The sequence below is a fragment of the Rousettus aegyptiacus genome, unplaced genomic scaffold, assembly GCF_014176215.1.
Source record: "Rousettus aegyptiacus isolate mRouAeg1 unplaced genomic scaffold, mRouAeg1.p scaffold_m13_p_15, whole genome shotgun sequence".
NCBI classification, from domain to species: Eukaryota; Metazoa; Chordata; class Mammalia; order Chiroptera; family Pteropodidae; genus Rousettus; species Rousettus aegyptiacus.
In genome coordinates, this window is record NW_023416290.1 from 12,720,740 (window position 1) to 13,874,172 (window position 1,153,433).

General features: G+C 38.6%; 4 protein-coding genes, 2 long non-coding RNA genes and 5 pseudogenes across 13 annotated transcripts; 6 read left to right on the forward strand and 5 right to left on the reverse strand.

The window, feature by feature from the left end:
* Positions 1–19,232: 19,232 nt before the first annotated feature.
* On the reverse strand, positions 19,233–60,178 carry LOC107521309. Its single transcript, XR_001599526.2, has 3 exons — positions 60,097–60,178; positions 23,158–23,241; positions 19,233–19,334 (listed from the first exon to the last, which is right to left on the reverse strand). It is a non-coding gene; the product is annotated as an uncharacterized LOC107521309 (long non-coding RNA).
* A 156,127-nt stretch (positions 60,179–216,305) lies between these two features.
* LOC118612042 lies at positions 216,306–229,052 on the forward strand (annotated as a pseudogene).
* Positions 229,053–322,936: 93,884 nt separating this feature from the next.
* Positions 322,937–357,208, reverse strand: YTHDF3 (YTH N6-methyladenosine RNA binding protein 3). 7 transcript variants are annotated; one of them, XM_036232824.1, is made up of 7 exons: positions 356,844–357,182; positions 356,337–356,361; positions 352,926–353,070; positions 350,571–350,656; positions 343,379–344,977; positions 343,079–343,165; positions 322,937–326,032 (listed from the first exon to the last, which is right to left on the reverse strand). In XM_036232824.1, the coding sequence occupies exons 3-6, from the start codon at positions 352,981–352,983 to the stop codon at positions 343,112–343,114; spliced, it is 1,797 nt and encodes a 598-aa protein (XP_036088717.1). In that variant the 5' UTR covers positions 352,984–353,070; positions 356,337–356,361; positions 356,844–357,182; the 3' UTR covers positions 322,937–326,032; positions 343,079–343,111. The 7 variants fall into 7 exon arrangements, with proteins under 7 accessions (XP_036088717.1, XP_036088718.1, XP_016021364.1 ...); XM_036232825.1 differs by lacking the exon at positions 352,926–353,070 and having other exon boundaries at positions 356,844–357,208; XM_016165878.2 differs by lacking the exon at positions 343,079–343,165 and having other exon boundaries at positions 356,844–357,180.
* A 34,098-nt stretch (positions 357,209–391,306) lies between these two features.
* Positions 391,307–410,928, forward strand: TTPA (alpha tocopherol transfer protein). Its single transcript, XM_036232828.1, has 5 exons — positions 391,307–391,519; positions 397,686–397,839; positions 403,005–403,198; positions 404,762–404,872; positions 407,279–410,928. Exons 1-5 carry the CDS (start codon positions 391,310–391,312, stop codon positions 407,450–407,452), a joined length of 843 nt encoding a protein of 280 aa, XP_036088721.1. The 5' UTR covers positions 391,307–391,309; the 3' UTR covers positions 407,453–410,928.
* On the reverse strand, positions 399,394–399,512 carry LOC118612167 (annotated as a pseudogene).
* An 8,687-nt stretch (positions 410,929–419,615) lies between the features above and the next one.
* GGH (gamma-glutamyl hydrolase) lies at positions 419,616–440,600 on the forward strand. The gene is made up of 9 exons (XM_016165881.2): positions 419,616–419,795; positions 422,852–422,963; positions 426,938–426,988; positions 429,549–429,633; positions 432,119–432,257; positions 434,309–434,415; positions 434,498–434,588; positions 438,559–438,696; positions 440,174–440,600. Exons 1-9 carry the CDS (start codon positions 419,690–419,692, stop codon positions 440,293–440,295), a joined length of 951 nt encoding a protein of 316 aa, XP_016021367.2. The 5' UTR covers positions 419,616–419,689; the 3' UTR covers positions 440,296–440,600.
* A 16,163-nt stretch (positions 440,601–456,763) lies between these two features.
* NKAIN3 (sodium/potassium transporting ATPase interacting 3) lies at positions 456,764–920,150 on the reverse strand. Of its 2 annotated transcripts, XM_016165874.2 has the most exons (7): positions 919,872–920,150; positions 695,162–695,299; positions 684,036–684,116; positions 576,035–576,232; positions 496,983–497,043; positions 474,776–474,845; positions 456,764–462,461 (listed from the first exon to the last, which is right to left on the reverse strand). In XM_016165874.2, exons 1-7 carry the CDS (start codon positions 919,923–919,925, stop codon positions 462,452–462,454), a joined length of 612 nt encoding a protein of 203 aa, XP_016021360.1. In that variant the 5' UTR covers positions 919,926–920,150; the 3' UTR covers positions 456,764–462,451. The 2 variants fall into 2 exon arrangements, with proteins under 2 accessions (XP_016021360.1, XP_016021361.1); XM_016165875.2 differs by lacking the exon at positions 474,776–474,845.
* Positions 520,090–520,208, forward strand: LOC118612052 (annotated as a pseudogene).
* Positions 818,856–818,974, forward strand: LOC118612298 (annotated as a pseudogene).
* Positions 920,151–946,581: 26,431 nt separating the features above from the next.
* LOC107521312 lies at positions 946,582–956,368 on the forward strand. The gene is made up of 3 exons (XR_001599527.2): positions 946,582–946,685; positions 955,342–955,463; positions 956,217–956,368. It is a non-coding gene; the product is annotated as an uncharacterized LOC107521312 (long non-coding RNA).
* A 117,737-nt stretch (positions 956,369–1,074,105) lies between these two features.
* On the reverse strand, positions 1,074,106–1,074,224 carry LOC118612335 (annotated as a pseudogene).
* Positions 1,074,225–1,153,433: the final 79,209 nt, after the last annotated feature.

Below are 1,153,433 nucleotides of genomic sequence, written 5' to 3' on the forward strand. Positions count from 1 at the left end.
AATGACATAAGAACATTGGTTCACCTCTCCTTTCACCGTTAATTCAACCAATATTATATTATATATATTATATTATATTATATTATATTATATTTTTAAAGTATAAATTTACAACAGATCTGGGGTTCTATTTAAAAGACCGAGAATTTTAGAATGAGGGGAATAACGCAATAATGCCTATGTGGATATAAACATATATGCATGTATACACACATAGACACACACATTTTAACAATAAACTATTTGAAAAAGGTAAATCTAAATATGGCACTAAAGGTTTAAAAATAAATATGTATTCTATAAATACAAAAAACAAATGTTAAGAATAGTATTATCTGACATGAAATTCAAGCACAACTTTGAAATATATAATAGAAAAAAATGTATGCAAAAGTAATAAAAAAAATCTACACAGTTAAAAAATTTGTTACATTTTTTCAAAAATTAACAATTCAAGTAAATGCAAAGAACTTGAATTATATAATTAATAATGTGATCCATTTTTATGTAGTAAAATATAGAAAATATATAAATATGTTGTGTTGGAAATTAAAAATTTTAGCATATGAAAATAAAATGAAACAGCGAAAACTCGTAACGTTAAATTTAAATTAGACCTAGTATTATATAATTAACTTTTTTTAATAAAAAAAAAAGGACACAGTTTTTAGTTCTGTCCACCTAAAGGGACTAAAACCAATGACAACCCAGTAGCAATGAGTGCTCTCATATGCAGATTGTACTCCATAAATACCCGAGTTCTTTGGAGACGTGGCTGATTACAAGTCTGAAGCATAAAATATAGATTGTCTGAGATATCTTGTTCCAGAACTCAAAAGCACAATCACAGACTAATGAAGTAACATTCAAATGACATAAGAATCAACATAAAGGAAGAGAGGACACATAAACACCAAAAAGAATAAAATCTACAATTAATTAAAATATATTGAATATAAAAACCCGAGTATAAAAAAGAAGAAAAGAAAAACAGAAATTTATAATTATACTTAACAAAGAGAAAGCTAAAAAAAAAAAACCTCAAATCTTGAACATCACAGGAAATAACTATTATGACAAAAGACAGCTAATAAATGTAGAATTTTAAAAATAAGTGTACTTTCAATTTCCAACACACTACCTTAACAACAAGTAAAAAATTGAACAGATTGAAAAATCAACAGGTTTTATGGATCCATAAGAGAAGTGAGGACAAAGGACAAACCACTAGCCCAGATACTGGAGAGACAGACAGACAAATACTGGTAGTCATTGCTTACTGGAACAGAGTCAAGAGCAGAAACTGTAACAGGCTCCAGTGCCAGGGTAGGAAAATTGAACTGTAATTAACAGATTGCTAGAAGTTTAGCATGGACAATTAAAGAGTTAAAAACTTCCAATTATAGAAGGACCCCAACACTTTTGTGAGCTTTACCTCCAGGAGCTCCACCCAGTTCTCATAGTACATATCAGAGAAAAATCCCTTCATGCTTCCAGCATGGGGGAGGGGAAAAGGAACCAATTGGAAATAAATCACAGCTCTCGGTTCTTCCTGACAAAGCCCCTCCCGAGGAGAAACTGCTTCACCAGAGACCAACTTGTCAAGGTTCTACCAGAGCCTAAATGACCTGAGAGAGAAAATTAATCAACTCCAGTCACTTCCAGGCTTTCATGGAGAAGAAGAGAAATACTCAACTCTAGCCCAATGCTAGTCATCCCATTACACTCAAGGGGAGAGAAAAAAACTGAGAAACACGTGTGAAGTTCACAGTCTGAAGGCAGAAGCTCATTTAGAGGCCGAGACCTAATTGCCACACTGCAGAATGAATTAGTCCCGTCTCCCCACACATACATCACCACCGCATCACTAAAGGCCTATTTATAGTGATTCCTTTTAAACAGTACATTGTGTCTGGCTACCAGAAAAAAAAAATAAAAATTATGAGGCATACTAAAAGGCAAAAAAAAAAAAAAATTATAGAGAGCCTACACTGTCATATACACAAATATGTTTAACAAAACTATTTTAAAATTACAACCAGCAATATAAATATATAAAGGATAAAATAGTCTGATGTATTTGGATATATCCAAGGAATGCAAAGTTTGTTTTACATCCCAAAGTCAATCAACATAACTCACTACCTTAATATACTGAAACAAAACAAAACAAGCCACATAATCATCTCAATATATACGTAAAAAGCATTAGACAAAATGCAGCAGCCATTTGTGGTAAAAACCAGGAATAGAAGAGAAATTCCTTAAACTGACAAAGGGCATTTATGAAAATCCTACTGCCAACAACAAATTTAATGATGAAAAACTGGAAGCTTTTCCTCTAAAATTGAGAGCAAAGCAAGAATATTTACTCTCACTATTTGTATAAACTATGATAATGGAGGTGCTAGGCAGTGTGATAAAGCAAAATAAGTAATTAAATAAACATCAGAGAGATTAAATGGAAAGAAGCATAACTGTCTTTATTTGCATATGATGTGGCCATCTATGCAGGAAATCCTAAGGAATCTACAAAAAAGCTAGTAGAATAAATAAGTGAGTTTAGAAAGTGGATAAAGGTTGATATACGAAAGTAATTTCTGTTTCTATGTGCTAGCACGAACAACTAAAAATTAAAATTAAAATATCATTTATTATAGTACTCAAAGATGTGAAATACTTAGGGGTGAATTGAACAAAAAAATGTGCAAGACTTGTACTGAAAATTACAAATTATTGATGAGAAAAATTAAAGACTTAAATAAGTGGGAGAAGTTCATATCCATGAATTGGAAAATTCAATGCTGTTAAAACTCCCAAACTTATAAAGCTATTCAATAGAAATGCCAGCAGACTTTTGGAATAGAAATTGATAAAGCAATTCTAAAATTTATGAAATGGCAAAGGACTTAGATTATTAAGGAGAATTTTGAGAAAGAACAAAGTTGGATGACTTACACTACCTGATTTTAAAATTTACAATAAAGCTAGTATAATTAAGATAGGGAGATATTGGCTAAAAACATAGACATAAGAATCAATTAAACAGAATGAAGAGTCTAGATAGAACTGGACCTACACATAACCAATTGATTGTTTACAATGTGCCAAGGTAATTCAATGGGAATAATCCAATGGGAATAAAATAATCATTTAAATAAATGGTGTTAGAACAAGTTTATTTACACATGGGAAAAAATTAACCTTGACTGTTACTTAACATCAAATCCAGAAATTAACTCAAATAGATTATAAACCAAATAGGAAAGACATAGAGGAAATCTTTGTAAGTTTGGGACACAAAGCACAAACCATTAACAATTTTACTAAAATTAAATTTTACTAAAATTAAAAATGATAAATTTTACTAAAATTAAAAATGTTTACTCTTCACAATAAATCTGAAAATAAATCTAATAAATCTAATAAAAGGCAAGCCACAAACTAGAGGAAGATATTTGAAAAACATATATCTGAAAAAGAACTTACAACTAGAATATGTAAAAATATATGAGAACACATAATTAATATTTAAGGTAACAAATCAAGTGTTAAAAATGAGCAAGAGAGTAGAATAGATACTTCATTAAGAGGCATATTGACTAGCAAATAAGGACATGACAAAGACATGTAACATTATTAGCAATTAGAGAATTGCAGACTAAAACCATAACAAGATTCTACTGCACACTCACTGCAATAGCTACAGTTTAAAAGACTGACAATGCCAACTGTTAGAAAGAATGAGGAATGAATTAGTCAGATTTCTCTGGAGAAACAGAACCAATAGGAGGAGATATATTATGAGGAATTTGCTCTTGAGATTTTGGAGGATAAACCCCGCAATCCACCATCTTTAAGGTGGAGGCCCAGGAAAGTTGGTAGTGATTCTAGTCCAAATCTAATGGCCCAAGAATCAGGGGAGCCAATGGTGTAAGTTGGTATTACCAGCTAAGGAAATGAAATGAGGCCATATTTAAATAGAGACAAGAGAGATACAGAAATCTATTCAGTAAACACCAAGGAGATTCTGAGAGTTACTATATGATGAGGCTGTTGGTAATTATATTTTCACAGACACATTGCCACTGATATTTAAGCAAACTACACTGAAAGGAAATGCTTATAGAAACATAGCATTTCGTTTTTCTTTTTTAAGCAAATTCCAGATTCCAAAAACTTCTATAGAAAAGACCAACATGGATTCTCATTCATTTGTTAGATTTGATTGCTCCTAAGAAAATAGTTAAAGATTTTGCTTTTTAAGATATAAATACATGTCTACCTACATAGACATAATTAAGAAAAGTTTGCATAGTTAAATAACTTTTATAGCTTAATAAAAGATACTTTTATTTAAGTGTCTTAAGGCAGGAGTACTTTAAAATACAGAGCTAAAGATAACATTTCAAATAACCAAGAGTAACAAAAAGAAAATAGAAAACTAAGAGTGAATAAATACGAAAAGGATAATACACACATACACACACATACATACATACATACTTGCAGAAGAAATCTTTTTTTAAGGAGAATTTTAACACTATGTGGCACACATTTAACAAAATAAAATGTTCACAACGAGAATAAGCAAGGAAATCTTAAAATATGGCCTTCTGCAAGGTTCACTTTGCTAAAACCAGACCCCATGCAATTCATGTGCAGATAGTCTTGGGCAAGAGAGTGGTGAAGCCCCTGTGGAGAGGGGAGGGAGGGACAAGGAGACAGAGTGACAAGACCTAATACTCATGGCCCGAAGCACTCAGCAGTCCCTCTCTCTGTGCCCACCGGCCCTGAATCATCACCTAAAATCCTCTCATGCTCTCCCTGCCTGCTGCCCTTGACATTTAGGAACCTTTCCAGAATCCACCACCTCTAGATCATCAGGCCGACATCGCCATCCCTCTGCCTCTCTTCCTGAGGATCTGCTGCTTCAGATTGTTTTCTTCCTGTCCTGTGTACATCTAAAATACCACTGAATTTTTGCTCTATGCTCTTTTATGGGCCAGTTTAACCCATTTCTTACAACTCAGCTCACATTTCTGGAATCCCAGAGTGGGACAACCCAGAAGGGCAAGAAGGTCAGACATAAAGCCCGCGATACCTCACTTGAGCAAGAGTGAGACTTTACACTCCTCTAGGAGATAGGAAGGGCGGGTCACCTGGGTTATTCGCCAAAGCCTCCTTAAGAAGAACCCAAGGAAACCCCAAGATTCAGCACACTGGAGTTCTGCATGAACGCTAAGGTGGGGGAGAGAAGGGAGAGTGTGGAACAAATGCCAAACATAACAGAAAGGAAAAATCCAAAGGCAGAGACAGTCACAGCTATCCCTGTACCTCCCAGAACATTCTCTTTCTCCACCCTGATTTCCTGCAGAATAAAATCTTCGTAGATGTGAAGAAATTTCAAAGTAGCCCCGAGGGAACTCTGAGATGTTTAGGTTTATTCTTGAGACATTCAAACTCCAAAGGCTTGTGGAAGGATTTCCCACTCCTGAGGTCCCTGGGTCTCCTGAGACCACTGGGTTGGGGGAGGAAAGCGGGGAGGGGGAGAGGCTTGCCTATGTCATGAATTCCAAGGAACATAGCGAAACCCAGAAAAGGAGAAGCCAGGGCTAACTGCTTAGGATTTAATCCATAGGAGATGTTTGAGTTCCTTTTTAAGCTGCGTCTGCTTATCAGGAGGCAGAATTTCAAAGCAAAAGTCATATCTATAAATTAAGAGATACTGCATCTGTTAAGGACTAATCCTATGAAAGGGACATTTTTCAGGGGCAAGTAAGGCACTTTAATAGTTTCCATGAAAAATTTTAAGTGGAAATTTCAGAAAGATATTATCCCCACCACAAATAATGAAAATGCATCTTTTCAAGGCTCAGGGGAGACCTAGAATGACAAATTTACAATTCATCAAGTCCCCTCAAAATGTCATAAAGTGCGAGTATACATAAGTTCATAGTATAAACAAAGTCTCCTCTTTAAAAAAATATGTAATACAGAATATTAACTAGTGGCCAATTATCCAGTAACTCTGACCTCTCAAACATACTAGCTTCCTAAATTTATTGCTCTTTCTGGAAAATATAACACTCGGAGTTAGAATTCTTATAATTGAGAATGGTGATGATCACCTGAAAGTATCCTAAATTTTAAATGAGGTCCTGGTATACAGAAAATGGTAAATACATGATTTTTGTTTTTCTATTAACATCTATTCCCCAGTCACCTTTACTTCTCCTTTTTACCCATGCTGCCTCAAAGGCCCCCAAATTCCCAATCCCATCACAAACCGGTGTCAGAAAGACCCATCACTACATCATCATAGTGGCTTCTACACTGCCCTTGGCGTTATAGACATGGACTACGGATCAGCTGTAGTTACACTTGGATGAAAATGGAGATTCAGAGCACAGATTTAATAGCAAGTCAAGGAATGTCTACCAGAGCAGCTTGTTAATTACATGTACCAAACAGTATAATAACATAGCATCTATCCATCCAGGAAATGTTCCTTTACTTGCTGTTTGAAAGCAATGATTTTCATAGTTGACTTGTGTACAATTATTCCTTCAGTGACTGAATGTCTACTTAAAGTAGTTCAAGAGCTCAGAAAATTCCCTTTGATGTGACTATAAGGCAGCCATAGTACTTAGGATATTATAAAATTGCCTTTAGAATTCAGATTAGCGAACATTTAACAAGTGCCCTATAAAGCGTCAGGCTAGGAAAATAAAGACAAATAAGACAGGGTAGAGTATGCCTTCGAGGAGTTCAGAGAGACAGACAAACGAGCAGCCGACTTCGGTACTATGTGAAATTTAATGTTATGATAGATAATAGGGAGCTTCTGAGAAGTTTTTCAGAGGAATATCATGGTTACAGTTGTACTTTAGAGAGATAACTCTGGTAATTCATCTTAACAGATTTGGTGCTGCAGTTCAAAAGTTATTGCAATGACTGAAACAAAGGATAATAAGGCCAAATCTCTGATAGGAAGTATAGGTTTGGAGGTGAAAAGAAAGAGTGAAAACATATAGGAAGTAAAAATCATGATACTGGGTCATTCATTATATATGGACGGTGGGGTGGGTAGAGAATGAGTCCCCATTTCTTCATTGACGGAGTACTGATAGCAACAAACATGACAGGAATGGAAGATAATTCTCTTAACCAATAAGAGACAAGGGATACTGCAGCTTATTGGTGAAGAGTATGAGCTTTTGAGCCAGAGTCATTGTTTCAAATTCTATCTCCGTTGTTCAGAACCTGCGTTACCCTGGGAGAGTACCTCTATCTTTCTTGGGAGTTTGCTCATCCACAGAAAGGAGCTGATAATGGTAGTAGTACCTATCTCATGGGACTATTATGAAGAATATGTAAGTAAATATATTTAATATTCTTAGAATAGTTTCTGGGTCACAGCATGCAATAAACCATTATATATATTTGTATATGTGTGTGTGTGTGTGTGTGCGTGTGTGTGTGTGTATAAACAATCAAAGTGAGGAGGCGAGTGAGTGGTACAAGACCCAAACTGCAGGAAACATCAAAGTTCAAGGATATAGAGAGTAAGTGGAGCATGAGGTAGGTCAAGAAGGAAGGAAGGAAGGACAGCAGTGTGGCATCAGAAAAGCCGAGGGCGTGGAGCTTCAAGGAGGAGTGAGCAAGTGTCACATGCGGCTGAGAAATTCAGCAAAATAAAGATAATAAAGGACTTCAAAGGGAGCAGGTAAGTATACGATGAAATATAACTTCTCATATTTTTCTTCAGTCGGAGCTTTATTGCGTTTTGAAAGCAAAAATTGTGATTATTTCTCTCTCAGACGTTGTCAGTTCTATTTCACCAAACTAATTAAAGACCTGGGCAACTGTGATTTGAGACAACTGACTGACTATTTAGGAAAAATAAAACACAACCAAACTGGATCTGTATATCACTCCTTACATCAAAATAAATCCTAGGTACGTCAAAGAAAGATATGTAAAATGTGAGGTCAAAATATATGAAAATAAATTCATAGACATTTTGTAACCTAGGGGTAAAACAGAACTAATTTTAAACACCAAAAAAATGCAGACACAATAAAGAAAATGTTTTACAATTTATATATACCAATATATATATACCATAAAGAAACTTTAAAAAAAAAACCTCACTAATATAAATATCTGTTAAGACTTATTTGAGCAATCGTATGGCCAAGATCTCTAATATATGAAAAAATGTAACAAATTTATAAGAAAATTACACTATCCCAGTAAAAAAAATGAGCAAAGGACATGAATGAGTAACTCACAAGAAATAGAAACAAATAAATAATGAATCTTTGAAAATATTCTTAATGTAAGCATAAATTAAATCCACAAAGCAATTTTACTTATCACTATTCAGGTGAACAAGAGATATATTTTTTTAATGCCAAGGTTATGAGAAAAAAAAGTCACTAGTGTTTACTAGTATTCAGAGTATAGATATTAAAACATTTGGGGTCATTTAGCTTATAACTATTAAGTTTTAAGTACAAATATCGATCAATTCATCCTACAAAATACTTGGCCAATAGTCTTTAAAATTGTTAAAGCAACAGGAATAACCAAGAAATAGTCACAAATCAGTCATAGAAGAAACAGGAAAATGATGACTAAATGCAATTGATATCTTAAATTAGATTCTGAAAAAACAACAAAACACATTAGTAAAAAAAATCCTCCTAAAATCTGGAGTTTAGTGAATAGTAGTAACGTACCCATATTGGTTTCTCATTTTGACAACTAAACGTAGTTTATCATATTACCCTGGTAATATCAGATGTTAATTTTAAAGAAAACTCGGTAAGGGGTATATTATCTTTGTAACTTTTCTATAAATCTAAAATAATTTCAAAATTAAAAGTTTGTTAAAAATTTTATTTAGTCAGCAATTTCATTTCCAAGAAATATATTCTATAGAAAGAGAGCAACAAGTATGAAAAAATATGTATATAAGAGTATTCATTACACATTAATTTTAATTGGAAAAAAACTTCAAATGTTGTAGAAAAGGAGATTAAGTAATTAGGTAAGGCTATAACTATAAAATAGAATATCATATATCCTCTAGAAAAGATGTGTTTTAGACTTATCTCTTGGCAAAATATTGTCTATGTTATGTTGATAAAAGAAAAAAAAAATGTTATAGACAGATAATAGATAAAGAGGTAGAAATAGTTATTTATGGCTTAAACATGCATGTATGTATATAATATACATAGAAGAAATCTGGAAGAAAATACATATAATTGGTTTCTGAGAAACAGGAAAGTGAATTTTCACTTTCCAAGGTTTTTTAATTTTCTCTCTTGAACACTATTACTTGAATTGTACAATAGATATGTTTCTTTTCAAATATTGTAATAGTAAGAATAAGGGACAAATAAGAATCAGAAAATTTAGGAAAGCTGCAGCTTTGCCATTGGCTATATGATCTTGTGCCTGTGGCGTAATTTAATCGGCCCCAATGTTTTTGCAAATAACAGGAGGAAGTGGGATTTGATCGCCTCTAAACACCTTTCTCTGACGGAAAATTCTATCAGTCTATTGTCTTCAGGACTGGGTAATCCTTACACTCTAATATGTATAGAAATTTGTGTATTTGGTCTCACAATATCTCTGTTAAGAGGCAATAAATATTATCTTTTAGCTGGTGGAGGAGGAGATGTGGGATAAAAATGAGACATGTTAACTCATTCACTCAAAGAGGTTTATGAAAGCAACTTGGGATCCTTGGGCCCAATTCGTAATGAACACAGCTGGTTTGTTGGAAATACATTCAGTTACTGGGAACATTCATCTTGCAGAAAACGGTCTTGACCAAATTATTGGACAACATCAGCCTAAGAGACTATGTACACTCTCAGAAGTGAATGGACATTTCAGCAGCACCATGATTCAAACTCTCTTTAAACTCTTTTATACACTTTAATGAGTTGTTCCAAGTCAACCTTGGGCAGACTCATTACTAAGGAGAATTCAAACACAGTCTTTCTATTCCTAACAATTATATATTTTTCTAAAATCTATTCAGTTATTGTAGGCAGTGAAAGTTTATCAATTACCTCTCCAAGCTGTCCATTATCTATTTTGAGAGTATAATTTGTTTCCCGCATAGAGTATATGTTAACAGCATGATGCATGTTACATTTGTAATTAATTTTGAACTGACAAAGAAGGTAGGAAAAATTCTCCCATAAATAAAAGTAATGAATGCAAGTATTTAAACAAAAGGTCCTAGTAATTTCCAGCAACTTAAAAAAAAAAAGAAAGAAAGAAAACCTCAATCTGCTCTCTCTTAAACTAAAAACACCAAGGTATCTTTTGTTCCTTCTTCATGACACTAGAGATTTGGAAATTCTGGTACTAAAAAGGATAATACATGACAGGTAGGCACACTACATTGAATCTGTGAATGAAATTGTTTACTTTTCAATAAAATTAATAATTCCAGTTTTATTACACATGACTAATTAACTAGTTCTCACAAAGTTTTATCAAAAAATCATTTTTGTAGCCGTAACTCCAAACCACGATGAAACTAAATATTTTTGCTACTCGTAGCACTTTTAAAATGATAAAGAGCTCGAAATTGAATTACACTAAATGCCTTTATATTTATTCAGCATTAAACCTTATTTTCCTTACTGTCATACTGCCAGCGTGATATCATCGGCGTTGAAGAGGGATGCTAATGCTATTTATATTACACTGCACTGTCCTCTAATTGACCTTGTTTGTGCAATGGAATGGCTGCTTTTCTCAAGCTGCCAGCCCTTTATTGCAGCATTTTGACCATGCACTAGTGGCTCTTTGTGCTGCTGCTGAGTTCAAGAATCAATACTGCATTCCCCACAGCCAATAAAGGCAGCTGACAGCATGAATTAACTGAGTGTGGCCAGTTGCATGGAGGGCCATTGTCTTTAAGGGAAATCTGGACGTGATTACCAACCTCCATCTCTGAGTGAAGGTTTTAATGCAAAGTGCGAGGTTGCTGTAATTTAATTTTGGCCTGCTGCTCTGACACACTCCCCTTTGCCACTGCTTCATGGAATTCAAGCTATTAATGGCTGCAAACCAAAACACACACGGAGACAAAGGCAAATACTCACAGTCGTACAATAGCAGAGGTTTCACCTGACTTGGCCGTTCTTTTCCAAAACTATTCCTATAATAGATTCTATTTCTTCCTGCCATAGTAATAAGTCAAGCCAAAGTTAAAAATTAAAGTTGCTATGACCTCTGTATCTAAATGAAGTTTTTATATATGGTAGGGTTGAAAAAATTGTATAAATAACTAATGGTTTTCTATTAATTGGACTGCAAAAATTGAGGAGGAAAAAATTGTCTATACTTCATCTCCCGTCCATAGCAAGATGATTTCAATTCACTCTGTTTCGTCGAACATATTTTTCCTTGAAACAAAGTCAGATGAACTCTTTTCAGTTTTTATCTTCCCAACAGTATTTTGTTTTGAGCTCTTTCTCCTTCATAAAACAGTCTCGTCTCTTGACTTCTGGTTCTCTTGAGCCTGTGTCCTCAGGGTTGGTATTCCTTCCTATTCTACATCACCTTCTCTTCTCACTATAATGTGGCCTTTCCCTGTAAGACCTCATCATTTTTCATACCATGTATTGACTCCTAAATCTTTATCTCAACCCCAGGCCACTTAACAAAGTTGGTCCCATCCCATCAGTACTTTGAACTCCGCATAGCTCAAACCGAATGTATCATCTCCTGTTGGGTTTTCCAGCTCAATAAATGACCATCTGTTACATATGTAAAAACAGAGATGTTAACCGAAACCTTTTTTTCCTTTACCTTCCACACTCAATCAGTTATCAAGTCCTCCTAATCTACTCCTTAATCTTCTAATTTTGCCATCCCCTAATTTCCATCATTTCCACAGCCTCGGCAGGGGTCAGGCTCTTCTTCAAGTCCTTCCTATAACCACTCTCCTTCACTCCAGGCTTGTGCCTGCCCACAGTTGAAAATCTCTACTCTGCAACCAATTTCATCTTTCTGTTCACATCTCTGGTTTAAACATTTCAAAGTCTTCACACTGAGACTTTATTCACCTCTTTGGCTTCAAGTTTTACAGTGTTTTGTTTCTTGCCCTTCCCCAATGTCGGTTCCATAGCCGCTGATTCAAAATTTAAATATAAGGACATGGTCCATGACGGAGACTTAGTTTGCAACCAAAACAAAAGGAAAACACCTATTAGACACTGGACTGCAATCATTATGCTCCATGGCTGCAGTTATTGTCTAAGCTTCTAAAGTATGTTAGGCAAAGAGAAAATCCACAGAATAGCAAAGTGGGATTTATGTAAGCCTTTGAAAGAGGAAATGACATGTCATTTCTTGCTTTATCAAAAGACCTATATTTCTGAGAGAATTTGGGGATTGAAAGCGTCAGTTCTGTTTATAACAGGCAATGCTCTTGGTTGAAATTAATTCAAGCAGAGTTATTCAAGGGACAGTATATTATACACAAACCATTTAACTTGAGCTTTAAAATGATTTTTTGTGTCTGAGATTATCAAGATACCAGTTTGGATCAACTTCCCATAAAACTAGAATAAAACTTGTGGTTTTAAAGGCTTTTATTTTAAATGTAAACATTTGAGACCCTTGAAAGCACAGTATCTAATCTATTCCTACTCAAAACTTTTGTTACTATCATTAATTTTTTTCAGGAGAGTTTTATTTTACCTCCGTTGTCTCCAAGCATCCTACCAATTAATAAACAAACCAAACTGTATAATTCTTACATTCCTACTTCTAGAAAGGCTGAAGTGAAAATGGTAATCCTACAGGTACCCCAGCTGCCTCCTTCTCTCAAGAATATGTAGCCATAAGCTAAGAAATAGGTATGTTCAACTGAAACCAGCTGGTGATTCTCCCTTATCCCAGGGTATCTGAAGAAAAGATATTTGTTGCTTCCCCGCCTTTATTCCCACCAGCTCTTCCATCTTTCCTATGATCCACTTCCCTGGCCAGCAAAACGACAAGGGTATATGGCTTGGCACCTCAGCATCATGTGGGTATTCTACAGAGAGCACGAGAGGCAGATACAAGGAAAGCATGCACAATTCTCCATCCTTCTCCCTACCTTTCAAGGTTATGGCATGAGAGGAGACTCAGGCTACCTTCAAAGAGACCAGGTTGCTGGTCTTTGTAATATATGGTGAGATATTGGGCAGAAGTGGAAGGAGCATTTTCTGATACATAGATGCATTCAGTCTGTCATTAGGAAAGAGGAAACTTTGTTCAAGGAGCCTCAGGAAGAATTGCCAAGTACATATCTCTAGCTCACTCTCCTTTATCCTGTCTGGAGCCTCCTGGCATTGAATACACTCCTGGTGAATACGTACAGGGGGACCAGAGAAGGGGAGAGCTACCAAGAAAGCTACCAGCTTTCTTGAAAACGAAGTGGACATAAAGAAGGAGAAAATGCCTCATCCTCTCTGTACTTGGGAAGGTACATGTGTGTAGGTGCTTCCAAGACTTCAAAGTGACTAATTAAACCCATTAAGTATCTTTACTCTTGATTTATTTTACCCAAAATGATTCTTTGGAGTAGCAAGGCGGTTTTTACCAAGTGCCCTTAATCAAAGGCAACATTCTCCATATTAGATCTGCCTGAAAATACATTTTATAGGATTTAGTTTACTTTACACCTTCCTGAAATAATCCTATGTTTCTAATGACAATCATGCTTGTCTGGCCTTTTGACCTACCAGGAGAGTGATAGCAGCCCCGTTCCCTGACACCATGCAGGTCTAGATGGGGGATGGGAGATGGGGAGCCATTCATCAAAGTCCTTGCCATGGACATGCTCACAAGAATCGCAGTACGTCAAAGCGTGGAAATATACAAGCTTTTCCTGTCTTTGGTAATGTGCAAAACCATGTTTATTTATTAATCTGTTCTCTACCTCCCGACCCACCCCCACCCAAAAGTTATGTCTCCATTAATAAGAAAATTTGTCTGTGTTTTGTTTTTCATGCCAAGCCTCAGAGTGAATTATCCGGCCAAAGCAAAAGGCCGGGGGGCCTCCTGGACGCTCTCGATGACATACAAGAAGGCTGTATGGCATCAGCTGGGAAAACCGCAGTCAACATTGGAATAATCAAAAGTGACCTACATGCAATAATAGCCTGCGCGACAGCGAAGAGGGGGCACCAGGAAGCAGGTGGTCCATATGACAGAGGATCAATACTCCCGGAGAGGGGATAAAATAGATTCCAAATGGAAAATACACTCCTGGCGAATACGTACAGGGGGACCAGAGAAGGGGAGAGGCAGTAAGATCAACCTGCAGGAAACAGCACAACAAAGAGAAAGTGGGGGTGTGTGCGGGGGGCCCACAGCTGATGGGGTGATGAAAAACGACTGCACTAGACGCGGGGTGAAGACCGTCAATGCAAATTTGCTTCGACAGCGAAGGGGGCGACGTCAGCCCGCAGAACCCTGAGCTACCCCCGTCAGCCAGAATCTTCTCTATTCTAATTTAACACGCTTACAAAAAAATGTCATCATTTGTAAGAAGTGTTGACAGCCACAAAAACTTGGTTTTGTTTAGTGAGGCCTAGTTTTTAGTAAGAAAACAAGGGCAGCCCATATTTTATTTCTTTTGAAAATATATTTCAATGAAAAGGGAGATGGAGAGAGGTAAACCTAATTTACATGATTTAGTTCAAAAGGAACGTTGCTTTGATGCCGTCGTGTATATCTGCAGTGCTTCCTCACTCTCTTGGGAGCTGGTGCGTATTAACATTTCATTCCTCTTTTTCATTATTGCTATCACATATATTAAAACAGGCACACACACGTACACACACAGTTTTAGCTGATAAAACCGTAACAGCAACCTCCAATATGAGAACTTTCTCCAGAATTCAGTGCCAAACAGAAATAAAACAAAATACTCTGACAAACGAATAATAAGATCTCACTACATTAAAAAAAAAAAAATCACAACATTGGAATTTCACGATGCTGTGTTTCTATCGGGGGTCAGGGAGCCACACACTCCTGCAGTCAGGCCTGGAGGATGTTTCAAATTTCATTCCGACGGTGTAACATTGCTCTATCAACGGCATCATCTTGGCTTCTTCCTTTTATATTTTTTTAGGGACAATCACAACATGTCGTTGCTCCCACGGCCGGAGATACGGTGCATCTCATTTCCCACCGCCCCTTCATGCTCAGGGAGGGTTTTCTCCCAACCCCTGCAAGCCCATGTGGAAATCAGAAGTCAAGGGCTGTGATCTTCCTAAAGAAACAGCTTTAAAAACCTCTAGCTATTCCTGCAAAACAGCAGATGTGCGAGCTGCTGCCAAGCTCCGGCTAGCTCTCAAAAAATGCTGACGCGAGGGCTGAGACTCTGCGAGGAACCCAGTGATGTTAACACAGAGCTGCTAGGGCCCAGGAGATGCCCCCCTCGGGCGCCCTTCAAGCGTCGCTCCTGCCCCTCCTGCCCCTCCACGTTGCTGACAAAGGCGTCGCTTTCCCCTCCTCTCTGCTAACTCTGCCCGGACTGCAGGCTCGGTGAGGGCAGGTGTGTGTGTCTGATGCTCTCCCGGGAAGCACAGGGCCTGGCACATGGTGGGATCTCTACAGTTACTTCCCGGATGGATAAATGGAATAAATAACCTCGAAGACGTCTCCTAAAAGCCGAATCACTTTCTGAAGCTGGCGGGGAACTCTAGGTCCCCACAGGAAGTTATATAATTGAGAATCGCGACTCCCCTTGGGCCTAGAAGAGCAGGAAAGCCAAGCGTGCCCCTGAGACCCACGGCATATGCTCCTTTCCCTTTCTAGGAGCTGCGTGGGGCGCTTGGCCCGTGTTTCTGCGAACGCTCTCAGTTATGTGCTGCCTTGTTTTCCGACTGGAATTCTTTTGTCCCGAAGATGAATTTCAGCAGTGGTCCGAGCCTCTTACAGGTCTCTAACTCTGCCAGGGACTCTGGTGTCACTCACTAACTCAATATCAGGGAGCTTTTTCCTCTTGACCCTATTATCTGAATTTTGAGTGTGTAATAAAAAGCGGAGATGATACCTGTGTTATTACAGCTCCCACTCGGCTCCAGCCAAGTTCTGCGCAGAGCCAGCCTCCATGACTGATACAAGAGGTGTGGAGAGACTGTGGCTTCTCCTGCGACTGCCTGCTCGCTGATTGCCCAGCGCTGCCGGCCAAGCCACCCTGCCGCAAGGTGACAATGCATGATTCATGGCTGTCTGCGTTGGAGCGAGCAGGGCTCTCGCTGTCGTCTGCACATCTGCTGAATCCTAAGAAGAGCCCACGTTTTATCAAGGCTTTCCCTCAGGAAGATCACAAACCGCTTTATGCACAATCATCTCTTCATCTGGCCCCATCACTTGGGAAGTAAAGGCGGCAGGGAGCCTCAGATAAAGAGGCAGTAATAACTCTAACTAAAATTTGGCTGGTGTGTTGAGGGTTACTCTGTCCTCCCACAGAACATGCCATATGTTCTTCTGTAAGCACAAGTGACTGAATCCTTGAATTTATTCTTTATCTGAAAGATAGTTAAAATGAGTTGTCAAACACTTTCAGTTCAGTACCATATTCAAGACTCTTTTTTTTTAAATGGATTTTGGGGTAATTAGGACATTCTTAAATACATAAAAAAGAACTTTAGTCTATTTACCTATTTAATAAATTTCGAATTTAACTGTCAGAGCCAATCGAGATAGCTATATAATCCGGAAATGCCTTCTATATTGTTAAACTATGTGTTTAATCCCCAGCACATGAAAATATTTCAGTCTGGGGCAAGTGGACAATAATAGCATCCCTCTCCCTAATGCACAAACATACGTGTGTGTGTATACACACATACATACACATACATATACATATATGTGCACATATGTGTGTATGTGCACACATATGCATGCACACACACACTTTTATCCTTCTGAGAATTGCTACAAACCTTTTTATGCCACAAGCTATAGGATATATAAAAGTGAGACTTAAAGTCCTCTGTGGTTTAATAACGAGTTAAATAAAAAGAATTAGAGTTTTCCTATTGCTCAAAACCTAGTCTCTATTTGTTCATCCTATATAGGTTTTAAATGACCCCCACCTCCCAAAGACTTAATTATGTAATCTCATTCTCTGTGAATCGCCTGTGAGGACCTCTCCTGGGGACTCAAAGACTTTGTGAGATGTGTCAAAAATGCTTTATAAGGAAAACTCTTCTTTACTCTTTTGAGGCTATCAGAGAGAGAAAGGAGTGCTTTTCTGTGTCATTTTATGTATGAACCTAGGGATAATTCAATTAGCCAAATAAGGGAGTTTGTCTGACTTGATTTCTATGCATGCTTATGTTCACTTGAACCCATCCACCTGCTGCCATATAGAAATGGGTAACTTGGGAAATGTTTTTCTGTTCATTAATTCATCAAACTCCAACCTGATTCCTGAAGAAATAAATATTCTAAGGAAACATTTTGGAAAATGTCTGCACATCTCTCCTTTGCAAATAGATAACAACAGAAGACTTATGAACAAGGGACTTACACAATGAAATTGTGACTTTATAAGGAGTTATTTACAAGTAAGTAACAACATTCATCCCTGGTAAAATCTATTCTTTAGAAAAGTGGATGATTTCATTGATCCTCTGAATTCAAATTATATGAAGATATTCAGGCACCTTGTCTAGCCTCCTGGAACAGTTTTTGGATACTGTGAAATTTGTTCTACTTTATTCCTAAAACATCACTTCTTTTTTTCTCAGATCTTTAAAGAGAAAAAAGAAGCAAGCAAAAATAAAAATTACTAAAGAGGGAACATAACAAATCATTCCCTAAACAGTAATAGTTGTGGAAAGCAGCCTTTCACATTGATTAACTTTTAGTCTCTGAGTGAAAAACAAAAACAAGTTGAAGATATTTTCCCTTGAAAGCTGCAGAATAATTTTATTCTCAGAATTATCAAAATGATTTTGTGTTCTCAGAAGTATCAAACAATTCATAGGACAAACTAGAACTACTAACCTATTAATAATGACATCTTCAAAAGTGAAGTAGAGAAAACAGAATCTTTCTAAAATTGTCAGCATTAGAGAAGTAGAAGACTCAAAATGATCTGTCAATCTGAGAGCAAAATTTTTGAAATAATAATTTAGCAACCCTGCTCTCTAGAGTTTTGCCTTTTTATGCTAAATGTATCTATTTTCATTTCATCTCCTCTTTTTATAAGGTTTAAGATAAATTATCTGATATAACTACTGAATTAGACAAATGACATTTGTTTGATTAATATCTCTCATAAGCAAGGACTCCACGACCCCTGCATGTCTCTGTTATGTGTCATTTAGGCTACATTTAAATTTGGCCTGGGATCAAGGAGAGACTGGATAAAGGCTTCACTGTGATGACGTGCCTTCCTGTGTGCAGATAATTAAAGTGAAATAATTTTTCACATATCTAATAAAATGAGGGGAGAAGGAACAGTGTCAACTCAAAGCATATTTTATTTCAAAAATAAAGTAAATTCGAAATAAGTTCCCCTCGAGACTTGTAAATAGCTTTTACTCACCTATCTGGCATCATTTTACTTGCATTTATTTATCATATATTTATTACTATGTGACCCATATTAAACCAATTTAGAATGTTGTTGGGGAAGGCTGAGTCGATAATTTAGATTGCCACAAATATTAGTTCCCTAATGTAATACAGTTGACCTTGAACAATGTAGATTTGAACTTTGCAGGTGCACTTGTTCGTGCATTTTTTTTTTCCCAATAAATACACACCCAGCCCCTGGTATCCCTGGTTTTTGCATCTGCAGATTCAACCAATCACAGATCAAAAACAGTATTTTCGATTTGCTATTGAGAATCTGCAAATTCAGAGGACTGGCTGTATGAGTTGCTCTACACCATTTTATATGCGGGACTTGAGCATCCATGGACTTTTGTATCCTGCGAATGCCCTAGAACTGATATCCCATAGATTCTGAGGGGGTGGTATTGTTCACAGGTCAACTGTGTTTTAATCACTAGCTAATTTAAATGGTTAAAGAATATCGTTATAATCGCTCCTTTACCTGTTAGGAATATATTTACCTACAAGTAATAAAGTACTCGACTACGATATCTTAACAAAATAGGTGTTGTTTCCTCCCCCTCCCACACACACATAAAAAGTAGAAAAGGCAATCTGTTTCTGGTGTGTGTTCAACAGATTCTTAATGTAAGGCCAAACGTGTCCGTCTTTTTTCTTATAGTCACAAAATGGCTGCACAGATCCAGGTACCACATCTGCATTCAAAAAAGAGGTGAAAAGTGGTGCCTGCCATATCTGTCCTTTCTTATCAGAAGGGAAAATCCTTTCTGGAAAGGATTTCTTACTAGACTTCTTCTTAGCTTGCTTTGGCAGAACTGAGTCCCCTGGCCACCTCTTACACCATGGAGACCGAGAAAGCAAGGTAAATTAGTCTTGTGATTGGCTTTGACTAATTACAAACTGTATCAGATCCGAAGTGGCAAAATACATTGCATTCTGAACAAACACACTGCCGTTCTGTTAGAAGGAGAGAAAAAAGAATGGAAGTCAAGCAGGTATTAACATTGTCTGTCCTACATGCATAAATTAGATCAATGGTTTTCTTATTTATTTGCCAAAATATGCAACCTGGTACATGGGCTTCTATCTTCAAACCCAAAGTGCTTGTCACAGTGACAACAGTCAAGCACATCATCTAGGTTTGAACAGAAACATACTTTCTACTTATGTCCACGAGGTTCTTTATATTTATCATCAGAACTAATGTTATGTGAGAGCAGACCTTAACCGAAGAACAAATGAAATCTTTTTATTTGTCCTACCGACATTCAAAAAAGGCCCCTTGCAGGTCTATCTATGTCTTTAGGCTCTAGCTTCTTCACATTTTCTCTGTAAGATAAAAGGAGCAGGTTGTTTGGTTTGCTGTATGGTGCCCAGTGGTTATTAATCGGGTTGACAGAGCTTAATGGAAAGTTCGCAGACTTTGGCATAAGACAGACCTGGGCTTGCATCCAAGTTTCTTCTCTGATTTGCTGCCTGATCTTTGGTAAGTTTTTTACCCTCTTTCTACCTCACTTTCCTTATCTGTACATGAGCATAACCATAAACAGCTGTAAGGATGGAATAAATTATGTAGATGAATGTTTAAGGCATATCTCGCTCTCTCTCCCTTGAAAGTGATGCCTATAATGGCATCCAACCCAGGAGAAAGGAGAATTACTTTCTCACTTAGGATTTCAAGATTGGTTTTAAATCTCATGCTTAGGTGTGGAGAGAAAACCTATCATTTCCTACATTACAAAAACTCTTTTATTTTACTGAGATAAAGAATTGATTCGAATCCTTCCAAGTTCATACCTGCAGTCCTAGAAAGTAGAAAACAGACTTGATAGTTCATGGGATTTGGACTTTGGAGGCCTATGAAAACAGATATCCAAGCTGTCGGAGATGAGGGAGGGCAACTGAGTCACTGTGAGGAAGGAGGCGAGCAAGTTGAGTCACCTCTCAAGGCTTGCTAAGATCTCTTCTCTGACATCATTAAAATAGTTGATCTTTCCCTTTTTAACCTCTTTTTCTGAGTTTATTTTATATCCAGTCTAATTATTCAGTTTTATAATTATTCCATAGACGTCTGCTTTCTCAACTGTAAATATAGAATAATAATAATTTTTTTCAGGGACATTTTGTTGGGGTGAAATGAAATAATGTCGATGAAAGAGACTCACAGACTATTTGACAAATTTTTGGTCCTTCAAATATATACATTGTGTGCGTGTGCATGTGCGCACATGTGAATGTGTGTATTTTATGACTACCTAGTCATCAGAGCTTTTACAAAGTAATTTTCATCATCGTTTGAATAATTCGGGGATTTTAATAAATTTCCAGCTTTCTCCATCTTATTCATTATAATCTTTTGGAAATCTTCCCAAGGGATATAAGGTACCAACAGATGCTCTGCCTATACTGAATAAACATTTCTAAACCATTACATTTATATTAAAAAAATTTTTTTTAAATTATCTGTAAAATTTGTCTGTGGCAAAGACTGCTACAGTTAAATCAATGGGGAATAGACTTGGTGTGGCTTTTGTCTAGAAATATTCCCTAAAAATAGCAAAAGCCATTTCCCTCAAAGAAAGTTTTGGAGAAGAGACTTGCAGGGCAGAACTTATTCTTATATTAAAAAACCAACACCTGACACACACCAATAATTCCTTTCCATTCATTTTAGGGCAGGTAGACACAGCCTTAATGGCAAGTTAAAACTGTATTTGAGAGATTGTTTTTGAAAATTGGAGACACATTAGGTACGAATCTCATTTATGAAGAACTAGAAAGAGCAGCTATGACACTTACGTAGCATTAGAACAAAATCTTTATCACAAATAAAATTAAAAAGCCAGACATAGAATTTCAGAGCTAAATTGATTATGCTGATTTGGGTACCTTTCCTTCCTTGTTTTGAAAACTAATAAAGTTTTAATTACTATAGGAACCAATAGTAATAATGTCGGTAAAAATAATAAATGATTCAAACTCATAAATGAAATGAAAACATGCTAAAATAATGATGATAGACTATACATGCAGATGAGCACACGGGGGCCTCGCCTGCAGAAGAAAGAAAAAGCCTCCTCCTTTCAGCATTGCCGTTTTTTTCCGGTAGCAAGGGAAAAGGCAGCGTTAGCAAACAAAAATTGCTTTTCACTTTGCCAACGAGATAAATAGAAAGAAATTTCAATGAAAATGACTGGAAGATGTACATGATTGATGCTAAATTTACAAAAATTTCAAAGATATGGGTACAGTTTGTCATAAAAATGATGTCAAAATCTTTTTGTTTTGTCAGAAAAATTATGCAAAGAAAAAATTGCCAATTTTCCTCCTCCAGCTCTCGTCCTTGCCTGTTCTAGAATCTGTTTGCTTTTTGAAGAAAAGAGACAGGAATATTTTTACTTTTATATCTTTTATTTTGCTAATCACTAAGAATATGCGGCAGACATGTTTCTGTGTGAGCATTTATGAAGATAATGGGCCCACGTCCGTCCCTCACAGCGTCAGAGAAGGACCAGGGGAGGAGCCACACAGAAAAGCCCTTTGCAAACTTCAAAATGACCCCAAATTTTTCGTTTTTCTTATTAGCTAAATGCAAAGTTAGATACATTTAAATACTGTTTGTGGGAAGAAAAATAGGATTCTAAACTCTGATTCAAAGTGTAATTAGATAACCTTAAAAGTAGGTATGGAAGATAAGAAAAAACAAAATGTGCTTTTACTGAGATTTATAGATCAGGGCTACGGTTAGTCCTTATCTTTTATAACAACAGCGAGTAACATTTTTTTTCACAGATCAGAAGAGTACAGACTCTCGTCTGTCTGAATGACCAGCTCTTAAAATGCAGAATGTCTACAATTGGAGTTATAAACACAAACACAATGAAGAAATGAATGTTCACTAATGAACCAAGTACAGTGCTGAGGTTTTTTTTCTTCTTTCAATAGCATATTTAATCCTTCATTAAGTATATGAAATAGGCTTGATCCTCAGTTTTGAAAGAAAACTAAAATTCGGAAAGGTACTTCTTATGTGCCAGGTACTGTTATAAGCATTATACATATTTATATCATTTAACCTTCACTACGATCCTATTGGGTGAGCTCTATTAGCCCCATTTAAAGATAAGAAAACCGACATAGAAAAAAATAAAATTACTTGCCCAACTAAAGGGCTCCCCGAAGCAGGATTCTAGTCCAGGCATTCTGACCCCAGAGACCTCACTCTCGATAGTCATATCATTTTCTGCCTCTTTGCTGAAGGAACACAATAAGAGTGTGGTACAGACAAGATTTTGTATCCAACTCCACTTGACGCAAAAGCATGATCTCTTTTCATCCTTCTCCAGAAAAGTATTTCAAAAAGTGGCCAGAATAGAGAGTTGAAGCATAAATGAGTTATAGGTTTTGGAAAGTCTTGGTAGGAGAAACTGAGGTCGACAAACCCTGCTTTGGAGTCAGTTCTGCCAAAGGTGGAAAAGGGCCAAATGTGAAGACTGCATCGACATGAAGGAAGCTTACCTGACCTGAGAGACAGTCTGAATTTCATCACTCATGAGTGGATGACCTTGAAGTCTTTAGTGCGATTGATCCAGGACTCAGTTCCTTAAATGAGAGAATCAAGCAAAAGAGTAAAACAAATGCTCAGCAACTCGAGTTTTACACCAATGTAAGCCAGATGTATAAAGTTAAAAAACACCATTGTTACCGAGTAGCAGTATGGTTTAATTGATTTATAGGAACTCTTAGCAGCATTTGGAAAGTAAATAGACCATGTTTGGTTTGGTGGGAAAGAGCGTGTGATGTTCAATCCTGTTTCATTTGAAGGCTCTTCTGAAAATCATCTATAATCTTCAATTAGATCATAATGTCAGCTTCTTGTATTTTTAAAATAAATACAGACTGCTCTAAATGTCATTAAAAATTCAATAATTTTGTTTTCAAATCAGACACAAGGTCCTTTTTAAAGAACCAAAGAATCATAACAATGAAAGAGACTTCAGAAACATGTTTAATCTAAACCTGTGTCTTTAAGCCCTATTTCCTCTCAATGTCTTTGAACTGATTCAACCATAAATCCCTCCAATCAACTAGAGTCTGAACACTCATTATAACAATAACATTTATTGAACAGTGCTATGTGTCATGGACAGTGCTAGGCTTAACTTGGATTATCTTATTTAATCCACATAATAACCCTTAGAAAAGGTGCTCTTGTTATTATCATTTCACAGATAGACAGGAGCATAAAGAAGTTAAGGGACTATCCAAGGGCACAGAGGTCATAAACAGTCAGACCATGACTAGAACTCAGTGTGTGTAATTCCAGAACTCACAAGGCAAATTAATATAGTACATGGTACTATATTAATTTGTAAGGTTTCGTTGTTTTGAAATGACATTAAATTTACAGAAAAGTTCAAAGAATAAGAATAATAAAAGAATAGTACAAAGAACATCATTGTACCCTTTATGTGATTCACCTATTAAAATTTTACCCAATTGCTTTGTCATCTTCACAATAGATAGACATAAATGATAGATAGATAGATAGATAGATAATAATAATAATAATAATGATGATGATGATGATGATGATGATAGAGAGACAGATAATAGATGATAGATAGATAGATAGATAGATAGATAGATTGATAGATAGATAGATAGATAGATGATAGATAAAATGAATAGGTAGGTAGGCAGATAGGGAGATAGGTAAATGGTTAGATGGGGGAAGAAGGATATATGGATATGAATTTATAGAAATAGGTACAGATATATATCATTTCTTTTCTGAATCCTTAGAGAATAATCAGCATATGTTAGGGCCCATCATCCCTATATATTTTAGTGTCTAATTATTAAAAATAGGATATTTTCTAACACAAACTACAGTTATCAAGCTCAGAAGACACTGATATAATACTTTTTTCTAATCTGCTGTCTTTACTAAATTTTGTCAGTTGGACCAACATCCTTCATAGCACTGTTTTGTTCCTCCAGTGCAAGATCTAGTCGACAGTCAGGTAATTCATTTTATTATTATATCTCTTTAGCTTGCTTTAATCTAAAATATTTCTAAAAGCCTTCATCTTTTATGAGTTTGATAAAATTTGAAGAAAACAGTCTTTTTTTCCATTGGATTAGTCTTCATTTTGGGTTTGTCTATTTCCTCATGATTAAATTCAGCTTATGAATTTCAGGCTGGAATATATCATACGTAAATGATGTTGTGTGCTCCACATGACATCTAGAGACACACGATGCCCATCTGCCCCTCACCGGTGATGTGAATTTGAATCACCCAGTCAAGGTTTGTCTGGTTTCACCATTATAGAGTTATTATTATACAGTTACCATTATATAGAAACTAAATTATGTATAACAACATGACTGTGTGTGTGTGTGTGTGTGTGTGTGTCGTGTTCAATGTATAGCTACAATATAGTTACTATTATATTGGTATTGTTTTTTCCCTCACAGCTATAAACAATCTGTAGAAAGACGCTTTAACACCATGAAAAAATCTTGCTCTTTATCAGAATTTCCCTCTGGATCAATGATTCTTGACTGATCTCATCTTTAGCATGATAGTTACAAAAAGCTGGTTTTCAAACTTCAGCACTTACTCCATGTTTACCAGTAAGCACTTGGATTTTACAGTAAGCAAGAGCCCTCCCCTTTCCTCCATTTATTTATTTGTCTCTATTTCTGACAAGGATTTATAATTTTTTTTTTCAATAGTTTATTACTATACTTAATTATGTCAGTGCTCAGATTGTCCTAGATGTGGCTTGTAGGGGCCCCTGGAGTTTTTCCTATGTCCTTGTACTATGACTTGTCATTTTTTTTTTTTTAGCACTTTCTTACTTTGTGGAATAATAAAATATTCTCAAATCAACTTGTGTTTACTCTGCCTCAGCCATGAAATCAGAAATTTCTTCAAGGAATCCTAATTCCTTTTTATAGAGAATAGTATTAAAGACCAAGATATTAGTTTGATAAACTTTGTTTTTAATTTTTTAGCATTTCTTAATGTAAATTTTCTTTAAAAAATTAGAGCTTTGGGGAGTCTTATTAGAACATAAACACTTCCTTATGTGTGTGGGATTTTAGTAGGGTCTTGAAGGAGTCGTAGGAAGATAAAGGAAGGGGAAGTATGGAGATGGGAAAGTAATGAAGAGTATCTGGATCCCATTCCTAAAATTTTCAGGTAGTAAATCCTTAATCCTAAACATCAAGAAATTGTACTTTTTTTTTTTAGAACTCTCCTGCTAAACTCATTACAAAGAAATTTTATCTCATCTGCTTTTGTTCTATAATATGTTATCATTTCCCAAAATTTGATCAGTGGAAACCAGTTCTATATGGTTGTTGAAAAATACACTGTGGTCAAATAAGTTTAGGCAATGATGCTTAACAAATCCCCTGCATAAGTTAATAGCACACACTGGGCCAGTTAAAAGTTCCTTTAGTCCTGGTTAACTACTGGTTAACTTTAACCCAATATTGCCACATTTGCTTGAAACTCCACCTCTCCCCCTCCCCCCAGAAACACCTGTTATCATGGTTCAGAGCATTATTTGAAATGCAAATTTGTATATTTGAAGTGGATATTAAGTTGCCTTTAAGGCCTGTCCTCTTTTGTACCTTTCTCCTCCATTACCCTCTGAGCATCTTATTATAACTCTTAGTAAATTACTTTTCAACCAGTTATTTGCTTATCAAACAGTTCCATTTGAAAGAAAGTTCCTAAAGGACAGAAATTTGTCTTTCTCAAAATTCCCTATTTCTGTTACAGTATTTGGCTTTCAAGAAAAAAAAATGTGGAATTAAAGCATCGAATTAGCGAAGAGATATCAAATTAACTTGAAATTTTATCTCAGCTCAGAAATTCTTCTTCCCTCATCCCTATCCTTATTCAGCGAATTGTTTTTAAATTAATTTTATCCTGGAACCATAACAATTACTCTCCTTCACTCTTAAAGAATAGTTGCCTTGCTGAAAAAGACAGCAAAACAAAACCAATGAGTGTTGAAAATTCATTTAACCACTAGGAGCAACGGTGTTTTAAGTGATGGGTGTGGCTTCTACCTCCATCTGGCCCATGACTGAATTGAAAACAGTATGCAGACCAATTTGTTCATTACTTCATAGTACTTTCATACTCATCAGTGGTGAATAAGGCAGGCAAGATCCCTTCTCCCATGGAGGTAATATTCTAGATGAAGACAAAGAAAAAAAAGTGAGCAAATAAATAACCAAGGAAATTCCCCAGAGCCCTAAACGTTTGAAGACAATAAAACAACATATGATAGAGGGTAAAGCAAGAGAGGCTAGGACTTCAAGGATAAGAAGCAGCCAACCTTAAAACAATTTGGGGGCCGAGAATCTGAGGACCAGCAAGTGCAAAGGCCTTGAGTCAGCAAGAAGCCTGGAGAGCTGAGACCCAGAAATGGCCCAGTGACAACTAAGCATGGGCATCATATGAGATTCTATCGCTGCAGAATGAGGCTATTCTTAGCATCATCTTGTGAGGGAGGAGTGGGATGAGAGAGTAAATGATAAAGAAAAGTCTCAGAGCTGTGAACAGCAACAAATAAAGGAGGCAAGGTTTTAAAGTTAAATGATGATATTATACAGAATCTAAGTAAGCAAGACGGTGGTAAACTTGTGTCACTGACATAGGCATACCTTAAAGTCGCCCTGCTTCCTCTCCCTTTCTTTGTCTTCTGCTATCAGTGTCTTACTTTCTGTGTTTGTCTTCCTGCAGCCCATGGCTGATCTCTCTTTTCTACTTCTGTTCTTCCTCTCCTACCTTTGCCTTTACTTATTCTTCCTGTATGTCATAGCTTCTCCTTCAGCTTACCTGTCTCATTCATATTCATTTATTTGACAAAACTTCACCAAATCGCTTCTACGGCCAGTCGCTCTTCTGAGTATCTCAAGAAGATACTAAGATGAATGAGCTTTACTGCTCCCTGCCCTCAAGGAACCTGTGGGCTTCTACGGGAGACAAATGGACACATTGTTACAATGCAGCCTGTGCTATATAAAGGTGTCTATGCCCAGATGGCCTTTCTCTGCCATGCCCCTTCCTCCCTCTGCCTTAAGCAATCGCAGTATAGCAAGAATCTCCTGACATTCCTGCTTTTATCTCTCTGCTCTAAAAGCTATTTCACATGCTGCCTTAAGATTAATCTCCCTCAAAACTGTTCTTGTGAATTTTGGAGTAAGACAGGAATGAGTTCAAAGTATGCCCCGCTCCCCGCCGTTAATAACAACTAAATGCAACTCGGGATTCTGGATAAGATCCTGGAACAGAAAAAAAAAACATCAGAGAAGAAAATTATGAAAATCAAAGAGGTCTACACATTAGTTAATAACATGGTACTGATGCTAATTTCCTAGGAGATCCTTGTGTTATGGCGAAGAGATGCTAACATTAGAAGAAGCAAGATGAAAGGTCTATGGAAACTCTCTGTATGATTTTTGCAACTTTTCTGTAAGTCTAATACTCATTTAAAATACTAATTAAATATTAGTTAACATGAGTTAACTAATAAGAGTTGATATATTTCTTAAAAAAAGAATGCAAATTATTGAAAATGTTCAGGGACAGGAAAAGAAATAGGGTATTTCTAGTGACATTGTTCTTATAGTGAAAAAACAAAACAATCCAAATGTCAAACAGAAGAATGTCAACCAACAAAATATTCACGCAATAGAATTCAGTATGGCGGTGAGAACAAGTGGACTGCAACAACGTTCATCAACATAGTCGGGTCTCATAGACATATATCGAGCAAAAGATAGAATTCCACTCCTATCACAGTGGAATTACATGGTATGAGTCCATTTGCCTGAAGTCTGAGAGTCCACAAAACTGAGTAAAATACTGCTTAGAGACACACGTGCGGGTGTCTCTAAGCAGTATTTACATAAAGGAAATCAGGGGATAACGATCACTAAAGTCAGGGTGGGCCAGCTCTGGTGGAGAAACGTGGAAATACCGTCAGGGAGGAGTCACGCCCTTCGCCTGGTGGTACGCACACATGGACTTGTTTCTTTATAATTCTTAAGTTGTGCATATACTTTCTATGATCTTTCTGAATGAGCATTGTGCCTAACAGTGTTAGATAAATACATAAATTATGCATCATTCAAAAATAAATTTTTTTTCCAACACTAGCAAGCTGTGTGACTCTGGGCAAGTTACTTTTCTTGCTTATTTATAACCCAATTGGTTGGCACGAGGATTAATTGAAATTATGTATAAAACACTAAACAGGAGGTTAGCTGATCGCAAACACTCAATAGATGCTAGTTTACAAATAAAGATATATATAAATATATATTTTACTATATAATGAAATAGTAAGGAAAAATGATCAGAAAGAGGGAAGAATGGTCTTCTCGAGCCAGAAGTAAACCACTTTATTATCATCATTATTACTATTAATTATTGTTGTTATGGTGTTAAAGTAATAACAGCTAATAATATTATGCTTCAGGAGCTTTGCTAATTCTGAAGGGTCCCGGGAATCTGGATGTTTAATTTTGTAGGTGATTCTATCACAGGTGATAGCCGGATTGCATTTGGAGAAACAGATTTGTAGTAGCACTGTCCCATGAAAATATGATACAAGTGCTTTAAAATGTACATGTTCTTATTATTCAAGTATGGTAAAGCCAACAGATCAGGAAATGACTCCCATGGAAAAGATAGTTTGTTATATTCACAGATTCCAAGAGGAGAGAATGCACCATTCCATGAGGGTGGGGTGGGGGGGAGGCAGATACCTGGAGAAGTAGCAAGGTCAGTCAGGAGGCACCGGAGGTGGGTGTGATGATTGAGACAAGTGGTCAAGGGCCTTTATCATCATTTCCATAGGAAGTAATGAATGAGGCGGGGTAAGCAGGCTTTAAATTGGCTAGCATGAATAACTTCAGCAGACTCTAAGGAATGGGGTCTGTCCCTAGTTGTCTGGCACCTGGTCTTGAGATGATTCCGCAGGTGGATGTGGCACGAGTGTTAGAACCCACTAAAGGAAGTAGTTAGGGATATGAGCTCTGGATGTGTTGCTTTGCATATGGAAGTATCTCTCATATGTAAGTCCTTTATTTTCTCTAGAATTTGGCCAGCCCTGGGAGAGATAGCTCCTCTGAGGTCAGCGAGGCCCTGAGATGTCAGAACATCAAATACAGAAAACTGGAAAATGCGATTATTAAAACAGGCCGCAGATGCAATTTTAAATTTCCTCATAGCCATTTTTAGAGTAAAAAATAAATTCTATTGAAATGGCTTAAATATTACAATTTCAACATGTAATCGATATAAAAATTACTGAGATATTTTTTGTTTTTAATACCTTCGAAGACTAAATCTTTGCAATCAAGTATGTATTTTACACTTAAAGTGTGTGTCAATTTCAAATAGCCACATTTCAAGTGCTTGGTAACCACATGTGGCTGGCTCGTGGCTACACTGTCGGACAGTGTGGAACTAGAGAGCTGTAGAAAACATCATCGAGGTTGATTAAGACTTAGGAGAAATCTCTGAGCATCTGTTTGGCGGTGGCTCATTAAAGCAATCTCTCTCCTCTCACCCTCGACCCTGCCTCGGCATATTATCAACGCTGCTCTTGTCTTTTGCTCGCCCTGGTCCTCCTGCCCTTCCCTTTATTACCATGTGCCCATCATCACTGTCATCTCCTCATTCCCTGTCTGCCACTTCCTCTTAGTGGTCTCTCCTTAGACAGACAAAGAAAAGATGCCACCACAGCTTTTCTCGGGTTGTTATCACAGAAATCGCCGCCTCTGGGGAAGAGGCTGCCAGCGATCTTAATGGAAAAAGGGATGCCTAAAGAACTTTGTGAAAAGGCTTAGGTTCCAAAAAGTAAAAATAAAAAAGATAATTAATTAGGGGCCCTGCATTAACCACTATGGACACAAGTAACAATTATTCAACAATAAAACTTCTTTCTTGGTGATTCGGATGTAAATAAATAAAATGGATTTTTATTGTTGTTGTTTGTGTTATTGCAAAGTATATGTCAGATAAAGGATCACAACAGAAAAGCTGTAAAATAACACTTTATACTATATCAAAGTGTAAATATTTTTAAAAACAAGTAAACCAGTAGCTTGCTAGTCTAAAATAATAACTTCAGATCATGTCCGTTTTTTCTTTTGATGAGGTACTTTTGCCTCTGATCATTTGGAAGTTTTATCAGCTCTCTTGGTGAAAGTTAATACAATTCCAGCAGTTTTAAACCTCACATCAGCAAGGTCCATGAAGTACTAGACACCGCATGAACGGTGAAGTTCTCTCCAGGTAGTGTTCCCTTGGTTCTGAGCTCACTCCTCCTCGATCTCTATTTTTAAGGTGTTAATCCGGCATCCAGGAAAGTGAGAGATAGGTAGCTTTGTCCTGAGCCAGGAATCCCGTGAATGCACCTCAGGCAAGTTCATCCACAGAGCTCAGCACATGTCCCGCAGCCTGATAGATGCTCCCGTCTTCGCTGTGTTTCCTATAAATAGTGGTTGACTAGTGAACTGCACGGAAAATGTCAGCTCCAGAGTCACTTGCCAAGACTAAGAATTTAGGTCTACTGTAATATCTTTAGAAGTTTCATTAAAGATTAATAAAAATATAGTCATATATGGCAATGAACAGTATAACTTTGGTTAGCACGTTGAAACAAATTCTAATATTTACATTGTTATTTTCAATTAGGTTACTCTTCATAACACCTCTGATAAAATTCCCTGAACAGATAGAATGAACTTAAACTTTAAATGGTCCTGAAAAATATGCATTGCTTTTTTCTTGTAAAATATTACTTAAAACGCACATTGCAAAGCAACAATTATGTCTTAGTTCTAGCAATTGCTCAAGCAATATATAGAAGAACAGGATGATTCTTTAGAAGACTTCTCAGAAATGCTCCACATCCATGACTTCAAGTGAAATCACTAGCTTGTCTTCAAAATACTGCTTTGCTCCAGTGGAATATCTGTCTGATAAAAGGCCACAACCCAGTACAAGGTAATCATTAGGGAGACATTATTATTATTTTGCTAATTAGTCAAAAATCATTGGATTTCTCGTGGCTTCTTCCTGCTGAGCAATCATTTGATCCTGCTTATGTTGACAAACACACACGTCACCAATTCTGCCTCATTTATCATTTGACAAGGACAGTGTTTGCTTCTTCATGTGTGAAGAAAGGAAAACCAAGTGTAAGCAAACAGGCAAGAGGAACCAGGCAATAACTCGAACTCATTTTCTTGCTTAAAAATAAATAAACAAACAAATATATAAAATTATGCAATGCCTTGTTTTCCAACAAACTGGCTTTTGTGTTCTCTGGCAAGTGCTAACATGGATTGCACACTCCTTAAGAATAAACCAAATCAGAAAGTGAGCAAAATTAGGGTGCTGCTCAGTACTGAGAGAGGAAGCAACTGATAACCTAACAAAAGACTGAAAAATCTTCTTAAATGGTCAAAAATGTAAGATGTTCTTTTTTCTGTTTGAATTAATAATATAGAACATATATTTGGCAAGAAAAAGATTAAAAGGACCTTCTCCTTGCCTCTACTTGGTTAAAACATAGAAAAATGTTACATTCTGTGTAAGACAGACTTTCAAATTCAGTGTGACGATCATTTGAAATTCCAATCAGGCTGCATAGATTCTGTTGCTAAAAAAAAAAAAAAAAAAAAAAAAAGAGTCGGTAACTAAAATAAAGTGTCTAATAACTACTTTGGGAAAATACAGTTGCTTCCATAGAAGACTGCATCAGATAGCGCTTAGCAAAATCGCATGGTTTGGGCAGCCCTGGCTAATTAATAGGATCAAATGTTTGGTGGACTGATTGATTATTTATGCAGAAATAATCATTATGATAAGAAAAAAAAGTCAATTCAAGGGTTTCAAGTAAGAGGACATCTGTATATGGCTAAGGGGGCAATTGAAGACAAGAATGAGGGAGCTATGTCTGTTCTAGGTTAGAATAAACTGGGGACATTAACCAAATTTTTAAAGTGAAGAGCTGGTTTGGGAACCTAATGTTCTCAAACAGGGCTTTGGTTCTATGTTGTCAGTAATCTCACGTGGATTAAACATTATTTTCTTCAACCACAAAATCAAGAGCATTGCCATTTCACCCAGATATTGAGATTTAGCTTTAGGCAGACCCCAAAATTCTTTAAAATGGTAGTGCTGTAGCCTGTATATAAACACACACACACACACACACACACACACACACACACACACACACCTAGGTAAAGGATTAAGAAACTGCTGTGATATGAGCAACACAAGTCAAGGAAAATTCCCATTATGTTTCTGTATTTGTTTTTAAAGTATATGTTAATGTGGATGTAATAAATCTATTTAAGTCTCTGGTAGTCATTAAAACTCCATTTACCGGATTCCTTTTAATTTTTACAAAATTTCGCTCCTAATTTTCTTTTGTGAATGGAATTTGCATTAGGGGAAGAGTACCAAATTGCATTTTGAAACACTTTTCCTCCTATTTAAAATTAATATTTTACAGCTTATCCTATGCGTTCATTAAGAAGCATTCAGAATTCAATAGCTTAACACCCTTCCTGACTAGCATCCCAACAAATGTTCATTTTTTCATCGAATAAGGAAAAAATGATAAAAGACAAAATAATGTTAGTCCACAGATAATTTACTTGTCAACTTTCAAGAGGTTAAACATGCTACTGCCTAGTTATGTAGGAATTTTAAATTTTCTAATTCATGTGATATTGATGTCTGTGAATCAAGGTGGGCTGGATGTCATACTTCAAATTAGAGAAGAGTTATTAGCTAAAAGAAATTTTTTTACTTAAATATGGTGCTGTATAAACTTCATTTAAAGTGCTTTTCTAAGCCATTTTAATAAACAAAAGAAAATTTACCATAATAAAAGATTAAGCAAAAACAAAAAATTCTTGCATTCAGAAAGTGACAACTCTAGAAGACACTAAATATAAGTTGCTCAGGTTCCATTGAAGCACTATCTCAAATGTGTTTGCTTTTTATTAAATAATGAAAGTTGACTACCACACAATTTGTGTATGTATTTATTTCCACCCAAAATTTTTCCAAGGAAAACAAAGTGTCAGGACCCTTATCTCCCCTAGGCAACTCTCCAGGACACATTATTCCTTTTTTTTTTTTTCTTTTAACTTATGCTTTTGAGATAAGGTTAACCCTTTAAGAATAACATGTTGTTTTCAGAATGTTTGACGACTTTACAAGAAAAAAAAAATCTGTATTTTATTCACTATTTGTAAATAAAATATAATAAAAAAATGCTTGTTCTCATTTTAAATGGATGCAAGACATTAGAAAACAGAATATTCAAGGCTTAACTCAAATGATTAAAAACTGTAGCTGTCTCATTAATATAGGATTTTAAGGTAATGGCACAACGGCTCATTGGTTCTTTGTGTGAATAATGTGATCAAATGAAGGGGAGAGGGGTGGGAAGCTAAAAGACTGTGGAATGGTAAGAGCTTATTTCCATTGCCCATGAGGAAAATATATAGAATAGTATATCCAACGCCTCTTTTTCCTCCTGACAATGATTTTAAAATGTTGAATACCTCCTTCTGGGGCTAGTGTTGATCAACACTGATGGCTCAAATATACCTAAAGGGGAAAAAAATGTGCTTATTAATTTGGATCATTAACAATGGGCTGCGTAAATTTTTTTCCCACTTGAAATCATAAAGGTTATATTTTGATTTTGATAACAAGTGTTGTATGAGTCTCCAGGTATGATGAAAAAAGGAACACACACACACACACACACACACACACACACCACACACACCTGGCCCACTGCTTTTAGTTTGTTATCTGTTATCAGCACATCATCTCACGTTTGCCCATTTGAATAGTATCTTGTTCCAGACCCATTATTTTACGAACTGTACCAATTAAATCCCATCACAAACAAAAACTAAAAGTGATTTTAAAAATCTAACTTTTTATTCATTATTTATTCTCAAGTTTTGAGACCATTTCTCCTCTCTCTCATGAGGTCTGAGGATTTGCACACATGCAATAGAGCCTTTAAGCTAAGTTATATGAACATAGAATCTACTATGTAAAAACATAGAAATATCGTACCTTATTCATTTATAGTAATAATTTCATGCTTTGTAAGCATGTCATCTATCATCAAAATTGTAGACAAATGTCCAGATTAATTTGTTCAACAATAGAGTATTACTGCATTACAATAGATAGCTTTTCTTTTCTTCCTTTGTATACCAAATCCTATAAGACAGAACAAAAATAGACAAAAGAAATACGCATGATATATATACCCAAGTGTACAATCTTTGTATTTAAAGAGGCAGAATTTGTCACATAAAGGTAACCAGGGTTTTTCTAGAAAAAAAAAAATGACTCAAAGAAAACCCAAATCAATTTTCAGGAGACAATGAAACGATTAAAACAAGTCACTGCCGCATGTGTCTCTCGCACTGCAGCTTGGGAAGTGTTTTTAGGGTTAAGTGGGCAGCCGTCAAGCCTCCTGTAATCTGTGCATTCTGGAAAGCAGTCAGTGGCTCCGGGGCCCTTCCTCGGGCTTGCGCTCTGCCACTGCGTCACCCTGCCTCCCTGCGTCCAATGTCAAAATCACAAGCACGCAACAGAAAGACAGCCCTCCGCTTCAGCAGTCAGTGTGAGTGATGGGAGCACACCAGTACGATGGCAGAAGAGCTCCAGAAAGAGTGCTACCTCCCGCCACTGGCGATTATCAGGGAGGCCTCCCGAATTCCACCTTCAGTCCCAGAGAGGCCCCCTGAATTCCACACCCAGTCCCAGGCCGTGGGGAACAGGGGCGTTCTCGGGAAATCATTTAATCATAAGATTTCTATACCATGCATTTTCAGCCACTTCTTCACAAGGGCTAGAAAAATGCCACTCACATTTGTTCCCTATGAATGTCACAAATCCGTTCTCAGACTAAAGGATATCCTCGTCAAGACAGGATGCTAAAATCCCAAAGCCGACAGTTAATATTTTTGTTCCATTTTAATTAAATGCCTAAGACCCTAAAGGCATCCACAGTGTTCATTCTGAGTTATTTATCTAGATAAACTGTGTATTAGTGTAGGTGAGAGAGATCATTTTATCACATTTTATAAATTACACGTGGCTACGTGTCTGCATACCACAGTCTCCACTTCCAGCAGATACTGTATTTGCTCAAAAACCAAAGGCGGCATTTTATTTTTTATTCTGCGGTTTTCAGAAACAAGCACTATTATATTCTATTTACAATGTAGGTTACGTAGCTAATTCTGCTGTATGGAGGTATCATTGGATAATGGTGCAATATCTAACCCATCTTAGCAGGCTTAAAATTGCAAGAAGATGGACTTATAGTTCTTGATAAGGAACTAAATATATTTTCGCAGCCTGCACACATTCCTAAAAGCAGGTAGTGCTGTGGCCTTCTCTGTCAGCAATGCAGCAGGTGTTCCCAGAGCTGCATACGATGCCGCAGTGTACCGAGTGCTTGAATCACTTCCAGAACTGGGGAGCCTTCGTGATTGGTCCAATTGATCACTGCAGTCACTTGATATTACATAAAAGGTTGGTGTTGAAGCATATGGATTGGATAATAATCAGAGTTGTTCTGACATGGTCTATTTAATAATTCAAAAAGGAAAATTTGAAAATGAGTCTGCACAAAGCTGCAGCACCCGGCTGACACTTTATTTATATCAAATGCTCTTTGTGTCGTTTGCGAGCTGTGCAGATTGCCTGTTCGATGTAGTTCTTTTTCTAAAGCATCAATATTCCAAATCACCACCAGCAAACAATCAGGCACATCACCTGTCACTGTGGATGGGTTGAAACAGTCAGCTTCTCTATACACTGATGTAGCAAAAAGCAACCGTAGGAAAATCACCATTTAGGAATGTATCCAAAACGCAACATAGAACAGGCTCTGTGGACCTGATTTATCAACCTGGAAAAAAAAAAATACTTCTTGATAACGTTCAGATGCGGTCAGAGGATTTCTATTTAAATATCCTTTGGGGCGATTCACTCAATAAATATGGGGGGAGGGGGAACATGTGGCTGGATTAGCAATGCTCACCTCCTCTCAGGTGAGTATGGAGTGGAGCTGTTTTAACAGCTTGGAAATGAGAGCCAGCTATTCATGGTTCCCCAGGCTAAGCTCAAACCTTTAAAGAGGCTTTGAGCACGATTGGAGAGGGGCAGGCAGATTTCCATACTCTCAACTGATCGCTCTCCCCACTATGCTTGAGACCCCCGTCAGCGGGTGCCCTCATTGGTCACTTTTTTTTGCCCCCAAAACACTATCGCTTTCTAACGATCTGTGGACCACATTTTCCACATTTTTGACATGGAAATAGCACTGATATATCACGGGCTTTCTTTCTGATCACTCTAACTAAAAATGTGATTCTGATGGCCCTGTGAAACTTTTTAAATGTGTTTTGTAAATACTAAATGCTAATGATTTAAGTTATCAAAAGCAAAGCCAATTGTTCTTGCAGTGGAGAAACTATAGTCTAGTCTTACGTTATACTTGTATACTTAAATTTTTAGTTTTTAAAATTAATCACAACATATAACCCTTCTGCATATGTGCAAATTCGTGATACGTAAGAGCAACCCCAGCAAACAAGGTTTTGACACCATAAACAAGTGTGGGTCGCGAGTTGCAATAGTCATATGTTGTTTTAAATGCTAAATGCACCTCCCGATGTTTTTCATATTTAAAAAAGGATCTGAAAGATTTTAATCTTGGAGACAGAAGCAATCTCTAGTATGTCTTCTAATCTTTTATATTTCATCCTGGTAAGAATCAATGCATAAAACACTCACCTATCCAGCCTCAGCATGAACTAATTTAAACAGACATGGCCTGTACCTCTTGGCAACATCAAAATGTACTCATCGGATACCTGGTTGTCAAAGGTAATGATGTTCAAGGTACAAAATAATTTTAAGAACATTTTCTCTTTCTTGTAAATGAATCTAAGACAGACATGCGGCGATCGACATGCAAGGGACCTCTCAAGTGAAAATAAAACAAATTACCTCATACGAAAAGACAGTAAAGTAAGATCATGAACACTCAAAAAGATCCATTTTCTTGGCCTGAATGTCCTTGATTTCAACCCCAAACCACTTACAACCCATCACTATTGTTATCGGCTACATTCGATATTTGAGATGAGGCAATCCAAGGTGGGATGCCATTTAACACTTCCCAAAGTTATTGTCACTGCAAATAATGGATACATATATTTGGTTTACATATGATATGAGTAGTTTTAAAGCATCCTAGGAAGCCCCCCGGAAGAGAAGCTGCAACCTGTGCTTCTAAATAAAAACACCCCCCTTTCTCTTGCAAACATTTCCTACCACAATGTAGCAGCTGCGTTACCCCCATCACCTCATACGCAAAGATGCACTCATAGGCTGTGATTGTCCAAAGAACACTCCAGGTGAATTTAACAAACAAGAAAGCTAAGGACACACGACGTTAAATTAAGAAAACCTGGGCCCCGAAATCATAGATTCTACCTTTCATTTCCGATCACATCTTTTAACTCCCGCAAAAGGGGACATGATCAAGTGGCGACACGAAATTTCGCAGACGAGGAAAAGAGCACGACATCCATGTGCAGGTGACCTTCATCTCGGAATCTGGGTCTAAATATAGAAATGCTAACAGGAGAAGCTGATAACGTTCCTGCGTGGTCTACCTGATGCCTACTGTCCCCTGGCCATGGACAGCACCCCTAATATGGCCTGTTCATCTCCCAAACAAATAAAACAAAGAGCCAAAAAAGGTATGCATTAGTCTATTTCATATTAGTAATCTAAGTTCATCCTAAAAAGTACTTTATAAATTAAGTATCGTTAACCTCATTTTATCGATGAGGAACCTGAAGCCCAGAAAGTTTAAATAACTCACGTGGGGTCGGACTACTGACAAAGTGGTGAAACTGGGTTCTAAATCTTGGGCTCCAGAATCTAAGTGCAGTGACTTGTCTCCAAACTAAACTACAGATAATACATGAGCAATGAACATGTCGAAAACTTGGCTAATTAACATCCCTGACTTATATAAAGGACAGTCCACTCAATTACCTGTTATCTAATAATTTGATTTAAATAAGGTTAATAAGTACAATCATGTTGTCGATTGTGATTCATAGAACGGAGCTCAAGCCATAAAATAATAATCACACGAATATGGCGGAAGAGACGGGATGAGTCAAAGGTTTTCTAAACCATCCCCCAAGGCAAAAGTCAACAACAACACGCGTATTATTAATGATACCATAGTATTTCTCTGTAGGAGTTTATCTAAAGGACAGGGCTATTATCACTCCCTCACTCCACTAATGCTGCTGCTTTTATTAACCTGGCTTCTAAAGGTAGGAATTTAGAGGACACCGCCCCTACCCCCTTCCCCTAATAAAGATCAAGCCCATCTCTTGCTGCTTCCAGGCTGATGAGAAGTATATACGGCAGCCCATCTGAAACCCCTTTTAATCCTCTAGAGGCCATAAGTACAGCGTCTCGAAGTAAACGTCAATGTAGTCAATACATACATTCCTAGAAATCTGAATGCGCTTATTTTTTTTAAAAGAGCACTCTTTTGTAAAAAAAAAAGCTTGTGATTGCTTTCACAGCTTCAAATACTGTCTTACAAAGTAGCACAGAGTTTAGAGGGAGAAGACCTGGATTCGAATATTGCCTTTGCCACTTACTACTGGTCAGCTGTTAGCAAGTGACTCTCTGAACGCCAATGATCTCATCCTTAGTTTTTCATCGCTTACTTTAAGGGTCTATTAAAATAATTTGCATTAGAGTACAATATGAACTATAAATTTATTATGCAATCTAAATTGCTGTCAGTATTTCCTAATTTAACATTTTTGTAAATTTGGATATTTTTGCAGTTGTTTTCTCATGGAAAGATCCAACTTTTCTTCTGAAATGAAATCAAGTGTCCTCGTGATCTGAAAGAACCAAGCATTCTCAATCCCAGTCTGAACCTGAACCTTCATACTCTCTGTCATTTATCTTCACAGCACTTACCGAAGACTCTTTTTCAAAGTTATATTTATATTTATTTCTACAATTATTTTTGGTTGTCTTCTCATTTGGACCATTAGTTCCATGAGGAACCATACCTGTTTTTTTTTTTTTAAATCAGTGATTTCTTAGCACCTCTACACATATTGTCTATAAATATTTATTGATTGAAATTAATAAATGAGAGCAATTAGGATATAAAGGTAAGATGGGAAAGCAGACTATGATGCAGGTGACTGAGATTTGCATTGCTTTCCAGTAAATTTCTCTTTGGGTATCTATGCTTCGAATATGGTCTCCTCCCATTTCCCAGCCTACCTAAAGGACGAAGGAGAGGAGGAAAAACAAAATAATTTAATGGTCAATAGTTAGAGTGCATTAAATTTTTTAATAAAATACTGTTTTACTCAGAGAATTCTTCAATGGCATTTCTATTTAGTATATTTAGGTAGATAAGCAATAAATAGACCTAATGGTGTACATTGGTAAGAAATTACTAAAAATAACAAATAATTTTTTAAAGTGCTAGAATTTCTGAAACTATATTTAGATACTTTTATCATTTTGCATTAACCTTTAACAAATAGGAATGCTATTAACTGGCCTGAATGTGGAAGTCAGTAAAATCCCTTTTGATCCCTGTTATGTTTTAAAGGATTTCCAGTTTCTGATTGGAGCGAAATCAGGATCTGGAGTGGGCAATTTATGTCCTTTTTCTGTGTATGGTAAGGAAACCTACCAAATGGCACAATAGACTTCAATATTCTTGGGAAACACATCTGCCATTTGGTCTACTTTCATTCTGATGAAATGGTTTGGGGTCAGTGCACAGTTGCTGCTCCTAAATGCAAATCACTCCGTGATCCTAGCACATGGAATTACATCAACGCTTTTGATGAGAGGACAGAATCAATACAGAGGTCAAAAGTGCACAATTGGAAGCAGAGCTGCAATCAGGCACAGGGATTCCCCAAGATTACAAGTCCCCTGACGAGACAGCACAGTGCCCAGAGCATTCTACCTACGGACCCTGCACAGGACTGGCTCACGAGGGTTTATTTCTACCCATGCTCCTCTCAGCACCGACTTGATTGGATTATGTTGCAAAGTTTGCCAACAAAATGCTGACGCGTAGAACCAAACTTTCAGAAAATCAATACCAAACAAATGCCATGCCGGAAGATAAACTGATCCTGCACATTATGTACCTTTGGTTCTAGAGTGTGGGAAGCCATGGAGCTGAGGGAGCGACACTGTTCTCATTCTGCATGATATACCTTTATATATCAGCAGGCAGCACAAATCATTTCCTTCCCTGCTGTTCAATACCCAGTGATTCCATCTCTTCTATATTCATTTTTTTTGTACCAGACCGATGCCCTTAAATGCTATGCTGCTGTCAGTTCTTGAATATCCCTTACCTGGCAGCCAAAGGGAGTGCTTAGGAACGAATCTCTTGTCCCCACAGAAAATGTCTCCCGGTGGTGATATAGTTTGATAAGTTTAATAAATCGACCACAATATCAACCACACTGTATTTTCCATAAAACTCTACCCTACAGAATGCACTTCTCAATTTATTTTTATACTGAATGGATAAGTGATAAGGTGAAACAGATACCAAAGGCCCTTTGTTATTGCCATCTTTCAGTAAAATGATTTCTATACCAAACAGTATTAAAAGTCAAGATATCAAAGCAATTATAAATAGAGCATATACATTTGTTTATACTTCATTGGCCAGAGCTATTCCGTTACAGAAATTAGAGCAAGAACCATGTAATCTTTCACATTCTTAAGCTGAATTTCCCCTCCCCATTAAAAATAAAAAAAGAAGAAGAAAGAAAAGAAAGAAAGATTTATCTTTTGGGTCATGGCTGTGAGTCTTCTATATTATTGGTTCCAAAATGTGATTTCAAGCTTAGACAACAAAGCAATGACCTAGGGAAAAAGCAGTTCAGTTGCCAAATGGATGAACTCGTAATTCCTACTCCATATACAGTCTTTTTTATTATTGAGTTAAGAAAAATAGATAGCTGAAAATACTTCAATAAAAATAACAGACATGCCTATTCAAAACTCTTCGGATGCCACGGATGCTAAATCCCTGCCAAACTTGTTCATCTCAAAGATAGCGTGTTCCCATTTATAGAAAAATCTACCACATAATATAATTCGGAGATGCAGGCATAGAACAGAGGGGAAAGCCAGGAATAAAAAGAAACTATGTCAAGGTACTTTAGCATGAAATTGGCTTGAACGGGAGGGAATAAAAGAGGAGGGAGTTTATAATAACTGATGCCGGAATGCATATTCGCCTCCTTAGAAATATATTAATTTTACATGATTGTTCCTTTGCACTTTATGACAGAAAGAAAGACCTTGTTAACATTAGTCCAGCTTCATATTTAATCACATTAATTCAGTAACATGTTGTAATTGGAAGATGAAAGACTAGTGCTTTATTTACATAAATATAAACGATAAATGAGCAATTCCTGAATTGAAGCAAATCAATACACACTGCATTGTCACGTTGACCTCGCTAGTATTGGGGTCAATAAATGTGCGAATCCTGAGAATAATATCCCATCAAAACCAGAGGCAAATCTTGGAGTCTCCATCACTCCTTTACCCACGAGTCTGAGGCTGGCTGATGAATATGTGACAGTATTAGATAGATGGAACGCATTATTTGGAAGGGAGGGAAAATGAGACCAGCCTCGGTGATGCACTGGCTGATATGCGGCATTCACTGCTGACTGCAGCTGGTAAGGGTGAGTTCGCACGCTTACTCACCAGATGAGTGAACCACAGATGGGAGCGCTCACACTGAGGTTTCAGTTTAGCTCCTGACTTGAAGACCAAGAATGTAATTTATTAACAATTGGAAATTTGGCACAAAGATGCCATATTTACAGCAACTCACTACAACTTTGTTTTGCCATCAAATTGCGCCTTTCTGCCAGGATATTGCAAACTTGGGAAGATTATGTTTCTTCTCCTTATTAACAACTCATGATGGAATCAGTTACTTGACATTTTCTAAAATTGCCTTAAGAAATTGGACCAGACTAAGGTTATGGAGAGAAAAAGAATGGCTTACTGAAAAAGAATGGCAAGATTTCTCTTATATAACTAAATCAAGATTTCTCTTATATAGCAACTCATAAAGTACTATCAAAACTATACTATCTCCAATATCTAAATATCAGAATAAAATAAAATCGACAAATACTATCTATAAATTCAGACTATTCATTAGAACAGTTTCAGGATCATTTACTCTTTGAAAGCGATTTATCATCTGATGGCAGATTAACAAAGTGAGGAGACTGAGAGGGATGAAAAAAATTCATGGGAAAACACTCCAAAAAAATGATAATGTATAAGAAAAGACTGTTTGGCTATCTTACCCCTTGGGCAACTTGAAAATAACTTTACTTTTGAAAGCTAAAAAATTATTCAAGTTAAGAAAAAAACATACCCTCTATTTCTAACTACACGGAACCAAGAACTAAAGGGTAATTTTTTTTGAAACATGAGATGTAGAAGTGTTGTAGAAAAAGTGTTTTAGATTAAATTTTTTAAAAATGTACATTATCGAAAACACTATATATTTAAAAGATTAAGGTATTATTTTTAATATAAGGTACAATCCTGGAATTATGGTTGGTTTTATATTTTTAGAGTACAAGTTAAAATTGCAGGAAGAAATAATATGTCTGGAATACATTTTAAAACAATCTAGATAGAGGGATTCTATTTATGAAAGATGAGTTGGTAATTGCTTAAGGCGGTTATAGACCCATAGGGGACATTTATCATGCTCTTACATGTTTGAAATTTTGTATAATATTTATATGTGTATAAATAAGTATACACAGATATTTTAAATATGTATAAGTTATAAATACATATGTGTGTATACATGTTTGTATGTATATATATAAATTTAAATGTATATAATGAGCTTTCATATTAGTAAGACCTCGAAGTTTATCTCCACCCAACACTGAACACTGATTCTCCAGCTTTTTTTGATAAAATTATTTTAATTAATTAATTTATTTATTTATTTATTTATGGATGAAATTCTTAACGTCAGTCATTCTTGCTGAAATGTTCGGAAGTTCATTCTATATTCACTACATGTCAGCTCAGCGCTACATTTTGAAGATACAGTGATTATTGACAGGGTTTCTGCCTTCATGAAGAGTACATTCTAAAGGACACAGACATGTCTTAAGCACACAAATGAATAAGCAAGAGAATTACAGGTTGTCATCAATGCTCTAAGGAAAATAAACAGAGAAATCAGAGAAATGAGATAAAGAGAAACTTGAGAAAGCCATTGAAGGAAGGTGGCCTGAGAATTTCTCTTTATAAAAGTAACATTGGAGCCAAGTCCTAGAAGATGAGAATGAACCAACCGTGTAAATGTTGGAAGACATTTAAGGTAGAGGGATTAGCTCAAGCAATGATTCTAAGATGAGAATGAGCATCCTCTGTTTAAAGAACCAAAGACGGTCAGTTTGGTTGGGACACAGGACTGACCAAACTTGGCGACGGGTTACATGTAGGGAATGAATGAGAGCAATATAGGCTCTGTCTTTATTTGACAGATATATCTTTATATGCATTTATATTATTTATGTAAATAGATATTAAATATTACTTTCTAAAAAAAATCTTTTACATCCTAAGTATGAAATACATATAACTTGAAATTGAGAATAATAGTATTATGATAAAGGCAAAACAAATTCACTGAAAAAATAGAAAATAAGCAAAAAGAAGAAAATTAAAATGAAAGACCCATAATCTCCTAACCCAGAGATAGCATTCATTCAATCCTTTTCTTCCATATTTTTGGATAAAATAATTGCAAAAATAATAATACTATACAAATTTTAATCTCATTTATTTCACTTGACGATATAGTGTGAATAGCATTCCATCTCAAGTATTCATTATACATTGCATCATGTGGATAATTTATTTAACTCATTCTTCAACATTTGGCATGTAGATTAATTCTATTTTTTCACTATTATCTGTAATGCGAGATGAACATTCTTATGGAAAGCTCAGTATAAATCTTTAATGATTTCCTTATGATACAATTCTAAAAGTGGAATGCCCTAGATAAAAATCGTTCACACAATTCAAACAAGGAGCTTACTTTTGCTAGAAGAAATACGCATCAAAAGAAAGATAATTGTCCCCACATTCCTGAAAAGTCCTTCCTGTTCTATTCCTATTCTAGATCTTCAAACTTCTACTGTCTATTGACTTAAATCATCACAGAAATAATTCCCTCAGGATGGCATTTAGGTGCAAACTCACAGATCAGACCTTCGTATTTCTTTTAATAACATGTGTTGCATTCAGAAAGAAAAGGTGAGAGGAGAAGGTATTTTTCCTCTCTTTACTTTGGAATGTATTTAACCTATGTCATAAGCACTAAATTAACTTAGAGTCCAACAATTAGAATTGGAATAAAACTTAGTTTCCTTCTTTTGATACTTCTCTAGGCAATGAAATTTGTCAATGTCTCACTTAAGACATGGTTCTCTGAAATGAATGACTTTATTTTACTTTCTGAATATTGTATTCTGATCAATGTTGCCTACAGTGGAAATCTTTTTCTTCATTCTGCCCTCAAAAAATGAAAAATTAATATATTTTTTTTTTTTTTGCCTTTCGGTTTTCTTTTAATAATTTCATCTTCTCAGGTTTTCTATCCCTGGGTCTACACTGCACACCCAAAGCTTACCACCCCTTAACTATTTTGAAACGTTTTAGAGTTCTTTCCACAGTTAATATTTCCTTCCTCTCCTTTTCTGTTTCTTTGTTTCTCTTTCTTTTCTGCAGCTACTCTCCTGTTTTACTTGTGTTAAATGGTTAATTAGGGGCCACGCTCTTTCAGAAAGGTGGAGAAGATATGAAATTGGACAGGAAGAGGGTACACCGTATATTTCCAAGGTTTGTTCTAGATTCTTCTGTAGGTCTTGCCCAGAGACATTTGCCTTTGTTCAGGGTGAAGCAGCCCTAGCATCCACTTAGAAGCAGAGTACACATTGACTTTAAAAACAAAATGGAACATTTTGTTAGGACCAAACCAAACAGTCTTAATGTTTGTCATCTGACACAAAGTTAATTGAACTCCTCAGGCATGGACTAAGGATTTAATTACGTCTTTACACGCCAGCACTCTCAATAGACTGTGAGTTCCTCAATTCAGAGGCTGTATTTTATTGATCCTTCTTTCCCCAGCACTCTGGAAAAAGTGCCTTCCACAAAGGATTACTGGAAATATTTTTTGGATAGCTGATTAAAAAGTAAATGAATGAATGGATTTTGTGGTACAAATTATTTATAGCATTTATAGGGTATAAAAATTGATTTTCAATTTTGTGATTTCCGATAAAGTTAATATATGTAAAAACTACCTGACTCTACTTCTGTCTCAGTGAGCCAGATTCACTGACATATAGGGCCCCCTCCCTTGCCTTTATTTATACTATTTAAATGCAGAAACTCACACTTATTTTTTGTGACTACTACATTTCTCTATAAAAATATGAATCATTGTTATACAAAATTAGCATGTTTATGCTTGCTGCCATATTACTTCAACAATTTACTTTGAAATCCAAAAACATTTTTTCAAATATCATTTGCCATAAACCATTTGAGTTGTTAATTATTAAATAATTCTGATTTCCTATTTTCAAGGTGAAGTTTGTGAATAAATTAGGTAGAAACATTCTCTATTACTATTTTTTCCTCAAAACTTCAGATCATATGCAAAATGAGGATGAAAGCAAAAAATCCAGTTTGCTTTTGAAATTATTTACATATACTTTTAAGAAAATGCTAATAATTTCATCTTTTCTTAGGTAAAATTTTCATTTTGTTCGAAGGTATGCCTTCTCCACTTCGGAAAGCTTTTGTTTGATTTAGTAGGTCCTTCCTCTCACTCCCTGATTTTTCTTTTATATGCAGGAACTTAGTCTCCTAAATTTACAGCAACATATTAATCTCTTCTACAGTCCAATGAGTGCCCCCCCCAACCTGCCCAAATAAGTGTTTAGAGCAAAGTATGAGATTTCTTTCCCCAGGAATCTTTGTTTTCGACCCAAATCTCTGTTTCACTATGAAAGTTTACCTTGGTTTTCTAGTCAAAGTCGGTGCATTTCTCTGCACCCCTACCTTCTAAAAATCATGAGTGCACTATGGGCCATCTCATTTTTAATTCTCATTTCCAAAATTTCCCTCCTAAAGATGGAAGAATGGTAAGCTCTTTGTGGTTGCAAGAGCAACTTTATGATGTTTATAACTGTGGCTAAAATTTGAAGTTTGTCCTCTGTCTTTTCCATAAGTTATATTACCCTCACAAGGAATGTTCAGAATTCTCAATACTGCCCTATGATCTTAGTGAGATCCCACTCAACATCTACGGTCCAGCTCATCATGAAGTCATCTTGTCTCCTGAAGGAAACGCCAGTAACTGATTCCTTGTGTCAGCTTGGCCATCTGGATACCCCAGCCTCTTTCTCATGTTGACTGCATCCTGGATGAGCGCCCTCCTCCTCCTGCTTCCAAGCCATGTGGTTCTGCCAGAACCCATCATGTTCCATCAGCAGCCCGTGACACGGGCCTGAGTAATCAGCGTATCCCATTCCCAGGGCCTCAGTGATTGGTTCAGGAAGGGACACAAGATCTAAACCAGGCCAGTGTGAGTCATTTCAGGATTTTAATAAAACTAGTGGAAAAGATGTGGGCTTTCCAATGAGACTGCTAAATTGAGGATGATAACATTCCTGAGCTGGTGGGAGCTAAGTTACGAAGAGTGCCAGCTGGAGAAAGAAGCCAAGACGAGGGAAAGACAAACTGACACAGGACGGGGTGGTGGGAGAGAGAGAGACACCAGAAGCTGACTTTCTCAGTAGCCCTGATACCGTTATCCTTACCTGCTATAATTGTTAGCATTATCTGTTAGTGGGTCCATATTGTACACTGTACCGTGAGCTCCTCCACAGCATCAGTGATGCTCACTGGAGTTTTAAATTTGGTTTTCTTTTCACATTTTGCTTGACTTGAGTTCCTTATTTAAACCACACACACACAAAAAATGATTTGATGACTATTTTTCAATTCACTGAAGGAAGCCGTGATGGTTAATTTTATATCTTAACTTGACTAGATCATGGGGTGCACAGTTATTTGTCTATATATTACTTCTGGGTGTATCTGTGAGGATGCTTCCGGTGTAATTAGCCTTTGAACTGGAGGATGCAGTGAAAGTTTTCTTTCTCCAACGTGGGCATGCACCATCTGACCCCTTGAGGACGTGAGTGGAACGAAAAAGCAGAAGAAAGAATTTATCCTTTCAGTCTGATTGCTTGAGTTGGGACATCGATTTTCGGCTGTCCTTGACACTCATGGTTCTCAGGCCTTCGGACTTAGACTAAAACACGCTGCTGACTTTCCTGGGTCTCCAGCTTGGAGGTGGCAGATCACAGGACCTCTCGGCCTCCATAATAATGTGAGCTAATTCCTTACAATAAATCTCTTCCTGTATGTATATCTGATTGTTTCTGTTTCTCTGGAGAACTCTAATACAGGTTTTATATAACTAATACCATTCTAGATGCAGAAGAATGAAATTAATTCATTCCATCCAAGGGATGTTTAAGGGCACTCCAATTAATTTCCTGACAGACCCTACCCCCTTGAAAAGGTCTTAATTTTTTCTGCTTGGTTCCTGATGATTTCTATATTTTCTATACATAAAGAATTTTCATTTCTCCCTGTATCACCCAGATTGTGTTTCTATACTCCAAACCCTAGTAAATATATCCAATCGGCCTTTCAAACACTATATGCGTGGATGCAAAGTCATCATACATTTCTCTAAAAGCGTCCCTCTACCTGTATTTCCATTCAGTCAATGTCACTAGGAAATGGCAATCATTCTGGCCTATTTCCTGATCCCATAAACCTTAACAGTACTTATTCCTATAGATTCTAACTCCCCAAACATTTCTTAAACCTGTACTCCCAATTCAATCTTTATTGCCATTGCTCAAGTTGGGTTCATAATTTCGTCTCAACTATTTTGAAATCTAAAATTTTTTCTTGGCTTCCAGCCCTAGTCCCTCATCCCATCCTTCATAGTTCCATCAAGATTATATTTCCAAAGTATAATTCTTTATATGTGTTTTTTGTCTCCCCATACTCTATCAGAGCCAGACTTGGAGTTCAAACCAGGTTTGCCTGCTCCAAAGCCTATCTTCCTCTATGTAGCATATTCTACTTCCTAAGTTCATCTAGAACAAGAGTTTTCATTTTTTAAGCTGTAAAACGCTTGCTTAAAAAAAAAATCATGGGCAAGTTAAAAATGGAAAACACAAATTGGAGTTATTCTAGTTAAAGCAGGGGAATATACGCAGGAACCATGCCTGTCAGCCTCTTTATGGCACCCTCGAATCTCCATACAATTTAATTTTGCAAATCACTGACCCATTTTACAGATGAACAAACTAAGGCCTGTCAAGAGGCAATGCCTTGCCCTGTTACCATCTTTCCTACTGCAATTCAGCTCTCTTCTTATTCTATCAATCTGCCTTCTTGAAAGATAACATAGACTATTATTTTGAAGAACTACCATATGTTCATGAATAAGGGGAACTAATATTTTTAATTGAAACTGCTGAAGACTGTTTAATAAAGCATATAATTCTTCAGTAATACCAAATACTCATCTTTTGGAGTCATCTGTTTTGAAAGTTTGGTTGGCCCTTATCAAATTTTCTCATGGCCTAGATTCCATTATCACTTAATCTACCTAGAGCCTACCACTACATTACATTACACTCCTATGTGAGAGCAAGCTTGTTTGTGATGAGCTTATTTGGCCTCTGTCTATATTATTTCTAATGAATAAGTATCCTGGAAAAAGCAGCATTTGTCAGTGGCCTTTATCTCTAAATCTCCTTTGGAAATTGTGATTTTTTTTTATTGAGGTATAATTGACATGTTGCATTATATTAGTTTCAGGTGTACAATGTAATGTATGTAAAATATACATATATATATAAATGGTTACCATGATTAGTCTCCAGTTGTGATTATTTTCATGTATTTCCAGACCTTTTTCCAAATTCAACTCATTCCGCCTAACAGGTTGTATTCCACTGCAAAAATCTTTAAAACGTCCAAGTCAAATATAATTGCCCAAAGATGTGAAATAGACTCTCTGTGTGTAGAAAGATAGAGAGATCCCCCACCTTGTCTTTTCCACTCTCCAAATTCAGTTTATACGCAGAGCTTTTCTGTGTTTAAAATGAGCCATGCAGTAAAGTCTGATAACGTAGTTTGAGATATACAACATAAATGCGGGACAGGCATGGCTTGTGTGAGGGCTGAGGAGTTTAAGACAAGATCTTGGGCACACAGGACCCAGGAACAAGAAAAAGATGAGGACTGTAGTCCCGGAAGATTAGGAACAGACTGCTCAGGAGGTGGGGATGATGTCCCCGAGGTGAGAGAGAGAAAGAGAAAGAATCCAGAGCGTGGGGCTGGATTAGGTTAAAGATGTGAGAGAAAGACTTTGGCAATGATGACGTGACTGAGACCTGCCTCTGACGCGTAGCACTTGGTGCATCAGTAGCATAGGTCTGAGCCACTGTAAATGGTTTCGCATTTGTCTCCTCATCTTTCTTACTCCTCCAGGTCCATCCTGCCGAAGCTGGGTCAGATAGAGTACTCGCTCAGACTTGGATATGACTTCAAAGTTCCAACGTTCTTACATGAAATGATTACACTCTGGATGTGACTCTAAAGTTGCCTCTCATTAAAATGATGTTTCATTCCAATCCTGGGTTCTGAAGAAATTTTGCAAAGCTCCTTTTTGCACAAAAAGAACAAGTTGGCAAATATTTTTTTGTTCTTATCAAAAAAACTTACAAATTACAGCATTTTCCCCCAAAATTGACTCTAGTGAAAGATATCCATCTTCTTTTTTACACAGTGAAGTAGAAGGTAATTGTAACACATTCGCCCATTACCAGCATTAGCCATGATACCCCTGGAGTTAAACATATAGGCAATGCTGAGATAAACAATTCAAAAACTTTTTTCAGTTCTATGCTTTTAATGTCAGTAAGTACCAAGCCACAGTTCCTGAGAAAGCCTGTCATGCCGCCTATTCCAAACTTCAAGGGGGGTGGGGAGGATTGATACAGGATGGAGATTCGTGATATTCCTTGATAATATTACTGTACCACATTTCCTATACCCAGATTAAACTAAAAACCCATTGAAGGAAAGACAACCCTTTAGTGTCTGCACAGGACAAGATATCAATACACACTTCCCAAATCAAAATTTAAATTAAATTCCCCATTCCCCCCCCCCCCAAGACCTATCAAAATCAAATGAGAAAGAAATCCAAGCTATAATTTAATCCAAAAGGAAATCTTCTACTTTTTTAAATCCACAAAAAGAGCATTTGAGAAAAAAGCTTGTTACTAATTATATTTTGCTGACATATGCCAATTACATTCAGCAATATTGTTCTCCCAGCCTGTTGGGTCACGTAGCAGCCCGAGAGGACAATGATGCTGAATTAACAATTTCAGTGAAAGCTTTCAAGACTCTTTTACTCAATTAGATGATGACAAATTTACCTGTAAGTCATAAAAATTTTATGAAATTTAAATAGTTTCATAAAGTGCATGTACTTCACACAGTTAATACAATCACTCTGAGATACGGAGTTCATTTTTCTATATTTATAACATCCCTTCCTTATTTTTAAGTGATTTCATTAGTATGTATTTTTAAGCCATTTCATCACATAATATATGTATTAAGTTGTCTCTGCTAGCCATCTGAAACTGATATAAAAGTGTAATTTAATGATTCAATGGCTTTCCAGTGATGTCCAGTTGTTTTTTGATTACAGACAGATCATTTAACCTTCAGAGGTCCTGCGATGGTAGATGCTGAGCAAAGATCAACCACAAACACCAAAATTAAGCCAAATGAAAAATGTTTTTAAGCACTCGTGACTCATAGAAATATAAACAATCCTAGAGGTACCAGAATCAGCACCACCATATGCAGTATACAGTCTCATTAGGAATGTAGCTTTTAAATTTATAAAACGATTTCCTTTTATTAAATTATTGTTTTAGAAAAACAGAAGAGTTTTCCATGGCCATTGCGCAGACAGAAAAGTAGAGGCACAGAGCTCAGGCTGCACTCAGACTGAAGAGTTTCTCTGGAAACATACTGACTTCTCCCCTTCAGTGGAGAGTTCAAAGATGACTCAAACCTTAGAACACACAGTGATAAAAATCTTAAGGATTATAAGATCAAGATTTTATAGATCTATAGCTTATTCCTTTGATTGATTGATTTAATAATCTATCCATAAATAATTAGATACAAACAAAGATATAAAGGACAAACTCTTTGAGAACGAGAACTTAACCCATTTCCCGTTTAGAAAAAGAAAGTGCAGCTCGCCACCAGTGTTAATTTAATTTTATACAAACATGTTCTTTGAGGCTGAAGCAAATCTGACTGGTTTTCAATGTGAAAATAAAATATAAAAACTATTCTTGGAGTTATTTCTAAACAGAACTTGTCTCTAATCCTAACATAACAGAAATGCATATGATGATCACTATTTAATAATTTTTTCTTGGTGTGGTAAACTTCAAATCACGGAACAGCACAAAGCGGGAACATCATGTTCCAGACAAAAAATATCGCGTTTCTCTCCAGATCTTCTTGTCATCCTTGTCATGCGAGCAGCAAACTTTGCAGTGCCCAGTTGGTAGTGTGCTCTTGGGGACAGGCGAAGAGCTGTGACATCATCAGAGCGCGGACGACCTCGAAGTCGTTGCTGCCCTGGCCTGCGATGCTTTTTCCAGCATTCTCTCAGTCAACGTCGGTCTGAAGTTTACATGGCTTATCTTGTGCTCAGGATTGTCCTCCTTGAACAGGATGGAGGAGTTCTGCACTATAATGTGTAGAAGGTGGTGAAAGAATTTCTTACACCTAAATTTGTGCCTTTTGCACTCAGTCGGATAAGAAGTGAGCATCTGCTCGGCCGCGTCCACTGCTCCCATATTCTCGTTCTAATCCACGATGACACATGGCTTCTTAGTTTTCTTTCCATTTCTGTTGTCTCCTTCAATTCCAGTATCATTGTGGAATGGTGACACCTTTGTCACCTCCTTCTTGTCACACCATTTCGGTGCCATAATTTCACCACAGAATCTGGCTACAGTCATCCCCTTTGCAATTCCTTTTTTTCAGGCATGTGGCATCTGTTTTCTGTTCACACGAGCTGTCCCAACTGCATCAGTCCTCTTTTGATGTAATTCTCTGAAAAGCATGGGAGACGTACCAAAGTTGTCAAGGAAGACACACCATCCTTGGCCAAGAAGGTCATTGACTAAGGTACAATGACTTCAGACTGCCAGCCAGATCTTTCAAATTCACACTGGGTCCTGTATGAACAAGTGCATTGCACACGTAGCCAGATGGACTTTCACAAAATACACACAGCTTGAGACCAAATCGTGCTTGTTCTATCGGGATGTCCTGCTTCATAGCTAATCACCCCTAGACCAGCATCAGTGATTCATCGACTGTATTGTTTCCGTTTGGAGTACATACAGTTGAAAATTTATTTACAAGAAAGCCGAACATGGGTTTGATCTTCTGCTGCGAAATCTGGACCTTTGTATAACCAGCAGATATGGAAGAATTGTTGACAAAATGCAGGCACCAAAGAAAAAGTAAAAATCTTTCACCAGTCATAATTCGCCTGAGGTAAGGTATATACAAAAGGGGCCTTGTCCACCCAAATGTCTCCAACGGGTTTCTGCACAATGCCTCGCAGTGACGCTACTGCAAAAAAGACTCTCATTTCTTCATTATCAGAGCCTTTCTGTTTATCCACTCGTGAGAATCCTTTAGGCCCAGGCGGCTTGGGAGCCAATGAGGTAGCTTGGGCATTTGTTTTGCTGGTAACTTCTGAAACTAATTCAAAATACTGCAGTGGGTCAGCGGTATCACTGACATCAACTTTTCTGCCAGATGTGTAGGCAAAGTCCTACCTTTGACATGGAATCATAACCCAAGTGGAGCATTTCAGAGCGCAACCCGAGTCAGCCAACCTAGGACTATTTCCATCCGATTCTTAATTGGTCGGAGGCCTGACCATATAGACTTCTGAAGCACTATTCGAAAAATTGTCCCAATCATCTATTTCAGAAAAATCAAATTCATCAAATGAATCTTGGCTAACAATTGGTCGAGAACGATGTTACCATCACATGCAGGAATGCTACGTTTTCTAGGGTTCGACATTTTCAACTATTGAGAATTACTATATTTTATAAATGGAAATATCACTATTAAAAATGGAATGCTATAAGCAGAATGATTTCATTTCTTTCCAAAAACTATCAAAATACAAAAGCGATGCAAAATAATAAAATAATAAAAGCAAGATATTTCGTGGCAAATTCTGGGGGTAAGGTCAGGACTACACTCCATAAGTCATCTCGGGGTAAACACCGCAGCTTCAAGCACCGCTCTAGCCAGTATTCTTGGGTCATACAGGAAATGGGTTAAAGTCCTCACTTAACGTTGTCAACTGGTTCTCGGGGACTGTGACTTCAAGCAAAATGACATGTAACAAAACCAGTTTTACCAGGCTAACTGATATAAACAAGAGTTAAGTTTCTACTGCATATTTCTGGTCACAAAAACTTCACCAAACTTTTCAATAAAGACCCAAAACCCTCCTAATATTAAACATTGAAGTAAATGTGAGCTATATATACATTTAAGAGAGATGAATCAAAACAAGTACGATCATGATTTTCCAGCCCACTTATTCCAGTTCAGGGTCACGGGTAGCTGGGGCCTGTCCCAGTAGCTCAGGGCACACACACATGGGGACAATGGAGACACGCCAGTAACATCTTGGAGATGTGGGAGGAAACCAGAGGACCCAGAGAAATCCCATACAGATAGCAGCCCCGCCAGGAATCATTTTTTTTTCTTACCAACATAATAATGAAACCATGTTAAACAAAGCAACATCATTTGAGAACCTGATGTATTTAGCTTGCTTAAATTACAGACGACAAAAATATTACTGTCTCCAATTGAAGTACACTTTACCAATTCCACGTGAAAATGATTATGACTGACTTGACTTGGCATAAAAGCCATGTTGAGCAAGAGAGATTCTGACCTTCCTTAAAATTTTATCTTTTAATTATTTTTAATGTTATCAAGATGAGTCACTTTTCAAATAATTTTCACATACTGTAAGATATATGTTTCAAACAAGAATTATTAGAGCAACATTATATATATAGTCTTCAGGATAGGGCAGGATTCCTTTCTAAAGTACTCCTGGGCTGCACTGGGAACAAATGAATAATTAAACAGGAAGTTTGCGGAAATCCAAGATAGTGATGTTGTTTCCCTTTAAAATAAGCATACCTATATATTCCCCAGTCTTATAAATCTTTGTAGTTTCCTTTGAGACTTTCTATTTAAAAAAAAAAAAAGTGACATCAAGATCATCTGAGATTTCCTTCTATAACCATTTCTCAAAACACGGATTTTGGCTACTGGTTCAGAAATCAATTAGAACATTATGTGGGTTGTGGGTACCCTACATTTAGTCTCATTTACATGATGTCTTTGGACTCTGGTAGCTAGAAATAGCTTATGGAGCCTGTACTTGGTTTTGCGTCTTGACCTTGACCACTGAGGTTTTAGAAAAACACTTCTTGCTTGTGCAAGGCAGCCATTGTTCTAGTAGTTCTTCCGTTTGGCTTGAGAAGACTTAAGGTCATGAGATATGGCCCCTTCTCTGACCCAATATCTTTGTTTGGCTTTTTCTCTTGGAATTATATTGTGCTGACTTTCATATTTGCACTACCATTCATTCTTTTTCGCCCTCTCATACCCTCCCTCTTCCCCTTACTTGTGCATACACATACACACACACACACACACACACGCACGCACGCACACGCATGCATACGCACACAGAGGAAAATCTATATGTGTCAGACATTCAGCAAGGGAAAGACAAAGGCACTGAGTTAATTACCCATCATTTACTGCTGCTGAGAAGAGCAGATGGCAGCAGACGATATGTAAATGGCAAGGGGCAGTGAATTATTCGATTTTTTTAGATTAATCGTCGATGACAAAGGAAGTGATTACAGGCTGTGACATTTATACAAATGTATACAGTACATCACACTAAAAAATAGAGCTTAATATTATTATGAGGATGTCAGGCATATGAACACTATTGTCACAATACAAAGCAACAAATTTTACAATAACCCAAGGATATGTTTTTCCTTTACCTTATAACTTTAGGGACCTCAGACTCTGAAAAATAAGATGAACTCAAGTCTGAACATCATAAAGTAGTCCCCCAAAACCTAAGCAAATTAAATAAGATTCAAAATATAGAAAATGCACCATGCAGTAAAAAAATGTTTATTGGAACATGAAACAAAAATGGTATTATTTGCTCACAAAAGATCTGGTGCCATATCAGTGAGTAGACTATAAAACAGAAAAGGTGCTAATAAAATACAGGCTAGAAATAGAAATTAAAATTAAAGGTGATGTTTGGTGTTTGGTCGTGAAGCCTATTTAGGTAGTGTAGAGGAAGAACAAATTAAAAGAGAAAAGAAAAAGGATTATGATCCTATTACATCGAAATACTACCCTATCACACACACACACACACACACACACACACACACACACACACACACACAGAAAATCTCCCAATAATTTTCAAGGTCAAAATGAAGAAATTTCTGGCCAAGTTTTTCTCCTAAGTGATATATACATAAGTATAAACAGGAGCCTAAGAGCACAAACAACAGACCACACAACACACACACACACACACACACACACACACACACACACACTGCTGCCTCTTTGCAGGAAAAAGCATAGTAGCCTGTATTTTCTGTTGCTTCAATAATTAATTGGTACATGAACAAATCAGATGTTTTCAAATGCTTTCCTTTTCAGATCAGAGAAACTGCTTCATCATCAAAATGTTTTCAATCACCCCGTTATTAAATCTATATGGTGTAATATTATTGAAAAGAGAGGAAGCCATTGAGCCACATATTTGTTCCCTGAAAGCATTCAAGCCACTGCAGTTCTGCCCCTTTGGATGAGAGTTTAGCTCCAAATATCAGCACAGAGAAAGGGGGGAGAGTTTAGAGCACATTTATTTATACTCTTCAGAAATACTTTCAAAACATGCAAGGCAAAACATCTCCAAAATTACTGCTGAGTACTTCACCATTATGCATTCTTTGTTGACAGTAGGGCCACCGGTATCTGTGTGTGACTGTGTGTGTGTATGTGTATGTGTGTATGTGAAAGAGAGAGAGAGAGAGAGAGAGAGAGAGAGAGGAGAGAGAAAGGGAGAGGGAGAGGGAGAATAAGAGGGAGAGGGGGAGGGGAGGAGAGAGAGAGAGAGAGAGAGAGAGAGATCACCCTAGTATGAAGGGGTGGGAGTGGGGTGGGGGAGGGGCATTACTAGTCAGCAGCGGCAGTGGATAGAGTATTTAAGTCTGCCAATCCATTTTGAATGAACGTGGGTTCAGGAATAAAGTACAGGCAGAAACAATCTGCCCCGAAGAAAAGAAAAGCATAAAATATTGCACAAAGAAAGGAGAATTTCCAGGGTGGCTTTAATAGCAACCCAAACTGGCAGGTGCACAAAGCAAACCATTAGCTTTGTGTGCTAGTTTTAGAAAATATTATTGGTTTTTGTTATTTTTTTTTCATGTAACCATACAAAGCAATACTCACAGATGCAAATAATGCTGATCTCTGCCTTGCTGTAAACATGATGCGGTACACGACTTCCTTTTAAAATTTTGCCTATAAATATGTGTTGCTGACATTATATTAAAAAATGCCTAGATGTAGGTGATTGTTACCTTTAGTAGAAATGGAACCTAAAATGTAGCCACATTATCCTTATTCAGCATTTTATATGTTTTTCATGTAATCATCTTTTAAATAAAATAATTGAAATATTAATGAAAGCTAACCACTGCCTGGAAAAGTTATAAATGCCTGAATCCCAAGACAAAAAAAAGGGTATTTGCTTATGCCTTGAAGTTTATCGTTGACAGGTAAAATAAGTCATACAAAAACCATATTTCCCGTATGTAAAAGGAGAAATATTCTAGAAGAATTTACATATATAAGAAAGAACTCTGGGAATACAGGTAAAATCTTGCAATATTAAAACAGTAGCCCTATGAAGCCAAGGTTGTTAGCTGCTACTGCATCTTTATTAGGAAATCCATGGAAAGTCGTCATCATATTCCACATAGTTTGATTTTAAACAAAACAAAAATTAGAAAACTGATTTACCCACAGTAAAAACTATATCGAAAAAGAACTTTTATTTAAAAAAAAAATCCCTGAGAGTACTCTAAGTAATTTGGTTTGAATTTTATTTTATTTTATTTTTTTGGATTGTATTAGAAATCTCTCTTCCCCAATTTATACAAAAAGAAAACAAAAGAGAAGTGAAAATCTAATTGTAATTAAACTCTATATGAACACCAAGGTTGTAATTGTATTTAAAACATGTTGTTAGCAAAATGTTTTGTAAATAAAAAATGTTGAAAATGTTTTTGTAGATAATCAAACCAAATTTCATTTGCCTGAAAAAAAGATTATAGTAAGGACATATGTGATGAACATACTATTCAAAATAAACAAGAGTTTGTTTATTAATGTTATCAGATCAAAGCATCATACACAGAAAAATCTAAGCAGGTCAAAGCCATTATAGTAAAAATAACTATATGTCTTTTGAAAAAATATAGATTATAAATACAGAATATATTAATATAGTATTACATGAAAACATATACATAAAATGAATTCATTATACATAGTTTATATACTAATGATTTACCCAGAATACCAAATTATAATCTGCATTTGTACTCAAGAAGATCTAGAAGGAAACATTTTTGGTAGTGAATATAGGTTTTTATTAAGATGCCAGTATTTCTCAGTGATATTTAGAGAATATTTTGAAAGGGTAATTTTGGAATTTTAGGTAAATATATTTTAGAAAATACATCCAAACTTCAAAATTATTTATTTAAATTGAATATTAATTATGCCATCAAAATGCCTGTACATCAAATGAAATAAACATTTTCAACTAGACATAGTAAAGTGGGTTAAAATTTTTAAAAGCTGTCTGCTCATAGAATATAATGAATCCATGTATTTCAAAGAACACTGAAAGAGATTAGATAAAACATTTCTTAAAGTCAGAAGACTATCTTTAATCCAAAAACAACTTATTGTTTCAGCTTATTTTTTGCTCTATTTGAGTGCATAAATTGCAAGCTTTCTGATCTGAAAATAGAATAAATAACTAGGCCTAACAAGAAAAAGTATACTGGATAGTATGCATAGGTAGAGAAATAAATTTCATGAGAGCTTATTCTTATGCTTTTGCACTTTACCTTTTTAAACAGTATCACTTGTTTTTGTAAAATATTTTAGAACATTTTGCATTGTGCATGCATACAAACATATATTTTGTGTATTAAATTTTTACAATGCATATTATGTACGTAATACATCTCCTTACGCCAACACTAAATTATTTGCCAACAGCAAAGATAAAATGTCTCCAAAGAGAGAATGAATGCAGTAGCTTCTGTTTTCTTATAAAATGTAACTGAAAGAGGTAATATTAATAGTACTTGAGAGCATAGAATATCTCTAATTTGCCTTCTTTCTTGTTTAGAGATGGTAAGATGTGTTTTGTCTTTTGAAAAGAACATCAATTCAAAGAATTATGAAATTCCATCTTGTAAAAGTAGACCTTCCATTTAATCTTTGGATGATTCTTCCAGTTCAACTCAACTGACTCCATTTTTGTCAGTTCTATTTTTAAGGATAATACAGAATTTACTATAGCAACCTAAACCCAAGTAGTTTCTCTCTTTCCTTTTTGCTCTAACTCAAACCCATAGAGCCCTCTGTTGGAAGGATTTCACATTGCATCCTGTTGCCTCTAGAGCACAGAAAAATGTGTGGAATGCTAACCTTTAAAAAAAAAATTATGCTAGCAATTTTTATTTTAGAAGGCATAGGATACCAGGTTATATGTAGCTTCTCAACACAACAGAAAAACATTTTGTGCTAAAATAATAAAACACATAAGTACATGGTACCTTTGTTCCAGAAACTCCAATCTGTGATGTATTAGTTCGGGGAGCGATGTTAACTAGCAGATTCTACTGCACAACATTCTTCAGTCATGAAACACTTGGATGCTGTTTTCACAGAAGAGAATGAATACAAGCATCCTTTAGTTTAGTCCCTAGGAGTTATCTAGAGATGAGAGACACACTCATTGGACAAGTAATCATTTAAATGGGTTCTAGGAGCTTTTAAAGTGTTAAAATATTTATACATTCATTTGCAACAACAACATTTTCCTATATTTAAAAAGATGTAATTCAAAGGGAGGATTCCTCAACTCTAAAGGGTTATTATTATTATTTTTTTAAGTATGAGGCTTTTTATTTAGCACATTTTTAATAGCGAAATGAAGGAAAAGACTGTCGACGTACCAGGGCGTCAGCTTTCTTGGACAGCTCCGGGCTCCCACGAGCTGCAAACATCTCCGTGGGTCTCCTGCAGGTTCCCTCAACTTATCCAGACTCTTATTTGGGTTCTACGGTGGCAGGTTTCCTATCACTTCCCACCATCCTTATGGCTGCCACCCCGAGCTCCAGGCCTGTCTCCTCAGAGAGCCATCGCCACTGATCCACCACAGCCCCGCTTCCTCTCAAGGGAACATGACACATTTAACTCCTTTTTTTTTTTTTTTTTTAATATAAAAATCATTGTTGCTCTACATGCTAACTAAATGACTTCTATGGATAATGTGGCTGACTTCTTGGCTGGGCCAAGAAGCATCTTAGTTGGCATTGAATAAATAATTTTTTAGTGCATTGTCTTCGTGGAAGTTCCTCTCAGTGCATGTGGCAGACTGCCAGATTTGAAAAACCCTGAAAGGTTACTCAACAGTTTATAGAATTCTCAATCATACGAAAAAGAGCATTTCAATCATATTTTTGGCAAATTTTGATGGATCATCTATCAAAAAAAAAAAAAGAAAGAAATACACGTAAGCTTGTCTTCTCCCAAGCTTATATGATATGATCTTTTTTTAAAAAGTAGAGCTAATTCACCTCAAAAAAGGGCTGTTTTTGTGCTAGCCCCAGGCAAAGGGCACTAGGTCTTTTTCTTAAAGGATTCAATTATCTCACATTATTTAAGAAGATAGCAAAAAATGGCCTCAGAAACCTCTACATAAAAGGAAATGCTGATCTTCTTACCCCTAAGCCAAACTAAAGCTTTTCCTTAGAACTTACCCGAGCACACCTAGTCTCCAATAAAACTGTTTGAAAGTTTATATAATACAAATATATCTGTCTATATACTTTTTGAGGGAATGAAAGAAGAAACATAAGCAAGGGGAACAAAACCTAACTAGTCATGAAAATTATTAATGGTCCATAAGTCAAAAATTGGGAATGAAATTTGGGGATAAGCACAAAAAACTAAGACTACGTCTCTGCTTTATCCTCTTGTTTTAGCTTACGGGGGGATCTGTATTGGAGTAACTCTGTGTTCATTTGCTGCAGGCGTTTATGTATATTATCTCATTCTGTAAAGAGGAGAGAAGGTAGTGTGGATAACTGGCGAAGGAGAAATCGACATTGGTAAATATAGGCAAAACCAATCCAATGTGTTCGAGACAATGAAACTGGAGTGAAAACGTCAAAATGGTGAATGGCATTTGAAAAATAATTCCAGGACTAATCTATAGAATCAGAAATGGGATTTGAAGGGAAGGCCAGTTTTCCTCATCCTGAATTCATTTCCATAATCCTCAAGAATTTTTTTTAGTAACTGTAAGATAAGGACTCCAGCTATACAGAGAATGGCAACAGAAATTCCAACCAAACGAAGGAGCAAAATTTTCAACCAAAATTAAACTCAAGAGTTTATCAGCTGATTCTGGCTACTTGGTCTCAAATTTCTGAGCTCCGAGTACAGAAACTGAGAAAGGTGCATTTCCTGGTGAGCAGATGCACCCCTGCTGTCTCCTGGGTGATGAGAGAGGCACATCCAATAGACAAGTCGCTGCAGCAACTGGACGTGCATCAGCGTCTGGAGACATGGGTGTGCTTTGCAATCTAGATCTCACATTCTGAACTGGTGAACCTTCTAGATTTGTTTTCTGGCATGAGTCTCAGCATGTTCTGCATGGGACTTTTTTCCCAATTAAAGTCAGCATTCAATATTATTTTATATTAGCTTCAGGTGTACAGCATAGTGGTTAGACATTTATGTAATTTATGAAGTGATCTCTATTAGTTGTGTACCCACCCAACACGATACATAATCCTCATTAACAGGTTTTGAGATAAAATCTCGACTGACCACAGTATCAGAGCATGTGATATTAATTTCTACCTGTCCTTGTACCAAGTGACAAAGGTGAACACTAAGGTTGTCTATATTATTAACAAGATTTTGAAAATACATATTTTTAACTTCTGACATAATTAATGAAAAAATATTTTCATACACATAGATATATCCATCATCTTCTAAAATCAACTTCAGGATTGAAAGAGTTGCCTAGATCTTTTCTCTTTCAGTGAAAATATTTAGTAAAACCACTCGAGGAAATAATCAAACCATCAATAAGATGTATAATACTGTTAGCTTTCAGCAGGCTGAATTTCAGCAAATTAGATCCAATTTGATAAAATTATATAAAAAGAAATATCCACTTTGAAAGTGGTCTTAAAATCATAACCTTAGAAATTTTTTTATCCAGGAGGAAAAAAAAAAAACTCTAAAGATTTGTTTTCTTCTACTGAGAGTAAATAGGCATTCAATATGGAAATTTAATTTTAAATGGCAACTAAATAAATCTAAAAATGAAGAAAAAACAAGTTGTAGTGCTTTCTTAGTTTTCTAAAGAAATAGCCAAAGAGAACATTACTATTTAAACTTCTTCTTTTTCTTCGTAGACTCTAAATCAGAAAAAAAGCAATAGTGTTCCAGGAAACATGCTTATCACTAAGATTCGCTGACAGAATTCTGGAAAGAGCTAGGGGTGGTCCCCCTCCACTGATGAAATACGACATGGTATATTTCATCCTTGGAGCCTGAATTAATGTTAATTAGAAACACCTTCCTATCAGTCACTAAGCTTTCATCCAGTATCCTCACATTCCATAATTTTCTAAACCATGGAAAAAAACAAATACATCTTTGGCTGGTACATTGTTAGAATTCCGTCTATATATATGAGAACAAGTGTTTAAACCGGGAAAGAATATGCAAAGGCCAACCTTCCTGCCACCAAGCTCTCTCTCTCCCCCTCCAAACCATTCTGGAATTTTATCAAGTTGATCTTTGTTAAAACGCTTAATTCACCAGTTCGCTCCTCTCTCTAAAACCCTCGGTGATATGAGGTCAACGGCGAAATCCTTGGCTTGGCATTTAAGGTCAGGTTGCCAGATAAAATGCAGGATGCCTAGATGAATCTAGATTTCGAATAAAGGACAAGTACTTTTTCTTAGTGTAAGTACACAGTGTCTAGGACATACTTAGACTGAAAAATTCTCTGCTTTTAACTGGACGTCCTAAATTTCTATTCGCTAACTCTGGCAAAGACCCGCTGTCTTAACACCTTTTGTCAGTTAATTTTCCCACTATGGTGGAACCAACCCGCCACTCTTGTGAAAATAGGGCTGCCGCGTTCCCCGCACACCTGCACTTGCCCCGCCCCACGCGTCTGCTCAGCGTGGCCTCCGTCCACCACGTCCACTCTTATCCACTCTACTACGGACAGACTCATCTGGGAGACGCAGCTCATACTGCATCGTTCCCATAAAACCTTTCTTGATTATTCCATAGTGAAATTCTATACCACATTCTTTCACATTAATTCATCGATAGTCTCTGCCTTGCGGTTTATCTCCCATTGTCTGTTTTCAACTTTTGTTTAAAACCTGGATGAGCTTTTAACTTTTCTCTCGCTTGGGCTCACAGCCCTCAAGTAGTTTGTAAGCCCCATCGGGTCGGGTTGCTGTTCGTCTTGTACATTTGCACACTGACCCCAGAATGTTGCCTCGAGCAGATCATACTTTTTGGAAAGGAAGCAGAGGTGAACGCTGTAAGAAGGGCCTTCACCGTCCTGGAATTTTTTTACGTGTTATTTTATTTCATCCTTACAACAGAGTGACATTATCTTGTCTTTGCCATTGAAAAAACTGGGGTTCTCAGGAAGGTTACACAGCTTGCCTATGATAACCGTAACAGAAGCAGGATGCGAACCCAAGTCTGACTCCGGAGTCAATGCCATGCCACTATCTCCATTAATGCTTGTTGTCACTTGCTGCTGCTGCTGCTGCTGCTACCGCTCGATTTTCACATTGCTTTGCAAGGCTTGGGAAATGAGTCTAGGCAGGGCAGCTGAGGTCAAGTAGGCACCAGGAACTTCACAGGAAGCGCAGACCGCAGCTGGGGCGGACTCTGCCGTCCTGGGAAGAGCAAGAACAGCTGGGGCAGCAGAAGAGAAAAACCCACTGCATGGGGTGAAGAAAATTAAGTGGAACAGGAGCTGAGCTGACTCCACATTTCCTGGTAACTGAATGTTTGCAAGCAAACAGCGGTGCGGAGCCGGCCCGGGCGGAGAGGCTGGCGTCACGCTTTCCCTGTGGGCTGAGGCGGTTGGGGTCTTTACTGCTTGAACATGGTTGCTCGGAGGAGGAAGAAGGAGAGAAGCAGCAGGCACAAGCCCAGAGTTGAATTCCCAGCAGAAGCTAGGCATTTATGTGCAGTAATTGCCTGTAGGTCAGTAGATTCTTAAGCAGCAGGAAAGCTCCCGAAAGGTCAGTGAACATTTTTTTTTTTTAAATTTCAGTGCACATTTGTGCACCACTGCATGCTTTTTTTTTTTTTTTTTTTCCCAGCTCCGGGCTCAGCACGGGAGAAATGTGGAGATTCTAGGGTCCGGGAGCCTCATCCTGCCCTATGGAAAATACCATCTACCAGAGTAAGACGCTTCCTTTCACCTGCCTAGCCTTCTGGAAGGCTTATCTGGCGATAAATTTCATTTATGCCTCCCTACTGTTTGGAGACCTCTGCAGTCAGCATGAGTGAGATAACAGAGAAGCCGATTTCATACCTCTTGCTTTCGTGGGTTTATGATAGGGAGGCCTATTATTGTACCATATTTTGTGAAGTAAAATATGAAACATTTGGAAGAACATTCCAGAGAACTTTCCCCTGCCCATTTAGTAGCCTCAGTAGCAAAGACTTAAAGCAAACCATGGTTGTCAGGATAAGCAATGATTCCTCCACAATGCCAAAGACGTGATTGTAAACTCAGATCAATAGACCTTATAAAGCAGTGTTGCTTTTTATTTTCAGCTTTACCGTTTGAGAAAATCAAGGCTTGGGACTACTGAATTGGATCAACCCAGCAGTGACTGCAGACACAGATAGGGCATCTGGGTGCAGCCAGACAATTATAACTCTTCTTTGAGAAGTGCCTTAGCTCCCTATCCTGTGTAGATAGCCACACCGAGAAAGCCTCTCGCTGTACAGAGCTTCTTTTGTCTTAACATATGTCCAAGTGCATTTCCAGTTCACAACTATGGAATGCTCCATTTTACACGTGGGGAAACTAAAGTCAGATAGTTCATAAACCCTAGATGTTGATTAACCTATCAAAGATCTAGCCAAGATGGGCGGTGAAAACTGAACTAATGTCAAAAGATGTACAATCTGTAAAATCTCTACCAGCTAAACCATCCTCTGTGACTGACGAAAGCCTGGTGGGTCAGACCCTTGTTTAGACATAATGCTGTCACATCCCTAGTAAGGTCCGCTTCGTTTCTAAAGCACCTAGGATCTGGAGTACTTTCCTTCTAAGGTTGCTTTTTTGCTCATTTGTCTCTATTTCTGATGGCCCAGAGGTTCGGACCTGGGGCATGGACACGGCATGTTTTGGAAATAGGGCAAAAATATATAGCAGTGATAGCCAGTCGAGCTCCTTCGTTTGTTATCTATTTTAGAAAGAAGACAAATCCTTTAGACATTTCAAGGGCACGTAGATACTGAAATGCAGAATCTTGCCAGTAAATGGCCACTGCTGGCCAACCACATTGGCCGGCTAGCAGCCGCCAGAGGTGGAGGGATTCTCTTTGAACCGAACCGAGGGTCCAGCACTTGCTTGTGAGCTCTTTTGCTCTCTCTCTCTCTCTCTCTCTCTCTCTCTCTCTCTCTCTCTCTCTCTCAGCATGTGTGTGCATACACACACTTAGGGTGTGCACACCACTGAAATCAGGTCTATGATAGAATCTAAGATTCAGAGAAATTTATTCTTTGCCTCTTCTAAGTAAAGATATGTCGTGGATCATAAATATCATAAACAATCATGTCTGCAGAGTGCAAGAAGGCCTAGAGATGACCATCCTTACGTAATATGCTATCGGAGAAGATGGAAGGCAGCAGTGTTATTTATCTTAAAGAAGAGCAAGTTAGGAGGTGATCTGATTGCTCGTCTCAAGTACACAAGGGGCATTTTATGAAGGTGATGGTGATTGATTGCACTCTGTATTGGCAGAAGACCTGACAGGATGAAATGGACCTAAAGGCAGGGTTCAGCTGAACATAAAGAAAAATAAATTCACCTTCAGGCAGATCAAACACAGAAGCGGCGGGCAGGGCGTGTGGACGGTTCATTCCTAGAGCTCTTCAGAACGAAATAAGCAGTTGTCCACCTGGTGTCCAAAGTTATGCCTGCCTGAAAGATATGACCACTCATTACTTATTCTTGGTGAATGGGTAGGAAATAAGAGCGGAATATGAAAACTCAGAACCATAGGAAAGTGTGTTATAATGCCTACAGTATTTACAATGTATTTCGTATTCATTTGGCAACACCAAAACCTATCCTGTGAGTGTTCTGTTGAGCTCCGTGTTGTCATTCGCCCTATCAGCTGCACTGGACACAGCTTCTCACTCCTTCATTTGGCCAGTGGAAGACCACTCTACTGGTCCCTCACCTTACTGGTTCCTCCCTATCATCCCAGCCTCCAAATGTGGACCTGCTTAGTTTCAGTCCTTAGATTTCCTCTCTTCTCTGGCTATATTCACCCCATGGATGATCTCAAACAGTCGTTTGGTTTTAAACACCACTTACATCTTGAACACTCCGAAATTGATGTCTTCAACCTGGACTTCCCCTGAACTCCATACTCATAGACCCAACTGCCCACCTACTCTTTACCTTTCCTTGGATCTCTAACAGAGAGGGATCTAATAAAACCAAGTGCCCAGGTTCCTTCCTCCCTTGTCACAAAATCTGCCCCTCCACCATCTTCCTCATCTCTCTAAATGGCAACTCCATTCTTCCAGGTGCTCAGGCCCAAGATCGCGGAATCATCCTTACATCCCCTCTTCCTCTCCATTCCACATACAATCCATAGCAAATAATGCATTACATTCTCAAAACGTGTTCCCTGCCCACTGCTACCATCCTGCCCCCAGCTACCATCATCTCTCGTCTCAGTCTTTACGCTCTTGCTTCATCTCTCTGCTTTTACCCTGCCGTCCTATGTAGTACAAGGTGAGTCTTAAAGATTGTTAGTTCGTGTCACTTCTCTGCTCAAATTTTTCATTGGCTTCCAATTCATTCAGAGTGAAGCCAAAATCCTTATTGATTGTACTTATTGTGACATAAAGACATGGGTGATGACGCATCTCTGGCTTTATCTCCTATTATTTTTTACCTCATTCACTCACCTCTAGCTGAGCCAGCCTCTTTACCATTTCTTGATCATTCCATGCATGCTCTCACCTCAGGTTTTTGCTCTTGCCTGGAAATTTTTTTTCTCGGATACATACATGCCTCGCTTCCTTCCTTGAGGTCCTTGCTCAAAGGACACGTTAATAGTGATACCTTTCCTAACTCACCATTATAGATTGGTAACCTCTACCCCAGATCTGTGCCAGTATTCCCTCTCCAGCTTGCTCTGCGTCATTCTCTATATCTGGGGAGACTGTATAATTTCCAGCCTAAGAGATATTTATTCAACTAAAAGGAGGAACTATTAATGACTACTACACTGACACATAAACTCGGGCTTTTCCAGGCAAATCAAGATACATGCTCCATAGTACCTGTTATCACCAATGTACTACTTACTCATTTATTTGTTTGTCGTCTGACTCTTCAGTGGAACATAGCCTCCAAGAAGTCAGAAACCTATTGCTCATGATTATACCATCAATGCCTAGAAGGTAACTGGCCAAAGTAGGTGTTGAATAATTTAATTGAATAGGTGGTTGGATGAATAATTTCCTATAATTAATTGAAACCTGTAGATGTACCAAGAATAACAAAAATATTAGCTAAAGTTCTGGGATGCTTACTGAGTACATGCCAGACACCATGATGACTACTTTATACACATCGTCAGTTAAAACTCACACCCATCTTCTTAGTCGCCATGTTCCAGATTAAAGGATGACACTTAGAGGTCAATGACCTGCCCATGCTCACCCAGCTGGTGTTAGAGCTGCAGTTTTAACTCAAGTCTCTCAGACTCTCAAACGTTTTCAAAGGTCACTGCCATGACCTGCTGACCCATCAGCTGTGCCTATAATCTGTGTCAAATTCATACTTCCCTCTGTCCTCAGAGGTATCTTCCAAACCGCACACCCTTACTTCATGTTCCATGCCTTTCCATTGCATTTCAGACAAAGCCCAAACTCTTCCACCAGGCAGTCAAAGCTCCCTGAGGTAGAGCGAGCCCATCCTTCCCGCCTTTCCCATCTCAGCTGATGCCACGCCCCCTCCTTCTCCCCCGACCCTACCTGAGACTCTCAAGTCTCCACAGCAGCCACCACTCTTGTTTCTCTCCCTGTTCCTTGGACAGAGCCAGTTTTTCAGCCTCATTTCTATGCTAAAGCTCTTCCTCCACCCATTTCCCTCCCCCTCTCTCCCAGATCTAAGTCTGCCCCTCTTCCATCCTAATTGCTCCATAGTATTTCCCAACCCACCCTCAGAATAAAAGTCAAGTTCTCTCTCTCCCAAATCCAAGAATGCTTAGTTGAATTCATTCATTGTTCAATATGCCTTATTAAGGCTATTTATATCTGATTATTAGAGATTCACGAAGACAGGAGCCATGCCTAATTCTTCATTGTAACCTCATAGGGCCCAGCAGAGGGCTTGGCTCATAGGAGGAACTAAAATGGTATTGATTTTGCTGGATGTGTTGTGCGTGGATCGTTTCAGAAGCAGTTAGAGAGGCAGAGCTGAATCAAGATGGAAATTGTAAAACACTCATGTGTAAGTGAAAAACACATGCGTAAGTGAACATGAGGATTTTAAGAAAACAAGTGATGAGTGAGAAAGCCTTAAGAGATACCGCATTTAAGGTAGAAGGAAAAGAAGTGTGAGTAATTTATAAGAACGATTTACTATTCATAATCCTATATAATATGTAAATATATACAATATTACATATTATTGGATGAATAAATTGCATAATGAAATAAATTGCATAATGAATGAATTGCATATTCTCCCGGCATACCTGGGGCTTATTTCTTGGTCTCCCCATGGAGTCAGATTTCAGAGCAGACCCCACCAGAATCCGTATGTAAGAAATATGTGCGCTATTGTATGTAGCTCTGTACAAGTAACACGAAGGGGAAACTACACACTTGCTAAGTAATATCATCCCTTTAGGCTACTGCACAAATTTGCCTGATCCATAGACCTATTTTGGGGGAGGAAAGTGGGTAGGAAGCTGGGTCTAAAACAAATTAAAAATTAAAATTTAAATAGAATGTTAAAATGCAGCCCTACACAAAATAAATCGATTTCTTTGGCATACGTAGTGGTTACCGACACAACCGTAGCATTGTATATAGGCTTGGGATAAGTTGTAAAAATCTTGCAAGTGAATACATTTGATTGGCAACTTATTTTTCCATCAACCATGAGGATAATTTCAAACTTTTGCAAACAGACCACACAAATCTCCATATGCCAGGACAACAGGCAAAGTTTCCAAGGAAAATAAATCACTTTAGCCTGACTTGCACCGATACCTAAGCTATAAATTACTTCACAGGCAATTATATCACTGAGTTAGTCTGTCCTCCTGCAAGGTGACTGTTAAAGTATCGTCCCACTGAGCAAGCAAAGGTTTGGAGCAGGAACTGTGTGTGTTAGACCAGGCCGTTAAAAAGTACGTGCAGGTATGAGCGGCCCTCTCGGCATTATCATCACAGGCACAGCCGGTACTTCTCCTGTGTCCCTGTGCAGGCCCCGTCTCCTGCCTTTTGTTCTATGCTTCGCTTCATTCGGGAGCCTACGGCAGCATTTCCCAGGGGTGTTGCCTGGACAAAGGACATTTATTCTATCGGTGCCCAGGCATTAAAGATAAAGGACCCAAATTACAGCTGGAGCTGTGTTCGTGGATAAAGGAGGCCGGGAGAAGACGATTTTCCTGTGCTTCCTCGGTAAGCCTACCATGAATTCTCGAAGTATAGAAGTTTTAGCCAAGAGAGAAATAGATCGTTTGTTTCTTTGCCTGGAGAGACAATGGGCAGCCCCATGAACGTTCTGCCTCCCTCAGAATGTAGGAGGGCCCTTTAAAACATGAATTGCTTGAGCAGGTGCTGAAGCGATGCTATTTACAAATACATCTGTGTGGTGGATGTGATGGGCAGAATGAGCTACACTTTCCCACCCTAGATCATTCACAATTGTCTTCCACTAGACTCTTGAGAGTGAGTAAGAGGTAAATTAATATCAACAGCCAGCCTATGGTATGTATGGTCCATGCACTGTTTGGAGCACTCTGTATTTTTTAACTCATCTAACCCTAATTCACCTATTATTATCCCTTACTTTGCAGATGAGAAGACGGAGATATATCAGGATAATATAAATGATCCAGGATTACACAGAGAACGGCAGAGCTGAGATCTAAAATGCAGTAGTCTAATTCTGGAGCCTACCTCCTTAGCAAACACACCCTGAAGATACGATTTCTCCCTACTACATAAATAAGTTTTAATTAAAACCCAGTATGTTGATCTATAATTATAGCTGTTATTTCCTCCTTTAATAAAGCATTTTACTCCTCTTACTTCTTCATAGGTTATCTAAATTCTCACCTGACTCTGTAGTGAGACAGCCTGATATGTTATAAGCTATTGCACTTTTCAAGAGGGCTGAAGGACACAAAACTTGTCAGCAGCCACCCGGTTGCAGAAAAATGGGTAAAAGTGGTGAGAGAAGAAGAGAATTTAAAAGGTGCTCATCTTTATTGAGTGATTCTTCAAATTTAAGTGCGATGTTAAGGGCGTATTAATTTTCTAGGGCTGCCTTAACAGTGTACCGCAAACTGGTGTCTTAAGCAACTGAAAGGGATCGTCTCAGAGCTCTGGAGGACTAAGATCCAAAACGAAGCTGTCAGCTGCACTGGCTCCTTCTGAGGGCCGTGAGGAGACTCTGTTCCCACTTTCTCCCCTTGGCTTGCAGATGGTCATCTTCTTCCGATGGCTCTTCACAGCATCTCTCTTTTACGTGTGTTTGTGTTCAAATTTCCTTCCCCTTTTATGTTAGGACGCAAGTCATATTGTATCAGCCCCCACTCCATCCTTGCTTTTAACTTTCTTACCTCTGTAAAGACCCTATCTTCTAGTAAGGTCACATGCTGAGGTACTGGAGGTTAGATTTCAACGTGAACTTAGAAGGACACCATCCAACCCTTAACAAAGGTCACAGAGCAACTAAGAGGTATGGCTGGGATTCTAAATCAGATTTTTCTGATGCCAGGAGGTGTTCTGGTCATTATTATGCTGCTTTGCACTTAGTGATCCACAAATAACTTCCAATGCCAACTTCTGGGATCTTCAAAAATCAATATGAGGCTCTGAACCGGTAAAAATGCTCCAAAGATTTTCTTTCTGAAAGCAGACATCTTTAATCACTGTCTCTCGAGCACCCCTTCCCTCCCGTTGGAGAACTGACCTCTAACACACCACAAGTTCCGGTTGGCTGCCGATCTCAGCACCTCCTCTGACACCCGTAAACTCTCAACCAGCACCTCTTTTTCTTGGGTCTGAGGGTTGTAAAGATGTGATTCTCGTTTCCCAAAGGCCATGTCCTCGCCAGTGGAGAAGCCTGAAATCCGAGTCTATAAGCGCTACACATAAAAGCCAAGCGAGGAGGTCGACAGATGGAAGAACAGACAAAATAAACCAGAAGATAGAGACGCTAAGGACAGAAGCTCCTTTGGGGTCTGGTTCTATCTACCCTGAGACTAGATTCACCCCAACCTTTGCACAGATTGGTTATATGAGTCAATAAATGATCCTTTTCTTTTGTTTTTCCTCAAAAATGTTTAAAGAATATTTTACTCACTTGCCACCAATATTGGTTGAAAATAAATAGATCCTGAATCTCATTTTTATATATGTAATCGCACCACTGAATTTATAATGCATTAAGTACCGTGATACAAAGGAACATTTCAGAAGTAGAATTCATATAGTCTTATTTCAGAAACTAGTTTAAGTATTTGGAAAGGCCATAACTCTATGTTTTCCATTTGTACCACAATCATTTTGACTCATAATTTCACACAATAACCCCTAGAGCAAATCATCAAGATGGCTAATCCATTGAGATGAAAAAGTGAAAATTAATAAAAGTAAATATGTGGCCTACTATCAAACCGCTGTTACTAATGGATACATTTTTCAACTCATCATTACAAATCATTTTTCAGATCAGAGACTCAAAATAGTCCATGTAACATTTTAAATAAAACTATATTGCATTCTCTGGAATAAAAAAAAGAAAAATTCAGAACACATTGCCAAGTACAATAAAACAACTGTTATTAAATAAACACCTTTATTACCTAGTCATATTTTTCTACATTAATCTTAAGCTTATTTCCCAGACTCATGCTTTAAAAATTAGTTTTATAATCTGTATCTTAGCAGATAAAATCAACAATAATTCTAGAGGAATAGCATCTTCCTCAACAATGAAAAGAGAGCCAATGGCTAGAAACATCAACTTTAAACAATTGAAGGGTTGAGATTTCTGGTAAGAAATTTTATATCTCCAACAAAAGAACAGTTTAAATTATGTAAAGAGTCACATATCTGCTTTCGGGAGAACTCCTCCTGACAATGCCCTATAAAGAAAAAGTTAAATAATACGTGCATATTGTGTGCAACACATTATAGGACTATTTTACCTGCTTTAAAGCAGCATATATTCTAATGGTTGAAAGTAGAATAAGACATATAGGACAGGGACCATTTAAATTTGTTTTTTTATATTTCTAGAACTGCATATACTGTTAATGTTCAATAAATATTTGTCTAGTGGCTACATTTATATAATTGATTATCTTTAACAGAAACATATTCCTAAGTGCTATATAATAAATATATTTACATAGACAAAAGCTGTAGACACACATGAATATTGACATACATATATATATAGAGATGCAGATATAGGTATAGGCAGATATAGATATACTTCTACATATATAGATACAGTTATAAGTATGGATACAAGGACATGGACATAGACATACGATGTATCAGGAATTCTAGTTTTCTGCCTGGAGTAGACATGTTATTTCTCTCTCGCAATCACCCCTTCCTCCCACGGGAAATAGCACCTCTTTACCCTCCAGTGGGAATCTGACCCTCTGCCACTGCACGTTCCAGGCAGCTGCATGTCACAGTACCTCCTTCCACACCCCGAAAAAAAGGTGAACCATGAACTCTCATCCGGCACCCCTTTCTCTCGTGTTTAAGGATAGTAAATATATGATCCCAGAGTTCCCAAAGGTAATGCCTCACCCCACAAACAGAAGCGTGAAGCTTGAGATTTTGAGCACCACATATGAAAGCCATATGGAGAGACTGAGAGATAGACAAACAGAGAGACAGACAGACGGTGTGATCGAGTTCCATGGCATTCATCTGCTACACCTCCCAGATTGTAGCAAAAGACAGGAAAAGCAAGGGAGAGGTGCTGTCTGCAATTGCCAAAAGGGAATGTGAGTCTTATGAGAGAAAAGATGTTTTTTCTAAAGTTTGGACTGAAGAGTCTTCTGTGAAGCATAAAGGGTGTTAAACATTGAAATGGAAGACCATGGAATTTTTTTTTTTAACCAGGAAGTCTTTAAGTAAAAATACCCTCTTTTGTCTACGTGATGTACATCTCAATGTTCTCAAAATGTATCTTTTTCAATCAGACTTTAGATTAAATAAGGAATAAAATGTGGAAAAAGAACTTAAAACTGTAAGGATGGATGGTTAAGGCGAGGCTAGGTACACAGAGATTCCGCCCTTTGGGATGCTCCCTACAGGATTTCACATCTGTATCTATCATTCATTTACACTATTCTCCTAAAGAACATTAAGAAACATGTGCAATTAATTTTAAAATAAGATGAATGAGCACGTGGATATCTACCTTGCAAACACAGGAAGCAGAACTGATTTTAAAGCAAAGAATCTTTATCGTTTGATGTTGGCTAGTTGGAAATAAGAAATGAGAAAAGAACCTTGGTGATTCACATGAACTCTCCAGAATAACCTAAGTATTTTAGTAATTCAGGAAAGAATGTCCTTGTGAGAAAACTATCCTACCCCCAAATGCTCTCCAAGCCTCTGCAAATAACACTCTAATAGAGACTGTGAGCCTTCATTTTGAGATTTAAAGGGAATTCAATAATACGCTTGTGCCTGTACTTTATCTATCAAACGAAATGACATAAAAATAGTTTTTTAGAATAATATTATTTTATACAAGCTCATTCTCACTCCCAACTCCATAATGCTTAGTAAATTGTGTAGGCAGGCAATCAGAATACAATTTAATTTTATCAGTAATTGCTGTGGTTTGCTATAGCTTTAAATAGTTAGACATATTAAAGGAACCTATGTACATATTTATAATGTGCATTATAATTGTCTGTGCTGAATAATTAGTATTTTCAAGAATAATATGTATGGTCACTGCATGGTTATGAAAGGGAATTGTTTGAGTTCCTCTTCTACCACATCTGTTGATTTATTCCCAATACAGTAGAATTTTGAAACTGAGTCAGATGACCTTCAGGAGCAACCATCCCTTAACACAATTCCAGCTCTTCCTTCCAATCATGACGTAAACATTACCAGACAGAACAGATTTATTTTGAGGGAGACACCAAAAATATAGATGGTCTCGACTTATGATGGTTGACTTATGATTTTTCAACTTTAATGATAGTATGAAAGCAATTTGCATTCAGTAGAAACCATACTTTGAATTTCGAATTTTGATCTTCTCCTCGGTTAGTGATGTGCAATATTCTATTCTAGGCGCAGCTCCCGGGCAGCCGAGTGATCACAAGGATAAACGACCCGTACTCTACAGTGTATTTATTCGTTGTTAGATGATGTTGCCCAACTGTAGGCTGATTTAAGGTAGGCGAGGCTAAGGTATGATGGTCAGTAAGTTAGGTGTATTACATGCGCTTTTGAGTTAGAATAGTTTCAACTTGTGATGGGTTCGTCAGGGTTAACCCCACCATAAATTGAGGAGCATTTGTATCAGTGTGTATAAAATATTCATTTGTACCAGAAATCAGTAACAGCATTTTCACATGATAAAGAGTTGCACTGTCAGAAATTGAGACATTCTCAGTAACCAACAAGATTATATAGGCTAGAACCTCAAGAATCTTATCTATATATGACAAATAGACACACCAATTCAGAAACTATTTTGTTACCCTTCAAATTATAGAAGCCACATAAATATCTTTCAACGTAACTTATATTTTATAGGCTGATATAACACACCACAGTTCTAGTTCCACTACCACTTTTCAGACATTTTTTGCTTACTTACCTCATCATATTCTTTACGATAAAAACACATAGACAAAACTAATACAGTAGATTAAAAGGGGTAGTACAAAATTCTCATCAAAGAGAGAACTAAAATCCCTTAAATAATCGTCATAAAATTGTTGTACCACGCTAATAAGCTTCCTTTCTAAACAATTTTGAAGTCCTCTTCTAAAATGAATGCCATCCAAGTCATTTTCAAGTCTCCACTAAATTTTAATAATGTTCTTAAATGTTTAAGAACACTTGAATGTTCTTAGGTAATTATTAGAATATGAGCAAAGGTTTAGCTTTGCTTTGGGGTCAAGCAGAGACATTATAAGTTCAAAATATGAATATCAAATATTAATGGCTAGAAATCTACTAGTGACTTCTCCCTTGAAACAACCTCACCGTCCCTGCCAGAGATATCAGAAATGATAACATCATTCATGGACAGCTGACACACTGGTCTGCTAGTGCACAGTATACCCTAGGAGAGCAACTGATAACACCTACCACTTCTGAAACCACAGCCTGGGCCCCAGACCTCACACAAGCACCAGGGGAGGAGCACCGACCACCCACGAGGCTGCTAGGTGGATTTCCCTGCTATCTTATACATCTGCTATTTATTTTCGGTATATGATTTTACCTCATTACCCTAAAGAGCTGCTCAAGATCCAGCCCTCTTGTCTTCTGCACAGGAAAAGGAAGAGAGTTTAAAATGAAGTTTGACCTTACCCACGAGGGCACTTTACAGAAGTTATGTATGATGTTTCTGCCTACACCTTATTGGTCCAAACATAGTCATTTGGCCACACTATCAAAGAAGCCTTGGAAATGTAATCTTTATCGAAGCTAGCTAATCAAAACTCGGGGGATCCCATTGCAAAAGAAAAGAAAAAAAAAAACACTTTTATTTTGGGAGACTAGCAGTCTCTCTTTTCTGTCTTCTAAAACCCTTTAGAATTAAAAAAGTCAAAAAGTGCTATTACACAAGCAGATATCAGTAGTTAGCTTAGAAAAGGTAAGAATGGAGAAAGATCTTAAGTACAATAATTTCAAGTTTCTCACTTGGGCATCACACTACTACTATAAAATCATCTTTAAATAAACAAAATCTGTAAAAATATCTTATGGCAGATATTTTACAAAACAAAGAATTATTCATTATAAAACCCCACTGGGTTTATGTAAGGTAAATTTCTAAAAATTATATGCCTAGAAAATTATAAATTATATCCCACTAGAAAAGACCCAATCACAACTAATTCCTATAACTATGAACAAGGAATATCTACAAATTCTTTATTGAATTATTTCTTAATGTTAGAAATTACATTTCTATGAAAATAAATAGATTTGAATTTTGTCTTTTTGGAGATCAACTTACAATCTGAGGCAGAGAGCAACATTATGCTTAAACAGTGACCAAAAATTGCAGTTTGGCTTTCATTGAAAAGAAAAAGTCTCTTCAGAAGCGCATCGCTTAAGCACATGATATATGGGAGATGGAACGAGGGAACACAGTGTTGGTGGTTGACATGAAAATTAATTTTTCCAATCCATATATGTTCTCAAATTCAGAGTTTAAAAGACAGAGATCAAAATACGTGTATAGCCAAAGCAAATAAATATTATGATGTTATCGCTGAAATGTTAATACCATTTAGACTCAGGATCTTTCAAGACAAAATTTCCACTGATTTACCAACTTGATTTACTTCTGGTAGAAAGATGTGGCCTCTCCTATCCTCCCTTCTACATCCCTAAACTTCACTCCAACAAATAAACACTCATAGAAACACAAATAAAAGAACTTATGGAGGGGTTAATCGGAAAATTTTGATCAAGAAGAAATAATGTGTGTGTGTATATGTGATGACTTAATTTCTACACTTCAGAAAGGAAAAAATCAAAGCCACAGCAGCACCAGGACCATCCAACCTGAAGCCAGATCAGGGTCAGAGCAGGTGGAGGTCCTGCAAAAAAAAAATCCTCACAGTAGAAGCTAAAACGAGGAAGAATCAGAAGCTACAATCACGGCTCTCTGAGTCATTCTGAATGAAAGGAGAAAACGTGTAGAAACCCTGATGTTGATATCAGTTCTTCGACAACTTGGATAACGACGTTGAGGCCACGTCACTGACTTCCCGGGGAAGGCCATGCATGTCGTTCACACATTCCCATTAATCAGTGAACACTTCTGGGCCACTCCTGTTAGTGCTGACTGGCTCGTTCATCCATTCCTCCAGCAAACATCTGCCGTGCGAACACCTACAATTCAGCCTCCAGAGGAGGAACATGAATGAAACACACCACCTTCGTCTCTATGGGAGTCACGGTGCGTGTGTGTGTGTGTGTGTGTGTGTGTGTCCCCAAGTGCATACATGTATACACACGCACCACAGAATTGGAGAGGCAATTGACACGAGTATTACAAATACTACTATATGAAGGAAAAAGCATGGAAGCTACATACTGCCCTAAAGCACCTACACCTATTTGGTGGTAGCAGTAGGATAGGGCAAAGGGAAAAGAAAGACTTTTAAAGCAGGCGATATACAAACCGAGACCAAAAGGGCAAATGGAAAAAGCTAAAGGCAAAGAGAAGATTGTTTTCACGCCCTGAGTACAGGGAAGGAATTTGAAAAAAATTATGGTCCACTACCGCAGCTGGTCAATAAAATTATTTTCCTCAACTACTAATAATTGGGCATCAGAGGCATTATTTTTGTTCATTCAACATAGTTTCCTGAACCCTCATTGGACTGGGCACTGCCCTGAGTGGTGGGTGTGCGTAGAAGGAGAAGGTGGGCTCCAAGAGGTAGTGGATTCTGTCTTGAAAATGTGTTTGTTGATTTTGAGAGTCTTAAACTAAAAACATTAAACATTTATATAAAGATGAAAACATGCCATTACTATTCATTAAAGTCACTGCCTCACGTTGGCACCATATCCCCAAGAGGCAGTCAGCTACGGTGGTCATGAATATGGACTTGGAAGTCAGATTGCCCCTGTTCAAATCTTCATTCTGTCATTCATCAGTTATGTGAGAAGGACCAGGATAATTAACCTCTCCAGAATTCAGTTTTCTCATCCGAAAATGAGGGTAATAATAATCGTTCCTACCTCATGCAGTGGTTTGAAGATTAAATGAGTTAATACACGTAAAGCACTTAGAACAGTGTCTGCTCCAGTGTAAACAGACAGTAAGGGTTGCATATTATTAGAGCGAAAATTCCGGTATAATCATCCTGGAGCTCAATTCACTCTGTGTTACTCTGAATAAATAGCATTCTGTCAGTCTTGGTGCTTTTATATAACCTTAGACAAGTCACTTAAACATCATTAGCCCGAGTTTCCTCCTCTGCAAAGTGGGGCCAATAGTACCAGTCTCACGAGATTGTCTTGAGGATTAAATGAAACAGCAAATCGAAGGGCCTGTAGGCTGCAAATTGCTATGCAATTGTTGCTTGTTGTTATTATCTTGCTCTTTTTAACCCTCATTCCCAAATTGGTAAGTGTTTCTCTCCTTAGGAGGAAGACAAAAACGAACATACACACACACGCGACTTTGACATAATGTTTCCTGCTCTCCAGACAGTATAAAGTGGATAAATTGAGCCTGGAAATGAACTCGACATCAATTTGTAAATTCAAAAGCTGATACAACTTCCACGATGAAGAATACTGGAAGCAATACCTTTTTAGTTTTTGCTTTCGGCAAATGTTGTTATTCTGTCTTATAGGAATTGACTTCTGCATTGTTTTTTCTTCAAGAAAAATTTGGACAACTGAGAAATCAATACACCAGCAGCCTCTTACCTCTGGGCTTCACGTGACTCTCACTATGCCCCCTGTATGTGTCCCTTCTGTATTCTGGCGCCTTAAAAGCCACACCTGCCTTTCCTTTGGCAACACACTCCAAAGAGAGATGCTTGGAGGAGAGAAGCGGGTTGGCCTGATGGGCTCGGAGATTCACTTGGATTCATTTCGCTGTCTATATATTCATTGAACACTGACTATGTGTCTTGAAACATTTTAGTCTCTATAGAGTTTGCAAAAATAAAGTTGAGAGAACCTCTCTCTAGCCCCAAGGGAATCACAGGCTCTAATGGGAGAGATGGACAAACACACATTAAACAAGTCAGAATATGGAATCGGTGTTAAAAATAAATGTGTAGATGGAAAAATGCAGAGGCTCAAAGATAGGAGTAATTGAATCCACCTGGATGGGTGAGTATGGGGCATTCAGACATGTTTCTGGCTTCCCACAGGAGATGACATCTCAACGGTGACGTGAAGAATGAGTAACCTTCCCAGGTGGAGGAAGGGATAGGAACGCCAGGTTAAGAAACAGGATAAGTGGTCCACAGACACATGGAAATGCAGCTTGTATCCCTAAAACGACGAGTGGAACAATGGGACTGGGACAGGGGATCTGTGATGGGGGCAAGAAGGAGGAAGGAAATTAAGATGAGGAAAGGTTAGGTCCCAAGCAGACCTTAGAGAAAGCCAGGCCAACATATTGGTACATGGGCTTCTGGGCAGTTGAATGAATAACACGCAAATGAGTCTGTATTTTAAAAGTTACATTCCTCTACTCAGGGAAAGAAGTGTCAGGAATTCATTTCTTTCTCGAGAAGAGGCACCAACGGCAAACAGGACGTTGTAAGATTTCCACCTTGCCCAATGCCTGCAGGCCAGGTGTGCTCAGACACTGCCGTGAAGACACTGCAGGACTTCGGAGCTGGGGCAAATGCAAAAATATCACACCGCCCACTCATTACAGGCAGTGCTACCGCCTAGAAAACTGCTGGCATGATGACTCCTGATCGATCATGTGATTACATGCTAACTAACATTGCTTGATTTCTCTGGTATATACATACATGCGTTTACATATGTGTATTCATATTCATATTTATAAGGAGGCCTGTGGTTTCATTAGAGTAATTTATTCCTTTCATTTCAGGCAGTGTATTTGTATAAAATGGAAACAATGAATTTCAAATGCCTCAGTCCTCGAGGGAAAAGGCCAGCTTCCTCTGATCGGCCCCAAGGGAATAGCTGGCTCCACTACTGAATTTTATAGTTTATATTGTGCTTTCCCTGCCTGTCGCCACCCCAGGAAGTTCTAGAATTTGCCTAGGATTTCCTGCCATCTTGTCTCCCAATTCCTTCCCAGAGGGACACACAGACAGCATGCAGGACGATAGGCAAGAAACAGACTGCTGAACCGGCTCATTCCGCAGCTGTTTTTATTTTATTTTATTTTTTTTAATAGTTTAGATAAGGGGGGGAAAGACAAAAACCACCAAACAAAACCACCACAGAGCTTTTTATAATCCTCTGTCACACTCTCTTCAAAAACAGGAAAAATTAAGGTCCCAGTGATTTTCAGGGGAGCCCATTAGATTGGCAGATGTTGCCTGATCAATGGTGTTTTAAGGATTCTGCTTTGAATTTAGAGCCTCAGAATGAGGGCAGCCTATTTCCAATAACCGATATTCTTTTCAAGTTTATCCTATTCCTTTTTGAAATTTGGAAAGTGGGAATTCCTTTAATGCCTGTTTTACAGACTAGAGAATCGTGGCACTAGAAGACACAGCTAGTCAGAGAAAAAATGGCGTTTGGCAGCTGGTTTTCCTTATACTCCTTCTATTTCATCTAAGAAACTGGCACAGATCCAGAGAACTGAGGACATCTGCCTGGTCATAATCTATCCTATGATCAATCAATATTTATTGAGCAGCTACTAGGGATTCAGAAAGACACAAACCAGTATTTGAAAAAAAATTGTATCTCAGAAACATTTTATTCTAAATTAAGAAATAAAACATAAACTTACGAAGATGTAAGAGCTAGATAACAACATGTGACTAAAAAAAAAAAAAAAGAAGAAGAAGAAGACGAAGGCCTCTAGGGCCTTCTTTTAGGTTTTCCCAGTCGCTCACGTGAAATAGTTTAAGTCGCCTCTGCTATCGGTGCACCTCCACACTGACACAGAGAGATGTCCCACGAACAGAGCTGACCAAGCTGCTCTCCTGCTCAGAAATGCCCGCTGTCTTCACCTCCTCCAGTACGGAGGCCGGACCGCTAAGCCTTGCGACAGGGCCTGTGGCTCTGACACCTTCTGGTTTACATCTCTAACTCCACTTATTTCTTTCCTTCCTGCTTCTGCTGTAACAAATTGCCACGAACTTGGTAGCTTAAAGCAACACAAATCTGTGACCTCACTGTTTATTCTGGAGGCTAGAAGTCTGCAATGGGTTTCACGGGGACAGAACCGAGGTGCCCACAGAGCTGCATTCCTCTCCAGAGGCTCTAGGCAGGAATTCATTTTCTTGTCTTTTTTAGATTCTAGAAGTTGCCGGCGTTCAGTAGCCCGTGGCCCCCTTCCATCTTCAAAGCCAGCAGCAAGGTAGAGTTTTTCTCACATCACATCGCTCAGACACTGACTCTTCGGCTTCCTTCTTCCACATTAAAGGACCGTTGAGATTTCGTTAGATTTACCTAGAAAGTCTAGGATGACCTCTGCACCTCAAGGTCAGCTGACTAGCAACCGTAATTCTTAACTCCATCGCAGCCTTAAATCTCCCTTAGGTAAACTAGCGTATCAATGGCTTTCGGGCATTATAACATGGACGCCTTTGGGGGCCATCATCCACCTCCCACCCGCTCCCTCACCCATAAGGTCCACTCAGTTTTTCTGCAGCAAATACACCTTTGCACTGACACACCGGGTTCTTCGCAGCTCCACAATTTTATGATATTCCACCTGAAATGCTGTTTCCTTCCTTTGCGTTGTTCTCTTGAACAACCTCATAGTTCTCCTTCAACTGATCGTTCCACGGGGGAAATTTCCCCCAATTTTCTCAGGCAAACCTCCTTTTGAATAGTAAGTAATTCATTCCTACGGCTTTCCATTCACTCAACGAATATTTATCGTGCTCCCGCTATGTGGCAACAACTCTATTATACGTTGAGTCGACAATGATGAACAAAAAGAACAAGATTTCTTCTTTCACGGAGTCAACTGGAATATTCAGAAGCTGAACAATGAATCATACATGTAAATCTAGATTATAAGTCGTGATGATGCTATGAGAAAGAACTCTGTGCTATGAGGGAAGCAGAGAGGAAAACCTTTCGGACTGAAGAGTGGATGAAAAACAGCCTTTCAAGCAGCAGGTGCACCAGCCAAATGGGAGAGAAGATGGTATGATCAAGGACCTGAGAGCAGCCACGGACATGGCCAGAGAACAGCTGAGAAGTGAGAAACACATCTAGACAAGCAGGCTAGAGCCCAGCCACGTTAAGGAGTTTGCACTTTATTCCAGTACAATGGGATGCCACCATAGTGGTTTCAGCAGGGGACAAATGTAACCCATTCTGAATTTTTAAAAAACTCACTCTGGATGCTGCATGAACAAGAAGGTATCTAGACAGGGAACAGGAATACAGGGCAAGAAATGTTTGGAGAAGGAGATGGGGACAGGATTGAAGAGAGAAGAAGAGATGGAAGAGTGTTCTTTTAGGGAAGGCTTACTGGAGAAACAGATTTCTGGGCCATGTTAAGTACTCATTTGACATGGAACTGATACATTTGAAGGAAAACCTGTCTGTCCAGTTTATAATTCTCACCAGTGACAATCGACTGCTCAGATGTAGCCACAGGGGAAACAGATGGTCAGATTTATCCCAGTTTGGGATTTTGCCAAGAAATATTGTGGACAGAAGATATGGTGGATGAAAACAGGGGCAAGGAAATTGGGGGCTTTTGCAAGCAAATGATTATAATGATTTACCATTGAATCTTCGCTGATAAGATAGCAAGAGAAGTCATAAGAAAACAGGAGGAAAGTCGATGGTAGGAATTCATGGAATGATGATGCTTCTAGGGTATATTTCAACAAGTGAATTCAGAGGGAGATAATGGAAGAAAAATGAGCCATTTCATTTTGTTGTTTTAAATGTAGTACATTTCCTAATTATGGGAGCATCCAGAATGGGACTATAAGAGAAGATGGCCAAGATGGAAAGCAAGGAAGTGTCACTAAAGGCAAGTGGTCGAGAAGCTGAGACGTCATCTCCTTGGCTGTCCACATGTTCCAGAACTTGTAATAAACACGGCTGGTTGCCAAGAGACTCCTGGCACACCGTACGAAGGGGAGAGACAAGCGGTTTTATCAGATGGTATAAGGTACAAAACAGTAGGATGGAGTTGGAATTTTTTATACGGTGGAGCAGAAATCATGACCAGAATTGCCGATAAGAACTGAGGAGGACACTGACTTCCAAACTCAGCCCTGAATTATTGTGACTCAAGAAAATCAGCATTGAACCCATCTTAAGAAGTCCAAGTCCTTATGGGCCAGAGAAGACTTTGGAGCCATGGGGGAGATTGCTGAGTGTGGACAGGAACTCCTGGTCAAGTAGCAGATGGGCAGACTTGGCGATCAGATGAGAAAACACACAGAGCAGGAAGAGGATATGTTTGAAAGATAAGGTTTATCCTCTGCCAGTGAATAGTGTTTACAGACCAAAAACTTTGTCTTTTCATATTTTAGAATAGTACTTGAAATATCAGGTGCTCAGTAAACATTTGTTGAGGGAGTAAGAAATGATCACTAAATGACAATTACAGGGTATAACTTAGGTGACATTCAGAGGAAACAACCCGATGGCTTAGAAAAGCTGTGGGGGAAGTGCATCGAACCATGGGATTTTGAGCAAGAATGCGACTCAATGAAGCGATAAAAGAAAGACTTTTGAGGGAGGAGTATCTGCAGTCAAAGAACAGAAGCATTCTATGGTCATACAGATCTGTTTTAAGAAGCAAAGTTATTCAGCACTTATGCTGAAATGTTCACATATTCGACAAAATAAAAAAAAAAAACTCTCAGCAAATGCCAAATCTAAAATCATTTTAAATAGTTATCTTCCTCTGGAGAGACTGGGATAGACAGGCCTGAGAATTTATTTTCTTTTCCATCCAGGAAGGGTTGAATGCAATTCTCTCTGGTTCATTTCAGCATCACTTCTCAGATCACTGGAAGGTTTGTGTAGAAGCAGGTTTTCTCCACTCCTGATGGAGGACAAAGCAGCCAACACCTACCGTGGGCTAGAGGCTTCTCTGTCCCATGCGACCTAACAAGACATTTTGCTCATGAGGATTGCTTCATATTGACCTGCTGGCCTCAGAAATGGGTCATGTGAAAGATTAAAAAATGTCTCTTGTTAGGTTAGTACCAAGAAATTAGTCCCAACAGATAATCTGGTGAAGTGTTAAATGTCATGGAAGTTACAAAGGGGATTGGCCTCAACACTGCGACCTGCAGCCACACAACCCTACGCCCACAGAACTGCACAGCATCCGTCAGCACCTACAGAAAAGACGGGCTGCATCTCCCTCAAGGGGTCCGCCCTCCATTGTGGGAGAAAACAAATGATAACAATAAGCTCTTACGTAGCAAAGTAAAAGGAATGTATTATCTTCTACAGGGGAAGAAAACAACACAACTCAGATTCGAAAGACCTAGATGCTGCTCTTGCTACTGTATAAGCTCTTTGAACTTGGTCTTGACCAATGCAGACTCAACTATTTTATCTTCCAAGCGAAGTGGTTGCATGGACAACGTAAATTCTCTTACAGTTAAAAAAATTTTTTTGAAAGTGTATTAACTAGAAAAGCAATTTTTTTATTTATTAGAAATATTTGGAGATATGGCAGTTACCAGAATTATGTGGGGTGGGTGGGGGTCTTTAAGTAATGTCTTTGAAGACTAAGACCTAATTAGAGAGAGCATCAGAGTTTCATAGGGGAGAGGCCAGACATGAGCAAAACTCCGAAGCCAAGAAAATGCATGCACGGAAAGAAGTAGAGACATTTGTTTCTGAAGAAGTGAGTGGGGCCTGAAAATTTGTGAGAACAGATTAGTAAGGAATAAAAAGTGACTTGCCCAGTCACTGATTCTGCAGATGCGATTTAGATTTTTGAAGCAACTGGGAGCCACTGTTCACTTTTGAGAAAGGAAGCAACACCGTGTAAAAAGCCACCGAGGATGAGAAGAGAAAGGCCGAGCTGGCAAAGCCCCGGGGCAGGACAGGGGACCCTGCCTGTCTGGCCTCCTGCATGTCTCCCACCTCCTGCGGCCAGGCGGCCTTCCTGGGGGCGTAAACGGAGCTGAGGAATGACTTTGCACAAGGTCGCAGGCTACAATTCTCGTTTCCTGCCACCTGGACTGTAGCTCTTTTCCAGCAAATCCTGCCCCCTGCCACTTTCCTCACGGAGGCTTCTTCCCCCTTTGTTTTCATGTCTCCAAGAATAGAATGTCTAAATTTCATGGGTGCTGCATCCTAAGTGATCCAAATAAAGGGTTGGGAAACGGGTGCATCACAGCTGAAAAGTGTTGTGTGTCTCCGGAAATAATAGAAGGAGAGAGGAGAGGCAAAGAGAGGTCCTATCTTCCTTCCCCCTCACGCCTCCCCCCTCCCCAGCCTAACAGAAAACTAACAGGGGTTTGGGGGAGGAGAGAAGGGAGGAGGGCTAAGCCTGCAGTCGTCTCGCGGTGCTCAATTTGTATTCTAGCCACACACTGTCCCATCAGGGGAAAATGCTCCCCGCACACACACGTGTTCAGGATATCAGTATGATGGATCTGAGCGAGGGCCTCTCCAAACACAGTGACCATCTGCTAGGCAAAACATAGGGGTCTGACAAGCAGAAGCCATTCAGGCCCGTTGTTGGGCCACATTATTACATATTTGACAAGGGTAATGAGAGGCTGTCATTAACCTTACATGACAGTTGCTACAATGACACACTAAAGCAAGGACAAAGAGCTGAACTCAGTAAAAAGGTACCTACTTCTCATTTAACCCTGGAATTATGTGACGCCATTATTCCCAATGGAGGCTGGCAGGCCTGGGGTTAATTTCCATTTCTGTGTCTGCTTGTTCTCTTTTTAAAATGTCCCCCTCGTATGGCACTGCATTATTTATCACAACACACTGAGTTAGATGCAAGAACAGAAAGGGTCTCCTGGAGAAATGAACAAACGGACAGATTTCACTAGCCCCAGCGATGGCCTGAAATCAGGCTTCTGAACTCTGTGATATTTAAGGTAACTGTTACCTATGTATGGCATTTCCTGGCATCTTCTGCTGGACTTTTATCAGATGTAAAGGAAATGTGAACATATACTCTACCTTTTTCGAGCCATGGACAAACCTAAATGGAAAAAGTTTAAGATACTAGTTTTGACAAACACTTAATTTTGGAATCTAGTGTCATGGGTCTTATTGTTGGAAATATCCTAAAAAAAAACACCCACGCTTTTGTTTTATTTTACAGAAGAGGCAACCCAAATCACGAGATGGTCAGTTACTCCCTCCGACTACTCACCAACCCCGGAGCTGAAGAGATGATGGTCACGCAGCCCCCCATACCCCCCATGCTGTCCTACTTCCCAGAGCCATGCTTCCTCCCCGCTTCCTCTTAAATCGTTCAACTTCTATTATCAAGAGTTTGATTTTTTTCAAGTATTTTTTTAAAATCAGTATTTCTCTGATAAACATGCCTACACGAGTGTAGTCAGCAACGCTACCATTCATGATGATTCTGCTTCATAATTTGGAAAGCTGGTTTTGTGTAATCTGGCCAAGTCGAAGCATTTCTCCTTGGTGCAGTCTGTCTGCCTGACATCATGGAGCCACTAAAGTGATAGCAGCCAATCAGGATGCTTTGCTTCAAGTTAAGAAATTGTAATCGAGGTGTCCCGAGCCACGAAGAAGAAAACATTTGGTAGAAAACAGAGAAATCTGGCTTGAGTAAAGTCCTAGTAGCCCACATCTATTTATACTTGGTTACCTCCTGCCTAAACGACACCAACCTAGGACAGTTTCAGAGTCTGTGACTCTCTAGAGATTTCTAATACCTACTTTTGGTCTAAAATTCAATCTCTCCCTTCTTCCCCATGTGCAAAGTAGGAAGAGCAATAATTTAGTTCTCATGCCAGGTACCTGACTTCCATCTGACTCAAACCTGAGGCAATGCAATTGAGGGGGCCTGAGGCTGTGACTGGGGGGTCTGGGGCCTTACTCTGTCACTCAAATAGTATGGGATCCCAGAAAAGTGTTAAATTTTTTTTGGCCTAATTTCCTCAGCTAAGGAGTGAAGAGATTAGATTCGATGCTGTCAAATATCCTTAGTTCTATTTTGGCCAAAAACATCCGACTTCACAGCAGAGGAAAGGGTTTTGCAGATTTTCCAGAAAGTGTCATCAGCTCTTTCTGAATATAATCAGCTCAAGACATAAACGAGTTTAGGTGATTTGGGATCTAAGAACCAAAAGAAAATGAAAAGAATAAAAGATGTCCCACACCCCTGAGAGTCACAAACATCTCACTAAAGACTATAACAGCTCCAGAAAACTCATAAGTGAGCCAAGTCAGTCAAATGCACGGGCAGCGGACATAGAACTGACACATTCTGGCTGTGACAAGACAGGAACGGAGGCAAGAAGTCGCTGCCATTCTAATGCAGTGGGTTCCCCTGTGTACAGTCATCTCATACTCTTCGTTATCTGCCACATAGGGCTCGATAAATGAGTGAATGAACATACGGACATTTTAATATAAAAAACGCAAAGATCATATAAAACACAAACCTTCTATTTTTCTGGATACCAACTTAATGATAGCAGAGCATCATGTCTTCCTTAACAACTACCAGTTAAAAGGAGAGAGATGTTTCAAAAAAGGGCAAAAGAAAACTCCAGAATGCACCAATCTTAACATCAAGAAAAGAAAATATTTGGATTTGACTCGCTGCTATGTTAATATCCCCTGATGCAAGATTGGTGGTGTCCCTTGGTAAGAACTTTGGCTCCCAAAGTTAATTATCATGGTTATTGATTTACCATAATTTCCCTATGTGGAATTCTGACATACAACTGCAATTTAAAAATCAAAAGGAAATAATTCGAAAACGCTGTGAATTAAAAATCATAACACCTCTAGGATTTACTGGTTATAGTTAAAAGCATTATTTTTTACTACAATAAACATTGGTTTTCACTCAATTCATAATTTCAGAGTCAAAAAAAAGTAGCAACTTTAAAAATGACTAGGATGAAATGTCATATAGGAAAACAGCTGAGTATAACTTTTTATCCTCTAAACAGGTGTTTATGTCTGCAATTTGTTTCTTCGACATAACTGCCAATTTAAAAGTGTTATATGATCGTCCATAAAATAGTAATAGCAGTTTTCCAAATAACATATTTATAAAGAATAATTATAATACTCTGGGACAACATTATAATGGAGTTTTTGCTAGCACACTTAAATATGGTTACACACATACTACACAATTTCATATTTCAATCATATGTGTGTTGCCCACTTTATATAAACAATTTATACATTAAGTATATTTCCACTCTATTCTCTATGGGACAAATGTTATTCCCATACTTTGCAAGTGCCAAATGAAAAAATAAAAGCAAACTGGGACTCAGGTAAGGAGAGACGATTTGAAAGTCTGTTGCGACGAGGTGCGAGAGGTTGGGGAGAATGTGCTCCAAACTTAGAATCTCCAACCTTCTCAAAGGTCGGGCAGAAAGTGTTTCTCTTTTAAAAGGAGGAGTAAACAAGATCAGAAAGAACTGTGGATGGGGAGTGGAATGAGCAGGTGGCATGACCAAACAGTTGAGCAGGAAATGTCTTTGTGGTCTGTCATTTTCAGGATGGGTCATAGATGAAGCACTGGTCCACATCCCAATGCTCGTTTAAGCTGAAGACCAGGTCAAGGTCCAGGGGTCTATGAAGGGAGAAGCCTGGCTAAAGTTTGGTCAGGTTGACTAGTGTTTGGTTTGGATTAATCAGTAGGAACAAAGACTTCGGCTAATCATTTATGAGGCAAAGAATGGGAATCTGGCAGATCTGTGCCTCACCCTGTCACAGGTAAATAAGGGGGCCATCATTTAGCTTACCTAAGTCATATGGGGGAGGGGATTCTTCTCACTAACCCGAAGAAACACAAAAAGACAGAGCATTTCTTTCTCATTAATTTATAAATGTGATACAATATGCACAATATGAAATTTATAATTTTAACCATTTTTATGTGTATAGTTCACATTATTGTGCAATCAATCTCCAGAACTCTCCATCTGGGAAAACTTTTTACCCATTAAACAACTCTCGATCCCCTCTTCCCCCGGCCCCTGTCAACCATCATTCTATTCTCTGTCTCTATCAATTTGACTACTCGAGGTACTTGATGTAAGTAAAATCATACAGTATTTTTTTGTAACTAGCTTATTTCACTTATCATGTCTACAAGCTTCATCCATGTTACGGTATATGTCAGAATTTCCTCACCATTTAAGTCCAAATAGTATTCTATTAATTCATCCATGGGTGAACATCTGGGTTGTTTCGTCCTTTTGGCTGTTGAATACAATCCCACTATGAATATGGTGCTCAAACATTGCTCTGAGACCCTCCTTTCAGTTTTTTTGGATATATGCCCAGAAGTGGAATTTCTGGATCATATGGTAATTTTATTTTTAATTTTTTGAGAAACTTCCATCGTGTTTTCCACAGAGTCTGCACCATTTTACATTCCCACCAACAGTGCACCAGGGTTCTATTCAAGAAAAAGTTTTCCTTGCCCCAACACCTTGTCACACAACTTGTTGACTGTCATGCACAGAGTGTGCCGAGCTGGGACTCAGGCATAGTTTAATAGGATTCTTGTTAAAACTTGGCAATGCAAATACAAACGGGAAAGTTCAAAGATCCCAGACTAAACTGACTAGAATTCGGTCCAGGAGCCGATTTCGTCAGTTACAATTTCTCCACATCTTCACCAACACTTGCTATTTTCTGTTTTTTGATAGTGGCCATCCTAATGGATGTGAGGCAGTATCTCATTGTGGTTTCGATTTCCATTTTCTTAACGATAAGTGACGTTGAGCATTTTTCTTGTGCTTGTTGGCATTTGTATAGCTTCTTTGGAGAAATGTCTACTTAAGTCCCTAGTTTATTCTTTAATTGTATTATTTGGATGTTTTCTGTTGAGCTGTAGTTTTTTATATATTCTGGGTATTAACCTCATATTAAATATATGACCTACAAATATTTTCTCCCTTTCTATAGGTTTCCTTTTCACTTTCTTGTGTCCTTTGATGCACAGGAGTTTTTAATTTTGATAGTCTAATTTATTTATTTTTACTTTTGTTGCCTGTGCTTTTGGTGTCATAAGGGATGGGGTGCATCTTAACTACCACTGCTTTCCAGGACAAGTGACTAAAGAAAAGTTCAGCATTGTCAAGAATGATGGTCATCCTTAACCATTATCATCAATTATCAAGGGAAGAGATATAGCCGAGAACCTGCAATCCCTTTGTATAACCTTAACGTTCAAAGAGCAGAGGACCATGGTCCAGTGCAGTCCAACAAGAAGGCTTCAGGAGAGCATGCAGGATAGTTCTTCTGGTATCCAGTGCACGCCAGGCAAAAGAGAGCATCCATGGGGTTTAGGGGTGGGTGGTGGTGGGGAAGATGAGCAACTGAGACTGGGTCTTAGAGCTGCGTGCCCCTCCCGGGGGTAAGTGACCTTTCTCTCTCTACTCTGTACTGTCTGTGGCCAACCTTGGCTTCTTCAGGAAGCCTCTCCTTGCCGGAGAGTCTTCATCCTGGCTTCCTCCCCTCATTTTCTGCCCCCAGATCCCACTCTTTTCTCTACCCCCTCCCAGGCTTTTAATAATTCTTTTCCACATACCCCTGTCCTACCACAGCCAAAGAACTCCGCTGCCCTCTTTGTCCTTTCAGCAGAGTGCAGGAGCAATGAAGAAAAGCCATTCTAACCAGCTGGGCCTGAGGTCAAGGAAGACAAGACTTACCCTCTGGACACTGACTCCCTCCCTCTCCACTTCACAAGTCCCTTCTAGGCCATGCTAAAAGTCTCTTTCCTTTCCTGCTTTGGCTTTCTTTACAAAAAAACATCCTTTTGGTATTCAATTCCATTTGTGCTCAATCCTAAGAGAAGGAATGGAAATGCCCAGTAAGATGAGGGATCTGTGAGAGTGAGGGCCAGGGAAAGCAAAAAAGAAAGCACTAGCAAAATTTCCACTGTCGATCCACACAAGACAAAGACAACACGTGATCAAGAACTGGACGAGTCATCAGGAGTCTAGGGAAGCATTTGATTTGAATGGCTCAGCAATGAACCATGGAAGAACCAGCTGGGCACGGAAAACAAAGACCACCTGGAGAAGAGAAATCACGTGAGACAAAATCTAGGCAGAAAGCCAGGGAGTCACAAACATTAAAGAGCAAAGGAAGGTAGCTAATGCAGGACGTCGTCCTAGGATGGGAACCAGATGAGGAAACCAAGGGGAGGTTCCCAGATCTCAGCCAGTTCATGTCTGAAGCAGAGACTCAGAGACCGTCAAGGAGGTGTGTAACCCACCAAGTCATCTTGAGTCTCACCATCAAACAGGTGTTCACAACCTTCCCCTTCCTATTTTTTAATAATACCTTTTAAAATATTTAATATTTTATCTATAAATTTTAGTAATATATAAACGTGACATTTAAAAAAGTTAAGAAGTACTAAAGATACTCTGAAAATTATTTTCCCATCTCTCCGATCCAATTTTTCCTTCTACAGAGTCAATCGTTAGTAATAGATTCTTGAGCTTCCTTTCAGAAAAATTTGAATATGAATGTAAGTATTTATATAAAGGTTATATTTTATGTATTACTTTGCATTATCTTACTTGATTTATTTCATAATATTTCTTGGAGAACTTTTCTTTATCAGCATATCTTAATCTACCTCATTTTTTAACAGCTTCATAGTATTCCATTTCGTTTATTCTATTTGTTTAGCCGGTTACATATAGATCAACAATTACACCGTATGCACTATTTTGTTATTACTGTCCAGGCCTAGGCTAGGGCAGGAGGCCAAAAATGTCCCACAGTGGCATATTGATTATTTTGGATTAAAGTTACTTGAAAAGGAGGCAGTGTGAGAAGGGTCCATTGACTCTCGGTCTCCTTGAACAAAGGAAACAAATCTCCCCCATGACAAGTGACCTCCTTGCTCTGTGGGAGCTGAGAGATACCTTGATTGCTGAGGGTAAGGAATCCAGAGCTGCGTTTTTTATTAATTTACCACCCAATCCCTCTCTTTGCTTTGATTCCTCACTAATGGGCACCCAAACCAAAGTTTCCTTGTCCCGTAGATTCTTCACAAATTTATTTTATTCCTTTGTCTAAAAAGTATAAAAAGCTGACTGATTTGATCATTTCTCCGGATATCCCTTATGACTTCCTATGCGTATGTATTAAATTATTTTTTCTCCTGTTCATCAGGTCTGGAGTCGATATTATCATTAGTGCAGCCATAAGATCTCAAGAAGTTTGGGGAGGGAGGAGCACACAATTCTCCTCCTCCCCAATATCATGAAGCTGCTGCTAACTTTTACATATATTCTTAGGGACACATGAAAATGTCTGTATAATAAAATTCTTAGAAATAGAATTTTCTTGTCAAAAACCGATATATTTAAAATTTGGAAAGCACCAGATTTTCCTCAGAAAACATCTGTTTGCAGTTCCACTGAAAGTGTATTAGAGTGATGGCTGCCACCTTTGTCTATACAGTGTGGTATCAAAGTTTCTGATCCTTATAAATCAGATGTAAAAATCATTTCTTAGATTTGTTTTTATTATGAGTGAGGTTGAGCCTCTTCCATACATTTATAAGATACCCATACTCATACTACTCTCTATGAACTGTTTTCTGCCCATTTAAAAATTCGATATTTTTTTTACCACATATTAAGGAAGGTAAGCTTAAAAGTCCCGTGACACATATCACAAGTATATTTCCTAGTCTGACTTTGTTTACAGGATTTGTTCAACAATTTTTTTAGCTCTATGTAATTGTTATTTTATTTTTTAAACTAATGGCTTTTTAGTGTTTTATCTTGTTTAGAAAGAAAAAACCTTTCTCATTCTATTACTATATAAACATCCTTCCATTTTCTTCTTATGTTTTTGCAGAATTGTTTTAGAGGATGCAAGGTGAAAAACTGGTTTAATTTTAACATTTAAATTATTGACAAATCTGGAATTTATTTTAAGAATAAGAATAAACTAAATATCCAGATTTTTTTTCTTTTTAATGGTAATGACTAAAATTCTAGTTGTAGCAGATTCTAAGTTACTTTGTGTATTTTTTATCTATTCTGGACCTTAATAGTGTTCCATGGGTCTAACTATTCCATATGCCAGTACAAAAAAATATTGTATTAATACATTCTTATATTTGGCAGATTTAGTGTAGCCTTATAATTTTTTATTCACCATTTAAAAATTTCATTTCCTTTTTGTTTCCTTAATGGATTTTAGAACTAGTTCAATTAGTTCTAAAAATAATTCAAAATTAATAAGTTTTATTAATGTGAATGTACTAAATTTATAAATTAACTTAGGGAGAATTTACATCTTTATAATACTGAGTCTTCTTGTTCAAGAAAAAGTTAGAGCTTTTTGTTTATTCAAGTTTTCATTTATATGTCTAAGTAGAGTTTTTAAAAAATTACATAGGCCCAGCATAATTCTCCTTAAGTTTATGACTAGGTATTTATCTTTGTGCATAATATTATAAATGCAACATTTTCTTTATATTGTCTCTCTTGGTGGCTGGGCTCTGAAAAGCTATTGATTTTTATGCTAAAGAGGTAGCTAGTCACATTAATAATTTCCCTCATTTTTTTCCTAATAGAATTTTAGATGATTAACTCAGGCTGTCTAGAAATACAATAAAATCATCTATTGATAATTATAATTTCCCTTCTTCATTATCAATTTTTATACCTCTGATTCTTTTACTCCAAGTTGTGTTGGTTTGTGCTTCATGAAAATTTTTTAATGAAAGCAGTGATAGTGGGTATTCGCCTCTTAATATGTTGCTAGATTCTATTTGCCAATATTATATATTTGACGTTTAGATCAATATTTATAAGTAAGGCTGGCATATTTCCTTTTTTTTGTATTTCTGCCAGATTTTTATCAAAGTAGGTCACTTGCTTTATGGTGTCTTTTAATGAACAGTCTTGTATTTCCATGTAATTAGTGTATCAATTTTTTTTGAGTTTAGTACTATTCATGACTGTTTTAAAAATATTTCTCTGCCTCAAAGCCATAAAGACAGTCTCTTAACATTTTGTCCTAAATTTTTTTAAGTTTTACCTTTCAGATTAAATTCTTAATCTACTAAGAATTATATTAGTATATAGAATGAGGCAGTGATCCAAGCTTTTTCCCCAAATGGATAACTAATTATCTCACACTATTTATTATATGGTCCATCTTTCCTCTATTTACACTTTTGTCACAAGTCCTTATGACATCAAAGGATCCACACATGTACCTTACACTGGCTAGTTCTTCTAATACGGTGTTGAATAAAATCAGTGATCGTGGGCATCTTCTTTGCCTTCTTCCTGATTTTAAAGGGAATGTTTTTAATATTGTACCATAAAAATATTTCTTCCAACAGAATTAAAAAATGGTCTGAAGACTTGAATAAATATTTAACCAAAAAAGATATATGAGTGGCAAGGAAGCACATGAAATGTTTATCAAAACACAAGTCATTAAAAAAAATACAAATTATTTCAAAACGATAGCTCTATATCCCCTCTGGAATGGCAAATAAACATCTAACAAAATTGTTGCATGACTATGTGGAATACTTAGCTTCTGTTATTATTTTTATCATTCTATACTTATTCTAAAGACAAAAGAGATCCAATAGAGGTTTTGGCTAAGATGCAACACAACCATAACTGTCTAAAAAAGATAACCCTGGCAGCAAGCTGAAGGATGGACTGGAATGAGTAGTTTTAGGGGTACAGAGGGCCCAGAGAAGGAAGCTCTTAGGCACACTCCACAAGAGAGAATGGAAAGCTTGCGCAACAGCAGTGAGAAATGGGGGAGCAGATTAAAAAGCCATTCCTGAGAGAGAAATTGATGGAGTCTGGTGCATGATTACATGTAAAGCATCAGGATTCCAGATTCGAGCTATGGATAGCACTGTCCTAAAATGTCAGATATTGAAATATATGTTTCAAAATAGCAAACATTATATAAATTACATCACTCTAATATTAGGGGACAATATTAGTGAGGTTTGGTTCCAATTAGTTTGGAAAATCCTTAAAGGATAATCTTGAAGGTTTTGTTTTATCATATGTTCAGATAAGCACAATTAAACTTATCAACATTTTTTTTCAGTAGTGGTATATACCACATGTAGCATGGACACAATATACTTACAATACAAATTTGACTTGTTGGCTCAGAATAAAATACAGGAAGAAAAAAGAAATTAGAAGAAGCAATTTTTTAGCTATGTCATCTGTGAGCAGCTACCCTAAAAATGGAAATTTCATACATTTTTGAGCAGGAGGACTGGGTTTATTTAATATATTTAGCATAGCTTGACAAGTTGAAAAAATACATAAAATCATAAAATGTCTCTCCTTATATTTAGTTTAAAAGGCCAAGCATGTGTTTTCTTGATGGCTAGCAGGTAATCGTTTTCTGCTTTATCTTGGTCTTCATCTCTGGTTCAAAATGTTTGTTTCTGCCATATTGAAAAGGATCTTCTGAACCGAAAGAAATTTTCTTGAACTACTGTTTTTGTCTTTTTTAAATATCTTCTTTGGTTCTGTAGACAAATGTAACTGAGGAAAAAAATTAGAGCTAATATAAACCAGCACATTTTATAAATGTTTGCTTGCACAGCCCAACTTGAAATATCTTGGCCCCAATTTACATTCAAAGAGCAAATTATATTGAATTACAGCTAGGGCTGTTTATTAAACTGTGCATCAGATGAGTTTACTCAAACGGTAGCTCCCCCAATGCCATTATCTAGGAATCATCAGCAAATCTGTCCTCTGTTTGTGTTTCTATTACTAGATAGCACTTAAGCCCTTGGGACCACTGAGCCTCTTCCACCAAATTTAAGGAAGAATCATGGAACACATAAGATCTTAGGTCAGCCTTCTGGAAAGCATGGACTTCCATCTTCCTGGAGAAGGGGTCAAACTGAAAACTGAATTCCCCTGAATACACTTTCTAGGTGACGATGCTTTTACCAGGATCCAAAGTCAGCTCTTACAGTGAGTGGCGTGTTCCTGTGGCTCTCGCACTGACCCGCTTCTTATGACTTGATACGCAATTAATGTTGAGGTCAGAGTGGTCACATTCTCATGCTTCTTGCTTTGCATCTATCGGCTTCCCCGCTGACAATTTAAAGCACTTAACTGGGCTGGAGCAGTAGCACCTCATTTGGAGGGAAGGGAAGATTTCCGTATGTAAAGCAAATAGGCCTAGAAAAATAAATGTTGAATTTGCCATATCAAGACCTGACTTTCGGCTGATTCTGAACTTGTGTCTGATGATTTTTTTTCTGAGTTTATGTTTCCTCTTATAGGTGAGAATGATAGAATCCCCCTGCAACACGCGCGCGCGTGCACACACACACACACACACACACACACACACACACACAGGATTTTTGTTAAAAACAGACAATTTAAGAATTAGAAAAGTGTTTTAAAAGCCATAAAGCATTTGTAAAAGCAAGAAATGGCACATGAAGTGGTTCTCCAAAAACCATGGCACCTCTACACGTAACTTCTAGACTTCAAGCTTGCGACTGAACAGCTATTGCCTTTTGATTTAAATAGATCTCCTCCCTTCGAAAGGAGAACCCACCAAGGGGAGTATGATCTTATTTCCTATTTTTAGTGGTTCCTATTTTTTTTTTCTTTTTTGTCCTGTAAAATCGTGTGATAGGATAGAAAACCTTCACGCATAACCAACCTGCACATTCACTGTATACACACTCCTTTAAACATGAGTTAAATTCTCACTCACGATTCCAGATGGTCATATTAGAATGAGAACATTCATTGTTGAGGAAATTTAGTCTAGATTATTTCCTGAGAGAGTATTCTTGGAAACTCAAAGACGTGTGTGTGTGTGTGTGTGTGTGTGCGTGCGCGCGCGTGTGGGTGTGTGAAATGCTATCAGAAACTCATGCTATTGACCACTGTTTCTGGTTGAACATTAGTTTCTTCGACAAAAATTTCAGGTGAAACTTTATGTTGCATTGCCCTATATGTACTGCTCAATACAGAATCCACACCAGGTGAATAGAGTCATCCGTCTTAGTGTTTTGACATCCAAAGAAAGTACTGTCCAGGTATTGATTTTATTTTCTAAGGGATTAACTTTGTCCATTTGGAAATTGCCATTATATAATTGCTCACTTTGGCACTTGGCCAGGATAACAGTTTTCACAATTCATCGTCCAGCTCTTATGAAATCAGCCACCTATTTTGTTAATAAATAAAATAGGTCAGAATCTGGGCATTAGCTCAAATCTAAATGCCAGAATTTCCGGTAACACAGCACATTCTTCATATTATTGCTCAGGACTTCGCTTTTAGAATTCTCAGCACCCAGCATCGAGACATCAGAATATCTATCAAATCAGCATATGTCACTTCAATAATTTTAGAAAGCAAAATCTCTAGAGATCACAGTCCCATGCTAAACCAGCAAAGCCTAGAAAGGAGTAATGCCCAGGTGCCCAGAAAATTAAGGTGGATTAATTGCTCTAAGAGTTGAGTCCTAGTTTTAGTTGTACAGCTTAATTACTGTGTGACCTTTGAAACTCCCGCCTCCAGATTTGTAAAATGGAGATATCATCTTCCCCGACTGCTTCACAGAAGGTGTCTGAAAGCCGCCTTAAACAGGAGAGCCCTATCTATCCAGAATGAAAGTGTTATTATTGATGGAAGATCATGGGAAGAGGTGTTTCGGTGCCTGTTGGCATCTATTTACAATTGTTACTGTGTTGTTGCTTTTCAAAAAGCACATTAGGCAGTGTTTTTTGTCTGCAAGTCTCTTGATGTGATAATTTTTCCACATCCCCGTTCTTCACACTCTGTATGAACAGGGCTCAATGTTTCTTTCTTTTTTTTTTTTTCCAGAGAAATTGTAAGTTTATTTGAGCCAAAACTGACAATTGCAAGGAAGCAATATCTCAAATGCCCCTCAACGTTTCCTCACACGCTCAGCACTATCAACTTTCAGCAGTAGATGTGAAACAATGTACAGGCTTGAGAGATGGAACGTTATCCTGATTAAGACTGCTCTGGCATAGCAGTAATTCCTGGTGAGTTTATCAACAACCAGTGCATAACCACAAACTATAAGTTCCACATTTTGTTCACTGCCGTGTCTCCAGCATCTAGAACAGTGCCTGACACAGACAAGGCAATAAAACTTCCCCAAATCAATTAACTAACACTAATATAACTAGTGCCATTGGCACATCTACCTATAAAGATCAAATACTTTTTGCAAGCAATCATTGTATGGCTCCTCTCAAGGGTGTTGGATATGTACCATCTTAAGTCTGCCGAAATTCAGGATTTCCAAAGCAAGAACGGCAATCGTAAACCTGCTTGATAAATGTTATGTATAATATTTATATCTGTTTTACATGTACATAAAACATGTACATGATATGATTTGATACCTAGTGGTTCTTAGAAATAAAAAAAAATTTTTCTATTGACTGAAATGCTCATGGCACAGAATGTCACAACTAGAAGGTTTTCTTAACTATTAAACAGGAAGAATTATTAATTTCTAGCTGTATTGAGATCGTCATGATTTGAAGTTGATTTTATTTTTTCCACCTCTTTGAGGACATTATGCGATTGATATAACAAAATCTTTCGTGTTAGCAAATCTTACAGTGCCTGAATATTGTCATCTTGAATATTGGCTTTTATTGTGCAATGGAATAGGGTTAATGTTGTTTCGATCCCAGAATATACACTAAATTTCCTTTTGAGAATAAACCCCTTTAACTAGCTCGACTTATGGTATTTATTTTGTCTCTTGTTTTAATATTGAAACTATAGACTACAGAAAAAAAATTTTTTTTCATTATGGAGACTTCCCTGAAATGATTTTGCTAAGTACACATTCTACTCAGTGCATTTCTAGAGCTCCATAACAAACAATTTTTATTTACTCTGTATTCTCTCTCCTCAGATTACAAACTATAGGACAAAAAGATAAACCTCGAATCTCCCATCCCCATATCACCATCTATTTCTTTAGAAGCTTCAGGGCTCTCTTACACATTAGTGTGATTGTAGCGTGGTCACTGCACTGGGGCAATCAGCATTCATGATAAACATACAAAAAAAAATGTGGTTTAACAACAAAATAGAAATGTGCGATCTTAGCTGAGTTATTGCTGTTATTCACGCGTCACATAGTACCAATGGCAGGAAATGCTTATGTCACCTCTGTCAGATTAGGAGAACATGCCCCTTTTTTAAGACTGGGATCTGGGTGGTGATATGCTGTCATTTTTATTTTTAAATTCAGATTAAAATGTTTAATTACATTCTCTCTGGGTTTAACACCAAACATATACTTGTTTAAATATGTGTAGCCAAGCTAATTCAAACTAATTTCTTTAATTCGCCCCCTAGAGTGCCTGGAAATCCATCCCCACATCTTATTTGTGACTTCTGGAGCAATAAAGTCGAGTCTGAGTAACTAGGGAACCATCAGTCTACCTTTGCAGACAAATAAGTTAGTTATTCCTTCTCACGTTCAGAAATCAAATCAGAACCAAAGTTCAAATTTGGTCTGGTGACCATAAGAGATAGATCAAATTTTCGGGAATTAAAAGTAACACAAACCATTTCTTCCTCTCATCGCAACCTCTCTTTATCACACCAAGTCTGGAGAGCTCCTGCCTGGTGCCTCACCAGGGTCTTACAGTTCCCATGTCCAGGCCCTAGATCGTTTATTCTGCAAACACTCATGGAGTCTCTAATGAGTTTGAGGGACCTTAGGGACACAAAGATCATAAGACACAGTCATTACCTCATGCCTATTATAGGCTGGAGAGAAAAGAAGTAGGGACCCAAATATTTTTTGAACTGGATTTGAAGATAAAGTGGAAAGTGAATTCCAGGGGAAGGATACAAAGCGAGCTTAAGAATTAAAGCAGGAAAGATGGGCCGTGGTTGTCAGCAGTGTACCCATGAGGCCTCGTGCCACCTACCAGTGACAGAGAAACCTTGTTTTCCTCTGAGCTTTGCCACAATGCTGAGGCACAGCTACATGGTGTCAAAAACATTACACAAAAAGAACCCAGAGCACTTGCTCAGAGCTGAGTCATGTCAATCTAAGTGCTCAGAGCCACTTCGAATAATCTGTAATCTTGGTTATTTAATAAAATAAAGCTGAGATTATGCAGCTGGGAGGTGGGAAATGGTCTCTGCCAGCTTCTGGGGAACATCTATTTGGACGCTGATGGAAACTTATTTGCTGGGGGGAAAGGAGCCGCTCTGCGTTGGGCCCTTCAGCTCGGCCGTCATTCTGATTCTCTTCAATCTTGCACCCTTTTCTGTAAAATAAACCCCACTTCGCCGTGACTTTTGGAGTTGTGTTAATGACCTCGTGACACACAGTGAGTTGTCCAAATTGACTATATTTCTTCCCACCCACCTTCTATCCAAGCAAAATTAATAACTATCTCCTTTCTCTTTTCCTAACAGTTGAACCACTGTCTTGTTTAATGCTGAATGACCAGCATTGCTAGTCTGTTTATGTGTCTCTTGCTCCCTAATAAGAAGTGAGTGCGTCCAGGCCAGGAGCCGTGTCTCTTCATCAACTTATGCCCAGAGAATGGCAGAGAGCCCGGGCACAGCGCCTTATCAAGTGGAACTGGTGTGTGGAGCACTCATGGGAGTTGGGGTAGAGGAATAGGTGGTGGGACTCCACCCGAAATCGGGTCACGCAGAACCACATGGGCTCTGTGAAGGCATTTGTGGACCCAAGGAAAGTGATCTCAACTGTTTCTTACATACATTACCTATTTAATGATTCAGTGATGCCTTAAGGGCGCTATCGTTGTTTGTTATCTCTTTGTTATAGATGAGGAGATTGAACCTCATAAAAATTAAGTAACTTGCCCCAGGTCTCTCATCCAGCAAACGGAGAGGCAAGACTGGAATGTAGCACTGTGGGACACCCAGTCTGTGTCCTTAATTATTACTTTATACTTCCACTCCAGGACTTCTAAGTCATGTTGGGATGGCAAGCAGGTGAATTAAGCATCCTTATATGTCAACAGGGACATCATCTGTGTGGTCACACCGAGAATCGGAACTAACGCTTCCTGCTATAAATCAGTAAGTCTTAGTTGCACACTTGTTTCCAACTGGAGTCTGAGATAAAGATCATCAGACAGATTCTAAATGCCTCTTCAGACAAATTGGTCCCAGGGCAGTAGAGAAAGTACAATTCGTTCCTCTCCTTGTACATTTCCCATTGAAGACGGCACCTCTGACAAAGCCCGTGGGCCGCGTTATGCGTCTATCTGGAACCTGAGCGTCTTGCCTAACAGGATCCAGGATGTCGAAGCATGAGCTTCCATCACCCTCCCCCTCCTCCACCTCCTCAAGGAGATTCTGTTTGTGCTGCTATGCTGGGGAGTGCGACAGGTGGGAGAAGGGGTAAAAACTGGGAGGAACTTGGCATGATGAAAGAGGAGGCTGGAGGAGGGGACGTACAGGAAGTGAGCAAGAGCCCCGAGGGAGAGGGAGAGAAGAGAGACTTGGGGAGAACAACGGCCACACAGCGGCAGAGACATTAAAGAGGATATTAAAGAAATTTTGCTCTCGTGTTGAGAAGTGTTAATGCATCTTACAACCCCCTCAAGGGAAACCATATTCTTCAGTCTTAAGAGGATAAAATGTATGTCTTTTGCATATGTCACCACAGCAAGATGGGACTCAAGAGGGATGCGAGAATCCACAGTTTTCCCGGAATTCGCTTGCATCTGGCAGGACCTTAGGAATCTCTCTCTCGCATGTAAGGAAGTGAGTATGGACAGGTGAAAAAAATTAGACCAAGTCATGTGCACGCTCTGCTGTATTAGGTAGTTGTGAACAAATGTATGCATAAACAACCTCGTTTCAAAGGGAAAGTAAAGTAACTCACAAAATAATATGTAAGTCACAATATAAATTATAAGCAAACTTCTACTATTTTATCATGGCAAACTAAGTATACCCTCCAATCTCCCCCTTCCTTAAAATATGAGAGAAAATCTTTTTAAAGCAAAATTTAAATATAGTATATTGTATTTATGTGTACAAATAACATTAATTATGTAAAACAAAATTTAAATACATACTCATTTATGTATATATCATATATAATATATGTAAGCCAAATATGTGTGTATTCGAAATAAGAAGGGAAACTTACAATGAGTCAGAAACTGAGAAATTCCAAAAAAACAGGAAGATAGGGAGCTGTAATAAAAGGACCGCCATATGGAAAAAAAAAAAAATCCCATCCAGGACATTAAAAAAAAAAAAAATCTACTGCAAAAGCTGCAGGAGCAATTCTAAGAGCATTCTGAACTCCGAAGAGGTAGAAGCTCAAGGCAGAAACGTGTGGTTGGATAGCTAAAGAGAAAGCAACGTGTGGGTCATCTTCAGGACAGATACCACAACGGGCAAGGCTGACTAAAAGCAGAAACTGTGGGTGTTACAGCTTGGTGTCAAGAGTCAGGGCAGAGTCTGGGTGGCCTGGCCACAAAGGGGAGAGACAGGAAAACACACGACTAGATCATCACGAGCCTGGAGGCACAGCCCAAGCCTCTCCCTGGGCTCTGGGAAGAGGACGAGAGCTTCATCCAGCCCATCCTCCCGAGCCAGCTGTACGACAGAGGCAGTAGGGAGCCCGGAGAGAATGCCAAGCACAATACGGTACTCAACCAGGGTGGCAGGAGCGCGAGAGAGGAAAAAAGTAGATAAGGAGATAAGCAAAAAGCAAATGAGAAAAGTAAAAAGTGGATGAAGTTAGAAGTGAGGTTACCATACCAAAGGAATGACAGATCTACATTTGTTAGATGTGGTTCATGAACGTAGCCTTCAACCACCAAGACAAAATGTATTAATTTGCTAGGGCTGCCAAAACAAAGTACCACAGCCTGGGGGGCTTAAAGAACAGAAATTCATTTGCTCATAATTCTAGAGACTAGAAGTCAAGATGACCGTGTCAGCAGTAGTTTCTTCTGAGGCCTCTTTGGCTCATAAATGGCTTTCTCCTCTGTCTTCACAGGGTCTCCACCCCGTGCATGTCTGTGCCCTAATCTCCCCTTCCTATAAGGACACCAGTCATATTGGGTTAGGATCCATGCTAATGAACTCATTTTTAACTTAATAATCTCTTGAAAGACCCTATTTCCAAATACAGCCACATTCGGAGGGACTGGGGGTTAAGACTTCAACATACGAATTTTGGGGGACACATCCAAGCTCATAACACAAAGGCAGAACCCTGATTAACTATAAGGTTCTCTACATCCATGAGACAAAAAGAAATCAGATGCTTAGGAAAAGCAAGCTTATTCCTGCTATCAATGACTGAAAAAACACCTCAGTTAAGATTCTCAGAAAGAAGTCACTAAGTAACAGGATGAGAAATTTCTTTTACAATATCAGTATAGCAAATACAGTGCATTTCATAGCACAGTTTTTTGTAACATTCTTCAATGTAGGTCAATGGCATAATTCTAAAATGCAGTTTAGTACAAGTGTATCTACAAAGATGCAAAATCGCATGATACTTTGGCTTATTCCCAGAATAGAGTTTTTGAGTATCCAAAAGAATGGATAAATGGCTTTCTTTATGAAAAACTTCCATGAATGTTTTCCTCATCCAATCCTTCAGAAGTCCTGAGAGAAAGAAGCTTTAAAGTTTTACTTCCAAAACAGAGCCTGTATTTCAGTGTGGCCCCAAACACAGTCAGGTCAGCAGAGCAGGGGCGACGCATCCTTCTGAGAGAGAGTTTTTCTCCCTGATAAGGGCAGGTGCTCTGCCAGCTCTCAGAGAGCAAATCTCTGGTCTGCTGCTTGCCAGACCTGTGACATGAATCATGTGTCCTCACTGATCCATCCTTGATTGTTCCTTGGCTATAAAATGGGGCCTCAGTGAACCACTTACAACAATATCTTTCCCAAAGTAACACACCATTAAGTCTGAGTTTTCCTTATTGGGAAATTTAAGGAGCTTTCAGCAGGAGAAGCTACCCGAAAAACAGGCTTGGCATGACCTCTGTGCCTTTCTGAAGACAATCAACGCCAAAGCAAAGGTTAGAATTCACTAGTCCCTGACGACACCTCAAATGTGGGCATTGTTGGCAGCGTCCCTTGGGGCAGGGGGTTGTCAAACTTACACTGCCGGGTCCCTCCCCAGAGTTTCTGGCACAGAAGGTCTGAGATGCCACCTAAAATTTTACATTTTAAAAGTTCCCGCATTCCACTGGTTTCATGGTTCCTGATCCACCCTCCAGTTGTTGGACCCCGAGAAAGTTATGCCACTGCTTTCAGTCTCATTTCCTTGTCTGGAAGATAGGGATGAAGATATTGGTACCTAACGGCAAGTGCGCCTGGGAGGATGAAGGCACCAATGCCTGGCGTGGCCGCCTGCAGACCGTTTCAGTTCTCCCTCCAGTGCACGAAGCTGCTCACCCTGGCTTTCGTGCATGACGATATTAGTGGGATGTTCTTGCTTGCTCAGTTTTGATTCAAGCCCCAAAAAACTGAGGACAAAATGATAGATGCCAAGAATGATAAATGCTCGTTACGAAGTTGGGTACTAGATAAACTACTTAGAACTTGTAGGAGATGGACCGAGCACTCCTTCTAGAGTGACTCTACACAATGACCCCTTAAGAATGTTAAAAAGGCTTGAGTTGAAAGACCAAGAAGAACCTCTAGCTGTGGCGGTGTGCCTGAAGATTCCACACAAAGCAACCTACACGGGAAAGTCTGCACACCCATGCTTGCCCTGGCTAGGTCCTAACCAAGCTGAGGGAACATCAACTCCAGATCACAGCAGCGCAAGGCAAGGAAGGCCTTTCGGGGCCCCACCTTGCCTCCCTGCTCTGGCTCCAACTCTGGAAGAACTAGAATCAGTCCCAAGAGAGGCTGGTTACCATGGAGAAGAGGAGTGCCAGACAGAGAAACTGAGAAGACGCCAGCCCGACTCCCACATCCTCACTGCTGCTTCCCATTTGCAGCAGCTGAACCTGGAGGAGGAAACAGCTCTAACCTCCGATGAAGTTATGAACTGTCATTATTACAATACGCTGGGTAATTTTGTTACTAAAATAAGACTTCTTTTAGAATTAGAAATACCAGAAGACTTATTATTATAAAGAATGCAGAAAAATAATGGACTTCCACTGAATTTCACCCAGGGGTAGGAAAAAAGCTAGCCCACACAGCGTGTTTGATGGGGCAAAGGGGATGAAAATCAAGCTGCTTTAGAGTTGCACCTCTAAAATTTTGGACTTTTAATGGACCACGTACATCTGTTCCCCTATATTTTCCACATCATCCAAACATATTCTTTGGTTCTGAGATTTTGTTTCCTAAATAATATTTATTGTTTTTAATGTATACCAGATGAGGGAATATCTTTGTTTTAATGTTACTTCCAAGGAAAAGAAACACAATCATTTAGAGCAGCTCTCAGAACACCAAATATAGGGTCTTCAAAATACATATTCTTCAATGTCTATTTGAATTATTAGGCAGACATGGGGCAATAAGCAACATATGTTCTTTTTATAGTTTATAAATATAACAGGCACCTGTTTAAAACACTCTAAGAAATTTAGCAGAGTCTAATTGACTCCCGTTTTCAAGAAAAATGCTTTGTTGCTATTAGCTTGTTTCTCAACCCAAATCATTACTTGTTTCTATTCTCAATCTTAAAAGATGCACATCTACCAACAAACATCTGAGCTTTTCAATACATGGAGCAAGATTGATATTCTCTTTACGTTTCTCAATCACGTTTCATGGCCATGTGTGACATAGTGTAGGTGTATCATGAAGGATTAAGCTATAAGGAGCTAGGATTCGAGCACACTCTGAATATTTTTCAGTGGGCATGTTCTTGAGATCTGATTGCTCCCACATTATTTCCTTCTGGAGAGCATTCCAAGCTGCATTTTTTCATTAGTTTCTCAGACAATTTTGATTAAAAATCAAATGATATTTATTGTTTTTAACAAAAAGTATTCATTGTAGCTCCGATTCATCTTCAAACTAAGACACGTTTGTACAAAACATATGTTCGTCTAGCTTCATAATTGAAATCACTACTTTTCCAATGAAAAGCAGTTCGTTAGACTTCTAAAGTCAGATGAGATTTACAAACAAACAGTGATTCCCAAACTCTATGTGTGATTTTGGCAAATAGATTTAAGAAATACCTTTTCACCTTGTTGAGCTCATCCCGACTCTACATCAGGATTTATCTGGCCATGAAAAAAATCCAAGAAATTCCTATTCAAAATAAGTAAGAACCATTTCTTTAAAGGCGTTACCTATCCTCATCCTCTCTCCATAATTTGGGGCTAATGTAACATTCCACATCAAACTCATTGTTGAAGCTCAATAAATATCACAGCCTCTTACATTACAAAGAACTAGAGGAAGGGTTATTGAGTTGGGATAAAAGTAATAGTATTAGAACTATAAAGTTCCAATCACTGATAACGAATTTCACCTCCAGAAATTTACTTCCACGATTATCGTATAAGTATTCCACGGCACCATCTAAATTTTGATTATAACATTATGTGAGGAAGTGACGGGTCAGGGAACTTGAGTTCTAATCCTGACACTGCCCTCATCCACTTGTGATACTGGGATAGGCTGTTTATCTTTCCCGAGCATTAGAGTTAATAACAATACCTTACTCACTGAGCAAAGCTGTCGAGAGAATCCAGCCAGTTCATAAAGTGGACAAAACAAAACAAAATCTGTCCTTGGAACCAGTCAGATTGCGTTGGAAACCAGGCTGTGCCACTTCAAGTCGTTTGACTTCCGTATCTTTATCTCCTCATAAAAGAAAGAAAGAAAGAAAGAAAGAAAGAAAGAAAGAAAGAAAGAAAGAAAGAAAGGAAGGAAGGAAGGAAGGAAGGAAGGAAGGAAGGAAGGAAGGAAGGAAGGAAGGAAGGAAGGAAGGAAGGAAGGAAGGAAGGAAGGAAGGAAGAAAAAACAAAGAAACGAACAAAAACGGAACTGGTAGTAATTTAAAGTTTATAGGGTCTTAAAGGGATTAAATGTTAGAGATGTAGTATACAATGGGTGCTCAATAAATGGCAGTTGAATTTATTAACCATCTATGTGGAAATGGTTGGGGAATGTAAAAGGATTTGCACATGCAAGTCATTGACACCACACATCATATTCATGTAGTTAGGCAAAGAAGGATTTCACTCAGGACCGCTGCACCACTGCATGCACTTCTACTCTTATTTTTTCCCATAAACTCTTTCTAGAAGGTCCACTTCTGACGTCTTTTAAAAACCCATGATTCCACTTAGGGTTGACCACAAAAACAATAGCTGCCACTTGCTTAATACCCCCTTTTACAAACAAAGATGACTATTCATTTAATACAGCATCATTATGAGCAAACGTTTCCTTTCTTTAGCTACTTCCCTCGCAAGTTTCCAACTTAGGGAATCCTCACTTCCAAGCCACGGTGTCGTTCATAGTGAACCGCATGGACCTCTGTATTGTGGTTCCCACGGTCCTACAATCAAATATTTATTTTTAAAATGAATCACATAGACTTCTAACCTCTAAACCAATCCTAAGAGCATGAATGAAGACAACTCCCTAAAACTTGTAAAAAATTATATGCCGCAAATGATTTTTAGCAGGAGCTGCAAAACACAATTCAAGCCAGTGCCCTTCTCCGTCTTGCCTGTTACAGTACAGAGCATCTGTAGGTTTCCCTGTGCCGGTAAAACATTGGAAGGAGGCAGCTTTTGTAATAGGATCATTGGCTAAAATGAAATGAGTCAATCTGATCAATAGAAATTGCTCACGCAGCAGAGAGCTCTTAATGGATCTTAATCTCCATTAGGCTGCGTTGGAGGAAGTTGCAAGGGAAGCTGCATCACATTTCAGCCATTTATAGTAGCATCGTGGTCCGTGAGCAGCTTTCAGGGGATAGAAGGATTCATCCTAGGGTGCTCTGGGACAACCATCAATGGGACGGTAAACTCTTGCATCATCAGTGTCCAGGAAATGCTCTGGGGGATACTCTAGAGGATTGTCTCCAAGGCTTATGAAAATTTTAGCAGGACTTCATGGCGGGTCAACCAGAAGAACATTAGCACATGAAGCTTTTCTGTCATGTGTAATTAAATGTGGTTTAGAATTCCTTAGACATGATTTATAAAACCAAAAGGAACAGTTCCAAGTTTGTTACCAGAGTCCCGTAAAGTGTGAGCTGTGGGAACAACGATGGTATCAGGTTTTCCAGAAGTAGGCATACTTTGCACGTGACACATGGAAATAAAAAAAAAAAAAATCTCATGTTTGGCTGCCCAGAATGTGAAACTAAATGCCTCTCAATTTAATATATAATAGGAAAAGCTCCATGTGGAAATTTGAAAGAAAAGGAAAATTGCACACAATTTAGAAGACTGCCCATTGTATATGCACTTGGAAATTATAGCACAATATGTCCTAATTAATGCTGATTGAGTACTTTGATTTCAAAAATGGAAAAGCATAATACATGGACATCACATTCCACATTCACACGCTCTACTCACAAAGCCCACGATGTCAGAGACCAAAATAAAAGACCCAATAGCAGATTACCCCGCTGCTTTTTTCTTACTCTAAGTCAAACTTTATGACTATAAATTTTAAAGTTCAGAATTAATAAAAACTGCCTTCTGCTATGGCATGAATAATTTATCTCGAACTTTTGGTCCACTTAATTGGAAATGTGAGGGGTTTTTTTTTTGTGGGATATCAATAATTTCAAACGCAGGTGCTTTCTTCTTCTAAGTTTCTGTAACCCATCACTATCACTTCTGTTATTATAGCACTTCATCACTACACATCACGATTGTTCATTCTCAAGTCTGCCTCTCAATTTGATTGTGCTGAGATGAATTGTGAACCCTTCGAAAACCAAAATGTACCTTTTCATCATTTTATGCTTTGTGCCTAAGACAATGCTGATATAAAACAAACACACAATACATTTTTTTTTAATAAATGCAAAAACAAGTTATTTTCTATACCATAATCTTTCCCCGAGGCACTTATTTTATAAAGACCCGAGAGACCTTTGGAGATATGTAAAAAGATCACCTTGACATGAAAAACTAAAATAGAAAAAAACCAACAGAATTGTATATTTATCTGGGCACTTTCACAATAGAGAATATAATAACATCTATGAACTTTTCTGGCATGCTACTTTATTGTCTTCAGTTATGAATTTCAAACATTGAGTCACAAAGTTTTAATGTCTTAGATTTTTCTACTAGTAAATATACTGAGAATAATGAAAAAAAGCTAGCCATGTATGTTTTATTCTGTGTGTATGTGTGTGTGTGTGTGTGAGAGAGAGATTGAACATAGACCGGAAAAAAAGTGCATTACATAAATCAATTATTGATGTCAGAAAAACTAATAATCTCCATTTTTAATTATCTTGTCATTATTATCTATTAATTGCTTCTACCCATGGCACTTTCAAAACAGACAATCTTATATGAAGTGCCTAGCACACACAGTAGAAATTCAACATATATTTTTGAAATAACAAATGAGTGAATAAATGAGAGGAAAAAAGGAGGCATCCAGTTTCCTTATGGTACCATATATAGCATGGTCTCTGGTTCCCAGCACATGAGACAAGCTTTCTTTCTATTTCAAAATTATCACTCTGGCCCCCTTGGACTGCCAGCATGCCTTTATCTGCCTCCAACAAATTGCAAACATGTTTGATTATCCAACTTAAGGGCAGATAGAGAAAGCACTTTGGGTAATGAAATTATTGATTGCATAATATATTTCTAATAATTTTCATTTTAAATCATCTTATTGTTTATTACAAAAATATGAAGGTTAAGTCAAGTGAGAATTTTTCAACTCTTTAATTAATCCACTCATCCTGTCTTTTGGGAGAAATTTCTCCTTTATATATAATCTTGATGACAGATAGGCTTAAGTAGGCTTTATTATCCCATTACTTGAAATTGGGGAAAAAGAATTTGCCAACATATGTCTTGATTTAATAAATACTGATTGTCTACAATCTAGCAAATTTAGATTTTTTTGATCTCATGGAAAAACCCTTTAACTGACAATTTCTTTAAGTTAGAAAAAAAAAATCCTGGAGTACAATAATTACAGTAGACCCCAGTGAGAGGTTTTGGGCTCAGCTGTAAGGAGCAATTAAGTGCAGGTTCTGAGACATTGCATGACTTTCGTGAAGGCAATGTGGAAGCGCTTGTCTCTGTTGATGACCGGACAAGTCACTTCACTTAGCCATCATGGTCTCTGAGTTTTATACATTCCAGGAACTGGACCAGCTGGGAGCCTGGAACTCCATTCACTCTAAAATATCTGATCAATCACTTACTATTAGAAAAGATGGCCCCAGGAGAAGGTCTCTTACCAAGGAAACTCTTAAGAATGTATCTTATGTAAACTCAATTTTTTAAACTTGTATACTCACTCTAATTAGCTCTAATAACCCCCTTAGGAAGAAAATGAAATAGTTTGCCTTGTCTTTCAAAAGGAAAATGCTTTATCTGTTCAAAACAATGGGCCCATTAGACTGCTAGATATTTTTTTCAAATAACACGGAAGATTAATTCTAAACAAATTTTAGGACCACAGTTTTTTCCAAAAGAGGTAACTTTATGAGGAATAAGAGGATTTTAGTCATAATTTTCACTCTGTGATCAGTTTTATAGTGTTTTATCTCCATGAAATATCACATCAAAGCAATTTAAGGCCATTTATGAAATTCACCAAACTATGACAGTAGCAATATTACTTAGTGGTTATGAGCAAAGACTCAGGAGTCAGATTGCCCTGGTTTGAAACCAGGAATCTCTACTTACTAGCTATGTTAATATCTCTGTTCTTCAGTTTCCCATCTGTAAAATAAGGATTATAATAAAAATGTGAATCTTATAGCTTTAGGGTATATAGATCAAATGTGTTTATATGTATAAAGTCCTTAACACAGTATCTTGTGAATTATAGCTACTATTCAGAGTTAATTTTATTATTATTATTTATTGATTTTATTGATTTTATTATTAATTTTATTATTATTGTAACAATGTCAACAAATACAAAATCTGGCATAGTCATCATGTTAGAAGTTATGGCATCTTGTCATTAAAGCCAAAATCAGAATCACGAAGAATATTTTCATAATACATATCAATGTCAATGCAAATGATAGTGACCATGATTATGTCCTAATTCCTTCCTGTCTTCTTAATTTACATCAACTTGGTACAGCCAGCAGACACACTGAATACATAACTTACTCACTACACACACGCACACACACACACACACACAAGAGGATATTCTTTTTAAAAAAATGCTGGTGATACATTTTAATTATCATATAAAATCGATTCATTTCCCAGCAACTTTCAGGAAATGCAAATCAGTATCAAACATCAAGCATAAAAGCAAACTCATTGAATTGAAAGGCATTTCCCAACATTAATTACATTTCAATTAACTCCATCAATTTTAAATAACTCCACACAATGCATCGGTTCTTTCAACTATAAGGAAATGTCTTTTGCAGTTAATTTTATTCTGGCTCGCTCATCGGGATGTAGTTTCTTCCCGGACAAAATGGTCTGTTGGTAACAATCGCCTTGAAAATTATTTCATGCTAAAATAAATTCCTTCATGCTGTATGGTACAGGACTGTAGGATCTCTGCCAAGCAGTGGTGCAGAGGCTTGAGAAGATTTAAAGCTCGTCTTTGGAACAAACACTACCTTTACTGCAGGTGCCCCTGAAGTCCCTGCTCAGGTTCAAGAGAAAATAAGAACCAGGTACTTAAGGAACCAAATGAGAATATCCACTTCACCACCTACACACTTAGTGTATAAAACATCTGGTCCTGAGTTAACTACAGAAACACAGAACACCTGCTCTATATTTAAAGAAATCGATCATGATCTAACTTTAAGCTGGAATGTCACAACGGCTTATCCAAGTCATCTGGTATTAAAGACAACATTCAAATGGGCATGCCAACTCTCACCTCAACGTTCCCTAAATCCTATCCCCGTGTCAATACAGATTATCAAAAAAAAAAAAAAAAATTACTCAGCCCTTGATGATAAATTCAATATTCTGCTAAGTTACAATGTTAGGTTGCCACCCAAGCTTTTATAAGTCATAACGAGAAGCACTGTTCTGAGAGTGTTTGTGGCTTTTACAAAATTATAATTGGAAAAGTTTTCCAAGTTTTCCAAAGTGCTTCAGAAAAGTACACACACAATAAAACAGTCCCTTTAATCCAGTTCAAAGGACGTTGCCAACGTATATATTCTCTTTGATCAGACAGTGAGAGCTATGTGCCTCGAGTGTCTCCCTACGTGACTTCACTGTTAGGAAACAATGACACACATCCATGAAAGGTGCCAGCACTGGGCACAGGAAGCTCTCCCTTACACCGAATTCCTATTATTAGCAATTAATAGTTATAATTTTATTTTTAAGTGCCAGGTGACATTTCTTTCATCTGTGGCTATAGATGGTCTCTCTTCTAATTTTATACTTAATTATCTTGTTTTATATTATTTAATTGTATAAGCCACCTCAAAATAGATAAACCGTAAGTTCAAATTAAAAATTTTCAACCAAGTAGAAACTCAATAAGGCAATTGTGTTCCTAATAATGGCAAAGGGGTTATTTAAAACTTACAAATTAGAGTTGATAATAAAAGTACTAAAAGACTGGTTAAGAAGTACATTAATTTACCTACCACTATGAGAATGTTTCCTCAACTTCAGTGTATAACTACAATTTTCGATTTAGAGTTGGGCATAGTAAAGCCTAGGTAGGTAAAAAAAGTAATTGGGAGTTGGGGAGAAAGGTTAGGATAATGAACGAGAAGTTTAAACTGCAGCATATATAAACAACATAGTCACATTGCTTTTAAAAACAGGATAAGTCCAAGTAGGAAGTGATGACAGGCTGAACCAAGGTCATGACAGTGGGAGGTAAGAGCTTTTTTATTATGAAATGTATTGGGGCAACATTGGTTAATAAATTTATACAGTTCTCAAGTGTACAGTTCTATAATGCATCATCCGTATATTGCAATGTGTGTTCACCAGCCAAAGTAAATCTCCTTCTGTCACCTTAATATATGAGCCCTTTACCTTTTTCTACCTCCCCCCGCTTCCTTTTTCCTCTAGTAACCACTAAACTGTTATCTGTGTCTAAGAGTTTTTGTTTGTCTCGTTCGTTTGTTGCTTTTGGTTTTGTATCCCACATACGAGTGGAATCATATGGTTCTAGACTTTTCCATCTGACTTATTTTGTTTAGCGTGACCATCTCAAGATCCATCCATGTTGTTGCAAATGGCAGTATTTCATCCTTTCTTATGGCTGAGTAATATTCCATCGTATATGCACACCACATCTTCTTTATCCAATCATTTATTACAGGACACTGGTTATTTCCATGTCTTGGCCACCGTGAATAGTGCTACAATGAACACATGGGTACATATGTCATTATGATAAACATTTTCAAATTTTTAGGGTAGATACCCAGAAGAGGGGTTGCTGGGTCATATGGTAATTCGAGTCTCATTTTTTTGAGGAAACGCCATACTGTTTTCCATAGTGGTTGTACCAATTTTCTTTTCCACCAGTATATGAGGGTTCTTTTTCCCCCACATCCTCTCCAATTCTTGTTATTATTTGTCCTGTTGATGATAGCTATTCTAACAGGTGTGAGGTGGTATCCCATTGTGGTTTTGATTTGCATTTCCCTAATAGCTGGTGAAGTTGAGCATCTTTTTATATAACTGTTGACCATGTGTATGTTTTCTCGGGAGCAGTGTCTGTTTGGGTCCTCTGCTCATTTTTTAATTGCATTTAATTTTTAATTGTACGAATTCTTTATCTATTTTGGATATTAGCTCCTTATCAGACGTGTTATTTGCAAATATCTTCTTCCATTCGGTTAGTCTCCTCTTTGTTTCGTTGACAGTTTCTTTTGCAGTGCAGATGCTTTTTAGTTTGAGAGAATCCCGTTTATTTATTTTTGCTTTTACTTCTCTTGCCTTTCAGGTCAAATTCATAAAATCCCCTCTAAGACTAAGGTCCATAAGTTTACTACCTGCGTTTTCTTCTATGAATTTTATTGTTTCTTGTCTTATATTTAGGTCTTTGATTCATTTTAAGTTAAATTTTGTGTATGGTGACAAATAGCGGTCTAGTTTCACTCTTTCACATGTGGCTAACTTTCCCAGCCTCCTTATTAAAGAGGCTTTCTTTTCTCCATTGTATGCTTTTGGCTCCTTTGTCAAAAATTATTTGCCCATATGTATATATGTGGGTTTATTTCTGGGTTCTCAATTCTGGAAGAATTTTAATAAACACAATGCAGTGTGTGGGGAGCAGGAAGCTCAGTATCCTTGCTTTGAGCAAGAAGACCCATAGCACGGGCTGGTTGAAACAGAGATGGAGGCATTCCCAGAATCCTGGAGAGGGCAGTCTCTACCCAGGCTGAAAATACAACCTTCTGAAGACATTATATGAATTCTTTATAATTTTGGTCCCATTTCGGTCACTAAAAATTGTCCTGGAATCATGGGCTACTGAAGTGGGAAGGAACTCAATGGACCACACAGCCAGAACTTTCATCTGCAGCTGAGGGAACTGCAGTTCAGAAAGGTTACCCAGGGCCACACAGCTGGCCAGTTAAAGAGCCAATTCTTAATGTCAGGGTTTCTAACTCTCAGTTCACTACTCTACACCCTGCTACATGCCTATGACGGGATGATCAGAAGTCCCTGTTTGTCTGAGACCATGCTGATTTTAAAACTGAAAATCTCATATCCCAGGAAACCGCTGAGTCCCAGGAAAACCAGGAGGGTTGCTCATCCTAACAGAGATGCGAGTTATTATTCAGAGTCCCATAATCTTCAAAAGAGTAATTTTCATGGCTCATTGCGGCAAAAATTCATCATGCATTAGGTCGGCCAAAACAAGTCCGGAATGAAGAGTAGGCTTAACATTAAGGAGTGGTGTCGCCATGGTAGAGGGGAGGAGTAAGGAACTCTTCAACTTCCAACTGCACTTGAACCAGAATGCCTGCCACTGGTCCCAGGTTATGCTACCAAGGCCCCTCTCCCCACCCCAATCAAATGATGACTACTAGATCACTGGTAAAATTTATAGGTCACCTTTTCCCAATACCAGTAATGATACAGAAAAATATTCCAAAAGGCAAAGACAGAGAGGGGTTCGATACCAGCCGAATTTGCCTCCCACTCTCATTCCGGAAAAGTGTGTGTTGGCCTAGAGAGCATCCGGCAAACAGTCACTCCAGTTTTAGAGAAATTAAAGTACCTGCTCCTCCCCAAAGTCATCCGGAAGCAAAAAAGTAAGCCCTCTTGAACATTTCGGTTGGAGCGAAGTGGAAAGCAAACCATTGCAAGGTCATTTTGCTTTCTTTGGAGAAAAAGGCACAGAGGATGTCTAGAAAAGAAGGCCTGTGTCACCCAGCAGCAAGAGGCTCTCAAGCAGAGGACTGGGATTCCCACCCCCAACATCTTTCTGGGTTCAGCTTGGGTCTGCCCTGCCCATCTTCACGAGTCCCACTGGCGGGTGTGTCCCCCGGAAGCTCAGCCTCCCATCCCTCAAAGCCACGGCACCCATCAGAGGCGAGCAGTAACAGCCACCTCACAAGCAGCCCAGAGGACCCGCGCGTCCTGTGGAGGGCATCAGGGGTTTAATTTCAGAATAAGGCGCCTCGACTTCGTAAACAAGGAAGGATCACGGAGAAGATAGACAGTGAGGGGAAGAGCATGCCATCCTTGTGCCGGACTCACCATCTACTACGAAAACCCTCCTTCTGTGGGGAAATGGGTTAAGTGGTTGTTTTCTTTGCCCTTTCTTCCTGTTTGATTTTGCTCTGAAGGAGCTTGCAGAAAAAAAAGCATATTTGTTGAATAAATTCCATTCACATTAAAGAAACCACAATATCTTACTTTTTACTTTTTTTCTAAACTTAGTTTACGCGAAGCTAAAGGGCAAATCACGCCTTTTATGTAAAAAGTCGCTTTTCCTGGGAGAGTTAGTAGTTCCTGGCCGTGCGTCAGCAAAGGTGTAGCTTCCTTTAAATTTCCTTTTCTGAAAGTCAGTGGGAGCCTGCGAAGCACCAAAGGTGTGAATGAGCCTGGTTCAAAATAACATAAATTATAGCTAATGCACTTGCCGTGGATTGGAGAGATGAAATTACACTTTCAATCGGAAGCGGCCTCTGGCTCCAGACCCCCAGATCACAGTAATTCTCCCGCGTGAACACTCACACCTCTGAGGCTTCTTGATTGGGTCAGGCCCCCAGAGGCTCCTGCCTCCCCTGCTTCTGCAGAGTGACCTTCCCGCTTGGCACACGACGCGACGTGTCAACACGTTCTCATGCCCGTTGGCTTAGTTTTGTATTCCGGTGGTGGTGGCGGCCGGATTTGTTTTGTTTTGTTTTGCTTTAGGTAGTCTCTCTGGAAAAAATGCTGGACTTAACATTTGAAGACTTGCATTCAAACCCCGAACTACCACTAATTGCCTTGAACTTGAGCAATTTCCTGAGCTTCTCTGCGTGTCAGTTTCCCATCTGGAGACGGGCAGTAATGACACAATTATACAACTTTATGGGAGAACCCTCACTGCATACCACAGCACAGCAATGCTGACACACAGTAGGTGCTCAGATATTTATACAATGCTACTGAAGAGCAACCACCTGAATATCACATACTTTTTGTATCCACCACTACAGGTCAGTAGACCAGGGCTCAAAACAAGACTTTGACCTCAAATTCATTTCAATCCCATAATAGCTACCACCTAGTAAGCACCTATTATGTGCTACCTGCTACGCTAAGTATTTTAAAATATATTGTCTTAATTCTCATAACAACTCCATGAGGCAAATATTATTACAGCTATTTTGCGGATGAGGAAAATGAAGCTTGGAAAATTTAAACAGATTTCCCAAAGTCACACAACTAGTAAGTAGTAAGGCTGGGACTAGCCTAACCCCGCTTCATCTGCTTCACGCTGCCCCCCAATACAAGCAGAAAGGGCCTAAAGCTCACACGCGCGCACGCGCACGTGCGCACACACGCAGACCTAATCACATTCCAGAATGTTCACTCTTATTCAGGACTCAGAGGGTTAAAGGGAAGATGACAAAATAGCATAAACAGCTGGTTCCAAGGTGCCGGTTGCTCTTCTGTGATACCATTTTGTTTGTGCTCTGCAGCTGTAGCAGAAAGTTTTTGTTCTCCAAAGAAAATACTGAACTGAAAAGATAATTGGTATTCAAGACACACATGTTTTCTACCAGCAAATAAGAATAAAGCACAACAGTATTCTTGAAGGATGCTGATTTTTTTTTTTTTTTTGCGTTTTGCAATTCTGCTTTTTCAAAAATGACATCTGTTTCGTGAGTGACTAAAAACTCCAGAGGAAAAATTTGTAAAAGGAAATAAAATTGTGTTTCTGAGCATTTTACTCCTTACTGCCTTCAAATGATAATCGTTTAGTCGGCCCATTTTCCCCAAAACATTGTCAAGGCAGAAGTTTTTCTATTTCCTGCCTGCATTTCTGACAGGTTGGAAATAATGTTCCAGTAGCAAGTGTTTTAAAAGTTTCTTTTAGCACTTTTGCCCATGTATCAAATCATCCTTTCCTTTGCGCAATCAAAAAAAAAATTATGCCTTCTAGGAGCATAAATGAATATAATGCATTGCATTTATATCATGTGCATCTAGGAGGAACTCAAAAGTATTTTACCGTCTTCACTTTTCCAGGCCGTTTATTTTTTGCCGGCACGTCAACAAATACAAAAGTTTAAGGCAGCGATTTCTTAGTCATTTCATCTCTTTGATTTATTGCTTCCTGTTGCACAAATTTCTTGTCTCCATTTTGCACAGATAAAAAGATGCAGTAACTCACATAGTTTGTCAGCCAAATCCCAGTTTTAGAGAAGAATGAATATTAACTAAGGCCATCTAAGGGAGTCCCCATGGAAAATATTGCAGTGTCATGTTGAACCCCCACCCTCCCAAATCTGGACATGGCCCTCTGCCAGAATCGCCCTCTAACCCCTCCCTACCCCCAATACATGACAGCTTCCACATTATAACTGGCAGAATCAGCACCCTTCGTGGGGGGCAGAAACTGGACTGCAGGTGTGAGTCTTTCTACTGCTGCCTTTGCCTAAAATTTATGAAGCCATACATCACAGACGGATGAAATATAAATGAATCTCTCTGGGAACTTTCACGAGGCAGAAATCTTCCGAGTTGTCTTGACGATTTAGTTCTCATTTATCTAGTCCCATAATTCACAAACCGTAAACCCTGTTTGTTCTATGCTTCTTTCTCAAAGTTAATGTCATTTTTGTTGTGGTATCTCTGTCACATGCACTTCAACTTCCTTTGGGTTTCAGGCGTTGACCAACCGAGCACAATTTCATTCCCTGCACTGTCCTTCTGGGGGGTTAGCATCTCTCGACTTCATGTCCCTCTCTGGAAGTACTTAGCGGCAAGTCCCAGACTGCTCCGCGTAAAGGGTGGCTGTCCCATTACGAGCTCGGAGACACTAAAGCCACAGATGATCTGCCTAGGACAAAATAATATGCTTCATTCTTGGAGTCAAAGTTCTTACCAGCAAAGACCAAACAGAAAGCTATTAACCAAATGCTGCTCACGGATACAGAAATTTAAATACAAGTAATAAAGTACGAGTATACTTATCTGAAAACTAATAGGCAGAATAAGTTCAGCCATGCCTGATGATATGGGATACCTACATCAGGCAACGTTTTCTACCTTTCGTACAGCTCCTCATGTCACCAGTGTGTCCCATCACGTTACAACACAGACCTCACCAGCTCCCCGTCACAGAGATATGTCTCCTCACAGACTTGCTGTGTCGTAGAAGCCTCTGTGACTGGAAACTTTTGTGTAGCCTGAAGGACAGTCCTCACGTGTCCAACGCGGTACAGGGTTATGGGTCACAGATTCGTTTTTAAGTCACAGTCAAGCATGAAAAAAACCTAAAATGGGCACAGTGTCCTGGTCCACTGTGTACATATATTACCTCATGCATAGCTTCTTTCTTTAGACACGATGGTCTGTAGCCATTTAGACAAATTCAGGTTTTGAACATTTTTATTTGCTCTTTTTGTTTCCCACTGTTTACATCCTTTTTTTTTTTCCATTTTGTATAGCAAAATTATTTTCTCAGATGTTGCCAGGTATTTATTTATTTTCCTCTAAGATTTGTCTATTATTCTTTCATACTACACGTCGCCACTTTTTCAATTCGCTCTTTTCTTCATCCTCATTTCTTAAGGTGAACTTAGACTCTTCCATATACATTCCTACTTGAACATTGATCATGACCGAATGGTAGAGTCTCCCCTCACCTTTTCAAATTTTATTGGACCCTCGAAGTCCATTGCAAATGCGAATCCTTCATCTAGCTGTCTGAGATATCACTAACCAATGATGTCTTCACTTGAGAACTGTCCATAGCATCATGGTATGAACCATAATTAGTTTCAACTAGATGTGCTGTGCTTTCCCAACTAGAAACCTCTGACCTCCCACTAGCAATAAGCGCAGAATTAGCAAGTGTTCAGTAAACACTTGTCGAATTAAACACAAGTCACCAGAGAAAATTTAGAAATATGGACATGCTTAAGAAACTTTTATTTATTCATGCGTTTCTTTAGCGATGTTTACGAAGCACCTAAATTTCTGTGGTAAGCCCAGGGGAAACAAGGACACATATGTCACAATCACTGTCCTCTAAAAATACGGAAGGAGGAGCACACATATGAACAAAGAAGCGCGCAAATGTGCCACTACATTCTGGGTAGAAATAATTAAAGGGAACAGCAGGAGCACGGTGAAGAGAGGTCAGTTCTATCCTGACTGAGGATTAACTTCCTCAAGGAAGCAATGCTTCAGCTGGATTTTGGAAAAAAAAAAAAAAAGTAAGACGGAGAAAGCAAAAGGAAGAATGTTCTGGACAAAGGAAGTCATCTGAGCAAAATCAGGATGAAATATAAACAAAGCAAAGATCCTAATTCATTAAGTATGAGATAGGGTCTAGGGATGGGCCTCTTTAACAAGCATCCCTTAGGTAATTCTGAGGCAGGTGGACCCAGAACCATTTTCTGAGAAATATCTCTCCACATCGTAGTGTTTGAGGGACTTACACAGAAACATACGACGATGGGCAAAATGCCCCATTTGGCTCAGTGAGAGAGAAGATCCACATTCGCATGGAGGGTCCGCACCGCTAGCTGAGTGAATCTTCCAGAATATAAATCCAGTCATGTTACCTTTTGGTTTATAATCCTTCGGTGATGCCCCACTGCCCAGGGGAGAGAGCCCAAGGCTTGGGTGGAGCATCGCTGCCCTCGCATGAACGGTCCTTCCTCCCTGGCCTTGCCTCTGACCTCAGTGCTCAAACCGTACCTTACCGTTACACTGAACTACATGCCTTCTGCTGCTTCTTATAATTTTATGAAGTTATTAAAATTTAAAGCCTACAGAAAAGGCCTTCTACTGATAGCCAATTAAATAAGTTTATTGTTCTTATAGAAGCGTAGGATCGATTTAAGCGCTCAGAGTGAAATACCAGACCACTTTCCTTTGTCTGCAGAATGTTAAATTGTCCCATAAATATAGTTAAACCAAAACAGCTCAAAATGGCGAGAGAATGTTAGTTAGAACATATTCTGTGAAATGATAAGAATACAGAAGCAAAAAGCAGCCTGATCCTACATCCCTAATAGTCATGTACACACACATATATGCCCCCTACCAGGCACTCACAGGTGTATGTGCACACGCACGCACGCGCGCACACACACACACACACACACAGATGCCTCTGACCACTGGAGGGCATCCTGAATCTGTGTATCACCAACATATTCAGTGATAAAGACATTTTCTTCCTGGCACATCCGAGAGAGAAACTGAGAGCAGACATCTAGTAAGATAAGGCACATTCCCCCTTCAGAAGCACATGCTGCTCTGGCAAACACAAATATCACTCACTCACACACACATGTACTCAAGCCTGTGCATAATTCTCTTGACAACTCCAACTTAGAACATTAGCATATGAATGCCGAGGCTTACAGTGATATTCAGCCACCAAATGGAGTTTATAATATAAATGCAATGAAAAGTAACTGAAAGATTACTCTTTGCTTTGAATTGAGTCTGTCAGAGCCTGTATGTAAAAAAAATATATGTAATATCTGTGTAGCACTCAGTGTAAATATATTTTTTTTACGTGGAGAAGAGCTGAGATGGTTAGGACAGTACTAAATTCATACCTCCTTCCCAAATAATGCATAAAATACATGGCTCCAATTTCCCAGCTTTATGCATGTACATCTCCCTCTCTTTCCAATATTTCACATGCATTAGACCAAATGTGATTTTTTTTCAGGGTCTCTCTGTCTTCATTTTATTTCCGTTAGCTGTCCTTTTCCTAACTGCCAAGAATTATTCACAACTCCAAGAGAAAGATTTTACAATTGTGTCTATAATCTACTCAAATAAGAACCAGGAATTATGTGACAGGTCTTTCCCTGCAGATTATAAACTCCTTAAAGGGAAAGATGTTGACTTGTTCATCTATAAACTCATATCTTTTAAGTCACGTGCCTAAAAAAGCAACAGTTTATTATCTCACATGATTCTGCAGGTTGGCGGTGGTTCCTCTCATGACTTCGCCTGGGCTCACTCACGTGGCTGCATTTATCTAGAAAGAATGGCCTGGCTGGAAGTTTAATAGCTTCACTCACAGAGCTGGCAGTAGGTGCTGGCTGTCAGCTGGGCTCCCTTTGTCCTCTCCAGTTGGCTAGACAGGCTTCCTTACATGCTGTTTCAGGGCAAAGCTGCAAGGTCTCTTCCAGCCTTTCCTCAGAGGTCACACAGCATCACTTTCTCCAAGTTTTACTGGTCAAAGCAAGTCAAAGGGCTAGCCCGCTTACAGATGGGGGGAAATAGATGCCGCCTTGTGCTGGAAGGACTGGCAAAGCCTGCTGGCAAAGGGACACGCAGCGAGGGAGGAGAGGAAGTTCTGTACCCATCTCTATAAACAATCTACCGCACCAACACAGCCCTAAAACTATTTCCAGAAGTTTAATTTATTCATCCATTTATTCATTCAGCCATTTACAAACATTTATCAAGTGCCTACAATGTAATGAGAACTTTATGAGGCTCTGGATATAGAAGGAGCAAACGGGCAGAACCAGTTCCTCATGCTGTGGAATGTATAAGGAATAAATGAATGAGCGAGTGAAAGAAAAACGGCAAATAGCTGGGGGAACATGTAGAGATATGGCCTGAACTTCTAGGCCTCCTTCCTAGCTCTAGGTTTGCAAGGTTTTTTTTATTTGTTGTTTGGTTTTTTTTATTTTTCAGGCAAGGCAACCCTTGGTTGACCTCACAGATTGCAAGGACCTTGTCAGCTTACAATCCTTCCTTCCTTTCTTTCTTCCTTTCTTTCTTTTCCTTCCTTCCTCCTTCCTTCCTTCCTTCCCTAGGCCTACAGCACCTAGGTGGTCTCCCATCCAGTACTAACCAGGCCCGACCCTGCTTAGCTTCCGAGATCAGACAGGATCGGGCTTGTTCAGGGCAGCATGGCCATAGACTAAGTTTGCAAGTTTTAAAATGCCTGAATCCCTTATTGGAAGTGGGGGACCCCCGCTAGGAGACTACCAAGGGACTAAAACCGGAGCTGGATTCCAAGGGGTTCGGACTGGAGCAGTGACAACGTGGGCTATGGCAGCCAAAGGAGCCAGAAAGTTCTCGGCATGGGAAACACTAAGACCACTGAATCAGTCAAGGTCTGGCAGAAAAGAGAAAGCAAACTCAGAAGGGAACGGAAGAGAATTTAATGAGGGGACTGTATATAATGGTTGGGGCAAAATTAAAGGAAACAGCAGGAGATACATAGCCAAGGACAAGTCACAGGAGAAAGACGCTACCCAAAACAGCAAAAATAACAAATGTTTATTTTTACCAAAATTGGATGAGAGCCAGAGCTATGGAAAACAGAACTCTTGACAAGAAACATAGTTTTGGAGGAAGCCACTACCAGGAGAGCAGATTCCAGAAGCAATAGGCAACCCAATCTACACCTTCCCCTCCTCCTGCCCTTTAATCTCCTGCCCATCTTTCGCTGGTCACATCCAACCAGAACACAGAGGGCGTGGAGTCCTCCACTCCCACCATGCTCAATGTATCACAAGCTGACCACAGTACTATTGATCGAAATGGAGAACTGTATAAGGAAAGAGTTGGAATTTGAGAGTCATGGAAACAATAAATTTACTACTGAATTTGTGAGCTTGAGATGCCTGCAGACCACTTGATTATGAATCTCCAGAAAGTTGTTAGAAATAGGAGCTTGGCGTTCAGAGGGACAAAATCCCCCTGAAGATAAAGTAATAATCAGCTCAAAATACTTATTAAAGTCATATGAATGTGTAAGAGATGCCAGATGAAGCACATAGAGAAACAAAAGGGGAAAGTTAAAATTCCGGCTCCGACAGAGTGGGGGCACGATGATAGACGGAGGGCGGGAAGAGCGAAAGAACAACAGAGAAGTTAAAAGAGAACCAGAGAAGAGCGAAATCTGGACATTCAGGGAAAAGAGTGTTTCATGAAGTTAATCACCCGTTCAAATGTGATAGATCAGCAGGAAGAGAAATTACTGAATCTGGTCATTAGAAGTCCATTGCTAATCTGCATAGGTACAAAATGTTGTCCTCCGAGAGGCTCCTACCGCTGGTATTATTTAACTAAACAATTTTTAAAATGTGTTCATGATACGTGTTGATGACTCCATGTTGAACAGAATTAGTAATAATTTAAAAGACTTTTTATAAGGTTAAAGTAAACAGTTAGTTTAAAAATACATACATACATACATACATAGAGACAAGCACAGAGCATACACATAGCCACCAAACATGGGTATGTAACTATGGGAGATAATTAGATAAGCATAAGCAGAAAAATAAGAAAAATATTGTTGACTCTGTACATAGATTATTCTAGCATGCCTCATGTAACACATAGGACATTGCAGACATGTCCCTCCCTTCAGTTGTTTATAATCTATTTTTTCCCCAAAATTTTCCAAACATTTTAAGTTTAATTTCTCCGCCTTCTTTGAATTTTACTCAAAAATAACTTGTTCTTTGCACACTTTAAAGGCCTGGAGTTTTTTTCTATGTTTTGAAGACTGACAGGGAAGGTGGAGAGAGAAGGGAAATGGGGAAGAAAAATGGGAATGCTGCATAAACGTAACAGAGATGCCAAGCGTCCCTGGCCCCTTGGAAACTGAGATTTACTTGGCTGGACCCAGCCCAGTCTTCAGCTCCCAAAATCTGGCGATTGCCCCACAATTCCTGCCACTTCTCAGAGACTGTACTAGAAGGTCCACTTGTACTACACCGAAAGCTTGTCTTGTTTTCTTCCATACATCCCTCTGGTCATGCAGTTGACCACTTTCCACAAAAATCTATCCATGCCAAATACTTCATCAGTTTCAGCAGAATTTATTTAATGTATAAACGGTTGTTGGATGGGTCACATCACAGTCTCCGGGCACCGTTCCTATGTCCAGTCTCCCGCTTCCTACCTTCTCTCTCTGGAGCGTATGCCATGCCAGGCCCTCACCCTCCAACTTCATCCAGGCAGAGGGATGGCGCTCTGTTTCTACCAAACTTCTTCACACAGCACACAGAGGCCCTTAGCTGGACTGAAGCATGAGCACAAAAACGCCCTCTAGAAAGCAGATAAGGTGGAGGTGACGTGTCTGTCACGTGCAGCCTTTCACCACTGTGGTACACCAGAGCTCTGTGATTACACAGCTGACCCCAGGTCAGATTCTGCCCCCTAAAATAGAACAAACTCTCAGAACGAAAATCTAGCAAAAAAAGATGTTAGTCTCTATAAAAAGCATCACACGTATTCTCTACATGTGTCTTATTTAAATATTCCAATGCAACTTCTCCAGGAAAGTACACCTAAGCTACCAGAAAATGCTGGAAATCTGGAAAGGGAAATTAAAAGGCCATGTGCTTCTTAAATTTATTTCCTGAACCTTCAAGTATGGAAATGAGGCAAGAAGTGAAGAACAGCAGGTCAGGTTCCCACTTCTCCTATTGAAATGTTATCGCAATTTAACGCATTGGAAAAGGGGCACGCCTGTGATATGCTAATGACTTTGAACCTTCAGACTGGGAAATGTGAGTTTTTAGAATTTGGGAAATGTTCTTTAAAACTTCAGCCCAAGAGAAAAGTTCGGTGTGGTCTCTAATATAAACTGGACCCTTCCTCATCCTTCCTTGCCCATGTCTTATCCTTATATGCTTCTGTAACTCCCCCTGCCATTTTGTCTTATTTCCTTCCACAAGCCTAGTTTTATACAGTTTCCTTATTATTATTATTATTATTATTATTTTTTTTGCCTTTGACTTTTTGAAGAGAGAACTGATCGTCACAGTCACCTTTAGTGCCCCACATTCTAACACTCTTACCTATTAGGATTTTAATGGTTTGGGGAACTATAATAGAAGATATGATTTTGTAAAGACTTCTATTAGGGTAGAAATTGCTGCCTCGGCCACATTTTTATATATATATACATTCCAGTATCACAGAAAAGAGTGGTATTATAACCAGTTAATACATATTCATTTGGGCAAAGGTCTATGCTCTTTTTGAAGCCCTGATTTCTTAGCTTTCCAGAAACAACACATGCTTTCTTCTAATCTTTCATTGTATCCTTAGTTGGATCCTCTTTGTCCTTCTAAACATTGATGTTCCTAAGATTGCAGCCATGTGCAAGTATGTTTCTCACTCTATGCACTATCCCTCAATAATCTTATTAAAAGAGTGTGTGTGGAGGGGGTGGGGGGTTATGTTACAGTCTAAAGCTCAAGGAATTAAAGGGTTTGAGAAATAAGTTTGAGAAGAGTTATTTTAAAGAACTGAAGTTAAATTGGGTGTATTTCCTCTAGCAGCAGAAGAATTATACTAGAAATCAGTAAAAAATATAATTAAAAAATTATCAAAAATTTGAAAAAATTGAACACATTTAGATAACCATAAGTCAAATAAAAAAGCAGACAAATTCCCTGAAAACTCAACTTAATAAAATGGTCAGCACAAAAAAGGATGAGGAAATCTGAATAGAAACTGTTCTTATTTTAAAAATTAAATATGTAATTTGAAACCTTTCTACAAAGAAAAATCTAAGCCTAGATGGATTAACTAGTGCATCCTTCAACATCTAAAGGAGAAAAAGCACCAATTGTACTCTGAGCCAGAAAATAAAATATTAGGAAACACTATCCACTGCATCTTAAAAGGCCAGTATAAATTTAATACAATAATCTGCCAAAAAATTAAAAGAAAGGCATGTCATAGGTCAATCTCTCTTATAAACATGCGTAAAATTCATTTAGATTAGCAAATAAACTACAACACTATATAAAAAAAGATAATAAATCATGACAAAATGAGGTTTATATCAAGAATACGAGGTTGGTGTAACATCCTAAAATTAATCAGTAAAAACCACTATCTCAACAGAATAAAAAAGAAAAATTAGATTGTTATTTAAAACATCTGACAAAATTAACTTTCCCCCAAAATTATATTAAATTTAAAAACTGAATGAAGTCATAAGAAGTCTTAGCAACTAGTGATAATATAATAATATCATGTGAAAAGTACATTTTCAAAAATCTAATCATAATAATGATGAAATGTTGAAAGTGTTTTCTGAAATAAAATATGAGACAATATCTCTTATTGCTTTAGCTCAATGATATGCTGGAGGAATTAACTAATGCAATATGACAAGAAGAAGAAATATATGTATGAGACTTTTAGAAGAGTAATACAACACTAATTGTTTAAAGACAAATTATTATATATGTAGAATATCTTAAAAAATACACAAATAAACTATAATTAATAAATAAATTTAACAAGGTAACTAGATATTCAATAAACAAAATTCAATTGTATTTCTAAATATTAATAATAGAAAATTAAATTTTAAAAGTAATATCACTTATATTGGCACCAAAATAATCAAATACCTAGCAATAATTTAATAAGAAGTGTGTAAAAATATACCCAGAAAACTACAAAACTTTACTGAGATAAATTAAAGAAGATCTAATTAATGGCAGAACATATACGAGTTAAAAGACTCACTGCGGTAGAAATGTCAATTTCTTCAAATTGATCCATAGACTCATGTAACTCCAGTCAAAATCCCAGAAGAATTTTTGTGTGGATATTGACAAGCTAATTCAAAATCTACATAAAAGTCCAAAGGGATAACAATATAAACATAACCTTGAATAAGAACAAAGTTGAAGGATTCACCTTACCATATATTAAGACTTATTAAAAACTACAGTAACTAAAATATTTGTGGTAACGACACAAAAATAGACAAATAGACCAATAGAAAAAATAAAAAATATAGAATCATATGCACATATATATAGTCCCTTAATTTATAATAAGGTACCATGGCAGCACAGTGAGAAAAAGGTTGTCTTTTCAATAAATGGTGCTGGATCAATTTGATACTCATATAGGGAAAAATAAAATTGGTCTGATCTCATAGTCTACATAAAAATTAATTTCAAATTAGTGGTCCCAAATGTGAAAGGTAACATGAATAAATTTCTAGGAGACAACATAGAATATTACCTATATAATTCTGAGGTAAGTGAAGCTTTCTTAAACAGGATACACAAAATATTAACTCCATATTGATATACTTCACTTTTTTAAAATTAAGAAATTTATTCATTAAAATCTCCATAAAGTATAAAAAAGCAAGCTACATTGTGAGAAAATATAATTGCAATAAATATATCAAAGGACTCATAACCAGAATATATAAAGTATTTCTACAAATCAGTTAAAACAAAGAGACAACACAATTTTTCTAGACTGGAAAAACTACAACAGGGATTTTATGTAAGAGGATATACAAGTGGTTCAACATTATAAGTAATCAGAAAAATGTAAATTAAAACTGCAAGATACATTAGCCAAAATGGCAGAGTAAGGACCTATAATTATAAAATTTTAAAAATTATAAAATTATAAAAGCATTGAGAACAAGGGAAAATGTTAGAACCACCATTTTCAGGACTCTGGTAATTAACAAAAGACTTACAGCAAACCAGGGAATTTTTACTTAAGAAAAATAGGTGCATCTCATTTTGTTAAATATGAGTTATATTGTGTTTTAACTTTTCTATCTCCATACTCCCTATTCTGCTCTGTGGTAATCTTAAAAACCTATAGTCCACAATCATGGTAAAACAAACAAACAAACAAACAAACAAACAAACAAACAAACAAACAAAAAACCCTGTAGTCTGGCAGCCTCTGGCAGAAGCAGAACAAGTTTGGAGGTCCTACAAAATTCCATACCCAGGTAATTGTCATTATTTAACATCTCTGGTGGTTCACTAGAACACCCTACTCTCAAAGTTATCTTTATTTTACCTGGCTTAAACAGCCTTCTTACTAAAATAATCAGAAGCAATTTAATATTGTGGCTTCTTAAGTGGTGAATAACATTTGGAGAAAACAAAAGGCTAACCGAAAGGTTAAAAAGGAAATCTCAGACATGAGATGTTTATGCAGAACTTTGATAAAGTTCAACATGTTCTGGGAATCTAGAAGGCCATATTAAAGCATAGAGCTATGCACATGTTTGGAACTGCATACATGCTCAAGAAAGACCTGAGAGAGTCCTAAGCTATCGCCCTCTGGCTAACCTTGCGTCTCTGTATAAGCAAGAAGGGACAGCTAAAGAAGAGTTGAAAACTTCCTGGCTGAATGTCGAGGGCATGTCTCCACACACACACACACACACACACACACACACACACTTCGGCAAAGACTGGGAGACATATTGGTTCCAGGCAATTAAGGAAATCTCTGTTCAACTATAAGCTGACCACTAAGCTAATTTAGCCTAAGCTTCAGTGGCTACTCACAACAAAGAACACAAACAAGTCACTAAACAATAAATAGCAGCGACAGTAACAAAAACTGGAAACAGCTATTGTGGAGACAGTTTGAAAGAAGAATCAGAGTCTGGAAATGTTTAACTAACATGGATAAGGGAGAGGAGGAATGGCAATGCTATCATCCCCAAACCCTGTCTCTATGGCCTTTTATTAAGCTTTACTACAAAGTTGGCTTTGTAATTTATTAATAGTTACTATCAGGTTAGTAAATACAAGCTACAGCTAACTCCTAGATTTAGCCTCAAAGCCACCACCATGTTCTCAGCTATTTCTTTTCAAGTACCTTTTTCTTATCCTCTGAAGTATCCTTTTCTAGTCCCTAGAGCAAGAAGTCCCAGAATTGGTCAGGCGTGTGCACCCTCCCTGTAATGTGTCTTTGTGTGCAAGTCCTCATCTGCTTCTGATGTCCTTGTTGCTCCAAGCACCAGCCATCCTGCCAGAAACATTCTGTATCGCAGGCATCTCTTACAACAGCCACAACCATAAACCCTAGGGAGGGGAGAGATTTTGATTTCCAGAGTTGCCACATTATATTAATTTAAATATCCAGTTCTAAAGAAATAATTGTAAGACATGCAAAGAAACAAAAAATTATGGTCCATATACAGGGAAAAAGTAATAAACAGAAACTCTCTGAGAAGACCAAATGTTGGACTTATTAGACAAAATCTTTAAATCAGTTATTTTAAATATTATCAAAGAACTAATGAAACCATGTCTAAACAACAGAGGAAAGTATAATAATGATATATCGCCAAATGGGAATATCAATAAAGCACTAGAAATATATTTTTTATATAACCAAATAGAAATTCTGAAGTTAAACATTATAATAATCAAAATGAAAAATTCACTAGAGGAACTCAAATTTGAGTAAGCAAAGGAAAGAATCAGTAATCTTGAAGATAGGTCAATTAAGATTGTTCTGTCTGAAGAACAGAAAGAAAAGAGAAAATAAATAGTCTCAGATACTGATGGTGTACCATCGAGCATACCTACATATGCCTAATGGGAGTCATAGAAGGAGGAGAGAGAAAGAACAGAAAAAAATATTTGAAGAAATAATGGCCTCAAACTTTCTGAATATGATGAAAAATAAAAAGAATATGAAAGAGCCCCCATTAGCCAAATCTAGGACAATTTAACCATCGAAATAATTAAGTACAGCAATTAATTATAGACCATTGCAAAAATAAGAATTCATGAGTCCATATTGATAACAAATCAGTAACTAAGCAATAGATAGATAGATGAGAGAGAGAGAGAAGATGATAGATTGATGATAGATAGATAGATAGATAGATAGATAGATAGATAGACAGATGATAGATAGATAGATAGATAGATAGATAGATAGATAGATAGATAGATAGATGATAGGTAGATAGATGATAGACGAGTGAGAAAAGAGAGTTCTTGTTTACAGTACAATTTGAAGAAACAACAGGTCTGTAATTGAAAAAAAACTTTTTAATTATAAAAATATAATTTAAAAATAGCCAATAGGCAAATGTGGTGGGAAAAGTAGAGTTAGAAAATCACCATTTAGCACCTTTGGGGTAAAGGTTGTTTTAACAAAGAATTATCAACAAATGCTAAATATACGGGGGTAATTTTGATGAGGACTAACCACAATATTCATATAACCTTCGAGTTTCTCCTTACAGATTTCTAGCAGTGGTTGAGAGGGAAAAAAAATAGTAACTATACAGTGACAAAATGGATAACACCTTTACACGGAAAGAAAAACTAGTATATCAACGAGGTCCAGATAGCCATCGCATACTCCGGAAGTGATACCTCAGATATAGCATCTCTTCTACCCTGACATGTAAAACCTGCTTTTAATGATGAAGAAGCATCAGGCAATCCCAAACTGAGAAAAGTTGTATTAAAAGAGAGGAAGGGATGCTGAATTATTCAAAAATGCCAATATCATAAATATAAATAAATAAAACTTGTGATCCCAGGTTAAATTTTTTAATGGAAGGAAACAAAAATTCAGTAAAGTACATTATTAAAATACAGAATGAAATTGAAATATGGACAGTAGATTAGATATACTAATGGCATCAATTTTAGTTCTAAAATTGATAATAGAATCGGAGAGAGGAAATAAGAGAGATTGATGATAAATGATAAAGCAAATGAAAGCAAATTGAGTTAAACAATAAAAAAAAGGTAAATCTTGCTAAGGTGTGCATCGATGGTCTATTATTTCTATTGTCGTAACTTTTTTCGAGCTTCAAATTATTTTCAAATAGAAAGTTTCAAAAAAATCAAAATAAAATCAATAACAGTTATAGGAGTAACTAATATTAATCGAGGGCCATGTTCCAAAAATTCTTTAAATATTCTTTTAATTTTTATGACATCGTCCAAATGATTTAACAGGATTAGAAAAGCTTATCCTTGGCTCTTTTTACTTAAATTTTATTTAATGTCTTGGTTAAATAAGTAAAAGAAACACTGATCAAAGTTCTTCATATAAAAAAATATGTATAGAACACAGACCTACAAACACACACACACACACACACACACACACACACAGTGGTTTGCACATATAGAAAATCTATGTAAGTTTATTCAAGTAATATATAGTTAAAAATAAAATTTTAAAAACTGTATGGCAGAAAACTGAAAGGGATATATAATATGATCAATAAAAGACTCATTCATTATTACCCTAATATTCTGTAATCCTCAGCAAAAGCCTTAAAGACAAAATTTAACATTGGAAAATATAAAATCCTGTGTTTTGGTTGATGAAATTAGTTGAGTGTTTAAGACAGAGAAAACAAGCTTGAAAATAGGCCTTATGAAAAACAAAGGAATCTTGTGACTACAAGCTTATACGTGTTAATGGTCGAACAAACAATATCTATAGTGTCATAAAATAAGATGATACAGTCTTAGAAAGCATGTATAAAGTATAGTAGCTACATCTAGAGAAGTAAAAATTTCCACTGTCACACACCAGAGTTGTTGATTTCTGGGATCCACTTTTTAAGAGAGGCAGTGACAAACATTAGAGTATCCACAGGATAGAAAGCATCTAGAAACCATTTTTTTGCTAAATACCAAGTATTTATCACATGTTCGACATTTTTCGAGGAAGATTAAAATGAGCCCATAGTCTCTGCCTTCAAGGAGCCACACTGCCCTCCTTGGGGCTATTCCCACTCAACCCCCACTAGCAGGCTCAGTGCCTCCCCAGGCACCACTCTCATCCTTTCCAAGTGTAGTCAGAACTCGAGATGTCCAAGTTAGTCCACCTGGTGCTGCTGTTGTAACTCTCTGCTCTTCTTCTGGGAGTTAGGCTTCTTCTAGGTACAATGATTAAAACCCTAAGATTCTTGCCTATTCTGCACTTTCTCTAAGGCTGATGTCTAGCCTTGTATATTTTTGTCTTTTGGAAGATTGATTCCTATCTCTAAATTCTAAGTCTTCTACTGGAGCCTTCTTGAGTAGTACTAAAAAATTGCCTTGATAATGACCATCTGCTTTGCTCACTGCTTATTATCAGCTCAGAAAGTCAGTGTCCCTGTGATCCACCCATCCACTGGGACATCTTCTAGGCCTCTTTGACACTGGCAGCCTCTAGATCATTGCTCACTTGAAAAAGCTCCTGGGTATGTCCCTGGGAACCCAGTTAGGTACATTAGTCTCCAGGTCCCAGTGCCTTCCATATCTTTTTCTGCTAAGATGACTTGCATTTCTCCAATAAAGATAGGTAATGATAGAAATAATGCTGGACACTCAAAGAGAACAAGAACAAGGTGCATTTCAATAATGAGTTTAAGGAGTAAAAACAAAGCAAGGTACAATTCTAATTAGTTCTTACCTGATTGGGGATTCAGGAAGTACTGTATAAAGGAAATGACACTTGATCTTGATTTTGAGTGATGGATAGTTTTCGCTAACAGGATTGCTGCAGGCAAGGGCGAATCCAGATTTTGTGGGAAAGACATCTACAGAAATGATAGAAGGGAGGACTCTTACAGAATGCAAAATTAGCCATTCACTATTCATTAAATAATAGTGATTATTCATTAAGTAATCATTTAATGAGAATGGATAAAGAAATCACAGTAAGTAAATATTTAAAAACTGATAAATACCCAAAACATCATAACAACCAGAAAAATAACATAAAATTTATGTTAATTTACTACCTGACATACCTCTGTAATTCAATTTCTCTACAGGTTTTTTTGGCTACATACTCTTTAATCACTTCATATGACACTAATTTTGTAATATTTTCTAGAGAGAATAGAAAAATATTTCAATCTTTTATTGATTTGGTTGATCAAAATTTATTTTTCATTATTTATAGTGTAGAAAGATTTCTTTGGTTGCATGACTCATTACAATTAATGTCATATAAATGTTTAGTATTATTGTCAAATTGGGGAAATATCTGTCAAGTTATTTCCTTATAAAAGACCTACTCACTGTAGTACTGCTTTTATCCTAAAAACACAGGAAGTCTGATAATTCTATTTTGTATAAGTTCATCAAAAAAGAAAAAATCAAATATGTTGTGATAGTTTTATATACTATATTATCAGAGAGCTTCTGTTTTAACTCTGTCAATAAGAACAAGATCATTTGCTATAATTGTACATGAGTGATTGAAAATTTTTTGCACGGACTAGCTTCTGTGTCTCAAATCTACAGGACATTAGTTATGTTGATGTACAACCTCTGACCTTGCCATTGTGTTTTAATACTGGTGAGTAGACCCAGAAAGAAAGGAGATTTTTGGAGCACATTCCTACACCGGGTCAGCCTGAAATAACTATACATAAATATGTCTGGTTGCAATAACTGTGCAGGAAATGGGCTGCAAAGCACGTATTTATCTTACTAAATTGAAATTAAATACACTCTCAGCTCAACTCCCACTTAGCTCATTTCCAAAAATGTCCACAGCCATTTTAAACACGAAGAAGAAAGCAAAGGTTAAGTCAGGGTTGTAAGCCATAGTAAAATATCTTACTTTTTGTGAAATTTACAAAATCAATTGACCACAGAAATGTATTGCGAAGGCTTTCCCAGGGCCTTGCAGGAGCCCAAGGAAAAATGAACTTGAAGCCAAAATTTCACTAGCTTCACAATAAATACACCCCTGGCTTTAAGGCATTTTCAGGCAAGAAAATTTGGCAGTTTCACCTCAAACCCTCTGAGTCTACTGCCCTAACTAGTAAACTTCCAACTTTGTCTAATAGTTGTTGCACTAATAGAGACGTAAATTCGGAACAAGGAGGGGTGACAGCCCCATTTTACTCTAAGACTGGTTCTGAGAATCAAGTTTTAGAAGGCCATTTGTTAAAACTGGAGGACAGTGAGTGGCAAAGAATGTGTGAGGACTCAAAAGAAGAATAGTTATTACAACTTGGATATTTAGCATGTCAAAGAAATAACTTAGGAAAGAAATAAGACATTTTCCAACATGTAAAAGGGATTGTCATATGGACGAGGAATGGATCTCACGCTACAGTCTTTGAGGCAGAAGGACCAGGATGTGGTTTGAAGACTTAGTGCAAAAAATATATAACATATCTCATTAATAATGTTTCGATTGATTACATGTTAAAATGATAATATTTTCGATAGTTGGGGTTAAACAACAGTATTAATTTTATCTGTTTCTTCTTAGTGTATTAACTTGGCCACTAGAAATCTTAAAAGTGCATACACACACACACACACACATACACACACATACATACACAGATAGATAGATGGATGTTACATTTGTGGCTCATATTACATTATTATTGGATGGTGCTCATCTAAGCTTTCAGCCCCACTGAGATAATCCTTAGGCCCTCAAAGCCATTTCAATTTTACCAAGAGCTAAGGCACCAAAGCCATTTTATATTTAGGGAGCTTTTACTTGAAATTCTCTTTTCTTGAATTTAGTGCATTTACTGTACCTGTTTCATTGGCGTCACTTGGCTTTTTCTTAAATAAGGAAAAGAAGCTCCTATAGTGTTCAAAGAATAGTCCAATAAAGATATTTTATGTCCTTTTACTCAATAGGAGTATATGGGTTGTAACAGTATGTATGACACTCGCAGGTTTTATACAGTAATTTTTTTCTTATCAGCTACTTAATGAAATGAATTTCTATCATAACATCTTTGAAATGTTAATACTCTTACGGCTGTCTTTAAAGACCTATCTTGAACTAAATATGTTATCAATCAAAATATTCATTAAAATTCGATGCACGCTTATATGACGAGAGAGATTTAATCACTGAGGCATCTGGGCCTCTTATTCGACTAATGTGACCTCATTATATCGTAATTTGTTATTACAGAAATTTAATTTTCTGATGCCATAGAATTACTAAGGGTCATCACATTTTTAAAGATTTCATTTACCCTAACTGCAAACTTTTTGATCATTTGCGGGTTGGGTTCTTGGATGTTTCTCAGACTTGCGTTTTTGGCAGACTACAGTGCATAACTTGAGAAAGAAGTACTCCCTGACACTGGAAAGAGAGAATGGTTCCTGTCCCTAAAGGAACTCAGGCACAGTGCTGTCTCTGATGCGGTGAGGAGAGGGTCTGAATCGGGGTTTCTCTTGAGCTGCCACCAATATACGTGGATCCTGATTTTGAACCCTTCACGCTTCCCACCTGACTGCTTAACGGGCTCCCCCTGCCGCGACGTGTGATGGAGTCGGAAGCAGAGAGGACCGCTTAGAATGCAGCGCACTCTCCTGACCTCCCTCAGGAGGAGTCGTGAGGGCCGAGGAGGATATCGTGCAAAGCCCTAGCACAGTGCCTAGCCGAGATAAATACCGAATAATTCCTGTTCTCTTCCTCTCTCCTTACCCCACTACCTGAGTCTAGTCATTCAACAAAACATGTTAGGACTAGTGTGGCTTTCTCCTGCTACTTAAATAAAACCCAAGAAAAGCCAAAGAGAGAGGTAGAACATTCTGAGTGTCAGGAACCAAGAATGTGGCATGAAAAAATTTAGTCCATTTTCTACATGAAGACAATTACCAAACTATCTTAACTTGAAAAAAACTCAGAACTGCATCTGAAAACCTTGTCACCTTTAACTCACTCACACACTATATCAACACTGGTCTCAACTGTAAAAGGTCGTTCTTCTCATCTCTGACACCTCTTCCCTCTGCTAATTTCTCTTTTTTAAAAAATCGCCAATCCACTTTGGCCTAGTCGACATAGCCAGGGATAAATTCTGACAAGATCCCAGAACCCAGAGATGCAGATGTAGTCCCATTTAGACTGCAGTGGCCATTGATTAAGTGGCTTAGTTCCTAGTGATCACACAGACTTAGAAAGGATATGAGTTGCCCATCAGATCAATTGCTTCCTAGCCTCGTTATTATAACACCTCTGGTGAATGCGAGCTGTCGGGAACTAGGTATGTCATTATTTAACTCCCCAGTTAGATTTGCTCTCTCTCCTACTGTTCTCATTCACTCTGTGCCAGCGACACTGGCCTCCCTTTTACGCATCCACAGCCAGCCACCTGCCACAGTAGGGCTTCTGCACATTCTGTGCCATGGGTCTAGAATGTTCTTCGTCCCCAGATTCCCGCATGGCTCGCTCTCTCACATTCTTCAAGGCTTTACTCAACTATCAGCTTTTCTGTAAGCCTTCCCTGATGACCGAATTGCAAACTGAAACTTTCCCCGCCCAGCTCCTCCATCGCTGGCTTCCTTGCTCAATCTTCCTGGATGGCATCTAGCATCATCTGATACACTCCATACTTCACATGTCTATTCGCTACCGTCAGTCTCCCTGGCTCAAATGCGAGGTCTATAAGGTAGGGACTTCAGGTGACTTGTTTGTTGCCAGGTCCCAAGGACCTATGAGAGTGTTTGGTACAAAAGATAGAGAGTAAGTGAATGAAAGAGCATATATTAATGGATTTTGTCACTTTGTTGGAGTACTTCAGATAATAGTCCTACAAAGAATATTATTTTAAAATCCATGCAGTGCAAAATTTTGGTGACTTGATTTATATGTGCACATCTATCTGTAAATATGAATACCTTGCAGTCTAAATTGTCGGGGCTATTTTGGGGCACATTCTTTAGTCCTTGAAAAAAACAAATGGCTCTGAATTCTCATTACCTTCGGCACAACTCTGAATACCAGATGAAGACTACTTTTCCACTGTTTAATGTGAAAGAATGAGAAAGATTCAGGAGAAAATACCATTTTAGAGTGAAAAGAAGTGCCTGGGTTAGTTCAGCACAACCGCTATTCACTGTGGCAGGACCCAGGAAAACAGAAACTTGTGATAAACAGCTCCAAGCCCTCCCTCAAGCAACAGTGTCTGGCTCTGCCCACCCCTAATCTTAATTTTTTGGAGATTGCACAATGAACAAAAGAGAGAAACCGTGGTTTCAATGTTACATAAAGAAAATTAAATCCTCAAAGCAAAATCATAACATTTCTTCTCAAAACACTTTGGTTTGTCCCCTATTATTATTTGAGATCAAGCATTAGTGCAAAAAGAAAAAAAAAGTAGACAATTCTTTGCAGATAACTTGCAGTTCAATAACCTGATAATTATTCATTTCGGCTTAAAGCATGCTTGTAAATATCATTTCAAATGAAGCACTGACTTGATTTTTAATCAATGAAAACTGACATTTGTTGAAAAGGCTTTCTGAATAATTACCTTGCTTTCTTATTACTAAAGCGGATTTAACAGAAAATCAAAACAAACGATATTAATTACATCGTAGCCTCATTATATATTAATAGGCTCAGAAACCAAACACTGAGTGTCTTATAGAGCTGGCTGTAATATTTATATGAAGCTTTATGATGGAAGTCAGCTTAATTCTAATGCATTTATTTTAGTGCTCTGACCTTTTGCTCTCTGAAAACTTGAGTCTGGTCTCGGCTAGGGGCACAAATATCCGGCATCAATGACAGTTTGGGCTCATTTCTGAGAACCCTGAGTATCACCGGGTGTTGATTTTCTCATGCCAAAGGACATGAGTTGGCTGATTGATCAGTCACCACCTACCCCTAACTCAGAGCTACTGAAACACTTCCCTTTCGGATGATGAATTTAGAATCTTAAGAAAAAAGAATTTCATTATGTGACTATGCATCGAGATTGCTATTATATGTGTGCAGATTAAGCAACTAAGCAGGTATAACCGGGAGCCTGGAAATGAGGAGAGTGTCACTGGAGAAAGCATTTCCTTAAGTCGCTGTCTCCTGGACCTGCCCCTGAACCATCACATCTTTATACCCATGTTTAGCCTTAGTTCTGGCTCCTCAGTTTAATTAGAAACCAGTGGTTATTTCCCAGCTATGGAACCTTTTTAATTTGTACGACACCTCTGAACATCAGTTCTCTCATCTGCAAGTTGGAAAAAAAAAAAAAGGTTGTTGTAAAGATTAAATAAAAGAGTTGTTATGAAGATTAAATGAATAATCCATGAAATATGCTAAACAGAGTTCCTAACATGTACTAGGCTCTCAATAAACATTAGTTATTAGAATCATTATTATGAAGGGCCCTTCCATCCAACAGTTGGCATGTGACTATTCCAACGCAACATGGAAGCTCCCCTGGGAAAATCTAATCAGCCTTCTCACCTCTTCAACCACTTACCCTGGCTCACAATATCCTCCTGGCCTCTGGGCTTGCTGCAAAACACCAACATAAGAATAGATAGGTACAGAGAATTGATTAAAGTTTGAGCACAGAAGCCCTTCCTGCTAGAATAGAGATCATGCCCAAAGCAGGGAGATTTCGCCAATGTAGGTAGAGTCTAAACAACATTGTCATCATTGAAAATGACATTTGCAAAATCCGAATCATTCATTCATTCAGCAAAAACTGAATGTACCAGAAACTGTCGTAGAAACTGAAGATTCAGCAGCAAACAAACAAACAACAACAACAACAAAAATAAACAAGTCCCTCTTGGGGAGCTTATGATCTAGCTGGGAGAGAAAACTGGGAGTCGCAGAGGGAGTGGGAGGTGATGCAGAGCCCTTCATTCTTCATGCGGGCTCGTTGGAGTCCTCCAGGGACATCATTGTGCACGTCAGCGTCACACTGCCATTGATTCAATTTCCTTATTTAACTCTCCCCTCCTCTCCAAGCCGACTGACACTTCCCTCGGCCAGGTCTCTACCTTCTCTCGCCTTGGTCACTAGATTAACCCACCTAGCAGATCCACCTACCACCAGTCTCAAGAACCACTGAGTGCCCTTTTCTACTTTCTTTGTCTGAAAAAATTTCTACTCAGCCTCCAAGCCCAACTCAAATGTTCCTCTTCCATGGAGTCTTGATCAGAAACCTCCTCGCCTCACATTCCAACACAGGCAGAACAAACCATTCTTACCTCATAATATCTTCATTTGGCTGAGCTTCCAGTATAGCACTGTTATATTATAACAGCATCCATCCATTCATTTGATAAATACTTAGTAAAATATGAACCCTATATATGGCTCCGTTGTAGGCACCAGAGCCAAAACAGTAAACTAGGCAAACTAGGCCCCATCTCAGGGACCCAGTGATTCTACCTTGATGTTGGAGACCATATCTTACTCCCTGAGTGTTCTTGGCACATGGCCTGTATTCAAGGTTTATTGAATGTCAGCCACATCACCAGAATTTGATTCAGGGAAAACAGGAAAAGCAGACATCGGCCAGGTCCGACTTATAGGATTCTGTGTAAATTAGGCAAATTCCATATATTACCCAGTGTAAGGGAAGATCCCTCATTCCTTCCTCTACATGAGAGTGGAAACAATTACACATCCCAGAAGAGTTCTTAGCGTTTTCCCTTTCATCTCACTATTTTTAATTATGTGGGGAAAAAAACATCTAGCTCTCTTCACAGCAAACCGAAATTCCTTTCATCTCTATTTTAAGGTAAAATTGGCCTTTTTTCTGTCATCCGCAAGTATTTTCTTTTCTTTAAACATTTTGCCAAAAAAATAATAACTTAGTCATTCAAGTAAAATAATCTCTAAATTTTCCCGTCAGAAGAATTGTTATCATCATATCAGATGATATAACCACACATATGTGGCAGAATGAAAGAAAAAGCCAAGATCGCAAGGCTCTATGAGGTTTAAATTTTTCACTCATTCAACTTAATGGCTTCTGTATAACCAGTATCATAGTTAGGTACTAGAAAGAATGGGTACTGGTAAAGGAGGAGCTATTTCAGGGACCGCTTTATTAATGAGATCATTATTATTACTAATAAATAAAAGATATAATAGTTTTGTCTTAGTTTGGGCTTCCATAACAGAATACCATAGACTGGATGGTGTAAACAAAAGAAGTTTCTTCTTCATGGCTTTAGAGACCAAAAGTTCAAGATTAAGACCCCACAAGATCTGGCGTCCGGAGAGGACGCTCTTCTTGGTTTGCAGACAGCTGTCTTCTCATTGTATCATCGGATAGTGGAGAGAGAGGAATCACTTCTCCTGTCTCTCTTTGCAAGTGTGTTAATGCCATTCAAGAGGGCTCCATCTTCATAATCTAGTTATGTCCTAAAGGCCATCATATCGGGGATTTAGGCTTCAACATAAGAACTTCAAAGGACAAATACATTAAGTGCCTAGTGAGTATTAGTAGTAACATAAAAAGATAAATGTGAGAAATTACAGAAGAACCAGATAAACTAAGAGAGTCAGCTTTCAACAGATTGTTATTTAATATTACTTAATTTTGATGTTTTAAAATTAAATTTCCATTAATATTTAAATGAAAATTAATTTAATAATTAATTACGTAAGGGATTTTTTGTTAATCGGCATATTAATAATTAATATTGTTAATTACTAGCATTCCAATAATTTAACATTATTGGAAGTAGTAAAATAATGTCTTACATTTCAAATATATCATCTTTAGCCAAACCATCAGTTAAACGAGTACCCGAATTGCTGTATGTGTCACCTCAATTGTGCTTTGGCATAGTCTGTGAACAAATATTGAGAGAACTTATGAGAACTAAACCTTTGAATCTGGCTCTTCTATTTATTTTAGGATTAACTCGTTCATTCCATGCATTTATTCAACATTGTTGACATTGATTATGTGCCAGACATTGTAGCCAAGGCTCTGGAAACAGAGAATGAAAGTCATCATCCCTCCTTTTAAGGAGCTTATAGTTTGGAGTGAAGACAGATAAACAAACCATTATAACCCAATGTCACAAGAGCTATGCCAAAGTCCTGAGGACTCTGGACTCTCTTAAGACAGGTATCTAGCTTTGATGAGGAAATCAAGGAAGGCTTCCCGGAGGAAAACCAAATAGAAGAAACCAAAAGAGTGAAAATACAGACCTCTAGGCAAGTATAAAGCAGTTCAGGGAGTACCAAACTGCTAATATGGGTATAAATGGGGAAGCAAGAGAACCAGTCACTATATCACATGGTATCTTGGGGACATGATGAAGGGTGCATACTTTCTGTCAACAGTACAGAATCTTATTGGCATGTTCTGTTTGGTACCTCGCCCAGGGCTTGGCACAAAGCAGACACTCAACAAATTTTAGTTGAATGAAATACTAAGATAAACTTTTGGGATATTAGCCTTGGTCTTATCTTACCTTCCAACATTATTTTCTTCTCTGATGTCTGTATTTTTATCTCTATAAATTTTTTAAAGGAGATGGGCTATAAATAAGGTAGTTAAATACATTTTAAAAATACATGTAACTTTATTATCACAATGTTGTGAGTAAGTCAAAAATTAAAGTACTATTTTAAAGATAAGAAAATGACAGACTTATGATTCTGGCCAAGAAGGTATAACAAGAACCAAATTTACCAAAAATACTAGAGAAAATATATTAAACAACAGTTTTAAGACTTTGGACATTAAGCAGTTAAGAACGGTGATCGCTGAAAGATTGAACATCAATGAGGTGAGTCCTGCTACTGATCAAGGTTAATTTTTTGAGACATTCCAAGGCCACAGAGATGAGAAAGGGAATCAGGCAGAACCCAGCAGACTCCTTGAGTTGACAATATGGAGATGAAAGTCTAGAGAACAAAATGGCTAGAATTCGAAGAACAGACCACAGGATAGGCAAGAGAGAACTCCAGTGATCTGCACAGGGTTGTCCTTGCATGCTTAGCAGAGCGCTGATCGGCTCATGCATGTGAGGAAACCACTCTAGACCAGGAAAGAACCATTCAAGGGGATTAGAGGGGAAAGTATCCAGAACTGACACAGGGCAGAGAATAGTACCTGAGCCCCCACCCCCAAACCCCCAATTAGACTGTGTATTGGGTCGAATATTCAGGGTAAATACGGCTTCTGGGCTCACTCAACAAAGCTTAAAAGCAAGACTTGAAAGGATCAAACTCAGAGGTCAAAACCACTCAGAGGTCAAAAAGACAAGATTCACATCCCATCAAAAATTACCAGACATGCAAGAAAGCTAGAAAATACAACTCATACTAAGGAGAAGAATCAATAAGCTAAAGTGACCCAGAATTGACACATTAGAATTAACAAACAAGGGCATAAAATCAGTTACCATAATTGTATTCCATGTATTCAAAACACTAGCGAAATAGAGCCACAGAAGAATAAAAAAGATCCAAATCAGAATTCCAGAGATAAAAACTACTATGACCGAGATGGAGAATATACTGGATGGGACTAACAACAGACTTGAAAATGCACAAAAAGAATAGTGACTTTGAAAACATAGCAATAGAAACAATTTTAAATGAAACAGAGAAAAAAAAGACCAACAAAAATATGAGCAGAGTACCTATGAGCACCTTGGAATACCTTCAAGTGGCCTGATATATGCATAATTGCAGTTCTCAAAGGAGAGGAAAGAAAGCAGGGGACAGAAAATATACTTGAAGAATAATGGCTAAAATTTTTCCAAACTTGATGAAAATTACAAACTCATAGTTGCAAGAAGCTTACTGGAATCCATGCATAAGAAACATGAAGAAAATTACATCAAGGCACATCGTAATCACAATGCTAAGGATAAAGAAACTAAAGCTTGAAGCATTTGTTGAATTTCCCCATCATTATATAACAAGTTCTCAGTGGGTCCCACAATGGGCAGACTTTATTCCTATCTTGAAGAGATCATAGACATGGACAGGCAAGGAAGAGATTGGGGGTGGAAGCAGGAGAAATACTACCTAAGCATGAACACAGAGATGCTGCCACAGAATCGTTAACAAAAGTATATTAACACTACGTGCACTTAGCCGAGGTCCCCAAGACCACATTTCTATAGGTAATGAGCTCTGCCAGCCATGCTGAGCATGAAGCCAGGACCGAGGGCCACAGTTTATATTTTCACTTCACTATCTTGTTGCCCAATCCCTTCTGTCTACCTCTCAGCCTCAATTTTCAGTTTTGCAGTTATCATGGAATTTTCTTTTCTATTTTTTAGTTTTAGTTTTTTGTTTTTTTGTTTTGTTTTGTTTTGTTTTGTTTTACTTCCTTTTTGGTCACTAGTTTTTCTCTTATTTAAAAAAAATTGCTGGGGAAAGAGAGTATGTATCATTTTCAAAGCTTACAAGACAAAAAGGTTTATCAATTACCTTTCCTTTTGCTCTTCTTTGTCTTTGTAAAGTAGAAATTCCAGCTGTTTCTTCAGAACTTATCATCCATACTCTTGGAAATGCTGTTTCCTTCATTATTTTCCTGATGACTATCCTTATTCATTTGTTTTTCTTAAGCAGTCTTTTCATTTCCTAACTCTACTTTGCTAATTTTGGGACTTCATATATTTTCTCTTCTAAATAGTAATAAATAAACCAAACTGTTTCTAAAAATTTAGAATTATATATATTATTGGGCTAAGCACACTTTTAGGAGTTTTCCTCCCTATTGGGTCTCCCTGCTCGACTCCTAAAGATTGTTTTTACCAAAGATGAAATACTAAAATATGCTTTAGATTTTATTCAACTAACAATTATTCTCCCTTATTATGCCCAAACACCAAGGTAGGCCTAGCAGAGGGTAAAAAGATGAGTAGCACTGACTCTTCCCATGGGAAGTCCATCACCAACAAGCAGTTAGACAAGACAACAACTAAACAAATCCAAGCCAGACAATGATAAGTCCTTTCCCTATTAATGGATATCCTTCTGAAAAGCTCGTTTTAGTACAAAACAGACACAAACAAACAAACATCCCTGCAAGTTACAAGATCTTTCTTCTAAATCAACTCAACAGTCATTGGGGCAGAATTCAGGCCTGGACTCATGAAATCACGCATGTATGTGTGTTTTCAAACAGCATCTTTGAAGTTTCAGCCTTACCTGGCAATACTGCATATAAACTGTGTGACCATACATCAAAAACATGGCATATAAAAAACAAAAACAAAAATCGAAAAACAAAGAAAAGACTTTTAGTAGGACTACATTAACCTGTGAAACTTAGAAAACTGGTATAAATCAGCAGGCCAAGAAAAACGAACATCTTAGAACCAAGATGATTTGCTGGAAATAAACCTTGCTTTAAGAAATACAGGTAATACTTGTGTATCTGCTTATCTTTTTCTATATACAAAATGACCGTGAAAGAATGATGGTCCCTAACAAATATTATAATACTTGTTCATAAAACGTGACCATGATTTATAGAGTTGGGATAGCTGTAGTGAGGAAGGCAGACCAGGCAGGAAAAAATAGAACAGCTTGCCTTCAAACCCCTTTCTGACCTCTTCGCTTTCCTGGAAATTGCAAAGACAAAATAAATAGCTGTAGTGTTTCACTAGCTGAGGACAGAAAAAAGAGGCAGGTGCCAAGGAGGAGTACTACATTTATTTCACAATCATTCGGCCTTTTCATTTTTCTAGACAGTCCACAGGCAGATCGATAATGCAGCAAGCAGAACCCGGGTTAAGATGGCTGAACGGTCTGGGCGGCGGGGCTGCCATTCGGTTTGTCAGGCTCAACCAGCAAAGGACAGAGACCGAAGGAGCAGGGGAGTGATGGTCACCAGCCTGGGAGAAGAGGAAACAATTTCAAGGGGCCAGTAGAGGTCTGGGGGCAAAAAAAAGGAAAGAGAAGCTGCCTGCCCCTGAGGGAAGAGCCAGGAACAATGGGGTAACAGGGGGTTCCTGGGGAAAATGATTTGCTGTTATTTTCTGAAGTAAAAAGAAAACAGTTACAGGAAAATAGCTTGATTTCAGCTGCTGAACTGTTTTAAGGGTGATTTTCCCAGAAAGATGTCCCCCCCTCTGAACAGTTCGGCATCCCTGCTCCGCCAGCATCCCCTCATTTCTATCCGACAGGACGTTCCTGTCCCACCATAACTGCTGCAGCTAAGAGCTCTCTGCTCGCTACCTCGGAGGCTGGGACTCCTATCTTTCCTTTGTTACCTATGCCCTGACAGCAACAGAAAAGGTTCTCTCTAGACACAGCAAAGGATGGAAAGAGAGGGAGGGAGAAGTGGGGGGAGAGAGACAGACAGACAGACAGAAACAAGGAAAGGGTAGAGGGAGAATAAAACAGTGCAGGAAGAGGAAGCAGGAAGCCACAGCCTGTCATGTCCTCCTCCATCTATTGTCGCTTTCTTCTAGGCTGGCCTTCCTGGGAGCTGCAGCCGAGGTGACAGCCTGCGGCTGCTGCGGCCGCTCCCTGTGCCCTTCAGGCTCTCGTCACCATTGTGATGCAGTAATGAAGTAGAGCTGCCCTGCCAGACCTCATCAGCACTCCCGCGAAGGCAGGATGAAATCACTTCTATTGACCCCCTGGCATATTTATAGGCTCGCTCTCTCCTTCTGCTGATGCTGGTGGTTCTCACCTTCCCGGCCCCGTGTTGTGTTTATTCAGCAGCACGCTAAATCACGCTCGCGTGCAAGTGGAACATTCATCAGGAACATGAGCCTCTCTTTCAGGCTGCCAAACCTATCCAATTACTGGGGCTAGAAGGGCCTGCAAAGAGGAGAAAGAAAAAAAAAAATTCTTTCTGCCAGGCAAGTTCTCTTATTTGCAACCTCTAAAAATAATACCTTCTGAGCTCTGCAAGTGTGCAAACTGCACGTTCACTTTGAACTAGCACAGCACTCATTTATCCCGCATTGGCTTTGTCTGTCCGATCCCCTTTTCCTCCTTAAACAAAGAGAAGGAGATGCTGCATTTCTTCCTGGAGAGGTGGGGAGAGGACATGGACCCACTGCTCCACCCTGCATCTTTCTGGTCGCATCTTCTGATGAGTGAGGCGTGCGGTCCTGTCATCTCACAGGGCAGCTACACTCTGGTCCCATGCTGCCCTCTATCTTCCTCTTCCTTACTAAGGACACTGCAGTTTCCTCTAACTAGTAATTTGCCCGGAACCATTAAAACCACAAGGAAAATTGCGTCATTTTCATTTAACGTCATGAGAGCAAGAGCCAGGCGTTCTTTTAAATGTTGGCAGATGAAGATATTCAATTGTTTAAAAGTATGTGTCTCTTAACATGTATTGATTTATTTAGAGCTTTGGGTTATTTTTACCAATGCGTGTACATTTTCTATTTCTCTTGATATAGTCTAATCTTCAGATGAGAAAGAGATTAATATTAATAATAAGATTAATATTATTAGACCTAGTATTTTATTCTGTAGCCTGCAATGTTTTCTGAAGCTCATTACAATAGAACATTTATAACTTATGACTTTTTTTTTTTAAGTTATGGGAGGCAGAGTTTTATAACAGCAACAAAACCTAAAAACCTGGATTCTTGTCCCAGCTTTGCTTTGAACTGGAATTGTGTGACTTCATGAGTCATTAATCACTCTAGGTTTTAGCTCCCTTATCTACGGTTCCGTCCAGAACTGACACTTCCATACTTACAAGCATGGCCAGGAGAAAAAGCTAGGCCGAATGATCACTTGATTAATAACCAAGCCATTTGTGAGATAGGGACAAGGTTGATTGCTTCTCATATCCCTGGAGACTAATGCATAATAGCTGATGAGGGGCCGCAGTAACATACAAAGCATAAGACACCTGGACCAGGCATCAAACATCTGGGGTGTGCTACTACATACACAGCAACTAGTTCTCTGGAAAAAAAAAAAAAAAAGACCGACTTGCAACCTTTGCCAATTTCTGTGGTGTAAATATATCCCCCACAGCAAGCTTCAAGGTACCAACTGTTTACATCAATGGAGGAGTTGGGGAAAAAACGCTAAAATTTGACTCGAGAGCCCTTACAGTGGCACTCCAGCACAGCCCAAGCTCTACCTAGCACACTGCTACATGCTCGGCTCCCCCACCCTCATCCCACCTACCCCTGCTAGATGAGTTGGGCTTTGAGTAGGGAATAGTGGGATTCCAATGAGAGCCTGGAAGATATAAGATAAAGATGGTAAGATTGCAAAGAAAAGCTTGTCTTAACAGAAAGGTTTTGAATACTTCTCAAAAATGTCACAGAAATATCCATAATGACGAGAAAAAGGGTGTGTGTTTGGGGTTTGGGGGATCTTATGCCTCCAGTCTTTCTGGATATGTAATCCAAAGATACCTTAGAACGAAATCTCTTTAAAGTTTTATGTAAATTTTCTATTCTATTTTGGAGCTATCTAGGACTATTTTAATGTAAAAATAATAGAAAATAATATAAATATTTTAAAACAAGAAAAAGGACTTCCTATAACCCCCTTAGCACTCCAAAATGTAAGTCAATAAAAGACTCTAAAATCAAATCACAACTTGAAGGATTTGGATTTGGAATGGTTTTCTCAATGAAGGAAAGAAGAATGGGACAGAAAGAGAGAAGGAAAGACAAAGGAAGGGAGGAAGAGAAAAAAGAAGGCAGTAAAGAAGGAGGCAGGCAAAATTTATGTTTTATTAAAAACATTATGGCATGGCAGATGAGTGAGTTTGGAAGGAGATACCCAGATCATGAAATTCTTTTTAGGACTCAGCTCATCATCACTCTCCATGACAAGAGAGTTCCAAATTTCTGTCTTTATTAGAGAAATTAATACTTTCTTATTTAGATTAATGCCTATTTAAGCAAAATTTAAAGATCAACAGAGGAAGTGTTATAAAGGCCACCAAAATGAGTGTGTTAACTGGAATATGCTGGGAAAAATCACAGTGATTGTGAGATCAAGGGCAGACCTGAATCACGAGGAGGTAATAGTTTTAGTTTAGACAAAATCAATATCATTTTGATAATGATGTGCTTAGAGGGCATACGCGAGCAGTAACCTAGAGGCTCCACTACCTCAGTGGGAAAAGAATTGTTTTAAATAATTTGTAAAAATGCACCAAAAATTTTCTAAATTGATATTGGACCGTTCGATTTAATCTCATAAATATACATGGCCCACCTGTGAGCGCAAAATCTCAAGTGGAACAGGAACTGGTGTAGGAAAAGAGGCAGGGCACAGGAAGTGTGTTCAAAAATAAAAGACAAGATGAGCACCTTAAAGAAGCTAAGAATAGAGCAGGGTTGACGAACTGCTATCTAAAGTACAAGGAAGAATGACAGGTATTATAAAAGAGGTAAAAACACGGTGCTTGAGTAATAACTTCCAGCGGAGAATAAGGAAATGCACTGTGACCTGATTCTATTTCTATTCATAAATTCTTTTTTTCCCCTATAAGTGGTATGTTTTGCTTATGCAGAAATAAGGAAGTCCTTTTCATTTCAACCAGCTATACCTGGCTTCGCCACATTTTTTTCTTTTCTCGAATATCATTTAGCCGTGGAAAAAGGACTTTTAATGTATTGCCAGCTAAGTCAAAGGAAGTTTACGAATAAACTGTCTTCCTACTTCAAATGTTTTAGAGGAATACCCAGAAAGACATAGAGGGATAGTAGGAAAAATAGAGGCCTTACCATCAAATGGGGTCTAAATTCCAGCTTTCAGTCAAGGAGGTGAGAACCTGCCCCACAAGGACGGTTCTGAGGAGCGTGGAGATGCACAGCGCACAGCATGCCCAGCGCCTGCCCTCGCCAGCCCAGGCAAACGCAGAGGGGGTTTTCTTCTCCTGTCCTTCCTTTTCTCGCCCTCTACCCCTTAAAAGGAAGCATTGCAACTTTGAAAATGGCACTTACTCTAAAAACTCAGTCAACATTAGCACACTCGCCTCTGGCTTTACTCATTACATTCGGAAGCATGTTTTTCATGGAATGAAAGCTGATATAGATAGAAAAGTAAATACACACATACACACTCAGTTTTGATGTTTTTAAGTGCAGTTATTTGTTGTATACTGAATTCATGTTAATAAGAAATTTAAAGTGGACGTGGAAATAGTTAGAAATCATTAGTGTAATATTCCTAAACAGGACCATATTCTCGGCCAGTTATTTATGTGCCTTCGGTGAAAAGGTTTATACATTTATTTGAAAATTCTCTATACATAAATTCATATCTTTCTCATCAATGCATTTTTTTTTAAAGAATAGACCTTTCTGTCAAAAGCATTTTCAAAAATATTACCAACACTGCAGCATTGGGAAAAATACATGGAAAAGAATGTCAGTGAGTCAAAGGCTTCGTTTCTTCATTTAAAACTAACTTGACTCCTCAGGAAAAAAACTTTTAAAGTTGCCTCAAAACTCAAATCTGGAAAGAAAAACTAATTAAAAATTTTTAAACTATTAACAATATTATAATAAGACAAAGCATGAAAACCAGGTTCTAATTACCATAGTGATAAAGATGCTGAGTTAGCCACAAGGTAGGGTTCCGACGTCTGGTTCCTGACTGCACAGACACGGGGCTCACCGACGTTAGGAAAGAGCTTCCCACGTCATTCCATTTAGGGATCGGGCGTGATAGCATTTTATTGCTGCCTGAGACAAGAGCTGCACGTGCACGTGTTTCTGCTCTCACAATGAATAAGGGTCTGCGTTAAGGCACCTGGGGAGCAAAGGGAAGAATAATAATGGGTCTTATGGGGGTCCTCGAGGGACTAATAACTCCAGGTGGTCTTAGAAATCATGGAGAATGTCCCATCAGGAGCTCTTGGGAGGAAGCCAGGGATATGCAGCTGGTACAGCGTTCAAGTCCTCTTCACAGAGTGTTTCAATACGGGCCCCTGTCACTTCTCAGCGCAGCCCTGCGGTGAGCAATAATTACATCACAGTCTATAGATTATCACCCACAAGCAATTTCTCAAATGTTCTCCTTAAGTGATATCTTGAAAGCCACAAACTACCAACTAGGAAGAGACAATGAGAAGCATGACTGTTAAACGTGGGGACCACCATTCGGCGGAGGCCACTGCGAGCCCCTCACCCATCTCGTCCCACCCTCCCCTCCACCTTCTCCCTTCAGTGGAAAAAAAAGACTTCGGCTGCTCTTAAAAACTCAGGATGCAGGAGTCAAACTAAGCGTCGAGTTCTTTGTGGGTTCTAGGTTCACATGTTTGAATTCTGGATCTGCTCCTTAACCATTATTCGATCTTTAGGTTATTATTCTGTAGGTCTCAGTTTTCCGCTCTGTGAAATGGGGAGAAGACCCGCTTCCTAAGGCCATTGACGGAACTAAACAAAATAAGGTATGTAAGGTGCCTGGGCCCAACGCCCTCACGTGGTATGCATGCAAGAAAGGGTAGCGACTGGCTTATTAGGATCGAGCGAGTGTCTTCTCCAGGCCAGCCCTTTCTTAACTCTCTCCACCGTCCTGCAGAAGCAACAAGGGATTCCAAGAGAATGGCCATCTCCAATATTCAGCCTTCCTAATTCAAAATATAAAAATGCCAGCCCGGTCTTCTACTTATTCTTCGAACAGACAATTATCGGAATCTTTTTGTCTGTCAGCCTGCATGTTAGGGGCTGGAGATAGAAAAATTAGAGCGAAAAAAAATTCCTTGCCCTCATATTTTCTAATCATACAAGTAGGAATCAAGGAGGAGACATAAAAATGGTCTCACATATGAATGTTTGTGTTTCTAAATGGATTTTTTCTTTCATGTTTATTACTCTATTATTTAACATAAGACTCCGTAAGTGGCTACATTTTGCCAGTTCCATAAATGACATTAGCCTTGGAGCAAAGTAAAAAATGCCAGATCCATGCAGTTTTGATCAGTCCCTGATACTGTAACCACCCTTTTCCAGCATTTCAGAAAGTTGATAGGGTCCCTCAATTTTTATGGTAGACTAACGGTATGGAACCGGTAATAGAGCAACAAGACTCTCTCTCTCTCTCTCTCTCTCTCTCGCTGGCTGTGGAAGACACACACTTCCAAAGCCTCAGCACTGACTCAGATGCCTGAGGGAGCAGGAGTAAGAAGGAAAGATGTGCAAAGAAAGACAAGGGGGTGGTTCAGCTGTAACAGAATAAAGAGGAGGCTTGGGAGAGAGGCTGCTCCAGCCCTCTCCGAGTCAAACCGGGCGCTCCGTGATTGACGCTCGGTGCAAGCCCTCTGCCTGCAGTCTCGCCTTGCCTTCCCCAGCTCTGCACCAAACTCGGCTAAGGGCTTAGTCCGGAAGCTCTATTTTAACCTCAACTCCGATTACGTTTCTCAGAGTGGGTCTGTAACGAGATATAGGTCTAATGAGTAGCCATCTTTTAAAGTCAGAAAGCACTTCGGCCTTGTTAAATGCTTGCAATTGTGTAATATAAATGTTTACTCAGCACACAACATTGGGTTTACCCTCAGGACAAGGCAATGACCTGCCATGAATGACACGATTTAAACTGCTTCTTAGGCCCAAGTACTGTTTGCCAAACGCTTTAGAGACTTCCTTATAAATATAAGCTGGAAAGCCAAGATAAGCCCTTGTTTATAGCATCCAAAATCTTAGCAAACAGTCTATCTAGCCTGTGAATTATGGATTAGCAAGATTTCATTATCTTTCTTCAAGAAAATGAGAGGCATCAGGTCCTGCAGAAAACCTAAACAAATCCTTGGAACTGTGGTATTAAAAAGCTTCTCAGTATTTATGGCGTCTCACGTGGAGGAAGGTCAAGACCAATATTTATGGCGTAGCATGCAGAGAAAGGTCAAGGCCTTGAGGAAGCACACCATTTAAAGGGAAAAAGCATATAGAACATCAGCGCTTTCCTCTGAAAAATCTGATGTATGCCCTACACTTTGTCCCCTGGTGAAAGAGCAATTATCTCCCTCACATGCTATATAGCAGTGTTCTACTTGCCCTCTAGATAGAGAAGAAAAAGTATTTAAATGTGACATTCACCTTCAGCATCCTTTCCCTGTCCTATTTAGAACCCTTTGCCATCTCTTGGAACCCTAAGTCTCTGTCCTTCTTTGGTGCTCTACAACCAGTTCTTTTTCCTCACCCTCCTCATACCCACACCTTCTTTTGCCCCATTCTGTTATAATAAAGGAGATTATGATACAGAGGAAAAGTTGAGGCCTTGGACTTGGGATCAGATGTTCTGAACTTGAGTGGTTTGAGTTCATGGGTGGGGTCCAAGCATCAATGTTTTGGAATGCTTCCCAAGTATTTTGATGTGTGGTTAGGGTTAAGAATTAACCTGATATTAACTGATGATGGTCAAACTCACCTAGAAACTCCTGCTAGAAGCAAGTTCATAAACCCCTACTTTCCATTAATATAAGTTCATTGTGCTACGCAGCTTAAGGATTAGGTGTTCAAGAACGAATGTTAGCACTTCACAACAGTGAGGAGGAATAGAACATACCACCCAAAATATGCCATTGTGGCATATTATTTTGAGTTAAAGTTACTTAAAAACAAACAAACAAAAAAAAAAACAAACAAAAAACAAAACAAAAAAATCAGCTAGTGCAAGAACATTCTGACCTTCTTTGTCCCCCTGAAAGCAGGAAATGAATCTCACTCGTGAAAGGTGCCCTGCTTGTACCAGAAAGGCGGAAGAGATCTTCATCAAAGGAGATCAGGAATTTAGGGCTGAGAAGGTTGTATAAAAACCTTGTTCCTTCTTCACTAATTTACTACCCCAAGCCAAACTTCTTTAGCCTGTCAGTTCTTCACATACTCATTGTTTCTTTGTTCTAAAAGGTATAAAAGCCATCTGCCTTGGTCACTTCTTTGAGCCTCATATCTTTGGGGTTCCCATATGTACAAAATTAAATTTGCTTTTTTTTCTCCTGTTAATCTGTCTTATGTCAATTTAGTTATTAGACCAGCCAAAGAATGTAGAAGGGAAGAAAAATTTTCTTCTCCTACTGCAAGTCAATGGGAAAGTGGCTGGTAGAAAATTTTCCCTTCCTTCTGGGTTGATGAATACGTGAAGATTTGGGGAGAGTGGCATGCCTGGAAAAGGTATGGATGCTCCATGCCTTTTACTCCCACCTTGCCCTATGCATCTACTCCATCTGACTGATCCTGAGTTATATTCTTTTATAAGAAACTGGTAGTCCAGTAACGAAAATGTTTCTCTGAGTTCTGTGAGCTCATTAAAAAATTAATCATACTCAAGGAGGGGTTCGCTGTCATTTCCAATCTATGGCCAGACGTTGAAAAGTCCAGGTGAAGACGTGAACTTGCAAATAGCATCTGAAAGGGGTGAAGAGGAGTCTTGTGGGACTGAGCCCTTCACCTGTAAAATCTGATGTTATCTCCAAGTAAAAGTGTCAGAATTGGGTTTAATTGTAGGACACCTAGCCTGTGTCCAAGAATTACTTGGATGTGTGGGGAAAAAACCCACACACTGGAATTTGGAGCCAGAAATTTACTATAATTCATAAATATGGCTGCACATCCAAATGGCCTGGGACCTTCTTTGGGCATCCTGCCAAAATTTACTAAATGATAATAACTGACTGTGGCTGCTAGGAATCTTTACTATTGAAAAGTTCTTCATATAAAGATGAATCATTCAGTAAATAGAATTGAGATAACAGAAATGAATCACAATATAAAAAATAAATAAGTAAAACCACAAATGAACAAGAAAGAAACTATGAGAATTCTTTTAGCAATTCAGAGTGGGAACAGCTAGAACCTATGAAATAAAAGATTGATTAATTCAGTAATATAAATTATTTTAAACATTGTTATAAAAACTGTTGAGATAGGGAGACAGATGATTTATGATAAAGAGATATCTAGGTAAGCAGGTAGGTAGGTAGATAGGTAGGTAGATAGATGATAGATAGATAGATAGATAGATAGATAGATAGATAGATAGATAGATATATGAGACAAATATATAGAGAGATGAACTATAAGTCAAAACATAATAAGCTGGGGGGAAACTGTTTAACTTATATTACATTTTCAATTTGGTCTTCCTAATATGAAAGAGTCCAACAAATCAGTAAGGAAAAGGCCAACGCCCCAAAAGAAAAATGAGCAGATTAGAATAGTTTGTACACAAGACAAGAATAACAAATAGCTCACAAACATATGAAAAGATACATTTTATAATAACAAAATAGTAAATTAAAACTACACTGAACTATCTTTTCATAGTTCAGAAGTCTCCAAATCTCACAGTTTGATAACACATTGTTATTGAACAAGGAGTGGAGAGCTAGGCCCCTCTCATGTGGAATGTAAATTAAATTGAGAACTAGTTAACAATAGCTATAAAAATTTCAAAATCACAAGTGGTCAAGTCATTATATCTAGCTACCCTCTGCTCTTCAACAGATATACCTTAATGCATATAAAAAGATCCATGTACAAAATTTATGCAGCACTCTTTATAACCCTAAAATATTGAAAATAACCCAAGTATCCATCCAAAGGGGAATTGTTTTTATTAACTTATGGCTTAACCATACAATGGAGTACTTGGCTGACATAAAAGAAGAATGAGGGAGTTTCTTTGCTGACATGCGATGATGTCTAAGGGAGAAAATAGAAGTGCACACAGTCGGTATGTTATTGTACCTTTTTTTTTTAAGCAGAGGGAGGGTAGCACTGATTTTTATTGCTATCTGATCTCACAGTCTCAGAAGAGTTACTATAACGACTTCCAAAAATTTTTATTCACCATTCCCTGTCTAAACTGAAAACCGCAATAAAATGAATCCGCAAACATTACGCGTGATGCTTGGCAGGATCAGAGTGAGCTTCAGTCATTTGTCACGTGTTCTCCAGAGAGAACCAATCCCTCTGGATGCTGTCTAATCAAGTTTGACATCATAGTCATCATCTTCTCCATGTCTTAAGCAAAAATATTTTCTAAAAATGAAAAAGGACAGCCTTAAAGATGTAGAAAAACTCACACGTAAGAATAATAATAAATGATAAATGATAAAGTAAATCGAGAAAGGCGAACTCATCCAAAATGTGGTTAATAACTGACCCTGTGGAGTGTTGTTTTTGAAACTTTAATGTGCCTACAACCTAACAAAGGATCTCAACAAAAAGCAGATTCTGATTAACTGGGTCTGGGTCAGATATTTGGTGTTCCTGAAAAAGCTCTCAGATAATGTCAGTGCTGCTGTTTTTTGGTCATATTTTGAATAACAAACTTTGTTATCATTGCATACTGCATATAAATATATTCATTAATGAGTTCATTGAGTGTTATATATTTAGGTTCTCGGGGTTTTGTTATGCAGACATCCTTGATGAATTAATATATAAAAAATGGAGAAACGAACTGCAGTTTCTAATTGTCTGGGATTATATTTTCCTTTAAAAATGGATTATAAGCTCCAATCATCCAAAAATTTGTAATTGAACAGGATTTCATAAATTTATTAGTGCGCGCACGTGTATATTAGCTTCTATGTGTGTTAAATAACTCTGGAAGGCTCTCAAAGAATAACAAGGAGATTAATATTAAATAAAGGAGGAACATGAATAGTATGCAGACTCTGGTATATTTCCTTTTGTACCTTTTAAATTTGAGTCATATAAATACAATATTTATTATTAAACTATTTTTTAAATTTTCCCTCCTGAAACTGACGACCTTGAAATTGAATGGAAAGGAAGGAGAATTTATGGAGGTCTAAATCCTCAGAAAGCTTTCTCAGGAAAGACATGGTCCTGAACTGGCCCTGAACAGTTTGCAACAGCTTAAATCTACACACAGGAGTGCATGAGTATAAAATGGTTGAATAGTGGACGAATGAGTGTTTTCCATTTTTCCAACAGCTTTTTGCAAAATACGTATTAGAATTATATATAAACATGATTCAAAACTCACCTCATATAGAAGGACTTATAGTCTAAAGAAATGGTATTCTATCCACCACCTCACCCCCCATGCCATCCATCTAGGATGGATCCACAGAAGCCATTTTTAATATTTTCTTCCCATGATTATGTCTATGCTACAAATAGTGTGTTTATACACTCAGTTACAGATTCAGGAATTTATGCATTAACTATCCACTCCCTGCTGTGATGGACTAGGTTTTATTTAGCTCACTTACCTCACTCTCCACCTCCTCCCACCATCCATTTAAAACAGTTATATTACTATTTTTTTAGGTTTTCTACCTGTTGTGTTCATAACTGTAAATAACATTTTCTTCTTTATTTCTTATTTCTTCAACTGGTACAGTATCTCTTGACTCCTCACTCTGTATTACGAGAACATTCCTGTCTCTGTTCTCCTCTTCAGCTCTCTTGCCACCTTTGCTCCTCCAAACATTGCTACCTGTATTCCACATTGCCATGGTGATAACATTTACATTCTGATTTTAGTCATAAATACGTAGTCTGCATTTTATCCCAAACATCTTATCCTCAAGATTGAAATTTTAAGGCAGCATTTACTTATTACTTATTCTATAGCCAAATAGTATAATATGATCATATTTTATTTCTTGTACAGCTTTTAATTTTTCCTAGAGTTCCCAACTGGTTTCTTATTTTCCTTCTGTTATTCAATTTTTTCATAATTTTAAGACCTCGAGATTTTTTGCTAATATTTTTATTTTCTTCTGTAATATCAAGTCATATTTTTCCACTGTCTCTTTCTTCTCAGAGACTTCCATTTTTCTGCTGCAATTTGTGCTGCAGTCTAGGCCTGCTAGCACAATTAATTCTCTTTCTAAACTTCTCTTTGTGGCTGTCCTGGGTTCTATCCCCACCACCTTAGCATGTCCTTTGACTAGAGAAAAAACACTGGACTGACATGTTTCTCCAGCTACTCAATGAGCCACTTTTCAGCCTAACAAGGACTTGGGCTCCTTGAGGAAAAGGACTAACAGAAAAAGTCAGAGTACCACGTTCTGTGCTCTCCTTTTGCATGCCTCCAAAGTAGCAACTTGCCTTTTTGAGAAGCTCCCTAAGCTAATAATTCAAATAAGGCCATTCAAAACTTGATTTTAATTTATTTAACTCATGCCAGTTGTGATTCATTCAGTTTCATATTGAAATATTGTACTTTATATTTCCTTCCGGGATTATTTGACAGACACTAAATAGAACTTATCTTTTATAATAAAGATTGCCTAATTGTCAAAGGAGGTAAAATATCAGACGTGGACTAATAACTAAGATTTAGCTCTATTTTACTAAGGTAAAATAAGGCTCTGATTCTGTTTCCTTAATGACCTATCCTTCTAGAGTCTACTTCTTATGAGCGTGTAAGATGGGGTAGGGGAGGAGGTGTATGATTACTCACCAACCTGATTAACTTTTTTCTCTGTTTGACAAAGTACTGTGTCATAGTTATGTACAGCCCTGATTCCATTTAAATATCTGTGTGACAAATATTCCGCAGTGGAAAAAGAGCAGGACTTGAGTAATGTGACTAATTCAGCTTACATAATTTGTTAGTGCAGTTAGTTCTGATTCAGAACTCTGAAATTCTTAGATTTAATGAAATGCAAAAAAGAACGGACAGTCTCACTTTTACTTCTCTTATAATGGTTCAATTTATGCCAGATCCTAACCTTCTTATATAGAGATCAATATCTTGAAGATAATTAACATGCAAATGGCTTATTTTACTCATTTCCTTTTTAAAAAATCTGACCTAGAAAATTTAATTAGTTTACGGAACTTTCTGTCCTATTTTTTACTTTTGCTCAGTGAATATTTACTAAATGCTTAGTAGTTATAATTTCCTTCTATTTACCAGGCACAGCACTAGGTTCTTGGAGGAACGAAAACAATTAAAATACCAGCACCTCCCTCCAAGTATCTGAAAATATAGAGGCATAAGAAATGTGAATATGAAATAAAAATATTCAAAGCAATTAATAATCAAGGGTTACATTGTATGGCAAAAAGGATCGAGTGGCACTTAGAGACATCTGAGGAGAGAAAAGAGAAACGAGGGCCGAAGTACTCATGGAAGTGTTTAGTGCAGCGGTCCCCAACCGTTTTGACACCAGGGACCGGTGCTCCTATGAGAATCTAATGCCTGATGATCTGAGGCGGAGCTGAGGCAGTAATGGTAGCGCTGGGGAGCAGCTGCAAATACAGATGGAGCTTCACTTGCTGGCCCACCACTCACCTCCTGCTGCACGGTCTGGTTCCTGACAGGCCATGAACTGGACAGGTTCATGGCTCGGGTGTTGGGGTCCCCTGGTTTAGTGAGCAGAGATGTGATTGTAGGGTTACCTGTGAGTTAGTTTGATACAAACACTTAAAGCCAGTTTATTGACTACGAAAGAAATTTTTCTACTGCATCTGGAACTTTATTTAACTTCTCGAGTATGTCTTCCTTTTCGGTGTGTGACGGATATTAGATAAAAGATTACTGTTTGTTTTTTAAAGTAGACTCTAAATGTCAACATTTGTGTGTGTGTGTATGACATTGAATAGTGCCTATCATTCTAACTAAAATTCATACAGGTAAAACTCTTTATTCTTTGCAAGTAACTTGAACTCAGAGGCATGACCATTTAAGACACACTAATAGCATTCGATGACCAGCCTTAATGCAATGGACGTCATCACTCAAGTCAGTCTGGGTAAACTTATTTTCAACGCCAGTCCCACGGCCAAAAATTTATGATATACAAACATCCCACTTCAGGAGCTAGCTATTTCTGGAAAACTTTGAAAACTGAAAAGCAGAAGTATTAAGTTAAACCATATGAAACTGCCAGTTGTATAGGTCAAAATATCAGCAGTTTTATATGATTTCCTGTTCCTGGTAATTACTACCTATAGATCAGACTTCCCCACTCCCCCTAAAATATGAAACAGATAAAGTAAAGGCTACTTTTACTTCTAAAATCTTAATATTTAAAATTGGAGGTAAATAAATTATCTTCAGAGCATTCAAAATAGGCCACTTGACCTTTTCTAACTTCTATGCAGTTTCTTTAAAGATTGCTTTGTGGATCTCTTACTTTAGCTCAGAGTAACTTGAATATACCAATATATAAGTTGAATGATAGAGAGTGCTTATTATGGACCCTTTTAGATTTTCACATAAGAAATTCGGAAAAGAGGACAAAAAGAGGAATGTTTGTCAGCCTTGACCCAGAGCTCTTAGGACAAAGAAGAATAATATACTGAAGCCCATTCAAGCTTTGGCTTCTTCTCAGATCATTACAACCAAGATGCCAATTAACACTAAATGTGACAGTGGCTTTTGTGACGTGGACAGCTGGCCACTCGAAGATACACAAGGACCACCTGCTCATACAACATAGGCCACCAAACAGGCACCAGATGGTGACAACATCTGAATGTTATTAACTGTAGTCACTTTCACCTTAGCTCTATTTGAACTGGACATTAGGAGGAAAAGCTATAAAGCTCACATTTGATTTTTAGAACCATACGATTTTCTATCAGTCTCATATGTATGACTTACTTGGGGCCAAAGAGTCCTTCCCGGGCATTGGCGGTTCGACAGCGGTTCTGCATCAGGTGGCAATTAGAAGCTATTAGCTTAACTAAGATACACTATCCCTGCTGAGATGCCCGTATGGAAAGCTCAGAGAAGTGTGGAAAAAACTTTGCCACAGGAAAAGTCTTGAGTGGGGTGATGGAGTCGGGGGTTGGTAATAGAAGTGAAAATGATTGTTAGGAAAGTCAAGTGCCAAAGCAGCGAGAAGTTATATTTCCTGGCTATTCAGATTTTTCCAAAAAAAATTCTAGTAACTTGTAGACATGCTTAATGCCTGCAAAACAAACAAACAAACAGACAAAAATGGTATAAATGCAAATATTTTCAATAAATATGCACTGAGAGGTTGAGAGAACATTCGAGTAGCATTACTTCCTAAAGCTGAGCAAAATGTCCTGTTAGATTAGCTGATGCCCCAAATATAGCAGAATAGTTTGTACTTTGAACAAAAAGAAATCCAGGTTGTATTTCCTAGGTAGGAAGGAACCTGAGATATTAGCCCAAATCCTTAGCAAAGAAAATAGCATTGTCTAGGGAGACAGGGATGGCATGGAAAATTGCCTGGTAAATTAAATAATAATCAAAAGATCACAGAGATTTCACTAATGTTATTTATTCTGTATTATAGACTGATGGGGTCTCTACTTATCTATAAGAAAGAAAATCAGACTCTGGTTTCCCTAAAAACATAGGTGACCCTTGTTGAAACAGCAGCCAGAGGTTCAATAGGAATTCCTGAATTTCATAATACAAAAAAACTTAGCAGGTGGTCTAAATCTCTAAATCAAACTGTTAGGGTTTTGGAAGGTGGTAGGTGGGGTCTCTTAGCTTAGAAAAACTGGGTCAGTGTAAAAACGATTCTGAAAAAAGCTAGAAAAAGCAAAAGGAACGAGCAGAGAAAAATATTGGTAAAATTTGACAAATGCATTTCTCAATATTATGTCAAACATGTTTACTGAGCTGCGCAATTAATAAAAATATTCTGTACTAGAGTCCCTAATTATTATTCCACACAGGACAGAACACCTCTTCATTATCCCTTTTTGAATTGATTGTGTACATCAAACAGTCGAGATATAAATAAAATATGCCTGCATGCATAATACCCTCACATTAAAACTGGAGGCAATTAACCTATGATTTCTCATTAATTAAATTAAAATAACCTTCTAAAAAATGTCTAAAATTAAAACAGATTTCTTTTAGTGTAGATTTTTCTCACAATGATGCAGAGAGGCTGTTTACCAAAATTTCTCTCTCTCTCTCTCTCTCTCTCTTTCTCTGTCTCTCTCTCTCTCTCTCTCTCTCTCTCACACACACACACACACACACACACACACACACACACACAATCACACACACAAATGCTATTTTTGATTTTATCCCAGGCTTGTCTCTAGTTTTCTCCTGAGGTTCCAGTCTCATTTAGATAAATCTGACTGCAATGTCAGGGTTCTGTTTTGCTGCGCTTTTTTTTCCATCTATAAAAATAACCTGTTCTCATCAAGATTTTTTTCTGTTCAGTTGTCCAAGCACCTTCTCCCTGGGCTGGCTCTGTGGATCTGTATCATATAGTGGGAAATTGCAAATTATTTGGCGAATTTGCTGAATATACATAGTTGAAGCATGCGAGATACTGGGATACTCGGAGGGTGCAGTGGGCCCGAATCCCGGCTGCCCTCAGCATGTCTGGAAAGTTCTCATTGTCTCCTGTTCAGGCTCTTTGCAATGCCTCGTCTCCTCACACCTGACTCCCAGTTACGCCAAATTCTTAGTTACTTCAGATTTCAGTAGTCTCCTCTCTGTGATATATCTTCATTTTAAAACAGGCATAAAAGGGTATATATTACCACAGATTATGTCCTTGATAATACAATTTTTTTGTTTTGCTTTTCTCTAAAGTCCTTTTTTGATTTCCTACAGTCCCACTATGTTAAGAGACCACATGGTCACAGACTGCCCCCACCTAGAGTCTGTCCCTCTGAGTACTCAATCAGGTGCTAAAAATGTCCTTAAACATCATGCATCGATTGATTAATCTCTACTTCAATGGGGAAAACATATTTATTCACTTTTTCTCATATCTTGATAATGGTCTGACATGGTACCTTCACATGGTAAGTCCTCAATAAATGATGTTGTGTTCAACCAATTTTTAAGATATATTATTCCTTTCCCCAAAATCAGCTCCCCATCTCGACTACTACAGGCTTTTAGCGACCACACTTGCCTTCTAGTCTCCTGGATAAGAGCCTTGGAGACATCTTTCACTCCTTTGTCATCTTTTCTCAAGCCTTTTACTGATTTCCTCATGAGGTGCTATCATTTCTTCCTTCAAAAGATTGGATTACTTCCTAATATAGACACATTACATTGCCTTTATAAACCTAAGCTTTCCCCTAACATCTCACTGATTCTACTCTAAATTATCTCTCTACGATGTGCATTACCTGAAAATTTTAACAACAAATCTTCCTTTAGCCTTGTTTTGTCCCTGACCTCCTCCTCACACACCTGCATCGGCTATGAGGCACACACTGTTCACTGCCTATCCCCGTTAGTAGAACCCTGGATTTTGTATTCCAAAGGCAGGAGAGATCCTATGCTTTACAAAAAAAAAAAAAAAAAAAAATGGCCTTGTCTCACTTCTGCAATATGATTAGTCTAAACCAGCCAATGGTCTAGGGTAGGCACTTGACTCTGTTCTGACCAATGAGCTTTAAGTGAAAGTCAGTAGTGGGAGGGAGCGTCCATTCTTGAATAAAATGACAAAGCTTAATAAGGACAAAATACACCTGTCCCTTCCTTACTGCTCGGAATATTGGCATAAGGTTGTGGTATAGCCTATAGTTGTACCAGGTAAGAATGATAAATCAAAAAGAACAGAAAAACCTTGGGACTGTAATGGCAGCATTGAGTTGCCAAACCAATACTTTCAGACTTTTTTGTTAAAGAATAAGAAATGTAAATTTAATATATTTATTTTAATTGAAAGATACCATTTTACTGCACAAATAAATCACTTTATTTGTACAAGATGAATCTGCAAAGAGACTACGTAAAGCATTATTCTTCAATGGCCCAGTTTGGGGACCCACTGGAAGAGAAGACCATGAGTGCCCCAAATCCCACATATCTTCATGATAAATTCTTGTAGGAGGTTGATAACATATTACACGGGGTTTAATGTCAGGATATACACAATCTCCAATCCAACAAAGGCATCCGAGGAATTCACTAAGCCTGTTTTTTAAACAATTGAATCTGTCATGTGCTTTCTGAGAAGTCCCTGAAGAAGTATATGCCTGACAGGATACAATGGCATTGGAGAAGCTATTATAGTCAATTCTATGAATCAAATACCTCAATTCCCCAAGGCAATTTTTACAAGAGCAGGTCAATGGCTTATGTTTCAAGCTTTGTTTTAAATTGATAAGAGGGATTTGAGAAAGAGTTTCCTTTTAGTTACAAGTCTTTTAAAGCTACATTAAAATAAGATAGATGCTATTTACACAAAGGAACTTTTTGACAAAAGATTTTATGACAAATAAAATGATGTATTAATCCATTTTATGGCAGACCATCATAAATAGAACACAGTATGCTATGCATAAACGATAATGCTTAAAAACATAAAAAATATTAAAATAATGTGGCTGAATTTTACAAATCTGTACATATGATTTTTAGCACTTCAAAGTCATCACATTTTAAGGTTATGCCCTTATTAAAATAATGCTCAAAATATACTCTTTGATAGTGACCTTCGAGAATGGAATTATGTTTTGGAAACAAGACAAAGTCATTAAATTTAATGACATTAAACTCGACTTGCAAAAAACCTTTGTGCTCCTGAAAGACCAAAGGAAACCAAATGTCCGTCATGCCCTGGGTCCTGCCAGCTGGGCCTTGCCAATGTCACCCAGGAGGAAGGACCCAGATCCCCTCCATGGCTCTCGCACATCAAAGTTCTTGTTCCTTCAAAATAGTCTCCTAGAGTTCAAGGACCCAATTCTCTGAAAAGATAAATTATGGGATTGAATTCATGGTCCTAAATCCCCCAAATTCACAAGCTCGATTCAGTCCCCGGTCCCTTCATTTCCCAAAGGCTCGTCGAATCCCAATCTTATCTAAGACATGCAGGCCATCTCTTTATCACTTCATTGTTTTTACCTCATGATCTGTAGGACTCATGCTGACACTTCACCCGTGTCCCTGAAGACTCAGGTCCAATATCCTCAATTCACTGTTTTCACAGTCTGCTCTTCAGTGTGCCAGGGTCACCAACAGGGCTTTAATTCAGACTCTTTCAGCATCTAGTTTACAGGGACCATGTCACAAAGGATGTCACATATTGTGCCAGCCCATGGGTCAGTCCACCTTTATTTCAAAGCTTGATAACTTTACTAATGACCCTGAGACATGCCTAACTTTAATCACACCATTAACAATGGAGCTTGGAAATAAGATGGTTCTTTGATGTTTAATTGTAAAGTTAACATGCTAGCCCTCGCTATTCAAACACGTACTATGTGAATACATCCAGATAACAATTTTTAGTCAGCATCGTTATCCCTCCATCTCTAAATTCTCACTATTCACTATCCAGTTGAGAATGAACATAAGTTCAGACTAGTTATCTGACCTCACCATCGGCATTCTTGCCATTTAAACTCAAAAACCAAATAGATTAGGATGCTAAAGAAGAGATTAGACCAAAATTGTAGAGCCACGTAGAAAGGACAAAATGACGCATAAAGCCTGCAAGACCTGATTAAAACCTGATTTAGAGGAGAAAAAAAAAAAACCTGATTTAGCACATTAAGATATTTTTTAAATCTGTAAATAAAAGGAGGGATGGTCAGCCATGAAAACACAGATTAGAGCAATACATAGAGCAAACAGTATACTCAATATGCCCCCCTCCTGGGGAGATGAAGCTTCAACCAAAACTTTAAATACTTCAAGTCTATAATAGAAAAAATAACTGTGTTTAAATGGAAACTATACATGTCTACGGGTGGTGCATCTTTCTGGGTTCTCACATTCTAGCCATTCATTTTTTTTGAGCTATTTCACAACTCTTTGTCAAGTGATGAGCATGCAAATTCTGTGTTATCCAGTAGAGTTTCCATTGACTTCCTCCCTCCACACTCCTCTTGCTTCTCCCCACTTTGGAAAAACTAGATTATCTCTGCTTGCAATTCAATGCCTTTATTATGAATACATCGGTGCCTTTTTACTTTCTTTTTAAACCAGTTATAACATCAGCTGAGTTGTTTCATTGAATGAGGAAGATAAATTCTTTAATATATGTTCATTTTTATATCTGTATGAAAGCTATGATTTTATCTTTTCAAAAAATTGTCTTTAATGCTACTTAACAGAAGCATCCCTCATGTGCGTAGAAATGCAGAGTGTTAGATATCAACTGGCTCTGGATATTTCAAATTCTATAGGCAAATCTATCCTTTGTAATTAAAAGAATATGCCAAACTATCTTAATGTGGTACAAATGAGATTTACCTTATGATTTCTCCTGCTATGACTTGTTATATCTTCTTAATGAATTGACCTCTTTATCATTACATAATGGCATTATTTGTCTCTTGTTACCATTTTTGGCCTAAAGTCTGGTGAAAGTATAGTTACCCTGACTCTTTTTTGGATGGAATATCTTCTTCCATCTCTTCCTTTTGAGCCTATGTGTGTCCTTAAAGCTGAAAAGAGTTTCCCAGAAGAAGCATATAGTTGGGTCTTGTTTTTTCACTCCTCTAGCCATTCCATGTCTTTCAATTAGAGAATTCAATCTATTTACATTCAGAATAATTATTACTAGGTAAGGACCTACTAATGTCTTATTGTTTCCTGGCTGTTCTGTGGTTCCCTTGTTCCTTCCTTCTTTTTCTGCCTTCCTTTGTGAATTGATGATTTTCCACGGCAGTATGCTGTAAATACACTGTAGAGTTTTGCTCTGTGGTTACCATAAGGCTTACATAAAACATCTTATGGATTTGACAGTCTATTTTACATCGATAACAACTTAGGACAATTGCATTTAAAACTCTATTCCTTTACTCTTATAGCCTCAAAAATTTTGTTTTTAATGTCATGATTTACCTCTTTTTATATTGCGTATTCATTAACAAATTATTGAAGTATAGTTATTTTTGATACTCTTGTCCTTTCGTCTTTGTACTAAAATTAAGTGGTTAATACTCCACCATATTACAGTATTAAAGTATTCTAAATTTTCCTGTATACTTACCTTTACCAGTGTGTTATATATGTTCATGTATTTTCATGTTACCAGTTAACATCCTGTCATTTCAGCTTTAAGGACTCCTTTGAGTTATTTCTTGTAAGGCTGGTCTGGTGGTGATAAAGACCCCTCCTGGAACCCTTGGCATAAGGTGCTGGATCCCACAGCTCCCTCAAAGACACTTTTGTCCATGAATGGATCACAAATTGTTATTGTTAAGGGGAAAGACAAAAATGAGGAACATGTTGAAGGAAAAGATGAAAACGAGCTCCCATAATGCTGACATCAACCCTGCCCATCAGATTTTAATTGGCATTCTGTACTGGGACTCCTTTAGAAAGAGGATGCACTGACCATGCAGATACAAGTGTTTTAGTTCAGTGGCAGTTCTAGATCTTGTTATAAATATTAAATAACTCTTACGTCAAATCTAAATGGCAAGCACACAAAACAGTTGTATACAAAGGCAAAATAAAGGCAAGTAATTTAGCACAAAGTAAATTAAGAGCATGGGTTTTAGAATCCGACTTGGGATGAAATGCTAGCTGTGCCAGTTTAAAAGCTGTGTACCCTTGGGCAAGTCACTTGACCTCTGAATCAGTTTTCTTATAAGCAAGTGTGGATATCGAGACAGGAACTGTTGGGAAACTTAGCAAAGCTATATATTTCTAATCCAGATGTCAGTCGAGATCACCCTTTCCTTTTTATTTTACGAACTCCAGTCCCCAAGTTGCTCTGAGTCACACTTAAGCTTACATTCCACAGTCATGTCTTTCTATAAATTCTCGTTTTTGCTAAACCTTTGATCTCTTTCACATATTGCCTCTTGCATCTTCCTTCTTCCTCTAACTTTGCCACCTTATATGAGGCACAGTCCCTTTTCTCTGATTTCTTCAAAGCACCGCCACTCATCCAAAGCACTTGTGTCTAACAGACGTTAACAAAATATTAACGGACATAAAAATGAATGTTAGAAATGTTGTGGGTTATTTCCTGTTACCAGCCAACTTTCCTACTAAAGTTACTCCCTTTCACTCCTAACATGTCCCTAAGATCTCCTCTACTCCTAACCATCATTTCTGTTTTATTTCTCTTGAAAATCAGCATAGTTACCTTTTATCCTTACTCCCCAGGACATTCTTGTTATGCTCAGAGAGGCTGTTTCTGAGAAGAATTTGATAGTCAACATTTAAAGTAATGTTGTTTTGTCTTAGTTATATTCCTAAAATTCCTGAAAGAGTGGACATTGAATTCGTGGCCATTATCATTATGTATGTTGATCTCCAAGGTAAAACCTTGAATTGCTATTCTCATTTGAATATATAAATCTTTATATGTTTGTTAAAAAAAAAGTACTGTTATTTTATGGTCACCCCTTACAAATTACCATTCCAATGACCATAAAGGATAACTGAATGCTTTATTTTTCAGAGTACTGAAAAACTAATTCATTGTCATTACATTTTTAGTTATGTCCCCAAAATAAACATTTCTTTTTTTATTTTGCTCCAATAGTCACTTGTGTTAGACATATTCTGCTTTGGATTTCAGAGAACCACTCCTTTATACGCTCAGCCTTTATTTCTCCTCTTGTGTTGCTGACAGAGTATATTATGTGATCTAGGCCTAGGAAATGGTATATTTCATTCCCAGGTCTCAAATATTGGCCAGGAATGAACACACTACCAAAATCAAGTAAATCAGGCCAAATTAGATTGAATTCTAGATGCTTTCAGGAAATCCAATGTGATGGCTAATTTTATTGACCAGGCTATGGAGCATATATTTGGTCAAATATTATTTGGGTGTATCTGCAAGAATATATCTGAGTGAGATTAACATTTGATTTGGTAAACTGAGGAGAACAAATGTGGGTGGGCCTCATTCAACCAGTTGAAGACCTGAAAAGAACAAAAATATGAGCCTACCCCTAGCAAGAGAGAATTCTGTCTGCCTGCCTGTGAACTAGTATATTGTCCTTTTCCTGCCTTCAAATCCAAATTGAAATATCAGATCTTCCTGAGTCTATAGCCTGCTAGCATTCCGATGAGAACTAAACCATTGGATTTCTTGGTTCTCCAGCTTGTCAACACACCCTGCAGATTTTGGGACTTGCCTGACTTTTATCATGTCAGCTAACGATATATATATAGGATCTCTTTCTTTGGAGAATCCTAATACACCAATCATTCAAGCTAGACCTTTTATACACATATTGCTAGTGTCAAACAAGAGGTATTTTTTTTTTCCAAAAATAAAACCAACACAGCAGAAGATAGCACTAAGAGGCAGAGAGAGAAAAATTGTATTCTTGTGGTATTTACTTGAACCCTTGGTCAAGCAAATTTTGAAACTCACTCAATCCCTGGATCTTTTGTTGTCATTATATAACAGAATAAACTCTTTTGCTTAAAAGGGCTTTTTTATGCCTGGTAACAGAGAATTCTGTCTGACACGCTCATTTCACCCAAATTGATTTTAAGTATATTCGGAGACATATACAACCATCCAAATAAAAGGAATAGAGACATGGAGGCACATGATTAATAAATAAAAAAATCTTTTAAAAAGTCACATGTAAATAAAGTCTGCAAACTGCATATAACTAGTTTCTGGGGAAAGGTCCAAATTCAGGACCTTTCTAATGGCTAATGATTAATAGTTGTGAAATTTATGACATCTATGAAATTAAAGAAAATCAATTTCATAGGAGGGCCCCAATTTTCTAGTTCAAGAGAAAAATTCTTTAATACATATTCATAGAGGGACAGTGTATGTGGCATGGAAAGCAATGTCCTAAGTGATAGTCTTACCAAAAACGTACAAATAAGTTTTGCTTTGCTATTTCTTTTAATGAAACCCAACAAAAAAAAAAAGCCAGAGCAAAGAGACTAAACACAGTTCTGTAAGAGCAATTTTATGAAAGGCCAATAGTTCACTGACAGCTAAATTCCAAGAATTAAAATGTCTAGAGCAATGTTTCTCAATTCTGTAGCAGAAGAAACTTTCTTCAAATCACACAGTATGTAGAGATAATCTGTTTGACTCTTGGCTGGAGAGCTCAGAGAGCCCACTGACCAACATCTGCTTTGCACCCTTTTCCCTCTCTCCAACATGACATTCTAAGTGGAACACTCTGTAGGGGAAGAAAAATAATTGTCCCTCTACCCTTCTGAGTTCTTGGCTGATACCCTCTATAATAAGATAGGTTAACAATAGAAAAAACAAACAGTAATTTATTTACATGTATACCTCATGTATACAAGGGTAATCCCCAGGGAAAATGAATAAATTCCCAAGATCACTCAAACCACCACCTTAAATACTAACTTCAGATAAAGACAAAAAAAAAAAAAAAAAAAAAAAGATGTCATGGAGCGAAGGCAGGCCAGTTATGGGAAGTGACCAGGAAAAAGCACAGTAAACAAGGGTAAGTTTTGTTACGTAGATTTAAATCCTTGCCTTCTAGATCAGTAAAAGTTTCTGGAGATTTAGAGTCATCTTTGGCCTGGTACAGAGAAGAAGACACATTATAGGCAATTTTCTTTATAATAGTAAATGACCCCTACAAGACAGTAACTTCTACTCTATTTTCAGAGCTTCTCCATTATCTGCTGTTTCTCAAAAATAATCAGCTCAAAATCATCCTTATCCCAAAGAAACATCTTTTGGGGTGGCATATTCTGCTAGCCTTCACCACTGAAAAACAGTTTTAAAACTCATATAGAGAAAAGAATATATCAATATCCATCCAGAAGTGTTTCATGAATTATATTTTTCACATTCTAAATTTCAGAATTTCAAAGTAGAAAACTCAATTTCAAATTATCTGATATTGAGAAAGGATAGAATCCATATGTGTCAGTGATCAATTTAGTGGAAGATAAAGGTTCATCCTCCTATTCTCTTGAAATCCTAAGAAAATAAAATAATTCAATAGTCACTAAGAATGTAATAACTATGTATGATGTCAGACAGGTACTAGACTTATCGAGTGATCACTTGCCAAGTTATATAAGTGTCTAGGCGCTATGTTGTATGCTTGAAACTAATATAATATGTCAACTGTAATTAAAAAATAAAAAAATAAATGAAAATAATGTTGTAGAAGCAAATAAAATAAAATAAAATAAAATAAAATAAAATAAAATAAAATAATCCAATTGGGACATGTTCTTAAATGCAAGACTATCTCTGGACAGAAACGAGCCCAGATAATGCTTTAGAGGTCAAGCTATGGTGTCCTAAGGAAATAGTTCCAGGACTGTCCTAATACAAGGATAAGCAGGCAATAGAGAGCCAAGAATTCTATATCATAGGGCATATCTTAAATCACAGTATTTCGGAAATCTTTCAAACAACATAGGACCTCCCACAACACATAGCATTCACAGAATGTCTAACTTTAAACACGGTAATTTCTTAGAAACCTCTTATAAACAAGTCGGTTAAAACTACACCTCCATGAAACTAAATGATTTAATAAAAGGTCATTGGATATAAGCCAATTAGATGTTAGTGGACATCTGCTGAAAGCAAACATTTGGGATTTGAAATATTTAAATAATACATATTCATTATTAATACAGTTTGATAGCAAAATCAATTATCTGTAACCTAACATGAGAAAGAAAACCCATACCAATTATATAAAGAATATCGACTTTTCTTATTCTAAATAGCATGCATCTATTTTATTCAGAAGCAGCTTTAATCCATTACAACACCAGGAGAACTTATAGGAAAGCCCACACCCATCATACACCAGTATATTTTCAATGAGTATATTATCAAGTGGGAGGATGGCATCAACTGACCAATTTGTGAGGAGATCTCAGAATGTAGTTTCCTTGTGAACCTTAGTAATAAGAAGTTTATATTGATTTTATATGGCTTAGTTCAGGGGTTTAAAAAAACAAAACAAAACAAAACAAAAAAACAAAAACAAAAAAAAACTACAGTCCACCAGCCAGAGGCCTAAATAGTTTTTGTTGGAACATAGCCACACCCATTTGTTTATGTCTTATTTTTGCTGCTTTTGTGCTCCAATGGCAGATCTGAGTACTTGTGATAGAGAGTGTACAGCAGTAAAACTAAAATATTTGCCCTGTGTTTTTTTTAAGAAAAATTTTCCCACTTGGGGCTGAGTTAATAATTGGGAACTGCCCCTGAATCAAAGACCAATAAAATATTTTTAAATCTTAAATCTTTTTATTTACAAAATTACAATGTAAAATTGCGAGCAAAAGTTGTCCAGATTGAATTAGTGAAACCTAGAGCCCAAATGTCCATCATGTAGAATATTGGCCCAAAGCACACAGACTTGAGATTAGTTAGGAAGAAACTATCATAGAATTTAGAAGAGGTGCCTACCTAATCAATAGGCCTATATGTTACCTTATAACATAGGGTAAAGTAGAATATTGTCCTTTCAGACTAGACAGATTAATTAATAGGCTTATAACACAGAGTAAAATAGAGCATTACTTATTGAAGAATAAATAATGGACCTATAATATAGAGAGAAAAAAAGTGAATAGATAACTCAATGAGTACATTCAGATGGGAAAAAATTAGACCCACAGTTTGCAAACAAACAAAAACTGCAGAGAGCTGTAAGTCTCCAGGAGATGGTTTACTTAATCTAAACTCTTTAATCAACTATTCTAAATGAATGACCACTATTTAAATGATTAAAATTTTTTAAAAGATTTGGAAACTACAAAGTTCAAGCAGTTCTCAAATTAAATTGAGATCTTTTGTTGTACTTTATGGGGTTTCACTTAATACCTCGGAGATATGGGACTATCCTTCCCAGGAAAGCTCAAGACTTGATATGAATAGGATAAATGAAGCAGTAAGTACCTTTGGAAAGCTGAAAGAGAGAAAGAGAGAGAGAGAGAGAGAGAGAGAGAGAGAGAGAGAGAGAGAGAGAGAGAAGATAAATATGCTCCAAATAAATAGAATGAAATCAATATCTCTTAACATGAATGTTCTAGGCAAAATTTGTTCCTGGAGAGAGGGATGTACTTGTCTAGCACCTCTCTACCTGCTAAGCAGAAAAAGAAGCTGTCCAACTGGCATGTCTGCACCAGGTTCGTAGAGCCCTAAATCAGCATCCTACTTAGAGCAGAGCCCCACTGAGGAAAAAGACCAACACGATGGCAGGAGAAACCCATGCCGACTCCCCGTATCGGACAAACTCATCTGTCATAAGCAATTTTAAATGAGAATTAATAATAAAGAGCTGCCTAGCATTTGAGGAGAACCAACAGTATGAAAGAAGACTTTAAAAATAAATGAGGTTGAGAACATGGCAGGCCTTTTGAAGTTTCACCCGTCCAGTATGTCATGGAAGACTTATCAGGGATAGAACTCATATTTAACTCTTTACCACTAGAATAAGGCTTTTCTTCACTTATTAAAAGAACTGACTTATTATTTTTTTATTTCGTAATCTTTACTAGTTGCTGCAATTTCTAAGTGCGAGATATGCCAGGACTTCATATGTGCTTCATGTAGGCTTGTGGACAGTGACCATTGAAAGGAACCATGGAAGTCATCTACTCCAGGATTTTCCTCTATGGGAAATGTAACATTCTGAAAAAGTCCATTTTGTTTACAGATTGTGCTAAGTGTGAATGATATCAAAGGAGGAATACGATCAGATCATTGTTTTAGAAAGATAATATGGTTAATGAGGTATTTAAGGAACAGGGACTGGAAGAGCAGTTGGCAATGAAAGAGCCTTGGCAATGAGAGGCGTTGAGGGTCTTACTAAGAAAGGGGCAATGGGAATGGAGAGAAACATAATCTAGAAGTATTCACAGTAGGAAAAATTAAGGTGCTAATGACAATGCGATATTGAGATGAAATGGAATTGGGGGAAGGAGTGAGAGCTGCTGGCTATGACCGAAGATAAGACTGAAGATCTTAGGGATTAAAATGCCTGTAGTTAAGGCAAGAAGTGCAGGTGGAACAGGATAATTTTTTCTGGGGAGAAAAATGACATATGTCACATTTGATTTTGAACATGTTACATTTGAAGAAACTTCAAATGATCCATGTGGAACTTTCCAGAAGGAAGTATAAATTTGGATTTGGAACTTAAAATAAAGATTGGAACTGGTCATATACATTTGGTAGCATATGGTCCATTCTAGGTTTTTCACTTTGAATATTACTTTCAATAAAGAAAACATGCCAGTTAAATGTGCATTTCTTTCTTCATGTGATCCATAAAAAGAGAGGTTTTGTCTTTTATTATTATCATTATTATTATTATTATCATTATTATTATTATTTCTTAAAACATACTAAACTGTGGGGATGGGGAGGAGAGCCAATCCCAAAAGATTACATACTAAAGAATTTCATTTGTATAACATTTTGGGGGGAAAAAACAGAAAATGCAAAAGTTTTTAAATGTAGAACAGATAAATGGTTGCCAGGAGTAGGGCATTGGGTTCTAGAGAAAAATGAGTATCATTATTAAGGTCGACATGAGGGAGTTCCATGGTGATGGAACTTCTGTGGTGGCTCCATGAATATATATATTTGTGACAAAATTATATATAACTAAACACATACACATGCATTAGTACAAGCAAAACTGGGGAAATTAGAATCAAGATTGATGGAGTATATCAATGACAAGGTCCTTGTGTGATATTGTTTAATAATTTTTAAGATGTTTTCTTTGGTAGAAACTGGGTAAAGGGGTGTTTGTGATCTCTACATCATTTCTTATAACTGCATGTGTTATCTCAAAACAATGAAAAAGTTAATTTTAAAAACTAGTGAGGTGAGATAATTTTCAAGTAAAAATTATGTTTTTTTCTTATTTTTTCCCCATTGGCTTCCTTGATTCAGAAAAGTTTTGTGGCAAGCATATGAAGACAATAGGGTTTAAAGAGATAGGGATAATCCCTGAGTCTAAGAATAACTCACCCTTATTGGGATGAAGTAAGGTGAGGGAATTTGATTCCTTATAATAGTGGAGCTCTGCAGCCACACTGGTTTCTTCATATACATCTACCTTTTATTGGGACTATGTGTCTTTTGTTTTCTGAATTTCTATTTGGGGGCCTTCTACGTATCTTAAGCCATATTCTTCTCTATAAATACTTGCCAATGTACTATAATTTTCTCTAATTCTATTTCAATTAGATTTCTTCAACACTAATCCATATGTGCGATTATCCTGGGAATTACCTTATTTTTTCTTATTATCAAACCTTAGACGTCTTCTATTACTTCTGCATCACCAGCAAGTTCTTCCTTCCTGGCAAGAATTAGCTCCAAAGTTCTATGTTACAGCATCTATCTTCTTGGAAAACAAAGTCTCATCAAGGCAATGGAAGAGTTTATCAAAGCCTCGCTTTCAGCAGAATAAGGATTTCGGCAGATGTCTGGATAGTTCAACTTTCCTATCACAACCAGATCATATCCTTGCACCTGCTTTATAATGTATATGAAGAATGCATCATTCCCTTCCTCTAACTGCCCAGCCATCCACAGTAGTGATATCACATCTGTTTCCTTCTCAATTTAACCTCAACCAGATGTTCTCAAGTATGTTTCCAAAATCAGGTTTATTAATTTTTTTCTGTAGGAAACTTCTTAAGAGATTATACTCTCTAACCATTTCGATTAGGTGTATTTCTCTTGTCAATGATTAATGTCACTTTCATTGTTATTCACGGTAGTGGTGATTCTTATGATCACATATGTATCAATCTGTAAAATACTTAGTTATTTTAATATTTCTCTATGCAATAGAATGTAGGTATCTGTAATCATGTCCTTCTTATTTATTTTCCTCCTAAGAGTCAATAATTCCTCTCTTTTCTAAATGAGAAAGCTATACCATAACAGAAATTCCTGATGATATCAAAATTTTATAAAGTTCTTTGGGGACATTTTTTTTCACTTTAATTTCCAGTTTTTAGAGGACTTTTCTGGCAGATTGGTGAGACTCCTGTTAAACACATCCTTTCAGGCAATTGACCAATGAGTCAGAATGGGCTGTTTCATAAAATGCCAAGAAATATCATTCTCATCTGAATCACCGTTCAACTTGTTTGACAGTGAGCATACGAATTTAAATGAAAGAGAAAAACTTTTCTACTTTCCCTGTGGCTCTAAGTAACTAATTCTGGGAGGGCACATTACATATTTGTGAAGCAGAATTTTAAAAAAAAAAATGTTTTTATAGTTTTGAGTTTTAAACAACTCCCAATTTTTCTTTTACCATTTTGAAACAGGCTTTATCGTACAAGCTCCTCACAGATGTTAATGACCCAAAATTATAAGCTTTCATTATAATCTTCAGTCATAGTTTTTCAAATCACACCCCCAAACAGTCTAGTTCAATGATTGCTTATATAACACAAAGTGATTTATAGAGACTTCTTTGAGTCATTTATATGCTTGTGTTAAGAATATTTAAAAGAAAAGGAGGGGGTCTATTCTGTTGGTACTCACAACCTTATGACAGGTGTTTCCTTTGATTCTGTCATGCAGCAGTAGGGGTGAGTGTACTAAAATGAGAACTTTGGTGATATTCAGATAAGTGGGATTATATGTTTCCAAAGAGAAGAGTCCCCTTGGTGGCCAATTTCTTTCCAAGAAAGTGACAACTAGATGACAGGGAAGTCAGCAGCCCAAGTAATCAAGTGGCTAGTGTATAATACCTTCACAGTTCAAGTAACCTGTTCTCAGGTCCACATCACCTCTTCTCACACGTGGCCAAAGCATAAGCAAAGGAAAGGAAGAGAAAAGAGGAAAGTGCAAAGAACATAAATAATACAAACCTAAATTGCAATGGATAAATGCCAGGGAAAGCATTAAAATCAACAGCACAGTGTAAGGTAAGAAATGTAACTACAGGAAAAAGAAAGGTCGAAAGAGAGAAGTGAAAAAAATAAAAAGAAAAAAAGAACTATGAGTTCAAAAGTTCCCCAGGAACCTAAGATTGAGAACGTAACACTTTTCCCACCTCGATGGCCCCTTAATGACCCCAGGTAGTAAGAAATATACAAATCAATACAGGCAGTTCCAGTGGAGGAGCGGAAGATACCCAATGGTGCAGGTACACAGATCCAAAGAGGTGTGAAACACATCAGCTTGGTTCAGACAAATTCCAATGGCTGTGAAAATTCCATCCCCGAGGCAGCAAAGCAACAGAAAGTTTCAAAAGGAAGTGATGTCATAGATCCAAGAATTCGCTTCACTCGTTGCATGACCACTAGCAGCAGGGACAAATAAAAGACAGGGTCTATCCCTATCTAGAGAGAGCGAGTCACGAGATTGTGGCTCGAAGCAGGAAAACAGTTCCAAGAGAGTGTGAGACAGCAATCGAGGGATGGGCAGCCATATGGCAGCATTAGACAAACAACTAGAGAAAGAATACATACCCAGAGTTCTTCTGGTACACTAGAAACATGATAACCTGAGACGTGCCTGCTTGCAAACTCTAACTATGGGTGGTATAAAATTTGCTTCAGCCTTAGTCAGTATGAACTAAGCATATAAAATGAAGATGAGTGAGAATAACTTCGAATGAGTCAACTGAACTTGTGAGGCTCTTGTAAGAAGAGTTTGAAAATAAAAGAGGACAGAAAGAGAGAAAATTGGGTAAAAGGAAAACAATGAATTAGGACATATGACTAAGCCAGTGACCAAATTTTCCATAAGTAATGAAAATTTATCAGCTTCTTACATAAGGCTTTCCTGGTTATTTCAACTCATCTTTTTTCCCATATGATTTAATTAATATAAATGTAAAAATCAGTAAAACCTGGAAATACTTGCTCATAGGTAATTAATCTATTTATAAACCAGTCACTATTTGTTTAAAGTCCCAGTTAAAAAGTCAAATAAGATATTGTTTATATCAAAAATTGATAAATAAGGGAACTTCTGCTTTTAGTAATGGTGGACTGGGTTACATGGACCACCACTTCCTAGGGCAAAATGCAAAAAGTTTCCAGGAGTTTAAAAGATATTAAGCAATTATGAGTTGGTGATCTAGAATTAAAAAAACAAAAACAAAAAAACCTGAGGTAAGAAAAGCAGTCAAGGCTATTTTACTGATTAAGAAGAGGAGGCTAAGAGATTGAGATGAACTTTTGGTGGACTGCCAAGATTAGAGGGTAAAAGTAAAAGGTCATAGTCTTCCAGGATTGGGACTTTGATAAATAACCCTAACCTACTTTGAGCCAAGGTCCTTAAAGGAAGTATCCAAATAGTCAATGCTAACAAGAGTGAAGTCGGCATTGGAAGGGTCTTTAGAATGTCCTCTTCCATCTGGATCTCCTAGGATATTTTATTCCTTAACTTGGGTTAAGGTTACCTGAAAAAACTATCAAATAAAATCAACTATGGATGAAAATAACATCATCTCGATCCTCAAATTATTTCTTTAAATACCTTTCAAACACAATGTCCAGCACGAAAAAAACAACAACAAAAAAAAAAACCAAAGAAACAAGACAAATCTATAGATTTGGGGCACACTATAAAATACCAATGAAAACAAATGGAAACATAAACACCAAAAAGAAATTGAGCTATTGGAAATAAGTGGTAACACCATAGAATGACTATGTTTTCTATGATAAAAAAAAAAAATGCAAGAGGCAAGCTTGAAATTTGGGGCAGGAAATAGGAAGCCATAAGAAGTAAAAAAATATTTTTTAATAGTTGATAAATTTAATAACAGACTAGACATAGCTGAAAAGAGAATTAGTAATTTAGAAATACATCAAAAAATTCACAATTTAATATGGAGACAATAGGATAAATGCTATAAAACGGATGGTAAGAGAATACACCGAAAGTCACTTCATCAATTTTTAACTGGAGTCTGTGATGATTAGTTTTGTGTCATCTTGGCTAGGCTATCGTACCCTTACTTAATCAAACACTAATGTAGGTGTTGCTGTGGAGGTATTTTGTAGACATAGTAAACAACTACAATCAGTTGACTTTAATGAAAGGAGATTACCGTCAATAATGTGGGTGGACTTTATCCAATCAGATGAAAGAATTTAAAAACAAAACTAAGATTTCCCTAAGGAAGAAGAAATTCTGCCTCAAGACTGCTGCATAAACTCCTGAGAGCTTCCTGCCAGCCTGCCATGTGGATTTCAGTGACAGCTCCGATTGCTGAGCCAATTCCTTGAAATCTCTCTCTCTCTCTCTCTCTCTCTCTCTCTCTCTGTCTCTTTCTCTGTTTCTCTCTCTCTCTCAATGCTATATATAGAAATATACATATATGTATTATATATGTGAAAATTTATTAATATTAAATTTGACTGTATAAAATAATAATACATAATGTTAGTGGGATTTAAAGTATATTTTCAGAGAATAAAATACACAAAAAGGACAAAAATTACACAAATAATAAATGGAGTGAAATTGATCTAAGATTCTTGTATTATATGGGAGAAGAGTAAAATTTTGACTAATGTTTGATAGGTCATAAGGGCTTGCTGATTTCTAGGAGTAATTACTAAAAGAATAGAAAACAAAAATAGACTTCTAAGTTAATAAGTTAGAGATAGAACTTGAATTTTTATAATACTCAATTCAAATGAACGAAAAGGAATAAAATCAGAGAAAAGGCAGAACCAAAAAGAGCAGATAGGCAGACAACAGAATTAAACTCAAATATATGAATAAGTGCATTAAATGTAACTAGATTGAAAAGCTTCAGCTAAAAGACAAAGCCTGTTAGCCTGGTTAAGAAAAAATGAAATGTGTGCTGCTTTAGAGACATCTAAAGCATAAGGATATAGGGAGGCTTGAGGTAAAAGGATGTAACCAGATATTCCATGCGAACATTAACCAAAAGGAAGCTCACGTAGCACATAAATGCCACACAAAATAAATGTTAAAAAAAGGGGCACCGGTAAAGACAAAGAAGCTCCTTCAAAATGATAAAATGTTCAATTCACCAGGAAAACATGACAATTCTAATCACAACCATCTAATAACATAAGCACAAAACAAAACAAAAAGTGGCAGAAATGCACAAAGTGATTAATTTATAATCATATTAAGGAATCTTAATATACCCCTCAGTATTTGAAAGAAGAAGCAAACAAAAATCAGCGAAGATATAGCAGATTTGAAGACCATGATTAAGTGGGTAATATAAAGCAACCAAACTCAGTAACTGCAGAAGACACTTTCTTTTTGAAAATATAGGAAACATCATTAGAGATAAAAACATACTAGAGCATGAAGACCATCTTAACAAATTTAAAAGCACTGAAATTTAGGACTATATTCTCTGATAACGATGTAATTATGCTAGAAATTGATAAGCAAAAGATTCTCTAAAAATCCCCCATATGGTTAAATATAAGAAATGTACTTCTAACCAATGGGGCAAAGAAGAAACATAAAGAAAATTAGAAAATCTTTGAACTGATGAATTAAAAAAAAATAATAGTATATATGCAAATTCAGAAAAGACAGGACTTGGAAGAAAATACATTTGGTTAGATGCACATATCAGAAAAATTCAAAATATAGTGAGTAAGATGTCGTTTTAATAAAATTGAAAAAGAACAGTAAATTAAACCCAATGAAAGTAAAAAGAAGGAAATAATGAAAGCATGGCCATAAATTACTGTAACAGAAAACAAATATACAAATGTGAAGGACAAAAATAAGCTCAGTTTATAAACACCTTGAGAGACTGATCATGGGGAAAAAGGGAAAGCGTAAACAATCTATAGCAGGAAAGAAGTAAAGGACAATACTACAGATAGTAAAAATGGCGATAGGATGGAAAAAACGAATAACTTATACCAAACGTTTTGAAATTTTAGATGAAATTGCAAAATTATTAGAAAAACACAACTTAATAAGCTGACATAAAAATAAATAGAATTTGAAACATTCACACAAAGAAAAGTCCAGGCCCAGACAGCAGCATCAGCAAGTCGTTCTAAGCATTTAAAAAAAATAAATAACTGCAACCTTACAAGAAAACTTCCAAAGTTTAGAAAAAAGGGATGGGCTTTTCAAATAATTTGATGAGGTTAAGATAACCTTAGTCGCAAAACTCACAAGAAAGAGAATTACAGGCCAATCTCACTTTGCAACAGAGATTCAAATATTCTAAATAAAATATCGGCAAACCGAACCCAGCTCTACATAGAAATAATACGATATGACCAACTTTGATTTACCCTGGGAATTCAAAGCTGTTTTAACATTAGAAAATCAATCAGTGGAATTCAGTGCACTTACTGAATATTATGATTTGCACAGAGGCAAAAAAGACAGAAGAAAATTCAACATCCCGTCAAGATAAATATTAGCAAATGACCAAAAACATCAAGCATTCTATTTAATGGCGAAACATTAAACATTTCTTTCTGAGCTTGGGGAAGGACGAGAATGTCACTGCTATTTCTGTTCGACATCATTCTGCAGGTCTTAGCCAGTGCAATAGGCAAAAGAAGAATAAAAAGTAAAGCAAAAGGATTAGAAAGAAGCCAAACTTTCATTATTCACAGGTGACACATGGAAAAAAAAAAAAGGCAGAAGATTCACTAATTATTAAGATGAATAAAGATGTAGCAAGTTAGCCTATTAAAAATCAACATACAAAAACCTCCCATGCTGCCAAGCTTCTTTCTTCACCTGGTCGGTGCTACGTGCTCATTTGCTTTGTCATAATTGGTTAGGCTGTGCGATCGTGTTTTGTGCACTTTTTATTAACCCTTACTCATTATAAGGGCCCTGAAAGTGTCATGCTCTTCCTAACAAGATCTTGATAAAACAAACGAAAAAAATGTATGCAGCACTCATACCCTGAAAAGCAGCATTTAAATGTAAACATTTAAAACCTTATTCAATGGATACTGTTGAGGCTGGCAATCTGGCTTAATCCTATTCTTATTTTACTGTTTCTCTTTTAAAGCGACGATTTCCTCTACATCGTTTACAATAGACCCTGTAAAGAAGCTGTTTATCCACCAAAGCATACTATTTCCCTTCTAGATATTTTACTTTTAAAATAGACATTTACTCACCAATTCTGTGTACCTAGCCTTCAATCATAAAGATGTGTATATTTCACTTGGCCCTGGATACACTGATCTATATATACCTTTCTCACTTAGAGGAAAAGAATGATTCTATAAAACCTATATGGCAGGTAATTGTCGATAGAACTGAAAGGTTTTCTTAAAGACAAAGTAGAACCATTTCTTTTCCACCACTGATCAATAGGTAAAAATAAACTGGATATAAATTTATGGGCACAAACAAGCACTATTCAATTCACTTATTGTTAGTTGCATAGCACATTGTTAAAATCCACTGGAAGCCCAAAGTGCCATTAGCAAAGGGTGGCAGTCACAGCGTCTCCGTCATTGGGGCTAAAAGCAGAATAGAAAGGCAACATCGGACCTCATGTAGGGATTCAGTTTAGAACTCTGGCAAAACTCCCATGTTCCTAGGGTACCTGCTTCCTTTTACAAAAGCATCATGTGTTTTAAATGCCTGAGCCATTTTTCATCTAAAAAATACCATCCGCTACTGCATGGTTATTGTAATAACCTACATTATATATTCATTAGACATTAAAAACACAAACACTGACATTCTTTGCCTCACCTGTTATGGCACAAGAAAGCATAAACGAGTCTGTCAAGTAACAAAAGAATTTTGTTAAACATCCCAAAACTAATCTGTTATTATACTGTCTGTCAGAAAAAAAAAAAAATCAGGAAACACAAATTCATATCATTTTCCATTAACCAACTAAAAATAGAGGGTAAAATGTAATTCCACTAGAAAAATGAATAAGTACTTGAAAACCATCACATTCTATAAAGGTCTAGCTTTTGGAAACTGTAACCCTGTCATTAAATTATTTCCCCAAATCCATTCACACCGTCATGTGCTGAGCCTAAGAGGAGGAGGAAAGATCATTTTTTCCCCAAATTTGGTATCCAGCTTTCTAAAAAAAGACAAAGGCACATTTTATCATCCTGGAAGAAGTGACTTCAGTGAAGCAGATAAAGTGTCTAATAAGGCCTAATTATCTCATGTTGTGATTCTTTTTAAATCACTTTTAACCTCAGGAAGAATTTTAATTATCTTGTATAATAAAGTCTTTCCTTATTTCACCCCCTCTAGGAGAAAGGCACATTAAACCTTATTTTTGTAAAAAGATAAGAGCAGTATTAAGTTTAAATTGATGTCATTATGAAATATTCGATATCAGGATTACAAATTTCAACTTTAGTAATTATTCGAATGGTCATGAAAAGAGTATAATTTCACCTCCAACTCCTAGAAAGAGGCCATCATTGCTATCAGCACGGTGTGATACTCCGGGGACAGTGGAGCTGGAGAAAAATGTGTCCTTTCTATTCTAGTAGAGTCTTGTGATTCCAAGGTTAAATTATTGAAGCAGTTTGGGAAGTACTTTTTAATATGATTTTCAAAAAGTTTTCTCCTCATTATCAACTCTTTAATAAACACTTCAAAGTTTCCGTGAGCTTGTCTATTGGGAAAAATATTAATTCATGAGTCTCCTTCCCAAACTCACACTCAGTTCTCTCCTTGGGATTCAAGAATTCAAGAAGGAAACGTAATGCAGGCGTCCGTATGTGGAAAGACGAAGTTTCTCTTCCTCTTTTTCTTATTTTTCCTACAAACGAATTCCATTCGTGCTTGGCACATAACCTTTATCTACAAATAAGATTCTGACATGAGGTGCAGCCTGTCCAATTCAGGGAGGGTCTCCGAAATGAGATATTAATCTATTTCTCCCCTCTTCATTTCCTAATAGATATAAAATAAAGATAGCATTGACTAGATGCTAGGCATCGGGATGATGTCTTTCCAACACATTTGTCTCATTTATCTTCACAACTTTATCGTCATATAGTAATGAAGTAACTGGGCCTTAGAAATGTTTAGCGGCTTGCCCAATGTATCTCTATTTGAATACATTTGAATACAAAGTCCATTTGTTTCACTGCCACACCAATTGTTACACAGCCCTTTATTTTGACAGAGAGCAGGTAGCTGCTTTCCTCCCTTTTATAAGGAGGAGATTTAGATATTCATGATGCCCTAGAGAAACACGGACTTCTTCATATACTTATCTTTATATGTTCATCTTTGATACTTGCCACAGAAACACATAGGGGTGAAACTTTAAAGCAGACCACCGGCACACTAAATAAACTTCATGCTAAACTCATGCTATGGAATTGAATATGTGCACAATTCGATTGCATCAGATTTTACTTAAAGGAACTCAACTTCTCTCTGGCTTACTGAATAGAAGCCTTTGTCTTATTCTGGTCAAGTCCCATTGGCAGTGCATGGGGCAGGAGGAAGGTCATCTTTGTGATTTAGGGGTCTCAGACTTATTGCAAAATCCCCTTAGGTACCTCCCTCTATCCTGAAGGCTTGAAAAGAAAGAGTAGAGCACAGTGGATATGGGGGCGGGGGTTGGGGGGATTCAGAGCTAGGCAGAGAAGTGCCCCTACCCCAAAAGGAAAGTATTGCACAAACAGCTAGCCAGTCTTGTTTACCTTAGGTAAACTCAGTAATACAAATTAGGAGAGAAATTCTAATTAAAAGAGGCAGTTATGGATATTCTGGCATGCCTCGAAACTTCATTTTTTAATGTGATTTTTTTACTATATCTCAAATTTATTTACTATTGTTTAGCTCGTGTCTGTATTAAGACCTTTAAAAGACTCAAGCAGAAGAAGGAGGACTATGTTTAATTCATGAATATTTCATGAGACCAAATAACAATTATAATACTTGTAAACATTTATATAACATTTCTTATGTGTCAAGCACCATCCTAAGCACTTGATCCATGCTCACTCATTTAATAAAACCATTTATGGTTAGGCATTTATTATTAATGGGTAAACAGTGTTGCTTTGTGCTGTGTTATTCAGTTTTGTTCTAGGAAAGTTAAACCACCACCTTGCAATCTTTTTTGAACTATTAGTTTGATTTAGAAGCCTTTTTTAAAAGTCTTAGTCAAAAAAACTGTAAACTTCAGACAAGCTTCCCTAGAGTTTACAATCCAATAGGTCTGGAATGATGCCCCAAATTTTTTAGTTTTCCTAGATGACGCCCATGCTGTTGGTATAGATAAACCAGAAGGATTTAGTTTGCAAAGGCATGGTAAACTTTACCTAAAGAATACGGACCCTTGGTGTCTTTAGGGGAGGTAAGAGAATGGTTTACAAGAATGGGTACAATTCTGATTTTCATTAGAATCATAAAAAAACAATGTCCCTGGATATTTATTATAATGAAATTTCCAAAAGTTATGTAAGCAGACAAGACTTCAGCTGAAATATGTCATATTGAGTTTATATAACTCTGTAGCGTAAGGACATGTTTGTGTTCTGCTAGTGTGCTTGGTGGGACTCCTCAAACCCCTTCTGTAAAGAAAACTTCAGGGATTTTAGGGCACCCTAATATGATGCACGGCCTCCTCGGTATAGAAAAATGAGAAGCATACAGGAAGAGATGTCCTAGGTCATCTATCTCTCTGGACAGAAGCAAGGGACGTTGAGATAATCAAGAGAGATGGGCCCCTCTAACACCAGGCCTGAGGAAGGCGCTCCCCCACAGACCTTCATAACCCATCCGGGGCACACAGAAGCAGAGTAAGGACGCCATCCCTCAACTCAGGACGCTGTCGACTTTGTAATTTGAGGAGAGGGCAGAACATGACAGTGTGATGGATGTCCCGTTCCTCTTCTTCCCTGGGTGATATTGCTTAGGGTCTCTTCGGTGCCAGAGTCAATTTCAGGGCCTCTACGGAACATGATTGTATCTGGGGCCTTGTAAGTTCCAACTATGTGATCGGTTTATAGGACATTTTTCTAAAATGAATTGTTACATGTTTTTGTCTCTGCTCCTGATTCTCGCTGCCTTTGCTAGATTGTCTATTTTTAAAGTCCTATTTTAACCATAAATGAGCAACTCGATTCGATCTCCCATGCAGGGAAAGAGATTGCTATCTTTATACCCAAAGCCGATCTTTTCCTATTTCTCTTAAGATTGTGTCAGATGGGGAAGGGTGAACAGTTACTCTCTCCTCTCCATTTCTTTCCTCCGAGCAGGACCCAGCACAGACAGAGGGGGCCAGAGTGTCACCGGCAGCCACAGGGCCTAATGCGCTAACCTCAAATAGGTAAGAAAGCTCTTTAAAAGAAAAAGAATTGCTCTGAGAGTCTCACTATCATTACATCACCAGACATTCCTGCATGAAGAAGGAAGGGTGCGCTATGAGCTCTGAGATGGCAAGGAGGAAGTGGTCTATTCTAGCGATTCTGCCTTTATTATTGCATTTATTCATTCAGCAAATGTAGAACCCGAGGAGCTGACCTGGTCAGAGGATCAGGAAACACTTCTCAGGGGAACTGACACTTAAACTAAGGCCTGAAAGGGGAGTGGAGGTCACCGATAAGAAGGATCCAAGCAGAGAACAGGCTTATTTGAAGGTCCAAAGGTGGGGCGTTTATGGCACATTTGAGGAACGGGCTTATGTAAATGCTATGAAGAGGGCACGACATCCAGCAGGAGACGGGGTTCCTGGGCAGTTCACGCGAAGCGATCGTGTTCCCACATTAAATGTAAAAGTCTTCAAGCACCCAGGACTTCGTGCAGCAAAATCACAGCTCTGCCCTCTAATCCGCCTTCTTTATCCCGAAGCATCTTAGTATAGGGCTCGGCAGAAGAAGGTGTTCAATGAATGGCAGTTAAATCATGAATAAATTAATCAAAAATGTAAGCGTGTGTATAAAATCTATCTTTCGCGCATTGGAATCTGTGCTCTGGTCCATTTGCTGTGATATTGCAAAATCATATAACTGTCTGGCTCCCTGAATTTGAAAAGGCAGCCTAAAATAATTATTGAATTCTGAGCCATTATTCTCTCAAATTAATTCCCAGTGCAGCATGTGTACTCTTATCCAGCATTTCTGGTTTTCTGTCCAAATGAAATAAGTGTATTTTCAAAAGACATATTGGAGCGCCGGTACCATATCAGATACCAGAAAATTATAAAATTTTTATTTACAAGAGCCAGAAGAGAGAATCAGAAGCAGCTGAAAACAATATGGCAACGGAATTAAAGACCTCCTCCCCACAAAATTATTCCACTCTTCACACACGGTTTTTTCCCATCCATCCCCATAGCTGAATGCATTCAGCCAAAGACATGGGAATTTGAAAGCAAGATGTGCTTTCTAGACAGTCGATGCTTTCTCATTCATTCTATTCATTTTTCTTCCTTCCATTCACATATGCTGAGCTGCCACCATATATTAGGCTCTGTGCTAAACACACGAGATACAAAGATGGGTGTGACATATTTCTTACCATCAAGAATGTCATGAGGAAGGGACAGACAATAAGTGTTAAAGTGTCTCAGGTAGAGAATTTCGGTCTGGGGACAGTGGTGACAGCAAAGAAGGAATAAATAAGAGGTAGCATTCTGGGCGGATGGGACAACTAGAGCGAACTTACGGAAATGTGAAAGAGCCTCGATGTTCACAGAACTGTACATTATTTGGCGTAAGAACACAGGGTCGAAGGTAGAACATGGGAACAAGTCTGATCATGGACATCTCCTTTTGGTGAGAAGGCAGCTATCAAAGATTCTTAAGCAGGGAAAGGATAAAGCCAAGAATTTTATTTCCAAAAACCTTCCCTGATGGTAGCATAAAGGATTGATTGGGCGGAAGTTAAGACTAGAGGCAATTGTTCCAGCCAGAAAGGTTATGGTGTTAGAACTGATAGAATCAAGATGGCTTCCTCGAAAGCTAGGCCTAAAACGAGAAAACAGTTCATGAAACTTTATTTTCCCATTAACATAGTAAATTTGTATAGAACTAGTCAAGGCTAGAATTGGCTGGACTTATATGTCATCTAACTCATTGCTTTTAATTTGCCGAAGAATCTGAGACCCAGAGGGGCAAAGGTCACGGGGCTGAGAGAGGCAGAGTAGACTCAGGTGTCCTCGGCGTGGGCCAGCTGTCCTAGGGGCACCTATCATTTCATCTCTCCCCACATATTAATCAATCAGTGACCAGCTATCAAATAACACTACTAAGAGTATGTTCTAAGGACCAATGCAATAATTTTTTATAATGCAAATATTTCACTTTATATTTTGTATGTGCATGTGTTTGCGCATCATATTGTACTTGCCTGAAATACTTTTCTGGGAGACCCAGGGACCTATGGCTAGTACGAAAGGTGGTGATCATGAACATTAATAACTCTAAGTCACATTCATCCTCAGTTTTTTTTGGTGGCAGTGACTCTAAGGGAGTCTTTTGCTTTAGAAAAATTCTAGGCCTATGTTTGAAACCCGGCTCTGCCGCTTGTTAGCTGTGTGATCTTTGGTCAGTCACTTCACCTCTATATGCTAAAATAAACATAATAATATATAACCCGCCCTATAGGGCTGTGAAAGTCTTAAACAACTTAATATGGTACAACAGTGCTTGGCATCGAGTAAAAACTGTGTAAGTGCTAACTAGCTTTATCAGTGTGGCTGAAAAAGGTTTCACTAGCCACGGGGTAGTCTAAAGTGGGACCTTAACAGAGACAAGGCCTAGCTTTGATTATAAGTCTCCAAAGAGGTTTATCTATAGCTGTTTTCAACCTTCCAGGAGTCCATTAGGATGTTTTATAGGACCAATTTAAATTCAGATGAGGCAACCCTCCCAGTCTCCTTGTTTGTAATTATTTCCTTCTGACTTTCTGACTTTTCAAACTTTTCAAGTATTATCTTTTCTCATTAAGGAAAAAGTGATGTATCATTTCACAGGAATGGTACTAAACTTACCTGAAAATATCACAAACCCTGCTTAATGATGCAGCTGAATTTCTCCAGATAATGAGAAATCCATTCTCTCGTTTCCCAATCCTACAGTCAAATGCTAATTTTTATTGCTCTAATAAGAGACACTTATTTGTTCAACAACACACCTGCACTAAGGACATATCATGCGGTGGATGCTCAGCTAGGTGCTAGGAATAGAGACGTTACCTGTACTCAAGGGAATCACCGCTATTCGTGGGGTGATTCACTCCTGTCCACAGAGAACCTCCTGGGAGCCAGACATGTCCTTAGAAATGGTGTTCTGTGCTGAGTGGACTCAACCTAGATCATCTCCAAAGAGCATCAGGTCTAACGAGGGATACAGAGCAGAAACAGGAAAACGAAGAAAGGAACACATAATTACAAAGCGAGACAAGGCTTATGAGGGCAAAGAACAGGTTAAAATGACAGCCAAGGGCGGAGGTCTGTGTAACCAGGGTGAGCAGAAAAAGTGAAGACTGGGGTGAAACCAGCCCATGAAACCACCGTGCAAGGAACCGAGGAAAGGCAGAGGGACCTGTACGAGGGAAGGCCCCGTGCTGGGAACGATCCGACTGTGGTCAAACGGCAGAAGCAGCCCAGCGTGGCTGGAGCGAAGGAGGCAGGATGCTCCCGCCCGGGACCGCAGAGACAGCAGGGCACCGCCAGCCACGGCGGAGGCTGTGTGTGTTGTTCTTCATGCATCGGGAAACCATTGAAAGATTTTAAGAAGCGACGTGCAATCTACATTTTGTAAAGGTCTGCCAGACACTGCTTTGAGAACGTGCTGGAGGACCGAGCAGTAATACAGATAGAACCGGGGAAAGAGGCGAGATGCCAGGCAGCCGGTCCAAGGGCCCGCCGTGGAGCTAACACGGGGAAGCAGGAGGAAAACGCAGGAACTCTGATACATTCGGAAGTACAATGCGTCATCCCACTGATGAACCAGAACTGCAGGATGAAAAATAGGGACAGATCAAGGAGAAGGCCTATGTCTGTGGCTCGGGCAAATAAGTAAATAGGGAGGAAGATTCGGGAGGAAATAGTTTCATTACAAACAATCTGTTCAAGTGTATTTGGTCTTATGCGGAGAAACCCTCTTACAAATAATTCCCTTAAAGTCCCAATAGTTTCACATTGCTAATCCAGAAGATTGCGTGATGAGATGCTCCAACTCATACCAAGTTAAAGGCATGGGAGCGTCTGTCCTCGCCGGAGCACTCTCTTCTCTGGTCATCATTGTACGTCCATTGCTAAATGTGTCTGGGAGAGCCACCCTAGGAGCCCATAAAAGCTTCGCCTCCCCTCTCCCAGGGTCAACGTCATTGGGTACCAGTGTAGGCTGCTCATGCATGCAGCCAAAGCCTTAACGTAACTGATGTTAGAGCACGAAGCGAAGGCTCACCTTAGAACGCCATGTCACTCTGAAGTTATGGTGTATCACAGTAGTTACTGTGGCCACCCCCAACGGTGAGTCTGACCGAGGGCAGGTGGAATTCCCTTTGCCAATGACCAGTTCAAGGATGAGCGCGAGACCTAATCCTTGTCAATTCCAGTGAAGGAAGACTGTTTGAGGGCTGTGGGAGAAGTGTTTCTTGGTCCTAAGAAGAAAATACAAAGAGAGACGGCTCTTTCTTTGTCTCCTTGACGTTGCCATATCTGGAACTGCTACAGCCGTCTTGCTCACCGACTAGGAATGAAGCCGATCCGCAGAGGAAGGCAGAACCAGAAGAATGCACACAAATAGCGGCAGCCTCTCCCACTTCCGCCGATGCTGCCCCGTCCCTCAACTTCCTACCACGGAGAACGACAGACTTCCTCATTGAGAAGCCAGTTTTAGTCCTCCTGCTGACATTAAATTTGTCCTTAATAACATATACATAAGTCCCATGACTTGGGGAAATGATCAAATTTATTGTAGATTCAAATCTATGAAAAAAACAAACCCTCTTAAGGGCTCTACTATATTTTTTTAAGGCTGTACATGCCCATTTCTTGAGAAACATGTGTATACTCTCAAAAGTTTTTAAATCAAAGTGACTAAGTTTAACGACAAGAATCTGTCGAAGAATTAAAATAGCTTTTAATAATATTTTCTAGGGACTTATAGAATAGTTTTCGAAACAGGAATAAGTGGAAGAAATTTACAAATTTCAGTCGTAAAACATGTGGAAATATAAAAGTAAGAACATGTTGAAGACCGTACTTTGGTAAATAGCCCCTGAAAAACAAAAAAATGAAAGAATCTACAGTAAAGGAGGCTGTCTTTCTCTCTTGTCTCTTGATTTATTAGCTACCAAGTCAGATGAAAAGTAGAAATTGTACTATTGAAGTTAAAAGGGGAAAATTATTTGGAGGACAACTCTGAAGTTGTAAACAGCAGCGAATTGTTTGAGCAGCAAAAATGTCTTTCAATGGCAGGTTATGAAGAGGAAGAACTTACTGGGCTTTGTGGTCCCAAATCTTGAAACAAGTAAGTCCCAAGAGCAGGGAGAGATCAGTACGGCTCACAGATGAACAGAAGGTATAAAAGAATTCTATTTCTTCTGCAGTTGAGCACTGAGGCCCTGACAGCAGAAACTTCTAGACCGGAAACACCGATACCCTCAGCCGGAGAAGACCGCCGCTCCCCGTTTGCTCAGCAGCCTGTCACGACACGTCCCTGCATCTACTCCTCGCTGGCGACCTCTGTGAGGAAATTTCAGCTTGAGTGGTACAATTCTGCATGTTTTAGATTTTGGTCACCGTGGAGCTAGTCTACTTTCCTGATTATTTTCAAAAATGTCTGCTGAGGTATAAAGATTGTGGTAGTTAGAACATCCTTGAAATATTTAACCTCTGAAAAACAAAATCTTTCGAGTTTTTTATCTTCTAGGAAGTGAACCAAACAGGCCCCTATTGTTTTCCTCTTGAGGTTAAAAACGAAATTTAACACGTTTTCTTAGTTCATACTATTTGTAGTGACTACAATGTATACATTGGGCAAGTATCCCACTACACTTAGTCAAATGGATCCACATAGTGTTCACATGTGTATAAATATACATGAAAATGTGATTTATTGTAAGTTAAAATATGAAGAAAAAAAAAAAGAACAGATTCGCCCAGCAAGTAAATTAAAGGATGTCTAGTAGCTTTACAAAATGACTCATTATGGGAGCTCTGTAAATACTAAATTTCTATGATGAGATTTTATAAAATTATTAATTCGCACACATCAATTTACATAACATGTGACTGCTCTCTCCCACGATGACCACTCAGCACAGCGCCAGGCCATTTGTGATGCGGGGTGTACAATGTAACCTGGAATACCTGTGTGACTGGTCATTGTCCCTTAAAAATAGAAAGGGGAAGGAAAACATAGTCGATAATATTGTGATATGTTTGCACAGTGACATCTGATTACTAGAATTAGCGGGGTGATCACAATTGTAAGGTATAAAAATGTCAAGTCGCTACATTATACCCCTGAAACTAACATAACCAATATAAGATTGTATACCATCTATACTTACGTACTTAAATTTAAAAAAAAGAAGAAAAAATAACTAAACACGTTTGATGTTTTTTCCTCATGGGTAAAAAGGTAACTATGACCAAATAACCTAGACTTTGAGAAATGATCTGATCTCAGATTATCTTGACTTTTTTCTTTGGAGCTGTAACAAAATCACGGCCTGTTCTCTCCTGGAAAAAGTGATGGTGATCAATGAGCCAGTGGTCGTGGTCAGAGTGGAAATGAGACGGAATTTGGCCGGGGGCTTTCCCCCTCTTCCGTGATGGGCACCGCCTGCCTCTAACCTCCATCTGGCAGGGACAGGACTCTCTGCGGTTGCCCAGAGTTAGGGGTGGCAATGCCACTAGTGTAGAGAAGTGGGGGTTGAGGGGGAGGACGCCACCCGGACAGCAGTGATGGGGTCTTTTAGCTGCACACGGTGGGGCAAGAGCAAGGAGACTGACCCTAAAATGGGAAGTGTCCCCTCCCTGAAGCCAGCAGGCAATCTGATACCACAGGGGAGCCAGCTGTGCCCAACTGCGCACAGAGCCCCTGGGTGCTCCCCAGCAGAGGGAGTGGTATGGCAGCAGGAGGTGGAGCCAGCTCAGAAGCAAGTGCGGACTTGTTGGGGAACCCCTGTGAGGCCTCCTCTGTGAGGAAACCCACAGAAATACTGGGAAACACGCTGAAGGAGACCCATTCATATCGAGGGAGCTAGTGGGAGATCTCATAGCAATTATATAGATGCGGGGCCTTTGCACTTGGCCATTCTCCTTTTCTGAAAGGTTCTTCCAGATAGACAAGTAGTTAAATATTACTTAGTTATAGATGGTATGTGAAAATGTATGGAAAACGAGACTGGAAGCCTGAGACGGCGCTGCGTCACGCACGCGTTTTATCACTCAGGGAACAGATGGGCACGCGAAGCGCATTGCCCCGAGTCACGCGGCAGCGCGCCAGGAACACTTTTATCCGACCAGGAAGGTGCTTCCTCTTCTCCTCCTGCCATTTTGCTGCTTGTTCCTATTGCGAGGCCCAGAGAGCAGCGGTTCCACAGGACGTTCTAATCTGTCACAAAGGCCACAGAGTCAGGACAACAGGTGGTTCGAAATGTACAAACCTTGAACCAGTTACCTGGGTTGGATACTTTTACCACTTAGAAATCGTAAGTGACCTAGAGCTGCCCTTTGGCCCCTGCTTCCTAGCCAGGCTGTTTACTCAGCCAGGTGAGAGGGTTAAAGGTAGCACCATACTCCTGGGCTCTTGATAACACAGCATGGGGTGCACTCCTGGGAACGGGGAAGCTTCTACGTTCAAGTTTCCATATGAGGCAAGGGATGCCAGAAGTAAGGATGAAGGACGACAACAATAGCTAATATGTATCAAGAAGAATGCGTGAGGCATCGTTCTCGGCACCGTTTGGGTATGTGCAACCACCTGTGAGGTAGGTGCAGCCATCGTTCTTGCTTCACAGATGAGAAAAGGAATGTAAGCAGAGGTCGCCTTGCCGAGGTCGCCCAGAGATGGAGTTGTCGTGCGCACTCTGGCCAAACTGTCCACTCATATAGAATGCATTTGCCCACAGTCCCCCAGAGAAGGCAGCCACTGGCAGGACTGTGAAAGTCGCTGCAGCTCGATGGTGGGAGGTGATCTGAACCTGAGGAGATGCAGCCTGAGGGTTTTATTCCGTTTAGAAGTGTGGCTTCTGTGGGACATTAGAGTCTGCAGGGAGGTCTGTGTATGGAACAGTGTCAGGCTGGGACTCTCGGGATCTAAGCCCACATCCATTATTGGGACAAACGGTGCTGCAGACACCCAGGCCCCACCTTGGGAGTAAGTGAGAAGTCTTAGGAATCTTAGAATACTTCCCAAAGAGGTGATTTTCCAGGCGTGCTCCCGAACCAGCAACATCAGCATCACCCGAGTTGTTGGAAATGCAAATTCTCAGGCCCCATCTCAGACCTCCTGAATGAAGATCTCATAGCAGGGCCCCAAAGTCTGTGTTTGAACAAGTGTTCTGGGTGACAATAATGTAAGGCAAAGTCTGAGAACCACCGTCCTACGGGAGCCCCATATTTGATCCCTGTCCTCTTACCCCAGAGCACCCAACAGTGACTTTCTGGGTATCCTTGGAGATAGCTGAGCTCTCCTCATTCTGTGGGACACCCATCTACGACAGTAGCACATAAACAGAGTGGGAGCGGGGAGGAAACCTGGGGCTCTGACTTCCTATTCTCTTTTGTATTTTGAAAGAAAAGAGAGAATAATGATTTCCCTTCTTTCGAAAATGCCAAAGGCCAACCAAATCAACGAGTTCCTTTTTGGCAGAAATGAATTACTGTGGAAAAAATCTTTCAAACTTGGAGTGATTTATTCTACTCAAACCCCAAGCCACCCCAGCAGCCTTGGCCATGTCCCCCATGGTGCAAGTTCCAACTAAATCAAACAGAGCACGTTGTTGTCTCGTGAGCTGATTCTGCTGAACCTCTCCTAGATGTGATAAAAAACAGGATAGAAAACTTCACAGAACCTTCCCTTTCTCCCGCTTCTGTGTAGACATCGTGTTAAAAAGGTGTGTAAGTGATTGTTCTAAGGATCTGTTTCACCAGCTTGGAACAGGGGAAACTGCCTGTACTGCGGCTGTGTATTAAAGGAAATGGCCTCTAGAAGCCCAGTTCCAAGGAGGATTGTGTTCCTCGCACGCCCTCTTGTGGCTACTCAGAGATCATGCAACCAGGTAAGGCCGTGGACTGTGTTCTTACCTTAAAGCCACACTTAGGAAATTTGAAATTGAAGAATTCAGGGTTCGGAGGAAAGAAACAATTCAGGATTTGGGAAGTTCGTTTCCCATAAATAACGTTTTCCTTGGGCTTTGTGGAAATGTATAGAGCTATTCTTCCTAAAAGGGTTGTGATGGTTTGTCCCAACGAACGCTGGTTTGCAAGGAACAGTGAATAAATGTGAGCTTTTTGTTTAAAGAACTTAGGACAATTAAGGAGGCTGCAAGTACAGAACTAACTGTGTAGCTTGTAGCTGTGTTTACACGGGCAAAGCAAAGTGCAAGAGAGAGTTTAGATCATTTGCAGGATCATCCATCAGTTAAACCAAAAACAAGCTGCAAAAGAAATAGGTACGTAGGCACGCATGGATCGACGCGACACATTTAGCACGCGTCCTGCACAGCCCCAGAACGAACCCATCCTCCTGTTCCTAGGGTTCTGAGTTCCAGCATCGCCCACATACATGGCTGTGCCGCCGGCTCAGGGAGGGGGTGATGACTTCCCTCAGCTCCCCCAGAGGGATATGGCACTGCCTTCCACTTGGCCCCCCATTTCCTCACCTGGAAAACATCGCCCTGCCCCATTAAGCTCTGAGAATGCAAAGCCTTCCCTACCGATGATGCGTGTAAGTCAGGAGTGTTGAACTCCTGCTGGGTTTTGCTCCGGTTTAGGGAAGAAGTCTGCCGAGGTTAGAAGCTCCCGGCAGAAATGAGATCTAATGTACTGTGCAGTGTCTAGCTAATCACCTCTACCAGCAGATATTAATGAAAGTCTGATAATGGGAAGATTACATTAATTATTCAGGTTTTCTCATTGTCTAGAAATGAAAACGGGTTGTCAGAAGCTGGACAAAAATTTCCAGAACAAGGAAACACGGGGACGAGCGGAGGGACCAGGAGGCGCGGAGGACTGAGCACGGGCCCCTCGGCCTTGTCACTCCCGACCCTGTGAGGCCGACAGGCCTTCCCTGCGAGGGTGGCCTCTGCCGTGTGGCGGGCATGGCAGCGTTCCTGGTGTTTACCCGCTAGGTGTCCCCCAAATGCGACCACCAAAAATGTCTCCAGGCATTGACAAATGTCCTCCATGGAGAAGGACACCCCCTGTCACCCCTCTCCCCGTGAGAACCACCAATTACGCTGGGGGCGAAATTTTAACTATTGCAACCGCCTGACGCAAAGGTGTCTGACTGCGGGGCACCGAGAAGTACAGCAGAGGACACGGCTTCGGAGTCGTGGGCCGGGCTCGGATTAGACCGCGTGACCAGGGCTCGGCTTAAACCATGTGCCCTTAACGCCTTTTCCTTTTTCTCAGCCCAGTTTTTACATGTGTAAAAACAACAACAACAATAATGTAACAATAGTAATAATGATAATAAGGTTTTGAGAGATTAAATGAAATGAAGTATGTAAAAGACCCAGTAGAGAACACTATCAGTAGATACCAGCATCCTTCCCTCATCTCCAAAAGTCTCTACAAATAAAATATATCTCCTTTGGGATACTATAAAAGAGCCCTAGGAGACTGGCATGGGAGGGGTGGAAAGAGGCCAAACTGGGGTCCCTTGGGAACAATGCCACCCTCGCACCCTTGTGAAGAATTATCCTGCACTTCGAGGCTGTGCCTGGTCAGAACAAAAGGCAGTGCAGATGTGTTGGCTCTGCAGGTAAATAATCACTCCAGGGCAACAAGGCATATAAGATCATTCCAGAAACAGAGATATTTATAGCTTTTAAATGTTCACTCTGGCCTCTATTTTTCAATCAGAAAAGTGCAAAATCTTCCTTTTAACATGTGGGGTAAAATTCTTAGAATTTGTGTCAAGGGAGCTCCGTCCCTGGTAAATGCGAAGCAGAAGCGATATTTGCGATGTTATTTCTGTCTGATACGGGACCCTCCCTGAAATGATGAACGCCGGTGTTTTGAGATGACTCCCATTATGTTTCAGGGAAGACTTAGATATCTCTGTGGAAACAACTTCATCTCCTTTCCTTATGGCTGTAATGAAATCACTTGTTTATATCTTATATAAATTGCCTAAAAATAAAAGATGTTAAAAGTGATTTTAAATTCCTATGCGTTAACAATCATGGCATTAGTAATTTATTGAACTTTATCCCATTAAAGATTGATTCTCCTTTCCCAGAATCCATATACCCTCATCTCTTCACATTTCTGATTTCCTCCTGTTTCTCACATTCAGAACCCCTCATTTAAAAATGAGGAACCCGGAAGAGGATTGAAACTCCCCATTTTTTAAACGTTGCTTGTGCCATCATGACTGCCACAAATTATTCTAATGTTGAACTATATGCAATTAACAATATTTGACTTTCTGACCTACAAAAATGATGCGTTTCTATGGTTCAAAAGAAACTATCCCTATTTCTCTCTGTTAAAATTCTGCTCGTCCAATGTCACTTTCCTCAGGGAGTTTTCCACAAATTCCCACACCCTGAAAGGGTCTCCCTTTCCTAAGGATGTCTATTCTGCAATAGTACTACTCTTTCCTTACATCACTTCCGGAACTGTGTTTTTACCAGACGGTGTAAATTGGAGGATTCAGCCTCACAAGAGCTATGTTTGACTCTCAACTCATCAGGTACCCATTTGGCCCTCCTAAGTCTTGATTTCCACACTTGTAAAAGAATTGTTTCGAGTATTAAGATAATAGATTCAATACTTTACATAGTGTCTAATTACATAAGTGGTCTCTGAATGGTCATTTTTAAAAACTGATGGACAGCAGTTATTAACAAAGTCCTGAAGCCATGCCTCATTCATCGCAGCTTCCCTATAGTCTATCTTTGAGCATCGATTATTATTTCTACTTAACAATTCAAATTATTCCATCTTTTACTCTGGCTCATTGAGACATTTCATTTGGGTCGTAAGTATCCAGAGATTTTTGTCAACGTAGCTAGGCAGTACCAAATCAGGGGTAAAATTAAGAGTTCAGTTCTTTTCAACAATTTACCTCCTGGGTGTGAGATGCCAGGTGAGACACTAAACAAATATATATAAATGCCATATACTCCTTAGCTAAAAGTATTTACAGCTGTATTGATTAAAAGACTAAACTTGACGTCTTCAGAGGCGATACTGTAGAAGACTCGAACATAACTTAACTTGAAGAATTAGTTCAACGAATATCACATAAATGCCCCTGTGTGCCCAGTCAGCACTTTGCGAGGTGCCATGGGAATTAAACAAGAACAAAACATGACCTTGACTACGAGGAACTTACAGTCCTGTGGAGTTAGTACCACTCGCACATGTACTCGGTTGGTAATGCAAATCAACACAGTTATTCCTTCAACAGATATGACTAAGAAGCAACTACCTGCCAAACCTGTGCTGGGAGCTGGGTCGAGGGTAAGCACAGGACTGTGCCCCATGAATTGTATAATCTGGGAGAACACCTAACAAATGTTGTGGGAAAGATAAAAAAAAAAAAAATGATAGTTTAGAAAGTTCACTGATGACTGGAGTAATGGAAGACATCCTCATAAATGAGAGCAGGACCAACAAAGGATGGTAAAATACCACTTGGTGACTTAATTCCCAAACACAGCAATCGACACACATGTGTAATATGATGTCATCAATTCTATATTAGTGGTAAAAGACATCCAATAAAAAAAGGTTACATGCCCAAAATATGCATTCATATTCATATCAACCTCAACAACACTTTAAGCTTTGCATTATTTCATTGACTGAAAGAACTAAAGCGAAAGTTAACTCGAATGTCTCTTGCAAAGGTTCTTACAGAACTATGTTAAATAGCCCAAATCCCACAGTCTAGTTAAAATCGAGGTGGTTTTCTTTCAGTTTGAATCCTCAATTTTCAGACCTTAATACCTTAGACTTTTCAATCACAGGCAGAGGGAAGTTGGTTACAGAGAGCGGTTCCTGTGAAGGAGACTACTAATGGCACACTTCTGAAGGACAACTGCGGCCTGTCATCCTTAAAATGGTTAAGTAAGCACTCCAAAGAAAAATATGTTGAGGGGTAAATTGCTAACTCGATCAGATGAAAGACCTAGGCTTGGTGGAGGGCTGAGGGAAATAATGAGAAGCCACCTCTCCTCGCCTCCTCAAGGGGCAGGTAAAACTGCATTTCTTTCTCATTTCTTTAATACTGGTAGCTAGTGGGAGTAAGAAGCCCAGCTCTTTTTTTTTTTTCCCCATATGATGGCTTAGAAGAGCTTTCCACAATATAATTTACATGGTATCGGAGATCATCTCTTTATCTGCAAACTACACAAGATGAAATTTTGTCAGCATGAGTCTCTGCAGACAAGAGATGTCAAAAAGATAAATTACATAATTTATATTTGCATTCCTTTGCATTTTAATATTGTTATATTCTTTGCATTTCTAATTATATTTGCATTTTAAATACTGAATTCATTTTTAATTCGGGGGTAAAGTGATGTGATGTAATTGGGGATGGATGGACATGGGACACTTGCTGATCCTTTTCGTTGTGGCAGCCACAATCAAAGGCTTCTTTCCTTCCCATGATGCCCCTAAGTACCCGCAAAGGTCAGTACAATAAAACTAAGATCTAGCTGATTATTAATATGGTACCTTTTACTATCTTTCAAATTATTTTCCCCCCGCCATGTGAGCAGATTATACATCTCTGCCCTGTGATGCTTCCTTGTAGGAGGCAGAATATGTACCTCTGCCCTACCAAAGGCCTGCTCATGTCAGTGGATGCAGAAGTTTTAAATATGCCAGCGCACCCTCTTCTGTTCTTGCCCTTTGCCATGTCCTTCAGCCTGAATTCAGAAATCAGAAGCTACAGGGAGTGGAAGTACAGATGGCCTGCGACACTGAGCAGACCTATAGCCGACTCACAGCCTTGATGTAGCGAGAGTGAAATGAATACGTAATTTGTGGGCCACTAAAATTCCGAGATTGTTACACAGCAAAACTGACTGATACAATAGGCAGTCATACCATTTACATGCTTTCCAATTATTGGACAAAAAATATTGCTCCCCTCTTTATAACTGCCTCATGTGTGATGATAAGTGGAATAAAGGCAGAACAAACAATAAGCTAACTCCAGAACGTGTGGTCAACAGAATGGCGGCATAAGAATTTCTAACACCTGACTCCTCCTGGAAACATCGATTGGAATGACTGGCTGTGCGTGAAAAGATCACAAGAGCGAAGGATTCCAGGTGAGGGATTACGGCTCCTGGGTAAAGAATAAGGAAAGATGCATTGAGGAGGGTAGGAAAGACAGGTTCACATGACCCCCCTCAGCCCACCACCAAAGCCGGCAGCCCAGCGAGAAGAGATGCATCCTGCCCACGGGAGACGGGGAGTGAAGCCAGCACCTGATTTTGCCGCGGACCCCAGCACTGACCTGTCCTGGCACCAGGCTCACTCCCATGGCCCTAAGTGGCCCCTAGTGGGCTCCTACAAACCCAGGCCCCAGCTCACTCCAGCGCCTGCTGGGCTCCAGTGGCCCCAGGGAGCTCCTGTGTCCCATGGCGATTTTCATGTCACCAGGATCCCAGCCCTCAGCTCACCCTACTGTCTGCTGGACCCGGCAGCACGAGTGGTTTCTATAGCCCCAGGTGGCTTCCATGGCCTTAGGCTCCTGGCGGCCTCCAAGAAGTCTCTGGCCCATCCCAGCATCTGCCGGCTCCTACAGCCCCAGATGGCACCAACGAACTCAGGCTCCCGGCCTGCCTGGGCACTGGGTACCTCACGTGACCCAGGCAGCTCCCGTAATACCAGGTTCCCAGTAGACCCTAGCAAGCCTGGGCTCCCAGTCCACCACCACGCTCACTGGCTTCCACATCACCAGGCTCCTGGAGGGTTCCTGAGAAGCCAGAATGAGACAGAGTAAAGAAAGCTCACATGAATTATGGAATACCATCGAAAGAAACTATCTACACATTACTGAAGTCCTAGATGGAGAAGAAAGGGAGAAAGAGCAGAAAGCTTATTTAAAGAAATAACAACTGAGAACTTTCCAAATTTGAAGAGAGATTTGGACATCCGAGTTTATGAAACTTATTGGTCACCCCAAAATTTCAACCCAAAATGATCTTCTCCAAGTCACATTATCATAAAACTATCTAAAATGAAAAACAGAGAAATTTTTAAAGCAGCCAGAGCAAGAAAAAAAAAAATTCTCGGTAAGACAATCCCATAAGCCTATTGGCAGATTTCTCAGCAGAAATCTTGCAGGCTGGGAGAGAGTGGGGTAACATATTCAAAGTGCTAAAAGAAAAAATTTCTACGGAGAATACTTTAACCTGCAAAGTTGTCTGTCAGAAATGAAACAAAATCTAAGAAGAGCCCATAACCAAACATCTAAGGCAAATTCATACCAATTTTTTTTTTCAAACTCTTCCAAAAAAAATGAAGGCAGAACACTCCCTAATTTATTTTATGAGATGAGCATGACCCGGATACCAAAATCAGATAAGGACTGTAATAAAAAAATTTAAAAAATAAAAAAAAATTAAAAAAAACTAGTGGCCAATATCCCTGATGTTTATAGGTACAAAAATTCTCAACAAAATACTAGCAAACTAAATTCAAAAGTACATTAAAGGGCTACTATATACCATGATCCAGTGGGATTCATTCATCCCTAGGATACAGAGATGGGTCAATATACATAAGCCAATAAGTGCTATATATTACATTAATAGAATTAAAATAAAAAAATCATATGAGCACCTCATGTGATTTTCATATGAAATTTCAACATTCTTCCATGATAAAAACTCTCAACAAATAAGATATAGAAGAAATGTACATCATCATAATAAAGGCCTTACATGACAAATGCATAACTAACAGCATACTCAACAGTAAAAGGCTGAAAGCTTTCTTGCTAAAGTTAGAAACAAAGTAAGGGAGTCCATGCTCACCATTCCTATTCAACAGAGTACTGGAGGTTCTACCCAGGGCAATTAAGTAATAATAATAATAATATAGGCATCCGAAATGAAAAGAAGTAAATGCCTGCAGATGACATGATCTTAAAAACAGAAAACCCTAGACTACACACACACACACACACACACACACACACACACACACACACCCAAAGCTGTTAGAACTAATCAAGAAATTTAGTGGAGTTACAGGATACAAAATCAACATACAAAAATCAGTTTCATTTCTATACAACAACAATAAAACATCTCGAAAAGAAATAAACACCCAATTTCCGATAGCATGAAAGAAAAAAATAAATATTTAGGGATAATTTTAACCAGGGAGGTAAAAGATCTGTACGCTGAAAATTACAAGCTGTTAGTAAAAGAAATCGAAGAAGATATAAATAAATAGAAAGTTATCTTTTGTTCACAGATTGAAAGAATTAGTATTGTTAAAATATCCATACTTCCCAAAGCCATCTATAGATTCAATGCCATCACTATCAAAATTCCAATGGCAATTCTCACAGAAATAGAAAAAACAATCCTAAAATTTGTATGGAATCACAAAAGACCTCAAAAAGCCAAATTAATTTGAAAAAGAACAAAGCCAGAGGCATTACGATTCCTAATTTAAAACTATTATACACTGTAGTAATCACAAACATATGATATTCCCCTCCCCCCCCCAAAAAAAAAACAAACACATGGAACAGAATTGAGAAGAAAATAAATCCACACATATTCGGTCAACTAGTATTTGACAAGGGAGCCAAGAATACTCAATGGGGTAAGATAGCCTTACCAATAAATGATATGAGAAAACTGGATACTCATGTGCGAAAGAGAAAATTGGACCCCTATCTTATACCACTCAGAAAAATTAACTCAAAATGGAGTGAAGACTTAAATGCAACACCCAAAGGTATAAAACTACTGGAAGAAAACATAAGTATAAAGCTCCTTGACATTGGTCTAGATATGACGCCAAAAGCAGAGGAACAAAGCAAAAACAAGCAGATGGGACTACAACAAACTAAAAAGCTTTTGCACAACAAAAGAAACAATGAGAAAAAGAAAGACACAACCTACAGAATTACATGGAAGTGTACAGAAGACAACCTACAGAAAACACAACCTACAGAGAAAACTTTTGCAACATCATCTATCTGTTAAGGATTAATATTCAAAATATGTAAGGAACTCACACAAAACAAACAATTTGATTTTAAAAATTGGCAGAGAACTTAAATAGACATTTTTCCCAAAGAAAAATAGCCAATAGGTACATGAAAGATGCTCAAAATCATTAATAATCAAGGAAATGCAAATCAAAACCCCAATGAGAGATCAACTCACACCCATTAAAATGGCCTCATCCAGAAGACAAGAGAGAAGTGTTGGTGAGGATGCGAAGAAAAGAGAACCTTTGTGCACTGTTGGTGGATATGTGAATTCGTGCAGTCACTGTGGAAACAGTATGGAGGAACCTCAAAAAATTAAATACAGAATTACCATATGACCCAGCAAGCCCATTTCTGGGTATCTACCCAAACGAAATGAAAACAGGATGTTAAAGAAATATCTGTCTGTACACTCATGTTCAGTGCAGCATAATTCACAATAACCAAGGCATGGAAATAATCTAAGTAGCAATCGTATAGTAATATTATCAGCCATAAAGAAAAAGAAAATCCTGCCTTTTGTGACAACATGGATAGACCTTAATGGTATATGTCAAGTGAAGTAAGAAATACCTTATGAATCATTTATATATGTAACCTAAAAAAGCCAAACTCATAGAAATAGAGTAGAATGGTGATTGACAGGAGTTGCAGGGGTGGGGGATGTTGGTCCAAGGGTACAAACTTCTAGCTATAACATGAATAAGTTCTAAGGATCTAATATACAGACTATAATCAACAATACTGGAATGTATACTTGAAAGTTGTTAAGAATATATCTAAAGTTTTATCACCACACAAAAAAGGTAACTATATGAGGGGACAGAGGTGTTAACTAACTTTATCGTGTCAATCATTTTGCAATATATGTACCAAATCATCACACTATACACCTTAAACTTACATAAGTTTTAAGTCAATAATATCTCAATAAAGTTAGGGGCAAGAACGTGCTACAAAGTTATGCTCTTCCCCTTAGTAAGCCCTCAGAAGCCACTCGAGTTTCCTCTGCCTACATCCACTCCACACACACACACATACTCTTGGAGGCTCTAACCCCATCTTACATGACTGTGCATCCGCCTGTAATGTGGCCTGACATTAGGAGCCAAAGAACCAGAACTAAGCTGAGCCAGTCCACGGGTTGTACACAGCAGCATGTGAAAATAAAGTGATAAAAATGCCCGCGACTAAAGAGACCCCCTGAGCCCCTCCCAAAGTAGCCTCAATGTCATGACTATCAATTTTTTAAATAACGTATGTTTTACATATTCCACCTAATTGTTGGGAGAGACTATATTTTAAAATCTTAAACTCCTTTTTTTTGTTGTTGTTTTAATTTACTTTCCTTTGTCCTAGAATAGTATTCCCTTCTATCAACTTTCCCATTCACAAGGCCATTTTCGCTCTTGCCTCCCTCCATACGGACACTCTCAACCCTTCTCAGTCAGTTCCTTCTCTTCTATGATGTCTATTTCAAGATTCCTGAGAGATTGACAACGCCTAGAAATACCACTCACCCATCTGCGTTCAATCCCTTTCGTAGCTGAGCCTAAATTTCACTCTGTTAAACACATCTTCCTAAATATTCCGTGACTGTGACAAATCTGACATGCTTATAACTGACAGCCTCGCCTCAAAGTTTAGGTCACTTGCCAATTTTAGGAAAAATGCTGAAGTTGTTATGTGTATGAGTTTGTGTGTGTGTACTCACACCAAAATGCTAACCGCACTTCTCTCGAGATGCTGTGATGTGGGTAATCATTTCTTCTCCTCCTCCCCCAACCTACTCTTTTTTTTCTCCTCCTTCTCCTTTTCCTTCCTCTTCCTCTCCTTCCTTACTAATTCAAACCTTATCTCTGGTTACAATTCTACCAATGCACTTCTAATGATGTTTTTATACTTACTCTCAGATGGGAGTAGTTTATTCTTTGTTAGCGTCCTAAGCACTGTGAAGTCCATAGCTGTCAAGACTTGAAGGTTTTTATATTCACTTTGAAGTTTCTTTTTTTCTAGCTTTACTGAGGTGTACTTGAGGAAAAAAAAAATGCATATATTTAAGGTATACAACATGTTTTGATATATCTATATATTGTGAAATGTTCACAATCAAGCTAATGAATACATCCATCACCTCACACACATATGATTTTTATGTGTGAGGTAAGAACACTGAAGATCAACTTCTTAGAAAATTTCAAGTCTATAATACAGCAAATTACTAACTATAGTCACCATGCTGTACATTAACTCTCCAGAGCTTATTCATCCCACGTGACTGAACCTTCGTACCCTCTGATAAACATCTCCCCACTGCCCCCTCCCTGCTGTGTGTTCTTGACACCTCGTTGAGAATCAGTTAATTGTATAAGTGCGGACTTATTTCTGGGCTCTACCAGAGAGAGCTCAGAAACCCTTGAAAGTTTTGTGCCTGGCAACTCTGCTACTCACTTTGATCTTCCATGTCAACTTGGCACCGTGTTTCCTAACCCAGAATGCATGCCAGCTACAGCTCCGCATGGGGACAAACCTCCAGTCCGCCTTCTGTGTTTCTCCTTTGCTCTCGCCCTACTCCCACGCTCACAGTACTTCTTACACTTCGGGTCGCCAAATGTGTCAGGATTTTTTTCCACGCCAAGCAATTGTCTGTGACACCAGCTGGGTGTCCTACAGTTTAACGCGATTCTGACACTGTCTACTGGGGAGCGTGTCAGATCCCAGAAGTTAAGGCTCAGTCCCACGAGACTACTAACCACAGGCCGTAGGTCCCGAGGTCATTCACACTCCTGTCTGACACGGCTGCCAATCAGAAATTGCCATGACCTCCTCCCCTTGGATCTGATTATTTGCTAGAGCAGCTCACAGAACTCAGGTAAACCCTTACGCTTACCAGTTTATTAAAGTCTATGAACAGCCAGATGAAAAGATACGTACACAGGACAAGGTCTGGGAGGGTCCAGAAAACAGGAGCTTCTGTCACAGTGGAGTGTGTCGCCCCCTCAGTGCGTGGATGTGTTTACCAGCCTGAAGCTCTTCGAATCCCATACTATTGGGAATTTATGGAGGCTTCCTCGCGTAGGCACCATCAATTAATAAGTCCATTTCCAGCTCTTGTCCCCTCTGCAAAGAATGCAGGATGGGGCTGAAAGTTCCAAGCTTCTAATTGTGGCTTCCTCTTTCTGGTGTCCAGCCCGCAACCAGGAGTCAACCGGAGTCACCTCAACCGAATAAAGTATCATCCTAATGTTCTCATCACTTAGGAAATTACAAGGATTTTAGGACTCTGTACCAGAAACCAGAAGCAGAGACCAATATATGTATTTTCTATTATTTCACAAGCTCCTTCACACTACTTAAGCTCTTTGGGTACAAATTTTCACATCCATTCCCAGATCTCTTCTGTATTAAGTAGATACAGTGTTGGAGACTCATTTTCAGAATGAAAATATAAGAATCACATGTTTTCACAAACCTTACGATTCTGTAGAGAGGGCTTGGTTCACTGATTGTTTTGTACTTTATATAGTACCTAAAGTGCTTTTTTTACTATGTTGAAGCCATTTTTCATCCCCCCTCCAAAAAAGTGGCTATCTTTTTAGGCTGGCTTTAAGCAATTTTAAAAGATTTAAATGTCAAATTATTGGTATGATAGTTTTCCATAATTTTTCCAAATTTATAGTCTTCCAAAATTATTTTGAATGTCTAACATGATGGGTAAGAAATGGGTTATAGAATCAGAATGACAATGTTAAATTCCAGTCCTGCCAATTAATATAAATGATTAATTTATGCTCCTTGTGCCTAGGGTGATTTGTTTCTGTATTTTTTTAACCCATTAAATGGATATAAAATATTACATATTCCACAAAATTAAACGAGAGATCATCTATGAAGTGCTTAGAATAATGCCTGACACAATAAGCTAAGGATTTGAATCTTGTGAAAATGTTTATTAATTGTGTCAAAATAAATGTATTTTGGCTACTTACAGAGTACAGCAACACAGCACTGGACGCTCACTCAATTCTGTTGAGTGAAAGTTAAGGAAACACGTGTATGGACAAGTAAATGAAATGTTACGCAAAGTGATGTCGATGCTTTTCCCACTTCCTCGGGCAAGGTTAGGGCGCCCTCCTCAGGATTCCCTCGGCAGTACAAAAATGCTTTTATTCTAGGACTAAGCCTTGTAGTGCTGCGGGGTAAGGATCATCTGTAGTTTAGGTCTCTAAACTCAGAGCCTCTTGTCTGAGGCTTAATAATTTCTCAGTAAATGTTCTTTGAAAGGACTGAATTTCAGTGAGTTGAGCAGAGGTTAAGACTGAAGTGTAACAGGACATTTGTCAGAATAATCCCCTGGCCTCTCACTGTTTGGGGGAGGAGCTGGAATGGCTCTGCGGAATGCCAAAATGGACAGATTTAAAATAAGGAAGGTTCACGGCATGTGGCCTCAGTTATTTATTCAACAGTCACCAAATAAGTGCTTATTGTGTAGAAGGCACTGTACAGGTTACAAAAATAAAATAAGACAATATTTCCCTGCCCTAAGAGAATGTATTCGAATAGAGAAAAGAGTAGTATTTTTACATAGATTACCAAAAGTTACATATAGTAAATTCTGTGTAATAAAGTTTCTTTTAAAAAGGACAGATTTCCAACTAGTGTGACAAGGTTGTGAATCCTAAGAAAAGAGGTATTTGGGCTAGTCGTTAAAGACAGGTAAGAGCTCAGTGGGGGAGGTGGATGGATTAGGAAGAAGATGGAGAAACAGCTGGTCAGAAGGAAGAGCAAGAGCCAAAATGTAGGTGGGAGTAAATGTGGATGTGTTTAGAAAACTTCTTGCTTCTTAACTGTAATGCTTGTTGAATTAACAAGGTAAGAAAACCAGATTAAGGGTACGCTTTTGAGGAAACTGAATCCTAGCTTGGACGGTGTCCAGGGATTTAAGAAGATGGATGTGATGTGGAGTGTAGAATGATTTAGAAGATAGGAAGGAATCCAGTGTGAAAGCTCAAGTTGCGATAATTAGTGTCAGAGCAAAGAATTAAAAGGAAGAGAGAGAGAGAAGAGAATCATCTGCAAGGTCAAATTCCTAGCACTTGGCATCTGATTGGATATGTGAGATCAGTCGAAAGAAGGCAAAGGTGACTTTTTATCATTAGAGAGTCAACCTTTGGCTGGAAGATGAAGTATTCTGCCCCTGTGACTCACACATTACCAGAAGCTTTTGATTTCCTGGAACTTTTGATGAAATTTCTATGTCTCTCAACGATGAATATTTAAACCACAATTTTTACCGTTTTGTCATGTCGTAGTGTCCATATGACAGATTTTGGAAGAGAGACGTTTTTCCCCAAGTCCTGATATGAATCGGACCCAACGTGACCACTTCTGACTAATTGATCTCCAACTCAATCACCTCGGTACAACCTGTCGCCAACTGTTTTGCCCTAGATAGCAACGGGTGGACGAATGGTTTTCTGGTAAATAAGAAAACTTCTGGGCATATTCATACTAGTAAAAGACAAAATCTGCCATCTCATCATACAGTGTCCAGTGTTCGTTCAACCCGTGCACCTTCCACCCACTGCGCCACTGGGAGTGGATTCCGATACGGTAGCAGCTGAGAGGATTAGCTAGCGAATTCACAGAGCCTGAAGCCACATCTCTGGCTTAGACTTCTCTCCTTAGCTCTTCTCTTCAGGATCCAAACACCTAATGAAAACTCTCCACTAGATGTCCCACGGGCACCTCAAATTCATGATGTCCAGAAGACAATTCAGTATCTTCCCCAAAGCTACCTATATCCTGTATCCCTGGGCACCTACATCTCAGAGCCATGTTGGTCTCCCATCTTTGTCTCTCCTTTTCTACATCCAGCTCATCGAGAAGTCACCTGCCTAATAAACCCTAAACCCGGGCCCTCCCTCCTAGTCTTCTTTGTTCCGCTCGGCTTGCCTGGGATGCCTGCAATAGCTTCAAACAAGTTTCTCACCCTCCAATCTGTCTCCGTGAATCCATTCGCTATAATATGACCAGAGTTATTTCTCAAAAATAGATGTCTGAAAGTGTAAGATTTTGCTTCAACCTTGTCAATGGCTTCTAATTTCAAAAAAAAAAAAAATTTCAAACTCTAAAATCTAGTCTTCCACTGCAGCCCTTATGACACTGCTTTGTGACTGGCAGCTTCTTTATCTGAATCCTCTAACAGAAAAAGCTGCTGAATGTTTGTGACATGAAAAATAAAACAGTATTTGGTACACTTTTATATTACTTACTTCTCATATAAATCCTATCAGATAAATATTGTTCTTCCTATTCCAGGAAGAAGAAAGGAAGGACGGAAGAATGAAAGGATGGATGGAAGGAAGGAAGGAAGGAAGGAAGGAAGGAAGGAAGGAAGGAAGGAAGGAAGGAAGGAAGGAAGAACAGAAGGAAGGATGGAAGAATGGAAGGATGGATGGATGGAAAGAAGGAAGGAAGGAAGGAAGGAAGGAAGGAAGGAAGGAAGGAAGGAAGGACAGAAGGAAGGATAGAAGAATGGAAGGATGGATGGAAGGAAGGATGGAAGGAAGGAAGGAAGGACGGAAGGAAGGAAGGAAGGAAGGACGGAAGGAAGGAAGGAAGGAAGGAAGGAAGGAAGGAAGGAAGGAAGGAAGGAAAGAAGGAAGGAAGATTGGTTCAAAGAAAGTATTTAACCTAACAAAGTAGCATAGAGAGTAATTAATGGGGACTGGGTTGAAGAGCAAGTCTATGTAACCCCAAAACACTGCAGCTCACCATACCTCCAACATTGCCCTTTATTTGTGTTTGTTGCCTTCCGATTTTTGTAGCAAGCCCAGGTAAGCCTAAAATACACCTTTTATTACTATTTGTGTGTGTGCACGTACGTGTGTATCATTAGATTGTGAGCTCTTGAAATTCAAAAGCCACATTCACTCCCACAACCCCAGCACACCTCTCATACCTTTAGTTGATTCTAAATAAGCGATTTATTAAATTAAGCGATGCAATGACAAAGATGATTTTGTTATTTTCGGAAACAATGAAACTTAAATCAATTACAAAACATAAAGTAAATTTCAAAGTACTTTTTGAATATCATTATATATGAGGTAAATAATATATAAAGATAAAATATTTGCTGTATGCATTTACCATTTGTAGCTCATGAATTTTAACTACTAAAGGAGACAATATGTCTCTAAAAGCTTGGTGTAAGTAATAGCCTAACGTTCCCAGGGCAAACTTTTCCGGTTTTATTATTAATGGAACTTCGCTTTGCTTTGGATTTAGATTGTCCTCGGCAAATGTCATTAACCAGTCTTTCATCTCGAATTTCCTACACAGAAAAAACTTATCTGAGATCATAACTTCTACCTGTAATGGAAACTTCCAGGTCAGGTGAGTGGTAAATCCCCAGGGAAGGGATCACCTTAGAGGCCTCAACTTTTGATGAGTTGGCATTAGCTCTATATTGATCAAACATATTTACTGTAATGAGTTCTAATGATAAAATTTCAAAGAGTAAAGAAAACGAGATAGAGAGGATGTCTTCATGGAAACTGAGTCATCTGAGAAAATGATGGAGAAATTGGAGTTAGAGTGCCCGAAAATAAGTAAGAGAAGTATTTTCAAATATTTCTGCATTACATATTTGCGTGGTGCTTGAAGAATACGCAGAATTAGCTACCCTGTGCTCCTTTTCTATAAATTGTCCCTCTTCCTCCCCTTTTTTCCACACGGTCATGACAGGAACGACCATGTTCCTACATGACACAACCTGCAGACAAAGCAGATTTGTTCAGGGGTGGAATTTCATCGAACCAGAGCAATCACTGCACTCTCTAGGACTTACGGAACAGAGAGAGAAAAGCACAGAAGAGAGAAATAGAGAGAATCTTGATGCTCTCAAGTCTCTTGATTCCAGATCACACCCGAAGCCTAATGCATTTGTGCATTTCTGTCCTTGGGTACCATAGGAAAACTGCATTCTTCTTATTGATTTCCCCTTTTGCTTAGGCTAGTTAATGCAGGATTGGGGTTCTTTACAAATAAAAAAGCCCACATTAATACATGGAAAAGAAATTGGACATTCTTCTTGTTTCCATAGGGAGAGAAAGCACAGACCAATGTATTGAAGTTACAAAAAGGTAGGAATCAGTGAGACTACATGAAGAAATTTATCAAAGTTAGAAGAAACCATAAGTGTGTTGCCGAATGAGCTTTCTGTCTCTGGGAGCATTGATGAAGAGGCTGGATCTCGATCTGATACAGATGAAGTGGAGAAGATTTCTGACTCCCAGGAAACCAGATGAGATAACCTATTAGGCTCTTTCCAACCTTGGTATTCCATGAGGTCTTATAGGGATAAATCACCAGTCACCTCAGGTCCCCTGGTAACCACCTCAAATATGAAACTATGTTCTGTCACATTCTACTTTCCCAATGGCCCCAGCCTCATCTCCAGCAGTTGAGCTCTAATCTGTCACCATTCTAAAAAATTGGCACTTAGTAGAGCAGGATGTAGCAACTATAAATGTCAAGGTGATTGTGGGAGCTAACTAGAAGGGAATTGCTAACCTGATACTGGGATAGTAGTCTTGACTCACAGAAGTAAGTCAAGAAATAGTGGCTGGTATGTGAATGAAAAGGATGCAGGGAGCACAGACCGGAGATAGCACCAAGAATCTGCCCGCTCTGTGACAGTGCGCCCAGTACGCTCAGCACCTAGGCTCTCCTGACTCATAATAGGCGTTCAATAAAGTCGCTAATTAAATGGATGGAAGGATGGATGGAAGGAAGGAAGGATGGATGGATGGATGGATGGATGGATGGATGGATGGATGGATGGATGGAGAGATGAAGCAGTCAAGGAATTTAGGCAAGAAAACGTGAGAGGAACTTGTGGATAGAAATTAGAGTTAGCTTACAAAGCTCAGCATAATCAGTTGACACGTCACCTCGTTAACACTGAATTATACGCATTGGGTCTAATTTGCAATTTCAAGGCTCCGTTCACTTAGCCTCAGAAGTAATTATTAAGTTTGACCACTGTCATAAAGCCCTCACTGCCTTTCCAGATTCCAGATATAAAACCCAAGTATTCCCATCACAGCCACAAACAGATTGTCCATCAACACAGCTCAGACTCCTTCAGAGTGTCAGACTCAAGTTCACCAACGTTACTTCTTTGTCCTTCAACTTGAAGCAAATTTTAAGTAGGGGAGTAATCTCTGAACAAAACAAGAGGTTTGAAAACAATTTTAATGGTTGGAAATAAATTAAGGTGCTTAATTTAAATGCCCATTAAAGCCAGTGAAGAGCTCGAGTCATGCTGGCGACGACATAAAAATCAGGCACTTTGGAATCTGAAGACTGTCGAGTTACGAGTTATGTGAGCGACCTAGGAGTGCCGGGTCCCGCTCCCTGCCCAGCACCCCGGGTCCCGCTTCCTGCCCAGCACCCCGGTGCTCCGCGGATGGGGGTGGCGGGCTGCTCCCTTCCCAGTTCCTTTTTCCCTCTCCACATGTTCAGTACTGTCGAAGGGATTAGATTTCCTCCCTTTCTGCTTTCAAACTCTTGTCTTTCCCAGACCTGTCTCATTTTTTGCCTGGAATTAGTTGTGCTCAGAATTCCATTTTGCCATATGCACCAAGCACTGAGGGCCATGGAGAATAGGACAGAATAATTTCCTTGACTGTGGACAGCAGCATGCCAATCAAACAGATCCTAGAGGCCAGGCCTTCCATGTGCCAGTTTAGCTTCCTACTTATTTCTTCCTTGATTTTTATTTTCCCTGATAATCCATTTACGTGATTTAAAAATATTATGCCAAGTCTTAGGCTAATCCGGCAAAATATTAGCTCTAGTGTTGTGAAGAGGTTGGGGGGGGGGGCAGTGGGGGGGCAGTTTTGCTCATTTTCTTGGATCCAGTTCACAAGAGAAATTATATCCAGGGGGAGGGGGAGGCCAATATCTTTCACTTTTGCTGTTGGTGCTGGTAAGAGACTGACTCACACACCCCAGAAGGAGGAATGGCCCCTTGAGAGCATTATCTGCATAACACGTGCTTGTACCACCAGCATAAACAACGTGGCTCATTGAAGGACCAATTTTAAAAAAAGAAAAAGAAAGAAAGAAAAGAAAGTGCCTCGTGTGGTTATGTAAGTTATCTCTTAGTCCTAGATCAGTACTGATCCTGATTATTTCCATCTGCTACTACATCATTTTTCTTTTATCTACTTTACCGTGTGGTAATTAATTTATAAATTCATAACCAACTTTGTCTCCAAATTAAGGTAAGAACTTTTTCATACATGATTTCCAGATTATTACCACATGCTCTGACATGTACATGAGAGCCTGTGTCACAAGGTGAAACTCACTCGTCACTGAATACGTTAACTCAGAAAACTCCATGGCTTTCCACAGTCTAATAGTCAAATTTATTTCTAGGTCAAGTCCGACTGATGGCAGAGGAAGAGAGGAAGGGGTGCTCGTCTTCATACAGCCATCCGGGAACTCAGGCTCCTTCCCACCTACTGGTCCCCGATCACTTGATCCTTTGGGGCCTCTTCTGTACCTTGGCATCTAGCAGATAAAGGCAGATGGAAGGAGAGAGAGAACATGGAGGTTGCATGTGAGGCTTTTATGGGCCAGACCAGGAAGGGGTGTACATGCCTGAGCCCACAAGCCATTTCCTACAGCCTAGCAAGCAGCCTCACCTAATGCAATGGAGCCTGACACGTGTAGTCGCTGTGTGCCCAGGAGGGAAGGAAAGTGGGATTGGAGAAAACTAGCCAGTCTCTGGCACATCTAGTCACTGAAGAGTAATAAGAATCCAATTTTTATTCAACATTTATAGATAACACTCTGTACCAGTCACTCTGCCAAGGACTTTAAATTTATTATGTCATTAATCCTTTCAAAAACCAAAGAACCAAGTCTTATTGTTATTATTACTATCTTACAAATGAGGACTCTGAGGCTGAGGAGCTACATGTTCAAAATCACATCATTATCCACAGCGTAGAAGCGGGACTGGAGCCCGGACGGTGCTTCCGGAGCAACGTTCTGCATCCACAGTCTAGACAGCCAGCTCTCCAGCCAGCTGCCCTCCGGTCCTCCTCCGCAGGCCACCCTGCAGCCCATGGCCAGGGCCAGTCACTTCCTAGGACACCTCCTGCTATCTGCTCTTGCTCCTGGTGACCAGTTTAGTTCTTGTTTCACATCAAAAAACAATAACAGGTTTTACTATAGCAGCTCCTCTCTAATTCTGCTCAGAGCGCACAGCCTAAGCTCAGGTGGCCTCGCTCCGCTTCACGGGGCAGGTCTGACATGCACACAGCCTATTGTTTAACTTGAGGGGAAAAAATCATTTCGGAGCAGTTGGGAAACCACACACATCATCCTTTCTGATGCATCCCGTTTCCTACCTCCCGCAGGCCCTTCTGAGGAGAATATATACACCCTCAGCACATCTGGATGTCGGGGATCGAAGTCCACCCTCCTCCCTTTTCTAGAGTCTCCCTTTCTCCCTCTTCTCCTCCTCCCAACACACACACACACACACACACAAAACCACAAACAGAAACAAGTTTTTAAAAATTCCATATGCAGCTGGAGAGAAGGTGGGTAGTATATTTCCATTCTCCAAATTTCCAAGGCTCAAACCACATACATCTCGATTGCATAGGAACAAGCATGAAAAATCACAGAAAAGGCGGCACGATGATATGAATTCTAAGTGCCCTGACCTGGGTCCCTGGGAATGGTTCTTAAAATATTGGGAATGGTGTGGAACCAACGCTGAACAACAGAAATTAGAGAGGGAAGGGAAAAAGCAGTTGAGGCTTTTGAACTGATTCCCGGGGCTCCCATCCTCCTCCAAATAAAGATGGCGGAGCCTGAGGCCATGCAATTTCAAACTCGGTAAGTGAGCCTGGAGCATCCTCTTAGGAGCACTGAAATTCACGGCAGGCTCAAGAGAGATGTTTAATGAATTCAGCTTTGGACTCAAATGCAAAAGGTGAACCCACGTAGGCTTCTCTAAACCTAAAGCTGTTAAACAGGCAAGAACAAAAGCTCCCCAAAAGTCTCTTTCAAACTGCTCTCAGCTGCAAAACATTTTTTTCCCAGACAAGCCTGCTTTTGTAGTAATAGCAAAGGCTTCTGCGTGTAAAGTCAACGCATGATTTTTAAAAGACGCATGTTGTTGTGAAAAAAAAAACGCTAGTCTCATACAGTAGGGGTTTTAGGGGTTTTTTTTTTTTTTTTGTCATTGTCTTTATACCATTAAAGGGAAAATGCACTGGGTTGCTAAGGCATAATTTAGATGCATGTATTTTGGGAGGAAGCCATCATAACTGCTTTGAGCAGACATCACCAATGTGAGGGCATCAGATAACACTATTCACCAAAGAAGGAAAGAGAAAGAGAAGGCAAATTTTTGGAAGACTAGCTTTTTGGGGGAGATACACTCTGTAAGCCTAAATTACTACCATCAAAAGACTGAGGGGAGTCTTTCCATAAGGGCAATCAAAAAGTAAAATAAGCCATCCCTAGTGGGCTTCTGAGGCGTGTGTAAGCCGTTCTAGCAGTTGCTGGTTGGAGACCACTCTCCCCAAGCCAAAGTGAGCCTATCATTCGACCACCTGGAGTCAGGAAGTACAGTGGTTAAAGATCCCAGTGGGAATCCACAGGCCTGAGTCAGACCCTTACTCATTAGCCGAATGACCTTTGGGGGGGGGGCAGTCTCTCGATCTCATGGTCGCCATCCGCAAAATGGTGAGAAAAATAGCACTTAAGTCAGAAATCAGTTTTAGCAAAAGAGATGTATGCTCCATTCCTCAACAAACAGAATTTGGCAGCAAAAAAAATCTAAAGAAAAGTGGCAGGAAACAGCACTGGACAAACTACAACACTGCGTGGGAGCCAGCCCAGGGCTCTGGGGAGCAGGAAAAGGGGAGAGTGTGTGGCCTTCGAGACACCCGGGAGAACCGCAATTTGGTGAGGATTGAGGAGCAGCTGTTACAGTTGATGATGTGGGTCTTGTTTGTAGGCATTTCCACTGTCTAGAATATGGTAGGAATGGTCAATAAAGACATGGAGAATGCATACATAAACATCATTATCTCATAAATGTTTCACCAAATTTTGCTCAGCTTGCAGTGAGCCTTTCTCCGGCCAAGACACGGAACGTTCATCTGCTATGATTAAGCAAGGCCCGTGGGAATGGCCAGATATATCTGGCACCTTGGATCTTTTTTACAAATTTTCTAAGAAACCAGAAAATGTCTGACTACTTGGAGAAAATGTATTGCCTGAGAAGCTTCCAATAATTTTTTTAAAGAGAAAATGAAGATAACCAAACCTGATTTAATTAGTACCTGTGTACCTAGCCTTCTCTCCCCAGCCTCCCATGCCCCCAAGCAAGCTGAGCGCACTTTTCTCATTATGTTCTGGAGCTCAGGGAGCTTCTGACTTGAGCTGAAAACAGACTGCCTTTGCTCGGCCCCTCCTCTGCCAGCCACAGGCCAACAGAGAGTGTCTGCAAACCCAGGATTGGTGCAATGCAGTATTTTCCTCTGGAACTCTGAAGCTGTACTGAAGGTCACAGACATATAATGAAAGTGTATTTGTTTTTGTTGTTCAAATGCAATTTAAATGGTAGCTGTTAAAAGAGGAAGGTGAATTGTTGCCGGCTCGGCAGCCCTTTTTTGAGGTGGCCGATAGTAATGGCATTTTGCTGAGCTAAATTATTTTAGGTCCTCTTGAAAATTATGCAGCTCTTCCTCAGAAAGAGTCTGCTGGCAGTAACTACGGCCCTTCAGTATCACAGTGAGGAGTCAAGCTGCCCACTGAAAACAACCAGCCCTGAACCTTCCAGACCCGGGAAAAGAAAACTGATAAAGGACCAGCAGGGAACTCATAGCAAAACAATGGGAAATTATAAGCAACTTCTCCTTTATAAAAGGCATTTTTCTTACGCCAACCGATGCCTATTATAAACATTCGGATTTATCGCCGGAGAACCGCGTTTTTCTGTGCAATATTGCTCTCGGGTCCCACCTTGTTTCTGCATACTGTGCATTCCGAGGAAGGCATTCCTGTCTCAGATTCCAGAATGCTCTTCTTTCTTCTTCTGGCCTGCGCCCTGCCAGACTGGCTGCTACATTCTCTGGTCTCCATGTAACGAGAAGCTGTCGACACCACCTAATAGAACACACCTTGGTCCCAATTCCAAAATTCAATTTAATTCTTCAAAGTCAGAAGAGAGTTAAGGCTGACGACAGGAACTGCGGTATCAAAGCTTAATGTCGTGGGTGAAGCAGGGAAGGGGAACACAGCGTGCCTTCTCTGCTCTTTCCTCGAGTGGTTTTATTGTGGTCTCGTAGGGAAAATGGAGTTTGGTTCTGTACTTTGGAAGGCTGACACTCTGGACCAGTGTAAGAGTCCATTAACCCTCCAAGCCCCCAGTGAGATACACAGTCAGCAACATGAATTTGGCCTCATAAATACGGAAGGAGAACACTAACAGGTTAAGAAACATGGCCAAAACTACCTGCCAAATGAACGCAAGAAACAACACCGCGTGTTTGTGAGTGTGTGTGTGTGTGTATGCGTGTGTGTGTGTGTGTGTGTGTGTGTGTGTGTAATGTTTGGATTTAGAGCTACTGTTCCACTATTTTTCTTTTTGCCCTTGATGATGTTTTCCCCTTTTTTTCTTTTTCCTGCCCTCTAAAATTTTTCAAACATGTATTTTTAGTTACATCCCACTGTATTATACATATTTACATATGTACATTGAATAAAGCTTTGGATAAGACCTTTCACTCTTATCAGCATTTGCCCATTTCCAGAAATTCATGAAATCTGAGCGTGAGAAGGAGTTAAAATGTGTCCCAGAGACAGTCAGCCTTTGTTTCTTTCCTTTCCAGCTAACTTTATTTCCCCTCTTCTGCCATCTCATCGCTGGTAAAAGCCCCGGATGGCTTATCATCAAATCATTACGCCCAATCTGTGAAATTGCCACTGGTTAGCTAACACCATCCTGCGCTCAGGGGCAAGAATGCTGAATCTTTAATTAACCTGCGCCTTTTCTGCAAGGAACTAGACTCTTTCAATCCTGAATGTTATATTCTAACTCCTCTTCCCATAACTAATATCTAAAGAGAGGATTTTCACAAAAACCAAAGAGCTTCCTAAATAAGCTCTCTGCTCTCTTCCAGTGAAATTGCTTCTGCTGCGGAATATTTTGAATGTCCTTCTCATTTACCAGACTCAAATTAATCCATCGGTGCTCTGTGAGAGCAGCCATATAAGGGTAAGGAGGAGAGGGGAGACAGTCCTTACTCCAGGCGCCCCTGAAATCCAGCAATGGCTTAAACTAACTAGCCAATAGTGATAATATTGGCAAGGTTTTAGGGTTCTTTTATGAGCAAGGGAATGACCATCTGAAGTGGTCACCTTAACTTCTCCCTGTCCCTTAATTCTTTAAACCTACTATTACAAGGCAAAAATATATATATATTTTTTTAAATATCTCATTCTGAGGGGCATATAAATCATTTGAACAGATAATATAACAGTTTTGACTGAATCGGCATCAGCCATCCTCATACACAGCCTAAGGGACAACGGGGGGTCATGAAGGCACACCCGCCCTGCTGGTCACACGGATGACAGGACCTGTGCCTTTGGCCTTGCCATTGCATTTGGCTTCCTTTACCTGCCACCCCTGAGCTGACGACGCCACTGTCCCACTGCCTCGGGGAGGCTCTGACACTGTGCTATGTAACACACATACCCAGATTTCTGGCCCCAGTAAGTTCTCTTTCAAATCCAGTTTCCGTCTGCCTCGCAAAGAGTAAGAACTGCACCACCGACGTACTCTGATCTCCCGTCAGAACTCAGGTTTAAATTTCCTGCCCTGCTGTCGTCAGCAGGACAGTCACACTTGTTAAACGCTGGATGCTGGCATCCGCGCAGCAAGTTCAGTGTTGTGACTCTCATCTTTGTGCATTCGGCCTGCCTGCCTGCACCCTGCCAGCTGCTGTTGGCTAAAGGGAAGAGGACGAGGCAAACGCACCTCGGGCAGGCAGGCCGTACAGGAAGTCCTTTCCAAAGAGGAAAGGGAGGGAAATCATGGCCTTTCTGGTCCCCACGGATGTCTTGAATGAAAGAAAGGGAGATAGTTGAGAAATCGAATCCAAGCATTCACACTTCCCCTCTCCTGGGGTAGAACTCCAAAAGGAGGCGTAACAGAAGCATCCGGGTTGTTAGAAGAAGCCAGAGAACATCGGGGGAGGAAACGGTACACCAACCGGGACCTAGCTTGTGTGCCGGGCAGAGGGAAGCCCAGGAGACACCGAGTGCACAGCCACAGCTGGCTTAGTGCAGAAACAGGATTGCAATAGCCCTGGAAGGAGACGCGCAGGTTATAAGAGCTGGAGGCAGCGTTCCCGACTCCCCCACGGCCTGTCCAGCTCCTACTAAGGACAGTAAGTCTCTGTTTGTCTTGACTGCGGGGCAGGGACCGCAGATATTGGAAGTGCTGGGGAGACAGCAGAGGAATAAGATGAAATAGCTTCATTATATGGCAGTTTCAAGACCAGTAGAAACCATCAGGACCAGTCTTCAGTAGTGAGTGGCAGACCCCGGGAAGGTGGGCGGGCAGCAAGCTTCCACGGGAAGGTGAAGGGTCCGGCCCTCCTCACCTCCCACCCCCACTGCTGTGAGATTATTAAACCTGATGAGTCTTATAAAGCCAGAGGCCACCTTGGCAAGGAATAGCAGAAGGAGGTGAAATATGAACTTAGCCTCCACCTTAAGATACGAGTCACCCAAAATAGACCATTGAAACTGAAGGGCCAAGGTTATTCTTAATCAGAAAACTTAAGTTTCTCCCCTATATAGAGATTAATGTGTTTTGGGGGACAGGTGGGTTAATAAGGCTGAATTGTAAAAAAAAAAAAAAAAAAAAAAAAAATTATTCGATTATTTAATAAACAAACAAAATTTAAGATCCAGAAATTATATTGTTACACATTAGCCTTAGAGAAGCTCTTACTCCTGAATGTAAGGAGACACATACAAAAACATTCATAAAAACTGAGAATGACGCAAATGTCCTTCAATAGGAGAACAGATAAACAAATTGGGGTAAAATCACACAATGAGATACCATAAAAGAAAGTGATATATATTGACAGAGATGAACATTTGGTCACGTAATATCAAGCAAAAAATGAAAGTTGCAAAAAGATGCAGATACATAGCATATCATTTACGTATAGTTTAAAAACATACAAAATTACTGGTTGGTGGTAATAAGAACTGCAAGCATTTTATATGGAGCTTCCTAAGCACTAGGCAGTGTTCTAAGATTTTATATATACTATGAGTTACTCTTCACAACCTGAAAATGGTATGATTATTGGTATGATTATTATCTGCGTTTTACACATAGGAAAGTTGAGGTATATATACAGAAGTTAAATAACTTTCTCTGGCTAAACTTTAGCTAATAAAGGGGGCCCCAGGATTGATTTCAGAGTCTACGCTGTTAACTTCTATGGTTGACCGCCTCTCACACTCTTTAAATATGAAGTAAAAATATAAAGAATTACATAGAATGATAAAGTACAAATTCAGAATAAGTGTTTACTGATGAGGGCAGAGAAAACAATGCATTGGGGCCAAGGGCATGGGCCAGGGAGAGGGGGAGCTTCCATTTCTTAGCTTTGGTGATATGTGTTATATTATCATTTATACCTTTATTCCAATACGTCTAGGATATTTTACTAAAAGAATTTTAGGTAGCTATATTTTCTTTGCATGTTTAAGTATAATATGAATTGAATTAACATGCTATTCCGCCCTAATGTACAGAACGGACTCTGGCTGGTGATGATGTGTCAATGCAGGTTCATCAATTATAACAAATGTCCCACGCTGGAGAGAGACGCTGATGCTGGGGGCGGCTGTGCGTGTGTGAGGCAGGGAGTATATGGGGCAGCTCTGTGTGCTTCCCACACCATTCTGCTTTGAACCGAAAATGCTCTAAAAAAAGTAAAATATTTTATTAACGCTATTCCATGTAGCAACATCATCTGGGACACTATTGGCTTATAAACTTGGGTGCAAATTAGGTCACAGTGTTGGCAGTCTGCTTAGCATCAATTAACATGTGTCTAGACAACTATAAGAATAACCTTTGGGGACAGACATCAAACTGCCCTTCGGTTACCTTCTAGCACTGATCAGGGTGGTGAGAAGGTTAGAGATGCCAATGAAGCCAGATCCAAATATTTGGAGTCACGCAGAGCAGATGTCACAGTCAGGTAGAAATATCTAGGACCTTCCTGGGAGGTGTGCCAGGTCGCTACCTCAGAGGGATCCAAATGTCCTGACCGAAAAGCAAGGACTGTGGAAGGTGAGCTGTGAAGCAACTCCCCTGAGGCAGACCATTTCTAATGGCTGAACATTTGCCAAGTTTAGGGTAGAGCCTGGCTCAGAGCCCAAAATCTTCCTTACCCGACCTAGAAAAGTGAATTCATCTCCAGGGCATGTTCTTGGGGAAATGTACACTCGGAGCAAACAGGAGCCCCTCAGTGACTGCAGAGAGGGGAGGACAGAGTCAGAGGCAGGCCTGTGTGTCCTGTCAACAGCGCCCAGAGGCCTGGGCATTGGTCTGGGGAAAGTTCGAGACCAGTGCAAAAACGGTGACCTGGAAGTTAGTCAGATTTGAGAAATGTCTGAGAGTATGATCACTGTATCATCCAGAGATTGAATGAGCTTCCTGACCTTTTGTGGATAAGGAAAAGGGAAATTAGTGATTTTCCAGCCTTGGGGACTCTGCCAGGAATTTTTCCATTTCACTTTATGGATGACTCTCAATCCTTCCCCAGCCTTCACTTTGACTGAAAAGGTTTTTTTGTTGTTGTTTTTTGTTGTTTTTTGTTTTTTAATGTTCTAAGAAATGATAATAGCCTACCCCTTCCCACTGCAAAATATTTCCACTGAAGTATGTAGTGCTTTCCACAGCCTGCTCCTCCCCTGTGGAGATAAGCCAGAGGTCTCGACTTCAAAGTTCAGGCAATATATATTTGCTATAAGCTGAAGAATAGAAACAACATAAATTTGAAGGGAAAAAAAGAAGAAGCAGACTATTGTACTGGTATTGTAAACATTTCAATTATCTTTTGTACTTTACAATAAATGGTTTTGGGGTCCATCCAAACACTTACAAATTTTATTTCCTCCTGGGAGGAAGGATATAACTCCCAACCTCTGCCCCCTCTAAATCAACAGAGATGTAGCATAAATAAGGTTCTCATGCCTTCTCAAAAATCTAGATCTGCTTTCTTTGGAGAAGAAACAAAAAGGAAAGACAGAGGAATGACAATGAGTTGAGAAGGAAAGGAGAGGGAATACAGGAAGGAAGACATATCAGAGAATGGTAACACCAACAAAAAATGAGCAAGAGAGAGAGGACAGACAAATGACATTTCCCCTATACTCTGTATTGACAAGAAAACGAGGGCTTTGCATCCCCAAAGTGTGGTTCCACTTTTCCCAGATAATTGAGACTCGTTCTCAAAACCAATTTCATAACAGCGTTGAACAAGACTTTCTACGATTTTTATCTGTAAAAATGAAGGCGACTGAAAAGGATCTGAACCAGGAAGAAGCTGGATCCCCAAGCAGTGGAGAACAGAGTCCCCCAGGAAGGCCTCTGCTCTGTGTACACGGCACCCCTGGAGGTTATGATAACTCTGAGGAGGATCATCATGTGGGTCCCTCAAGAGTCTAGGCAGTAAGTACTGCAGCCTGGAGCCTCGGCGAAGATCTTCATGACTCAGAAAAGGGGACGTGGAGGCACAAGCTTTCAGACAATGATGAGAAGGCATTGTCAGAGACAAAGGCAGGCTAGTAGCAGCCATGGAAACACAGGACTGAAACTAGGCCTCTTCCCAATTGCTCTAGACCAGCGGTTCTCAACCAGGGGTGATTAGCATTCAGGGGGATACTTGACAATGCCTGGAGACATCTTAGTCGTTCCATTTGAAGGGGGGAAGAGTGGTGGCAGGGTAACAGTGCTGCTTTTCTCAGATAAGCACCCAGATGCTGTTGCTGGCATCTAGTGAGTAGAGTGAGAGGACAATGCTAAACGCCCGACAGTGCATGAGACAGTCTTCACAACTGAGAACTGTCCGATCCAAAGTGTCAGTAGTGTTGAGATTGAAGAAACGTACTCTAGCTGAAGTACCTTCTGTCAATCATGTATCATTCTGGGGAAATAGGAAAAATTGAGCCCCAAATGACCAAGACTGAATTTCATGGCAACCCTGATGAGTTAACATCAAGCCAGATTTGCTTTAAAAAAAATAAAAGCATGACATGGTTGGAGAAAACACATGATATTGCAAGATGGGAACGCTCTCCAGATTCCTCAGAATCTTTCTGAGCATCATGTTCCTTAACATGTATTAAAGCTTCTCACATTGGAGCGAAATGACTTTGAGAGAATGGTCCTGGCTCTGCTGCACCTTTGGAGAATACTCAGGACTAGCTGCTGAGTGGTGGGACTGGACCCTGTATCCGGCCACTTGGGCGTGTTTCTTGGTCAGCCAGCAACATGCAGACACCAGGACCAGGCAGCATGGATTTAAATCTCTAGAAAAGTAAAAAAAGATCCTTTCTTTGCTCTGAAACAGCAGCGGTATATTTTAGACATTGACCAACCTCTAAGAAGCAGAATTACTCCTTTTTGCTTGTGAGGAAGAGGGATGTGTCTTGGCAGACACTTCACAGTACCCACAGGGGTTCTCGACCAAATTCCAGTGCAGGGGAGGGTGGTCTCCCCATATACGCCCAAGCAATTCTCCAGCACACCAGCTGGATGTCTTAAATTCTACTCAATTCTGACACTGTCTACCAGAGGTAGCATCAGATTCCACAGGTAAAGGGCTCAATCCCACAAGACCACCCTCTACTTCAGACAGTAATCACCTGTCGTCTATTATTGCCTATGCTTCTGACCAACTGGCTACAAATTGGAAGTTCCAACATGACCCCCTTTGCATTCAATGAACTTGCTAGAGCAGATCACAGAATTCATGATACTCTTTTAATCACTAGGTCACCAAAGAGGTATAAAAGGATATAAATAACTCAGAAACAACCAGATGGAAGAGATGCCTAGGGCAAGGTTTAGGGAGAAGAGTAGGGAGCATCCATGCTCTCTCCAGGAGTGCTGCTCTCCCCAAATCTCCACATGGCCATCAACCCAGAAGCTCTCCAAACCCCATCCATTTGGGGTTTTATAGAGGCTTCATTACGTAGATCATTGGCCATTGGCAATTGAACTCAATAACCAGCCCTTCTCCCATCCATGGAATTTAGTGGGGTGCAACTGAAAGCTTTAAACCACCAATCAAATGGTCAACTCTCTCAGCAACCAGCCCCCATTCTTAGGCTCAGTCCAAAGGTTGCTCATTAACATAGCAAAAGACACCTTTGATCACTTAGGAAATTCCAAGGATTTCAGTGCCGGTCCAAAAATGGGAATGATGACCTAATATCTACTTTTTATTATAAATCACAAAAATCATGATATCACAGTCACCATAAAAATAATCCACCACAGGTGGTGTGAAATCTAAAGGATAGCTTGGGAGTCTTGAAAAAATAGGACAGCTCTGGAAGACACTCTCCTAACCCAACAGAAAGGGATTCCTAACATCTATCTCCATTGTTACCACTGAGAGCTAGGACTTGTAGCTGGAAGGAGAGGGAAAAAATCCTAAATGCCCATCTGGTAGTGGACAGTAGGTCAAGGTGGAATTAGCCATAGTCAACAGGGCTGCCTCTCCACCTTGCATCTGAATGAGCCACTGCAGGTAGCCAGGAAAGTGTTCGAGTGGAGCTCTCAAATTGAATCTGAGATTTACTTCCTTCTAATGTTGGGAGCTCAGAGGCTGGATAGAAAAATATGATTCTGAGGATTGAAAAAATTGTGGTTAAATGGGGCCTGTGTCAAATTTTATTGCAAAACCAAAAACTTAAATGAATGTAACTTTCTTAATGTTATTAATGCCATGGAGCAAATTTATTCCATGCATGTGGAAATACAGACACACAAATATATGCCCAATACATACATATAGAAAACATAACACAAATCCCTGATCTGGAGGAATAAAGGACTTCTCAGGTATGAAGAACAAAATGAATATTCGATTGAATTAAAGACTGGTTTTAAAAGCCAATTCTTTCATTTCTCTGTGATTTAATTTTCACTTCCATTTGTCAGAAATAATAGTTGCTATTAAAAGAAAGAATTATGAGAAGAGTTTATGTTCTTATGGCTCTTTTACCCAGAAAGCATTACATTAAAAATTTCCTTCTGGGTAAGTTCTCTAAAATGCCCACGACGCCATTACTCTGGGAAACTTACTGGGCAAAGAAAGTAAACTGTAATTTAAACACCAAATAATTGCTAAAAGAGCCACCCACTACTTAAAAACAAGAAGCATCCATTTATACAATTTATTTTATCTGAATGATTTAAACTCTAAATTATTTGGGACCATTAATCAAGTTTTAATTCCTCTTCTCTACTCTAACATGTCAAGTGCCTGAAATAAAAAGGAACAACAGCTCAAATAAAAAATAGAAAAAGTATATCTAATTATTAAAGGTAACAGTACACATAATAATTTTTTGCCAAGGATGCAAGTTAATTGATTCTTACATTTATTCTCTACTCAGATTTTAGTTCATCTTTATTCATTTACGCTTTTATAACTATAGGTTGTGAATTAATGTATTTAAATGGGATAGTATTTCACAAAAAATGAACATCCTTATGAATCCCAGAACTCCTTACTTAGATGAAAGACCATGTCAATAAAACAGTATTAAATTACTCTGCAATAGTAATCGCTCTGCTTCCTTCCACTGTAGTGAACGGTAATAAAGGAAGATTTCTCTCTACAAATGTCCACTGCTATTTCAAAAAATGAGACTGTTGGTTTGATTTAAAATTTGGCTGTAGGGACTACCAGTTCTAATTAACATGACTAAATCTTTATTTAGAAAAGAGAGAGAAAGAGGTTAAAAAAATAAGCGTGTCCTAATCAAATAAGAAGATAATTCAGAGGTCTTTATTTTGCCCATGGAAATGACTGCCAGTTGAGATATGTAAAAGAAAATTCAATCAAGTTGATGTAATCTAATATATATAGACTCTGACTTTAGCTGAATACTGTGAAAAAGAAGTTTTCTGTGATGCAAGAATTCAACACATAATGAATACTAGGCCAACAGAATCAATATCAGTAACTCCAGTTCTAAATGGGTATTTTAATTGTCTTGAATTTTTCACTGTAACTGTTTAATGAAATAAAAAAATAAATGGTAAATTATCAGCATGATGACTACTTTTTTAGATGGCAGAGACATACAAGCATAGCCACAAAGAAGACAGATATATATCTATACACTTGGCAATGTATAGATATACCTCTTAGATAACTGACTGAGAGCACTTATTTCAATTCAGATGTTTGTTTAATTTTGTAGATTCTGTCAGAGCCAGAAAAAAAAAATTAAGGATCATTTTGATGATAATATAAATTAAGAGTTGGAGGGTAGAAATATGATTCTAACATAAATACATTGAATCTAAGTAGGATAGGGATCCCCAAATTTGCCCATCAACTAATCTCCTAAAAAAGAATCTGGAAAGAAGGAGACTGAAAACCACCTGAACCCACTAATCCATCCAACAGCTGAGTAACCAGACACTATGTGCACCCCAATAATATGAATCGTGAAGTACACAGCATTGCCAGGGATATATTTTGCCAAGAATGTTTAACTTGATTCTAATAGTCTTTAGCTCTAGCATCAAGTTTATAGGAAATACAAGAGATAAAAGAACTAATAACACAAGACAAATTCGGAATAAGGGGTACTCCACAGAAAAGCTAACCTTTTTTTTCCCTTTTGTTTAATGACTATATGTCATTTAAAAAAGAAGTTGGGGGAAAGTAAAAGAGATTTAGAAGATATAATAAGAGTCTGTGGACCTATTGGCATTCTGGTTCAAAAAACAAACTATAAAAGACATTTTAGGGACAAATGAGGAAATCTGAATGTGAACCAGATATTAAAAGATATTAGAATTAATTATTATTAATTTTGTTAAATATGATGTTATGGTGAATACTTTAAGAAATGTTCTCATTTTTTCAGGCTTCCCATGGACTATTTAGCTGTGAAATAGCAGGATGTTTATAATTTATTTTAAATATTTTTATAAAGATGTGGGTCAACTTCCAGTAATGGTGAAGAAATAAAATGATTATGAAACCCTCACAGATAGAAACTATAAAAATATTGGGTAAAGTTTAAATTAGGATGATTACAAGGTCTTAGAAAGTATCCAAACACAAGCAAAAACAAAGGGAACATTTTATTTTTAAAAACTGCAACTGGAGCTTTCTGTGGGTGGACGTGTGGTTCAAGTCTCGCCTCCCTGGGTCGTCATGTCTAAGTCAAAATTCCTCCACCCCGCCCCACTCCCCAAGACCCCTAACAGTGGCAGAAGCATTTTGTCCAAAGTTTGAGCTTGGAAACAACCAAGGTGAGTCCGAGGAGCCATTCTGAGCAATGGAGAATGCTCACGGACTGCATGGTGACAAGAAGTCCAAACACCAAGTGCTGTAGAGACTTTGGGTCTGTCGCATGTGCCACTGTGGCGGAGGCGGAGGCGGCCATGGCGGCGAGGCCACAGGAGGTGGATGGGAGAGCTGTGGAACCAAAGGCGGCTGTCTCTAGAGAAGATCCTCAAAGACCTGGTGCCCACTTAGCTGTGACAGAGATCTCTGGCGGTGGTTTTAAAAAAGATGCTGAAGAACCTGAGAGATTATTTTGAACAGTATGGGAAAATGGAAGTGACTGAAATCATGACTGACTGAGGCAGGGGCAAGAAGAGAGCCTTTGCTTTTGTGAACTTTGATGGCCGTGACTCTGCAGACAAGACTGTCATTCAGAAATGCCATGCTGTGAAGGAAGGAAAGCCTATCTAAGCTAGAGACAGCCAGTGCTTCATCCAGCCAAAGAAGTCAAAGCAGCTCTGGAAAATTCTGAGGGGTTGTGAAGGTGGTTTTGGGAGGAATGACGACTTTGGCTGTGAAGGAAACTTCAAAGGTCGAGGTGGCTTTGGTGGCAGCTGTGGTGGAGGAGGATGAAATGGCAGTGGGGGTGGCGATAATGGTTTGGTAACAATGGAAGCAATTTAGAAGCGGAGGAAGCTGTAGTGATTTTGGCAGTTGCAACAATCAATCTTAAAATTTTGGATCCGTGAAAAGAGGAAGTTTTGGAGGCATAAGCTCTGGCCTCTGTGGTATTAGAAGCCAATACTTTTGCCAAACCACGAAACCACGGTGGCTATCACAGTTCCAGCAGTAGAATAGCTATGGCCATGGCAGGAGGCTTTAATTACTGCCAGGAAGCAAAGTTTAACAGGAGAGAAGAGCCAGAGAAGTGACAGGGAAGCCACAGGTTTCAATGGATTTTTGAACTCAGCCAAGCACAGTGGTGGCAGAGTTTAGCCGGTACAAAAAAAAAAGGAAAAAAAGACACGCTTTAGACAATACTCATGTGTATGGGCAAAAAAATTCCAGACCACATTTGGGGCTAATTGTATAACAGGTCATTTTTCTTTTCTGTGGAAAATGTAAAGCATTCCAACACAAGTTTTAATGCAAAATTTTTTGCACCCACACCGTCAACTGCTAAATGTAATAGTCTGATCATGACGGTGAATAAATGTGTCCTTTTTTTAATGTGCTGTGTAAAGTTAGTCTACTCTGAAGTCATGTTGGTAAATTACCCCAAAAGTGTGAAATTAGAATCCCTTCAGGATGATATCAGGTTCCATTTGAAATTTATTTACAACCAGCTTGGGCGCAGAAGCCATTGTCTTCAGAGCCTTTGGTGTAGATGAATTGACAGTTCCTGTATGACCTGGAGTCCACCATTAAAAGGGTCACCCAAGCGGAGTCACGGGGTTTATTTGGTCACTAATGATTGTTGGCACATGCTACGCAATATCTCTAAATTGAATTACTGTACCAGATAAAACTATAGATGGGAATGAAGCTTGTGTATCATAAATTATGATATGTGATCAATAAACAATTTAATACTCTCTTAAAATAACTGCAACTGGAAAAAGTTAAAAAGTTCGAATTTATGGCTATCCAGCCCATGGCTCTGCCCAATTTCCATGACTATAGCTGCTGAACTGCAGTGGGAAAAACAATGATCTTCTTAGCTAACGGTGCCAGAAACTGAGTTCAGGCTTGGAAAATAACTGAAAATTTAAAGGGAAAATCTTAGCACCAATAGAGCCTCAGGAGGAGTAAGACCAAAATTCAGAGCAAAAACTCTGGCTGGCAATTAAATTATGTATAAGGCCCTGATGGAAAAAGTAATCAGACACTAGAGAAATTTTTAAAAACAGAACCAGAACTCTGAATTTGATACCTAACTGGGGGTATTTCCCAACCACAAGCATCTCAGCTAAATAAAGCTGAATCTAAATATTCCAGAAGAATCAGAGTGTAGTCTGAAGCAGGTAGAAATTACGGGGATGGGGGAGACACACCACAGATGGTCAGTTGTACCTATGCCAAAATCTTGGATGGCTGCCAAATTTGTAGCAATGGGGGTAACTACAAGGGACAGGTAAAAAGATTGTATTTGGAAGCCCTAAAAACTAATAGTAGCTGTTTGTAGAAGAGACAAAGTTTAGTTTGAATCCAAGTGAGTTAATCATATACTAGAACAAAAGAACTAATAATACACAGGAGAACATGGCAGAGTTCACTACATTATATTATCTATAATGTTTAGTTCTCAATCAAAAATTACTAGACATTCAAAATTATAAAATTATGGCCTGTATTCAGGGGAAAAAGGAAGCCAATAGAATCTAACTCTAATTTGGGCCAGAAGTTGAATTTAGCAGGTAAAGACATAAAAGAAGTTATAAATATGTTTTAAAAATTAACAGAAAATACATTGGAATACTTCAAAGAAAATTTGTTAGAATAATTGATGGGCAATCTCAACAGAAAAGTAGAAATTATATTCAAAAGTATATTACAGATCTATAAAGTGAATAACTGAAATTAAAAATATTTAACACTCCTCTTTTCAGTCATTTATTTTAAAACTGGACAAAAGTATCACCCAAGCAGAGTCACGGGGTGATATTTACTATCATCATTTAATTGACATTTTTAGAGAACTACACAAAACAACAGCAGAATATATATTTTTCGAAGTGCACAAAAGCGTTCACCAAGATGAATCATATGCTTGGCTTTAAAACAAGTCTCAATAGATTGCAAAAGATTTAAACCTTATAGAGTATCGCAGCAGGGATACATTACAAGTTAACAAAAACAAAACATTTAGAAAATCCTCAAATATCTGAAAATTAAACAACTCTAGCCTAAAAAAATCCCTGAGTCAGAAACAAACACAATAAAACAAATAAGAAACAAAATTAGCTAGATGAGAATTTACTGTGATATGTAGGGAAATCGATGCTCAGAAGGAAAATATTAAATGCTCATATTAGAAGGTCAAAGAAGTCTCAAATCAATGGCCTAAACTTTCATCTTGAAAAAAAAATAGCTTACAAGAGGGTGGAGGGTGAAAGGGGGGAGGTAGACAGGGTAAAGAGGGTTAAATATGTGGTGACAGAAAGAAATCTAACTATGGGAGGTGAATGCACAGTGTAAATATATATATGCCTTACTGTTAACGTATACGGCCGAAACTTACTGGATTTTGTTAACTGATGTCACCATAAAAATAAATAAATAAATAAATGAATGAATAAATAAATAAATAAATAAATAAATTTAAATAAATAAATAAATAAATGGAAATAGCAAAAGAAGAGCAAATCAAACCTAAGTAGAAGAAATAAAATAGGTAGCTTAAATCAGTGAAATAGAATACTAGAAAATCAGTAGAGAAACATCAATGAACCAAAACTGGTTCTTTTTAAAGATCAGTAAAATTGATAAATTTCTAGCTGAAGTGATCAAGAAAATAAAAAAAGTAACAAATTACCAACAGAGAAGGGAACTATCACTTCAGACCCTACTGACATTAAAAGAATAAAAGAATATTATGAACACCATTATGCCAATAAGTTTGCAAATAGATTAAAAGAGTATATTTCTGGAAAAATAATAAGTCTTTAAGGCTCCCTCAAGAAAAATGTAGATAACTTGAAAAGTCTATATCTATTAAAGAAATCAAATTATTTGTTCATAGATTACATGATTATCTACATAAAAATTCCTAAGTATTCTACTACTAGAAATAATAAGTACATTTAGCAATATCCCAAGATACAATATACAAACATTGTGTTTCTAAATAGCAACAGTGAAAAATTAGAAGTTAAAATAAAATTAGTACTATTTACAATGCCTCAAAAATTATGAAATATTCAAATATAAATGTAGAAAAAAGTGTGCTTTACATGTCCCCTGAATACCATAAAACATTGCTAAGAGTAAGGAAGCCCTAAATAAATGGAGAGAAGTACCCTGTTCATAAATCTCAAGATTCAATATTATTGAAATGTCAAATCTATTTAAATTGATCAACACAAAACTAATCAAAACTTCAGGATACTTTTCTTGTAGAAATTAGCAAGCTGATTCTAATAATTAATACAGAAATGAAAGGGCCTAGAGTAGCCGGGTGATTCTGAAGAGGACTTACACTCCATTATTTCCAGACTTGCTGTAGAATTACAGTAATCACAACAGTTGCAGTATTGGCACAAAGGATGATCACAGAAATCAACAGAACAGAACAGAGAGTCCATAAATACGAGTATAGGTAGTGAATTGATTTTGGCAAAAATACCAAAATAACTTCATGGGGAATAGTTTTTTCACCAAACATTGCTAGAACAATTTGATAATTATATGCAAATAAAAAAGGTCTTGGATCTTCACCTAATATCATATACATAACTTGAAATGGAAAACTATAGAATTTCCTAAAGAATACATAGGAGAAAAATCTTGCCAATCTCAGCCTACCCCCAATTTGTTACTATCAGAAAGCATCAGCTGTGGAAACAAATCAATAATTTGGAATCCATTATAATTTACAATTTTGATCTTCAAAAATCACAGTTAAGAAAGTAAAAACACAAGCCACAGACTGAGAGAAAATATTTGCAAAATACATATCCGATAAAGGATATGTCTCCAGAATTATATAAAGAGCACTTAAAACAGAAAAATAAGAGGACAAACAACCCAGTTTTTCAAATGAGCAAAGATTTAGACAGACATCTCACAGAAGATGGTATACAAATGTCGAATAAACATGTAAAAAGATGTTCAGTGTAACTAGTCATTTGAGTAATGCAAATTAATATACTACTACACACTCGCCAGAATGGCTAACATTAAAAAGACTGACATAATCAAGTCCTAGTGAGGATGTGGAACAACTGGTACTCTCATTCGCAGCTGTGGGAAGGCAAAATGGTACTGTTGCTCTGGAATAGTTTTGAAGTTTTCTTTAAAATTAAATACACACTTACCATATGTCCTGAAATCTCACTTCTAGGTAGTTAGCCAAGAGAAAGGGGGGGGGGGGGAAGTCCACACAAAGACGTGTCCCCAAATGTTCATTACATCTTTATGCAGAATAACTCCTCAAAAACTGAAAATAACCAAAATGTCCATCAGCTACAGAATGGAAAACTTCAGTATATCCATACAATGTCATGCTAATCAGAAATAAGAAGAAAAAAATCACTGATGGTTGGACATCCTGGATGAATCTCAAAAGCACTGTGCAAAGTGAAGGAAGTCAGACACGAAATACTACCTACCTTATGATTCCATTTATATGAAATTCTGGAAAAGACAAAACTACAGAGAAAGAAAGTAGTTCAGTGGTTTACTGGGGGTTTACCTAGATGATGGATGTATGAAGGATTCATTAGACTCTCCTTTCTATTTCTCTGTATTTTGCAAATTTTCTTTGTAGAACTGTTCTTAAGAAAGTTGTTGACATGATGGGAAAAGGCACCAAGTGAATATAAAAAAGTATATATACATATTTTTTTTACCATAATTATATATACATATTTTTTTTTACCATCAATTATGTCCATATAGTAGCTCTAAGACTGCAATGCCATATCTCTTGAATCTACTTTCACTACCTTTACAAATAGATTTGGGAACAGAGAAAACCATGTAGTAAGATCAGTATTGCTATTTTAATGTGTGAATAATTTCTTACTGGCTAAGACTTGTTTATTCTTTTCTTCTTTTCTCTCTCTCTTTTTTTTTTCCACCCCTCTTTGGAGCAAATTTGCTCAAAGTTTTTTTGTCGTTTTGTTTGTTGAGTGGGTTTCTTTTTAGCATGATTATTCACAGATTTTCTTTTTTAATTGATAAGTTGGTCATCCTATTTTTAGAAAATGAAGGAATAAAAAATAACATGTTTCGCCTTTCTCACTAAAGCAGTTCTCTAAGAAACTGGGTAAAGCAGAGAAATACCAAGTGTGACATTTAACAATTATTAAGAGTCTTTGTTAAACAAACAAACAAACAAACAAACTCCCTGAATCTCTATGATATATTAAATACTCATTAAAATTCGTGAGAACACTTTCATACTTACCTGTGAAGATCTTTTTTTAATGCATGATTTGGATAGAAAAATTTTTAATCTTGCAAGTGTTCTGTAAGTGTTAAAAAGTCTAGAAAGACCATATGAGAGAAAGTAAGGATGTGGAGAGCTGTGTGAAAAAAAATAAAATTGTTGAGTATGACGGGTAAGAAGAAAAAAATATCAGAGTTTTTCTGCTTCTGCCTTTCTACTTGTGTTTCACTAATATTCTCAAGTGAAACACTCTTCCAGAAGTTTAAACAAAATCAATATTTTTTTTTAGGTCAAATACATAAAAACATATTTTCAAAGGCAGAATTTTCTAGCTATTTGTCACGATGGAAAATCAATACTTGTTGTTCATATTTTCAAGTGAACTTTCTTTTTAAATATAATGTTATATATAAAAATTATCACACTTTCTATCCTCTTCCAGACCTAATACAAAGAAGGAAGGGAGGAAGGAAGGAAGGAAGGAAGGAAGGAAGGAAGGAAGGAAGGAAGGAAGGAAGGAAGGAAGACATGTTCTTCTAACTTATTAATAAAGAGTTAACTATAGCACTCCCTGAAGAAGAGAGAAAATAAATACTATTACTCAAGAAATGAGAACTGAAAGGGTCACTAAGATGAAAGTCTCTCAATTTAGACCGTGAATTCCCATTCAATGTCATTGTATCCTCTCAGCAAATGATTTTACTACAATGTTTCAAACACAGCCAAAACCTCTTGAATTCTTTTCAGAAGTCCTTCACTTGTCCCCTGAGGCTGTCAACGTCAAGTAAGCTAGTAATTCAAGAGCCTCTCAGGTAACTTTTTCTCTTGACAGTAACCAACCACTGCTATCCTTTAATTACCTGCTTCTATCAAACAATATATCACCAAAAGAGATATGGAAATTCCAACATCAGGGATTTTATATTTGTATATGTGCTATCTTTTCATTAGGTAAATTTTTACCACATGCTGGTACTATCCAAGAAATTACAGAAAAATCACATGTAAGCTACAAATTTTAAATGCATTATCACATATAATTTACAAGATAACATCAAAGATAGTTCCATTTTACACTATGATCGAAAAAAAAAAAAACCCAAATATTTAGTAGGTACACTGTGCAGGTGGTATTAGGCACTGTGTAACTTACAGAAATGTACAAGACATGATTTCTACCCTTAAGCAGAGTATCATTTTGTTAAAGAGAAAGATCCGCAGACGTAAATCTCCAGGTAGCAGGTAAGAGAGGCCATGGGGCAAATCCATGACCAGATGGCAAAAGGATGGAATCAATAAAGGGCAATGCTCTTTGCAAGGCATTGACCACTCTAATCTATGGACAAATGTGCACAAGTAGTCAGCATAAGTCGGCACTGACTGAAAATCTATGTTTTTTGGTAGTTTGTCATATTGGGAAGGACACAAAATTCAAATTAGTCTCACTTGGTGTGAAAGCAGGTTCTGCCATCTAGGATCTCAGGTTTAGCATTAGTAAAATGGAAATAATACTTTCTAGTTCATTCATTGTGAAGATTAAGTCAAACAATATAAGCAGTGAATCTCAGATACACAGAATGTGATTGTTTAAGTTCGAAGCTATTGTATTTACTATTATTATTATATTTTACATATTGACTACAGGATTCCTGTTCCTCGGAAATTCTAGACCCAAATCTCAATTCCTTGGTCATGTAAAATGAAGAACTCTTCTCAGTGTTGCTATAGGATTCTTTCTTACACTTCTCACTCCCATCAATCTGGGCATGAAGCACAAGCAACCCCGACCCTTCTGCTAGATAACACATTAAAATCCATGGCTCCTATACAGAGGCTATGCCATCGATGGCTTGGAAAGAGAAGACCTTCCAAAGTCCCAGTGTCTCTATTAAACTCCCAGAAAATAACCGTGCAATCTAAGTTAATAACAGCCAACTGGTTTACCAAAGGCAGCTCTGAGCTGAATCCCTTTCCCATGGCTTGCCCCCCACCCCCTAATCTATCGTCTGGATGCTGTATCCTGCTAGATACTCAGGGTAGGTTTGCAAGTGGATCCAGTTCTTGTTTTTGTGACCACCACCACCACCCCCCCCGCCCCTGCAATGGAAGCAAATCAAAGGGTTTAGTCTCAACCAGGGCCTTGCTCAGGGGAACACTGCTCAGACCTCACCCCGAGATGCCTCTCCAGGTCCTCAGGTCTAGTCCAGGGGGTCAAATGACAATCTTACTGCTCTGTCTCATCCCCGAGAATTTAGCTGCCTCTTTTTACCCTCTTATTATTAGTTTTACTAAGAGCAAAATTTTAAGCTTTCCCCTAAATTACCTGGAGTTTCTTCTCTGATGTCTCTGTAAACTTTTCACACTTACAGCAGCATCTTCCGGCAGAGCCTGATTTTTCCAAATGACATTCTACAGTAATTTCTGGAACAGTTTGCTGTAAAAATGCCTCCAAGTTGCACATGTGTGAAGAAGTCTTTTCTCCTAGTATTGACCCCCCCCAAAAAAAAGTCCCCAAAACTTTTAGTTTACCAAATATTGAATATTACCAGGTATTCAGGCTTCCTGTCACAAAACAAACCCTGGCAGACGTGAAGCCACGTTGATTCCTAGTATCAGACCCAAAGAACTCTAACTGCTGCTGCTTTCCACTCGCGAGGCTTCCGATGCTACATCATTTCATGGCCTCTTTTAACCACCACTCAAATTACCCTCTCTTATCACAGGCACCTTCTGTCTCCAAAATGCCTCCAGTTGCTGGAATGGGGTCCCGTTATTTAGGAGCAATCTGGTCTTCAGGAAATTCTGTTTTATCACTAGCAATAGTTGATGATAAGAGCTTGCTATATACCACGAACAAGTAATTGTGCTTTACGTATACCGTATTATTTAAACCTCGTAATAACCTTATCACGTATTTATTGGTGCCACCTCCATTTCCCAAGGGAAGAAATCAGAATAGAGAGAAGTTAAGTGACAGCCAGAATTCATAGTTACCTGCTGGAGTTGCACAATACAGAATTACCAGAATTTGATACCAATTACCCTGACCCTGAACCCACCAAAGCATGTCTGCCACAGTCCCTCTAAGAGAGGCTCTTTTTAAATTTTTTTAAAAATAATTTTTAAAATTGAAATTTTAAATGCTAAATAATTTTAAATAAAATTTTAAATGAAAATAAATAATTTTCATTTAAAATTGAATGTCAGTCTCAGTCAAATAGCAGCTCCCAGCATCCTTCTGCATTGGTTTCTCCATAAGAAATTTCCTGGGCTTCAAAGAGCAACACCGCGAAACACTGAGTATGCACGGATCTCTATCAGAAACGTCCAAAGTCCGACAGCACATCTCAGAGCATCCTTAGAACAGAACTCATAAGGAGCCCCGCAACTTACCACAGAGTTGCACAGTAATCCCAGGAGCGCCCTGTCTTGGGCGTAGCTGACTCAATTATCTTGCCTCACGCATTCAGCAATTTCACAGTCATAGTGAGGATGTATGTCTGGTTCGTCTAGTTCAATAATTCCACGCAATCAAATGCATCTCAGATAAGAGCCAAGGCTTCTGATCCCTCAAAAAAAATAAATAAATAAAAGTCTGGAAAACTTGACATAAGTCCTATTTCTATATTTTTGTGATAGTTAAAAAGTCTATTTCATGATTTCTCTGTGTTCCTTGACATGGCAGTTAATTTTGTGTCAATTGCTAAGGGATGCCCAGATGGCTGGTACAACATTGTTTCTGGATGTATCTGGAGGGTTTGGGGAAGAGATTAGCATTGGTTTCAGTTGACTGAATTAAGGAGGCGGCTCTGACCAATGCGGGTGGGTTTCACGCAATAAGAGCCCAGATAGAGCAAAAAAGTAAAAAGATGGCAAATTTTCTCTCTCTCTTTGTGAACTCGGACCCTGGAGCCTGGTCTCCAGCCTTTGGACTCCTGGGTTCACACCAATGGCCCCCAGTTCTCAGTAAGACTTACACATCGACCGGCACGCCCGCCACCTCTCAGGCCTTCTGATGCTGCTGAGTCACACTAGCGGCTTTCCTGGTTCTCCAACTTGCGGCCAGAGGATCATGGGACGTCTCGGCCTCCACAAATGTGGGCAGCTGGTTTCTGTAATTAATCTCCTACTCTATCTGTACCTATATCCAGTTGACCCTTGAATAGCAAGAGTTTGAATTTTATGCAGATATATATATATATATATATATATTTTTTTTTTTTTCCAATAAATTCAGCCAGCCCTGAACATCTGTGGGTTTTGCATCCGGAGATTCAACAAACCGCGGAGTGAAACAGTATTTTCAGATTCCAAACTGCAGATTCTCAACATTGGATTGAAAACAATCTGCAGTGGTTGAATCTGTAGTTGCAAAACAAATAGTTAACTGTAGTTAAGTTTTGGGGGAGTCAAAAGTTACATATGGATTTTCGACTGCAAGAGGTTCAGCATCCCCAACTCTCCACCACATTGTTATAAAAGATTATACATATATATATACAAATATATATTTATATAAAACAGAAATATATTCTATTGGTTCTGTTTCTCTGGAGAACCCTGACTAATCCACTTAGGGTTATTTTATAAGGTTTCGATCTGCCTCCTTGTTCTAACGATCACATGAGATGCCTTAGCTCTTCCCTCATTAAATTAGGTACAAAACCTAGCATTTCATTGATTTCCACCAAACATACACACATATACAGAGACACACATAAAACCACTGAAGTAATTTTACTCAAGATTTGAGAGTGTTAAAATGAGAAATGCTAGATACAAACATCCATCTTACTCTATTTTCCCTCCAGAGGAATACTAACTCTTTCCTTTTTTGCATTCAGTAACATTCCAGCAAAATTCAGACCCTGTCAGAGCCTTACTTACCTCAAGCCTTTTAATAAATGCCATTTTCTTCTAAGAGAAAGAAAACAATTTTCTGACACAATATCTAACTTCATTAAATGGTTATTACCTCAAAGAAAAACACAGTCTAATTATGTCTATTTCTTACTTTGGTACCAAATTTGGTTGAATTGGCAATAAATTAAATGTCAGTCTTTTTCCGTTGTTTCTCAAAAGCTCATGGGAATATTTTTTATTTTTAATCTTATGAGATACGTATGGTATTTCTGTGTATTTACATGAGGTTTGAGCTTATAAATTTGTGTACAGAGCAGTAATATCTTTACTGTCTGTCCATTCTTTCTAAGGTAATAGTGATGCAGAATCTGATTTCCATGGCTCTCAGTATGTGTTTATATATACCAGAAATGTTCCTATTTTTAATTAAGATTAATATTTTGCCAAAGATGACCTTTTCTGTGTTATGTATATTGTATTTGAACAATATATTGACTATACACAGACCCTCTTCCTCTAACATCCACCTGAATTCAGTTATCGGACTACGTTGGTGGGGCGGGATGATGTGTTGGGGATCCTGAAGACCACCTTAGGCTCCATGACTTGCTGGAAGGACCCACAGGACTCAGAAAAGCACCCCTGACTACAGTAAAGAGATACAAATTAAATTCAGCAAAGAGAAAAGACAGAGAGGGCTAAGTCCAGGAAAACCCAGCATAAGCTTCCCGTTACCATCTATCTCCCTGTGGAGTCATGGTCGGACATAATTTTCTCCATAACAATGTGCAACAACACATGCTAAGTGTTGCCAACCAGGTCCTCTCACCTGAGTCATCATGCCCAGGGATTTTATTAGGTCAGTCACACAGGCCGCAGCACCTGTAGGACTGACCTTAACTAAGTCTCCACCCCCCTCCTCCAAGGGCTCAAACTGAGCATGATGGCTCAAAGCCTCAGACATGCAGAAACAGAAGTTCGCTGTAAATTATATTGTTAGCAATAACTATCTTGCATGGCCCATGACCTCAGGTACACGAAGCAAGTTATCAAGTAGGATACTCCAAGGACTCAGAGGTTATCTCCCAGAGGCCAGGCCAAGGACCACTGAAGACCTTGGGAGTGCACAAGATTTAAACAACTTGGGCCTGCTGAGTTAACTCTTTCCTGCCCAGCTGAATAATGGTCCCCAAATATATCTAGGTTCTAATCCCTGTAGATGTCACCCTATATAGCAAAAGGGATGTTGCAGATATAATTAAATTAATCTTGAGAAGGAGACAATATCCCAGATTATCCGAGAGGGTCCTAAATGAGGCCACAAGGGACCTTAGAAGTTGGAGGCGGAGGCAGAGGAGACAGAGGGCAATGTGAAGCCTGAGGTGCTTGCTGGCTTTGGAGAGAGAGAAAAGGGCCGTGAACCAAGTAATGAAAAGAATGCATCTAGGAAAGGCAAGGGAAAGGAGTCTCTCTTAGAAGCCCCAGAGGGAGCGCGCCCTGCCAATATCTTGATTTCAGGGCAATGAGACTGATTTCAAACTTCTAACCTTGAAAATCATCCGCTGCCAGTTTGTGGCAATTCGTTACAGCAGCCATAAGAAACTAATACACTTGGGGACGAAACTTTGTAATGAGATCACTTTGGCATTTCATTTACTAACTCTTCTTGGAAGTCATTCTTTCATTTCATTCAGTTCTAAAAGAGTGAAATATAACAGCAAGATGTCAGTATATACATGAACATGCATGCACGCATTTAAAATGCAAATGATCATAAGTACGAAACATTTCAAGAACTTGAAAGCCTAAAGAAATAGCAGGCAAGCTACCCTAAACCAGATGGCTAACTAATGGATTCAGCAGTTGTCCTATAAGGATATTAAATTCAAATATCAAAAGCTGTAATATCCTGAGTACTGTGACTTGAATATAAAAAAACTAATTGCTAACACGGAAACAAACAAAAAAAAAGGTGAACTGGCATCACATGCAGGGTAAGATAATCAAATGGCATGGGAAATATCAATGAACTTTACTGTGTTCCTGGTCTGAATTTTCATATTCTATAATGAACCTTAAATCTACTCAACATATCTCATTTCCTGTTTTTAAAGATGATAATATGATTCTATTCTGCCCTGGGTGATTTCCCCAGCTTTAAATAAAATACGTGTTTGATCTTCTGTGAATGTAGACTAGACATTTTCCAGTTCTCACTCACATAGACACATTTTAACCATTAGATCACAGCAAGTGTTTTACTCCAAGTCCACTGGTAAACCTTTAGAGTCTTTTTCTCACTAGTCAGAGTTAGCTATATCTAATCACATTCAATTTTTTGTAATTCATTGATTTCTCTTTAGTCATAGTCTAAGCCAGTGGAATAATCAAATAATCAGATTGATTTTTCTGAGCTCTTTTTTTTTAAACGGTAAAGATTAAATTGTCAAATAATATTTAAGTTAAAATAAAATAATTTTAAAGAATCAGGAGAGCTGCCTACCCAATCTCTCTCATTTTTAATATTCATAGTGCTATACTCTATAAATTTGTTTTCATAACATACTATGTATATTACACAAATAGTGACTTTTGAGTCACCAAAGACTAAATTATGCGTAAGATAACTTTAAAATCTATCATACTGTATCAAATCGTATGAAAATTAATAAGCCATGTATGGACTATATGCCAACAATAAATAGAGCAGAATATTCATTTTTTCCAAAATAGCCCAATTTGTGACATTCATAATAGTCACTCAATAAATGTTAGCTACATTTACATGTTAATATACTGTAATAAACGTTTACCCTCTTTAAGGAACGTTATAACCATTTGTCAGAGATCTCAGCCTTCATTACCACCACTTCATTAAAACTGTGTAATAAAGTTGGAAACAAAAGCAACAAGAAATTAGATAGTTTGGCCAATTCCTCCTATAGGTTATTAGCAAGATCTAAACATGGTTACAAAGTTTAATAAAAACAGTTACACATATTCCCAATTTATCATGAAATAACCTGAGAATATATTTTCCAATGAATACTCTTAAGATACACAATACTCAGGTTGTTTCCCTAAAAAAAAAGATTGAAGAATTTTCAGCAACCTAGACAAATTCATATTTATAAAGATCATACATCAACTACGACACTAGATGGGGGAGTCTAAATTAAATTGAAGTGTTAATATTTGATTCAGTTAACTGGAAACTAAAAAAGATATCCAATCTAAGTAATCGAGATTCTAAAAAAGTTCCTTAATTAAGTACCAGAACTGTTAGCCAAAACATCAGATCTCCTCCTTCATCTGAATAACCGTAGCTTTGGGAACCTGGCCAGAGCTTGTGGCATCTTGCAAGGCTTTCCATGCTGGTGACTGGCGCTGGGTGTCAAGGGAAAAGCAGCTCCTCTCGAAACTCAGCTGGCAAATCTAACTCAGAGACATAGTGCTATTTCTACTGTTATTTCCATGGAAACCACTAGAAACATAGCTTAGTGAACCAAGAACCAGGTGTGAAGCACCTCAGCGAACTGCACTGCAAGTTCAATCTCTGATGGACGAAATCGGGGTCATATAGAACCAATATTCTATATAGCGATCAAGTGCAGCTGCAGATTTTACAAAATTAAGTTAGTGTGAAGCTGGCCCCAAACCTCCCTTTCCCTTCTGAGGAATGGCTGTCTGTTTGCTTATTACTGTCCACCCCAGAGCAGGGGCTTTACGACAGCTAAAGAAGTAATGGCAATAGTGTGTGTGTGTGTGTGTGTGTGTGTGTGTGTGTGTGTGTGTGTGTGTGTGTGTGTCTATGTCTTGCTTTTACACATTACTCAATTCCAAGGAGACCAAGTAATAGTATGGATTCTTATTTCAGTTCTACAAGTGCTATTATTTGTAAAGTTATTTACATCTTAAAAAGTAGTTTCCATTTACATTAATATCTCTCACCTTAAGTGAACAAAGATGGAGTTCCCAGTTTGTCATAATAAAGTTTTTAAAGCAATTCTTACTCCCTGAGTACATATGACTTGACACAGATACTAAGAGGACCAGAAAAATTCATATCTATATCCTGGACACTTGAGGCAACTGCTTCATTCTAAAAGTATCTGCTGACCACTTGTTATGTGCCATGCACTCTACTGAGTGCTAAGGATATAACGGCAGTAGAAAGACATGACCTGCATCTTCGGGAAGCTTCCAGCCTAGGATATTCTATACTTTGGGTAACCCGAATCTGCTGATTGTTTGACGAAAATTCGGGGAAGTAACTACATAGGTAGAAAAAGTTATCTTGCTAGCTGGGGCTGAAAGTAATCTAAACTACTTACCTTTCGATTTAGCCCACAAAGCTTATATTGCTTAAGGTAAATAATGCTAGCTGTTAGAAAAATAAATAAGTAAACACTGAAATCTCAGTTTCTGATTTACCTCACAGTGGGGAAATAGGGAGTGTGTCCTGGGGACCTAGGCTACTTCCATCTTCCTCAGGTCCTTGGTGTTTTTATCCATTCTGTGAGAAAAGAGACTGGGAGGCTTTGAAAGGGCAGGCCTGGAATTTGGGCACACGTGACTTCTGCCCACATTCCATTTTCCAGAACTCAATCTCACAGTCACATCTATCTTCACAGAACTCTGGGTAAAACAGCCCAGTTGTGTACCCAAGAAAAAGAAAACAGCCTTCACCACTCCCTGCCCGCCCCAGCCCTCAAAGTTCTCCCCATTCCACCAGCAAACAGGGAACAAGAGCTAAGGAAAGTGTGAGAGACTTTTATCAGCTAGGCCTGGCAGTGAGACTCATGACCCACTCACATTCCATTGGCCAGAACTCAGTTTTGTGGCCACATTTAATTGTTAGGGGGCCTGAAAGTTCTAACAAGGTGTGTTCCCAGGAGTAGAATACAGGTACTGGGGATTACTCGTCCACACTAACACAAGCTTCCTTTAAACCATTAGTAAGACACCCTGATTTGTCCACACACATCCCTTCGGCTGCCCCAATGTGATTTTTCTTTTCCAGAGAACCCCTGACATTCATTTTTTTTTCTTTCTAATTTAATTAAAAAATCAGAGGACTCAAAAGGTAAAATCTTGAATAAATTAAAGTCAGGTAGCTAATGAAAAATGAACCTGCACCGAAATGTCAGGTCTCCTAATTCACAGTTCATGTAGCTCACTTTTATTAAATATATACTGAGGCATGTAGCACTGTGCTAAATATTTTGGAAATGAAAAAAAAAAAGAAAAGAAAGAAAGGAAGGGAGGAAGGAAGGAAGGAAGGAAGGAAGGAAGGAAGGAAGGAAGGAAGGAAAGGCTTAATACTTCCCCTCAATGAGCTTTCATTTATTCTTAAGAAACCAAATGTTTACATAAAAGAAACACACATATATGTAATTATAATTTAGAGAAACACATGCAATTGCACACAATATAATGCTAGAATCAGAACATACATCCAGAAAGATTTGTAGACAAGAAAGAATTGGGCAGAGTGTGACACCTAGGAAGAATTTCACTGAGGTTAACCTTGAACCTGTAGGATGTGGATAAATAGAGAAAGAGAGAGGACTTTTTAGGGACGTTTGAGGTGGGAGAAAAGCATGAGCAAACTCTTGTTCTGAACACAGTGAGGAGGCAGGTGTGACTGAGAAAGGGAATTGGTACTGGGAAGAGTGGGAATGGGGAGACTTGAACAGGTCATCGCATGCCTGTCCGACTGCTTAAGAACAATGCTCTGGTGATGGCGTGTAGAGCACCCTGCAGAAGCTGGAGATGAGAGGCAGTGGCCAGTTTAGTGAACCTTTAGAGAAACTGAGGACCAAGAGGATAAGGGACTGGACTCTAGTGGTGTTAGAGAAAGAACGAGTATGGAGAAAACATCCCTTGACCACAGAATCTTATATTTATGAAACAACGTATAAAGTAACTTTGAGATGTTACAGAATAATTGCCAAAAACAGTAATTTAGGCTGATGTCCCTTACATGGTGGCCTCCTTCTACCGAAACCATGCATTTGTGTCCTGTTAACATTTTTGTTGTGAGGAGAAATTATATAACCGCCTAAATAAGACCCTGTGCTCTCCCCTCAAAACAATAATTTTTTGGCAAAGAGATTAAGTAAAGCCACGAGCCTACTAAGGAATGCAAGATTATACACATTATCTCTTACAGGCAGACAGTGATGTTTGTAATACACTAAGGAGATATCTTCTCAAAAGAAACAGATGTTCTTGGTTGACAATAGAAATGTAAACAGAACCTTACAGAATTTTCTCTTCATTTGGCCTATTTATTTCTACATAGCCTTTGCTAAAAAATAAATTAGACACGCTTACAGAAATAAAGTAAAACAAGATAAAGTAAAATAGGTGATGGAATCCAGGCAAAAGAATAATAAAAGTAGAAAGAATGAGATAGGGCCATAAATAACATTGGTACACTTTTAAAAGTGCGATAAAACCCTATCTGCTGGCTGAAAGTGAATCCAAAATTTGGTTCTGAATTTTTGCTCAAGGCAGAATTTCTTACATAATATACAGTGCTCATCAAATAAAGCATTTACTCAGGAGGGAAAAAGCTATTCCTGAATCTGAGACACCCCCCCCAAAAAAGTTTCTCTTGAGAACGCTCAAAACAGAAGTAACAATTGTTTTTTGAATTGGTCAAAACTCTTTTCATTGTTAATGATAGAAAGCCCAACTCAAACTGACTCATGTAACTAAAAGTTCAAGGAGTAAATCTATGATTTCAGGCATTGCCGAAGTTCAAGTGCTCCAGTTATGGATTGAGGGCTCTCTGCCTATATCATAGACTGCCTTCCTTTATGGTTTAATTTTCAAGATTCTCCCCTGTTAGAAGCAACAATGGCTACCAGCAGTTCCAGATTGCTATTCTACCAGATTAACGACTCCAAAAGAATAGCATCCCCTTTCCCAGGCTGATTCTGGTCGCCCCTGCTTTGGTCACAGGACTACCTCTGACCCAAGCATGTGGTCAGGTCCTTGTGTCTCCTGGGGGTGAGGTGGCGTCATCACTGCCACCCCACCCACAGGGACTCGGAGTCAAAGATAGGTGGTTCCTTAAAGGGATCCCAAACAGACAAAATCATGTTCCCTACACATGCCAACAACATGCTTCTAGAAACACAGTTAAATACATATTTAATCAGGTTGTTTCTTATGCATTTCCTTTAATGGGGTTAATATTTTACGCCAAAGCTCTACAATTTCATTAAGGTCCATAGAGTATCTGCCAGGCACACACGTCCCTTTGGTAGGGCTTAGTTGGGTTGACTATGTCAGGTGTCTGGAGTAAACTGGAATTCATTCAGACGGCTTAAATAAACGGACTTTAAGAAATGAGCTACTTATAAATGCGTGAGCAGGTGTTGAGGTGTCCAGGAACATAGTAGTGTTATGAAGTTGTTGAAACTCCTGGAGCCAAAGGGCCACGATTTTGCCGGTGGGGCTGTGGGGTGGAGCCGCCCAGTGACAGCTGTGACTAGAGAAAGCACTTGCCCCAGACAGTAGTCCTAAAGCCAGGAGGAAGTGGGAAAACAATAGCCTGTTGTCTCTCTTCTCCCTGTTGGTGCTAGAAGACTCAGCAAAGATGAGTAGGTGATACTGTCTGTACTGATGGGCTCCCTGTGACACAGAGTGAGAAGGGAAGGATGGCAGATAGGTTTAGAGGAGAAAAGAGAGAATGACCAACCCACGGGTGTCAGTGTATTAGACACCAGTGAGGTGGTGGCCCACATTCAGCCATCCACAGTACCCATCTGCATACATCTCTCCCTGTTCACAGGCCACGGCTGACTGATCCAAGGATAGAGGTACTTGGTTCAAGCAGCCAAGATTATCCTCCCCGAATTTCAATCTTGAACAGAAATACAGAGTGCTTAGGGTTAGGGAACTGAGTAGCCATACACACGTACCCTGCAGGGAAATCCGCACTGTATGCTGCTGACGTATCATGAGCTTCCCTGGTCCCTGCCCTTCCTGAGCTTGGTTTCCGGCTGCTTCTCTCTCTCGTTGTGTGGAGTGTAACTAACATATCCCAGTATTAGTTAAATAGATCTCCCTTTTCATTGTTAGCCAAAGTGGTTTTCATCGCTTGCAACTAAAAGAGATTAATTAAACACGTAGGATAGATTTTTTAGTTTGTACATTGAACAGGACAACGTAGCCCTAGAGCCTTCAGATAGTCTCTACCACTACTGATTTCCTCTAATGAGGTTTTGACCCATGTGATGCTGCATTGGATTTGCAGAAATTCTACGTTGTTGGTTAATGTCCAGACCTATGTTCTTTCACAGTTACTGCAGTGACACATCTTGGGTCAAAGTTGAGGAGCTTGAAAGACACGAGTTCCTAAATAAAAGAGCATTACTTTCAAAATGATATCGTGCAAAGGAGGTCCATAGTCAAAGGTAAAATTCATCTTAGAAAAGGAATTTGGGGTCAATCCTGACCAAGGTGAACAAGAAGCCAAGGCCACAATCATTTCAACCTGAAATCATTCAAAAGTGTCATACATAGCCTTTCCCTTCGTCTGCAGATGGTTCTTAGACAATGACTTCAGTTCTTAGTTTATTGCGGATTTGTTCGTTTTGCCCTCAGAGAACCTGCCCAGGCTCTCTCCCGTCTACAACATTTCACGGCCTGCCCTCTCCTCCACCGGACACTGCATGGGACACTGTGCTGAATGGCAGTGGGACAAGGGGGACAAAGGGCAGTCCATGCTCGGAGGAGATTATAATCTAACGTACATTAAAGCTAGATCATAAGGGAACATGAAGATACATTTTACTGGGAGAATTACCTTGTGACCTGTTGGAGCACAGGAAGAGGGAGACAGATAAATGAGGGTTAGGCGGAGCAGAAGACTCCCAGGGACAACCTGAGATCAGTTTTGATCCCCACATTGAAAGCCAGGAGCTTTCCAACTCACGAGAATTGCCTGGGCAGAGCTTCAGAACGAGTCCCAGCTAGCATGACATTCATCCACCAATTTCTGTCCCCACAACGCTCAGATACAGCAATGGTTAGCCAACTAAATGAGACCCTCTGAGGACACCGGAAGGAGAATTCTTAATTAGACCTTACTGAACCTTCTAGAGCTGACCGCGGCTTCATGCAGCCTTTTTTCAAAAACCAGCTGTAAGCAACTTCTTCCCTCTTAATTTACACTATTATCCTCTGTATCATCTGTAACACCCACAGCATCACAGTTCGAATTAATCCTGTCAGTGCCTCGAAGCCAGACATGGATCAGCAGTCCTCCTATGAGTCATGCCACAGAGAAAAACGGCTGACGCAGCTCCCCAAGGCGGGCTACGCCGGGTGAAATCTTGAATGGAGACCAGATGGTCTTCAGACACTGACTCAGCTCCCGCACAGCCCCCAGATGCCAGCAGCGAACAGCGCCCCCCAGTGGACGCCGAGCTCCTGTAGACGTGAGCGCCACCCCTGTCAGGGGACCTGCCACCCTCTTTGCTTTCTGTGCCTCCCGCATCCCTTTTGCTGCCCCACCAGAGGCTGAAAGCTGCACTTTTGCTCGTTATGTGTCATGGTCTAACGCAGAGCTGTGCAGTTTAAGCCATGGTGGACATGATCTGTAATTTTGAGCTAGCCAAAATGTGCAAATGAGGAAGTGGCTTTTTCATTTTATTCTATTTTAATTAATTTTAATTGAAATGGCTACAGAGCTAGGGGCTGGGGGCTGCCCTATTGTGCAGGACATGTCTAGCTCTTGATGCTTAAAAATTAAGAACTGATTTCCTTTCAATTTTCCTTTCGGTTCCTCCTGACTTTTTTTTTTTTTTTTTTTTTTGATATCTCTAAGAAAAAAATCTTGAAATGATCTAGCTGAATAATGGGAGAAGTGAGGACATCATGTAATATTTCAAACGTATAATTTTATCACATTTATCACTTCATATCCCGGCAAATAAAAGTTACTTTAATACAGGCATAGGCGTATTTACCCCTGGCTGCCTAAGCTTGACTTGAGAAGCCTCGGTACTGAGGAAACCTGCTGGCCTCTCTGTGTCATTTTCTGCTTCTCTCAGGACGGTCTCTCATGGTAGAACACGAGAACTGAGCAGAATCAAAGAAGGCAGAGAAATGTAATCACCTCCGGGACCGCAAAGCGCTTTTCCTGTTTGTGCTCCTGGTGAGGAGGAACTTGAACCCCATGTGATTTTGTATGGTCTAGGTGGCCTCGTCTCCCTGTTGTCACCTGCTGTCGGGAGTGGCTTGAATTTGACGGCGTGTCCTCGGGAATGGTGCCGCAGGCGTATAGGGCAGAAATAAAGGATGACTCGGCAGTGACCCTCATGGGCCATCGGGCAGGACCAGGTAATTAACAGATGCCTCGGAGGATACAAATGTGGACAGATGACATCTGAGGACCAGATGTCTCCCCTCCTTTCAGTTCTTTGGCATCACGTAAGTCCCCCCAAAATATGATGGAACCAGAGGGAAGTCAAATAGGTTGAAATAAAATGGTCACGAACCCCAACAAATCAGCACACAAAACTAAAATTTAGTTTTAGTTTTAAAAAGAATGGATCTTCTCAGATGGGCGGGGAATGGAAACTTTTGGCACCAAGAGTAAGACAGGGAGTCACGGAGCTCTCTGGGGCAGCCACCGGATGCGGAGTGAGAATGGAAGGCGGCCCCTTCCCCAGGGCCAAGGGACCCCGGCAGCTCTGGGGGACCCTGTCCAAAAACCCAACCTCCTCCAGGGATCAGGATGACTCGACAATCCGGGGGGCGGTGCCATCCTGAGAAGCTCCTCATCACTAAGGGAATCAGACTGGCCGGGGCGAGTAGGGTGGCAAGTCACACGCGAATGACCAACGACGCCTGAGGGCCCTGGACTGGGAAGTAAAACAGCCCCCTGCCGCATGAGACAGCGCTTACAAGGCATGTATGAGCAACCAGGACTTCGTTACCTTCCAGGAGGGCTAGAGGGCACCCGCAAAGAGCAAGTAGTACCGAACCCCCCGCCGCGCTGCGTGAGCGCGCAGGATGCGGTGGGCCGCGGCAGGAGGCCGTGTTTTCCACAAGCGTCTCTGGAGGTTGTGCTGCCCTGACTGTGTCAGGATCCCCTGGACGAGCTGGAAGCCGCTTACAGCTCGAAAGTCCATGATGCAGAGTCCTTTCCATAAAAAAGGTGTCTAGGGATGGAGAGAGGATAAAGGATGTGAAAACTAGTACAGGCGCATTGGTCGACAGGGGAACTGACCAACGTGACACCCGCTGCCAAGGTCGAGGTGCGAGCTGAGAATTCTAATTGGCCGATATATTTGTGCCACCATTAAAAAGTCAAGAAGTCTTTAGTTCACAAAATGGCATCTACCTGGTAAGCAATGCGATGATCAGCTGCGGAGGACGTGTGACATTCTGGCCACCCAGCATGCGCGTCCTCATCGGAGTGGCACTGGTTTTGATTTCTCCCAATGGCCGTGGCCTCAGAACACAGACTGGGCTGCTTCCATGAGAGCTCGTTTAATCAAGATACAAGTTTATTTCTATCTTACAACATAGAAGTTATTTCTTATATAACATACAATATTTATAACACAGAAGTTATTTCTCACGACATTCGAGATAGTGGCCCAAACCCAAGTGACAGCTCAATACTGTTCCCACATAGGCGCCTTCCACTTGTTTGCTTCGCTATCCCTAGGGCATGGCTCTGTCCATGAGGTCAAAGATGGCTTTGCGCAATTTCTACATTCAGCGATAAAAAGAAGGATTGGGAAAAGGGGAGCAGGAGTACCTTTCCTTTTAAGAGTACAATCCAGAAGGTGCACAAACCTTTTTGCTCATATGGTTTACTGACTGGCATTAAGATATATACTTTTGTGTGAGGATGGCTGGGGAAAACGTAGGCTTTCACTCAGCTTTTATTACTTAAAAAGAAGAGGAAAGCAAATAGGAAGAGTTACAGTCTCCACCACAAAGCATAACTCCCTGGTGTCTGCCTTCCACGGAAAAAGCCAACTGTCCCCCCACTTCCTGCCCCGGCACCAAAGCTGCCAGGAGTCAGGGAGAACTAAGCGTGGCCAGATGAACGCCCTCTCGTGGGAATCTGAATCTTGAGACAAGGATAGACAGTAACGTGAGAGGTCACATAGTGTCCCGCCTGTGTGCTGAGCCAAGTCGCTGTTAGGAGAATGTCGCCACACTTCTTTCCAGGCCCTGGAACTTGGTGGGTCTCTGCCTATCCCCGAACCCGGCCCCAAAGCCTCCTGTTGATTCCACAGCCCCCTCAAATACCCTCTACATCCTGGATATCTTTCCGATAAATTTCCTTTTGCTTTAGTTGGCTAGATTCTACTTCCATTGCTTTCAACGAAGAACCTCAAGGACAGAGTCATAGCCTTGGTCTAGAAAAATGAACAAAACTCAGAATCAAGAGGTTAGATCAGCCCTAGCGTGTGCTCGGCACCACACCACAGTGGCACCTAGGGGTCATGTCATTACAACTGCCTTTTCTCAGAGATGTAAGGCCCACTCCGGAATTTATCAGTCATTCCAATTTTACTGCCCATGTGTATTAATTTTTTGCTCCATAAGAAGTAAACTCCCAAATTTTATAGTTCAAACTAACAAGCATTATTACCTCACAGTTTCTATGAGTCAGAAATCTGAGTGTCACTTAGCTGAGAGCTTCTGGTTCTAGGTCTCTCATGAGGAGAAGAGCAAGCTATCAGCCAGGGCTGTGGTCTTATCTGAAGTCCAGCTGTTTAAGGAGGGGGCAGGGGAGGAGATCTGCTTCCCAGTTCAAACAGTCCTGTGGGCGCTAGCAAGCCTCAGTCCCTTCTGACATGGGGCTCTCTACAAGGCTGCCCGAGACATGGCAGCTGGTTAGCCCCAGGTAAGAGATCGAAGAGAGAACAAGAGAAACCCCCCAAGATGGAAGTCATGTTCTTTTACAACCTTAACTCAAAAGTGGCATCCCATGATTTCTGCCATATCCTATTGGTTAGAAGCGAGCCACTAAATCTAGTCCTCCCTCAGGAGGAGAGGCTGACACAGGCATGAACCCCGGAAGGCGGAAGTAACGGGACCATCTTGAGTCTGCCTGCCACACCGTAACCACTGTCCCCCACACAGAACTATATCATAATCGAGGAGGAGGACAAAAGGTAAAGCTTACCTACAAGTGCAAGTTCTTTCCTTTTTTCTTTTTCATAAATGACCTAAAAATATTTAAGCCAGTATTTGGTTTTCAAAATATCAGGCAGCACCCACCACTGCCATTTTTTGTATTGTACTGTAATTCACATGGCACTGCTACAACTGCAATTTTATATGACATTCCCAAGGATGTTTTAAATGATGATTTAAAAAAAAAAAAAGGCAGTTATATCAATTTCTTGAATTTTACTATTATTATTAACAATAATAACAATGAGGCACACAAAAAGAAATAAAGTGTCCTTTTCCCCATTTATCTTATTTCAGTCCTCTGTTTTGATTTCCTTAGCTGCGAGTGAAGCTTTCAAAAAAAACTAGTTCAATTACTGAAGTCCTACCCATTAAACGAGAAATGATGGGTTTGCCAAAGAAATCAGCTATTATTTCGAAATAAAAAGCATAGGCAAAGATAGTGCTAACGCTCAATGAATTTCAGAAGTCTTAACACCTTTTCAAAGCCATTGTGCACAGCAGAACTAAGTTGATGCTTTGGAAATCAAACAAATCGTCAAAGGCGCAAAAGTGACAACATCGATAAACAGCTGGGTTTTCTCAATTATCTAATAAAAGGTGATGTGCAAACAGAGTAACGTTTAAGCACGTGTGTGCCTGCTGTTCACGCACTGGAGCCCTTGTTAGCCTTCACGGCTTTCATCTGAATGAGAAAGATGAGGTCCACTGCTTTGGTGAGGTTTGTGCACGCTCCCTGACGTTTACCTCTTGGGGTAGCCAAAAACAGTGAGAGGTCATGCAGGGTCGAGAAAGAGTTTGTCAGGTGTTATTTCAATGCATGAAAAGAAAGGGAAGGGAACATTTATTGGCAGAGTGACTGGACTCCCCTTTAACAAACACATGATCTCATTTAATTCACGCTTAATGGCACTTTCCTCAAAGAAAACTTGCTGATCACCGTCCCTGCGGGAGCTCAGACACCCCTTCGCCATTGTTCTCTGCCACACACTCTTTTCATAAGACTGATTTTCACTTAAATTATGTATTTCTCTGTTTCCTGGCATGTGTACTACACTAAGCCATAAGCTGCGTGATGAGAGAACCCCCCCAGGACCAGGCTGTCTGGGCTCCAGTTCCAGATATGTCACTCACCAGCTGGGTGACCTATGCAAGTTTCTTAACCTCAGTGGGCCATTTCTGAAATGGGAATGAAAGGACCACCCTCCTCCCTTTGCTGTGAGGGATAAGCGAAGACCGCGTGCCACTTAGCACAAACAACGTTTAAATATTAGTTATCATCGAATTCCTAGCTCGGGGTTCCATAAATGCACGTTAAATGAATCAATTCAATGTTCGCAATAGCTCTACCAAATAGACATCGTCGCTTCTCAGTCTACAGAGGAGTAGCCCAAACCTCGGAAGCCGGCAAGGATCACACTAGTCAGCTGTCTTAGAACACGTCTGTGTAAAGCCAAGGGATCTGTATTTCTCAGCCTAAATTATCTAGTTTTATGTTACTCTTCGCGTTAGTTTTAATGTCATTGTTTCCCAGGCTTTAGTGAAGTTTTCCAGCCTAAATGTATTGTGTGGTATTAAAGGGAATATCACTTATACATGCTTGAGCCCTAGTGTAAAATTAGGAAAGTAGTGCTCCCCACCGGAGGCCTTCAAGGGGTTCCCAAGGAAAGGGATCTTGGGGTTACGGGAGAGAGGCTAGGATCCTGTATCCAGGTACTTTCCCCAGTTTGAGGCTCTTTTCTCTTCACAGCCAGCATTAGGGATCTGGGCTTAATGTATTAAGGACTCGGCAGTTTCTTTTCCATATTTTTGCTAATTTTCACAAGATTACTGCTAATGGGTATTATTATCTTCATTTTACGAAGCGTTATTGTGGAGAGGTTGGGTACCTTGTTCCCTGCCCCGCCCCCATCACAAACGTGGAGCAGGGTCCCAGCACAGACTGATGGGTCCTGGGATTCTACGGTACAGCCGTCCAGCGAGTGATTTCTGGAGTCAGGTCCCCGCTGCTGTGAATCGTCTTGCCTACTGGCTGAGGCAAATTCTTCAACATCTCTAAGTGTAGCTGCCAGATCTGGAAAAGAGAAGTAACAACTACCTCATTGGGTCGTATAACTTAAATGACGTCTGTACACTCTCTGAAACGTGACATGCTAATGGGGTCGTGCTGGCGTTTCTGCCTTGTGTGCAGTGATTCCTAAGGGGAAGGCGCATCGCCCAGGTGGACAGCAAGAAGGCAGCTGGGAGGCCCTTCTTACTGAAGACGCAGCTCTAAAGCCTGGGACAGGATGCTCTGTTCGAGCAACATGGCTGAAAGAGAAGAAGTAGGGAAGACTGGGATTGCCATGAAAACAAGTTTTATGTGGAAAAGACAGAGGCAGATTTGCATTTGAAAATATTGTCCTGGAGCAGAGTTCCGACGGTTACATTAGATGAGACAATTCGGAGGGCCAAGGCCACAGTCGGCAGTGGGCACCCGAACAGCAGCGGCTGGCCTTGCGGCGAGAAGGCGCACCCCTTAAAACGTGGGAAAGCGGGCTCGACAGGGTCTGACTGTGCTGTGAGGGGGCCTGGGATTCTGTGTGTCCAGCACCGGGTGACCAAGCAGGTGGAGCAGCTGTTGGCAGAGATAAGACAGTCAGAAGGAAAAGCAGGTTTCCGAGCTGGGGCAGAAAACGAAGAATTTTATCAAGAAATGTAAAGCCCTCCGAGCGCAGACTTATCACACGGCTAAATCCTCTAGGGCAAAAGCTCAAACACCGAATGGACATATAGCTCGTGTTTCTATGGAAACAACTTTTGCCCTTTCAGAGCTTTCTTCCTGCACCTGTCCGGGGCACAGCGCCTGGCCCCCAGCGTCACGTGTGGGAGTCACGCTCTAAAACAGGTGTTGTTTCTTCATTTGAGCACCAGTGGGCAAGGTGGCTTGCGTGTAGGGCCATCACGGGAGAAAACAGTGTGCGTGAAGACTAAATCAATGTGAGGCGGTGCGCCTGCTCTGAGAGACCACAGGGCGTGTCCTTCTCGTTCAGGACAGACCCTCGCTGAGCTGAAGCAGGTAGAGCAGTCTAGACGATTCAAGACGTCGCTTCTCTCCCCGGTTTCTCCCCATTTTAGTTTGCGGAGTGAATACGGTTGGACTCACATAAATTAAACATATGATGTGAATCCTCTATTGTGGTTCAATTGATCTTTAATGGATAAACTAGTCAACGAGTGATTAAACCTTCTAAGTTTCATGTTGTCTGAAATTTGCCCCAACTGGAAGGTAACACTGTGTGTTGAGAAGATGGAGTCCTGCAAGCCAATGGTCTTCAAACTTCCTTGTCTTCCTATTCCTTGAAGAAATTTTGAAAGAGTGTATAACCTTTGCATATTTTTAAGCTGATGTCAATTTTTTTATCATAATTTAAATAGTTGCAAATGTATTATTTCCAGCATAGTATAAATAATTATTTTAAAAAAAAACAACTATGAGATCATTCTTTGAAATATAGTCCGTGGAATATAATACTATCTGATTTCGATGCTCATCCTTATCCAGTTTGAAAACATACGCTAACGAACTCTTCTCTAACAGTAAAACATTTTATTATTTTTTCTTTGTATATACTTATTCCCATTCCACTGTCCTAATATATTTTATTTTATTATTCTATCATAAGAATGCTGAAAAAGCATGTAAATTTTAATTAAACATAATGAAATAAACTAAATAAACATATAATTTCTGTGACTATGAAGTTCTAAGTGTTAAAGACATTTCTCTTTGAGAATATTTTTAACTCAAATATCACTATTAATTATAATTGACCAAAACAACATAAAATACATTAAATAAGTTGATTAAATATCATTAAACATAGCAAGTTCCCATCCGTTGCCTGCTGCTGCCATGATAAATTACCGCAACTTTAGCAGCTTAAAACAACACATTCGTTATTTCAACTCTGTAGGTCAGAAGTTCAGGTACAGCATGGCTGGTTCCCTGCTCAAAGTCTCACAAGGCAGAAATCAAGAAGTCAGCAAGGCCACGCCCCCTTCTGCAGGCTCCAAGGGAGGATTCATGTCCAGGTTCATTCGGGTGGCTGGCAGGATTCAGGTGTGTGCAGCTGCGGAGCTGAGGTTCTCTGTCCCTGCCGGCTGTCATCTGGGAACCACTTTCAGCTCCTAGAGTCTCTCTCTGGTCCGTTATGTCTTATAATCCGCAACCATGTGACATATCCTCGCTCTCCACATTTCTTCCACCTCTTTCTGCTGCAACTTTCTGACGTTCCTATCTGCCTCTTCTGCTTTTAAGGTTTCACGTGATTATATTGGAACATCAGATAATCCAGAATAACCAACCCCCCTCCCATTTTAAGGTCCAATGATCAGTAAATTTAATTCTATAAAGTCTCTTCTTTAATTAACCAGGAGTCAAGAATCTTGGGGACGCATCTTAAAAACCCTGCCTACCACAGTATCTTCTCATTCAAAAAAAAAATTTATTTAGACATATGAGGCTATTTTTTAAAATTAGTTTATGTGTTTGTAGATGAATATTACTCACCAGTAGGATGAGATATGTTCAATAAAAACTGTCTTACTGTTTTTCATTTTCAAATATGCAAGCGTTAAGAAACTTTGTCCACATAAATAAGTAAATTATAATGGAAGTTTTGTTATAGCAATATAACTGAATTCTTTAAACTCCTTTTAAATTATTCTCAAAAAATATCATGAAGTGATATATCATTTGAAGTCTTTTTTCTTAATGATCCATCAACTGAAAAGCCACTGAGCGTCTCCAATTCTAGAGAAAACAAAGAATTAAAAACCATCTGTCTTACAATAGGATTCTTTACGCAATCATTTTTATTCTCAATTTCTAGGACTTACACCAAAAGGCATTGACAAGACTTACTGAGCGACTTCACCAGGTCTATTACTCTTTTACTTATGAAGATAATTTTGGGCAAAAATAAGGTTGGGGAGAAAGAAATGTTTTATTCGCCCCCCCCCCCACACACACACAAATAACCAAAAACCCACCTAGACAAAGCAAAGGGCAAGGCTTCTTTTATTATGCATCAGGTACCAAGAAAAGCCCCAGAAGTGGTTTAACCATAAAATCTAAGTTAACCTACAATAAGAAATATTTTTTTTCAGATTGGCAGCAACAATAATAATAAACAAACTTGTTCCACATCCCACAAAACTAGAAAAGAATATACACACAGTCCAACAGGCTAATAAGCTATTTTGAAGGCAATGTAAACTCAATAGAGAACAGCTTATGTGACGGAAACACACTTAGAAAGTGGACGAGATCTTGCTTCCGCGGCCCGACCTCCTCACTCTACCCTGAGAGGTCACACAGCTAGCCAGAATTCTTCCCCTAGCACAACTTACGACTTACCTGTCACTGTCTAAAACATATACCTATGTCAGATGCAGATAAATATATTGCCTGCCTCAGCTACGAAATCAACTTCATTGCCTGCTGAGCAAAAATTGATCTGGATCCTTCAGGGATTTTTTTGTTGTTGTTGTTGTTTGTTTTTTGTTTTTTGTTGTTTTGCCAAGTAGCATATTAAGCTTTGCCAGTAGAAGGCGCTAGAGAGACATTACAGGAGGAAGAGTTTTTCTTTCCTAGTTCAGACATGCTTTCCCGAAAGGCTCCTAAAGCTCAGGTGACTCCCCTGGTACCAGCTCCTGCAGAGTCCACAGCATCTTCAGGGCCCAGCTCACACAGCACTCACAGCTTCTCCAGTGGCCAGCTCCTGCAGCTCCCAGCAGCCAGCAGCTTGCTTTAGCACCCCTTCTGCAAGAGGCTTTGTAGCAGAGTGCCTCCAACAAGGTACCTCCCTATCAACAGATCTCCCTTGTATCGTAGAGGGTGAATTTCCAGCAAGTTCCAAAGGGTGGGGTTCCAGTGACCCTCTACCAGTGACTGCACTACAGCCATGCCTTCTGCAGAGAGGAAGGGATCTCCAGAGGGGGCCGGTCAGGCAGAGCGCTCTTCCATGGTTACCCTACCTCAGCCCCAGCAGCAGTGGCTGCTCCTCACAACTGCCATTCCTGCATTCTTCAAAGTTCTCTTTACTTCTTACTAGCTCACCTTTTGTAACTCCAATTCCCTGTTGTAATTAATAATTCTTTACATTAAACTTCCCCGGTTCACATTTCTATGTGGTTTCCTTCTCCTGGTTGGACTCTGGACTCTGATATAACCCTAAAACCAGATACTGCCAAGAGAACTTCCCTTCACTCAGCTTAGATATGTCTCTTTAAGGCTCATGGAGGAGGGTTTTTTTTTTTTTTTTTAAGATATTACAGTTTCTCTTTTTAACAGATCACAGTGTCTGAGATGAATTAATATTATTTTTAGCAAATTCCCTTATTATACAGAATGAATAATCCCAATCCATTTAACTTCTCCTCGCGAGCTCTCATTTGATTCATTCAGTGCTTCTCATTGGTCTTTTGGGATCTCCTAAATGTGAAGAGGGATTCTGTGATCTCACACAGACTCTCAGACATGCTGCTGTGCACTTCTGTTATAATAGTTACATTCTCACAAATTATGAAAAGTGAGAAACATGCTGATACAAAGGTAAGATTATTTCAATGGGTAGAAAAGGCCCTCTTTCATGTTTTTTTTTCTTTTTATTAAGAATGGAAGTGTGGAAAGCAAGCAGAGAAGAGAGACCACAAAATATTAAGCAACCAAATCAAAAATAGAAAATAAGTTGGGAACACTTAAATATAAAATGACAACGTGAACATGAGAATGAGGGCTCTATAGGGCTTTTAGATCTAAAATCAGACTTTGCAAAGCTTTCTAGTTGCCCTTGGGATTACATGAAGGACCTGAAAATGTTTAACCCATCATTTGAATTAATCCTGCTTTTGCTATTGTCTGAAATAAGCCCAGAGAATTCTTCACTACTTCAAGGTCGTTTCCTGTGGCAAGGGCAGTAGAATTCTACAGACAATGTAAGTTGACTCAGCAGCTATAATAACATGAAGCCACCTGCAGTCCCACATTTAATATGCAAATGAGAGAAAGCAGAGGTCTCCATGAGAGGCAAATTTTAAATTCTGTACTTCTCTCTAGTTTTCTATCTGCTTATGTTTGGTAAAATCTGATTCATTCATTCCTTTGTCAAATAGTTATTGAGTGCTGGGATACAGACATGAACTTGAATAATAGAACAGAAACAACCTGCTCTGTCCCCTTGACTCTAATTCCTTTACTCTACCAATTCCCTCTCGGATTTCCTTGCCTCCCTATAAAACCAGGACCAGCCAGCCATTTACTTCTTCAGTTCCTACTTCCAGGCCACTCACTAAGCACTGTGACTGTCTCACTGTTTTTTGATGGGTCCCTAGCCCCAGGCCCATTCCTATGGCCGCAGCTCACAGCAAATAACCTCACCAGGTTTTGTGGAAACCCGGAGCCATACGACACTAAGCCCTTCAATTTCCTTTCTTTCCTCCTCAACATTTCTCTGATTTTTCCCCTCATTCTCTCAACCTCCTTCTTCATACCTAATCAGTGACATCAATACAAGAGAATTTTTCTAACATCTTTTCAAGTTAGTGCTCTGTTTTCCTCTCTAAGCTTTAAAGCCCCAGATGCAAAATCTGCCCTCGTCGTGACAAGGACAATACATCCACTGATATTATCTTGTATTCGTCAGTGTTCTTGGTTGCCAATGGCAAGATCACCACGTACTGGATGGCTCCCAGACTCTCCAAAAGGGCCAGAGATCCAGCTTGAACTTCACATCCAGGAATAATACCCAACATGCCAGTGGGATACTCCAGTAAAAGCACCAATACCCCATCACCTGGCACCTTGGAGGCTCAAGGTACCACGGGGCCAGGACTCTGCCCCTGGTGCTTCCAAAGAGCCAGATCTGTCCATTTCCATACTTGTCACAAGACCTCGCTTTGTGCCTCACGTTACTCCAAATGCACGTCGCACAATGGCATCTGCATAGTGGAACCAGGGTCACCCACCTGCACTCTCGTTTCAAGGGAGCCTAGGAATGGGGGCTAAAATGGAAGTTTCCTCAGTTAAAGTTTTGGAAGGAGAAATTTACAGTGTGGGAAACTACCAAAATGTAGGGGGGCATTCAATGATGTTGGACTGCCACAGAAGCAAGTAATCACTAAATATATCCCTTTAATCCATCTTTATAATCATTTTATTCCTTTAAAAATAACTTTATGGGCCCCCATCATGTAAAGATTTAAGCACAAGCTGCAAATACAGCATATAAGCCCCTTGCATGTCTCCGTCTTATTCCCCTCTATTCGTTCCCCGCTATTTTATACTCCTAGAAAACTAAAGCCCTACACGACTTTAAAGAAAAAACACACAGCACTGATGTTCATGACGTTCTGTCCTACCGTGTGCTTTTCCCTCTGTCTATAATTCTCTTTCCCCTTTCTGGCTTCAAGTCCCAGCTTAGAACGTATACGACATGCTAAATCTTGGACTATGCACTAGAAAAATAAAAATTTCTAATGGACCTCTCACCTCAAGGGATTTAGTATGTGCTACAGACTGAATGATTGTGTACCCCTAAAATTCGTATGTTGGGACCTAATTCCCAACGTGTTGGTATTTAGAGATGGGGCCTTTCAGAGGTGATTAGGTCATCAGGGTGGGGCCACAATGAATAGAATTAACGCCCTTATAACAGAGACTCCAGAGAGCTCCCTTGCCCCTCTGCCATGCGGGGACGCAGCAAGAAAACAATCGTCCATGACTCAGGAAATGAACCCTCACCAGAAACTGAATCCGCAAGCACCTTGATCTTGGACTTTGCAGCCTACAGAATCATGAGAAATAAATTTCTGTTGTTCACAAGCCACCTAGTCTACAGTGTTTTTGTTATATCAGCCTAAATGGACTGAGAGACATGGTGAGAGAGGCAAGTGAGCGGACAAGCTGCAAACAAAGCTACCACTGGCACAAAGCATCACTGCTGGACGGTCTGGCAGTTCTCCGTTGAGAGAAGTGTGTGGACCCAGAGGAGGTGGGTAAGCGCTTTTATTTGGCGTGTGTGTGTGTGGCGGGGGGGTCAGGGATGAAGAGTGTCAGGAAAGGCGTGAGATGACAATATTTTCAAATATACACACGTGGGGAAGGTTTTGCTCCCCGATGTCTCCCTCCCACCCTCCTCCCACATAAAGAGTTCCGAATAATCGTTATGGTTATTGCTGTTGAAAAGCCTAAACCCTTAGGACCAAGGTCACAAGCCAGCAATCCCTGGAGTGAATTCAGTCTACAGACATAATTGGATTGGTTCAAATCACATTTTTATGAATTTCGAATTAATTGCCAACATGAAAAAAAATGGCAATTATATACAAGACTTTACATTTCCAGCTTCTCTTGAACATTTGGAGCTTCTGCAAGCTTTAGGTCTGTACGTTTCATGCATCGGTGAGCCGGAGCTGTGTCGCGGCTGCCCCTTTTAATGGACCCGGTTCCTGCCACACACACCTGCTTCGCTCTTTCACATTTCCAACCTTATCCCTCAGGTGTCTGAGTTTTCAACCCAAGCCTTACTCTGAGAGGATTTTTGGAGGAGGTAAATGGGAAAAGAAGATTCTAGAGTGTAGATAAATATGAGCAAGACTAGGACTGCTCACCCTATCTGCACCTCATCCTAGAAAGAATTGTCACCTATCTGAGAGTTGAAGAGCAAAGCCATCTGCAGATCTGAGAGCAGCAGGAATGTACCCACCTGCATGATCACACTGCTAACGAGAGGCCAAGCAGCCCCCAGAGAGTAATGACTGTCTGTGAGAGACTGACCAAAATCTCTATGTCCCAAGTATGGCAGACAAGTATCAGATGATACTTGGTGATGCTAGGGTCATAATAAAGGGACACAGGTCCTTGTCAGCAACCTGTGGTAATATCCTAAAACGATGACTTAAATCTAGAGAAGGAAGGAAACTCTGAGAAAGACTGTGATTAGGTATTTTCTACTAGTATGAAAAAAACAAGGACACAGAGACAGAAAGTGGCTTAAGGTGTAGAAACAATAATTTAGTAACAACAGTTGCTCATCTGAGTTTGTGGACAGTTACAAAAACTTCCCAGAGAATCCCAAGATTACTAGGTAGTTACCAGGAAGCCAGAAAGGGAAGTGGTCCCAACAAAAGGTGAAACATGAGCTTTACATTTTAAGAGCAGTTTAATCAGTTCATTTTGGCTGCAGACCAGTGGTCAAGATAGGGCCTGACAAGAGAAAATATCAGAGAGACAGTCGAGAGCCTGATCATGGAAGAGATAAGAAAGAACAGAGTTTTTTCTTCAGGCAAGAGAAGTCTTGAACGGAACCATAAATGTTGAGCAAGTTGAAACAGGAGAAGAAATGATAGGTTCAGTTTTAGACATGCTGACTTTGAGATTTCTCTGGGACATCCAAGTGGCAAAATGGATAAATTAATCTGGGATTTAGGAGAGACATCTGCGTTATCAGTACATAGATGAGAGTCATCAGCCTATAAATAGTCCATCCATGGGGTGACTGACTACTTGAGGAGAAGAAAAAAAGAACCTTCAAAGAAGATTGAAATGAAACTTTTAGAGAAGCAGGAGGAAACACGAGGAGACATCATCATGGAAAACAAGGGAAAAGAGATTTTCAAGAAGTTGCCAAAAATAATCACAAGCACAGAGAAGAGATTAATGATACATACATACATACATATGTGCACTTATTCATATTTATCTTTGTTGGGTAGGGTGAGATGAATTCGTGTATTTTCGTGGCAAGATCGATTTCCGTGGACGGCAGGATGGACATCACGATGTCAGCCGAGGAGCAGGTGGGCAGCGAGGAAGTGGAGACTGCGTGTGGGTAACAGGACAGAAACAGGGCCGGACAGAATGTAGGGGTCGAGGAAGGGTCATTTTTAAGACAGGGGAGAAGATGTGTTAAAAAGGAGTTAAGGAGAGAAAAGTTTGAAGAGGAAGGAGAGGACTTTTTTCCTTCAATTTTATTAAATAAACATTTCTATAGCACTTATTATGCATCGACCCCCTTCTAATCACGTCACCAACATTAACTTATTTAATTTTTATAACGACAAAGTGAAACAAGCACAACGATTATCCCAACTTTCAGGGAAACTGAGGCAGAGGGATTTAAGAGATTCTAATTTTTATAACAAAATGAAATCAGTGCTATGATTATTGCAATTCTCAGATAGGGAAACTGAGGCACGAGTACTCAGTGAAAAGCTGGGAGCCAGTCTCAGGCTCTAGTGCTCCCTCTGGAGACTGAGGGACGGGGGAATCAGGCTCAATTCTGGGACGGCAGGAGTGAGGATGGGGATCCAGGGGGCAGGTGAGGGATAAACATTAGGTAAGAAGGAGCAATCATGTCCCAGGTTCCAAGAAGTAAAGAAACCACACTTTAGGATCATGAGATTCTCTTCCAGAGACTTCGGTTTCTTTTTCCCTGAAGTGAGAGAGAGCTCTGTTTGCAGAGACGAAGGCAGAGGCAGAAGGAGCATACATTCGGGCAGAGTGAAAAATGTTTAGCTGTTGTGAGCAACGCGGAGACAGCTGGCGAGAGGGGCCCACGGGGCTGGCTGGCTGGCTGCGGGAGAAACTCGCCCAGGGCGGTGACCCCGAACTCACGTGCCACAGTCAAAGCCAGCTACCAAGGGCCGGGTACGCAACGAAAACGCGGGGCCCCGTGTTCAAAAATGCAGAAAAAGGACTACCAAAGATACTAAAATACACAGTTTGTTTCTTTTCTTCAGTGGTCTCTCCCCTGGCTTGTCATGGTGTTTTTTATTTGCTCTTTAATGTCACACTCCCTTGGGAACAGGGATACATACTCTCTGGAGGAGTGAAACCTCCAGAGGGCCCGGGACCCCTGCCCCATGACTCAGTCAGTGTGAGCGCGCGCTCCCGCGAGCGTGTGTGTGTGTGTGTGTGTGTGTGTGTGTGTACGTCCCCCCAGCTCCTGGCTTTGGCCTCGCACCAGCCTCTTCACCAAGACCCTTCCCACAGGCCCACCTCGACCTGTGGCAGACCAATGACTTCCCAGCGATTCAGCCTCCACATGGGGACTCGCCTGCACTTAGCCGGAGGAGGGTCAGGGAGCAGCTCACCCCCAGCTAGTCACTTGCCAAATATGCCATGGTGCTGCCAGCCCAAGGCGGGGACAGCCACAACAGGGCCACGCAAGGTACAGCCCGCACAAAACATATATGCCCCAATGACCTCCAGGGGCAGGGCCGGGGGCGGGGCGGGGAGCACGCGGCCCAGAATCCCTGGGCGAGGCAGGGACGCTGAGGAGGGGACATTGCGAACCCCGACCCCAAGGCCCAGGCGCAACGGGCGCGGAACAGTGGGGTTAGCGTCTTTCCATCATTTTCTTTTTCTAACGTGAATGATGGGGGCGGGGGCACGAGGGGCACATACGCTGGCTAATTCACAGAATACTTCTGGAAGAACAAGATCTTCAGGATACAACAATGGCCATGCTGATCTGTGCTGATCTGTGTCTCAAGCATCGACTCTGAAGCTCCTGTCCTACTCTGACAGTGATTACTTCAAATGTATACCGTTTTACCTTAAATTTAGCCTTTCTTCTCAGACGATTTTGATAAACTTAATCCATGACTAGCTTCAACCATGAAGAAATTCCTTTAATGAGGCAAGCTTCTGGAACATTCCGCCCCCCTCCAAAAATGTGTTGTTTAAAACATGCTAATGACAAAGGAGTCATTGAGGAAGAAACTTCTGATCTAAAATTCTCCGAGATTCTGCCTAACTTCAAAATCTCTTTGAAACATTAGAAAACAATGGAAAAGAGGAAAGACTTCTCTGATGCCATGTCATTTCATGCTGCCTCTGTGGGGTCTTCCAACGGAGATGGGAGGATGGGATTGTATCATTTCTCTTTGAAATTGGCTGTAAAAAATTAGTAGCTATGTAATTTAAACAACAAAAAAAAATTGCTTTAAAAATTATAAGCCCTTCCAAAATTGAATTTGAAGAAAAATGTGTATCTTTTTATTACCTCTGAACTCAAGGAAACTGAACTGAATGAATGCCTATATTGAACCAAGAATAGCAGTCTATTTAAACTATATGAAATAGTGCTGATTTTCATGGTTCTTAACTAAAAATTCATTCCCCTCACTCTTAAGCCTAAATCACATTCAATTCTATTACTCTATGGAATGACTGTGACTTGAAGACTTTTCTAATCCAACTTTTGCTGATGACCTATATGCTCTAAAAAGCTGAGCTGCCTTTTCCCTAAGAGAAACGGCAGTGGGGTTAATCCACCTTGTTTGAGGAGCTGCTAACTCCCAATGCCATCCAACTTGGCCTAATAGAGACCACTGGTAAAAGCATTATTCTTAGACTCTTTGAACTGGGTGAGGCTTTAGAGATCATCTAATACAATGTTCCATTTGCTCCATGAATTTCACACACTTGCAAATGAGTAATTCTTTTTCCAAATGCACAAGTTTCAAAAAAATAGCCTCAGAACCGGAAGTGCATGATGGGGTATACATAAATAGTAAGCGTCTTCTACATCTGGCATGTAGATGGAAAGAAACCACTTGTACTTTTGTCAGATTTCATTAGATATGTTCTTAGTCAGTTATTTAACTTTAAATAATACATCGTGACCCAAGTAAAAAAAAAAAAAAAAAAAAGCTATTTATTACATAATTACTGTTTGGCCCAAATTATACCAATTTTTCACCCTTTAGTTCATTGCGTAAAAGGCACGGACTAATGTGAGTTTACACTGATATTTCTCCCAAAGAATAATAAAGAAGAAAATAAAGAATGTCCTACTCCTTAGAGAGAAAAAAATCCCTGATTTTATCAGAGAAAAAATTTCTCGCCTGCCCTTCTAGGTTCTTCTGGCTGGTTTAAGAATGAAACTGAATTGAGATATTAAGAGGAGAAAATCAAATTTAATTTGATATGCACGGGGACTCCCTAAAAATATGAGGGCCCACAGATGGTCAGGCAATTGGGACCTACATACCATCGTGAACAAAGGAGGAGTAGGAGTCTGGGACTTCAAAGGGGAGGGAGGCGTGTCACACAGAGATGGAAAAACAAATGTTTGCCATGCCAGGGAGAGACAATGGGACACAGAGAGGACTGGTCTCTGTGCCCCAAGCACCCCACAAAACACCGGTCTCAGATTGTTTGCAGATATCTTCAGGACTAGCATTGCATTCTTCCTGGACCAGGCCCTTCTCCTAAAGTCCTTTAGGCAGCAAAAGGGAGGTAAAAAGTTCTCCCTGAGCCTTTTATTCCTTAAAAATAATCAGCCTAAAATAATCCTCACATCAAAGAGATGTATTCGGGGGTGGCAAAATCCTGCTCCCCTACCATTTCGAATGCTTATGTCATCGTCATTTCCTCTTTTAATATATGAAATGGCACAGCTGATCGATCACCTTCCTCGAAACACTCTTCACTTGCCCTCCAGACACCACATCGCTTGGTTGTTTCTGTCACCCACGGGGTACCCCTTCTCGGTGCCTCTCGCTAGTCCTTCCTCAACTTCTCAACTTCGTGAAATTGAAGGTTCTCAGGATCTTTTCCTGGGCTTCTTTTCTCCAATTTCTCCATTGATTCCAACGAAGCTTATGGTTTTATACGCCATCAGTTTACTGGAGAGTCCACATGTATATCGTCAGCTAAGAACTCTCCCTTGAACTTCAGGCTCATATGTCTAAATCCCAACCGGATATCTCTGTTTGAATATCTAAGAGACACCTCAAAATGTCACATACACGGAACTGAGCCTCGAAACCTCCTTCTTCTAGAATTAGCCCCATCTCAGTTACAGGCAATTCCACCCTTCCAGATGCAGGCAAGGAGACCTTGCAGCTGTCTCTAATTCTCCTTTCTCTAATATTCCATATTCAATCTGTCAGCAAATCATGTTTACCTTCTCAATAAACACAGAATTTAACCACACCTCCCCACTTCCGTCCCTCCCACCCCGGACCAAGTCACCGCCAGCTCTGCCTGGATTATTGCAGTATCTTCCAAACTAGTCTCTATGGTTTTTACCTGCTCTCAACCCTGCAACTGAATGATCCTTTTAATCTTATCTAGGTTTGCTAATCTGTGACTCAAGTTATCACCTGTGAGGTTCCTATCCTACTCGAGAGTGACTACTTCAAATTTACTTAAGTCGTATTGGAGTACACCTCTGCTTAAAACCCTGCAATAACTTCCCAGCTCACTCAGAGTGAGCCATATGTTACAGCGGCCTCTGAGGCCTCACATGATCTGCACACGCGCGCACACACACCATTACTTCTCTAATCTACTACCCTCTTTATTATTCTGCTCACATCTGTCTAGACTGGCCATGTGGACGACTCTCGAACATCCAAACGTGCTCCTGCCCCAGGAGGCTTTTCACTAGCTGTTCCTTCCGCTCTTCCCCATACGCCAATGAGACACGCTCCCTCACCTCCTTTGCTGAAATGTCACTGTGAGAACCTTTACTGATCACTCCATTCAACATTGCAGTAGCCTTCAATTCCCACGACTCCCCAGTTTTCTTCCTCACTTTCTTTTTTTCTCCTTAGCACTCGTCAGTTTCAAATATATTTTCTAATTAAATATTACATTTATTCATTTTCTTTCTTGCCCAAGAGGATGCGAGCTCCATGAGGACAGGGATTACCTGTTTTGTTTGCTGGTATATCTCTAGTACCAACGGCAGTGCCATGCAGTGCTCAATAAGTGATTGTTGACGTGAATTCAAACCTACGCCTTGGATAGCTAACATGATATTAAACAACTTTTTGGGAGACTGTGTCTTCTTAAAATTCGATGCTTTTAAAATTATAATCCTTGATATTTATCGCTTACACGTATTCTAAAGGCTCTCCTTTCAGCTACACACTAAGAAAAAAAAGATCGGTATAAGATAAAATACTAGAGTTAAAAATGGTGAATTTTTGTTCTAACTTACTTTGATTCAATTTTATACTTCTATAAAGATCAGTGAATTGATATTTTCTGACCTTGAACAGAATTTCATATACAATCTACAAGCCTTTTCCAGCTTTAAAAAGTTTATTTTCCATTGAACAAAAAGATGTGGAAATATAGGGTCATTTGTTCTAAAGCTATAATTTAATAAAAGACAGTCATGAAGATTGATACAGTTAATATGAATTTAGTTTACTTACAGACTGTTCCAGAAATTTGTCTGCCAATCAGTCTAATGAAATTATTGTTATTTTATTGAGTGTATATTGAATATTTGAGCTTAAATACTCATACAGTATGCTGGGCTATTATTTAAAAACCAATTATGAAGTATTTGCTTATTGCGTTTACTGTTTGACATTATGGAACCAAGGGCAACAGGATTTTATTGTCTGTCTCTCTAACATGCATGCATGAACACACAGGCATAAGCATGAATAGTTTGAGAACTTTTACCACAAAAGGAAAATATTTAACTCTATTTTCTAAGAGAGTAAAGACCAGAAAACAAGTTAGTTACATGTTCAAATTCAGAAAGGTCATTAAAAGTAGAACACAACCTTTATCTGACTTTCAATCTAGTGCTTAGTCCATGACTAGGAAAAACATTGTTCTTTAAGAACAATGTAAAGAAGAGACAATGTCAGTTAAGACAAAGAGAACTCACACTGCTACCACTATTTGCCGACTACCCATAGCTCAAAGATACAGTGGTAATAAAACTGTAAAACGGTAATGATCAGGGTGGCTTTAGTAAGAGAGAATTTTGGGAGAATTCTAAAGTAAGAATCCCAAAGAGTTGCTCACAGTTTAAGAGGATTTTTCAGGTAGTAGAAGTTGACCTCTTTTACCCACTAAAAAAGGAAGATATTTACATAGGCCAGCCTTCTCCACCACAGGACAGAGAGAGGAATGATCCTCAGGGAAAAATGCGGTTGTCGCAGCTACAATTGTGCATCACTGGGAAGGGACATGGGAGGAAAGAAAATCTCCTTATTTTCTTGCACATAGATGAATGAGCTAACCTAAAAGAAAGGATCAGGTGGCCAAGTCTCTCCCAGGAACCAAGGATCTTACCCGGCATCAAGCTTTACTAATAATTTCAAGAGCACAAGCAGCTACGATGCACAGACCCAGCAAGGCGAGGGCTGAAATACCAGGTACATCTCTCTAGGTTCTTACCTTTGGCATTAGTCGAACTCTCTGGCCCAGAGCAGTGGGGGAGTTCTCCAGGAAAAGTGTGGTCTTCTATCCTGGCAGGCAGCATTTCAGGTTATAAAATAACTCTCAATAATGTACAGAAAGTTATATCTGTGACATTTTCTAAAAATCCATGAATTCTGTCTTTGTTTATCATAAGCATTCTAAGTCAGATGCAACTTGCTAAAACATCCCACACATAAGAATTCTCTGCTGCATTATGCTAAGTGAAATAAGTTAGAGAAAGACAAATACCATATGCTTTTATTTATATGTGGACTCTTAAAAACAAAATAAATGAACAAAGAAAACAGATACAAATTCATAGATACAGAGAACGAACTGATGGTCACCAAAGGGGAGATGGCTGAAGAGGTGAAGGGGATTAATTAACGTATAAATTATCACTTATAAAAACAGTCATGGGGGTATAAAATATATCGTAGAGAATATAGTCAATAATATTGTAATAACTGCATATAGTGACAAATGGTTACTAGATATATTGAGGAGATCACTTTGTAAATTATTGTGTTATATACCTGAAACTAACATAATGCTGTATGTCAACTATGTTTAAAATTTTTTTAATTTTTAAAATTTTTAATGAAAAAGAATTCCCCTGGCATTGCAAATTGGTACAGCCATTATAGAAAATAGTCTGGAGTTTCCTGAAAAAAATTAAAAATGGATCTACCTTTTGACCCAGTAATGACATTTCCAGGTATTTATCCAAAGAAAACCAAAACAATAATTCATAAAGATCTGTGCACCCCTATGTTCATGGCAGCAATATTTATAATAGTCAGGTATGGAAGCAACCTAAGTGCCCATCAACAAATGATTAGATAAAGAAGTTATGGTTCATATACACAAAGGAATGTTACTCAGTCATTAAAAAAATAAAATCCTACCATTTGCAATGACACAGATGGACCTAGAGGTTCTTATGCTGAGTGAAATAAGTAAGACCAAGAAAGATAAATACCATATGATTTCACTTATATGTGTAATCTAAGGAACAAAAAGAATAAACCAATCAAAAACAAACTCCCAAATATAGCAGACAGTTTGGTGATAGAGGGGAGGGGGGTTGGGGAGCCGGGAGAATGGGGAGAAGAGTTAAAGAAGTACAAATTAGTAGTTGATAGATGGTCACAGAGATGGGGAGCTCGGCATAGGGAATGCAGTCAGCAGTACTGTAATGGCTGTGTGTAGAGCCAGAGGAAAGATAGAGTAATTGGGGAGATTGTTTCATAAACTATATAAATGTCTAACCAATGTACTGTATACTTGAAACTAATCATAAAATAAAATAAAATGCCTTCCCCCAAATTCCCCTCCTATAAAAAATACCATTAATTAGGTTTGTTGATAGCATTTTTACCTGGGTATTATATCTTATCATCTATCTGTCTTCTTTCTTCCTTGGGCATTGACAAAGATTCTCTCCTTGACCAAACGTTAGCCTCTTCTGAGCAATTTTTCAACTAAGCTTCAACTTTTGGACTTCTGCATTTGTCTCTGAATTGTTCGGTTTTAGCAAAAAACCTGATGAGTGGTTTTAACCAGAGCTCCCCACCCCCACCCCCTCCCTCCATTCTCCATATCTGGTGATCCTCAGTATCTAATCAGATTTCTCACCCTCTACCACCTCCCGCTTGATACCTGATCACCCTGGCCTGCTCTCAGTAAGAATCCTAATAGGTCCGTTTTGCCAGGATACCCCGTTACTCCCAGTGTTTCCTCCTAGTAATTTCCACCCACCGCCCCCCCCCACCCCCACAGTGCTCCTTGGCGATAAATTCCCACATTTCCTTGCTGTACTTGGAGTTGAGCATCATCTCTCTCCCCTACTGTAAACCCCATTGTAGTAGCCCCCTCGAATAAAGTCTTCCATATTGTCTTTAGTGTCATGAATAATTTTTTTCTTTAGTAGCATGAGCTCTCATCTCCTCTTAGAGGGAGAAAAATAGGTCACAGGCCATCTTCTTCCTCCCTGTGTTGATCTTATTAGTAGAAGATTAGAAATAGCAGTGACAATTACTACGAAAATACAGTTAACAATCACCCTGTACTTAGAGTTTTAACCTTAAACAAATGTAGATATGTGGCGAGTCTTCGCAATTAGTACATGAGTTTCGATATAAGAGAGGAACTTTCCAAATCCAATTACGGCAAGTTTGAAATACCATGACAGATCAGTAAACAACATCTCAAAGAAAAAGAAAAAAGAAAAAGAAAAAACAACCAAACACGTGGTCTCCCCAGAACAATGCAGAGCTTACCCCTTTGGTGTATCCACTGTTCGTTAGTTTTATTTGTTGTCTACAAAGTTACACTTAAATTAATATTTATTAAATTGGATCAGTTGTGTAGGTTCTATTTTCCTCAAGAAATCTTCTCATCATCATTACTACGGTTCAAATTTAATGATTCTCTCCTGGAATTGTTGAGCCAAACCAGATTATTTACCAAAGCATTTGCGGGGTCACCATTACGGTACCCAAAGTTGGATTTTAAAAAATATGCTGTGTTGCCCCTGGAGTGCAGTGCATATTATACACTCATTATTTTTCACAAAGTTCTCCCAGGTACCATAAGGAGCAAATTAAACACACAAAACCTTTGACTTTAAGGAAATCACAGTTTAAGAGGGTCAACAAACTGAGAAATCACAAAGTGACTAGTTGTTCCCACCCCGATCCCACTGAACAGACAGATGTCGTTAAAATGAAAGATTAGACCACAGAAAGACATGCCGTCCATGAATAACGGAAACCAAATCCTGCCCCTGCCATCAGCTATCTTGTGGGCCCCAGACCACCACTTCCTTTTTCTGGATCTCAGTTTTATCATCCATGAAGTAGACGAAATTTGGATCAGATGGTGCAGAGGTCCCTTTAATCTCTAAGTTCGTGGAGGAAATACATACATTCAAGAAATGAAGAGAATTAGCGTTCGTGATGCTAGTGTTATGGAACCTGTCATTAAGTCTCAAGAACTGAATGCAGCATCATGTGCATTTTGTGTGGGAAATCTGTATGAGTCACTCACTGCCTGGAGAAAGGATTTAAAATATCTCGTCTCTAGCACTTCTATAAGTATAATATGATGTGGTTCATGTTTTGGTCCTGTTATTTGAAGGCCATGAGCCCTGGCCTTAGCCTTGTACTCAAAAGGCTTTTCAGGTAAAACATCTTAATAAGCTTTATGCGTTTAGTTAAGTTGCATACAAAATAAGGCTTGTTTGTAGGACAAGCAACATCATCTCAAACTGTTAAAAGAGACACCAAAAATCGAAGAGCATACACACACTCATGTTTTCTGGTCAAGGCACTCCATAAGAAGCTACACTATTTTCGCAAACATTTGAAGGCTCACTGTCAGCGTACCCCACGGTGGGTGGTGTACTGGAAGACCAGAGATCTGCATGCTTTCATCCCAGGGCGCCTCCTCCCAGCCCTGACCGAACTGAACGAGATCGTCATGATAAAGCAAAATGAACCTGACACAGAAAGACGACTGCTGCACGATCTCACCTACTCGTGGAACCTAAAAAAGTCACGCTCACAGAACCAGAGAGCAGAACGGAGGTTGCCAGAGGCCGGCGGTGAAGGAAACGGGAGATTTTTGTCAAAGCATGCAAACTTTCAGCTATGAGATGACTAAGTTCTGGAGAGTTCAAGTATGGCATGGGGACTATAGTTAATAATTCTGAATTGTATGCTTGAAATTTGCTAAGACTATAGGTCTCAAGCATTCTCACTACACACACACACAAACACACACACACACACGCACGGAAAAAAAATGGTAGCCATGCGAGGTGATGGATGTGTTAACTAACTCGATGATGGGAATCATTTTATAATGTACACATGTATCAAACCATCACATTTTACATCTCAAATATATACAATTTTTATTTCTAAATTATAGCTCAATTAAGGCAAGGGAGAAAATATTATCACTGAAGACCTAAACCTTGAGCCTGGCAAAGCCGAAGGTGACTGCAGCAGTTACGCAATTTTTTTTTCCTGAGTCTTCCATAACTCTAAAAACAAAGAGGGGGGAAAATCCAGTTTGAGTCTTTTTTTTTAAACACCTCATAATGGCAGAAACATTTGAATTTCTTAACTGGAGCACAAGAGAGAAAAAGGAAACGAGATGGGTAGAGATTTAAATTCAATTCTTTTCTTCTTTTGTCTGAGACCACAGCATCAACAACTGGCAATTGAGAGAAGAGATACATCATTATACTTATTTATAGCATTAACTACTTTACATTCATCCACACAAGTGAAACTGTAAAAAAAAAAAAAAAAATTATAAAGGGAGTATGTGGTTCTTTCATTAGCTTGTCTGTAATACTGGATTGGTCCATAAATTAATGTGTATAAGAGGATGAGGGGGAAAAAGAATTCAAAGCTCTGCCATTGTAATTACAGCTCTTTAAATATCAAAAGACACAAAGAAAGATTCTTTTTGAAAAGCCTACAGACTCTCTTGGCAAGACACTATTAATTACTTGCATAAATCTGCAGTTTGTACACCCAGAGCTATGGGTGGCATTATTACATTATTCAAGCACTTAATAGTCCCCATTGGTCCCCGCGTGTGTTTGTCTAAATTCTTGTTTACCCAGCGATTCCTCTGTAAACTTCGGCTTCCTTCTCGGAGGGAATGAGCCGAGCTCTGGGCCAACAGGTAACTTTGAATCCCTCGTCACTGTCTATAACCCGCACAATTCAATTAGAGAAACTGTACCAGGCGAGTTATTAAATTAGGCTGGAGATTGCTGTGAGCAGTAATAATATCATAATCTTATTTAAAAACAAGACATTTAGCCTCCATAAACAAACTGTTTATAAACAAACCACATGGGCAAATGGAAAATACAGACTAGGCTTCGGATCCAAATTAATAGTTAAAGCCCTGGAGAAAGGACATTAGAGAAGCGGTCGTATCTTAGAAAATATTTGCCTCCAAATCTCTAGCTTTTATATATAAACTTAATCAACATTTCTCTTTTGAGCATCCAGTGCAAAGGAAAGTTAATAGAATTTAAATCTGGCCCACGGCTCTATATTTTTTGCAATAAATACAGACGCTAGGGAACATCTTCCAAGCTGCTTTGCAGGAGGTGGGGGGAGCATGTCATTCGATAAAACGAAAACCTAAATCCAAAGCGGCAAACGTGTCCCCTGCTCTACCCAAGTGCCAATTTTTAGCTTTAACTATGCATTAGAATTTTGCAAAAAAAAAAAAAAAATTTTTAAGGAAAGTGGATTTATGACCAAGCTGAATTGGTCCATGTCATCTATTTGGAGGGGGAGAAGCAAGAAAAGCAGACAGTATGACAAAATTTAAACTACCCGAAGGACCTCAGGCCGAGTGGAAAGCGGTAGATGCTCTTCCACCTGGGGCAGCCACCGCAAAGCCACGGTGGCAGGAGGAGGCCTCCTTAGGTCAGACGCTTGTAATGACTGTGAGGGTGAAAGATTCAGGGATTGACCTTAGACGTAACCTCTCACTCACATCCATTACATCCAACACAGCATCATTTAATAATACAAGCTGTCGTATTCCTCCGAATTACCCAACGAGCCAATTAATTATAAGACTTGGCTAACAGCCAATTCTATTAATATCACGAAGCTTGATCATGTAACAGAATGGAACGGCTCCTTTATATCTTCTCAATCTTTCGTGCTTCTGATTGCATAGGTGAGTACAGGCATACTTTATAGTTTGGAGGTATGGGGAAAAGCAGAGAACATGCAGGCATGTGTGTCAGTAGATAAATTCATGTGAGCAGACTGACCCAATAATAGATGCTACGAGGTAAAAATGAGTGTTCTTAAGCAGAGGTTTATATAATTGTCAAGATCATGCTTGGAGTAACCCAACACCTCCTGGAGAAAGATTGCAAAACTTGCAAACTGAAAGATATTTTGAGGATGTTCTTTTTACCTCGCATATGAGGAAACAGAGAGGTAAAAAGATACGTGACTTTTTTCAAATGTTCACAAATCACTAGTGCTCAAATGAAGATTCAAACTCAGATCTGTTTCTTACTCAGGGATTCTTTTGCTATTATGCTTGAGAATAGAAAGCATAAATGGGTGAACATTTATTTTTCTTAAACGTATAAAACTACTCTTTGCTATGGTCTAGGTAAACAAGTATAACAAGAAAAGAACTGAAAATCAAACAAAAATAAATGCATTGTATGGGAGATTTTTTTTTTAAATACTTGTCTGGAAGGAGGATTAAAAGTCACACACTGAATCCTGTCACACACTACGTGCTCACACACTACGATGATGTCCTTCCTGGCTCACAGAGATTTAAATGCCACTTTGGCCCTCAAAGCTCGGCCCTTGGCTTTCTCTCCACCCTTATTCTTACATGCCCTTCCCCACCTCAGCCACTGCTGGTCGTAGCCTATTATCATCCCCCTTCCTAGATCATAAGCCTCATCCTTGTCTTTCTTGTTCATCATTTTATTAGTAGTGCCTAACACAGAGCCCAGTATATCGTTGATATTCAATAAATATATGCTAAATAAGTCAGTGAAGTCATACACGGAAGAATACTTGGACATTTTCCAGGGTTTAAGACACTTTTAAAATGTTAGATGTTTCTTCTATTTATTTCTTAACGTATCTGGAATCTAATTCTTACACGCCATTTCTAAGGGACAGATTTAAGGCCTAAGCTGTACATGGTGTTGTAAGATGACATCTGGATGAGCAAGAGTAATTAAAAACACACCACTTTAATTATCTTTCACCCAACAACTTGTACTAACCGAACAGAGCATTCTTAACTCCACTTTTCTTAAAGAAAAAGAGGGCTATTTCATGTCCAGTAAACAAAAAAGAAAAGGCACGACTATTTACCTTCTCTATTCTCCATCCCTGATTGCAGGGCAGGATACTCTCAGGTCATACACAGCAGGGGACAGCTGTTTGCGATGACACATATGTCACTGGTTCTTCCTTGACCATTGTTTGATTGACTGAGCTGAATTTCTGCCAAAGATACTCTCCAGGGAGCGTAGAGGAGCCTCTAGGCACTATCCAAACTGAAAACATGGGCCAATCAAGTCTTCAGCTCTGATGGAGCCTCCGTCCCTCTGTGGAGGCTCCAAGTGCTCCTCCCCCTCAGAGCAGAGGAAGTTTCCCATTGGCTTTTCCATCAGGAGCTGGGCCTCCCGTTCTTTTGTATGTGCATGTATGTGATATGCAGGGGGGAAGGGTCAACTTCTTTATCATGCCGAGGATGACATGTGAATTAAAACATTTTTAATAGCGTGCCATGCTGCCTAGTGTAACATTATTTCTGATCCATTTATTCAAATAAAACACGGTATCTTAAATTAAACATTTACTTTAATTTACTCACTTATTCAGGTCCTGAGGATGGATGGATAGATGATAGATGATAGATAATAGATAGATAGATAGATAGATAGATAGATAGATAGATAGAGATAGAGATAGATAGATATAGATAGATGGATGGATGGATGGATGGATGGATGGATGGATAGATAGATAGATAGATAGATAGATAGATAGATAGATAGATAGGCAAGTGTATATTAATATGTTATACATCAAAGTTTCTCTATATAGATGTAGATAGGATCAACATCAAGATACATAGATGATAGATGGATAACTTAGATACATATTCTATACTCCATAGTCGTGACATTTATATTTTAGCTGGGGAAGACGGCCAATAAATAAATAAGTAAATATATGTCAAAAAGTGATCAATGTTAAAGGGAACAGAAGAGCAAAAGGCAGAGTAGGAGGACGGAGATGACAGGGCTGAGGCGAGAGGGGCAGGCCGCCTGGGGCGGTGGTTGAGGAAGGCGCGAACGACAGGATCGTACTGAGTAAAGGCTCATGAGGAAGCACTCTCTGTGGAAGTGACGATATACACACGGGGAGCAAGAAGCGCAATTGGACGTATATGAGCACATACTGTATTAGCTATAGTTTCCAATTTTCTGTACTCCTGATGCTCTGGCATCTGGATCTATGCTAATCCTGAAGAGATGGACCCTCCTGTGTTAGCTAATTACTGGACAGAGTAAATGACTTACCCTGGGAGCATGCCTTTCATAGGCAAACCAACCAATCCAAAGCCCATACCACCGGCCACTCCTGGATTGGGCTCTTACACTCAGGGCTCTTAGACCCTGTCCTAGTCACCCCAGCAGCAGGTATCTGGCAACTAGAGACGTCCTCTATACCTGAGAGCCCACTGAAACTTCGTACTCACCAGTCCTAAACCTGCTTAACCTGACTCGTCTTGCTTTTCCCTGCAGAAATCAGAATAAAAGCTTTTGCTTATGTTTTCCCCTCACTCCTCTGCCTCCTGACTGGCCCTGATGCTTCCTCGTGTGGCCCTGCATGGCATGCTATGTGTCCTGCTTCTAGAGAATTGGGAATAAAAACTTCTTCTTTCATGACTGTCACTTCCATGTCTGCATGTCTTACCATATCTGATGAAAACAAATCCAGGGTACATTTTAAAACACATGCCTCGTGTGTTCAAAGGAGCAGCAGGAAGGCCGGTGTGGATGGAGCAAAGAGAGTGCGGGGTTGAGGAGGAGACGAGAGGAGAGAGGGAAACAAAGCGCCAGCTTGTTAGGTCGGCGGGAGAGGGCCAGTGGATGCCAACCTGAAGACTTCCCGGCCTGACATCGGAATCCGGACACCCAACTGATAAAGGCCCACCCTAAAGCCCTGGCGCCACGACCCCAACCCAGATGCTCAACTGACACTCCCTATTCTATACCCTACCCCCACATAACCCTATAAAAACTACACCCTCCCATCCCAGGGCGTGACTTCTCTGGCCCCTCTCCTCTGGACCAGTGAACCTCGCCCGGGAGCCCTCTCCCAATAAAGGCTTGCTTTTAAAACGTCTCTCAGCGTGTCACGCGTTTACCTTACGCAGCTCATGTAGAGTTTTGGACACAATTATAAGAATGTTAGCTCTGCTGCTGAGTGAAATAAAGAGCCACTGAGAGATTCGGAACAGAAGAATGATGATTTGACTTACATTTCAACAGGATCAATCTGGCTGTTACGTTGAGAATAGACTGAAGGGTAGCAATGGCAGAGGGAGGGAAATAGTTTGCAGATTCATTATAGTAATGTAGGCAAGAGATGTTGGTGGCCTAGACCAGGGTGGCAGCAGGGAAGATTTAAAAAAATTGAGTTCTGGGTATAAACTCTTTTGAAGGCAGAGTCAAAAGGATTTGCCAGTGGTTTGATGTGGAATGTGTATGAGAGAGAGAGAGAAGTCATAGGTGACTGCGAGGCTTTTTGGCATGTAAAACTATACCAACGTAGTTACCATTTACTGTGATGGCAAAAAACTACAGGAAGAGCCTATTTGGGGTGAGGGCGTCGGTAGCAAGTCAGAAATTCAGTTTAGGAAATGTTAAATTTGAGATGCCTATTATACATAATTAATTTTATGATCAATTATAGCAAACAGAAACAGGTAGAAATTCATCTTATTTAAAGGATGATAAAGTAATCTTCCATGTTGGAGAAGCCAACATGGCAAGAAACTGAGGGTATCCTTCAGCCAACTGCCAGCCAGGGACTGAGGCCCCGATTCGAACAGTCCCAAGGAACTGAACCCTATCAACGACTATGTGAGCTGGATCCACAGCCTTCCCAGTCAAGCCTTCAGATGAGACCTTGTCTCCACTGACACTTTCACTGCAGCCTTATAAGAAATCCAAGGTTGGAGGATCCAGGTCTGCTGTGCCCAGATTTCTGATCCATAGAACCTGTGAGATCATAAACACGTATTGTTTTAAGTTGCTAATTTGGGGTTATTTCTTTACAGCAATAAACAACTAAGATAAGATCATTAGAGACAAGTGGGGTCCGTCCTTGGGTGCGCCACTGTTTAGAAGGCAGGAAGATAAAGAGAAAGGGGTAGGGAGACAGAGTCGTCAGTAAAGGAGACGGAGGACAAAGAGCGATGGCAAAGGGTTCGACGGGGAGGAGGAAATGGTCGACTGGTCAAATGTTGTTGATAAGTCAAATCGGATGATGTCTTAGAACCTGAGGATGGAGTTAGCAGTGTGGAGACTGGTACTATGGTAGCACTATGAAAACAGTAGAGCAAAAATAAATATTGTAAACCTTAACTTCTTTTAGAAAGATAGCCGAAATTTCAAGAATGAGATTTCTTTTAAGTAAAATGTAGCCTAATCTTTTCCTGCTCGATGCATTTGATCACCAAACTTCAACGGGAAAACTTTCAACGGGAAAACGCTTTAGAGATTTTCAGCTTTAAATGTCTCCTCTATCGATGAGCACAGTCAGCTGAGTGGAGGGTCCCAGGTCACGTTGTCAGAAGCGTTGGGAATCAAAACGCAGCGGGAGGCTCCTGACCTACTGCTGCCCTGTCTGGGGGTCACACCACCTCTTTGATTTCTTCCCTCAAGGCAGGTGATTAAAAGTCCTACATGCTATATAGCACTGTTAGGTGTAGCTAACCTCTTTTACCTGAAGTCTGATTTATTTGTTTTCCCGTATTTAAAAGTTTGTAAAAGTTTTATTAAGAAAAAGTGTTTGGAATATTTTTTAAGACATCGCAAAAAAAGATGGCATGTAAAAGACACAGGGATATTGATGTGGGAAGTCTCAGAACTTAATTGAAAAGCTCAATAAAGTCTGTAAGATGCTTTCAATTTAGAAAACAGCCGTGTTACCCTGAACACACCAATCCCATCTGATCTTGTGAAGCTAAGCAGCGTCGGACCTGGTTAGTACTTGGATGGGGACCCCCTGGAAAGACCAGGTGCTATGGGCATAAAAATAATAAATAATAAAAAAGTAAAACAAAACACTGCCAAAGACTCCGCGATTTTCAAGAACACTCTGCAAAGTTAGTCTTTAATGTATAAAATCAGTTGCTTGATAACGTTTTCAGAAATTGTTTATGATCTCATTTATTTATTACTGTTGCTTCTGTCGTGCTAAAATGCAGGCTCCATGAGCGCAGGGATCTTATGTCTTGCTCACCTCTATATCTCAGTGCACATAATAGTCCCTAAAAACTAGTAGAAAGTAAAATATATTTGTAGGAGGAATGAATGTTTGAACTGGTCCTTGACGATGCTAAGTGGTGGCACGTAAAGCAGATAAAAAGGCGTGGGCACAGGCCAGGAAGCCTACGAGTACGTGCCGTGTTTAGAACGATGAGGGCCTGGTCCCTGGACAGGGACTGGTGGGACTCAGCTTGTGGGGTGGCGTAGAGCAAGCTCACAGAGTCCTCATGTTAGTTAGGACCAGGGTGTCAAGGCCTGAGCGGTTCTCACTAAATGCTATTCTTGCTAAATGCTAAAATGTAACACAGTATTTTGCAGACGCAGCTGCAACCAGACAAGCTTGACCAGCTCCGGAACTGGATAAGTTTAGCCAAGGGCTAAGAAGAAATCAACATGTAATTAACCAAATAGTGTATATAAGCAATGGCGAAGCTTTTCTTCGGGAAGGGGGAGCTTTGGAAATTATTCCCCTGCCTTCCTTACTTGGCACAAGTGAAAATAAAAGCTCTTTCTTCCAACAACACTTCTGTTCCTTAGGCTCAGACGCTCCAAGCTGCAAACCTATTGTGTTTGGTTACACTTGAGTGACAGGTGAAGAGCTCTGGCTTATTTCTGAAACTCAAGGGAGCCACCTGAGACCACTGATAGGAAGCATAATAAACATAAGTCAGGAATTTTAGAAGGACTTGAATTGAGAATGAGACAAAAAGTTGAGAATGAGACAAAAAGTCAAGAATGAAACAGAAAGCAGGAAGATTTATTAGAATTCTTTGAATTGATTTTTTTTTTAAATATGTCATCCATGATCTTGAACTACAGCAGTAATCAAGATGTTGCCCTCAAGGAAACGGCAGTCCAGTGGGGAGAAACAACCATAAACTGGTACGGCCACACAGCGTCATAAGTGTAATAAATGCAGAAAATGCAGGATAAGATAGGTGCAAAAAAAAAAAAGAGGTTCTGAGCTCAATTTTAGTTACAAGCGACATCTACCCTGATGGCAGAGGTGTGAGAAGCATCCACAGTGCAGGCGGGTGGTCCAGGAGGAGGCAAGAGCACAGCCCAGGAGCAACAGGGCCGCAGAGGGGAGAACGGATGCTCGCTGAGAAGAGAAATAAGGAGGCGTATGACCCAGACTACAGAATCGTGAAGATTCTACGGGTGTGAACACAAATGGGGGGGTGGGGCACAGGCTATTTCCTGAACCCCATAACTTCCTGCAGGAACCTTCCCAGTCCATATATGAGCCCCACCCTCTTCCACACCCCCTCCAGAGGTAACCATTTTTCTAACTTTCATCCCCACATATTAGTTTGCCCGTTTAAAAATTTCATGTCAGCAGAACCATAGAGTATGGTCTATATTTTGATCTGGGTGGCAGTTTAACAGGTGTGCATATACACAAAATCAAGCTATATGTTTAATGCTGTGCACTACATTACATGCCTATTACACTTCCATTTTTAAAGCGGTGGAGAGGGGAAATGGAAAAATCAAAAATGACTCTCAGGCTGTGTTTCTCACGGTTTCCACAAGACACTGGCGTCACAGGATGTCCATAGGAGTTACGTTTTAAGCGGGGTTCAAATAAGCTTGGGAAACACTGGGTTAAACTGGGTTAAACCCATTTTGTTCTGCAAGTCTTCTCTTAGCTTCTACTGCGTTCATAGGTACTGTGAATCCCCAAAGGGGTGATATATAGCCAGAATTTCTCAAACGTTCTCATGTGAAGTACCCCTCAGAGCTCGGGTATCATGGGACTCACTTTAGAAAGGTTTTCTGACCTGCACACTGTGGGATATGGACTGTGTGGAATTGGATATGGCTGGTGAGGGGCATTTGAAGTGCTAGTGGGTCCATCCATCCATCACCAAGAGGCCAGGAGGCAGCATGAATGCGAGAATGTTGTTCCAAGACTGACCAGTCCTGGAGATAGGTTTTCAACTCTGATAGATGGTTGGTATCTGAAAATCTATGAATAGACATGGATTATATCCCCCGGGAAGAGTGTCGGGTGAGATATCCCCAGGGCCCAGGGAGTAGCTGGCCAGCGGGAAAGAGACCAGGAAAGTGGCAAATAAAGAGGACATACGGGATAACAGGGCTTCAGTGATGCAGGAGGAGATGCTTCTCCAGGCAACGCAGATCCAACGCCTTCAACCTCATTTCCCTCCTCTCTTAAGCCTTTCACTCAACGCTCATCCCAATACCCAGAACTCAGAGCTCCTTAGATGTCCTTGGAGGTGTTATCGTAGGGGCCGGACTTAACAGGATTCTCAACCTAGTGAGGAAAGGAGCTTCGTGCTCACAGTACGACATTGACTTTCTTGAGGCATTCGCAAATTTAAACGAACGCATGGTTCTAAAATAAAAACACTTCTGCCAGTCTAAAAATTGATTTTAAAAATAAAAGAGGGACAATATGAGTATGGTTTGTTTATATTACGTTCTCAAAAAAAGAAAAAGAAATTTCATTTGATTTAAATATTTTACATGCCTAGCATTACTTAATTATACTGGTAATGATTTCATTACTAGAAGATATATCAGGATGTGTACATAGAATACGGCAAAGATGGATTTAGATATGAACTTAAAGTTAAGAAAACATAAAAAAGAAAGCTAGTTAAGAAGAGGCAACAGGAGGTAAAAGAAACTTTGCTAATATTTTATAAAAAATTTAGGAAAACAAGATGTAGTGATACCAGAGAGACAACCAATAAAGATCTTGTTTCTTCTATCTGACTAATCTGGGAGCAGCAGAGAATGTCATTCATTCTAACCATCTTGAAAAAATGATCTTACAATATTGCCATCTGTGGGCATATGACAGATACAAAATTCCAACGATGCAGATAATGAAGCAAAAATACAGAAAATGAAAGGGACAGATGTGAAAAACTCACATGCTCATTTGGCTTAGCGTTCACATCTGTTCTCTCAGAAGCCTTCCCAGCAGCAAATCTAATTCCTGGATTTGGTATCTCGAAATGTTATGCCATGCAGCAAGCAACATGCCTACGACTTACTGAGGATCCATGCAGTCCAACACATCGTGTGTTTTCTCATCAATATTGAGAGTCTCCTATCCAAAGCTCATTTTCTGCTATCAAGGGAGAATCCACGTAGGTACACGTAGGTGCATATTATACTACATTTATTCATCCACGCTTCTAAAAATTTGCCTCTCTGGCATTTGAAGTCAACTGTGACGAAAAAAAAAAAAAAACCCACAAAAATATTGCCATCTGTATGCTCTACGTACCATTCATTCTAAGATCATTCACATCTTTGATTGGCAGAGGCATGAAAAATAGTGAGAACGTTAACCAATTCCTGCATACCGTATGTTTATTTAAACGACGAGTATCCTTTTTATACCTTTAAAATTTTGGATGGTACGTTATCTATCCAAAAAAAAAATTGTTTAAAATGCAATAAAATAAATATTTAATTCTTTCAACACTTGCCACTCACTAGCTGGGGCCAGTTTGGATGCTAGACTGCTGTGGCTACGTCACACAGATGATTCCCAGTGTGGAGCCCACAGACCCCTGGGAGTCCGAAGCCGTATTGTTTCATGCCACCCCCCCTGCTTTATTGAAATATAATTGACGTATAATGTTGTGTAAGTTTACGATGTACAACGTGATGATTTGAAATTAGTATATACTGTGAGCTGATCACCACAATAAGGTTAGTTAACATACCCTCACCTCGCTATTACCATGTTTGCGGGTGGTGAGAACATTTCAGATCTACTTTCTCAGCTACTTTCAAGTATATAGTACAGTAGCGTTAACTATGGACTCTATGCCGTACATTAGATCCCAGCACTTGTTCATCTTATAACTGGAAGTTTGTATCTTTTGACCAGCATCTCCTGTTTCGCCCGCCCTCCAACGCCTGGCAACCATCATTCTGCTCCATTTCTATGAGTTTGAATATTTTCAGATCTTTTTTTTGTCCCTCTCGAATTCCTCCCCATCCCCCGCAACTCTCCCTACCCACCCCCCACTTTCACCCCTGACCTATGGATGTTGCTGTTTCCCCTTAAGAACTGGATCTCTGAAGGAGGGGCATCTCCTCCCGCACCCACGGGGCATGCACCTGAGGCCTGGTGCACCCAGGGCCTCGCACACCCGGGGCCTGGTCTGTGGCTCCACCTGGGGTGCGAACCTAGGACCTTCTGCGTGTAAAGCAGATGTGCTAACCACTACACTATGGAGCCACCCCCGGATATTTTTAGATCTTACATGTAACTGAGACTATGTAGTATGCATCATTCTCTGACTTATTATTTTTATATTTCTGTAATTTTATAATAATTTTTATAATTTATGTATTTTATATGTAAGTCACATATAATTATAATTTTATACTAAGCATTATTATTTCACTTAGCATAATGTCCTCAGAGTCCATCCACATTGTCACAAATGACAGGATTTTCTTCTTTTTGAAAGCTGAATATAGTTCCACTGCATAAATATATGTATATTTATTTATACCACATCTTCTTTATCCACTCATTCATTGACTAACACTCAGGTTGTTTTTGTTTCTTGGCTGCTGTGAACAACGCAAAGGACATGGGGTACAGATCCCTCTACGAGATAGGGATTTTATCCTGGGGGGATATATACCCAGAAATGAGATTGCTGGATACTATGGTAGCTCTAGTTTTAATTTTCTTGAGGAAGCTCTGTACCACTTTTCATAGTAGCTGAATCGGTTCACGTTCCCAGCAGCAATTCATGGGGCCCTTTTCCTCCACATGCTCCCTCAGCTGGATCCTCAACAGCATGAGGAGTCCCGGCAGAGTATTTAAATATTGCATCTCTGTTAAACGAATAGTCTTTTTAAAAGTAATAAAAGCATATTCTCAATGATATGAATAAAACCTTATAATCTCATAGTTGCCAAGAAACACTGTTTTTCCTTTAAAAGTGTCCGTCCATTACTAAAACTTGAGAACATTGGTAAAACGCCCGCCTGAGCATTTGTTTTTAAAAATGCGTTGGCACCAAGTTGCTCTGCATCAAAGATTAATGTAAAATCAGCAGAAGCGAACTTAATATGGAAATCCTGCCTTTTGACCGAACGGAGGCCTAACGACATCAAGAGCTGGGAGGGAGGGCGGCGGGGGGGGGGGGGGGGAGCCCTCAGGGAGTTCACTCGGAGGGCAGTGGCAGGTGCGCTGAGCCAGGGCAGGGCATGCGGGGGAGCAGCCGGGCTGCCCTCAAAGGCTCTTACACCGTTCGTTGCCGGCACCATGTTCCCGTGGTGAGGGGTAAAGCAACACATCTCGTACATGACCAAACATACACTTAATTTCCAGCTTATGCAAATCTAGCCACATTTAACCTTATTTAAAATAATATGCATCCAAAATAGAGATCCAAGAATCCTCTCTCTCTGTCCACCGCCATTAAAGGGGTTCGCACTTTGCTTAAGCTTGGAAAAATCTGTGTCAATGTCATGGCCACGACTTCGGGACATACAGCCCTGGGTTCCCCCAGGCTCTGGGTCTTATTAACTGTTTGGTGTAAAGTAAGTTACTCAGATCCTCTTAGCTGTCTCTTCACTCATAACATGGAAATAATAACCAAAGACCTGGCAGCCCGTGAGGCGGAAAAAATGCTAGCGCGTTTGTTTACATCACACGTGTTTATAAAAAACACAGCACAGAGCCGGGCCCAGAGCAAAATCTCAACATGCTAGCTACTTTTATTATTTATTCCTCACAATAAAGCTTCAGGGTAGAAATTATTGAGACTCGAGAATTTCTGGTAACTATTACACAACAAAGAACCATGGGAGCCTGCAACGCAAGGCCAAGCCTGGCAGGCTCTGAGGCTGTAACCTCCTCATGATCTCGCATTGCCCCGCAGTGGGCAGCCAGGAATTCTCAGTGTCTATAGCTGCAGGTACACCTGACACCTGCCTGGCTATCGGTCAGCACACCAGCTGGAGCTTCTTGTCCTTTGTTACCAGAATCTGGGCCACCACTTCTGACTGTAGCCATCAAAGGCGACCAGGACAAGCGAGGCGCCAGCGAGAATCTCAGCAAGTGCAGCTTCCTTGGACCAAGCAGAAGCGACCGTTTTCTAAAGAGATAAAAGCTCTTCTTCTCCACCTCCTCCTCAGCCTCCTTCTCGGCCTCCCATCTCCCTTCAGTTGGACAGCGATTGAGATAAGCGGGCATGAACATTCCACACGGGTTTCCTTTTTCCTGCCAGAGAATCTTCCTAGTTAAGTAGAAGATTTGTTGTTTCAACGACCAGAGTAGAAATAAATAGGTGTGGGTTGTTTCTGTTTTTGTTTCTGGAAAAACCTCTCTCATACTTTGATGTGCCCTGAAAAATCCACGGGGGAAGCAAATGGAGGGGAGCACTGGGCGTAGTGAACGTGGTGGCTCGCACTTCGGGCGTTCATTCCCCAGTCTTCTCTACGCGGCAGGGACATAAAATTCTCTAGACTATCGAAGGTGACGAGTCTGCAGTAACAGTCTATCCTTTTTATCTCTTGTCGTTCAATGGGCTCTGCGTCAGTATAAGATGTAATAATTGTCCATGAAACGGATGCCTTTCGAGCGACTGACTTTCAGAGAAGGGGAATCACAGAGATCTGCCATGTGGAGTTGGTGGCGATGACAATGAGGGGGGAGGCAGTATTTTTGAAAAACTAAAGGCGGCTGTGAAAAGGCCTTGACCATAATCAGTAAGCAAGGACGTTAGGGCCACTTTTTTCTTTCTTTCTTTTTTTTTTTAATAAACCATTGAGACATTATCATTGATCTTTGCCCAGTTTCTGTAGGATTCCTATCAGTGGCATGAGTCACGGTGTGGATTGGGCGGCCTACGCCATACACACTCACCTTCGTTCCCACTGACACTCTGAGACACTGAGGCACACGAGGGCGATGGGCCTTGGCGGTGAGCCCTGACCCTGACGGTGCCCTGCTCTCACCGCGTGTCAGGTTCAGCTTCCCGGAAGTTAGGTTCCTCTCTACGACTCGTGCGGTCAGACTTCTGTGAGCCTGCTTCAGGTGCTAGCAATCAAGGGGGGCGTTCTCACATGGGCAACTAAACGCCTGGCGATGGAAATCACTATGATGAGGGTGTGGGGAAAGAAACCGGTTTGGGGGTCATAGAAGAAGCCAAATATATTCAGGGGCAGTTTCAGCCTGAGCGGGCAGTACGGACTTCGCAGTTGATCTTCCCTGTCCCCTCTTTTTTTTTTAATTCACCATTTCAACCGTCTTAAACCGTATACTTCAATAGCTTTCAGTATACTCATAATGTGCAACCATCACCCCTATATAATTTCAGAACATTTTCACTGTCCCAAAACAGAAACCCCATATTCACTTAACAGTGGCTCCCCATTCTCTCCCCTACTCAGCCATAGACAACATTAATCTGTTTTCTGTGTCTATGGATTTTCTTTATTCTGACTACGTCACATAAATAAAATCACGTACGGTGTGTGACCTTTTGTGTCTCGCACCCATGAATGTTCATGGCTGCATTACTTATATAGGCAAAAAATGGAAACAATCCAAATGTTCATCGACTGATGAATGGATAAACAAGTTGTGGTATATCCATACAATGAACTATTATACAGCCGTGAAAAGGAATGAACCACTGATTAATACTGCAACATGGATGCACCTCGAAGATATCACGCTAAGTGAAAGAAGCCAGACACAAAAAGCAACATATTGTATGGTTCCATTTATGTGAAATCTCTGAAACAGGCAAATCTGTAGGGGCAAGTGGAAAGTGACCAAGACTTAATGTGCACAGGGTTTCCATTTGGCATGATGAAAACATTTTGGACCTAGATAGAACACAACATTGTACATGTACTTAATGCCACTAAATCGTACATGTTAAAATGGCAAATCTATGCTGCATGTATTTTACCGCAATTTTAAAAAGAGAAAAAGAGAGGGATGAAGTGCTAATTCATCCTCTCTGCTCTTCAAAGAGCAGGATCCCCACCTTTGAAGGGAGTGGGAGGGCTCTGGCGGGTAGTACAGGCTCTGAGTTCAAGCGCCCGGATTTGTATCGCAGCTCCTCCTCTTAACAGATGTGTGACTTTGCACCAGTTACCTCGTCTTTCTAACTCAGTCTTCACCTACAGCATGGGAATAATAGTAAGACCTGTACAGAGAGTTATTGCGAAGATTATGTGAAATAATACATGTGAAATGTTGAGCACAGTGCTTGTCACATAAAACGTATTTAATCGTGTCAGCCATTCTTAGAATTATTGTTGTTGTTGTCATGTGGCCACAGTGATCGGCCTTTAGGATGGGCATATATAGGATGGGCCAGCGTGGTCTTTCCCAGGTATTTTTAGACAGAGCTGAAGAGAGCGGCTTTTTCCTCTCCTGGTGTGATGTTCTGAGACAGGCATCTAAGAGCTGCCAGCACTCATATTGGAAAGGCCAGGAAGTACTTGGCTGGAATGAAGCCAATATAGCAAGAGGAGCGAGGAAAAGGGATTGGGTGGGTCCAACAGACCAGAGTCTCTGATACCAGATGCCTAGGACTTAGTCCCATAATAGAATGAATTCCCCGTTTTGGCCTAAGCAAATTCAAATGCTATTTTTGTTCATTATGAATTTGCAACCAAAATGTGCTGAACCATGTCACTGTTGACTAGTGGGCCCGGTTGGACACAGAGGTAGAGATATTCAGCAGGTAGCTGGCTGGATACAAGCTTCAAAAGTGGAATCTGGGGTAGAAATATCAGTTTAGAAGTCATCAGCCTGTAAAGGTAACTAACTTCATGAGAATTAGTAAGATCATCTGGAGAGACTGAAATGATAAAATGGCATAAAACCAAACTTCAGGGAACAGGAATGTTTAATGGACAGAGAAAGACGAGCTGGAAAGGAAAATGGAAAACCAGAAGAATGTAGAATCACAGAAGCCAAAGGAAGAAAATCTTTTGAAAGGGAATGGCCAATAGTTACGTACTGCAGAGAAATCAAGTAAGAACAGGACTGAAAGCTGTCCTTCAGATTCGTCGAAATAAGCCTCTACTGGTTTCTCGAGTAAAAGTCGTTCGGAGACATATAATCAGCGTTCCCCGCATCAGGAGTGAGGAAGATGGATGGTGGAGAAACTGAGGAGGGGCGTGAAAACATGTGGCTTCAGAGTCAGCATTCTGGGTCTATGCTAGTTATGCAACTTTGGGCAAGTCGTTTAAATCTACCGGGCCTCAGTCCCCTTGCCTATAAAACCACAGCAGAGAGGCTAGACCTGTAAGCTCCCAGCACTCCATTCCTTCTACGGAGGTCTCCATAAGTATTAAGATGCCTGACAGGGATGGTAAACCCACCCAAGGACCGCTCAGGAATTCCCGTGGGACTTCCTAAAATCCTTTTTCGCAGGAGTCTATCTAGACTTTGTTTTATAAAAAACAGTGACAAGGACTTTGGGATCTGTGGTTGATTCTGGGAACTTCAGTGACCCTGCATTGCAAATGACCTAAAGCCCTGAGAGGAAGGAGGGAGGGGGGTAGATTCCTGCTGCAGTGGATTCTGTGGCGTGTGACCCCCTGATGCCCTCTGGGACTGAGATCCTCACATCCCATCGCTGAGAGCTTTAGGGGCAGGCAGCACACAGCGACCTCCCAACCCAGGAATTGCCCCTAGTCAAAGAAAATTGTGTGGCGTCCAAAAGCAAGTTTCATCCAAGGACTGGCCAGTGTGGATATATGGGCCCAAAGGCCATCCCTGCACCAGAGCCATAGTAGTTGGGAGAGGGGGACCTAGGCTCATGGCCCCATGCCCGGGCCTGCGGCCTTCACTCCCCACGACCGATCCTGAGGGCCCCTCCCAAGAAACCTCTCAGACCATCCCAGAGGCTGTTTCTCGGGAAACTCCAACTAAGTTAGCAGTGTATGAGAGGTACCTCAAATGAGAAGGCAATGCAGGTAAACAGGAGTTAGGAGTTACCTTCCATTCTATCCCCAAACATTTAGAAACCACAGAACTTTTTAAAGGATACTTTTCAAGTGCTCCCTGGACCACTCTGGAGAATTAAAACTGAAACACCCAGCAGCACTTTGGAGAACCTAAAACGAAATTTGTATAGGTGAAAGTGGCTAAAAGGTACAAAATTCTAGTTCTGAAATAAGGCCTCAGGATGTAACATAGAGCATGGTGACTATAGCACTTGAAATGATCTAAGATAGTTCTCACTGCCAGGTGATAAAAATTGTAACTATGCGTGGTGATGGATGCTAACTAGACTGATCGTGGTGATCATTCACCATATATACATACTGTAAATCATCATGTCATTCGCCTTAAACTAATACGATCTTATATGTCAATTACGTCTCAATTAAAAGAATTGAAAGTGAAAAAGGAGTGTGCCCTCCCCTCTGGGCATGGTTGGAGCCACAGATCTAGAGTCAAGAGTGGCCCTGGTGGCAGTGGTAGTCATGTAGCAGTCAAGAACAAGAGAGCCACTCAGGGGTCAGCCAAGGACCGTGGGGAAAGCAGGCGAGGGCTGCGGCTTGAGCCGGCATGCTCGACACCTGCGTCCACCCGCGGCAGCCACACTCAGGCAGCTGGTTTTCCATGAGAAGCGACAATGTGTAGCAATACTCAACAAGAAGCGAATGTGAACTGCACAGAGCGGAGACAGCTTCCTTCTGCTAAAAGAGTCTTTTAAAAACTTTTTAAATGAAAAGATTTCTAAAATAAATAAAAAGAGTAAGAGAAATTTTAAAAGAAAAAATTAATTAAATTTAATTAAATTTAAAAATAAAATAAATCAGTCTATTATCCTAAATAGAAGAAAAATAATTTACTTTTGACTTCAATTTCTAGGGGAAAAAAATACTAAAACTTTGAAAGTCCTCTTTCCTCATCTCAAATTCTTTTTCCCCGCAGCCTTGCTCCTCTGCGCGAGCTTCCGCTTCTTAAACTCAAGCCCTTCCTGACCTATTTTGCTCCTTCACCCTTTCTCTGTATATTTTTGCTTGCCAGGGGCTCTCTAACCTCTCAGATGTACCTCCCCACACCCTTTCAAGCTTCTTCAGTCTAAGGGTACGCGTGTGCATGTGCATGTGCGTGTGTGTGTGTGTGTGTGTGTTTGGGGAGAGACAACTTACCTGTCACCTCAATGCATAAGACACAGAGTTCTGGCTTTTGACTGTCCTATGACACGAACTCCTTCCTCTCGAATCAGGGTGACATCTTTGCTTTTATTCCTTTCGTGCTAGATGTATTACCTTTAAAGACTGTCCTTTGTTTCAAAATTGTATCCTCCCTACCTTTTGGATATCAAAAATATGATATCCTCTATAAAATGACAATGATGGTAAATGGTAGGGTTTTTTTTTTTTTTAACATACTTGGCTAAATCAAACGTTTGCAGCCTTGTATCACCTCTTAAAACTTTATTTAAACTTTACAAGTCCACTAAATATAAAAGACAATATGCACACCTGAAATGAACCTAATGTTATATGTCAATCATACCTCAATAAAAACTTTTGAGAAAGAATACAGAGCAGGACAAGGATGATTTGGGGAGTGTCAGTCTACAGAACGTTGATTGCTATCCCTCTTGGAAGAAGAATCTGAGGAGAGGTTAAAAGGAACAGAAAGGAGCACAAGGCTTTGGAAACATCCCAGGAATTCCAGGAGGGCTCTCCGCATACATTTGCATACATTACCACACGCGGTCATGAACATCTCGATGTCACTGATGCTGGAACTAGCTTCAGAGAGCAGAAGGAAGCTGCTCAGGACCACTCGGCAGGGAGGTGGCCCAGCTGGATGTGGTGTGGAGCCCTCACGACAGCCGACGGCAGACAGCTCGGACAAGAGTCCCTGATTAGTGGCTGGATTTTAGAAACAGTGGAAGATGATTAATTAGGTCCTAAGTCACAGTATGCAGAATCCCCAAACAAAAAGTAGGGAAAAAATCCGCCCTATCTATTCTCTAAGGACAGACAGGGACATTCTTTTGAGATAGAAATCAGTTGAAGAGCCTTAGATATGGAGCCAAACAAATAAAGGATTATTATCCTTAACTGGCTAAGTCACCAACCACCACACAACCATAACAGAGGGTCACAGGGAAATTTAACTCTGTCCACCAAGAGTTTCTCCTGTATGCTCAACCTCAGAACTTTGCCTCAAATCACCCGGAGCCTTTTTCTTTCTTTCTTTTTTAACTGAGCTAACTCTACCACTGCATCCTGACAGTATAATTAACACTAGCCTGGGGAGAGGAATTGTTCTGCATTAAAAAATAAGTATTATAGACAGATACTTTTAGATCTGCTTGCATGGCTGAGGAAGAATCAGTACAGTGCGCGTGAAGTCAAGAGAAGTCAAAGAACAAAGGAAAAGGAACGCTAATGAATTCTCAGATGTGTTGGAAACCTGTTAAGTCCTGGGTTTGACACTAGACATGGAGTTAAGTGATTTTTAATTTTTTTTTAAATTGTAATTTTAAATTGAATATAATCCAAGAATGCTGTCTGTCATTTTATGAAACCTTACTAATGGTTGCGCATGAGGGACAAATTAACTCTTACCGAAGGGATTCCCTGAGGAATCAATCATCTAAGCGTTTAGGACAAAGGTGATCTTCCATGAAATTATGCATCCATTTCCCTGCATGAATTTCGAACCGAGATGTTTATGTTTGTCATTGGAGCCACATTGCAAAGTCACAAGGTTTTAGGAGGTAGAAAGGAAGTTCGTCTAGCCCAATACCTTTGTTTAAAGGCAAAAAAATAGGCACGTCTCAGTCCAACAACTACTCAAGTGCCAACTCCAGCATGAAAATCCAAGCCCTGTGGATCTTGTTCCAGGACCCATCCTGTCTCATCACTAGACAGTTCTGGGGTTCAAGGGCCCTCGTAAGACAATTATCTTAATCTACCATCTTATAGCTTATCCTGTCATATGTAGTAGAAATAAAACTCTCTCCTTCACAAATCAGCAACTTTTTAACTGAATACAATGGCAATTTCCCTCCAAATAATCATCTAGGAAAGTAAAAAAAAGTTAGGAAAGTAGATTCTAAACTAATAGTCAGATATACTACTGAATTTATCTGTAAATCAGTGTATCGGCTGTTAATCACAAAATGAGATAGAGTACAGTAAATGCTTGATCGACTATTCAGAGCTTCTTTAATAGACTATATTGTTATTATCATTATTATTACTACTCCTACCATTACCATATTTGAATTTGGTGTTGAAACATATAATAAACAGTAATTCAGACTAACTGGGAGAAAACAGTCTAAATCATACACTGTCTTGTTAAAATGTAGCATTATTATTGGGAAGACCACAGTCTAACTTAAAACTATAGCTAATAGAATGCAACCAAATATGTTTTTTTTCTGTTCTACTTCAAGATAAGAAATATTTATATTTTAAGTTATACATTTACATGCTATAATTAATGTGCTGGATTCCTTTAAAAAGAATTTATCCTGTTGATTATTGTAAACATGTGTGTGTGTGTGTGTGTATGTGTGTGTGTGTGTGTGTATATATATATATATATATATATATATATATAAAAATCTCATTAATCCAGGCTTCTAATAATTCAAAGTTTAAGCTCATTTTCCTTATGCCAAAATGAAATATATTCTCCTTCCCAGATAGTGTAAAGGTATATTTCAGAGGGCACAAGCTGAATCAATGAAATTTAAGTATGTGGTCTCAAAGACTTCAACAGGCTTTCAAAATCTTACATTGCTGCCATCTGGTGGTCAAGTATGGTTCTATACCATCATTTTTTAAATTATCTGTAAAGATATGTAACAATATGAACCCTACCAATACGGTCATGCTGTTGCAAATTTAAATGTATTTCCTTAAAGTAAATGCAAGAAGAGAATTATATGATTACCTGTAAAGATTCACAGTTAGCAATTTGTTTAAAGAAATTCTTTATTCAAACATGGTCTATAGTAGACTGTTAATTACTTTGTAGAGCAAGGTCCCTGCCTAATGAACAAAACCCCAAAACAATGAAGAATACCCTTTGGTAAACTCGTTTCATGTTACTTTGTTAGTATATAGAGAGTTTAACAGTTCATGGGTTTTTGAGCTCTGTTGCCACAAGTCCAAACCATACAAGGTGCTCCTTCCTATTTATTAGCTGAGTGGCTTTTGGTAAATAACCTAACTGCTCTGGATGTTCTATACCTTGTTTTTCGTCTGCATGAAATGAGGATAATGACATATACTTCTCGGATTTGTTGTGAGGATAACCTGTGGATGTATGTAAAGTGTCAAATGCACAGAGAGCAGATAATTAATGGCAGCAGTTAATAGCACTGCCGTCTTGAACGGCAACATAAACTAGACTCAAAGAGAATGTACAGTTCTTGTTTGGACTCTAACCCTAAATTTTCAATCACCCAGAACCTAAAGTACAAATCAATTACCTCCTTTCTACCCTGCCCATGTAAACACTTAGGAGGAGTTTTTTTGTAACTACTACTCCTAAGGCAGTTTTGCCTCTTTAAGAGCAAAACATTTATTGGTACTTTCAAAATAGCCAAGAATATCAGGAATCCAGCTCAAACTTGGGGAAAATGAGAAGCATCCACTGAGTTCAACCTACACAGTTAACTATTCCTCAAAGGGCAAAGTTCTTAGGTCAAAGGTCTTCCTCCCAGGGACCCCGTTAAGAGAGGTGTTCTGATTCTGAGCTCCACCTGTCTGAGCTCTCCAAAACAGAAGAGGATGTCATCTGGACAGCCAGCTGCTACCCCCTGCTATGTCTTAAAAGAGGTAATTTGCTGCCCAGGAGCTAACATTGGCTCATCAGAAACCGTTTCATACATTCTGCTTTCCCAAAAGACACGTCTCTGGTATTTAGTCTTCAGGTGTTACGTCTGTATTAAGATGTTGCGGTAGCAGGAAGACAGCACGGGAGGCTTTATCTTATTGATGTGGCACACTCTGGTGACTGCATAACCCCACCCAGGACAGCCTGGCCAGACTTCACCCTCCAAACCGGCAAATCAGTAACATTCATTAAGTGGCATATATATGCTTGTGTGGATCGACTGTGCTAGGTGACAAATACTGGTCAAAATGAATAAATAAAGCCCCTACTCATATTTTCAAGGAACATAATGTCTACCTGGGAGAACTGAACAGGGGAATACTAAGAAATTGTATTGATTTAATGCACAGAGAGTATGTGGTTCTTTGCAGCATGAAGAAGGAAGAGATCAGAGTTCGGTGACATGACTCTAACCTTTGAGTGTCTCTCGCTCACAGTAAGCATGATTATCAGGCACTCAGTACCCTTCTGTCTGCCATTTAGCACATCCCTAGTCTATATTTGGTCCTCCAAAGGTTTAATAGCTATATCACTTAAAGAATCTTTTATTGATCACCAATTTCTTTGCACATGGAACTTTTGAAACATTCTGGTGTAATATTCTGATTTTAGGGGTATATAAACAGAAATTGGTTTATTAATTTCAGTTAATAAGGTTTAAAACAAACTAGAGGGAGATTAATGCACAATTCAGGTTTGTCATAATCAACCCCTAGATGCTAGAGTCTAGACAGGCTGTAATAAAGATTAATGATCTTAACCAGGATTACGAGACAGCAAATTATAGGAAAAGATATCTTTGATTTATTATAGTTATCAAAGGAATCATTTCAGAGCTATGGAAAATGATGTGAGTCAAGTTCCAGAAGAGACAGAGTCCATTGTTAATCACCAAAATAATCTGTATCTTGGTATCCAAAAAATTATTTGAAAACAAAGTAAAGAAGTTAATTTTGTCTACCTTGGGAAGGAGATATAGGCAAGTTATCGGTACCCATTTATAAGAGCCTGAACTACAACAGAGCACATCATGTCTTTTGTCGTAATTGAATAAACATATATACAGGAGTAGCAGGATAATGATAATCTATTCATACCTTAACAAAGCACTCAGCACTGTTTGGTGATGAAAATCCATGAAAGGCCTACAGAGATGGGGGTAAAGGAACCGAAGGTGATACAGCAATTAACAAAGTGGTTTCTAGAAGGGCTTGGAGAAGTAGCAGTACTGTTGCCTGTTAATTACGTTTCTTCTTGAATTCCAAATGGCAACAGAGGGATTTTTAATGCAACCCACCTTCATAAATTAAAACATCTGTCTCAGGGCACCTGCACTCTGAAAGCATGTGATGCAGAAAGGAAAAGAAGTGGCGGGGAAATAGAGGTTTACTGAGGGAGGCAGTGGTAGAAACCTTAAACGGTGGTACGGAGGATTCAGAAAAGCCAGACTGAGAAGGACAATCGCTGTCCTGGTTGACCATCACTTTGCCATTTCCTACAGAACACCATTAAGTCATATAAATATTGAGTTTGTTTTGTTAGCCTATCGTGGCCCTCACTCTCAATGATGAGCTCATACTTCCCCCTTTGGTCACTGTAAGCGTTAGAATGTGAATTCCATCAGGGCAGAGGTTTTCTATGTTTTGTCAACTGTTACATCCCTAGTGCTTAGAAGAGAGCTCAATAAACACTTGTCGAATGAATGGTAAATATGATCCATATACTCACTGAAGTAATCTATCTGCTAGGTGCTAGATAAATATGTCTAAATCAATAGCTTTCCTCTGCAGTAATAATAGCACTTACAAATGCAAATAGAAAATGTTCCGTTTGCCGAAGTGACAAAAACTATAAAGCAATGACAATATAAGAACAGCGTATATATGAAGAAGAGGACAAATATTACAAAAAAAGCATAAAACAAAATTGGAACAAATGCAAAGATATAACATTGTTGGATGGAGAGACAATAATAAAAATGTCAGTTCTCCCAAAAATAATAATATAAATCAATATAAGTCTAATTAGTATCCCAAAAGAATCTTTTATCTCAAGTGGATTATCTTGAATTTTATCTGGAAGAATAAGCATCCGGAATCATCGAGAAAACTATTTAAAAATAGAATCTCAATGGGAGATGTATCGTAAAGCCGCTGTAATAAAATCAGTATGGTATTGACATAAAAAAAAGATTAAAATTAATAAATCAATAGAATAAAATAGATAATCCAGAAATAGATCTCAGTGTGTCTGTGACAAAGGGTTACATTAATTTCATGAGTAAGAATTGATTATTTTAAAAAGCATAATGGCATAGCCAGTGCTCCATAAAGAGAAAATAAAAGTTTGGCAGATCTCTACTTACACTATATGTAAAATCATCTCCAGATGTATGTAAGAGTTAACTGTATAAATAAATACAATAAAATAAAAATGTTAGAAGAAAATGTAAGAGACTGCATGTATAATCTAAGTACAGAAAACAATTTATTAATCGAATAAGAAAAACCAAGAGCTGAAAGAAAGAAAAAAAGAATAAGAAAGGGAAAGAGGGAAAAAGGGAGGAAAACAAGATAGATTTGACAATATGATTTTTTTCATTAGGGTAAAAGTATCATAAACAAAATCAATAGGTAACAAAGATAAACAGTGCTTTCGAAGTAAAAAAAAAAACATTCCACAGCTTAGAAGATCAACAAAGGGTCATCATCCATAACGTACGAAAAGTACTTACAAAATAATTTGCAATAACATGAGCAAAGAACGTAAATAGGCAATTCACAGAAAAGCAAGTCTAAATGACAGAAAACCCATGAAAAGATGCTCAAATTCATTAATAGTCAAGTAAATGCCAAAATAATAATAATAATAATATATCACATCTGGCAAAAATTAAGATTAATAAATGTTTATTATTAATAAGAATGTGAGGGGAAAGGCATGCTCATAGACTACTAGGTAAAATGTCAATTTTACAGCCTTTCTGGAAAATGATCTAACAACAGCTATTACAATTTAATGAACTTACCCCCTCTGATCTAGCAATTCTTCTGGTAATCTCTCACATAAAAATAAGGCATCTAAAAATACGTACAACTATTTTTATTATTGTGTTGTTGATGGTGGCCAAGAACTGGAAGCCCAGGGGATGCCCATCGGCCTAGGGAGCAGTCGAATGACTCAAGATTGATTTACATCATGAAATTTCTTGCATCGCTTAAAAGAATGAGTTAGAATAATACACATTCTTGGAGTTCCATGAAATTTTCTTGAGTGAGATTTTAAAAATGTTGAAAAGTAGGAATAATATAATGCCATTTTAAAAATCAACTGAAAAATTGCCTTCTATTTGTGTACTTGTGCATATATGAGTGTGTATATATATATAGTTTGGTTATAATCACAGAACATGAAGTAAAACATCCATAAGGGGGAAGGTCTCTAATTTGGGGAGGAGAAAAGGAAGGGGTCACGAGGAAGAAAAAAAAAGAAAAGAAAGAAATTACAGTCCTAAAACAAATTACCATATGATCTCATTTATGTAAAATTTTTACATCTATATATATGTATGTTAGCATATATATAATTTTTTTAATTTAAAAATTAAAAACGAGAAAGAAAAGGAGGGAGAGTGGAGAAGAACAGAGGGATGGAAAAGGAGAGAGTGAGAGGGAGGGACATGGAGATAGAGACATGAAAAACTCATTGACAATCATGATGCTATTGTACCACATAACTAACTGCTTCATTTGCTAGTGACTTAAGACTTAACTTTGACGGCTTTCAACAGTATCAGATACTTAAACAACATTAGTCCAAAACATGAGGGCATTTTTGGTTTTTGTCATTTTTCTTTTCTTTTTCCTACCTTCCTACCTCATCTTCCTTTTAAAAAACAGGAACAACTTATTGCCAATGTTGACTCTTACCTACGTGGCTCAGAATTTTAGCTGACTGCATGGAAATCTATTAAGCTGTGACAGAATAGTTCTACAGAATGGTTTACTAAGCATTTCATAGCATGTTTGAAGTCTCGGATAATCTATTAGATGAGAGGCTTCTCCTAAAAGCAAAACTGTCCAAGAAAAGCTTGCTTTTGCAAAAACAACAACATGTGTTTCCATGTCTTTGAAGTAATAAAAGACTAGAGGCTATGTTTCCAAAACAGAAGAAACAATTTCTGAAACACCTTAATAAATCTCCGTAATTGTTAGAACACCATGAAGTCAAGCAGAAAACAAAGAAGGATATCAATTTCTCAAAAGATCAAGGTCAATCGAATTCGTTTCAGCAACCATTCAACAATTTATAATGAGATCAAACTTGTCACCAAATATCTTGGGAAAGTAATTATAATGGACATACTTTGAGGCTATGGGTTAGCGTAAGATGTCACCAAGGAATTAAGAATGATGACGATATTATAGATTTAGAGAACAATAGATGAGGAATACGAACACTAGAGAAAGAGGTTTTAATACCCACATCGAGTCTGCAGAGTAAAAAAAAAAAAACTTGAATTCAGGTTAGTATCATTCAAATAATCTATGGCCATTAAAATTTTATATAGAACACTCATCGAATCATTCAATCTGCTTTCCTCATCTTTTTTCTGCTTTAGAAAGAACAGAGAGAGGACTGACCCTGAAGTACCTCAATTAAGAATGATCCCAGCTTTTTTTGTTGTTGAGCCTATATTCTATAAGAAGCACGCTTTATATCTTACTTTAATTGCAATTTTGTGGAATGGACATTCCACCATTTTAAGATGAGGAGACTGAGGCTTGGAGAGGTACAATGAATACAACCAAGGTCAAACAGTTAAGAAGTGTCCAAGCAGGGATTCAGAGCCATGGCTAACTTCAAAGCCTGTGCCTTTCCTGCTCCACTGCTATGGGTCTCTTGCTAAGTCAGTCCTGTCCTGGAGAGTGCCTACACAGAGAACGCACCATGTGCACAGCCACCTAGCTTAGAGTCAATGACCCAGTATTATTTATCTTAGGCCGTTGTTGATTCAACAGCTATGGGACAGATCAGAAGACATGACTGCCCACCCTGATTGGCTCATCTTCCTTAGACATTTGTCTAATGGAAGGCCACTCAGCCGTCTGCCCAATCAGGGCACACACCCCCCCCCCCTGCTCCCACCCAGCCGCCATCCATATCCCAGCCTCCCAGGACTCATGGTCAAGTGACTTCAGGAAATTAATCATGACATGAACCACATCTCCTTTTCCTGGGAAATACACACATTTTGTCCTTCTAAGCTTAGGAAATCTCATGCAAAGAACATTAAAGGCCAGTGGTGATTAAGATAAGGTTCCATAATCTTACCCCTGAGAACATCGTGGGTTAAAGACTCAGAGGTCCTGTGAGCCAGAAGCCTCTGGGCCAGCACTTTTCCTTTGCAGCTGAGGAGACTGGGCTCAAAGAGGTGACAGATCCTTCATGATGCGACCCCCGCCTACCTTTCCAATCTCATCTGGTGCCCCCTGCCATGGTCCTTGTCCCAGTTGTAACACTCAACTCAGAGCAGAGCAGCTAAGTGCAATAGACAATGGTTTCAATGTTTCTCTACCTCCGTTTAACTCGTTTTCAAAACAGGGGTAGTTCAACCTTAGGTCCTTCAACACGTGTTTATTGATATTCAGCAATAACAGGAGTGTTCCAGTCAACCTCGCAGGGTTTATGTGAGGACTAATCCATTATAATCGATTAATGAGGTTTAAATTCCATGTAAAACTTTTAAATAGTAAATAGTAGATTCTCTATAAAATTATGAACTATTATTAGTAATTTTTTTATTTTCTCATGTCACCTCTACACCTTCGTACATGCTTCCTTGACTGCTTGAAATGCCTTTCCCAGCGTATTCATCCTTCGGCACTCAAAACATCACCATGACTGGCCTCCTTCTCCTCCTCTGGGCTCTCTGTGTACATATGGCAGGTCCTCAAATAACGTCGTTGCATTATAATGTTGATGAGATGCCGTAGGAACTTAATTCTTGTTTAGAGCAATTAGCTTACGGCAAAATGGGTTTGTTATGTGATTTTGCCGCTGTTCCAAGAACCTGTTGACAACGTTAAGGGATGACTGACTGTGCATCAATTATGGAATTGCCCACGTTGTATTATGATACTTTATTTCATACCTTTCCCCTGAGCCCTGAGTTCCTTGAAGGCAAATAAGGATGGTGTCTTATTCATAGTAGACGTTCTTATGTCTAGCACAATGACAAGGACAAAGTAGATTCTCCATACATGAATAGTGAAGAAGCGAATGGTGGCCTGAGCTTCTGTGGCCCCATGCTTTTCCCTCCGTCACGCTGAGTCTCTGAGTCACTGGGGTCACAGTGCTGGTGTGAAGATGCCACAGAGCGGCCTGTGCTTCTCAAGAGATCTAGGTCGTTCTGGATCTAATCAGGACACAGAATCTATGCCGTGAATTAAACAGGAAAAGTTTAATACAAAGAATTACCACACTATGATTTTAGTGTCATTTTAATATGTAAGAACACTCTATCTGGTACCCCAGAGCTAAGGGAGAGCGCCCAAGGAAACAAACGTAGGAGACTGTCCCCTTCGCATGGCTAGAGTTCAGACCTCCATGGAGGGGGCAGAGGTGCAGCCACTAGGTGGAGAAGTTTGCTGGTCCACAGTCACAGGCCATTCAGGAAGCAGCCCTCGGTGGCGCAGGCAAGCTGTTGCTAACGGGCAGGTACACACGTGTGCTGAGCAAGTGGGGGGGCACCAGTGTCGGGGAGAGACCTGGAGCACCCAGTGTCTGCACGGGGAGAGCTGCAGGAGACAACCTGGGATGGAGGGGGCCAGCGAGCAGAGCGGACTGGGGCGCCAGTGCGGGCAGGGGACCTGGAGCACAGCGTCTGTGACCATCGGTGCCGACCAGGGCTGCAAGGGCACCAAAGGACCATGTATGTGTTCTGGACTCACGGCTGGGGCACAGCCCCGCCGAGCCCTCACACCCACGCCGTCGACAGACAGGGCAGCCACCGGAACCAGCGCAGAAGACCCCGGCCCCCTGCAGTGTCCTAGTGTCCTCCGTGAGAAAGCTTAATATCGGGCCCACTGCCAAGGAGAAACGTTGAACGTTAACCTGCCCATCACTGCAGCGTAGGTATTGAAAGATGAATTTGGAGCTGACGGGCAATAAATTGATAACTGACAGCAGGCCCAAACGGAAACGTCGGTGAGCAATAACTGCTATACTAATCGTGTTGAAGTCTGTGAAATTGCCAGTCGAAACTGAGCAACAGGGTTGGTCTAAAGAATAATGAGATAATACAGGCAAAGGTGAAGCACAAAATATACTTGCAATTAATATTTATGTCCAGCTCCCTTAATATGTTTTTAAAAGTTTGGTATATTAGTTATCTATTGCTGTGTATCAAATTATGCCAAAACTTAGTGCCTTAAAACAACATACGTTTATTTTCTCGCAGCTTCTGTACATTAGAAATCTGGGCTCAGTCCAAATGGGCCCTCTGTGTCAGAGTCTCTCATAAGGCTTCGAACAACATGTCATCAAGGGTTATGGTCTCATTTGAAGGGTCAGCTGCAGACAGATTTGCTTCTAAACTCACTGAGATGGCAGGACTTAGTTCCCCAAGAACTGTTGGACTGAGGGCCTCACCTCCTTCATGGCGACTGGCGTGAGCCTCTGTCCTGCATAGACCTCCCCAGCTTGTGTTAACAGGGCAAGCACATGGGAGTGTGCCAAAGAGAGTGCAAAGAAGCCAGAAGTCATGGTGTTTTATAACCTAAATTCGGAAGTGACATTCCTCACTTTGACCCCATTCCACTCATTAGAAGCAAGTCACCAAGTCCATTAGAAGCAAGCTCACACCCAGGGGAAGAGACTCTCCCAGGACAGGAGGCGGGGCGCCGCTGGCCCAGACAGCAGTCCTCTGCCACATTGCCTTTGCGTTTCGTTTCTCGCTATTTTGCCTTAAGAAATTAATACATGAAATTATCATTGTTTTTAAATCCCATTAGAAATCTAAATATGTTATTCGGATTAGATAACATATTTAAAAGAGCTTTGATCATGCAGGAAGAGAACACAAAACCAACTGTAAAAAAAGAAAATGCTTGACAATTTTCCCATTGGCCACCAATCACAAAATCTCCCTCAAGTTAGACAAGTTCAATCATTTGAAACAGATTATGAAATGTTCCGAGAGTAAATCTAATCCCTCAATTAATAATATATATCGCCCAAACATGCACACTTGTAAATTCTTTCTCGAAAATTTGATTAGCCATTCTGTATGCACAGTTACCCAATAAAATGGATTACAAAGCATGATTTTCATCGTGAAAGCGTACTCACCAAGCATTCCATCATGCCCACCATTATGTATAGACGCACATAAGGATCTCACAGTCTAGCAGTTCACAGTCTAAAAGAATTAACCCTGATGCAACTAATACAGATACAGCAGCAGGAGCAGAATCTTATATGACACTTTATCTACCCACAGCACCCTTCCAGGACAAATGGGTATACAACAATGATATATCAAACAAATGTAAATTCAATAAACATTTGTTAAATGCCTATTATGTGCCAGAAATTACACAAGACACTGAAAATATAGTGGTGAATAAGGCAAAAAAACATCCCGCTCTAATAGGACTTACTCTGCAGTGGGAGAGCTGGACCATAAATATATAAACAGACAATGTCATTACAGATTGTGGTAAGTGCTAAGAAGGAAATCAACATGCTCATGATATAACAGAGAAAGGCTAGCTTCTATAGCTTGGTCAAGAAAGGCCTTTTCGAGAAGGTGATATTTGACCCAAAGAGAATGGATTAGACTTCCATTCTCTAGAGAAAAGTATTGCAGGCGGAGGGAAGGGTAAGCGCAAAGACCCTCTATAGCAAAAGATTTGAGTGACTAGAAAGCAGGAGAGACACTGTGTCTGGTGCATAATGGTGAATGGGAAGAGAACAGGAGATAAGCTCAGCAAGGTATGCAAAGGCCCAGTCACACAGGGCCTTATGGGCTAGAGAAAGGATTCTGCATTTAAGTATTGAAGTGATATAACTTGATTTGTATTTTTAAATCTCCCTGGTAGCCATGTGGCAAATGGTCAGGGTTTGAAGTGGCAGGACCGGTAAGGAAACTATCGTAGGGGGACAGGGACCAGATGATGGTGGCTCAGACAAGCCTTGTGACAGTGGAGTTGGAGAGAAGCGAATGAGTTGAAAACATATACTTGAGGGGTTAGATATGAATGGTGAAGAAAAAGGAAAATTCAAGACTGATTCCCAGATTGGTCCTGAGCATTTACTGAGACTGAGCAGAGCAAGAAACAGTGGCTGCTGACCTAAACTCTTAAATGGTTCTTTCATTTGACATAAGCTCAACTTTTCAGAGTTAGAGATGTGAAGCAGATTATTGCCGCCATTATCAAACATTTATGTAACACTTCACTACAAAAAGATGTTCCAATGGAAGATAGCAGATGATTTCAGTTCAGAGACTGAGAAGGGCTGTCACAAAAGAAAAATCAGTCAACCATTCTATCACCTCCAAGACACTTGTTAATGACATTTTAATGAGAGCAATCACAAATGTTTCTTTGTGCTTCTTTGAGAAATCATTCCTAAGTTCCCCAGCCAGATAAAAAAAAAAAAAATGTTTCAAAGGCTAACTTAATTTCCAAGTTATTCTAATTTACCCTTTCCCCTCAGATATGGGAACTTAAGCCTACTCCAGTAACATTTATGTCGCATTTTCTGTCCTCTAGTTTTAGTTACATATAAGCAAAAGTAAACATTAAGTTCTTATCCAGCTACTTATAAGATTAAAATTGGTTTTCTTTGGATTTAAGGCAGTATTAAAACTTAGGTTGAAAATTTCTGTTTGAGTCACATCACCTTCCATTGACAGGTCTTGACTTCATTGTTAAAATTACAGACTACTAAAAAAAAAAATTGACTGCCAAGAAATACATTTGTATATTATATGATATAGTATATATATTTATGTATATGTATATATAGAGAGAAACCACATAGTGTTAAAGTCCCTGATAATTCCGAATATATCATTTTAAATCTTCTCTTTACCTAATATTCCATAGTTAACAGAGATCCAGGACACCAAAGAGAGTCTTGTCATTAGGACTAATAGAATTTATTTGGCCATTGTGAACAAAATTATCTCAAAGCGATTCCTTTGCCAAGCAGGCATGTAACAGGTAATTTGTGAGGAAAACGTACTTTTTTTTTTTGCACTTTATGAATTGCGGAAGAAACACCAAGAACCTTCCCAACCTTGGCTCAGCAGCTTGACTCTGCGTGATTTCACCTGCCTTGTGCCAAAGAGAAGATGCTCCCAACTGTCCCTTCTTTCCTTGCACTTTTTTTATGCTCTGGATACAGAGGGTCTCTCTTTCCTTTTCTCATTATTAAAATTGAAACACTTATTCCATTGTATGGTCCCATTTCTTTACATTTCTATCTTCTGTCAGCACTCTAAAATAGTGAAAATGACGAACAATGGAATTTTTTCCTAGTTTTATTGAGATATAATTGGCATGTAACATTGCGTTCGACGTGTACAACATAATGATTTGATATGTGAATATACTGCAACGTGATCACCACAGTAAGTGTAGTTAATAGTCATCACTTCACATAGTCGTGATTTTGTGTGTGCATGTGGTGAGAACTTGTAAGATCTACTTTCTTAGCAACCTTCAAATATTCTATACAGTAGTCACCATGCTGGACATCACATCCCAGGACTTATAACTGGAAGTTTGTATTTCTGCCCAGTTCTCCCACCCCCAGCCTCCGGCAACAACAACCTGTTCTCTGTTTCCATGAGTTCATTTTTTTTTAGGTTCCACATATAAGTGAAATTATACAGTACTTGTCTTTCTCTGTCTGACTGATTTCACTTAGTTATAATGCCCTCAAGTTCCATCCATGTCACAAATGGCAGGATTTCCCTGTTTGTTTTTTTTTTTTATGGCTGAATAATGTTGCATTACACACACACATACACTCACGCGTGTGTGCGCACACACACACACACACACACATACACATGCTACATCTTCTTTTTCATTCATCCATCAATCAACACCTAGGTTGTTTCCATATGTTGGCTACTTTAAATAATGCTGCAATGGTCATGATAGTAAGGATACCTCTTCAAAATAGTGGTTTCATTTTTTATGATATATATCCAAAATGGAATTGCTGGATCACACGCTAGTTCTATTTTTAATTTTTTTTTTTTTAACAAATCTTTGTACTGTTTTCTACAGTGGCCGCACAAATTTACATTCCCACCGACGGTACACGAGGGTTCCCTTTGTCCTCTACATCCTCGCCAACACTTTTCATCAGTTGTCCATTTGATGACAGCCATTCTCAGAGATGTAAGATGATGTCTCATTGTGGTTTTGGTTTGCGTTTCCCTGATGATGGGTGACGTTGAGCGCTTTTTCAGGTACCTGCGGCCAATCTGTATGTCTTCTTTGGAAAATGTTTAATCAATTTCTCTGCCCATTTTTCAATAACTATGGGAAATTTTTTTTTAACTGCTGGTAGGAGTATAAGCAATTACAACCTCTAAAAACAATTTGACAAAATCTAGTGAAGCTGAAAAAATTCAGACTCTAAAACCCAGTGACCCATTCCTACATGCATGTCCTAGAGAAAATTCTTGCATGTTTACATGGAGACATGCATGAGACTACATAGAGCAATTGTAACTCTAATAGTAAAATAATATAAACAACCTAAAATCCATTAAGAAGAGAACGGATTTTAAAAATTGCAATATAGTCATGTACTGGCATATTATGTAAAAGTAGAAGTCAGTGGATACAGCTACATCTATCAACATGAATGAATCTCACAAACATAAAACTGAATAAAATAAAAAGCAAACTACAGAAGAAAAATGCAGTATAATGATACTTATGTGAAGTTTACCAATATGCAAAACAATTCTAAAATGAGGATGGCGATCATTAAATTCAGGTTAGTGATATCCTGTTGGAAACAGAAGGAAAGATGTAATAAGGAAAGAGTACTCAGGGGGAACATATTCTTATTCTAAAAGAAATGCTACTCTGCAGGGCACATTGCCTCTCTTATGTCATATATTTAAAACCACGTGAGATGGGTGTACTCTTTTAAAGGGGAAGGATGTGCTCAGAGAAATGATTAATTTGCCCTGATCACATAGCATGGAACAGCAAAGATGGGCTTTAAACACAAATCAATCTAAAATCAAGTGTTATATACTTTCCACTACACATCCATTGTCTTAACTGATTTTCCTTTGTGGAACGAACTGTCCTTAAATAAGGCTCCATGGCTAACACCATCCCCCAGTTAGGGATGCACACATACTTATCCAATCAGAACACTTCATATTCTCAGGCAGAGTAGCAGATTCAGAGAAAGACAGATGACACAAGCCAGGTCAATGAAACATAATCCTAGGACCATTATGACATTTCTGAGAAAGACATCTTTAAGTTGGGTTTGCCTAAGTAATAGGAGACAGGTAAGTTAGGCGTTATAAGTTTCTTGATCAGTATTTCCCAGAAAAACCAAGAGGTGCTAATTACATATTTGTTGAATTAATAAGTAAATAAATAAATGAGCAAGCAAACAAAGCTCCCGCTCAACTCTTGCACTTATGAATGAAGCTCAATAGCAGAGATAAGCCACACCACCTACCTATAATAGTCCACCTAGTCATTCATTCATAAACAGACACGCACAATCAAAAGTCACCAGGTATTTTAGAAAAACATTTCATAGAAGTACTAGATGAGGAAATCTATCAAACTGTAGAACTTGAAAACAAAGAAAATAAAATTTTGATAAAAGAAAAATTTAAAGTCATGGAGGTTCATTTCGGAAAGTTCAAATAATCTAATATAAATTCTAGAAAGAGAGAATAGGTAAAATAAGGACAAAAGATAATCAAATAAACTGAGGAGAAAATATTGAAAAACAAAACAATGACATGAATTCTCAGTTTGGAAGTACCCAGAAACATGAATTAAAAAAGATCCATCTGCAGTCATATTTATGGAAGTTGGAATACTAAAGGAAACATGCTGCGAAAGAAAATTAAAATAACTTACAGGCAAAGGAAGAAGTTTCATAATGCCCTTAGAATTCTTCCTAACAACACTAGATTTAGGAAGATAACAAAGCAGTGATTCGACATTCTAAGTGAAAAACAATTTCAATCTAAAATTATACATCCTTCTAAACTATCAACCAGAGTGATAGAAAACATTGGACTTTTCACACATGCAAAGACAGAAACTTTATTGTGTACTTACCCTTTACAAAAAAAAATATTTACTTGCAAATATTTACATGAAAAAAATATTTAGGTGACTACGTCATTCAGCAGAATGAAAAAAGGAATCCAAGAAAGAGAAAGCAGCGGAACCAAGAAATAATGGAATAAACTCTGAATGCACTGAAAATAAATCCCAAAAGTCAAATTAGCAACAGGATCCAGAAAAAAAAAAATCAACTCAAAGCAAATTAAAACAGGAAGCCAGAGGGCTCTGAGAAAAATGTCCTCAAGGAAAAGGCAAAATTCATGTAACAGATGAAGCTATTAAAATCTTAAAGATTTTAGTCATATGGGTAAAACAGGTATGAACGTCTATCATCAACAAGAAAAAAGATAGCCATTGGCTGGGGGAGGGGAGACAAAGGAAGAAAATAACTGTACAAGAAAATTATAGTACCAAATCTAAAATTCTGCACAATTCTCAACTGATCTCTATGTAAGAAAAAGTAAATACATGTCACCTTGTCACCTGGGACAGAACACGCGTTACAAACTTGGACTATGTGAAAATTACGGTGCCCTGGCGGAAGCTGGGAAGGGGAAGGAACGGGAGGGGTCGGGCACCTTATCTAGTGGAGCCAAGAGAAACCGTCCAAAGACAGTATTTCAGATGTCCTTTCCGGCCTAACAACCTCCTCGAGTCGCTTCCAGCTGCTGCCATCCCGAAGCCAAACCCACGTGTTCCAGGTTTTTGTGGCGGGTCTCTCACAAGGTTGTAACCAGGAGGGGGATAAGACTGAAGTCTTTCAGAGGCTTTCCTCGGACACTACGATGGATTGGTCTTTCTCTGTAGTGTGGTATCACGTGGTCTCTCCAACAGGGCAGCCAGGTTTCTATATGGCTACTCAGGGCTGCCAAAAATGAAAAACCAGAAGCTTCCAGACCTTCTGAAGGCTGAGACCCACTTAGGCAAGTGTCGCTTACATGGCCTTCTGTTCCTTAAGCAGTGACAGGGTGGGCTAGATTCTAAGGGAAGACAAACACGAGCTCCCTGGCGGGATATAGGCATGTCGGAGATGTACTTCAGGAAGCGTCTCCTCCCAGGTACATGGCTTGGCTTGTGGACCCGATCGGCAAAGGTTTTGGTGGTGGCGATCTGGAAGAATCATCTGACCTGTTTGCTGAGCTCTGGGCTCTTGCTAGAACAAAGCGTTTCATTAAGAACACATTCTGCTGCTGCTGTTTCATGCAAACACATTTCCACTGACTCATTTCCTGGGATAACAATCTCAGCTATCAAGACAAACAAACCTTTAATTAGTTCTTGGTATGGGCTGGGGGAGGTTAAAACAGAGATTAAAAACAGAAGATGAAACAACACATCTCTTGTCGCTGATAAAAAGTGAAGTGTCAAAAGAAACGAAAAGCAAAAACCAAGCACACTTCCAGCTTGTTGCCGGAAGAAACTAAAGGAGACAGGCAGCGCTGAATTTTTATAGGATCTATTTCTGACATATATTTCACTCACCTGGATGCATCGCCTTATCACATTAATGCAGCACCAGGTTCCAGAATCATCTTCTACACAAGTGAACTCTGCCGGTAGCATTTATATCTTTATGGGACAATCAAGTTGATCAGTGGTTCTTGCCATCTAAATGCTTCTCAAGAAGCAGAAGAAAATGTTTGATTATACCTCATTAAATAAAATGACATAAAATTAGATGCTTGGGAATATTATCAGACTTGGGCAAAAATCATAGATTAATTCACTCGTTCGGAATTTTGTGTTGACAAGCCTCTGCTACAGCGCAAATGCTGCTTATAATTTCAAAAATAAAGCATAATAAAAAGCAATATGGGGGAAGTGCCTTTAAAAAGGGATGATCCATAAGGAAAGGGTGACACGGCTAAAATGACAAACCTATCTATCTCTGATGCGGGCTGGCGACGCTCTCTGGGGCAGCACCGACTTGACTGCCCATCGCTGCTTCACACTAACCAGATAAAACTCACACGGTCAGTGGTACAAACTACCTGTACAGTCCATTCAAGAAAAATCTTCATTCTGAATTTTCTATAACTGTGCTCTTCTTAACATGGTGACTGGATGTCACCATCAGATTCCCCTTTGAGCTAAGCCATCAGAGGCCCGTTAGAAACGTGTCAGCAGGCTTTGATATCCAGCCACAATCAAGACCATTCATCGAAATAGCCGGCTGAGAGCACAGCTTGAAGCGAATGAGACACAATATAGGTACAATTTGATACCGAGAATGATGTCATGCCACAGCAGAAACACCTGATGTAAAAAGCATGACTGCATGTATTCAACAAAGTGTCAAGGCTAGAAGAATAGAGAAAACTATCTCCATCCTCAAAAAAAATACCCGTTCCCTCTTATCAGGCGCCTATATCGGCGGGTTATCATACTATGAGCCTTTGCCTAAATTCACTTTGCCCCTTGCAACAGTCTTGAAAGAATGACATCAGTATTCCCACTGAAGAAACTCAGGCTAAAGGGGGTTAAGTTTCTTGCCCAGTATCACCCAGCAGGTCAAGGCTGAGTTGGGATTTTTACCCAGTTTGCCTGATGTCAAAGCCCCTACTGTTTCTACTATTCGAAACTGCCTCAAGTGGAGAAGAGAATTACAGTTCAGTGACCACCACGGATCTGATCACCATGGACATCAGACCAAAGGGGTAACGTTACTAGCCCGAGCTGGGTCCAATTGCTCAGTGGTGGCCAGCTGAAACACCACCCAGGTTTTAAGAGAAGGAACCTACTTTATTGCAAGCCGGCAGGCAAAGACATACCGGAAGACTGGGGGCATCACTTCCCAAGGTGGTGTGTCCCCGAACAAAGGATCGCATCAGTCTTTACTCGTGGGAATCACACATAAACATCACAGGGAGCGTCCTCACCACGTGCACAGGTGGAGGCATTCCTACACATGCGCAGTTAGCAAACATGCCAATAAATTCCTGGGTGGAATGGAGATTTTAGTATTCTAGTGTAAGTATAATAGTTCATATAGTGGTCAATATAGCGTCTCCAGGCCACTTCAGGCTGGCTTCAGGCACTTTGGGCCCCATCAGACCCCAAGTCCTGCAAATTTCCTGTTTCTCTCTGAAAACATAGCTCTGGCATAGGTGTGGAAGAAAGTTTAAGTCTCGGCCCTTCCATTAAACTCTTAGCAAGTCATAGGACATAGTTACACAAACTTTCTAACATCCAGAGCGATCTAAGTGGGCTTACAGGTTAATCTAAGCAAAGTTATGAATTCTAAATAAAAGTCAGTCTGTGCGAGGCTCCTGCAAGGCCGTACGTGTATGTTAGGTGACAGTAATGAGAGACTTCGGCGAGACACTGAAGCTGGGAGTCGGTCGTGGAAGATCACTAGATGTGTCCATTTAAATCAAAATTAAATTAGTGCGTTAATTGTAAGTATAAGCTCTCAGTAGACCGTTTGAACCAAAGAAAGACATTAAGACAAAAAAGCACAATCTCCCTTCTCTTTCAAACCCACACCCTGCAAGTCTAACACCATACTTAGGAGTAGCCATTGTTATGTCTTGTGTTCATGTCTAGAAACTTTATCTATAAAATCTCTTTAAATATTGCTTCCAATTTAAATTACGTATTAAAATTACGTGTAAATCTTATAAAGTATGTTCAATTTTAAAACTTACATTACAAATCATATAGATCATATGTGCCATGAGATTTTCAATTTAAGAAAATGTAACATCTTCCCACATCAGCGTTAATGGCTATGTAGTGTTTCATTGAAGACATTTCAGAATTTATTTTTTAAATAAACAGATTTGTGCCCATTTTTAAATTTGCCATCACAAATCACACTGCAAAGAGTATCCTCACGTACTCACACATTGTCTGTGCACTTATTTATGCACAAAGAGAAATTCCTAGAAGAGGAATTCTCTGAGTACATAGTGGTGAAGAAATGAAGACTATGATTGAGGTGTGGAGGGTGGGCTTGGAGTGGGGAGAACCCCGAGGCTGAGGGTCCAGTTTGGAGGCACGGAGTCAGCAGGTGGGGTACAGAGAGACAGAGACATCAAAGCAGAAGTAGATCAGACACGTGGAGAAAGGCCTGAAACGACCCTCCCCCACATCATATACACATGCGCACAGCAGGTCCAGTCCAGTTCAACCGCTCCCCCTTCTAATGAGAGTTCTTCATTAAATGCTGTGAAGTTTAACCCTTTCAGGTCTCATGTTCCCCCACACATAACCAAAGCAGGGCAGAATGACAGTCATCACACAAGCAAGCACTCGGAGACTAACGAAGCCCAGGAGGCCTCCAGGAAACCTGAAACAAACAAACAAACAAAAAACAAAAAAACGCGATTTGGGGCAATGGCCTGTGGAGCATTTGACACTAATGACCCGATTTACATCAATTGAGTCAACTCATTTCTAAAATTACAACTATAAAATTGTCATTCTTTTGGTTTTACCAACTACTTTTATAGAACGTTTGCAGATGATAAGGGAATCGAAGGGAGGCGGAGAGGAAAAAAGCCTCATTTTTGCAGTCCCGCAAACCGCGTATATGTCCTCCAATCTGATAAAACTTGTCCTGAATGGTGATAATTGAGATGAGAAAGTCTATGTCAAAATATTACAGTTTAAAGGAAAACAAAAGCACAAACCTCAGCCCAGGCGGTGGAAAACGTAATCAAACCTCAACAGCTCCCTCTGCTGTCATTTTGTGTGATTTTTTTAAAATTGAGTTTTATCTTTTGTTTCACTTTGTAATTGTTCAGTTAGGAACCACGTTAAGCTGGGTAGTGTGTCAGTTGGTAAAATCCTTTCCATTTTATCTAAAATTAGAACCGTCGCTCCTGATTGATTCCATTTTTGAAGTAAAAAGTGATATACACGCTTCAATAACAAGGAAACATCAGTCTCTAAAAATCAGAGTAATTTTTTAAAATAAGGCCTTTAAAGTCTTTCACTGGTCTAGACAATTTTGGTCACGTAAGAGCCGAAAGCCAAACGGCTTTGAAGAGGATCTGCAGTCGAATGAAGAGAAGAAAACAGACACTAGCCAAACTAGGGAAAGAGCGAGTTCTCCACGAGGACAGCTGGGACCGCTAGAGCCAAAGCTGACGCACGCTGAAGGCTTCAGGTGACATGCGGCGCACACTTGCACTTAATTTTCCAAATAAACCTGAGTGGGGATATTTCTCACGTAATCGTTTGGTCAGTCAACAACTAAGTACCGATTTGGAAGCATCTGGCTTTGAATCGGGAACTAGAAAACCTGGGCCTAACGTCCCAGTCTGTCACCGACTGGCACCTTGGGGGAAGTCATAGCCTCCTAGCCTGTTTCTTCATCCAGAAACTGGAAGATGTGATTAAATGACCTCCCAGATTGTCACCTCTAAAGGATCTTGGCGTGAATCACCCTGCATTCTCCCACCTTATCTGACTCAGAGAAAATCCAGTGTAAGTAATAATCAAAGGCAATTTTAGGAGGAAAAAAAGGAAGAAAAGAAGGGGGATGGAGAGGAAGTTGGCAGACAGGCAGGTGGCAAGCGGACTTCAGAAGAGCAACCAAACAGAATGCTAAAGGTGAGATGGGGATATTACTGAGCTTGCCCCTGGGTAAGGAAAATAAGTCACATGGCTTTTTTTCCAAGTAATAATTAGCAGCACCAACTTTTCCTGCTTTGTGCATTACCAGTTCATAGACCGACTTCTGGCTCCCAAGCAAGGAAAGTCACCACTGCAGCATCGATAACAAATACAAACTTGGAGGTTAATGACTCATTTCACGAGTAGTTACTGAGCACTTTGTGTGCCAGGCAGTGGTTATGTCAATAAAAAAGACAAAGCCCCTTGTCCCCGTGACTCTCACACTTTACAGAACAAAGACAAAGCCACAGGCAAATAATTTGAGATAAGTTCCATGAAGAAAATAGAAGGTAAGAGAATACGGCGACAGAGTAACTATTTTAGATACGGTGATCAGGGACATACTTGCTGAGAAAGTAAATATAGCAGAGCCCCACAGGAGAAGAGAGCAAATACCTGATACAGGCAGATAGGACAGCAAAACCCAGAGGTGGGAATGAATCTGAAAGTTTGTGGGGAAACAAGAAAGTCAGTGTGGCCGGAGCACGGCAACTAGGCAGAAATAGGAGAGTGTGAGCCGAGACCTGAGCAGGAACGGAGGTGGCTAACACCTGGGAGAATGCTGATTCGAACAGGAGAAACACGGCCAAGGCAAGCAGAGAAGAGGGATCACTGAGCACTTGACAATTCCACCCCTGCTTTAGTTACCAACCTTCGCTTGGAGCTTGGCGAGTTAAGTCAGTAGTACTGGAAGCAGAGCGGAGGAAAGAGGAAATGAGAGAAGGCTGACTGGGGGAGTCCGGGGTTAGGACAGACAAGGAAGGAGGAGGATAAAAGCAGACATTTCCCTTCGGTTGCAAAGTATCCTCATAGAAATCTCTCAAGAATACAAATCGAACCTTATTTGGAGTGTTAAGCCACCGTGTTCTTATTTTTACGGGCAATAAAGCCCCAGATGAAAAGAGGAAATGATACGAAGTTAAAAATAAGTTCAGTGAGCACTAAGCTGTGAATCAATAGATCCCTTGTAATGAGTATGTTGATTGAAATGTGTTTGGCTTTATGTTCATAGGTCAAGAGAGGGTGCGCATGCGTCTGCAGGAAGGTGAGGGGGCCTGTGTGTGCACATTGGAGAGCTGCCACATGGGACTGACTGCTCAGGAAGTGGCTCGAAAGTTCTTAAGGATATCCATGTACACCGAGGAGTATGCACACCAAACAATCTACCAACACAGTGTGTCCCGGAGGAGCGGTCCCCAAAGGCGGCCTGCAAAGCCAGTTCATATTCAGTCATACTAAGACTTCATTCTCAATCTCTTGAGTGTCCAGTTCAGTTTTCCAGAGGATTACACCATGAGTGATACTGCAACAGAATGAGCACAAGAAAGATAAAAATCCAGCTGCTAACGCATGACTACTAAGCACTTTAAAATTGTTTGGTTTTAGTTTCGAATATGGTATAAATATCAATAGACATAACCCACGTGAACAAAAGCTCTTTGGGTTCCTCATTAATTTGTGTGTAATGGAGCCCTAGGACTAAAAAGACCTAGAACCACTACCTAACCTGTTAATGTGAGATTAATATTAAGAGCATTATGTAAAGATCATAAGTTATATAGGAAAGAGGCAGGAGAACCACATAGATTAAAATTTTGAATCCAGTAGAATTTGGAGCCTGCCAAGTGCTAGTAGACACAGGAACCTGGCTGATCAGCCATGCAGCCAGACCATGGGGAACCTACAGAACAAAGGGCCATTCCTGCAGAGATTACTAAGGACTGCTCACCCATACCATACAAGGAAAACGAAGCGGTACCTTGGACAAAGATAACCCCCACCATTCATTCCATTCTTTACTCCCTGTAATCAGGAATTTTTCACAGAAACTGAGAAACAGACATAAACCCAACTCCTCAAACATTTGGGGTCTCCTTCTCTGAGAGACCACATTCTATGGAGTATTATTCTTTCTCTAATAAACATTCCTTTGTCTCTAACTCCAGCTGGCCCTTGAATTCTTTCCTGCATGGAGACAAGGACCTTCCCCCTCTTCTCACTGTTGCAGGACTTGAGTCCCCCAGGGGGGATTTGCCCAGTCCCGCATCATAAATATGACATATACTGGTGGTAATTTTATTATCGGTAAATTAGGAGAGTCCATTTAGACTAGATAACTGGGATAGTTAATCTGTTACCGGTCCTAGAGATCTAAATATCAAAATCATTCAAGAACCACTTTAAAGAAATAATTTGTGTGTTTTACGGTGGTGGGCCTATACACCCATCCTGAACGGTGTGAAAAAATATATACAATGAGGAAACATCTAAGGTTTTCCTGGAAAACAGGGAAAGTTGTGAATTCATTGGGAGTGGAATAGATTCACCAAACTACGAACATGGATGGCAGGCGGGGCAGGGGGAGGTGGTGGGAGAGGCTGTGTCTGCATTTGAATAAAACGTGGCATTAATGTGACTTTTTAAAAATTTGAACCTTTTTTTAGAAATCTGTTCCAAATGTCTTCTGTGGAATCTTTCAATCCAATTAAAAATAAATACTGAGGCAGATAAGTTTATTTCTACATGTTATTAACATCCATCCCACTGGTTTTTCATTTGTATTTAATGTGTGACCTTTCAGATTTTGCCTGGAGAACAGAAATTTTAAAAAAGAAGAAAAAACGAAACAAAAAAAAACAAGCCTAACTGGAAAGTGTTCCAAGAAAGGGATTTAGCGGCTAACTTCCTCTTCCTAGGGCATCTCCCCCAACCCCCTCCCTTATTAAAACATCAGTTTACATAAGTTCTGAGAAATGAATCTCATGCCTTCCCAAAAGAGAAATGGTTTACTCAAGACTTGACATGGTTTCAGGCTTTAAATTTAGATAGCAGAATTGTTACAGGGTGTATTTCTTCTCTCCAGCATTTCGTAGAGAAATCATTTCTTACATAATCTGAGATATTCGAAATAAATATGTAAATGCTAGCACATCATATTTCCTAAGTGGTTAAGGGGAGCAGTTTGCCACACCAAAATGTGCCTCTTTGTGATCGATTATCTCGGGCTGGTTATTAAGACCTGGGGTAAAGGACATTGACATCTGTTAAGGGAACTCTCCGTCTGTAAGGGTGTATCCCTCACTGTACCCGGCCTGCTTTCACTATCAACGGAGAAGGCATGGATTTAAACCCACATCATTGTACCCTTGTTCACCGTGCTGTCCCTGGTAACCTCCCATAACGGACTCTCTACCCCCAAGATCTTGTCTTCAGGTAAGTATGTGTTTAAGGTGATGGCTTCCACCATTTTGGTGAGTTACTGTTTTCCTCGGCCTCTCCCGTGTATACAGGAGGTGTATATGCTGTTAAACTTTGCGCTGTCCTGCTAATCTGTCTTGTTATTAGTCTAACCAGAACTTGAAGGTAGAGGATAATTTTTCCTCCCCAACAGTGGTATATACACTTCTTTACTACACTGATTGGCAAAGATCATAACACAACCTAAACTATACATGTAGACTGTCAGGTAAGCTAGCACAGATTAATTTCAGGGTTTATAACTTTGTCTTGATTAACCTGCAACCCTATTTAGAACACTGTAAAATTTATAAGGTTTGTGTAATGACTGCTATCTTTCAATTTGCTGAAAGGTTCACAGAAAAACCAAGACTTGGTCAGATGTGTAACCATACCTGCACGTTGATGATTGCTAGAACTGTTTTTCAGAAACAAACTCAGAATATTTTGCAGGACCAGGGGATGAACCAGCTGAAACCACCTGAGACCATCTGGAACAGCCACAAGAAGCCTCCTGGGACCTTCTCCTGAACTTTCGTTATACCCTCATTATAATACTAAGACTTTCCACCATTTTCGACCATGTGACGACGTATGTACAGCCATGCTTCCTGACCGCGCGGGCGCTGGCATGTCTCTATCTCTTCATGATGTTTATGCATGATTTCCCCTAGTAAAGACGGATTACATGCTTTCTTCGGGACATACTGCTCTGGTGCCTGCGATTGCTGACTCGAAATAAATTTCCTTCTCATAAAAAACCTCGGAATTGCCTCTTGGCTGGTGACTACCGAGCACCTGGACCAAATTGGTGCAGTACCAGCAGCTCATCATCACGCACACACGCGCATTAACTTGTTTAATGCAGAGGGAGAAGTGTTTTTGGATTTTAGAAAGAATAATTTAGGTTCAAGTCTTAAAATGGACAATGTTAAATAATGAAATAGTTTGGTGAAGGAGTGGGTTCATTAAAAGTGATACAAACAAATTTTAAACATTTCAAAACATTTATTTTGAACCACACCTCACCTCTAATGCATCTGATTTCCCACGGGAGTGAGAAGGGAAATACAGTTGTAAACTACATGAAAATTTCTATTTTTATGACATTCCTGCAACATGTTTTCTGATCTATACCTAATTAGGTGTAGGTGAGACAATTCACCTTTACCAGGTATTTCCAAAGCAGTCAATTTAGTTTTCAGAGAAACAACTCTCGCATTTTATCAATTTACATATTTAAGTCTCTTCAGAAACAGGTACAACTGGAATAAACGAGTTTAGAAAGTACAGATGACTCTTTGTTAAGCAAACAAACGTGCAACTAGAAAAATGCTGGGTTGCAGGTACTAACTAGCGGTGCTCTACACACTCACTGGGTGTTTTACAGAGGAAACGGAGGCAGTTAATACGGCAAGCCCAAGCAGAAATAAGCTTCGAGTGTTCGTTGGAGATAACAGCTTTAATGTTAGCATGCAACAATACTATATTGAAGCGTTATTTGTAAACGTTTTATCTCAAGATAGTCTTCCTTTTGAATATACACTAAAAGAGTTAGAAAATTCATCTTATTTTGTTGTCGAAGATCTCTTCATTCTAAAGTTGCACAATATCAGTGATGAAATATGGAAGTAACACATCCAAATTGGTGTTTCCATTCTGAATCATTACTATTCATGATGAAGTCTTAGTTTAGTGATATATTTAAAGGGCATGAATATCAAGGGCATTTGTAAGAAGCAAAGCAAAAAATTTATCTAATGTTATCTTTGGCTTTTTAATTGTCTTCTCGTGTGTATGTTTTCTTATTTCCCAGTTTTTGCTTTTCTTTTGGTCAAATTCATCTTTGGTTCTGCCACCTGCTCTGCACTAGCAGGATAAACTAACGCTATGCTATATTTACTTCGAAGTATGGCTGACAGTCACTGAAAATCGAAAGTTGCAAAAACAGAGATAAATGATTATTTAAGTTTTATTCAGGTAGTGACTGCTTTTAGGACCTTGATAACAATATGAACTGAAAGTAATCAACTTTCTACAACCCCTAAACTGCATCAAAGCAGTAAAGATTACCCTAAGAAATCTTCAATGGCAATCAAATTCTACATTCTCCATAACAAGAGGATAGTAACAGTTAACATTTGAGGACTTGCCACATGCCCAGGGATTGTGCTAATTAAGCACTATGTACTAGTTCATTTAATCTTTCTGAAATAGGTTCTATTATCATTCATTTTTATTAAACCATGAGGCAATCCAGGCTTGGAGCAAGTTTAATGGACCCAGGATTGCAGGGCAGGTCAATCAGGCTCCAAAATCTATACTCTACATCAGAATATTATGCAGCAGCCTCAGAAGTGTTTGAACAGCATCCCATCGAAAACCAGATGCCAAGCTATTTAAACCACCTTTACTCAGGAAAGGAATGTACCATTCTAACCATAATATAACTCCTGCCTCAGGTTTTTCAACACAGCCAAATTACTTTTACTTAAAATTACTTTTACACATTAAGATCAAGATATTTTGCCATCATTTAAATCTTCTCTATTAATACAGTTCCAATCTTTTATTAAAACCATTGCTCTACTATGCACACAATTAGAATTAATTCAGGACGTAGGTGTAAGTATCCATTAGATTCCTCCAATATAAAACTGTTCTGTTGAAAAAATGAGGCAGGGGAAAGTGAGGTGAGGGGAGGAATTCTAAAAGATCTAAAGGGAGAGAATGATTGCCCCCCCTCAAGTGTGGACTGATTTTCATTCCACAGAGTACAACATGGAAAGGAAGAGGCAAAAAGGTCATTTTAGAATGGAGAAACTGACACTATCTCAGCCAGGTGATCAAGATCAACAGGCATATGTTGGTGGTACGTAACCCTGATACATGATGGAAAAGGTACTTTACCCATGTGAGCTTCTTCCCTGAAAGATATAACCCAAATCGCATAAGAAAAACACAAGATAAATTGCAAAGGAGGAGCATTCCACAAAATGCCTAACATGCATTCAATACTGTCAAGGTCATCAAAAACAATTCTGAGGAACAATTACAGCCAAGAGGAAATTAAGGACAAACTAACATATGGGATCCTTGTGGCATCCTGGGCGAGACAAAGGACATTAGGCAAAAACTTAAAAATTTTTAACATATCAACATTGGTCCATTAATTATAACAAATGTACCATAATAATGTACGAAGTTTATAAAGGGGAAAGCTGGGTAAAAGGTATACAGAAACTCTGTTGTATTCTCAATTTTTCTGTAAATGTGCCCTAAAAAATAAACTACTTTTTAAAAAAATGCAAGGATAATATAAAATGGCAGCCAAAAAAAAAGAGCTTGTATTTCTTCGGGACGCATATTCTTGTATCTTTTTTGCAACACTGGAAAAGGTGGGGATTTTGTACCACTGGACTTCAAAATTCACTGAAGGGAATCAGTGGTCGTATTTTATCAAATTATTTTAATTTTTAGAATAAAATACTAAAATAAAATATATAGGTAATAAGGTTTTCATTATATGTTGATAATATACAAGATCACTATTACAAATTACACTGGTTTTCAAACTTTTCAAAAGAACATTTGCCACTGCTAAAATAAGTCAGTTATAAAGCTATTTAAATCATAAATTACAAAATTTCAGAACTGCAAAGAACCTTAGATGCACGCTATGCCAATCTCATGAATGTACCAAGTGCACTAACAAAGGAAATGATTTGTTCAATGTCAACCTACCAGTTAGAAGTGACTGGCAGTCTGGTCTTTCAACTCCCAATTCTAAGATTTTCCCCTATACAATAATTCCAATGTGTCAAAAATATCCAATGTTGTTTTAAAATGGCACTGGAATCTCTCTCTCTAAATGTACACTAAGTAAAGGGGTATTCTTTGGAGGGGCGAGTGGGGTACCAGAAAGGGATGGAGAACCCACCAGTGTTATAAAATCTACACTCATGTCTTCCTCGCACATAAATTTTACAAAAACAATTTTCATTTACATTTAGTCCTAACGATGTACAGGTAACTCAACTTATGGACGAATTCTGAATTTAGTGCACTATTTATAGGCAAACTGCATGTAAACTGCCGCTACTCCATGACATATAGATGAGTTCTGCTTCTCACTATTGCACCAAGAGGAATGAGGAAAGAATACACATCGAGATTATGCAATGGCAAGTTCTGTGATCTGAAAGCAAGGAAAACCTTAGTCCGTTAACTTCTGACTGCAAGAGTATTTTAGTTCCTACACCAGAATTACTAAATCTAGTGTGAGTAATCAAGATAAAGCCAAGCCAATAGGAATTAAGAGTCTCGACTACAAATATAAGTATGCTCATGAGATGCAAATCCTCCCATTAGATGACTAGTAAAAAGGCTCCCGACGCTGTTGTGGTGTGGGACACTTGGGGTAGTTCCATAAAACCATGCCCTGGTCACATGCCAACACTGTCATATACTACTGGTGGGTTTTAACAGCACAAAACTCTTTGGTTTCCCCCCATCTGGACAAGTACCTTAGAGCAGGGGTCACCAACCCCCAAGCCGCGAACAGGTACTGGTGCAGGGCACGTTAGGAACCAGGCTGTGTAGTAGGAGGTGAGTGGCGGGCAAGTGAGCGAAGCTTCATCTGTATCTGCAGCCGCTCCTCGGCGCTAGCACTGCCACCTCAGCTCCACCTCAGATATCAGGCATTGGATTCTCATAGGAACACCGGACCCTGGTGCCAAAAAGGCTGAGGACCGCTGCCTTAGAGAACCTAGAAACGATCAATGTACCATCCTCAGTCACCATGACCTGATCGATGTAAGCTCTATCTACTGTACAGACTATTAGAAAAGCATCCCTCGGTTCGAAGAACGGGGGATTAGGGTTATTAGACAGCTAGAAACACCACTTCCTCCTATTACATGAAAATAAATAGGCCTTTTTCTCTTTTGCTCTTAATAGTAAGAGCAGGTAATTCAATACACTCACTTGTGTAGATAAAGATCAGGATACAGGATCCTCCCTCACTTTAATTCCCCCACTTAATTTAAATGGCCAACTACAACAGTGATATAATCTATTTGTACTTGACAGATGTGTCAACCAGGAAATCCGGAACAAAGTCAATAAAAATGTTATGTTTTCTAGCAGGTAATACATATTTATAAAGATAAAATGGAAAGAACACAGATATGCGTGAACAATTTTTATTGAAACCCTCAAAGATTAAAGAGGACCAAATGGTGAGTTTGGGTACCATAACAAAAAAAAAAAAAAAAAAAAAAAATCTCACCTAACTGTACCATCATTCACAGGAATGAACAAACCCAAACACGACAAAATTCAAATTCTCATGTAATTGCTACAAGTGACTGTAAATGAACTAATCATTTTATCATAACCTTTCTTTAATCATACAAAAAAGAAGGGAATTTACATGGCATAACAAAAGATATGCAAAACTTAATGAAAACACAATTTTCTTAAATTTCTCAAACTTATTTTCATAGGATGCAGAATGCACTTGAAATGATTAAATGACTTAAGCTGATTCTTTTTTTTTATTGCAAACTGCTTTACCATCAGCTTAACCTCCATGCATGGTATTCAAAAAGAACACAGCTTTTGAATTAAGAAAGATCACTTAAGTTAAAATGAGGAATTAAGTATTGAAATTAGAAAAAGGCTGGGGTTTCTTATGAAAGGAATCTTCAAGTACCAATATGTATAGAGAAAGAATACTAATTTTGGTTACATTTTCCCCCTTACTGTTAAATATACAAACTATAATACCTTTCAAAATAAAATACCCACATGATAACTTTAATAAGAAACATTCAAACCAGATCTTGGAAAAACATTAAGCAAGAACCTTACTGGGCCAATGGTGTCTTTGTGATTATTCAAATATCTGATTATATGTCTCCTGCTGTATAGCACAGGTTCTCTCCCTTTTTGTCCCTACAGTTAAGAAACAGTTGTGCTATTGAGACAACCTGCGATAATTTCATTTAGAGGAAAAACATTTTGCAATACACTGACAGACCAAGGAGGAAGATAAAGTAGGTGCTCTAAAGACTTAAATGAGAAAAAAAAATTACCGATTGAAAAGATAGTTTTTATTTCCAAAGGAATGCTGCACCCATTTCACTTAATATTAGAGACCCAGGTTAAAGGCACTGGGATGTACTGCTCACGACGGACAGACGGCTCTGCTCCGCTCCGCTGGACATGGCTGAGTCCGCTACCGCAATCAGCCTGCCTGCTGAGTGTTTCTGTGATACTTCTTACACAGAAACCAAATGCAAATTAAACAATTTTTCAATCCATTTATAATGTAACTAGTTTTATAAAAATATTCAGAGTTGCTAATAAAGCACCAAGAAAAAGAGAACCTCAAAGCGAGGACTGAGATCCTTTCTACGAGGTCACCCCTTCACACTTTTCTCTAACAGGCCCTCCAGAGTGACAAGTCATCTTTGACATGTTCTACCTATACAATCTTAGGGATGTAGAACATTTGTGTGGTTACTATACCCAAATGCCAATTTTCATTATAAATAGTTAAGAGACATGTTACAAGATTTCATGGCTTACTCTTAAAAAGGTAAAACAGGTGCAACTTTCCTTTAAGAAAGTTTTTATTTTATAATATATCATTAATATTTTAATGTTCCCTTCAGTAAACACTGATATTACTACAACGGGACTACCAAAGACCTGTGAAGTAGCTACGATTATCTACAAATACTGTATTTTACTTCATTTGAATACAGTATCTGTACATTTTAAGAAAACATTGTACAAAAATTTTATATAAATCAAAGCCTCAAAGAAATGTCACTAATTTTTTGAATTGAAGTGACCAAAGATGTAAATGTAAATGAAAACATTTCTAAACATGATGTAAACATAAATGGAGTAATGCAAAACACCAAGGTATTCAAATCTACTGTATTGCTATTTTCACCCTTATCGTATCTTTCTACATAGCTTTCTCCTTTTGAAACAGTGATATAAGGGACAATACATTATCTTCATAACCTTATGCCATCAGATCAGTTAATACAGATGCTCGACACAATTATACAAAATCAATTTGTTTCAAGATACAAAATTAATGTTGATATGTAATTAATGAAAAAAAAATGTTAAAAAGATAACTATAAGAATACCCAGATATATGCTGTATTCCCATTTATATAGATCTGATCAATAAAACATCAACACATTCACTTACTGATTTAATCCATGGATCAAGGCCATATTTTCAAAGTATTTTAAGGATGCCAGGACACTGCAAAAGCTGGAGGAGAGTTGAGGAACAGTATATGCTTGCTAAACAAGAACTATGTTTATTTAGCTAGTGAATACCTACAGTAATAAATTTTTACTTCATGATAGCAATCAGGCTCGCAAACACCCAGAAACAAGAATTAAGGGTTTTAAATGTAGTTATAAAGGTCATAAAAAGTCTGATTAGACTGAGGTACATTTACTCAAAATTTTGAGATTCATTAAGTGGTAGCAAATAAAATAATTCCTCAGACAAATGCACATTTTTCAGTATACATGTTATTGGGGGAAAGAGGGGAGAAGAATGTGCATTAACTGGTGAAGTCCACCAAGCTGCATATCAATGTTCTGTTACACCAAACAGTTTGAAGACAAGGGAAATGTTCTAATATAATCTCAGATTATGTTTTATTTGGCTAAAATAGAGCTTAAGGTTGCTTTGCCATATTAAAAGTTTACTACAATAATTTTTCACATAAACATTTAGACTTGAACTCCAGGACTAAATGTGGCATGATTATTTTGCTTTTAATCTGTCAAATAGCTAAAAATCGACAATTTAAAAACTACGACAAAGAAAAAGTTGAAGCAGTGTGACTCTTACATCATTGAACCACTTCTAATGGTTAACTGTTAGTATTTAACAAATTCAAAGAGTTAATGAATCCTTGCATTCATTCAGTCTTCTGTGCCTTAGCTAGGATGCATAATTACAAAAGACAGCAGATACTGGTAAAAGCTTCAGGACAGAAAGTGCTTGACGAAGTTACAGTTCTCAAGTGTGTTTGGTGAGAATATAAGGGCAGATGCGCTGATGATAACCATTACAAGAGTCAATTCTGTGTTAAAGAGTTCAAAGATGTCACCTTAAGCAGAAAAAAAGCTTTAATAACGTCTTCTTTGACTTATTAGGCATTTCCAGAGTCTACTTCATTAGTGTTGTAATTCTAACAGGACATCTTCATACAGTTATTGTTTGTTTCTATTTCTCTCCTGAAAGAAAAACACACACACAAAAATATTTAAGTGCCATCATCGAGATTTAAATTATGAGCACACATAATATAAACCATCTCCATAATATGTTAGTCAAGTACTGTTTTAAGTCATTAGTTAAATTCAATTTGGTTTACTATTACCTACATACACCACGGTGGAATGATTACTACAAAACACTTGAAAATAAAGAACTCCAACACTTACTACAATAGCCTATTTTCCCATAGTATTTTAAGGTGAGAATATTACAATAACATCTTTCTAGCCCTTTCGATGAGTTCTTGATGGTGAGGTATCAAATACACGAAAAAGACTCTAGCAATTTGAAAACTAATGACTGAAGTAGGGTTAGGAGGAAAGGAAAAGAGTTGCATTAAATTTTCAGTGTTAACTGAAAATTACTTTTAGTCACAACCTTCCACCATATAATATTTTTGCATTATATCTAACTTTCCATTATCAAGAAATATTAACATTTATCGATAATTCCTAAGACAGCAGAAACCTCTTGAATGAAAGGTAAACTGAGTGATGTATTCATGTTTACTAACCAAATATCTACCAATAATCTGTCTTTCAACTGAATGCATCATGTAATCTGTATGTGCCAACTTGTTTAAATGTGTAACTCAGTGGTTCTCAAAGCTCAGCAAGCGTCAGAATCACCAGGAATGCTTGTAGAAACACTGACCATTGGGGCCCCAAAGGCTGAAGCTGAACCTATGAGCTTATATTTCTAACAAGTTCACACTTAGTCCTAATATTGCTGGTCCAAGAACCACAGTTTGAAATACACAAGACATTTTTTCACTACTCCATTTATTTTTCATGAGTAATACATGTTCCATAATAAATAAGAATATACTTTGCAAATGATCAAATTAGTTTCCCATCATCTGTGATACCATTAGAAAATTCTATTTTAAATTCTAAAGAGAATTTTAAGTTCTTTGCTACTAAATTCCTTTTTCTTCATTTTAATCTAATCTTAGAACCTGAATAACAGTATTTAATACAGAGAGCTATTAAATGCCTACTACATGATTACTACAAATAAAATTACTTCAGACTCATAAGTATCAGTGAGATACTCTGAAATCAAAGACTAAAACAAAAACAAAATCGGACACAGAGCTATCTAATTAATCACATTTCAAAAGGATAAGCAATAAACAAAGAATAAGACCAAAGCAACAACAACAACAACAACAACAACAACCCTGGTCCCAGGAAGCTGTAGTCTAATTTTACAAAGGCCCTAAAGCTTTTAAAACCCCAGCCTAAACATAAGTTTAGTTCTTAGCTGAAGGAAACAGATTTGTATGAGAAATTTTAAATAGATATAAAACACAGTATTAGAGGTGAAGCAAGAGGACCTAACAGCACACTGCTCACTCTTCCCCCAAAACTACAGAAAAAAGGCGACACTATTTAAGGGTAAGTTCAACAAAGAGAGTGTTAATTCAAGATGATGAGTTGCATCAATGAGGATCATGTGTTATATAAACACAAGTTAGAGATGTTTCAGTTTGACTGTACAATCAACTATGCACTTTAACTGAATCAAAATATGTAGATTACATATAAAGGCGTAACTTCTAACTCAGTAGAAAAAAAAAAGGACAAATAGGGCTAAAGAGGTGGAGCCTGAAAGATCTAGATTAATTAGAAAGCACAAAATAAGATGGCAGTCACATACACGTACACCATTTATACATTTATTATCAAGCAGTTGAAAAACATAGATTCATCAATAAAAACATAAAATAGATCAGATTTTACATTTTTAAAAATCTATGATCTACAAAAAATAAAAGAACACAGAAAAGTTAAAAGTAATGATAACAAACCACATGAAGACTATATATTATAGATACTCCTATGTCAATATCAGACAAAATAGATTTTAAGGCAAAAAAACATTGTTTGAAATAAAACAATCACTATATACTAAATAAATTTTTTGTAAAAAGCTTTAACAACAGTAAACTAAAAATACAATTCTATGTATACTAAAAGTTGTCAGAATAACAAAGAAAACCTGACAAGTTTCTAATTATAGCAAAAAAATATAACATTATTTCTCCTGGTAACTGGTAGAGCAGACAAGTTAAGTAAAAATATAGATTAAATATACAGAATACAGGAAATAGCCAAACAATTAAGAATATACATTGAACAACCATAAAAACTGACTATATGCCAGACCAGAAAACAAATCTAAATAAATACTAAAGAGTCAGTAAAACAGATCACATTTTCTGACACAAATTTTAGAAGCAAAACAAACCAATAGTCCCAACACAAACACACACAAAAACCTTATCCATATTTGGAAATTCTAACACATACACTTCTAATAGCCTCCTCTAAAAAATCATGAGAAACTTGAAACCTTTTACATCAGTACAATAAAAAAAAAAAAAAGGAACACCTTATTAAGCCCCCCCAACACTTATATATTTGCGTGCAGAATTTTTTTAAAAGCTGAATATAAGCTCATCATCGAACTCAGTATGTTAGAAAATGAATAACAGTAAGCCGTCAAAAGCAGAAGGAATGAAATGAGATAGCAACAGAAAAAAATGAAACAGAAAACAGAAATAAAGAACTAAAGAACAAAAGCTAAAAGCTGATGCTTTGAGAGAAAGAAAACCTAATAGAAAAAAATCTCTGATTAAAGAAAAAAGGAAAGGAAGCATAAATATGAAGACTGATAGAACTAAAAAAATATAAATACTATTAATGTCATATGCCAATATGAAAACTCTTGGATAACTTACTAAATATTCCATTTACTGAAAGAAACATAAGAATAAATAGAAAACTTGAAGAGACTTATAATTATTATATAGCTTTAGCCAACAACTAAAAATCTACCCCAAACAAAAAAGCCACCAGGCTCATATGGTTTTACAGGTACACCTGGGTAATGTCCCAGAACTGATTACACTTATACAACTGTTCCAGAGACTGGAAAAAGATGTACTATTTCCTGATGTAATCTGCTAGCAATACTTTGATACTAGCAATGTCAAGCATGAGAAAGCTAATAGTTCAGTCTCCCTTGTCACAAAGGATCTCTTAGGGGCTATTTTGCTGAAATAGAGTGTAGTGGAGCAGGAAGGCCAGTAAGAAGGCCAGCATGATAATAACAGCTCTTAGAACAGGGTGAAAGATGCAGAGTTAGTGAAAACTGCTTGGATTCAGGATACATTCTGAAAGCACGGCCAACAGGACTTACAGACAGAATGATTAGATACAGGGTGAGAAAGAGAAATATCAAGAATGAGACCAGTGTTTCTAGCCTAAACAACTGGAAGAACAGTGGTGCCCTCTACAAAGATGGAAGCTTGGAACCAGGAAAGAAAGGAGTTCTATTAAATTTAAGATGCTTATTAGACAAGTTAGTGAAGATATTAAATAAGCGATCAGATAGACGAGTCTGGAGGTAAGAAGCAAGGTCTGGGATAGACATACAGATGTGTAGTCTTCAGCATGATAACGATCCATCAATAAAACGCAAGCCTCCCTGAAGCTGATACCTCTGCTTTAATACAGGTACATATCACACAGCCGACATCACATTACATGAACTGGTGTGTCGTTGGAGGTAACACAGGGAGAATGGGAACCTGAATTACACAAAAGGAGCCATGGCCCAGTACATGGAGCGGGACTAAGCGTCCAGTGATAGCTCAGAAGACGGCGCACTAAACAGTACAACTCTTTAGGATACGAACTTTCCAACGTGATTCAAAGAACTCTATTATTACTTTTAATAATAGCTGACAATTCGAAAACTAATCTGAAGAGGAATCCCTCCCCCCTCCCTTTTCCATTAACAGAGGGAGGCCTCAACCAGGCAGGTTCAGAGATTTGAGTGCTTCTGTCTCTGCCAATGGGGCTTCCTCCCCACCCTGAGCTGAGCAAAGGCTCTGGAGACCAACATATGATCATATCATATGGCTAAGACTCAGAAATTGGCCTGTGAAGATGAACTCCAGTGGGAAGTTTACTTGTCAACCCATGGTTTTTGGTTTTTGTTTTGTTTTTTTTGACAGAGCTTATTAATAGATGAGCTAAGAAAAGAAGAGCCAGAAAATAAAATTTCCTTTAGTGCCCTCAGAGGAGCCAAGAGCTCACTCTTAACATTACAGGTAAATAACGTATTTCCTTTTAATCAGCTGTAGGTTTATCACCATTAGAAATATTTCAGTAACTAGACCTGTGCACAAATGAGCCACCAGGGAAAAAGTAACTGTGCATCTAAGAAGCCAAACCATCTAGAAAGAAAATGAAGATAAGCATTCAGAACACAATAAAGCAGAAGTGCTGAAGGAGGCCGTGAACCCCGAGGGGGAAAAAGTTCACAAGTAGGCACTTGAGATCCAACTGCAATGGAAGCAAAGACCCTAGCTTAGAAATCTGAGCGGAATTTTTCAAATTAAAATTTTCAGTAGATGAATTAAAGGGGGAAAGAGTTACTGCCTCATTGGGGGAGTGTAAGTGCAAGTACCATTTCAAATCAAGAGAGCAGGAAAAAAACTTGAAATCACAAAGAAAAAAAAAGAGAAGTATCGATCCGAGACAAAATGGGCATTCTAGAAGTAGGAAAAAGAACTGGAAGAGCTAAATAAAAAACAAAAAATCCACAAATTCTTGGATACTCCTCCCTGTAAAAGGTGGGGCTTTATTTTCCTCCTCTACAGTAAAGGCTGAAAATATTGACTTGCTTCAAAGAACAGAGTATGCAGAGGGGAAAAATGGACATTTACATTGGAGAATCCTAGCAGACACAACCTGAACCAAGTAATCAAAGTTAATATCCCCCAGCAGTCAGTTATATATGGTCAGATGAGAAGGACATGACACTTACATGGCATTCTTCCCCACACCATGCAACCTGAATCTAATCATGAGGAAGGCAAACTGACACCGTACAAAACACTTGACCCGTAGCCTTCAAAATGTGAAAGCCATGAAAGATAAGGCAAGAAACTCATAGCACGGAGACTAAGGAGACATTCTAAAATGCAAAGCTGCTGTTTCCTATCTTGAACATTCATATAGATTTTTAAGTTCTTTGTAAGTTATAGAAATGTCTAATTATTATGTTGTATACCTGAAACTAATAAAATATCACATGTCAACTGTAACTGGAAGAAAAAATTTAAGTCTGTAGTGTAGCAGTATTGTACCAGTGTTAATTTCTCTGTTTGGATAAATGTAATATGACTGTGTAACTGTTAGCTTTAGGGGAAACTAAAGGATATGTAGAAACTCACTGTATTATCTTTGCAACAAAATTATTTTAAAATAGTTTTAAAAAATTGTAAGTTAGAAAAATACAACTTCCAAATTATCATATTAAAGATATTGCTGCAGCAATATGAAATACACATACATTCTACAGGGTATTGTTATTTTAATGGCTGCCCTATTTCTCTTATTGTTTATAATAAAAGTAAAATTCTGCCTAAGTTAAAACCAGTGAAGTATCAGACCATATTTTTAAATTTTCAAAGAAAAAGGTGTGCACGTGTTAAGAAAAGACAAAGTTTACAGATGAACAATGACTAAATTCATTGACTTGAATAATAGATCCAATTCTTCAGGATAATCAAGGACTTACAGAAACGAAATCTGCAGAGGCTGGCTGACAGGACTGGAAAAATTCATGCTAAAGAGTAGAACAAGGGCAGTAACAGACGGATAAAACCTCCACCTGTTCAAAAGCCTGTACATTTGTTCAGAGCCATTCAAGTGCTATAATACTGCGATATGCTTGACATGCACTTTCGCAACATGATACACCCTTTTACAGTAAGAGGGCAAAAGACATAAAACATAAAAGAAACGGACCAATTCTACACTGTAAAATAAATTCAAACCAAAGAATCATAAAGGGAAAAGACAATGATTTTGCTTTGGAGGGTCTGTTTTTAAAAGTCAACTCTTCGAACTTTAAACTTGTTCCATTTAATTGAGATTAACATTTTGATTCTCTGCATGAGCACACTAATAAATAACTGCTTCAGAAAATTCCAGTGCCTAACTGTGCATTTATAAAATATAGTATTTCTGGTTTGAGAAAAGAATAGATGCAGTCTAACCTATTTAATATCAACCACAGATCAAATAATCTCTAAGTGTACTACAAAATGGAAGAGTTGGGAAAAGTTCGGATAATGAAAAACAGTGAAGAACAGTAACAGCAGATGTTAGTGTAGGTGGTTCAGTGAGAGGAAGAACATGGTTCTAAGACTTAGGACTACTTCATGGTTTTAGCTGTGACTTAGGTTAAGCAAAATAGTACCACTCAACACACTAAATTACTTTTTACTGTAGTCTTACTTACTTTGGTCCTCGTTCTCACTTAATTTCATGTTTAAGTAACACTATATTAAAAATAAAATTGCAAGAAAAAGAAAAAAGCGCAAAAGATCAAAAAGAAATAAAATGGTCATTATTTGTGGACAATATGATTATCAGGCAGAAAATCTTAAGAATGTTCTATTAGGACTAGAACTACTAAGTGAATTGAGCAAAGTCAATAACAGGACATTTCTATAAACAAACTGGGTGTAAAACTGAAAATGCAATTACATTTACACAAAATACCTAGCAATACATTCGGCAAGAGACATACTGGCTCTCAACACTGAGAGTCATAAAACTTTACTGAGCAAAATTATGTTTGTCTTTCTACGCAGACTGAGTTCTAAATAAAGGGGGAATATTTATCCTTTGTGGCTTACTGGTAACCTTTAGTATTTATCTGTTGAATGAATAAGAAAATGACTCAAAAAAACACATGATATAAATATACAGCGGTACAAGTTGACCAGAATACAAGATGTGTGCTAATATTCTAAGAAAAAAAATATTGACCTGGGGCCTTGTAACACAGGTACTTAAAACAGCCAAGCAAAGGGAATCTGTGGACAACTAACTCTATTTTGAAGTCAAATTTTGGACTCTTTACTATAAAATGAAAATAAATATATTTTAGACTGTCATTCACAAGTGGAATTGTGCACTTGTAGCTTTTTATGTCCTAGTTCTTTTATTATATATCCAATACCCCTTTTTCCATTCCGCTGTTATTTCAAATGCAAAAGAGAGCATAACTATTGAATGTCAAATGTGTAAGATACTAGAGTTGAAAAACCTTTCAATAAATTCAAAGTTTTCTGCCAAGAGACAATAAAGTCAATCTCAGATATTAGAGTGCAATATACAGCCATGTTACTTAATGACGGAGATGTAGTCTGAGAAGTGCGCTGTTAGGCAATTTCGTTGTGCAAACATCATAGAGTGGACTCACAAACACTTAGATGGTCTAGCCTACTACACGCCTACGTTACGTGGAGGAACCTACTGCTCCCTAGGCTACAAGCCTGTTCAGCATGTTACTGGACTGAACACTGCAGAATATAAGACACTGCTAAGTATTTGCATATCTAAACATAGAGAAGGAATAGTAAAAATACTGTGTAGAAGATAAAAAATGGCCCATCTGTATCAGGCACTTAGCGTGAATGGAGCCCGAAGGGCTGGACGCTGCTGTGAGTGGTGAGTGAACGTCAAGGCCTAGGACACCACCGCGCACCGCCGTAGGCTTTATAAACACGGTCCCACCCCCGCTGCCTTCTGACAGCGTCGGGAATAAAACATCGAAGCTGTCACTGCTGCTCCATGAACAGGGATGTGTGCTGGACTGATACACAATATCGGAAACTGGCCGGGTACAGGGCAGGTCACCATAATAGTGATCGTCATGAGGGAGTGGAAGGTGGCCTGAGGATCAGCAGGAAGAAGAAATCAAGATGGAGAGAGACGGGAACACAGGGGATTGTCATGGCAACGTGCTTGCAACTATTGCATGTTGGAGCAGTGGTTAGATTAAGGAACTTTGTGGCATTCATAAAAAAAAAAAGGTGTTTAACATGATGAGAGTGCAGAACAGGGGATTAAATATTTTGACTTTGCATATTTGCTTTTGGTTCCACTGACCCTATCTGGCAAAAATGACTCTCTCCCCCCAGCACTGAAATGATGGAAAAATAAAACTTATCTATGCTTTACGTCATGACAATCTGAAAATTTTCTAACATACAGGGACAGGCTGGCACCACACTACCACGAGAGCTTTGGTATTAAATGGCAATGGTATCTGTTCATGGTTAAGGTAGCTCCTGTGGACCTGTGTCCTCCCTCACACAGGATCTTAGGTCCCCGACAAAGAATAAAGAATTTACAGCAATGTACTCTGAAGACCACCAAGCAAGACCTGGCGGGGGGAGGGGGGTCTGCACCCTCTGAATACACAGCACTGAGGGGACAAGCTCCTCTTCCTGAAACCGGCCAGTGGCGATTTGGGAGGTCATCTGTGCATTCAAAACTCAGGGTGTTATGAGTGAGAAAGAATCTATGCCAGGCCCCACAGATACTGCTCCTGTCAAAGGAAGAAAAATTCCTCTTAAACCACATATTCTTTCATTCCTTCCAAGAAATTCAGGTCTTTTACAATCTATGAGGCCATCATCATATATATGGTCCACTGTTGACTGAAACATTGTTACGTGGCACATGGAAAATTAAATAATTTAAGTTACTTCCTGAAACTTTATTTCATATTTGGTTACAGCTGAAGTAATCATGTCTTTGATGAAGAAAAATGAAATAACTGAAACACCATTCAATAATGACTGTTCATACCATAACAGGTATGGAAGAAATAGCTCCCGAAGATATTAACCCAATAAACTATTGGTAGTTCATTTACTAAAAACTCATAAAATTCTTTATCGGCATTAGAACGCAGACACTACTTACTCTCTTATGGGGCAACAAAATTAATCTGAGAAAAAAAAATAAAAACAAATATAATAAAATGTTAACTGAAGCACCTCCTCCTTTCCCACATCTGGCTTGTCAAGAATATTTACCAAGTTCAGAACAGAGTATTTCTGCAATAAAAAGTGAGTCATCTTGACTATTCAAAACATCACTCAGTGTCTGATTAAAGAATTATTCAAATATGTAATATAAAAGTTGGTAGTATCAACTGTGATACACCCTGGGCCAAAAACTATTTTCCAGAGAAATATTCTTCTAAGGAAAAGCAAGATTTTATACACCGAATTCATTAATCATAATCGACTCACTAACAGAGAACTACAACCATAGAAAAGTTCACCAAAAGGTAGTCTTAAGGTTGGGGCCCCTAACCCCCAGGCCGTGGACTGGTACTGGCCCGCGGTCTGCCATGGCCCAGGATGCACAGCAGATGAGGGGCAAGTGAGTCAAGCTTCCTCTGTACTTGCAGCCGCTCCCCAGCGCTAGCATCAGTCTCAGCTCTACTTCAGATCATCGGGCATTAGACTCTCACAAGAGCACTGCTCCCTGGTGTTAAAACAGTTGGGAACCGCTGGTCTAAGAGACTTCAACCCATTCTTTATCCTAAGAACTATAATTTGATTAGCGGAAAAGCATTATACTAAATGTTCTACTTGAGAAAAAAAGTACAGATGGTCTCCAACTTATGATGGTTTGACTTACAATTTTTTGACTTTACAATGGTGCAATATACATACTAAATCATATGAGATATTCAACACTTTATTATAAAATAGGTTTTGTGATAGATGATTTTGCTCAGTCGTAGGCTATTGTTACGTGTCCTGAGCACGTTTAAGGTAGGCTAGACTAAGTTGTGACATTTAGTAGGTTAGGTATAGTAAATGTATTTTTGACAGGTATTTTCAAGTTATTATAGGTTTATTGAGAGGAAATCCCAATGTATGTAAAGGAACATCTGTATATATAGAACTATCAGAATACTGTTTACTGTTGTCACAGGTGTAATTATTGTTTAAATAATTTATTGTATATTAACACAAACTTGGTTACTTTGAAACAGACCTAACATCATCTCATCTCAGAAAGTTATTACAATTATGAAAAAAATTCTTTCAGGCACTAAAATTTACTCTTTTGAAATACTCAATATAAAATAGCATACGTGACTTAAATACATCGAAGATTCTAGATTTAAAACTATTTAACAGGGACTATTATAATTGTGCTTTGCTTGTTTCTGCATACGCTGCAGGGCGTCATCTCTTTCTGATGGAAATAGGTAAATGCCATATTTTGGAAGTTCATCTCAAAGTTATAGGCAATTGAAAACTCTAATTATTCCTGTATGTTATTAAAAGAGCTATCAAACTAAAAATCTCACCTCGGATTGTTTCCTAACAATTAATAAGGATTTCTAAGAATAAAAAAAATAGTAGCTAAATGATTCACATTCAGTACAATAAAAGTAAAATTTCAATAAAAGGATGATTTAGTCAAAGCACTCTAATACTATGTAGATTACTTGACATTATTAGTTGTTTCCACTCCTTTTATTTTCCAATTAAACCAGTTTTCTCATTAGAAGCTTCTACGTATTAATAGATGCTCCATACAAATAGCAAGCTGAAGTAAAAAGTAAAGCTTCCCTGTCCTCCTCTAGCCCTCTTTTATTTTATATGGGTTGTCACTAACTTTAAGCAGCATCACCTTCTCAGTTTATCAGTTCTGACACTATCAATTCCCACTGTATATGATGCGTATTTATCAAGGCTGAATGTTATGTTCCCCTTCTCTTCCCCCTCCCTACACTTAGAGAAGCCACACTAATCTTCAATTTTAGTGACTGTCCTTATGACTTTAAATAGGCACAAATGCTTGATATATCAGCTCTATAAACAATTGTTACCTTCAGAAAGATGAGAAAATTAGTGCATTTACCCTTCCTCAAACTCTTTCCTTTCCACTGCATCTCATAGCATTTTGCATAACGACAATTCAATGTTTTATATATTACTGTCCATTTCTACAAATGGAAAGCCAAAAGGCAGCACTATGTAACTTGAATGATCAAGTACATAGCTCCTAAGAAAAGAAGTACAGTAATTAAACTAATAAAGAAGATTCTATGGCATTCAAACCTTCCAAAAGGAGATTCTTCAAAGCACTTACTCATTTAACATATGTTTACATCTACTATGCACCAAGCATTAGGTGCCAAGGATTCAGCAGAGACCAAAGAAAGTCCTTCACTCATACAGCTTATGGTCCAATGAGAACAAAGATTAGCTAGATTTTTTTCTTTTTAGTTTCCTTCACATCTCAAAGGTAAGTAGTTCCCAAGCGAGGGCTCATTTTTGTTCGTCAGGCTTCAAAGACCACAGTGCCATGTAACAAAAGGGGGGAGAGATTCTTATAGTCCTGATTACACACTATATACAATGAAGACCAATCTAATTCAAAATGCATAGTCACTGCTGAGATATATTTATTCTAATATAACCAGCTACTGGGTATATTATCTTTCTTAAATTTCTTTTTCATTCTGCTGAAGTAGCTCTTCAAGTAACTTTCTCATGAAGGGCATGTGGCTAAGCTCTTACACACCTGAAACCTTTATTTTGTACCCCGCCCCTCCTGATATAATTCAACATTCATCTTCAAATATAATATACCCCATTCCCCTCCAGTCTAAAAGTAAGATTCTACATGAGTATCCAGAGTTGTAAATGAAAATAATTCCAATGACAGTCTGATTCTCCTTCCTTTGTAGGTAACTTGTCTTTTACTTGGAAAGCTTTTTAAGAAACCATCTTTTTCTTTAAAATTTTAAATAATACTATTGGTGACTCGGTTCTTCTGAAAGCATGTCTTTTGTGGGTCTAGATATTTTTCTTTAATCATTCTTCCCTTTGTTTTTTTCTGTACTCTTTTGAGGTATTAGACCTCCTCTCTTTTCACTTCTTCTACCCCTCTTAATCCACATTTGGAAATCTGATATTCCAGATCATCAACTGGATTTTAAAATGAGCATTTGTTTAATCTGCTCACTTTTTTCATTTGACAATCACATTTCTCATTTCCAAGAATATCTCTCCTTTCTGTTTCTTTTAACATATTAATCCTCAACAACAATCAAATTATTTTATATTTTAAATTATCTTCTGCTCCCTGAATTAAATATTTTTTAGTGGGTTTGTCTTGGTTGTTCTTTCATCAAGCTCAATTTTAATCAAACATATCAAAATTATGTGTTTAAATATAAGAATAAAGAACTATACAGATACTATAATAACTGGTATGGAGTTCTCCTAGTGTTAAGTTTCACCAATACCCCTTGCTCTAAAATAAAGAGCCTGACTTTTTAAGTTTTATATAGCAAGACAGGATATGTCCGGTCAGCATCTCCACAGGGTGCTTTCCTGGCAAGCTGGGGAATTCCTCCACTGCCAAAATAACCAGAAGAAAAAAAATAAGCCAATAAAAAAGAACCAGCAATGACAAGACAGAATTAGCTTTTTAGAGTCTTTGCCTATCACAAGTAGGCACAAGTATTTAAAGAAAAACATGAACACAGCGAAAAGAGAAATGAAAAACAAACTATGTTAACTGCAGACCTAAATATAAAATTTTCCATTAAAAAGCATAGGAAAAAAAGTCTTCCCAAATTTGGGGAAGGCAAAGATTTCTGAAGTCAGATTACTTTAGTATAAGCCTTCTAATATTGTTCTTATTATTCAAAATTGTTCTGGCCATTCTAGGTTCTCCACCTGCTGAGCCTGGATCTTCCACTGGAAAAAAGAAAAAGAGGCTTAAATGACACTGTGAATCAACTGACAGAATATTGTGGTTATATAAAAAAGTATACTTATTCTTAGGAAATCTACACTATATTTGGGGAACAGAGAACCACTGTTAAAAAAAAAAAAAGCAAACAGGGAAGTCTGTTAACAGGTGAATCTGGATAAGTGGCATATGAGTGTTCTACATACTACTCTTATTCTTCCAAATAAATTACAAATTATTTCCAATTAAAAAGATGAAGAAAAAAATATTCACTCCTACCCCTGAATGTAGCTGTAGTTCAATCATTTCACCATATTACTATTGCACCAATGTATTTTGGCCCTTTTCTTACTGATTGACATCTGGGTTTGTTCCTTTTTTTTTTTTTTTTTTTTAATAATTATCACCTGTGCACCTAAAAAAGATTCTTGTCTCTCTTCTGGTGTATATGCAAGGCTTCTCTTCAGTATCTATCTTAGAGGAAAACTGCTGAATCAATAAGGTGAATGAAATGCTCAGCTTTATAAGAAAATGCAAAACTACTTCCCCAGATAGCTGTATCAATTTAACGTTCCCATCTGCAATTATTGAAGAAATTTTTGTTGATCTACAGTCTCTCAAATATTCGAAACTATCAAATTTCTTAATTTTGCCAAGTAAATATAAATTACTTTCTCATTACAGTTTTAACTTGCATTTCCTAATTATTATTAAAACTGAATACCTTTTTATTATACTTATTAGCTATTAGTTTCCTCCCCCAAGATATGACTATCCATATACCTTTTGCCCATTTTTCTACTTGGTTAATCTTTTTCTTAAACTGATTCATAAGAATTTTTTATGTTCTCATACTAATCTTTAGTCAGTTATGTTCAAATTTTACCCAGTTCCTAATGTCTTTTTACTTTCCTTAAAGCAATTTTTCATGAACAGAATTTAATCTAGTCATATTTCATCAATCTTTTCTTTTATAATTAGTGTTCTGTGTCTTATTTAAGAAACCTATTTTACTCAAGGTCTCAAGCATATGGACTTGGGAGAATGTAATCTTCACATATCAGAAGCTTTGAGGAATTCAGCTAAATATAAGAGGGACATGTTAAATAATGACTTGCAAGCATAACAAGTAAGGGGAATCCTAGCAAAACATCACTAAATTGTCCTTTTTTGATAGAGCCAAGGAGGACCTAGAATAGACAGGGAGAACACCCTTTATCACTGGAATGACAAGAGTATTCAAAAGCAGTTTTGCTAAAAAGCCAAAGTACTAACAACAGGCATGTCTAAGAGGAAACCTACAAATGAAAACCTACAAATTCTGCCTGGACAAGGGGTAACAGCACCAGGAAAGCCATTGGGCAAGGACACATGACACCCCAAATGCTGAACTGTTAATAAGCAGGGAATAGTGTTTCTTGACATGGTGGTTTCAAGCTCAAAGAATGTCAAATTTCACTTTCTGGAATATCCATTGTACTGACTCTCCCTTCTCACTCTTCAAAGGCTGATGAACCGCTTAACTAGTAAAGTTAGTTTTTATCATGCCTCTCCCATCAACCTCCACATTTGCAATAGAAAAAGAATATATAACTAACACTAACCATTAAAGTATAAAATAAACAACAAATAAACAAAAAAACCCCACCCTATTTGGGGGCAAATACCTGATCAGAATGATCAATCCTCTTCCCTGTTCAATGATGACAGAAAAAAAAAGCTAAAGTGAGTCTTAAATTTTTCTTCCCCCCCCACAAAAAAGGACAATAATAAAACTATAATGGGTCTGGGTTGTAACTGCCAGAAGCTAGACTTGAGGGAAGAATGTAAATACAGAAGAATAGCACAGGATAGTTTTGTAGGAATAATGGAACTATTCTATATCAAGACTGTGGTGGTAGTTACGCAAATGTACAAATGTGTTCAAATTCACAGAACTGTACACCCCCCCAAAAGTGAATTGTACTGTATGATTTAAAAAATATTTTTAAAAAGGATATGTGTACAAATATTTATGGGAGCTTTATTCACAATCTTCGAAAACTGGAAACAATCTAGCTGTCCTTCAAAGAAGGAACTGGTAAATCCATACAATGAAATGGTACTTAGTAATTAAAAGGAACAAAGAATTGATACATAAAATAACATAAATTTAAAGATATCATGCTGAGTGAAAGAAAACAGTCTTTAAAAAATTTACACTGTAATTTCATTATCTGACATTATGAAAAAATGCCTTAGAGAGAGAACAGATGAGTGAATTGGGAGGAAGGGGGAGGGGAGCACCTGATTACAAAGCAGCAAAAGGGAATTTACAATTTTACTGTATGTAAATTTTGAAAAATAAACAAGTTTAAAAGGATATGGAAGAGTTCTAAAGAAGTTTCTAAAAATGATCATTCCAGGAGGTACAGTAAGCTGTGAACAGTCATCTCTGCTCAATAAAATCAAGACAGACTCTGGATCAAAGGATTCAAGTAATAAAACAATCAAGAGATAGAGGTACAGTAGTGGAGCTTAATGTGACAGATAATGTAAGGAAACCAGCACTGTCACTCCAGAATTCAAAACCTCACAAATCAAAGAATCAACACAAAGCAAATCATATCAATACAATGGAATTTCAAATTAGAGAAAGTTTTCAAATGCAGAAAAAAGTAACAAAGAACCAATGGCATTCAAGGACAAAGAAAAATTTGACATATTTGTGACATTAGAAAAAAATAAAAACCTGGCCTATGGCAAAAGGATTAAGGAAAATTATAATAGAGACCAATCTTGTACACATTCTACATACAGGTCCATAATACAAGAATAAAGAAAAATTTTCTATGTACACAGGCAGAAATAGCTATGTCCAAAGAGAGAAAATTTAGGCTAGCAGTATATTATCAAATAATTCTATCTAAAAAGTATCAAAGACTAATAAAATACATTAAGATTCAAAATAAATATGTCGAAGGTGAGTCAGACATTATAAAAAGGATGGCAGTAAACCATTAAATAATTTAAATGTAAATTTTAAAGTTTAAAAATTATGAAGTTTAAATTAGTGTTGTATGTATAAGTATAAAACAATATGTAATAGTCACAAAATTCTTCAAAAAATTATGTAGTAAAAAATAAAACTAGGACTAAATTTTCAGACTGGGTAGAAAAGAAATGTGGGAAGACATACAAGGGTGACCGCTCCTTAGTGGTAGGACGAAGAGAAGTTGATAAACACCTCCCTGCCATGCATCTTCTCTCCCTGAGTAATCTCATCCCACTTCCACGGAATCAACTGGTAAGAACAAACAGCTCCCAAATCTGTGAATCCTACAAATAACTGCCTAATCAAAGAGAGTTCACCACCTGTATTTTTTAAAGGCATCTTAAAATCAGCACACCCTAAAACAAAATCTTCACCTGCATCCCACCTTTCATCCCCCAAATCGTTTCTCCTGATACACTATTTGTAATGGCAGTTACAAAGGTTGAGCAGGTCCTTAAATAGCCATTTGTATTATTTCAAAACAACGTTTCTAACAATTTAGTTCTATTATCAGTAGCAGCAAAATCACCAAGGTGCTTGTTTAAAGATGTACTCTACCAAGTCCCTTATTAAATGCATCAAATTCTCCAGGGGAGGGTCTCAAGAATCTGCATTTTCAAAGAGCACACCAATTGGTATTTATGTGCCCCCAAATTTGGAAACCATTGCTCTAGGATCATTATTTCAACATGATTCACCAGTAAGAAATGTTAGCTGAAACAGTTCCCTTTTCTGCAAAGATTAAGAAGCCACATGATACTTATGTTCACATGCAGATAGCAATCAACTGCTGTTTCTATACACATAGGTTTAAGATCCTGTTTTATCTTAATTTCTACATACGAGCTTTCCACGATAACCAAAATAATTTATTGGAGAAGCTTCTGTTTCATTTTAAAAGACATTCAAATGTACCGTCTATACGAAAAATCTGCTAATTGCCTACTCCATCCATTCTCTTCTCCTAAAAATAGCATCCACCCCCACACCATTTTCTTTTGTAGTCTGAACAGAAAACATTCCCCAGCCTGTCTTGCTGTGTGCTGTGACCAAATCTGGCCAATATGATGCAAGCAGAAGAGTAAGTAATTTTGGGGAAATCTCCCCTGGAGTCTCAAAGGTAAGTAAGTGGCAGAAATCAAATTTTGCAGTCTATCTAAAGCCCAGGTCTTCCCAACTCTATGCTGTCTTCCTACGTCAAATCCCTTTGCACAAGTACTAAGTGCACAATTACAAAAATGCTTCAGGAATTTCAGGAGAAATCCATTTTCCCATAAACTTAATGTTTAAGTTTATTAGTGACTACAGACCCTTGCCAGTTCTTAAGTCTGCTTAATTATAAACGTAGAACTCACTGAGCTTTGATGAACACGACTCAATGATCTTTATCACCTGAGGAGTATGAAGAATAGGCAGGAAGCAAATTCAGAGTAAGGGTTACCCTTGGGAAGGAAAAAGGAAACGATTCAAATGTGGCATCACAGGCCTTCAAGGATGTTTGTCAAGTTCTGTTTCTTAAACTAAGAGGTTTGTTTCCTTTAAAGTTCTTAAACTCAAAATGTTAATATTAAAATGTATTAAAGAATACCCACCCATGCATACCACATCAGTAATAAAAAAAAACCCTACACACAAAAATATTACTATACTCTTACCCTACGCATGGCTTCCTCCTCTTCTTGACGCTTTTCATAATGTGCAAAGTCATCAAAGATTGAGGTGGTATGCTTGAAAGTAGCAATTATTTTAAGCACTTGCTTAGCTTTTTCTAGGGGTACCTCTTGAGTGTCCCTTGAATTGGTAACTGGTTTGTTGTCATTATTTTCTAAGCGAATATGCCGCAATTGATTATTGGGAACATCTTTGACAAAGATCCATTTAACTTCAAATTTGCCCTTCCACTTATCCTGAGACCAGACACCAGCATATGCATTATAGTCCACAACAGACTTCATTTCAGCCACTCCACAAAAATGTCCACTGCCATTCACACTGAAGAGTAAATAGAGTGGGCCTTTCCCATTCAAGGAACGGTAAGCTGCATCCAAACGTTTGTTACCATGCTCAGTACTACACCAGATAGAGTACTTAATGGAACGGTGAATGTCATCCTCAGAATAGCTCTTAATTATAAACACTCGTCCATTCTTCAGGTTCCAGTCAAAGTCTTTGGGATTATAGTTGTTTATGGCCTTTAGCTTTTCCAGCACTGGATGCACTTCCACACTAGACGGTGAAGCGCTGACAGGAACAACACCTAAACCAAAGTTTTCACCACCTGCTCCGTTGTTCTGGTTGAAGCCAGCTCCCCTGTTCCGAGGCGCTACCCAGCGGTTTTGCAGCGGCTGCTGTTGAGGCTGCACTTGGTGAGGCTGGGCCTGTGGCTGAGGTCCTTGTTGCTGCTGTGGTTGTGGTGGCTGAGGCTGCTGTTGAGGCAGTTGGCTTTGCACCAATGGTGGTGGTTGAATTAATGGCTGAGGCTGCTGGATTATAGTTTGAGGAGGCAGAACTGGTTGGGTTGGTGGAGCCTTTACCACAGACCCCTTTTCGTCCCAAGTTCCAATATTCATGTTGTGTTTTATAGGAGGTGGTGGCACAGCAGAACCCCCAATTCCCACATTGCCCTTGGGTTTAAGTTTCGGCTGAGGTTTGGCGGGCTTTCTGGCAATGGCAGCCCAGGAGGTTGGTTTAGGTGCCGCACTGCTAACTGGGGGCACACTATTGGTTGCAATGCTCGTCATACCACTGCTGCTCAAGGCTGTACCTACAGTTTTTGTCACTGCAGCTGTCAGGTCACCACCAATTTTCAGTCCAGTCATGCCTTGCTCAATACTGCTAATGCCAGGCACCTTACTCAAAGTATCACTGCCAAATCCAGCCTGTCCATCAGTAATAGCTCTCCCAAGAGAACTAGGTGGATAGCCATAACTGCTACTATAAGCAGAACTTTGTGTTGATTGTCCCTGAGATCCACTTGTCCCCCATGTAGAGAAATCAGCATTACCAGGAAAAAAGTTAAATCCATGCTGACCAAGAAATGGAGGGGTATTTCCTAATGCCCCAGGTTGACCAAACACACCATCTGGTATATAATGATGTTCTCCATTACTCATTTGTCCATAGGTTGTCAGATATGGCATAGGTTGGTCTCCAGCCGTGGACCATGCTGCTTCCCCAAGAGAATATGGAAATCCAATGGATGGAGCATAGTAACTAGGCATGTATGGATCTGACATTGGCGGATAGCTGTTACTCTGGAAAACAAAAGATAATAATCAGGTATGAAATGTCCTCTGAAGAGTAGGGGGGAGGGAAAGGCATCTGAAAGATTAAAATCAAAGTTTTGAACAAACGAAAAACAGATCTACCTATTCAAAATAAACAGAATTAAAAATTCAAATCCAATTTTATCAACACAAAAACTTGCTGATGAGTATTTTTAACACATTTGTTTATTTAAAAAATCATGATTTTTACTACTTCACTGCAAATTAGTGGTTTTGTCAAAATACTAACTTTAAATAACTTTAAAACATGTTCCATTGGTCACAATTGCCTATCAAACAGCTCAAGCTGATGAGCAGGGATGGGTTACTGTCTCTGACTGCAGAGTTGTCCACAGCGTTAGCACCACCACTTAGAATCCTTGAGCATCCTGGATAAATGGCTTGTTTTCTCCAATTTATCAAACAACGCTAACCATTTATTTCCCCATTCTTTCAGTAGTTTTAGCTGAATGGGATTTTTTTTCCTTAGCTCTATGAAAGTAACTTAAGCGGTCTCCCTTCAAAAGGCAACAAGGCTTCAGTTTTGGTTCTAGTAAGAACAAAGCTGTAGGAAGCGACTCAAAATTTAAAAAAAAAAAGTGGTCAACGTGTTCTGAATTAGTACAGCTTTGATTATAACTGTAAATATTTTTAAATGTTTTGCTAAAATTTAAGATAAATTTTTAATTGCTAAGTGGAATATTAATTAAAGGAATGCACCTTGGTAGTAAAGAGGAACAGGACTTCCAGTTAGTAATGATGGAAAATAACTCAAAACTTACTTTCGCCTTTTACTTCAAACTTGGTTATGAGACATTATCATAATCTCACAATTTATATAAAATAATCGCTTTAAAAGTTTATTCATAATTCAAAAACAAGTAATAGTGAAATTTTACTATGTTTTTATATATATACACATATATATATATATAAAAAACCTTTAAATAAAGTGATGTGAAATTTTTGGTATTACCCTCATATTCAAGAAACTAATTGGAAGGGGAAAATAGTTATACATATAAAAAGTGATAATCAATGGACATAACGAATATACTTGTAAGAACAAATGCACATACCCTTTACCCACAGCATAAACTTAGAAACACGACCTGAAGGGGCTTTGTAAGTCTAAAGTGAAACCATGAAGTGTCTAAATTCTAATCCCAACCCAGGATTTATCAGCTACATGAAAGTAGCCAAGCTACAACTCTGAACAGTTTTCTCATCTACTAAAATGAAATAAAGATACAGTGCCTAGGCTAAGTATTCAATCAACAAGTTACATTTACTGACACAACTTGCCTCTTTAAAATGTAAGTTAATCAGCAAGCACATGGCATAATAATTTCAAAGCTAGTCCAGATCTTAAAGAGTATAAAGTCATGGCACGATACAGTAGCTACGCAAGAATATGGGCTCAATTCTGTATTCCTTCGCTTTTTGTCAGTGATCTCATCAGATCGTTAAATAATTTTTCTAACTCTGTTTCTTCACTGGTCAAATGGAGATAATATCTACTGCTTTAATAAACTGTAAATATATTTTAAGATCTACTTTGTTCATTGCAAAGTGCTATATGGAAGTATAAGAATTAAACTTTTACATTTAGTTTTTATTTGAAAACTAAAACATTAAATGTTCTTACCTAGAACCTCAAAATCATTTATAATTATTATCCCTTAGCCCTGTGATGTAGGTCAATTATTTTTCTCTTATCTCAAAGAAACCAGAATAATAATAAATTCATGATCATTGTTCTGACCTAAAGACATTTTAATAAAACTCAATTGTAACTGACAATCGTTCAGTTATAACAATATCCATTCTTACTTCACAAATCCAAACTTCCAAGAAAAAACACTGTACAATTTCTTAGAAGTTCAATAAAAGAAAAGACTGAGGCATTATTCAAGAATAACAGCATTTCTGCAAAGAGTAAAACAAAACTGTCTTCCATAAGATTCTGAGGTACTTCAAACTCTAGAGTTCAATTCTGAATTAAAAACAAAAAGTCTGGTATACTTTTAATGCTTATCTGTACGTTCCTCTAACATTTAAAAACATTATTGTACTTTTCAGGAAATATAATTTATGTATCTCTAATAAGAATGTCACAAATCTATTAGACATGACTCAACTTGAATATTTCAGCAACCATAATTCATTCCCTAATTCTAGAAGATAATCTAACCCATTCATTCAATAAATACTCAAAGAAAGCTTACTATGTCCCAGATCACAGTGTCAATCACTGAAGAAATAGATGAAGAACATGGTCTCTGACCTGAAGGATTTCACAGATCTAGTGAGGAAGACAGATTTACCCTACAATTTGATAGGTATTGTAATGGAAGTAAAACAAACCCTCTAGTAAAAAAAGGAGGATGCAAGTAATTGGGGGAATCAGAAAAGACCTCACGAATTGATAGACTTTTAAGTCTGTGTATATAAAAAGTACATATTGAAAACATGAAAAAATATATTTATATTTTCAAAAAATAATGGTAAGTCCCATTTCCCTGAGTGAGTAAGATGGAGAAGGTGGACCATAGATAAGGCAGGGAGGGTGAGCTGTGTTAATTCTTTAACATGACAATGGCGCAATCAGACTTTGACTTCAAGACTGCTAAGGAGTAATGCAGCATTACCAGTTAGGAAATCAGGCAACAGGCAAAGACAATAAAGACTTTAAACTAAGGGCAGGGACACAAAATAACAAAACTCAAAATATTATTTTACTTTGTTCGTTTTCTATACCTCTTCCCTGATCATCATGGCTAGAAATTTATTTTCCCATATATACAAGCAGACAAACTCCAACTTCATTTTTCCAATTAATTCTTTGAATTTATAATAGCATCTCTAATGGTTCCAGTGAAACTTGAATTTTCTGATCAACTGAATAATTTGATTATTCTCTGGAACTATAGAGAACTAATTTTAAAACCAAAAGACATTTACTTAAAATTAATATAAAAAATTATCCCCTTTTTAAGTGAGCACCAGAAAATAGAAATATGCTGCCACAGAAGGCCAACAATCTGTTTTGAAATATTCCTGGGTTTGATTTGAATTGGACCTAAGTATAGAAAACAATTTAACCAAAACATTAAACATCTTTCCAGATGAAAGATTCATTTCTCTTATTTATATTAAAATCAGATAACATTTAAAGTCATAATATGTATTTAGTTGAAATTTTTTTAAACAATTATTTCAGCTAGTTCAGTACAACCTATAGATGCATAATTTTAAATATGCAGATAATTAGTTAAAATATTTCACCAATAAACCCAGTTTTCAATAATCTGGTCTCAAAGGTCGATTTTTAATTTTTTATTTCTATTTCATCTAATTATGAGTATCTTAAATTCTTACACAACCTACTTTTTCAGATTTCAGGTAATTTTCCATTTTTCTCTCCCCCCAGTTTTCAATATTCAAGTGTTAGCGCTCTTTCAAAAGTAAATATGTACCCTGACTACAGATAATTATTTTTAATATTATAGAAAGATAATAGCTGAAAACTTATCTATTCATACTGGCAAGGAGAAGGAAGTAAAATACAGCCTTACTGGTATCAAACTTTAATACCTCTTTAGAGAACACATGAAAATATTGATTCAAACATCATAAAATAAAATGATTTAATTAATATAAAGCACAAGACCTTCCATTTAAATATCACATCAAAATCTATAAAAAATCTTTATAGATTTTTTTGCCAACCTAAGGAAGCTTTTATGATACAATTTAAAAATTGGGTTCACTAAGGTAAATGCCTCTATATTCTCAAAAAATAATTTTCCAACACTTTTAAGTTTTTTACAAGTAACCTTATGCAAAATTCCAACATATAAAACAGATAAAAAGCAGAGCACAGCTCTGGTTGAGGTAGGGGTGGGATCCAGGGTACCATCCCTTGGTCTCCCCTAAGCAGACCTGAAGCACCTCTGTGGAATGCCAAATAATCATTCTTCTAAGCCCCTGTGACAAATGAATTATAAAATATCTGTTACCAAATAAAACAAGGATTTACAGTAGCAATTCTCAAACATTTATGATTCACTAAAATTACCGGAAAAGAGTTCGAACAAATAAGTCAAAGGATCTGCATACTATATCCTTATCACAGAAATTCATTTTATACTTTATATATAAAGTATGAAATTGAGTAGTAAAAAAAACAATTATTTAGACCAAATAAATCTCCCAAACTCATCTGATCATAAAGACTTGTTTGGGGAGAATATCTACTATTCCTCATAAATATCGGAATTTCTCAAAGAAGCTACAACCACTGCCATAAAGGATATTAGCTGAGGCTACTGTATGGGCCCAGATATAATACTGTCTCTTTCTTTTAAAACTTGCACTACATTTATAACAAATGATCTTCCTCTATTTTCCAATGATACATTCTTTCACCACCTTTAAGTGGAAAGTAAATTTGTTATTATGATCATAAAATATATTACATAAATATGAAATGAACGTTTTCATTCTTTTAAAAGTAGCCAAACTTTCATAGATCTTATCACCTGTTTTTCCTCTTTATCATTTATTTATTCCCTCCCAACATATTGCTAGGAATGCAGATCAAGAGATAGAAGGGATGGTTAAAGAAAAACTACTGAGAGTGTAAATCAGGCTGAACATAACCACGGATCTCTACAGTCCTAAAAATAATTCTACATCCCACAAATTGGAAATGTTTTGTTCACATTTGCTCTACAACTGTAAAATTCTGTAATAATATTTGGTGCCTTGTTCTTTTATAGTTTAAAAAAACCAGAGGTTGAGATTTTAAGATACGTTTTTTCTTCTTTTATTAAACAAAATGACAAAAGCAGTTTCATTCCAGAATGTTCTCCCTAACGTAACTGGTTAATAAGGGTTTTTCAAATTTATTTCTAGTAGCTACATTTTTATTAACATGCAGAAATGGTATACAGAGACCAAAGAATACCATTTGTTTTTCAATGGTTAAATCTAAACTATACCTGTATACAAATTCACAAAATTATTTGTGAAAAATCCAAACACAGACCAAAAAATACCTTCAGAAGCCACCAAAAGCCTCCATGCCTACACCACAGAAGGTGTTTATAAAGACTTCATTATTTATCTTTATCTATTACATGACCAGGTTATAGTAAAACTTCAGTGAAATTCAAATTGGAATGCTTTAAAAAGAAAACTACATTTAATTGAAAACCTCAGGCACAAAGTAGTCCTATCCCACAAATCTCTAGCCAATTAAACCTTGTAATATCTTAAGCTATGAAGATATGATTGATATTAAAAGATTAAAAATTCTTTTCAACATTCAAAAAATTACAATACATACAAATAATGTTTATCTTTAAATCTTTGTATTTCGTAATCTAGTTTCAGCTGTCCGTAATTTTTAAAGAACTCTCCTGTGACATAAACCTGCAAATGCTACTCACTATTATGCACACACACTAGATTACTTCATGTTATGGTTAGTGTTATTCAATTAAAATATCTATTGGAAAACTCAATTACTACTAATATAAGTTCAATTTCCTAAACATGGGACCATCAGACTTACCTGATTTGTCTGGCTACTTAAGTATGGCTCAAAATCATCATCATTTACAGCATCTTTTTGATGAATCGAACCGTTTTGTACTGAAACTAAAAAATATGTTTGTATTAGATATGTTGTAATTATCCTTATGAAATTCACAGCGCAACCTAAACTTTCGGTATTTTTCAAACCTATTCGTAAAAAGTTATCCTGACTTCTTTGTCCTTTTCTTTTAAAAACTCTTAAGGATTAACTTAATTTTGGATACGAATATTTATGTGCCACTGAAAATTTACAGATCTTGTACAGATTAAGCCCAAGATTAGAAAAATACAAAGGACATTTATACTTCTCATTACCAAGAACATAAATATCCCAATTTCTTAGTAAGAAAACTAAGTTTAAGTTAAATTAAAATGTTGCAAGAGTTCTCTAACACTGTATTTGAATCCAAAATATCACTTCAAATAGCATTGTGACATTGATTTCTCTCTGTTAAATCTCTGTATTAGTTAGTCCATGTATTAGTCCAATAAAGTAAAGATTGAAATAACTATTTTGTAACTAAAGTTACAATAAAGTAACTAAAATCCACCTGAAGCAATATTGCAATGAACATATTTATGAAAAAATCTAAGAAGGGCTTAATTCTAAACCAAAAAAAAAGTAAGCTTTCACATGAAAGTACAAATAAAATTCAGACACTACAGATAACCAGATAACCATGATTACTCTTGCAAAACACAAGAAAACCTGTCAACAATTTATAATGCCTTATTAGTTCAGAGATCATTTCCATTAAAGCTCTGTAAGGTTATTCTCTTGGCAATGCCTCAGAGGCTTTTCAGCAGACCTGAGGTAAGAAGGCTCTGAGTTTGAATACTAAGCCCAACACTGAGAAGCTGGGCAATCTTCAGGGATTCAGGCTCTGTAACTCTGACTACTCCTCTGCTCAAGGAGATTATTAATAGTACGTACCTACCTCACCTCATCTGAGCACTCAATGACAGTATAATCTTGGATATTATTACATAAAATATTACAAGATCCAAAGAGGACTAAAAATTACTTTAGGACCACAGAAGTTTTACAAGACTAAACTTGATGTGCTGGCATTGTCTATATAAATATACCAGACTACACTACTTTTAAAACACATATGAGATGAAAAAAGTTGAGCTTTTCTGATGGATGTTGACTAATCTCTTAGAAACAAACAAAATCTCAATATCTGAAGATTTATGACTTAAAAAATAGTGTCATAAAGTATTATAAACTATGCTTGGGGGCAATGGATTTAAGTTGTGTGTTCTTATATAACAGTGTATGATTTTTATTTTCCCTAATTTTAAGTTTAGATCACCTACAACGTAATGAGTTGACAACAGCATGGGAGTGGACAGGTGAAATTCTTTAGTTCTGTCTCCCACTGAGCAGTAAGGATCAAAGAAATGATGCTATTCTGTGAAGCTATCAAAGTAAACCTCTTAGGACACTACTGTTGCCCCTCAAGGACTACAAGAGCAACCTGAAGGTCAACTTGATCTTGGCTCTATCGAGATGCTTTAACGTCGTATGATAAGGATTATATCATAGACAGGTTTGAACTAAATGTACTCTCCAGAATTTATGTTAATAGCCACTAGAAATGAAAATAAGGAGGTGGGTGGATACCTTAGGTTATTTCTGGTAGGCTGATCATGTCAGCCCAAGAGATTCTAACATACTTCTCCTTTACCACTGGCTTCACCACTCCTTTATCAAAAGTAGTTTATGCATGGTCTATTGCCTCTTAAAATATAATTCTTCACTACACAATTGGATTATTACACTAGCATGTTTTTGAAACAGCTACCCATTTCAAAATTACAACGATCTATTTCTTGCTTTCATTAGAATCTCAGAAATTTAAGCCATACTGCTAGTACAGTAAAAAGTACCTACTTAAAATTTATCTAAATATGTATTATACTGCTCTTCTTATTTCCTGTGTTCTATCCTTTCTCTTCTTCTAAGAGGTTGAGACTGAGAACAAAACATTCACACGAACTAATAGTCTACAATCATTTATAAGTGGAGTCCTAAAAGATTATTCAAGGAATATGTCAATCTAAGAGAAAAAATGTTTAATTAAAAGTGTTTTACGCATACTGACAAGCAATTTGAATTAAATTAGAATCTGAATAAGCAGCTAGCCCTCGAATTTCAGAAGCATACATTTAAGAAATTCAACTGTCTTAAAGACTTTAGTTTTTGAACATTACTTAATGACAATCTAATGTCTTGGAGACAGAAAGTCATTATATAGTAATGAAATCCAAGCCTGTTCCATAGTCTGTAAAAGTTTCTTCAGGGAAAAAAGAACAGATGACTTACATGAGTCTTCGCCTGTTTCCTCTGCTCTATGAAGCAGAGTCAAATCAAGATAGAACATGGGCCTTAGGAGCCAGGTGATTCTTTGCTCTGGTCTGACTACATCAAGTTAGGAAAGTCAACAGATCTGTGCATCATGTTTTCCCACCTACAAAAACAGCGACAATACCATATACCCTCTATCTCCTTACAAGAATGTTTTGAGGATTAATAATAAAATGAGGGCTAAAATGACAGTTAAGTGTTTTGCAATCATTTCCAGGTGGGAGGGTGGGGAGAGGTTGCAAAAGAATATTGCCAAAATACAAGGCATTTTCAACAACTTTTCTGAAACACTTAGATATAGCCAAATTTAACCTAATTCTTTCAAACTGCAGTTGTACCAAACAATGAAATATGTCTCCATGCTGGGAGGGGAAGAGAGAAGGGAGGAGCAAAAATATAAATCCCTTTCCCTACACTTGCCTATATATAAACTTAAGAGATATAAGGAAGCGGGCAGCAAGGCCCGAGGCTACAAAGAGTATGAGATCTGACACTTTTCTCTGGGGTGCCTGCAGGAGAAGCCAGCACACTTTTATTCCAGCAAGCAAAAATTCTTGTTAATAAACAAAAGTAATATAAAGTCACTTTTAAATTATGGACCAATAGGTAAAAAACCATCCTTAAATTTTACTATCCTTCATTACTACTTTGGCCAAGAGTAAAAAGAATTTTAATACTTAACATGGGGACAATCGATCAATTAAAAAAAAAAATTCAAACTTATAAACAAGTAAACCTAAAACTACTATTTATACTACAAAAGCATTTTTGCCTTACAAAGATATTGATATAGAATTCCTTTCAAATTTTAGTTCCTTTAGTGCATTTACATCATTAAAGATACACACAAAAACACTAAGCAGAAAATCAAAGACACTAAAGCCAGGTATAAAGCTAAGGCTGTCAACTAAAGATAATTCCAAAAAGAAACATAGCATCTCTGAAATTATATTAACTGAAATGGATTCTGCTTTCAAAATTCTGACAATTCCTCAGGGATATGTATTCTTCGTAAGTCTGATAAGTTCTGAATTCAAGTTTAATAATCATGTTCTTAGAATACTAAGGCTGTAGTTCAAGAAAAATAACTTTGTTTTCTGCGTCATAAAAGTAAACAGAGTAACTGTAAAATAACTTCACTAGCTTGGGAACCAAGTCAGCTAAGGTAGAGTAGTTTTTCTCAAACACACACATAGCTACTTGTATCAGTTCACTGGAACTGTTGCTTTCGCCTGTAATTCTCCCTGCAAAGGCATAAAAATACAAATGATGTATATGTGTATTTGTGCAATTGTAGTATTTACCATTTTAAAGCATCTTAAATGGTTACCAATACTTTTAGGCCAGTAGTTTTTCCCTCCCCCAAGTCTTAAGCAGTAGTCTCTCTGCACCCTAAAAACAAATGAAGTGAGAAACCCAGCAAATATAATAGCTCCCAGAACAATGGACTACTGTAATTACAACAATCCTTATAACATACAATAGGATTTGTGACTAGAATCACTACCTTTATTTTATAGAAGGGAAATTTTGACCAAAAGGTGCCATGTGTTCAAGCTGAATTGGAGAGTTAACAGCCACAAACAGTATTAAAACACAGATCTGGGAATCCTAGTCTATCACTTTACTCATGGATGAAATTATCAACTGAATAATCAGGGAAAAAGAAAATTTCCTGGGATAAAGAAGAATCTGAATAAATATTTTGTATGTGTGTCTAAAGACATCCAACCAAGGTGATACTGATGTATGAAAACCATTTTAATAACCAAAAAATACTTATCTAAGGTTAATATGCAATACTGTTTACAGGTAATTTATATGTATAATATCGAAGCTGTCATTATGACATACCTAAGTGAAATGACTGTTACAGATCAAACTTATAGTAATGACTTACTAAATAGATGCTACTTTGTTTTGTTAAACAAGTACTTCATAGAACTTGCACACTTACCTTAAAGCAGATAACACAAAACACTTAGCATTTCAAAAAGCCTTGCAAAGTGCCACCTCCCCAAAGATCTAGGATAAAATAATTTATGCTAGGCAATAATGACAATAAATTTCACATATCTCCAAGTCTATATACTTCCTAATGGGAAGGCTAGCAAAAAAAAAAAAAAGATCGTTTTTAAATTTACAAATAAATTTTTTTAAAACTCACTTAAAATAACTCAACGATAAATATCAAACTGAGTTTTATATGCAAATAATTCTGAAGTTAAAATTTTTAGCTCCAAAAATTAAATTCTAGAAATTAAAATGTCTAAATGTTTACACACTCCAATAAAACAGATCTTTAATCAAAACAAAGCAATAAATTTGTTACCTAATATAGTGCCATATATCTGGTATGTATAAACTGTCAAACTGTACTACAACGCAAAGAAAATTAACTAAGCTGTGTATACAGCACCTACTCCTTTCAAATTTGCTATAGCAAATAAGACCCTGAAGACTAAAAACAGCACCAATAAAAGACTGATTTACATCTAAAAAGGTACTGTAGACCTTATTTTCTAGACAATATTTTGATACTTAAATAAAAACAGGAAGCATAATTCTACTTAGTCTAATTTCAAGCCCTATTACAAACTACTATAAATATACAACTCATTGTAATATTATTTAATTGGCACTGTCCCAAGAAAGCAGTTATTGTTCTATACTTACTCATCACATGTTCAATGTCATGTTTCAGTCAGCTGACTGTATTATTTCATATTAATACAAAATACACTTATTTTTTTGAAATGCTTTACTTTCAATAGTATTTTTTAAACTAAATAGTAAATCACTTAGTTCTAAAAGGAACTTCATAAATTATTTCCTTCACAGTCCTTTCTAAAATATCAAATTGAGTCCCACCCTGCAATCGGGACTGTCCAGTTTTGATCTTTAACGTGTTATTGCCTCATTGCCAACTTACTTCAATAGAATCAGTGGTTAACAGAACAATTTTCACTTATGTGACATGGAATACTATGTGGTTACATGCTCCACTGCAACTGACGCGGCAAACAAAGTACACATCTTATCTATAGACATACATAGAAATTTTTGTGGCAGAAATTACATAATATAGATAAATTGCAAAATTAAAGAAACGTCACTGGAGTCATACTACCTCCTGAACTAAGGAAACTGTTTCATGTACCATTTTGGTTTCTATAAAAGTGGCTTCAAAGCAAGGAACTTCCTAAGTTTTGGACAGCTTTTGGCTGTATTAGCCGTGATAAATCTTTCTTCGATCCCACATTAAAAAAAAAAAAAAAGGAGCAAAAACAACTAACCCCTACTACGCAAAAAAAAAAAAAAAAAAAAACATTCAACATTGAGGAATAAGATAAAAATATCCAAACTCACCTTTATTTCCTTGCCCTTTAGGTCTCTGTGTAGCAAGACCAAAGGTGTCGTAATGAAAAGGGGAAAAAAAAGAGAAAAAGTGTGTTAATCAAAGACGTTATCAAAGACAAGTTATTTTAAACCGCGTAGGAGTAAAAGCCACCATATTCTCCATGGCCACCAATTTCCCAACCGCCCCCAGTCTTTAAACCTCCTAGCCTCCACTCGATGTCCGTCTCCCGAGCTCGCCTGGGCTCAGCCCCACGTCTGCCGCCCTCAGGATGCGGCCTAGGGCCCGGAAGAGCGGTCCTTCCCCCACCCGCCGCGGCCCCGCGGCCTCCCGCCTCGGCCGCAGACGCCGGGGCCAGGACGCACGCCCCGGCACCGGCCGCAGGACCGCATCAACTTGCGCCCGGGGCACCGTTATAGTGCCGGCAGCGGCGGCGACGGAGTGGAGCCGAAGCCCCACGCGAGGGTGGAGCTCCAGGGCTCGGGCCTTTGCCGAGCCTGAAGCCTCGGCTCCCTCACCTGATCCACGCTAGTGGCTGACATTCTTCACCGCAACCCGAGAGCTGCTGCTGCTGCCGCCGCTGCCGCCGCTGCTGCTGCCGCCGCCGCCTGGGCCTCTCCCCGTGCACTCACAGCAGTCGGCTGCCGCCCTCGGCCGACTTGACTGTTCCAGCCGCTGCCGCCGCTCGCTGAGAAGCCAGAAACAGGGCCTCGCGCTCGGGAGTCGCTGGACGGGGCCCGTCTCTTCTGCTTGCACGCTACTCTTCCCCTGTCGCTCTCCGCTTCTCGGGTCCACAATGGCGGACAGACTTCTTAGTCTCACTTCCGCTCCGAGGCTCCCTGACCTTCCGCTCTCCACTCTGACGTCCGCGCTCACCTCGCTCTTCCTCCCCACCCTCCCGCCCCCGGCCTTGGCTCCGCCCCGCACGCCACGTCACCGGAGACAAGCCGTACGGCCGCCCCCTGGGCGCATGCGCCAAGGAGAGACCACGCCGCCTCCCCACACGCACGCACGCACGCACGCACACATACCGCCCCTGGCAGTTAGTGCCCGCTTTCAGGGTCTCTTCCGTGGCTTTCTGCTGACCCGTTTCGAGGCCGCAGGGCAGGTGTCAGGAGGCGGCAGCGGGGAGCCAGGCCAGAACTGGATTCCGGGGCATTCTGGGCGGGAAGTGGGCCTGGGCGGGAGGCAGCGTCTGTCGGGGATTAGAGCAGAGCAGAGCCGGCGGGGCCCTCCTGGCGGCGGAATGAATGTTGGCGGGTTGCAACGCCGAGCCAGGATTCGCGCCCGCCTGGGATGAACGAGCAGTGGTGGCGGGTTCCTCCACAGGAGCATCCCGAGACCATCCAAAGCCTCGTGGGCGGCTGGGTGAGTCAGCCGCCCTCGGGACAGACTTGCTGGGCCGTCTGCACGAGTCAGCACGTGCAGCGAAAGTTCAATGGGTTTGGAGCTCTGGGCATTGACACTTAAAAGCGAATAATAGGAGGTGCGGCAAGTGTTTGTACTCTCCAAATCCCGGGAACATGATTGGAATAACTCGATTCGTCCGGAACCTGTAGAGCAAACTGCCAGCCAGTTCATGGACTTGTGTTCCTCTCCCCACACTTTAAGTTGATTTTGATGAATAAAGTTACTTTGGGAAAGATAAACGAAGTTGCAGGACGTTCTTCAGTCTTAAAAGGAGAGATGTTTAAAGTTTCGGCAGAAACTGGTAAAGTTACTTTTCTGTAAATGGCAAAACCAAAGTGAGGATTTGCAACATTTTGAAATTTGCAATAAAGGCAAAAATTCCTTGCCTAACAGGCATGGTGTGGCCTCTCTATATAGAGAGAAACTTTGACCAAATTCTTCCAAAGCCATCAAATAGGCGGTAATTTAGAAAAGTGTAAAATTGCTGAATTATAGGACTAATTTTGTTGTAACGATGCAACAAGAATTTTAATGCAATGACTGAAACTTATCTTAAGAGTTCACTGTTTCTTAAAAACCACCAAGAGGTGTTTTTCAGGTCTGGTCGGCTTCCCAAGCTCTCCCATTTCGCCACAGGTCCCAAGGACTCAGCGTGATTTTCAGTTCAAGCTGACATTCTTGCCTGCCATTTCCCAAGACTTCCCCACCCTTCCAGTTTTGCTCTTAATCTCTCCAGTCTACCCAGCCTCCATTCCCATAAAGACCTTTTAATTTGAGAGAGTTTGCTACTACATGTTATGAGTGGGGAAATTGAGAGTATACAAAAGGAAACGTGAAATCCTGCAGGCCTGTGTTTGAGCCTTTATTATCTAAGTTAAAAACCATGGTTTTGGATTGAATTTGAGATTGAATTCTAGCTGGCTAGAATTAGTTGTATAACTGAAACTTTCTATGCCTTAGTTTGCTCATGAGTATAATAGATCAGCTAAGTACAATTTCTGGCACAGAGTAAGCTTTCAACAAGCAGTGCTATATATAGGGTTAGTTTCTGGTTCCTTGACTAAATAATTCCCAGAATGGTGGTAATAGCTTGTATTCACTGAGTGTTCATTATATGTCAGGTACTAATCCTCACAGCATCCTTGTGTATTATGTACTATTATAAGAAGTAACACAGTGAGGTTAAGAAATGTGCCCAAAATAACACAGTCGCTATCCAAAAGATGGGAATTTAAGATAGAGGCTTGTTTTTCGCTCCTGCAAAAGAAATCTTGAGTCATCAGTCCAGGGCTTAGACTGCTGTCACAATGTCAGGTACTAGGCTCCTTCTAGCCTCTTGCTCCACCATCCTCATGATAGCATTTCCACCTATGGTCTAAGATGACTGCTCAACTTCCAGCCATCATAATTCCTCCCACCAGCAGAAAGCAAGGTGAAGAAAGGCACATCTCTTCCCTTTAAGGACGTTTTGTAAATATTGCATTTTCTGTTTGCCTACCACCTACTAACTAGAACACGGTCTTATGAAAATACCTAGTTGAAGGAAACAAATTGATATATCTTGGGTGGCTATGTGCTCAGCTAAAAATAAGGTTCAGGACAGAAGGAAAAGGACAATGGATAGTGAAAGATTAAATAGTAATAGACTGATACTTTTTCACAACTTGACTAGGGTTATGGTTTTTAGAAAGGCTCGGATGAGGTGCCTTGGGCACCTGACGTCAATATAACTTATCATTGGTGATGTCAATCTGAGTCATTTGATCTAAATGGTGTCTGCCAGGATTCTCTGTGGCAAAGTTACTATTTTCCACTTTTCCATACTCTAGTCTTAGGAGGTGAGTCATTAAATCAATTCGACAGTCAAAAAGGAAATTTAAACTCCACTTCCTGGAGTACTCACATGTATTATTTGGGATTCGTGTGCAAGAAAGTTTTGTCCTTTCTCCCATATTTCTATTATTCTTCAGGTTATATAATCCAGTACTGTCATTATTTTGTTGCTCAAGTTGTTCCAAGCTCTGGCCACTGGAGGATCAGGTTATTTTGTGTGCGTCCTTTTAATATGCACCGGTCTCCCCCTGCCCCGAAGCACTTCACTTTGGAGCACAACTTTTTCATTCATTCCCTAAGGGTTCCCTAAAACAATGGGTATCAAAGTGTGGTCCTGGGAGGAAAGCATCTGTGTTCCCCTGAGAATTTGTTAGAAACGCAAATTCTCTAGGACCCCACTCCATAGTTACAAAGTCAAAAACTCCAGGGTTTTGTCAAGCCCTGTTCTGAGGCACTAAAGTTTTAAAACCATTGTACTTAAGTTTTCTCAAAGATACAGGTCAAAAATCTACCCAAAGAACCCATAAATTCTGTTATTAGTCTTGGTGAAAGTGTTTCTGAAAAACTTCTGGTTATTTGCATTAAAAATAAATCAGACTAGACATGAACAGATATTTCACCAAAGACGATGTAGGAGTGGCAGATAAACACACGAAAAGATGTTCAACATCTTCAGCCATTAGAGAAATGTAAATTAAAGCCACAATAAGATCACTACCCACTTACTAGAATGGGTAGAATAAAGTGACAGCACGAAATCCTGGCTGGGTTGTAGAGAAACTACATCACTGGTACGTTGCTGGAGGGATTATAGCTGCTATGGAAAAGGGCTAGATAATTTCCTTAAAAATTAGACATGTAACTACCAGTGGTAGTCACATTCTTGGACACTTTTCCCAAGAAAATGAAAACTTGTGGTTGGCTATATAATGCCTAGCAATGATGTCCACATCCTAATCCCCAGAACTTGTGAATGTGTTACCCTGCATGGCAAAAAATTATCTGCAGTTGTGATTAAATTGAGTTCTTGAGATTGTTAACCTAAAATTAAAAAGCCCAAATGAGATCAAAGAATTGAAATTTGACAAGCACAGATTCAGGCAGAAACTGGAATGGTATCCCAATTACATGGTAAAGGCATGAGTTTTTGTGAGAAAAGGAAAGAAAGAATTACATGGAAAGAAGAAAAAGTTTCTATTTGTGCTGTAAAAGCTGAGTTACTCTTTAGCTATGTGATTGGCTCCTGATTCTGTCTTCAGATAGAGAGTCTATAATCATCAGTCCTTGTCGTCAGGATGTCTGCTCTTCTGTTAGTTTAACAAACAACTGTTTACAAGACAACATTAATTTGGCTGAGTCCAAAGGTCTGGCCCAGTTCAAACAGGCCAGAGTTTCAAGGAGCAAAACATGCAAGGCTGTAGATAGTAGTTAAGAGGACAGGACAGGCTCCAGGGTAGAAACCCCTGAGTGTGCATCCTGGCTTTAGCATTTACTAGCTATGTGACCTTGGGCTAATTTTCTGTGCTTTTGTGTTGTACCTGCCTCTTGGGGTTTTTAGAAAGATTAAATGAGAGAAAATTATGTGCAGTTCTTGGCACTGCCCTTAGCAAATAGTTAACATTCAGTACACGTTAGCAGTTATCATCATCTTCATCATCATCATCATTAAATATTAAAATGTACCAAGATGTGTGGCCTAAGCTCCAGAATTTTGCAAAGAAATTCTGAGTTCATGTCCCAAGTCAATCTCTTCAAAAGGCATGTCTTGAACAGGTATGTGACACCCTTAATTTTGATTGCTTAATTTTTTAAATAGATAAAAATATATTAAGGTTGTTTTGAAGATTAAGTGAGAAATCATATCAAAAAATAATTTGTGCAGCTATTAAGTGCTTTACAAATATGCTGTATCAAGTGACTGAAGGGACATGTGACATTGAAGAGAAACGAACTTCGTCTGAACATCTCGGCTTTATATAAATATTAGAAAGAGAAGAAGATACTAAATTGACCAAGACAAAATGTCTGTGACCCTGGTAAAATGATGTCTTGAAATAAAGTCGAATTGTAGGTAGAAGTTAAGTTCTATTTCTTGCACTTGAGTGTGCAGATGGAGATTCCAACCTAATATACCCAATTTATAGGTTTGGCCTATAAAGTTCAATGTAATCCAATTAATATTTATTGAGTGCAAATCATGTGCCAGGCAATTTTCTTGCCTACATGATGTCTACTTTCCAGTGAGGTGGTTGGCACTAAAAAATAATCACAAGTCAAATAAATGTTACCAAAAAGGAAGTACATGGGATCATTTAGTAAAAACCATTTACTATAGAGTGATGCCATAAATGCCTCCTTGAGGAAGTTATATTTAAGCTGAAATGTGACAAATGTGTAATTAGGAGAAGAATGGTAGAGGGAAAAAGGGAAGAACATGTTTCATAAATGACAGAGTGAAACCCAGTACAATTAGAGCATAGAGGGCAAAGGGAAGAATATTCGCGCAAAGGGCTTGAAAAAGTTTTTAGAGTTTTATTATATTTCTTTGCTAGGTAAATTGGTTGGAAAATAAGCTAACGTAGCATATTTAGGTCTTTAAATGGGAGGAAAGCTAGCTGTTACTTAAAATAGCATTCTATCACAATTTTCCAAATTAACTTGCAATGACTGATAGTGTAAGCATAAAAATATTTTCACTCCTACACCCCGTGTCTAACTCTAGACATTATCTGGAGCTTTCTATTGTGACCAGAAACTAAGTACTCTTAAAACATTTTAGTACTCTTAAAACATTAAGTACTCTTAAAACTACTTACTGTCCCTCACAACATTTCATAATGTTTACAAGTGTAGGTAAATTCACAACATTTTATGATGTTTACGAGTATAAGTGAACTTTAAACCACTTCTATCAGACAACTGTAATTTTTTAAAAATCCCCTTCCAATGGAGCACATTACATTTCAAATAATCTTTTGATCAGAATATGATCATTTGTTTTACTTATGGGTCGGCAGTCTTCGGCAATCATCTACTGTGTTATATCTGTGTGGGCTGGACAGTTAGAACTGAAACTGCAATCTTGCATTAAACTACTATTATAAACAGTGACTTACATAGGGATATGCATCCTGTAATATTGCTGAATTAATATATTCTGCATTTAACTTTTGATTTTGGTCCACCTGTTGTCATTGCTTCACAAGGCGTCCATCCTCTTCATTGCTGTTATTTCTATTTATTTTCCCTTTGCATTGCACAAAGTGTCAGTTCACCAAGCCCTGTCTAGTTCAGCCTCTGATCATTTCTCATTTTGACTAATGCCTCTGATCCGCCTGCCTGCTTCTCTCCCATCAAGCATTCTCCATCCTGCTGCCGGAGTTTCAGATCTCGTTGCCATACTGCCTTTCTTAAAACTCTTCAGTGTTCCCCATCAGCTTGAGCAGTTGTCTCCAAATTTCATCGAACTCATACTCTGAACCAGAAAAACAATTTTGAGCATTTATCCCCAATACGGCCAAATTTAATTTTTATAATTTACGTATTTGTATTATTGTACTAATATTAGGTCTAATGTGAATTATAAGAAAATTTAAAATATGAACTAAACCAACAATAAATAAGAATTATATTTTGTCTTACACTCTGGAGTACCACATCGAGCATACTCACTCAGTAGACCTCTATCTTCTCACGTTCTTCTCTTTCACCCCCATTAACTCGCATTCGTATATGCCCCATCTTTCTAGGTGCAATATATCAGGTAGAATTCTCTAAAGGTACCAGACTCACTCTTGATTCTGTATCTTTGCACAGGTGCTTGTTTCTGCCCGGAAATCCCCCAGCCCTTCTTGGCCTCACTCGCACTCATCCTTCAGGGCTCACTTACATTACTATCTTCAAGAATACCTTCCTAGAGCCTCTCAGAAGAGATCAGATACTTGTCTCTGTGTTCCCATAGCAACCTGGACATCCTTTATGTTGCTTATGACCCTTACTAGTCTTTAAGTTCCTTGAGGATAAGGATCAGGTATTCATTAGGCAATGTCAATCATTGCCTACCATTGTACTCAGCACACAGTGTAACATTACTATTTGGCTGAAAATAACTTGACCTAAGGTAGTTTGGTGGGAAGCAAGCCAGAAAACATGTCATTTTGGTCATGTGGGTGCATTTGTAATGTTTTATACATCTTTAAGAATTGTTGCCCACTCTCCACCCTAATCTCTAGGGGCAGGATTGTACTTTTTTGATTCTAATTTATTTTCATCCGATTTTAACTGCTCTACACTATTTGCCATTTCAAAAATTTGGTATGACCTAAATGTCTAACAAGTGGTAAATTGCAAAAGAGTATACATTATATTAGATTATAGAAAAATAACAAGCTTTATATGAAAGCTTCTTGGAGATTATAATCTACATATCAATAAAGATTTTATCACAAAAGTAGGTTTGTATTATTTAAACATTTTCTGCTCATTACAGAAAATCAGAAACCACAAACAGGGAAATAAATGAAAGAATAGTTGAAATGTCACCATCCTGGAGACAACTTCTGTTTGAGAGAATAGGAGGAAAGGAGAAATGTATATGAGTGGATTACTGACTGATTAGGAAAAGGGTAGTCTTGATAAGACTTTTTGAGGAAAGACAAGATTAAATTGATGGAAATCCAGGAGGGATAGTTTGAAATGAATGGGAAATTCTTTTGAAATAGCTGAACTCAAATTAAACCTCGTTTTAAAATACATTCATTTAATTTGATAGCCCAAAATCTGGATAAATTAAGCATACTTTCATAAGCTTTGATTTCCAGCTTTATTTTCTTCTACTGCTCTGGTGCAGCCAAATCATGCTCCTCACGTTTCCGCTAAATGTCTCTAACGTTTTCTTGACGTTATGTCTATGCACAAGTTATTTATTATAACAAATGCTACCAATCATTGTCTATTGAAATATGTCCACCTTTCAAAGCTCACCTGAAATGCATCATTCTCCGTGAAGTCTTCACATCCCACCCCACCCCTACCACTCAATTATAAAGAACCTCTTTCTTTTGAACCTCCATAGTAGTTTGTATTTTGGTGATGGCCTCTGTAGTCTGGTAGTATGGAAAGGGGACAGAGCAGTGAATTTGCAAGATGTGACGGTACTTTGTAAACTGAAAAGCATTGTATAGCATGTTACTATTGTCTTATCCTCAGAACTAGATTTTAAATTCCTTGAGGCCTAAGACTTTATTTTATTCAACCTTTTATCCTTTTTATCTAACATGTTACTCAACAACATAGTTATTTAATAAATGTTTGTTAAATAGCTTATAGTAACTCTTCTGCTTTCCATTGTATTGATTCTTCAGGCGTGGCCACAGATCTTAAACCACTTCTTGGCTTTGTTAACCTATTATCCACATATTGTGCAAAAGCCTCCATGCTGTTCGTGGAGGAAGTTAAGATATGCATCTTCCCCATTGAGTTTGTGAGACATAGAAAATTGTTTATTTCCAGGCATAATACTCTTTGATGAGTAGACAATGAGGAATTTTCCTGGGCTTGAACCAGTGTACAGATCCATGCTTGGCATAGGTGAGGGACTCTCACCTGTGGAAAGAGCTAAGAGATGAGGCCTTTTATAGTGCCCATAGGATACAGACAGAGCTCCCCAAACTGGAAGTGCAGACACTGGTCCTTGGAGTGGCACATTACAGATACCTACACTTGCTTTGAAAAAGTAGCTGCATATTCTCGCATACCCGAGACCTGGTTTTACGGTGCCACCAGAAGGATTTTCCCTGCCATTAGGTGTCATAGAAGGCAATGAATTTCTTCCATGCCAGCATTTTAGCTTATCTTGTCCCTTTATGGACAGGTGGGATCCAACAGAAAATGATGCTGCTTGGCTCTCGTTCTACTGGCTGTTTCTGGACCATATTGGACTACTGCCTAAGTAACACAAATTTTAATTTTTATATAAAGGAATCTTGGAGGAAGGTTTGAAACAAATTACCATTAAGTACAGAATTATATTGTTAGACAGATTTTTTGTCACCAGAAATTTTCTTTCATGGACACACAGGCATTCATGCATATGCAGAAACATGTTTGCTTCTGCACAGACCATTGCTTTCATTTCAGTATCCTTTTTTTTTTTTTTTTTTTGTAGTCTTATTTTGTGCCAGACACCCTCAGACAGAGAGTTGAACTAACTGCAACCCTTGTCTTGTGGAACTTAGATATACCTTCTCATATGCCCAGGAGCTCACAGTGACTTGGATAAGACAAAGAATTCACCATGAAATGTAGCATCGGAGACACAAAATACAACAGTAATTCAGATGAAAGCAACATGCTTTTTAACCTGAGGGAATCAAGGAAAGCTTCGCAGAGGCAGTGAGAGTTTTGAAGGGTAAGCAGGGGTTCACTAGGCAAATGGTGAGGGTGAGGGCGCGCCCGGCTCAGGAACGCTCTGCGGCGGTTAGAGGTATAAAGCTGTGTGGCAATTTCGGGGCACTCTAGTACGTAATGTGTGAGTCCTCGGGGGATGTGTGACTGTGGAGGAGCAACTGTTCCAGGTCATGACTGCCATCTGACCTGAAAGCGAGATCTGAGCCACATCAGAGATCGCTTCCCGCCCATCTCCTTCCAGGTGGTCTCATTGAGCCCACCGCTATGCCCCGAGTCCTGCTGGTTCCCACAACGGGCTACTGCCCCGCCCTGGGCAAGCGTGTGATGCGGTGTCCGCTCCTCCGCTCCTCCGGGGCGCGTCAGGACCCAGTACCCCTGTGCATCCTGCCCTGTTCTGTATGATTCTTCAGCTCCTGCCGAGCGGAGCAGAGATGTCCACGTCCTCCTGCCACTGTCCGGACGAGCCTCCTATAAAATAAACGTCTGACGTAATGCCGAAATGTCAGCCCCTCCTTCAGTCTCTAGGCCCCAGGACATTTTACAAACAATAAGACGATCAGTTGGAGTACAAGGCAATACATTAGAGCTTCTATGTAAAGAGAAATATGAATTAAATTATACTGACATGCCATTTTCCTAACAGATTAGCAGGATCCCAAAACTTCTACACACGATTTTGAAGAGGTCGTAAGGGAGTAGGTGCACGTTCCACTGCTGGTGGGAATATAAATTGGTACAGCCCCCGAGGAAGGCAATTTTGAAAGATCGAAATTACAAACATGGGTCATTTGATCCCCCTCTGATAACCTGCAACTTGCAAAATGGCTTATATAGTACAGGTTTTTCTTTATAGCATCATTTGTAGTGCAGCCATATTATCGCACATACTGGGTTTTTATTCCTTTCTATTGCTGAGTAATATTCCACTACATAGATGTATCACATTTGGTTATCCATCTACCAATTGCTGGACATTCCGTTTTTTCCCCAGATGTTGACCGATATGAATAAGCTTTCATCTACAGATCTTTCGGGTGTTTTCATTTCTCTTAAATAAATCTGTGGATGCGAAAAAGGGGTTCTGTAGAAAGTAGCCTGACAGGATTATCTGATTATAAATTCCTTACTGGGCAGGTCATGGTGGGGAGTCACGCCCCAGGCCTATAACTTAACTTAGTAAAAGGTTTTTAAGCCAGCCATGTCCATTATCTTGTGCATCTATGTGAACACATATGCCGGAAGTAATATTCCTCGAGGGTGTAATCACCCTCAAGAGAGCACACAATCTCGTTAACTAACCTGTGATCCAGTCCCTGCCTTGCTTTCTCCCGCCCTTGCCTTCCCTCCTTAATTTCAAAGGCATAAAAGAAGCTGCAAAACTGTTATTCTCAGGAGCACTTTAGATCCTGCTCCCCAGCATATGTCATCAGTTTGGGTCAAATAAACATAAGCATTCCCTACAGGTTTGGATGTTTCTTAGGCCGACAAATGTGTAGGAATGGAATTCCCGGGTTGTATGGTAGTTATATGTTTAAGTTTATAGGAAACTGCTGAACTGTTTTTCTAAAATGACAGTGCCATTTTGCATTCCTACCAGCAATTTCTGAGAATTCTGCTTGCTTTATATTTTTGTCAGCACTTGTTATTGTCAGCCATTTAACTTTAGACATGCTAGTAGCTGTGTAGAGGTATCTCGTTATGGCTTTGATTGATTTCCCTGGCAATCAATGATACCTAACATCTTTTCATGTGCTTATTTGCCATCCATAGATCTACTTTAGCGATGTGTCCCAGTATGCCCCACCCCTACCTCCATTTTTTAAAATCCTTTGTCTCCTTATTGACTTGTTAGGGTTCTTTACGTATTCAGTATACAAGACTTTAATCAGATACATGGTTTGTATCCTTTTTTCCTAACTGTGGCTTTTCTTTTCCTTTTCACAGTAGTATCTTTTGAAGACCAGAAATTTTAAATTTTTATTAAGTCTTATTTATTAATTTTGTCCTTTATAGTTTATGCTTATTGCATCCTAAATCTTTACCTAAACCAGGGTCACAAAGATTTTCCCCTATATTCTCTTAGAATTTTTATAGCTTTAGTTCTAACAATTAGGTCTATTATCCTTTTGGAGTTATTTACACAGGTGTGTATGTATTAATCTTCAATAAAAAGTTTTTTAAAAAGTTCCAACTATGTGGACCTTTGTTTTGGAATTAGAATTACTCCACCTAGTGGATACTGTAAAACACTTACACATTTAATCTGTTCATTTAATGACATTTTAACAATGAATACAAAAGCAGGGTTTTTTAAAAAACAAAACAAAACAAATATTTTGAAAAAAAGCTTGGAAATATTCATTTAATTTTATTTTTGAAGTAGATATAAATATGTCAGCTATAAAAATTCTCATATCTCCACACTTGGAAACAGATTTTTCTAACTTATTTAAAGTCATCACTTTAACGAAGTACTTCAGTGGGATTCGAACACTCTTTTAAATTTTGAAAGTATAGCACCTTCTATACTGTCAAGAATAGTTAATTGGTGATAGGAAAGGTGAAAATTTACTAACTGATTTTCAATACAAACTTTTGAATAAGTGAATGAAATTGAAAAACGAGTATTAGATCTACATATTTTGTGATATATATATTTTTTTTTTTAATAAGCAAAGCAGCTGAACTTACAACTCAACTTTTGGATTGCTGTATCAAAAAGTAACAACCCAAGATTTTAAAAAATAATTATGGATATTCACTTAGCACTCAACAAAAATATTATTAACAATAAAAGCAAAAAGGATTTTTGTGCCAGTAATAAAATAAAATTAAATGATTTTTAAATTATTTCTTCTATATGTAAAATGTTTGTTTATATTTTATAACATACATAATTTATAAGAATATAAATATTTAATAATTGATATATCCTTGAACATATACTCAATCTCCTGGGTTCCTGTATTCTCATCTGTGAAATGAATGGTTTTGATTACATAATCTGCTCAACTTGCTTGAAAATTCTTTGATTTTGTAATTCTATGCCTAGAGATCCTGTGTTTGGCCTGTTAGTCAACATTTTTAAAATGATACTATCATCAGGTTTCTTTCACACGTTTAAAAACACATAAAATCTTCTTTGGAATTCAGACAGTTCATATTCCCCTGCCTGAGGTCAATTCCAGAGTTATACAAACATCCTTTGAGGTAAAAATTATTTTTTTCCATACTGGAGGCAGGAGATCAGTTAGACAGCACCACTGTGATTGAGAAATGAGAAGACGGATTTACTTAAGACAGTTGGGGAAATAAAACAGACTTGGGGAATGACAGGAATTTATTTTGAAGAAAGAAAGCACAGGATCTGCTGATAGATTGGAATATAAGGAATTTTTTAGAGAGAAGACAGAGATAATTTAGAAGATTCTAGCTTCAGAATTTAGGAGAAGGGCGATATTATGGAGAGATTTATGAACATATTATAAAGATGCCAGTTTGTGATAAAAGAATGTTGAGCTCAGTTGCAGAAGATGAATTTGAAGTAATTTTGGTACATCCAGTTATGATTTTTCTCTACTTCTTAATTTAAAAATGTTACAGATTAGAGGAATATAAATTAATAACCCTAACAGATAAAGATCACGTACAGAATAATCAAAAACAGACTCACAGATACAGAGGACAATCTGATGACTGCTAGAAGGGAGGGGAGTTGGGGAGCTGGGAGAAAGGGGTGAAAGGTTAAAGAAGTACAAATCAGTAGTTGACAGACGGTCACTGGGATGGGGAACAGAATAGGGAGCGCAGTCAGTAGTCATGTACTAGCTGGGTAGAGAGCCAGATGGGCGATGGAGTAATCGGGAGATCGTCTCATGAACTATATAAATGTCTAACCGATGTATTGTATACTTGAAACTAATAATAAAATAAAGTAAAATGCAAAAAAATATATATTACATACAAATCAATAGGAAGGAAAATACATTTCCAATAGAAAATGGGCAAAAACAATGGGCAGGGATTTACCAAAGAACACACCCAAATGACCAATAAATATGAAAAATGTTCAACCTCATAAATCAGAAATGTAAAGTTCAAATAATAATAACTTGTACTACAGATTATCAGGATAGGCTTTAATTATAATTATATTGCTTCTCTGGTGAAATGACTTTCTTGTACAGAACTACACTTGAATGTGCTGAGAATATATTGAAGCTATGACTTATGTGCTCTGCTTTACGGATATGAGAGCTTGAGAGGGTGAGGGAGGCAGGAAGCCTGTTTGAAGCACAGAAGGCTGATAGGAAGAAACGGGGCCAGGAATGTGCTGAGTAGAGCTGACCATTGGAGGAGTCAGTGCTGACTACATCAAGCAAAAGAGATAACCTTTTGCAAATTGAAATGACATAACTCATTTCTGAAGATGAAGAAAAACTGAAATATGTCCCCTTAAATCAGTTAGCTAGGACTCATTAACATAATAATGCCGCCTTATCTGGAGAAGTTGAGAAAGCACTAGAAAAGTATCGAAAAACACAGAAGGTGCAGAATCTTAGGAATATTAGTACAGAAGATAAAGTTCATCATGTATATTCTAATAGCCAATAAGTAGAATGTTGTTTGAAAATCCTAGAAGATGCCCTAGGAATTCAGATGAGAATGATAAATTTTGTTAAAGAAATAACATCAGGCGAAAGAGCAGAATTTTTCCAACTGCATTTGGAATCTATAGAGAAGTTAAGATATAAAATGATAATGAGGAAACTTTATTTCACCAGCTTCATGACTGTTGGTGGTATATTTCATGATATATTAATATTCATTCTTACAACTCCATAAAATCACATATACTTAATTTATTTTTAATTTTAGGCAGATTCTAATAAAAGCTATATAAAAATTTAACATTTCATTGAGTTATTACAATTAATTTTTAAACAAATTCTACTAATTTTGTTTGTAATAAAGGAGTTTTAAGACTCGGCTGTGATTGCCAGGTCAATTCTAAGAAACATAAAATGAATTTCCGGCATAAATAAATGATTTTTATATCAATTTAGTTTGCATCAACAAATTTGTAAATATAATCATTATTTATAGATCATCTCTCTGTGGACTAGTTACTTTATTTTTACTATGTGTCACGTAGTCTTATCAACCTTGTGAAGTCAATTTTATTTCCACTTTATTGAGATGAAATTGATGTTCAATAAATTTTAGGAGTAGCATAAGGTTGAACAATTAACTTATGAAATTGTTCAGACTCAAACTTGAGGCTGTCTTTTTCAAATTTTTTGCTCTTGCTAATTTTCTAAATTATATGTTCGGTTTATACATATTTTTGTAACCGCAGAACCAGCTCAAAATGGTTATATCTCGTTTAACAAGACAACAGACCAAAATTGCATGTCACACAGCTGAAGCATGAGCAGAGGAGAGAAGTCTGACCTCCAGTTGCACCCAGAACCAAAGTCTTGTCCGCCTCTCACGCTCCACAGAACCAAAGGACTGGGACATAACCAGAACCTTTCAGAAGCAAAGAGTTTGTTGTCTGGGAAGATCCAGTGCTAATGTCCCTTACCATAAATGGCCAAGTACCAAGGTCCTCCAACGAAAACTTGTCCCACCAGCTCTTCTGCATACCTGTCCCCGCTTACTTCTTAAAAACCCTTAACCTAGTCCAGTGAGCAAGATGAATTTGAGGCACTATTAGGCACTATTAGGTTTTCTATCTTCTCCATTAGCGCCTTCTCTATCAATAAACCTTTCCTTACTCCAGACTCTGACATTTTGAATTTCTTGCCTTTCAAAATGTCGGGCACACAAACTTGCGTTTGGCCACATTTTTAGTGGATTCATTTATGAAACATTGATTTCGATGCTGCGATTTACAGAATCGATATATTTTGCGCTCTGTCCGCAGGTCTTGCTTCATAGCCTCTACAACCCTTGGAGTTTACATTTTGTCTCTTGTCCTCCTCAGTTCCTAAAATCGCTTCAGAGCCATAAAGGTGAAATAGTGTCTTCTTATTCATAACAAGCTTCTTTCCACCACGACTGGGGTTATGTTAATGTGATGACTTTTGGAAACTCCCTAAAGATAGGGGACTGGTTGCCAGGGGAACCAACCCTGAATAGAGGGTTGGCGCTTTCAGTTTCATTCCCGATTTCCGCAGGTGGGAGGAGAGGCACTGGAAGCTGAATCACCAATCGGCAATGATTTAATTAATCAATCATGACTCTAAAGACATCTCCATAACGACCTGAAAGAAAGGTTTGGGAGAACTTCCAGGTGACAAACGCCCACCTTCCACTGCGCTGGGCCCCATGAGTACAGAAGCTCTTCCGTTTGGGACCTCGCCCTACATGTATGTGTCTTTTCACCAGAGTGCTGATTCATATATTTTAACATCCTTTGTAATAAGCTGGTGGCAAAAAAAAAAAAAAAAAAAAAAAAAGGATTCTGAGATGTTCTAAATTAATTTTATAGAGGCCGGAGATTGAGAGAAAGAGACAGAATGGTTAGTTTGTCAGCAGCTGTGGACTAGCTCTGACAAAGCACTGCACACACTCCTGTGTGTACCTATTGGAATTTATTTCAGGTGGCTATTTCTGAGATTATCCAAAAGAGAGAATAGCCAGGCACCATCGAATCCCAGAAGCCTCCGCTTCTCATTTACCCATGAGCTTTTCAACCTGCTGCCCATAGCTAATCCACAGGAGCAGACTCTGCTTCCCATCCCAGAACCGGCCCTACTTCACCTTCTCCCATCCCCTTTATCTATAGCTAGTGTAAAATCTTTCAGAACAATGTACATCTTTCTCCCCTCTACTTGATGTATAAAAAACACTTGCAAAACTCAGGGATGATAGACATGTTGTCTTTCTTAACTAGCCATGCTGCTGGTGGTCCAGACTCCACACCGCAAGACCGGTCTTCTTTTGTTAGCAATGGCTTAATAAACTCGTCCTTTTAAAAAGACTGTCAGCCATGAGGGTTAAACTTTTTGTTTACTACCAGTAATCTAATGAGTAAATTAGTTTCATGAGTTCTATAAACTACTCTAGCAAATAAATGGAACCCAAGGTTAAGGTCATTGGAACCTCTGATTTATAGCCCATTGGTCAGAAGCACAGATAACAAGCTGGGCTTGCAATTGTTATCTGAAGTGTGGGCAGTCTTATTTGACTGAACCCCAAACCTGTGGAGCCTGAACTTACCTCCAGGTAGATCAAGTCAGAATTGAGTTGAATTGTAGGACACCTAGGTGGGGGAGGGGGGGAGGGGGAAATGGTGACCAAAATTGTATTTATAAACATGTAATAGCTCGCTGTAACCAAACAAGTGTTAAATAAAAACAGTACTAAACATAAACTGCACTTTAAATGTATGCACATGGACATAGAAAAAAATGTTTGAAATGACATTTGAATGGTAAATTATGACTTTTATCCTAGTATGCCTTTTCTTATTTTGTAAAATATATAAAATGAGCAAAATGAGTATGTCTCAATTTATAGTGAGAAAACATAGAATTTTCTTTTACAAATATAAAGTTGTTCCTTACTTTTAAATGGAGTATATCAGTCTCCTTGTTCGCTTTTAAAAGTTCAATTTATATTGAGCTTACTTTTAATTGACTCCTGGTTCATTTTTCTTGTGTTCGAGACTGATAAAAAACCAATTGATTTCTTCTAGAGTTCCACTAGGTGGTGCTATAGTGGAATTAATTATCTGCCCTTTTTTTTTTTTTTTTTTTTTTTTTAAATGTCCACTTGTACTCAGACTTTTGATCCCATTTTGGTATTCGAGATGTCACTCATTTCCCCCAATCAATCTCTTCCTGTGTCACTACCAATTAACAAAACAGATCATCTCACTGCAACTCTAGGATTGATTTAATGCAATATTAAGGAGGTGTCATCTGCTAAATGATGACATGAACAATGGTCTATTGTAAATGAACAGCCATACATCCAACCCTGATCTCCCTGAGGTCCTGGGAGATAACTGGAGGTATCTGGGCCATACTTTGTGAACTACTAATGCGCAATGTAACACTTTAAGAAATTCAATTCAGAAATTTTCCAGTCACCAGTGGTTCTCAACTTTCAGATATTCAGCTACAGTAATCCGAAATTATGGTATATTGATGATTACATGCATGTTATTATGGATGGCATTTAGAACAGTCTGAGCAGAAATCATAACTGTTCTGGCCCAGAGTCTTTTTATCGATGAGGCTCAGTGAGTTTCTCCCTTTGCTGTGTATTTGTCCCCCAGTCATTTCTCTTGCTCATGGCTTCTGACATCACAAAGTTATTTCATTCTAATATATGCCCTTCAGCTTTTTTTCCTGGTAATATTGTCAATAAATGCAAGAGAACTTTAATGCCATTATTTGTACTGTTGTACCATTAGATTTAGCAACTAAAAAATATGTCAGGGTGTGGGCACCAGGCCCAGCTGAATCCAAGGTCTGCTAGTCCAAGGTCTGGCTGGTCCAAGGTCTGCTGGTCCAAGGTCTGGCTGATCCAAGGTCTGGCTGTGATCCAGGCCCATGGCTAGGAATTGGAACCCAGATTTAGAACCTTACATTAGTGTAGTAGGGCGCCTGTGCCTAAAATATGTAAACATACTTCAGCTGATTGTATCACGCATGTGTGGCTGAATGCCACTATTGTACTCTGCTGTATGTGGAGCCATGTGGTCCCCTGGAAAGCAGAAGGGGAACACAAGAAAGGGGAGAGAGGAAGAGCGGAAGCAAAAGCCCATCCTTGCAATAGACCGCACTTTCTCCAATAGAACCGCGTTCTGCACAATAAGGTTGCTGTCTGCCATTTCATTCTGATGTCTGCCTCTTGTGCATTCTTGCAACTGGGCGTCTCACCATCAAACCTTCCCTTCTCAATTAGCTCGGTGCTGACACAGAGTTTACTACTTCTGAATAAAATTTCTGTAGTGTCTGTAAAAAAAAATTGAGGTGGTAGGCTAGATAATGGCCTCCAAACATCCATGTCCTAACCCCTGGAATCCCTGGAAATGATATTTTATAGGGCAAAAGAGACTTTGCAAGTGTGATTGAATTAAGGATCTTGAGCTGTGGAAACTATCCTGGATTATTGGGGTGGGTTTGATGTAACTATAACAGTCCTTACAGGAAGGACTAAGGAGGAGTCAAAGTCAGGAGAAGGAGACGTGATCCTGAAAGCACAGACTGGAGTCATGTGCTTTGAAGGTGAAGGGAGGGGTCACAAGCCAAAGAAGCCAAAAAATGCAAGGAAGTGAATTCTCTTTTAAGAGCCTCCAGAATAAGGCAACCTTGTAAATATTTTGACTACGGCCCCGTAAAACTGATGTTGAACTTCTGGCCTTCAGAACTGTACGTGAATACATTTGTGTTATTTTAAGCCCCTAAGTTTATGGCAATTTGTGACAGAAGCAGTGGGAAACTAATAGAGTTGTGTATTTGATTCTTGCTCAGTTACCTACCCTGGTCAAAATAGCATTGCTGCACCTATTTTGGAATTCTAATCTACCTATTTTATTGGAACACAAAGAACAAAGTAAACAAATAAACAACAACAACAACAAACCAGTAAAAAACTTTCATGCTTCAAATGACCCTGTCAAGGAACTGAAGACACAACCTATGGAATGGGAGAAAATATTTGTAAATTGTTTATCTGTTGAAGGCCTTCTATTTAGAATGCATAAAGAATTCTTACAACTCAACAATAAAAAGACGAATAGTTCAATTAAAAAATAGGCAAAGGATCTGAATAGACATTTTCCCAAGGAAGAGTACAAATGGCTAATAAGCACATAAAAAGATATCCAACATCATTAGTCATCCGGAGAAGAAAAGGAAAAATTGTGAGACACCATTTCATACCCATTAGGATGATTATGATCAAAAAGTCCTATGACAAGCGTTGGTAAGGATGAAGAGACAGAACCTCCGTACATTGATGATGAGAACATAAAATGTTGCACCCACCATGGAAACCAGCCTGATAGTTCTTTGAAAGTTAAAAATAGAGTTACTATGTGATGTAACATTGCATCAATATCAGTTAAGTGAGAATATTCTACCCTTTCTTATCTGTCATCCTTCAACCCTCCTCTCTACCTGGTCCCCTTAAACTCTGGGCTGTAAAGAAGATGGTGTCGAATGAGTGAAATCATCAGTTTATTTCCCTCTTCCTACCTGCAGAAGGCCCCAGCTGGGAGTCAAGGGAACATTTAAAGCATTTTCATAGTTTTGATTATTACAGAAAACTAATATTGTAATTTTTAAAGTAGTTTGGTGAAATTAAGTGATCATAAGAATGTTACTATCTGAGAATGATCAAAAAATCTTCCAGGAGTAGAGGGAAAATTTCTCCCAATGGACATACTGTAAAGTCACAATGAGACACAAAAATAAAGTTTCCTTCTGACTAACTTCTAATCACGTGCACTTTTTTTTTCAGTGCATTTGAATGTGGATTGACAAACAACTTGGAAGCCTTGTGCCAATTTATACTCCCACCAGCCGTGTGTGACACTATTGATTTCCTGATGCCTTAATCAGCAATCATTTAGATCTTTCTTTTTAACTATTTTCAATTAAATATAATGAAAAATGTACTTCATTTTTTTATTTCTTTGTAACTCATGCAAGTTTCTTAAAGTCATGTGAATATTAGATTTTATAGAAATGCATTTGAAAAATTAAATTATGAAAATTTCAATTTTATATAGTATAAATTTTAGCAAATACTATTTTCAAGTTGTATTTGAACTTGATTAATTTGCATGACTGATCTCTAGAACTAACTCAAAAGACATGACTAAGTAAAGACATGCCAGAATTGGTCTTTGGATATTTACAACAGCAGGTACTATACTAAAGGCTGTCACTTAATGAACAGGCTGCAGGTGCCCAATTGCCTCATTACATCTAAAAGTTTTATATGCTGATATTTATTCCTATTCTATAGAAATGATTTGAATATAACAGGAGAATTATGTGTTAACATTCATCTATAAAATAAGACACATGGGCATTCTTCCTGTTCCTATTCTGATGTTAAATAGTAACTGCAGCACGGGAATTGCCCTCCCTCACTCAAAACTCCTCTCTCGACTGTCACTCTGCCGCTATCATCCTATGTATTGGGTATAAGAGGGAACTTTTTTTGGTGTGAATTATACCTACCATGGGGGATGTGGATATGGCTACTTATGTTCTTTGTATTTCTCATGACAAAGATTTTTACATCTCCTAATGGATATGTTAGCTGTACAAATGTTGTCCTTTAAGATGTTATAGAAGAGAAAGCAAATTTCAAGTTGATAGACTCAAAATTGTTTATATTTTATTTATTTATTTATTTATTTATTTATTTTTAAGTTTATTGGGGTAACATTGGTTAATACAATTATATAATTTTGGGGTGTGCATTATAATTGACATTTATATATTCTATTGTGTGATTACCACCCAGAGTCCAGTTTCTTTCAGCTACCATGTATTTGATCCCCTTTACCCACTTTGCTCTCCCCTAAACTTCCTATATTGGACCCCCTTTACCTTGGCTACCTCTTTCCTCCTCCCCCACCCTCTACTTTCTGGTAACCACTAGTTCGTTGTCCATGTCCCTGAGTTTCCATTTGTCCTGTTCATTTGTTGCTTTTAGGTTTATATCCCATATATAAGTGATATCATGTGCTTTTCAACTTTTTCAATCTGGCTTATTTTGCTTAGCATGATTATCTCAAGGTTCATCCAGGTTGTCACAAATGGCCGTATTTCATCTCTCCTTATGGCTGAGTAATATTTCATTGTATATATGTACCACAGCTTCTTTAGCCAATCATCTATTGTAGGACACTTCGGTTGCTTCCATGCCCCGGCTCCTGTGAATAATGCTGCTATGAACATCAGTGTGCAAATATCTTTTCAGATATGGGTTTTCGAGTCTTTGGGGTAAATACCCAGTAAAGGGATTGCTGGATCATATGGTAGGTCAATTCTTAGATTTTTGAAGAACCTCCATACTGTTTTCCACAGTGGCTGTACCACCAGCAGTGTATGAGGGTACCTTTTTCTCCGTATCCTCTCCAACATTTGTTATTACTTGTTCTGTTGATTATAGCTATTCTAACAAGTATAAGACGGTATCCCATTGTGGTTCAAAAATTTTTTAGAACTCTAAAGTTTATACCTAAGATAGCATCTAGTCCAGCCCTTTTATTTTTTAGATAAGGAAAATAGATTGAACGATTTTCTGTCACTTAAGTTTTGAAAGAGCGGTTTTAGCTTAGTGGTTCCAAAATAAAATTCCACATGATCCTGCGCAGTGCCTAGCACACAGAAAGGCACTTTACAAATATTTGTAAAATGAATTGCTACTGCTGGAAGATGTCCAAAATAGACTGCCAACCTGTCATAGACATAATTTACCAAGTGCTTTGGAGCGAGTCCTGGCATATAGTTAGCGTGTATGTGAATATGTAATATGAAACCTCTCTCTTCAGTTCAGCATTAGGTGGGCACTAAGCTACATGGCAATCACTTGCTCTCCATTGCAATGGTGTTAAGTTGAGGCGAAAGAGTTAGTTATCAAAAAAATTAGTTGAAGTTAGGATCTCCATATTAGCCACTCCTTTATACTCCATATTATTTATCGTGATTATAATTTGCACCCGAAATCAGCGACTTTACTAACAAATGACTCAGTGTTCCTAAGCAATTTGCTGGTTGCTTTCACCCAGTGTGGTTTGCAAGTACTTCCTTCTAGGTCTCCTTGATGAAATGACATTATATGTAACTTCGACAGCCCAAATGACCCCAATTGTATATCGAAAGCCTTACAAAACAGACCTATGTGCACTTATGAACAAAATTCAGGTCACCAGATATTATGTTAACAGATGTGGACATGGGCTATTGTTAAAATATCACTTCTTTAACTCAGGCGCATTTTAGCAGAAGTAAAAACTACCCACTGAGGAGGTGAATTCCAGTTTTAATCTAAAAGGAATGTAGAAAAGCTAAATTTAATGTTTTTAAAGGTGAGATTATTGAAGAAATCTCTTCAGATAGCTCTGTGGTATCTCCTTAATCAATGTGACAGCTTATGAAGTGGAAGGCAGATATCTTGCCAATTTTATGTGCATAAACTCTGTAAGCGAGGGAGATACAATGGACTATCTTCAGTTAGTGGTTCTCAAACTTGCTTTATCATAAGAATCCCCTGGAGTGTGTGTCACAAATCCAGATTTCTAGACCTCTTCCCTGGAGATTCTGGTTCATGTGGCTGGATGGGACTGGAAATCTCTGTCCCTGACAAAGCCCCAGGTGAATTATTCTAACGTTCGATGGAGTTTGGGAAATACTGTCTTGTTTATTGTTTGTTAAGTAGAAACTCTGGACAAAAACTCCTGTCGGGGCAGAAATCATGAGGGCTTGAAAAAATTAGTTGATGCCTAAAACTGAGCAGCAAAATACAGAACTTGCATGGCTGCCCTCACCCACTCGACAGCATAAAAGAAATATTTAGTCGGTTGAGGTTATCAGGACTTGATGCTGTACCTCTTAAAATATCAAAGCAGGAAGGGAGACTGATGAGCAGGGGCTAGAGTCATAATTTAAGTCCTGACTAAGAAGTAGACAGAACCAAAAACACAGATAAAGCTCACATATTATTTTATCCAACCTGAGGTACCACTTATTTTTGTAAACAGCACCATTATTTTATGTATCACTTATAAAGAAAAACCATTACAATATACTGTCTTCTTGTTACCCGAATACTTTATTTTATATTCACAGAAAGAGCTCTTTTAGACTTAAAAAGATAAAGAATTTTACATTTATATACAACTCGATAACACTCCCTCATGTCCACCTTTTAAATGTGTGAAGCAACATCTACTAAGTCACCCCTGTGGCCTGACTGATAGTAATTATAGGAAGCCATTTAGGTACAGTTCGATTTTAGAGACAAAATGTGGGAAAATCCCTCAGAAGCGATGGAACAAATTTCAGGGACTTGGAATAGAATTAGGTGTCACCGTTTAAGGTCAGACAAGGACAATAATCAGAATAGACTACATGTGATCCTGCAATAAATTCATATGGGGACACAGGTAGCAAAGGAGCAGACACAAAATTAACTGATTTAAATTAGTAGTCAATGCTAGAGTCACAAAATAAGGAATGTGTGTGAGCATTTGGCATGCTGAAGCAAAATATGTATTATGAATTTATCAGACAATGAATAGACCTTGAGCAAATGGAAGGATGCTTATTTGTTATTCTAAATGTGTTTTTACTACCATACGCTTTCGCATATATTTATCTTCTTTGATTTGACCCTTGCCACATCCTCAAGAGGTAAAAGAAGGAGCCCCATTCAGAGAAGAAGAAACCGAGCCTCCAGCGTGAGGCAATTTATCTTAGAGTCTCACATCCGGCGAGAATCAGAATCAGATTCCAACTCTGGCTTTCTGAGCCCAAAGCCCAGTGCATTTCAGCTTTACCACAGGAAAGACTGTATCACCTGTTATCAAAGATTATGGCAAGCAGTGTGTGATTCAGTTCTGTGAGTCCTGATGAGCCAAAGCCGTGCACCTGAGTGAGCGGCGGTATTCTGGGACTCACTCTCGGTGGTCGGATTTTATAGGAAATCAGAGTCAAACTCCATGTTCCCGAGGGAGTGGTCTAAAGGATCACAATGTTCCTAATATGCCACCAGCTCAGGTAGCCAGATACTTAGTCCCAAGAACTGCATTTAGTTGTCTTGCCCAGCACTCAAGGGCTGGGTGGCGTTAGGTTTCTAATAATAACCTCTTGAGACCCAAAATTTCCTCATTTCTAAATAGAGTAAAAGTGACCCACATTGCAGCACTGTTGTGAAAGGAATGATCATGTGTGTGAAACATCTAGCACAGTATCTGGCAGAAAGGATAGGTATTACTTACACTTAATGTTCACTTGAGGGTTTTATTTTTATTCATAAAACAGCTACAGTGATTCAATCAGTCAATTCTATATCAAAATATTCTGGTTTCCACAATTTAAACTCATAAATAATAACTGCACATTTGAAACAACATAGCATGATGGTTAAGTGTATGGACTCTTCATCACAAACAATCTCAGGGGGCCTGATTGCCAGCTGTGTGATTTTAGGCAAGTTACTCTGTTCCTCAGTTTCCTCAATTATAACATGGGAGCTATAGAATTTACCTTGTAGGATTGTGGTGAAAATTATATGATATAATATAAATAGCTTAGAATATTCCTTGGCATGCAACAGTGGTACATGTCTTTGTTTAAGCGAATAAACTTTTGTATAGGCTTTAACGCATGTCATTTCCAAATAAATGGTTGATAGCAATATTCCTAACAAGGATGATTCTTAATGCACAGCTAGAGAACCGTAGGCATGTTTCAAAATGGGACAAATAAGTGCCCAGTTTACACATCTAAATAAGGACTTTATTCACAGATTGGCGCTCCTCAATTAAGAGGAAAACTAGGTCCTTTGGGGCAGGGGCCCCCAACCCCGGGACATAGACTGGTACCCGTTGGAACCAGGGCACACAGCAGGGGGTGGGAGGTGAGCGGCAGGACAGTGAGCAAAACTTCATTTGAATTTGCAGCCGCTCCCCAGCGCTAGCATCACCGCCTCAGCTCCACCTCAGATCATCAGGCATTAGATTCTCGTAGGAGCACCAGTGTCAAAGAGGTTGGGGAACCACAATTTTTGAGGACATTTTCTGTTATGCAACAGATGCATAATATGAAGCTTTCCCCCAAATCAAGCCCAGAAGGACCTGCATTTACTCTGACATTATCAGAGTAACAGAGCGATGGGGAACAGGGAATATTTAAAGCTTCTGAGGTTTTCCAGATATTATCAAGCTAATCCCCAGAGCCCAAAATGCCATCACGGTCTCTGGTCAGAACGGGGCTTATAGAGATCAAGTGATATGTGGAATCTTGACCTGAGTTTGGTTTGCAGTGAATCCGCTAGGGTGTAAGACTGATACTATAGTAATTTCTTCATTCACCAAATACATAATAGAAATAAACACGTTCAGTATCTGTAGAATTCCCATATTGGTTCCTTGACCCATGGAATAGATACTGGTTTAGAAGAAAGAGCCAAATAGAGGCCCTCGAAACTGATACCTACCCCCTCCCCCCCCACCAAGCCATTCTCCTGCTATCCTTAAGATAGTAAACCAGACAGTGCCACTTCTCCAGGTAACTGCATAGATTGGGGCTATTTAACTCTCTCTTTGGTTAGCGAAAGCCAAATGGGTCACAGAATATGACTGAATTATTACAAACTTAATAAGATGGTGATGTCAAATGCAGTGAAGTTTCTAGATGCGGGTTTCTGACCGGAACAAATAAACACTGTGCTATTGCTTACACAAGGCTTTCCGACTTCTCTCCGTAAAGATAATTGGACCAAGTTTGCCTTCACGCTACAGGGGTCAGGATCTGACCTCAGGGCTGTACACATGCTCCTGTTTGCTGACATGATTTAGACCAGAGGCCATGACCGTATTTATATAATGCAATGGCTGGTTAGATATGACCCTGAGCAGAAACAGGTCCTGACCAGAAAAATGCTCAAACCAGATAATTTAGGATAGTTTTAAAAAGACCTTTTACAATAGCGAAGGGATGGAAAACACAAAGTTATTACCACCCTTAGATGTTGCAGTGGGTTGAATGGTGTCTCCTCCACTCCCTCCCTCCCCCAATTTCATGTCCTTCCCAAACCTCAGAACAAACATGACCTTATTTCGAAATAGGGGCTTTGTAGATGTAATCAAGTTAAGGCGAGGTCACACTCAATGAGGGTGGGCTTAATCCGATATGACTGGCGTTCTTATAATAAGAGAAAAATTGAAGCACAAACCCAGAGCCTAGAGGACATCTCCATGTGATGATGGAGACAGAGACTGGAGTGATGCAGCTACAACCTGAGGAATGACAAGGATTGTGGGCCAAGACCTGAAGCTAGGAAGAGGCACGGGGCAGGGTCTCCCTCAGAGTCTCTGTAAAAGGAACTAATCCTTCTTACACTTCGATTTGGGACTTCTACGTCCAGAACTGTGAGAGTAAATTTCTGTGGTTTAATCCACCTGGCTGTGGTCCTTCGTTGCAGCATCCCCAGCAAACTAGTACTGACCCGAATGGACAAAAAGTGGGTAGTTATGGAAACCCAGAGAGAACGGCCATAGCTGTAAGAGCAGGCTCCCTGAGAGACACCGCGGCATTCAACAGAGGGGCATTGCAACCCTGTGGGGAATGCAGCTCTCACCTCAAACTGTCCCCCAACTCTGGCTAGTGCCCTCCATTGACCAAACACAACTAGGAGCCAGAGGGCAAGGAGCATACTGAGGAAACCAATCAGCCTCATGGCACACAAGATGGGGGAGAGGCGTGGAGGGTATATTGGGGGTGAAAACGGAAAATATTCAGCATGCTGGTCTGTGACATTATTATGTGTTAATTGGGCCTGGTGCGAGGACATAGCCAACAGATGCTTTTGTAAGAAGGCTGTACACCTGAGGATAGAAGATAAACCCCCCGTTCATTCAGGTGCTGCCACATTGATGACATTCCTAGCCTGGGCACATCGAGATACTTCCCTCTGAAGGAAGAGATAAGTTGCTGCTGTACCTGCAAACCCTCACTGCAAGAAAAGAGGCACACAGTTTAATCGGCCCCTTTGGATTTGGGAGGCAGCATATTACTGCATTTGAGCTCGCTGCTCCAACTCATTTCAGGTCAGTCATTGGGCTGCTGGTGTTGAATGGGGCCTGAAGAAAAGCTTTCGCAGTAGGTCCAGGCTACAGGGTCAACTTCCCTGCTGTTTGGGCATATGCCTCCACAGTCGGGCTAGAAACGTCTAAGGCAGACAGAGAGGCCCCATTAGGAGAATCACAGTGCAAACCTCTAGGTCTTTTTGTAAGGTCATGCCTTGTTCTGCTCGCAATACTTCTGCATTCAAAAAGCAGCTCCTGGCTTGCTATTGGGCCATGTCGGATAGTTAATAAATGGCTGACCTTGGAATATCAAGTAGCTATACAACCTGAATTGCCTGTTGTCAACTGTGTGTTATCTGATCTACTGAATCATAAAATCATGTGTGCGGCAGGCAGCACCTTTGTTAGGGGAAAAGGGTGTATTCAAAGCCGGGCCTGAGCAGGTCGGGAAGCGCAGGCAAATTTCATGGGCATGTTACTCAAACCCCATCATACCTGACCTTATCATCTGCCACCTTTCCTGTAACTCATATCTATGGCCTTATGGAGACTTTCTATAACCAGTTTATAGAAGCGGGACAAGCATGGCCTAGTGTTTGAGTGCGCTTACACCTATGATGTTACCAGCTGCAAGATCTGTGACCTGTCCCTCAGGATGTAGGGTTTACATAAAACACATGGCCAATATATGGTACATCACCACCGTTACCATTATGCAAGGGTATAGGAAACAAAGGGTAGAAGTGACCATAGTCCCTCTTAGCATTACATCTAAACACCTAATTAGGGAATTTTTACTTACCACACCCAAAAGTTTTGACTCAGAAAGGTTGGAGGTTCTAGTGCTCAAAGGGATTCTTTCACAAGGGAACAATGGATTAAAAGCTGAAGTTAGCGGAGGTGCAAGAAGCAAATGAAACACAAGAGGCGTTTTGAGGTCTGTGCTGGGAGCTGCTCCTTCCTCTTGACCAGCCTAGATGCCAGGGATGAGGACACAGACTTCGCCTCTTTCATGAGAAGTGCTGAATCTCACAGCAAAAGGCACAGATACAGGGCGGGATGAGGAATTTGGGCCATAGCCAGAGACAGTTCTCTCCTGAAGCTTCAGGTATCGTTGGGCTCAGTAACTGTTCCTTTCCCTTCTCTCTTCGGGTGAGGGGCTAACGCAACTCCCGCAGTGGTTGACTCTCACATGTCTCACCTTCCCTTGTCGATTTGTCTGCCCAACCCCGTAAAACAGCTCCCGTCTTCAAATGCGATCAACCACTCCTTCTGAGCATGCCATCTTTTCTGCTGGGACCCTGGCTGAACCGGTCTCTTGAATATTAAGTGAGAAAAATAAGGTACAAAAACATTTGTACTATGTCAACTTTTGTGCAAAAAGGGCAAGAACACAGCTAGTTATACGTATTTGTTACTTTCAAAATGAGAAAATAGAGACATTAACCAATATAAAATAATAGTGAAAAAAGGAACAGAACAAAGGGCACAGATATGAAAATATAACTTCTCTGAAGGTGCCTACATTTGAACTTCTTGACATCAGTTAATGTTTTACATAATTGAAAATACAAATTAAGTGATAAAAAGGAGAAATAATTTCTGAAAACTGAAATAAAAAAGGGAGGAGACAAATAAACTTATGTATCAAATTGGTTGCAGAAACAACTCTACTAAGAAAAGCATTTCTTAAAGTAAATTTAAAACAGTAGTTAGACTAACCCTAATAAGATATTCTTGGGTTTTTAACATTCATCTTTATTAATTTTATCCTGAATGAGCATACAAGGTGTTTTAGATCGGAGACGGAGTTCTTACTGAACACTTTACAGAACTTAATAAAAAGGTTAGTCCTTAACCCCAGGGAGACCCTTGTGAACTAAAGGGAAATTTTCCTACACAAGTGGACAAACGCCCGCGTTAGAAAGTGTTGAGGAAAATGATTTTTCTTTGCATGTAAAGGGGAAAGAGGGAGCTGTCACCCTTCCCTCCTAAAAAGCGTTTCCTTCATACCTACTTCCCAACCTTTGGTATGTAAATAAAATCTCTCCAGGAGCCAAATAGATCTGCTAGTCTCTCTCCATATCGGCTTTTACCTCTTAGAAATGCGGCTACTGACCCATTGATTACTTAGAGCCTCTTCCATCAGGATAGGGCAGTAATAATGGTCTCAAAGAAAAGTTACTTCACGCATAGATGTCTCCTAGTTTCCAGGCCTCTCTTCCCGGAAATGTAAATTCCTACGAGAATATCTGGTCCAATCTTGCTGGCACCATGGGGACTTAACTTAGGAACTGATGTAGTTATTTGGCTTTCTCCAGGAGATAAGAGGAGTTTTACTGTTCTTTTAAGTCAGGGCAATTAACTAGACAAACAGCTCCATATCTATTCCCATGGTATGTAAAGATATTTCTGTGGGGCTTGGAGTTCGGGCTTTTAATAGGAGCATGAACCAAACCAAGAAAGTTTTATTTCCTCACAGACATATCCTAAGAACCAAAAGTACCATAAAGAAATCTTTAACAGCATTCAATAATCTTATTTTTAGTAGTATTATTGATTCTGCCAATTTTAAACTTTTACATGAAAATTATTCGATTAAAACAGATAAGTAATTATGTTAATAATTATGGTAAGATTGTCAGTGTAAGAAAACAGGGATACAAGTATGAAGTCAACAAAAATTAGTAAAAACATGACAATCTTAAATTTGATTGGGAAAAAGAAGTATGAACTCATGATATATTGTCTTTTCTTTCTTTAACATTTTGTTTTATTATTAATTTTAAGTATACAGTACATAGATTAGATATTTATGTAGTTTATGAAATGATCCCCTAATTACTCTTATCTTCTCTCTGGCTCTACACACAGCCATTACATTACTACTGACTGCATTACCTGTGCCGTGCTCCCCAAACCCCGTGACCATCCGTTAACTACTAATTTGTACTTCTTTAACCCTTCCTCCCTTTCATCCAGCTCCCTTACCCTCCCCATCTCCCACCCCCTGCCATTACCAGATTGTCCTTTATAATCGTGTCTGTTTTTGATTTGTTTGTTCTTTTTATTTCTTAGATTCCGGTTATAAGTGATATATGGTACATATCTTTGACTTATTTCACTCAGCATGATAACCTCTAGGTCCATCCATGTTATTGCAGATGGTAGAATTTCATGTTTTTATGGCTGAGTAACTTTCCATTGTATATATGAACCATAACTTCTTTATCCTCATCTGTCGACAGGCACTTAGGTTGCTTCCATATCTTGGCTATTGTGAATAGCGCTGCCATGAACAGAGGGATGCATAGATCTTTACAAATTATTGCTTTGGTTTTCTTTGGATAAATACCCAGAAGGGCAATTTCTAGGTAAGAAGGTAAGTTTGTTTTAAATTTTTTGAGGAATCTGTTTTCCACAGTGGCTATACCATGTATGTTCTGTTTAGTCAATGCGTTTTCTACTTCTCTAAAAAACACACCTAGAAACTGTGAGTCCTTTTGTCTTCTTTCAAACAGTACCCACCCCACAGGTACCCACTGTCCAGATTTCCAAGACAGTAGTTCTGCCAGGTTTGAAGCTTGTTGTCAAGGGAACAATGCAGCACAAATTCCTTTGTGCTGTCTTCTTTAATTCAGGCCGATGTTTGTGAGATGCATCCATCCTGTTGTATGTGCTTTTAGTTTATTCATTCTCATTACATACAGTACATGATTGTAAAATAGACCGTAATTTATGTATCCCTCCTACTGGTGATGAACAGTTTTATTGTTTTCAATTTGGCATATATAACAAACAGACTCCTTTTTTCCCCTGTCTTTTATTAAACATATGGTACATTTTGGTCGAACATATGTGTTGTGCATATATATTATACACATGTCACACATATGAACATATGTATATATGTGTAGAAGAGGGACTGCTGATCGTAGGTATGATTATTTTCAGCTTTTAATTTAACAAATACTGCCAGATAATGAAAACAATCCAGCATTTATCTTACCTTTTCTGTAAAAATTGGATTCCAAGTTAATAAAATAGTTCATAAGGGAAAGTTCCTATTCAGGGAAATCTCCTTATAATAAATAAGGAGAGAATGACCTTTTGCAATTGCTGATAAAGTCATGGGCCAAAGCAAAGGCTGTCATCAGAAAGTGCTAAAACCATTGGGTAGAAAGGAAATGTAAAACTTTAAAATGGATAGATCAGGGCAACGGTGCCTAACTAACCAACATTAGCATACTACGCGTGGACAACACAGATATTACATACTCCCTCCTGTGATGCAAAGAAGAGTCACCTCATGGAATAGTCTTGCCAAAGACCAAACCTAAAGCTAATCAAATCTCTAGCTCTAATTATCAGTTATAGGAAATGTGGAAGAAAGAGGAACTATTGAACGATACCACAAAGAAGCAATCAGCCAAATCTAAAACGTGGTAAATTGTAAGGAAAATTGACCTGATTCCTCCAACAAACTAATGGTACTAAAAAAAAAAAAAAAGAAGAAGAAGAAGAAAGAGGAGGCATATTTTTTAACATTTAGGCTTACCACAAAAATACATTGTATGGATTTATGTGGCTCTTAATTTGAATAACTTTAAAGAAGTATTTTTGAGATGATCAGGGAAATTTGAATATAGACTGAATATTAAAGGTATTGGAAAATTGTTACTAATATTTTTAGGTTTGAAAATGGTATTGTGGTAATGTTCAAAACAAGAAATTACATTAAAGTATTTACTAGGAAAATGATATAATATATAGATATTCTTTAAAATATTTCAGTTTATTAAAAAAGTAAGAGGCAGATAATACGAGATTGGCAAAATATCATTGATTGCTGAAGCAACCTGTACATTAGTTTTCACTACTTACTATTCTATATAAGTTTGAAATTTTCCATGACAAATTTCACTTTAAAATTTTAGAAATACGGTTTCCCAAGTAATGTGAGATAAAATTTGTGCTTCACTGGCAAACTATGCACTGCGTAAACTCTAGATGACACCCTGTGGATTTATGATTCTGATTCTATCTGGGCTATTTCACAAATCTGTAAATTATAGGTAACTAAAGTTACGGCAAACAATTCTTATCTAAGAGCATGCAGATTCTGTCCTACCTAGTAGAGTTTCAATTGTCCTCTGTTTCTGTGGAAGTTTCATTGACCTCCTTTTGTACATTAGTTTCGACATCCTTTACCACATATAAATGAGTACTATTTTGATTTCTTTTTTGACCCTTTTATGACATCTGCCTGGGTTTTTGCTTATGTCTTTAACACCTTTTCAAATTCACATCTGTATGAGAGTCCTAATCTTACCCTTTTATAAAGTTATCTCTTGACAGTGACAAATAGCACTTACTTATGAAGTACGTACTTTCTTGTGAAGTTGAAAGTAAATGAAATTAATTGGTATACTTATGAATTATTTTGTGCTGATAATTGTTGAATAATTTCAGTGTAAATTGTAAGCCAGTTGTACACATAAGAATGAACTTTTCCTCCCATTTTTGTTTTTATTTCCTCATACCATTAGTTCCAGAAACCCCTTTGGAATCTTAGTACTAGAGACCTGAATATATTTGCAGTTAAGCAAGAGAGCTCGCCAGAATAAAGTATGAGCATAGCAAAATTGAAATGAAAACACTTCAGAACAAAAATTGAGTAACATCTGAAAACGTGCCAAAAATTCTGAAAATTTTATAGAGAGCCAAGATACTCTGTTGAAAGACACGAGGATAGTCTGCATTATTTAACAAAAAGTAGTCAAATTTTAATGTAGGGGTCTTACCTGACATGTCTACTTCACCACTTTTCCAATATTTTTTCTTTCTCTTTCCTTTCACAATGCACTCTTTTCATCAATGGAATTAACTGCAGGCGTTGGAATTACTTCACATTTTAGCTACACATATCCACTGCTACCACAGCTGCCTCTTCCGTATTCAGGAGCCACCTCTCAGGGCTATCTGGGTTCCGTGTTGATTCTGTTTTCACCGAGTTTAATGGCAACTAACTCAATTGATCAGTAAATATTCCTTTCTGTTTATAAGAGTTTCACAAATGCGGAAATAACAAATTTGGACTCCTTACCCACATATAGCTCACTTTCATAAGAGGATACTAGAGCTATGATATAGTTATGTCCATGACTTCTCACTGAACTTTCTGCCCAATTTTTAAAAAGCAGATGCTAATCACTAAGAACAAGTAGAAGAATGTGTTGAATAAATGGAAAAAGAAGGCTCCATTTACCTATGGCCTCATTCTTCCCTCATTAGACAGCTACTACAACGAGTAAGCTTTGAGGTTAATGCTGTACCCATCATGCATCTGACGTCATGACAATTTTGCAAAAACCAAACATGGAGAGAAAAGGGGTGTCTCCCTTATTCCAAGAGAAACCACCTTCTTTTTACAAAGAGCCACCCAAGATCATGGATATTCCACCCTTTAGTTAGATAAAAAACCTCTAAACCCACAAAAAGGCAGCCAGCTCTATCTTGAGCTTGCCTGCTCTCCTGTCTGAGAGTGTACTTCTGCTTCCAATAAACTTGAGCTGCGGCTTCATCGCCTTGGGTGTCTGTCCGTGAATTTTTTCTCGTGACATTGACAAAATCTTGATCACCTGTCTAGAGACAGTTGCAATGGGTAGAGATCAAGAAAAGGCCAATTTAACAAGCCTTTCGGTTTGTACATCCTTGCCCTGCTTCATCCTCATTACCCAGGATCACTTAGATGAGGTCACATAAGGACTTCCGACTGTTCATTGAGAGATTAGGCATGGTGGTGGAGTGTGTGTAACAGAGGCAATGTGTGGTGTGTAAAAAATTTTGGCGCTTGTTAGTCATTTATATGGATATGTCACTAACAGGGTAAAGTTCCAGGAACCGTGAAGACTTTGCCTGGATTTGGAGAAAGTCTGTTATGGGGTCTGCTAACACGTGGCGTTGTTATGGTTTGACGTGGGGAATAAGTTTGGAGCCCAATGATGGTAGCAAGTCTGCCACATGCCATTAAGTGATTGTTCCAAGGGTTCTTTCAGCTCCGAGACAAAGTAAGGAAGGAAGGAAGAGAGAGAGGAAGGGAAGGAGGAGGAGGGGGAGAGAGCGGGAGAAAGAGGAGAGAAAAGGAGAGGAAGGAAGGAGGCTGAAGGAGGGAAGGGAGAAAGGATGAAAAGAAAAAGTTCCCTAGCAGATTTATTTGAAACATCCCAACCAAGTACAGCCAATGTAGGCAAACAAACTTTTTGAAATGTTCCCTTGGCGTTGAACACCAGTGACTTCCTTGACTCGGGTAAGGTTCAGGTTACTATCTAGAACGTTCAGAACGATTAGCAGGGGTGGGGACACCACGTGGTTTCCTTTGGGAAGGCCTGGGCCACCCACCCGCAGGTGTGCCAGGCCCGCCACGGCCCGGCGGGGCGGGAAGGTGGGCGTGTGCTGGACGGCGGCCACCGGAGGAGGTCCTGGAGGGTGGCCCGCAGCCCGAGCTTTTTCCGGCCGCCCCGGGCCACCTCTGCCGGAGCGATGGCGGCGGGCTCGCCAGAGGGGCTGCCGGGGCCGGCGGCTGGGCTGCAGCTGAGCGCGCTGCCCGACCACTCGCCGCTGCTGCAGCCGGCGCTGGCGGAGCTGCGGTGCCGGGCGCCGGCAGCGGGCGCTGCGCCCGCGTCGCTCACCGACTCCTTCCTGCTGCGCTTCCTGCGCGCCCGAGACTTCGACCTCGACCTGGCCTGGCGGGTAAGGGTGCCTCCCCCGCTGCGCCCCACGGTGTGGACAGGGCCGGCACCCGCGGGCGTGCTGTCCTGACCCCCTTGGCGGGAACGCGCCCCTGGCGCGCTGGGCAGCGGGCACGGTGGCCGCGCGTCTTCTGAGAGCCCCGGTGCCGGTCCTTCGTTTCTCTGGGTCATGGAAACGGAAAACCTCGACCAAGCTGGAGCCCTCCGGGGCGATGACGGCCCATCGATCTCAAAGACTGGAACTCCGCTCTAGATCAGTGCCCCGAACTTCCTAAGTTTGGGGGAAATGCTTTTTCTCTTCTCCGGCAGAAAGTAGATGATATAAAACAAAGTAACAGCTGAGAAGTAGGAAGCCTAGATTTTATTACATCTTAGTTAACTCTGCATTTGGCGGGGGGAATGGAATTGCCAGTAAAACCGAAGATCTAAAGCCAAATTCTAGCGAACTAGTAGTATTAATAGTAATTCTTAAGTGTCAAGACTAACGTAGTCCAGCACGGTTTGGGCGGAAGGATGAAGGATGAGGCTGTTCTTTGGGTTTTCAGGTATGGGACAGCTCGCTGATTAAGAGAAGGGGTGGTGAGAAGACAGGAATCAGAAAGAGGGATGTGAGGGATGTGACCTTTATTTACCTCACTTTGGGCTCAGCATCTTCATCTGTTAAATAATGGTGAGAACATCTACCTTACTGACTGGTTTGAACACTGACCATGAACCCATCTGACAGAACAGTGCGTGCTCAGCACAGAACTGGGCGCAGAGTAAGTGCCTAGTGATCGAACATATCTAGCCCTTTCTCCAGGTGGCTTGCTCAGTGTCACCCTGAGAGTTGAAAGGCAGGGGAAATATTGTAGTACACAATCCCAACGTGTCTCAGTATGAGGTCTTTTGGTTGTTGGTAACTACTTTTTAATTAAAAAAGTAAAGACTACCAATGGCAAAAATAATCCAAAAACAGAATACAGAGTAAGTTTCTGAAAGTAACTTTCAAAAGGAAAAAAATTCCCGATCGCAAACCTTACTTTCCAGCCATCTACCCGGAGGCGGTTACTGTTGCTGTTTCTTGTTTCTCTTTCCAGATAGCCTGCTTCAGACAAGCATATGCCTGTGTTTTACATTTTGCCTTTTTTAAAAACCTGATCATCTTATTTCCGCAGGTATACATATGTCTTATTCTTCTATGGGCTGCATGCTATTGTATGGTATGGATATATTATATTACCATTTAATCAGCAGTCCCTAGTACGGAGCTGTCATCGGACAATGCAGTACCTGCCACACACGTTGTTCATTCCTTCATTCAGTGATTATTTTTTGAATTCTATAATTTGCCTGGCAGTACACAAAATGAAGCAAACAAGACAAATGGGGTGTCTCCCTTCACCGACTGGGCATTCTAGTATGTCTTTGTATACTTGACTTGGTGAAAAAATAGAAATATATCCTTATAGGATAAGTGCGACCTACAGAATTGCTGCTGGAGTGAGATGTGCATTTTCGGTGTTGAGCACTACAACAATTGTCCTCCAAAATGCTAATTTCGTCAATTCTATACTGTGTGTGTGTGTGTGTGAGAGTGTGTGTCATAGAGGTAACTAACCATAAAAGTGTATGATTTATTAATTTCATTGTGGTTGCTTTTTAAAAGTAATGTCTATAAACAAAAACCACAGAAAGGTGGTTACTAGAGAGAAAAGGGGATGGAAGGAAGATGAAGAGGGTAAAGGAGATCGAATTTATGGTGACAGAGGGAGACTAGATTTGGGTGGTGAGCACACAATGCAATATACAGATGATGTATCATAGAATTGTACAGATGATGTATCATAGAATGGTACACTTGAAACTTATATAATATTATTAACCAGTGTCACTCCAATGCATTTTATAAAGAAAAAATTAACAAGAACAACGAAATATAAATAATGTACAAAGAGAAGAAATAAAATTTACCTCAGCCTCTGTTACATATATTTTTTTCTATATTATGTTCCTGAATTGTTTTCATTACACCATGTCCTTGAGTAATTTGCTAGCAGGACTGTGTCTAATCCACAAGAGAGAGATCAAGTTTCTGTCTGTGAACTCTTTGCCTTACTTGCCTGCCAACTGGAAATGAGAAGTAAATGTTTAGAGTAGGAAACTATTTTTTCATTTTCCTGTACAAAGGCAGGTAATCCAATTCAAACTTCCTTATTTAAATGTAAAAGCCCGATAGTTTTAGTGTATGAACAAAACCCAACAAATCCTTGAGTTGTAATGAAATTTCTCATTTTTGTAGTTTTTGTATTTGAAGTGATAACTATTTAGAGGTTTTTAGAATCGTAATAGCTTCTATAGTGCCGGGTACCTTGGTAAGTAGGGTTTGAGAGGATTATCTCATTATTTTCTCATTTTAGAAGGAACTGAGATGTAAAGAGTAAGTGACTTTTGTCCGAAATCACAGTTATTAAGCGGTAGAGCAAGGATCTGAACTTGAGTGACACTCAGTGGAGCCTGTGCTCCCAAGTGCACTACATTTGCTCCGTCTGTTTAAAACAATGAACAGAAAAACAGCCAACTCTTCATCTGTGTCTGTTCTATGTCCATGTGATCAGTTTTCTATCTTTTAAATATTGTTATAGTTTCCCCAATGACTTTGAAGCTTTCAAACCTCCTTGGACTCTCCCTAATTTTCCACTAAAAGTAGCTTCTTTTGGAAAATTTATCATGTCTTCAGTTCCAGTCTCCACTCTGATCCTGTAGTTATTGCCCTTAATCAAATGTGTAACTTCTCTGAGCTTTAGTTTTATTATCCATAAAATGGGGTAACAACAGTTACCTCTCAGGGCAGTTATGAGGGGGAATTGGAAATGATGCCATTAAATGCTATAAAAACTGCACAAATATCTTTGAAAATACATGCAAAGTGTAAGATGAAACCTACTTTATTATAAAGCATAGTTAAACTAAACCATAACTTTTTCTTTTTTTTCCTAATTAGTACAAAACAGTTGCCTTCCAATAATAATATTCACTTGCACCCATTTTTGTTGTTGTTGTTGTTGTTGTGAATTTTAGGAGGTTTGTTCGAGAATTGCTCAGCTGTTTATATCATTTACATTATTTATGATGTCAACTAGACCTTTGGTTTTATTTATCAGTGAAAAAGTAATAAAGATACAGGTTTAGATATTCTAATTTGTAAAAGTTAAATGTTGAAAGCATGAGAGTTATTTGTGTATCTTTACAAAAATCATTTTTCCAACTGTTTGGATTCATCTGATTTACTTATGCAAGAGAGTGGTCCCCATTTTTCTCAGGGGACACGTTGTAAGACCAGTAGATGGATGCCTGAAACTGGATATAGTACTGAACCCTAGTTGTAGTCTGTTTTTTCCTATATGTATTACCTATGATAAAGTTTAGTTTATAAATTGGGCATAGTAAGAGATTAAAACAATAATTAATAGTAAAATAGAACGGTTATGACACATTGTAATCAAAGTTATGTGAATGGCTTTGGGACCATTATTAAGCAAAATAAGGGTGACTTGAACACAAGTATTGTGATACTACAACAGTCGATCTGATGACCCAGATGGCTACTAAGTGACTAACGAGCAGGGAGCCTCTGTAGCGTGGAGACACTGGACAGAGGGGTGAGTCTTTGCGGAGGGAGGAATGAGTGGGATGGCGTGATATTTCATCACGATACTCATGACGGTGCACAATTTAAAACTTACGAAACATATATTTTTTGAAATTTTCCATTTAATATTTTCGAACTGCGGCTGACTGCAGGTAACTGAAACCACGGAAAGTAAAACCGCGTATAAGGAGGCACTACTGTAATTTATTCTTTCATTCAACACATGCACCTATCTCTTGGGTAGCATTTTGCCTGAATCAGAATTAAAAGGATTATTTTTATGCCGAGGGAACTACGAAAAATGTAATGAGCGTTGTAAAATGCTAGTAATACTGATTCTGATGCATCCGAAGACAGGAGGATGAGGAATTCATCTTACAGAATAAAATGAATCTTTCAGAATCTACAATGTGCTTTTTGTCCTTACTGCCTTTGGAAATTGCTATTTAAGTCGCCAATTATTTCTTGGTTGGCAAATTTACTGACGTTTTTTCTTTCTTACCTCTCTGTTGCATTTAACTCTTAGCAACATTCTCTTTTTAAAAAAAGTTAAGAAAAATGTATTAAGTGAAGAAATGGAAGAGGAAGAAAGACAGAAAGAAAGAGGAGAAAATTCAGCGTGCGTGCACGAGAGAGAGAGAGACAGACAGACAGACAGAGACAGAGAGAGACAGAGAGAGCAGAAGCCAGATGTCTTTTTCTTCCCTCTGGGTACCTGTGGTGGTGTTTTTCCCACAGTCCAACCAGTTTCTTCCTCTAGCCGTTCCCACTCGTCAGGATTTCTCACAGCTTGGAATTTCACCCTCTGCTTGTTTTTTTTAAATTTGTATTTGTAGTTTCTCCTCCAGATTTTTAGTACTTTGTGGTTACAGTTATCACGTGTATTCCAATGACTCTCAATTATAAAATTCGTTCTTTCATTTCATCTGAACTCCAGTTTCACACTGCTAAGAGATCTCCTTAAACTCAAAACAAATGTATTGCCATTTTAGAAAAACTGAGAATGCTGAAAAGTATAAAGAGGAAAATGAAAATACAGTAGATTTTAAATATGTAATTTGATCTCCACAATACACTGGCAATGTTTGTATTATTTGTAAATGTAGACTAACCATTTTGGTGGTTCTTTTGGGGCAAAAACATGGGATTCTTTAAAACCATATTTTATCAAGGCCTAATATCCAGGCATATTGTTCCATAGGCTCTCTGAATGAATACCACTGGTTTTTTTTACTATTAACAGAAAGTATAGCAGTGGTGTAGAGATGTTCCTTTGTATCTTTGATTCAGCTTTTTTTTGTAGGAAAGAAAATGAAGACAAAAAATTGTAGGTCTCATGAATGTAAACCTTACTAAATACTTGGATGAACCAATTAATCCAAATGACTTTCCCTAGCATAAAAATGGCAGTGCTAACTGCCATTCGTTATGTCCACATGTGATGCTTTACACAAAACTCTATCAGGTAGATGGTGAGGAAACGAGACTCAAAGGAGTTAAACACTTACCTAAAATCACACAGGTAAGAAGTGGCAGAGCTGAAGTTTTTCTAAAGAAGCAGCCTGAGAACTGAACCATGTTCTCAGTATAGCATGGCCTGTGTGATTCCAGTTGTCATCAACAGGTCACCTCCAGTGACAGTGGAGATGTATTCTGGTTGCTGCTTTAACTCAAGTGCCTAACACAGTGTGTGGAACATTGTAGATACCCCCAAAACATTTGTAGAGTTAATCGATTTGATTGACTTCGATTCGTTATCTCAAAAAGACAAAAGGTGGATGTTTTAGTTATCTATTGCCAAATAACGAGTCACCCCCAAAAGTTAGAGGCTTAACCCACAAGTATGTGATCCTCCCATTGGGTAGGGCTTAATGGAGATGTTCTTCTCTGTTCCACATTGCATCAGATGAGAACTCGGCTGAGGTCAGGCTAAGTAAGAGCCTCTCGTCCTCCAGGGCCTTCCTCTGCATAGACTTTTCATTTCGTAATCTGACGTGGTGTCTGGATCCCAAAAAGCAAAAACAGAAGGTCCCACCTTTTTTTTTTCAATCACAGTTGACATTCTATATTATTTTATATTAGTTTCAGGTGTACAGCGTAATGGTTACACATTTATGGAATTGACTAAGCGATCCCTCGATTAGTCTAGTACCCACCTGGCACTATACATGGTTATTACCGTATTATTGACCATATCCTTTATGCTGTACTTCACACCCTTGGGATTCCACTTCTTGATGGGAAGGATGGCATGTGTACACCAGGAGGAGAGGTATTGCTGGCAGCTACCTCTGGAGACCACTCACCACAGGAGACGAATAAGATTTACTCAACTTTGAATTTGCGATTATTGCCTATCACCTGAGATCCTTGCTGAAGGAAGCTTTTAATTTTTACAGCTAAAAAGGTACCCCAGCTTAAAATCCTGACATAACGGAGGGCAGGGGTCACACGTAATGCCAAGGCTTTCTTACCCCTTTTACGAAAATGCTTATTATGTACGCTGTCTGTAGACAATTTTTATTTTATTTTTCAGTTACTAAAAAACTATTGTAAGTGGAGAGCAGACTGCCCAGAAATAAGTGCGGATCTACGCCCTAGAAGTATTCTTGGCCTTCTGGAGGCTGGCTACCACGGAGTCCTGAGAGATAGAGACCCCACTGGCAGCAAGGTTCTCATTTACAGGATCGGTAAGTCAGACGTGACACCTGATTTTTCTCGACTGCCGCACAGAAAGCTTCACAGGTTCCATATGTAAGCACTTAGGTTTTAGGTTTTAGCTTAGGTTTAATTTAGATTTTACTGTTCCCCAAATATAATAATAAAACTGACAGCTGTGAGCAAGTTAACAAAAACCAATGAAAATCCTACTTCCATTTTTCCGCACAGTAAACTGTAAAAAGTAAGAGAAAAGGGAAACAGGGATGAGAAATGCAGGGAAAGGTGAGAAAGATCAAGGGAAAGTGTTGCAAACATATTTAGTGGGAAATATAAGTAGGAATTCTGAATTCTAATAATACATACAGGTTCCACGAGAACATGGATCTTGTCTGTTCTGTTCACTGATGTATCGTAAGCACGCGATGGCTGTTTGTTAATGATTTTTGGAGTGAGCTAGTGAATGACCAGTTGGACAGCACTTGAGGCTGAGGGGCGAGGAGGGAGGGGGTCCTCCCGGGATGGAGGAGGTGCCGCAGGAAAGCAGTACCTGGGGAATGTTGACGTTCACGTTTCGCACACGTCCCTCTTGCTCTTCACTGCTTCCGCTTTTCGCCATTAGGTCTCCCCACTATTTCTTGTAGTTCGGCGACTTATAACTTCTGTCCCTTCCTTAGACCACTGTGTGATTAAAAGTGGTGTTTAAGGGAGGACCCACACCACCCTCGGCATCCTCTCGTGGCCCAACATTTTATGAGCAGAATCTTAGGAACTATAATCTTACAGAAACTTTCATACCATTAAATATTCTCGGGAACTTTAACATATGCATAGAGTTGCTTCTCCTTCTTGCTTAGATAAGATGCCTGCCTGTGATTCGGCTGTCTGCTATCTTACAAGAAGGCCGTGCATTTAATTTTTGAAAGGGTATCGGAAGGTTGAATAGAAATGGTTGTTTTATTGCTTCAGCTGATGTGTCAAATATGACTGGGTTAATTACGAAGTCATTTGTCTATACACCAGACGTCATAATGTTTTTCTGTCCACAATGTTATAGGATGTCGAATGAAGTTCTTTGAGCTCCTCGTGGTGGGGTTACCAGCTTTAGCGTAGCAAGTAGGTAGCAAGTAAACCTGTATTTCCTAAAAACATAGGATGTCCATTTACATTTGAATTTCATACCAGCAACCAATAATTTTTAGTATGCACGGGGAATATTTTTACTAAAAAATACTGTCTCATTTATCTGAAATTCATCTTTAACTGGGAGTCTTATGTTTATTCAGGCAACTCTGCTGGGGTCCCAGGAACATAAAACAAACCTACAGATTATTCTCTCTGCAAGTATCCTGGATTTGCACTACCTGGCTGCAGTTTTTTTCCAGTTTGTTCATAAACCAACTGGGGCAAGTTAAGAGTAAAAATGACATCTTGATAGTGAAAAAAGACATGTGTTACTTGGATCATAAATAGCTTAATTCAGAATCAAGAGCTGTCTGTTGTTTAGCAAGGTAGTATACTCACTTATACATAAACTCAAAGAGATTTTATGTATTTATTTATTTATTTATTTATTTATTTATTTATGCCTACAGTACTCACTCTTCCTAGGTGGTCTCCCATCCAAGAACTAACCAGGCCCCGCCCTGCTTAGCTTCTGAGATCAGATGGGATCAGGCTTGTTCAGGGTAGCATGGCCATAGGCTAACTCAAAGAGATCGAGAAAAACATGTAGATTTAGCAATGGTCAGAACATGAAGGTAGGCAGAAAATCTCCTGTGCGTTATATAGAATACTGTGTTTTTCGAGGGTAAAAAGAAACTCAAAACAGTTTTATAAATAAAACAAAGAGATAAAATAATGATTTATGAATTTTATAAATTTAATGGAATTAATGGGAAGACCCAGAAAAAGAAATTTGTGGTAAAGCTTTTTGACAGAACATGAACTTAACCGCCTTTCCTAGGCACCATCTCTGTGTGCAGTAAAAACTGAAAAAAAATGCTCTTAGCCTTTTTCTCCATCTCGGCAGGTTAAGTTGACCCTTGAACAACACAGATGTGAACCGCGTGGGTCCACTTATATGTGGATTTTTTTTTTCAATAAATACATGTAATACTGGAAATGTATTTTCTCTTCTTTATGATTTTCTTAGTAACATTTTCTTTTCTGTAGTCTACTTTGTAAGAATGCAGTATATAATATACATAACATACAAAATATGTGTTAATCGACTGTTTATGTTATCAGTAAGGCTTCCAGTCAACAGTAGGCTAGTAGTATTTCAATTTCGGAAAGGTCAAAACTTATCGGTGGATTTTGGACTGCCTGGCGGTTGCCACCCTTAACCCCTGCATTGTTCAAGGGTCAACTGTAACTCTAAGCCTTTGGAAAGTCATTACAACACTAAAGGAGCAAAAGTCGAATTTAACAGTGAGTATTAAGTTTGGTTCCTAAGCTTAGTTCTCAGGAATGTGTTGCCTGGGTTGCAATCTCAGCTCTGTGATGTCGTAGCTCCGTGGAGAGAGCTGTGTAGCTGGAAGCCCGTTTTCTCATCTGTTGAACGGGCATAGTGAAAACCTATCTCATAGGATCGCTGTGAGCATTAAATCTTGTACCTTAATTAGAACACTATCTGGTATATAGTAAGCACTCAATAAATGTCAGCTGGATGTTGGAAAAGGAATTAAAATTTTAAGGCATGTTTTTCTTTTTCCTTAAAGGAGATTAAAGTCCAGACTAGAACTATCCAATAGAACATTCTGTGATGATAAAATTGTTCTGCAGTATTATTCACTAGCCACACATGACAGTGAGTACTTGTGGCTATTGCAACTCAGAAACTGAATTTTTAATTTTATTTAATGTTAATTAATTTAAATTTAAGTAGCTACACGTAGCTAATGGCTATGTACTGGGCGGCACAGGTCTTGACATGTTGGTTGGCTCAGAAGTTTAGGTATGAACTTTCTGAATTGCAGACTTTCAGTCATTCTTTTCATATTTTTCACCATTGTAGCTTTCATCCAATTTCTGAAATAGTATAGTATATTTGAGCTGGGTTGTCCATGAATCAATTACTCGAATTCTCACCAAGTATCCAAGGTTTTTAAAAACAAGGTGCCAGTCCATTGTGCATTCATAAGAACACTGATTATCTGTTTTCTTTCTATATCTTCAAATTTTTCCTTTTTCTTAGATGCTACCTGTTAACATTTGAATCTGCTAAGGGTCAGCCATCCAAAGCAAAACAAAAATCCCTCCTCAATCCCACGAGACCATCCAGCCTCTGCTCCTCCCAATCTCACCAAATTTCTTGTTAGTGGTGTTTGCCGGCCACATTTCCTCGTAGTTCCTCTCACTCTTCCCTCATCTGGTTCCACTGGTTTCGCTCCCAGCCCTCTGCTGAAGTGACCTGAACAAACCGTCAGTGACCTTTTCACCAAATCTAATGGACCTGATGAGTCCCGGTTTACTTGACCTCTGAACCCAGCAAACCACTCCCTCTGTCTGGAAGTACCTTCCTCCCTTGGCTTCTCTGAGGTCACGTGCTACAGGTGTCTCCCGATTCAACAGGATACTCCTTCTCAGTCCCCTTTGCTGGCACCACCAATTCTATTCACCCTTAAACGCTGATATTTCTTAGGACTTTAGCCTCATGCTACTTTATGAAAGGGAAACATAGCTCTAACATAATCCCTGCCGCAGACTCTCATAAAAGCACAAACGGCTCCCTGATATGTAACTACTTGCCATCTCCTGTTCCCAAGTATTCACGGAACAGCTCCCTAATCCAGCTGTATTCAATCGGATGTCTCACAATCACCATGTAAACATGTCTGAAATAACTTATGATCTTTTCTGCCTCAAACACTTCTCTTCCCATGTTTGTGTCTCCTATCTCAATAAATGGTACCAGCATTCTACTCAGTCATCCAAGCCAGAAACTTTGCTATTTTGAGATTTTACTATTACTTAGTCATGAATCTTTTCTTTCTTTCTTTCTTCTTTCTTTTTTTCTTTTTTTCATCCTGTTATGCATGCTGTGGACCTTTTAATCTGAAGACTTCTTTTTTCAGCTTTAGAAATTTTTCTCTACTGTTACTATTCCTCTGTTCCCCATTCCCTATTTTATTGCCTTTAATTAGCTGGCGTTTGAAACATCTGGATTTAGCTGAATATCTCTTAACTTTAATCCATACATATCAACTCTTGGCTTTTAATTCCTCAGCTTGGTATTCCAACCATTATTCACTTGTTGGCTGTGTCTTTTCTGTCATTTGGCCCATCAACTGAGATTTGCTTCAATTATCATCATTTTATTTCTAAGATCTCAAGTGAGTCTTTTGAATAATAGCCTGTGCTTATAATAATAGCCTCTGGTATCTTTTTTCCCCCACTGAAACAATTTGCTTCCTTTAATGCTTTTTTTGCTTTATTAACTGTTCCCTTGGGTTTCAGTACCTTTGTCTTTTGAATTTGGTTCCTCTCTTCTTCGTGTGCCTGTTTTTCAAAAATATTATAATTCTTAGTGGATGCATTGAAAAAAAAAAAAAGATTACCTGCTTGGCTTATTCATTACTGTCCCTTTTGCAAGCCATGACCTGCCTCAGGGATGGTGAGGGAGAAGGGAGGAGAAGAATGTCAGTAACTCCCCTGGTTAGATCAGGTATTTCCTGCTTTTCCTGGGTATGATCAGCTGTGGGAGTGCGCCCCTGACCCTGCTGTCCGAAGCCCACACTTACTTCTCTCGCCTGTCAGGACATGAGTCCACTGCATGCTGCTTGTCACCGAGGGGTGTCAGAGACATCGACCAGCCTGTCTACCACTCAAGCATTTCCGTTCACAACCTCTTTGGTTGCTGTAGGGCCCTAGTTACTCTTCATGATCCAGGCTGTGCTTTTCCCATTTTCAACGCGTCTGAGCTCAGAGCTCCCATCTTTAGCTAAAGCCTTCTCCTGTGCGTTTGGGCTGTAGCTTCATCTGGCTGTAGCTCTTAAAAATCTGTTCTTTACTAGGGAGAAGCAGACACATGTTTTTTGACCACCAATTTCATCTATTATTCAATTCAAGATCTTTGTACAGGTGTTTATTTCTATTGATTCTTTAAGTCTAAAAAGAATTAGTTTCCCTTTGTAAGTCTTCCTGATTTTTCACATAATGCTGAGATATGATATCTTTTATTATTTTTTTTTAGCACACTGGGACCCCAAAGTTTTTACGGCTTATGATGTATTTCGTGTAAGTCTTATCACATCCGAGCTTATTGTACAGGAGGTAGAAACCCAACGTAATGGTATCAAGGCGGTCTTTGATTTGGAAGGCTGGCATTTTTCTCACGCTTTTCAAATTACCCCATCTGTAGCCAAGAAGATTGCTGCTGTTCTTACAGTAAGTGGTATAGTTTAACTTTTGGCATAATAAGTCTAAAAATAGATTCAAATTTAGTAAGATATTATACAAAGAGAAGGGATAGTACAATTATTAGAAAATCAAATAAAATTTTAGTAATGATACATAGAATTCAATAATGCTAAGAAAAAGTGTTACTAATTTATAAAAGAATGTTGCAACAAATTATGAAAATATGTTCAAGATTAGTAACTACAGAATTTATACATTTAAACAGTAATGTAGTGACTTTATCTTTCTGTCATTAACATTTTCTTCCTAAATTAAAAAATTGACTCAAAAAATAATATTTGTAGCAATGGTACACCAAAATGTCACATAAGTTTTGGTAGGTGTAAATTGATACAGTTCTTTTAGAAATCAAAAGATTTTTTAATACCCATTACTTTTGACCCAGTAATCACCTACTTTTGGGAATGTAGCCAAGGAATAGTCTTAAATATAGAAAAGACTTTGTATATAATAACAGTAGCAAACTATGTGCCAGGTACTTTGCTAAGTGTTACAAGTCCATTACCATTTAATGGCCACAAAAGCCTATGTCATATGACTATTATTTTTTTTCCATTTTACAAATTAATTAACTGCATCAGAGAGGTGATAGCAATACCCAAACACACATACAAGATTTCAGTCCAGATCAGCTACATGTAAAAGCTGTGTTTATAACCATCATTGCCTCCAAATACATAAAGATTGGTATTATAGCATCGATTTTTATAGAATAAAATTAAAAACAATTTTTCTGCCCAGGAATAGGAAAATAGTTACTTAAAGTATGGCACTATTCATTTAATGGATTATTGCAACTCATGATGTTTACAAAAATTGTATTATATCAATGGAACAAAACAGGATACAAATTATTTAGAAAGCATATTAGCAATTATGTTTAAAATTATTCATAGAATGAACCTGGGAAAGAAAAGCTGCAGATTGATAACCTGTCTCTAAAAGCTATGCATAGGAAAAAAGAGAATTGTGTGTGAAGAACTTTGGCAGGAAATGTCTCTATACTAACAATACATCTTTGCGTAGGAAAACCATCGATGAGATTTTTTTCTTTCAACTGAACATTTTAAACCTTTTGAATAAGCCAGCATTACTTTGATGTTAAAGACTTATACCAGTGTCAAAACTTTAAAAGTGTGTGTTCATTGTACTATTCTTTCAACTTTTATAAAAGTTTATTTTCTTAAAATAAAAACTTTAAAAATTTTAAATATTGATATCCAAATCACTCATTGGCTCCTTAAAAAAAATTTATAAATGATTAGAAAAGAGATTTTTTTTGTGTGTAGGACGCAGGCATTTCTTAAAATACTTTGTCTAAACTACAAAGTGAATACTTTTTTAGAGATATTATCTTAATCTAGTGACTATGAACTATAAAGCAAACTATTGTGTTGATAGACTAAATAATTTTGAAAATAAAGTCACCTATTAGGTAAGTTTAGCAAGTGTTCAAAGGAGGGACTTGTCAATAAAAATATATTTATTTATGCTTTGTTATTAACAAAATGTTTTCTTTATTTTCAAAAGGATTCCTTTCCATTAAAAGTTCGTGGTATCCATTTGATAAATGAGCCAATAATTTTCCATGCTGTCTTTTCCATGGTTAAACCATTCCTGACCGAAAAAATCAAGACACGGGTGAGTAAAACATACTCAAGTCACTATTCCTCTATACCAAATGTTCCAATCCTTTTTCATTTAAGAACTGTTTTATTAAGCACACCACCACCACTGGCCCAATATTTTGAGTATTATCTAACAGGCCAATAACTCATAAATTAAAATTTCTTTTTAATTTTGAAAAACCAAGTTAACGAGTCTGTGGGGTAAGTGTGTGTCTCACACAGTGCTGGTGGGAATGCAATCTGATACATTCCCTATAGAGAGCAGTGTGCTAATAGTTATGAAAATTATAGCCTTTGCTCTTCTGGGAATTTATCCTACCTGCAAATGAACAAAACTGCATATACAACAAGATTCCTTGCAGCTAAAGATTGGAAACCATCGAGTGTTCATCTTCATGGAACTGTTTAAATAAGCTCTGAGACATCGACGTAGTAGAATACAAGATTTGCAGGATGTATCATAAAGGGAAATAAGCCAAATGAAGAATAGTGTTTACGGTGTGCTACCTTCTGTATAAAAAGGGGCGAAATCAGAATCTATAGTTATATTTGCACAAAAAGTAAATTAAAAGGATTAACAAGAAAGCAACCTAAGTGGTTACATGTATGGAACAGGGAAGAGGTGTGGATAGGGTGGGTAAGGTTCAGGTTGCCAGCTAGACATTTCATTGTATATCTTTTATCGTGTTTTGATGTCTAGCTATATGAATGTATTATTTATGCAAATGAAATAAAAATTTTTAATAGACACGTGCAACTGAAAACCACAGTACTTGAGGTATGTGACTTAATGTCATGTTAGGTAAAGAAAGGTGATTTGATTATTTTACCTATCTTGTGATAGGAGCTTATCGCAGGTGAATATCTAATACCTCTTAAGATACTAATTAATCTGTAAAGGAGAATTTTTAAATTTAGATAAACAGTGGCAACATCCAATGCCTGAACACAAAACAATTTTTAAAGGCTTTGACAATTTATATCTCGAATGTTATTTAAATGTAAATAGTGATCATGTCAGTTACAAAAAAAAATAATAATTTGAAATTTTAGAAAGTATAGTCTTTCATATTAAGAAAATGCAACATCTTGCATCTGGTTAGAAAATTATGACCCTGGAAGTTATTCTATTGAGGTTATGCAGTAGGTACTTCTATCTGTCTTCAAGAAGAACCACTCCTATGAAGATGGCCACTTTTTACTCTAGTATTTTTATAAAAGTCCATTTTTTTTGGTTTGTTCATTTTTTTTTTTACCCCAATGTAGCTTGATAATAGCTAGCCAACCTCTGTTTCACTTTGAAAGATCTAAAAGCAAGTATTTCTCTTTTGAATTTTATTCTAGAAAAATAAAAAACAAAAACAACAAAAAAACTGAACCTAATAAATAAAATATGAGAATAAGAGAAAGAAAAATTAAAAACTGACAAGTTAGGTGAAGCGTGTCAGTGAAAGTTGACTGACATGAAACAGACTTGCCAAAATGGCGGCGGGAGTATGTGTGTGTGTGGGGGGGGGTCCCAGTCCAGCCACTTTCCTCCTTTTCAAAATTTTGGCAATACCCTACTAATGTTCTTATTTCCCCCTTCCGGAGGAGATGGTAAACTTTCTTCTGTATTCGCTCATCATATTTTAAACATTTCAAAACAAATTAAGGATTGGGGATTTTGAGGTTTCTGAGTGCAGAAAACTTGTTTTGTTCCTCTTTCATTCCTCACATCCTAGCACATAGTAGGTGCTTATTAAAGGATTGCTGAATGTATGGATAAACAGTTTGCTCTAACAGTTGAAGAAAGGTTATTTTTTTCCCCAACAAGATGTGCTTTTGATTCAAGTTTCCAAGCCTTTATTTTAACTTCAGGGCATTATATGATCAATTTTCATAGTTTAAAATATTTGAAAATGTAAGATTCTTACCCATTACAATTGTCTCTTAATTTTGTGCTAGTCAAGAGATCCATCAAATGTACCACATATATAAATCCCCATATACTTAATTTTGTGCTCAAGTATATGCTTTTATATGAAATAATACCAGGTACAGGTACTACCTTTTACCATCTATTAAAATAGTCTCAGGATATTAGATATTTTGCTAAAAGTAACTTGTACATCAGCGAATAGAATGATAAAATATTTTTATTTAGAGTTTAAAAAATCTACTTTTGAAAGAGAAAAAGAATATCTTTTTATAAATTTTCTGTAGTTATAAGACTACAGTAAGATGACCATATTCATAAGCAGCACAATCTAAACTTAACTACAGTTCTTAGATTTATAAGGAGAGGAATAAAGGATGCCCTCCAATTTTGGAAGTTATTAGAGTAGCTTATTTTATGGTATTGATTTTCCATTGGAAATTCATCTACTGTATTGAGAGACAGAAGACATACCCTCTACAAACATTTTGGCTATTTCAGATTCATATGCACGGGACTAATTACAAAGAAAGCTTACTTCAGCATTTCCCAGACATTCTTCCTCTGGAATATGGTGGCAAAGAATTCTCCATGGAGGACATTTGTCAGGAGTGGACAGATTTTATCATGAAGTCTGAAAATTATCTCAACAGTATTTCACAGTTCAATGAGTAGAAATTATTAATGTGAATGGCTTTCTAATTAAAAATAAGTGTTAGTATACTTAAAAGCATGGAAGCGATTTCCTGATGTCTTTACACTTTGAAGTCATCTCTGAAGTAGCTATTCATGTGCATTTTTGTGTTTCTAAAAAGTTTCATTTTAAACAAGTTCTCTGAGTACACCAATTTAGAAACAAATGTATAGTAGTCCACTGAAAAGAACTATTAGCACAAATCAACAGATGATAAAAATCTGTAAACACTCATTTTGGGTGGGTGTAAGATTAAAATGTGAATATGGTTTTACAGGGTTTTTTCTTTAAGCCAACAAGATAGTTCATCTCAGGAAAATTTTATTTTAGCATATCTGCACAATAGAAACTCCTATCGAAGAGTCTAAATGTCATATATTATTGTGTGTAGCAACTGTAGGTCTCTGAAATTACTCATGTTAATAAAATCGATAACCAAAAATAATTTAGGAAATATTTCAGGCACAGTAAATGTGTTCTTAATACTGTATCTGCATTTCCGAACAAATCAAGAATGTAATTTTTATTTCTGTTTTTGGTTATTCTTATTGTGACTACGTAGAGATTTAGAGATGGAATAATACTTAGTTGCCGTATACATGGACTCTATTTTTAATGGAACAACGACACAACTACACAAGGAAAAGGATATGTTTACATTTTTAAAATCACTGTTAAATATACTTGGAAATTTTCAGATTATGCATGAAATAAGTTGAGTTTTATTATTATCTCAGAATATTCTAATCAAATCCTACAGTTCATGTTTACTTAAAATCAGTAGTTAAAATACACTATTTGTACTGTAGCCTACACAAAAAATATTTCATTTACTGAGAAAAATATAATGATATGGCTTTCAATTTGTCACAGTTTTTATAGTGTTTTATAATTTTTAAAGTTTACTTTAAACTCGAAAATGAAAGAATGCAGTGTGCAAAACTTTAAACATTTGTCAGCTTAGTTAGATTTCAACATTAATCATGTAATAGTATCCGTGAAAGGATAGCCAAAGAATGTTTTTCTTTATAAGAAAATTATTCTAATCAGGTGAGCTGATACTTATAATTCTCTGTACACATATCTATGATAAAATTGAGATCAATCATGAATGTTCTTTAGAGAATATGTTTTGATTTAGCATTGGGAAGCTAATTTTACATTATAAATTTTGTTTAAAAATGCCTGTCTTCTAAAAAAAAGTTAATCTTTACAAAATCATACAATTGAAATTATATAATTAAAAATAACAGGGTAAAGCCATTTAAAAAGTATAAACAATAATAACAACAAGGTTCTGGTTTATTCAACTTTTATTCCTAAAGGAGGTTTACATCACTGAGTTCCACTTCCTTTACATTTGGGTGCTTGAAATACTTTCTTACAGCTCTGTGAAAGAATGATTATGTTAGCACGTGAATTAAGGATATTTTGAAATATCTTTTAAATGTGATTCATCAATGATGTTATTAACAGTTAAATAGAATTAAAATAAGTTGATCCATAGAAGGACCTTTCATGATGGGACTTGGAAATTTTTATAAAATTCAACAATTCACTAAATAACATTAAAAGAACAATGTAAAAAGGGCAGGTAACTTTATAAGGTGGCAAGAGAAGTAACTATCTAATTGTCTATATTACTTAATGGTAACTGCACCAGAAATGCCTTTAAAAAATTAATTCTAACACGTGCTCATTGTGTTACTGAACTGCACTATAATTTATGTTTTAATATTGTTCAAAAGAAAATAAAGATCTCTCACATAAACTATAGTTGTTTTTTCATTTTAAAATACAAATGTTAGGCATCCTTTTTCAAACACTGCTTTTCCTTACAGAAAAACTTACCACCACATCTAGTTTTCTATTACCCAAATGCCAGGTTTTTCTTTATAAATTTTCACTGCAGGCCGGTTTTCCCTATGTCTTCGTTCAACACCGTGTTCCCCTGATGTCTTTTGCTGTGCTTAAAGGGATCGCAAACTAATTTTATAAATACTAGGTTAAAACTTCTAAATGAAAAAAAGCCAGAGTGTGCCGCTTAATCAGGCAATTTTATTTTGAAACGATTTGCTGTTAGTCTAGATTATGATTTTGTCAGACTATATATTTTTCTTACATTGAGTAACACCAAAGTCCCAGAGCAAACATTACCTTTGCCACTGACCTAAATTAAGCCATAAAATAGGTCAAACAAACCAAAAACTCAGCAAACAAGTAAGATGCTGTTGTCTAAAATAGTCCTTAGTAACCTTATATCTTGTTTTGCCATACTTAGATGCTGTGGGAGAGCTATGAGTTGCAGAGACGGAACTAGAAATGATGGCAATAAATTAGGATGGGCAGCAGCGCGTCCCCACTAATTTTCTGCCTTAAGAGGACACAGACAAGCTCCAACCCACTCCATACCTAGCACTCAGCTGTTCCCCTCTTCTCTCTCCAAATCAGTCATATCAGTCTGAATATTAAATATCTACTTTTGAAAACACTGTGCATTGAATTAAGCATTATAGTGACTAGAAAAATTAACCAGATGCTGCCTTGAAGACAGAAAATATATAGTACGATGTGAAAAAAATATGTATTTAGGCTGTAATAAAGAATAAAAAGAGTTTATTTGAGCAAGGAGAGATTGCAATCCAGGGCACAGACTGAGGGAGCAACCCAAATTGTGCTGGGGAGAACAAAGAAAGAAGGGCTTATAAAGGCTCAGGCCAGCACTGCTGTCCTCCATCCAGCCCTCGTTATGTAAATGACGGATTCTGGCTAAGCTAATAGGGATTGGCTGAGCCCGAATGCAAACAAAGGATGTTGGCTAGCGAAAGGAGCTGGCTCCTTTCAAGGTAAAGACTGCAGATGGTCTGGTTGTCATGGTGAGGAGGAGATTAAAGTTCAGGCACAGCTGAAAAGTCCAAACGTTCATGAAGAAATGTGTGGATTGGAATGTAAGACAAACTTCTCACTGGCTTCCTGGCTCCATTTTAGTTCCTGTGACATAAACGATCTCACCATTGGCAATCTCCCTTCACAATGTCCAAAATAGCTACGTAAAGCACAGTATAGTGTAAGGGTCTTTATAACGGTTCCTTAAAGTGCTTTGGAAGGGTTACAGAAAGACATTGAGGACGTGTTCTTAGAGGAGGTACTATTTGAAGTACAGCCTTTAAGGAGAAGTGACTTCCCTTGAGAGAAATGAGAACCAAGGAGAGGAAATATGGTCAAAGGAAAGAGGTAGCAGGAGAAAGGGCTTAGAGATGAGAAAGATGTCATGCCTGAGAAACGGTAAAGAGCTTTTGATTTTTAAATAGACTAATGGATGGGTACAAGAGAGCAAGCCTCTTTCTTAGGAAGATCTATGTGAACCAAAATATGGGAGGCCCTGAACTCCAGCTGAAGGGCGCTCAAGTGTATGAATTCTTACTTTGTGCCAGACACTGTATTAGATTCATGTATATCATGTTATTCAAGCTTTGCAAATAAATAAATAAATAATAAGTAAAAAAGAGGTAACATTACACCTGCTTTTATAGCAGTGAACTGAACTCTGAAAGAATCCATTCCTTGCTCAGAATCACAAAGCTTGTAAATGCCAGGATCAAACCGAATTCACTGGCCTGGACATAAACTCCACGTACTCCATGATACCACCATGCTCCTAATAAACCCAAATCCTCAGGCCACAGGGATCGATGGCCACCAGATTCTGTCAGACCCACATGAAAATGTCTGATCCTGACCCATTTCTAAGGCTGATCATCTCTCCTTTGACTGCCGCCATAACCTCCTCATTGGACTACTGGTTCCTTATTGTTTCTGCCTGTACACACCCCTTCCACTGCGACCAGAGTTATCCACCTACAAGATTTCCTTCCCGGAACTTCGAGGGAACAGCCGCACAGGCTAAGTAAATTGCTGATTGGCATCTGAAGCCCTTCAAAACCAGGCCTGACCTGGTTTTCCGCCCTCACATGCAGGACTCCAGACACCACCTACACTCTAGGCACAAGAACCTTTTCATCCCTTTGACAAATGTCACACCTTCCACACAAGACGTCCCAGAATCAGTAGCAAGGGGCGGAGTAGTAGCGGAGGGACGTGAGGTGTATTTTCTATTCTTAACCCGTGCTCTCATCGATTCCTCTGCTCGGTCTCTCATGCTTTCTCTGTCTGCCCATCTGCAAAGTACCACTCACTTGTCACCTTCCTGAAGCCTTTTCTGACCTTCCCTAGTGAGATACTCTGTTTCCACTTGTGCAATCTTGTGTTCATGTCTCATATAATCCTTATGCCACTGAACTGAGAACTCTTTAGCTGCTGGGCTCCCTGCTGGAAAGAGCTCACAGATGCAGACACCATCGTTTTCATCTTTGTATAATCAGTATCCAAGCAGCATCTCATGCTGGCTTGATACTCACAGAATGCACACCTGGGCGAGGGTTATGTTTTGGGCGACAGTCACAGCCTTGTGCCACATGAAATACTGTTTACTGGGAAGTAGGCCGGACCTCAGCAGCCTGCTTATGAGCCCTTGGAGTTGACCTCTCTTACTTTCTCTCTTTCTCATCCTAAATGCTAGTTGTCTTACAAAGATAAGGCATTACCTACTGGGCTTTATTTTTGCCTCAAACTTCAGTCATTTCTCTGTTTTAAGGATCTTAACCAATTGACTTTCAATTTTTGGTTGATTTTAAATTTCACTTCTTTACATTCCACATACATACGCACATCCAGGCTGGCCCCTACAGAATGGTGCAGGAGAATTATCAACCATTGTTGAATTCATAAACCCTGCTTGGCTGTCATGAGGAGCTCCCTTGCCAATCGACAAAGCACTTTTGGCAGGTTTCCCACGGCAGGGCTTTGCCGAGCACCACACCCCTCTGGATCCTATCTTTCTCAGAGCATCATGCGCTTGTGGTCATGTGGGGGTCTACATAGGGAAGGGCCAGGCTTGGCCCGACACCGTACTCAATTTTCCTTCTGTGTCACTAAGTCTCACCTGTTTATGACTCAAGCCAGCCTCCTTTGAGAACTCCCACCCATCCTTGGAAAACACCTGAGCCCTAATATTATCTGAATTCAGTATGTAGATGACCTTCTCTGCTCAGTGATGGCTGTCGACATTCAACATTTACTCCAAGTTCTTGCCCACAGGGGCTGTAACGTCTCTAAATGTAAAATGCAATTCATTGCCCTCAAGTGCCTAGGACATGGTATGTCCCCCAAAGGAAAGACTTTATTTCTAAAAAGAATTAACACCATTAACATTTTCCTCTCCCTAAGACAATGCAGAGGGTTTCTACAATTAGTTGGCTATTGCCAGACCAGAACTAGATCCTGAACTGTATCCCTTACCCGGAACTCTCTTTCCACATCTGTATTTTGAAACCTCAAATCTTCTCCTCCCATTCTTAGATTTCCCAATTACTCATCACCCTTTCCTCTTTTTACACATGAAAGGGATGTCTGGTCACTTCTCTAAAGCCGTATTGTTCCCTTGCTAGGATGCTATCTAAGCCAATTCTAGCTAACCATTGAAGTTACTCTTCACTGGGGTTTCTCCTGCCCCACTCTGTGCCGCATGCATAAATTAACTCCTTGTTTTCCTCTTGTTAATCTATCTTTTGTCCTTCTAAATGTAGAGAGCTCCAGTTAGGGAACCTAGCAGAGTTGAAGGAAAAGGAACTTTTCCTCCTGTATAACGACATGAAGTAGATTGCTTTCCCGAGATCAAGCGCATGGCACCGTGAGGTGCTCATCTTCCACCCGAGACACCTATGACTCTTATATTCAATTCTCTATGTAGTCTCCGTCGGTATCCTTGCTGTCCTCCTTTTTTCTGTCACTTATTGTTATTAAAACTTCCTTGACCTGTGTCTTTTTGCTCTTTTTAACATTTCCTTCTTCCCTATTCCCCATTTTACCCACATTCAGAAACCCCTAAGCCCTTGATGGCTTTTGCTGACTCAATCTTAAAATCTTTCTTGAAGTCGTTGCTTTTCCTTTCAGCTCAACCATCTTTCCCTAAATTTTCCTTCCCACCCTTAGAACCTCCACAGCTTAGTTTAGCTGTTTCCCCCATACATTGTTAAGGAATTTCTCCTATATTTTATACCATGTAGACAACTATCCAAATCCAATCTGGAGCACTTTTGGAAAAAGTCATGTTTATTTCTCTGGCAATTCCAAAGACAAGAATTCTTGTAGGTTTCTAGTTCTGCCTATATATCTTTTACTTTGCCAACTTTGATGACAATTCTTATAACTAGCCAACGTTTTCATATAAAAAATGCAACCTTGTATCAAATAACTCCACCATGGGGGGCTGCCATCTTGGGGCGCTAAAATTTTACATATGGAAAAGTCCCACTTAGGATATCCCCCTTACAGTCATACCCTTTTCTCAGTTTCTATGTGGTAGAAAGGATAACCCTATGGTGAAATCACCCATTCTCTTAGATGCTCTGAATGACAACCATGTGTTTCACTTACGAAAGCAGAGTCTACTGACAGGTCCAAGCACAATGCACTGGCTCAAGCTACCTAACCAGTCTTGTCAGCCCTTACTAGGTATGTAGTCCAACCAGTTTCTTAAACTACTTAAATTCCTCTCTAACCTCTTCGATGCCTGTCATTGGTCCCGACAGTCTTCTAGTAACTGTGTTTCAGGAAAACATGGAGGCTGACACCACCACGTTACTGCATTCTTCCTTTCACTGCTGGATATGATGGCACATTTAAAGGGAAGCTGAAGCTTCGTAGGAGATTTCAAGGACTTGACTACTACATCTGGTCACATTTGAGCCACCTTTTTGCCTGGAGCATCTACAGTATGGGCTACTCAGGAAGTGAGTTGAAACTCCCACATCTACCATGACCTACTACAGAAGATAACCCCTACCGGAAATGATGTGATAAAGAACTAGATTTTCTCACCCAAGAACTTCAAAAGACTCAGCACACAGTGCTCCTCAACTTACTTACACGGGGTCTGGTCTTGGCACCCAGCGTGCGGACATGTGTTGTGTTTGGAAGCAACTGCTGCATGCTTGTTCCCCAAACTTCTCTGACCTCTGCATCATAAACGAGAACATTCAAGTTGCTAGTGAAGAAATTCGTTCACTGCCACTGCAGTCCTGTTCCCATCATCAAAGGACCTTTCCACACTAATATCCTGGACTCCACTAGACTGGTTGCTGTCTGGTGTCAGTCTTGGCTTTATTCCTTACTACGTCTATTGATAATTTGTCTGCTTGTTCTTACATGTGCCCCCTGCTTTCCAGAGCCCTTCTCAGTCACAGACCACTGCCAGAACACAACAGATGGCTCGGCTGTTTCTCCATGAACAGCACCAACAAGAAACGCTGACTTCGTGGACTCTTCCATGGGCCCCTGACCAAAATTCCACAGAAATTACTCTAATCCCAAAGAGTGTTCTAAAACTATGTTTGTTTGACAAAGCCAACAAAGACCTTCTCTTTTGCCTGAACTTGCTGACAAAGCCAGACACAGACATTCCAGTTTCCCACTCTTTATCTCATTATTGATTAGCTTAGATTGGAACTGTTTGTCATGATTGATTAGCCAAGATTAGAATTCTTTGTCCTCCTAAAACTTGTTAGCTATGGAGAAAACATTTTATGTTCAGATGTCTGACTGAGATATCTCCTACTTGCAAAATAACCCCTGCTGTAAGTCTCTAATGTATTACATGTTCATTCTTTTGCTTGAGAGTCTAAGGCGAAACCACCCTACTGAGAAACTCTATTCAAATCTGGGGTGCTCTCCATATTGCAACAGCCAGAATAAAATTCTCTTGTGGAGTTTTTGTCTTTAATAAAAGCCACGCAAATATTCTCTGACAGTTAGGCAGGTGGTCTGTCTGGAATCCATAGAGGATTTCTGGGAAGGGTACGAGCTACTGTTTTACTTCAACTTTATTCATTTCCTTACTATGGAATGTTCTATACAGATACCAAGATGTAACTGGGCCTCCTTTAGCTGACTCTGTCCTCCCCCAGTTACTGTGTTGAGATGAATTCCACATCTGGCACACACATACAGTCTACACATATACACAATAAAACATTAATAAATAATGTAGACTTCTAGTGAAGCTTTTATGTAGAAATGTAAAGAGGGATAAATTGCAGATCACCCAGCAAAACTTCAGTGTATCTTTTAAGTCTTTCTTTTTTGCCCAACTTCATTTTCTATACATAGAAGGGAATAAAGGGTTGTACTTTTTAAAGCTGGGAAAAAAAAACATATCCTAGGCCCAGTCAGAAAAACAAGTTACTAGTAATAATCTTTATCATTTTAAATGGTCCTCAAATAGATCTGAGGGCAAAAGGTCATTCTGGAAACTTGACTTATCACATCTAAATACCAATATAGTGGAAAAGAGGATGAGGTCTGTTTTGTTTTTGTTTCATTCACTTGTTAGCTCTAGTGGTCTTTTATTCTTTAACATTTCAATAATGACTTGTATTTTGTTTTCTCCATGATTTTTTTAAATTTAAAGTATTTTACTCTAGGTGCCCATTTTGGTTTTTGTTTTGCATGATACTGCACTAGGCTTAGTAAGGCTTTTGTTTACCTGTTTTTGTTTTATAAGTACAAACTTATAGTGCATCTGTCTTAGGAATATGCATACTAGTAAAATGGGAGCCTTATGGTATGCTTTGCAGTGAAAGCTGTTACACGACACAAGACATTATGCTTAGGCACATTATAGTTAAAAAAATATTTTTTATAGATTCCGGTTGTCTGCTCAAAAATTCTCATCCATTTTGCCCATCTTTTTCTATTTTCTTTCAATAAAAGCCCTGTCTTCTAACTCCAGTACCAGGATTATCAATGGCTGTTCCATTTTATTTTTCTTTTTAGATTATTATTACAATTTCTACTTGTTCATATTTTTAGTAATACTTTCCTGTATGTTGGACATTGGAGACATAACTATGGAGGCTCCAGGTAATATCTTTCCTCAGTGATGACTCTTCCTGTCTTTTATCAGGCAGAGTGAAAGGCTGGTCAGTTTGATCAGGTCTTGAGCTGCGTTGCAGACTTAGTGTGATTCAGTCCACCTTGGCTCACCTCCATTCTTTAGGATTGGTCCGCTTGGGCTTTTGATTGATACCTTGGACAGTCTCTTTTTTCCTTAGCTTTGAAAATTCTGCCTTAAACTTAGCTCCCGCATTTTACAGGTTCAAAATTCGGCAAATGTCTTGAAGAGACCTGTTGTGTGCTTGTTGCAGGCTCCTTACCTCAAATGGGACTTTGTACCAAAGCTCTGCAAAACCATTGAATTTTCACTTTGCGTTTCCTACTCAGCTTTCCCTAGCCTCTAGTAGCACATGATCAATGGGAAAAATGAACCATAGCTTTATATTTTTTAATGATTTTTTTTTTTTTGCCAGTCTTACAAAACTACAAAAAGTTACATTGATTTCAGTATGTCTGAGCAAGGATGCATCTCTCTATATATCTATTGTATATTAATAATTTTTATCATTCCCTTTCTTTTTTCTATGTAGTTGGTCAGTTTTTAAATGGCACCTTTTGCCTCCTACCTATTACCTATTATCTATACAGAGTCGATGACTTAATTTCCTTTTTCCCTTCCTCTCTGTGTTCAGTGTTTTGGCACTTCATGTCTGACATTTTCTTTCAGGGTTTTATTTTGCCCGTCATTTGTCTCTATCTTCCAATCTTTTTTTGTCTTTATCAGATTCTCTGAAGCCTTGCCTCTTCCACTCTCAGCGTCAAGTCTTCCAGGAGAGGAGGAAGCTTTGTTGCAATTTGGTACTTCCCAGTTTTCCAGTAATTTGATGTTTGTCGTATCCTGTCTGCTAGTATTGTTAAAGGCATGTATAGTTTTATTTGTACTCTTTGTACATCTAATTTTTTTTTGAAGATGTGTGGAGAGATTCTGGTTTAGGTAGTTGACTTTATCCTCTAGACCCATGCATAATTTACCTCTGTTATCTATTATAAATAGAACTTTATCTCTGTTGATAAGTAGCTCCAATTCATTTTCATGCTAAGTCTATTAATTATACAGTTTATTTGTTTATTCTCTTATTGATGGTCATTTACAGTGCATTTAATATTTCATTATTACAAAAAATGCTGCAAAGAACGTAATTGTATATATTTCTTTGTTCACACATGCAAGCATATCTCCAGGGTATATACTTATATCCAAACAGTGCTGGGTTACAGAATATTTGCCTCTTTGCCTTTATCGAATATTGCCTAATCGCTCACAAAATTGGTTTTAGTAATTTCCAATCCTTTCAGCAGTATTAAGAGAATTTCATTTTTCTACATCCTCGACTTGTTATTATCAAGGTTTACATTTTTGTCAGTTTGTTGGATGACATATTTGTCTTGTTTTAATGTAAATTTCTCTGATGGCTAGTGAAGGTTCGGTTTGTCTTTTAACATTCTTTTCCCATTTTTCTATTGTTACTTTTCCTCATTGAAATTAGTTCTTTGTATATTCTAGAAGTGAACACTTTTGAAATTCTATTTAATGTAAACATATTTTCCAATTTTGTGTTGTAACATTAATTTGCTTAAAGTTATAGTTTTAAAATTATATCATCATAGCTATCAATTTTTCTATTAATGTTTGTGTTTTTTATATTTAAGGCAATTCTTCTGACCACCAAAGTCGTGAATATGCACTTCTCTATTTTCTCATCAAAATATACTATTTTTTTTTTGCCTTTGACATTTACATCTTTACTCATCTGAGTTTCTCTTTGTGTATATTGCCAGGTAATAATTTTTCCTGTGTGTATTTGTGCTCCAGCACCACAAGTTCATATTTACAAAGGCTCCTCATCTGTCCAATTATGTTTAAAACCAGCCGAGTACATATGGCCTTTCAAAATATCTTTAATTACAACTTTTGAGTTGTTCTCTCATCACACCCTTCTATAGAAGCACTATTTCCTTGTCGAACCAGACTACTGATTGTATTCACTCTTCTTGAAATATGCCCAAACTAGGCTCTTGTTCTCTCCGTGGTCATGTTCTCTTCCTGTCTTCTTTCCTTGCTAAATTGTAAACTTCATGTGAAAAGGACACCGTCCAGTTCATCGTTACATCATCAATACTTAGCACGGATTGAGTAGATTTTCAAACATTCTTCAATTTTATTCTGAATTTAATTTGGCCCTTATAGGTGGGAACGTCTGCCTAATATCAGCCGTATCTCTCCATTCAGGTTGTCACACATGGAAAGAAAAAGGTTCCTGTCTTTTACCTACGTTCCCATCAAAATAGTGATTCCAATCTCCTAAAGTTTTAAACAGAACTCACAAAATACTTTTAATGAACAAGAACCAAAGTCGTCATTTATGCTCCTGTTTATATGACAGATAAGTCTGTGAGTGCTGATAACAGAGCTTATCAGTAGGCATCATTTGAGGGTTCGGCCTGGCCTTGCCTCTTTACAGGAGATGTCACGAGGCGGCCCCGCCGTGACCCAGTTCTGAAGCGAGACGGTGCGCCTGGGAACGCGTTCATCCTTACCCTCCTCGACGCTTGTTTCCTCCAGATGGATGCCTGGATCCTGCAAAGAAACAGCAGGATGTGGAAATTGCCTCTGAAGTCACAGCCTACCCCTATATCGAACGCCTGAGTGCCAAACTCGGCCGTCAGCATTCCTAACGACAAGGCTTTGGCCTTTTGGGCAGGAGCTACAGTTGGCGCAAAGTTCTCAGGCGCCTTCTAGAATCTCTCGCCAGCTTCCCTTGCTGTCTGGTTACCAGAGCTGGTCATGCCGGAACCCAAGGTTCCTCTTCGAGTGTCTAGGCTGCGCGCCCAGCTTAGTCAAGGGTGACCCAAGATCGCATCGATAGGACAGGTGACAAGGAAGATCTGAGGACGCGGAGACCGCCCGGTGCCCGCCCAGCGCTTTCCGTCGCCTCCCCGGGGGCAGCCGAGCGGGCACGCCGGCTGCAGGACAGCGGGTGGCCTACGCGGAGGAACGACTTGGCGGGCGTGAGCACTACGCCGGCGGAGCTGCCCACCCCCGTTCCGCAGCCACCGCGCGCGCGCGGACTGCGTTTCCCAGAGGCCCCCGCGGCGGAGCTCCGCCCCTGCCCACGCCCCCGAGCGGCGCGAGGTCGTCGCCGCCGCCGCCGCGCTTGCGGCCCGGCCGCAGTGCCTTTGAAAGACGGCGGGAGGCGGCGAGCGCTATGGCGAGCCTGGGCCGCCTGCTGTGCCTGCTGGTGCTCCTGTGCGGGGCGGCGAACCTCGCGCTGTCCGCTCACAACGCCGCCAAACTCAGGAAGCCTATCATCGGTAAGAAGGAGAGGCGGGCCTCGCGGGCGGCGGCAGCGGGCGGCGCCTGCGGTTCCCTGCCGTCGGGCTCGCGCGAGCGCGCCCCTTTCCAGGGACACCGAACCACAAGGTTACGTCGCGTACCTTTCTGTATAGTTACAAGAGCCGAGCCAGGACACCTTTGGATCGTGCTAAAATATAGCTCAATTTCACGTGGCATTCAAGTTGCGATGGAGGAGGGAGGGAGCATTATGAAGAGCCTTGCGATTTTCTTCTTTGTACATAGCTAGGAATTTGTGCTAATTAAACAAATTACGTACTTGCATTATTCATTAAAATTTCACTGGTTGAGGGCGCATTTCAAGATACGGTGCATTATACATATACATATACAATTTTTGGATAATCAAAAATTATGGTGTACCTTGGACTTTGTGATCAGCAGCGAAGGGCAGCAGTGGCCAATAGGATCCTAATGTCTGTTGTCAAAATGAAGCATGTAATTTTTCATTTCCAGCAAATTTGTTTTAAAAAGAGTAAAATCACCTTGCTTTGCCAGGACATTTGAGACAGGGCAGGAGAATGCTACCTAGGAGAAATCAGCCTGGAATTAAAATTTGCCAAAAAGAAAAAAAATTGCCCCAAATAATTAATGTCGGACAATTGTGATTGGTTTTATTTTAGTTGTAGTATAATGCCATTTGTATTGTTTTTTCTTCCATGAAGAGGAGCGCTGTATTTTTAAACTCTATCCAAAGTATATGAGCATTTTTTCATATGTATTGGTAGTGCCCAATCTCAAATGGGTTGTGTATCAATATTTGGAGATTGGAATGCCTTATTTTATAACTACTTTAAATGGTGGTTGATTCTCCAGGGAGAATTAACTCAAACTATAATTCTGTGTAGTGTGTTGGGAATTGTGGGTGCAGGAAGGAGGGAGAAAGGAAAAAGGAAGCGGATTCTTTTCCTTTTCATAGAAACGGTAGTAGTCCAGGGACAGATATAGAAAAAATGGGTGTACTTTTGGTCACTCTCATCAATTAAGACAAATAGTTAACTGGCTATGTGCAAAACATTGAGTTAGAAAGTGCAAAGGAGTCAAAGACAAGCCACAAAAGTTGTGAAATGTGTAGGTAAAATTTTGTTCATATTTTGAAGGGCTGGGAATACAGGATGGGAAGAGTGAGTATGTGGGGTGAGGTGAGTGGGAGGTGGTGGAACTTATCTACTCTCTTGTACTTTTCTTGGTTCTGGTACCTTAAGTTCACATGTCCTGGGTCTCCTTTGTGGCATCTTACCCTTGCCTGCCCTGGCTTGGTCCTCGTTATTATACAGAAAGGCACAGGGTGTAACCACTCCATTTTGCATAACACTCCTTAATTATTTCCCTACCAAATTTCATTTCTCTCAATGAAGATGATCTTACCGATCCATGAGCAAAGTAATCTTACTGAATAAATTTCAACATTTGCCATGTGTTAACTGAGCACCTGATAAGTGCCAGTTATTTTAAGAAGCTGGACCTACAGAAGTGATTGATGTAGACAGTGCTGCCTGTCAGATGGCCAAGAGAGACATTAAAACTATTCCAGATGGTGAAGTAATGAATGACATGGCACAGGTGTACCCTGCAGATGGACATGTTTTGATGTGACTCAGTCTTATGCTGGGGCTGAGGTTTCAGTGGCAGCTGGGGAAGTAGGCGGGGCAGAGCACACAGCAGGGTCTTATAATGTTTATGAGAATTCAGGAGCCCGTGGAGGTACGCCCTTCTGATATGTTATCTCTTCGATCTCATTTCATATCATTGTTATCTTTCCTTCCTTATACAGGGTCATGTGGCTTTCTTGCAACGTGACAGGCACACACCTAACCCAGGGCCTTTGCCCTTGCTCTTCCCTTACCCTGGATCCCTCTTCCTCCAGATATCAGTGTATGGCCTACTCCCTCACCTCTCTGAAGTCCTGGCCCAAATGTCATGGCCTGCCTTCTCAGAGAGAATGTTCCTGGCCACCATATTTAAGAGATTCTCTTCCCCACTGTAGATGAGACACCCCTTTCCCCCCCATATACACCCTCTTCCTCTGCTTTACGTTTCTTCCTTAGCATTTACCACTAGCCATCACGCAATATATTTTACCTTTTTACGTTGTTTGTTTTCTTTCCTTCCCCTCCCCCAGCACACACACTAGAGTGAACAGTCTACAGAGCTTTTTGTTCCTTTAGTTCACTCATGTGTCTGCAGCACCTAGTCCAGTACCTGGTATATAGTGTGATTCAGTAATATATGTTGAGTGAATGAATAAATGAATGAATGGTGATGTGATCACATTTCTTTCCATACTGACAACTGGTTGGAGTTGGTAGGGATTGTTTAAGAAAGGATGCTTTTGATCTGTGGTTGGTTGAATTTGTGAATATGGGGATATGGAGGGTTGGCTGTATATTTATTGAAAAAAGAGTAGCATATTAATGGACCTGTGCAGTTCAGTCCCATGTCTAAGGGTCAACTGTATGCTGTAATAAAAGTTATGTGAGTGTGGCGCGCCTCCCTCGCTCTCTCACTCTCACAGTATCTTACTGTGCTCTACATGCTTTTTCACTTAAGGAAGCGCTTTGTGGTTTCTTTTCGGCATATCTTAATTGCCAGCATCACTGCTCTTGCGCTTTGGGTGACTTGTACACAAACACTGTGATACCGCAAGAGTCAATCTGATAACCTAGAAGGCTACTATGTGACTATATGGTCGAAGGGTGGGCATCTGCAGCATGGAGATGCTGGACAAAGGGCTGGAGTCAACATCTGCGGTGGGACGGAGCTGGACAGCTCGAGATTTTATCATGCTACTCTGAATGGTGTGTAATTTAAAACTTATGAATTGTTTATTTCTGGCATTTTTCAGTTAATGTTTTTAGACGTGTGTGGCTGTGGGTAGCTAAAACCTCAGAAAATGAAACTGCAGATAAGGGGGTACTACTCTAGTAATACATATTTTTTTACTGTGGCGTGTTTCAGTTTCTAAGCAGGAAAAAGGGAAATTGCTTGAAACTAAATTTTTTTTTTCGTTATCTAGGTGTATTAATGCAAAAGTGCCGTAATAAAATGAAAAGCCTGGGAAAATACTATATTGCTGCATCCTATGTAAAGTATCTGGAGTCTGCAGGTGCAAGAGTTGTTCCAGTAAGGTATGACCGTATATTTTTTATGCTGTGTAAATAAACATTGCTGTTTTACCTTTAAAATGATCTCTTGTCTCCAAAATTAATGCTTTCTCCTTTATGATTGCATTGTTTAAGTGTGGTAACACTACACCTGATTTTTGCCACAAATCTGATGCTTAAAGTCTCTCACTATATTGAAGTTATATGTATCTATAATGTCATTAGAGGCTTGTCATATGTATTACATAGAGAATGGAGTAATAGTTTCCTTTACCCCAGAAAGATGTCTTCAGCAGACACCATGACAGTAATGTCACTATAAAAATAAATAAATAAGCAAATAAGCAAATAAATAAATAAAATAAATAAAATAAAATATTAAATGGAAGATTCCAGAAATAATTCATAAATTTAAAAAATATTTTAAAAAATCTACAACTTAATCAGCTTTATTTCGTAATATCAGGATAAGGCGACACTTGGGGAATGAAGGAGATTTTTTAGAAGATGACTTTGGAAATACCTTCACACTCTGCTTTAAAAGTTTGTGAATGTCTTAACAGAGCAGTGTTGCTTCAATATCAATTGCAGCTATTGTGGTTTTAAAAAGCTACATTATTTTTGTAAGAATAATATTTTAGTAAGAATAACATGATTCATGTTATATATTGATTTGCAAAGAGTTTTTTTTTTAACACAAAACCTTGTAAGTATCTTAATATCTTATCCAAAATTAGTGTATTTTAGAAGCTTCTAGCACTGCCATCTAATGCATTTTAAGGATTTCACACACAAAACACAGCTGTTTGCTGTAGACAGCCTGTTTTTGTAAATTATAACAAAAAAGAACTGTTTAAATAGAACATTAATAATAAAAATGCAAATATTATAGAGAATTGTACCACAAAATGGTGTTATGTTTAGCTTCCTAAGGATCATCTTCTTGCTTGATCTTTTACATTTAATTGTCTCTACCCCAAGATGAACATTTGCTTTTGACAGTTGTCTTTAATTCTTTAGTAGCAAATCTGATTTTTTGAATAAAATCTTATTCGGAACTCAGATAACAGCAGTTTTAGAGCTTTTGAGGAAGAGGTTCTAGAGAGTCTTCAGAACAACATTTCAAAAATTCCAATCATGGAAGCTTTTCTTTACGGACATTAGTGCCGAAAGCATGCGTGGGAGGCAGGAGAGACAGAAGGCAGGTAGGCCTGTTACGGGAGGCTAGCTACGAGGCCGTTCGAGCTGGGCTTCGAGCAGTGGTTGTAGGATTGATAAGAGTTCTTTAAAAACAATCATCACGACCCGATGACTCATGGAATGAAAGGGCACAGGGAGGAATAGACGAGAATGACATTTTGAAACTGGGGAGGTTTTGAAACAGACGAAGCACAGGGTACTGGCATTTACAACAGAGACACTGACATTGTGACTGTCAGCATATAGGTTCATTTCCAGTTTGGGTTCTCAAAATTCACTTGGAGTAAATTGCTTGGGATTAGTATCATATAATCCTATAAAAACAATACATTAGTATTATATAATCCTATGAAAACATAATACATGGCAGCTGAAGTCCCAGGGTAACCTGTGAAGGATTACCTAATGTGGAAAGAGACAGAGGATCATACTGCTAAGTTTGGGTTCATTTCTGAATTTTGGATGCTGGGAGCCAATTTCTGCAGTGTAGAAGGAAAAAAGGAGAGGATGGGAGATGAAGACAACATTCTGGACTAGAAAGAAGTTTGTCTTTAGTCTCCTTCTGCCTTCTTTCTGCTGCCTCCTCTCTCAGGTTATAAATTCCCACTGTGGGACTGGTGGAACCCACAGCATCCTCCTCCTGAAAGGTAGCACATGGCACCTCTTGGCCTGCTTTTGGTTTAGAAATGTGTTTTGTTCACACTGCATTTTCAAACATTTTAAACACTTACAAATTGGAAAGCTTCAGAAAGTCTGAATTTCTAGCTTTTTTTTTTTTTTTTTTTAAGACAATTATCTGGAGCTGATTTTGAATGGAGCAGGTGTTCTCCACTGGCAATAATGCCTGCCACTCCTTTTCATGCTGTGCCTTTTGTCATCATTACCAGGCTTAAGCCGTTTTCTTTTAGTTAGAACTATTTCTCATCCCCTACTGAGAGGGTCTTTTATTTCCGGAAAGTCTGACAACAGGCAAGTGATATCTGCATTCAAAGAATGTGACCTGGCCAGTTTTCCCTGCTAGGCCTGTGAGGCACTTGTGTTTTTGATCCGGCCCCCTCCTCCCAGAACATTCAACACTTAAGGCCCTTAATAGTGAAAAACAGGGTCCAAAAATTCAGTCATAGTCAATGTGGGAGTGAATTAGGTAGAATTAATGAGTGACTGAAACTAGCCTGTATGGAGTCCCTGAGTGCAACTGAGTGATCTCAGTCCGTTCCGTTTCTGGATGGGAGCGGTTGCCTTCCTGGTTTAGATGTCCAGGGGGAAGATTGTGGGTTCTGACTGATTCCCCTTTTGTTGGCACTATCTGGGAGATTGAACTGGCAGAATACTGGAAATGGGTGAACTCACGTTTCGTCTCCCTGTCGCTTCCCAAGTCAGGGCCACCTGCCCATTTATCCCCCAAGGAAGAGAGGTAAGCACACCGCAGTGTCGCCCACTGCTTTGGTGGCTCTCTGCCAGAAGGATTATGAACTTCTGAATAGACCTGGCTTGTAAAGCTCATTTGGACTTAGAGGAGAGCCCACAGGGGTCCGCTGGCCAAGCACAGCTAAGTTCTGGCATTACAGGTATCTACTTACTAATAGGAGAGGTGTTCTAATTCCCCTAAAACTTTTTCCTGGGGTAGAATGGACTGTAATTGATATTTGAACATTAATCTACTTCTTATGTGTTGGGTCAAGAGGGTATTATACCTCATTATTCTCTTACAGAACCAGAAGTCTGCTAAATGTTAGAAAGTTCTTGTACAAATTTCTTGAACATGATGCTCTTTCTCTTGTTCTTATATTTCTTTGAACTTTTGGAAGAGCAAACTCATCTTACTATGACTTAATTAAAGGTTGTGGCCAGTTTTCACGGAATAGTCCCATTGTTTTTCTCTGGAGAAGGGAATAAAATCATCAATAACATAGCAATTGTTCGGAGCCCCCCTCACGGGATGTTTGATCATGGTGCCTCAGAATAATTACCTGGGCAAGTTAGGCCAGTCTACAGTGATTGCGTAGTCTGCCCCTAGATGTGAACTCTTCTGACTTCCGAATACACAGTAGTCCCAGATCTTTGAAGTTGGCGTTGGGGGTAGGATGAAACAAGGATGTGGCATTCATACGTGTTGTTTTTATCTGCAGAGCATCTTGTAGTATACATGTTAATTTTTTTCTTTGGACTTTACATAAAAACTACTGGCTAGCAGAGAAATTGCTGGTACTCTAATATCATGGTTTTTAAAAAACAGTTTAAAAAGTTTCAGTTACAGTTGACATACAGTATTATATTAGTTTCAGATGTGCCACATATGGTTTTGACATTTATTTATGTAACTTAAGAAGTAGTCACCCCAATAAGTCTAGTACCTATCTGGCACTGTACAGTTATTACAATATTGATTATATATCTCTGTGACTCTTTCATAACTGACAACTTGGCCTTCTTAATCCCTTCATCTTTTTCACCCACCTCCCCAATTCCTCCCCCATCTGGCAACCATCAATTTGTTCTCTGTTACCTCCGTATCTCATGGTCTTTAATGTTTTGCATATTAACCATAATTCACAATATTAAATTATATTAGACCATAGAGAAACATGTTTACTTATCTGATTAACAAAACAAGGATGTAATTATGTGGCTTTCACTTAGTTTGAAAAATTCCTCTAGGAAAGTAGAGGTAATATTGTCTAGTATTTAAGAGTTATTTTTCATCTGGTTTAAAACTAATGTGGTAACTTCATTTAGAGGCTTACTCTTTAGTTAGTTTTTAGAAGTGGTTATTCTGTAACTGTTTTTCTTGTTTTCAGGCTTGATCTTACAAAGAAAGAGTATAGAAAGCTTTTCCAATCTCTTAATGGGTAAGTTGCCAGCATTGGCTTGATACAGTATATACAGTATATGTCTGTATAGTCAGCTTTTGCAAAAAATTACATATAAATATTCTCTGTTTCTATGTAACTGTCATATAGTGTTGTAACATTAGTTTTCTATGTTCTTTTATAGGAATTATTTTGTTGAGAGATACGAAAGCCCTGCAGAGAAGGCAGATTAAGAAAGAAATGTTACACAGTAGACATATATAATTTTTTTTTTTTAGTGTGTAACTATTCTATTTTCTTTTAATGAATGTCTTAAATGTTTTGAAGCCACTTTAAATGTCATGGTATCCGCTTGCTTAGGGGAATTATAAATCCTAAGATTCAAGATATTAATCAGTTCTCTGTTCAGAAAGTAATTTGAATAGTTAAAATTATCTGTTCTCTGGCATCACCACAAAAGATATGATTGCTTAGCTCAAAGAAGAGAACTTTTAATCATGTGAAAAAATGTTCATCATTACCTATAATTAAAAGAAAGCTCATTATAGCAATTAAAAAACTTTTTAGCTGTCAAGTTGGCAAAGATCAGAAAACTTGCTAACACTCTATGATGAGGAAACAAGTATTCTCATACTTTATTTATGTGAGTGTAAGTTACATAGCCTTTTGGAGGGTAGTTTTGCAATATCTATTGACACTTAAAATACACGTATTTTGACTCAGGAAATCCTTTGTAGGGAATTTTATTTTATAAATATATTACCCACTATGTGAAGACTTAGGCCCAAACATATGCGTTGTTTGAAATACTCACAGTATTGTTTGCAATACCCACAATTTAACAGCCGCCCATGAATCTATCAGTTGAGAATTGGGTAAATAGACCATCTGCATATGGTAGAATATTATGCATAAGTTAAAAATGAGCATATTTGTAGATGCTGCTTTGGATCACTATTGTTACTTAAACAATGTGATATTGTTATACAGAAAAAAAGCAAGGCGGATAATGATGTGTATAGAATAGTTCCATTTACTTTAATTTTTAAGGTAGAGTGAGCAGATATGCATTATAACATACCTGTCAGGTCAACATAACAAATTTTACTGGTGGTTGTTTCTGATTGGGAGTGGGGTGAAGGAAGTCTGTTTTACTATAAAGCTTTTATAAAAAGAGCTTTTTAAAAACTTTTTACAGCTTTGTTCATTTATTACAATTTTTTAAAAAGGCTATGTTCAAATCAATCATTTGCCTTCAGTTCAATTCGGTTTAGTAATTATTTACTACAAAATCAGTTTAGTTTAGTAAAACATTCAAAATGCCCATTATTTGTGTGTCCTTTGGCATGGGTAGAGATCAGTAAGTCCAGGCTAGACTCTGTGGTAGAACCTCAGAATGTAACTGCGAAACACCTTTACGGAGCCCTGGGATGCAGCTGACCCGTAAGGCTTCGGGGCAGTGCACAGAAGTGAAAAGGCAGAGCCCGGCTTCAAAGGAGTTTGCCAAGTAGGAGGGCAGTCGGGTTTTACTTTATGAAAGGTCTTTGAGATTAAACATACCAAATTTGATCAGAGGCAGATTTAAAAATACGGACTCAATGAAAAGGGAGGACCGCTAATGAGTCTTCACTAAGCTGCTTTTAATTGTAGGGTTTTCTGTACAGTTTTGTGGCAAATGTTCTACCTCACAGGTTAAGTTTTATTCTAGACTATGACCTTACTAATAGCAAAAATTATTCCTCTGGCTCTCCAAGCTAGTACTGAGCCTGGCTCTTATAAGAGGCAGAACATATTTGTTGAATGAACAACAGCCTTAAAAGTGATATTTCATATATCTCATATTTTAAGTAGTTTCAAAAATTTTAATACCTTTAACTTTTAGAATATCTTTTGAATATCCTTATTTATTTCAAGGCCTGTTATAATGCTTAAAATTTAAAGTTAATTTAAAAGGTTGATTGTAAAAACATAGTAAATATTTTTCTATATCTCACCTTTATGAGTAGAATAAAATAAAATAAAACATTTGTGATTCCTCCTTTATGCTTGCGATTGTGTTCTTTTTCAAAATTTGCTTCTAATCCTGTGCGTATTTCTGAAGAGATCTCAAGGTGATAATAAAGAACTGATTTTCACAGATATTTAATGCTAGCATACATATATTTCTATGACCTGTTTGTTCCTTATGTTTTAAAAAAAATTCTTTGCGAGTCAAAACCAGTTCATGATTATAGACATGCAATTGGTTTTGGCTCAGCATAATTTCGGTTTAACTTGGAATTTTATCTCTGTTTGATTGCTAGCTCTGTGTTCTCTCTTCTCCTACTCTATTTACTTACTTATAATTTATCTGTACAGAATTTCAAAAATAAACTTGTTTATCAAAGAGGTTTTAGAAGAATATGCACAAACGTATTCATAACCGCAATAATTTGCGAATGGGTAGAATTGTAAATATTTCATATTTTCTTTTTGCCTTAGTTTTCTCATTTTCTGTAATGGTCTTGTAGCTTATATGATAAGGAAAAAATTGTCTTAAAATAAAAATATTGCTTTCTGTGGGGGAGGGGTTGAAAGCACCCATTTGGTATTGTTTCAGGGTTCTTTTCCCTGGAGGGAGCGTTAACCTCAAGAGTTCAGGCTATGCCCACGTGGCCAAAATATTTTACAATCTTGCCAGACAGGTAAGTATCAGTTGTTCCTTATTATTCCACATGGGTTTTTGTAATTTTCTGTGAGGGTGCTTCTTTTTTTAGGTGTAAGGTAATACTTCCTTTACACCCTAGCCTCATTGACCCTTTACCTTATGAGGCGCCTGCTTGGGGTGGCCACTGGTGGCTCTCACCCATTTTTTGTGTGCTTCCGATCATTCTGAGACCTAGGGAACCTTCGGAGCCTGTTGACTGGCCCTCTCTATTTGTACTCACTAACATGAACCCGGTCCTCGTGGTGGGTTAGTGAGCTGTTTTTATTGTGTAGGGGGCATTGTCCACACGTTATTATTGTCATTTCCTCTTGAAAGCTGCTCTTTGTCTCGACTCATTTCATCTCACTCAATGTTTCTTCACAGTTACCTTAATTTACTTCATGTTCGGTTACCCACGAGAACCTCTTGACCCCTTTGTAATGTCCCGCCTTGGGCCTGCCTTTGCACCATCTCAGACCTTTTACTGTTCTTCCCCTGAACTATTAACAGCAATTATCTAATTAATCTTGCTGCATCTAGTATCTCCCCCGACCCTGCCCCCAGGATGTTTCCCTAAAGATCTACTTTTAGCATATGAGATACTTGTTTGAAAACTTTCAGTGGCTGGGGTAGATAGCCTGTAGTCCTTTATAGTCTTCGGGTGAAGACATGTAACATATTCACAAACCACCTGTCTCAGCCTTTCCTGATGCAAGTAATTGAAGCCAGGGCGGTATTACGGGCACATACTCTGTCTTCCTTTTAAATCTGTTTAGTCTTTCTTTCTATTCCATCCCAATTTGTATCTTAGCCATCTTTCAAGGCTAGGGTGCTATTTTTCTGCTAAGGTTTCTCAGCTTGCTTCAGCTGCCATAGCGTCCCACTCCCTCTTAACTTTTAGAGTATTTTGTTGTAGAATTTTCGAAACATTTCTTTAGCTCCAACTTTGTATATGACAGGCTCTGTGACCTTACCAGGTTTATATTTCAGAAGGCACAGTATCTTGAAGTTAGCTGTTCATGTCTTATCAGGGCTCATGGTTTTGACAACTTTTAGAAGCATTCTGCATTTCAGATTGTATGGTTCTTTGTTCTTAGTATATGCTCAGTGGTTATTCTTTGAAAAACTAATGAATAGAATTGAAATTTTACAATGTGAATGATTTAAGATGCATTTGGGAAATATATTTGTACATTATCAATTAGTTGTCTTTTTCTGTCTGGAGATTCTTATGACTAACTTCCTCAATTGAGAAAAAAAAATAAAAGGAACCCAAAGATCTATTTAAAAAAAACAAAACAAAATAATCAGGTACTTGGAAGATTTCAAAACAAAGGAAGAAGGCTTAGCAGTCTTGAACTTCTCATTTATCTATAGCCACTTGGGTGCAGCAAGCCCTCACTGAAGAAGGCCTGGGAAATGACTAGTCTGTTAGATCCATCTAGTTTCCCTCTGTGTCTTGCTCTGATAGACTATGTGGAGCATCACAGCAAATAACAGATGTGGTCCTTCCTAGCAAGTGGAGATTTAACATGTAGTTGAGAAATTATATTTGGTAACATACGGAAACAGAACATTTAAACCTTCTTTTGTGTTTATCATACATGCAGTAAGACCCTTCAACTTAATGCATGAAATTCTAACTTCTAAAAATAAAACTTGCCAGACCTGTATATAAAGTGTTAAAATCCTACCTTGGAATAGAAAATGTGAATATTAATGTAACTATATGTTTTTCTCTGTGAGAAACAGAAACACCCATGCCCCCCAACAATTTCCTCATTTAAAATGGGTTACTGTTAGGTTATAGTTTATAGTCTATGCAAAACAAAACAAAAACTGCTCTTTTTAGAAAAGTTGCAAAACTTATTTTTATAACTATCAGTGCATATGGGTTTAATCCTCAGTTAACCAGAAAACTCAATTGCTAGAATACTTTTACTACCTTTGAAGAAACCCAATACATTTGCATTTTTTTAGTTGACAATTTATACTCTCTGAAAATCTATTTTACTTTTGCTTAACCTTTTCCTCACTGACTGTTCCTTTCCTTCCAGATCATGGCTTTCACCTAATTTAAATCTGATTAGCTGAAGGTGGTATAATCCAGCTATTGGTATAAATTCTGAGATAATGGAGGAAGGAGTGTTTTCAACACCACAGTCATCCAAAGTGACAAGATTTATAGAAGATATAAAAATAGGCATTTATCTCGCATTGCCTTTGGTATTTGTAATATTTGTGTTGTTCGGTAGTTGACTGGCAGATGTCAGTCTCTTTCTCAGTACAACTGAGGTTGGATAGTTTGGTTGATTAAAACTGGATTATTGTACGGGAGCTCGGTCTGAAGAGATTAAGTGATAGCTTACTGGAAAAATTTCAGAAATTCAGGCATAACTCAGGCACCTGCCTTGTAACGATAAACCGAATGTATAAACTTTGTTTTGAAAAAGTTTAAATAAGTTTCGTTTTCTCTTTCAAAGAGTTATGATGACGGAGACTATTTTCCTGTGTGGGGCACATGCCTTGGATTTGAAGAACTTTCATATTTGGTTAGTGGAGAGTACTTACTAACTCACACAAACACTACTAAAATCACAATGCCATTGAACTTCACCGAAGGTAAGAATTCTCTTTCAGCACTTTAAAAAATATTAACTGGTAGGATTAGTAAGTAGCAAATATCAAAGTAAAAAATGCTTATAACATTTATTAATTTTTAAACTTTTTACGCAGGTTGAAAATGTGATCACTTTTGTACTCAAGTTATGAAGGTGGCTTAAGAAATTTCGAATTTTGATAATTGATTCTTCTAGTGATATGAGGAACATGCATGATTAAGAACTCTAGAATCAGACCTGGTTTTGAGTCCTAGCTTTGTTACTTTGCCTTGGGAACAATTTAACCTCTCTCTCAGGTTTAATTTCCTGATTTGTAAAAGTATTTACCTTGTAGGGTTGCTTATGAGGATTAAATAAGATTGTGTTTTCCAGGTACAGTGCTAAGCACACAACTGTCATAGGTGTTAGCTATTATTATTATAGTGCACTTGTCCGTTGGCTGTGTGCTCTGGTTCAGCCCCAGCCGAAGCGCACTGCGGTTCATTTCTGGAGCTAACCAGCTGGGGTTATTTTAGACACTGGCCTCAATTCATGTCCTCAGGCCAGTTATACTTCTGACCACTTGGCCACAAATATGGGGAGTCCCATGAAGCCCCTTAGGTCATTCTGTAATTCACTAGAATGACCCACAGAACTCAGGAAAGCGCTGTGTTTACAATGACAGTTTCATTACAAAGGATACACACATAGGATGAGGTCTCGGGGGGCAGCGAGATGGGGAAGAAGCGGAGCTTTCATGCCCTCTCCCTGCTGAGTCAGGGCACGTCACCCTCCCGGCACATCAGGATGTTCACCAGCCGGCAGTCTCCAGTGAGCTTCAGTGTCCAGAGCTTTTACAGGAGTTTCATTGTGAAGGTGTGATTGGTCAAATCATTGGCTCTGTGATTGAACTCAGTTTCTGGTCCCCTTCCCAAACCTGAAGGTTGACCTGGCTCAGAGCCTGAATCTACTCTAATCCTGTGGTTAGTCTTTGTCATGACCAGCCTCACTCTGAAGCTATCTAGGAGTCCACCAGAGTCACCTCATTAGCATTAAAGAGACACTCCTATCATTCAGGAAATTCCAAAAGTTTTAGAAGCTCCCTGTCAAGAACGGAGGACAAAAACCAGACAAGTTTTTACTATGCTATCCTGTATAAACAGATATGATTCTTGTAGATTATATGCTCTCTGAATCCTCAGAATTAAATGCTACCAATTATTCCTGTTCTCATAAAGATTTTGGATGGAAAGTAATAATAGTCATACATAAAGCCTGTAGAATGCTCTATACTCCTTAAAGGTCTTTCTCATATTATCTCAATCATTGCAAGAACCCTGTGGGAAGTATATGTATTAGGTCAGTCAATTTTGGTTGTACGTGGTAAAAACCCAGTTAATACAAAAAAGGAATGAAGTCCACTGAAGTGAGGTACTTACTTTTCTTATCTGAGGCACGGGGATTCTGATGGAAGCCATTAGCATCTTCAGTGCGGGGCCTTGTTTGGGAATAGCTGGCTTCATGGCCAAGAACACCCACTGGGAATTTTTTATCCCTTTGCTGGTTTTTGAGTCTACGTGTTGGACTCCAGACCCCTCAGTGAGGTATATTGCTCTTTTTGATCTATTTACTGAGTAAAAATTTCTTGGCCTGGTTGATGTTCTTTTTTACATTGTTGGTATTATTAACTTTTTAAGTCCCGTACACCTTTGAAAATATGTTGAAAGTTTTGGGTCTTTTCCTTGGAAAACATACATACACGTGTGGAAAGTTTTACCCGTTTTTCAGTGACATCTAGAGAACGCAAGATTCTCTTGCTTAACTCTAGGGCTAGCTTGCTATTTATCATATTAGAAGAATTTTAGTTATGTTAAAATTTTAGAAGAAAAGTATTTAAATATGGAGCATATTTGAATTTGTATGTTAAACTCATTTATGCTCTATCAGGAATATTTCTGTGGAAATGATGGGTTTCGCTTAGTGATCTTGATTATCTTAGTAATGGCCTCTCTTTGGCTATAGATCAGTGACTTCAGTGGATTTTATTTTTTATGTGTGTTTAAATTATTTAAGGTACATTGCAGAGCAGAATGTTTCAGAATTTTCCTGCTGAATTGTTGCTGTCGTTAGCAATACAACCCCTGACTGCAAATTTCCACAAGTGGAGCCTCTCCGTGATGGTATCACATTAATTACATAATGAAATTAATGTGCTTAAGTTAATTATAGGAGTAATTATTTTGCTTTATTTTTATACTCTAGAATTTTACGAAGAATGCAAAGTTAAAGGAGTTTTTCAATGTATTAACTACGAATACAGATGGCACGGTTGAGTTTATCTCAACAGTGGAAGGTATATATAACTGCGCATTTATTTTTTTCACATATTATGTTTATATTAGTTTTGATTTTATAGTCTTATGAATGAAATCATGGTAAGTTTGGGGTTTGAAGATGGAAGTTAGGGCACCTGTGGCGACAGGAGATGTGATGAGCTGTGGCCTGCTTGGGGCACCTCGCGGAACGGGTGGCGAGGAGGAGAGGTGGAGAGTGGGGGGAGCGGGGGAAGCAGCGAGTGGGGAAGGCGGCTGCTCTTCCCGGCCGGCCGTGCCGCCCCTTGTGCACCGTGACAGCTCCTCCTCCGGACGGCGACACAAGGTGGAACAGACATACAGAAAAACATCTTCCTAAATGCGTTGGCGAAGTGGCAAGAAGTTAAGGGGACTCAGGCCCAGACTCCAGGAGTTACGGGAGCGTTTAGGCGGGGCCGCCCGGAAGGAGGCGGTCGGTGGTTTCTGCCAGAATCTGGGGTGCAGAGAGCACCAGCTGTCTCGCTCGGTTTCGACCGAGGCCCTCTCACATGTCAGGTGAGCGGGACGGCCACCACGCCAGGGACACCCGCTGATGCGGGGTATCTATCTAAACGAGCATTATTAGTAAATGAGAACTCAAGGCGGAGCTCAGGACCCCCCTCCAGGGAGAGGACCCCATGGAGCAGGACCCGAAGGCTCCACTCTCAACCAATCCTGCGCACAGGACTTCGAGGAGAACCGCCCATGTCGGACCGCGGCAGTTGGGGGGTCAGGGTGGTGAGTGCGCTCTGAGCACTCACGACGGCAGGCCGGTCGAGTGCCGCCTGCGTTGTACTAACTTGGAAGTTGGAGGAAATTCAGTCAAAAATTTTGTTTGAACTTGGCTCAGTCTGAGAGTGGTCCCACATGCATGGCAGAAGCAAATATATAATTCTTTCTGGAGGAACTTACATTTATTGCAGACCTCAAGGAACTTCCATATTAGGAAGTTTTAAGGAAAATGAGCAATTCATAGCCAGAAAATCACGAATGTATAAGGGAGCAAAATACCGTGAGTGAGAACGTGCAGAGATGATAGGCAGGCAGTAGGCCAGGCTGCTGAGTGCTGCCTGGGGCCAGGGCGCTGGAGTGGGACGAACTGGAGTGAACTGGAAGTGGCTTGGGTTGTTCAAAGATTGGCCACGTCCCTGGCTCGCTTCTGGGGGCGGTGGGACATCTAAGGATTTAGAAACAATGTCTGGGGAATTCTGGGGAAGGTGGATCAAAACAGTCCGAAATGAACTGACTCGAGCCTACCATTTTCTCATGAACAGTTCCCTTCCTGTAGTTTTTACTTCAGTCAGTAGCTTTGCCATCCTCAGATCATGCCAAGTTAGAGCCCTGGAAGCTGTCTTTGGTTTGTACCATCATTCTCCACATCTGAAAAATTCATGCCAGTTTCTACGCCCCAGATCCTTCTTGCACATGTGGCCTCCTGTCTATCCAGCCTACCCTGGGCCTACTTCAGCATTAACCACCTTCTGCCTGGATTGTCACAATCACCCCCAAGTCTTCCTCAGAGGCTCTCCAGCCAGCTGCTGCTGACCCCTCTGAAATACCAAACCGATTGGGTTGCTGGAGGAAAACCCCGCAGCGGCCCGTCGGCACGTGGAGGATAAAGTCTAGCTTTGCCAGGTCATTTGCTGTTTGCGGTGACCTCTCCCGCCGGCGTCGCTAGCCTGTGTCCTGTGCATCCTGTTTAGCACACACAGCCTCCACACAGCGACATGTCTTTCCTCTCTGAGAAGCTCCCCTTCCTCACCCCTCCTTCTCCCGTGGGCTCTCGCCGCCCGCACACTCAGGTCATGGTCGTCTCCAGAGGCTGCCCCGCCCGTCATTCTTCCTCCCACGTCTTCGGTGCCCCGCCTTCCTCCTGGCTCTGCTACCTAAGAATGTCTGTTTTTGCATTTATTTGCTCATGTTCTGTCTTCCCCCAAGACAAAGAGCTCATCAAGAGCTGGAACTGCATCTTATTCTCCTTTGTAATTCCAGGACTTTATAGATATCCGTAGATTTCAAGTGAATGGCCGATTATTTAAATAAGAAGAGTAATGGGTTGGAAGTTAGGAAATCAGTTTCCGTGTCGGTTCTGCTCCTGGCTGTGGCATCATACCAAGCGCATTTGGAAATTTCATCATCTGAGAGATGTCTGACACCTGCTAGATGGGAACATTTAAGATGCTCTGTACTGTGCATGTTTTTATTTTCACTCTTCACACTTTAAATTACTGAGGCAGGGCATGCTTCCTGCAGTCGTCAGGGACCTGCCTGATGTTTCAGTGATGCAGGTTACTAAAGAAGTGTGAATCCCACTTGTTTCTCGGTGTCAGTGTATATCTCTATCCACCCATCCACCCACCCATCCACCCATCCCCCTATCCATCCACCCACCCATCCCCCTATCCACCCACCCATCCATCCACCCACCCATCCATCCACCCATCCACCCACCCATCCCCCTATCCATCCACCCACCCATCCACCCATCCATCCACCCACCCACCCACCCACCCATTCAATAAATCCTTGTTACAGTTTATTGCTTAAGACATTTCGTATCCTAAATAATACTTTTCATGTCTCAAACGGATGTATTAGAACATCTCCTTTCAGTTAATTGTGTAACGGTTAATTTTCTAGTCATCCAGCCTGTGGGGCTCCTTCTGGTAGCTTCACGTGTCATCTCAGATGATAGAGAAAGAAGGTAGGGAGAAGGGTGGTGGGGGAGCTAGAGCGACCAGAGCTGTGTGCTGGTAGGTTATTTCCCCTTCTGAACGCCACGAAGGCTAGGATAAAATATCTTCCCGTGACGTGATCTCTAGTGGCAGACCCTTTGGAATGTGAAAGGACAGCGCTCTTTCCCCTAGACATCTCTGTTTTTAGCTAATTCTCTTTATTTCTCCCAAGTACTTTCCCACGGTTGTCATGATTATGATCTTAAAACAAAAATAATAGAGGGAAGCTTTTTTTAATCAATCAGAATGAGGAAAGGAATGTGTGAAGAAACGAGTACATACATTTTTCAAAAGGTAAATATTACTCATATCCATGTTTTTTTTTTAAAAATGGGTAGTGAACACACAATGCAATATATATATGCCTTACTTTTGAATTGTACACTTGAAACTTACCAAATTTCATTAACCAATGTCACCATAAATCAATCAATCAATCAATCAATCAAATTATGGAATTTTTAAGACATATATAAAATAGAGTAATATGATGAACCTCCAGATACCTGTCTCTAAGCTTCAGCAGCTGTCAACCTGTATGTGGCCATGCTTGTTTTTTTTTATACATGCTCTTCCTCATTCATTTTTGGAAGTAAATCTTAGTGATCATATAATTTTTATATATAAAGACATTTAAAAATTCTAAAAATAATTGAACTACATTACCAAAACTCACACCAAATTCAAACTTTATTTTTTTATTTTTTCTCATTTAAACTCTAAAAGGCTATTTTAAAAATCGGTACTGTGAAGTCATGACTGCGAGAGACACAGTTCAGGCTGAGACAAGGTGGCTTCCATAAAAGAACACCAAAAAGTGCTGACATAGGTCATTCCCATCGGGATGAGTCATTAACGGGGGGGATGGAAGTGTGACATGAAGTCGCAGGGAGGGGAAGCAGACCCATCCTGGAAGGAACCGAGGTCACTAATCGAACGTGCACTTGGTTGTTGGACTGGGACACATGCAGCGGGCTCAGCTCTTGCTCTAATTCGATTATCTAGTAAAGTGAATTACAGTACGAATCGTAATATGTTGAAAGTCACTGAAATACTGTATTGTGAATTGTTACATTGACTGAGAGCTGAACTTGTTTTGTGTCTGAGAATGCAGATAATTTTACTTTGACATAGCGAGTTAAAAATAATGGTTTAACTAGGGCATAAAACAATTTATAGGTGACATCATAGGCTGTTCTTACAACTCGTTACTTACCAGTTTGTGTTCTTCATGCAGGATACAAGTATCCAGTATATGGCGTCCAGTGGCATCCAGAGAAAGCTCCTTATGAGTGGGGGAAATTTCCAGGCATTTCCCATGCACCTAACGCTGTGAGGGCTGCGTTTCATTTGGCAGACTTCTTTGTTTCTGAAGGTAATATGTGGGCATATAATTTTATCACTCTGTTGGGGTAGCTTTAAAGGAAATTGCCCCCTACCTAAACTTTTATGTACTCTTGCTCTGTAATAGTCCTGTAGGTTTAACTTTTAAAGAAAATTAAATCATGGGAAAGCTCTGAAATTGAGGCATTAGGCATTCAAATAAAACCAGGACAACTGTTTCACTTCTAGTATTACACACTCTAAAGTGGGTGGAATTCTTGAACAACAGCATGCAATTGTTGAATTCTTTTTTCTTTCTTGAATACTTTTTTTTTTTTTAAAAAAAATGTTCTTCCCTATTACTCTTCTTTTTAGGAAAAATGTCTTAATTATAATTTCTTCAAAAATTAGTTTTCCAAGACAGTTATATAAATTGAGTATATACTCATCAGTCTGATTTTAAGACCACCATCCGTAGTCTTTGGCATGTTAGAGAAGTGAATAAGCTTTGTGTTTTCACGATGAAAACAGATATTTTAGTGCTGTCTTAGGTTGGTGAGTAAAATCGAGAATTTAGTTGTAGATGGTTATGTTTTAGTTGAGTGATTCTGGAGTCAGCCAGTCACAGCGAGCCAGGGCAGGGCATCAGTGGTGAGGCGTGGCCACAGAAAACCTCAGTGGGCCTGGTTGGCCGCTGGCTCTAAGCTCGGCCTGGCTCCAGCCCTCCGGCCCTCACGGGCAAGTAGAGTGCTTCCTCCAGAGTGGTTTGCTCTGGTTTAGAATTATGCTCGGTTTAATGGGTAGTTTTATGATAGAAAACCCAAATTAAAAAAAAGTCCTTCCATGTGCACTGTCAGTCCCAAGAAACGTTTTCCTGCCGTGCGGACAGGAGTCGGTGAGAGCAGCAGTAGGCAGAGCGGGGTTTGCTGCAGTATTTTCACGTGGCAGGGCTATGTGTGTTTGTCTCCTTCTAAACAGGCCATAAACACCTGTATGTACTTTATTTTGACTTTGGGATAAAGCCTGAGCCTTCACCTCCCCATATCCAAACTTCAGCCATGCCGACTTCTCTGCGCCTCTGATTTTTTCATATTTCTGCCTTATCTGTGGAAATTTCGTCATTGCTCCATTCGCCTCGGCTTTGCCAGTCTCTCCATCCTCTCGAAGCATCTCTGTGAAGATGAGCATTACAATTCTGTGGTTACTGGACTAGACTTTTTGAGCTAGGACCTTGTCCCGCTTAAGTTTCCGCCACCAGGCTGTGCATCAAACCTTATACATAGTCGGCACTTACCAAGTGTTCGCGTGAACGAGGGAGCCAGCGCCGCGTTGGATCTGGTGCAGGGCACATACAACTGCTGTATCAGTAGTAGCCACAGCAGGTGCTGCTTTATTCGAGGGAAGTTTTTTTAGGCATGTCTCCTTTTGGTGGTATTTTTCCACTTAGTAATGCTGATTATAGGATATTATAAAGTAGTCTTTTGAAAAATTTATTCTATCTTTTAAAAAATTTATACTTTTTCTTGCAGCTCGGAAAAACAGTCATCACTTTGAATCTGATGTTGAAGAAGAGGAAGCGCTGATTTATCAGTTCCATCCAGTTTACACTGCAAATATTTCTTCATTTCAGCAAAGTTATGTATTTAATTGAAAGCCTTCAATATGGTAACAGGAATTTCAAATAATTCCATGATTAAACTATTGTAATAACTTGCTACTCATATCAGTAATAACCATAGAGATTCCTTTTCTATGATACCGGCTCTGATCATTCAGTAGATTTGACTATATCACATTCGATAATCAGTGAAGAAGATAAATAATCACAGTGTATTTCATGGGACAGCTTTCTTTTGTCTCAACATGAGAGAACATAAATTTATTGAAAATATAAGTATTTTATTTTGTCTAACTGATTGATTCCAGAAATAAATACCACCCTACCCAGCCAAACCATCCTTGCTGTAGACTCTTTAAATCCTACCTCGAGTTCACGGCGATGTCTTTGTCTTTTGTATTTTGTGTGTGTGTGTATGTGTGTACACGTACGTATATTGCCCTTTCTGCTGCTTGAGCGCCACAGTTAAAGTCGCACCCGAAAGCAGAGTCTGTGTGTTGAACATTTCATCTCCCTCAGTGTCGAGCACAGTAGGCCCTCAGTAAGTACTCCGACTATTTATGAATGAACTTTTTCCCATGGAAAAAGGTTTAAGACTGACCCAGCACAACCTGATGTTGCTATATCAATGGCAGCAAGAGAGGACATGGATCAGAAGTGCCTATCGTCGTCACTGAACAAGAGTTAGAAAAGCCCTGGAAGGAGACAGGTGGCCACCCCTGGAAGACTGTCCGACACATCGTGTGGAGCCTGGGACGGAGTAGGGTGAGCGACCATCTTGAGTGGCTAGAGGCATGGAGGCGAAACGCTGGGTGTTGCTACCCCACCACCTCTGCAGGCCGTGACCTGGAGCTTGACACTGTAGTTGGAAGATGAGTAAGAGCCCATATGGGCCCACATATGTGGCTCAAGCCCAAGGTCATGGTTGATCTCCAATAGCCCAGATCCTGTGCCTATCACGAAAGTCAGAAAATCAGCAGAGCGACACCATTCTGGCTACCCGATCTCATGCGGTTTTGTGAAAGAAATACTGTCAGGTGGCTTTCCTGGAACTAGACTCTGGCCACAGGACCTGGGACAATCCCATAGGCATGAATCTCAGAGCTGCTCAGGGCCTCTGGACACCATGGATGGAGTAATGTTGGACAGCACCTTGAAGGAGGGAGAAGTGGGAGTCGGGGGCCCTGCAGGTCTGGCCAGGCTCCGAGTGCCCTGCCCACATTGCTCTTCCACGGCTGCCTCGTCGCCACTAGGTACCTACGAAACGCTGACCTAGGTGCTTCCTGCGACCAAGACCGCCACACAAGACCAGGTCCAGGCTTGGGGAACCTAACCCGGATAGCACTTCTGCCCCTGCTCAGTCCCAGGCACAAGAAAGGGGATCAGACCACTTTGAGGAAGGTGCTCCAAGTATGGGGACCCCCGATGGGCAAGGTCCAGAGTGTGTGCTCTACCGGCCTGAGTCTAGGTGATACTGCCTTGCTCAGGAGGGGCCCAGGGCCAAACTGCTGCTTAGAGAAGTAAACGCTCAGAGGTATCAGAAGGTTTGTTCCTGAATACAAAATATGGATGCCTGCTGTGTCCTGTGCTCAGAGAGGATACCCCCTTGCAGACTCTGGACCCCTGGCTGGGCCAGTTCACGGCTCCAGTCAGCTGCTCCTGTGGCTGGAGTGGGTTTGTCAGTTGAAACATATTTACTACCACTGCTGGTGTGGAGCGGTGCTTTTCAGACTCCTGTGTGCATAGGAGTCACACGGGATCTTGTGAAAACGCAGATTCTGATTCGGTAGGTCTGGGTGGGGCCTGAGGATCTGCGTGTCTAGCCAGCTCCTGAGTGGCGCCGATGCCACTAGTCCTCGGGCCACCGTGAGCCTCAGGGATCCTGACTTCTTTGTCAGCAGGAGAGAAGCAGAGGCTGAAAGACAAAGTGCCAGTGAGGGCGCAGGAGGTTAGAAGTTACAGGGAGGAAGAACTAAAGGAGGGAGGACTGGCTCAGTGTCGCCTGTTTTGCTACACGTGACAGACAGCTAACGCGGATCCTCTCCAGCCTACAGCCAGTTTCCTGGCCTGAGGGTTTTGGGGAACAAGCACCAATATTCGTACCTCCAGCTTTGCCCTTTCTCTGACCTGCATGGAACATCTCAAACGGAATGGAAATGTTGAACTTAAAGGACGGCGCTGCCGCTCGTTTCTGTTCAGCCAGAGGTTTCTGAGTGCCTGTAGTCTGTGGCTCGAGGCCTGGCGCAGGATGTTTCGCGAAGGGAGGTCGACCCTCTCCACTTGCACACCGCAGAGTAGGAAAGTCCTCAGTATGTCGTCTGGCTGAGTTTCCATGGTTTGGGTGGGTTAGGATGGTCCCGTAGCTTCTGCACAGTGATGACTCATGCTAAGGTATTCAATCCCAGTACCTGGCACATAGTAGGCCCTCAGAAAGTGCCCCTTCTCTCACTTCCCCTCCTTGTAATAATGGAAGAGTCCTACATACATGCCGGGTCTTTCTGCCTTACCCACCAGAATAGAGAGGAAATATACCGTTTTCTCATGTGGGAGGCAGTAAGAGAAAAGGGTCTTTTGCTCCTTAGAAAGGGCAGCTTTGTTATCATGTAGCTTGTACTTTTTTATTCTACTCAAATTTCTTTCTAAAATGAATTAAATTTTCATTCCATGTAACATTTTCATTCTTATAGTGGTTGCAAACAAACCGAAGCATTTTGCAGGAATGAATCAGGAACACTAGATGTCAGGAGAGAACCAGCTAACTTAATATTTAACTGGCTGTGTTTACATTCAACCATTCAGAATTGAAGATTTTAGGAGATTGCCCGAAAACTAAAGAACATCTCATAGTACAATTATTATATTTCTTTAAATACTAATGGTTTATTGAATCATGTTGTACACTTAAAACAGATTATATCAATTATCTTAATTAAAAAATACTAATGGTTATATAAACATAGATTTATACATAATACTAGATATTTTCTACTCTAATCTATGAGGAGGTCCCAAAGGACTTGATAGAAAGAAAGGAAGCAAACAATTTTAATCACCTATTCAAAGGCTGGGTACTTATGTATATATAAATTTATAGACTGCATACAAAATTTCTCTGCTGCCCAACTGGCCGACTTCCAGGCTAGAGGAGTATTTTTCTGGACGGGTGAAGAAGCAGAGCCTCCTATAATGACAGGTCTGGGAGACATGCAGGAAAGGCACTAAATCAAGATGTTTCCCTCCAGCATCTACTGTAAGCAAGACACGCACGAGGAGCACTTTCAAAAGACGTTGAGCTGGGGTGGATTTTTCCCCTATCAAGTTTCTCAACACAAAAGTACTTCAAATCTCGTCAGGGTTTCCCCTTCAAATTTAAGGGGAAGCCCTGAATCCTGAGTGAGTTTTGCTATGGAACTTGGTCCTGTTTGTTATAAATACAGCACGTTTCGATTTTAGTAAACGTCAGAGGCTTCCAGTTCTCTGACATCTATTAAAATTCCGCATAAACGAGTTCAGAGTCAGTCTGCCTCGTGACGCAGGCATTTTTCGGGAACTTGCGATGCGGCTGGGAGTGTCGCGCTGCCGCGTGCAGACCAGGATCCGGGTGCACCGCGCGCTGCGCGCGGACAGATGCCGGGTTTGCACCCGCCTGCGACCGTGCGACACCGGCCCAGCTCTCTCCTCTCCCCGCCCCCTCCTTTGTCCCCGCCGCGCACAAAACTATCCGATGAAATTTGACGTACTCGCAAGCGTGATCATTTGCCTCCTCGCTAGAACGTAATTTACATGAACGTGGAGGCCGTTTAGTTCTGGGTCAGGACCTGGGTCAGGACCTGGGTCAGGGCCCGTGTGCGGTCGGTGCCGCTTGAACAGCTAACGAGGCAGCGTGAGCCGCGGACGGGCCCACACGCGGGGACACGGCGGGCGGGTGTGTCCCGGAGGGACGAGTCACATGGACCACGCTTAACTTTCCTCGTCTGTACTCATTTTACGGCTGAATCCCCTGAGTAGGATTTGACTCAACTACAGAAGACGGTGCCCATGAGGCCACGTTCATAAAATAAATAACAAAACCCTGGCAACTGGAAGGTCTTTAAAGCCTCTGACCACAATTAATAAGTGCTGATGTCAGTGACTTCTAACATCAAGCACACTGAAAAAATGCGCTGAGCTCACAGGCTCCATTTTAATCATTCGACTCGAATAACACAAGGCTTTCTGGCTTCCAATTCAAAACCCTTGTCAACCCAGAATCATATGTGGGAAAAAAAACTTTTTCCTAACTCCAAAAAGCACTGAAGGGTAAAACAGGTCTTGAGTTGAAGTTTTCGTTTTATTTCCGTGTGAGGCTGTGGGGAAGGGCGATCGATCACATTGTCGTAAATAACATGAAGATGTCCCACCTACACTAGGACACCGTTTATTCATGAAGGTCCCCGGTCGCCCCAATCTCCCTTCCTTTCTGCCTCTCCGAGTTCTCAACCAGCCTTGTGTTCCTCCTCCTCCTCTTCCTTCCGTGTGTCTCTGACATGACACTTCTAACATAGATCCGTGTTGCTTTTCTTGGTTTTCAGTCGGGTGGCAGCCAAACCTGCTTCTGCACTGCAGGGCAGAGGCTGGGAGGTGTCAGCGAGGGCTCCCGCCCCCTCAGGCACAGGCCGAGCAGCCTCCGTGTGTGGCCCGTGGCGTCAGCCTCTCTCCTCCGCTGTCCAGCTTCTTAGACGCGTTGAAGTCTCTTGGCTCTTGTGCTGCAACCTGCACCATTTGAAAGAACTGAAGAGTAGAGGAGACAAACATCTGAAATATCTACTTCCCGCGATGAAGAAGCATGCAACAGGATATGCCTTCGCCACGCCCATCTAATGGTGGTTTATCTGTTTAATATTAAAATGCTCCCAGATCTGCGTAAGCCATCTGCTTTTCCTCCAGATTCACTGAGCCCTGATGCATTAAGCATCTGTAACAACTCTGTTTCTCTTTATGTCATTAAGGATGGGAATGTACTAATGTAAATACCAATTGGAAAGCTTGAGTAGTTTTTCAGATTTTTCAATCACGCTGTTTCCTGCATTATTATTCCGGATCGGTCTACTTTAGGATCAATTTTATAGTATCGTCAAAGTCCTACTCCAATATTTAGGTCTCAAGTGACAGATTTAATGGCCTTAGTTAACACCCCAATGATGTAGGCCTCGTTTTATGGTTCACCTTTTTTTTTTTTTGCCTTTCACTTTCCTGAATTTCAGCCAAGCTGAAGAAACTGTATGAAAACAGAGTTCGATGGTCCATGAAAGAAAACGACACCTTCTTTAGTAAAAAGGAGACTTAGATTCTCCTAAGTGGGCACCTGCGAGGGGCTCTGCATATGGGGACAGGAAATGGAGACCCCGCAGGTGCACCGTTTCCAGGCCTGGCCCCTGACAACGCCCCCGTGAAGTCACTCTGAAGTCACTCGTGCTCTCCCTCTCTTCGTTTGCACAGCTGGAGGCAAAAGACCAAGGCCTTAGGTCAAGGTGAAGCCGAAGCACAGGATGAGTCCCTGAATTCTGCTTGAGGGGAGCGGCTCATGAGGGCCTAAGGTTGATGTTCTCGTTGACGGGACGTTAGTTCTTTCCTGGGCCTGGTCGCTGCTGGCAGCTGCTGCACTACCCAGGCGCTTCTCTGCGTCTGGATGACAGGGCGTGAGAGTAGGTATAGGATTCAGTGCGCTGTGTATAGCTTTCCCCAACTTTAAGTAAAAATCTTGTTCTTAGTTAGGGTCAGATAATTCTTCCTGAAACCTTTTGAAATTAAAAACAATATAGAAGTTTACTCTGCATGCTAGAATGTACTTCTGAGTGTATTAAACTCTGTGCCAGTAGCCTCCGGCCTTTGGACCCCAAGGTTACAGCTGAAGTGATCCGTGGGTATAAGAACTTGTTGGTCTTTCGCATGGGCAGGGGGAGAGGAAAAAGGAAGGGTTGAAGGGGGGGGAGGGGATGAGAGAGGGGAGACTAACATTTGTAGAGGACTTACTAGTATGTCAGGGCCTCTGCTACCTGCTTTATGAGTATTTTGTCACTTACTAAATGGGGCAGGTGACGGCCACCTGTTATGGGTAAGGAAGCTCAGGCCCTGAGAAACTTCCCTGACTCAAAGATATGGAGTTAAAGAGCAGGGAAACGGGGGGCTAAAAGGAACATGGAGAGGGGGACCCCCAAGGATCATAAATGCAGAAAGATTAGTGACAGGAGGAAGGAAAGTCGGAGAAGAAAAGGGAGGGGGGCAGTGGCCGTCGTGGGGGATCCGGTGCTGCACTAAGCAGCCCCCGCCCCCCCCCCCCCCCCCCCCCGCTTCCCGCTGCTCTTTCCTCCGAACAGGTTTGCTCTGCGACAATGCCTGCACCTCAGGAAAATTGCTTCGGCCGCCTTTATTCCCCAGGACACTTGGTCCTTTAAGAAATTGTTCAATTAAAGAGCTCTAAAAGGATCACATTAACTGAAGATATCAGTCTTTTCTATTTCTCATCACAAAAATGGCAAAGACAGAATCGGGCACCATTAGTGCCAATGTTTCAGCCGATGTGAGAGCCGTTTAACATAATCATTTAAGAAGACCTCAGCATTTGGGGAAAATACTTTTTGAAAGCAAACTTAATGAAGTCATTTCTATATAATCTGGAAGCAGAAACATCTTTTCTGATTGAATTTTCAGCGCATTGGCTAATGTCAGGGATTATGTCACAGTGACCCAAAGAAGCACATACATTGCTCTGCGGTGGCACAAGTATAGTCTCAAAGGATTAAAATGACAAAGGCAGGAAAGGATGACATTAACTTAAATTTCTGCTTAAGTAAGGGAGTAGTGCAGTATCCTTGTTGTTGTTTTTTTAACTAACAGTTTTGGTTTTCAAAGATGCATTCAGTTTCTGCTGGTATTTGTTGCGCGAAGAGGTGATTTGACTTACCTACTGCTGATCGAGACCTGATGCTCTCCCATTTATTCCCACTGAATAAAATCCTAATCTTCGTGGACCTACAAGGCCCTGAATCTGGCTACTACTTTCTACCTCCCACCTCGCAGCCTTTTCTTGTACCTCTCTTCTGCACTCATTAGTCATGCATCGCATAATGACATTTCAGCCAATGACAGACCACATACATGATGATGGGCCCATGAGATTATAATGGAACTGAAAAATTCCTACAGCCCGGTGACCTAGTAACCATGGTGACAGCAGAGCGGAATGCATTGCTCACGTGTCTGTGGTGATGCTGGTGTGAACAAACCTATTACGCTGCCAGTCGTATAAAAGTATAGCAATGCAATTACGCACAGTACATAATACTTGCTAATAATAATAAATGACCGCGTTACTGCTTTATGTGTTTCCTGCACTATACTTTTTATTATTTTGGAGTGTGCTTTTTCTACTTATGAAAAAGTTTGCCGTGAAACAGCATGCCGCGTTATGCAAGCAGTAGCCTCACACATTCCCTGTTGACTGCGTCTCTCGATTGCATCGTTTTCTCTGGTGCTTGATTTACTCTCGTGCTGTTTTGTGCAGTAACGTGCCGTGCAGGTTGGTAGCCTAGGAGCAATAGGTTATACTACGTCACTGAGGTGTGTAGCAGGCTATCTCAATCTAGTTTTGTGTAAGGGCACTCTTATGTTTGCACAATGATGAAATTGCCTAACAACATATTTCTCAGAACATAGCTCCTTCGTTAAGTGGCGCTGACTGTATACTCCAATCATGGAGGGCTCCTTTCAGTTCCTTAATGGTGTCTGCCTCTTTCCCATCTCACGGACTTTGCACTTACAATGAAATCAGAGGTTTTACCTGGTGTCTGTCAAAGGGAGGGCTTCATTCCACATCCGGTTACTTTCCACTTGCTCATTGGTTTGCTCTAACTTTACATAACGTGATTATTGGACTTGCCTTTGCTCACCAAGTTGTGAGCTCCTCGAGGGCTACTAGAGACCAAGGCCCTGGAAATTTTCTTTAGTCTTTAGGAAATTTTATAACTGCAAATAACTAATGGTTAACATTTCTTCACTTCCTCTGGTAAGAAGGATAACTTGCCAGATAAAAACTGGTCATTGTTAGTTGAAGTCCCATGTAGTTGAAGAAAAGCTCTAGCTGGCTCACCAAACTTTACCCTTCAAGATACAGATAACCACCATGTGAATCCCTTGAATGGAGGGAATTGTATCTGTTAGACTCAAGGTGAATCCCAGTGTCCAACACAGTATCTGACACATTGTAGATGTCCAATAACTACCTGTTGGAAGGTTTAATAAATGAAGCTGCAGGTAAGAGCATTCCTCCTGGCGAACTCGAGGTTCTCGGAGGATGAGAAAAATGCCAGGAGGCTGAAAATGGGCAATGAATGTGAGAGTTATTAAAAAATGGGAAAAAGTACATTTCACAAATCATTAACTGGTGAATTTAGTAGAAATTCCAAATAAGATACTAAGATATAACTTATACTATCTTACAAAAACCAACTGTGGCCTTTAGAAACAAATATGACTTCTTAAAGAACACCTAAGGTCAGAGAAACTATTTCTTTTTTATAAAATGAATATATGAGACCACTACAGAGATTAGGAAAATGAGGAATCTGGGTTTCAGAATGGTATCTATCTAAGGTAGTGTGATTCATCCCAGATTCTAAGGTATGCCATTTGGGGCTTGACTGATGGCAATAATATGGTAATTTCACAATAATCACTTTCCAACTTGGCTTATTCAACAATATTCAGCCTCTGTACAAAAAGATGTTGGGAGCATTTGTAGGCCCCATGAGTCTGAGAAAAATAACAAATACGTTTGTTTAAAAAATCAGAATTCAAAATGACATCATTCAATTGAAATGACTGGCTGAATCTAACAAAATTAAATTTAAGAGTAGCCAATATAATATAAATACCCGAAGTTGAGTCTAACATACCAATTGTACCGATACAGAATAGAGAGTTTTTAGTTAAGGGTAGAGTACGGCAGGAAAAAAAAAAAATCCATCTTGCAGGTCTAGGTGATGGAAGAATTAACGAGAACAAACAGGGTAATATGCCTGCCAAAAACACTAGCGTGACTCATCTTCATAAGGCACTCAGAAACTCATAAGGTAGAGGGTGTAGTTAGGCTTCGATGTGTAATTATGAAAGCAGGACCAAAATTCGTAGCATGTAGAGAAAACAATTATGCCTAGTAGATTCAGACTCTTCCACATAGTAATTGCTTCTGCATAGTACTAATTATATGTTGAGTTGGTTTTTTATGAAATAACATATGACTTGGGTCTTAAAGATTGAGTTAAATATGCCTAGCATCAAGACAATATAGGCATTCTACATAAATAAAAACCTCCCAAATAATGGAAGCATGAAGAAGTAGGGTGAATGTTTGGAGAAAAACATGAAAGGTACAGGGTGTAAAAAAGGGAGTAGTAAGAGGCAAGGCTGACAATGTAGGTTGGATCACATAATAAAAGATCTTATATGCCAAGCTAAGGAGTTTGCATCTGACTCTTTATCCTATTTTAAGATTTTAGGAAGAGTGATAAAACCATGCTTAGATTTGTGATTTTAGAAATATATTGAAAGCAGAGTTTTTCGGGAAAGGTGGAAGGTCCAGACTCCTTTAGGAGGCTGTTTAAGACCAGAACTAAGGCAGTGGGGTGGGACGGTCCAGGAGGGGCTGAGAGGTGATATTTAAGTTCTTTTGACACAGGTGAAAATAGAAGAAAAATAAAATCCAACATATGCTTAGTGTAGGGAAAGAGTATGTACTAGTCTACTGTTTAAATCCATAGCCATAATTAGGTGTAGAAATACCTAATTTGATATCTATTTGTCCAACTAGGCATAGGAATTCAAATGCCCAGCAGGAGGGAGATGCAATAAGATTAGCAATTTAAATTTTTCTTTATTTCTTTTGTAAGTACATAGGTGTTCTGAGACTAGACTATATTTACTCTTTTTGATGAATGAGAATGGGGACAAAAGAATTTATAATTTTTTTGTGTTGCTGTACTTATATTTCTAAGGGTAACATCTCGAATACATCACTGAAACAAGACTTTCCCTCCTTACTTTGTTAATAAACTCAGTTTCAGAATTACAAAAAAACTTGCAAAAGTCGAGTTCTCATGTCCCCCAACCCCATCCTCGTTTTCTAAGATGAATGCCCTGGCGAGGTGCTAGTCAGTTGGTTCAGGACAAATTCGTTCACTGTTCTTGGAGAAGCCGGATCTGGGGACAGAGTCCCAGGGCACATGTCTCAGGACCGAGGTTAAGTAGTCTGTTAAATAATGTTAACAACAGTATTTTCTTAAACAATCTCTGCGGAGGTTACTCTGGTGTAAGGAGGTTTTGCCTCCTGCTTGGAGTGAGGCGGAGGGCGTTTTTGGCAACCTGACCAGAAGCAGTGCAGAAACCAAGTGGGCCAGTCTCCCTGGGAGCAAGGAGGTAGCAGGTGGGAGAGGGGCCGGCAGACACCGCCCCGTAAAGGTGAATTCAGAGGAACTCCAGCACCACCGGAATCTGAGAAGCACCTTTGAGCTTTTCTTTCTAGGATGTAATCCCTTTATTCATCATCAAACCTTAGTAAAATGTATTAGTTACAAAGGTGTGTTTCAGCTTTGTGTGGGAAATAAAGAGAGCCCGGGTTCTAGCTTTGGGAAGAGGTTGCCTGGAGTGAGCTGCAGGGATGAGAGGCAGTGATGAGAAAGTCAGAGTCACCGGCAGAGCAGCCCAGAGCAGCTGTGCGCAGTGAGCATGCGCAGGCAGCCCCAGGTGGGTCTGTGGAGCATTCGAACCCCTGCAGGGATGCTCGGAAATTCGTGGGGAGGATACTGGGCTTCCCATAGTCATATAGCTTGAGGCTTAACTTTTACTTGTGTATGAATATAGAAATAGAGAGGTAACCCCTTGAAATATGAATAATGAAGGGACGTTCAAGATGCTTGTCTTTTCCAACTTTACTATAATACATACTGTAAAGAGGAAAAACATTAAAAAAACGGTAGTCATCTTTTACTTCAATGTACATTTTTATTTATAATGAAAAGAATAGTCTATTATACTGCTAACTTACAGTAATGCACCCAGAATCAAAGGGTCCGTAGAGACATAAAAAAATGTATGTAGTTTCTATTAAATAACACTTCTGGTCACTTTAGAATATGAGTATAATATACAGGTATAATATGCACAAAAAATGTAAAAAGGAATTGTGAAAACAAGTCTTGTTACTGGTTTATAAGAAAAAGGACTTTAATTTTCACAGGCTACCGACATCATATAGGGTGGTTCCTAACAGGATTTGACTTTTTCAATTAATTAGCCTGGTAGCTCCAAAATCTGTAGAAAAGAAGTTAATATACAATGAAGTCACTACACAGTATCAGGGGGCAGTAGAAATTCATAGTGGTACAAAATATCATTCAAGATTTTTACATTAAGTTGCAGTGTCGAGATTGAGACACATCTTGGTTGGCAAGCAATCTGAGAATTGTTCAAGATTCAAAGTTTGTTTTTTTAACAACTTCTGCTGGTAAAAATGTGAAAGGTTAAAAACACGTAGAAATAGACAGGAGGTGCAATATCCTTGTCTTTCTGTCCTCTCACCAGCAGATCCTTGCCTTTGAAACACAACACAATGCTTTAGGTACTTGCAATATTTTCCATCCGATGGCAGAGATGCTATTGCAAAAGCGAGAGGAAACTAACTTTCATTCTGTTGGTCACAGCACCGAAAACGCTTAGAGTCATTCTCACCATTTAAATACTACTATCGTGCTTTCAACAATAATAATACATAATCATAATATCTGGTTTGTTAGAAAGAATATCAGAGAAGTAATCATGTGTTGCCTGATCCCTGTGATGACGCCACAGTTGCCTGGGGATGGCTTTTAGCATTGCCTTTGCTCCCTTACTGCATTCCCTTACCTGTGTTCTGTGGGTTTTGTTTAAAGACTGACCCATCAACCCAGGCCCTGGGGGCCCTCTCAGATCACTACAGACGCAACAAGAAAATGTCTGCTAATATCACTGAAGCAAATGGTGGCCATGATTATTTTTGACTCTTAAGAGCTTAGACTTGCTATCTTTTATGCAAATTCAAAGGTCCTTCAGACTTGCTTCGGTGTGTTTGGGAGAGGTGACTGCAGTTCAGGCATCTGTTATTCAGGTCCTGAGCAATGGGGGGCTCATTTTGTCAATGTGGCACATGTCTGCCCAGAGGGACGGTGCAGTCCAAGACCTCGTGAGACTTCAGAGAGAACAGGTGTGGTATCTAGAGATTGAACCCACGGGAAGCAACTTACTGACCATCTGAAAGCTGCTTGAAAGCTGCTAGGATTGCTTTTGTAAACTTCTCATGTTTTCTGCAAAGGCTTCCCTGGGCTGGGAAATATCCCGGGGCTTTGCTATCTTTGCAGCTGAAAAAATCAGGGTAGTTTACCGGAAGAGAGAATTTGGCAACTGCAAGGTGGAGGAAAATTGATCACAGGGGAGAATTCCAGAGGACTAATACCAAGGCCCGCAATCTTGAAAATGTATTCATTTCTCCCAGGGAGAGCTTCTCACTAGCCCGTGGCTCGGCTCCTGTCCAGGATGTGCAGGGAGTGTCTTTGCTGTTCTTGATACTTCAACCTTTTAAATACCTAAGCATCTTTATTTTATCCATTTTGAATGGTGAGGTCTCCAAAATGAATTTTGCACACCTAATTACTTTGAGAGACCATATTATCACAGAGCCGAAGTAATGTTGTGCGGGTTACGCCCGGCACAGCCATGCCGCGGTTAGAGGGATCCCGTTCAAACTGTAGACACTGAGGACCCATACGGTTATTTGAAAAAATTTCCAGTAGATAACACTAAGGTGTCTTTAAATAAAAATCAATAATCAATATCATTTTAGGACAGATGAAAGAAAAGTGCCTTGAGTAAGGGGTTCCTGTTTCTAACCACAATAAATACTTTTCTTGGTTATCTGGATTCGTTATATATAAAATGCTTTCCTATGAAACGACACAGTGTTGCCCACAGACTCTTAAGTATATTCATTCTCATCTTAAATGTCCCTAGACAACCTCGCTATATTTTTTGTATTTTTTGTTTTCTATCTTCGTTCTTCTTAAGGTATGTTAAATTACTGCATTTCTGCTTATCATGTAACATTACTGACCTTCCCAATTTTCTTCTTGTAATCTGTTATGTGATTGAAAACCACGTCATTAAGACAGAATTGTGTATACATTAAGAGAAAAGAGGATTTAAATAAAGGGCCGGAGAGCTTTTCTGTGGCAGCGACTTGGAGTGTGGGATTTATAACTTGCCTGGGACAGTCAGAGACCTTTTTTGTTCCTAAGTTCTCAGTTCCGCTGTGGATACGTGAGGTTGCCAGGTAGCAGAGTTCTTGTCATATACAGGCAGTCTTAGAAAAATGTGAAAGGTAAGCACAACTGAGAAGACGATTTTTTTTTTTTTTTTGTCCCTTTACCTACAATGGCAGAGATTCCTTAGTATTTTCAGATCAGAAGTCTCAGTGGGATTTCTCACCTGTGCATTTCTACTACAGGGACGAGAAATTACTTTGTTATTCCGAGCCAGGCATTTTGCTTTAGGGACTGATTTGGAAATTAGTACTTTTCACTTCAGATTTCCCCCTAAGGACTTGAAAGTATTTTGAAGTGTTAACACCCAAATTCCCTTTGAGTTATACAGCTCGGAATTGGAATATCTGTGTCTTTTAAAGGAAACGAGACACGGTCTTATTACGGTTATCACTGATGCTAATAATATTCTGCGCTGCCAGCGCCTTTCACATGGCATCTTAGATTTGCAGGGAACCTTTAAGAAAGCTCCATTTTCTTAAGAGGTTGTAATTATCATGCAGCCCCATATTTCCAGGTATGGAAATGTGAAGCTCAGGCAGAATAAAATCAAAGAGGGTTGGTGGCCATGGGCCCTGAAACAAACGAGGAAAGACTACAACGAGATCAGGAGTTCGTCTTCTCAGCCCTGCCCCCAAACTTCCTTCTTGACAAAGATTAACGGGACCAACTTGACTCAAGTTCAGAGACTTTAAAGCAAAGCCTGTGCCAGCCCAGGAGTACAGAGAGAACTTCGTAGGGGGCCAAGAGATTGCATTTTCTGGGTGAATTTTAGATGTTTGAGTTTTGTAATCAACGTTCTTTCTCTGCGATGTTAAAAGTCCAAAGATCAATCAATTTTTAAAAAAAATTCACCACACTAAACAAGTGATTTAAAAATAATAAATAAAATGGAATTAATGAACTGTGCTTACCCCATAGAAACAAGTTAGGCATGCCGCACGAATTGCCCCAAATTCTATCCTTTAAAGTTGTTTAATTTGGTGCAGTATACATTATATTTTTCCTAATAATGTCTTTCTTAGGAAACTTTTTTTTTAATTTAGAGTGATGGCAAAAATGAAAATAGAAGAACCTCACCACATATTTATAGGTATTAGTTGAATGAATAGGCTCGATGTGACAGTTTATAATAATAAAAACCCTGGACGACACAATGCACATTCTGATGAAGGAATTAGAAAGTGAATCGACATTCACATGTAATGCTCCATTTGTATTACCTTTATCTGAATAATAGGAATCATTTCAATGATTAGGCTCTTGGATTCGTATGACATAGGTGACCCAAAGAAACTATTTTGTAAAATTGCTTTCAACAACTGCCGTTTTAGGTTTAAAATAGACTTAAGGAGCCAGAAGGGGAAGAGATCAATTCCCTCTAAAAGAGGTTTCAAAGAAATGAAACTGTGCGAGGCAGTTAAAAAGTGACTTTGAGCAATTATTTGCAAAATCACTTCCTCAGGAACAAAAGCCTTTAGAAGAGACTGACATCCAGCAGTTGAAAGTCAACTATCTCTCTGCTGGTTGACAAAGAATCATGAGAAGGCTTGAGTAGGGCAGACAGAATTATGTCTGAACCATACGCAAAGAAAGGCAGGCAGGGCTCAGCTGTTTTGTCCTTTCGGGAAGCAAAGAGCAGTGGTCTGAGCTCTGGGATTTCTCATTTGCCCTGAGAAGACAAAAGAACAGGACGAAAGCCCACTGGAAGGGGACTGTCTGACTGTCTGATACTCACATCCAAGTGGAGGAAAGGTGAGGTGGGAGGAGCCAACAGCAGGTGTTTTCCTCGGGGTCCTGAGCCTTGAAGACTAGGGCCTGAACCCCAGGCGAGGGAAAAGCATCGGACTGCAGTCGATAGTTAAGGCCTGGTTCAGTCGGGACTTGTAGCAGCCGATGGCCACCTAATGTAGAGGAAAGAAGGCTGGACAGGAAGCTTGTATAGCAGACCCAGTGGGACATGGGACAGGCCACTGCAGCTACCAGCCTCAGTCTCCTCGTCTGTAAATTGAGCAAATGAATCGCTGAGGTCTTTTCAACTCTAAAGTTTGATCGAGCAGAGAAATAACACATTGCACTAGGCTTCTCATTTCTTTTAACTTTCATTCCGTAAAATAATACTATTTATCGTTTAGAGAACAGGGCATATGGCACATTTAACAATGTGATTATTTAGAAAAGGTTGTACCCAAGTGTTGAAGTTTGTGTGTAGATATGTGTGTGTACTACATGAATAAGTCAACCAATCTTACCTCAGTCATCAGTGACAGCTGCCAGATTTGTAGGCATAAGGTGTTAGGAGAAATAGTCAATACTTTTCAGTGACTGAAATCACTTCATGGGATATTTTTTGATAAGCGGTACCTGGAATATTTCTCTGTCTCTGTCTCTGTCTCTGTCTCTGTCTCTCTCTCTCTCCATCTGTCTCCATCTCTGTCTATCGGTCTCTCTCATACACACACTCACACACACACACACACACACACACACACACACACACATGCATAGTCTAGAAGGAATGTATAGTAAAATCTAATTACAAAAAAATGGTCTGATTTCCCTCAATTGAATTTTTTCTTAGAGAAACAGACTATCTGTAGTTTAAAATTCTCACTCCACTCTAGCCGATATTGTGTTTCTCAAGAAAAACAGATGAAGGGAAACACAGCCCCAACTTTTACTGAGAAAAATAATAGGCCAGCAAGGGTCATCTGCTTTTCACTGTCTGCTCTGCTCCACCTTCCGAAGTACCAATGTCCTTTGCATATTTGTTGAATTGAATAAAAAGAAAATAATGACGCTAATCAATTCAGAAGAAAAGGTGCTGCCAAAATAAAATAGTTGAAGAGTTATGACCGTAGAAGAATTAATTCGTTTTTATAGCAGAACTGTGAGGACCAAGCAATACAATAGATTGGCTCTTGAATTTTAAATTTAATTTCAAGAGGAAAGCTAAAATGTACTCTGCGGAATTGTGGGAAACAGAAGGAGCTTGCATCACAGATCTACTTTTTTTTCTTTCTAATAAGAAAGACAGAAAGATGAGGTAGAAATTCATATTTCACAGAATCAGTGATTAATTTCTCAAAGTACTGAATATATGTGTTTTTTTTTCCCTATAATGTATTGTAATTAAAGTAAATGAAAACATTATTCCCAAAATCATGCCAACTAGTTTGAATCGTGGCAGAGGCTGCTAAGCATTCTTCAGTATACATTTCCCTTTCTTATTAAGAAATGAAGCCCCTAATTTTTAGATGGGTTCAAGGTCACCAAGAATTAAGACTACAATTCTCAGCTTTACTTGCAGTTAAATTTGAGGTGGACCAACTTTTGGCTAATGGGGCGTAAGAGGAAGCAGCGTGTTCAAATTCTGAGACATGTGCTTAGAGGAGAGAAGCACTCTTCTCCGTCCCCTTTTCTCCTTTTTGGCTGGAATACAAAAGCAATTGCTGGAACTTCGGCAGCCATCCTGAGTCATGTTATGGTCTTGAGAATGGCAGGACACATAACGAAGCAATGAGAGAGGAGCCTGGGTCCCTGTCTCTAGGGAGCCCACGTCTAGCTCTTTGCTGACTATCTCCAGAATTCTGAAACATGGAGAGATATTGACCGCTGGCTTATTTAAGCCACTGCCACTTTTCTTTTTCTTGTTTTTTTCTTCACTCATACATAAATCTAATCCTCACCAATAAAGGCTGACAAGGTTGTCCGCCAAAGCCAGATCCATGAGAATAACCATAGATCATTGGTTCCTTCAAACTGGTTTTTTAACAACTTAACTCCGGAGATGAAAGGAAAAGTAGAAAAAATGGTTCAATGTGTTAGTCAAAGAAATAAGAACAACCACTCTGAGTTAAGAATCAATGTCTAAATCCAAATTAGGTCAACTTTCAACTTTGAATTCTTCCTTCTTCCCCTTCTTTTTCCTTTATTCTTTTCTCCCCCACCCCATTCTTTCCTTCCCATATTATTTCTTTTTTAAAAAAATTAATTTATCCCTCAAGTTCAAGCCAAAGCATATTTTGAATTCTTTGATTATTTCATTAAAAAAATTTTAGCATTTCACATTATTCTTGCTCCTTATATGCTTGAAAGTCCAGGGAAGATGATTCATTCTTCATCTGCCACTATTTTTTCTCCACACAAATATCAATACTTAAGAAACTTTGTCCAATTCCTAGAGATGGCATTTTTTCCCCTTAACCCTTAATAAAGAAATTAAGCTTCTTCTGGGCAGAGAGAGAGAGAGAGAGAGAGAGAGAGAGAGAGAGAGATGCTACCCACAAATTGGGAGGTTTTTTTAGGAATTCATGTTGTTTTTGGAGAATTTTAAAAAATAAATACGTTCTAATATTTAAAATAGATCTGCTCTCTTTCTGCATTGCATACTGTGCAGTTAAACGAGCAATTATTTACTTTTCTAGTTGTACTTTGGGGCTTTACACCCTTAGGTTGTGGGACTATTTATCATGAATATTTATTTGGACACGATAATTGACACTTCCACAGGCCTTCTATCCAGCAAAGGTCATGGATGACTCTTAAACGGGAAGGAAATTAAAAATAAAACAAAACAAAACAGATATCCAAGGTTTCTAAATTAAAAAGATCAATTATTTGTATTTTGTTCTGCTTAATTCAGTTATCCCTCCAACGCAACTACTGCCTTGGGCTAAAATGTCAAGTTAGAACATCAGAATTCTAATCTGCTGTACAAGTTCTCCTAGTTACTTACTAAAGTAATTCAGAAATGATGAGAGTGTTTGCTCCAAGAAATAATGAGGCAGAATATTAATTTCACAGCAAGTCCACATTTTGGGGCAGTAATAATTTTTAAATTTGGTCTAAAGTGGAGATGTGTTTATTCTGGGTAAGATTCCTTTCTTATTTGTGAAGATTGATAAAAGCAATTTGGGTTTTTACTTGATTCTCAGTTTAGCAGAATTATGATAGTTTTCCTCACGCTGCAATGTACATTTTAATTTTAGCTGGTTCTAACGAAGATGAATTCCTCTCCATCACGAGTGCCCCATTCATTAAGCGAGACAGATGGCAGTCTTACTGTATTTCATGCGATCCAGCCCCTGGAAGCTGGCTGCCTCTCTTGTTTAGGCCTATAGAAAATAGCAGGGCTTATTTTTCTGAAGGAGAAAAAAAAAAGAACTCAATATTTTGCTAGGGCAGGATGTCAATTTATCTTCAGAACAAGTGGTCCAGTGGCCTCTCAGCTTCAGAGTGGCAGGAACACACACTTTTGTTTCAGGAACACGTACCCTATGTTATGTGGCAGGCGGAAGCTAAGATACTTGGGGACCCACTAGCTTAGAGCTTTTCCTAAAAGAGATGTTTGAGATTTCTCTCATATAGATGGTTCCACACTCAAGACGTATTCTGTCCTCTGGGAATTCTCTAATTCCCACCCCCTGTAACTCCTCTGCTTAACTTTTGATGCTTTGAAACATGACTGGAAGGTGAAATAAATAGAAGGTAAACTGAAAACATCTTAGCTGCCTGTGGCTCCTCACAATGTCAGCAGGAGACACTTAAGAAAGTGTAAATCGTCAGCACGAGACAGAAGACAGCCTGAGGCAGAGCTGGCCAAGGTTTACAAGACAGGATGGCCAAGGAAGTTCAAAGGGGACAAAACCAGGACCTCTTTGGACGAGAGCAGCTGAACCTGGAGTTGCACAGACTCTTAGGATGCTCAGTGAGGTTTTGGCAAATGAGTGCAGGCTAAGAGATATGTTCATTTTTCCTTCCTCTGATCAGACACACATTTGCATACGGAGAAGTCAAGATCCGGCAAGAACATAAATCTAGTGAACGTGTCTTTGTTGCAAATCCTGCTGCATGATGCCCAGGGCAGAGTGGATTCCCTATAAATAGGGCAGATCTGCGAGAACTGGAAATGCTCACTCTTAAGGAGCAGCACCTTGACATGTGACCGTACTACATCAGAATCGCCCAGGTCAGGGAACCCGCCAAGCGTTATCGCATAATTCTACACTCTTTTCATCCATTTGTCTTAAGCAGAACCTCTACGGGGTAGGCAGGAAGAGGAGAGGTAGGGAGAAGAGAAGTGGGGAGGAGAGGAGGTTGGGAGATCTATCTAACTTGCTTCTGACGAATGGCAAATTTTCTGGAACTTTAGCATTATCATTATGGATTCTTAAAACTGAAGATTGAAACAGTCATATCCCAGTCGTTTAAATGCAGAAGGACGAAAAACCAAAACATACCTATTAAATAGCTGTCTATGTTGAACTTCCATAGAAAAATCACTAATGTAAGGATTTCCTCCTCAAATCTGTTGCCTGCAGTTAGACAAGATTTATGACTGCAATGCGTCTTAGAAGTACATACAAGTTTACATGGAGATAACACAGCAACAAAAGTTAGTGTGGTATGATTTTGTAAAATGTTAAGTAGGTTTGGTTTGTGTATGTGGGGGGTGAGTAATGAAAGACGTTTTAAGATATTTAAACATTAATTTTTTTCCTCACTGATTTTCTACATTTCTGAGGTTCTTTTAGCCTTCTCCATAACAATACTATGTTTTAGTCTTGAAATTTGAACATAAAAGTTATCTTTTAATTAAGAAATACGATTTATCGTCTGCATTATTTCTAATCACTTAACGATGGGCAATTTTTTGAGGCTACCTTTGAGAAAACTTAGGAGTTAGATGCTTCCATGGGCTTTGCACAGACCCCGGATGTGTGATGAGGGCTCCTGATGGGGTCCGGCTTATTGTTCTGACATGACAATAATGACCACCGTTTTTAGTCATAAGAGTACCTCACAGTTTACAGTGCATGTTTCATGTTTTCATTTAACCCTCACCTCACCCTTGGGAGGTAGAGATTACAGTTTCACTTCACAGATGAGGAAAACTCCGGGGCCGAGACACCCAAGACTGTCCAAGGCCACAGTGGTAGACCTGGCATCCACGGCCACCTGGTGCCTCCCAAGTTCTCCTGCCTTTGGCCACAGCTCTTGCTCCTCTACAGGACTCTGAACAAGTCCCCCAGATGCCCTAGGCTTCGGCTCCCTCAACTACACAAAAGTGGCTGGGATGTGTCCATCTCCAAGGTCCCTGCTAGCTCTCCTTCATTTCGAATTTGGTTTCACCCAGGAGAATGAAAAGTGATGAGATTCAGTGGGGGTCGGCTGACCGAAAGGGCAAGATCTGACGCTAGTGAAAACAGCCCTTCAGAAAGCCCAGCGCTTGTCGCGAGCTGGAAGGAACCAGGGCAGACTTTGCTGCTTAAGTTCTGATTCTTAAGAGTCTCATAATACATATGAACTCCAAAAAGAAGAAGAAAAAAGGAACTTCTATATACATATAAAAATTTGCATATAATTTATGTGGTTTATAGACTGACTTCTTAGAGATGAGCGGGCCAAGTTAACAGCTTCTGAGTTAAATGGTGTACATGTACCCTATTTGGGGACCTGTAGGACAGAGGTCCCCAACAGTTTTGGCACCCAACTCCTTTGGGAATCCAATGCCTGATGATCTGAGGTGGAGTCGAAGTGGTGATGCTGGCACTGAGGAGCGGCTGCAAATACAGATGAAGCTTCGCTTGCTCACCAGCTGCTCGCCTCCTGCTGTGCGGCCCAGTTCTTAAGGGGCCACGGACCGGTACTGGTCTGCACCCCGGGGGTTGCAGACCCCTGCTGTAGGAGGCCTCATCTTGGTTTTCATACAAAATGAGCAAAATGTACTTTGATATGGGAAATAGTAATTGAAAGATACAAATGAAAAAAACTGGTGTATTTCCAAGACGGTCCTTTTTTTTTCCATGGAAAATTATGCTTCCGATGTTAATTAATTTATTTGTTATTGGGATGGGATAGGAGAAAGAAAAGTTGATGCAGAAGAAATAGAAATATCTTCTTTAGAAGTCTTAACAGAGAGTTCCACACCATTTTAACGCTCCTTCTGAATGTCTTAAGAGCAATATTCCTGATTAGGGACTTACAATTTTGATTTCTATCCCACGTGCCCACATGCTGTATGTTTAGGGCTGATACCAGTGTCAGAACTGGGATGGAGAGTAGAGAATATGAACCTCGGGGGTACCCATAATCCCTCCAAAGCGGAAAGGTGGACCACAAATCATTGACCTCTTCCACACACCCATGATCTATATTTTTCAGAACACAGGAAGAACAAGGTATCATGCAAGAATCGGAAAATTTAGATTGCCATAATAGCATTCTGGGCTTTGGGAAGTCGTAGACAAAGGAGGACTCCATGTTTTATATTGTGGCATTGAAAAAAATGATCCAGCTTGAAAGCTGGATTGACCGTTCGTACCCATTTATCAGCTGTCACTGTGTCGAACGTTCTGTCCAGAAACCCCAAGTAATGCGTGCCCACGTGAACCTCAGCAGGTTGAGGTCACTGGAGCCATCAGCAATCCCGACCTGACACCTCCACAGTACAAAACAACATTCTCATAGAATTGTCCGTAGAAAGTTTTTACAGAATTTTGTTTTTCATTTTCCATGCCTCCTGTTAAATATTGTTAAAAAATTAAAAACCAATGTTTTTTTCAATTCGTATTTATATAAGAAAATGACCAAAAAGTACCCACCCAAGCACCTACAAGTTACCTAGCGCACAATGCTAATAATACACAGACTGTGACCGAAGAACTCTGTGATCTGTGGGAACGCAGGGAGGCTAAGTCCATCTTCTGGAATAAAGGGAGACGTGTTGATGCTGGCAGGAGCCGTCAGTGGGGCTTTGCTTCCTAAGTTCGGCAGCCGCATTTCAGAGTCAATGTCATTACTTATTTCGACCTAAAACAGAAAATAGGAGAGTTGCTTTAAGAAACCTCAAAACCGAAAACTAAATTTCCTTTCTAAACACCCAGACTTTTCAAAATGCAAAAAAGCGTCGAGGTACGACTCAAACTGTCTGTGTATGTGACTGTAGCAATAAAGAAGAAACCTGGGCTTCCCGCTTCTCAGATTAGGGAATGGCAAACAGGTATAGACATCCGAGAATGGGACTGGCTTCCTAGGTGAGAAGTACCAGCCACATAGCAATTGCGGAGTGATGTGAAGGCATTGCCTTTGGTTGCCATGGGTAAAGATGACAGGAGAATATTATGTCTCCAAACTCCTTAGTACAGGCCCAGCCTACTCTTCCACAGCATCCTGTTGGTTGACTGCTCACGAATCATCCTTGTCTGGTTTTCATACCACGTAACCATTGATCTACATCCCTTACCTACATCCCATCCCGTGGTGGTAAATTTTACGTGTCAACTTGGCTGAGACATAGTACCCAGATAGTTGGTCAAACGCCAGTCTAGAGACATCACTGTGAAGTTATTTCGTAGGTTTAAATCAGTAGACTTTGAATAAAGCAGGTACCCTTTATAATGTGGGTGGGTCTTAGTCAATCAGTTGAAGGCCTTAAGCACAAAGGCTGAGGTCCCCTGAGGAAGAAGGAATTCTGCCTTCAAACTCAAGACTGCAATAGCAGCCCTTCCCAGGGGCTCCAGGGTGCCGGGCCTCCCCACAGATTTCAGACTCACCAGCCTCCACAATAGTGGAAGAGTCAATTTCTTAAAATCTCTCAGACTCTACCCCTCCCCCTCGGCTCTCAATACGGATATAACTACACACATACCCTATCGGTTCTATTTCTCTGAAATACACACACCCATCTCCAGTCGTTCTTATCTTCACGTGTTTGACAAAGATTCTGTGCACGTTCTGATTCTATACTAGGCGGTAGCCTTTGGAAGGCGATGGTTAGTGTTTGTTTTTGCTCTTGCTTTTCTCATGAGAAAAGTCTTAGCTGATCTAAATCCTATTTGTATCTGAGGTTCGGCTGAAAGTTCTTTATGAAGACTTCTGCTCCTACCTTAATCGTATTGCTTTCTTGTCTCGCTAACAGCAACTCTTACGCTATGGGCTGTACCCCATGTGGGGCTAATGGCATCCTGCTTCACAACTAGCTGTGCTCTCACCGTTTCACTCAGGCATGGAAGTTTTCTCCCTCCAACTAAATTATAAGCATCCTAGCAGCACTTAGGTTATATCCTCACCTAGCAATTCTCTTCCGTTGACTCCGTTTAAGGACTCTCTCACATAGCATGGAATGGACATTTTAGTCATATTTTAAGACATTTCCAGCTTCCCCATTTTACTTTTTGGTAGCTACTCTTCCTGTGACTTCTGCTCCCCCTGCGCACCTCAGGAGCTGGGTCCTTCAGTTCTCCCCCTACCTCCACATCGCATTTCTCTGCTCTTCCATTTCTCTGCATTCTGAAAGACACACTCCAGTGTCTAACCCTTTCTCCCACAGTAGATTAACAGGGACTTAAAAGATAAAAAGGTGAGATTATAATGGTGAGGATTTTGTACTTTTATACAACCAGAAGTTAGAAGGAAGACTTGAGGTCCTGGAGTTTGTTTACCCATCCAACAGGCGGACCTCTTCTCTAATGGCGGTGAGATGGTGGGGGAAGCTGTCTTTCCTCGTTAGTGATAGCATTGGCAGGGGTGTCGGGGATCTCGGCACCTCCTACATTTATCTTTCGCGTCGGCTTAGCTTATGGCTAATATTTTCTGCTTTTGGAGACATGGACCAGTAAAGCGGTGACAAAGACTGAGTCCATTCCCACGATGCCGGTAGGAATTCTGGACTGTCACTTTGGAAACTGTGTCCGAGAGTTTTCCAAGAAGACAGTGAAGCAACCTCGAGAGGAAGCGTCGGAAGGAAAGTCTGTTGGCAATCCTGCCTTAAGTTTTAGTAACGGATTGATTTTTAAAAATCAAATATACACAGAAATAGAGAGAATGGTATTATGAATCCCGATGTACTCACCATCCAGCTCCGACTAGAACAAAAATTATGCTAATCGAGTTTCATCTACCCACTGCAAGATTACTTAAAAGCAAGTCCTAGACATTATGGCATGTTATTCATCAACCCATCTCTATGATTCTCTAACTCAATGATTCTCTAACTCAATGATTCCTAACCAGGAGACATTGACCAATTGGTTGTCACAATTTGGTGGGGTATGTGAAAGGGTGCTGCTGGCATCTACTGAATAGAAGCCCAAGACACTGCTAAATATCCCCAAATGCACGGGGCAGCTCCCTTATAAAGAATTATCTGGCCCAGAATTAATAGCACTGAGGCTGAGAAACCCTGCTCAATTGATAAGAATTTCTTTTTCTTTTATCATCTACTCAATAGCGTATCTATCAAAACAGGCAACAATTAATATCATTTACTATATGCTCCATATTTGCATTTTTCCAACTGTCTAAAAAAATCTCATTACAGTTGGCTTGTTAAAATTAGAATTTAAGCAAGGCATACACATTGTATTTGACTAGTATGTCTCTTAAAACTCTTAATTAGTAATTGTTCCCCCACGCACCCCTTTTATTTTCACTTGCTCTATACTATTTACCGCATTCCACATTTGGCTGATTACTTCTTTGTGGTGAGATTTAATTTATTCCGTTATCGTTGTATTTTTTATAATCGACTTTGTGGCAAGATATTTCGTAAGAGGTGCGATGTCTTCTTCTCACACCACCTCTGGAGACACGCAATGTCTAGTTGTCACTATTTTAATGATGCTATCGTTAAAAGATGGATCAATGTGTCTGGGCAGAGGAGTTTGAGTTTTGAGATCCTTAAGACCATTTTTTTTTTTTAAACAGATGTCTGTAGATCCGTTAGCAGTTACCTGAGGATACCTACCCTCAAGGAAGAATGAATCAAATAATAAGATAGCGATATTATTTCAAAGTGTGTCCCCTGATAGACCTGTCATTGTCTTTTTCTCTATTCCTTTTCTGAGTCTCCTTGTATCATCTCTGGGGCATGTGCACGTGTGTGTGCTTTTCTCTGTGTTTCGTACCTTCTTTATGTCTCATTTCTTCCAAGAACCTGTCATAACGTGGGGATTATAAACATTTTCTGATGTGAACATGAAAATTATATTTATTTAATTATTAATATAAAATGTGGTTTACATTCATTGCCTTTTCAAATCAGAGTACACTTTCTTTGGAAACAGGACAAGACAAAATGATTTTTACTTACATTCGTTAATTTCTTGGGGGGTGGGGCCCCTATCTCCACACGTCTACATGTATCCCCTTTCTAGCCATTGACATCAATGACAAGTACTGTGGAGAATCCTGAAAATTCTGAGAAAGATAGGAATCGAAGGGTTCCCTGGAGAACACCATTCAGATACAGGCTCTCTCAACTTGAAAACGGCTTCGTGTGCTTCATAAGATCACATGAGAACCAGGATCTGCAAGGTTCTGGGGGTAGTGTGTGAGGTCACATGCTAGCTGAGGTCTCCACGTCCCCACTGAGGCACAGGGCAGATGACTGACCATGGGTCATGGCAGCCCCTCTTGTATGTGGCTGGCTGCACTATCATGGGCATCATTCCTTCCCGGCAAAGACTGTGGTGCATGAGTTGACCGCTAGTATCGCGATGAGTCTGAACTGAATGAGCCATATAAACACAGCCATTTTATTGCTACTCGGTCAAATAGCTGCACATTGGAGTGTGTTCTTACATAGTCCCTAAAATGGTATAATCATTTCCTATGATGGATCAAAAAGTTACTAACACTAATGATGAAGGGAAAGCACTCCAAAGCTAGGCAGAGCAATGAGCCCATAGGGCTGCCCGCTGTGTGCTAAGTAAGGCGGGCATATGAGGACACCCCCTCCCTTAGGACGACGAAGAGGGAGTCGAGCACATTACAGCTGTCGTGCTCTGCCCTTTTGAGACACGCCCGGAGAGTTAATGCCCCCGTAAGTGCCTGCAATTTCCAGGGGCTGATGGAAGCTCTCAGGGGACAGAAATTCATGCTCAGTAATGGGAAAAGTGAGCCAGCCACGGCTATGAGCAGATTACAGACACCTTACTCTGCCTGTCACAGGGGACAGACAGCACAGACAGATAAATATGGAAGTGTGAAAGCCAGTCAAGACAAACAACAACAGGATAAAGACAGAATCATTTTATCAGTTTTTAGGTGCTTGGTCAAGAAGGAGTGAGGGGCAAATGCAGGTTGTAACCTGCAGGTTCCTCCAGCCGTGGTTTCTAAGACATCAGTGGTGATTACTGGTTTTTATTTTTTATTTTTTAATTTTTATTTTATTATTATTGAAATATATTTTGGTCATAGGAATGACATAATGTCCAAAGGTTATAACACTCTTATGTGAATTTATACCAGTTTAACTTCAATAACATAGAAAAATTCTGCTTCGTATAGCTCTGGCTTTACTCTCTTTCAGTTATTAATGTCACAAAATCACACATTAATGTATCGTGTCCAAAAACTTGGATAACAATTGGGTTTTTAAATACATTCGTTTCTTAAATCAAGTAGGAAACAAAAAGGGAAGCTACAAATCAAAGTTAAATTAGCACTAGTTTTTATAATCGTCTATGTATTTACTTTAATAGAGATACCTTTTTTTTTTTTTTTTTAAAGACTTTCATTTACTGTCTGGTGTTCTTTCATCCAAACCCGAAGGACTCCTTTCATTTAGGGCAGGTCTACTGGTCAAGAATTCTCCCAGCTTTCGTTTATCTGGGAACGCCTTAATTTCTCCCTCATTTTTGAAGGAGAGTTTTGCCAGATGTAGGATTCTTGACTGACAGCTTTTGTCCGCCAGTGCTTTGAATATATCAACCCACTGCCCTCTGATGAGAAATCTTACTGGTGAAAATATAATAAAACCTATTTTCCTCTCACATTTATAGATGCTAATCATGTACCTTTTTGTATGTTATACAACAGGACATATTCTTATAATATCATAATATTGGTTAAGTTGTAGCATCATAATGAGACCAATGTGGGTTTAAGGAAAAGGAAACAAATGTTTTAATGGAAGACAGTATAAGATCTTGAAAACACGCATTATAATTACAGATTTTAAAATTAAAATGAAAAGGATGCTGAAGCATCCTTGAGATTTTAATTTCTAATAAATATCAATCTTTAATATCCCGCATAAACGAAAAGATTTTGGGGGTCCTTTTTTTTTTTTTCCAAAGTAAAGGGGTCTTGAGACCAAACAGTAAGAAAACCACCATGATTTCATCCTCAGCTGTGATTCATCCGTTTCTTGCCTTGACCTCATCAAACACCATTGTGATGGAATTACAAAAAAACTATGTAATACCGTGGCTGTGAAGAGGTTTTTGTCTTTATAGCCCAGGAAGCTGATCTGTGATGACCTGTTGGACTTCTTAGCTTTTTCTCCAATTTTCCCCCGTTTTATTTTTTCTCTTTACTCATTTCTTTTTCCCCCTTTTATTATTTTTTTCTATTTTTCTTTGCTTGCTTTCTCTTCTTTGTTCTGTTTGTGTTTTTCTCATTTTTCCTTTAATTTTTTTTTAGGCAGCATTGCTAGTCAGTACAGCTAGTATTGTTGGTATGGTTAGTTTAGTGAGTTAGCACAGTATAATTAGCATAACTAGTATTGTTAGCATCGTTAGTAAGCACAGTTGCCAGCACTGTTAGTATTGTCAGTTAGTGTAGTTAGTCAGTCACCATATCACTGGACCATGCAGCCATCTCTGGTGACCAGGAGCCCCGTACTGGCCACTATGAGCTCCTGGACACCATTGGCAGGGCAGCTTCGCCAAGGTGAGGATGGGCTGGCACATGCTGATTGGCGGGACAGAGGTGGCTGTCAAAGTCACCTGTCATCAGGGCTCCCCCAGGCTCCAGAGATTTCACTGGCGAGAAGTGCTTTGGATCAGCCGAACATTGTCAAGCTGTTCAAGGTGATTGACACCAGGGAGTCCCCGTTCCTCGTCATGGAGCACCTCCGTGGAGGGGACACGCTCCCTTACCTGGAGGACCGAGGCCGTGCGACAGCGGATGAGGCCCGAGGCACGTCCCGGCCGCTGGTGTCCGCGGTGCAGTAGTGCCACCAGAAGGGCATCGTCCACAGGGACCTGAAGCCGGAGAACGTGCTCTTCGACACGCAGAGGACCGTCAAAATTGCGGACTTTGGACTGAGCGCTCAATTCGGTGGCAGCAAGCTGAGCGCGCTGTGCGGCGGCCTCGCTCTGACCACGGCCCCGCGGGGCCTGGGGGCGGCGCTGGACCACGTGCCCGCCGGGCCCCTGCCCTTCGAGGGAGAGGACCCCCGGCAGCTGCCGCAGCGGGACCCGAGCGGGCAGGACCAGCTGCTGCCGGACAGGCAGGCGTCTCTTTTGGATGTCAAAGCCTCCTCAAGAAACTGATGAGCCTGGAGCCCAGGGAGAGAGGAAGTCTGACCGAAGTCATGCCCGACCCGGGGCCCCGGGAGGGCCGGGAAGAGGGACTCGGGCCACGCGGGGAGCCGCCCTGCGGGGACACGGACCCCGGGGCGGTGAGGAAAATGATGGATCTGGGATTCGAGCGGGACCAGACCCAGTCCTCGGCGGCCGCCGGGAAATATAACAGTGTGATGGTCACGTAGGTCATGCTGAGTGACCGCGAACACCAAGCGAAGTGTCACGGCATCCCGGCAAGGCCCGTCCGTCGCTGCTCCCTGGGCCGCACAGCCGGCGTTTCTCCCCAGCTCGGGAGGTTGGGCCGGAGAGCTCCAGGCTGTGCCCGGAGGGCCAGGAGGAAGGGGACAGGGCTGAGGAGCCTGTGGGTCCCTTGGCCAACGGGAGTTGAGGATCGCCACCCCTAGCCCAGTTCCCCAGGGTGGCCCTGGGTCTCCCTGTCCACCCAAGCACCAGCCCCGGCAGCCCCCGCAGTCCCCACGGCGGCGACAGCAGCAGGAGCAGCAGCAGCAGCAGCAGCAGCAGCAGCAGCAGCAGCAGCAACGGTCGAACCCGGGAGGCGGCAAGGACGTGCCGAGACTTTATGCTGAGGAAGCTCTGCTTTAGGTTGTCCACGAAGCGGCGTGGGAAACGCAACAGGGTGTGGCCCGTTTAGTCTGGGGACCGCCAAGGCAGGGCTCCCATCAAAGACTCCGCGGAGGTCAAGCGGGATCCCTGCAATTTAAACGCTGAACTAACTCGAAGATGCTGAGCGCCAGGAAGCCGGGCCATGTGGTGGGGGGAGGTCAGCCCGAGGCTGGTCGCAGCCACTGCAGGTGGCAGCAGTGCAAGAAGTACGCGCTGTGTGTGTGTGTGAGGACCTGTGGGCGAGGGGCCTCTGCCCAGTGGGTGGTGGGGGTGTGCAAACTGCCCTGTGGCCTTCTCCGCAAGGGATTTGTGTCGGGAGGGGAGCTGGCATCTCTGGCCTTCGGAAGCATCGTGCCCCAAACACCTGGTGTGCTTGGAGGACAGCAGCCTGGAGTGCCGTGGGGGACGAGGAGAGGCCACCCTCGCCCCAGGTCCACTGCTCAGCCCCACCTGGGTGAAACTTCAGAGACTGGACTGTTTCCCCCAGGGCCCTTGTCCCCTCCTGTGCTCTTCTTATGTTCCACAAGGAGGGGACGGATAGTTCATAATAAAGTACCTGGTTCTTCTCAATCTTGTAATAAACCTGCTGCTTCGGGAAGACGCAGCACCGGATACTCTGTTTTGCATCCTGCCCGCACGGAGCTGGGGCTGCGCATCCCCCGGTTTGAGAAGCATGTAGTGATGTAGTACTTGGGCTTCCTCAGAAGTCGTTCTGATGCTGGGTGACGTCAGCGGGAATCGTCTCTGCTGGCCTCTTGGCTCGGCCAGCTCCCCTCTGAGCTGGCGTCATTCTCTGGTAGTCTTTCCCTTTAGGGAAGCAAGATGGCCACCAACGGCCACAGACTGCTGTCACACGCCCTCAGTACCTGGCACTCCAACGGAAATAGAGTTTCTCTTTCCCCAGGATTCCAACACTCTGGTGGTAGTTACTGGTTTTCAGATCAGAATTTGAAAGCGCATCATTTTCACCGGTTTTCAAATCAGAGTTTGAAAGCACATCATTTTCACTGCCTACACGTGTGTACACACACACACACACACACCCTTGGTTTGTCATCCTATCAGGCTATTAATATAGAGGCTATAAATGCAAAATGGCCTGGCACCATCTTATAGGGACTCTGATACAAAGCGGCTGTTCTCAGCCAAGAGCAGATGGAGTGATCACCTCTGGCTTTATCTCGCATACAGCCATTAGAGGTCGGCTTCCTCGGGGTCTGGGCAACTGGAAGCAGAGGACAAGGGAGCGAAGCTGACGGCACTGACCACCCAAAACGGGGGTTAGCTTTGTCTGTCTCCTAGTGCTCAGTAGAGACACTCGGCAGTGGCCATAGAGCATGTAATGATTTTTGTGAAAAAACAAAACAAAACAAAACAAAACCTAGCCTCCAGATACCAGAGAAAAGTCAAATTCTCAATCAGAAAACCTAGAAAAAGATAGGCTAGCAGTGCTGGGAGAAGCTCTTTTCTTCAAGTCTCTCTTCATTCCAGCCGTGGAGCATTTTCCTCATGGAAATTTGTTACCATCATCAGATCTCTCCACCTCTATTGCGGGACTCGGCTCTGAAATTCTGCAGCTTTCTTTCTTTGCTAAACCACCTTGGTCTAATTATTTCTGCGTGAAGAATTACTGCTCCATGCAGCTTAGCTTTCCCACCACCAGTTGCTAACCATTTTGATGATTTCGACAACCTTTAAAGTGATTTAGCCTCTCCCCGATGCTCCACATCTTCACAGCCTCATCGGTTTGTGCCAAGCCATTTTTTTTGTCCTGCACAGTAAATACGCTTCTGTTAGCCCTCTCCCTCTGCTGCCTGCACGATTAGCTGCTGTGCAGGTGACCCCTCAAAGCTCTCGCTCCCCAAATGTAGAATCGGTGTGTATTAGCAGCAACGGAGGAGGTCCCTGTGAGGACTCATGTTGTAGTTATGTTGAGAGTCGCACGCCCTCACTGGTCACCGTGGTAAGATGATGGACCCCAGTACAGGCTACCCCTGACCTGTGTGTCACCTATCTCCAAGGCGGACCCAGACCACAACCACTGAAAGCATCTCTATAGCTTTAGGCATAAAGAGTGAGGTTGTTTGGATGGTGGAGCAATGGGTGCTGAGGATCTTTGGGTCTTCCCGCTGGGAACTGTCAAATTCCAGCTCTGCTGAAACATCTGCCTCCTCAGAGGTTTGCTCAGTTTATGTGAGAACTATCTGGCAAATGCCAGATTGGACAGTCACAAATTTTAACTTTGTCCTTTGCAGAATAACCAAGCAAATTTGCATCCATGCAGCGGACACCCATTTTCTTCTTCTACATTTGATAAGCAACTCGTCATCTTTCCAGTCAGCTCAGGCATCATCTCCCCAAGTGAGAAGTAAATATTCCCCCTTCTACAAAAGATTGCCTCGGGGACATTGTTTTGCATCTACTTATTTCTAGGTAGGTCTCCTCTCCTAGATCATTAGCCACTGGAGGTCAAAGTATTATCCAGCTTTATGTCTCCAGCGCCCAGCACTCGGCCTAGTACACACATTATAATCAATAGTAGTTGTAAATGGAACAAACCAATTTATGTAATCAGTGGGCCTTGATAGCTTGATATGATTTACTTTAAAGAAAGACAAAGCATGAAAGACCAAATTCATACGTGAACTGCCTCACCTCTAACACATTACCCCCGATACACAAGTTCACACACAATCTGACTGTCGGCCGTAAGAAGGTAGACATTATGACTGTGAGCAAGGACACAATCAAACAGGAGAATGAAGGCTTCCTGGACAAGTCTGCAGCATTATCTGTGAATGGACTGTCTGTCTGTCTGTGCCTAGCTGTCCATAGACATGTGCCTGGGCATATGCTAAAGATTGTCCTGATCCCCTTAGTAAAGTGGCTTCCTCATAAAACCTGGTCTTATGCCCCATGGAGCTTAGAGATTTAATGAAAATCAAAAACCAGAGTTCACCCCTCTCTCTAACAATTCAGCACAGAAGACTGGCTTTTCTTTCAATCTGTTGCTGGGTGGTGATACGGCATCACTGAACTGGGTACAACAGAATCCAATATAAAAGGCCTTATTAAAAGCAATCAGGCAGGCTGACTGATGCCAAGTGGATAAACTGCAATATTTGCATACCTGTGGGGAGCACACATACTGACCTTTTAAATTGTTTCATGCACAATGATTTTAATTCAGGTTTAGTTTGATCTTTCAGATTCCTGCTCCCTTCATGGTTGAAAGGCATTTCGTATTCACCTGACATAATAATATGCATAATCTGTCAAAGCAGAAACTTGTTCCATTGCTTTCTGCAGCCTGTAGTTGATGCTACATTCAGCTAAAAAGGTGTGAGACTTCAGCACTGAACAGAGTGCCTGAGAAAACCCTTTGAGGAGGCAGGGAGTTGATCAAAGCCTTTTAGGTATCTTAAGGGGACGTTTCATGTGCTCCTGACTCACAGAGATGGACGGGACCTTAGGGAGCATAGATGAGAATCTCCTGCCTCTGGGTCATGCCAGAGAACACTCTTTGAGGTACATAGACGCACACGTGTCATTCGTGAAAGGAGATTCCATTATTGACATTAACCGACTGTGGTTTTTAATAACCTTCCTTAATAGAAATGTATTCCTTACATCTGACGAACAGTTCATCTTGCAATTTCTCTGCTGAGTTTTTTTTTTCTTCACATTGGAGGTGAAAGAAATCACTCATCACCTGTATAACAAGTATGTATAAGACCCTCACCATCATCACTAGGCATCATTTCTATTTTTTTCTCATTTTTAATGCATGAATCATATTTACTATTGTCACAATCCTGACCAAGTTCCCCAAATCCACAAGCATCCCCTTTTGGAGTACGTCATTTACAGGCACTCGGTAGCATGAGTAATGAGGTGGTGACTGCTTAGTCCCAGAGCGTTATGTAGGGTGAATGTTTTTCCAAATTGGATTTGCTTTGAAAAAAACCCAACATTTATTTAAACATCTATCATGTGACAGGCACAGCGCTGATTCGTGAGCTGTGTTTCCTTTAGATCATTCTACCAGAATAAAATTAATTCAGCCTGGAAAGTGGAGGAGCCAATGCAGGCTTCTCAGGACTTTCACGCCCAAAGAAGCCACGTGGGAGTTGCAGATTTAGGCAGGAACCACCACGGCAAAGAGGCAGCAGATGAAGCCTTTCATACAAGTTTCTTACACCAGTGACTGTTCTACATAATTGCCTCTGTTGCCATGGCATTACAGAACATTAGGCTGAAAAAAATGGGAAGGGCGTTGGTGGGTAATAGTTTACCATCTAGGGAAGATCCCAGTTCCCCCACTAACTACTAGCGGGACTTCGGCTAAGTTGTCTAACCTCTGTGGATCTCAGTTTCCTTCTTTATGAAGGGGGACTATTATTTAGTGCATCATATTATTTTCATGACGATTAAATAGCCAACATTAATATATGCAAAGGGCTTAGCATTTGATAGCTATTATTTTATCCAGTTATCTATTTGCAGTTTAGAGTTTTCTAGGAATGGAGTTACTGTATCTATTGTTTTCTAGTATTTTATAAACCGGTTGATCACAATTTCTTACACTTAACTGAAATCTTCCCAGTTTGAGGTGATTTTTCTTATGGCTGTTGACTTTCTTCCCTGCCCCGAGGGATGGATAGTCAGATATTCGAGTACTAGGTACAATCATAGGCAACTTTACATATACCGTACATATCTCATCTCATTTAATCCATCCTCCATCCTCCACCTATGAGACCATTTTACAGGTGAGAACTAAGATTCAACAAAGGCAAGGAAGGCCCCTGAGACCACACGTGTAGAGACTGGATTCTAATCTAGTCTTTCTCCCCCTTTCCCTCAGTCATGCTGCCCCTGTATACACATATTTAGTCTCCGTGCTGCAGAATAAATAATCATTCCCCCCCCCTCCCCATTTGGCAATAAAATACTGATAAGAAAAAAATCATTTTAGAAACATAAATCCTGTTACCCACTTCAAATCCCTTTTGAAATGGATAATAATAATGATGATGTTGGGTGATATGTGAAAGGTGTGTTTTAAATACGAGTGGAAAATTAAACCAATGATTAGTAGGAGCAGGTCCAAATTATTTCAAGTTTGGTTAGTTTTGACCAAGTTAGAAGGATTAATATTTTCCATCTCATCACACCTTTACTTACAGGTTAACAGGCTTTAACTCAACATGATCCTGGTAGTAGGAGTGTGCATCAAGTCCACCTATGAAATCAACTGGAAATATAACAGCCTAATATGAATAAATGTGTAAATTAAAACACACATCATACTAAGTGTTTAAAATAGAACACGTACATATCATATTAACAAAAATATCTATCCCCAAATGGAAAAATATGTATTTAGTATAAAGGAGAGCAAAAATACTATCAATGGTCACAAAAAAATGAGGAAATTTTAAGAAACACACAAAGAACTTGGCATCTTAAGGACTGAAAAATTACAGTTGTTACTGGCTTTAGCGATGTTAAATAACTTTAGATTTAAAATAATGTGTTTGTCCTTAGGCATTCAGTTATGCCCTTCCCCAAAATATCAAAAGATATACCTTCTTATCCTGTTGCCAGATTCATTTTTTTTCCTTAAAAATATTTATTGCATTGTTAGAAAGACCTTTGAGAAGTCACATAATCTACACCCATGCCTTCTGTCCTCAAACCACCCATGATACACAGTCATCTGTCTTTTGCAAAGAAGGTCTCATCTCCTCTCTGGTGAGGTAACTCTTCTCCCGGTCTGTATGGAATTGCTATTCTTGGGAATAGTCATTCTCAGTGCTTTCCGTCTTGATCATAGCCTCTATCTTTCTTTTCCAATCTTGATGTCCGTGACTAATCTTAGTTCATTTTTCCCGTTTCTTGTCGTCCATTAAAAAATATTAATTACTTTACAACAAGCTTTGGTTATTTCATGGCATTCTGACATTAACAGGTATATAGGCATATAGGCACGCTGAACTCTCAGTGTGTGTGTGTGTGTGTTTGTGTGTGTGTGTGTGTGTGTGTGCGTGTCTCTGTGTGCACAGGTACATAGTACGTGAAGGATATTTTATCACGTCTCGGCTTAAGGCAGACATTTCCGTGAACATTGATTTAGAGAGAGACGACTTAGCCTAGAATTTCTGTTGACGTTGTGACCCCTTTTAGCCCTAGACACTCTTGTTAGTCCTCGACCTGCTCTGTCCTTCTGCCTCCATTGGAGAAGCTGAGGCAAGGCTGGCTCAGTCCAAGTGCCATCAATCAGATCACTGTGCAGACATGAGCACAGGGGTCCTGTGGGGCACAAAACAACCAGGTGGCGAGAGACCATCTCCAGGTAAAACCCTGGAGATCAGAGCAGCCTGGAGCTTATCCTTTTCCTCCCAGGTCACATAAGTTACCTGGACATAACTTTAAGAAGAGAAGTAGTGCGAGAGGAGTCCATCTGAGACACTGGAAAGATTTTGCCATCGAGCATAAGCAGTGCCTAAAGGGACCATTTAAAGGTCAAGTTAGAGATGTGTTTATCAGGTTAGATATTTCCTCAAACATCTGCTCCTTCACTCTGATGACCAATGGATGAGACTTTAGAAGGAAGATGACCTCGATTAAAAGTTGAATGAACATATCACTTATAAGGGCAGTTTTGGAAGTTAAAGGGAGTGCGAAAAATAAAATTATGAATATGTACATTTGTGAATAAAATAATTCAATTAAAATTTATATCCAAAATAAAATGATTTATAAAAATATTGATAGTATATATCTGCATGCTTTAAAGAAAAATAGAAAACTTTATATCGGTGATTTGAACATTAAAATATAATATTAACAGAATCATCATTTTTGGTATAAATTCATGTACTCCTGTGGATCTGTTCCTTAGCCACCTCTGTCTCTAATATCCCACATCACTGGTATTTTTTTGGGAAGAATATATGTATAATATATATTTTTAAAATATGGTTTTATTTTCATAAATTTATAAACAATATTATTCAGAATTAGTTTTTATGGTTAGGAAATTTGAAATTCTTGTTACCTGAATTGACTCACTAAATAACAGTGCTTCTAACTATCGATATATTTTCGACATAGGTGCCAGTAAACACCTAGCAAGTTTGCTGAAGAGTGGAAATGTATGAGGTGGTTCAGCCCAAACACTCTCCCAGGCATCGTTATTTCGCCTCCAGTCAGCATATCTTTCTTTGTCAAAGATTTTATAAGGCACAAAACATAAATTGCATCTATTTATGATTCTTTTCATCAAATATAAATGCTGTAAAATTTTTAAGCTGTCTCACAAATCAACTTCTTTTCACTCTGGTGCAGAATATAAATTTGTTCAATTAAAACTAGAAACTCTGTCAAAAGGGTCTTTTCCCAAGTTGATATATTTCAAAAGGAAATTACAAAATTGAGAATTAAATCTTGTATGACATTTGAGCTCTCATTATTTAATTTGTCCAGTTCTCTTGCTTTTGTGAGCACAGATTTCAACCTTCTCCTTTTTATAAGCTTTCAATTATTGCCATTTACTAAAAGATGACTTTACTTCAAAAGATGATTTTTGGAGATGCTTCGTTTGTTGAAGGATTTGATTTAAATTTTTTAAACTGATCTTAAACGCAAAGCAACTGAAATGTAAACGACTCATTTATAAAAATGCTCATAATCATTGTAGGAAACAGAATGATTTTCGAAGTAGTTCTGTAAAGGGTGAAATGTCCCTGACTCTGACGGACGGCACAAGCGAAAAGAGAAAATGTACGCTGTCGGCCTGAAGTTCCTTTTGTTTTCAGCATCAACCTCACTGCAAAAATATTCTCAGGGAACTGCAAATCGAGAGCACAATGAGATACTACTTTATATTCACTAAGACAGTCAGAATAAAAAAATCAGATGGTAACAAATGTTGGTGAGGATGTGGCAAAACTGGAACCTGCCTACACCACAGGTGGGAATGTCGAATGGTGCAGCCACTACGGGAAACGGGAAACGGGCTGTTCCTATGGTTAAACACAGAGTTACCACAGGACCCGGTGACTCCCCCGCTAGATGTATACCCAAGAGAAGTGGAAACACGTCCACACGAAAATCTGTTATAAATGATATAACCCCAAAGGCAAAAAAATATTCTAGTTTATTTCCCTTAGTGTGTGCGTGTGTCTGTGTGTAGACAGATATGTTTTGAAAACTAGAGTTTCTATTTTCATTGTTAAAACATTGCAGCTTTATTGGGAGGCAACTATAAATTACTTGTGCACCTGAATTCCAAGTACATTTCCGTTCACAACTTTCTTAATAAAAATACTATCTTTTTTAAAACCACAATATGGTGTTTCACCAAAATTTGTATTACCACAAAACAAATAATTTTGTCTTTAATATTTGCTTCTTCACTGAATTACTACAGCATTAAAAGTAAGATCAGAAGTTTTAACGGAATATCTAAAAGTTTTACTTCAATTCCATGAATTGGACAAAAGAAATCGAACCATGTTTGAAAATAAATTAATTGGTTTTCTGCTGAAAGCATGTGATGAACTGCTAAAATACTGGTGTTTTAGCCCCGTGGGCAAGTCTTCTCTCGCCCCTGGAGGTGGCCCATCACCTGCACTTCTGGGTGCCCTCTGCTGACCCAGTCTACCTGCTGTGGTCCGGTGCTCTGAGCAGCAGGAAGGAGCTGCAGTTCAGCACACCTCACCTCTACCTGACACCGGAAGGAGTTAGCCATCCTTGCCACCCCTGTCCAAGCTCCTGCCTTTTAAATCATCAACTGACCTGCCTGCCGTCCTTGAAAGGAAGGTGCTCATTACGTTGTCTCCTTAAAGGTTTGGGTAGAAGAGGGTGGTGGTGTTGGTCTCCTTGCAGATTTAACTGTATGACGAAAGGTGAATTCTACTCATTGCATTCACATCTCACACACCTTGAGGAAACTATGGCAGCAGCTTAAAGTACTGTCAGTTTACTCATCCTAGATTATCCTAATATAACTATTAATATTTCATTTGACAACTAGAATATCTAGGACAAAGCCTAACCAGATAGACATATGCCAGGGTGACTCGTGTAAACAGGGACTGTTTCAACCAGGACATACGGCCGCCCCCGCAAATGGCACTGTAAACGAGCTGCGCTTTCTCTCATGTGCTGTAAAATCTGCAAACCTCTAAAATAAAATATTACATATTGGTAAAACTTAAATTATCAAGCTTCCAGAACTAGACAGGACTACAAAAACTGTAACTATTAAGGAGGAATCATCAAAAAGTAGGTAATTAAGACACTGAAAACATCAAGAATCCTTTATGGATGGAATATGAAAGTGTGGTTTTTGGCAACAGCCGCCTACAAGTCCGTGAGATTATGATGTATTCATATTTAAAGAAAAATGGTTTTTCATGCATATAACAACACCTCTCATTTGCCAGAATGAGAAGATAGTTCTAGTAATGGGATAAATTAAAGTGTAAATAGAGGACAAGTTTGCAGATTCTGAAAGCTTTTTTTTTTTTAAATCATGTCAAATGTTTGAAATAACAAAATTAACAAAAAGATGACCTAACAAAAACTTAAAAATAACTCAGTAGGAAAGCCCTTCAGCTTTTAAGTCTGCAGAGAGGCAATGACATCTCACTGTTAAGGAAGTAAAGCAGCTATGCATTCCAAAATTCACTTACGTGAGAAAAACGCGAGAGGAGATGCTGAATTAAGTAATTCCTCTCGTAGAGTAAGGAGAGGAACGTCAGTAACACATGAGAAGTCATAGAAAAAGCACGGAGAGGTTCCGGAGGGGTTAGAAAAGGACGGCGAGAAAAGGAAACTTCCACGCAATCTGCAGTTGCTACAGCGAGAACACCATGCGAGGGTCTTCGGCAGGAGAGTGGCCTTGGAAGAGATGGGCGAGCAGAAGAAGCATGGGTGGGTGGGGCGGGGTGGGGTGGGGTGGAGGTGGGGGGTGGGGCACGGCTTGCTGGGTGACCCGCAGGACAATGAAGTTGAAGTCCATGTACGCTGGTTCTTCAAGTCTTGATGGTGGCCACATGGGAGAGGGCTGGGGGAATGAGAGAAACGGCGAAGGCGATTAAGAAGTACAAACTGCCAGTTAATAAAAATAGTCATGGGAATGTAACGTACAGCACAGGGCTATCGTCAACACTGTGATAACTGTGTGTGGTGCTAGATGGGACTAGGCTCACTGGGGTGATCGCTTTGTAGTCGTTAAATGCCTAACCACTATGTCGTGCACCTGACACAAATAAAATACTGTCTGCCAACTGTAATTAAAAAAGAAATTTGAAAAGTCTTGAAATGCAGAACAAAACGTTAGCACAAGTGAGATTTGGCGTCAGTTGTCCAGAAAAGCCAGTTATGCAGAGTACTCTGCTCTTCACCCACCCTCAGAAACGGCGTTAGCTGTGAGATTCCCCGGGGGAGCCCACAGCCAGCAAACCCTCTTGCTTGCAGTCCTTTCAGATGTATTTCCTGTGCCAACTTCCAACAGCACAGCCAAGCAACTTCTTGGAAGAAATTTGTTTCTTGTTAGCAAATATCCTGACAAGGATTCTCACTGACCCGAAGGAATTAATTACAAAGCGACTCGAGATTTAAAGCAACATCTACCATAGAAATACAGACTTGTTTTCCACTTGTAAAAGATGCACGACTAATTGCAGCTTTTCTATTCGACTACGGGAAAGCTTCGGGTGGGAAATGAAGTTTTCAATACTCAACCGGTTCCGCACTCAGACGTCGACTTTCTACACTTTGAGCAACAACATGCCCAGCGAGGACTCAAGCTCTCACTTATGTCCCAGGTTTCACTATATTCCCTAAATAATTAACCAGAATGTAGGTGTTTTGCTTCTGATCCAGCTGTTACATGCTGCCTCGTCGCTGAATTGAGGCGCGCGGAGCTCCTGCAGCATCGCCTTCAGCTCAGAAAAAGGAAAAGACGCAGGGAGATGAGGACCAATTAACATCCTCCTTCTGAGCTCGCTTCGTGGTCTTTCATCGTTCCTCTTCTGTAGTCATTAGACTGGTCTCATAAGCATTTGTTTTACAAGTTGCCAGCAATGATGTCTTAAGGAAGTGTTGCTCGGGCCTTAAAACACTCAAATATCGGGGCCGTTACATCATGAGTCATTCGTTCTGTGACATGATTTCATAAGAGGAAAGCCGGGGTAGAGGTCAGACACCAACCGAGTGCACGCAGAGAGGCCCTTAAAAGCCCGCGGAGAGGACTCTGCAGCACCCCGCAGCTAATGAGGGCTTTTCGGAGAGACCAGCTATTTCAGAGGGAGCTGGCAACTAAACTCTGCCTGTGTTACTAGGGAACGATCTACTCAGTGGCTTCCCTCATCTGCTGCCATCTCCTACCCGAAGCACGTGAGCTTTCAGAGGGCATGACCTCTGGCCACGGCAGGGCTGCTCACAGCACAGCGAGTGGCCGCAGGGGCCCCATGGTGGGTCTGCTGGGTGCAATGAACTTGGCAGTGCCCCGAAACACTGTTGTCGTTCAGAGGAGGTAGTTGGGGTTGCACTGCCGCTTGCCCACAAGAGCTTTATGAACCCTACGAGCCGTACGAGCAAGCAGATGACACCCAAATGCAAGTTTTACGGCTATTCATGGCTGCTCTCTTTATGATGTAGGACGTTTAAAATGTCCTCCACCTTTTAGAGATCACGTGAAACTGAAGAAGGGAGGCACGTGGGAGCAAGGAGATGCTCAAGGGTAAGTCAGCCTCAGCCAGAGGAGCAGAGTCTGCAGTCCCAGAGGGACGTTGTCCAGATGAGAGTCTTCTAACATTTTTACCTCTTCTTTCCAGATAATATCCATGTGAAATGGACTCTTCTCACTTCTCTCTTGTTCCCCTCAGTCAAGGGTACTGAGCTCAGTTGTCCCTGATGACAATTTGGTCTGGAAAAAACTGAGAGCATTCATGGGGAGAGTCTGGGGGGTCTGGAAGCAACCTCAGGACTCTCTGCCCCGCCTTGTCCTGGGAGGGATATGGGAGCCATAAGAGACCAGTAGTCTTCAACTGGGGAAGACGTGGCCTTGCGAGGCACGAGTAGACTTCCCACATGGTGTGTGGTTGTGCATAGTTTTAGGGAGTCAGTTCCGAGAGCCTTAATCCCCAAATTTGTGTGTCCTGCGAAAGTACCTGTGGCCCTTCCTGTTCTTCGTTCGCTCATCGTCTTCCACAGGCGTCTTCTTTCCACTTTGCGAAGAAAAGCTCAACTCAGCCATCTGGAATCTTCTCTGAGTGCGCCGCCCTGGGGTGTTTGCCTGGGGCAGGGCACATCCTCTAGGGCACTAAACAAAATGGCAGTTTTCATTTCCTAAGACGATAAAATAATAGCTTCTAGTGCCAAGGTAGGTGGTTTACAAATCTTTGCTTCCAAAATAATTGAAGAAGAACCTGATTCGTTAGCTATAGTACATTAAAAATAATGTTTGGTAACAGGTCACTATGTATTTTTAACATCTATCTCAGCCACTTTATAATTTTACTCCTCCCCATTTGTCCTTTCTTCTTCCTTACTTAATTTTTTTCTTTCGCGTTTATTACTATTTACCATGTTATACTATTTATTTTACTAACATTTTTTTGTTGTTATCTGACTCCCTCACTACTATGTAAGCTTTATGAGGCAAGATTTTTTTGTCTGATCTTGTCTGATTTTGTTCACTGCTATTTCCCTGGCATCTAGAACAGGGCCAGGTACAAGGTACACCCTCAAAAGTATTTGGAAAGGAAGGAATTAAAATAATTGAGCAACATTGCTCTAATCAATTTCCTTCCATTCTAAGATTTTTTTTTCTATGAACGAAGTTTCTGTAAATATTACACTAGCATCAAATATTAAAAGTATCTCAGGCAGCCTAACTCATCCTAACAATGATGAACTAAAATTCATCTATGAATACATAAACTAATTGTTTTTACAATTTTGTTGTATTTGAGTTGGATCCTGAGATTCTGTTATTCTAATAATAAGCTTTGCATATTGATTATTCTGTACTAAAACAAGAAATTGATTTAAATCAAAATCATCGGGCGTATTACATTACATATGACTGTCCATATCCACTTAAATTTTAGGGGGCTAGTCTATTTTTGTCCACATTGTGCAAGTAATATATATCTTCTCTTAATATTTAAATATGAATGTTTCTAGTTTTAACTTAGTGAGGACCAATGTCCTATTACCTATTTCTGAAGAATTTAGTTGTTATTCTTGGAAAGAAAGGCACTCTTGCATGTTGGAAAGCATGGACTTCGGTATCTGAGATATCTACATCAAATATTAGTCCTGCTTCTTACGGGCCACGTGAGTTGGGAAAATTCCCAGTGTGACGCCTATGCAATGAGGACAGTGCCTGCCTGTCAGGGTGTGGCTGCCCTAGAGGAGATAATGGCTATGGGGTGCTTATGCACAGAAAGTACCCAGCAAATGGCAGGCTGCTATTGGTATTATTGACACATCTTATTCTGATGACACCTTCCCATGGACTATTGATTTCCGAAATTTCAAAAGCTTTGTGAATAGCTGAGAATAACAATGACTTGTGGGAATTCTCTTCCACCATTCTCTTCCCCCTATTTCCCAGAAGTGAATGTCCTTGAGGAACCTGTACTGAATTTATGTCTCGTTTGAGTTCCTCACATTTGGAAAGAGTAGCTAGTTTAGAGGAGGGGAAATTGTTTAGCGCGCTACATTTTGAAGACCGAGGTTTCATCTTCTTTGAGAGTTTTTTTTTTTTATTCTGGAAAAGTAAGCTTCCTGCATAAATACATGGCAAAGAAAGAAAATAAAGCTCAGCAGAAGCAGGATTTGTGGGGTTCAGCGAACATCAGGTACAATCGTGGCTCTCCTATCCAGGGCTGGTGTTGAGTACTCTATGGGGTTCTTTGTAGATAAAATATTCCCTTTGTGCACTTTTTTCCTAATATTTTTGATGCTATGCTTTTAGATGCGCTGATAGGCTCATTCTAGTTATCCTGTAAGGGTCCTGTGGACTGTCTTTAGTATTTTGTCTTTGATTCTTGTGTATGTGGGGGGTGGGGAGGGGTGGGGTTTGGTTAGTATAGTGTCCCCACAGGGTGCTTTGATAACAAACCTCTACTACTGTGGCTTCTGTCCTTGTTCTAACTAAGTTGCAAGAGTTAGATCACATTTATAAAGATGCCTGTAACACATCAGCCTCCACCATTCTACCCCTTCAACACACATAACACTTCTTAGTTTTTATTTTCTCATATTCGGAAAGAAAGTAGCTAGTTTTTTCCTCCCGTTCTTACTTTATTCATTTTTTATTCTCTTTAAAGTTACTCAGCTCTTTAAAAGCCACAGAAATTGTGCTCTATTTTTCTATAGCAGATATATGCTTAACTCTTCAGTTAATCTTCGTCAGTGACTGAATGGACCGGCTGCTGACTGATGCTAATTTGTCTTTGATAAAGGCCCTTTCAGAGTTTTTGTAGTTTTTCAATTACTATCTGTTCAGAATCACTGGTGGCTGAAGGCCATTTGTCCCTACTGCCAGGCTTATTAGGAAGAACATTTTATCTTAGGGAAAACAAGATTTAAAAAAACATCCTGAGTACACCTCCGTTTTCTATTTTTGGAGCTCCCTTTTCATTTTTATTTGGCTGCATTTCCAGCTTTTGTTCCTCTTGTGGGTCCAGATCTCTGGAATCAGATGTTCCTGTAATCAGTGCTGACAGTTTCTTCCAACTTTAAAATTCTCTAAGAGTAGATAATATTTAAATAACAACATAATGAATTTCTAAAATCTCTTTGGGTCAATAAAGCAGAATTGAATGCCTGGGAGGTAAAATAATGCTCAGAAAGGTAAGGGCTATAAATTTGTCTAAACGGTTATAAATTTTCCCTTTGTAATATATTTTTTCTTGGTTATCCATTTTCTTCCCCAATATATTTTTATCATTTTCACTTAAATGTAGCCAATGTTTTACTTTGCTCCATAAATCAAGTGACAAACAATTGTTGACTCTGAAGCGTCTCTATAATTCCTTTTTACTGTCAGCTTCTACAATTTAGGACATTTTCCTTTGACCATTGTTCTTATTTCTTTTAATGACCTCTATTACTACTTTTGGCTCTCCCTTTCCTAGGAGAGTCTCCATCCCCCCACCCTAAAAGCCATATCTTCTGAGATCTCTTTTATAAATCACTTTCTTTTTCTACGAATTACTGTTCGAAGAAAATTTAATCAGATTATATTCTTCCCAAGTATAAATATATTTATAGACTTCACATCATCTAGCAAAGTATCCCAATTGGTGTGACCTGTGTAGGTACAGATGTGACAACATATCAATTCCCTCATTCCCTGATGTGTGTGTGTGTGTGTGTGTGTGTGTGTGCGCGCGCGCGCGTGCGTGTGTTCACTGTGCGAGGCTTGAGGTAGCTAGCCCTCTGGGCTGGTCAATTCTTGGTGGGAGAAAAGTAATCTATTTACCACAGAGGGGCTTATAGATGTTAGCTTTCTCTATGAGTGCCAAGATGTCAGGTTGGTAATCACTGGTGTAAGACAGAATCCAAGGTCTCTGAAAGATCAACTCTACCACTCACTTAGTGAACTAAACATACCCAAGTACTCATCACCTCCTGTGTAGCCCAGGTTTCCTCAGGCCTTATGACTAGTTTATGATTTTCCCAAGCTCTCGTGACATATTTTCCTCAGTATGTAAAAAGCATTACATTTTTTTTCTTCTCTTCTTCGTTTTTTAAAAAACATGTCCTGAGTAAACCTGCATCCTTTGGCAATTGCGCATATTTATTTATAGGTTACTCTTACATAATCTACCTTACGGATCATTGGTTAAAATTTTATCATTAAAGATTAGGTGCTTCCTTGATCTTGCCCTGTAAACACTTCCCTTAGATTGTAAAAGTCTAGGTTAGAGGACATGGGTGACAGCAAGGCATGACCCCTCAGAAGCACTGGAACTCATCAAGTCTTTACTAAGTGATTTTACTCAGTCTTACAAGATTTTGTAAGATGCCATTATAACAGATGGTATTAAACTAAAAGCAGAATAGGAGGGAAATAATACAGAGCACTAAATTTATACTCTTGTCATACTAATGGATAGAAAATGATTAATTGGCCCAAAAATGTGCTATTTAGTACTGTAAGCGTTGTGGTGTTAACCTGAGCCTTGTCAATATGATTAGGTTAACGAAGGCTACCCCGAACAAGACGGAAGACACGGTGGTGTTTCAAAAATATGTACAGGCTACCCATGAGATTGCTGGAATGTTAACATGGGTTATGAACGTTCTGCTTGGTGAGAATAAAGCAAATGAGTGCCGTTCAGAGGATGGCAAGAAAAGCATGAGCATGCAAGCTTCTTAATTGGGATGGCAAAATAATAACCTTTCAATACAGCAAAGAAAATTTAACGGAATTGTTGGATTTCAGAAACAATTTAACAAAAGGGTAATAATAACAAAGCAGAAAACATGGGAGATATATTTGTCATAATGATTAGGTCCCTGAAACACTCCCAAGTAGCCGACTTAGAGTTCAAATTATTTGAGATCTAATGAGCAAAAAATAGGATTGGGAGATAGAGGTAAGGAGTCACCCATCGAATGCTTTTATATAAATATTTTATGAACATTAAAATAAAGCAAGGCAGCACACTAAATGTATACCATATTAATTCAATTTGTAGGCCTTAAAATTAGTAAAACTTTTTACTATCTTTAAGAATTTCCATCTACCAATCTTTTCCCACAGTAAATATTTCAGTATATTCATCCACTGTCTTAAGAAAATGTTTTTAAATGTGGTTATTCCTTTAATTTGCTTATGTAGTTATCAGTGATGTCATATTCTTCTTGTAAGACCATGTTTACACGCTTGAAGCACCCGTGCTTGTGCCCTGAGAGACAGTGGCCTCTGCTTATTTTTTCTGTTCATCTGATTCACTTTGTACAGACCAGTATCTGCACTTCACTCTTCTGTAATTATTTACATGCCTGGCTCACTTATTAGAACGTAAGATCTCCTGGGAAAGGGACCAAATGTTATTTATCTGTTTATCCCTGTGCTTTAACACACAGAAGTCTTTCAATAACTGTTTCCTGTACAAATGAATCAATAAATCAATAAAGGATTCATTATTTAAGCTTGTTTAAAGCTCTACAATTAAAGAAGAACATGCTAGATCTGGACTATAACTACTATTGGATCTGGACAGGTCATTTGTCAGAGGAAAAAGAAAAATGAGAGAGATGCAGAATCCAAGCACACATTTAAATGTCTACAAAAACTGGCAACCTACCTAGAATGTAGAAGGAACAAGAATTCTGAGGGGATGTGGTAGAAAGAAGCAAAGTGTCTGTTGAGTCACGCGAGAAGATATTAAAATATTTTGAAGAGTTAGCAAGTGTAAAACCAACCTGAAAGAGACTCTTAATAGGAGTAAACCTTTTTCTCTACTCAGATCTAATGCCATTGAGTCCTGGTACTGTGGGCTGCTAAGTTAACCACATTTGAAGAGTATGGGATGACATCTCCTCTTGTTCCACCAACTATTAAAAAGAAAAGCTCTGTTAAACCCACTAGTGGAAAGTCAGAATCTCCTTGGAATTTAGGTCCTGCTTCCCAGCTGAAAATCTCAACATGTAGCAAGCACAAATTGTTCGAGATGCTTATTTACTGAAGAAATGCATTTCCAACACAGGGAATTGATTATAGAGAGAACAAAGTAAGCCAATTCAACAATTTTAATACACATGTATGGACCACAGACTAGGATTTCATAATCGTTGTGATAATCTGTTTACTTGGTATGTAAAATCTTTGTGATTTTTAGCATAATCAAATAGATTGTTAGATCTGGTAGATTCGCCCTGTAAAACTAATTCAAAATTTGAAGTGAGTAATTAATTTTACACTTGTGATTTTAGGTTAAAAGACATGGACAAATTTTATTAAAGTTGTATAACACTTAAGAAAATTTGAGATTCAATATATAGATGCTTATTTTATTAGATTTATTAGATTTGCTGGAATAGTTTAAAAAGCAGTGAGTATTTTATTAGGACAAAATATTTAAAGGACTTTAAAAGAATGATAATTACAGTGAATTCATGAATACAGGTTAAATGTTTATAGGACTTTAGTTTAAATTTTAAATGAAATGGATTATTTAAAGGAATTTAGCCTATTGAATTTAAGTAGGTTAAAAGTTCTACGGAATATTTTCAGCTGTAGAAAAAAATTAAATTCTGATATATGCTACAATATGGCTAAATCTTGAAAACATGCTAAGTGAAATAAGGCAGATCCCAAAAGACAAAAATGGTATGACTCTATATAAAGTATTTAGAATAGGTAAGTGCATAGATACCTAGAATAAGAAATTGTACAATTAAAAATTTAAAATGGTTAATTTTACCACAATAAAAAGAAACAAAGAAATCCCCAAAAAGTGATTATTAAAACTTACTAGATTTCTAAATAAAATACTCAAAGTTCTATGTAGCCCTTAGAGCTTAAAAAAAAAAAACAGCTTGAAAAAATTGTCACTTTAATAAATCACATTGTGATTTTAAACCCTGAACATCTATAAAAGGAATTTTTTTTGTGCAGGAGAGTGTCCCTCGCGGACATTGGAAAGTGTTCAGTGACAAAGTCGTAGAGTGGCTTGGGTCTTCACCTATTTTCTTACATCTTTGTTGTCCCTGTTTGGGGGAAAAACAGTCAGTATGATGCCCTGTCTTCGACTCCAGGACTAGTAACTAAGAGCCTTTGTTTTCCTTCAATAAAAAACAAACACTTAATTTCCTTTTCCCAATAAACATGTAGGTGAATCAATAAAAAATGAGACAGATATAGGACGAGTGAAAAGAAAACAATGTTTAAGTCCAAGCTGTGCGCTGTTTTTCCTCACAACATGTAAAACATCATATGCTTTGCACCATTTTGACGTAGCCTTCCTGCTCAACAAAGGGTTTACAATTAAGGCCCTGACACAACCTGCCTCTTAATTCGCTGCTCTTCTGAGAGTCAGCAAGCCAGGAAAGTCCAGGTTACCTTCTGACCCTCCAGAGCAGCTGGCACGAAGCTGCCTCAAGTCAAAGGCCTCGTTTGGGCTGGAAGCCGCTTCCAGGAAGGAATGCCCTGCGCGCCTGGGCTCCTGCCGCCAGGAATGGTGTCCTCCTGGCTACTCACCTCACAGACTCCTTTCCATCATTTCTGTCCCAGCTTCAGTGCCATCTCCTCCAGGAGACGTGTCCAGGCACATGAGAAGCCCTCGAATATTTGTGGAATGCCTGAGATGCTCTACTCCCCCTTTCAGTGCCCGGGGAACCCTTCCCGTTCCTACTGCAGGGTCTGCACCCCTGCGAGTCCTCCCCTGCCCACCTTCTCTTGGCTCCTCTTCAGTGCCTCATGCCTCAAAGGCATGTATCATCCTGTTCTGCACTCATGTGGTCAAGTTTCCAAGGAATGGCCCAGTGACCTGGGGCCCCTCAATCTCGTGGCCCCATCATTTTCAACATGAGGCTTCCAAAGATTCTACGCTTGTCTGTATCCAACAGGTAGGAAGGGGAAGAGCTTGGAGAACCAAAAGTGGAAGCTATTTAGGGAACTGGCCTGGGAGCAGGCACAGCTCTGGCGCTCACGTTCTGTCATGGAGCATGCGCAGGGGCACCGAGGTGAGCAAACAAACCAACGGGTTTAGTGGGCAGCTGGCCAGTCTCCAACACAGGCTCGTACACAGCTATGACGAAGCCGAGAAGGTGCTATCTAATGGGTAAGGGCTGGGAGACGTCACAAGTTTTGCGATCAATTGAACTATATGCAGCAAGGAAAAGTGTCCTCAGGACATACCCTGAACTCCAATGCCAACTTTCTGTTCTTGTAATCAAAGACAGGGTGAGAGCAAGTGTGTGTGTGTGTGTGTGTGTGTGTGTGTGTGTGTGAGAGAGAGAGAGAGAGAGAGAGAGAGAGAGAGAGAGAGAGAGAGAGATTGTTTCCTTCTATAAAGAAAAAATGTGGACAAAACTGAAACCTAGTTATAATTTAGAATTAATTTACTTTGTACCTTATACAACTGAGGAGAGGCAAATACTTTTTCTTTTCTCCTTTATTTTTGCGTGCGCATTCAAGTTACGTGAATCCTCCCAAATACCTCACTAAGATTCCACTTTCATGTATTATTCCCAGAAAGATTGCTAAGTAATTTCTTTTCTCTTGGTCAATAAACTACTTACTATAAAACCCATGAAAATGAATGTTTCATATGTGCCTTTTATTCTTGGTTACTTGTATGACTTTTCTTCAAAGGAATTAGAAAATTGGATTTCCATTAAATATTTGGTCCAAGAATATAGCTCTTGAGAATATTATATGCCATTCTGTTATCTAAAAGGGATAAACATCTGTTTTATTGTCTGGTCTAACTTTAAAATACTTCCGTTTTATTGTCCGATCTTATTTAAAATACTTCAGTGTAACAGTGTGAGTATAAGCTATATTACACTAGGGAGAGTAAAGTTAACATCTTAAGGACTTAATGATAAATCATCACTCCAAAAGTAGCTAGGGCAAGTATATCAAAATTTGTTGTCCGTATCTGCATCAGAAGTATTCTTAATTTGCACGAGAATATTAGAAATAATTTTTAATTGGTAAAATAAATGCTACTTAAGAGATGAGATTGCCTGGCAAAAACTCAAGAGATGGAACTGTCTGGAAAGCCAGCAGAGAAAATTTTCAAGGAGGGAGCAGTCAACAATGACGGAAGCCATCAATAATGAAGCTTGATAAGATCTAAGTGACTTTGACAATTATAAGGCCATTTCTGGCCTTTGAGAGAGCATTTTTCAGTGACAGCATGGGTCTGGAGGCAGCAGGCTGACAGTGAATGAGAGGCGAGAAAGTGAACGCCGTAAGTCTTGGACTACTTCGTAGAAAAGTGAAGGGATTAAAAGGTACAATTGGCAGTTATAAAAATAGTCACGGGATGTAATATCAAGAAATCAATAATATCCAAATAACCGTATGGTATCTGATAGGTACTGGACTTATAAGTGCGATCACTTCTTAGGTTGTATAGATGTCTAATCACTATGGGGTACACCTGAAATGAATATAGTATTATATGTCAATTGTAATCGAAACATTTTATATATATATATATATATAAGTCTGGATGTGCAGGGAAGGGGCGTGAGCGACAGGGAAGCTAAATGCATACCAGCTGAGGAGGCAGGGAATTTCTTTCGTCTGTTATGTGACTTTCTTCATAAGCTGAGGAAAACTATCCAGTGGGAGAAAGAAACTGGGCAGGGAGAGGGGAGGGAGAGGAGAGAGAAATAATGAGAACTGGAGCAAGGCGTCTGAAGGTGTGGCACAGACAGACAGACAGACAGACATGTCACAAGAGCCACGGACAGAATGCGGGCCTTTTTTACCACCCGAGGGAAAAACTATGAAGAAATAAGTGGAGACGTTTCTGAAGGCAGAGAGGCCCTGGGAACTTGTGAGAACACGCGCCTACTGGCGTTCACATTCTCTGTGACAGCCTCAGGATGGAGGAGGAGGAGGGTGTCAGGAGTCACATCGCCTCTTGGGGCTTCACCTCCTTGTCCCTAAATTAAGGGTAGGAAACTCGAAGACCGTAGTCATGAAGGAACAGAAGGGCAGGGTGGCCTCACCTGCGAAATTGCGAAGTTGCCTGGGGCCACTGGATGCAGGTAAGTGCTTCTCCCCACTGTCAGTGGGCAGCTTAGGGACAGACGTGGGGAAATGAGGGGTCGATGTGCCTACAGTGGGGCTGGCGACCAGCACAGCGGGAGGGCGGGGAAGGGTGGGAGCGGGGTTGGGATAAAGATATTGAATTTAGAATTAAAATGAAAAAAAACAAGGGGCTGTCAGAAGGCTGTTAGCTGCTCTTCTTGCTGGGCTTCTAAATTTCCCCACTAATAACTCAGTATAAAAACACTGCAGAGGATCCACATAAAATCCTTACAGCCCATTTTCTCTCGCTGTGCATTTTGGGTGCCATGAGGGTGTGATTTTTTAAATATGTTACTCTTCTCTCTTGCAATCACAGCTGGTTCCCAAATCTCTCACCTTCCGTTCTGTACCATCCAGGGGGGCAGATCCTTCCCCCTTCCTTCTCCGCTGAAGGACATGCCACACAGCTTAGGGCTGGCAGTCACAGTGACAACTGGGAGCTCCGACCCCGCAGGGGTGTAGGGAGATGAGATTACGCCCCCCAGTCCCAGGCGGGCATTTGCGAAGAGGGCTTGCTTTAGGGGTGATGCGATGCATCACACGCCATCCACTATTAATCTGGAGCAGAGTAAGCAGGATGTTTTGAAACAGCTACCAATATTTACCATTTGTAAATGAAAGAAGAAAATGTGATTCACTTGATTGTACTTTGAGGTAACTCCCCAGCTGTGGGCGTCATCCATAGAGCTCAGAGAGACTTCGAGATGCCCTAAGAGGTGGTGAGCCTTGGTAATGGGCACAGAACTAGATATTGACAGAGTTAGGGCGCCACCTTCGCTTACATCACTTCTAACAGCCAATTTTAAGTGGAAACAGAGAGATAAAATCCCCTCTGGTGTCAACTTTCTGTCAAAAGAGGCCGCAGTTCACAGCCAATGAAAATTTCCAGGAAATATAAGTGCACAAACCTTTTTTGTGAATTAATCAGATTTTTTATACTTTATTGTGAATTGATCAAATCTTTTCATAGTGCAGGGAATGGGAAATTTAAACTTTCATAAGGTGTGAGAGAAGAGCTATGAGAGAGAATGTAAAGACGTGGGTCAATGGAGGTTTAACTCACCTCCCTACATCTTGACCTTCAAAATTACAAAAATTTAATCCAATTATTTTAAAGTCATACAGGACCTCCATTTGCTATTCATAAATATTTGTAAATGAATCGGGCACCTCATCGATTCAAAAATCTTGGAGTCTTAAAACACATTTTGAAAAATGATTTGCTGGGTCAAGAGAATATATTTAACGATGTGAATTCAACAAGCATTTCTTTATGGGATGCTTTGTGCTGGACATTTTTCGAGGCTCCGGGGTTACATCAGGGAACAAAATAAAGGTCCTGCTCTTTCTGACCTTCTACTCCAATAGCTAGAAATTCTGTAGATATTCGACAGTCATCTTGGCAAATGAGGGGAAATGCTACAGACTCTAAATCTAAGCTGTCGTGGGGACAGTTACATGCAGCTCACCAGACAGCTAACAACAACAACAACAATTCTCAGAACCAGTGGAGTTTTAAATGGCTTATGCAGCAGTACCCAATTTTTTTGGCATCAGGGACAGGTGCTCCTATGAGAATCTCACGCCTGATGATCTGAGGTGGAGCTGAGGCGGTGATGCTACCGCTGGGGAGCAGCTGCAAAAACAGATGACGCTTAGCTAGCTATCCCGCTGCCCACCTCCTGCCGCGCGGCCTGGTGTGCAAAGGCTACGGACAGGTACTGGTCCGCAGCCAGGGGGTTAGGGGCCCCTGGTTATTGGACAAATACTGCGACTCCTTTGAGATGCTGACTACGACTACAAGGTCACTCTTACCTGAATCTCTCTGCATTTCTCCATCTTTGGCTCACAAAATTCTCCTGTCCCTCCACCCTCAAATATGCACATCCTGCAAGGCTCACAGGAAGACCAGCTCGTTTTTCATTCTGAGGCTCATCCAGGCCTCTGCTGGTTTCGCTCTGTCGTCCCCTAGCGCCTGACCTTTGGGTCACCCTGCTTCTTTAAGTCCTCGCCATACATTACAAAGTGAGGGAGGGAAACTTGGAAATTAACATTCGAACTAGTTAGTTTCCCTTCCATTAAGGTCTCTAGTAAATTCTTAGGAGTTATTTTAATTTCTAATTCACATCATTACTATGGTAATGTCACCTTATCCTCTTAAAAGGAACTCATGGGCAGACAGGCAGGTATGTGAACACTAGCCTGCAGGAAGCCTTAAGGAACAGTAGAGATATGGAATATTTTTCCAATGGTCATGCTCCTTCCATTCAAAAGTTGCCTAAAAGTATACTAGCAAAGGTCTGATGTTTGCAATAAGAGCGATTTCGAACTTTTCAATGTAAAATATCAAACCCATTTGTGAGGGTTCGTTTTATTTTTTTAAAAAATAACTGTTAGGGTTTTCAATAAACTTTTCTCCCACCGGTCAATACCTAGACTGGCCTTTGTGATTCCAAACAGATGCCTAGTATCAGAAGGAGTGCTAGCAACGGGTCCTCTGAAGAAGTTGGGCAGTATGAACAGAAGTTAATACTGCTTTTCAGCATCTTTTGCCCTACCTCACACTTTCCTGAATTAAAAAATAACATTCTTTTTAGTAAGTCCGACAAGATAGTAACAAGCCCACAAGTTCATTTTCGGTAGTGGATGATTCACAAACAAGGCGCCGACAGGTTTTTATGAGTACACATTCTAGGTATCTTGGTCTCACGAAAGTGCTCATAGAGATTGATAGACATTTTAAAAAGAAATAATAAAATAAAACAAAGATACTAATCGGCCTTTTCCATCAGAACGAGCGAAGGAACGTGTCGACTCCACCCAGGAGCACTGTTCGTTTGTGAGCTTTTTACTTCATTGTCTTTGACCTGCAGTCACCGTCTCTGTGAGGAACAGTGAGCAAACGAGGCTGAGAAGTAACTAAGCAGGTGGTTGGCTGGAAATAAACGTTTCCTCAGGCATTTATTACCCTGCAGAAATGTCCATCACCGAAATGTTATTCTCATAGAACCACTTAAGCAGTGCAGAGAGAGAAACGGGTAGCTGTTATTAATTTTTAAGGCTGGCTGGCAGCTTTCAGTCCAAGAACAAGGCTTAACTTTGCGTTTTGAATAATGCAGAGATTTTCATGAGTTAGAATAGGAATCAAGATGATAAATGATATATTGTCTGCCAAAATACTGTGTCGTTATAGTACAGATTTGTGGTTATCTTTCAGAATAAGCTTTCCAGTAGTAGAGAAAAACTGGAAAGCTACCAGTATTGTTTTTTATTTTATGTTTAAATTTTGGAAAAACAATTCAAAGGACATGTCCTCTTGGCTGTGGGTTGGTGACGTCACGTCCAAAGGGCAGTTCATTATTGCACCTAAAAGCTAAGTATTGGCACAGATCATACTGCTCTATGAGATCATCGCAATTGGTTTCATACATTTCTTTTTACTCACATCTGCCTTCTGAAGACTCTGTGACAATTCAATTACAACTGCACTTTTGATTCCCACTTCTATCAATAAAAAATGGAAAATTACCCTTGCTCAAGAACTATCAGACTAAAAGTTTTGTGATTGCTTTTCACTTCCATCTCTCTTCCAGCAGATCACCGTCTCAGGCTGGTCTAAGGCGTATTTACTCAGTTTTGAGCACCCAAGACTCTCCGACTCTAAGTATTATTTGAATTGATGATAACACAACTACTGTATCCAGATGTCTCTCGGTAACTTAATGTATGGCCCTAATAACAAACACTAGAATTAAACCATTAGTAGAATAAGCTCCTAGCAGCTGCTTCTATTTCAGTTTGATGGGCATTAAACAGCTGATTCAGAGATTTCTATAGAGAAACTTAAGCTAATTAAAGACACCAAAGTCAATGAAACTACAGTATCTGCCAGTAGTGATACAATCCACAGTCATTGATGTTATTATTCTAAAAGCTGGTAGGGAGTCAAAGGCGTTTACCCAGTTTAGATGAGCCTTTTATTTTGCATGTCATTTTGCATTTCCAAGTTTTGCTTAATATCACAAGCCTCAAAGAAAAGTCCCTTCTCTATTTATTCTGCTAGATAAAAGAAGACTACTGATTATTTTGCCTTTCCTCACAGTAAGGTAGGATGGAGCATTAGCCTTGTTTGAGAGCCTCCAACCAGTTCAGTGAGGAGGAAAAGAAAGAGGATTCTTTCGATGTCTACTCAAAAGTACCATAAAGGATTCAGTTGATAGTTATCATTCAATATATCTGTTTCTTGAAACACTTATTCATCTCCACTTCTAATAATTTCCTTTAGGTCCCAATTCCAGTTAAGACTGTTTATATTCAACCAGTTGTTTTGGGCTGTGCAGCCAGTCTTTGCTGTGAGCTGGAAGCAAGCTACTGACTTTCTGTATATTGACTTGGTCAGACTGTGAATTGCTAGCCCCGAAACCAGACTTTTTTTTTTTTTTTTTTAGCTAACGTCAAAGTGGGGAGTGCTAACATTATACTTCCACTTTTGAAACTCAAAAATTTTCTTGCTCATTTAGCATTAAAAAAGAAAAATCCTCAAGCAAGCATAAAAGATATGATGCAGTCTGCACGGTTTCAATGCCTGATGAATTTAATCTTGGGGTCTAACATTTCTTCTATCTGGTCAAATAAATTGAGATGAGAGCTCATTGTCAGCTGCATTCCAGTTCGTATATCACACACAATGCCTCTGCATGGTGTGGAGCATTCACCAGGCCTCTTTGGAGTTATGTTCTAGAAAGAAGTTATAATGGCTGGCTACACGCTTATCCTCATTTCGTTAAAGAGTCAGCCTTACAACTCAGACAGTACCTGCAATGATATAATCAAATCTCTGGTATGGTTGGGTGTAATTTGTTTACCTAATAATAATTATTTTTAAAATAAATTAAAATTTTCTTTGGTATCATATGAACCCATAACAGAGTTGAGCCAAAAATGCCTTAGTGCGTGTTTAAATGCTATTTGTTGATCTCTGTTGCAAAATCTCTACCTACATACCTTCAGGTCACATATGTTTCTTATTTTTATTTTTTTAGTGTTCTGATAAAATGTGGCTACTTAGCTTTTTAGCATTCCTTTAATTCTTTTTTTTAGCATCTCTTTTTGTTTTACATTTTACCTTGAAGGTTATCATGTTTAGTTTTTTCAGAGCATTTGATATAGTTTATATACACATAGATAATACCATAATGTATTGTATTGATGTTATTGCTAGTTGTCAGATTTCAAAATTCTGCAGCCAGAATATTTACAGCTTGTGATGGATAACACAACCCCAAATTTTCTACTCAGTATATTGTTTAGATCACTGATGAAAAGGTGCTCAGACGTGATACGACAGCAATCCATAGGCTTCCGTGTCTCTGGGCATTCCCCCACACACCTTGGGTTCAGAGTTTCAATACTTAGCGCCATCTTATTTGTGTGCAGTTTGGTTTGTAAACATCTGATTATAACTTAACTATGTTGAGTTATAAATTCCAAATAGGAACAATTTCACAGCCCTGTAATGATTAGTTTTAGGAGCTACGCCTCATCCGAAACCAACCCACAGGGAGATATAATAATACTTACAGGTGTCTTCTTCTTCCATGAAAATACTGATCACATAACAGGCGTACACAAAACCAACCAACTGCAAAGGAGAAACAAAAAACGTACTTTAAGAATCTATGCCAAAAGTCCATAATTAAAGAGTCTCTGTGAGCCAACAGATAAAAAAGTATACACAGTAGTGGCCTCTATGAATTTTTAATAGAACAAATATTGTTTTAAAATAATAACTACAAAGAGGTTGCCGGACAAAAAGTAAATAAATAAAATAGTAACTACGATTTTAATGAGGCTTTTCATTTCTACTTGGCTTTAGTAGCTTTCTGAAAAAGTATGCAGGAATAGGAAAAAAAATCTAGGTATTTCACTAGATATTGATTTGGGATTTACAGGTTTTATATTTTAAAATTACCACAGATTATTCAGAACACATATTTTTAAGTTTTGACTATTTATAGAGCAATTTGTAGCAGCACTCATTACAACTATTTTAATATCTAATAACCACAAAAAGAATCAAAATATGTTAATTATAATTAAATACCAATCATCTATTACTTAATTACTTAAAGCACTCAGAGAATGTAAAGTCCATTAAATATTAAATTGTTTTGTTAATTATATCGTTAGGAAATTCATTAACTTTCAGGTATCAGCCATAAAATAAAATAGAAAAGATAATTTATACTTTGGATACTAGTGATTAAAGAATAAACGCAGATGCCAGAGTGTAGGCCCTCTAGCCTTTTCATATTGTTTTTTTCACTTATTATACTGAGAAGACAATTTTTATTCCATGGAGCCAGAGACTCTGCAATTCTTGGAGGATTAAATTGTCATTGACTCGAGTCTAGCCTAAAATTACTTTGAAAAGTACTCTGATGAAAAAGAGGCACTTCAATAGCTGTTATGCAGTCTGCTTCTTGCCTTTCTGTCCCCTGTTAAAGTCTGTCCCCCCTCCCCCCTTATAAAATAACATTTGGGAAGAGAACTTTTTCGATAGTCCCAGGGTCAATGGCTGAATGGAGAGAACGATATACCTGGTGTTTGTGACTGCCCAGGTGGATTAGGACCCTCAACTCATAACCCATCTTTACATAGTCTAGACTGAGGCCAGGACGTCCCTCAGAGGCTAAGAGGTTATTAGAGTGACAAGAACTTATACAGAGTGCACAAGGGCGCTCTTACCGCTTGGGGGCGCTATCCTCATTTCAAACTACGTACTTCATGGGGGTACTTAAGGGAAACACAAACATGGGAAGCTTAATATGGTTCTTGTGATTTCTGGAACACAAGGGCTTGGCATTTATCTCACACTTGGAAAATTTAAGAGATGAGAGACTGTGGCTAAACCGGCTTTGGTGGCCGAGTGTGAAGAAACCGGGCTGGGCGGGCGTGGCAGGGCAGGTTTATATCCACCCTTAGCCTAGAATGTAAGGCCATCTGGAGACAGTGGACGGTGCTTTCTGGAGTCGGACCCCTCTCAGAGGACTTCCTCCCAGGGGCACGTGACCTCCGAAGAACGATGCTGGCACTCGATATACAGAAGACGGGTAGGAGTATTAAGCGGCCAGCCAGAGAAGCTAATCATTTAGAGTACCAGGTGGGACCCTAAAGGAGGGCCGAGGTGGGTTTGTGAAGAACCTGCAAAAGCACCCACAAAAGCACCAACGAAGGGAAGAATCACAGACCCCGGGCTGAGGAGGAGGGTCCAAGCAGATGAGAGTTTACACTGACCTGGGCTGGATTTTTTTTTTATTTAATAGAGGTAAATTGGTATATGATATGTTTCAGGTGTGCAATGTTATAATTTGACATCTGTACACACTCCCAAGCGATCACCACCAAAAGTCTAGTCTCCATTTTTAACCCTACAATTACCTCCTTTTACCCATTTTACCCCTCTCCAAACCCTCTTCCCCTTCAGGAACCACCAAACTGTTCTCTGTAACTATGAGTTTGATTTCATTTTGGTTTGTTTTGTCTTGTTTTTAGATTCCACATATGAGTAAAATTGTGTATTTGTCTTTCTCCGTATGAGGCATTTCATTTAGCATAATACCTTGCAATCTGCCCATGTTGTCGCAAATGGCAAGATTTCATAGTTTTCTTTTCTTCTTCTTTTTTTTATGGCTAAGTAGCATTCCTCTGTGTGTGTGTGTGTGTGTGTGTGTGTGTGCGCGCGCGCGCGCGCGCGTGTATCACAACTTCTTTATCCATTCATCCATCAGTGGAGACTTAGGTTGTTTCCATATCTTGGCTATTGTAAATAATGCTCCAGTGAACATGGGGGTGTGTACATCTTTTTGAATTAGTGTTAGCATATTCTTTGGATAAATAACCAGAAGTGGAATAGTTGGATCATATGATAGTTATAGTCTTATTTTTTTGAGGAATTTCCATATCGTTTTCCAAAGTGGCTACCCGTTTACAGTGTATGAGGGTTTTTTACCATAGCCTCTACGGCATTTTTTGTTTCTTAGCTTTTCCATGTTATGGGTTGGAGTTTTTATTATCTATGAGGGACAAAAAGAGCTATAAGTTCTGCATGAAATATGATCCAAAGGGTGAAATAGACCAAGGCCACAAAGTATACTTAAAGGGGCGGTGGAAGAAAAATTAAAATGCCTTTCAGTTGTATTCTATCTAGTCCAGCTTGTCCAATTAACCAGTTGCATACAGAAGAAATGGCTTATGATCCTATTCCTAAAAATTTTCTAATAGATTTTCTTCCAGTCCTTTTTCTCATAGTTGCTATATACCATCGTTATAGTCTTATGATTCATGTGATACTTTGCACAAGCTTAATTATTAAACACATAAATTTGAATAATTTAAACATGCTGTAATGTATTTAAGCAACCTCCTATTAGTGAACTTTTTTCAAAGTTTTCATATTATAACTACTATTATGATGAATATTAATGCTTTTTCTATATATTGGATTATACGATTCTCGGAAGTGCCATAATATTTTTACATATTGTAAAATTGCTTTTCAAAAGGCTCGTATCACCTTTTATTTTACTACCGAAGTGAATGACAATGCTTATTTTGGCACACCCTTAGTAGCATAGGATTTTCCATTTAAAAAATACATGCCAATATAATAGACAAAATGACATCTCTTCATTTATTTAATTTGCAATAGTTTTATTTTTATCTGAAACATTTTCATATTTCATTAGCCATTTATATTTTCTTTTCCAAACTACTTGCAGAAGTCCTTTATCCATTTATTAACTCAATGTTTTCATTAATTTGTATGAGGTCTTAGGGGGTACATATACTAAGCTTTTGCTATATTTATTGCAATTTTTAAATTTATGCCAGCAAGTGACAGTGGTGGCTTTAGAACTGTGGGATGTTTTCTTAGCAAACCATATATTAGAAGGCCTCTGCCAACTAATAACTTTCTAGTTTCTTGATGGGCTCTCTCCTAAGGGTGTGTGTGTGTGTGTGTGTGTGTGTGTGTGTGTGTGTGTGTGACTCAAAAACTTTCTTGTATTAATTTTCTATTGGTGCTATAACAAATTACCACAAATTTATTATCTTGTAGTTCTAGAGGCAAGAAGTCAAAAATGGGTCTCTTTGGGCTAAAATCAAAGCATTGGCAAGGCTGCACTTTTTCTGGAAAATTGGCAAAATCTGTTTCCTTGCCTTTTAAGCTTTTAGAAGATGCAGGTTTTCCTTGGCTTTTGACCCCAATTTTTCATCTCCAAGGCCGGCAACCTTGAACTGAGTCCTTATGCTGCCATGTCTCTGGTTCTCCCTCTTCCGCTATCCTGGTCCACTTTTAAGGCACCTTGTGATTGCATTGGAGCCACCTGGATAATCCAGGGTAATTGCCTCATATTAAGGTCACCTGATTAGCAACCTTAATCCCCATCTGCCACCTTAATTCATTCCCCTTCGGAGATTAGGACATGGATGTCTTTGAGGGACCATTATTCTGCCTACTACATCTGCAAACTTGTGTTTTAACTTCTCAGTAGGCTCTCTGCACAATTTAGGTCACAGCGGGGAAGGAGAGGTGACATTGAGGACATTACTTAATTTTTAATGTATGAAGTAAAATCACAACATCCTGATTTTTTAAAAAAAATGACTTGAAAGGAAACTCTGAAGAATCATCTTGTATATCCATCCATTCCTCTCAGGAAATACCATTCTTTTAATATTGGGGAGACAACTACTATTATCAATTTGGTGTTTGTACATCTAGTCTATGCTTTTACAACTTTCCTATACATATGTATCTACAAGCAGAATATAATTATTTTAATTGTACATATTTTAAACAGTTTCCTTGACAATTTAAATTTTGAGGGTGTTGTCTTTTCAATTTGATTAGATCACCATTGTTTTTATTTTGTCGTGCAGCTGACATGGAGCTTATACTAGGAGGAGGATATATGTCAGCTCTGTCATTTAAAAATATTTCCCATGCATGTGTCCCTAAGTAATTTTATTTCAAATACATGGATTCTTGCAGGAAAAGTTCTAAGCTACATGACCATTTTGAGCATTAGTTTTCTTAAGAATAGGCAACAGATTCTGTCAGCCTACTTAACTTAGCACACAAAGATTCTAATTCATCTTAGCACACTCAACAAGCATGCCGTCATTCATCCTTCATACAGTGGACTTCCTGCTTCCTCACAGGATGTTGCTGGTACCTCAGGAATGCACACCTCAGTAAAGCACATGTTAAATATTGTTAAAAGGCATTTTCTTAGGTTTTTAGATGAAAATAAGTAGACAAGTAATAATCTCTCCCCACGCATCCATGGATTATTTTGTCCACTCCTTTCAATACCTGCATTCCATTTTGAATGTTTTATAGACCTCTTTGCAAGCATATGCCCCTCCTTTGAAAACTTATTCTGAAGACGACCCTTTTGCTTGAAAAATAGTTCAATGCATTCGGGCGTTTACGTGTTCTAATGACATAAACTTAGACAAATCTGATATCTTTTGAACTCTAAAGAGCTAGAGCAAATGACAACCAAACAGATCAACTGTCTCCTCCTAGCCAGTGTGACTTGAGATGACTAATACTCTGGGTCTCTCCTAGTTATTTTGCGAGAAGGACAGTAGCAGAATGAATCATGTTGTAACAGAAAAATTTCTGAACTAGTTTTGTTACTTTGGTTACAGACTGAAATTTGGATGCTGCGTTGTTTATTTTATCTTAGAAATTGCTTATGGACTAGTTAGCTGATTGCTGCTTGATAGCTTTTGTCTTCCAATAATTTTCCCCCTACAGCAAACTCGGGTAAGTTAAATCTTGCGAATCATCACTTTTTTCATCTGTCCAGGTAGGAAGTAAGCAAAGATCAATCAAATACTTTGATTGAGTGCTACAGGACTTTTCTAGTATAAAGCTAAGCCCTTCGTGATAGGTCAATACTACAATGAATATTATTTTTTCTACTTTCCTAATAAACTATACTTCTTTAGGAAAAAATATAAGACTTCTACCTATGTCTTTATGTTGACTTAATGATAAATTATTATTATATCTTTATTGATAGCCTTTGAGATGACAATGATGTTTAATGTACATATTAGCATACTATAGGCCTCTTTAACAGGGAAAAGGTTTTGATGTCTTCTAATGTTAGTGTATTCCATTTGACAGGCTGGGTCCATCAGCATTTACTGGTTGGTTCATTGGTAAACGTTTACTGGAAGAAAGACCAGAGGATTGATGAGAAGGCCTCTTGAGAGCAAACTCAGTAAAATTAATGCTGAAACACTGTTTTCAAATATCAATATGTAGAGTTAATTTGATGGGCTTGAAAAAAATTTCATCCTGGTAAAGAAAATTTGACCTAAAATTAAATCTACCCCACCTACCTCTGATTTGTCCACTAGCTGTTATAAGAGGCTTGGAAAATATTAGCTCTAATGGCTGTATCACAGATTGCTTTGTTACTTATTTATACATTTAAGGATATAAATCTTAGCACCCTCAAAGAAATATTTATAATATAAAATAATTTTTAATTTTTTAAAGAAACAATTATTTCAATGCAAGTGTCCTTTCAGGCTAAACAGAAAGAGGTTGACCAGATGGCCAACATTGACCTGCTCTCATCATTTGAATAAGTGCAGCTGAAATTCTGGGAGCGGTTTAGGATTAGGAGGAGAAGTCGAGCAAGTTTGAAGGAATGTATAAGAAGATGATCATAGATGTGCTTTTATTAAGGGAAAGGAGAGCAAGCTCATTTGAACAATTTGTTTTAGAAATACATTTTTACTTATGTTATCTTGTATTTCTTCCCTTGTAGTTTAAGGGCCATGGATTATTCTCAAAATACTGGGTTACCATGTTTTCTGAAAAGATATGTTGTCTTGGCCCGAAGAGAACTGGTCAATATATTTCTTTCTTCTTTTTCAAATGAGTCTTTTGCCTGATGAAAAGTAAACCCGGTTCTTAATTATAATGGCCACATACTCTCCTTTCCTATTTAGTGAAATTCATTTTTTTTTTTTTACTAACAAAATGTGAGAACAACCAGTTTTAAAAGAACAGAGCAATATACAGCAATAGAAAATTTGTCAGATCCAATTGTTCACTAATGAATCTTAATAATAATATCTTGATAGATGACAAGAAAGGAACTTTGAAACATATGGTACCACTAGCTGGAAAAGTAAGATAAAGACATGCCATGCTATTATTAATAAATATTAATAAAATATGTATTCTAAAATTACTTTTGCTATTGTGATTAACCAAACTGCTGTTTAATTAATAATGCTATTCTCATGAGAACTTGTTTAGACATCATGTTAACCACCGGTTTGTAGAACGGCTGACTGTTGTTTGTGTTCTTCATTTCCTAGAATATGAGTTGAAATAGTCCCAGTGGCTCTCTGCTTATCTGCAGGAAATGTAATGTAATGCATTCTTGCCAATAGCGAAGACACACACAATAATAAATAACATCAGGTTAATAATCCTGATTATTTCTGCTTTTAATAAAGTTTTGAAAGAGTCATTTATTTTAAAGCCACTTTTTTTCTCTTCCATTAAAGCTATCCATCTCTACAGTTATAACGTTTAAATGATTTTTTTCCTCCACGTTGTAAATTCTGACTGCATAAATTCCATCATTTTGATATATTAAACGAATGCAAATAACATAAGACCAGATTCCAACACCACTTTTTGTGTAAGGGATTGATTAGTTTTTGCAAGTAGGATTTGTACATGAGATTGATTTGTTTTGGCCTGCAGGCCTGTATAAAGATTGACAGAATTAAATTTCACATATGCAGATACTACGATGAGAACCACTGGCTGCATGTCCTGCTAATTGTGGATTTTAGTAAGAATTAATCAAAGACATGAGTCATCTCTACAAGCATGAGTATCCTAAAGAATCACTTTTAGGCGAAATGGATGGTGAGAAAAGCTAATTCAGGAAACTCAGAGGAGAGCTCAGGCCCCACCTTAGGGTGAGAGAATTGCTGAGTTTGAGGAAAGCCGAAAGGATCCTTGAAGAAAAATAACTCCCCATCTACTTTCCTAAATTTCCCAGCATTCACGCCAACATTTAAACCCTTAAGAATTGACAGAAATCTGTTCTAAAATGCCGTTTGTTAGTTGATTTTTCCTCAAATCTCAAATGACTCAACAAAAATCTTGGGCCAAAGCCACCCATGGGAGGTGGGTAGAGGCTGACACACCTCACTCTGTGGAGAGCTTTATCCCTGTGAAAATCATTAAGTTGAACATTTATGAGTAGAAAACTTCTGTAGGTAAAATTTATTTGGGCTACAGTGTAAAGTTACTTATAAAAGAAAGCATAGCTACCTAATATCAAGTACTGTGCAGAGTTTGGGATTATAAACTAACAATTTAGCTTTTTACTATTTCATGGATGCTGGGTCAGAGACAAAAAGACTTTATTCCTCACAGTGCAGTGGCCAGCCTGAGCATCACAGCTCTTTGGCATTACTCCCCATGCTGGCAGGGCCACCATGAACCTCACCACACACAGGAAGTTGTGTTACAAGAGAGAAACGTTGAGCTACTTTGATAGCTGGGGGAAGTAAGCCTAGTCTTTGTCAGGGGTGGGAGGGAGAGAGAAATTACCTCATCCCTAAAGGTTGTCTGCTGAAAACATGACCCTGAGAAATTGCTCATATAAAAAGTGATTATAAATGTAGAGATTATCGGTGTATCTATAGGAGGTATTTAAAGGCATGTGATTAGATTAAGCCACTAAGGAAGTGAGCGAAGTCAGAGAAGGGACCCAGGGATGAAGTTCTGGAACATTACAACATTTAGAGGTTGGAGCGAAGTCAAGAAATCAGCAGAAGAGACTGAAAAGGACTGACGAGAGAGGTACGGCGACACAAGAAAGTGAGGGCACACGGCTGTGGCAAAGGCCTCTGACAGGTTGAGGACGAGGGGCGCTGAGCACTGACTCCTGGCCTGGTGACATGGAAGACATGGGTAACCTCCACGGGAGTTGTTTCGGTGGAGGGTAGGGCAAAAATCTCAACAAAGTGAGTTCAAGAGAAAATAGGATGCCAACGATTCTTTCAAGGAAACTTGATGAAAAGAAGGGTAGAGAATGGGGTAATAGCTGGAAGAAGATATGAGGATAATGAGGTTTTGTTTGTTTGGGTTTGTTCTTGTTTTAAGGTGGGCATTACTACAGTGTATTTGTATTCCGATGGGAGTAAGCTCCTTCTTAAACCAAGCTTCACAATTCGGGGAAATGGAGAACAAATTTTGCCTGTCCAAGCACATATGAACTTTTTATCTACGTCCAACCTCTCTATCATCCTGCCTCGACCTGGCTTTCACAGCTTATCCTCCATCCTTCTCTGTCATGAGCCTGTGCTCCAGCTCCCCGGGCTCATCCCATTCTTTGCTTGCCCAAGACCTGCTAACCGGTTGTCACATCTCTGCTTGCACAAACCCTCTCATCCTGTAAGCCCTGTTGTAAATGTCACTCCTTTGATCTCTCCTGTGGATACACCTTTAGTCTGAACTGTCTCAGCACTTTGTTCTTCTATCTCTAATGACAGTTCCCAGTATGGCATTGTATTATAGTCATGTGTGCATTTATCTTCCCAGTAGATCCTGGAAGGCAGAGACCCTCTGAAAGAACAGGTGGGAAGCCATGTCCTCTGAGAATCCTGCCCCGGTCCCTTCAAGAACAGGATTTGCTTCTTTCCTGACCTTGGCACAGCCTCCTCATCCTTGATTGAGGAACGTTTCACATGATTATACCCATTTATTTGAACCTCTGTCTCCACTGCCAGCCTCTTTCAAAGTGAAAACTTTTTCTCAACTTGCATTTGCATTTTTGACACTCAGCACTTTGCCTAGTACAAAGAAGGTACTCATTAAATGTTTTTGGATGAATAAATGATGAGAAACGTTGTATTTCAAAATGAAGTGTGTGTTGGGGGAGAAACCAGTATAGTTGGAATAATGTGGATGGACTTCAGAATTCCAGCATGTTAGCAGCCCTGGAATTTCTACATGAGTCACCGTGTCACTCAGTTAAAATAAAAACCACTTCTGCCCATGTACAGCAGTAGTGATTGCCTTGACTTGATAAGCTTGGTAGATTTTTCTGCTTTGTTTTGATACTATCTGGGTCATGCAATAAACATGAGAAGAAGACAATGATTGTAGCATCTTGGACAGATGGAGGAAACATAAAAGTGTAGAAAGAAAAGGATATTAGGCTATTTTCTCATATGAGTTAACTATTTGTTGGGTTTATGTGAAACCAAACATTCGAAGTACATTAAAAAGAGCTACATGAATACCTGAACACACACTACTTCCTTCACTGGGGAGAAGAGAAAAAATAGGATGAGATAAGAATTTTCTAGCCACTTTATTGAAGTGATACAATAGCTTTTATAAGGGATGGTAGTGTTCCAGGTCTCACAGCAAGTCAGAATTTAGCATTGTCCTCTTGTTATGTCAGGAAGACAGATGACAAAACGTCCAGACCCATAACACATGGTTCCTAATTAGGGAACCTTCTAGAAGGGGTGGGGTGTGGCTTTGTGCAGTGGCTCACACTGAATGTTGGGTTGCACGCAGGTGTATCCTTCCTTTTTAGGAAGTTATCGAAAAACTCTGAGACCAAAGAACAGGCAGCAGGTGGCCAGTCTCATCTCACAGCGCTGCGTGGACACATCTCTTTTTCTACGGCTCTCAGGAGGGCCTTTTCATGTAACTGTCACCCACGCCCATCTGTCTTCTCTTGCGTGCCCAGCAGAACAGAAGTCCAGGATCTCAGGGCCCTGTGGGGGAGAAGTCCTAGGAGGAACTGGCTTTTTATTTATTTGGATCACTCTGAGAAGTGTGAATCCTATTAAGCCCTACCCTATTTGTTTTTTAATCAAGCTGCTCATACTTCTCCTTCAGGAATCCAGAATTAGAGTTATGTCTGTTTATGGAAGTGTCCTATGCCAAGCGAAGCCTGAAATTATTTGAAGACATTTGGTTCAATCTCCTAAGAGTCCCACTGGCACCCTGGGCTCCAAATGAATCAATGAATATGGAAATAAGTTGTTTTCTCCACGATGACCATAAAAATGCACAAGAGCAACCGCATCTCATTTAGTCAGGCTTTGGGGATTTATCGCCCTTACGTGTATGGGAAGCACTTGTGTAGACAGTCAAAATGGAAAACAAATGGTTTGCTGGCTTCTACCAAGGAAGATAAGCTTTTCAATGACATGCTTTTGTGAGGCAGGAACTCTGCTCAGCAATATCATAGAGGACACAAACGTTACCCTGACTCACAAAGACTGTCGTGCTCAGATAGCGCATTTCTGGTGGCACGTTGTTGAGGAATGAAATAAATAAATCACTCAAAAATAAATAAATTAATAAAAACATAGGTCTCATCTAGGACTTTTCTAAGTGTCCACTGCCAAATTCAATATTTCTTCAATGACATCGTGTGAATAGTTCAGTAGCATCTTTCCACCCGAGTTACAAGGTAATTTGAAGAAAAGGTTTCTATTAAGGAAAATTTCATCTATCTTTTACCTATTTTGCAATCTTAAATATAAACTAAAACAGAATTTATAAATGTGTGAAATTAACATGGACACAGTTTGGGGATAAAGAGTTGTTTTTGTGATAGTGTCAGAATGAGCTGGGTAAGGTCCTGGGTGAGCACAGGTCTTCGTGGCTATGGGGACTTACAAATAAGCCAGGTTATATCGAACTCTGCATCTTACTTACCTAATCCTTTAAAGGATTCAGGCCCAGTACTAGAGAAGCATCTGGGCTTAGCCAGGAGTTCTCTGCCTCTGTCCGTTCAGACTGGCCTCGGACTTGCTCATTTGCCTTCTGTGCTCCGTTCCCACCTTGAGCGGTCGACGTCACTCTTTGGCAGCTCAAACCCCTTGACTCATTTTGAATCTGCTCCTTGGTATACTATGGCATAGTGACTTTTTCAGTGCCCCGTCCATGTCGGGTACTCTCAGTGTTTCGGGAGAGACATTAGTGCCAATACACCCACAAATCCAGCTTTCCGCTGGACCACATAACCCGACAGTGCGATGTCCATCTCCAGACGTTACGTGTTAGAACTGAGGTCCCCAAAGCACCCGTTGGAAGGCAGTGGTTGGCAGAGCGGCCATGCTCTGATCCCCGTGCTTAGGCATCCAGGCACTGCCCTATGGGCACGAATCTACGTGTCTATTCCCTGCCCATCTGCGTGTCAGTGAAGAGCTGGCTCAGCTGGCGATAGAGTTATTGAGGGGACATTTACAAATGGCAATGTCTGGAGCCCTAACTAGTGCGGACGGTGCTCCCGCCATTCAGTGACAGGCATGTAAGCTCGGTAGACTGCTCAGCCCCTGGTTGCAGATGGAGTTCATATGAATATATAGTTTGTAGATATCAAGAGAACCCAAGAGAAAGACAGGCATTCCTCTGCTCATGTGTCTGAGGAATTTGAGGGGAGATATTTTACAATATGGAACTCTGCTTCTTTGTGATGAAACGGGGTATTCACAGCCTTCTTACTTTGTTTAAGGGACATATTTGACAGCCCCACACAGTAAAATATGACACACGCCATGATCTGCTTTGGTGAATTAGAAGATGGAGTCAATTCCACCGAATTCCATCACCTTGAACAGGATTCAGAATGAGACTGATAATGCCGGGCCCAGTTCTGAGAGGACCCCAGGGAATTCTGTGTGAGAAAATAGCCACAGTATCGCGGTGTACCAGTCATGATGGACCTTCGAGTGAAGCCGGATGCATAGCCTAGGACCTGCCACACTTCATCATTGCTTACAGCAGATCACCAACCCTCGGCTCAAGGCTGAAGGTAGAGGAGAATCTCATATCATGGACAACCTGACCTCGACTGAAGGTCAAGGTAAAATAAACGCTGAGCACCACCACTTTGTCAGCGTGGTGTTCCTGCATGCTCCTTGGTCCTAAGCCTCTGTATCTCTGCTCCCCTGACTGCTGGTACAACTCCACATGAGTCTCAGGGACCAGTGATGCTCTTAGCAGCAGGAATTCGAGGAGTTCCATTTGGAGAATCAGCATGAGGCCACTCTTGCTGCCAGCACTGTTGGGATGTATCCAGGTCTCAGGATGGGTTTCAGCCTTGTTCTTGGGATCCAGTGCTTACCTTCCAGTTAATGGTTATGGCGGTCAATAGTCCAGCTTCACGATTGGAGAGATCTCAGTTCAAATTTTGGCTTTGCAACTACTATTTGAGTGACCTTGGGAAAGATATTTACCTCTCTGAACCTCAGCTTCCTCATCTGTAAAATGGGGATGATGATCATATATTTCATTTATTATCGTGAGGATTATTGAGATAACAGACACCTACTGCTTAGCACAGGGCTTAGCTAGAAACTATTCTGGCACTACATGTCTATCAATTCATTTTGTCTTTATATCTCCAAGAGCTAAGTTCTATTACTAACTCCATTCTATGGATGAGAAATTGAGGCACAGAGGTTAATTGTCCCCAAATCACTTAGGCAGGAAGCGACACTCTGGCTCTTTAGCCTATGATGTTAACCCATCTCCTTCATGCCACACCACCTGCTTCTACAACCCAAAGCTTCATTTACTTTAGCAAAGCAGTTAGAAACTCCTTTGTAGTATAATCTCCAAGGCGATGGTATACTCTTTCATAGTAATCTTTACATAGAATTAAGTGCTATCCACCTAGCCACTAAACACATTACTTACCACATACTGTATATGTTTTAAATGTTGGTTTAAACTTTTAAGTGAATGAGAAGTACAGAGTTTGAGTCAAAAGCATAAAAATAGTTCCAGAATGCTCGTGTCTAATAATCTGGAGTTTTCAGACTTTATCTTTGATTTTATTGGGTACTTTTTCAATTCAATCAGCAACAACTATCCTTACTCCTTAAAATATGTTGAGATCAATAGAAAGGAGGGTTTTTTTTTTTTTTTTTGCCGTCGATACCCATTCCCTCCTTGCCCAAACTGAGAGTTCCTTTTCTAAGATGGCTTTGGAATGATGCGGAAATTATGTGGCTATGAGATCTCCTTTCGAATACTAGTGCCTGTCTGGGGCCAAGCAAATTCATTATTATTAGAGCTTAATTGACTGTAAAGGCTTTGTTGAAATTCAAGTGCACCATGTATTTGGATATAAGCACAGTCTAGTAATCATGACCAAGAAAGACGTGAGGCTAATTCACCGTGACTTACTCTCAGAGAGTCTACACCTGTTGATTCCAGTTGTTCTATCACCTTTGTCACTTAGAATCCTTAAATAATGCATTTAATAATCGATTCCATTTGGGGGTGGTGGAGGGATGATGTTAAGTTTTCTGCTCTATGATTCGTAGAACTCATTTTTGGGGGAAAATGAGATGGTCGCCTAGGTCCTAAAAGGAAACTTGCAGAACCACCCTGGTAGCAATCTTGGTTCCCTGCTGCTGGTGAAAGCCCGTTGTGTGACTTATAGAAGATGGCGATGAGCTCTGGGTTGTACCAGCCACACCTAAGCTGTCATGATCTAAATATCTCAAGTAGAGCCACGTACGACAAGTGTGGATCAGTGTGAAGTGGCCGTGGGTTCTCACAGGGGCAGCTGTGTTTCCATAGTGCCAGACTGAGCTGGCTCTCGGCAACCCTGGTTGTCCCGCGCTGGCCCTTCAAAGGCAGGACCATCTTGGGCCCAGTTACCAACAACCGCCATCAAACTGAAGACTCCACATCTAACTAAATTCCTGAAAGGGACTCCAGAAGAATTCGGGGGCTGGAGCTTTACTCAAAAAGGATATTTGGGCTGGTTAAGGAGGTCAGGCTGAATGGAAGTAGTTTGAAAACTATTTTTTTGATTACTTTTTGGGGGGCTTAAAATATTTTACTTCAGAAGCTAGCGAAGTTTCTAGACACTTTAAAGATCTAACTTATATTTTAAAAGTCTTTGCAGACATACTTTACTCGCACAAATCCTTAAAAAAAAGGTGGATTTTATGTAGTGTGAGTGAAAATAAATGGAACTTCTGCTTCTATTTCAGGGGTTTAAAAACGAGAATAGTTGACGATAGGTCTGCCTATTGGTTTCCTGTTTCAGTTCTGCTTTATTGGTGATTAGACCAAAACTGTTCTGCTGCCTGGACCACCCAGGAGGAAGGCATTAGGGTTGGTTCAGTGTTAATTAGAAATGGGTCTCGCCTAAAAAAAACAGAGAAAGAAAAGAAATGAGTGTCCCCCGAGGGCCTCTCTTTCTGCCCTGAAAGGTAGAAAAGTGTGGGAAGAAGCTTTTTGCCACATAAATACAATAGGAGAGAATGACAATCAATGAGATTTAAAAATATGGCATCTTAAAATGGCATTCGAGGCCCCCCGAGGCCATCTCCCTCAGAATCACTCACAGAAAGTATCTGTCCCTTACCAGGTTTGATAATTTTCTACTTTTTCTATATGGTGGGAGCTGAATTGAGAGAATACTCTTATTCATTATGGAGAATTCTAGAGAATACCTGAATGGACATATATATTACTTCTATTTTTCTAGTAAAAATCTGATATTTTGAGACATTGTATCTTCTTACACATTACACTATATCTTTATATCTCATTAGAAAAAAAGACCTATGCAACCATTTATAGATACATTTTCAGTATTTGCCTGGGGCTAGGTTCTTAGCGCTAAGTTCTGGGTAATTTACTTTTCACATATTTGTGAGGTGAGTATTATTATCATCTCTCTTTTGTGGATGAGGAAGCCAAGGATCAGAATAACTCATTTCAGGTTATGCAGCTAGTTAGCAGTGGAATCAGAAGTCAGCCGTAAGGTTTTGTTTCTTTTAATTTTTTTACAATCCATGAAGCGATCGCCCCGATTACTCCAGAACCCATAACTTTTAGTCTACAAAGGCCTACGCCTTTGACACAGTTCAAACTGTCTCACATCCACTGGGCAAGATCTGAGACGGTGAAGAAGTTGTTCATTATTAGAGTCCCAGCTGACTGAGGCACTGTGGCGAGTCACTCCACGCTGCCCCCAGACTCCCGTTCACGCTTGCTCACTGACGAAGGACACTAAGCCCTGACCCTGTATCACTTCTGCTTCTCATTTCTTTGGACCTGCTGTTGGGTAATGAAGTAGAGCAGAACTATAATGCTGGGCCACACAAAGAACAGATTTAACTTCTTCGGGTTCAATGTTGGCCTTCGTCTGCATTCTCACACTTTCCCTTGGCCTCAGCCTTCACTTTGGCTTCATTTACAGTACTTGGCAAATTCTGTCTTCATCCCTAGCTCATGATCTTCAAGGATTCTTCTAGATAGTATCTAATCCTGACAGCTACGAGATTCCTTTAAATCCTTTTTAGTAAGTCAGATTATCTTATCCATTCAGTTTCCCATCTCTTCACATGAGGAGAATACATTAATAGAGTGTTTCCATATGCTTTTCCTATAATAAAAATCTTTGACTCTATGAAAGTCCCAAATCCAACACAACATATTCCTTATCCTTACATATTACTTTGTTGACTGTAAGAGTATTAAGCAAACCAATTATATATCTACAGACGTACCTCATTCTGCTTTCCTTCCACATTTATTCCTTCATTCTTCCTTAATGTGTCTAAGAATAAGGAGTCTTTTCTCTTTAAAGACAATTCCTCTCTCTCTCTAATGTCTTTTTCTTATCTTGATTTTCAAAGATCTTGCTTTTGCTCTTTTGAGTTTGCCTCCAAATCTCTCCTTTTCACAGACTCTTTTCCCTCTGCCTTCAAAAACGTTTAATTCTCCCTTATCTTACAAAAATGTCATTTGATTCTGTTATGTCTTACAGCTTCTTCCTTCTACTTACAAATGTCTGAAATGAATGTTGTTATCAGCTGCCTCTTTTCCTCTGCTTTTCATTCCTTCCTTAATTCACAGCAAATTGGCTTCTGGCCCTACTTTTCTGCTGAGATTGCTCTTTGAAAGGTTAACTGCCTGCATTTTGTCAAATCTAATGGCCTTTTTATCCATCCAGATTCACATAGTATCAAAGCTATGTTCCAACTAGACTGCGAGCGTTAGGTTCTGCCAATCCACCCCATCTCCATCCCTGCTCTGGCCTCTGACTCTGCCTCTGTATTTCAGTCTGGCCCCAGCACCTAGAAGCGATTCTTGCTGTGGTAGCACTGGACTGAAAGACTGTAGGTCAATGGTGGGACTCAATGACAAGTCACTTTTTGACATTAGCAGCACTGGTCCTAAGTGCATGTTATGTTATTTTCCCGTCGGGTAAAAGAGAACAAGCAGGGAAAATCCAGGCTTGGCATGAATTTAGGGCGGGAAAAATCTGCCTGGGATCTGGGGAGGAAGAATCGACGTCAATTCAAGCTTAAGGAGAATCTCTAAATCAACATTGATCCTGGCCGTGGTCAACAGCCAAGGCTGTCCTGACCCGAGAAAGCAGAGAAAGCTAAGAAAGCCAGGTCCGGCCTTTAGGATGGAGATATATCCTCAGAGCTCTTGGTTTTAAGGATTATTTAAAAGCAAGGCCTACTTAAGAAGAGTTAAGGAAACTGGAAGAAAGGAGAGCTCCATGAGCAAAGGGGATATAGAAACCAGAGAGAGAGACAGACAGCTGGAGTTGAAAGCCACCTTCCTTCTATTTACAAGGAAGGAGGGAGGGATAGGAGGAAGGCACGCAGCACAAGAAATTAGGGCAAAAGAACCAGAACCACTGACCGATGGCACAATTGGGAATAGAACAGCGAGTATGCAGCTCGATGCTCACACTGGCTGTGGTTCACGCCAGGGTCCTCACAGAACCCATCTCGGGACATGGCGTTAATTCCAAATATTCTACCAGGCTGGACCACAGAAGGGCCGAGGACATGCACTGCTTCTCAGACTCAAATGCTCGTGCATATTATCTGGGATCTTGTTAAACTGCTAATTCTGATGTAGTGAATGTCAGGGGGCCTGGGAGTCTGCATTTCTGCCCAGCTCCCAGGGACACCGCTGGCGCTGGTTTGCAGACTGCTCTTTGGGCAGCAAGGAATTCAGGTAGTAATTATCATCCTGAGCATCCGTGGTGGGCAGAACCTGTTTCAGAGGAATCAGCCCCAGGTTTGGTCCTTGGGCTTTGGTCCTAATACAATCTAATGAATGTGGAGATTAGAGTCAAAAGCAAGGTGACTATGTATAGTATCCACCATATGTTTAAAAATGTGAGGGAAGTGAACACACACACACACACACACACACACACACACAGGCTTGTACATTGTAATAGATTGATAGTTGCCTATTCAAAATCCATCCTTCTTTCCTTCCTTCCTTCCTTCCTTCCTTCCTTCCTTCCTTCCTTCCTTCCTTCCTTCCTTCCTTCCTTCCTTCCTTCCTTTTTATTTATTTATTTATTTATTTACCAATGGAACCCCTATATGTTTGGGAGTGGCAAACTGCCCATCTTAACATGTACGCCCCTCAGACAGGACTAGTCAATTAGATGTGGTATGCTGCTTTCAGGAGAGCTCTTTAGAGGGAGCTGACTGCTGGGAGGCGTGGCCTCTTTGTTCTTCCTTCTGCTGGGCTGGGAGGCAAATTTAAATCTTATAGTGTGCCCTTCTGTCTTTTTTGGAGTTTCATTCTGAGGATAACAATACAAACAGTCACACATAACAATAAACAAACAAGCAACAAAACATAAACAAAAAAGAGCGAACAAGTGAAACAATAGTAATGTGAAACCCCTGAGTTCTTGTGTTTGAGAAAAACATACTATGAGTTTTCAATCCCTGTTTTCACATCCTTTGAGTGATATTTTCTTTTCATTAAAGATGAAAGTGGACCCAGCTGCATTGTATGAATTTAATCAGATATTTGTACATAAAAGGAAATTAGCATGCATAATTGGCATTCGACTCAACTCTCATTTTCTACCTTGCCTTCTGCAGAATTTTACATCAAGATCACCATCCAAATAATTAAAGCTCCAGGATTTTCACCACTGAAATCAGATCTCCAAGATTTTAAATTCATATTTATGATTGATAACAAGAGAGTCAATGGCTGAAGAAGAGATGTTTTGAAATACGTGTCTTTGTTCACTACGTTTGATACAATTTAATTAATTTTTTAATGAGGTGTTGAATGTTCATTGGTAGTGTTATTTTATGGCAAATATCCTAGGAAGCACAAATCTTTGTGTATGATCAAAATACAATTAATCAAGGTTATTCAAAAAGTTTTCTGTTTACACAAACATTTCCAGTTGCCTTTCAAGGCTTTGTTTTACTACAAAGTCAATATTCTTTCTCCTATAACTAGGAAAAATTTCTCCTCTTTAACCCAAAGACTCTGAACTTTCTCATCACTTCAACCTTGGATTATGACTCTTTCCAGTGTTTGGATGACCATCTATCTATCTTTTTACTTTCTCCAGTTGTATATATCTTTGTGTGTACACATGTGTGCGAGTACACAAACACACACACCACACACATTCAGAGTAACTTCTCTAATCCACACAAAATCACTAGAGTAAATGTTGCAAACATCTCTTTGGTCTACATCCAGCCCACAGCTATATACTTCGTTTGGTTCATACGCTGTTCCCTTAAAATGTTAAGATGGTCATCAAAAATAAGACATTATTTTGGAAGATGCTTTAGGAGGATGTTACGAAAAAATTTCAAATTTCTAGTTTCCCTTAAATGATTGGAGGAAAAACTGGACCTGCAGTCCTGCACGTCAACAGTCAGCTCAAACTGACGAGCAGCTGCTCTTTAAAATGGAGCAGTTTCGAGTTCTCTGGAGTCCCCATACCTGTCCTCTGAGCCATTCGGGTCTTTCCTCTTATCATATGCACTTGGGGGATCCTCAAAGTGGGGCATGGAAGCATGAGGTGAGCGAGCCTACCTGAGCACAAAAGTCTATGCACACACGTGCAAGTGTCTGCATCTGTGTGGAGAATGTCCATCGCCTCACTCACATTTGGAACCAGATGCTGCTTTGTAAGAGCCCTGCACTGATTGTCTGCAGCTGTGTGAAATGGCCACACATTTTATTTTCCTCTTATTAAGCCAACTATTTACACTAATGTACAGGTTTAAGATGGAATGGAGTCTCTTGAGTATTAGGGCTCCTCCCTTTATTTTGTGGGTCAGTAAACTGACTTGCAGAGCTGCTAATCACTGCCTAATACAGCTCATTACTTTTTCCTAATTATTTTATGCCTGTATGTCTGACCTTTCCAAATTCATGACAGACTCCTGGAAGGAGGGGTATCAGCTTCTTTTATTTATTTCTGGTAGCTAAGAGAAGACTATAAATACATATGAATAAATAAGTACATAAATTTAAAAAAAGGGATTTTTTAAAAACCAAATTAAAAAACTGGGATTTTGGCATGTTAGAGAGAAAAACACAGGGCTAAAATGGCATCACTTGTGCTAAAGCCCATGACACCGAACCTAGATTTAATACCTGACTTAATTGCTATTTCATCCTCTCCCAGAAACACAATCTTAATCAACCAGTCTGGAATTTTCTGGGCAATACCAATGAGGTAATCTGTCACACGGGCCCTTCCCGTCTTCCTTCCCCGCGTACCGCAGAAAGAAGAAACAATCTGTATGATAAAAAACAAAAACAAAAACAAAACAAACCTTCGCCATTCCCTTTCTCCCCAAAGATGGCCGGGTCTAAAATCGAGACTTTCTTTTCGTTTGTCAGTAGCTCCGTTGCCTCACCGTTCTTCCTATAAAACTAGGAGGGAATGCTAGAGGGAATGCTGCCTGCTTCATGAATCACTTAATAAAGCCGATGAGATCTTCAGATTTACTTGGCTCAATTTTTTTTTTTTTTTATCAGAGCATCTTTTCCTCTTAATCCTTATATTTAAGATTTTCTTCTCTTTACATCTGAATTTATTTTCACTTGAATTAGAATGACAAAATCAATTTTGTTTATTTATTTCTTTGGCAGTACATTCATATTTATATTTTCAAGCATACGGTTTGAGCATTTTACTAGTGGGCTAATAAACACAGCCTGGAAGGTGTAAAGATAAATCTTATTCACACTTAATTAGATCAAGAAACATTTTCTCACATCAGTTAATATGACGATAGTTTAAAAATGTCTGCCTTCTTCTCGCCCATGGTGCCAATGTGAAGTTAAGCTAAGACTAGCTGGAAGCCGATTTAGAAAGAGATTTTGCAGATGTCATTTGATATGTTAACTTTTCTATGTCAGGCTCTGACTACGAAATAATATTTTCTTGAGTACCATGCTGCTTCCCTTCCTTTTTTATAAAGTTCTGAAAGGTTTTACCTTACATGATACCTAGAAATATTTCTTCTCAAAAAAGTAATTAAACGACTGTGTAACAAAGAACTATTAAAATATATGAAATCCTTTCTAAAATGGATAAAAGTAACCTACAGAATCTACTGTAACCTCTACCCCACTCATATTCATTAGTCCCTGTCTTGTTATTTTTTACTTTTGCTATGAGTTTTAATCATGTGAATAGAAGGAATTAAAGCATTATTCCACTTACTAATGGATTCTTGATTTTCAGCAGAGACATTCCTGGCATTCTTTTCTCTGCTCATTTCACTCCACGAATAATATTCATGTGCGTGAAGACGGATGGCAAAGGGGGACCGAAGGAGGGCGAGATGGAGTGCGATGTACAGAAAGAGAAGGGGAGAGGGAGGAAGTCACGTGCTTAAGGCTGAAACCTATCACAGGGCTTGGGAAGAATCTTATTCCCATTTTAGAAAGAGCGAAGTCACCGTGTGAATTGTTAAATAAGGAAGGGATTTAATCTCTGCTCGAAGGGTTCAATAGGAATAGTATTTCCATAGTTAATGTGAAGTTAAACCGGCTCTATCCGTCCCTCACGCGCACTCTCTCCTCTGCTCATTGGTCTCCAGAAGGGTCCATGCCATCATATTCTTCCACATTGTTCCCTCTCAGATGCCTCACTGGCATTAAAGAGGAACACCACAACCATCTGGCAGTCTTCAAAAGATAAAATATTGAAGCGATAAAGGCATCTTAAAGGAACGAAGGTTGTGAAATGGCACATTAACTAGCAAGTGGGGAAGGGCTTAATCTAGCCATGAGAGAGGTGCCATGAAGGACAGACATCACACCCAAAGAGGGCGGCACCCATTCCGTGCTGGGTAAACAGGCCCGCCCCGCTGGGAGGGGGGCCTCGGATCCTGTCTCACTTGCGGTGAGAGGCTGTCGGTGAGTGTGCAAGCATGTACACGCCGAGTGCACAGACACCGAAAGGCGCTCCAGTTGGAGAAGAAGGAAACTCAAGTAATGAGGTTGGAATGATAATTGTTTATGTTTGAATATATTTCATTCCTGGTTGTTCCTTCTATACTTTTGTACAGGGGGCACCTGGAGTAATTAAATACTTTATTCGTGGGCAGAGAAATTACTTTCCAATAAATTAGAAAATAGTTCATGGAACATAAATTGGCTGAAAGGAAGAATGGGTTTAAATAGCCAGTTTTTACCTGTGTCCTCCATGCAGGAGGTGGGCTCGAATGAAGGGACTACCTACATGACATATGCTTTCATCGTTCTTCGAATAAGCTAACAGAAGGAAAATTAGAAACAAAGACAACTGTCAATGCTCATTCACTAAAGATCTATTTGGTGATTGGTATAGTTATTTGCTGTCAGAGCATAAAAGTGTTTCAATAATCCTGGTTGAAGGGCAGAGTTTTTAAAAATTTAAAAATGTTGGCCTGCTTTCTTTCCACGGGGGCTGAAAAACATTTTAATGCGGCTTCAGATCAACTGACTCAAGAAGGGTAACGTGGGTTCCAATGGCTAGAACTGTCATCTAAGCTAAAACCTATTCAATTGAAGAACATGTTTAAAATAAATTACTCTTATAGCTACTGAAACATACCCTACTTTAATTGGGAAAGTGAATATATATATATATATATATATATATATATATATATATATATAGCATATTAATACATATTTTTCAACCAAAATCTTATTGAAGGAAACTAAATTATTTTAGTTTTCATTATGCCACTCCGTTGTGGTTTCTCAACACAAAACTAGAAATATTAATAAGATACATTTTCTCATTTTTCAAATCCAAACCTGATTAAAAGTCACACCACACTCAAACCAGTGCCAGACTTCCGCTCACCAAGTTCTCCTCTCTGAATCCTGGCCACTGCGCAGGACCCACCCCAAGTGCTCTGTGAGAAGGCTTCCTGAGTCTGTCTTTCACATCCCTGAAATCCCATGTCGTGTTTATTCTGGGTCTCTAAGAATTCTAATTTCAATGTGTGGCTTTCCCTCCCTGCCACCAAGCAATTCTCTAACACCAGCTCGGTGTCCTATAATTCAACTCGATTCTGGCATCTTTACCTGGAGATAGCATCGGATCCCACAGGTGAAGGGCTCAGTCCTACAAGACTGCCCCCGCCCCACTTCGGACATCAATCATAGGTCTAGATTGTCACCTGTGCTTCTGACTGACTCACAGAAGATTGGAGGTTCCAATGGCCCCTTCCTTGGATTTAATTTGCTACAGTGGCTGACAGAACTCAGAGAAACATTTTACTTACTAGATTACTGGTTTATTATAAAAAATATGTCTACGGCCATGCTACCCTGAACACGCCCAATCCCGTCTGATCTCAGAAGCTAAGTCGGGTCAGGCCTGGTTAGTATTTGGATGGGAGACCACCTAGGAAGACCAGGTGCTGTAGGCATAAAAAATAAAAAATAAGGGATTGTAAGCTGACAAGGTCCTTGCGATTTGTGAGGTCAACCAAGGGTTGCCTCACTTAAAAAAAATAAACAAATAAATTAAAAAAAAACATATATAACTCAGGGACAGCCAAATGGAGAGATGCCCAAGGCAAGGGATAGGGAAAGGGCGCAGAGACCCCGCACTCTCTGAGTGAGCACTGCTCTTCCTGAACCTCCACATGTTCACCAACCTGGAAGCTCCCCAAACTCCGTCCTTTCAGGATTTTATGGAGGCTCATCACGCAAGCGTGATCGATTAAATCATTGGCCATTGGTGGCTGATTCAACCTCCAGTTCCTCTCTCCTCCAAGGAGGTCCGGGAATGGGACTGAAAACTGCGACCTTCCAATTGCATGGTTGGTTTTCCTGGTAACCGGTCCCCGCCCTTAGGTGTAGTCCAAAAGTCACCTCATTAACATAACAAAAGCCACTTAAAAATTATTCCTACCACTTAGGCAGTTCCAAGGGTTTCAGGAACTCTGTGCCAGAAATGGGGATGAAGAGCAAATACATATGTACATTTTCATAAATCACAATATTAGTCTCTAAATGTCATAGCACCTTATCATTTTTCTTAATTTTCAAGAACCAGAAAATATTCCACACCTCTTCCTTGGGTACTTATTAATCATTAAAAAGATATTTATACAAAAGCGAACCTCAGAGCTCAATAACAGCTTTATTTTGGAAGTGAGGCTCTTTCCTAGACAGAACCACAGGAGTTTATCACTGTTGCATTACCACCGTGACCTTTCGAAGAACCTCTTCCAATGCTCAAAGGACTTAAAATTTTTATTGTGCAGTCACTTTCTCTTATGTTTCTTTGTAACTTTGTGCCTAGTCCATTGCTGGTGGATAGCATTTGTCTAATACTAATGCTAGAAAATTCAGTATGGGTTTTTGGAATCCCTCAGATGAGTGGAACAAAGAGTAAAAAAAGCCCATTCGAAATTTGCTTGTTGACAAATGAATAGACAAATAGATCAATGGAACAGACTAGAGGCCCAGAAATAGACCTACCTAAATACAGTTAACTAATCTTTGACAAAAGAGCAAAGGTAATACAATGGATCAACAACAGTATTTTCGACAAATGGCGTTAGAACAACTGGACAACCACATGCAAAAAAAAAAAATGAATATGCTTTTCACAAAAATTAACTCAAAATAGATTATAAATATATTTCATAATCTGAATATAAGTTTAAAACACAAATTGTAAAAGTCTTAAGACAATAACATAGGTGACCTTGGATGTGGTGTTATCTCTTTAGATGCACCATCAGAGGCATAGCCCATTAGAAATAATTGATAAAAGGGAACACCGCGGCAGCCAGCACCTTCCTTCTGGGCTCATGCCTTCACCATCACAGTGCTTAAAGGCTTGACTGTTACTTTCAATTTGGGCCCTTGTCTAATTGATGACTTTGGTACTTGGCAGCTCAGCAATCACTGTGTCTTGACAGGGGGCACATACGGATGGTGTTTGTCCCTTTCTCTCTGAGAAATACACTCTATCTGTTCACAATGCCACTTGGTAGAGTCATCCCTTTCCTACTCATTCAAAAAACAAAAACACACAATGGTATCAAAAATGGTCAAAGGCCGCGGCCTGCTCTGCTTCCTAATGCTTCCTAATCCCCTTCCTAAGGCAGGGGACCTGAACGTGAGTGTTAATGTGGATGTGACTGTTTGTATTTTCAGCTGTGCTGCCCTGAGGAGACCCCCATCTGCTGTGCAGAGGTCAGCGGGGTCTCCTTGCCTCTCAGAGGATTAGGCTACGTGGCTCAAACCCAATGCAAGACCTATGTCCTCCTGCACTCTATCAGCACCTCGACTGCCCTACATCTCACCCTGAGTTCTCTGTCCTGTGTTTGCAGGTATAATCTTTGCTCTATTTCAAATCCCTAAGTGGATTCTATTTATGTTTTTCTAAAGTTAAGTATTATTAATTTCCTTTCTACATGAATTTGTCTCCTGGATGAAGCACAGCCAAGATATTCTAGGTGGGGTGTAGATCTGATTCCACGTCATTTTCCATATGAAAACTGGTAAAAATAGTAATTTTACCAAAGACATGCAGAGTTACAGGGAGGGATCCCGTCCTGAGCCTTCCACCACCTCCAGCTCTTCTTGTGTCCCGTGCCCTCCAAACACCCAGCTCCTCTCCTGTGACACATTCCCAGGGGCTTGGCCCTGGGGAGAGACAGCCCCTGTCCTGACTCCCACTGCTCATGCAGATCGGCCACTGCCCCATACCCCACTTTTCTTTAACCGTGAAGTCTGGGGAATGATACCTTCTTCGTCTCATTCTGTTTATTTACTGAGCTCCACGGGGCCACTGTTTGAAAGAGAACAGATAGATAGTATGCCAGCTGGGTCGAATCATCCAAAGCAGAGGGCTATATAAGAGAAATTCCATCTGAAGAAACCTGCTCAAAACCAAAGCATCTTTGACTCCTATTTTCCCAGTATGATTTTTGTTATGCTAAAGAAGATGAATCTGAAAGCAGCCTATTCCTATAATCACTTGCCAAAGCTAAACAGTGATAGCACATGGAGTCATTGAGTGATTTCCGTAATATCTAATCTGAAATGAATATTGATGCTTTCAAAATCCTGTGGATGTTCACATCATTTTCTTACCATCTTATCTTCAAATAATTTTCTATTCTTCCTTTTATCCCTTTGAAATTCAAAGAATTCTGTTTGATTGCAGTTCCCTCAATGAATTCTACTTAATTATTCCTCAGGTTATCTATCCTCTTCTTCCGAATTAATTTGCCCCCAAACCGATCATTTTCTTTCCCTCTAATATTTCACCTTAAAAAATATTTTTAAGAAAAGTCCACAATGTCTTCTCCTTAGAACCGACATCTTCTTTTCCACATTTTTGGCCACGGCCATTTCAGAGGACATGCAGACAGAGGCGCCTCACTCGCTGGTTTCCCCGTTTCCATGATCAGGTTTATATTTCTCTTGTCCTCATTTATTTCTTTCACATGTTCCATTCCCATCAATAGAGTCTGTTGTCAGAAAACCACATGGGCCAGGAGAAAAGATCTAATCTTCAAGATCTCTTTACTTTTTGCTTCAATCTTTTTACATTTCTCTCCTGCCTCCACTGTGAGCAGCAGTGGGAAAAGTCTGAATGCTAATTCAGGAGATGTCTTCGCTGTCGACCCATCATTTGAAGTTTATTGGCACGTTACGGAAGTGCTACACGTGATGTTATAATGCAGAGCACGCGAGGACAGTCTCTCTGTTCAACATCTACTCAAGGATTTAGAAGCTGGGCTTACCAGGTTTTATATATGTGTAATGCATGCAGTTTTCCCTTGTTAAGTCTTTCAGAATATAAGAGCTGAATCATGGTTTGCAAAAGTAAACATCTATAGAAATGACAACTCTGCCATTATCATGACAGGGTCCCGAAGCACAGGTGGGACTCAGTTTACTGGATGGATCAAAGTCACAGCACGGTGTTATTATCAACACATGATTTCATGTCTGAAATCAAATCAGGTCTGGGGTTAATCCAAGCAAAAATTCCCTTCTCTCTAAAACATCGTGGTACTTCAGGTAGAAATTGTTTCTGCCTGAATTATTGTGATAAATGCCTCCTCGTTCCATTTCCCTTTGCTAGTATAGCCCTAGCTTGAATAGAAGCAAATGCCAGGTCATGAGGAAAAACGTGAAAATGAGCCAAGAAATAATGTAAAGAAAATATGAAAAGAAAAAATGTTCTACCATTAGCATGATAAAATGATTTTCGCTTTCATTGAAATTTAAAGTTCTCATGCCGCACCATCGAGGGGTATTTAAAATTGTTATAAAGCTCAAGTGTTTGTAATTTGGCTTTTTATTCTGGCGAGAACATCTGCTTCCTTTTCTAAGAGTCTCACTTCTTTTTCCTTTAAAGATGTTTTGCAAACTCCACACACCCTGGTCTCATAATACATTCCAGGCAGATGTAGTATATTCTTATCTGAATGACTTAAGAATCGTATATGAGGTTCCTTGTCATTAAATGATTTAGTTGCTGATTTGCTATATATCTTAAAGCATTTTATTCTTATAGAGCTGGATGTACAACACTTCTCTGTGCATGTGTGTGTGTGTGAATATATATATATATATATATACACATACACACACACACACATATATATATGTGTGTGTATATATATATATATATATATTCAGTGTAAATATACTCATATGCATACAAACAAGTGTTCTATTTCATTTTGAGAGATGGCTCAAAGGGAAGCCTTTTATTCTGTTTTCGGACAGCTAGTGAAGGGCAGTTATTAAAAGTAGGTAATAAGCTACTTTAAATATCTTTAATTAAACAGTAGGCTATTGGATTCATTAACTAATATGTCTTACTACTGGGTAGTGCACTTTCATATGAAATTAATTATAGCAACTCGCTCTTCTCGGCCTGAGAATTTCCTTCCTAAGATGACTGTGTGCTCACAGGCTGCTGAGAAAGGAGCAGCCAGGGTCATAGGACCTGCATCGGCAGAGGCCGTGGAGTCCCTTGTAAGTAAATAGGGACAGACATTACTGAGCTCTATTCTCCTATCCCCTATTTTCTTGCTGGTCTTTCTGGTGTGCTCTATTTCAGTTTAGGACTTGGTACATTTATCTGTAAAAACAATGATTACAATGACTATCACGTAAGGATTACACTGTGCTGGGCACTATGTTGAGGACTTTATACGTGATTGCGATCAGTCCTTAAAGTAGCCTTGTGAAGAAACTACTACCATTCTCGTTTTGAAAATAAGAAATGGAACATTGGAAGACTAATTAAATGGGACACGGCATAGAAGTGATGTATTAGAATTTGAACCCAGATGTATATGGCTAGAGATCATATTTTTAACCATCAGATTCTTCTGGCTCCTTCCTGAGTTAAAAAGAGGCTTCGTTATTCACTTTTTCTGTTTTACCGCTTCCTTAATTTCAGAGATGTACGACACAAAGGACTGAACTGCCCAGATTCTCCAGTGTCTTTATGCACATACACATGAGCATGCAAACACAGGCAGATACTTGCATACACATATATGGACACATGCACACCTACACACAGGCACAAAACACACACACACACACACACACACACACACACACAGACCTATGCACAAACATAGACACTTAAACCTGGGATTTATCACCCCTGCACTGTGGGATGAAAAACTAAACTGCTTTTAAGCTCTTTTTAGAGTTTATGAAAAGAATGAGTCTTACCATCTTTCCTCCTGATCTGAGACTCCAAAGGTGCATGTCTGTCATGAAATTTCTCTGCGGAATATTCTCACCCTTTTCAGTCTCTGTGTCTTTATTCTTCCTATTTCTTCAAGCCACTGACTTGTATCTTATCTCTCCTAAGAGCTATAAATCACCAATATTATTTTCTCCAATTGCAAAATGATTTTCAGTGACCTTAATAAACTCTTGAGTGTATTTTATTTAGAACCGAGAATTTTTCATCATTTTCATTGCCCTTTTGCCTGAAGAGAGGAAAATTCAGATATTATAATAGATGCTAAATATTTCCTTCTTTTTTTCTCTGAAAATGTTTAAAGTCGTTTTTCAATTTCACTCTTTATTTTGATTTTTAACACCTGATCCTCATTTCAATAAACCAGTTTTCTTGAATCCCTTTAATTTTTAACATTAGAATTTTAAAATTTTTTCTTAACTCTAAAAAAAATCATAATTTCCTATGTGACTTGATTATGATCATATTCATTGGTTCCACAGTATGTTTTCTTTGCAAATTATTCACTACCTTCTTTCTAGAACAGAATTGCTTTATACCCCATCACTTATGCGCAGGTTTTTTTCTTCCATTTGACTATATTTTTTACATGGCGCATTGGATTTAGCTCATAAATGAAAAGCTAAATCATTTTTTTAAAACTGCCTTAAAATACAGAAGGCCAGTTGTCTAGTTTTATTAATATTGTTTTTATAATTGGATTCCTGATGGTAAATTGACTTTTTGGCAATCAATATCAATAGCCAAACTGAACTGCAGATCAAACAGACTGTAGTAAATATAATACAGGAAATGTAGAAATTTAGTTGGGGCACACGCCACCTCATCAGGCAAGGAAACAATGAGAGTCCTGAATGTGCGATCTGGGTGTCAAGACAGTCAATTTGTTCCACAAGTGACAACCACAAATAAATGAAGGAAACTTCTATTTCAGCTCCTTCATAGCACGTTGAAGTTAATCTACCTTCTTTATTCTTTCATCAATTTAAAGTCAATTTGGAATATGAAGATAAGGCTGGTAATTCAAACTTGTCCGTGGTTTAATACTAAAACCATTGAGATATCAAACATTGATTAAATGCCAAATCATTAATGAAAATAGCAATATAATTTGTAAGTAACAAATATGCTAATACTCTAGTATTATCAAAAATTACAAAATAGCATTGGAGTTATATTATTTGGAAAGGATGAATATATTACTTTGCTGAATCGGTCACTAAATTGATTCTATTAAAGTAATACAATAAATTGCAATATTTTGAAAATGTTGCACACTGAAAATTTGTATGAGGTTATTCTTGTGCTGGTCTAACAGACACTTGTGGACTCCTTGTGGGAGCATAACCAGGGGAAACGCTCGTTTCTGCCGTCTTATGGAGGCGGATGCAGTGTAAGGTAGAGTAGAAAGAAGGGCAAAAGGTTTGAGTGCATGGGGAGGCAAGGGGAACTGAAAACGGAGCTTTAACAGAGTCAACAAGATATAGTGGGGATGGGGGATGGGGGTATGGCGGTTCCTGGGAAGAGAAGGGGGAGGGTAAAACCACACTGTCTGGGCCACATCAGACAAGAAACGTCCCGCAAAGAAGAAGCTGGGACATTAGCTTTGATCCAGGCGAGGAGAGAGGATCAAGAAGCAAAAGGGCTGAAGCCCAAGGTGAGCACCCAGATAACTGTGAGGGAGAGAGAAGGTCAGAGCAAGATCTGAGACATGTTTCTTCTCTTTGGAGGCAGCCCCCAAAATCGACCTGATCGAACTTGCCCTAGCACCTGTTGTAGGTAATCTAGCTCCCCAGTACCAGGGACGTGTTCTCACCCTCTCAGGAGTCCTCTGTGTCCGTATCTGTGGCTAGGTCACGTCTGAGCAAATGTGGGCCTTCCATGGAAGGGTGAGGCGTGTGTGTGTGTGTGTGTGTGTGTGTGTGTGTGTGTGTGTGCACGTGCCTGTTTGTTTGCATATATGACATTAGATAACATAACGATCTCTGCTATTCCTCAGAGCCACCAAATAACATGCTTTCTCTATGTTGTTTACTTAAGTTAAATATTACATGAGAGGCTCTATATTCAGTTCAGTGCCATAAAAGAAGAGAGGAAACCTGGGGTGGATGATGAAGTTACCTGGGAGTAGATTTTGTATTCCTGGAAGGGACAATTTTTTTGAAATTCGCAACGAGTTTGATGAAGCCGACCTCCTTCCAGCTCTGCAGCCAGCTAGTCCAGTGTAGACATGAAATGGACAACCACATCTAGTTTCCTGTCTGAAGGACTTTCCTAGTGTTTACTACTTAGTCCATTTGTACTGCCCAGACGTCTTTGCTCCCTGACCTTGGAACGGTTCTAGGGTGCTGAAAAGTAACGATAACAAAATTAGGGATTAACATGCCAAGGGATGTTCTGGGAGTAGAGCATGGGAGTGTTTGAAGAAACTGGCCTGATTTTTCTGCTGGATGGTATAAATCGAAGGTGTGGCTTTAATTACTATATAGTCGGTTCTGCTATAATGCTTGTTTTGAAAATGTGTTTTTGTCCCAATGTGATTAACATATTAAGGAAAAATTTGAACGTCATGCAAATTTAGCATTTGCTTATGCGTGTTTTTGTCCATGGGAAACAGGAGGTGAACACAGCCAACTGCAGCAAGTCGTATAGAAACAGACGACATGCACACACGAGCACGCCTCAAGCTTCTAGCAGCTGTCTTGGTTCACCGCATGCAGTATGAGCCAAGCTCACCCTCTTCTGAGTTACACTTTGCCATCAAATTTCAGACAAGTTTTCTTCCACCTCTTTACAATAACTCGCAGGATGCAACCCTTCTATTGCCCACTTCTACATGCAAACTGGAGATCTTTCTCAAGGTAAAATACCATATTCGTCGTAGCATTTATGTATTTTTTAATCATTAACATTTAATCACTTTAAACATTTTAACTGTGCTAACACTTTCAATTATTCTGTGTCACTGATGAAGGTTTTGGATGTCGTTTTTTGACCTAATGTTCCCTGTGGTTTTATGGCATGATTTTTTAGGTACGTGTATGTCCCTTTAGAGAACTGATGGGACATTTGGTTTATCCACCAACATGACTGGGATGGATTACAAAGGGTTTGGAAAAGATACCTGTGACTGCATTCCAGGATTCTGGCAGAAGAGAATCCTTCCAGTCCATCACTCTTCTTGATGGCATGAATATAGATTTCTCAGTGGCCACAGAATGAGGATATTTTCCTAGGGCCGTCATGAAGAATTTGATAGACACCATTGTGCTGAAGAGCAATGTAGCCCCAGGACGGAGGTGACGAAGGGTGGTGATTGGAGGTGTGGGGGCCTCACTGAAAATGAGTGGTCTCCTGGGTTTAGCAGGTGCTTCTATCTGCTTTTCGCTGCTCCAAGGTGAATGATAGACAGTCTGGTCAGGGCTGTGAGATGGACAAATTCTTCATGTCTAACAGGCAATTGGCTAACTGGGGCCTTTGGAAATGAAAATGCCAGGGGTTTAGAATTGGCTTTTTGGCTTTGTGGTTTGGGAAAGTATTAGATCTGGCAGTGAGAAGAAAGAAGAGGGCCAGGAAATAAATCTCTTCTTGGCTGACTTGTGCGTATTGCTGAGGGTCTGCTGGTTTGTTCTAATGGCTAATGGGAGATTTGGCTCCCACCAGAAAATGCCACTAGCATTTTGTAAATTGACGGTGAGGGTTTGATGGAAAATGGCTCATTCTCCCAAGTGATGCAGTTAGACTCCACAGAGATGATGTTCAGATGGAGACAGTTTAATTATATCCTTCCCTGTGGGCTTCACAGCCTCTCCTGCTCCCTCCCGGGAATTGCTCTTTATGGAGAAAACAAGTGACAAGTCTAGGATGCTAAAGATTGACTTAATGTTAAATTAGTATCTGTGAAGCTTAACTATTTTTAATTTTTTCCAGCTTTATTAAGATGTAATTGACATACGACATTGTGTAAGTTCAAGGTGTACAATGTGATGATTGCAAGGCTTAACTCTAGCTAGACCTCTGACAGCTACTGAAATATCTGATTGTTATATACCTGTTTTGTTGGGGAAGGGATTTTTAAAACTCTGTTTTGCACTGCTCAGAGTGTTCTGAAGGGAGGTCAAGAGAGGAAGGGGAGAGAATGAAAGGGGGAGGAAGACATCAGACAGAAAGGCCTCTTCCCCCACTTCAAGGTAAGCAGATTCACCTTTATGTTTTATAATTGGGATTTGATATTGGTCGAATCACATCCCCCAAAAAGATGTTGAAGTCTTAACCCCTCGTGTCTGTGAAGGTAACCTTATTCGGAAGTAGGATCTTTGCAGATGATTAAAGGGAGGTCGCTAGAATGGCTGGTGTCCTTATAAAAAGGTGAAATTTGGACACAGAGATGCACACAGGGAGAACACCATCTGAAGATGAAGGTAGAGATGGAGCGATGCTTCTACAAGCCCAGGGATGCCAAAGACAGTCATTTAATACTGGAAGCCAGGACACAGGTGTGGAATAGATTCTCCCCCACAGCCTGCAGAAGGACCAACCCTGCTGACACAATTTGGACTTCTGGCCTCCACAACTGTGAGATAATAATCGTTTGTTGTTTAAGTCACCCAGTTTATGGTATTTTGTTACAGCAGCCTAGGAAACTCATACAGGGTTCTTGATGAAGTTTCATTGGAAAAAAAGCACAAAGATTTCTGAGGTTAAAATTATTTTAAAATTATTGAGCTAGAGAAAGATGGGTCAGGTGGAGAACTGTGGACGATGCTTCTAGTACAGAACTGCACCATTCAAAGGACACACGACCTTCATGTGCTGAGACTTCACCAAAGCAAGGTCAAACGTGTACTTCTTGACATGGTATCAAGTTGGTGTTTTCATAGTGGGGCTAGTACTGCATCGTTCAGATGAGTCATGAGAAGAAAAATAAACATGTCACCCAACAACCAGATTATTCAATAGTCGAGCAACGCTGAGCAGCTATTATATAGATTCGAAATGGCATAAAAAGTTCAAAATAGGAACTTTCACATCTTTTCCCATGATTATAATTAGTTATATAGCCTCAGGAATCCTTGTTTGGTATAAACTGTGGTTCACCTGTGCTAATACGACAAGCCAGGAGTCAATGGGAAGGTATTGATTTTGGATAATGATTTTATTTAACACCTAGTGCTCACTGCACAGATGTGCATCCTTGCTTCTCCGCCTGATGAAGTGAAGAGACAGTAGATGGGCAGATGGGGCCCTTCTGTAGATTTCTTTCATTAAATTCTCTACGGGATGCCATCTTTGACTGATCACAGATACATGTGCCTGGCTGAAGACCGATGGCTCAGGCAGAGGAGTACAGGGCAGGCAGATTTGACTTAAAAAGTCTAACTGTATTTCAGAGTCCTGTAATTTTCATGTTAGGAATGGTTACATTTTGTTTTATTTTGTACTCCAGTGTGCATCCTTGCTGAGAGAGGCTGCCAGAAGTGATAGAGAAAGTACCAGAAGTTACCCTTGGTTTTCAATGATTTAAGTGATACTGGACAAGCCCCTGCATCCCTGGGATTGTAAGGTTATGAGCAACCAGGCGGTATCCAGGAACGTATATCCTTGGTGTTATTTAAAATTATTAATGCATTTGGAACCTCTTGCAGCGTTGACCAGAGACTGAGATTGTCTTTGGGTGTTGGGTTCGTGGTGTCACCCAACCCAAGGAATTACTCAATGTCATAGAGCACTCTAAGTGGACATGGCCATCTGTTGAATAATGGCCTATGTTCATAGTGAGCTAAAGTGGCACTCTGAGGATCCTCAGTGGACGAGGTTTCCAACTCTGACATGTGCTCCAAAAACCCTGCCCAGTCCCCATAGCAGATGTCCTCACTGACCAAATCATCCAGCAGAGGCCTTGAAATTCTACACACAGCTATCCAGGCAGGTTGCTACCAGTAGATGAGTTGTCATGCAAAATGAAACCTATTCACCTCACCCAAATTAGGCCTTGAGTAGGCATGTGGCATAATGCCTACTGCCGGTCCTGAGATGAGAGGCCAGATTGGTGACCCAGTTCCAGGAAAGCCCCAGTGTTCCCGTGGAGGAAAAATCGACTGGGTGGAAACATCCAGATTCATGCCTTGAGTGCATAGACTGAGGGTTGTCTGTAAGCCGTGAGTCATGCGTGAGAACACAAGTCACCTTGGGCAGCTGCTCTCAGTCACCACTTGCAACCCAAGGTCAAGCTCAGGCCTCTTGGTACCAGATAGAGAAATTCAGTGGATGGTATTGCGTTGTACACCAGTAGACCACTGACCTCAGATCCGCAGGCAAGCTAACGTGGGCAAGCATCACTACCTCTCACCTGGGCCTGTTTGGGCCTACCTAGGGGCTGGCCAGGAGCTCCTTCAGCAGTGATGAGCAGGAGCAAACCCAGCACCTGGCATAGTGATTAAGAGATGCCCTCTACAAGTCTCTTTGTCTTGCGGGACTGGGCTGGCTCTCACAAGGGGCCTTGGGCCAAGATCCTGATCACCTGTGTGTGTAAATTACTTGCAATGTTAAAATAAAGTAAAAGCGAAGGAGGAAAGGCAAACTGGTACTTACGGAGCCTGGCACTTTTTGTATACAATCTTATTAATTTTCTCAGTGGCTCCGTGAGGTCGACGGTATGATTTCGTTTAACACATGAGAAAAGTAAAGCTTGGAGGGACCGTGTATGCTGCCTGAGGATGCAGCAGAAGGAAGGAAGTGACATTGCGGTTTGTCTAGGGTACCTCCTTGTTTCGTATGGCACCTGCTGCTACCACAGCACATGGCCTGGGCCGGCAAAGGAGCCACATTTTTTGCGTCACATATTCTGTTTCTTGCAAAATTTAAAGAGACTATTATTGTTTCAGGTACCTACCCCACGGTCAGAGTTTAAAGATTAATGAAACATTATTGTCCACCTGTCCAAACTTATAACCTGCCATTTGTAATAATTTTGACACTTCGGAGGTCATCCCTCTTTCTCCTCTCAACACATAGACGAATCTGGCTCTGTGGTTCAAAATAAAACAGCAAAATGGCAACAAATGTCAAGTGCAACAGTGATTCTTACAAACAAACCACCAAGAGAGCAAAACTGTTAAAAATTTCATCCTCCTCTGCCCTTCCATTCGCTCAGCCGCACCCTCTGTGCTCCTGCAGTCAGCACCGACCTCAGCAGTATCTACACCCCTATCTGGGCCCCAGCACTGTCTCTGAAAATGCAAACGCAACTAGACCCACGAATAGCTTGTTTGGCAGTGGAAGTTGGTAGGGAAGAGCCAACAAATCCTGAATCGCTATTTATAAAGAATGGACGCACAAACAGGAACAAAAAAGAACTCATTATCTTTAAGACAATTTAAACTTATGTGTATATTTAATTTTTTTTTTTTGGTTAAATATAAACTAGACACCTCCCATTAAGTATTATTATACTTGAAGGAAGGGTATAGGAAAAATTAATTGGAATAAGAAAATCTTGCTATTTGATGTGAATTAATTAATCTATTCGTTGTTGGGCTGACATTGGTTAATAAAATTGTATAGGTTTTAAGTGTACGATTCAATAAAACATCATGAAATCGAGCCTTCATTTTTACAAATAAAAAAGCCGAACCACTTGTCACTTCTTATGCATTTGTTGATCTTGCCGTGATTGTCTAGTCATTGATTTCTAAGAAAATTCATTTGTCAAAGCTTTTAGTTCACGCCTCTGTCACACATTCATTATTTACTGGACTGAAAACAAACAGGCTTTTCCTGCTCACCCTTTACACATCACTTTAGTGTTTCTGATCTTTATTCTTCATTGATAGCTCTGTGATTGGCCATGCATGGATTTTTAAACATTCCTCTACGGAGTGAGAATTTTCTAACTTCCACGTTACAATCAAGTCTTGGAAATCTGACATTCCGAATTCATCCTATATCTTATAAAAGGACTGGCAGCCCTCCCTGTTAGCTGTGGGTCAATAAGAATCACAAAGCAGCTGTATTTTTATTAAATAAAATAACAGAGTCCAGACAACAGGGTGAAAATTGTATTTAGTAAAATTAAATTAAATTTGTTAGCACAATGGATGTATAGTGAACAAAACTTGTCTTTTCCTTGGTTGACTTTTTTTCCCCCCTAATTTACTGTCTAATCTTTGCTTAAATAATGCCAGTTTCCTCTTACTATCAGGCCTACCTGCCAGAATATTGTGCCTGACCAGCCTGCAGGTCTGTGTGGCCTATCATGTGGACATCTGCTTAAAAATTCCTTTTCTCTGATTTTCTTCTGCATCTTCTGGGATAACTGTGACAAGCAAAGGTAATAAATACAAATGCTATATCATTTACTTAGAAAGTTTTCAGTCCTGACCCGATCCTCTTTCATCATTCATTTTGGGTCATATATTCATCGTGTCTCTGTCTAGTTCTTCACCTGGACAGGACTCAGGTTCAAGTCCCATGGGCCAGTGAGCTAAAGAAGGCTTGAATCTCTTTTGCTGAATTTCTTGTTGGGGAAAGAGTGATGAAGTTTGGGAGGGGGCTGCAAGTAAATATAGGGCAAGAAATCAGCTCAACTTAAGTATATAGAGTTGTATTTATCTCTTAAGCAGTAGGTCAGCAAATCTAAACTATGATAAAGAAGAAGGTTGATAAAACATGTACCCAGTACTGGAAAAAGGATTGAAAATATGTAAGCATGGCAGGTACCCCAAACTTCGGACATCTATCTGCCTCTATCTTGATTCTAAAAAATCTAGCGCATGATAAAATATTCCTTTTTAAATTTCTAACCATATCCAAATGTGTTCTAGGTCTGGATAGCTGTTCTTGGATGATTTATGGCTGTCCACAATGTACTTGGCGGGTGACATGGGCATTATTTCATCCAAATTTCCTTTCAGATGTGGGCATGGAACACCACGTGACCTTCTCATGTAGTGTTTCCTTGTTGGGTAACGTAGTGTGATTCGTGGCGTGTCAGGGATGCTGTGACTCGTCACTGCCCAGGTCCAACGCGTCTGTCTCCTGACAGACCAGGCAGTGACCAGCAACTACCGGGAGGCCAAATGGGGATGGTCGCCCAAAAGAAACAAGTCCTTTCACCAGTACCTCGTTCTCATTTTTTCCTTTTTCTTCAATCCCCCTTTGGCTCAGACTTCAAGAAGACTGCGTTCAGTTGTGATGCACCAGCGTTTAGGATGACATCGAAGAGAACGAGAAAACAAAGCGTTCTTTGTTAAGGCCCGGCTAGGCACACGCAATACGATTAAGTCAGAGGGAATTAGAATAGCTTCTGGTGGCGGCAATAGAGTGAGGATCTTACTAAGCAAAAGGATCCTTTACTCCATTCTTGAATTAAAACATAAAAAATTTCTTTACCTTGATTTCACGTTTTGCTGTAAATGCTAACCTAAAGCTTAAGTAAGTCTCTCGCATGTAAGTTTTCTGAAAGGAATCTGAAATCCTTACTATCCCCAGAAATAAATAATCCTCCTTGGACATGCGAACAGGTTTCAAAGGAGTTATTTTCTGGATACACTCATATTCTATCCAGGTTTACATTCAATTACCCTAGAGAGTTTCTCCATTATGCTTTTTATAAAAAATGAAGTCCTTTCTTTCTTTCCTTGCTTAAGGCAGAAATGCAAATAAGTTACGTTGCAAAAAAAAAAAAAAAAAAAAAGTCTTTCCGGCCAGAGATGTCCTGTCATGTCAGCCAGGCCAAGGATCCCCATGTTTGGGGCACTTAAGCTCATTTCTCAGCTTTGCCCTGGCAGTTCTCGTCACGACACTATTAATTTGTCATACAAATTGCCTTTTATCACGAACTTGCAGTGTGCCTCAAATCGCTTCTGAGTTATAGGTTTAGGACCTTTCCCATAAAGTTTGGACCACTAACAACTAATGAGCTAGTCCTCAAGCTCTTTCACTTCTCAAGTGGCATTCCATTCGTGCAGAGAGGAAAGGTCATAAATTAGTGTAAACCCCAGCGGAGGAGAGAAGCGAGGCCGCAGCGCCGAGTGCTCCCTCTTCCAGCAGAACCTTGTTTCGTGAGACACAGGTCAGAAACAAACCCCCCAAAACGCTCTATTAGTCTCCTATCGCTGCTGTAGCAAATTCTCTGCCACGTGGTCACTTAAAGCAACACAAACTTATTATCCTACAGCTCTGGAATTCAGAAGTCCAAGATGAGTCTCCCTGCGCTAAAACCAGGGCTTAGGCAGGGCTGCGTCCCGTTCTGCAGGCAATATAGGAGAATCCATTTCCTTTCCCAACTCCTGGACACTGTCCGTGTTCCTTGGCTTGGGAGCTCCCTTCCATCTTCAAAGCCAGCAATGACAGGTTGAATTCTCAGGTCTCATCTCCCTGACTGACCCTTCTGCTTTCCTCTTCCACTTTTAAAGACCCCTGTGATTATAGTGAGCTCATTTGCATAATGCAAAACAATCTCCTCATCTCAAGGTCCTTAATCTTAATCTTATTCATATCTGCGAAGTCCCTTGTGCCACGTAAGGTAATATTTTAATAGGTTCTGGGGATTAGGACATGCAAATCTTTGGTGGGCCATTATACTGTCTACCACAGGTGACTGGCCACAGTGACATGTGAACGCTCCAGCTTGCCTCTTCCGTTTGAAAATCCCCGGAGGAACTGCATGAATGTGACTCAAGAAAGCATATTATATAGTGGTCCCTGAAGTGCTATGATGATGAGATGCTGTTCATACCTGTTCAGGTGATTTGTCTTTCTCAAATATCCTCACTAAGTCATACATTCAGTACAGGAAAGATATTTTATGTCTTTTGATCTTCTACTGTTTGAAACCTATTTCTGATTTCATTTATCTCATCCATACCAAGTCATTAAAAGAAGGTCTCTTAAAAAGGTTTATTTCTTTTTGTTTATAATTTTAAAAGCCTAAAACATCTCCACTTCAAATATGAACATCTCTTTTTTTTTCCTTATTAATTCGCAAAACAGTTTAGGAAAGAAGTCAAATCCATTTGATAGAGCTGCAAGATCATGTATAGCACTCTGTGGTGTTGTGAAAGTCTGCTTTTTTAATATGGGCAAAAATAAAAAAAAAATCCTAGAATCTTTAAATAGAATGGTCTGTCAGGCTTAGCATATTTTAGGTTGGTTAAAAATCCCCCAAACCCTTGTACTCAGGATCAAGGAGAAGTCCCAGTGCACATCAAAATCTATGCCCTAGTTATCCGAAGCTACAAATATTAATAAAAGTCATCCATTTTCTTCCCATTAGAAGAGTCTGGTGACCCCAGGAATACGGTATCACTTGTACCTGAAGGACTTCAATGTATATTTACATTTTACTCAAGTGATTTGAAACTGGCGTCTCAAATGCTAAGGAGCTTATTCCTTTGGATATGATTCCTGATTGTGTAAATTAAAATAAATATGTGATGTTTTTTGTGGCTCTTATACCTAATGACTTGTATCTTATAAATGTAAAATCTTCCATATATGTAGTCGATATCTCTCTCATCAACCAATAACCCCATCTGCTAGATATGAAGGATGGATTTTCTCTGGTTAAAACTTATGTAGACCATACTCGGCCTATAACATTTACACATCTAATAAGACACTTATGGAGTTATCTTCACTACATAATTTACTGGTTTGCAGCTTCCATTTGATATTAAGTCTCCACCAAATCCACAAGTCTCTTTCTAAATGTCCCAGCTGTCTCCACTGGTATTTGGAGAAGCAATCTGAACACTCTTCCCCACACATTTTGACACTAGCTCACACTTCTAAATCCTAAGATTTAACTACTTCCTTCATAAACATTTTATTTTTCTAACAGAATTTTAAGAGTCAAGAGAGCTGATTTTTACTTTTATTGCTCTCATTAGCTCTTGGGGTATATGCACTCTGCATATAATACACATTTAATAAACACTTACAGACTCCACAGCCAAACCAATTTAAAAAATCTAAGTTGGAGGTCTCTCTTGACATCAACCCTTCAAGCATCCCTCAGTTCCTTACAGCAGGATTCCTTTTGGTGGGGGGCACATTGGATCACGTTTAAGGAAAGTTGCTTTTGTAATTTCGAATTGTTTTTGGCACAAGAGACGAAGTAAATTATTTCAGTATATATTTTTTTGTTTCTCATTAACTCAAAGCATATTGAATTTATAAAAATAGTGTATTATTTGATAGTGCATCACATTTTGTCAAATCTAGCTACTCCAAAAGTTATTCTGTTACAAATCAGCAGACAAATGGCAAATGCACAATCCTGAGCTATATGATTGAAACAAATATTCTCTGGTCACTAAAAATATTGCTAGTTTGATTACTGGAACAGAAAGTCATACACATCATTTTCATATTCAGAATTACAAAATTTCCACCAAATAATTTAAAAAATTACATTAACATAACTCTAAAATCTTACTGGAATTTTCGGGCACAAGGAGGGGATGTTTTAAATTGCCTGATACCAATTGTGAAGGTCTTCCGTCTGCAGCTACATTACCGAATAACCACTGCTCAGTCCAGCAGCTGTGATCATTATTAAATAATTAATTTCTGGTTTTAAAACATCATGAAGTAACGTTTCAACCTTAAATGGAGATGTTACCTTGTCTACCTGATGAAGATGCACAGAATCAATCAAGTTCAAACATCTTAAATAAATTGTAAGTTTGTGAAGACAGAAGATATCATTCATTAAAAATAAATGTCAGTTCATTATATACAATGTCACTTACAAGGTCCTTACATTGGGAAAGCTGGTTACTCCTTGCTAAGGTTTTCTTAGAAAACAAACAGTGGCATCTAGCAGGAATGCCAAACAGGCAGGATTGTAAGTCTAGCCTTCTCTGTGAATGGCTTGAACAGAAATTGCATTTTCTCCCGTCAGTGATAAACGTACCTACGACACTTGAACATTCCAGGCAAACTCGTTTTTTGTTTATTAAAAGGTTTCATTTCACTCTCCGCTCTACTCTTCAGGTAGATATCTGTGTCTTTTAACTCCCTGAATTGACAAAATGCTGCTTAAGTTCCTATGCTGTCCCCTGCGTCCTGTTTCGTCATTATCTCTGGACATTGCTGCATGCCAGAGTCTTCTCGTGACCGTGGAGATCGGGAAGCCATCAGAGCAAAGTGCACGAGGTCGACACAGGGAGCGGCCCTGGCCCAGCTCCACCTGTGAGCAGGGTCTGCCACCGCCCCGCCCTTGATCCATGCTGTTAACTTCGTTCTCTGCCCTCATCACTGTCAGAAAAGTCCATGTAATTCTAGGCGCTGGACAAGAGTGGCTGCTGCTTGGCCTTTTTGGTTTGACTCGAAGGGAACAGTGAAGAGAGTCAGAGGACGCCAGACTGACATTATGCAATTCAAAGTCCTGGAACTTATGCATGAAAGATAAACTTATACTTAAATTTCCTAAATCTTTCTTATAGTTTACTGTTACAGGGTATTATGAATTATAGTAGAAATCTAAAACAAAAGGGTATGTTATATTAAAATATTTATTTTAGATACGGGGTTGAAAATTTATGCCTTATTTTCTAGCACAGTGTTTTCAGCTATACTTTTATGGTTCTCTGTACAGCACTTTTATGGTTGTATAAAGTTATGATGTTGAACATACATTCAAAAAATCAAGAAGCAAAAATAATATAAATTTAGAAGACTTTAAGGAGAATTGCGTTAATAGAGCCCAATATTTTTATAGTGTGTGGTCACATTTATTTTTGATTGTTTAATCCTCTAGTTAATGCTATTTACTATTTACATCAACCCTAGAATTTATTTAAACTCAGATTTAATTCCAGTACATACATTTTAGTTTATTAAATACAAAGCGAAAATATTTGGATTTATTTCTTAGTGAGAGAAATCAGTAATAATTAAATATGCATCTTAGTCACTACTTTTAGTGTCACCAAAAGAGCATTTGACTATTGAAAATGTGCTAGGTGACTAATAGCCATGGCAACAAACAACAAAAAACAAGAAAAATATTGGTTTATAAAGGTACATCTAGAACTTTGCTGTCATGAACCTTAGTTCCTTTCCAGTTGTCTTTCAGAGCCTACATCGAGCCCTTCGAAGTTCAAGTACCAGCCTGCAACAGAAGTCTGGAACTTCCTTTGAAAGTGTTTTTTGCTTTCAGTAATTGGAACAAAATGCCAATTTCTTCAATTGGTTCACTTCGCACTTCATTTCAGTCCATTTGAAGTAGATGTGGCAATTAAAAAGAAATTTCTCTTTCTCTCTTTCATTTTGTGATGGGAAGTGGGAAGCATAATTTCCAGGCGCTTACTTTAGGCACAAACAGCTTTAATGAACAAAAAAATTAGTACTTACGAAAGAAAATAAAGTGGTTACATTTTAAAACAGTTTTTATTTTATATACATAATATAAATTATATTACATATATGTAATTAATCACTAAACTATAGGATGAAAAAATCAGCCTTGCTACTTTGTCTCCATATTGTCATTCTTAATTTTTTAAAAGTCATAAAATCACAGGACTTACATGCACTATTAATACTATGTGATTATTTAATAAATGTCAGTGTTCCTACTTATTCTTTGCAGTACACCTGGTCTTATTACCTTTCATTTTCATGTCTATTTAGAATCTATTTTCTACTGTGCTCTATTTTGTATTGTGGAAAAAGCTTTCTTCGGGAACTTGTCCACCTGGTTTGCTTGTAGCATTTTTCCTTCTCCATGAATTTCTTTGTCTTTTCTGGTAGTGATATTTGACATCATCCCCCTAGTCCGGCTATTTTCAATGACTCTTTTCAACGTGTCTGAAATGCTGGGGGTCCAATTTTGGGATGTGGAAGAATCACATGGGCAGCTTGTTGAAAAGGTGGGAGTCTGGATCCCCACTTCGAGAGAATTTTATTAATTAGGCGTGGCAAGGAGTGAGGAGTCTGCTTTTTCCCACAATACTTCAGACCATTCTGATGCAAGTTGTTGAGGTTGACACACTAAAAAACTCTTCAATAAGGCAAAGACTCAGGACTGTGAGGCTTACTTTTTCTTGAGGAGCTCTGTTAGTTACCTTTTACTGTATTACAAGCCACCCAACACTTGCAAGCCATAATGATTTGTTTTGCTCATTAATCTAGAATTTGGGCAGGGTTTGGTGGGATGTCTTGTCTCTGTTTCTTCAGTGTGAGCTGGAGTGATTTGTTTGGAGCTGTATATCCACTGACAAAATGACTTGCTCACATGGCTGGCAAGTTGGTGATGGCTTTTGGCTGGGAACTCAGCAGGAGGCTGTCAGGAAACTTTCTCTTTTTTCTGCATGGGATTCGTGGAGCTGCTGAGCTTCCTCACAGGATGGTGGCTGGGTTCCAAGTAGGAGTGTTTGAGAAGAAAGTAACTAGAAGCTTCCACTTTTTAGACTGGGCCTCAGAAACTGACACGGAACCATTTCCTCTGTATTCCATTTGTCAAATTTTTTATTATTTTTAGTGTCATAGTAACTTGATTATATCAAGCTGTGATCGCTAAAAGGGAATTTAGAAGTAATCTAGTCTATCGGCTTCCAAATTAAAGTGGATGATGAACCACTGGGTACAAAAATAAAACGTTAGAACTTCATTATATTTGTCTCATTACTTTTTTTGGTATATTATCGTACAATAAAATGGACTATTTTTTTTGCTTTTGGTGTACAATTTTATGAATTTTAATATATGCATAGATTTGTATAGCCACCGCTATAACTAGAACACAGAATAGTTTAGTCTCCTCAAAAAACTCTCTTACACTATCTCTTTGTAATCACACCCTCACCTCGCCTATAACCCCTGACAAACACTGATTAATTTTCCATGACAATAGTTTCCTCTTTTCGAGAATGTCAAATAAATGGAATAACAGAGTGTGTTACCTTTTGAGACTGGCTTCTCACAACTTTTTTTATATCGATCTATGTAGTTACATTTATCACTAGCTGTTCTTTTTTTACTACTGAGCAGCGATGCGTTATGTGAATTTACCAGTTGGCTTACTTATTCACCTGGTGAAGGACATTTGGGTTGTTTCCAGCTTTTGGGTCTCACAAATGCAGCTGCTATGAACACTCATGTAGAGGACTTCTATATGTGTTATTTAGCTTATACTTTGAAAATAAACACTTGTGAGGGATGTTTTAAAATGTGCATAATACAGTGGTACAGTAACACATTTATAATTTAAATACACGTCGTGTGTGAGTTCTCATTAACTCAGAGATAACCATATATGACCAAAAAGTGTGGAGACTATGTTAATGGTTGAAACTGGGTGATGGACATATGGGACTTCATTGTATTGTACTTTCTACTCTTTTCTTTGTTTTAAAGTTTATATAATATAAATTTTTAAAAGGTTTGTAGACCTCTATCTGGCCCACCCCACTGTTGTGATGGGTATAGAGCTGAGTCTTGAGGGTATGACTGGACTTAGGAGCAAATGGCAGAGAGACACTCAGTCTTCTGCCTCTTTCTAAACTGTCACGTTGCTAACCTACCCATGTAGATGAAATAACGAATTACAATAGGATTTTACTTAGCCATGGATATTCTCACATCTAGCATTTGGTGAACTACATATTTGGAAGAATTAATGGATACTTAAAAAAAATCACAGTATAAGAGCAAATTGAGGCCAGCAACCCTGCTCTTGTTCAATCTTGGGCTTTTTTCTCATGTGCGCTGCAAAGTAAGCAAATTACTAGCCTGGTGAGATCTGAAAGTCCTCATTCTCTTTGCCTGTGTGTGAAAAGACCCTATTTCTTTTCAGTCTTTTTTTTTTTTTTTTTTTTTTTTTTACTAATATCAGCAAATAGAAGAAAAACAACGGATAATGACCTCAGCATGGGTACGACTCTGCAACACTGAGCAAAGGTACTTAATGTGTCAGACACTGGCCTGTGACAAGCTGTCTCTTTATTGTCACTGGCCCCTTGGTTAGGGCTGGGAAATTGTTTCTTTACTATTTATTGTTATTTATTTGTTATTTCCCTCTGTAAAAGAAAAATTAAACCACCCAGGATGGCTTAGCCTGGCTGAAACCTGCCAGATGACACTGCTTTCCACTGCACGCTCTGACCTTGACGGCGCATCGGAGACAGAGGGAAAGACTGAGACTAGGGAGACAAAGGCGGACGCAAACCAGCCGAGGAATCCAGATTCGGAACAAACGACCGTAGTTCATTACACTTTAGCACGTCTCAGCTATTTAAGCTCTCACCTACTTCCTCTGTTTTTCCTAGGTATAGTACAAGGAGAGCATTGCATTTCCAATAAATAATGTATAATTAATTAGCATTTCCAAAAGCACAGTACCCTTCACATGTAATTGTCTTCTGTCTACCAAAACAGCAGGTACTAATGAAATCAGGGTTTTGTCTTAGAGCAATCAGTTCCTGTTATTCGGCAATTATGGAGTGCTTAGGGAATGGAACTCAATTTCTCTGGGTTCATCCATTTAAAATCAACCTTGTTACTATGGAATGGATCGAATTCTTCTACATGGGAAATCTGATGTAACAAAGTTAGAGAGAAAGGACACTTGCTCTAAGGAAATTTTAATATGTACTGCCTTGGAGAACTTAATAATAATTCTGAATTCAATAGAATAGAGAAGTCTTTAGAGATGCTGACCACATTTTGAGTGTGGCTTTGCCTGCTACCGTCATAAATATTTAGCTTTATTCAAACAAGTTTAAATAAATAGACATTTGTTCATTTATTCCTTAGACTAGATTTTTAAATGTATGCACACAGACTCACACACACTGGTTAGAGATAAATAAACTCTTATTATAATACCTATTTTATTTATGCCCTTATGGCCTCACATTGCCTTCAAGATCTATTGTTAGGAAATGAGGCTAAAGTAACGGAAGTCACTGAAGTGCGGTATCCACGTAGGCCATTTGAGCCTGATAATTAGCGATGGGCAGAGAAGGGGTTTGAGCCCGCAGCACGGCGATGATTGGGTGGGGGAGGCCCGTCCCAGAGCACAGATTTCAATAGGAGGTGAAACATTTGTTATAAGTCACCTTCAGGGTTGTTGCTGATATGGCATGTAAACTACGTGTTTTTTTGCTGTTTTTTTTTTTTTTTTTTGAGGCGCGACATCCTTCATTCTCCTATTCCATACTCTCTGTGGCTGATGAGGCTGCCTGAAACTGACTGGCAGCCAGGGCCAGAAGCCAGCGGGTGCGACCACCTCATCCTCTGTGGTGGTACCGTGGAGTGACTGAGCTCCATCACCACACACTACAAAACTATGATTTCCAAACCTGTTGCACTTGAGGACTACTCGGCGAAGCCTGTCCATGCCTAGCTCTCTGGATCTATTTCATATCCAGTCACTGAAGACAATAGGAATCTTTTAAAACATCCTTGGGTGGTTCTGATCATCAGACCTGGTGAGGGACTATTGTTTCACTGGTTCAAAGATAGGTATGTATGAAGATTCATACGCACATGCACACACACACACACACACACACACTGTCATAACTAATCAAACCACTGGTTCATTTCATGTAGTGGATTTTATTTCATGATAATACCTGGGCACTTCTGAGGTGACTATGGAGACCCAAGAGATAAAAATGTTCCCTTTTTTTTCTGTAATAGCTCAATTGGATATATATATATATCTATATATAGAGATAGATAGATAGATATATAGATATATATTATATCATAGATTTTCCTCAAACCTCTGTGGAATGTATAATAAAAGACACTTATGATTTTTTACCCAAATATATATCTAGTAAAACTGAACAATGCATAGGAATTATAAGTAAGATTATTAAATTTGATAAATTCTGCCTGTTCTTTTTTGGGGAAAATCTACTTGTAATGTATATTTCAAAGTCTTCTTAAATTTGCTAAGACGGAGACTCGTGAATGGTGCCCTCCGCTGGAGGACACGGTGCAAGGCAGCGAATGGGAGTCCCTGGCTTTGCCAGCTGGGAGGTCTCGAGAAAGTCCTATCTACTTTCTTGGCTTTTTTTCCTCCCCCATTTGGGATGCCGGGTCAAGACCAGCTCTCAATTCCCACTGGGCTCCGTGTCTTGTGATGATTATCATCTGTTGAGCGTCTGCTAGTGTGGTGTTGGCTGCTGTCCTGTTGGTGGGGTGACACAATGAAAAGTGACATGCAGCTTGGGGAAGTGCCTGGTATGGTGCAGAGCAGACATCTCAGCCTCTAGGAACATGGTGTGGGTTGACGGGGGGCAGGGCTGCGGTAGAGCTAGAATAGGATTTAAATTAGTAAAAAAGAGCGGAGAGGGCATTCTGGGAAGCGTGGAAACTGGAATATACGTGCATCGATCTCGAGCTGTCCATCCCCCATGAAAGACAGACTGAATTGCCCCATGACGTAAAACACCCTCTTCTGCATTCCCAGAGCACATTACAATACCATTAGTATGACAGTTATCACTATTTTTTTTTCCTGTGTGTGTTTTCCCCCCTTTAGGCTGCAGGAATATTTTCCATTAACCTTTATATGTCTAAGACCCAGGCTAGTAGATATCTTGGATTTAGTAGATCGAGTACCTAAAAAATATCTGTTTCATTAAAGGACAGGGGAAATGATGAGGACCCTGGGAAGGCGGGGCAGCTGTGGTGAGTGTCGTGGCCCATCACTCAGTCACCAGAGGGACCGAGTACTCAGTCCCCCAGTTGTTGGGAGTGTTGGTGGTTCTTAAAGCTGTCTCACTCCAGGTCTGGTCCCCTCTGCAGGAGGGGTCCAGAGCCAATGGCTAGTCAATGCAGGGATACAACATCCAAGCCTTTTTCCCCTCAAATCAAAAAATTTCGAAGGGCTGTCACGACTCAAGAGCTCCCAGTGGAATTGCTCATATTTGTGTCGAGTTCGCTTTGCCGTTCGGCTCTCCCCTCCATTCCATCCTGCTTTCTTCCCGTCCTCCTGGTGTTCAGGCTAAGGGCGCACTCCATTACATTTCCAGCATGCAAACTTCCACCTCAGAGTCTGTTTCTCCCAGAATTCAATCTAAGACAGTTTACTTTTGGATACTACAGAGGGTAAGGTTGGAATGAGCCCAGATGACACCTTCGTGGGAATTACAGGAAGTTGCTCTTATTTATCCGTCAGAAAATTATTGCCCTAAATACACAAACCTGCAGTGACTACGAAGGTGGACGGCACTCCGCAGTCGAGCAGCGCTTCACCACTGGGCGGTAGGGTGCAAAGTGGCGACCCTGAAGTGGAAAGGGGGGTTTGTGCCAGATAGGAAGGCTTTTGCCGATCAGTCTGTGAATTTTATCTTCTCAACGCTACACTCATTCTGGAGGAAGCTCGAGGGCCGTGGTGCGACACTAGCTTTTAAACCAAATTTAAGTAACGATCCAATCGTTTTCATAGACGCTACATGCAAATTTGCTCTTAGGCATCAGCTCCATGATGTCCTTAGAATACATCCTTCTGAGTTTTTCTGTTTAGCATTATCTGCAAGTTAACTGTATTTAGCATTACAGCGTCAAAGGGGGAGGTTGGTAATTTATGGTTTCTCATGTATTTGTGTATTTGTTCCCTGGGAAACATCTTCAGCAGAAGGGAACATCTCCTAAACATGGTCCCTGGGACTTCTCAGCCTACACATTATACCATAAGTAAGTTGAACACTTAGCCCAAGGGTGGCAAGTGTAGTATAACGGCAGCATCCTCCCACATTAGTGCAGAAAACGAGAGTTGAGAATCATTTCCCAAATTTTTTTCCAACGTAAGTCTTTCTTAGATTCCCCTAGATTAGTTAATTTAGGCATGCAGGCATTCCACAATGCTCGCCTTAATTCTAAGGCACACAGAACTAGCATGTATGTTATGCCACATGCCAGACAGACTGTTAAGGTCAAATGTTTTAAAAATTGATTAGCATAGAATTTACCTCATATTAATGCTTTTATTGAACACTCTTGTCATACTAAGAATCTTTCAACTGCTTTCTATTTTTGTACTTTTATCAACAGAATTTTTCTTTTAATGCCTTTTACTCAGAATCTCTCAAATATCCCATTCCAGTGAGAGGAAATAAATATGCCCTACCATCAAGAAGATAAAATCAGCAATATAACGACCACTATAGATCAGCTGGCGCCTTTTTCTTTTGACAATATGCTTCATTTTGATAACAGAAGGATTTGGCCACCTTGCTCAACCCAATTTAAACTTCACAGAGGGTCGTAAACTAGTAATGAGAAACTGGATTTTCACAGTTGCATCCTGGAGGGAATTTTTTTTTTTTTTCCAGTTCTAATCTGTAGCTTTGGTCATCGGCCTCTGTACAACGGCTTTCAATAGTCTGGCTGTAGATGCGTTGCAACCAAACAGTACAGCTTCTGTGGGTTTCCTTTTGTCATGTGCGACAAATGAGAAATTCATTCTCATCCCTTTTCAGCGACATCGTGGTGGTAAGGCACGTTAATGGGCATGCGAACTGAAGAACCTGTCATAGTGGATTGCCTAGAAACCTCCCACTTGTGTCTTTCAAGTCAGACGAATATGGGAGCTCAAGAGGGATATTTTTAGCAGGTGAATATATTATCTTTTATAATCTCAACTAATATTTAAGTTTATGTGTTGAAGATGTGGATCAGGACATACAGGTAGGTGTCCTACACTTTAATATGTGATTCAGAAATGCATGGCCACTTCAAAAATAATGACATGCTTCAGAATGAGACAGCAGTATCATTTCTCCAATTCTGTTGCTTGCTCAAAAAGTCCATCTTATTCCACCTGAACTTACCGAGGGTATTGATGGAAAGCACCAATCAGTAATCAACTGCTTTCTCCTAAGGTTATGATCTTTCTGGACAAAATTTCTTTTGGTTTGAGTATTAAAGCTGAACTTTGGTATGGAGACAAGACCTCAATCTTGATACAGTGAAAGAGGAAGTAAAAAAAAAATAAACAAAAGAGAAAATAATCACCACCACTGCCTGGTCTCTATCCTAACGAATTGTGAAGCATAAGACTTTGCCACAGATTATCACCTGTTTGACAGATCTCTGGGAGCTGACTTTACCAGGTACAAAATGAAAGGAAATGCTATCAATAGAAAGGGGAAAGACATTCTACCAGGCCATAATTGGCATCATTCCTGTCTCAATTGTCATTTTTGTAGAAACCAAAAGCTCAAATTCTGTAGCTCATTATAATGAAAGATAATTTAGGCTTTACATTTTGCAGGTGTCTTAAGATAAAATCTAATCTGCATTAATTAAAATACTCCTGCTTATAAATATGCTTATGGTGGGTTCAGGAGAATAAAACGACCATGAAATAAATGCTTCAAAGATAATTAAACGAAAATAAAGGCTTTGTAGACTCAGATTGCTTCAATTATTTAGATAAATATGCACGTTCATGTTTATGTTTGTTGACTTAGAGTTTCTTCCTCATGGATTGTTATAGCTCCCTAATACGGCATTCTTCCATAATCAAGCATTTCTTACAATCCCACCCATTCCCTGAAGCTTTTCTGAAATTGTTAACATTTTCCTAGTGTTCTCCTCATCTCTGCACATGGCTTTTTAACCTACACTGCCTTCATTCACACATTAGTTTGTGGGTTCGCCAGAGTTCTGCCTTTGATCTTGTCCTCTCGTTTACGTGGACAAATATCCTTTACTTCAATAAAGGAGTACTAACCGCCTGGGTCCTAAGTTGTCATCCTCAGCTCTGCCTGAAATTCCTGTGGACTTTCAAAATACATATCTAATGCTGTGTTCATCATGTCTGCCCTCCCCAAACCTGCACTATGTTCTGTATTCTCGACCTTGGCTCATGATGTTACTATTGACCCAGGGACTCTTCTCCCTTCCTCTTCTTCCACTGAGCTTCTAATCTTAATGAAAGGTGTCTCGGACAAAGCATTTTGTCCCACTCCCAAGGTCACAGTGTAGTTTAGGCTCTGATCGTCTCTTATCTGGACCATTTCAGTAGCTTCCTCTTTTTGATATTCCTGTTGCCGGGTCATTCCCTTGTTATTCCCCATGCCATATTACTGTCTGAGATACCTACAGAACAAACACAACTCTGTTGTTCCCGCATGTTAAGCCTGCACCGGTTCCTTTTTGCTTAAAGGATTAAGTACTAATTTGTAAGTTAGGAAAAACTCATTGGTTGGGAAATGCTCTAATAGTTACTATCTTTCAGCTGCATACCCTACCCACTCGCATCAGTTCCCAGCCTATACTTGGCTCCAGCCAATATCTACTTAACATAGGCCTTTTTTCCTCTTCTTCTTCTTAATACTGTTCTTTTTGTCTGGAATGATTTTCCTTTTCGTCCTTTGTCTATCAGCTTTTAAAAATAAAATTTGTTTACTGAGACTATTTGAAGTTTATTATATAAATTATTTTTTATTTTGTGTAAGCTTTTGGGTATAAAGTTTTAACGCCCTATCAGCTTATTTTCAGGGTCGAAAGTGTGGACTTAGAATTTCCGGGCTGATAGAAATCACTTATGAGTTCAATAGTAATGTGTTAAAAGTTAAGGGCAGTAAAAGACATATGAATTAGAAAAAAAGAAACAAAACTGTCCCCATTTGCATATCGCATAATTGTACAATTTCTAAGTGAGCATCAAATACATACATACATAAGACCAAGAATATTTAAAACTTTATCAGTTTATAGAAGTCAGGAAAAGAGAAAGCAAAAGTAAATACCTAGCTTGCTCTCTCTCTCTCTATATATATATATATACACACACACACACACACACACACACCCACACACACGCGCATAAATACATACATACATACATACATACATACATACATACCTACATGCATAGCACATACTATGGTGAATAAAAACATAAGATAAAAAAAATCAAAGTTTGTCCAATAAATAGAAATTGATTTAGCTCACGTATTAAAAAACAGATATCTATCTCCTTCAGATTTCATGTTTTATAAATAAGAAAACTGAAGTGTGTGGGCCTAAATGACTTGTGGGTGTTTGCAAAGCAAATCGGATCTCGAGTCCAGATTGAAACACAGTCCCCCTAAATCCCATTCTTGCATGCCGCAAATAAACAAACAAACAAACAAAAAATAAATAAATAAATACAGCTTTTACTACAGAAATGGCCTACTCCACCAAATACATCCCACTAGATCTGCTGGCATGCCTTGTGATACCCTCAAGTCATAAAAGAAGTGAAATGTGCCTGAAAACGGAATTACATTTTTTCTCCAGAGTAAAGGCTCTTCAGAATTTCAAAGGTCATTTATTTTTCAATTTTTCCATTTTTCAATTTCTCAACATGTGGATGAGAGAACCTACTCTGAATCTAAAACCCGGAACATGATGGCTCAAGCACGCATTGAGTTCCCGAGCAGGGTCCCTTCCCCCACCCCCAGAGGCATGTTGGCGGTGTCCATACCCGAGCTGAGGGGGCTGGACCCCTCAAGGAAGACAACATCATAAATCATGTGATCATTAAATGAAATCGACCAACGGGCCTATATCTTAATTAGTACTACAGACATACCTCGTTTTATCGTACTCCACAGATATTGCACTTTTTACAAATTGAAGGTCTATGGCAATCTTGGTTCAAGCAAGTTTATTGGGGCCATTTTTCTAACATTTGCTCACTTTGTGTCTCTGTGTCACATTCTGGTAATTCTTGCAAATGTTTTTGTTATTATTATCTTTGTCATGGTGACCTGTGATCAGTGATTTTTGAGAAATTGTTCATGAAAGGAAGAGCCAATCAATACAGTAAACTTCATTGTTGTCTTATTTTAAGGAGTTGCTACAGCCTCCTCGACCTCCAGCAACCATCACCCCGATCGGTCAGCAGCCATCAACATCAAGGCAAGACCTTCCACCAGGAGAAAGATTGCAGTTCATTAAGGCGTAGATGTTGGTTAGCATTTTTTAGCAATAAAGTATTTTTAAATTAAGGTAAGAACATTATGTTTTTAGACATAATGCTATTGCACACTTAAATTACAGTATAGTGTAAACATAAAGTTTATATGCCCTGGGAAAACAAAAAAATCTGTGTGACTCACTTTATTGCTATATTTGCTTTATCATGACGGTCTGGAACCACACCCACCAAATCTCCAAGGTATGCTTGCACTCTATTTCCTTTCACTTTGCCTTTGTCTTAAAAATAAGTGAAGGGATAAATATAAACATTATCAATTCCAGAGGCAACTAGACTGGTTTGGAATCAAAAGACTTAGGTTTGCATCTCATGAATGCCGTTGCTTAGCTATGTGATCAAGAGGAAATTACTTGGCCACCACAGGCTTCAGTTTCTTCATCTGTAAAATGTGGAGGTATTAAAATTTCCTAAGATTGTTGAGACTCACTGAGATGAGAAAGTCTCTGGCTTTCATTAGGCATTTAATACAATTAAAAAAATGATTTTGAATTATTGTGGAGACTTAGATGTAGCAGTAGCAGTAGCGGAGAACTACTTATTGCTATAAAATTGTTTTCCCATGAAAATTTCTAGTTGAGTGTTTCTCTTCACATGCACATGTTTCTGAGAATGCTACACAATCAGTGTGATTAATAACATCTGACAGTTTTAATAGATGCCAGAACATAATGTGCTGAAGAAAAGAGCTGTCAACCTAGAACTGTCGACCCAAACTACTATTATAGAATAAAGCTGAAATAAAAGCAGTCAGACCACCAAAGGCAGAGTTTACTGTTCATGAGTTCTGAGAAAGAACTACTAAAGCATTTACTTTGAGAACAGGGTAATTGAAACTAACAAAGCGAGTGCCATTCCAAAAGCAATAGTGACCAAAGAAACTGATAAGCAAGCAAAAACACCCATAAAACAGTTGCTCTAAAAACACCAGTTAGTAAGTCGTGGTCATTACAAATAAGGTGGACCTGAAACATTGCACAAAATTATATGGCAAATGGGAGAGGGATGATTAGAGCTAAAGTGTAAAGGACTTTATGTCCCTATTGTGTTCAAAAAGACAATAGAAATACAAATAAAGTTTCGATTTTTAAAATCGAGGACACACGTAAAACTTTAGGGGCAACTACTAGAACACCAGAAATCGATACACGACTCCTTAACTAGCAGAAGGGAAATCAGGAGAATAAAGAAGATTGACGAATCTCACAGTAGGAAAGGAGAAGAGGAGAAGTGAAGAGAAAGCATGGTAAATAGAAGACACAAACCAAGAAACAAATCTTAATGTCGCGAGTAATTCCATATCCAGTAATTAGATAAGAACGTGAAGGGAAGAATATCCTTCAACTTACAATAATGGCTACCTCTGAGGAGAAATGGAGAATGTGGGATGCAAGACTGCTTTGGCGATATCAATAAAGTTTTATTTAAAAGTACCCAAAATAAAAATGGTAAAATGTTGACATTTGTTCTATCTTGGTGCAAGGGTATCTGTTATATTATTTTCTGTTAATTTAAAATATATTATAAAAAGTACACAAAGTATGTGTTCACAAGGTCATATACATACAAATTAACAAAAAGAAAATCTACCTTTTGTTATAAAAAAAGTTTAACAAAATATAGGTATAAAATAGCAAAAGTATAATATGTAATTTGGGGAAAGTTCTAGGTATGAGTTCAGATAGCATAGTCAGCGTGTCATTTTGCTTGTCACACGTCCTCATTTCTGCACCATTCACTCCATCCTTCAGAGGCCAGGCCGTAGCCCCCTAGTGTGACCTGTGCTTGGTTTAGTGCAGACAACTGGGCTGGTGATTTTTGAAAGAGATGTGATGACTTCCTGAAATTCTCTGTAGTGAGCAGATGATGGAGAAGGTCCTTGGAAAACCCAGCACTGCATGTCCTTTGATCGATACCATGATATTCAGTTCAGTTTACTGGGGATTCTTTTAGGAAAAGATCCAAGATTATATAATAAAATTCGATACTAAAATGGAATTCCATCATGATAGGTCAGTGGCGGGATGGCAGGCTTGGTCTTTGTGGGGTGAATTTGGTCTTATTCCACAGTCCTGATGATTCTAACCACTGGAAAAGACTTCGTGATAGAAACAGAACCTAGCAAGGGGTCTCAACAAACTCTCTCCTGTATGCGGATGTGTAATTGCCAGAATCAACTCCTGCATATACCAAATCATTACCTAGTTTTGTGCGGCGTGTAGCCAATGTAATTGTAAGTAGGAAATGTGATCCAAACAGACCGTCATTCTTTTGGGTCCACCAGCTCCCCAATTTCGCATTCCTCCTCACCACGTCTTATCCCCTGAATCCTCACATGCAGTTTCTGCTCCATCTCCATTCCCCACGCCAGTTTTAACCCAAGGAAAGCAGCGCTTCCCCAGCCTAGTGCTGACCTTGAAGCAGTCCTGCTAACCAGGCCCGCGTGTTCATCTCCGGCCTCCTCTGGCAGCTGCGTTGGGCTTCTCCCTGAGTCCCCATCTGGTCGCCAGCCTGGTGTTTTAGGCGGGGGTCCTGCTCATCAATGCCAGGGTATTAGATTTCAGTTCTCGCCTCCCAGGGAGCGCTTGGGCCACTGCCTCTGGCAGATATTTTCTTGATGTCTCTTACCAATATTTTTGGGATCCTTCCCACTTCCAAATTCTCAGTTGCTAGGTGTGTTAACTTTCTAGGGCTGCTGAAGCAAAGTACCATCAACTGAATGGCTGAAACAACAGAAATTTATTGTCTCAATTCTGGAGGCTAGAAGTCCAAGATGAAGGCGTCTGTAGGACCAGGCTCCCTCTGAAGGCGGTGGGATGGGATCTGTTCCAAACCTGTCTCCTACTTTCAGCTAGGCCCTGGGCTCGTGGCAGCATACCTCTGTTCTTCCCATGACGTTCTTCCCGCGTACAGGTCTGCCTCCGAATTTCCCCTTCCTATAATAATAGCAGTCTCACAGTGTTAGGGGCCCACGTGCCTCCAGTTTTACTTCATTTTATCTACTGCTCTCTGCCTGGCCCTACTTCCAAACGAGGTCACATCTGAGGTAGTGGGGGTTGGGACATTGACAAAAAATTTCAGAGGACACAATTCAATCCAAAACACTATGTTTTCTTTAACTTGTTGGGTCACTGTTACTCATATTTAATTCTTTTTCTTTCATTCCTTTGTTTAGTCATTCAACTGATACATGTTAAAAGCTCACCAAAAATGTCAGAAACTCTGCCAGGCATTAGAGACAATGAAGTCATGAGCGTGATGGAAGTCAGCATCCGTTAGGAGGCACAAGGCGACCACAGAAGGGTGCTCATTTGGACTCTGCATTCCACGTCTAACAAGGATGATCCATTTTTTTTCCCCTGATTGTTTTAACTGGTCATGAGGTACTGGGCTTTGATGAAATCAATCGTCTAACTTACATGTCTACAAATTTCCTCAAACTGCCTGTGACTAAATTTATCTTTGACCAAGGAATCTATCATACCGATTTTACCATTTGTTATTTGTAAACTGTATTTTCCTGAACTTTGGGTAGACAAGAGGGCTCATTTATTTAAGTTTTAGGGCTTGGAAAATCCATTTAGCATGCTACCGTTGGGCAATAAAAGTGATTTTTGATCAAGAAGGAACTGTGCAAAAAAAAGTTTTAGGCCTCCTGAGGCGGGATCCTTGTCTGAAAGAAAATATTCTGCCTTTCCTAGAGAATAAATTAAAGAGTGAGCCTAATGGAAAGTACAGAAGAAACGACTGGTAGAAGATATTTTCATCCAACCCCTGTTATATCACAATGGATCTTTCAGTCTCATCAGAGAGTACTCCATTCTCCCTTTAAACAATCCCACGTGACCTTATGTGAGAAAGGCTTCCTTTGCTGGGAGAGCCAGCATGTCAGGGCAGAGTCACACGGAAAGTGCTAATGGGCTGCTTTCAGAATGACAGCCTCTCCAGAGCGATGCTTTTAAACTCTTGTCAGGTTCAAGATTCTTGTGTGAGTGTGTGCGTGTGTGTGCACGCATGTGCGTGTTCATGCCTATGTGTAAAATAAAAACTAGTTTCCTCTCATCGGAAAAATTATACTTCTTCTCTACTACATTAAATTACACAGTGCTCAGTAACCTGAACACACCTGCTTTTGGGCACGGCACAAGATAGGCTGAAACTGAGGCCCATGGCCCAACTGACCCTTTGAAATTTAAGTGGTCAGAGAAAATATTCCTATTTGCGTGGTATAATCCTCTAGGCAAATTGAGCAGTTTTGTCCCCTCTGCACAAACCAGAGACAGTATTTGTCATCCACTGATGACTTTAAAATCACCAGTAACATCTAACTTGGTGAGCCTCAAACTAAAGGTTAAGAATTAAAGGCTGTCATGTTGCTGCCCAAACCAACGCACTTTTTGAGATGGTCTTTGACAGCATTGGAGGCTTGGTTGAGATTCGGACACTTGATGGATTTATAAGGAATCATAAACTTCGGGGTTTAGGGTAGTTTTACATAAATAAACACATATGCATACATAGACACATATATGTATACCTGTTTTCAAATGTTATTTATAAATAGTAATTTCAATCCAGGACTTGCTGATATGGTTCAAGTGAATTCACATGATATTGATTTTCTGGGCCTAAGGATATTTTAGTGATTAATATTAACATGAGGCAGAGTGACCAATATACACCATACATATTTTTGAACATTCACAATGTTCCAGGCTACTATCTATGTTATCTAATTAAATTTAAAAAATATGAAGCTCTATAAAGTATTAATTCCCTTTTAATTGCATTTTATAGTTGCAGAAATACATGGAGAAGTTAAGTAACTTCTAGCTGAATTTTGGAGCTAAGATCTAAATTTAAGACCACATGATTCTTTCCACTGCATAATGCTGCTTTAAAGTTTCTGTTTATGGGACTTTTCAACATGAGGTCCACAGACACCCTCAAGGGGTTTGTGGATGGAGTTCAGAGGATCCATGAACATTGTGGGGGAAAATTACATCTTTCTTTTCACTAATGTCTAACTGAATTTTAGCACTTATTTCAATTACGCTAGTAACAAACCTTAGAAGTATTAGCTCTTGTTTTTGTTTGGTTTCACACTTTGAGGGAGGAAAAGAATAGGAATAAGATGTGAATAGTGGTCAAGGAAAAGCAAAAAGGTGTTCTCCCTGGCGACAGGAATCCAGGTTTTATACATTTATAATTTTTAAATAAGGTGACTCGTACACGTCCGAATTGGAATTACCTTCAGAGTTTGTTAAATATACAGATTCCTGGATTTTGCTTTCCAGAAATTTCCATATAGGTGGTCTCGAGGTAAATTCTGCTCATCTGCTCCATGATGTATGTGCAAAGGTACACAACAAGTGCTCTGAAGGGGATGGATGGATGGATGGGTGGATGGATGGATGGATGGATAAATGAATACTTGGATGAACTAGAAGAAAAAATATAGTAAAACAAGCAGAAGGCACCAAGAGACAGTGAGCAAGACTGGCCTCGGCTAAGCGCTGTTTTCTCAAGGTTGGTCTGCCTCTCACCACCTCTCCCTCCATAGTCCCTGTCCCTGTGCTGGGGACCTACTATGCATTTCGGCCCAGCTAGACTCTTCTTTAATGCTGAAAAGACATATTATAACAATATCTTAGGGATGAGAGCAACCGTCAGGAACCCTCACATTACTGGCAACCTTCCTCTAAATAAATAAAAAATGTAGGAGATGAAAAGAAAAGAAAACGAGGCTAAGAGGAGAGTTGAGATCGAAAAGCTCTCCTGATCACCACATTTCAAAGCTCCTCACCTCAAAAAAACACTTTAATTGATGTAAGAACAGCATTTTAGGTAGATTCGGTGGGGAAGGGCGCTATAGATTTTCCTGAGAGTGGCTTCAGGGTTGAGGACTATTTTGTAAATACAGATACTGAGTTCTGCTTTTGCCTGATGACATTTAATTTATTAAAAGCATTTATTAGTGACAGTTGAATGGATTTTTCTTGTACTTATACACCACATAGGAAGTGAAAAAGGAATTTTCTATGACATTAGCCTCATGCTCTATTTGATATGTACTGGAGCCAGACTAGAATCTACACATGTTAAAATAATCACCTCATTACGAGGCCATTTATTGCTAGTCAAGCCGCCTTACTTCCTGTGGAGAAATAAGATGCTGATATGTGCAAAAGCTACTAATGGTGGCAAAAAAAAAAAAAAAGGAAAGGAAAAAAGAAAAAAAAGGTAAAAAGGTGGGAGCAAAGCTACTGTGAGCTCTGCAGCTCACTTATTTTTTGAGCAGCTACTGACATTTTAAGAGTTTTTTTAAATTTTATTTTAAAAAACCAAAAAGCAGATATTCAAGTATGTCTAATATAGGTAGGCATAAAAGGAATAACTGTCGCCTATCACTTATGTACTCAAAGGATTTAGTTAAGAAAATGGCATCATGCCGTTGCTACTTAATTAGTAATTATTCCCCCTCCTTTGGGCTCAAATTCTAGCAATGATAGGAACCCAAAAATGTCAAGTTCGATGAGGATTATGGGTATTCTGGGTAATGATATGAAGCATGCTTTTCTTAGATAATCTTAGTGCTGACGATGAAATGGTGGCGATTAGGTCCTCTCAGACTTCATGGCCCACTCAGGGACTCTCACCGCCACCTTACTGAAAGACGCAAACCATGCTGCTCACGCTCACTGGGCTTGCCTGCCACGTCCTCTTCCGAGGGAGGTGGCCTCGCCCACACTTCTTACCACAAAGCAGCCATGCTATCCTCACAGTCACAGATTCACTGACCTTGGGGAGGATAGTGGACCAAAAGAGAGACAGCTGGCTTATAAACCGGCCTGTGACACACAGCCTGGCACCAACAATGAACCGAGCCAATGAGAGTCCCTCTTCAGAATTTCAAAATACGTGTGCACGTTCTCAGTTGATGGGGAAAGCTGAGGCCAAAGGGCTATGCTTTGGAGAGGGGCTGGACATGCCCTGTCGATAGTAAGCTGAAGGCACAAATGAGCGAAACTTGGAGGAAACCAAGGAAGTCACCTGAGAGAGATGGAAAGCTGGAATCGGTCGACAGAAAGATGCCATGGCAAGGACAAAGTGGAGGCCATTTCTATTTATTTTCCATGATGTTCAGCTGGGTCCAGCTCTTGTTCTTGGACTCCTGGGAGAGCTACTTTTGTTTCCTGGCAGTAAATCATCCTTTTCCTGAAAAACGTTAAGTGAGCCTTTTTTTTTTTCTCACGAGTAAATGTGTCCGGTTAGATAGACGCACTTCAAAATGCCAAAGTTGAAGGTAGCTTAAGAACCTACAGATGAATTTGAGTAGTTTGAATCTCTAAAATTCCAATACACTGGGCCCGAAGTGTGCCATCCGAGGCACGTATGGAGAAATCCCTCACCATCCACCATCTGTCCTATTGCACCATAAGCTTAGCTAAGCCAGTACAGTTCCCAGAACCTTGCTGTTTCAGGTCTCCATAAAGTCATTTACACTATTCCCTCTGACTGGAATCTTATTCCCTAACTTCACTACCTGCAAATGCCTGTCTGTCTTTCAAGATTTATTTTAGATGTCAGCTCCTCTGGGAAATGTTCCCCAATTTCACTAGATTTAACTGATACCCTTTTCATTCCAGTTCTCCTTGATACCCAGTCCTCTTACTTGATGTTAGTATAAACTACACTAAACTCCTCTTACCTGTTGTCAGTCTAAAGGCCTGCCTAGAAGGCCATGAGGTTCTTGAGAGCAAGGACCATGGTTTTAATTCTTTCTGTTTCTGGCATGAGTCAGTATTTGGTATATTTGTACTTTTAAGTAACCCAAGACACCTTGAAATTTAAAGGATGGTCCCAAACAACTCAAAAATTAAAAAATCGAAAGGCACTCATTAAGCGGTAACATCACATAATTACCCACCACTTACATGTGGAATAAAATAAGCTTGGAAAAATAAAAATGAACCCCAGTATTTTGAAATTTAAGGTGCTAGACATAATTTAAATCCAATATTTTCACTCAAATAATTGTTGGACATGCTTCTTGAATTATAGCCAAGAAAATGAATATTCTGCCCTTTGGAATAAAAACCCAATTTCTTTGTAACTATATCCTTCCTTCCATTGAGAGTCTGAGAATAGTTTAAATTAATCTCTTAATTTTAAAATAACTAAGTCACAGGGATATAATGTGCAGCAAACGGAAAATAGCCAATAATATCGTAACAACATTGTACAGTGACAGATGGTTACCAGACTTATTGTGGTGATCACATCATAAGATGTATAAATGTCAAATCACTGCATTTTATACCAGAAACTAATATAATATCATATGTCAACTATAATAAAAATAAATTTAAAAATCAATCTGTTAATTTATTCTGATAGCCATTGAAAATATTGGTTTGAAATGGACCCTGCAGGTAAAATAGAGAGAGACATTAACTTTTTTTGAATAGAGAAGTCAGTGATAAGATTTGCTTTTTAGAAACCCGTAGAGAACAGCTGGAAGGAGACACTGTAGACAGGAAGACTGGGTAAGGAAACTCACCGTCTAAACTGAGGCAGTGAGCACGGAGAAGGGAAGACGGGGAGGGATGATTTGCAGCACTCACGTGGAGCCACCAAGGTTTTGTAGACACAGATAGCGCTATTCAATGCTATTTACTTTCAAAGCCATTTGGTAAGGTAATGCTCTTAATTTTTTTTGGAATTTGTATTATGAAAATGGATAACAGCTTTCTCGCAGAGCAGCTTTTAATCCTTATGCAAGAGAAAATCGAAACGCCGACTTAGAGCTAATTGTCAAACGCGGGGAATGGGCTCACCACACGTTAGGAAGGAGCACTCTGTTAAGAGGAGGTGTTAACCTGTTTCCGACTACAACTGCTGGGGAACCGGGGAGACACGGGGAGACACGAGGAATACCAAGACTCATTCATTTGGATACAGCTTCATTGTGTCTATGTCCTAGAAAATCAGACGTTCATGTTTTGCTCATAAAGAACAACAAAATAACTGGTGTAAATCAGGGTGGATGTGAAGCTCAATCTAATGGGCTCAGTACAAGTAATAGGTCTCAGTCTGCAAACCGAAGAATTTTCTTTTTTAGTCCTTGAGTTACAGAGTCAAAGTAAATTCAACAAATTCAAATGACAGAGAGGATTTTGATTCTCAAAACAACCTGAGTTTTCAGTTGGTACCTTTGAAAAATCTTGCGTAATAACACAATTAAAAATTGTAGTTTAAATTGTGGGCTGATTCTTAATTTAGTACCAAGTGATCTGCAAAAATATCCCCTTAGTGGTTCAGGACAGAAAATTTGGTCACCATCGGTTCCTTTCTTTACGTTTTCTTCCTTATATCCAAAACAAATACTAAGATGTATTCATCCTACAATCGATGTGGTCTTTTCACCCACATTTGCCATGTGGAAGATTACAAAAATGGCTGCAGTAATTTGCAACTCCTTTTATTAAGAAGTAGAATGTATTTCCCCATCCCTTGAATCTGGCTGGATGTCGTGACTTGCTTTGACCAACAGAATGCTGCAGAAATGAGGTTCAAGAAATTCTAAGACTAGGACTCAAGAGACCTCGCAGCTTTTGCTAGCATGCTCTTGGATTCCTGTGACTGCCATGAGAAGAATCCCCATTCAATCCCATAATGACATAATTACTTAGGAGGAAGGTACTGCTTTCACCACCACATTAACAATCAGGAACCTAGGGGGTAGAGAGGCTGAGCAACTTGGCTGAGGTTATAGAGCTAATCACTGGTCCCCCAGGCTAATCACTGCCTAGTGTACTCTTCACCATCACGCACTTAGGCAGAGAGATTCAGGATAACCAGGGACAGGTATCCCCTTGCGCATGGTGATGGGAGGAGTCCGCACCCATTGCTTTGGGTAACATTTATCGGAGCTGCAATCACTTGTTCAAAACTATGTCTTCCGCAATAGTTTGTAAGTCTTGTTTTCTGTGTATCCGCAGTGCCTGGGAAGGTCCCAGACATAATGCAGGTGTTTAAAAGAGAATTATTATTTACCTTTTATAGAATTCCTGCATCAAAAATCCCTATCTTTAAATGTATAAGTAGTAGCCTCTGAGTTTTCACTTCAGCTATTAATAAATGTGTATGTACTACACGCACATGCACACGCACACGCACACACACGCGCGGAGCCAATGACCCCACTGCTCATCGCCTGTCAGTGCTCATCACTCCATCAATACAGCTAGAGAAACACATGGCGTATTGATGTGCAGCTCTGAGAAGCTATCGTAACTTTAAACTAAGAGGGCGACAGCATTTATTCCTCGAGTTTTCCTCTTCGTTCCGGTTGCAAAGAAAGTTCATAAGTAAGTATCATGTTTAGTTATTGCAGATTTTCTCATCCAGCAGATTTTTTATCTCTTTCTCTAATTTTCCTCTCTTACTTTTGATTATTTTCTTTGTTTTATCAGTAGTCATTTTGGTCTTCTTAGTTTTGTGCTTTTGTTATTAGAAGCTTAAATCTTTTGGGGAGTAGACAGGCTATGAGAAAGTCTGCAAACCCATAAGTGATATATTTTTATTTTTGTTTATTTAACAGTTACAGTGTATAGAATTAGAAATGGAATATGGTTAGCGCCTACGTGGTGCTACAGTGGAAGATTAACCTCACTTCATACACACACTCAGAATCATCTCAAAGGAAGCGCCCCCCGCCCCCGCGCCCCCACCCCCGCCGTCTTCCTCCTTTTGTTTTTATATTCAGTCTGTTCATAAGGGATTGATTCTCATTTCCAACCATTCAAGGTCAAATCTGCTAATCCGTGGGTTCCACATTGTTCCGCTTCAGGTTGGGGTGGAGAGCAGCTGTGGGGTTGATAGCGCACCCACGAAAGCATATGCTCACGACTGCCCCGCGGGAGCGTGCCTCTGACAACTGCATTCAGAGCGTTCACATGTGCCAAGCACGGTCTAGCCTTTAACATATTAAGAAGTAACCAAATCATCAGGGTTTCATACTTCACTGGCACCATGCAGGTTACAGACCTTTCTCAAAGGGTAAAAGCTTATGCGGCTTTCTTTAGTTCACCAATAAATATTTATAGGATTACCGGCCCATTGTAAATGGGATAACCAAATGCATTCTAATGCAAAACTGCTGGCTGCTTATCTAGCTGTTTGACAGAAAGAAATTACATGACCAATTCTCTTTTTTGTGCCCTCCTGTTACTGCTCCCTGGATCACCCATGATGGACCCTCTGTAGATTTTTTTTCTTTTTTTTTACAACTTATTCAAACATTTGTTTGGAAAATAGTCACCTATCTCAAAAGCACTGGCATACACATTATTCTGTTAACACTAGCATCTGCTACCCTTTGTCGATGTATCTATGTGTGAGTTGTGGAGTACGTTCAAAATTTAGGCAATTTTCAAATCTTCCCTGACTTTTACTTCCTTTTTTGCTCCTTAGGTCTTTTTTTTTTTTTTTTTTTTTTTTTCACGTGTGTGTAGCCAGCCGGTCAGCCGGGGATGTTCAGAGAGCTTGTTTCCCTTGATTTTCTCCTGCACATGCACAGCCTCCCAGCTCTAAAATCACCACGGGGGTGATGTCTCATCACTTTTGTCAGATAACGTCATGTATCATGAGATGGACATCTCATCATATTTGCCATATTTTACTGGTTAGCAGCTGGTCCCAGGTTCTGCTCACACTCAAGGGGAGATAATGTAAAGGCATAAATCCTAGAGGGAAAGAACTATTGGGGGTTCCTTAGGATCCATCTGTCACACAGAAAATGTCATTGGGGACCTCAGCGTGTACCTACTTTGTGGTGGGAGGCTAGATAGGTGTAAATTAGGATTTTCAGAGGATGATCAAATCTCTAAATTGTTTAGAAGAATGACCTTAACTTTTAATTCACTAGACTGGAGACAATGAGGTTTTAGAAATTTTGGATTTGATGAGCCAAAGAAGGTTCATGGCACTGTAGTAAGAGAGGAACTATGGGATGCTGAACTATTTTAAGCGGAAGGAAGCAGTGCAATGACTTACTGAAGGAATAATGAGATTAGATGGAAGCGCTGGCATTGTAGGTTGCTTTAATACAACTTTCTTAGGCTCGGATTATCTTTATCAACTCTTTTGAAAAAAATCAACTTGTTATTTTATTAGCGAATATATATTTTTTCATATTGAATGAACTGGGTTTAATAGATTGAATTAACTGAATGTTTGGGGCATGATGTAAACAGGATTTAAATTTTAATCTGAGGATGTTAATAGGATTTGAAACAGGACGAATATGGAAATTAAAAGGGCACTGAAGTGCCTTAGCACCTATTGATATTTTGAATTAGATTCATCACCACATAATTTATTACTTCTTAAGTTACCTGTCTGAATAATCAGGGTAAATTACTGTGTCCACAAAACCTGGATGGCCTAATTAGTGCCTGGCATAAACTTGTCTTATTTAACTTCCCCTGACAAGCAAAGTTGCTAATCAATCACTAGACTAAAATGTGGATTCTAGGCATTGGTGATTAAATCCAAGTTAAAATAAGGAAATGAAAAAAGAGCTGGTTTTGAACAGATAAATGTGTTTTGGTTTTCAAGAATGTCAATATCTTGAAATGAAAGAAATTTCAATTCAAAAGGCTTAATTCATCATGGATGCTCACAAACTTTGCAATGAGAATACTCAAATATGTTAAAATCACAGACAATAATGTTTTTTTTTTAAACATATGACTTTTTATCTTGAAAGATTTGAATTCTATTTGATCATAAAAATGGGCATCAACAGCTTGAAACTTGAAATCTGCATGATAAACTTACAATCTGCAGCCTTCTCCCTAATCTTTTGGATTTTCGAATTTAAAAGGGAAGTTATATTTCTCGATGCTTCTTTAAGGACAATAATGACGAGCAAGCCATGCCACCCATTGCTGCAATCGGTCTGCGTTCATGAAGCCGGGATTGGAGCATGATGTAACAGACTCAGTTCCCTGCCGAAAATGGACTCAGAACTGCCATTCCTTTTGACGACTGTCCTCTTCTCAGCCCAAGGCACATGTCCATTTCCCATGACAGAACTCAGGGCACAGCATCCTTGCTGGATGACCGTAGCTTCTCCTTCTCTCCAGGTCACACTTTGTGGGGCAGAGAGTGCTACCTAAGTGTCAAGCAGAAGTCTATACCTTCTCTATAGCTTCACAAGGAGGGGGAGCCAGATTTTACACTAGGCATAGAGGGATCATGGCTAATAAACTCGTAGATAACTATCCAACCTATCTCTCACAATCTTATTTCATAGGACATCACGATTTTTCACTGGTACTTTGCTGATAGGATACTGCATTGCGTGAATGACTGTTGCAAGATTATTAAATATATACAGTTATATATGTATGTCTGCTGAATAAGTATATATATAAATGTGTATTAATACATCTATAAATATATGTAACTATATGTAACATATATAGTTATATATTGACAATTTGTTAACTGTCACATGAAAGTTGTTGACTTTTTATTAGCTCCTCCTTTCTTACAGTGTAGCTCCAATACAAATATTAATCCTGACTCAGTGGTCAAGAAAGAAAATAAAAATTGAATATACCACATCTACTCCAGGAACAAAGCTGTCCAATAAGAGCACACTTCTGAATTAGAGGCAGGCGAACTGTGCATATGCAAGGTCTTTCCATCAAGCTCAACGTTACACAGGCTGAATCAAGTACTGACAGGTTGAGAAGGGGTTCTAGATTAGGATACTGAAATTATTCTGTAAATTGTAACCCCACTCTCTGATTTCCCTATTTTTTCATGCAGTCCCAGACCTGTCATAATTTCATGTTCATATGTAACCACAGAAACATCTCCAAAGCCTCGCCTAAAAATTACCTAGTCACTTGAGTTTTTGTTCTGATGATTAGCTCCATTAAAGAGAATAAATTGGAATAGAATTTGTTACCTCTGGCCAGTACCTATTGGACACAGAAGTCTCACGATTTGAATATTCTGACTTACATGACACTGTGAAATAGACCCAAAAATTCTCAAATTTACTCATTAGAACTCTAATATCTTTCCAAATATACTAAAAGATGCATTTATGTTTATATTATCTTTTGTTTTACATATTAACAAAGTATCCTCAATAAGCACAGTAGGTTTGGGATCCATCAGAAGCAAGTTTGAGTCTCCCTCTCTAATCACTGACCACAGGACCTTGAACAAGATATATTTTTATGTCATAGTTTCATCATATGTAAATTAGAGATACTGAAGACTAAGTTGTATTACTCTTAGAAAGATTATGCAAGATAACACTGCGAAGGAAGATGCCAGTCATAGTCTACATCCAATAAATGACAGCTATGTTATTATTATTATTATTATTATCATTGCTTTTAAAATCTTTTATAGCCAAGCCTTAAATCACAATTTTCTATTTATTTGGATTAATTTAGCTGATTACTTAAAAGCTGTTGTGTATCCTGAAGATTTTAATTGTTCATGTTTCCTTGTCTGCATCACTTCCTGATTCTTTGCTACTGCGTAATTATTATGCGTTGAAAATATTTGTGTGAATTTTATATAAATAAATTTAATGAAGAACACCACTTCCCTATAGCTTTCTTGCTATTCGCTCTATTTTTAGTCAAATATGAGTGGCTGCTGTCTATAACCCAGATGTTTCCAAAATACGGATCTATACGTAAATAAAATGTGTGGTAGATTGCCTGAATTCCACTTAGGGTTTTACTGGTGGGCAGGTGAGGGCTTTACACATTTGAATTGTAGTACTGAAAATTTTGCTAAATATTGTAAATGTCTCTATAACAGACAAAAATATTAAAAGTATATGATAAGATATTATTCGGCCATAAAAAGGAATGAAGTCCTGATACATGCTACACGAGTGAACTGTGGCGACATGCTAAGAGAAAGAAGCCAGACACAGATCCCCATATATTATATGATTTCACTTATATGGAACATCCAGAATAAGCAAATCTATAGAAGACAAAGGCTTAAGGTTGGGGAAGAAGAGAAGATAAGAAGTGATAGCTCGAGGGTTTAGGTTTCTTTTTAAGGTGATGAATATCTTTAAAATTGTGGCGATGGTTGCACATATCTGCGAATATACTGAAAACTATTGAATTGTACACTTTAAATGAGTGAATTGTATGGTGTGTGAATTGTATCTCAATAAAGCCTTTAAAAATGTATGCACAATTCAGAGACAGAGTGAATGCACTGCACAGGCATGCATGCTGAGAAAGAAATGACTTAAAATTACAGTTCACCAAACAAACACTTTCAAACCTTAGCAACCGTACTGACCAGGTACACTCTGGTTCCTAAATTCAAATGGTTCTGCCAGAGGCCGTGTTACTGACGCGGTAATTCTTCCCCACAACTACACACTCTTCTCAGTATTTTGATGGTCTAATAAATGATTCCTTTATGGAAGTTTAGATACACTGTTAATTCAGTTTTCTGAGGGTGGAATTCAATAAGAGACCAGAGATGGTGTATAGAAAGTAACTGATCTAAATACTTAATACTTCTAGTTCGCACTTAGAAATTGCTCGATATTTGATACAGGTAGGAAGCATCGATTTCATATAAAAATGAATTCTTGGGGATAAAGGTGATTCTAGGAAAAATTTAGGGTAGAAGAGGTTGGCCATGATTCCCTAGCACCTAGAAAGCCCCAGCAAGCAAGCAAGAAAAAAAGGAATCTGATATACTTAGCATTTTCCAAGTGTTGAAATCCTCCATTTTTTAACAACAAAAAGGTAGTTAGGAGATGTTTTCAAGGGTGAAAGGAAACGGTTTGAACTACTCACTGCATGAATCTTTAAACTACCAAATCATGCTCTCTCTTACTTTCAAATACTGGAGTTGCCAAGCAAACCCCATCAACACAACAGGAGAGTCTCAGCCTTACAGCTCTCAGAGAGTTTACCACTGCGCTAAGCAAAGGGCTATGAGGTAGCTGGAGATTCTCTTTCCACTGTCATGAGGAAGCTCAACCAAGTGGTTAGGACCGTGCGCTCTTGAGCCCATCTGCCTAGGTTTGAGGTTTAGCTTCACGCAGTCACCGGCTGTGTGATCTTGGGCAAATTACTTAACCTCTCTGTGCGTCTCAGTTACCACATTTATAAAATAATGAATAAAATAATACCCACTTCTTGGGTCATTTTGAGGATTAAGTGAGTTCATATTTGTAAAATACTCAGAGCAACTCCAAGCACATACTAACAGTTTGCTAAATAAATGCAAATGTTAACGCAGAAATCAAACCAAAAGAAATCCACTATCATTGATAGTGACTGGAACTTATATTAAAAGCTTATCTGCTGACTTGCATTCTCACACTGTGTGAGCGCATGGTACTGAACTAGCAAGAGTATCATCTGCTCCTGTCACTGTGCCATTTAGTCTAAGCAGATGGAACAGATCCCCATACAGCCTTTTGGATAAGAATTCCACGGGATACCTTGTGGTCTAAAGCTACCTCATCCTTCTCTGCTGAGATTTAATTTATCTTTACGCTGAATGTGCCTGATATGAAGGACAGAGAACAGTGGAGAATATTGACGTGACTAGATAAATACAATGCAGAGAACATGGGGATGAGGAAAAACCAATTTTCTGAGCTCTGATTCCCAGCTCCAGCCACGGTGACAACCTCCAAAGACATTAAAGAATGAGACTTGTCACCTATCAGATATGAAGGAGAATATCTTGTCAACAAGGATTCAAGACAATGTATATGTAAAACTTACTCCAAAGAGATAGATAAGCTGAGTTTAAAAGAGCTCTTCCAGGTTTAGAGATTAGGATTTGTCAACTAGTTATAAAAATGAGCTCCTTTAAAATATATGTACATTGATTAATAGTTAACATGAGTACATAAATCTGTTTATCCAAAAATAACTAATCTTAAAAAATTAAAGATGGCCATAAAATGCATATTCATTATTGACTTATGGACCTCAGAACTGGCAGTCCACTAAAATAGAATATCTAGAAATAACTAAGATTTAAGAGCACTTTTAATGATCAAATAAATAGGATGAGATTTGGGAATGTTTAATAATCTAAAAACAACCATTTCATCTGTTCCACTTTTCTATACAAGTCATATGATGATTAAATGGTATTATTGAAAATGTGATACAACATTAAAAAACTTTTTTTGGGAGAAACATACATATCTTTTTTTTTTTTAAATCCTCTTTTTCTTGATTGCTTATTTAAATTGTAAATTCCTTTCCATGGTATATGTATGGCCTTAAAAATTAACATAGTTATTGTTAACTGTCTAATAATCATGTTGATATATTGTAAATTGTTATAGTATGTCTTTAACAGCATATCTTGAGGCATACTCGGGTTTTACAATATAGGTTAAACATACTTATAAATAACAGTGAAAAGAATGTTAAGCAGGCAAATTTTTGTTCCTATTGAATCATTTTCTTAGGAGAAATTCTACTGAATAGGGTTACAGGGCCTAAAGTTATGGACATTTTAATGGTCTTTGCAATAAAGAATGCTTTTACCAATAACTCAGTAACAATTTACGATTAAAGCTATTTATCATTTTAAAAGTTGCTAAACGAAATAATTTTAAAATTTAATTTGCACATATCAAGTTGCTATCAGGAATAATCATATTCCATAACTTTGTTTACAATTTGGGTTTTCTCTTCTGTGTTACATTTATTCATTTTTTAAATTGATTTAATTATTAAAATTTCATGTTGTTGTTCATTAAAATGATTTCACTACATGTTATGGATAATGACCATTTGCCATCAATTTATGATGCAAATATAACTTTTAGTTACTAGTTTTATCTTAGTTTTGTATGATTCATGTTCAGACTTTTGAGAACTAAACAAGTAAAATATGGCACTGTAGAATGAGATTAAAGGGCAAGTGAGTCCACCAGAAATATTTAATCTATTGCCTCTAGTAAGATAAAAAACACACTATATTTTGGGTTGTCATATTCGATTTCATATATATGTTTCCACTTTAAATCTGTGGTGTTAAATTTCCAAAGTTAATATCTGATTTGAAAACATGTACGGCACAGTGCTTGTAATTTAAATGGCCATTAGTTTTAAATTTTCACCAGAAGCTGTTTCGATACTCCCCTTAACAGGAGCAAAGTTTAGCAACCAGGACAGGCTAAATCAGGGAAGTCACTCTCAAAATAAAGACTATATGGATAAGGAAGCAGAAATTCAAAAGTGGAGTTGCAGTCTTGGGGAGCAAATTAACGTCCCTTTTCCCTGCATCTGGGCTTCCTCGCCATCCAAAGAAACAACAACTAAATCGGGAATAACCTGGAAGGACGTTTTCCAGATAGGTTCTCTTTACCAAAGGGTACGAAACAAAATCAAGACAGCCTCGTTAAATTACATTCAATGTTTAAAAGTTATGCACTTTGCGTTTGTAAATCTAAAATCTAGAAAATGCATACAGCAATTTACTCTACAATTCTGAATTAGTGGCCGCGCTGAGTTGGCAAAGCCCTCGGTATTAGGGATTTAGCGTAAATTGGGAGTCAAAGTCACAGCTTCCTAATGGCCTTTCACTGTCTACTTCAGCCCTTGTTACACTGTGGTAATTCTGAGATTTTTCATGAAAAGATGAAATACACTCAGTCAGTCAAAATATGCTTAAGAGGCAGAGGTAGGAAAAACTTCTAGGGGTCCAGAATGAGGAAAACACATAGAAAATAAAACTTTGGACCTCAGAATAGGGATTTATGATTGTGTGTCCTATGGGGATCATAGGAATGGTATTTTTCATATAGGAAAATGGGTGTCAGGTGTGGGATTAAAGAACTAAATTCAATAAATAGTGCATCACCAGGATGAAGCCTTTTGGCCTTTGAAGAAGGACCAGCCTAGTAGGACAAGGACAATGAAAGAGCAATTGTAATAATACCAGAAGGACAGTCGTCCCCCTTATCCTCGGGGATACCTTCCAAGACCCTAGTGGATGCTCGACACCTATATGTACTCTGCTTTTTCCTATATATACATACCTATGATAATGTTTAACTTACAACTTAGGCATAGTAAGATATTTACAACAACTAATAATAAAATAGAAAAATTATAACAATATACTGTAATACATTATGCGATATGCTCTCTTTCTCTCAAAATATCTTATCGTGCTGTACTCACCCTTCTTGCGACGATGTGAGATGGTAAAATGCCAAACCATTCCCGAATCTGCGTAACCATCCCTCGCTTGCAGTAAATAGCTTGGTGTCGCTTTGGGGGGTCCCTTGCTGAAGTCTCCCTCTAGGCTCAATGCTTTCAAGACACTGCTGTCAATCGAAACGCCTCTTCCGTTCATGTCTCCCGCCCACAGTTTTAATGCCTTTCCCATCTTAACTAAGTGCTTATCAAATACTCTGGCCGTAATTTTTGCAGTTTGAGGTGTGACGGCAAAAGGAGCACAGATTCTTTTCCTTCTTTACAATTTCACGGATAGAAGATTCGTTCTTCCCATAGACCATGGCGACCTCAGCATATGATTTTTTTCTTTCCTTATTAAGTCAAGAACTTTCACCTTTTCACTTCAAGGATGCACATTGCAGGTTCTCTTTGGCCTATCCGAATTGCCGGCATCACTACCCCTGTGCTTTGGGGCCGCTGTTAAGGAAAATAAGGGTGACTTGAACATAAGCACTGCGAAATCACCACAGTCGAGCTGATCACCGAGATGACCGCTAAGTGACTAACGGGGCGGGGGCCTCTCTACAGCATGGAGACGCCGGACAAACGGATGAGTCACGTCCGGCGCAGAACGTTCCAGGACAATGCGAGATTTCATCACCCACGCTACGCAAAACTGTGTGCGGTTTAAAACTTATGAACTGTTTATTTATAGAATTTTCCAATTAGTGTTTTCAGACCTCGGTGGACCGCAGGTAGCTGAAGCCACAGAAAGCAAAACCACGAACGAGGGGAGGAGGACGTGCCAGCAGCGCACAGCTCCGAGCACTTCCGTGCCACGCGCGGGGCGCACCATTTTTATCTATGTCCCTTTCATTTTCCAGACTAAAGGTGTCTTCTCTCTGGGTCCTGCATTTTTCTGTGCATTCACCCCTACCGGTTTTTGATCCATGGAGTCTTTCTTTCATTTTTATCTGCTTCAGACTTGGGAATCCCTTCTCAGTTGGCCATTTATTCATTCCAAAGATTTTATATGCCATCACTCTCCTAGTGACTTGGACTACAGAAATGAACAAATAAAAAAAGACACAGTTCTAGCTTTCAAGGAACTTTCATTCTTCTATATAGACCAGGAAGTCAGTGATAAAATGCTGTGTATAATAGTTACGTATAATTATTATACATAACTGATATTTATTATGTTATATGTGTGAATATATATATCCAAAAATCATTGTTATATTTGGATGAGGCTAACAGTCCAAATGTCCATCAATAAGAGATCATTAAATAATGAAACACTGATGGACTAATATGAAAATAACTCTAAAATATACTATAAGTAAAAAGGGGGAAGATTCCAAAAGTGTACATGTCATATGTTGTCGGGGGAAAATAAGAATAAAGAGTGATATTTTCTTGTGTTTGCATAAAGATGCATACTCATATGCATAACACTGATGAACACACTGATGAACAAAACTGGTTGCTTATTGAGGGGCGGAGATGGGGGAACTAGGCACAAGGCGGGAGGGAGTTTTTCACTAAATGTATTTTTATGTTTTTGAACTAAGTGAATGTATTATCCGTTAGAAAGATAATATTATTTGGCCTTAAAAAGGAGTGAAATATTATCATTTGCTACAGTACGGATGGACCCTGAGGGCGTTATGCTAAGCAAAATAAGTCAAAGAAAGATAAATACTGTATGATCTCAATTATGTGCAGAATCTAAGAACAACAACAATAACAAAAAAACCAAGCTCACAGATAGAGACAGATTGGTGGTTCAGGCTGCGGAAGGCGGGTGAAGTGGGCAAAAGAGATCAAAAGGTACAAACTTCCAGTTATAAAGTGAGTAAGTCGTCTATAGCCATGTTACCCTGAACAAGCCCTAACTTATCTGATCTAGGAAGCTACGCAGGGTTGGGCTTTGTTAGTACTTGGATGAGAGACCAGGCGCTGTAGGCGTAAAAAATAAAAAAATAAGGGATTGTAAGATGACAAGGTCCTTGCAATCTGTGAGGTCAACCAAGGGTTGCCTCGCCTAAAAAGAAAGAAATAATAATAAATAAGTAAAGTGAGTCACAGAACTGTAATGTACAGCATGGTGGCTCTAGTTAATAACTATTGCATGAGAGAGTAAACCTTAAAAGTTCTCAGCACGAGAAATAAAGACTTTTTTTGTAACTACGTATAGTAACCAGACTTATTGTGGTGATCATTTCACAATGAATACTAATATTGAATCATTACTTTGTATACCTGAAACTAATAAATGTTATATGCCAATTGTATCTCAATTAAAGATAAATAAGTTAACACATCTTGAGACTGTTGGGGAAAGATGTCTACTTGTGGAGTGGGGCCAGGTGGAGTAGGAACCGAGGATGGAGTAAGAGGACTAACAGATGAGGGGGAAAACCATTCTAAGCAGAGGGCTGCATGCCAGGTGGCATGGGAGCTTCTGGAACGTGCCATGCTCTGTAGAGATGTGATGGGCTCATTTGGCGCAGCGTTAGGAGATGAGGGTGGGAGTCAGGCAGGGAACAGGGTATGAAGGCCTCACGTGACAAGGTACAAGTTCGGATCTCAGGTCCCGGGTGCTAGGAGTCACCGAAGGGTGAGCAAAAGGAAAGCGGGTGATCAGGTTTGCACTTTGTGCTCATCTCCCCTAGAGCAAGCGCATGCGTGATGGTGGGCAGAGCGCAGCTGGGGCTGGGAAGTCGCGGAGGTCATCGCCACCCTTCAGATAAGAAACGATGAGCAGATGAGGGTGGAGAGGAAGGCCTAATATCATCCCACGGCCTGATCCTGGCTACCGTCTTTGATTTTTCATCTCCTCCATGGGTGGAATTTTGTTCGACCCCGCAGACAGTCCTCAGCCTTTCTTTGAATTCCATCTCGATCTTCAGCTAGGTGTTGCTGACACTTTGCAGGTCCACAAGAACCAATTGTTGACAATTAAGGCAACAAGAATCTTCTCTCTGCCTTCCATTCTCTATCTCCCCCTCCCCCTCCCCCTGAGCACCTGTGAAGGAAGCTGCAGGCAGATTGCTGCTGGGCAGAGATCGCAGCTCTGCGAGGAGGAGGCCAGGGCTCCGGGCCTGGCCGGTTCAGCGCGTTCCTGGCTCATCGCATCATCCTGAGTCCAGCTACTTTGTTTGTTTCCATGAAGCTTGTACACAGTTCCTATTCTGTGGGTCAATTGTACAGGCGGTGTTCATGTACATGCATCCATGGGTAAGTCATTCGAACACTTTCCTCTCGTTTGCGAGAGGGCTGCTGCTCTGAAACCCCGAGGGATCCCCGCCGCCATCCTGGCCACCTCCTGCAGACTCTCCCCTGTGTTCTTCCGGACAGTCCTGCGCTTCCAGCAACATCAGGGGCAGCAGGGCCTCGGGACCCTGCCCCATCTCAAAGCTCTGTGTCTGTTCGCTTAGCTGTTGCCGCTGCAACACAGGCTGTTAAATATTGCAATTGCCATTCCTGTTTTTCAATAATAAGGCTGAGATCTCAGCGCGCATAGGCAACTCATAAAGGAATTACTCCCTTATCGTTAGATTAAAACCCCACGATTCTAATAATCGTAAATATATTCATATTAAGTGGAAAGTACAAGCAACTGATATGAAATCTAAGACAACAATACATAATTCGATAGTTCTGAAACAAATTCAGGATACATTTCATTTTAACATAAAAAGGAAAATATTGGAAGTCTTGTCTCTTAGGTTTATTACACAAGAAAAGTCAGAGATCAGCAAATAATCCTTTTCTTGCCGGAAGGCTAAACAGTACATTCCTGACTATGTATGCAGGTAGACAGCTTAGAATGTTCACTAAAATAATATGCTGAGGAATTCAGTTATAAATGACAAGTACTTTTAGGTGGCAACATACACTTCATTTCATATTTCTCTTTCGCATAGGTTTTTATGTGACAGTCCAGCTCCTTATCAAATAAATACTTTCCACCTTGCTATTCATTTGAATTGGAGTTACTATGGGGAAATGACTTTCTGATTTTAGAGGATTCTGCTGCATTATAAGGATTTGGACACTATGCCATCATTCTTTGAAATGGTTTAGCAATTCGCTATGAATAATTTTAAAAGGAAGAGGCTTTGCCCACATATGAACGATTCTAGAAAAACAATTCCATAAGAACCTTGAGAATCTAGTATGTGATCATAGAGTACTCTTTTACCATGAAATAGATGGAAAATTTGCCTCCACCCTTTACTGCAAAGATATGTATATATAGAGAGCCACACTGTAACTGCTGGAAGATTATAAAAAGACCAGAGAATAGGGGAAGACAAATAATAGTATATTATATTTAAACTTGTAAAAATGATATAGAAACCAAGAAAAAGCAGATTCCCTGTTATATCTCTGCAAGAAAATTCCTTATCTTTGAGGTACAACCTCCTACTTTGAATTCAACATTGAATTTGGCTTTCACTGAATAAAAACACTAAAAGAACTTTCATTTTGACAAATTCTAATCTTTTGTCCTTCTAAAAACTTCTAATGAAAATGTGCTCTAAAACACTATGCTAAAACACGATATATGCAGGTTAAAGAACAATACTTAATTAACATAAGACTGCTACATCTCGAGGCCCCAAGTGAGCCGTTTGAAAACGCTCATGGGACAAAAGACTAAGCTTCACTCAGGTACAGGTATACCTCGGATATATTGGGGGTTCAGTTCTGACCACCAAAATAAAGCGAGTCACACGAATTTTGGGTTTCTCAGTGTTTAAACTAAACTGTCATCTGTTAAGTGTGCAATAGAATTATGACTAAAAAGACAACGTGCATACCTTAATAAAAAGCATTTTACTGCTGAGAAATGCTAGCCATCATCTGAGCCTGTTGGAAAAAGGGTGCCAATAGACTTACTCGATGCAGGGTTGTCATAAACTTTCAATTTGTAAAAAAAAAAAAAAAAAAAAAGCAATATCTGTGGAGTGCAATAAAGCGAAGCGCGACAGAGCGAGGCCTGCCTGTGGGGGCGTGATGGACGCTCGGGCCGGGCCTCTCCTCTCAGCATGCAGGCGCTTTGCTGGGAGAAAGCCTGTCAAGTGTTCGGCGAAGAGAGGAGCTGCGGAGGGGAACGCGGGCCAGCGACTGGCACCGAACACGTGAGTGAGGCCCGGCTGGACCGTCTAGGCCCGGCAGACGTCCTGGTGGAAAAGTTCAGATGTGTGGCCCTCGCCAACCACACGCGGAGCAGCGGAACGACCCAGCTGGGTCTTGCCCAAATTCTCGACCCGCAGAACTCTAAGCAATAAACCGGTGTTGTTTTAAGTAACTTCATTTTGGAATATTTTGTTACACAGCAGGAGGTAACAAATACAGGAAGTGATAGCATGAATTTCTCAAAGTTCTTTCTAGACACAATTCTAAGGTACATTCTTCACTGACATACACCTCCTATATTTCCATCATCTGCTAATTTATTATTGAGCCTATATTTCTCACTTGACCTTAAGCAGTTGGACAGAAAGACTGAAGTGGTTAGTTTATGTGAAAGCATGGTTCGAAATGGCTTTATTGTGCATTGACTCAAACAAGTACTTGCTGGATCTCAAAAAACAACATTCTTGATGATGGTATATATCGTAAGTTAATTCCACTCACACTCTGATCAAACTGTGGGTGGGATGGTCTGCTGGAAACAAATTAATTTTAATTCCAAACCTTCTGTGATTCAATCAAGCCATCTCCTTTCTTTGTTGCTCTAAGTGGAACTGTGTCCTGACACATAATTCTACTGAAATATATAAGACTCTTTGGAGGGATTTATTTACTTAATGAATATTTTTTTTTGAAATATAAAGTTCATTAAATTGAGCAAACTATTGGGTGTGTTTCCATCCTTCTTTTTTTCTGGAATGAATGTGCATTAGTAAAAGAATGCACATTAGTAAAAGAAGTAAAAGCAGTAATAGAAAAGTAAGTAGAAAAGCCCAAGATGGTGAATGGCTAATGCACCTGGAAAACAGAGATACCATTTCATTGAATGCTGTGGACTGTATCTTAAGTTAGAGACTCCAGCAACTAACTGGTTCTAAAAACAAAGTGTCTGGATGCCAACAGGAAAAGATGTAACCTGCTATTAAGTACAACGTTAGCATAGCACTGCTATTTGCATTGTTTAAAGGGTTCTTTGCATGGTTGTGGATGGTGTCACCTACCAGGTGGGTGTGGAAGGAAGGTTCCGATATAAAACGCCAGTAAAGGAGAGTCCTGACCAGACAGTGACATGAACGTGATACTTACAGAGAGGAGTATTTGGATGGCACTGTGGATGACCTCTAGGTACTGGAAGTCCACGATGCAGCCAGTGACGGACACGTACGTGTAGTCGTCCATCATGCCATGGGCTGACGGGGGCAGCACTCTTCGGACACAGCCAGGCCCGTGTTCCCGCCACCATGACCGGTGAACAGAAATGTTGAACGTCATTAGATCTGTATCCTAGGAGGGCAGGAGACAGGAGAACAAGAGGAGACAATCATATCACATCGTATCTTTGATTTTCACCTGAGGGATTATAAAAAAGGAATGAAATCGTTAAAATGGTTTGAATTTTGAATGAAAAGTAACAAAACAGAAAACCCAAAATGTCTATATGTGTCACATGCCTAAATTGTGGGGTAATACCTGTTTGATATAGAGATACAATGCTTCGAATAATAACATTTTAAGGTAGGTACACGGCAACACTCCAGAGATCAGACCCTCTACATATGTTCGTTTTAAAATTTATTTTGTTCATTCTGAAACTTTTCATCTGCATTTTTTTTTTTTTGTTCGTTTCATTATCGTCGATACCTCCATCATGGACTGGCATTTATTGACTGCTTTATTGTACCTTAGACATTTTTCTAAACACTTATCATATATTACATCCTTTAATTTTCATGTACATACTATCATCAACCCAGTTTACAGCAGACTGAATAACGGTCCTCCCCAAACACATGTAAATCCTACTCTCTGGAACCGACGAATCTTATCTTCTATGGCAATAAAAGACTTTGCAGATGTGATTGAGTTAAGGCTCATGAGATGGGGGCATTAACTTAGATTATCTGACTGGACCCTAAATGTAATCACATGTAGCCTATGAGAAGAGGGAGGTTAGATATAAGAAAGGGGAGGAGAAGGCAACGTGACCATGGAGGCAGAGATCCGAGTGATGTGGCCACAAGCCCAGGAATGCCGGCAGCCACTAGAAGGTGGAAGAAATACGAAAAGATTTTCTCCTAAAGCTTCAGAAAGAGCATAGGCCTGCCAACACCTTGATCTCGGCCCAGTGGAACTGATTTCAGACTTCCGGCCTCCAGAACTGTGAGAGAATAAATTTCTGTTGTTTAAGACATCATACTTGTGGTAATTTGTTATAGAGTAGCCATAAGCAACTAATACAGGTGAGAAAAGTCAGTCACAGAGAGGTAAGATAAATTGCCCAATTTGATTAATGAATAAATTAAAATAAATTGCCTGTTAAGTGGTAGACCTAGAATTTGATCCTGTGCAGTCTGTGACCTGGCACCACCCCATTAGCTACTGTGTACTCTCTCCAAACCCTTTACGATTCTTCATACCCCTAAGGGAGCTAGGTCCTTCCTCCTAGTTGTTTCCAGAAAATTTCACACAGCCAGAGCAAAAGAACAAAGAAGGCCATCCTTGACACAGAGCTCTTTGCAGAGACAACAGCCCAGGTGTTTAATCCTCAGGAGATGCCCTTTAGTATTTGTAGAGTGTGGGCCACGAAGGGATAAGATCATAATGTTTTTGTCATAACAATACTTTAAAAAGGATAGATGAGGAACCAGCCTCTGGATTCCCCAATACATGAAAGATTACAGCTTTCGCCTGTGCAGAGCTGGAAGGAGGAGGCGTGGCGATGCGGGGAGGGGGAGGAGGCGCGTGGACCAGGATGCTAGATTCGCAGGGGCCTGCGGATACTTTGTTTATTTCCCAGCCACCACCTGGAGCAAGCTTTGCTGTTACTGGTTCCAGGGCACCGTGTTGGAGGGGGCGCCATATGTGGTCTCTGCTCAGAGGCCGAGAGGCCGTCCAGTGATTGAGCGATGCCGATGAGGCTGAGGACAGAAGAGCGAGGACAGTCCCTACCTCCGTGGCTCAGGAAGATTGGGAATGTTTAATAATCTAAAAACAACCAGGGTAAGGTGGTGTGGCTGGGACCGAAAACAACCAGCGTGAGAGTTCTCCGAGCAGTGACAGGGGGTCCCCCCATCCCGTTATCCTCTGCCGTACATGTACAGGAATCACGAACTTAGAATTTTCAGTTCACGTCAGTAGGAAAAGTTACTCCACGGTTCTAGATTTTCCTCAACTCAGGAATTCAAAGTACCATTACAAGTATGCCTCAGATTATATTAATAATAAAACATTTTACTTCTTTTTTTTTCTTTTTGGTTGTTTGTTTGCTACATGTATCATTCAGTTACCTTCACAGCTACAGCACTTTATTGATAATAAAACATTTTACATCATTTTTTTTTTTATTGTTGGCTTGCTACATGAGTCATTTGCAGTAACCCTCTGAAGGGAAAATACTACAGAAAAATAATTGCTTTAGCTAGTGAATTCAGTGTGACACAAGGCAATTTACCTGCAGGCAAAAGGCACTCTGATCGCTTCCTTTCCTGGCCATCAAATTTAATCTCTTACAGTTACTCTTGATGACTACAGATGAAGTATTATTTCCCATTTTAATAGAATTCATTAGGTTTAGTATGAACTTGCATAATCTCAAAATTTACAGCAATTTCTATTGCAGAACTGTAAGTTTCTTTCGATATGACTATGACTAAAATTTATATTATACAAATAAAACAAAAGTGAATGTACAAACTAATGATACATATTTGTTACGCTCATAAAATCATATAGTTCTTACTTAATTTGTTGGTGCTATAACATATTTATAAACTGCACTATTCTTTGCAAATTAAAATTTGAATGAGAATATCAATAGTGTTGGTGATCAGGGCAGGCCACCCCAAATATAGTAAAGTGGCATACCGATTATTTTGAATAAAAGTTACTTGAGAAACAGTGCAAGAGGAATACTCTGATGCTCCTCTCTGTGCCTTGAATGCAGGAAATAAATCTCCCTGTAAAAGGTACCCGCCTTGTACCAGGAGGCACAGAGACTTCCTTATCGCCAGGGCCCAGAAGTCTATATAAACAAACCTTTTTATTTCTTTACTAATTTACTACTCTAATCCCAAACTCTGCTTAGATTTTCACTAGTTAAGCACCCAAGCCTAAATTTCTTCATTTTGTCAATTCCTTGCAAACTTATTGTTTCTTTAAAAAGTATAAAAGCTGACTGTTTTGGTCATTTCTTTAGGTCCAATTTCTGTGAGACTTTCATATGTTTGAATTAAATATTTTTTTCCTACTGTTAATCTGTTTTGTGTCAATTTAACCAGACCAAAGAACCAGGAGGAAGGAGGTGTGAAATTTCCCCCTACCTGTAATAGCATCTCTTTATATTTAAAGTTCAAACTTCTTACTTAAATTTGGTATAGAGTCATATCGTAAGCTTCTAACCCATTCAGTAGCTAGATTTCAAACATTTAAAAAAGACTTAACACATTGTAACTCAATTTTGTATATGAGGTACAACAGAGGAAATGCCACACAGACAACTCAAAGAATGTTTTTGTAAAGAGAAAAAAGTAAATAACTACAGAAGATCCGTGGGAGTTTTTCATTACCACATCAGAGCATGTAGTTGGGAGACACAGGGGTTAATACTTAACCATAGATAACAACGTAATCTTAAAAATAATTTTGAGTACCTCAGATGTCATTTCCCTTTCAAGTCTTGAAACTAGACTATTATGTGTGATTTAAGCGCACCACGGTTAACAAATTGACCACTGATGTCCCTGCAATTTAAAATATGTAAGTGATGGTATTTGTATTTATGAAAGTATATGTGATTACCAAGGGACAGTTTCTAGAACAAGAGAGAAGAAAGCAAGGAGAAGAGAAACATGAAAGAAAAGCAGAAGGGTTTGGCAGGTGCGAGGACAGCCTGGAGCGAGGGAGTGTGTCAAGGCCAACAGGAGAGAGAATTTCAGAGACGTTGCTAATGCCATAGACTCAGAGCCTGAGAAAAGGTCATTGAATCTGCTGATTGGTGGGGGCACGGGGGACCTGACAAAATGTGGTGCCAGGGGAGTCCTGGGAGAGAAAAACTAGATTACAAGGATTTGAGGGAACTCAGGAGAGAGGATTTGGTGTTTATTTCTTTATGAAGTTTGGGAGTCAAGGTGGTGAGGACATACGGTGGTGGCTTCAAGGGAGGTCGAGGAGAGCAAGAGTCAATACGGAGAGAACCGGATGTCAGTTAGACCTGCTCACGCTCACCGAGTTAAAACTTGAGAGACAATTATTCCAGAATATCTGCTTTTGCCCAATAAATACTTGAGTAAACAGTAAGTGTTTAAAAGTTCTTTTATCTCATCAGTATGAATCACAAACTTTTTCCTGTTTTCTTCAAATACTCGAATTAAAAAAAATAAAAGGATTTCCAGAGTTCTTTGAAATGTTCATTCATTAAGTGTGGATGTAGACATTCTACTTATAGGGAGTAGTCACAGTCTCGGAATCAGCTCACATCTTAAAAAATCTCAATATCCACTTCTTTCATAGTAGACCACTACATAATTTCTCATTAATCAAGGAGATAGTGTCTCTCTTATTTTTTATGTTCTTTAAATCACCTGCTTGTTCGATGTGTCTAATTCAACTTTAGCCAATTCTATCTGTAGCAATGGAGTCCCAGCTACTTATAACATTCATTTTTCCCCCCTTTTCTCCTTAGCTGTGGCTCAGAGTCACTGAATCTATTTTTATATGACTATCTACTTTCTGTGTGTTATCACTTTCTTTTATCATAAGGCAGTCCCTCTGGAAGCAAAAATGTGACATTGGAGAGAATCCACATGAATTTAAGAAAGTAGATTTTGCTTAATTTTAGAGTTAGCTTCAGGTGTACATTTATATACTAGAATTCATGTCAGTTGATACTTCTTTTGAAATACTTACTCATCTCAGAATATGAATTAGAAAACTTAAAACAACTTTCTTACATTTATAATTACTTTCTTTTTACTGAAGCAGTAAGTATTTCAGAGAGCACTGTAGACCTATAAAATAAAGGTCAAACGCAGCACTTTGTAGTGAGGTTTAAGTGTTTGGAACCTGTAAACAAAGGCTTAAAACCAGTTCAAATACATCAACGATTTTATGTTATTTCCTACATTAAAAGCAGCATTTACAGATAGGCGTAAAAGGTATTCAAGCATCTGTTGGGACGTGTTTGTCATTTGCTCTTGTTTCCATGGGCCATGAAAGTTCCTCAGGCTATGAACAAGTCAGATCGTTGAGGCCTGGGCCACTGGTAGGGAATAGAAAAGGGAGACTGCAGAGTGAGGAGTGGCCACATTTACATTACATTTACATTACTTCCTGATGTTACCTAAACACTTTTATCATTAGGAGTTCAGTTTTGGCTCTAATCCATTCAGTCATAATGTTGATTGTTTAGTTTTCAAAAAAATGTATAATATTTGTGTTCATTTATTTTGTTCTGATCTTTCCATTTATTCAGTTGAACACCTTGGTCCTATAGCAAACAGCACTTAAAATACTTCTATCTATATTCACATCTGGATTAGCTGAATTCTAGGATTAGTACAGTTTTAGTCTGTAAGTATATGTGCTCGTTGTTTTATCTAAAGGATGAATGTAAGCTCTATCTCCCCAATCTTTGAAGGTTTGGCACTAAATGCATGGCACCTTATACATGCAAATAAAATTTACTGCTGAGAAAATACTGCAACATTAAAATTGAACTGCCAATATCAAAATGCACTCATGATTTTAAATGATTATATAGAATGTGTGTGTGTGTGTGTGTGTGTGTGTGTGTGTGTGTGTGATCTCTGTGCACTAAAATGGCTTAGAAACAATGCCACCTCAATAACAACAAGCACCAATATGATTCCCCACTAAAAAGAACCGAAGTTATTCCCTGGAGAAATGCTAAATATAGGTGTAGTACAAGGAAGAAACGAGGAGAGTGTGGAATATATTTTTTTGTGCTAGAAAGCAAGAACATTTTCAAAAATTGATGGGTCATGTTAAAAGGACCTAAGAGCCAGTATGATTGGTCTATCATTTGGCTAAAGTTGTGACAATTTGAACATGAATAACAGTAATGATTAAGTCAGATGAAACACATGGAATTAATGAAAATCTGATTCCATAATGCTTGAAAAGAAAGCCAGAAAACTCATTGTTAATATTTAAAACAGCTGATTTAGGCACCTTTTTTTTTTGTGCTTTCTGCTCAATTTTGCTATGAAGTGCTCTAAAAAATGAAGTTTATTATTTATCAAACAACCACACTTGACAAATGAGAAAAGAGAAAGAATTAAGATCTATTTTGCCTTCTCAGGAGGAATTCCATATCAACATAACCAAGCTGATGAGGTAAAGCTCTACATTACTGATGATCATCAGGCAATAACTATAAAAGGAGTAGAAGAATTAAAAAAAAAAAAAAGGCCAATCTTAAACGGGAACAATCTAAATGTGAATGTCTACTGAAAATTAATAAATTGGTATTCATGGAATCACATATTATGTGAAGTAGAGATAAAGTAAGCTTATGTATATTAAAAAGGGTAGGTCTCTCATATGTAATGTTGGGAAAAAGTATCAAGTTGTGGAAAAAATAAGTATCGTGTGACTTCAGTTGCATAAAGTTTGAAAAGTTGCATGGCAATACTATCTATTTTTTTAGGAATGAACATATATAAATATAGCATTATTTTAAAGAAATACACAAATATAATAAATGTTAAATGCAGAATATAGTGTGAGAAAAGGGATCAGGGAATAGTAAATAAGAAAGGTTTAACTGTGTTGGAAAGTTTTATGTCTTTATTTCATTGGTGATAAGATGAGTATCTGTTTATTTTATTACTTTTTATTAAGTATTACATACTGCTTGAAGATAAAAATTAAAATAAAAAAAGAAAACATACTTCCATTTCTCTCCATTCCAATTGCCACTACCATAGACTGGCCAACCACTCTTTCTAAGACAATTGCGATGACTTCTAAAAGCAATTCCTGGCATCTTCTCTTACTCTCCTCCAATTTATTTTCTTTATTACAACCAGAATAATATTTTTTAAACCTGAATGTGCTAATGTCGCTGGTTGCTTAAAAACACTTTGATGGTGTCCCATTCCATAAAGATAAAAGATTAACTCCCTGCCATAGCTCGAAAGGTCTTTGCTTACCCTGCTTCTCACCACTTCTCTAGACCCACTCTTGTCTTCCTTTCCCCATATGAACCTCTTTCCATTCCTCATTTAAACCATTCTAATTTGTTGGTCTTCACGCATTCTCTTCCACCTTCAAAGAACACTGTTTTTCACTCTCATCCTTCACCTCCTTCCCCTGTCTCTATGAATTAAGCCCCCCGCTTCCTGGTTACCTAGCAAACTCCTATTTATTTTTAGGTTGCAGCAGAGACATCGCCTCCTATGGAAAGTCATCCTTGGCTCCTGGAGAGTCATCTCTGGAGAGTTTGGGCAATATAACCCTTCTATATGCTCCCAACTGCCCAATTCTTCTGTATAATTTTATATCTTTATTTGAGTCAGGATAAAACATTACTTTTTTATAATCAGTTTTTTGACCTACCTATCATATGATAAGCCAACTAGCACCTGCTTTGTTTTTTAAGTGCCAGAGTTATAATAACACCTGCGTATATTAATTTGATATATGTGTGTGTATATGTATGTGTATATATATGTGCATGTGTGTGTGTGTGTGTGTATTCAAATGAATGAATGAACCTCACTGCTGGGTTTTTGAGGCACAATCTCAATTGAGAATTGAGAGAAACCTAAATAAAAAGCCACTGCACATCCTTCAAAGTGCCTCTTATATTGCTAGGGGAAGTATGAATTCGTGTAGCTACTTTGGAAAAGTTTCATATACCCACTGGAGCTAGATATGTACATGTCTTATGGTCTAGCAGTCCCATTCATGGGTACGTAGCCAGAAGAGGCGAATACACATGTCCACCAAAGACCCTAACAAGAATATTCTTAGCAGCTTTTAATAGTCAAAGCCTGAATGGGGTCCAAAGGTCCGCCAATAGTAGAATAGGCAGAGAAATGTGCTATGTACATACAACAAAATCCTACAGCAATAGAAAAGAATGAACTACCGATAAACACAGGACATGGCTGAATCTCATGGACATGATGTTGAGTAAGGAGGTCAGACTCAACAGAGTATACGTTATATGATCCTACATCTATGGGATCCTAAAAAAGGCAGGATTCGTCTGTGGCGATGAAGGCAGAATAGTGAGGATGGGGACTGGTGAAAGAGGAAGTTGTTCTTGGAACCGGAAATTATGGAATGTTGGGAAACCGCATAATTTCTTCTAAACCACATGCCTTTCTTCTACATTTGGAAATCTGTGATTTCTGGGTTTTTCCAATTTATACTTACCTGCCTCATTCATTTTGGAATTGACATGAGTCTTATCGAATGCATTTTTTCAAGAATGGTAAGTGTGGAGAGAACTGGCAACCTTCCTCATGTGTAATTAAAATAACTCAGGTAGTGTGTAACACTAGGACAGACATGGCCAAAGACCCGGTTTCCTTTCTTAAATTAGCTTGTCTGAGCCATTGGATGCTGTTGGAAGGACCAAAACAAAAACTCCCAGTTTCATAATGATGGCTCTTGAGAAATGATTAGTCCCACTAGAAGAAATGATGCGAACGAAGCCCACTTTTACTGCAGGGCCTCCTTGAAAGGAGGATGTAGTCTGCACAGTGAGAAGTTAAAAACATTCAATTTGCAGGAAAACTTTTGTTTTTCTTTTAAATGTCAAGCTCCTCTGCTCTTATCCGTGTTTATTTTTTTTTGTTGTCCACTCACTGACTATACCTTCCTTTATCCTTGTTTGTGTATTTTGATGTTCATCAGGTCCAAAGGGCAGAGTCAGGAATATCCCTGTAAAAACAGCCTTCTAAACGCTTAGCGTTTGAGCTCTGAAACCATTTCATGCCAGTGATGCCTCAAATATTCTTTGTGAAAGCATAATGTACATTCACAGATATTGACATTTATAGTATGAAACCGCTACACCTGAATACACTAAGAATCGCCTACAGATGATTTAAAAAAAATAAGGAGACATTACATTTGTAATCTATGAATTTTTAAATATCTATAGTTTACTTAGTTAATTACCAGCCCCATTCAACACATCTGGTTTCCCTGTCTTGTGTTAATCAATAATTATTTAATTACAATGTTATGCCTTTTATGCTAATTAGAATTTTGAGACCATAAAATTGTGCTACCTTTGTGCTTCATGCTGGCACTAATGCGTTATATTTATAGTTTGGATATTCATAATTCATGCATGCATATGCATGTAGGCACACATTTCACTTCATTTGCCCAACAGAAATTTTTCTATTCAATCTGCTTTTTTTCCTACATTTACCACCTGGAAGGAATTACCTTACCTTTTTTTTTCTCTCAATTTTGATGGGAAAAAAATTCCTTGCTTGCCAAAAAAGAAAAAAAAATGTTGGTTTAAATGTAACAAGATTCTTTTTTTTCTTTTTTTTTTTTAACAAAAAGGAAAAACCATGTAACCCTTTTAGTTGTTCCTTTTTTGAAAAGTAGCTGGACAAATAAAGCAGTATCGGTTTTTCTGACCCATGGATGCGGCTGCTGGTGTGGTTTAAAACCTGCAAAAGAAGATTGTTTTTCTTAATTGCTTCCTTTGCTAAAATAATTGCAAAGGCTGGAAGGAGGTCTGATTAACTGCAGACTTGGATGTGGTGAGAACCTCTCCGGCAGGTCGTCATCTATCACCATCAATCTCCAGTTGCAGAGCGACCACCTTGCATGGCTTGCAGGAGGCAGCCCTTTGGGATCTGGGAGTTTCAGGGACAATGGCTCAAATGGATTTTCACTGGGTATTGAGATGTGTGTTAGTTCATTCCTATTGCTTGTTTCCTCGTTAGAGTCTTTAAGGTTCCATATAAATCTTGGTGTGTGTGTGTGTGTGTGTGTGTGTGTGTGTGTGTGTGTGTGTAGGCACTCTTCACTTTGTTGTGGGAAAGCTGAACTGAGAATAAAAGCCCACATATCTACCCACCATGGTTATATTCATTTGAGACTACTGTCTCTCTTTGTATCTCCAAGGATCCCTTGGGTATGTCCGTAAATAATTGTTCTGAATTTGGAGATTCCTATTGCCAGCACTAGCTCTACGCCCTTCTTCAAAACAAGATGAAGTTATCACTAGCTAGATATCTCATGAGTATATAAAGTTTAATGGCCACAAAGAAGTTACCTAATTGTGAACAGTTTTATTTGGTTACTATTTAATTATTATAATCATAAGGGTCATTTTTTTTTTTTTAATCCCAAGGCTGAGTTATAGAGTTATCCTTCCTAATGTTGTAAGGAGCTCAGGGCTTTTCCAAATCATTATTTAATTCATATTAAAAAGTGAATGATTTCATTCTTACAAGGAATGATTAATCTCAATAATTTTAATTTCCCTAAATGAAGTGAAGACCACTTTTAGCTCTTCCATCATTAAAGTTGATTTTGAAGTTTTTCAAACAACACTTGAATCTTTTTCAGTTTCAGGTCGTATTGATCCCCTTTCTTTTCATCAATATTGGTCAATTTCTGGCTGTTCTCTTTACAGAGTGTTGCTACTCTTAAAACACTCAATCTGTCCAAAAACATACTTAACAATACTTTCCATAAGCACCTAGATGAATATACACATTATCATCTAAGGTGAAAAAACTCCTCCCTTTTTCACAGATCTGCTTCTGTTCTCCAAACAACTGACCTGCCATGAGTTGGGGTTATTTCCATTGGGAGACTTGTCTGGTGAAATCTTCAAGGGATATTGGCTAGGTTATTGTGGCTACATCTTTTGCAGTGCCTGAAGGCACAACAGTATGAAGCCACAAGTGCCTGTTTATGCTCTGCTCTATTTCCTCTGTCTAAACACAAGGAGCCTTCAAACGATGTGGGTTTCCTCCTTACGAATATAATAATCTCAGTATACCTATAGATCATTATATATTTAAAAATCTCATTAGGTCACAGGATGCTCTTTGAGGATGAATTCATAAATTTTTTCTTGCTCATTTCTTTAACAGAAAGGCAGTTTACAGTCATTGTTCTCTATTCATCATAGTACAAAAAATTGTGCTTTCTTAATTAGCACTTTATAATCTAAAATATATAATCTATATAAATTAAAACATATTGGTGAATCAGATCAAAGGTATTTAGAAGTACTTTATTCAGAGCCATTCATGCACAAAGTGACTCATACAATCTGTTATAATTTTCCTATAAGAATGGTTGGTGCTTTGGGCATCCTGTCAACCAATGGTAGGGCCTGGTGGTATCTTATTTGCTATTTGGGACTAATACTGTGCATCAGGAGCTCTGTGCACACTGAAAAGCCAAGGTTAGAGGAAGTAGAAGGTGATCCCTGAGGCTGGAAAATCTCATCAATCATGGGTCCACCTCTTTTTCTCTGAGTCCGAGAATGAAATATACAGTCTTTGAGGAAGCCTACCACTTTAAAAGTTAGTTTGAAGACTTTCTAGATGATTTCTTTTTTTTTTTTTATTGTTGAAATTATATTCCTTGAAGGTCTATTTTCTTCGGTGAAGGGCTATGTTTCTAGGAGCCATGTTTGGCTGAGGAAGAAGAACTCATAACACTCAAAGGCCTCGGCTGCACCAGAAACCTGGTAAATCAGACTGAAAGGCATGGTTTGCCTTACATTCTAATAATGGTCTCACTGTGAGGAAAAAGAATCTCAATATGAGTAGTAGGCTCTTGACTGATTTTTTTTTTCTTTTTTTAACTTTGAACCAAATGAGAATTGAAATAGTAGAACAGGCAATTGCATGCTCTATATATCCTTAAGGAGTTTAATTTTCATTTACCTGTTTAACATTCTCTGACTTCAGGCCATGAGAAAAGTAGCAGTATTATAATACTTTAGGCGAGTTATTTAAGATTTCAATTTCAATTTAGAAGTCGAAGCAGTTCCTTTATATTTTAAAATTGAAGCAAAAAAAAAAATATGCTATCTGGTACATCTGCCTCTTCTTTGGGAAAGTTATGTATTTAAATTTCCAGCTCCTAGAGGTGACTCTGAGAAGGGATAAATTACTCCAGGACAGACAAGGCCAGACAGAAAGGCATCGGAATTGGAGAATACGTGTGACATAAATTCTATGAGTGCAGGTGTCTTCTTAGCCACCCACCCTTCCACGATCTCATTATATCAGAGAGCAGTATGTGCTATCACATGAGGCTCAGGAAGGATCCACGAAGAAGAAGAGAGGTAGATCGATGCATAATACATACGAGATGCATTTTGGGTAAGGATGGGCTGACACCACGTAGCTGTGACGTGAAATGAATGCTGCTGTTATCAGAGAAAGATTGACTGCCTGGACTCATGAGAAAAAAGAATTTTATGGGGACGTTCAGTAAACTTGAAATCCACAGGTCAGATCCATGAATTATATACAATTAATGAAGACAGAATTCAAATTACGAGTAACAATTCCACTGAGAATTTTTATAGCTATGTTATCATTCATGGTACTCTTCGGTCATTTATTTTCCTCTGACCATGAATACTGCTCTCAAATTCAGATAGCTTGTAATAGAATGTATCATGCACAATGCATATTTATTTATTAGCATTTAGAAATAAAGATGTTCCTATAATTTAATGTAAATGCATAAATGTGTTAGGGCCATCGTCTTATCATAAAATATCAGAGATTATTATTGAAAACATGCTGGGCCATTTATATAATGATTCTCAGTACTAGGAAAAAAGGTCCTACTTTGGGGATGTATAAATTGCAGCTTCTTAGTCTGATAAATACTCAGTTTGGTCATAATTACACATAAAAATAAGCTTTGGTTTGTTGTTTGTATATGAAGCGTGGTAATTTTTCACTAGGTCAATTCTTGAAGCTAATAGAATGTATGCAGAGGATTAGAGAGAGCGTCGATCAACCAACAGCATAGTGTTGGTGATGCTCAAAACTTACCTGTCAGTCAAAACATAAGACAGATGGATTACTTGCAGACATTTTACTGAGAATCAACTGAGAACAAGCCAGACGCTTAGAATAAAACAACAAACAAGATCTCAGCTTATCATAGGACAATGATTCATGGGACTAGCTCATCCCAGAACTTTTCAGAGTTTCTCAAAGGCTAGTTATCAGGAGAATTTCACTGGACTTCTAGTCAATGAAAGGAGTCAACAATGAACAGAATGAAAGAACTTTAGCATCAAGAACAGGACTCATTTTTAGAAGGCTATTTGCTCCTGATGGTTCTTAGATCTTTGATGAAGTGATGGCAGACCCCTTCCTCCTCACCCATGCTCCCCACTCCGCACCCTTCCACATTCGCCTCTTGTCCCACAATGAGGACAAGCAGAATGAAGTGGAGGAGATGGTGGGGAGCTCAGCTTATACAGGAAAAAAGAAGGAAAGAAAGATTACAAACAAGACCTCTCTAAGTTCCCACATCACATGCGAATTAATTGTAGCATTGCAAAAGTTCTGAGGACCATTATATGCCTAACGTCTACCTGGAAATCCATCACTATATTCTTATCTGTCTAGACTACTGAGATGGGAGTAGTGACTATCCAATAACATTTGCCTATCGTCTTGGTCTAGCCTTTGACATAACTAGTCCATTGTCAAAAGTACACTTTTTTTTGCTTCTTCTGCTAATGAGAGCCCGGCTTTGTAATGAGGCAACCCTATGAACTCCGCATCCTGGCTGGACCAACAAGCAGAGACCCAGTCAGTGGAGAAACCACCACTATTAGCAGAGTTATGTGTCTCCCCTTCTTGCTCTTCGGCCCTTTCAACACTGTGGTGTAATTTATCTTCTTACAGTCTGTCTCGCCCAATGGTTTTTTTGTTTCTCAAGAGCTGGCATGGATTAATTTTGTACACACAGTGCCTAGCGAAGAGCTAGACATATAGTGGGTATGTCATAAATGCTCACTGAATGAATTATTGATTTTTAAATATAAAATAAATAATATACACATATTAATATCAAACTGTCAGTTCCCTATATATTAAAGAATTAAGCATAGCATAGATTATGAAAGAATTAGAGAAAACAAACATGGATATATAATTTAAGGTGAGGAAGTACTATATAAACAAAAATAGTAAAAGAAAAAGAGAAAAGTGTTAAGGAGAGATATGATAAATTTGCTTTAAATGATAGATAATCAGAAGGAAAATTGGCACTGAAATCAAGAGCTGACTGCCTCTCGCTGTGTTATGCTAAGCGATTCTGAAAAATGGTTTTTACCACAAATGCTAATTTTCAATCACATGTTAAAATGAATAATATTCAAGTGAATAACACAGTGTTTGCACAGATAGATTTAATTCATTAAGGAAAATGCTGGACCAATTAAAAAAGACATATTAAAATGCCTTTTAAAAAAACGTATCAATGAATAATTGGTTTGACTATAATTTTCAGAGTTTAGTCAATTAACCTGGAGTCCCTTAGGTGTGATTCCAGAATGAAAACACTAAGGAACTGCTTAGTTTTAAAATACGTAGAGTTTTACAGCTCTACAAGGTCATTGTGAAAAATAATCCTTCTATTCCTTTTTGTCTGAGATTGCTTTACAAGCACTATGCTTTTACGGACCAAGAAAACCCACAATTCTAGGTTAAGAAGCCTGACAGAGACTCAAAAAAAAAAAAGTCATGTTCAGGAAAAGTCATAAAGTTTATTCTTATAACTGGAATTTTCACCATCACAAAGATTTTTTGGAGGGTAAATGATTATTTTTCTAGTAAATTTAAAAGGTTTGAAATTCTGTTTAAAGGCTTATTTCCAATACTCACACATAAATGAATGCTTATAACAAATTAATAAAATTCAATAATTCTTTAATAAGAATCTCAGTCTGTGTATAAACACTTATAAATATATAAATATTGGACACTTAAAATTAATTCGATCAACTTAGAATTCAAAGCTAGCACTTGATCGAATTAGTTGGATGATGATTATTCATTACTTGCAACTGTAAAGATTCTACCTGAATTACAATAAAGCATGAAACAAAAAATAAAACACACGACTTTGGTTTTATTAAAAGACCCTTGCATTACAATATCAATCTCTTCTGCTTAAGTTATTTTAAAATTATAGTTGACATACAGTATTATATTAGTTTTAGATGTATGACATGATGATTAGACATTGATAGACCTTATGAAACAATGTCAGTCTCTGTTGGGAGAAATCATTAATTGATGAAGCAAAGAGTAAAGTATAGGCAGGCATAAAAAAAACAAATTTGAGATGTATAATGTGTTATAGGAAATATTCTAAGGCTTCTAGGAAAATGACTGAGTGAGGTATTTCCAAAATATAATAAAATTAAAATACTTTAATTAAAAAATGAATATTCTTTCTGTAGATAAGTGTGGCCATTTAGCAACACAAGCCACAGGCTGATGACTGAACTGTGGCCTGTTCACTTTTTGTGTTCTGAGCATGAAACTATTTTCAGCTGTAGTCAAAACCCCATTCGTAGTACGATTCAGTGCTACCTCTTGATCAAAAGTCGTTTTGCTACAGCAGTTTTTAAGGTATGAAACTATGATAATTTAACTGTGGGTGGAGCCTCCTTGCTAATTTTGCATATCAGAAATAGCTTTAGTGGCAGGTGTTCATTTCCAGGTACTATTTGGTTGGGCTTCTTGAAAAAGAATTCCTAACAGCTGTTGGTCTCTAAGTTTTTTTCTGAGAATTCTATTTCCAGGGCAAAGAGAACGAATCCCCATGCATCTCCTAGAGTTCTGATGCCAGTTCTTTAGCGTGATATTAATCTTTATGCCATAGATTTGTGTGTTTTTTAACCTACCTCAAGAACAAAAAGGATATAATGGCCCATTAAGAAACATTAAATCCTGATCATTTCGTTAATATTCTCGCTCATACGCGTTCTATAAAGGTGCTTATTTTTACAACTAAGATTGTAGTGTCATGGGTTAATGAGCCACATAGTTTCGAGTGTTGTACATCTGCCATTAATCCATTATCAGGAAAGAACTAATCTATCGCCCTAGTGGATGGATCAGAAGTCCTGTAGGGGTAAATTAACCCCCATCTTTTATCCTGTGTCTTGCAGATTTACAGTGCATTTTCACATACTATCTTATTTGATTCTTGAAACCGTTCTCGTAAAACCATTGTCTTATGTATCATTGACCAACAAGGACTACGGGAGGGAACCTCTTTTTATTGAGAAGGCTGACTGTGCAGCTTCTGGGGCACTGAGGCAGGAAGAGAACGAACACACAGTCGGTCAAAAGGGCCCTGGGTGACTTAGTCCCAATTTTTGGATGAGGAGTGTTTTGACGGAACAGCCATTACACGGCAGAGGACAGAAGCAGACTCGGGTTGCTGATTTGCTCCTCGCCTTTTCTGTGATGCTCTCTGTCAAGTTCTTTGAGTGTACCAATGCTAACAGCTTCTACCTCATACTCACGGCAGACAAGAAAGGCTGGTGAGGACTGCTCCGTTCTGCCCCATCCTCGCACGGCTCTGCTCTTAGGGCGGTGATTGCCCTCAGCTCCAGCAAGCCCTGACTGTTGGGCGAAGGGTCAATCTGTTATCCCATCTGATGACAGTTTCAGCAAAGGGACTGAAACCTAACTCCCGCAAAGAAGGTGCGTGAGAAAATCTGCCGCAAAGACTAAAGTTTTTCATATTTAAGAGAGCGCCATGATTTATTTGGACATTGTCACAACAGCATAACAAGAAAAAGAACAACAATAATAGCTAACAGATACGTAGCGTTTACAATGTGCCAGCCATGATTCTTAGTATTTTACGTGTTTTAACTGACTTAATCCTCACAACCACCCTTGGGGGAGATGATATGATGCTTTGACCTTGTAGATGAGGAAGCGGGTACCGATATACAAAGCCTGGAACTCGTGCAACTTTCCAGCTCCCGGTCCTAAATCAACACTGTAAGGCTGTCGTTCTCAGTTACGGCTGCAATATGCTTGGGCTCAGTGAGTTTAAGTAACTTACTGTAATCGAGAGCCACTAAGAAGTGGATCTGATTTTGGAAGCCAGACTGATGTGGAAAAACAGAGACGTGGTAATAACTTGGGTTCTTGATGTACCCACTGACCTTGCAACCTGCATTACTTCCAAACTTTGGGATGTGATATGCTAAACATTCTTAGTATCTGCAGTACTTTGAGTCAGTTTCCATTATTTGCAGCATAAAATTTCACAGGTGATCTGAGAGTCATATTTTAACAAGAACGTTGGACATAGCTACTTGTTTTGAGTTTTGGCTTCATGATTCTGGATGGGTTACTTTTTCATTCGTAAAATGAAAGTGACAAGGGCACCCACTTCATATGTGTGCTGAGAGCAGATGATATAACACACGCAGGGCACTTAAAATAGTGTTCCAGGTATAGTTCGTATTCACTAATACTTAGTGAATATTAGTGATTATTTTATCATTTTTTATTATCGCCATTATTAATTTCTTATATTTCATTATTAAGCCTTGGTATTTTTCTAATCTGTAAAGTGTACATAGCAATAAATGAAGCCCACATAAAGTGTTGAGCAGAATATCTTGCATATAGAAAATGTTCAGTAGATATTGCTATAATTCTTTCCAACTAACATTTTATTTTAATCAAAATAATCTACATATAACGTAAGAGGTAAAATAAATGCTAAAGACTTCGAAGTAAAAAAAGCAGTCCTTTCTCTTTTGAGTTGAAACTACCGTAACATGTTATTTTCCTTTTAAAAAAATCACATTCATTAAAAAATAATATGGCCTTCTTTTATGTAAAGATTTACTTCTTCAATAAGCCAGTCTGAATACAAATTTCATACTTTTTTTTTTTTAAATAAACGAAAACCAATTACAATCTGTGCAAACTGTTACATAAGACATGCCATACTGTTGCACAAGCAATTGGTCTATTTCTAAAATGAAAAATGGAGACATGTCTAATAAATTATATTGCTTGCTGATCCATAAACTTGTATAGATCAAATATCCAAGTACAAAAATTACATCTCTAATACTATACCCTTAAGGAAATATTACACTATCTTAATCAACCAAAACCCTGATCTTTTAAAATCTAGTGATTTAAGTGTGTCTGGTTGAAAGAAATATTAATAAAAGCAACCTGATTCTAAACAAATTCTAAATACATTATGATTAGCTTTCTAGCCTTCTGAGAATCCACCAAAGCTTTATACAGAAGCAATGCACTAAAATTCTGTTTGCATTATTAAATTTAACAATAGAATGAGGGCTTCTATATATCGAAGCTTTATTTAGTGACACATATAAACCACTGAAATGTTTACTTCAACCTGTTCTTGATTTGGGAGCTAACAAATCTTAACCTAGGAAACATTCCTACTACCTAAATGATATGCACTTTATAATAGACATTCTGCATAACAAAATGCAAACAGTAATCTCAGTGATTACTAGTAACATTGTGGCTTCTCAATAAATATTTGTTAAACAGATAAAACAGAGTACATAAAGTGCCCATTCGAAAAATTTTACTAAGTTTTTTCAATATAGATTCTTTTTACTTATGGAGCTTTATATGTGTTGCATTATTGGAGGGGGAAAGAGATAGTTTCATTGATTTGTCAAATATATATATGTGTACTATCTGAAGAGGCTGTGGTGCTATGTTTTGGATGTGTTTAAAGTATTTACCTACCCAATTCTACAAATACCTGTTCTGTGTCTACAATGTGCAAGACATTCTTATATGCCATGAGAGTCAAAACTGAAAACTATACCATCTTAGTGCCTTATTAAGATAAGGTACAAAAAACACACTTACAAGAACTATAGTAAAGGGATGTGTTTTAAAGACATAACTATAAGGATGGGGAAGACATGGGAGGAGGAAAAGGGCACTCAATTTTGAAAGGTGGAAGCGAGTTAATCAGAAGGAACTGACATCGGTAAGGAAAGGGAGGGATAGACCCAACTTAACATTTGCAGAATTATAAAAAGCATTAGCTGAAGGTGAAGAGGGGTGGTTCTGAAATCAGACATCTTGGGTAGAATCTGTCTGAGAATCAGTTAGACCTCTGATGTCTCCTTTGTCTTACTGCTGCGTGCCCCTCTGCCCCCAAAAGTCTGGAGAAGGATTCGTTAGAGAGGAAAAATAGGATTATGGGCTGGTGAATAGTACTCATAATTGAGGGTGTAAGTACCGTGCTGACAACGTGGGGATAAATGATCAGGTACGCACCAAATAATGAAAGCAAAGATGCCCACCTCTCCCCTTAATTGGTTCTCAGGATACTGGCTCCCAGATCCCTCCCCTCTAGATAGAAATTGAAAGATGCTTTTTTGGGGAATTTGATCTACTCAAAGCAGAATGTCAAAGGCACTGACACTTGTAATTCCCCAGTGAATGGTCCACATGGGTCAGTGTGTAGTGCAGTTCGGAGCACAGATGCCCCATGATGTGCAGCAAGACCAGTCAGGTTTTAGGGCCCTCACTCATAATCGTGCACCAAAAGCCAAGCATGAGAAAAATCTGAGGAAAGGCTCTCAAAGGTAAAGACCCAAACTATCAAGAAGGGGGACAAAATAGTAAAGACACTTTGAAAAAGGAAAGAGATTATATAGAGAGGGAAAAAACTTAAAAAAAAAAGAAAACCAAACTATTAGGAATACGTACAAACCAAGAAATAGAATGCTAATAATGCAGAATGCTCAAATTAAAAGAAGCAGCATTTGAAATTAGAACATAATAGATGAGAATTCAGTAAAAAGACTGGAAGATAAAGCTATAAGAAATAACCCTGAAAGTGGAGTAAAAATATAGAGTGAAAAACAGAAAACAGAGAAAAGGCAAGAAACTTAGAAAAGACTAGTCCAGAACTCCCAGCGTTTGAGTGATAGAAAGAAATTCCCATGTTTTGAAAGTGGAGAACATGGAACATGAAGGGGAGAAGATTATCAACAAATATCAGAACGTTCCCCCAGAATATAAGTCATAAGTCTCCAGAAAAAGGGCCTGCTCAATGTTTAGCACGAGATGCCTCATGTTTCCCAGAACTCACACACTGTGAGCCCTGCGATGCCCTAAAGGGCTCTTAAAGAAGCTCTCAAGCCAGACCATGGTTTAACTCTCCATGCCTTGAAATATAAAAACTCTGATAATTTAATTGAATAATAAAGCAGTGTAAGAAAAACCCCTGGACAGCATCATGTTATTTAATAAGCATGCTAAAAAACAGGTGGGGTTATTCGCTCATAATGTCATATTTATGCAACTTTTTAGAACATTGATCATCCACATCAAAATGTGATGTACCTTCTGGGCTATTAACTTCTGTAATAAAGGTGTTTCATGGTTCCAAATTGTGCCAGGTGTTGTCGATGAAAAATGGATGATTCTTAAAACCTTTCATTCCTTTTGACCAGATCATTGTTCTCAGCAACAAATGAGCCATACGATAAGTTCTTTAGACTTTCAGACCCTTTAACTTTGAATTCAAAATATATCTTTTTTAAACAAAGCAGTAGAAAAAGAGTAGCAAGGATAATCACTGCTTCTTTCCATTTGTCATCTGTCATTCAACAATTCAACAACTGTTTAACGAATCCCTACCTTTGAAAGTTATGCTTTTGCTGCTATTTCTAATTCATACAGAAAAAATTCTCGGTCAAGATGATTGTTTATTTATTTATAAAAATATATATATATATATATATATATATATATATATATATATATTTAGTTCCCTTTTTGAAGCTCGTTAAAAATATCAGTAAGAGTTTTAAGAAAAGTGTAGGAGTGAGCAAGGATGAAGCCAGGCTTTACCTTGTAGGCAGAAAGCTAGAAGACTCTCTCTGGGGTAAATGACTAGCTGGAAAGCCAAGCCAAAGCTATCATCCTAGTAGGAAGGAGATGACCAGGAAGACGCATAGCTTGTGTTGCGTTTTTAAGCCATACCTCTCCTACTTTTAAAATATGAGGCTACAACTAAAGATGATTAAATGTTTGAATCAAGCCACTAACATGGGGGTCAGAGACCACAGCAAAGGGAAACACGAACGAAGTGCCTGGAAGAAAGAGATACCCTAATGGCAAAGATTGCTCTTTTTCTCCCCCAAAAAGACTATCATTCATATCCACAGAAAATAAAGAGAAAATATTATAACTATAAAAACTAAGATTTGATTAAAAAAAGGGGAAACTTACAGGAAAAATAATCTTTTAGGTATTAAAAATATGATGGTATAAACAAAAAGCTCACTTAGAGATGCTAGAAAACAAAGTTAAGGAAATCTTCCAGAAGATTTATTTTTAAAAGATGGAACATAAGAAAGAAAAGATAAATTAGAAATCTAATTGGGTAAGATGGGTATGCAAATATTGATGTGCCTGAAGTAGAGAAGATGGGAATTGAATAGTAAATAAGCAATAAAATTATTTACGAGCATTCCTCAAATGAAGGAACGCGAGTTTCCCCATTGAAAGAGTCCGCCAAGTATCCAACAGAGTGGGAGAAATGAACAAGTATAAATCACATCATCCAGATGTTTCAGAGCTTGCGAACAAAGTGAGGGGACGAGCTGCATATGAAAGATTGGGATATAAAATGGCTTTGGTCTTCTCACCAACAACACTGGGTTCTGAAAAATGTGAAGAGAATATAGAGGAGACATGATTTTTTCTCTGGAACCTTATAATCAGACAAAGAACACATCAAATGCGAAATCTGAATGAGATATTTCAGACATGAAAATTCTCAAGAAAGGAACTTCCGGTGCACATTTTCTCAACATACTTACAGATGTGCTCCACTAGTATGGGAGTGATGCAAGAGAGAGGAAGACGGGGGTCACCGAAAAGAGAAGCCCAGGTGACCCCCAGGATGCTTCTGAGCGAGGCCTCTTCGCGAGAGATGGGCGTGTAGGTTAACACATCCAGACTGAATTACATCAAAAGACTTGAGAAAGAGATTGTCAATGAATACAATGAATGAAATAGTTAAATTCTAATTAATCAATTAGTGATGGGGAAAAATCGGTTGAGTAGCTGATGTTTCTAAATATCCCGAAATGATAGTTAGACAACTTGAATAGAGTTTGGGGATAATTTACTGGTAAATACAAGGAAAATTCAGCAAACCAAAGACAATGAGAAACACTAAAGTAGTTTAAAAAATTGTCCAGGAAAGGAAAAGTATCCATATTTTACCATATCTCAGCTATGAATACCATTTTATAATCATAACACAATAAACACTGAATAATAAAAATTAATTATAAATAAAATACAGCAAAATTCACCTGCCGACTTACAAAAATAGATGTAGAAACCTATACTGAATGATTCTCTTCATGAAATGGTCTGTTGATCTTAAAAAACCCAAATTAGAAAATGATACTGTTAAAATGAAAATAACTTGCTTCGCAGAATACCTAGTGAAAGATGACCAAAATGGTGGATATGATGAGATTAAGCTGTGATATGACTTGGTTAATTGTGATTTTAGGTAATATGATTTTAATAAATTAAGGTAATGAATGTATGTACCGCCGGCAAGGTAGAGATAATTAAATTTAGTAGCACTGTCATGGAACAATGCCCCTGTCCCCCCAGCCCTGGAAATAATGAGCTCCTGTGAATATATTATCCTAATGGCGCTCATTGCCACGATGCTACAGAATGAAAGGAATGAAATATTGGTGCGAATGGAGGCAATCGTGAACGCCGACAGGGTGATTCAGTGCGGCATAATTCCCTGTGGTTTATATTTTTAATATTCTTCTGTTACTACATGGCTTCATCGAAGTTTACATCGCTATGTTGTAGGGTCTTCATATTTCTGAAATTTAACTTAGGAATAAAAATGAAACAAGTAGCCGAAATGTTTCAGGACAAAATTCTGGAAACCAAATCTTAAGTGTTGCTAGGTGGGTTCTACAACGACAGAACTGTTTAAGAGATAACTTTAAAATTAAACCATCTAGAGTTTTCAAAAATGGATCTGCGAATAATGATAGAACATTGGTAACAATTTAAAAGAGTCATTAAAATAAAGTGCTGGTCCCTGTCTTCTAAATAGCAAAATGCAAACCACCTAGAAAACGTCAAATGCTGTGTCTGGCTCAGTCATTGGTGTTCGTTCTTGGTAATACAAATAAAATAATTACTAGTTTGATCGGAAAATGAATTTTTCAAGAAAATTTTGTTTTTCTGTATACACTATCTGCATAAGAATCTAACTTTCAAGATCATAATAACCAAACATTTGCTCCTAAAATGTCCATGATTTCCATATTAAAATATTTTCCAAACGCATTTGATACTTCCCCCTCATTTTTTTGAACATTGTATCCTCTCCTGTCTCAAACTCAATGGTTTCTGAGTGGAATGATACCAATAATATTGGTATAGAAGTTGTATTTTATGTCAAATGTTATATACAGCTGACATCTTTAAATTCTAAAGTGAGCATGTGCAGCCATGGCAGAACAGAAAATCGCATAGTTTTATTTGATATTGTACATTCGCTCAACTTTCGACATTCTTTGGAGGCAGGTCTTCAAGTGCAAAGACACTGTGAGGATTACCCAAGAGTACTGGGGTACGCCACTGACCTGAAGATGTTGATAATCTAGACCTGAAGACAAGTGTGCAAAGAACCATATCATCAAACACAGAAGAAATGAGCAAGCACTATAATAGGCACGTAAGCGCACACGGCTGCTGTTCGCCCATAGGGTGCCTTAGTGGAATCAAAAGGAAAAGACGCACATGGGGGCAAGTAAAGACCGTTGCAATCAGCCCTATAAGTTAGTGCTTTATAACTGCGACAGAACTATCCGTTCCAAGTGGGCACGCACAGGGAGGCTTCCAGGAAGAGGTGACATTTGCATCTGGCGGAATGTGCAGCATCTCAGTGAGTAGACAAGCCTGGGAAGTGCAGCCTGTTTCTCACTCTGGCCCATCTCCAAGTGATGGAACAGGGTCCCAGAGACAGACTCGTTTTGAAGGAAGTTAATTTGAACAGCTGCAGTGATTGCACCCTTCCTATCATTATTCCACATAGGACCCCACTGCCTGTGACTCTGCAAGTTTAGTGTCCTCCATTCACTCAGTATTGAAAATAGGATTTTACTTTTTCTTCAGCAGAGACTTAGTACCAGCATGCATTTAACTGCCCGCCAGATTTTTCAGCTGTCTGTCCATTTGAAGGACCCCCTGTGTTTCCACAACCCATAAAACATGTAATGACTAAATCTGAGAGTTTTCTAATTGAGACTTAGAAAGTGAGACTAAAGCATACGTGGCCCCAGTAAACCACTGGATGCAGACTGTGCGTTTCTGACAAATGGCTGATTATAAGTACGAAAGGGGGGAACAGTAGATACTGCCCCAAACCGACACTCCACTGGTCGGGAGCCATGTGTTAAAACGCCCAGATGGGCAAATCCAAACACCTATGCGCTGAGCGGCACCACGAATCAAATTGAGGACAAAGATTCCGGGGCTAAGAGGTGGTTCTAGTACTAGTGATAAAAAATTTATAACCCGAGCAACACACAAGGATTAATAAAAGGTAAATCTGGCTGGATTTAATGCTGACCTTCAACGAAATAATTTCCTTTTCAGCGATCACAGAGGGGTTTATAGGAAAAAAACCTTAGCTAATGTATAATTTTACAGCTAAGATAAAGGATCAAAATGCAAATGAAATATTTAGAAATAAATTGTTTCTGGCCGAGAGTACCGCGGAACAGTTAGGGTCCATAAAGTAAACAGATGGAAGACAATGGAATAAAAATACAATATTTTTTTCAGTTTGGAAAATACGGTCTGATGATGATTTATTTTATTTTGCCCATAACAAAAGAAGTATAGCATTTTCAAACTATGTTTGTTGATGAATCAATCAACTAAATAAGAGTACAAAACATTTAATTGATTACTTTTTAAAAAATGGGCTAAGATACATTTTTTTTTTAATCGGGTAAAGACAAAATGTGCTTTAGATCATGTATTTGAGCTTTTTATACAGAACTTGTCATTTCTGCATCTTCAGTTTCTTTGCCAAAGGTGGGGATTAATAGCTGATTCAAGGTTTAAATAATACATATCCATTAAATTGACCATTCTGATTGAATTATGGGATGAATGAGAAAAAGAGGTTATTTTTCTGGGAGTCTGTACAGTACTTCATAGTTCATAAAACACTTCCATATTTGAGTGAAATTATCCTGAGGCGATTCTGGAAAACATCATTTCTCCGTTTTTTAGCTAAGAAAACTGCATGGCAGAGTTGTGACAACCTGACTCAAAGCATCGAGGTTCAAGCTGCAGACCTGGGGTCAGCGTGGACCGCAGGTGTCTTGTCTGGTTCTCTTTCTTTGACCCTGTGCAGCTTCTCTGAATTATTAAGTAAATGGAAACCAACAAAACTGCTTCAGAGATTTCTTCTCTTCTCCTTCCCCACTCTTCCTCGAGTCCACTGTTTTAGCATGGTAGACAAATAGGCTAAACTACCTAAAGTCTTTCTGAATTTCCAAGTCACCACCGAGCAATTAAATAACCACAGTAAAAAAAAAAAAAATCTTGTTCTAAAAATAGTAAGATTCTAAGTAATAATTTACTGGTTATCTATTTTTCCATTCTGCATAGTGGATAACTGTGAGTAGCATAAAGTACTATAAATTTCCTTTTCTGTGGTATTCCACCACGAAGACCACAGTTCCTGACTAACTAATCATAATTCCAGAAATGTTAGCAACAGCCAACAAGTTTAAAGATCTTCCTTTACCAACACCACATGACAGGACAAGGATGAATAAATCATGAACGAAAGGAGATGAGGTTTTTGAAGACCTTAGGTTTAACTAACAGGTCTATCCTCTTCTTCCTCCCCTTTTCCCTCCCCCCTAAAAAAGCAGAAAAGAAGGTGGAAGAGAGCGGAGTTTTAGAAGCATTAGATATGTATTTTCCCAGTTAGTTACAGCAGCAATCATTTAATCAGAATTTCTACAATATCAAAAGCAATTTATTTCATTAGCACTAATTCCATTTTGAAGGGCAATGGCAATTAAAGATGTTTTTAATTGATCATCATTCATGGTTTAATATAGATTCTCGATGTAATTGATTTAGTATTAAAAGTATAATTATAGAGAAACCTAGCAATGTACTTTATAATAATGCAGCATAACATACTAATTCCTTCGAACTTGTTTGACCTTTTTGAACAGCCTTTTTGGGGCTATAGAAAATTAATTTTCTAATTTTCAAAAACAGGAAGCAAAATGATGCAAATTATCGATGGGATCTTGGAAAATATTTTAGGATAAATTGTTAAGGACTGATGTATCATTATCTCAAGGAAGGTCACAAGGAACCCAGCATGCGTCTAATGACAATAATATGGAGATTATTTCTATGATAGCATTAGCGGATGGAGAATGCAGAAAAACAGTTATTCTTAAACTTGCAAAATCTTAAGACAATATTCTTAAAGCAGAAAAATATGAAATTTGAACAAAAGATACTTGGCTTAATAACTACTTACACCATTGTACCTCAATGGTGCTTATTAATGAATTTACATCTATCACAAGGGAGGTTTTCAGAAGAGTCCATCTCTCCATCTGTCGTCTTCAGTATTTATTCAATTATTTACATTTCTTGAAGTAAAGGAATAGAAGGCATACTCTACCTCCCCCGATTAGTAGGTGATCTCATGAGTAGTAAAGATTCTGAATCAAAATGGTCTTAACATGACATAGTCATGGGCTGACTCTATCAAATTCCTATTTTACTGGAAAAATATAAGGTCCTATCTACGCTTGGTTGTATACCAGTGGGGGACTACATAGCCTAATGCTCTCAGAAATTAAATTTGATAGGAACTCCACACGAATCATTAATATAGCCTCAAAAAAGGCAAATGTGACCTTAGGCTAATTAATAAAAGCAAAAAATCTAGAAGTGAGAGGATGGTCACGCTCTGCCCTGTGCTGCAGGGACCACTCAATTCCGGGTGTTTCTCTCCAAGAGGAGATAGGAGAAGGAACTCGGATGGTAGGTGCACTTGAACTTATGTCATATGTGCACCAACTCAGTGTTTGCCCTGTTTCAGAAGAGACTAAGCACTTGCATGGAGCATGACGACTCTTCAAATGTCTGAAGGTCTACTGTTGAGAAGTGAGGTTTAAGTACAAGTTAACTAAAACTTTTTCCCTCTCATGGGCGTCATCACATGAAAACAATACCTATTCTTTTGACTCCGTCTGTGAGAAATGAAAACTTTTTGTCACCATTTTTACTTTGTCCTTTTATTTGCTAAGCATTTCTCAGCTTGTATTGATGTAATGTTACTTTAGATTCGATTTACGATTAAGTAATTTTATTACATTATTTGGGGTGTTGAGTTGAATCAATGCACAAAATAGACAAAGATTCTTGCCCTTCACGACACATGTACTAGCATTTGGGAGGTGCTAGAGATTGGGAGGAGGGGAGAGATAACAAAAAATAAACATAATAAATAAGCAAATTATTAAGTATGTTAAAAAGTGACAAATTCTATTTTAAAAAGAGAAAAAATAGAGTTCATTAGTAGGGGAGAAAAGGTGGCAATTTTAAGTAAGGGCTGATGAGGATGTAAGTCTCATCAAGAAAGCGACATCTGAGAAAAGTCTTAAAGAAGGGAAGGCAGAGAGCTGTGAGAACAACTCGCAGAAGAGAATACCAGGCAGCCAAAAACAGCATGTGCAAAGGCCCTGAGGCGGCGTGTTTCCAGCAGGCGGAGCACAAGGAGGCTAGTGTGGCTGGAGCAGAGTGGCAAGTAGCAGGACAGAGGATGAGAATAAGGGGGTAATGGGGAGGTCGAGAGGGATGTTTCTATATATCCTGTAGGGCCCTGTAGGCTGCTGTAAGGCAGAGGATGGCCATGATCTTGCCTATATTTTAGAAAGATCACTCTGGCTACAGTTTTGAAAATGACTGTGCAGAGGCAAGGGTAAAGAGATTCAGGTCAAGTCTCATCCATTTATTCTCTAGTAAAGTAAAAAGAAAGTAATTTAACAGTGTCATTTTCTATTTATTATGTACTTTTTTTTGAGTTTCACAAGGAAAAAATGTAACAGAGCATATCACAGAGAAATCATTGAATTATATGACTGGAAGAAACCTTGAGGAATAATCTATTCCACCTTGTCTCAATCAGACAGTATTCCAATAAGCGATTTCAGACATATATGAGTCTGCCTCATGTTAGAGCGCTTTTAGCAAAAGAAATTTCACAGCTCCTTAAAATCTACACTTCAAAGCTTCACAGATGTCTCTATTGGAAACATCTGTATGTCAAATAAGAATTCTTCATTCGGTATATTACAATTTGTTCTTTAGTTTCTTCCTTCCTTCCTTCCTTCCTTCCTTCCTTCCTTCCTTCCTTCCTTCCTTCCTTCCTTCTTTCCTTCCTTCTTTCCTTCTTTCCTTCCTTCCCTCCCTTCCTCCTTCCCTCCTTCCCTCCCTCCCTCCCTCCTTCCCCCTCTCCTTCCCTTCTTCCCTCCCTCTCTTCATCTCTCTCTTCTTTCCTTCCAATGAGAACTTAGAACAAAGAGAACTGAATGTAGAAACAAAAATCCAGATTTCTAATCACATAGGATTCTAATTATACCGGCATCCTGTGTAACCTTTGTCAGATCACCTCATCTCTATGTATAAATTAAGTAGCAGATGTAAACCTTCCTTTAGCTCCTAGGAAGAAATGAGCTCTATAAGTCCAAGGTGTAATTAGAATCATTGTTGGTATTATTCTCTTCTCATTAGAAATGAAGAATTAATCCAATCCCTTACAAGGATTTTAACTCAGCAAGATGGTGTATGTTGCCTATAGATATAAAATCTTCAGGGAGCATGAAGTCATTAATTCTGAGTCAGGGGAAAAACACTCTGAATTCACCAAAAGCTTTTAATCCAGATTTAGATCCATTCTTACTCTATTACAATGAGTGACCTTTGAGGAAAAAATCCTGATAGTAATTTAAAAGAAGTTTAACAGGACAGTTCAATATAGCTAACATAAATTCCCTTGAAAAATATATTTTAGGTGTTAAATCATAATGATGAAATTAGATATTTGAGTGAAAATTTACTAGAAGGCCATTAAAATTAAAAATCAATAGCTTGGGTTTCCAATTTAAACAGTTCCCAATTTAAACATTATGTATGTGAATAAACACACACACTTATGCAAATATATATACCAAAAATTATATATATCTTTTAAAAATATTCCATTCATTTGGACCATTCTCCTTAAGGAGCTGACAAACGAACCGTGTGGGGCTTAAAAATTCAAATCTCACGTGGTCTCAAAGCCAGAGAAGAGCGGTGGCAGAAATGGCAGCCTTGACCACGATCATTCTAAATGTCCTTGACAGGGTCATGCAGTGAGCAGTTCCTGAGCCCCCACTGTCCCCTGGGTTCTGTTTCCGTAACCCAGGAGCGTCCACAAAAGCCACACGCCAACAGCAGCTAGCACGGCGCACGGCACCGAGTCCAGGCTGGCCGTGTGTGAAATGGGCTCTTTGTCTTTGCGTCTGTATTCCCAAGGCTTGTTATTAAAACCATTCATTCTTACCCGGAGGCTGGATTTTGGACTTATTGTCAATTACTCGTCTGCCCTTTCAAGCCCTCACTGAGTACTGTGGGTTCCTTTCTCAGAGGCGGCCGATACTCTTCTTTGCTCTCCGTCCATGGACAATTTCCTGCTTCGCCTCATTTTTATTATCAGCAGCCTAGATTATCTCAGTACCCTCCTAACTGGTCTCTTGCTTATGGTTTCCTCTCTAATTCATTCTTCACGCCATTCTGGTGCTTCCTTCCCTAAGACTTTGCTTATATTATTGGGTATCATTGAACCATTGCTAGATGCCATGTACTGTGTCGGGTGCTGGTGATGTGAAGGCAAATAAGACTTGATCCTTTTACCTGTGGAAATCCCAATTAAGTTTGACAGGGAGGCATGTAATTTAATGATCATGATGCAGTATGATTAGTGAAACATTATGAACGCTGCGAAGGTGACTCGGAAAGTCTCTGGATGGGAGGTGACATGAAATCTGTGCACTGAGAGACAGGTGGGCTTGCACCAGGCAGACACTAGAAAAATGCTAATTCATGGCAGGGAGAACAATCTTTGCAGGGACGTGGAGCTATTAAAGACAGCAAGTTCGAAGGGCTCTGAGTTCGCCAGCATTGCTAGAGCATAGGATGTGAGTTAAGAAAAGCAAGCCTGATGACGGACTCTGGGCCAGAACCTTTCTAGAACTGGTTTCATGTGGCAGGCTATGCAGTCGGGCAGACTACGCTACTTTATTCTATATTTCATAGATAATGGTAACGATGAAATAATGCTTGATTTTAGGAAGATGGCTCTGGAAAATTTTCTACTCCTGTACTAGATGGTCAGGGACCGTCAGCAAGAAGGCCGGCTAGTCTCTTGCAGGAGCCCAGGACAGTCCAGGTCGGGGATCGATGGCAGAAGTTAGAGAGAAAAAGCCCCGCTCTAGAGCCTGTAACATACAGGGTTTATAATGGAATTAAGAGAGCTATTCTGTCTCTTCACCTGTCTGGTCAGGAGTTTGAATCCAATCTTCTCCAATTAATGCAACCTTTTTCTTTCTTGTTTTCTTCAAGATTGGTCAGACAGAGCCCAAGTTATTTTATATTTCCATATACATGACATTTGCTCTTTTCTTAGAGTATATTTGTCTCATGTTTTCCCTCAGCTTATGATATTTAAGTCAGGTTCTTCAGGGCCAGAGGGTAGTTAGAGGTGCATCAGGGTCCTCGCAAGAGGTGCTTAAAAAGAATGGATGAAAGACCAAGGGGTAAATTCTTGTACTTCCACCCCACACTTAAACAAAGCCAGCTCTGCTTGTATTAGTGTGAGGTGCCACATAAAATTCTGTTTGAGGAAAGCTGTTTAAACAACTTTTGCTCAAGAAACTAGGTATGACTTATGTATTTTAGTATTCACTTAGTACTGACATCTGACCGGAAGGAACGGACTGATCCATTAGACTACTAGGTGTAGACAAAAGCTGGCCTGACCCTTTGCTGTGAAATATTATATACTACATGACTGCAAGTCTCATGAGGATGAGATTTCTGGGGCAAAGTGTACATAAAGGTCAAAAGTCACACTGAGAAGCTCGTTCAGTCCAATCTCTCCAGGTAGGGAAACTGCCTCTTGTCACAAATTCTCAGGTTGTGGGAAGCAGGCTATGGAATGCTTCAAAGAGAGAGAAAACATTTTACTAAAATATGAAATTATCTTCCAAGTAAAATTAGGCGAGCTGACTTATCTCTGTCCTTTGTAACTTAGAGAACCCAAGGAACCACAGCCGCAGCTAATAAACGGAGTATTTATAAATGGGACTAAGAACATATTACGAAATAGAACTGACAGGACCTAAAGGCTAACTGTGAGAGGAGAGAGAGTGGGAGCGAGAGCGAGAAAGAGAATGAACTCCAGTTTCTCCTTAGCTTTTGGCTCGTACATATGAATGGATAACAATCACACTACACAGCAGAGTGAGAAGCATAGAGGCAAGACCATGAGAGTCGCTTTGAAACGAGTTGGAAATGCGTGCGGAATATCCAGGATGCAATTACATAAATGAGTCTGGAGCCCAGGAGAGAGTCTGGGAGGAGTAGAAATCTGAAAGTCATCGACATGGCCATGACTCGTAGTCGCAGACGATGTAACAGAGCCCAACTAGGATGCTTGGAGCTGCTTGCCTGTCTCAAAGCTGATGACAGATGTATGAATCACTCTGAGTCAGAACACCTACTGACTGACCTTTAGACTCATGTGGCTTGTTATGCAGCAAAACTAACTGATACAGTAGTCTAGCTCATCTCTCATCATTTCCACAAACAGTGCCTTTGTGAATCTTGATAAGAAAACGGAATAAAAACCAATGCAACGTAGTCTCTTTTCCTCCACAGAGGTGAGCAGCCTGAGACGAGGCCATAGAAGATCGGACCCAGAATGAGCAAGGCATGATGGGCCTTGACATGGATTGCAAATTCAACAGCCTCGAATATACCAAATGTTTTTTTCTCCCTTAGAGAAAAATAAAAATTAAAAAAAAAAAAAAAACACCCACAAACGACAAAAGCTTTATGACTAAAATCACAAAGTTTTACAATCTGAGGACAACTGGAAACCTACAATTGTCAAGAGCCCTCTGCTCACTTTCGCTGGGGCCAGCTCACTGAGAGACCACCCACCATTGGTCTCTCCTTCGGCTCCCCCCACTCCGCTTGGAACACGTTTAGAATCGGAAACAATGGAATGACACACTCTTTCTCAGGTTACATTCCAGAGTGGCGGCACTCGAGGCCCTCCCAGGTTCATCTGAAGATGTCAGCCTCTCCACAATAACACCTGCTTCCAAGCAGAAAGCACTCCCATGAAGGGGGAGATGGTGGATAACGTGAGATAAAGAAGCACAGGTTGCTACTCAGCTTTGAGCACTTCTTATAAAAAGCTATAAGCTAGTTACTTGATACTGTGGAACTCTAAGAGATGTGAATGCTTTGGAAAGCCTTTGGGAGCTGGACCACTCGATCCTACGTTACAGATGGCAAGGATCGTGAGGCCGACAGTCTCCTGCTCTACGGCAGGGGACGAATCGTTATCTTCATAGTGTATTCCATAGCTTCTCATTAGGAACTGAAGCATCAGAGAAAACGACGGAAATTGGTGAAGCAGTTACCAAACATAGTGTCGCCCTCCACCTGCTCCGAAGCAATAACGGCGGCAATTGCTTCTGCATCTCCCCTCGTAGATGCTGTGCAATGAGGCTCGTTGCTTTGCACCTTTCCCAGAGTGCAGCTCATTCAGAGGCGCTCCAGCTGCTGCCGCATCAGTGGAATGTTTCACTGGTGCGAAATGTGTGCTGCTGTCAGGGAAGACCTCATCGGCTTTGCACACCGCGGAACTGGCTGCGAGTGTCTCTGTCGCCGTGCTCGGCTTCCTACCTACCCAGCGTCTGGACAACTGTCTACTCTTCTGTGTTGCCAGCCAGGCAGACGGAGACAGAGACGGACACTTCCGTGGAGGCGCCGAGGCTGAATACCTCATGTTTTTTCAGTGATGCATTTGGAAGGCGTCCTAGATCGTACATCTGCCTTGGCATAATAGCTCGTACTTCAGAGAATGAAGCTTTCAAGGGAGGCTGGGAGAATAACGACATCTATTCATGGACGGAGGGTGACATTCCTTCCTTCTTTCAGGGACAAGTGCCTGCCTCGTTATGCTCTGCCCCCGTCGTTGTAGCTGCTGGTCAGTGTGTGTAGTCAGGAAGTGCCCACTTGGCACACAAGCCCCGCTGGAGGGACCCCGCGGTTGGTGCCACAGCCCAGCTGGGTCGTCCGGAGGAGGCCACTTGGCACGGGCGGGGCAGGTCTGGCAGGGAGGGCGGGGTGCACAGGTAGCAAGGCCAAAGGGCTCCTCTCACTCTTCTCTCTCACGTCAACTCGTAGTATGTTTTTCTTTTTTGTTGTTGTTTTTATTTGTCTGTTTTTCAGTGTGGTGGCCAGGTAGCCGGATGCCAATGAGCTTCTTGGGTACCACCAGAGGAAACTAAAATTTAATGTCTTATAGTTTTCCTTAAGAAATGTATAGGCCCAACTGGTACTTGTAAATAAACCTCTTCACTGGATTAATTATCCTACTCCATGATTAAATCTTGCATCTATATTCAAATTTATATAATTTCAAGAGACAAAGACACAGAGGACATTCCGATGTGGGCAGAGGAATTCTGGGTGCCCAGGTGGGCTTGACAGGAATACCTTAAGAATGTGCTCTTCTGATATAAAGGTATAGTGAGCTCTGATGAGGTCCATTTTATAAGGAGAAAGTCTTAACAAGCACATGATTTTCTGAGGTTTGAAAACCAGGTTTATTGGGATGACATTGGCTGTTGAAGGTACATTAATAGGGAAAATCATCTAAAGCGTAATGGAGTCAAATCCATGCCTGCCTGAAAGGCAAAATGTACAGGACATGTCCAAGTGGAAATTCTTAAAGCCAGAAGAAACTAAATGATGTAAGATGAAATCAGACTGATTGATTAAATACTGGAGTGTACGGGAAGAGGGAGAGAAGATTGATTAAATGCAGGTCTCTGGGTTCTGGGTTCTGTGATCAGAAGCATATAGCCAGCTAATGAGAGTATCCACAAGACCAGAGGCTTTTATTTCACACGTCTGCTTACAAGGGACAATCCACAACTACTTTTGGTCAATTCACAATGACAGCAGGTCTGGTGATGAGGAGAAACTTAGAAACTCCACCTAAATATCTTATAAGTCACCTTAAATGAGTTCCCTAAAGGAAATAGATTATAGGTTCTGTTAAAACTCATTTCCCTTACAACATTACAGAAACAAATATATTAGCAAATGAAAAATGGTACATAGAATGAGCGAACTCTAAAAAGAAATGTACATTCACAGTCTTTATTTTCTATGTTGAAAGGGACTTAACAACATGAAAAAGAATTTTAAATAATATAAATGAATTAAGGAAAGATCTTTCAATGTTCCATATTTTAATAGGGAAAAACTAAGCCATTCCATAACCATACGTGAAGACTAGATGAAATATTTATTCTTGAGATAAGACTTTGTAGGGGAGATAATTACATTATGCTTATGTGAATGCGTGTGTCTGTAAGTGTGTGTGTGTGTGTGTGTGTGTAACAGAAAGTCGACTTGTTCTTTACGATTCCCTTTGTATATGCTCTAGAACCTTGGTACCTCATGAATGAATGAATGAATGAATGAATGAATGAGTTTGGACCTTCATTGAACAGAAAAAATATCTGGCAAACATTTACCATGACAAACACTATACCAGATATTTATATCTATTTATTTCATCTAATCTTCCTTATAATTCTGAAAGATAGGTATTATCAGCTCCATTTTGTAGATGAAGCAAACTGAAGCTTACAGGGACCATCTGAACCATCTCGGTCTGTTTGGTCCGAGGGCATTGTTTCTTGGACAATGATGGACATCCTCTGCTGGACGTCTATTATGGAATGGAAACAGATGCCAACTCAATAAAAGATGGACTTTCTAAGAAGTCTAACAATTCTGAAATGCACTCCCTTATGAGGAACTGAATTATCTGTCCCTGGAATTATGGAGTCTGCTTGACCATCTGTCAGGAACGTGTAATAGAAAGGACAGGAAAGAAGGTTAAATTAGAAAACCTCTAATGTTCCTCCTAATGCTAAAACTTTAATTTACTGCCTAGCCATATGCTAAAGTGGCAGAATAATACGGTTCTTCCCCCTCTTGGTATTTTTTGCCTTTTCTTTTCCTTTTAAAGCAGATGGTTACTGTTGAGCTTGTTGCCCCAGGAGAAAGATGAACAGAACGACAATTGGAAAGTCTGCTCTCTCTTGGCTCTGGGGCACAGAAGAAATATTTGAGAGAAAGATAAAAAAAAGAGAACATGGCCCCCTACCAGTGTGATAGAGATCACGTGGACTGGTGTGTAAGAATTAGATAAATAAAGTGTAGAGGAGTTAATGGCAAGCAAGGTGTTAGTCCTTCAGAGAAACAGATACCCTTGAGCATCCTTCTTGGGTAGAGCTGGGAAAAGCAGAACTACTCCAGAAAGGGTTTGAGGGGCTTGAGAAGACAGTGGACTATATCTGTTTACAGGTAAAACCCTGGGGAGATAGAAGGACCCAGCAAAACGTTGTCCAGAAGGAGTGTCAAGGCTTATACAGCCTGTGAGAGCTGGTGATCCCAGGTGCATCTAGGTGACCCCAGGATGCAAAGAAAATGCCCCGACCCAGGGCCTTGGCCCTTCAGAAGACTCCCCAAGCTCAGGTGCAACTCTGGGGAAGGAAAGATACTCTCAGAAGCCAGAGCAGTAAAGTAGGGGGCCTGAGGGTTTGTTCTGAAACCCGAAAGCCAATCAACCCAAAGACCGAAGACTTCTTTTTAATCCTTGTCATTCCTGTGTTTCTCTGCTGCGTTTAGCTAGTTGAAATGAAAACACAGACTTTCCTCCAATGAGAATAGTTTAATGCATGTGTTCTGAATAATTTTAATGTGATCATGTGATGGAATTCACTCTTTAACCAGGTTAATGTGTTTATTTGGGAGATGGCTTTCATACATTTTCCATTAGTTCTCCTAGTCTGTGTGTGTGTGTGTGTGTGTGTGTGTGTGTGTGTGTGTGTTTGTGTTTGCATATTTACTATCTATCTCTTCTCAAGATTATATACATTATGTATAATTATGTACATGTACTTCCTTAGGTTTGGAGCCTTATATAAAATCGCGCTCTTCTGTTTGCCATGGAGGTAATGGTTTGGTGAAGTAGAAGAAATGATGGATAGCATCTCTTTATGCTTTTCTCTAATAACACGATTTTCTTCTGTAGATTGTACAGAGTTCGTCGCATTGGTCAGGGTCCTTTGTGAAACAGACACCAAAAGTGCAAGAGATTTAATGGAAGACATACTTGTGAAAGACTACAAAGGGAGTCAGGATCAGCAGTTAGTTAACAGCGTAGTTCTGACATCTTGGAAGGAAGAAATGAGAGAGGAGGGTGGGCTAGGCAGGTCCTTGGGTTGCAGTGCAGCTCTGAACAAAGGCTGGCAAGAGACCAGAGTAAAGACTGTGTGTGAAAGCAGCACTTTGTCTGGCAGAAATAGCCCAGCTCCAGCATCTTCACCGTGCTCAGCCTGGAGAGAGTGTGGCCTTGGACAAAAAGGCACAGTGGTCCTTGAATTGACAGCTGGAGGCTGTCAGCTCCCTGGCTTCTTCAATGCCATCTGAGTGGCATGCCACTATGGCTTCCACACTCGCTGTTCCTCATTTTTTAGAATGTATTTAATTCTTAGATTTGTATGGAAAAGTATGTGGAGCAGGTTCATGCGGCGAGTTTTGGAGAGAAAACAAGGAGGGTGATGAGGTTGCAATGTTGACAAGAAGCGCCTGGCCTAAATGACCAACCAATCATCTGAGAACACTTGATTTTCAAGTCTGAACATCGCACTGCGGGAATGAGTCATTTTCCCTCGCTTCATTAGGTACGGAACCTTAACACTTCCTGTGTACAGTTTGCTTTTGTAAAGATTCATTAGCATCCCAATTAAACCTCTTGGGGCAAGTATTCGAATGCTTCTAAAACCATAAGTAGGAATGAAGCTTAGAAAAAAAATAGAATTTCCCACTTCGTGCAAAGGATAAGCCAAGAAAATTAATGTTCTTGACCTTGCTTTTTAAAAGGAGAAAATCAGGGAAGTATTAGGGATTTATTTAAAATGATTGTTATCGATTAATTTTCAAAAGTGAGTGAACCTAGGAGGCGCTTTAGAAACAAAGAATCACAGCTTATTAAATTCAATTTCCTTGGTTGTGAGAAATAGAAAGTTAATGAAACTGAATTAAAAGGAGGGTAGTTTACAAGTCAGTGACTAAAAATGAGGGCTGAAGATTTTTAATATGATTTTCCCCCTAAATTGAATGGCATAATAATAGAGATTAACTAGAAGCTCTCACCTGAGTTCTAGTCTTCATGAGTCCAATCTCCTTTCTTGAGCTTTGGTGAGTTTAGGCTATATATTTCCCAGACAGAGAGGATGTGAAAAATGTTTCTCATCTGTTGTCTTGTTCTAAATCTCCCTAATAACAGACCCAGGCCTGCCGGAAGCAAACCCCTCACTGCAGGTAAGAGCCTTTATAATATCCCGCCTCACAGTCCTTCTAGTACATTTGAACATGAGGATGCTAAGTGCAGAGCAGGATGTTGTCTTCCTGACCCACACCTGAGAACACAGGTGTTCACGGGTAGCCCTGCCCTCTCTCACAGAACCGCCAGCTGCAGGGCCAGCTATCCCCCACCCAGTTTTGCTGGGAGGTGCTGGCTCAGCGACACTAGCTTTATACTTCTCCCGCCACCAACTCTCAGTCCACTCACTCAAATTAACGAGGCAATGTGGAGGGAGAATTATCACTTTCTCAAAAGAGCTGAGTTGGGAGGGGTGAGAAAGGGGGTGCTTTGCATCCCTAAATTCTGGGAAGGAAAGTTCCAAGGAAATAAATAGCTCATTAAAGACAAACGTGCCTTTGAGAAGAGGAGACAATTCTTTCCTTGCTTGGAAAGAGAATGCTGGGGAGAGAAAGTATGGCGGGTTCTGTAAGCTGAGATGGACCACCTTCCTCCTTTCCTCTTGAGCACCCTCGAGTTCCCAGTTCTTGAGAAGCCAAATGGATTCTGAACATGCCTGTGGGGCTCAGGTTGATGACAGATGACAAATGAGTTTGGGAGCCACCTCCTGTATTTAAGAGGAATATAGGGTAAGGCTGCCTGTGGGGGTCGTTCAGGAGATGCGGCCACATCTCACACGTTCCATGCTAATGACTGATTCTTACAAGGGGGGCCACTTGGTGACACATGACCATTCTTGTCAAAAACCATGCACAAGCCATGTCGGAAGCGTGACCACCCATAAAGGAACTATAACATCACCCCGGGTGACATTACACGAACAGCCCTCTCTGCTCATCGCTTCTCTCTGTGCCAATACCTCTGTGACCCATTTGGGAGAGAGTCTTGTAAGAGTCAGACCAAGACACCTTCCACTCCATGTTCTGGAGGGCAGGGTGGAGTAGAGAAAAGAGTTATAAAATGTTTATTAGACTGAATTTTAATAACTCTAAATGACATTTAATAACTTAATAAACTGAAGAGTTAAGGATTCTAGCTATGGTTTTATTACGAGAGCTCGCCCAATAAACAGAAAAGGCAGGACTGAACAGAGTACATTTGGAATAGGTACTGAAAAATAACAGTTTTATTTTTATACCCTAACACATTATTTCTCAATAAACCAGTGACTCATTGTAGACACAGGTTAATGATACCTATGCTGCAGCTGGTACATGAGAATCTGACCTTCGGCAGCTCACTGTCTCTGTTCCCCCCGTAACCTGGTAAAGATGATACACACCAACTATATTATGAAGGCACACTGAGGACGATAAAAAGTGACCCATGACTGGCAAATTACATCTGGATAGGCGTTATCTGATGAGAAGCCATCATTTTTAGCTTTCCTGAGTAAGCATGATTTCCTTAATGGTGACTCTAGAAGCTATGCCTATGGGGGTGCTAACAAGATACAGACTCCCCTGATGGATGAAGCTTTTACGCTAGTGCAGCAACTGGACCTGTGGTGGTGCCAAGTGTAGCCTACGATGGTCTTGAGTCCGAATGTTTAGTTGAACCTAAGAAGACTCTCCATGGATGTTACTCTCATAGAAAAGTGGTTGAAAAAACTGCAGCCATAATAGAGCAACTGGGAGACAGACTATTTGTCAGCACAACTATCTGTGTCTTTAGGGTTTCCTTGGGGAATCGGATCTGCTGCTTGATTTGATAGTGGTTCCCCGTTACCCCCAGCAGGGACAGAGATTCTCCTTAATTTTCCCCAACCTCCCAGTATTTTCTTGTATGGATTCCTAATCTTCATTTGCTTTTTTCCCTCCCTGCTAATTGACATTCTTAATAAAAATTTCTAATATTTTGGGAGAGCTGACTACGTTACAGATACTTTTCCTAAGTACTTTGTCAACATTATTTCATTTAATTTAGTCCTCACACAAATTATGAGGTGGGTTGATGATCCTCATTATAAAGATCAAGATAAGTTTAAATAACTTCTCAAAATCACACGGTTATTAAGCCATGTAGCCATGATTCAAGTGTGTCATCCAGGAGGTGATTTAAAGTCATATTCTAATGATAGAAGAATCTTTGATTTTCCCTTTTGTAAAGTATATGAGTAAACTTATTTATAGACTATCTAAAGATTCATGTTTTACTGATTTTTGCAAGTCTATCTCCATCAACTTCAACTTTCCTCCTAACTTCTGGTGGAAAAAAAAAGAAGTTGTCCATGTGATGTGTTTTTCCTTACATTATTCCAAAATAGTTTTAATGGCAAACTATTATTGGAAAGGAGAGAGAAATTGAAATTGAAAGTCCCTGGTTGTGCAAATAAAAGATAAATTAACCGAATATCAACTCTATGTCTAGAATACCTTAGGAGAGACCATGAACCTCAGTGGAAGACCAACTAGACGAAATGGAAACTTTTTCCTCAGTAAAAGAAGGGGGATGTAAAAACTTATGTGTTAGAATTTCTCATCCAGCAATCTCAAAGTCCCTCCTAAAACATGGCTGATCCAGTTGTCATCATTTAGTAATACTGCAATTACATATGTGATCTGGAAAGTATCAGTATTTTATCCGCTTTTAAAATAGGCATTCAGAACAAGCACAGCTCGTTGGGAACGGGTTTTGCAGTGAGTATCTTGAATGACCGTTATTACCAAGTAGGATGATTCAGTTGTGGTGTGTCGAAAGGGATAAACAGTCGCCAAAATAGCTTTTCTCCTTCATTGAAATAATTCTAATTTTAACTTCATATTTGATAAGTTCACATTCAGTTGCTGCTGTTTCAAAAAAAGCTTAGGGGATCTTTATCACACATATGATATTCAACTCATTAAAAACATTTACTTAATTGTCTTACTTTTCTCTAAAGTCCCAATTACTATAATCTGAGACAAAATCAGTTACAATTGAATGAAAATTAAGACAGAAAACTATATAATTAAGTGGATAATTAATTACCTGGAATAATTTAATATAAAAATACAATGAAACATTTTTGCAAAGAAACAGTAAGACATACAAAAAATGCAGCCATCACAATTTTAGCTCAAATCACACATTATATGTTACTTTACTGAATTTCAGGGTTTTACGAGATCAAAAAATCCTGTCACAAATAGAATGTGACCATTGAAATAATGAAGTCATTTTTGTCCCACCTCTGGTATTGAATATGCTGAATATCCTGGCATGCTGAAAATTGATTTTTTTTTTTTTTTTTTTTTTTTTTTTTTTGCTGACAAAAAAATGTGAGGGGAAAAAATAGCCAAAATCTTTTCTAAGTCATTCATACATTTTGACAATTATAGGGTGACTTTTGATATCTGTATTAGTTTCCTGTGCCTGCCATAACAAATTACCGCAATTTGAGTGGCTTAAAACAACACAAATTTATTATCTCACAGTTCCGTAGGGCAGAAGACCAGAGGGGCTCAGCTGGAAACTCAGCTTAGAGACTGACAAGGCTGAAATCGAGGATCAGCGGGGCTGCATTCATTACTGGAGAATCTGAGAAGAATCCTCTTCCAAACTCATTAAGGTTGATGGCAGAATTCAGTTTCACATAGTTGTGGGACTAAGGTCCGGGTTCCCTGGCTGGCTGTTAGCTGGGATGGTGTTCAGCTTCTATAGGCTACTACATTCCCTGGCTTTTGGTCTTCTTCATCTTCGAAGTCAGCAATGGTGGGCCAAGTCTCTCTCATGCTTTGAATCTCTCTGACCTTTCCTTCTGCCTCAGCTCGCTGACCTCTCTTCCCAGCTGAAAACAGCCCTTTGCTTTTAAGGACTCACATGATTAACTAGGGCCCACCAGGATGATCCACCTATTTTAGGGACCTGAACTTTTATTACATCTGCAAAGTCCCTTTTGCCATGTAAGGTAACACATTTACGGGTTCTAGGGATTAACCTCTGGACATCTTTGAGGGCTATTCTGCTTACTAGTCTGTTAAAAGTTGGCCATATCTCAGTCTTACAATATCTCACTCCTACTAGATGCAGTCTCTAACCTTCACTCGCAGATGCTGGATGTGTCCCCTAGCTTTCTTCTGTGTAGGGAGCATACGGTGATTTTTCTAAGATATCTTGGCCTGTTTCCAAGATCCTCATTCTTGCTGAACCCTCAAACCTATTCTTCTGCCAGCTTTGTGCTGCTCCTTCTATTCTGACAGATGGTCTCTTTCTTGCTATTTGCCTGGATGTTGGAATATCTGATTTTCTCTGTCCTGTACCCCATCCTGGTTGGTGAGCATGGCTTCCAAATTCGTCAGTCCCAAACTGGGATCTTCAAATATGTTTTTCTGGAAGGTCTCAAATCATTCATAATTTCTCTGGTTTTGGCCCACGTTACTCATTCGTTACCATGAGGCATTGTTACTCTCATTTTTTATATTTATTGAGAGCTATCAAAATGGATGGAATGTTACTAAAATGTCTTGTCTTTGTTCCATCCAGCATTTATTCACTAGAAGTATGGCACATTTATTAGCTATGTCTTAAGCTAATATCCATCTGTTATGTGATGAATGATAACACAAAGAAAATTATTTTCAAAAATGTATTTATGTAGATTAATAGAAAAAAAGTTTATACAGCCTGGATCAACTATTTTCTAGATGTATTTGATAAATTATTGAACTATGATGTAGTCACACTGATGATATTGTTAATATGCCTGAAACGACAGGGCTGCAAAATATTCATTTTGGTAATCCGAGTCATTTAAATAAATGAACTGTATTAATATTGTAATAATCTAATAAGCTACTTGGTAATTGGTTATTACGCAACTGGGAGCTAACTGTGGGTATTGAGTGGAATTGAGTAGTTATCATCAAAACTCCTACTAGGCTATTTCAAATATTATGTGAATTCATAAACTCAAAGTACAAATATTTATTTTATGTCTATTGAGTGCAATTCATTGCAATATAAATGAGACAGACAAGGATATTTTTTTCCTCGAGGCACATACAGCCTATTAGAGGAGACAGAAAGTACCTCAGTTTCTGGAATTCAAGGTAGAAAGTAACGCAAAGGCCCAGGCGAAGCATTAAAGACACCGAGACGAGAAACGAAAAATAACGACGTTGCTACCGAGAAATGTAGATAGTACCTACTTTAGGACAGACATTTAGTAAATATTATTGGACGTATCAAGCCTCTCATTTGATTTGAATCTTGATATGTTTGGACTCAGAAGGAAGGTGAAACCGGCAGTCCTATCAAATGAAGAAATTCAAACCAAGGCACAGGAGTACAAGTTCTCACATGGCAGCTTCTCCCTCTCTGTCAAAGAATCATTCTCACTCACACTTTTCTCTCCTGGTTTCTGTTACCGAGCCTTATCCACCTTCTTCCTTCCCCTCCCCACCCTGCACACATGAACATACGGAATGTATCTATCTACAGTAGAGAACAGGGGGTGGGCATTCTCCCCCTCGCATTTCTGCCATCATCACCTCATAGAAGCACCCATCCCTTACGCCTGGTCTATTGCAATGACCTCCCAAGAGGTGTCTTTGCTGCTAACGTTTTACCTTTCTAAGACTCCTGACTGCCACTTAAACTCCGCACAGCACAGCTCTGAACATGTCATTCGCGGTGTCAGAATTGTTTCTATTGCCTGAAATATAGTCTTACTCTAACCCTGGCTGCTGAGGCCTCTGGGATCTGATCGAACTCATGGTCCTCCTTATTCCCCTAGTGACCTACGCAGCTCCTCTCCTCCAACAGCTAGACTTCTTACCTTGTCCTCCTCTCTGGAAGTGATTTTTTACTCATATTTGACCATTTCTAGTTTTTCCATACTTTTCCTATATCACAGTTAACACCATCTCAGTACAGTTAAAATTAGTCTTCGAGCTCCTTGGGGGAGGATGTGCGATATTTTTTATTGTAAGTCCTCATGGTCACGGCTTCATAAATGATCGTGATGGTTTAATGAAGGCCACATTATCACTTGGTCCTGTCCTGTTTTATTTCTCTGCATAACATTAATTTACAATTTGATATTTTCTAGTTAGTTGATTAAATGAATCTCCCAACAACAGAAAAAGGCTTTATTTGAGAGCCCTAGTTTAGTCTTTTTAATCATCAAAACCTCATTGTCTAGACAGTGCCCACCATGTCCTATGTACTCACTCAATAAATGCTGAATAAATGAACTGAACGAATAAAACTAAAAGTTTAGGAAATATTGTTAGTGTGTTCATACACAATAAAGTTTTGCTTAATGATTCGTAATCATTTTTATATATAACAAAGATACTTCCAAAGTATCCGTGGGCTCAGTATTATATTTCCAAGCTCCTAGGTATCTATATGGAGAACACCAGGCAAACATAGCCACTATTGACATGTAGGAAGGTAAAGAGTTCTTCACAATTAATTATTATGAAACATGGACATTTTAAAGTTTTCTCGATAATGCTGAAGTTCGAAGGTAGGAGAGCTAGGACATTTTCTACTAATGTTTCCTACTGCCTAAAAAATTCTCACAGGATAATTGCTAACATACTCCTTTGTTATTCTCAACAATAAGATATTCCTCTATGGTAGAGAGATCACTTGGTTACCTCCTGTATGAGAGTGAGCACACTTAGAACCTGTACTGACACAATGAAGTCTGAAATGGTAAAAATTCCTTCTGTTGGCAAGTTGAAAGGATGGCACCCTCAGACAGGCCTGGACTTGAATCCTGGGTCAGAAAACACTAGCTGTGTGCACCCGAACAATTTATTCCAAGTGGTGTCTCTAAAACTAGGGCTGACAATGGCAGCAATTTGGGAGAGCTATGGAGAGGATTAACTGAGATACTGCTCAGAGGTTCCAATAACAACTTGTGCTTCTTATACATCTTGCAGTGAGTTAAGTGCTTAATGTGACTCGTTCCCTCCCCCCAATCCTCACGATAGCCCCGAAATGTCAATATTACTAGTATCTTTATTTTTCAAATGGAGAAAATGAAGTACAGAGAGTTGCCTGAGACCTAGTAAGTTCTTACTAAACTATAGCTGATGTAATTATTTATATTGATCAACATGTACTATTAGCATACATTTTAATCAAATTATATATTTTTGGCATATGTAATTTGATTAAAATGTATGCTAAAAATAGTAATAGCTAGTGTCTCATGAGCATTACACTGCATCTGATGCTTTAACACTTTACATGGTCATCTAATTTAATCCTCACAGTAGTCTATGTGAAGTCCCATTTAGCAGAAGAAGAAACTTAAAAGGTTAAGTCATGCATCTGGGGTCACATAGCTGGAAATTGGTAGAGCCAATATTTAATCCCAGGCTGTCTGATTCCAGAGCTGGTGCAAGTAACCCCGCCTTTAGCAGACAACCTCCAGCCCAGCTCCTAAAACTTCTACAAATAAAGATGTGATAGGAAAAGGAGTCAGTAGAAAGCTGGGTCTTGGTTGGAGCGCTGGAGGTGCATTAGTTTCCTGTGTTGCTGTAACAAATCACCACAAATCAGATGGCTCAAAACAATAGGGATTTATCCTCTCTGTGCTAGAGGCAGATGTCTGAAATCAAGGTGCTGACAAGTTTGTGCTCTCTCCAGGGGCCCTAGCAATGATCCGTTCCTTGCCTCTTCTGGCTTTTGGTAGCTGCTGACATTCCTTGACTTGCGGCCACTTCACTAAGACCAATAACTTCAATTCTTCTCTTCTCCATCTTTATGTTGTCTTCTCTTCTACATGTCTAATTCTCCCTTTGCCTGTCTCTTTTAGGGACTCCTGTGAAGGCATTTAGTGCCCACCTGGATAATGAAGGATAATGTCCCATCTCAAGAATCTTAACCACATTTGCGAAGATTTTACCATACAAGATAACATTTAAAGGTTTTGGGGATTAGGGCCTGGTATCTTTGGCAAAACCATTCAACCTACTGCAGCGGGGAATATTCCACTCATTTCATAGGTTGTGACACACATCATTATTTTCTGTATCCATGATGAGATACAGAAAATACAGTCCACTAGGAGACCCTCCAATACAAAATTTTGACGAGGACTATAGCATATGGGGAGATATAATCCAGAAAAAATATCCACCACATAAAAAGAAAGAGAGGGCATCTTGCGTGTCTCAAGCTTGGCAGTGGGCGGAGGGAGGAAAACCAATCTCTGAGAACTCACACCTGGGCGATACCCAGCGGGGTCTAGTATCACGTGCTCACACCTCAGCGTTGGCGGGACACCTCAGGGGGTAATGTCTCGGCCTGCGGAAGAGTCCGGAGATGCATGTCTGGAACCACTTAGAGGAATGGAAGTGCTGGCTGAGAGTGAGAGTTATTTAGAATCAAGAGTAATTAGTATTTGCTGTGCTGTCAAGACCAGCACGGCCATGGGGGCAGCGACGGGGGCGGCAGTTTCCCTCAATAACCTTTCTTTTAAAAATTTTCCCAGGAAATGAGACCATCCAGAATCCTGGAGGAGCTGGTCCCATATCAAGTAAACATGGGAACCGATGGGCCCTAAGCACGCGGGAGGGGACTGTCCGGCACGCTTCAGCGTGCTTCCCGCCCTTCCTTACACATTCCAAGAGCACACCTCAGGGGCCCTCCAGCCTGGAATGTCCCTCTGTTTCCTGGGGAATTGTACTTATTGAATATTTGAAAAAAAATCAATGAACCAGAAAAACAAAAATATAAAAGCTGCAGGATTTGTCAGCTCTGCACCATACTTAAAGGTTGTTAAACACTGAATTACCCCGCAATTGGGTTATAGATATAGAAACCATGTACAACCCAGTCATAAAGTTAGAGATATTACTAGGTTTTAAAACCTTTTTATAATTTCATTGGGCCCACAAGATTGTGTGCATTTAAGTATCTGTTCTGTTCTAATCTAACAGGCACGTTCACTGGAGTCAGACAGACCTAGGTATAAATTCCTGTCCTTTCGCTTACTAACTATACATCCTTACACATGTGACTTAGTCTCTCTGAGCTCTAAGTGGAGATCACGTAACCTAGCTACCTCACATGGCTGTTTCGAACATTAAATTAAATACCCTCTGTGCATAAACCTAGCACTCTGCCTGGAATGGAAGAGGCAATTTATAAAAATTCCTCATCCAGTTCCCATGAGCATATCTGAAAACCTCCTCTCTTGTTCGTAGTCTTCTGCAGAGAAGAACTGCAATAGAATAGCAGGAAATGTATTCTTTGTGGGCGGGTACTTTAAACAAATAAAGCTAATATACAGAGTAACAGGAAAAACAATGTGAAATAAATCCTCTTTTCTAATTTAAAAACAAACTCAAAATTACAGAGTTCATATGTTATTACCAGAAGACATGGTTGGCCTAAATCTCGTCTACGTACGATGCCAGGGACATTCAATTAGCCTGACACGTCATGCCCCGCTACTTCCGTTTAAACTTCCTACCGGGCCACTGTTACTTCCTGTCCCACCAACGCACCCTTGCCTGGTGGTCCTGAGGTTCACCTGGCAGCTTTTGATTAGCGAGGGAGGGAATAATAGCTGCTGGTCTCAGTTTACCTCCTTTCTAGTCCATGTTGAAATCTTAGAAAAACTGACCATCAGAATTTTTATTTTCTTAAGTTTTAAAATAAACATTCTGAAAAGAATACACAAAATAATAAACAAAATAGCCTCTCAGCATTAGTATTTAACAAAAAAAATTTCATATTTTGATTCCTCTAAAATGATTCTACCGTACTTAAGCAACTTTCTTATGTCATTAGGAAGAGATGTCTATGGTGCTTATTTGTACTCTCAAGTCAATAAAACCTTGGCACTTAATTTACAGTTTTAAGCTGCTAACTCAAACTATTGTCAAGAGAACCTGAAGGACATAATAGAATGCTCTTGGGCCTGAATAGATTTTTTTTAAAAGTAAAAAGTTGCCAAGCAGCCTCTCAAAAATCTCAACTCATCAAGAGAAGTATGATGTGTTCTCATCGGCCTCATTCTGGTGACCCTTCTCCCACAAAGACTTACAAGTTTCAAGAGCATGAGAATGAACTCAGCATAGCAAAAAAATTCTAAAAGAGGTGAGAGGCTCGGAGAAAACAACATGACTTTATTGAATGCCATAGACATCGCTCCCTTTTAACATGAAAACATCTATTTTGCCACTCTTTCTTCACACAAATAATTGTAGATGTTCGACGTTTGGGGACTGGAACAAATTCATACCTCACTAGGGTTTTACTTTTCAGTCTTATTTCTTTTTTTTTAAATATAAGATTCAGAATCATGGCATCAGTGTAATTAAGATTCTTTGTTTAAAGCAAGAGAAAGCAACTCTAGCTTCTTGAGTAAAAAAAGATTTATTTTGAAGGATATTAGAATTTGTATGTGCATAAGCAGATGTGGAGCCTCGAAGAAGATGTGAAAGTCTAGGGTCAAGTTTTAGAAACAGGGAAACCAAGAAAGCGGCAGAGGAACAAAAGACAGCGGATAAGAACCACAGTTCCCATGTTTTGAGCTGTCTGGGCCCCTTCCACCGGGACTCGAAAATCTGCATTCCCTCCATCAAGGCTTCACTTGCTTGTTCTGAAATCCTAGAAGGGAATCCCTTTTGGCCACATGCTTGCCCAGGAAAGGAAGGATCTGGTCTCTTTAGTTTGCCCAGTGGGTAGTAAGAACCTGGAATCACCCTCCTAACAGGACCATACCCAATGACTGACAGATCCACTTCCAAAAGAAAACTGGATCCTATTAGAGAGGGGCTAACTTGTGGCCAACCGAAGCAGCACACGTTTTCACTACAGCGTCCATAGGTCCAGGGATCCTGAAGCAAATTCCTGCCTCCTCAGACAGACATAAGATGCCAGAGGAGTTCACAGTATGACATAATCTGCCAAAGTCTAAAGCTTTGGGTCCAGTAATATATATCTCAAAAATAAAATGCCAACACTCTTCAAGGCAAAGATTGAATAGAAGCAATTTCTTAAAATGTCTATGGTTAGATGTTGTTTCTATTGCAGATGAAGGAAGATGCCTGTGGATGCTAGCCCTGTTTTTCTGCCATTTAAAGAGATTGAGACCCTAAAATCTCTCTCTCTCTCTCTCTCTCTCTCTCTCTCTCTCTCACACACACACACACACACACACACACACCACACACACACACACACACACACACACACACACACACCATAAAGAATGGCCCTCCTAAAAGAGAAGGGCTGACTTCTCTAATCCTTGGGCAAGAAATGGAGAAGAGTGTTTTCACAAATCTTCATTCTCTATATTTCTCCTCAGCAAAGGTGGTTTATTTTTTCAGTGTATAGTACATAACCTGATTCTAATTATGTTGACTTTGCTGGTCTAGATTATTTAAGGCTAGCTGAAAAACACAGATTTCATTCATAAACTAAAACTTTTATGGACAAAGCATTGCAACTTTGCTTTCATTAAAGCTGAGTAGCACAAAACTGGTAGTAAGAAGAGGAAAGGAACATATTTCATCGTTTTTTGTCAAGCGACTCTCTGGTAGCTTATTTCTTTAACATGCAGAGTGCATACAGAAGAAGAGACAATCTCATTTGCCTTTACTGCATCTATTTGTAAATGTAATGCACTGATGCAATATCTAAATACTCAGTGAGTTTCTGACAGTCTCATCCATCACAATCTGACTCTCACCATGTCACCAATGCACAGCCATTCTAATGAGCCATGCAGAAGAAAAGGCGAATAGACTGTGAAGCCACCTAAGTCCTTTGACATAATTCTGCAATGTCTGCCTTCTGCTCTCGTTTTTCTTTTGTTGTGATGCCATAATTGTACATGCCAGCATGATTATATGCTGTGTGCAACTTCCTCTGATGAAACACATTTCCCCAAAATGGAAGAAAAAAGGAATTTAGAAAATGAATCCTTTTGGTCCTCTTGGAAACCGATCCTGAGACAAAGTTAGGAGTGCAAGAGGTTTATCAGGAGTTAATGTCTCTGAAGATAGAAGAGGGAGGAAGCAGGATTCAGCGAACAGGGAAAGGCTTCAGACTGAAATGCAGATCTCATAAAGTTTGGGCTGACTGGACTGGGAGATCCAAAGCAAGAATTAACACTAGAGTTTTACGTTGGGAAGAAATGGCCAAAGCTGGTACCCCAATTATGGTCATTCACTGGCAGGGGCTGCTGAGGTGAGTGAGACCTCGGCTCTATAGATGAAGCAAATATTGCAGAAGGCTGTTGGCTTATAGTACGCCTTGCAGAGCAACAGCAAGTATTTTCTTGAAGGGAATTCCAAGTGGCAGACCTTCCTGATTTCCGTAGACTAGAGAATGGATTGTCTGGAGTTAGCTACAGGTTTAGTTCCTGTGACTAAAGTTAAAGAATCTGTCACCTACTGACTTTGTCATTTTTATGACTACTATCAAGGATCCCAGTTTGTAAATCTGTAGGCAGAAGGAGCGAAGATATAACAATTGAAACAACTGTTCTATTAAAGCATTTATGATTTACCATAAAACAATTAAAAATGACATAAACATTGTCATAGTTTGGGCTCTGTAACAGAATATCCTAGACTGGATGCCCTAAGCAATGAACATTTATTTCTCATGGTTCTGGAGTCTAAGTAAGTCCAAGATCAAGATGCCAGCAGATGCCATGTTTGGTGGGGACACTCTCTCTGGTGTGTAGCTGGCCCTCATCTTCTTGTATTCTCACATGGCCATGAGCAGAGAGAGGTAATCTCTCTCCTGTCTCTTCCGATAAGAGCACTAATCCCATTCACAGGGGCTCCACCCTCATGACCAAATTCCCTCCTAAAAGCCCCACCTCCAAATACCATCACATTGGGGATTTAGGGGTCTGAGGGGGTTTAGGAGTTGAGACTTATTCTAAACCTGGGGGGAAGTCCCATGTGAATTGTGCGAGGACACAAGCATTCATTCCATAGCAAACATTTTTAGAATATCAAGGAATATAGATAAATAAAAAGTTAAAAAGTATAAACTGACAATCTCTCCTTTCTTCACCTTCCCTTTCACAGGTTTATTTTAAAGTAAAATGCTTAAATTTATCAATAGTCATTGCCTGGTATTGACTTAGTAGTTTGTTCACAATATCTTATTACAGATTATTAAACTAATGCATGGAATCTTGGATAAACATATTTTCACCTAACATATCATCTAGGAAGACAGCATGCATAGTTCAATAGAGAAAACACTGGCAGGAAGTAAGAAGACTTCAACTTCGGTCTTGAATTCTCTTACAGTTGATATCTAAATTCTAAGTTTAGAAAAATAATTTACTTTCTATTAATAATTCCATTATGGATTTTATCTTATCAGTATTATAGTAGACAATACCAAAAGTTTTTTTAAAGTCTTTAAGGACATCACTTGCATTCATTGAGCAAGTATTTACTTAGTGCAGAACCCAGGCTAGGCACAGTCCCAAGTACTGGGGATACAAAACAAAGTCCATGTTCTCTTGGAGTTTATGCTCTAGTTGGGGGGACAAACAGCCACTAAGGAAACATAAATATAATTTGCTGCTATAAAAGAAAAGCACACTAAGGGGATAGAGAATGCCAGGATGACTGTGTATGTGTGTGTGAGGAGGTGGAGGCTTGGATTTTAGATAGGGTGGTCCAGATCATCTTCTAACCAAGAAGATGTTGAAGCAGATTATGTGTAAGTGAAAGACAGAAGGAACAGCAGAGCTAAAACTCAAGGGCAGTGAGCTGAGTTTCTTGGAGAAACACTTAAGGGTAAGTATGGATGGATTACTGTGAAAGAGGCTTGGCTGGGGAGGTGGGTAGGGAAGGGAGGACAGTTCTTCCTGGAGTCAAGACCAGGTAAGGAGTGTGAGGTTTATTCTACGTCCCAGATGTTTTTAGGCAGGATGACCTGATCTGATGCACCTTTGAGAAAGATCACTGGCTGCTGTGGTAAAAGCACCTGGAGGTGGTGAGAATGGAAGCCCAAAGCCAACGCATTAGCTTGGGTGAGCAATGAAGGTGATTTAGACAATAAAGGGGGTAGTTGGTCTACCACCTGCATAGTATATCTTGGAGGTAGAATTGTCTTGAATTGCTGATGGATTGGATGTTGGGTGTGGTTAGGATTAGAAAGGGATCAAGAATGACTTCTAACCTGAGCCGTTGTTTAAGTGTGGAGCTCAAATCTAGTATCGGACATTTGGCAAAAATCAAGGGTAATTGTCTTCTATGGGCTAAGTCTAATTTTTGGTTCTATTAACACATGCAATGAGTGGAAATTCCAGCACATGGAAAGGGGTATACTGACCTTCATTTTTTACTCGCTATTTTATTTTCTACCCACAGCAATTGACTTTTGATATGAATTAAATGTTTTATGTATCTGACTAAGTCTTTTTGTGGGGAGGTGGACAGGAAGGATTTAGACCATAATTGGGCATCTGCATCAGAGGAGGTGCTTTCCAATCCTCCTTGGAAGCCTTCTTAGAATAGAAATGACTGGCAGTGATGACAGCCAATTAAATCCAACACCCAACATCTCATTGTGTAGGTTTAATGAGGTAGTCCCTTTCTGTTCGTTGGTATATTATGAAAGCACAAATTGGCACACTTTTTCAATGTGGGTTTCTCGCACGAACTTGGTAGTATTACGAGTTCTATTTGATGCCATAATGTAAAGTTGTCTTTCTGAGAAAAACAGATAGAGGCAGTGGAAGGACTTCCTTCAGAACAGTAACCTACATAGGGAGACGACTGGCTTCTTTGTGGCCTGAAGCTTAAAGAACTTACAAGACCTTCTTCAAGATAAAGAACAAATAATTACAAAGGAAAAATAAGAATGAGAAATTATTTCATATGAAAAAATATTCACAAAATGATAAATATTTAAAGCTCATAAACCACAAATGTCACATAATATACAGAAATAACAATTTTTTAATAAATAAATTGTCTGATAACCTCTGTGTAATAACTTTCCCTACTCTTTTTGGTTGCATAGACTTTAACTGTATTAATTTGAACAAAAATTATACTTTTAAATAGAGAGTATACTCTGGCACAAACAATGAAGTTTTTAAAAAAATTACAGTTGGGATGCATAAAACATTTCTTCTCAGACAGATATATTCACTCTTTAGAGAATTATGTCCTAAAAACACATAATTCTGATTAATTTCATATCATTTTTATAAAAAATCTTATGTTTTAATGATTTAAACAATTTCGAAAGATTAGCTTTGGGCTCTGTACACTTCAGACATTACTTTTCTTCCTCTGCTCGTGGACATTTAGTGTTGTGCACACAGACACTTTTGCATCATGATACAGCCCTGGCCTCTGTCTTAGGATACTGGGAGAGGCATAATGAGATACCCACGTAAGTGTACTCCATTAAACCAAAATTGAATGTTCCTCAACTTAATTTCCTTGTAGCCAAATGACCAAAATGCCCACGTCTACTCCAGTGCCCTCCTGTTATCAAGGAATGTGATAAAATAGGAAGTATAAAGAGATAGTGGTCGTAAACAGTTTGAACAAACTACTTTGGCATGTCCCACTAACCCATCACGTGAACACGTCTCCAGGGCCCCTCCCAGCCTCCTGGAAGGAGCGTGTGCAGTGAGAAGCTCTGACACTTCAGCTTCATTTCCTCTGTGATAAATCCTTTATAGTCAAGAGTTAGAGTTTGGTGCATCATCTTCTTAACTTGGTGAGAGAGAAAATAATAACTGAGTAAGTGATAAGTTACAAAAGTTTCAGACTCATAGAAGGGTTATTTATTCAAGAGTCATTGAGCAATTTGAAGAGGAACAAGGGGAAAACAAAGGATCCATTTTTAGGACAAGTTAGGCTTGAAATGTTTTACTGTCAAACTTATATGTGCATCTTGGGGATCTAGCTAAAATGCTGATTCTGACTAAGTTTCTGGGGAGAGCCTGAGAGTCTGCAGGCTCCTAGAGTCAGTCTTAAGATCACATTTTAGTCACAAGATCTTATTTTAGTTTAAGTGGTGATTTTAAGTCTCTGGAATTAAAAGGAGAATTGGGGTTTAGAGATAGAGGTTTTGGGTGTCATCGGTATGAGATCTTCTAAGTAGTAAGGGTAGTCAGAGATGAGGAAAGGGCTTGGGACTGAAATTTGGGGCACAGTGACATTTAGAACAGCCTTTCTCAACTGGAGCTCCTCAACTGAACCATAGAACACACACAAAAAATGATTTCTGTAGTTATTTTTTTCATCCCAATGATGACATTTCACTCATCCATTCTAGATGTATAAGGGAGAGAGCAGTAACATCCATGGATGCCTTTGGCCATCAGGGCTTCATGCTCGGGAACTCTGGTTGGGAATGGCTGACTGAAAATAAAGGAAAAGAAGAAATGATTCATCACAGGAGACTGAGATGGACTGGCTGGGAAGTTAGAGTAACATCAGGAGCCTTAGTTCACAGAAACTCACTAAGAAAACTGTATCGAGAATGAGGGAAAAACCAATTATATGAAAAGTTGCTAAGAGATCAAATAAAATGAGGATGGATTATTGACTATTGTTCTCTTCTGCCACAAGACAGGTTGCGTTCACCTTGACGAGAGCAGTTTCAGAGAGAGGGAGATAAAAGGCTTAATGTGAGTGGGTTTAGGAGAAAATGTGATGTTAAGGGAGTTTAGAGGGTGAACATAAACACTCTTTTCTATAAAGAGTGGAGAAATGTGCTCTACCCGCACCCCAAATAGGAAAGGGTTGTGAAGATTTTTTGTTAAAAGATGGGATCTATTGTAGCTTTTTTTTGTATGCTGATTCAAATGATCTAGTAGAGAGGAAAAATTGAGGATTGCGAAGTGACAGATGACACTCTTAGGAGTAAAAGCTTTTACTAGGATAAAGGGGATGGGATCTACCACGAGACAGAGGAGTTGGTCTTGCAGAAGAGCACGGGACATATAATAGCAGGGGAGGCAGGCTATATGGGCTCAGAATTAAGGCCCAGATAGATGAAGAGAAATGGTAAAACCATCAGCCAAGAACATACATCCTCGCAAAGACCGAATTTTTCACCCTCTGCAACACTCTTTGGGGCCATGTGTGTTGCTTTATACAACTACAAAGTTTCTCCTATATTGATTTAATCAATCCATTCAGCAAATACTAATGAGGGACCGACCATCTGGGTATCAAACACTGTTGTTCCACTAGGTCGACTGGATTTGTCCACAGAGCCATTCTCCCTCTTCTGTGAAGATCTCACCACACGCACTCAGCCTATTCCGAGTTTATTGGAAACGAGTGGGCAGATACCAGCACATGGAAAGCCCTGGTTAAGATTCAGATATGGGAGCCCAAGTTTGGGGATTATTGTGGAACTGTAGCAAACCCTTTTCTGTATGGGTGGAGAACCCCAGATTGTCAGGAGTACGTGATATTATCTAACTGGGATATTTGGAGGTAGTCATACGTCTCATAATCTCCTCCTGTCCAGCATCATCTAACCCCAGACACTCTGGTTAGGAAAACCTTGGACCTTGACTCTTCCTTCCATTGCTTACCTAACTATTCATCCAATACAGGCAGCTGAACCTTTACCAATGGCTCTTGTCCTCAACTCATTTCTCATCTCTGCACCTACCTCTGCATCTCAGCCCCTCATAAAAAACTGCTCGAATTTTCGTGATAGCCAGCTAATTGGTCTCTCTGCTGCTTCAAACCACTTCTTACTCTGTTTCCTAAATCACAGGCCAGATTCACCATTCTCCTTCTCAGAAACTGCCACTTAAAAAAGCCTGGACCGAACACGACCTTTGGAGCCTCAAATCTGACATTTTCAAATTCATGCCTTCTTCTCGTCCTCAGATCACCCTCTGCTGGAACTACACGGCACCATGTGTACCTCGCACACTAAAATGCCTTCTTCACTTCTATTCCGTTTGTCAAGTCGAAAACATAACACTTATTTTGGCCTTTGAAATTATTTCAAGGATTTATTAAAAATTCTATATTCTTAACAAAGCCTACGGGAATATTTGAAGTCAAGATGAATTGCTCTTTCTTCTGCATCTCCATAAATGTTAACTTGTGCAGCCATTACAGAACTTACTTATACCTCATGTGGTAAACACTTTTCTATGTTTATTTCCATACTTATTAATGTTTAAAAATTTTATTTTATTCTTAGTTTCAAGTATACAGTATATTGGTTAGACATTTATAGTTTATAAAATGATCCCCCTGATTGCCCTTTCTCTCTTCCGGTTTTCCGCCCAGCCATTACATTACTGCTGCTGCATTCCTGTGCTGTGCTCCCCAAGCCTGTGACCATCTGTCAACTACTCATTTGTACTTCTTTAACCCTTAATCTCATTCTCCCAGTTCCCTAAACCTCCTCCCCTCTGGCTGTCACCAGACTGTCCTCTATATTTGTGAGTCTGTTTTTGATTAGTTTGTTCTTTTTGTTCCTTAGTTTCCTCATATAAGTGAAGTCATATGGTATTTATCTTTCTCTGTCTGGCTTATTTCACTCAGCGTAATAACCTCTAGGTCCATTCGTGTGGTTGCGAATGGTAGGATTTCATTTTTTTAATGGCTGAATAATATTTCTTTGTATATGTGAACTATAACTTCTTTATCCAATCGTCTGTTGATGGGCACTTAGGTTGCTTCCATATCTTAGCTATTGTACATTGTGCTGCCATAAACATTGGGGTACATAATTCTTTATGAATTATTGTTTTGGTTTTCTTTGGATAAACATCCAGAAGTGCAATTGCTGGGTCAAAAATTTTTAAATTTTTTGAGAAACCTCCAGACTGTTTTCCATAGTGGCTGTACCAATTTGCAATCCCACTAAAAGTATATGAGGGTTCCCTTTTCTCCACATCCTTGTCAACACTTGTTGTTCTTTGATTTATTGATGATGGCCGTTTTGACAGGTGTAAGGTGACATCTCATTGTGGTTTTAATTTGCACTTATCTGATGATCAGTGACCTTGAGCATTTTTTCATATGTCTATTGGCCATTTGTATTTCCTCTTTGGAGAAATATCTGTTCAGGTCTTCTGCCAATTTTTAAATTGGATTTGTTGTTGTTGTTGTTGTTGTTAAGTTTATGAGTACTTTATATATTTTGGATATTAACTTCTTATCGGATTTATCATAAGCAAATATCTTCTCCCATTCAGTCGATCGTCGTCCCATTTTGTTATGGTTTCCTTCGCTGTGTAAAAACTTTTTAGTTTGATGTAGTCCCATTTATTTATTTTTTCTTTTGTTTCCTTTGCCCAAGGAGATATGTCCAAAAATAAATCACTAGTAGCAATATCAGAAAGATTACTGCCTATATTTTCTTCTAAAAGTTTTATGGTTTCAGGTCTTACATTTAAGTCTTTAATCCGTTTTGAGTATATTCTGGTGTATGGTGTAAGAAGGCGGCCCAGTTTCTTTGTTTTGAATGTATCTGTACAATTTTTCCGGCACCATTTACTGAAGAGACTGTCTTTACTCCATTGTATATTCTTGCCTCTTTTGTCATATATTAAGTGAGCGTGTAGGTGTGGATTTATTTCTGGGCTTGATTATCAATTATTTACAGAGAGAGACAGTATTTATTCATCATTACAGAGAGGGGCAGTATTTGTCATCAATAGTCTACCAAACTGCTTTGTACATAGTAGGTGTCCAAAGAATTTTGCATGAATGCATCAACTAATCTATTAAATATTTCATAAAAAGTGAAAAAGAAACAACTTTGAGCCATTCACTAGATTGTAAGCATGACAGAGGCAGAGCATTTTATTAATTTTTTTTTATCCCTAGCACAAAGAACAAACCTTAAATCAACAAAAATTCATTGTACGAGGGATTCAAAAGATTTAAGGATCAATGTATATACTAAGCCTATCTGATGGTTAAGCAGAAAGGATGACTGCAGTGAGAAAAGTAATAAAACACAAATAACTTCCAAACAAAAGGGTTGAAAACGGTAGAATTGCACAGTCAGTCACAGCTAGATTGGCAATGATCGGAATGACCAGGAGAAATGCACTTTCAAAAGAAGCCGAGAAAGATGCTGTGATATTGTCCCTTGACAGAAAATCAGAGCCGGGATGCTCTTTGTTCACCCTTGCTCTGGACTGTCTGGACAGGGTGAAGGAAAAGGCTATATGATATGCAGCAAATACAGCAAGTAAATGTGGCATCTCCGTGCATCCGGACAGGAAGGGGGCTGGATTAGCACTCCTCGGCCAGCCTGGGGTTGTGTACCACAGAAAGGACCAGAATTTCTGTCTCCTGTGGGAGAAGGGATGGTTATGAGGTCTGAGGAGCCTCAGAGAGGCTCATTCTGGCATAGGTTAAATGATCCTGAATCCAAGGGCTGATGGACCAGCCTGTCAGAACTCATACAATGACCTTGGCAGGGTAATTGCACTTGTCAGAGTCAGAGAGGGGCCTGCTCAGAAGTGGGGGTTCTGGGCTCCCCAGGAGCGTAGCCTGGTGGAGCAAACACACCGGGAGTTACACCAGCCAGGGCTGAAGCAGAAACACAGGCAGGACTCCACAGCTAAGACCGGACCCACCCTGTCTCAGCAGAGACCAGTAGAAGACAGCCAGGACCCAAGAGCTGGAGCAGGGGGAATAGCCCGAGACCTCCCGTGAGGCCAGGCCCGTCCCTCATCCTGACATCGGAGGGCAAGAAGCATCCCCTGAAGCCAGCAACCATCTGGGGAAGGAGCAGGGATGGAGCTGGGGGGCGGGGGGACAGGTCTGTTAGGAGTGGAGCTACCTGCATGAATTATTTACCCAGCAGAAATGATCTCGATTGAGAATAAACCTTGTGCTGCTAAGTTTTCATTTCCTACATGTCTGGCCCCAGTCCAGGGAAGCAAAGGCTGACGAGGAGGAGAAGATAAGCCAGAAAAATATCAAAAGTACCATTTTATTTGTTTTTATGAACCCAGTGCATTAAAACTGTGACCTGTCGACGTGGAGGTCAGGGGCTGTGAGACGACTGGAAAACAGGTGTTGGCCTGCGGCTCAGACAGAAGAGGGCGTCACGGTCCTCGGGGTCCTGATGCGCGAGGAGAGCCAGGCCTGACGGGGAGGGCGGCCAGAGCGCAGGAGAGGGAGGCCCGGGGCAGGCGCGAGCTTCCGACCTGGGCAGTAAAGCCCGCCGACCTGGGAGGGCGGCGACGCGCTGCACCTGCTTCCGGCTCGCTGAGTAAGTGTTTCTGTTGGGATCCTCAGTTTTGGAGCTGTAACTTTCCCGAATCGCCTGTGCTGAGTAGCTGGACATGCACTAGGAAGGTGGGAAACGTACTTTCTGTACGTCAGCCCTGCCATTGGGAAGTGTGCAGTGCGGGGTCCCACTGGCGGACGGGCAGGGAAGGGCACAGAGCAGGGGAGGCGAGTCTCCGGGTGCCCAGAGGGGCCCAGTGGACGGCTCTCCTCCAGAGCGGATGAACCAGGGACCTGCTCTCGCTGCCAGACATCCCTCTTCTTCCTCTGGCTGAGGGAGGTGGACAGTTCCGCAGAGGGTCTGAATGACGACTACTGTCCATAACACGTCACAAGTTTAAGACCGTGGACGTTTAATCTCCAGCTACCTTTGATCGATTTCTTTTCATGGCGAATCAAGAGCTGCTGATCATATTTTGCGTTTCGTCTTGGACTACTTGATCTTTAATCATTTCACTAATGGCTTTGGCATCATATTTGCCTGATGTATTAAAACTTCCATAATGCCATCTATGGCATTTTCCAAGTCATCATCTCCACTGTGAGACCAAGCATAATTGTGTTCTTTTCTTATCTTAGAAATAAAGGGGGGGGGAAAGGTAATGACCAGCTTTGCATGATTTGTATGACTTGTATGATTTGCATGTGGATACTTCCCCACTACCCATACACTTACAGCTTATAAAACTAATGTGTGTCTGTGGGGTTCCTTCTGAACCTGCCCCAGAGATTCTAAATTAATCTTCACTACTTCTTTGTGAGCTATGGCCAAGAGATGGATTATTTTTCCCTTTAATAGAAAGAAGGGAAGTGGCTTGCCCAAGGTCACTCAGCAAATGAGTGCTGAAAACTGGCGGAAAGCCCAGGTCCATGATCCCTGATCCTGTGCTCAGTCCAGGAAACTTTGTCCCCAAACCATAACACCACCCCAGAGGTGACTCCAGTTCGGCTAAGCAGGCAGACCTCTCCCGAGGTGTAGGCTGGCCTCAGTCTCATAAACCCTTTGTTGTCACAAAGACAGCAAAAGTAGAGGTGTAATATCCATGTCGGTCACATGTATTTATTTTTAAATAAAGGACCCACGAGTTTAATATATGCAAGGCTCCAAAATATTTCTTATGTACCATTCCCTTTAATCCTTACAAAACACAGAGGGGTACGGTACGTATAGTCACCCTAAACACGGCTGCTGAGCGCCAGAGCCAGGATCTGAGCTCAAGTCTAACATCAGCCTCCACCGCGAGGGCAGAAAGCGGCATGGGGGTGAGTCCTTACAGAGCAGGTCATAGCTGCTTGTGGGGACAAGAGAGACAAACCCGAGTAAATCGTCTCAGAAGCCAGCTCAGGAGGGACCAGGAGAATGAGTGTCCTTTGTGTTACCTCTTCCCTGTGGCACTAATTTAACTTTGTGACCTTGGCACAGTCAAGCCCAGTGTCAAAGCGAGTCCAGGGACACACAAATGACTCTGGATGAACCGGCCCTTGGGAGGGTGGAATAGTGTGAATCCTACGAGGAGGTTACAGGTTGTGCGTCTCAAGTCGGTTGGGCCCCTCACTTTTTATCACTCATTTTCCTCACCACTGCTCCATTTTAAAAGCCTCGAATAACCCCTGTGTTCCGGACATTCACTCCAGTGTAAATATGCAGAACATTCTGACACTTAAAAATGTGTCCATAGCAAAGTAGGACAGGTTAGAATTACAAAATAGCCTGTGGGCAAGAGGGAGAGAAATGAGTAGGTAATACCTCACTTTCTGAAGTTATAAGGAATCGTTTACCAGCCAATAGCTGCACGGGGAGGATAAAATTACTAACCAAATCCACAAATGCATAGACTAGAAAACAAGTAAATTCTTTCAACACTACTTCAAAATCCCATGTTTCATAGATGATAAATCACTGAGTAGAAGGGAAGCTATGAATACTGTACTCATTTTAAAGGCTTGGTATCTTCATAGTATGATATATTCATTTATTCAAAAGTGCATCATCAAATTATCTGAGTGGGTTAGCCTCATTTACATATAATATGCCAAGCAGTGATAAATTAGAGTGCTGAATATCTATTGCCTCAATTCCCCAATGATAAACTCAACTAATTTCTTTCCAGATAAAGCAATCAAAGAACAACACGACTGTTTCTAAAGTTTACTGAAGAGCCTGGCATCCTCGCTACCAAATTCAATTTTGCCAAAGGATGGCGCGTGGTGTTTGTGATGCTCACATTGCAGCTGTCTCAGGGTTGGACAACTAATAGGCATCCTTTAATGCACAGGAAGCTAGATCGTCACAAGTTTAACCTAAGCCTTTGTCATGGAACTGAATCTTTACCATGTGATTCCATGATCTGGAGAAAATACACTCTGGGAATGTTACAGAAAACACGTTCAAATTTAATTCCAAAGCCAAACATAAGTGCCTGGGATTATCCATGCCTTGGCTGCCCCTCATTAATGCAAATAATTAAAAGCTGACTAAACAGAGGGGCACATGGACAGCCGAGATAAACCAAGAGATCTGCATTCTCTCCAGTCATTGTGTTTTCTTTCGTTCTTTTGGTTATTGGGATGTTTACAGAGCTTTCTCCGTTTGTTCCACTTAATGCCTGCTGAGGGACAGGGTAGATTAGATAGTATTATCCCCATCCCTCAAATGAGAAGCCTCAAACTCTGAGATACAGACTTGGCCAAGGTCACCCCCGAACGGGCAGAAATCAATAGATTCCAGAGCTCCTGTTTCTCCACGCAGGGCCCTTTCTGCTGTTATCTCCGTGGCACACTTACAGAATGTACCAACAGTCGGCACCACCCCTCATTCAATAAGCACAGACCCAGAGCCCATGTGTGCAGGGGGCTATTTTACGTCCCGCAGATAGAATGATGGACAGCATAAAATCGTGCCTCTGTGATACAAATGGAACGATAATATGACACATAAACCACAAAGGTTTATTCTCTTTCTTCTTCCAACTTTCTACTCACAGAAGACGTAAACAATTAAGGCACAGACTTTGAACACAAAAGTCGATCAAAAGAGTGTACTCGTTTATTCGTGAGAAGCTCAGTTTCCTGTTATTGAGAATTAGCTGTGGGCCCACCATAGCATATGTTTTGCTTCTTACATAATGGACCTAAATGAATATAATTAAATGCGGACTATTGACCAAGCGGTCTATTAAAGTGAATATTATTGAATATATGTAATACTACATTATTTCAGTTTTTAAAATGGATTCTGACATCTTAAGAAGTTTCATTGTACACTGATGAAATATTTACAAAACTGTTCTGAGCAGCTAAAGAATAGCAAATTTCAGACATGCTTAGCTAGCAATTTTGAAAAATTGAATTTTGTATATTAGCAGCCCTTATAAATAGTATAAAAGTTGAAACGTTTTAGATACTGTTTCTGATTTGTACAAAATAGCACAAATGATGGAAGGTATAAGCAAAATAAATGGCAATATGGCTTTGTATACCCGTTTCGAATGCTCGAGTTTAGAAAACACAAAGAATACTCTTTTATTTACAAAGAATTCATTTACACAGATTCTTAATAAAATCTTCAGTTATTTGATAACATGTTGACTTACTAGTTGCTTCTATTGTCCTTCCTCGTTTGTAGATTTCTTTATCTGTTCTGAACAGTCTTAGTTGGAGGCAACTTCAGAAATACAGAATAGCAGTACAAGCTTCTCTTTAAAATACGAAAAAATCGGTGGGGGCTATGGTTACAACAGAGCTGATGGAAAGAATGAGAACTATGTTTTGTTTGGGGATTAGGGGAGCAATTAGGACTAGATGTTTTAGAGTAATCATGAAAAACACTTTTATTCTAATTCACAAATTCAAAGCCTCTAGTAATACGTATTGGGGAAGTATGTGATTTTTAAATATAAATACAGTGCACAAAGGGAGACACTGATTTATGAGGCTGGTTGCCCTAAGTCACAGAAGAAGCCCAGACACAGGATTCTACAATTTAACCACCTTGCGTACTTTGTTTCTTTCATTTGCTAAGTGTTTCCTACTGTATGAAATAATATCTGCTGAAATTCTGGAAGCCATGAAAGTATTCTCGAACTTGAAAATCTATGCCCTGATTTTCAAGGCTGAGATCAGAGCAAGTTGCTGAATCGGATTTTCTGAATCGGAAACCAAGGAATGAAAAGCGGGATCAATTGCATCTGTGGTCCGGAACGGCAGCAAAATCAGCTCCAGTCCAGAACTGCTGCTTTTCCTGAGGGCAAGGCCACCCCTCACGGAAGGCAGCCTTGGCCAGGTCTTCCCTCAGCTGTCACCTTCTTCCTGAGATCCCTCTCCTAGAGCCATCTCTCTGGTCTCTTCGGGAGACAGGGCCTGAAGTTCAGCCAGAGCAGATGATTTTTGTTTAATTTTAGTTTCAGATTCAAAGAAAATGTGGCTTATTTTATTTCCAATACAATCTTTCCAGAATAGCAATTATTTCAGTGTTTGTAACTTCCAAAACCCAATATTCGCCTATGATCTACCATAATTTTATGTCCTTTCATTCTTCTTACGTCGTGTATTTGTCATGGGGGTCCTTCATACCCGTGTTTAGGATGCCAACATATACGCCCCCAGCTCCCTCCAGAATTCCAAACTGGTGTATCCTGCTACCTACTAGACATCTCCACCTGGACGCTTCATGTCCAAAGTGGACATCTCCATCTTCTTCTACCAATCTGCTTGTTCTCCTGTATTTTCTTTGTATTTCGGCAAGCAGGTCACCATTAACACACTTGTCTAAACCAGGAAACTGGGCGCCACTCTCTCTCACCTTGCCTCACCATGTCTTATACTGGTTCTACCAATTTTTTGCATGGATATATTCTGTCTTCTCTTTGTCCATCCGTTTTGTCACTGTTTTAAGTATCCTGCCCGTACTACTGCAGCCTCAGAAATGGTCTTCTTTCCTCTCATCTCACTTCCCTCTAATCTATTCTCTACTCTGAAGCTGAAATTAATTTCTAAAATTGAAATCTGAATAAATCACTCTTCCTCCTAAAACTTCAAGGATAACCTATGATACAGAGTAGAGATTTTCAATATCTTTGCCAGCAACAGTTCCCTCTTTTGTATTTGCAGTATATTCGGGAGGTGGAGGGGGACCTGCTCTGGTTGAAGCAGAAGAAGTGTTCCCCAGGCCCTTGAGGGCTCAGTCACCCCACCACCTCCCACCCACCCCACGGGGTTTGAAAACAGCTGACTTATCATAGCCTTACGTCTGTCTGTTTACTTCCTCTTATCATCTCTTCCTGCCACCAGCACCTGCACCTACAAGTTTACTTGTGTCTTATCTGAACTTTAGAGGAAAGAGTGACTATGAATATAGTATAGAATACAGCTGTCTGCGCCCGCACACTTCGTCCTTGCTTCAGTCTGGATCATGTCTATGAGCAGCAATAATCCTGGGGCCTTCGTAACTTGGGGGATTCCTATTATCTCTCTGTTTGAGATCTCCTATTTCTTATGATTTCCTGATTTTTGTTTGTTTTTGTTTTTTGTTTTTGTTTTTGTTTCTTCTCTTGTTCATTAAAACATAGACTCCAGTGTTTCATGAGGAAAAGTGAGCGTATATGTATGTGTGATAAATTTTTGCAGATCTTGCTTGTCTGAAAACAAACTTATTATAGCTTCACTTGGTTGGTAATTTAGCTTGCTCCATATTTTATATAGGAGGTACTTTTTCCCTCTAATTTTCGATTTCACTAGCTCCCACTGTGCCTGAAGAAATATAAAGTCATTCTAAGTTTTGATCTTTTGTATTTGACCTTTGCTCTTTTCTTTCTCTAGAAGTTTGTAGCATCTTCTAATTGTTCCAATTGCTCTGAAATTTCACAGTGATGTGCCTTATTGTGAATTTATTTCACCCATTGGAACTTTTCAGTTTGATAACTCATGTCCTACTGTCCTAGAAAATTTTCTTTTGTTTCATCAATTTCTACCCCATCCTCTTTTTGTAGAACTCCTGTTATTTGAATGTTGAAGTTAGACCTCCTTAATTATTCTTCTAGCTTTCTTTTCTATTTCTTTTTCTCTGCCTTTTACTCTTCTTTATGGGAAAGAAATTTTGTCAGCTCTTATTGAGTTCTTTATTTCTGTTAATGTTTTTAATTTTAAAAAACTCAGTTTTGTTTTCTGCAATATTTTAAGTACTCTGTTCTTGTTTTGTTGTTACAAAATCTTTTCTTAGGATGTTAATAATAGTTTTTTTCCCCCTCTTTGTTTACTTTTTTTTTTTCACACAGTCTTTGGAAGGTTTAGTTAAGATCTCACACAAAGTAAAACAAAAGCATTCCTGTTAGGACCAGGTGGCTTCACTGGTGAATTCTACCAAACATTCAAAGAAAATTAACACCAGTCCTTTTCAAACTCTTCCAAAAGTTGAAGATGAGGAACACTTCCAAACTTATTTTATAAGAACAGCATTACACTGATACCTAAATCAGACAAGAACACCATGACAATATAAAATTACAGGCTAATATAAACATAGATGCAAAAATCCTCTAAAAAATATCAGCAAATCAAATTCAACAGTACATTAAAAGGATCATACACCATGATGAAGTGGGATTTATTCCAAGGATGCAAGGATGGTCCAACATCCACAAATCAATCAATGTGGTATATCACATTAACTCAATGGAGGATAAAAATCATCGACCATCTCAATAGATGCAGAAAAAGCAATGACAAAATTCGATATCCATTTATGATAAAAATTTTCAACATGTATAGAGGGGATATACTCCCACATAATAAAGGCCATATATGACAAGCCCATAGCTAACATCATATTCAACAGTGAAAAGCTTACAAGTGTTTCTTCTAAGATCAGGAACAAGACAAAGATAGCTACTTCTGCCATTTTTATTCAACATAGTATTGCAAAGTCCTAGCCAGAGAAACAAGGCAAGGAAAGGAAATAAAAGACATCTAAATTGGAAAGGAATAAGTTAAACTATCATTATTTGTGGATGGCATGATTTTATATACAGAAAAATGTAAAGACTCCACCAAAAAAGCTGTTAGAAATAATAAATAAATTCAGTTAAGTTTTAGGATACAAAGTCAATATTAAAACATACAAAAACAAGTACACATTTGTATACACAACAATAAACTATCAGAAAGAAAAATTAAGAAAACAATCCCATTTACAACTGAATCAATGGAATATATAATACCTAAAAAATAAATTTAACTAAATGATGAAATACCTGTGGATTAAAAACTACAAAAGCGATGAAAGGAATTGAAGACAACACAAATAAATGGAAAGACACCATACTCATGAATTACAAAGGCTTGATATCATTAAAATGTCCATACTGCTCAAAGCAATCTACAGATTCAGTGCAATTCTTATCAAAATACTAATGGCATTTTTCTCAGAACTAGAACACATAATCCTAAAATTTATGTGGAACCACAAAAGATCCCATATAGCCAAAGTAATCTGGAGAAGGAAGAACGAAGCTGGAGACATCATGCTCCCTGATTTCAAACTACATTGCAAAGCCATAGTGATCAGAAGAGTATAGTACTGGCATAAAGCAGACACAAGAACAGAATACAGAGCCCAGAAATAATTGGCAATTAATGTGTGAGAAAGGAGGCTGTAGTATACAATGGGGACAGGACATATCTTCAAGAAATGGTGCTGGGAAAACTAGACGGCCACATGCGAAAGAATAATATACCATAAAAAAATTAACTCAAATGGATTAAAGACTTGAATGTAAGACCTGAAACCATAAGATCCCTATAAGAAAACAGGCACTAAGCTTCTGGACATTGATCTTGGCAATGATTTTTCTTTTTATCTGACTTGAAAAGCAAAGGCAACAAGAGCAAAAATAAACACGTGGAACTACATCAGACTAAAGAGCTCCTACGCAGCAAGGGAAATCATCAACAAAAGGAAAAGTTAACCTACTAAATGGGATAAAATCTTTTCAAATCATATATTCAGCAAGGGGATAATACACAAGATATGTAAGGAATTCATAGAACTCAATAGCAACAACACAATCTGATTAAAAAAATGGGTAGGAGGCCTGAATAGACATTTCTGCGAAGAAGACATACAGATGGCCAACAGGCTCATTAAAAGAGGCTCAGCGTCACTGATCATGAGGGAAATGCAAATCAAAACCATGATAAGATATCACCTCATACCTGTTAGAACTGCTATAATCAGAAAGGCAAGAGGTACAAAGTTTTGACAAAGATGTGGAACCTTTGTGTACTGTTGGTGGAAATGTAAGTTGGTGCAGCCGCTATGGAAAACAGTACGAAGGTTTCTCAAAAAATTAAAACTAGAACTACCGTATGATTCAGCAATTCTACTTCTAGGTATTTATCTGAAGAAAAAGAGAACACTAATTTGAAAAGAGATCTGCCCTCCCATGTTCACTGCAGCATTATTTACAATAGGCAAGATATGGAAACAACCTAAGTGCCCATCAATGGATAAATGGATGAAAACAGATTATATATATCCATACACATAATAGAATATTATTTAGCCATAAAAATAATGGAATCTTGACATGTGTGAAAATGTAGATGGACCTTGAAAAGATTATGGTAAGTGAAATAAGTCAGAGAAAGAAAAATACTGTATGATTTCACTTATATGTGGAATGTAAAAACAAAACAAAACCAAACAAAATCAAACAAAATCAAAACCAACCAAACAAAAAAGCCTTAGATATTGGATATAGGGGACAGATTGGTGGTTGCTGGAGGGAGGTGGGGGATGGGTGAAGGGAGTCAAAAGGTACAGACTTCCAGTGATAAAATAAATAAGTCATAGGGAGATAATGTATTAATGTGATTATAGTTAATGATATTCTATTGCATATTTCAGAGTTGCTAAAAGAGTAAAAGTTCTCATTATAAGAAAACAATTTGCAACCATTTAGGATGATGATGGTAACTAGACTTATTGTGGTGATTATTTTGCAATGTATACAAATATCGAATCATTATGCTGTACACCTGAAGCTAATAGAATGTTATATGTCATTTTTACTTCAATTTAAAAAAAAAACCCTGTATTAAAGATGGTTTTAAAACATTCCTGTTAGAAAATCCTGTTGCAATAGAAAGGCAATGAAGATTTTTCATATAAATAAAATTGCTTCAGTAAGTATAAAATCACTAAGTATTATTTTTCTGTAACATCTCTGTGGTGCTCATGTCAATCGTATATTTTCTACGTATCTATAAATATGTTAAAAACATGTGGCATCAGGGCCGACACTGATTTCCATGAAACGAGACAACTGCGCAAAGCAATGACAGGGATCTGACCATAGCTTCTGGTCGGTTCACATGACATACTTTGGTCCTTAGGTGATAAATGGCAACATAGAACTCAGTACCCGTATGCTGTACGCCGTACACCGGTGTGCAATTAGTTACAGAAAATGTCTCTTTATTTAATTTGTCTCCCACATGGGATGAAATCCACTGAAAAACAACCCAGCCTCAAGAAATCCATAATCAAGTTAGGAAGAATAGGAGATAAAAAGACTAATAGTAATAAAGACACTACATGCTCTTGAAAAAAGTATAAATAAAATTCTTTACAAGTATTTAGGGATGTGGTCTTTCACTGTATCATTTAACTGGCACTGGGACATTTAATTAATTTTAGACTTGCTCACCTGGTAGTCGGGGATATGATGATGGATTGGAGTAAACAGAGACTGGAGGCACAAAATCAATTAGGGTGTTGTTCTATTGCAAGCCAGAGGTAGTGAGTATCTGAATTTTGTAATATATTTTGAATAGGAAAGAAGAGTGGACGTGAAAAATGTTGTGAAAGAAAATTGAGACTGTGTTGACAGATCTGTTACAAGTCCTTGGAAAGATGAGATTGTGGTGTAGCGAAGGATCACGTAGAATTGATATAAACATTTCCACATCTGTAGGCAGTAGAATGACTAGATATTAGAATTGAAATGTAATTTTATTCAGCCATCAGAACTATAGAAGGACAGTGTCTTCTGTAAAACTCCAGAATGAGTGACCCCTGTGGGCCCAGGTCAGGCATCTTCAACAGACCTTTATTTAATAAAAGTCCACTCTGTAGCTGACACAAGGTTAAGTACTTGGAGAAAATAGAAAATTAAGATCAACTTTATATTCAGGAGGCCTTTACAATTCTTGAAACGGATGGGGGTCTGTCTGGACGCCGGGCGCCCTGAAAGGCCTCGTGCAATGCGTCACACCTGTTCCCAGGATGAAGTCCAGAGCAACTTGGCTCCAAGATGCCAAGACTCTTCAATAGGTGTCACTTCTGCTTTCTTCCTCTGATTCTCTAAACACTGAGTTTGACTTCCTCAGTCCTTTCACAAGTAAGTGAAACTGCAGGGAAAAGGCAGAGGAAAGAGAATAAAGGGACAGTAAGAATGTCCCCGACCTCTGCCAGCACCGAAACCATCCTCACTGAAGGCACCAAGAACTTGGTGTCATTAAACCTAATGGACACTGTTCTAGTAATCAGGTGTCTTTGGGTTGCAAATGGCAGAAAACCAACTCAAAGCGACGTTAGGAAAAAAGGTACCTATTGCTCATAAAATTTAAAAGTCCCAGGCTTCCATCTCTTTGCCAGTTGTTCCAGTGGAATGCCAGGCGTGGAGTCCCAAGGGCCTGGTTGGCTCAGACCCTCCCTGTGCTCAGAAAGGCCACACACTGACTGTTTGCATCTAGGAACCACCGGGTGGGGTTCATGCACCCCAAACCGAGGGAATCGACAGTATAGGGGTACGGTCTCCCATGGGAAAACTAAATACATGACCAGAAGCACAGGGAATCCGCTTCAACATTTATTTTATTTGACTTGACAGAAACATTTGACACCGACGACCCGTTCTTGTAATGTAGCCTTTTCTTGCTCTCTTCAACATTATTTGTTTTCTCTCACTTCTGCTATTCCTTCACGAGCTTCCTCGCAGGATATACCTGACCCAATTTATGCATCATATTGAATCGTTTCGGGCCATCCATGGCTGGCTCTGATTTCTAGCTGAAGAGAATCCACTGAGTCTCACACTGTTCTACCATTCCGGCTGCTAATGCCATGGCTTCATCTTCCAGGACACCCCCCACCTCAGCAACCCCCTCCCCCCATCCCCAGGGTGCTGACTGAGCTGCGGCCAAGCTTCCATCGCAGGCATATCTGGACCAGCACTAGAAGTGCTGGCACTGACGTCTGATCGGATTAAACCCATGGGGATTCTGGCTTTCCCAGGAGCTGCCTAGAAAGAGCTGGGGGATTGAAGACCCTAAGACTCAAGTTTTTATCAATGAGAGGAGGAGCTGAAAGACAAATTGCACGTTCTGTCTCAGCCTTAAAGACTTACAGCAAGGGGAGTAATCAATCCCACAGGGCCTCTCTGGAGATGTGGCCATGTCTGGGCTGTGTTTCCTGAGCCACTGGCGACGTAGAGCGCCACCTTGTGTTTGCTCTGCTGCCTTTCCCCACCTCATTGCGATGTTTCTCTCATTCTTACTGCCCTGCTGTGGCACCTTATCCTCCAATAAAAGGTTAGCATGCAGCTGTGCTAAGACAGGACCATCTTTCTCTGATCGATGAACATTTACGGTGCTCCTCAGGGTTCTCACGAGGTCACCTCTCGTCGTGCACACTCTTCTGGGGCAATATCACCCAATCCCACAGTTTCAGTCTCCAGCTATAATCGGATGGCTCCCAGATGTCCATCTCCAGCCCAAGCTCCTCTCCCGAGCTCCACCTCTTACCGGACGTCTCCCCTCGGAAGGACTCACAGGGGTCTTCATCTCAACTGCCCCTAATGTATCCACGCGCCAAACCCCAACTGCTCTTCCCTTGATGTCCCCTTTCTTAGTGAAAGGCACTATCACGCACCCAGTTGCCTAAATCGGAAACCTGGAATTGCCTTGATCCCTCCCTCTCTCACTCCTCACATCCAGTCTGTCACTAGACTTTGGCAATTCTGTCTTCTAAATACATTTCCGTCTCATCAACGTTATTCGGAATGATTGACAGCACATGTGCTCTAAGGTAGACTGTGTCATTGACTGTTCTAAGATGTGAATAATATCACGTAGATGTGAATGAAATTGTTATATATTTCAAAGTTTGTCTCCTTTGTGTCTTACAGAGTTAAACAACAACAACAACACAATCTTTAAACACCAATTTCATAGCCAGCGAGTATATCCGGTATTCATCGGCGTAGCCTGCCAGGGACTACGTGCAGGGAACTGGGGCTACAAGTCACTTATGTCTCTTTGAGCTGAAATTCACGCTGTTTTCACTCTGGCTCTCTATCTTGTAGTTTTTAATTTGTGATTGGCTTATCCTATTGTACCCTTAAAAATAATTTTTGATTGTCATAGTTTTTGCTTGTGTATGTTTTTATTTTTTTCTGCTGTTTTACATGCTCATGTGCATTGTCTTCATTACGACTTCTGTACTATTAACAGTTTATTATCTATTAAATAGAAATTGCTGATGGCAATTTTTAGGGTTATAAAACATAATATGGGCTCGTATTATAAATGGAAACTTTAAAATGGAATGGATTTCCAAAGAAATCAACTTTATGTAACAACTAAGCCTGTTTACGATGGATAAATACAATAGCTTATGAGAAATGTTAGGAATATAGAAATTAACCTCCACTTTTAAATGTTATGTTCAGAACAAGCTATTATAGGCTCAATAAGGACATTTTTATGTCTAAGCATATTGACTTATTTGGAGTTGGCTGAATGAATGAAAAGACTCCAAAAACACAGATTCAAAACTTGACACTATGCAGTTTTGCAGTTTTACTTGTAAATGGATGCCTCACACATTATTAGTAGGAGTGGATTAGGTTTCTAAAAAATCACCCTCTAAGCCTTATTTAAACCTATGAATGGGGTTCAGTATGGCAGCTGAGAGGATGAAGCAGTCCTGTAGACATTTAAGTAACAAGGTTTAGTCAGTCAACATGTCTGCATCTACTTTCCTAACAGGATGAGAAAAATACCCTTTGACTTTTAAGCCATTGCAACTGATGGATCTATCTATCTATCTATCTATCTATCTATCTATCTATCATCTATCATCATCATTATCATCATCTTATCATCTATCCATCCATCCATCCATCCATCCATCCATCCATCCATTATCTATCTATCTATCATCTATCTCTCTATCATCTATCATCATCTTAGATGCTTCCTCCCAAAAGCTTTGCATATGTATTTCAAAGTAATAAATTTCAAGATTTAATTAGAAAACAAAAAAATAACTTTTGAGAACTATAATACTTTTAGAAAGTAGAATACTGATTGCATGTGAATGGGTCCTCAGATTAGCTAGGAAGTATTTTTGAAAATTGTCTTGGGGGCTAAACGAAACAAACTTGAACCTCAGAAGATTTGCATCACGAACTGCACTAATGGCAAGAGCAGGGGTTGAGAATGGAAACCCCAGACTGTCTTTCACTGTCTAAAGAAAAGCTGATGCCCTTTAAATGACACCCCAGAAAAATTCTACTTTAGAAATGTGAGTTTGCGAGCTTTGGGAGAATCCATATCTCTTCATATAAATTTGGTTAATTTGTTTATCTTCAATTCAGTGTAATATTTGATTTAAAAGGAGGACGATTTTAAAAGTTTTGTGTGTTTGTGGTTGTATAGACAAGTCTTTACCTCTTGACTCTTTTAAGGATATTTATCCTCATTCATACTTAATGAAACCTCAAAAAAAAACATGTACTCTCCCTATTGTTACCCTTTTCTTTTCAAAAGCAGCAAGAAGACTTCATTATATTTATCACAAGAAAATAAACACGCGGTCATTCGTTTTTTTACCCAGAAGGATTTTTTTTTCTCCTTAAAAATTAAAAAATATATAGAGGAAAAATTCGAGCAAAATATTTGAAAAATGGTTACATTTTGTCAAAAATACAAACGCAACAATATCTTTGAAGAATTGCAGATTCAGCTGCACCCCATGACTGTCCCGGTTTTTGTGCTTTCCAACTCTGCGACCCAAATCCAGTGCGAAGTGGCTCCTGTTAAGGAGTCACCCAAGCTCTGTTCTTACACCCCTTGGCTTTTGCTGCCCATGGTTCTAATTAGCATCAGAATCAGCCATCCCGAGATTGCTGGGATTAGACCTAAGTGAGCTATAAACTAATCAAGCAAAATGAAGGCCCTCCCCTACAAGAAACACTTGTTACACAGCCCCCCCCTGGGTGTTCCTTTAAACTACCTAATAAGAAATGCAACAAAATTCATGTTTTCCAGAAATAATATAGCTATGGACGGCTGCCCACATGCAAAACCACAGAGCTGGACGTAGATAACTACATAAACAATTAATTATGCAAACAAATTAATCAGCAATCAGTTAGTAATCATCTGCTTTGTGCTCTGTGCTGTAGAATAAAGACTTTCCAGATGTATTTTAATGTCTGAGGAACCATTTAAAAAACAAAAAATATCAGGAGAAAAATGCCAAAATCAATACTTATAATTGATACACAGCCATTACCTAGCTCTCAGTCATAACCAAAAATAGCTGATCTAGTTTTCCTTTCTATAGACTTCATTTTGTGAACATCAGATTCACTTAATTTTAAAAAGCTTCTTAAAAGTATATAAACAGACACAAGGAAACTGTTTTCTATTCCAATAGATAGACTTAAAGTGGTTATCTTGGGTCGATGGGTATATGAATAATTTTCTTTCTTATTTTCGCAATTTCCAAGTTTTCAATAATCAACAAGTTTACCTTTATTATAACAAAGGTATCATTTTTCCCCCTGAGGACAGTGTGGTTTGGTCTGACTTATTTCCTCCATATCTTTCCTGCAACGTTCATCCTAACATCCTCAGAAGAGGTTACCTGATGCTCGCCATTCTTTTGGACATTCAAAAAGAACTTCCTTGATGTTTGCTATTCACTCCAATATGAGATTAAAAATATATGATAGAATTTCTGAAATTTATTTTAACCAAATGCACAACAAATTAAGTGGAAAAAAACATACAAGGTTTGCAGCCTAGAAGAAGGCCGTATGGAAAATTTCTAATTATTCTTCCTCATACACCTTTTCCTGAAGATAATTCTGTCATTTATATGTTAAAAAGTAGGTGATTCAGATAACTCACCCCTTCCCGGACTTGCATTTTGCTTTGTCAATGAAATCTTTAACTTGCTAAGCAGTATTTTACAGCCCTAAGAACAATTCCCTGTCTGTAGGAATTGGGAGCTGATTAGGATTAGGTTTTTGAATAACACCGATGCGTTTTCCTGAATGCCGGTTGTCCCGCCCCAGCATTTGTCAAGAGCCTACAGAGAGCAAATGCGCTACAAAGCATTCATAGATTGTTGAGAGCTTTTCTGTTTTTGTCATTAGGAATTTCATGTCTAATTTCTTAGCTGCAATTTACGTGGAAGAGTCAGTCAATATTAAAGCATTCAGCTTCCCCAACAAGTATCAAAAACCTTTCTGTTCCTTAGATCTGTGTTTGCCCCCAGAAGTATAGTAATATTGCGTGCCTTTATGTATGAACAAAAATCCAAGCAATTATTAAGATATTCATATATTGTAAAATATATGAATATCTTAATAAAATATATGAATATTCTTTTACAATATATGAATATCTTAATATATGTTAGCACAATTACATAACCTTACTTGGGAACTTCTCATTATGCTTCGGTGGCTTAGGAATCACCTGAGTAATCTGTTAAAGTACAGATTCTGATTCAATACAGTGACCCCAAAACTGTATTTCTAATACAGCTCTCAGTGATACTGATGCTGCTGGTGCAAGGACCACACTTTGAGAAGCATTTCTCTTATATTTCTAGGGCACCGTTTGTGACTTTTGCTACCGTAATGCTGAGGTGAGTGTCAGATATTGTTCAAGTTAAAGTTCTTTGTTCAAATTAAAGTTCTTCGAGCACCAGAATGTGACTGAAAGTTTCCAGCTGCAAAGAAAGATACTGCAAACAGACATCTCACACTGGTGTTTCTGCCAGTTCTAAACCAGATTGATGAGCAGAGGACATCTCTAAATGGCTGTGGAGGTTGGACTCACTCTGGGGTACACAGAGGGGTCCCCTTGGATCCTTTCAGTGATTTGAGAGCTAAACCAGATCCTGTGTTCGCCAGGCTGGGTGTGTGCAATTATTGATATAAATATCTATACTAATAAGGTATAGGACAAAGGGAAGAAGCAGAGAAATATTTTCTGAAACGTTTCATTCAGCTTATTCAATCTTAAATTCAACAAACGTTTATGAAGTACCGTCTTGCCGGGACACTAGACTGTGCCCTGGAGAAGGTACCATGTAGTGTGACCTTGGGATTCCATTTGTGAGAAACCTGTATACAATCTGAGAAGATAAATATGAAAAATAAGTGGCATCACATATAATACGGCTACGGATAACATAATAGAGTATATGCTAAATGCCAAATTACAGAGAAGGGCTAAATTTATGACTACAGATTTTAAATGAATAGATGGCGAAGCCTAGGACTCCTTCTGTAACTCTGGTACATGTGCTTTCCCCTTCTCCAAGATAATTACTGACTTAGTTTTCTATCCCTGTGCCCAAAACTCTCCCTCATTCTCAGCTATGAGCTCCCCCACTCTTTAATGGATAAAAGGGAATTCATCAGAAAAGAGCTGCTTCACTGAACCATCACCGAATCAACTCAAACGTATACCCCCTGTTCCATATTCTCCTTCTTTCCTCTCTTTGCAGAGTCCTGTTCCTGCCTATACCCTATATGCTACTTCTGTCACCTCTGGTCCCGTCAAGGATTTTGCTTTTGCAATTTCTCCTCCTTGTTTTGCAAGGCCATATTCCTCCTTTCAACTAGAACCACTGCTACTGACTGGCGAATATGCCTTAATATTGCCCACCTAGACTTAAAAACAAAGCAAACACTCCATTGGTGCTGTATGTTCTTCTGGTCACTGCCTGCTCTTAGGCTCACCTTCAGTACTTCAAGCGTTAATGCTTTTTCCCTTTCTCTTAATCCACGCACTGTGCGTGAGATTCCTTCCTTTCAGATGCTGCAAGTGAGATTTCTTCTCTGCCTATCAACGTACATTTTATTTTGTTAAATATGGTGGCCTGTTTTCTCTCCTCATCTCATTGGAACTCTCTGCAGCGCCTGACATAGTTGTTCAACCCTCTTCTTCTAGAAGCAATTTCTCTTGGTCTCCATAGCAACACTGCTGGCTTCCTTGCTGTCTCATTGGAAGGTCCTTCCTGACGCAACCTCCAGAGTTCGGAGTTCCCAGGGCTCAGGCCTTGGTCCTTGTCTCTATCTACTATAATTCTGCAAGGACGTCACTCAGTTCCATGACTTTAAATCAACCTAAAGAGCCTAATGTTGGGTTTTGAGATTGTTTGCCTGATTCTGAGATGTGAGAAAAGTGCTGAAATACTACACAGCAGAGAACACAGTTATATACCTCGCCAGGGCCAAATCCTAGGGACACCCAGGGGCATGAGAGTCTAAACTGGTTTGGCAGCCTTAATAGCAAGAGCTGACTGACAAGAACAAAGGAAGAGGCAGAAGTTCCGTTAGGGAGGAACTCAAAGTGCGTGGCACACATAACCTCCCTCGTGGACTGTCGGATCTACGTGAACCATCCGCCCTGTACTAATAGAGAGCTACTGGCTGCGGCACACAAAAGCCGTAATGCGGTTTGGGGAAGGAAAAAAAATGGTATATGGTTGTAGCATCAAGATTGAATCAATAGTATTAAGAACGGGCTGGCTTTTGTTCTGAGCCTTAAATTGGAGGCAGTGGAGAAAAAGAAACAGCATCAGCAATATTAATAGGTGCTGCTATCTTTGGCATTTGGGATGGGACAGAGGGAGCCAAACACGCTCTGCAGTTCTGCATCGATGTGATAATTATTCTGCTCATTAAATCTACTCTTCCAAGGGCCCACAGACCTTCGGATCATAAGGCCACCCTTGCAAACTTAGAGGATGGCTAATATGGCCGCGGAGGATTTTGAAGAGTGGATATGAGCCACGTGTTGATGGCACATATCATATCCTGTCTATAGCTTTGTTTGCGTCTCTGTGTCTCTTACTTCCAATTATTGCCACCCGGCACCAGCACCCGATTTGTGTCATGTAACTTTCACATGTGGAATACCTGGTCTGAGGCCAAGGATTAATATAAAGGATGAAGAAAAGTGCTTTTTTTTTCTATTCTTTTTTTTTTTTTTAATGATAATTGCGAGAAAAAATACTGGAGATGGGTTTTTATTCAAAAGCAATCTTCTTACTATCACTGTTTCATAAAAATTTTTCTAAGGAGGGTGCAGACCTTATTAGGAGGGGTCCGACATTTGCTTTTCTTTTAGGGTCTTTGACTAGGAGACACTCTAAGAATATTCATATCTTTCCAGGACTTCTACAGATTTCTGTAAAGTGGTAGAACATGTTATTAGCATACTGTGAGCTGTCCTAACTTTAGAATAATGATTGAACACCCAAAGTCAGAGAATCTATTGGCTCTTCCTTTTGTACTAACGAAGAACTACCGTAGATACATTGCTATGGCTTTCCAGGTTGGTGTGCATAATGTGTGATAGGCAGAGAAGGTCAACATAAAATGCGTGGCATGTTTCCCCTCATGGAAACCTGACCCTTCCATGTTCTGTGTGTCCGTATTCCCACCCTGCCTTTGCTGGAGGTCAGAAGGGCCTCGCCCCCAGACTCCTGATGCTGGAGGCATCCAGCCGACTGCTGGGAGGCCTCTTCCTTCTGCACTATTTGCACTGTCTCTATACATCCTGAATCTCTAGAATGATTAATGACAAACACCTATGACTCACAGAACTTCCGCTTTGCAGGACAAAGTTGGCCCGGAAGTCCATTGAGGCTCATCTAACAGTGGTTCGAGGAGACTGAGGATTCCTTGTGATAGAGTACTAAATGAAGATAACATTTTCTGGAGAAGCCAATTGCTTAATTTTTTTTTTCTTTTCTTTTCTTCTGTGCAGGAAACTCCAGGCTGAGAGAGCTTCTCATTTCTCAGCAGTGATCTGATTAGTGTCTCTTTACTGGAGTTTTCCTGTGGGGCAGGAAAAGAGCAGAAATTGCCTGGCCCAGCAGGGTTTGCAGAGGTGGCGAGCTCATCTGCGCGCACATCCTGCTGCACAGGTGCCGAGCTGCTTCCGCAGCTTGCTCGGTTCACATGACAAAGAGGTAGTGCCATGAACTTCGAGCAGACCCGGGTGCCCTTTAAAGACTCCAGGCAATGGGAAGGAAGAAGGGTCTTTGGTTAAGTATCAAACTTTATTAATTAGAGGAAAGCATTTGCTTCATGCCTGCTTATGTCTGGTTTAGCTTTTGTTATTTAAAAATGTTTTGTACTACAGCCATAAACTTGAAACGATACTTTTCAAAAACATTTAATTTATATTTTTTAGAGACTACCAATAGCTCTATCCATAAGTGAAATGAAAACAAAATATGTAAAATAAGGAACTTAAACTCACTATCAAGAAACAAAAAATTCAACTTAAAAAAAACTATAAGCTGGAAAGTATGGTTTGGAGTTCAGCATGATGAAATGAGAATTGTTAACTATTGCGTATTTTTAAACATCAATTTATCATCGCTAATTAGTATCATTATAGAGTATGAAAATAGATTAATGTGGATTTCTGAGTTCCCTAAGGATTTTTTGTAGCAAAATTTTTATACCAGGGACATGATTTCCTTTTGTTTGAGATATCGGTATAATTAATTCAGTTCACTAATTATGAGGAAAAGTCCTAAATAGAGATAAAAGTTTCATCATTGAAAGTATGACCACCCACTGAAATGCTATCCTAGACATGGCTGCAATTCACAAACTAAAGATTAGCCTCAAAGTAGAGAACTTCATGTTCAGACTGAGACTTCTTCTTGGAATTGCCCCAAACATGAACTTTCAAGTTCAACACTGCTTAGAGATTTCTATTTTAAAAATGTGCTATTTACTACAGTACAAAACAACTTACTTTAGTGTCCATTTCAAGCTATTGCAAATGAAGTGCACTGAGAAAATTCTGACAGGAGCGCTTGCTATATATGAAGTGTGACGGGTGTGTGTGTGTGTGTGTGTGTGTGTGCGCGCGCGCGCGTGCGTGTCCATGTGTGTGTGTCTATTACTTCTGGAAGCAGCAAAAAATGAAAATTTCTCTTTCTTGACTCATTCATCATGAGGCATACAGAATATTGGGAGAATTGCAGCATCGCAGGTTAGGAAATGAATATTGCCAATAAGTTAATTACTAATGAGATTGGAAATCTGGCCTTCCCAAGTCACAATCCTCAACTTCAATCTATTTCTGAATCTGTAAGAAAGAATGAAATCAGTCATAAGTGTGTGTTCTTCGTTTTATTGTCACCTAGAATCATCTTCAACGAGCGCCACTTTGATCTGAGTTCCGTATCATAGGACTTGATTTTGATCGTGGCGCAGACAGCTTGTGTTTGTGGATTGTTTGGATGTGGGACTATTCTGTGTAGACAGGACAGTCAGCCCTCAGATATTTTCTCTTGCATTTTCCCAAATGACGGTCTGGCTTCTGACAACATTCTATCACTGCTTAGTGTCACTAAAGGATTATGATGTGAGAATGTGATGAAACTTTCTAGACAGTTCCCAAGTATAAATCTATCCTCGTGCTGTGTAGAGGGAGGTTCCACCATCTGGGGGAAGAACCCCCAGCTCCAACTATGGGGTTTTTATCTCAGACTTTACAAGTCAATTTTTTTTATTACTGTACTCTCCGAATCCTTTCATATGCATAAATGCTTCATACTGTAATTAGTGGGAATCTCAGAATAAAAAACTATATGATTGAGAGAAGTCAGGACAAGACACAATCTCACATAGCTTGGTATATATTGGAATCATTTAAAAATATCTTTCTAGGTTTCCTTCTTTTGCTTGATTGCTAGACTTTATCTTTTCTTTCCTCATTTTGTTTTTTTATCTTTCAGATACAATCTAAACTCTCTTGCGAAGCCTTCAACATCTAAGGCCTCTGGAGGTATTTGGTTTGGTTTCTCCTGTCTCGTCCCCAGATTCTCAAGGATGAGGCAGGGATATCTGACCCACTAAGGGACTAGAATGTCTAGATTATTTTGTCCCATGTGAATTCTGTGCGTTTTGTCTCTTGCTTCTCAGAGCTGAGCCTCTTACCTAAGATAGCACCCCGAGTTTGTTCTTTCATCCTTCTTTCTGCAATTGCATTTCTAATTCCTTAGTTTCAGAGAAGTTGAGTATACATTTTTAATTACACCTTTTTTTTTTTTTTTTTTGAAGGAAGATGGAGGAGAGGAAGTCCCAGCCCCATAAGTAAATATGCAGTAGTCCTGTGCCTTACTGCCTGAGACTACACTGGCTGTAGTCTGTAAGATGTTGAGGGACAGAGAGGTGGGCTGGTGGCCATGAATGAGCTTCTGAAGAGGCTCATCCCTCTTCATATTCTCTCACATGTGGCCAAGCTAAGTTCATGTCTGACTAAGTTTCTATCATGCAGGGTTCCTTCCGGGCCCCTGGTTGGCTGCCATACTGGACCAGGCATATCGGCCTCTAGGCACATGGCTGACACTGGGGGACCCCTAGGCGTGACACACCAGCAGCATTTCAGCATTTACAAGTGCCGCTGTGCTTGTCTTCTCAGCGTTCACCTCATCATTGATGCCGTATTATAATTTCAACATAAAATAGCATCCGATGCCGAATCTGTGCCAGATATTGAGATAGGTCCATGATTAAAAAAGCAATAAGACATCATACCCACCCGTAGTGATTTAAATCCTAGTTACAGAGACATTCAAGTCAACCATGCGAGCCCAATGCACAGATGTCCTGACGGCAGAAGGGGTGCGGGTGCTGGGTCCGCGGGAGGAGAGAAACCTTTAGCAGGGAGGTTTCCGGGGGGAGGTGGTGCTGGACCTGGAGTCTGAGGATCAGGGGTTAGCCAGGCGTCGGTTTGGTCTAGAAATGTGAGAGCACAGAGAAGTCTCTGGGGGCTAGAATTAGTTTGAAATAGATGGAGTGAAAAATACGTGTGAGCCAAGGCCATTTCATGAGGGACTGGAGTATCTTCTTCAGCGTTTTGACTTGTCGTCTGAAAGTTTGAAAAACCACTGATGGGTGACAAATCCACGAGTGACATGATTAGGTTTTCATTTTAGGAGTGTTATTCTGGCATCAGAACGTTGCAGGCAAGGGAGACTGGGGAGGGTATAGGAAGGTTTCCATGTTTCTGGATTAGGCTTTGGGTGAAGGGTGACATCCATCACGAAGGTACAGACTATCAGAGAAGAAGCAGATGAGGGGAGGGGATGCAAGGTCAACCTGACATGTGACATCACAGAGCAGCCATGCAGGAGGCAGTGGCCAGAGACACCCTTGCAGACATCAAGGAAGACGTCCCTCTGGCTCCATGGATTTTAGAGCTGAATAGAACGTGGTCAAAAATTTCCAGTGTACAGAAAATTCTAGTAAAAAGGAACCAGAGGTGCTGACTCGAAGTTCTATTGAAATGGCAAGGGCCCCTCTTGGGGGAGCAAATGGGAGGTTTAGAAGTGGAGACTGTCACACTAGACTTGTCCTAGAAATTTGGCTGTGAAAACAGAGATGCGGGGCAGGATCTAGAGGAAAGTGGCCGTGCTCTCAGTATTGAGGGGGAGCTTGGAGTTTGTTTATAATGATAAAGGAAAGATGCGTGTGGGGGGAGGATAAAAACACATAAAAGAAAAATGTGGTTTCCGGAGGAACAGAAGGCGTTAGGAGGCAGTGCGTCTCTTTCTCGGAGTCAGAGAGAAGGAGTTCTTACAGAAAGAGAGAAGGTAGGCTGAGGGGGGTCACGACTGATCGCCTCTATTTCCACTTTGAAATCACAGGCAACGGCGCCGCCAGCAGGGCTGGGGATGATGAGGGTCCTGCCGGTGACCTGAGCAAAGTAACAGAGGTGGAAGCACAGGAAGGAGGATGTACAGGTTTCCAGAAACACCTCGTCATGGTTTTGCCACAGCTTTGGTGACTTCCTGAATCTATCCGGAAGATCTAGAAACACTTTTATTTTGAAGGGGGAGGAGGTAGAGGAGGTCAGATCTCCCATCGGCCTTTAAGAACCAAAACTTCATTATTCCATGTCTATGAAGTGACACTTTTAATGAGAGCCTCCGCTTTCTGACACCAATTAGGTTAAACCCCACTATAATTGTGCGCTGTGTGGCTTACACTTCATTTTGTTGCAGATCATCATATACATTCAATTGGAAGAAAGTCTCCATCCTACAATATCTTTACAGTCCAGACTCTACCCCTGGCTTAAACTATTTTCCAAAATCTTAGAATTATTAGTATGCATCTTTTAAAAAATTTAAAACGAATCAAACTCTTCAGTATAGATCCATATATTAACTTCATAAACTCATATATCTAATGAAAAGAAGTGAAATTGAGATACTTTGGTTAGTATTTTCCGGTCTAAAAGAGCACATGTTGCCCCCAAATTTCTGGGTCAATCATCATCCAGCATTTAAATACTCTTTTTTTTTCCCTGAGTGATGATGACTTTATATTGAACTATTTGATCTCCTTCAATACCCTCCTAATCAATGGGAAACATACTTATCTACTTAGTCAATGCATGTTTTTGCATAATAATAATGTCTAACATTTATTGAGTGCTTTCTGTGTGTCAGCATTTTTCTAGGTGGTTTTACTAGAATCTTCTCATTTAAGATTCTTAGCAATGTTATGGAGTAAGTACTGTTATCAATGCAAGATCATGAGGGCAAGGATATTTTTCCATTGTGTCTGCTACTATATACCTACTGCCTACAACAGCATCTGGCACACAGTAGGCATGCAAAGCATAACATATTTATTCAATAAACAGAATTCCATTTGACAGATGAGAAAACTGAGCCATAGAGATGCTAAAAAAAACTTGCCTTACTCCCTATGGTTGGAGTGCAACTTAAACGAGCAACTCTAAGAAAAGCACTTAGAATAGCATAATGGAGGATGAAACGTATTCATATACGTGAATCGTTGGAACAGGGCCTCACACACAGTAACACCGTCCAGGTGATCTGTCAACATTTACTGGAATTATCTGTTTACTTTGTGTCTTTCCTCGGGACCAGGCAAGGCCTTATTTTCCTCCACTGTCAGCCTCTGGGACAGTGTCTTACATAAATTACGTAGCACATCGCTATGTTGGATGGAGAAAATGTTTTCAAATAGGTTTTTTGAGAGCTTAATGAATTACGTTTTTAATAAAAATAAATTCAAGTCATATAGTCAACATTTAGCAAACAAATGTATATCAAAGGCTAGTACATAGTCTGCGGGGTGTTTGGAATAAAATGTTGAAGGACAAATAGACAGTCCCTACCATCTGGGGAGGGAGATACCAGAATATATCTTCTATTTTTATAATCTCGAATAGGAAGTTATCTAAAATCGTGACTTATGTGTGTGAAACCTATAAAAACTCTTTGATAAACTGAAACACACACTGAAGTGATTAAAGTCATGATCTATGCAAAAACATTAAAAACACAGTGTATGTATAGATTAGAGATAAATAACACTGGGAAAAGAGGATAACTCCTTAGAAATATCTGAAACAGAATAATCGAACAGGCTAGAAGATATACTTAAAATGATTTAGCATTGTATAATAAGAAGTAACATTATACAATCCAAATGTGAAACATTTAGACTGGAAATGAAAAAAAAACTGGTAATGATAAAATTGGTTAGATAATGGGATAATTCATCAAGAAACATCCTATTTTCAAATACAGGTGATGACAAAAATGTGTGAAATTTGCTATGCAAACCACGTATAAACCCAGCGGGAAAACATTAGCACATCAATAATGTATTTTGTTGTGCAGCAACATATACAGGCACTTAATTCGGCATTCAGATAATGACATTTTAGCATCTCACTGACATAAGCTTGGATATAGGCCCAGTCTCCTCTCCAGGCCCCAGGATTCGTGAGATGTTTCCCAAAGCTGATATTCGAGAGGGCTCGAGAGTCATGATCGAGCCCTTCGACCTTTGTGGGTTTCATCATCCCCATCTGTGAAGCGGGATAATGATCTAACTCACAGTGACGAGAGCAATAACCAGCTCGGACATCTCACCGTGTTTGAGCGAGTGCGTGGCGCTTTTACAGACGTACGCGGCTACGATGATGACGGCCCCCACTTACTGAGTGCCCTATACAAGGTGTGTTGTTTGAAGGCTCGTATTAATCCTATTATGGCCTCGAAGTGCGTGTTACTGTTTTTCTAACGTGGGATTCAGGAGCTTGTCTCGCAGGGGTAGAACGAGGAACGGCCTCTGCCTCCAGAGTCTGCTTTCTGTTCTCAGGGCCCTGGTACCTCCTACTAATGGGTCTTTCCTTCAAACCTCCATGAATCCAGCAACCCAAAGATGACAAAAGATGCGCCCTTTCCAGTCCTTCATTTTACCCTGTAGTTGTGACTTTTTCATGAGATAGGAGCTTTTTAAACTCAGAAAGCATTGTGAAAAGGCACGATGTAGTAAATACTGCAATCACCGTCACAGCTGCTCGCGAACACTGGCTCTTTTTGAGGAGGGGAATCTTCTTTCTTGTCTCTCTCCCAGCTCTGGCCACCAGCAGCCCAACCTCTCGATGAACAGTTACATCAGGGCCTGCAGCAGCGGCCCCACAAAGCATGGGAAACTAGCAGAATCCCACCATCTTTCTCTCTGGATCCCTCCCATCCCAGCTCCTGAGTACTCCACACTCCGAGCTAGATTAGTTTTCTCATCGCCCTTTCCATAGCACGGGGAAAGCTCCCATCATCCAGCATCCCTGGTCTCAGCCACATCTAAAAGGAAAAAGCTGCCTGATTGCCTCTTGATATAATTCACAACAGCCTTTGAATACCTGCTTGTCCCATGCAACCTTCCTAGGACACAGGCATTTCAACCACTGAATCGATGTAGTAATAATAGCTGGCATTTGCACGGGCCACTGTTGCTCACAAAGATACCTCAAGCGTATTTAATTCTGTGAGGTGCCATTATCCATATTTCTCAAATGAAGCAACTAAATTTTAGAGAGCGTAACCTACACAAAGTCATTCTGCTGCTAACCAGCAGAGCCACAACTTGGAGGCAGCCCTCCTTGGTGACGACTGCGTATTCTATTGTCCCACAGCTGCTCGCAAACGCTGGCTTTTTTCGGGGAGCGTTACTTTCTTTCTTGGCTCCTTCCTATTTCTGGCCACCAGCAGCACATCTTTCTCTGAGCCACAGCATGTACAAAGTATACAGTAAGCGATTCGACAAACACCTTCAAAAACTTGCTAAACTTTCTCCTGTATTTCGCTGACCTGTTGAACAGCGTTAATGGTTAAATCCAGCAACGTGGAGACCAGAGTGGATGACTTATCATCTGAAACCAGTACTTTAGCCCTATGGAAAGATGCTTTCAGCAAAACGTGCATTCCATCTTTATTCTTTCATTTAATGTTTGGTGGGCACTATTTTTGTTACTTTACACCCACCGTCATTTCATGCATGTGACCACCCTAAGATGAATGTGCTATTACTATGTGCATTTTATAGGTGAGAATACTGAGGCACAGCTGGCTAACTTACCTGAGAGCTAGCAGGGGGACCTGGGATGCGAACGCCAAGCGTGTGTCCCCAGAGCTCCTTCCTTTAGGCCACTGCTCCTTGCCTCCTGTGGCTCTCCCTCCTTTGTCTCAGGGACTGCTGCAGAGGCTGGTGCCGAATGAGGAGACTGGTACCCATGCCCACAACTTCGTGCTTCTGACGTGTTCTCAGCATCTGTGCCCAACGGGCCACTTGATGTGTTTGCTCACTCAGTAAGGTGAATCTCTAGAATCTTCATTAACTTGAATTCAACCTTCCTACTCGCGTGGATTTTCCAGCCAAGCATAAAACACTGAGCATCCCTCCTATTTATTACGGTGGAAGGGAAGAAACTCCAGGCGGTACTTATACCCGAGTCAGGCAGGTGCGGGTAGGAGCTAATGAACACAGAAATATCTCACGGACTAGGAAACTAGAAAATGAGCCTTCTCAAACATTAAGCATGCTATATGTATAGGATTCCTGAGGTGTGGTCCATCTGCAATATATTAAAACTCTCAGTGACTCAGTTTCCTTATCACAGGGCTGCTGTTTGGAGCATGATGTGTTAACATATGTAAAATGTTTGTAACAATGTTTGACATTAATGTAGTAAGTGTTTAATAACCACGATTTCTCTTTGCTGCTGACTCACTTGAGTAGATAATAGGAAGAGTGAGAAAACAGTGGTTATGGCTCAAAAGAGACCCATAAAAAGACACAGCAATTTCCAATTCCTTCTCACCCTTAAACTCCCTTGTCATATGTCACCTTTTCTAGGGATCCTTCTCAATTCCTCGGGAAAACTAACGTTCTCTTGCAATTCACGTGCTTTATTTATTTCTCTTCCAGAGTAATTGTCACTTTTATCACAGCCTATTGAGGCAGAGACTATTATTGTCCTCATTCTCAGATGAGAAAACTGAGGTTCGATGTTAAGCAATCTGCCTGAGTCACAGAGGAGGTAAGTGGCGGAGACAGGACTCAAACGGAGCCCGAATATAATCACTGGTTTTACATAACTCAATGTAGCACACTGCTTAATTAGCTTTTGAGTCAGAAAAATCTGAATGGGAGTCCAGGTTTCCCCATTTATTAGCCACATGACCTGGGGAAAAAACTGTGGTTTCTTGATCTGTTAAATGTGACTAATTGTGTCTACCTTTTGGGACTTTCGTGAGAATTAAATGAGCTGGCACTTGCAGAGAACCAGTAGAACCGTGGTTAGTAGAAGCCTTTCTTAGAATTATCTACCACTTCTAGACTTTGATTCCAGTTTTATATGTCCGGGACAATGTCCGGCATGTCGCAAATGCTGATGAATGGATGAATGAATGGATGAATGAATGAATGAATGAATGAGACATGAAGAATTAAGTTGGGCTGAGAATATTATGCTCTAAAATACCACGTCAGAGCAATACTTATATCAGCTGTTCAGATCTTGGTTAGTGTTGTTATTTTAAGTTAAGTATATTCTCTGTTGGACATTTTGTGCATAAAGTAATTAAGGTAGAAGAAATCGATCACTCAAACATAAAAGTTAGACATTGCTATAAACTTTATAAATGGCTATATCAATTAATTAATATTTCTAGGTACTTACTGCCTATACAAATGCATGAATTTTTTTTCTACTCATAATATCCATTTTAACTCATGTCATATTATCTAGAAGCGCCTATTCATTATGTTACTGAAAAATCTACTGTCAACAATTTATACTCCGTAACATTTTTATTATGACTATTGTTCCTCAAATAAGCACCCTATCATTTAGCACATGTTGATCATCCATATACATTTTGAGTAGTGTGAAATTTTTTTCTGGCCTCATTGATCTCATAGGAGAATAAGAACCTCCTAAATCATCTGACAAAAGGGACAACTTACGACCTTATGACCTGGCACCTGCCCTGAAGGTTCCCTCACTACTGATGGTTTTGAAGAACATTCCATTGCTATTATCCAGATAGAAATGTGGAGATTTTCCTTTCCCTAAAGCTGATGGCCCCAGTACTGGCTTGCTCTTCCTTTCTATCGCTCTGTCTCCCAGAGAGATACTTGTTCCTTCTTCTTTATCTTTCCCCCTCTCCCCCGGAGCCTTTAGGTCCTTTCCTAGCTTGCAACCATGTTTCTTCTCTTTTTGTCATTCTGTTGAATATGTTCTGTTCAAAAAAAGAAACACTGACTCTGAGACATTGCCACTTACCCCATTGTACATTGATAATTACAATTATGAGGTCAAAAATGGGACAGGTAAAAAAAAGTATGCTTTTAAATCTTGTAAATCCAGATAAATTGAATCTCACCAAAATTAAACATGTTTGCTCTGTTACGGAGTCTGTTAAGAGGATGAACAGACAAGCTACAGACTGGGAGAAAATATTTGCAAATCATGTATCTGACAAAGGACTACTATCAAGAATATATAACGAAGTCTCAAAACTTAACATGAAGGGTTTTTCACCAATGGCAAATAAGCACATGGCAATATATTCAACATCATTAGACATTAAGGAAATGCAAATTAAAACCACAACGACATGTTGCATCAGAATGGCTAAAATAAGCAACAGTGGCAAGATCAAACCCTGGTGAGGAGGCAGAGAAACGAGAACATTCAAACATCGGTATATGGGGATGTAAAGCGGTACAGCCACTTTGGAAAACAGTTTGGCAGTTTTCCATGAAAGTAAACATACAACTGCTAAATGATCCAGCAATTACATCCTTGGCCACTTATCCTAGAGAAATGAAAACTTACATTCACACAAAACCTGGACACAAATATTCATAGCAGCTTCACTCATAATAGCCAAGAGTTATAACAAAACAGATGTCCTTCAACGGGCGAATGTTTAAACAAACTGGGGTACAAGTTATCATGGAAGAAACACTCTGCAATAAAAAGGAATGAATTATTAATACATGTAATAACTTGGATGAATCTCCAGAGAATTATGCTGAATGAAAAGAGCTAATCCCTAAAAGTTGTATACTGTACGATTCTATTTATATAACATTCTCGAAATGACAAGATTATAGAACCGAAGAACAGATTAGTGCTTTCCAGAAGTTAAGGACAGGAGGGAAGTATGTGTTCCTATAAAAAGGTAACACATGGATGATGAAAATATTCTACATCTTGAGTGTATCAGTGTGAATACTCTGGTTTTGATATTGTATAACAGTTTTGCAAGATGCTATTATTGCGGGCGATTGGGCAAAGGGTATAATAGATTCTCCATGCATTGTTTCTTACAACTGCATGTGAATCTACAATTATCTTAATATAAAAAATGGTTTTCAAAGGACATTTATTACAGAAAAAAATGCTCTTATTATAAATGTGAAAAAGCAAAATGTGAAACTATTCTAAATAATGACTACTTTAAGGAGTGTGTGTGAGCGTGTGTGTATATGTGTGTATATGTATATATATATATATATACACACTAAGTTTTGCATTTAACACACACACACAATCTGTATATAAGTCAAGCTTAAAAAATGGGAATACTAAAATACAGTGAGTAGTAGGAGGGAAGATAATTTTTTTTCTTCATTATAATTCAATATATTTTTCAGTTAAAAAAATGTTTACAAGTTAAATTTATAATCAGCAACCACAGAAACAAATATCTTGGGCCATGACCACCCTTTCAACTCATAGTTAAAACTTTAGACCTTTTCTGGTAGTGGTATCAGGAGAAATGGTTATTTACTGAGAAATTAAATCTGATATTCAATAAATTATCTTTACCTACTCTCTAAACTGATGATTTTTAGGATTAATGGGCTAATTTGACTGCAAATTTTCAAGTCAGTAGTATTAATTAAAAAGAAGACATGTAAATGACCTTCTGAAAAGGACTTATCTCTTAATTTGCTCACAAATGAGCACTTGCGATTACTTCTTAATCAATACCAGGAAGCTGGTTAGAATTAATGCCTGGCCTCCCCGTTTTAGCCACTTCTAAAAGCACTTAGGATCACCACACGCAGACTCTTCAGGACCAGCCCTATATTTTCCTTTAATTTACCTGACCTTTCAAGCAGTGAGTGAATTTAAGGTCTTTATAGGTTTGGCCCGAATAACTGGCAACTTTCATTACTTTAATCATTGACCAAAAGCTTTGGGAAATGTCAGCCTTTCCTATGCCATTGTTTAATATGTTAATAAGATCTTTAACATCTTCTTTTGCTGAGGAAAGGACTTGATCTATAAAGGAAGTGGTAGAAGGCTAGGTAGGGGTAGAGGTGGATGAATAAAATCATTTTTATTTCTGAAAGAAATTGGAGTTCTTTCCCAACGATCTTTCTTCTTGAATTAGAGTAACATAAATGGCGGCTTGAATTAGAGTAACAAAAATAACGCCTATAGGCAAAAATGTAGCTGCCTCTCACGGAGAGAACTGGGTCTACAGTCAGCACATAGAGTGAAAAGCAGGTATAATATATTCCAAATTAACCCTGGCATCCCTTCAATTGTCCAGAAAGAACATTGCTAAAACGCATTTGTATATAGCACATCTCTGTAACTTCTTGTCAATGCCAGCCCTCCATTCCTTTATTTTCTTTCTCAAAGATCTTGTTGACTGGGGTGGGGGTGGGGGGGTTGTTTGTTTGTTGTTTGTTGTTTGTTTTGTTTTGTTTTTTTGTTTGTTTCCACATTTTAACAGCATTTCACTACCTTGTCCATAGTTCGAATGACCTTTAAAACCACTGGCATCTGTGCATCTGTCCACCACAGCATCATCTTCGCACGAGACCGCTGGCTACACTTTGCTGCTTAAATTAATACAGGGTTGCCTCAAGTTGCAACCTGTGGTCTAACACACAAGATCAGCATCAAACTGGGACACTTACTAACTCCATAGCATCGCTTTAGAAAAAAAGTGTAGGGTGTCGATTTTATTTCTTATCTTTTTTTATGAAGAGAAAAACTGCAAAATAGAAAAAAGAAAAAAGAAAAGCCACAACAACCTATTGTCCGCTGTGGGAAAGGCAGTCATAAGGAACTACACCTGTCTGTAGACCCTGCTGGGTGGGACAGTGGCTTCGATCCACCCAGACGCCAGTCCAGAATCACATCCCCGAAAACGTCCAGGGATTGGACGTTTTGATATTGTAAGTGTGACTCTCTCTTGAGCTGCTCATTTTGTGTGTGTTCTCTAGAGAGTTTAACTTCCCCGAGACATGAATTCCTCGTCTGCAGAAAGGGGCGAAAGGGTGTGGGCAGACGAAGTGGGGCGACATGGGTGGAGCTGCTGTTAACTGCAAAGTTCCGCCCCTGGTCCCCGGAGGATGCCAAGAGAGGCAGCAAGTGGTGCGGCCGATGTTTCCGGTCTTAATTACCGATCTGTGAGATCGTCATTTTTCAGATAATTCAGAGCCAAAGCCTTTCTAAGATCTGAAAATAGGAATGTTGAATTACAATCTTTGATGGCTGAATTCACAAGATGACTGTGCTGTCATATCATTTTGTGTTAGGCAGCCCCGGGGTCAGCTACTCGAGGACAGAGTTTTGTTTATTCATAAATCTCCCACGTACAGGCTTGTAGGCCGCTCAGATTAAGACGGAACACTCCTTAGTGGTGGGGGAGAAGAAAGTATGAATACAGTAATATGTTTGCCCATTTTTCACGTTTTCTTCCATTTTGGGTTTTTCTTACACACTGGGCGCAACTGTCAATAATGGATATATATGATCTTAGTCTTGGAGACAACGGCCCAGGATTAAAAACTGCATTTGCCAGATATCAGTTGTCCGAGCACGGGTAAATTATTTACCTTCTATCAACCTTCTTATCTTATCTGTGTAAGAGGAAAGGCCATTTTCTTTGAGAGACGGATGTCAGGGTGAAGGAGCTCAGCTCCCTCTGTGAACTTGCCTGGCTCCCCGTAGACCTTCAGGCTCTGCCTGGGCACTTCATTTCACCTGCTTTAAGCCCTCTGCACTCATGGGCAGTGCCTTTCTCACTGTGGTGGCACCTCAGCACCCAGTGTCAGGGGCTTTTCCAAAGAATTCTTTGCTCAGTGAGATCGTAATCAAAGAGGTCATGATTAATGCAGTATAATAACAACTCTATATTTGCTGTATGTCAGCTCCTTGGGATTTCCCGAGGGATGGAGTGGCTTTTATTTTTCCTAAGAAGCCTCTTTTCACCTTTTATCCCGGTCAATGTGTCTGAAGTGACTCTTAGAGGGTGGGGACACTGGAGAGCTTCAGGATGGGAGCTGGTTGGAACCAACCACATGATCAGATGGTTGGAAATTTCAGCCCCCCCAACCCCCTCCCCCCACACTCTGCACCGCTCCCTTTGGGGAAGAGGATAGGGGATGAAAATTGAGTTCAAGCACCAAGCACCAATGATTTAATCAATCATGCCTACATAATGAAACTTCCTTTAAAACCTTTTGAACAACCTGGTTTGGGGAGTGTCTGGGTTGATGAACCTATTAACACAGAGATGCAGGGAAGGCTGCGTACCTGGTTCCAGCCCCACACCTTGCCCTATTCATTTATTCCATTTGGCTGTTCCTGAGTTTCTATCATTTACAACTAACCAATAATCCTAAGGAAAGTTCTTTTCTGAATCCCATGAGTTAATCTAGGAAGTAATGGAACCTGGGGAGGAATTGTGGAAACCCGTGTCTGGGCAGAAGGGCACACCTGGGGATCCCATGGACAGCTCATGCGTGAGTGCGGGCAGTTTTATGTGACTGAGCCCTTAATCTGTGGGGTCTGGGTAGCAAGTGTCAGAATTGAATTGAATAGTTGCATCCCCAGTTGGTGTTAGAGAATTAAAGAGTTGATTGGTGTCAAAAAAAAAAAAAATCCACAAAATTCCCCAAAAGACCAAAATGTGGATTTAAATATAACTAATTCTCTTTAAATCAGAAGCTTTCATAGTAAACATATACATCTTGGTAGAAAAGGGTACTTTCTATTTGACTCTCGATTTCAAACGGCTTTCTTTTTTCTTTTTTTTCCCTCTCAATAATAAAGACTATCTTTGGTTGAAGAAAATACTCCAAGTCTGTTTTTTTTTTTTTTTTTCCACTGAAGTTTCAGACATAGCCATTAGAAGCACATTAACTGTTAAGTCAAGGGTTTTGATTAGAGTCTAAAAATGCAGAATGGATTCACCCCGAGAAGGAGAAAGCCAGGCTTGGGACTCCTCTTTTGAATGGACTCCCTACTGCTGAAAGACAGACCAGCTGGCAAAATCTGGGCATCCTGAAATAAGACAGTTGGAGGACAAGGACAACACATAATACAACAAAGGAGACGCAGGAAACAAAGGGGGAGGAGAGTAAGGAGCGTGCAGAGAACAGATAGTAAGAAAAGGCAGGGCGAGTTGAGAAGGGAAGGGAGACATTTCTGGAGCGTCGGAAGTGCGTTTTATATTCGTAAGAGTTTTCTTTCCTCAGCTACAGTCTGATGTAGTCATCGTTGCTCTATTATAGGTGCAAGAACTACGGCTCCCAGACAACAGCACATGGAGCAGGCACAGAATTTACAGCTCATTCATACACCTCCTCTGGTCCATTACCAAATTCTGTCAGTTCTGCCTTCCAACTGCACAGCAGTCCCCCTTACCCATGGAGATGCTTTCCAAGACCCCAGTGGATGTCTGAAACTGTGGATAGTACCCAACCCCCTAGGTTTTTTTCCTGTACGTATGTAACCTTGAAAAAGTTTAACTTATCAGTTAGGTATAGGAAGAGATTAACAACAATAACTAATAACAAAATAGAACAATTTAGAATAATATACTGTAATAAAAGTTATATGAATGGCTTGGGTGCGTTACGTACAAAGTTATTTGAACAGAAGCTCTGTGATATTTCAACAGTCGATCTGATAACGGATAGTAAGAAAAGAAAGGGCTAGTAAATGACAGCTCCTAAATGACTAGCAGGCAGGGAGCATCCGGAGAGAGGAGACACTGGACAAAGAGATGAGTCTTGTTCAGAGCAGTGCGGAGAGGTACAGCACGAGATGTCATCCGGCTACCCAGAACAAAACGGAATTTAAAACATGAATTGCTTATTTCTGGAATTTTCCATTTAATATTTTTGGATTGTAGTTTTCTGTGAGTAACTAAAACCACAGAAAGCAAAACCGTGGATAAGGGGCATTACCGTATTTCAAATCTGATTACTCTTGAATTGCCACCGCCTTCGTCCAAGGTACAAATTTCATACCTGGACCACCACGCTCATCTCTCTCTCTTGTTTCCATTCTTGTTCCCTACACAGCAGTCACACAAATTTTTAATCCTGTCATTCTCCGATGCTTAACCTTTCTTTGGGTCCCCCTTATATTTAGACCAAATCCAAATTCTTACTGTGGCCTGCGAGAGCCTCCTACAGAATCTCGCCACTGCCCATCTCTCCAGACTCAAGACCTGCGCTGCTCACCTTTCTCACAGAATGTTAGTGACAGGACACAGCATCCCTGCTGCTTCTTGTGCACGCTGAGTGTGCTCCTGTCTTGGAGACTTGGAGGTCCCCCTTATCTTTGCATAACTTGCTCCCTTCTTGGGCCTCTCAACTCCATCCATTCCCATGAAGACACTCTCTATTCCTTTATCCTGACTTTTTTTTTTTCCCTTGAGAGCATTTAGGTATTTATTTACAGATTATGTCTTTTTTACTAGAATAAAAGATGCATGAGAGCAAGCTCTTTTCATACTCATGTCACAGTCTCAGCCCCTACAACAATACCTGACACAATACCATTCACAGATGCTCAGTGAATTTGTCGAATAAAAGTGTCTGATTGAAAAGCCAAGAAAAGAAAATGTTTAAGGAAGTTGGAATTTATTTCAAAGATAATCTCTAAAAAATTATCTCTGAAAAATACGTAGAAAATAAACATTTTTCAGTAAAAGCTATGCCTTTGGTACCTCTATGCTAGCATTATTTCTTGCCTTTCGTACCTGACAAAGTGTTTTGATGACTGATGTCATGTTTTGTAAAGTCCCTTAAGCTACTTGAAGGAAAATACAATACAAATGCAAACTAATAATAAACCACTGTTTGGTACTAATAATAAAGTACACGAAGCTTTTGATGATTTAGTGAAAAATAAAGTAGGGAGTTTCTAAAAGTGAAGAAATCAAGTCCAAGTTATTACAGTCTGAGCTGGAGGTAAAAGGGCCTTAGCGTAAATGTATCACAATTTAGACCTTAGAAATGCACTTCCTGCTATTTCCAAGAAAGATGAAAGCCTTCTGTGTTCAAGGCATTCTGTTATATTGCCACCATTATTATACCTCAATCCAATCTTTAGTCAAACAGATAAGGCTTTCATTTTATTGTCTATAATACAGCTATCTACAAATAAGTCAACACATTTCCCCGCTGGAAGCGTATTTTTTTCCATTAAGAATACAACAGACACAGAATGAACAATAAAACTATATGAATTAATCGGTTAGACCCACCCAAAGCCATGATTGTATAAGTAATTAAAAACTTTCCTTCTGTAATAATTATGAATACATTTGTTACTTTTACGATAAGAAGTTTCAAGAAAATTAATTCCAGGTTTACATGCCTTAATTATAAATACTTGTATTGCATAAAGGAGAGTATTTAGGAAAAGTTGAATATAATTGTCTATTGCCATTCCAAAACCATGCTTCTAAAACCATTCAGTGAAGGAACACGTGTTTGCTTGGAATGTTTTTCTATTGCCTTAGAAGGCTCAATGATTAGTCCGCTGAGGAACTTTACAGCTGCGTCAGTCTTCAATGTAGTGTTTTAAAAGCAGTCCATTCATGTAGACTTTCATTTTATTGATTTTTTTTATATTAAAAAAAACAGGACCACAAAAAACCTCTGGGTAAAGCCAGAGTTATGGTCTAATATGAATCACAATCTATTAAACAGATCAATTTTTGGCTTATATGATAAATTTCTAGCATTTTTCATTTTATCTTTAATATCTGACAGAGAAGATAAAAAATTAATTTATCAAATGGTCATCTTTTTTTTTTCTCCTTTCTGGAAAAAATGACTAAAGCAAAATACAAGAACAATGATCAATTTGTAAAGGACTTTATAGGCCCGGCCAGATGGGAAAATAAAGAAAAAGAGGAAAGAAGAAGAAGGTATTTGTCTTAGTTTCATTTGTCTTAGTGATTTTATTGCTAACAATGACACATATAGGAAATCTTGACTTGTTTGTAATACGGGAAGCTAAACTCATTTTTAAAAATGTTGCTATTAGCATACGTGATTCCAGAATAGGAATCACAATTACAACCCTGATTTGCAGTAGGAATCCTTGGAGAAATTGAGAAATTAATGTAAGCGTTGAGAATAAATTTCACAATATACCAAAAGCTCCAAAAATCATCAATCATAGGTTACACTTTATTGTGTTTAAATTACGAGACACTGTATTTCATGGTTATTCTTCCTATAGAAGTCATCCTTCAGTTTATCTTAGAGTTGCTAATTCTTCTGCAGGCTAAGACTACCTCCGTTTCATTTTTTACAGATTCAAATATGAAGAAATTATTGTTACTGACTTATTACCAACAGTGTAAAGGAGTGGAAAGAAATGACATTAATAAAAAGAGGATTTTCCTTTAATCAGCTTTTATGAAGAATTGCAAAGTAAACTCCTGGTGCAGGATGAAAGAGATAATACCCTGCCGATTGCACAGGACTAAAGGAATGTGTGGACAACGGTTTCTTCTCCAAGAAACAAGGCCCGTCAGCACGGTTCCCCATGGACAAGCGCATTAGAGCATGAGCGACGCAGAGGCGCTTAATGGCTCCCGAGGAAGGCGCATCGCCCTTCTCGACAGCGCTCATTTGCATACACACGTTTAGTGCCAGCAGGACAGGTGCGTTCGGAGGTCTCCCAGAGCAGAAGCGCAGACATCCTCAGGTGAAAGCAGCTCTTCACTAAACTTTACAACCTCATTCCAAACTCCAGTTGTCAGTTAACAGCTTTCAGGATGACATCTTAAATCAAGAAAACGTCACACGTGTACAGTAACTGGCCTAATCTTTTCTGTAAATTGCTGCCTGTGGTTTTCAAAATCGTAGTAAATTGCTGGCAATTGACAATGTGTCTCTTTGCACCACTAACTTCACTTCTGCACAGTTAACAAATCAGTCTTAAATTATTCATCAGATCGCCCAGTGTCTAGGCTCTTCTGACTGTCATTGATTTCAGGGACCAGTAGCCCGCTCGCCTTTTATACTGAAGTGAAATTCATACTATGCTCTCAGCCTGTGAGAGGACTTGTATGCAGCAAATAATGACTCTGCTGTCTCGGTCTCTCAGTTACTGGTGAGTGAAAACTCACTCTGCAACCAGCGCTTCCGCGATCCTACGCTGCCCCGAAGCAAGACAGAGTATTTTCTCAGACTGATACTTAAAATAATAGCCTTAGTGCCCCCCGATACTTCAAATATACTGAGGACATGTTTTCTCTATTAATTCTATAATTACAGGGCAAGAATAAAATGATGAATTATACGTACAAACTGAAACATCAGATGGCCCATTTAGAAATTATGCCATCAAACCCCTGCTCATTGTTCTGGAAACAGGGTCAAATCAACTCCCCAGACAGCTCGACCAAATTGGATTCTGCCTCTAAAATAAGTGTGGGGATAGAGTGCTTATTCTGAAAGGACTTCTTAACACCATTTTTCTTTCAGCAGCATAGAGGGGATTTTGCAGGAAGAATATTTATCCTTCTTTGAAATACCTTTTGAATCAGTATGTGCTTTAAGCTAAGTAGTGAAGTCGTGCAGTGAGACAGTCTTATATTTGAGGAGTATATTTGTCTATTTATGCTCAGGCAAATTAACTCCACATCGCCTCAAAAAGACCCCCAGCATTCTGGCATTTCCCCCTAACTGTGCCTGAACAGATATTTGCAGGCCATCAACAGTCATGGTCTGCAACTAACTGGATAGCTCCCTCATTTAAGCATGTCCCTATAGGACCACCTCCTAAAGGGAGTGACCTCGGTTTCTGCTGCAGTAACCCTACGGAGTTCTCTCTCGGATATATGCTAGCCAAAGAGTATCTGGGAAAACAGTGTGGGATGGAGGTGGCTGGATCAACGCAAATTCGTAATAGAGGTTTAAAAAAAGCAGTGACCCAAAGCACTTTTCTCCCACTGATGATAGGTCAGTAACAGCATCTGTGTTAGTGAAGGGCATCATGGTTATTTCTTTATTCCTCCTCTCATCTTCCTTAGGAAGCCCTCCCTGATCCCCGTGAAGACTATGTCCCCTGCTCTGTGATATGACAGTTCTTTTTCTTTCATCATTATAACACTGGTCACATTTTCTTGTTATTAGTCATTTACTGTCTGTCTTCGATACAATACAGAAGACTTTATGGGGGCAGGAACTGGATAAAGCCTTGGCTGTTACAATGCTTTGAGCAAAGTAAATGCTAAGTAAAATTGTCTATACTATTATAAATGATTAGTTAGGCATTATTTTCAGCTGCATACTTAGAGCCCCCAAACAATGGCTTAAACACATTTCCTAATATAAAAGAAATATGTTGCAGGCAGCCCAGGGCTGGTACAAAGGCTCCACAGAATTATTAGGGACCCAAGCTTCTTTTCTCTTTTTACTCTATCATTCTCATGCATAGTTGACATCCTTAAGGTCATATCACAGTCAATGATGGCTGCCACCACCGTGGCAGCAGAGTAAGGGCCCTGAAAGACGTTCATGTCCTAATCCTCGTGGCAAAGGGGACGCTGCAGATGTGATTGACGTGAAGGAATTTGAATGTGCTGAGATTAGCCTTTATTATCCAGGTGGGAATAATCTAATCACATGAGTCCTTAAAAACAGAGAACCTTCCCAGCTACACGAAATCAGAGGGATGGCGGCATGAGAAAGATTTGCGCTGACATTGCTGGCTCTGAATATGCAGAAAGGAACGTGGGAGCCTCTAGAAGCTGCAAAGGGGAAGGAGGCAGCTTCTGCCCTAGAGTCTCCAGAATGGAAAACCCCGACTTTATTCTATTTTATTTTTTTTCTAGTTTTATTGAGTTATAATTTACATATAACATTATATTGGTTTTCGGTATAAACCATAATGATTTTATAAATGTATATATTGTGAAATGATCACCACAATAAGTGTAGTTAACATCCATCACCTAAAATCTTTTTTCTCCTGATGAGAACTTTTAAGATCTACTCTCTTAGTAACTTTCAGATATACTATCCAGTACTGTTAACTGTAGCCACCATGCCGTACATTTTATCCCCAGTATTCATCCTTCTATAACTGCAATTTCATACCTTTCGACCACCTGCACCTATTTGTCCCCTCCCCCATGCCCGACCTCTGGCAACCACTGATCGGTTCTCTGTATCATTTTTTTTAAAAAAAGATTCCACATATAAGTTATATCATATAGTATTTGTTTCCCTCTGATTTATTTCACTTAGCCTAATGTCCTCAGGTTCCATTCATATTGTTGCAAATGGCAGAATTTCCTTCCTTTTATGGCTAAATAATATTCTATTGTGTGTACGTGTGTGTATATACATATGTGTGTGTGTGTGTGTGTATAATTTTATTTATCTAGTCATCCATTGATAAACACTTAGGTTGCTTCCATTTCTTGACTATCATAAATTATGTTGCAATGTACACAGGGTTGCAGATTTCATTTTCTTTGGCTATATATCCAGAAGTGGAATTGCTAGATCATATGATAGTTCTATTTTTAATTTCTTGAGGAACCGCCATACTGTTTTCCATAATAGCTGTCTCATGTCTCGATTTTAGCCCATTGAGACTCATGTAGGGTTTTTGTCCTGCAGAAGAAATGTAAGATGTGTATTCATTGAGTCACTAAGTTGGGGCCTGATTCTAAACTGAATTATCTCTTACACAGCCTTTTCAGAAGTCCTTCATAATTCATCTGCTTACATCTCAATGGGCAGAACTTAGATGACCACGACGACTCACATAAAGGCAAAGGAATACAGTTTTTTTCGCACTTCTGCAGCAAATAAAAGTAGGGTTTTCCCTGACTCTTGACCAGAAGGGGGAATAGATAATGGAAGATAACCAGAAACTTCTGCCACCATTAATGAAAGAATTATTAGATGATGTAATTGAACACCTAGAAAATTAGGAAAGTGATATTTTTATAGTAAGCGATATTTCCCATTTGTAAATTAATTTAACAAATGGATATCCCTCCTTTTTCTTTTAGGTTAGCTAAATTTCATTAGACTTTTGTCCCTCCCAATCTAATTTTAATCTTAGAAACAAATGCTTTCAAAGTTTCTATGCTTTTACGAATTTAAGAACCAGTAATATTCAGATTCCATAAGTAAGTTCTTAGAGAACTTGAGTCAAACCAGTTCCTAGAAAAATAAAGCAGAATTACTTTTTTAGTGTCATCATTTGTTTCTTCAGCTTCATTTGTTATTTGATTGTGAGATATGACATCTGCTTTCTGTAGCAAGTTGAAAGTTACCAGAAAAAAGGGCCACCTTTCAGGGAGTCTAGACAGCCGGATGCTGCAACGTGCTGATTTCTACACGCGAGCATACTGACAATTCCTATAAACATAAGTGAATGTTGTGCTGCTGCTGTACTCTCATTCCTCAGAAAGCAGTCAAAGGGGGAGCAATGCTGACGGCTTCCAAGGGGCGGAGGAGACACGTGGGGCCTTCCACATCTCTCTCCTTTTTCATTCTGTCACCTTGTGCCTCTGTCCAGTAGTCTGCGCTGGGACCGGCCAGTTCTCCCTCATCTTTTGGGCATTCTTTGCCCCAGGCACTTTTTCTGCGTTTTCCTTTCAGATAGGACATAGAGGGCTGAAATTGCTCAAGTTTCCTGACTCTTGCCCCTGGTATGTCTGCCCTGCAGCTGGCATCCCTGACAGCCCAGCTGGTGGGCGGCATGGCTGGTAAGGAGCTTCATACCAAAGGCATCTCATTACGAGGATTTCCAAACCATCATTCTGTTAGCACCTTTCTGCACCAAGAGAAAGCAAAACATCTCCTTTCCCGCTTTTCATCAGATACTAAACCTCAGCAATCAGAGGCCCATAAAACTCTGTCCACCTGTGGACCCCAAATCCAGGGTCTCTGCCATGGAACCCCATGTTGGGAAACAGCAATGGCTGACCTTCCGCCGGAGCCCCTGCAATCCCACCTGCCTGCACACCCTCTCTCCCAGCTCTCCTCGACGGTATCACCTCTTCAGAGCCAACTCAGCCCAGCGGTTTAAGTTCCATGGCCCCAGGCCCATCTGCACAATCTCCATCCCAGCTTCCTGCTCGCCCAAATGCACACTCAGCAAGGGGCGATTCCCAGCGTACGCTCAGAAAGCCATGTACGCCGGCCCTCCTTCATTCTCTAATTCCATGGTTTCCAAACCATACTCCTTCCTCGGCCAAGAGAAACCTTTGGCCCACAGAGAGAGCCACCTGTGTCTCCATGTCCCTGCAGGTTCTCTATCCCAGCTCCTGGACTTTGACCTTCACACAGCAAAAGGTAGCTACTAACTCCTGCTCCCCAAACTGCAGGACCCCACCTGCACACACTGGGTGTCTTTTATGTTCTCCAAGAGTCGTGGTCTACCTGCAGCCATCAGGCTACCACCTGGTAGAAGAGAAACACCTCACGCCAGTCCTCACTGCCCCATTGTCAAGGTGTCCTCCAAGAATCTGAGCCCAGACATTTCAGGGAGTGAGGAGAGTGGCCTCTCATACCCCTCATCGCCTCCTAGCAGCCTTGGTCCTGGCCATGTCCCTGGCTCCCAGGTAACGCACCAACCACGAGAAAAAGAAGGACCAGTGCAGGGGCCCCTCCGCGCTGACGCGAAGGCAGAGGCTGCTGCCCGTCAGAAATGTCCGGATTGTCAGGCGCTCGCTGCCTGGGGCCAGGGACTGGTCCATGTTTGGAGCCATTCAGAGCACAGTGCCCCTGATGTCATTATGCTAAGGTGCTGGTGGGCCCACGGCCTGAAGACCTTTGGCCTGGGACCACTTCAGCCTGACGTCCTGGAGCATGTCACTTGGGGAGCCTTTTTCTTCTGGGGAGTTGGAAGAGCTAGCTGTCCATGGACATGAAACGCACAGAAAAAGCTCTGACAGAATTTGACTAAAAGCTTCAATTTATAAAAACAGCTTTTAACACAAGCAGGGAAAGTAAGAAAAACCTCTCCAAGGAAGTGTCTGGACCGAAGGGTTGGCTCAACGTTTGAAGAAGAAAATCAAGAGCTGAAAAACCTCCTTGTTAACTCGCATCACAGGAAGGACGTGAATTAAAGAACCTGCCGAGGACCGGGCCTCCCTGGACACAAAATGGGGGTGGGGGAAGCTGAGGACAAGTTCCAGAGGAGACCCAGACCCTGAGCGCAGGGCTGTCCTTGGTTGAGCGTGGGATGGGTTACTGTGCTGGGAGCAGGAGGCGGAGGTGCCTGAGGCCATGCCCAGGGGCGGAGTCACCTGGCCACGAGCTACTACCGCGGGGTGTGCGGGGCTCCTGGAATCTTGTGCCGTCCAGCCCCGTTTCCGCGGCATGGCATGCAGGGGTGACGTCCTCCCACACACAGGGGAGCTGGGGTGGAATGTGTGTCACTTCCTGGGGTGAAGGCGCAAGCGCTTCATGACGTACATGAATTTTAAATAAATAATTGCGTTGGAATGCAAAAAAAAGAAAAAAAGAAAAAAGAAAAAGGCATATTTTCATTAGAAGAATAAACTATAAAACACAAATAGTAGAGATGACATATTTCTGTGTAGTTATTCAATTATGTTTGCATAGGCCTTGTACAATACAGTGACTGTAACACAGCGGTAAACAGACCTACTGTTGATAACATAATATACACATCTGCCCTTTTGATAAAACTATTTGAACGTCTACAAAAGGGCATAAGATTATCACATAAATTTCTGATTAAAAACATCCAGTGCCACCCAGTTTGCAGCAATTCCTTAGCAATTTACTATAATTTCTATATGTCACTGGACTAGAATGGAGCGCCAAATTCGATTTTTAGAGCAAAGCTTTTCAAAATGTTTGTATTTAACAAAGTTTATGTAAACTATAACAGTAAGTTTAAACTTGCTTATAATTTTCATTGCCGTGGAAAGGAGTTATGGGGAAACAATGATCTCGCCATACTAAAAAGGATTCCGAGGATGCTATTTTTAGAAGTCATGTTCGCTTAAATGCATGCCGAAGGAAAAGTATAGCTTAAGTCTTTGGAATAAGAAATGCATAACTATATTTATGCTGCCTTGCTATTTTTTTTTTAAAGAACATAATTGCATCATTTTGGAAAAGGATTATGTGGGAGCCAAAAATAAAAATAAGCATTTGCAAGTCTTTGTGTCTCATTTAGATGCGACGCCTGGCAGTAGATTACGACGGTTTCTCCTTATAAATCCTTTAGAGCTGAATAGATGTCTGCCAGCACCTCCACCCCCACCTCCCTGGTCAACATTACAGATACAAACATTCTCTTGGGAGAACAGGATAAATATGTACTAATATAGCAGTTCAGAACATGAAGCATTTTGTTATTCTAGTGAACTGAGTTTATGCATTTTTCCAAAGTGTCTCATTGATATAGATATGTCATTAACTTCACAATCTAGTAAACAGGATATCATTCTTACAGTTCTAAAAGGCATAGTTTTGCTGGATTTCCAGGATGCTATTTCTGTCTCATTTGCTGATACGTTATTCTTGAATAAAGATGTTTTGTATCTAGCTTCAGCCCTCTGCAAATATTACATTTCAAGGTTCCTTTTGAAAAATGTCCAGGTAGGAAGAAAGCCTCAGCAGGAAAAGACAAATTTAAGTTTAAAACTAATTACTATATTCAATAAGTTGTATTCATTTAAACAAAGAAAAGAAATATACTATACACCATTGATTTAGTTAGAAACAACCATCAGGAAAAGAATTTGAGATGCAAAAACATTTAGAATGAAAATGTAAAATAACAAATGGATTGTAAACAGCTCAGGAGTACTGAGGGGTCTGACTATTCTTGTCTAGAACTCAGAATTGCAGGTCTAAAAGCTTCCTTGCTGAAGAGATCCGCTCAAAGCCAAAGTTAGTGGCAGAATCCAACCTTGAAGGAAGATGAATTTTGATCAAGAAAAAGCACTTTCCCAGTAGTACAGAGAAATCGTTCTAGCCAGGTAATAAGAATAAACCTTGAAAAAGAAGGATTATCTCATTGACCCCATATGGCTGTGCAGGTAAAATATCTCAAGATTCTTGCAAGAGAAGAGAACCCTAATGAACAATGGTGTCGATTAAGTCAAAAGAGGACAAACAAGTGCTATGATTGCCATTTGGGGAAATGGTTTAACTTTCTTTAAGAATCAAAATACCCACACATCAGGTCACTATGGGAAAAGTGCAGTCATTAGAACATGATATAAACAAATGCAGGTCGGTTTTGCTTTGCTGTGAAGGGGCCGTGAAGCGCCTGCCCAGAGGAGGGAGTAGGTAAAGGCTGGTCCACCTTCCTCCCTTGCCCACTGCCCATAAGTGTTTAGAAGGCTTCTAATCAAAGCTCATGATTAATATAAGGTACATTGTCCTAGGATTTCTTTGCATTTATTTTTTTTATAACTAAGTTATGCTCATGTATGGTCATTCATATTCTGAATTCTATGTGCAATGTGACACACTAAAAATTCTCTAGAATCACTAATGTGTAAGTTCCACACGTCTTTCCAGAAAAATCAATTAGAAGAAATATTAGCCTAAAGTTTTTCCAATTTGGAGTAATCAAAAAGATGCCATAAGATAACAACTTAAGTCCTTTAACGTAAAAAAAAAAAATAAGTACAACTTGAGTTCTCAACATAACTTATTTTTCAGTATCTTTAAGTGTAGCAAATGAGTTGAGTTTTCATATTTACATTCCGAATGTATTCCTAGGGACAAAAAAAATGATTTCAAGCCTTGCGACTTCCAAAGAAGCAGCAATAACTTATTAACTGTGCCCTTGGTGATCTTAAAGTGTGGTATGAGAAACAGCCTCAGAGACTTCTAAAGACGCGTAACACCCTCCTGGGCAGAGCAGTAGGAAGGCGAGGGGGATCTAGCTGTAGAAGTATTTCAAAAAAGCTATTTACATGTTGAAGGAAAGGATTTAATTAATAGTGCTACAGCTGTGAAGTTAATATGCAGATCCGAGGTTCTATCGCAAGGGACCATTATGTATTTTTTAAACAAGTCACTCAGTCCTGCATTTTTCCCTTTTACAGCTCTTGTGTAGTAATAAATATATGTCTCAAAGGTTTTCAGGATGAAGCTCGTGATGCCTGTTAATTTTTTCGGCAGTAATAAAGATGATGATGTTGATGGCAATGATAAGATTTACCATTTACTGCGACATCACAATATGCCCAGACCCTTTCTAAGTTCTTTATATGCACTATCTTATTTAATTCTTTCAATAACCCAGTAAAATTAGTGCTGTGCTTTCCTCATTTTGCAGAAAAGGGAACTGAGGCTCCAATAGATGACAAAAGTACAGACATTTTTAGTCACCCGCCCACATCGGTTTGACTCCGCTACACATGTACACATCTCTTAAAACCACACATCCTTTTCCTTCAAGTTCTGGAAAAGAATCAGGATCCTCAGCACCACAGTAACAAACATACGACGCAGACCTGGTTGGCAGATGAGATAACAGATAACAGCAAAGGAAAAATCTGGAGGCTGTGATCAAGAACCCCCATAACAGGCCAGATGTCGGACTGTTCACGCCCACGAGAATGTAGAGTTTTAGTCACTCAGAATGGTTAGGCAGTGCCTGTCATTGGAATAACACCTAAATCCATAGAGACGTTGGGGAAATTAATAACACCCAATCCATAGAGACAAATCTGGTTTGGGGAGAAAAATTCACTGTTTTAGAATGAATGTTTGGGGCAAAAATCAAGGTATAGGGAGGCTTCTATTAACCTATCCAAGTAGGTAATTCCAAGAAATGCTTTCATGAACTAGAAAGAGATGGAGAGCTCTGGAAAGTTAGTAAACAAGCATATATAGACAAGAATATTTTATGAAATGGAGCCCAACCTGGGCGGTCACAGAGGTGCTTGGGTTTCTCTGGGGTCTTTAACTTTGCTCTAATTTTCGGAATAGATTTCCTATAGAGTGGAATTGAGAGACTAAAGTGGCTAACCAGGGAGGTGTTACTAGACTTTGAGGCAGTAAATAGAGGGAAACGAATGGAAAATCTTTAAGATGCTCCTTTTGGAGTTATCTATCCTTTTAATGACCTAGAATACTTGGTTGACTGCTTAATGGAATTTGAATGGATAATAAAATGAGTGACTGAAACTACTATATCCATTTTTTATAACCTTGCACCCCCCAAAATGAGAAAAGAAAATCTTTACGTGCACGCTGATATTAGAGAAGCAGTTCATAAAGTAACTTGGAGCAGAGGAGAAAAATCAGATTTGTGTGGAGCAAATGAATGCTATTATTATTATTATTTTATAACGTCACACTTCACAGGATTGTTTGGAAGCTTACCTGAGTTACCACATATGACATGCTTAAAACAACGCTAAAAATCCAACAAACACATTTACTATCATTATTGGCAACGCTGGTCCTATTTTTTATATTTCGCATAGATTCAGTGGGGTTAAAAGATTTGCCTGTGGGGCCGTAGTTAATAAGTGTTAAAGACAAGATTCGAACGAAAGACTTATGATTTGAAAGAAAGAGTTATGATTTGCAATTCCATCTTCTTTCAACACACTATGATGCCAATTACATAGGACAAAATTCCTCTGGTCTAATTTATTCCAAATCCGTTGATACAGAAGAAAATAAAAGAGAATTTCTACCCAGTGAAATGAAATTATGATTTAAAATGACTGCTCAAATCACAAGATACAAAATGCTATGTTGAAAAATGCTATGCCTAACTTATTATTCATAGTTATATTATTCATAAGGCTTGCATTTTAAAATTGCTTTCTAATCTGCATGTTACAGAAGATAACTGGGCACTGATTTAAGGTTTTTTTTTTCTGTCTTAGAAATTGGTGGTGAAGTGCAATTAATAGCACAAATATTAAAGGTAGATATTAGTGAATTTGTATGTAACTCAATATTAGAAATGTCATTTCTTGTTCCTATTACATTTTCCCATATGAAACAATGATGACAAGTTCTAATTATAGAGTTATTAAAATGTAGAGCAAAGAGTAACTAACTACTTTCGGAGGTTCTGGAAAAAATCTTTTCGAGATTTTGCTGCTTGGCTAAATCAAAAATTCTTTGTTACTATATGGACTTCAACGGAACCTAACAATCCTAAAGCCATCTGTGTTGGTCAAGGCAGGTTTTCTAAGATCTAAATCACAAATGCTAGTAGAAGACCACTATGTTACCTAGAAAATTTGAGACTATCATATAACAATAGAATAAGTTGGCACAAATATAGTTGATAATAAAAAATTTTTAAAAAAATACAGCTTCCTTTTTCTTTTTGTAATTATACTGTTCGGTTTCTTCTCTATAATTTCTATAAGTGAAAATTGTGCTGGTTTGTGAGAAAGGTATTTAAGAAACACAACTAGAAACTTAATCAAGATTTTACGTTTAGGTGACAATCAAAAGACAGTTCTGTAGAGTCACAATGAAAAAATTGTGTGCTCTGCTGATATTAGTTCTAGACAGACAGAAATAACATTTGTATCCTGTTGTATTAAGATGACTCTTCTGTCTGATCAGGATTTCAAACTAGGGGTCACCACACTGATGTGCTTAGCTGCTAGTTAATACATGCTCCACTTACATACACAAGGATTTGAGTCTTTGTCAATTTTTTTTTTTCAGAATTAGCATTCAAGGAAAAATAGTGCCTTGCTATTCATATTTGTTACATTAACATACATTAATTTCTTTTCCCAGTTTAAATACGTGAATGTTCAAAACCATTTTTCACTCAGCATTTGGCGCTATGGTTATTGTGACATAGGCCTTATTAAAATGGACATGAGGATATGCTGGGAGCTGAGCTTCCCTACAGCTTACCAAACTAAACCACACGTTCTGGAGTTTCCTTGTATTAACATGCTGCCAAGATCATTTTTTCCTGAATGGCATCTAAACTCATTTTTGATTAGTATTCCATTTGTAATGTTACTTACATTTCTCCCTCTCTCTCTCTCTCTCTCTCTCTCTCTCTCTCTCTCATACATAGTCATAACGATTATTTATTAGTGTGTATTTTAAAAATGTATTTTAAAAGCCTGATAAACTTACCTTAGAGAGCCCGCCTACTTCCAAATAAAAGCAGATAATGAACACATTCCAGGTGACCCAGAGGGCAGTCCATACTGTATACTAGAGAGAAAGGGGGAGGGTGGGGAGAAAGAGAAGGAAAATGTGAAGATGAAAGGCACATATATAAATAAATCAATAACAAAAATGTCAATAAGCCTAAGTCTTCTGGGAAGAAACAGGGCGTGCTCAGAAGAGAGTGCTCCCTACGAGGTCCCCTAAGATCTCCAGAAATTAAAAATCCAATAGTTTTTACTGCTTGCAGCAGATGCCAATAAATCTCGATTTATTTTTAAAGTGCACCGTTGGCTTGCCGATACAGGTTAAATCCAAGTGTTGACTTGATTTCTATTCTCTGAGTATTCTCTTTTCCAGAGAACGCAACTATGGCAAATTTCTGTGGGCTGTCTATTTTCTCATTTTTAGTTTATAATGTTAAATTGTCAAGTTTTTAGGAATCTTAGTCGAAACACAGCATTTCTATATCTGTGAATGAGGATCATGTGTGAAAATGGATGTGTGGGGTAAAATTAAACTTTCATCTGTTGTGCTATTTTATTGAGAGTGGAATGTGTGCCCCTAACAGAATCACAGAATATAACATGATCATGCAAAATACCTTTAAAAGGCACAGAAATTACTAAATAAGATTAAGAATGAGCAAATAAACAATAGATTTCCATAATGAGAAACCACATTCCAATTATATCCAACAAACTCTGTTATGCTACTCTTACTGATTAATGGTTTTATTAATGTATTATGTATTAGGGAATGCCTTCCTCAAGGGTATTAGTCAGTCTGAGTTAAGATGGCTTTAGATCAAGATTCATGAGTGGAGGAGATCTAAGGGCTCAACTCATACAGTCACTTTCTTATGCAGATGGAGAAACTGAGGCCCAGAAAACTGACATATAGAACAGCTTGGACGACTGAGGATGGCACTTACTGTGGGAATGTAATAAATGGATCACATACAATGGTTTGCTTATTCGTTTTGCTTTACCACAAAAATCTATGAATTCTTAATTTCTTAAAGAAGCATACTAATTAAATTATTTCTTTCTACCAGTGATTATAACTGTCACATGCTATTGTCAAATTAAAATAAATACGTAAATCATTTTGTTAGCTTAGCCTCTGATGTGTCAAATAATATAATTATACATTTTAAACCCTGTAAAAAAATAGCCGCCTTCCTATTGGAAACCTTATCAGAAGCTTTTAATTATTTGTGAAATTTAATGTACACTTTGTGTCATTCTGTCATTTCTGATTTTTAAAAGGCTTTCATAATAATCTCATGTAGCCGTGTAGTTCTGTTTGGGATCCAATTACATTTGGTATCTCATCATACATCTTTTTTTTCTTTTTGGGTTTTTTTTTTTTTTTTTCCTTTAAAGAACAATGCAGGGAGGCACCTAAAACTGGCATAGACGATAGAGGCTCTGTTCATCCCTCCTGTGACCACATCGAAGTTGGGATCTAGAGGAACGGAAGCGCTACAACTAGGGAGAAATAATTAACCTGCCACGGTTGAAGGTAGGAGGGGGCGGAGCCGCGAGGCTGCAGGGTCTGAGCTGCCTAGTGAGACTAAGGCTAGGCCTCTTACTGGGGCCGCGCCCGTGAGTAGACTTTCAGGTGACGGACTGGCTCGCTCTGAGCACCAGCGCCAGGTTGGCTGCACAGAGGGGCACCAGGGACTCACAGGGGTACACTGAGTTGTCGGAGCGAGGGCCAGAGGCAAGGCTCTCTTCTGAGCAGAAGTGCCCGCAGTATCCATGGTTCACTGTTGAGCGCCCGTCCCGCCTCCCTCCCCGCTGCCCCCAGTGCATGGACAGAGCAATGCCATAGCCATGATGTCATTAAACTGGATAACAAAGGCCGCTTCGCCCAGAGGATCCCCTGAAACCCGGCATCCACCAACCCAGGCCCCGCCCAAGCCATGTCCGGGTGTGTCCTCAGCGAGTCAGGTGCTCCTCCTTGCTTGAGCAGTACCTAGACTCATACTGGAGGTAGCTGGTCTCGAATTCTGGTGTGGTCTTTTGAGGCAACTATAAGACAGCATCTGTGGATTGCTTGCTGAATCTTAACAGGTGGGCTAAATTTGGCCTGTAGCTGAACCCCTCTCAGGACTGTGCCATTGGATACCTACTATACAAATCCACACTAATAAGACTGGGAGACTTAGGAGCTTTGCTTAGCATGTAGCAACAGACATGGAAAGGCAGCCACAATGGGAAGACAAAGAAGCAGAAACCATATGAGAGAACAGAACAGAGATCCAGATATAATGGAGTCAAGTAATCTAACAGATGCAGAGTTCAAAACACTGGTTATAAAGATGCTCAGTGAACTTTTGGGAAGTGTAGATGAACTCAATAAGAACTTTAACAGAGAGATACAAAGCATAAAAATGGAAATGGAAATTATAAAAAGGAAGCAGTCAGAAATGAAGAACACATTATCTGAGATGAAAAGTACATTAGAGAGAATCAACAGAGTGTATAAAGAAGAGGATCGATCCATCGATAGAGGACGGGGAAGCCAAGGATGCCCAATCAGAATGGCAAGGAAAAAGAAGCCAAGACTATAATAACAATTTAAGGAGCCTATGAGACAAAATTAAATGTAAAAACGTCCGAGTCATAGGGGTGTCTGAAAGGGAACAAGAAGTTGAAGAGCTATTTGAAGAAATAATGATGGAAAACTTCCCTAATCTAGTAAAGAAAATAGACATAAAACCCCAGGAAGCTCAGAGTCCCAAAAAAGATGAACCCAAAGAGGTCAGACCAAGACACATTATAATTAATATACTAAAGGTTAAATACAGAGAATCTTAAAAGCAGCAAGGGAAAAGTAGTTAGTTACCTACAAAGGAGCACCCATAAGACTGGCAGCTGATTTCTCAAAAGAAACTATGCAGAACAGAAGGGCTTGGCACAAAATATTCAAAGTGATGAAAACCCAGGACCTACAACCAGGAATTCTCTATCCAGCAAAGCTATCATTTAGAGTCAAAGAACAGATAAAGAGCTTCCCGGACAAAAATAAACTAAAGAATTAATCAATACCAAGCCTGTATTACAGGAAATGTTGGTGGGACTTCTTTAAGGAGAAAAACATGTATCAAAAACATGAATAAAGAATGGTAATAACTACATTCCTACCAACAAGTACCTCAAATGGAAAAGAATTAAGTGCTCCAACCAAAAGATAAGAAAGCTGGATGGATAAGAAAATAAGACCCCTACATATGTTGCCTATAAGATACTTACTTCAGATTAAAAGACACACAGAAACTATAAGGAATGGGATGGAAAAAAATATTGCCTTGATGGACCTAAAGGGCATTGCGCTGAATGAAGTTAGATAAAGATAAATATTGCATGATTTCACATACATGTGGAATCTAAAGAACAAAGCAAACAACAACATCAAAAGTGGAAACAAACTCATAGAGAATATTTTGAGGGCTACTAAATAGAGGGGTTGAAGGGATGGAGAAAAAGAGCAAAGGGATTAAGAAGTACAGATGAACAGTTACAAAATAGATGTGGAGATATAAGGTGTAGCATAGGAAAATAGTTAATAATGTAATAAATGTGTAGGGACAAAAGGGGTACTAAATTTAGTGGGGTGATCACTTTGTGAGTTATATAGATCTCTAATCGCTGTACTGTACAACTGAAACTAATACATTACTGTACATCAACTATAATTTTAAAAAAATGCATTGAATTGTACAATGTAAATATGAGCAACTAATTATCTATTATATTTCAATAAATCCCAAAAATAAAAAGGATAATACTATTACCATGAGTTAAGGCTCCCAAATCACTAAAAATTTAGAAAAGTCGAAAAATATATTAAATAAGTTAAACAATATATTGAGGCTTTTGGTATTTGTAGATATTGTTGGTGCCACTGCTATCCTCTGTTACAAAAGTTTTCTAGTGTCAGTGAACTTAGACAGTTTTTAAAAATGTGCCAACTGCATTGAAACGTACTTTTTCTGAACCACAAAATATTCCCACGAATATTGAAAATAGAAAAACTACATCCTCCATAAATAGTTTTTTACAAACTATATAAGTCACAGTAACCACAACAAATTTCAAAGCTATTAGTAATAAGATGGCACCTCGCATCTGACGTTTTTCATTCTAAGTCAATCTAAGTATGAGTATATTAGAATAAGAGAGAAGTGCACACCACTGAATTTTGAGAAAAAAAAAAAGCCAGTGATGAAGGTTAAAGAAAAGACATAAAATAAAGCAAGACTAAAGGAAGAAAATGAACTGGATTAATTGCAAAACCATATATTCTCAATTATTAAGACTGCAAACCCAGACCCATAAGTATTCTTTTAGGAAAGTCAATCAACTCATAACAAATGCCTCTGCAAAACAAGCCTACTTAAAAAGCATAGCACAAATTTGGTGATTTTAGTGCATTCTGAGTCTCTCACAAGTTATACTATTGATGTCACTTCTGAACTTACAAAGATAAAAATCCCAGACTGATTAGGCACCAACATCAGCTGCTCAGTTCTTAATAACAAGAATTATTACTGCCGCGTTCTGTGTTTCTGTTACTGTGCTAAGCACTTCACATAGATCAAGTCATTCGGTCTTCACACTGAAACTGAGGTAGAGAAGGAATCGTTTGATCACTCAGGGTCCGCGCTGGGATGGGAACTCAAACAATTTGATGCCAGAGCTGGGATGCCTAAGGATTACATGATAGGCTTTATTTTAAAAGATCATAGGAAAAGGACCATAGATTAGTTCATAAGTTAAAGTTTTACCACGTTTTGCAATTCATCAAATGACCAATTCACTAAATTATCAATTAACCAAAAATTTATTTCATTCATATGTATTCTATAACTGGCAATGTTTTCAAAATGGTGGTTTCTTTTGTATTTTGCAATTAATGTGTCGTCTTATATAAACATCATTTTTAAAGCAATATTATCAGTTTCTTTCTTATAACACATTGGTTTTTTGAGAACAAAGAATATTTGTATGATTGAATTCTGGATTGATCTGGGATGAAAACTTCAAGGTGCACTTGAGACACAAGTCTGTACATAGAGATAAAAAGGGAAGAAATCTCTAGTAATACAAACACAGCTATCACTATTTACCTAGGCAGAAAGTACTAGGACAACATATGGCTTCTTTTTGATGTGGATTATTTTATCGATAATTCAATTGAAAGAAGAATAAAAAGAGATAGCATTCCATTTTTAACAAATACTCTTTGGTTATCATGGAGCATGCCTACAATCATATATATACAAGTAAATATACTTACGGCATAGAAGACTTAACTCACCAATGAAAAAATAAACAAACAAACAAACAATCACTTTGTATAATTATCTATCATCTATCGACCTATTTTTATCCTTTTTGCTTAAGTACACACATATTTTAAATACTAGTTCACACAAAGTCTACAAATATAAAAAATATGTTCATGTGTTCTGTGTGGCTTCCTGAAACTTTCCAAGTTTTACGAGGATATTTCAGTGTTTTTTTTAATTAAAATGAACTTTAGAAGTCTTACAGTATATTTCTTTCTCATTGAACGATGAATCTATAACATGATTTATTTTTACTTTCTGAGCTTGTTTTCCAATTAGCAGAAAGATCATTCATTCATTCATATGTTTACCAATCAGATATATTATGTACAGTATGTTAGGGAAAAAGCCGTTAAACATTAAACATCTTAATCATTTATTAAGCACTTACTAACTATTAGCTTATGTTAACTAAGTCACTTATTTCTAGAATATAATTCTCAAAAGCCATCTATGAGTCAGGTTTTTACAAATGAATTATGGTAGGAAGAAAGCAAATACATGTCCCAAATCTTTATAGCCAATAATTGTAAATTGGTGGAGGAAAACTTAAATCTGGCACCAATTAAATGAAAATGCAACACTCTCAACTGTCATGCTGAATAGTAGCTCAGGAAGGAGATTTATGATGACATAGTGAGGAAATTTTCTTATATAACAATTCAAATTAAAACAAGTTGCTGTTCTTTGTACATGAGTATTTGCATAAAAGTCCAAATAACTAAATTGTGGACCTTCTTGGCTTTTTAAAATTAAATTTATTGGGGCAACAGTGATTAATAAAATTATATAGGTTCCAAGTGTACAATTCAATAACACATTATCTGTATATTGCATTGTGCATTCACTACCTAGTCATATCTCCTTCTATCACCATATATTTGACCTCCTTTATCTTTATCTACCTCCCTCATCCCTTCTTTCCCTCTCATAACCACTAAACTGTTGTCTGTGTCTAAGAGGTTTTGTTTGTCTTGATCATTTGTTGCTTTCAGTTTTATATCCCACATATGAGAGAAATCACATGGGTCTCAATTTTTTCCGTCTGACTTATTTCACTTAGGAAGATTATCTCCAGATACATCCAAGCTGTCGCAGATGGCAGTATTTGAAATTATTTCTTTTCTTATGGCTGAGTAATATTCCATTGTATATATGCACCACATCTTTTCTATTCGATTATCTACCAAAGGACACTTGGGTTGTTTCTATGTCTTGAATGGGAGAAGATATTTGCAAACAATGCCTCCAATAAGGTGCTAATATCTAAAATATATAAAGAGCTCATACATTACTCAACACCAAAAAGCAAACAATCTAATAAAAAAATGGGCCAAAGGATCTGAACAGACACTTCCCCCAAGAAGATATACAAACAGCCAACAGACATATGAAGATGCTCAACTTCTTTAGCTATTAGGAAAATGCAAATCAAAATCACAATGAGATAGCACCTCATTCCTGTAAGAATGGCTATTATCGACAAGAAAAGTGACAATGAGTGTTGGAGAGGTTGTGGGGAAAAACGAACCCTCATACACTACTGGTGGGAATGTAAATTGGTACAGCCACTGTGGAAAACAGTGTGACGGGTCCTCCAAAAATTAAGAATAAAATTATCACATGACCCAGCAATCCCTCTTCTAGGTATCTATCCAAAAAATTTAAAAACATTTATCTCTAAAGGTATATATACCCTCACATTCACTGAAGCATTATTTACAGTGGCCAAGACATAGAAACTATTGAAGTGCCCTTCGATACATGATTGGATAAAGATGTGACACATATATACAATGGAATATTATTCAGCTATAAGAAAAGATGAAATACTGCCATTAAAAAATTTTTAAGGCTATTTTGAGTTAATTTTAACTTCAAAGGTAATCTTTATTAAATAAATGTTTAGTTAATGCCTCTGCATTTAAATAATTTAACGCTGTTGATTAAATTATTTTATTGCCTATGAAATGACAAAGATTTACATAATTCTAGGGCAGGATCTCCTTTTGGAATTCATAAGTAAGATTTCAAAATATATGACACAGGAATAAACAGCTGATTCCAGAACAGTACTTTATGGCCGCAAAATAAGATTTCACGACCCACACTCGCCTTCATTTTGTCTCTAGCTCCAGAAGCACAAAAAAAAAAGCATTCGAACTCTTCGGCTAAACTTGGTATTCCCTAATATACATATCCCACCTTACACCTTGGCTAAAATAAGTTTTAATCAGTAAAAGGGTACTATATGACAAAGTTGTTTTTGTGTTCTAAAAATAAATATAGGTATGGTAAATTGTTCCTTTTCAATTACTTATAGTGGACACATGACACTATAATTCTTAGAAAAAAATAAGTGGAGGAGCAAGTCAGCTCCTGGTGGGTGCAGGTAGGGTAGCTCACACTATTTTTATATGAATCCTTAAATTCAGATTGAGGAAAGCAAGGCAGGGAGGCCAGCTTCTCTTGCTGAACACAGACATATTCTGAAATTAGATATCACTGTGTAGTTCGTCCTGTAAAACCACTTCATCCAATAACCTTTAATTCATTTATTATTCATTCAATCAAGTATTAAGCATCTTGGAAAGCCCGTCCATGGATAATAGAATACGACAATGGATGAGCATTGTTCTCCTGCCTCCCAGGAGGACACAGCTGAATTGGGTGAGGGGCCTGGAGGCAAGAATGGCGACTGGCGGAGGGCTAGGATAGAAAGAGTCAGCCTGACCTATGGGGGCAGAGAGGAAGTGGCACTTACCTCAGAGTGGGGTGGTCAGGTAAGGCTCTTAAGAGGTGACCATTCAAATGAAGAATTATTAAGTTTTGCAGCGGGTAGGGAGAATAGGGCATTCCAGGCGTGTGCAAACCGAGGAGGCAACCGCATGTGGTCTTTGGAAAACACAAATCATTCAGTGTGGCTGGCACGGGGTAGCGTGTGGGAGGAAACGTGCGCATGAGGGAGCCGGTACCACTCCAGGCAAGGCCACGTGAGCGAGCGGCTGGCGAGCAGGGAGGAGGACGGGATGTGAAATGCGGACGGGCACAAACTGCCTTTCATGTGTCAGAGGCTGGCTCTCTTCAGGCCTCTTCCCCACCGCTATTCTCCCTCTTCTGTCACTGTCACATTATCTCCAGAGACCCCTGGACCCCGTGCCTCCCCTGTCCTTACATAAGGAGTTCCTGGAGAGCAGGGATGCTGGAATCTCACTCGTTCTATTTATCCAACCCTATCACAGTATCGTAGGTCCTCAAAAAATGCTAATGAGGGAATGGGAACTAGTTCTATCGACATCCTCCTGTGTGCCCTGTAGTGCTTCCTGCCCAGAACCCCTTCCGGTCCCTTCGCCTCTGGTGAACTCACATTCATACTGCAAATCCCTGCTTCACAATCGCTTCTGCAATATCAGATGGATGTCCCCATGACTCATCTTCTGGCACATGTCCTCCTTTGTAACACTTGTTAACAGTTGCAACTTAACATTTATCTGGGTGATTATTCAATAAAAGCACACTTCCCCTAACTAGACTATAAGATAAGTAGACAGGAGAGCAGAGAATATGTGTGTCTGTGTTTGCTCACCACTGTACCCCACACCTAAGACAATGCCAAACACATAGCAGGAACCCAATAAATAAGGTTTGATTGAATAAGTAAATAAAAAGGAAGGAGGGTCCTAGGTGGAACAGCTCAACAGAAGCACCAACCGCCGCCAGCCAAGAGAGAGAGAGAACTCAGAGAAGGAGAGTAGAGAGAGAGAGAGAGCAGAGAAGACATAAAAGACACTCCCCCTCCCAACTACCGAAGCCACCCGCCACTCAGACCATCTAAAGCTACTCCCGCCTTCCTTCGCCCCTCCCATCCTTCCAGGACGGAAGGAGATTGATTGTGAGACCTGAGTTTGGTCAGATAGGTCAGCCAAGAATATTCTTAGATTTTATCCCACTGAGAGTTAGTGAAGGATTTTAAGCCAGTGATTCAGGAAAAGTGCAAAGGACACATTCAAAAGGAGAAAGGCTGAAAGCAAGCAAGAAGTCCCTGTTCAGGACAAAGAAGACAGAAACTTCAACCAAGACAGCAGTTGTGTGAAGAATGTGTAGAACTAACGTTCAGAAACAAACTCACAGATACAGAGACTAGACTGATGGTTGCCAGATGGGAGTGGGGTTGAGGGGGTGGGGTGAAAAAGGTGAAAGAGATTTAGAAGTACAAACCGCCAGTTATAAACTTGGTCACAGGATATAAATTATAGCATGGGGAGCATAGTCAGTAATTGGTAATAACTATGTACGTGTCAGATGGGTACTAGATTTATCCAGATGATCACTTTGTAAGGTACGTGACTGTCTAATCATTATGTTGTACACTTGAAATTAATATAACATTGTATGTCAACTGTAATTGAGAACTAAATTTAAAAAATGAGGGCAAAAGCAATAGAACTAGATAACGTCGCCAACATAGACCGACAACTTCATTCCATGGAAACCGCTGGTTTCATAGCCATCTGGCATTCTGTGCTTCCGCAGAGACCAACATCATAAAAATAAAAAGACGTGGTGAATAAAAGTGCCTTGTGTTCATAGCAACAAGCTAAAACATAAAACCCAGTAATAATTTGCTACTATGCATATTAAAGCATCTTATACTGCAAGTCCAACTCCACGAAACACCTTTCTAGTAGATTATACAGTGGCTTAGCGGAGGCTGACTTACAGAGGCCCAAGGTAAAGCGGGAAGTGTTTGGTCCCTGAAGCCAGCTGACATCAAACACTCCCTTGTGCCCGGGGTAGCCATTTTGAGTGCAAAGTCTGCTCTATGGGCCAATGACTTTCATCTCTGTGATATGATGAAAGATATCAAAAAGCCAACTTTGAGATTCAAAACAGAACTAATGCTTTTACAGAAAATTGTATAACTTTATTCTTTTCAATAGATGTGACTGGATTACATGAAAATTGAAAGATGGTACATTTTTAAGTCTAGGGTTTCTTCCAGTGAGGCAATGTTACTGTATTCGAGAAAATATTTAGTAATGCTACTGAATAATCTATTTAGGTTCAGTGAGCATTCCAGAGTACGTTAATCCTATTTACAATTACTTATACACGCTTGTTATTTCCCACAATCATCCTGTACATGTAGCCTAAAAAGATCGCCCTTTTTATAGAAAACTAATTACTGTGAATAATTTCCATTCGATTGTGAAGCATACACACACTTCGTTAGACTGTCCATCAATGGAGGCTGGGCTGTCCATGTTTGGCATAGTTTGGAGTATGGATTCATGTTTTAAATATATCTTACTAAGATGGAGAAATGTTATATAATATACCGTATGCAACACATCAGAGATGAGTACTAAGTAACCTTTAGTAGTACATGCATTCGTAATGGCCTAAATCAATTAAAATGAAATTATATGATTGTTTTTAGTTTGCTTTTTAGGGTGACACGTCAACTAAAATGACAGTTAATGTACACTTACATCTCGTCATAACATCAAGACCGCAACCAACCTCTTTACTCTATCCAAACCCCATTTTAAATTAAAAAAAAAATTCCTCGCGACACTTGAATTTAGTTGCACTGTGTCATCTCCTAACAATGTGTGACGGCTAGAAGAGCAATGCCACATCAGAGCAGAGGGGACAACTTTCTTTATTCATCTTCTCACAACAATTCTGTAGTGTTTATGCAAAGAGGCACGGTAAAAATAAGACTTACCACCACGATATAGCGAGGTCTGTACTGAATGGTTCCAAACAAACCCAATATGACAACTATGATGTGTAGGAAATTTCCAAGGATAGGCGCCCACTGGAAGCCGAGGAAGTCAAAGATCTGCCTCTCCAACGCCGACAGCTACAACCAAGCAGAAAGCGTCCATCAGCGTGTAACCAGGAATAAGCGCACTGTTTTTATCTTTATTTCATGGCTAGAGAAGTCTGCACATTCAATTTCAATCACCGTGACGTACATCGTTGTCACTAGAGTTGTGACACCTATTTCATATACTGTTTCATGTAATCTTTCTAAAAAATATATACTGCAAAAACTTGAGTATTATGATTTCAAGTATAAATAGATTTTAAACCTACCTGGAGAGCTAAAGATATACTCTTTAAATAATTTCCTATGGTAAGAAATCTAGAAAGATATTTTATGACATCACATCTTCTACAAAGAATTCATCATTACTTTTAGTAAAACGGTTGATTGAGTATAATGTATTTGGAACAATAATTTCGGGTCTGTGATGAGTTTTAGCATTGGAAGAACAACCCTCTAACCATCTCTGCCTTCTTGTGTGAAACATACATGATCAAATCTTCTGGTTTTTTTTTTTCTTTCATTAGATAATCATTGATGATATTGCCTTGGACTCGAGGCCTTGATATAAAACTAGAGTTAAATAGGGTTAGATTAGGTCGAATCTTTTTTTGAATACCCAAATAAAAATTATGGGGCCATAACAATTTTAGAGATGCCACAGTTTACTATATTTCCATGATACAAAGTACATTTTTAAATAATTCTAAAATGCATTAAGATTACACTTAAACCATTTATGATGAAACAGATGAATTTCATATAGTCCAGTGAATGCCAGCAATGTCATTATCATATACAGATGATAGTTATTGTAGTCTATCTAAAAATTTTATAATTCCACCTGCTGTATTTAGACACTAATCTTGCACATTTCAAACATTTTTCTAGATTTACTCTGATAAAATAGTAATTCTAATAAAATGATGCAACCATTTGCCATCCTTATGGCCTTAGAAATTGCAAATTCGAAATGAAAATGGCACCCTAGATATTTTTCTAGTTATGTGGCAGGTATATGCCTGAATAGCTTTAATTTCCTTGGACGTAAAGAAATGTCCACCATCCAGTAAGCTGAATCTACCTTGGTTAAGATTCACCTTCACTGAGCTGTGGAGGAGAAAAGGAGAGAAAAGAGAAAAACACTTGGAGACAACCAAACCAGAACCACATTCATTTCATGGGTATTTCCTGACTGTCAAGTGATTTGTCACCATCCCCTACATTCACAAGTGAAAAGATGCACAGAAACGGCTAAAACACGAAATAATCAGAACAAGGTAAGAAGCAGCGTTGCGTTTTCAATCTCGTTTGTCTCTGCTTGTGACTCTAATTAGTTCCCAGGAAACTCCCCCTAAAAATGCAGCATTTTATTTATTGGCCCATCAGTGATGTAAATATGCGTTATTTTTTCTTTTTATGTCCAAACTGGATGGATGTGCTCAGTAAAAACAAAAAAAAAAAACAAAAAAAAAAACAAAAAAAAAAAAAAAAAAAAAAAAAAAAAAAAAAAAAAAAAAAAATAAAAAGAAACCCTGGAGAGCAGCTGCAGGCAATTCATTCTGAAAAGCAACCCTATTTTAAAGCTGTCGTGCATCACAAAAACCTTTAAAGTGAACTTTTTGAACAGAGAGAAACCAATTTTCATTTCTGTCAGGAAATGCATGGATAGCATTCTCTTCTGTGATGTTAAAAGAAATATGCATAATGAAAGAGAAGCCAAATTAACACCAGTTACTAGAAAATCCACATTCTTTACTAAAGACAGACACTACATCTCTCTATTTATTAATGTCTGTTCTCTGGTAACTTACTTAAAAATGGATTTATGGTGGCTTGAAATAGGGGACAAACAGAGGTCATTGAGAAAATCCAGCTAGGAGTGGGGAGAATCAGGTGAGAGGCAGCTATAACGACTATTCAAACTGTGAATACGAGATTTGAGTAGCTTTTTAAAAGGTCAACCAACAACAAAAAAAGCCTGTCAAAAATAAACGAATTCCATTGCATTTTTTACTTATTTCTTTTATCTAATTTTCATGTTAAGTTATTTAGGTATTTAGTTTATAGGCAAATATCTTCCCACTAAATGTCATAATCTTTAGAGACACCACTTTTTGCCTTAGAGCTTGACATTAATGACCCGGAGTCACTAAATGAAATTAAATATTCGGTTGCTTGTTAACTCAGAAAAAGTACGAATATATTTTAGAAATATCTCTGTCAAAACGGTTCTCATGAATGGTGTGCTGAAGCTGTGGGTGCATCTCTTCCCAACGCCAAGGTCAGTGACTTCAAGTTGGGAAACTGACATTGGCAAGTATGGGAACATACACAACGCGGACATCAGGAAAGGCTAGAAATCACGTTTTTGTTTATGTGTTAAGAGAGCGTATGGTTAAATATTTACCTGTACGCCACTGAATTTGGTGTCTAGAAAACCGTGGTTCTGATCCAAAAGAGCAGTGGAAAGAAGTGAGCACACGTATAATGCAGCATAAATAAAGAGCAAACAGTCCAAGTGAGAGCAGAAGGACGAGGCTCAAAGAGGGTTTCTGCAGAGATGCCTTAGCAGAGAAGAAAATGGATGAGGCATTGGAAGAATCTGAGGTTTAGATAAAGGTAGAAAATTCAAGGAAATATAAAGGTAACAAGACACTCCAGAGGAAGCAAAACCAACCAGTCACAGAAAGCAGAACAGAAAGCAGTAATGTAAAGAAAAATGGAATCATTTCTAAGTGAAAGGTAAGAATTTGGAGGCTATAAGAATATAATGAAAAGAATATGTTTCTTTTCTTAACAAGTTAAAAAATAAAGACAATCAGAATCTTAATAAAATGGAAAGAAAGGAGGGAGGGAGGGAGGAAAGAGGTGAAGGGAGAAGGGAGGAAAGAAGAAAGATGATAGACCAAATCAGCCGTGCAAAATATGGTTCAAAGATATCAAGAAAATTAAAATGGGATGTGATTTTGAATGTAAATATGAAGAAGTCATTGAAACATTCTCTCTAAGTAGCTTAGGAATGGGGGCATTGAAACCATTAAAGAAAAATGTAACCCTTACTCATCCTAGGGACTGCATGAAAAATATTAAACATCTGTTATAATTTAAATGTTCTTATTGAATTGTAACTTTCAGATTCAAATTCTAGAAAGCTTGGAGTCTTCATTATGGCCTAAATATATGAACCTTAATCACACCCCACATTAATTACACATACTCCCAATGTATTTATTGTTTATGAAGTGTCTCTGCTTCCTTATTTTAAGCCCAACTAATATAGAGACAAATAGCAGCACCTGTAAAATACAATAGTTTTCTTCTTGATCCATAAATTATATTTCATTTTTCACATGGTATTTTGCCTACTTGCTGCTTGCTCCTAGTTATACTAGTTATGAAAATTAATTTATACTTAATTAAAGAACTTTAAAAACTCCAGGTGACCAAACATTTTCCTGGGCGTTTACCTAGGCTGGGCCTACACGATAAACTTCTGCCTAAACAAAAACTGGGTAGGAATGTTCTTTCTTAAGGAACGAGCACCCTGGAGTTCTGACTTCACAGTAAGAAGAGTGGGCTGCCTTTTTCTCTCATTCTTGGACATTCGCCCTGATCCATAGAAGCAGAGATATTAAAAAGATTCAAACATGTGAAGTAACAGACTTTTCCTGCTTAAGTTCGATGACGCCCAATGTCTGTGCTTGTAGATCTGGCCCGGGACAAATTACAATCTCATATTTTTTAAGCTGTAACTCGTGAACACTTGTTTCATGGCTCTGAGTAAAGGGAAAAGAAAAGAACTAATGGCACTATATCATTATCCCACGTCACAGAGGCATGCCATAAAGAGTCCTAAAAAGCTAGAGATTTACCGCTAGGTTAAAGCAGGTGCTGTTTTGGAGAAGTTGCTGTGTGTCTATAGACAGGTGGCCAAGCACTAGGATGCACAGACTTCGACAGGTCTAGAAACTCTAGATGGTTTGGTTTATCCAATAAAGACAGTAACGGTGTTGGGGACGTCACTGTTTCTGCATGGTTTTGTGTTGTTTTTGGTAGGGGTTAGATGGCAAAGGCTATTGTAGTGAAATCAGAAACCGATCATTTTAGTGAAACGAATAACGCCAAATGAAGTTTAATATATAGATGGCAATCAATAAGTGCCCAAAGTTGTATATTAGTTTTCTGTTGCCAGTCTAATGCTCTAACAAATTACTGAAAACTAACAGAAGTTTATCATCTTCTATCATTCCAAAGTTCACAATGGGCCTTGCTGAGCTAAAATCAAGGCGTCGGCAGGGCTGCTTTCTTTTCGATGGCTCTAGGGAAGCCTTCCTTTCCTTGACTTTTCTAGCTTCTAGAAACTTCCTTGGCCTTCTTCCTTCATCTTCAAAGCTGGTAACAATGAGCTGGGTCGTCATGTTGCCATCCTTCTGGTCCCTTCACGTCTACCTCCTTCTTGTGCTTTTAAGAACCCTGTGATTACACTGGGACTTCTTGGAAAATGAAAAGGAAAATATACATATCTCCAGTATATAGATATAAAAGCAAACATATGTGTGTGTGTATGTGTGTGTGTGTATACATACATACATATATACACATATATGTGTATATATGTATGTGTATATGTATGTATATGGCATATTTGTGGGGGGGGGCAGGCACAGATTTAAGTGTCATATATCTTAACTCATTTAGTTTGCAAAACAACACAGTGAAATAGGTTTTACCATTTTCAGACGAGGAGCCAAGGCACAGAGAGGCTAAGGACATTGCCCAGGATCACATGTTATAAATGGCAGAGGCAGGATTTGAAACCAGCCTGTCTGGCCCAAGAGTATGTATATATAAGTATATACTATACACACACATATATAAACATATATACACACACATCTCTATATATCTATATCCATGTCTATATCTGTATCTAGTGACATAATTATGAAATTACATAATCATATAATGATTGGTGAATGTAAGGTAATGTGGAAAGACTAGAGAATCAAACATAAACTATTTTTAAAGTGCTTTTAATCTAATCATTATAATATTATTTATTATTTCTTTTTAGATTCAGCCTTATGAACCTACATTCATTTATCGTTTTATTTCTTTCGTTCATTCATTCATTTCCTCAATGAGTATCAATTAACAGTTGCTATGAAGTAGGCTCTGGGGTACACAGATGAATGGCAGAATTCCTGACCAGGAGGGGCTAGTTCACACTCTAGTGGGGAAGAAGGACACAGATCAAACAATTATAATAAAATATTATTATGCTATGGTACAGGAGTGTTCGAAGAGCTGCAGGCGCACATTGGAGGGTGTTTTACCCTTTGCCTGGCATGACTAGCATATTTAAGGCACCAGTACAAAAGAGGGGGCTACTGAACGGGGTTCCTAAAGGATGGTCGGAGGTTTTCACACAGAGGAGTGTGGGGGCAGAACAGCTAAAGCCAAAGGCACGGCAGGGCATTTCAAAGTGCTGTAAAAAGTCCCGTGTGCTTCTGAGACAAATGCTTCAAAATCGTTCCGTTTTAGTTCTGCTAAATTGAGTCCACTTTCGGGAATTTATCTTAATTGGAATCGTCTAGAGACAACATTGCACAGTGTTAGGCACACACACGTTTGAGCCAGAGAAGCTGGTTTCAAATCCTGCCTCTGCCATTCGTAACATGTGATCCTGGGTAATGTCCTTAGCCTCTCTGTGCCTTGGCTCCTCATCTGAAAATGATAAACCTATTTCACTGTGTTGTTTCGCAGGCTAAATGAGTCTATATATATATATATATATATATATATATATATATATATATATATATATGTATATATACACACATATATATATATATGATACTTAAATCTGTGCCTGGCACACACATACACATACACATACATCCATGTGTACACAGAATGAGAAAGGATTGAAAACTAAATATCTAATATTATGGAACATTATAAGTATATGTTGACATATCCATAAAACAAAATACTAAAAAATAATGTAGATTAATATGTATTGACACAAAAAACTTGATCAGAATATATTATCTAGGACAAAATCTTGTGTATGTATAATGAGAGTCTATTTGATAACAAGAAATATGTATCCACTCATTCAATCAACAAATATTTTGAGAACTTTCTAAGTGTAAGAAATGTTTACTTAGCTATAAGTTAGGTGTGTTTATGTGTGTGTATAAATATAGAACATTAAATCTGTCTAAATTATATCTGAATAGAGGACCTTCGGTTGTTCAAAATTATTGCTATCCTAATTGTTCTAAATATTTTAGTCTATAAGCATGGGTTATTTGTGTTAAGAAAAAGAAATTTGCTCTATGTGCGTGTGTGCATGTGTGCGTGCGTGCGTGCGTGTGTGTGTGTGTGTGACATTTTACATCTTCAACATGCATACTGAAACAAAATATCAAGAAGTACGCTTAATCTTTGTATGTGTGCCACTCTCCACTACTGTAGATGCATCCCATGGAAGGTGCCTCACAGGGCAAGATGAAGAGCACGGTTGCCCAGGCAAAGGATTTGGAATTTACTGAGATGGTGTTGGGAAGCCATTAAAGCTTTATCTCGTGTATGAAGAAGTTTTATAATGTCACCATGCTTTAGAAAACCCCTCTGTCAGAGGTTAGAGGTTTGGGAGTGTTTCGATCTGGTTTTATAATGGGATTAGGGAGGTAATGCAGGCAAAGGTAAGACTGGCCTGATGGGTGGGCACGGGGTGGTAGCTATTGAAATCAGGTGACAGAGATTGGAACCTGAACTAAGATAGTGGTCAAGAGAATTCAGAACAGGGACAGTGTAGAAATATTCAAGGACCAAAATCTAAAGGCCAATTATATGTGAGAGGAGAAGGATAAACCAGGTCATTCTGGCTTAACTTTCACTCTGATCAACAAGAACATGCTAGGTGGACACCGTTAGAATCACTGAAGGTGATGAGGAAAATAATGGTTTTGAAGCTAATTTGTTGGAACCCCTTATGTAAGGAGATCTTACCTAGTAGCGGATTCTGTATTATAATCGTGGGCTTTCTCTATCTTTTAAAAAAGTGCAAATAAAAACCTAATGTGGATGGTCTACCTATGGACAGTGCCCTTGGATAATGCCTCAAAGCAAGGAGCTGTGAACTTCCCCTTCGAGCTCGATATTGTCATGGAAACCCTTTCTTCTCCATCTGTCAATATGTGCACAAAAAGTTGTGCTTTTCAATTTAGGTTAAACCAAATATAATTAGAATATTTGAAATAATAGGTAGAGACTGGGCACAAAACACACTTCAGGTAAACCTAAAGCTGACTAAAAATAACTTTTGGTTTATTTACCCTTAGAGATTATTTTAATCACTACTCATATCGACTCAGCTTAACTCAATATGCAAAGTTTCAGACTGTGGGATTTAATTATGGGAAATGAGGTCCTTATAATTAAATAAACTTTTAAAATATTTCCTTTGGCAGCACATGTTTTCTTAAAAAAAGAAATTTACAATTTACTAATAGGTTCTCGTTGAGAAGGAAGGGGGTTTTCATACTTTTTTTTTTTTAACACTACTGTAGACATAAGCCACACCATAAAGAAACTAGGCTATGAATACTCCAATTCCTTCTTTTATGCTAAGTTAATAATACACTGGCTAAAGATTTCACAAAAATAAGGCAGAAGAAAACAATCTGCCAATATTTGTTTGAGGATGCCCCTTGATCGCTAAACAGTTATTTTAGCATATGATTCGGCTTCTAAGTCTTGTTCCCCTGCTAGAAATTATCCCACAACCTAACTCCTCCATCTTTGCCAAGCAGAAGCTGACCTTAAAAAACGCAGCTACCATCCATGAACAGCTCAAGACAGGAATAAGGCAACTATTTTAGCAAAAGCCCAAAGCAGCAATTTGTTACAGAAGAGTGATTAAAGATTGAATTTCAACCCTCCAGTGGAGCCATAACAGATCCAAGAATACTAAAGTTGAACCCCTAGGCTGGGTGACCTATACAATTCCACAAACAGCTGGCAGGAACGTGCCTGCCGTGGCATTTAAGACTCCCATGGAGGTTTGACTTAATGGCAAAGCAGCATGAGAAGACAGAAGAGAGTGTTATGGACCAAGAGTTGCTTTATTTTTTATTTGTAGTAGAGACCACCTGCAAGAATTCCTTCTTTAAAGAATCCCTTTAAAAGTATGCACTTTCAGCAAGAACTATATTTTTCACTTGAGAACGAAATGAAATGATTCTTTTTTAAAGAAAATTATATAGACAAAAATTTGGACATGTCAAAGCATCAGTGCTATAGAGAAGCCATTCCCTGAAAATTAGAATGTATAATAAACGCTTAAGTTGTAAACAGTTGCTGGTATTAAAGTAGGTTAATACCAGCAACTGTTTATGTTTCTTTTGATAATTCTCTTTGCCTTTCTTTTGCTACTCTTAAGTCCACTAAGCAGCTGCTGCTTGAGGATCCTGTTGCTGTTCATATCTGGGCAAGTGTGCTGGTTATGCAAGAAGCCGCCAACAATGGAACTTGTCCCTGATAGTAGGACCCATGAAAACCTTAGACAATGTAAGATGTTTGTAATGTAAACTTGCACCTCGTTTTCTTCTTCACAGTTATCACTAACCAATGGCTCTGACCTGATTTGATAAAATGGTCTTAATCAACTTCATATGAGTGTCTTTAATCTTTAGAGTCTCAGGGGAGAAACTGAATGAACCACTTTCGAATCGCGTTCATACTTTTTGGACATTAAAATGTTTCCCAAAGGACCAATGAAGGTCGATCAGCCTCTTAGTTTCCAGGTTTTTAGATTCTGAGTGTATAAAAAGACTAAATAAAACAGAACCTATTATATGCTCTGTCTTCTGGACTTTTCTCTAGTGACAGGGGTTGAATAAGTGTTAATTTTATGAACTCAGATACAGCCACGCTGATCATACAGACATATGCTGTCATCGTCCTGCGTTTTGATCTTAGCCACACTCATTCCCTTGCTTGTAGAGAGGTCCAGATTTGTAATTTTCTTTATAGAGATAATGCTTTTCCCTCCATTTTTATGTACCTTAAGTATATTTACTGTTCAATATTGTAGCCTAAAATGATGTTAATATCATAGAAGAATATATTTATGATGTTTTCGCCTATATTTCAGAGAGTCTCATATTTTAAAATAATAAAAAAAGACTAATATTTTTACAAATCTGTTCCCATTTCTGATAAATTTAGGGGAGGAAGAGGTAGCCAATATTTGCTCATTACCTACTGTGTGATAGGCATTACATATATATCTCATTAAATTCTAATAATAAAGTGAGTACTTTTACCCTCATTTTATAGAGATTTAAAGGGCACTCAACACACTCAAGAAACACAGCTCATGGGTATTAGAATTAGCATGAGAATCTAGCTCAGTCAGGATCCAGGATCCAGAATTTTTTACAACACAGTATGGCCTCTCCCTGAAGATTCAGATTAATTCCTACATTGCTCAATATTTCATTAAAAACATATATACAGTTTACAAAGTGCTTTTATAGACATCTTCTCATTTGCACTTCATTCTTGAGTTTATTTTCTGATCTGTGGTTATAGAAATAAATTCAACAATTTATGAGAATAAATTCAACAAAAGACAGGGAAGACTTTCGCCAGCAGAAAGATGGAATGACAGCTCTTCTGCATTCATCCTGCTAAGTGCATCTAAAAACCTCGACCATCAGCCCTAACTCAAATGCTGATCTACAGAATGATGAGCCAAATAAATCACTTTTAATTCCAAACAAAACAAAATGAAACACACAAACAAAAAGCCTTGGATGTAATATATAAATCAAAATACAAGAAGACTCTGAAAGATGGAGAGAAGGCCAGGTAGCTAGCAACCTGAGGAATGAGAAGGTGGTGATTTCTCTGAGTTTTTGTTTCGCTGCTTATACTCCAGACTCAGAACTGATAAAGCTGGTAACTCAGAAATGCCAAAAAAAAAAAAAAAAAGTCCCCTAAGCCTGCTCTCTCTAGCCAGAGAACCAATGAAAAACAGACTAAAATAAAGAGAAAACTTTTAGGCAATAACCACTCAACTCCAGTCAAGCAGCACAGAAAAAAACCATGTCCACTCTGTCAACTGATGCCAAAAAAGCCGAGTGGAAAGCCTAGAATTCTAACCTAGTGAGGATGTAACAAGGTGAGGATGGTGTCATAATCGTACAAACAGGGAGTTGAGACTGTCATCCCTGTTGGCCAATAATGAGTCACCTCCTCCCCTGCGATGAGGGTGGAGAACATGTGGGGAGCCTGAACTTCCACTCTCATCTGGCAGGAAAGACGCATCCTTCCTGTTCACCACTGGGTGGTGTACGATAAAGACTAGTGGAGAGTTAAGACTTTCACCATCACCCAGTGTTAATAAGGTTATTCCCACCATGGTGTCAGTGGAGACCATATGAGGAAATGAAACTCATTCATACCTATGAGGTGTTCCCTAGATCGAGTATCAGTAGAGTCAAAATGGGAATCTGTACTTCTATCGCTACCTAAGAGTAATAAAGTACTCTACTCTCTTCCTGCTGAAGCAGTTCCAGAAAAAATACAGTAAAAAAAAAAAAGGTTTAAATAAAATCAGAGTCTCAACATAATGTAAAAATGTTCAGGGTTCAATCAGAATCTCTTGTCATACCAAAAACCACAGAGGTCACAAGTTGAGTGAAAAAAGACAAGTAATAGACGCCAACGCCAAGAGGAGAGAGATGTGAAAATTATCTGACAAAGATTTCAGAGCAGCCATGATAAAACTGATCCAACCGCAGTTACGAGAATACTTAAAATTAATGATAAGGAAGGCTCAGCAAAAATATAGTCTCCATAAACAAATAAGAGATATAATGAAGAACTAAATGGAAATTTTAGGAGTCAAAAATAGAATAACTAAAACAAAAAGCTCACTGGATGTGCTCAACAACAGAAAGGAGGAAATAGAAGAAAGAATTCGTGAAATAAAAGATAGCACAGTAAAAATTACCCAATCTAAATAACATAAAACATAGATTGAAAAAAAAAATGACTGAAGTCTCAAAGAGCTGTGAGACTAGCACAAAATATCTAACTTTACTGTAACTGGAAGGAGAGTAGAAAGAGAATATGATCAAAACAGCATTTGATAAAATAACACCTTAATTATAGGGGAAAATAATTTTAATGAATCACCAGAAACTATGGAAGCCAGAACAAAGGAGCACAATACTTTCCAACTACTGAAAGAAAAAGAACTGTCAAATGAGAATCTCACAACTAGCACAAATATCCTTCAGGAATTTTTGAAAATCAAGACATTCTCAGATAAAGGAAAATTGGGAAAATCTGTCACCAGCAGACTTACCCTTAAAAGACAGTTAAAAGAAGTTCTCCAAAACAGAAAGAAAATGATCAAAAAAGGAATCTTGGAACATCAGGATAGAAGAAACAGTGTGGCAAACAAAAATATCAATAAATACAGTAAGTATTTCTTCTCTTGAGCTTTCTAAATTATATTTCTGAATTAGATTGAATGAAGCAAAATTTATAACAATGTTGTGATTCCAAATATATTCCTCATGGAAGGTATATTTAAAACAATTATATTATAGAACGGTAAAGAGACATGAAGTTAGGTTAGTTTTCTATACTTCACCAAAACTGGTAAAATGATGATACCAATAGACTATGATAAGTTATGTCACCAAAACTACTAAAAAGCTATATATAGAGATATACTCAAACACATCATCAATAAATCAAAATAGAATTCTGAAAAATGGCCAAGTAATTCACAGGAAGGCAGAAAAAGAAAAAAAGAAAAATGAAAAAAGGAAGAACAAACGGAAAACATAAAATAATGTTAAAATTGTAATCCTTACTATATCAAGAATCACAGTAAATGTAAATGGTCTAAGTACACCAAATAAAAGACAAAAATTCATGAAAACATGCTTCTCTAACCCCTGGAAAATGTTTTAAGCCCTGGAAGTAATATTTTCCTATTACTTCCAGATAATAAAATATTTTCATGTTGCTCTCACATGCTAAATATTACCATTTTTAATAATAAAAATGTCTATTCCGGGGAACTTCTAACTTCATAGAATTTAATGCCTTCCCTCATACCCTACCTTAGCTCAGCTTGGTTCTGCTTAGCCTGTTACGTTTTTCCTTTTGTTGAGGAAAAAGGAAAGGTCAGAATCTTATCTCATGCTTACCACAGGTAACTAACTTCCTCTGCTCCCTGGCCACAGTTTCTGAATTTATTTAGGGAGTTAGATCAAGGGAAGGAAGGGGCTAAGGAAGGTAGGGTAAGTCCTTCTTTGATTGTCTTAGATGCTATCTGGTTCTAGGGCTATTAAAAATATAAAATCAAAATTAAAAAGAAATTGGTTGAATGTGTTAAAAAAACATGACCCATCTGTATGCTATTTACAAAAAATTCATTTCAAATAAATGACGTAAGTTTATGAACGTACTTTTTTTTTTTTTCAATTCAGACTGAGAATCTTTGTCTTCTAAGTCAAGTATTTTGTCCAACTATATTACTGTGATTAATGGCATGTTTGGATCTGTTTCTATTATTTCTCATTCTCTCTTTCTGCCATTTCTAGGTTTTTTTCTACTTTCTTTCATTTTCGAGATGATCATTTTTTCCCATTCCATTTTTCCCTTTATTCATTTCAAATATTTAAGCTTTATTTCTTTTATTTAAATAATTACCCTAGGCTTTTTTTTTTAGCATACATACATAAGTTATCAATGTCTAAAGTTAGTTGTTACCTTTCCCTTCTTCCTAAACAATACAATGACCTTCAATATATAATTCTCCAAAAAGGTATGTTTTATGTATAGTTATCTATCTTGACATTATTATTGTTGCTGTTTCAGTCAATGTTTGTATCAGATATATATATATATATATATATATATATATATATATATATATATATATATAAATACACACACACACATATATATATATATATCCACCTTCCTGCTTATGATTTCTTTTTATCTCTTAGACTTCTCTGGAAAAATTTTCTTCCTCAAATTTTCAAACTTTTTAAATGAGGGTCTCTTGGTGACAAATTCTCCATTTTTACTCACTTGAAAGTATCTTTATTTAATTCAAATATTTAAAAACATTTTCCATTAAATATATTTTATTTTCCGCACATTAAAACATATGCTGAATCCCAATGGTTCTAGTAACTACGTTTTCTTTGAAGGTAGTTTCTCCTCCCTCACCACCCCAAAAGATTTTAAAATCCATATTCTTGAAGTTCTAAAGATTGCCTATAATGTGTCTTTTAATTTATCTTTCTTGGTAAACTTTGGCCTGCCGAAATCTGAAGACTGGTGCTTTTTATCAGTTCTGGGAAATTCTCAGCTAAATTCTTTTCAAACACTTACACTTGCCCTATCTCTTGTAATTCCGTTCAGGAACGTAGAACTCATCATTTCACCTTCCTGTCTCTTAGCCTACATTTTCTAACTCTGTTTTCCTGTAATGCATTCTGTATAATGCCCTCAGAAAATATTTTCCCATTCATTATTTTCCCCCACTGTTTTAAGTTTGATAAACCCATAAACTGAGTTTTAAAAAAGATCAATATTTTATATTTTTATTTGTTTATTCTGTTTTTTCAAATATGCTTAGTCTTAGTCATTTTGTTTTTTCCTTATTTCAAACTTCTCTTTTATTTATTTGAGCATGTTAATTTATACTTATCTCATATACTATGTCTGATATCGCTGTGAATTTGATGTATTTTTTTTTTCTATTGCTTTATATTTATCTTGGTTCTTTGTATATTCTGAATTGTTCATTGTGAGTTTAACTCCTTGGAACTTTATCTTTGGGAAATTTTATAATTTGTTTTAAAGACAGATAATATCCAAAAGGATTTTTATTTGCTTCTGGATTTTCATTTGTGTTTGCTAGGTGCCTTGAAGCACTAATAGCCTACTACCACTTTAAATTAAATTCTTGTCTTATAGATTTTCTGGACCACCCAAGGGGTGTGAATTTAGTTTAAAAATTCATGTGAGGACTAATCTATTTTTTATAAAAATTCAAGAAAAAAAATTTTTTTCCCCATTAAGTACCAAGGTTGGAGGCAGTCAATTTTACTTGTCTTGGGGAATGGGTTTGGGTCTAGTTCTCATTTACACTTTTAGTCTGTTGAGGTTTGAGTTTCCAGCTTTAAAAAAAAAGGTTCTTCTATTAGACTCCCAGCTTGGGTGGTCCTTTTGTGAGCTGTCTTCCCCATTCCTTGAGTCTTGGAAACTGAAGCTCAAGTTCAGAAGAACTTAGTTTCTTGTTAGCTCATTGATGCAATTAAAACATTTTAAAAACCTGACATTTATAGTTGTTTTTAACAGCAGTGTTTTTCAGGAAAATTATTCTACTGCCAGAAAGATATCTTTCAAAGATGCTTCTAATCTCAAGTAATATGTTGCCTCTATCACATTTACCTCTCACGAAATATAAAGATTGTGCTCTATTAGGAAATTACTGAGATAGGTCATCTCTATATTTTGAGGCAAAGTGGGAAATCGCACTCATCTAGTTCTCTATAAAATAATATTATTGTTTTGTTCTAAATATTGTAACAAATAAAAGTAGAAATCCTCTTTTACAGTAGTGATTAAAATCTGATTTTTCATTACTAAGTGATTCATTTTTAGAAATTCATGGATCAGACAGTGTTAAGTAGAAAAAAAATCTGTGTGCTCAATTCTCATCATGTAAATATTAAGGGCAAAACTGTAGCATAAGATATAAGGTTTTAATAATCCAGGGCCTACACCAGCTTTTTTTTTTTCTAAGCAGATAGCATGAATACAAGAAATAGAGCAGTGTTTTACAAACTGTAGCTATTCAATAAATAGTTGCCAAACAATATTCACTTTTACTCAAAGAAAGAGAAGATTTTTTTTAAAGAAGAGAACTTGCAGTAAAAATATTTGGTGGGCAGTCTTGCTTTAAATCATAATAGATTCAGTAAAGAAAACGGGTATTTACATGAGTTGCATTAAATAAGGGGAATGGTTTGACAAGTGAAGTGGGAGAGGTACCCCTTGACCTAGGAATTAAGTAGCTGAATAATGTGATGCTTTTAATGGTATACTTCTGCATTAATGCGGTAAAAAATGGTAACATAAGCCTTCTAAGTATACACATGTCATTATTTCCTGAATTGTTAAATTCTACATAACTTTTACATGAAAGGAGATGTGGGGCTTTTATTTCTTTGTCTCTAATACAACCACCACCATCTATTTTTCCCTCACAGTCATTTTTCCATGGCAACACATATTGATTTACCAGCGGGACTGCAATTGTATGGCCAACTTTATGTAACCCCGTACTGCCAACCACTGATCCAGCAATTTCCTCTTTCTACCTTTGCTTTCAGAGTCAACTTCCAATGGCTGTGTTGCTGCATTTTAAGGCACAGCACATAGAGGGGAGAGGAGGCATTTTTTAGCGAAAGGTGCCTTTTATCCCAGTAGCCATCTCAGGGCCAGAACTTCTCCAGCAGCTCTTTTGTGAAAGTTAAGACCTGGCTGGCAACTGAAAGAGGACATAGTTGTAAACAGCATTAACTGAGATTTCGACATATCAAACCAGACAAAGGAGAAGCAGGGGAGCTGGCAACAAGTTGAAGCGATAGCATGTTTCTTTTTCATTTGCTCCACATTGTGTCATTCAGGACACAGTTTAATGAGAACCGGATGCTTCTTCAGTGACTGAACACTGACATCCATATCAACTGAAAATGTGAATGAATTCCTTATCGAGACTGGGCTTTCTTTCGTATATCTGGTTCAATTAAGAAGAGCACGCAGGCATTCCATTACGACAGATTGCCAATGCAAAGGAACCATGAAACTCTCCATCAAGAGATTACCGGATTCATGTTGTAAACAGTTGGCAAAATAATGAACCGGTGTTTTTCTTTCTAGTGGAGATCTAGAGTCAGCATATTATTTTTATTTTAATAACTACTAAGTTAATCAGGATAAATCTTCTTCAAGTAAATAAATGAAAGCCGTACTTAGGAAGTAAAACAGAGGAAATATTAGGACTGATTGTGATGGGTAAGTGTAGCGCATACAATGTTCAACAAGGTCTTCACTCTGTATTTCCTCAATAATTCTATGTTTGTTGTGCTACAATATTTAGTATATGTTGAACTCAATAGTTGTATGTTGAGTAAATGAATCATGTCCTGGGAATAAGAAATTCAATGGAAAGATTCATGGCCTGAACTACTTTGATATTTTGCGTGTAGTAAGATTTGATTAAAAACATTTGCAAAGAAACACGATCAAAAAGATAGTTTTTCACTCAAATAGAATAAAGAGTGTTTCTAAGAGAGATTACTCAGCCAAAGATGCAGGATCAAATATAATGTACATGACCAGCAATATCTCTGATATCAAGGTTTACTACCCATATTTCAAGAATAAACATTTTTTGCCCATTTCCCATATTATTTCCACATCCGAAAGTTTTCTTGCTGAAACTACCGGCAAAGTGACTAGCTGGTTTTTCAGTGATACACCCTGTTGTCTCTGAATTACAAAAGCATTTTCCAAAACACCTGTCCAAACATAATAGCTTTTCATCCTCCTTGACCTTTGTGGACTCTGAAAAGGTTACAAGTCAGAAGCAAGTCCTATACCGGCACCAAACACTCAAACAGTACCATACCAGGTTCTTTCAGTTTTTAAGATTCGTCCTTATTTTACTAGGGCACAAATAAGCATCATTCCCACAGCTCTTTAGACTTCCCGCTTCATCATGGTTCAATTGCATTGATATTTCAAACTAAACTAGCCAGTGGTTAAACAACAATGATAAAACGAAAACTCTAAGTCCTAACAAAAACAGTACTGAATTGAAATAAAGTTAGAAAGCTTAGAGACTCGATTTTTGCCCTTTCCTTCCACCACTCCACCTATTCACCCTATTCACGAGGAAGGAGCAAGATTATAAAATACCAAAGTGGAGGATGAAATTATATTCATACATTCCAGAATAGCCACCGATAGAAGTTTTATCTTCTTAAATCATTATTCACTATGGGACTTTGCATAAATGATCCAATATGAATAAGTGTTCTAGTGTTCTCCTTTGTGTCAAGGACTAAGTATGAGGCTAGAGTCCATCCAAAGCCCACTATCAAGTTGAAGAGATGGGTAAACACAGCAGCCATAAAATACTGCGGACCGGGGGGAAAGAGGAGCAAGGGAGTGGCGGAATGACATCGGGACCCCAGGGAAGATAGCGGGTAGCTCCAAAGTGCTTCTGCGACACCAGAGTCAGGATTTAGAAATAAACTAAAGAATTCACATTGTCCTCCCTGTGGCAGCCAAGGGTATATTTGACCTGTTTTTCTTATACAGACTCGCTCCCCTCCCACCTCCCTTACAAAGAGAGCCTGTTCCAAGAACCCGTAAAGTTCCCTTACAGTGTGCGACACATCTAATTTTATAGGAGCACATTAAATGTTCCAAAGTCTTTTTATTTGTATAAAATACAATGCTCATTTTTGCCTTAGAAAAGTTTAATAAATATAGCATTTTCCTTGAGAACCTCTTAAATTCTAAGTTCAATTCGGCCAATGTCAGTGATGTTTTAGGAAGCAATCTCGGCCACACCAGAGCTTAAAAAAAAAAAAGGAAGGAAATGAGTCATTATTTTCATCAAAAAACCTAAAAATCTAGAAGAGGCGATAAGTCAAGTTCCCACATGACAAAGCAGACTGAGATAAATGGTATGAGAGAGGTATAAACCAAATGCTGTCCTAGCTTGGAGGAGGAGATGGAATTATAACTTCTTGAGTGTCATCCATATTTTTCAAAGGAAAAAGGGGAGGTAGCATGAAAATAAAAAAGTGAACACTTTTTCAAGGCCATGGATTGACAGCAAATAATACAACAAAAGAGAAATATTCATCAAGAAAAGTGACATGATTGAAGATACTAGCAAAGGGGCAATCAATGTGGGCACGAAAACTACAACTGTAAGGCTTTCTGATAATGTGTCCTTACTTCATGAGGATTAGCATTCTTCATTTTTAATTCATGTGTTCATTCTTGCAATAAACACATCGAGTGATCTGCTGGGCTCTAGAGGTACAAGGTGAGCAAAAGGAGATTGGCTACTTTTTTTCTCATGAATGCTGCATCTCTAAAAACATAAGAGGATGTACAGGTGTGAGTGCATGTATGCATTTGTGCATGTAAATATTTCAATAAAAATTAATTCTAAGACATTTATCTAGAAGTACAAACCATGTAAGGGAGAAAAAAGGAGTCAAAATTAAAGAGAGAGAGACACTGGTAGGGAAAGAGTGTGAAAGAGAGACGAGAAGCATGTCCAGCAGATACGAGAAAGGAACCAGCAGGCTAGTCTAAGAAAAAGAGAATATGTTTCTCCTGCCATTAGTCAAACTATTTCAACGAGGACTCATGTTGTCAAATTTCTAAGCTGGATTTTTACTTGTCAGGTAAAAATGCAAAAAGCTAAAGTGTTAAAGTGACCTTATTGGCCTCCAGCTGGTTTTACTTAATAATACCATTTTCAAATTTAAAAGTTGCAGGCAGAAAGACAAAGGGAAATAGATGTTAATGAGGTGAGATTCTTATACATGGCATGATTTTAAATTAGAAAAATATAACCTCAATAGTACAGTGGCCAAAGAAAAAAAGTGCAGTGGGGGAAACTCTATCCAATGAGGTTTAAAGGCGTGGGAGTTCCGCCACACTCCCTATGATAAGGTGAATCCCTAACAGCCTATTACTCATTTTACTGAATGTCTGGGTGAGGAAAGAAGCAAATGAACAGGTCAAGAGCTCTTCCGTAAAGGCTCTGGGTTTCATCATATTTTAGGGGACCGTACAAAGTTTAAAAGAAAAATGAGAGCATTAACATAATCCATAACAATTTATTCACTCTTTTAGTTAATTAAATGATTTCAAAATCTGTCTTTAATTTCCCTAAAGGGAGCTTTAGGTAGAATGGGATTTCACAAGAAAGGACGTGGAGAGAAGTAAGAATGATGTCTAATGACAGTAAGACATTACTCACTGTGGTTTCCTTTTATATATAATTTATTGAAAACTCTACCATTTAAACGGAGTACTTTTAAGAGGAAGATATATAGCCCATACTCTACCTCTTGACTAGCCCACTGTTTTATTTTCCCATGTATCTTTTCCTTATTTGTTCACTATTTATATATATTAAAAATTGCAAACACACAAAAAATGTATTGTTATGTCCAGCTTTTTTTCACGAAGTACATTTTATTTCACTGGATTGATGTCATAATTTACATATTTATTTCAATAATTTTTTTCACTAACATTCATTGATCTCTTGTGGGTGTCAGGTGCTCTGTGTGGCACACGGACACAGGGATGAATGGGGTGCAAAGCTGCTCCTGGAGCGGTGAGGGGACCCCACACAGAAGGGGTCCAAGGTGCTACTCGTGCAATAACCCTGGGCCACAGGGAAGGGCTCACTTGAGTGCCAAATGGGAGGCAACAGATTTCAAACTGTAAAACACGATTTCTTCAACATTATCATTCTTAACAAATGTTTCCAAATACTGTATATCTAGTTCAGCAAATGTGAAACATATTTCAAACACTAAAATAGCATATATATTTGCAGCTCATTTATTAAAGTTTAACCTTAATTCCAATTTGTTTACTTTGTGAAGTCAAAAGAAATGATCATCAAAATAATACATTAATCACCTTTTTGTCATTTTGGAAATTGAATTTCTGTTCACTTACATCCAGGTAAAAGCATGGGAAAGGACAGGTCCCATAGGATGAGCAACCCATGGGATCTCAAACCAACAGAAGTTGTGTTTTTATCTTCGGCTGTAATGAAAAGATTCAGAGCACAAGACTGTATATGTTTAAAGTCTGGACTGTGGACCAGCAGCATCAGCAGCACCTGTGTGCTTGTGAGAAATGCAGAATATGGGCCCCACCAGGAACTACGGAATCTGAACCCACATTTAAACATGATCCCCAGGGGACTTGTATGCGCATTAAAATTTGGGAAGCAGTGCTCAGAAGACCCCCTGATCATGACTGCATGCCACAAGGTGAGTCAACCCCTGTGACAATGGAAGCAGTCAACCTGGGACTCGCATCATAGCCTGGAGCCCAGTAATAGCTAACTCTTCACACTGTGTTTGCTTGGTGGTGATTGGAGGCACAGTTTTGTCACATGTTTAGACCATCACTGAGCTGGTGGCCAGGGACCATTTTAAGTAATGACCTTAAAATTATACATGCATTTTAAAGCAGAATCAACAAATCACTAAAAGGAGCAAAGACTCCTGCTTCTCCTCACCATCAGCCTACAGAGTTCTCCCTCTTGCCAGGAAAGAATAAACAGGAAAAAGCCCCTGAGAGTCAACTGAAACCAGCATAAGCCAGGACATATTTTTACTAATTATTAATGACATTCCTTATTATACATCCTTTTAGTTACCTTCACTTTTGGCAACCTCATACAGGAAAACATAGAACCTCCAAGGGCGGGAAAGAGGAGATCCGGCACTGTGTTGACAGCCGGTCAGGAACTGCGGGAGGGAGAGGCAGCAATGGGAACCTCTCTAAGGACAGAGGTGAAATCATCCTGCTACTGACGTAAGAAAACGTGGGCAGGTCAGATGAAGCGCAGATCATTAGGGACACAATCAAGTCATTCAAAACGTATTTGATGGTAGCGATTACTGGTGACATTTGGCAGTGCAACTGTAACTCATTAACAACCTCACACTTGTCTGACTTCTTCGAGTGAGTCCCTCTGTCAGTCCTTAGACCTTAGACACCACATACGAGATGGGTTGTCTCTGATGTAGGCTCAGCTGCGCTAGGTCTTCACAAATCCACTTTTCTCCCTGACATCACACATCAGATAATAGAATATTCATTGTTCATATAAAACCATATGCTGAATTGGCATAAATCCCTTCATTCAATATTTAAAGTTGTGGTGGGTCCCCTGACACCCTCTGTCAGAATCCCAGGAACGGCATGCTAAGTGTAACAGCAAGATTTAAACATCTATTATTACATTTCCTTTCGGTACATTTTCCAACATTTTATAAGGTTATGTTTAAATAGAATGAAATTATATGAAGTATTTCATCCGGAGGCAACGCAGAGACTTCTAATTTAAAATAGTGTCAGGCTCAAACTCATGGCCTAGTCTTTCCATATTCATACAGTGATAATGATGAAGACATCGAATGGAAAATTCGGAGATGTGCAACGCAAAGGGACAAGTGCAGGATCTGGGATAAGTAATCACTGAGACGTAACAGCCAAAGCGCACACCTAGTGTCCATGTTTATTTTGTTATTTAGAAACCAAGCAAGCCTGTGGCTATGAATGTTGATACCATCCTCGTCACTTCAGTACCTCATTACGTGCTCCTGAGATCGGAAACACAAGATTCACAGAAACCCTGAAACCAACTTCTGCTTTCTTAGGCAGCTAATGTAAAACATCAGTTTCGCCCCCATAAATACTTTTTCCTACATCCATTCCAACTCCGATGCCTAGAAAATGAATGGGATTACAATATAACTACTCTGATGAAGTTCTCTTGAAACTTTTCCTCTAATTCTCAGATTGATATGGGTATACAAATAATGCATTGACCTACTGTAGATAGAAGTAAGAATAAGACAAGCTCTGAAGCAGTGCATGCTGGGGAATGTAGTTTTTGTACATAGAATGTCAGACAACAGTTACATATTCTGTCTGTTTGCAAAAATTCAGGTTTGGATGAATGCTCAAACTCAAGTAAATATAATTAAAATAAAAATGAGTATTTTTATACTGCTCAGATTGGTGAAACATTTAAAGATTGACATGTTCATGTTAGTTAGGCTGCGAAGAAACAAGCATGTTAATATATGTTTGGTGTAACTTATACTGGCTTTTTGGAAGGCAATCAGACCTTCCATTAACGTAAATATCCATACAGCCTTTGATTGAATAGTTCTACTTCTACGAATCTATCCTATTAAAAAGATATTTTGTACGTTAAGGACTTAAACAAAAATAATAATCATATTTCAATTTAGTATGTCAATTTTGTTTCTATCATCACAGTAAAGATGAAAAATAACTTGTAAAAAGTACACAAATATTAACAGCAATTTTTTTTGGTTAATGAGACTCTGGTGTCTCTTCTATTTCACTGAACTTAAAATTTTTCTCTATGTTATATTTTTGTGCTAATAAAAAATAAAAACAAAAAGCAAATGAAAACCTCCTAAGCCCTGAGAGTTGCAGGCTAAAACAGCATTATATTAGCAAACACCTGAGATACAAGTGTTTCCTTCCTGTCAAAACAGGAAGGAAATTAAATTCTAAATACCAGTTTGAGGTTTCCAGTTTCCTACGCACCAAAGATATGACATACTGGCAAAGATTTTCCCAAACTACCCGCTAATTAGTGATCCATATAGAGGAAATAAAAGATTAGCATTTGCTCTGGATGTTAAGAGTATCCCCATGAACAATCACATTCTAGACTGATGTAACAGGCAATTCAGGGCGTTTGTGGACTCCCATGCTCAAATGCCTTCTAGGCTTCTTCTCATCCCAACAGTGTGTTCTATGGGGCCCTCATAGGGGTCACATTGAAGCTGATGAGCAACATACTGCTACTACTGAACTCCTGTTTACATGGAAACTGTAAGCACAACCCACTAGAGTGAGGTTTATATGATTTTTTTAACACCTCCCTTCTGGAATGGGCGTGGAAGTAAAATGAATGATCTCTACATTCTCTACAGACACTAAATGGGGTGTCTATGAGCAGGGCGGCAAGGCTAGTAACCTGCAATGCTAGGAAAAGCCAACAGGTGACAAGTTGGTCCAAAGAAACACGTGAGTATGGGACTGGCAGGTCACCAGCAGTCTCAGGTAACAGGACCGTTCGCCTGTGGAAGAAAGTAAGCTGACAGCCACAAGCAAACAGTTTACCCTCTGCTGTGCGTCCTCACTGAACAGACCACTCCTTCAAGAATGGGTCATCTCATGGAGAGACTGTGTGTGTTGAGAGAAAAAAACATGTGTGTTTAACAACATGCAAAATATTGTATGGGCCTTAGGTGTATACACACAAAGTGAAAAGAAAAAGACAAAGAAAAGAGAAAGAGCAATCAAGAAAGAAAACACACGGAACATTTAACTGGGCGCCGAGGGTTCTTTTTAGTTTGGTAATGGGTATATGGGTGTACATAATATCATTTATTTTTTTACATATTTCTATGTGTTTTAAATATTGCAAATATTACTAAAAATTAAAGCAATTAGACTCTAGATTGTCTCCTTTACTCTACATAGTAGAGTGACTGTTCCTTCTCAATTCTGGCAGAAGATGAACTATTTGTCCTGTGGAGATGGTGATACAGAGAGAATTAGGGGCGAGGCTCCTATAAAGAAAGCCACAGGGTGGCCTGCATATCTACTAACCTGATGTTACAAGCGTTTCTCCAGTTCCCTTCCCAAGTGGGACCTGAGAGCACCGGGAGGCGGGCTTTTACTCGCTGGGCAAGAGCCTCTACGGAATCTGACCAGGTCAAGAGAAAAGAGCTAGCAGTGCTGTTGGCAAGGTTGTCTCCCTGGGTAACAACCAGATTACTCTACAGTAAAGTCCACAGGCAGCAAGCCCCACCCACAGGCAGCAAGCCCCGCCCATATGCGTGGAGCTTTGTATTAGCTCATTCTTAAAAGTGAGCAGGCATTCAAGTAGCATTGCATATCTTTAACATAAAAGACATTGAAAATATGTTTAAAAAGCAACTCAGAAGACTGAGAAGTCCACAACGGCAATGTGAAACAACCCAAACCCATTATTTATATTCTTAAAGACCTAGGAGAAGTCCTCATTTATAAAGCAAGAATAGGATGCTAAAAAGAAGAAAAGATAGGAACATGAAAAGGAACTTCTGGAAATTTAAGCATATAGCAGTAATAGGAAACTCATTAAGCAGGATAAATTTGAGAAAATATCTCAGAAAATAGAATAAAAAATAGGACAATTGGAGAAAACAAATGAGAGGTACAATACATAAATAACAGAAGTTCCCAAAGAGGCAAGAGGAAAAACAACAATTTATTACAATTTCTCAGAGTTCAAGAACAAGTTTCCAGGTAAAAGTTTCTCCTTCCCAAGCAAGGGTCCATCCATTCCCCAAATGCCTCCCATAAGCCCTGCATTGTTCTAGATGCTTGGGGGATAGTGGGAGCAGATAAACAGACATTTACTCTATATGACAGTATAAAGGAAAATTTGAAAGCGGTTAAGGGGACAAAGTGGTAAGGGAGACACTATTGCATAGATTTCATCACTTGTTTAAATGCAATTGTATTAGTTCAAGTTTTCTAAGTTAGTCTAAGTAGAGACCCACCAGGATTCAAGGCTGTAGGAAAAACACCTCGTAGAAAAAGTGCAACATAACACAGAGGAACATAATGATGGCAAAATACAGAAATTAACAGTAATTTCAACCGAGACCACAGAAGCTGAACTTATATTCAGTGCTATGGACTATCCGAAATTTGATACTCATAAAAAAATCTTCCTATAATATAAACTCCAGCAGATTTAGTTTTGTGGCTGAAAACAAGTGACGTGAATTTTATGGCAATAAGCATTCTGTTTAAGATTTATTTTGTAGAAAAAAAGATAACTATAAAGTTACTTTGTAATGAGAACTACCTTTTCGAATGACATGTTTAGAGATCAAACCAGACCTACAATTTCCTGGAGTTCCTCAGGGCTCCGTTTTCTGCCCTTTCTCCCCGTGCTCAGACACCTGCTTTCCGTCAGAGGAAACAACTGGCAGAGATGCTGGGCCCAGGGAGGTTGTCCTATAATCACAGTTGCCATCACTACGGGAAATGGCACAAAGACGACACAGCTCTGTCCTTGAACTTGGCGTCTCTGAGGCTGTGTCAAGAAGTGAAAATTATCCTCCACAAGGTTCTGCAAATGATGCAGTGTCGAGCAGAAGTATCTTTCAAAAGCGACCTGATCAAAGAGGTCTGGAAAGCAGAAGTCACGTTTCAAAGTCGCCAGCTCTGTTTTGTACATTACGAGGGCTCCTGCATGTTTTCAAACAGGATTTACTTTCTGAGATTCTTAAAGAAGTCAAAACTCATCACTATGAAACTATCCGTCGATGCTCAAAGGACTTGCTGATTGAGAGCTGTTGGATGAAAAATACAAGGGCCAAAGAGGAAAATTAATTGCGAAAGGCAATTAGGGAGAGGCGGCCAGGAGTAACAAAGTCAGACGAAGTGGGAGGTGAGACTAGAAGAGAATTTGTTTCTAACTGAAGTCATTTTGTCACTGCGGCACCTGAGAAGATGCCGAGTACTTTACAAGGGCAGCGGCACCAAAGGTGAGATGTTTTAGAAACCTAAGACCTTCCATTCATTTCCTCTCCCAGCCACCCCAAACAGAGGACTATGTAATACACAGTATTAAAGACTCATGCGTACCTGTGTGTGTCTATTTATGTATATATGATAAAACGTATGACATATATCACATGACACATATATGTATGTGGCTGACACAGTGCACACACTGTGGCACATACTGCTAGTATTTCAGTGAGATGAGGAGTGTTTGGACTCAACTCGATGCTCATCTGTTCGCTGTAACAATTTTGGATGCAAGAGGATTCACTTATTGTTGAACTGAATGCTGGTAATGACTCCATAAAGACAGTCCCATTTCAAGTTTTATAAATAATGCTTCTCAAACAAAGCATGAACACACACATCCGTTTGAATCTCCATTTACATCCGTAACGGATAGAGTGTCATTTGTCTGGCTGTGTTTCTCAAGAAGCTGCTTAAAAACACTTCCTTCGGGACCATTCTGTGGTACTTTCTGAAACTCGGAAAATATACAAAGAAAAAAATAAATAAAATGTTACTACTTTTCTGTCATGGAGAAAAAAGCACTTCCATGAGAGGGGGTGGCAGCCATATGAAAAAGAACCGTGGTTCTCAGTGTGTGGTCCAGGGACAGCAGTGTCACCAAGTGCAGAATCTTCGACATTTCCTTAGAAACAGAAATTCCTGGGCCCTACCCCAGATTTACAGAGAGAAGTCTGGGGGTGAGGCCCAACACTCAGTTTTAGCAAGCCCTCAGGTAATTCTGACCTGAGCACTGTGTTAGGTTATCGATGATAAAAAGTAGCTGATGACTTTTACAGTTCTATGTGAGACTCAACCTATGTTAGTGTTTTGTGGTGAAAAATACATTTAATTATGATCAAAGTTACATAATTCCAACTACCAAATGAACTGTGGGTGGGGGTAATTGCATAACTCAGCATTATGAGCCCTTCCAAAGAGAAGTTGCACTACAGAGTCAGCCCAGGGGGGGAGCTGTCCTAGTTACTAGTGTCCGTGTTGGTTGGCATGGCTCCTTCAGACAGATGGAAGTGTTCCTTCCCACCTAGCCGGGATCTCACTAACCTTCAAAGGAAGCTACTCAACTCTTTCCACATATGGTTGTTGTTTAGCTCAGAATACATGTATCGGAACCAAACTACTCAGGGGAAGAGCTTTCATTCCAGGCCCGTGGTGCTTAATGAGGAGTGGCAGATGCAAGGCAAGCCAATCGAGAGATTAGGGAGAGCCTCGGAAAACCCAGCAGCTGGGCAAAGCTCAGCCCACCCTTCTCAAAATCATGAACTTGCCATGGTGATGACGCTACAGCTGAAGTCAAAGACGATCACCACCGCGGGGACTGGCAGGGCCCTCTGTGGACACCATGTTCTCCACATGCTCCAGTTCTCAATTTCAATCTGCCGTTTTTCTTTCATGTCTAACAAGTTGTGATGATATTGCAGAATAACTATTACCATAAGTTAATTTTCCACAATTCCCTTGTGAAGGAGTTATAGTTACTCAGAGTCCAGAGAGAAAAGACTTGAAAAACCCAAGCATAATAATCATTCCTGTGAATATAATACGAATCACCTGTTCATACATATGGGTTTATTTATTTTTTTCCTCTATATACGACTAAAGAGCAAGGACTCGAGAAAATGGGAGAACAATTTTTAAAGTTTAAGAATCTTATAAAAACCATCTACCAAGGAAAGAAACAGTGGGGGTAAGCGATGGGTCTTCACTGGGATTTTGAAATGGAGAAACTGTGTCCTCCAGAGGTAATTCATGTTTCCTAAAGAATGAGTCTTGCCATCCACGCTTCCTGAACCCCCCCCCCCCAAACCCCGCAGTTATGGGGCCAAGGGGGCTCCAAGCCAAATTATATAATAGGGGAATTCTTTTTTGACATCACCAGATGGAGTCCCTATCTCATTTCTCCAACTTGTTCAACTGCAGTTGGATCATGCTGTAAGATAATTTCCAAAAATTTATCAACTTTTAACAGTTTTAGTTATTACTGGTAAAATTCCATATTTTTACATTTTTTTCTTGAGATAGTCACACTTTAACAGAGTGTTTACTTAAAGTCACATTTCAATGGAGCCTTTCCCGATCAAACTATAAATCACAGCTTCCTTCCCAAACTTCCTCTTTATTTATTTCCTGTTTTCTTTTCCACTATGACACGTACATCATTCCAAATTATATATTTTATATATTTATTTGATTTATTTTTTATCTCCTCCTCCCAGAATGTTAGAAATTTTTGTCTGGCCAACTGTTGTATCCACAGTGGCTGGAAGAGTGAGGGACACCATTGAGACACTGAATGATTTGTCGAATGAATAAATGAATATTCTAGGAGATAATATCTTCTAGATCTAAAATGTTGACTCACCAATGCTGGAATGTAAAGCATCAAACCCAACAATGATATGGGATCTGGAGTAGAATTTTTCATAATAGTTCCTCAAATCTCACTACTTCGATCAATTCACACACTTTCTGTAGAATGTGGAGGAAACTCCAGAAGTTGCTGTGGGGAGCTACTACGGTCTTAGGTTACCTTAATAAGCTTTGGCACAGAGTGGAACTGAAGAGCAGAGCTGAATCATAAAGACATCACAACTATACTGATTTCTAATCAGGCTCATATACAAAAATATTTCCAACATGGTCTTCACCCAGATATTGCTGAAATGCTGACACAGGCAAAAACGCTACAAAGCTATTTATCATCACAAAACAAATGCAAAATGCTGAGCCTGTCTGCCAGAAACGAAACCGTAATTCTAAAGAGATTAGCTTCCTAACTCTATGACGACATGGATAATTATAGCATCGAGTTTATTATGCTGTAGCTAGCAAGACACACGTTCATTATAATGCAATTCCCCCCACCCTTTGGACCTTCAGTACAAATATAGATGTTATATTTTGGTCTGGCTCGTGAAGAAACAAAGCCTCAGCTCGGAGGATGGAGCAGAGCATGCTCAGTGGAACCAGAGCATAGCTTTGGCATAGGCTGGTGGCTCTGTCGCTCTGCCAGGCCTCAGTGTCATCTCCTGGTCCCACGGGGTTGGCCTTAACCTTCAGCTGTCATGATAAGTGTACATGTTGGATGATCATCTTATTTCCCACGGATGACACTGATTAACGATCATTTAATAGAGCCCCTGGCCAAACAGAGACGTGTTCAAGAAAGCAACAGACCAGGAACGGAACAAAGAACAGATGCCAAAATTAGTTAAAAGACCATATCTGTTGGGGTTCACGAGGAAAGTCTGAATGACAGTGTTTCCCCAGGCACGATGAGGTGAGGCATATTAAGTCCCGATGTCATTACTGCCACCTGAGGAAACTGGACAGTCATGGTAACACTTGGCAGGCAGCTGGACACATGGGATGACCCACACTTCTCCTTCCCCAGGGGGAGCGTGACTTTGCACAGCCGAGAGCGGCATCCGCACCAGGAGGGGCAGCGCCACTACTGCTCAGCGGGACAGAGTCTGGCGATTTCCCGTCCATCTGTCTGGCCGTCGCCAATCATTCCAGGTGCCATCCAAGCCGAGTGTCAGGAGGAAAAAACCCACCGGACAGTTATTTACTTCCAACCATCTCTAGGCTGATGCATCTTAAACTACACTGTGGGTCAACCGAGTTCTTCATTTACTCAAACAACAACAACAACAACAACAAAAATTATAAGCCACTAATCTGCACCCAGTTTGGCTGGGGAAACCGATGTGTGATTAGATCCTTACAAGGCATGGGGACGGGGTTGCCATTGTGATAAAAACAAATGACGACCATGAAAACCAATAGGCTGGGAGTCCAGAAGGGAAGAACCCAAACTATCTAAGCGCAGAAGGAAATATCTTAGGAAACAGGCAGAATTCACGTGATGCTTTAAGGATGGATAAGTGAGTAGCCGCCGATGAGACGTGTTAGACAAAGATTCCGTAGAGCGTGCTGCGCTGTGCACAGAGACAAGGATGATGACGAGCGGCTCCGGTGTTCATAACCCCCTGAACGCTGGAGACTTACGAAAAAGGTAGGAGGTGCCATCCGGTGTCTGGTGAGCTGTGGCCGTGGCCGGCGGTCTTTGGTATTGCGTCCCACAGAGAGAGGCAGCTGCTTTCAGGTTCAGGAATTTTTTTTCTCTGGCCCCCTGACTCTGGTCATAAGTACATCCTCCGTGAGGAAGGCTGATGTGGCACACAGACGGACACATCACAGGGAAACCAACCAGGATGCCTGAACCGTGGGTCCTTATTAAAGCGAAGAGACTGCTCTTAGGAAGTGTAGATTAAACTTAAGCAAAATCTTAAAACCAGAAAATGCAGAGTTGGGGAAAAAAAAGCAGAGGGCAACATTGCTTGCATTTTCTTATATCTGAAGGGAAGTTATTTCAGAGGAAAACAATTTTCTAAGATGTTTGAATCATTAGTGCTTTTTAATCCAAGAACCAACAGCGACAGAATCAACAAATATTATCAAGTTCTGATCTGAATTCACATGGGTCTGCAGACAACGGCCAAGATATCAGTTCTTAAGGTCATAGGATTTTAGGATCTAATTTTAAAAGGTTACTTGAGTATGAGTTGTGTTTGAGTTTAGGTCTCCTGGTATGTTTAATAAAGGTTGTATATGAAATATATCTACTACAGCAACTTGTTAAGGAGTTTAGGACCGTGAGGTGGAAACAGAAAGTCAATCTAATGTCTGAGTCATATTTCAGAGTCACTTCCTCTCCTGGTGTTAAAGTGTTTAGGTGCCTAATCATCCCCTCTCCCCACTTCGCAGCTCAATTCTTAACTTCCTATTATTGTTCTATTTGCTTTCAACGACAAGCTCTATGACTTAATGGTAAACTGTCTCAAACCTTTTTGAATGTGCTGAGTAAATACATTTAATAAAAGCGAACCAGTCAGTACGATGCCAACAGAGCAGTGCAGACAGCCAACCAAGTGAAATGTGGATGGCTGAACTTGTGCCTGAACTTGTGAGAAAGGCTAGCACAGCTCCCAAAGATACTGTGAGATACTTTCACTTCATATGAAGATATCAAGGTCTCAGCTTGACACTTCTAACTTCCAGTAGTCATTCGACACATGGGTCATAACTCATCAGCCCCCAGCATGAAAGTGCCAAAGGGCACATCTACTTTTGTAGCTCAGTGGGAGGCAGAGAGGTGCAACGTGCCAGCAAAATTTCTTAAGAATAATTCAAAGTTAAACTATAGAAAACCTTAATGGGTTCTGAGTAATTTTTTCCCTCTTACAAAGTTATGATATAAGAATACTATGCTAAGTTGCATCCTGATTTACTTCCTTGATTAGCAGAGGAAAAAGGCTGATTTATAGGGAGAGGCCAGGAATTGCAGTTGACTCTAGGTATGCCCGTGGTAGTGTGTTTAGTACGTGTTCCTCGTCTGCTACACATGATAAAAAAGAAATAGGCTGAGAACTGCTGGTGCAGCAGAATGAAAACGGACCTTGGTGCCGGGCGGCCCTGGTTAAAATTCTGCTTCTGCCGCTGTGACTTTGATCAAGTTACTTAGATTCTATACGCCTTGGTTTTCTGATCTGTAAAACTGGGAAAATGGTACCTACCATTTAGTGGGCTAAAATATCAAATGTCAGCACTTAATATATGACTTAGTTCTTCTTTCTTCCTCAAGTGTTCTTTTTTTTTTTTTTTTTTTTTTTTTTTTTTTTTTTACAATATTTACAAGTTAGGAAGCTTTAGGTGGCCAATAACGGAAAAACCAACTCCAACTACCATACTGGCCCTACAACTGAAAAATTATGTAGGTCAGGATGTAGGGATGTTGTGATCGCCTGAGAGTTGGGAGGAGATATCACTATCTATCAATGATGTCAAATGTAAACGTCACTCGAACAACATGAACACTATACACAGGAAGAGGGATGGTACGGATCAGATGCCGGGAAGGCAAACACAAAGTCCACTACAGTGACAAACTGGCATTTAAAGTCCTTATGAAAACATTTTATGTTACTTTTATTCTAAAAAAAATACAAAAGAAATCTGTTACATTTATTCCACAAAATATATACATATAAAAACTTCACGTATATACGTATGTATATACAGATGCCTTTTGACTTACAATGGGATTATGTCCAATAAACCATAAATCATAAATTGAAAATACTGTAAGTCAACATGCATTTACTACATCTAACCTACCAAACATCAGAGCTTAGCCTAACATACTTTAAACGTGCTCAGAATACTTATGTTAGCAGAAATCAACTTACATAATTTATTATGCATATAGCTTTTGCACCATCATAAAGTCTAAATATTGTAAGTCGAACCATCCTAAACTAGGGACCCTCTATATATTGGATGAAAAGACTTTGCTCCAAGGAGACAGAGAGAAACCATAGATCAGGGGCCACCCACAGTCTTATCACCTCTTAGACTGCAAGTTTGGGAATCAAGGATAGCGTTTATCTTCTCTTTAGAATTTATCCAATGGTTCTCTTCTTTCCATAGATTCACACAGAGAGAGACGATGGTTAAGAAAGAACTAGATAGTCACCTCACTAAAACATACACATACACACACGCCCAAGACAACAGCAAAAATCCTTTTTTTAAATCCTTCAGAAGCAGCTGATGTTATATTGATATTATCAAGTCAAAAATCAAACCTAGCAAGAATCCTGAGGATTCATTATACTCTTGACATTTCTGAAACAGTTTTATACATAAAGCATGAACACTTCTGATGAATGTTTAATATTGGATCCTGACTGGGTTGGAGAGGCAGACACCCTAATAAATTTTCTAAAACATTAGTTCTGAACCTGTCCGTGGTGTTTACTACAAAGCAAATATTTTTCACATCTGCAGCATAGGAAACAAAACTGAGGGTCAGTGAATTAACCTCCAAGTACATAGCAAATGCTTTGCAAAATATGTAAGGATTATGTGTCCTGAAACTTCCAAAAGTCAGAAATTCAAAACTCTTACAATGACTGTTTTAAATAAAATGCTCTATCTCCATCATTATTTTGTAAAGATATAGCTCCTAGTTAGTTGTTCCTATTGAGAGAGGTTTGATTAGCTTGGATTTTAGTTAACAATGAGTTAACATATGTCAGCCTTAAACTGTAAGTAAGATAACTTACTTTTTCTTTTTCAACAATAGAAGAAACATGGTAATGCTTCAGTAAGGTGATCTGACTGTTGCACTCGGTTAACTTCGATCAAGGGTCCAGTCATTCATTTGATTGTTGAGTCATGTGGCTAAAACTGAGATGGGAGAGTCTGGTCTTCACCTCTGCCCAGGATGGAAGGCTGATTGCACAGGATTGTCATCTGTCCAGTTGTAAGCTCCTCTCTCTCTGGTTTGGGGACCATAATGGGATTCCAGGGTGGGGACGAGAAAGACTGAGGTGTACCTCATGGAGACACTGGTGTGATCATAAACGAAAAGGCCAGATGCTGCAATGTGGGCAGAGGATATACTGGGGATGAGTGCCTGGTACCACTGGATTCCCAATGCCGCTTCATCTGCAGGGGTCCCCAACCCCTGGGGCCTCACAGCAGGAGGTGAGTGGCAGGTGAGTGAACCGAACTCCTTCTGTATTTGCAACTGCTCCCCAGCGCCAGCATCACCGCCTCAGCTCCACCTCAGATCATCGGGCATTAGATTCTCATCGGAGCACCGGTCTTTGGTACCACAAAGGTTGGGCACCGCTGATTCTACATGTCAGAAATAGTGCAGGTCATGGATGGGTACAGGAGGGTGACTTCAGAGACATTCATTGCTATTACTATTGTTGAACTATAGTTTGCTGTGAGCTGAGCCTCAACCGAGTGGGCGGGAAGAACCGTGGAGTGGGCGGGAAGAACCATGGAGTGGTTAGGAAGGATGGTGCTCTGGCCATGAGGAACCTTAAAGCCTGGGCAAGGCTGAAAACACTCTGAGCCTTTGCTGCTCGTGTCTCAAAGAAGCTCCACTGTACATCCAATGCTCTGTGGTTCTGCGGGTACACAGGATCGTGGCATTTTTGTTTTCCCCATCAGGTAAGGTTTTGGGATTTCTATAATGCTGAACACTCTTATATGCATATCATCGAAATTGTTCTGATTTCTAGGAAGCGTGTATCAAGTAGAGCAAAGACATCGAGCAATCTGTTATATAAAATGTGGCCCTATATGTGAATAGATATATAATATTTAGAGGTAAACCAGTCTACATTCTACTCCAAGGCAGAATTCTACTCTAAAATGCTCTTGATTAAGCAATAGCCAGCATCTTGCTATGATGGAAACTTTGCTATAGGGGGTCCATTCCATTTGAGGGGTACTCTCAGTTTGAAGATACTTGTGTATATGAGCCGAACTTCAGTTTTCTGAATCCAAAGATTATTTCCCTCATCTGTTCTTTGCAGTAATCCTTCTCATATTTATCTTTTTATTGTACATTATATTATTTCTGTCTCTTCTAGCCCCTCCCTTTCTCATTCACTCTAATTCTTATTCCTTCAGCCCTTCTCTCATTCCATGGTTCTCAAGCCTTTCATCCTGCAGATTGCTCCCTCTGATCCACTCTAAATGATCAATGCTTCTCATAAAATGTGCCAGGCACAATCTTCCAGATGGGGTATGGCCTCATAAACCTGGGTATGACCTACAACTGAGCACTAAACTAAGGTAAGTCGTGTCTTTTAAAAGCCACAGTGTAACTTGTGATCTGTTAAAATCCCCAGTTATTTAGTAAGAACTGCTATTTGTTTCCTATTCAAAAGTTTAATATGAGACATACACATTTCATTAATTATAGGGAACTAGCATGTCCTTGCCCTGTGGCAGACCAGAGTCAGATTCCTTAGATATATCTGAATTCATCAAAAAGACCATACAATTGTGGTTGTCAGACAATTCACTCAGATTTTTGAAACTTCAGATAGGAAAACCAATAATCTTAGGAACACTTACAAAAGTTTCGACAGATTTTAATTGCATCAGAAACTTTATATAGTTGATTTACCCTTCATGAGACCAGTTGATAAAATCTAAATATAAATATTTAGAGAAAAGTTATTAATATCTAAATGATCTCATTGTCTTTATTTTTATTTCACTTATGAATTATTTCAAATATATATAATGCACTCACTACTCTTTGTACCAGAATTCCTTTTGTTCCCCCTGAGGTACAAAGAATTATGAATACAGCTAACATCCCATTCATAATCCCTTCCCTGATTATACTCCCATGTGAAGTTGGTTTTCATCATTCCTATGCACATTTTATACTTTTACTACATATTCATGTATATGTAAATCATATATAATTCTGGTTTTTGTGTTTTAAACATTTATATAAATGGTATCATACTGTATATATCTTCTTGCAACTTTTCTTTATTCAATATTATGTTTCCAGTTTTAGGCACATTGGTGAATGTATATCTAGCCCATTCATTTTGATGTGTTTATGATAAATATCTAAATAATAAGCCAGTTTAATTAGCAAATCTCTTATGGAAAAGTCAATCGATTACATGCAATTCTTCACTATGACAACCAATGCTGCAATGAAAAACCATATACCCATCTCCTTGGTATGCGTGGGAGAGTCTTCATAGGGCCCATCCATCGAAGCGCCACTGTGAAGTCAGACCCCATGCACGTATTCAGCTCCCCAGAGCACCGGGACCTCTTCCTCATTGATTTCTCTAATCTTATCCCCCCATCCTGTCATCGTTCTTGCTGCCCACTGCTGCCAGATTATTACTCTCCAAATACCTCTTGGCCATCTATCTCTCTCCTTCTTCAGATAGCTCCACTTCTCCATCTCATTGGTGAAGCTTCCCGGTGGCCTTCTGCAAGCAACAGTTACACTTCTACCCCTCCTGCTCCCCACAGAAGCCTCTCTCATATCCCATCACCCCCCGTTTCAAGGCAGGACCACATACAGTGCTTCCGGGAGAATGGAGAAACCTCGGCTTCCTGTTACTCCCACACTTTGCCCTACTCCATCACGTGCAACATGTCTTTCTTTCATTCATCTCTCCTTCATTCCTTCTTCTCTAAGTAAAATGTGCTCGCTCGTTCATTCTTCCAGTATAGATAATATATGATTTGGCAAGGCAGGCCTGACAAATAAAAGGAACAACATCGCTAGATTCCTTTTCTGAGAGAGAAACAGAGAAGACTGGTAATTACGATCAGCGTGGTCACACCCATGACAAAAGAGTGTTTACTACGGTAAACCATCTTCCAGCCATAATCGACAGAGAAAACATTAAGAATTGACCTAATCGAAATAGAGGAATTAACTTAAAGAGTCTTAAAAAGACTCACACAGGTCCAGTTCAATGGCAAAATAAATAAATTTTTAATAGAGACAATATGGAAAAAATAAATTAGATTAAATATAACTTTTAATTATTTATACGATCAAAGACAGGAGGAACTCCTCGAATGAAACTTTTTAGGTAAACCCTTTTGATTGGCACCAAATCCTCTCCCATTCCAAAGATGAACCAGAGCGAGGCTTGAGATCGTATCCTTCCCTCTAGTTATGAAACTGCCTCTTCTCCTACTGCCTCCTCCTCCTCCCACTACTCAATATTTGTTTCTTCTGATGTGTCAATTTTAAAAAGCTTATAATTCACTCATAAGCATGCATCCCCTAAACATCTGAAGAAAATGTAATCAGCATTCTTTAAGGCGTTCTGTGGCAACATTATTGGTACACAACTCCCCACAAAAGCTAATCTGAGTGTAATTGATGGCTCACAGCAGGAATTATAAAGTACTCGTTAACCGAAGAAATTCACATGGAACCATTTACCTTTTGAGGGTCTCTCCACAGTCCCCGCCTCCCGCCCACCCATAACTGCTGCAAATGAGGAGGTGACAGAGAAATGGATGGTTCTGTGTGGGGTCTCTCCTACGGACCCTTCAGTAAAATCGGTCCTTATGTGCAATTAATACATCTTTAATACGACCATATACATCACCAAACCAATGCAGCCATTAAACCAGAGTACCTCGGGAATTCTCTGAAGACCTGTATTTGTTTTGTAAAATCTTAAGATATACTCAACAGTGAGAGCAAACAAGTAACCAACTCAGGAGTGTTTTTAAGAATACAGAGTGAAAATGGCCCAACTGTTTAGCTTGAAACCTTTGCAAAGAAAGCAAAACAAATTTGAAAAGTTCTGGATAGCTACCTTAGAAGGATGGGGGTATGCCTGGAGACTTAAAATAATTGAAGAATGCCACGAGGGTTAATTGATGTCAGTAGTGCAAGGCATGGGAAACCACTCACTGTGGATTGAAGGTGAATAATCTGTTCCATCCAGGGCTCTTTTCTGAATGACCTATGCTGATTCCCATCAGCAGACAGAATTAGTTATCGCTGCCAGCGTGTCCCTTTGGGGCCTGCTCATTTTTCAATTCTCTGCCATTTGGTTGAGTTATTCCCTAAATGAATCGATCGGTAATTTATAATTACACCCAGTGACAGCATAAATCTCTACAGTGGAAAACTCTGGAAGTGACAACATGAATCTCTAGACAAATCGGAGATACAGCATGTGTGTTATTATTGAATCCAATTGGCTTAAATCTCGGTCAAGATATATTAGCTAGATTTTTTTTTTTTTTGATGGGCTTAGTGTGATGAACTTAATACTTCTCTTGTTCATCTTTCTTGTTTTTCATAGACATACACAGTGACTATTCTAAAGTAGTGGATTTATCAATGTCGTTGACATAAAAACACTTGTCACCATCAGCTCTGTTACAGGGAATATTATATGAAAGCAACTATTATTATTTTTTTAAGGCCAGATGATCATCCTAGAGGACCAAATCATGCAGAAGAAATTCTTTGTGACTATTCTAAAACTCCATAAGGTAACAGACTATAAAATGAAAAGGCTGGATGAGCCAGCTGGACTTCTAATCCACCCTCCTCTCTGAGAGGCTTGAAGAAGTCCTGGCCTCCAGCGTCATGTTATTGGCATCAGAATCTAACTCATTGCTTCTTATCCTTGCTTCATGGCACTCTCTTAAGTACAGCTGACCATACATGTACCTGAGAAAAAACTTGCTATTGATGCATTGCCACCTTACCCTCTTCCAATATTTGGAGCCCTGGTACCCAGAGACCCCCACTGTGATGACTCATGGGGGCGCTGTGCACACCTATAACATGGACCTTTCCGTCTCCCTCTCCCTGCACCAGAAACATATTTCCCAGCTCTCAGCATCCTGATTTCTGCTATGTACCAGCAAATATCAGCGGGCTATTTAATTACTCTCTCTTGCAAGTTTACCTAGCTTTTCCCTTCTCAACTGCCTGAGCACTTTGTACATGTTTAGGTAGATCTAAAGAAAACTGATAAAGGCAGTCAAATGAATACATGTTTCACATATGAATATGATGATCTCCAACCTCAGAGCAAATCCTAGACTACTGCCTTTCCAGGCTCTTTGCATCCTGTTCTCTGTCGGACCCATAGGAAGACTAGTGTAGCCATGTGACGTGAATGTCATTGCCACCACTGCTCCCTATCCACTGACTCATCTGAGAACCCATGTCTAGTCTCAACTAAAACCTTCTCACTTTCAAAATGTTTTAAAAGCACTTATAGCATTTAAGAACTCAGACTTCTCCAGACTAAGAAATAAAACAGGAAATTAGAGAAAACCTTAATTCAATCTTATCCAGGAACAACAATTTTGATGACATCAGCCAGAGATGTTTTCCAGTTTCTACAATCATTCTTTCCTGAATTGACAAAACTTAAGTACTCTGCATTAATGAATCTTCTGAGAGAAATTGGAAATGACGTTGCGGCAAATCGGACGCTGCCCTCCAGGTCCAGGTCTAAGATGCTCATTTTGTCCTTGACTCAGCCACCTGGCCAACAGTGAAAGCAGCCCAAGGTCATCTGCAAGGGCTGGTGGGGTGGGGTCGACGGGCTGACTCTCTGTACTGAATTCAACATGGATGTGTGCCTGCCCTCTGCAGTCTTCTGCAGACCATTTGACTGAGATGTAAGTGTGCCCCTCAAGGACACATGTGGGATTTACTGCCCATTGACCATGATCACACTTATGGCCTCTGTCACTCCAGAACTTCTCTGCTTTCACAGCTAAGCATTTGCTCAATTATCACTGGATTCCCAGGCCAAAAAAAAAAAAATTATAAAACTCTATAGATCCAGTCATGTAATCACACAGATTAATTGTTCTTCCAACAATATTCAGAAATAGCTGGCATGTGGTCTCTCTACCCACAGGTTGTCCCAGAATCCTAGAATCACAGAATCAGAGCAGGAGAGACAGTGAGAGAATGTTCATGCAACCCCCCAGCCTTTCAGGGCGCCTGCAGCTAAATCACCCCAGACAGGAGCACAGTTGCCCTAATTTTAATGAGCTCCAGAGGCAGAGTTCTCACGACTTTCTATTCTGAAAAGAAAGAAATCCTTTCTTACAGCGAAACAAATCTCCCCCATTGGAGCTGAAGTCTTATCCACCGTGTCTGGCTGTTCCCTGAGATGGAGAAGGACCTCTCCAACAATTCCTGTGTCGCACACACTTTCCACACAAACGGGAGTTGGCTCCTTCCTTGTGGATCGTATTCCTCCCCAGCTTTTAAAATATTAAAATAAGTTCAATGTTCACTCATTTCTCAAAATTATCTCTATTTCTTTTTAGCTTTTAAGTCCTGACTTGAATACTATTTTCCGGTAATGTCTAACCAGATCTAAGTAAAATACTAAGTCTTCATGATGCCCAGTATGGTATCTACAAGCCATATGTGTACCTGAAATATGGCTGGTGTGGCTGAGAAACTGAATCTTAAATTTTATTTAATTTTACTTAAGTTTGGATCTAAAGACTGGTATTTGACACAGTGTTTGGAAAAATTTGAGTTCCTGAATCTACTTTGACAAATGTCAAAAAGTTTTATGACATAGAAGTAATGTTCAAGTATTGCTGATAAAAATTTACCTATTTTCAGATGTATTTTAGTATATAATACACAGAGGATTTTGAAGACAATATAGATAAGAATTTAAGTATCTCATTAATATTTTTATATGTCAAAATTATAATATTTTGGATGTACTGAATGCTATGGAATGAATATTTGTGCCCTCTCTCTTCCTCATCCCCCAAGTTCATATGTTCAGGCCTATACCCAATGGTATCTGAAGGTGGGGGTCTTTCAGAAGTATTTAGGTCGTGAAGGTGGCACTCTCACCAGGACCCTACCACGCTGGCACCCTGGTCTCAGACTTCCCCGTCTCCAGAACGGTGAGAAATAAATGTCTGTAGTTTAAGCCACCCAATCTATGCTATTTTGTTATGGCAGCCAGAGCTGATTAATATACTGGGTTAAATAACAGATGTTATCAAAATTAATCTTACTTATGTTTTCTATTTTTATTATAACTAATTACAACTCTGAAAAGTATCCTATAATGAAAGTTCTGTCTCTTACGTTTCCCCTCATGAGCATCATACAGCTGACACAGGATTAAAAAGTTGAGAGAAGAAAGAAAGGAAGTCGGAACAGCAGGGTTTAAATATCGTACAACAAGGTCATGATTAGAAGCAGCCCAAGGTCGTCAGCACTCCAACTACTTACAAGTCTACAGCACAGGGACATACGTTATGTTCAAGTTATGTCCTCAGTACCTCTGGCTGGTCGGGGAAGGCCTCAGACCAGACCATCCGCAAAGGGCTGTGCTGAACTATGTGTGATGGGATGTGCGTGCACAACTTCGTGCTCGCCTTGTATTCTAAGGCCAAATTCATAAAGATAAGAGGTCCTGGCAATTTGAAAACTTAGAAAAATATTTCGAATGCAACTGATGATGAAAATATTAGTAGTATTATAACTTGGAAATGATTTCGTTAAAGTGTTACTGCATAAATTAGAGATGAGAAAGGGCCTATGGCCAGACTCAACACTTCTAGAAAGAGAGATGACCATGCAGAGATGCCCACAGAGTGTTGATATTGGGGGTCAGTGTTCACTTCCATCGCCTTACGTTAAAAACTGCTTTGTATTTCCCCTTAGGTGTCTTTTAGTGATATCAAAAGAACACGCCATGTGTGTGCTCCCTGTGCTTGTAGGCATAGTATTGTACACATCCTCATGGATTCTGATCTTCCAAGAAAGTAAAATGTATTACGGCTGCAGCTTTTCTTTGATGTGATGTGTATTCATGACAGCGCCACTTTAAGGGTCAGGAGAGTGAATTCGGCCTGTTCTGATGGAGAAACACCCAGGAGAATGAAACAGAAGGCATGAGTTTTCTGCTTCCAGGTATTTTAATGAATCTTCATGAGAATTCTGGCAAGTTGACTTTCCCCTCCAAATTTCCTTGACATTTTGAAATACTAATTTGTTATTTCATTTGTTTTTAACATGCTAACACCGCCAGAAGTACTGTGAGGGCAGGAACTGTGTTATCAACTTCTTTCGTGTGTCCCAAGTCCCGCCCCGCACGTGACCTGGTACAAAGGTGTACATGAAATATTGCACAATTTTTTACCCTTAGGAAAAATATGTCCAGCTCACATATTGTTAAAGCTATTATCTATTAGAATTTGGATGCTAAAATGACTCTCAGGAGTTGCCTAGTAAATCCCTTCATGGTAGAACCGACAAAGCTGGGATCCAAGCATTAATGTCACTGCTAAATCCTGCAGCTAGTCAGCAAGAAACTGCAACTAGAATCCAGGTCATAAAAAGACTCGCTTCTTTACACTGTTTTAGCAACAGCTGAGATAGTTTAGGTGAACATTTTTGAACAAGTCAAATACAAAGACAAAATACTTCAAAGTGCACTTTTTGGTCTCTCCTATTAACTTTAGAGAGTCATGGTATGAAAAAAGTATTTTTATTGTATATTTAAAATAACGATTTTAAATCTTTTGATGCCTAATGTTCTTGACATCAAAAGTTAAAACCAAATACTTAATACATGATGAATTCATACATCCTAATGCCCTGTGTCACTTAGCACTTACTTTGTGCCAGGAACCATGTCAAACACTTCACTTGCGTTATCTCATTTAATCCTCCAATATCCCAGGAGGTAGAACTAGTACTATTAATACTTTCCAATGAGGAAACTGATCCACAGGGAGGTTACCTAAAAAGCCCAAAGTCTAATATTAATCTATATCGGTGATGGAATTAGTTGAGAATCTGAAGGCACTGAGTTATGCTTGCGTCTTCAACATCTGCTCTCACAATCAAATCCTTTGGCTGAAGATGACCAATCGCGTGAGCTCATGCTGTGATTCGCATGCCAACTGAAGTGGGAGATACAGATGCTAAGTTAGAGACAGATATATAGATACCATTCTCCTAGATAATTCTTTCTTCTAGTGAAATTTTGAAAAGCAAACATTAAAAAATAGATCCACAGTAAACAAACCGTTGGCAACGAAACTTAAAATGCATGGTCCCGAGAGAACAAAGTGTATGTATGCATCACTAGATGCTAATGTTGAAAGCAAACATGAAGGCTATTAGGATATGGACAAGGATGTTTGGTTTTACTTTCTTGGTCATACACATAAGTATAGTTACTTGCCTACATCCCATTCTTCATGGGGGATTAAACTTCTCTGCCTCTTTGTAGTTAGGTGGCGGTTTTGGACAGCGGTCGGTAGATAAAATTAAATGTGTCACTTCTACCTAAAGCTTCTCATTACTGATGAAAGGCCATGCAGCATTCTCTTTTCCTTCAATTTCAATGAAAATTTGTGAGTTCCAGGTTATGCAGCTACAGGATATTAATGACTTCAGATTCATCTGTGTCACCACAAAGCTGTACAGAGAACAACTGTCCTAGAGAATTGTCTAGACTCAGAACTAAGGTAAATTAATACTGAATGTAAATGGAATTGAAACATAAAATAAAAGTTAAAAAATAAAAAATAGTAAACCTTCAGAATTTGGAGATTTGTTACCACAGTATGTCTTAGACTACTCTGAATTAATACCCACTGCAGTTTTTAAGAGTAAGCTTATTAGAAAAACAACTATACTTGTGACAAAGCATTATTTTATTCTATGCTTAAGCAAGAAAAATATAACTGCCACAATCAAAGTCATAACCAACCTGTGCAGTCAGAGGAAAGAAATGACTACAACAATTCACTTATATGTTCAATCAATACTTACATACTCATTTGGGGGGGGAAACACTCATAAATAATTTTGGCATTAAAATAAAACAAGGATAAATTAAACAGGATGGCGAGGAGGATGCCAGTGTAGGTAAGAAATCGGTAAAGATTTTTGTGACTGGATGTCTAGGAGGAGCTGACAGGGACACCAACTACTAAAACGAAGAGTCGAAAGGGGTGGCATTTGGGGTGTGCAGTGAAAATCTAATTCTCATTTGGGTACGCATGAAGTTTTACATAAGAGATTTCTAAAACAGAAATGTCAAATTAGTAGTTCAGTACATACCCAGGGCTGATCCTGAAAAGAAAGATTTGGACTACCGTTGCAGATTTATGATCACAATAAAATTAGTAAGAATTAACTGAACCAAGAAACTATAAAATTCTCACAGAGTGTATTTTTAAAACTCTGTTAGAGGACGCCAACCATATGTAAATAAAAGAGAAATATACTTTGTTCATGGACGGATGGTTTCACACTTTAAAGATCTTTATTTGTAAATTTGATACAGTGCCAATTGAATTTGCAGAAAAGGCTTTTTGAGGACCTTGGAAAACTTACTTAAAAGTAATCTGAAGCTTATGTTATTTTGACAAAGGAGAGAACAAAGATCTTGCTTTATCATATATGAAGACATGTTTTGAAATCGTAGTAACAAACAGAAATATGGTGCTGGTGCAAGACAGAGAAATCCGAAAATACTGCATAACTGTATTAACTTGATGTCTAATCATGCCAGCACCATTAGTCAATGGTGAAATGGTAAACTGTTTATCAGAAAGTATTGGGAGATAACTTGCTTAGCAATTAAAACAAAATCCTCTGAATCCAACCTTATACAACCCAGATAGGAGATTAAGAGAGATTAGAAAGGAGATTTTCATTAGAAATGGATTGAAAAAGATGGAACTATAAGTTTAATACAAGAATATATAAACAACATTTCGAGACTCCCAAATATACAAACTGTATGTCCAAATAATTGAAGAACTTGAGTATATTTAAATTTTGACTTTTTGTTCAACAGTAGGTACCTTATGACAAAGCTGACAGACACATCATAGACCGGGAAAGATTTGCAATATCTAAAATAAATGAGAAAAAATATCTTAAAAACATAAGGAAACTCCTACAAATCAAGAAGACAGGAAATCCAATAGAAAAGCAAGCGAATGATATAAATAGGCAATTTATAGTGAAATTCAAATAGCTAACACATACATGAAGAACTGCTCAACCTCACTAGCGATGTAATAAATATAAATTACAACAAGATATGATCTTACCTCTACCAGATTGACAAAAATTTGAAAGCCCAAATCATATCGATTGTTGGTGACAATGTGGGGCACCAGAAACCCATGCAGAGTTTGGTGAGAGTATAAATAAATACAGCCTTTCTGGGAAGGAATCTGGCAGTACTTGGTGCAATCACTTATCCATGTAAACCGTGATAGAACAGGTCCACCCCAAGATGGAGAACACACACACACACACACACACACACACACACACACACGTTTCTCGCATGACAAGAGACTACACGCATAAGAATACGGACCAATTATATCTATGTCATGGAAGAGACAGAGGCAGTTTGGGAGAGGGGAAGTAAAATGTGCAAGGTTTATGCTATGGAACTTAGAAATACATTAGCGGTATGTAACAATTGGCATAGATTTTAAACATAGCGTTGAATAAAAAGAATGTTAAGAATCAGAATGACCCTTGCACGCAATTTTGGTTTCTTTAAATTTAGCATAATTTTGTTTTCTTGAAAATACACACAGACATAAATTATATCGCAATGGTATATACACACTCCAGGATGCAATTTGAGGATATTCAATGTAAAAAGAAACTAAGCTGCTATTATTAGTAAATCTCTGAACAGGCATATAATTTGTAATACTTAACCCAATGGAGCAGACCTGACTCTATACATCCTCACTATACAAACACAGATCTTGATGAAATATAGAGAAACCTATATGTGGCGTAGCTGTATTCTAATAGAGAAATCTGGTTTAGAATATAGAAAAATAAATGGATATATATCGCCGTATCCTCCTATTACCACCTAGTCTTATGTCTAGAAAAATATGAGTGAAGAGTCTGATGGGAAAGAATGCAGATGTGTTGCCTGAATCCTGCATTACATTTCACTGCAGTAAATGGCCTGAGTATATTTTTTCCTAGAAAGGTATGAGGCATCTATTTATCATAATGCATTACCACTATTTACATACACGCATTAGACTAAACAGGATCTCTGTCTTCCAGAAATGCAAATGCTTTGACAAGAGAAGATTATTTATTTTTACTAATAACTGTTCCACAGGAAATAAATGCATATGATGCTAATTGAGCTGTCCAATACAGTTTCTTTTGATATTTTATATTTTTTTTTCCCCAAAAATGGATCTTATGATGCTCGGAAGAAAGCAAATAGTGTGATAAACTCATCTACTTAGTGAGTTTCCCATAGCCCCTGCTGCCATATATTTTCGTGGTTAATTTCATTAGTTTCTAAATACTTGTTGGGAAGATAGTTATTTCTCACTCGCTGGTAATGTACCATCTGTTCAGAGAAGATGAAAAACATGATAAATAAAAGTTTTCCTGATCAGAAAGGAAAGCCAAGATGAGGCCGAAACTGAGGATTTACCCGAGCTTAAAAATACGGTTACATAAATAGATTCCCCAGGTGAGAGACGCGGTTCTATTTGTGGCAGCAGCTCAGATACGAACAGTCTGACCACCATGCAGTTTGTTCACTGCAATGAAGGTGACTTCCCAGCGTCAGTAACCACAGTGTGGACACTGCGCCGTAGGACCTGGGTCTGCAGGTGTCCTGAGAAGTGCCTATTTCCCCGATGTAGCTTCTAGATTAAGAATGAGCAAGTACTGTGAGAGTGGAATGAGAGATCAAAGGGGCTGTTTGGAGAATTAACAAAACAAAATATCAACCTGAAACAGGACTGACTGTGAAGTTGGAAAAGAAGTCAGAAGAGTCTAACATCAAATCCTTTGAAACCAGGGAAAAAACGTGGTCTCATAATAGAGGGGTCCTGTTTCCTTGGTCTGATCACAACAGGCAGAGATGAGCATTTTTCCAGGCCTTCATTAATTATTTAAAAAGAAGGTTTGGGTAAGAGAAATGGGTTATGAGTATTAGAGAGACATGCTAGTTGGGAGTGTCAGTTTTAGCTGGCTAGGGCAATAAACTCCTTACAAACCCACAAGCTCCCATGGACAGCCACGAACCCATTAGCCTGATATTCAAAATTATTCATTTATTAAATCAATCATCCATCAATGATTTTAGTAACCTTCATGGATGAGAACTCTTCAAGGTGCTGAGGATAATCAAGATTGTCTCAGTTTTCCAGAATTTCATGGTAGAAAAGATTAAGTCAATTCGATCATTCATTTTTGCTAAGAGAATTATTTTAACATCTGGTACATTCCTGGTGCCATGCAAGACACCGGGAATATAAGTGTGAGCAGAAGAGATCCAGTTGTTACTTTTCATAGAGATTACTATTTAGATAAGAAGAGAGATAATGAAACAGTCATCAGAATAATTCCATGTGTGATAATAAAGCTGCACACAATAAATGAGTGGGACAAGGCTCTCAGAAGACGTGGACAGATCTGAATATTAAGAAAAGCTTCCCAAGGGAAGTAGTTCTTCAGTTGTGATCAGAGAGACAAGTAGGAGTTAATTTGGTGAAGGTGGAGAGGATAATATTCCAAGCAAAGGAAAGAACAATTGTAAAGGTTCTGTGAAGGAAGGAGATGACATGGCATTTTTGAGTAAATGAAAGAAAGCCAGTGGGATTCTGGTAGAAAGAGCAAGAGAGGGACAACTGTGCACCAGGGTTGCAGAGAGAATCCCCTGTAGGGCTTTGTATGAAGCGTAAGGACCTTTGCCTATCTCCTGAGCACACCAAGAACACTTTGAAAGGTTTTAAGCAGAGAGTAGTCATCACAATGTGTGTGTGTGTGTGTGTGTGTGTGTGTGTGTGTAGAATTTTTTAAAAACATTTTGCTGCAACACAAACCAGTTTGAAGAACAGCCAGAGGGATGCAAGCAGATTAAGAAGAAACTTTTCCAGTGATGTGGGTGGAAGCTGATTGTGGCCTGGAGTGGACAAGTTACAGCAGCTTTGGAGAGACTTAGAGATTCATCGATCACTGAATCCATGACTAAATACAGTGAGATGAAGTGGGTTGAGGGAACAGGGAGCCCAGAGGAGGGTGGTAGGGATTAGACTGCAGCAAAGCATCCTGAAATAAACCGTCCTAAACGAAGACATGAATGAGGAGTTCGCCATTGAATAAAACCAAGGAGAGGATGTGGTACTCCAGGGCACGAGGACAGACAGAGGTAGAGATGCGCGTGGGGAGCCAGACCAGGGACGGGAAGAATAGTCACAAGATTGTGCTGGGGGTTTGCAGGTAATAAGTATAAAGCCGGGAAGTTGACGTGGGTTCCTGTAGCACAGGTGAGAAGAGGAGAGACACTGGCCAGAAGCTCTGGAGCACTGTCATGTATGGGGGAAACAGGCAGCAGGCACCCGAACACCATGTTGAGGAGGATCCAAGAGAAAGGGTGATGCCGTGATGGAAGGTGAGTCAAGAGCCAAATGCCAAGAGGGGCTCAAGTTGGAAGAGTAAACGCTGACCATAGGTTTTAGCAACGTGGGTTTTATCCACAGTTATGGCCCCCAAATAGTATCCAAACCGACCTCTCGCTATGGTATTAAAACTCGACTTTTAATTAAGCCACTTTTCTCTCTCGTCCTCCTCCTCGTTCTTCTATTCCTTCTTATTCTCCTGCATCTTCCTTCTCCTTTTTTCCCTCCTCCTCTTTTCTCTCTCCTCCTCCTCTCGCTAACAAATCTTGTTTTTGTAAGGAACAAAATTGGTTTAAGACAACATAGCAAAACCACTGGCTTAGAGATGGACATGAGACTTGGTATCAACATGAGTTGTCAGGCAAACAGCCAAAAAAAAAAAAAAAAAAAAAAGCCAGTGTGCTTAGGATGATGGCGTGAAAGAAGAGAAGGCCAGGTCCTTGAAGACGCAGCTGGCCCTGAACAGATCTTAGGACAGGCTACCTGCAGGTTTCTTGTAAAATAAACTCTGAACGTCCTTTCAGGTTAGCAGCGTTTGTTGCTGTCGTTGAAAGCATTTCTAAGAGATGTTAACACCTAATTATCCACTGTTCCTTGTACCAGCTCCATTTTGTGGTCACTTTTCCCTTTATTCACTCTGATTCCTCTGCCAAGAGATCCTTTATCAAATCTCCCTCTACCTCAAATCAACCAAACTTTCAAGGCCCGTTAAAGTTTCACTTTGCGTCACGTGGTTTTCTCTTGTTCTTGTACTCCTAAGAAATACTCCCTTATTCCCATCCCTCAGCCCTCTGTTTCTTTTTTTATAAATAATTACCTTTGACCACTTAAAACATAGGTATTTATGCACATGTCCTAGGTTCCTTGCCAGACTTTAATTTGCTCAAGGGCAAGATCCCTGTCTGAACTGCTTGAATTTCTCAGCACCTGATACGATGTTTTGTTCATAGTAGGTCCTTAAAAAATTGAGTAACTTAATAAAATGTCTACAAATTCTCACCACGAAGGAAGCTAATAATAGAGATATAGGGATAATATAATATTTTGGAGAGTTATGATAGGAAAGAAAATTTCTAGCAGGATAATCAAAGTCAGGGGAAAGAATTAACAGCAATGTCAGATATGGCTTCATGGCGAATGGCATGGTACCGGAATTGTGGGCTTGTATCTCACGGCAATTTAGTGATCACAGTGCACTTCTGGCACCTGGATGCTCATGGCGCTTAGAGATAAGGATGCAACCACTCCTGTATCTCATTAATAGCCCATAGATCAGGAATACCAAACTCAAGGCTGTTTCTGTTAAGGCAGAGACGCACTATACTGGCAATAAAAGAAGGGAGTATATAGAGCGCAGACTTAAGTGATAGTGACAGATAAAGGTTGCGAAGAACAAGAGTCACAAATCTCACTGGATGGGACCCTTCACTTGGATAGATGGCATGGTGAGTGGCCAGAGTTATTCTGAGATAGTAAAATCGGGTCTGAGGTGCAAACTATAAAGTAGGTATAAGTCAAGAAGGACAAGAAGAAGAGATATATCAAGAGTCTATAACTGCCTTTCTCGGCCTTTGGCAAAGCTTTCCTTGACAAAAACCCAACTGCGCTGCACGCCCGTACCCCCTGTGATCAATGTCGCGGTCCCCACGGACATAGATCATGCTGGTCTGGCACAAATTTCAGCATAGTCCAGTAGTTGTCCTGTCTTTCTGCTGGGTATTTTTGCTTTCCCAATAAAGCTACAAGCTAGACCCACTAAAGAAGCCACCTCTTCAGTAACGATACCACAGAACTGTGCATACACTGAGGGAATTATATACGACCGAAGAGAGAGGAAGTGAATGAGTTCCAAAAAGACCCTTCTTTAAAAACCTATGAATTATGAAGGAGCATGAAGGGGACCCTGGGGGTACCAATAATGATAACGCTCTACCTTTTTTCTGGGTGAAAATTCATCCTATGATACACTTACGATGAGCGTGTATTTCTGTACGTACGTTATACTTCAATAAAGTGTTAACAGAAACACTTATTGAAAAAGTCATGCTGAAATCGCTTTATTCAAAGAAAGGTCAGAAGAAAATTGAGGAACTCAATCATCATTACTGTAGAATATTGACTATGTTATTTTGGAAGAACGCGTGGTAGCTGGTGAGCATTTTGAAATACATTATTTTATAGGTCCCCCCCGCCAAATCCATGAAGTAAGCATGCTTAACGGGTCCCCAAGACATGTGGCTCCAACTGTTGTTCCAGGAACCACAGCCTAATGTGACAATGGAGGAGAAACCAGTGGTCATGACGGCCTGAGTGAGCTGGAGAGTAAAGGAGGATCCAAAAAGTGATGTCCAAGGTGGAGGGAGGAGGGGCCACAATGAGTCAAAAGTGAAGGGATGGAAACAGGGAATGTACTATGTCTGAGCCCAAAATGCTCTTGGGTTACAAAGGCTTGCCCTGGAACTCCTCTGGTTTCTCTGGCATGATCACCTTCCTCCTCCCTGCGCCTCCCTTTGCACTTGTCAGGAGGCCTCACAGCTCTTTAACAAACTCTCCCCAGGTTTTCGCAGACCTGCTTTCTTCCCCATCCAGCACACAACTCTCAATGACGATCTAGGGAACAAGGCATACAAGAAATTATTTCCGAGAAGTAATAATGTGTCACCTTTCTACGGAAGAGCAATCACCAAGTTATGACAGGTGTCTGTCTTAGCTGAGTCTGTGAAACAACACACCAAGATGTTTTTCACCACTTTTTACACCATGGAACTAAAACATGGTACTTTTAGGCACAATGCATGAGCTAGCAGAGCCTCTCCAAAGGTCGTCTGAACAATACTTGGTGAGTAGACGCCCCCATCTCCTTTTACGTGTCCTTTCTGCAAGCCCTCGCTCTATCACCGGCCTTTGCAGCGGACAGCCTGATACGGACCCCACGTGGAACAGCTTTTAATCTGCTGAATAATATGTTTCAACTGTGGAGTGTGGAAGCAGTTTTGTCATATTAATAGAGTCATATTAATAATGTCTCCTCCATCCATCCTGGGGCATTATTGTTTAAAAAGAGACAGAGAAAGGAATGGTGACAGTTTCGTGGTTCTCCACCAGTGGAGTAAAATTTAAACATTTGGGGGAAGGTAAAAGCATTCAGTAGAAAATCTATGACGTGGACAACAGCAAGATGAGGCACTAATCTAAAAGGCGTTTCAGTCATTTCTACCAGATCCAAATTAGATCGACCGGGAAGAAGATTATCAAGCAACCATTGCTCAGAGGGAAAAAGTGGAACGTGATTCTTATATTCAAAGAGTAAGTTTTTATTGAGCGTCTATTGTGTGCAGAATTAAGAGTTGCTGAGGTACTGATTACATTGGTTTTAGATAAATCCCAGTGAACAACTCATGGTCCACGGGCAGCATTTTATGCTTTGTTCACATTCCAGACTCAAATCAGAAATCCTCATCCATCTGGTTAAATCCACACTATCCAAGATCGTTTCGATTTTATAAAGCGCAACTGACAAACCCAACATAGAAATATGTATTCTAATTACTTACACACTTTGGAAAACACTGAGAAATTATTCACACAGTGCAAAATTATCTTTATCCAGAAGATCACATAAGCAACATGTTCACAATCAAAAACATTTTACATTAGCAATGAACACCAATCATTTATGCAAGAGCTTCCCAGGGCTGGTAGATATTTTTATTGCTTCATTTTGCTTCTGTCAAAGAAATGGAATAGATGCTTTTTCAACCTTAGCATTATCAACTCTACATCAGGGGTATGTTAGGGAAATGCGCAATACTGGAAAGGGATGGGGGAGGACAGAAGGGACCTCCAGTTCTCCCTGTAAAGAAGGTAGATTCAAACATTGTCACCCCAGACACTCTTTCCTGATTTGTAACCTTACGAAAGCGGAAGAAAATATTTACCTCCTAAGTCACAAGTGCACATATATCCCTACACAATTACCCCCATGGATTCCAAGGAAATGTAACTTTTGTTGTTGTTTTACGGAATGAGTTTAGAATTACATGGTGCGGCTTGTCCCTCTGAATAGGTAGTTGGGGAATCGCATTCTCCATTGTAAATTAGAATATGTGAGTAAGATGGTATAGCAGGCAGAATGCCCCCCCCAAAAAAATGTCGTAATACTAATCCCCAGAATCCATTCAGTATATCACCTTACACGACAAAGGGAACTTTATTTGTGATTGTATTAAGGACCTTAAAATGAGATTATTGTGGATTTTCCAGATGCGCCCAACCCAATCTAATCACGAGTTCTTAAAAGCATAGGACCTTTTCCGGCTGTAGTTTAGAATAATGACTAGAGCGATGCAAGGTGTTACTGGCTTTAAAGACGGGGGGAAGGGTACAAGCCGAGGAACGTGGGTACCCTATAGAAGCTGGAAAGACGATGGAATAGACTCTGCCCTAGAGTCTCCGTAAAGGAACCCAGCCCTGCCAGAGCCTTGGTTTACCCCAGTGAGAACTGTAGGGGACCTCTAACCTGCAGCATTGGACAATGATAAATTTGCTTGCTTTAAGCCACTTATTTTGTGGTAATTTGTTACAACAACAATAGGAGACTAATACAAATGAGCTAGCATAAAAAATATCTCAAATAAATGCACAAAACCATTTTGACCAAAATGTACATGATACTATCGAACATGGGTCTGGCAATATTTGGTAAAAAAGACTGACAAAATCAGATAACTGCTTAATTTCAACAACCACTTAGCAAATCTCTACCATACAGTAGGAGATGTTAATTCTTTTTCAATATTATGCCTTAATTAACAGTCATATAAAGCTATGTTTCCATTTTTATTATAAAGCCATTGTTAAGAGTCTTATCCATGATTTCACTCAATATACCCTATGTCATGTCCACATGGGACATTCCTCTCCAAGTATGGAACAAGGAGAAATTTTGCTCTTCATGATAAACTGTTATATATATAAACTGTTTATATATATATATATAACATATATATAACATATATATATAACATATAACATGACAAACTGTTATATGTTATATATAGTATACTTGCATACTAACTACAAAAGAATTATATATATATATATATATATATATATATATATATTCCTCTACGATCAAGTATAGAACTTATTCCTATAAATTCTTCGTGAGTAGGAGCTGATTTTATTGTGTTCTTAGTTGCCTTTCGAAACCTTGTGGCAGGCACAATAGGATCACTCAAAATTACTTGTGAAGTGAATAAATTAATGACAAAATCTTGGCTGATAAGTGGTTCAGAGCAAGGTTTTGTGCACAGCTACTGTGATCGCCTGAATTATTTAACTGACCTTATTAGTGGCATTGCTTTTCTTGGTTCTTTCTTTACTGTTTTTGTTTGTTTGTTTGTTTGTTTTTTATAGCATTATTACGTTTGTCTTGTCTTCTCTCAAAGGACTTAGCTTGTGGGGAAAAAGGATGCTTGCATACTAACTACAATAGAATAAAAAAAGTCACTAAACAGATACTCAAGTGTTATAAGAACCAAAACTAAAAGTGGCTAAAAATAACTGGCATTTTGCTTTGGGAAAATGGCATTCCAAAGTGAAGGGATGTCATTAACCCAGGTGGCTCGCTTGGGGGACAGTGAATAATCTAGAGTGTTACTAGAGCATAAGGTGCTGGGAGAAAAGTCTGGAAGAGATGGTAGGAACAGCACCATAAAGGAGAATGACCGATAAGCTAAGGAATGATGGCATTAGACTATAACCAACAGGGAGCTACTGAATAGAATAGAGTTTGGCTCCAAAAAGATTTTGAGAAGATTAACCTGTTTATTGCAGTGTTTCAGGAAAACAAAAGACGACTAAGCTAAATTCCACTCTGGTGACAATATAACCATGATTTGGAGGAATGGGAAACTGAAAACAAAAAAATCAATTTGAACCTTATTGCAATTATCCGGGGAATAAATAATTAGGACCGGAACATAGACAGCTGGGGATGAATTCAAGGGGACCTACAGAAATAAAATCAACACAATATGACTAGTGATAAGATGTGACGATTGAGGTAGAAAGGAAGAGAAAAATGGCTATGCGATGATGACATTCTGATTAAAAGCAATGGGAATACACAAAGAGAAAGAGGCATTAAGAGACGGTAATAACGCAGAATATTCCCTATGTATTAAATGACAAGCATGTGCCAGGTTCCGTTTCGGATATCTTACATACAGTTGTTCTACAAAGTAGGTCTTGTAAACTTCATCTTATGGCTGCATGAAAAGTTTCAGTATCTTCCCCCAGGCCCTTCAGCAATTGAGCCAGAATTCTAACCCTGGTCTGATCAAGTACAAAGGTCATGCTCTTTGTCTTATTCTTCGCAGTCCAATCTCATTTTGGACACATGGAATTTGCATGTGTGCATGTGGTACCTAGGACCATAAGTGATGCATGCAGATTTCTAGTCCTTTGAGGGTAGAGGATGGCTGGGGAAGTGTCTAAGATCATCTAAGGAGAACTCACGGGAACAGAGAAGACCAAGACTGTTAGGCTGAGAGGTAGGTGGAGAAAGAGAAGTCAGAGGGGAAACTGAGGAAGCAGAATGAGAAGAAATGAAGATGAGCACAGTGTCCTAGAAGCTAAGAGGGGCCATGCCGAGAAGGAGGAGGTGGTCGTCTGGAATAAACTAGAAAAATTACACGAGGATGAGTACCAGGAAGTCCTCTGGACTTTGCAATAGGAAATTCATCTGAGACTTTGAAAGGCCAGTGACATCTTAATCATCAAGTATCAGTGAAGCCCACAAGTGCGACTGTAGGGTGGGCTGGTAAGGACAAGAAGACCAGAGATAGGACAGAGGATGTAGGGACAAGGAGAAAAAAGAAAAGGTACTAAATTCTGCATATTTGAATGTCTATAGACGTGTTTCTTTGGGTATAGGAAGGCAGAAAAGAGAAAAGAATATGACTACATGACAAAGAGATTTCTGTCACCGTCTTGGTGGATCATTCGGTGGCAGTGCGAGGGATGATGCATCAGCGCTGTGCCACGTCCCTTTGATAGCCATCTGTCGTGGCCGTATGGCTTGCGTCAGGATGGGCTGCAGACAGAGCTGTGGGCAGCTCTATGGCATCCTTGCAAAACTGGGAGCATTTAAACCCTCTTTAACGTAAGCATAATATCCAACTAAGTTATACTGGTATTCAAATGCATTCACTGAGAAAAAATGCTCCCAGACATGACTCATCACTTAGCATAGTTATAATGTTAGTAAATACCAAGGATAGTCACTCAAGTTTATGATTTTATTTTGCATACATATGATAGCACTAATTCAAATACTTACACACAGTAAATGTAAGTTCAGTGGTTTATGCTTGCGAAAGAAATCGATTTCATCTTTTAAGTGAGTAATCATAGAACAAATATTTAGAGTGTTATAGGAAGAAAATGTGCAGAGGTCTAGCTCCATGTACAGAATACACAATAGCAATCATGCACATTTTGCATAATGGCTAAACAAAAAGGGTGAAGAGAAGAGAACAGAGTCTGACTCTGAAAAGGGAGAGGCTAGAGCAACACAAGCTTTGGAATCAGCAACAAACACGAGCAATGAAGAAACCTGGAAAAGACATGAGTAAATAGGAAGCTTTATAACCTGGAGGGAATTGAGGAAGCAAATGACAGACAGCCAAAGAAGCATGCCAGCCCCGAAGAGAAAGCCCGAAAGGGACAAAGTCAGTGTTGCATTCTAGATTACTCGGCGCGAGAAGGGTGATTTTTAGAGTGAGAAGCGACAGCCTTAGGAGGATTTAGTAAGCTTTGGGGGATGGGGTGAGGGATGGCATCCCCACCAGACACTGTCATGAGAGTCAGGGTGTGATTTCTTCCTCTACTTCCTATTCTTCCATATATATTTTTTTCAGACCGTATTCATAAAACAATACAAGGAGATTTGGGGATAATATGATCATGTTATAAATGCTCTTTGCCTTCCCCAAATTCTCAATTCAGTCTAGTTGGAAACAGTAAAATACGTGTAAATGGGATAACTAGAAAAAAGGAACGTGTCGGAATATGTTTATGTGCATATAATTAGCATAACAAAAGAATAATGGACATATACTCAGATTTTCTGAGAAACTGAAATGTTTTGCTTTTGTTTAGCAATCGCTTCTGCCATAGCAAACCTGTTTCTGCCTCCTGGGGACCTGTGAGTCACCCCACTCCTCCAGGAATGACACTGATCTGGCCACATTCCCTCCCTGGCGCCCTTGGGCCTCCTGCCCAATCTGGTTCCCTCTGCTGACTTCCTTCTCCCTTCCTGAGATACTCTGCTCCCTCCCTGTCCAAACCCATCTCCCTCCACATTGATATCAAATACGGTCTGTTCTTCGAGGTCAAATTACAGCATCATTTCTTTGACCAAAGCCTCCCCAACTTCTATGCCCCTCTGTTTAGTCCTTCCCACCGGTATGTGGAGCCGCAGAGCTAACATCTCATTGTTTTCTGGTCATTTCTTACTTTTTGGAATAAAGGCTGACAGTTTTCTCCTGGGATTTAAACCCATGTAGCATCTGTCCTTGGTTAAGGAAGACATGATAAATGCCATAATCTAAAACCTTCAACTACTGAAATAAATCTCCTTTCAAGAAAGCTAACAAGATTCAAAGAGCACAGAATTAGAGACAGACTATTTGGGTTCAAATCCAGACTCTGACACCAACTCACTGTGTGCTCTAAAACAGGCCATTAACTTTGCTAAGCCTCAGGTTGGTCACATGCAAAATGCTGGGATTGAGGATGACAGAATTCTCTGGCACTCCCCAGTCCCAAGGCCTCATGACCTTGCTCAGTGACAAGGAGTCACACACTCAGACCCATCCAACCTCGCTCACATGAAATGTCTCTGAAGCTGGTGTCACCCTTAGAAAGTAAGGTCTGATCTTCCTTCCGAAATAAATCATTATTTCTCCTCTGTTCTTATCAGTTCTTTAAAGATGCTTCAACTATGAGGAGACATTGTAAAAAGGAAGATTAATTGGTGAAGTGAAAAATCCTTGCAGTGACAAGGACATAAGAAGAAAGAAGAGAGAGAGGGAGAGGAAAAAAAAAAAAAACACTGGCCTTCTTTGGCATTTGTTGTTTATCTCGGGTTTCAAGGTTTTATTCTCGGGATGGCCAGCTTACATCCTTAAAAAAACATACTTCCTAAATTGTCAATTAAGGGAAATACGCAAGTCCTAATCTTGTCATTAACTAACCCTGATTAAAGCACCTATTTATAGTGATTTTCAACCCCTCGGGAGATGTGATGCTATATCCTTTGCCACTTTATTTCCCCTCCAAACTGGTACTTACAACATCATTTTCTTCGAAATTAACATAAATAAAATTTAAATGTGCCTGAAGATTTTAAATGAAACATTTCTCCAGTAAATTTGAGATACCATAAGTAATGCAAGGTTGGATTTGGAAATCACTCAATGGCATTCTGTCCTAGACATGCAGGGAAAAGGACAGGAAACACTGTTTCTATCTCCAAAAGATGTATTTGCAGCGAACTTTATTAGAGAGGTCTCGCCATGGGCCAGGGAATACCTCTTCGCACTTACAGCAGCCCTTCACGAAAGAATCACCACCTTAGTTATGTTTAGGGACATCGCATGGCACAACCTGACAGCTAGTACAGAACTACGTGTCAGCAAGGAACTCCTCATGGCACTAAATTGATAAAAATGGGAGAACACAGAATACAAAGAATTACAATTGAAAACCAGATTCCTGCCGAGGGTGACATTCGAGTTGGTCTTCAAACTGTTTTTAGATACAAATACAAATGCAAATAAATGATATAAAGGGGGAAGGACATGCCAGAAAAAGAGAATGGCTTATAGCAAACGAAGTCTCAGCAAATAATGTCACACCTGTACTTTGCTTGCTCTGTCAGGCATCTCCTCTGCCCGGCAAAATTCATCAATTCTGAAACTGTCTCGTTTATAGCTACTATTCCAACTCCTAATGTATAATAATAAAAATCGAATAAAGGAAAAGACGTGTATCACTTAGTAGACTGGATTATTGGCCCAATTCTTTCTTCATCATGTATCCAGTATCCTTGTCATGTAACTTTTCAGTTCCTCCTTAAAATGGGAGGGTGTACTTTACCACTCTGTGGACTGGATGTTTGTGTCCTTCCCCAAATTCATACGTTGATGCTCTGCCCCCAATGTGATGGTACTTGGAAGTGAGGCCTTTGGGAAGTGATTAGGGTAAGATTAGGTCATGAGGATGGGGCCTTCATGATGGGATTAGTGCCCTTAAACGAAAAGGAGAATAGACAGCCCTCTCTCTAGGCACAAGCATGGAGTAAAGGCCATGCAAGCACACAGCGAGAAGGCAGCTATCTACACCTTGACCTTGGACTTTGCAGCCTCTAGAACTGTGAGAAATAAATGTCTGTTGTTTAAGCCATCAAGTCTATACTATTTTGTTATGGCAGCCCAAGCTGTCTAAGACATACCGATTGACTCTGGATTTGGCCAGTAATTCGCTTTAGCCAATCAAATTATAGTAGATGTGATCCAAGCAGAGGCTTGAATTGTGTTTGCCTTGTCCCTTGTGCTTCTGCCAATACCACAAGGAAGATGCAGCAGAGCACAGATGACAGCAAGAGCTGAAGAGGCAGCTGAACGGGTGGAAAACAAAGGTCAAGCAGGATAACACTGTGTGTGCTGCGGTGAAGTCGCAAGTAGCAGTGAGGTGAGGAGAAAGCAGTTGAGACATAGTCTTCATATTCGAACTTAAAAGTTTACATTTCCACAGGGAGAAAGGCAGTTCCATTATAGGATGTTTACAATGGAGCTGAGAAAGATAAGCCAGAAACTAGAGACTGCAAAACAAAGCATCCTGCAGACCAGTCCTGCCATGCGCAACGACAAGGGTTGCACACTGCTGTCTTTATGTTACTTTCGTTGACAAAACCACCAGGGATCCTGTTTTCACAGTGTCTTGATGATTGCCAACCTTCCTGATGTGTGATTGTAGTCTAGAGTCATAATCAATGTACGTTAAATGCGCACGGAAGTGCGCGCGCGCACACACACACACACATCAGGCGACATTCTAAAAATCGAGACCAAAGAGAAGAAACTAAGCAACAAGACAGGATCTGAATTCATGAATGCCAAGTAAAGTGCCTCAGCCACTGCCCCTTAACGGCTCAGCCACTGCGAGGGTGGGTGCCAGAAGGCTTACCGATGTTAACACTACGATTTTTGTAGCTATCATGCCCAGAATGGCAACACGAGACACTCAGGCTGCAGGAATTAATAAGCTAAATTCCCTGAGGCTGGGAACCCAGAGGACGATACATGTCTGAAGTTATCGGGACCAAAACCCTGGCTGCGCAGCACAGGACTGCTGGACTCCAATGTCAAGTTCAAGTTTATCTCTGAGTGTACTTTACCAGGGGTATTATAGGCCACTACTAGACAGTTAGGGTCCTCTCCTAATTGGAAATAGCCCCCCTAAAACAGGATGAACGTCTCCATGGAGAACATGTTTGGAACCAATCCAGGACTTGTAGGTAGGAAGTGCACTGGAGCGTTAGCAGACCATTTTCTATTCCCCAAATAAGAGTGTATTCTAAATTAAACTGTCTGCGAGGCAACAGACACCTTTACAACTTCTGCCAGGAGCTTGATAAGAAAATTCAGGATACATCTAGAAGTCACTGCCCTCATATCTCACATTCCACTGAACACTGCTTCAATTACCATTACTTGTTTTTATTGATAAAACAGAATATATATCCTATTCCACTATTACTTAATTTTCAAGTATACAATGGAAAGATTCTATATTTAGTAACTTATTTTCCCATAATTTGTCATTCTCCTTTTCCTTAAATTCTATATTCTTATAACTAAAAACTATTGAACTATATATTTTGGAAGGTTTTCCTTTTTGTAAAAGCAGTCAAAAAGCATTTCAAAACTTCAAATTTTGTCAAAGTTAGAAATAAGGAATTTATTTTAGCCTTAAAGCAAAGAAACAACTTCTTTTCCAGACTATCAAGTCTTTACTTGGCAGCTGTATCATTAGGAAAATGTCTTTTTCTAAGACCTTGAACTTCAATGCCTTCTTAATTGTGAAACTCATTAAGTGTTCAAAAATGACATTATTTGTAAAGCCCATACCCATTAAGCAAAGCACACCCACTATAGTTATCAAGATCCGAGGGAATCATTGCACTGATAAGGAGTGAGGAAAATAGGAGGCCACAGACCTAAATTAAAACGTTCCCGCTAAGAAACTAATTACATAAACAATACAGAGCGAATGAAACTTTCGCTCCAAAAGAGGAACTAAAGTCAGTCCAGTGTTCTTTAATCATGTCACACACTCGTTGTATCTCTTCTTTGAAAGGTGGTCCCCAGTAGCCTGTTAGAACTCTTCCCACATTCCCTGACACCACTGAAGTCTATCTTTCATACTATCCCTGTCACCAAGACTGTTGAATAAATGCATGTGTGAGTAAATGAACGAATGGAGGAATATAAGCTTTGAACAAGCAACACTAGATTTCTTATTAAATTTACTTCAGCGTTTTTATGTGTCGACTGGAACTGGTGGGCAAGATGGCGATGTATGGAATTCCTTTCTCTACAGTCTTACTCCTTTCCCAGGACCTCCATCCCGCTTGGACCACCCAGCAAGAACACCCTGGATTAGCCATGATACCCAGAGCTTTCAACATCATTTAGACAGGTCTGAGGCAAAGCCCAGAAAGTCACTGGAGTTATTAAAACATGTGACTTTTCCCACATGGTAAAGCTTTGGTAAGAACACTGGTTATAAACAGTATTTTATACCTATCGGAAAGCAATATCAGAAGTGTATCCTTAGTAGTCTAGTGTGAAATAGCTTATTTCTTGTGTGTGTTTATAGCTTCCTGCCTTTCCTTTTATGTTTACATATTATAAGCAGTAAGCACATCATTAAAAGCTGTTAAATTAATAGAGCATGATGATTTTAACAGGAAACATATAACTACAAATTACACTGACACATAAAATGTGTCCCCAAACTCAGGGGGACACTAGACTCCAAATGCTTGGCATAGACCAATGTAACGGGCAAGCATTGGTATAACAGTGCTGTGGCATGAACCCCGGGCTAGAGCCAGCACAGCCAGGGCCCCGTCCCCGAAGAGCTTTCAAGTGGAAAGTGACAGGCTTGGAAGTCAGTCCTGCGGTTAACTGATTCGCTGTGTGACCTTGGACAAGATACCTAACTCTATGATTCTCTGTTCTCTTAACCATAAATTAGGGCTCTTAGTTCATAGGGCTGCTGAGGTGTTAAATTAGGTGATGTGGGAAGATGCTTCAGCACAGCACAAGGAAAGTCAATAAATGAAAGCTAAAAATATCTGTACGTTGGGTGCTTCAGTTAACTCTCTGTGGTTCACTTTTCTTTCTTTTTTTTTATTTATTAAAAAAATTCTAAGATCCTTCTTGTCCCTTAAGAGTAGATTAATATATTTTTCTATATTCTCTGTTTAACTGTTTCCTAAGAGCAGACATCTGTTCTATTTTTATATACCCCAGAACACTTGCATCATTGATAAAACGAATTTAATTTAAAAAGTCTGGTTAGCATTAAAGAGATATACCTGTGCAATTCTCAAACACAGGGATGCTTTTTAACATTTAATTCATATTCTGCACTTATTTATTTCTAGTTCTGGGTTATAGATTTGCTTCCTTTTTGATAGAATAGTGTCTATTTTTCTGAACATGCTTTTATTCTATTCATTTCAATCCCTGACTCAAATCTAGTCTTACTTTTTGATTCAAAAATATTTAATAAGGATTTACATAACCCACATCTAATTGGGCATGAAACAATTACAGCAAAACTGCAGTGCAGCAAGCAGAGTTTTAACTACAGCTGCTGTAGCAAAATATAATGAATACTGAGAGATAGGAAGTAACCATAGAAAAAAAGGTGTCTGATAATGGAGAGAGATTTCCAAATAGCCCTTAGACCAGACGCTACTCTTTCCCTCCAAAATTGCTACCAATTAAATTACTGATAGCATTTTCTGTTATCCACATGCAGCTGCAAAAAGCATAATTGCGAAATTGGTAGAAAATTGTACTTGCAACATTTTCACAGATTGGTGAAGTAACAAGTCAGAACATTTGAACTAGCTACTAAAATAGAACAATAGTTGGAAGGTATTTGCTGGGAGCAAAATTTGAGCAACTGCAGATAGAGTTAGGTAACAACTTGAAATTAGTACGCTAGCTCTAACATAAAGGAGACTTTCCAGGATGATAGGGTGTGGCCATATACACAGTGCCTGGTAAGATAAGAAGAAAACCAGGACTGAAGAAGACTCAGTCCATCATTGAGATGCTGGTTCACGAATTTGAGGTGGGGCTTGGGCACCCATATTGACAAAGTTTTACAGGTAATTCGAAGATAGCATCAAGACCAAATGGTACTGATCCCTAACATTAAACTTAATAAACAAATACAACACTCTTCCCTTCTGGAGAGAAGCAACTGCATCACATTTTTTGGTGCATACCATGGACCATTAAAACCTACTAAAACACCTGACGTGGCCTTTCTCCATTCTCTCCTTCTTAGCTGAACTTCCTGGGAAAGTGTTCTACAATTTTCTATGTCTTCTCTTCACCTACCATTCTGGACTCAAACTATTGCAATCCATCTTCTATAGTCATAACGTCAATTAAGCTGTTCTTATTCAGGTCTCCAGTGACCTCCTTAATGAATAAATCTAATGAGTGTTTTTAGCCCCAAATTTTCTTGGCTTCTCCCCTCAGAAGTAAGTGACATTGACTACACATCTGTTCAATCTCTTCTTTCTTCCTTCCTGGGTTTCTCTTTCTCTCCTACAGCTTAATATTTGGTATTCTCCAAGGTTCTATTGTCAAACCCCCTCTATTCCCACTCTGGGTGTTTTTCTCAGCAAATGAAGGATATGGTGACAAGGCTCAAGTAATTCTCGTTAGGCCTAGATTTCTATTTTCCACAGTCACTCAATTAGGACTTAATGTTCAAGATGGGATTCTGGCTACTCGTCTTCTAAATGCCCCGCCCCCCCCCCCCCCCCCCCCCCGCAAAGACACCTTCTTTTTCTCTTATATTTATATGATTTTCAATGCTCTCAAAATTCTACCTAGGCTACAGTAAACTGCTAGTATCTGTCTTTTGCATTAAATCCCTAGAAGCCCTTATGTGTGTTTTCCTCTATAAAGAAATCAAAAAACAGAAAGAAAGAAAAAAAAGAACAGCTAGAATAAGTCTTTCAAAAGACAATTCAGCTGTGATGGTTAATTAGAGAGAGAAAGGTAAGCCCCTACACTCACTTACTTCCAAAACATCTAATTTATGAATGGGTAGGAATAAAATAGTGATGGTGGTATAATAACAGAGACCACACGGACAAAGGCTGGAACAACAGCTGGCTGTTGGCCTGCAGGATCTATTCGTGGTGTGCCTGCAATTTCAGTAATAATGTGGAGGGAACGGCACATTGCCAGCAGATTTGGTGAGGGGTCCACTTCTTAGGAGGAAGTATGGTGAGAGTCATAATACACCTTTCTACATGATCTAGGAAGCATGATCTGATGACCTTTCTTTGGATATTTACCATTTCACCTTCCTTGTGGCACACTAGATAGGGAATGTGTGAGTGCCCTTAAATAGTCAACAATTACCCACTAAAGATACTTGTTCATCAGACAGTTCTTAGTAAGAAGTTTAGAAAAATAAGAAAGGGCGCAGTGTTATTTAGCATCCACAGTCCCAGGGGTAATACTATTAGCAGCCATTTACTAAGTGTTTATTTTATGCTGGCCCTACACATGCATTATCTCTTGATTCTTATAATATCCCTGAGAGAAAAGTATTATTGTCCCATGTTTATATCAAAAAGTAATATAAGTGAGCTGCGGAGACATTAAGAAACTTGTTCAAGGTCAGGCAACCAGCAGCGATTCACCAAGGCTTGATCACTCCAGGTCTGACTCTGACATGCGGCTGCCTCCCCCGTGACACCAACATCGTGACTTGATTGATGGGCTGAGTCTTCCTGCTGCACCCATGTTCAACTTTATACTTTATGAAGCACACACAAACATTTATAATTTCTGTTCTTTAGTTAGTTAACACATATTCCTAAACTTCTGGATGAGTACTTATTACACTCCCCATGGCCCTCCTTCCCACAAGACATTCTGAAGAAGCTTTCTGTGAACATTCTAAATTTTTAAGGCACATAATATGATCGCTTCATCTCTTATTATCTCCTGTATTTCCTATTATTCCTTTCTTTCAAAGAGGATAATCATGTAAATTACTACTATATCAAGCAGAAAAGTAGAAGCAGTAGGAGATGTATATTAAGAGATTTAGTGAAAAGAATTGGCTTATACAACTGTGGGGCCCAGATAAGCGAATCTGAAATCCACAGGACTGTCAGGAAGGATGGATTAGAATTCACGTGCAGGGTGCACATGGAATTTCTTCCCTCAGGGAAGCCTCATTCTGTTTTTGAGATTGAACCGATTGAATCAGGCTCTTCAGATTATATAGGATAATCTCTCTTACTTAAAGTCAACTGATTATGAACTTCAATTACATCTACAAAACACCATTGCAGTAACACCAAGATTAGTGTTTGAATAACTAGCGACTATACCTAGCCAAACTCACACATCAAAAAGACAATCACAGCTACTATTACTATTTTTAATATAAATAAATAATATTTATTATACTACTTTACATGTTTTCAAATTATTTAACATCTGATCCTCAAAACAACTTTGAGAAAATGATATTAAGGCTTATTGTGTCCGATTTATAAAAAAGCAAACTAGGGCTCAGATAACTTAAATTTATCAAGGATCACACATAAGAAAACGACAGAGGTGGACCTGAAGCCAGACCTTTGGTGTCATGGGCTACTTTCGGTGGCACACCTAAGGTAGGTCACTGCTCCAATTATTCAGAAAAGGCAACATTTATTGTTGTCTTAGCATGTCTGTCATTTTTCTAGAATATTTTAATACAAAACATTATTTAATCTTCCCAGTAAACTTAGGTGGCAACTACAGTTGCAAAGAAAGTCAAGGATATACAGCTGCTGAGTGGCAGGGCCACAGTTTGAACCAAGATCTAACTAACTCTAGGCCTTTGGTTCCTAGCTCCTCTAATTAGCTCTTTAATGTGGCCTTACACATAGATATTTCTCAAAATCCTAGGCTCCTTCTCTTGATCCTGTATTCTAGGCTAATAAGACCTACGCACCGGTAACTTATACCACAAGCCTTCCACGAAGTGAAAAGAACAGGATGCCCAGTAAATAATAACACACATTCATCATTACCTCTCTTCTTCATTCATTCATAATAAGTATTTACTGAGATGTCGTGCTACCCATTCAGGCAGGCAATGGTATATATGAAAAAGAAAAATAATCTGCACTTAAAAGATTTGTCTATTGGGATAGAGCAATAGGACAGTTATATAAAATGGTAAGTCAGTCATGATGAAGTGGCATAAGGCTGCTATGAGTTCACAGGGAAGTTGTCGCTTAGCTCGCCCTTGAAGGACAGGTCATATTTAGGAAGCAAGAAGAAGGAATGCCTTCAAAACACATAGAACAGTGCGTACAGTGGTACCAAGGTAAAACAGAGTCTGAAATGTTTCTGGAACATCGAGATGTTCTCTGCTGGTGAGCAGGCGAAAGCAGGTAAGGAGGTGGTGTCTGTGGGGTATGAGGCTGAGATAAAACTTGGTTGGGTTACTGCCCAATATACTGCAGTACTGGATTCCGTTCAGCCAAAGTGATCTAACTACATAAATTTCACTTTAAAGATGCAATACTTAAGCTCGTAAAAATTGGATTTTAAGGTAAAACATTGCCAACAATGAAATGGATCAATAAATCCCCCCACTGGTCCAGCCGCCTCCCTAGAAATCTAATAAGCTACAAAAGTGAAGTTCTCACATTTACTGACATTAAGACTCCTCAAGTAATTTACAGATGTTTGTCATCCTTCTGGTTTATACCCCCAAACTGTTCCTACATGCAGTTCGTCACTGGCAATAGAACTTGCATAACTGCAGCTGTTATAAGAAACGACAGAGGGCCTATTTCAAGCTGTGTGGCCATAACGGGATTGAATAACGCGACTATTAATAGCTTCAGAATAACCCCCTTCTACCTAGCCATAGTTGGCTGAACTGTTACGTGTATTTTGTGATCATATTTAACAATGCAGATATTCAAATCTCTTGAAAAAATACAATCTCAGATAAGAATATCACCGAAACATGAAGGCAGTAAAGTAGCCATTGAGGCAACTCAGAAATTCCATCGTGTCTGTGTGACAGCATCACTATTTGAATTCCAACATGAAATGCTGTCTTTGCTCCAAAAGCACACCATTTCCTTGAGATTTATATATTAAAAAAAGAGTGCATTTTCATTTTAGAAGCCAGCGCCCCCATGTGTCCCGCCCACGCTCCCCCATTCCTTTGCCTGGGTGTGGAGTAGTTCTTCGGGGCTTTTCCAAACTCCGCCATCGCTGTCCTTTCCCACTGAGCAGGCCCCCAAATCCCGGGTTTTTGCTGATTGCAAAGGAGGAATGCAGATTCTTTTAGCTCCTTAGTTCAACCCGCGCCATTCTGGAAATCGAACCCCACCCACCAGAAAACCCGCCTCGTCCAGCTCCTCGGTCCTGAGCTGCGTGGGAAGGGCGCGGAGTCGTCAGTGCCCCTTGTGGTATTTTCAACGTTTAGGCCTTTACTTCGACTATGGCGAACTCTCTGATCTGGCGTGGGCTGGGAATCAGGTAGTCCAGGTAACAAAGGTCCAGATGAGAGAAAAAGAGAGGAAAGGTTGTGAGATTCGGGCTGGGCGCACGGGAGACAGGCGATTTCCTCAGCCGCTTCCCCCCATCCTGCCGCACTGTGAGCTGTCAAAACAGCAGCTAGGCAGTTTCCAAACTCCTCTCCCCTGTTTGAAATGGTCCCCTTCCCCGCTCCTTCCATTCTTCCACTTTACGGCCTTTCCTCAGAGAAAGCGCAGGGAATGGAGTCGCTGCCAGTCACCATTTATGGAGCCTTAAGATGGTCACACAGTAATAATAGCAGGAGAACTGCCCTGGGAAGATTAATAACATCTTTCTCACTTTTCCAATCTGCGGTGTGTGTCAGAAGTTTTCTCTGTGCATTCGTGAAACTGCAATAATGGTTATTACTTTTCACATTGCCTTAGGTCAAAGGAACCGTGTCAGAAATCAAATGCAAGTGAGCCAGCCATCCCACCCGGCTTGTGCTTACTAGCACCAGAGATCAAACTCACTTCCAAACTTAATTTGAGCAGTATTTCAAATTACCATGAGGGGATGTTCCAAATGTCTAATATGTGAACTGAGCACCAAATATTCAGATGAAAGGATTTACACACACACACACACACACACACACACACACACACACACAATTAAGAAGAAGAAACAGAAGATGAAGGAGGAGGAGGAGAGGGAGGGAAAGAAAAGGAGAGGGGGAGGAGGGAAGAGGGTCCCTCACCCTTGGCTAAGCACACAACGCATAAACACCTCATCCAATTTTCATCCTTGACATAAACAGATGCCGACTTATTGAGTCCCCCTTCCTTTGTGACTTCAGTGTTTACCTCCTCTTCTTGAAACTTCTCTCAGAGCATCTCATAGCATAAGAGACTTGTCTGACTGTCCCAGTCCCCTTTGTAGGCGCCCCTTACATGTTGGTGTCCTCTAGGTCTCTGTCCTTAGCATTTTCTCTGTTTCTGTATCATCTCTTCACTTTGTGTGTCTATTAACAGGTTAGTTTGCGAGCAACTGTCTGCAAGGTGAAAGATGGGTGAGACCTACTCACAGCCCTCAAGAAGCAGCTCACAGTTCTAGTTGGGGTGTCGGAAATAGATCGCTACTACATAATGGATTAATTTTGATGACAGGGTCATGCAGAGGAATTGTTATGTCTATACGGATGGATACATCTCCCAACTGGGGGCTTTCTTAGGGAAAGAGCCACCTGAGAGGTATTTTAATAGATGAGTAAGACTCGACGAAGGGAGGAGCAAAGAGTGCATGTAGGTCTGGAGGAGCGTGGCACTTTATACGTAAGGAATTACAAGCAATTAGGGGTTGCTGGAGCATCGAATATGAGATGAAGAATGGCAGTGGAGGATATTTTAAATAATTATTAACATTGTCTAGGTTTGGAGAAATTAGAGCTAAATATGAATATCGGAATCACAGGAGAATTTAGCCTTATCTGTCACCAAATCCACCAATAAATACGAAATCACAATGATATCATGACTAGAAATATGAAAAGCATGAGAGATATTGGTTTTTTTAAATGACTATGCCTAGCCATCCAGATCTCACAGTGACTGTCCGTCCAGGAAGGTGGCGCTGTTCATATTTTCTTGATATTAGTGACTTCTCTGAGTCCTCTCTCCTGCTTCTTTTTTTGGGTTCCTGGGGAACAATTCCATTCTGAACACTTCTCAAATTCTGCACTCTGTAGACACTGAGAAGCATCCCTCGCCCTCATTCCTTCCCCTGCTGGGGCTTATTGCTCATCACTATTCAGCGGGCTCCATAAGTCTATGACTTTGGTGTCTTGCTTCAAAGACAGCCCCGAAGTTATTTAACAAATGGTTTTTCCAGGTGCAGTTCAGGGTTGTCCTTTAAATGGAAATCCAGGGCTCTTCTCAACAAGCCCTGAGGCTTCTCTCCTCCAGGACCCATTTGAAAGTGTCCTGTGCTGACTTTTTCCTCTCTCTTAGAGATTGGGGAACTCCGACTCTACGTCCTCTAATTTCTGGATCTAAACAGAAATGGTAATTGAATTACTTCATCCCAATTTTATCCTGAAAACAAACGCTATAACACGGCAAACTGTGAGTAATTGAATTTCCATTTAAATTCCTGTGAACGAAGATGTTCTATAAAAACCAAGTGTTGCTTAAAAAAAAAAATCGATTCAAAATAAAATCAAGCTAAATTCTAGAATATCCTGGGAAGAGATCAGGATCTTTCTCATTCTCCCTCTTTATTCCTTTTCCTTTCTCCCTGTTTCCTCATTATTTAGAATTCCACTGGGGGTAAGAGGGACAGAAGTACATTGACCAACATTGCACCAAATGAAGCTTGTTCAATAACATTTCTAAGGTTGATTTACTTCCGAAAGCTGACTTTGAGCCCCCGAGGGGTAGAATTTTCATTATTTTTTGTCTTCTCCTCAAAGTCATACCCCTCAGTATCGGAGAGGCAACAGACACATTTTGCCTCCCGCCTTACCTTTGAATAAGGTTCCTGTTGAGTTCATTCAGTGTTTCCAGAACCATCTTCTTCCCTACCTGGTACCTAAATTGATCTATCACTTTCAAGACTAAGAGCAATTTGGAGTGAGTCCAGACCTGACAATGCTGCTAGCAGTCTGAATGGTGCCTCATGCAGGCTTAGCTAAGGCAATACAAACATGGGCTTTGGAGCTAGGCCCTGGGTTCAAATTTAGGTTTCACCACTTAGAAGATGTGTACGTCTGGGCAACTTTATTGCATCACCTTCTTCACCTGCACAATCTGGTACCTATCTTGCAGAGTCGTTTTGAGAATTAAATGAGACAATATATGTAGAACCTGGGATGCAATACATGCTTAACAAATTATAGTTCTGATAATAGTGATAATAATAAAATTAATCCATAAAGATGTTAAGTCACTTCCTGCTAAACACTCACACATAGGAAGTCATTATTAGACTACTCAGGTTCAGTGAGCAACCAGCCTAAGGAACATATCAACTCCCAAACTACGTCTTGTGGTCTCCTCTGAAACCAGTGGCCAGAACGTGCAGACAGCAGTACACACAGTAAAATCCCAACACAGAAGGTTAGAAGACGAAGTGGAGAGGCCCTGTCCGGGGCCGGACTTGCCCGATGCCAGGGTCTGTACAGTAAATCTCCATGCTGTGTACTCGACATGGCAAGGTGACCAGTTCTTCGAGAACCTTCTTGGTGCCTAGCATGGCACCAGGCATACAGCCACACCCAGCGCATTGCCTTGCAGGTCGTGTGACTATGAGTTGACCTACCCTATTCTTAATCCTGGCTGTGTGTTAGAGTTATTTGGCAAGCTTTACAGTGCCCCACTCCCATCTTACCCCTAATATCATGGCTTATTTGGTATGCTACTTTGTCCAGGAAACAAGTATTTTAAAACCTTCTCAGTTGATTTTAAAGAACTATCATGTTGAGAAGCACTGTGAAAAATACTTGCTAATATTAACAATAAAGATGATTAATAATAATGACAATAACACTAGTATATGTACTGAAGGTTTATTTCATTTGCTTACTGTGCTAAACACATGATTACACAACTCGTAGGCGGTAGATTCAGCATAGGAAGCTAGGTCGGAATGACTTAACACTTGTATTTTTAACCAGAGTCACAGATGACTCTCGTGTTAATTTTATATTTGATGGGCCATCCAGAGAGTAGGGCTGACGATTAGCATACTGTAGGACTTTACTTTCTTCCAAGGTAATATACAGATATTTTAGCCTGTGACCTTGGCTTTGTATAAAGACATCATAGGATAGTGGTTAAAAGCATGCACGGACTGTGGTTCAAATGCTGGCCCTACCATAGCCAACTGAGTATCTGGCTCTACTAGTTACCATTTGCTTAATTACTCTGTTCTTCAGTTTCTTCAGCAGTAAAATGAAAGTAAATAATAATAATAGTATTAATAATAGTAATAATAATAGTAGCTTAAACAGTTCATTGTAATGGATTAAATTATTACACACGTATAGTGCTAAGAATAGTGTGACATATGGTAAGAGCTGTATTGGTATTATTATGTATCGAGGCAGTGATGGATGGTGGAAATTTCAAAGAGACAATTTTGGGTGGTTAGCTCTTTGCCATATTTCTTAGATCGTGCCACATTGGTGGAAATTCTGATTTGAACCTTTCGCACGCAGAGTGAATTACACGTATTAGTGATTTGCATGAGGGTGGTACTACCTTCTAAAAAGAACTTTGGAATGTGTAGGGACATCTTTATTTGTCACAAGGACGGCGGGGGGTCCTACTCATGCGTAGTGGATGAAAACCAAGATCATTTTATGTTCCACTCAGGGGAGAACTGCCCCTCCCAAAATGGAAGAACATCTCACTTAGGAACACATAGGAAGCAGGATACGGTTCAGAGTGACTGTATATAAAAGATTTTCATCATAAAGTCAGAGAGAAAATGGATAATTATAGAGTATCTTTGAATTTAAAAAGGAAATGAGGTGGAGACTATTTGGAGAATAAAGTGGCAGGAAGTGGAAGTCCAGTTTGCCAGGCACGGGATGAAGATGCCCACGCTACAGCAGTTAGGTCTAGGAATTCGGGGCCCCAGGCCATAGGTATGATATAGTTTTTCAAAAAGCTACATTATAATTATTATCGTGTCAGAACATGTAAGCTTATGAACAAAGAGTAGAATAAAAAATGTAAAAACAAACATTTTTTAAAGTGCCAAGGTACAGGACTACATATAATTTTTCTTCTTTTAAGGGTAAAAACGTTGTGAAAATTCCATAAAATAAAAAACTGACAAGCATATAATGACTTTCTAACCATAGGGGTGAGGATGGAACTAGTGTTAAAAATAGACAAAAAAAAAAAAAAAAAAAAAAAAATACTTGTTTTGGAAGCATTAGGTAAGAAATAATTTTATAATTTTGACTTGTTCTTTTAATTAATCTAATGTACTTTTCATTTACTTTTTATATCTGAGAGCTTTTAGAGTTCATAATTCTTCAGAGAATTGGGTTACCTCCTCTTGACTTAACAATTTTCACAGTAAAGACAGTTAATTGAGGGTCGGTGGATACCTCTGTGGCTGCTTCACTTCTTAAATTCAAATTCAACTTTTTAGTGAAGACATCCTTTGATTAAAATAGGGTCTGTCCTGACTGGAAGTCTTGGACAATTAAATCATTTTTCTAGTTATATCCTGCTTTCATTTCTAAATTATTATTGAGAGGCCACACAACTGGCCACTTATGAAAAAAAAATCTCTCTCCCCTAGGCTATTAATCAAATGCTCTGAGCAGATTTAACTTGGTATTATACAGTGCTATAGACGATGTAAAAGTATACACCCAGAAACCCATCATTTCTATAACCTTGACGTCTTTGATTTGATCTTTTTTCTTTAGTGGCTATATTTTCCTGTATGCGATACTCTCAAAAACATTAAATTTCTGGCTTTGACATGTTTGTACCTTTAATTGGATTACTTTGTATTTGAAACTCTCTTTTCAAAGATCTCAGTATTTTTCTATTTTTTATTTGAAGTGGCGTTTTCTTCCCCTTGTGGTAACTTATTCTGATGTTTGCTGCACTTTTGCCTGCTGGCCTTGTTGTACCTCACTTTTTATATAGGCTTTTTTTTTTTTTTTTTTTTTTTTTTTGGCTTTCCCCAAAGCACACAGTATATGGATTCATTTTATGAGCTATTTTTTTTTTTTTTTTGCCAATCATTTTTTCCATGGAACAATTTTTGTTTCAGGTCTCAGGAGCATCTTATGTATAAGATAGAATGATCACTAAAACCTGGTTATTTCCCATCTTCTTTCTTATTATATTACCCACAAAGTACAATAAAACATAGAACATCGCTCCGTTTACCTTTTCTGTTTATTGATTTCCAGATTTTGTCTGTGCAATAGAAAGTATGATGTTGAGTGTTTTTTTTAGAGTTTTCCATTTTAGTTGTTTCTATTATAAAAGTAATTGTTATTTATGTATTAATTTTAGCTCATAGGTTAGTTTGTTTCCTAGGTACAAAGCAGGTTCTGAAAACTACTTAATATGTTTTTTCTAACATTTCCTTACTTGTCTGTATTTTGTCAGTGGTCTGGTTTCTCTGCCCTGGTTCTTGCAAAGGCATTTCTGTCATTTTCTCAACAGAAAAACAGAAATGACATCGAGCCCATGTGAGTTCTTGCTTTGTCGATTGCATTTCAATGTCGATTATATTTCAACTTTGTTTCTATTTTACTGTTGAATTCCTCTTTTCCATTTTCTTTCTCTGTGAGACTTTCTAGGTCCTAAAATATACAACTCTCAGAAGTCCCTTTCACACAAAGAGGCAAGCACCCTTATCGCCTAGAAATACTATTTCTCTCATCCGAGGAAACCACCGCGTGGGGAGAATCGAGTCCCGGGCTCTGTGGCCAGGATGGGAGAGCAGTGGTGCCCTCTGAGAGCCTGAAATCAGTGAGAACGACAGCCTGGCTGCTCTTCCCCTAAGTACCTCAGCAGTGGCCAGCACTCGGAGAGCCCTGGGCTCTCCATTCATCGCGTCACAGGTAAACATTCCTCACCGGCACTAGGTAAAAGATGTGCTATTGTCAGTTTGTCATGGCAAATTACTCCAAAAGATGCTGGAGTGTGTGTGCGTGCACGTGTGTGCGCATGAGTGTGCATGTGCATGTATGCATCTAAGACCATTCTTGCCCTCATTCCGTCCTGGCAGGAAGCCTGTCTTCTCATGCTGATGTCTATTTCCCCACGTGATTGATACTCTTAACATTTTTAACCAGCTGCTTCCTCCCCGCATGAACATGGCCCTGTTAACTTTTCTCTCTGCCCAGGAGATGCGTAATAGTTTCCTCTGATTGCTCTTGTACCTTTCCTTTGTTTTCCCCAATCAAAGCTGCCTCTCCATTTGCAGTCAAACCACATAATCTTTCCATCCTAAAGTCACAGTGTACTCCCCTTTCTCTCGTTTCTCTTTGTCTTGATGTAGCAATCTAGTTTCAAATTCCTGTGGACGCTTTAGAGTGTCAGAGAATAGTGGTACATTGTTTATTTAAAAAAAAAAAAAAGAGGCAGGGGAAAAATGATAGAAAAAAAATAATAAGTACTCCCCAAATTTGTGTGTGTGGGAGGGTACAATGGCTTTTGAATTACTAAAGAAACAAGCAGATACTAACTGTAGAACATGTATGCGACTCTCACAATCCTTTAACGGCAAATGACATCTGGTGGTAGCCTATGCTTCCACAAAATTAGTTTCAAAATGTATTTCAAAAATTATGGTTAAATAGAAATATTTTCAGATAGACCAAAGATGGGAACAATGGTTACCAGTAGATTCACACTAAAAAATGCTATAGATTTTTTTAAGCTGAAGGAAGATGGTACCAGATGGAAATTCAGATTCGCAATAAAGAATAAAGAATCTAAAAAAAAAAAAAAAAAAAACCTCGACTTTTCTAAGTTCCACCTGAATCAGATGAACAGTTTACTATGCCGTCACTTCCCTCTGTGTTCACATATCTTTATTTCTCAGCGATATTCTTATTAAATAAGTACCATGGCTATAAAATTCTAAGCCTCATACTCGATCATGAAATAGAGCAGCAAAAATGCTTCGAATGTCCTAGTACAACCCTCACCTGAAATTCTTAGCCATACACTATAATGATTATAATAATTAACATCTGGTAAATAATAATACCATGTAAAGGCATTTTTCCGAATACTTAACTTCTTTTGTTTTATTTTATTCTTATCACAGGATCACAAAGAACATAAGTATGACAGAGAAGGGACTTGAGGTTCTGTGAGTCTCAGTAACTTGCTCAAGTTCGCAAAGACAGTTTGAAACCCAGAACTTGACCTCATCGTACTTCGGTCCTCTTGTTCTTAACCACCACTCTCTCTGATCATATTAAGTAATTACAATGTTTGTTCATGTCCGTTAGGAAGGATGTTTCATTTTAAACCAAAGTGCATTTTCAGAGGGCCCTTGCTTTGCACCACCCTAGGGAGCCCATCACAAACAGTGCAACGTACTGTGCCCCTTTGGAGCTGGAAAATGCCAGGACCCTGGGGAAAGAAACCATGCATTTCGATGAGATTATTCTCCCCATTGAATAATGAGATCTTTGTGAATGCCAAGATTGAATGGTGGGACGAAATGAAGTAGACCTAGTGGAAGAGAGTAGGGTTACTAATATGTTCTTTAAAGTCTCCTGCAGGAGCTTGTCACACGTGCAGACATTAGAGTCCGCCACCGGGCACCGGCGTCAGTGAACTTAGGCTGGATCCCAGGATTTGGACTTTAAGAGCGGAGAGAAGAAAAGGGCTGAGGATACAAGGTTTCTTGGTGGATAATGAAATATTTTTAAATTAGGTAATTGTGATGGTTGCAAAATTCAGTAAATATTTTAAAAAACACTGAACCATATCCCTTAAGTGGATGAACAATATGGCATATAAATTCTATCTCAATACAGCTGTTGAAAAAAACAATTATGAGCAAAAATGATCAGACAGGAATAGTTTTCCAAGCAAGTCCCTTTGACTACAGACTCAAAGGGGCCACACACAGAACGAGGCTGGGATAAATCGTTTCTCTGAGCCAGAAGCATCATGGTTTCCTCATCTGCTTCAGAAAATTAGTTTGCAACAAAGATCGAGACCTGCACAGGGACTGCATTGCCCCTACTCTCTTTGGTCCTTTCTATTCTTCGTTCCTTCTTCCCATTTTGTATGTATGTATGTATGGATGGATGGATGGATGCATGCATGCATGTATGTAGGCATTTTTTGCTGGAGGGGTACAGTGTAAATAAGTATGTTTTAGTATCTTTGCTGGCTTTTCTGCTAGGCTTCTTATAGTCATTGCTCTGGGATGCTAATATGCATTCCTAATTTACCATGATCAACCATGAATTAACATTATTGAAAGTTTTTTATATAATGTGAGGCATTTTAATTGACTTTTTAAAAAATTTAAGAGAGAAAACCATCTTTTATAGTTACCCTTTTATTCACCCTTATCAAAGTTCTTTATTCTTTATTGTAGATCTGAATTTCCAACTGGCATCATCTTCCTTTAGTCCAAAAAACTCTCTTTAGCATTTTTTAGTGTGAATCTGCTGTCAACTGTTCGTCTCATCTTTTGTGTATCTGAAAATATTTTTATTTAACCATAATTTTTGAAACACGTTTTTACTGTATAAAGAATTCTACAGTTGACGATAGGGTTTAGTTTTTGTCTTTTAGCACTTCAAAGGCTGTGTTCCATTCTCTTTTTACCTCCATTGTGTGTTATAATGTCATAATTATTATTATTCCCCTATAGATATTCTTTTTCTTTCTGGCTGCAGATAATGAGGTCTTTTCCCACCATCTATCCTGTTCCCAGCCTCTGCTTACTCAGCGAAATTTCCAGGAGAGGCAATTACCAGGCAGAGAGAATTCTCTTTGTTTTGGGGTTCCATCAGATTCAAATACAACACGCCAGCCCGTAAATTTCCCCAGCATTTGTTGGTTTCTGTTAGTCAAAGCAAAGATGGTCTTTTTCTGGCTGGTGGCTTCCTTGGTGCTCCCTAACCACAGCCTCAGAAACTGATCTCACCTCTATCGGCTTCTCCCTCTGGTATTTCTTAAAAATTTCTTTGTCTCCACAATTTTTCAGTGTCTTTAAAAACTTGTGATTGTGTCTATTTATATGTTTGCCTGGTGATTTCTGATTTTAATCACACAAATGAAGGTCTTGCATGTCCTTCTGTATCCAAACTGAAAGTGGACCTCTTCTCTGTTTCCAAACTGAAGACACAACAGAACCAGGTTGGAAATGGCAGGTGGTAAGTAAATGACAAGGACAATCAATCTCCCAAGAGTTCGGAAGAGGAAGTAGGGCTGCCAGACAACCTGTTGAACCTGAGTTTTCGATATACGAGGAATACATTTTTAGTAAGAGTATATCCCAAATATTGCATGGGATACAATTATATAACAGACTATTCCTTCTTGAGCTGATATTAAAATTTAACTGGATATCCTGTACTTCTCCTACGTTTGTCCCTGGGAGCAAGGGAGCACCGTCAGGGATAAAAGCCTCCAGAAGCAAGTAATCGTTGATGAATTGAGCTGTTAAGGAAGGACTGAGATGTTCAAAAATTATCACATAATGTGTATGCAGATAAGTAGTGGGAGAAAGAATCAGAGAAATGCGTCAAGTGCAAAACCCCTGAGGATCCTGAATGTCAATCTAAGAAGAATGGACTCTATTTTTCTGGCAAAGATGAATAAGAAAGATTCTCTGTAAGTCTCTCATTTTTGACCTCTTTGAAGGTAACAGTAGCAATAAGAATCAATTTTATGTTACAGGTCTTTCATAGCAAAGCCCTTTTCAGATTTTATAGGGCTTTTTGCTTCAATAAGGTCCCATTTTCCTTTTTATGCCTTTCCCTAGGCTTTTACAGTCTTCCTTTGTTCAGGTATAAGAAATGATGATGGCTCTACCTCCAGGAATGTGAAACAAATAAGATTTTCTATTTCTGCCAAATAAATGAAAATCTAGATGGTGCAGAAATTGACAAGTGCCAAACAATAGACTTTTAACGATGTTTATTTGAAGCGACTTGCTGTACTTCAGCACACAATTACAAATCATCCCTTCGAGCTCTTCAGAATCTCAGACCTGCTAAGAGCTAATTAACTGCTCTGACAGTGGGAAGATGTGGCAACATAAGGCAGAGTTTCTGAATGACTGTAAGGTATTTAATTTGAATAAAAGGAAATTAAAAAGCAGCGAGAGTGAGAGCGGAAGCAGAGGGAGAACGCCTGTACTAAAGATTCCTGTTTGATTTCAAAATCATGCACCGGAAATTTATGCTTGGGATGGATGCTTCGCAGTGTGAAGACAGCCTTCCAAAGCAGAGAGCAGAGACAGAAGCAGTGAATGTGAGTTCGTGTTGATACACTCTCCTAGCAGACTAACTTTCCTCCTTGAGCCCTTTTCTGCACTTCTGACCACGAACATGAACATGAACGAGGATGCTCTGTCCTTAGCAGCGTGGTCAGAACACAGTTACATCCCCTAAGGTATAATTGAATCAAGTAACTGCTGCATCCTAGTTCGAGAACTAAACATGCATAATTTAATAAGTACCCTCATCATCGATTTGCAACTGCTTTGTCACTGTGCAGTCTAAGCCTGCATCCCAACCCTACTCCCACTCCGAGAAGTGGCAGCGGAGATGGGATTTCTTCTTAGATCTCTCTCTGAGGGAGCACTTCAGATAACTTTGGCTGAAGTCTTCTGGCTGTTTCTACCCCCAGTTTCACTTACCTTTACCAATGGAAAGGAAAATCACTTTTTCTGAGGTACCAAGAACTTTCATGTGTTATTTCACTTAATTCTTACAAGAATGTCACCACAGTAGGGTCACTCCTATTTTCAAGATAAAGAAACTAAGTCTCAGAAAGCTTTAGAACCTTGGTTGACCATCATTCAAACTCAGGTAGGCCGACTCCAAGCTCCCTGGCTTTCCTCCACCCTAGCGCACAGGCTCACACACAGCCTTGCCTTTCTTGGAGATTCGTCAGCTCTGGCTTTCTCGGTGGCTCACCATTGATTCAGTTCTGATTTCATGTGGAATTAAAGGCCCTTGTAACTTCCTTTCCACCCAAAGTTGAGTCCTAGCTCATCTCATCCCAGGAATGAGGTTGAGTTGTCCTTATCAGGTCATGTGTGGGTCAGCTTCCTAAACACCCAAGGTTTCTAACTTCTTCCTCCTGATTCCAGCCCTCTCCTGTAGAGAATTAAAGTAGAAAGTGCTGTTTAGGTCCATAGCCATGTGAATCATTTTGTTACATGGGGATTTGATAACTTTTCACAGCTAGTTTTCCAATTCATATGAACCTCCTTCTAAAAGAGGCGGCTGAGTGTATGCATATAAGATTTTTTACCAATAACTCTAATGCTTTCACAGTGCGCCCAAGATTTTCCTCTTCTAGATAATATACTGTGACTTTTCATAGAACCTAACTTTAACAGAACTTATAAAACATTCCAAGAGTATTTAAAAATATAAGAAAAACACCTCTACATAATTATAACCAAGATCAAACAGATGTTAGTTAACGAACGTATTGTAATTTGCTCTGGATCATTTTTTAAAGAAATAAAAATGTTATAGATATTGCTAAAATGTTATTTCCAACTCTTATCACTTCCTTTCTAGAATTATCCACTCTTTTGAAGTCGGTGTGGATCATTTCCATGCATGTTTTCGAACTTCTGTAATATGAACACATTCATCCAGGAACAATACGGTTGTGAGTTTTAAAGATTTATATAATTGGAATCCTACTGCACATATCTTTTTTACAACTTGTTTTTCTCTCACTTTTTATGGGTGTCTATCCTACAGAAACTAGATGAGCTCAAGGAAATATGTACAAGGATTTTCACTGAATCGTTCCTTGCTGGTAAAACAGAAAATGAAAACAACCTAATTGTTCTGTTGTGCAACGTTTACGTAAATGTGATTTACGCAATGGAATGCTATCAGTGCTATCTGGCAGTTAAAATGGATAAATGCGATCTACACATATTTATAGAACTTAAGTTCCCTTTTTAAAAAATGCATTTAGGCCAAGGAAAGTAATGAATATAAAGTGAGTTTTTACAATAGCAGGGCTCTGTTTGCTTCTTTCTAAGACTGATCCCTTGATAATATGAAAAATTGAATCCTTTAGTACCTAAAAATTCTTAGTGTTATCACTGGTGGAAAAAAAAGTGTTTCGGTATTTTCATTACCTAAACCTCTGCTCTATCTTCGGCTCACGTGTTGATTCCTGCACTGCAGATAGCAGAAATATGCAGAATTTTGACACTAAATGAAGCCAGTATGTTAGCAAACTCTCATTCATTCCCTGTCATTGACCCAACTTAAAGACTTTGTATAAGGGAAGATATGTCTATCTTTCATTCTTAAGAAATTGTTCCCATTTACAATATTTGTGATTGCAATCAGATCAGTGATGCTTTTCAGCGGCTTGGTCTTTCTTGCTATCTGGTCTTATCAAGTTAGTGCTGAAAATACTTTAGATAACTCATTTGTATGCAGACCAGAATTTCAAAATTGGCAGCTCTAACTACCACAGCATTCAAACTGCCATATATAGATGACAGTAAATTACTTCCAATATTACCTTCAGACCATTAAAGCTATAGTGGTATGAGAATAATGTATGTGTGCATATTGCTACCGTCAGGAGGTACCCAATCAATAAAACAATATTGCTCAGTATTTCAGCAAAGCAGAGGTCTGATAAGGTAATGGTACCCTGAAATATGCTAATAAATATATTTAGTAAAACCTCTATTACTGAAGACGAGGCTGTTATGAACTAGGAGAGCTGCAAAGCATGCTGGGACCCATGCAGCTCAGAGCTGGGATTCTGCTGAAGAAACTTTTATCAAGGTTGAACCTGGAAGGGAAGCAACGTGTGAGTGAGACAGTAAGTCCTGAGCCATCTAGCTGAGTTGGTGAGACAAAGCAGCAATTCTCTGAGCTGCCAGAACAGGTCGTCTTGCCATAGGCTTTTATCGTGCACTGCCATCTTTCCTAGTGAGCTTACCACAAAACTAAATATGCAAGTCTTTGTAAAATTACGCGATTAAGGTTTCTTTCCTCTGCCAGACACTAAGCTGGACAGAAGAGCCTGTGCCTGTCTCACCAGTGATGTATTCCCTGTGCCAAGCGAGACTCCTTGAACAAATTTATTAATAGAGTCAGATAAATAGTTAAAGGTGTATATGACAGGGAGGGTCCCAGTGTAAAAGTCCTATTGGGCACCAGTCATGCTAAAGCAAGCCTTCTCAGTGTCCCTACCCTGTCTGGGACCGCATCCAGCAGGAGCTGTAAGTCAGCAGTCCCACGGAGCAACAGAGCAGAGGTGAGTACACAGGTTCTGAATTCAGGCCATATATGGTGAACTCAGGATACTTAATACAGCAAAGCAGCCTCTTCTAACCAAACCAGTTTGGCACAAAAGAGAGGAGGACGTAATTACCTTCCCTGATCTAGATTAAGCCCTTAGTATTTAAATGAAGAAACAGCCCAATGAGGCAAAACCACTTAAAATCTTAAAATCTCAGAGCCATGAATTGTACCTCTCCTGGTTGGGTATACTTCCCCTCCTCTTTACAGGCTCCTCAATTCTATTTCTATTCAATTAACCTTATTGTCACATAAAATACATTAAGGCAAAATATCAGATATCAAAAAAATTAATTAAATGATCTTTCTTGAAGTCACATGACTAGTTGTTCACAGACTCAGGACTCTGGGCCAATACTAAATAATCTCTTGGAGCTGAGCCCACTGACCATCTAAGAAAAGATGGATGAGAGAAGTGCTGAGTCAACTTGAAAATAAAAACCCTTTTCCATAAAAGAGACTTCAGCGTCACAGTGGCCCTCCTTGATGTAAAGAAAGTTCTAGAGAAAAAAAGAAGATACGAACAAAACCTCCTTTAGCAGCTTTCAAGAGAGAGCCAGACCATCCAAATTATCTTTTTTCAAAGTCTCATAAATACTAAACAGTAAAAATAATCATTAATGAAATGGGTAATGCTTTATAATACCTTCTACATTGACTTCAGGTAAATTTATGACAGAGACTTTTGTATCAAGTGCTTACCACATACACTGATTGAAAAGAAGCACCGATGTAAGGTTTCAGGATAATTTAAACTGGTTACAGGAGTTTACAGTGTTTATGCCGTTTTTTTTTTTTATTTTGTAAGATTGCAGATCACAGCTGTGTTTTCTTTGCTATAGAATCTTTAATTAGAAATTCTCCATTTTTTTCTTTTCTAGGGAATTATGTGATCCATTCATTTTGATACTGTTTCTAAGAAATATGTAGAAATAATATGAAGAAAACACTGACTAGAATGAATGACTTGTGTAGGGCTGGGGGTGAGGGAGGAAGTGCCAGGTTTCCAGGAGGAAGTATCAACAGCAAGTGCAAAGGCCCTGAGGCAGGAATGGTGCTGGATGCCTTTTAGGAATAAAACCGCCCTCCTGTTGCTGCAGAGTAAACCTTGAGAGCAGGGAAAAAAATTAAGGGACGCATTCAGAGCCAGGCCATGTAGGGTCTCGGAAGCTACAGTTAAGAGTTGAATTTGAATTTAAACCCCATGGGAAGTCATTTGAGAGAGTTAAGCAGCCAAATGTATGATCTGATTACCCTTTTGAAATTATATCTTTTGTTTTCCCCCAGTTAATGTTATTTAAGTAAACAACTAGAGTTAGGACAAGGACTGTTTTTGCTATTTTTCTGACACCTCCACATTGTTCAATTCATAAGTGGCAGAGAATAAACATTTACTGAATAAAAAAGAAATTGAATGGCTTACTGAATGAAGAAATGAATACAAGAAAAGAACTATCAGCATGAATAGAGTTCAAAACTCATAATGAAACAATTCTGGGCACATCAAAATTTGAGTGGACAGGAAAAAGGCTTTAAAATAGTATGCATTTGTGATTTATTGTGGGAGATGTAATTAGTCCCTGAATTTTTTCATCCTTTAAAAGTTTATTCTGTATTTGTTGTGTTAACATTCTAGCTTTATTTAAGTGTTTTCCTGCTGAATAGCATGCATTTATGTAGCTAGGATAATTAGGTTAAATTACATCAATTTGGAGAGGTTAAATTCTAGTAATTATACATTTGCATTTTACAATTAGAGTATAAATCCGATGATGGTATATTACTTGCATGCATATGATAATGGCAATTTAAAGAAGATTGTAAACTTAGAATTCTGGATACTGTTGACTTAAGCAATCCATTTAGTCTATAAAAATGTCTGAGTTTAAATATTCTAAAAAAAGAAAGCTATAAGTTGAGACCTACCCATTTTGTAGTTGAAAATGCTATATTATATCTGTCTTTAAAATGTTTTCCAAGTACAGAAAGGCATTTAGGAAACTTCATTACAAAGCAGAAATTCCTTCTACATGCTAAACTCAGTACATTCAAATACCCATTTCATCTTCGTATATGAATTATAGTTCCAGGTATTTTTGCAAACAAATCATAAGTTGCACTGTTAAATAGCTCTGTGATAGATCATTCACAGGCATATCTCTGTTTCAGGGTGCAAATAATTAAATTATATATTTAGGTATGTGAACAAAAAAGATTCCACCTCTGACATTTTTCAGGGTCACCAATGAATAACTGGAAAGTTAGATGAAAATAAACAACTATTTTGCTTTTGAAAACAGTTATACCTGAACATCCTCCTGACCCATCATGGGGCATTTTTCTTATATTAGAAGGTTTAGATAATCATTAGGATGTGTCTGTAAACATCGTAATCAGAACACTGTAACTAGCATTTAAGATGTACATTTCCGCATTACACTTCTAACAAGCATTAAAATGTGGCTGGAAAAAAAAAAAAAGAAAAAAGAAAAGCCCACATATTGACTGATTTTTTTAAATGATATTTTATGAATCAAACAATATTGCTTTTTTAAACTTCCTTCTATATGAATCTAAATACACATATACACAAATATTTGTACCTAGATTACTTATTAATAATAATTTGATAAAATAATGCTGTATCAAGAATAATTCTTCTGACTTCACGATCTAGGGAATTGCAGGATGTACCAGCTTTCTGGGTTTTAATTTGAGAAAACTTTCTAAATCCTGTACCTTTCATTCATTTATTTTCGTATAAAATTTATTTTAGGGTAATTGAAGATTTACAGAAGGTTGCAAAGATAGCACAATGAGTTCACATGTACGTCTCATCCAGTTTCCAGTTTCCTCGTGTGTGTGTGTGTGTGCGTGTGGGTGTGTGTGTGTGTGTGTGGAGAGAGAGAGAGAGAGAGAGAAACAGAGGGGTGTTATCAACATATACACACAAAGCAAGGGAAAGATTACATATAAAATGAAAGCAGTTAGGGACAAAGATTCAGCTTTAGAGGCAAAGAGAATGAGAGTTAATATAGTTTTCCAGTTGTGACACAGTTTTTAGACACCACAAAATTTAGTCCAAAGGCATGAGTTTTAATAGCAAATTTGCATTCACCAGGCACTAGGCAGATTCTGGGACATGTCTGCTGGCTTCCATGACAGGACTTAAAAGCATCGCTTTAACAATATTATAATATAGAACATAATAGGGATTTTGTATTTCTGCTAAGTAGCTATGCATTGCAAAGTGAACTGCATTGATTTTCAACTTTTTCCAAGGTAACATCAATGCTAATTGCTCATAAGCCTTTTACTGTGCCTAAAATAAATTCAAAATTTGCTGGATTACTGGAAAATAGAATTTTAATAGACCGAACTTACTTTCATTGCACATTTTGTTGTTCCTATTTACACAGAAACATTGAGTAGAATTACAAAGATGAATAAAAATGCCAATCCCCCTTTCAAGGAGCTCAAAATCTAAAACGAGAGACAGAAAGAAAGAACAAATAAGATTTACTAAAAGGCCAAATATAAGAAGTGCTATAAGATCTGAGCCCACGAACTGCAGTGGGAACTCTGAAGACACATGTGGCTGGAAGAAGCATTCTTTATTTACTATGGAAATGACCAGAATGTTTTGGGCACTAAGTAATATGAGAGAAGGTCATTCTATAAAAAGATAATGGTACGACCCAAGGTTTGCACATCTAGCATATGGAATGCATACGCCCTGTGAAGAGGCTAGTTGTCAAAGGGACGGTCAATGTTTTAGAAGCACCAGAACGACCTTCCATCTGACAAATGATATTGTTCTGCAAAGGGGAAGACTTGGAAAATCGTCTGCCTCAGCTGCTTTTCCAAATCAAGATGACCAGAAGGACATACTTTCTTTCTGTCTTTCACAGCGGCAGCTGATTCAGGGTCTGGAGCTAAATTACCAAGAGCCATTATTCACATCATCAAAGGGTTGGGTCGATGACCTCCAAACCAAACCTCACATCACACTCCAGTCTCGTTTCTACGGGCAGACATGTTCTAACATGTTCGTGTTTTTAAAATGCCTCATTCCCTTTTTTATAAACATTAATCCGCTACAGCATGATGATTTACACACGTCCTCTCCCTGGAAGTTTCCTTGCTCCTTAGATTTAGCAAATAAGTTTTGGTAGACATAGCACTACAAGAAAGCAATCAAGTGGAAGGGCTGAATATAAACCATGGCTCTTTCAGAACCAGCAGCCTTAACTAACAGCTGGAGAACACAGAGAGATTAATCTTGACAGGGTCAGATTTGCAGATACTCAGGCAGGAAGATGATGATGTGCTTTAAGTTATCTATTGTAGTGTCGTTATTTTTCTGTCATGTAAAACTAGAGTATCCGAAGATCAAATCAAACTGGACTAATACACTAACCTTTCCACCTAGGACTTACCTATAGATGCAATCCAAACAAAGGAGACAGAAAATCTGTAGGTCGTCAATAGTGAGCCTATTACGGTGTGGTGGCTTAGGTAATTTGTCCACCTGCCTATTTTATCCACCTGAAAAAGACTTGAAAATCCTCCCTGAATAAAAATTAATTGAGTATAAGCAGGTGCTAATGGCTACAGTAAGAAAAAGCAATTTATGACATATGCACCCCTAAATTGTTTCTGATTAGATCTACATATGCCTGATTTAATATACTAAGAACTGTTGCTGTAAATTTGAATCAATGGTAAACTGCTTAAATCATGCTTTACTCAATATTTTTTATCAGTCATTACCAACCTAGATAAAAGAACTCACAGCTAGAAAAATGAGAAAATAGATTTTTAAATGAAATTAGGAAGTCTCTTAAAGAAAAATAAGAGTTACAAACTTCACATGGAGATCACTGTGTGCTCAATTACATTAGTCACACAACCATATACATCGGTAAAGCTGAAATAAAAAAAATAATCAGGCAAACCACTCCATCCTCCCAAAAGTCACGAGAGAAGACCTTAAAGTCAGCATGCCCACCCTTCAACAGACTGAAAGAATCCACTCTATCACCCTTCCCTGAAGGCAGAATATCTCATCTTTGATATGGCAGAGAGCTCGCTACTTTGCAAGGTAGCAGCCCTGCTCAAGGATGACCATTCTAATTTCATTCTAGGTCTTCCCGAACCGAAACACTTATCAGTAGCTTTAACTCAGCACCTGATCTCCATACTGCACCCCAGAATAACACAAAATTAAAAGTACCTGTTCCAAATATTTGAAGACGACTTTCCTATCTCCCCCTAATGTGGTCCTGTCCCCATACGCAGTCCCAATGCAACCACTTCCCATGTGCATGACTTCTCCAACTTCCATCATGTTAGTTTCCGTCTAATACATATTAAATATTCATTTTAATATATATTAATTGAGCACCCAGTATGCGCCAGTCATGGGGCTACGCTGATGGTCAGAACGGCACAGCACCTGAGCCCATGCAGTTTAGAGTCTACTAAGAAAGCTAAATGCTTTAGGCAAAGTAATTAAAAATGTGACGAGTGCTACAAAGAGGAAGGTCATGGGCACTGTTCCGTTTTTAAAGCGTAGTGCCTAGAGCTGTACGGAAAGCTCCAGGAATTGTTTGCATGAGGGCAGGGTACATCGGAATCATTTATCGCCTTGACCTAACCTATGATTTTAATTTGTTCAAGACGGCAACAATTCAGAAGTCACATAGCAGAATGGAAAACACTCATACTGAGGCTCAGGTGAAGCCAAAATCTGGCACTGCTGACTCCTGTAACTATACCATGCTGCGCTGGGTGAGAGTGGAAACTATCCTGAGAGAAAATCCCAATGGAAACCCTTGGCTCAATTAGTCAGTGCCTGGAGCAGACGACCAGGGGGCCTGTCAGGAACAGTCTGACTCAGATCAAGGTTTGCTCTGCTTGCATTTCTTAAGACTCTCCATATATTAAAAGCAATGAAGAACAGCCAAAATGAAATTCCCCAATTAAACTATTTACAAGTCAGCAATTTTAAGTTAATATAAAGATTACTCAATATATAATTATATTCCCTAGCAACAACCCCCAGAATTTCCTCGGGCTCTCCTCCGCCTTCAATCCGCTCAGACAGGAATGTCGTCTTTTGTGTGTTTTTCCTGTAATTTTTCTGAGCACGGTGAATGAGTTGCTTTATTTTACTCCGTGGACCATGCTACGGTGTTTGAACATTCTTAACTACTAATTGAGGCATCCTGGAAAAGAAATGAAGTAAGCAGGAAGTCTGCAGAACAGGTAGTGTTGCATTAAGCAGCTGTGGAAACTTCATGCCCCCGTAGCTTTGCTGACCTCATACATTTTGCCTAGCAAACGAGAGGTCATTTCTGAAGATTTAGGTTGCTTCCAGCTTTAACGTTCTATGAATCTGAATATTGTTTAGCTAAGTTTAGATTAATTTTCTATCACCATCTCCACCAGGTATGCAAAGGAAACCCTTTGGGTAATTAGGAGATTAACCAAAATACAAAAAATATATATACATATTTTTTTAAGTCTCAAGAATACTTGACTGTGAAAGGTGTTAGGTAATCTATTTCTACTGTTTGGAACATTCAGTTCTTAGAATTCTACAAAACACTTTCATAGCTGATTTTAGCAGAGATCTTCCCATTAAACATCCACCAAATAGCCTGAGTCTAGAAACAGATTGGTCACTTAGTGCTTGTTACCACGTTGCATTTTCGGGATGAGCTGTCGTCCAGCTAAGCTAACGGCTGGAGAGTAATAATCGATGCAGAGAAATGGCAGGTGGCGTGATGTTGGGATTTCATCGGTCTGACATTTGTCTGAAGCCAATTTTTGTTTTGCAAACTCAATAACTTCAACTTTACTTCTTTGCTAGCCTCAAGTATTTTTACCTTTCTCTGTAAATTATCAGACATAAGTAGTATCCTAGTTGTCCAAAGGTTACTTGGAATACCTATCACTCTGGAAAAAGAGGGAATTGCTAATGTTATTCTGGGTCTGGAAATGTATATATGAAATAGAGAGATATAAGGAGATAGGGAGAGGGAGAGAGTGTATATGTAATATATATGCTTAGGATGAGATTGGTGAGGGAAATACACGGAACTCAATGTCTCTTTCAAATGCCATTTCAAAATAAGCGTTTCCTTTAGAAAGTAGCAATATACATATTATTTAGAAAATGTATTGCAAATTTTGATTTGCTTATCTTCTAAAAATCTCATAGGAAAACATGTACTTCTGAGAATTCCAGCCTAATTTCTATGTAAATTAGCTATACATCTATCTAATCTATAAATCCATAATCATTCATTATATATGCATTGGAATATGATCTAAATAGTTACAGATTGATTTAGGGAATCCTTTGAGGCTAGTCACACGGCTTTCTTTGATATCCAAAGAAATCAAATGGCCAGTGGGTTTTTAAGCTAAACAAACTTTTCAACACCTAGGACTGTTTTCAAGGGAGAAGCGAAGGTGATCCAATGGCGAGCACTTCACTTTGAGTTAATTGTATTTTATGATAAAGTATATGCTGCTTTAAAATTACTATAACCACAGTCATAAATGGCAGTTGTTTCTTCTCAAAAACTGATGTAATCTAAATCATTTTAAAGAAAAAGATCATCATAATTTCATTTAGTATTTTCAAAATTGATGTCAAAACAAACCATACCCACTCTACATTGCTCAAACACCATTTATATGACCTTCAAAGAGAAATCATTGTATCTCTCACTGTTCACTGTATCTATTTCCTCATCTACCAAGAGGATCAATCATCTCTACCTAACTCTTACACAAAGTTGTAGTGATGTGCTTTCGAATGATATCACACCAAAATAATATGACAGTTTTCTAAATAGCTTTAATGACTTAGGAATTGGGTCAAAATGTCTTCTGCAAGGATTTCAAGATTCTAGTTTCTGAATTTGAGCTATGCAGTAGATCTCTGAGAAGATAACATGACAGAGATAAGTAGCCAAGACTCGGAAGCCACACCACCTGGGTTCCATCGTCTGGCTCTGCAGTTAACTTGCTATGCAATGTGGACAAGTTACTCAACCTTTCTGAGCCTCGGTTCTTTACCTGTGAAGTGTGCATAATAATATCATCCCCTCATCGGGTTGTCGTAAAGGATAAATGAGTAATTATTTAAAGTGCTTCATGCAATGCCTGTACATACCAAGCCCCTATGTACATAATAATTATCATTTTTGATTAAGTGGCATTTGCTTTGGGGAAGCAGGCCTGAGGCTACTATTGGCCTGCTGGAAAATATTTTACAGTTTTGAGATGTAACTGGAAGCAGAATTCCAGCACGCGTTCCTCTAATGCTTCTGGTCCGGGAAAGCCATATTTTTTCCCTTCTACTTTCCTACCTTACCTGTGCCTGACACCGAATATTATCCTCACTCTACATTAATGAATATTTTTGAAACAACATAGATGTTAAGACCAAATGAAAAATAAGTAGCCACCCACTTTGAATGTTGGAGATCAGGATTTGGGTTCATTCAAACATCATTTCCCTTCAAACATCATTCAGATGATTTTAATAAATCTAGGTGATTTTCTCATTTCTTGTGCTCTTGATAGTCTTTAAATAAGGTTCCAGCAAATAGTGAAGACAACCTAAAACTTCATTGGCTCACTTAATCATAATAGCCCCCAAAAAGATATTTAGGACTGCAATACTATTGATAATAACAATAAACCTTGGTCATCTGATTTATGAAGATGGTAACTTTACAGATCAAAATGCAATTGGATACATTAAAGTACGCTTTAGTCTCAGTTTTTGATTTGTAAAGTTACAACATTCTTCATGATTTAACAAAGGATGGCCAGGTAGAGGGCTACAAATGACTCAAAGACTGAGCACAAATCAGTCCCCAAAAGCACAAAGTAATTATCCCCACCCCCAAAAGTTACAGGGAACAATAAATAACCATTAAAATCCACTAGTAACCTGAATACAAAGAATATTGACATTAAAAATGCATTATTTTCTTTTCCCTTGAGCCTCTGGTCTCTTCGAAACAGTGGATATACATGCATGTTCCATCAAAGGCATTTACATCCACTATTGACAGAAAAAACAGTAGGGAAGGATCACATGTGGCGACTTTCTTTGTAGTTTATGCCATCTAATGCTTTAATGTGGTTTATTAAATTTCAATAAAGACAAGTTTTCTGACCACTCATCAAGAAATAAAAGGGAGGTGGTGGAGGGACGCTCGGGGGTTGTTCTCTTTCTAAACCATAAACATACCTTTCAGTATTTTAATATTTAAAACCCACTCATTCTGAAGACATATTCTACTTCTCTCAATCATGTGTGCATGACCTAAAGGCTGGGCATAAAAGAAAAGAAACAGAACTTCAAGTGCATTTCAAAGTTTATTGTTAGTTTTATTATAGAACTTGATTAAATCTAAGAGAGCAGCAACTGTAGCTATATTTTACATAAATGGACAAATCTGCCCTAAAAGCCCCGGCATAGGGCCACGTATGTGAAACAGACCATTTTGACAGTCTTGAGTGCTTCATAGGTTCTGAATATTTGATGTTTTCCCCATTTGTCAATGCTTCCAGTTAAATCCAGATACAGAGTGGAACACGCAGGTTAATGGTCCAGAAGTCACACACAGATGCAAAGGTACAAGGCTGTAGACAAAGCAATCTTAGCTTCTAAACTTAGGTTTGTTTTTGTTCACTTAGAATCTCAAAAAACATTTAAACGACACTGTGCAATCCTGGAAAAGTACCCAGAATCGTGGATGCCATAACTTTTTAAACACTGCTTCTAAAGGGCAGTTGTTTTTCACTTAAATGAAGCTGTCTAACCCCAGATAAGAAAAGCATTTTGAGATTTCCAATGTGCTTTAAATATTTAGAGTTCCTTCACATGGCAAACTATTGAGTTAGCAAGCCTCAACCCTATGAAGAAACACAAACAATATAGTTTGGCAATCCTAAAATAACTCCACTCCTTCAACTGGCATTGGTTAAGACATAAACTCAAACTAGGAACTGCGTTCTCATTACCAATAGCACCGAAGAAAAAAGCTGGAAAGACTGATTAAAATCGAGCTAGAGAATTTTCTGTGCATTTAAAAAATCCATACTACATCATATCCTTTATAATCTTAAAAATAGACCTAGACTTAAGTTAAACGACTCTTTACAGACCTGAGAGTTTTATGACAATAGCCTTCTATACCTTCTGTCGTTGACTTACAGAGCTGCCTCTTTTAGCTCTGCTCTCTTTTTTTTTTCAGTTGTTCTAACTTGTTTGTTTTAAAAATACCCCTGAGAACACCCGTGGAAGTAAAGGAATAAAGCAAACTACAAGACTTAATGCACTGTACAATCTTAGTTGTGTAAAAGGATAGACAGATAGAAGATATTCTCTCAAAATTGAGTGGCTTTTATTTTCTTCTTTATATATTTTTGCATTTTCTAAAACTTCTAAAATGTATTGGTATTACTTTTACAATTCTAAAAGTGAGCATTATCACATGCCTTTAATCTACTATCTACATATGTAAAATCTAAAATCTCCGAAAACATAAAGTTTTTCATAATTTTAGTGCTCCTTCACCTGGTAGTACCACCTGACCTGGCAAGAAACTATGTCTCACCTTTATCCTCCTTGTGAGAATTCTGATCTATTTCCCTCCAGAAATACGAACGTACTTGACAATGGAATTCTGTCCCAGATTCCACTAGGGTTTTTATGAAATTCGTAGCGTATATATCACATTACATTTCTAAAACGTGAGAAGTTCTGAATTCTGAAACACGTTTCACCCTAAGCATTTTGGTTAAGAAATGGAGATCTCTAATAAAGCAAAATTTTAGTAAGTTCTTCCATGAGGCTTAAATTTTATATGAGATAATCACGATCAGTGCCATCCAGAGTTCAGATGTAACCTAAGAGACATTTTATTCCATGATTAAATAGGTCGTAACAAAGACAATACCAACAACCACTCTCTTTTTGGAGTGTTGCAATAAGTTCTATTTGCAATATGATCCACTAACTCCTTATCTTTGAAAGTCCTTATAATTTTTAAAATGCTATAAGGACATTATCTCATTCAATGCTTACTTACCTGAGATTAATCTAGAGAAGCCAGACAGGCGCTATTCCTAAGTGCTAATGTTCAGAGAAGTAAAGTGATCTGTCCTGCTAATAACTGGCAAAACGCAAATTAGACAAACTCTTCTGATTCCTAGAATAGTGTGTTTTGTTTAAAAGCATTTAAGAAAAAAACAAGCCTAAAATTTACAGCGTTAAAATTAGCCATTCTCAAGATTTTGTCCCTCAACAAGATATTCTTTGAAAACACTCCGGAAAAAGGAAAACCAACAAGAAAAATAAATTTTTAAAAGTACTACAAAATATGGAAAGTAAGAATGAGTGAATAGCTAAAATTTGTTGTTGTCTAAATAAAAATTTTCTCTGTCTACCAAGGGAAAAAAAAAAAATATATATATATATATATATCCATAAATACTCCAAAATGACTTCTTTAATCTATGTTATCCAAATACAGTAGCCACTGACCACATTTGCATATTCAAATTAATATTAATTAGATTAACAATTCAGTTCATCAGTCACAGTAGCCAAGTAGGCAACAGACATGTGGCCAGTGGGCACTGTTTTGGGCAACGCAAATATATCGGGTTTCCATTGTCACAGCCAGTTCTGTTGTAGATGATATGAAATTAAGGGCGAGGGTTAGGAAAGCAGGGTGGACAGAGGAAGAAGGAAGTGTCTCAAGGTACATATCATTTTCAGGGAGAAGATGTAGATATTGATATACTCAAGACATTGATTTAAAAAACTGTAAGTGCATTACATTAAGGCTAGTTAACAAAAAGGTGATAATCAAATCTATAATTCCTACTATCAAAAAAATCTTCAATCTTCTACAAAGAAGAAAAGAAAAACAATTTCATGTCAAATAAAAAATCTGAGATCAGATGATAGAAATAAAATTAGAACTCTAATTACTATATAAATTGATAAAAATAATAGTAACTGTGATTGTTTAAAAATTGATACAGCAATGATTATATTAGTTTTGGCAGATACACTTTAGTGACAAATAGATGCAAAAAAATATTTAAAATTAAATGATGATAGAAGAAAATTTAAAATAAGAAAATAATATAAATTACTTCACAATTTTGGTGGCAATTATGTTTCAGACAAAATAGAGGCCAAAAAGTAAATCAAAAGCAACAAGGAACAATAACAGATACTACTAAAAGGAATAACAGGTGAAAAAGTCATAATGATCATAAATATGAAAACATTTATCTATAGTTGGAATTAAAAAATGCATCAATTGTCACACTTATGAAAAAATAGATTAATGTGATTGTAAGTAAGATTGATAAGACAACACTTTCAGAAACTGACACATAAAGATAAAACAACTAAAACTTTTGAATAAGATTACTTATAAGTCTAAATTAATATATGTATATAATTTTACAACAAACAAACAGAATCGATATTTGAAGTACGCATGGAACATACACAAAAGGAAAAGATGAATTAACTTTTAAGGAAACCTGAATAAATGTCAAAGAATCCATAGTACACATACTATGTTTACTGCCCATATGCAAAATAATTTGAAATCAATAAAAAAGATGACTAAAAATTGCATAATCTGTAAATTAAAAGATTTATGACTAAATAAAATGTTAATAGTATGGGAAATTAGGAACACTTTAGGTCTACATGACAATCAAAAGAACTACATATCAACAATTGTGGGACTCGGCTAACAAAGGACCTATACAAAAATTACAGCTTCGAAGGGATTTATCAAAAAACAAGAGGAATTCAAAACAAATTAGAGATGTACTGAGAAAAGGGAAAGATAATAAATCCAAAAATAAAACTAAAAAGGAAATAACAAAATTAGAAGGAATAATCAGCAAAGTATAAAAAAACACTAATAAGTCAAAAGGATGAGCAAACCAAACGATCATTTGGAAATACCAAAAGTTAGATCCACTAACTGAGATAAAAGTCCTGAATAAATGGAGAGTTATACTCTTTACTGATACACAACTTAACATTGTAAGATGATAATTCTTCTCAAACACATTTATAATAAAGACTTGGGGGAAGTGACTCATCGAATCAGATGTGAAGACATACCAAAATAAATAAATAGTAAAACAAAACAAAATACCACAGTTCTGGTATTAAAAGTAATTTGGAGCTTAATTATCTCCTAAAATCAATAGCATTGTATGAAACTTCTTAAAAAAGAACACAAGTTTAGTCCTTTGCTGGGACCAATGAAACCTAAACCTAGAGAATATCTGTATTCAAAATTGCAGACATAATGACAAGAGGTAAAAATAAAGTAGAAAACAAACAAACCAAGTTGAGTGCGTTGACCCATTTTCACCAGATGAAGCCTTAGAAATGGAGGAGGATATACAGCAGGGTGAGACAAGCTTGGCACTAAGAATGACTTTGAGCAAAATTTGCAAATGTCATGACAGTTTTGAAATAAGCCCAGATATCTGGAATTGAGTTTGTGTGCACATTTATTGCCATACACTTAATATACTCTTGCAACAACCACAAAACTGATCTGCTTGACTGTGGCACCCCATGGTGACTAATCTTCCCAGAGCAATGCACATCAGGAGAATGAAAGTGTCTGAAGGTAAAGCTCCCATCTTTATTTCACAGTCCTTAGTTCTCTCTTGATGGGAAAAAAAAAAAAGAAAAGAGAGAGAGAGAGAGAGAGAGAGAGAGAGAGAGAGAGAGAGAGAAAGAAAGAAAGAAAAAAAGAAAGAAATAAAGAAAGAAAGAAAGAAAGAAAGAAAGAAAGAAAGAAAGAAAGAAAGAAAGAAAGAAAGAGAGGAGAGAGTATAGTCATTGTTACTGAATATCAGGGAGATTTTTTAAAATAAATATAACAAGAACTTGAACATGAATATGTACATAGGCTGCACAGAAACTAGTACAAAATGTTGAAGATGAAGGAGACTTTATGACAACAAAAGGAAATGGAAAAGGACGGGACGAAGAGCAGAGTTACAGATGATGACCTAGGACAGGAGAGGGAAACTTAGTTTCTAAGACTGAGTGAAAGTGACATACTTGCCAATCGATTGGCTAAATTGATTCCTCCCACACCTACTGACAAAATTGCTGCCTTGTCAGCTGCAAATTTCGTCTGAATCTTGACCAGCTTTTCATTCCTAGTGAAGGTTGGACAAGGATCCTTTGATTGACAGCAATTTCTGAACAAGAGAAAAGAACTCATAATTCACACCTGAAGGGTACCTTTACTTTGGGTTGGATTTCCTTCTAGTATTTATCTTCTGGGTCCTTTCAGTGTTCACTATGGAAGGTAAATAAAAAGACTCTGACAAATCAATATTAGAGATAATGATGGTTTCCTAATTCAAGAACTGCCCTGACCTTGGAATTGCATAAAGCTGTATATAAAACGCATGTTTTTAGTAAGAGCAGAGCATCCAATCTCGGTTACAAAGAGGAAGGCAGATTCAATGAAAAAGTTGATCCTGAATGTCTTTCCATTGAAACCAACATCCAAATGCAAGGGAAAAAAACAAACAAACAAACATTTATCTTCATATTTATACATGCGTCCCAAAAGATAAGTAGAACAACAAAAACAACAATAAACCGTTACTGGAACAATAGTTAATTCAATGCAGTCGAGAGAAAATGCTTCCTTAATAAAGTAAAATGCTTCTCCAATGCAACCACATGCTCATAACTTAACAGCAAACAAACAAAACCGCTTTTGCGTTGACTGCACCTCACGTTCAGTGGCAGAGGCTGCTCTATGCAAACGAACCAAGGAAACTGAAAAACGAACATCTTTGATAACATCTGCCTGCAAATGTTCGGAACCCTCAGCGTGGGAATCCACGTGGCTAAGCACAAATGTTAATGATCCTGCACTAGACTGGATGAAGCAGCAACACCGCCAAGTCTGACGCCAAGAGTTATCTCGAGGGGGAACAATCTGTGTGCCGGATACGGATTTGCTCGGTATGAATGCTGAAATGCAGAGACACTTGAAGAAAATCTATTCATTAGCCAAAATGATGCTGGTATTTTTAATTTGCTTTTTTGCTTCCAGGCTCGAACACCTGCTGAAGTTGATCTTTTTAAGAACTGAAGCATGGGCTGGCTGGGAAGGAGAGAATCCGCAGCGACATGGTAATTGCCCTAACGGTCTCCTAAAATGTGCACTTGTAAGGGTACAAGTCACACTTAACAGAGCCTTTTATGCAGCTGTGAAAAGGGGCCGTATTTCATATCCAGAGGACCTGGGCTCCCCACCCCCAGGTGCCTCAGCCACCAGCTGTGTAAATGTGGACCAGAGCCAGGATCATCATTTACTTTTCACATCAGATCACATCACTCTCTCCCGTTTAAAATCTCTCCAGAGCTATCTAGTGAGCCTTGGATAAAGCCTACCGCCCTTCGTTAATTTTGCCTCAAGAGACCCTGCCCGGCCTTACCGACCTCTCTGGTCTGAACTTGCTTATTGTCAGTGCTCTGTTGTACCCTGCAACTTTGAGCTATCAGCACTCTAGAACACAAATACTGGCATTTTCGTGGTGGCACTCTTGACACTGGCCTCAAGAGCGCTTTTGATAAGTGGGAGCCAGGGAGACATAATATAGTAAGTGACTTGAGGTAATTCCGGGTGACACACTGATTTGTGAGCTCAGAGACTCACTGGTGTCCCCACGAGCCACAGCGGGGGGAAGTGGGGACTCACAGCAACTGTAATCAGGCATCAATGTAAATGTTACCGTATTCGTGAACACGACTTACGTTTGATTTTAGCGCACTGGTTCTCTATACAAAGTATAGTTACAGGAAGAGAAAACAAAAATTGATTATATCCTTTCCTCTGTACTAGGACAAGATCATTATCTGTGGAAAGACATGCATATGTCCTGTGACTTACAAAGGCTCGACTTAATGATTTTTCAACTTTATGATGGCATGAAAACGAAACACATTCGGTAGAAACCATACTACTTCAAATTTTGAGTGTGGGCTAATTTGATGTGGGTGATGCTCTCTCACGATGCCGGCTGGTGGCAGCAGCTGCAGGCCCCTCACCCTGGCCGTCGGCCACGGGACCATGAGGGTGAACAACCGATACTCTACCACGCACAGCGTTGCCAGCGTTTTTTGGATATTGTGTTTTCTGTTTTTGCATCCCATCGCGTCCACAAAATGCCCACCTGTGTCTCCTGCTTCTAGTTGGGAGAAGAGTACAGCAATAACTCTTGAGATGAAACTCAAAGCACCGCCCAACAGCGTGCTAATAGAAGTGCTCTGAGCACATTTCAGAGAAGCGAGGCCGAAGCCATGATGTCCGGTAGGTTAGGTGTACTCCCTGGATTTTGACGTCTGACATTTCCAGCTCGTGATGGGTTTATTGGGATGTAACCCCATCGTTAAGTTGAGGAGCATCTGTACAAGAGAAATGTTAGACTTGCTGAAAGATGCACAGAGAAGGGGGCTGAAAGGAAGAGGGGCGAGCGGGAAGGGAATGACAGAGCAGCAGAGAAAAGGAGCACAGAGCCCGGAGCAGCCACGGCTCCCACGAGATGCACCGAATCCCCTCTGCCACGCACCTGCCCGAGGAACCCGCAATATATTTTCGAATAAGGCGGCTTTATATTGTAAAAATAATTAATATGTTTTTTAAGAGAAAAGTTGGAAAATCAGAAATATAGAAAGATAAAAAATAATCACCTAAGGTCCAAGAAGAGTAAAGCAAATAATGCCAAACATCCATGATTTTATTTGCAGCCTTTTTTTTTTTCCACATGTAGTTTTTAAGAGTTATTTTAAGTTTTCACATAGCTGACAATTTACTCCTTGTACAGCAGTTTCCTAAGCCATCATAAATGTTTCCTAAAGTTCAATTTAAATAATTTTACATTGACTCCATTGAAAGATGGACCATCATATAGTTACCTAAGTTCCATACTTAGATATTAAAGTCCCTTCCAGTTCTAGATAGATAGATAGATATAGATAGATATAGATATAGATATAGATATAGATATAGATAGATAGATATAGATATAGATATAGATATAGATAGATATAGATATAGATAGATATAGATATAGATATAGATATAGATATATAGATATAGATAGATGATATAGATATATAGATAGATATAGATATAGATATAGATATAGATATAGATATAGATATAGATATAGATATATTATTCGCCATGGAAATTACTTTTCACTATCATACTCTTCTAAGTTCACACATTCTAAACACGACCCGAGGACCCCCCAAATATTAAGTCATTGCTAGAAGTGACAGAAAAGCACGCGCCATCCTCAGCCAGCGCTCCGGAATGTCCACATTCGCAGCTCAAACGGAGACTGTGGGCAAGTAAAACACCTCCATGTTCTGCTACCTGTTTCTATCTGTGAGCGTGGGAGAGTTCATTTTTCAAAGCAAATCTAACTTTTCTTTCTTTTAACTAATAGTGTTAAAGCTTTCTCTCCACTCCGGAGAAACTGTATGATGTTTCCTCGAGGAACGTTCAGGTCAGTGAGTCAAACCTATTTTCCTGTGTCAGTGGTTATTCTGTGTGATATTGTAAGACATTAAAGGTTTCATGGGTTTTCACATGCTTTTGGCCTCTCTGAGCCAAAAGAAACCTATTCTACTTCTGTCCATACTAATAACTTTAAAAACTTCATGCCTAATAATAGGAATTTGTAATCATACATCCCTCTTCTTTAACTCATTCGCCTCTATTTTAAACTCATCAAATGAAATTAGGAAACTAATGTTTTGAACAATCTAAAACAATCTTTCATTTACGTTGGCATTTTTTACTTAGATTTTTTTTAAAAATGACTCATTTTAATATTCAGCCCTCTTTTTGGTGTGTCCCAAACATCAAAATTACATTATTTTTTCACTTTGCAGGATTCTTAATTCTTTACTTCTGTTTGTCCAAAGTCTGGTACTTTTGAGAATCTTGAAAAATACTAAGTGCCAAGTCCAATGACATCTGTTCAGTAGCCTGTGACATCACCACTCACTCCACAACAAGGCAGATTTCTGATTTTACACTATTTGTATGAAAAGCTATTTGACATTTATATCGCTATTTTAGGAAATTAGTCAACATGTAAGGATTCCTAATTAAGTAAATGAAGCTAAAATTTCTGAAAAAGACAGTCTCCAGTTTCTGTGTTACTATAATTGTTTCATTGTGTATTTAACAACTAATAACAGAAAGGAGGAAGAGCAGAGTCTCTTGATAGTTAAGGAAAATTTCTGCGTTAAGCCGGTGCTCACAGCTGTTTTATAACCACTTAATCTGACAATAAGGATTGCGATAGCTGTATTCTGCTTCATCTGAAATCTCCATATTAAATACTATTTAAATAAATAAAAGAGGTCTGTATAGTTTAGACTTTTCTCAGAAAATACCTCAATGTAAAATTCTGAGCCCTGAGCTCAACTCCACTCATAAGCAAGAAAAACTTCACCTGATTGCCTTAATTAAAAGCTGATAAGATTTGGGGTAAAAAGCGAAAGAAGACTTTTAAAGAATTCTTTGGCACTTTAAAAATCTCCATTTATTAGTGAGGATGAGGCGATACTGGCTTTTCCACACACTCCATGGACCAGTGAGATACAAAATATCTAAAAAGCAAGTTGATAATCTATTGTGTTATAGTTTTAAAATGTTCATACACTCTGACCCAGCAATTTCCCCTTAGCAATTTATCTTGAAGAAAAAAAGTTAAAGGAAAACAAAAAGATTTACATCTAGGAATATTATTTTCAATGTTTCTTTATGATATTAGAATACTGGGCATAAAATAAAGGACGATTACATGTGTTAAAGAATGACAATGCATTCACATGAATGAACACTGTGTAGAATATTTAATGACAAGGGAAAGTAATATCATTATATTTTTGAACAAAGAAGACCTACAGAACAGTTTCAAAGTATGATATAAAATTTCGAAAACTTCTATGTGCTTCAATGTATATCTTAGACAAATTCCTGAAATCCTCTACATCAAAACGTCATTATCGTCAGAGAAGTAATTTTAATAGTTTAAACATTTTTTTACTTCCAACATTTCTAATGGATATATACTACTTTGTAATTTTTTTAAATAATACTATACATTAATTTTAAGCATGTTAAGGGGGTCAAAATAGGTGAACTTTATTTTGGGGCCACTTATATGTACTTACACTGACATAACTAATTAAAATTTAGCATAATTAGTTTTAGCAACAATGCCCTTTCAGTGGAGTTTGTACAGGATTAAAATTGTTTTTTGGCTTTATACATCTAGTTAAATTGACTTTTTATTTTTTTATATGATCCATCTGTACAGTAACCTAATCCCCATGCCCCTCACATTGTAACTCTGTCAGCAGGTGGTTTTTGGTAAGGGCACAAATAAAGAAAGCTTGTGCTGAAGAGGTTTTACTGTGTCTGCAACCTTTAGTTGTCAGACCCTGATGCTGCTGTGAATCAGAAACTAGTTATTAGGCCCTGGGAGAAATTGTCTTTAACCATCAGGAAGCGTACCTCTGAGTTTCCTCATCCTTCCAATAGCTGGAGGTAGCCACGAAAGACGGCAAAGGCGAGAGACGAATTCAGAGCCTGCATCATCTTACCTCAGTAGCTAGAGGAGTTAGAGATGCCTGGAGATTTCTCCATTTATCAGAAATCTCCACTTTATTGTCACCCCCTTTTCCTCTCTGTCCCCGCCCTCCAATGGAGCTCCGTCTCTTCAAGCACTCTTTTGGCTAAGGCCTGCTATTGGGAAAGGAGCATATTGTGTTGCTTAAGAATAATTCATGTGTTTCAAAGCTCCTTCTGTGTTAATGGATGCTCTGTAAAAACTGGAGCAGAGAGAGGTGTTCGAGGGTCAGCTCAGTTATTTTTTAACCATAGGAGTTCTAAGTTCCTTGATACACACGTGTATAGTTCATTTTCACGAAAGGTGTAATGCTTCTCAAAAGTAATCATCATGAAACCTTTTAATGACAAAACATATCTTGGACTCATGCTTTTCAGAAGACATTTTTTTTAAAAAAAACCCTAGCCTAAATCCAGTGACATTTACTTTTAGGTAACGTTTGAAGATTACACAAAGGAATGATTTGATCACGATTTATTTTCTTCCATTACCTGTGTCAGGTGTAGGTGCAGAGACCTGAGGAAGAAGTGGTCCTTTCCTCATTGGGTCTCTACCTTAAGATAACTTCTAGTTCTGACAAAGCGAAGCACTCTTACTACCCAGCAGGACCTATTTAGGGCCGGAAAGCTTGTGGCCACGTTTCCAGCTACCTCCAACGTCACTGTGCCCAGGAACTGTCCCCCGAGTGCCCTGCTCAGAGAAGCAGAGGCCCCGTCTTTTGCATCCTCATCCCCTGTGCCGTGCATTGCTTTCTTCCTTGTTTCATCATTCCCTTTCTCTCCCCTTGCAAAATTAGAGAACATGGTGCTTGGCTGACTCACCTGAGCAGCACCCACGGCATCCTGCGAAACGTGTCTTACATCTTGCATGCCTCATAAGTATTGTTGAACAAATAAAAATTAAGAAGAAATAAAGTTGAAACATTCATGGCTTAATAACAACGGGGAACGTTGTTCAAAGGTCACTTGCTGAAGGACAACTACTCTGACTTTCTTAAGAAGAGTAAATCTCTTCTATTATGTCAACACAAGTCTCTGAGTACTTATCCAGGCTACAATTATTTATTTTATGTGCATTTCTTTCATTAGATCTTGTTCTATTCACCTTGGTATGCTCAGCATCCCACTCACACAGATTACAAGCTCCCCAAGGACAGTGTATCTCTGGCACTGGTATCTGTATCACCAGAACTCGGTGTAAACTCTTGCACCTGATGAGTCCTCAATAAAGATACGCTGGACACATGGACCAAAGGCTGAAAATCAAAGGCACAAAAGGCTGACAAGATATTAACGGACTGATGCTATCTCTTTGATGTTCATATTCATTAAAGACTTAAGTTTCAAAAACCACAACAGGGAGAAGCTATAGATATTTCTGCCAAGGAAGTTTTTGACTCTTCTTACTCCAATTAATTTAATTAAATTTAATGTCAAATGAAATTTAAAGTAATAAACCAAAATATGGGACATGTTTTGAAAAAATCCTCATCATCTTATAAAGAAAATGTTTCATTGGACATATGGCTTAAGAAATCACTATAAAATGTGAATAAAGTTACCCAGATCTGAGAAGATGATATTTAATGCAACTTTGCCTGTCTCTTTTCTAGTAATTTAAGAGATGAGTACATGGGATTTTAGCTTGTTTTACTAATATCTGTAACCACTTTGTCTTTTGCATCTTTACGGACTTTCTTTTTTTTAGAGCAGCCAATTGAGAGGAAGGTAGAGTTCCTGTATGTGTCCTTACCCTGACGTGTGCACAGCCTCCCCCTTATCAACATTCCCTACCAGAGAGGGGCATTTGTTACAACTGATAAAACTAATTTTTCCCTTTCTTATCCAAATTCTGTGAGCTGATCACTCCTGTTTCTCTCCACTGCCTATCAAGAGACCGTCAATTACCTGAGTAAATAATCTGAATATTTAGTAGGAATTGATGCTTCTGCTCAGAGATGGCCCTCAAACTTGTGATTTGAAATTTAGCAGGAAACGCCCTTAAAAGACACTACATTTTCATTTATATTGACTAAAATAATTAAAATTTTATTTGAATAAAACGTGACCAAAATAGTTAAATTACTTTTAAAAGGGCTACAACATTTGTTAAACTTTCACAAATATAAAGTGTTCTGTCAAAATAATTAATAAAGGATTATTCCATTTAGGAATGAGAGGGCAACAAACTACTCCGATTGGTTAGTGGGCTGTCGTATGACTCAGAATGAGACACTCGCTTCTCGGTTTCGCATGTGCCAAGTCACTAGAGGACTCATCGGGACTGAGTGTAATGAATACTGCTGTGTACTGATCAAATATAAAAGCACTGGTCAGGGATCAATAGGACTGAGGTAGCGTGAAATGCAGGGTGATTTTCTAAAAGACAAGTCAGATTCCAAGGGACAAAATAGTCTCCTGTTCTTAGACTCATTACTGCATGCTCAGGTTGAGAGATAAGCAAATGTTTAGATCGAATATAAAATCTATTATCAAAATTCAATTTGCATGGTCCATCCCAGGGTTTAAACTGAGATGCATTCTCTCTTCAATAGCACATTATACTTCAGACACACTATTTCCCTTGACACAGCCCTCAAGAAAGATTAAAGAGAGCATGAAAAAAGATAATGTGTTATATTACAACAGACAGCAAATATCATGCTAATGTATAGTTTTTGTCACAGATTAATTTGATGCATAAACCTTTAGGTCACATCAATATGGGTGAGGGTTTTCTGGGTCACAAATCTAAAAGCAGTCTACTGTCCTCTCTTCTAACATAGAAGTAGTTCATTAAAATGATTGTCTAGTTGTCAGGAAATAATTTCCCTGTTTCTTGAAGTTCCTCCAAGTGATAAAAGAGCTCTTAGGCTAAGTTCTTCCTTGACTGGAAAAGCAGCACTCCACTGGGAAATTAAATAAGACCACTTCTTCGGGGATTTCCAGTCTCTGATGATTTCAGACTCATAAAGAAGCACTATAATATCCTACTTTCCCTCAGTATTTTTACATCAGAGATCTTCTTTGTACATTTCTATGGGTGATTTTGAGTGAATTGGCTATTTTTTAGGGATGAGAAAATTGAGAGAACTATTAAGAGGAATGACCAAATTAGAAGCTTTTTGAGGATAAACCCATGTAATCATGGTTCTCCATTAGTTCCCTACTACTTATTTTATTTCTTTTGCTAAAAATTATTCTCTCACATATAGTTAAAGATCTAAAGGGTTATGACATGGGATAACTACAAGTCAGTTATAGCTAAATTCGGTGGATACAGTTCTTAGAGCAAGTTAATTAACTTTTTCCTTTTTTATGTGCCTTTCTTTGGGTTGGTCTTAGAATGTCCCAAGCAGATAATTAAGCATTCTCTAAAGCACTTTTATAGTGCTTGCTTCCATCGATTGCTTACAAGACTTAGCAGAAAATAAATCACCTTTCTTTAGGTTACCTGAAAACACAAAAAAATTCTTTGTTATTTTAGAATATAAGAAAATCAATTGCTATAGCAATAATGCTTTTCAAATACAAGCACTGGGTAAGAACACAAAGATGTAATTTGTTTCATTCTGTGATAGTTTAATCTATTCGTTAAAAGAAACTTCTACCTGAAATTACCATTGTTTCTCCACCATTCACCTATCCGAATTCACAATTTCAAATACAATATTGGTTTATTGTAGGTCATGTATCTTAGTCAATTTAATACAAATCAGTTCAGGCAGCGCTCTGGGAAAATAGAACAATATGGTTTACAGAAAGAAAGTGCTATTAATATTTTTATTTTGAACACAGCTATATTTAACTAGAAAGGTGGAGACGTAAGTGAAAAAAAACTCAGGTGCATTTTTAGTTCTTTATGTTCTTTAAAAATACATTTAGGGAATTTAGTTTTCATGGTTTTATAACCTCCACTCAAAAACTACCAGTACTTAGAAAAATACAACCTTCCTACATTGAATCAAGAAGAATTGGAAAATCTAAATAAACCGATCAGCAGTATTGAAATTGAAATGATCATCAAAAACCTACCGAAAAGTAGAAGTCCAGGACCAGATGCCTTCACCAGTGAATTCTACCAAACATTCAAAGAAGATTTAATACCTATTCTCCTCAAACTCTTCCGAAAAATCGAAGAGGAGGCAATACTTCCCAACTCATTAAATGACACCAATATCACCCTGGTATCAAAACCTGGTAAAGATAACACACAAAAAAGAAAACTGCAGACCAATATCTCCCATGAATCGATGTAAAAATCCTAAATAAGACACTAGCAAACCAAATACAGCAACATAGTACAAAGATTATACACCACGATCAAGTGGGCTTCATCCCAGAGGCACAGGGATGGTTAAACATACACAAATCAATTAATGTGCTACACCACATAAACAAATTAAAAAATAAGAATCATATGATCATATCAATAGATGCAGAAAAAGCCTTCAACAAGATACAGCACCCATTTATGATCAAAACGCTTAACAGAATCGGTATAGAAGGAAGGTACCTTAACATAATAAAGGCCATCTATGATAAACCCTCAACCAACATTATACTTGATGGTGAAAAACTATCCTTTACTTATTCCCTCTAAGATCAGGAACAAGGCTAGGCTGTCCACTATCACCATTGTTATTCAATAGAACATTGGATGTCCTAATGAGTGCAATCAGACAAGAGAAAGATATAAAAGGTATTCGAATAGGAAACAAAGAAGTTAAACTTTCACTATTTGTGGATGACATGATTCTCTATATAGAAAACCCTAAAGACTCCACAAGAACACTGCTAGAAACAATAAGCAAATATAGAGTTTCTGGATACAAAATCAACATTCGAAAATCCATAGTGTTCCTATACTCTAATAACAAAGTGTCAGAAAAATAAGTGGAAAGAATAATTCCTTTTGCAACTGCAACTAAAAGAATAAAATACCTAGGAATAAATCTAACAAAATATGTGAAGTACCTATATAATGAAAACTTCAAGACCCTGTTAAAAGAAATCGAAGAAAATACAAAGAAATGGAAAGATATTCCATGTTCTTGGATTGGAAGCGACCATATTACCTAAAGCATTACATAGATTTAACACAATCCCCATCAAAAACCCATTGGCATTTTTTAAATAAATAGAACCAAAAATCATCAGATTTGTAGGGAAGCACAAAAAAAACCCAAACTGCCAAAGCTATCCTGAGAAAAAAAGAATGAGGCTGGAGGCATCATGTGGCCCGACTTCAAATTATACTACAAAGCAACAGTAATCAAAACAGCATGGTATTGGCAGCAAAACAGACACATAGGCCAGTGGAACAGAATTGAGAGTCCAGAAGTAAACCCATATTTACATGGGCAAATAATTTTTGATAAAAATGCCAAAAGTATTCAGTGGAGGAAGGAAAGCCTCTTCAATAAATGGTGCTGGGAAAACTGGAAAGCTACCTGCAAAAGAATGAAATTAGACTGTTGTCTATCACCACACACCAAAATTAACTCAAAGTGGATTAAGGACCAGAATATAAGACCTGAAACAATAAAATTCATAGAAGAAAACATAGGAACTAAATTCAAGGACCTTGGACTTAAAGAGGATTTTATGAATTTGACCTCAAAGGCAGGGGAAGTAAAAGTAAAAATAAATGAATGGGATGATATCAAACTAAAAGCTTCTGCACAGCAAAAGAAACTAACAAAGGCAAAGAGGCAACCGTCCGAATGGGAGAATATATTTGCAAGCAAAACCTCTGATGAATGCCTAATATCTAAAATATACAAAGAACTCACACGACTCAATAACAACAAAATGACAAATGATCCAATCAAAAAATGGGAAGAGGATCTGAACAGACACTTCTCTCTAGAAGGCATAGAAATGGCCAAAAAATACGTGAAAAGATGCTCAACATCGCTAGTTACTAGGGAAATACAAATCAAAACCACAATGAGATACCATCTCACACCTGCTGAATAGCTATAATCAACAGGACAAGTGGTAACAAATGTTGGTGAGGATGCGGAGAAATAGGAACCCTCATACACTGCTGGTGAGCCTATAAATTGGTACAGCCACTATGGAAAACAGTATGGAGCTTCTTCAAAAAAACTAAGAATTGATCTACCATATAATCCAGCAATCCCTCTACTGGATATTTACCCAAAGACTGGAAAACTCATATCCAAAAAGATATTTGCACACCGATGTTCATAGCAGCATTATTCACAGTGGCCGGGACATGGAAGCAACCAAAATGTCCTACCATAGATGACTGGCTAAAGAAGCTGTGGTAAATATATACAAAAGAATATTATTCAGCCATAAGAAGAGATGAAATATTGCCATTTGCGACAACATGGATGGACCTTGATATAATCATACTAAGTGAAATAAGCCAAACAGAAAAAGTTGAAAATTACATTATATCACTTAAATGTGGGATATAAACCTAAAAGCAACCAATGAACAAGACAAACAAACAGAGACTCATGGACATGGACAATGGACTAGTGGTTACCAAGAGGGGAGGGGAGAGTAGGGAGTGGAAAAAAACAACAACAAAAAAAAAATAAAATGTGAAAAAAAAGTAAAAATAAAATAAAATTTGCTCAATTGAAAAAAAAATAAAATAAAATTTATACTTTACTTTTCTCTTTTAATATGCTTAGGAATTTTTTGAAAATCACGTCCAAATTAGTAGTTGATAGTTGGTCACAGGGATGGGGAGCATGACAGAGGGAATGTAGTCAGCGTTAATATGTTGGCTTGGTGGAGGACCAGGGGAGGGAGGAAGCAACTGGGGTGATCATTTAATTAACTATATAGATGTCTAACCAATGTACTGTATACTTGAAACTAATTTAAATAAATAATTTTTTTAAAATCACATTTTAGTTTAAGCTTCAATTTAACTCTTGTTGACTAAAATTTAATTGGTAGAACCCAGTTTTAAAATGATGCTTTGGAATTTATTGATCTGTGAACATTTTACATTTGAAAAACACTCATACATTTAAAACTGAAATAATTGTATCCTTGCTCAGCAAAGCTGAATGATAGAAATATTTTAGAGCTTCTAAGCTAGAAAAAATAGTCAAGGCCATATTTTTTATACTTTAATTCTTTATATGACTAATTTTTAAGAATAAGAGGGTCGGTCATTCAAAACGACTTTACTAGAATATTTGCTAACATAGACAAAAGTATTTTCACACCATATTTTGCTTTGAAGAATATACGTATATGAAATGCACAACATCCTTTCAAACTAATTGCTCATCAACTTCCATAAAACTAGAACATATGCACCACATTTTAATTCCAAATGTTAAATACATTTTCAATCTTTAACACAGCTTATCAAAACTTCTCATTCTTCTTGCCTTTGGATTGTGAAATGAAATTCTTTTGAAAACTTTCAAGGTTTTTGTTAAAAGGAAAATAGAGAGCTTTGCTCCAAAATTACAATAGCATTGTTATTTTTATATTTATAAACACTAGTTAGTCAAACAGAATGATTTCTCAATCCAATGGATTGTTGTATTTCACATTATTTACTTCCTTTTCACAACCAAATCTACTGAATCAGAATTCTGGGCATGGCACTGAACAATCTGTGAAATATTAGAGGAGTTCCCATTAAAACTAGGAACAAAATTTGGAGAATGGCTATTGCCATAATTATTTATCACCATTTTAGAAGTTCTTCCCAATGTTTCAAGACTTGTAACAGAAATAAGAGATCAAGTTTCTTTAAAGGAAAAGAGAGAGTGTGTAAGCAAGACAACTGACTGAGAAACTACTTCAGTTAAGATGTTTCAGTAAAGTATCACATAAAAGATAGATGCATAAATAACCAAACAACATTTTCTGCTAGAGTTGTACTGGAAGAATGACTTGAGTCCCAAAAGTAATAAAAATATAAAATACTAAAAATTACTCTAAAAGAAATGTGTTTGATTTACATTTTTAAGAAAGCATGACTTTAATAAGATGCTGAAGAAGATATAAACAGAATATAGACCCAAGCTCATAAATAAAATGGTGGGATATTACAAGTCGACCAAGTCTTCCAAAGTTAACATAATGTTTTAAGAATATCCTGATCAAAAGTAAATTAGCTGTTTAAAAATTTGACCAAACAAAGTTAGGAGAACAAATAAGTAAGAATAGCTAAGAAAATGTTTAAAATGACAACTGCTAAATATATATTTATTATTCTATTGAGGTAGAAAAAATCTACAAAGTGCGAGACTAGGGTAAAAACTAAAGAAGAAACCAAAGAATGATAGACAAAATATTTCACAAGTGGTCTGTAGTCACTCAAAACATTCAAGATAGATCTTGCTGGAACACTCCAGCATGTATCCTGGCCGAACATCACTTCTGGAGAGAACTGCAAAATAGAACTGATAGTCCTTAAAAATATTCTAAACTGTAAAAGAACATAACATAAAATTTTATATAATTTTCAATTGCTGTCAAATTATTTTTAAAATCAGCAAAATAACTATTTAAAAAAATAAATCTCAAGTGGGCTGTTTTCAGCATAGTCAAAAAACCCTCTTATAAATAAAAATAGAGTACTAGTGAAAGTTAAAAATTTTTTTAAACCCTAGAATGAAATGGTGAAGAATATAACTGATCTTGGGAACGGAAAACTTTCTAAGTATATGAGCAATAAAATGTTATCCTAGATGCTTAACCATATAACCTGTAAAATTCCAATACATCAAAAACGTAAAAATACTTGAATGTGGTAGGTAATAATTTGTAACACCTTCAACCGAAACTCTTATTAAAAAAATGAATCCCATGGAAAAATTAGCAGAGAGCACTAATGTGTAATTCACAGAACAAATTACATAAAAGGGTGGGAAAAAAATGTCAACCTCACTAGTAATCGAACACATTGCAAATTTAAAATTCTCTGTATGGCAGAGTGAGATAGTGTTTCAAAACTATTCCCCTTTCCCCCAATTATTTTCTAGTTTTTTGGCTGGGTCTAGAATGAGCCAAAATAAACACTACATCTTCCAATTTCTCTAACCATTAGGTTTGGCCAGGTGACTAAGTTCTAATTAACGGGTTATGTACGGAAGAAGTTTGATAAGCAAACTGTGCATTGTGTCCTTAAGGGGAGGGGGGCTCTGCCTCCCTTCTTTTTTTTCACTTCTATCGTGCTGTTTGGAACACAGTGGTCTTTGGACAACACTATGGAGAAGAACCCTTGCTAATTGACATCAGCCCCTTTTGCTACATCTGGACCATTAAATAAGAAGAAAAATCAAATTATATCTTCTTTCTACCACAAAACTTTTTTTTGAGCCTCCGATAAATGAAATTGAACTAATGCTCAATGAGAAACATGTTTTTCCCCTCTTTTGTAGTGTCAGTGATTCTAAAAGTGATCATATTTAATATTAGTGATAGCAAATGAGATGGATACAACTCATACCATGCAGGTGGGAGGAGTTACCAGCTCAGGATGTGAGTGGAGCACTGCATAATATGTGTGCACAAATATAAGCATTGGCCTTAGATAGATACATAAATTTGTACAACCCTTAAAAATACATTTTGAAAGTGTCAATCAAAAGTGTCAGTAGATCATGGTCCCACTGTGGAAATGTCACGAATACCTAGAGCTCTGTTAAAAATCTTGCGTTTAAAGTTTCATTTTACACACACACACACACACACACACACACACACACACACACAATCAAAATACTGAAAAAGGTGATAAACTGTGGTACATAAATATGATAGGCTATAATGTAGCCGCTGTACTTTATCTTTGAAAACTATTGTCAGATAATAAATTTAATGCAACGTTAATAAAATATAGAAAATAATTCTATCTATACCATGATTCTCATCTTTTTGAGGTAGAAAGAAGGCACACATGTATATACACATAGAAAAAGGGAGGAATATACAAAATTATTAATATATTTATCTTTGAGTGATGATACTATCAGTATTTTTTATCTCTACTCTATTAATATCTCTCGTTATTTCCTTTTTAATATAATCATGTATTATTTTGAAAATCAGTAAAAAATATTTAAAAATCTTTCTAATAGAATCCTGCATAAAAACATTGTTGCCAATTTTTCATCTATAAATGTCTAGTTTATTATAAACATTCAAATTTAGTCCATTCTATGGTCTGAATATCTGTATGCCCTCTGAATTCATGTACTGAAATCTTAATCCCCAAGGTGAAAGTATTAGGAGGTGGAGCCTCTGGGCGATGCTTAGGTCATAAGGGTAGAGCCCTTATGAGTGAGATTAGTGCTTTTACAAAGGAGACCCCCACGGAGCTCCCTAGCCCCTAAAACTACTTGAGGATCCAGAGGAAAGGCACCCTCTAGGAAACAAGAGGTAGACTTTCATCAGGCAATTGAGGGCATCTTGATCTTGGACTTGAGAGAAATGTGGGAAATAATATTCTGTAGTTTACAAGCTACCCAATTTGTGGTATTTTTGCTGAATGGACTAAGTAGCCTGAATGGACTAAGACAGTCAATGATTACAGCATCTGTAATGTGGTTAACTAAATTATGATAAAGGAAAATGTATCTCATTCACAACTGAAAATAATCGAAACCACTTAAAACTTATTACACATGAATATTTTTCATCAGAGGTTTTGCAGAAAAATATATACAGAACAATTAAGTTGTCTATTTTAATTTATTTGCATGATCACACACAAATTTAAGAAAAATACAATTCCCCTTTTCAGATGTAGAATTAAAGACAGGAATACACAGTAGGAAAAAGAAAATTCTTAAACTTACTGTGCTTAAAGATATTTGTCTAAATCAGTGGACATTCATTAAAATATTCAAATCTAAATTAAAATGGTATAAATGGTTATCTTAATGCATGTAAATATGACATTTTTAATATAATACTTCACATTATAATTATCAGTTCTATTACAAGGTCAGTATTTGAGCAACGTTCATAGCCCAGAACAGCTTTAGAATGTAAATTAATATTGTTTTAAAGTAAGAGTGACTAGTTTCCCAATTTTATTTTTATGAAAAAGATTTAGCCTTATACTTTATATCCTAAGCTACTTGCAATCTTATTTTCCTGTGTTTGGAAAACAAATCTTGGGCATCACATAAATTTTATTATGTCTTAAATCTGTGTAGGGTCTCCCTTAAGAGCTCACACACATGGCTCATATATTACAGCAGACACAAATCCTAGTGAGGTGCAGCCTTCTCCATTGTAAGATGTTGAAAATATATTCCATAAAATTGTTTACATGCCTTAAATATTTAATAGTTGACCAGAACAGGTCAACAAGCATTAATTAAATGCCTCGTGTGTACTTAGCTATGTGTTAGGCATTTAGGATAGAGACTAAATATAAAGCTTGAATGACTTCCTAAGAAAGATTTTGAAACAATATTTCATTAAACATTTTTGGTGACTAAGATAAATTATCCTTGTTTATGCTGTAGTGTGCAATATTGATCAAAGAACTTATTGGAGAAAGGAGACTCATAAATTTCAAACAATTGGATACTGGTTCAAAATAATTTACAGTTAAGTGATAACTTGTATGGTGTAAATTACTAGTATTGTACTTTGTTAGTTAAGAGAAGTGAGAAATTAATGAGCTTATAAAGGAGAAAAGACCCATCGAGAACATTTGAATTTTGACTTTAAACGTCAGCAAGATTAGGCTAGGGAGAAAAGGGTGTAGGTTACAGGTGTGAAGATCAGAAGAGAGATGGTATAGAGAAAGCTGGGGGTGGCCAGGACATGTGGAAGGTAAACGTGTGTGCTCCGTAATTTAGGAAAACAGATGCAAAGTTGTAATAAGAGCGAGATATATCTTACTAGCATGTTTTAGCCAAATATACATTAGTAATCTGATCTATATTATTACTTTAGAACCATGAGGGAATATGCAAATGTGGCCTGAACGCAGGCCAACCAGGTGGCTGCCTTCCAGCCCACAGAATAAGGCAAAAGCGATGGCATATCATGTAGTCAACAATATCATAATAACTATGTTTAGTGCCAGGTGGGTTCTAGACTAATTGGGAGGATTACTTCATAAATTCTATAAATGTCTAACCACTATGCTGTACATCTGAAACTAATATAATATTGTATGTCGACTGTAATTGAAAAATAAAATTTTTTTTTAAGACGTGATGGGATATCACTTCTGTGATTAAGACACGTAAGATTTTGACTTCTGTCTTCCTGGCAGCCTCTCTCCTTTGATGGCCTTGATGGAGCAAGCTGCCATGTTGGGAACAGCCATATGGCAAGGAACTGAGGTGGCCTCAAGCCAACAGCCAACTAGGAACTGAGTCCCTCAGGAAAACAGCCCTTAATGGACTGAAGGTCTGCCGATAAGACATGAACTTGGAAATAGATTCTTTCCCATCATATCATCAGATAAGGCCTGGTCCTGGGTGACATCGTGATTGTAGCCTTGTGAAAGACATTGAAACAGATTCCTGACCCACACTCAGAGATTAAAAAAAAAAAAAGGTGTGTTGCTTTAAGTCACTAAGGTTCAGGATAATATAGGTTATGGCAGCAATAAATAAATAATAAATATATATCTTTTTTTTTTTTCTTGCCTTTCCCTTTTCTTGTTCGCTAGAGAGGAACATGACTTTGGTTTCTTCTCCTTTCCCACCTTCTAAAAAAAGTTCACTCATTATTGCAATTATTCTTTGGAGTTTGTGTTCGGAATCAAAAAGTAAGAGTGACAGAATGAAGAACAAGAAACATATAGAACCAGACTGGGAAAGAGGCTATTCTGGGAGGGGGGTTAAGGGGAGAGATGTAAGGCACAAAGGCAAAGGAATTCAGGTAAGAAGGAAAAGAAAAAAATATACTGAAAAATTGTGATTGTGCCATTCTATTTTGGTGGTTGGACTGTGTAATTTTCATCATGGGCCCTTGTCTGACATGGGACCACATGGCCTACGACATCCATAGGGTAAAAGAATACGTTCTCGCGTTCTCCCTGTGGAATTTTCTTCAGGTAAAGGCTAATCGGAGTCACTAGTGTCTTCACCACCCTAATCTTTGAAGAATTTCACAGAGCTTCCATCTTGCCAAAGACATGTATTTGGAGCCATTCTGAAGCTGCTTTCTCAATGCACCCCATTCTGAAGGCATGTCTGCATTAAAGAGAAAAGGGGAAGGAGGACATGCAGGAAACTTCCCAATGAATTAGGAGACAGGGCTAGCGGGGTTACCGGCAAAGATGCTACCAGTGACTTTGGATACTAATATAAAAGAGTGGTAATGCAACCAGCAATTATGGTACCAGTGTTTTGAACTTAAAGGGCACAAAACATATGCTCGCTGTCCATCATCGGCATTTCACCCAAGGTAGATAATAATAAAATAATTAACATTTTTCACTGCTAACTGCCAGGGTCCCAAGTAATTTACATATAGATCTCATCTGATTCTCACAATTACATATGAAAGAGTTTCTGCTGTTATCTACATTTTATAGATGAGGAAAGAGGCAAAGGGATGTTATACAATTTGCCTAAATTTACAAAACTATAAGAGGTGCGCACACAGGAAGTTTAATTTCGGAGTCCTGTTCTTAACAAATAGTAATAAATATTAATTGACTGATAATTCTGGAGAGATTACCACGAACAGAGCTGTACACCAGTAAGTTTTATGAAAAGTTTATATAATGTGTACTTGAAAGTTTCGAGTATTAACATCTTCCTAATAATGAATGCGAACGTAATTATTACGAGCGATACAACTTTGCTAAGTTCTAAAATCAAAGTTCTTTCATTTTCCATGACCTTTCAATTTAAACAACAAAATTCAATTGGACAGTGATTATGGAATCCTCTTCTCTATCACCCTGTACCTTCAATCCTTTAGAAAGTTTTGCCAACTCTATCTCCTGAAGGAGACCCTGAATCCAACCCTTTCTCATTGCTAAACCCTAGTCAAAGCCTCACCAACAACTCGCCTGAACCGCTATGACAGCCTTCTTCCCAGCTTCTCAGCTTCCACTTTTATCTCCCTATTTTTTCTTCTCTAAGTAATAATAACAGTAGTTTTATTAAAGCGTAAATAACATCATGCTCAAAATTCTCCAAGGGTTTCTGAAAACAATTCACATGAAACCGAAACACTGTACATACACCACAATCCACCATACTCCACTCGAGCTGTCTCCCGCCCGCTCTCAGGCCTCACGGCCTATGGCTGCACACGTTGGTCACTCTGGCCAGCCGCAATGGCTCGCTTTTGTCCTTTGACTATGTTTAGCTCATTTACATGCAGGCCTTCGCACGTGCTATTACCTCTTACCGGAATGCTCCATCTTCAGAGCATCTTCTTTACATGACAACCGGCTATCTCCTTGACATTATAGAAGTATCGCCTCAAATTAAAGCCTTTTATCCTCTTCTTGATTTATTTTCTTGACAGTATTTACCATTTTCTGAAATTATCTTATGTCTTGACTGTCTATCTTACTACATCCATGAGGAAGGGATTTTATCTAATTTGCTACTGTATTTTTCATGCCTAGAGCAATACTTAGTTTTGAGGAGATGCTAATATATAATTATTGAATAGGTAAGTGAATGAATGAATAAATGAATAGCTAATACAAGCTGGTAACACTGGTCACTGCTGAAGATTCGGGAGTAAATAAGGAGACACAGTTTCTGGCCTCAAATTTGAGGGTCTACTTAGTTTCTCTCTAAGGAAGCAAAGTATAAACTGAAATGGGAAGAAGCGCAGGAGAGAGTCAGCCAGGTGGGGAGCGTGGGAAAAGTTTTCCACCACGATGGACGGACGATGAGACAACGAGGTGCAGACTTAAGGGGGAGCAGAGCCTGTTGCAGGCGATGAAAGAGAAGCAGCACCGTGCTATTTGGGGGACAGACACAGAGAAATCAGAGGTGAGGTGGAGGGTAAATCGCCAGCCCTTTATCTCTTACTAAGAGTACGAGCTTTATCAAGAGGGAATGGAGAGCTCTAGACAGGTTTTAAGTAGGAAAGCGATCAAGCTTGAACCTGAATCCAGCCAGCAGCGGCCAAGCCGCATTTTAATAAAAATAACAAATATAACCTCGGTGGGCGGGGTAGTGATACTATGGATAAAGGGTAAGGAGGGTGAGTGGTGAATGGTGGATTCCTTCAAATGTGCAAAATGGTATGTTCAAGACTCACAGTATGACCAGTCCCTCGAATGAATGATATAATGACTCAGGGCTAGTCAGGGATGTATGTGACTGGCGAGTCCAACGACAATCTTTCTTTACGTATGTACATATTTTCTTTACATTTTTTTTCACAATATTCTGAAGCACTATTTTTTTCTAATAAAACTATTTCAGTTCTGAATTAGTCCTAATTTTCATAGTTTGCCTCCATAGAAAAGGCTCAGTATTATTTTTCCTCTTTTATTCGGGGGGTTATAATTCAGACATGCTAAATTATATTTCAGAAAAGAACACTGGCATGGTCTGTCCGACCATTCAATCCTTCTAGCTAGGGTTTTCAGGAGTTGTATTTTATTTTTAGATCTTTAACCTTATCTAGATATTTTTACTTTATCTTCTCTTTACATCAAACATTACTCTGAGATGAACATTTTAGAATACAAATACATAATGTTTGTTCATTCTTCATTTTTTTTTCTGATTCTTTTAAAGATACTCATAGAAATCTTATTGTGTATAAAGTGCTGTGGTCACAGACATATCAAGCATGGACAGTATATTTCAAAATAAAACCAAAATAAAACTTGAGAATCTTTAAGATAACTTGCATTTTTTTTTTTTTTGGTGTCTATAATTACCTTTGCCCGTCTTTATAAGTTCACCAACTAAATAATTTGATTCTTCATATTTCGTTTTGTAAACCAAATTTACTGAAATATAATGTGTGTATATGTTAGGGACCAGAAGTCACCTGCAAGCAACTCCACCTGCAGCCAGCAGCTGGGTCTCACACTTGTTTGTGTGGCCAGCACTTGGCCCAGTGCCTGGCACAGAGTAGGTGCTGTTGAAAATTTACTGAACAGATTAGAGGGAGATAAAGTTGACATTTTGCTGTTAGACGTTTAGTATTCATATTCATTTATTTAAATGTCTATGAAATTTACCATTGCACACTGGTAATGATACCCACACACAGGTTAGCGATCTACAATATTTACCCAAACAACTTTTGGGTCCTTTTCTTTTTGCAGTTGTATTCTATTCAGTGTGCCTTCATCTCACCTACACCTGCGAGTCCCCGATGACCAGCTTTTGAAAAGCAAGAATGTTCTTGTTTGTATGTGAATAATTTATTCACATTTTGTTCCACCCACCAATTTTACTGACATTGAAATTTGGCATAATCTCAGGCATATTGTTATTAATATTAAAGTCATGTAAAACTAGGGCAGAAGCCTATTTTGCATTAATAAAAGTCCTTATCAATGCAAAATATTCCCCCATTATCAAAATTAGCAATGCAGAAATGCAAATATGGTTCTCCAAGGATTCAAGAACTTGGGTTCACTGGAGTACAGGTACAATTTCTGGAACTCCTGTAAAACTTTGTTGAAAGTACTGACCTAGCGAATTTGTAAACTTTGAAGTAATCATTTTCTTTCTGGCTTAGCAGCTGTGAAAATCAATTAAATCATACTTGAAAATACAAAAACAAAATGGCTATAATTTTTCTTCTTCTTTTACTTTCCTAAATAATTGAAATAGAAATTACCAACTTGGAGCCCTATTCACAAAGATAATATCATAGGGTTAATAAAAAGAGTAACTAAAATAACTTAATAGATTAAGATTTATTATTGCATTTCACAGAGGACTTTAGATAATAATGAAATGTGGCTTCCGGTATAACACTCAAGGTACACATGCGAAGTAATTTATTTTGTAGAAATGGCACATAAACAGGAACGTAGCTGGTGCTTATGTTAATCAATATATACTTTTTAAAAATCTTTATCTTGGATTTATGCAAATAAACATAGCTTAGATCCCCTTTCTAACTTGAGAGCAAACTACCGCACCCTTAGAAACATTCTTATAGTATTTTCCCTCACATACTTACCTTTATAAAAGGAGAAATGGACTAAAAAGACAAGTATTTACAATCAAGAAAATATAAAGCCAGGTTTATTACAGTTGTTAGTTAATATTTTTGTTGGTTTCTAATCCAATCTTGTGTGACTATTTAACTGCTTTGAGTCTGCATGAAATTCATCTCACATGGCTATGCCGCTCTCCTTATCTTTTTTGTCCATCCTCTGCCATTTCCCTCATTTACTGAAGACCCTACTACTGGTCTCAGTCTCTCCCTTCACCCAAGTTGTGCTGTCACCTAGGTGACTTCAGTGACTGCAGAATGGCCCGCTTGACATAGAGGGTCCATGGGCCATCTTCGGGCTGACCCTTCAATCTCCTTCTCCACCCCTGGCCACTTCCACTACAATGGCTGACAGAAAGCCCACAGCTCTGCTGATCCGACCCCCATGATCTCATGGCCCACATGTTTAAGTGGATGCCATTCTTCTCTGGCTCTCCTACCACATCACACTCCTCTTGTCTACCTTTTCTCCACAGCTAGTACTTCCAGTCACTCTCCACAGAAGAGCTAATTTGTAGATAATATCACATCCATCACACAGGAACTCTCTCATCTGAGGGCACTTAATTACAATCTCACTTTTCCCTTCACTCCTGAATGAACACAAGGAACCTTGTTCCTCTCAGCTGAGACTAACCCACTACTTTTGCTTGGCGTCTCATCCTCTCCTATCTGTTCAGGATCCTTGTCTTATTTGTTATTGCTCTCTCTCCCTCTGGTATCGTCCATTGGCTCTGCTTATAATACCTTTTCTGAGCTTGTAATACAGCTAAAAAAAAAAAAAAAGAGCTCATTCATCTATGAGACAGTTCTTAACTCCTCCCTACTTAAAGTAACTTAAACAGTATTTCTGTAATTACTTTTTCTATTTCTTCGCCTTTCTTGCATTCTCCAAGTCACTGGAACCTGGATTTTCTATATCATTCATTTATACAGTCAACAGGTATTGAGAGCTGACTACGCCAAAGACACTGTTCTGGGTGCTTAAATACAGCAGTTAATGAGACACATATATTCTCAGTCATCCGGAATATTATGAGAAACCCTTTCAGAGATTATAGAAGTCATTTATATTGTCTTCAAGACTTGTCATATACCACATTCTCCTTTTTAAAATATAATTGTCACTTGCCTAATAAATCTCAGAAATGAATATCTCTACCACTATTTCTATATCTGTATCATGTCATAAGTTCATCTTACTTTCTAAAAAAAAATAATTTAAATATTTCCAGGCAGTGAAAACAAAAATAAAGTTAAGTAGCTTTGCCTCATGTAAATTGTGACTGTAATTCTTATATTAAACAGCACAACCAACTCTGATATTCAAGAAGGTACATTAGAAATCACTGAGAAAATTTTTTAAAAAGATAATAAATAACCATGGTAACACATCGTTCCATTAATCGTGAACATGTTTTTAAGTTTTATTTTTCCAAGACACCATGGCCAAATTATTTCATATGTGAAATTTAAGAATTTGAAATGATCTCCCTTTTGAAGCCTGTGATATATTTAACGGTCACCATTTTCACTGGAAATCGACAAATTACTATCCTATACCTTCGGTTCTGTCATGCCCTTATATCTGAGATTCAACAGTTCGCATGAGATCTACCTTTATATTTAGAAGGGCAGTAACCTTGAAAAACTGTGAGAGCTTTAGCTTCAAGCATTGCTTGCTCATTTTATGGTTTAAATTTGCCTTTATGTTTACTTAATTTCCATGTTTATATGTGGAAAATGATACCGAAGGATAGAATGTCATTTCAATTTGCATCCATCTGCACAAATAGAGGGCAGTGTAATCCTCACCCTCCAAATCTGCAACTATTACTATATTTCCTCAAACTTTCTAGGCTATGTATTTCCCACACACAAGACCCTTTTGCTTCCATTGCTACCATCCTGTTTGCTCTTCTTCCTGCCTCTGTCACCGCAGCAATGAGACGGAGAACATGAAGGATGCTGCCAGACACCCCATAGCCACTAGAGTGAAATGAGAAGACTGTAAACCAGAATCTGTAGATGTACATCATAAACTGTAGGTAACTGAGAGTTAGCTTTGTGCAAAGTTCATCATCTATTTGCCAAGGACTGAAGGGGTAGGTAGCGTGATCTCTTGAGTAGAGAACTAATTGGGAGTCAAGAGACCCTGATTCCATTCTGAGTTCAATTATAGCTGTGCTCTGTGACTCAGAGTAATTCGCCACATCACTCTATTTCAATTGTCTTCCCTGTAAATTGGATATACTACTTATCACCTACAACCCTCCACGGAATTTGAAGATCTAAATGAATTATTGCCTGTAGAGTAGTTTGCACTCCTGAGGAAAAAAAGTACATACTTCAAGGTAGAAATACTTCAATTTAAACAAAATAAACAACTCCAATACTATAATACTGTCATTCAGCAGAACAACAGAGTGTGAATTTTAGAAGTCCTGAAGTTTTTTTTTAAGGAAATAAGTAATTAAAAGCACAGATAGGGTGATAAAGTTTATTTTCTACTCTAATTAAATGTCAGGATGGTAGGAAGGATCACTATTTTTAAAGCACCGAGGCCAATAGGATCCCTATGAAACTGTAAAATCTTAAAGATCTGTGAAGGACACTACTGACAACAGAAATGCCATTTCTGAGCTGAGAGTTTTAAGATGATTCCCCTAAAACATCCCTAAGAATCCTCCAACTAGCCCATTACCCAAAACAACATTTATTGGAAATCGGTTATGCACACCATCAAATTGCAAACGCTGTGTGTGTGTGTGTGTGTGTGTGTGTGTGTGTGTGTGTGTGTAACTGATACATACATATCATTGCCCGTTCAAGTGCTCCATCCTCTCCCCACAAATGGTAATCTGAAGCGAAAGCAGTTTCGGCATCACAGTCACTCAGCATAGCAAATGCCACTGTGACCTGGCATCCAGGAAACAAAGTCACATTAAGAAGGTTCTCTGAAGTGGTAGATGGGGATCTTTTCTTAATGATAATCAACACAGGAAAAGTCACAGGGGCAAAATAAATGAGAGTCTTGTTCTAGGAGTGATATTTAAACTAATTTGGCTCAGTTTCCTATAGAATAGGCAGGGTAGGTCGCACTAGCATAGTCAGAAGATTAGATAATAGAAATCAGAAAGAAACTTTTGGTAGTAATTCAGCTTAACCCACAGTGATGTTACTTCAAATTATGTGTGTAAGGGTATGTGTTAGTCGACCAATTCCAAATGCTTGGGCTCTAACTATGGAGAGTGCCACGAAACTAGAGTTGCTGTGATTTCATCCAGATGCATCCTGCTCCAGGCTTCTCAGGCTCTTTATTGAAAACTAAGCCCACAGTGAGAATCAAAAGGATTTTAACTATATCATACTGCCTTACCTACCATGTTAGCCATTCTAATAATCCTATATGCTTTAATAATGGATTTAAGTTGTTCCCCCGATAACTCTGTTAAGTTGGAAAGCAAGAGTTATCATGTTATACATTCATTCATTCATTTATTATTTATATTATTCATATTTATAATTTATTAAAAATTAGACATAAATTGAATAATTAACTTAAAATCCCACATTGATGTGGGGGAACAAACAGAAACTAAAATTCCTTGAGAGGGATCATGTCCTTTGTATCTTAGTGACCTCTGCTTAACAGTAACCTTGCCAGATGTCCTAGGGACCACTACCATTTACCAACGACAGTGCTCTACTAGGAGCTTTCCTTTAAAAAAAAAAAAAAAAAAAAAAAAAGTAATTCCTGAGATTTGCAGTGAGTATAATCAAGTTATCTGACTTTTATGCAACTTGAAATGTGAATTTGTCACATGTTCTTCTAGAAAGTAAAGTCTATTTCTCCACACCTGTAACTCTGGGGCTTGGCCACATGACTTTCTTGGGTCCATAGAACTGAAGCAAATTAAATGTCAGCAGAGGATGGAAAAATGCTTATGCCAGCTAGAGAAAGCAAGTCCCAGTGCACAAGCACTATTACATCCACTGCATATGGAGCATGGTGACCTCTGTGTGGATGAGCCCAAGCTACTGTAGGTGAGGTCACATGGAGGAGAACGGAGGCTCACTGGCCGACAGCCGGGTAACCACTCGCCCTAGGATGAGGCCATCTTGGACTGCTGAATGGATCAAAAGACGACACTAAATGCACAAATCGATTCCATCCATGTCGAGACACGAAACCATCTACATGAATTTCATATGCATTACACTAAGGGAAAGAAGCCAGACGAAAAATGCGGCCTACTCTAGATTCTATTTACATGCCATCCTGGCAAAGGCACAGGTCATAGAGATGGAGATGGAGAACATATCACTGTGAGCAGGAGTTAGGGGCAGGAGAAGGTGTGACTGTGAAGGGAGAATATGAGGGAATTCTGGGAGGTGATGGAATGATCCCGTATGTTCCCTGTGGTCGTGGTTATATGACACTAGGTAGTTGTCGAAATTCACAGAATATAACCAGAAAGTAATTTTTATTGCATGTAAACTAAAACAAAATTTTCTCTTTTTGCTTGTTAACTGTGGAATTGTGCAGAATTAGTAGTCAAATTTAGAAGGACCTGGAGTATTTTGATTCTGGGTCTGCACTTTGCTATCTGAGCGATTTAAGTAAATATCAAAACGTCTCAGAGACGTAGTTTGTAACATGGAAATGGAAATAATAATACCCACCTTTGGCTTCCAAATTTCACCTGTGAAATGAGGCAGTACTACTCTCCAGAGTTACGGATGAGAGTTAAGCGAGGCAATGTCTATAGAAGGCCTGGCACAAAGTAAGCACTCAATAAAGGGAAACGATGGTGTAGAAATCGTGCTGCTGATGATGATAATGATCATGAAAATGATGATCGCCATTAGAGGAGCATTTTTGGGGAGAATTTCTGCCAATAGCAAACTGGTACAATTCTCGGAGTTCTGATTCTAAATATACAAGTGTCATGTGGCTGCCTAAAAAACCCTCTACCCCATTGGTCATGAGACTGTCAACAAATGGGGGCTTCCAAGATGAATGAATTCAGCAGATGTACCCTAGGCATCTACTGTATACAAAACTGTCAGGTTCTATGTCCAACAGTACTTTCTAAATCTAAAGGATTAGATGTTTGACCCCTAGGGGTAGAGAAGGAAAAAGTAAAAAAAAAAAAAAAAAAAAAAAATCTTTGTATAAAGTGGTTTCACACAAGCTTCAAGCTTTAGGTAAAAAATACAATTTTCGGTTGAATTTGATTGGCAAGATAAAAACATCTTGGTGAATGGGGAAAACCTATTTTCAATATTCTTAAAGGTTCTCATACAAAGAAAAAGTAGGTAAAAGTTTTAAGTACAGAAAAAAATTGTCAATGCCAAGAGGAAGAAAAAGCAAACTAATTAAAGTTCTAAATATTCAGAAATAATAAAGGGTCTTGGAAAGTACGGAAATAGTACTTTACTCACCTTTAGGATTCTAGAAAATGTAATATGAAATAAAGCACAGTTAATTTATGTTTTTAATTGCAAAACCAAGTAATTGATATTTTAAAAAACAGGGTTACTCAAAAGTAGATCACAACGGGTTTTTTTCAATAGGCCCCATAAGAGGTAAATTATAAAGTCCCCATTTGTGCCTCACGTGAAAGAGAAAAATCCATTACCATTTGCTCTTTATTGGCATAATAGTTCTTCCACACAGCTTACAACCGAGCTTATATTTCACACGTGAACATTTGATTGAGCTCACCTGTTGTGATCTGCCTTAAGTGCTCACATTCCCAGTAGCAGCTGTAGACTGCCAAAACCAAGGCTTCCATCATGTTTTAAAATAATTGAGGGAGCTTTTCCTTTGTTTTGCTTTCGCTCAATCGCACCTGAACATTAAACAGAATTTACTAAAATTTGGAAACTCGGGCATTGATAATGGAAGTGTGCTTACCTCACAGAACTTGAGACTGCCTCCCCTACCCGTTTCTTGTGACAAGATATTCCTAAGAACGAGCACAGGAGCTACTCAGCCCTACTCACTGTCACCTCTGTCAAAACCACAACACAGACATATGCTCAGCAGCTGGGGTGTTAGAGACTTAGGTGCTTATGACTAGTGTTGGCAAGTGGGGGCATCCACCTGCTGGACTGTCCGATAAGCCCGAAGATGCTGACATCTCTAGAATGTTCTAGGCCATATTCCCATTGTCATCTGATAGGAGAAGAGATGGAAAACCTCATTATATGAAAGTGGTAACCAAGAGAAATAGAGACATCTACAGCAAAAGAGAAAGTCCATAGCTCCAAGTGGTCATCTTATCCTATTGAAGCATGAGAGTGAGTTCATTTTTCTTTTGGAACCACAAAATATTTATTAATTTAAAAATATTCTCATCTACGGCAATGGTACCCTGAACAAGCCCGATCTCATCTGATCTTGGAAGCTAAACAGGGTCAGGCATGGTTAGTACTCGGATGGGAGACTACCTAGGGAGACCAGGTACTGTAGGTATAAAAAATAAAAAATAAGGGATTATAAGCTGACAAGGTCCTTGCAATCTGTGAGGTTAACCAAGGGTTGCCTAAATAAATAAATAAATACTATTCTCATGGCATCCTAGCTTATATTAATGGCTATACTGTCTATTATTCATTTTTCAGTCACAAGCCTACCTAACTTTTCAAATCACATTTTATTATGTTTTTAAGCCATGTTAACAGGTTAGCTACACACCCCTTTACCAATCCATTTGACTATTTAAAACCTTAGCTGCCAAGACAATATTTCCTAAATATAGTCAACTGCCTCAGACCGTGCGATATAATGGCATGAAGATCTATATAGACGCAAGTCCCAGATAGGTAGACTGGGGAGCCCAGCCTGAGTCTCCTTACCCTCATGTTAATATGGGAATTTCAGGAGATAATCTACATAAGAGTTCCTAGCGGAGAATCTGTGCTAAAATAAATACAGGTTATTTCTATCCATGCTACATTCCGAGTCCATCACTTTGTTTTCAACTCAGAAAAGGCAACCATAGAGAACAGCACATCAGCGCCCTTCGTGGACTTGAAAACGGCCACCTTTTTCCGGCCTCCTCTTTTGTGATCTCTTACGTTGCATGTGTATGTGCAGAGCCTATTAAAAATTAAAACTACAATGTGCTTAATAATTAAACAAAGTTTTTAAAAGAAACAGCTGTTACTCTGAAAATGGTCCCGAGAAATGAAGCATTTAAAAGAAAAATAAGTCTTTAATAATTTCTAAAAGCTTCAAAAAGGGAATATAAAAGGGGTTTATTTGGAAGGCAGAATAAAGAGTAGAGAAAAAAAGTTGTGTTTATGTGTATGAAACTATGCATTTGTGTGAGGGTTATGAGAGACAGAGCTTAAAAAAAAAACAAAGACAGAGAAGAATTTCTTTTTAAGTGTATACATATTTTTAGCCATCAATATTTTCCATAGAAGAAATGAAAACTCAGTCCTAATTAAATGCTAATTAGGTAGTAAAATGTATTTTTATTCTATTGTTAATTTTCCATTACATTAACCTTCCCATCAAGACTTCCATTTATATACTAAAGTTTTCTAATGATAGAACTTCATAACAAAATTAAGAATGTTATATCTCCATAAAATGTAGGTCTTCTTACAGGGTTATTATTTTGTGCCCTATAGAGAAAAAACAAAATGTAACAAAATAATTAAGTATAAAAGTAACTATTGTGACTTAAGCGAGTATATTCCACAAAGATACCAGTCTAGTTAGGAGAATAAAGTTAGATAGAAATAAACCAATATCTAGAGAAAAAAATGTTTTATATTTTCTATTGAAATTATTCTAGAATTGCATCAAAAATACCCTTTTACTTAAAAAATACTCTATACATATGAGTGTTTGGAAGCACCAGAGTATTCTCTTTCTTACATAACCTCCGACGTGCCTGTCAGCTTCTGAAGAACAAAGAATTTTAGTCATCTTTATGTTCCCAACACGCAGCGGCATGTGGGTTCATGGTTGGCACTCACTAAATCTGTCCAGAACCGAACAGGTTTATGTGCCATTCTCCTGTACAACTTGGGCATTTTCCTCTCGACATTTATTGCTCTCAAGATTCTGTCAACTAGAAAAGACCTTTTTCCTTTTACTCTGCCCATTTCAATTCAATCTGTTTTTAAGGATGAACTTAAATATCGCCTCCCTTGTAAAGCTGACCATCCGAACCTTTTCTGAAGATTCACTGAGTCTAGGGCCCTGCCACTCTGAATAAGCCCCATCCCACCTGATCTCGGAAGCTAAGCAGGGTTGGTCCCGGTTAGTACTTGGATGGGAAACCACCTAGGAAGACCAGCTGCTGCAGGTGTAAAAAATTTAAAAATGAGGGATTGTAAGCTGACAAGGTCCTTGCAATCTGTGAGATCAACCAAGGGTTGCCTAGCCTAAAAAAAAAAAAAAAATCCACTGACTGCACAGTCTTTGGGACTCTGTAACTGACCCACCTAGGTCTGGGTCAGTAGTGCAACGCGACCATGCAGGGAACGCCAGGACCCTTCTGAGAAGTCCGTCAGTGTGGGTCTTATGCTGGACAGCTGAGCATGGGAGCGAGACTTAGAAGCAAGCCACACTTTACACTGGGAAGCAGGAGTCTGTGTCTAGAGCAGTCTGCGGGGAAAATGTCCTGTCATGGGGAGTGTAAGAGATAAGCCGAGATGCAGGGTGGCCTCAGACAGTGGCAGGGAACTGCAGATTCAAAAAGTATTACTGGGGAGTCTCAGTCACAGAAAAATCCAGTTTTCAAGGGTAGGGATGATAATACAGAAAATTCTCACTCAATGTCCTTGATCGGTTCTGGGACTTTTAAAGGAAAGAACCTATAACGAAACCAATTTTCCCATAGGCTAATCGACATAAACTAGCGTTAAGTTCCTAGGGCATCTTCTCGTTGTTATAGGAAATGATGATGAACTGAACAGTGTGAAGCAAGGACCCGCAGTGCATGGGAACACAGGTGGACTAGAGAGAGCATCGAGGAGCGACAAGCCAGGAATGGAGCGGATGCAGATGTGCGAGCTGGGCCGGAGCTGTTAAGGAACCACCATTAAAACGATGTGCTCACGGCAAGGCAAGGAAAGAGGCGACAGGTTCAGGTGTCCCAGAAGGCCTTTCCGCAGAGACAGACATTTGCTAAATCCCATATTACAGGTTCGTTGTTAAAATCCCATTTACACCTCATAGTGTTTCCCGTGTGCCGAGTGTCTATGGATGTAAAACACTTAGATTCAAGGGGGAATGAGAGAAATTCCGGCTGCTGAGTGACTTTCTCCTTGACAGGGAAGTTCTCATAGCTCTCAACACCACTCCAGTTCTACCTTCTGTGTTTTATTTACGTGGTTTTCTTTAGCGGCTGAATGTAAGCGCCCGCGGGGCAGGCATTGTGTTGGTTCTGCTCTTTGCTTTGTTTCTGGAACCTAAATAGCGCCCAACAGGAAGTAGGCACTCTGTGCATGGACTTACGCAAACATGGTGTCAAGTACAGGGTAGGTCAAGCTGCTGCACACAGAGAGAAGTGACACAGACCAGAAGCACCAAGGTACGTGGACTGAAGTTTTGTCAAAAACAAATGCTGAGAATTTATTGTTAAATATTGGTGGGTTTTTTTAGAGTTTTAAGAGCGCAAGTGAATTAAGCATTTACCATTATCAAAGACTCTTTCTGGAACTGTTGGTCCATATCCCAAGTAGTTCATACAGGCAGTCGAATATGTTCTGAATATACTTTGTTTATGAAATTCCACCCTTGGTCTCTTTAATCAGTAAATCAGGTAGTAGGACTGACATCTGACAGTCTTGAACATAGCGCTAATACCTACTCTTAGGAATCAAAAACCAGCTGAAGCTCAGGATGGTCGAATAGATAGATGACCTCTGGGCTCACGGCCACTAAGTAGAAAGGAGAGTGTCTGAATCAGCCCTGGCTCCCAAGTCTGAGTTCTTTCCACGTGGCCTGAAATCATTGTCATGGCATGTGGTTCACAATTGCTCATTTCCAGAGTGTGCCTGCTGTGGGTTTCAAACATGTTTTCAAAGGAAAAACGTAGAACACTTAACAGTATTTACACACAGCAGTTGTACTATACTTCAAAGTATTCAGACGTATGATATAATTGATTGTCACACTGTCTGAGGAACACAGGCCTGGTCACATTGCTCCGATTTTATAGGTGATAGATTCAAATCTTGGAGCCGAAATGATTTGCTCATGATCAAGCAGCTGGCGGGTGAAAAGGCCACTTTGGTTAATAAGACTGACTTTGAATTCAACACTGAGAATCAATTTGTTTTAAATATCCATCTAAAAGAACATGGATTATTTAGTTTGGTGTGGGGAGAGCAGAGTACTTGCACATAAGAGATACCGAAAACGAAGTAGTCAAATGATTTTTAAAAACCCACAAAAAACAAACAAGCAAACAAAAAAAAAAGCAAAAATTATGCCATTGCTGCCATAAAACCATGCAGCTCTCTTTATGTGCATGTAGGTTTTAGTTGTGATTAATCTTCCTCATGTTCAATGTCTTATGTTCAAATAATGCTCTCATTCCCAATAAGTAGATAGGCAGATAGATAATATGCTGTAACATTGCTGACTAAAGATGGGTTGAAAACTTCTAATTTCAGCACACCATTTGCTTGAGGTTCCAATGACTTGGGCTTTGCCAGACTCCCCTCAACTCTAATCCTTCTCCCCACCCGGCTCCTAGGAGTGCTTCAAAACCTTGAATATTGGCTGCATCACTTAAAACTTCACTTAAGCTTTTTATTTGTTATGCTTGCATTACATCAAATGAGCCATTAGCTCAACCGTAAAGGTGTTTCCCAGAAATTAAACAAGTCTGAAATGCCTTATCCAAAAGACTCAGTTTAGAAGAGTACTAAATTTCCAAACTGGCAGAATACAATACAAAATGGGAACAAAACATTCAAGATAATAATCTTCTCTCTCAATGAGAATAAGGGGACCCAAAAATATTGGGAGGTCGGCAAATTTTCTGATATTTACCCTAAAACTCTATTAACGCTTATGAAAGCATATCAATTTTGAAAATAAAGTTAGCTAAATTTCAACAAAGAAATGTTAATAGTAAATCTAGCCAGAAAAAAATTGCTAATCCACATTTTATTTATTTAATGATTGAACACTCAACATATAACATTTTTATTTTTAAAATTCATCTAAAATTTTATAGTCCTTTAGAGTACCCTCTATTTAGGTTATTTTCTTAAGTTAATTTTCTAAAAGCAGATTTTCTGAGTCAAAGGAAATGCATAAATTCCACAATTTTTATGAAATGTTCTGCTAAACTGAATTTTCTTTCCCTAACAGCAAGTATAAGAATGTTTATTTTCCTAAAGAAAACCCATATAAAAAACATATGACTCAAATTCTATCTATCAAGTTATAAGAAGTACATCCCTAGTTAAATAACATCTACTACTGCAGCTACTTGATTTTGACACAAAATGTGTGTTGTGAATATCTACAACCAGATAAATGTCTAAAGATAGTCATTCAGCTGACAGCTTTCTCCTCCTTCAAGAAGAAAACCATATATTTTGTTAGAAACATAAAAGGAAAATATATTAGCACCAAAGTTCAGAGAAAATAATGAACTAACCCTCTACTATTAATATAAAACACCATTAAGAAAAAAAAAATTGCATTTGTGACATGTTCTGTCTTTATAGAGAAATGATGGTAAAAGTTAATAATGTGTCTTCTATACATAACTAAATGTTATTTAAAGTATCTGTGTATAACGCATATCTACAGTCTTCATAAATTCCTTGTCATGATCCCCTGGTCTCACAGCTAATCAATAAGGCATTTTTCAATTCAAGAAAATCTAATTACAATTAAAGTCATTTTATGTTGATTGGTTAAATCAAGACTAAGTTATATATGCTTCTATCATCAAACACGAGAAAACAGGAACAAAGTGAAACGGAAAACCAATGACATTTTGATAACCCCTTGTCAAAGAAGTGAAGGGTTGCGTAGTCTGCAAGAAATAAAGGAAATGATTTATCACAGAAATCGGGAGGAAATGTTAGAAACTTCTTTAGCATTCTCACTCGTGCAGAGAAAGCAGAATAGGCTGAAATTAAAGATAACAGCGTGCAATAAAATAGAGATATCTGAAATAAGAAATGAATCCAAGTGTGTTAAAGTTATACAAATGCAAAAGCATAATTAAAATCCACAGAGAGAGCAGAAATTTAAGTTGCAGAATTCACACTGTCGAAAGTAAAATCAAGGAAATACAGCGCATGGAAAGCTCTCCCAGAATCCAGAAGAAAAGCCAAAGATATTAAAACAAGAAAATCATGGTAAGTATGGAGAGCAGAAAACAGTGATCTAACCTGTGGACTGTAGTTATCCCTGAGAGGAAGCATTAACAGAAGAAGTCATAATAAAATTTAAAAAAAAAAAATGGAACTAAATTATAATTCAAGAAATTTATAAAATGTTCCTACTGCGCTTAAAGGCACTAACTGCACTCTAATTGAAAAACAAAAGAATGTGACCTACATGTAGATGAATCTCAAAAGGACAAAGGAAGTAAAAACATAAAATACAGAGAAAGACAAAGAGAAGAGGAGGGAAGAAGGGAGAGAATGAGAAAGAGAATTAAGAAACAGGCTGCCTTTAAAATAACGACGACAACAAAATAAGTTGTCTGGATTTGGCTTTCGTGGAGCATTAGAGTAGAGGACAGACGTGACAGGTCTTTGAGGATAAGATGGCACGGTGAGGTGTCCGCCCCGTTGTTATTGGCATATTAAAGCAACCAGGTAAACCAAGTTATGCTACGGCTCAGAACATATCACACTTATGTGCTCGTGTTTATAAATGATCCTTAAGATTTACTACAGCATAAAGAATATAGTCAATAATATTGTAATGATCATTTACGGTACCAGGTTGGTAGTAGACTTTTTGGGGGATCTCTTCATAAATTACATAAATGTCTAACCACTATACTGTACACCTGAAACTAGTACAAAATAATATTTAGTGCTGAATGTCACTGAAAAATTTTTTTAAAGATTTATTATAGTTGATTTTGAAAAGAAAGAAATTTACAACTCAGGGATCAGGTGCTTTGGTGAATCTACCTTTACTGGCTTTAAATCTCAAAGGAAAGAAATCCATGGTGCTTTGTGTAGCCTGGGGCAGCTGAACTCTGTAGAATTCCTGCAGACTTCCTTCTGGATCTGCTCCAGTCCTAGACACAGGAAATGAGTTTCTTAAACCACATTTTTATCCATTGTGCAAATAGCATGTTTTGCAGTTTTAATGATTATTTAATACACTAAGCAGTGTTGGAGGTTCCATTCTTGGTAATGTTCCTTAACTAACAATACTGAACATGGTTATAGGAGAATACTAATCAAAAAGCCTCTTTGTTTCTATTCATAAGAGCCAAGTTGTTACAGTAATCAACGTCGTCACAGTCCTTAAGGAACCTTTTTTTTTTCTTCAAATCTGAAGCCTACTCAATGGAATATGTCATTTTTTCTTTTATAGTGAAGATGAATAATTCGTCTAGGAACAAATATTTTGTAACTTCTTATCTTCCATATCGAGAGCATGTGAATGTGAATTCTTAAAATCGATCTATGATGTATATAGTCATAACCATGAATAACAACATTCAAAGAAAAACAAGATAGTAAAAAAATGCATTAAGATGCAAAATGCTAATAGCAGTTATCCATAAATATCAAAGCTATAGGCAATGCTTTCCTTCCTGAGTTTCCTTTTTCCAGTTTTTAATGAGTACGCTTTAATTAACTGTTTTTAAAAACTACACAAAGCAAATATCCAAATGCTCAAGCCCACACTATTCAGATAAATGCAAATTTAATCAACAATAAGATACCTCAAAAGGCAAAAATGTACCGACAGGAAGTCTGAGTGATGGTACAGCAATATGCACCCTGGTATCCTGCAGCAAGGTGTGCAAATTGTGACATCAGGACTCGGTTAAGTCGAAGATTTGTGCTTATGCTGTGATTTATCCATTTAACTCCTACAAAATTAGAGAAATTCTTACAGCATTTGTACAAGTATATATATATACACACACATATATGTGTATATACATACAAATATATATACACACATACATATATATGGCTTAATGTGACATTTTGTAAGAATAAAAATTGGGAACATAAATGTCTATTCTCTTATACTGAGTCCTGTCTAGGAAGTGAACTAGAGCTTTGAGTGTCAATATGGATAAATCTCAAAGACATTATGGTGGGCAGAAAGAGCAATAATAGTGTTATACAGCACACATTTAAATTTTATGTACTAATATTTAAATAAAGCTTAAATATGCAAACCAACACCATATTGTTTATGGGTCCATAAATATAAAGAGATGATTGAGGAAAATAACCACCAAATATTGCCATGTGGAAGATGCAAGAAAACGGTATTGGCAAGAGATACACAGGTGTTTGGGTTTTTACATCTATACTTCTCTGTGTGCTTGAAATATATCAAAAAAATAACCATGCACTATAATAAGACCTAGTCTTTTAAATTTAAACAACCTTTTCAATTATAAAATGAAAGAAAGTGGTTCGAGAAATAAGATTTTTCGATTTTGACTGATTTTGCCATCTGTTTTGACTCTCGACCCTCTAATATCTTTATATAGAGTTACAAATGAGTTCTTTCTTACATCTTTTAACAAATCACCTTTAGGCTCTAATGATTGGTCTTAAGGATCAGCTTTGGTGATTCTGCAAATATAGGTTTTTAACGCACGTATATTTTAATCGATCGAAGCAAGAAAAACTTAAGTGAACTATAGAACTGAAATGTCTCATAGAAAATCGATTAGAATGGGAAAAATAGGAGAGTAAAATTTCCTCTAACAATTTTGAAACTCCATGGAGGAGAGAAGGCACTGTGTGAAAATGGAGTCCATCATACAAGCTGCTACCTTTAAAAGGAAATACAATCCAAAATCAGGATTCTATTCACTGTTTAAAATTACAGGGGCCTAGACATAGGGCCCAACAAGTATCGTAAAAAAGACCACTGGCTTTGCTAAAGTCCTCATGACATGTTCCATAACTTTATAAACTTTCTAAATTAGAAAAGTTGATTGAGTTGGGAAAAAAAATTTTTTACACAAGTTTTACAATTACCTTTAAGGCATTGCTATAAGTCTCGATTTGCTAATTGGCTTTTTGTATGATAATAGGCATGAATCTATTAATATACACATTAAGTAATGCCTTAATGTGTTTTAGTGCTTTCATTTAATGGAACGACAACAGAGCACACATAGAAAACTATACATTCACCTATTAACATGCCGAATAAACATTCATTTCTCCTTATACTCCAGCGGGTTTTAAAGAAAAGGTTATGTGAACAATTTTACTCTCACACAAACTCTAGACAGAAAGAAAATCGAATGAGAAATATCCTCGGATAACCATTTGCTGTTATGGTACACAGCATCATTCTGTGTGTGTGTGTGTGTGTGTGTGTGTGTGTGTGTGTGTTTAATTCTTTCATTTTTTATTTTTAATCTGTACTGAAAAACAGAAAGAAAACAAGGACTGATTAAAAACCTAATTTTAGGTTAGTAATTCATTTCTCCTGCTTGAAAAAGAAATTCTTTGTTTTAAACAGAACTCGTTTTTGAGACAGTAGATTAGCCAGCAGAATTTATGATCAATGTTGGCTTGCCCAGGGTTAGCCTGTGGGACAGACACAAATAATTTTCCTCTAATCCCTGGCATTTTTGATCATTCCAGGCAGAAATGATTTCTCCTTTCTGACAATTTAAGGCACCTGTAACATATCATTTTGTATTGTAATCGTTCAGTAATATATTATCTACTCCGGTACTAATCATTTACGTTTGAGTAGTGCTTCAGAAAACACTGTCAAACAGTTGATGACATGTTCATTTGATGGGGCAACTGCAGCTTCACCCAGCTCTTCAAGGAGAAGAACAGCTACAAGGACAATGTCAAGGTCCACTGTGCTGAGGAGAAAGATTGAATGCTGTTGGTTGCACAGCTAGGTAATTGCCCACTGTTCCTACTGGAGGGGCCCAGGCAAGATGAAATGGGCACAATGGGTGACAAAGCTAGAGGAAGACACATTCTAGAAAGTGATCTCCAGTGATAAGATCCTGGTCATGATCATGCTAAATCATAGTCAAGAGAATCAAAGGTTCCGGAAGACACCTTAGGTGTGCACAGAGGAAGTCACAAGAGACAAATGGTAATGGTGTCACCCAGCATGTGCTGCTGGGCAAGTTCCCTGCTGTCGTCAACAAGACAGAGTTCAGTTTCTTTTGAAGCATTCCTGGCCTCTCTACATACCTTTATTCATACTCTTTCTTTCCTGCCCTCCTACACTATTCTCCCATCTGACTTGACCTTACAGTGTCCTTCACATCATTGTCGTCATCTTCTTCCTTCTTCCTTCCTCTTCCTCCTCCTCTTCTCTTCCTCCTCCTCTTCTCTTCCTCCTCTCCTCCTCCTCCTCCTCCTTTCGCACTCTATGGCTTATCTTCTGCTCTGCAGTACCTCTTGCCTGCTATCCATTCAGTTTCCAATGACTTATGGGCTTCTCCATCCAACTGGGAAACTGTCTCTGAGTTTGACATACGGTGCTCTTTCTGCATCTACTGTTTCCTCACCACGTGTTGTCTGTGCTTATAGTGTCTGGTACTGTGTTCCATTCTCCTTGCTTCTGAAATTGATGCAGAAGGCTGGAAATCACCTGGAATGAGTTGACAGACATATGCCCAACTCTTAAAAGCCAGAAACCATTGCAACTATTTGAGTGATGTTGAATAGTCTGAGTTTATCCTGATTCCTGACCCCTGTTTCTATTCTGTTTTCCAAATTCATACCCTATTACCTGAAAGTAATTCTCTTAGCATGCCCGCTTGCTTAGCCCTTGGTGCTCATTCATCCATTCATTCACTCATTTGATATTTATTGAAATTATTTGTTGTAGGAGGTGCTAGAGAGACTCTCAGCCACCAAGAACTCTATGGTCTACTTGGAGGAAACAGACCAAAAAATGAATAAGTTATAGTGCATTGTTAAAGGGCTGAGCAGGTGGTAGAGAATGTGTATTTGGCCCATCTTGGAGGAAATTCTTCCTAGAGGAAAAGACATGGAAGCTAAGACCTAAAGGATGAATAGGAGTTAATAAGTTGAAAGGGGAGGAAGTGAACATCACAGGTAGAGAAAATCATATGTATAAAGTCTAGAGGTAGAAAAAAACATACACAAGACTTCTACTTACTGTAACTTCTGGGACTGGAAGAAGAAATTTTATTTTTAAATACTTAACTCTTTGCTGCTCACTTTACATCAATTAAAAATTAGTAAGTACATACTTATTTTAAGACTATGAATCATTAAGCATGTACTCACATAAGAATATGAGTCATTAAGTATAACATTTAATTAGATCATGGGCCTGCAAGGATTTTCAATAATTCATTTGTCTCAACTCTCTAAAAATTTTGAGTTATTAACAGTCATTCTCTCTTTAAAACTATAGTGAGAAAGAAAGTGGACCACTATAGGCTAAATAAATGACTTTTTAACTTCATTAATTCATATAATCATGGTACAAATATTTATTGAGTTCCTACCATTGCTAAGACTTCTCTTATGATGCTGACTATGCTCACATAGGGAAGAAAGGCCAACACTTAAACAAGTAAACAACTAAATAAATCATGAAGCACTTCAAATATAAACATTAAAGGCAAAGCAGAGCAAATGATCCATAAAGCTAAGATCAAGTCACATAAAAAAGTTCATTTGCTAAAAATGCTGCTGAAATCCAATGAAACAGTAAATATTCTTTCTAATAAATGGCATTAGTTATATTTCCTTTACAACATACTAAATAACCAAAAGTCACAGATTCAGTTTCTTCAGTTGGACTCAGTTTATCATGCATGACAAAGGATTACAGCAGCATCTTATAGGGGTTATGTGCTGGTGGAGAGGCTGGCTCCAACCTTTGTTTTGACATTTTCTAATGAGATAGATTTCGGCAGATTATTTAACCTTATAATATTTCATCCTTTTGTTTATAACATGAAGATACAAATTATAATAATGTTAGTACAAATTTATTGGGATGTTTTGAGACCTAATATGAGTTAATTCACATTAAATGAGATAATTCATGTTAAGCTCTTAAAACAGTGCTTGGCCCATTCTAAGCATGTTAGCCACCTGCATTATGCTTCATTAAGAGAACAGTAAAGACCCCTGCTGTTCAGAACCCCCGTGAGGTGTATGAATTACTTCTGCCTTCCTATACCTGCAATAGGTATCACGAAAGAGCTATTATTCACTGCTCCGAACTGTAAAAAACTGGTTTCCTTTTAAAAAACCCTGCCTGGTTATGTCCTGACAGCAATATTCTTTGATATTAAATGATCAGGGGGTTACGCACAAGCTTCTTAAGAAGCTCCACCCATAACGGGCTCATCCCTGTGGAGATTCCACGCACGGACACACAAGCATTTGAGAGAAGGCTTGTTTGGGCCCTTCCCTCATCCGGACTACTCTCCACAGGTGCACGATTGTGGAGCCACGAGGTGGTAGATGACAGCCATTGGCCTCTTGATTAGGTGGAGCATGGATAATCTAGTCTCTATCTGCCATCTTCCCCTGGCCAAAGAGAAGCGGCAGTAAATCTGGGTTAAGTGTCTCTACTCTGTGGATCCAAATCTTCCCTTTGATGCAGTAGTTCACAGTCTAGCTTCGGGATCAGGAAGTGTTATTATGTTCGCTTAACTTGCAGATATAAGCTATATGCTCCAATAGCTCTTTTTCAGCTAAAAAAAAAAAAAATGATATTTTAATCTCCATCTGTTCACGCCTATGTCTCAATTGTTTCCAAACCAAATAAACAGAAAAGTTAGAATAGATGATATTGATATTTATTGATCTCTTCCAATACCAACACTTAGTTCTTTAAGAAAAAAAAAATTAAACATAAGAATCTTATCTAAAGACATAGGAACTAGCAAAAGACTTCAAAAGCATGGCTAAGAAAACGGAATTTCCCCCAGGACTTGTCTTTGCACTATTTTTTTTCACTTTGTTTATTTGTTTGTTAGCTATAAAAATCAATGACATTTGTAAGCCCGATGCAAATAACACAATACTATGTGAGTTATTAATTTAAATTTATTAATAACTATGATAAAATAAGTGGAGTAAACTATATACTCAAGCAATTGACCTTGTAATTTAAAACGTGATTCCTCAGCAACACAAATGCTGACATCTTTTCACTAAATTCTCTGTGAAAAGAAAATCCATGCCTGAGGATTCTCTGTGCTGGCTTCAGCAGTGCACATCTCTGACAAATTACATATTTGATTACTCATACCTAAGAGAACATGTTTAATTTTTTGAGTTAATGCACAAAAAATTGCCAGTGTGAGCTCATTTATATCTTTGCTTAACATATAATGGAATAAAACTTCTTTTGGCTGACGTAGCATTTTGCACCTTATCAACCACCATTAAAATGCATTAAGTGGCTGCAATAATGATGCACAATTGACCGGCCCAGTACTTTGGCGTTCCTGCTCATGTCTAATTTCTGTCAGAAAGTGAAGAACAGCCTAATTATCAAATTACTAACTTCGGATCCTAAGAGTGTTAAAGGAGAGAGGAGTTAAAGGATATTAATCGGCTTCAACTCTCAATCTTATAAACTTATGCACTTCTTGGTGAAACCATAAATGGCATAACTTCAGCCTTTCCTCCACGTGCTCCTAAGATATTGACAATGCTTAGGCTTCAAAAGTTAGATAAACCTTGGCTATTTTTCCATCCATTATCTCCATAACATAAACCTCTAATGAATTCCAATAGGTTTACTCTTAAAATATCAACCAAAATCAGAAACCTAGATTTTAACTAGATCTTTCCAATATGTGAGCTACCTACAAAAAACAAATAGCCTGATGAAGTCTATATGTGTCAAAACAAACAAACAAACAAAGACTGGTGATATGTTGATATGTTATCATCTACAAATGATTTTAAATGTATAGAACTATCAGATAATACTGTTATTAGCACTTTAAGAGTGTAGACTATACCTCAGTTTCTGAGGACATCAAACCACTCTCTTTTTCTTGTAAACTCTGCTGCTGGTTACTAGACGTTGAGGGCAGGGGGACCAGGACAGGGGAGAGGAGAGGATGGAGGGAGCAGGTCTGGTCCTGAACCGTGTTTAGGGGTTTGGGCTTTATTTTACAGGCTTGCATCGCCCTATGTGCCTTTCTTAGAGCAGTAACTGATGTTTTGCCAATTAAAATAATTGTATTATTAAATAATTTAGGACTATAACATTATTTGGAAAAAACAGAGTTGTCTGTATTCCAGGACTTCTAAGAGCCTTTAATATGCAAATGAGCATTGTCTAGTAACAAGAATTTTGAATATACTCTACAGAATTTCTAATTTTCTTTTTATTATCAAACGCTTTTTAAAGAGAACATTTCTTTATAGAACTTGGTGTCACAAAAACACACTTTAAGTATGTTTAGGCAAATGGGAAACATTTAGAGATTTTACTCTTAGGAGTGACAATTTGATTTGCATTTAAAATAGAGTCCTCTGACAGCTGTGTGAAACAGGCTGTAGGATGATCACGGAGGCTGTCAAGACAAGACGATTAAGGTCAGAACGAACTAGGAAAAAAGAAGCATAAAGACGAGGATACATCTTTGAAAAAAATTTGGCAAGACTGGCACTTAACTCGAAGTTTAGGTGACTGGGTAAATAAATGTGCCAATCAGCAAGACAGAGAATGGAGAATGGACATCTTTCTTATTTTAATGATGAGAAAAATGGGATCGGAATTTTAAATTACTCAATTAAAGTAAGTTAATACTACACATGTAGTATTGTGAGGATTTCCTTCCACCTCTCAAATCATTTCTTAATAAAGAGGAAACTTCCTATATTCGAGTTCTTTGAAAATCTCTTAGGGTCCAGGCACTTTATAACTATCTTTTGGAAAAATTACATTAGCCTGAAATCTTCTCAACCAATTCTAGTTGAGGTGCTTCTGGAACTCCACTGAATGTATTGGTAGAAAGGGAGTCAAAAAATATAACCTGAATTTAGGATTCATTCTAGGTCCTCATACCTGCCACTGTTGGAAGTTACTGCACTCAAAGTTTTAAAAAGAACTTTTCTAAGGTGCCTGTGATTTAAGATAAAATTTGTAGTGGCAACATCATACAAAGAAACAAGTTATTGAATTTTAAAGAACTTATATGAATGCAGAAAGAATGGTCCTAAAAACCTGCATTAAATAACCCCAAAGTGTCTCTAAATGTTGATGTATGGGAAGAATTTAAATGACATTGTTTCAGAAAATGTGAGATAAAAGCAGTTTTACTAATATAACCATGCAATTGCATATGTGATTTGAAGAAATGTCTGAGTAACTAAAATTATTATATATAAGCCATAGTCTTTCAGCTGCATCTGTAAGTTACACATTTAGACCAGGCAAAATATTGGTCCTTCTTACTGGGAAAGTGGGAGAATCACCTTTCATGCCGAGTTGCTTTCTATTCGGGCTTATTTGACATTTGGATCCTGTCCCATTTTTCACTATCACCACTGTTTCCATTGACTCAGGACAGCTTGATCAAAGCCCCTCAGAGCTGAAATTGGGAAGCCAAAGATGACCTTGGAAGTAAGTGAGCCCGTGAAGTAATGTGGAATTAGAAATGACATAAACGGTACCGACTTTAAATCTGGTCATGAAGATTCTAAGTTTGCTTCTTCAGTTGGGAGGCACAAGGCTTCCAGAAAATGAAAAGCTTTATGTCCTAAAAACACTGCTGTGACTCGAGATGTTCGCTGAGAAATAGTATGGTGGGCCCTGGGCTCGAAAACAGCTGCGTGGTCTTCTGTACATGGTTCACCTCTGCTGGGAGATGATTCTCCGCGGATCTCTCACGGTCCTGCACCTCTGAACAGTGAGGCACTGACTGCCCTTCAGTCTGGACTATTTCCAAAGATGTCTGGATAGCGAATAGCCTTGGAAGATGGAGACACTGTCACCCTCCAGAGAAAAGGATGGGCATATTTGCTCCCCAGTATAATAAAGACCAATCGATCTCCTTGCAGAGGGAAGGGCAGACATGCCTTCTGCCCATTTAAAAAGATTACAGTCCCTAAGCTCAGGGCTTTTCCCCTGTAATGCAGCCCGCTGCATGTGTGTGTATCAGGAGGCCTTCTCTATGTCTCCAGAAGCGGAGGGTTTGGGTGCACCAATGCTGATGTACTGGCTACTATCATTCCTGTGGGTCTTTAGTCTCTGACCCAGGAGTTGCAGGCCTTCTCTCAGCATCCATGACACTATGACAAGCTAATGTGCAAGGAAGAAGAAATCGCAGACTCTTCGCAGTTCTTGAAATTCTCTCCATTCCCTTCCTTACTTGTCTAGAAAAAAAAGAGCTGGGGTCCATGATCTTTAGTTCTTTTTCCAGCTTAATGAGGACATATGATTTATTTTAAGACTATAAATAGCCTTGGCAAAAATGGTGTTTATGATTTATGTTTTTATTGTTTAATAATTCTTAAAGTTTTTTTCCAAAAGAATTCCACATCTAACGCTTTGAGCTCTACATATTTCCTCTTTCCTTAAAAAAAGAAGAACCCAAATGCTTTTCATTTACTTTTTAAAACAACTGGCTTTATTCAGTTAAAACTTCAGCTTTTCAACATATTGACTTAAGCTGTAATCAATCTCTTTTTCAATCCCTCATGCACACTTACTTCCGTTAAGAAGCCATTCAATTGTGGCTTTAATTTTGAAGCTTCTCCCCACAACTAAAAATGTCTGTTAACGTCAAACCTCTGAAATCTTAAACCAGTTGGTCTATTTGTATATCTAAATTTTGTCTTGTTAGCACAAGAAAATGTTACTCTCCACATTTGGTAAGAAAAAGTATTCATTCATATTTGACAAAAAAATTCTCAATAAGAGTAGGAAATGTATTCATTCATTAAGAACTATTTATTGAGTTCCTACTATGTGCCAGGAACTGTAACAGATGTCATGATATACAAATTAATAAAACATGGTTACTGCCTTCAGAACGTGTCCTGTGAAATAGAAGAGTCCATAATCTACGATAGGTCCTATATGGCCTTAATTTCCTTAGAAAACAGATAATACACCATTCTAACATTAACAAAAATTTTTGAATAACAGCTGAATGAATGAATACATGGATACTGAATGAATAAATATAAGTTTGCAAACTGTGGAGAATCCAGACTGTACATGAAATATATGCTTGGCAGCCTGGGGATTTCTGAAACCTTTTCAGATCAGTAGTGCTAATGAAAACTCACTGCTTTGTAGAAAGAAGAATTTAAATTCTAATTGCATTCAATCCCTGGGCTATTCCTTCTTACTAAAAATGCACATGGAAACTATTAAAATACACTTAAACTAACCCTGTCATAGGGTTGACTTTTTTTTTCTTCTTTTTTTTTAAAGCAGGCAAAGGTTCCCCTGAGGATCAATGCCAAGGCACAATTAACCCTTGTTGGAAATGTATAATGATGCCATAGACAACCTGGGCTGGACGGCACAGTCAGGCGGCTTTGTAGGTTTTGATCCTAAAGACACAGACTATACTACATGCAGGGATTAGGCTGTAGGTCTGACCTGACTGCTGATCAAGTAACAAGAAGGCAGACGGACTGTTGTTCTCCCTCATGCCACAGACCCCCAAGTCACCAACCTGCCTCAACGTTCTAAGAATGGTTAGACTGGGTCCCTGAAGCTCAAGTAAAGTTATTACTATGCACTAGGCGGTTGTAAGGGTCTAAACCCCTGAGATTTTTACCATTAATTCATTCAGTCCACAATCACTAATGTGGCGCTTATACTATGGGAGCCACTGCTCACGAAGGAAAGGGGTGGGGGTCCCTCAAAGACCGATAGTGTGTCTTCGTGGACCTGAGGAATTTACAGGGCAAAAGGGACAGAGGCATGGTCGCCAGGAATGTGACATGCAATGTCCTCAAGGAGGCTGCACGTTCAGTTAAGACTCAGACACCGTGAGATAAAACGCAACTGTTTTCTGTCTGCTTCTTTAAGACCTAAATTAAATGTCAGCTATCTTGAACGCTAGGGGTGGGGATTAGGGTTTAGCCATTTAAGGAGATGTTCAGCTTCATTCTTGTCCCTCAGACTCCTCCAGGGCATCTGACTGGCTTGCCCATTTTTCAGCCTCTCTTTCTGCTCATTTTTGTTAGTTAATTCATTTACTCCATAACTCCTGAGGAAGTAGAAAAAATATTGCCTCTCCCTGCAAAGCCTTTAAAATTTAATAAACAGGTTGGAAACAGTTATGTAAGTGGATAAATGGTCCACATGTTACAAGAGAAATGTGTGTAGGATGCAGAAAGGAGGTGACATTTCTACACTGGAAAGGCTTTAGAGCAGGGGTCCCCAACCTCCGGGCCACAGACTGGTACCAGCCCTGTTAGGAACCGGGCTGCACAGCAGGAGGGGAGAGGCAGGCCAGCAAGCGAAGCTTCATCTCTACGCGAAGCCGCTCCCCAGTGCTAGCATCGCTGCCTCAGCTCCACTTCACATCATCAGGCATGAGACCGTCATAGGAGCACCGGTCCCTGGTGTTGAAGAGGTTGGGGACCGCTGCTCTAGCGGATCAGAGCACTGAAGAGTATAGCTCACTGAGAAGGCAAGGAGATGAGAAACGGAAGTTGAAGTTCGGCAGCACGAAGACATGAAATAGAAGTATCTCAGCACCAACAGCTCCTCCCTTACTGCACTTCCCTAAACATCCCTCCTCTGATGAAAAGTGTGCCTTGTTCGGGTAGCATAGTTCTCTCGCCTGCATGGCCTCTCTCCAACTCAGGTGATTCTGTGGTTCCAATGCATCTCCCTGCCTGGCAAGTGTCGCCAGTCCTCTTACCTGATCTTTGACCAACCCACTAACTTAACCCTTATTTATTCATCTGTTTCTTGTACTGACCCAGCCCAGAAGGTGCATCTCTGTCTCCACCCTGGAATGTGACTTCTGCAACCCAGCTTCTTCCACAGTTGTCCAGGATACCTGCATAGTATCTCACAATAAATATTTCATTACTTTTTGGTGATGCTATTTCCACTCAGAGTCATAAATTCTGGAGTTGAGAAATATTTTTCAGTACGTAAAGTCTAATAGAAATGAACACTTATTGGGCATTTGGTAAACCACAAAAACTATTCTTGGAAATTTCATATTATCATTTTATTTGATTGTTCTAACATCGCTTCGATTTATGAACCATGATTTATGTTTTTTTAAATCAAATACCTCAGGAGCGAGAAGTTACAACTCACCAAAGTCACAGCTCTAGTGACCGAGCCAGAATTCTGCCTCCAGTCTCTCTGGCTGTAAGATGCTTCTCAAAAACCTCTATTTCTGTCTCTAAACCTATCTCTACATCTCTGTATCTACTGCCTCTGCTTGATAGCTGTCAGTGGTAAAGGCTTATACTTTCTAAGGCAGCATATTTTTATATTTTTATGATGATTATAATATACATGACACATTCAGTGCTAAAAAGAAATGAGTTATCAAGCCATGAAAAGACATGGAGAGACCTTAAATGCATATTGTTAAGTGAAAGAAGCCATTCTGAAAAGGCTACATACAAAGCTCGATTATGTAGCATAATTCTAACTATATGACATTCTGGAAATAAGATCAGTGATTGCCAGGGGGCAGAGTGGGAGCAGACGAATAGGCGGAGGAGAGAGGATATTTAGGGCATAAACAGTCTGTATATAATAATAATGGATTTATGCCATTATACATTTTCCAAGGCAGTAGAATGTACAATACCAAAGGTGAACCCTAAGGTAAACTATAGACTTTGGCTAATCTTGATGCGGGTTCATCCTTGGTAAAAAAACGTACGATGCTGATGACTAGTGCTGACGAACGGGTGAGGCCCTGCGTGTGTGAAGATGGGAGATGTATGGGAACTCTACGCTCTCCTCTCAGTGTTGCTATAAGTCTAAAACTGCTCTTAATAAAGTCTTAAAAAAACAAATAAAATATATACATGACATGAAATTTGCCATTTTAACCATTCGAAGTGTACGATTTGGTGGCATTAAATACACTCACGTCGTTGTGCAACTACTAACACTGGCCATCTCCAGACCATGTTCGTCTTCCCTAACGGACACTCCGTACCCACTGAGTAATAACTGCCCATCCTTCCCTCTCGTTCAGCTCCTGGAAACCACCACTGTGCTCTCTGTCTCCATGAATTTGACTATTCGACATACCTCCTACAAGTCGAATCATGTAGTATTTGTCCTTTTGTGTCTGGCTTATTTCACTTCGTGGATTGTTTTCAAGGTTCATCCATGTCTTAGCATGTGTCAGAATTCATTCCTCTTTAAAAAATATTTAATGATATTCCACTGTGTGTGTATGTGCGTGCGTGTGTGTGTGTGTGTGCGCACGCGCACCACATTTTGTTTATCCATTCATCTATTGATGGACATTAGGGTTGTTTCTACCTTTTTGCTTGTGTGAATAATGCTGCTATGAACGGAGGTATACAAATAACTCTTTAAGACCCTGCTTTCAATTCTTTTAGTGTACACCTAGAAGTGGAATTGCTATGTGGCAGTTCTACGTTTAACTTTTCTGAGGAACTGCCATATTGTTTTCCACGGAGGCTGCATCGTTTTACATGTCCACCAGCTCTGCACAGAGTTCCACAAGGAAACATATTTTGGGCACACAAATTAACTGTAAATATTAATTTGTCAGGAAAAGTAGGTTCCATGCCAGAAAGCAATTCCAAACCTCAAGAGAGTAAGAATGATGCAGCTGTCTCTTCAGGTCCTGGGAGAAGCGGGAGGTAAGCGTGGGGCAGAGAGCACCTGGAGAAGGTTCTGATAGACGCAGCTTACATCTTTGAGCCCGGAATGGGTCGATGGGTTGTCTGCTGCACGACCACGTTCTCTCTAATCCCCAGAAAAATACGGGAACTTCAGTGGCCTGGTAACTGAGCCCGCTTCCTCTCCCTGGATAAACCTCAACTAGTTTTCTTGTGCGTCTGATCCCTTTGGGACTCCGGGCCTATGCCAATCACATATTTAGCTTCAGTGTTTGTGCCCATATCATGTTGCAACCTCTGCTTTTTCGGTCACACTTCTCCTAAAGTTCCATCTCATCCTCAATTTTCCCTAAATCTTATGTCGAGAGCCAGCTTCATCCACCGACCGTATAACGATTCCTACCAGTCGAAAAATGGCAATCTGTCCTCTCTTACACCCACGCCCAGCTCTAATCTTCACCTATCTGATTAGGTTGTTGCCCAACTCTACGCTTTAACTTCCCTGAATTCATCCCCCATTCCAATTTCCTCAGTCCTGACTCCCTTTTTAACACAGAGAAGCTTGTTCCCACGTGAGTGAAATATAGTAATTTTTTAAAACCCCATTGCTGCGTTTCCACGTGAAGGCACCTCCACCTGCCTATGCACACAGCTTTAGCTGCACAAGTAAGAATGGCGGAAGAGATACGATGATGTTGCACTTTGAGAAATAAAGTGAGAAATATTGAGAAATAACATGAGGCTCAGGGAATGCTCAGACTCCATCTTTGCCCCTACAAAGTAATTTATGAAATGATTTTTACTAGCATTACATATTGTAGGTCAGGTGTGTCTGAGTCATAGCTCATTCGAGGAATACAAAGCTGCTCAAGCAGAAGAGAACATCACTTTTACTAAACTAAAACTGAAAAATATGAAAATAAAGAGAAACTGTCTAAGAGCACATTGAATGGGACTAATGGGCTTCCAAGCTCACATTTCTGGTCAGTTCTACCTTTGAGATGAGCAATGAGTTAATCTAATTATTTTCCTTGTACTTGAATATGATCATCATACCTAATTGTTTCAAGACTAATATCTCCAACTGTTTCAAGTTTTTCAAACAATGTGGTTTTCGGTCACCTCGAATGAAGAAATTCTAGTTTATTAGGGCCGATCTTAAAACTCAGAGCCTAAAAGCAAGCCAGATCCTCCAAACAGATGAGGACTGAGCACCCAGTGGGGAGCTGTGGTAATTTCAGCACAGCAAGCCAACAGAGCACCCTGAGTTTGTGTTTGCTATTTTTAGGAGCAAGAGGCACAATTGGCTCCCATGCAAACTGTTAGCAACTGTGAACAGGTGAAAGCTCTGGCTTTTGTATATTAATGTTGTTAAATATATATTCTCCTGTACTATACTTGGGAGGTTGATTTAAAGAAAAAAATAAATATATGAAAAAATATATATATAAAAAATATATATATATATCACATATATCTATATCTATATCATGTTTATTTCTTTCCACCATGCAAGGCAACAGAAGTATTTTTCAATTTGGTAATGCTACTGAATTTATCTGCAATGCCTGAAAAACTCTTATGTACTAATCTGATAAGCATGATTTCTGGGATTAGTAACCCTAAAAAAAAAAAGAGAGAAAATCAGTTAAGTCAGATAACTTGTTTTTAGTGAACCCGTGAGGTGTCCCAGTGATTACTATATTCTTTGCGAAGTGCTCATCCTATGTTCCCTGTTTAGTAGCCCTTTGCTGAAGATTAAACATGTAATAATCTATACTTGCTTGAATTTATCTTTTCTTCAATTTTGGAAATGAGGGTTAAGATTGTCTATCTCTACATAGCCTAGTATGTTCGTGAACAATCAGATTTCTAAAAACATACTCACGGTGAATCTAAAATCATATCTTCAAACTCTGTTAAGACCTAAAATTTCTTCTGTTTGCGATTTGACTTATTTAAACAACCAAGTGCGTTCTCACTGTCTGATCCCTGTGTGAACGATGGAGAGTCTCTTCCTTCTAACTTAAAGTTCATTCTCTGACCTGGATAACACAGAGGAAATAGGTTCATGCTTTCTCATTGTCATATGTGAGCTCATGCTTGTCTATCCCGGAAATGAGCCTGTCGCAACCCTCTCGTTATTCCTGCTCCAACTAGTTTTGCAAGGGTACTTCCTAAGTTTTATAGCATTTTTCAAAACATCGCCCAATTCTGTGCTTTAGACTGGCAGTATTTCTAAATGTTTATTCTTTTTTCAGAATCCAGACTTAGTTATGCACCTTTCCTTTGATCTTCTTATGCACACCTCCTTTCAAAAGTTTGATTTATTAGGGATGTGCTTATAGTCCCATCGAAATTTCTATGTTTTGATCTTCATTGGGATCACTTTAATTATATGGTCAGGATTTGCCTTTTGAAAGTCTCTTAACCATTCTCTCTTTTTAGAATCTTTGAACATGAAAATGAATCTGTTTTTCCTATACTTTTCTGATACCTTCTTTCAAAAAGGCAAGATTCATATCTGGAAATGCCCAGCATTTCCTTTTTTCTCCACCGTGACTTCTAACATGATAGCATCACACACTCCTGACATTTCCATAAGATCTAAAGCACCAACATATTTTCCTCTTCATATAGAATTAATTCAACAAAAGCTCCTATCTTCCTTCATGGAAATGTCCTTTTAAGTTATGCAGGACATGCATAAGCCAAGTATTCTGCTTTTACTAAACTAGATTTACAGTATGTATCTTCACATAAAATCCTCGATTACTACTCTATCCTCCAGGACCAACTTACAATTTATAATGGAGAGCATCACTCATAACTATATCTGTGCATGGCAGATATTTGCATTGGTTCTTCAATAATGGAAGTCACTGTCACTTGCCTCAGTTCTCCCTTTATATGTTATCACTCATCGTCAGAATTTTTAGCTTGACCACAATAAATGAAAGATAAACCAGAGTGTCATTCATTTGCTCCTGGAATAAGGCCATGAACAGTTATATTGCCCATTTCGAATACTGTGCGACTGTTCACCAAACTATTGTATCTGTGATTTGTCTGACTCATGAAGAACTCAGATGAAGTCTTATGTTCTGCAGTGGTCCTAATGATTCCACAGTGAACTGCTTACATGGCACAATATGACGCAGATCCACCTTTTTAGTAGCATGTAGAGAATGTGACGTCAAAGTAGAAGCCTTGAAATGTACATGTGAATAATTATCTCCAAGATCATTTGGATGCAAAAAATAGAATTTGTTTAGATTAATAGTCAAAAAGCATTTAAATATCATTAAAAATTAATATTTTATTGCCTGATAAGGTATCCTACACAATTCTAAATTTCTTAATTTTAACAGTGGTATACTACCTGTTTAGCGAACTGGAAAACTGACTTTGGTCAACACTTATGGGAAACTGAGTTACAGGATACAAAATATAGCAATGAGAACTATAAAATGCTTATTAGGTCATCCAGTTCACATCTTCCCAGTGCCAACTCAAAAGAAAAGCAAAATATAGAGAAGAGAAAAAATAATGTACCATTTTCTATTAAAAGCCTACATATGAATGTTAAACTTTCTATATGAAAAAATTCCAAAGCAGAGGGTAATCTAATGTTCTCATTTTAAAATGCCTTTTAATGGTTGTTCCCCTTGTGTATACGACTTTGAAATTCCACAAACGTGAGTATTGTTGTAATAACAATAATTCAAAATATAGACATCTAGAAATACAGTACACACAAATCTATATACAATATATGTACATCAGTACACAATGTGCTTATGTATGGTATATTTGCCACTTACATCAACTGTTCTAAATAGAAGTCATAGAGATTGAGCTACTTGGTATTTAATGTTCCTATAAATTCACCTCAAAATGTCCTTCATTTATTTGGTTTTCGGAGGAGTCCATCAAGTTCCTGCTCAAGGACAATGACGCCCCAGAAGCCATTACCACAGCCTAGCTATCAAATATATTTCTGAAATTCAACTATCAATCAATACTTTCATATCAAGATGAAAAGCCTTTACAAGTTATTTTTCTTACCTTAAACTTGTTATAATTCCCCAAATTAGTAACATTAATTTAAAAATATTAAGCAATGCTTGGATACTAATTATATTTCACCATAATGACCATGACCATCTCTAAAGAATCACAATGTGGTTCCTATACTACAGCAATTCTACATTTACTTTCAAAAGGCTAGTTTCTATAAACAGCATACTAAGTATAGGTTTTGAAACATTTTTTAAATAAAGGAATGTTCAATTGACAAAAGAAGTAATAATGGACGTGTTGTGGGGGGGAAAAAGGAATCAGAACACAGAAAATCACCAATCCACAGTGGTATGCACCAAAAAAAAAAAAAAAAAAAATTAAACTACAAAACGGCCAGGAAATAATTAAGAAAATGTCATCAATAAATCTTTACATATGAGTAATCACTCTAATTGTAAATAAAATGAACTCCCAATCAAAAGTCACAGAGTGGCTGGATGGGAAAAAAACCAAAACATAAAAAAGCAAGACCAAACTATATGTTGCCTGCAAGAGACTCACTTCAGCTTTAAGGACATGCATAGGCTCAAACTAAAGAGAAGAAAAAAGATATTCCATGCAAGTAGAAACTAAACGAGAGTAGGGGTGAGAGCTATAATTATATCAAACAAAACAGATTGTAAGCCCAAAATAATAACATGAGAAAAGAAAGGCATTATATAATGATAAAGGGGTCAAGTCATTAAAAAGATATAACTATTATAAATATATAAATACCCAACACTGAAGTACCTAAATACAGTAACCAAACACTAGGAGATTTGAAGGGAGAAACAGACAAAACCACTGTAATTGTATGGAACTTCGACCCTGGATAGATCATCCAGCAGAAAAATAATAAGACAGTGTTGGACTTGAACCATGCTTTAGACCAAATGGACCTAACAGACATATATAGAACATTCTGACCAATAGCAAGAGAATACACATTCTTCTCAAGTCCACATGGAACATTCCAGAGGCTGGATCATATGAGAGGTCACAAAAGAAGTCTTAAAAAATTTAAGGAGATAGAAATCACACTAGATATCTTTTGTGACCACAATGGTATGAAGCTAAATATGGAAACTAAACAATACACTCCTAAACAACCAGTGGTTCAAAAAATTAAAAAGAAAAAAGAAAATAAAAAAAAGTTTCTGAAACAAATGAAAGTTGGAAACACAACATACAAAACATGGGATGCAGTTTTCAGAGAAAAGTTTATAGTAATAAATCCACATGTGCCCCTTAATGAGTAGAATATGTTCTGAGAAATGTGGCATTAGGCAATTTTGTCATTGTGTGAACATCATACAGTGTACTGACACAAACCTAGGTAGGATAGCCTACTAAACAACTAGGCTAAATGATAGACCACTAGAAAAACTAGAAAAATAAGAGAAAAGGTCAACAAAATTAAGAGCTGGTTATTTGGAAAGATAAACAAAATTGATGATCTTTCAGCTAAACTAGCTAAGAGAAAAGACAGAAGACTCAAATAAATAAAATCAGAAATAAAAGAGGAGATGTGTTATAACTGATATCACAGAAATACAAAGGACCAAAAAAGACTACTACAAACAATTGTATGGCAACAAATTAGACAACCTAGAAAAAATAAAGAAATTCCTAAAGATATACAACTTATCAAGACTGAATCATGAACAAATAAAAAATCTTAACAAACCATTAACAAGAGATTGAATTAGCAATCAAAAATAAGGGAGCAACAAGGACAAGCCCAGGTCCAGATGATTTCACAGGTGAATTTGACCAAATATAAATAAGAAATAATGTCTTCTCAGATTCTTACAAAAATTGAAAAGGAGGAAATATTCTCAAACTCATTTTATTTGGCTAGCATTATCTTGATCCAAACCAGATAAGAACACTACAATTAAAGAATACTAGAGACCAATATCCCTGATGAATATGATCCAAAACTTCTCAAAAAATATTACCAAATTCAAAAGCACATTAAAAGGATCACACACCATGATCAAGTGGGATTAATAACTGGCATGCAAGGATGCTCCAACATACACAAATTAATGCGATATGTCATATATCACATTAGTAAAATGAAAGATAAAGTGATATGGTCATCTCAGTAAATGAGGAAAAAAATTCTGACAAAATAAAACATCCTTTCATGATAAAAGCTCTCAACGAATTTCCTGTAGAAGGAACGTACCTCAACATAATAAAGGACATCTATGACAAGCTAATATTCTCCACAATGAAGGGTTGAAATCTTTTCCTCTAAGATCAGGAATAAGACAAGGGTATCCACTCTCACTACTCTTATTTAACATTGTCCTGGAAGTCTTAGGTGGAGCAATTAAGCAAGAAAAATAAATAAAGGACATCCATATTAGAAAGAAGTAAAATTGTCTCTATTTGCATATGACATGATATTAAATATAGAAAATCTTAAAGACCACATACAAAAAAAAAACAAATCCTGTTAGAACTAGTAAATGAATTCGGTAAATCTGCAGGAATACAAAATCAACATAAAGAAATCAGTTATGTTTTTATATACTAAGAACAAAAAAATCTGAAAAAGAAATAAAAAAAGCAATACTATTTGCAATAGCATCATAAACAACAAAACATTGTTATATGTCATATATAACTCAATAAAATAATTAAACCTAAGGAATTAAAAGAACTATACACTGAAATATATAAGACTTTGATAAAAGAAATTGAAGAAGATACAAGTGGAAAACATCTCATGTTCATGAATCAGAAAGATATTTCTTAAATGTCCTACTACACAAAGCTACCTATATATTCACGGCAATCACTATCAAATATCTAGCAACATTTTTCATAGAAATAGGAAAACTATCCTATAATTTGTATGGAAACACAAAAGACTCCAAATAACCAAAGCAATCCTGAAAAAGAAGAACAAAGCTGAGGAATATTCTTCCTGATTTCAAACTATGTCACAAACCTATAGTAATCAAAACAGTATGGCGCAGGTATAAAAGCACACAGACAATGGAACAGAATAAAGAACTCAAAAATAAACCCTCACATATACATCGAACTAATATTTAACAAAGGAGCCAAGAAAACTCAATGGGAAAAAGCTAGTCTGTTCAATAATTGGTGATGGGAAAACTGGATAATCATATCCAAAAGAGTAAAATTGGACCCCAATTTACACCAGTTACAAAAATTAACTCACAATAGATTAAAGATTTGAATATAAGACCTGAAACCATAAAACTCCTAGAAATAAATACAGGGAAAAAGCTCCTTGACGCTGGTCTTAGCAATGATATTTTTTGGCTATAACACTGAAAGCACAAGCAATAAAAGCAAAAAATTAATAAATGCATAGGAAAAAAAACCAATCAAAATGAAAAGACAACATATGGTATGGGAGAATATCCCTGCAAACTGTATAACTTATAGAAAGTTAATATCCAAAATATATAAAGAACTCATACAACTAAAAAAGCATTTTGAGTACAGTTAACTATACCATTTTATATACTTGAAAACTAAGAGGCTGGATCTTAAATGTTCTCACCGCAAAAAAAAAGAAATGATAATTCTCTGACATGATGAAGGTGTTCGATAATGCTATGGTGGCAATCACATTGCAACGTGACAAGAAAAAAATTCTGAAATGTTCAAAAACTGAGGCAGGCCAGAGAGCGAGAAAGAAAAAGAGACGGAACAGTTAGCCCAACAGTCACTACAGAGCAGCTCTGACAAAGCATCGCACACGCTCCTGTGTGCCTACTGGAATTTATTTCAGGAGGCTATTTCTGACATCATCCAAAACAGAGAATAGCCAGGCGCCATCAAATCCCAGGAGCCTCCGTTTCTTATTTACATGTGAACTTTCCAATCTGCTGCCCACAGCTAATCCACAAGAACAGACGATTCTTCTTGGAGGACTCAGTTTCCCATCCCAGAATGGGCCCTGCCTTACCTTCTCCAATCCCTTTTCTATAGCTAATGTAATTCCTTTCGAAATGGCCTACATCCTTCTCTCCCCCCTACTTGATGTATAAAAAACGCTTTGCAAAACTCAAGGACGGTGACATATTTCATGTTTAGCCATATTGCTGGTGGTTTAGACTCCATACCCCAAGGCAGGTCATGTTTTTTGTTTTTTGTTTTTGTTTGTTTTGTTTTGTTTGTTTTCTAGCAATGGCCTAATAAACCCTTTCTTTTAGAAAGACTTTCAGCTGTGGAAGTTAAAATTTTTTGTTTCACAAATATCTAAGTACGTCAAAACACATTTTACACCCTAAATGTATATGATTTTACATATCAATTACATATCAGCAAAGAAAAGAAAGAATCAAACTAAGAACAGGTTGGAAGCCAAGGTTCTAGAAAAGAGCTGAAGCTGGAAAAGCAGAGGTGATGTGCTAGAATGAAGAGGCTCGAGGACCTTGCACTGACACAGGGGCAGCCTGGGTCAAGGACGTTGACTTAGGAAGCTCTTCTCTCCTTCCTTCTCCGACACCAGAAAAGGAGGAATGAGTACTGGTTCAAGGGGTTCTTAACTTGGGATCCATTGAGAGGTTTGGATAGAATTCTCAGAGTCCATCAATAGTGGTATTAGCAATACCTCTGACTTTGTTGCCAATAAAAATCATAGCTATTTTAGTTTTATTTGCCAGTGTAGTCATTGCAGACATCTCAAACATCACCCATGCTCATCATGGCTTTGTAATTATGGATGTTATTAGACCCTCCGATAGATCTCGTTGTTTAATAAAGAAGCACATATATTCCTATATCGCAATTTTAAAAACTCTGATAATTCTATTTCAGTATCCGTGATTTTCTTTGTAACCCACCGTGTTCTCTGCATTTGCAGATACTATTCTGAGAAGCAATTAATTGGCTTTGACAAATTGCCAATCCAGTCCTTGGACAAAAAAGGTCAAGAAACTCCGCTTAGATTGCATGGAAGGGGGCGAATCGCTGAGGAGACTCTTATCCTCTGAGCAGAAAGGGTTTTAGTCAAAGGGGAAAGTGAGACAACGCTCTGGTTGGGGTCTGGACTTTTGACCACCTGTTACTGCCGCAGTGTGCTCCTGGGTGGTCTCAGACCTGCCTCGGAGCCCAGGGCAGAAGATGGAGCTACAAGGACTGGGGTCCCAGGAGAAAAATAAAAGAATTTTTGTGATAGTTGTACATATATAAATGAAGAGAACAATGTTTTATCAGGAAAATAATTTGTCACCTGATTAAACAGAATAATTTATGTAAAAATAATCACTACTCAAATAACATTGATTATGCCTAGCAGTGTTCTAGGTGATTTAGGAATATGAGTTCCACCCATCCTCACGACAATCCAATGCAGTGGGCACTATGATTAACCCCATTTTGTAGACGAGGTGAGGCAAAACGAGGTTAAGTAAATTGAGCAGCGTTGTCCAGGAGTTATGTCACAAAACCAGGAGTTGAATATAGTCAGTTGGCTCTTGACTAAGTCCCTTATGCAGGCTGCAAAGTGATTTTCTGAAGGATCAATAATAACAACTAATGTTATTCGTTTGTGCTCTGTAATAATAACAAAGGAAATATGACATACAGCAGCCAGTTACTGAAAATAACATTCAACACTTCTACTTCCCACTCTGAGTTCAGATGTGCTTCCTATAAATATATTCTCAATTTCTTCTCCAAAAGACTATATTGAAACATCAAGAGTTATATTAAAGTATGCCTCGCTCCATCTTTCTAACATCTACCATGACTCCCACTGGATTGTAAAAAGGCAAATCTTAACCTCTCAAGGGCCGCTCTTTCTGCGACTGATGGCCAAAACCAACTTTTGACGTAGTTAATATATTCTTTTCAGAGACCATTACAGGGAGCGTGGGCAGCTGCGCCACACTGGCTGTGGCTGCTGTGATAACCGGGTTCCATTCAGCACATCAGTGAAAGAGCAGCCCTGTAATTCGGGGTCACCAGATGAGAAACATCAAGCGCTCTCAGAGTTCCTTTGTCTCATGCTTCCCCACTGAGAAGGAAACTCAATGGCCAGCAGTATGTGACGGGTGATATTCAGAAACCACACACTTTGTTTTAGAGGAAAAGCTTAATTTAAAAGGTTACCTCTGCCTTGGTCTTTGTGGATACAGTCTGCATTCAAAAGAACACCCAAATTTGTCTCAGACTTCACTGTGAATATATAGGCATTTATATAATATGGTGAACAGTGCTGGGCACTGATAAAATAATACACTTCCAAATTTCCAAAGCAAACAGAAACTTTTTTTTTTTTTTTTTTGCTCAAGAGTTGAGAGTTGTGATTATTAGGTTTCGAAATTTGAGCCAAAGCCATAGAGGGAGGTAAATACCTTTTTTGATTCAAATCCCCGTCTTACACAAATACTGGAAATAACCATTTTTCTCTACTGGGAAAGAATAGCCAGAGATATAAACGGTTTCCCAATAATGATAGAATGGATTAAAATGTGGACTGAGAGCTGGAAGGCCTGAACTGTTGTCTTGACTTAGTCCCTAAGCATTTATTTCTGAATAACTTATAGTTCAATAGCTATCCAAAGAAATTTATGAAGTGACTTGAAGTAAAACCTTTCATACAATAGAACTTAAGAAAGGTAAACAGAAAATCAGAAAAAAAAAAATAGAGTAAAAACGAAGAAAAATTCCTTAACCCATTTCACCTAACTCTGAGGATCCTGGACACAAAGTGAAAAAAGGAAACACGATGAACCTCACAGCTCTCATTACCATGAAGGGAAACCCACTGACTCCTGACAAAAGTAGTTTGTATTTTGTTTTGTTTTGTTTCCTGGCTCTAAATTAAAAAAAAAAAAAAGAAAAGAAAAGAAAAAGAAAAAAAGAAAAAAAATTCTTGTGGATCTTTATATAAAAAGGCAACAAGTTAGACTCTTCTTCAGAAAATGCAAACGCTCTGGATAAAGGTTAAAGGTACTTTTTATGAATTGTACTTGAGTGAAGGTAATTTCTTTGGAGAGTCAGTCCACTGTATTTCATGTAAATTGCCTTTGATGCTCTACCTTGACAGAAGGAATCGCCAAGTAGCTCCGCGACCTCTCTTCCCTCTCTTATATTTTTTTTTTACTTTTTTTAAAATTAAATTTATTGAGTGATATTGATTAATAAAATTATATAGGTTTCAAGTGTACAATTTGGTAATACATCATCTATACATTGCACTATGTGTTCACCATCCAAAGTCAAATTTTCCGTCACCATATATTTGACCCTTAGTTGGTAAAATAGGGTGATTAGATGAACTACAAGTTTCTCTCTAACTCTTAAGTTTTACTATTTCTATGATTAATTCCATTTAGACTGTCTACTACTCTTAACATGCCATTCAAGCCCAGCTGCCCATAAAGATTCCCATCACCTTCTGTTAGTCATAAAATTAACATTATAAATATATTTGGAACCAAATTATGTGTTTTAAATAAGAGACAGTGTCTTCTCTACTACCTGAAAAACAATACCTGCCGAATTAATAAGTGAATACAAATATATAAAAGTTCTTATTGCTACTTTTATACCTTATCTTAAAAGGTTCCGCTTAAGGGCTAATGAGCAAGCTGTCTGGATGTCCTATGAATTCTAAAAGAAAAAAAAAAAAAACAGAGAAATCTTGCTGTAGCCAATAGCAATTCGAGGGTAATCTAATAGCACCAAAGTACATGCTACAATTTCTAAATGAATGAAAATGTAATTACTTTAGAGGGTAGTGAAGGGGAACAGAATACACCATTGCAAAATACCCCTCTTTGGCATGTTGATTATTTTGAACTGGTTATTTTTAAGAAACAGTAGACTCAGGAGTAGCTCTCAAAACTCAGAAGTTTTCCTTTTGTAAGAGACATTTACATTTTTTAAGGGAAATCTCCATTTGTAAAGGAGACTCTCTCTCTACCCCCCCTTCCTCTCTCTCTCTCTCTCTCTCTCTCTCTCTCTCAATCTCTCTCTCTCTCTTCCCTCCCTCCCCTCTTCCTCCTCCCCTTCCTTCCTCCTTCTGCCCCCTTTTAATGCATTTTTTTTTACAGTTTGAAGGCAAGACCTTCCACCAGCAAAAAAATTATGACTCACTGAAGGCTCAGATGATGGTTAGCATTTTTTAGCAAAAGAAGTACTTTTAATTGAAGTATGTACTTTGTTTAGAGATAATGCACACTTAATAGACTATACTATAGTATAAAGTTAACTTTTACATGCACCAGGAAACCAAAAACTAGTGTGACTTGCTTTACTGCGATATTCGCTCTACTACATTGATCAGGAGCCAAATCCCCAATATCTCTGAGATATGTCTGTATTGTGCTTCGCCTGAGAACTTCCCATAACTGACTGCCCCCAATCTCAACATCTTTCTTTTGTCTTCAGCTGAAGATGGTATTTAAGATGATGGCTTGGGCCATTTTGGGGCGTTACTCAATTTTCCTGGGTATTACCCATGTATACAGAAAGTATATATGATACTAAACTTTTGTTTGTTTTTCCCTCCTATTAATCTGTCTTTTATTACATGAAATGCCTCAACCAAGAAGCTAGAAGAGTAGAGGAAAAATTATTTTTCCTCTCCCAGAGTTTACAAGGAATAAGATTAGTATTCTCACTTCCAATTTTGCTCCACTCCAGTTCAATTTCCATACAGCAAACTGATCTTCTTAAAACATAAATTTGACCTAGCCCTCTCTTGAATAAATAGCTGAATAGCTTCCTGTTGTGCTAGGGGAAAAAGAAATCCACACCCCTTTCTGTAGTCTCTGAGTCCTTGCTAAATGGGTTATTATCCACCTCTCTCAGCCCGCATCTCATACAACTTCGTAGCCTAACTCACTAGGCTTCACTCCTCTGGGGGGGTTTCAGTTCTCCAAACACAGCAACCACATCCTAACCCTGGAATCTCTCTCCTCCCTCTGGTGTGCTCCTCCCACTGGTCTAATCACAGGCAGCTCCTTGACAGCCCTTAGCCTCATCTTAACTGCTACCTCCTCAGAGAAGCCCTCCCTGACCACTCTTGGTTAACAGCTGATCCCTACATTCTCTGTTTCAGCTCACGTTTGTTCCTTTCATAGCATCCATCAAAACTCCCAAGTACTTGTTTTCTTTGGTCTGTCCTTGCAGAATATAAATTTCATGATAGCAGATTTGTATTGTCTCGTTTACGGTTAGATGTCAAGCACTAAGTAAACAATGCTCAGTGGATAACTAAAGAATGACTCCACATTTTATAATTATCATAGTAACACTATAAGCAAATTCATTTCATGGTCGTTTTCTCCATATTTTTTCCAATTTCAAATGCTCAGCACAACAGCTTCTAAACAAACTAAAAAAATTATACACTTTTCTTATCAGAAAAGGTGACGACTTCTAAAAGACCATAATGGTATTTTCAAAGCCACTAAAGTTAACAAGGTTTTATGGCTTCTTCCAACTCCGTCCTATCTGAGCAGCTCAGAATTAGCAGGCACATCGCTGGGACAGAGTCAAATAACATACATCAAAAGGCACTGGGCACATGTTTTGCCATAGAAGCCACTGAGAAAAAGCCGGTGTGAAAGTTCTTTCATATTCCCCTATTCAGTCAATTGCCAGCTCTTCCTGTAAAGAATAAATTTTAACAATAAGCTATTGTGGAACTGTGACCCATGAGCCTCTTTGTCCTGCTTCTTCCAGACAGTTGTTTTTCACACTGCAGTTTATGAAATCAAACTGCAGTAGAGAAGTCAATTCTGTGGACAATAACCAGAATTTCTAAAAATTAGGTACAATAGAAAGAGAAAGAAAAGAATGAAAAATGTCAAAGTCCATTGTACAGTTGTAAGGTAAGAGCTATTTGAAAAAACTTAGTTACAGTGTGTGTGTGTGTGTGTGTGTGTGTGTGTGTGTGTTGTTGTGCATGTTTATTCTGAATTACAGTGTAAATCATAGGTTGCAGTTAAAAACAAGTTGAAAACCACTTGATTATAAAAGAGACAGAAACAAGAGCTAGCGACTACTTGCAAAGCGCTTGCATATGGGCGGATTTGTTATACTCCCTAAGGGCACCAATGGGGTTCAGGAAACTTTAGCCCAAAATATTGGCACCCTGGCCTACTAAGCTGAAGAAGTTTGTAAAAACAGCAGAAGCAGGAAGGTCACTCTGGCATTCTCCCACCCTTCTCCCCTGAAATAGGTTCTAAAACTTTCATGTGACAGGTGCCCTAAAATTTATACCCAGGAGAAAGGAGCATCCTTATCCTGCCAAACGGGCCTGGCTGAATTTCCCCTAGTTTACAATGGTAACCTCATATTCTATGACCTAATCATATTTCTACGTGACTGCCCACTCTTCATTAAACCTAGCATAAACATATTCAGATGTGTTTCCTCAGGTCTTCATTTCCTTATAAAGGCTACTGTGTCACATAAAACTTGTGTTTTTCTCCTTTTAATCTATTTTTATCATTTCATTTTCAGTCGTAGCCAGGGACTCCGAGGTCAAGGAAAACGTTTTCCTTCCCTAAAGTACTCACACACTTCATTCGTTTCTGTCTTTGATACATTTCATTCTGCCTTGCATTTTAGATGACTGTTTTCATACCCATTTAGAACTATAATGTAAACTCCTTGAGAGTAGAAAAATGTCTTATTCATCAATGAATTGAGTTAAAGACATGTATTATATTGAATTAAAGCTGGCCACAAGTTATCTGACACCCTGTACATTAAGAATGTCCAGTAAGGGTCATGGCTCTTCCCTTAGAATCTGGGAGGGGAGGTTTATGATTGATGATTGTACTGACCAATGAAAATGCAGAAAGGATGATGAGGCATGTGCTTCTGGGCCTAAACCTTGTGAAGATGGCAGCTTCTGCTTCCTGTCTCTTGGAACATTCGCTCTAGGTTGCCTGAGAGTCCATGTGAGAAGCTGCGTGGCTTGCAGGAGAAACCACTGGGAAAGTCCCTGAGACTACACAGAGGGAGAGAAGCCCTACTGAGCCCACCCTTAGTACCATCTCCATGAATGTCAAAAGCCTGTGGGAAGACTTGGGTCTTATAAACTAACATCAGCAAATGATGGCCAGAGGGTAAAATGAGAAGAGAGATAAACTAAAGAAAAAACTTTGAGTTCATGAGCAGGATTTATAGGAAATATAAAGGTTCCAGGACAGGGTAGATATAAAAATAAAACTGTTTCTCATCCCAGACTTTCCTAGCAGTAGACTTGCAACGTCAGAAATGGCATCAGGCCCAAGGTTAGACCTGGACTACTACCTGTGAAACTGGCCACTAGGGCGTTCCCTTGTTGAGGCCTTAACAAGACTGGAGGGCAAGCCAAATAGGAATTCCAAGCTTCTAAGGGTTATACATCTTAGACCCTCCCTGCTAGAAAGAGGGCTGCTATGTATCTTGACATGTGCTTGGTAAACCTTTTCAACTAGACAAAAATTCTTTTTGTATAATTTTTCCAGAAGACCCTAAATCTCAGCCCAAAAAAGAAAATGTATGTCAGAAACAAATGTGTGTATGGCTTTTGTTCAGCAGGTTGGGTTATCATTTGATACACAGGAGTCCTATGAAGTTTTTCATGAAAAAGGAGAGATGACTCAGAGCATAACCAAGAGCCATTGCAAGGAACTAGTGACCTGCATCTGGCTGGACTTCAGAAATAGTGTGGGACAGTAACTGCCACCTGCATCCCATTTTCTCACTTTGAAGAGGGTGGTCTACGGTTATCCTAACCCGATCCGACCATAAAATGTCGGGAGGAGAGGAGGTCAGTTCTCCCAATAGTTCACAGGTCTTCAGACCGAAAGGAATGTCATTTGTACATGGCCTTGATTTACATCATCAGCTTTTTCAGTTCAGGGCAATGTAAGGGGGATACTTTTTAATGTAAAAGGAGTGTAAATAATTCATGACCAGAAGGTGGACAACAGTCCTTCAGTAGAGAGTCATCTGTCTCCCCTTAAAGAGGAGCTCTGTGACTATACCGACCAATAGAATCTGGTGAAAGCTATATTGTGCCAATTTTTGAGCCTGGCCCTTAAAAAACTAAAAGTTTCCAGTTCCTCACTCCTGAGTTACTTACTCTTGGAGCCCTGAACTGCCACGTTAGACCTCCGACTACTCTGCTTAAGAGAGCGTGTGAAAAGGTTCTGAATCCACAGTCTTACTAGCTGTAAATGAAGCTATCACTGACCCTCCAGCAAAGCCACTAGCTGGATACAATCCTGGATAACACATGAAGAACTGTCCAGCCATGCCCTGCCCCAGTTTTGACCCACAAAAGCCTAAGATACAATAAAACGGTTGTTGGTTCAAGACGCTAAGCTCTGTGGTGATTTTTTATACACATAGATAATAAATATATATTTCGTACTGATACTAAAAATACACAACTGTTTTCAACATTCCTAATTTCCAAAGTTATTGAGTTTCAAAATATATGGTCTCTGTTATGGGTTGAACTATATCTCCCAAACAGATATGCTGAAGTCCTAAACCCTAGAACTTATAAATCTGACATTATTCAGAAACAGGGTCTTTGCAAATGGAATCAAATTAGGTGAAGTCATACAGGATTGGAGTGGGCCCTAATCCAATGACTGGTGTCCTTAAAGAAGGGGGAAATTTGGACTCGGACACACAGGGGAGAAGGCCATGAGAAGATGGAGGCAGAGATTGGAGTGATGCATCTGAAAACCAGGAATGAATGCCAGGGATTGCTGGCAGCCACCAGAAGCAAAGAAGGAATCCTCCTCGGAACCTTCAGAGAGAGCGTGGCCCTGCCAACATCTGGATTTTGGACTTATCGTCTCCATAACCGTGAGAGAATAAATGCCTATCATTTAAGCTACCTGGCTTGTGGTGCCTTGTTATTGCAGCTCTGGGTTTCTAAGGCAGTTTCTTATGGCAAGTGACACAGAGTAGAGTAGAATTTACGTGTCCATTACAAACACTGCTGATAACATGCAACGCATCCTTTGGAATATTATTAATACTGGGTAGTAATCTTCACATGGCCCAACACACATAGATTCCAAATATTTAGGCTCATTCTCCATATTGCACTAACGCCCTCTCTTTCATGCTGATTCTTAAAGTCACAGGGCTGGAGTATTCGGGGCTTCCAGGCTCCCTGGCCCTTCAAATCCACTAAGCAGCTTATGGACCATACACCTGAGGAAGGGCCAAAACCATAAAAAGGGGTAAAAATCCAATGAAGCAATGCCATTACTTGCCAGCAGTTTGATGATAGATAACTGCAATTATTCTCTAAAATGGAATTTGGAAATTTGCTGTGGCTTTTACTCACTCATTCTAAATACTTTCAGATAATGATACTTGGGCCTAAAGCCATAAGCAAAACATTTAATGACCTGCATTTGTGTCTATATTGATAATTCAGAATGCTTATCACTCTAAACACAGGAGAAGAGTTTATGCTGCTTATTTTACTGTGTGATAATATGCATAGTTAAGAAAAATGCTACATCAAGTTAATGCTTAGTAAATCCTCTTCTAAAGTGGTTGTTTATACCTGGATTGGGGGGAAAAAGAAAAAAACAGATAAATATGACTATCAGAATTTCAGTAAGGACATTGCAATATTTCTTAATTGACATTAAACCTCACTTAAGTAGTCCCTGGTACACCTATGCAGAATGCAGAATTACTGCCTTATTATTATTAAAAATGCATGTCATGTTTCCAGATTGTATGCATTTGGCCAGTGGGACATGCACTATAATGAGCTAGCACCAGATTCATCTAAGCTATAAAAATAAATAATAACTACATGATAATCTTTTGATGTACGGCCAAGAATCATTTAATTTCTGTAGTCATAAAAAGATGAAATGAACCACAAATTCAAAAATGCCAAAGAGTACTTGAAAGAAAAATCCTTTAGAGAAAGGTAACTCTAGCTTTTTATACAATAAAAATTTAATTTCTTAGGGGAAATTTGATAGGAAAGTGACATATTTCTATACTGCTATAATGGGAAACCTACAAATATATTTCAGAGTATTAGCTGGTATATTTTCAAAGGCCATCTTGTAAACTGTTCTAGAAAAAATTTTATAAATAAACTAACAAAAACACAAACAGAATAATTGCATCATGTCCAAGAGCGTGAACAAAGGTTTATGACTGTGGAACAAGGGTCACGTGGCAACTCATTCACAGCTTAGCAGGGTCACTCAAGTCACCTAATCTCACACTTCAGCCTCCTTATTACAGAATGAAATTATAGTATTACCTATGACAATGAATCATTATGATGAAAAATGAGAAAAGTGTACAGAAATAGTCCTCGTAAACTACGAAGCATTATGCAGATGTTCTGTTACTCATTAATCTAATGGAAAAGAAAAGTAACCCCAAAGTTACGAACTTCCATGTTTGAAATTTAGGTTTCAGTTTAGTTTATGCTTAATTCTTTTTGATGATTTTTGTTTTACTCAAAACATAAACTCAGCATATATACCAAATCAGTCACTTATTAACAATGGATATTTTGAATAGAAACAATATGTTCTCCTGGAAGACTAAAGCACAGATTGTTAAAACAGTCTTATTGACCTTTAACGAAGTCTGCTAAGCAGAAGCAAGGGGTTAAGAATGTAATGGACTGGGAAACGTTTTCTTATTTCTGAAACATTTATGATTTCACATATTCCCTCTTCAAAGGCCTTTTAAGAGCTCTGACATAAGGCTTCATTGGCGCTTCGGCTGGGATGTAGGCAGGTTGAAAGGCATACGAGTAAAAAGGCTTACTATTAGAATCAAAATGGAAATAGCGCCTTAATTGTTCCCTTCAAATTCATATCATGATCAGTGGGAACACGTTTCTGCTCCGGTCATCTGGCTGGGGAGTTCCCCCCACTTCAAAGAAATCGCCTGTCAGAGAAGACGTCAGCAGAATCATATCTGAAGAGAGTTGAACATGAAAAAAAAAAAAACAGGATTTTTAAAAATTGTTCTGAAAGTTCTCTTACAAAGGACTGTTTGATTGGGCTTTCACAAAGACAAAGACACAGTGCCCCCCCCTTATGCACCAGGGACACGTCCCAAGACCCCCACGGGTGCCTGAAAGCTCAGATAGTACCGAACCCTAGATATACCATGAGTTTTCCTACATATGCATATCTGTGATCAAGTTTAACTTATAAATTAGGCACAGTAAGAGATAAAAAAGAATGATTATAATAGTATACTGTAAAAAAATGTTTTGCGAATGTGGTCTCTTTCTCTGATAACCAGTCTTAAAACTGAGCCAGCTACAAAGTGACTGACAGGTGGGGTGTGTACATAGCACGGAGAGGCTGGAAAAGGGACAGTTCATATCCAGGGCAGGACAGAGCTGGATGGCGCAAGATTTCATCAAGCTACTCAGAATGACACACAATTTAAAGCTTAGGGACTGATTATTTCTGGAATTTTCCATTCAATATTTCCAGACCTCAGCTGACCGTGGGAGACTGAAACCACAGAACGCGAAAGCGCGGATAAGCGGGGAGCACTGTACAGGACAACTTACCGGTCCCGCAGCCCTAAGTTAGTTGTTAAAAGTTCAGTTGGGAGCTGTTTGCCCCAAATTCACATTAATTCACTCTCCAGTTTATCCAGGATAAAAACCCAAACTTCTTCCCATAGTTGATAAGAAAGAATTAGTCGAGCTTTCCCAACTCTTAAAGAAGAGTGAAGGCTTCTTATGCTCAGCACTTTCTGGTTTGGATTGTCGTCTTTAGAAAAGGAAGTGGAGTGTTTGGATGCTGTGCTCCTCCGAGCCGTTCCACAACTTCGCACGCATTTGTTGTCTGTTTTATGCCAGAAACTGTGCTCAGAGCACCAGACCCACGAGGGATGGTTCCTGCCTTCATGGAGTTCACGACCAGCAGGAGAGCCTGTCGTGTGAATCACAAGTTATTTCATAGGGAGATGAGACTTAGCACAGAGACACCAGCTTCTGTGTCCAAGAAGAGGTGATACACGAGCTATGAGTCTCTGTAGCCGAGTAGGAGTGAGCTGGGAAAAGAAGGGAGCAGGGTCCAGTCAGGGGAGAGAGGAGGTTTAGGGATGCATAAGGGACCCCGGTAGTTTAATCTGGCCACACTAGAGAGGGGAATAAGAGGAGGCCAGAGGTCAGTCTGCGAACTCAGGGATATAGGGAAGCAGTCAAACATAACTGAGCAGGGCGGGAGAGTGCTTACATTGTGCGTGTGTGTGTGTGTGTGTGTGTGCGTGTGCGTGTGCGTGTGTGTGTGTGTGCGCGCGCATGTGTGTGTGTGTGTGTGTGTGTGTGTGTGTTTTAATGGCCCTAGCAGGAGCGCAGAGACTTTAAGTACACATGGCTAGGAGTTGAATCATTAGGAAGCCATAACAATAACGGAGGGAAGAAGCATAAGGGTTTACTTAACACTGCTTTAGCGTGGGAAGGGGTGAAGGGACAAACTAAAAAGGAACAAACAGAATTTCAGGCATTAGAAACTGAGAAAATCCGGTTACTAACTGGTGCAGTTGCAAGGAAAAGAGAGCTGTTTCCAGTGACTTCCAGGTTTCTATCTTGAGCAACCGCGTCCTCAGTGGTGTCTGTCGCTGCAGTAGAGGAGGGACAGGTATGTGATGAGCATGTCGAATCCTACACGTCAGCATCGAATTCCGCCAGTTCTAACCTCTTACAGTGCCTCAGATCTAAGCTCCTCTTGACCCCCTGCGTAACTCTCTGTCACCTCCCACCACCGTTTCCTGTTCCTGGGCAGCATCTCCCTCCCTGGACTCTGCCTCGCACTCTGATCGTAACCCTGTTTCTGCGCAATGATCTTCGGTGGCTGTGCTGGAACCTCGGGACAAAAGTCAGATTTCTTCCTTAGCCATCCACGTCCCTTCTCAGGCGTTACCGCTCCATTCTCACTGTCCTCAGTCCTCATCACCCACACGAACCTTGGCTTTGGGAGCTATCGTGCTTGCTTCTGCCCGCCCTGGGCTCTTGCTCACTCTCTCCCTGTCACCAGGAACACTGTGCTTCTCCCGCTCCGAGCTTTCTGATGGTGACCTCCTCATCCTCATCCTCCGAGCCAAGATTAGGCACCGCTTCTTCGGCTGTTTCTGGCCCCTGAGGAGTGAGGCTTCTACGTGCTCTCATTGTACCTACTTTTGGCTAAACAGTAAACCACCGCTTTTTCTGAATTAGAAGCTTCTTTAAGACAGAGACAGTGTCTCCTTCATCCACATGCCTCAGTATTAGTTTATCTACTATGATGTTAAAAAAAGTCCCTAAAGTGTCAAGGTAAAAGAACACACACTTATCTCAAAATGTCAAAGAACCAAGAATTCTAGAGTAGTTTCTATAGCTGGCACATAAACACAGGTTCTCTCAGGAGGCTGCAGCCAAGGTGCAAGCCAGGATGAAACTTGCCTATGTCAACAGGATCCACCTCAAAGCTCCCACACATGGCCATGGGTGGGAGGACATGGTTCCTCGCCACATGCGCCACCCACAGAGCTGCAGACCACATGGTTTTCCTAAAGAGAGTGATCGAAGAGATACAGAGCTCAAGATGGAAGCCACAGTCTTTTACCACCTAATCTCAGAATTGACCTGCCATGATTTCCAACATGCAATGCAGGAGGAGACTACCCAAGGGGATGGGTAGCAGGCAGGAAGTAGAAATCATTGGGGGCCTTTGTGGACACTGGATCTCACAGCCCCCAAGGTATAATGATACAATTAGCCTAAAAGAGGTACTAACTACCATCTTAGAATGAGTGAATGAATGAATAAAAAGTAAATACTTTTATGCAAAAGTTTTGGGCTAATTTCCCTGGAGAATGTAGAGATGTGAAAGATGGACTTCCTATCTTTTTGTTTTCTGGTTAAAAGAGTATACCATAAGCTCTGTGATGCTAAGGTCTTCTTTTGCATAAGATAATCTGGTACAGTGAAAACTGGTTTAACGGTACGTGATCATTTATTCCCAGAGGGCTGAGCAGACAGGAAAGCTCTGTGAAATAATATCCATATCTCCTTACATCTTGAAAAAAACTGCCACCCATAGATCCTCATGCTTTACTTGTAACAGGACTTGTCTCATTATGGGTATTTTGATACATTTAAGCTGATTAAAAGGTAAAGAAAAACAATGTCTGAAATAGCAGGTCCATTAAGCAAGAAAATGAGAACCATAAACAATGCAAAGGATATTAAACTCTTCGCCTTTCATTGGACTTGTGAATTCTGTAGGAGATAATGCCGAGCTTTGTAAGATAAAATTCAAACACTAAATTATTTTAATAATAGGTTTGTCTACTGACACTATTTTCTAGCTATACTGAATTAAATGTCATTTAAATATTCTAATAAATTTTTAGTCTACAGGTAAAATTGATGAACATTTCTCTATCTACACATAAATAAAACAAGCTAGTATAATAGATCAACACAATATAACATTATAATATGATGGTAATGTACTAAGGAATGAATCAATAAGAAAAAAATTCAGTATTAAGGTAATTGCTTTAAAATAACATTTAGAAAAAATCTGTACAAGGAAAACCATAAAATATTGTTGAAAGAAATTAAGACATAAATAAATGGAAAGACATCCATGTTTATAGATTGAAAGACTCACTATTGTTAAAATGTTCTCATTAATCAAAGCAATCTTTAGATTCAAAGCAACTCTTACCAAAATCCCAATGACATTTCTTGGAGAAATAGGAAATCTATACTAAAATTCATAGGGAATTTCAAGAGACCTTGAATAGCCAAAACAATATTGAAAAAGAACAATGTTGGAAGACCCGTACACCCTGATTTCAAAATGTACTACAAAGCTTCAGGAATCAAAAAATTTGACATAAAGACAGACATATGGAGCAATAGACTAGAGAGTCCAGAAATAAAGCCTCACTTATACGGTCAAATGATTTAACAATAAAGGTGGCAAGGCTATCCAGTGAGAAGAAGGACGGTCTTTTCAATAATGGTTCAGAAAAAAACTGAATATCCACATGCAAAACAATAAAGTTGGACCCTCACCTAACATGATATACAAACGTTAATTCAAAAACGGATCAAAGTCCTAAATGTAAGAGCGAAAACGAAAAACTCTTAAAAGAAAGCACGAGACACTGGTTTTGGCAGTGATTTCCTGGACACAACGCCAATGGCGCAGGCAACTGAAAAAAATAAAGATAGAAAATGGCTTTGTGAACATTCGAAACATTTGTGCTTCAAGGAACAATACCAATGGAATGAAAAGGTAACCCACAGAATTGAAGATAAAATTTGCAAATCACATACCTGGTAAGGGATTAATATCCAGAATACATGGGGAACTCCTAAAACTCAGTAACAAAAAACAATCCAATTCAAAAATGAGCAAAGGATCTAAATAGATATTTCTCCAAAGAAGCTATACAAAGGCCAATAAGTACATGAAAATATGCTTGACATCACTAATCATTAGGGAAATGCAAATCGAGACCACAATGTGGTATCACCTCACAATCCATTAGAATGGCTATTACCCCCTCTCCTCCAAAAAAACAAAAACAAAAGCAATGGAAACCCTGTCGGTGGGAATGTAAAATGGGAAAGCCCCTGTAAAAAACAGTGTGACTGTTCCTCAAAACTATCAAAAATAGATTTACCATATGATCCAGCAATTCCATTCTGGGTATATACGCCAAACAACTGAAAGCCAGGTCTCAAAGAAGTATTTGTACACCTACGTTCATAGCGGCATTATTCACAAACCAGAGCATAGAAGCAACCTACATGCCCGGCCACAGGTGAATCGATAGGCAAAATGTACGATATACACACACTAGAATATCAACCAGCCTTAAAGAGGAAGGGAACCCTGCCACATGCTGCCACATGGATGAATCTTAAGGACATTACGCCAAGTGAAATAAGGCAGCCACGAAAACTCAAATACCGCGTCATTCCACTTTTAAGAGATACCTAGAATAATCAAAATCAGAGAGACAAAAAGCAGACTCGTAGTTGCCAGAGGCTGGTTTGGAGTAGAATAGAAAGTGATTATTTAATGGGAATAGAGTTTCGGTTTTGCAGGATGGAAGGGGTTCCCGAGACAGACGGTGTGATGCTTGTGCCACAGTGTCAATGTATTTGATACCACTGAGGTATCCGCTCAGAAATGACGAAGATGGTACATTTTATGTTTCTGTGTTTCACTGCAAAAAAAAAAAAAAAAAAAAATGGAAAAAAAATATCTAGGAAGAAAGAAAGAAAACAGAAACAAGTAGGATCCGTGTGGTTATGGAAGTGACTCTATCAATGTCAGTATCCTGGATGTGACATTGCACGGAAGTTTTATACGATGTTCTCATTGGGAGAAACTGGGGAAACTGTTCGTGGGATCGCTCTGTATCCTTTCTTACAACTGCATGTGACTCTATAATGATCTCAAAACAAGAACTTAAATTAACATAAAAAGAATGGTTAAAATTAGTGCTTTATTGGCTGTTAATATGCACACATCTGATTAAGTTTTCGCTCAAAATAAGAATTTAAATTAACATAAAAAGAATGGTTAAAATCAGTATTTTATTGGATCTTAATATTCACATATCTGATCAGATTTTCACTCGCTCATTCAGCAAGCATTTATTCAGCACCTGCAATATGCTGGTTCTCACGGAGCTTACATTATTGTATAAACAAATTATCATTATCGTGAGGTAAAAACTAAAATTCCCACAACTTCCCTACAGAGGTAAAGGCATGAATAACAGTATGACATTATATTTAATAAACTACATTTCGTGTGTTGAAAATAGATGTGTCATGGAGGGCGAATTATCTGGATGCTACATTATACAGAAAGAGCCGCATGGCAACAATCTTTTTCAAGATATTAAAAGTACATACATTTAGCTTCTTTGAACCAACTCCATCTCAATTCATTTTGATGGGAAAGTTGAAAATACCCATTACTGTATCCTATATACTTTAATAACTAGGAGACTGGAGTGGTGGAGCTACATTGCGAAATGACACTTCCTTCTACAGAGTATCTTTTTTTCTAGACCATCTGGGACATAAAGGTCCAAGATGGCCAAGCGTGCAGCCAAGAGAGAGAATAACCAATTTACTACTTTGAACTATCAGTAAACAAGAAAGCTACATTTTCATATTCACAGGTGGGATGTTGCAATTTATCAAATTATTCATCTTCAAAGATCCCAATCTTTTACCAGTAAACAGTCAAAAATGATTTAAATATGCCTGCCTGGTTGTTTTGTTGACTTGTTGCATGAATTGAGTGCTTTCTTTCTGCTTTTCCTGGCATTATTATTTTTTTTTAACTTAAGGCCATTTAGAGAAGACTCGCATTCCAGCTTTAGCTTCTGTTCTGTAATGAGTTTCCTGAAAAAAATATGCATAATGTAACAATCGACAAAGTAGCCCATCTCCAATAGACATGTTTATTAATTCAACACATTTATTAAATCAATCTCAATTTTGAATTACTGGTAGAAAGGTCTGTTTGAATTAGTGAGAAAAGCATATTATGTAATAAGTTTTTTAATGTAATTTCATTACTCACAAGTATGTTTTTTTCTATTGAAAATGTCTAAAATGTAAAAGTTTCCATTTAGAGACCCCACTGAGCCTGTTTCATAGAGGTTCACTCTCCTCTTTTTAAAAAACAGACTATTTTTGGAGCAGTTTTAGATGAACAGAAATGTGAACCCGAAGTTACAGAGCCCCCGCGGGCCCCCTCACTCCCTTGCCGGCTTCTATCACTACACATTGCATCAGCGTGGAACACTCGTTGCAACTGATGAGCCTGTATTGATGCGTTACTGTGAATAACGTCTGTAGTTTAGACTTCACTATTGGCATTGTGTGGTCCATGAGTTTGGATAAATGCATAATGGCGTTATGGCATCACACGGAAGAAGTTTCACTGCCTTAAAATCCTCCTGCACTGCGCCTATCCAGCCCTCCCCCACCACCCCCAGCCCCACCACCCCCAGCCCCTACCTCTGGCAACCACGGATCTTTTACTGTGTCTATAGTTCTGCCTTGTCCTAAATGTCACATAGCCGGAATCACACAGTTTGTAGACTTAAATAATATTGCATTCGGCAATATATAAAGTCCCTTCACATCTTCAAGTGGCTCGACAGCTCATTTCTTTTCAGTGCTGAATAATATTCCATTACACAAATGGACCACAGTTTGTTTATCCATTCACCTATTGAAGGACACCATGGTTCCTTCCGAGTTATGAATAAAGCTGCTAAAAATACCGTGTGCAGGTTTTCGCGTGGATGTTAGTTTTGAACTCATTTTGGTAAATACAAAGGAGCGTGATTGCTGGGTTATACAATGAGTATGTTTAATTTTCTGAAAAACTGCCCAAGAGGCCGTTACATTTTTCATTCTCACCAGCAGTGAATGAGAGTTCTTATTGCTCCACATCCTCACCAGCATTATGAATAGTCGGTGTTTTGCATATTAGTCATTCTAATAGGCATGTCGATTTAATTTGTAATTTCCTGATGTCGTATGATGTTGAGCATCTTTTCATAGGCGTCCTTGTCATCTGTCATCTGCATATCATCTTTTGTGAGATGGGCTCATTTTTTAAATTGGTCATTGGTTTTCATATGGTTGAGTTTTAAAAGTTCTGTGTATATCAATCCGTTAGCAGATAATTTTTTTGAAAATATTTTCTTCTCATCTATGGTATGACCCATTTTAAATTGCTTAACTAACTTGCTTTGCTACCTTTAAGTTACCTTTAAGACTTAGAATAGTTCCCTCATACAGTCGTTAGCAAATGTTTGAAGGTGCCCATTTAAAGTGCTTTCCCACGGTAATGTATGCACGGAACAAAATTTTTTTATGCCGGCATACTTTCAAATGTGCTGCAGTTGTCATTGAGAATAAATACTAATATATTTCCACCCACCTTGCAAAACCAAATTGGAGTCTGCTGGACCAGAGAGAAGCTTGATGAAAATATATCAATCAGCTCTCAAGACGGCCACTTGTTTCACTAACATTTCAGGGAAGAAAACTCATCACTAGACCAAGATGATCACATTGTTGATTTATGCCCTTCCCCAAGCTAATCATGCCTGGTTCTTTCAGATATATTTACATTTTAGATACCAGAAGCAGGGTTATCCTCTCATTCTAGTAGTGCGGGATGAACAATCTTTAAAAAATATTTCCCTTACTAACTCAATCCCAGTGAAGTACGTTGGACAATTTTGACTCCAACAGAATCAAAGATCATCTATCCTTAACATTTGCAACGAATCCTGAAGAATTCTTGAGGCTGCCCCAGAAATGGAGGTCAAGACATTTAATAGATGGGTCCTGGACTGAAAGTCCTCTGAATGAGTAAAACAGGAATCTCTGACATGATACCATTCATGGCATTATGTTCACATTACATTTTGTGTTTGTAGTTGAACCCTGGAAACTGACTATGTAAGAGCTTTCTATGAATTCCATTTTAGACAGTATTTTCCTTTCTGGTTTCTTTTTAAAACAACTGCAGTATAGAGTGAAGTAGTGGTTATTACTGAGATGGCATGTGCTAAAATAGATTTGCCGTTCTTGGTAGATAATCAGGAAATGTGTCCTATATGATGACCGTGTCTTAAAAATCTATTAAGTCTTCCTCTGTGATCTACTTACAACAAACATCAGGCTACCCTGTCCCCAATAAAGTCCTACAAGCTGAGCACAGCAAGAGAAAACAGGCAAGCTTGGAGAATCATCTCACCTGCAAATTACACGATTTAGAGCTCTCAATATTCAAACTCCTAAAACAAAGTATTTTTCTTTGCAAGAGAATTGCGGGTTCAGTGTTCATGATTATAGGTTGCTGTCACATAAGAGATTTCTAGCATTAAATACAGTATAAAATGCATATTAAAAACTCTGCTACAAAGAAAGCAGTGTTTTGGCTATTGTGGAATATATTACATGTCATGATACAGTTATCATAAGGGCACTTTAGATGGAAAGGATTCTCTTCAACTAAAGACAGCCTACCAAAGAAAGTTCCAAACCCTAACGTAACACAAACGAGAGGGGTCTAATGCTTAGATTTTACTTCTATAGAAAGAAATATGTAGTACGGACTAGCGCTGCAATTGGAGTCAGATAACAATGACTGAAGGGGGAATCTTTTTCACAAGGGAAGATTGGCTTCTTATCAATAGAGTTAAGGCTGCTCTAACAGGGAACCACAAAGTCAAGTTCAGGAGTCTTGTTTATTTACAAATCTTGGGGATCTCACTGTAGCAAGAAGGAGGCCTTTTCAGTTGCTCAATGTAATGGGAACAGTAAGACCTGACCAGAGGCTTAGACAATGGCACACCTGAGTTGTACTGACTGCCACCGTAGCCAAACTACAAATCTGGACTATGCCAGCAGAATGACAGTTTAATATAACCAGAGCATTCTCTGGGGTGCTGTGAAATACTGAACGAGCCAAAATTTGCCTGGTAATTTAGGAATTAACATTTTTTCATCCAACCGGATGCTTTATACCCTTAATTCAATGTTGAATTAAATGCAGAATATTCTAAATCTTTCCTTGATGTACGGCCTTACTCTGACTGGCTGGGTAGGAACTTGAGAGATAGAAGATGATGGATTCACACGCTAAAGGATGCGTATGATCTGTCTAACATAAAGAGGTAATTAACAAAGCAATTCTGATAAAAATGCACACATACCTTTTAGGGCAGTTCTCCTAACTGAAAATATTGCTGTGTTCCTCCTGTGATTTGCAGATGGGTTCATCTTACTGACAGCAATGTCTCCAGCGCTTTGTATAAAGTATCCCAATCAAAGTTTTGTGAGTGAATAAATAAGTGAATGAGTATGAAAATTCAGAACCATAAATAGTGTGATATTTGGTCTGTGAACAGTTGTGTTAACGTCTATATCCTTTCATAAAAGGTGCTGGAATTCTTAAAACACAGTTTCTGAAAGAACAGACTTTTATGGGTTTTGGAAGGAATGAGTGAAATATGTAGAAATTCCCCAAAATAGAACCAAACCTTTTTTGCATTCAGCCCTTTGCGTCTATTATTCCCATCAGTAATATCCACTATTTCCCCTTGAGCTCCTTATAATTAATACCAGCTTTTCCAAAACTGCTGACATTTGTGCCCTGAGCACTTGCTCTTCCAAAGAAACATTCTGACTTATATCGCAGGGAAATTTATATGCCAGTTGCGTATCAATACCTGTGCTATCATATTTCTCCAGCATTCAGAATAAAGGGAAGGAAACATCGGATTGCTAAATAAAATTCTCCAAAAAAAAAAAAAAAAAAAAAGAATGTATTGGGATTTCAAAGACATACCTTTCATTGTTTAAATGACTTAGAGCAATGAGTTAACTTCATTAAATCTGTAGAAATAATATCCCGAAGGAAAGTCTCAGTTATCTATTTAATCAATACTCGGGAAAATTGGAGTTTACACGAATTACTATTTTGCAACAATTTCACGGATTAAAGCCATGCATTCATAATTAGCTTGTAATAGAGACAGAGAAAAAGTAAGTGCTTCTTGATTCTTTGCTGGAAACAACAGTTGGTAATGGGATGGCAGAGAGTACATAGTAGGTAATTTAAACTCAAAAAGTTCTCATGTCAGCTCCTCACCTGAGATTTTTTTCATGTACATTCCTCCCTATGCCAACCATCGACTGCTCTCTTCTCCTGAAAATTGGAGGCAGAAATATAGGTGACAAGTCGTTAGGAACGAGACTTGAATATCCAGTTTCAAATCTTCAGATTTCTTCTGGATGTTTCTGGAAGATCACAGTCCTTGAAATTATAAACCCAGAACATCTCCCACATCCCAGCATGCCTTTTAAAGTGCACACGCGAAAGAACTATTGGGAAGGTGGGTGAGGAGGGTGAGACCTTTGTATATTTGCCAACTCTTTCTTTCCCAAAGTTGATCCTATCTTGGTTGGTGATAAAGAAGATTCCAGAGGATGGATCATTTAATCCATAAACATCCAGAATCTATAGTGCTCCTAGTGCTCATCGCCATTTTTTGTTTATAATATCCTAATGATTTTTCCTCCAGTCACACATTTTTAAGTATCTGCCATCTAAAAAGATCAAGTAGTTGCAAAAGATGTAATTTCCACTGTAATAAAATTAGTTACATTTTAAAATAAAATGGCTTAATTACTGTTTAAATATATCCATTGAATCTAAATATTATAGTGAATACAACATACCTATTTCGAAAGACTTGAACAATCTCATCTTTAAGAGTCAGAAAGTTTACATATCTTCTTTCTCTCCTTGAACTCATATTGACATTTTACACCCCCCAAAAAATTCCACTATTATGTTTCAATATTTTTTTTTCTGGAAACTTTTGTTCAACTACCCTACTTCTCTGCAAAAAAATTGTCTATAAGATTTTTATTTTCCCTGCTATATATCATTCCCTCTCACAATACCAGTATTAATATTTTCAGTTCTCCTTTTTCTTTTTTTTTCTTTTTTTTTTTGGTGCTCCAGTAGTTTTTACTCCTTAGAATCACACACCACAGTAAAATTAGGGGTGGGCGACAGGTAAACCTTTATTTGGCAGAGTGGGAGAATGGAATTTGAGAACGGGAATGTGGAAAAGGGAGTCCATTTCAAGCACAGACATGTTTCTGGCAGCTCAGTTTCTTGGAAGATTGTATGGCCTGGAGGGGAAGAGTCACAATCTTCAGAGTGACCTTAGAGTCACCACCATCCGCACCTGCTCTTGGCTTCTTGGCAAGGTCTGCAACAGAGAGGCCACTTCCCTGGTTGACACTGGGTCTCAGACATATAGCCTAGCTCCATTTGGGATATGAGCAGACTCTACCCAGGTCTACGTGGACTGGATTACATAGCCCCTGAGGACGGACAAACAGAACCAGCTCCCATGTTTACCCAGTGCTTGCACAGATACTCTAAGCAATGGCAATGCCACTTTTACTTTATTTGACCCTATTACCTAATAGACTAATCAGTTTACAAGCTAATAAATAATAAAAGATAATAATAAAAAGGAGAAAGTCCTATGTACTCCAGTACCTTCTGTAGTATAGAAATATTTATGTTACGGAAATACTTTCTAAATAGTATCTAAACATACTAAACCCCATATAAAATTGTTCTTTCCCAGAATTTTAAACTTAACATTTACAATTTGCTTTGTAAGTTTTAAACTTAAGTTTCTTCCCTGTTCTTCAGCTCAATTCCTAACCAAATGGCTTTGAAAGATCATGAAGAGTTTCGATACTTATAAAAATAGCCAAAAATTTGCTTTCACTTATATGGTAGCAAATTCAACCCCATCTACTTTCTTTTTTAGACTTCAAGTATTTTTTTTTTCCAGTTTAACTCTCAAAGTTTCCCTTCCCTTTAAGCATATAATTGTCACACTAAAGCATTTTATAGGACTCAGAATATAGAAGGTAATCTGAAAAAAAAAAAAAAAAAAGGATAGTCTATTTTATTTTGTGAACACAACAAACAAGTTATACTACTAGGTCACCAGACTGATACTGACTGCATCACTCTTTGATAAAATATCACTTTAGAATTCTCTTCATGTGTCAGGATTTATGAAATTAATTTATAACTGAGTTATAATGCAAGATATATACTTATAAGCTGAATTGTGGGAAGCAGACACGTTTCAGGAATATCCCATCTGGTCTATTTTAGGGAATGTAGCCTAAGGGGCATTGTTTGGAATTTTTGGAGATCTGATAGGTCAAAAGTCTCATTATAAACTACTAAGGTTGCTTCAAAGAGTCTTTTTTTTTTTTTCTGCCTTCCTGGTAAATTATGATGCAGAACATTTTCTATTGCAGACAAAGCAAAAAATCCGAATGATCATACTTACCTACTTTCACCTGAAAATCATACAAATAACACAACTAGAAGGGTCTGAAGTTCCATGCTTGGGTTCTCTGGAAGTAACACTGAAAGAATTTGGGACATTACAGGTCCAGGATAAGCGTTCACATTGCAAACAAGTCTAGTATTTTTTTCTCTTGAAATAGAACTTAGGACCTGTAAGCTACGGAATTCATGGGTATGCCCTAACCAAGGTGAGTGATGGTTTCACCTGCAGTGGATAGAACTCAGCGGACCTGCAGCTCCTTGCTTTTCAAACCCTTCTGAATGTATGTTATCAAAATAAGAAGTAGGCAGGCAGGGCGGGCAGTTTTCCGTCTCAATAAAAGCTTCTTATAGGTATATGTGATTTAGAAAACCAAATAAAAAATTTTTCAATTTAAAATATTTTTTAATGTTATACTTGCAATTTCTTGAATAATGATTAAACCAATTTATTACAGTTTGGACATATAACAGATATGTAAATACTATTCTTTCTTAAATTCAATCCAATCTAAAATAAACACCATTTTTATAAAACAAAGCAACTTTTGGTATCTGGCTTAAGCACAGCTTAATAACGGATGGATATTTTAAGTTTTAAACATAAGAAATTTTTTTTCTTTAGATAAAACACAGGATGTTTTCTATTCGGTCTGAATCTTACCAGCTTCCAAGATAGCCTGTGGCAAATAATAGTGCCCGTTCAAATTCCAATATATGGTTGAGTAGGTGATTTACTTTTCCGATAGTGAGACAAAATAATATATATTTTATCATGTAGGTAGAGCAAACACCTCCACCCACTGGCCGACTGGCTATACAGGTTGATTCCAGCTGTGAAATACAAGACTGCTCATCAGATCCGCAAGTTCTTTCAAGACCTCCTCATGCTCTTGCTTATTTCCTACTTCTGCTATGGTACCTTTCTTTTTACAGAAGGCAGTTTATCACCGAGACTCGAGCTCTTCAAATTACATGCCTCTTGCTTCTCATTTGTTGCCCACAGACAACTGCCAAGTTCTGTTGATTTTATTTCCACCATGTAGAATGACCTTTCATGTAGGTTGCAATTATTCTAGTTGACCTTTCTCATACCTCTTCCAAAACTGTTGCCATTTGTCCATAAATATCCTCCTGTATGCAGATTTGTTTTGGGCAGAATAATATTCCTAAAATACGGCTCTTGACCATGGCCTCCTTCTCCAACAAATCTTCAACTCTTGACATCATCATACAAATTAACTGCCAATTCCTAAACTTGAAGTAAGTTCTCCCTAGTCCCTGCCTCTATCTTAACAACCACACTTACCCTCTGTGCTAGCTTGAATGAGGTACATAACATTCCTCACAAGCATAAGATCCTGAAGTTACCATGACATCTTCAGGCACATAGAGTGAGCAGAGCTAGAAGGCTGAGGGCTCTTTCAGGTAAATAAGGTATAGCTGACTAGACCACTCAGGGCTACATCCAGAAGAAATATTGAAAATCAAAAAGGTTTGATTTTCTTTAAATAATTTTCAGATTAACCAGCTTCTCCCATAGCTTTTGATGAAACTGATTTTGGCTCTGACGTCGATCTAGCTGTCCAGCCAAGCCTGTCTTCTCATTCCATTCTAAACCACAGCTCTTAACTCAGCACTCTGTTTTCCTGACCTGTTTGTTACATGTGTACTGGCCTATGCTTGAGGGATTGTTATCTCTCAGCCTTAGCACCCCAATCAGCTCTGACCGCCTCTATCTGTCATATTATAACTTCCCCACAACCCTACCTGAACCTCAGCCCCCTGATTTAAATCTTCAATTTAAATTCAATTCGTATAGTCCTATTGCACAACCTAACACCACTCACCTTATCCCAGAATACTTTAGCTAGAAGTGCTATCTCTTCTTGCCTACAAAAACACTTTGTACAAATCACATAAGATTTCTCGCATGCTGCTTAGAGTTGTTTTTCTTATATTGCCTACACACTTAATATCACAGCAACTTGAGGCCAAGCCTCATGCTTTTTGCGTCTTTCACAAAACCCAAAATAGTGCTCGCATACAAGAGAAGCATAATACGTACTTGGGGAGTTAAATTGAATTCATGCTACAAATGAAAAAATATACTTAACCTTTTACTGCATAGTTGATTAAAATCAGTATCTCTTTCTTCCTACAAGATTATAAGGTTTTTGTATTCATTTGTAACATGAATGGCAAACAGTGGCGCTCAAAAATGTATGTGGAAAGAAGAAAAATAAAGAAGGAAAGAAAGAGAGGTAGAGAGACAAAGAGAAAAAGAGGGTAGAGGAAGAAAGGAAGGAAGGAAGGAAGGAAGGAAGGAAGGAAGGAAGGAAGGAAGGAAGGAAGGAAGGAAGGAAGGAAAGAAAGAAAGAAGGAAGGAAGGAAGAACGAGGAAAGGGAAAGAGGAAAGAATGAGGAAGGTGGGGTGGGGGAAGGAAGAAGGAAAAAGAGGAGAGAGAGACATGTTTATGCACATACATAAAATTTTGACTTGTTGATCTCCACTGAATTTCAGAACAATAAAGCTACTTGTACAGCATTTTTAATAGAATGAATTAAACCATTGGGGGAGAAAAGCTACTTGTTTCTTTTAAAACGATCAGGTAAGATGCCATTTAAAAGGGAATCACATATGGGGTGGTCACTGTGTCACCAGGAGAAGCCAGCTGCTTAGATGCTCGGGGTCTCCTGGGACGGTGACAGATTGACACGGGCCCCTCAGCAACGTACACTCAGAAATGTGAGCGCACTGCAGCAGTGAACCACTTCTCGGGAGGGTCTTCAAATTACAAAGCTCGCAAAAATCAAAGTGGTAGGACTGGAATGCAACTCGACTCTCTCATTGTGCACGGAGAAATAAAACTGCTGCCGAACTGATGAGGTCACGACCAGCGCACAGTCTCCCTGTGGACACATCTGTGTGGGGTGTCAACACTGAGGACGAATACTTCTTGGCGAGCACTGGGATCAGAACCAGGGAAGTCTGTTATATGATTTCAAAGGGTAATAGCATTAGGCTAGGATGGTTTGCACTGTCTATCTGCTCAGTGGTCATTCATCCTGAACGTGGGATTCTATTATCTGGCTCTTTGGCCAAACCTATTACTCCACTAAAACTCAGTTATTGAATGATCAGTGTCAAAATTTGACACTCTGACTCTTCCTTTTCTATGTTCTATTGCGGATTAACACCTCCCTCCACTCCTCTCCACTCCCCGTCACACACGCCACCTCCTAATGCTGGGCTCACCCTTACCCCGGCTGGGAAAAATGATCTCATTAAGCTTTTCACAGCTCTGCTCTTACTTATTGCATTCTGCTTTAATAGTTTAACTTTCTGAGCTGTTTTATTGCTCGTAATTCTAAATTCTTGAGGGATATCTAATTACTGCCCACCTGCCATGTACAGTAAAAAGCAAAAAGTCCTCCTTTCAAGAACTTCAAGAACTTCAAGAACTTTGAAGATGGTCAAAAGGTACAAACTTCCAATTATAAAGTAAATAAGCCCTGTGGACGTAATTTATAGCATGGCAGCTATGGTAATAATACTGTATTATATATGTGAAAATTGCTATGAGAGTAAATCTTAACAGTGTTCGTTACAAGAAAAAAAAGTGTGCCTATGTGTGGTAGTGCGTGCTAACTAGACTTATTGTGGTGGACATTTCACAGTATATCCATATATCAAATCATTATGTTGTATACTTGAAAGTAATATAATGGTATTTATCAATTATATCTCAATAATATAAGAACTCCTTGACAAAAAGTTTTAAAATTTAGTTCTCCCCCCAAATACTAAAATTCAGTAACATAAACAGTAAGAAACAATTATCATTGCTTGAAGTACTGAGAAATTTAACAAATACAAAGTACAGACAGAACTGAGTTAATGACAGGTATGAACTAAATATTTTAACACTGAAACAGTTTAAAACTAATAAGTGAAAAGGAAAGTCAATCAAAATATCTGATTGCAGACCAAAACTCCAAAAGAGATACTGAATTCAAGAAAGATTAATACATTGGAGGTGCTGGGTGAGGAAGCGTCACATCCCTATTACGTACTTATGTGTCCCTCTGCGCTCTGCCCAACCTGCTTCGCTAGACAGAACTCAGGGCAACGGGCGGGACATTCAACGGCAGAGGACAGAGAGCTCAGGGCTCAGAGGCCAAATTCCCCATCTGCCGACCTGATGGGTGAGAAAGAATCAAGGTTCTCAAACCTAAAACATATCTAAGGACCATTAATTCTCAGAACCCCGATGGAGAAGGTGAGGAGAAACCATCCTTTAATTCTTTTTCATCCATGACCCTGTGTGAGTGCCCCCGGGCCAAGAAGGGCCTGGTGACACCATTGCGCTCAGACCCTGGGGAGATGTATAGGACACTGGACAGGCATTTTTAATGGACATACAGGGGGAAAGGGCTGGCTCCCATAGTCTCGAAAAAGGAAGTCAAAACCTGCCCTTAAAACAGTGGCCTGTAGGAGTCCATCTGTCAGTAAGAAATGTCAGTGGGCACTTTGTGTAGTTTACTGGTACATGTTAATCCAAACTAATAATTATATTCGGCATTAAGATGAGTGTTAGGGTTGTAGTGTTTGTAATATCCTCTTGTCAGAATTATATCTATTCATTATGGAATTCCTAAACTCAAATTTTATTTTCTCCTAAAGCCCAATTTCTGCTGAATGATCTATAACCATTAAAGCTTTAAAGTCATACTTAATAGAAATATCTGTTTTCAAAACAGTTATCAACAATTTAAACAGCAATAAAAATTCTATGTAAGAGGCTTGAAAGAAAATACTTCTTTAAGTTTTATATAATCAAGGGTGAGCCGAAATAAGGTCTGGTCCACCTGAAAATGGACTTTCTTGTGATTTCAGAGCAGCTTCTGCTGACCTCTGAACTTTATCTTGGATTTCCACAGGCCAAGGGCACGATCGCAGCAGGGTATTGTCACTCTAGCCCAGCCAGAACAGAGGAAGATGCTTTTCTGGCATCCAGCGATGCTTCAACTCCTGATGTGTGAAACAATTAAATCACAGAATCTGAATCCCAGAGCATTTAAATAATGAGCTCAGGACACAGGTCAGTCAGCAATGGAGTGAAACTAGTCTCTTACGCCTGCTGGCTCTCAGTCCCTTGTTTTCTCTTCATTCTATTTGCATATTTACATTACAGCAACGTGTGTGAAGCACCTACCTGTGTTAGGTAATCAGCTCTAAAGACTGAATTATGCAATAGAAAGCAGCTTCTTAGCCATGGGAAGGATCAGAACAAAGTGAACTGGACCTCCACCAGACCTGACTACTTTCCTCTGTCCTTGACTCGTGCTGGCAGAGCCCTGATGACTTCTTGCAAGGGTTACCTTCCTGCTGTTCAACAGGCGTGAGCAGAATGGTTTGGACAGATACACCTCTCCTCGGCAATGCATTTTGCCACTAGAATGTATGTCCGTAAATGACGATGCTTGCCACATTCCAATTCGAATATAAAGACGGTGACTTGCCCAGAATCTCATGGCTGGTGAGGGACCAGATGAAGTCTGTTCCATTTTCTATTACCCTGCTCCTGGCAACTTCTTAAAAAGATGGCCCTAATCACATTTTATTTTTAAAAAATCAAATTAGAAATAGAAGGTTAGTAAATATTTCCTTGGAACTTAAACCTGGAGAATTGCGACAATTTTTATAATCTATATTATTTTTATTCTGTGCATTTATAATCCTATAATGCTAAAATTAGGACATGAGCTTTTCAGTTTTAGGTGCTGTATTTCTTTTATTAATCAGGCAATACTTTCAACACGTATTTTTAAGTATTCTGCAATCCCAACAACTTGGATTTTGAAGTTATCTTCCAACTTAAAACTTTCAAAAAATAATTGATTCCTACCTAAGATGTATTATGCCCAATTTGAGAGAAAGCAATAGAGTAGAACGCCTGACAATGCTTTCCTTTGGTAAGTTAACTATATTTTCTCATGGCTTCCAAAGTAGATATGCAAATCCCTTCACACTGAGCTACGGTTTCCAAAAGGATCCTCATTTTAAGGCCATCTGTTCTGCAGTTAGCATTATCTGGTCTGGATAAAACTCACTTGGGTAACTTGAAGTATGGTTAGGTGTTTAGCAAACACCTTTTTTGGGGGAAATCTTATCAAAAATGCATGAGTTAGGAAATGTGTGAACTGGAAATTGGATCCTCAGTTATTGGCTGTTTTTCAAGAGTCCTGTGATGCCTTCAGCAAGTTAGAACAGGCAGCTTTGGTCACACAGAGGAGAACCTCCAGGGTTATTAGGCTTATGCGGGGATCATTCAACAGTTTCGCACATTTCATTTTAATTGTCACAGAACTAGTGACCAAAGAGCACAGCTGTTTTTCAAAAGAAACAGTAAATCAACGCCCAGAGAATGCATTTTCCCAATTGCCTTTGCTTTGTTTGAATTCTATGCCTTATTCTTAAGACTCTCAAGGAGTGCAAACCACGACCAGGGAACAAAACTTCTTCTTTGTCCCCTCACCCCACTCACTGGAGTTCAGCCATGCTGCTCAAGTTATTTGCAACCTGAACTTGTCAAGACGCCACTGTATTCTTAAGAGGCAGGAGTGGGAGGAGTTAACAGCCCAAACATCTACATAATGTCACCGTTGTAAAAGGAACCCCAGCGATGGCGAGCAACACAAGACAGGAACCTTCTGACAAAGATGCCCTAAATAATGTCAGACGTACTGACATTTCTCATGGTCACCGACTTCAGCTACTCTTCAACAAAGCATACGGTTAGTTAAAATATTTTTAAATTAATGGGTATATTTTATTTCTAGTTGGTACACCTTCTAAAGGGAAAGAGCTTCGGAGTCATAAACTTTAATTATGCTTCACTGTAGCACCTAGAAGTAATGCCTCCTCTTTGAAATACTGACCTGTAAATTTCCCTTTGATAAAAAAGGACTGCGAAAGAAGTTGGGAACCCAGCTGAGGTAAAAAAGAAAAGATGCCTTTTATTCATGCGGCTTAGGGAAGTAAAAGAGACTAATGAGCAAGAATAGAGAAATGCTGTCCTCCTAATGAATAGATAGGCCACATGAATGCCCTTGGCTTACCCGTCTGGCTAACCTGAAATGGGAAACACTGCCAAGCCGTGCCTCGGTGAATAGCTTCATTTGAGAATTCTGAACCTGTCAAGGGGGCAGTTTTAGATGAACATGTTTTTATTCATCTGGGAAGCCTTGTAGGGTAATTAGGGAAGTGAGAACACTCAGATTAAGGAGCGACATCCAGGCTATTTTTAAGACGGTCCATAGTGGTAGCTCCTGAAACGCAAGAATTTTTCCAAAGGTACAGGGGACAAACTGGCACTCAGGGTGGCTTTTCAGGATGAAATCCAAAGTCTAAGATCCTGTTGACATTCCTTGTCTGATATCAACTTTGGTTACGTGCAGGGAACACTCACATTTACTTCTGTTGTTCTTCTATATGCTACCTGAAAGACTGACTCAAATTGGAAACTAATTTTGGAGTTTTGCTTTCGTTTTTGCCGTATTAAGGCCACTAGCAACCACAGAGCATATGTGCGCATGTGCATGTGTGTGTGTGTGCGCGTGCACGCATGTGCATGTGAGGAGAGAGAGAGAGAGAGAAGAAGGAGGAGGAGGAGGAGGAGGAGGAGGAGAAGGAGAGGGAGAGGGAGCTGGAGAGAAGGAAGGAAGAATTGGTCTGAAATAGAAAACTGTGGGTATGCTGCCATTTCCCTGCCCAAGTGGAACAGCTTTGGTTCTATTTCAAGTGGAGCCCAGGCGTGGTAAGGTCCAGTGGGGTGACTGATTCCTAATTCTGCTCTTTCCTCCAAACTTTGTGAGAGCTTGTCAACCACATGAAGCCCCAGATCACCTGGGAAAGGTAACCAGACAGCTAGCGGGTGATGGGGGTGTGTTCCCCTCATGAGGGCTGCATTCATGCCACCCCCAGCTTGGCCCTGGTTGATAGACATGTGCCCAAATACTAGAAAAATGACAGAGATAGACAGTGCCAGCAGCAGCATGCGTGCCACGGCATGCCAGAAGAGTCCTTTCTAACCAAAGACTGGCTTCTCTGCTCATCCTACTGGGGGCAGAAACTAGAACCAAGATCCATTCAGTGAAGCCCTAGGGTTATAATCTCTGCTGGCTGAGCTGGATCACCATTACATTTAAGCCAGTTGCCTATTAGTCTGACACGTCTAGCTAAATCGTCCAGCATGCTGGGGCTATGCTTACAGGTCCATGGACCAGTGATGGCAAGTAGAAGGAACTTTCCAAATGTCTACTATCCCAAGAAAAATTCCTTCTCTCGACTTGTGTTTCATTTCGCCCCTACATGTCTCTGCGGTAGTCCTTATCTCCTTGAATCCAACAACTTATTTATTGGCTTCTCCTCCCTATCAGTGGCGAGTTCATTAAAGATGGGGACCGTGTGATTTTCATCTTTGTGTAACCCCTAAACGTGGCATGATATATGCACATACAGCCAGCAACACATGAGAAAAACATCTGGAGACATGCATGCATGCATGAATGAAGATTAAATCAGATTTTGATCCTCTTGAACAATTGGTCTCCCAAAGAGCAAATGAGACCTTAGACAGCCAGGCTGAGCTCACTGCAGAAGAAAGAGCAGTGCAGAGTTTGAAACGAGACGTGCGGTCATAAGACTGTGGAGTCAGAGACACATCAGCTCAAATTTCCCACCACCACTAGCCATGAGAGTTGGTATTTCCTTAACTTTGCTGTGTCTCATTTTACTAATCTATAAAATGCTTATCTTATAGAATTATTTGAGGTATTAAAATAGACGACATTAACAAAACACTTGTACAGTGTCTGGCACATAGAAGGCACATAATGTGTAAAGGATTAATGGGTAAAGGATTGTTAAGATTCTTGAGGACAATGGAGGAGAAATATATCAGAGGAGACATGTTTTGTGTCCGAGTCTCCATGGTCCAATGGCACAAGGTTATTCCCACGGGACTATTACTGGCCTAGACCAAATGGCCAGGATCTAGAGACAAAGAGCAGTGACCCACTAAATCACATTTACATGGAGAAGATTAAAGCCAAGTGCTATGTGGAAAAGATGGCAAATGGACCTCATTACAAGAATTAGAAGGTGGTATTTATGAATACGTGTACCCTTCTAGGCCTGTGCTCCTTCAAACGTATTTTGCAGATACTAAGGTCATCCAGAATGTCATATAGCTCAGGACTGAAGAGGCAAGCATTATATATATCCGGTATGATTCAAAATAAGTATCACATATGTATTAGTTTGGTTATTCATTGATTTATTACTCTTATATAATTGGTGAGCCATAGCACCAGTGATGAGCAAAACAAAAGAGAATAAGCTAAGTCTATCGCTAGCGAGGAAACATTTACAATTTATCACTATCATCTTACAAAGTGTGGTAGATTGACTGCGGTCATGCTTCCACTTCAGGGCTCAGCATAAATATCACTTCCACGGGAAAGCGTTCCCCATCCCCTATGACCTCCCAAACCAGTATGGGTCCCTCTTCTTCTCACAGAGGCTTGATATTTCTTTTTGTGTCCTGAACCTCATTCCATCTCTCCAGGGTCAACCTTCACCATCTGACCAGAAATCTCATGTGGTTAAGTTCCATGTGCCCGGAATGTCACAGCTATCCAATGAACGTCGAGTCAACGTGAGATGAGAGTCAGGAGAGAGAAGTCAAGGGACACGGAAGAGTGTCAGATAGGACTAAGACACTGGCGGTGTAAAATGCTCCAGAAGGTCCAAATCGGACTCACAGAGAAGAGAAAACTAAAAGCTTTATGGCATTTTTCAGTAACGAAGCCTTCGTTAAGACCAGCTTTGGAAGAATGAGTGCAGAAAGAAGACTATTTATTTGAGAAGCACGTTAGAATGAAGGAAGTAGACATGGCGAGTGGAGACGGATTTTAAGAAAATATAATTAACAGCTAGAAAAAAATCAGGTGAAAGAGCCAATGGAAAAAGAAAAAGGTTGAAAATTAAAGCGAGAGAAAACACTAAGAAGCAAAAATGCAAGCCACAGGTGGGAACACACGCTTGTAACATACATGACTGCCAGCAGATTTAGATCCAGAACCAATAAAGAGCCATGAATAATCAATTGAGAAAACTCAATAGGAAAACTGGTAAAGGGCTTGAACATGTATCACACAAGAGGAAATTCACATGGCCAACAGGCATGCAAAAAGGTGCTTACTCCTACTAGTAACTGCGGAAAGGCACTTTCAAACAATAAGGAGGCACACGACAACCCTGCAGGGAGGGAGGTGGGAAGGACTAGGATGCAGAGGTCGCTCTGGAGCTCGAACGTAAGCAGGTAAGGTCGTTCAGGCCTGTCTTTCCTTCATTATCAAGATGCTGTTAGTGGCCTACAGACTTAAAGAGATTCATTACAATTCAAAATAATCACTCTGAGAAATGGGAGTCCGTGCTCTTTAGAACAAGAAAATAATTCCCCTAAAAGTTTTATGCATCCAGATAAATTTTAGACTCTAAATGTGTATCAGCAACAAACTACACAACAATGTCGTTTTGTTCACATTGTTCAAAAACCCAAATGCGGTGGAAGAATGTGTGGGGTAGCTGTAGCGAATTGACCAAGGACACTGAAATGACTGAAGTAAGGACAGCTATGGATTCCCAGAGAATAGCTGGGCTATGGATTCAAAGGAACCGTAGAAGAGGAAAATATTCCAAGAGGAGTGAATAAATTGAAAGAAAAAAGAACAGTGATGAGGGGTTTGACATGGCTATCTGAATGGGGCTGAGCAGCCGGGGTGCTGGGAATTGGGGTTGAAGAACAGAGTACAGGTCGTTAGAGGCTGGGCAGGTCCCGTGACACTCAGATGTTGGTAAAAGCTGAGATCTTCCTGCCCGGTTTCCCCCTCCACAAAAGTCTTGTAGACTTTCTACCCATTGGGTTCCTCTCCATAAAATATAATGGTTGGATTGAGCTTTTCATACCTTCTACACAGGACTTGTGAGAATAACCTCAATAAGGTGAATTCAAAAAGACACGGATGCTTTTATTATTGTATGTGCACTATGTTATTACTAATTTATTATGTCTCGTTAAAATATCTTCATAAAGTATAATCTTTACATTAAAGTTAATCCCGACCTTTATTTCCTGGAAGACATGGTAGATGAGCTCCAATTTTACCAAATACATATCAAGCAATAAAAACTCATTTCTTCTGCAATTTACACACTGTTCCCAAACCGCAAGCCCCAGGCCATCTGTGCTACCCAACTCTCAGTGGGAAAGCGACAGAAAGGCTTAAGCCGAAATGCTCCTCTCGGAGAAATAAGTCCTCCAGAAACGCGGCTGTCGTTATTGCTGTCGCCATAATCACTGTCATCGTTGTTAGTCGGAGCCGGGAGTTACAGTGAACATGCTTCAAAGAAAAACCATAAATTCTGCCAGTGGTCAGATAAAGTGCTCAGACGAACACGAAGAGACGGCGGTGGCACGAGGAGAACGGTGGCAAACTGGGCAGGACTCTACGAAGCTGTAATTCTTAACGATCGCCCAGGAGTACCTACCGGTGATTATTTCACACAGCTGAGTCACCAAAAGTGAAGAGTAGCCTAACTTCGTATTCCTTAGGATTCGTACAGAACTTCAAAACTTTTATCCGTCTCAATCTCCTGCTCATCTCTTTAAGCTAGTATTTAAGTGTCAGCATGTGATTTCAGATTTTCCCTTTCGACCTGTGTTGTTTTGGATAACCTGTCAGTGGGCACAGACGGAAGCAAGGCCAAGAATCGTGAATCATCATTTTCCTCGATATCTGATTGGCATATCACATTGCAAAACATGCTAGAGGAAAGTACTTCTGACACACACCACTTCTCTGCTGAGAAATGTTTAGTAAAAGAGAAGGAAACACAATTCCTTGAAAGTTAGCACTTGGAAAGGCCTATTTTCACTAATGTATATATAAATGTGCACACCCCAATACACTGAACATTATCAGAAAATAATGGTAATTACATCATTAACGATTACACATTACCAACATCTATCTCCTGATGCAGAACAAACTCCAGATTATTATTTACATAAAGAAATCTTTTTTTGCCCATTCCTGAAGCCATGGTACGTATTTGAGTCCTGTTTTAATATTTTCTGAAAGGGAGAGCCAATCGCAACACATGTATGACCAGGTCCACTCGCCACACGCACACGTCATAGCTAAAGTAGCTCATTTAACTCCTCGCCCATGCGAAGTACAAACCCTTTTCTAGCTCTCACCCCCTGTCACTCTAGAGTCATGACGCTAGCCCCAGTCCTGTCTCAGGTGTCCCTAGAGTAGGCCATCAGTAAACACTTATGAAATAAATAAAACCATGAGCAAAGTTTCTTCATTTTTTATTCTGCCTCTTGAGCCCTCTAGCCTTGGCCCCCCTCCTCTTTAATTGGAACCTTTTTATATAATCTTATCTCCCAGCTCCCTAATCTGAATCAGTCTTCCTTTCCACCTCCTCTACTCCCTCCTGGAATTAGCCATTCCCTGACTCGTCACTCTGGAATTTGGATTCAGGCTCCCTTAGTTTCTAGATTAATTTGTGTTCCAAAAAAAAGTTCAGCCCAACTCCTTGGCCCTGCAGACACCACCTAGCACCTATCACTCAGCACCCAGAGGGATCCCAGGACATGAAGAAAAAGAAAGATACTGAAAGGATGAAGCCAGATTTCATTTTGACGATTCTCTTCTGTTCGAACAAGCTGAACCACACTGAAGACATAGGACCGAGGACAAGAAAGCAAAAAGCAGACTGTGGGGGCCCCACGCAGTAGCATAATTTAGGTGGGTCTAACCCGGGAGCTGGCGCTGAGAGGAGCACGCCAGGTAAATAAAGGAAGAGCGAAGAGGAACACCTACAATAACCAGATTTTAGACCAATAGCACTCTACAAGAAAATCCTCAATAAAATAATCCATTCATATAATACTGTAGAATATCTGTTCAAATAAAAAATGATTATCTTCTTAATGCTAAATATATATTTAACAACTTAATCATCCATTCCTAAAGATATTACTTGTTTTTCTTGCATAATAAAAATGTCTATTTCAAACTGATATTTAATAATATTCGAATGGGAAATATTATATTTATGTGTACAGTAAAACCTTCTAGAATAAAAGTAATTATAAATATTTTGTGATTTTTTTCTTTATTATTTAGAGTACATGAGCTTTTTAGTTTTAAACTTTCTAAGCTTGTTCTTAATTTTAGAAACTATAAAATGATGACAAAAAAACTTTTTCAAATAGAATAAAAATAAAACAGCCTGTTGTCTACACAATTTTTATAATGTGTGTGTATTACTTTCTTTTGATTTTAAGCAATGTTTTTTACCTCATTATAGTAAGAGTGCATACAATTTGTGCCTTACGTTTTCAGTTATCTATGTGCATCAAGCATTTTTCTTTGTGGCCATCTAATTATCTTTACCGTTATTTTAAAAGGCTGTCTATTTTTCTCTCAAGAAGATATTCCACAATTGATATGCATAGCCCCCTTACTGTTGGATAGTTGTCTCATTTCCATTTTTTAGGAATGCAGCAATGAATAGCTTTTGGCATTAATTTATTGGGCTGGGTTTTAATAATTCTCTTATTAATTTTATGAGATCATCATAAAAATACCTTCATTATATTGTTGAAAATATTTTTTATTAAAAATTATTGGGGTGACACTGATCAACAAAATCTGATAAGTTTCAAGTATACAATTCAACACTATGTAATATATATATTGCATTCTGCGTTCACCGCCCATAATTAGATTTCCCTCTATCACCAGATATTTGACCCATTTGTACCCCAATTTAGCTCCCCCCTCACCTCTTCACTCTGGAGACCACTAATCCACTGTCCATGTCCATGAGTCTCTCTTTGTCCTGTTCATTTGTTGCTTTTAGGTTTATATACCACATATGAGTTATATTATGTGGTTTTCAACTTCTTCTGCCTGGCTTATTTCGCTTAGCATGTTGTCAAAAACGGCAATATGTCATCTTTTCTTACAGCTGAGTAATACTCCATTGTATATATGTACTACATCTTTATCCAATCATCTATCAAAGGACATTTCAGTCGCTTCCATGTCCTGGCTACCAAGAATAATGCTGCTATGAACATCAGGGTGTATATATTTTTCCAGATAAATGTTTCAGGTTTTTTGGGTAAATACCCAGAAGAGGGACCGCTGGATCATATGGTTAACTCAATTTTTAGTTTTTGAGGAACCTACATGCCATTTTCCATAGTGGTTTTACTAATTTGCAGTCCCACCAGCAGGGTATGAGGGTTCCACTCCAATACTTATTATTTATCTTGTTGATGACAGTCATTCTAACAGGTATGAGGTGTTATCTCATTGTGGTTTTGATTTGCATTTCCCTAATAGTTAGTGAAGCTGAGCATCTCTTCATATGTCTGTTAGCTATTGGTATGTCTTCTTGGGAGAAGTATCTGTTTAGGCCCTCTACTCATTTTTTAATTGGATTGTCTGTATTTTTGTTGTTATTGAGTTGTATGAATTCTTTGTATATTTTGAAATATTAGGCCCTTATTAGAGGCATTGTTTGTAAATATATTCTCCCATTCAGATGGTTGCCTCTTTGCCTTTTCGACAGTTTCTTTTGCTGTGCCAAAGTTTTTTAGTTTGATATCGTCCCATTCATTTATTTTTGCTTTTACTTCCATTTTTCATTACAATTTATACTTCGTAATGATTCCTATATTAAAGAAGTTTCAAAACCTGGTTGGTGAGAAAAGAAAATACACATTGAAAGAACACGTTAAATGATTCCGTGGACCAAAAACATGCAGAGTACTTCCTGACCTTCTCGCACTCTCTCTGCTCCACCAGAAATGTCCCTCCTAGTTGACTGTGATGTCTCTAAACCTTTTAAATTATTTATATAAAAAGTGTGTTTTGCCATTTTTCCCGTTTAATGTCAAACACCGAAATTATTTCTAAAAATTATAATAAAAACATTATTTAAGTAAATAGAGTAATTTTAAGCTCCTCTCCCTTTATTTATCCCACTTCAAATATTATTTTATGACTGATTAACTTTTAATTAGTAGAACTATATATTTTAAAGGTGGCAAAATAGATTAAAATTGACAATTTGTATTTTTTATAATTAAAAATTAAGCTTTTTACTGAAGTCTTTGCTTTTCCATTTGAGTGGATAATCTCACTATAATCCATACCTAGTTTTATCTCATTATGCTCCCCAGACTGAGACAAGTGACAAATCAGTAAGATTAACATGTCGTCTGTTGCTTATACTTTAATTTAATTTTGTTTATACATATTTCAAAAGGCTCTTCTTGTCTATTTTAATTTAAAATAATACAATTACGCTTCAGGTTACTATAAACATTTTTTTTTCAAATACCTTGTGCTTCACAATTAAACCAGCTTCCATTCTCTTGGCCTAAGCATTCTACTAGCTAGTCCTCTGGGTTGACCCCCTACTGCTCTATTCTGTTTTTGCAGAGTTAAATTTAATTAAAAGAAAAACAAGAAAAATGTTTCCTTAAATAACTCTCTAAGTATGTTTTGAGTAAAATGTGACCCTCAAAAGTATATTCAGTTTCAACTATAAAATCTAGAAGTCAGTGGAAGGCCATCTACTGTCTCCTGAGAGAAGAGAATGAACCTCGAAATCCTAATATCATTCATTTACCTGTCAAGGGGAAAGGAAGACATTTGAGAACATGGAAAATTCAGGTAGGGCACCATCCATATTCTTTGTAGGAGAAAATAATTAAATCAATTTAAATGAACAAGTGAAAAAAAGAGAGTAGAGATAGCAGAATAGAAAGAGGACAGCAGCCCCCTTATCTGGTAGCTGGCCTGTTGCTCAGAGTCAGGCCGCCTGGCCTTCTCCCGTCAGACATAACAATCTCAGAGCACATCAGACAAGGCCACTGTCCTTGATGATCAAAACAAAAGCAAGTCCGCTCTGTAATCATGTCTGAACTCAAACAAAAATATGAACATTGTCCAAACCTTGAAACACCGGACATTCCCATCACCCCGTGAACGTGACTGCTGCTCCTTTACCAGTTACAGCTACAGCTTCATCCTCGCCTGCCCTCCCTGTAGATGAGGTTTATTAAGATGCCTGATCATAGAATTATACCCACTTTCTTGCAGCATCCAATCTGCTCCCTGAAGCCATCCTCCAAATCACTGAACATAAACCCAAATTCTTAAGACCTTTCTAATACCCTCTTGCTAGCCCCCCACGGTTTCTTATGGTGTGTGTTCTGCCTTATTGTAACAAGCAATAAACTTAATTTGCTGAACTACAGGCATACTCCTAGTGGTTTTTGGCTGAAGGACACTGATATTGATGCTAAAAAGGACAGAAAACAGTGGTAAGCAATGAACTTTTCCCTGTATAAAAGGGTAAAGATAAGCTGGCTGGGACTTTGTCATAAAAAGGCTTAATGAGGAACCTTGAAATTGAGGAGACACGCTCCAAGGGAAAGTCTTATAGGCTAGAATGAAAGTATGAGTCTCTTTCTGTAAACCCCAGAATTGCCCAGGGTAGGAAGGTTGGTGTGCGTGGGGGTAGAGAAAACTAGAAAAGTAAAAACATTTCAAATGATATCCTAAAGAGGGCAGGTGAAGGAAAAGATAATATTATAACAACTATATTTTCATTTATTTGACAACTATTAACTGAATGCCCACTGTATGCAAGGTACTTTTCCAAACCCGAGTCAGCCTAATACGAAAGCATATATTATTGCCATGGAGTCACACTGAGTATACAATCATTAGGATGATGGCTTGACACAACTATCAGCTTCAGTAATGCTTTTTTTGCTGGACGCTAGAGCTTAAACCTTATAATAAGAGCCAGAGACTAATCTTACCTTTACATTTACACAGCCCACTGGAGCCATGGATCCGCTATTACCCCCATGTCCCAGGCGATTCCTCTATAGCCACATCCCGATTTGGCCTACAAGGACCTACCACACTGATACCAAGAGGAGGCACAACAAAAACAAATTCAAGGAAAGAACCACTCTATTTAATTTATGCCTTCTTTCCCTTTAAACCAACCCTGGTCCTGCTAGGCCTCCTAAGTCTGACAGGAGACAGAGGTCCGTGGTTTTCCAAAAGAGAAGAGATCCAAAGATCCGTTTAAAAGTGTATCCTCAACAAAAACACAAATATTAGAACATGACCCAGAAGGAAAAAAGGACCTCAGAGGTGAGTGCTGTGTGTTTTAGGAAGGGCAGAAGCTTCGTATCCTCTCTAGAATCTAAACTATGCCATTAATAGATTATTTTGACTCAATCTCTATAGGAGAATTTCAGAATAGAAAGGACGTATCTGTTAATGAACTCCAACTGATCACGCTAAGTACATTAAGTAATGTTTATATATTTTTATTATAATATATTTTGTGTAGTTCAATTACAAATGTTGTATATGAAGGAAAGATACTTTCAGTCAAAGCTCTTCAAATAAATTCACATAAGTAAATATTCTGAGTGCCTACTCTGGGCAAGGAACTGGACTATGTATAATCAAAGATGACTACAATATCGTTCTCTTGGAGCTTATAATCTAGTGAGGACAGGAATATACACCTCGAGGCAGGATATGATACTACAAATGACACTATGGAAGCAGAAAGCTAGTGGACAGATTTATTTTACTAGGAGGATTAGCGGTTTCATTCAGGAAAAATACGTAAACTGGGACTGGAAGTCTTGATAGGTTATTGATAGGTGAGGATGGAAAGAAGAGAAGGAAGTGATTATGTAAGAAAACACATGGAGACTAGAAAGTACAGGGCACTCCAAAGCTGAGCACACCAATGTGTTAGGAGCTCAAACAGCAAGAGCACAGAGTGAGGGGTTCGCAGCAGGAGGGGGGCAGGGAAGTGGTGGGGGTGGGGGAGGTGGGAGGAGGGAGACAGAGATAGCGAACTCAGAATCCCATTGTGGAAGGGCTATACTAAGGATGCATACTTGTTCTTTGGGTTCTGGAGATCCACCAGATGATTTTTAATAGACTGACCATGAGGGGAAAACCCAAGAATTTGTGTCCCACTTGAAATACGCTGAGACTGCTCTTTCATTTTTTTCGCCTAAGATGTTTCAGTCATTAATATCTTAATGATTCCACATGGTGGCAGATGGTTACAAGAATTATCATGGCATCGGATTTAAGGTATATAAATGTTGAATCGCTATGCTGTACACCCGAAACTAATATAATACTTTATGTCAAGTTTAATTTAAAAAAAGATAATCACTTTCAAGCAAAAAACAACAGAGATGCTTTCTGAAAAAAAGATCTGCAAGGAACTTAGAACTATTCCACAATAAATTTTCTAAAAGGAAACCAAACAGTAGTGGAAAACGCTTCCACTGTCTATGTCCTGAGTGCAGATGAATGCCATTGACCTGTTTCCATAAGGTCCTCCACGAAAGCACCTTTGCATCTCAATCTTGTACTGAAATGGACTGGTCTCTGTTCAGGTAAGAACACAAGTCAGGCTCCTCACCCACCCTCACCAGACGCCAACTTTGCTTCTTAATGTGAGATTGTTTCTTGACTAGCTGTTCTTGACATGACTAGCTGAGCTACAGGTACTTGTCAGAGTCACAAACTGATTGGTACTGGGAACTTGCTAAGAATACTAATACTTGAAGGTGATGGTTTAATAGGAATTCATTCATTTAAAATATACAAGTTATAGTAAATTGGAAAATAAACAGAGGGTTCCGAGACAGCACTATCTCTGATCCACAGAGAATCCCATTATTCAAATGATGATGTAATTTTGTGCCTTCTACCTCTAAGAGTAGGGATATGAGAACAGTTCATTTAAAAATATTTCTGCATCTTCCTTTATATATATATATATATAGTCAAGGAGACTGCCCACTGTATTTTACCACCTTTTTATATGAGGCCTGCTACGATAAATTTTATATTCTTTAACTTTCAAGGTGAGGTTTTATGGGCAGTTTTGTCAGAAACTAAATCCTGAACAACTTTTTTACAAAGGGAATAGCGTGATAAATTTAGGAAGCGCAGAGTCAAATTAATGTCCCAGTGATAACACTCCATTGCACTCAGATGTCTGGTCTGATTGCTTCTTTCCTACGAACTATCTTTGCTCTATTTTATATTCAATTTTGATATAGCAAACATTTATTGAGTATGTACAAAACATCAAGCACTTGGCTAGACATTTGGGATGCAGATATTAATAAGTATCTTATCCCGCACTTAAAAAAATATGTAAGCTACCATAAGTCCAGTAAATGATAAATAAACATGCCCCCATGCATAATACATAGATTCAATTTTCTAGGAGAAAAGTTGCATCTAATTTAGCCTTACCTTTTTTTCCAATACACAAGTATAGAAAATTGAGTCGATAAATCATGGAAAATCCTAAAGAAAAACTATAAGTACTTCCTGGTCTGGATGTTTCCACAGGCATGCATGTTACCCTAGTCTATCTACGAAGGAAAAAAAACTGGTAAGGAACGGAATCTGAAGGTCCTGGGTGTCAAGTCTCATCCAATATTCAGGAGGTGGCTTCAAGAATGGGCAGTGGGACCGTTAACCTTTGTGCCCACATGTAGAGCTCTGAGAGGCGAACCCGAAATCCTGGAGCCAGGAGCCGGCGGCGAAGGTCAGGACAGCACTCAGGGCATCGCTGATAACCTGCCCCCGCCTTGGCTGGTTTTAGACCTGTTCTCTTTAGCTGTAATTCTCATTCCAGAGACACCTTAAAAGAACGTCACAGCTCTTGATAATAAGATACTCCAAAGCCAGAATTTCCAAAAAAAAAAAAAAGCAGATGCGGTCTTTGTTAGGTGAGCACTATATGGTGTATTCTCCATCGTAAAACACAGAACTCTGCAGGAGAATTATTTTGCCAAGATTTTATAGCTGGCAACAGCAGATCAATGGTGCAGAAGGCACACATTCTTGATTTTACAGTAATTTGTTTCTTCTCCAATGGATATCTATATTCGGGGGGGCTTTTGCATCTGCAAAGCCTGGGATATATCAGGGGAAGGATTAAAGGAGAGGTTTTATGACGAGTATTGATAGGTCCTGGGATGATGCCTCTTTATTTTCCAGAAATAGTAATGCACTTGAAATTATAGTCATTTTAGTGCATTCCTGGACCAATATTTTAAAATAATGCTCTTCACTAAAAAGAATCTGAAAACAAAAAGGTCAGTTTTCCCGACCAGCTTTCTCTCAGACGCATATCTACACCACTGAACCCAGACACGGCTGAGGCCATGTGCACCTCTAGGAATTGTCACTGGCTTTATATTTAGAGCATTACGTGTGTGAGATCTCCTACTTTCAGTGTTTATTTTTTGCATTTCAATACCATATTCATGTTTTACCCCTTTCTTCCTGCTGAAATTCTACCCACTGTATTTCATTGTCACTGAATCTTGAATGAGCTATACACTCTGAAACTAAGCACCACACAAGTCTACCCTCTTAATCAGAAAAAAATAAAAAATTTTAAAAAGGGCAGCAACAAAGAAAGCAGAAAAAGACCGAACGACCACCACTATCCACCGCTAAGTCCTAGTCAGAGGACACAGACAACTTCCCAGAGTTCCACAGACACGATCTTCTGAGCCAGCAGGCACCAATGCCACGTTGGCCCGCACCGCCCAGCAGGGACGTTCTTCTTATACCCTGTCCTACGCGGAAAATACCCAGGAGAGGAGGCAGGTGGCATTCTGGGCTGCGCGATCTCAAAATCTGAGAAAGGAATAGTGGAAGAGGTCCATAGTGAACAGACACGTGGGCATTTCAGTTTGCCCATGTACAACAACAGTATTTGCAAATTTTAATTTTCACATCACCTTCGGAACTGTTGCCACTTTTGTGCTGCCTGTTGTATGATTTCTCATTGAATCGACAAAGTATTAAAAATAAATAAATATATCCCCAAAGGAATCAGAATTTCATGGGCTTGTTATATTTATTCCTGAAGTACATAAAATGCAAAAGTTTTCAACTAAAGTGTCCGTGTATCACCTAAAATATAGACCATTATAAGTCATGGCTTGAAAGTAACTGCTCTCCAACCTATAATGAAGCTTGTAAGTGTTAAGCATAAATATTGTCGGTGTATTTGAAAATTCGGTGAGCAAAAGCATTACAGATTACAGTGCTCTATCAGCCATTCTCCTCCATTCTTGCCATCTGCAGAGCCAGCCGGGCACCCAGCACCTTCCTTCGGCAGGACTGTGCCTAAGGCTATTCTGTTAAACCATTTGCCTAATAAACAAAGGATCTGAAACCCTAACAGGGGTTATGTGTGTGTGTTCCCTACAGCCACAAATACTCAGAGCGGGATCCTCAGATTAAGAGAAAACTCACACCTTCTAGGAAAAATAGTCTAATCACCTGTTTTTCAGGAGTCCATGAGAAATGTATTAGCAATCAATTGGCCGTTACAGAGAATGGACATAATAGTTAACAAGATGGAAGAAATGGTCTGCACACTAACATGCCTTCTGATGAAAGAACAAAATGCAGAATTGACTCAAGACCACTGACAGCATGTCTGCCGTCGTCAAAACGAGGCACTAGGAAAGCTAATTAGCAGGTAACTGCAACATAGAAAAATCATTTTTATTAAATGTGAAACACCAACAATTTCAGACCCTTAGTACTGACAGGGAGTTTACAACTGAATACTTTAAAACATTTTTGATTGAAGAAACATTTGCACACAATGAAATGCAAAGATCTTAATACAATTCAATGAGTTTCAACAAATGTATACACTCCTTTAGCCAACGACCCAATGGAGATACAGAACACTTCCACCATTCCAGAAAATTCCCACTCGCCACGTCCCAATGATCTCCTCTTCCTCCTCCCTCACCCACAAAGAACCAGCATTCTGATTTCTAGAACAGTTAAAGGTCTTGAACTTCAAATTAATATATTATACAGTGAAACTTCCATGTTTTCTTCTAGATTTTATTGGCGTCTTTCTCACAATATAATATTTGAACCTCATTCATGTTATTGCATGTATCAGTAGTTCATTCCTACCCTTTGGTGAGTAGTTTCACAATTTGTTTATTTATTCATCCATTGATGGACATTTGGGTTATTTCCAGTTTGAGGTTATTATGAATAAAGCTACTATCAAAATTGTGTATAAGTTTTTGTTTTGACAAATATTTTCATTTTTCCTGTGTGAATACCTAGGAGTAGAATTCTGGGTGGTAGAGTAAGGATATGTTTAAATTTCTGAGAAACTGCCAAAAAGTTTTTCCAAGTATTTTTATCATTTTACATTCTGCCAACAAGTGTTCTAGTTGCTCTAAATCCTCCCCACTATCTCTGGTTATTAGTCTTTCAACATTAGCTATTCTGAAGGGTAAGAAAAAATCTTTTGTTGTGATTTCAACTTGCATTTTCCTGATGAACAATAATGGTGAAAATATTTTTCATATCCTTACTGTCATTTTTATACATTCTTGTGTGTGTGTCTTTAAGTCCTTTGTTCATTTTTTTATTGGGCCATTTGTCTTTTATTTGTTAGCTCGTATTAGTTCTTTAAATATTCTAAACTCAACTCCTTTGTCGGGAAGGTGTAAAGCAAATATTTTCTTCAGTGTGTGTCTTGTCTGTTCATTTGCAAAGTTTGTCTGTTGATGAACAGAAGGTTTTCATTCAACGAAGTACAATTTATCATTTTTTTATTTAAGGTTAATGCTGTTGTGTACTCTTTGCCTGTGCAAGGTCACAATGATATCCTGCCATGTTTTCTTCTAAAAAGTTATGAGTCCAGCTTTTTTTGGTCAAGGATCCATCTTAAATTAATTTTTGTGAATGAAATGAAATAGGGGTCAAAATTCATATTTTTCCCATATGTCTATCCAGTGTTCCAGCACCATCTGTTGAAAAGATTTTCTTTACTCCCTTGAACTGCCTTGATGCCTTTGTCAAAAATTAATAGACAGACTACATGTGGGTCTGTTGCTACACTCTTTATACTCCTTTAATCTATGTGTCTGTCTTTATGCTAAGCCACATCATCTTCTTATAGGTTTGTAGTAAATCTTGAAATCAGAATATATATCCTCCAACTTCGTTCTTCTCTACCAATATTTCCTTGGATATTCTGGGTTCCTTACATTTCATATACATTTTAGAATCAGCTTGTCGATTTGTTCATAAATAAAAGATTTTAAGATTTTTGATTGAGCTTATGTTGATTTTATATTCTGCAGTTTTTGAAAGCACTGTTTTATAAACATCACTCATGTCTATTTGGTTTAAAGTGTAGTTTAAATCTTTTACATCCTTACTGATTTTCTTCTTGTATGATTTTCGTATTATGACTGAGAGCTTTTAAAATTCTTGATTGTGAATTTATTTTGTTCCTTTAGGTCTATCAGGTTTGCTTAATATATTTTGAAACTCTATTATTAATAATTGAATGCACGCTGGGATTTTTTTAATTGACTCTTTTATCTTTATAAAAATAATTTCCCCTTGGTAACTGGAAATACTCCTGTTCACATTTTCATTTTGTCTAATCTTCATAAAGCAGGCTAGCTTTTTCATATTTGTTGGCATAGTGTATGTATCCCCAACTTTGAATTTTAATAGCATACATCAGGGTCCTGATTTTTTATCCAGTCTGATAATAAACATTTTTAATTGGAGTATTTAACCAATTTATATTTGATGCAATTATTGATTTGTTTGGGATTGTCTATAGCATCAAAGTATATTTGTTAATTTGTCAGTAATGATTTTTATATCAATGTTCCTCTTCTCTTACTTTCTTTGGGGTATTTATAATTACAGCTTTAAATTTTATTTTTTCTGCTGACTTCAAAACTGTACTTCTTTGAACTATCTAATGTTTTGTATAGGGATTACAATGTGCATCCTTTACTTATCACAGTCTACTTAGAAATTAATATCATACCTATATTGTATTTTGTGTGAAATGTAAGAACCTTACCACAAAATTGATTCATGCCATCCTTTTTTTCATATATTTTACACCTATGTGTGGTATGACGTCCATAATTCAATGCTATTATTTTAACTTGGCTGTCTTTTGAAGAAATAAAGAAAAAATATGTATCTAAATCTTATCATCTCTGATGCTATTCTTTGGTATGTATAGATCTGATTTTCTCTCTGTTATCATTTCTCTCAAGCTTGATGAGCTTCCTTAGGCATTTCTTGAGGTACAATTGTGCTGGCAACAGAGCTCTTTAGATTTTATCTGAAAATTGTCTTTATTTTATCACAACTTTTGAAGGAAATTCAATTTGGTATAGCATGCTAAGTCACCATGTGACCTTCTTTTCTTTCCAAAAATGTAAAGATGGCATTTATTGCCGTTCTGGTCCTCACCGTTACTGATGAAATGTTATCCATTAATTCATATTGCTGTTTCCCTACATATAATGTGTCCTTTTCTTCAGACTACTTTGAAAACTTTATCATAGGTAATCAGCAGTTTGATTATGGTGTGTGGTTTTCTTTACATGTCTCCTACTTTGGGTGTACTGGTTTCCTGAATGTATGAGTTGAGTTTTCTTCATGACATTGTAAAATTTTGAACTATTATTTCCTCAAATATTATATCTTTTCTATTCTCTTTTCTATTCATTTCATATCGCTCCACAGGTCAGTGAGATTCTGTTAATTTAAAATAATGTTTTTTCCTTCTTTTCTTAAGGTTTTACATTTTTTATTGATTTATCTTTCAGTTCACTGGCTCTCTTCTTTTTGGTGTTCAATCTGCTGGTAAGTCCATTACAGGAATTTTTTATTTCCAACATAGTACTTTTAATTTCTGTTTGGTTCCTTTTTTTATTTTTCTATTTTCAGTTCCTCTGCTGAGTTCCCTTATCTATCAGTGCATCATTTATATAGTTTCCTTTAAATCCCTGAATATATTTATAATAAAATTTTTAAAAACTCTTCTCTGTTCATTCCAATATCTTGATCATCTTAAAGTGTGTTTCTGTTGACTATATTTCCTATAATTATCAATCGCATTTTTGTTTGACATGTCGATTCTCTAAATATCTTATAGTTTTTCTACTTTATTCTGGACGTCATGGAGTGGAGGCATGCAGGGTCTGAATTATGTTGTCCTCCTTTAAAAGGCACTGGAATTTGTTTCAGCAAGCAGTGACAAGTGGCGGGATCTCTGTGTCTTGCACGGCACATTATTTAAGCAAAATAATATATCTATTTTGTCTTATTCCTTGGTTCTAGCATGTGACCTTACTCTAGAGTGCAAGGACTCTCACTCCTGAGCATGGTTTTTTACGGAACTGACTGCTGGGTACTCAGTGAGGCCTTTTCGATCCTCTTCTTCAGAAATCCAAGGGCTCTCAAGTCTGCATGACCTCCATCTCTATGTCTGTCTCTTAGTCCTGCAGCAGCCTCTCTATTCCAGGCTTCACAGAGCCTGCTCTGAGCATGTGCAGCCCAGGCCGCAGCCAATGGTTTGAGACATAACGGCACCATCCTCATGCCCACTGTGCAACTCCTTCTCTCGGTGACCTGCTCCACAAATTTCAGTCCTGACCTCCAACACCTGCCTCCTCACATCAACAATACCATTGCTCTCTGGGAGGCTCCAGACGCCCCCTTCGCATTCAGAAAGTACCCATTAGTGTCTCTCTCTTTCAAGGTCATAGTCTTCCACTGTATGTTGCCCAATGCTTTAAAACTATTGCCCACCTATTTTGCCCAGCATTATATTTGCTCATGTCAAAAGAGTAAAGTCAATATCAGAACTTCATCTGCCAGAAGGAGAAGTCTATAGTTAACTAAAGGAGGATTTTAAAAGTAAATAAAGTGAACTTTATTCAAGGACATATCCTAAATCCATGTTAACTTATCTTAATCCTTTTTGTGAAACAAAAAGTTTTATAATCTGCTTGTTTTGGATCTCAAAGGAAAAAGAGTTTTATATAAATAAATTTCATCTTAACTTTAAAGATGGCTATATATTAGATGGTTTCAGAGAAGATGATAAATTTTAATGCCACACAAGCTATGTTAAAGGATGATGATTCATCTTCCTTTCCAGTGAGAGTTCACTTGCCACCCACGGTCCACATAAGAGTTTACAACGCCGGGCAGCTCAAAGGGGTCAGAGTGTGAGTGACTGACACAAGAAGTCATCAATAAATCTCATCCACTTATACCTACACATCCCCCATAAATCTGCCCAGGTCCGAGTTCAGTTTTGGAGAAAACCAGATGCTATAAAACACAAACTTCTTTCTGTTCAGTTACAAACTAGCTATTATACAGATTCAGAAAATACCCTAAGAAAACAGTATTTTGCTTATATAATTTTCTGTCCAGTAACCTTTTTTACAGCTTCATTAAAAATTTAGCTGACATGCATTTGTTCTTTAATAACAAACATATTCAATAACTATCCTTGACTTTCAAAAGTAGTTCGTTTTGGGACATTTTCTGAAAAGGGCATCCTATGCATCATCATTAAAATTAAAATTCAGTAATGAATAAAATTTAATTATTATTAACAATTAAATTATGCAAATTTAAAAAATTTATACAAGTCAAAGATCAAAGGAACAGAACCTCATGTGATAAAAGTATGGCGTACTAGGAAAAATGAAATTCAGAAAAATAATGAAACAATGCATTTTCTTCTCCAATGAAAATAAAGCATAGAAATAATAGCTGAATTCTGAAAACAGTCAAAATAATTATTTTATTGTGATGATTGACTTAAACAAATTGAAAGTACTTCTACTGAAAAAAAGCTATTAATAAGAATTGCCATTCTCATTAATTTAAGCATGACTGCTAGTAATTATAAATTCTAGCCTTTTAATTTTTACCATCCTGAGTACTCTATTGAATATTGCCTGAAAGAAATAGATCAACTAACAAATTAGGACATTTGCCAACCTAATGCCAAGAAAAGTAATTTTAATAGACAAAACTGAATATGTGGGAAAATTCAAAATTAATATGAAACACACGCATGCTTTATAGCACATCATCTCTCACTTTTATAACAGGTCATTAGACTAGAGCTTAAGGTCATTAAAAGTACAATAATTGCTCTATTTCTAGCTTTCTCTTCTGAAGTCCAGAGATGTCGCCTAGCAATGCAGAGCCTTGCCAACACTTTAAAGTACTTCTCCTCAATTACTAATTTAAAAAAATAAAAATAACTGACATAAAAGTCTTAAACTAGTAACCTATATTGCTCTCAAATCTGAATTTTTTTCCTTACATTTCCAACTTACTGGGTCTTCTTTAAATCCATCAATATCAACTATAACATCAACAACAAAAACCCTGATTTTCTACATGGTAAAGTTATAGCTTCAAATACTTTATCTTTTTCAGCATTTAGAAAGTTGCAGTAAATTCCAAGAAGAAAATGAATGGTAAGCTTTAAATTCAGAGGCGTGAATATGGTTCGGTATATTTCTCCATTTCAGCATTAAAATAATTAAATGGCTTACATTAATAGAAATAATTTTCTGATAGTAGAATTATATTAGAAAAAATGCATATGACGAAAAAAGTAATGTGATTCACTAAATTATACTAAATCATACTTTAAATTACAAAAGATTCTTTTACTCCTGAAACATAAATAATATTGGACAATGTTTCACAGAGCTTAGATTTACTGTTTTTGTTCTTTATCCAAACTGGTCTTTAAAAGGAAAAGGCAGAATTTACATGATTTTTAAAAAAAAAAACAAAAACTGAAGTCACGTCTGCGACAATGGAAGTCATGGGCTGACCATTTGGGGAAAACGGCAGAGAAAACTCAGAGGAAGTCTTAGGCCTGGCTGAATGTTAACATAGTGCATCATTCCAGAGTCTTGATCACTGCTGACTCGCAGGAGCCCATCACAGTCAGCACCCACCTTCACCAGCAATTAGTGCGGGGGACCGATGAGTCTCTAGCCAGGCTCCAATGACCAGCTTCTTGACTGAGCCTCAACCTTGGCAATAAAGACTTGAACAAACACTAACATGGTTTGTCACAGCTCCGGGAGACATCCTAGGAAGACCCCAGCCCCCCTTAAAGTTGTTGCCTAAGAAAACGCAAAGTTGCCAAAGAGTGTACCGTTCTCTCCAGCCACCACCTGATAGATAGGGCCCCTGTCTCCCAGTCTCTGTGGGAAGATTGGAGCTGAACTTCCATAAGCACCAGTTAGCGAACACGTGGACCAGTTCCGATTCCCTGTAGTTTAGCCACCAGTTACCGTCTCTATTATTAGCTACATCTTTTTTTATGAATTGCTCAGCTGAGCCATCCAAGTCCAGAGACACTTCTGCCCTGCAACCCTGATGCTCCCACAGCGGGGAAGCAAGTTGCCTCGAGCTCAGCACAGATCCTCGCAGACCTTCTCTAAGTGTTGAGGAGAATAAAGCTAAAGAACCACAGGATTTCAGCATCCTAGATGCCCTTTGAAGAAACCAGAGAGTTGACATCAATCAATTCTCTCTCTTCTCAGAAGAATGGAATTGTGGTAATCTCTACAACATAATTTAAAAAAAAAAAAAGGAACAAGATCCTAAGACCTTTCCAGCGCTATCACACCAATGAAACCCCTAGATTCCTGAAAAAACTGAAACATAAGTCTTGGCAACTCTTTACTACATGGAATATGTAACATTAAAAAATGTTACATACTCTACAAATCTCTAATACTGCAGGTGCAAGTCGGGAGATGGTTATGTACCTCAGCTCTGAGGCACACCCTGATACTTCATCACAAACTTCTCTCCCTGAGCCAGTCCTGTGGAGAGCTCTCCCTCTAAAATCCCCAATTTCTGGGTCTGCCACAAATTTGGGGCTTAAAGACAACAGTAAGACCACACAAGTCAAAGAGTTTATTGCGATAAAAAACAAACAAATAAACAAATGTTTGTGGCCCTCTCTTGTTGTCATCTTCTATTCCGTTGAAAGTTTAGGTCACGTAAATCTTATCGATTCTGCAAACCAACCCTGGCGGAAACAGATCGCTTAGATTTATGATTTCGGTGAAAAAATTTTCAAACAAAAAACACTGAATGTGTTTCATGTTTGATGCTAAGACAATAGGAGGAATACGTATATTCTTATGAATAACATCCAAAAATGAGTTGTTTTTAATACAAATTTTCACAAATTTTCTAAAGAACAGTAAAAATAAATTATTTCACAAGGCACCCTAAACTGTAATGTAGCCAACCCTCAAAATTGCAGTACCCATATTGCAGTATGTTTCTCAAAATAAAAATGTGATATTTGGGACACCAAACAATGGGAAAAAAGCAAGAAGACTGCCACGTGAGCGAAAATAAAATGAATTAATTAAAATGCTTTGCATCGTTTTTACTTTAGCATGAAGTATTGCGTTTATTTTACTTAACCTAAAGTACATCACAATTTTTAGAATATAGATGGACTTGTTCTGACCCAAGTTTTATATTTACGACTCATGAAATTGTGACTCACATGAGAATGCGTAATTATGCATTATGTACATGCTGGAGTTTTCAATTCAAAGGCAGAGTCAGTAGCATTCATGAGCATTATCAAACTCCACACAAGTCAGAGTTCCTGACCTGAGCTAACTTACAATTGAGTATAACTGACAATATATGGCTGTAATAGGAAAAACATATCTTATGGTGGATCTAGATAGCTTGATAAGTGCTAAAATCTTCAGAAATGTGAAAATAAAATCTACATATTTGAGTATTAAAGACAAATGTCCCAAAGCTTATTTTCCTGGCCCTATAAACTTTGCTATTCTACACACATAAACTAGATTAGACTATTACCTGCAGAAAGGAACATGGTCAAAGATAATTAGGATTGTATGCCCAATTCAAGAAAAAAAAAAATGGACTGCTCCAAAGATAAATCTTCTAACCTTTTTCAAAAGCAATTTTCTAGGGAATTGGAATATGAGAAACTATAAAATCAAGAGAGAATTCCATATACTGGACAATTTTCAGTTCACCGAAGAGCTTTGTTTTAAAAACTATTTGAAATATGGCTGTTTGGCACTCTTTTGATTTCAAAATGGCTTTTAGAAACCCATGAAAGCCTAGGCAAGCCGCAGTGCTGCTGATGGGCAGTACCACCACACCAGTAATTTCAAACTATACGTACCTGCCACGCACAGGGGTTTTGTTGAGCAACAGTCTTCTAAACTGAAGAATTACAGAGATTACATCTGTCTACATATTAGGTCCCACCCCGTGACAAGAGATGGGCCCTTTGACAGATGGGGCATTGATGACAGTGACAAACGTTACACAGGGGGGTGTTCTTCAGGCAGAAGGAAGGTTCACATTTGAGTGATCAGGTAAGAAAAAAAAAAATGTAGACCCATGTGCCAGAATTCTGATAACTATATTTAGAAATGCTGAGATATTTCACATTAACTATTTGAAAAAGGATAACATTGAAGTCAGTCTCCCTGGGTTTCCCAGGTTTCTGATATGTACACCGTCTGGCCGCCCAATGGGCACCAAACAAAAAGAGCTTTTGTAACATAATAGAAAGAACCTGGGTCTAGACATTCATGATGCAGGTCTGGGTTCCCAGCCCTGCTTTACCTCCCAGTGATGTGACCTTGGACGAGATACTTCACTTCTTTAGGTCTCATTTTCACAATCTGTCAAATAGGGATAACACTGGCTATATGTAGAGTAATTGCACAAAATTATGTAAGAACTAGGTAAAGTCCCTAATATACTAGGGATTCTCTGAAGTTGAGCTATTATTACACCTCCCCATTTATCGGAACATTCTCAGTAATCATTAAGTCTTTAGAGAAATGTGCAGAACATCCATTCTCTAGTCCTTCTTGCTGAAAGAATCCTGGCTCTGTTCACACAGCCAGGTGTCCTTCCCAGAAGATGACTCACGCTGGACTAGGCCTTGACAGTTCTGTAGAACGGGCCCATGGAGGGCAGGTGACCCGATTCTGGTCAATTAAATATGAGGGCAAAATTTGGAAAATATTTTATAACCAGATGAAAAGATAGCTACAAAGGAGGAAAGGCTCTTTTCCATCTGCCTATTGCCTTCCTGAATTGAATATTTTTATGTGAAAACATGAGACTTGGAACTGCTGAAGGTATATTGTAACCAGGAAGGGCGCCCAAGAGAATTCCAGAAATGCCAGCCTAGAACCCTAACATTGCTGCACGGGTAATCCAACCCTAGCAACTATTCCCCTCATTATGTCTGATTTATTAATAAACACTCAGTATCTGAACTTGTACTTCTAGCTCTTTAATCAAGAAATTTCAAACTGAATTTTCAATCAGTTGTGGACGAAAACTTTTGTAAAACACAATAAAAACAAATCTGTAGAGCAATAGTCAGACATTTCAATGTCATGAGAAGTCAAACTGTAATAAATGTTTCTAAACGCTTAATCACGGCTACCTGCAGATGAGAAATGAAGTTGAACTCTGAATAGCACAGGTTTAACCAGTTTTACCTACATGCTTCCCATCTTACAACCCAGGGCATCTCGGTCATACAGAAACATAATTACTGATTTATCTAAAATTCAATATATCTATTGAACAACTCCTATGTGTAAATCGGGGTGCAGGCATAGTGGGGAAGAGAAAAACAAGTAGATCAGAAATCTCTTCATCCTTATAATAAAAAATAAACTAAAAAATGGTACTGTGGGATATTGGCACAGAGCGAATAATCACCTTTATGTTAATGCAGCATATTATATGCAAAAAGAATCACGACAATAAGGGAAAACATAAGAAACGGCTGACATTTGACCTAAAAATACTGAAATTTCACTGAAATTTCACCAGCATTCACTGATTTAGTAATCTATTAAAAAGGAAACAAATGGGTAAGCTTTCCATGTAAAGAAAAATGCTATGTAGAAAATAAATTTGAGTGATTTTTCTCTATTTCTACAATTTTGTATCCTTCTACACAAACCAAAATTTCAATTGTGGGACACAATGAGAAGGTTCTATTTGTTATTTGTTATAACTCAAAAAACAGAGTTATTATACTTTTAAAAATAATATAATGAAAATATATTTGCTTTAAATATAATTATTGTACAGCAGCAATGCTAGATACAGCCTCCTTCAACTTTTAAATGGCATATGTATTACAATTCTCAAGAGTCCCCTTAAAAGACATACTATGTAAGATTCAGTTTTTCATGCCATATTCCCCTTTGAACATGTTTGCAATTTTAATATTATCTATTTTAAAATAACCATTTTTATTTTATATGTGTGTGTATTTCTGGAGGTTTCTGCCATCATATAATAAGAAGTTATGCACATAAAGAGAGAAATCTTAATTTTTTTAAATACAAACATTTCTAGAAAAAAATTACCAAACAAAAATTTAACAATTTTAATTTTAAAATCTTAAATCGAGATTTTAATAGATCTAGAACCGATTCACACATTCCAAACTAGTGGTTTTAAGATTCTTTTCAATAGAACAACTCCTTCCCCAAATAAAGTCTTATTTAGACTTCAGAATTTTATAAAACATAGAATCGTATCTGTCCTGCTTCTACAGAATGAGGTCAGGAGTGGCGTCCAGGGCCCCGTGTTTGGGGTTCCCTGCTGAGGAGCCGCGAGGTGCCCTCTAGGACTCTCAGACACTTCGGAACATTCGGCGCAGCATATGCGTGACAAGGGCCCGCTGGCGTTTCGGCAAATTTTTAATATTCACACCTGTGATTACTTCTACCGAAGAAGGTGTGGTGGAGTGTTCTGTCACCGGGAAACTCTGTCTCTTACTGACATTTCTCATTGTTTTAGAGATGGCTTGTGCTCCATGGGGTTTGACCTTCCACTTGGTTCACAGTAATATTGTGCATAAATTACTTACTCATGATTGCATCAATAAGTTAATCTTTTCCAAAGTAGTTGACACTGAGCCATCATCCTTAGGACTTTGTTCTGGCATGATTCCCTTCTGGAAGCCTCCTCGAGTCCCCTACCCTCAGGCTGGGTTAGCTGCCCACTCAGGACCCCAGAGTTTCCGAGACTTAGTTCTGTACTATAACACCTTACATTAACATTATCTGTTAACTATCTCCAGTCACAAGACTACCCAGGACAAGGATGATTTTTAATTCTTCTCACAGATCATCATAAATAAGGCATGAAAAGTAGTAAAGAAAAATTATTTCAAACATTTTGTTAGGTAACATTAATATTAACCAAAGCCTACTACAAGCATTAATCAATAAAACTCAGATATTGTAATAGTTATATTACAAATATGTACTTGTAATAGTTACCCATGATTCAGCTCTGTGCTTCAGATCTTTACTGTGACTTAACTATGTTTTGCTACCATACACACCACACTCCCTGAGGGGAGGACTATGTGTACCCTATCCAGCCATTGTCTGTCACTGTGCAGGACACACGGCTGGCCCTCAGTTAATACCCCTGAATAAAATCATGAATAAATGGATGGATGGGTGAATGAATGAATGAATAATTGAATGCATGAAATCTAATGACTTCTGAAATTTAGTTCATAGCTACCTAATTACCATTCCCCCTTGTGATTCCATAGATGAGACCCAAAAAGCCACACAAATAGTCATGTTGGTGGAAGTGAGTTAATTTTAAGTCTACAAGTATTTCAAATGGGAATAATAAATGTTCAAAAAAACTTTACCACTTGGAAAATATATGTACTATTATGCAATATAGTATTAACCTTTCCAACTCACTTTTCTCTACACAATGATAATAGAAGGTACACAGAAAACAAACATAAGAGAGGAAAGGCAGAAGGAAGGCCAGAGAGAGGAGTAGAGAATGAAAGGAAGAAGAGAGGTGGGAAAGAGAGAAAGAAAGAATGAGCTCCCTTGGAAGTAAGAATTCAATTCAAATTAGTTTTGGGGGCACGGAATATCCTGAGAAATATGTCCCAGGATTCCTATTTTCACTGTTGTCATGTATGATAAATCCAGGAATTATAGTATGTATGTATGTATGTATGTATGTATGTATGTATGTATCTATCTATCTATCTATCTCTTTCTCTCTCTCTCTCTCTCTCTCTCTCTCTCTCTCTCTATCTATCTATCTATCATCCACCTATCTCCCCATCCGTCCATCCATCTATCCGCTGACTTTCAGATTCTTAAAATTTCAAGACAAACTGACTGGGAAGGCATCGTCCAATATTAAAAATTTGGAATTCTTTTAAATTTCCTCATGCCTTCAGATCTGAAGTTGCCAGATTACAGTTCTGATGCCTCATATAAAAAAAATGTGCCCTGAAAAAAATGTAAGCAAAGAAGATTTACCAATTTACAGTCTCCCAGAGATGCTAATTTAGAGTGTCAAAATTTAAGTGTGAATAAAAAGAGAAGGGAACTGACTCAAAGACATAATTAAAATATAAAATATTATTTATATCGTATCTAAATGAAATTACAGTATTTCAAATTTACAATTTCAAAAATAAATGTCAAAAATGTCAGCCTTGCAAGTGGCATGAACCTATGGCGTGGCTATAAATGTTTACTGAAAGTTGCATCGTTTTTTTTCTCTTCCTCCAATAATGGCTGTGTGATGGTTAATTTTATGCGTCAGCTTGCCTATGCTAAGGGATGCCAGGAGAGCTGATAAAACATTACTCCTAGGTGTGCCTGTGAGGGTGTCTCTGGGAAGGGATTAGCATTCAAATCAGTGGACTGAGTAGAGAAGACAGCCCTCAGGAATGCTGGTGGCATTATCTGTTTCATTGATGATCTGAGGAGAACGAAAGGGCAAATGAAGGGAGAATTTGCTCTCTGTTTGATTGAGCTGCAACATCCATCTTCTCCTGCCCCTGGACATCAGCCCTCCTGGTTCTTTGGCCTTCACACTCAGACTCAATCATACCACCAGCCTCCTGGTTCTTTAGCTTACAGATGGCAGATGGTGGGACTTGGCCTTCATTATCAAGTAAACTAATTCCTATAATGAATTCCTCACATATGCATTTAATAGGCTGCGTGTGTGCGTGTGTATGTGTGTCTTTTTATCTGTTTGTCTGTCTATCAATCAATCAATCATCTGTAATGTTTCTCTGGAGAACGCTAATATAGGCTGCATCTAATCTTTTAAACGAAAGTAGCTCCAATCTAATCTATTCTTCAAATCTTTGTAGAAATAATTTCTAAAACCTTCTCCTATATACTTCAGAAAACATCCTGTTCAGACGAAGTGTTTATGGGATTGAGCATGCCTGCCATTTTGTAAAAGAGAATAATTATGGAGCACTCACTGCCCTAGCTTTGCTATGGAGAGAAAACCAAAACATTCATCTACTCTCAAGCTCCTGGTAGTAATTTTAAATAATGATCCGAGGAGTCGACAGTTAAGAAGTAATGACTTATACACCTAAATTAATGCCAAACTCATTTTCTGTAATGACACCTTTTATGCACCTGCTTCATCCACCACGTGCTGCCATAAGGTGCGGGTTTCTGATATCACTATTCTCTTATGTCAAGGAAATGGCCGTGTTGGGAATGTCACACAGCTCCTTTCTCAGCCGTACGGGTGGAAAAGGCCAGATCATAAAACACGCTCTTCCAGGTGGCTTTTGAGAGTCTCCATAAGAGTGTCACACTCACAAAAATATAACCGAGGAGAGAATTAATGGTGTGACAAGGCAGATGGTGATCACAGGAGCAGGGGCACAGCACTTTTATGTTGCAAGTTTACCATCACAATGGACAGCTAAACAGACCCTCCAGCTGGGGTTTGCAGGGTAAAGGTGCTCTATAATGTAAATCAGTCTGTTAATCTCAGCATCCCCATCTTTCCCATTAGTAAGAGACTGATACAGGCAGCACAAGGAACAGATGAAGTTAAGTATGGTACCAAGTCAATGTCAATTGCATCTTAGGCCCACTCGAAAAACCAGATAGAATTATGAGTTTAGCAGTTGTCAGACCTTGGGAACCACCAAGAAAGCATGGGAACCAAGGGCGTAAGGAGTAACAAGGGACTTTTGTAAGGTGTCCAAGTTTCTCTAGTAAGCCATCATTGTCTTTAATTCTCTTTGTTTTGGAGAAGAAAACCGGTTTAAGTATATGACTGAAAGTCTTAACAGCGACCAACTGAAGAACTGAAGATAACGATACCTGTTCTCTACTGACCACCAGTATCGACTCAGTAACGGGTGGGTCAGAACTTGCAGAGTACGACAGTGGTTCCAGGCATGAAGACATGGGGTCAGGCGTGGGGAAGGACATTTTCCTTTCAACGTTCTGAGATAATTCTTTGTGATACTAATAATCACCCACTAAGGCTAAATAATCTGAATTCCTAGATTTTTCTTTCTGGGTTATTTCCAAATTAGCATTTCTTTTAAATCTGATTGTACATTTCACAAAGTACTTCCCTATGAGAAAAATGAAACTATCATATTCCTTTATTTCAACATATCTAATCAATGCTGACAAGAGTGGATTGCTACATATCATGCTTATATTTATGTATTCCGATATTTGCTGCTTAAAGAATGTGACATTGGTGATTCATCTTTTGTCTGTGCTTTATTACTGTTCAATATCTTTATCTCCAGGACTTTCTTGCAAATTGTTATCATTGCACATAATGTAGTTTACACATGAATCCGTAGTTTAATCCTACCCAAACACCATTTCCCTTAGACTTGAATGTAATAGATGAAAATAATTCTAGGTATCCGAATCTCTCAGAAATGGTCAATGATTTTCTTCCTTCGGCTTATAAATGAAGCTTATAAAGGTTGCCATCATTTCCTGTACTGCCTTTTTACTCATGTTTAGGACCATCTATTTCTAACGTCACCTGACTTTCTGTTGCTGTCCTGGGTTAAGTTACATCACATGAAATGTTGCTCTTATAGCGCTAAGCGTACCTTCTAGGTGTGATTCGCCACTATAAGGTCAGCCTCCAGTATTCACAAGAGCACCTCAAAAAAAAATTGTGGCTACACAGCAGTTAATAATCCATCAGGATAATTCTGATGCCCCTGGGATAATGGTTCTCCACTGCTTTTCCTTCATTTTGGATCATGGAGAGCACATGGCCATTGCAGGTGATGCCTGCCCCAAATCTAAATTTCAGATTACCTCTTAATTAAATATAATGCAAGATACATATTGACTATAGAAGTGTATTTCTATTTATAAAAAGAGCTTTAAGTGCCATTCTCCTAAGGACATTTAAAACTTTTCATTTTGAATATTTAAAAATTAAATTTTATAATGATTCAAAATATTTAAAAATGTAAAGTTTAGATCTGAAAGTATGTTCAAATATAATCATCTCTTTGGCTCCGATATGGTCTTTTAAAATATGGAAATGTTATTTCCTCAATATAATGGGACAAAAATTAAGCATCTCAAATTAGAATCCATGCACATTTTTTTCAACTACAAAACCAGTTTGTCATCAATCAGGAAAAACATACTATGAAAAATCAAGTCTGTGCTTTGTGCTGTAGTGAAGGAAAACTGAGCCACTTCCTGTCTTAAGTGAAACTCCTCAAATACCTGCCTTCCAATAAAAGCATCAGTAGTGGGTATTAAAACGTATATATAGTCCACATGTAAGTGAAATCACATGGTTCTCAACTTTTTCTGACTTTTTTCACTTAGCACGATAATCTCAAGATCCATCCACATTGTCGCAAATGGCAGTAACTGAAAGCAGAAAACAAACATGACAAACAGAGACTCACGAACAAGAGAGCAGATTAGCAGTTACCGGGGGAAGATGGGAAGTGAGGAGGTAGACGGAGGTAAAGGGGGTCAATTACATGGTGACAGAGGAAATTTAACTTTGAATGGTGAATAAACAATGACTATACATATGATGTATTACTGAGCTGTACACTTGAAACATATGATTTTATTAACCAATGTATCCCCAATAATTTTAATAAAAAGTAAATAAATAAAAAAATAAATACATTGGGTTAATGAAGATAGATTAATAAAATTAATTCCGCCTGCTCCTTTTTATCTTTTTTTAAAAGTAGGTACAAAGACTCTAGTCAAACAAACATTAATAATACATGACCAATGTTCCCCTGTTTGATGCAGTCTGTGAAATGTTTCAAAACGTTAGGTCTCCTACTCGTGAAATGCTTCAAGAGAACCAGGTGTGATGGACAGATTCCCAAGGACTCCGTCCGTGTATTTCCAACCACAGCTCTCTTTCAGAAGAGAAGACTGGTAGAGGATTTTTGCAGGCTTCCTAATGGTTCAGTGGCTTGCTTCATCTAATGCTTTCCTGTAATTGGCCCTGCATTTAAGATGCTCAGTCAATGGTGTAGGCACAACACTCAGAACTTGAACAATCATACACTCCAAGGCCAAGGTAGAGTTTCCCAACAGGGAGCAAAGAGAATTTGAGGCTTAAACTTTTATGCAGAGAGCGGATACTTGTGAGCAGAGGTCCCCGTGGTATTAGAAGATTGTATCTGGACAGTAAAAGCACTGTCAGAAGTGGTTCATCCGTTGAAGAAATTAGAGCATGGAAAAATTGCAGAATATTTGGTCTGCAGAATGCTTGCATTTCATTCTTTTGTTTCAGGGTGAAAATTGGGGTGCTTCCTGAGAGATCTTAATCGTGAAGAAAGCTATCTTCTACTAATAGAAATGGAAGGGAAAGAGCTGTTTCAAGAGTTGCAATATCCCTTCTTATTACTCAAGTTACCTGGATCATAATTTACAAATTATATTTTACATAGAGAAATTGCTTGCTTAATAATTACTCTTTCCAACTGGTTTGGCCTGAGTTCAGAGAAACAACTCTTTTAATCCAGTTGTCAGGTAACACACAAAATTCTGTTAATCTATATTTCTCCATTTCCAATGGCTTAAGTCATATCATAACACAGATTTAAGTATACTGCTTGATTTCTCCACATTTCAGTTTTCTCCTCTATAAACGGGATTATATTAATATCTGCTTCGTGGAGATGTTATAGGAATGAAACAAAGCAACCGAGGTGCTATAGGATTTTATTGCGTATTGTAACAAATGATTACGTTTTAAAATTCAGAAAATACATTTTACAAGCCAAGTATCTTTTAGTGTGTTCTCAAGTAAATCACTTTCTCACAGCCTCCTTCAAGGTCGAATATTTAGTATTTCAATGTGGAGACAACGCAAAATTGAAGCAGGGAAGCCGGGAAGAACCAGACGTGATTTAAGGTGTTTTCATCTTTTTACCATCGATTACTTAGCATCCCTGTGGAAGGAGCTAATTAGGACCAATAATGTAGACAGGTGCAGGAGCTGGGCCTTGCTGGAAGCCCTCCGTCACTCGTGGGAATCAATCAACACCCATTAGGCAGAAATGACTTTCCCTCCGAGTGAGGGATTCTAGAATCTAGTCAGTCATCTGAAAGTGAAACCTGTGAACCATTACCGATTCTGGACCATTTACTCACAAACCTTGTAGTGAACTACAAGGTTTAGGGAGATCTTAAAGCTAGTGTGTAAAAGGAGTTAACAATGGAATTTCGAAAATAAAAATGAAATGCTGGTAAATATGTAATAACTGGCTCTGAGGGGTGGGAGGAGGACCTGATACGTGGTGTTTGTGTATTTTCATGACGTCAATACCTCCACCGTAACAGAGTTTTAGCTACCAATGCAGAGCTGACGTCGTTAGGCGCAGAGCTGATGGGAAGAGATGCTCAACCGCACACTGTCATATGGCGTTTCTACCATACAGATACAGTAGATTGCGAAATGACCCCTGGAGCATAAGTAACAGGGTAAAAACAATTAGAAAGGGTTGCGTTTGAGATATTTATTACCTTTGTTTTTAACATAATTTAAAATGTACACAACTATTTTTTAATAAAGGCCGTGTTTAACAACTGGCTCACAGAATTTCTGGGAATATAACCGTGACCTCTCCCCAGATGCTGCAAGCCGGCTCTAGTACCTCAAGAATAGAAATCGAAACGTGAGAAATTTGATTTAAATACAAGAGGGACTTCGCTAACAGTAAAAAATCTCCATTTTCAGAGATATTTAGGAATCAACAGGATAGTCTTTGGTACTGAAGATTCACGCACAGTCCTGCTGTGGTGCTAACGACGGTTCTATATAATTCTTGAGGACCCCTCAAATCTGAGCTACATTACCTTTCATAAATTGTAATTCCCTCATCAAGAATTTATATTTTAAATACAAACTGACAAAGAATTGACGTCAATGAGAATTTATATTTCCCATGATCTTCATTATGATCTGTTATAGCTAGTTATCAGTACAGAAAACATAGCCTGAGTGTAGAGTATTCCTCTTCGTACCTTATTTAACTAAATTAATCAGTCAACCTTTATAGCCTGGGGCTTCCCAAATACAAGCACTTATTATACTACATATTAATCAATACCAAAGTATGGCCATGTCTCTAATTACTGGAATGGAGAGAAACTGTCAGAAATATATTTACGACTTATCATCATCACATCCACTGAGCTCATGTCTCTTACGAGAATCTGATAGCTAAAATCCTGTTCCAATATTTTTTATTAATAAAGGAACTGGGCGTCTGTACGAAACAATTCATTATGCAAGTACCTCTGGAAGTAGTGAAGAAATTCAAACATTTAATTCTACTTAATAATTCAGGAATACAATTAATCAGGAAAGCCATTCTAGAGTAGAAAATACAAAAAAAAAAAAAAAAAAACTAGGAAAAAAAAAAAGAACAAGATCATTAACATTGCCATGATCTTGCCCCAGCTTCCCTGAATGGTGGACCATCTAATTCTCTCAAGCACAGTGCTTGCCAGTCCCTGATGCCCTCCAGCCTTCACCCTCATCCCTTTCCCCATAGATAGATGTTTTCTTCCCAAAGAAGAAACTGGTGATTCTCTTACCAGCAACCAACTAGTTCAAGGGCTTCACTTTCCCTAACTTATGTCATCAAGTAAGACTCAATGCTTTCACTAGATTTTTTTTAACTATGCCCATGTTAAAATATCTGTTCTCTAATACTCTACCCCAAACCTAAGATAAGAATGTTCCATTAAAAGACATTCAAGGCTATCTCCCATTTTATTTTGGTATCTTTACAAAACATGTCAAATCAAAAATGTAAATTGGGTAGCTTGCGTTATGTGTCATTGCTTGCACTACCGTTTAACTGGCATTTTGAAAACTAATCGCTGACAAAGTATTATCCATTAGTCTAACGTTATAAATGCATGACGATTCACACACATTAACACCAATTAGTGTTGATGGGGGTTAAAAGCATGAATCTGTGATGCACCTAAGAAAGAAAGTCCACTTTAACCTGATCAAATATTTGCCAAAGAGTCTCCCTAAAATCGACATTCAAAATGTTGAGTCCTGTTTTCAGCGCTGTTCTCATCTACCTATCTTGACACTCTCGAGGCGATCTCATCCAGGGCTTGAGATGCCTGTATTGCTCATGATTCCCAGTTCTGAATATTCAGTCCAAGCTTGTCCTCTGAGTTCCAAGCTCTTATATCTGACACTTGGCCTCAGGTATCAGAATCTAAAAGCATCTAAAACAGCACCCTTACACACCAAAAAAACACCCCTGCTCCATCTCCACGCCCACTGCACTCAATTTTCCAGCTTTCAGTAAAAAGCACCACAATTACGTTCAGTTGCACAAGATGTACAAGTTGACCCCTCAGCGAGCTCTAGGCTTTCCACCCCTAAATCAGATCCCAAGTCCATCCTTTCCCGTATCTGTTGTTACTACAAATGTCTGATTCGCATCATCTCTTGTTTAGATTAACAGAAGAGCATCCTGTCTCCCATTTCCTCTCTTGTTCATGCCTAATCTGTTCTCTACTCAGCAAAGACAGTACTTTGAAATACAAGTCAGACGATACCATGACTCTGTTTAAAATGCTCCAGTGGATACACACGGCTCTTTAAATGAAATCCGGTGCCAGCACATGCGCCCAATGCTCTCCCATTACGTGGACGCTCTCTCTGACTGCACCCTAGCCGCACCAGACTCCTGCCACATCTAGAACATACCATACTCTTCCAAATCGGAGGCTTTGCACATTTGGTTTTCTCTGCTTGGAATGGTTCCCCTCTTTTTGCATGACTGACCTCTGGTCATCCTTTCAGACTTGGCTTCCGGTTTCTGGGAACTCTTCCTGACCACCACATCAAAGAATATCCCCCTACTTCTCTAAAGATATTACACTTTTCATCTCCTTAATGGCACTTAACAGCCCTTGCAAGTAGGTAATCCGTGTTTACATATTTATTGACAGCCTTTCTGCCCTCACACATAAACTGCATGAGAGCAGAGCTGCATCTGAACAGCTCACACCTGTACACCCAGTGCTCAGGGACTCTACAAATATTTGTTGATTCTTTCAAGTATAGGGAGCATATATTCCATTAAAGGGGGTACAGACTCAAATCTGAACCCCAGTTCCATCAGGTCCTAGCTGTATGTTTTGGGGCATGTTTTTTAAACTCTTCTTTTCTCAATTTCTGAATCTCTAAAATGAGTGATTGTGAGGGCTACATGATTTCATAGACATAAAATACCTAGAAAAAAATGCTTGGCGCATAAAAACAATCAATAAAGTTTAGCTATTTGTTTATGCGTTAATTTATTCTCCAAATAGTCCCTGAGTGCTCACCCTTTGCAGAGTATCGTGGAAGATTCTGTGAGAAAATCAAAGTTTTAGTCCTTTGTGGACTTAAAACCCAGTAAAAGAGACAGCACGTACACAACGAGATAAACACAAAGAAACACAATTAAAAGCCTATAAAAATACAAAATCAAAGACTCTGTATTAGTTTGCTAGGGCTACCATAATGAAGTACCACAAACTGAGTAGCTTAAACCACAGAAATGTATCATCTCATGGCCCTGGGGGCCGGAAGTCTAATACCAAGGTGTTGGGTGGGGTTGGATCCCTCTGAGGGCTGGGGGAGGGAACCTGCCCCATGTCTCACATAGCTTCTGGTGATTTTTCTGGCAATCTTTGGCTTTCCTTGGCTTGTAAAAGCATTGCCCTGATCTCTGCCTTTGTTTCATATGGTTTTCTCCCTGTGTGCGAGCCTGTATACAAACTGTCCCTTTACATAAGGACATCAGTCATAGTGGATTGGGGGCCCACTCTACTCCAATATGACCTCATTTTAACTAATTACATCTGCAATGACCCTTTTTTCAAACAAGGCCAGATGCAGAGTTATTAGGGGTTAGGACTTCATAAGAATTTGGAGGTAGGGACACAATTCAACCTATAACAAGACCATAAAAATGCAATATGGCTTAGACAAATTCAATACTCTGAATGTACACCTAAATAACAAGAGAGATATAAATGGATCTGGATTTGTAGAAAATTGGCTAGTGCAAAATATTGCAATGATTTCAATACCAATCGTGTTATAATGGAAGTCTCATTATTAGCCATAATTTTAAGTTTACTAACCTTTTCTAAGTTTCATGAGATGATCTAGAGTGTTTAAATATAGAAAAAGAATGGAAACTAAATGATTAATAATTATACTGCATAGGAGAAAAGAAAGAGCTATTAAAAACCTGTTCAAGCAAGAATATTAGTATATCTATATAGTATATCTGCATCAATTGCCAAATATCTATGACAGGCGAGTAGTACATTTCGTAAAACTTAGATTAAAAGCATGTTACTGCAACTATACCACCAACGTTCAGAATCTCCCGACACTTGATCTCAGCATTACACTGTCACAAGTGGTCACAAGATGGTTTGAACACGGTATAAAGAGGAAGCTGATTTTCACCACGATAAAAAAAAATTACTAGTTTTTAATTTGAGATGATATTCTCTCAAATAAAAACAAACAGCCCACCTATGTGTTAAAAACTGCTTGCTTTCTATAACTTTTAAAGATTTCTTTTACTGTGGAATGTAAAGCGAAAGTTTTCAATTTTGTTGCACTAGTTTCTAAGTCTAATAGGAACATGGCTGTCACCTTTCCATGAAGTGAAACAAGATTAAATAAATCTCCCTGGTAAAAACAATATCCAGGGACAAAATCTGTTGAATGTGTCTTAGACTCTGACCTCTGTGATGTCGAGAAGATGTCTAAATTTCTGTGGGAACAATCTGTGAACCTTAGTTCAACACTTCACTGAGGCTACTATAAGAAAATGACTCTGAAATGGCATGTACTGTAAATTTTAAACCTTGAAGCATGGCATTAAGACGTTTAAATGTGGCAATGAAAGCTAATTTACTAAAAGCATATGATCAGGTGTTTCTTTTTTTACTAGAGTATACATATGTACAATATACATTATTCTAAAACAAGCAAAACCAGAAGTATCCTTACAAAAAAATATATTTAAAAGTTCTTAGATGACTTGATGACTCTGTTACGAATCGTTTTTTCAAAAACGATTTACTTCGCACAGTTTTCTTTGGGCATGCATTCATGCTTTTCGCTTTCCCTCTAAATTCATCTAGCAGAATTACACACATGAATGTAAAGTCTGGGGTGAACACACGAATTTGCTTAGAAGCATGGAGAGAAAGTAGTGATGGGAGATGGCCAGACCAGTAGATGAAGGAAAGAGAAAGAAGACTGAGATTTTGCAAACCAAAGCTCATCCAAATACACTATCCTCAAAATGATCGTTTGTCTCCAATTATACTTGCCAACCTGACGTCTCACTCTGGAGGGTGGTTTGGATGAAATGTGAATGAGATGATAAAAAACCTTTCGTTTGTTTCTTTAACTTTGAGAAGGAGCTAATGTGCTGTCTTTTCATGATCTGCACAGACACGCCTAATCATCAGCACGTAGATTCTCCTCAGTAAATGTGTTCTGTGAACGCCATTCCCCTCTCAACACTCAAACTTATTTACTGCTCCATAATCTCCATCTTCCAACAGTTGGTGGGAGCAGAAAAAAACACGAAAGGGGAAAAAAAAAAAAAGACAGTTGGTTTCAAGGGAAAGGACACTAGATCTGGGCGCCCAACTCAGTGGTAACGCTGGAACGGGCTCAGAGAGTTAATTTTTTAGAATTTTGTAAACCAGGTGAGAAACATATTCATTATTAAAATTAAATATTATAATCTTACATTAAAATAAATCATATTAAAAACAGAGGTACTAAATATTTAAAACACACTCCTTCCTAATTATTTCACTGTTGTACTTTCTCAACGCTTTTGAGATTGTTTATGCCTATTTTATCATTGTTTATGATGGAAATATTATGCAATGGCATACTTCAAATTGGCCAAGGTGGGAGTGTTTACACCAAAGAAATAGACTAAAATCTGGGTGTAACATTGTTTTGTCGATTGTCTAGACTTAAGAAAGCAATGCAGAATTTTTCTCTAATAATGCATCATGCCATTAGCAATGGCACAGGAAAAAAATTGAAGAAACAATGCTCCAGTATTTGAAAACTTAATCAATTAAAGAACCTGCTCAGGTATCAGAGAAGGTCATCTAGAGGACGTGACCTCTGGTTGACCCTTGGGCTGGACCAGGGCAGTCAGAGGCTCCCCACCCTATCCTGTCCTTGGAATGCACATTCAGCCCACTGTTTTCACAGTGACAGCCGTTTCAAGGACGCAGCCTTGAGAAAGCATGTGTTGTTGAGACCATCTGGACGGTATATGTGACTGAACCCCATTAAGGCCTCAATATGAGCTTTTAAGAAAAGTACGGAAATCTATCGTTTTGCAGCCACCTAGGCCTGGTAGGTAAGTGCCCTGGCTTACTGAACCTGCTGCCTGCCAACCTAGAGTGGTCCACCTCTTTCTTCAGCCTCTCTGTCCTCAGTGACAGGGGGCCAGTCTTGAATTTCACCAATGTCAAGTCCCCAAGGTTGCAAACCATAATTGTGTCATCGATAGAGTGAAGTTCCAATACTAACTTTCTTGTTTCGCTTTCCTACTACTCCTCAAAGTAAATAAAAATATTAACCAGCATTCATGTCAGAACTACAGAACCAAGAGTTCATTGAATTCAACAAAAGGATTCTGCCAGAATTAACTGGTTATACAGAATTTACAACTAAGAGTGATACATATCTCATAATGATTGACAATGATGATCATGATAATGATTTGTCAAATGAGTGTTATATATCCTTTTCATACATAAGTGTAGTATATTACATAATAATGTAATATATGAATACATGTTTTGTTTGAGATCCAATCATTAAGTGTTTGCTATCACCTCACTATCTACCATACAAAAACTATTGATTTGGAAAAGTTGTTGAACTCTATGAGTAGCACCCTCCTCCATCAACAAGTGAAACGGGAACCTTCCTCAGAAGACAATTTTAAGAACAAAATAAAATAGTGTTTATGCAAAAACCCTATATGAATTGCAAATGTTAATTACTATCATAAATTCAGCAAACATGTTTCAGCTCCTAATATGAGCTCCCCCAAGGTCTTGCAAAGATAAACAATGTTTGATCCTTATGGTCAGGTTGCTTACAGTCTAGTGATGAGAGATATTTGTATACAGACTTCATAGATGAAGTGGAATTTTGAGATAAGCTTGAAGAGTAAGTTGCATTTGTATCAACTGAGGTGTATGTGGAAAGAAGAAGCATTATAGGCTGAGAGATGAAACACTGAGCGCATTATCCACACAAATATTACAATATCCACTGAGGAAATCATAATTGTACTGAGAAATCTGCTGTATCAACAACCCTTACAGTTATTTCCATGTAGAAAGGAAAGAATTATGCCATTATAGATAATACAATCCAGTATGTCTGTCTACAGTCTTGCATATTCAAAGTTGTCTAATAATTTATTCAGTTTTCTCAATTTATAAGATATACCCATTTCTAATAACCAAAATGTAAATTATCCTCTGGCTTTTTGCTTTGTTTAAAGAAAACATTCATGGTCAAGTAAATTTTTAAATTATTTTCTCAAGAAAACGCTATAAAATATGTCCTATTTAACAGAATAGAAAGAAACGTCCCTGAGGTTTAAAGAAAAGTAGCCACTGATTTCAAATCTCTAACTACATTAATTATGTACATATTAAGTAAACAATAAAGAGCACATCTGAAGCGAGGTTTTCATGGGAGAGTGGAACGCTGAGGCGAAGGAAAGGTGAAACCTTTTAAAACATCCATGGGAACCGGGACTATTAAAGAAAGGCATTATTTTATCCCTCAGTTAATGAGCCTTGCGAGGGTTGACATTACTCAATAAAGTTCACTGAAAAGCGTTTTCCTCTTGCTAGTCAAAATATGCTAGTTAATGTTCTTGACTTCAAAAAATAAACAACACTTTTGAAGAAAGCTTGGCAGAGCATCTACCGAGTCTGTCTTAAGTGTAATAAGAGGGACTGTCTATTCATCTCTCACACACAAAAGTCTGACACGAAAGGTCGGTGGCCTTGACCTCAAGTGACAACGGGAACAGACCACAGGGCCAGTCTGCGTCCCACGAGGAATTCTGTTAAGAAAAGCATTCACCCCACACTGCGAGCCCCTTTCCTCTCCTCTTCCCCTCCCCCCGCGAGCCACCGCGCCGACGGGGGCTTTCACTCGGTCCCCTCCCTACAGACAGCTGTCAGTCTGTCGCTGCCCGAACATGCAGCATTTCAACAAAATCTAAAACGAGATTGGAAGGCCATGGGGTGAGAGGCTCTGTTTAAAAACACACAGCCGATCTCCTTCTTGGGGACCCAAGCCAGACTCCTCACCCGCCACCCCTTCCACCTGCAGAAGGTAAGGACCGCTTCACTCTTAACTAAGAGTTGGAGCTGCTCCTGTGTCTTCAGAACCTGGCCATTACCGGGCACCGTCTAATTAACCAACGTTGCTGGAAACATCCCAAGAAGAAAGAGCCCACGAGCCCCTGTGAAACTTCGGCGAAGATGCGGAGGGTGCTAAAACCAGTTGTGCAGCCCAGGGGCGGGGAAAGCGCTCACCGCCGGCGCCTCTGCAGCAGCCCCTGGACCTCGTGGCGACGCCCTGCGGGGACGCGGTGAACCCCCGCGCGCGGGACCTCGAAGGAGACCGCGCCCTCGCTCCGGGCAAGCGCGACCCGGCGAGCGCCCGCGGCGGGAGGGCAGTGCGAGTCCGAGCGGCGGGCAGGGCGGGGGCCGAAGGGGGCGCTCGGCCTGCCCGCCCCGCGCCCGGAGCTGCGGATCCGCCGCGGAAACCCGGGAGGCCGGTCCGGGGACCCGGAGCGGTCAGGGTTGGGGCGCGCGGGGCACTCACCAGCTGCAGTGCGCAGAGGCAGATGAGCGAGCAGCGCCCAGTGCAGCAGCCCATGGTGCCGGCGGCGTCCGAGCGGCGCGCGCGGCCGGAGATCCGCGTCTTCCGGCGCCGCCGCCTCCCGGCTCCGGAGCGGCCCCCGCCCGGCGCTCGCCCGCCCGGCCCCGGCCCCGGCCCGCCCGCCCGCGGCCGCCGCTCGGCGCGGTCGGGTCTGCACTCGCGCGCCGCCTTTGTTAGTTTCCCGGGCGGGCAGAGGTCAGTACGGCGCGCACGACTCGCGCGTCTGGCGGGGGTCCCTGCCTCCCGCCGTGCGGGTGCGCTTCTTGGGGAGGGGGAGCCGGGCGGGCGGCAGGCTACAGATGGTGAGTGGGTGGAAGTCTGTTTAGGGGAGGGGAGTATGGAGGCGGTGGGCGTCTGAAAAGTGGAGTGGGCTGTCTGCCTGGGGGTGTGTGTGCGCGCGTGTGTGTGTGTGTGTGTGCGCGCGCGTGTGTGTGCGTGTGTGCGGTGGGAGGGGATGAATGAAAAGGAGTGCCCCTGAAAGGGATCGGCCTGTCTGGTTAGAAGTCTTTGGAGAGAGAAGAAGGGAGAGAGAGAATAAGAATGAAAATGAATATGAATGAGCGTGAATTAGGGCGCCTGGCGGTGACGGAGACCCTCGGCGGCGGGGGGCACTCGGACGACCCCCCTGGGCTTTCTCGCTGGAGGTCGTGTCGGATATCGGGAGGCTGGTCGGAGGCGTGTGCGAAGGAGGGGACGGGGTTTGGGGGAGCTGCCCCGGAGGCGGACGCGGTGAGAGTTGAGATGGCTTGGTGTCCGGGGACTTAGGGCCCAGAGACGAGGAGAAGCCAAAGGCGCGGGGCGCCGGGGAGCGCCGGGCGGAGCAGGAGGACCGCGGGCTGCGAGCGCAGGCGGCGGACGCTGGTGCGGGCGAGTCCGCTGCGCCCCGCGCTGGGCGTGAAGCTCTGGGGTCCCGCGGCCGGGGGTCGCTCCTGCCGCAGTCGATCGCCGGGATGGCGCCCCTGCTGGAGTCTGGGAGGGAAAGTTGGATGGACTTGGTTTGGCGAGAGGCGATGGGGCGAGGAGATGCGCCGGCTCAAAGAGTCGCCGCGAGGAGACCTAGCTTAGGTTTCTCAGCTAAAAGGCTCTTTGAAATCGCCACCGGGCGTAAAAGAAGAAAAGGCGAGAAAGAAGAGGATGCGTGGCTTTTTCTAGATATGGAGAACGTTTCCGGGATAAATGTGATTTCTGCCCAGAGAGAATCCAACTGTTTGAGAAGGGCTTGGAAATCAGACCTGGTCCCGGACAGTTAAGAACAGAGCGGAGGAGTTCCGCAGAGGACTGCATTTCATCGGGGCTCAGTGTCAGATTTCCCGGCACATTTGTTGTACTTGGTGGAACTAAGCAAGTAGCCAGGGCGCGCTAGAAGACAGGGGCAAGCCTCCTGGCCAATTGTGTCAGAAGAGGCTTCTTCGGAACTTAGCACAGAAACCCGGTTCCTAACCCACTGCTACCCTCCTGGGCCCTTGGCGGTGGGTTGGTAAGAAGAGGCTAGAGATCTCTGCGCGGTTTTAAAACGTTGCCTCCACCCGTGAAACTGCTCAAGCCATTCGCTCGGGCAGCAAAGGGAGTTCTGTTTTCATTTGCTTTGCAATTAGCTGGCGTTTTTGAACCGTTCCTTCAGGAGTCACGTTTATAACTAAAAAGTTGTAGTTCTCAGGAAAACCCTAGTGTGTCTTTTAAATTCTGGTAGGGACACACTAATAACCTCAGGATTTGGGTCAATAAAAGGGTCGAGAACATTCATTGTTTAGGTTCCACATCTGTCCATTACCCCAAAGAAGGGAAAAACCGGAGCCAAATTCTTTTTTTTTTTTTAACCCAGCCTTTAAGATATCAGTGATCAAGGATTATGAGAGCATGGTTCTTTTACACACAATAAACATCACCATCACCATTTATGATGGGTGAAAACAATAAGGAAAAAAAACGGACCCCGACAAATTATGTAGCGTATAGGAAAAAAGAAAGAAAGAAAAAAACAGTGCAGAAAGTTTGAGGCCACGGACCCCTCTGAAAACTGAAGGAGGGACATCAATACGTCTATCTACAACTTCCAGCAATACGTGCAGCCTCTTCGTCTCCCCAGATGGTGATGAATTCTGATAATAAACATAATGACCCTTCCTTCCCTCTACATTATGTATGTTTACCCCAATATACTTTTTACTCATCACTATATTTGTTTTTTAGGAAGTACCAAATTTGCAGCGAACATGCATTGGATCCTTGCCAGGCACCAGCCTAAATGCTTTGCGTATGGTCACTTCATTTACTCCTCACAACAGCCTGTGAGCTGGGGCCTGCTAACATCCCCAGTGAAAAGATGTGGAAATGGGTACAGGGAGTCCATGGCTATTGAATCCTTGGTTGACACATGGACCATGCTGCCTCTGAAATTTAGGACACAAGTCGTACCTACACTCCACCTAACTGATAACTGGGAAGTAAGTCCACATAGTGGTTTGCATTAATCCCTCCTCCAAAGTCAGAGGTCAAATGAGGTCCTCCTGTACCTTTTCCTTTGTTACTGCCCCCTCTACTGATAGATCCAGATTGAAGTTTCTTCCTAGTATAATTTAAGCCCCTCGAAAATGCATTTGGTTTTCGAAAAGAGAAGGAGGGAAGAAGCAAAGATAACACAGTGCTAATGACAAGTCCGGAAATTGTGCAAAGCTACCTTTGTCCCTGTAGCCTCTTATTCTCATTTTCGAAATCGAACTGCATCCCGAACTAAAAAAAATCTTCCTCCCGTTTTTGTTTCCTTCCTTCCTCCATCCCACCCTCAAATATTTCTTGCTTCATTTCTTAATTGCTCATTACGTCAAGGGCTATGCTAGTTGCCAGGGCTGCAAAAGTAAATGATGTATTCCCTCCCCTCAAGGGCTCAGAGGTGGGGAGAACAGATACTTCAGTGAAGAAGACCCCGCTCTGAAAGAGATCGGCACAAAGCGCTGTCACTGAGTTTTCTTCCTGTGAGGGAGGGAAGGTTTTAAAGAGGAATTACCTGTCCCGCGGGGATAGGAGAGGAGAAAGGAGCAGAAAATGACAAAGCAGTGGAAAGGGTGGGGCCTAAAGAGTATTTTCAAAGAGCTGATTGAGGGGGAAATGATAACGGAAGTAGAACAGCCCATCTAATGCACGGATGGTCATGCCAATTGCTAGATATAGAATCTCAGGCAAGTCACTTCGCTCCCCTGCGAGTCCTTGTTTTCCTGTGTCAAGCGGATACAAGGACATGACTTGTCTCATAGAACTGAGCCCAGCACCTGCTCTTCACCCCTCACCTACCTGTGTCTTGCTCCCTCACCTCACGCAGGTCCCCGCCTCTCGTCACGTCCCAGAGAGGCCTTTACTCACCACGCCATGCGAGTAACACCCCGGTCATCCAAAATAACACCCCGGTCATCCCAAACACTGATTTGTATACTTCATAATTTCCTCAATATTTGTCGAATGAAGAAAGATAATATGTGCACACTTTAGCAAAATACTTCACACGTCATGTTGAATGTGTATGTATACACGTCTATGTAATATATAGTCAGTATTAAACATGTTTACACATGCCCACATACCCTAATGAGCTGAGTTTTTTTCTTCTATCTTTTTATTTCTCAGTTTCTAATTTAAAAAAAAAAAAATCCCTTTGAGAAACTCCGGTCCAGTTTCCTTTAAACTCGTGAGAGAAATTAAGTGTCTACATACAGAGTGAGCTAAGTGGGTAGGAGACCAGACCTGGTGATGCAGATTTCTAGATTTCACGGGACTTTCACATACTAGGATTTGAGACACCGGCTTGAAGGAATTCAAGTTCCTCCTTAATTATGTCACTTTTTTTTTTTAACCTTCCAGTTTGGCATTTTTGTTTGAGTGAAATAGTGTACAGCCTCATAAGTATTCTTCTATCCCTATTGAGGAAATTTCCTAAATGTGCCGCTAGATGTATGCTCTTTCTCTGGCGCCTCCTAGAGGTTGGACCTCTCCCTAGCAGCTTTTTGGAACAAGCACGGTGTGATCCTCTAACTTTGTCCCACTACTGGCTTAACTCCATTATCATCTGACGGACAGCAATATGGCTCCTCAGTTGCAGCAAAGATGAAGTTTACGGGGAGGCAAACTTTGGAGGCACCCATGTGGAGAGTTTGAAGCATGACTGTGAGGGCTGCAGGAGATGAGTGTGCCGCTCAACGCCTGTTGAGACTTCTCCCTCCCCACCCCCACCTCCACCCCCACCTCCACCCTCGCCCCACTTTAGGTTAGAATTGATTCACTTGTTATGCATAGCAATGAACATCCCAGAATGTCAGGGGCAGAAGAAGAGATGGCAGTTGTAATTCAATTTTTCCCAACTCCCTAAGAGAGATAGATACTTCTTGCTATTATAAACACTTTACATCATAGCATTTAAAAGTAATTCCCCAGAGGTCTGTTTTATCAGGAGTAAGGGGAGAAAGAAGTAGGAGATAGATATGTGAGGTGGGAGGGTTTTTAAAGACACTGGAAAGCCTGGAGGATGTGAGAATTACCAAGAGAAAGAATAAAGAGATTCCTTTGGTGTATTTTGCTTCAAGTCATGTTAGTGATAACTAGTTTTTAAATTTGAGAGGGATAGCCAAGCACCATCTTTTTGATTCCTTAAGTTAGGGTTAAAAAATAAGCCTCAATTGAGATTTAACTATCATAGTCTTCAGTGGTCTAAGAACACTGATCTTGTTGTTACCGCTATCATAATTGGTATTGCGATGACATATATTTGAGGTTTTTCTAATGTGAACTGAGCAGCCCCAAATGACACAGACAAGTTCAAGCATTTCTCACCACGTAATACATTGCCAAGTGCAGGTGACCATTGGGGATGTCTATGCAACAAACATGACCACATGCCTACTCTGTCAGAGTTCTCATTATCAGAAACAGAGACACTTTCTTACTACCATTCGGATTTGCTCCCCTGCCTCTGCTTTTCTCAAGATTCCAGAATGTCAGATCAGGCTCCTCTGCATAGCAGCTCAGCTAGACCCCTAACAGTTGGCAGTAATGAAGATAAGAAAGCAGGTCTCATGGCTGAAAGTAAAAAGAAAACATTAATACTGTTAATGCAAAGTCTGAGTAACTCTAATGCCACTCAACACATTTTTATATGTATGCATCTATTGATCTATCTATCTATCATCTGTCATCTATTGGGTTACATTAGGCATTCCAAAGTAAAGAGAAGACTTTTTTTCTCTCTCCCCCATTTTTAAACTAAAGATGTTAAAAAATGTTGTTACTCATTGCAATACCATATATAGAGAGAATATCTTTTTGTGCATTGGTATAATTTGGAAGGATTTTGTATGCATGTAATACCATGGACAAATAAAAAAATCCATCATTTGTATATTACTAAAAATTAGCCTGCTCTCTATCAGCCTGAGCTAATATCTCACATCTATCTGGTTCAAGGATGAGTCCTATATTATTATATAACATGCTTCTGTAAGATGTTAACATTTAGGATGGTATATAGGATGTCAACTTTGGCACCATTTTTTTTAAGTCCAATATTATTGCAAGTAAGTAGTTAAAAATAAGAAACGATCATATAAAATCTGTACGCATGTCCAGCAGGCATATGCAAACCTGACCAGGTCAGCCATCAGAAACGTAAAACCAAAAGTACATTAGCTCAGGCAGATGCGGAGCAGGCTAACTTTTAGTAATATACAAATGAAGGATTTTTTTACTTGTCCATGATATTGTAATATGCATACAAAATCCTCCCAAATTACACCAACACACGTAAATACACATTTGTTTTATTTTTTAAATCGGTGACACAAGCTTAGAATTCACGAAGAACATTGCTGCTGCTTTTGCCCACGCATTTTTACTCCAGAAATCTACAGAATTGTAAACAACCATTAATGATAGTACAACCGTATACTTTCCCTTTATATTTCTAAATGGGAAAATGAGAAAACGAAATTGCTAGTGAGAGAAGATGAGTAATCATTGATAAAAATCACTAACATTCTGAGACAGCCTTGAAAATTAGAAGTCGAAAGGCATAGATCCACTTTGCCATGATCCCAAATGTGCCCCAGGAGGGCCGTGGTCTCACCTCCGAGGGATGCGACTCACCAAAGAACACATTTTAGTACGCGGTGCCCTTTTATCTTAGGCTGCCTGTATGTTTCCCACAGTGTGCATACATAGTCATAAATATAGCTCAGCTTTTAAGTCGCATATAAAAAATAAATTAATTAAAATAAAACGTAAAAGGCATAGAAATCCAAGTTTTGGTTGTAAACAACCTGAATAGCTGCAAATAGGTCCTCAGGTGTGGACGGAGTGGGAAATGCACAAACACAGCCCATCCAGTCTAGAACACGCCTGGGCCAGGCAGCATCCCACAGAGGCCCGCGGCTGGTGCTCTGGCTGTCTCACTCGCATCCCTTTGCCCTTAATTCTGTGCACGCGGGTCCCACTTCTTCCAGGCAGCACTTGTAGTTCACATGCAGGCCGGGCTGCAGTTCTGGGGAATTACCACTTCCCAGGAGCAACTCTGGAACCCCGACTGATAGGAGCTGGTTTATAAAGACCTCGGCTGCCCGGCCCCTGGACGGGATGACTCAGAGGTGGGCAATCTGTACCATTCCCAGGGGGCCCCAGCTTCGGTGACCCACGGCAGTAATTTGTTTCGTCGTCCACCTTGTGTTGGTCCTTCTCCTGTTGGTTTCATGGCCACCTCCCTCCGCTATCATTTCCTGAACAAACGGCTTACATTCGAGTTCCTGTCTCAGGGCCTGCTTCCAGAAAAACCCAGACTAAGGCCCAGCTCCTCTCACCTGGTCTGCTATTCTTGGCACCAGCATCTTGAATAAATAATCAGTACGATTCGATACTATTTAAAAAAAAAAATCAGTTACTATTGATATTCAAAATTATATCAGTAATCTTCTTTTTAATGCATAAAGACAACCTGAAGGTGTCTTTAAATCCAGATTTTACAAAGATGACAGGAAGATTTGCAGTGACTTAACCCACAACACAAGGTCAGAACTACACACAATTTATAAGCACTGATTCAAGCATCACAATGTACCACGTTCTAGAGGTTTTACACAGTGTGGGTGCTGACACAAATTCCCCATCCCTCCCTAAGGACCAGGAACACTCTTAGCAAGAGGCGACTGGAAGAACTAACTCTGTTTTGGTCACGTCTGTATTTCTCTTCCAGCCCTGATGGGTTCTGCAAGGGCAACTTGGAAATATCCTGTATCATAATGCCTCCAATGAATTAATCTTGCCCTTGTGTCAAGACTTAGGCTAATTATATATATATACACATATATATACACACAGAGACATATCCGAATATTCTCAGTGTCTGCTTGTAGGTAGTTCCAAATCTATTTCGGTACAAAGTTATCTCTCATCTCTTAGATTCAGAGAAAGTTGCTCCTGACCAGGTCTCCTCCTGCTTGCCTCTCATCACCCCCTGTATCTCCTGTGAGGACTTACTCCTCTGTTTGGAAGGGCTCATTCTCTGGCTCTGAGTCCTCACTATGAAAGGGAAAGGGGAGCTTTTATGTCTCTCCTCCTTTTGGCAGGAACAGTAACTTCCAGATGGTGTCTCGCTTTGAGATGGAGGCAGAAACCTGCACCTGTGATACTTGCTATCACTTCAGCTCAGAGGTTTTACTGCTTTACTCTTTAATTCCAGTCATGTGATGACATCCTGATTAATGAGTCGGATTTTTTCTTCCTTACGTCTCCTTGGATAATAGACACTTCCAAGGTTGAAAGATGGAGAGAGAAACCCATCTCAGCCACAGTGAAACGTGCACCTTTGGGGACACACGTCAAAGCACATTAGAAGTAACAACGTGGCCAGGAAAACAATGCTGTCGTGGTTCGTCTGCCATAAGCACGTACTATAAATGACTGTGCTCGGCAGAGTCTCTGCAGTGTAAACCACCCTTAAACCGGACGTGACTACATGCTAACATTAATGCTTTGCTCAGATTTACCATTCTAAACTGCTATTGTATCTTTTAATTCACTTGGCTTTCAAAACGATCATGGAGATTTCTAGAATAAGTGGCTAACACAGCTAGTCAGGGACTGCTATCTCTTTTTCTGCCTCTTAGCCATCGCTTACTATCAGCAAAACATGTTCACTATATTCGTTAAGTAGTGATGTTAGCTGCCGTAACAAACTATCCTAAATCTTAATGGCTTTATGCAATAAAACGTGTTCTCTCTCCCACACAAACATGCCTAGGTGATGGGGAAAGAGGTCCCGTGTGATGTGTGATCATCCAGTGACCCCAGGCTCCTTCCATTCAGCTGAATAATGGGAAAGAAATGAAAGGGCGAGTGAATGGAGGCCTGTATTGGGGAGGTTTTTAAGGGCCAGACCTGGAAGAGAATACACGCATCATTTCTGAGCGGATTCTTTGGCCAGTACCCAGCCAAATAGCCACACCCAGGTGGAAAAGGTAATTCAGCTCAGGGACCAAGAGCAAAGGGAAGATTTGGAGAACACTTGGCACTCTCCATGTAATGTAATATGCTGCTTCTAAACTGCTCGTTTCGCCCTGTAACCTCCTAGAATACTCCCGCTCCTTCACGTACTTCCCTTCTCTAGAAAACATTCACTCATCAGAGTACCGAGCTCAGATGTTTCCTCCTCCGAGAAGCCATCCCCATCCTTAATTTGTATAAGGTGTCCCTTTTCTTCTTCCCTTCCCATTTTTAATGATCCTCTATTGTTGAATTACGTGGGCTCTAGTAACATTTTCTATCTTTGGAAAGCACATGTTAGTGGCAGTACATGATCATTGAGCTGCTGAAAGAATGGAGCCCATCTTCCCTCTTCTATTCTCTATCGGCACCAAAATGTCAATCCTCCAACAAGAGCAGGAGTGGCTTCATAACCGTCACTGCAGAGTTTGTTACATCTCAGCACCAGCTCCCAAGCAATCATTCCCCCTCTCGTACCCCTTGGGGCAGGGTCCGCTTCCCAACCTCACTGAGCTGGGGCTCGGTCACGCCATATGTTTGGATCCATGGAAAGTGGATGGAAGAGAGGGCGGGTCAGTGTGAGACGGGGGCTTTAGGGGCCATCGCATGTTTATCCTTCTGCCATCTGCCATGAGAAGGGCAGGACGCAGCTGGCCGTTGTTCCTCCAGTCTGTGCTCTAGAATGAGAGCCACGTGGAGCAGACTTGAACCCCAGCCCAGCCCAGCTCAGCCCAGCCACACCCAACCCATACAGCCGTGAGCAAGAAACTAATGTCTGGAAGCTTTTTAGCAGTGTTTGTTACCCAGCATCACTGAAGCAAAAGCTAACTGATAAACTCTCCACCCTTATTCTTTTCTAATGGACTGGGATGGGGCCTAGAAATCTCTAATTTTTTTTTAAAGAGCTTAAGGTGAGTTGGCTGCTCAGCCAGCCTCAGATAAAACTATCGTACACACTAGGCCCCTAACCTTCAAGCCCACGAGGCAGGTGGGCTCTAAAGTCTTTATTGTCAGGGGCATTCCAGGGGACTTGATTCAGCTAGAATCCCAGCAGTTGAACACGAGCCCTGCTTCGGTGGGGGATTTGCGAGACAAAGATGCCCGGAAGTGAGTACTGCTACACGCTTCCAGCCCCGGTGTGGCCGGGAGCACTGTGTGAGCCTGTGTAGGATGTAGGCCGGTCTAATTATTGTTTTCTTTCGACTCGAATTCATTGTTTCATCACGGTATTAAAATGGGTCAGATTACCAAATATTATATGATCAGTTTATTCTCTCTAATCCTTAGGTAATATAATCTAAAGGTAAAATCATTGTGTTCTGCATATAATCTGTAGCAGTACAAGATATGGTTAACTTTGAATAGCATAGTTACTATTTCATACGTCAACAAGGTTTCTTCTTTTCCTTGTATGCCTGGCATGTGGGATGTTATTTTTGGCCCTTTTTAAAAGATGCTGAAGTGATTTTTGGAACCACTTTTTTAGCCTACTAATATTCTCTATATACTCTTTCTGCAGCAGTAGAAGTTCTCTGTTCATGAATTGAAGATTTGCAATAGGCATAAAAGAACTTGACACCGTGATAGCTGCTCTTATATCTTATGGTTTAACAAGTAACAAAGGAATTTGACTCTTGCTATCTCTTTGGCAGAGTAGGGAAGGGGTAAAGAGAAGAAATATATTTAACTCTATAAATACAATGTCTTCCTTCTATTCTGGTAGAAAAGGAAGAAGAGACAATTATAAGAACACTGGGAAATTTGTAACATCCATGAATCACATGAGAGAGGAAGATTAGAATACCTTTTTATTTAAAATTTTAAATAGTTGACAGTAACCTTCGTTTTAAGTACAGAATGTTAATCCCAAAGGAGGGCACTTTATGTCACATCCTCTAGGAGTCCTTTAGGGTGTGTCATGGGCAGCAGTGCTGGCTCATTCTTTATATTGCTCTGCTCCTACTACAGTCCCTAACTGTAAATGTTTGTTGAATGACTGGCTGGGCAAATGGGCAATGGTGGGGAGGCGAGATTTCTACAGAGCAAGGATGCTAATGCAAAAAGCTACACATGTGGTTAAACTTTTGCCCTTTGCCCCTGTCCGAGTTGGGTCTCCTGCTCAAACCAACTGCCTGGAGCTTTCTCAAGATGTTCCTGCTCACGAGTCTTCTAGGTCAGGCTGTCACTTCATCAAGTGGTAATAATAGCAGTTGGTAGCAGATGACTAGTCGTAAGAGACCCTATTTCTGCTATACGCGCTTCAGAAGATTTTTTTCCTGCTGTTTTCTTTTGTATGGATGCCATTGAATATTTTATAGTATCATTGGTATTGTGAGCAAATTCTATTTTCAGTATATCCTTGAAAAGGCAGACATAAAGATGATCTATTTTAAATTCACATATATTTATATCTCATGCTAGGAAATAATATCCTTCATTGAACTTGAAGCAGTTTATGTAAAATGACTGAGTTACTAAATATTTGTAAGCAAACTGAGAGGAAGATTTTTATCTAAATGCTCTGCAGAAGGATAGTGCAGAAAAAAGCACAGTCTTCTTATCGTAACCAACATATGAACTTGCTATTAATCTGTAGATTTAACTTATTCTGCAGAAAATAGGAGTGAATCCTCTGAGCTTAACCAAAAGAAGACAGGCAATTTTTTTTCCTCTCATTATTACTTAGTCTAAGTCACAGGAATTCAGGCAAAATTTCTTCTCATTACTATTGAGTCTAAGTCATAGGATGTAAATGCAACAAATATTCTATAGTATATCACTATAATTTTAAGCATAAACAGACAATCAAAAAATGCAGATGGCGTAGTCCTCATATTAGAAAGCACACAATAACACTAATTTTTATCTTAAATGAGAAAGGAAAACTCTGCGTATTCTAAGCCAGGTTCTAACTAAAGGTTTGGTTTCATTCGTAATTTTCTTTATCTTTTAATGTCTAGTGTAAAAGCCTGGCTAATGATGTCCCATAGCTCTGCTCAGAAGACCATGTTTCTCAAACATTTGGTTGAAGAGGGCCTGAGTTTTTCTCCCTACCGAGTTCTCAGCCCACGATGCAAGTTTCACCAAAGGAAGCTTGGTTGAATTTCACTTTACTTACAGGAAATGAGACACTACATTATCTTAGAATCTCCTTTGGGATCCAAAGCCCTTTCACAAGCCAAGTCCGGGATGCTTATCCAAGCTTAACTACCACTCTTTCCTGATATGAAAAAACAAAAGCTACTGCAAATCCAGCTTGCTCTCCTTCCATACCTTTTTCTGAGATGGAGATGACATGATCTCAAGGGGAAAAAACATGAGATTTGCAAGCAGACACGTCTGAATTTGATTCCCCTCTTCCACTATTTTCCCCTGAAGGATAGCTATGACCATCTCCAAATCCTATTGCTTTTCCTAAGTCCCCGTTTCTTCTGAATCCACTGTTGACCAAGCCCTCCTTCCCTGGTCTTTTTCCTCTCCCTGTTGAAACTTTTCTAGTATGATCCAATGCAGCTTTAATAAAAATAATGTAACGATGACAGTAGCCCGAGAAATATTTGTTGAGACTCTACAAGGAACTGTAGTAGACATGAGGGATAAAATCTCGTCCCTCCCCTTATAGTGCTTACTGTCCGGAAGGAGAAATAAGATTACAAAGAAATATAATTGCGAACCTCACAACATGAGGGTAGTAGCAGTAGTAGCAGTAGTGGTAATAGTAGTTGCTAGCAGATGACTAAGTAGTAAGAGACAATTAGAGATTCGCTTATTAAAGCTCTGGAATGCCTGCATGAATAGTTTAAGCTTCATTCTATAGGTCTGTTCAATCTGTACTCATTTTATTAGGTACCATTATCAGTAAAAAAAAAAAAAATTGAGAACACACCAATGAATATATATACATACACATATGCACATAAGATAGTTTCATTATTCACAGAATCTGTACTTACAAATTCACCTAAAATCTAAAGTTTTACATGTAACCTCAAAATCAATATAGTACCTCTGTCATTTGCAGACACGTGCAGAACAAGGAGAAAATTTGAATGACTGAAGGGCAGGATACCAGCTCAAGTAAGAAGAGGTTCTCGTATTGTTAACAAGTGTTTTCTCTGAAGTCTGTTTACTGCCATATTTTCCACTTTTTTTTTTTGTGATTTTTCTTGGGGATTCTATTGTCTTAAAAGGAACCCAAACTCAGGCCCTGTCTGGTATTCCTAAGCGGAAGAAGGCTGATGTGCTTTCTGAAGAAAATACACTTGCATTAGATAAGCTTTGTTCAGACATGAGTTATAGTGCCTTTGACTATGAGTTGAAGGTCAATGAATCCGCAATATATTTTAAATTAAATGTCTTTAAAAAGAAACACATGGAAAACAAAACTTTGTTTTATCAGCAAAATTTTTATCAGCTAGTCACAGGACAGATTATAATGAGTTGTGTAAACAATTCAATTATGTTTTCTCACGTTCAGTTGACTGTTAAGCCAAAATAAACATTTTTGAATAAAAATTTTAAAGTAGGCTAACCAGAGCAGAATCCTGGAATCTCACCAGTTGTTACTTCAACAATGCATGCTTTACAAAGTCACCATCCTAAACTATTTTTCTATTGGCAATTTTATTAGATATTTATGCAATTTCTATTAATATTGCATTATGAAACCTCATCGTGGTCTGCTAGAGTCTATATAGGAAACAAGACTCTACTATCCTCAACAAATGGAGTCTGAGAGACCCCAGGAGGAGACTTTCAGAAAGGAGAGACGTGGTGGCAGCAGGAAATGAGACAGAAAGGCCAATAGTTCGGTCCGAAGAAGACCAGAGAGCATCTCCAACAAGATCTATTTCTACTGAGTGTTAGATTCACAGAGCAGCCTACAGAAGTTTGAGATTTCAAAGATGAAGGAATATTGGCTGATATAAAGGTCCAGATCACAGTCACAGAGGGGGCTGGAGAAAAAATTGATTGGAAGTGAAATAGTCAGATATCAAGTAGTCAAAAAACTCTGCCTCCCTGATAATGGCAGGAATTGGGATGGGGGAAAAATCTATAAACTAAGCACTATAATTCTTCCTAAATGTAGAAGAGTGACCCAGAGACTGAAGATCACATAGAGAAGTGAGCAGAAAGGTGGTGTGATAGTCTGATGCCAGGGGCTTTAGTACATTTTTATTTTAAAAGGGAATGGTAATTATTTTAAAAGATTTGGGGAAGCTTGCTCTAGGTTCGGAAATCAGCGATAAGATGGCAGGGTGAGAAGGGCAGGGGGAGATGGCTCCACCTTCCAGGAAATCTTTATCTTCTTGGAAGTGCTAGGGTATGGTAGGAAAGTACTGTGAAGATGATGAAAATATAGAACTTGTTCACAATTATGTTGGATTCCCCCGGGCACAGTCTAAGGGCTGAGGTTAAAGAGCAAGCATCAAAGGATGGAAGAGCAGAGCCATAAGATGTGGCCAGAGGGGACTGACTTTTGGTTTAGGTCCAATGATTACCAAGATGAGCAGAATGGAAGGAACGTACCAGGAAGGAAAGGTTCCTAAATTTGATATGAACATTACTTTAATGCTAGCATTGGCTGCACGTCTCAGATGTTGTCAGGGTCAGATCTCTGCAGGACTTTGCTAAGTGTCCCATCGCCCATGGAATGATTGGGTTCCAGCATGGCTGGCCAAACTGTGATGCGGGTGTGGGGTGAGGTCCCAAGAATGCTTTGTCATCCACCTTCATCACCTAATGTTTCTCCCTGGCACAATTAAATGTTCAACAGCATTCTGCCTGCCACAAGTGAGCACCACATGGGCACAGTGCACATCCTCACCACCTCAACCTGAGGAATTCGTAATCAAATTCAAGTATCAACTGAAATGCCCACTCCTCTATGAAATCATATCCAGCCCTCCTCCCCACTCCACGCTTCACAAAACTCTTCCTTCAGGCCAAAAATTTTCTAGAGCGCTTGTATCAAACCAAAGACAACCCAGAGGGGCAGAATTAGATAGAAATAGATAGAACCGATGTTCACTGAGACCTCTCAAGGCATGTCTAATGCCCATGTCTAATGGAGAAAGCATTAGCAAAGTTTGATTATAAATCGACATGCAAAAATATATATGTGTGTGTGTGTGTGTGTGTGTGTGTCCGGCAAAGAAGAGCCAGCACTGTGTTGTGGCAAAACCCCAGATCTTGACAATCTTGGCTCAAATCCTGCCCTCCCAGGAATTCGCTCCACAGAATTGAGAAACTTACATCACTTCTGTTTTCTTCCCTTGCCCTGATAAAGGTATTTAACAGAGAAGTATTATGGGAATTAAATGAATAAATTAATACAAAGCTGTTGGAACTGCCACAGACCCATAGTGAATGTCCAGTAGGGATTATTCTGATTAGTAAAATTTCTAAAATGTTCTTGATTTTAATTGAAAATTGCTTTTGAATTTGGTTACACACTCGGTTTGGGCTTTCCTTTGTTTTAGTTTATTATTTTATAATGTTGTTTTTCTCTTTCTTTTGGGAGAATTCAAGCAATAAAAAGTAAATTAAATAAAACTATTAGGAAACACTTTAACTTTCCCAAAGCTTAATACAACTCATGCTTTTCAAATTATGATTTGGCTTTTTTACACTTAAGAACACACACAAACACACTCAATAATCATTTTTAAATAATTTTAGTTATTTAAGCACTTATCTCATTGTATTCTATCCCTTATCTTTGAAATAGAGATTTCCTATATAGTATTTTTAAGTGGGTAAGGCAAAATAGAAATGCGTTTAGACAATATACTTAAATTAGCAGAAAACTCTAATTTTGCTCTCCAGTTTTTGCTCTTACAAGTCTGTATATTATTTTAGACAAGGATTCCTTACTTGTACTTCTTATTAGAATCATGTGGGAATATAAATACCGGTAGCTTCTCAGATGAAGCTGGAATGTGAAATGTATTCTGAGCTTTAGTGGAGCTTTCCTCCACTTTTAAAATAAAATAGCAAGTGGAAAATTTTAAGACTTGAGGTCTATTTATTAACAGGCTGCTTAGGACAGCATTTGCACTGTCATTTCCTGGAAATCGTACTAACTCAACACTAGCTAATCCATCATAGCTTCACAAAGGAGGTGATGACAAGCCTGCCTGTCTCCTGCACTTAAAATTGAAATTAGCCTGATTAGATTGCACAAAGAGTCCTCTGCAGTCAGCCCTGGTTGACTTCAAAGAATTCAGATACATGGAAGAAAAAAAAATCCAAAGCTACGAAGAGCTGAGAGTCTAGCACAAGTAATGTCATATTTTACTTAAAGATTAAAACAAAAGGCAGAGAAAGCAAAGAAAAAGAAAAACTAACCCTATTTTTTCCAAACAATTAATTTGAAAACTAGATTTATTCGATTAGTCTCTTTGTCGTTTAATAGTATAAGTGGCTCTCGATATTAGTATTCAAGTTTAAGTCAATTATCTTTATGTAACTTACAAAATACAGCTTGCTTTAGTAGTGAAGAAAAATAATATTCCTGAAATTCTGCTATACTTGCTGACTATACCATTTACAGTAGGTGAGGCAAATCTAACTGTGTGCAGGGCCAGGCAGGTGTGACGATGGGAGCAGTCTGATGGGGAATGGGTAAACTGAGGAGGACAGGCTTGTTTAAAGAGGCAGTGATGACTCAGCATCAGCCAATAGTTGCCTTGCAAAGGGCTGAATGAGCATTCATGATTCTAAAGACTGTCAAGAGAAGCCTGACAACTGGATTTTTATGTACTTTCTTCCAATTTTCCCACAGTTGAAATTAATTTAGAAATTAAAACACCGCGTGGATTAACAAATGAGTTATATTGAGCATAATTCATAGACTAATCAGTTACAAGGGTGAATGGAGCAAAAGACGAAAAGGTCAGGCTGTTAAAAAAAATTAGTAACTACAAGGAATCTCTGCCTCTTCTAAGCTGGAGAAATGAAATTGTTGCCCAGAGATCTGTGGCAGGTGCCTCAAGGCTTCAGATGCCAAGTTCAGTTTCTTATGCAGTAGTTTAGGAAGTTACGATCTGGGGCCGAGCCATCACTGCTGTCCTATAAGGTGCCACCATAACTCACACATCAGATGCTACAGCTGCGACTGATACTGTCATTACTTTCTGGATGATTCCCACTGCTACTCCTGTAGCCTCCATCATGGGGGAATCTCTCAATGCTGCTGCTGCTGCTGCTGTTGCTGCTGCTGCTGCTGCAATCAGAGTTGTTACTGCTTCCAGAAATGTTATCACTGCAGCATTCGTGTCACTGCAGCCACGACTGGAGATAACTTCAGACACTGGATGCAGAGAGTCACTTCACTTCTCCCCTCCTCCAGCTGCATGATTTTCAGCCAGCTCCTTCCATAAGCAGATGACAGAGAAATGATATGCCAATTTCTTTAACAGTATAGTTGCAAAATTCTCCTGAAAATATTAGAAAAGTAAGTCATTCGGTATATTAAAAATCGATCAGTGATTCAGAACAATGGGATTGGTTTTATCCACTAATGCAACTATGCTTTCACAATAGAAAGTCTTAACGTCATTCACCAAACTAACAGGTGGAAGGGGGGAAACCACAGGATTATAGGAGAAAATGCAAGAAAAAAACGATAAAATTCAATAACTTTATATTAAAAACTATGTTGTAAACATATGTATACCTTACTGTTAAAGTGTACAGCTGAAACGTATTAGATTTTGTTAACCAATGTCACCATAAACAAACAAACAAATAAATAAATTTTTAGAAGACTATATAGAATACAACTTTCTTAACCTGATCCATTTATCTATAACAAAGCCATCAACACTACGATATTTAATGTTGAAACATAATCAATATATTCTATCAAAGCTAGGAAAAAGAAAGAGATTTCTGCTGACACTACTTGTATTTCTCATAGTCTTGGAGTTCCTCGCCAGTGCAATAAGACTGGACAAAAAAGTGTTATAAAATTAGAAACAAAAAAAGACACAAATTGTCATTGTTTGGAGAAGCTAAAATTACCCATAGAAAAATCCAAGAAAATCTGTAGATAACACTGTTCAAATCAGCAACATTTTTAACTATAAAGTCAAAGTAAAAACAAAAAAAAAGTCAATGAAACCATTATAGAACATCAACTATCAATTAAAAATATTATTTAAAAAATATAGCATTTACAAGAGTATAAAACATTAATGTACCTAAGAATTAATCCAGAAAACATGTTAGACCTTTTACTTAATTTATTAAATGACATAAATACCTATACATACCTAATTTAAAAATAGAATATGAATGTACTTTATTCATGGATAAAAAGGCACAGAATCATGAAGATGACAACCTATAAATTTACAATTATTCCAATAAATGCTTCACTGGCATTTTTTTAGAACTTGATCTGAAAAATCATGTTGAAAAATCAATGGGCAAGAAGAACCAAGTTTATTTTGAAGAATAATACTCTATCAAATGTTAAAAATTATTATAATTACAATAATTAAGATTGCTTGCTTTGGACAATGATACACTAATAAGCCAATTGGGAAAAAATGGAGCATCAACTAATAGATTCATGGATATGGTGAATATTTTAGACATGTAATGTAACAAATTAGTGGAAAAATGATACTACTTAATAATGCTGGGATAATTGACTATCCATATATAAAGAAAGTCTATTTTATATCATATCACAAAAATCCATTGAGATTAAAGACTTAAATGTGAATAGCAAGTATTCGAAACATTTAAAAATATATATAGGAAACTGATGATTTTGGTGTAAGGGTTTATTAAGCAAATACAAGAAAATATGAAGAATGAAAAAAGACTGATAAATTAGACTATGTGAAAATTAAATTTCTAGGTACCTCAAATAAAGGTTAAATGCAAGCCAGAAAACTGAGTAAGATATTTACAAAATATGCTACTGCAAAATATCTAATTTATTATATATAGAGGACTTCTATGAATTAATAAGATAAAAAATCAATAGAAAAAATGGTTAAAGACTGACACAAAATTTCACAAAAGATAATTAAAATAAATGGTGACTAATTATGAAAATACAACTTAATAACTATAAGACTGTGATTTTTGCCAGTATGAAACTAAAAACCTCTGGTATGAATTCATATACTAAGAGAAGTTGAAATCTGCTACCTTAGAGAGTAATTTGGCAATATGTGATAAAGTTGAAAACAAATGTAAAATACATGTAAATGTATATAATACAATATATGCATATATAAATACACATGCTTTTTTTGTACTTTTTTCTATTTCAAGAGTATCAAACAAATTGCCAAGTAAAATCTAATATATTAGTTTTATCTGATTCAATAAAAAGAATAGCACCCCTATGCCCTTTCTGATGAAGAAAATTGCCTGGCATATTTCAAATATCAGAATTTATACCAAGATTTCTGTGAACTAAACTAATAAAAAGCTAAAGGAAAAACCTGAAATAGTAGTGTTATCAAAGTGGTTATAGGACAATGATTTCTATTTAATAAAGATTTGTGTATGTTTTTCTAAAAATAAATTATTCAAGGAAAATAGAATGTTCTTTTAACACAGGGGAAACACTCAAATGGCGTAAATGGATTTTTTTCCTTTTTTGAATAAAATAAATGTCAGTTACTTGGCCCATGCTACACCGAGCTAGATACACAGGAAAAAAAAAAATAGAATGTGATTAAATAGCTTCTCATTTGGTGCATTGTTTATGCATTCTGTCTTGATGATAATACACTCAACACAATCGATCACTGATTTTAATTTCCTTTATTGTGCTACAGACAGATGAAAAGAACAGAAAATTAAATGAAAGGACTCTTTAGCCAGGCTGTGCACTGTCTCTCCATCCAGATGGCACACACATCCTGTGTCCTCTGCAACGTGAGTTTGGCTAAGCAGCAGCACCCACCTCAGCCAGTCCATGTAGTTCCTAGCAGGTGGAGTTAGAAAGAAGTCATTACCTTACTCTCCATGTATGCGAGGGGATTATAAAGCAACGAATTCTCATGAATCACATAATAAAAAGTCTCATATTCTGCACGTATCACACGTTCTAAAAATCACAAGATCAATAATAGATGCCTTGACAGTACCGGAGACTCAATAGTCAAAAGTGTGTTTGCCGAAACTTTTCATTGCAATATGGTTGGTAATTCCTAGTTTTTTCTCTTCTCTCTCTCTTTTTCAACTGCATAAATGTTATTCAGAATTTATAATACAAAGTGAATGAAATTATTGTGCAGCAATGAAGACAATAATTAATTTTTCTTCATTAAGTAGAATAAAACCTAAAGAAATGACATATAATTTAACATCTGGAATTTCTTAAGATTTATGTCCAATGAGAATAGAAATTGTTTCTTCAAGCAACTTCTTCAAAATACTTGACTTTTTCTAGAAATTCATACTCACAGCCTCTTTTTATCTTGGAAACTGTCAATACAGCATTAATATAACTGTTTTAAAAAAGTAAAATATTTGGCGACTAAACAAGGATCCCTTCTTCTAAATGACCTTCTTTGATATTCACGGGAACACAACCTCTGCCTTCTGGAGTCCCCAAGTTCTCTACCTCTCAAACACCACCAAACACCCAGAGGGCGCTTATTTGTTTCTAGTTTCCTGCTGGCTGTGTGCTCCTGGAGGGACAGAGCCCTGACTTCTCATCCCTGTGCCCTCCAGGACTGAGCACAGCCTGCTCCATAAAATGAAAAGGAATAGTTGAAGAAAGAGAGAAAACGCACATTTGTATCCCTTGTCATTGAATCTCTGGATATTTCTGAATAGTCCACAGTGCATTTAAAATTTTTCATACTGTTCCTTGTTCTCTGTGTGATGGTCAGTCGGGCGTGGCCACAAGAGGAGACTCAGGAAAATAAGAGATTCAGGAAAACAAGGCTTATTATGCTCACAGGTCCCAGGACAGCATGCGAGGCCACATGAGGAAGACTCCGGGTCGTGAGGAGGCAGAAAGCAAGAGTGAGGGGAAAGCTGGGACTAGCCCCTCTCTTGGGGGTCCTATGGGGAAGGCAAGGCAGGGCGGGGGGAACGGTTCAGCACTGGCCAGTCTAAATAACTTCAGTTACTTGTAGCTCTCAGGCTGGCCACTTCTTCCCCATCTCCATGTGAGGAGGTGCGTACAGGAAGACTGGCAGGGTGGAGCTCTGCACGGTCCTGGACATGGAAGAGAGATTTGCCGGTGATGCTGAGATTCGGCACAGGCGCTCTGTGAGGGGTGAAACTCTTTATCTTGTGGCTCTCACAGCAACTTTACCCCAGTACCGCGCATAAAAGAAGTGATGTACGGAATCCTGCGCATCCGGATGACTTCGTCCTGAAATCGGTCTCAGGTCCCAGGCCACCCGCATCATGGACAATGGCGCCAGGGGAGGTGCTTTCTCTCCATTAGGACTTCTTCATAAGCCTCACCAGCCACAATGCTCTTTTCCACCGCCAGGACCTTCCCCTCGGACACAGGTTGCCCAGCGCAGGAACCTTCTCCTCCATGCACCCGTCAGCTCTGCATCCTTCAGCCCTGCCAGTTCCCCCCAGGGCAGGTGCGCACCTGGATGACTCTGCTCCATGGCCTGGCTCTTCCAACTTGTGCTTATTTTCTGCTGTGCCGCGCTGTACCGTTCCACCTCCCACTCCCTGAAGCCACAGACACTGAGTGGCCCCTGGCCCACGGGTATTCTCATTAGTGCAATGTGTCAGTTAAAAGAACCTAGGCACGCTAATTTTTCTCCTTTGGGATATTGCGGGACATCAGTTATGATTTCTCGATTGTTGCCATTCGGTGTTTTACTCTAAGGGGTTACATCAGAGGATGCTCACCTTCCCCAAAGTGTTGCTGCAATCTTTGTTTCCGATCTTAAAATTATTCTGTATCAAACTGGAAAGGAGAGTAAAGAATAAATGTCCATAAATAAATTCTGAGTATTTCCTCCCTTCTTCCGAAATGTTTTTATAAATCCTCCAGCCCGAAAATTCTTTCTCTGCAGCTCCTTGAGCCAATGTTTGCGATGTCTGAATTTGGCGTATGTCTTTCAAACCTGCTCCCAGTTTAATAGCTAGTGCATTGAGAATATAATCTAAAGAAGATTAATTCTAAAAATTACAATTTTTAGGAAGTAAAACCACTATGAAAAATTTAAGTCCACTTCAGTTTATATAAAATAGTTAGAATAGACTTCCTGCAAGGACAAATGATAGGAAAACAAATCGCTGAGTTCAAGGTCTCAGGTGCCTGCTTCATTCTCACCACGGACCCTGGATACCAAGTTTCGAATGAGACTGAAACCTATTGCGATCAATAATAATAATCATAAAAAGTATGTCCTATAACTCTGTGAACTACTTTCCATAAATTTTCACTTACTGGAATTGAACTGAAAGCAGTTCTGAGGCATTCGTAGTGTTTTTTTGTTGTCATATGGGGACATAGCGCAAGAAGCGCCCTTAAAAATTAGACCTCGAGGTCAAGGAGAGGAGAGAGACGGCCTTTGTGTTTCCTCCCGTCTCGAAATGCGACAGTGTGCTGAGTGGCCACCCTGATGGAAGGCAAGAAACAAAGATATAAAACGGCAGACATCCCCAGGAAAGGCAGGCAGCACGTGCAACAGAACAAATATAAAACATACAAAGGAACGGGAAAAAAGCTCTTTGCTCTTGTCACAAATACAATAAAACATCCAGCGGAAGAAAAGTGTGCACACAATGGAAGTCACTCTGTAACGTGTGACATTATCCATGTATTTTTGTCAGTAAATTGCTTCTCTTTGACCTCATGTGCCAGACAATTGGTACTTAATTAAAAACGAGAGAGTTTATAAAAAAGAAAGTGAACACAAATTTTTAAGTAGAATGATCAAACTACTTGGTAGAAGTCGAAGGGCATCGATGATTGCTTTAAATCACCATCTCAGACCGTGTAGAAATTATGCCTTTAAGCTTCCATTTCCATTTCTACCTCACAATTGATCTGAGAAATAATGAACTGCTGTTGTGAAGCACTTATATCCTTAAATAATGATCATAATAGGGAGGCAGATGATAGTCAATGGAGGAAGGGTTCTTTTCGGAGCTGAACAGGTTTTATCCCGTGACATCATCTCTGAGACTCAGGCTGCCTAGACTGGGATGATATTCTCATACCTGGACCTCTCCTGGGAGGCAGTGCCGTGTTATCTGTAGCAACTTTCAGATACCGAGTACTTGATCTCACTATCAGATCAAAGCTGCCACTCTCAGCTCTCTCTTGGGAGATACAAATCAAGAGTCATTTGTGCATCCTCACACCAAAAATTGAAAATTAGTTAACTATGTCACTCCACTTGGAACAGAACACTCACGGCATTCAACTTGCCATGGCATAGGATGTTAAAAAGATAAAACCTGTCTTGGCCCCTTGCTTATCAGAAAGAACAAACAGATAAATTGCAACTGACTAACACCGAGTGTCAGAAGTCTCACAGTGCCAAGTTGTTTATATTTTCTGCAATGCTCTTAATGCTAAATTAGAAAAGATGCTCGATACCATTGGAATTGACAGAGTGTAGAAAGTGGTATCAACGAAACTGCTCAGAAATAGAAGGGAAACGTCTTAAAGTCCTTAAAGTTTTAGCTTTAAACATCGAGTCCAAATTGATCTGTAGACAGAGAAAGACTCCCTCCTGGGGAAAAGAAAAGAAAAGAAAAGAAAAGAAAAAAACGCAGCCAAATGCTCATCAACAGAGACAAAAGATGAGCTTGGCAAACTCATTACAGTGCCAGTGAAGCTGTTTGATAAGCCACAGGACAGAGACAAAGCTCCCTGTTGGAAGAGCAGTATGAGGCTCTCCACTCAACCTGCCAGCTGCAGCTAACATGAACATCTCTTAACGAGATGTGCAGGGGGTGGAGAAATGAAGGAGCGATTCACTGAGTGAGACAGAAAGCTCTCGATCAGTCAAAGGCATTGCCTGAAATGTCTAGAGTTGGTTAGATGCCAAAGCCCAATGATGCGGGGAAAAAAAATCTGCCGTCAACTGCTTAGAAGAGATCAACATTCAACAGACCCAAAACTTAGCTAACTACTCACTTAAAATCCTGCACATCTGGGGCAGAGCAAGATTGAACAGCCTGAGCCAAATGTCACATATAGCTGAGATCACGAGCACTGAATATCAGAACAACTGTTTCTTCCTGCCTGACTCCATGCAGTCCTTGCAGATTAAGCTTGTTCAGAGCATTTGGGACTTTGCATTCGAGCTAGATGCATAGACTTGCACACATACCTCTAAATGAGTCTAAGTCTGCTGGTCTTGACAAATTTTACTTCAAGCTATTGAGAGAATTGGAGCCAGGAATCTAAAATGCTTAAAGAATCAAAGGAGGATAGTGCCGCTTTCAAAAGAGATAGATTTGTGACAACCACGGAGATGGTCCACTCACACCTCCCGTCAGGAGAACCTCCAGTGGAGGACTGACAGCCCGCGGCTCTGCACCCTGAGTGCCCTCGGGGACGCATGCTGAGTCCCTGCTTCCCCTGCTGCTCCCATCGTTGACTGAGCGTGGCAGAGCTTCCAGAGCCGGCCACAAATGCCTGATATGAGTCTCTTCAAACAGGCGATCTTTGCCCGGGGACATTGGATCAGCTTGGCGAGACTAGCTAAGGCCCTTCCTACCCAAGCCTTTCATTCCCTTCTCCTCTGACAGGTGCCACTCCCGTATGACAGTCTAAAGGCTCATCTCTCCTATTCCTAGTCCCTTCTTCTTTATCCTTCATGGCATTTCCTCAGTAAATCACCTGCGTGGCTAACCTTTCTGGGCAACTGCTTCTTTAAGGACCCAAACTATCACAAGTTGTATCTACAAACTATAGATGACCAGTTTTGGTTCTAAAATCTACAGATTCTACCTACAGAAGAGACAAAAGAGATTTATTGAAATGTTTGTTTAGAGTCAGAAAAGTACAGCGTGGATTTTCTAAGTGTAAGTTGTGTAATATTTAAATGATTTTCTTTTTCAGTAGTGTTGCCAGAGTAATACATGGGAGGCAGGCAGAAGACGTATATGTTTCCACGGGGCATCCAACGATGTCTTATACATGGCTATGCTTGCTCTATGGATGTTATTGAGCCTCGAAGGATGCAGGGAGAGGTGTATTCTGGGATGATGAAGAAGACTGAGCAGAGACCCAGCTGGCGAAAAGCTGCTATCTACTAGGATACTTCCGAAGCATTTACCATGCACCAGGCAGTGTGTTAAGCACATTGTATGCTATATGTGTGCAAATACATAAAACCAATCTGCAATCCTTCACATAAGCCTATGAAAGAGATGATTTGTTAAGGATGAGGAAGCCAAAGCATGGGCAGTTTGTTTCACTTGACAAAGAAGCACCGTTGGTTCAGGGCAATGATCTAAACCCAGGTCTATCATCCTCCAGCCATGTGCTAACCACACCCCCTGCCTCCTGTCTTCACGGGAGGATTTCGAGTTCAGTGTAGCACTGTGAGAACTCGTGGGAGATGCAGGTTTCTACTATACAATGTAAGGTCACAGTTTGCAAAAAACACCTGCCAGGCATTTTCCCACATACCAGCTTCATTGCAGGGTGGTCAGTGAGGGTGCAGACTGTGGGTCTCCAGCTGCTGTCTGGGCACTGACACAGATTCTCAGCGATGGGGTGGTGTCTGGGCAGAGTGGCCAGCAGGACAAGGCTCGACATGGGGTGAGTGAGGGTTAGGTCAGGGGATGATGTTGCTCCTTCTCCGTAATGCCACGTCGTAGTAACTATATCTCGTGCTTTCTTCACAACAACTTAGCCTACTTCTGATATCCGTTTTAACTGTGGTGGCGGTTCCAGTGAAGCTCAACCTGCCTTCTCGGGCTGCCAGCATCCCAAATAACTGAGCACTTGCATCTTTTGCCATTCCCTCGAAGGACCTTACCCAGCTTAGTGGGATCTCGTTTCAGCCTATGCTCACGCGCAGCCTAGAAGTGCAGAAAATTTATCATCTCCATTAGGGGAGGGGAGTCTTTAGATAATTCTGGAGCATTCACTCTGCCTCTTAAATGTCACAGCAGAATGGAGCTAGGTTTGATTACAGTAGCACCTAGATAATGTGTCCTTACGTTGGCTATTCATCTTTCCTCATCTTATTTTTCCTGCTTTTTCATTCCCCTTTCCAAAAAAAAAAAAAAAAAAGATATCTGCACTTTAATCCTTGTCACAGGCTCTCCTATTGGGAAAACTCAAACCAGGATAGGAAGTGATTCTAGAAAGTACTCAGGATAGGATTCCAGCATTGGGTGTATCACAGATCGTCACCCCATTTCTGAAGATTAGAGACGGGCAATGATCCTGGGGTTCCTAGCATCACAATGACTAAATCACATGAGAGGTGACCGGGTAGGAACAAGAGAGGAGGTTCTGATGTAGCTCTAGCACTGGGACAGTATGGGGCAAGAATAAATATGACGATTATGAAGCTGGGTAACTTTTGCTAACTGCCTTAATTAAGAAGCCTCGAACAAAAAAGAAAATCCAGGCTCGGGTTAGTCAACTGTCACCCCAGGGCATGCTGTGAGAGCCAGAAGGACTCACGGCAACAGGTAAATAAATATCTCCTACAGCCATGGGACAAAAAGTGCTAAAAATGCAGCCCGGAATTAAATTATAAGGACCAGAGCTCAATGGAGACTGCATGCACCACCTTGACAGGTATCCTCTGCCAATGTAAGGGGCCCTCGTGGGAAATAATGGCTCCTTGAGGCCTGAGATGGAGACTGTTAGGAGTCTGCATCGAACAAAGGTATAAGTAGAGTTGTCTCGATCCCTATCATTCCCAGCAACATATCTGCAGCTGTGTGCCCCACTGGATTAGGGGTTCAGGGGAAAAAAATATAACAATGAAAACTGAAACACATTCCACCAAGGGACAGTAAGAAATGGTTTCCTTTGAAACCAGCACTCTGATTGGTTATTTCGGACTCCTTTTTCAGAACAACGATGACAAAAATTATTGTATTTTTGAGTGTAATTGACTCTGATTTTACCTTCAGGAGCTAAGCAGAGAGTATGGCGGCCACTAAGGGGGTCCCCGGGGGTTCTCTGGTGCTTCTGTGCCTGGTGATTGATGAACAGACAATTGTACCAGCCACTACACACGAAGGGCAAGGCCGCCGAGAACGCGGATCCCTCTGGGATGCAGGTCTGTGTCGCTGCGCCAGGTAGGCACTTTGGCTCCACAGCAGTGCTGGATGAGGGGGAGGGAACTCTCGATGGGGCGGCTGCGGAGGGAGATGCTCATTTTCAATTGGAATCCTGATACCAGTTGTTGCAGTGGGGAGGACCACAGCACAGCTTGCTCTGCTAACCGTGCCTGCCTAAAGCTTTTGGACAGAAATTGTAATCAGTCTCCATCATGAAGAGGTAGCAACAGAGCGGCCTTAGTGAGAGACACGGCACAATATGAAGAGTGCAATAGGCTTGACTGTGGCACATGCCACTTGGTTTATCTCGTTTTGAGACTCACCTGAGGCGGACAGTGGCATATCAGCTCCGAGTCACCTTGCCGTACCTCAAAAAAGCAGGCTCTGAATCAATGCATCATGCTCTGGGGCTTCCTGAGATGCCAACAGAACTCGCTTGGCCTAATTGTAGGCATGGCCTGAAGCTAATACCCTTGGCAGTGACCTTCAACCAATGGGAGATGAGTGTCAGTGGATAAAGGCTTCAGCCTCTTGATTTTCATAAGGACCTTTCTGGGAAGTAGATTCTGCTCATTTCTCAGAGGTTCTAGATGAATTGTCCAATGGCTTTCAGCAGTAGAAAAAAACAATCCACACACTTCCATCGGCTTCTTCTGCGTCTTTCTGTCTCCCTCCTTTACTGAGGCTTCCTGAGATCATCTCTCAAATTACCTGCCCTGAAGCCCCTTCTACTTTCAGAGGAAACCAAACTAAAACAAACAAAACGTTGCCCAAAGCTTCATGTTTTCTGCTTTATAAAAAATGTGCTCACTCCCGCTAGAAGGGTAGCCAGGTCGAATACTGGATCAGGAATATTTATTATTTACAGCTCAGGAGCAGTATGAGTATGGAGTATGTGCCAGATTTCAGATTTCAAATGCTTTGCAGAATCTTCACAATAAAACTTGGTAGAGACGCTGAAAATCCACAGTCACAGCCAGACGAGTTATTGCTACCGGAATTTTTAAGTGACTCAGATAACATATTTTTAGAGAAAATCTACCCCAGAGCAAAATTGGAAGCATCAGAGGGAGTAGACCTTATAGGCCTATAATTTTTCACCTTTCAGATTCCCTTACATATCCAGTTCAAACTATCATTAATATTGCTTTGGGGCATTCTGAGTTGTCCCCAGTGAGCAGTCTGCTCCCAGCTCTAACCATTTTCTAAGAAACATGAAGTTCAAGCAGTGTCTAAAAGCTTAGATCAATGAGTCATGAAGAAGCTAAATGGGATGACTAGCCTTCACCTAACTCCCAGATCCCAAAGTGCACCACGGGGGTGTTGACGGATGCTCTCTGAGGCACACTGTTAAAACAACACTTAGAACTTAGCAGCCTCCAGCCCCAAATTATTTACTGAAACCTTATACAGTCCATAGTCATGCCTTTGAACTGTATGGTGTTGTCCTCATTTTTCTAAGCAAAAATATATATATATATATATTAAAAGTGAGTTATTTAATAATGTAGCAATCAGTAGTTTCTAAGTTCAGGAATATTTCATTTGCCTGTTTACAGTTGAAAAATTCAAACTGGACTGATGCATCATCCAAGACGTTAATTTTTTCTATGTGCTATTTCTTGCTCCGTTCCAGAAACAAATGGCATCAATGAGTTCTTTGAATGAAAGGCTTGGGCGTCTAGCTCTTGAGAGTGAAAGATGTTTTATTGCATTCAACCAACAGACCATAGAGATTACGAAAAACTCAAAAAACAGTGTTGTAGACAGTAAAAGAATACTTACTAATCCTTACTTATTTTGAATAAATAAAAGAGGAGGTATGGAATAGAAGGAGTGAATTGAGAGATTGGAACAGAGACTGGAATTGACATCTCATCGTGGGTCTCCGAATTACCTACAATTAAGGTGCCATTCCTTTATTCTGCAGCTGAGTTGAATAGCTTCTTGTTCAGAGTGCTCGTTGCAGAATATGAGTCTAAGAAATTTATTTTCACATATTACAAAATTTCCTTTGAAATGTGATGAAATGAATCCATTACTCGAATTATTTAAAATTATCTTTTCACATAGACATAATTCCTGAAATTTGGTGCGGAGCTACATCTCGAAAAACTAACAATTTTCTTAACATAGACGAATCTAATGAAAACTGGAGTTTATAAGAGGAGAATTACACTAATATAAATTCTCATAATGTTTGAAATGAAACACTGACACCTAAGTGCCGTTTTCTCAAAAATCCCTGGGTGCTTATTAAAAATCGAAGTTTCTGAATCTCATCCAGGACCACTGAATCGGAATGTTCTAGGGTAGGTTTGGGTATCTATAATTTTAAACAAAGCCTATTCCCATTTCCCCTAGACCAGCACATGACCTACTGAGTCCTAGGAAGTTTCCAGAAGCACAATTCTGCACTCAGTATTCTCCATCTCCATGTCCGGACAGCAGCAAGCTGCATGAAAATCTGATCATGAAAGCATCCTAGAGTTGGGATTTGTTTCTTTCACATGTCAAGAAGTCTGCATGCAGGTGCCTGGCCGGCCTCGTTCCAACAGTGCTGTGACGCCAGGGCCAGTGTCCGCAGGTCCTCTTGGCCTCTGCCTCATGATTGTCGCCTTACACCCAGGAATATTGCTCAGCAACCATTTTAAACCCCTGTTGTCACTCTCCAGAGGGCGCAGCCTCGGGCATGCACACAGGCACCCAGGGATAACAGCTGTACTCGTAGGTTCTCTTGGAATTGTCTCTTTCTCTCATTTTCTGTTAAGGTGCCTCCCTCCCACGGTCCTCTGTAGCTTTTAGGCTAAAGTAACAGCTGCCCTATCCTTCTCTTTGCAATAATGCCCTGGGACATAAATCTCTCAAAGGTGTGACTCCCTTTGCCAGGATCATTTCTGAGGTCAGTAGGACTTTTGTTTTTCTCCAGGGGACTTTTTTTTTTTTTTTTTTTTTTTAATCTCTTTCTCCTTCTCTGCTTGCCTCTGGCGAAGTAGTTAGGCTTCCATTTAGAGAGCTCTTCTCGTGGAGCTACAATCTCCTCTTAACAGCTTTCCTCAAAAGTCTCCATTTTTTTACAGTACTTTGCTTTATTATTAGTTTCAAGTATACAGTACATTGGTTAGACATTCGTATAGTTTATGAAATGATCCCGCCAATTACGCTATCTTCCCTCTGGTCCCACGCACAGCCAGGACGTCCCTGCTGACTATGTCCCCTATGCTGTGCTCCTCAGCCCTGTGACCATCTATCAATGACTGATTTGTACTTCTTTAACCCTTCCCTCCTTTCATCCAGCCCCCCCCCCACCCCATTCCCAGCCATCACCAGACTGTCTTCTATATTTGTGAGTCTGTTTTCAATTAGTTTGTTTTTGTTGGCGAGGATATCGAGAAAAGGGAACCCTTACACATTGTCGGTGGGATTGCAAACTGGTACAGCCACTGTGGAAAACAGTTTGGAGGCTCCTAAAAAAAAAAAAAGGATCTGCCTTTTCACCCAGCAATTGCGCTTCTGGGTATTTATCTTAAAAAAAAAACCAAACCACTAATTCATAAAGATCTATGCACTCCTATGTTCATGGCAATGCTATTCACAATAGTCAAGATCTGGAAGCAACCTAAATGCCCATCGACGATTAGATAAAGAAGTTATGGTTTATATATACAATGGAATATTACTCAGCCATAAAAAAATAAAATCTTGCCATTTGCAGTGGCAGTGACAGGGATGGACCTATCGTTATCATGCTGAGTAAAATAAGTCAGATGGAGAAAGACAAATACCGTATGGACCTATTGTTATCATGCTGAGTAAAATAAGTCAGATGGAGAAAGACAAATACCGTATGATTTCACTCATATGCGGAATCTAAGGAACGAAAAGAACAAACTAATTGAAAACAGACTCACAAAATCGCCATCGTTTTTAGAGGCAACCTTGGGCTTGAACATACACTCAATTCAGTTTTGAACCTCCGTGTATGAGTGATCTAGGGGAATGGGGGTTAGGACCTGCCTTACCCAGGTTAGAGACTTTGCCTTAAAAGAGGGGGCTGGGCGGAGGAAGAACCCCAACGTTTTCTTTGTGCTTAAAATTTAGCCTCTGCAACACAAAGCTGGAAGACAATAAGAAATCCTGACAGCCTGCCTGTTCCTTCTGCAAAGATACCACAGGCACTGACTAGGAGCTGTGAGGAGAGACAGCAGGCTATTTTCTTAACCGGATGCACCTGGAGCTGAAGCTTCTCACATGCAGAGTTGGGTGGGGAGGGAGGGAGCAGGTCTTAGTCTAGTGACACAAACTGCATTCTAACAAAAATTTAGTAGAATTTTTGAAGACGACGTTTCTTCATTTTCTGTTTACCCTTAGCACGATTTCCAAAGACTTTGCATGTTTTGTTTTGTTCCTTGATGTTCACCGCTTACAGTTGTGTTTCTGGGGAGTGGATCCGTGGGGCTCTTACACTGCCAGTGTGGGAGTCATCTCCTTTCTTGATGTTTTAGACCTGTTAGCACATTACGGAATTGACATTTCTATCTGTGATATTAGTCGCAAGTATTTTCTCCCGGTTTGTTACTTGTCTTTTTACATCACTTGAGGTGTATTGTTTTAGCATGAAATTTTAAAATAAAATTGTATGTAGCTTATTTCCCCCTTATTGGATTTTAAATTATAGTTGGAAAAGCATTCTCCACTCTCATGTTGTAAAATAATTCAAATCATTTTCCCCTAGTACTTGTATGATTTAATTTTACATTTAGATTTCCAATCATTTTTAGTTTATTGAAGTGGGCTGTGTGAGGTATAATTTCTAAATTATCTTGTTCTAAATGGCCATTTAGGTGTTCCAAACTAATGATTAAATATTCCATCTTCCTGTCAGGGATTTGAGATTGCACCTTTATCATTAGAAAGTTTTCCACATTATTTTAGTCATTTTCAGATTCCGTTCTGTTTTATTGGTGTGCAAGTCTATTTATGAGCTACTTCTACACTCTTTTAATTATAGAGGGCTTAATATTATGTTTGTAAGTGGTTAGCCTCCTCCAACTCAATTATTCTAATTTTTCAGGGATTTCTGAACAGTTTTTGTTTTTATTTTTAAATTTTATTAATTTTAGAATCAGCTTGGACAGCTCTAGACCAAGAAAAAAATTAAAATTCTTGGATAGTGTTGTCACTTTAAATTTATACATTAACTTGGAAAGTACTGATATGTTTTGATTTGAGTTGTTCTAGCCTAAATCATAGGTCTGCCCATTTGATTGAGCCTTTCTCCGCTTTTCAGTGGTATTTTAAATTTTTTCTCATTCAGATTTTTCATATATGTTACTAAAATATTTCTAGATATTTGTTGCTATAATAAGTGGTAGTTTTCTCATCTAATATATTATACGTTGCTCTGGATTTTCTTATTTTAACTTCCTAACTTGCTAAATTACTAATTTCTTGTTCGTATTCATTTTTTCACTGATGACCTTTGGTTCTCAAAGTATACAATTGCAGAAGCTTACAAATAAAAATAACTTTTTCTTCCTTCCTTTTAATCATTGTGCCTTAAATTATTGCTCTCGTCTAAAGGATTGTCTAATAATAGTAGTTGCGGATATTATAGTAATTCTCCCCTAGTTTATGATTTTAGTGAAAATAGAGACAATGTTTCCTTGTTAATGTGTTGATGTTTATTTGTCTTATTTTCCTGGAATAAACCCCACTTAGTCATGCTGCATCTTTTTTATAGTATTGTTGGATTCTATTTGCTGATTATTTATTTATAACTTTTCATCAGTATCTGTGAGATTATTCTGCACCCTGCTCATTCAGGTGGTTGTAATTGTTGTTGCAATCATTGTCAGGGTTGGGGATCGCTGTTATCTTCCCTTCATAAAATTAATCTGGAAGTTTTTCTTATATGCCCCAGGACAGGTTAAATAGCAATAGCACTATTTGTGCTTTGAAAGTTTAATATAAGTCCTTATGAAAACATATGAATGGATGCTTTTCAGGGATGTAGCACTTTTTTATAGTTCTCTATTTTTTCTAAGGACATTAAAATTCAAACTTTCTTTTCTTCCTGGGGATGGTTTTGACAAATTTTGATTTCCTAGAAATTTACCTTTTTTTCACTTACGATTTCAAACTGATTTGCAAAGAACTATGTAAAGTCTTCTCTTAGAAATTTATTTAAATTTCTGTAATTTCAAAAGGTACTTTCTCTGTCATTTTTTTATTTTGTAGATTTGTGTTTCCTTCCTCTTTTCCTGATTATGTTACCTACTAATATGTCTATTAGGTTGATTACTTCAAAACAGCTTTATATTTATGTTTTAGTTATATTTTCTTGTTTTCTAATTTATTAATTTCTATTTTAATCTTTATTATTTCTTTTTGCTTTCTTCATATTTATTTTATTCTTTTATTGCTTTAAATGTAGATCCCCTTCTTATTTTTATTTATTTGTATTAGAGACATGAATTTTGCTCTGCACATTATTTCAATTGTATTTATAGGTTCTCTTTTGTACAATTTTAATCATTTCTAAAATAAATCCTTCCATTTTATATGTTTTTCCCCCTTGTCTCAAGAGGTGTTTATAAGTAAATTTAAAATTTTGGCTATAAAGACTTCTTCCCTCTTTTAAAATCAACTTTTAATTTAATGTATCATGATCAGAGACTGTCGTTGAATTTTTTCTTTTTAATGAAGTTATTCAAATTTGTCCTATTTTTATATGTTGAAACATATATCCCTGCTTGTTAATTTTTGGTTCCAATTACTTGTCTTAGCTTGCCAATAGTTTGTTCAAATCTTTTGTTATTGATAGGATTCTGGGCTTTTAAAAATTTAATTCTTATACTTTTATGAAAGTTATTGCTCTGTTTTCTTTATACTCACGTTTTATATATACATTGCACACTTATAGCCTTATTTACTAAAAACCATCATTATGCAACATTTCAGACAATCCAAAACTACAGAGAAGAGTGTAACTAACCCTCATGTACCTACCACTGGGTTTTAACAGTTCTCCACTCAAGACCAATTTTACTCCATCTCCTCTTCCATAAGCCCTCCAGCCGCTTCCCCTGCACTATTTTGAAGCAAATCATAAAATGAAATAGGAAAACTTTCTTCTCTTCCTAGTCTCTTAAATAGTTTAAGTAGCACTGGAATTATTTAATCTTTAAAAGTTTGTCAAAATTGCCCCTCAAAACCACCTAGGCCTAGTACTTTTTTTCCGGGGGCGGGAAAGAGGGAGAGTTAGCTAAATCTTCTATTTCTTTAGTAATTGTTCTGACTTTCTAGAGGTCCATTTTAATGAATTGCATTTATCTCTAGAAGATCATGCATTTGATCTAGTATTTCAAATATACATAAACAGCATTACAAAACGTTGTTTCTCATGACTTAAAAATACTCTTCTATTTTACGGTCGAGTCCCTTTTTATATTTCACTATTATAAACTTTTGCTCTCTGCTCTTTAAAAACCACTGTTAAGAGAATGAAAAGGCAAGCTTCAGACTAGGAGAAACATTTGTAAGTAATGTGAAAATGGAACTTTTTCCAAATTTATAAATAACTGTCAAAATGATAAGAAAACAAGCACTCAAGTAAAAAAAAAAATAGACACAAATTTTGGACAGATCAACAAAGATATATGAATGGCAAGTAAGCACATGAAAGGAGGCTCAACATCATTAGTCATTGAGAATTGCAAATATAAATCACAATGAGATACCACTTTACAGATCCTAGACTGGTTAAACAAAAAACAATACTGATGAGAATGTGCTCTCAGAAATACAAAATATCACAATTACTTTTTAAAGTAAACCTTCGCTTACCATCTCACTCCTTCTAGTTGAGATTCACACAAAACCTATACACAAAAGCTTATAGCTGATTATTCATAATCATCGCAAATTGGAAATACCCTCATGTCCTTCAACTGGTGAATGGATTTTTAAAAATATGGTGCATTAGTATAATTAAATACTTCTCAGCAATTCCAAACAAATAAACTGCGGATACACACAACGACATGAATGAATCTAAAATACACTTGGATAAGTGAAAGAAGCCAGATTTAAAAGGTGATGTACTATATGTTCCATTTAACGATACTCTGGAAGAGATAGAACTACAAGGAAGGAGAATATGTCATTGGTGGCCAGGCTGAGGGTTTGGAAGAAGGTTACTGGCACAGGGACCTCATGCAGAAATTTTAAGCTGCTGATGGAAGAGCCTGTATCTTGATTGTGATAATAGTTGCACAACTCTGTGCACTTGTCAAAACTCACAAAACTGTACACCAATAAGAGTGCATTCATTGTACTTAAATATAAAAAAAATATGAATAAAGTGGGTAGGAAGCAGGAAGGTACAGAGTACAGATAAAAAAAAAATTCGAAAAAAAAGAAAATAAAGGTGTTGTCTATTTCTTGTTTTTGCCACAGAAATCATTCTTCCCCCTTCTTCACACCTCTCTGTGTGCCAGCAGGCTGACTTTTTAAAGCTATGTTAACATAATTCCCTTACAATTGGTCTTCTGGTGGGCTTGGCCGCAGGGGCAGGGAGGGGAGAGGAGACAGGGAGGGGAGGGGGCAATTATGATATTGGAGGAGGGAGAAGGCGGAGTCGGGATACTGATTCTCCTGGCTCCTCCCTTAGGGGACTTCCTCAGGGAAGGAGTGATCTGGCAATCACTAGGACGCCTCTGGCCATTCTATCAACAGGCTTCTCCGCGCACGTTCCAAGCACTTCTTCCGCTGGTGCCTTCTGATCTAGAAATGGTAAAATTCCTACTGATATTAACAATTCTTACTGATATAAACCGGCACTGTCTTTGCTGGTTTCCTTACCTCTGCCCATACTTTTAAAAGTATTTCTCTATTAAAATCTCTCAAATTATCTAATTTAAATTGGCCATCCGTTTCATGCACAGACTCTAACTAATACAGTGAGTGAAGACTTGTGAGAATGAAACTAGCATGTCCCTGGGACAGTGAGGAGACCAGCTTGACTGGAGTAAGAGGGTATAATTTGAATAACTGAGAAATAAGGTAGATTGCATATATAGAATGAGGCCATGATCAGCAAGGTCACAATAAACTAGGTTAATTTTAATTATGTCTGGGAAAATGAAATCATTGGAAACTTTTGAGCAGAAAATTGATATTAGTAAACTAATATTTGATAAAGATTGGCTATATATAGCATGCAAGATAGATTGAAGCAGGAAACATGGAGCTTAGAGGAACATTTAAAAGACTGATTGATATATGACGTATAAAGTGAGGGAAACTACACAATAATTATGCTGCGGATATGGCAAGCATAGAAAATTAGGTCTTGGAATGTACATACATACGTGATAGGAAAGAATAAGATGAGCAAAGGTGACTTTGAAGTTCGAAGTCTGGGTGACTGGAAGGAAGAACCATGATGTTATTGGAGGGCGACGTTTGTTGGGAGGTCAGACAGATTTATAAAGGAAGATGGTGTTTGAAAGGTAAGGAACTCATACCCTCACACTTCCATTTCAGGAATGAGCTCTGGTTGGTGGGTTTGATTTCAGCTTGGAACATATTTTTTCCCCCATGTTAAAGAAAAATCTGAAGTTATAAACTCTCACTGACAACAAGCAGGTGACTCAACGTGCAGTATTCAGAATCTGATTCCAGGGATCATTGGGAAGAGAAGCTCCAACTCAAGGAACAAGGTAAAATAATAATTTCCGTGACTCGATGTAAACGTAATGGATCAGCTGGATTGGTGGTTGAAATCAGGGGACTTGTAACTTGGAAAATGTAAATACTACCCAAACCAAATGGAAGACTGATAACAAGAGCTTATCTCACAGCAGCTATAGCACACATGGGGTGGAGGCAAGTGGAATTGTTGTACTAGTCAGTCAGTTTGTTTACTTGGTAGTTTATCATGCAGACAAAGGCTAATTGCTTAAGGGTAATTCGTCAGCCTAGGAAGGAGATGGTGTTTAGATTCAAAGAGCACGGAAATATGCAGTCTCACTCTGCTCCAGTTCTTATCTCTGATTAGCAGTGATCTAGATTTGGTTCAGTATGTGGGAACCCAGCCATTGGGATCAGACTACTGCATCTGGCCTTTGAGGAACATGGTTTAATAGTAAGCACAGGTTTCTCGCGCAGTTATTGATACTTTCGCGGCAAATGTGAAGTTGAACTTGAAAAGTGGGGCGGGAGGGAAGATGAAGATGGAGGACTTCTTTGAACTCAAGTGGGCGAAAGGAGGCTGCGGAGAGAACATACCTCAGACTGAGACTTGTGAAGAGGCCCAGGATTTTTCCTCGTTTTTTTTTTTTTTTTTTTTTTTTTTCAGTCTCTTCCAGAGCCTAACGCAGTACTGGATTTAGAGATGTGCATTAAATAAATGTTGACTCGATTGGTACTAACCCAGAATAAAAGCAGTCCTACATTTAAACTAGGATTCTATTGCTCAAAAAGTCATAAGTTGTAAGATTCAGAGACCTGAAAAAAGATATTTCAGTTCTGAAAAATTTGACATGCTTCAGGAAGCACAATGTGGGATCCGCGAATAGATGAGGGCGAGTAAATGGCTTTAGATAAGAGCAGCTGATTCGACAAGACAATATATATATAGCTCAACCAATCCTAAAGGAATAAGAACGAACAGGCAGACTAGAGTTAATATTTTATGTTTTTCAAAGAAATCCCAGTGGTGATGAAGATTAGAGTTAAGAAAAGACATAGCAGAGAAGACTCAGCAACTCAGTGATTTCTCTAACTTACAATTGAATCAAGTATAATGCAGTAGATCTGCTCACATAGACATACCTCGTAAGTTTCACCTCAAAAGATTAAGAGAAGACTTAAGGGGACATTTCAATGACTGATTTAAATTTCATCACCTCCAAATGAGTAAAGGCACTCTAACAGAGTACATGTAAAAACCATCTTTTGAAGTACATTGCTGAACTATTTTTTCCTTGGGTAAGCTTCTCCAGCAGCATTTCCCAGCGGTCAGAACTTCATGATTCGATGTTGACAGTGAAATCCTGAGTTCACATTTTTATCATTGAATCAGAAAGCTCAGAAGAATTGCTAATACAGACTCTAAAAGAAACCTAACAAAAATCTAGTTACATTTCCAGAATCGCTTGTTACTTTATTAGAAAAATATATATACCTGGATACTGGATTTCTCAACTGTAAAAGATATCATCGTTTTGATGCTTTTTCCTTAGATCTTCTTCATTGATTTTGTCCAGGAGGATTTAAGTAATAGTATGCAGGCAGTTTACATGGGTAAACCCCAGGAAAATTAGTAAAAGAACATTCTACTCTTTAAAACATATTCATTAATTGCCTGTAGCATATCATAAATGGCTGTATCAATTTTCCTAACAACAGATTTTATTATGGGTGGACAAAGTTTACAATGGAAAAAATTAATTTTCCCAGAATATATTTTGTATACCTTGATTGAGGAATCACTCTTGTTTGTTCTTAACTGTCCTGACATAAAAATCTGGAGAAGTGCCCAGAGGCAAAGAACAAGTAGCTCCCATACTACTCTCAGCAGTAAACTCACTCAATATTCAAATAGGCAAACTCATTTTTCACAAAATATACATCAAGAAATAATGGTTTTGATTTTTACATAATTAATAATAGCAAACAACTTGGCTATATTAGGGTATTTATAAAACTCATTATAAAATGTAATAGAGCAGACAATAAGGGAAATTTTAGGTAGATGAGTAGACAAGGTTTTATTCAGTTCTTGATATTTCACAAAAGTATTAAAGTGACAAAATATTTAACAGAAGAGATAGAATAAAGTAACCTACTTGAAGGGGCATTTCATTTATTTATTCTCATGTGAGTGTGTGTGTGTATGGCCATGTGAGATATTTTTATTTTTAAATTTTATTTTATTTTCATTTTTTATTAGAGTATAGCTTACGTACAATATTATATTAGTTTCAGATGTACAACATGGTTATTCAATATTTATATACTTTACAAAGTGATTACCAAGATAAATCTAATAACCATCTGTCACTATACAAAGCTATTGCATTATTAATGACCATATTCCCTGTTCTGTACATTACATCCCCGTGACTTATTCGTTTCATAACTGGGAGTTTGTAACTCTTATTCCTCTTCACCTTTTTCTCCATCCTCCCTCTCCTCCTCCCCTCCAGCCGACATCAGTTTGTCCTCTGTATCTACGAGTTCGTTTCTGTTTTGTTTTGTTTGTCCCTTTGTCTTATTTTTTAGATTCCACATGTAAGTGAAATCATGAGGTATTTCTTTTTCTCTGTCTGCCATATTAAACATATCCGCGTTGTCACAAATGGCAAGATGTCATCTTTATTCATGGCTGAGTAATGTTCCGTTGCACACAATCCATATCTTCTTTATCCACACATCTGTCAGTGGACACTTAGGTTGCTTCCATAATTTGGCTACTGTAAATAATGCTACAATATTGAAAGAGTGGGTTTATGGAGAAGGGGTCTTGTGGAGCTTAGTGGCAGAATCCCGCCTGGTCATGAAAGCCAGGTGCTCCAGAGGTGTCCCCATGGGAGCTATGTGCACCCATCTACTGTAGTTGGGCTGAGACTAATGAGGGTGTGCAGGTGGGATGGGCTGCCTCCCAACCTTGCTGGCTGCAAGGCCCAGCGCTGACTGCTGTGGGTGTGCTGGTGCGCAGGGGCCGCCCCTGCCTCCAGCAGGTCGCTGCTTTGGCGTGCTTCTGTGATACCCTGGGGCCTCCCATCAGGTGCTGGGGGCGGGGGGTGAGGGTACTACTTTGGAAGGGCCCAGTGAAGTGGCATTTCATTAAAAAAAAAAAAAAAAATACATGTTATCCTATGTAAAAGCTGATTGATAGAAACCTGAATCGATTCTTTTCTTCAGGCTTAGAGAAAAGTATAAATCCCCTTGGGAAATTTTCTCAGCTTTCCTCAAGGCTGCAAAACTTGGTTTTACACAGATTAATACCCTTAGAATTTCATCCTCAAAGAAATGTTTAATAACCTAATGGATTATGGTATAGTGCAAGTGATTCTGATGAAATCTTATCTTTTGTTTTCGGCACAGCCAGTGACCTCATATAACTGTAGTCTCCCTTCCTCAATGTAGTCCATCACTCTCTGAGTTTATCGTGAGAAATAACGCTGCTGTGATTTAAAAAGGAACATCACCTCTGCTGTAGTCAGGCCTCACCAAGGACAGGCCTAGACATCTTTCTTCTCTTGCCCCATAAACATGACGGAGAGCAATGCTAAAATACATCAGATTATGACAATTGCGCAGGGACTGCTATACATCTTCGGTTCCTCATGAAACATTCACAAAACGTTTCTAACCATTGCCATGTGTATATTCATTAATCTTCGGTTTTTCCTCTTTATAAAAATGTAGAAATATGCTAAAAGAGGCAAGATCTATGAGCATCTAGCCCATCGGCCCGGAGTTATGAACGCATTAGCGTGATGCTAAGATCTAAGTAGAAAGGTCAACGTAAAAAATTAAATCCATTCTAGATTTCCTTGTTATACTTCTCCATCCTCACTCTCACTTCTCTGGTTCAGTTTCTTAGCATGCCTAACTTGATTTATTGCAATGGTCTTCCAGCCGGTTTGCCTGCCTCTTAGGCCTGGCCTATGAATCCATTTTTAACGTGTTCCAGGTAGCACTTCCGGTCTGCACTGTGCTTTTTCACTGCCCACGGTTTCCCAGACTTCTGGGTTGCTGACCTTTTCTACCCACTACCCTCCTCCCATTTACAGGGAATATCCTGTGCCCCACTTCTGCCTTCAGTCTCTTCGGATTTCAAGGCCATCTGGGCTTGGCCTCCTTTACCTTTCCCGTCACCCTATTATTTTGGGCTTCATGTTATTTCCTGTCCAAGTTATGTGATTGCAACTTGATGAGAACACTTCATTTGTAAAACATGAGTTTCCACTGGGTTCGAACTACTTCATCTTGCAGAAATATTCATTTTAATTTGTTTTAAAATACTTGAATTTCTCTCTCTCTCTCTTTTTTTTTTTTTTTTACTCTCTAATGATATTTCTTTCACATTATTCCAATGAGATCATTTCTGGTACTTTTAAAGGCTGACATGTATATATTTTTAATCACTTTAAACATATAAAAGGCAATTTGACTATTTGCATCGTCACAATGCATCGTCAGAGCATTTTTGAACACTAGAAACATTTCCGGGCAAAGTGAACTTCCTTTTAAAATTATTACTAGTGTAAAATATTGTGACATCTTCTGTATGTGGGGTTTTACATACGACCACAAGGAATGATACAAGTGCAGATTCAGTCACATAGACCTTGTTTCGGACCTGCGTGTGGATGGTTGGTTGTTCCCGCATGAAGAAAATAACAGGTGACATTAATCATGCTGATATTATGGGTTTCGACTTTAGATAAATGAGGTGCACAAAACTAAGTCTGAACAGGAACTGGCTTTTCTACTCCCTGTACCATTGTTTCCTCAACAAAGCAAGATTTTGAAAGCCACATAGACATATTTATTTAATAACGTGGAATTTGTTGTCGAAAGTCACTCTGTCCCAGAGCATAGACCATAAAGATGGTATCTGTATATAGCTCTTTATTCAAACCTTTGGGACCAGATGTGCTTCTGAATGCAGGATTTACCAAATGTTAGAAAAGAAAAATAGTACATGCATCTTCTGTTAAAAAGGAAAAAATACTCCTAGGGGAACCCTTAGCAGTATCCTATGATCAAACACGTTAATATGTCAGGAGTAAAAATGTGACTATTCATTTAGAAATAGCGAAGTTTATAAATAATGTCACATTAAGATGGACAAGGTTTTCCAGCCAAATAAGTTACTGAAACAACTTTTATTTTTTACAGCTTTTTGGATTTCAGAATTGTAGATAAAGGCTTATGGACCTGTGGTGTTTAATTAAAAAAAAAAAATAGGGCATAGTTTCTGCTCTCAAGGAACACAACTCGTGTTAATGTTTAGCTTATTCATACTGGTAGGCCCATACTGGTACTTTCCCATCACCTGAGATGACCTTGCAAATGTAAAAGTAGCTCCTGACTCCTACATGTGCTTGGTGGGTACTAGAGCCACCCACTTATCCAACAAGTTGAACATCATTCCTGACGTCACAGGATAATGAATTTCTTCTAGTAGAGCCAGAGGACTTTGACAGGATGAGGAGAGGCTGGGAAAAATGAGCCAGTCCACTTCTTTTTATTTTTGACTTTTATAGATCAGAGGTTTAGGTACGCAGAAAGCCAATGAAATAATCTGTCACCAATAACCCTAAGTCTCCACTCCACAAAGAAAAGCCAGTCTCCAGAAGGGCAAGTAAGGGCCTTTGTAGTTATATTTGCCATATTTACATCAGATGTAGCTCATTCCACATATGCTTGTTGATATTTTTTTCAGCAGATGTTAATTTTCAACATGTCATGATTGTAAGGAAATATGATGTGAGCAAAGACCCATTGTTGATAACTTCTCCTTTACTCTTTAGAAATAATCTTCCTGTGTCAATTCCAACCTCGCTGACACTTAGTTTTTATTTATTTTTATCTCTCGAACGAGTATAGTAATTCCTATTTGATGCCAAAATGTTTGTGTGAGATGACATATATTACTAAATAAATACAATAAATTACCATTTTTTAAAATCAGATTGAAAACAACTCTTTCAGATTTCTGTTTTTGTTTTTCATTTTTTGTCCGTCACCAGATTCGATCAGCACTGATGGCTGATGAGAATGAGAATGAGAATGCATTGCTCTGTCCCCACCCTTCCCAGAGATCGGTGACCTGAATGGATATGAATTAAGACTTTAATTAAAAAATGCTTCCGGTTCTCATTTAGTTCGAGTGGCCTTACAACGAACACCACGGCGTTAAACGCACGGGTTCTGGAACATGGCTATCTTTGTCTAATTCCCAGCTCTGCCACTTACTAGCTTGAGGAAGTCACTTAACCTCTTTCTTCTTCAATTTTCTCATTGGCAAATGAGGATAATAATTGTACCTATCTCATAATATTATTATAACTATTAAATAATTTGATGAACGTGTAACAGGTAATGTAGTGCCTAGCTGAGATTAAGCCTTCTTCAAGCGTCGACTTGAAGGGAGGATGCCTGCCTCCAGGGGGAGCCCTTGCCATAGCTGCTACTTCGTTTCTCATTGGAGAGTGATGATTCTGTTACTCATCTGTGGAGTTTAAATATTGGGAGGCTTTGTGTCAATCTTTTTTTTTGGTGGACAGCTGCAATCAACAAAATAAAATATTGAGAGGGCTAATAATGTGTGATATTCAGAAGACAAATGAGACAAATGCTATCTGTGTTAGTCCAAAAACCAGTCTTCTCTTTCATCATACCTTCGAAATCTATGCATCTGGAAATTTTCTATTCCCCTTAAAACTATATGACCCTTTATCTCTACTCTTCTCACTACCTATCTCTCTATATACTGCATTATACTGATCTTTCATTTTTTTGAGATAAATATTGATTGACAAATATTTATTGAGTACCTCTATTGTGCTAGATTGGCCTCACATTAGTTATACAACTAATCAGAACTCTAATCTATAACTAGCCAACTCTAGCAGCTTATTTTTTTAACCACCATCTTCTTCAGTCAGGAAAATATGTTGCCTTTTCACGTAAAGTCTTGACCTTCCGCTGTCAGGACTTATCAGAAAGGCCAAAGTCAAATATTAAACAAAAAGAATTTAGAGGACAAGCAAAAAAGGAAGACCTTCACCCGGGAATACTCAAATTGTGTAATCACAAATAATACAGTAGTATTACGAGAAAAATCAAGCTCCTGGAAAGAGTCTCTGCTGCTGAAGTCCCATCTTGCTCACACGACACCAACATGCACAAGAACCTTGGCTCAGCTTGTCCCTATCTGCTCAGACATAGCATGTTTGCTGAGCTCAGCTTAAAATGCCTGTCTATGTGCATAACCCATCACCCAAATAACTTGATCACAATTTGTCTGACTCCTTGTCATGGTTCATTTTTTGCTTTCAGTTTTGGCCCTGGTGTTTATACCGCTCAAAAGTGTCCTGGAGGGCTTTGCTCAGCCCATATGATGACAATCATCCAGCTTACTGCAGCACAAGCATTCTGTAGAATTGGAGGCACTTGATTGAAAATCACTTACTCCATCCCTGAGAAGTAATGTTTTCAGTTTATTTCACACAGATAACACTTTTTCAAATTCAGAGCGGATGTCTGTTTCCGTAGCCTAAGTAATTTATTCCAGTTACTTAAGACTGAATTCTAAATCCATGTGTCATTGGTAATTTAGGATGGATAGAAGGAGGAATTTCCTAAGAGCCTTATGGGTTATTAAACACTGAAACGTGCTACAGAAGAAAACCGAAGGACCCTTTTCCAGAAAAAATCTTTAAAAGTGGGATCAGTGAATCCAGTGTGGGTTAGGGGGTGGACCCAAATGAAGGCAAAGATATGAAATGAATGACTTCTCAAGGTCCTTTGCAGGGCTGGCATTCTGTGGTTCATGCTTTAAAATCAATGATCTGTATTGAGAAAAATTATATCTTATCAGTGTGTGAAGAAAGCAAACATAAATATTCTAGAGGCAATAATAAGTATTTACAGTGTACTAAACTAAAACTGCTGCCTTAGAAGGTATTTACCAAGTTTCATTGACTGCAAACATGGCAGTGATACTACCATCTTGAGGGGAAAAACTACAGTTTTTAAAGTAGCGCTTAAAACTCATGTAGTAAGAATGGAGAAAATCTTCCAAAAATATTCACATCCATTTACTGTCTACATTCAGTAAACAGGAGAGGGGTTTGAAATCTTCCAAGACGCTGTCCCTGAATTCATATTATAAAATAAACTGAAGATATAAATGGCTCTCAAAGGTTATTCTATGCTATTTTTAAATGGCATGTAACCTATTTCTTTTTCCATACTCATAGATTATTTAGGCAGTTCTTCATTTAACGTGGTTGTGCCTCAAAATTTCGGGCTTTGGGAATTGAGAATGCATTTTTCTTGATGACCAATGCTGATTTATTTGCCTGTTTATCTTCCAAGGGGTTATTTAGCCCAATGAAGAAAAAGTAATACTGCTCTAATCTTAACAATAAAAAGAAATGAATGAATTGGAAATAGGTGCCTTGTGTTCAATTTCTTCATCTTGGATAATGTAACTGTAGGAGACTGAAGGACGTTTGTACAGAAATGCCACAAGGACTTTCTGTGCATTTTCACAGACTTTGGTGCTTGGTCTGACACCTAGTAATCTCATTAACACTTTTGACTTTTTTCCCCTCTGTGGTATCCGTATTTTCATTTATTTATTAAGCAAATATGTGCTGGCTTCCGTCATATAATAGTGATCAAGAAGATGTCTTCATGGATTTTACAATCCACTAGAAGAGATGCATTTACAAGATAATCACAACAAAAGATCGTTTCAAATGTGCACACGTGTTTTAGGCAGGAAGGACCTGTGAAGTGCCATGAGGTGTGGCAGGAATTCAGGGAGCGAAAAGGACATTTGCACGGGATGGAGCTGGAGTCCAGGCGCTACGAGCAATGAGGACACGTCGTTTAGCGTATAGTTAAAAGAAAAAGGAAGAAAAAGAAGAAAAGAGGGAGAGACAGTTGAATTAATTTTCTTAAGTTAGTTGGGGTAAAGTGGGAAGAGGAAGAGAAAGAAATGAGGCATATATGAGAAAAAAATGGGCTGATGATGGAGGATAAGGAGCATGAGACACTATGAAACTTATTGTTTATAAAAATGCTGTATACTGGATGTGCAAACTTCTAAAATTGAGGCTGCCAGGACCTTGCGGTGTGAGCCTTTTGGAAAGTCACATGACTAACTCATAGTGTGACATCAGATTATGCAAATAAACATTGAGGGAAGAATAAGACCAGAAGCTGTAAATTCTCTAACACCCTTTTCGTTGAGAGATGGGTTCTATTTCTTCTCCTTTTGAATCTGGGCTGGCCTGTGACTGTTTGACAAATAAAGTGGCAGTGATGCTATGAAAGTTTGGGGCTAATCCTTTAAGAAAACAGCCATTTATGCCTTTTGCCTTAGACAATGAAGCAAGCCACCACATTAAGAAATCTGACTGTCCTGCTGTAAAAATCAGGCGGGGAGGCTCTGAGACTACATGAAGAGGAAGAGGGATCAGGTGAGCCCAGAGTTTCCAGTGTCACCTTTGAGGTGTCCGGTATGTGAGCAAAGCTGACTTGGACCCTTCAGGTGAGCCTCCCCTCTAGCTAATACCACCGAGTGATCCCAGCTGATGCCCGACACAGCAAAAGAATCACCTCGCTGAGCCATGCCCAAATCCCTGGACCAAAAAGTTGTGAGTATCAGCAAATGGTTGTTGTTTCAAGTCACTAAGTTTGGTTACTATGTTACGGAGAAATAGATAACTGGAACAGGGTTTGCTGCCAGAAATGAGGTAAGTTCTGCCACGCAGAAATCTAAAACAAATGGCATTTTGCCCAGGCAGAAAGGAGCTAAAATGGCCTCAAGGAGATAATTAACGAATGCTGAAAGAGACTTGGGGAAGTTGTTCATGTTTTTAGAACTGAATATAAGGGAACCCTAGTTATGTAGCGCCAGAAAGTTTGGCAACTCTATTACCTGTTCTCTGACACCATTAATGAACAGGAGAGCCTGTCTCGCTATACGCTCTCCTGACTTTATCGCCATAGTTTCTCTTAAATACATTCACTTTCTTGCTCTCCTACTCTAGCCAACTCCTTATAATGTCTGTGCTCATTTTGCTTCTCAAGCATTATAGCTATCCTCTGGGCTTAGTCCTAGCATAAAGCTATGGCTTAAAAAATGCCTCGTACATAAGTGGAGATATTGGTAAAAGTAAACCAAAAAAAATCTGAGTTTTAAGAATGTGCTTATATGCAGAAAGCATTGTTTTGAGTGCTTCTCTTTTTACTCCATGAAAGCTCTCTACCCTTAGCTCAAAGACCCTCATCCATCTCTACTAAATAACTATGTTGGTTTATAAACTCTTAGAAAAATCACCTGGAGTGATTCCATCACTGTCTTCTTTTTACTTATCTTCTCGGCTTCATTAAAAACATTTCCCTATTATTTTTCCTTCCACTTGCACAACTTCCCTGGTGCTAACCTCTTCTGCATTATGCCCATAGTCTGACACATTCTTCTTTCACTGTAGAAAAGAAACACCTCTCAGAATATGCTTCATTCATTCATTCTTCATCCAGAAAAGTGATATTCATCGTGGTAAGCACAAGAATGCTGCTGGAATCCTGTCTCTCTGCTGTGCTTCTACATCTTTGAATTTTTGAGAAAGCTCGAGGATCATTAGTGTGGAACTGGTGGATGTTTTATTGATCCAGTCCACTTTGGGTTTTGTTTTTCATTACTCATTAAGTGCCAAAAAAAATGTGAGTGAGCCCTAAGGAAAATTTACACTGTCTTCTTACACTCTAGTCTAAAGCCATACTATTAATGTCACCATCCTCATATAATCCATATGAAATATAAATATTTGACAATATCTATCAAGCCTTCTTTCCATTTGTTTCATTTTGACATTAACCAATGATTGTGTTAACTTGCCAAACTTATCTTGTTCATTATTCAGTTTGTAACAGATGTCCCCAATACCAATACTCACATGGTTACATAGCACCATAAATTTGGTTGTCATAGCAAGCCTCCTACTACCCCAAACTGCTTTTGTATCCTTATCTCGCCAGTCAACCTTTTTAACATTCAAATGTCAGTTGTATCTTGTGAGTGCTTGAGTTGGAAATAAAGAGGATGCTCAAAAATGCAGAGTCAGCATGATTAAAGGACCCCTGGGACCCCTCAGAGATGCTCTTCCTAGAGGTGAAGATCAGGGGAGAGCTGATTCAGTGTCAGAGGGTGGTCTCAGAGCAGATACCTGGGCCTTCTCAGATATTCAAGGGGCCTCAACAATTCCAGCCCCATTTCTGGAGCTCAAGATGAGCCTCTAGACCAAGATGAGTCTCTGGGCCCAGAGGTAGGCCTGGAGCCACAGCAGAGGCCTGATCTTTTCAATCAGCATCAGCAGGCAGACAAGGTGTACTCAACTCAAGGGCTACAAGTATGAGAGTACAGGGCTCAACCGTGTGTGACTCGTGGAGAGGAACAGAAAGCCCTATGGTCTGGCAAAGATCACACCGCAGTGAGGTTTTATTCCCTGGTGGGCTAGGGGCTACGATTTGGCACTTTCAACAAGGTTTTAGGTTCTAATTATGCTGAATCACTGCTGACCTGGAGGGAGGAGGTGAGTCAGGGAGAAATGAGGAGAGTCGGTATTGGCTGAGAAGTTGAACCAGACCCTGGACTTCAGGTGACATCATAGGTAAAGGCACATTTGAGAAGCCAGAGAAACTAGAAAGGGTGTGTGAAAGTATTTCTTTTAGCTCTGTGTTTAGCTTCATCTCAGCTTTCTCCTTCCTTTCTAAATACTAGGGACTCGTTGTCTGATGTGACTATAGCAACCATTTGGAATTTTTTATTTATTTCCTCATTCATGTGTTTTTGAACCTGTGAAAAGAATTCTCTTTCTCTTGACTCTGGTAGCACTGCTGCTAAGTCCCTGAAGAGGTTGGTCATGTAGCATCGCTCAACCCACTGAAGATTTGCTATTGCAAAGTACTAAGCAAAATACTTTGGAGAATGGGGATATAATTTTATAAGAGGTCCTTCGAGGAGCTAAAACACAGTCTAGTAGCTGATGCAGACATACACAACTCAAATACAAAGCGATATGTAAAAATATTCTATGAGAAGAAAAACATTTTAATTTCCCTAGAAAAACACCAATTGTTCTTTGATAATAGTAACAAGTAACTCCTAGACCTGGTATTAAACATCCCAATGGATCAATGACAAATTTGAATCAGTCATCACTCTTCCGGATATCAGGCGTTTTGTGATAATCTCATACTTCTGAAATACTCAGCAACAGGTATACTCCAATAACTCTCCACAGCTAAAGCTCAATCAGTCCCTAAAAGATTTTGCTTCTGTACATCACCAATCCTGAACTCCAGCTTCTGCAAATCCTATGTAAGGGCAGCAGTTTGCTTTAATCAGACAGACTGCGTCTGGCAAGCACAATTTTTCATTGTTTTAAAAGCAACAAATTCACCTTTCTGCTTTAGATTTTGAGTGATGACTTCTTTGACATCATTGATTGAACTCAATTGGTCTATTTGGTCAGGTGTGTTTCTCCTAAAGGCACAAGCTAACAGAAAGTGAGCAGCCCATGGGAAATAACTTTCCAATTCTAGACTGACCAATCATAAGTCTGGGGCTCTGATCTTGGGAAACAATTATACCAGTTGTCAGGATATAGATGATACTGTGGAGAGAAGCTTTCCTTGTAAAAGCAAGACACTGGACAATTTTGGCAGGAGTCCTATAAATGATAAGCTATGCTATCTCTCACTATTGAGTATCAGAATCAAAAAGGGAAAGATAGAGAATGTTTGCTTGAGCCCATCAGGTCAGTGACAATCTGCCAACCCCTACACACCTGCTATTAATTAGGGTTAAGATTGCCAGACCTCTTACCTCTACTATGTATTTTTTTTTCCTTTTTAGCCAAAATGGAAAGAGCCGCAAGTCTCAAAGAAAGGAAATATTTAAAATTTTTTAAAAAATATTTTTAAAATCTAGGCATCTTAGGGTGTAAAAATATTAGAGTCAAAGAAGAAAGTTAAAAGATCTGAATTATTGTAATTATGTTAGCCAGAAGGAAGAATAGTCTGGGAGTCTCTCCAGTATAAAAATAACCCATCACCTTGCTTTAGAGACACCTGGAAGTGATAATATGTAACTATGGCAGGTAGACATCACCATTCACTGAGTATGGCAGATCTATTGCAGGCTCCGATAGCTCATGTTTAACCAATTCTTTTGGGTAGCAAAGTCTTCCAGCTTCTAGACTAGGCTTTTCTGAGGAGGTGCATGGCAAACTGAGAAGGAAATCACCTGAGAATTATCATACACGACGCTCACTTTTGGGTGACTTGTAACAAGCAGTGCAGATAACTAAGGGTCTAGAATCCTGCAGAGGAGTGGGGATTTGCAGGGGCGATTACATTGTGAGGCAGAGTGGAAAATATCATCCTGTAACAAGGGAGGAAACTGGGCAGAACTGAGGGAAAGAGCATTCCTTCAGAGCAGGGCCCAGACCAGTAATAAGCTCCGTTGTCCATGCGAGGCCACAGACCTATCCCCCGCATGCCATCTGGCTGACTTTGCAAAGACAAAAAGTTGTTTCTCTAAAGTCACAAGCATAACTCTGAAGAAGGCTACCCTTCTTTTAGGATGGCTGTTAAAGTAAGAGGATTCTTTTTGCTCTGAAATATCAGACAAGGTCATGCTGTCTGTCTGTTTGTTCGTTTGTTTGTTTTGTGGTTTGGGGAGGTATTGTTCGTTAGGCCTTCTCACAAAGAAGAAACTCTCTTCATTCCATGATTATATAATGAGAAACCCGTCCCTAGTCAACCTCGTTAGCAGATACCAGTGTGAAAGAAATCCTCACAATCTCATGAACACGTATCATTTGATGAAATTCATGGAGGAAGGAGGCACCTTCCTGGAATAGAATCATAAACTGACCTCTCTCTTCTGTTAAACAGCTACATATTACATGACTTGTATTACGACATGATTGCATTAACAAAGACCATGAATTTTAAATTACATATTTTGCTACTCCAAGAGCTACAAAGGGCCAAAAATCCATCGAAGGCCAAATCAAGGAATAAAAATATTCAAACTAGGGCATGAATTGTTTAAATACTTACTCCTAATATATTTTCTGTTATCAAATTTAAAAAAGCTAAAAATGAATTTAATAAAAATAAAAATATAGAAGTCAAAGACAATAATAAAATAAAGTAAAAAAATTAAAAACTTCAAAAGAACATAAAATTTTCTAAAAGAAGTACAAGAAATGAAATGTTTTTTTTTTTAAAAAAAGACAATTTCAAGTGAGCTGCTGAAAATAAACATTTTAAAGTTTAAAAGGGGACAACAATATATTAGATAAAAATAGTGCAAAATGAATATTTTTCAAGAGACTAGATAAAAGAAAATCAAATGGAGAAAAAAGAAAAAGTCAAATAATGCAATAATAATATCCTAAGATTTAGCACCGTGCCACAGTCTAGTAAGTCTTCATAACAGAAAGCTAGTGACCACAGCACAAAATGCTTTTACATCATATATGTGCAAAAACCTTTATTTTCTTAATTTTCAAATTAAAATGTTCTATTTTTAGAAAGTAAAAATCATTGAAACATGGATACAATTTTCTTTAATTAAAACATTCATCACATTTTTAGTAGTAAAATATCAGAAACCTTTAATCATAAACAAAGGTTTAACTTGCATATGATATAGCCACAGTAGCCAGCTTCTCCTACTAGATTGGATTCATCCCCTGCTGCTCATTCAGGGGTTTCTCTCCTGCAATTTTCATGCTGTATCTTAAATATCTAAATTATTCCTATCAATATACAAATGTACTTTAATATTTCCCATATCTTAAAATAGCCTCCAACCAGTAAATATAACACTCATATGCAGAATATATAAATAGTGTCTACAAATCAATGAGGAAAAGGGAGCTAACCAAAGAGAAAAATGGGCAAAATGTTTGAACTGACACTTCTCTAAGGCAATGTCCAGTTGGCTGATAAACATACAATTTCACTGGTCTTCAGTAAAATACAAATTAAAACCATGTCACAACTGATAAAATTAAATTTCAAAAAAGCGAGTGTCAGAAAAATCATTGAGCAACTGGAATTCTTATATAGTACTTTAAGAAAAAACACTGTTTAGAATAGTTGGCTGTTATTACTTGGTGGGTGTTTTTTATGACACAGCAATTCCATTCCTAGGTAAATTCGCACATATGTTCACCAAAAGTCATGTACTAGAAAATACATACTAGAAACTAAGAAATTATGTCTAGTACCTAGCAACACTATTCATAAAAATCTGAAACTGTAAACTACTCAAATTTAACAAATAAATAAATTGTAATACATAGAGATAATAGAAAATTAAAAAGCAATACGAATGATAACCCTACGACTCCCAGCAATGAAGCAACTAATTCTCACAAACGTAACGCAGAGCAAAGGAAGACAGACGCGAAGGAGTAGTCAACACTGCAGCGTCAGACAGGAGTAGGGGTCCCCTGCTGGGGATAATCGGTGCCCACCTGGGACGTGGTTGTGTGTTCCGTTCTCTAATCTGCAGGCTGTCAAAAGGTACAGTGTATTTAAGATATGTGTATCTATTATAAGTATATGCTTAAATTAAAAGTTAAGAAAAACCAATCCTGACCTGAGAGTGCCCTCAACTACCACATATGTGTATGATCTTTTATAATAAGTCTTCTCAAGTAAGTGTCCTCTACCTGCTGCATTTGCCGTATTCACTTTTTCATGCTGTTTTATCTGTAGGATGCATTCCAATCGGTCTTTCGTAACCACTGCTCAGCAGTAAGACTCTCTTCGAGGCCAGTGGTGATCCTAAACCGATGGTTGGTTTTCAGCCTTGATCCTACTCACCCTCCAGCAGCACTCGTCACACTGAGAACTGCGTGGTTCTTACCCTCGCCCTACCGGCCGCTCCACCGAGGCATCCCTCACTCAGTGTAACAAATAAAACCAGAACACTGACATAACCAGAATCCAAAGAACACTATAAACTTCAAATTACCTATTAGTACAAAAGTAAATACTGTACATCTCAAGCTAACGAAATATTGAATGTCAGCTATAATCAAAAAACTTAAAACAATATAAAAATAAAGTAAAATGCCAAAAACAGGAGGAAAAAAATGTCAATGCCAAGTTTCACCAGCGCCATCTCGCAAGCTTTGCAGACAGATGGGAGAGAGAGGAGGAGAGTTTGGGAAAAACTGCTGAGAAAGAGGTCATAGGGAAAGAAAGAGCCATGATCCATAGAAACTCCTCCCAGAAAGAGAGAATCCACTGTAAGTGTGAAAATACTGAAAAAGACTTCTGATAAATCAGAGCGCTGACAGCGGAGAAGAGACATAATCGTGTGAGGGGCTCACGGTGACAAGATGGAGAGGCAATGTTTCTGAAGGATGAGGGTACACGAAAGAGAGCAGACTCCTTTGGGGGCTGGAAGGTGAAGGGAAAAAGAAGCAAGAGGGCGAAAATTGTGAGTCTGCCAGAAAAAAAAAGAATAAAAAACAAAATCAAAGGCATAAAAATCTCTTCTCGCACTAAACAAATAAACCAAACAAAAGAAGAGTTTTCCACCCTTGAAAGAGGTAACTTGTAACACATCTCACTGGCACCCTGTCCACAAATTACACGGACATAAGCTGTCCTCATCCACACGCCATCACTGGAGGAGGAAAACAGAGAGTGAGAATCAGACATTTTAACTGATGCAATTTCTCTCTCAGGAAACTAACCACAAAGCAGAAGAAAACTCTAACATAATATTTGAAATTGAATCAAATATCCTCAGGCAGGCATTTGCAGACATATAGCCAGTATAAGAAATGTATCTATTAAGGAAGAAATTAAATGAAAATTGATTGAGCTCAGCAAAGAGGAAGGAAGAGGAGGAGAAAATTATACCAGCACTAATGACTAAATTATAAGATATTGTGGGGGGAATTGGTTTGAAAAAATATTTAATAAGGGACTTGGAGAAAGGTGAGAAATAACCAAGAGAATGAAATGAGTTAAAATAAGAAGTAAAGAGAGAAGAAAAGTGGCTAAAATGGAAAAGAGGCAAATATTTTTTTAAAATCATATAATATGGAGTCTCTGACAATGAAAAGCAAAATAATAAAAGAGAACTAGTATTTAATTCTTTTATATAAAAATTCCTGGAAATAAAATAAGATCTCTTTCTAAATATAGAAGACACTCAATAGATACCTAAAGACTTTTCTTGAAATGTCTGCCGGGAAGTAAAGCTGAAAGCAATGTTACTCACAGCAAATTGACACCTGGCTAAATTGTTAACACCCTCGGGGTGGCCGTCAGACCCCTGGGCCCAACTAAGTACTGCTCTGCTTCCTTATCTGCCTTTCCCCATTCTAGAACTACTGCTAGAAATTAGTCCACCCTAGGCATTATTCAAAAATCTTTCAATATCCTTGATGGGCTCCTGTTACATACTATAACCAGGGCCTCTGGCCTCCCTTGCTGGGCCTGGAAGATCAAAAGATCCCAGATCCCTCTCTGGGTTTGCCTGAGTGAGGACCCTCTGGATTACTTGTACTCACTCACTGTGGTGAGGTGTGTTTTGACATATGACACTTCTAAAGGCAAGAGAGTTGACTGGGTTAGACCTTGACAACAGTGAACTCCAAAATGTATGTTAACAAATCTATAAGACTTTAACGATTAAAAAGATCTTTTGGAATTACAGGAAAATCCTTTTGACTTCCAGACAAAAAGATCAATAATTTGAAAGGACAAGAGGATTAGACTGACATCAGATTTTTAAAAAGCAGCATGAAAAAACAAAGCAGTAGAGCATCATTTTTAATGGAAAAGTGATTCAAAGATTTTATGCTCAGAAAAACTGTCATTTAATGATTAAGGTTATAGAAAAATGGGTTTAAACATGCAAGAACCCAGGTTATACTTGTCTCTCAAGTTCTCCTTGAAGAATCTTCTAGAGAACGAGCCAAACAAGAAAAATTGGGGAACTCTTCAGGAAAAAAGAATTGCGATAAGCATTTTTTCTACTGATCTGTGAAACTAGGATTGAGGCTAACATGTAGAGGAAGGCGAAAGAAAGGTACATAAATGTTATGTGTTCTGACGAAGTAAAAACAATGCAACTAAAATCACGGAAGAAGGAAGAGCAAAAGAGGGATAAGCTAATCGAGTTTTGTATGGGCAATAGCCAGGAGTCAAAAGATAAACTATTAAAAATCAACAAACCAAATAATAAATGTTTACATAAGAAATCAAGGTACGAAGTGCCTTCAAAAAAATATAAAAAGTAATCACTAGGAGAAAATATAAGCTATTAAATCCTAAATGAAATTTAAAAATTAAAAAAATAAACATAACCAATGCAGAAACAAAGCAAATGTGACTTATACATACATTAATTATAAAATTTATAAAAATTACAAAGCATAAATTATCATACCATTTACATCAATGAATGTAGATGAGCTAACTCAACTTTAAAAGCAAACTTTTACTTTTACTAACAAACTAATGTCAAGCTATATTCTGTACATAAGCAATATACCTAAAATAAAGTGATTAAAAAGGCTAAAATAAAGTTCAGGGACATATTGGCCAAAAGGAAACGATAATAAAATTTTGTAGGATTAGTGATCCTGATAGGCAAAGTAAAATCAAACCAAAAAAAAAAAAAAAAATTAAGTGTGATAGGAGAGAACATTGTTATGATAAAAGTTGCAATTTCCAATAAAGATGTTAACAGGTATGAATATGTACACACTAAATAAATAATACATTGCTACCTTTATAGAGCAGAAACTATAGGAAATAAAATATAAAAATCTTCAATTAAACAACTCGAGATATTTTTCTTAAAATAATACAAAATGGAAATACAAAATATCTTAAAATGATGATAAACTCTATATTATATTTCTTCAAGTCAATTATCAGAAGAAAATTGATAGGCTAAAAAAATTATAGCAATAAAATGTAAAAGATGAAAATCAATGAAATAACCTTTTTCTACTTCCTTTTCTTCTTCCTCTTTCTCTACCTCCTCCCTTCTCTTTCCTTCTAAACAGGTTCATCAAAGCTCTTAGGTGGGGCAGAACCAGCAAGAGGATTACTTAGAAAAGAGGAAGCAGCTGTGATGGCCGAGAGTCTGTGACTGGAGCTGCTGGAATTCGGGCATCCACAGGCCCCCCTCCCCCCACCTTAACGATCGACACCGCCCCCACTTCAGAGGAGGACGTCTGTTACAGTTGATGAACCTACATTGACACATCATAATCATCAGAGTCCATAGTTAACCTACAGTTCACTCTTGGTGTTGTACAGCCTGTGGGTTTGGACGAATGCATAATGACATGTATCCACAGCATCATAACGAGAATTTTCACTCCTCTAAAACTCCTCCGAGCCCTGACGGTTCATCCCTCCCTCCTCTCTAACTGCAGGAAATCGGAGTTTGTTTTTACTCTCTCCATAGTTGTGTCATGTAATTGGACTCATGTGGTATGTACCCTTTTTAGATCGGCCTCTCTTACTTAGTGATATGCATTTAAGGTCTTTTTATGGCTTGATAGCTCATTTCTTTCTAACACCGAATAATTTTCCATTGTCTGGATGTACCACTCATTATTTATCCGTTCACCCACTGAAGTATATCTCGATTGCCTCCAAGTTTTGGCAAATATGACTAAAACTGCTATAAACATCCGTGTGCAGGTTTTGTATAGAAATAAATTTTCATTTCGTTTGGGTAAACACCAAGGAAAACACCTGCTGAATCGTATGGTAGGACTATGTTCAATTTTGTAGGAAACTGCCAAAATGTTTTGCAAAGTAGCTGTATGATTTTGCATTTCCACCAACAATAAATGAGAGTTCTTGTTGCTTCACATCCTCACCAGCATTTGCTGTTGTCAGATTTCCAAATTTTGGGCATTCTAATAGGTGTGTTAGTGGTGCCTCATTTCTGTTTTAATTTACATTTCCCTCATGACGTATGATGTTGAACATGTTTTCATATGCTTATTTGCCATCCGTATATCTCTTTGGTAAGACGGCTATTAAGGTCTTTGGTCTAGTTTTTAATTGTGTTGTTTGGTTTCTTATTGTTGAGTTTTAAGTGTTTTTATATTTTGGATAATAGTCCTTTATCAGATGTGTCTTATTTTTTTTTTTAAAAAAAAAGGATATTTCTTTTTCCTTGTCTGTGGCTCTTCTTCTCATTCTCTTGAAATTATCTTTCACAAAGCAGAAGTTTTAATTTTAATAAAAGTCAACTTATTATTGTACTCATGGATCATGCCTTTGGCGTATCTGAAAAGTTATCACAACGCCTGAAATCATTGAGGTTTTCTCCTACTTTATCTTCTAGGAGTTTAATAGTTTCACATTTTACGTTTAGGTCTGTGATTCAGTTGAGACAATTTTTGTAAAAAGCATGAGGTCTGTGTCTACATTTATTTATTGTTTTTTTTTTTTTTGAGGGTGCCCAATTGTTCCAGACCATTTGTTGAAACAACTATCTTTGTTCCATTTTGTTGCCTTTGCCCCTTTGTTAAAAATCTGTTGACTGTATTTATGTGAGTCTATTTCTCAGCTCTCTATTCTGTTCCATTGATCTATTTGTCTATTTTTTCACCAGTACCACGTTGTCTTTACTGTGGGTTAAGAGGAAGTTTTAAAGTTAGGTAATGTGAATTCTCCAACTTTGTTCTTAAATATTGAGTTGGCTCTTTTGAATCTTTGGCCTCTCCATATAAACTTTAGAATAAGTTTGTTAATATCCACAGATGACTTGCTGGGATTTTTATTGGAATTGCATAGAATCTATAGATTAACTTGGGGAGAACTAACATCGTGACAATATTGCCTTCTGATTAATGAATATGAAAAAATGCAATTTTAAAACCACGATTATTTCTATACTGGAAAGAAGTCAATTCAGTTTGAAATATAGACTGAAAAAAACTGTTGACAGTAAAACTTTCTCCTTACCCAAATTATTATAAATTAGCATGTGTTGCTTTTCCAATTGGAAAAGAAAATTTCAAAAATATCCTTGGCATCCTATTATGTTGCCCATAGACAGTTTACCTCTTTTTCTTATTCCTGAGTTAAATACGTGCACCTAAAATGTCCAGGAAGGTGAGGGGTGAATCTTTCTGTACAGAGCAACGACTGCCATTAGTGTGTTTTTATTTTTTTTCCACCAGCATTTTGAAAACGCCTCTCTTCAAATGAGAGCGGATCAGTGGTTTAAATCATGGGCTTCTGGAGTCAGTTGGAAGTAGTTTCCCAGCCCTTACTCTGCCTAGTACTCAGAACGTGACTGCGAGTGAGTAATCGAATTTCTCCAAGCTTCAGTTCCACAACCTACAAAGTGAGGATCATAAAAGAACCTTCTATTTGCTTCGTTGTGCGAAGTTAATGAGACGATATGCTTGGCATGGTGCCCAGTACATGACATCAGTCAATAAACTGTACCTTATTTTTTAATTCGTCTCTCTTATTAACACAAAATACTCCATGTATTTATGTTACTCATTATATACTGATATAAATACATAGAATAAAACATTAAGAAAGGATTACTGACTTCACTAAACACATCCACAGAAAGACTTTCTTAAATTGTAAGCCATTGTCATACATTTACTTTTTATTAATAATTCTCAAGAGACTTTTAATGAATGCATAAATATAAAGAGAGCAATTAAGATTTTTTTATATGAAGAATATACACATCATATTTACATAATGTCAGTCATAATAATTCTAAAGCATTTTATTGTCTATTGTCGGTGGTACTTTCTAGATTATAATCAGCGGGAGGACAGACAAAGGCTGTATTTAACTTGCCTTCTTCCTTAGCTTGAATCTGTATTTATTAAAAAATATCAATGTCTACAAGCTGACATGACGTTTTCCGAAGTTTCTTGTAATCGATTCTGTTATGCAAGAGGAAAAAATGTCTTTTCATGCTGGTGTCTGTTTCTCCCTTCAGGCAACTGTTAAGTGTGGGGGCACAGTGAGGTTCTCCTTCCTCAGGCCTGGATGGCCCAGGCCGGAGATTTAGAGAGAAGAGCTTAACCATCCCACGGCTTGGAAAACCTGTCAGGATCAGAAAGACAAGGGCAGAGAAGCACCTTAGCTGGTTACTGCGTGCGTGGCGAGTAAGAGTAGAAGCAGTTCTAAGAAATGTACCCTTGACTCGTTCTTTTTTATAATTCTGATAGTATTATAACCTTGTCATTAGGGGAGAAGGCAGAGGTCTTCTGCAAACAAACGAAAGAAAAGAAAGAAAGAAAGAAAGAAAGAAAGAAAGAAAGAAAGAAAGAAAGAAAGAAAGAAAGAAAGAAGAAAGAAAGAAAGAAAGAAAGGTTAATTTATTTAATTTAGAGGTATCCTTGTGCTACGAGCAGCATCAGAAAGAGGAAGGGAGGGAATGTCTGCTCAGTTCTTAGCCCTTCACCTCCAAGCTTTATCTATGAGGGATCGTCACTTTCTGTAGCGGGGGAGGCGACCTTCCTAGCTAGGTCTGAAAAGATGCGCTGGAGAAAACGAAGCATTGATGGGGAATTTAAAGGGGGCAGCAGAAACAATAAGAGATATCAAAAGTCAATTGATCCAGCCAGCATTTCCAGCCCCTCAGCGCTGGGAGGGGGCAGAGGCAGTTAGAAAGTGCCAGGGACTGGGGCATTCCTCAAGAGACAGACAAGGAAAAGGGCTCCTGCGCCTTGAGCTCAGTATGCTGTCCCGACCACAAGAACCTCGCTTAGGAAAACTTGCCGTGTCCTCCAGCCTCCAGCGTCTTGACTTTTTATCAAATCGTCCTTCAGGTAAAAACTGTCACATGCAGGTGGTTAATTACACTGGTTCTTGGAAAAAGGAATAATTTCTTGAAAAACTTCTTTCAGGGGATACAAAGTACTAAACATCCACAGGCGCAATCTTACACTGGCTAAAATAAGAAGGCAGTTGTTACTATCTGGGCACATATGAGCTAAATGAACGGATGGCCGGCGTGCGTGCACACATACACACACATGCGCGCACACACACGCACAATGCTTTATTTTCCCCTGGGGGCTAGAGGTTCTATTCATGGAATGCAACTTATCAGTTTATATATTCTTAGAGGCCGGTTCAATTTTTATAGCCCAAGATGCCCTAGCTTGATGTTTTCTAACCTGCTCTTTTGAGCTTGAACCATTTCTTCTTACCTTCTCTGCTGCTCTATTATGAAATACTGATGTGAAATAAAATAATGTACTAATTTTACGTAAAATCATATTGCATCTATTTCTGAGTGCACGTGTATGTAAGACTACTTGTGTATAAGGTGCACCTATACTTATAGTAAATTGACACACATACATGAATACCTAAAGCCTTAAAGATGTTCAAGTGATGTTAAAATCCATTAGAAAATAACCTTACAGAGGATGCTATTAATTTCTCATCTTTATAATTGTGTGTGTTTGATTTTTCAGGGTTATTTTGAGTTTAGGCAAATGTTTTTGTCGTAATACTTGTAATTCCACAACAGAGAAAAAAGAAGAAAGAAAGAGAGAAGGCTGGAAAATGTGCATGACAATAGTATATTTAGGTAAAGGTAATGTAGATTGCTAACTATTATGCATTTGGTTGTAAGATTTACTTTCAAAACGTCTTTGAGACTTTCATTTGTAATACTGGCATTAGAAATCGAAGTATACTTTTTATTTGCCTAATATTTTAGTATCTTTACTGTTGAAAAGTGTGAATAAGTAATCTAACAATATGTAATGGAAATTCAGAAGACAGCTACAAAAAAATCTAAATAGACAAGATACTTCCTAGACTAACTGGTTCGGCTCAAAGTATCATAGAAAACAGGACTATTCTTAGCCTGACACCTAGTGTTAGTCGCAAATAAGTGTGGAGTCTGACATTATTGGACCAAAAAAAAAAAAAATTGTTTAAAAAGAAATACACGACGATAATTTTTTATCATAAAACATTTTATATTTAGTGAGCAAATACTGAGCACGAAGCATCAATCCAATTGGAGCTCAGAGATTAACGCCGCCACCTGCTAGAAGGGAAGGCGGAGCCTGACCGTTTTCAGGATCACAGAATTAGTCCCAATTAGTTTACGGAGCTGCATGTCGGTCTTTGCGTCCACGCCACTGACCACGAGTCTTCTTCACAGCTGTGAGAAGACAGTTTCCGGCTTTCCATTTCTGTCGTCACGTCTCCCTGAGGGAGCACAGCCATGGCTGAGGCTCTGAAGTTCGCAGGCAAGTTCAAGTTCCTCAGAGGGCACGGCAGAAAGGGCCAGAGAAATAATTTATTCTTCCTTAATCCAGCCTGAGTTTAGAGCTGTCTGACTTTTCTCCCATCAACTGAGACAATTTTGGTAATTATTCGCCCATTTACAATTTTTCTAGATATGGCTTCTGATAACTTAGCCAACTCCAGCGTCTCCCTCTTTCCTCGAGTGGGAAACGTCTGTTAGAGCAGAAGCCCTCTGCATCTTCAAAGTGTCTCACCGTATGACCTCACCAGCCTGGGATTCACTTTTATCTACTACTTCAAGTGGTATGTTCTCAGAAGCAGGTAAAGAAGAGGAGAATTGTGAGTTGTTTGCTTAGTTTTCTAAGGATCTGGAGCATCCAGCTCTTCTGGTCTCCTTTGCCCTTATGTACTATACTTGTCTTAATTTTCCTATATATGGCTTTTTCCATTTCTTTTGATTCTAAACTCAGTCAGCTTATACAAGTTTTCTCAACAGTGATTGCCTCACTTCAGATCTTCGATAACTCAAGTTTGCTTTCTGTTACCAAACTAGTAAAAATTTTGCTTTTTAAACCAGGAAACTGTCTCCAGGGTATTTATTCTAAGATACTCTTGACAAGACATAACCTCCTAAGTTAATTTTTCAGCAGAAGTCAGAGTAGCTAACATTGCAATTACCACTCAATTTCTTACCTTGGGAATATTTATAAGCTGATTAAAGAAGGTCACACACTAAGAAGTAATAATTACTATTATTGGTCTTAAAATGACATGGTTCTCATTTACTTACCTTTTCATTCTCTTATTCTTTAGTGTATTGATGGAAATATTTAAATTAAGAGTGCTTTTAGAGATGTTGTCAAAATAAACTTGTAATAAAACTTTGCAAAATTTTTGATGGTGCAATTGCCAATGATACATGCTGTGTATACATTTGAATTTTTGCCATGATCAGACATTTTCCAAGATTGAAGGAGCAATTGACATAACAGAGATAACTATTTTTTAGTGATTATCAACTCTCACGCCCTATCCTTGGACTAACTTAACTGCTATTCCTTTTACCCATCTCTCTAGAGCTCCTTGATTCCTTTTACTTTTTCTTTTTTAGACTTGGGGTCCGGTAACCTAATTATTCTATGAGCTTCTTTAATAGTACTATGATAAATCTCCTTTATCATTTAATATTGGTTTCTGTTGCTTACATCTCCCACATCTCGACTTCATCATGCGATTTAATCGATGCAAAAGAGAACAAGTCTAAAGTAGCAAACATTTTGGGGTTTCGTTGATCTGAAAACAGTGCTTATTTTTGGCTTGATTCTTGAGAGGTAATTTCTCTGGATATTAAATTCAAGACTGGTGGCCATTTTAGACTCTCTCTTAGGCTTTAGAGAAGCCGTGGGTCTACAGGCTGTTTCCTCTGATTGTTTTCTTTGATTTTCGACAGTTTCACTATAATGGTTCTTAGTGTTTCTTTCTACTTGAGCTGCTCCGGGCCTGTTGGGAGTTCGAAAGCGGGGATTGAGCTCTTTCGTCAGTTCAGGAACATTGTGAGCTGGTATCATTGGAAATCTTGCCTCTGTCCCATTGGTTCTTTCCTCTCTCTCGGGAACTCACGTGTAGATCTTCTCTCTTCTGTTAGCTTCTAAACCTCTTCTCTATTTTACATCATTTTGCCTCTTTATCCTTTATTCTGGATGGTATCGTCTCATCTATCTTGATTTTCTGATCTCCCATTGATTTTCTCTCTGTTACATCTAATCCATTGAATCCAAATGTTCATTGAATTTTTAATTCATTATTAACTTTAAATTTATGTTTAATAAAATATTTAAATTCTCGAGGAATACTTAACTTATATATTTAAGCCTTTATACTATTTCTAAAATATTCATTTACAAATATAAATCCCCCTCTAAGCATGATTTTAGCTACATACTACAAATCTCATGAGAAAGAATTTTATCATTTGGTTCAAATTATTTTTAATTTACACTGTGATTCTTCTTTGATTCAAGAGTTAGTAATAGTTGCTTAATTTCTATGTAATAACGATTTCTGGTTAATTCTTTGTGGCCAAATAATAAATTGTTTATACCGGTCCTTTGAAAAGTTGCCCAAGGTATACTAAATTTTTGTAAATTTTATATGCACTATGGTTGTGAATTTGTATACTTTCGTTTTTAATGTGAATTTTTGCTTTATGTATATTGAGACTGTGTTATCGGTTATACACACACACACAAATATATATACACACACACAGTTTTTTCTTATGTAATATCTCATTTATTAATTCTCTCTATGGCTGTGTTTAATTTGCTTTTACAGTTATTGATTATGTTTCTATTTTCAGTTATCATGTTTCCATTCTGGAATTTCTATTTGGTCCTTTTTATCAGCTAAATTTTCAATCTTCTGTTTTATTTCCCTGAGCATGCCAATCATAGTTATTTCAACATAAATAGAAATAATAATTACTATTGTGACTCTGTTATCTGTATCTCTTGTTGATTAGTTTGAACTGATCATTATTTCTATAGGTTTTGGATCATGTTTTCTAAAATGCAGTGCTATTTATGTACTTATTTATTTAATTTCATGGATGCTGGATATCAAACAGTGAGAACTGGAAAACCTATAATGGCAGTATCAGAATTAACACTGACAGGAACTTAATGACAAAAGAAATCCTATATCATCTCAATCCAGTCAAGAAGAGAGATGATTTCCACCTAGTTTAACATCCTTAAGGAGTCTGATCTATGTTCAGTTTAGCTTCTTTTAAGATGTAGACTTCCAGAGCAAGCCCTGGGCACTTACCAGGAACCTTTGTGGACCTTGAACCCCAATTTTTATCCATAAACTTGGAACTGATTAAAGATATTTTCAACTTCTTAGGCTTTCAGGAACTAGATAAAATTTGTTCCTCCTGAAATCTAGAATCACGTTTGGGTATTTTTGTTTTCTTAGGTATTGGTCCCTTAATTCTCCATAAGCCTGTCAGCTCTTTGATATTATTTAAATAATTTAAAAATATCTTGAATGCCTTCTCTAATTCTTCCTCAATGTAATGTTGCCTGAATGATTTAGTCTGCTTTAACGCAAAACAAAACTTATTGTATACTATGTTGAAATGAAAAATTTAAAGGGTTTTGAGAAAAGGGTGAAAATGGAGCATTTATTTTTCTCAATTTTGTTTATACAATATGAAGGATATGAAGCAAAGTGACCAAAAAGAGAAATAGTCAAGGAACTTGGAAATATAGAGTTCTTTCCTAACTTCAATTTAGCATTTCTGATCCTTGATTTCCTGTGAAATTTTAAAGCAACTATCAATAAGTTTATTCCCTTCCCTAATTTTCTATGAGATAATTTACTCTTTCACACACAAACTGGCTGCAATTCAGAAAGAAAACAAGGGTGCATTATAATTAGATAACTTCAGTGTAGGTCGGGTGAAGAAAGCCCCACATGAGCTGACTGTCCAATCATGTGGAGAGACCTGACCAATCCATCTGCGAGAGAATACGATAGTAAATGTTGCTGTGAGGCACAGGTAAGAACAATTTGAATAGCAAATCTGGAATCTCATTTCCCTGAAATTTGGACTAGTTTAACCACTAATAGTTTTCTCTTGTCCAGGATGATCAGATACCTCCAGGAATTTCTGATTCAGTTACGTAGTTTTCATTTTCAGTCTGACGACCGTGTGTGATTCTCACATTTTAAGTGTGGATTAAGAGTCAGGGCCTTTCTAGTGCCTTCTTTTCTATAATTACTCTGATGCCACTGAAGATATGTTGACCTCTTGGACAAAGAAACTCAATATCTGAGTGATTTCTATGGAGGCGAACTGTTTTTCTGAGCAGTTAAAAAAAAACCGTTTGATATGTCACACTATACTTTCTTTTGAAACAAGGGTAAAAAAAGTTGAATGATAGATCCAAATGGAATATCAATTCCATCAGTATTTGAAATATTAACAAGGAAATCTTTATAGATTATAAGATGTTGTGCACAGAATGCAAAGGCAATATTGGCAGTTTATGTATAAGTTGTTTATATTTATCTTTTTTCCTCCTCTTAAACTTATAGAATATTTGGAAATTTAAAGGTAGAAGAAGTAGAACAGAGAAAAAACTTTTTATCATTCCTCATTAATCAGCTATAAATTAATATAAAGTTATTAAGCAACTGATTCAGAATAGCCTGGCAGTTTTTAAAAAGCTCCTTTTGGATAAGAAAACAAGACCCCTACATATGCTGCCTATAAAAGACTAACTTCAGATTAAAAGACACACACAGACTAAAAGGAAGGGGATGGAAAAAGATATTGCTTAGATGGACCTAGAAGGTGTTTAAGTCAGACAGAGAAAGATAAACACTATATGATTTCATTTATATACGAAATCTATGGAATAAAAAGAACAAGCTAATTAAAAACAGACTCACAAATATAGTGGACAATTTGGTGACAGACAGAGGGGACGGGAGTCTGGGGGAGCTGGGAGAATGGGGTGAAGGGTTAAAGAAGTACAAATTACTAGCTGATGGATGGTCACGGGGATGGGGAGCATGACATAGGGAATACAGTTAACATTAATACATCAGCTAGGTGGAAGGTCAGGGGAGGGCGGGAGCAATTGGGGGAACCACTTTATGAATTATATAGATGTCTAACCAATGTACTGTATATTTGAAACTAATTAAAATAAATTAATAAAAAATAAAATAAAAGCTCCTTTCATAGAAACTGATGTTCTTTATAGAAAATTAATAGTACATAAAAGTTATATTTAACATTGAAGCTTTATGATGTAATAACCTGATGAATCAAATATTATTATTTTATTTTATATTGATATTTTTACTTTTAACTGCTTAAAATCATGTAGGAGATCCAGCAGACATAGGAACTAGTATATTCATGATTTAATCATCTATAAGGTTAAGTTGGATTGAATTTGCCCACTATTCTATCTTGCTTGAAAGTTGTGTTTTGGGGAATAAAATTCAACCTAAATAGTATCTTTTGTTTTTCATTATAGAAAAACTAAAAATTACAGGTCATTATTGTAATATACATAAATTATTCCACATAATTCATAATTCTTTTATTCTTTTCAATTGTATTTAGTTTGCCTTCTATGTATGAATTCTGCCAAAAAAAATCACACAACAATCAGTAGAAAACATAATATTTTAAGCAATATCCACAATTTTAAGGAATTTCTGTAACAAGGAAGCCACAATACAGTCACCTTGATGCCTCAGATGTGTGCTAACAGATCGGCTGAGGGCTTTTTATGTTAGTTATTTTAAATGTACGGAATAGAGTTCAATGTCACCTTGACAAACATCCTTCATACAGGAATTTCGAAATCTACCGACTAAAGGAGTTCCAATCTCCAATCCAGGAGATTCTCCAATGTGTTCTTTATTGCCAGGCAGATTGAAAGAAAGATTTCAAAAAAAGTTCTCCAAGAATAGTTCTTATAGTAACCCCAAATTTACACTCCTTGTTCAGGCTTTAGGTCCCCCAAAACATTATCTTTTCTACATATTAATATTGTCCATTTAATACATTAAGAATTTTGTGAAAAATGCTTGAAATATGTATATATTCTGTATTCCCACTATCAAAACACTACCACTTTAAAAATTCTTAGTTTATGAATTAAATAATCTGTATATCTTTTGACCTAAAAGTATTTTTAAAAAGTGATTAAAGCCATAATAATTTAGAAGCCAACAGGAGTCTCTTCAAACCAAAAAGTGAAAAATTAGGAATTAAGATATCTGATTTATAATTCTAATTTGTCTGTTAACTTTCAGCAAGGCATTATGGAAGGTGCTTAATTAATCCATTTCATTCTCAATTTTCTCATTGGTAAAATTAAGAGGGTTGGACTTGAATATGTTTTAGGTTTCTTACACTTTAAATAATGTATTTGAGGTATAGACCGTTGAAGAACTTGAGAAGTTCTGGAGAACCGGGGCAGTACTGAAGAGCGTCACAGCATCTGGAGTGGACCATGGTCCTGAGACCAGGGTCATGCCTACTTGGGCCTTCATCATCAGAGGCAGAAGCTGGGCCTCCTCAACTCATATAACTTAAGTTTTCTCCCAAAGTCTGTTTCATCAATGAGAGTACCACAAAAACACACATGCTCCAAGAGCATTTCCTCCTCCCAGCAGGGAATAAGAGTTGATTGGCACGCTGGGCCAACCAACGTGATGCCTCCAGTGCTTCTACACCCTTTTCAGAGGTGGAGAGAGAGCCCCAGGGAACCACTTCACTCCATCCCCCACACCCTCAGCCTTTTCACTGCTATCTGCTTTGCACCAACAGGAACTTGATTCTTCTGTCTTCAGTCGCAAGAAGCCCCAGACATCAGTCACCCTCCAGTCTCTTTTCACCAAAAGGCTCTGTCCTTCCCCTTTCCTCTCTCACTTTTCCATCACTCTCCAACTTCAGAAAACTTTTCATGAGCCCTCCGGACCTTACCTTCCACCAGCAGCAAATCTCCCTGCATTCTTAGCCTCTTCTATAAATGCTCCTTCCACGTTCTTGGTGGAAAGTGGGGTGAATGGTTGATTTGCTCTCCCTTGCTCTTTTCAAACTATTCTTCCCTACCTTCTAAAGACCCCTCAAGCTTTGAATCTCATATATCACATAATTCTTTTTATAACTTTTTTTTCTTTCTTATTTTTATTCATTTAATTGAGTCTAGCTCCTATCATTCCTTTTATGAAACAGGAGACTTTCTCTGGCTTTAACTCTTGGCAGTTTCAGGATACATATAGCCAATCCTTCCCACACTCTGGCTTCTCGGTTGCTTGATCTCCTTTCCACAATGACCTTATCCACCCACTTTTCTCAGATACTCTTTCTCGTGGCCATAGCTAAGATCTTGTCATTACTAATAACTGTAGAACAAACTGGCAGCCTTGGCTTAGATCCTCATCTGTGGCACCAGTCAGCTACCCTGGTCACCAACAGAAACTTGTTTAGCAATAGCCAGGGCTAACCACCTTAAGACACTGAAAATTCAACCTGGCTCAACCCACTCCCCCACTGAAACACGAGATGAAGCCTTTTGCTCTTAATAGAGGAAACCAAACGGATTATTTGTACATTTATACCTCTGCTATTTTAATGGGAACTATAAAATCCACGAACTTTCTAATACACAGACATGCACTCTGCAAGCACTGAAGAAAAAAAGAAAAAGAAAAAGAGTGACAAAAGGAGTAGAAGGTTCCTCTGTTACTAAAAATAAATACTATAACAGCTCCTAATAGAATCTACTAAAGAAAATAGTGATTTTGAATTTAGCTTTTAAAGGCAATTTAAATGAGATTGACGAGGTTAGTGTGTTCAAACTAGGACCATGATTATCTAGGTTATTTAACTTTAATTTTTAAGAGCAAGCTATTGTCAAAATGCAAGGGATTTCGTTTACTCTAGCAAAAGAGTCCTATTTGCTAATTATAGGCTTACTGTTAAATTAGGTCCTATTTCTCTGTAGCAGCAAAGTAATCAGATGAGAATCCCATGCCTCTGTTAAATATTTACATTAGAACTGCCTAATTACACCAGGATTTGTTTGAGTAGCACTCGCAGATGCTCTTAAAGGCTGTGGAAATGCAGTCACTGTTTCACAGGCGATGGGCACCCATTTAGGACCGTCCTGACATCAGATCACGGCTTGTGAGTGCATGTGTCAATCAAAAAATGTACCGGGTGCTTATCAGTACAACTCAGCACAATGGATCATCTGAGCACCAGTAATTAAAGTATTTGTTTTCCATCTGCCCCGAAAATATTGCAAGGATTCACAAAACGAGCCCAGAAAACTTTAAGTTTTTCAAATTTAGTGTTGTGGAAACAGAAAGCTATTTAAACTATTGTAATCACAGTTTTAGTGTTTTGTTTTGTTTTAAATCCACATACGTTTCCTTTGTGCCTATTGACCACACATTTCCCAGATTGGAAAGGAAGAACTAAAACAGCATTTGTTTGCAGATGATGTGCTCTTGTGTATAGAAATTTCCTAAGGAATCCACTGAAAAAAAATTAGAACTAATACACAAGTTTGTCAATGTTTTAGGAAACATCAACATACAAAAATCAGTTAGGTTTTATACACTTGCAATAAACAATTGAAAAATAAAAGTTAAAAAACAATTCCATTTAGAATAACAGCAAAAAGAATAAAATATTTTTTAAAAATTTCACAAAAGTGTTGCAAAACATATGCCTCAAAAACTAGAATATATTTTAAAAAATTAAAGAAAATACATAAATGAGAAGGTTCATATTTATGAATCATGAAGTTTAATATTCTTAATACGGCACTACTCCCCAAATTGTTTTAGAAATTCAATCCACAGTTTAATACATTAAAAAAAAAACATAGTCGATTCTTTGAAAAAATTAGCAAGCTGACTTTAAAATTCATATGAAAATGTAAGGGACTCAAATTAGCCAAAACGATTTTGAAAAAGAACTAAGTTGTACTGAATTAAAGTAACACTTCAAGAAGTTCAACTCATACTTCTTGGTTTTGATACTTACTACAAAGCCACAGTAGTCAAGACAGTGTGGTACCAGCATAAAGATAGACATAAGATCAAGGGAATAGAATTTAGAGTTCAGAAATAAACTCTAAGATTTAAAAACAGTGTTACCATCTGATGCAGTAATGAAAATGTTCAAAAACTAATTGTGTTGATAGTTACACTACCCTGTGAATATACTTAAAACCATTGAATTGTGTACTTTAGATGTATGAATTATATCTCAATAAAGCTCTGATATAAAAAGTTTTTAAATATATAATTTTAGTCTGAATTTATTGATGCTATAACAGAATAAAAACTATAATCCAATGCTTAATGGAATAAAATGTTGGTATTATGTATACAAAAATATTACATGTTTTTATGCAAAGCAGGATTGATTCGAGTAGTCAGTGAGAAAATCTGATTTTTTCTAGATTGCGTGAAGCAGGAATTGCTACCTGGTTTTTATGAACAATCTGAGCTTTTATACAGGCAACAAGCTCTCTCAGAGTGTTGGTATAAAGGGAGAAAAAGGCTTAGTAATTGAAGGGAAAAGGGATCACCAAATTAACCATTAAAAGATTAGAATAAGATAAAGTCAGAGAAGTGACTGTCCCAGAAAAAGAAAATCAGATGATGGGCCGTCTTTTGAAAAAGGTGTAAGAAATAAGGATCAGAAACTTTACCACAGAGGAAGGGAGAAGAAAAGAAATGACATTTCTTAAAAGTTTTAAAAATAAATAAGACGATAATGTATGTGACCTCAGTACTGATTTGGGGGATTGGCTGGGTAAAGTGTGGAGGTAAAAATAATCTGGACTACACAGAGATGTCAGTCCTGGGTGGAAGCTGTTGCTGAGAAGTTAAGGAAGGGACTCGGAATGAACGGCCAGTTCCCTTCAGAATGTGGTCTGCTCAGGACCCACAAGGGAAGGTAGGGAGGAGCTGGCCATGCTGTCACTGTGGTCAGTGTTTCCTCAAAGGTGGTAAACAGACCACTGTGGGTATGTCAGCTAATTTTAGATCATACAAGATTTTTAAAATGTATTTACTTTTATGCTTCCTAATTTTATAACTAGTATCTGATACACAATTTTACTGAAACTATTGCTATTATACTATTATACTATTACTGATACTCTGCTTCCTTTAGCCATCCTCTAAGCAATAGTACCAGTGGTCTGTTCACCACCTTTGAGGAAACACTGAGACAGCATAAATCACAGGCGTATCCTTGGTGTAACGACATACACCCTATGGCTAAAATCGAAAAGAGAATATATGAAGGAATGAAATTTGAGAAACAATGTCTCAAACTGACAATTCTCCAAAGAAGTACTCTAGTTTTACTAGAACTCTAAACATTCTTTGTTACCAAACTTTTGACGTTTGATGCTTAGCTTTGAGAGAAAGCTGCTATATCTGGGTTTACAATAGGTTGCACTAGAAAATGTGAAGTGAGTCGAAATAATCTACAGAGGCAAATATGGGGCTGATTTCCCTAACCATATCTGAAAGGAAAAAAATAACCCTAAATTATACAGGTGTTTTGAATCTATTTTGTGGCACAAACTTAGAAACAAAAGAATTTATTTAATAAAAAAATCGCATAATGTTATATTTCTTTTCTTCCCCCTTTACCGCACAAAAGAGAGTTGTTTGTATATATTAGTTCACTTTTATTGTTCCAAAGGAATAGCATGAAGGAACATTATTAAAAATTCAATTTGGGAAAGAGTTTTAGTATTCATTCTAGTCCCTAAACATCTTCAGAAGTAACATAAAAAAATAGTATTATTTTGAAATGTTTATTATTTTTTCCTTTATTTTCAATAATTTACTGTATCTTTCCTTTTTCTACTACTATAACCTACTTATTACTTCCTTAGAAAGAAAACAAAGGGAGGGAAATCAATGGATATTTCCTGGTAAATGATTTGTAATTATTAGGATTTTTTTTTTTATGGTAAGAGAAAACATTCCTGATATCATAATTGGTTTATTATGAAGATGAAATGGTAGGATCAAAATGAATGACATTTTTATATATGGAATTCACCAAAATGCTTTACTGAAGCAGAGAATCAAAGCAGTACTGAGTCTTATGAAATATAAAATATTAAAAACAAGACTGCGTGTATATGTGTTGTAAAGAGAGTCACAGAGAAAAACATAACTAGTCAATAGAAGGAAGATGAATTAAAAGTAGAAAGATTATTATTTCAAATGTTGTCTTTTGCCAATAAGTCATTCACCTCACACAGGACAATGGAATACAGCATTTGTTCATATAATATATTATGGAATTAATAAACAACAAATGAACCCGGACCTCTAAAAATGCAAGTCTGATTAAGTAAACACAAAGCAATCATCCAAATACCCTAATCCCAAAACCTACTGTGTCTAAAAAATAAAAGCAGTCAATTCTTTCAACTCTTATGTACCAACCTCGGAATTGACTCAACAAGTGGGCTGGAATATATAGATGAAAGTTGGAAAATTGAATGGGATATCAGTCTTCCCAGTGTGAGGAGCTGTTACCTACACAAATGTCAAGTAATACAAGATCGAAGGTGATTTGGAAACAATACGGGTAATAAGTAAATCTGCAGAAGTAAAGTGAGACCCCACTGTGACTGAGGGCTATCAGAGAGTCCGCATGGAGGAAATATCTTTGATTAGGACCTCAAACACAAGCACGATTCAGATTTGCAGAGAAAGATGAAAATGAGGACATGAAATTCTAGACATAGGACCAGCACGAGCAAAGCAACCAAGATAGGAAATATTAGGTGAGTGCTCTGCAGATAACAATAAAATGTTTGTGGAAAAGCAAATGTTTATAAAGAGAAACAACACAGTTAAAACTAAACATTTACCACCACATGAACTTATTTTTGTCATTAGAAAATGAGAAATAGAATTTTAAAAGTGCCTATACTTGTAGTACACATAGGATATTTATGATTTTACAAAACTAATTATGAGAGAGAGAACATCACATCAATATATATTTTATCAAATAAGTAGGCTTTAAAGAATTTAGAATTCTAAAGAAAATGTATTTTCTTCTGAGATCAGTAATTATTTACATTTTTAATTCTTTTAAATGTATGACTTATGTATAATTGCTATACTAAAGTCAATTCATTACTAACTTCCAGTATTTGCTATTAGGCTATCCTATCACAAAAACAGCAACTATAGACTATGGACCATATATATGCTGTATATAACTTTTATGTCAACAATTATAATAACAAGTGAAATGGACAGGTTCACTTAAAATAAAACCAAGTATGATACAAGATGAAATGAAAATAATAATACAAATATGTTTGCAAACATGATAAACTGAAATCAGGATCAAACCATACTCACAATAAAAACTTCAAGTTCAGATGTTTTCGCCAGTGACTTCTAGCAAATATCTCAAAAAAAATTTTTTTTGCTGCAAACCATACACAAACTCTTTTAGGAATAGAAAAAGAGTGAACACTTTCTTAATCATTGTATAAGGCTAGCTTACCCCTAATAACAAAATCCAAGAAGAAAATTACAAAATAAGAAAATTACAGACAAATAGCTCTTGCGAACATGGGTAGATATATGCTTAACAGAATATTGGCAAATAAATAATAGAAATATATCAAAAGGATAATGCTACAAAATTAAATGTAATTATGCAAAGGATAAAATATGGTTTAACAGATAAACTATATAACCATACTAACAAAAGGAAAATATTTTTTATTTTGTTATGGCTTATCATTTCAATAGATTTAGCACAATCATTTATCAAAATTCAATGCCTATTAATAAAACCTTTCAGAAAACTAGGAATAGGCATTTCTGAAAACCCTATTGTTCACATATTTTTTGTTGAAACAGTAAACATTGTCCTTCTAAAATTAGGACAGAGTAAAGATGTCCAATCTAACCATGTCTAATAATGTACAAAAGATCCTTGTCGATGAAACAAAGGAAGAAAAATAAATAAAATGTATAAAAATCAGAAATAAAAAATTAAATATCACTTATTTGCATATTGTGCTATTTAAAATATATATTGAAAGTCTAAAAGAATGTATAGCACAATGATAAGAACTAATAAGTGCATTTAACAAGGTCACGGGTTTCTAGGTCAATATATATGCAAATCAATTGTATTTTCTATGTACTAGCAGTGTTAAAGGAAAAAATATTTAGCTGTTAAATAATTATTAAGTGACACTTGTTAAAGTGCTGTAAGACATACTTTATTCAAGGGGGGCCTTGGGGGTAGGTATAGGGACCATTGCAATGGGTTTGGCAGTGGGGGAAACAGATTGCGCTCAACTCGAACACAGCTGGGCAAGTGAGAATACAGCCAAGGAGCAGGATGGAGTGAGTGAATGAAAAATTACTGACAGAAAACATCAGGGATAAGAAGTGGGGGCGGGTGGTGATTTTTGGCTAAACCGTTCTAACAAGATTCTTACTGAAGACAAGCCAGGGAGGCCAGACATCCCCTGCGGGAAGATGGAGGATGAGGACCCTGACTAACTCTCAAGGGAAATCAGATATGGAGGATGAGAGAGTCTAGCTAAACCAACTTGGCAGGATTCTTGCTAAAACTGGACAGTGAGAGATAAACACAGAAATCCAAAGTCAGGGCCCAATTGAAAAGCTTGAGGGAACCTGAGTAGACTCTGGTCAAGGAAAGAGTCTTTGTCAGTAGCAAAGTTTTTAAAAAAGAAATTTAAAAAAAAATGATTTACAATAGCATCAACAGCATAAAAATATTTGGTTATATATTTAACAGAAATCATGTAAGTCTGTAGATGGAAAAATACAAAATATTGTTCAGAGAAATTAAAGCAGATTTGAATAAAAGAGGAGATACTATATTTGTGAATCAAAAATGTCAGTATCACTAAGTCAACTTTATCCAAATTGGTCTATAAATTCAATAAAATTTCAGAATGTTTTCAGCTTCTTTTCTTCTACTTCTCCCTCTTCCTCTTCCTCCTCCTCCCCTTTCTCCTCCTCCTTCTATTAAGAATTGATAAACTGAGTAGACTGTATAAGAAAATGCAAATAATGTAAACTATTCTAAAGAACATTTTCTTTAGGAAGAAAAACAGTAAAGGACTTAAATTATCAGATTTCAAGAGCTACTATAGAGGTAAAATAAACAAGATGGTGTGGTACCAGGATAAAGACGAACAGGTCGAAAGGTGGTGCCCTCCCGGTGACCTCTTCCAACAACGCGAGAGTTGCCTTGTGGTCGGGGGCTTGACACCTGTGTGGGCTGCCATCATCATTCTGAGAGGCCGAGGAGGCGGGCTGACCCGGAGGTCAGGCTCCCCAGACAGCCGTATCGCTGGGTACCAGCCCGTCTGGGATTCCAGGTAAGCATGAGCTGGTGTGTGTGGTGGTGATGGGGGGCGGGAGGGGGGCGGTCACTGCTTTCTGGACCCAAGGGAAAGTGTTTTGTGTGTGGAAAAAATTGCTTAAGGTTTCTGTTGCCTTGGTAAGAAGCTGGTGAAAAAAAATATTTCTCTTTATCACAGAAATGAAAAATCACTTTTCAAAAATTCTCCCAAAGGCCTCACTATTCATCATTGGTATATTTAACTCATGTACCCTGTTATTTAATGGAGGAAATTATAACCTGTTAGCACCAAATTCTGAGATGGTAATTAGTTTTCTCTATGTGTTTTATAAGAGCTGTGTAGAGTTTTCGCACTGGTTTGGTACTAGAAAAAAAAAAACTTAATGGCTATTTGCTACACTACAATAATTTTTTCTAATGTAATGCTTAAGTTTTTTCCTATGAGTTACTTTGAAACATTAAAAGTGCCTTTTCAGAATACTATATACTTTTTATCTTTGTTATGTAAAAGCTCTAATTTTTCGTCAGACATTTAGACTACATTTTAATAGTTGGGGATTTCGCTTGGAATCAGGATTTATTTCATAATTTTATTTTCTTTTTCCAACTGAATTTTTGTTCATAATATTTTCCCTCTGATTATATCAAGTCCCAATGAATATGGCAAATGATCGCAAACAAGCCAACACTAATAAGACTAATTTTTATTCATACCTAATCAGCTGTCCTTATCAAACTCTCAATCTATATATTGCTCATAAGATGTTATTTTAGGCACTTTACACTTATTACTTATAATTTTCAAACAATCGTTACAGTTCATTTATCTTAACTTAATGTTAAGAAGCCAGGGCTCAGTGACTTAAACGGACTTCTCAGTTTCTCACGGTTAGGTAGACGCTGAATTGGGATTCAACCCAGCTTTCTCTGTACCTAAAGTTCGTGAGCTTTTTGTTCTTAACATGGTCCAATCACTTATTAGCAAAGAACTCTGGTCAAGCGAGAAGCCAGCTTTTTATTTTTATTAATGGGCCACAGAAGTTTCCCAAACCCTCAAAGTACAGGCTCTCTGATAAAGCCAGGAAAAAGGCTCTGGCAGGCCTCTCAAGACAAACCTGAATTCAATTAACCTATTTAGAGATAGACGTAGAAGATGCAGCCTGGCTGACCTGTTCTCTGAGAGGGTCCCAGGTAGGAGAGGTTTCTCCCTGGAGATTGTAAACACGAAGCCACAAAACTAGAAGTCAGTTGGGCCAACAGGTAAACAAGCCACAATGTTATGACATGTGCGAGCATTGTTTTAATGTTTTCTAACCCCACCTAATGTGACCCAGAGAATGCTTATCTCTCACTAGTCTTAACGATAAGCTTAAGATATGTTTGTCCTGTGAGGAGGCATAAAAATGTAAAATGAAGGTGGAAGTTTCCTTCCCCTACAACTAACCTTTACAGGTAGAGGTAGAAAATGAGAAAAACAAGGCAATGGTTTTCCATAGCCTCCCCAAGTTTACTCTCAAAGAACATCTTAATTTGGACAATCTCTGTTATAGAAGTGAAGAAATCTTTATTATGGTGAGTGAAATAAGTCAGATAGAGAAAGATAATAATATATGATTTCACTTATATGCAGAATCTAATAACAAAAAGAACAAACTAATCAAAACAGACTTACAAATATAGAGGTCAATCTGGCGACGGCCATAGGAGAGGGAGGTTAGGGAGCTAGCAGAAAGAGGTGAAGGGTTAAAGAAGTACAAATTAGTCGTGGATGGATGGTCACGGGAGTGGGGAGCACCGCATACGGAATGCAGTCAGCATTAATGTAATGACTAGGTGGAGAGCCAGAGGAGAGAAAGAGCAATTAGGGGGATGACTTTATAAACTATATAAAAGTCTAACCAATGTACTGTACACTTGAAACTAATAATAAAATAGAATTTTTTAAAAAGTGAAGAAATCATGCTTCAAGGTGTTTAGGATTCAGGAATTAATATTGCTGAATAAGTAACTCCTCCCTTCGCTTAAACTTTCATGAATAAACATTTTTATGAAAAGGGAAATTATAAGTACTTTTCTTTATTGGCGTTCCTTTAATGGATATAGGAATGCCTGCCTGTGAGTAACAAAGAAAAATTATTCGGTGTCTTCGCCAAAGAGAATATCTTGTTTATTAAGTTGCTTCCTGATACAATTTCATAATTGCAGGGAATCCAATTAAGTTATCAGGCCCCTTGGGGATCATTTAAAGCAATATAGGAATGCACTATCTTAGAGAATTAAAATTATTTTTCAAATGTCTTTCTATAAATGAAATGGATACTCAGTTTAGTCTAAGAAGAGTATTTGCCTTTATAGCCCTTGAAGGGATAAACATTGTGGGAACAATTGTTATCTGCCCAGTTCCATATGCCTTTTTACTTTTGCGGATAAACAAGGAGAAGCATTGCTCCTTCCTCTAGGACTGCCACTAAGAGCCTGGCATGTTGATGAGGTTCTCGGGCTGTTATGGAAAGGTCAAGGTGGATGTTCTATACATTTTGAGTGTTTAAGGGTATATTGGCTGAAGATATTTGTGGACAAAAGGATGATTCATTTACATAGTCCTTAAAAAAGGAGTTAAATAACATCACTAACATGGTGATGGAAATAAGGATATAATTCAGGCTGTGAAATAAGGTCAGAGTCCCCGAGAAAAGGTAAGATTGAGATGACAGCTGGAATTAGAGAATAGGTGGAAACGAGACAAAGAAATAGGCATCAGAAGGAAATATGAGAAAAATATATATTTGAATATAACAAAGAAAGAAAAGAATGGAGTCAAAGGAACACTTATGAAATTCTATAGATAAGAAAAAAAGACACATATAAATAGTATTTCTAAATAGATATGGAAAAATAATTTTTAAAAAAGAGAGTAAATGCCCACTTTGAGATATAGTTTTCTACTTTAGAATAGAGAATATTAAATATGACATACCTTGTGACTTCAGAGTTAAATGACACTGTGAATATGAACCTACGTGTCGTTAAGGGCATTTTGTTTACTATTTGAGGTTTCTTTCTTCCATTTCTTTGTTTCCCACTTCCTCATCACTCTCTTTTTTCCAAAGATAAACCATACACACACAGACACAAATACACACGCTTCCGTGTGCGCACACACATCGTCTAACATTTACTACCTATGTGTCTTGAAGGTAAACCATTCTTTGGGGTTCCTTGGTTATTGATGATAATCAGAATTTGATAGAGTAAGTCATTTTCCTAATTTTGAGAGAGGAAGTAGGAAAAGTCAAAATGGAATGGATAAATTTGCAGTCTGAACAAAATAGTTTAAAAGCTTGACATTAATAACATAAGCCATTTTGAGGTCTTCTGATGTATTTTCATATTTCAGATTCTTCCTAGTCTTTTCTGCTGGTAAAAATGAGTATCAAGTAGATAGAGATGCTCTGAATCCTTTAATCATTTTTATTCTTATCATAAGGTGAAATAATTAAGTGACCCGAGTCACATGTCGGTGTCTAGTGCTTTTGTTCACTGTGCGTTCACTGTTTCTTCATTTTAAGTTCCTACTTGGGCTTGATCTTCTTAGGGGCGTTGATGAGATCCAGTTTCTGAACCAAAGTCTAAAAGCCGACTGCACACTTACATTGCCTGTGTCACCAGCTGGTCCAGCTGATGTCTTCTCTGGCTCTATCACTCTATGGGGGCAGCAATAACCTTGTTCCCCATGTCTTTAAAATGTCCACACCAGTGTGCCTACGCAAACTTTGTAGTTTAAAACACTTCCACCTCCATTGTTATGACCTTTGAACTTCCATCTTTCTTATGACGAAGGCAAAATTGTCCCAATCCCTAATTTGATCATTCTCTTCTTTGGTAATGAATATGAAATGAAAGTAAATGGAAAATAATTGGATATGCCAATAAAAACAGCAATGCATATTTTATGTAATACTTCTAATGATCCTAAGAAGATTGCAAAATGATTATTATTATCTCTATTTAAAAACATATAACTCGAATAAATGATGGTGTTAGAGCCATCTGGGAAATGTATATAATGACAAAAATATTTGTTCCAAATACATTTTCAATAAATTTAACTATTATAGTTAAATTGTTACCTGGCTATTGTGGCCAACAGCTGTAAGATATATTCAAATAATCAATTTATGACCTTTAGTTTGTATGTAAATAAAGCACTTAATAGACTTACTAAGAAAAGTTTAATATCTGAAACTCCACAAAATTATTTTAGAGAAACTGGAAATATTAAGTTTTATAACTGTGATTTGCATGTTATTTACATTTTTAATGGAAAGGCTTTGAGAAGCTTTGTGAAACATCTATAGTTTTATTCTATGTTGTCATTACTGAATATTTTAAAGCTGAGAGATAGTTAAACTTCAAATGAAATAAAAGTATTTGAAACAGAGAAATAGACATATTCCTCTTGTAAGCGAATATTGCCAATTGTATAATTTTTTTTTTAAAAAAAAACAGCTTTATTGAGGTAAAATTGGCAAATAAAATTGTAAGATATTAAAAGTATAGAATGTGATTTGGCGTTACATTGTAAAAGGAATCTCCCAAGTTAATATACACATCTATCACCTCACATATTTACCCTATTTTTGTTGAGAACATTTAAATTCTACTCTCTTAGCATACATCAATTATATAATACAGTATTATCAACTATAATCTCCATGTTATACATGAGATCCTCAGGCATGACACACTTTATAGCCGAAAGTTTATACCATTGTTTTAGAAGTGCATACATTATCAAGGAGATTACTTCAGTGGATTAAAGTCATTTTTAGAGTTAAATTACACATTTATAGAGAGAATTTAGAATGTAAATTTTGTAATAATATTAATGGAAATATGAAAGATTTTCATCATTCTGGGAGCCTCTTGAGTATATTAACTTCAAAAAGTTATTTTACTTACTGGATTACTTTATTATATAACAAAAACACAAATGTATTCTATTCATCGAACCATTAAATGAGAGTCCAATATGCTATGAAAATTAATTGGTCAGCCAGGAATAGGGTGGACATAAGAGCAGAAAACAAATGAAACGAGAAAACCTAAGGAGATTAACTGTCAAGTTCTACATCTGTTTGTCAGATGAACGGAGAAGCAGCAGTTTTCTGCCATTGCTTTTCCATCTTTATCTGTTGTAATTCATGTCGCACTTGCATTCTTTAAATTATGCTGATCAGAATCGAAAGTTTGATAACCATCTTCTTCAGCGATCTAATACATTCTAGGACTCAGAGTTATTTAAGGCATTGGCTTATGGCCAAAATTGATTTCATAGTCACCACTATAGTCTCTTGAACCCCAGTATCAGAGGATGCAAATTCCACATGTCACCCTCCTCACAGCAAGCACAGAGGGGCTGGTGCCTCAGCATGGAAGACGAAGCGAATGAACAGAATGGAAACAAGCTTTTCAAAGTGTGGGTCCTATGTGCTCTTTCATAGAGATGGTACTTGCAGAAAGTGTGCGATCAACAATATTAGCTAATAAGGGAGTCTCACTATTTTCTGAGGGACAAAACATCTGGATTATAATTCAATATTCTACAGATAAGTTTAAGGCAAATTAATTTTCTCATGATGAGCTCTTTGAGTTTGAGGTCTTCTTCCTTTATTCCTTGTCTTCTCTCTCTCTCTCTCATTTTCTCTCTCTGTCTTTCCGTCTTTATTTTTTGACTAGGAAAAAATGTCCTTCTTAATGTGCTTTTACTTTTTAATAATAGTTACAGAATTTATGATTTCCGATTTTGTATCATGAAAGTTTGTAAAGAAAATCTATACACATTTAGTGACTACAGAAGGCCATAAATGACCAGTGGCTGTGTTCTCACTAACCAAAGTATGTCGCGGTAATTAGATAAACAAACAGCTAAATATTAAGATTTTTGTGCAACCAAGAAAAGTACGCACAGGAACATCCAAAGCCACACACATAAACATATATACACACTAGAAAGAATCAGAAGTCAGTGATTATTTATGATTTCCTTAACAGACATATAACTTTTAAAAGCTTTTAGAAATAAGAAACTTAGAAAGAAAAGGAAGGAGAAAGAAAGAGACATAAATAAATAAATATTAGCTAGATAGTTTATTATATATAAGATACAGATATATAGATATTAACTATATACAGGGATTATATAGAGTGGTAAAAAAAATCAAGTGTGTGTGTGTGTGTGTGTGCGCGCGCGCGCGCGCATGTGTGTGTATACTGACATTCAGATATATTGAGATAAAGACATTGTATGTATGGTGTGCATAAGTTTCCAATGCAAGAAATGTAAAATTTTAAGTCTTTTTATTAAGACATATAAGTCCCCTTTTTTATGATGCATAAAAATTAATCAAATCACAAATGCAGCATTTTCTCAGTCAGTTTAGTTTTAATTCTGCCTGACACTCCAGCTCTGGACTTATCTCAGTGTTCTTCATTCCTGATCAGCAGTTTCTGGTAGCACTCTGTCCTCTGCAAACATCTACTACCAGAGGTCCTCAGACTCCAATCATGACTCTGCATCAACATCCTCTGGAGGGCTCAGTAGAATACAGGCTGCTGTCCTTGCTCCTGGAGTTTCTGATTCAGTGAGTCTGGAGTGGGATCTGAGAATCTTCTTTCCTTGCAAGGGACCAGCCGGCGCTGATTCTGCTAGTCCAGGACCACATTTTGAGAACCACTGTGCTAAGGTGTACTTTGCACATGCTGATCTTCTCTACTGAGCCTGTTAATAAAGGCAGTTCACTAGGTCAGTATCTGAATCCCTGTAGAATCCTGGGAGAGTTTCCTTGGCTCTCCCTTTGCTTTCTGTGGACCAAGAGGATTGAGGAGACTGGCATGTCTGCCACCCTTTCTGTTTGTCAGCTACCCACCCTTCTACTGCAGCCTTAGACTTCTCTAAGGAAATAGAACCCAAGGCCCATCCACTGCAAAGTGCCCTTTATCTTCTCGTGCACCCGTTGGGGCTTTGCCAAGAGTAGGGGAAAAGAAGTGCTAACTCTTGCGCTTTCGAACTCCCTTAAGCTTCATCTTCTCTGGAGAAACTTTGGTTCTTCCATCATCATGCATTCTTCTGAAATGTATGTTATCAGTTCTCTATACCCTTAGCATTGTGAGGTTTCAGAAACGTTTCTCCCAAGAAAAGCCGAATTATTAAGCTATTAAGGTTGATGTTTTAAATTTTATCTGATATTATTTTAAGCCCTATTTTATGGGTCAAAATCAAATTTTCATATTTTATTTTGTATTTTCAGCTTCTGTGAGATAATAAGGCTCAGTTTAAGATCTAATTTTAATTATGGGAAGGCCACAAGGAGAGAGGAACTACTCAAAACAGCAGTAAAAAGAAATCAGTTAAATTTCAAGAGATTACCTAGCTTAGGTACATTTGGTTAGTTTCCTTGTGGAATAGCACACTTGCCATCTTTGTGCTTTTGGTGAAAATGTTACCAATGCCCATTTTTGAAAGAAAAAAGAAAGGTATGTCCATGGGCCATTGTTAAAATTCCTTTTGTCATTTTAAGAGTCACACTCAGCGGGTTTGATTATAAGGGTGTCCGAGGCGTTCCATCCATGATCACTTGGATGCTCAGGTAACCATACCTGTCATATCTGAAGAGAAGGCTCATGTGCAGAATCTCTCAATTCCATCTTCAGAATCCCTTCACTGGGGACCTTGGATGAAGAGCCTCAGGAAGCTAGAGACTAGAGGGGTTGTCTTCCAATGACCTTACCCTGAATTCAATTTGGCTGCTCTCTATATATTTAGAATACAGGCACTGTATGTTGAATATGGAATGTTATGTTAATTAGCATATACATCTACACAAATAATGTGCACTAAGAGGACCACAGATTTAGTGGGTAAATAAGGTAACCTTCTTGCTGCCTCCATACTGTCTAATATAGGAAAATGAATGTAAGCAAATGGAATGTTAATAATGTATAGTGAGCTAAGAATGTTTATGTGAAAGAGGACCCTAGAGTCTACAGTCCATAAAGAGGTCCCAAGGTTAAAACCTTTCAAAGGAGTAAGCTGTTAGTAATTAAAACTCAAATGCCACATACGTGAATGTAAATGATTTCACACATATACTCATTTGCGTGTGTATAGTCACACTTGTACTTTTGTTCCTTTTGTTGATAGCTACCACTCATTAAATGCGTATTAATTATGTTAAGCCTTATATACATGTCCTTAATACCTTATGCCTATGAAGCCGAGATATCCAAATTTAATAGATGAGGAATCTGAAACTCAGAAGGGTTAAGGACAGTTTTCATCTAAAAAGTGGCTGAGCATAGATTCAAACCTAAGTTTGTTTAAATCCAGAAATTCCATAATTCTTTTATGTTAATTTAGATCCTTCAATTTATCTTTGTTTTTAAATTAAAATATAGGATGTCTCCAACTGTTTTAATTGCTAGTGGACACTATGAACTGATTTGAAAGTTCCTTGGCAAGTCAGAAAAGCATAAGGCTAAAGAAATGAAAAGAAAGAAATAGAAAGAAAGAGAATGGTAATTATGTGAGATGATGGAAATGTTAATTAGCTTGATTATGGGTGATCATTTCACAATGTATATAAAATAGATCAAAACACCAAATTGTATACTTAAGTATATATAATTTCTATTTGTCAATTATACCTCAATAAAACTGAAAAAAGAAAAAAAAGATAAAGCATGAAGGTGACTGTGGCCTGAATGTTCTTTATGAAAGGAAAATAGACTGTCAGAGAGGTGGCAGAAATTACACTGTATAAGGCTATGGTTTGCATTTTATTCTAAATAAGATAAGGAAGCCCTCGTAATGTGTTGGCCAGAGGGATGTGATTTAACCTATTAGAGTTATTCTGTCCAGTTTATGAAGAAGGCAACAAGATTGAAACCAGAGAAGCCACTTTGGAGGTCGTTGCCCTGTGAGATAATGAGTAGGCTGTGGATTTGAAGTGAAAAGTAGACAAATTAGAAACATTTTTTGGGAGCAGATTGGACAGGACTTGCTGGTATTAACGTGGATAAGAAGAAAATTTTGTCAGGTTTTACTAATTATCTATGATATTTAAACCCCTGGTTTTACTGGCCTGAGATGATGGTCAGTGTAGGTAGGGAGGAAATGAAATGTTTATAATGTGAGAGACACCTTAGCATATTTAAAAGATGGTAAACAATGACAGAGCTTCTGCTTCTGGCCATGGTGGAGTTACTGATACAGGTCTCATTCTCTCCTCATTAACAACTAGCAAACTGGTCACATGTCCATGGAACTGGCTCTGAATCACATGAACAAAGCTTCAAAAGACAAGGCTTTAATGATTCAAGGAGACTCATAGTTAACTGTCTATCAAAAACAAAATCTAAAACTTTCAAAGGAAGACAAAAAGTCCGACAATGTAGCATTCTCAAATTTAAGTATCACCAAAAAATATAGGACATATGGAGAAACACAAAAATATGACCTCTAGCCATGAAAAAGAGAGGAGAATAGATAATGGGCAGGTTTCTGAGAAGGCAGAAGGAGGTGAGACCTTGAGCAGAGGTGAAAGAATTAACCTCAGATACAGCGAAAGAAGAATTTTCAATTCTATCAAGAGTAGAGGACGCAACACTGATAACAATTGAGGCCAGTTGGCAGCAGTCTATTGAGGGAGTTTCTGTATTGTGGGTTCTATATTTTTCTATGAATCATGTTTTTGCTGATAGTGACTTTAACAATGACCATAGGAGTGTGGAGACAGAATGTACTGGAGAATATAATAGTTTTGCCAGAGAATGTCAACATTCTCCGTGAAGACCAAGAACATGGAGGCACTAATCTGCAGATGTATAGGCTTTTCCAGGTGTGGAGAAAGAAATTGGGTGATTAGTCCAGGAAGGGAGCCCCAGGTAGGGTGGCACATTCCATCAACACCAAAATCACCCAGATGTCAAGCAGAGCTTGGATGGAAAGGAGGAGTAGTATGAGTTTGTAAGAAGGTTTTAAATGTATATGGAAGCAAAGAAAGGGAGAAAAGAAAATAAAGAAGCCAATGTAAATTGGAAAAATATATGAAATACTTAAATATTAAGAAAATATTTAAGCATTAAGAAAAATTTAGATGATTAACAAAGAAATAACTTAAACTGTCAGCACATGTTTATACGCTTTTCTTGATTACAGATAGTTATCATTTTAGCCCTCTTCACTTTATAAATGAAAAAATACAACAAAAATATTCTTATAGGTCTAACATCTTGCAACTAAATTAGAGCATCTAAAATTTTGTTAGTTTAACGCAATCATGAGATGTATCACTGCCTTATGTGCCTTTTTATATAAAGGAGTTATTTCGCGTATGTCCCATGGGTGGTGAGAAAAATCAGACTTGACAATTCATTCTTTTTGTAAATATCTTTATGAAATTCAATAACAATTCATAATATTATGTATCATAAAATGACATATTATGATACATAATATTGTATTATATATGTACATATATATATATAAAATTCTTTAAATACAGCTTCTTATTCAATTATTTAGAGAAATAAATGAAGAAAATACATAAGCATTTTGCTGAGTTTGGAACTTTGGAAGTTTTCATTATATTTTGTTCCCTTTCAATATAACTGATTTATTTCTCACACCTGCTTGACCTAAAATCTAAATCTTACTTCAGTGTTTAAAAATTTGTTAAGTTTATATTGTCAGCAAAAGTTTTTCTTATCAGCTATTAAAATGATGACATTACCATATGTTCAAGTTCATGAATCCTTGTAGAAGGATATTTACATTTCCGCATTATGAATTTGACGATGGAAATAGTTTGCATGAGGGCTTCATTAATGCAAAACAAATTTCTGTCTTAGCCTCACATTATTTTAATATTAATAATGACATGCCTTAAATTATCCACATTTCATTGCCAGTGAAATTGACAGGTGGAACAAGATGTGAAAATTATACATGTACAAAGAAAGCACCCCCGTTTTCACAAAAGCCAGTGTTTGAGGCATTATAGGGGTGCATGTGATGAAAGGCCTGAGTAGGGCACATATGCAAGGGGGAAAGTGACTATGCTCGGTTTTGTAAGTATGAAATGTTGCTCAGTGGAAAGAGGTCATGATTAAAATGGAATCAGTTTTCACTATGAGATTTCATAGACATTTAAATAAATTGCTCAGTGATCAATTTAACAACCAAATGACTTGCAAAAATACCAATTATTCTCACTTCATTCCATTCAAAAAAATATATTTTGCATTTACTTTCTGCCCAGCACTGTGCTAAGTACAAAAAAACATAAAAGTTAAGATTCAGTTTCAGATGATAAAACAATTATAGCTACAGAAACTCATGGGCTAAGTTTAAATAATTTTTTAAGCATACTCATACACAAATATTTTTAAATTAATTTTGGCCTACAAATTTTAAAAGTTAGAATAAAATTATTTAATATTTTTGTGAAGGTGGTCAGACCTGATTACACATTCCCGCAAAATTTTCATGGGACCCTGAGGCATCTGTATTAACTTTTCACGGGCATCTGTCCAAATCACTGTTTCGTTCTGTGTTTTACAATCACGACCTTTCTGTTTGATGTTCCTGCAGCAGCACCTTGTACATAGTTGTATATGTATAAATATTGTCAAACAAATGAAATCAACTGTTAATGAATGCTGAAGATTAATATTGTAAAATATTCCTCCTGAGACCTTGACAGAGTGAAACAAAATGACTTCATTTTGTAAATGGAAGGCAAATTAAAGTGATCTCAGATAAAAAGTAATTACTGAGAGCCCTGGCATGTATGAATGAATGGTCCGATGGAATCCGAACAGTCTTCTTTCTGTGAAACATAATTTAGCATATCTGCATATGAACAGAAGAGGAAAACTTAAGTCAATTTATTTAAAAGGAAAAATTCTGGAATTGGTCACAGCCAAAGTAATCTCACTAGTCAAAAAGCATAGCTTCTGCAATTTGTGAAATAGTACATATATTGTAGGAAAGAGTCAATTGACCCAGAATTTTCTTCTCTGATTGGCACACAGCCATTTTGTCATTCACTCAGTGTGAGTCCTGAATGTTGGATTATAACCATTAGCAGAAGCCTTCCACTCACCATCAACTCTTCTATTTACCCAAATTATGATCTCACTGTTTATGCAAATGTGACTTAATTGCAGCCTTGATTAATTCAGGTTCCATGCTCTGAACCGTATGTAATATTACCTACTATGTAATATTACCGTATGTAACATTACCTACTGATTTAAAACCTTTCTAGAAACCTCCAGGCCTTCATGATAAAGTCTGCACTCTTAAGAAAAATCTTTATGGCCCTTGCGGTCTGCCTTGCTACTCTCTCGTCTCAACTCTGGGCCCTCCACACTCGTCTCCAAGACAGCCGTGCCTTCAACCGCCTCAGCTGCCTCTTAACTCTGAGCCTCAGTGTTTCACTGTGCGTCTACTCAGAAAACAAAACAAAACAAAACAAAACTCTTTTCCTCTGTCTCTGCTTGAGTCATTCCTTCCTGTTCTATGAGTGCCATTTCACATGTTAGTTTCCTTGTGAAAAAAGTGACCATATCCCAAGATTGGAGGATAGATACTGTGTTTATCTTATGGAATCCATGGCATTTAGCAAATTTCTAGCCTTTAGATTTCATTCATTCTTTCAATCACTCACTCACTACTCAACAAATATTTACCGATCATCTATTACATATCAGGCATTGTTCTAGACACAGGAGATGCAATAATGACTTAAGACAAAGTCCCTTCCTCCTGAGGTTTACGCTCTTATAATTAATATAGACAACTGAGACATAAAGATGCAAGATCACTTTAGAAAATGATAAATACTGTTGAGGAAATCAGTCATAGGTTAGGGATAAGGCCTCTGGGAAAGTTTCACTGGAGCTGGGACTTGAAGAATGAAAAAAGAAAATCCATGTCATACTCAGGAAAAAGAGCATTCTCGTTGGAGGGAATGCAGGTGCAGAGCCCTGAGATGAGGCATATCCATGAAACAGTGAGAGGACCAGTGTGCCTGGGAAATAGTGAACAAGGAAGCATCCTGGGTAATAAGAACTGAGCAAATCCTGTTAGCATATTGCACATCATAGTTTGAAGTTTGCATCTGATTTTAAATCCTAAAGGGAGCCACTGAGGATTTGGAGCAGAGGAGGGCAATGTTCTTATTTATTTAGGCTTTAGAAAAATTACATTGCTACTAATGAAATGTAGAAGGAAATCAGGATGGAAGCAGAAAGGACGATGGCTTCACCTGAGGTTTAGAGGGATGATTGGTAGGATGCAGGAACTAATTTGGGAAACAGCGTCCTGGATCTCTCTGATGGTTTCAATGTGGAAGGTGAAAGAAAGAGAAATCAGCAAATACTCAATAAAATTAATTATTTTCTTATGAGAATAATGAGGGGGAAAAAAAACAGCTTTCAGTTATATCATGTTTCCAAATTTCAGCACTGTCGACATTTGGTCTGGGTTATTCTTCGTGGTGGACTGTCCTATGCTCTGTAGAAGGTTTAGCAGCATCCCTGGCCCCAGTTCACTAGATGCCAGTAGCAGCTCTTGATTTTGACAATGTCTCCAAACATTCCCAGATGTCCCCAGGAGATACAGTCTTCCCTGGTTGAAAACCACTGGATTAGATATATAAAATCATGCTTCCTTTGTGATAATATCACAAATGTGGGGCTATACTTATGATCTCACTGTTTATATAAATGCTGTTTAGAAATAACATTTTCTAAAAACTTTCAAGTAAAAAGACTATAACCATTTTTTTTCTGGGGTGACTTGTTTGCAGCTTTTTTTTTTTTAATGGGAATATTTTCAGATGTATCATTCACCAGTTGATACTTATTTCACATTTAGAGTATGAAATCTGTAGTAGCTGGCCTTACGGTAAATTCTGCCTGTACACCCTACTTGCCGGGGCGTACACAGTTGATGGCAATACTTAGCTTCCTTCCCTTCCTTTTTCATATAAATCCCTCATACCTCATGGTCTATTATCCCCCAAATTTGTTCCCCAGCCCATTCCTACTCATTGCTTTTCTTCTGCCGCCCCATCTCATCTTCAGTCTGCAACATAAAATTCAAAAGGATGAGTGTGATCGGTTAGGTGAAAAACAAAATGGACAGGAAGCCTAGCTGACTCTTGATAGACAAATGGCGAAATGTGCAGGATGATGACACACCGACATATTTTTTCTGGTCCCAGAGTATGTGATTTTGCCACACTGTTTTCTTCCTTCCTAAAACTATTCATTTTTAGATTTACCTCTTGTTAGTCAAATCAAGAATCAAGTGGTAAACTTGTCCACTATCACCCCAAGATTTTCTTTTGTCTTGTTCCATTTTCCTGGCTCTTCACCAGCCTCAGGGTAATTAGCATATGTCCAGTCATTTCAGGTCACATCTGCAAATCTTCCATGACTAATGGGCTCTACCGTGTTAATGCAGGTTAAATTACTAATATAAGTATACCTAAATTATATTAATACTTAATATAATTAACCGATTATTTAATTCAACTATTTCTTTAACTACTCTAAATATCCATCTCGTTGCATTGTGCACATGCTCATCTCTATCTTCGTGCCGTTAAGCTTACGCACTCTTCCTTAGCTAAACCCCCCTCCTCTCCTCTCTACCTCCCACAGTTTTGTTCATGTTTAAGACTCATTTCAAGTGTTTCCAGTGAAGGCATCCTACTCTTTCAACTCACAATAATTCCTCTATTCTAACAAATGAAGCATTGATAATTTATACTATAGAAAAATGTCACTTGACTGAAAATTATTTTGTACAAATTACTAATTGTTTCTACTCTATAAGCCTCATTTCCTCAATAAGGTTGTGAGATCTTCAATCAATGGAGCTTGCTAGAGTATAACTAAGAAAGATTTGTCTTAATCACCACAAATGATAAAAGAAATGTCATTTTAATGTCTTTCTTAGAAAATATATGTTCTGTTTCCTAGTGCCTAACACTTGAGTGGGTACATACTAAGTATCCAATAAATACTTGCTGACTTTATATGACAAATGTGTAAATAATTTTATTATATATCTTCAACAACAGAAGGGAGAGAATAATACCCCCCGCTGAAGATCCCATTTGAGTGTAATATATGAACTATGCATGAGTTATTAAGAAGACCTTTATATAGTTTTTTTCAAAAAAGATGTAACATTTAATTGATGCTAAAGACTCTTTCCCCTAATCTAGGGAAATAAAATTGTAAGTTGCTCAGGTAGAGTTTAAACAGAGGTTCTCAAAATTTGGCATGAATCAGAATCTCCCAAAGACATAAAATTGCTGAGTCCATCCCCATAGTAGTTTCTGATTCAGGCCGAGGGGGGACCCAGTAATTTTCATTTCTAACAAGTTGTCTGGTGATGCAAATGCTGTTGTTCCTGGAAACATGCTTTGAGAACCACTCTGTAAAGCATCTTTCTCCTAAGGAGAAAAAAAAAGCCTTCAGTTACACCACCATCAAGTTTCAAAGAGCATAATGGAGGAAGGCAGAACAGTCTAAGGAGATAATATTTATGATTATTTTATTAAGACAAGATACTCAAGCAAAGGGGGCTAATTTTCTCTGAAACAGGAGGGCAGGTGGTCCTTACTGGTAAGAAAGTACTAGAGTGACCAGGGAACTTCAACTTTATCTACTCTGCCCAGATGCCCCTCTTCCAAGTCTCAAGGTTGCACAATTTCCCAATGATAATTCTCACTTTTACCTGAAAAACTTGATGAGACTGCGAATCCAACCTATGTTATATTTCCACAATCTTTACAGCTCAAGTCTTATGTTTGTTTTCAGAAAAACTTTCTCTTTGGCTTCCTAAATAAGAGATTCTTCTGGGATTACTTTAGACTCTTTGGTTCTCTGATCATGACTTGATCTAAGAGTTTATAGACTTAATATTGTCATTGTTTTTGTAAAAACTCTAGTACAGCCAGAAAAGTGCATCCCAGGCGACCGCGTGTGGGAGCTGGCTCACACCGGCCAGCAGAAGCAGATGTGCACATCTCCTCTCGTGTTCAGCGACACCACGTCCACAGCTTGATATTGGCTGTGGTGGGACTATTAACACCAAAGAACAGGCCATGACTGCGAGTAAGATTTTTTCTTTGAGAATTACTTGTTAAACATTTAATGGCCCAACACTAATTTCATGACACCATTTTTGTAGTTTACATTACTATAATAAGAATCAGTGCAGAAACTCATGGTCCACAAGACACCTGCTGAGGCACTTCATCAGAATCAACCACAGGTGATTACTCATAGTTTGCCGTATGCTCTGACTAACTTGGATCCTATTTCCCATCTGAAAGGAACTGGGACTGTGCTCAATCTCTGAGACATGAGCAAGCGAACTTCTACATCCTATCTTTGAGGGACCATTTCCTGATAAAAACTTCTATATCAGTCAGTGTTTTAACAGAAAATTTAACATGAAGAATTGCTAACGTAGTGTACAAAACTGTTAACTAGGTAACAAAATGCAACATCTATATATATGTGTATATATATATATAAAGATATCATGACAATATATCTTATATAAGGTATATTATATATCTATTCCTACACATAGGAAGTATCTACTGTCTTAGGGAAAGGTAATAAAGGGGAGAGTTGTAATCATGAAATCTTAGAAACTTAGAAAATGAACCCACCAAGCTGAAACTCAGACCTTTGAGAGGGGCGTTGTTTGGTTGGTTATGGTGTTTCTGAGCTGGGAGGAGGGGACCGGTATCCTGGGGCCCTAATGACTAAAGAGAGGATCATGTTGGGCTGATGCTGTTATCTGTGTCAGCATGCCCCAGAAAAACAAGGACAAAGTCTATGTCAGGAGGAAATAAATGATCCAACAAAAGCATTACAAAAACATGGGGAAATATGCTCGGAAATAGATTCCACAGTGTTAGACAAAGGAGAATACAATATTATAGTGGGTCAGACCAAAATTATTGATATGTGGGCACCTACTATCAATTTTGGATTTAATGTGCTAGCGCACTTGACAGTGTACATGATTATGTGACTAAAACTTGGACTCAAGGATGGTCTCCCTTTAAAGGTGTTATGATGCAAAGACTTCTGACATAAATAGGGAGGAGAGACTGCCAAGGTGTGGGCAATGCACCACATGCTGTATTCTTTACCTGGAATATCATTCTGCACCCTAACACCTAGAATCCTGTAGTTCACAATTTTAATATCGCTTCTTCAACCAACGCTCCTCTTATCACCTGAACTTTTTCTTTATGATTTTGACCACAATGGAAATTAATTAATGGTGGTTACTGTTTAATGTTTTCCCCATTGTTAGTCTGCTGATGAGAGCAGGAGTTGTTTCTCTATTATTAATGGCACTGCCTCAGTAGATGCTCAGTAGATACCTGTTGGATGAACAAATGAATATTACATAATGTATATGACACGAGTAGCTAAGCAATAAATGACAGGTAATATTACATTCATAATTCATATCTTACATTATGATTGATAGAATTTATAGTGAAGTCCTTAATAAAAATCTGTTACTACATTATTTTATGTTGTGACCTTTTTTTGTTCCACAGAGATTACAGACTATAGCATAAAAATGAAAGGGCAAGTTTTATTACTTCATCAGGTGAATATGTTGGGTCTTCTTTATGTAGAGTTTTATAGATGTGGGACTTTTTACAATAGAAAGTTTTTTGTTGTTCTATGCTAGAAAAATGCTAATATACTCTTTGGTTTATACTCGAAGTTAAATACTTTTATAAACAATTCACTTTCGACTGTAGACACAAAACATTAAAACATGGCAGATGACCCACTTGGCCTTTTCAGCATCCTCCCTGTCTCTACAGTGAGCAAACTTACCATGAAGAGTTAGAGATCATAATGGAAAGCAGCTAGCTCATATTCCAAGTGTTATTCCATAGTTTATATCACAAAGTCATAGAAATTCATTATAGAAAATTTAGAAAATATAGATAAACATAACACTACCTATTGATAATCTCTGTCAATAGTGGTTTTTAGTACAAATCTGTTCAGACCCCTTTGAAGTGTGTGTGTGTGTGTGCGCGTGTAAATTTTGATTCAGATAAATAGATAAATCCAGTTATTTTCTAATTTATGCCTATGAAATAAATGTAAAATATTATACCATAATATTTTATGAACATCTTTATGTTATTTTATATTATTTTACAATATAATTTAATTGATTATGTGATATTCTGTTTTATGGAAATAAAATATTTCTCTTATTGGAAAATTTACATATCAACCTTATTGTTTGACATTGTATAGTGTTACTTCTTTATACATATAAAACTCTAACATTCTTTTTATATATATTTGCATACGTGATTAATGGTTTTATCAAGATACATTTCTAAAAGTGCGATTTATTGGTCAAATATACGTATGCGAATCTTCAAAGATAGTGTCACATGTTGCCAAACCAATATCCAAAATGTTTGTACCAATTTATACTTTTATTTGTGTGTTTGAATGGATCTATTTCCTGGTGCCCTCTCAAAGACCAATTACTTAATTAAACTTTAAATGCATTGCGCTGCATTGGTGCCAGAAAGTAATCTGATGCCCCATGACTTTGCTTTGAAAAAGTAGCCTGTTTGAGGCAAAGTTTAATTTTTTGGAACAACTGACAGGTCCCAAAGGATTTTCTCTCCATGGTGCCTTTCCCTCAGTCTGAGTTTGCTTGTGAATACAGAGATGCTAAATTTCTCTACTTAATTCGTCATGCTTTTTCAATGCTTACAATGTGCTTTATGTTTATATTATTTAATGTTTACAGTTACCTTACAACATAGATACTGTTATCCCAGACTTCCAAAATAGTTGCAATTATCCCAGCTTCTAAAAGGGAAAACCGAGGCACCACAAAGTTAAATAAATTATAACTTGAAAATTCTGCAACTAGTTAGTGATGATATCGAGGGTCAAACGAAGCTGGTCCAACCCAGAATGTCCACTCTTTACTATTTACTATGTAACGTGGCTGCAGAAAAAGGTGGTGATAAGTAAGAATTTATATTTCTGTCTGATGTATATATTTATATAAACAGACATGTATAAATGTATTTGACATGTATAAATGCATATGCCCTTACTATGCAGATCAAATACCAGTAGAATGGTCAGTTGGGCTGTGATTAGAAATGTTCAGGGAGGAACTAATAAGTGAGGCAAGCTTGAATTCAGTCTTAAATAAGTGACTGTGCTTGTGGTTCAGAGACCAAGTGGAGGAGCCGCTGGCCAAAAGCACAAGGGTGCGAAGCAGCGTGGCACAGCCAGCATGACCACGCACAAGGACACTGACTTTGTGGGGGGTAGTTCTTGAGCTCTTTACTTCACTTCTCTTCCTCATGTTGGAAAGCATAACTTCTGCTTCCTATGCAGAGCCTTTAAAGGCTGGACAGAGTGCTTGCTTCAGCAGCACATAACTAAAGGCTGGACAGACATTTCCTCTGACATGTTTTCATTTCTTTATCAAAAATTTCCAGGAAGGGACAGATTACTCTAGGTAAGTATCGGTTAAATGAGTGAATGTATGGCTGCATTCAAGTATAGGAATTGTCACGTGAAATAAGGAAAAAGAAAAATGGGGAATTAAAAAGGCTCCACTTGATTCAGTTTGGAGACAGCTAAAGGGGCATGTTCTATGTTCTCTAGACATTTTGTGGTTCCCGATTATAGAAATTTCTTCTAAATATGTTGATATTTTTTATTCAATCGACTCAGCTAGAATGCTCATTAGAAACAAGATCATGAATTAATATAAATGCATCAAATAGTCCAAACAATGTAGCTTGTAAATAATTTAAAATAAAAATATCAATAACACCTTCCCTCCCCCGCCCCCCACCCCCCCGGCAACCATATTATTTTCTATGCCTGGAGCTCAGGTTGAACTAATTTGTGCTGAATTTATTGAGACATAAAACTTACAGTATTATATTTGAACTTGAGAGTTCTGAAATGTGAATGGTGGGGGAAACACTTTTTATTTCATGTATATCAGCCTTTTGACAGATTCAAATATAATAAAATGGAAAGAATGGCATCTCTGTTTGCTCTAACTCCAGCTTATGTCTGAAAGCATTATTGCTGTGGTAATTGATTTTATAATACCCCAAAATATCCAAGACTTTCCAAAAAAAAAAATTCTATTAACCTGAAAAAAAAAAGTGAATTACTTTCTGCTGTCTTATTAGCAATCAATGATAATAAAGACTGTGAAAGTGCCTTAGAGAATCCTTAATTATCTGTTTGAAATCCTCTGAGAACAAATGAAAGAGAGGCTTATAAAAAGGGAAGTTAATTAACTTGTCCTAAGGACTATATCCATCCAATTAAAGTATAAAATTGTTAACTCACCATAGGTTGTTCGACATATGATAGATAATTTATGCAAGAGGAGAAAATAAGCAATAAAAAACATTTTAAAGTCATTTACCTTACCTTATCTGGTCCCCTTAAAAGATACATCCTCTAATTTGAAATTTTCTCTTTATTTTTTCCTTAAATTTTTCCTCCTTAGAAGATGGACAGTTGGCCCAAAATAACCCCCTGAAACACACAGAGTAGGTCTCTGAACTTGCAAAGATGCTGAAAGAAAAGGAGATCATTATGATGGTTATTTGCAAGTCTGAAATCATCACAAACTACTGGATATGTAGTCCTCAACATTTTTTTTTTTTTAATTTTACAACTCAGTCTTACCTTCCTAGGGAAGAACTCAGCCAAGGTCCTCTTAATCATTTTGAGATCCTTAAACAAAAAATTAATATATTTTTAATTACCCATTTCTATAGAATTATTTTAGTGGACTATTATGTAAGAAGTAAAGGTTATCACCCAAAATACTGTCTGTGACACTGATGTGACTTAAGGGAGTATGCGTCAGAGTAAACTGAGAAAGACACGGAATATTAGCATGCTTTTTATGCCTTGTGACATTATATTTGTCACATTGTCTTTGATCTTTTCATGGAGAGTAGCTTCACTTAAAAAACTACCTGCTTGTCCTAGACCATATGATTTAAATGTGGATTTTACATAATTGCCAAAGATTAGATTATGTCTCAACGTGAGGATAGAGCAGTGACTCTAGGAAATACTGAGCATCATGTTCCTTAACACTGCTGTCCAGAAGACTGCAATGCAGTTAGACTTCGTGGCCCTCTCATCTCCACAGCGTTTCCATATTTAATCAGGGCTCCGTACTAACCATGACTCTGAGCCCTATGTCTCATTTGATGACTTGGTTCGGTTGAACTAGAGAATTAAATCTCTCTTACTCAGAAACATGCAAGAGACCACTGACTACCCTAAGGCAGAGTGGTACAATCACAAGTGGAATAATAATACTTAATTTATCATTTCACAGGGCCTTTTATATTTGTAAGAGTTCACAAATATTGTAGTCCTGGTTTCTGCATCTAGCTCGAAGGCAAAAAGACTCAGGAGACAGCTTTTCTAATTGTAAAAATGAGAGGAAGTCAGAAAAGCTGTAAAATCACAGTAAGCCATGCTGGCATGACCAGTATCAAATTTTGCCTCCTGGTATAAACAACTAGAAAAACAATGGGGTACAATGTATGAAACAGCTAATTTTACATGTTGGAGAGCAGGCAGTACAGGACTGTGATCCCTGAGAAAATCAAAATACACAGAGAAGCTTTTAAGTCACCCTGAGGGTTTTCATGAGGCATTTTCAGAATCAGTGTAAGAGCAGACCATGGGGATTTTGCTGGATTTAAGAGACAGAAGTTGCATGTTGATGAAGCCTAAGCAGCCGAAATTCTAAGGGCAGAGTATTGGAGAGGAGGGACCAAGCTATGCAGAGAAAGAGCTCCAAAAAATCTGTATAGATTCCCACTTGAGTTTGTTGCTGAATGATAAGTTTTTCATGTGTAGCATAAAAACCCTGAAGCCAGGCAAAGACACACTCTTAGTTATAAGATAAACAATTCCCAGAGATTGCCCAGAGCTAAGAGATGGTAGAGTTACAACCTACCATAGTCAAGATGGGGAGTTCAGTAGAGAAACCAGGATGATCATCACAGCAATAAGGTCAATCTATACCTGCAGTAAACCTAGTCCAGACCCACTCTAAAAAGTGTTACAAAAATTTAACTATCAAAACAAACTCTGACATTTTTTATAAACACTCCAGGCAAAAATGCAACAAACAAAATGACCAGCACCCAATTAAAATTTACTGGAATATGAAAAAGCAGGAAAATCTTACTTGCAACCAGAAGAAAATTAGGACTGTAGAAACAACCAAATATGACAAAGATGATGGAAACAGTAAAAAAGGACTAAAACAAAATTACAAATATAATTATGAGTTTAGAGAAAATGTAAGCCTCAAGGCAAGGAAGAATTTATAAAAATGAACCAAATATTAGTTCCAGACCAAAAAAAATACCATATGGGAATTGAAAAGTTCCTTACAGGCTTAACAGGTTATTAGATATTTATAAAAACATTCAGTAAACTTGAAGACATGGCAAAAATTGATAGAGATAGATAGGTGGGCAGATGATAAATATATAGTAGACAGACAGATTCCCTACTTGTGGAGGAATGTAAACTAGTCTAATGTGTATGTGATTAGAGCCTCCCAAATGGAGGAAAGCCAAAATATATTTGAAGGAATAAACCTACTGTACTTGCCATTAGAGCCAGGAATTTTTTTGTCAATTCTTTGGGATTTTATACAAAAGAACCTTGTTTTCAGTGGACAAAGACAGTTTTATTTCTTCTTTCTGAATCTAATTATATTTTTCTTATCTTATATTTCAGTAACTTGGACTTCTGGGACAATATTGAATTGGAGTGGGGAGTGAGTACAATCTTTTTGTTTGTTTGACTCAAGCTTTATTTCTTTGTACATTTATACCTGAGGATCCCACTGAATTTTTTTTAAATTAAATTTATTGGGATGACATTGGTTAATAAAATTATATAGGTTTCAAGTGTATAGTTCAATAGTACATCATATGTATATTAAATTGTGTGTCCACCACCCGAAGTTGTTTCCTTTTATCACCTTATACTTGACCCCCTTTACCCTTATCCACTTCAACCTCTCCACCCCTACCCTCTGGTAACCACTAAACTGTTGTCCGTGTCCATTAGTCTCTATTTGTCTTATTCATTTGTTGCTTTCAGCTTTACATCCCGCATGTAAGTGAAATCAATCCTATGGTTCTCAAGAGAGGGTACAGTCTTGTTTTGTCCATGATCACAAGAGGAAAATGTTCAATTTCTCACCATGAAGTATAATGTTAGCTGTAGGTTTTTTTGTGCATACTCTATCAAAGTGAAGGAGTTCTCCTGTAATCCTAGTTTTTTGAGACCTTTTATCTTGAAAGAGTGTTAGATTTTGTCATGTCCATGCTCTGTAGCAAATGATGCAATCATTTGGTTTTTCTTTTGAGCCGGTCAATAGGTGGATTCTATTAACTAATTATCGAATGTCAAATCAGCCTCGCATAGCTGGCGTGAACTCCGATGGGTTGTAATATGTGATTATTTTCATACACTGTTGTATTTAAAGTGCTAATGTTTCACTGGAGATTTTTGCATCTACATGAGAGATATGGATCTGTAGTTTTTCTTATAATGTCTTAATCTGGTTTTAGTATTAGAGTAATACTGGATAGAACGAATTAGGAAGTGTTCACTTTGCTTCTATTTTCTGGATCAGATTTTGGAGAATTCATATCAATTCTTCCTTAAATATTTGGTAGAATTCACTGTTAAAACCATCTGGGCTTGGTGCTTTCTTTTTTTGGAAGTTTTTAAATTACTGCTTCAGTTACTTTAACAGATGTAAATCTATTCAGATGACCTATTTCTCTTTGTATAAATTTTGGTAATATGTTTTCACTTAATTGGTTCGTTTTATTGAAGTTATTAAATTCATGGGCATAAAGTTCTTTATAGTATCCTTTTATTATTCTTTTAACATCCATGGGATCAGTAACGGTGAATACTCTTATATTTTCGGTATTAGTCATTTGTGTATTCTCTCTCTTTTTTTGGTAACCTAGCTAGAGACTTTATTTTTTTTCTCTTCAAAGAACCAGCTTTTGGAATCATTGATTTTTCTTTATTGATTTTTCTTTCCTACTTTCATGTTCAGTAATTTGTGCTCTAATTTTTATCATTTCTTTCTTCTGCTTGCTTTAGACATATATTACTCTCCTTTCTCTAGCTTTCTAAGGTGGTGCATAAATTATTAATTTTTTATACTTCTTCTTTTCTGTTATATTTATTTAATGCTATAACAATGTTGTAAATTCCCCTCAAAGTACTACTGTCAATGCATCACACAAATTTTGACAAATTGTATTTTCATTTTAACTCAAAATATTTTTAAATTTCTGTTGAGACTTCTTTGACCCATGTAATTTTAGATATATTGCTTAATTTCCAAATATTTGGGACTATTCCAGCTATCTTTCCATTATTGATTTATAGTTTAATTCTGTCATGATCTGAAATATATTTTGTGTGATTTCTACTGTTTAAATGAGCTACATGTTTTTCATCCTCAAGAATGTGGTCTAGCCTGATAAATGTTCCATGCAAACTTGAGAAAAATGTTTATTCTGCTGTTTTTCAAGGCAGTTGTATGTTTTTATCAGTAATATCCACTTGATTGATAATGTTTTTCAGGTCAATTATATCCTTAAATCTTATCCATCCATTCTATCTACCTATACTGAAAGTATTGTGTTGAAATCTCCAATTGGAGTCATGAAATTATATATATATATATAGCAGTTCTATCAATTGTTGCCTCATATATTTTGACAATTTGCTATTGGGTACATTTAAGATAATTTGTTCTGCTTTTTCTTGTGTAAAGACAGAGTGATGACTTCCAAGATCTTCACGTGTAAGACAGACACCAACAGTCTGTTTTACCTTAACTTTTAACAATTCTTTTATCTCTGGTATCTTGATATTCAGTAAATCTCTTGTGATCTCTAATAAGGTTACATTAAAATTTATATCAAATTACGATTCTATGAGCACTCCTCTTTATCCCGTCCTTGTTCATAAGCACATAAATTATTTGAAATTCTCTAAGCTTCTAGATTAATGTGTCAGTCAGAAGCACCTCGAAATGCCTATGATCTTTCTCTCCTCTGTGTCTCTCACTAATTAAGCTTTCTATAAGGCAGTGTTAGGAATCTCTCTGCTGCCAGATGACCATGGCCATTGTGAGACAGCCAACATTTGTTCTCAGATATGTTATTACCTGATATTTCCAACGTTTCTTACTCTTAGAATGGTGGAGAAGTGTTGAGGTTTGAGGAACTGAAAGGAGACTGGTATGGTTGTGCTATTCAAATTAAGCTGTTGTGTAGCCTAAATTAGACTGGAGAGAGAGATGTTAAAGAATCTCATTAGGATGGTCTAGAAAGGTTTTAAACTTAAGCAGGTGAAATCTAATGTGCGTGTGGTCGAACTCACCTAGCTGGCAAAGATATACAGGTTTTTGTTCAAGGCCCACTATCTTCTAAAATATATTGTCTTTCCACAAGGAAGACTCACACATATACAATGCTCCCGTTCAGAACCTAGTAATAAGAGAAGTGGTGCATTTGAAAGACTATTAAGAGAGTTATCATGCAACTCCAACGCTCTGTTAATATTATTTTGACTTCAGTCAGTCTTCCAGTTCACGGATAGACCAAACTTAGCAGTATTTGAGCATAAAATTACAAATGCATGCTAACAAACACATTTCCCCGAAGTTCTTTGCATGCAGCATCCATCCGGAGGGGAAAATACTCCACACATAGATTGTATCTCCTTCGTATTATACCCACCATGTCAGACTTGGCAGTCTCCATACTCTTTCAGTATAACTCAGAAATGTTTATACTCGTCTCACTCACATCGATTCAAATGTTGCATGCTCTGAACATTCAGAGACATTTTCAGACAGATGTTACCAGACGTTTTCTTGTCACAGCTCCCTCAGTAAATTTGCATAGAACAACCATTGCCACTGGAAATGAAGTGCAATCAACAGAGGAACAATTTGCGTTTGTCATTGACATCTGGAAATATACCTATATTAAGAAAGGATTTTTCCTTTACTGCACTAAAAACACTTCTGTTCCAACAATGTTTTTGTATTTAATCTGATAAATATAGCATATTTTATATATTAAAGTACATATACATAAAATATACACTTTATATATTTTAATATATATCTATTTTTCAGGACTTTCTGCATATATATATATATATGATTCAAAATATATATATGTAAAATTTCCCCCCTCGAAGCCCCCCAAACTCTCTCTAAATGGAATATTATCTCTTTATTTTTTTCTCATGCAAAGAGCTGTGGTGAAACTTCTTCTGGTTAGCATTCAAATGGTCACAAGAAGCCATTTCTCTCACATTATAATAAATTTTAAAAAGTAGATAAGTTAAAAAAAAAGTCATAGTTTTTTAAGTACCATTAGAAATCTTAAGATACATAACATTGTAAATAAACTAAACTCCAGAGAAAAAGGAGTCCTTCCCATGAAAGGAGATTGTTGCTTGCTTTCATGCCTGGAGGCGGAGCGGAAAGAGGATAAATCCTTCTATAAGCAAGGAATGTTCCATAGGTAAGAAGAAACTAACCAAATTTCTAATGGAACAGGTGGGATGGCATTAAAGGTTAGATTTCAAAAAGCCCCAGAAGCAAAGTATTTCTTCCGCCATCTACAAAGTCTTTTCCGTAATGACTCTGCATATACGGAAACATGGTAAATTCTGGGGCCGAAACAAGAAGTCAGGGTGCTGTCTCCTGAGGTGCACCGCGCAGGTCAAGGTGAGATTAGAGAACTCACTAGCAGCCCGAAGAGCTGTCTGTAAAGCATAAAAGAATCTCTAGAGTTTCACGGTTCTTAGATCTGAAATACAGAATCTAATCTTATTACTCAAATATTTGATGCTAGGAGTAAGCTCAAATGAACAAAAGCTCCTGCCAATAACAAATCCAGTTCAGTACGAGCTTAGATCAGGTCTCACAGAGAAAAAGGCGTGTTCTATTCCAAAATTAAGTATCATTGATTTCTTGCCTACAATTTTTTTTTATATACAGAAGATTCAATATACAATAAGACATTACATGACATGCTAAAATAAAACAAGACAGAAAACTCAGAAATCTATGATTAAAAATAAAGGAAAAAAAAATTGTTATAAAGAGTAGAACCCAGTATTGGTTTTAACAGAAAAGAACATTAGAGTAACTACTTCAAAGTATGTTAAAGAAAAATGGTGTGCTAATAGCATAAAGTTAGTAAAAACTTCAGCAGAAAAAATTATAACATTGAAAAAAACAATATCTGGAATGGAGAATTTGTCCAGTGGACTTAACAACACACTGGACTCAGCAAAAAAAAAAAAAAAAAAAAAAAAAAAATCTGTAAACTTGAAGACAAATTATCTTGACACTAATAAAAAAGAAGGAAAAAAGGAAAACACAAATGACTGCAAAAACTAGCAGAACAACAGAGACATGTGATACAATGTCGTGTGATCTATTGTGCTTGAAATTTAATTCCTAAAAGAAGAGGACCTAGAAAAGAAGGCAGAAGAATTATCTAAAAGTATAATGGCCAAGAACTTTACAAAATGGATGAGGAACATTAACATGTATACCCCGAAAGCTCAGCAAAACACAAGTGGAATAAATATAAAGAAAATCATGTCTTGACAAACTGTTGAAAACCAAAGCTAATGAGAGATTTTTAAAGAACCCACAGAAGCAGGACCTCTGGAATTTTAGAATGAGGAGCTTTGAAAGTTCTCTTTCAAAAAAAAAAAAAACAATAATAAAAGTTTTTAAAAAGTTAAAACAAACTCTTTCAGGGCTCTGAAAAAAGCTAAAGAAATATAACAGTTTTAAGCTTTTATTCAAGAAAAACTCCTGAACTTCTATAACAGGATCTACGGTAGGTCACCCTGGGGCAGTTCCCTTATCCTGAACTCTGTGGTAAAACTAGTTGTGAGAATGGGCAGGTCTGCTGCTGAGGGGGTCAGCTTAATTTGAAGAGGAGTGAGGAAAATCTATATATCCAAGAATATTGCCAGAAACAATGACAGTTTTCATGGCAGACAGCTGAAGCTTCAATACTGGTTAAGGCAAGGAACACGGTCAAAAATGCAATAGGGATTGTGGAGAATCAGGCAGCTATAGTGAGACTTGATAAGCTTCAGGATATTCTGGTGATACATGCTCAAGAAATGCAGAAGGACCTAGCTGTCGACTCACCCTGGGCTGACCGTGAGGCTTGTGTAAACAGTAGGTAAAAGCCGGGGCAGGCTTGTAAACTGCTTGAACGTTCAGTGTGCGCCCTAATCCAACACAGACTCCATAAGCAAAGGGTGGAATTCTTACTGGTTCAAGGTGTGTAAGTGAAACTCTAATGAGTCATTGGCTAACCACGAAGTTATACTAACCCAAGGGTAATATCTGGGAGCCTGGGTTTAAAAGTAAAAATGAAAAGATAAGAAAAAACTTCTGTAGAGATATGACTAAGAAAACAGAGTCTATAAAATTAGTCCAGGCATAAAATAAAGAAGAAAGAAACAAAAAATTCAACAAAAATAAACTTGCAGGGATGCGAATCAGGAGAACCCAGTGTTGCTACAATACAGTACCTAAAATTTCATACCTGATTAACAACAAAAAAATAATGAGAAATGCAAAGAAATAGGGAAGTATGGCCCAGAGGAGAAAGGAGAGAGAGAGAGCTAGCATTAAGTAGGAGCTGTGAGAGATCTCATGTGTTGGACTTAGTTGACAGACTTCCAAACATCTATTATTGATATTTTCAAACAACTGAAGTATATTTTTTTAAAAGTAAAAGTATAATGACAAAAAGATGGAGAAATTGTCACAGCCAGGAGTAGACTAAGGAGACAAGAGGGTGAAATGCAGTGTGGTACCCAGATTATATCCTGAAGTGGAAAAACTGGTGAAATCCGAATGTAAAATCTGTAGTTTATTTAGTATATACTATTGAACCAACACACATATTTTTAATTTCGACATCACTACCATGGTAAATGAAGCTATTTAAGTAACAGAAGACAATATCTGAATTCCTCTTTAACCTTGAAGCAGAGAAAACCTTTCTACCGAGAAAGAATATCTAGAGATAATTTTAAAAAGATTGACTATATAAATTTTTTAAAGAATAGCTGACAACCTGGCCTGAATTACTTGCAATATATACAAAACGATGTATATTAAGACAGCCTCTTAAAAATTAAAGAATATAGAATTAATACCCCTACAGGGAAATAGAAAATTTACAGCAAATGATATAAAATGGTCCTCAAAGCAGTCATAAAAAGGAAATTCATAAAATCATTAAAAATAGTCTCTGGTGTATAAAAAATTGTTCAGATTCACTAATAATTAGAGATATGTAAGTTAAAACAACATAGAGATACTTAGTCTCACCTATCAGACTAGCAAAAATTATAAAATATGAGAACATACTCAACATGGTAAGGCTGTGAAGAAACAGGCATTATCACAAAATAATGATGGATATGCAAATGATACAATTCTTCTGCAAGGAAATTTGGCAATACCTAACAAAATCACACATGTAATTACCTTTTATCCAGCAATTCCATTTGTAGGATCTGATCTAAAGATATATGTCTCCAGCATTACGAACATACAAATGAACAGCGTTACCCACTGTAACATTTTGTCCTAACACAGGGAACTGCAAACATTTTTAAAGGATCAGAAAGTAAATATTTTAAGCTTTGTAGCACTTGGTTTTTGTGTCAGCCACTCATCTCTGCCATTGCAGTACAAAGGCAGCCTTGAAGCCAGTGCCTGAATTAATGGTTGTGGCTGTGTGCCAATAAAACTTTATTGACAAAAACAGGAAGTCAACTAGATTTGGCTTACAGATCATCACTTTGTACTTCATACACTCCTGATAAAGTACAATTAAATCAAATTTGTCCCAATTAGAGCAAAACTTGTAATTTTCTGGAAAATCAAATAAAATGAAGAATCTGTTTGCAAACTGAAAAAAAAATTCCTTATGTGTATCTCTTTAAAAAGTCTTTGAAGTCACATAAAATTCCAAGTGACTGACGATATTGCTAAAAGAATAAAGATATTCTACAGCTTCTCGTTAGAAATGCAGACAAGTGAAATGCAGACATAAATAGTTAGCAGCTCAGGGAGGTGGTGAGACCTGCCCAGAGTCTCACAGCTACTAGGCACTAAGCTGAAATCCAATTATGTCCTCTATTCTTGCCTTCATTGTATACTATAAATATTACCATTTAAATATTAAACTAACAGCTTTATGATATTTATGATATCTATACTTTCTGGTCTTTATAGTTAAATATCCAGGAAAATGTAAATTATATTGGATGGTGAGCACAAACGGATTAACAACGCCATTTGTGACTTAGGTAAGGCTGGCACTTTCTCTCTCATATATCTTTTCTCAAAGGACATGAAAAATACAACTCTCTGAAGATTCGGTGTAGTTATTAAAGAGAACTGTCATTGAAGGTTAAGTATAATGATTAAAGAGAACAAATAACTAGCTTAATGCAAGTGAAATGTCTTGCCTTTCAGGTAATGTTTATTTCCAAAGGCAAAGTGTACAAAAAAAGAAATCGGTCCTACTGAATAAAGCAAAGCCAACTTCATGACAAAGAAATAAATATCATAGTAGTGGATGATCATAATGAATGGTTATCAAATCATGAAATGCCAGCCATGCTGGCACCAGGTCGACTCCAATGCTGGCTCCTCACGGTTTTAACAGTTTTATCTTCCAACATGGTGTCTTACTCTGTGCAGTTGTTGGGGTGGGAGGAGAGCAAAGGCGCATACATGTCCGTTTCGATGAGACCCGTGGCCTCTGCCACCTGTTTCTGAATGTCCACTGTTGGCCCCACTCACAAGGGGCACCCTGGACCATGGAAGAGAAGTTCCATAGTTTTCCATTATCATCTGCCTTTTTAAATGAACTATGTGAACTCCAAGGGAGAAATTAGTGTCCTAAATACAGCAAATGTTTATTAAGTACTTTTTAAAATTTTTACATTTAAAATTTTACATTTAAAATTTTCTGGGGGAACCAGACCAAAGACAAGATGCTTAGTCCATTTCCATGTAAAGTAGTTTCTAATATCATGGCAAATTGTGTTTTCCATAAGGCTATAAGCACCACCGCCCTACCCCCGCCACCTCAATCTCACAAGCTCTTCCTACAATGTCCCGTTAAATTTTCTCCCACGGGTCCCGGGTTCCCCTTCCTAAGGTCTGGATGGGCCTCTGAATGTTGCAGAAATGATATCAGTGACTCCCAGGCTAGGTCATGGAAAGGATACAACTTCCTCCTCCCCAGACCTCTTTCCAGCCTCTTGGGCACCCCTAAACTCGAATCTCTGCCCCAACATCTCACTGGAACCATTTTTCTCTACAATTTCCACTTTCCACACGGAGATCGGCACAGCACTCCCAGGCAGAAAGCTGAGCATAGCGCACAGTGAGGCAGACTTGGCTGCGATGCCCCATCCCGTGAATTGGAGGGCATACTCCTTACTACTTATTCTCTGACTCACACAGGTACATGTTGTCCCGGGTGAGGTTTGACTGGATAATTATTAACATATTTCACTCTACCTTATCAGATCTCTGCTCTATTAAAATAACAAGCAATATTGTTTAATTTATTGTGAACCTACCGACAGTAGTAATATACACACATGTGTTATTTTCGTACCACCGTAGCGTTACCAGTCTGAAGGTATTAGTGAAAAAATGTACTATTGCTTATGTGTGGCAGTTTAGATGTTGCAATAGAACTGCTGATTTGGAAATGCATGCAATGAGTTGTCTAAAGCCTTTGCAGAACTGAGTTGATATGTCAGCAGAGATGCTGAGAGAAGCCAAGGTTGTAAAAAAGCATCACTGACCTGATTATTCCTCACAGGCTATAAAATATGAAAACCATCCTTGGAAATTAGAAAGAAAAGTTGTTTTATTTTTACTTTCCTTGGTCGAGTCAATGACAAGGACTGGGTGAGGTTTTGCTAATAGGTAGATTTGTTGCAATGTCCAAATACTGCATCCTTCAGATGACTTTATTATAAGATTCAACAGGAGAACTGAATAATTTGCATATATTCAGATAGAGAAAGTAGTGATAGCACCAAGAGGTTTTTTAAAAATAAAGTTATTGTATATTATCAAGGAGGTGATATTTTAAAAAGAGAATTTTAAGAATCCATTTTACATGCATTGCTCTTTTGTTTTTTTTTTTTTTAACCCTAAATTCTATTTTTCTTATCTGATCATTTTAGCTGCTAGATAGTATTCAATGTAATAGATAAAATACTTTTATTTATATTAAGCCCACCATGAGATGATTAACTTGTTTACATTTTTTTCCACACCCACAGCGCTGTGCTAAAAATTCTTATACAGATATTGCGCTCAATAGATTCTCTAAGGCAAACAATGAAGAGGAATCAGAAAAGAAAAAAATTGCAGAAGAACAGGCATGTTAGGACATAATTAATATAGATTTTTTCATGACACCCAATTTTGTATAGATACAGTTTTTATTGAAGAGGGGCACAGAAGTGCTTAAGAACGGTTTATTCTAGCTTTAGGGCTGTAGTTCTCTTTGGGGAATGAGGAGGTTAAAAGTAATGGAGGCAAGGGGGAGCTGTATCTTTACCCTTTCGTCTTTAAAACTAGTCAAAACAAGAAACAGTGATAATGTCTATTTCGTTGAGGTGATAGTTATACATGTATTTGTTTTATTGATGCTCATACTTTGCTCTATACTTGAAATATTTAATAATTTACAAAATAACCTTAAACTCTACAAGAAAATCTCATATATATTCTAAGTGCATTAGAGTCTCACAGACAAAAGGATCTATTATATCACATATCTAATTGTCTCATTTAAAAAAGTTAGCTATATGGTTTTTAAAACAACAACAAACACAACCATGAAGAAGTTGATATATAACAGTGTGGTTCCCATAGGTAAGAAACTAGATGACCACTGTCTTAAGCTGAAAAGTGTTCTCCTAAATTCATGCCCACTCAGAACCTCAGAATATGACTTTATTTGGAAATAGGATCTATGCATGATGCAATCAGTTAGATTAAGATGTGGTCATGCTGGATTAAGGTAGATTCTCAATCCAATGCCTGGTGTCCTTCAAAGAACAGAGACACAGAGACACATCCACGAAGAGGGAAGATGGCCCCATGAAGACAGGAGCAAACATGGAGCAATGCGGCCATAAGCCAAGGAGAGCCGGGGATTGCTGCTAGCAAACACGAGGAGGTAGGAAGAGGCAAGGAGAAATTCCTGTCCGTGCCTGTGAATAGATTCCGAACATATTCCTCGATTGTTAGAGACAGTCGTTTGCAGGTGGGTTGGTCTCGTTCTTTGCGTCAGTCGCACAGTCTTAGCACAGGCCTGGCTATTCCTGCCTTGATGCCATAAATCCCTCATCCCTGTTGTGTGTTGCCCGTGACTAGAAATATTATATTGGCTTTTCCAACACAGAATTACAGCGCGATCGCTTCCCTTGCTGGTCTTTGCAGTGTAAGGCTCTCTTAATTAAAAAAAAAAAAATCTCAACATAAATCTTCAGGCAGTTCATTTTGAAACTGAATAAGAACCGTTTAGGCAGCATACTCTGTCTGCTGGTGCTCTTACGAACAGCTGCCCTTTAATTCTTCCATTGTTGCAAGCGAACACCTTGCAGCCAGTCAGAAAGCTGAATTGTGCTGCCACGATCTCCCCACTGCCAAAGCAGCTAATCAGCTCCAGGCAGGTCTGAGTATCTGGAGACCGAAAGGAGGACTTTCAACTGCACGCTAGAGTGCAGCAGGCTGCGTCACCGTCTTTCCATCGGCGTTCACAATTCCTAAAACCAGTTAGATGTTCGGTTATCCGATCAAAAACAAAAAAGTTTTGTTTCATGTTCCTGATGGTGGCGTCACCATCAGTCTTTCAGCTGGCAAAGGAAAACGAAAATGGGACCTTTTGTTTATAGGGCAACCAGCTCCATAAAACCCAAAGAGAACCTTTCCAAAGAAGGTCTGTAGCATCAAATTTATTCTTACTGCTACTTAAATTTTTGGAGGGGTCAAATTTGAAGAATTTACTGAAAAAGCCTTGCTATTGCCCTTTGCCAGTAAAATAAAGCTTATTATTTTTATATTCACACCGGCATTTAAGACTCTCGACAGTTCGTGAACCTGGCAGGTAGGTTTCTCTGATCATTTTCTTCCTCCCCCCGTTTCCCACGTATTCATTAGGCAACAATAAAACAGAAGAGCTTGAGATTTTTTTTTTCCAAATCATTTTTATCCTTTAGAGTTCAACTCCATTTCTGTCTTCTTTCCGAACTTTTCGAGACTTACCACTTTTTCCCCCCTAAAATCTTTTGAAATTCTGTGATGCATAGCATCTGCACTTGTCACTTGTCACCTATTATTCTAAGCAAGTTTAGTGTTACATCCTCGGTCAGTCTTATCACCTATTAAGAACAGAAATTGTGTCTTTTTATCTTCTTTTTTTTTTTGGAATATGCTGTTTTATTTTTCATAGGTGAGTAAGAAAACAATCCTTTTATCCTAAAAGTCATCTTTCTCTCTAATGTCAGAAGACATTTTCTAAAGGGCAGTGTCTTTAAAAAGTTTTTCCCCAAGTCCTTTAATATTTCCTTTGTTCTGCATCTATCCATGGGGGGGTGGGCAGAATGACAAATTAGGATCTAAAATAAAATCGTATTTTACTTTTCTGTGGGTAGTAGAGATACTAGTTTTAGAGTCTGGCCACCTTCTAGAGAAACCAGGGCAAGGCACAGTGACCAGAGGGTCTGCTAGTGTTTAGAAGGGACAATAGTTCGATATATCCGGCAGAGCACAGAAACATGAGTATCAGCAGGAGCTGTCTTGGTCAGGGTGTTCTCCTGTAATAAGTAAAGAGGAGGATGGTCGTAAACAAGAACCTCAGCCACCCTCCACCCCTGAGCAGGGTACCACAGAGACTGGAATTTAACTTGTGACCACCATGTAATGGGGGGAAACAATCTAAATAATCCGGCTAAGAGGGGATTGACACCACAGCCCCGTCCTATGCCGCGGACAACTCTGAAACATCCGGGAAGCAAACACTGTGCAGACAACCGTGGTGGCTTGTTTGCAGCTAAGGTGATGGGGTGACGTTGTTGATTTATTCTCTACCCACCCTGCAGCCACCAGTGACCGTGACAGGGCAAGGGTGGAGTGTCGAGGTGCCCTTTCACTTACTGACTCTAAAGCATTCTTTAGCTTCGTAATGGTAAAGTAGACGAAGAAGGGAAAAATATTACCAGAAATGACAGTACGAATGCTGCTTGCTGCCGTCCTCTCCTGTCCCCTCCCTCACAAACCATAGCATTTCTTACACATTCAGGGGACAGACCGCCTGTGTCAGCAGTAAACCCCTGTTAATCCTCCTGCTGACATAAACGCTGGGAGTTGGCCCCAGAAATCTGCATGTTTGATTAGAGTTGAGAAACACTACCCTGACTCTCATCTAACAAAAACTGAATTGCCTTTTACCTGTTTATTAGACTTTAGAAGTTCAGGAGTGTCACGATGAGGCCCTTATAGCCATCCCTCCCCCGGGGGCACGGCCGGCATTGTATTATGTGTGTGCCCCCTAGAGTTGCACGACATGTTCATCCTGGGTAAACTAAGGCTTATTTAAATAGAAAATGTCATGCTAACGACTATCAACAGATAATGTAGTTTATTAAAGAGTTGCATAAAGGTGTGGTCAAGGGCAAATATCATGGTTCTGCCTTGTGTCTTACTGAAGAACTTGGACAAATGACTCAAACTCTCTGTGCCTGGATTCGCTCAGCTATAACGACACATACTTACAAAGCCGAAAGGGGGTTAAATGAAACAAAACAAGTAAAGTGTTTAGAAAGCTGTGCCTGGCACATGGTAAGCACTCCATAAGCATTTGTTATTGTTACTACTGTAGATTACAGTTATGAATTTGCCAGTTAGACCTGCACTAGCGCCAAGTAAAAGCACTTTGCTGCTCTGTTGCAAGACCAAATGGGAAGGCTTCAATGTCTAGAACCAGTACAATGCTACTTATTTCATGTGAATATTGGACCACTAAGAAATAGATTTATGAAAACATAAGGAAGTATCAGAGAAATAACTTCATTTTTCTTTTAGATGGGATTTAGAACAGAAGAATGTGTATGTTTGAAGACTCTTGTGGAAGAAGGGAACAACTCCTGTATTTTTACTGTTGAAACATGGCTATGAGTGTGTACACTGTATAAAAAGTGTATGTTTCTTTGTAGCTCTAAACATACACAAAATACTTCCCTCGCTTGTCCAGTTTTTTCTTTTTAGTAATTTACATGTTACTTTCTGCCCTTTGTCCCTGTCTCCTTTCACTTCTATCAAATAATATAATGCTTCCTCCACCATTTTAAAGAGGTCATGGGAACTTTACATTGATGTGATTATAAAGGAGGAAATGAGAAGCCAGGGAATACACCGTAACTTTAGAATAGAAAGGTATGTGGCTTAACTGCAAATATCGAGGCAGCTTTGATTGAAGTGAAACCTAGGAAAGGTTCAAGAGCAGTCAGAGGAAGCTGTTACAGATCTCCTGGGCAGAGGGAAAACTCAGTAGGAGAAATGTTCCTGCAGAGGAAACAACTGGTTAAAATGTTAGTGCATCGGTCATGTGGGGAGACACACAGAAGCTGAGCCAGGTAAGAGTGCAGGTTCCTCGCTGGAGCTGGAGTGAGGGCAAGGATGGGCAAAGATGCACACACTCACTGTACTCACACACGTGCATTCCCACACGCACACGAACACACACGTTTTAAGGGTCCTGTCACAAGGGCAACGCCAAGAGCATATGCATGCTCCGCTGGTGGTGACAGCTGCTAACCCGGTGACTGGAAGGCATGGGCTGTCTCTGGGCAGGCCATGGCGGAGGGAAGAAACCGCACAGGCTGTTGTTTTAAGTTCCCATAAATTGAGCTCTGACGGATTTGCCCTGTGCACTCTGTTTTGGCCCCACCCTTTCATGTGCTGTGATTTTCCTGTTTGGGGCCTCTGAAGGTGAGAACCTCTAAGATCAGGTCCTAACACCAGCACTTGGCCTGGTCTCTTGGATCTCCAAGGGCACTGTTACCCACGTAGTGGCCACAAGCCGAGGAAGGAATTTCCGTGTGGATGGTATTTTAAGGCTATCATTTTCGCACTCCCAGAGCTCTAGTATTTTTGGTTTTACAAGCGGCATTGCATGCAGACAAGGGTGCAGGCTTCATATGCAACAGTGAGAGTTAAGAAGGGTGTTTCTTGCAGATTCCAGGAAGTACCACAAATAAATAGAATGTATTGGGGAACTAGAGATGAATAAATGAATATAGGAACTCCGTGGAGAAGCATGGGGAATAGTTGTGATCTTTGATGTAATATATACAGGGAAAAATTATAAAACCAATCGAGAGTAGTCTAAAACTGGGGAGTAAGAGAAATGGCATATGGGAACAGGGGAAGGAGAAATCCTTTAGTAAATCAGGGATTGAGCAGCTGCCTAAGAAAAGCTGTTATTTTGCTTGCCTAGCATGAATTCAGTCAAGAGACATGAACTAGCATTCGTGAGCCAAAAAGCTTCCCTGCATTGGTGCCTTGCTCAATGACGTAGTCATAGAAGGAAAACAATTTATTGCACTCTTAGCTCAGGGTGGCATGTTTCTTACAATCCATTTAAAAAACTTTTGTAGCTACTTTAACCTAAAAAGAAATGATGTTCAAACAATATATTAGATGTTTGGAACAGGGTATCAGGAAAACTTGAAATAGTCTTCAAATTAAACTCAGGAACAAGCTTTACCTCTTGCACTGGATCAAGAATGGGGAATCTCACTTGCTTTCATTTGGTTTTTGATGTGGAATCCTCAACCTAAACCAGTGGGAAAAAGCAATATGTGTATATTTTATTACAGCCTGACAAATGCACAAAGGAAAAGCTTCCTAGACTGCATAACTAGAAAAGTGAGAAAGACGTTATTAATCTTCGCAGGGTCCACTGCTGTTCCTATTACCGCTTTACGCTGTCTCGAGGCTCGGTAGATGGTGACCGTCAACAACTTCATTCCCACATCCTTTCTCTGAGGAAAAACTATAAATTGGAAAAGGAAAGAATGTGGCAGATCATTTAAACCAGTGTTGATAACATTCCCGAAAATGCTTTTGCTGCTATTTAGGTATCTGACGGTGCAATGTCATGGTCTTCTAGATGAGGATGAACACTCTGGAAAAACCTAATCATCTCATACAGACCCAGACTGAATCTCAGAAGCAATAGCATCTTTCATTTTCTCTTGCTTTTAATTGAACCATTAACCAGATTACCCCCTCCCTGGCCCTGCAAGATAAAAGAATGTTCTGTGATTAATTATAATAAGAGTCTCGCAATTTAAAAAATCTTAAAAGGTAGTAATTATCCTCATTGCACTGAAGACTCACCTACGTTTCAGATGGGCACTTGGTGGTGGGGGCTGTAGCTGGGGCAGGGCTATCGCTTTTGATGAGCTACGGATCAGAGAGTGGGATTTCTGATACACACGTTTAGTTACCAAGGCGACACCCAATGTGCTAAGGGATTGAAAAGGCCCGTGCTTCTTGTTTAAACATCGCAATCTCAGAACTATGGGGGCTCGTTCCAGGAGCTGAAAGGACCGCACTGGGTCACTTAGGGATGATAAGGGGGGGAAGGCTTGATGAGGCGTTACAAAGTGACGCAATTTAGCAGATGTACAACGCTCCTATTGATTTCGTGCAACATTTCTATTAGGTAAATCCATCTTTTAAAAAAGCTTTTAAGATGGTATGTGCTTTCAGAAGCCATAACAGCATTTTCTGTTGTAATTGAAAATAATGTGGCAAATATGAAGAATTGTGGTAAAATTTTCACATTGTTTAGTGGCTATATTATTGTTGAATATTTTCCTGATAGCTTCATTAACCCTCGTTGATTTTTTTTCAAGGAGATAGAGTTTTTGCATGTTCAAATGTGATGACCAACAAATACATTTATAATTCATTAATTTACAAAGAGCTAAGGAAATGTGGATTCTAAAGGTATTAATGTGTGCACTCTTCTCAGACTTATCATGCATCTTGTAAACCAATCACATTCTCTTGATATGTGTAACACATCACTCTCTATAGAAGTTGGAATGCAGTTAGCATTAATATGTTGGCCCGGTGGAGGGTCAAGGGAAGGAGGGAGCAATTGGGGGGATCATTTTAGGAACTATATAGATGTCTAACCAATGTAAAGTATACTTGAAACTAATTTTTTTTTTTAAGTTGCACTTAACTCATTTATAGTTTGTAATCACCAGCTCCAGACTACCTATGGGATAAAGTTGGAGAGTAAACCAGTAGAATAATGAAAAATAAAAAATTAACTAATTCATTAATTAATAACAGTAAATCTCTTCAGGGGTCTTGGTAATATTAATAATTGTGATAACTTCACTTCTGTAACTTGTTAGATTTCTAGGAAGACAACTAGATCGCTGAGGGATTTGTTGGTCTATTTTATTCTTAGCGATAGTTTATGCTAATTTTCATTTTTATTTTTATCACTTGGATTTAAGCATTACATCTTTAAATTGAAACTTTGTAATCTTCAAGCACTTTAGCTAGAATAGAGTACCGTGATGTCATTGTTTGGCAATAACCCATCCATATGTAAGTCCAGCCTCTCCAGGGTCCAAACGCATCATCTCTAAGTCATCTCAAATCCTCATCATGTACTGTTCTCGTTCCTTCATTTATACGCTGAGCGTATCTGCTATTCAGAACACATCCTCTTTTATGTGCTTTGAAATTATTCCTTCATTATTCCGCCTAATGCTACTCTATCCTCCCCAGAAAAGAAGGCTTTCTAGGTCCCCTCAAGCATTACTATTCTCTAGCACCTACCTGTCCCATGTCGTGTGTGTGTGTGCCTTCGTTATAACGCTTGTCTATCATTTTACACAGACATCCACACTCCAGCATATACTCGCCAGACATCGAGTCATTTGAGAGTAGAGATTCTTTCTTGCTCATCTTTGCATGTTCAGTGCTTATCTGAGTGTGGCACATTAAGTCAATAATGTTTGTTATAAATAAATGAGTATTTCAGTTAATGACTTAAGAATGCTATTTACTGGGAGTTCTGTTATTCTTGAAATTTCATGGAGAGCCCTTGGGAGAAGTTCTTAGAACATAGACCTATTTTACCATGGAGGAACGGGATAGATAAAGAAGATACAAGAGTAGTTGGAAGGATTGTTAGTAGTAGATGCAAGAACAGCAGGCTACCTAAGCAAGACAGAATCTTCATAGAACTTAAGTTTTTAAAGAAGTGTATGTAAGGCGGCATTGAGCAAAGGGGTATTATGGCCCATGACGCTAAGAACATTGGCCCCAGCATCAATTAAATCTTTTGTTTAAACTGTGGCTTTGCCATTTACCAGCAAAGCTGTTTTCTTTTCCTATAAAACCAACCCTTTAAAGTTCGGGGGCTTAGTTCGATTTACTGCTGTAACAAAATACCACAGATTGGGTGGCTTATAAATAACAGAAATCTATTTCTCCTAGTTCTAGAGGCTGAAAGTCCAAGATCAGGGTGCCCGCGTGTTTGGCGAGGGCCCTCTCCTGGTGGCAGACTTCTCGCTATATCCTCACATGGCGGAAAAGGCTAGGGAGCTCTGCGGGATCTCTTTTACAAGAGCACTAATCCCAATGCGTGAGGATTTCACCCTCATAACTTCCTTAAAGGAATAATTAATGCAGTGAACTTCATCAGGAGGTGGCGGCGAAATCAGAAACAAGATCATTTCCCAAAGGCTCCATGTGCTAACACCACCATACTGGTCATTAGGACCCCAGCGTGTGAATTTGAGTGGAGGGAGAAGACACAAACGTTCAGCCCATAGCAGAGGATGGTTAATAAGATACATATCATATGAAGTGCTCGTCCAAGTGACTGGCACACGCTAAGTGCTAAATTCTAGCTTTTTATTATTATTCCTCATGTGTGATTTTACCTTCCATCCTATTTCCGCTCTTGGATTTTCAAACATGCATATTTGAGGCTTAAATTAATATGTGTTTCCATGATTACTCAATTAAAAATATATTCTAAACTATTTTGAATAATGGAAGGCTTGACATTTCAGTAATGTATCAACACTCTCTCTTACCTATTACATTGGTAGAGATATGAAGAGGAACGATGGACTAGACCAAAACTGTACTGGTCTATAATAGTTTTTGTAACTGTGGGTGCACTTTGTTCTGTCTTTGTTATCTGGAAAATAGAGATAAAAAATCCAAACCTAACTACAGGTAGATTGTAAGAAATAGCAAGTAGGAAGAAATGATAATGAGGCACTTGGTCCTCTTTAAAGTATTGCAAGGTGTTCTTTTCATGAAAGAAATAGCAAGAAGCAATCAATAAACTAAGGGCATAATTCACTGGACTTAAAATGAGCCGTAAGTATGGTCTGAGGCAACTGCAAATTGAAGCTTTAGCATCGCCCCTTTGTGCATACTGCCCCGTGCCTTGAATGAATAATTAATGAGGTGACCTCAATCAGGAGGTGGTAGCAGAAGCAGATGTAATATCAAGTACCAACTCTATTATGGTCTAATTTGGTGACCCTGGATATTTACACCACAAGTTCATCATTCATTGGGGATAATCAACATTCTTTCCATTACCTCACAGTTGTTTTAAGGATTAGCAGTAATAGCAGTAAAATTTGACATATCTGTCTTGGTAGAGAAAGCAACGATGGAAAACCCAGAGAGAAGTAGGGTGAGATAAAGGGTTGTGAAGAGCAAACGGAAACCTCCTCGGGAAGTTTCAGTGAGAAGGACTGCAATGGAAGATGGTAAAGATAAGCAACTGTCAGTAGCTTAGTCACGTGGTGCTGGGCTTAATCGCTAAATAACAGACATTTGTAAATGTTTATGAGGTGACCTAGAAGCTAAAGGAAGGCTCAGTCTGCCGATCAAGTCACAATGCTGGTGTCATGGTAGAGGTGGTGCGTCGTCGTGGAAAAAACAGGGCCTGAAGGCAGGCGGGCACGGGGAGGAATCCTGCTTTGGTGAATTACTATCAGCTGTCTGTCCTTGCTGTCATTGTTTGTTCTTGTTTCAACAGCCTTTTATGTAAATCGGGGATAATAATATTTGTTTTATGGGAGTCTAGAATCAAAGGAGATAATGCATGTAGAGAGTTTATCTTACAGTGAGCTCTCTCCATAGCCACCTATTAATCCTTCGCCAGTGGGTAATCTCACTGCACTGCCCTTTTCCTCGTTGATTATATTTCTCGCTGGGAGTTGCCAAGCTTCTTTAGCAGAGCTCATCATTTTATGTTATCAGAAGTCACGTATTCCTGCCCATTTGGCCACGTAAAGGGAGATATGTTACATGTCTGAGGAACGGTATTTCAGATTAAGTTCCTCAAATTAGTGGAGCAATGTACTATAAATCTACTGACCTAATTCCTGACCATATAGACGTCATCATTATCATTGCTTGTATCTTTCACCATTTTTCAGTTATTATCTATAATTAGTAAAGTAGATTAAAGATAATAGAAGAAACGGATCTCCATCACCCCTTTCTCTCAAACTGGCCACTTTGAACCTGAAATCTTTTCTTTTACATGTTCCTAGCAGAATACGCGTGGGCTTACTTTAATTGGAATGTATTTATGATAACATTAGGAGTACCATTTAAAAATCATCCTTTAACTTAAATGGCAAAATTTTTTTCAACTTGTATACCTTGTAAAAAATGTACTCATATTTTCAAATTGAGATTCGTGTAATAATCACATGTGTCTTTTTTTTAAAAAAAAGAATCTACATTCTATACTATTTGCATCCCTAAAATCCTTGCATAAAGATTTAATTTTGATTTAAGTTAAATTTATGAAGATTAATGCAAAATGCTTAGTATACATAAAGCTATATACTTGGAGGGAAACTAGACTTTCTTCTTCATAAAGTAAGCACTTGGTTTTCTGACTGCTAAGTATCTGTACTTCTGTCTTGTGCTAAAGCATCCCTATTGCCATTATCCTTTTGAGGAATTACTCTTTGTAAAGACGGAGAGAGAGAGGAGCGGGGGAGAGGGGAGGAGAGGGGAGGACGGGGGAGTCGTTCGGTGTGGTGGTAGTGTCCATTGACACTACCTTCCTGCCTTCCAAAAGCATAGACGTGAACATATGGCTTAAAGCAAACCGATTGGACTCTGTCTCCTGTGATTTTGAAACATAAATAAAATAACGTCACTATGAAAAAAAAAAAAAAACAATTGGAGCTGATTCATCTAACTGCCCAAGCTTGGTAATCCAGTGGCTCAATTATGTCACTAAGGACCTAGAATCTTTCTGTTTGTTGTACCCCAATATTGACAGGGTGTAGACTCATCATTTTGGCCACCTCCTCCCATGGTCCCAAGGTGGCTGCTAGTTCTGGGTCCCACAAGATAATGTGATTCTATACAGTGGCAGTTTGATGAGGACTCACCTGGACAGCTCATTTCTGCAGCAATGATGCCAGCTAAGCTTGGTCATTTGGTTAAATAAATACATACATGCCAAATATAATTATGTTGCTCTAAGTTTTCAAATATTCTGATTGATTATTTCACAAGTCTGTGAAAATATCCTAATTAGACTATTCCACTGATTTGCAATTATGACTTTTGAAATTGTATTTACTGCCAGAGAATAGATTCCATGACTTTTTTGGTAGCAGTTTTGGAAGGAAGAGTAAAACATCTTTTCTCCGTTACTCAGAAACCCCTTACACAATCCTACTTTATGTTTCTATATAAAATCCCCTCCAGCTATAGCAACTATAGCTAAAATTGTCTGTTTGATACTATACTGGGATTTTGCTTTTTTATTCTCTTGTGCCCACATGCATCTAAGATATGGGAATCTTCAATAAGTGTTTGTTGAATTAATAATCAAAAATAGATTAAATAATGAAAAGTAATTACTATGATATGAGCATAATAGACTATGCCCATACCGTACTCATAAACAGAACAACATGGACATGATTCCATCCAAAGAAAATGTATAGCTGAGACTTAGAAAAATGAAGGACAGCAAAATATGAGCTATGTATTTAAAGTACCACTGTCTTGGGATTCATAAGATTTGGCTCTGAGAATTTCGAGACTCACTCAGACACATATTCCTGACAGTGAACGATTGACATTTATTTTTATATTTTTTTGTTCATTATAAAATTCATTCAATCAATACTATCCCTGGTAAAAATATAGAAGTAGAAATTATTTTTACTCTTGGTGTAAAATCTAGTAAGAAGTATATCAAATTTATAAACTTGTAGCATTAGAAGGACCTAATTTATTTTCAGTCGAACTTGTTTATTTTATAAATGAAAAAATTGAAGTATGGAGAGATTCAACTAATCCATACTATTTTAATAGCATCTATTAATCACTTATGCTGTGTTGTCTGAAATCATTTACACACCTCATCTTAGTTAATGCTCTCAACATTTCTACTGAATAGGAGTCCCAACTTAGGAATCAGGTAACTGAAATTCAGCAAGGTTAAGGTCCAAGGTCACACAGCAGTGCTTCTCAGTAACGTGGCCCAGCTCTGTTAACTCCCAGCCTAGATCTCACTCCCCAGCACTAGCAAGCAGCTAGTGCCTGGACCTCTGAAGCAAACTAAATGGAAAATCTGGAGCCCAGGAATTGAGCAGAGAGGTTTAGGTGGCCATTATGTACAGGTTTTAATGTAAGATTATATGCTTTTATTAAGATCATTATGTCCTATTAATTTAACAGCTTTCAATAATTTGCTAAGTGCTTATAAATGTAAACATACAAAGACAGAAAATCATAAAACTATAGTTGATGAAATAAGCTATTTTAAGCGAGACCACTACATTTTCATTCCTAATCAGAAATGGCTGACATTCCTAATGTAGCATGACCAGGTTTCGGGTGGGGATGGGGAATATCACAATTAATAACTCCAGAGATATCAGTTTCTTTTTCTATCAAAATGATGTTGAGAGCATAGACTATAGAGGCACAGCCGGAGTGTCCTTATGAGTTCACGAGAGACTGGCCAGGCTGTCGCAAAAAGAGCCAGCACTGCCTGGAAAAGATGCCCACGGATTCTGGTCCGGACAGTGAGTTCCGCGGGAGGCCTGACTGGCATTCCACCTCCAAGCTCAACTGTTCATTAATTCACTTATGCATGCAAGCGTTCAATTTGTCCTCATGATTGCTAGGTTGGGATGGTGGCAGGAATGCGGGAAGAGTTCTGAAAGGCTACTAATACCTTCTGATTTCACTTATATGTGGAATCTAAAAAAACAAAACAAAACAAATGAAGAAACAAAAGAAAACAGACACGAACTCACAGATACAGAGAACAAACTGATGGTCGTCAGGGGCGAAGGGGGTGGGAGGTTGGGTGGGAAAGGTGAAGGGGATTAAGAAGTACAAACTTCAGGTTATAAAACAAGTCACAGGGATGAAATGTACAGCATAGAGAATAAAGTCAATAATATCTAGTAACTACGTACAGTGACAGATGGTTACTAGACTTATTGTGATGACCACTTTGCAAAGTATATAAATGTTGAATCACTATGTTGTACACCTGAAACTCACATAATATTGTATGTCAACTATAATTAAAAATAAATTTTAAAAAGATCTCCTTTCAAAGCAGCAGAGTGAAAATGTGGTGAGTACTCTAATTAGTGTAGATTAGACTACCTTTGGCTCCTCCTCTTTTCTAGAGGTAGAAGCTTCATTTTTCTACACCGTTGTATGTAATTAGTTTCTTATCCAGACATGTCTTATTTTTGTTCAGTAGTCTCTCATTTATCTGCCTTTCCCAGGACAATATTTTCTAGTATCTTAATAAGGACAATGTAATGGCTATGCTCTGCTTACTGGGCATGAGCTTTAGAAATAATGTCATTTCTGAACACTTAACATGTTTCACAGTTAAGAAGGCATTGAAGTTCAAGGTCTTAATTTAAAAAAAAATATTTTCTTAATTGTAACATTGCCGTATGAGTTAGCAATCCAAGATGTCTATTTCTTCTAATTTAGGGCTCAAAGACATTAATTTATTCCTATTTCTTCCTGACCTTGAAATAATTCAAAACGCAAAAGGCTATTTGACTAACATTATATATAAAACTACTATGTATGTGTGTATGCATGTGTGTGTATCTATCTATATAAAATACGAAGTACGGTATAGCATAATATACATAAGATACAGCAAACCATGTCTATATCTAGATATATATTCATGTAAAGTAGTTTATATGATGGTTGTCAAACAACCATTTTACATATTATGTCAGTCATAAGATAATATATCTAACAGCTTCTACACTGTATGTATTATAGCATCTCTATCTAGGCTATATACTATATTTATATGTAATCATCCTTTTCATTAGTAATAAAATGTAATTTGAGGAATAAAAAGTCACAATTTAAAAAATGAACCAATACATGTAGGAATTCTGTTTTTAATGTAGACCGGAAGGCTAGTAATAGTGGAAAAGCATAATTATTTTCTTTTTGAGAAATAAAGAGAATTGAATCAACCCTTTCAAAATTCTGCTCAGAGGAATGCACAGTACTTGGACATTTATAGAGAGTATACTCTGAGTTTCCTTCTCAAGCACTCACAGAAGTTGCAGAGGTCTGTCTCTAGCCCCTCAAGCAGCCTGAGTAGAATAGACTTCCACTATGGGAAAAATCCTGTCTGCCAGTCCTAAAGTCACTTCCTGTTTCCAAGACCCTACGTAGTTCCAGGTCCATTTTCAATGGGGGAATCCTGTCCCCAGGAATTGTCTTCCTATTATAAGAGATCTTTTCTAATTCGTAGAGGCTCCTAACTATGTAACCCAGGCAAAACATCATGCATATCCGGACGCTCTGAGAGATGAGTTGGCGTTTGAATTAAGTCTAGCCGTCCCCCACAGTGGGCTCAGGACTTTCCTCTGACGTCCTTGGACTCCTGTTCTGTCCAGGTTCACAGTCAGCTTGGGCTTATCTTATACAAAAGGCTTAACCTTGGTGATTCTTGGCACATACGGCTTCAAGTTGTTGTGTGATTAACATTATAAGTGGCTTATGCCTTCTACCTGGCACAGTCAGTTCAAATTCTGTTCGGTTGCTTGGTTACTTCTATTTGGTTTGTAGAATGGTGCCAGACTCTCAGTGTGCTATTTAATAAAAATGTATTGGTGATGACCGTAACTACCATCACTATTAAGAAATGTTGGATTCAATTGAACGAAAGTAACATTTAGCCAGGGTCATCTATAAAGTAATATGTGGAGCATATGCCATCTTGTAAGATCTTTGGTTTTGGCCAAAGAAAGATAAGTTATAATCCTTTTTCCTGAACCTTGCAGTATTCCTTTAGAAATATTTTATTTCTGCAGCCTCTAGTTTCTGACATTATCTTACTCAACTCCACTTTAAACAGAGTGTTTTTCTCTACATGTTCCCCCATTGAAATATAAACTTTTTAGCTTGGTCTTTTCAATTGCTCTGTCCTTGTCCAGTCCTGAACTCTCCAACACACGCGCGCACACACACACACACACACATACACACATACATGCGCGCACACACACACACACACATACACACAGCATCAAAGCTCTTCGACTTCATTATATTCCTTCTCCTAAATGTGTCATCACTTTTCATAGTCGACCTATCTTCATCATGTACAAGTGTGGAATCTGTCAGTTACTGCTACAAAACAGCCTCAAAACTTCATTAGCATGCAATGATAAGCATTTCTTTTTCCCTCGTGAGGTCATGGGTCAGCAGAAGTGACTGAACTTCAGGCCGCAATCACTGGAGCTCATTATTTTCTGTGTCTCTCATTCTGGCCCTGGGACCATCAGACTAGCTAGGATTTTTTTCGTAGCAATGGGAAAAGTACAAGGGAGCAAGCCCCCTATGCATGCTCCTTCCAAGCCTCTGCTTGTATAATGACTGCAAACAACACATTGCCCAAAGTAAGTCACATGGCCACGTCAAAGTTGAAGAGATGGGAAGTTCACTTATATTTGTGATCAGAATTGAAAAGATACAAGGCAAAGGGGAGATTCAAGGAGGAGTGAAGACTGTGGTCCAACAGCTCAGTCTACCGCAAGTATGAGACAATGCACGCTTCCTCGTGCGCCCAGCCTGCATCTGGCGGCATCTGCCACCTCCCAGTACTTAGAACTGGTGTTCTAAACCAAAATGAGATCAGAGAATATAGCCGGGGCAGAATGTGTACCCTGGGTGTGACGCACGTCACGTGCGACTCACGAGAAAGGAATTATGGTTTTCTCTGACTAAACTAATGATGCAGTAAAGTGGAAGGTAAACACTGCATTTAATTTGGGGAAAAAAATTAAGAATGGACGTAACAGTAACCTACTAAAAATATAAGTTTTTTTTTAATGTTGCTAATTAATACCAATGAATAAATGCCATGGATTTTCTTTTATTTCAGACTAGATTATAATTGCAAAATTGTGAAGAATAAGTCATTTCTGCTTTTTCTCCAAATCCCCCAGTGTTGTTATAAGTACAATATCGAGAATATTGAATACCCTTAACACAATTTAGAATGGCTGAGTTTTAATCACCCTGAATATACTCAGACTGGCCAGCGTGCAGAGCTCTCCTACTTGGCCGGTGGGAATACAGAATGGTTCAGTCGCTTTGGAAAACTGTTTGTGGTTTCTTATGAAGTGAAACGTATAATCCCACTCCTAGGAATCCACCGCTCCCTTTTATGTGGGATGCAACAATGGGTTTTTGTTCTTTCGGGGCTTCTCCTTGGGGATGCCATGTTTGTTTTGCTATCTTTTATTTGCTTTTCACTTTTTCCCCAAATTACAAGGCTTTCTGTTTCCTCGTGTGCTTTTCCGTCTTCCTCATTCCTCATGGTTTCAAAGCTGCTGATTTCAAAGCTGTCATTGTAGCTCTTCTTTAGGAGTCAAACTGTATTCTACACTCTGCGATGTCTAGTCATTACGTACAATGTGTGTTATTGCTATTGTGTGTGCTACTTGCCATCAACTAGTCCAAAAGCCTGTGGCCCTTACAGATAGTCTTACGATAATCGTGGTATTTAATTCTTTTCTGACCCTGAGATACTTATTTATGAACACTTATTTATAAGGCGAAGTATAGATATTTCAATAGCAAACATAAGCTACCGATTTCTGCTCTTCGATATCCAAGTGTGTGTGTAGAATACAATTATCTGCTTAAGGAAACACATTTAATATTGCCTCAAGATGTAAATACGCTAAATGGTCAGTCATCTCTGAGATACATCATTTCTCACAATGGATACATTTTACATGCCAGAAAACTTAATTAGATATGAGGTTTAAGTTGAAGACGGTCAATTTGCCGAGTCTGTGGTTCAGCTGCCGCACAGCTCCGCCGGCAGCCCGCCACACCAGAAACCATGACAGGGTCACCCATCTCCCCTCACCTCCTCGGTCTCTCTCCTGTTTTTGATACCTTTGCTCACCACTGCCTCCTTACGTGTCAGTAACTCTTCCTTCTAGTGACTAAAAAGGGAAAATGAAAGTCACAATAACCAACCATAAAAAACCTCGTCACGATGCCCCTTACCCTCAGTCTCTTTTCTATCTCTTTTCTTTGATTACTGTCAAAACTCGCAAATACAAAGGCTTTCGTTCTTCACTGCATCTTCATCCCTTAGTACTCTGAAGTCTTGCACCTGAGCTCACTGACCTCTGATACCTGAATGATGCTGCACTTGCACAGTCACTAACGAATCTCTATTTGCAAAATCCGGGTGCCTCTTCCTGGGTCTCGCCCTCCTGGGACTTCCCGTGGTGTTTGATATTGCTGACCACTCATTCCTTCTTGACAAGCTGCCTCTTGCCTTCTTTTTAATTTCCTTATTCTTCTTCTACTATTTAGCCTCCTCTATGACTTCTCTTCCTTCACCTGCCTTTAGGGGTAACTTTCTTAAGGTCACATCCTTGGTCTTCTCAGATGCTCACCCCTTTGATTACAGCCATCATCAGAGTTTCAACCTTCAGATAACTTCAACTTGGTATTTCCAGCCTGATCCTTCTCTTAGACACCACACCTGCATTTGAAATCTTTGCCTGGATGAGAATGTTGCACTTCTCCCTAAATTCAACATGTTCAAAATGAAAGTGGACGATAAAGAAAGTGCACAGAACATGGCCTTTGAACTCAAGCACACTTGGCTTAAAATTTTGCCTTTGCCACTAATTTACTGTGTGCCTATGGCAAAGATGCCTAAATCGTATACACAGTTGTAATGTGGGTAAACCACTCAACTTTAGAAAACAGCAATAATGCCTTTATGTTTTCCCTCAGATTGCTGCAATGACTGGACTTCTTGACCTAGCATTCACAGTCCTCCTCAGTCTGATTCTCAGCTCTTTTCAGTCTTATGTCCTCCTACCATTCTTTACGAACTCTCTCCTCTAGCCAGATTGGATAACTAACCGTCCTCCAAAGAAACTCAACACAGAGTGTTCAATACAGTTCCTCCTTTGGAGACCTACAGAAGCAACAGCTTCCCCTGGAATTGGCACTGACCCTCCTAGCTCTTCAGTGCTGGTCATGCCTGAATTGTCAGAGCGACTGCTTGGCGACCTCTCTTAATCTTCCAAATGTACATTTAAGATCTCATTTGCCACCATTATTTAAGATTTAATTCTTATAGTTAACTTATTCCCCACAATGCATAGTTGTTGTGCTTCCCGATCGAGCCCAGATTGATACAGAAACTGGTATCTGAAAATAAGATGTTACTGTAACAACAACAACAAAAACATGGCAATGGCTTTGGGACATTGGCAATGACAAAGAGAACAGAAGACTTGAAGAGCATTGAGAAAATTGCTGCCATAGGCTCAGAAAGCCGTCGTGGAACAATTACCTAGCCTTCCACCTGCAATAAAATGAAAAATAGAAAATGAACTTGTGGCTCTGGCTGAAGATATTTCCAAGCAGAGTATTCAAAGTGTCAATTGGCTTTTTACAGTGGCATATTATAAGGTGTTACAACAGAGGGATGAGAAGTATAAGAAGGCATTTTAAGCAGAATTTATAGACCATATTTCTAACTGAATTTCTTGGTTTGGAAATTGAATTTTTTTTTTTTTTTTTTGCTATCAACCTCTCCTTCCAATAAAAGATCCTCAAATTAAGAACTGTCCTCAAGGTAAAGACCAAATCGAAAATGTTGAAAGAAATAATGTGGCCTCTGAGTCAAGATCAAATCAAGGGTAAGGCTGTAAGATCCTTTATTAAAACCTCATAATGTTAAAAGATGGTGTTTCATAGATCATCTCAGCGTGGTGTGCTGACGCTGGATCATACTAGCTTGTGAGAGCTGACCTGTGCATCTCGTCCCAACTAGCATTCCATGACTTCATGATAGTACCTTTAAATCAGCCATTTTAGGAGTCTTTACAGCACAGAAATGGGTAAAACTAAATTAGTCTCCTCTCCACCCCCGCAAATGACTGCGTATTAAACAGTTAACTTTAGACTATTACTTTTAGAGATAATAAGAACATTAGAATATCCTCCTACAACACTCTGATTCTTGGTCTATAATAGAGAAGAAGGAAGCTGCCTTGAAGAAACTTTTTTGGAAATTTTTTAAATTTTATTTTAAGATAATTATAATTCACATAACGTTGTAAGAATGGGGAGACATCTTTCATTCCTTTTAGTCAGTTTTCCCAGTGATAACTGTATCTTGCAAAACTATGCTAGAATACTACAATCAGGGTACTGACATTGCTTCGGTCAAGACACAGAACAGTTCCATCAGCACAGGATTCTTCGTATTGTCTTTTTGTAGCCACATTCACTTCATTTCCCCTGTTTCTCATGACCCTTTCTATAGCCCCTGACAACTACTAGTCTATTCTCCCTTTCTAAAATTTTATCATTTAATAAATGTTATATAAGTGGAATTACACGCTATGAAAACTTTGGCTATTAGATTGTTTTTTCACTAAACATAATTCACTAGCATTTTATTGAAGTTGTTGCATTTATCAGTGGTTTGTTCCTTTTCATTGTCAAGTAATATTCCACAACATGGATATACCATTTGATTAACCATTTACCCAATGAAGGACATTTTGGGTTGTTTGAGGCTATACCAGTTAAAGTTGCTATGAATTTTTATGCGAATCTTTTGAGTTGTATGATAGTTGTGTGTTTAGCTTTATAGAAAGTGTCAAATTGCTTTTCAGAGTAGCCATATCATTTTATATTACCAACAAAATATAAGCGATCCAGTTCCTTTGCATTTTTGACAGCATTTTTTGTTTTCACTATTTTTTATTTTAGCTATGCTGATGGATTTAAGGTGAAATTTCATTGTAGTTTTAATCTGCATTCCCTAATGGCTAACTATGTTGAAAATATTTTCATGCACTTATTTGCCATCTATGTAGCTTTTTTAGTAAAATGTCCACTCATGTCTTTTGCTCATTTTATAATTAGATTGTGTGGTTACTTTTTACTGTTTAGTTTTAGAGTTCTTTATGAATTCTAGATATTAGTTCTCTGAAAGATATGTAGTTTTTAAATATTCTCATCTAGTCTGCATCTTGTCTTTTCATTCTCTCTGTCTTTCACAAAGTTTTTCTTTTTTAATTTCAACAAAATCTACTTTATCAATTTTTTCATTTATTAATTGTGCTTTTGGTGTCAACTCTCAGAACTTTCTGCCTAGCGTTAGATCTCAAACATTTTCTCCTACATTCTTTTCTAAAATATTTATAGTTTTACATCTTTCAGTCTATAATGTACTTTGAGTTAATTTTTGCATAAGGTATATGACTCTTTTTTAATTAAAAAGATTGATCCCCAGTTTCTAAAAAAAAAAAAGTTTTAATGGAGATTTACCTAACTAGACTAAAAGGAATATAGAAAGTTCAAAATAAGAGGCTTCTGAACTCCTACATTTCTAAGAGCAAGAAGTACACCGATATTATTGCTTAATTATAAATATTGACTATTTTTTAATGAAAATGAATGATGACTGTGAAAGTGAACCAGGAGCCCAGGAGAAGGATTCAAGGACTGGGGAATTCTAATTCCAGGGACCAGAACTCAGCCCTAATAAGGCAGTAGCCCCTGTCCCTGGGTTAGGGGCTTTAGAAACTTTTTTTTTTTTTTTTTTTTTTTTTTTTTACATAGGATCGTATCAGAGTTAATATGAACCAATCGTTGGCCACCACATAGAAGATGACAAAATGAGTGACCATCTTAGACTTTCTAACCTCAGATGATTTCTCAGGTCTATGCAAGAAGGATGTTACTTTATAATACATGAAGAACTGTACGGCTGAGCCTGTGTAACTCATAAAATCATGAGAAATTATAATGGTGCTATTTTAAAAGTCTATATTATGTAGTGGTTTTACAATAGATAATTAAAACAAGGCTATTATTTAACTGTACACTTTAATCTTCTCAATCTCATCCATTATTTGGAAACTCCACGATTATACTTATTTTTGTGTCTAGAAACTGTAAGAAAGATGGCACTTTCAGCAATATTATGGGCTTAGATCTTAAACTGAAAAAGTATGTCAGAGTTGTTTCTACAAGAAAATTTTCTTTACTTTTCAGTGAAGAGCCATGAGTTCAGTCATAATTTTTGTATTTGAGCTGCTGCTTTAATTACAAATGTGGTCCTGACCTGCGGAGTCCATTTTTATAAATATATATATATAAAATTAGTTTAATTCTTAGTTGGAACCTTATCCTAACTTTCTTTTCCTCACTGGGAAAACTTTTATTTATCATCATTTTTATTTTCACTTTTTCACTTAGTACATTACCAGCAATTACAGAAATAAGTAAAACATTTTAAAGTTATAGCAGTAAAGTATATAAAATATCATTATGAAAATGACTTCATCACACCATTGAGTCCTGCTGGCATCATTAAAGCCATTATGGAAAAATACAAAATATTAAATAAAACTGATTTGGACGGCATATCCCCTTTTCAATACAACTAATGGAGAAAAATAATGTTTTCTTGCTGATGCATTGGTACACACAGACAAGAACAATGCTGTTTAGACTTGTATAAATAATTATAATGCATTATGACAAATGGATGCCTCATATCTTCCTAAGAGAAAAAAAGTAAGTAATTTATTTTAAGCAATTGTAATGCAGATTTCCTTCACACTTCTACAAAATTACCTTCGATCACACCAGCTCACATAACATCAAACTTACCAGAGGGAGGAAATGAGAATATTTACATTTAAAGTGAATTATCTTTAGTGCATTTGTGGCTAGAAGATGTGTCATACATTCATTTGAATTTCTTTATTCTGTGTTTTTAAGACACTACTTTTCCTTTATTAGAATATAGCTAAAGGTACACATAGCTTGCTCCAGAGATCTCTCGAATAATTTATTTTTATAGTGAGGAGGGGTAAAGCCAAGTCTATTCAATCAGGCTGATACATTACATTCTGTCTCATAGCTCCACCAGTATTAGAAGATTAAATTGTTTTCATAGGATTGGTATTAAAATGTGAACTCTTGAAGGGCAAATGTATGTGTATCTTATATACCTAAGCTCCAAATAGGAATTTCATAAAAATTTAAGTAATTAAAATGATTGATATTGATTGACTGGTAAATTTTAATCCATCAGGAATTATAACAGGGTGATTTTTAATTATTCGTAAATATTTTAATCAAATAAATTAAGGTAAAACAGAAACAGGAGTTCTGGCAGCATTAGTGGATATCATTTGTGTTTCTTTTACTCAAACGACTTTATTAATTGTATTGTTTGACTAACTTTTCTCTGATGATTATTTATTGACAACACTGCAAAGCCCTGTTCTCTGAGATAGTTTGTCTTGTGTGTGAACTGAGCCTTGTGCCCCAGATAGGTGAAATGGTTAAGAAATCTCTCTACCCCTTTATATGTTCCTGGAAACAACAAACCACAGAGAACCACCCTGCCCTTCTTTATTTAGAGATAAGACCCACCTCCACTCGTTCCCTGGGACCCCATAAAACTCACCGGCCATCCTCATCATGACTGCCTTGTTTCACTGCCTCCATTAGACCCCAAGTTTTCCGTCTTCTTTGAGACATTCTGCATTAATGCATATTTTTCCTGCTGTAATAGCCTGAATAAAATCATGCTCTTAATTATAAAATGAATTCTATCCTTCATATGAAAGGTGTCTGGGAACTGAAGTACATGCTTATGATAAAATAAATAAGTAAATAAAAACATTAAATGCTTTAGCAACAGATAGAATTCTATTTTAAATTATACACACATACAATGCAGGTATTCAGTAACAGAGAGAGAAAAGTGAAATTCAACAAGTTACTGATTAAAATAGCCTCTATAGTAGATTATTTTCTCTCCTACGTTTTTAGATAGTTCATTATTAGAATAAGGACAAATATGAGTTTACAGTCATTTCGATAATAATCAGTTATTTAAATGTAGAGAAATAATAGTCTAACTGTACTTTAAACTACTTTGGGTAGTGTATTCCTATTGCTGCTGTAACAAATTAACACAAAATTAGTAGCTTAAAACACACAAATTTACCGAGGCGGCAAAGCCTAAAATGGTTCTTATTGCACTAAAATAAAGGAGTCGGCATGGGTGTTATCTTCCTGGAAACATTAAGGATAATCTATTTTCTTCCCTTTCCAGCTTCTAAAAACTGTCCACATTCCTCGGCTTATGGCCCCCTTTCGCCATTTTCGGAACAAACAACAGTGGTTTAAGGCTTCATCACAGCACGTCACTCTGACCTCTTCTTCCACTTCCTCTTTCCACTTTAAATGGCACTTGTGACTGCACTGGGCCCAACTGTACAATCAAAGATAATATTCCCATCTAAGTAGCCACCTTAATTCCCCTTTGTCATATAATATAACATATTCACGGGTTTGGGGGATTAGCACTTGAACATCTTCAAGTAGCTATTATTCTGCCTGCAACTAATAATAGAGTCATATTTTACCCTAAGTAGGAATAATGTCTTCTGGCGAGAATGGTCCTTAAAAAGGTGAGATGCTGTAGGTGAGGTTTTTCTGCTCTCACCTGAGATCTTTTGCTCTCTTTTGCCCAGGTTTACTCCTGTCCCAACTAGGCCTCTGGCCCAGCCACACTGTTCATTTCATTATTCCTCTGCATAAACCTGCTCTAAGAAAAGGATCTAATGAATTCAGTCCTAGTACACGTGTATGCAGCCTGTGGTCTAATTCATTCCAGAGCTCCCCTCCCCAGTTTTTATAATTTAACAGATGTTAGCAGGTCTCATTTCAGAGAAAAATGTATAGACGTGGAAAGCGTTCTGCTGGTGGAGGTGCTTCTTAGAGCTCTAAGACTGTGCTATATGCAAAGCCTAGCCGTGTAAATGAGAACATGAATATTGTGCTCTGGTTAAAGTTCCACCAGAAAAGAGACATTTCAATTTTGAAGCTCAGTAAAAGCATATGTAAAAGATTGCCCTAGCTGCTTACCTTAATCTAAGGTCTCCATGTGGCGCACGCAGGCACGTGTGTGCACACACACACACACACACACACACACACACCAACCAAGATAAAATAAAATGAAAACTCTTTAAACATGCATTGGCCGTGAAGCAAATTCTCTTTATATAGGTCTTTTTAAAATCAGGTCACTTAGAAAGAAAATAAAAATGAAGAAATATTAAGAACTAAATGTTATTTCATTAAATTCAACAACTTCAATGAAGTAAACGCATTTTAGAAAGATGCAAATTTTCAAACTCATTGATGAGGAAATTGGAATATTTATAATTATGAATTAATTATTTAATAGATATTTGGCTATTCAATTTTTTCCATTTCCTCATCAATGAGTTTGAAAATTTGCATTTTTCTAAAAATGTATTTACTTCATTTAAGTTGTTGAATTTAATAAAATAAAATTTAGTTCATAATATTTCTTCATTATTCTTTTGATATTTAGGATGTTAGTGATGCCCTCTCTTTTACTCCTGTTATTAATAATTAATTCATAATTATAAATATTCCAATACAGAAAATTTCAGGCCAGAGAAGTTTCTTGGTAAATATCCCCAAAGGGGAAAAAAAAAAAAATCAATGATACACAAAACTTTTCAAAAAATAAAAAAGCTTTTTTCTACTCGTTTTAAGAGAGCAGCATTATCCTGATGTCAAAGCATTAAGACATAAGTAAATAAAACTATAGACAGTATCTCTCAAGAACATAGATGCAAAATTCCAAAACAAAATGTTAGCAAATCATATTTATTTTATATATAATAATAACTTGTGACTTTTTCAACAAATTGTCAGGGAACAAGTGGATATCCACATATGTAATAATGAAGTTGGACTCTTATTTCACAACATATACAAAAATTACCTGAAAATATATTAAATACATAAATATAATATAACTACAAAACTCTTGAAAGAAACATAAGATTAAATCTGCATGGCATCAGGTTTGTCAATAAATTCTTGGATATGACGCCAAAGCCTGAACAATAAAATAAAAAAGATAGATGAATTAGACTTCATCAAAATTTATGCTTCAAAGAACACTAACAAGAAAGTGAAAAAATAGGAGGAAATATTTGCAAATCATATATCTGATGAGGGATTTGTATCTTGAATGCATAAAAAACTCCTACAAATGAAAATGCAAATCAGAATTACAATGAGAGAGCAACATCACAACCACTAGGATGGCTATAATGAAAAAGAAATCATTGCAAATTTTGCTGAGGGTGTGAAGACATTAGAACTATTTTACCTAGTTGGTCAGAATGTAAAATAGTACTGCCACTTTGAAGAACAGTCTGGCAGTTTTTCAAATTGCAAACATAGAATTAAATATGACCCAGCAATTCCACTCCTAGGAATGTATTCAAGAGCAGTGAAAACATATGCCCGCACAAAAACCAACGCATAAATATTTATAGCAGTGTTATTCATGATAGCCAAAAGGTGGAACAATCCAGATGTCCATCAACTGATTAATGGATAAACAAAATGCAGTATATGCATACACTGGAACATTATTTGCTTATATGGATGAACTGTGAAAACATTATGCCTGGGCAAAGAAGCCCGTAATAAAACATAACAAATTCATGATTTACTTATACAAACTATTCAGAACAGGCAAATCTATATAAACAAAAAGTAGATTAGTGGTTGCTTAGGTATGGGAAGGATGGAAGAATGAGAAGGTAAACCCAAAGGGTATAAGATTTCTTATTGTGGTGATAACGCTATAAAAATGACTATGGTGATGGTTGTACAACTCTGAATTTCAGCTGTATACTTCAAATGGGTGATTGATATCTTAATGAAACTGGTCTGCATAATATCCCAGCTGCTCTATGAGGGTCCAGCTTATAATCAGCCTGTATGTTAGAGCTGACTGGATTCTGCCTGAAGTCCAAAAGAGCCAGTAGGCTTTTCCCTTGCCCTCTCCCTCTAGCTTGCTCCAACAATATAACCAAGCCTCCAGCTTCGCCCTAAGAGGAGTTTGTGTATACATCCAGCACCCAAACTGTTACAGTTGCCTTCTGAGTGACTGGCATCTAAATCATCTCGCTCTGGATGCTAATGGGTCTCAATATTCTTGTGTCCCCAGGCCACGCAAAGAAAGAAGCAATACAGTTTCAGTGTAAAAGCACTCCTGGCAACAGTACTCTTTGGCTCAACACAGTGAGTAGGTAAAAATACCCAGCTCTCCGTTTCTGTCTGATAGGGGCTACACTGCATATCTAAAGTCCTGACTTTCCCAGCTGGTACCTGAAGATTGGACTTCAAATTAGCCTGCACTCGGGAGCTCAAAGGGCATGCAGTTAGTAATTTTTTAGGACCCAAAAAAGGGGTCTGAGTGTTTTCTGTGCTGCTGAGACACTAATGGGTCTTGGCACCCTCTCAATTACTGGGAGTCACTAAAAACAAAGATGGCCACTTGGACATCATAAAGCCTTGATAGGCAATGGGAGCATGGGTCAGCCTCAACAAAGAGATAGGAAATATTTTTTAAAATCCCAGATAGAAATCACAGAGCTGAAGAATATACTAAGATGAAAAATTTGATAGAGGGGTTCAACTATAGACTGAAAAAAAAGAGAAAAGATCAGTAAATTCAAAGATAGGGCAATGGAAATCATTTAATCAGAGGAGCAAACATTTTAGGAAAAGAAAAATAATGATGATAGCTGAAGGAATTTATGGAACACCATCAAGTAGAAACATATACACATTATAGGTATCCCAAAAGAAGAAGAGAGAAAGAAAGGGACAAAGCTTTTTAAAGATATTAATGGCTGAAAACTGACCTAACCTTGAGAAAGAAATAGACATCCAGATTCAGAAAGCCCGAAAATTACCAAGTAAGAGCAATACAAGGAATCTACACTGACACATTATAATTAAACTGTCGAAAGTTCAAGATAAGGAGAAAATCATAAAAGCAAAAGAAATGCAACTTGTTATGTATAAGGGAAATCTTATAAGATAACAGTGGGTTTTTACCAGACACTTTGTAGGCCATAAAGGAATGGAATGGTATATTGAAAGTGCTTAAAGAAAGAAACTACCAACAGAGAATACTCTACCCAGCAAAGCTGTCCTTTAGAATTTAAGTAGAGATAGAGCTTCCTAGAGGCAAAAAAAAAAAAAAAAAAAAGCTGAACTATTTTATCACTACAGGCTTACTAGATCAGCTGCACAAGAAATATTAAAGGGAGTTCTTCAAGTTGAAAGAAATCTGTACTAATTAGTAACAGAGAAACATATGAAAATATAAAACTTCCTGGTAAAGGTAAATATATAGTTAAAATTCATACTATTCTAATATTGTTATGGTGGTGGACAAATCACTTATAACTCTAATGTAAAGATTAAAAGACAAAAGTATTAGCAATAACTATCTCCACAATATACTATGGATGTATAGTATAAAAAGATGTAAATTGTGATATCAAAAATATAAAATGGAGGCAGTGGAAAAGTATAGAGATTTTATAGGCATTTAAAGTTGCCAGCTAAATGTAGATGGTTATAACTATAAGATGTTTTATGTAAGTTTCATGTTAAAAACAAAACCCTACAGTAGATTTTAAAAGATAAAGATATAAGAATCAAAACATACCACTACAGAAAATTAAAAAATCATATAAACAGAAAACAAGAGAGGAAAAAAGGAATCAAAAACAGCTAGAAAACAATTAATAAAATAGCAATTAAATCCGCACTAATCAATAATTACTTTAAATGTAAGTGGAAGTTGTGCAAAAAAAAAAAAAAAGACATAGATTATCTGAATGGATAAATAAAAAAACCTAATGATATGCTGCCTACAAAAGAGTCAACTCAGCTTCAAGGACATACAAATATTAAAATTGAAAGAATAGAAAAAGATATTCCATGCAAATGAAACCAAAAGACAGCAGCGGTTGCTATACTTATATCAGAAAAATAGAATTTAAGCTAAAAACTAATGATAGACAGAGTCATTATATTATTATATGGGAATCAGTGCATCAAGAAGGTGTACTAATTATAAATATTTATGCACCTAACCTCAGAGAACCTAAATATATAAAGCAAATATTAATAGATCTGAAGAAAGAAATAGAGAGCAATACATAATAGTAGGGGACTTCAGTACTCATTCTCAACAATGAATAGATCATCCTGACATAAAATCAACAAGAAAACATCTGCCTTAAACTACCCATTAGGCCAGATGGACTGACAGACATATATAGAACATTCCATCTGGCAGCACCAAATTACACATTATTCTCAAGAGCACATGACACATTCTTCAGGAATCATGTTAGGACACAAAACAGCCCAAACACATTTAAGAAGATTAAAATCATATCAAGCATCTTTTCTGACCACAGTGATATGAAACTAGAAATCAATTACAAGAAAACTAGAAAATTTACAAATGTGAGGAGATTAAACAACATGCTTCTGAACAACCAATGAGTCTGAAAAGAAATCAGAATAGTGTAAAGCTGAACATTTTTTCCTCTATGATCAGGAATGAGGCAAGAATGCCACTCTCCCCACTTTTTATTCATCATGGTTTCGAAAGTCCTAATTAGCAAATAGACAAGAAAAAAATCAAAGGCATCCGAATTGGAAAAGGAGGAGTAAAATTGTCTCTCTTTGCAGGTGACAGATGACATGATATATATATCATGATATTTGTATGCCGTATATATATTAAATAAACCAAGCAGAAAAAGAAAAACACTGCATGGTATCAGAAACATGTGAAATCTAAAAAATAAAGTCCAACTCATAGGAACAGAGAGGAGAATGGTGGTTACCAGGGGCTGTGGGTGAGGGAAATGGGGAACAATTAGTAAAAGTGTACAAACTTATAAGATGAATAAGGTCGGTGGATCTAATGTACAACATGATTGCTACAGCTGATAATATTGTATTGTACATTGAAAATTACAAAGAGTAGAGCTTAAGTATTCTCAGCAAAATTAAATAAATAATATGTGAGGCGGTGGATGTGTCAGTTAACTTGATTGTGGGCATTCTTTCACAATTAATACATATATCAAATCATCATGTTGTACACTTTAAATATATTATAATTTTATTTGCCAATTATAGTTCAGTAAAGCTGAAAAATACAGCTAGCATCATATTTAATTTTGAAAAACTAGTCAGGGCCAAGGTAACGATGTTCACTCCCATCATTTCTATTTAACAGTGCCCTGGGGGTAGTAACCTGTGAGAAAAGTCATAAAAATTAAATAAAAGTCACACTAGATTGGAATAGGTTGGAATCATATAAAACTGTCTTTATTCACAGACAATATAATTATGTAGAATAATCAGAGGAATCTATAAAAAAATTAATAAATCTAATATGTGAGTTTGGCAATATATAAGGTCAATAATCAAAATTCGATTCTGTTTCTACTAACAATAATATACTGGAAGTTGAAATTAAAAATACCATTAATAATAGTATGGGTAATATACTTAGGAATAAATTTAACAAAACATAACTAATGGACATTAAAGAGGACCTAAATATATGGGAAGATATATTTTTGTCCCCAAATTGATTTATAAATTGAATTCTGATAAAAAATCTGAGAGATTTTTTATTGTTGTTGAACTTGACAAAAATTTATAGGGAATTGCTTTAGACGTAGGAGAACCAAAATTATTCAGAAATAATGACAATTTTGGAAAATGTATACTATCTAATTTCAACCATCACTATAAATCTACCATGATGCTTTGGACAAATATATAAATATATGGAAAAGATTAAGTAGTCCTGAAATTGTCTCAGATGTGTATGATCAAAGGATTTTGACAAAAGTGCCACATTCATTCAATAGAGAAAGGTGAATGTTTTAAAGTAAAAGTACTGGAACAATTGTATATCCCCTTGAAAAATTGCATCTCCATTTACAAAGATAAAAGTATGACCCATACCTCACATCATTTACAAAAAGTAACTCAGAATGGATGAAGGACTTAAATATAAACCTAAAACTATAAAACTTATTAAATTATTATAATTCTTGTGACGAGTTACTCTGGTGTATAAATTCATCAAAACATCATGTTGTTCACTTAAAATCTCCATTTTACATGTAAAATTTACCTCATATTTTCCCTTAATTAAAACAGAAAAAAAAACTTTTATAAATTTTAGCTGTGCATCTGGGTTGTTTATGATAGACCAGCTTTATAATTTTAGCCAATGCTAGTCCTCCTATCCTGGGCTAAATTCTGATTATGGGCCCATTCTCAGCTTTAATCCATTATTTACCACTTACATTGTTTTTAATAACACTAGCTATTAACATTTTTATAGCCAGAATGTTTCAAAATTACTTTCAAATATTTTAAGCAGTCAGGAATTGCGATTCCAGCCTTAGTTTCCAGTGCTCACTAGCTTTGGGATTCAGAGATAACCCTTCAAGCCTGGACCATGGCTCTGCTGAGATTCAATAGGGTCAGGTCCAATTCCAATACTTAATTACTACCTCAAAGCGTGAGGTCAAAAATTTTTCTTTTACAGTAAATCATAACACTTTATATAGACCATTGTTCTAGAACAGATCATATAAATAGTATGTTTTTTGCATATTAAAAAAAAAACACCCAACTTTTTAAAAATTGAATACAAAATTTCCTCCCCCGAAGATGTGCTACTTCATGGGGTTTGCAGTTTTAACGCATTACAAACAGATGAAGTAAAAAGTGCTGGTATTCTAAAATGTCCAGAAAGAGAGGGATCAGTTGACTTGCTGAAGTTCTCAGGCTGATTCATTATATTCAGTTTTCTGATCTTTAAAACAGTGCTGCCATTAAAAACAAAACAAAACAAGAAATTTCACACCAAAGAGGAACTGCCTGACACCTCACATTTCCTTTTCTCTGTGGATTAGAATCTGTGAGAACATATTCATTATTTATGCATACAGTCACAGAGGGAGCCGACTAGCATGAGTTTGGTGTCATGAAAAACTCTCAAGGAGATTACCAAGGAGACAAAAAAGAATTTTGGGGGCGTTATCTGTGTTGCTTTGTATTTATTGGTTTTATTACAAACACTTTCTACTACATGTAATTGATAAAGGAAAGGGAGTTCTTTCAGCATAGTTTCAACCATTAGTCAAAATGTTGTGCCTCCTCTGTGTAAAAATGCATAAAAATACACCAGGTTTTAATTTTTTTAATTAAATTACTTATCCAAAATAACAAAGTAGACAAGAACTATTAAAATAATGCAAATATGAGTGAAGAAAGTGAGTGCACGCTCTCCAAAAATCTTTTCCATTTTAATTTCTATCCCTGTAGGTAATCAGTATAACAGTCTTCATGTTACTCCAAAATATTCAAACATATATACATAAATACAAGGTGTTATTGTTCATGTGCTTTTTAAGAAAATGTATTAACACTATAGCCTGTACTTTTCAACTCGCTTTTCTCTCCTAATAATGCATCAATGGCATATCCTTGACATATCTAGGGTGATCAGGAAAAGAACTCAACTATACTCTGGGTTTAGATCCTAGCTGACCTTTACAGTGTATACAGTGAAGGACACTCTCTGGACATCTCGTCTTTGACCACTGTCCCTGTGCAGGTATTTATGTGCTTTATTCCGTGGAATCAGCCTAGGTCAGGGTACCTAGAGGTCTTCTGTATATTTCAGGAAAAGAGACTTTATATATTTCTTTATTATTTTCACATGTTCGTCATTTTAAGGCTGGTAAGGGAGGGGAGTGGTGGCGAGGAAGAAGAGACATGTACCTGAAACTGAGGCATTCACTAAGATAGGACATCCTTTAAATTCCAGAAAGGTTAAGCAGGTGGATGTGCTCTCGAATGGTAGCCATGATAAAGGAATCTTTTGCACGCGGTGATACAAGTGATGTCTTTACTGAAAACTCAATGTTGCTATAGATACCTCTGTATGATAAGCTTCTGCCTGGCTTGTGTGGGATTCAGGGGATGGGCCTAGTCTCAGCTCTAATCCATGGGTAACCACTTAAAAAAATCTTAAGGTCATAATGATACTAATATTTTTGTAGCAGAGTGTTGCTTTCAAAATTATTGTTTAAGCAATTAGTCAGAAATTCTTATCTTTACGAATCGGGATACTAAGGCGCAAGACGCTACTGACCTGTTCTTTCACGTTATACTCAGTGCCGTCCTCTGCAGAAAGGCCTGATTCTGGAAGCCTTCCGACGCTAGCTGGGCATCTAGGAATTCTGAAGTTCCTTTTTCAGAACTTTTCATGTTCTGTTGTATCATTTTCAAAAGCTGAAACGAAAGGAAAAGAAACCTGAAAAAAAAATCCTGCCAGACAAAAAAAAAAAAAAAACAGAAACAAAAAAACTGGGGAAACACTATCCATGGAGAGAAAATTGATCACATGTGTGTGGAAAGAATACATTAAAATTAGGGCAAATGTGCCTCTGCCTGGGATGTCTCAGTTGTGTCCTCCTGAAGGACCGACGGGTTGCATGGATGTTCTCTCGAGGTCTCTTCCTGCTCTGACTGAGATTCTAGGATAACCTGTGGGTGCAGAGGCCACATGCCAGCTCTTTTAAACGTTGTTGGAAAAATGATTAATCTATGTTATTATGTGACTAATGCTTTATGATTTCTTGGGTTTTTTTTCTTTCTTTCCTCTTTTTTTTTTTTTTTTTGGCCTTGAAAATTTGCTGATAAATAAGAGGAATTTTCACTCTAACGTGAGAAAACTGAGCTGGAAGGAAAATTGTCTCCTAAAGAAACAATTGTGATCACTTTTAATAGACATTGACTTCTTTCCTTTAGAGGGTCATACAAGCTTCAAAATATTTAAATAACCTGCAGAGAACTTCTGAGGCTAGGGATACATCTATGTTTAATTAAATACAGAGGGTGAGCCCATGGACCTCACAAATGATTATCGTTTGCAAATAATCTAAAGTATGGCTAAATTTATGGAGAGAAAAGAACATCCTAAATCTGCTCCTGGTTGCAGCATCTGGTTCTCTATCATTTTAAATTTATCTCAGAGATGCATTCATGCAAAGTACTTATGAGAGATGATTTCTAGAGAGAATGATTCCAGAATTGATATAACAGAATATTTTTATTACAGAATATGATTATAGATAATTTTTTTCTAATACATTCTATTTAGAGTGCTGAGGAAGTGTCTATGCTGGAAAGATGATTGCTTTAAAACTGTGGAACGAAAAGACCCCACCATATTGGTTCAGGTTAGACATGGCTCCTTGAACCAGTCCGATGTTAGGGAGCAGTGACAGCAGCAACGCTCAAGTTCACAGTCTAAATTTGCACCATTCCACTCATAGAGGTGAAACTTACTAGGAGAAATCATTTGGAAGGCACACGATGGTCACAGGGAGTTAAGATAGCAGCATTAGTCCTCATCATCTGCACATACGAAATAAATACTTATTTAATGTAGGAGATGGGGCAGCTGCTATGCTTGAACCACAGTTGTTTTTTTTGCTCACCCGACACAGTGGCTCAGCATCTCATCATTCACAGTAGTCCTGGTTGATCTAACTAGATCTATAAAACACGCTGGTGGTTCAATGGGAAAAGAACAGCTAGGTAGCTCCCTAATACAAAACAATTAAGCGACCCACTACCCTCCACTGTTATCCAGGAGAGAGCTGCGTGGGGAAAGGTTTGTTCATGCAGAGAAAGGAAATAGAAATGTCCACGCCATAGGAGTGTCCAACATGGGACATACTGGAGTCTCCAGGAGAAGATGCTGCAGTTTCCACAGGTGATAAAGGGTCTGACCCTTTATGTTGGGCTGCTCACTGCTTTTAAGCCTCACCCTCCCCTTTTGTCTTATGCCCCACATCTGGGAAGTTGTTAAGAAAACTCAGGTGTGCCTCCTTACGCACCTGTGGGAGATTAAAAAAAAAAAAAAAAAACAGAGTTCCTGCCCATTCACATGCAGGAATGCCCATGACAGCCCCACCCACTAACCAGAATAAAAGCCCCTACCCTCTCAAGCTGTTTTCTGACACCCTTGAGAAGCCTGCCTTGCTCTCCCCAGAAAGCCTGATTATGTAAGTAATAAATCTTTGCATACCTTCTTGGTGTGTGTGTGTGTGTATGTGTGATCATTAGTGTTGACAACCAAACCAAATTTTGGTGAGGATACCTCCTGATTCTGCGGAGTGCCACAACATCATGTAGTCTCAAGGACACTGGAATCCTAGATGTTGGAAGAGGGGAAGGGATTAGGTACCAATAACACATTTGCCTGTTTGGCCTTTCGTGTAGGTTTAACTTATATGTATTTACCTCGGTGGAGTAGAACCAAAGTAGATGCAGATTCTGAATAGGATACCAACAGCACTCAACTAAAGGATGAGATTCTATCAGATCCTTTGGGTTGGAAAATTAAATAGAAATCTATTTTATGGTACATAGAGCGTTACAGTAAATTCAAGAAATTCCTCGTGTATCCTTAATAATCAAGTGATCATAGTCTTTAAATTTTTAAGTTAATGGAATTTTTTGTAAACTTGGTAAAATATACTCAAATTAAGACAAGATAAATTATACTAACAATATTGAAAAACTCACTAAATTTTAACAGTACCTTTGTATATACATGAAAAATAAATGGAATTGGAAGAAAAGTTTAATTTATCAGACTGTATCTATCCAAATAAAATTCTAGCGAGTTTACTTTCACCACAAAATGATTTAAGGGCAATTAAGATTTGATGCTATATTGAGGATATAGTATGCCTGTTTATGAATGATAAACATGCTATATTTCTAATTCATAAATATCCAGTGTCATCTCCAAGGTATCTGTTATGAAGATTTATGCTGCCACTTGGTCTAATTATGAATTAATTTGTTTAGAAGTTAATTTGACAAATAAACATTCATGAAGAGAAATTATCAGTGAAAATTAATTCTGTATTGTTGATCCGAAAACAGGAATAAAAGAAAAATATTTATCTTCAATTCATCAACTTTATCCCGTTGACATGAATAATTTTTAATGACATTCGTTAATTAATAACATTTCCATACTTTATATAGTTATCCAGAACTTTTCAAGTTTGTTTTCTTTTCTTTGCAAAGGTTTGAATCAGGACAGCTGTGATATTTAAACTCTTTATTCTTAAAAACACTTTGTCGAATTTATTTGAAGCTTAGTTACTCTGCTCACCATTGAGTACATCTTGACATTTTCAGAATGAGCACAGGCCTCAAGAGCAAGTGCAATTTGCTTGGTTTAATAGCTGCTCTCATTTAGTGATATAAATGGTCGTATTAAAGATGTCTTAATTGCACTTCAGAAGCAACTCTGACTGAAGGGTCTATGAAAAAGATCCTGCACGTTATCTTTTAGTTCTCTGTCGCCTTCTCCTTTGTAGTGGCTCCTCTTGCAGTGGTTTATCTTCACCAACAGATAAGCACTGGGTGAGAGGTTGGAAGGGGGTTCAACTGATAAAAGGTAAATTCAAATTACAAAGTAATTGAGGAATAGAAGGAGGTACAAGAGGATGCACTAGAGGAGGCAGTTTCATGACCAGAGGAAAGGATGACATTAGAGGAGCCCGGCTCCCAGTAGACCTGTGCAGGCGGTCGGTGTGGGCGAGCATCTCTTCCTCTTCCATTTTGCACTCTAGTTCTTGTTCCTCTTGAAAATGCAGAAGGCTCTGGAGTTAGTCTGAGTTATTTGCATCAGAAGCTTTTAAAATTTGATGGGGTTCCTACAGCCATTTGACATAGGAGTAATTGCAAAAGCTTTTTGTCTCAGTTATTTGTTCAGCCTGTATCTTCTCTATTAATAATTTAACCTTGCTTGTCATTCAGTTTAACCTGAATGAATAGCTGGTTTTACAATCCCTTAGGTAAACTTAAGGAATTTTTTATAAGATCAATTATACTCTCGGTATAATTTGTATAATTGATCTTTTGTAAGTTAGGTCAGTTCTCAACATTTTCTCTGTAGCATTATACACAGAAGATTATTTTCACATGCACATTTACTTTTAGGTGCCCTGGGCTGTAATCATCATCTGGCATGTCAACTGTGACCCACACAATTTCCTTTGCAACTCAAAAACCTACATAGAAGCATGCACTCTTATTTGAGATAAACAATGATCATTAGAGATATAATCTCAGATTTGCTTTACTAGAGTTTCAAATTTTCTCAATTTAAAGCTTAAACTAATACTAGAAATAAAACACATCTTACAGCTGATGAGTATGTTCCAATTAATAGAACAGGATATGGAGTTGAAAATTATGGAGCCCACCAATAAGTAGCATTTGTGCCATAGGGGATAGAAATCCTAAACTTCAAAGGGCCTCGTTGGCAACCCAGAGCATACCTACGTAATGACTTTTGAGTAAAGGAATTCTCTACCTTTTCAAGAGTCAAATTGTAACTACCAATTATCTGTGTCTCCTCCCCAAATAGAAATCTGAACTGGAAAGGGCCTTTTTCTTCATAAAAAGTTATTTTTCTCTCCATGAATTTTCTAATTATCTAAAAGTAACATCGATGGTTCCACAGCTACCTGTGAAACAACTCTACCCCCTGCTTATGTGTGAGTCACAGTTGACATGCCAGACGATGATTATGTATAGACATTGGATTTCAAATGCATTGTGTGCATATTTTGCATTATTTTGTAAAATAGTGAATAGAAGCCCTTTATGGAGTCATTCTCAACATTCAGAAAGCCACTAAGTCATTTCTCTGTTGCATCCAGCATTGGAAGAATCAACAGATAAGCACGGAGTGAAATCTCTAGTCTTTAAAGTATGTGCAGTGTCTCTACTTTTTTTTAACATTTAAACAAGGACTTAGAGTTGATGAAAACTATTTTTTTACAATAAAAAAAACTCTAAGTAATTTTGTAATAATTTCTAAAACCAAGACTCATTTAAAATTAAAATTTTAGTTTCATTACCTTCAAAAATTAGACCTGACAAACTGTCACGATGACAGGCCATTAGCCTAAGCAGGGAGGTGTAGCACACCCTCCATGCTTTCTCTTGGTTTTGGGAAAATATTAGTGGTATAACATTAAATACCAATAATTAAATACTGTGTGCAAGACACCTGCTAGGCTCCGTGCTTTCCCTTAAACAGCTATTCTCCATATTGCAAGTGACGGAACCTAGTAAAGAGAACGTACAGTGTAATATTTGCTTTGGCTATACTTTTCTATAAAAACTGTGTGTGGGAAGTAAAAGAGTAAGAGTTACTTTCTCTGGGTTTTCTCCCTCGTGTTCTGGCTTCTAAGGAGCTCTGGACAATCCTAGGGAAATCTGGAAAACACGTATCCAAAAAAGCTTCTGTGGCTGTAGAGATCTCTCCAGGACAATATATCAAGCTCTCTTGAAGAATTCCCACTTTTTTTTTCTTTTTTTTTTTTGTATTCATTTGCCAAAGGAGGCAGTTAAATTTCAGTAAGGCAACATGCTGAGCTTCTCTTCAAATTGATGTTCAACACGATGGCCTTACACCTCCGTTCAAGAGTCTTTGTTACCTAAAACACAAACAGAATCCTCTCAGCCTAACTTCTGATACCTACCAGGCTTCATATCAAGACCAACGTGATCTGTTTGTTTGTTCTGTTTGGCATTACCAGGAACCTCTATTTTCTTTATGCCACATTCAGAGGGAGGGAACCAAGAAACAGGCATATCGTTCCTGACAGACACATACTGCACTAACTACTGTTAGATTAGTATGGTAAGTAGAACAGTGATTCGAAAGGGAAAGGGTTTTACATTTGATATTTTTTAAGAATGAGATCTGGATGAGAACATACTTCCACTAATACATCCTAGTGGTTTGGGAGAATGACTTTTTTAACTTAGCTGTCACATAAGTAGGGGCCACTCCAGAATTTTTAGATGAGCGAAGCCTAGAAAGAACGATGTGTTTGGAAGAAGATAGCTAAGCAGCCTCTGAAATAAATGTACTATTTTTACTTAGGGTACACTAGCAGAGTTCTCTAAAGATGCTTTATTTATACTTTACAGAATATTATTTATGTATAAATATGTTTATATATACTGTACATAATTTTAAAGTATATGAAATAACAAATTATATTTATATATATACAGTTGACTCTGGAACATGTGTTTGAATTGCGTGTGTTCACTCACAGTGGAGTGGGTCCACTTATATGTGAATTTTTTTCAATAAATACAGTAAATACATCTTTCCTTATGATTTTCTTAATAACATTTTTTCTCTAGCTTACTTTATTGTAAAAATATGATACATAATTCATATAACATACAAATTATGTGTTTATGGACTGTTTATGTTATTGGAAGGCTCTGTCAACAGTAGGCTACTAGTAGTTAAGTTTGAGGGGAAGTCAAAGTTACATACGGGTTTAACCACATTAGGGGATAGGTGCCCCTCACCCTCCCCTTGGTCAAGGGTCAACTGTATAGTTTTTCTGTGTGAGGCACCCGGGGATATTGATGGTGAGTTTTGGAAGTACAAAAAGTTCGTCTGAGCCACCCACTACTACTGCTATTATGAATAAGAGGGAACAAATTGAGCCTGAGGATTTTGTCCAGAATTTAAATGCCACAAATCGAACAATGTTTCTTATCAGAAACAGATTCTTCCTAATTTCATTATTCCCTACAACTTCCACCTAATTGAATCTCGTTATGTTTAGTAATGCCCCAATGGCTTGTCTCTTTTTACATTTCTGTATCTACTACAACAGCCCTCTGTCAGCATTTCCTTTGAACTTTATCGCAACACGGAGACTGTTATAAATTCTTCAGGAATCTCAGAAAATAAATTCTGGTGGAGAAGATACAAGAGCTACATTAAATACGAATGGAGCTGGTGACTCTGAAAGTCAGCTTACGTTTTCTGAGCCACTGTGATCAGAGCGCTTTATTCAAAATCTCTGCTTAACGCTGGACTTCAAAACCTTATCCAGGAGAGTAAATGTTCACTTCTTGGCAGAACTTTAGGGGAGCCAAGTTCAAGGGCAAATCTGCAGTCTTTGTGCTGCACTTCACACTTTGTAGTGATGGCAACTGTGATTACAGCCCAGCCTCCCCAGAGCCTCTGTCTGTGCCAGGGGCTGCTTCCCCTGACAGAAAGCAGGTGTCTGAGCTCAGAGAGTAGGGGAACAAAATCAGCCCCAGGGAGCTTCAGAAAACAATAGCTCTGACTTGACCTGTAAACTCGCACTTTGCAATAATTGTCCTTGCTGCAGGCAGGATAGGTTGTATATTTTTCTCTTACTCTTTTTATTTTGTTTCTCCACAGATAAATTGAGAATGGATGTTCAAAAAATGAGGCAGTTTCAGAATGAATGTTATTGCCATAATTTCACATTAATTTCAGCCACAAAAGTGATTCTTGTTGGATCCTGCATTATGGTATTATAAGGTTTCTCTGCTACTGAATAATTTCAAATAATTTACAGCACGGAGTATGATTTCAATCCTAGGCATTCAGTGAAAGTTAATGACGATTTCTCTATCCTTTGTCATTGATTCTTCTGTACAAATTCTTTATAATATCTGTTACCTAGTGAAATTCTACATTTTCTATTTTTTAAAAAATTTGAACCAAGAATAAGAAGAAAAAGGAGGAGAAAGGAAGGAGAGGAAAATTAACTCATTTAGGTGCATTTAAAGGATCAATGAAATGTAAGATAGTTTTTCCTTTTCCCCATATTACATTTGATTTCATCTGAAATATGATTAACTTACTATAACCTCCATTAAAGTGGGGGTTTTTATCCCCCTCCCCAGCATTTAAGCAATGCCAGGGACAGAGTAGGCATTTAGTAGGTGTTTGTTGAAAGGATAAGCCAGATTGATACGGCTTTTAGTTATCCTGGTTTTTAAATCTGATACACTCTACACACTAATTTCACTATCTTTGACGTTAAATCTGTGTGTTATTCTCACAATGGTTTTTGAACTATCCTAACTGATCATCAATTCCTTTTATGTAGGAAGGAAAATTAGCAACACTATATGACAAAGTGATGAAGATTAATTACTTATTTGAATAACTGAGTCATGGGGAAATATACAAGAACTATAAAATATAAATATTATATGTTTGATTTAGAATCAAAGCAGAAAAGTGGAAATTTTAGCATTTAAATAGACAAACCTTAAACTTCTGAAAGGTTGAGCTGTGAAACCGGCAGAAACCAGGGTAGTGATTCATTTCAGGTCCCCTGCTATACCGAGTTGGCCATTTGTCATAGACTGGCTGAAAACCACCAAGATCTGAGGTGCATGCTGTATGGATGATAAAAAGCTGAAGGAATGACTTCTGACTGAGCCACATAAAGGTGTCTGGGCAAAACATTTTTCTCCTCATTTCTCTCAGGAGGACACATTCAGATTTGTACTGTGTAAGTCAGTCGACCGCATTGAAAAGAATGACGAATATCTCTGAACGCTTTCATTTTCTGTTTGAGTATTGGATCCGCTTTCCCTTGTGAAAGGTGATAGTATGCTCTTGAGGAGTTTATGGTATTTAATTGATTCCTAAAATTTAATCAAAGAAATACATTTATGTATCTTAGCAAATACACTTTAACGATGCTCGTGACAAATAGAAGTTTCTCGCCCACATTTACTCCCAGTTCTTGCTCTCCATAAGAAACACTTCATGAAATTTCTGACATTTAACTATGTTTACCTACACACTGGCAGTTTCATGGAGTTGAGCTTCATGATTTTATTGTATGTGTAAGGCACATAAAATGTTTGCTTCTTGTTAAAACACAGAACTCTTTAATCAACATTATTTTTGAGAGTAATTGATTTTCCCTTCTTACTGTTTGTTTATACTCCAATCTTTATTTCCTTGAATCTACATGCTTTCTATTTAGTTTGCTCTTCTTTCTTTAGTTAATTCATATTGTCCTTTTATGTAACATCCTATGTATTTATCCATTTTGCTCTTGATCGACATTTTGATTGCATTTTTTTTCTTTACAAACAGCACTGCTGTACATATTTCTATTCATGTCTTCAGGTGGGTATATTTTACAGTTCTTCTGGATTATATACCTAGGAATGGAATTTCTAGATCATAAAGCATCTTCACCCTTACTAGCTGTTGCCCAGTTGTTTTCCAAAGTGGTGGTATTATTGTACCCTTTCATTGACAGTACATGGACATTCCTTTGGCCCTTTGCTTCAAATCCTTTACAACACTTGGTAATGTTAGACATTTTTCCAGTATTCTTTACAGCCATCCTGGCTCTGCACCACCCTCCCCTCCCCCAGAGTTACCGAGAATGTCACTTCCGAGGTTCAGCCATGCAAATTAGGTTGCTTCTTGTCTTTCTTCCTTCACTCGTTTGATTCTAGTTTTCTTAGATCTGTTTTATCAGTTTCTGCTTGACCATCCGCTTCCCAGCTCACAAAGTTTGGTTGCTTCCCTTATATTTTCTTTGTTTTCAAGGACTTATGCCCTTTTATTAATCCCTGAAAGATTTTTATTTTAGTGGAGTTATAAGCAGGAATTTAGATACTGCTCCAGCAGTATCTTTAACTAGAAACTATTTCATAGTGTTTTATTTGCATTCATATTAGTTTCTGTTGTAAGAACTCAGCCCTGCATTATAGCTCAAAGCAACAGTATATAAATGAATGAACATAGCTGTCCTCAAAGGAAACAATATCTACGAAAACATCCATTGAATTGGATTAGGTCCATAAGCCATATTTTACTGACCCCTAATATAAACCCACTGCCTGGTTGTCTGACATTGTAGATGGTACATGAAAAATGCATTCGCCAATATGACTTGCTTCCAGGACCTGTGTTGGCCATATCTCTGCCACTGATATATTAGTTGTGAGATCTTGTAATTCACAAATGAAAATTCGAGAGATTTCTCTCAGTCCCCTCTCAATTCTCAATTTCAGGGCCATTGCATCCTAAACAGAAGTGGACTAGAAGAGGCTAGCACAAAATACTGGCTGTCTCCAAATATCAAAAGTCAGTTTTATAGTCGAACTCATGCCTAAACTCAGGAGCAGCAAATGAGGCAGTGTTGGGTTGGGCTCTCTAAATTACTTTCACACATTCGCGCTTGGTTTGTTGCAAGCAGCAAGTCCAAGTAGGCCACCAATTGTGTCTTTCAGATAATTGCATAATTCCAAGTCAGTCGCCATTGGAGACCAGAATTCTCTGAATTGTTTTTTGAAGGAAAATATTTGTCATTTTTCTTCCATATAAGTGTACATTTGAAGCATGTTGGAAAACAGTAAAAAAGGAAAACGCCATTTCGAATGTACAAGGCTCGTTGTACACTTAGCATTCTCTCCACAGAATTCTGATCGAGTATCATTACAGTACAGCTGCAAATATTGAACAGTGGGATTTGTGCCAATGCAGCATCTGGTTTGATGTGAACAAGGAATATCCCATTATCTGATATGTGGTGCCAAGGAGAAAATTGGTTTATAGAGGCCTGTGGCAGCTGAGCCTATGTCACAGACTACCCTTGGTCATCACTGGGATCCATTATAAGATCTCCATCATAAGAGCTTCACTTCTACCTTCTAATCGGTTGTTAAAGAATTAAGCTATCTCCACCTTTCTAGCATATAGTACATATATAATGTATATTAAATATGTACTTATGTGTATTTATGTAAATATAAATATTTACATGTGTGTATATATATATATATATATATATACACACACTCTCACACATACACACATGCATATTTCTTCTTGAGTTTCCCAAAAGCAAAATTCCAATTAAATTTTTTAAATATTTGTTTAAAAAAGAATATCATCCACATTTAGTAAAAACTGAGTTTCAATAATGGTGGCTTCGGGGGCTATCAGGGCCTGCTTGGCGAGGCTGCTCCCTCATTCCTGGTCAAGCATGTAGACTATATATGGTCAAGAAGGAGAATGCAGAGTCCGGTTCTCTAACCATGAGAAGTACAAGTGTATATTCTCTCACCTTAGTGCCTAGAAATGTTCTAATGTTTGATTCTGTTTTAAAATATATGAAGGATTCCCATGAAGGTCACTTAAAATGATCTCTGAGCGCTAGCTCAACAATGATCTGAAATGAAATGAAATTGCTTCTCCAATTACCAGCAAACAAAATCCTGTGGTGGCCTCAGCTCTGCTGGGCTTCAGACTGCACAGTGAGTCCCGAGTTGCTTCATTAATTGCTGTACAATGTGGCATGGAATGAGAATGCAGGAACGATGCCTTTTAAATGTTAATATCTATATATATCACCTAGGATCCTGTTAAAATGCAGATTCTCATTCCGTAAGTCTGAAATAGAGTCCAAAATTCTGCAATTCTAACAAGCTCCCAGGTAATACTTATGTTGCTGGGTTATAATGCAGAATTAGAGTAGGAACGCTATTTGGAACCAAGAGTCCAGGGGAATAATGCCTTCCTGTGCTTTGGCAATTACCGACAGATCTCCCCTGGAGCCTTTTAACCTGAGAACCACTTCCTTAGTTTTAAAGACAAACTTGTTAGTAGAAAAGCAAGATAGATATGTGAACCTAGATATTTGGTGTATCTGTTACCTAGCTTTTGTGTGTATGTCTGTGTGTTTTGTGTATATGTCTCTCTGAAGATGTTTAGGTAACAATACCATTGTTGCAGAAAGGCCATGATAGTTTCTGAGTCCTGTAAAGCCTAGAATTACAGGAAAAAAACATGATAGTCTAGGTTAAAATTATCAGGCTATATGTAACTATATAACTGTTATAATCTCATAATTCCAGAATGTGTCTTCTGTTTTAATTATTTTCTTCTTTATTTATATTTCATATCCTTCTTCCAAAAAAACCATAACAGTTGTTATTTTTGAAGTTAAATTTATTATAACTATAAGTCAGATTTTATGTGGAATATATATTTGAATCTAAGTAAATAAAACATAATATGAAAAAATAATATTTGTCTTTCATATTTAGTCATTTATTCTCACAAATATTTATAAATTACTTACTATGGGCCAAACTTCATTGTAGAAACTACAAGGATACATGTGAGTATATAAGGATGAGTAAAATTAAGTGCCTTTTCTCACTAACCATAGATAGACAATTTAATTACTTAGTAAAAATAGCACACTGTAAAAACTATTCTATCAGGGGAACAAAAAAGCTATGGCAGCAGCACATAGTTAGAGAAACTGAGTAGCTCTTTTTAGTATTTTCATCTCTCTGTAAAAATCCTTCATTTGTGCATGCCCTGGATCCACTAGGCATATATTTATAATTTTTTAAGTCAATATCTGATAATTACAACATCAGGTATATTTTTGAGTCTGATTCTCTTGTTTGCGTTATCTCTTGATGGCATATTATTTTCTTTGCTTTTTTGTGTGTCTTGTAATTTTTATTGAATTGTAGACATCATGTGTAAAGGAACCATGGAGACTTAAATAATGTTTAGACCGGAAACTGGGCATTCTTTTTCTTCTTCTAGACCAATAGTGTGAGAAGTTGAATCAATCTCGTCAGAAGTTCAATTTTGTTATTGCTATTTTTATCTTCAGCTTTAAATTTTTTCAGTGGATTGTTATCTTAGGTTTAGTGTAGGGCTTGAGGTACTTGAAGGTTTTTATTATTGTTTCTACTTTTACTTCTGTTTTCGGCAGGCCTTGAATAACGGTGTTAGAGCGAGGGTGTCCCCATGCTCTTGCTCCTTCTCAGGAAGTACTCAGCTGCTGCTTGGTATTTGACAGACGTGAAAAAATTAAAGTGGTTAAGTAAATTCTTTCAGGCTTTAGAGCATTTCTTCAAAACTTTGGCTCACTCCCTGACATATTGAGAAGCTGGTGAAAAAATTGTCACCTTTTTCCTGTATTTCATTATCAGTTTTCCTGTTGATTGATGAGTCAGTGCACGGCACGCTCTAAACGAACTTTCTGAGTACATTTGTAATACTTAGATGCTATTCACGTGTACTTTTTCAGCTCTTCAGCCTCCATAAATTTGTCTATTCACAATAAAATATGTGCTTTCAATAGAAAAACTGCTTTAATATATTATTCCCAATTCCTGTTTCCACAGAGTAAAATTTGCAACACTTTATGTAACTTTCTCCAGGTTCAAAATTGTTACCAGGATCATGTAGTTCACACATTTGTCATGAGTCATTGATTAAATTCTGAGAGTAGGCTATACCCAAGCTCCCTTAAGGCATATGAACTTGATTTTTAGACAGAACTTATAGGAACATATCTCAAATATTCTAAGATAATTGCTTCACCTAGTAATGCATTTTGAAAAAATAATTTATACGATTGTATTTGGTATTTAAAAAAATTAGCTCCACCATGTATTTACTGTTCCTGCTCACTCATAAACACTTCATGAGTACTAATGGTCACTCAGGATGCTGGAGCTAACACTAAAAATTACAGAAGAAGTAAAATTGCTAATACGTTAAGTTATTTTGCCCTTTATCTACCTTATCCACTGTCACCCAATGTTTGGGTCTTTTTTCAGTGACATAACTTTTGCTAGTAAATCAAAGCAAACGAATATAAAATTATGGAATCTGTGAAGTCCTTAACACCATCATAACCTTTATTGTATGAAAAATATTCTAAGCAGCCCAAACAGAGCAGCACCTAGATATCTAAAGAAATCTATGTAGAGCCTTTACATAGCAGATTCTCCAGATTTGGACTCATGTCAACAACTTTAAGTAAATAATCTCCAAGTCACTAAAACTATGAGTAGCAGATCTCTGTGTAGTAAGGCTGTGACAGGAGGGCCATTATATCTTCTACTTCTCAGAGCCACAAGCAATATTCAGAGAGGCACGACTTGAAATATAGGATTGTAAGTTCTAGATCTTGACTATACATAGAAGCAGGGAATCGTCAATGCCAGATATGAAAGTCTTTTAAGGAATGGTCGGATATTAGGAGATTTTAGAGCACAAAAAAGAAAGTGGGCAGTGGTGGTGGTGAATGTATGGGCTACAAAATTTTTCATATCTAAAGGTATGCTACATTAAAAACCCAAGACTATTTTCTGGGAAATTATTAGTTTAACTAATATGAATTCTAATTAAAGCTTTCAAATTCTCAGTTTAACGAACGAGTTTATGCTTCATAGTCTAGTGATTATAAAATAATTTTGAACACGAATTTTTAGCGTATTAAGTAGAGGTTGTTCAGAAGAGACCATCAGTTCACACAATACGCTTAAACTTCACAGTTTGATTCATGACTGTCAATACAACTGTAAGTGGGCCTGTATTGATCCTCGAGTTACAATCTTTTAACTTCTGCCTCTAGTCAGCAGGAAGAATAAGAAAAAAGGCAGCTCACTTCATTTACAATAAAGTTGATTTTCCAAAGGTAGGGTATTCAGTTCTTAAGCAAGAACATTCTTTTATTATTATTATTATTATTATTATTATTTTACACCTACAGCACCTGGTCTTCCTAGGTGGTCTCCCATCCAAGTACTAACCAGGCCTGACCCCGCTTAGCTTCTGGAGTCAGATGAGATTGGGCTTGTTCAGGATGGCATTGCCGTAGACAAAAAAGAACATTCTTATTCAGTTTTGTTTTAGAGAAAATTCATTCTATAGAGTCAGCATAAGTAAGTGTCCAGGTGTTCTGGACAACAGATGCTCTGTTACCTGGAGTCTTTGTAAGTTATCTATTTAAGTAAAAATTGAATTAAACAAATATGAACAAATGTTTGTTATGCATAGGTGTGTAAAGTATATTAGGCATTTTAGGCAATATAGAAAATCAATATAAAGACTACTTTCAGGAGCTTCTCTGTGGATGTATGTGTAACTTGCGCATACCATACAAAGGAGGTCCATCTCTAGAGGCATTGGAAATGCGTAGGGAGAAGTTTAATAACTGATATGATGGCAAATATATTGGTGTCCAATGAAGACAATGATTTTCACTTTCATGCCAGATGAGGAAATCTCCAACATTGTTAAAAGAGGTTAAAAACACCTTCCTTTTACTATAACTTGCACAATATACAACAGAACTTTTAGCTCTTCATGCCTTTTGTTTAATAGACTTTTACGTTGTTGAATATTCTGACATTTACACTGTAATCTAAAACTCTAATGAAGTTTTCATGCTTTTTCTATAGGTTAATTCTAAATTACACTTATTTTATAATTAGCATGTAAATACACTTAATGTGAAAGCAAGGAATCAGCTAAGATCACATTTCTTCTCTACTGTCTCAACATCACAAGTCACATGTTTGTGTACTTCACGTTCTTACGCTCTATGACAATTTTAGTTTTCTTTTTATGTGAACCATGTCTTTCAAGTAACAGTTGGCCTGCTTTCCTTAATTCTTTTCTGTCTTTTTTCTTTTTGGTAATATCTGATTCTCTTTCATTAACCATGAAAAAAATACTAAGATAGTATGATTATACATAATTAAACATTACTAGATTTTTGTGTTGGATATCTTTTAATTGATGCTTTCAGCCTCTCTAAGAGAAATATATTTGATTTCCTTAACTTTCACTTGGCTCCTATTATTGATAATTTTCTAGATATAATAATTGCTCTATAGATATATTTAGAACCATTCAGAATAGTTCTTAACACATTTGATTGGAAGCGTCTTATTTTTATTTTTTTTTCATTAAAAACACTATCATATTGCAAGAAGATGAATGAAATAATTTACGATTTATTCTGACATTATTATAGAATTATTATTGCAGAACTCAACTATTAAATTATAGTAAGGAAGGATCGTCTGCAAGAAAGATGACAATGGCTTGCACATATTGAATATTTTACAGCGATCACGAAACAACAGAATACCAAGCATAACGTGTCTCAGTTTGTCAGACAACATGTCTAAGTTCAAGTTTTGCTTGGGGAATTAAAATGGAGTCTGACTAGTTTCAAAGGACAGATTTTGGTCATGCAAAAGAATGTAAATTATAAATGTTAAAAACCCTGAAAACTCGCTTAAAATCATCCTTTTTCAAGATTGAAATTAACAAGGTAATTAAAGTTATAATGATTTAATAAATTAAAAATACATATACTAAATTTACTTTTGACACATTCATAATAAATCTCATCTTATATACTATTAAATTTTCTCCAAATCGTTAAGTTAATTTTGAGGGGGGAAAAAAAGAAAACACAAAAACTCCATATTCGAACCCTCTCAAACATGAATGATACATACTCTAGGCCAAAATAAAGAATATGTACTATGAACGAGAATCTAATAAGTTATATATTGTACTTAATTTTCTTTTCTATAAAGACAATACCAAAGATTACTTGTGCAAAAAGAAAAATGTGCAAAATAGCAAGTGCTATATGTAATGTAAATAAATGTAAATAATGTGCTCAACGAAACTGTTTAAACATACAGGAAGTGCTCAGCTTGGCTATAGAATTACTAAGTGCTTTCCTCTGCACTGCCATGGTCTTATAGAATATTTTTTCTCCCCAAATCATGCCAATGTTCAGTGCTGATTTAAATTCATCTTTATGTGTCTAGAAAATAAAATTTGTCCCCCAAAGCAACAACTTCCTTCTCTGAAACTCAAAATAGACCTCATTTCCTAGCACATCACAAAGGTGAAGATAACTAAGATTGTAGAATAGCATCTGGGCTCAAAATACCCGCCATGGGGCACCCTGGGGACTTTGATGTCAATTGACTTGTTTCCTGGGTTAAGCAAGTTTTCTCTTATTTTTAACTCTGCAAAAGCTATCTTTTACAATATTCAGTACAATCTACTAAAAAGATGTCTTGAAGTATTAGAGTTGTCAGCATGATGGTACCTTTCAGAATATCAAACTATTGTTACATTCTGAATATGTGTAGTTTGTTACTAGGAACTTAAAGCATATTTGCTTCTCAGTGACTTTTTACTTTATGATGCTGGTGTTCTGCTCAGTCACCAAATGCCACACGGCCCTGACACCTATTCCTTCTATTGGGTAGAGAATGCATGTGATAGTACTGATTTCAAGCTCTTTTGAAATAAGTAAATAACAGCCTTTCCCAATTTTTACACAGCTACTGCCTTGATTTGTGTTTCTATTGTTTCTTTCCTAGACTATGATTTGCTGTTTGACTTAAATTCCCACCCTTCTCCCTCACCATGATATATATAATTCACCTTTTTCATTGTTTCTTAAACCATGTCCTTTGCTTAAAATTCTTTATTGGCCCTTTATTGTCAGCAAGATGAAGTAAAAACTAGCCCACTATACTCCATGCTGGTCCACCTGCATTACCAACCTCTTCTCACACCATTCTCCATCCTTCTTTCCCCTTTCTTTCTTTCTCTCTTCTCTTTCTCTCCTCCTCTATCTCTCCCTTCTTTTATTTATGCATTCCGGAAATATTTGTTGAGATCCTGCTACGTGCTAGGCACTGTATAGGCTCTGGAATACACTCATGAGTGAAAAAGACCAATCTTCCATCAGGTGTGTATTGACTAGTGAGGGGAGACATACTTCCACCAAATAATCATTACCACGGATGCTAAATTGCAACCATGACATGTGCTACGAAGCAAACACATTATGCAAACAGGATATATAAGGAAAAAATTTGACCAAGGCAAAAGGGATCTGGGTTGGAAGATTTTACAGGCTTTATTCTTCCACGTGACACAAAGTAGGTAGTTTTCATTCATTCAGTTGAGGACCTGCTATGTACTAGTAGTGCTAGAGAAATAAAGTCCAAAATACAGAGACTCTACTCTCTGTGTAGTAGTTCATTATCCAAATTAGGGAGGCAGGGGCTGAGTCCAGAACTTTCCTAGAGAAGGTAACAATGACAGCCGAGCTGGGTTTTGAAAGCCTCACAGAGAGGATGAGGTAACCGCAGATAAATTTGTGCCCTTCCTCTTTTTTCTTCGTAAGCCTGACAAGAGCTTGATCAATTGTATTGATCTTTCCAACAAACCAGCTTTCAGATTTCATTGATTTTTCTCTATTCTTTTTTTTTTCAATTTCATCGATTCATGCTGTATTTTTAAAATTATTTCCTTTCTTCTGCTTGTTTAGCTTTTATTTACTATTCTCATCCTAGTTTCCAGTAACCAATTTGATTATTGGTTTTAGATCTTTCCTCTTTCCTAACATATGCATTTGATGTTATAAATTTTCTTCTAGGCACTGCTTTTGCCATATCCCACAAATTTTGTTTCATCTTTATTATCTGTTTAATAAATCCCACATCTATGTGTAGTATCTGAGTCTGGTTCTAATGATTGCTGTGTCTCTTCACAGAGTAGATTTTCTTGCCTGTTGCGTGCCTTGTAATTTTTTTTCTAAAGCTAGACAGATTGTGATCAGTAACAGGAACTGAGGTTAATAGACCTTCGATGTGAGGATTTATATTAATCTGGCTAGAAGCTGGGCTGTGTTTAACATTTGTTGTAGCTATAGTTAACAGAGGCTTCCAATTTTTTTACTGTCTTTGTGTCTCTTCTCTTGACTTTGGTCCTTCTTGTAATCCATTTTCGAGAGTCCGTCTCTTTCAGCTGTAATCCAGTGTTATTTCACCAGAGAGCTATCAGTGTGGAGGTAAGGTGTGGGGGAGGGGAAGTGTTCATAATCTTCCCATTCAGCCTCAGTCTGTTCGTGAGCCTGCGCCTCGGGACCAGAACTCACAAGTGCTTCTCCAGTACATAGCTCCCATCCACCTCTTCCTGTTGCCAACTCCCTTCCCTCCTTTCCAATCTATTTTCTAGACACAAAGACCCCTGTTGACCATTTTTTTTTGCCCCTTTGTTGAAACTGAAAATCTAGATTGGAGGGAAATGGAGTGATGGGGTGGGGGAGGGGGTTGGAGGGGAGGATTGGGGAGGAATCCTCTTCCCCAAGAGTGGGGAGGAATCCTCTTCCCCAAGCTGGGATAAGGCTCTGGCAAAGTCCTTTCTCCCAGAGCAGGCTTTGTTATGGAGAAGGCTCTGGGCCCGTTTCACAGTGGATCCTCCTGCCCACTCTCTAACCTCCAAAAAACCCTCAGGGCCCACCCATGCTCAGGTCTTCAAGTGAGAACCTGGCGGGTTTCCCGGAGGAAAAGTCTGTGGAAGTATGAGAGCCCCCTAAAACTGTGGACCTACGGAGTTTCTCGTTGTCAGGCTGGTCCATGCTCAGCCTCTCACAATTCATCAAAATCGCCACTTAAGTGTTCCTACCCGCTTATGGTGCCAGCAGCTTGCGCTCCGGGCACATGGGTCTTGGCTCTCGACGTGCCTGTCCCTCCAACTTCCGGAATGACAGTGTGCCCTGAAACCTCACTTTTCTGATGAGTCCAGTAAAAGTCTTGATTTTCAGTTCATCCAGTTTTTCTTGTTGTGCATGTAGAAGCTGCACCTGGAAACCTCCTCAGCCTATTTTTAACTTTCTATTTATATTATCCATCTTCGCCAAATCTGCAATCAGGAGCCTAGGTCATTTTTACAGTTTTATGGTCCTTTAAAGATAAATTGTACCAGGAAAACCTCCACTTCAAAGGCAAAATCAGTGATCTGACATCAAACTTGACAAATTTGGGAACTACACTTTAAAAAAGTATCGTAAATGCAAAAATCTCAGGAAATGTAAATTAAATTTTGTGACCGTGATGAACCTATGAGAAAACTTCTAATAATGACCATAAGTTTAATAGTCACTATCCACAATGCATAATTCTAAAAATGGTTAGAGTATAAGTATAAAATCACTTAAATAAATATAATAAAACAAATATATTCTTTATAATTTTATATCACTTACTATTTATTTATTATCATAACCAAAAAAATAATAATAATATAACTAGTGTGCCTATAATATAAATTAAGGAAAACAAAAGTTTATAAACCTTTCCGATAAATTAAAATGAATGGGAAAACTATTATATTTAATGTGGTGACTTTTTCCAAGGACATTATCATCCTCAGTCATCCAAGCTGCTCTATAATTAAATTCTCTGGGGCATAGTTTCTTTATCTGAATCTAAAAGTGACTGCTAAGCTCTAAGTTCTCTGTGTAGAGCTAACCAGTTAAAGATAACCAATACTCTCCAGCAATTAAGGTATTTTCTAATACCGAGTCATTAATAAGAACCACTTAATCTGTGATGTTGACAGATATGCAGGTTGCTGGAATTGCTTGGAAGGCTCGTATTATGGAAATCTGTTAATTTATTCATCCTAATTCCATTTATTATAGTCTCATGGCCATTTTACTTAACATTTTTTTTTATCATATGATCCACAGAGAAGCATATATTCTAGTTTTATAATATGGACCAAGAAATATGCCTTATTTACTTACATCCAAATATCTGCTTTTAGAGCTAGCTTTCTGTCAGCACTCTGAAAGTACTGTCATTTACTATCTGTAGTCCTGACAGTTTATTAGTATAACTTATTTTGGTATTATGGGTGGAGTCACCGAAATTTTGCATAATATTATGTGTTGCAAAATGAGAATACTCAGAAAATAGCAATCAAGTCAGCATTCAGGATAAAGTATATTTTCGGCCCATCAAAGCGCTTTAAAAATAAATCTAATTTTACTGGCAGGTACTAAAAGTGGTAGAAACGACTGGTATTTGGAGTTTGAAAGATATTAGAGGACCTTATAAAGAGCACACTTTTCTGAATATTCCTGTATTTTCCCAGAAGATTTAAACTTATTAACATTTTTATTATTGACCTGTTTCATATATATGCCTTTCATTTCCACAATTTTCTTCTCTCTCATTTTTTTTTTGTCTTTTGTACAATTTGAACTGCCCTTTCAATCACCCAGAATATTTTTATTATGTATTTTGATCTGGAAGAATGTAATATGTCTGTCACGCTTTTTATCACACTATTGGTATGAAAAAAATATACTGAACAAATTATTATGATGCATTATTATTAATGTAATGAGCAAGATAATAATATAAAGAAAATGCTTTATAAAATAGTAAGTAATAGAGGTAGGTAAATATAATAAAATTTGAATACAAACCTTACAGTTTTTCATGCTAAACTTTAACTTGGCTTCCAATGTATCTTCATGGACATTTTTAAATGAATGATATCAGCATGACCACAGCTCCAAATGGGTTTGTGAAATATGGTTTTAAACGTTCTTATTATTAAAGCAGGAAAAAGGATTGACTAAGAATATTAATGCAAGATATGCATATCACATTCGTATCGTAGCTTGAATAAATTCTGGAAAGTATATGTATTACAAAGAATGGCATCTGTGCATGTCTAAGTAGAACACTTATTTACAAACAACAGAATGTTTTATCGCGTTGATTCAGATTTCTGATTGCTGTTCAGAGAGCAGAGAGGTGCTGGGACGTACGTTTACTCAATTCTTTGGTCAGTCTGTCTAACGCAAGTGACAGCAGAACACCGGACATTCGTGATTCCTGCAGAAGCAGTATTCGATTGCCCTCCCAAAAGAAGAGCTGCTTGTGCTGAGTTTTCTTTAAGTGATTTAAATATTCTCTTGTATACAGCATAATCTGCCTTGACTGACAGATTCTTATAGATTCTGTCTTACTAAGACTCCACTGAGACGCACTGTGTAACAAAAGGCATTGATTTGGTCAAGCAGTTGAAATGGATCTCCCCACCCACCCCTCTGACCCATACGCATATAGTATATATAGCTATTACATAAAATTGCATATTTGTTTATTTATTGGATACCTTGGCCCACTTAATAGTTGAAGGGCCCAGAAGAAGAGGAAAAATGGAGATTCACGTATATGTCTAAATATGCAAAGGGTATTAATTGAACTAACAACTGCCAAATAAAATACAAAAAAAAAAACAAAAAACAAAAAACATATACTCATTTCCTCTTGAACTCCCAGAGGTGATTTTTTCGTTTTACATTATAATCACTGTATAGTTAAAATCTGCCACCGTGTCTCACATCGGGGAATGTGTTAGTAAATCATATAGTGCCTTTCTCATACTGAGTTTAATACCTCTGAACTAATATTTCTCTTTAACGTGTTATTATTTCAATAATTGCAAAACTCTTTGATCATATCCAGGCCACATAAAATTTCAGATTTTATAGATAAAATAGTTGTTTACATTATTTTATGCTTTATTTCAAACCATTTTGCATCTTGTAATTGGCTTTATTTGCTTCCATTGAACCTGATTTGAGATAGCATGTCGATTAGACTAGAGAAGGTGGCAACATGTAGCCTGTTTTTCCACTGTGATTAAGTTCCTTGTTGTCACTTCCAGTTTCCTGAAATGCTGTCCCTCTTCCATTCATTTTCTCTCTTCTCTCAGACCTCACAAACATAGGACCATTGTGCATAGAAGACACTTATTGAAGACTTGTGATAAAATAGAGATGACAGAATAGCACATTGTGGGTAAGACCTTGACTTGACTGTTAGACGTCAGTGATCCATCTCTTCACAGGGACTTTATCACTGGTTATTTTTTTTCTCAGAGGATCCCATGTGTCACCATGTAAGTTGACCCCCTTTGGCATTTCCCAATATGTGCATGATTTCATATTTATAATATGATTGTAAAGTTCTGGTCTGCTCATTTTAACATCAGGGTCATCTTGAGTTATTTAATTTTTTTCTTAGTATGGATCGTATTTTTTCTCTTACTCCTGAATCTCGTAACTTCTTATTGTATGCAGAGCAATCTCAACGATGCACTCGCAGAGAGTTTAGGTTACGTTGCCTTCCTTTACATGGTGCTGCCTTCTGTTCTGGCAGGCAGGTAATTGTCTGCAATAGTCTTTTATCTTTGTGCTTCTGTAAAACCTGGTTCAATTATTGGCGCGAGTAGATCTGTTCCAGTCTTTGATTCAGTACTAGGACATGGCCCTTCCTCAACACAAGCAGCCCTTCTAGAAAAGTTGTAAGACACACTTTTCTAGACTTTCAAATGAATGTTCAAGATACTCGGTTAAGTTCCTCAATCCTGGCTAACTCAGAGCCCTAAATTTCTCAGTCCAACTTGACCTCTAGTAAAACTTTATGTCTCAGGCCTAACGCAGGTGCTCTTTGCTAGATTTCATGGTGAGTCGTCTTGACATGTACATTGTAACTCTTGGCCACTGACCTAGAGCAAATCTCCATGAAACTTCTGCCCTCCTACTACTCCATACCTCTCCTCCCTTTTCTCAGGCACTGCCACATAAATTGCTAACATTTCAACAACCCAAATATTCAATCTTCTTCCTCCAATCAATAAGAACACTCGTCCAAAAGTATCTATAGTCAGAATGCCAGGGTGACCTATTTTGGGTATCAGATGAAAATAACATTTTCTCTGTTTAAATTTATTTTATCTATAAAAATTACAGAACTGAAATTATAAACTTAAACAGGATGTATATTTAAAGGTTCCTGATATATTTTTATTAAATCCTTTTTTTAAAAAAATAGAGTGATTGTTTGAAAATATGTCCACAAAGTCTTTGACACTTTCCCTTGAATGTTGCCTGGACTTAAGAATTTGCTTTTAATGAGTAACATATTATGGAATTGACATTAACTTTACAGCTATAATATTATTAAGTAAATCCTGTCTCTTCACATTTAGATAGCTTTTCAATAATTATATTTGCAGCCAGATTCTCCTAGTGTCCCTATTTCTCCTCCTACGAGTCTTCAGGCATCTTTAGGCGTCTCCAAGGCTCTCATTCATGCTACGCTTTAAGAGGGGCACAATTAAGTTATTGCTGCTTTCTTGGAAATTACATGGCTTGGAATAATTTTCTTTCCAAGAAATGTACAGAGCATGTAAAAATGAAATCTCGTGTTGCCTGGCACCTTTAAGATACCAGGAAGTATACTGAAAATTTAAATCATACTTTTATTTTCCAAAGGAAGTAGCCTGACATTGGAGTGTCATCTTGATGATGACTAAACTTAGAAGCTGATTTTCCTATTTTTTTTTCTTGAGAGATATAGAACTTTTTCCTTAGTGATCCTACACAATTTTCATGTGTCAAGGTCTCAGTATTGAGTATATGTATAATTATACATAAACAATTCAGATATAGAAGTAAGACAGGTCAGTGTAAAGAAATTCTATAGCTTTATCTTATATTAATCATGAACTTTGATCAGAAGCCTTTTAAAACAACAAAAAGATGATGACTGACATTTACTGATTGCTTAATCTGTATACACATTATTTTTACATTTATGCTCTTATAGACATATAGTATCTTCTTCATTCTATGAGAAACTTTAACTCAAACAGCCTAAGTAAGGTACCAAGATGACAAATGTAGTAACTGAGGAAGGTGGGCTTTATCTCGGGGTCATAACAACCAGATGATTTGTGCCCGATATACCACATAGCCATCCACCTGAATTTAGTCCACAAAGGATAGATACATTTTAGAAAATATGGGTTTTTAAGTGCGGACTTGTCTCTTTTTATTATGCACATGTTTGTGATCTTTTCCTATAGTGACCTGATCCACTAATATTTTGATCCTTTAAGAAACTTAAAACAGTCTTTCAATGTGGCAATAATAAAACCTTATTTTCCTGCTTATTTAATTTTTATTTTTTTAATTAAATTTATTGAGGTGACATTAGGTTCATAAAATTACATAGGTTTCAAGTGTGCAATCTGACACCATTGCTCATGAGAGCTTTTTTTCCCCATGAAATACTTCACCTGTATATTTCACCTGAGGATCTAGACAGCTCAGTAAAGTAATTCTTTTTTTTCAAGTCATTCTTATTACCTACTTTAAATCCTTTTTCTAAACAGTGCTGTGAAAACATTTTGTTTTCCTCAATATTCAACTTTTTTTTTTAACTTTTAAGGTTTGGTTCTTCTTACTGTTGGGCACGGTTTTAGAGAGCTAAATAAGAGTTTTAACATAGGAAACAAAAATTCCAGTTTTCTCCAAGTGCCTACAATCTATCTATTGTATTTAATAAACTTTCCAAATCCTTTTATGCCTCACAGGTTCGTTTGTATTTTCAGTTGACTCAACTCAGGCAATTCCGCTTAATATATTTCATTTTTATTTAAATAGAAACAATTTATTTAATCTAGTAATCAGTTTTAAACTTTCTTTTATCTTTTCCTGTGGGCAACTTTTTCCATTCCAGGCAATTATCAAAAGAAATCTTGAAATAGGATATTATGGAAGTCTAGAGGCCAATAATACCTATATCCAAGAATAATATTTCAAGGAAATGACCTAGAAGTCTTTATATAAATAGAATTCTAAATATCTCACAAAGGCTATGCCTTTTTCATGAGCTAAAAGAATCATGTCCTCTTTAATATTCTAATATTAGTGTCAAGTAAACATCTTTTAAATACACTAACACTTTTAGATCATCAGACATTTTTTTAATGTAGAATTGATATATGCTATTATTTCCACAATAAAAGAAAGTTACATGCAAGTTGAAGAATATACTATATTTCACTGTGATATTTAATGCAAATACAAAAATTTGGAAATCTTTTCATAGGGGACAATGGGGAAATTTAATTTATTGCTAGGTTACACGTTCTAATGAAAAATGGAAACAGTCTAAACGTTTAGCAATTACCGTGGTCTGTGTTGTGTTAGTTCCATTAATCAGAAATCTGTACAGTGATATGCTTCTCTTTAGTAACAGTAAGTAGATTTTATTTCTGTTTTTTAAAAAAGCAGCTGAGTCCGTTTTGTTTATCCACAGTAGCTGCACTCATCGCTTTGTGTTAGAGTCACTGCATTGAACAAGTCTGTGAATATTATTGAATAATCACACTAAAATATATCATCTCTGCCATATTCATTTTATACCATATTCTCCCTCAGATCAGTATATGAGAATAAACAATTTTCTAAAATAAAAGTATATGTTTTCCTGTATAATTAGTTGATTTCCAAGGTGGGAGTGTAAATAGGAAATGATTATATTTTCTCCAGTAATTCCCTCCCTAACTCCTCAGTGTCAAATCCCCCTGTACAGCTCCTTAATACATCATGCAGAGAGTCTGCGCCAACTTAGCTGTTAAACTTAGTTGTTAAATCTTGATCTCATGTCCCTTCTCTGGCCAAACAGACCACACTAAGAGCTCTTGGCTTGAAGGATTCCTCCCTTCCCCACATGTCTTGTCTTAGACTCTGTCACCTGGGTAGAGGACAGGATGGAGCAGTGGAGGCCAAGTTACCCATCCCAACTAAAACAGGAGGGCAGTTGGGAGGTGATCCTGCTCTCACTCAGTTCTTTGATGTCCCTGAGGCTCCGCCAATGTGATGGTCTCCAGATTTATCCACCTCTTTCACATGCATTAATAAAAACAATATTTCTATCCTAAAAAAATCTTAAATGATTTTCATATATGAGAGTTAGCGAAAAATAAACCACTGAGAGTAGTCTATGGCTCCAAATTTCAATGAAAGTAGTATTGTGCTCCAGAGAAAACAACTTTAATAGAATCTAGTACAATGTGTTATTGAGCTTTTTAAAAAGAAATTTAAGCAAGATGAGTGGAAATCTTGACGAAGCATATTGAACACAAGGTCATTCTACAATAACAGTGTGTAAAACAAACAGAACACCAGTAAATGTCGTTAAGATTGTGGATTCTCCTGTTGTGATGTTAATTTGTATATTAAATACATAGAATCTTGTGTTCGAGAAATTTCAATTAAGAGGAAAATCCAAATGAAGACTGTTAGGTGACATTTGCGATGGTTCATACGATTATACAAGAGAGCCTGATAAACATGATTATTTGCATCTCGCTTATTGTTTTAGAGTTTTACGGGAACAGAGTTTATAGTATGGTTATGCAACACTACCATCTGAGATCCTATAAAGAAAAAAAAGTCATTAAATTGCTATACAATTAACCTCTGTGACTCATTTAAGAAAAATCACACTTATTAGCATATCTAAAACATTTCTCTTTGCACAGAGAAGGTTTATAGTTGATAACGAGAAGGTACAGGTAAAGACCACAGAGTGGCCTTAAACATGAGAGGCACTAGAGTAGCTGTGTATTCGATTTATGATTTGATTGGTATGGTATTCCCAGGATGCCCACAAGAGTTCAAGACCCCTCACTCTAAAAGAGTAAAGCTGAGAATGCAGGTTAAGTGGAATGATGAGGAAATCAAACCAATTATATGGGGAAAGATGGGGAAAAGGAGTGGCTAGAGCCTGAACAGGCAGCTTGGACCATAACGTAACCTTGCGCAGACAAGTCATTGATTAGGATCATAGAATGGAGCAGTAGAAGGAGAGCCTGGGGCCTCCTTTGTTTGTGGAGCTGTTATATCTTCTCTAAACTGCCTGATATTGGGCTTTTTTTATATGAGAGACTATATTTTTAAACCATTGTTTTGGAGCTTTTCTGTAGTATACAGCCCAACCTAATATAAACCAACACACAAATTTTAATTTAGAACTTAGGGTAATAACAGTGAAAACATAAGATTATACCAGATAGTCAGCTTCTGTTCTCATGGAAGAGTCTATATAATGGCAAACATGGACAATTTCATAAATAAAATAATGAATATGAATGTGTTATAATGAGAATCTTTTCCTAAAATTCTGAGTACACAGAGCAGGATGAGCATGGGTCTCCCAGAGGACAACGTGATGGGTTTGTGCACTGCTGTGTTTAAGAACCAGGAGAACACAGCCTATTAACTGATATTCACATACGAGGACAAGGTCCATGACCAACCGCATGTGAGGAAAGCAGTTTGTTTTTCTATCCCCTGTGATGAATTTGTGCTGATCCTTGCGTCTGCACCCTACGCTCTTTCCGGACTCTTACCCGGAGTTTATATTTGCAATTACACACCATCACGGGTCAGAGTGTGGATCACAGCGCTCAGAAGGTGGTCCTGTAAAACATGCTGTAAACAAACCACAGAGCTACAATTTTACAGACCAGTGTGATTGTGACTTGCCTTCTTGCTGAGATTTCTTATAAGGTGCCCTGAAGTTAATTTTCCTGAGCAAATACGGACAAATGACCTTCTCGAATAGAAGACTCCTTCTTGGCCCAAGTGTATTATTTAGCTTAGAACCAGAACTTTTCAAGCAGTATTTCAAGGAAAGATAAGTATGTTTCTGGAAAAATCCCTTCAAGAGAGTATTATACCAGACGGAAAAAATAACATTATTTTTACCAAAAGTAAAATATCCCTAAAGTTATTTTAGGAACAGAATTCTGTTTAAACTATTCAAGAAGATCTAGCTCCGGACTAACCCTGTTCCTAGAAAAATATGTGATGATGTAATAGTACCATTTCTTAATGGACCATCTAATATTTTAATTAGTACATATAATTAATCGTTTCATTGTCGTCCTATAATTCTAGAACTAATAGAGAAAATTTGTTCTGTATTTGCAGCATAAGGGGACATTAAGGCTATTGGTCTGAGAAAACAGCCTCTCCTACTTCAGAGACACATTGAACAGCCGAAACCCTTATGGAGTAATAATTTGCAGTGACCGTTAATGGAGATTCTGAGACAAAGGGTATAGTTATTTTTTCTGCTTATAGTTTTAATTTTACATTTAAAGACAATGGAAACAATCACATGCCAAGTTTTACTTCAGTATAAAAGATAGAATTACAGTTCCTTAAAATCAATGGCTGTCAATCAAAACCTAGACACTGGGTGATCTGATGAATAACTTAAGGCTGATTTGTTAACCATGCAGAAGTGAAGTTAGCCATGCAGGAAGACACATTGTCAATGGCCAGGAATGTACTATGTTTTTGAAAACCATAGGCAGCAATTTACAGAAAAGATGAGACCAGTTACTATTCACTTGTGACATTTTCTTGATTTAAGATGTTAATCTGGAAAGCTGTAAGCCAACAACTGGAGTTTGGATGAGGCCATATAGTTTATGAAGAGCTACTTTTACCTGAGGATGTCTGCGTTTCTGCTCCGGGAGACCTCTGAAGGAACACCTCCTGCTGGCACTAAATGTGTGTATGCAAATGAGCGCTGTCGAGAAGGGCGACGCGCCTTTCTCAGGAGCCATTAAGCACCTCTGCATCGCTCACGCTCTGATGCGCTTGTCCATGAGGAAGCGTGATGATGGGCCTTGTTTCTCAGAGCTGATGTTATTTCAAAGAAAATGAAAATAATACATTTCATTCACTCCTAAACCTTCCCGATGGATATAATTACTTTCATCCCACAGCAGAACTCTTGTTTTTTAGTTTGTTTTCAAATAAAATATGCCATGAGCAAAGCAGAAAATCCCCTTTGGATACCACAGTAATAATAATTGCTGTGGGCAAGATGCACTAATGAATGATCGAACTAATGGACAAAAGTTTGTAAAGAAACAGGTTATCTGCATAGCCTCAAAGCATCAACACCCAAATATTTACTAATTACTGTATGAGTGTTAACTTGTGTCCACAAATTCTTTGGCGTCCCCCCTTTCCACAGGAGGTGATACTTCATTTTCCTTCCTTTCAGTATGGACTGGACTTAATGAATTATTTCCAAAAAGAGCATGGAAAGGAAAAGTGGCAACTTTACCGCAGAGACCCTATCAGACGGCTCGCAACCAAGCGATCCAGATCCGTGTCACCAAGAATAAGCTGTGCCGGTATCATGTTCCCCCTGATATCATGTGATAAGTACGGCACTTTGCTTCCCCAAAATTCGTAATCCTAGTCTAATTATGAAGAAACATCAGAAAAATCCAAATAATGATATTCTACAAAATACCCAATATTCTTCAAAAGACTCTGTGTCAAGTACATAAATCAAATGAACACTAAAAATCTGTTACAGATTGAAGATGTGGTAAGTTGACTAAATGAAACTTGATGTCTTTGATTGGATCCTTGAACAAATAATTTTAAAACAGGCATTAGTGAAAAAAAATAGTAAAATACACATAAAGTCTCTAGCTTAGGTAATAGAGAATTTTGCCCATGTTAATTTTTTTAGTTTTGAAAAATACACCAATGATAAATGGAAATTCTGAACATTAGTAAAAGCTAAGTGAAGGTATATGGGAATCTTCTCTATTTTCTCTGAAACTTTGCATATACTAAAACTATTTCAATACAAGTAAAAAATAAAAAATAAAAATATTTGAAGAAGAAAATGATTTCTGGATGCTGTTCATTGCATCGTGCTCCCTGAAAGACACGTTGCAGCCCTAACCGCAGTACCTTAGAACGTGACCTTATTTGTAAATAGGGTCTTCGCAGATGTAATCAGGTAAGATGAAGTCCTACAGGAGTAAGCAGGTTCCTTAATCCATCCTGACTGGTGTCCTTTTAAGAAGACACACAGACACCCGAGGGCAGAACGCCCTGCGATGACAGAGGCTCAGATTCAACTGCCGCAGCTGCAAACCAAGGAGCACCAGGATCGCCGGCCTCCGCCAGAGCCTGAGAAGGAGAAACTGTGTCCTCTGCCCGTTTCAGAGGGAGCAGAGCCCCGCAGCCTTCAGAATTTGAGACTGTGGTGTTTGGTTATGTTAGGAAGCTAATACAACCAGGGACTCCAGTAAATTCTGTCCATGCCTTTTTTATGAGCATGAGCTATTCAGATCTCTTTGTTTATTGGTATTCGAGTTAGAAACAAAAATTCTCTTTCCTTAAATTTAAAAAGAGATACATAAAGGTATATTTCTAGTGAAAATTTCAAACTCCTGAGGGACATGGCTACTCAAAGGGCATTTATGGGACAAAAATTCCATAATTCAAATGCATTGGGGGATACAGTCTGTGATCATTTCTCTGTGCTTTAGCAAAAAATAAACAGCATATATTTCTAAAGTTATTTATAGTGTTTGTTTACATTAATTTATTAAACTCTTCAATATTTCCCAGGAAGTTTAAACCTTGTAAGCCAGGATTTTTATTGTAATTCCTACTTTGAAATTACATACACCAATAGTCATCATTTAAAATACAAGTTGAAGTTTTGTTTTCTATATAAGAAACAAAGCAACATGTCCTTTTTCTCTAAGTTTTTTTATTAAAAGGGAAAAGAAAGAAGACTTTAAGAAATTACCTTTTTATCTTCAATCTCAATTTTCAAAAGTAAAATGTAAAATGGTAGATTTGATGGCATAAGTCAAATATTGAAGTGCTTTCTGGATAGAAATGATTGTTAGATCATTATCTTAACTCTAATCAGGACTTTTTTCTGCTGTGGCAAAAAGATGCAATTATTCGTTTAAAACAAGTCATCAGAGTTGACATTACACTATACAGGATGAATTATACACCCAGATAAATGGACAGACAAAACAAAACTACAAGACGCATATGAACAGGCTGGGGGTTTGGAGTCTTTGACAACACTATTTTGAAGATTGACAAATCCAGCTCTAAATTTTCTCAGCTGTCTGTCATTTTTACTTTTCCATGTAGGACTTTTCAGGACTTCAGATTGTGTATTACTGGCATACTCGTGTTACACTGGGTAAAAACTCAGCACAATTTTGGAATGGCAATGGGGAATATCATTCCATTTTTCCAAATAAACTTGATAATATAATATCAAGCATCTATAATGGTAGCTAACAAAGCTTTGATTCTCATTTCTTCAAACCTTTTTAGTTCTTAAAAATTCATGACCATATTTTAAATTATTAGCAATTAAATGCATTCTAGAATTATTTATACAGATGACTGTGGTCACTAACTGGTTAGATCATATTCTTTTACTGTTTATTCCTTCCTTAAAATTTTAGAGTAACCATCCTGTAAAAAGAAAAAAGCCATTTCAGAAGAGAAATGTTGGCTTATTTAGAGATAGCCTGCCCCTCTTCCATGCCTTCCGAATCCTGCTTGAGCTTCACTTTTCCTGTGCCGACCTGCATGTGGACACTGACGATGGTACTATGCCTTAGAGCAGGTTGGCTCACTGTCTCCGTGGGCACATTCAATGTCCCATTTGTCTTCATAATCGTGGGACGTATCAAGTGATCGACACAGAGAAAACATCAAAGGAAGTCAATGACATATTAAAATTAGACATCGGTTATATAACACGGTCATATAATGATGGATATGGAAGCACAGAACACTCTTAGAATGTGCCGGAAAGGCTGCTTATATTCGCACCATGGGATTGAGGCTTTTTCATCAGAGAGTCTTTCAGGCGACTCTACTTTTTGCAGGCACGGCACCTCTTTTCTTAAAAACCAACCATCATATAAATTTCTTAAAATGTAAATTTGTTTGGTAGTTGTTGCATTTTATACATACCTATGTTTGTACACATGTATGTGTACACAGTATAATATATTGTTAGTGTATTTTTTCCTAATGTAGTTTCTGTTAATGATGAACTCTTAGGAAACGCTACTGTCCCCCCCAAAATACACTGTGAAATGCTAGCCAGAGTTTAAAATGAAAATATCAAACTTCCTTTTGTGTATATCAATGTGAATTTTAAAGTGCTTTACTCTTTCTAGTTCTATAGGTTTGAAAATATAGTCTGCTAGATTGAAAGGGAGTTTGAATCCATTCACTTTTTCACCCAGCCCCCCGACCCTCTTTCCATCTGGTAATCATCAGTATCTATGGCGAAGGTGAAGGGATTAAGAAGTACCAAATAGGCACAGGGATGTAAAACACAGCATAAGGAATACAGTCACTAATATTATGACTAGGTATAGTACTAGACTATAAGTACTAGCCAGGTAAGTACTAGACTAACTGAGAGGATCACGTTCTAAATTCCATAAATGTCTAACCGCTATATTGTACACCTGAATCTCATATAAATTGAATGTCAACTCTAATTGAAACAAAAAATTTTTTTAATTTTAAGAAAAGGAGTTTGAGAAGCAAAGTAACTGCTAAAACAATTTGGGTGCAAAATCTTTAACTAAGAGATAGGACTTAAATCGCCCTGAAAGATTATGACGGAGAATAAATTCACGCCCTTTTTGAAATGGAATACTACTCAAATTTAGTTGAAACACACCAGGTGAGCTTTTTACTACCCAAGGAAAATGGTCTGTCTCCCTCTCATTCTGTAGTGGGAGGCCTAGGACCTGAGGCAGAATGGCCCTAGGCCACAGGGGCAGAGCAGGGTGGCTCCTCAGCAATTCTCAGAGGGTACACACAGAGGCTGCAGAATGCAGATTATGAGCTAAGAGCACAGCTCAGCGTGGGATCCTGCTGTTTTGTTTTGTTTTGTTCTGTTTTGTTTTGTTCTGTTTTGTTTGTTTGTTTTTAGTTTCAAGTACACAGTACATCGGTTAGACATTTATATAGTTTATAAAACAATCCCCCTACTCGACTCCAAATCCTCACTCTGCTGCCTAATGGCTGGATGATGGTGCAAGCCATCTAAGTTCATTGAGCTTCAGTTTCTGCTTCTGTAAAAATTAGTTCAAATCTCACAGGGCTGCCGTGGGCATTATTTGAAAGATGAAGTTTATTACACAGTAAATCTTTGTTATTCTTATTTTAGTATTTTAGAAACTATGAGACTTATTGTATATAAAAATGCTATATACTGGATGTGCAAACTTCTAAAATTGAGGCTACCAGGACCTTGGGGTGTGAGCCTTTTGGAAAGTCACATGACTAACTCATAGTGAAAATGAAACCATTTTTTGGAATACATATTCTTACTCTTCTTGTTCTTCATGTAATTACCTCTTTGACTTCTTTTTCTGTGTTTCTGCAACCAAGTCCATTCCCCCCCATTTTGGGAAAATGAACTCAATCAACTCTAGACCTTCTGTCTTGGAAACCTCACATTTTTGGTTGGAGGTTCTAAGCATAAAAATCCCAACTCTACGTTTATAGTCCTGACTTTCTCTGAAGTTCCATGTTTCTTGCAGTTGGCAAAACAACTCTTGAATATCTTGTCATCACTGAAAACTAAGTGACTTGCATCATCTACAGCTTTGCTGTTTACGCTCTGCCTTTGGATGATTTGAGTCAGCCGTGAGTTCTTTGCAGGAACTGTCATTTTTATCTCTAACCCTATGACATGAGCGCATGTGGTAGGTGGTCAGTAAACAGTTGTCAAATAAATGAGTCAATGAATGATTGATGAACAAAGAGGAGGTTTTTTTAGATTAAAAAGGGTAACTATAATGGAAAGAGATGGGAAATAAAAGTAATAATAAAAGGTACCATTCATTGTTTTTCTCTTTAGTCAACAAAATAGCTTGTGATTAGGAATGCCAAGTTTTTAATTATTAATTACACAAATATTCCGTTACTAATTAACTTATCTCCAATACCCATTTCTCAACCTATGACATAGCTATCCCCCAAATATTTCGTATCAGTGCATCATCGTGTTTCTTGAGATAATATTAAGAAATAGAAATATAGCATTTATAGATTTCGAAAATTCCAGACTTGAATAATTTAGCATCTGAAGTGACACAATACACATGCTCACACAAGTCACCCTCAAACACACACGAGAAACCGCATACCCATCTTACCCATTACGATGCTCTTCTTCCTTGCTGAGTAGTGCTTTCTGGCCTCAAAAGATAAAATATGCAGTAGTAAAGACAAGCATTGGAAATACAAATCTTTCAGAAATTTTGAAGTCATGTCCTTAGCATTTCCAAAGAAAAAGTCTCAATCCGAATATAAAATTCTCTCTTTGGGGCTAAATTTAAGCATATGTAAACTGAACATATGTAAATACTCAATATAAATTGAGCATATGTAAATTTAAGTCTAATTTGAGTATATGTAATTTATAGCTGCCTGTGTGGCAGCGTTTTGATCGGTGTCCTTTAGTAACTTCATTGACACTGACTGAATCCTTTATCTCCTACGGGACCTTTCTCATACACTAGACTGTACTTCTAAAAGTGTGGTGGGCAAGTCCTAAAGAAATAAATTATTTATGCATTTTTCAGTGCATTGCTCTCTCTAAATAAGAAGAAACTATGCCATGGCATAAGTACTACTACAAAGGACTGCATGAGAGAACTAAGTGTATTAATTTTAAATTCATACAATATAAAATGCTATCTAAAGTACAAGTTGAGAGGTTGGACCTACACACAAGGGTGTTTGAAAAGAGAAGGAAGAAACCATGGATACGAGGGCTGTTGGGAATTAGATTTGGTGATGGGAAGATGCAATGTTTTTTTTTTTTTTCTGGTTGCTTTTACATTCTCAAGGATGAACAGGATCGTGTCAACAGCTGAGAGTGAAAGAGGTATTTGTAGACTCTTAACAGAGAAAAGAAGTCGTAAAAACATTACTAGGAAATTCTGATAGAATTGCTGGGCTATACTCTGTATCCATTTGGAATTGAGGATTAAAAAATACAGCTTTTTTTTCTAATTTGACCTTTACCATCTTCTCTATCACACCATTAATAGCCATTTCCTCTGTGAAAATCATGTCTTCCCAGATTGATTACATCTTATTCAATGGATAATTATAGTTCATAGGCACTTTTCCAGGGTATGCTTTTGTATCCTGGCCAGTAAACATCATTCTTACAAACATTTGTGGAATTTAAAATTGAATAAAGTGAATGAAACACTTCAGGAAATGTTTCCAGCACTTCTTTTTCCCCCTGGACCTTATTAACATAGAAGTTTGTGTGCATCTGTCTCTCCCATACACATACCCAGAGGGCGAGCTTTGGTTTGCCTCAAACACTCATGTTACCTCGGAACCCCAGTGGGCCTCTTCCGGAGAGCTCTGAGGCAGGTACATGTTAGTTATGCCTTCTCATCAGTGTTCCAAATTTTTTTCTAACCCTCAACAATATGGCAGAACAGCCATAGACTTTGCCCTGGGATTTGAGAGGAATAGCTTCATTTTCTCAATGAGAGAAGTCTCCAAATAAGGTTATGCAATTATGCTAACCAAAAGCTATAGAAAATACTTGAAATATGGAAATTAGAGAATTATTTTCATGAAAATACTTAGGAGGACTAATAATTAGAAACCTTTAGATACAACCTTTCTCTATGCCTCAAATCTCACAAATTTCTTCAGAGCCTTTCCTCTTAAGAACTATTTTTCACAATGTTAAGACTTGTTATTCTAAGGTTGACTTAAAAATTATCCCCTCTGTTTTCAAACTCATATGTGGAAATGGCTGACAGTCACAGAGCCGGTCCTTACTGTTACTGGCCAGAGGAGACCCAGCGTTCATGTGTGAGGCTGAGTCGATGGTACTCTGTCGTGACGAGCATGCAACCACACAGTACCTCAAGAAAATGGGTAAATTTTTTAAAATAAAAACAATTCAAATTTACTATTAAAAGTGCAGGAAGTCACAGAATTATAAAGGAAAATTATGTAAAATATGATCCCTCAGAAACAAATACATTTAATCTATTGAGAGAGAAACTAGTAACTATTATTTGGATGAATCAAAATATATCACTATATGGCTTTTAGCTTTAAAAATAGCAAAAGGAATTTTGTTGTTCTATTTTTCTTTTAGCTTCTTTCTGGTTTATTCTCTTTAAATACAGAAGGAGTTGGCAAATTATTTCATCAAAAATCATGTTAAATTCAGATTGACTGAAATTCAGATTGACTGAAATTGAGCTTGCTCTAAACATGGAGATCCCTCCTATTTACCCTGCCTGATATTTGCACTGAATTACAAGTCCTGCTATTACCATTTTCCTTAAATAGTTCATAAGGAAATTGGTTCTAAACACAAAGGTATGTTAGCAAACACAAGTGGAGGCGTACACTTTCTGTAATATGATATAATACATTCATAATTCTCCCAGTACTGTCTGCCATGTACAAATTATTAAACACGAGCAGGTCATCCTCAGAATGTTTCCAAGTCATAATTTTAATAACATTCTTCTACATGCTAGAGATAAAGAATGGAACATTGGTAACGATCACAGAGGTACAGCTGCAGGACGTCAGAACAGAATCACTTGAGATAACCTTATCCAGTACCCACTCTGCTTTCCAACCTTTACTTTTATTTAAGAAAACTTAAAAGATTTAATTTTTATTCATTTAAAAAAGATGAATCCACTCGACCAAGCACATCTATTAGAGTTGATCCTGAAACTTGAACCTATGACTCAATGTCTCAGTCCCAGTATTTACAATCTCCACAGAACTCCAACATTACTTAAAGAATTCTTAGTTTGGTAGAAATAGAAGAATATACTAGTCATCTGGGAAGTTACCACACAAAACCCTACCCGCAGAGGTAAGGCCTCTTTGGTCTAAGGTAGATTCTCTATGGCAGATCCCTCAGGAAGCTGTTCGTATCCAAGCCTTCAATGCAATTAGGTTTATAGAAAACAGAGAATGTTACACTACAAGTCATTTCAGCTGGAGTAGCAGGGTTAGACCCGGTCCCCAACTGTGCCACTGGACAGCCTGGTGTTGCCCCATTCATAGAGCTGAAGACCCCCATTGCCCAATGGCTGGGGTTCCCTCCTAAGGTCTAATATGTGGCCTCGTTAGATCCCCATGTATTGTCCAGAGACCAGCAGACATAGAGGATCCTGTAAACCTGCTCCACTAATAAGGCCCATTGTCTGCCCTATTGGGTCACTCGCCTTTATAGTTGACACTCACCTATGGGAACTTTCTCATTCAATACTCCAAACATTCCTTATATAGATCCTTATCTATGGAGAAAGAACTGTTCCTGTCATTAAAGGTATAAAGTCACTAGCTCTCTTCTTGTTCTAATGGAATAGTCCTAGTGACATAAAAGAGCAGTTTGTTTTGACATTGTGCTGGAAGTCCTCCAGTCACCCTTTTGGGCCCACTCTCTACATTTCTCCACCTGTAAACATCCACCCCAAATCTTAGGAACACGGAAGAGCTCACTTGTTCTTAGGCTTCAGGTTAGATTTGGCCAATGGGGAGTTGGCAATAAATTACAGGGTAGAAAGAGTGAAGAGAGAGGATGTATCCTCCTGCCTATTTCCCATGAGGTTACTGCCCACTGGCCAAGTGTCCCCCAGAGGTCACTGCTCCTCTCAGCTGACCTTTACTAAAGCGCTCTCCTTCCACGTGTCAATGCTCTCTCCCTTGTTTGTACTGCCAAAGGCAACATGTTGGCTACTATTCCATATCCTTCACTAACCTGTGTCATTCCCTACACCTGCTCTCCACTTTGGTAATGGTATTCTTTGTCAATGAAATGGTTTCAAGATATTCTAATTTCAGCATGCCATCTTTTTCTTCTTGGGACCTTGAGTGACACAAATGCCAAACTTTTATATCATTATCTTTAATAGGGAATATGGAGTTTTAAGGTAGGACATAAAAATGTTTCCTTGTTTGGAAAATGGGTCGTTCAACAGCTAGAGCCTTCTTAATGGCATTGCCAAACAAGCGTCTGTCTATTTTTCTGACTCTCTCTCAGTTACTAGACATGCGCATTTATGGCTCATAGGGCCTTTGAGAGAGTAAGTGAATCATAGCCAGGACTTTGGAAAGAGCATCTCTGAAGCAGCAATGTTGGTCATTACTAAAAGCAAAATGATGGCTACATACCGATTTTAAACATCGACCTTGCCTTTTTTTCTGAATGATTTTATGATTTTTTAAAATTTTTATTTAAAATAGTTTCCAAAAAAATCAACGTGAATTTTAAACATCTTCATTCTGCATTGTCCAGAGTACCCAGCCTGTTGGGACATCTACTCTGTACTTCCATTTTTGGGCCATAAGACCAATTTTGTGATGCAGATCATCTTTAGCTGAGATTTTAAATGTAAAATTACACCAAAACAGTTTCCAAAAGTCGCATTTCCCATCTCATCCAAAATCATTTTATATAGGCCCAACTTAACATTATACTGTCTTAAAATGCTATTGTTCTCTAAAGCTTTTCCTAGTTCTATAATTAATTCTTAAAAATTATTACTTTAGAATGAATGGAAAGATCCTTTAGGATGAATCACCTTACCTGTTAGATAAAACTAACTATAACATGAATAAAATAGTGGAGCCATGGATCAATAGTAGTTTATATTTTAAAATACATATATTATTATAACATCTTACTAATCTCAATGTTTTGTTTCCTAGTAAATAGTTTCTAGGAAACGCCTTTTTAATTGTCATCTACCACTCAACATATATCTATTATTTATAAAGGCTTGGCACTGTGCTTGACCCAGGGCTATGAAGGGGAACCAAATACAGTCCTGTCCCCTTGAAATACTGTGAGTCTAAATGGGGAAGAGAAGTGTGGGAAGCTATCACTGGTGTTTCTGGAACCATAGGAGCAGCACTCTGGAGCTAGATCTTCCTGGGGAGATGAGATAGAGCAGACGCACAGAAAACACAGTAGTTGACCTGTCCTGGAGGTGAAATTAATCTTGAGAATGCAGGAGACACTAACGAATTATTCTTCATAGAAAGCTGTGTCAACAGAGCTATTTATAGATGCAATTGCCTAAAATTCAAAGAGTCATTTTTCTCATCCTGTAGGGAAAGTAGATGTCGAAATTGTTGGCTGACATCTTTTTTGGTCGTATGTCTCCTAGACAGTTTAATTTCTGCAGCACAGCTTAATTTAGAGGTATAAATAAAATAGAGCTTAGAAGATGATTTTCATAGACTTAAACCAACTCTCTTCATAATATATGAGACACCTATTTACATCTAAAACTGTAAAACAGTGCACAGAATATAGGGTTTTGTATTTGTCTTATTGTGCCTTGGCCTCACTTTTTCTCATTGTCTTCCAAAATTGCCAACGAAGGCATTTAAATATGAGAGAGAAAGCAATTCTAGGAGATAATACGCTTAGATATTAGAAGTCCTTGCTGAGTGTATAGTATTTGCTCTAAACCTAGAATGGAAAGTGAAAGTCCCTGTCTGGATAGACATGCCCCCATGTGCCACCCCTGTCCCCCTCCCGGCGTACACCATGCTGAAGATGAATTTATATATTTCTAATATTTATAGTTTAAAGTTTAGTATGATGTCTATCTTTTCAACATACTTAGGTTTTACTGATATTTTTAAAAATTTATGACATTGGTTAAAATTCTCACTTTTTATGAACCCGCAGTTTATTTCATAACCCTGTAAATCATTAATTTTTATTCGAGGCATGAGAATTTGTAAATACAGCAATATACACAATGGAAGCAATGGATGTGCTCACAGAAAGTAGCATAGAAGCCCAAAAGCAAGATCAACAAAAATAACGACATTCAAAACCTTCTTGAGAAGGATGATATTTCAATCATGAAATTAAAAACCCAAGGTGGACCATGATCAAACACAGCACACGATTGTTAGCATGAAGAGACATAAATGCGTAAGAATGCAGCGTGCCTCCCGGGAGTGTCTGAATGATGATGGGCCCCCACCCCGCAGGCAACACACCCAGGTGACTCGCTCACTCACTTGCCGTGAAACCTATTCTTAAAAACTTCTTTAAGATAATGAGCTTTCAAGTCTATATTTTGTCAAATCCGGCACTCAAAACAAATGCAGGAAAAAAACTGAAATGTACTAGTGATTGCATCCACACCTCAGCGGTGGGGTTTCTTAGAATGGGTGGTAGGTAATACATTCTACCTTAGAGCTCAGTGTCTGAAAAGTCACTCAAGCGTCTTCTCCCGTGATGCAGTAGGGAGAGCTTTTAAAATAATGTAAAAAGGCAAGACTAGCCCCATTCGTTTTCTGAAATTCTTGGAACATGCTATCAAAAAAAAAAAAAAAAAGACTTTAAATGAGGTTTTTTTCTGGTGGTTTTATTTTTGTTTTTAAACACGTATTTAAGTAATTACTCTGTGTCCGTCACTAAGCCAGGTTTTGGGGGTTAAGAAGTATAGCTAGTTTTTGTTGTTGTTGTTGTTGTTGTTGCTGTTGTTGTTGTTGTTGTTGGCATTGCTGTAGAGTTTGTTTTGTTTTTAAAGAAATATTTGAGACTGTCAAATTCCTTCAAAACAATATTCCTAAACCAGAAGGATATTCTGCTATCTATCTGACTTTCTGTCTATTTGAATATACTCTACTGTTCCAAAGTTACTAGACAGTCATGTTTCTGATTTTTAGGGCTCTTTGCGAAGTCAACAAATCAAATGTGCACTTCTTAGAGTCAGAGGAAAGGACAATTACAGTGTGATTATTTTTGGTTATGGCTGAAAACTAACTAATGGCTGCACGTTGATTTTAAATATCAATTTGCCTTTTATTTTGAATAGTTTTTGTGTGTTTTTTTTTTCTCAAAATAATTGCTGGGAAATTAATATGTATTTTGAAGGCCATTATTCTGCATCATTCACATCACCTAGCATACTGCTAGATACAGAACAGGTGTTTAATAACTCCTGGCTGTTTAATTTGTTTGCATAATTAATTCATTATACAGTTGTCTACGATCAGTTCTATAGCTGCATGTGTAGGCAGACCATCCTTATTTTTATTACCTCTGAAAAATGTCACCTTTTTTGCATTGTCTCATTAGACGAATTAAAATAACACCCAGAAAGAGACTTTGTGGCAAATACCACTTACAGGAAAAGTCTTTAACTTTTATCACCTTTCTTCCACTCCCATAATCAACTCAATTCACACATTTAAATAACTGAAAAATTAGAAATGATTTTCAGAGATGTAATTTTTAGAAAATCAGCTTAGGAGATAATACGCTTCAACACAAAAATGTCCTTATTAAACCTATAATAGCTTTTTCTGAACATAAAACTGAAAAGGAAAGTTAATTTACATATCTCTAATGTTTATTAAAAGTCATCATACTATTCATTTTTAACAGACTTATCTGTATTTTTTAAGTTGATTTTTTTTGGAAATCTATTTCATGTTTTAAATTCTTCTTTACGAGCTGAGCCCTTATTACATTTAATAACCCTAAAAATTACCATCGGCAACTTTGAGTCAACAGATGATAAACTTGACAGTTTTTACAGTTGTTACGAGCACAAAATGTAATGGAAATAAGGTACGTGTTCATGTAAAGTAACACAATCCCACGTACGTGCATGGACGCACAAACAGTTCATTAAAATGCTAGAAAGCAGGGCACACCGGGTGGGGCCCTGGGCTGTCTGCATCACTGCAGCCACCAAGACCACAGCGTGCAGTGACTGCAGGTGCCCAAAGAGGAGCAGGACGGAACCCCACTGATGTCAGAAACACACTTTAGGAAATGACCTCAAATTCTTGGCTGTACTGTTGAACCCTACACTCCGAATCATCAGTCAGATTTTTTTTTTTAACGTTCTCAGCTATTTAGTGTTTTGTTGGAAGAACAAGGTTATCTCCAGTACATCCAGCCTAATATTCTTAATAAGTCTCCTTATAGGAGGCATTTAGATGATATTGGACAGCATTATCTAGAAGGGTGGATGAAGTTGAAAGTAGATACTAGTCATCACACATATGAGAGCACCAATGTTACTGAAACCCCCTAGGTGAAGGTAAAAGTTTATTGCTGGGTTATTATGACAGGACTTCAAAATCTCGGACCAAATACCTCAGAGCTACATGGACCCAGCCTTATACTAAAGCCTCGTTTATGAGCTCAGAAGAAAGTAAAGACTTCCCAGCGGTGAGATTAAGCACCAATAAGTCAGAGACCGATTATATTGGAAAACAGTTAAAGCCTTTTAGTATAGTCATGACTATTATCTAGAGAATATGCTTATTGGTTTATGAAAGCAGATGAGGATGCGTATGTCATACTAGACGACTTGAGATGGCGGCTTGTAAACCGTAACCCTGAAGCATTACGTAAAGCAGGACTACGTGAATGGAGGAGCAGAACATGTACTGAGCAAAGAAGCCTCGAGATTTGTTTTGTAATTGCACCTCTGAAGGCAGTGCTGGGGAGACGCATAGAAATCCTAGATGCAAAACCAGATTCCAGAGACCCCACTGGAAAAGAAACTTTTCATCCCCCGTTGCCAAAATACCACTTAATCCCAGGTTCTCTACCCAGAACCCTTTGGTGGTGGAAATGTAACCACTATCCTCCCCTAGAGAGTCCTACTCGCCCTTCCAATCTTGCAGTTTCCTGTCACTATGCCAGTGCGACAACTGTGTTTGAGTTAGAATACCTCTGCTGTCGTCTCCATTAATATGGTTATTTACACAGATATCAAGCTGCCTTACCTGAGCATCTGTTAAAGGGAATAACCAAAGCAAAAAAAAAATAAAGATCGAGAAGCAAACTTAAGAAATATTTGAAATGTGAAAGCCGTACGAGGATGGCTTGGACAGGTTACGGCAGTGGAGTAGAATAAAGTCGAAGTGGCCAAAGTATATTTAGAAGATAAGATTGTTGAGGTCTCGTGGGACACTGGATGTGAGCAGTGAGGAGTAAGAGAATGAGGGATCCTAACTGGCCTCTGTGCCTCCAGTCACAATCTACTCTTATGCGTCATCATACATGGATTACCAGTTCGTAATTTCGTAAGTTTTTTGAAGTTGGGACATGATTCAGTGGGTCTCAATTCATTTATGAGGCCACAAGGAAATTAAATGGAAAGAGATTCTCTTAAATACTGGCATATGGCAGGTAGAAAGTGAGTTCCAAATTAGCTATGGTCTGAGACCTGACATTGTTTTGCTTACCATTTTATTTTATGGATCTGGTCAAGAGGAGCACAGTGTCAGTCCTGATCCTATATTTTTAATAAATTCAATAACCATGTGTTTAGAGTATGAAAAACTGCTGTGAGCACAAGTAACAGTGATGATTGATTGAAACAACATTTTTGTTAAATGAAAATTTCTACTTTGCCATGTTCTTCCTGCATTTGTATTTTTGCAGGATCTTGACTGAGAATTTACACTGTTCTTTAAACTCACAAAATACCTATGGTAAACATTAAGATGTTTTTTGATCGTACTTTCTGATTTCCCATCTGTACCTACAAAAAAATAAATTCTTTTCTGAAAAGAAAAGTAAACACATTTACAAATTTAATTTCCTCTGGGAAAAGTGGAGTTTTCAGAACAACTTTAATGTTTTTTTATTTGTCTTTAATGTATAACTCGTGATTTAATTTTTATTCACATTGTATATTCATATTTGCATGATAAAGAGATACTCTGTCATTTTTAAATACCTCTTTATCATCTGAACTGCTGAAAGAAGAATACTAAGGGATAAAATAGGGAAATAATTTTTAAATCTCATCTGGATCAACTTCTCTAACCTGCGACATTCAGCACAAATTAGCAGTGGCAGACAGCCATCTTTCTGCGGAAAGTTTGGAATGACTACTCAGTCACAATATTCAGTTTCATGACATCTAACTAAGGTCATCGCACCCTTTTTTTTTTTATCGGCATCACCTCTCTAATGATGGTTAGCATCTTGGTTGATAAGAATGATCATCAGGATTTTCTCTTAACAGCATCAGCACCAGCTTGCCTGGCATGTGACCCAAAAGCCCTCCTCCATTTTTGATCCAGCAGCTTTGTTCAAAGCACTGCCAGGCATATGCTTGACCAATGCTGCTGGTCAAGAGCGATAAAGGCTTTTTATCCTGGTAAGGATAACTTCCTTTCCAAACACGATAGGACAAATGTAATGTTCCACAACTATCTTTCTCCCTTGCCAGCCAGTCGATTTGCAAACCACTTCCGGTGATGTTTTGAACAGTGACCTGGTACCTGCCAAGCCCTGTTCCTTATTTTTTATTATGCTAGTGAAACAGGGTCAACGTGGAGAGTTACACCACCCCTCCGAGGGGCAGGTCCCATATGCCAGACACCTGTCGACCATGTCACACACAGTATCTTCTCACATGATTCCGCACAGAACATTGAGAAATAGGGATTACTTTATCTTTTTTTCAGAGACAGAGCAAAATAAGGATATTTTCAAACAAGAACGTTCTAAAAACAAATAAACAAACAAAAAAACCACCGTTTCTTACGAGGCCATAGTTAACAAAAAAAAAAAGTAAAGTGAAAACAGAAAAAGAAAAGAGAAACTCAGGAAACAGGAGATGACGAAGGATGGAGAAGAGCTTTCTCCAACTCCCCTCGAATCTGGACTGGCCTGTGACTTTCTTAGGAAAATGAGACCGGAGCAAAGGTAGCATAAGCAGAAGCTTAAAAGGCTTTTGTATTAGAGCTTCCTCATTACTGCTCTCGGGACCCCCGCCACCTTAACCGTAGGGAAAAGCCTGAGTTTGTCCACCAGACAATGAAAAGTACGTGGCCTGGTCAACCCCAGAAGCAGAGGTCCCCAGCCAGACGCCGTTCAGACCCAGTGGTAAGTGATTGCAACTGAGACAAGCAAAAAAATTACTTGGCTGAGTCCAGTCCAAACTGCTGATACACAAAATTATAAGCCAAATGAATGGTGGTGATTTTAAGCAACTGAGTTTTCAGGGAGTTTATGTGCTGTAAGGGATAACTGATCATGGACTTGGAAGCCAGATGTGGCATGATGCCCAAAGAAAATGTTAAAACGTGTGGCACTGACTTTGGGACCAGGAAACTGGAAAAATGGTGAAGAAGCTGTTTGGAAATTTATAAAAATGGTGACCTAGGTTACATATAGAAGTAAAAAATTGGCAAAATGAATACCTGCCCCAACTTGGAAAAAAAGGCAGTATCTAATGAACTTTTGGATTTTCTAAGATCACCAGACAGAATCGTAAAAGTGTCATTTCATTTATTTTATGATAAGGTGTGGGAAGAAGAAGATGGGTTAAAGGAAGAATTATTTAATTTTAAGCAGAATGTAGAGAGAATTTAGAAGGCTCGGGACCTAGTTACTTGCTCACATTTCACCTTTCCATGCAGTAAAAATTCTTAACGGTAAAGAGCAAATCAAAAGTGTGGCTATAAGGAAAATTGTTAAGACCTATAAAAGTTTTATGGTAGTGCCCAGAAATACCTTTGAACTAAATAAAAAGGATTCTAAGAAACTGAAAACAGGTTTTAAGGGTTTTATTCAAGCAAAAAGCCACCGGCTTTCACCTGCAGAAATGCCTCCGGACTGCCAAAATCACAGCAGCAGAAAAAACATTGAGATAGCTGCTTGCATGCAAAATGAGCCATTTTTTCATGAGAAGGAAAGGACATTTCAGAGAAGGAACCAAGATATAGAGCCAACAGCTCTAAAGAGTAATGGATCAGGAAGCCATTTCCAGGATACGGTCGAGAAAACAGGCTGAGAGCCCCACCCAGGGGGCAGAAGAAGCAAGCTCTCCTCAAGGATCATCTGCCTGTAGGTGGGGGATCTGGCACATTTAGCCTGTAGGATTTCAGAAATCTTATGAACCGGTGGCTGCTTTTTTTGACTGAGAGTGTCTGTTATGGTATGTCACATCTATATGACATGGAGGTAGAGGATGTTGTGATGCAGGCGTATGTCTTGTCTTAGTTCACTGGTCTCTGGGGGTAGAAGATTCGTATCTAATAGATGCTGGAATCATGGACTTCAAGTCTGATGCCTAGATGAGCTAAGACTGTTAAGAGCTCGGAGATGAGGGACATATTTTGCATGTGAGAGCAATATAAGTTACTGAGGCCAGAAGTCACAGATAAATTGTAAAAAATATCCACAGTGCTTTGTAGCTCTTCCCATCAAAGGTAACATTTTGTCTGTCTGGTCCTGTGACTTACTTTGGCTAAGTGATTAGAAGTAAACATGATACAAACAGAAAATTAAAAAGTGCAGCTGTAAAGGAGAATCCTCTCTTATTGCTTTCAGGACCATGTGAAGAAGTCTCAGCCAGCCAACTGAGTAAACAGTAATGTGTGGACCACGCACCACCTAGAAGCTGACCCATTTAGCTGACGGGTAGCTACTAAAGATACATACATGAGAAAGCCCAGATAAGACTGACAGAGAAACCCTTGGCTAATCCCAGACCGTTTTGCCAACTCACCGATCACATGGTAAATAAATAGCTGTCTGGGGGTAGCTTGTTGCACAGAAATGGCTGATACCCTCACCACGCACCAGCTGACTGGCGAACCAATCGTTCTACTCTTCAGAAAGTGACCTTTTACACACTCATTTCTTTTTCTTATCCCTACTGGCCACACTTTAATTCCAGCCTATTCCAGTTTCTATGGGCATATTTTTAACAGTCAGAAGATACTGTGTATTTATTCTGGAGCATGTCTGGAAAGCAGTGATTATTCAGTTATTCGAAGAAACAGAAGGGATGCCATGAAAGACAGCTAAAAATTACGAGGGCACACTCTTCGGAGAGACATGTCCAGGTGTTCCTCCCCCGTAAGAATACTGATCATTACTTCATTCCTCTAGTGTCCGTTTTATTTAAATATCATTTTCATCCCTGTGCAATCACTTTGACACTGGGCTTGACTCCGTCAAGTCCACACACTTAAATTAGTGCCACAGGGAAGAGGTAACACGAGAGACACTCGCTCCGCTCTGTCTCCTGTTCCCTCCTGAGCTGGCTTCTGAGACGCTTTCCTCGAGTTTATCTCTCCCGTTCCCACGAGCAGTGATGACTTGCTCTGCAAGGACCCACCCCCATGCCGCCCTCTGCCCTCACGGTGGAGACTGACGTTAGACCTGAGCTCTGATGCGGGCTCTGGTGCTCAGCGGCTGCGTGTCAAGGTGATGATACATACCTCTCAGTGTTTTGTAAGGATTAGATGGGTGGTACAGGAGAAATACCTTTGGGCCTCGCATGCATTAAATTCCCAGTTTTTAAATAGATTTATGTGACTGATAGGTATAGTACACCTCTGCTTTTGCTGTCCTTGTGACAGGAAAGGGTTTGCAAGACAGAGGTGCTCCAGCGTGGTCCACCGCGCAGGACAGAGACGGAGGCTGCTTCTTCGTGATCTTTGCTATCTGTGCGGCTCTTCTGGTCTAAGGGTGAGAACGGATTCGGCCATGCAGTGGGCTGTATCCTCTCTGGCCAGCCGTATGCCTCGGGAGAGGTCTGCCTGCTTACTTAGCTGAACTGGAGCCACCTCTGGGGTGCTGTCATGGTTTGAGGACAACAGGGTTTCCTGGATTGAGCACAGGAGCAGGAATTGTGGGACCTGGGCTTTATGCCAGGTCCCCCTGCTCATTTGCTGAGTGACCTTGGGCACACCACTTCCCTTCTCTTCTTTCTATTAAAAGGAAATAATCAATCTTATGGCCGAATCTCACAAAGAAGGAGTGAAGATTAATTTAAAATATCTAGAACAATTTCAGAGGAAAACACCGGAGGGATTATAATTAGTTTATAATCTATAATTAAGTCTATAAATAGTGAGAGGTATCCACACCTGAATTACACATTGAAAAATGACATTTCACTTTTTAAAAAACTTTCTGAGGAAAACGAAAGCCAATTATTTGGTCATATTCACAGAGATGATGAACTGGAAAATATGAAGATCGTGGCTGTAATACAGCCTTAAATGTGGACTTCCCAGGGAAACAGAGCTTCCGGCAGAGAGTCCCATGAGGCTTAGATGTTCCACACTGAGGATTCAAACACAAACTCACGAAGGAAAGGAGTCAGGGTGTTTGGGATCCTAACCCAATTCCGGATTTGGAGATTTTATGACAGAATAATAAGTTGTAGAGCCTTCAGGAAACACTGGAAAAACCCTCTCCTTAAACTTCTGCTCATACCCTTGCCCTTCCAGTCCTCTGTCCTTAATCCCAGCAGGAATGAGATGCTGCGAGAATAAGCGGGGCTCCCCACAGCGGCCGGAGCCCCTTCGGTCACCTCTTTCTTGGGACACACACTGTAACCCTCGGAGCATCCAGAGGTCTCTTCCTTTTCCTGCCCTTTCCCCCTTCCATCCTCCAACCGAAAACCGCTTCAGACAGTACAGTAGAGCATGGTTTCAGGTGCACCATTGAATCTTACCACTCACTGATTTAGGAGTTTCAGAATATGCAGTTGAGGCAATTTGGGTAAGACAGACCTCCCAAGTTCAAGGTGGTTGCAGAAACACAGTCACTCAGCGAGCCGGAAGCAGGTGGCAGCGCATCACGGCCCTCCCAGGTCGGCGGGCTTTACTGCCTGGGTCGGAAGCTCGCGCCTGCCCCGGGCCTCCCTCTCCTGCGCTCTGGCCGCCCTCCCCGTCAGGCCTGGCTCTCCTCCTCGCGCATCAGGACCCCGAGGACCGACCGTGACGCCCTCTTCTGTCTGAGCCGCAGGCCAACACCTGTTTGGTCTCACAGCCCCTGACCTCCACGTCGACAGGTCACAGTTTTAATGCACTGGGTTCATAAAAACCAATAAAATGGCACTTTTGATTTTTCTCTGGATTATCTTCTCCTCCTCGTCAGCCTTTGCTTCCCTGGGCTGGGGCCGGACATGTAGGAGATGAAAACTTAGCAGCACAAGGTTTATTCTTAATCGAGATCATCACTTTTGGGTAAATAGTACATGCACGTAGCTCCACTCCTAACAGACCTGTCCCCCCGCCCCCCAGCTCCATCCCTGCTCCTTCCCCAGATGGTTGCTGGCTTCAGGGGACGCTTCCTGCCCTCCCGATGTCAGGATGAGGGATAGGCCTGGCCTCGTGGGAGGTCTCAGGCTATTCCCCCTGCTCCAGCTCTTGGGTCCTGGCTGTCCTCAGCAGAGACAGGGTGGGTCCAGTCTTAGCTATGGAGTCCTGCCTGTGTTTCTGCTTCAGCCCTGGCTGGTGTAACTCCCGGTGTGTTTGCTCCACCAGGCCACGCTCCTGGGGAGCCCAGAACCCCCACTTCCAAGCAGGCCTCTCTCTGACTCTGACAAGTGCACTTCCCCTGCCAAGGTCATTGTGTGAGTCCTGACAGGCTGGTCCATCAGCCGTTGGATTCAGGGTCATTTATCCTGTGCCAAAATGAGCCCCTCTGAGGCTCCCTAGTTCTCATAACTTCCCTTCTCCCACAGGAGAACCTAATATACAGTAGTCTTTACAGTCTGCATAACCAGTCTTTAATCATAATATTTGCACGCGGGTAATATTTAATGAGCTAGGCTCTCTCCTTCGTTCTGGGAATACAGGAGCTGACAGACGACAGTCCAAGCCCTGCCCTCACAGAGAGTGCCTTTTATTGTAATCAAACATTGTTCACTTTATTTTTATTAATTAATGAACTTATTCCTGCATTTTTGCAAGATTTTTTGGGTACCTACGATGTGCAAAGCACACTGAAAGAATACTATGTGTATGTATTCAGAGGAAAGTTCAAGAATGGGTAAGTCTTGCCTTCAAAGAACTTCAGTCTTCAACAATGGGAAACAGAGGTGGATATATCGATAGATCATTAAATGGAGATATGAGCATCTTAATGGTTAATGGAGCAGTGCCCCTGCGGCCTAAAGAGAACTGCGGCCGGGAGCGACGGCGTGGTCGTCCGATGTGTAGATCCTGCCCTTCGCTTTGCCCTGGTCTCCCTCCTGTTACAATGGGCAACTGCCCCATCCTGGCCCCTGTCGGCTCCTTCATGCTTCCGGTGGCTTCCATCTTCCATCACCTAGCCCAGGCCCATTGCTCCTACAATCACGACCCACCCTGTGTCTTCATTTTTCTCTGGTTTTTGCATTTGTGTCAGTACAAAACCAATACGGTTGCTCCTTAGGCAAATAAACACCCAAATGGCAATGCTAAAGTTCAGTCGTGGGTCCCTTGCTCGTCTCCGCTCATGCTCAAACCCTGAGGGGGTCTCACCCAGGCACTTGGTTTCGAAGACTGTGTATAGGTTGGCTACTCCCAAACGTGCTTCTCTAATGAGCCCCGGATTTGCAGCATCTCCATTTGATTATTTAGTGAACCACCTGGAACTTCACACATTCAAACCAGAATTTGTCCTTTTTTTTTTTTTTTTTTTTTTAGACCATACTTCTCTATATGGTCCAGGAGATCTTTGGCTGGAATTTCCTTCCTTAGACCCAAAGACCCCTTGTAGTCACCAAGTACTTAGCTGCTGATTTATTCTTCACCTAAGAAAAAGAAGAAAATAACAAACCGCGACCTTTGACTAAAATAGATTTATCATAAACCCAATGAAGCTTAATTCCGGGCCCTGCAGTATATAGGCCCCTTTCAAGGTATTGAAAGTTGTGTGAGGCAGATGTTTGAACCAAACAGGCTTAGAACTCTGTCTCCCTGCGTTTGTACCTCCCCTCTGTCAGGTGACGTGAGAGAAGATGCCAACCGATGAGGCAGTGGAGCTGAGGATACACTCCGTTTGGGTTGAGTGGCATTCATTAATGTAGTTTACAAACTTCCGAGTCCTGTTAAACGATCGCGTTGTTCCAGAACAGAAATGACTTCTGGCGCTTCTCCCCTTCTGCCTGAAATGTTCTTCCCTCCACGTCATTTTACTGTTTCTCCCCTTCGAATTCCTTTCCCCTTCCCACGCGCCTGTAACGACATTCTCTCTCCCTCCAGCCTGCTTCGTTTTTCTTCATCACACGTCTCTACCACAAACAGTGTCACTTGTTTTCCTGTTGACGTTTGCCTCCCCCACGGGAACTTAGGCTCCCAGAGGTCAAGGTCTTCGTCTTGTTCATTGATGTAGCCCAGTGCCTAGGACTGAGCCACGCCTGAGGAAATATTTGTTGAGTGAATAAAATGATATCCTTAAAATTTTTGATAGCGTTCATTTTAATGTTGTTGAAATAGAATTCCATAGTGAAATATGCGATAGGATACAGCAATTATATTTTGAAATTTAGATACTATCTAGTGTCACGAGCTATAAGAGAAGGATTCGGGACCAGAGCTGTCTTCCTACTTTCTGCCTGCTGTTATTTCTCTGATACTGCTCAAGCTCTCTCCCTCAGTAATATGATAATTAAAACTATGTTTGAGTTTCCATGCATTTATGCAACAGTCTGCAATAAGATATCTAGATCAACAATTAGATTTATTATTAAGTCAACACCTGATCATATAAACATTGATATACCCAGGGCAATTTATTTTAAAATAAACATAGGAAAAGAAAGGAGAAAACGGGAACTTTCAGTTTATTTTTTTATTTTTATTTCTTAAATTGCACATATGTATAGCTGCATATATCCAAATTATAAATACCAGTTTTGCAGTAAACCTATAAACAGTTTCTTTTCATGTACATATAAATGTAGCTAATATTTTTGTAAAATTATTGCATATAAGAAAAAATAGAAGAGCTCCTATAACTGAATTTTACTATTATACTCTACCTGCCTATAAGTTTTATTTTAATATTTATGCCTATAAATTTTAGACTGTGGTCCTCAATATCGATAAAGAAACAAACAAAGTGAAGAGGTGATACTTCTTTTTTAACCTTAATCTCTAACTAATCCTGCCTGTGTCAAAATCTGAAACAATTTTAATGTAGCTATAGCCTTTTCTGAATTTACACTTTTTCTGTCTTAGAGCGATGATTTGATTGTATACATTTGTGCAAAGCGTATAGTCATGCTGGCTTGTACACACACACACGACAAAGGACGGAGGAAAAGACACATAGCAAAGCCACAGCCAAGGGCCTAAGTGACTCCACATTATGTTTTCCCTGGCTCCTTCCTTCTATTTGGCTGGCCGAATGACTGTCATTTCGCATCCATTCCTCTGAGGCAGTGACATGGTGAGGGCTGTGCTGTGATGGATGGAACTTTCAGAACCCACGGAGTGTTTAGATATGGCACTAGTGAATTACATTTACAAAGGGCTGTGTTATAGGACAGTGTGATTGCTCTTCTGTAACTATTCTGCGTGTTCAGGAAATGGACTGGTAGTTAAGGAACAATGATGCATTTTCTCCTTTCCTCAGCTACCATCTCTTTGGTGTTGCTTAGCTACACAACAGAAGCCAACCCCAAAGCTTTTGTCCACAGGCTTTTAGTATAAGGATGAATTCATTCTCCTTCAGCTAGCTTCAAATAATCCAATATAGAAAAGGCGAGGCACTTGGAAATCAAGTTCATTGCTCTGAAAGGGCAGAAAAGTTTTTCCTTCATCCTTGCTAGGTTCTTTTAGCTGCTTTAATAGTTAAATTGATATAAGACAGATTAACAGACAAATAAATTTAATTACATACATACAGGAGCCCCATAAAGATTCTAAAGATGAGAAGAATAAACCACCTTGTTTACTAGAAATCTAGAGAACAAAGAGTAAAATAAACACGCTACCTATTCTCTTGCTCGGTGTGGTATTTCCAATAAAAACATTTGCGTGCGTGTGTGAATTAACTGACTTCATCTGCTAGTCTCTCTTTAAAGGTGAACTTGAGATGTCAGACCATTTCTCTCAGGAAGCATGCTCTATTATTTGCATGGGACTTAAGGGGGCCAGTCTCTTTAAGTGGTAGAACATAGCTTGCAGGCTTGCAATCTCAAGCTTTTTCTTCCAACAACATTTCAAAGTGTCACACAGCTTGATCGGAAATATTATCTCCAAGTAATTCCTTCTCCAAAATTGTTCTACTAGAGTAGTGGCACTTTACCTTTGAGATGTATGTTTCTAGAAACACTCTGATTTTCTGACCAGCTTAACATAATGAAACAAAATGACAGTAATCATGCTGTGTACTCTTTTAGTATCCTGGTTATCTGAGGACATGAGCCATTTTGTTTGGCTAGAATCCATGTCCCTTCCTATGAATACCCCAATTTCTTTTGGGGAGAGTGACTCCAGGTGTCCACTTCCCATTGCAGAATCACAAGCCAAAGAGACCAGATCCATTTGGCCTTATGGTCCACATCTCCTGGGAATTTGCATCTTGACCAAGCAGAGGTGGCGAAAGGGGAGAGTTGGAGGTATCTCATGAGGGGGTAGGGGTTCCGTCAGAATTTTGAAGTTAGAGACGGGAATCCTGTTGTTTTCTACTGTATGCATGTGTATGTCCTTACGTCTCCCCATTTGCTTCTTTTGTTTTCTGTTATTTTTTTTTTTTAATGCCTACGGCACCCAATATTCCTGGGTGGTCTCCCATCCAAGTACTAACCAGGCCCAATCCTGCTTAGCTTCCTAGATCAGGCATGTTCAGGATGGCATAGCCACAGACTCTTTCTTCTGTGTTCAAGCCTGCTGTATATTAGCCTCATATCAATTCTGTATTCCACATGGGCTTACACGTCCACACATCCTAATATCCTTTCTCACAAATCACTTCTGCTCAAGTTAGAACTAATTTCTGTTGTTTGTGACAAAGAACTCTAATTGATATTGATGTCATGATCCTAAATCTTATAGAAAAGGGGATAACCCAAATCCTAGGGGATATGTGTTTGACCCAGTTCTCACAAACTGAACATTTACAATTAAGTTTGTGAATAATGAAAGTGTGGTATGACCACTGTTACAGAATTTAAAAAGTTCAGGTAGCATCTAGGGAGGTAATTATGTTTTTGTTGACACTTTCACCTTTATATGAAACTGGCCTTTATTCTTGAACATTTGAAATGTTAAATCTATGTGGGAAATGTGGAAAAGGCTCAACTGAATTTGCATAACACCAAATGCAATTAGGCTTCTTAGCATCTTACTTTCCCTGATAAACTGAGTTTCTGAGTTTTGGTTTTGTCATTGTTATTGTTTTGAGAGATGATCTGGCAACTTTGTATTTTTAAAAAATCTATTTATGCCCAAGGTCATTCTGTTATTTCCTTCAGGTGCTCTACACAAGAGTTTAACATTAAACTATATAAAACTGAAATTTTAGTGCCAAGATTATATTAATTTGATGGTACAGATAAGTAAGCACTTGAGATTTTAGAAGATTGTTCAGATTGTGGTAGAATCTATTCTTAAAACATTGTATATAGAGAAATTATAACACTAAAAATTGATGTGAGCTTAGAAATTTCTGTTCACCTCTGAGTGTTCTGTTAAAAAATTGGAGAAAATAAATAACTATTCCCAATAAAGTACTGTTAAGCACGGTATACAGTGTGGTTCCGTGTTCACGTAGACATTTTATATTGCCCACACACGAAAAAAATTAATTCACCTGGCTTAAAAAATAAATAAAAATATATTAGCTTATATAACTGAGATATGCAGCTATCGATCCATTATTAGAATCATGATGTCATTGGGACTTTGTCTCTGCGTCTTTATAATTCTCTTGGTTCCTTCTTTTTCTGCTGGTGTTACTGAAAGTGGCTCGACAGTCTCACATTTGCACTCTGTGTCATTTAGATGAGAGTAATGGGCTCATGTCATTTCTCAATTCGAAGAGAATTTTGAGATTCATTCTTGTTCAATTGAATTAAACCTCTTGTCCACCCCTGAATTACTCACTGTAGCCAGAGTAATGAGATGTAGTGCTTGGCTAATCTTGTATCATTTGTCCCATCCTTACAGCAATGACATGAGTATGTAAACCCCCAAAAGGAGATCGGAGACTGTTTAAAAGAGGGAGGAAGAAAAAGACACTTCAGAGGCAACCAACACGTGTCCATTTGTCCTGTATTACATTGCTGTTGTACGGGAACATGAATGACATCTAGATGTTTCTCGTAAATTTATCTTCTTCATCTATCACTTAGTAAACAGGTCTTAAGTGAACCCAAAAGTGTGCTTCACATCGATTGGATGTGTACATTGACAGGTTCAAAATAACAAAGACCTAACTGTTTTTAGTATTTCCAGGACAGTTCAGTTAATTTTAGTCAACATCAAGGCCATTGTATTCAGAGCTGTGAACCCCTCAGGGAAAACTTTCTCTTTTCTTTTGTCATCCCTTCTAAATGACATTTGTGGGTACATCCTTCATGGAATGGGGATGTCTTACTTTGCACAGTGTGAAAGGTCAAATGAATTGACTTAATGTTTTATCAGCTGATAAGGATAACTAACCAATAAAATTACTTCAGTGTGAGAATTTAAATTTGAATCTCTATCGTCCCAAATTCTCTCTGCTCTTCACTTTTTCTCAGTGGTATTATAACACTTGTATCTTCCAAAGTCCACTTCATTTTATAAAACTTGACAAGTAGCCAAGTTTAGATCGTTCTCACCAGTGATGGTCCAGAGATACGTAATGTCTCTGTTTCTGAACTTCAAGGTCAGAGATCCTAAAACTTCACTGGGCTAGAAAGAAAGGGAATCTGAGCCAGCAGCTTTTGTCCCCTGTCTTGTTCATCCAAGGCTGCCAGGTTCACTGTCAGGACCACCAGGCAAAGGCATGCTGCAGGTACCAGTGGCCTGTAGGAAGTTCCCATGAAGTAGGGTGGGGCCTGCTGCCTCAGACTCATCACATCCCCCTGGTATCATCCATAGTCCAGTAGGGCAACCATGTCTTCTAGAAATTACTTAGACTACTTTCTGTCCAAACTGCTCTTTTTCTTAGGTGGTTATCTTTCATTCCTTCAATCGATATTTGATGTGCAAGATCGTATAGAGTATTAACTTTAAAGAAGAAAATCATCGAACTCAGATCCTCATGGTAAGGTGTTTTCGGTCTATTAGGTAATGGCTGTACACATCATAAGGATAATACACAACAGAGAGTGAGACATGATATAACCAGAAGAGAAAGGAGGAGAGAAGCCAGTTTGCATGAGAAATTTCTTTCTCTGGACTTCTTTGAGCAAACGGCACAGTCACTACCGGTCTCTCAGGGGCTGGGATAATTCAAGCCTTGAGATGCATTCACACATGAACGAAGTGAGTTAGCTCTTCACAGCAGCCCATTAGGTGTCAGGCGATTGTTCAAGATGCCTCAGGAGGCTGTGAGCCTCGAACGCCAATAATGTGAAAAGGCCTTATGACATCTTAAGGAAAGCGCTCAAACGAACACGTTTTGTGCCTGATGCATTTCCTGTATTCCCCAGGCCCCCAGTGCAGACTCAGTGACACTAATGGTAGCTTTCGTCCCTCCTCCACTGTGCACTACACATTGTGCTGGCAGGTGGCGATGCAAAGCACGTTTTATTTTCCCGTTAGTGACATTCGGACATACATCTGGGCCTTGTTAATTTGGTTTTGTTTTCAAATTAGAAGGGAGGCAATCTGACATTTTTTCCCCTTTCGCTTCTCTAATAGCTTCATTTCCTTTAAGTATCCATAAACAAACAAACAAAAAAATACTTTTTCCTGCTGCTCTTGTGGAAATTATGTGCCGAAGATCTCCAGGCAACAGAGGAGTTTATCAGTTAGTCACATGGGGCCAGAAAGAGGAAGCTAATATTCACTAATTGCCTCTTTCATGCCAGCCTCAGTATCTTCACACAGTTAAATTTTGGATCACGCTCTTTGGTGCTTAGTCTTCTGCCTACTAGTATCCTGGACTGGGTTAGGGATTGTCCAGTGTGACCCTTAACCCACATGGCCCATGGTGCTTGCCTGTGCCTCCCTGACAGCTGAACTAGGCTTTTGATTCACCAGACTCAGAATGTAAGCTGGCCCCCTCCCATCCACTCACATTCTTGACCATAGTCCTTCGTAAGCTGACCTAGTCTATCCAAGCTGAAAATTTGCAGGTAAAACTGCACCATCTTGTGCCTTTAAGCTAATAGTCTCAACAATGCCACCAATAATTATTTTCAACAACAACAAAAAAATATGAGTCAAATATTTGTTAGTGTCCTACGTCACATCCCATGGGAACAAGACTTAGCAACAGAGATTTGCTGCAGGAAGTTGATTGGGAAATGCTTTCAGAATCAACACCCCTGAGGGAGAGAAGGACATAAAATTGATCAGGGGAGAATGTTTTAGTTTTCTATTGTTGTCATAACAAATTCCCACTGACTTTGTGGCTTTAAACGACACGAATTTATTATCTTACAGTTCCATCGGAGTCTGACACAGGTCTCACTGGGCTAAAATTAAGATGTCTTCCAGGATGAGTTTCTCTCTAGAAGCTCTAGGGAGAATCCATTTCCTTCCATTTTCCATCTTCTAGAGAACACACACATTCCTTGGCTCCTTGTACCCTCTTCAAATCCAGTGATGACAGGTCGAGTCTTTGTCATATTGAGTCACTCGATCAACTCTTCTGTTTTCTTCTTCCAGTTCTCAGACCACTTGTAATTACATTTGAGTTCTCTCAGATAATCCTGAATGACCTCTCTACTTAATATCAGTTGATTAGCAACTTACTTCTATGTGCAATCTTAATTCGTTTTCTATTTAATCTAACATATTCACAAATTCAGAGGATTGGGACATAGATATCTTTTGGGGGCTTGGTGAGGAGTCATTCTCCTGCCTACCATAGAGAAGTTGAAATGAATTTAGTAATCCTATGAGATGACACTTCAGAGTTGTCCTGAGTTAGAATAAAGGTGATAGGTCTTCTCGGCCCTCCTGGACTAGTTGGAGGTGGCCTGCCCCGGGAAGGGAACCGAACCATGGGTGAGTCAGCCCTTTTCATCAGGGGACAGCCCCAGAGATAGCTGAAAGCAGCCCAAAGCTGTCTGTTTTTGTGCTGCCAGCAGCTGGGAAATTACGTGTGGCCGTAATTTAATACAACTGGTGACACATGTTAATGGTTTACTACAGAGAATGCATTACATCATTGGTTTGCCACGTCTCAGCAAAGTTTCCAAAATAACCAGCCAAACTCTATCTCAGAGCTTTTGTAGACTTGAGGTATGTTAATTGACTTAAACTTGATCACTTAGTGTATTTTTCTTACCAAAATACGGGTTTGTTGGTTATTTTAAAGAAGTTGCAAAATCTATTTCCGAGAATTTTCATTATTTTATGATTATGTCTTCGCGTAATATGTGTAATCGAGAATACGTCATAAGTAATAGAATCCATTTTTAATCAGGTATTGAGAAGAGGTGCAGAAAAACCTCCATCTCTCTGAGACTTGATTTTCTCATCTCTAAAACAAATGTATTTTTGCTTTTAACATACATTTGCCTATAACCTATAAATTACCTACCTAGTACCTGGGAAAATAATAGTTGCTCAATCAAGTGCAGCTTTTGTGATAAGACATTCTGTGGTATGATCTCATTGTTTCCTTGGCTATTGCACTTAATGAGGTAACTTGCAGGACAAAGTAGTCTGTTATTCAACATTTTATATTTGGCTCCCAGCACAGTACCTGGCATGAAGCAGCTGCTTAATGCTTGCTGGTTGGACACTTGACTGATTGGGAAGCTAACTGAATAAATGAATGAATGATATTTTCATCCCTAATTCCTTTTCTGCTTAACACACATTCTAAGTGTGTAGTCTCTATCAAACGTGAACATGAAAGGAAGCTTTGAGTTGATGTGAAGTCGCTCTCCTCACTGGGAAATAGGAGAAGTTAGAAATATAGTTATATTTTACACTGAAAACATGGATGTAATTTAAATGTAGCAACTAATAAAGGAACAATTAAAGGAAAGTGAATAACTAATAAAGGGAAAATTTTAAGCAGAAACTTCTGTTTTTTCCTGAGCCTTTACGACCAATGACTGACCGGAAATCTCTCACTTTTCCGTCTCCATCCAGTTCTGTCAGTCGTGCGCTTGAGCAGCGTGTCTCTATTTAAAGAACCTTGTATTTGCAGGCGTGATAAAAGTCCAGCAGACCTTTTTTTAGTATGTGGTGCTTTTTTTCCACATGATTAAATGGTTTCTTTATCTGCCGAGTACCTTCTACCAAGACCAAAGTAGAATAATTGCCTAGAAATTTCTTGTCCATCATGCCTTATCCTTAAGAATAATAATGGAGCATATTAGTAATTATCTTATTAAAATGTCTCAGACTGTAAGAAGCATTAGTAGATAATTATCCAATTCTCCAATCTCCTGAACTTCGGCATCAGTACAAACCTTTAAAAATGTCCATATTTTATAATAATTAATCTTGAAGAATGCTTTACTTTCCTACGGATAAAATGATATTTTTAGCTGAAAACATAATGGCTTTGAATTTACATACTATTCCCATATAATTATTTAAGACTCTATAATATAACAATGCTAACCTGCAGATAATTTGGGAATCTTATTCGTTAGACTTACTATTAAACATTAAATAAAGTTATTTTTGTCTATGAAGGTACTACCATTACTTCCTGAAACAAGTTTAGGATTTCATTCATTTGCTCAGTCTTAAGTCACCTACTACATTTGTTGAGCACTTACAAATATGCTAAGCAGTGGACATAAAGATGAAAAACACAGACAAGGTCCCTACTCAAATTATGTCTACATTCCGGTGGTGGGGCGCAGCCTTTGACAAAACAATCAACAAGAAAATATCAGGTATCAATAAATTTTCTGCAGAGAGTTAAAACAGCAGCCACTTATGTCACCCTTACCGACAGTCTGTAAGGCTGTAATAACTCGTGAGGAATTAAAACAAGTCAACCATAAGCTTTGCCCCCTAGGAGTTTACAGGCCAGCAGTTTACTGCACACATGCAAGAACAATAATGTAGGAGTGTGAAATGTCACACGAGAAAAGTGTGAATAAAGTTTAGAGAAAATAAATGTCAGAGAAATCGCTCCCAAAAATGAGGACAAGGAGAGGAGGCTGTCATGGGAATAAAATAATGTTTTATGTGAATCTTGGAGGACGGGTAGGGTTCCATCGGTAGGTGGTGAGAAGAGAACGGGGCCATCGGCAGAGAGGGAGACTTTCCTGAAAAACATACCGGGCGATGCCAGAACGGGGTCCAGAAACCGGGACAAATAATCAGGTACTCTAACGCCCAGGCAGACAGCGCATGGTCTGGGCACGTGAGCTTGAGTGTGAGGGAGGTCAGGTGCAGCTGCCGCACAGCACGCCCCAGTCTGCGTCGCCAAAGGCTGCTGCGGTGACAACGAGGCCGTGTCCGTGGCAGCAGCACTAGCCAATGCCAGGGTCTTGCCAAGCAGAAAACAAGGTTAGTGCGTAAGTCAGGGGTAGAGCAGCTGTGGATCGAGACTGTGCTGGCTATAGACCTACTGTGTTTTCTTCTTTTGTTTTTTTTTTTTTTAACAAACTTTTATTTAATTATTTATTATTTAGTTATTTAGTTTCATTTATTTATTTTTTATGGTGACATTGGTTAACAAAATCCAGTAAGTTGCAGGTGTACAATTTATATATATATATTGCATTATGTGTTCACAGGCAATAGCTGTGTTGTCTTCAATGACACAACCATTCAAAGTCTTCGAAGACTTACAACCATTATCAGGTTCATTTGTTAGGCACAGTGTATTGGTCTCGCTCAACATCATTCACTATAAATCTTCAAATTTTTACATGGTTTGAGACTGTGAAGAAATATGTTAATTTATAACCTACTAAAGTAATCAGTAACCCACTCCTGGAAATTAAGCTGCAGAAATTCTATAAATTAATGTTTTCGACATTCTTTATATTAAAATGGTTGGAGGAGAGTCTAAATAATTGACCATAAGGAATTAGTTAAGTAAATTAGGATGCATCTACTTGAGACATTGTTACCTAATTTTTAAAAAGATAATTATTTAAAAATATTGCAAAATGGAGGGAAAGCCCAATATCATAATGTTAAATTAGAAAAAAAGAGCGCAACACTTTCAAATTGTGATTCAAAATTATGTTGGCCGGGCGGGAGAGGCTAGGTCACACAGCAGCAAGAAACAGCTTTAAAAATCTCCGTGGTTTAGGACACTATGTTTGTTTACTGCTCACGAGTGGTCTGATGCACGTTCCGGAGGTTCCCTGGCCACTGTATTGTTCATCATTCTTGCTACTTCATTGGAGGACGGGGTGAATGACACCCCTCCCTGAATCAGCCTGCAATCTATAGTCACTAGAGTTTCTGCCTGTGCCTAGACACGGGACTATTCACAACCAGAGACCATCGGACATGTCAAAATCAAATATCAGGCAAACCAGCATTTGGAGAACAAGCAAAAAATAAAATAAAATAAACAAAAATAAAAGTTCCTGCCTTGAAATGACTCACAGTGGTAATGGCACTGATGGTGGGGGTCCTCCGTTCAAGTGACACGAGCGCCAACAGGAAGCTCGGCTCAGCCCAGCCTCCTCTGCTTAGACCCAGCGTGCCTGCTGAGATGAGCTTGGAATGCCTGCCTGTGCGCACAGCCCGTCACGCACACAACGACACACAGCTACAGTCTGGCCGACTGCGTATCATAGCTCATCTTGTACAGTCAGTTTCAGTCTCGGTGCTAATCTGAGAGCCCAAGAGGGTTGCATCAAAGATCATTCGATGCAACTTAGTTGGATCAATTGTCCAACTTACGCAGCATGAACACTTTGTGGAGCTGGGCACTTGATTGAAAATCTCTTGCACCAACCGAGAAAGGTAGTATTTTCGGTTTTTCTCACAGGCAGCACCTCTTCAGATCCTCTGTGGATGTCTGCTTCCCTAGAAAAGGTAATTTTTTCCAATTACTTAGGATTGAAACTCAAAATCGCTGCATCACTGGCAATTTAATATGGGTATAAGAAAAATTTTCTGGGAATTTTATGGGTTATTGAACACTGATATGTGCTTCTGGAGAAAATCGAAGAATATCTTTGTGCCAAGTTCTTTGGTTCTGTGTGGAGTCAGGGGTACTGAACAATCACTTTCACAGTGCTTCCCAGGCCTGAGATTTTATGATAGGGCCATAAAATCAATACACTGAGTTGAGAAAAATTACATCTTCCTAGTCAGTGAAGAAATAAATCGAAAATATTCTAGATTATGTTTATTGTGCACTAAACAAAGTATTGCTGCCTTAGCAAAGACTTACTCAATTTCTCTGATTGCCAAGTTTGCAGAAAGACAACACACTTGGAATAGAGTTTAAGTATACAGAACATTTGATATAATAGTGAATGCGGAAAAGATGGGGAAAGCCTTTGCTTAAAGAAAATTTTATATCAAGTTCCCAATGTAATTCTAATCATGTCCTTCTTTAACTGCAAACCTGTAGTTAAAAAATCATTCAAAGGGATGGCACTGAATTCGTACTACAAAAGAGATGAAAATATAGACTGGCGAAGATCCTACCATATGGTTTTCTTAATGACATAACTTTCTATCTTTATATTCATAATTAAAATATTCAAGCTATTATCCATTTATACATTGGTTGTGTTCTAAAAGTTTCTTTGTAACTCATTTTTCCAAAAGCACAATTATGTTTTTGTGATCAGGCTATCCTCCAAAAATTTATTTAACTTATTATAGAAATATAGTACATTTGCATAAAAAGAAATTAACCCAATTTTTTTCAAAAAAATTAAATTGGACTCAGTGATAAAGCAGGATATCATATTAACATGGGGGAATCAATAACCTCCCATACACAAACATAACCAGATAGAAGAGAGAATATTGGTGAGAGAGTCAATTCTAATAACATAATAAAGAATAAAATATTTCAAAATAAACCTAACAAGAGATTTGTAAAAATCTCTGTAAGGAAAACTTTAAACAAAAGACAAAAGATTTGAACAGAGAGAGATTCTTTGCTCTTGAGATAGAATGACTTAATTCATTGTTAAGATATCATTTCTCCCTTCATTGATTTGTAAATTTAAGGTGATCAAAAAATTGATAAAAATAGACATTTTACTTGAGCCACACAAGTCAATACCAAAATTCATAGTGAAAGATGAAATGCAAAAATAACTATGACGACATTAAAAAAAAACTATACAAGAGTATAACCCTATCAGATATGAAAAAAACTTTGAAGCCCCTATTAAAACTGTGGTACTGGCACCTGAATAGACAGACCAGAGGAATAAAACAGAGTCCAAAAATTGACCCAAGAACAAATGAAAATTGCATAATTAATAAAGATTGTGTCTCAAATTGCTAGAGCAAAATATTTTTGAAAAAGCCATTTGAAAGAAGATTAAATTTTATCTTCAACTCACACCATATGCAGTAATAAATTCCAACTGATCTAAAAAATAAATGTTAAAATGAAACCGTGCAAGTACTATAAGAACATGTGGGAAGAACCCATTCTTCTATAACCTGTGGATAAGTAAAGGCTCTATTCATGCATCAAATCCAGATGTAATAAAAGAAAATATTGATAAATTTGACAATATACATATTTATGTATTCTGTATATTTACATGTGTTAACATTGTGCATAATTATATAAAACAATAAATATTTTTAAATAACTTTTACATTGCAAAAACACATAAGTCATAGCAAACTGGGCAAAAATACTTGCGGCAGGTATGTGGTTGGTAGAAAAGGCTGTCCTCTGGTCTTAGGAATTTAGGTAAGAGGTCATCCTCAGATTTAAGAAACAAGAAATGGTGCAGCAAGCAAAAACAACATTGCGGCAAGATCTATATAGTATTGGCAGAACCGTAGATATTACACTAAGTGTTCTGAGCCAGGTAGATACTGGAGTCTACATTGGAAGGAAGAAGATGTAAGTGCCAAATGACCGAGCTGTGAAAATTTAAGGGCTGTCTGACATTAGAACCAGTAACACCAGGTGAGACAACAGCGATCTCATGAAGACGTCGCTGCCCAGAGTTTCCATAGAATCCCTTTTGGAATAGTAGGATATTGACCAGTGAGTCAGAAAGAACTTGTCCATGACCTTACAATGGATAAGGTCTGCTGTCTAAACCCCAGAGCCAGTGCTCCATTTGCCCTCTCTCCTGCCTTCTTGTTTTCATCCGATCCCTAAAAGCCTTATGAACAGAGCTGAGTCTTTCCAGAAAGAGAAGAAATTCTGCCTGCAGAGCGTAGCTTCAGCATGTGCCCGTGACTTCCAGTTGACATCTGAATGGCTTGCCCTACAGACTTCGGACTTGTATAACCAGCCCCACAATTGTGTCAGCTAATTCTTCACAATAAATCTGTTAACAAACATCTCCTACTGTTCCTTTGTCTCTGGTTTAACCCTGATCGACATAGGCACCATTAAAATTGGGAACGGGAAACACTGGGCAATACAGAAGCCTTAGGCTAGCTTGTTGATATGATTTTAGTCAGGGTTAAAGGAATGAGCCGATTTTAAATGTTTCAAGTCCTCCCTTAAGGACAACAATCAATGTCTCAACATTTCCAAAGTTTTGTTACCTAAATAATTTTTTGATACCTACTGTGAATGTTACTTTGTGCAAACATTATGCCCCCCCCAGTGCCTCTCATTCTTGATCATTTTTACTAAAACAATATTGCGATAACTATGTTTGTATACAATATTTATCCTTGTTACATGTACTTAAGCAATTGTATAAATTATATTTAAGATAGATTCAGGGAGAAATGTAATTAGTAAGCTAAATCAGTTATTTTTAAAACCTTATACATTTTTGTAAAATAATTTACAAGAAAACTTTTTACCAATTTCCCCTCCCACCAGCATCTGTGAAAATATCCCTCTCACTCTATCTTCTATTGATTTTCTTCAGACCAGCTTCTCTTACACTTGTCTTCCTTCTTGCTCTCCAGCCCTGGATCATTTCCTCAGGTATTACAGCTTTCCGTTGGGCTCGAGTCCCTCAAGAAATCCCCATTATTGAACCATGAGTTTAGCAAGACCTTTGCCAATATCCGAATATGATATTGGAGAAGGTAAAGCAGGCAATTCAAAGACCCAGTGACTAATGCCTGCTCAGATACATCTCCATTATAAAAGCTTCTTCCGTCCCTATAGAAAATTTCCTGCCTTACTTAGCCCAAAGAGGTTCCTAAAATTAGAATGGTGGGCTGGAAAAAGAATGTCTTTCTCTGCATTCTTCTACTGATCTTCTCAGATTATTTAATATAAATCCATTCACAGGTCCTTTCTCTCAACCCCAAATCTTTTCTAATACTGAGTTCTCATCTGGTATAGAAACTTGTCTTCCTGATGTGCTCCTTTTGGTTGGGATTCCTGTGAGGATAAATCGAGTGTACCGTGTGATGCTTTATTGCTCCAATTCCTTTTGACTTTCATTTAGCTAAGGGTGAGTGAGACAAGAAAAATTTATACTCTCTTTTTACATCCTAAAACCACATTATCCATCTCATCTTTAACATTTCTTATTGAACAGAAGTATTTGACCACAGCTGTTAAGCCTTACTTTCTTTTATTTCCATGGAGTATTAACGTATAATTAACTTTCCCTAGTCACTATTCAGAATGTTTACATTAAACACTGCTCGCACAGTTACACAACATTATAAATTCAGTACCCAAATCATTTTTATCTTTGTCTCATCAGTCTCTTGATCCCTTTTTGATACATGTGTGCTTGTTGTAACTGGGGTGTGCTTTGGCAACATATAAGAAGGATGCCCAGGATACAGTGCCCACATGAGGAAGAGAAACTCAGGTGTCTATAGGGATTCCTTTTACTAGAGTTGGATACGGCTTGAGGAGGACTGGCCCCAGAACAGTCAAGGTCAAGTTCCTAGCTGTCCAAAGGAGTCCATCAGGATTAGGGCTTCCAACTAATTGGCCACCAGCAGAAGAAGCCCATGGTGAGCCGATGTTGCTGCTTCAGAATTCTGTCTCTATAAGGGTGGCTGGAAAGCAGGGGCAGGATGAAATGAGGGCCACTGAAGAGCGTGACAAGGAACAAGGTTCTGAGTGAACTATGTGGGAAGATGAGCTTCTAAAACAGAGCTGGGTGTGCAGCCTTGGTAGATGCCACGACTCTAAATGAGAATCGTTGGGAGGACAGGGGTGTGGACGTGGGGCCCGTGTGAGTAAATGCCAACATTCATCCTTATGAGGCTCATGCAGAAGAGAAAAAGTCCATGCTCTGGAAAAGACTACTCCTCAGCCAGGTGTTGGATCTCAGCTGAATTTGGAGGTGAGGAATTTGAAGAAGAGTGCTCCCAGAGCAAAAAGGGGATGGAAGACGTGGATTTCAGGACAGGCTCGGTACAGGCTGAGAACTGGAGCCAGACCTGAGACCAGAGCTCGGACAGGTCTGAGCAGTCGGGAAGGTGGACCAGGGGAAGCAAAGGGGGCCGGCAGTGCTCCTCTGGGGATCTGCTTGTCCTCCCCGTCAGCTTCCTACCGGTATCGCCGGGGAATTGAACATGTCATGTAAATTTGGCCTCCTTGCTTACCCACCCATTCATGTTTCTTTGAACCCATTGACAGCATTCTCCTCCTGATAGTACTACAGCTGAATATTGAAGAGGCTGGTCATGTGACATGTTATACCCACCGATCACCTGATATCAGCAAGATATTGTATCAGGTGCTATGAAGAGGACAGAGGAGTACAAAATATATGACATGGTTGTTCAAAGAGCTAAAATCTATTCATATTGATAAATAAGGACACAAGAGAAAGTACAGTTTGGTAAACTGTACTGAGTGCAAGAAACTCTGCCATGTCTAAATTTTAATTGATGAATTTGGTCAAGCGTGTGGGACTGACGAGTCATACCACTTTCCCAAGACGACTGAGCTTTGGGAAAACACCTCTCCCCTCTGAACTGGCCATGCATGGGCCTTGGTAATGGCATGACAATTCTGATACGCTGGTCCCTAGTGACAATTAGATCTGTTGTCAGGGACACAGATGATACACTAGAAAGAAAGCCATTCCATTAGTTGACATTAATGTAGCTATATTTTTTCTTAGGGTCACAAACTGAGTAGCTTAAAACAACAAAAATTTATCCTTTCATAGTTCTGGAGGCTGAAAGTCCAAAACCAAGTGTCAGCAGGGTTGGTTTCTTTTAGAGCTTCTAAGGGAGAATTGCTTTTATACTTTTCTAGTAGCTTCCTGTGGTTGCTGGCAATCGTTTGCATAACTTGGCTTAAAAACTCATCACTCCAGTCTCTGTCCCTGTCTTTGCATGGCTTTCTCCCCCGTGTGTCCCTGCCTTTTTTTCTCCTTATAAGGATACCTGTCATTAGAATTAGGGCCCACCCCAGATCCAAGATGATCTCATCTGAGATTTGTAATGACATCTGCAAAGTCCCTCTTTCCAATTAAGATCGCGTTCTAAGTACCAGGGATGAGGGCTTAAACATGCCTTTTTGGAGACCACTGCTTAACCCACTTCAACAGCCAAGTCCTCGTATCTCTATCGTATGTCTTCCTCATAGTAGAGAGGAAAGAAACTGAAAGCTTTGGAACAAAGGGGATTTATTTTCTAAAATCTAGGCATCTTGGAGGAAACAATTTTGGACCCAAGAGTATCAGGATCTCTGCAACTAAAATTTCGGCCACTGAAAGATACACTCTGGGAGCCTGCTGGATCTCAGCAGCATCTGTCACTTGTTCTGGAAAGCCCTGGAAGGTGTGGACATGTGATTATTGCTTAAGAGATGCCACTATCATGGCACTGCCTGTCGTGAAAGAGTTGCGAGCTTTCTGGATGAGGTTTTATTTGAAGGTGTCTCCTTGACCGAGGAGTAATTTATGATATGCAGTCCTCACATTTGGGGGGTGGGGGATGGTAGTGAAAGTGAGCACTGAAGATCGTCTGAGGGTCTCGAAGAACTCAGGTAAGGAGAAATGGGGGCGAGGGAATTAAGCTGGGAGGCAGAATGGAAAATGTGCTCAGCAAGTGGGAAGGAGAATTTGGGAGAACTGATATATGTAAAGATATTTTCCCTGGAGGATGTCCTCATAATGAAGAGAACAGAGGATATAATGTGTTAGACATTTGTAAACTGAGACACTAACAGTTATGCCCTGAACGCTATTTGGTTTACATTGCGGGAACATTAAAACCGAAAGAAAGAAGGAAAGGAAGGAAGGAAGGAAGGAAGGAAGGAAGGAAGGAAGGAAGGAAGGAAGGAAGGAAGGAAGGAAGGAAGGAAGGAAGAAAGAAAGAAAGAAAGAAAGAAAGAAAGAAAGAATAAGAAAGAAAAGACAGAACGAAAAATAAAGAAGAGAGGAGCGAGAGTAAGAAAGAAGAGGAACAGGTAAAGGAACCCTTCCCATTCCCTTTCCGCTTCCAATTTCTCTCCTCCTTTACTAAGGAAAGGAAGGAAGGAAGGGAGGAAGGAAGGAAGAAACCTGTTCTTTCTCAATAGGAGCCCATCCTTGAGGGAGGCTGAGGGTTAAGAAAAGAAATGAGACCATCGAGATCAATAGTCCAACTTGATATCTTTCAAGGTTACAAAGATGCAAGATGTGATAAAGAAAAATTTTCAATAGCACGTTGTTCTGATTTCCGCTTTCCTGCGAGCTTAAGTTCTTTGCTGTGGCACAATGACCACAGGCCTCCTCGCCTGGAGACTTAGAGAAGACAACAGCACACCGCACTAAGACGTGGGGAGTGGTGGAGGGGCTACTCAGGAAAAAAGTAAAGGGAAGGCGTCTTGTCCCAATATCATGTTTTGGGTAAGGAGGATAACAAGTATGGAGAAAGTGCCAAAAATGTGTTCTCGACTGGCATACGACAGTCCCCCCTTATCTGAGGGGACACGTTCCAAGCGCCCTGTGGATGCCTGAAACCATAGATAGTACTGAACTCTCTCTACGCTATGTTTTTTCCTATACACACTACCTGTAATAGAGTTTATTTTGTCACTTAGGCTTAGTAAGAGCTTAACGACAATAACTAATAGTAAAATAAAACAATTATAATAATATATTGTAATACAAATTGTGTGGGTGTAGAGTCTCTCAAATTATTTAATTGTACTGTACTTACCTTTTCACTTAAAGGAAGCACTTTACGGCTTCTCTTTGGCATTCCCAGCATTACCGTTCTTGTGCTTTGGGGCCGTTACTAGGCAAGATAAGGGTGACTTAAACACAGGCACTGCGATACCATGACAGTCGATCTCATCACCCAGATGGCTACTGAGTGGCTACCCGCAGAGAGCTGCAGCGTGGAGTTGCTGGGCAAAGGGGTGATTCATGTCCTGGGTGGGATGGAGCAGGACGGCAGATTTCATCAGGCTACTCAGAACGATGCACGATCGAAAACTTATGATATGTTTACTTCTGGAATCTTTCATTTAATATTTTCAGTGTATGGTTAACCATGGTTGACCACGGGTAACTGAAACCTCAAAAGCAAAATCACAGATAACGGGGACAATTATATATGTACACATCTAATATATACACATGTATATTATACACTACACACACACACACACACACAAACACACACACACATTTTTTTTTTCAACTTAGCATTATGACCTTGCTATTATGATAAAAAAGACATAGATCTACCCCAAAGCAAAACGTAGAGCGGTTTCTCCCTTCTGTACAGGCAGCATCAGAAAGAGAGAGGGAATGTCTGCTGTCACCCCAGGACTTTCCTCCCCACCTCTTAGCTCTGAGAAGAGTCTTTATTTTTCTTAGATAAAGAGCCATTCTACCTGTCTAGGTCTGAAAAGATACCTAGATTAGAGTTGTTGTTGTTGTTGTTGTTGTTGTTGTTGTTGTTGTTGTTGAAAGACAATGGGGCATTTAAAGGGCTGTGTAAACAATAAAACAGTTAAAGTTCAATTGATCCAAACAGGCAGGCAGCCAGAGCCCGCCAGCCATCAGTGACAGGAGAGTGTGGCTGCGGTCACAAAGCGCTGGGTCCGTGCAGCTTAAAATGACCAGCAGGGAACATCATTCTTCCTCGGCTCACATTGTCGGAACTCCACGAACCTCGTCAGGAAAGTCTTCCCTCTGTACAGTGACTTGACAATGATTCTCCAAATAAGACCCTCTAGTTTAGAGAGGGTTGATACTGGTTAACTGATGTAACTGGAAGCTGAAGAATATTTTCTCGATTCATTCTCTCTTGCAGAAGAGTGCAGACGTCTTAAGGATCCACATACATGTGGTGTTACATTGGCAAAATAGAAAATAACAGTCGCTGCTCTCTAGAAATAATTTTATAATTATAATCCAATTGGATCGAGCAAAGATAATATATATATTTTGCAAAGGGAAAAGTTGCTTCGAAATTATTTTGCTCACTCTAGAAATTCTTTTTGTATTAGGCAGGTGGTAACATTTTATCTGCAGAGAAACTTTTTCCACTGGAATTTGACCCACATTAGCCCCGTTTTTCATGGAGGGTCACAGGCTTGTGAAACTTCTTCTTTTGCTCTTGGAATAAATCCATCCTTAGTTTCTTTTTTTAAAACATTGATCTCCTATGCACTTTTACTCCCTGTTACTATTTCTCCCCTGCTGCTATTATGGATGAGCTAGTTTAACTAGCAACGGATTAATTCATCTTGGTTAGCAATGGAACAATTAAAAATTTAACACACGGTTTACTGATTCCAGTGTACACAAGCGTGTGTGAGTGTGGCCATGTTTACGGAACACCAGAGTAAGTAAGAAAGCTTCGCTTATTATTAACATTCAATAAATAAAAAATACCCATATAAGTGTACCACATCTCAGATGTTAAAATCAGTTAGGAAAATAAGTTTAATAAGAATTTTGCTAATTCTACTTCATTATGATTTATTTCTATTGGGTTTTCAAAGGTTTTCTGGGAAGTTATAGTTGCTATTCTTGCTATACTTGTGACTGTATCATTAAGTAATAGGAAAAGGAGAAGGGAACGGAATTGGAGCAATTAGCATAAGAAAGGCTACATTCCATCTTTAGGTAAAGAGAATGCAGATTGCTAATTATTTATTGGATTCTATAATTTGCACTTAAAAGTACCTCAGCCTATTACTTGCATTGTGTGATGTTATCAGGGAAAACCTTTGGCCTAAGTGATGCAAGACAGGACAAAGTTCCCCCAGTCGGAGGAGAGAGACCGAGGCCAGCAGTGAGGGAAGAAGAGGGTCCTTTGGTGGAGAGTGTAGAAAGAATTCAGCACGTACGCCAAAGCTGGGGTCAAAGGGAAAGTTTATAAAAGAACAGGAAAAGCAAAGACTAGAGAAAGCAAAGACGAAAACCCGAGACAAGGGGGGGAAAGCCCGAGGTTGTGGGGGATCCAGTTTATATATTCTTCTTTAATTCCCGTGAGTTACAGTTTAAAGACTTTGTTTACTCATTTCCTTCCATGTGGACATACAGAGTAGCGGAGTGAAAAAGTTACGAATATATATAGCACAAAGGCCTGCTGGCAGTTCCCAGCCTTTAATCCTTAGGTTCCCTAGTGATTTTAGCCATAGAGAATGAACAATTTCATTTTATGTAGGGCAGACACTTAAAGACTCTGTTTCTCCCATTTCTCCTTCACAGGTGTGGGGAATGGGTTGTCAATCCCAGCAGAAACCTGCCGTCGTTCCGAAGGTGTCCTCCTGGCCTGGCTGCTGGGCCGATCAGCATACTGCAGTCTCCGAAAGTAGCTTGATTTAACATTGTAATTCTCTTGCCTCCTCCCTGCATTATAAGTATTAAAAGTCTATTTTTAACCACTTGAAATTTTAACCTTCTGAGAAAGATTTTTCACTATGAACAGATTGTGAATGTATGTTACACCAATAGGAAATGGAAATTCAAAGGCTTTGTTTAAAAAAAAAACAAACTCATATCTAAATATCCATAGTACATACATTGCGGTTTATTTTAGAATCTTTACACACGGTAAGACAATGCTAACTGAAGTTAGAGTTTAACTTGAAAAATACAGTTATTCTTTGTCTGACCCCTACTGCTTGCAGCAAGTAAGTGTAGAGTCTAAAACAAAATTGAAGGAAAAACCTGGCAGTTTATCTTAAATGGCATCTGTTTCATTCAAAGCAAAATAATAATAATAATAATAATAATAATAATAATAATAATAATGTGTCCTGGAAAAATAGCTTCCCCTCACTATATTCTTAGCATAGAAAGACAAACCTCGAAACAACCTTAGATATTTTCAAATTCTGTCTCTACATTTGATCAAAGGGAAACCTGAGAAAGACTGTTTGCAGGGCGGGGGCACAGTTTGAATTGGTTTGTGGGGCCCCCAGTTTTTGCTTCCCTCACTCCACTGGTCTCAAATCTGTTCTACAAGAGCAGGAAGATAATCTTGGGGTTTTTAAATCCTTCAGCCCTACCCAGCCACCACCCGGAGCAGTGATACCACCTTCACCAGGGCAAAGAGGAGGACCAACCCCTTTCCCAAAACACCTCTGCTCTCGCCTCCTGAGGCTGTTTGTGAGGACAAACAGGTATTAACCAAGTAAAGTGAAAGGCAGAGTCAGGCACAGGAGTCCTTCTGAGTACAATCTTAGTCCATTTTTCTGCTTTCTTTACGGCAAACTGAAGTAACCGCGTAGTAATGCACCACTCCGACGGCAATTTCTGTGGCTTTCCTCTTTGACAAAGAGCCTCTCTCAGGTCATCCAGCTCCGTTTTCTTCGTTGTGTGCCCTGCTCGCCGTGGCTCCTGCGTGTGGATGATCTCCTGTAGCTGGAAGCCCCCTGAGATCCTGCATGAAACGTACCGCCCTGCGAAATTATCAGCCGGTGGCCTATATATTTCTCCATAGTTTCAAAAACAGAAAGGGAGAACACATTCTATTAATTTTGCTTGTTTGTCTGTTTTCTGGTTCTTTGTCGGTTTTTTATATGACATGTAGCATCCATTACATTTAGTCTCTGCCCTTCATATTTCATGCCATCCTCAGTTTAATTCCCTCCCACCTTAGAACACTTTTCATTTAAATATCCCTTCTCTTTACTGGATACTTAACTTATCCAGTTCATAAATATTTTCCCAAAGGTGTGTGTCTAGTTTTAGATCTTCGAATAACTCGGCTTTGTTTCTACATAATAAGAACATTTGTCCTAATTAATTTCTCTAATTCTAAACCAGGAAATTGTCCCTCAGGTGTTTTAAGATACTTTAGACAAGATGTGACCTTTCAAATTGGTTGTTTAGCAAAAGTCTACATAGCTGGTGTCCCAATTACACTCAGTTCTTTCATTGGGAATATTATTACTACATGGCTAAAAGAAGGTCATGCTTGAAGATAAAATAATTATTAATCTCTACTCGCCTGTGCCTCTATCTACTAGACTTAATATTAGAAATATAAAAACATTTTTAGAGGTAACAGAAACATCTTTTAATAGAACTCTTCAAATATTTTGCAGGATAGATGTGCATTTAAGTTTATTTGCTTTGTTTAGATGTCTGCAAGGATCAAAAACAGTAAATACATGCCAAGACTCTGACATTTCTGTCCCTATCTCAGCACAATTGTTACACACACACACACACACACACACACACACACACACACACACACACACCAGCATATAGGGGCTTTCTGGTCCAGCCCTCCATCAAGTGATAAATCCCTCTTTTTGCTAAGAAATTACTGTTGACTGCATCCAAAGTCCATGGTCCAGCCCTAAGTCCATGGTCCAGCCCTCCATCAAGTGATAAATCCCTCTTTTTGCTAAGAAATTACTGTTGACTGCATCCAAACTCCTACCTGGTACAGAAATTATTTCTAACAAGTTGTAGACAATAGACATTCAAGAAAAAAGAGGGAATTTGGAACTAGTCATCTGTCTGAGATAAAGCAGAATGCAGTAAAATTCTCAATAATAAACCCACCTAGGAATTTAGAACTTCATAAAGAAGCTATAAAACACTAATTAAATTATCACCTCCACTGACCAAAAATCTTCTTAGGGCGAGGCTTTGGGTGGCTGCACTGCTACAGTCATGAAAAGAGTAGAAAGAATGTAAGGACCCAAGATTATCAAAAGTTAAGTAGCAGCATTTAAGTAAAAGAGGCAAAGCGAACATGGTTATCCCAATAAATGTCAAGAAGCCACATGGTGATCACACAGTCCGAGTGCCCTATTATTGACAATGGATAATTGAGCAAGGATTTCCTGGAACCAACATATATAAGTAGCCCGATTAAGTTCTGCTTTGTATGGGAAAAAAAAAAAAATCATACCTGATGAACAGAAGCCTGGCTTCAGCTACCGTAATGGAGCATTGTAATCCTTGTTCAACCTCTAGATGCTAATTAGCTCATAGACAAAGAGGTCCTTGAATAAAGAGAAGACTGGATACTCTTCAAGAGGAACTCTAGAGTAAGTCTGTTAAGTGTTACGTGTTTTAAATAGATGCCCTTACAAATTGTCAGAATTCCCATATTGATTCTTTGATAGTGGCTATTTCTTGCATCTCAGAGTTTCATCTGGAATTATTTTCATTTAGCGCAGTTCTACTGGAGCAATCTATTTTCAGAATACTTCTAACATTTTTCTTTGATTTTATTTTTTACCATATTATATATCTTGGTATATATTTATTTTTATTTATCCTATGTAGGATGTGTTTTATTTTTAATTCATGGATTGATTTTTTAAATTGTCACCTATTATCTTTTTAAATACTGTTTCTGCCCATCCTTTCTCTCCTCTCTTTTAGGAAATCATATTTAAAAGTCCTCACTCCAGCCTCTACACCTTTTGTGTTCTTTTCTGTATCTTCATGTTTCATTCTAGAAAATTTCTTTGGCTCTGTCTTCTAGTTTATTAATTTCCTTTTGCTTTGCCTACTCTGCTATTAATCTGTCCATTAAGTTCTTGATTTCTTCTGTAAATTTGCTTTGGAAAGGATTTTTCTGTTTATGCTTTTCTACTTGTAGATATTTTCAAGTTTTACTTCTCTATATCTAAGCACAGAAAGCATTCTTATTTTATAGCCTGTCTCTAATAATTTCTATATTTGACCTTTGGTTGGCTTGTTACTTTGTTTGTTATGTAGATTATTATTCACAGTGTCTTGATTTTTGTATAGCTGGATATCTTTCTGTCATAACATTGCATATTTCATTTTACTTTTAGAAATAATTTGAAGACTACAGGATTTACCTCCAGGAAGCTTGTTCCTCTCCTCTGATGTGTTTTTGTTTTTGTTTTTGTTTTTGTTTTTGTTTTTGTTTTCCTCTTTCTAGGGACCAAGTGGCATTACACTTCAGGAGTAGCTCAATTTAAGTTCAAAGACTGAGGTTCTCATAACGAAAACAAGGACTATGACGAGTCAGAGCGAAGGCTCTTTTTCTCTTGGTTCCCTGTTATCGCGTGGGTGTTGCCCTTCAGATTCCCAGCTGTGTGCGTCTGCAGTGGGGAGGATGACTAGTAGGTTATCTTTCTCCCCACTGCAATTGACTTCCATTTCTTTCGCTGTCAAAATCGCAGCTCTGTAACTTTCTTCTACCTCAGCAAATGAAAGTAGCTTTGAATATTGAGCTTGTCTCCGAGCTATTTTCTCCAGTAGCTCCTCCCAAACTGATTATCTCTTACAATGCTGTAAGTAGATGTTTTTTCATATTTCTTTTACTTTGTATGGGTTGTTCTAGGTAGGCTAGTCCAAAGTGCTAATATACCTTTCTCTACTTTTTGACTCCATTATTATATACTGTATATGGTTAGTTATTCTGTAATCTGATCTTTATTTTGCTTTCATGTTTTCTTTAAAATCCTTTGTGAGGGAAACAAAACTTTATTTTTAAATTGTATTTTAGAAAGCAAGTAAAATAGGTAATATACTAGATTAAATAATTCATTATCAATAATATAATAGTGTGAATCTGGGTTAATGTTCAAGCCAATCAGATTTTTGCCTAAAAAGTATTACAACATCAAATATCTGCTTTATATATGTATGCATAGTCGATGGGGAAAAATGGAAAAATGAAAGATATACACTATAATATTAAGGTTAGTTATCTCTGTATTATGGATTAAGAGCAAAATTAATTTTCTTTACATTTTTCTATGCAATAAACATAATCAGAAAAAAGTAAATATTTTTAATGTGAAAAATTGCTGCAAATGAAACAGCCCCAAAGACATAAAGAAAATAACTCTCATGCTTATATAGATGACAGGAAGAAAGAAAGATAGATAAATAGTTAGATACACAGCAGACAAAGATAGAAAAATAGGAAATTTTGGCAACTTCAAAAGTGCACTCACATAAGCTATTTGTGGGAAAAGTGACTTTTTTATGTAGTCCGAGATTCTAGATAATCCATAATACATTGGTTTGTTGGCAAAAAAAAAAAAAAAAAAACAAAAAAAACATTTTAATGCTCATTTAATATATGGTGTGGAATTACCTGCTTTGTAATTATGGCAGAGAAAAATTTATTCTTAGCTTTCCTTAAGTAATCGGTCTTTATTCTCAAGTTGGATTTAGAAGAGTTTTATTGCTAGAAATGAAATAATGAGTGTGTCTGTAATATAAAGACTATGAAGGGACTTTGTGTATTTATTCTGTGGTTTTCTTATGTAGATCAATTTCAAGTTTATATGCATGGTTACTCCTTCACCAAAGATAATTATATATTGCATAGCTTGCTAAAACCCTCTTTGAATGTTTTAGAATTTTAATTAAAAAATATTCTTTGAGAAAGCCAAGTTTATTTTACTTCTGACCAATAAAATAAGTTTGAAAGGGAATCCAAATTTTCTTGTGAAATAACCCAGGATTTTCTTGTTTTAAAGAGATGACATGTGTGAAAATGGAAAGGATTTTTCAGGCCAACCAGGAAAGATGAGACAATGAGCACAGAGTCCACCTTTATCATGTGAGGCACCTTCCGACCCCATGAAGTTCTGGTCATCAAGTGTCACTTCATGTGTGGTGGGTAATGGAATTACGGTGTGGAACAGAGTCAAAAGGTTGTGGCCTTATCTTAAAGAAGTCAGGGAAAACTAGTTACATCCGTAAATTTCTTCACTCCTCCTAAAGTAAAAAGCATGCTGTCAAAAATCTGTATTTTTAACTACCTTTATTGAGATATAACTTACGTTTAATAAAATACACTCATAAGTATACGATTCAGAGTCTCAAAAATGCATGTATGTGTTTATCCACTGGCACAAACAAGAAATAGAACATTTCCAGTACTCCCAGAAGTTTCTCATGACCTTTAGCAGTCAACACACTCCCATACCAGGATGTAGGCAAATACTGATCTGTTTTCTGTTATTATAGATTAGATTTATAATTAGACTTTGAATACTGAATAAGAAATAAGTAATTATATAAACCAACTCTGTCAAGGATGATGGAAATCTGTTGCCACTCATCGAGAAACCGAATCTGACATCCTAAAATAACTCTCTTAAACATGCTATCTGAATGCACTCTATATTAGGGCTACTACTTCAGATGCCAGGGCACAAAGGGTTTGTCATCACCCTATTTCAAGGTATATGCATGATTTATGATGGGCCCTAACTACTTTTAGAGCAGTGTGAGGTTACCATGTCATCCAATTGCATGATGAATTTTCTTAGAAGTTTATTTAGTCTTACTGTGTTTTATAAAAGCATTGGTTGGTAACAGGGTGGAAATTTAAAAACAAAATCAAAGCTAGTACTTCACCTCAGACAATCATAGAATCACTGCTCATGCATAGTCTCCATCTGCCCCCACCTCCAATAATTTGGGGGTTTTTTTCCCTTCTGTTCTTTGAGTAGTAGCTTTGAGGCTTTTAGAAAGTATGCACTGAATCCAGCAAAGGAAATGTATGAATATGTGTCAATATTTTAAAATATATAAGTAGAGAAGAAACTTTGGTAATTCATTTAGAGTTAAACCAAAACATGTGTCCAAGCAGGAGAAAAGTCACTCATTAAAAAAAAAAAAAAAAAAAAAAGGCCGACGAAATTGTTTGCTCATTAGTTAATTTAAGCTGATGATGCAAGTAGCCATTAGTTCAACGGATGGTAATGGACCTTCTGAGAAAGGATTTAGTGAAAATGGCCCAGATGCCTCCATTCTGTGAAAGACTCAGAAGAGGTAAGAAAATAAAGATGTTTATTTTCTACATTAATGGTGAACAAACAATTGAAATAACATTCTTTAGCGATGAGAACTAATAAATTGTTCTAAAAATCTCTGATATGTTGTGTCTTGTAAAATGATATACTAATAATAATATTGGCAAAACCACATAACATGTATTATATGCCAGGCACTGTTCAAAGTGTTTGACATATATTATTTCATATCAACCTATGAGGTAAACACTACTATCATTATTTTACAGATGAAAAAACTAATAAAAAGATTGAGTGAACTGTCCAACAACACACAACTCGTTAGTAGTCAGGCTGGGTTCTAAATCCAGCTGGTACGGCTCCTAAGTCTATATGCCTACCTTCTCCGTTTACTGTCTATTTGCTGTTGAGAGCTTAACCTTCAGCCATAGATGCTGTTAAATGAGGGCACTAAGGAAGAAAAAAAAGAAGTAAATCAATGCTCTAGTCAAGGCATTTCTCTATAAATTCATTATAGCATTTCCTAAGTTAAGGCATTGAGCGTTAACTTCTTTTTCTTTCCTAGTATATTTTCCCAGTGGCGTTTGTTAATCATGCTAGAATTATATAATGTCATAATAATCAACTGAAAATTTTTAAAAATATAAATCACCAACCAATTATTTTTTTAAAAAATGAGGTTAAACTATTTATTTTTCCTGTGTAAATAACCATCTACTCTGAGTGCTGCTAAGTTATGGCCTACTTTGAAAATGGCATGAAGTTTAATCCAAAAAAAAATGCTAATATAAGACTGTGGATATTATGCTTTACTTCTGATGGAGGAGGTGCCCATCTACACCTGAATTTCTTCTCTTATTTTGCATGTTTCTGGATCCAAGCATCACACATCCTCTATACATTAGGAGGGAATTCTGGCTTATGTTTCACAAAATTAATAGAACTCCAAATTTGGTCATATTACAGAAATTCTGTGACTTAAATTTGTAAATCTGAAAGACTTTGAGGAAGTGAAGAACATTTAAAGAATTCAATCTTTTATCATTGTATTTTCACTAAAACAGGACTGATTATTTCTGCTATGGACCTAAGTGAGATGTTTAGCTTCTTGACATTGTACATATGTGTGAACTTATTTTTCATCAATTCAAAAACTAGACTAAAAATATCTTTCAAATATATCAGCACCAAAGAAAGTATGTCTTCCCAGAGTTTTCTATGACGACACATTCCTTCCATGCAAATTCCCATTTAAATTTTCCTTAAAGTTAAAACACTCACTTAATTAAAAGAAAAGTATGAAACTTTACATCACACTTTTTCTGAGGTTAATGCACAGGCTATTGTATAGTTTCTTTTATATTCATCATAAATATAACAGGTTCAAATTTTGAATTAGAAAGAAAGTAAATTTTTGAGTAAAAAAAATGATCTGAAAGGCTCATTTATTTCATTCGAAGCGCATCATTAGACATGATGTGATAAAAGTATATTATTGTTTTCCATACAGGATTTTTTATTTGAAAAGTAGCAAAGCATAAAATGCAGATTTCAAAACATTTATATCTGAAGGCATGATACATGTCCTTGGCAAAAGCAGCAGAAATTTGTACACCAGATTAGTGACAGATTAGTTCCATGAACATTTAATCTTCTGACAGTTGAAGATTTTCAATTGATCGCAACTGGCTAAGGAGCAGTTTCTTCTTAGGTACACAAAAGTGTCTCATAACAACATTGGATGCTAAAATATGATGGACATGTCAGTAGTGGTTTGAAGTATCATATATGCTACTGTATATTTTAGCTGAAATTTATTTTATAGAAATGACAAAAGTTGTTTTCTCTCATTATTGTTACCACCAAATATGAAAGAATTAAGATGTTTAGGCATTTCTTAAAGGGACAATCATTTCCTTAAATTCTTCTGTCTTCAAAGTTGCTCTACATATTTATGAATGCTATGTGTCAGGGAGTGTCAGACAGTGTGCTGAGCTACTCTACATTGAATGGTAAACAAGATATGGTCTTTGCCTCTAAAGACTTGTCAGTAGAGACACAAGTAAAACACTAACAGTTACGTGATTTTAATCATCTATATATATATGGTGTGATTAAATGTCTACAAAAACATTAACACATTATTTAAATGGCTTCCGTCTGGGAAAAAAAATCCAAAAAGAGTATTTTTTTATTTTTTTATTACAGAAAAATTATTTTAAAACTATAGCTCACAAAAGTAAGAACAAAAATTAGTGGGCTAAAATCACAAAAAAAAGTCTTTAAAAAAATGTCCTTACAGGTCTTCGAAAGCTGTGACATATTTATTAGAATCTAGAAAGCCACATGCATGTGTAAGGCTGTGCGCATGCCAAGGAAAAAGAGAAAGCTCTAACATCTCCTCTCTGCTAACCTTGAGGCTCTTTAAAAACAGGAGCAAAAGCTAAGGCACAGTTGTAAACTGCCAGTTAAGGCATTCTCTAACATACATAGAGCCCCTTGGCAAAGGATAAGACACTAATTGGTTCAAAGCATTTAAGGTCCTTTCTGTCTAAGCATTAGCTGACCGTTAAGTTAAGCAAGCAGAGATTTCAGTGGTCGAACATGACAAAGATTACAAACATTACAGAATTAGCTAAGAAAAGTCACTAAACAAACAGCAAAAACTTAATGGTAAGAGAGGGGTCTGATTTCCAGAACTGCCACATAATATTATCTAAAATGTCCGGTTTTTAATAAAATATTATAAGACATGCAAAGAAATAGGAAAGTGTAGCCCATGAGCAGGGGAAAAAAACAGTCAATGAAAATATTCTACTAGGAAGCCCAGATATTGGACTTACTAGATGAATACTTTATGGTAGCTATCACGTACTCAAAGACTAAAGGAAACCATATCTAAAAAGTTAAAGTATGAGAATGATGTCTTACCCGACAGAGAATACCAAAAAAGATATATAAATTATTTTTTAAAAAAAACAAATAACAATTCTAGAGTTGAAAAGTACAATAACTGAAATGAAAAACTCACCAGGAGAGTCTCAAGGACAAATGTAGGCTGGCAAAGAAAGAATCGAGTGTACTTAAATATAGATCCAATCTGGAGAAGATAAAAAATAAAAATAAAATGAACAGAGCATTCCAACATATGCACAATGGGAGTCCCAAAAGCAGGAGAGAGGAAAAAAAGAAAGAATAATTGAAGAAATAATGGCTAAAACCTTTGTAAATTCGATGAATGTGCTATATCTATAAATCCAAAAAGCATAATGACCTCTTAGGAAGATAATCTGAAAAAATTCATATGTAGACACATCATAAGCCGGGGGGCGAGGGGGGCGGAATCTCGAAAGTAGAAAAAAAAAAAGGGACTCCTGATAAAATTAAGAGCTGACCTTCATCAAAAACAAATGGAACCCAAAAGACAGTGAGAGGACATCTTCAAAGTACTGAAAGAAAAAGACTATCAACCAAGAATTCTATATTCACCAAAGTATTCTTAAAAATAAAGAAAATATAAGATATTTCCAGATAAACGAAAACTGAGAGAATTGGTTGCTAGAAAACCTATCTACAAAAAATACTTAGGATCATCTTCAAGCTTAAACGAAAGAACACTAGACAGTTATTTGAATCTACATAAAAAAAAAATAATGCAAGTAAAGGTACCTGTGTAAGTAAGAATAAAATACAATATAAATCCATTGTGTCTGACTCTTTTATTCATCCATTTTATGTAAAAGACAACTGCATTAAGCAATAATTATGCAACTGTGTTTATGGGCTTATAATGTATAAAGATATAATTTATATGTGAAAAATAACAGAAAAGAAGGAGGAGGGAACAGAGTTCTACTAAAGTTTTTGTATATTTTTGGTATTAATTTGAACTAGATATTTTAAATTAACATGCTAATTACAATCCTTAGACCCAAGAAAATAACTCAAAACTTTTAGTAAAATAAACAAGAAAATTCAAATGGTACAGTATAAAATATCTATTAAATGCAAAAAAAAAAAAAAAGCCAGCAATAGAAGAATAGAAGAGCAACAGAAATAAAAGACATATACCAAACAAACAGAAAAATGGCAAACATAAATCTTACCTTGTCAGTAATACATTACATATAATGTATTAAACACTCCAATCAAAAAGCAGAGATTAGAAGAATGAAATTTTTAAATACTCCACCTATATATTATCTATAAGTTATATTTTAGATCCAAAAACATAAATATATTGAAAGCAAAAAAAGAAAGAAAGAAAAAAGATGTACCATACAAACAGGGCCAAATGAAAGCTGAAGTAGCTATAATATCACAAATGACATGATGAAAATTGTTACTAGAGAAAAAAAATTGACACTTATCATTATATCATTTTGTAATGATAAAAGTGTCAGTATTCATCAAGAAGATATAAAAATTATAAGTATATCAACAAAGTAAAAATACAACCCATAGAATAAAAGAAAATATTTGTAAATAATAGAAATCATATCTCTGATAAAGGTCTAGTTTCTATTATAAACAACTCTTGCAACTTGGCAGTAAAAAACAAATACTCAATTAAAAATAGACAAAAGATTTGAATAGACATTTTTTTCCAAAAAAAACAAAAAGATTTGAACATACAAGTAGCCAATAAGCACACAGAAAATGCTCAACATCATTAGGCATTAGGGAAATACAAAAAGCAAAACTATAAGGAGATATCACTTTACGCCCAACAGAATGGCTAAAATAAAAAGGACAGACAGTAATAAGTGTTAGAATGGATATGGAGAAATCGGAAACTTCATACAATCACAGTGGGAATGTAAAATGAAACAGACACTTTGGAAAATAGTTCAGCAGTTCCTTAAGAAGTTATATGTCAAGTTACAATACCTAACCCAGTAATTTTACTCCTATGTGTATACACCAAGAGAACTGAAAACGGTTCTCAAACAGAAATTACACAAGGATTTTCATAGCAGCATGCTCATGACAGCCAACGGGTGGAAGCAATCCAATGTCCATTGATGGATAAATGGATAAACAAACCGGCAGATCTATGCAATGGAATATTAGTCAGTTATAAAAAGAAATGAAATACCGATACATGTTATGATATGAATGTACCTTGAAAGCATTATGCTAAGTGAAAGAAACCAATCATAAAAGGCCATCTATTGCATGATTTGCATAATTGTATTTATATGAAATGTCCAGAAAAGGAAAATGTACAGAGACATAGTTTCACGATTGCCAGGGCTTGGGAGGAAGAGTATATGACGAGTGACTGTTATGGCTGTGAGGCTTCATTTGGAGTTGAAAATATCTTAATGTTAGATAGTGGGGATCATTGTACAACTCTTCACTATACTAAATAGTATATATTATATACACTAAATATTATATACACTAAAACAAATTTTGTACCTTAAATGGGTGAATTTTATGTATGTGAATTATATATCAATAAAGCTATTATTTAAAATGTAACACACATAAATTTTTCCACCTGATTTTTTTATAATCCTTGTATTTTGGGGTAACCTATATATCTCTTTATCCCCATATGTTTGAATCCTTCCTGCAAAGGAACAGATGAGTCCAGAAGGGCAGTATCTTTCAAGAAAGCACTCTGAAAATAAAAAGATACATTTTTTTGCAGTAAGAAAAATACAGTATATAGTGAATTTTAATAATATAACTATCCTAATGCCTCAGGGGTATAATAGTCAAGAACTATCCACTGTCCTTCTAAATAGATGCTCTGTGGTTCTAAGCAACCCAAGAACCAGCTCCTTAAAAGACACTTCAAAAACCATTGACTAAATGAAGGAATCCTTACTGCCTAATGTGTTTCATGCCTCAAAGGATATTACTTTAGCTTCCCTAACTGAAAAGACCTTCTTAAGGTACAGTCTCCATGGAAATCTCAACTTCATACAATGCTCTCGGCCATTGTGCCCTGAAAGAATAACCTCTTGAACACATGCTAATATTGTCCATGGAATGGCTTTTCGTGTTTTGTGAAAAATACTTGAAATCTAAGCAAACTCTTTATTGTTGTTATTGAAACACAAGTTTTTAAAGAAAACATTCAATTTGTGTCATGAAGAGTTCATATATTTTCTGAACAGCAAGAGCTAGCACAGGGTAGTTAGAACTTGGATGTCATAGGTTAGATATCAGGATATGAGTTATAATCCTCACTCTCATTACAAGAAATTTAGCTGAGGTATATAATCTTTCTCAGCTTCATCTTTCTCTCTTGTGAAGCTAAGGCATTGAAATTAAAATTTTCTTAGATTCCTCATACCTTAAATATTCTATGCCTCCATGGATTCAGAGAATAACTCAAATTCTGGAAAATTCTGGCAGTAGAGCATAGTATCCCAGTTTTAAATGAACCGGGGCACCAAGACCAGGCAATGCCCATATAAGACTATCCCCATATAAGACTCTATCCGCATCATCTGCTCGTGTGGAGCACATCGGGCTTCCCTAGCAGCTTCTCTTTCATCTGTAAGGTCAAGAAAGAAGACACACACATTCTCCTTAATCGACTGGAATTACAAGTGGAACAGGGCCCTCCCCCTTTATACCTTCTCCAGGAATGAAGATGAAGCTCTTGAAATGCACACTTTTTGCCCACTATCGCCCCACTCCACCTTGATTACCCACTGGAACCACACTCATTGTGTCTTTTTTCCCTCCTTGCCAGTCATGCCTAGAAGCCCCGGACTCCCATCACCCCTCATCCATCCTTCAGTCCCCAGTCCCTGTGTAACTCTGCACTGTCCCTTTTATTTCCCCTTCTCTCACCTCTCTCCATCTCTAAGTCCAGAAACGCTTCCAACGTGCCCTTAAGAACGTACCGTCCATCCTCAGTAAAATCCTCCATATTTTCAACCTCATTCCTAAATTTTTTTTTCACCTTCTGTATAGAACAGAAGCCTGGCTCTTCCCAGAGACACTACTTCCCTGTAATCCTCTCAAGAAATGGCTGTTTTTCTCCTTGTACACGGTGCTGTCCTTGTACTGTTCCACTCAGAGATGGAGCAGAGACTCTTCTTCTTCCTCCTTCTCACTCTTAAATCATTCTATCTTTCTTTTCTCCAAAACCTTTCAAATTTGAAGGTCTTGTCATAAAACAATACCACTTATAACTCCTCATTCTGGCTGTCGCCTATGGACCTTCAGGTCATCGCCTTACATTTCTTGACTTAATTCATGGAAATTTCAGTATAAAACACCCTAATCTCTCAGTTCCCTCATCTTCTCCCTGTAATGATCTTGCCTACCCACCCTATGGCAGCCACTTCCCCTGCGGCAATATTCCAGATGTGTTCTTACCAGACAGTGCTGCAGAATAGGACGGCCCCTGCTGCAGCCCAGGTGTATGACGGGAGCTGCCCCAGGCATCAACGAAAGTCCTGACAGCAGCTCCTAAGGATAAAATCCAACACTTGGAGACACTAACATGGCCAAACTTACTTATTCTACTTGAAAAATAAAAGATGGAGGATCTTTTTGTTTCATGTGGAGAGCCCCATGTGAAGATAAACATCGGGGTACATTGTTTACCTGATTGCTCTCCTAAATAAATAAAATACATAGTCTGTCTGTATCCATTCACACACTCCCCACAAGCACATTTAAATAAAGCAATAAACAAATAAGTATAAACAAATAAGCCAGAAGCGAGGGTGACAGGATAGGGGTGGGGGTGGGGGTTCCCAACACAAAGAAACACAAAGTCACAGCTCCCCCAGTAAAATCAGCACTAGTACATTGCTATTTAGACTTACTTTTGCAAACAGTCTACATGAGATTGATTTAGCATGCCACCCTAAGGTATTTATGATGTTCTAGCTTAGTTTAATTTCAATTCTGAATACAAGCCGTTATCAAAATAGAATGGATTTAGTTTACCTTAACCAAAGAGCTCGATTTGCTAATTACAGACTTACTGTTAAATTAGGTCCTGTTTCTCTGTAGCCACAAAGTAATCAGATGAGAATCCCATGCCTCTATTAAACATTTACATTAGAACTGCCTAATTACACCAGGATTTGTTTGGGTAGCACTGACAGATGCTCTGAAAGGCTGTGGAAGATGCAGTCACCGTTTCACAGGCAATGGGCACCTTTAGGACCATCCCAACATCAGAGCAGGCCACCTGAGTGCATGTGTCAATCGCAAGATGAAGTGGGTGCTTCTCAATATAATTCAATACATTGGATCATCTGAGCACCTGTAATGAAGGTATTTATTTGTTCTTCATCAGCTTCAGAAAAATATTGCAAGGGCTCGCAAAGGAAGTTCAGAAACTTTGATACTTCCACAGTCAAGTGTTATGGAAACAGAAGGTTATTTAAATTATTATAACCAGAGTTGCAATCCCATTTAGAAAAAAGTAACAAATCCCCTTAAATCTCCATTGTTCCAGCTGACGGTACATTTTCTAAGAATTCTTTACACACCATAAGGCATGAGATTTGAGAGACTGTGAGATTTTGTTTGTTTTAAACTCTGGTGGTTCGTAGTTGAGTGGGTGGCACCCTGCCAGCCATTTCTGCTTAACAAAGGGGAGAACAGAGCCGGGCACTGTTTTCTGTGTTTTCTCCCACGCTGGCATACTTGACAGGGTAACGTGGGCCAGACAAGCGACAGATGGCACGTTTGCACCAATGAGATTTGCCAGAGCAGGAGGCAAATCGCCACCACACTCGGAGACTGCCGCGGCTGCGTGTACGTTTGAGATGGCCCAGGAGTACGAGCTTGGGGCACGGTTTCTGGGATGGACGGGCCGGGCATTCACTCCGAGTTTGTCAAATGTGGACGACCCGTGCTTGGCTTACCATAGTTCCGAGTCATCGCCGGACATTTCTCTCGGGGAAATCCCAGAACATTGAAAACTTCTTCTCACTAGAATCAGGAACTCCCAGCACTGACTTTTTCTTTCTTTGAAGTCAGATTTTTTTCCTGGAAAAAAAAGAAAAAAGAAAGAAAAATTAAATTTGTGTCTAAAAGAATGAAACTCTGAGGGAATAATTCTGCTTCGCTTCCAGCCAACCTTCCCTACTGCCATCCTTCTTACCACACTCTGTTCTGCTGTCTTTCTCACCCTTTCTCCTCCACCTCATACTGTTCCTCTGATTTTATAGGGAAGAAAAGAGAACATTTCTTGAAGACAGTGACTGGTCTTACCATGATATCCCCAGCATCCAGCAAATACCAAGAATATAATAGGTGCCTAATAGATGCTTATTGAGTAAATGTCGAAGGGCCTATGTGATGTCGAGAAAATAAGAAGAAAGAATCAAGACTATCTGTGTAACATAATGTTTATCCACAAAAAAAGTAAGACAAAAAAACTCTGTGTATTAGGTTGTTATAATTATGGTCCCCAATAAATCGTACTCCCCATGTAGGTGCCTCGCCTCCCACCACCAGGGCCTGAACCCCATAGACCTCCATAACCACGTTGCGTCCACCTTCTCGGGTTCGGGGTGCTCCTTGTGCTCCCCCAAGCAGCCACTCACTTTCATCCATTTTCCTTGATTCTCCCTCTACCTTCCCCTCATCCCTGGATCCTCTCTCTTTATTTAGTTCTCTCTAACAAATAAATTGCTTCGATGGTCTACTTAATTTTTATTTGAAATTCTTCCCCATAGACCTACTATTTGGTCACCTTCCTGAGTTTCACATGGAAGACAGACCCCATTCCCATATGCCCACTTCTCATTGAACCTCACCAGACTCCTGGGACACACCATGCCTAGAGCCCTGCTTCTTCAGGAAAGGTGTTCAGACCAACGCTTTAACTGGAGTGTTTTAAAGAAAAAAAACTAAAACTAAAACCTGTGGATAATGATCTCACATCATAGAAAAATAATTATGAAACATTATTTTGAACACAAAGCTACACCCTGTCTCTATGTTTCATTTGGGCCTTTGCTACTATTTATAGCAAATTCTTAAATTTTATAGCTGCAGCAAGTGACTTTCAGGGAGCTCTTCGCAGAGCTTAACCTGTAACCTGTGCGATGCCCACATTTGATTTCTTCGTTATTTATTATCCCAGGAGTAGCTTTGTCTGTTTACTAGGCTCTGTGTAATCTTCACAAGCCAAATATCCTTTGACCTGGGTCTAGAGTCCTCTTCCATGAAGACATTCTTTTCTCATTAATTTTCCAGATATTTTGGAAATAATACTCATTTCACATTCTTTTTAGTGGAAACGCTCATTATCTGGCTGGGGTCCTAGCTGTGAATGCCAACGAAAGCCTTCTGGAATTCCAGCGCCCGGCGTTAGGTGAGCCAGCTGCCGTGTAGGGCTGGGTTTCTGCTCGGATCTTTCGGTCACAGTCGCTGCCCATGCCGTCAGCCGCTGCGCCAAGGGCCGCCCGTCGTGGCGGGTGGCCTTGGAAATCACTCTTCTGCGCTGTCCCCATCACTAGCTTCGTCTCCAGGCCGTAGGCTCCCTCCCGAATAGTCACTTGCAAAACCAGATCAGGATTTAGGCTCCAGACTGAGCACTAACCTTTCCATTTAGTCTTATCCATCTCCTGTCACTCTCCATTAAAGTGATAGAAACAGAAAGTTTTCCTAGAAAAAATGAGTGACTCAGTGGCAATGGTCTTCCTAGAGAGATATTGTGCCCCTGTTTCAACAACAAGGGAAAGAGTGTGGCTCAGGGTCCACCAAATCTAAGTGTATCTGGTGGAGTGCATATTCCCTTTTTAATTTAAATTTTGGTGTTTTATAACATAATATTAATATAAAACAGTTTTTAGGAAGACACTGGTAGGAATATGCCATAGGCATGGTTCAAGTATAAACTTTATGTTTTCTCAGCTCTAGAATTTGGATGTTCTCTGTAAAGACAGTATTTTGGTCCAAGTGTTAAATGAGGGCCCTGTAGAAAAGGGGTAAGCGAGAGAAAAAACGAGAGGAGTAGTTTCTCTCCCTCTCACTCACTGTCTCAGGACTGAACCAGAGAACACGCCGTGATCTGGAACCTGCCTCCTGCCCGCATCTCATCACAGCTGCCGGGAAGGAGCAGGTGCTGAGAGACGCGCCAGAGATGGTGTGGCAAGGCGTCCCGGCTGAGCGGACAGGCACAGGACACCTGTCCCCAGCACGAGCTCCCGCCTTCGCGATTTTGAAATTTTCTGGGAAACCCAGGGTGGAAGAGTAAAAATCATGTGAATTTCAAGGTCCGACAGACCTGGATCCTAATGTTCTCATATTTACAATGTCGCCTCACAATGTGTTATGAGAATGAGGATAAAAATATAAGCAAAGTGTGATGACATATGGTAGCCATGATCGCGTTTCTAAATGGTTTTTATGAACTCATCAGTTTGAGTTAAATGTAATTCATAAAACTGAATACTCCTTGTAATGACTTCTTTGTAGCTTTTTCAGTCCTTTCAGGCCACAGGGCTATTTTCCTATAACACCTGCTCACCAAACTCAACTTTTTAAAAAAGAAGTAGCTAAAGCAAACCACGCCATGATGTCACCCCAAAGTTCACGATCATGAGAAAGTACTCCTTGCCTCCCAACAAGTGTGGCTGGTTGTCCAGGAGTCCACTTTCTGCGCAAAAGTGCTACAACAAGGACCCCAGGTCTCTCCACGCAGGGCTCGCGAGTGGTCCTAGGGATGCATCAAAGAGCAAACTACAACCTCGGAATGCCGAAGGCCATTCCAGAGCTTTCCTATATTTCCCGAGATGAAATCATAGCAAATGTATTAACAAACAACGCCGCGTACTGGGCGTCGACTCTTAAGTCCATCGTCAACTCTTATCCTCATAGTAACTCTAGGAGGCGTTACTACTCTTATTTTTCAGACGGATAATTTGAAGTTTAGATGAGTTAAACCACCCAAGGCGGCACAGCTAGATGGTGGAGGAGTCAGAATTCAAACTCAGTCTCTGAACTCACCTTATTCATATTTTTTTCAAGCTTTTTTTTTTGAGCAGCGAATGCTTTTTATCTAAATTTTACCCAGATCTCTAATAAATAAAACTGATGACCCATGCTGGTGTGATTTAACTATTGTATGGTCGCCAAGAAATTCCCGCAGAGCCCTGGGAGCGGTGGAACAAGGTGAACATCACTCTCTCACTGCCCGTCCTTAGCGGCATCGAATGGCACGAAGTTCTTACGGGAAAGTGGACAGTGACGATAGCGGAAGCGCCGCGCTACACTCGCCTTGGGGGTCCCAGCACCCTGCGTGGTGTCCCCACTGTCGGTTTAGTCAGAGCAGCTCCGCCCCCTTCCACCCGCCGACACATTCGGCTGCTAATAGAAGACGCCTTCGCCAAGCTTCCAAAAAGAAGGGAAAAAGAAAGGAAAGCATCACGACTTATCCACTCTCCAGCGGGGCTGGCTGTCAGAGAAGAGACTGACAGAAACACTCGGTCCCTGTGTTTATGTGACCCAGTAGGGCTGCCACCGAGGCACTGGGGCTATGCATGCAGCCCGCGGCCTGGATAACTGCCAGTCTGCAGGGGTCCAGGCTGAGGCGCTCTTGTGTAGCGCTAACCTTATAGTGCCTCAATTCAGGCCAACCTGCTCGGGTGTTGCCAACTTTTGACCAGGCATTTCTGTCATCCATGGGTCTCAGTGGTCTATTTCAACCTCTATTTCCATTTTCATTGTTTGTTCTCAGAATTTTTGACACAACGTGGGAAATGGTCATTTTCTCGGAACCTGGAACTTTCAGATTACCTTTGAGAATCGTCAGATTACTGAGAGACGGTGATTCCAGGTGAGGGCCCAGAGGAGTTAGCTCTGTTTACTTGATGAGCACATTTAAAAATCATCATCATCATCAACAACAACAACGACAACAACAACAACAGCAGCAAACACTTTCCCTATGGTCTATTAATGAGTTATGTTTCGGTGATTACTTTCTGGAACTGTGCGGGCACTGGTCATTCTCAGCTTAAGGAAGAGGCTGATCCACCATCCTATATCCCGAATAACAGTCTTTGGCAAAGAGTGATAAAATGCTGTAAGATCTAATAGTTCATGTGTACACTTTTTATATTTTTTTCTATAATTTATTTATTAAGGTGACCCAAACAAAGCAGAGGTAAAAGATGTACAACTTTACTAAGAAAGGAATCTAGAATGAGTCCTCAATTACGCCCCATGTGAGACACATTGTAACCTCCTCCTCAAGATTCAATTGCTCAAACACTGTTGAGACCAGCAACAGCCAATATTCCAGATTTATTATAGCTAGAGGATGTAGAGAGAAAATATATGCATACATGAGGTGTACAAATTTAAATATTCTACCTCTTTAGCAGTGTGGTATACTTATAAGATGGACCATATATCTAGCTCATTACTGGAGTATCTTTCTTAACTTTCAAGCAATATCTTTTAAGAAATATCAGAGCTTGTTTACAAACTTCTTCATGTGCCCTGGCTTGAATTCCTCCCAAACTATTTCTCCCTATTTACCTAAAATCCACATCTTCTCTATAAACAACCATGACTGCTTGCTTAAAAAATGAACACCAATTTAGATCTAAAATAATCAAGTGATTTCTTCATTAGGAAATGTAAAATGAAAAGGAAAATGTCAAACCTATTACAATATTAGTAGAACTTTTAAATATTATTTTATTTATGGAGAAGAATTATTTTACTTATGGAAAACTGTTTTATAATAAGAGAACTATGGTAGCAAGACAAATATGTCTATTTTTTTAAGGTTAATAGAAACTTAAAGAATTCAGAGGAAATTATTCCTATCAAAATATAACTATATATTTCATTATACATCAGGATTTTTGCCATAATTTAACAGATGGGTCTCCTATCACATTTAAAATATTATTTAAGATTGAAAAAATTGGAGGTAAAATATAGTTGCATCTACATAAACTCTAGAGAGAAAATACCTGATCGAAAGGGCTGGCAAGCAGATCAGTGGTTGCCTGGGCTGGGAAATTTGAGTAGAAGATCATTGAGGAGGGGCCCGAATGAACTTTTGAAGATGGTGAAAATGTTCTATATCTTGATTTTGGCGGTAGTTTCATAGGTGCACACAATTGTTGACACCCCCCAAATCATCCACTTAAAAGGGATGCATTTTATCGAATGTAAATTATGCTTCCATCAAGATGACAAAACAAAACAAAGGCATACACAATGTTTCATATACATACTTTAACCAAGGTGTAGCTCTGACTTGATCTTGAGAATCATGCATGCAAACCCTAAAATATTCCCAAATTCTTTGTATTTGTTTTCATTTCTCTCTTTTTTGCCATGCTCCATTACTGACCTCTACTGAGCATTAGCAGATTTTACAAGAAAATTCTAAAGTCCTTATCTTAACAGGTTTTCTTCAGACTCGTTACTGTTTCTCCACAAATATGTATGTTTATTACAATTTTGCATCTGACTAACACAGTTCACTTAGAATGGCTAGCAGAGTATTCTGCAGTATCAGCACAATCATATGCCTATTGGAGGTGCTCAGGGGACTCAAAACTTGTTATCCTTAAGGTATAGTTTATTGAAATCACTCTCTCATCTCTTTCCAAAGAGCTTTAATTTTTTTTATTACACTTTATAATGTATCTTTCGTCTTCAAAAATACTGGATCCATATTAGTTTCCTGTTGCTGTTGTAACAAAATGACCTCAAACTTGGTGGCTCTAAATAAGACAACTTTATAATCGTACAGTTCTGGAGGTCAGAGGTCAGAAATGAGCTTTACGGGGCTGAAATGCCTGTGCTGGCAGAGCCGCATTTCTCTGTGAGAACTCCAGGGCAGAATCTGCTTCTGCGCCTTTTCCAGCTTCTAGAGGCCTCCGGGGTTCGCGGCCCCTTCTGCTACTTCACAGAGCATCGCTCCGACGCCTGCTTCCTTCATCACGTTTCCTTCTCCCACTCGGATACTCCCACCTCCCTCTTATAAGGACCCACTGGGCTGACCCAGAAGAACCCAGAATGGTTATCCCATCTCAGATTCTAATTAACCCAATCGCATGTGCAAGTTCCCTTTTTCCTGTGTAAGGCGACTCGCTCACAGGCCTCAGACGTTAGGACATGAACAACTTGGGCAGACGATTCCATCCCCACCCCACCCCTCGCAGTTGCCAAAAGCAATTGGCGACAAATCTCTCTTTCTGAAAAACTAAATGAACTCAACAGCAACAGACAAACAACCCAATTTAAAAATGAGTGAAGGATTTGAATAGACATTTCTCTAAAGGAGATGTGCAAATAACCAAGGAGCATATGAAAGGTTGCTTGTATAAAGCTCACAGCAACGCTACGTCCAATAGCCAAAAGGTGCTACCCAAACATCCCTCAATGGATGAATGGA

Excerpts from the sequence above, each read along its gene's own strand:
- YTHDF3 (XM_036232824.1), bottom strand. The coding sequence starts at position 352,983 with ATGTTCTATCTTGATTTGACTCTGCTTCATAGAGCAGAGGAAACAGGC. Across the intron at positions 350,657-352,925 it reads GGAAACAGGCGAAGACTCAT|TTTCAGTACAAAACGGTTCG; the intron begins GTAAGTCATCTG and ends CATATTTTTTAG. Across the intron at positions 344,978-350,570 it reads TAAGTAGCCAGACAAATCAG|AGTAACAGCTATCCGCCAAT; the intron begins GTAAGTCTGATG and ends TTTGTTTTCCAG.
- TTPA (XM_036232828.1), top strand. The coding sequence starts at position 391,310 with ATGGCGGCGGGCTCGCCAGAGGGGCTGCCGGGGCCGGCGGCTGGGCTG. Across the intron at positions 391,520-397,685 it reads ACCTCGACCTGGCCTGGCGG|TTACTAAAAAACTATTGTAA; the intron begins GTAAGGGTGCCT and ends TTTATTTTTCAG. Across the intron at positions 403,199-404,761 it reads AGATTGCTGCTGTTCTTACA|GATTCCTTTCCATTAAAAGT; the intron begins GTAAGTGGTATA and ends TATTTTCAAAAG.
- GGH (XM_016165881.2), top strand. The coding sequence starts at position 419,690 with ATGGCGAGCCTGGGCCGCCTGCTGTGCCTGCTGGTGCTCCTGTGCGGG. Across the intron at positions 429,634-432,118 it reads TTTACAATCTTGCCAGACAG|AGTTATGATGACGGAGACTA; the intron begins GTAAGTATCAGT and ends TCTCTTTCAAAG. Across the intron at positions 432,258-434,308 it reads GCCATTGAACTTCACCGAAG|GTACATTGCAGAGCAGAATG; the intron begins GTAAGAATTCTC and ends AAATTATTTAAG.
- NKAIN3 (XM_016165874.2), bottom strand. The coding sequence starts at position 919,925 with ATGGGCTGCTGCACTGGGCGCTGCTCGCTCATCTGCCTCTGCGCACTG. Across the intron at positions 576,233-684,035 it reads AAGTAGGCGGGCTCTCTAAG|GATACAGATCTAATGACGTT; the intron begins GTAAGTTTATCA and ends CTGCCCTCCTAG. Across the intron at positions 497,044-576,034 it reads CCATCCAAATACTCCTCTCT|TTGGTTGGTTTTGTGTACGC; the intron begins GTAAGTATCACG and ends TCTCCTTTGCAG.